Genomic DNA, 840195 nt, shown 5'->3' with positions numbered 1-840195 from the left:
CGCATTATTTCATGGAAACAGGAAACAGAAATTTATTATCAAGCACCGATTACGATATGTCGAATCTAGGCCTGTATAGTGAGCTACGTTTATAGGTACATCATTTTAAGAATGCATAATTTCGTGGCATACATGTATCTAATTTACAGCAATGTTTCCAGAAACTGGTTTTCACTCGTATTGTGTTACCGATCGCTAATTGCATGTATTCAGCACCTAAGTTAATATTTGCCGGCCGTTATTATACACTCATGTTTATTGCTATCCCGGAGATTTACTGACCTCGGAATGACGTGTCAGTGATCCCAATGTCCTTATGCTTTGAGTGAACATGTCTCTATATTTTTAATTATTCCAATGCGCCATTAATTGCGACTTAAAATTGACTATATTATCATTGCTTCCCCATAAGGAGAGCTCTAGGTTGGGTACGCCAACATGGCGAACCGCGCGCTCAACTTGGCGTACTTTCTCCTGCAGCGGAGACCTGCCATCAGCCATCCATGTATAGAGATCAGTGAGTAGTACTCGAGCGGGAGTATGGCCCGCCGTCCATGAGTAATATCCTTGTACTAAATCAGATAAGTTGCAATCTTTTTCCTCATTGATGTCAAATACCGCATGTTCATGGTAATGCAATAAGTTTGTATCGAAATATGTTGAATTATTAATGACTAATCCACTAGAATTACAAGAAAATACCAGCTCTATGTGTCCAGTGATGCAATTTCGCAACATTCAATGTCTACGGATTGTGAGAGATAATTCTAAAAATCCTGGAAGTTCAGTTATATCCCATCGGACTCAGAACTTCAGTTCTCTTCAAATTTTCCCATTATTATTACTATTCTCCCTCCTTTCCCTTTTTTCTAATTAGAATATACGGCAACAAAATAATTATAAATTGAATGGATACAAATAAAAATATCGAAGGTCCCGTCATACCAATGGTCTATTGTATATAAACACGTCTTCGTGTAGAAGAAATACACCACTACAATAAAACTGAAAAGAATGTGTTATTAAAATGATACATCCAATGATCAGAACAACAAGAAATGGAAGTAGCGACCAAGTAAGGACAGGAAAATCACAGAAATATTATCACTATACAGAGCTCATCTTCATGTCGAGCAGTCAGTTCAATTTGATAACAAAAATTATTCTGGGCATATATGGGTTTAATAAACTGATGCGTCCACTACGACTTATGGTGCGTCTGTACTTCTGTAGAATGATCGCTAATTACTCTACTACAATGTAGTGCCGGAATGTGAAGACCAGCTTGCAAGCCTACGTCACGAGAGAATTCTGTGCTGCTCGATCTTGCTCGACCAAGCTCGACACACCAGTTCGTGACGTCAGCACTCGAGCCTGTTCGAGCAAGCGACTCGACGTCAGCCCCTGACGGGACGTACTACGGCTCCACTCTGAAGCTTTACCGAAGACGTACGTAGCAAGTCGAAGCTTTCCGAATGGCGTACGCCGCCATCATGAATCGAGTAACTTACGCCTAGCCGCTGACAAGTGTGGTGCTTGCATCGTTGGAAATCGGGTACATTCGGCCACACTCGTTACCGGCCCCGCGCTTTCTTTGTGGTGACCAACGATGATAGTTTCGGCTGCGGTCGGGTAAGTTCGGCTGACAAGTGTGGTGCTTGCATCGATGCCAGTTTCGGCTGTGTAAGTGGGTGTTCCGTGTATCAGCTGCATTCGCGCCAATAATATTGCTACGTAGTTTTCTGAGTTTTGTCTCTCATGTGTAGTGGATAGTTTTCTCTTGTACCTCATGTGTGGGTTATGTTGCTGTTTTCTGCTACGTATAACTGTACAGTTGATTAGTTAGTTTTTGCCTGTGTTATGTGAGTGAAGATTTAATTAGAGTAATACTGCTGCTATTTGTGCTATTGTGTATCTGCCTTGTGTGAATATTAACGTACTATTTGTGCTTATATTATAGGGTAGATATCCTGTTTAAACAACATATTTAATGAAAATATGGATCGCTTTACATCCAGTCATTGCGCTAAGACTTTTAGTCACAATAAAACTTAGGTGAAGCATATAAAGCTGAAGCATTCAGGTTCGAGTACACAGTTTACCTGCAATTTATGCGATTTTAGAACCGACTCGAAATTTTCCTTGACGCGTCATTTGAAAGGGAAACACTCGTCACCAAGGTCAGAAAGTAATTGTAATGTCAAGTTCCACTGTGTAACGAGACTCGCGCTACAAAACATGATATTATACAGCACTACACATCAGAGCACGAGGTATATATCGTGAATACAACTATCAAGTTTTCGAGTGAAGAGGAGTTCTATAAATGGAAAAATGAAACCGAAAAAGAAGAAGTCTGTGAGTTTGTAATATGGCGATCAAAATATGTTAATAAGAAAGAAGGGTGTGCAAAAATGTCATTTAGATGTCATCGATATGGTGTCTTTAAGACTGAAAGCAAAAATATACGCCACTGTAAAATGTTAGGGAGCAACAAGGTTAATGGACATTGTCCCGCAAAAATTGATGTAAGCTTTCATTCGTCAGGCGAAGTAACAGTTTTGTACTGTAAAACTCACGTAGGTCATCAACCAGAGTTAGGTCGCCTAAGACTATCACAAGCCGAAAAAACTGACATTGCGGCCAAGATTGCAATGCAAGTCCATTCAATAAAATACTAGATGATATTAGTGCCTCAGGGCTAGAACGAATCTACCTACTCACTAGAAAGGATCTTTCTAACGTAGAGCGGCAGTACAGTTTAAAATCACCCGCAGTTCGACATAAAAATGACTGTACGTCTGTCGAATCGTGGATTAATGAGATAGAGATTGTTGGTGAAGTCGTGATGTTTTACAAACCGCAGGGCATTCTTCTAGAAACCCATCCTCAACTGCAAGCTGATGACTTCATTCTTATTATGATGAATGAAGCACAGAGGGAAATACTTCGGCAATATGGCAACGATTCTGTATGTTTTGATGGTACTCATGGCCTCAGCAATTACGGATTTGAACTTACAACTCTTCTCGTTCTAGATGATCTTTATCAGGAATTTCCATGTGCTTTTATGTTTTCAAGTAGAAGTGACACATGTGTTATGACACTGTTCTTATCTGTTATAAGAAATGCACTGTCAGAAGCCCTGCAACCAAGAGTATTTATGTCAGATATGGCAGAAATGTATTATAATGCTTGGTCTGCGGTAATGCTACCTCCTGAATTTCGCCTACTTTGTACGTGGCATGTTGATCACGCCTGGCGAAAAAATCTTTCAAAAGTGAACGGTCGCGAGAAACAGGTTGAAGTGTACAAACTGCTGCGTACTTTACTAGAAGAGAGGGACGAGGTAGCATTTTCAAAAATGATAGGACAAGTCTTAATCGTGTTGAAAAATGACCCAAACACCAGGGCTTTTGGTTTGTATTTCGAAAATGAGTACAAACCGTGTGTTTCGAATTGGGTGTACTGTCACCGCCTGCATTCCGGACTAAACACAAATATGCATCTTGAACGAATGAATGGTGTATTGAAACACATTTACATGGGTGGAAAAAACCTAAGAGGTTGGATATAGCAATTAATAATCAGTCGATTGGAGCCCTGCAAACGAAGCAGACGTGTGTGCGGAGTGCTGAGTGTTGTGGCGTAAGCATAATGGGAATAAGCATAGAACTCTACCGAGCGGTCATCGGCCGATGGAACAATCGAATAAAATATCAGGTATGTGGTTTAAAATGTGATATAAAATACTCTGAAATCGTGCTGGCAGCGTTAGTGATTGCTGCATTATTAGTAATTGGAGGAGTGGAAAGCAACCCTGGGCCACTGAATTGGGAAGATATAGCTAAGATCAAGGAGGTGATAAAAGAGGGCAGCCAAACAAACACAACGAGGGAGCTCATTATGGCACAGAATAAAGATATTCAGGATATGAAAGACAGCCTTCGGGGTGATATGGCAGGTATAAAAGAATCTCTAGATGAATACCAGGAAGAAATGAAAATTGCTAAGGAACACCGACTGGTATTGGAGCAGCGCACACGGGAGCTGGAGATGCAGGTCCGGAGATCAGTGATTGCCCAACGTAGCAGATGTCTGGTCATACATGGGATTAAGGACAATAGAAGCGAGGAAAAACTGGCGTTACTAGATGCTGTGTTGGAAGTGTTCACACAAGGAGTGAAAGTAAATTGCACGGAATCCGATGTGGACGACGTGCAGAGAATAGGAAGGATCCAAGGGAACAGACCGATTAAAGTACAATTGGTATCTGGAATGAAAACCCACCAAATTCTCCGGAATGCCAGGAATTTAAAAGGGACGGAAGTCTGGATCCAGAGAGACCTGGGAATTGAAGAAAGGAAAGAGATGAAAATCCTACGATTCCACTTGGGGAGAGCAAGAAGAGAGGGCCTTACAGCGTTTATTAGAGGCAAGAGACTATTCATCACAGGCGATGGTTGGAGAAAGAACTACACGCCATCCCAGCTGGAAGCCCTGGCGCGAGGAGGAAGTGCGGTACCGGCGCAACACGGAAGAAAGAATGATGACGTGCAGGAAACAGGAGCAGAGCTCGTGTCGCCAAGGTTGCTGACACCTACTGACAGTGAGGGCGTTGCCACTAATACGGAGAAACGACCTGTAAGTAAATGTTTAACACCTGATGAGGAACCGGGTAATAGCTCGTGTACTACTCCGGTAGCTGAAAAAAGCAGCTGCAGGACAGAGGACGATAAGAAAAAGAAGCAGGGACATAGCTTGAAGGACTTATGGGCTAAGAAGGGAGTGTTCTCAGATGGAAAAGGTAATAAACGGGAAGGAAAGAAGTTAGGGGAAATTTATAGTTCCCCTCATGGAAGTATAGTACAAATTGATAAAACAATAAACACACGTAGTAAAACAGGTAGTGTCTCAGATAATAGGAAAGTGAAATAACTAGCATTGAAAATTGGTTTTGTAAATATAGAAGGCATATTAAGTAAACTGGGGAATGATGGAGTGTCTGAGCTTGTGGAAAATTTTGAGATATTTGCTTTTTTAGAAACATGGATGCCGGAAGGAAAGATTTTAACATGGAAGGGCGATGTTACGAGAAGTGTAATAAAAAGAAAACGAGGGACTCGAGGGAGAATTCCGGGAGGAATAACACTTCTGATAAAGGAAGAGTTTAGTAGTCAGATAGAAGAATTGCCTAACGATATGCAAGATGTAATTTGGATCAAACTTAAACTGGAAGGGAGTAAACAGAGAGACATATGCTTAGCCTTTATATATAACCATCCGATGGGGTCACCATATACGAATGTAAACTTTTTTGAGGATCTCATAGAGGAGATTAACCTAATGAGAGGTAAATATGAAGAAGCAGGTATCATTATGTTGAGGGATTGGAACGCACGAATTGAAGAGTCAATTCCCGCATATAGTAAAGAAGGAATAGAGCCAATGAGAGGTAGCAGAAACAGTCGGGATAAGGAACGTAATGTATATGGGGATAAACTACTAGAACTATGTACCGCAGAGAATTTATATATTCTAAATGGATGGTGGCGGGGAGATGAAACGGGAAAGCTAACATATATTACAGCGCAGGGAGGTAGTGTAATTGATTTGGTTGTGTGTACGGGAGATATTTTAGAGATGGTAAAGGAAATAGAGATATTAGAATGGGCCGAATCACATCATTCCCCGGTATCTGTTACCCTAGAAGTGTATGAGAAAGAACAGGAGGAACGTAACACTGTAACAGAAAAAGATAATATTAGGATAATTAATAAATACAAGTGGTGCAAGAATACCCCAAAAAGAGTAGAGTCATATTTAAAGGGAGAAGAATTCCAGATAATTAAGAGTGGAATAGAGGTTGCGTTACTGAGTAGTAAGGTGGACTTAGCGGTAGAACTGGTAGAGAAACCCATTAAAACTATAGCTCATGTGAAAAGGAAACAGAATAATAATAATAAAGATAAAAGGAAAGGATGGTACAATGATGTCTGTAAAACAAAGAAAATGGAGGTGATTAGAGCCCTAAAGGCATATAGAAAAGAGGGGGAGCCTAAGGTTCGGGCACACTATTGTAAACTAAGAAAAGAATATAAAGTGTTGTTAGTAGAGCAAAAGAGAATATGGCAACAGGAGGAGGCAAAAAATTAATAAACATGGACTGTAAGAATAATCAAAGTGATAAGGTATGGAATAGAATTAATAAAATAAGTAGAGGTGAGAGAGGATAAGCCAATGTTAAAATTGAGAATGGAGTCTGGATTGATTATTTTAATAAATTGCTAGGAGGACAGGATACTTGGATAAATAATAGAACATGTATGGATATCTCGAGGGGCTTAGAGATTTGTATCCCCTGCTTAGATGAAGAAATAACAGAATGTGAGGTTTTAGAAATGATTAGAAAGGTCAAATGTAGGAAAGCGGGGGGCTTCAGTGGTATAACTAATGAATTTTGGAAAGAAGCAGTAAAAAGTCAACAAATGCTGGAAATATTAGTGAAATTGTTCAATAGGATATTTGATTCTTTGGAGTTTCCTAAGGCATGGCAGACAGGTATAATATGTCCAATTTACAAGAAGCGTGGGGAGAGAAGTAATCCAAACAACTACAGAGGTATAACACTATTGGACTCCCTAAGTAAATTATATATAGGAATTCTGGCAAATAGACTGATGAAATGGGCGGAAGAATTCTCCATCCTCTCGAAATATCAAAGTGGTTTCAGAAAACGCAGAAGAACAATAGATAACATCATGATTGTAAAAACAATAATAGATAAGTATATAAAACCGAAAGCAGGAAAATTACATATATCGGCTATAGATTTTGAAAAGGCCTTTACCGGGCGAGTTGGCCGTGCGCGTAGAGGCGCGCGGCTGTGAGCTTGCATCCGGGAGATAGTAGGTTCGAATCCCACTATCGGCAGCCCTGAAGATGGTTTTCCGTGGTTTTCCATTTTCACACCAGGCAAATGCTGGAGCTGTACCTTAATTAAGGCCACGGCCGCTTCCTTCCAACTCCTAGGCCTTTCCTATCCCATCGTCGCCATAAGACCTATCTGTGTCGGTGCGACGTAAAGCAACTAGCAAAAAAAAAAAAGGCCTTTGACACAGTCAGCAGGGGTGCATTGTTCGCAAAATTACGCCTATTAGGGGTATCTAGTAAGATGGTACAAGCATTGGAGGCAGTTTACCGAAGGGTGCAATGCAGTATAAGGGTAGGTGATGGGGTAGCATGTGGTCAAATAGATTCTTTATTGGGTTTGAAACAAGGATGTAAGCTATCTCCTATTTTATTTCTGTTATTTATAAACGATATATTAAACGGACATGGAGGTGATAACTGGATGAGTCCAGTTTTAGTAAATCAAGAAATACCAGGCCTAATTTTCGCGGACGATGTCCTGCTGATGACGTTAACGGCCGGAGGCATGCAAAAGATCATTAATGCTGTCACAGAGTTTGCTAAAACGTGGTCATTAAAAATTAACATTTCCAAGACGAAAGTTCTGATCTGTAAAAAAGGCTGTAAACGAGCGAAGAATGAACAATGGACGATTGATGGTTGTCAAATGGAGGTCACAAATAGATTAGAGTACCTGGGAATATATATAGCAAACAACGGGAAGTGGATCCATCAAATAAAACAAGCCAAATGGAAAGGTCTTGCAGCATTATCAGTAATTAGAATTCTTGAAAATAAATTCCCAAATATAGACTATAAGATTCAGAGAAATGTCCTGCAAGCCGTAGTTAAAAATCGAATGCTTTATGGAGCTGAGCTATGGGGTGTAGAGAAACAGTGTGAGATGCTGAATCAGGTTATAAGTAAGTTCTGTAAAATTGTAATGGGGTTACCAAATTGTACAGCAAATTGTGGAGTAAGATTAATATGTGAAGAAAATATCCAAGTAGATGTTCTTAAGAGAGTTCTGAAATATCTGTTGAGATTGAAAGGAAGAGAGGGTGGCGAGCTTCTGCAGATCGCATATCAACATCAGAGAGATAATATCCAGGGAGAGTATTGGTTAACGAAAATCAGAAGTATATTAGATAGGTTGGGATATGGAAGTTATTGGGAGAGGTTGGAAAGATCAACGAATAAACTAATCATTAGACGACTCAGAGATATTCAAAGACAGTGGTTGGTATCCGAGTGTAGAAGCAAGGCGACCCTCTCAGAGTTTATTAGGATAAGGCAGGATATGAACATAAATATTGTGAGTGTAAATAAAAGAGAAATCAGGGGTTTGATATGGTGGTTAATGGGAATTTACAAGAATAGGGGATGGATTAAAGTGAAAGATGCAACAAGGTGCCTTCTCTGTGGTGAAAACAGAGAAGAATTTCACATGTTGAAATCATGTAAAGAAACCATAGCGGTGAGAAGGAAATTTTTGAATAACAAGGAATAATATATGATAAATGAGGATGAGAATGGCTATAGGATTATTCAGATGATAAGCAAAGAATGGTATAAACCTGGTAATCTCAGTAAACTGTTAATTGTAATTAGAAATTCATGTAGAAGAGTGTTGAAAGAGCCTACAATGAGGGTAGGTCATATTACGGATGGATGATTGTGTTGCGAACCGATTAGTTAAGAAATTGCCAATAGGGCTATGTAGTAAAAGGAATATTAGTATATGTAGCACTGTAAAGTCGATATGTTAGTAAGCCATAACGTAATTAACTGTCAAACTGTTTGTAATGAGACAGGGCCCAATGGATATAATGTTTCATCCTCAGCTGCTGGTGATCCGTGGCTGTAGGTTGATAACATTCACTCATTCATTCACTACTCATTCCACATATTATTCATTCAATCATTTATTTAATTCATAACAAGGGCTCTCTCCCCAGTTACTGGTTATCCGTACTGGGAGGGATGAGTATTTTTTCCTAACATGCATGCATGAATATCCATATACCCATTCATAAATCCATCCATACGTGTTTTCTCAATACAGTTAGGGAATTGGTAATTAATTAATTAATTCATTTATTCATACACTCATGTAGATAATCGTAGGCGTGGCCCTTGCATGTGGAATGGCGATCCGCCTGTGCAAAGGGCACTATTTTAGATAGGGAATCATAGCCAATTAATTAATTAATTAATTAATTCATACACTTATGTAAGGCTATAACCGAAGTAGGACGGGATAGGACGGGCCTATCCCAATCGAATATGTAGAGTGATCTAAATGCAACAGAGAAAGAAGAATAGGGAGGGGGCACATGAGGTGCGGGATTTCCGCTTACGTGTGCCTCGCAGAAATTAGGGAATGGTGAGAAATTAGTGTTTGACAGCTATTAGATCAGGTGGGGTCTTCTGTTTGGGCCTCAAGGGAAAGGGCCGGAAGTGTTATCCTTGGGAAGGTGGCTCCTTTTTCTCACCAGGGGTGGATAACACGACCGGGCAGTAGTCATGCATAATCCCATCCATGCATTTATCCTGCCAACCGAATGCTCTCTCCTCAGTTGGTGGCTATCCGTGACTGGGAGGGAAGTGTTCATTCATTTATTCATGCATGCATGACAATATTATTCGGTCATGGAATCATTAAAAAACCTCATTCATGCATTTATGTACACCTATGTATAGTGTCTGTGAAAATGGAGGAGAACTCTGTACAGACTTATGATAAATAAATAAATAAATAAATAAATAAATATAGCAATTAATACGCTTATGACTTTTGTGAGAGATAAACTCTATGATAGACTGATTCACATACACATAGGTAAAATTACCAGCAAATTGTCAGCGATCAGACAACGGCACCAAAGCTCACTGCTGCTATCTGAGGAAAGTGCTGTCTGCGAGGGAGAAATATGGAGGGTTTCATCACCAAACAGGAACGAAATTTACGAAGTGAGGAAGACGGACAAACCGAGCTGCAGCTGTAGTTTACAATGTACTGAATGCAAAGCATGTGTTCATCAATACATCTGCAGCTGCCTTGATTCATCTATTAAATTCAATATATGTAAACATATTCACCTTCTCTGCAGAATGATACCAACAATTACAGAGGGAGGAGACGAGTCTTCAGAAAGTAGCCTAATTATTCAAGAACAGCCACACACTTAGGAGCAAGATATTATTCTTAGACAGTTACAAACTACAGATGTCACGAGAAAATGTGCAAACATAGAGCAAAGTAAGGCGAAACTTCTGCATGCATTCAAAGAAATTCTCGACCAAGCCGACTGCGAGGAAGACATAGATATTATTCAGAGACAAATTAAGCCCATTATTCCAACTCTTCAGGCCCGAAAATCAAAATTAACGTTTCTATCTACGCCAGAGTGTACTGCAGCAAAAATCACTAAATTTGAACCTCAAAGGAGGCTATTTTCAACCAAGAAAGTTCAAAAGAAGACATGTTTATCTCTTTCTAGACCTACAAACGATGAACAGGATAATATTGCAGCACAGTTGTTGATACTTCCGGAAACTCAGTCGAACGTTGGTATCTCTAATCACGAGACATTTTACAGTTACATGTTAGTGACATTATTGTGTATATTACTTTTTTATACGCACCGTTTTATTTCTGAAGTGGAACTGTTTTAATATTACGTTTAATTTAGTGCGTTAGGAGACTTCTCTCTTTTCTTCCCTGACAGTTGCTGTACTCTATCGTGAGAATGAAATTACTAAAATGTGTGATATTAACGTAATATTGTGTAATTTCTGAAGTGCAACTTTTTAAATAAGAGCCTACGTTTAATTTAGTGCGTTACGAGACTGTTCTCTTTTCTTGAGCGACTGACAGTACTCTGCCGTGAGAATCAAGTGATCAGACTGTGATTTTACCGTCATATTATGTGTAATTTAGTGTATTGGGAGACCGTTCTCATTTCTTGAGTGACTAATTGATGTATTATTCCATGAAAAAGAGGTGCCTAAACTGTGTTTTGAATAACGGTGTATTCTACTGTGAGAATATATCCGCAAGCCTTGAACAACTTCAGTATTTTGGTGAGTACAATAATGTTAATTTACATTTAAATATCTGAAATATTTCCCGCTCCTGCCACGTTGCTCGCGCGTTGTCAGCGGCTAGGCGCAAGTAATCGAGTAGTTCAGACAAATACTTTAATACACCAATACCGGACAGCTAGCTGCCTCTGTGGATCAGCGGTAGAGTGTCGGCCTCCGGATCCCAAGATAGCGGGTTCAAACCCGGCAGAGGTAGTCGGATTTTTGAAGGGCGGAAAAAAGTCCATTCGACACTCCATGTCGTACGATGTCGGCATGTAAAAGATCTCTGGTGACACATTTGGAGTTTACCCGACAAAATTCATTAAAAATCTCAGCCATAGACGCCTAAGAGAGTTTCGGTTTACTCGGTCTGCCATCTAGTGGTGGCCTAGAGTAAAACGGAACGTCGAAATTGACGAGTAGACAGCCAGATGGCCTCAAATTGAAATGTCTGCACACGGTAGCTGAGGCCATACGATTATTATTATTATTATTATTATTATTATTATTATTATTATTATTATTATTATTATTACCGGACAGCTGTATCTCAATAGCATTGAGTGGAGTGCGAACAGCGACAGTGGTGACATCTAGCGTGTTGGTGTGAAATGCATACTTGTCTATGCTAGATTTGAGAGGAATGCACTGCACTCATTGGAAATATTTTTGTTAAAATAATTAAATAATCATAATAATTAAGAATGAAATTTTAAAATATGAAATGCCTCCTTCATAAACTTCCAAACGAGCATTGTGTTAGCCGTCCCTTTCGTTATGTCTTAAAAATTATAAAGCAGAATCTGTTTGTAGATCCACTCAGCCTCTGGGGAAATTATTTAACTAGTCTCTCCTCTTCTTTCAAGCCTTTTCTCAATTACCTAGCGCACGATTTTGTATGGACTTAGCCTAGTATTCCGGCCGGATGCCTTTCATAACAGCAATCATGTGTGGAGGGATAAATACCGTACTCACTATCGCGTGTTTCTGTGGTTGTTTTTCGTATGACGTGTTGTATATACTTGAAGATGCGTATGAATACGAACACAAACCCGTAGCCCTCGATCTTCAGGAATTAACAGATGCGACTCTGTCGGGAATGGTACCAGGGCCCTCTGAACCGAAGGCCAGTACGCTGACCATTCCATGGTGGTGATTATTTTAAGAGGAAGTACAACTGGTCAGCCATCCTCTATTAACACTAATCAGAGGGGAAATGGAAGAGGTTCAACACTCCGAAGAATGATGGTATCATCGATGGGGGAGAGCACGAAGCGGTAACCATCCAGCCAAAGCGCCAGAGGGGGCAGATAACTGAACAACATCCATGATTTATTAAGATTTTGGAAAAGAGAAGCTGTAATTAAGGGAAAGGAGTTTTATTTTGACTTATTATTCTTCTTTGGTACAGCCGATCTTCCGGAACTCTACAGGGGAACTCACCTCACGCTGCTATCTCACTTTTGCTGTTCTTTGAATTACCTGTTTTACCTCTGAAGAGAGAGATACGTAACATATATAACACATATTCGGGTTACGTGAGTGAACTATAATGTTCCTGACAAGGAAGAAGTGTTCCTAATTTCCTAAAGTCTCTTTCACAAATTTATGCACGAAGAATTACCATACACGTATTAAATTAGTTGGAATGGTGCTCAAGCGTATGCCAATAAATAAATAATTTTCTTACGCCGGGCTGAGAGGCTCAGACGGTTGATGCGATGGCCTTCTGATCGAAATTTGGCAGGTTCGATCCTGGCTCAGTCCGGTGGTATTTGAAGGTGCTCAAATTCGTCAGCCCCGTGTAGGTAGATTTACTGGCATGTAAACAATTCCTGCGGGATTATATTCCGGCACCTTGGCGTTTCCAAAAACAGTAAAAGTACTTAGTGGGAAGTAAAAAAATTATTATTATTATTATTATTATTATTATTATTATTATTATTATTATTATTATTATTATTATTATTATTATTACTTTCTTACATTAAAAGAAAAGGTGTCTAGATTCGAAACTCACGGCCTTTCAGTTTTCAGTTTCAAGACTACCTCGATAACCATTACACTACAGGCCCACACGTTTTCGATTGTGAAATGTATGGTACCTGCCACTGTTTAACAATGTGGACCTTCAAGTTTGAGTATATTAGAGTTAGATATTTGTTAATATTATTGGTTTTACGTCCCACTAACATTTCAGTAGAGTATTTGATTGATTTTCGTAATATAAGGGGCATATAATGTAACCTCAACACAGATTGAGGTCATTACTTTTTTAATACTTCCGGTCCTTATTAGTTCCCATGCCCATTATTCTGCTGGGTAATTTGTTCAGCGCATAACACTTTTCTTGGTATATAACTGCAATGCAAGATTATTTAGTGACAAACACTGGTACATTATAAACAACACGGCAGTGCGCCAAGAATCATAGAGATAGCAATATGTTATTGAATAGTTGGTCACACCAAGCCATGTAGATAGCAGCACTATCGGCATTCTCGCTGAAAACAGCAATCTGTTCGGTATTATCACATTAAAGTATTTGGTTCAGATAACTAACTGATCTGAACTGAACTATTCTGAAGAACATTGCTGTATGTTTATTTTCACCTACTGCAGCTTCACATGGTCAGCACTATTTCTATTATTTTATGCTCAGAGTATTAGCATATGTGTAGATAAACGTCACTCATGTGTTGAGAATGTCTTGAGAGAAGATATTGGATTGTGCTTTCCGTCTCTGGAGCTCAATGATTGCCACTGTTGTTATATCTCCGAGTGGTAAATGTGATCTACAACCCGTTTAAAGCAAGCCTAGTCTTTTAAAATGTACAGGCTTTATATAAATAAATGTGTAAAAATTATTTTGTGTATTTTTAATATTATATTTGACGTTTATATTGTATATTTCAGTTCAATACTGCATGGAGTACTATAAACTCAAATTATATATTGGAATGAATGCCCTATTTTACCTACTTTACCTCAGATACCGATATACAGTTTGATTAATCAATAATAATTGCACTAATAATCAGTGATCTGCATTAGGTGCTGTTGCCTAAGTGGCAGATTATACTTTCACTTTAAGTCTCAACTAATACAGTATACACCTACGGGATTGATAAAATTAGCCAAAAGGTAATTCATTATAGTACAAGATAGTGAAACTAAGGCTGTACTTTTATTCCAGTATTGCTGATCTTGATGGGTATATCCAAGAGTGGTTGGTGAATTTGCTTGAATCTATATCAGAAAGTAAGAAGAAAGTGACAATGAGAAGGTTGAATATAATCCCATCAAACTCAGTACGCCAACTGCCGTAGCCGTGTTGAAACACCGGATCCCATGAGATCTCCGAAGTTAAGCGACATTGGACGTGGTCAGGAGTTGGATGGGTTGTCACGCGCTGTTGGTGGAGGTAAGGGAATGGAGGAGCGGAAAGCAACTGGCCACCCTACCGCGCGTAAACTCCGGCTAAGGAAAACCTTTGCGGAGGTTCGGACCTGCCTTCGGGCAGAATAACCCTTACCTACCTAAACTCAGTACCTCTAGGTTATAGAAGAGGTTATGTAATTCCATAGGCAGAGCTGACAGTGAGCTGATATTGAAGGGTATTCTTTTTTTCTGCCAAGCATGAGATAATAAGATTCAAGCAAATTCGCCAACCACTACCGTAATGGATATAGGCTATCATTCAAGATCAGCAATACCAAAATACAAGTACAGCCTCAGTTCCACTACCTTGTATTATAATTAATTAATCTTTTGGCTAATGTTATCAATACCATATACTGTATTAATTGAGACTTATAACAGTATTTCTAGTGAAAGTATAATCTGCCACCTGGGCGACAGCACTAAAGATAATCTCTCATCCTAAAGGGTCAGTGGTACACTCCTTTTTCTATTGTAAAAAAGGTCAAATCACATGAAATTTTCAAACATGATGTACTATGGTATGATTTTTTATCACACTGCATGAACTGTGTGACTGGTATATGATAATTACCTTCCTGAAAGCTGCAGGTAACAGCTAAATCTGCTCTCAAGATTGTTGATTTGCAGCTTCCCTGTTAGTACATGATAGTACTGCTGAAAGAGTCAGTCATTAGTGTGCTATGGCTCAAATTAAGAGTTCTGCAACTGTTAAGCCATGATCAGAAATTTGAAAGAAAAGTGAGGTGTCATTTGCATAAATGAAACTTGTTTCCAGAGAATTCCTGTGCAAAGTAAATTTTACAAATTTCTTACAACCATACATCATCATCTTCAAGTTCCAGTTTCCCACGTGTGGAGTACAAGCGCTTGCTACTTCATTCTGTTAAAGTTTAGTTTCTGTTTCTCTATATCTTCCCACTTGGCATTCCTCTTGCTGACCTCCGATTTCACTGTTTCAATCCATCAATTCCTTGGCCTCTCCCTTTCACTTCTCTATCAAAATAATTCCTTGCTGTTCTCGTTCTGTCCATCGTCATAACATGTCCAAACCATTGTAGCCTGCCTCTTCCTAAAAGCTCTGTAACAGGCATTTTGATGCCACCCTCCTTTCTATTTGCTTCATTTCTAATCTTGTCCTTCCTGGTCTTTTGGTTCATTGTTCTGGTGAATTTCATTTCTGTTGACTGGATTTTACTATTTGCCTTGTTATGCAGGGTACATGTTTCAAGTCCATATGTGAGAAATGGAATGAAGTAGGTATGAAACATGGTCAGTTTTGCTTTCTGGGGTATTTTATCATCCCAGAGTAGGTTTCTCACTTGAAAATGAAATTGAGAAGATTTCTGAGTCCTGTTAAGTATTTCTTTTAATGTGTTATCTTTTGAAATGATTCTTCCAAGGTAGTCAGAACCAGACTGCAATAGACTTCCCTCCAGGAAATTGTTTGAATCTGTACCTTTACTGTTGGTAGTCATTTAAAGAGCTTTTGTTTTATTGTTTTTTAGTCCATATTCTTTAAATTGTTATTCCAGGGATTTAGGTTCTCCTGTACGTCTGCTTCATTTTCTCCCCAGATCAGAACATCATCTGAAAATATTAGAGTGTTAGGCTCTTTGCAATGTTCTTTGTTGGATTTTATTATACATTCCATGTCAATGATGAACAGGAGTGGTGACAAGGCAATTCCCTGCTGGACTTTCCTTTTGGATTCAAACCAGTCTGATCTTCCATCCAATATTTGGACACAGGTTAAGCACTTTTGATAGAGCATCTTTACTTTATCAATCAGGATGTCTGGCAGACCTATACCTTCTAGGTATTCCCAGATAATCTCTCTAGGCACACTGTCGTAGGCCTTCTCGTTGTCCATAAAAACCATCACTAAGTTCTTAACATAGCCTATTCCCAGTGCTTTTCCGTTATCATTCTGATGGCAAATATCAGGTTTGTAGTGCTTCAGTTGTTCCTGAACCCGCGTTGCTCCTCCTCCAACAACGGTTCAACTATATTCCTAATTCATTTTCACCGGGCGAGTTGGCCGTGCGCGTAGAGGCGCGCGGCTGTGAGCTTGCATCCGGGAGATAGTAGGTTCGAATCCCACTATCGGCAGCCCTGAAGATGGTTTTCCGTGGTTTCCCATTTTCACACCAGGCAAATGCTGGGGCTGTACCTTAATTAAGGCCACGGCCGATTCCTTCCAACTGCTAGGCCTTTCCTATCCCGTCGTCGCCATAAGACCTATCTGTGTCGGTGCGACGTAAAGCCCCTAGCAAGAAAAAAAAATTCATTTTCAAATTATCTTCTCCAAAAGTTTGATTGAGAAAGTTGAGTTATGCCCCTATAATTTCTGCATTTCTTCCCGTCTTCCTTTTTATACAGGGCAGTAGCTGCGATTGTGGGGGGGGAGGGGGCAGTTGCCCCCTCACTTTGTGGATAAAAGATTACATTTTTATTCCATTTTAGCCAGCTGAAACTAGGAATTATAGAAATTATTTTTAAACAAAGCAATTTGTACAAGCCCTGTTGTCTTATCGGCTAATTTTTCCCTCAACTTATTTAATTATTAACAAAATTATTAGAGGAAATACGCACAGAATGTCGTTCGTCCCGGATAACCGATTTCTATACCGCCACAACAAGTAGTGTACACTGCATGTGCTATGAGGAAGGGTATATTTTTTGCCAAGGTCATGGGCACTGAGGTATGGTTCACTCGCTTGCTGCATGCATCCTTCAGTCCGGCAGTCTCTTTAGTATCTGTTACTTTCTTAGTGTGTAGTCAAATACTAAATTATTTTAATTGTATAATCACACTGTACTTTATTTAATTGTACTAAATGCGTAATATTGTTCCTTTGGTGAAAGTTGTATTGTATGGTATAGTATTGAATCGACCACCTCTGTGGTATAGTGGTTAGTCTTATTAGCTGCCACGGTTCACGCAGATAGTTCTCATCCTAATTCCTCCAACGGCTAAATCTACCCAAGTCATCTCCTCGTTTACGAGCCCAACCAAAATTATGTTGTGTGCAATAGAACTCCTGCTTAACAGTCCTTCCCATTTTAACACCTGTTAAGAACACTTTCTAATCTATCTCTTCCTCATTATCTCCACTTACCTGAATATCCTTAACTCCTAGCACATCCGGATGCACACTCTTTGCTGACTCTGCCAGTTCTACTTTCTTTATTGCATAAGCCTCATTGATATTGATGGATCCGCATTGAATTCCATTTTATTTGCCAAGTAGTTTCCAAGGTAAATGCCCAGAAAACAAAAGCAATGAATATCAACGTGAAGAGCAAACAGAAATTCATTGTCAGTGATGAAGACATTCAAGAAGTCTAAGAGTTTACATACCTTAGCAGTGTGGTTACGCAGGATGGAGGAGCAGCTGCTGATGTCAAAATGAGAATCCACAAAGCAAATGTGGCATTCATACAACTCTATCCGATATGGAGGGCCAGAGAAATCTCAATGAAAACCAAACTTCGTATTTTTCGAACAAATGTAAAAACAAAACTGTTACATGGTTGTGAAACCGGGAAAGTTATCTCAGAGATCACTCATTAACTACAGGTATTTATAAATAGATGCATTAAATGCAAAAGTAATTTCAAAGGAAGATCTCTGGAAACAAACAGAAGAAGAGCCCATTGACATACAAATAAAGCGGAGGAAATTGAAATGGTTCGGCCACACACTGCAGAAGCAGCAGGATGCAGTGGAGAGAAAGGCTCTGTTTTGGAACCCCCAAGGATAACGGAAGAGAGGTAGACCCAGAAAGTCATAGAGAGACAGTGTGATGGAGGAGGTAAAACAAGAAGAGAAGACCGTCGGAAAACTGAAGACCCTACTCAAAATAGGATACTTTGGCGCTCCGTTGTCAAAGCCCTATGCGCTCCAAAAGAGTAAAAGGACATAACTAAGTACGTAAGTTTAAAAGGTGTCCCTCCCCTGTCAAATAGAAGTGGGACTGAGTTACTCCCATAGGTTCAAGGCGTGTTTAAAATATTCTGAGCTTGGTACATACTGTGAAGCAGGATGCTGCCTTACTTACACATAGTCACAGTGAGAATCTCTCCTATAGGAGGCAGGGACCACTGGTTGATTGTATAGTTCTAGCTGCCAGAACAACAGGAGGATCCTGGCTTGGAACATGTCAAAAATGTCCACCCCAATTCCATAGCAATTGGTCTCCCAACTCTGAGGACGATTAACTTTGCCACTCAGCCGTTGCCCATGGTTCACACACTAGGATATGTCTACAGTAACACGCACCATAAACCACACATTTGGACTTAACAGTTGAGGGTTATTCAAAAATTTGTGTAATGTAATACTATTATGTAACAAAATGTGTGACATTATGTTAGCTGGCGACATTACCTTGAGAGCTGCACAAACCATGGATCTTAATGTCATGGTCCATTCTCCATCAATACTTCAGATGACATCCTGCATGGTTGCTAGGCAACATAGCATCACACATTTTATTGAAAGGCATTTATGCCCATTTGATTTTCCCAGAGGGAAATGCAAAAACTTTTTAAAATATTCATTATTTTCCATTACCGAGACACAGTTTGCAGAAAATGTGCAATTAATTACTCCGTTCTACACTCTTGTTTGATCACAGGAAATGTAGTTTCATAGAAGTTATTAGTTTGGGAGCCATTCTCAGCTAACAACCACTTTCTTTGTGTACACGCTTCTGATATCTGAGAACTTGGGAGCTGTTAATTTGTCGTGGTAATAAAATGATGGAAATATTAAAGCTTTTTGCAGTCTGTTTGGTTAAGCTCAGCTGATTATGATAAGTTTTAAAATATACACACTGTCAAAAATGAAATTTTTGAAATTGTTTGAGAGTCCTTCAACATTACATGGTTCACTCTGTTATTGTCTGCTATTATCACACAAATTTTAAACCCTCATGTTACAACAGGCTTCACTTGCGTAAGGTCTTTGCCTGTGTTATTTACAGGAGTAAGGGATAAAGTTTGCTTCTGTCTGTTAGGTTATCAGCCCAGAGGCTGGTTGGATCCTCAATTAGGACCACCAAAGGCTGTGCAGTTATATAGAAACTGCAAAAAAATAATGGCTGAGCCCAAATGAGGCACACTAGTCAAGATGAGGAGTGAGGTAGTTTGCCATTGCTTTCGTCACTGGAACAAAAGTGCTACTGTAGCACGACTGATCCTACGAGCAACACCTTTCATAACACTCCAACACTAGTTGTGCTCCAAATGTCATTACTCAGCACGACCCATACCCCAGCAGCTTCCATATTGTCACAGCCATGGATGCGATTGGGACTTCGGTAGAAGCTACACTTTGCACTGGCCTGTGCCAAGAGACAGATAAAAAAGTGAAATATATAAAGAGGCACTAAAAATGCCACAACAGTTTTTGCTGCTGCTGATAATTTAAGCAAACCCATTGAGCACACCTCCAGTGTAGACTGTACTCTCCTGTACATACACAAACTTCCCATTAATTAAGCCACATATTTTTCACTTGAATGTGGTATCATTAATGGTGGACTTTAAATAAGGTAAGTTTTCGCTGGGATTGTCAACAGCCACATTCAATGGGAAGTATAAGTGCTGAAATTTTCTGAAAATTATTTTGCTTTTGAACTTTGATAACTACTGACTCAAAAATTATAAAAAATCCATACAACATCATGCGAACTGAATTATTTCTACCATGTTCTAACAGACAGAACTAAGTCTCGCTCTTCAGAAATATTTTTTGAGTTTTACCACAAACATACCAGTACAGTTTGTAGATCCGTAACATCAACTGGAAAGCTACAAATTAATTGATACTTTCTTTTTTAAATGTAACATACAAGGGTGAATTGAGTTTTATGCCTAGTGCAGCTTTGTTTAGTTTTTTGTTTACAAGTTGCTTTACGTTGCACCGACACAGATAGGTCTTACAGCGATGATGGGACGGGAAAGGATTAGGAATGAGAAGGAAGCGGCTGTGGCCTTAATTAAGGTACAGCCCCAGTATTTGCCTGGTATGAAAATGGGAAACCACGGAAAACCATCTTCAGGGCTGCCGACTATGGGCATTCGAACACAATATCTCCTGAATACTGGCCGCACTTAAGCGACTGCAGGTATCAAACTTGGTGTTTAGATTACTCTCTGAGATTTTCCAAAAAAGAGAAAATGTTTATTCAAGTTTCTGTATGATGAACTGAAGAATCTTGGCTACTATATCATTTGTAGGTTTGCAAGACTGATGTATTATGGAGGCTGAATACAGCATGGATTAAGGAGGAGATAAATCAGTTATGCAAACTTCTTTAATGCTAACTAGTATTTGTTACTGCTTTGTGAAAGACTTGCCAGAAAAAGAAGCCCTTTTTTCTTCTGAAAAGTGTACAGGAACACTATATCTCCAGTTGCAAACATCTTGTGGGGGAGAATTCACTTCTGCATATTTTCTAATACATACCTGTTTTTTACAACCTAAGGAGAAAAATTCACATCACTGCTGTGTAGATATGGTGAAGGTTGCAAAGGTTCTTCCCATTGATATTTCAACTTATATTCTTCACAATAATAATATTTCCATTTATTTAGGAACAACGTCCTGTATTTACAGGCTGCCAATAAGGACAAGGTAAAACATATCAAATTCCTGTACAGATCTGTTAATTGAAGAAAACTCTAAATTATAAAGGAACGGTATAATTAGGGTGGCATTCCTGAGCCGTAGCTGTAGAGATGGTGTCTCAGGATTTTGATGGAGCCTCTGAGAACGAGGGTCGCAATTTCAGGGATGAGCTTCATTGGAAGTTGGAAGCGCTTCAATGTGGCGACGAAATGATGAGGTACGGTACCGCGAACTAGACCATTATTTCTATTTCCTGAAGGTGGTATTTAGATTTGTAGTAAGAGATAGTGGATTTGTATTTGTTAATCTTTTCAAGATTAGCCTCCTCTGGCTGACCGCTATGGTGCTCGAATCTGACAGTTGGATCTAATATGAATCCTTGAGAGCTGCTGTCTTTAATGGCTATGATGTCAATTCTCTGCGAACTACTGTTTATGGCCAGTCCGTGTATCTCCTCATGTACATTGAATCGCTTCTTTCTTAGTTCTTCGGCAACGAGGGATCTGATCGGGTGGTGCCGCGTGTTTCTTAGGAGCTCCCCGCGTGTGCAGAATCCCAGGACATAACCGTGGCAATGCCGACAGAGGTTGTTGTTCAGGGATCTGCTTGGTACCGAGCGCACTGCAGAAACATTATGCAGTCATCTTTATAGCCTCTCTCCACTCGTTACAAGACAGTCCGGTATGATCTCACACCCAAGAGTTTGCTGGTGTGTACTCTTTGTACAGTTGTACTCAGAGTCCTTTTTGCGGCAGTGAACACCAGGAGGTGAATTCACGTTCTCATAGCTCTTGCCGGATCTTCTTAGTATCGTACAAGCCGTTCTGGGCGCTTATTTTCTGGATATCAGCGTTTGTTAGTTTTAGGCGTTCTACGCATTCCCGACTCTCCGCATGAGAATCCCTTGAAGCGAAGCCGAGTGGGTGTTTAGTCTTAAGCAAGATGTTACAGGCGTTAATACATTGAAGGTAAACTTCCCACGAGGTTTTAAAAAGAGCGAGTCCTTTGTATTTCTTTTCGGTGTACAGCATGCCATCTGGAGTATCCGTCGGTAACTGCAATATCTCCTTTGTTGCACTTTTAATCATTTTATTGCTATCGGATAAGAATTTCTGTGCGATTTTCTTGAAACTGCATGTCAGGAAAGGGTACATCAGGGTGGGACAGTTTGAGGAATTCAGTACTATGAGTTTTTAGTCTTCCTTAAGCAGTGGCGACGATGTTAGAAGTTGGAGATTATTGTGAAGGTTTTTCATTACAGCAGTCTCGTCGAACACTAGAGTATCCCTGAAGGTAGTTCCAAGATTACGAATTTGTTCGCCGTCTCCAATTAAGTCAATCCTACAGTCTTCCTCCATGGATAGTATTATCCTTCAAGATGAATGGAAGATATTTAAGTTTGAGAAAGTTAAGGCAAATTAAAAATCTGTTAAAAGAATCAGAAACCTCATATCAATCTAAAACTTCCATGTGGGAAAGGGAAATATCCTGAAGTAGCAGATACAATTAAGATATGTTTCACTCAAATCCTGTAGGAGTGCAGATGTAGAGAGATTTCTCTCAGATGAGCCAAGATTTGACCAATGACAAAAGCATCGCCCATGTCACCAGGAATATTAAATACAAGAATAAATATTCAGGATGCTTTTAAAAATTACTGCAGTAAAACAAACCACAACTGATCTGGCCACAACGAAGCAACTGACAATGACTAGATCTGCTCACTCTTGCTACACTGCTCATCCAGAAAGGAAAGAATGAGCACCAAATGGACTTGATGGAGAGGAAGAAATGTGCATCAAAATTGGAAAAGTAAATAAGAAATGCAACTTAAATACTGAAGAATTTGAAGATTTCAAGAAACTTAAGAAATAAAAGTGAAGAAATGGCAACTAGTGACAAGCTTTTTGAAGAAGTAAAATTGAAGTTACAGAAAGCTGTGTAATAAATGGTCTTGGCAATATAAAGGTTGCTCATTTCCTTATAATTTTAAAACAAGAGAAAACTTGTATATAAAGAAGTAGAATGCATGCAGAAGAACTTAGATGGATGTCTTATAACAAACATTTTCCAGAAAAATAGCAATTTTATGGTTCATAGTAAACATTTTTAGTTACTGATTTAGTATTCATATTATAGTACTTCTTTTTTATTGTATTATGGTAGTATTCTGATAAAAATTAGAAATTAAGTGCAAATGACAGATTGCTGTAAGAGGTGATGTAAAGAATGTTTTGTGAAGAAGATATGCAATGTGTTTCTTTTTTGTTTTATTTTACAAAAAAATTAGTATATCAATACTGAGTGGCAGCCTTGAATTTTGTACAGATTATTCACCCACTTCCAGACACAGGACGGAAAGTGAGCTGCTGATAAGTTTTTCCTTCCTCTGCCAAGTATGACTGCTGTTGTTTAATAAGTGACTTAAAGTGTTCTGTCTCCTGAATTTCATCCATCATGACTTTGATACTGTTCCTTGTATGATTCTTTCAACAAATGTAAAATCACTTATATTGTTCTTAACTAGCATACCTATTCTAAATTACTTAGGTATTCATAATAGGATATATTTTGATTTCGATGAGAAAGACTTTGGTAGAGGAAGGTGGTACAGTACTGTACTACAGCACCCTGAAGATAATCTCTTGCCCTAAACAGACAGTGGTACAACCCACGAGTCTATTGTAAAAGGTCCAATCACATTTAATTTTCAAATGTAATATCTTATGTATGCCCTCTCGTAAGTAGATCTCACAAAAAAGCTTTACCTCTTCTTTAACTCGCAACATTCTGCCCTATGAAAGGTCAACTATAACGCAAGTAAGTTAAAAATAATTATACCCACCAAGTTATGCACCACCTCCATCATAATGTCTAGTGATCCTTCAGAACAGTACTTCTGAGGATTTCAATTCAGGAAGAAATAAATAGTAGTTTGTATAAGCCTAAATGTGTTTATGCATGATTAAATAAAGGACCTCAAATCTGTATGACATGTTCCTTTCTTCTTTCTTTTCTTTTTGTGTGTGTGTAGTCCGTATAGGATTAATTATCAATGTTACAAACGAGAGTTTTACAGTGATGCTCATAACTTCCTAATTTTTGCATTAAAATCCTGAAAACAGTGATTGCTTAATTCTGTGTATTATTTATCTACATACTGACTATATATTTCAAAACATTTAAACCCTTTTCTTTACAACAGGCCACAAACACACATCTCATCTAACACTGATGTCACAACACTTGGGGCTGATGACCTAGATGTTAGGGCCCTTTAAACAAGCATGATCATCATATCACAACATTCCGAACTACTCATTACTAACTGAAATAACAACTGCTTTTGATCTGAAACACTCAAAGCACAATGTTCATAGTCACTTTAAATCAATTGTTGCATGGTACTATACACTCACTGACATTGCTACTAGGTGTGCAAGACCACCCCTATTTAATTCACAAAAATCTAAATATTGTTGCATTAAATTTCTCAGAATTTTATCAACATTTCCTTGTTTTTCCTTCCCATTTATTTTGGTCTGAATATTCTTCCTCCATGCTCTGTCAACATGCCTTGAGCAAAATAATCTCATGGTTGCAGGTCTCATGACTGCATTCCAAGCATTGTAGAAGGCTTCTGCCAAATCGGACAAAAGACCTTTGGGGATACACAACCAACCTCATTCTTAATGTAGGTGAAAAATAGAGACATTATTTCCTGGTCACTTCTATTGGAAATCAGAAATGCACAAGGAAAGCCCTGTCTCAAGTCATCCAGAACTAAAAGCGTTATTAACTCAAACACGTAGCTATTAAGCCCATGTGTTCCATCAGTGCATATACAGTCACTACCATATTTCTTTAATATTTCACTCTGAGAACTGTTCATAACAATTAAAATAAAGTCATCACTTCTAAGGTTTGGATGCTTTTCACTGGTGGTCCCCTGAGGTTTATAGAATAATACACAGGAACTGTCACCTGAATTAACTTCATTGACCCAGGCCTCAACACTTGTACCATCCTCCTGATGTCTGACAGATTTAGAGCTCAAGTTAAAACTACGCTCAATATTATACAAATCCTGTTTTGTGATTAAATAAATTCTTTCAAGCTTTGAGTCTGTCACAGATTAGCGAATTTTGTCCAGAATAGCTTGAAAGGGAATCTGGTTGGCAATATCTGTTGCTAATGTTTTCCTCTCTACATCTGTGAGGGCAAGATGGCTTAGATCACTTTGATGACCTCTGTGAGTGGGAACATATTTTACTTCACACATTCCATTTTCGTGTTCAATTAGTCGAATACTTGCTGGACAGATCTCATCAACTTTGTTGCTTCCCTGAAGCTTCAGGTGCCTGATGCCTTTACTTACAGACACAAAAAAAGCCTGATCGATGACACACATAGTAATGTCTCTTCGTGTTATCTGTTGCAGTGTAAGAACCCCTATTCTTTACATACTGTGAATATGTTTTGCTTTCAATGTCCTGTTTCCACTCTAGAAAGCTGAGAAAGAAGGACATTTTTTATCCTCTGTCTCAGGTCCTCCAATTAAGTTTGTGTGGCACTGACGCTCGTGCCGTTTTAAATTATAACTGTGCGTGAACTGTTTATCACCAAATTTACACTGGTGCGGAAGAGATGTCTCGCCCTTTAAACAAGACGCAATTTCATCTAGTTTATCTGGATGGGCCTTAGAAACATGTTTCCTAAGATTATTGTTATTATACTCATAGCTTTTATCACATTCAGAACACGAGTATTGTTTAACGTTGCTCATTATAACGCTATGTAAGTAGGCCTACCTAAACTGAAGAAAAACTAAATAAACACGCGACACGTACGGTAACTAAATACGCACTATAGCTGGGCACACCAAACGAAATACACTAATCCCACACGTACATTAATGAACACTATGCACAAGTAGATATTCGAAAATATACACACGTAATTTTCTTCTCAAACCACTCGTACAATAAATATACTTTCCTGCTCTCAGTCGTCACTGCCCGGTTCTCTTCGTATGTATTCGTAGTGTACCTCATAAACACTACTATAGTTCGTTCGTTCGTTCAGCAGATCGCCTACAGTTCGTTCTTTTGCATTGTCAACTCAAAGCCAGTGCGCCGTTCGGAAATCTTCGGCGTGTTCCGTAAGGGTTCGGCCGTGGTATCCAGGTGGAGCCCGAGAACGACACGTCAGGGGCTAACCAAGGTAGTTAGAGTAAGAGGTAGGGATCACGCGCAGGTCTCCCCACCACGCTTGGCCGCCGATGACGTCAACATGAACCCTCAGCGCCTTGTCTTCTGTATGAGGTAGGCAAAGCTAATTATGTTTTAGCCACAAGTTAGAGATAAGAGAACTTCATTGATATTTTAACATCACCTCACAAAAGGCATTCCACTTCACTATTACAGTAGAGTAATTATAGGAGATCAAATACAGTGTGAATCCAGCAGCGTTTCTGAAGTATTTCGATCTGTATAAATGGTTGTAACAATGCTAAGACTGTGATTGCAGTGGAATGGCTGTTCCATATGTTCATGTTCTCAACACCTATGATAACAATAACAAGAGGCTCTAATTGTTACAGACTCGAACATTAAAGCTTGATGCTTGATGACTGCAAGAAATATGTCCGTTGTTACAAGCAATATTGGGAAACTATATACACTGTCAAAAACACAAACAGCAAATGTTAGGAAACTGTCCACAAAACAAACAGTACAGTAAATGTTCTCTTCCAAATACCAGGAATTGGCAAATTCCACGTTAACATTTGATAGGCCATATAAATTATGAGCCTGTATATTAACACTGTTAGCACTGGTTTCATATACAACATAATAAATTGCCTTCCATAAAAAATAACAGGTATGTTATAAACAAAGAATAATCCTGATATTAAAAAAAAGAATATCAAACACACTTATCCATAGCATCAGTGGAATTTCTTTGCTTTTGTTCTTTCTTTATCGGTATTGTATTAACTGAAACCCGGTCTCTTGAATGTCTTATTTTTGTGTAAAACGTCCATTCGAAAAAAGAACGGCTTCTCACAAAGCAACTTGCAAGCTCATAAATTTCGGGGAATTTCTTCTTCAGGATATCCGTAAGGTTTGTGATGATGTTAGAACCCTCTTTCAGTTCTTTCCCGTGGTAAAATTGAAACTACCAAGCTCGATAGCTGCAGTCGCTTAAGTGCGGCCAATATCCAGTATTCGGGAGATAGTGGGTTCGAATCCCTCTGTCGGCAGCCCTGAAGATGGTTTTCCGTGGTTTACCATTTTCACACCAAGCAAATGCTGGGGCTGTACCTTAATTAAGGTCACGGACGCTTCCTTCCCACTCCTAGCCTTTTCCTGTTCCATCGTCACCATAAGACCTATCTGTGTCGGTGCGACGTAAAGCAACTTGGAAAAAAAAGGAACTTTTTTTGAAATCTAATTTCCACCCCTTGTTTATTGGCCTGTTTTCTCTCTGTAATTTTATTGCTTTCTATATCGAGGTTCTTCTTCTTTACCCTAAGAGCTACAATATAACCAGTGCAGTTTTCAAGCAGCTCATCACGATCCTTGGTTTCGCGACTGTCCTCGAGCTGTTTTACTAGCTTTTCAAGGGCTTTAACGAACCCTAGCTCATCCTCCAGTAAAGAATAGGATGCTGTGGTCTAAACGCTGGCCTTGGCACACGATATCCGAATTTTGATTGAGTTCATCAGTAGCATGTAACATATTTGGGCGTAATGTTTCATAATCTTCACGAGAACAGATGGAATTTCTTATCGCCTCGGAAGCATTGAGGCTGAGAAGCAGTAATCTCACCTTTCGCGTCACAGCTGTCGGAAGAGGATGGTCATAAAGCCTTCCGAACCCTCGAAGCTGAGAAAGATAGCTTTCGATAATGACTTGATTACTTCTGTCACCATTTATTTAGGCCAGTGGCTTTCGAGAATACGTGAAAGTGTATGTTTCGTTCCTTCGCATGCCTGCTATGATTTGTGCAGCCTGCAATGGCATGACAAAGCATACTGAAAAGTACACTATTACTGCTTTTTACATTTTATCACATAAAATAACACACACGGTTTCTTATACACCACAGATATGTTACTATCGTGTATTATTAGCACCTAGCTTCTGCGTGTACAGCGATTCTTATTCGAACTACCTCTGCCTCATTCAGAGCAGATTCAACGCGAGGGTCCTGCGTGACGTCACAACTCTGCTTTGCTACTGCGCACCTCTCTCGTGATCCCTACCTTGTATTCTACGTACCTTGGGGCTAACGTCGAGTGAGCAAGCGATCGAGCGGCACATCCCTAGTTTCATAGTTTGGCAGCTAGATGTCAGGTTTCCGTTCTGTTCTTGGCGGACTTAAACATTGTGATATGCGGAGTAATTGTGATGCTGTGTTGATTTTGTGCAATTTATTGTGAATATTGTTTCTGTCGGTGAGTGTCTGTGAGGCTGAGAAGAAGGTGCACTGTTGTGTACCTCTCTGTATTTCGGATGACACTAAAAAAGCATGAAAATTGACGTTCCATAGTTTCCCTTCCGAGTGCGGTTTATGGGAAAAATGGAAGGAAACTATTTCTAGGCAAGGTGATATAGTCGGATCTCTTTAGGTACCTAGCAATTCTTCTCATAAAACAGATTTCAGTGTAAGCACATCAATCAAATTTCCTTCTGTTTTCATTGTGTATCCTGTTCACAAACAGGAAAATGTCAAACGCGTCCAGCTCCCAAAATTGATGTATTGCCATAAAAATTTAGTAAAAGTTCCAATTAGATAACGATGAGCATACTATATCTTAATACGCCAGCCACAAACGAAAAAGGAGTATAAATCTCGTTTTTATATCAAGGAAAGTTTACGAGTATCTCTGTTAAATCTAAAAAATATGCGGATGAGAAAATTAAATACCAGATCACAGAAAATAATCTGTAAATTGAGAAGTAGGATACGGGTAATGAAATGAGAAAAAAGTTTTACGGTATCTGAACTTGACCAAAAATGCATACTAAATTGAAAAGCATGCTAAAAGTGGTCATTTAGGAGCTTTATTCCTGTTAGAACGAATTTAATTTTCCTCTTCTTTCTTCATCCGTTTACAATCCAGGGTCTGTTTTTCCCTCGGACTCAACGAGAGATCCTACCTCTACCGCACAAGGGTAGTGTCCTGGAGCACCGAACTTTGGGTCGGGGGATACAGCTGGGGAGGATGACTAGTACCACGCCCAGGCAGCATCACCTGTTACGCTGAACAGGGGCCTTGTGGAGGGATGGGAAGATTGGAAAGGACAGGCAGGGAAGAGAGAAGGAAGCGGCAGTGGCCTTACATTAGGTACTATTCTGGCATTTGCCTGGAGGAGAAGTGGGAAACCACGGAAAATCACTTCGAGGATGGCTTAGGTGGGAATCGAACCCACCTCTACTCAGTTGATCTACCGAGGCTGAGTGGACCCCGTTCCAGCAGTAGTACCACTTTTCAAATTCCGTGACAGGGCCGGGAATCGAACCCGGACCTCCGGGGGTGACAGCTAATCACACTAACCACTACAGCACAGAGGTGAACACAAATTTAATTTTACGTGAAGAAAAAAAGAAACACGGTGAAACGACGCAAAATATTTGCGTAACGGGCATAACATCGCTCACCAAACACCGGCTTCAATACGAATGTCAAAATATCAGATGTGTGGAGGAAAATATTGGATCGCTGATAATTGGTGAAAGGGCGATTAAACCCGAAGTTATTTACGACCGCAATCTCGATCCGCTTATCGGATACTCTGAGGCACAATTAAAGGAATCGGTAAGAAGTAACAAACTCGCCATCAGATTTCTTTGCTTCGTTCGTGAATTACTTATTTCGTTTAAGCATATTGTAAGAAATACGTTGTAGAATATAAGTCAAACAATAGCTCTTGGTTTATCTTTGATCTCATATCTGTTTGCTGCCTTCTGAAATTACTAGTTTTAATGAATATTTATAGTTTTTCATATTCGAACGTGTTGCAACAAGCGGGCGAGACAAATCAGTAAAGGGAATTCTAGCGGCACTTGTCGGAAGTATCTCGAGGACGAGTCTAGTGTGCTCTATTCGTCGGCCTTGTGTATCTCGTAGGCAACGATATAACGTAGGTAGAAACAGGTTCCAAGTAGGGCATTCCTGAAATCATTAATGAACAAGGGGAGTGTGTATGCGAGGAAATTAAAAAGGCAGAAGTATTCAATCAGCAGTAGGTCAAGATTGTTGTTTATAAGGATAATTTCCAGATAAAGAAGATGACTAATACCAAATATAGTAGAGACAACACGTGACACTCCCGGATTTAGACTTGTTAAAATGGGAGACAATCAACACCTCCTAGATATATAAGGACTCACAACCGTTCTGGGAATACTGTGACGTCAACATCGGTAGGAAAAATTGAACCTTTTCAGTAAGAAGATAGCAATGAGTTTGGCCATGAAACGCTGAAATTAGAAGAGTTTTAATTCGCTTAATAGTGCCAATTGCTAATACCGATGTACGTAATGGTACTGATGTGTTGCGTAGTCAACTGTAAGGAGAACTGCGACAGTGATAACGAAGTGCATGCATTAAGTTTCCGAAAGACGAGGTTATGCGGCAGATATATTTACGTGTAATTCCAACAAGACTACAAATTTACTAATAACTCAATGGTGAGTAACTATGATTATTATTACAGGTTACGTCGCGCATTCCTATCTACGAAATTTCACTGTAAAATTTGTCACAAATGGAACATAATGATTTCTATTACACAGTTGAAGTTTAAATCGGCGGTAAATTTATAAATATTTTATTTTTGGAGAATATTATATATACCTACGTTACTAATTTACAAGTACTTTTGGTACTACGCTCACAGTAACACACGTATATCTTTTGTTTGTCTTACACTCTCAACAATTTCGTGTGTGATGTCTGTGTTCACTGAAGTTCTTTGCTCACACAATCATAATGAGCATAGGCCTATGATGTATTTAACTACACGCAACACCTTTGTGTATATAACCTGTTCGTTTGTTTTTTGTGATGCCTCTTTCTTCATTCTGAGTTTTTTTTGCTATTTTGTTACTGGAGCTCATTACTACCTTCTCTATGAAGCTTTTCCCTTGCATACTATACCGTTACCGCTCTATGAGTTAATCAAGTCTATCATGCGCACCTCTTTTCCAAGCCCCCTGCGCTTTCTGTCGTGTGTATAATACAGTGCTCCTATTTGTTTGTTTATTTATTTATGTTTATACAGATATAGTGTTTTATAAATCGCTTAAGTATATTGACTGAGCGAAAATCACAAGGAGCTCAGCACAACATTTAATGTAGCAGAAGAAGAAGAACTACACGCAACAACTTGTGATATGTAGGCATATTTACTCTTCAATGATATAAGGTTATGTTAGCTCACAATCATGGGATACATTATTTCAACGGTATTGTTGTTATTATTATACGCATTAAAACATACCATCTACAAGAGCTGCTGGTGTAGGCCGATTCACTCTGTAAATGAACGAATTTCGCTCACGAGATACATTATTTTACAGGTATGCCACAGACATTTCAAAGTCGGTGATATTTTATGGGAAGTAACTGGTACTGTTCCTCAGGAAACATGTTTAATTACTCCTCTTCCAAGACCATGACTGTCAGAGACTGCAGTGGCTTATATCTTCCCAACTGCCATTATATTTAATCGTCATATTCTGGCAGGTGAAGGGAAGAACCAGGCAAAAAAGTAGAATAGAAAGAGGAGCAATAAACAGAGCCACTGAAGATAGTACATATCTCATACACAGAATTTCAATCCCCAAACTTACACAGCTGAAAAGTACAATAAACATGTTGTTACCTGATGGCTGTTGTACTGTGATGAAGGAAACGTACCGGAAATTAATTTTTCTGTACCTCGATACATCCAGGCAACCATATTGCATACCATATGTAATCATCTAATAGGACATGGCCTTTACTCTAAACGGATTTTATTAATTAAAGTATGAAATATTTCTAATATATATGTGCACAAAATTACTAATATAAATGCGGTATATTCTTTAGTTACAAAACATCATAGCTGCATTACAAGAAATGAGTTAAAAATAGTCACAGTTAAAACATTTCTTAGATCATAAAGGAGTATATGTATAATTTTCTTGTTATTTGTTCAACCTTCTGTCTGGTATGTCCTTATGTTTACAAATTTATGGCCGTCCCCGTGGTGAAGGGATATAAAAACTGCCTCTTACCCGAAGGCCCCGGGTTCGATTCGTGGCCAAGTCCGAGATTTTTACCTAGATCTGAGGGCTGCTTCGAGGTCCACTCAGCCTACGAGATTACATTTGCGAGGTATCTGACGGTGAGATAGTGGCTCCAGTCTAGAAAGCCAAGATGAACGGCCGGGAGGATTCGTCCTGCCGAAAAGAAGACAGCTTGTAATCTGCAGGCCTTCGGGATGAGCAGTGCCAAGCCCTTCAGGGCTGTTAGTCCTTGGGATTTTTACAAATTTATGAGACATAGTAGCAATTTAATGTTGCCACATGTCAATACTTTTAAAAGAGTAGGCTCCAGTCTGAATGGTAGTCCAATATTAGGACAGAAACTTACATACTTTTTAGAATACATAAAACATAAAGTTCAAGATTTCGAACAGAATGACAAATTGGTAACATCGATGGTAGGTGAAATCCTCATTAAACAATACATGAACTTCAAGGGAGGAAACATTGTGGGCTCATGTGCAAATACTGCCAGTGATGCTACATCAGCTTAGATGTTAGGCCCATGCTAATATTTTACGTGCTAGTTTTCTTTTAAGATCATGTAATGCCTATTTAAAATGAAATGTATTTGTAACATCCTGTTGTGCTGTTAGCAATTCGGCCTAAGTAAGTTAACATTGCAAAATACTATCGAGTTTTACAACTGTTTGCTGTTTATCATTAATGGAAGAGTCACTAACGACAGTATAATTCAATAGACTTTAAAATATAAACGCTATTTGTTACTAAAAATTATTCCATTGGCAAAAATATTAAAATATTCAATATTAAAATCATGTCTGTGTTTAACAAAGATTCAAATATGGCAGTCGAATAGCCACTCTATAGACCTCTTTCTAGATCGTTGATTGCTGCACAGATAGGCGGCATAATTTATGCAGTTAATTTGTCTGATTTTGCGCAAAAATCCACGATAGAAACACACCACAACAAGAAAAATCCCTAAAATGGCGTCGCTATTTCGCCTTGGCACCACCACCATCTTATTGAACGCCGCGTCCGCCATACGATTAGAGATCAAAACAAGTGGGCGTGACGATCGAGCTACAACTCGTTGGTGATTGAGAACACCAATTGCATGAAAAATAATCGTCACATCTTCTTCATTACGAAAGTACTCAAAGGAGCATAATGTATACTGCAAGTGCATACATAATTACGTATTAAACAAAGAAGAGAAATCAACGAATTTCCAGTACGGTTCCATAATTACAAAAGGAATCAGATTAGGCCTAGACTGTCATTTAGTATTACAACACATGGAGAACGAAAATAATAGAACAGAAATCACTGAAAGTACGAAATACATATATTATAAATATGCATTAGCTGCAATAAACCTATTACCGGTATTAAATGAACATTAGGCCAGTCCAACGAGTTAGAAAGAGGACTCCTCATCATAACTCGTTCTGTCTGTCAATAAACGATTCGTAAATGGATATTTATTTTTTATTTTACGAAATATGAAATGTACTTTCTTCTTCGCAAGTAAAATTGCCGTTTCATATTTATTTTAAAAGTTCTCCAGAAAAATGGTTTTATATTTAAATCTCTTAAACGGACATAAGCCTATCTTATTATAAACTGCCTGGTCATGATTTAGGTGATTTATTTCAAAGGCAACCTTCTGTCGCTCATACATTCAAAGTTGTGAAATGTGCGGCACATTAGGACTCGGGCAAAGGAGAAATGTACAAAAAATTTCCAAGTTCTTTGAAAACATTGATCAAATGGCTAGGTGTACTATTGATAGAGAAGCTGCCACCTGGGCGATCTAACACCTTCACTTCAGTGCATCTCTGGAGATCCTGATGGAATAACGTGGCAGTAACATGGGCATATGACATGCCGAAAGCAACAAATACTGATTCTTCCAGTGAGTTGTTTCACTTTGTCTACAAGCAACAGTTTATTCCTCCCTGAAACTTTTTAAAATTTTGGAGAAGTCACACTCACTCACACCAACACTAGCGACACACACTTTCACATCCGTGTCACAATTTGAATATGGTCAGGAGCAGAAATGGTACTATTGCCGTGCTTATCCGAGTCCTACACATGCTGTCTATACACCACCAACCTTACAATGATTATGTTGAACTGATGGACAAGACAAATGCCTATCGGACAATTATGAAACCTAATATGGTGTTAAATTCTCAGTGTATCTCACATATTGGCCGTACTGTAAATACGTCCGAGGTACCATGACATATACCGTGTTAAATCAATGTAAAACCATTTTGAGCCATGAACAAAAATTCCTTCACCTATAGTTCATTTCGGTACATTTATTTCAAATCAATACAGATCATGATGAACCAGTCCAACTACTGGTATGCTAGTTGTGGAGACCTCATTTCAATCAATCATCATTAATTTGCATTTAGGGCAGTTTCTATGTGGATTAAGGCATATGATTCTGCTGATGGCGATTCATCTGTTGGATGGGGATATCAGGCTTGCACAGACACGTTGGTAGGAGTAAGATAAGTGCCAACACCGGGTTTCATCCTCTCCCTATCTTCGTCATACGCAGATGCACAAGTCCCCCATGAGCTTAAGCTAGAATGACCTGCCTGCTTCTGGCCTCTCCAGAGACCACATAACATCATGTAATGGGACAGAATTGTTTCCAACTTCATCCCCAGTGCCTTTATAATAATCTAATAATACATTATGACTGTTTCCTTCCTACTCTTTACCCTAGTTAATTGCAAATACTAAACCACTTAAGCAGAAGTCGTCAGACTGATGGCCATAATTGTAACATAATAATCATAATTTCATATTTTACAGCTATGTGCCGGTACTGTTTATTGTAGGGACTAGGGACATGCTGCTCATTTTGAGCAGTGCCTGTTGGCTCAGTTATGACATAACAGTTTTCACTCACCTTTACAGCTGCCATTCAAATCTTGAGCCAGTGACATGCAAGATTTTCAACGAAACTCTAGCCTGATAATCTTAAAATCATGTTATTTATAGTCTTGTGAAATTTTTACATTCCTGTGTTGACCAATATGCTTTTTAATGTAATATGTTAGGGAGAAAATGAGTCCGTCAGCTTGTGTTCTTACAACTGACACATCTGTCTGCATTTATGTATAAATATAATTAATAAAGAAATGCAGTTTTATTTGGTACATCTATCTAGTACTTCAACAAGATGCTGTTAGTTTTACATACAGAATGTCACAGAGAGTGTCATTGTCCAAGCAGAAAGTACTTTTCAGAAAGAGGAAGATATTTTCTTGCTTCTTATACAGATATTCATATTGCAAAATTGTTCCAAGACAGGTGATAGTTGGACCGTGAAATTATTTCAAAGAAAATGTGAATTACAACAGTGGTAAAATGACTGGAACGTACTGAAAGAAGGTTATCAACTTTAATCCTGATTCTGACACTGTGAAACAGCTGACAACCTACCCACAAGCAGAGGCTCATCAGTATATTAAGGGCCTAAAACAAATGGGCGTGGTGATGAAACAAGGACACAAGGTGTAGGAAAAATGAAGAGTACACAATTGTCTTCATTAGGAAATCACTAAAGTCTCGAATATATTTTAGAAAGGCAGTAGCAATACAAAATTGCTTATTACATAAAGAAAAAGTATAATACAGTATACTCATCAAAAAATGTTATGGGTGTTTGCAATTTACCCACCAATGTAACATGTATGCTGTATTTATGGTTAGACTCTAAAATGCAATGTAAAGAAGATTCAGTAACAATTGTGACTGGCAATGGATTTAAATAATTATAAAGTAAGTACATTGTCTAGCTCCACGACTAAATAGTTAGCATGGTCCAAAAGATCCTGGTTTGATTCCCAGATGGGGCGGGGTGTTAACCTTCAATAGTTAATTCCCATGATTCTGGGTATGGGCATGTGTGTGCATCAAGTTAAAAGACCTGCATCAGGCCTCTTCGGAGGCCACACAACATAATTTTTATTATTACGTACATTGTTTAAATCATAGCAGCCCTGCCTTCTTCACAGTGGCGTACAGGCAAACTTTTCAGTGTGACTCGCTTCTATGATCTGGAATACCTCATCCTACACTGTCTACGGCATATCGCATCAACACACTAGATAAGCTGACGATAACATTGTTGACATGAATCAAAGTGTTGGTTCCAAGTTGTGGAAAATGTTCCTTCCAAGACCACCATTCAGTAACAGATTGGCATTACGCAGGCCATTCACGCAAAAACACCATCACCTCAAGAACAATATATATGAATTTCAACACGGGAACACCCTATACACACAGCTGATACTCTGTGGCACGAGCATTGAGATAACAAAAGAGTTATTGTAAGTATCCAAACTGTGCACAAAAGACTCCATGGTGGGGAACTATTTAAGATAACCCACTCAAGACTCCTCCACACAGTGGATTACATTCGATGGGCTAGAGCACGTCAGACTTGGGCACGAGATCAATGATCCAGAACGTGGTTCACTGATGAAGTGAGAATTGGTTTAGACGCTGATGATACCTCCTCGCATGTGTGGAGAGGAACGTTACAATGTTTCGTATGCGATAGAATGTCACCAGTATCTTGAGGGTTCGGCGCTATCCTCGACAGGCATTGTTTCATCACTGGTTCACATTCAATGTGACAGCTGACAACGCAACACTCTCCGACCCACAACAGGCCATTTTGAAAAGACTGCGGGAGATGGATTTACTCTATTAGACGATAATGCTTGACGACATCGTGCAGCAGCTGTGAACATAGCTGGAAGGTTAAGTGATCGGCAGAATGGACTGGCCAGCAACTTCCATGAACATAAACTGCATAGAGCATGCGTGGACCCTTCTTAGAGTAGCAATTTCAAACCATCAACATCCACCACTAACGATTCAGGTCCTACAACATGCTGCCATCAAGAGGTGGAATTTTTTGCCTCAAGAAATGTTCAATAATTTGGCACTGAACATGTCCCGCTGTATTGAAGAGTGCCTCAGCGTTCGCAGAGGACAAACACGATATTGACTTGAGGATGCATTAAAAACTTTCTTTATTTGTGGGGTTTAGTTACATACCAAGTGTTTTTATTTCCACACTGGGTCCTAAGTTGTTGAGTGTTTTCATTGTACTTATTATTCTAAGTTTCACATGAACCAATACGATATCTGTTCTACTTGAAAACAACACAATCTGGTATACACTGAACATTTTATGATTGGTGTGTATTTATACAGGGGCATTAACAATATATATAGATATATAAATACATTATAATTACAAAAGCAATCGGGATACTCTGGCATTAAGTACTTTCAGCAATACAATATTTACATGCATACATACATACATACATACATACATACATACATACATACATACATACATACATACATACATACATACATACATACATACATTATCATTATAGACTGTTATGCCTTTCAGCGTTCAGTCTGCAAGCCTCTGCGAATTTACTAAATGTCGCCACAATCCTCGATTTGCAACTAGTGTTGTGGCCTCATTTAAATCTATACCTCTTATCTTTAAATCGTTAGAAACCGAGTCTAACCATCGTCGTCTTGGTCTCCCTCTACTTCTCTTACCCTCCATAGCAGAGTCCATTATTCTCCTAGGTAACCTATTCTCCTCCATTCGCCTCACATGACCCCACCACCGAAGTCCGTTTATGCGTACAGCTTCATCCATCGAGTTCATTCCTAAATTAGCCTTTATCTCCTCATTCCGAGTACCTCCTGCCATTGTTCCCACCTGTTTGTACCGGCAATCATTCTTGCTACTTTCATGTCTGTTACTTCTAACTTATGAATAAGATATCCTCTGAGTCCACCCAGCTTTCGCTCACGTAAAGCAAAGTTGGTCTGAAAACAGACCGATGTAAAGATAGTTTCGTCTGGGAGCTGACTTCCTTCTTACAGAATACTGTTGATCGCAACTGCGAGCTCACTGCATTAGCTTTACGACACCTTGGTTCAATCTCACTCACTATATTACCATCCTGGGGAACACACAACCTAAATACTTGAAATTATCTACCTGTTCTAGCTTTGTACCACCAATCTGACATTCAATTCTGTTGAATTTATTACCTACTGACGTCAATTTAGTCTGCGAGAGGTTAATTTTCATACCATACTCATTGCACCTATTTTCAAGATCCAAGATATTAGGACTGCAGGCTTTCGGCACAGTCTGCTATTAAGACCAAGTCGTCAGGATAGGCCAAACTGCTTACTACATTTCCACCTAACCGAATCCCTCCCTGCCATTTTATACCTTTCAGCAGATGATCCATGTAAACTACGAACAGCAAAGGTGAAAGGTTACAGCCTTGTCTAACCCCTGTAAGTACCCTGAACCAAGAACTCATTCTACCATCAATTCTCACTGAAGCCCAATTGTCAACATAAATGCCTTTGATTGATATTAATAATCTACATTTAATTCCATAGTCCCCCAGTATAGTGAACATCTTTTCCCTCGGTACCCTGCCATATGCTTTCTCTAGATCTACGAAACATGAACACAACTGCCTATTCCTCTCGTAGCATTTTTCAATTACCTGGCGCATACTGAAAATCTGATCCTGCCAGCCTCTCTGTGTACTGAAACCAGACTGGTTTTCATCCAACTTCCTCTCAACGACTGATCGCACCCTCCCTTTCAAGATGTCAGTGAACACTTTGCCTGGTATACTAATCAATGAGATACCTCGATAGTTGTTGCAATCCTTCCTGTTCCCTTGCTTATAGATAGGTGCAATTACTGCTTTTGTCCAATCTGAAGGTACCTTACCAACACTCCACACTAATTTTACTACTCTATGAAGCCATTTCATCCCTGCCTTCCCACTATACTTCACCATTTCAGGTCTAATTTCATCTATTCCTGCTGCCTTATGACAATGGAGTTTATTACCATCCTTTCCACTTCCTCAAGCATAATTTCACCAGCATCATTTTCCTACTCCCCATGAGCTTGGCTGTTTGCAACACCCCCAGGATGATTTCCTTTTACATTGAGAAGATGTTCAAAATATTCCCTCCACCTCTCCAGTGATTCCCTGGGATATATTATGAATTCACCTGAATTACTCAAAACACTGTTCATTTCCTTTTTCCCTCCCGTTCTAAGATTCTTTATTACTGTTCAGAAAGGTTTCCCTGCTGCTTGACCTAGCCTTTCCAGGTTATTATCAAAATCTTCCCATGACTTCTTTTTGGATTCAACAAGTATTTGTTTCGCTCTGTTTCCTTCATCTACGTACAAATCCCTGTCTGCCTCGGTCCTTGTTTGGAGCCATTTCTGATAAGGTTCTTTTTACGTTTACAGGCTGCTCTCACATTATCATTCCACCAGGATATTCGCCTTTTCCCATCTTTACACACAGTTGTTCCTAGGCATTCCCTTACTGTTATTTTTAAAAACGTATTATCAAACATGATTATCTATGGCATCAATGGAATTTCTTTTCTTTTCTTTCTTTATCGGTATTGTATTAACGGAAACACGGTCTCTTGAATGTCTTACTTTTTTAAAAGCGTTTATTCGAATAAAAGATCGGCTGCTCACGAAGCAACATGCAAATTCATAAATTTCGGGATCTTCTTCTTCTTCTTCACTGTTCCTCTTTCTTCTCATCCATTAACAGCTGTACATTATAGAACTTGCTCTGTTCAGCTCTGTCCCTGGGTTTAATTGTCAGTCCTTCTTGGAACTTGGTCCTCACTAGTATGTGATCTGAATCACTGCCTGCACCACGCATCCGTCTAACATCCATAATATTGGAGGCATGTCGCGCATCTATCAGCACATGGTCTAGCTGGTTCTTTTACCGGCATAGTCTGAGGCTTATTGTTTCATATTCAGTCATATTATGACTGATCGATTTCTTGACCATAAACCCTGTTCCTATTCTACTTTCTTCCTCCCCACTATTGAACAAAATGTAGTGCTGTAATCTTATCTCATGTAATGCTGCCACATCTATCTGATATTTAAGTAATTCTTCCTCCAATTTTCTACTAGCCCCAGCCTGAAAGATACTTCTCACATTCCATGTTCCAATATCCATATCGTTGCCATTTAGCACGCTTCGTCATCGTCAGTTTAGGACGGTCCGGTTATCTCTATTTGGTTTCTGAACAATATGTAGTTTTGTGGTGGTGAAGTTGTTAGCCTCACGCACCAACCCCCAAACTGGAGAACCAGGATATCACTCTTAGTCTGGATAATCACCTTAGACTTGTCCGACTTGTGTGGCCTTAGCAGGAGCATATGCTCCCGCTGGCGTAGCTCTAAGCGTCATATGAACCCGCAAGCCTCCAAAACACCCGGCAAAATGTATTTTTGCCTTTGTCAAGGTGGTGATACCAGCAGGAGGACGGAGATGACTTTGCATTTTAAATACTAGTACTCATGTTTATTATTATGGTTGTTTATTCATACCCCTGCTTTGTCATTCAGTGATCATGGAATGACTCTTGATGTGTAAATTACCGCATATTTATTTTTATTGCATACTTTTGTTATTATTATTATTATTATTATTATTATTATTATTATTATTATTATTATTATTATTATTATTATTATTATTATTATTATTATTATTATTATTATTATTATTATTTTGCTAGTTACTTTACGTCGCACGACACAGATAGGTCTTATGGCGACGATGGGACAGGAAAGGGCTAGGAGTGGGAAGGAAGTGGCCGTGGCCTTAATTAAGGTACTGCCCCAGCATTTGCCTGGTGTTAAAATGGGAAACCACGGAAAACCATCTGCAAGCTGCTGATAGTGGGGTTCGAATGGCCGCACTTAAGTGACTGCAGCTACCGAGGTCGGTATTATTATTATTATTATTATTATTATCATTATTATTATTATTATTATTATTATTATTATTATTATTATTATTATTATTATTATTATTATTATTATTACATGTCCCTTAAAATGTAAATAAACTACTATTTGATATAGTAAATTATGATTTTTCCAGTTAGTTCATTGCATATTGCTATGACATGAGTTCTTTATTATGTAGATACAGTACAAAAGTATTTTTTCCCAAATAGATTTGTTATTAAACCCCCATGGATGAGGGACGCAGGCGAAGAATACACCCACGGTATACCATGCCGGTTGTAAGAGGTGACTAAAAGGGTTGAGGAAGGGATGATTGTATTAGAACCATGAAATTACTTGTGATTAGTACCATCACGTGGGGAACACTATGGGTCGCCTTTACATGCGAGTAGTGCCACTATGTTAGGTACACAATAGGTTCGTGATTTGCAGCATAATAAGCTGAGTGTATGGGTTTTCCAGTACCCGTCGTTAGTACCATTGTGAGAAACACCACGTGTCTGGGCGTTGCCTGTGATTAGTACCACTATATCAGCGGCACCGTGGGAGGAACACCATGCGAATACCGGTGCCCGTGATTAGTACACCTAGGTGAGGAACACCATAGGTTTGCGTTGCCTATGAGTGGTGCCATTATGTGAGAAACCCCATAGGTCTGCGTTACCTGGACAAAGTAGAATACTTGTGAGTAGTACCATAATGTGTTGAATACCGTGAGTCTACTCTATTTCTGATTAGTACCGCAACACGACAAATACCATGGTTCTATTTTACTAGCGATAAGTGCCATTATGAGGGGCTGTTGACATGGAATTTGGACTCCTATAGACAACACGCATCCTCGATTCAGGATTGTACTTTAGAATCAGTCCCTTGGTCAGTAATACTATTGTTTATGGCAGTTTCTGTACTGGATCCACTGATTATTTTAAATTTATATCCACCCATTCATTCTTCATCATCATGTTTTTTATTCTGGTCAGTGGGTGATTTTGAACTTTTAAATTGTCATTACAATTCGACTCATTTTGTACCATTAGGGGCTGTTGACCTAGATGTTAGGCTCCTTTAAACAACAAGCATCATCATCATCATAATCATCATCAGATTCGTTATACCTACACCAATCAAACTACAGGCTAGGGAAGTATATTTTATTAAGATACATAATGTTCTTACATATATGTATAATTGAAGAACTGAAGATCCATATACAGGTAAGTGGGACGCCCTATGGTGGAAGTTGAACTGTGTAATTTGGGAGAGAGCAAGCCCATGTGGTGGACCTATAACGCGTCATAAGAAACTGAATGAACTGGCTGTGCAGTTCGATGCTACTGATGTGTCCTTGCTTTCAGGAGATGGTGGATTCAAACCCCACAGTCGGCAGGTCCGAAGTTTTTGTTGTGGTTTCCTCATTTTCAATTTCTTCTAATGCTATGGCTGTACCTTTATTAAGGCAACAACCGCTTATTTCCGTTTTAAGTCCTAGCCTTCTTTCCTATCCCATTCTTGCCTTACAATCAGTTTTCGTGTGATTAGCAAATATATTGTATAAATCTGGTAATGTTATTTGACCCTTTAGTGCCCGTGTACCTTTCCTGGGTTTCCCTAGTGTTCTAAGCTTGAGAAACGCCAAGTTGCAAGCTGAAAATATGTTTAAAATTCCCCCCAACCCCTATTGCTTATTGAAGAAAGAAGACAACATCCAAGCAAAAGGAAGGACATCGGCCTGAGTGGCGCAGACGGCTGAGGCGCTGGCCTTCTGTCCTCAACTTGGCAGGTTCGATCCTGGGTCGGTCCGGTGGTATTTGATATTACTCTTATACATCAGTCTCATGTCCATAGATTTAGTGGCACGTAAAAGAACTCCTGAAGGACAAAATTCTGCCAGATCGCCGCCTCCGAAAACCGTAAATGTACTTAGTAAGATGTAAAGCTATTAGGAAATAGTCCTAGAACTTATAGAAATTGAAATGTATTATACAATCTAGATTCTCTCTCTCTTTACCCTCCCCCCTCCCAGTCCCTTTAGTAATACAGTTGTAGTAATCCGTATATCAGGATTAGGGCAGGAAATGTTTAAAATTAATTTAAGCGAGTGAAAGAGAGCATGAATGACTAGCTCAGGTTGGTGGGTTCGAGGACGGCGGTGTTTGAAAGTGCTCACATACGCCAGTCTCATGTCTAGATCTACCGTTACATGAAATAACTCTTGCGGGACGAAATGTTGGCACCTCGGCGTATATGAAAACGATAGAAGTAGTTAGTAGAACAAATAACATTATTATTTTCAGTTCCGCAGTGAACTTGAAAGCTAACATAATTTACTTTCAAGGAGCTTGTCTCATTAATATTCCTATATGTTTCCTGGATAAACTTGAGGATAAGACCAGACTGCAGGCTAAAATGTGCCCAATAATCTCTCTCCTTACCGGTTATTGAAGAGAGAAGGAAATGTTCGCGCAAAAGAAAGGGAAGTCATAAATTAATGTCTGGAACTTTCGAAGATCACACTGCAAAGAGTTTTTAAATAAATTGCATCGTTTAACACGCCCCTCCTTTCAAGAATATGGTTATAGTACGCCTACTGTATATCGAAATAAAGACAGAAATATGTAATATTAATTTGAGTGAGAAAGTGTATTTATTTCCTTAATTCCTCATTGATCATGGAAACCGACTTAATTATGAATATTTTGATTTATTTCATCTTAACCTTTGTCATTTACTAGAGTAGGGAATCATTCATTATCGATGCTTATACACTGAGGTTAGTTTTTTATGGTTACGTATGGTGATTTTAATATGTAACCAGGCAGGTTTTGCATCAGTGATCAGCCATTACAAAAAAGAGAAGAAAAAAGAATCGGGCGGTGATATTTACTATCCAGTGTATGGCTTTACATGGCGATTACTATATGTATATATATGTGTACTATAGGCCAATATCTGAGATACGCTGAGAGTCTAACACGAGTTCAGGTGTGATATTTGTCCGATAGGCATTTGTCTTGCCCATTAGTTCAACATCATCACTTGTAAGAATGGTGGTATATAGACAGCATGTGTAGGATTCGGGTAAGCACGGCAAGAGAACCCATTTCTGCTACTGACCATATTCAAATTATGACACGGATGTGAAAGTGTGTGTCGCAATTGTTGGAGTGAGTGAGAGTAATTTCTCCAAAATTTTAAAAAGTTTCAGGGAGAAATAAACTGTTGCTTGTCGACAAAGTGAAACAACTCGCTGGAAAAATCTGTATTTGTATCCTGTATTGTATCCTGGATGTGGTGCTGATAAAACCAGATGAGCTCCATAGGGAAACTAAAGTAATAGATGGTATTAGTGATCATGAAGCTGTTTTTGTGGTAGTTAAAAATAAATGTGATAGAAAGGTAGGTCTTAAAAGTAGGACTATTAGGCAGTACCATATGGCTGATATAGCAGGCATGAGGCAGTTTCTAAAAAGTAACTATGATCGGTGGAAGACTGTAAATAAAAATGTAAACAGACTCTGGGATGGGTTTAAAGTAATTGTTGAGGAATGCGAAAACAGGTTTGTACCCTTAAGTGTGGTAAGGAATGGTAAAGACCCACCTTATTATAATAGAGAATTAAAGAGGCTAAGAAGGAGGTGCAGACTGGAAAAAAATAGAGTTAGAAATGGCTGTGAAAGTAAGGAGAAATTGAAGGAACTTACTAGAAAATTGAATCCAGCAAAGAAGGGAGCTAAGGATAACATGATGACAAGCATAATTGATACAAATTTTAGTGAAAAATGGAAGGGTATGTATAGGTGTTTTAAGGCAGAAACCGGTTCAAAGAAGGACATTCCAGAAATAATTAATGAACAAGGGGAGTGTGTATGTGAGGATGCTGAAAAGGCAGAAGTATTCAGTCAGCAGTATGTAAAAATTGTTGGTTACAAGGATAATGTCGAGATAGAGGAGGAGACTAAGGCCAAAGAAGTAATAAAATTTACATATGATAACAATGACATTTACAATAAGTTACAATAGTTGAAAACTAGAAAAGCGGCTGGAATTGATCAGATTTCTGGGGATATACTAAAAACAATGGGTTGGGATATAGTACCATATCTGAAGTACTTATTTGATTATTATTTGGTCGGAGGAGCTATACCAGATGAATGAAGAGTTGCTATAGTAGCCCCTGTGTATAAATAAAGGGTGATAGACATAAAGCTGAAAATTGCAGGCCAGTAAGTTTGACATGCATTGTATGTAAGCTTTGGGAAGGCATTCTTTCTGATTATATTAGTCATGTTTGTGAAATTAATAACTGGTTCGATAGAAGGCAATTCGGTTTTAGGAAAGGTTATTCCACTGACGCTCAACTTGTAGGATTCCAGCAAGATATAGCAGATAACTTGGATTCTGGAGGTCAAATGGACTGTCTTGCGATTGACCTGTCTAAAGCATTTGATAGGGTGGATCATGGGAGACTACTGGCAAAAATGAGTGCAATTGGACTAGACAAAAGAATGACTGAATGGGTTGCTATATTTCTAGAAAATAGATCTCAGAGAATTAGAGTAGGCGAAGCTTTATCTGACCCTGTAATAATTAAGAAGGAAATTCCTCAAGGCAGTATTATCGGACCCCTATGTTTTCTTATATATATACATGATATGAGTGAAGGAGTGGAATCGGAGGTAAGGCTTTTTGCGGATGATGTTATTCTCTATAGAGTGATAAATAATTTACAAGATTCTGAGCAACTGCAGCGTGACCTCGAAAATGTTGTGAGATGGACAGCAGGTAATGGTATGTTGATAAATGGGGTTAAAAGTCAGGTTGTGAGTTTCACAAATAGGAAAAGTCCTCTCAGTTTTAATTACTGCGTTGATGGGGTGAAAGCTCCTTTTGGGGATCATTGTAAGTATCTAGGTGTTAATATAAGGAAAGATCTTCATTGGGGTAATCACATAAATATGTTTGTGAATAAAGGGTACAGATCTCTGCACATGGTTATGAGGGTGTTTAGGGGTTGTAGTAAGGATGTAAAGGAGAGGGCATATAAGTCTCTGGTAAGACCCCAACTAGAGTATGGTTCCAGTGAATGGGACCCTCACCAGGATTACGTGATTCAAGAACTGGAAAAAATCCAAAGAAAAGCAGCTCCACTTGTTCTGGGTGATTTCCGACAAAAGAGTAGCGTTACAAAAATGTTGCAAAGTTTGGGTTGGGAAGAATTGAGAGAAAGAAGAAGAGCTGCTCGACTAAGTGGTATGTTCCGAGCTGTCAGCGGAGAGTTGGCGTGGAATGACATTAGTAGGCGAATAAGTTTGAATGGCGTTTATAAAAGTAGGAAAGATCACAATATGATGATGAAGTTGGAATTCAAGAGGACAAACTGGGGCAAATATTCATTTATAGGAGGGGGATTTAGGGATTGGAATAACTTACCAAGGGAGACGTTCAATAAATTTCCAATTTCTTTGAAATAATTTAGGAAAAGGCTAGGAAAGCAACAGATATGGAATCTGACACCTGGGCGACTGCCCTAAATGCAGATCAGTATTGATTGATAGATTGATTGATGTTACTGCCACGTTATTCCATCAGGATCTCCAGAGATGCACTGGAGTGAAGGAGTTAGATCGCCCAGATGGCAACTTCCCTATCAATAGTATACCTAGCCATTTGTTCAATGTTTTCAAACAACTTGGAAATTTATTGACCATTTCTCTTTTGCCCAAGTCTTAATGTGCCGCACATTTAACTTCGTTGAATGTACGAGCGACAGAAGGTTGCCTTTCTAATAAATCACGTAAATCCTGACCAGGCAATTTATAATGTTTTAAAAGACAGGACTATGTCCGTTTGAGAGATTTAAATATAAAAAAAACTTTTTTCTGGAGAACTTTTAAAATGAACATGAAACAGCAGTTTTACTTGTGAAGAAGATAGTACATTCTTTATTTTGTAAAATATAACATAAAAATACATTTAAGAATCGGTTGTTGACAGACACAACGAGTTATAAAGAGATGTCCTCTTTCTAACTCGTTGCACTGGCCTAATGTACATTTAATACCGGTAAAAGGTTTATTGCAGCTAATGTACATTTAGAGTGTAGGTATGTATTTCTTACTTTCAGTGGTTTCTGTTCTATTACTTTCATTCTCCATGTGTTGTAATGCTAAATGACAATGTAGGCCTAATCTGATTCCTTTTGTAATTATGGAACCGTTCTGGAAATTCTTTGATTTTTTCTTCTTTGTTTAATACGTAATGATGTATGCGCTTGCAGCTTTCATTATGCTCCTTAGTGTACTTTTGTAATGAAGAAAATATGACGATTATTTTTCGTGCACTTTGTGTTCTCAATCACCTACGAGTTGTAGTTCGATCGCCACATCCACTTGTTTTGATAGCTAATAGTATGGCGGACGCTGCGTTCAATACGATTCAAATATGGCTGTCAAATATCCACCCTACAACGCTATAGTACCATATCTGAAGTACCGGTACTTCTTCTTAGGAATTTCTTGGGCGCTGCTGAAAACCCATTACCCAGTCACAACACATGTTGTCGCGAATCTGCAAGAGAAACTGACTTTGAGTTTTACAGGTAATGGATGGAGTTGTTCAACATTTGTAGAAACACTAGGGTTACCGGACAAGAACGTGACGACGTCATAGGTTACAGTTCTTGTTCTTCCTCCTCTTGGGAATATCTTGGGCGCTGCTGAAAATCCGTAACCCTGTCATAACACGTGTTGTCGCGAATCTTCAAGAGAAACAGACTTTGAGTTTTACTGGAGATGGATGGAGTTGTTCAACAGATGTAGAAACATTAGTATTGCCGGATGAAAACGTGACGACGTTATAGGTTACATTTATGTAGAGGAGGATGGGAGCTAAGAGCATTGACCTGAAGAGGTACATAAGACTCACTAGTCAAACGAAGTTAGAGTTTAATGTTACATTTATCCAAAAATTATTGAATAGCAAGAAAAATTGAAGGTGCAGGTTGTTGAACGAGGCGAACAACTGTTGTGGGTACTCGGACTTTTTGCGAGTGTAAAGTGTGGAAAAAACGTTTTCTATGTAGGGTGAAATGGGAACATTGAAAGAAAATGTGAGTAACGTCGACCATGCTGTTATTACATGAAAACATGGGTGAATCCGTCAGTTGTCATTTGAAATTATAAGCTGGAGTCAAAGCGTGATTAAAGCGTAATCTGATCATTGTAGTAATATGTCTGCGTGAATATTTTGCTTTTGAAAACCGTGGGTGACTAGCAATGCTCGGTTGCAGCTGATAACTGTATTTCCCCTTTAGTTTCGCCGATTGAATCCAGTTGTGCTGCCATTTGTGTTGAATGTCAAGTTTATGATCTGGGTGAAATCTGTGTAGGGAGGGCAATGGAAGCGTTGATTCCTCTTCCGAATTCTGTTTGTTTTGCCATTTTATCAGCTTGATCATACCGGCGTTGTTCGAATGCCCCTTTATCCATATTAAAGTTATGTCACCTCCATTTTCATCGAGTTCAAATAATAGGCGTCGAATGTTGCAGATGTACCAATTTTACAAAGTTTGGGCTGGGAAGAATTGAGAGAAAGAAGCAGAGCTGCTCGATTAAATGCTATGTTCCGAGCTGTCAGCGTAGAGATGGCGTGGAATGACATTAGTAGACGAATAAGTTTGAGTGGCTTTTATAAAAGTAGGAAATATCACAATATGAAGATAAAGTTGGAATTCAAGAGGACAAACTGGGGCAAATGTTCATTTATAGGAAGGGGAGTTAGGGATTGGAATAACTTACTAAGGGAGACGTTCAATAAATTTCCAATTTCTTTGAAATCATTCAGGAAAAGCTAGGAAAACTACAGATAGGGAATCTGCCATATGGGCGACTGCCCTAAATGCACGTCTATATTGATTTTATTGTATTGTATATCGCTCACTTACGTGTAACTGCGGAATGCAATATGTGGCCCCCGTGCCTACATTTTGTTTGGATCCATCTGTATACAGTGTATTATGACAGTAGGGATGCAATCATTTATCGCCAATTTAAGTGTTGGGTTAGGTATATTGGAAGGTTGCAGTATACTCTTATTGAAGGAAATGTGCTTAGACGCTATAATATTAGGTTTGTAGTGCATAATATTATATAGCATTGTATTGTGTGGAAGCGAAATATTATATTGAATGCTAGTATGATATTGTCAAGAGGAAAGCATCTAACAAATCAGGAGTTCGTGATTGCTGGCGAGAACGTTGCCGATATTCCAACAGTAATTGTACTTTGGCGAGGATAGGATGTCTAGCTAGCGCCATTCATTGCAGTAAAAAAAAAGAAGCTAAATACAAGCGGCGATAGTATAGAGCCATTTCACATGTTTCAACAAGTAACGCATTAGCCGAGGTAGAGGTTAAAGCGTCTAGACATAATCGTAGTGCTCGATGTTGAATTACGTTGAGCTTGTGAATAAGAGTGGAGGAAGCAATACCAAAATAAAAGGATCCATAATCTAAAAGCAAGCGTATTGTATGCCAGTAAAGTAATAAAGCCGTTACGGGATCAGCACCCCAGTTCCGTCGAATTGTGAATTTCAATATATTGGTAAATTTTTGTGTCTTCTTCGAAAGGTATTCAAAATGGGGTTTCGAGGACAGTTTATTATCTAAATAAATACATACATATTTGTGCACCCTTATGATCAGAAGTGTAATATTTGCGATTCGGCAAGAGTCTGTATTATGGTTGTGTTTATGGGTAGACGATAATTCCATTTAACCATGCCTTAGCATTAGTTAATGCTCTAGTGATATTATTTCGAAAGACTTCCAGACTTTCATTAGAAGAATAAATGACTAAATCATCTGCATAAAGCAATATTCTTCCACCGTATGTTACGATATCTTCTAAATCCTTTAAGTATAGAGCGAATAATAGGCCACTAAAATATCGCCCTGAGGCAACCCATTTGACGCGTATCGTACATTAGGTGTATAAGTCTGAAGTACCGGTATATATTTGTTTGTTGTTTGCATGAAGGGGCTATTCCAACTGAATGGAGATGCTATAGTAGCCCCTGTGTAAAAAGGAAAGGGTGATAGAAATAAAGCTGAAAATTACAGGCCAGTGAGTTTGACATGCATTGCATGTAAGCTTTGGGGAAGCATTTTTTCTGATTGTATTAGACATGTTTGCAAAATTAATAACTGGTTTGAGAGAAGGCAGTTTGGGTTTAGGTAAGGTTCTTCCACTGAAGCTCAACTTGTAGGATTCCAGCAAGATTCAGGACTGTATTGCGATTGACCTTCCGAAGGCATTTCATAGGGTAGATTATGGGAGACTATTGACAAAAATTAGTGCTATTGGACTAGAAAAAAAGAGTGACTGAATGGGTGGCTACATTTCTAAAAATAGAACTCAGAGAATTAGAGTAGGCGAAACTTTATCTGACCCTGTAATAATTAAGAGGGGAATTCCTCAAGGCAATATTATTGTTTTCTTATATAGACCTATATATCAATGATATGTGTAAAGAAGTGGAATTAGAGATAAGGCTGTTTGCGGATGATGTTATTCTCTACAGAGTAATAAATATGTCACAAGATTGTGAGCAACTGCAAAATGACCTCGATAAAGTTGTGAAATGGACAGTAATCAATGGTATGATGATAAACGGAGTCAAAAGTCAGGTTGTATTGTTAACAAATAGGAAAATTCCTCTCAGTTTTAAATGTTACGGTACTTAAAACAATGAGCGAGTAGGAATGTTTAATATGGCGAAAGATATGGTATAGGTTTTGCTCGATGGTTAACCGTGCTGTTAATGATTTGTATGTCTATCATGGGCTACAGTTTAATTCTTATACTGTAATCACAGTCTAATATACACAGTCGGAGCTCCTTAGTGATAAAATGGTATCCTATAGACAGGCGGAACGAAACCACCGCTCGTAGCGGCCAGCAAGCTCTAACATTCCGGAACAATTCTCTACCCAACAGCTGATTGCACTTTACACGTAAATTATAAACTGTAATACCTTGACAACTATATTAATCATGCATTTTAATAAAATACGTTGATACAGTAGACTACTTATTGCTACAGCGCGGTAATAATACCGAATGAAAACAACAATAGTTTATTATTTTGAAGGAACAACTGATCACACCACTGTAGATAAGGTCTTAGGAATATTCGAAATCCTATTCTTGAACTGAAGTTAGTTATTTCACATAAATCACAAAAATAGTAATGAACTACTAAACAATGCAAATAATATTCAAATAATAATAAGATCTCAAGAACATGAATGGCTGAATTTTGAGCATTTGTTTTATGGCACTGAAAAATATCATTGCAAAATATCACAATGTAATCTAATCTTAGTTTCAAAAATAATTTTTAACAATAATGACTTAGTACCTTCACAGCATTAATGTGTAAAATCAAATATAACATTAGGGAATTAATTGTATACCAAATCCAAGTTAGTGAGCATACAGAAAATTCCTAATAACATCCCATTTTCCCTCTGCTCCTCTGACAACCGAGCAAGTGGCCGCGCGGTTTAGGTCACGTAGCTATCAGCTTACATTTCGGAGGAAAGGATTCGAACTCCACTGTCGCCAGCCCTGAAGATGGTTTTTCGTGGTTTCCCATTGTCAAAACAGCCTGTACCTTAATTAAGACCATGGTGGCTTCCTTCTCGCTCCAAGCCCTTTCCTATTCCACCGTTGCCCAAAGACCTATCTATGTCGGTGCAACGTCTAGCTGCGTGTTGTGCTCAATAACTTTCGGTTCGAATAAATCTACGGAGATGCCATAATAATGTCTTCTTCTATGCTGACATAAACTGGCTGTCTCCAAAATGATTCGAACATAACGTTATGTTATTGTAAAAATAGTTCACATTTTCTCCAACAAATCAGACCTCATTCTATTTACAAGACATTTTCTTGCCTTTCTTCCTTTCGTAATCCGTTTACTCTCCATGTTTGGTTTTTCCTTCGGACTGAGTGAGGGCTCCCACCTCTACCGCCTCAAGGGCAGTGTCCTGGAGTGTGAGACTTGGGGATGGGTATACAACTGGGAGTAGGGCCACTAGCTCGCCCAGGCGGCCTCAGCTGCTATGCTGAAGAGGGGCCTTGTGGGGGATGGAAAGTTTGGAAGGGATAGACAAGGGGGAGGAAAGGAAGTGACCGTGGCGTCAAGTTAGGTACATCCCAGCATTTGCCTGGTAATGTGGGAAACCATGGAAACCGACTTCGAAGATGGCTGAGGTGGGAATCGAACTCCCTTCTACTCAGTTAGCCTCCCGAAGCTAAGTGGACCCGTTCCAGCCCCCGTGCCACTTTTTCAAATTTCGTGGTAGAGCCGGGGTGGCAGCTAATCGCACCAATCACTACACAGAGGCGACAAGCAATTTTATACACACTGGAAATTAAAACACCGCTACGTGTTAAAGGTTACGGTTGCGTTAAAACGTTATTTAAGTTAATATAATTATAATTATAACTGGGATGGATTTCACTATTAGTTACATTCGCCTACTTATCTGAAGTTACATTTCTGAATCTTCACAAAATTGTTCTATTATCCGAAAATGTAAACAGCAATTCAGGCTTTACTGTACAGGATCTTTAGAAAACCTAAAGAATGATAGCTCTGGTGCCTTCTTGTAATTGAGCAATTTATTGCGCCACACACACCTCCTTTCGTAAATACTATATCAATTTAATAGAAAACTGATCATCTATAAGGTAATTACCTAACGCTCACTTCGCAAAACGTATACAACTTACACATCCCAGAAGATCGGCAGTTTGCTGGCCACGTGGAGCGCTGCAGTCGAATGGATGAAAAAATTAGCTGAGCTTCGCGACTGTGTATATTAGACTGTGCTGTAATTCCAAATTACATTTCTTGTAAAAATTATCTGATTACTGAAGCTCCTTTTCTTGCTGTTTCACTTGGTTGTTTTTGCAGAAGCAGCTTTTGATATTCAGCGCTGGCGCAACCCTACCCGGGAGATACAATCTTTTCCATATCACTTGATTGCAGGCCCACCCTTTAAATTCCAGGGTACGCAGAAGAGAGCATTCTGTCCGCGTGTTTCGTACGGAGCGGGTCGTTACTCTCCGGAGTCTGGTGTTCGTTGGTTCTGATTTACGTCACAAGTGGTGTGTGTGCTTCGTGTGAGTGCAGTGTACGCATAGTATTCTACTATGAATGCCGATAGTGGAGGAGATCAATCAAACAATCAATCAATCAATCAATCAATCAATCAATCAATCAATCAATCAATCAATCAATCAATCAATCAATCAATCAATCAATCAATCTGTACCGGGCGGTACACCTCCACGCCGCTAATTTAAAAATTGCGCCAGGTGAAACTCCTCTGCTGGAGGAAGTCTGAACTTTATCTACGCTGTTAATTCTTTACCTTCTCAGAAGATGTCACCACGTGGAAAATTTTGAGTTTTTGAACTGTGTCATTTTTGATGTGTTTTTGTTTCGCTTGAAGTAAGAAGTGTAAACTTTCTCTCCTAGAGGACACTACTGAAGATCAACAATAGTGCACCCTAGTGCGGAGTCAAAGAACTATTTTGTTGGAGAAATTTTTATTTCAAATGTTTGTTTCTTGTTAAATTTCCTTCTGTTATTGTTTAAGTTGGCTGTATACCCCTCTTTTTCCCCTTGTTTTAGGTTTATCCAATCCCGAATTTCTTTTAGTAATTTCCGACCAATCCGATGTATTTTCCCCCAACTTGGATATGTTTCTGTACCCTAGCCAATAAAATTATTGTGGGCGGGTGTTTTCATTCCCCTAACGCCTAGAACCTTCCGCGAGAGGATATAAACTGCTGATTTTTGGGTCTCTGCGCCACTTCTGTTCCATCTTTCAGTGTATTAAGTACATAGCAGGGGGCGGGAAGCGCCTCTTTCTTCGGCAGCGGTCAACAACAAGGTAATGGCCGATTTATAACTTCTTTCTTTGCTAGCTCAGCAGTTAAACTTTCGGGGCGGGTTCTAAGCGTTTAACCATGTAACCTTTTCCTAAAATGTAACTACTCTTTTCATATATTCTCTTTTAAAGCTTCATACTGGGATAGAGAGTGCTAACCCTCTCGAGCTCCCACTCATATTGTTGTGAGGTGAACTTAGTTTTCTCAACCTATTCTTCGTTAACGTAAAACAAATTGTTCTCTTCTTAAGTCACCTCTTTAGTATGGGATTAGCCCTTGTATTAACGGCCTAGGGCCAAGTAGGTCTTAAGCAAAGTGTATTGGGAGTGCAAGTTCGCCTCCTCTCAAATTGTATTTTAGAGGTCATGCATTAACCTTCTTGTCATTTAACAGACCTCAGTAGGTTGGGTATTTTACCCCTGTGTATATGTCCTTGGAGGACAGCTTAAAGGTGGAGTTCGGAGTGGCCTATGATAGGCTTGTATTTTAGGGGGAAGTTGCCCTTTCTTGAAAATTGTGTTTCTGCCTCAAGGAGGCTTTTGGGTGTAATTGGAAGCAAATGTTTCTGGCATGTTTGGGGGTTTTCGGCCCCTTTGTTGTATGGTGTTCATTGTAAGGTTGGGCTTATTGCTCAAGAATTATGTTTCTGACTTTTGAAGCCCCAAATGGGGTACCTATGTAAATGTATTTTTCAATCGTGTTTCGGCTACTAAGTACCTGTTCTATTTGTTGTTACCTAATTTTGAAAAGAAAATATAACCTTGTTAAATTTTAAAATTAATTTCACTTTAGTAGCTTGAGACCTATTCACCACCCAGCACCTTCTTTCATGCATAACTACCACAAAAACACGGTAACACAATCAATCAATCAATCAATCAATCAATCAATCAATCAATCAATCAATCAATCAATCAATCAATCAATCAATCCATCAATCAATCAATCAATCAATCAATCAATCAATCAATCAATCGATCAATCAATCAATCTCTACTGATCTGCATTTATGGCAGTCGCCTAGGTGGCAGATTACCTATCTTTTGTTTTCTAGCCTTTTCTTAAATGATCGAAAAGAAATTGGAAAATTATTGAACATTTCTCTTGGTAAATTATTCCAATCCCTAAGTCCCCTTCCTATAAACGAATATTTGCCCCAATTTGTCCTCTTGAATTCCAACTTTATCTTCATACTGTGATCTTTCCTACTTGTATAAACGCCATTCAAACTTATTCGTCTACTAATGTCATTCCACGCCATCTCTCCACTGCCAGCTCAGAACATACCACTTAGTCGAGCAGCTCTTCTTCTTTCTCTCAATTCTTCCCAACCCAAACTTTGCAATATTTTTGTAACGCTACTCTTTCGTCGGAAACCGCCCAGAGCAAATCGAGCTGCTTTTCACCGGTTTTTTTCAATTCTTGAATCAGGTAATCCTGGTGAGGGTCCCATACACTGGAACCATACTCTAGTTGGGGTCTTACCAGAGACTTATATGCCCTCTCCTTTACATCCTTACTACAACCCCTAAACACCCTCATACCCATGTGCAGAGATCTGTACCCTTTATATACAATCCCATTTATGTGATTACCCCAATGAAGGTCTTTCCTTATATTAACACCTAGATAATTACAATGATCCCCAAAAGGAACTTTCACCCCATCAACGCAGTAATTAAAACTGAGAGGACTTTTTCTATTTGTGAAACTCACAACCTGACTTTTAACCCCGTTTTTCAACATACCATTGCCTGCTGTCCATCTCACAACATTATCGAGGTCACGCTGCAGTTGCTCAGAATCTTGTAAATTATTTATTGCTCTATACAGAATAACATCATCCGCAAAAAGCCTTACCTCCGATTCCACTCCTTCACTCATATCATTTATATATATAAGAAAACATAGGGGTCCGATAATACTGCCTTGAGGAATTTCCTTCTTAATTATTACAGGGTCAGATAAAGCTTCACCTACTCTAATTCTCTGAGATCTATTTTCTAGAAATAAAGCAACCCATTCAGTCACTCTTTTGTCTAGTCCGATTGCACTCATTTTTGCCAGTAGTCTCCCATGATCCACCCTATCAAATGCTTTAGACAGGTCAATCGCGATACAGTCCATTTAACCTCCAGAATCCATGATATCTGCTCTATCTTGCTGGAATCCTACAAGTTGAGCGTCGGTGGAATAACCTTTCCTAAAACCGAATTGCCTTCTATCGAACCAGTTATTAATTTCACAAACATGACTAATATAATCAGAAAGAATGCCTTCCCAAAGCTTACATACAACGCATGTCAAACTTACTGGCCTTTAATTTTCAGCTTTATGTCTATCACCCTTTATTTATACACAGGGGCTACAATAGCAACTCTCCATTTATCTGGTATAGCTCGTCCGACCAAAGAATAATCGAATAAGTACCTCAGATGTGGTACTATATCCCAACCCATTGTCTTCAGTATATCCCCAGAAATCTGATCAATTCCAGCCGCTTTTCTAGTTTTCAACTTTTGTATCTTATTGTAAATGTCATTGTTATCATAGGTAAATTTTAATACTTCTTTAGTATTACTCACCTCCCCTATCTGGACATTATATTTGTAACCAACTATCTTTACATACTGCTGAATGAATTATTCTGCCTTTTCAGCATCCTCGCATACACACTCCCCTTGTTCATTAATGATTCCTGGAATGTCCTTTTTGAACCGGTTTCTGCCTTAAAGTACCTATACATACACTTCCATGTTTTACTAAAATTTGTATGACCACCAATTATGCTTGCCATCATGTTATCCTTAACTGATTTCTTTGCTAGATTCAATTTCCTAGTAAGTTCCTTCAATTTGTCCTTACTTCCATAACCATTTCTAACTCTATTTCGTTCCATCCTGCACCTCCTTCTTATTCTCTTTACTTCTCTGTTATAATATAGTGGATATTTACCATTATTTACCACCTTTAAAAATACAAACCTATTTTGACATTCCTCAACAATTGCTTTAAACCCATCCCAGTGTCTGTTTACATATTTATTTACCATTTTCCAGCGATCATAGTTACTTTTTAAAAAATCCTTCATGCCTGTTTTATCAGCCATATGGTACTGCCTAATAGTCCTAGTTTTAATACCTTACTTTCTTTCACGTTTATTTTTAACTACGACAAAAACCCGTTCGTGATCACTAATACCATCTGTTTCTTTGGTTTCTCTATAGAGCTCATCTGGTTTTATCAGCACCACATCCAAAATATTCATCCCTCTAGTTGTTCCATCACTTTCTGAATCAAGTGCCCTTCCCATATTACCTTATTTGCCATTTGTTGTTCATGCTTCGTGTCGTTCGCATTACGTTCCCAATTGACATTTGGTGAATTGAGATCACCCGCTACAATCACGTTCCTTTCCTTATCGTTTCCCACATAACTGATTATCTTATCAAATAATTCTGAATCAGCGTCAGCGCTACCCTTGCCCGGTCTGTACACTCCAAAGACATCAAGTTGCTTATTATCTTTAGGGATGAGCCTTACACCCAGAATTTCATGTTTGTCATCCTTAACATTTTCGTAGCTTACAAATTCTTCCTTCACCAGAATGAATACTCCCCCTCCTATCATTCCTATTCTTTCTCTACCGAGCTCGATAGCTGCAGTCGCTTAAGTGCGGCCAGTATCCAGTATTCGGGAGATAGTAGGTTCGAACCCCACTGTCGGCAGCCCTGAAAATGGTTTTCCGTGGTTTCCCATTTTCACACCAGGCAAATGCTGGGGCTGTACCTTAATTAAGGCCACGGCCGCTTCCTTCCCACTCCTAGCCCTTTCCTGTCCCATCGTCGCCGTAAGACCTATCTGTGTCGGTGCGACGTAAAACAACTAGCAAAAAAATATTCTTTCTCTACGATACACACTCCAGTTCCGTGAGAATATTTCTGCATCCATTATATCATTTCTCAGCCATGATTCAACTCCTTTTACAATATCCGGTAAGTATATATATCTATTGAATTACTTAATTCGATTCCTTTGTTTACAATGCTTCTACAGTTGAGCACTAACATTTTTATGTCTTCCCTACTTGATTTCCTGTTCCCCGTTCGCTTAACACCGCTCCCAAGGCCACCCCGTTTCCCTGAATATACCTGCCTATAACCCTTCTAAACACGTTTCCTAACTTATTGTACCCGTCCAAATGGTATTTTATCGGATTTAAAGAAGTTGTTTTAATTTTCGTAATGCAATACGGGTCTACGCGTGAGTAAGCACCAGTTGATTACCGTGCCGTTCCGCTGTGGACGAGAGAGAACTGGGTCAGGCGATCAAGGCACCGCACGTCGCAGGGTTTACGTCACCTAGCGAGGCGGAAGCCAAGGGGAGTGACATTCCAGAAAGATCTGCTCCAAATTTGAAGAACGAATCACGTCCCAGAATAGCTGACGACCAATGAAAATTAGTGAAGAATTTGGATGGTCGGAGAATCATTCTAGAGAGACGTCGAACCATGTGGTTTCAGAAGAGAGACAGCGAACAGTAGAGTTTAAGAAGAGACGTCGAACAGTACAGTTCCAGTGGAGAAAGCGAACAGTGTGGTTTTAACTGACTACAATTTAGTACTGCACGACGACTATGATATTTAAGAGTGCTAATTTAATTTTCCGTGTAGACGATTCAGTCTAATGCGACATATTATTGCCGCACATTTTCCTGGGTGGAACTTTCCAAACCACGGACAGTCACTACACACATTACGCGAAGCGTTGCCGCAGAAATTTGTGGAATGTTCTAGTATGAATTACGAGGGAAGATTATCACCGAAATAGACTCTTCGAGAACAAACCTGGCCAAGGAACATCGTTTCATCAGTAATGCAGTAGATTATTCGAGATGTCCAACTAGTTGGCTGAACGGTCAGCGTACTGGCCTTCGGTTCATAGGGTCCTGGGTTCGATTCCCGGCTGGGTCGGGGATTTTAACCTTAATTGGTTAATTCCTACTGCACGGTGGCTGGGTGTATGTGTTGTCTTCGTCATCATTTCATCCTCATAGCGACGCGCAGGTCACCTACGGGTGTCAAATAGAAAGACCTGCACCTGGCGAGCCGAACCCGTCCTGGGATATCCCGGCACTAAAAGCCATACGACATTTAATTTCATTCGAGATTCCAACAACTCAACGATGTGCTGTAAACTGAGAAATGAGCTCAAGATTTGAAGCTTTCTGTAGGGTTGAACCAAAGTGTACATCATTGCGCCAGTTAAACACTGTAAGACAAACTGTTAATCTACAACGAGTGTGGATCAAATTTTAATAATAAATTTAATTTCAGCAACACCTACGAAGACCAGCCGTCATCATGGACCGACCAAGAAGGAAATCGTGGGGAACTCTATAACACCGATGGAGTGATTCTACGCTATTTGACTTCACAAGAATCCTGATGTGTTAAGCCGACGTGTGGGAGCCAGCACGGTGAATTTGTTAATCTACAATCCACCATAATACAGCGGAGGAACCGACATCTACAGCTACATTCAAGACGCCGGACATTTACATCGGAATAATAAGTGCTCTTGTTACAGTTTCTTCTCTTTCAGTAGATTGCTAGTTGGATTTTATTCTTATATAATGAAATGTATTATCCGCACACTTCATCTTGGTGCACTTGTGTACGGTGGTGAGGAGTTAGGAGGGAGCTCTCCCTGTATCGATAGTGCTGCCTGGTGCTGCAACTGAATGAAAATGAAATCTGAATTGAATCGAGAATATGAACTATCGATATGAAATTTCTAAACCGTTATCATCTTAAGCCAACAACTATGTCACACACACATTGTATAACATTATAAAACATTTCTCGATGCGAATCTTGTTCCTAGCATGAATTCTATGCTTTGGATTTGTTGTGTAAACAACAACAGTACTGGTACGAAAAGTGTACACGAGATGTCACACAACTATGCTTATGGGATTCATAGTTTGTGTTTCAAAGGTTGCCAGTACGAATCTCGAAGATCGCCGAGGTCGACCGATTCAAAACTAGGGTGTAAATGCACCAAGATTAAGTGTGCGGATAATAGATTAGTTAGAGATGTAGTATTTAAGAGGTGGTGATGGTAGAGTAGACATGGATTCATTGATTCATTAGTTTCATTTTGTGTATTTTCTTAGAATTTTGCTGTGTTGATTCAGTGATTGATAACCCCAGTTGTTAGTGAATTTCACGAGGTTACTAGTAATTAAGGTCTTCGAAATGAATTACGGGGGAATGAAGCCTAATAGTAAGCATAATAATAATAAGAAGAAGAAGAATGTGTGACTTCATAAAAATCATGACGATAAGTATGTAAATAAATTGGATTATGTAAAAATATAATTAAATCGAAGCTTTGCTAAAGAAATGATTTGTGAAGTAAGACTGATCTTAGAATGGAAGGTGATAGCTGTGGACAGTAGGCAGCTCATCAAGAAGATGCTTTTAGGAGTAATAATCAGGGATATAATAATAATGAGTCGGAACTAATTTAAAATGGTTGTTGAGAATTAAATGTGAGCGACGATTGTGATGATGAATTTTTATTATGATATTAGACGAGATGGGACCGCTAGGGTACATGTTAGTCGTGAGGATATTATGATTTACGGTGATATAATTAATTATTCAGGGAAGAATAATAAACAGTTTTCAATCTTTTTAGGTCCGTTTTGAATCAAGATCCCTCTAAATTTCATTTGACCACCTGATGACATAGTGTCTTGTGAACTCATACTCGTCAAACTACGGCCTCAGCCACTCACATGTTCTTTTTACTTCTGAGATTTAGAAACTTAAAACCATCTTGCAACCTGACAACTAAGCTACCGCTATATTTCAAGCAAGATTTATTTGATTCTTGAAGCCGACCAATTTAACTTGGCTTACCGCCTATATTCCTATGAGGAACTATTTTTAACAAACATTAAATAACGAATAGCTGATCTCTTTTATAATATAACAATACTGGACACTGTTAGTAATTTTATTTACATGAGTATTCTCACATGATAGAACGTCTAAAAATTTTAATACTATAGGAATGTCAATATCCCAAATGATATTAGGTATATAAGCTGTTCAGACAGAAGTATTTTAAAAGACGTCTTTTATAATTTTACACACAATTGTAACAAAAATCATCACCAGGTATAGACATCACAGAACTGTAAATAGATCAATTTTACCTTTATCGTATTTTATAAGAGGTATATACGAGAGTTTTTATACATTCAAAATTTTGTACTTATCAACGCTATTATGAATTGCCAATATGGTAGAAAGTTTATTTGTGTATTGACATGTATGTAATTTATTTGTGTCCTTGTTTATCTAACTTTAGGCTGATGACGGCATAAATATGCCGAAATCGGTCCCTAATATTTATGAATAAAATGTGACATTTCAATGTATATCACATTTGAATTTGTATTGAACAGGTTGAAAATCATATACTTTCATCTCTTAATTGTAAATGTTTTTTCAATACGGACCAGTTATGAAGTTTTTAGCATTAAATAACTTATATTATGTAAAGTATGACTCGATAATTATTTTTCTCTTTCCCTGAGGTTATGAGTGCATTCTTCGATGTATCCCTAATTGATGGTGGTGAGGATCATTTCTTCGGTTTTTTTATTCATCCTATTTTTGTCATTCATCTCAGGTCATGGTGAATCATTGCTATTATTTGCAATAATGCGAGGGTCTTCAACCTAATTCTGAAGGGAGACATAATAATAAAATAATAATAATAATAATAATAATAATAATAATAATAATAATAATAATAATAATAATAATAATAATAATAATAATAATAATGATAACCTCAACAATATGATAAAATCTGCTGATAAAAAATTGGGTGAGATTGTGTTATGGTGTGACAGCTTATCCACGTGTTTCCATAAGTGTTATTTCTTATAGTGATTTTTCTTATGTGGTTTATTGTCCAATGAATTTTAGTTTACGTTGATTGCGCGTTTCGCTATGTGACTCTATCTATCCACAGAGTATTAGTCAGTGAATAATTGTTTAATGTGGTCTATAAAAGGAATACAGTCGAATGTAAACTATGAAGGAGGGGAAATTTGCCAAAGAATTTCCAAAGAAATTTGTCAAAGAATTTCCAATGGTATTGTAAAGAAATTTTCCATGTAAGATTGAGAGGTTTTTCTTACAATAATGTTCAGAGATTTTCCGAGTATTTTGTAAGTGGATTTTCTGAGTATTGAAAAATATTTTTAGAAGTAAAATATTACTGAATTCTCTAAAATAAAATCAAGGAAATTTCTATAACAATAAATAATTAATATTTTCAGAGAAAGGACATGGTAATTTAATGAGAATTAATTCATGGGAATTTACCCAAATTTTATGAGGAGGTAGAAATAATCTGTAAAATTTTATCCCACATGGGAATATTGTAATTTAATGATCTAATGTAGCATTATTGGTCATAACGACATTGTCGCTAACATTATGGTTGTTGCATTGTTACAGTTCCATAAATGGAGGATTTGACCTAGAGTATGACTTCGGATGGTGTTTAATTGAGGACAGGTCGAATCAAATGGAATCCATGAGCATGCTGTGGACTTATGTTCATGTTGCAAACCAGAATCAATCGATTTGAGTTATATTTATGAAAATAGTTTTTTCTTTTTCTTCTGCACTGTCCAAACTGTTTTATATTTTAAAAATGTTATCGTTATTTTGTTCCGATTTTTTAAAATGTTATGTCGCCTATCCAGTCACCTATGGCCCTGCAAATAAAAATATTCTGAAGGTCTGTCCCGAAACAGTAAAGTTGGCCCTGCGAACGTTCCAACCATTTGGACTCTCGCTCCGCCGACTGAGCGACCCCGGAGAAGGGGACATTATATGTACCACTGCGGTTCAAGTGAAGGCTATCTGAGTGCATATCCCTGTCTCCTACCCACCCGTTAGGATCTAGAAATCTCACTCCCAGTTTCCCACATACCCACTCCGTAGTCTCATTTAAATCCCCATTCACCTTTCAATCATTATCCCTCCTAAACAGTATTCCACTGATAACAATCTCCGCTTCATTAAAATTCATCCTTGCTTCATTTACCAGATCCCACACATCCCCAACTATGTTGGTACTTATACCTGCTTGTCTGACGTTGTTAGTACCAACGTGAAACACTACCACCTTCTCCTTTCCCTATTCCTTCTATTTTCCTCAACATCTGCCTCAACGTGCTTCCTGGAAAACATTCTACTCTGGTTCCCTTTCTTCTATACACTTTCCCTACATGTCTAACGGTGGAATCCCCCATGACCAGAGCCTCAACTCTACCCACCTCATTTGAACCCCTGCCCTCCTGGACAGCCCTATCTTCTCTCACTGCTGCAGAAGCTACTTCCTCCTCCCTTTTCTCCCGCCCATGACCCTGTTCCACATGTCTTTTCCTTTCCACTACACTACATTTCCCTTTCCTGCCGTATCCCTTCCTCCTACTTCAACATATCTCAGCAACAGTTCCCTGATCCTCATCTCCCCTCGGTTGTTCTACCTGCAGTGACTCGTACCGATTTCTCACAGACACCTGTCCTGAATTCTGATCCCGAACAGAGCTTTTAGCCTGAAATCTCCTTCCCCTTAAAACATTAGACCACCTGTCTTCTACAATTCCTCCATTCCCTTCCCATCCCACCTTTACACCTACTGTATCCTGTACAATATTTGAGGGAGGCCTACTTTCCTTCCTGTCTTCTGAGAGAATCCTAATTATCTCCCTCAAACTCTCCAACTACTCCCTCATACTCCTTAATGCCTGGCCACACCCACAGTTCCTCCACTTGCACTGCGTAGCCATTATTTACGGAATAATGGGAAGAAAAGGAAAAATAAAATAACTTATTCTGTGCAAATAAAAATGAAAGGAAAGAAATATTGCCTATAAAAGTGAAAGGAAAGAAATATTGCCTATAAACATGAAAGGAAAGAAATATTGTCTAAGATCGTTCACAAAGATCACACAGCAACAAGGTAATTAATACAAGCTACTACTACACTACAATACTACTTAGTTGTACGATTTTTTTCTACAACACCCTAACAGAATGAAAATTGCTTTTATTTACTGGAAACCGAAAGTAATACCCAAGAATTAGGTCTACACAATTCTAAACTGCAGTTAAGTCTACCCTAATTACTGCAACAGAATTATAGTCAGAGAGTTTATACTGATACAACAGATACTATAGATACTATAATACTCAAATATTTCACAATAATAGAATAAACACACTAATTTATAATAAGATACCTACTATAATACACCAGAATGAGGCACCGAATCCTACTACTTATGTCAACGTTGATCATGAAGGAACTGTGCCAATTAATATGGCCTTGATGAATCTCAATTCCACTCGAGAATCCTCTACAACCACCATTACCACCTAAGCAGTCTACGGGCATTCAGCCACCTCCTCCACCTCCCGTGGAACCGGAGGTTTATCAACAAGCCCATTTCGGTCCTTTCATTGTTTTTGTAGAATCAAATGGGTCTAAGAATATTGGTCGATTACATCCAACTTTGTTAAGTCGAATGTTCTATGATAATAACATCTTTGATAAATGTATAACACTTAAAGGTCGTAACAGATTGCAGGTGGAATTTAGTTCCGCTGCCGAAGCTAATGCTTTTTTGAGCAATTCGATGCCAGAAACTCATTCTCTCAAAGCGCATATTCCCAGCTCAAATATTTTCCGGGTTGGAATAATTCGAGGTGTAGAAAAGGATATTACTGACGATGAAATCCTTCATTACCTCAAATATTCTAATAGGGCCAAATTGGTACAGAGACTTAACCGCAAGGTCGTGAAAGCGAGTGGAGTGTCATATGCTCCTACTGGATCAATTAAAGTTGTGTTCCGCTCGCAGCATCTACCACAGCATGTATCGTTGTATTAAGTTCATTTGGAAGTTCAACCTTTCATCTTCTCTCCGAAAATTTGCTCCAAATGCCAACGATACGGTCATACCAAAAAAAAAATTCAAGCCTGGTAGCCACACTGTGGTCATTGTTTATTGCATCATCTAACTTCTGAATGTCTAGAAAACGTGCGCCGATGTGTTCATTGTCACCAAGAACACTCTACTGGTTCATTCAACAGTCCAGCACATCAACAACAAACTGCCATCAAAACACTTATGCGCACGGAAAACATTTAATTTGCTGAAGCATCTGCCAGAAAGCCGTCATCGAAATTTGATCTGTTCACTAATTCTCATCTCTTCCCAGCCCTTCCCTCTCATCGCCCTACTTTCCCCGTTGAAACCCCAAGGAAGCATAAATTTACGCAGGTGGTGATGAAAGACCCCCGTCCGATTCCTCCGCCTGGCTTTGATAAGTCTGGGTATTTCAATCTCATTCGGCCTATACACATGGCTGTGCATCCTCTGTCCTTCCAACACCACCATCTACATCCTCGGAGTCCCCTATTCCGTATACGTCCCGAATTTCTCAGTGTCTCCCCGCTGTTCCTTCTCAATCGACTAATTCAAATGTGCAACATCAAAAGGCCCATTTACAGCATGGTATACAACGACTATTACTTCAAATTATTCAACGTTTAGAGGACCAACCCCCAAGTTATCATGCACTATATCTACTCCGCGATTGTTTTCATACTATGTTCTCCCTAGATGTTACACATCCTACAGTGGAATGCTAGGAGTATTCTTAATAAGCGGTACGTATTACAGTTCTTGTTAGCTGAAACGACCCGTCACATAATTGCCTTACAGGAGACTTGGTTTTTTCCCTTCTTCCGAGTTTCATTTTAAAGGATTTCATGTGGAGCGCTGCGATGGCATTGGCTGTGGTGGTGTCGCTATGTTTATTTACCATCAATTATCATATGAACTCCTTCACATATCATATCGCATACCAAATACCTTTGTCATCGGTATCTCCTATAAAAGCCTTCATATTATTAATCTTTATTGCCCGTCAGATCTTTAAATTAATCAAATTCATTGGCATCAATTTTACAGCAATTTTCTTCTATTGAGGACATTTTAATATTAGGTGACCTGAATATACATCATTCTGCATGGGGATGTAGCGTTCATACCTCCCAGGATTCTCATCTCCTTGCTGCCTGTCAATGTCATGACTTCGTCATTTTAAATGACAGTTGTCACACTCGCTTAACCCCTCCCTGCTCCCCTCCAAGCGCGGTAGATCTATCATTATGTCGAACCGCCATGGCTTCTGTTGTCACATGGCGTAGCGTATCTGACTTGCATATCAGCGATCATTTCCCTATTCTCCTTACGTATGGTGTCGGTCGGTACCCTCGCTCCCCTTTTCCCCCAGCTTGTGACAGTAATGCTCGCTCTCTCCATAATTTTGATCGTGTATCCTTCATCTCTTATGTTACTCATCGTCCCGACATTATTTCCGATAGTATTCTATCCTTTCCCACTTTACTTCGCATTATACAAGATTATCTTGATCTATATCATACCTATAAACAGGTCTCGTCTCAACCTGTAGGCCCCTATAACTGTTTGAGTTAGTGGGGTGTTGAGCGTCATCAACTTGTGCTCAAAAGATGGCGATTATTTCGTATATATCGGAAAACGTTAGCCCCTCAACATTATTTCCGACTCAAACAACATACCGCATATTCTAGGCGTGTTTTTCATTCTAAACTTCGTGCCGCATATTAAGCTTCATTTCTTCATTAAACACCCTTATCTCCTCTTCCCAGTTATGGCATGCTATTCGTTCTCTTACCAGGTCTTCCCAACACGTACCGCCCTACGTTACCTCCAGTGGCGTATCGCGGATTCCTCACGGAGGCATGCAACTAGTAACTATGCAGTAGTACAATGTATTTACTAAATTCCAATTCCACTCACCTAGGTGAATTCGACGCTGCGATTCTTTTTTCAGAATTCCTTGGTGACGCCACTGTGGAAGTCCTCACATGCTTTCAACTCAACAAGATGATCCTTCTCTATTATTATTATTATTATTATTATTATTATTATTATTATTATTATTATTATTATTATTATTATTATTATTATTATTATTATTTTAGGAAGGCTCGGCTTGTGCCGGTAACATAATGGGCTGACTCGGCCTAAGCAAGGAGTCACCCTCTTGATTATGAAACTACAGGTACATATATGTACAAATATTTACAACAGAAATAATTACAACATATACATTTATACAATAAATACAAACAACTTCAGAATTCTTATGTCCCCGTTTTGGGAATCTGTTCTTCAGTATTACTGGAACTGCGGCCTGGATCTTCATGCTGTTTGGCGTGAGTCAGAGGAAAAGTCGTTCCTAGGAACTTCCTCACAATGTGGCAAGTGCTCAGGAGGGTGGCTTTCTGTAGTTCTACGTATGTGTGATGATGCAGATTTAATGCGGCCAGAGAGCTGTGCAAGCATTTTGGAATAACACCGGTACATGATATTACTATTGGAACTGTGGTGACTGATTCTAGTTTCCACAGACGTTGTATTTCTATTGCCAGTTCTGTGTATTTTGATATCTTTGTGGCTATTGTTGTTTGCAGATTGGAGGTATTTGGACAAGCAATTTCTATAAGGGATGCGGATCTTTTGGATTTATCGATTAGAATAATATCTGGGCTATTGTTGCTGAGCGTGACATCGATTATGACTTCTCGGTCCCATAGTAGTTTATATGAAGAGTTTTCGAGAATGGGTGGAGGTGTATATTTCCAATATGCAGTTGATGACTGAAGAAATCCACATTTTACAGAAAGTTTCAGGTGAATGATTTTTGCTACCTGATCATGTCGGTGCTTATAATCGGTGTTGGCCAAGTGTGGGCTACCAGAGATGATGTGCTGTATGCTCTCTGTAGTTCTGGAACAGCGGCGGCAGTTGTCTGAGACAACTGTTGGATCCTTCATGATAAATCTACGGTAGTTCCGTGTAGCAATTACTTGATCTTGGATGGCCAGAACAAATCCTTCTGTTTCTGGGAAAAGACCGGAGTAGGTCAGCCAAGCGTGCGACGCAGGTTTGTCGATATGAGGCTGATCCAGTTCATGGGGGTATTTCCCGTGAAGAGGTTTTTGCTTCCACATGGCCATATTCATCTCTTTTGTAGGTGGGGTAGAAACAGGCATTTCTGGCGACGACAGATTGAGAGCTGTATAGTTTATATCAGCTCTGCAAACAGCATTATGAAGACACGATGTATCAGCTCTCGAGTGGAAATATTCTCTTAGACTTGATATCAGATTGCTATGTAAATTGACAATGGATAAGAATCGCCTACCACCTTCTGATCTCGGGAGTGTAAGACTTTCGGTTGCAGATTTAGGATGGTGCATATGGTACCGGGTGAGTGAAACTGCTGTTTTCGTTTGTAACTGCTGAAGTTCTGTTTGGGTCCATTTTATGATACCAAAGGAGTATGTGAGCAGTGGTACGGCATACGTATTGACTGCTTTGGTAAGATGTTTGGCTGTCAGTTTTGATGATAGTACCTTGTTGAGACGTGTTATATATTGTTGCGTGACATTTCTCTCGATGTCGGCATGTTTCATACGAGTGCTCTGATGAAAACCGAGGTATTTGTACATTTCTTCTTCCTCCAGCTGTTGTATGGATTCGTCGCTTAAACTCGAAGGTGCCCCTTGTGCTGAGTAGGATCCTCTGATGACAGTTTGGGTTCTGCATTTGTCCAATCCAAACCGCATGCCTATATCTGAAGAAAACGTCTTGGTAATTGAGAAGAGATGTTGGAGATGGGGTTTGGTAGAGGCATACAGCTTAATGTCATCCATATAGAGTAGGTGGCTGATTTTAATAGCTCTTCTCGCTTATTCTTAATGCTAAATCCATACCCACTTGTGTTCAGTAGGTAGGATAGTGGATTTAATGCCATGCAGAACCATAATGGGCTCAGTGAGTCCCCTTGGAAGATCCCTCGTCGTATTGGTATGGGTCTCGTTGCAACACTACAGTTTCTTAGAGAAACGTGAAGTGAGGTGTTCCAGTCTGCCCTTACCGTCTTCAGGAAGTGAATGATTGAGGGGTCAACTTGATATAGTTCCAGAACATGTATGAGCCAAGTGTGTGGTACTGAATCAAAGGCCTTTTGGTAGTCAATGAAGCACGTGTATAGGTTCCTGGATTTATGGTGTGCTTGTTCCAGGACCACAGTGTCGATAATCAGTTGCTCCTTGCACCCCTTGGTATTCTTCTTGCAACCCTTTTGCTCCTCGGCAATGATGTGGTTTTCCTCGCAGTGTTTCAAAATTCTGTTGGCTATTATAGATGTAAATATCTTATATAGAGTAGATAGACATGTTATAGGCCGATACTTCGCTGGATTTTGCAGATTTTCATCCTTTGGTTTCAGATATGTGATACCAGTGCACAGGAAAGCTGGGAATGTTGCCGGGTTGTCTAAAAATTTCTGGAAATGTTGAGTCAGAAGGAAATGAGTACATGTAAATTTCTTGTAGTAATAATTGTGTATGCGATCAATGCCTGGGGCCTTCCAGTTCTGCAGTTTCTTGATGCTCTGTTGTATTTCTCCGATCTCAACAGCCTTGGTTGCCATATGCTTCACTTCATTAGTTCTATCTTTCAGTTCACTGATCCAATGGGCTTCCGCATTGTGCTCTATTGGGTTCGACCATACTCCCGACCAATAGCTGTGAATTTTTCCTTCGCTGGGCGTATTTCCATCTTGTGCTGCATCTTGTGTTCTCTCGTTCAGATTGTTGTAGAACTGTTTCTCATTTCTTTCGAACATTGCGTTCTGTGATTTTCTCTCTGTGGTGTTTTGGTATCTTTTGAGGCGCTTGGATAATGCGGCCAACTTTTGCTTCATGATTTCGAGGGTTTCTTGTAGTACTGTGCTTCCAGGTTCCTCCAGACTCTGCCTTGAACTGATTTTCAGAATTCGAATAATTTTGTTATTTAGGCGTTTCCCTCTTACTCCATTCTTGTATTGCTGCAGGCGATTGACGTCCTGGCGGATTTGGATGATGCGTTCTTTCAGGCGTTTTGCCCAAGGTGGTTCTCTCAATTTTTTCTTGACAGACTTATTGTTAGGCAAAAATGGCTTTCCATTGTTCAGTCGTACTGCGGCTAGTGCTGCACAGTATGTAGCAGTATGTACTTCAGGGAACGTCTGATGCTCTTTCAGATATTCTGGCAAGACTTTCGAATTAAGATCTTCAATTTTTTTTCCAAACTTTTTGGATGATTGCTGCCTTGGCAGTATGGGTCGTTGTGTAGGATCGGTACCAGAATATTCTAGAAGGGCCTTGTAGAATTCAACATGTGTCTTGTCATGCAGGTCAGAGTTATCTGAAAGTATCACTTCGGGAGTACTTGTATGTACTGTTATATCAGTATCAGGTGGACTGTTAACCGTTGAGTCAGACTCGGTACTTTCAAGATGTGGAAAGAGTTCTTGTGTTACTTCTTGTCTGATTCTACTAAGAACAGGACCCGGGATCAAATTGTTCTTGATGATTGATCTTCGTTGATCTGCAATGCGCTGTTCAGTAACTTTCATTGTTGGGTACTGATTTGTAAAGGCTGTGTGTAGTTGTTGTCTCTATCCTGCAATTATTATTATTATTATTATTATTATTATTATTATTATTATTATTATTATTATTATTATTATTATTATCATTATTATTATTATTATTATTATTATTATTATTATTATTATTATTATTTTCCACAAATTGTAGAGACAATTCAGGAATGGTGGATGGAGAAAGGGCATGGCCCCACATGCACGAATGTGTCTCCATCCCCATTCCCACTATACAAATCATTCCTAAAGCAGAGAGATGACTTTGACTCTAGGAACTGCGCGCGGAAGGGCCAATGTACACAAATTATAAAGCTCATGAAGACCACTATGGAGACCACTAAGTCGTATCAAAATATTTTCCATTGACTTCGATCAATTTGCGGAATTGCTTTTTAGGAAAATCAGCCAAAAGGAATGAACATTTCTTGAAATCATTGTGTGGTGCCCAGAAAAATCGTGTGAAATATTTCAGCTTAGAACTCTGGCCTGTAAGGTTTTATTATCTAAGCTTCAATATTGTGCGAATTTCTATCAAAGAATTATCGCTCATAATTATACATGTGCAGCGTGTCAGTACTTCGACAGCATTGTCACAGCAATATTTTCAGGCGCAAAGGCTATACAGCCTGGTACTTGCATATATTTTCAAATTTATTTTATTTTTATTTGGCGTGATTTAAGGAATATGAAAAATGCCCTTTTCATCTGACGAAATGACAACCAGCGCTATATGTTTTATATTTTTATTATTTTACAACTTGCTTTACGTCGCATTGACAGAGATAGGTTTATGGCGACGATGGGATAGGAAAGGGCTGGGAGTTGGAAGGAATTGGCTGTGGCCTTAATTAAGGTACAGCCCCAGCATTTGCTTGGTGTGTACATGGGAAACCACAGAAATCTATCTTCAGGGCTGCCGACAGTGGGGCTCGAACCCACTATCTCCCTGATGCAAGCTCACAGCTGCGCGCCTCTAACCGCACGGCCAACTCGCCCGGTTTAAAAGTTTTTATTCCACCTTATATGGCCTTTCCTATTTGATTGGCCTATAAATTGTGTTCAGTTGAATGGAATGATCTTTTCTCCACATTAACACTCTTAAAAATAGGGTAATATTAATATTTGTGTTATTTTATTTGTTTTGCAAGAAAGCCAATACTACTGTAAATTGAATAGATCTGTTTGCTCACTTTAAGTGTATGTTGGGTAGTCTGTACTCAACTTGGGGAGCTGCTAGATTCAGTGTTGCAGATTATCATGAAGTCAATAATTGGGTTAAAGTGTCACTACATGAAATTTTGTGAACTAGGTCTGCCTGAGGGGAATATTGAAACAGTAAATGGATGAATAACAGCACCATACCGAACAAATGAGAAGACTCAGGTCCCTCTTCTGGGGCCTGTTCCACGAAAGTATGGTCTTGTACACTACAAGTAAATTCTCTTGTAACTTGTACAAATACCAGAGTTTCTGTTCCACAAAAGAATTTTCTACAGTTGTACTTTACTACTCCATACTTACAAATTACTAGTGAATTTTTATAGGCGTGTTCCACAAAAGTACTATTACTTGTAACTTACTAGCGAATTGAGAAGAATTCTCTACCAGTGAAAGGACAATAATATATAAATGTACTAGTGCTATTTAAATACGCTTATTTTGGATACATTTTGATAAATATCTGGTCTAGCAGTAGTGATAGTGATGGTGATGAAAATGAAAACTATCGTCTGTACAGGGAAAGAATAAACTTCCAGTTTAACACTGTACTTGAATACAATGAACGTTTTAGGTTAAGCACAATACAAGTGGAGAACTTTTGATAGATATTGGCCATAGCTTAAAATATCCTACGAACAGAAATAAATCTCTCTCTGCTAAACAACATTTACTAACAACATTACATTGGCTAGGAAATGGTGGTCAGTACCATGGTACTGCAGATATGCTTGGGATGGCAAAATCTTCGGTCTGTGGTAGCTACAATAAATTATATAAAATTTCCTCAAATTGTTTGTTGGCCTGAAAATACTGAAAAAAACATATTCCAAGAAGGACATTCCTGGAATCAATAATGAGCAGAATATCTCTTACATACGTCCAACATTTCCCCTCAAAAGCTCCATGAGCTTTTCCCAAGTCAAATATGTCCATCCAACCATTTATTTTGTCTTGTTTTTCAGACTCTCGCTAAATCCACCGAAACGAATATCTTTCCTACCTTCTATTTCCTTCAAAATGAATAACTTTGTTTCTCTTGACATCATTTTAACAATTCATGCAGAGTTTGCAATTTCGTAACAATTAAGTTTGGCGGCCGAATATCGTTATTAGCGGCATCTGATTCCCAATGACAGACCAAGGTAGGTATGTTAGACTCTCGTAGAACATACGCGAGGATCGCGGAAGAACAGAACGGGTGAGAATAACGGAGTAATTTCCTATCATCAAAGAAATAAACTGAAAAATAACATCGTAGCATTAAAAAATTCACAGGAATATTAATTCTTTCAATCTTTGATGCATAAGTTACAGTAAAATACGATATTACAATAAATGAGGCAAGCATAACCTAATTCAACGAATGGAATACGAAGATAAACAGCTGATTCATGCTATGACGTAGTATGTTTATTGATATGTTGTCACTTGTAAAACTTGGAACATTTCACTGGTAATATACAAGAGACTATCAATCTTTTGTGGAACAGAAATGTACAACTCCATACATTACAAGAACCCACACTAGTAACTTGTAATGTACAAGACCATACTTTTGTGGAATAGGCCCCTGGTGTGGTTGCAATATTGGAATATGTATATGCATCTGAGGCTCCTGTCTTACGCAAGACATTTGCAGAGAATTCATAATTATGTGTAACAGGTCTTTGGCGTGAAGCGTGTAGCAGTTCTGGCGTGGAGTCTGGTACGCAATTTTATTTTCACCAAGTTTAGCTGACTGAAAGGACCCTCTTCCTCTGCATTAGAACAAGGTAGAGAAATACTGGCAAATATTTGAATAGATTAACAGCAACAGAGTATAAATGTTAAAAAAAACCTCCACAAACTTTCGGCTGGCTATCGTCCTAAGGCCAGTCTTGGAAAATGGAACAGCCACATGGGATCCGTACCGAAAAGAGCTCATCTCGCCAGGGGATAATCCATGCTTGCCGCTCGACCGTTACCTTCCTACCCGGGACACTCCGACTTTCTACGAAGCTGCTGACAGACGGCAGCTGGTAGCAATGGTGACAAAGAGACAAGCGCAGTGACATCTTGCGGAGGGTTTCAGAACTATGTCTACAACTGAATGCAACTTTAAGATTGAATGCGTTACGTCCTTAACTCCATTTGCTGTCTCTTTCTCTCTACAGTGGATTAGATGGCGAGACTACACCAGCGCTACACGTAGTCAAGCAACAGAACTAGTGCAGTTGTGCGGAACTTTTGAACTTCTGAATGATGAAATTAATATTACTTGCCATGAAACAACCTAAAATCATACTTCAGACAGTTCTTTGTGCTATCATAACGCATGCAATGAATGCCTTGCTTGCAAGAAAAATACGCCCCTGATTACCTCTCCACAGATATTATCTACGTTTCTTAATTCGCTCATTCCAGATTATGTCGTGCCGGACTTGAACATTCCCCCGTCTCCTCCGCTTTCTCGATTTTCTAGATTATTACAACCCACTCAACTTACTGAACTTGAGGCAACACGGTGTCAGGCCAATAGCTCGTCTCCAGGCCCTGATTACATCTCATATAATATGCTTAGCCTACTTCCTCTACCTGCTAAACATGCTCTACTTCCCTTTACAACAATATTCTTCAAACTACTTCTGTTCCCCTATTGGAATGATTTTAGTACCTATTATTAAACCCCGTCAGCTTCCCACGGATTCAAATAATTTGCGAGGGATTTCCTTGGTTCATGCCTTCGGAAGACTTTTTAAAAATACTACTTCAGCGTCTCCTATGGTTCCTTGCGTATTATATTTTAGTCCCCTAATATCAATATGCCTACTTCAAAGGTCGTAGTGCTCAGGATGCTGTTAATATTTTAATTATCGGCGTCATATTAGTTAAAATTCGTAAGGATAGTACCATTGTGATTTTCTTGGACATACGCGGTGCCTTTGATTCAATACCCCTTCATCTTCTCTGGGTTATTCTTGCTCAGAAAGGATTTCTAAACCACTTCATGCATATTCTACGTAATTTGCTAGTTTATCGGAACCTTATTCTCATTCTTCACTGCCTTCTCGTGAGTTGTCTGTTGGAGTTCCACAGGGAGACATTCTCAGTGGTCTCTTGATCGCCCTGTACATGAGCCACCTTGAACACTTGGTTAACCAAAAAGCCCGTATCCTAACATACGCAGACGACATAGTCATTTATTATTCCCACAGTGACAGTGAAGTTTGTCGTCAACATCTATCTCAGCTACTGGAACAAGTAGTTATGTGGCTTACTTCCCACGGCTTACAACTCTCCACGTCCAAATGTTGCGTTATGCTATTTACTCATAAGCGAAGATTCAATTCTGATCCTCTTGTTTATGATACGCATGTCGTTTACTTTTGTTCCTTTCATAAATACCTCGACGTCCTTTTAGATCGTAACTTATCCTGGAAACATCATATCAACCGCTTATATAATACCTCTGATGCATATATTAAAATACTCAAATCAGTCACGAGACGAACATAGGATGCTGATCCTGTCACAACCAAGTCATTATACACGGCCACTATACGCTCCATACGGTATAGATACTGCGTCTGATTCTTCCATACAACATCTCAATACTATACAATTTCAAGTCCTCCGAATTTATATTGGAGCTCTCTTTCAAATACACTCATATAAGTATGGCAACTGTTCTCAGCCAGTCAATCATATAATCATCATCTTCCAAGAGATTCAAAATCAGTTTCCAATCTGTCATTTTTCAAAATTAAATTAAAGAATGTGCTATGGAATCAGTACCTAAGTAAGTAGACGACTTTCTTGAGTAGACTTTGTGTAATGGTAACGTAAACTAAATATTTAGAGTAACGTTCATTATAACACATGTATGTATTTATTTTCAGCCAATGTATATGTATAATATTAATTTTAGACGCTAAACAGATTGTATTGTACAATTCCTGTATATGAGACTTTGACTCGTTGGAATTAATAAAATAAATAAAAAACAACTACTAATGCTCTCCTTGTTAAGACTGGCGATACTCCTCTAACACTTCGTCGTAAAATGATTACATTCAAATTCTTCTTTAAACGCTGTGCTGTAGCTCAGCATCCGTTGATTCCCAAACTGCACTTACTACAAGAATACTCCCTACTGCCGAAAGCACGACGCTTCAAAATATCTGCCATGTTATATGCATACCAAGTATTACTCTCTTATGAAAATTCGAAATTACGCACCCCTGCTCCTCCATCTTATTCTGTTACCTTTGACTGTTTATTTTTTGTACCCTCAATCATCGTCTCGCATGCATCTTGTTTTTCTTCCACACTTTCGGGTTCTTCTTTTAATGACCCCCACCTGAAAAATACGTGTTTCCCTTAATGATCTCGGACTAATCTATACCGATGATGTAAAAAATTATAATGGCGTTGGGGCGGCTTTCTTTATTGCCAATACTCACGTCGTCGAGCTCTATCGTTTATCGGCTGAATTCTCTATTTACACTGCGGAACTCTCTGCTATTAGACAATCGCTCATATATATTCAGCAACATTCCTTTCCCAAGGCTGCTATTTATACGGATTCGCTCAGTGCCTTGCAATCGTTAATGTCCTTGAATTTCTCTCTCAATTGGTTATTGTATAATGTCAACAACCTACTATATACCCTCCAACAATCTGGGATCTTCCTCACAGTTGTCTGGGTCCCTAGTCACAAGAGAATCTATGGAAATTAACAAGCTGACTTTTTTGCTACACGATTCACTCGTGGCGACAATTCCCAACTTCAGATCTGTGTTCCCTTGCCTGATCTTTTAATCCTCTTCTTAAAAATACCGCCTATCGTCAGTGGCAAGAAGATTGGAATCATTCTGCCTTTTACACTGACTGACAGAGCAAATGCAACACAAAGAAGGTGTGGTCAGAACTTTATGCCAATTGCAGGTTAGACTGACGTCACTGAGGCATGCTCATGATGTGAAATGCGCCGCTGTGCTGCGCACGTAGCGAACGATAAATGGGACACGGCGTTGGCGAATGGCCCACTTCGTACCGTGATTTCTCAACCGACAGTCATTGTAGAACGTGTTGTCGTGTGCCACAGGACACGTGTATAGCTAAGAATGCCAGGCCGCCGTCAACGGAGGCATTTCCAGCAGACAGACGACTTTACGAGGGGTATGGTGATCGGGCTGAGAAGGGCAGGTTGGTCGCTTTGTCAAATCGCAGCCGATACCCATAGGGATGTGTCCACGGTGCAGCGCCTGTGGCAAAGATGGTTGGCGCAGGGACATGTGGCACGTGCGAGGGGTCCAGGCGCAGCCCGAGTGACGTCAGCACGCGAGGATCGGCGCATCCGCCGCCAAGCGGTGGCAGCCCCGCACGCCACGTCAACCGCCATTCTTCAGCATGTGCAAGACACCCTGGCTGTTCCAATATCGACCAGAACAATTTCCCGTCGATTGGTTGAAGGAGGCCTGCACTCCCGGCGTCCGCTCAGAAGACTACCATTGACTCCACAGCATAGACGTGCACGCCTGGCATGGTGCCGGGCTAGAGCGACTTGGATGAGGGAATGGCGGAACGTCGTGTTCTCCGATGAGTCACGCTTCTGTTCTGTCAGTGATAGGCACCGCAGACGAGTGTGGCTTCGGCGTGGAGAAAGGTCAAATCCGGCAGTAACTGTGGAGCGCCCTACCGCTAGACAACGCGGCATCATGGTTTGGGGCGCTATTGCGTATGATTCTACGTCACCTCTAGTGCGTATTCAAGGCACGTTAAATGCCCACCGCTACGTGCAGCATGTGCTGCGGCCGGTGGCACTCCCGTACCTTCAGGGGCTGCCCAATGCTCTGTTTCAGCAGGATAATGCCCGCCCACACACTGTTCGCATCTCCCAACAGGCTCTACGAGGTGTACAGATGCTTCCGTGGCCAGCGTACTCTCCGGATCTCTCACCAATCGAACACGTGTGGGATCTCATTGGACGCCGTTTGCAAACTCTGCCTCAGCCTCGTACGGACGACCAACTGTGGCAAATGGTTGACAGAGAATGGAGAACCATCCCTCAGGACACCATCCGCACTCTTATTGACTCTGTACCTCGACGTGTTTCTGCGTGCATCGCCGCTCGCGGTGGTCCTACATCCTACTGAGTCGATGCCGTGCGCATTGTTTAACCTGCATATCGGTTTGAAATAAACATCAATTATTCGTCCGTGCCGTCTCTGTTTTTTCCCCAACTTTCATCCCTTTCGAACCACTCCTTCTTGGTGTTGCATTTGCTCTGTCAGTCAGTGTATAAAGGACGCTTGTACTAGAATATCCAGCCTGTTATTGGAACTCACCCCTGATATACGAAGGATAATTATTCTCGCCGTCATATTACTAACACTATTCGCCTTCGTTTCAATGATGGCCTAACATCTCTGTATAAACACAGATTTCGCTTCACCACCCATTCCTCCTGCATATGTGGAACATCGAACGCTGATGCGAATCATCTACTATTTCAATGCCCGGTGTATGACTCTCCTCGACTAATGTTTCTTTCCCGTCTAGTCAGTCTCCGTCACCCCCTTCCCATCAATGTCTCCTGTTTACTTTCTAGTCCGTCACCTGCGTGAATCGAACCCGGGACCCCTGTGAACAAAAGGCCAGCACGCTAACCATTTAGCCATGGAACCGGACTATAATATACGTGATGGATGATGCCCATATTGTTTTGTAAACATCAGTAATTCTGATCTACCCAAAGTCAAATGTTCCTGCTTCCACTGCGTTTGTTTCTACGTACTTCATTTATTTTTCTACTGCTTCTTTAAGTTGAGTGCCTCTCAGTGTTGTTCCAATCTGTACTTGCGCACTTATTATTGAATAACTTTGAGTTGTTTATGTCATTATCAGTGTATTCTCACTATTTCAAAACTTGTGACTAGGTGAAATTACAAAGCCCACACACTCTCTCTCTCAACAACGTTGCCTACGCTATACGCAGTCACGCAGTGATCGTTGTACGGTACACTACCTTAGTTGTGCGAGTCAGTGGTGCGTGGTAGTGGTAATCAATTGTGTTTTGCTTAAGTGTGTTGAAGGAGTGAGAAGTTATGGAGACCGACAGTGGCGGAACGTTGAAAGTGGCTGGGCATAATCTAAGAGTGGAACGTGAGATTGTCGTACCCATGGATGAGGAATCCATAACTGATTTACCTAGTAATACGACACAACAGCAAGGTTCTCAGTCATCTGAGACTAATGTACAGAGGCGTAGTACGGAAGTGGCAGACCGTTCTAATCCAGAACAACTTAACAATCAATCCGAGGTGTCCCCCGTAGCTTCTCCCCCGGAATATTATAATCGTTTCCATCATGGACCCTTCTTTGTATTCGTTGAATCTATTAACGATCAAAACATAGGCAGTTTACACCCCATGGCACTTGGTCGCCGATTCTATGGAACTAAGCTCAACGTCAAATCTATCCAACGTAAGGGACGCAATAGACTACAAGTCACTTTCCATACGGCTTCTCAAGCCAATGCCTCTTTGAGTAACCCTATTCTTGAAACCCTAAAAATTAAAGCTTATATTCTATATTCACAAGTGTTACGAGTCGGAATTTTTCATGGAGTTGAAAAAGGCCTATCGAATGATGAAATCTTACAGTATCTGAAATCTGAGGCATACGTTAAAAGCGTGCAACGTCTTAATCGTCGTGCAATTCAAGATGGAAAAACCCAGTACCTTCCTACACGTTCTATAAAAATAGTTTTCAGGACTCAAACGCTCCCATCCCATGTAGTCTTATATAAGGTGTACATGGCAGTTGAACCTTACATCTTTTCACCTATTCGCTGTCGCAAATGCCAACGCTATGGACGTACAATTCGGCAATGTCAAGCCAAAAACGCACGTTGTGGGAAATGTTCGCAGCAGCATGAAACCCAGGCTTGTACTGAGCAATTCACGCAATGCGCCTACTGTAAGAAAAATCATGTTACGGGTTCCTCAACTTGTCCTGAACACAAGTATCAAGTTAACATTAAAAGGTTAATGAGTACTGAATACCTGTCTTTTCCCGAAGCTAAAGCTCGAATTGCCCTTCCAATTTACCATTCCGAACAACAAGAACATCCTCTACCATCGAATCCCCCATCTCCTCCGACACCAAACCCTCGTAAACGTAAGTTTACTCAAGTCATCATGCAATCTCCCCCTCCTACACCCGAGCCCGGCTTTGATAGACAAGGATACATGGCCATCCTGCGAAATGAGCCTTCGGTTCCAGTAAATTCATTCCCGTCAACGAGTGCCTTGCAACAACCTCTGCATTTATCATACCCATCATGTTCGTCACCATCTAATGGGCAGCAACCTTCCGCAGCCCCCCATGACATAAGCTATCCTCCTACCAAGGAACGACTTCAACAAGAAATCCAGCAATTGCTGGTAATTTTAATCCAAAGTATGAGCCACGAGCCTCAGATTCACCATGTATTATATAAACTACGAGATTCTATCATGAACATTCTTGCATGATTACATTTCTCTAAACGACATGAGTTACAAATATTAATAAACGAAACGCAAGCTAATATTATTTGCTTACAAGAAACGTGGTTTCAACCACATTTCATTTTCAGATTAAGAGGTTATCAAGTATTCCGATACGATGGTAACGGTTTTGATGGAGTCGCCACATGTGTACAAACTTCATTACCCTGTACACAATTACCTTTGCAACATTTCATCCCACACACTTATGCAGTAGGGATAGTACACCATAATACTTGTTTTATAAATCTCTATTCCCCCCCCCCGCAATTACATTACTCAGAATCAATGGAAACAATTTTTCCAACAATTTACTACATTCCAACACCTTTTAATTCTTGGTGATTTCAATTGCCATCACACTGAATGGGGGTGTATCATAGATACAATAAAAGGCTCCAATTTATTAGCTACCTCAAATCATCAGAATCTGTTTATTTTAAACGATGGTTCCCCGACCCGTTTAACTCCGCCTGGATCTCCACCCAGTGCCGTAGACCTTACATTATGTCGTCCAACCATGGTCCCTGTCACCACCTGGCACACATTATCTGATACCTACACCAGTGAGCACATCCCCATCATCATAACATATGGTAATCGCCCAATAATTTCCCAGTTTAAGACACCTTCATGTATAAGTAATGTCCGATCTTATAAAAATTTCAATATTTCAAACTATCAATCATATCTCAATCATATCTTGCAGCAGGAACACGAGTCACCTACTACCTTTCCAACCTTATTCCCTTATTTAACCCAATATTTAAATATGTTTCATCCGTGTCGACCGATTAAAGTGACGACCCACCCACAGGAATATGAAATAAAATGGTGGGATAAAGAATGTCACGATCTCATTCACCAGCGAAAACAATTATTTAAACAATACCGCCAATCAATGACTCAGCAGCATTATTTCCAATTGCGAAATCATATTGCAAAAACATAGCTTGTCTTTAATGCTAAAAAACGAAAAGCTTGGCAGGCCTTTATTTCTACATTAACTCTTCAATTACCAGCAGCGAAATTCTGGAACGTGATCCGCATGATAACGCGAACATCCCAATGCCAAACTTATTCTTTTTAGAAGACTTTTTATATACCTTCGCCCCAGTATCAGTAAATCCGCCATTTCTACCCACCTCACAGGACAATTCTCGTTCTTTTACTTCGTTATTAAAGACAATTACATATAACGAACTACAATCTGTATTATGTACCGTTAATAGCTCGTCCCCAGGACCTGATGCAATTACTTATCTCATGCTCAGGGCCTTACCCCCTCACGCCCAAATTTATTTACTACAATATTATAATAGTATTCTTGAGACATTACATGTACCAACAACATGGAACGATTTTTTCATAACTCCTATTTTAAAACCAACAAAACGACCTACCGAACCTGAAAATTTTCGTGGCATAGTTTTGGGATCATGTATACGGAAAGTCTTCTGTAAAATCCTCATGAAACGAATGGCGTGGTTATTGGAATATCACTCGCTATTACCTAAGTATCAGTTCGCTTTTAGAAGTGGTAATAGTACTCAGGAACCTATCATTATTTTCCTACTCGACATCTTATTGGCAAAATGGCGGAAACAATCTACCGTAGCAGTCTTTTTGGATATTAAAGGTGCCTATGATGCTGTGTTATTACATATTCTCTGGGAGAAATTATTTATTTCTGGATTTCCCATCAAATTACTTTCTATTTTAAATCAACTATTTACCAATCGCCGGTTAACCATTAAATCAACTCAACACACAATTGAAAGCCGCTATACATCACAACGATTACCACAGGGTTCGATACTAAGTGGAATTTTGTTTGCCCTTTATATGAAAGATCTCGAATCTATTGTGACTCCACACGCTCGAATTCTCGCTTACGCGGATGATTATGTTTTTTATTGTTCTCACTCCAACATTGACAATTGTAGAGCCACAATATCTCGCGTCTTAAGTTTAGTCCTTCGGTGGCTAACAACCCATGGTCTTTCACTTTCAATCGCTAAATATGCAGCGATGATCTTTACAAATAAACGAACCTTTGATAAAAGCCCTATTAATTTTGATACCTATAGCATCCCCTTTGTCCCACAACACTTATACTTAGGCATATATATCGACCAAAGACTTACATGGCAACCCCAAATACAGTATTTAATTCGGAAATCTATCTTACGAACGGTAACGAAACGTGCATGGGGTGCTGACCCCTTGTCAGCATTACAACTATATCGCGGAACCATTCGGTCCATACTTGATTATAGCGCCCATATGAATATTATCAACAGCGTCCTCCACCTCATCATCAGTACCCCGCCATATATATGGCGTATGCTGAACTCCATCATCTTTCTGAGACTATACTTCGCAAACCACGCGAAAATTTGTATTCATATGACTATGATATTCAAACATTCCGTCCTTCTATTATCATTGCCCCTTCTGATTCATTAAAACAATCAATGTATTCACCTCATCCCAAATTATACGCTGTTAAGAAATTTAAAAGTTCAATAACCTCACCAGATTATCACTTTTTTACCGATGGGTCAAAATCGACTACTGGAGTCGGAGCAGCATTTTATGATCCACAAACACAAACTAGCTTTAAATATCCCTTGCCTAATAATTTAACTATCTTTACAGCAGAATTATATGCCATATATCAAGCTCTTTTATATGTCCAACAGTTTCAATCCAAAAAAATAAATATATTCAGCGATTCTCAAAGTGTATTACAAGCTCTCCAATCCTTCGCCCATAGTCAAAATACATATGTCTACGAAGATAAACACCTTATTTTTCAACTCGAAACATCCGGTTTTGTTATAACGTTAATATGGATTAAAGGGCATAACCGGCACGTAGGCAACGACATGGCCGATATAGCAGCAAAAGAAGCCAGTGCAGATACCGCGAACTTATTACAAATCAAAATCCCGTTTTCTGACTTCTTTCCATATATCAAAAATGAAGCTAAACCAACACCTCCTAGATATATAAGGCCTCACAACTGTTCTGGGAATATACTGTGACGTCAAAATCGGGAGGCAAGCTTGAACCTTTTCAGTAATAACACAGCAATGAGTTTGGCCCTGTAACGCTGAAATTAGAAGAGTTTTAATTCGTTTAATGGTGCCAATTGTTAATACCGTTGTACGTAATGGTACTGATGTGTTGCGTACTCAACTTTAAGGAGAATTCCGGCAGTGATAACGAAGTGCATGCATTAAGTTTACGAAAGACGAGGTTATGCGGCAGATATGTTTACGTGCAATTCCAAGACAAGACTACAGATTTACTAATAACTCAATGGTGAGTAACTATTATTATTACATTCTCACACAATCATAATGAGTATAGGCTTATGACGTATTTAACTACACGCAACAGCTGGTGATATGTAGGCATATTTACTCTTCAATGATATAAGGTTATGTTAGATCACAATCATGGGATACATTATTTCAACGGTATTATTATTATTATTATTATTATTATTATTATTATTATTATTATTATTATTATTATTATTATTATTATTATTATTATACGCATTAAAACATACCACCTGCAGGAGCTGCTGGTGTAGGCCGATTCACTCTGTAAATGCACGAATTTCGCTCACGGTGATACATTATTTTACAGGTATGCCACAGACATTTCAAAGTCGGTGATATTTTATGGGAAGTAACTGGTACTGATCCTGCCAGAATGTGACTATAAATATGATGGGCAGTTGGAAAAGATATAAGCACTGCTGTCTCTGACAATCATGGTCTTGGAAGAGGAGTAGTTAAAAGAACCAGGCAAAAATGTAGAATAGAAAGGAGCAATAAAGAGAGCCATTGAAGATAGTACATTTACACAGAATTTCAACACAGCTGAAAACTACAATAAACACGTTGTTACCTGATGGTTGTTGTACTGTGATGAAGGGAACGTAAGTAATTTTTATGTACGTCGATACATCAAGGCAACCATACTGCATGGCATATGTAATCATCTTATAAGACATGGCCTTTATTCTAAACGGGTTTTATTAAAGTAAAAAATATTTCTAATGAATATGTGGACAAAATTACTAATACAAATGCGGTATATTCTTTAGTTACAAAACATCATAGCTGCATCACAAGGAATGAGTGTAACAATGTGTAGAAAGATTCAAGACATAAGTTAATTCTAGTCCTAGTTGGTGAATTGGACACCGAGGATGATGTCCCCACAGTTAATTTAATAGCCATAGTTAAAATATTTCTTAGTTCATAAAGGAGTATGTGCATGATTTTCTTGTTATTTGTTCAACCTTCTGTCTGATATCTCCTCATGTTTACAAATTTATGGCCGACCCCGTGGTGAGGGGATATAATGCCTGCCTCTTACCCGGAGGCCCCGGTTCGATTCCAGGCCAAGTCAGGGATTTTTACCTAGATCTGAGGGCTGGTTTGAGGTCCACTCAGCCTGCGTGTTTACATTTGCGAGCTATCTGACTGTGAGATAGCGGCCCAGGTCTAGAAAGCCAAGAATAACGGCTGAAAGGATTCGTCCTGCGGAACCCAAGACACCTCGTAATCTGCAGGCCTTCGGGCTGAGCAGGATCAAGGCCAAGCCCTTCAGGGCTGTTGCGCCGTGCGATTTTTACAAATTTATGACACAGTAGCAATTTAATGTTGCCACAATATGTCAATACTTTTAAAAGAGTAGGCTCCAGTCCGAATGGTAGTCCAATATTAGGTTAGAAACTTACATACTTTCTGGAATACATAAAGGTTTCGAACAGAATTACAAATTAGTAACATCGATGGTAGGTGAAATTCTCATAACCATACATGAACTTCAAGGGAGGAAACATTGTAGGCTCATGTGCATATACTGCCAGTGATACTACATCAGCTTAGATGTTAGGCCTATGCTAATATTATACGTGCTAGTTTTCTTTTAAGATCACGTAATGCCTATTTAAATTGAAATATGTTTGTAACATTCTGTTGTGATGTTAGCAATTCGGCCTAAGTGAGTTAACATTGCAAAATGCTGTCGTGTTTTACAACTGTCTGCTGTTTATCTTTAATGGCAGAGTCACTAAAATACGGTAATAACGACAGTATAATTCAATATCCTTCAAATTTGAAACGCTATTTGTTAGTAAATAAATTATTCCATTGGAAAAATATTAAAATCATGTCTGTGTTTAACTATGTTCCGCGTTTCTCTGCATTGCCATCGCCTCCGTAGCGTGACGTCACTACGCTGTTGTTAGGCCTTATTATCTAGGAGGTGTTGGCTAAACACACATGGTGCACAAAATGGCGTTTATCAGCTAGTACGAAAGGCCACTATTACTATCAAATACAACCGAGTATTCCCACACTTCCGTGGTTTGCAAATGGTACGTATTCACGACGTCACATTACTAACATCATCAGACTACGTTTTAATCATGCCTTAACCCGGTATATTTATCTCGATTTCATATTACGAACGACACAACTTGTTCCTGTGGAGAACCTCAGGGAGATAGTGACCATTTATTTTTTCAGTGCCCCCAATACGCACGCCAACAGGCCATTTTAATGCAGAAATTAATTAATGTCCACGTACCTTTCCCTACACGACTTTCAGCTTTGTTGTATCAACCTTCGCCTATGATCATTGCTATCTTAAACGAATACCTTCATAACACTCACATCAAATTGTAATTACGATCTAGATTTTCAGTTGTTTTTTCCGACATGTTTGTGAAGTGGCATTTCTATATGTTCCGGTTGAGTGGATCTCGCACCAGGAGTTTTTATTACTCTCCAATCTTGTACAGTGCAACGCGTTTCTATTGCCCAAGATTAATAGGTTATCTGTGTATTCGACCAGTGCCGATAGTTAATACTTTCATGAACCTACATATACACGATATAATAGTGCTTCTTTCAGTTCATCTACCTAAGTGTAATCATGCTAAAACCGGTCATTAATGATGTAAACGTGTGCTGTTGTTTTATAAGTGAAATATTTCATTGGACTCGTGACTGGGAAAGAATATATTGAGTCTCAAATAAATATCCGCAAGACAAGACAAGACAAGGCCTACGCTATAGTAGAAGGCCTGGACAAGCCGACACATTTCTGGGCGAACAAAGTAGTTCAGGCAATGGCCGCTTGGATCGCGTTTATGTTCTGTTGTACTCATGTTCTGCCTATATCCTTACATTGAAGATTCATACAATAACGCGAAAATTTTATCATCATTATGCCCGGTGTGAATCAGATATAAATATATAAAACAACTTAGAATACACTACCGTATTTCTTTCATTTAGCACTTGATTATCACACAAGAATAAAGAATAGGGAAATAGGCCTAAATAGAAGTACTCACACGATTTTTCCCTATTTCTATAATTTCAACACTTTTCTGCTCAGAGGCTTGCTCTTGAATTTGTTTAATAAATCACAGTCTTTAGTCATTTTCTTTGCATTAGTACGAAGAACAGGCCTGAAAATTTTTGTAAGTACACTGACTGACAGAGCAAATGCAACACCAAGAAGGAGTGGTCAGAACTTTATGCCAATTGCAGGGTAGACTGACGTCACTGACGTATGCTCATGATGTGAAATGCGCCGCTGTGCTGCGCACGTAGCGAACGATAAATGGGACACGGCGTTGGCGAATGGCCCGCTTCGTACCGTGATTTCTCAGCCGACAGTCATTGTAGAACGTGTTGTCGTGTGCCAAAGGACACGTGTATAGCTAAGAATGCCAGGCCGCCGTCAACGGAGGCATTTCCAGCAGACAGACGACTTTACGAGGGGTATGGTGATCGGGCTGAGAAGGGCAGGTTGGTCGCTTCGTCAAATCGCAGCCGATACCCATAGGGATGTGTCCACGGTGCAGCGCCTGTGGCGAAGATGGTTGGCGCAGGGCCATGTGGCACGTGCGAGGGGTCCAGGCGCAGCCCGAGTGACGTCAGCACGCGAGGATCGGCGCATCCGCCGCCAAGCGGTGGCAGCCCCGCACGCCACGTCAACCGCCATTCTTCAGCATGTGCAAGACACCCTGGCTGTTCCAATATCGACCAGAACAATTTCCCGTCGATTGGTTGAAGGAGGCCTGCACTCCCGGCGTCCGCTCAGAAGACTACCATTGACTCCACAGCATAGACGTGCACGCCTGGCATGGTGCCGGGCTAGAGCGACTTGGATGAGGGAATGGCGGAACGTCGTGTTCTCCGATGAGTCACGCTTCTGTTCTGTCAGTGATAGTCACCGCAGACGAGTGTGGCGTCGGCGTGGAGAAAGGTCAAATCCGGCAGTAACTGTGGAGCGCCCTACCGCTAGACAACGCGGCATCATGGTTTGGGGCGCTATTGCGTATGATTCCACGTCACCTCTAGTGCGTATTCAAGGCACGTTAAATGCCCACCGCTACGTGCAGCATGTGCTGCGGCCGGTGGCACTCCCGTACCTTCAGGGGCTGCCCAATGCTCTGTTTCAGCAGGATAATGCCCGCCCACACACCGCTCGCATCTCCCAACAGGCTCTACGAGTTGTACAGATGCTTCCGTGGCTAGCGTACTCTCCGGATCTCTCACCAATCGAACACGTGTGGGATCTCATTGGACGCCGTTTGCAAACTCTGCCCCAGCATCGTACGGACGACAAACTGTGGCAAATGGTTGACAGAGAATGGAGAACCATCCCTCAGGACCCCATCTGCACTCTTATTGACTCTGTACCTCGACGTGTTTCTGCGTGCATCGCCGCTCGCGGTGGTCCTACATCCTACTGAGTCGATGCCGTGCGCATTGTGTAACCTGCATATCGGTTTGAAATAAACATCAATTATTCATCCGTGCCGTCTCTGTTTTTTCCCCAACTTTCATCCCTTTCGAACCACTCCTCCTTGGTGTTGCATTGTCACTGTCAGTCAGTGTATAACGTATACGATGTGTGCTTGATCACAGTCGCGGCACTGAAATGTCTCTTTTTACTTTGGAGCGGTAAGGAATTTCAGATTTTGGACAAGGTTACATTTTCCTAGATGACCTAACGCCCGCGTTGTAAATATTAGTACATTTATAAGAAGAAGACGAATTTGCGCCGGCACTTTGTCGGGGAGCAGAATTCTCCTCACAGTACCTACTGATTCGACAAAGTGCAAGCTACATATTCTGGAGTTATTATTAAGAGCCCAAAGAGATCCTTTTCTGCTGCCCTGTCGAGAAATAGCAAGCCTCCATTTGTCCCCTAAACTCGGATCTTTAGAAAAAAGATGAAAATTTATATTTGTGTATATTTCTTCGCTGTGTCAGATGTGCAGTTAGGCACGCAACAATAAACCACCTTAACCTACAGAATAGAAAGAGAAACTTGACGGCAATCGGACCCAGGGGATCTGAAATTTGGATCGTGGGTTGGCGACCACGGTACCCTTAGCTGAGTCCTGGCATTTCTTCCACTTTCTTGTGCCAGGCTCTCACTTTCATCTATCCTATCCGACCTTCCTTGGTCAACTCTGGTTCTTTGCCGACCCCGACGCTATTAGGTTTACGAGGGCTAGGGAGTCTTTCATCTTCACGCCCTTTGTGGCCCTTGCCTTCCTCTGGCCGATACTTTCATTTTTCGAAGTGTCTGGTCCCTTCCAGTTGCTCTCTCTGATTAGTGTTATATAGAGGATGGTTGCATAGTTGTACTTCCTCTTAAAACAATAATCACCACCACCACCTTCACGGTAATTTGGAAGCACATAACTAAACAAATGTTAAGAGCATCTCAGCCAAAGACTTTAATATTACTTATCTAGATTCACAGAGCGCGCTGGTGCTATGCGGAAAATTGAATATCTTCGCGCATCGCCATGTTGCGGGAACTTCAGTTTTGAATGCATGTTTAACACGTGGTGATGTTTACAGTTTCTTGTGTGTTTTTCATGGTGATTCCTATCGGTTAGCGATCTTTGGTTGTGTTATGTGATAAAGTGATAATTTATAGTATTGGCAACTATTTTAGTGATAAGTGCGAGCTTACATTGATCGGCGATATTAAAGGAGAGTAGGCCTAAGTTAAGCCGTAAGTGCGGAGTGGAGAACTAATCACGATGCTGACCTCTTGTGTAGCTTTCAATTGCACAGTCGGTATCAGAAAGGATCTGGTATTTCTTTTCACAAGTGAGTAGAAATTGAAATGTTACAAAATTACCATAATCGAGAATGGGATACAGATTGGCGGATTCAAGGAAGTATGGACGTGGCATTCTTAATATTTAGGCTTCTCCTTATTGGCGTTTTTCATTTCGTTAGGTACGATTCTTAAGAACTAATCAGCTATTCTGAAAAAGCGCACATTTTGTTCTTACAGACTGTGTACCCGTATAAAAATTTCGATAAACACGGGCCTAGAATCCAAAAAATATGATTGATAAAGCTTGGCAAAACCATCTTTTTAGGTCAAATTATAACTTCAGATTATTAACAATTATCAGAAAAATGATTTATTGATACCATTATCCATGTTTTCAAATCTCCTTTATAATAAAATAATTGTTAAATATGCTGTTCCAGAGAAGTTTAACTAGGCTGACTCCTACTTTGCACTAGGAAACACTAATCAATCTACCTGTTTAACTGTTATATTCATATGTGCTTAATATTCAAGCTCCTTTATCTTCTTCATTATGTGAATCATAATGTTCCTGTAACAGAAAAGTTAGAACACATTTTCAATTTTTATTTGTGCTCAGAAAATCTCCTTTCAGTTCGAGTTGATAAAATCAGTAGGCCTAATATTGGTATTCAAGTTGAGAATAGTATGAGAGGGAATTTTGCATCCTAAATGATATATTTAGAGGTAGAGTAGCACTAGTGTAGTGAGTTTTTTCAGGAAGAATATTTTCAAAATGTAAAACAATTTAGTGAAATGTAAATGATTGTTGGCTCCACCACTCTGTTCTGTAATATATCACATGAGGTTCTATTTATGAGACAGAAGAATACTTTGTGATAAATCAATGGGACAATGTTCTGTCATTGTACCAGGAATGGTTGAGAAAAAAAGGAGATAGAAATATATAAAAAATGATTTGATTTCGAATACATGGCTAATATTTTTGGACATATTTCTTACAGTTTTCCATTGAATAAGCCTGAACTTCTGTCGAAGTGGCTTGTTGCTGTTAAGAGACAAGTTTGTTCCAACTTATTCCCATAGACTATGTTCAATTCAATTCACAGAAGCAAGTATTTGGCAATCTGAAGGCAACAAAATTCTGAAAGATGATGCAGTGCCAACAATGACTTTCCCAATCATCTAAAAACGGTACTTGTAAGTCAAGTTATTTGGATTAGATATTGTATTACTTTATTTTTATCAATGATAGGGCTTTGCTTATGGTAGACCCAATAGGCCTATATATTTTTATTTTTTCAGACTGACAAGGCTTCCCGTAGGATTTTAAAAAGTAAGTTAATTTTGGAGGGACAAATCAACAGAATAACACCATAGATCCCAGTCCATGTAGCAATTCATTCAGTGCTGTAAGTAAGATTTTGGAGGCACAAATCAACAGAATAACACCACAGATCCCAGTCAACGTAGCAATTCAGTCAGTGCTGTTGCACAGCGCATTTCATCTGAGCACAATTATTTTAGTGCAGAAAGCCCCACAAAACATATAAAGATCTCAGTATATCGAAATAGATTTTACATAGCTATTTTCCAAACCATATAGAAATCATAATTGAAGGTATACTCATCCTGATATACTATTTCATATCCTTGAATAATAAAAAAGAAAAATTTCATTCCGATGGGAATTAGTAAAGTAAGGAGAGTTACTTGTGGTGAACACTGGCATAGCTTTATTATTATTTTTTTACAGATTTCTGCAGTCATGTACCTTTTCAACAATCTGTTCATAGTACTGAATAATAGCTGCTGTGATTACTCATCAGAAAGAAATGATCTGCCATGTAACTTTCATAGAAAACATTCTATTTCACAAGTTTTCTTTTTGCCAATATTACAGATTCTTGCTTTTGATAAAACTGTTTGTAAATACTGTAAATATTGAAAGAATTGATGGATTATTGGTGTTCTCCAGTCTCCTAAGTCACAGGTAAAAGATTGGTTTTCTCCTCATGATCTGAAAATCATACTGAAGTTGTAAACTTCTGTGATTTGAAAATGTCTTGGTATTTTCATGATAGCTTAACTGCCGAATCTAGGATTTAATTGCATGTGTCTATTCCGAATATGCAAACAAATCAGTTAAAAAACATGATCATTATAGTAGGCTTAATGTGAGCTACAAATTATTTCTTGAAGATTATTAATTTAATATACTGGTATACAATGCTTTTCTGTTTTTGGAGAGTGTTATCTAAATTTAAGACTTGTGTTTATCTACGTTGATATATATTTAGTATCATTACTAGTGTAGTTTGAAGTCTTCTTATCCAGTTTACAATTGTTTTATTACGTCTGTTACTTATAGATCAGCTATCCAAAGGATTTGTGGAGATGTGTTCAATAACAATGCAAATGTGTTCAGTTTGTATGCATAAATATCATTTCCGCGTTATTACCGTCTTGATTCTTGTATATTTATTGCGTATATTCACGTTAGTCGGTGTAGGCTGTGCCATACTTTATTAATGAATTAGGACCTGGGAATACCTAACTTTCTCTGATGCTTGGAATTCAACATTTCCGTACGGATCTTCTGTTTTCTAAATCGGCACCTTTTTAACATTTTATTTTGGATGTATCTAATGAACATCTTTTATTACCGTGTCATCGTGTATCGCAGGAATAAAAATAACCTGTCGAGGGGTGTTTTCATTCGTGCGTAATTGAAGTTATTTCATGAATTCCATACTACGATCTCCTCGGCGAGCTGTGAGGTGCCCGCAACATGGCGATACGCGCATGGGCAGCTCTTTCCCAGTCAAACGCTACTGTGTAGGGCCTTGATCTCAGCAACCATCCATATATTGCAAATCGTGAGACCAAATAAATTAAAAAACGACAAAACTCTTCATATTTCATGTTAGATAAGGCCTTTTCTTATAAAATGATGTTTAATATGTTATTTCTTCTCATAACACATGTTTCAGTAACACACGTATTCATAGAATTCGCGCCAAACAACAGAACATAAACGCGAACCTAGAGGTGGAAAAGAGGAAAACTATTACCCCGCTTTTAATGCAAGAAAATTGGCTCTCCGTCCAGGCCTTGTAGTATCTAGTAGGCTTTGTAACAACACAACAATTTTCATGGTAAATGTGTGTTAAAATAGGTGTATCACTGCAGGTAGGCGTGACCAATCAATGACCAGCTGTTGACGGAGAGCGTTTGTTTGTTTTGAACGTGTTGTGCTGTGTATTGATATAGGGAATCGTGTGTGCTTTAGTTCTTCGTGTCGTCTGTATAATAGAAGAGTTAAACTAGCGAATTATCCTTGTTCAGAAGTATTATACATGGTTCAGACTTTAAAGATTGTTGGGATACTGACCCGAGCAATGCTTAAGGATTTAATAACTTAATAATGATACAATGACCGCTGTTGTTTACTAATCCTGTATCACAGAAAAAGTAAACAAACGAAGAGAGGTACTTTCGGCTTATTTCGGTGTTGGAGTCATTTGGTTACAGTCTTAGATATACGAATGCACACAGCCAGATTTTTTGTGTAGCTAATGTTTGTTACTGTGATTATGAAGACATTGCACACATTCTGGACAAGTTTTTGAGGTATTTAAACGGAATTTTTCTTTTGTACATTTGGCATTTCTCGTAAATATGGTGGAAAGTCAAGAATTCTGCTTAAGGTGGAGTAGTTATCAACAACAGTTAGGTGAAGCTTTGCGATCGTTGTTGGAGCGAGAATTGTTAGTGGATGTTACACTTGCTTGCGATGGACGGTCATTACGAGCACACAGAACCATACTTTCGGCTTGCTCCAACTACTTTCAGGTAAGTCATTTTGTCAGAATTCAATCAAATAACAATCATTTTGGATAGATTTTTTATATTCGAATGACATCCTTGTTTCGTTGATGACTTCTTATGCCTTTTGTGCGAAAGCGTCACACTTGAATAGAGAAAATAACAGGCGAAATAGGTAAAAAAAAAAAAAAAAAAAAAAAGGTTAATTGGTGCAAGTTAGTGGTGATCAATGTAGATGAACCGGCTGGCAGTTTGTTTTACATTTGCAAAATATTCTAATCTGTGATAAATATGTCGCTAAATGTTTAAGCAGCTATTTCAAGTCTTACCTGACCTTGTTTCATATCCTGTTATTAAAATAAAATATTTGCAAGCTGCTATCATTGTCATGGTTATTAACTGCTTAAGATAATTATATAGTAGGCCTAGTGTTCTTAATTCACTGTATATATTTATTTGCAAATTTTGACCTAACCTGTGTGCCAAATTGCAAACTTACAGTATCTGAAGTATTTTTATGAAACATAACCTAATAAAGGTTGGTAAAATTCCAGCCCTAGTGACAGGATATTTTTAATGTCATAAGTAAGTGGAAATCAACCCCTGAGTGGTCGCTATATTAGATTTTCTCTCACATTATTTTGTATTGTGAGTTTACTTCTCAGTGATAGCTAGAGTTTGTAACAGCACTTAGGCTTTTTTTTTTTTTTTCCTCTTGCTAGTTGAGTCTTACGGCGACGATGGGACAGGGAAGGGAAGGAAGCAGCCGTGGCCTTAATTAAGGTACAGCCCCAGCATTTGCCTGGTGTGAAAATGGGAAACCACAGAAAACCATCTTCAGGGCTGCCAACAATTGGGTTCGAACCTACTATCTCCCGAATACTGGATACTGGCCGCCCTTAAGCGACTGCAGCTATCAAGCTCGGTAAGCGCTTATTACCCAGCATTCTTCCCCGACTCATAATTTTTGAAGACTCATTTATGAGTTACTGCAAATGGAGAACTTTTTGCGTGGGACTTAAGTCAAATACTAACGCCTACAACGGGAGAAAGTTTTCAACACGACTTCATCATAACACCACCGCCACTGGTCGCGCAATGAGAGAACCTCTCACACAGGGCGCACTTACCCTTCATATGTGAATCGCCTTACTCACGACATTTAGGCCTATAAACTCAGCTAGCTAACTCAAATTTTAGAGAGAAGACCTATTATACTTTATTCTTGCATTTGTCTTGCGTTTGTCAAAAAGTTCTATATTAATAACAATGTTATTATTGGTTTTACGTCCCAATAACTACTTTTTACGGTTTTCGCAGATGCCGAGGTGCCGGAATTTTGTCCCACAGAAGTTCTTTTACATGCCAGTAAATCTACAGCTGATGTCCAGGAACCCACCATCCCGGCCCAAGAACTACATTTAACTTTATAATCTAATGAAATGAAATGACGTATGGCTTTTAGTGCCGGGAGTGTTCGCCAGATGCAGGTCTTTTGATTTTACTTCCGTAGGCGACCTGCGCGTCATGATAAGGATGAAATGATGATGAAGACGACAAATACACCCAGCTCCCGTGTCAGCGATATTAACCAATTATGGTTAAAATTCCCGATCCTGCCGGGAATCAAACCCGGGACCCCTGTGACCAAAGGCCAGCACGCTAACCATTTAGCTATGGAGCCGGACTTTATAACCTATTGAAGAGTATTACATGCCATTTTCATTTCTGAAGTAGCTACTTGCATTCCTATTGGCCAACGTAAAGTGGCACGTGATCTCATTCCCGTCAATAATGTTAATCATAATCTGTTACCAACCCCAGTACAATAAAAGCGCAAGGAAATGTAACATGAACTTTTATTGGAAGTGATCGAATCTTGTAATTCATCATTCCAAACACTAGACTGCATAGAATGCGCTACTTTGTGGCTCTAACCTAACTCTAACCCCTCCCTTTTGTTCGTTCCTATATCACAGGTCTTGTCCAGGTCCTATCCTAACGCCCACATGCAAGAACAACTCCTCAGCAATCGTGTAACAATAATCACCACCATCAGCTATGGAAGCACCACTCACTCATTAGTTCCTTAGTGCAGAGGTTGGCAGCACTGAGCACTGCTTGACAACATCCTTTCTGAGAAGGCCGTGAGCGTTTAAACAAACGACAGTCGTTCCGTGGGTGTGAAAATCTTGTCACTAGGGCTGGACTTCTAATTAAAGGTTTATTGGTACTTCGCACGCTCCCATTTTATTCACAAATATTTGCCGCTGTTACTCTACCACTTTTCGAGACAATGTGCTGTGTGTTTTTCTCTTGGTTAAAATCTACTCTCCACTCTCTTATGGTTGAGACTAGGCTAATACGTTGTCTTAATGAACCTTAAGATCGATTACTCCTATAATGTATTTTCTTTTATACACTCTTAAGCAGTTGAATTGGAGATACCTGGCTAGTAGCGTGTAGTACTTCTGCCGTGATGACGGCAGTGATGCAGCATGGCATGGACTCCACAAGACAGCGGAAGCATTGGGTAGCCATACCAATTCATGATTGCTGCACATCCTCCCATAATCCACAAAGATTGATCGGAGCAGAGTCCAGGGCATGCACATCTTTCTCGAGATCGGGGCTCCTTGGGGGCCAGGCGAGCATCTTCACATCCATGGAGTGCTTATCCAGCCAGTCAGCCACAATTTGGAAGGAATGGGCTGGAACATTGTCTTGCTGTAGGAATAGGTCATCTGCTGGGTGGCTGGAGGTGAACAAAAGGATGAAATGATCTCCCAGCAGTTTGCTGTAATGTTCGCCACTGAGGTGAATGGTGGTGGTGTTTTTTAATTTTTAAGAGGAAGTACAACTAGATAACCATTAACCGTGTTAGATGTACCAAGGGTCCCATTTCATCCCACGTGAACAATCCCCGTTTGAGGATACCAGCATTATTTGCCCTTCTGGCAAGAGGGATTCATTGCCTCATGTGGTTGACGATACACTCGTAACTAGCGATCAGCATACACCAACTCATCTGTCCAGGCAATCTTTTTTCGGTGCTTCGACTGTCCAGTGATGGTGTTCCTTTGCCCATATCAGTCATCATGCCTTGTGAGAGGGTGTTGAGCAGAGGTACCATTGTAGGATATTTCTTTCTGTACTCCATAGTGAGGAGATGGTTCTGGATCCTGCATTGAATTGACTAATGATCTGCTGTACTGTTGCCGGTCTGTCCGCTCTTATGATCCGAGCTAGCCAACAGCAAGCCTTGTCATCATCGCCTCGTTCACTATAGCAGTTGACCGTGGTGGTGGTTTTGTCCTAGTTCACATACTAACAATGTACTCTCGATATGGTTGCCCTTGGAAAGCCCACAACTTCATAGATGGAGTGGCCCATACATCTAACGCCGACAATCTGGCCGATGAAATGAGCTGAGGTCTATGGTCTTACCAATCCTGTAGTTAACTGTTGCTCGTACACCCTGTTCGAGGTCTTGACATCCTTGCTGTTATAAGCCACACACTCCTATTACATTCTCTGGGCCAAGCACAGTGCCATTTCCCCATTATGGCACCTATCTCTTATTCAGTTGCTCATGAGTGTACTTCTTGCATACTATTTCTATTTACTAAGCTTATTAGGGCGTCCAAATCCTTGTCGATGCCTTGTTGTTATTCGTGTTGTTCATCTGTCATCATTAATGTAGAAGCCTGCCTGGTGGGCATGATCGTTAACACTTCAAGTCTGAATAACTGCAAATGCAAGTCCCAGTGGTGAAAAAAAAAAATCACCATCAGAATGTTGGCCGGTAGGGTAGGAGATGTAGTATACAATTTCTAATCACTAGATTGCATACAAAAATCCTGGATTCATTCCAAACCTCTCTGTTGGTAACTAGCACTCCTACCAAGACGCATTGCTGGTGCATATAGTACTAGCACTCCTACCAAGATGCATAACTAGTGCATATAGTGGAGACCATTGCATAGGCTACTTGCAGCCGCAGGTAGTGCCAATGCACTTTGAGAGACTTGGTCTCTACTACAAAATTGACTAGGCAAGTTGGCTGTGCGGTTAGGGGCACGTAGTAGTGAGCTTGCATTGGGGAGATAGTGGGTTCGAACCCCACTGTTGGCAGCCCTGAAGATGGTTTTCCATGGTTTCCCATTTTCAAACCAGGTACAATAATAAAGGCCATAGCCATTTCCTTCCCATTCCTAGGCCTTTCCTGTCCTATCGTCACCGTAAGACTTATCTGTGTCGGTGTGATGTAGAGCAAATAGCTACCAAATTGATGCCTGCTAGGCCATCAAATGATAGAGGTCTTGATTCCCACTTGGAACCTGATATATTTGTCCCGAATGAGTGAATGCATAATTCCAATATAAATTAAATTATAAGTCTTCCAGTCAATTCATTCTTGGTTGTCAGTGTTTTGCCCCAGTGTGCCAATTTTTACCGCATTCACACTGCCTTTGTCTCCAGTTAGCCTATGCACTATCCCTGTGTCTTGGTAGATATGCTATATATCAACTGGCGAGCCCAAATTGGCCCACTGGGGTAAAATGCTGGCAACCAAAAATGAGTTAGGTGGAAAATTTTAAAGTTCATTTATATTGGAATTATGCATACACTAATTCGGGACAAATATTTCAGCTCCGTATGGAAATCAAGATCTATATCATAGGATATCTCATCCAAGGTAATTACGTGATTGAGTTGAGATGTAATGTCGTATGTGAGAAGACAGCAGGGTTTCTATAGTTGAGGACAAAACATGACGACCTCAGTTCCTAGAAGCGAGCTGGAAGCCAGCTGTAAATCCCACCCTGCACCCTGCTGAGTTAATGAGCTCTAAGTGATCCTTGTTTGTTTTGGAGAGGCTGCCAAACCACTTTCTTCCTCACTCTCTGTAGCATTTACCCTTTCTTCGTGTAGAGTGCAGTAGGCGATTTGGCATCTATGGCTGCAGCAGAGGTAGTAAATCCTATTAGTCACTAATAGACACCGAGCTGCCGCTGGGAAGTAGTGGTGTGAGGCGAGGTCGTTATGATTTGTCCCCAACTATACATGGAATGATTCTTAAAAAGTTATGTATATTCATTATCAGCTCCTCTGTATGTGTAGGTGGACTGTGTGTTCAGAATATTTTATTTATAAATGAGCATTAGCAGTATGGTAGTGAGAGATTTTTCTGACACAGCAAGATGCATAATTAAGAATAAGTGGACATGTTGGATGCAATTGTAAATTGACCTAACTGTTGGATTTACATCTGATGAACAGATAATGGCAGGTTTCCATAGAGGCTATGATCAGACTAAGCTGTTATATTAGCAGAAGTAGGGCCTACGCCTAAGTAACCAAATGAATAATGTAATAAAATATGAACATTTTTAAAATATTATTTGTGCCTACTGTTATGTTCTTAGGTAAGGTCTCATGGAAAGCATTTTGAGAAATCAAACATCAAGTGGTGGATTAAAGCATCTTCTTCTTCTCCTTCATGTGCCATGTCCTCGCAGAACGTTGGCGATCAGTAGCATGATCAGTTGTTTGTTCATGGCTCTTATACAATCAATGCCCAAGAGGATTTTTGCAGTTATTTATCCTTGAGGGGTCGCATCCGATTGTTTCAACCATTTCTGTTTATTTTGATCAATTATTCCGCAAACAATGTTTATTATACTTCCTACCCCTCAGTACCTTTCAATTGACTCGTCCACACTTCTGTCACACCACTGTTATCCCTCTCCACTCCTTCAGTGAGTGACAAGCTGGCTATCCGGTCGTTTCGTTTGCACGCGACTCCTCACGTTACCTGTCTCCATTCAATTCAACCTTTTTTTTTTTCTTCTTTTCTGTTCCCATAAAATTCTCGGTTCAAAATGGATTTAATATGACGTTTTTAAACTTGAATATGCGACTCATGGCGTAGACTTATTTGTAATGCGGAAAGTGCACTGTTAGTAGGATGCTAAATAGTTTATTAAGCCACCTATTCAGTACATTAGATTTATAAACATTTAGGAATTTATCTTTATTTCCATATGAGACATGTTTCGCCCTTCATTGAAGGCAACATCAGTCATAGTACTACCGCAAGGCACAAAATTTAATTGTAAATGCTAGGATATAATATTGACATTATTATTATTATTATTATTATTATTATTATTATTATTATTATTATTATTATTATTATTATTATTATTATTATTTATTTATTTATTTAATACAAATCAGGTACCTGATCTATGCCTTGAGGTAGTACTATGACTGATGATGCCTTCAATGAAGGGCGAAACATGTCTCATATGGAAATAAAGATAAATTCCTAAATGTTTAAAAATTCTAATGTATTGAATAGGTGACTTAAACTATTTAGCATCCTACGTATAGTATCTTCAATACGGATCAATAATGATATTTATCACTTGCAAGTGCACTCTTATCATTCATTGTTGAGTAGAGGGAGAAGGAGCATTGTCTAGATGTGTGTTAAATGAAATTAAACATCATTTTAAAAGTATTTTCCACAAACAGAACTTTAATTCTTATTTAAAATTTCATCAGCAAAAGGCAATCTCATGATTATAATTATGTTAAAAAGTGTTCGTCAGTGTTTAAATAGTATTATCTTATATTATTGTAACAATAAATAGCGTACTAAGTAAGCGTTGTGTTTGGTGTTTTATTGATTTCCGGTCGAAACGACTGTACGCGACTCTTGACGTTACACTTGGCACACGACCCCTCGCGGGTTAAGAACAATGGAGGTTCAACTGAATACTAGGTCATTGTTGTGATATGTTTATTGTTTACCATAGTTTATTCTAACTAAAATACATAAGTGCCTTTATATCAGTTTCCACATAGGTATAGGATATATATATATTTTTCAAGTATAAGTGATAAACATAAAATGAGAATGTATTTTGTATGCTTTGATTGTACAGGAAAAAATGCATGCATTAACTTACTAAATATGTAAATAAACTGTTTTCCCCCACACAAAACCACATGCCTTGATACTAATTTCCACCACTGTATTAGCACCAAGATCTTACTATCCAGTGTCTCTACTTACTGTAGAGGTCTTTGCCTTGTTAGATGATCTGAAGTTTGTGGTTTGGCATGGTTGAGGGCACATTTGCATGTGTACTGACCCTTAAGCTCTTTGCAATCTTTGGTGGTGTCCGGCTCCATGGCCAAATGGTTAGCCTGCTGGCCTTTGGTCAGAGGGGTCCCGGGTTCGATTCCCGGCAGGGTCAGGAATTTTAACCATAATTGGTTAATTCCCCTGGCACGCAGACTGGGTGTATGTGTTGTCATCATCATCATCATTTCATCCTCATCATGACGCGCAGGTCGCCTACGGGCGAGCCGAAGTCCTCGGACACATCCCGGCACTAAAAGCCATACGCCATTTCATGGTGGTGGTGATTATTGAAAAGAAATACAACTGGGCAACCATTCTCTATATTGATTCATATTTTTCATAACATCCGCTAGTGAAGTGGATCCATGACATAGCTACATCATGTGATGCTGGCACCTGAATCACTTTTGCATGGCTTCTTAGCCACAAGCGGATTGCAGACAATGAACTGACAGATCAAACTGCGAAAGAATCAGTACTTTTACCACCTAGACCAATGGATATTCCTGCTGGGGATATCTCTTCTAAGTTATGCCGAACCATCTTGGCATCCTGGGAACTGGAGTGGCTAGCAGAACAGTTAAGAAGACAACTGCAATGTAACCTTCAAAGAGAGATGCCATAGTTTTGTGCAGGTTGAGGATAGATCATGGAAAATTTACGCTTTCATACTTCCTGAAGATGGAAGACCCCCCCCCCCCACTGTGTTCGTGCAGTGCTGGATTCTCTGTGGCACACTTCCTCACTGAGCGCCTTGATCTCTATGGCCTAAGATGGAACTTTGCCCTGCAGGCAACAATTTATGAACTTCATTGTATGGATCTTATCGACCTTTACTCAACTTTGATTGAGAGAGTTTCCCCCTACATATACATAGGACTAACACATTATATACATATGCTAATTTAGGATATCTTTCGACTCGTTATAAGACATCTTCAGCAAAATATCTAAAATTGACACAGACAGCTAAAACATGTACAGAACACTTTGAAAGTCATTAAAAAAACATGTATGTTAATGGTATTTTGCTTATTCTTAATGTTTATGATGCCATCTTCATCTTCTGATTTGAAGTTAAAAGTTCTTATGTCCTTGACGCTGTTGAAGGTAGAATGATGAAATGTTTGTCCTATATTTGTTAAAGACCTCTTAATATATAACTGATGTTTTTTTTAAAATTTAATTCTAAAGTGATTCTCTTTATTGGTTGTTACTGTAGTTGAAGTTTGGTATTTGGTGGTGTCTTATCTGTTAATATGATCTTATTTTGTTAAGGAGTCTCAAAAGTGAAAATGTTTTAATTTACTGTGAAGAAAACCTTGCTAATGTGATGTGAAAATATTAAAAAGATATATATTAAATATTTGACCTCCCCACTGGCCCCTTTAGTTCTTGTCTCGTACGTGTAGCTGCTGACTGACTGCTCGCATTGAGCAGCTGACTGGTTGAAAGCATGAGAAGGGGAATGGAGGGAGTGGTAGGCGGAGCTTGTACTTTGTGGGAAGTTCGTATATCTTATAGTGTCTTTTTTAGTTATGTGTTTACATGGATATATTTTTAGGGTTTCATCTTAAAATATGTTTGTTTTCTGTGATTTCATCAATATTGAAATTAGAATTTTGTTTTTGGTCTATTTTTATGTAAATTACCTACTGTAACTCTAAAATATTCATTAGGTTACCTTTTTATATTGTACCGGGAACGGCGGTACAGAACTAAGTCCCCGCATTTAAAACTTAAACTTCGCGCTATGCGCCGGCTCAGCAGTAGAGGACAGCCAGGGACAGCGAGCAATCTGTGTGTGTGTGACATAGAGCGAGTTGACGTCACAGCCTGCCTCCCCGTGACACAGAGAGAGCCTACGTCAGCATGGAATGTTCAAAAGGTTCTTCAGATAATAACTTTTCTCCCAGCAATACAGTAATTGGGTAAAATCAAGATCATCATCATGTAGCTCCATATTTTATCTCCATTCCTACAAGGTTTGGTAAAAATCCAGCAAGAGACAACAAAGTTGTTGAGCGAAATGTCAAGACAGATTTTGGCTTGGTTCATGTATAAATTGAGAGCTGCTTCCCTAAGCAGAACAGTGTGTGGGTCAGAGTATGTGTGGAGTTCATGTGGCGAGCAGCGGGCGAGAACACGGATCCTCTATGCCACCGTCGAACCCGTCGGTCGGCTCATGGGGACCACGCCACTACGCGAGTGATAGTGTCATTTCACCGAGTTCAAGACTTAAACTCCACAGTACTGAGTTCAGACTTGTAAAAATTTCAATGCTACGCGAGTAATAGTCTCATTTCGCCAAGTTCAAGGCTTAAACTCCACAGTACTGAGTTCAGACTTGTAAAAATTTCAACGCTACGCAAGTGATGGTCTCATTCCGCTGAGTTCAAGACTTAAACTCCACATTCAAACTTATAAATATTTCAGCGAGTTGCAAGTGATAGTCTTATTTTGCCCCAGTCTCAGAATTAAACTTTATAAAATTGTGTGTGGACTTGTAAATTTCTCGTGATTCACCAGTGATAGAATCTAGCCTCGGTTAAGATTGATTTAAACTAGTCGGATCTATTCGGACAGATGTTTCAAATTTACATTTATTACAAGTGTTCATAACCCATGATTGATGAAACAATCCAAACAGTGATAAATTGTGAACGATATTCGCCTTGCCAACTAATTGAAATATTTTGCAAATTTTGTGTATCAGATTTAGAACTCTTCAGGCTGTGACAAGGGATGAATTAATGAATTAATTTCAATCTATGACTGTGTCATCGGACTTATAGAAATCGTGGGATCGTGGGATACCTTGTGCATTCAGAGTAGACATTGGACTGTGATTAGTTTCAATCCATGTACTACGCATTTGATCTGTGCAGACATTGAACTGTGAGTTAATGATAGACTGTGAAATGCTTATTTGAACTTGCATTAGCTATAGACAATGAGCCATGTGTTAATGACTGACTATGGATATTTATTTCGGCCGTGCATTCATGGTAGACATTGAACTGTGTTAAGAGGTGAAACACGTAATTGAACCGTGCACTCGTGGTAGACATTGAACTGTGCTAAGAAGTGAATTACATATTCGAACTTTGCATTCATGGTAGACATTAGACTGTGTTTAAGGTGTACATTTACCGCAAAATTAAACTGTTTATACATGACTAGCAATGAACTGTGTATTTAAATTGTGGGTTTTCAATAGAGAGTATTTTTTTCTTGTGATCAAACCACGGACTGTGGAAGAGTGAAACCCATTTCATTTAATTTCAAATTAATGAACCAAATCGGTTTACAAATGAAACATTTTCTTTTTCAAGTGATTGAGTTAAAATTGCACGTAACCCTAAACAAATATTTCATGTGTGATAATTTCAAACTGTTTCAAATATCACATTTTCTTTAGTCAATTTTATTGACATTTGATTACGTTACACTACGAGTGATTCTTTTGTTCAACATTCAAACCTATTATTCAAGAAACTCTTTCCTTGTCCCAGGTGCTAATGTGTACAGTCATAAGTCATTCTCCGTGCAACCAAATCTCAATGCTGCTCACATTACGACGTGAAGTCCCGGGTCAACCAGACAGCTTCCAGAATGACTATCGCCTAATAGAACCTTTGGCAATCTTGAAAAATCGGTGGAATATTTTTCCTAGCTTTCCACTAATATATGAACTGAGGTCAGACCACACTACATATTACTGTGTTGTTACCTTGTTCATGCGCTATCGTCAACCAACGGCAGAAATAATGTGACGCACATTGGTGCCAGACATTTTGTATTCTTTCTCCCCAACCTGCTCCCTTGTAAATAATATGTATTATAAGCTTGTAATTAATAGAATAATGTAAATATTACTGTGTGGTTGCCCTGTCAAACTGTGATTGTCAACCAAGGCAGTAATTATTGTTCTGAACATTGGTGCCAGACCCTTTATACTCTTTCACTCCAAACTGCTCCCATGTAAATATATATATAAACTTTATAATTTCCTAAGATTTTCTAATAGAGCAGCGTCAGTTATTCTTCGGACCACCACTGCTGGACACTTCTAAAATACCCTATGGCTTTACGCTTTGGTGCCGACTATTGTGTCTATAAATAAGTTAACATAACCCATTTGAGCTCCATTATTGATGAATGTTTTCTCAATGAACACTGTTTCTTAGTGAAATTTGGTGATAGTTACCAGCATTTCTGATAATAAAGCGTCAGTACTTCATGTGGACCACTGCTGCTGGACACTGTCAAGTGCCCTATGGTCTCGCCTATTGGTGCAAGTCACTTGCTTTCCCTTAAACTGCCCCATGTTAATGTTGTCATCCTTTGTAGGACGTACCCTAGCAACCTGACGCTGTTGTCCTTCACAACTGATAGTTTGCAGCCAACGGCGATATATTGTTATCTATATCATCACTGAACATTGTTTTTCTCTTGACTTTCCCACTGTGATATGTCAACTTTGTATCTTAGTATTTGCATTTTAATTACAAAGCAGGTACCTGATTTATGCCTTAAGGTGATACTATGACTGATGATGCCCTCAAGGAAGGGCAAAACATGTCTCATATGGAAATAATAATAAATTCCTAAATGTTTAAAATTTCTGGTGTATTGAATAGGTGACATAGTAAAAATATTTTTAGCATCCTACATATAGTATCTTCAATACGGATCAATAATGACATTTATCACTTGGAACGTATTGGCGACGATCGGAAGTTTTCAGATTTAGTTTCATCTGACCAAAGCACCATTTTTTCATTGTTCAGCGGTCGAGTTAGCATGCATTTTGGCCCTTGTAGCCTTTTCTGCTTGTGTACAGTTTTCAACAGTGGTTTCCGTGCTGCTACATGACCAAATAATCCCGCCTCAAGCAGACGATTTTTCAATGTTGTCAGAGACACAGGTTGTTCTCTTGTTTTATTTATCTCTGAGCAAATATCTACTGCTGTACACTTTCTGCCACGCTTGCTGAGGATTAAAATACGGTTATCTTCAATTTTAGAAGTCTTCCGTGGACGTCCACTGTGTGGTCGATCCTTATGACTACCCGTTTCCTCTCTGCGTTTCACTGCTCAGCAAATGCTGCACTCTAAAATTTTAAATTTTTCTGAAATTTTTTGGTTCGACCACCCAATTTTTTTATAAGCACAAGCCTTGGCTCAGTTTTCTTGGGTTATATTAAACTTCTTCCCCATATTCGATTGTTTGATGTGTGTTTGTTACCGTAGTTATGCCCATATAACAACAGTGTAGAAAATAAACAATCTGGTACAGAGATTAACATACAACTGCTCAGGATAACTTCATAGGCTAATTGTCGACTTCCAAGAGAGTGAGGAAACAAGAAGGCCAAGTAGTCATGTGAGAGAGGTATGTTTATTACCTGGGAAAGGGCTGTAAGTTATTCAGGTAGAAGTAGGCAGTAAGAGCTGGGGACCATAAATCTGTCAACTTATTTGAAAAGATAAAGTAAAATCTCGCAGTATGCACTCAAATAGCTTTATGAAAGTGCTGAAAGCATCCATACACAAGTAACAGAACTAAAGTACCACTTATCATCTCACAGAAATCAATTATTTAAGAAAATGATTAATTTTCATAGGTGAGTCTAAACTTTGTTATGCTAGTGTAATTTACATAGAAATTACCAAAAACAAAATCCTAATTTCATTATTAACAAAATCACTGGAAACATAAACATACTTTTAGATGAAACCCTAAAAGAAGATCCACATAAGAATATAACTAAAAAAAGACACACAGATATACAAACTTCCCACAAAGTACAAGCTCTGCCTACTGCAAAACTACCCCTACCACTCCCACTGTTCTTCTTCTCCTGAGTAGTCAGCCACCAGCTACACGTATGACAAGAACTAAAGGGACCAGTGGGGAGGTCATTTTTCTCTTTTTAGACTCCTTAAAAAAGACAATCTTTTTGACAGGTAAGACACCACCAAATACCAAACTTCAACTACAGTAGAGATGAGTTTTCCCTGCCAACCAAAAAGCAAGTCCATATCAGCAGTTTATACATTAAGAGGTCATGAATACCAAATATAGGACAAACACTTCATTTTACCACAACAACATCAAGAGCATAAGAACTTCAAATTAGAAGAAGAAGAAGAAGAAGTCATAAACATTAAGAATAAGTAAAATACTATTGATATAAATGCTCTTTAATGACTTTCAAAGTGTTCTTTATAAGTTCTAATTGTCTGTGTCGATTTTTGATACTTATTTTAGTTGAGGATGTCTCATAATGAGATAAAGCATATCCTAAATTAGCACATATATATATATGTATGTATCTAGTATGTTAGTCCCACGTACGAGGGTAATCCCAAAAATAAGGTCTCCTATTTTTTATAAATACAGAACTCTGTTCGTGTGGCTGTTGGTCACAATATTGTGAAGAGTGTTTCCCGCGCTTGCATATAAACATGCGCACGCCGCACTGAGGCACTCAGTCTTGGCTTGGCAGCCGTTGAGAATGGAGCTCCTGTTGGATGTTACCGCCAAGTGCAAAGTGCGCGCAGTTATTAGGTTTTTGAACACAAAAGGTACTGAATCGATTGAAATCCATCACCAATTGACGGATTGTATGGTGAGTCGTGCATTTATGTAAGAAATGTCGACCGAGTCACGGCGGTATAACCATTACATCAATTATGGAGGAAATGCTGTAATTTCAGCTAGTCCATTAACTGAGAGGTGGCAGCCCCACCAATGGTCTTACTTCCTTCAGGCTAGCAACCCGTCGGAGAGACATTAGATTGCTTTCAAGACTTGCAAAAAGAAAAATGCAAGACCGTAACGGGACACATAGCCCAATACTTGGAAGGAAGATGATGATGATGGTGATGAAGTGGTGTAGAGAGTTTGCAGCCGGGTGGACTGAAATTCACGACGAACAAAGGGGCGGGAACCTTTAATTTCTGTCGAGACAGTCGTGAAGGTTGAGCAAATCATGCGCGAAGATCGGCGGTTCACCCTGGATGATCTCTGCACTTTGTTTCCTGAGGTTTCCCAAAGCGCCGCTCACAGAATTTTAACGGAAAAGTTGAAATACCGGAAGGTGTGCGCAAGATGAGTGCCACGCATGCTGACTGAAGACCACATGTAGCAACGAGTTGATTCTTCCTGCACAAACAGTTGCTCTCCTGCAGCAGTTTCAGTGGAACATTATCACCCACCCACCCTATAGTCCCGACTTGGCACCCAGTGACTATCACTTGTTCCCTAAGTTGAAAGAACATTTGGCTGGAAAGCAATTCAGAACTGACGACGAGGTGAAGGATGGGGTTCACAACTTCCTGAACAGCATGGCAGCGAGTTGGTATGACATGGGCATACAAAAATGCATCGACCAAAATGGTGATTAAGTAGAAAAATAGCTAAATGTTCAAACTGTAAAATGATGTAAACCATTGTAGAAATAAATGGGTCTATGTATTTATAAAAAAATTGGAGACCTTATTTTTGGGATTACCTTTGTATATGTAGGACAAAATAAAAGTATCTGCAGGTAACTCTCACTCATACTAGCTGATGATCAGAATACTGCTGATCTCAACATTCAATTTATATGTGAGAGTGGACTTATCAGCCACATATACTGTAAATTTTAGGTGTTCTATTTCTTAGAAAACTTGGTTTCACTTTTGATGTGTTAATGTCCACTTCGGCTCTCTTAAATCATTTTGACAAATGGCAAAAGTACAAGAATAGAAGACAACAGAATACAGGTGATTAAAGAATAAAGTAAATAGAAAATGGAGGACAATTAAGGAAGAATGGTTCACCCACACATGCTAGAGAGGCATCCATGGTTCCCCCACATGGGTGATACGGCAGTTCAGGTGAAGTGGGGCTGGTGATTGAGGTGAAGGCTCACTGCGGGGTGCTGGAACCAACACATCACTTTGCTCTACGTAGCCTGGACGAGCCGTGGGTTGGGAAAGGGGCGATCCCAACCTAGGGGGAAAGTCATGGTTGTGAACTCAGTCATGATAATGCCAAGTGGAGACCATGTGAGTAGGCCTACTGAAGGGTGAAGAAACCTGGCTAGGTTTGGGCCAGAGGTGGAGGACTGAGGGGCGTGGTCTCTGCTACGGAGAGCCTGAGTTGCGGGAGGACAATGTCTGGCTGTATGCCTCACCACGGACGGTGAGAACGACGCTCAGGACCCTTGAAGGGCAAAAACCCTGTGATTGATTTAAATATGAATGTTTATATAGAACCAATTTCAAAAATTTTTACATCAAGGGAAGCCATGGAAACTCCAGTAGAGCAGATCCGGGAGCAAGCCCAAGATGAGAAAATGGAGACAGAAGTCCCAATTGGACACGCTGTCGCCGACTCGAAACAAGAAATGGCAACAGAAGCTCCAGTAGAGCAGACAGCGGCTGGAACTTGGACGGAGAAGAAGCCAAGGAACAGAGATCATCGAAAGGCTATCCCTCCAACAATGCCCAAAAGGCCAAGGTTGGAGTATAGTACGCCATGAAGTTTGGCTGCAAAACCGCCCACCAAGAAACAAAAGGAAGAGACGGTCATGTCCTTTTCGGAAAGACTTAACTTCAATCAAGGTAGCAATAATACATAAAACCTTTCCAGATGGGAAACTGAAGGAGGAAGACGTGAAGGAACTTTCATCTGCTCTGATAGCACAAATGAAACAGCTGTCGGACGGATGCCTTCCAGGCTTCCTTGAGTCTCCAAGGCTGGAAAGTTGAGCAATGGTACTGATCTGTGCAAATCCAGAAACTAAAAGCTGGCTGGAACAGACAGTGGCCAATTGCAACCCTTGGAAAGGAGAGGCAGAAGTCAAGAAGGTGCTGAATACTACAAAGGTCATCACCAAGTTTCCTCCTCCATTTGACAAGACGAAGGTTGATGATGTGCTTGTCAGGATACATCAGCATGACACCAAACTTCGGATGAAAGAGTGGAGAGTGCTGAATGCAACAACTACTGATGACACAAGAAGGACAATTGTTTTGGCCCTTAATGAAAGAGATTTTGAAGAGCTCAAGAAGAGAGGCTTTAAGGCCAAGCTTGGCAGATCAAATTTCAAGTAATTAAGGGAAAAACAAAACCTAGCGTTGGCAAGGATGGTGCTGAAAGTTCTACAGGCCAACCTTCAACATAAAAAATCAGCTGTGGCCAATTTCGTCTGGAAGTTCAAGTCCGAGGCTATCGATGTGGCCCTTATACGAGAGCCATGGGTAGTTAAGGGCAGAGTAGCAGGACTGGCGGAATCTGGAGGTAAGCTAATGTATGGAATGATGTGCTTGGAATGGAATTACACACTGAAACAGCAAGGCTCCAGAAGGTTCTGAAAGCAGCCCATATAAATCAGGTGGGGACTCTGGAGAAACCAGATGGGTCGTTTACTCAGGCGGGGAAGGACACGCTGGAGATGCTAATGGCGTGTCACTTTCGTGAGGCTGAGAAGATGACAGAAGAAGATGTTTACTTGTGAGCAGAAAACTAAAATGCCTTCTGTTGCAGGAACATTGTTCAAAGGTCGTAGTGGTGGCCAAGATAAAACTTGGAAATTAGGCAGGTCCCAGAGAAATAACCATAGGCTCTGCATACCTCCCATATGACTCAACTAATCTTCCCCCATCAGAAGAAGTTGAGAACCTAATTTGCAACGCAAAGAGGGAAGGCGAACACCTAGTCCTTGGAGCAGATGCAAATTCACACCACATGGCATGGGGCAGCATGAATTGCAATGCAAGAGGTTAGTCTTTACTAGAGTTTATTATTGGAACTGAGTTGACAGTAGTAAACCTAGTAAACAAGCCTATATTTATAAATACAAATTGTAGGGAGGTAATAAACATTACACTAAGCACTATACAAATTGCAAATTTTATTAAAGACTGGAAGGTGCTGGAGGAACGATCATTGGCAAACCACCAGCACATCCAATTTGCAATAGATGTGAGACTATGTGGGATTGAGATGTACAGAGACCCAAAAAGAACTAACTGGGATAGATACAGAGAAGTTCTAGTGAAGGCTGTACAAAAATTCCAACTAACCTGAGAGGACAGAAAGAATTGGATGAGGCAGTGGAACTATTAGAAGAGGCCGTTATAGAAGAAGTTCTAGTGAAGGCTGTACAAAAATTCCAACTAACCTGAAAGGACAGAAAGAATTGGATGAGGCAGTGGAAGTATTAGAAGAGGCCATTATAGACTCATTCCATGACAACTGTCCTCTCAAAGAAAAGAAAAACACCAAAAAAGTAAGGTGGTAGAACAACAAACTAGCCAAAATGAAAAAAAGAGTTTAGGATATTGTATAGAATATCATCTGGAAATGGTATGTGGGTCGTATATTATAGGAAACTCGCTGAGTATAACCTAGAGATACGGAAAACAAAAAGAAAATCTTGGAGACTGTTCTGTGAGAAAGTGGAATCACACACTCATACAACAAAATTCCAGAAGGTTCTGAAAGCAACCCATATATATCAGATGGGGACACTGGAGAAACCAGATGGGTCGTTTACTCAGGCGGGGAAGGGCACACTGGAGATGCTAATGGCGTGTCACTTTTGTGAGGCTGAGGAGATGACAGAAGAAGAAATGGTTGGAACAGAGACTGGAGCTCGAAGAGCAGACTGGAACTGTGTCAACAGAATAATAAAACACGACAATGTAAAATGGGCAATCAACACGTTTCACCTTATAAAGGCTCCGAGGCCAGATGAGATACTTCTGATACTCGTACAGGAAGGACGGGAGATACTCGTCAATGCTCTGACAGACCTCTTCAGAGCTAGTCTAGCTTTCGGGTACGTGCCGAAATCATGGTCTGAAGCTAAAGCAGTATTCATACCTAAACCTGGAAGGGCAAACTATGCCCAAGGCAAAGCATACAGACCATTATGTTCAACCTCCTTCATGTTGAAAGCAATGGAAAAAATTCTGGATAAATATATCAGAAGAACAGTGCAACTGAACTCAACGTTACATGAAAATCAGTTTGCATATAGACCTGGCAGATCCACCAGTTGGTTTGTAAACTAGAGGAAAGCCTAGAATATAAGGAAATTGCATTGGCAGCATTTCTGGATATTGAAGGAGCCTTCAGCAATACAACCTACGACTATGATCAAAACATTGGAAAAGAGCAAGGTGAGTAAAACCGTCGTCAAATGGATTAAATCCACGTTAGACGGAAGGAAGATAAAAGCAATCCTGTTTGAAGAAACGCTCACGGTTAGGGCCACCCGAGGCTGTGCTCAGGGAGGAGTTCTTTCGCCTCTGCTGTGGAACCTCGTGGTGAACAAAATCATAGCTATGCTCAATGAACAGAGTTTCTGTACACAAGGATATGCAGATGACCTAGTGATTGTGGTGCGAGGTGAGGTGATGTGTGTTATCCAGGACCTGATGCAAAGATCACTCAACCTTGTGGAGAACTGGTGTCGGGAAGAGCAACTATCAGTCAACCCAAACAAGATAACTCTAGTCCCTTTTACAAGAAGGAGAAAATTAGAGGGAAAGAGATCACTGAAGCTCTTTGGGCAAGATATGAAGGTTGGAACTTAAATAGTGGCAACTATTTATTTACAACAGATACAAAAGGGTTACATGTTAGCAACCTTTACTCTCCTTCAATGAAGTCACCAGCATTGTGTATAACCCATTGCCAGCGATGTGGAAGTTGTAGTATACATTTAGCAGAGCCTGTTCTGTTGATGGTGCGAATGAAGCAGTCTACTGTCTGTCGAGTCTCTGCAACAGTTCTGAAGCAAATGCTCACGAACCGCCTGGTTTCGATCACTGTCCAGTAACGCGGACACGTAGGACGACCTGCCCGATGAATGTCCTCCATAGATTGCCGACCATCGTTGAAGGCTTTTACCCAATGTGCCACTGTTCTGTAAGGCAATGCAGATTGCCCGCAAGCCTCTTGAAGACCTTGATGACACTGTTGTGCTGTACAACCTCTGGCACATTCAATCTTGATCCAACTCCATTTTTCCTGTTTGGAAAACATAGTGACAACGTTATTTTAGACCGCTACCTCACACGTGACTGTGTTTCTCTTGCTTGTGCACACGCAGGTGATGTGTGAAGGGCGAGTCAATTTGCTCTGAGGTAAGGTAGGTATGTAACCAATGTGTGCTATCAGTGACAACATTAGATTCCGTTGCATAGCGTCTCCACAGCAGTGTTGCCACTATTTAAGTTCCAATCCTCGTGCGTGTGTGTGTGTATGGAAGAACAGGCACTGCACCAAGGTGTAGTGTTAGATAAAAATCTAACCTGGAATCCACATATAGAAAGGAACATAACCTGGGCCAAGAACTTGCTGTATGCATGTAAAAGAGCCATTGGGAAGACATGGGGCCTAAGATCATCAATGGTAAAGTGGATATACATTGATCATTAGACCGTTGATGGCCAATGCTGCAATCATCTGGTGGCAGAAAGTAAGTCAGGGCAAGTCGGCAGTAGATTGGATAGCCTACAGAGAATGGCATGCATAGCCATAACTGGGGCTATGAGAACTGCACCGACAGAAGCCTTGAATACTTTACTAGACCTCCCATCACTATGCAATTTCATAAAAGGACAGGCTAGAATGAGTACATACAGACTGGCACTAATCAGAGTGCTGGAATGCACAAAGACCCAATCTAGGGCACTGTAAAATTAACAGAGTAATAACAGAGGAAGTTCTACACAAGCCTTCTGATCATATGATACCGAAGTACAACTTTGAAAAACTGTTTGAGACCCAGATAATAAAAGAAGACTGGGATATCAACAAATAGAATACTGAAAAATAAGATATGTTGTGGTGGACTGATGGCTCAAAGACTGTGGATGGCACAGGAGGAGGGATCAACGGGGGAAGACCTGAGAGATCAATGCAGATGAGCCTGGGCAGACACACTACAGTCTTTCAAGCTGAAATGATAGCTATCACAACATGTCTTGAAGAAAATCTGAAAATGAACTATAGGAATAAGAACATTTTCATTTTTACAGACAGCCACGCGGCCATTAAGGCACTAGAGGCAGCCCGGATAATATCCAGAATTGTCTGGTATTGCCACTCGCTTCTCCTGAAGCTCTCAAAGTACAACATTGTCAAAATAATATGGGTACCAGGTCATGCAGGTATAGAAGGAAATGAACAGGCAGATAAACTGGCCAGGAAAGGGGCAGAAACATATTTTGTAGGCCCAGAACCTCTATATGGGATTTCCTATGGACAAGCCCGATACTACATAGGAAAATTGGTACAAAAGAAACAAATGAAAAACTGGGAAAATACTCCAGAATGCAGGCTTGCAAAGGAACTGAAAAAAGGACCAAACAAAAAGCATACTAAAGAACTGTTGAAACTCAGGAGAGAAAATATAAGATGGGTAGTAGGACTGTTGACAGGACTCTGCCATTTGAAAAAACACCTACATAGAATTGGAGTAATAAGAGAGAACACATGTAGGAAATGGAATGAAGCAGAGGAATCAGCTGAACACATACTTTTCGAATGTGAGGTGCTGGATAGAATCAGACACTCCACTCTAAGACTACTAGGTGAAGTGAGAGAAAAAATCCAAGAAGACCCAATAAGAACAACCTGCAGCTTTTTGAAGGGAGCAGGTATATCTAGGTGGGAATGAAGGAAAAACATGGTAGCAAAAGATTTTAGAGGTCAATGCTAATTAGGAACTAATATTTAGAGGCCCCATTAAGAAAGAAAGAAGAATGATTGAAGGTTAAGTGCAAGTATGTTGAAGGTTGTGTGGTTGTAAGAAAGGTAGATGCTGCATAGAGGAAAAACAAGGAAACATTTGGATAAAGGAAAACTAGGTGTATGAATATTAAGAGCTGAAATGGTAAACCACTTTTAGGGAAAGAAGACAAGACAAAGATGGCAGGAACATATCCAACAGTTGAATCAAAGGAAATGAGTAGATGATAAGGTTCTGGCTGTTGGTGCTGATTAATTGGAAGACCCAATTTTGAGGTCAGAATTCAACAGAAAGAGAGACCTAAATAGGAACAAGGCGCCTAGAATCGATGACATATCCTCAGAATTAGACTGCCTTAGGAGAAACCAGCATGGGGAATTTGTTCCATTAATTGTGTAAGAGAATTATGATATAGAAGTGCCATCCGATTTTAGGCAGAATGTTGTTATACTTATTTCCAAGAAAGTAGGTGTTGATGAGTGGCAAAACTACTGCACCATTAGTTTAATATCTCACTCTTGCAAAATTTTAACTCGTATTATTTACAGAAGGATGGAAAGACAATTTGAAGTTGAGTTTGGAGAATTAGACTGCCTTAGGAGAAACCAGTTTGGCTTCAGAAAAAATAAAGGAACATGTGAAATAATCCTGATTTTACATCTAATCTAAGAGCATCGAATTAAGGAGGACAAGCCTACATACATGGCAATCATAGATCTAGAAAAGGTATTCATGGGGCCAAGCTATCTGCAATTCTGAAGGTGATCGTGATCATATACTTAGAAAGGAGAATTATCTAAAATCTGTACAAAAATCAGTTTGCAGTGATAGGAATCATGGGCTTCAAAAAAGAAGCAGAAACAACTATGCACGAGCAGGTTTACATGGTATAGAGATGAAAATGTTACGTTGGTCACTGGGTATTAGAAGATTGGACCATGTCAGAAATGAAGAGGTCCGAAGGCAATTGTGAGTGCCACCTATCCCAGAGAAAATTTAAGAAGCACAATTTCGATGGTACGGTCATGTTGTCCGAAACCCTGCAGGCTAAGTGATACATACATCCCTCCAATTTGATCCTGGAGGTTCTCGATCCTGAGGTCATCCCAGGAAGTGAGATATGCGTCTTGTAGGCATCACTGAAGATGGTGCCCTTGACCGCAGGAAGTGGAGGATGAAGGAGTGGACCCTGCACCATTGTGGGACCAAATGCTAGGAAAGAAGAAGCAACAATCCAGAAAGGAGTAAGCAAGGCTGTAGTTTATTCTCTCTCCTTGTCAATGTTTATATAGAACAGGCGGTAAAGGAAATCAAAGAGAAACTTGGAAAGGAGAAGAAATCAAAACTGAGATTTGCTGATGATATTGTTATTTTATCTGAGAATGCAGAAGATGTGGAGAAATTGCTGAATGGAATGGACAGTTTTGAGGAAGGAGTACAAGATAAATCCAAATAAATCCAAAACAAAAGTAATTTAATGCTGTCAAACGAAGTCAGGTGATGCTGGAATATTTAGATAGGAAATTAAGTCTTAAAGGAAATAGATGAATATTGTTACTTGGGAAGTAAAATAACTACTGATTGCAGAAGTAAGGAGGACATAAAATGCTGACTAGCACAAGCAGGGAAGGCCTTTCTTAAGAAAAGTAATGTGCTCACTTTGAACATTGATATAGGAATTAGAAAGATATTTTTGAAGACTTTCGTATGAAGCGTGGCATTGTACGAAACCGAAACCTGGACGATAACTAGCTCAGAAATGAAAAGAATAGAAGCTTTTGAAATGTGGTTTTACAGAAGAATCCTGAAGGTGAGGTGGGTAGATCAAATCACGAATGAAGTGATACCGAATGAAATTGGTGAGAGGAGATTGATTTGTCTAAATTTGACAAGAAAAAGAGATGGAATGATAGGACACATGTTAAAGCACCCAGGACTTTAGTTGGTTTTTGAGGGAAGTGTAGGTGGTAAGAACAGTAGGGGGTAGACCAAGGTATGAATATGACAAGCAGATTAGGGCAGATGTAGGATGTAATAGTTACGTAGAAATGAAAAGATTAGCATATGATAGGGTGGCATGGAGAGGTGCATCAAACCAGTCTATGGACTGAATGCTCAAACAACATCAGAAATAATTCCAAACAAGGATTGATGCAGACAGGGAATTGTATGTAGATGAAAGAAACAGCAAAACAAATAATTGTTGAAGTCGTGGGAAGATTTCGGTAATAACCTGGAAAGGCTAGGTGAGGTGGCAGTGAAACCTCTCTGGTCACTAATAAAGAACCCTAGAAAGGGAGGGAAAAAGGAAATGAATGGCATTTTGAATAAATCAGGTGAACTCTTAATAGATCCCTGGGAATCGCCGGCCAAGTGGAAGGAATATTTTGAAAATCTTCTCAACGTAAAAGGAAATCTTTCTGGTGATGTTGCAAACAACCTAGCTCTTGGGGAGGAAGACAATGATGTTGGTGAAATAATGCTTGAGGAAGTTCAAAGGATGGTAAGTAAATTCAATTTTCATTAAGCAGCAGGAATAGATGAAACTAGACATGAAATGGTAAAACATAGTGGGAAGGCAGGGAGAAAATTGCTTCATAGACTAATAAGAGAGCCTCCGTGGCTCAGACGGCAGCGCATCGGCCTCTCACCGCTGGATACCGTGGTTCAAATCCCGGTCACTCCATGTGAGATTTGTGCTGGGCAAAGCGGAGGCGGGACAGGTTTTTATCCGGGTACTCCGGTTTTCCCTGTCATATTTCATTCCAGCAACACTCTCCATTCTCATTTCATAGCATCTATCAGCCTTTAATGAATCACTTTGGGAGTGGCGACCCCATCGTACTAATAGCCTATATCTGCTTCATTCATTCCATCCCTGACCCAGTCAATGACTGGAAAACAGGTTGTAGGTTTTCATTCAGAGTAATAAGAATAACATGGAATGTTAGTGAGGTACTTTCTGATTGGATGAAAGCAGTATTGCACCTATCTATTAGTAGGGGAACAGGAAAGATTGCAACTACTATCGAGGCATTTCTTCGATCAGTATTCCAGGCAAGATTTTCGCTGGCATTTTGGAAGGGAGGGTGTGTTTAGTGGTGGAGAGTTTGTTGGATGGAAACCAGTAACTGAAAAAGTGCTACAAAAGGAATAGACAGTTATCTTTATGTTTTGTAGATGTAGAGAATCTGTAAAAGCAATGAAATGCATTTACAGGGACACTTAGGGTGTGGCGAGAATTTATGATAGAATGAGTTCTTGGTTCAAGGTACTTACAGGGGTTAGACAAGGCAAGTGTTTCAGCCACTCTACAGCACTTTCTGAAAAATGAAACAGGTCACTGGGGCTTCTGGAGTAGGCATGAAGAGGGCAGCGCAGGATGACATGGTCCATGGTCTGCTCCTCTTCATTGCATTCACCATTGGAGAAACTATCCAACCCCACTTATGGCATAAGAAATTGCAGCGTCCATGCCCAGTTCTCAGTCTGTTGAGGCGACACCATAGTTTTCTTGGGAGGTCGAATTCCTTCATTTTCAGGGTTGGAGTTAGGTCGTGAGCATTTGTTCCAGATGTTGAAATTGACCATTCATCCCGCCAGCTCTCGTTTAGATTAAAATTATCCCTCAAGAGTCGGCCAGCGAGTATACTTGCTGGTCTCCTAGATCAAAGTCGTCGTGGCGATGGGTAACAAAATTATAATCATTATAAAATATCAAAGCCATTTTCTTGACAGTGCTGATGTAGTTATTTTATTACTATTATTATTGATTATATACAGTCACATGGAGGGACTGAGATTTGAACCCCGCAACCCAGCGGTGAGAGGCCGGCGCACTGCAGCCTGAGGTACGGAGGTTTACAAAACAATTTGGCAAATGAAACAGAATTTGGTAGAGTGTTATCAATATTAATGAGCTTATGGAAGAACAAAAGTAGAAGTAGTTGCATCAGCAAATAGGATACATCTAGATGTGTTGCAAGTTAAGGATGTTCGGGTAAGGGGAAATAATGAGGAAGAGATAAGAGATTCTATTAAGACGTTCAAGCATAGTGACTTCATTTGAAGCCTTTCTTGATCATTTCATTGATCACTAAAGCAGTAACTTCATTACAAGTGCACCTTCCCTTTAATGAGCACTATCTTGTCACCTGCTGATTACTCCTAAAACCACCTCAGTTTTCTAACTCTTGTGGAAGGAAACTTTCCTAATACCGGTGCTGACTTCCTGTATGCCAGTCTCTCCATTCAGTTTCAGGAAATAAATGCATTTGTGCGCATATGAGGTAAGTTTGTGCGATTATATGTATATAATCATAATAGATGTAATGTGGAGTATGTCACAAAGAATACATATGTGAAAGAAAATCTGAGGCCACTATGATAACGACATGTATATGAATGTAACCTAACATTATTTTTCAGGTTACAACAACAACTACAGTACTACTACTACAACTCCATTATAGAGTGTTACGCCTTCCAGCATTCAATCTGCAAGCCTCTGTGAACTGACTAAATGCCACTTCTATTTGTTACTAGTAGCTCTCTGGCCTTGTTTAGTTCTATACCACTTATATTTAAATCATCAGAAACGGTCCGACTCTATGGCTAAATGGTTAGCGTGCTGGCCTTTGGCCACAGGAGTCCTGGGTTTGATTCCCTGGAGGGTCGGGAATTTTAAACATCATTGGTTAATTTCTCTGGCACAGGGGCTAGGTGTATGTCGTCTTCATCATTTCAACCTCATCACGACGTGCAGGTCGCCTACAAGAGTCAAATCAAAAGACCTGCACCTGGTGAGCCGAACATGTCTTCGGACACTCCCGACACTAAAAGCCATACACCATTTCATTAGAAACCGAGTCTAACTATCGTCATCTTGGTCTTCTTCGATTTCTCTTACTCTCACATGACACATAACCAAAGCCGTCTTATATGTACAGCTTCATCAATTCATTTCATTTCTACCTTAGCATTCATCAAAATCAAAATCTCTTTATTTGCAAATGAGGTGTCTACCTCGGTGGCAAATGGTACACTAAAATACATTATTGTCAAGCACTAAATTTTAAATTAACAAGAGACGAAGAAAATTTTCCTAGAATACAATATTATACAATTTATGCTAATAATTTGTTCTATTAAACACACACATCATCCTTAATAAATTTATATTGTTTACAAAATTCTACTTATAATATCTTACAAACATAGTCAACTCATATACAGTACGTGAAATTACTTCTAATAATAATATACAACTGGTATAAGATTAAAATTAACATTGAATTTATTTACATATTTATATTTTACCCATTTTGGAACCTAAGTAGCATAATGACCTGCTGCGTCTTAACCAGAGCCCCTTTTGCCACCACTTTTCAGAGTTCCTGAAGGGCCTTCACAGCTACCGTAGCTCCTTATTCCGAGCCCCTCCTGCCATTGTTCCCACCTGTTTGTTCCAGTGATCATCCTCGCTACTTTCATGTCTATTACTTAACACTTATGAATAAGATATCTTGAGTCTACCTAGCTTTCACTCCCGTAAAGCAAACTTGGTCTGAAAACAAACTGGTGTAAGAATAGTTTTGCCCTGGAGCTGACTCCTTTCTTAAACAATACTGCTGACTGCAACTGCAAAATCCCTACATCAGCTTTACTGCATCTTGAATCAACCTAGCTTACTATACCACCATCCAGCAAGAATATACACATCTCAAATACTTGAAATTATCTACCTATTCCAGCTTTGTATTCCCAACTTGACGTTCAACTCTCTTAGGTTTCTTACCTATTGACATCACTTTAGTCTTGAAAAGGCTATTTTTCATACCGGGCGAGTTGGCCGTGTGCGTAGAGGCGCGTGGCTGTGAGCTTGCATCCGGGAGATAGTAGGTTTGAATCCCACTATCGGCAGCCCTGAAGATGGTTTTCCGTGGTTTCCCATTTTCACACCAGGCAAATGCTGGGGTTGTACCTTAATTAAGGCCACGGCCGCTTCCTTCCAACTCCTAGGCCTTTCCTATCCCATCGTCGCCATAAGACCTATCTGTGTTGGTGCGACGTAATGTCCCTAGCAAAAAAAAAAAAAAAAAAAAAAAAGCTAATTTTCATACCATACTCATTGGCACTTATTTTCAAGTTCCCAGACATTACACTGCAGGCTTTCAACACAATCTGCCATTAAGACCAAGATATCTGCATAGGCCAAACTGCTTACTACCCTTCCACCTAACTGAATGGTTAGCGTGCTGGCCTTTGGCCACAGGGGTCCTGGGTTTGATTCCCGGGAGGGTCGGGAATTTTAAACATCATTGGTTAATTTCTCTGGTACAGGGGCTAGGTGTATGTGTCGTCTTCATCATCATTTCATCCTCATCACGACGCGCAGGTCACCTACGGGAGTCAAATCAAAAGACCTGCATTGGCGAGCCGAATATGTCCTCGGACTTGGTCAAAATGGCAACTTTCTTCAAGTCTTGGCGTTTGATCCCAAGTGCTTCTAAGACCGAGGTTTCATGTTTTCATCTCAGCAACCGACTCGCAAACTATGAGCCATCTGTCTTATTCCTTGGTGAAAAACTAAAGTACAACCCGTTCCCGAAATATCTAGGAGTCACACTGGACAGAACTCTGAGCTACAAAGAACATCTCACCAAGCTCTCTCACAAAATCGCTACAAGGAATAACATCCTACACAAGCTTTGTGGCAGTCCCTGGGGAGCCTCGGCTGACCGTTTACGATTAACGGGTATCAGTCTTGTCTACTCTGCAGCGGAATAGTGTGCCCCAGTATGGCTGGAAAGTGCACATGTGCATAAAGTGGATACTAAGTTGAATGATACCATGCGCTGCATAACTGGTACTGTAAAGTCAACACCTCGGCACTGGTTACCCGTACTTAGTCATATCCCACCACCTCACCTGAGGAGAAAGGAAGCTCTGCTGAGAGAAGCAAAGAAGATCTGGTCGTCTCCCTCATTACCAGTTCACCAGGAATTTTGTTACCCTTTTATTATTATTATTATTATTATTATTATTATTATTATTATTATTATTATTATTATTATTATTATTATTATTATTGATCATATACAGTCGTATCAGCACACACTTTATTAAAACATAACCGGTTTTCGGACACAAAGGTCCATCATCAGTGTTAAAATTTAAATTTAATTTCACATAAATGTGTCATCAAAATGAGTTAAAATGAGTTTAAATTGTAGCCCTGTTGACATCAACATAGGTAAGGCTGGCTTTTCCTCGTGCTCAGGCTGTTGGTCGAGTACTAACAAACGTTCAGCTTTTCGTCGTGCTCAGGCTGTTACCCGAACATCCTTAACTTGCAACACATCTAGATGCATCCTATTTGCTGATGCAACTACTTCTACTTTTGTTCTTCCATAAGCTCATTAATATTGATAACACTCTACCAAATTCTGTTTCAGTTGCCAAATTGTTTTGTAAGCCTCCGTACCTCAGGCTGCAGTGCGCCGACCTCTCACTGCTGGGTTCCGGGGTTCAAATCTCTGTCCCTCCATGTGAGATTTGTGCTGGACAAAACAGAGGCAGAACAGGTTTTTCTCCGGGTACTCTCATTTCCCCAGTCATCTTTCATTCCAGCAACACTAATATTTCATTTCATTTGTCAGTCATTAATCATTGCCCAGAGGAGTGAGACAGGCTTCGGCTGTCGGCACAATTCTTATCTTTGCCGCTGGATGGGAGCTTCATTCATTCCATTCCTGACCCGGTCGAATGACTGGATTGCATGATATTATCCTCATTTTTCCGTATTGAAATTCAGTTAAAGTAGAACAATAAAAGTTTGATTTCAACCTATTCAGTACTTTACAAGCATCAGAATTCAACTGGCCTAACCCAAACATCATAGACGACTTAATAACTACAATAGCAGAAGCAGAAGCGAATGTAAGACAAGTACCTGTAGATTCACAAAATGATACTAGATATGATATCAAAAAGAAATTTCCTACCTTAGTTGAAGAATTAATTAACAACTCGGATTCTACTCAATCTAAACAAATAAATAGGTTAAGAACCAAAATAATAATAATAATAATGTTATAGTAACTAAAGCAGACAAAGGTGAAACTACAGTTCTTTTAAACAAACATGATTACATTAGCAAAACAGAAGAGGTTTTTTTTTTTCAGAAAATAATTATGTAATAACTAACAAAGACCCAATCAATAAAATACAGAAGAATCTAAAGAACGTACTTAAAAATTCTACTTTTTAAATAAACGAACAAGAGTATCAAAAATGATTAATATGAATCCCAAATTACCAACAGCTAAAGCTCTACCCAAAATCCACAAAGCAAATATGCCTGTTAGACCTATAATCAATAGTAGAGGGAGTCCTACTTATGAAATCTCAAAATTTCTACACCAATTTTTGAAGAAACATTACAAATTTAACAGCGATTCAATGATAAACAATTCAATTGAATTTTGCGAAAAATTAAATAGTTTTAGCTTGCAACCGCATCACAGAATATGTTCCTATGATATAACCAATATGTACCCAAGCATACCTATTAAAGAAACCGTTGAAATCATCAAATCTAATTAAACAGGGCAAATTAAGCATGTACAAAATAGAAGAGTTTATAAATCTATTAAATTTTGTTTTAAACAACAATTATTTCACATTCAATGATAAAATTTACAAACAAATGTGTTTGGGGATGGGTGACCCCACCTCAGGAATTTTAGCAATTATTTACATGGATCATCTAGAGCACAGCAAAATAAAATCAAACATAAAAGGACTATGTTTGTGGTTGAGATACGTAGACGATACTTTTGTTATAATAGATAGAAAACTTAATGACAGTGATAATATATTAAACTTTTTAAATAATCTTGACCAAAGAGTAAAATTCACTAAGGAGGAAGAAAATAATCATTCGTTAAACTTTTTAGATATTACAGTAACACGAATAGAAAACAAATTTAACTTTCAGATTTATAGAAAGCCATCTTATGTCCCAATAACTATTACAAAAATTCCCTACACCAAAAATCACAGAAACAAGCCGTTTTTAGTCTGGTATACAGAGCCTTCAAAATGCCACTTACTGATAATAGTCTAAAGAAAGAAATTCAATTTATAAAAGACTTAGCTTCAGTCAATGGTTATAAAATAGATGTCGTCAACAAAATCATTAACAGAGTGAAATCTAAACTAGCTACTAACCTTATTCCGATCAAAAATGAAAAACCAAAATTCGCAACATTTACATTCACCAACCCAGCAGTATACCAAATCACGAATCCGATCAAAAAACGGCAAATCAATATTGCGCCGTCCCCGGCTCCCTGAGAGGACGCATAAGATCCAGGCTAGCTTAATTGCGATCCTTCCGACTAACATAATTCTATTATTTGGGCTACGAGTTCCGAATATGAGAAAGACATACCATATGGAGCCAAAGAAATCTTAACTTACACATAGAAACAACTCTCATACGTTGCTTATTGGATTTCTTACGCTACCAAGATGTTGTAGCATTCATCCACTTAAATCTAAGTCTCTACGCTACGAAACACATTGAAAGAACTGTTTAAATTTTACATATCTTGTTTATTATATACTTGTTTCAATCCAAAGGTCGAACGTTTTGCTATCCTCCCGAAAGAATTTCTAATAGAGGAAACTGCACGATCATCTGATTATTTCGTCCATTTCTAGCGAACATGGCCTTAATTTCTTAAATATATCTATTTCTTCTACCCGAACGCATAGTCAATCATTTTACTTCCTCTCTTAGCCTCTCTCCATATCAACTTTTCAATCAATACATTCACATTTCTGCATAAGGAGAAATCGAAGAAATGTCAGTATCGGATAAAAATACATGCAAGCGACGCTCATCTTGAATCTGCCGGTAATTGACACGTCCGGCACCCACTATGCATTATAAAAGAAATGCTACTTGAGTTAGTCATCTTTAAAATGAATCTGTTGAAATCTATTACACTAAGTGCTTATATCTTGACTGACCCAAAGATCAAAGACAGAATGTAATATACGGCAAATTATTGAAGTCCATATAACCAATTATTCAGCTGAACATTACTATAATTCAGCTCGCAATTAACAATTAAAAATTATTAGTTCAAAGATGTCAAACTCACCATCTTAGACTTTAAAGAACTGATTAAATCGAAATAAAGTGAAAAACTAATAGACTGAAACAATTAAGTTAAATATGTTTGGGTAATTAAAACTTGTATGGGTAATTAAAACATATTGGGGTAACTAAAACCTATTTGGGTGCACCCTAGCAAAGAAAAATATTTACAACATGATACCTTACAAGCTAAAGAGTAGATTGAGGGCGGTTTCAAGTTATTCAGGACGCATTTTAGGCCTAAAACCATATCTCATGAATTGGAATTCTTCTCTGTTGCCTATGAAGTCTTTGAGTGAACTGTTGGCTCTCACTCGGAGCTCATATTAATCTGTTAACATATAATTATTCCTATCTTTTACACAACATATCAATAAATACCTATAAATGTCAACTTGGGAGGAAGTTCCCTAATATTTCTACAAATAACTGGTTTACAATTCTGAATATTCATGCTTCTTAATTCTCTTCTTCTTCTGCGTGAATATTGATAAGCCCTCTTTTAAATTAATGTAATTTTATAAATGGTTCAATAAGTACCAGTAAGTTCCACATACCATTCTAAGATCTGCATCTTCTCATCATTTTAAGTTGAACATACGTGCGACATTATATATATTCTAACGACAACTCTACTAGTTTCATCTGAAATATACTAGCTAATGTGGTCTGCATTGTTCGATGACTCGACCATCAAATACAATTCCTACATTTTCAGTCAGTCATCAGTGATAGGATGTTGCCTAAGAAGTTACATTTCCTTTCGCCTGAGAATAGATCAGATTTAGAAAACATCTGTGACACAGTTCATGTGTTTAGTTCATCCTCCTAACTGAGACTTCATTGGTACTACCAAGTATATACGCTAACCAACGGGTGTCACTCCAATCCTACTTGAACTTTCTCATGCTTGCTCGTAAGAGAAATAGTACATATAAATGCTACATATTCATTTCTACTTAATAAAAACTCAACTTGAAACCATTAAGTCCACTACTACATCACCGTGCTCATATTCGCGAAGAATCAATAACTACCACCATTCTAAATTATCAATCTCATATCAACTTCTCTTAAAATAATCGTTATTATACTTCCAAACCTATATTCTGTCTTCTTTACTAAATACGTGTCCACTTCATTCTATCGTGGCCTTTATTATTTTACTCACGGTTCGTGGACATATTTCACGACATTATGACCTTAATTCCGTCATAACCTTAAATTATTGTAAACACATCTGTCTATTTAGCAAGCATATCCTACTGCTGGTTCCTAACTTGACACTCTTTGGTCATAACCAACGTACACGCACACCTAAGTCTCTCTTTGACATAGCATATAATTCACTGTCACCTTAACAAACTCAGTAATTCACACTACATGGATCATATCTCGAACGTAGGCTTTCATCACTGATTGACTACCTATCTATGGATTTGTCATTCATATACGAAGATTACCTATCCACCTTTGCTCTAATTTAATACACCACTTTCGTCGCTTCATTATTTCGCACGGAACAAATTAACAAATCATATTGCACTTACATATGAATATAAAACATTACTACACTAATTTAAAAGTAAGACTTATCTGAATTCAACAGCTCCAGTCATCGGCATATGTCCAGCTGACAGGACACACGGATACGCCTCCTTTTACTTCCCTAGGTGAATGGGAAATACTGGCATAATTCTCCTCTGGGCTTAGTCATCTCTCGGCAGGCAACGTCATCCGACGGCACCCATTTGGGCAGTCTGGCATACGATCTTCTTAGAACATCTTGCTCATGTCTGGACTAGTTGGAACAGCATAGCAATCAATTAGCATTGCCATCATGAACAGCTGTAATAATCTGTCTAATGCGAAAGATTGTTTCTTTTGAAGGAGTTGATCTACTTGACAAATAATCTTCTTGGGGTAGTATAATTCTATTATTTGAAATGAACAGATTTTCCTCCTTTATCTTTCCAGGAATTATTATGGGATTCCCACTTCTGTAATTCTTTAACTTGGGTGATATCGAGTAATACGTCAGCAGAGACTGCCGTGACGTAAGCTTATCGTAGTTTATTCTCGACTTTCCACGTATCTTAAAGTTCGCAGAACGAAATTAATAATCTTCTGCTTGACTTGCGACGCAGCTTCCAATAAGTCTGTTCTTTGTTTCCACTGAAATGCTCTCTTGTCAATACCTTCTTTAAATTCTGACGTAGTTGCTTTCCGTCTTCGACTCTGATTTAGAAGTAGCAATTCAATCTCGTTTTCTTAATATTTTTTTTTCTCGATAATTGTTAGTAACAATCTTCACATTCGTTCTTTTTCACTGCCTTCTGGATCCAAATCCCTTTCTCTAGCGCCTGAGGTGAATACTTTTGCTTTCGCTCGCGGTGTCATAAGATATTTTGACGTTAATTATTCTCGGAGACCTGGACTCCATCTTTGTCCTTCTTACGGACGGAACATCTCATAACAGTGAAATGGCACAATATTGCATTTAGAACACAAAATACAAATAGAAATATATTTTTCAACCACAATAGTGTAAATTCACGCAACAGCAAATACCAACGTTCAGGAATATATAAACTAATTTGCTCAGAATGTGATTTCTCTTATGTTGGCCAAACTGGCAGAAGTTTTATAACTAGATATTTGGAACATGTAAACGCAGCTAAACATAACAAATTTTCCGCGATGAGTAATCACATGCAAGAAAAAGCACACCATTTTACCACAATAGAAAAGGATTTAAAAATAATCAGAAAGGTCGATAAAGGAAAATTAATGAATGAGCTGGAGAACATACATATTTACCTAGACAAATACTTCAATAAAGATAAAAACCTGAACAACGAAATAGAAATAAAAACCCATTAATAGAACAAATTCCGAAGTTAATACAAACATTCAAACTCAATAATACAAAACTGACAAACAATTTTATCCTGAATAACAATAACAGTCAATCTACGAATATACAAACATCCCTCCACACAAATTCTGAACATTCCCCTCCAAGAATCATGTCATTCGCTAGAACGCCGCCCTCTGTTCACTCCCCTCCCATTACCCCACAGATACGGAGACACACATACAACATGAGGAGCACAAGTAGTCGTCAAACAGTTGAGTGCACAAATGTAAATACAGGCAGAAGTAGAAAGGGTAAGTGCTGATCCTTCAACATTAGCTTCTTCAACTTTTAATACCATCTAACATTATTTAACAAATTATTTTCCTGTTACAGAGATGTCAACAAACTTACTTTCGTAAAATTCGAGTAAGTTACTAATTGCTTACCATCATAACTGGACTGTCACCATTTCACAGAGTTCATGATAAAGTTTTGAAGAATTGCTCCACACCGGTAAAGTTTAAAAGCAAGTCGTGAATTTGAACAATTGGACGTTAAAGATTTGAATTAAGACAAATTAATAAATAATAATCAACAGTGTGCTTCACTTTGTTGATTTATGGATGAAAAGATTATTAGTCGCAACCAAACTCAACTGTTTTGAGAGAGCACCAAGATTTTGTATTCATAAAGTACAAGATGTAGTAATGCTCGTGCCAGTTAGCAAAGAGATTTTAATGTGTATCCAACTGATAGTTTTAAGAAAATCAACAAAATCAAACAGATTGTAAAGTTATTTATATCTGACTAACTTATGACATTGTATTCAAATTTAGAACGAGATTTTTAGAATATCAAACACTACAAATATTAATATTGTTTTAACAATGACGACGTAATATATAATGTTTTATATTCAAACGTATTTTAATAGTTATTTTGATTAAATCTGTTAGCAATAAACAATAGTTGCAGGTTATTAGAATAGTATTACCGATTTTGACCTTGTTAAAAATGTATGTAGCTGAAGATGTTCAACAATAGGGAACATGCATGATCCGGGGTTTTAATTAAAAATATGCTAATCTGATTCAAAATTTCATGCAGAATTCAAAAATGTGATCAGAATGTACAAATAATAACTCCAAACGTGATAAAAATCTACGAAAATGTCACGTCACGCAAGCACGCGATCTCATTGGTCTGACGTCATCGTACAGGTTGACTGAATTAGCAGACGAAGTAACACATAGTGTGCTGTGAGAAGCAGGATACACTTCGCGTATTTCTACTTTACGTTAGTGTCTAGTATGGTTAAATTCGAGGTCTATACATTGGATAATAATCTGAGTGGTATATTTTAGACTTAAAATGAATCCTGCGCAGACAGTGAGGCAGAAAACTTATAAATGGTGTAGAGTTCCGATGTGCAATAGCACATCGCATACCATACCAAACAAATTGTTTATAAATGTTCCAAAGACGCTAAAACTAGGGAGAAATGGATTTTGGCGAGCCGGAGAAATGCTGGTGATATATAGGAAAAGTCTACAGTTTATTTTTTTTTTGAAGATTTTAACGTATGATGAATTTGTTTGAATTTTCAAATCACTGAATTTTCAAATCACTTTTCCATGTCAGCTGTTCTAGCGGTAAAACTTTAAATTTTAATGTATGATGCTTTATTTAAATGCTTCAATTACATCTTGGAATATGAAAGTAAAAAACAGTGCATTAAATAATGCTGATTATTAAAGTATTCTCCAAACCTAACCTATGTTTTGGGTGATCCATGTCAAGATAATAAATCAAAGGGGTTATGAACCATTTTGACAGCTCTAATTCTACCAATATATCTTGGCATGGGACAGTTATGTATGTCTTTATTGAAGAGCTTAATTGGTAAAGAAATTTAGGCTATATCTAAATACTCTATAATGTAACAAAGAATAGGCGTGTACATCATGAAAGGAAACAACGTGAATTTAACAAATGTATAACTCTACACAAAACCAATGCTTGTCTGTTGGGGTCTTATAAGTTAACAATGCTCAATTATAATAATTATCATAATATTAATGAAATAAATAACATAATTGCACACAGGTGAAAACAGTGATGTAGGTGTTTAAAATATTATCCAACTTAGCCTAAGTTTTAGGTTATACAAGCAAAGTCAATAAACCGAAGGGTAAAAATACCGCGCGAGTTGGCCGTGCGGTTAGGAGAGCGCAGCTGCGAGCTCGCATCCAGGAGATAGTGGGTTTTGAACCCCACTGCCGGCAGCCCTGAAGATGGTTTTCCGTGGTTTCCCATTTTCACACCAGGCAAGTGCTGAGGCTGTACCTAAGGCCACGGCCGCTTTGTTCCCATTCCTAGGCCTTTCCTGTCCCATCGTCGCCATAAGACCTATATGTGACGGTGTGACGTAAAGCAAAAAAAAAGTCACAGCACCCAAAGACATTCCCGTATTGAGCGACTAAAATGTCACCGGGACACTTTTCTTTCCTGATATGCTCAGCTTGTTAAAAGCCAAATGTAATTAATGTTATTGGCTTCACGCCCCGCTAACTACTTCTACGATTTTCGGAGACGCCGATGTGCAGGAATTTAGTCCTGCAGGAGTTCTTTTACGTGCCAGTAAATCTACCGACACGAGGCTGACGTATTTGAGCACCTTCAACTACCACCGGACTGAACCAGGATCGAACCTGCCAAGTTGGGGTCAGAAGGCCAGCACCTCAACAGTCTGAACCACTCAGCCCGACTTGTGAAAACTAGATGAAGTCATATTTATCTTTATCATGTTTAACTTTTTCCCTCCACAAAGATATTTAATTCTCTTTCATGGGCCCTGGAAGTGGGTAGGCCAGTTGTCCCAACCATAAATATATATATTTTTGGGAATGATAGATTATAGCCCTATAGTACTATGATCTTTCTTTCCTTCTTTCTTTCTGTCTTTCTTTCTTTCTTAATCAGCGTATCCTTCAGGGTTGGTTTTCTCTCGGACTCAGCGAGGGATTTCACCTCTACCACTTCAAGGGCAGTGTCCTGGAACGTGAGACTTTGAGTATGGGATGAAACTGGTGAGGAGGGCCATTACCTCGCCCAGGCGGCCTCACCTGTTATGCTCAACAGGGGCCTTGTTGGAGGATGGGAGGATCGGAAGGGATAGACAAGGAAGAGGGAAGGAAACGGCCGTGGCCTTAGGTGCCTGGAGGAGAAGTAGGAAAATACGAAAAACCACTTCGAGGATGGCTGAGGTGGGATTCGAAACCCTTCTACTCAGTTGACCTCCCGAGGCTGAGTAGACCCCGTTCCAGTCCTCGTACTATTTGTTTTCAACTTTCATGGCAGAGCCGGGAATCGAAACCGGGCCTCCGGGAGTGGCACACATTAACCACTACACCACAGAAGCGGACTAGTACTATAATGCTACCTATATGTTTATGTTAGTGCTGAAATCCGATTTCTTACTTTACTAATGCTGAAAGCCCGAAAATGTAATGTTGTTCTTTAATAGGGGAATCAGTCTAGAATGAAATGTTGAAAGTGATGTGATATCTATCCACGTTCGTTGTTATCCTAATACTATGGGTTACAGTACATTGCACGTATATAAAAGACGCCACTTACAAACTTGCTTGTTATCCGAGAATTTCTGCGGGCACAAAAGTCACATTTTTCAAGAATGATGACATCTACACATGGTAGATTGTCTGACTGTGCTGTTTCGAACCTTTCTTCTGTCATTTCGAAGTTATTCGCGATCGTGAATAATAAACAATCGGCTTTTAGCAACGGCTATGCACAACGGCTGATAGAGCTCCATGCGGTACTGGATCGTGACGTCACAGCGCGCCGCTTACGTCAGAGGCCGTTTCACTCGCCTTGCGGAAAGGCACTATTAAATATTTTTTTAATGGCAGAAAACAAGGCAACATACCACAATGTAATACGTTTACGTACTATTTCATTGGTGTACTTTTCAAAAAAAATATTTTTGAAAATGATGCATGTTCCCAATTGAACGAAACATGTCCTATGTTTTTAATAATTTAGCAATAAAATAAGGATGAGATCCTAATTTTGTAATTGCTTGTAAAGTATTGAATAGGTGGAAATCAAACTTATTGTTCTACTTTTTCGAATGACTGGAAACGGGCTGTGAAAAAAAATTGCTGAATTGTTTCTAAGGAGTCTCTGGCCTGTCAAAATGAAAGTGGGTCTCGGTCATTCCCATCAGTCTGAGGCTTTCTTAAAACATTGTGAGCGTGCTCTGTAAATTCCTGTTGAGGAGGATCTACCCTACTTACACATAGTCGTGTTAGTGTTTGCCCTCTGTAACAATTCAGGGACCACTGGTGGATCAGATAGTCCTAGCCGCCTTATCTCAAGGAGGGCTACGATTCAGGATACCTCTGAGATGCTCTCATCATGAGGGTACTTAGGCCCAGTTTCTTCAACAAATGTTAAGTGATAACACTGTGTTAATTAGATTTAACACACATTGTAACAAAATGATCATCTCATCAGAATTGTTAACACTAACAAATTGTTATTACTTGTGTTAAATTAATATGACATGAGCCATATGTTAAACCTCTTAACAGCTGTTAAAATTTCAAAATGGCAGCATCTAGAAAATGTAAGTTTGAAGCTATACTGCTATACGAAAAATATCTATAACTGAAGAAGACAAAGTATGACCCATACTAAGAAAAAAATGTCTCTTTAGAGTTGTTAGAGGAAAGTTTTCTACAATGATAGGTACGCAATTACCAGAGCCATAATGATCAAGGTACAAGAAGAAATTGAAAATAGATTAGAGTTTCCCACAGATTGCAACTTATTAGTGTCTCCAGTGCAGGAGTAGCTTATAGTTCTTAGATCTTATGCTTCAGATTCTTTTCATGTAATTGTAGGTAACCACGCTCATGATCAGAGTGTTTAGAATTGTGCAAAGAGTTCCTGCTGCATTGGCAAGGCATTACATTACTTTCCCCGCAGTAAAAGAATGTCCGAAAATCATTCAAGATATATATCAATGATCACATTTTCCCAATGTTGTAGGAGCCTTAGATTGCACTTATATAAGAATATTTTTGATATTGTGATATAGGCTATAACTGTCTATTCTTTTGTTTTTCAAGCACACCCGTATACTTTCAAATTAAATCTATAATAACGTTTGTCTCGTATTCATTATACACTGAGTGGCCAACAGTCACGGAAAGGGGTGTCCTATTAGAAAATGTTCTGTGTTGGAGGAGCATTGGTGAATTTACGACTATGGATTGGCCCTTCAGATCCCCCGATCTTAATCTGTTTGAGCATTTATGGGATGCTGTCGATGGTGGTGTACGCTCCATGAACCCCTCACCAAATACACAAGACCAATTATGGGTAGCAGTGCAAGATGCATGGGTCCAGACCCCCCTAGAATGATTCAAACACCTTATAGAGTCGATGTCTCGCCGTATTGCTGCCGTTTTGAGGGCTCGTGGAGGATCAACATGTGGCGGTATAATTTAAAGGGGATTAGTATAATAACTGCCAACTATGACTTTTAGTACGTGTGGAATTGAAACTATCATTTAACTATGCATCATGAACAGCTAGACAGCTATTGGCTGTATTTGGTTGATTGATATATATTTAAAATCTTGATTGGATGACAAGGTGTAATTTCTACGGCTTTTATTCCGTGACTCCGCTATGCGATCGTCAACTAGCGCTGTTAACGGAGCGGTTGTTTACGGAGCGGAGGCTCCGGGCGCTTTCAATCGTTTGCCTCCGGAGAACCTCCGATTGAATTGCAAGCGCGTAGTTTGAACTTGGCACGGGAGAAATGAACGAGCATTTGTACAGGAATTTATAACTTGTCGCTATTAATGTGAAAAACTACGCCCCTCCGTTAATACTTCAGTTATTTGGCGATATTACAAATAGGCCTAGCATTCTTACGTACAGACATAATAATTATGTAACAGAACCTCCGATTGAATGACAAGCGCGTAGTGTGAACTTGGTACGGGAGAAATGGAAGAGCATTTTCTCAGGAATTTAAAACTTGTCGCTACTATTGTGCGAAACTAGGCCCCTCAGTTAATGCCTTAACTATTTATCGATATTACACATAGAATTCTTATGTACAAACATAATTATGTATTTTCTTAAATATAAACATGTTATAATTTAGGCCTTGTCCGTGACTGTAAATTACTTCGTTATGAAATAATTAATACTATTATCATTGCATGCCGGGCTGAATGGCTCGGACGTTTGAGGCATTGGCTTTCTGACCCCAACTTCGCAGGTTCGATTCTGGCTCAGTCCGGTGATATTTGAAGATGCTCAAATTCGTCTGCCTCGTGTTGGTAGATTTAATTACACGTAAAATAACTCCTGCGTAACCAAATTCTGGCATCACGGCGTCCCCGAAAACCTTATAAGTAGTTAGTGGGACGTAAAGCTTATATTATTATTATTATTATTATTATTATTATTATTATTATTATTATTATTATTATTATTATTATTATTACTAGCTGATGTACCCGTGCTTCGCTACGGGATTCTCAGAAAGACTGACTTGGTGGTTTTCCTAACTGAATTCAACATAGGTCATTACAAAAACGTCAGTAGGAATGTAGCGATTGAAAGCAATGTTATCATATAAAATACTCGATCAAATGAAAAACCGCACACTTTCTCACTTTCAACGAACAGTACTACGGTGCCGATCTAAGAGTCCAAAGTTCCAGAACTGGAATAACCAGGTCGCAGACTGCCGTGACCACTCCTCTGTCATTATTTCGTTAAATATGCACACTACTCATTCCAATCAGTGGCTCAGAGTAGGGATTTTATAGCTCGAATACAATGATGAACCAGTGTGTTACGTACCAGATATATCAGAAAATGTATGAACCAGAGGAATGGCATGCTAAAGAAGAAAGTTATCTTACACCCCAGCTACTTCCCACCAATATACAGGCAGGCTGTTACAGTCGGTACGACCAGGCGAGTTGGCCGTGTGGTTAGGGGCGCGCAGCTGTGAGATTGCATCCGGGAGATAGTGGATTCGAACCCCATTGCCGGCAACCCTGAAGATGGTATTCGGGAGATGATGGGTTCGAGCCCCACTGTCGGCAGCCCTGACGATGGTTCTCCGTGGTTTCCCATTTTCACTCCAGGCAAATGCCGGGACTATACCTTAATTAAAGCCACGGCCGCTTCCTTCCACTTCCTAGACCTTTCCTATCCCATCGTCGCATAAGACCTATCTGTGTCAGTGCGACGTCAAACAACTAGCAAAGAAAAAAAAAAACATTGAATGACAAGCGCGTAGTGTGAACTTCATACGGGAGGAATGAACGAGCATTTTCACAGGAATTTATGACGTCGCTGTTTTTGCGCGAAACTACACTCCTTCTTTAACTTTTTTTAATGCTATTTGTTCGGGGCGTCGACCTATGAAGATCCTTTGCCCCTATTTGCACCATATATGAGGAAACCTGCGTGTATTATGTAAATGGGGGTAGGGTAAAGTGTTGGATGCGAGGAAAGGAACGTTAAGGATGACACAAACACCCAGTCCCCAGGCCAGGGATATTAATAATTTACAATTAAAAAACTGACCTGGTCGGGAATCGAACCCGGGGCCGCCAGGTGACAGGCGGACGCGTTGCCACCTACACCGCAAGACCAGTGGTTAGGAGTCATTTGTGCCATGTTTTACAGAGCAGCATTTGCAGATTTGAACCGCTTGAACTCCTCCCTCCGTTCGTAAATAATCATTCCTTACTTCTGCCACGTCTTTCACGTGTTTTACATATGTCCAGAAATTAAAAACGAATTCAAATTTAACTTGAAATTACTGTATTCTAGCGCCAATATAATGGGAATATTTCCATAATAATGATAATAATAATGAACGAACCACTGTGTACGTTCTGCACAGGTAGGGTCTGTACTTTTCTGAGGAAAAACTGAACCTATTAAGATATATTGTTTGTTGTATCTACAGGGTTTATACCTAAAGGTATATGGGGTATGTATTATATGTCGATATAATTGCATTTTCTTGATAACAAATGAGAGGATGCATTAATTATTCTGAATGACTATACGTTCTTTGTTAAGGGGTATTGAATGGAATATCGGTGATATAGATCAATTTTTGTTTATGTAGGTAACGATTTTTATAGGGCGCCTACATTCATGGACGTAAGTTTGAAATTACAGCCCACTAAGCCCTTACACTCGGAGCTACTGTTGCGAATAGAGCTGGGAACGGAGCAGTTGCTCCTATGATTGCAATCGGTAGTGCGAGTGAGCGCTCCCTCCGATATTCTCCGGTAGTAAACTGTTGCTGGGAAACCAATCGGTGCTTCGGCACGCGAGCGGAGGGCTAGCGGAGGACGGAGCAACAGTACTGAATGTGAGCCTCGCTTGCCGTTCCATCCGTGGTGCGCAACGGATGTGCTAGCGACATAGTAAATACTGCTTTATTATAAGTATGACGAAGGAGAATATAGGAAATATATACATTCTCATTTATCGTTCGTGGTCCATTTGTCGATTACTTTTGTAAAAATTTGCTTTACGTCATGCCGTCTTATGACGACGATGTGATAGGAACGGCTAAGGAGAGTAATTTCTAGGCGTGAAAATGGAAAACGACGTAAAACCATCTTCAGAGCTGCCGACAGTGGGGTTCGAACCCACTTTCATCCGGAAGATAGTGGGATAGTTTTCCGTGGTTTCCCACTTCTCCTCCAGGAACATGCCGGAATGGTACCTAACCGAAGGCCACGGCCGCTTCGTTCCCACTCCCAAACCTTCCCTATCCCATCGTCGCCATAAGACTTATCTGTGTCGGTGCGACATAAAACAAAACCCAAAGTCTCACGCTCCAGGACACTGTCCTTGAGGCGGTATAGGTGGGATCCCTCTCTGCGTCCGAGGGAACACCCAACCCTGGAGGGTAAATTGATGGAAGGATTATTATTATTATTATTATTATTATTATTATTATTATTATTATTATTATTATTATTATTATTATTGTACTCCCATAACCACTTCTGTGGTTTTTGTGACGTTAAGGTGCCGACATTTTGTCCCACAGGAGTTCTTTCATGTGCCGGTACAGTAGCGGCGATTAGGGGGGGGGGCGAGAGGGGACAGTCGCCCCCCTACTTTGTGGAGAAAACTTTGCATTTGTATTCCATTTTAGCTGGATGAAACAAGGTATTATAGGAATTATTAAAACAAGCAATTTTACAAGCCCTGTTGTCTTATCAGCTAATTATTTGCTTTAATTAATAACGAAATTATTAGCGGAAATACGCAACAAAGTCGTTCACGCGGTTAACCGATTTGTATAGCGCCACAGCGAGTACTGTAGTGGAGACTTTGTATGTGCTGTGAGGAAGGGTACGCGTGCATTCGTTAGTCTGGCAGTCTATTTAGTGTCAGTTAGTTTTTTTTTTAGTTTGTAGTCAAATACTAAATGATTTTAATTATATAATCACGCCGTACGTCTATTTAATTGTAATACATGTGTAATATTGTTCCTCTCGTGAAAGTTTTATTGTATAGTATTGAATCAAAATCTCAAATAAATATTATCAACACAGGTAAGTTGGTAGGCTGAGAATCTTTACCTCTCTGTCGAAATTCCATTTAGTAGCTTTTTTTTTCAGTTTTAATGTATAACGTATATACCCCCCCCCCGCTATATCCCACAAACTGGGGTACTTTGTTGTCTTTACATTTTCCCCCCCTACTTCTAATTCCCAATCGCCGCTACTGCCGGTACACCTGACCACCTTCAGGTACCGCCGAGCAAAGTCGGAATTGAAACCGCAAGCTTGAGCTCAGAAGGCCAGCGCTCTACCGTCTGAACTACTCAGCCCGGTACAGCATATAACCAGTTTCAATCAGTTCGTACTCTTCAGTAAAAATTGAAATGGCGTATGACTTTTAGTGCCGAGAGTGTCTGAGGACAAGTTCGGCTCACTAGATGCAGGTCCTTTGATTTGACGTCTTTAGGCGATCTGCGCGTTGTGATGTGGATGAAATGATGATGAAGACGACACATACACCCAGTTCCAGCGCCAGGGAAATTAGCCAATTAAGGTCAAAATTCCCGAACCTGCCGGGAATCGAACCCGGGACCCCTGTGACCAAAGGCCAACACGCTAACCATTTAGCCATGGAGCCGGATGTACTGTTCCGTAATAAATGGGCTACGAGTATAATTAATGTAAGAACATCGTATATAATACATGTTTACATGCAATGGAATATAATTACCACTTAAACTATTTTACTACCAGTATTAATAATATTGTTAACGCATTTGCAACAGTATAATATATGCCAATATTCAGTCTACAGTATTCTATCCACCTGCACCTATTGCAAACTGAACGTCAGCAGATCAAAATCTGTTATTCATAACGTAACAAATAATGCGGCGATCTTGAAACGACTACATCATTTGAATGACAAACGTAGGGGAACACATGCATCTGTGGAATTAGTACTGAAATCTAAATTGTAATTCCTCCTAAGATCACCGTTGCAACATTGCCCACATCAAAGCATTTGAATTTTCCGCCAGTGAATTCAATCGGAGGACTACCGGAGGTTTCCGGAGGAGCGCTGTAATCGTATTATCCGATTCAATCAACAGGAGGTCCGCCTCCTCTTCACAGCGCTATCGTCAACAGTCGATGTGCATTGATTTGTGGACCTACTCTGTGAACTGAGAGTTGGGAGCTGGTCATCTCCAAGATGGCTGTGCTTGGAGCGATGCTTTGCCTAGCCACTATAGCTAAACGAAATGATGGCTTACCACCCTAGTTAAGTGATTGAAGTGGCTGTGAAGCCTCTTACTATTGTATCTACTGTGTGATAAGTTATTTTTTTAAATTTACTCTTCAAGTAGGTGATTAGTACAGTGTAATTTAATTATTTTTTAACTAACCATGTGTTGTACTACTATTTAATAAAAGGGTGCCTGTGAGGATTATTAATGGACCTCTTCATTGGTAAGTGTTGAAAACTTCATATTTTAGTGATGGTATCTCATCTACCATTCCCTTTGGCACAAGACGTTTCCACAAATTCAAACATGTGATATTAAGTGAAAATGTCTCAAAGTTTAGGTTCATTGATTGAAATAATATTTGAAGTAGTTTAAATGTGTTCCCCCTCTAAATTCCAAGGTGATGTTCAGTATGTACTTTGAAGCCTATAAAACAAGAACAAACCTGTGATCTCCATAATTGTTTTTCTCTGGTATTATAATTTAAAGCCTGTTGTGAGTACAGCTAAAGCCTTATAGCATATTATGATCATTGTTAATATTTAAATTTTAGGTTCTCAACTGTGTGCTAATTAACCTTAATTTTTGTGATTTTTTATTATTATTATTATTATTATTATTATTATTATTATTATTATTATTATTATTATGTTTTTGATAGCTAACTCATTTATTTTTTACAGAGTATTGAAGGTGCTATTATCTTTTTGGGGCTTCATTTTCTTTAACGTAATATTTTTATTCTGTTTCTCGTAACTTTTATTCTTGCTTTTGTTGCATCATCTTATAACGGTCATGCTATTGTTGTGACAAGATGATGTGTTTTGATATGCGTTGCGTCACCGTTACAAGTTGTCATTATCTTTCGGATAACATTGTGGATTAGGCGCTTGAGTGGTGCAGACGTCAAGTCTTTGATTGATGGTGACTGAGGTTTATTGTATCTCATTTTAAGTAACTTTCTGGGTGATTTAAGGAAAGTGATCTCTACGATATTTCGTTTTGTGATGTGATGTTTGCAAAATTTATTATTTTTTATGTGTATATGCCGTGTTTTAGGCATGTCGCAGACTTGTAAATTTTCTAGTTTCCTCTTTCGCCTTCTGCCATTCATGGTGTTTTGAAGTTGTTTGTTGGGATGTTTCATCTTCCCTTCTTTTTATTTTTTTAATTTTATTTTTGTGTGACCTTTAAATGGAGTTGTTATTACTATGTACTTAATCTTCTAGTAGAAAATTTTGTCTTCTCTGTTTTAAAATCGTAGTTATTGAGAGCTCTCAAACTGGTATAGTCACATGACCATCGATTAAAAGGTTCAAAAAAAAGGGAACTACAGTTCGTGTGTAAATTTTTTTAAAACTTTGGTAATTGGTACCCAAGATGTATGTATTAGCTATTATTTCAGAAGATTCCTTCTTTTAAAATTGTTTCAATGAAATAATTGATTTCTTCTTATTCTTTATTTAATTTATGGTTCATGTTTGTGGGTTACTGTAGTCACGTCCTAGTTCGTGAACCATGGGCAACGGCTGAGTGGCCTAGTAAGTGGTCCTGAGAGTCGGGATACCAGTTGCTATGGAATGGGAGTGGGCATCTCGGACATATTCTGAGTCGTGGCCCTCCTTGTGCTCAGGCGGCTAGGACTATACAATTCACCGGTGGTCCATAACCCGTTAGAGGAGAGATCCTCACTTGGACTATGTGCAAGTAGGGTAGCATACTGCTTCATGAATTTACCGAGCTCAGAACATTTTAAGCAAGCCTCGGACCTATGGGAGTAATGGAGTCCCACTCCCATTTGACAGGCGAGGGACTCCTTGGAAACAACTTGGCGAACGAAATGGAATTCGATGGGGAGCTATCAATATTAATGGGGCTTATGGAAGAAATAAGGTAGAACTGGTTGAGTCAGCAAAGAGGATGCATCCGGATGTGCTAGGAGTAAGTGATATTCGGGTAAGGGGAGATAAGGAGGAAGATATAGGAGATTATAAAGTGTACTTGACGGGTGTTAGAAAGGGAAGGGCAGAGTCTGGGGTAGGGCTCTTTATCAGGAATACCATTGCACGCAACATAGTTTCTGTTAGGCACGTAAATGAGCGAATGATGTGGGTAGATATGTCAGTGGGAGGAAATAAGATAAGAATTATGTCCGTGTATTCACCATGTGAGCGTGCAGATGAGGATGAAGTTGACAAGTTTTATGAAGCATTGAGTGACATCGTGGTCAGGGTCAACAGCGAGGATAGAATAGTGCTAATGGGCGATTTCAATGCGAGAGTTGGGAATAGAACTGAAGGATACGAAAGGGTGATTGGTAAATGTGGGGAAGATATGGAAGCTAATGGGAATGGGAAGCGTTTGCTGGACTTCTGTGCTAGTATGGGTTTAGCTGTTACGAATACATTCTTCAAGCATAAGGCTATTCACCGCTACACATGGGAGGCTAGGGGTACCAGATCCATAATAGACTATTGCACCATCCTGAGGGGATTTCTTTCTTGCACCATATTTGGCGTCCCAACAATTGCTCCGGCTAGTTTCCCCCATCCAACCATCACTTCTACGGATCATTAAATGGATCAATGCATTTAAGAAGAACGATGCTAAGTGTCGGTAGCTATGCTCGCTTCTAACATTCATTGAATAAACAGTATCCGCATCATAAAATTCAAGCGATATCGCAATCTTCATTTCTCATATCACATATATCGATAGGATAATCCTTAAATTGCCACACGACACCTCTCAGGGATAATTAAAATGCATCTGTGAATAGTATTATTTTTACGTGAGGTCAACTGGGAAACCGCATTTCCTTTTTAATAGATTACCATCGATACCATCCATCCATCGGAGTCAATGTTAAGTTGTCCAAGTCCAATTATTCGAAGAAAAGAAAAGAAAAAGAAAAATATTTTTTTAAAATTAATTAATTCAAAATCATCTGTACCATAATGATATTAGCCTATCTTCAATAACAACCTCTAAATTGGAAAATCTAAAATTTATTTCATGATTCTAGAATCATAAAAGAAAATCTGATAACGTTTATTTACATCAATTATCTTCCTCCTCTCTATATGGAAAAAAATTAAATTTAATCTACCTACAATCTGATTCAACTGATCCTCTTGCACTTATTATCCGCATCATAAAAATAAAGAATAAATTCTCTTAATCACATAAATCGTAGGTACATATTCTATCTGTTGAAGATGTAGTTAAATATTCTCTGAAATTAATTATCTGATGATAATAATGACAATTAATTGAAAAGCAGTAAAAATAATATGGGTTAAAAAACTAAGTCCCTAAGCCTTAGTAAACTTCATAACAAATATGCTTAATCTAAGTCCACCAGCTCTTGTTTCTTTCTAAAAATGCTTATTTTCGTCGATATTAAATTAATATTCTGTCACTAACACATTTGTATCTTCCAATATTATAACGTCAGCAGTTGCAAGTAAGTTCCAAGTATATAACAGCTCAAAATGGCTATTTCAAATATATATATCGATCTTTAATGAAAAATATTGGACACTTTGACCATGTCATTTGGTTAAAATATTCAGATAACATCCTAAAATTAAATGTAGGTATCGTATAAAAAGCAATTATTATCGTAGTTCAAATAGAAAATATACCTATCATGATTTATGGTTTCACCAATGTCAAATCAAGTATCATAAAATTCGTAGGAATGTATTTGGTAACCTATTTTATTTAATTGTGGGAGAGATTAAAATTATGAAATTGCTCTATCAATTAAAGACATTCTCGATACCAAACTTCAAATAACATTCAGTACAACGTTGACATATTCTCTATGAAGACAACAAGTTTCCCCTTATTTATTTCTTATTTGGAAATTTAATCTGAAGACAGTTTACGGTAACCCTCATACGAAATCTACGATGTATTTCATTGTTTTCATGTACCACTAACCCAATATAACTCGCATTACCATTTTAATATCTTGCCGCATATGTCAAACATCACAATTGGCCAGTAATACATCGTATTTACCACCAAAATTATCCATAAGCATATCTATCTCTCCATTTACCAATATTAATTACCATAATATCTCTTTATTCATTCCCATAAATATATCTCAGCTAATAATTATTCGTAAAACCACATCAACATGTCACTCAAATCCTAACTTCCCTACGTAAACATTTATCATTTCCAACTAGGCGGCAAATCGTCTTAACATATCATTAATATACTGCAACGGTACATTTCTGGGTTAAGTTTCATTTGTGATACACATGAACACGTTATCCTGTAAATGAAACACATGTATAAACTAAACAATTTAATATTTACTCACGTGTCATCGCGTCGTAATAGTAACCAGATCTAAGTTACTCAGAAATCAACTATCTTCTTTTAAACATTACGTCTGGGATATGTCTCTTTGTATGCGTTGTTTCAATCCCGTAATGGTTGAAAACATCACTTTAAATCTCTCCTTGTTCAGTTATAAACATTCCTATACTATGACATTGATTATAAACTCTGGAACAAACACCTACTCCCATAATGATAAATCAACTAGGATAATCTCATTGCAAAGATAGTATCGACTGAGATTTCATCACGAAGAACTCCGTAACAAGCAACATACCAATGTTCACTACAAATACTTAAATACTACGTCTACGACACATTAGTCTCAAGATAATAAATTACTTCTTTGGAACTTAGCTTGCGGCTGCTGATGTTAGATGACTGGGTTATGGCTCCGATGTTGTCATCTTAGGGCTGCGTAGAAAGTTCCCAACATCCGTTACTTCACAATCAGGTTGTAGTCTCAAAACCCGGGTTAGCAGGAGCAGCTGGGCGGTCTACGTCGGAAAGTCGGCTCCATCTCCGATTTAGCCTCTCATGTTGTAGCCGTTAGTCATATGTGAAAGAAACATTTCCAATATGGCAATTAATATCATGTCCATATCCTTCAGAATGTTCTACAAAGAATCTAGATTATATTTTTGTTTCAGGTTATTATGTCAGAAATTCAATGTCAATTCCTTGTGACAGATTTTAACAGGTAAATTATTAAATTAGCTCTAATTTTTTTCTATCCAGCCAATCAACCTATAATACGTTAAATTTGACTTGGTATTTCGTAACGGCCTTCGGTCTATATTCCGACTACTGTCCGGATACTATTCAACTTCTTCTGACTTTCCGCCGAGATATTTGATCAGATATAGGCGTAATTCTAAAATCTCTTCACTGTGCAGGTTCTTCAGCTCTTATTAATTGAAATATCTCCCTTCTTTCCGCGAGGATTATTTTTTTCGTAGATAAACTTACTTCGAAGTTTTGCGTACCAAATTTTTTTATTGTTCACACTCTTCCTCTTTTTTAACAATTTTAAAAACTTTCTATTATTTTTTATCACGGCCGCATGGATCTTTTATAACTCTACATCTAACTCCATGACCTAGGCATACTTAATTCGCCAAATGAACATCTTTGCCGTCACATGCATGGCCTCCTTGATTTTATGCGTCCGTATTATATATATATACTCTGAAATCACGGCCTATTTCACTTAATATATTCGGTTTTTTTAGATGTATGGCTCAATTACATAATCTTTGCGATCTCATTACCGTGCATGGCAAACTTTAAACATCGTATGACATCCTTTATCCGTTATCAGGACGATGAAAACGGTACACTATATCTTAACAGACTTTGAATTCAGGAAATCTGTTAGGAATGTAAGAGTTTTTCGGGGATTTTTTGATGATACAGACCACTATCTGATCTGTAGTGAACTAAGTATCTCTAGGCCTAGGGTAGAGAAAGTGAAATCTGTCTGCAAACGAATAAGGGTAGAAAATCTCCAGGACGGGGAAATTAGAGAGAAGTACATGGATATGATTAGTGAGAAGTTTCGAACAGTAGACAGTAAGCAGGTTCAGGATATAGAAAGTGAATGGGTGGCATACAGGGATGCTGTAGTAGAAACAGCAAGGGAATGCCTAGGAACAACTGTGTGTAAAGATGGGAAAAGGCGAACATCTTGGTGGAATGATGAAGTGAGAGCAGCCTGTAAACGTAAAAAGAAGGCTTATCAGAAATGGCTCCAAACAAGGGCTGAGGCAGACAGGGATTTGTACGTAGATGAAAGAAACAGAGCGAAACAAATAGTTGTTGAATCCAAAAAGAAGTCATGGGAAGATTTTGGTAATAACCTGGAAAGGCTTTTTGAGTAATTCAGGTGAACTCATAATAGACCCCAGGGAATCACTGGAGAGGTGGAGGGAATATTTTGAACATCTTCTCAATGTAAAAGGAAAATCATCCTGGTGGTGTTGCAAACAGCCAAGCGCATGGGGAGGAGGAAAATGATGTTGGTGAAATTATGCTTGAGGAAGTGGAAAGGATAGTAAATAAACTCCATTGTTATAAGGCAGAAGGAATAGATGAAATTAGACCTGAAATGGTGGAGTATAGTGGGAAGGCAGGGATGAAATGGCTTCATAGAATAGTAAAATTAGCGTGGTGTGTTGGTAAGGTACCTTCAGATTGGACAAAAGCAGTAATTGCACCTATCTACAAGCAAGGAAACAGGAAGGATTGCAACAGCTATCGAGGTATCTCATTGATTAGTATACCAGGCAAAGTATTCACTGGCATCTTGGAAGGAAGGGTGCGATCAGTCGTTGAGAGGAAGTTGGATGAAAACCAGTGTGGTTTCAGACCACAGAGAGGCTGTCGGGATCAGATTTTCAGTATGCGCCAGGTAATTGAAAAATGCTACGAGAGGAATAGGCAGTTGTGTTTATGTTTCGTAGATCTAGAGAAAGCATATGACAGGGTACCGAGGGAAAAGATGTTCGCCATACTGGGGGACTATACAATTAAAGGTAGATTATTAAAATCAATCAAAGCCATTTATGTTGACAATTGGGCTTCAGTGAGAATTGATGGTAGAATGAGTTCTTGGTTCAGGGTACTTACAGGAGTTAGACAAGGCTGTAATCTTTCACCTTTGCTGTTCATAGTTTACATGGACCATCTGCTGAAAGGTATAAAATGGCAGGGAGGGATTCAGTTAGGTGGGAATGTAGTAAGCAGTTTGGCCTATGCTGACGACTTGGTCTTAATGGCAGACTGTGCCGAAAGCCTGCAGTCTAATATCTTGGAACTTGAAAATAGGTGCAATGAGTATGGTATGAAAATTAGCCTCTCGAAGACTAAATTGATGTTAGTAGGTAAGAAATTCAACAGAATTGAATGTCAGATTGGTGATACAAAGCTAGAACAGGTCGATAATTTCAAGTATTTAGGTTGTGTGTTCTCCCAGGATGGTAATATAGTAAGTGAGATTGAATCAAGGTGTAGTCAAGCTAATGCAGTGAGCTCGCAGTTGCGATCAGCATTATTCTGTAAGAAGGATGTCAGCTCCCAGACGAAACTATCTTTACATCGGTCTGTTTTCAGACCAACTTTGCTTTACGGGAGCGAAAGCTGGGTGGACTCAGGATATCTTATTCATAAGTTAGAAGTAACAGACATGAAAGTAGCAAGAATGATTGCTGGTACAAACAGATGGGAACAATGGCAGGAGGGTACTCGGAATGAGGAGATAAAGGCTAATTTAGGAATGAACTCGATGGATGAAACTGTACGCATAAACCGGCTTCGATGGTGGGGTCATGTGAGACGAATGGAGGAGGATAGGTTACCTAGGAGAATAATGGACTCTGTTTTTTTTTTTTTTTGCTATGGGCTTTACGTTGCACCGGCACAGATAGGTCTTATGGCGACGATGGGATAGGAAAGGCCTAGGAGTTGGAAGGAAGCGGCCGTGGCCTTAATTAAGGTACAGCCCCAGCATTTGCCTGGTGTGAAAATGGGAAACCACGGAAAACCATTTTCAGGGCTGCCGATAGTGGGATTCGAACCTACTATCTCCCGGATGCAAGCTTCACGGCCGCGCGCCTCTACGCGCACGGCCAACTCGCCCGGTAATGGACTCTGTTATGGAGGGTAAGAGAAGTAGAGGGAGACCAAGACGACGATGGTTAGACTGTTTCTAACGATTTAAAGATAAGAGGTATAGAACTAAATGAGGCCACAACACTAGTTGCAAATCGAGGATTGTGGCGACGTTTAGTAAATTCTCAGAGGCTTGTAGACTGAACGCTGAAAGGCATAACAGTCTATAATGATAATGTATGTATATATTTAATTTATCTAGTTTAATTTTGTTGTTTTTTTATTTATTAAATTTTTTACGAGTGTTGTTCTCCTTTTTTTAATATTCATTTATTAATTTTGATATGGTTTAGATATGGTGTTTCTCATGAATTGTTCTATCCCTTGTTTTCCTTGATCCACCCTCTGTTAAGGTTCTTTTAACCTTTGGTTTTGCCCAGATTCCATCGCTTTCCTGTCCTATGTCTTGTGTTTTGATCGAGGCCTACCCTAAGTAGTTGGCATGATTTTGTGCTGGAATGGTCTCTAGTCTCTCGTGTGGTAGTACTGGCAATCAGAACTGTGTGTTTGCGGTGTTGAGCCGTCAGTTGTTTCGTCGTCTTTGTGTTTTTTTTTGTTGGTATGTCACAAACGCGTCATTAAGAGCACATTCAGTGTCTTCTCATGACTTTTGGCCAGACATTGTAATAACGCTTCTGTTGCCTCTTGCTACACATGTTTGTGTCTTTGAAGTCTCCGCTAACCATAACCTATAATAATGTCAACCATGTGTGACAAAATACAATTCCAATATGCCGCTCTGGTCACTTTATGTAAAGAAGCAAAAGACGCCCACTGCCAAACGCGTTCAAAAATTTCAAGTCGTGGGAAAGTTTTAAAGTCTTAGAATGAATGACTATTATTACAAAAATCTGCTTGGTGGCCATGATCGTTAAGACATCAGCTCTATACAGTCTGACACCATAGTTAGCCGGTTCATGTCCCATTGGAAAAATATTTAACATCACTAAAAGCCATACAAAAAAATAAGTTATAAAATTGCAAAAATTCAAAGAGTAGAAAACATATTTTGGTGTAAGTCTATATTCAAACAAGTGAATTACAAAATACTATTGTGTGCAATGTCCCTTACTCAGAATAAGTAATAATTGCTGTAAATACCAAGATGCGCAGAAACAAACAGCATTCTCTAAATAATGCAGATATTCAATTTTCATTTAAATCTAAGGGTGGGAAACTCTGTTGGAGGGATGCATACAACAGTGAATTCCAGTGGGATGAAATGGCGTACAAGATGAGGTAGTGTGGTGGTTTTTCCCTTCTATTTCTTTTAAGTGTTCATACACTGCCTTGGCCTTCAATTGACTATCTTATATATTTTTTCTGCATTGTATAATTTTGTATATCGCTAAAGTTTATTCTGCCAACTTGTCATTTTAAAACTTACTATAATAGATGTTAATTTATTCAATTGATTTTGTTTTTATGTATCCAGTCCAATTGCCCTGGTGTCACATATTTGCTGGATACTAGTATATACTTCCAAAATATTAAAAAAGATTCACTATTTCTCACAATCTAAAGAAAAATGAGTCTTATGGAGTAATGGAGTTAAATAAATATCAAGTTTTGCTTTACAATTTGCTTTACATCACAGCGACACAGATAGGTCTTATGGTGATGATGGGGCAGGAAAGGGCTGGGAGTGGGAAGGAAGCAGCCATGGCCTTAATTAAGGTACGTCCCCACCATTTGCCTGGTGTGAAAATGGGGAAACCCTGGAAAACTGTCTTCAGGACTGCTATCTCCTGAACGCAAGCCAATAGCTATGTGACCCAAACCGTGCAGCCACTCACTAGGCATATATGAAGGTGTTAAATAATATGGCCATATGCTCTGCAAGTTAATTTCCTCTAATTGTTACTTTCTTATGAGAGACAAGGTCATTGGAATTTTGCCCCGAGTTATTCAGACTAGGAACAAATTAACCCTGGAGAGGGCGTGTCACAGTCTTTTTGACCGGGGTCAGAGATGTTTATAGTTAACGTAGCGGGCCGCTAGCTTCCATCCCTTCAGTACCTTACTGTACATTGCACTCGTCCACTATCATTGTGTGTAAATAATTCACTTCTCACCCTCCTCAGTTTCAGCTTGAGTGCATTATTTTTATGATCCGATCTAAATCTCATGGCGCGCCGCATGACATATGCATGTTTATGAGTTAACTTTTATTTAATTTTTTCATTTAATATAGTGAGAATATGTCAGGTTTGTTTTATTTTCATGTAAAATAGTGCCTTCATATATACTGAAGTCCAACTCCTCATGGACAGGAATAGGGAAAGAGAAATCAAAAGACTTATAGAAAGTGTTGAGAAGAAATTGGCAGGAGAAGAGGAGAGAAGTGAAAATCTAGGAACGGTTAGTTAATCAATGAACCTACTGTTGAAGCGATTGGCGAACTTGCATCGGATGATGACATGGAAGATGAGCTACAAACACAAGAAGAAAGTTCCAGTTCAGAGGAGTCTGCTGTTGAAGAGGAGCAAGTTGAGTGCCAAGGATGTTAGTACATTGGAAAAGACAACAACATGGGCTTGTCCACTGTCCTCCACGGAATAGAAATATGAGAACATCTGCCCAAAATATAGTGAGACGCTTACCTGGAGTGATGCTTCATAAACCAAACTCTCCAATAGAAGCATGGAAAATATTAGTTACGGGTGAAAAAGGAACAGTTGCCTAAAGAAGAGCAGCCCTCTGCAGCTCCACAAGAACAAGAAGGACATGGAAGATGCGCTTACTGCAACTGGAAAAAAACAACAGAAAAACCAAGCCCAGATGCCGTGAATGCCAGCGATATATCTATAAAGAACACACAGCTGTGACATGTGTTCAGTGCAGTACGGAAAGTCAAGAATCTAATGATGATGCAGAACGAACGTCAATCGCTTAACATCCAATTTTGGTATTGTTAAAATACCTTTGAACATTATTTACAAGTTGGTTCAAAATTATTTACTAGTTTTGTAACATTAAATATAGTTTTTGCTTATTTGTGCTATTTTTTTCTTGACCCGATCTAAAACACCGCCTCCTCAGAGGGTTATTTTTACACATCCTCTCCAGGGTTAAAAACAAACCAAGAAAAAAATCTCTTATAATGTTCTTTCATCTTAACACTGGCCATGGCGACCTTGCTGCTCACACAGTTCAAAAGACTATAAAATATGTCATGAATCTAACTGAAGAATTAATAAGGAACATCTCCTTCACTGTCATAAACTTGTTGCAAACATCAAAGCCCTAAATAACCTCAGCTAGGTAGTGACTTCACGTGCTAAAAAGAATTTTAAGTCTTCGAACAACTGAAGACCAGGAAGAGTTAACATTCTTGAAATTGACTGTAAGAACAATTTGGCTTTGTAATCATGATGCTTTGAAGTTGGTTCAGAACAGCCCCAGCTGGTTGACCAAGAAAAGAAAGGTACCTGTGAATCTACAGTGGAATACTTTAAGTGGTGGTGGTGGTGATTACTGTTTTAAGAGGAAGTACAACTAGGCAGTTATCCTATAACACTAATCAGAGAGAAAAAATGGAAGGGATCCAATACTTCAAAAAATCAAGGAATCGGTCATAGAAAGGCAAGGGTCACGAAGGATGTGAAAATGAAAGAGTCCCTAGGTCTCGAGTGCTCTTAACACCATCAGGGTCAGAAAAGAACAAGAGTTGACTGAAGGAGGTCGGATAAGATAGATGAAAGTGAGGAGTCTGGCACAAGTAAGTGGAAGCAATGCCAGGACTCAGCTAAGGACCTAGTGGTCGCCAACCCACGCTCCTAAGTTAAGAGCCCCGACGCCTCCTTTAGTCGCCTTTTACGACAGGCAGGGGATACCGGATACCGTGGGTGTTATTCTACCGCCCCAACCCACATGGAGGTGGGGGGGAGGGATACTTCAAGAGGAAGTACTTCCTGTAGACAGTTACTGTTAGCAGATTGAAAATTGGCAGCTGTGGAACAGTCCCAGAATCATTTCTCAATATTTGTAGCTTCTTTTCCATTAGCAAGCAGGTTAGGCAGTGCTTTTGAAGGGATCCATACAGATCTTGCAAAGCCATCTGCAGAGTCTGTGAGTCAAGGAAATATCCATAATCTGCATACAATTATAAATTTAGAGATAGAACCAGATTATGTTTATTGTTCCTCTTTACGTTCATCATTACTAACGTTCAATATAGCACCCGTGTATTTTATATAGGTGTAGTTATTATTCTTTTGTCTCTGATATTCTTCTTGTGGCATTCTGTAGTAACAGAAAGAATTTGAAAAAATGGGTTGCAAAAGTCCTGATAGACTGAAGCCCAAGCCAGACATATCCGGCAACAAAAATAGTATTCTTTTAAGTGCAAGGATATTGACACATGTTTCGTACATTTTAGCACCTAACACATACTGCCACAAACATGATATATTGTCACTCAACATGAGGGCTACACTATCCCTTTGATTGTTGGTTGGGCAGCAGTATCCAATCTGGTGTGGACAGGAGAAGGAAACAAAGAATTATATTACATGTAACCAACATGAACAAGATCAGACAGAACACTTACCTTTGAAGAACACCAAAAATTCCTTCTCCAAATGGAAAATAAAATAAAGAAATTAAAAAGGAGGAGGAATAAATAAGGGTTTGCTACTACTGAGGTTCGATTCATAACTAATTTCACCCAAATGACACAGATAAAATTTTAATACTAATTTAATTATCAAAGAGATTTCAATTAAAAGACCAAAATAAATAAATTAAATAAATAAATAATTTGAATAAAATTAACAAGAGAAGAAAATTTTCCTATAATACAATATTATACAATTTACGCTAACAATTTTTTCTATTAAACACGCAGCTCATCCTTAATAAATTTATATTGTTTACAAAATTCTACTTATAATATCTCCTGTACTACTTACAAATATAGTCAACTGATATACAGTATGTGGAATTACTTCAAATGATACTATACAACTGCTATAAGATTAAACTTTACATTGCATTTATTTACTTTTTTTTTTTTTTAAACCCATTCTGGAACTTAAGTAGCATAACGACCTGCTGCGTCTTAACCAGAGCCCCCTTTGCCACCACTTTTCAGAGTTCCTGAAGGGCCTTCACAGCTACCGTAGTGGTCCCAGGGCCCTCGAAGTCCCCATTGCACTTCACCCCTACAGGCAGTCCCTTACTTTGGCTGTCCAATCTCCTTCGACCAGGGGATGGAATTAATTTATTCACACACATTTTTTTATTTACAATAACCTGCACTGGTTGAATGCCCTCTAACACCTCATTTATTTTCTCTCTTGCTGTTTATTCTCTTCTTGAATATCTGTACAGATTTTGGAAAAGGATCAAACACTACACCTGGTAAACTGTTCCACTCCTTCACACCCTTCCCAATGAATGAAAATTTACCCCAATTGCTTCTGCTAAAATTCCTTCTAATTTTATATTTGTGGTCTGTCCTGCCGATATAATTATTTTCCAACTGAAGCCTCTCACGGATATCACCCCATGCTTCTTCTCTTGTATAGGCTCTATATATTCCTATAAGCCTAGTTTTCTCCCTTCTCTTACTTAAAGTTTCCCAACCAAGCTCCTTTAACATTTCTGATACACTACTCTTTCTACTGAAATCCCCTGTTACAAATCTTGCTGCTTTCTTCTGCACACTATCTATTTCTTTTATTAGGTATTGTTGGTGAGGATCCCAAACACTGTTTGCATATTCCAATAATGGACGAACCATACTTAACTTTTTTCTTTTAATTCTTTATTGCATCCTTTGAGTAGCCTCATTATGACATGTAACGATCTGTATGCTTTCCCAACAATGTCATCAACATGACCCTTCCAGTGTAAATTACTTTCAAATCTCACACCTAAGTATTTGCACTTGCCATCTTTTGGGATAACTACCTCATCCAAAGTATATTCAAATTCAGTTTTAAAGCTCCTGTTTGTAAAAGTTGTAACAGTTGGTTTGTCTCCATTAACCTTCATATTATTTTCTTCAACCCATTGTTGGATACTTTCAAAGTCCCTTTGTAATTCTGAACAATCCTCAATGTTATTTATTTCCCTATAAACAATTATGTCATCTGCATACAATCTTATTTTTGATGTTACATTGTTCCCTAAATCATTTACGTATATTAAGAAAAGTAACGGACCGAGTATACTACCCTGTGCAGTTCCCTTCCAAACTTTCTCTTCCTGCGATACATTATTCCCTACTTTGACATTCTGAACCCTTGAATTTAGAAATGTTTTTATCCAACGTGTAACACTTACGTCCAATCCTATTCCCTCCAATTTCTTTAATAATATTCCATGTTCCACTCTATCAAAGGGTTTGGAAAGATCTATGGCTATGCAATCTAACTGACCTCCTGAATCTAATTGATCTGATATGCCCTGCTGAAATCCCACCAGTTGTGCCTCACAAGAAAATTTCTTTCTAAATCCATACTGGCTCCTCATGAACCAATTTTTATCATCACATATCCCTCTGATGTATTTTGATATTAAACTCTCCAGTATTTTACAAACTATACTGGTCAGGCTGATTGGTCTGTAGTTCTCTGGTTTCCTTTTATCACCCTTTCCTTTATAAATTGGTATTATTATAGATTCCTTCCATTCCTTTGGTATTACACTATTATTTATGACATAGTCAAAGGGAAATTTTACATAAGGCACTATGTATCACCCCATTGTCTTTAATACCTCCCCAGTAATTTGATCACTTCCTGCTGCTTTTCCTTGCTGAAGTAGTTGGATTTCTCTGAAAATATCTTCATTTGTGAATGAGAAGCTTCTTGTTTCCCTCTCTATCTTCTGTTTTGGTTTCCAACTCCTGACAATCATCTGCTAAATCTCTGAATTCCCTACTAAATAGGTTTGCTTTCTTAGTATGTTAAATAGTGTTCACCCCCTTCTCCCACCATTGTAGGAATTTGGATTCCTTTTCCTTTTTGATTCCTGATATATGAATACAGCTTTTTCCATTTCCCTTTGTGGTCATTACCCTCTTGAAGTATGCCATTCATATAATTCTATAATTCTCTTTTGGTTTCTTTTTCACTCTATTCAGTTTCCTCATTAGCTGTTTTTCTAGTTTTTCTACTCTCTCTACCCTCTTTGATTTTCCTGTTTACTACTTACATTTTCTTTTTAATTTTCTTATTTCCCTTGTATAATAAACAGGGTCTGAGGTCATTTTACACTTCTTAACAGGTACAAATCTCTTCTCTCCTTCCCAAATGATTCCTTTAAATTTAGCCCAGAGAGTATCCACATTACTCCCTTCACTTATCCAACAACTGAATTGTGATTTAAGGTAAGTCCCAAATTCATCAACTTCAGTTTTTCTGTACAATTTCTTGTCTTGTGTAACCCTCTTATGAAGCCTTTGTGTTACGAGTCCTACATCCATTATTACAGCCTTATGGTCTCCTATTCCTTCAGTTACCTCAGTTTTATCAACAGTTTCCCATGGTTTAACCAAGAATACATCTACATAGTAAGTTATTGAGACGAGTCGGTTCTTGTACTACTTGTGTAAATCCTCCCTCCCAGATTAACTTATTTGCCAGTTTCTGTTCATGGGCTTCTCTTGCAGCTCCATTCCATTCAACTTCAGGCAAATTTAAATCTCCCCCAATTATTAGCATGTCATTAGTATTGTTTTTATGAGTATAATCTATTATTTTCTCAAATATTTCCATGTCTCTTTCCTCTCTTCCAGGCCTGTATGTTCCTATAATTCCCACCTCCTTCATATTATCACAAACTAATTTTATCCCTAACATTTCATCCCTTTCATCAGTAAACCATTCATGTGAACAATAATTTTCCTTCACCAGAATAAACACCCCCCCTCCCTCTTTATATCCTCGGTCTCTACGATAGACTGTGTACCCTCCTGGAAATATTTCTCTATTACCCACCCCTTCTCTCAACCACGATTACACTCTTATCACCACATCAGTCTCATAAGATTCCATCAATGTACCGAATTTTAATTGTTTATTTACTACACTTTGACAGTTTACCAAGAGCAGTCTCAGACCCCCTTCCTCCCTAAAACTTGGCTGTTGCAATTGGGTAACTTGAAATTCCTTACTTTCCTGAGTTTCATTTTCTAGTTGACTGAGCCAGCTGGAAGTACAGCTGGCTCTTTCTACTAGTTTTCCTGGTCAGTATTATAACTCAAGGGAGTTGCCTGTTTTACAGTACATATCTTAAGATTAATAAAATCTAGAACAATATTTGCTATCTTTCGTTTACCTGAATTGTTTAGATGGAGGCCATGTTTTGTATAACACTATCTCTCAAAACTGCTGCATTCAATAACCTGAGTATTCCGAAAATGTTTACAAATTTTAACAATATCTGTATTGACCTTGTCCACTTCAATGTTCACACACAAGTCTCTACTCTGATCATGCCTGTGGGGCACATTCACTACAAAGACGTTAGTGTGGGTCAGCTTCCCTAGTGTATGTTTAAGTTGTGATCTTACATTCTTGGCGTCGTAGTGAGCTACGTCGTTCGTCCCACCGATGATAAGCACTGCATCGCCGCTCCCGAAGTTCCTAGTTGCTGCTTCTACGTTTTCCAGGACACTGCTGGTAGAAGCTCCTGGATTTATTTCTCTGGTTGCTGCTATATTCTCGTCGTTTATCACTCCCGCAATTCCCCTTCCTTGGCTCTCACCAGACACAGCTACCTTTGCTGATTTAGGCCTAACTGCGTCTTGAATCTGAAATCTAGGCCTAAATTTTAACCTCGGCACGGCAACGGCAGCGGATCGCGATGATTTAGTTTCACGCGCGCGATCACTTTCTTCCAGAATTAAATTATTTAGGGAAGAAAACCTATTTCTGATGTTTATTTCCGGAAATTCAGTTGTAGATTTCTTCTTAGCCGGCCATCCATCAACTACTTGACACCACGTGCTCGAGTTTGTTACTGGTACCGGTATATCACTCGAAGAATGGTCAGTCCCAAATTCTAGCGATCGCAGTCTTTCTTTTAATTCTTGATTTTCAACTTTAAGAGCCTCATTGTCCTTTTGTAGAATGTTTATAATTTCTAATGCACTTTTGTATTCCTCATCGATTGTTTTCGGTGCTTCATCGTCAACGCCGTCGCCAACTACAACATTCCGAACACACTGCTCACAAATCCAGTCAACATTTTCATTAGTTTTTACGTCTCTAGAGCAATTTCCGCACTTATAATGCCACCATCGATCACATGAATCACACAACATTCCATTTTTCACTAATCTTCGACATTTTCCGCACTTTTCGTCACATTTTACGGTTAATTTACTCGGAGGATAAAACACTACGTCGTCATTACCGGGTGCAATTTTGAAGAAAAAAGAAAGCGTTTTAATACAGTATAACTTTACTGAGATTAGTAGTACAGTTTACGTTACAGAGGCCTCCTTTAAATAAATGTCGTTACTCTTCAATTTAAATTTAAAAATATTTCACAAATTTTAACAAATAATTTACATTGTGTTTAATAGTTTTCACCTACAGCATATTTAGCCTTCACTGGGTCTTGATTAGGCTGAACATGGTCTAATACATGAACACAAAATTACGAAGCTTTATTGTCTATAATTTACCACTTAATCACCCGAAAAATATGAAATTAGTGAGGTGATACTCAAAATAAAAAAGATTCACTAAACACCGAAGCACACTTCACATAACCAGAAAATCCTAATTCAAATAGTAAAACTGAATTAAATTTACATTACAATGGATGACACAATGCCGGAGTCTTGGACATGACCATACACAACAGAACCAAATGTCAAACTGACACAACTTGACAACAATCCACAATGGGAAGAAAGGGACCTTTAATAAAGACTAGAAGAGCTCCGCAGTGTTCGTTGTAAATAAGTCAGATCACTCGTCTTGATGTGCCCATTGTAGTCATATTATTTTGCCTGCCCTTTTTAATGGTTTTATGAACATTTAATAAGAAGCATGTTATGGTACGCCGCAGTTCGTAGTCAGAACTCACCCATTCTGACGTCATCATGATGTTTGTTTGGTAAAAATATATCCATATATTCGCTTTTTTGTATCCTGTAGTTCTTGATGTAAATCTTGACATTGTGTCGTAGGAGGCAATGGTATTTTTAGTCGCGCAGTTCTTCTGTATAGAATTGTTGTCTTGTGAGCTCATAGGTTAGTCTCCAAGGAGCACTTTCTCTCAGGCAAGAACTTTTTTAAAGATACTGACGCAAGTGCGATAACAGGTATAACTTGAAAACAGTTTTCTCTCACCCATGGGTAACTAATGCAGATATCGAGCTTGAATAATAATAATAATAATAATAATAATAATAATAATAATAATAATAATAATAATAATAATAATTATTATTATTATTATTATTATTTTACAATTATTATTATTGTATGTATAACTGTTAAGTGTACATCCATTTAGTATTAGTATTTTATTATTTACGTAGTCTAATGATCTTATTGTGTATGAGGTTATGTCATGAAACATGTGTTGTACATAGATATTTATATTAGTTCAGTTAATGTAAATACCTGTAAATTAATATTATAATTTATTCTTACTTGTATACAAAAATTGTAATCCATAATTGTGAAACACACTGTAACTTTCTGAATGGTAATAGGCACAAGAACGATTGAGAATATTCTATACATTATAATCTGTGTATTATGCACTCTCGAGGATTTGAGAAGATATATTTTTGTAACGTAACTTTCTAGATGCCTGGGCAGGCACATATAAAAGGAGACGATCTTGACGGTGAAGTTCGTCATTGACAGAGAGTTGTTGGAAGTTAGTTGTTGTTTAGTAGAGTGATGGTGTAGCAAGTATATATCCCGGGCTGACATGCAATATTTGCAGTCTCCATATTGAAATATGCTGGCATCTGTTTTCAAATGTGTTTCAAAGTTGTAACCTCTATGTGCTGTGTTATTCAGTTGTTTTTAATAATGGCGGCTTTGTTGATATTCTCGAAGTGAAGTGTTTTGATACTGTGATTATGTGTATGTTAATTTGTGAATATATGTGAATAAAATTAATTGTACCAACTGACAGCATCTCATGTGCGTCTGTGTGGATACGTTAATACGCGACCTTCGCTCTTTCTCATGCAGCCAGGTTATCCTTCGATAGGTGATGCCAGATAATATCTAAGGAGGATGTCATGATGGGGTCTGTTTGTACGTAGACATTTTTCTCTTAGCAGCATGTAAGTTATTAGGAACACACTGCCATCTGTTGAATATATTTGGAAACTGGGAAAGGTTACAGGATCAAAGAGTATCTAGTAGGAAATGGTATTCTTCCGTGATCAGAGGAAATGTATACTCTCTGGCTTGATAGGTAATATTCAAACGTGGCTGCATGCAATGACATTACTCTCTCTTTCTTAGCATTGATCCCGACTTGCAGGGTCTGCTGCTTTGCTACATCTCCTCCATTTCTGTCTGTCATTGACATCTGGTGTTAAGCCAACACTGTGCATGTCTGCCCTGATGTTGTCAGTCCATCTCTTTGCCGGTCTTCCTCGTGGTCTTGTTCCCTCTGGGTTGATGTGGAGCGCTGTTTTGGCAACTGAGTCGTCCTGTTTTCTCATGACGTGGCCGTACCAGCGGAGACGGGCTTCCCTCACTTTGTCTATGATGGGCGCGACACCAAACGACGTCCATGTTCCTTATGTGGTCACATCGGGTCAGCCCCATGGACCATTGAAGCATCTTCATCTCCATGGTTGTCAACATTTGCTCCTGTTGTTTCGTCATGGGGCGACATTCAGTCCCATAGATCGCTGCTGGCCGTACCACACTCTTATAAACTTTTGCCTTTAGATATTGAGGCATCTTTTTATCACAGAGGACTCCAGTGACCTGTCTCCACTTGAGCCAAGCTGCATTTACCCTCATCCGAGTATCAGGAGTGGTGTCACAGTTTGAGGTGATGACGGATCCCAAGTACTTAAATTGCATGGTCTTCTGCAGGTCTTCTTCACTGATACTTATGGTACCTCTGGTTTGGGGGCCACATTCCAGGTATTCTGTCTTCTGGATATTGAGGTGCAGTCCATTTTCAGCCAGTCTGTCCTTCCACGTTTGAACCTGATGCTGGAGTTCAGGGCGGGTTTCTTGTGCAAGTACCACATCATCGGCATAAAGAAGGGTCCAGGGATGTGAAGTCTGTATGTCAGCTGTTGCCGTATCCATGCAGAGGATGAATAGCAATGGTGAAAGGGCAGAACCTTGATGAACACCCACAGTGATATCGAAAGGCGGAGAGATTCCAGCAGGACTCCGGACGACACTAGTGGAATTGCGATACAGAAGTTGCACACAGCTTACATACTCTTCAGGGACGCCATGACAGCGAAGAGCTCGCCAAATAAGTTCGTGTGGGATACGGTCAAAAGCCTTTTCTAGGTCTAGAAATGACACGTGTACACTCTTCTGTCTCTCTCTGTGCTTTTCCATCAAGAGGCGTGTGGCATGGATAGCATCGATGGTACTGCATCTCTTAACAAATCCACACTGGTTTGGTGTTACAGAGACAATACATCTGAGTCTGCTGTCAAGTACACGTTCAAAGATCTTGAAAGTATGACAGAGGAGTCGTATAGGGCGATAGGTCGAGCAATCACTCACATCTCCTTTTCCCTTCCAGATTGGAACTGTTGTGCTAGTTGTCCATGAGTGTGGAAGTTGTTTCTCGGCGATGATTTGGTTGAAGAGTGAGACAAGGAACTCTGAAGCAGGCTTTCCGAGCATTTTCCAGATTTCCGCTGGTAAGTCATCTGGACCAGTTGCTTTTCCATTTTTCATTTTGCTAATGGCAAGCATTACTTCCTTGGATGTAATTGAGGGAACAGGGCCTACGATAGGATCAGGACTAGAAATTGGTGGATGCATAAATTCTTTGTTGCTGATGTTATTAAAGTAATCTGCCCAACGCTGGAGAATGGATTGTTGATCTCGTAGCAGTTTGGCGTCGGCTCCCTTGATGTGCAGGACGTGTCCAATGTCCTGAGTTGAACGGTGACGGGACTTAGCAAGACGATATATATTGTTTTCTCCTGATGGTGTGTCGAGCTGGTCATATAGTGAATGGTAATAATGGTCCTTTGCTGCAGCTACAGCTCTTTTTGCTGCAGATTTCTGGTCGCGATATTGCTGAAGATCAGTATCAAGACGTGAGTTCCACCAAGTCTTGTAGGCTATCTTTTTCTCCTTGATTGCTTGCTTGCTTCGTCTGCCCACCACCAGGTTTGTTTATCAATATATTTTCGTCCGGGTATGGTTTTTCCCAACGTTTTTGTCACCGCCTGATGTATCTGTTCCACAGCATCTTTCCACATGTCTTGAACCGATTGATCGGACTTCACGGAGAAGTTTGCCAAGGCTGTCATCAACTCGTTTCGTTGGGCATTCGTCCACCACCACTTAATTCGGTCAGGCCCAGTCTTAGGTTTAGGTTTGGGTTGTGTAACATTGCTACGAATATCGAGGACAAGCAGTCGGTGTTGAGGGGCAATGCTGTCATACGGAATTACTTTAGTGTCCGTTACCAGCTTAAAATCTTGTTGATTGATTAGCCAATAATCAATCTGAGTAGCATGCCCACCGCTTGTATAAGTAGCCAGATGTTTTGGCCTCTTTTTAAAATATGTGTTGGTAACAATCAGATCATGAGCCTCTGCGCAATCGAGTATCCGACATCCGCCATCATTTCGCACACCAAACCCATGTCCTCCATGGCATCGCATATATCCTTCTTTGTGCGACCCGACATGTCCATTTAAATCTTCTCCAAGAATAATGGACTCATCCTGGGGAATTGCTCGAAGGAGGGCATCCAGACTGTTCCAAAATTCATCCTTCTCATCCTCAGTGCATCCAGTTTGAGGTGCATAGCAAGATACAATGTGGGCAGTGATGGAAGTAGAGTCAATCTTGACAGACATAAGCCTATCTGACACCCTGTTGACACTGGTGACATTGTTGTGGTAGTTCTGGTCGACGACTATTGCTACACCATTTCGTGTACTGGTACCATGATAGATGAGTTTGTAGCCATCTCCGATTTCTTTTGCCTTTGAACCTTTCCACTTGGTTTCCTGGATGCAGGCAATGTTGACTCGTCTGTTTTTAAGCATTTCTGCTAGTTCACGATGTCGGCCTGTCAACGTACCAATATTGAGAGTAGCAAATCTCAGTAGTTGTTTGGGTTGAACTAGCTTCTTTAGCCTACCCCGTCCATGAGTAGGTAACCCTTGCTCATTTATCACGTCACTCGGGCGTAAGTGACGTGCGTCACTTTGAGGGGACGCCCTAGTATGTTCCGAATTTAGAAGAGATGTAGCCATAGATGCGACAAATGATTCCTCAACCGACGGGTCGCTTCGTCTGTCGTTGAGGGCATTTTATAGCTGCTGCCAGCATATAATTAGGCCGCCCCTAACCTGGAGAACAGACGCCTTTTGCAGCCGCCCCTCTGGGGTACAGACGCTGCAGTTCAATGATATTTCAGCAGCATTTCCTCTGCTGAAGGCCCATTTACCCTCCCACAAGAGCTCATCCGCCCGAAGCCGTTGGCTCTTGTGGGGAGTCAGGTTATTTTCCGCCGCCCAACACTCGGCGTCGAGTCCCTGGCTGTACGGTCTACTCGGTTACCGTAGCATGGCAAGCATGGCCAGACAGGAATGCAATGACATTACTAAGGATGAAAATTCCGTATATCAAAATATTAATGAAAGTGTTGGTCCATTAGCAACCTGCTAGGTACAGAATGTATTGCGGGTTAGGATAAGCCTTTGCCTGCAATTATTGGAGCGATCATTTAATGACTTGGTTTTATGATTACTCAAAATTGGCTGGACTTCAGAGACCTATCAATGTCCCATGATTCACCGGCAGGTAATTCCGGAGAGAATAAAACAAAAATGAAGCAAATCGGTCCAGTAGAACGGACGGATGGATTTGCCAAAGCTGTTTTCAGTAAACTTTTTTAATATATAGACAGTTATTGATAGATGGACCTTCCTTCCCCTTTTTATTAAATAAGAGATAGATCCGGTAAGGACGCCAAGCTAGCATTAAATAGTAATAACAATGAAAGCAACAACAATTCGAACTTAGTAATATTTCACCCTGAACTAAAAATAGCAATTACCCCAAATATTTAATAAAATCTTACATCAAATCATAACTATGAAACGAAGAATTAATTCATTATAAATGAGAGCACACCACTCGTAAATTAAAATAACACAAAGAAAACAGGAAGTAGCTTACAAATAATAATAATAATAATAATAATAATAATAATAATAATAACAACATTTTAAACACCATGTAATCAAAGCGTTCACTAGGTTTTAAAAATCTTAAGTTGTATGTGACATTCACAGAGCATGATGACGGTAGATTTCCAATACGATCATTTTCCATTGATGAATAATTTCACCCAACACTTATCAAGGAAAGCACACATAATTTATATAATTCAAATTTCAAGTATGGTAAAATCTAGATCACACAATATTTGTTTGAAGAGTTGAAACACTCAAAGTAGTTTTGAACATCATCCAGAATTTTCTTCCCAGTAGAATGAATAAAATTAGTATAGACATGATACTTGTATAGACTGTTGGGCTTATGCCGTGTCAAGAAAATAAGGTGAAATTCTTTATGCTTCGCAGAGAACTGTGCTATGCGTCATCAGAAGAAAATCTCGACTGTCCATGAGAAAGGTTTCTTAAACAATGACTTTTTGAAATCCAGACGTTATGGTAGAAGTGGAAATGGTATGTTCATTCATCACCAGATGGCTCCTCGGACGTGGCGCAGTGCTAGCGTTCGAAACGGAAGCTGACCGAACCAACAGAATCAGTCTAAGGAGTCACAGAACATGTGTACGTAACATATGACATTGACAGGTGTATGACATTGACACAAGCCTGGATTGAAACATCTGGCGATGAAGAACACACGAATTTGGAAAACACTGAGACGAAATTACAATAGTGAAGGTACAGGGAAGGGAACTACCTACGTAAATCCTGGCTGGCAACCAGGTATTACTTAATTGATAGCCAGTGTCTCTGTTGAAATTGTTAGGATTTCTATATATTTCCACAGCTTCCTGTATTATCCTCGACCTGTAGTGTCTAGTGTGGGTAAGAGCTCGAGCATCTTGGAATATGACATCGTGACCTGACGATAGTGTGTGCTCAGCTATTGCCGATTTGTCTGGCTGGTTGAAATGAATATTACGTTCATGTTCCTTGATACGGGTACCAATGGACTGGCATGTTTAGCCGATATATACCTTACCACAAGTACAGGGAATTTCGTATACCCCAGGATGTAAAAGTGGTGACAATTTGTCCTTGGTTTTACTCAGACTGTGAGCAATTTTAGTGACGGCACCAAACACTGCTTTTATATTGTGTTTGCAGAGGACCTTGGCAATTCAGTCTGTGGTGTTGTGAATGTAAGGCAAGTAGGCAATTCCCTTCACTTCTTCCTTCTGTGAGCTTTGCTTGGTTGTTTCTCTGGGATGCAGGGCTCTATGAATCTGCAAATCGCTGTAACCATTACCCTTGAACGTGACTTTGAGCGTGTCCATCTTTACCTGGATATTTGATGGCTCACAAATTCGCCTCGCCCTCGAGTGTCGTGAGAATGCCTTGTTTTTGTGCTGGATGGCGGTGAGAATCTGCATGAAGATAGCGATTTGTGTGGGTAGGCTTACGATAGATGGCATGTCCTAAGGAGCCATCCGGATTCTTTCTTACTAGAACATCTAAGAAAGGAAGGCATCCGTCTGACTCCCATCTCCATAGTGAATTTAATTGAAGGATGTTGCCATTAATGCTTTCACGGCCCGTACTTATAGACATGATATTGTATCGGCTTTTGGACTTGTGCCATGTCACAAGCCCGAAAGCCTATACAATATCATGTCTATAATTGAAGGATGTTGCTGATTTGGATGGTTTAGATATAGATGAAGTTTCTCAGGACCTTCTGTCCATACCACAAATGCATCATCAACATACCTCCACCATATCATAGGTTTGACGGGCTGCAGTCGCTTAAGTGCAGCCAGTATCCAGTATTCGGCAGATAGTAGGTTCGAACCCCACTGTTGGCAGCCCTGAAGATGGTTTTCCGTAGTTTCCCATTTTCACACCAGGCAAATGCTGGGGCTGTACCTTAATTAAGGCCATGGTCGCTTCCTTCCCACTCCTAGCCGTTCCCTGTCCCATTGTCGCCATAAGACCTATCTGTGTTGGTGCGACGTAAAGCAGCTAGCAAAAAAGAAGATTCTGTTGGTTCGGTCAGCTTCTGCTTCGAAAGCTAGCGCTGTGCCACGTCTGAGAAGCCATTTAGTGATGAATGAACGTACCATTTCCACTTCTACTATAACATCTAGATTTCAAAAAGTCATTGTTTAAGAAGCCTTTCTCGTGGACCGTTGAGATTTTCTTCTGATGACGCAGAGCACAGTTCTTTGCAAAACGTAAAGAATTTCACCCTATTTTCTTGACACGGCATAAGCCAAAAGCCTATACAGTATCATGTCTATAAGTATGGGCCGTGAAAGCATTAGTGGCGACAAAATTAGTATACTCGCATAGTATGAAGCATATTAGAAAGCAATGATGAAGTCCTTACAGTATACTGTAGATTCCTTGGCGTATATACAAATAAAACCTTTACATACTTTGAGCCCTTAGCGACGCAGAAGGAATTTACAAATAGGCACTTAGCCTGTGTCCAATAAGGTGGCTATAACTTGGCCATTATACAATCTGGTAGCCATTATGATGGCTGCGAACGACCCATCTTCACAGTTACGTGCCGGACGAACTACTGCATACAGGCGAAGACTCACTCTCGGAAAACACAGATATGGGCTTGCCGACTAGGCACAGTTTGAGTTTCTGCCACTAGATGGCAGACAAGATCAGTACACGCCTGATTCATAATAACATACAGTAGAGGGGAAATTTGATTGATCTACCTTTTTTCAATACATAATATGTTGCTAATGTGATCACATTTTTATTCTATTTAGTACCGGTTTCGGTGTCTATGGACACCGTCATCAGCTGAAACAGGTCATATGAACAAAGATATACAAGTATGTAGTACATATAATAGACCCTTAGTAATAAGCGTTTTCCGTGGTTTCCCATTTTCACACCAGGCAAATGCTGGGGCTGTACCTTAATTAAGGCCACGGCCACTTCCTTCCAACTCCTAGGCCTTTCCTATCCCATCGTTGCCATGAGACCTATCTGTGTCGGTGCGACGTAAAGCCCCTAGAAAAAAAAAAAAAAGGTAATAAGCGACATTAATAGGATGTAAAAATACAATGCTTAAAAGAATATAAACAAGTTATATGCTTGTTGGTCAAAGTATAAAATGAAAGTAAAGATACTGACAAATGTTTAAAGACTTGATCACTTTGGAATAGTTAAAACGTCTCAAGCATAGCACTGCTAAACACTAGGTGAAAATAAAACATGGGCATCCAAAAACTGACATAGTACACAGTCCTTCCAGTGAGTATTGGTAATAATGTAACATAAATAAGTTTGATGGTGGCTTGTAATATCAACTCACAATAAGAATTCATCAATTATGAGGTACTCAAAAGAAGTGGATCATGTTGCAGGCAAAGAGAAAGTAGATATATGGCCAGAAAATTCTCGATCCAATTCGGAACGTGAAGTATGAAAAGAAAGTTAGGAGTTAAAATGAAATATTGGAAATAGGGCAAGTAGGAGACTCACCTCGAGCGGCCTGATGTATGCGTGGAGAGTGGCAAGGAAACAGTGTTAGAGTTTGCTGGAAGCGTAAACATCGTTAAGGGAGGGATTGAAGAAAAGCTGGATCAATCAAATTTCCCTCTATTGTATGTTATCTCCTTTTAATACGGACCAGATATGAAGTTTTTAATGTTGAATGATTCATAATAACAAGTCAATATAAGGAATAAACATTCTCTATGAGCCAACTGTAAACTACTATAAAGATAAATATCACCTAGACAATATTTCCGTCCATGGACTCATGATCGGAGCTCGAGGCACAATCCCTAAATTTCTTGTACAGCTATGGGATTCTCTCGGTCTCAGCCGGACACGACTTCACGACATCGCTATCGCCGCAATACGAGGTTCAGTGACCATACTCTGCAATCATCTATATAACATCTGATGAACCGTATTGCAAATCTATTCCTGAGCCTTTTGGTGAATCTTCTACCTGGCACACTAGCAAAGTCAACAGTAACTTAGAAGACAAAATACTGTATAGCCGACATACTTTGTCCTTGTGGCAGCCTCCGCATGGGGGAAGTTGTAATAATAAATAATAACAGTTAAGTTGTTTCAAATGTATCACTTCCACAACAATGAGACGCGGTTGGTATGCCGTAATTAATGGTGGCTGTGTGTAAATCACGCCACACACCCTTAATTTTAACTGTTGGCATTTGATCACATAATCTTATTTTCATGAGATGAGTGCTTAATCAGCTGTATCAAGAAGCTACTTAAAATAAAAGTCAACGTTATGTCGAACAGTGCTGGATTGACTTATTTCGGTGACAGTGGTTATAATTCTTAATTACTACTTTGCAGGCACCAGTTGCATTTGCTCTTTATGTATCCTTTCAAGTGGTAATATAATCATGATATGTTGTTTCAGGATCTTTTCCAAGAAAGTTCACATCCACATCCAATCGTTATCCTCAAAGATGTCAGATTTGAGGAACTGGAAGCTCTCATCCGTTTTATGTATCATGGTGAAGTTACAATGGACAACGAATCCCTACCTGGCTTCTTACGAACTGCAGAAACATTGCAGATTCGAGGTTTAACTGGAGGAGCAGTACCCTGTCAAGATACAGTTGGTCCAAGTTCAAAAGTAGGTTGTGGGCATGTGCTATATATTTTTTTTTACTGTAATTCTATAAAATTGATGCTGCTTACTGTATATTATCCATCAATTGATCTATTTTTCCATGTTTTTAGATTATAAAGGTATGTTGTAACATTCCTCTTATGTTACTTTTATACATTGAGTTAGTCATTTCTGTGATGAAATCTATACTTTTGTTTTCACCATCATATTCTTGTCTCACTGTTTTCAAAATATCTCTTTTAGGTATGGTAAGGAGTGTTTTGCAATAAAATTTGTAATGTTTAGTATCTTGAGTAAATTATATCAGATTCTACATTACCTTTTGATATAGTTTCTAGTGTAATTTTCAAATTTATCGTAGTGAATGATAAGTTTATGTATACTCTGGTCCAAGTGAGGAAAACCTTTCCTGAACTATCATTTTGATTTTGTTGCAATTATGGAAATGCTTGCTAGTGAGGAACCTCTTCAGATGAAGACGTGGTGGTCCCAAGGAATGGAATGGGGGTGATCCAATTGCTGCCAGCCAAATAGTTCAATGAGAAGTTGCATTTGATTAGCAGTGTGAGGTCTTGCTTTGTCATAAAGCAACAGAAATTTGGCAGACAGCAGGTGGTGCCACTTAATCTAGATGGCACAGCAAAGTTTTCTTAATGTCTGACAGTATGTGTGTTTATTGTTGTCCCTTGTAGCATTAAGTCTACCCTCAAAACTCCATGCCTATCACAAAACACAATTGCCATAATATTGAGAGTTGAGAATGTGTGTTTGTATTTCACTTTTGTCAGCAATAATAGAGTCGCCAAGTCTACACACCCCAAAATCTTTCATTCGTCAAATAGGTTAACCCATAACTGGAAACTCTGGTGAAAATATGTTACTAATGTAACTACCTGGTAGATCTTATTTTGTTTAAACAACAGTTAATTCTTCTTTTTCCTTGGTTATTCCTTGACTGGTCTTTGATAATCAGTTTAATAATGTTTCTGATCCTAGTGAATGCAGTAGCTCAGAAATAATAAGTGACAATATGCTTCTTGGATCAAAATTGCTTTTCCAGTTCCAGTCTTGTGAGTAAATTATCATCATCATCATCATCATCATCATTTGTTGAAAAGGCACGATGTTTTGGAAAATTAATAAGGTTAGCACGGTTTATGTTAGAATGACACTATTTATTAGATACGTAAATCACAGGTGGATACAGTGAAAACAATAGACATGGAGATTACAATCGTGACGTGCCCGATTGGAAAAAGAAACCATAGTGTGTAGGTGGCGCTACTTGATGGTGGCTCAGCCAGAGTCATATGAATATATATAAATATTCTCAACACCCCTCTTGAAGGCTGAACCATCTTCAATGTTTCAGTCTTCTGACACCCAGACATACTAAGTACTTCCATTGCTTATCCTTCGGTAGTCCCTTGGTTAATATGCCTCCAGGCATCTTCCCAGTTGACAAGTGTTAGAGATGAATGTCCGAGATAAAAGAACCTTTCGTATAAAATGATGTCGCACATCAATGTACTTAGTCCGAGAGTGGAAAACAAGATTTCCAGCAAGCTTCTGAGGTCCAATGTTGTCATTATATAGCTGTACAGTCAACACATGGTTAATACCTATCTCCCTTGCTAGTTGTAGTTAGTGCACTCCCTCTTTTGAAGCCTCACTCAAGGCCATATATTCGGCCTCCATGGAGGACAATGCTACTGCCCGTTGTTTCCTGGATTCCCAAGATGTGACTCCGTCATATATTATAAAGGCGAAGCCAGTGTATGATCTACGATCGTTGATGCATGCAGCCCAGTCAGCATCTGCATAGCCAATTAAATTACTGGTATCACTTCCAAAAGTGATTCCCACATCAGAAGAACCCTTCAGGTACCTCAGTACCCTCTTTGCCGCTTGCCATTGTTCTTCGCCAAAAGAATCATTGTATTTGCTAAGGACACTCACTGCATAGGATATGTCTGGATGCGCTGCAGTTGATAGGTACATAGGAGCACCTATGAGCACCTAGGAGGCCTCTCACCATCATCCTTGGACCAAGTACACGATCTTGACAGTTTAATTCCAGCTTCAGTTGGTGTGGCCACGGGCTTGCAATCAGACATTTGAAAGCGATCTAAGATGTTCTGCTTCAGGGTGATACCTGATGCATCTCGAGAAAACTCTATCCCGAGACAGTAATTAATGTCAGTGTTTCTCCCAGAAATTTTCGTCAGTCGGTGGCAGGAGTGAATATCCGGGCGGGGTAAACTACGTAAAAAATAAAATTTCAATTTATTCCCCTCTGAGCATTAACAATATTATCAGGTAGTAAACATTAACTGTATAATTGAACTATTTTAGTGTTATTATCACGAACAAGACATAACAGAGTATTTTAAACTTCTAGTGTTCTACAGCTCATTCATAATCATGTAACACCGGGGCTTACTACTCGGTTGCTGTGGAATGCCATACGGGTTTGAAACGTCATGCGGAATCGAGTGCTTGCATGTGATTCCATGCTACTCCAGACACCGCTCCCACACGAGTCAACCTAAAGGATCTCCGATCTAATTAATGCAGTTATACTGACAATAATGAAAATTTGTCATTCAAATAAACTGTTTCACAGTATTCACATTTTAATTTGGAACACCCAATAACTCAAACATGCATTAATATTATGTAACTAACACTTATCTAGGTTATATTAGCCAGGTGGCCTCTAAAAATGGCAGGGCGGTGCACCCATTAAAAAGGTCCTAAGGAGGACACTGCAGTCTCCTAGGTCTTTGATCTCAAACGACTTCTGTAGAATTTGTAGACCTTGTCAATTTCTCTCGAATTCCGTGACAAAACTAAAATGTCATCAACATAAACTATGGTTAGGAGAGCATCAGCATCTGAACCCTTCATATAGACGCTCGAATTGCCAAGCTTTAGTAGTTGCTCGTTCAAGCGTTGGTGCTAACAGCGGCCAGCCTGCTTCAAGCCATACAGAGCCTATCTAATACGGCGCACACAATCCTTGTTCAGCATCTTCAGCATTCTCTTAGCTTCGGCTATGATCTCGGATGTTGCATTGCTTTCCTGTATGATGAATTCGAGTATTTTTCCTGGTGTAGTTTAGTACCTCCATAAAGAGTTCCTCTTCAACAATTCCATTTAAGTATGCAGTTGCTACGTCAAATTGTCGGACATACATTCCACAATGAGCAGCGAATGCAATAGGCATTCGTATATTCCATACCTGGCCTCTGGGAAAAACCCCTGGTCACGACTCTAACCTTCTTTCTTGTGATCTCGCCCTTTGCTCCATACTCATTCCTAAGGACTACATGACTTCCTATTGTCATGCTATTTTCTGGGCGGTCTACGAGATCCCAGGTCTTGTTTCTTAGAATAGAGATAAATTTATCTGCTATCACCAGCATCCACTCATTTTTCTCTGGACCTGAAAATGTCATCTGAATTGGAACCTCAGCCAGATATACTGAATCAGTTTGTCCTCCATCATGTTCCTGGTAAAGCTTTCAAGGTCTGCCTTGTGTTCCTGAACAAATCATTCTTCGTCTCCCTGCAGCATGTCAAGATTGTTTACTTTACTGTTTACTTGTAGGGCACCTGTTCCTAATGTAATTCGCTGTTGCAGCAGCCTCTGCCCAGAAGGAGGAAGGCTGGACTGCATTAATAAACATCTGGCCATCTCGACGAGTGTACGGTTTTTCCTTTCCACTGCTCCATTTTGTTCCGGCTTACGCAGAATCATCAGGCGTCGTAGGATGCTGGAGCTCTTCAACAGTGCGTCGAATTGGGAATTCATGTACTCTGTACCATTATCAGATTGTAAAATCTTTATCTTCGCATTTTTCTGTGTTTCCAGATGTTTTCTTAAGTCCTGAAACTCATTAACGACTTCATCTTTCTGACAAAGAAACTTCTTTTCGCACCATCCAGTCGCATCATCGATGAATGTGACGAAGTAAAGCGCGTCTCCATTAGAGGAAACCCTCGTAGGGCCACAAATATCAGAGTGAACCAATTGCCCGGGTTCCATTCTCCTATCAAACTTCTTTGAAAAAGGGGTACGTGTTATCTTTCCTTGGAGACAGATCTCACATTCAAAATCCTCTTCTTTGTCGATGACTTCAATTCCCTCTATCCTTTTATTCTTCACTGCCTCACGTAGATCCATTATGTTTAGAAGTCCCAATCGAATGTGCCCATAATAGAACCTTTTCACGTATCTTCAGCTCGGGCAATTTTTCACTTTCTAACTACCAGTGTGATTTCCGCTCTCTTTTAGTCCGCCACTGATCATCTGGTCAGACAGGAGAGCGCCATTCAGGAGGCCTTTCTCCGGAAGGAACACCTAGTTCGCTGTGTTTTTTGACCTGGAGAAAGCTTACGATACTACCTGGCAATATGGAATTCTCTCCACTCTACACCAGTGGGGATTTCAGGGGAATTTGCCAACGTTTATTGAGAACTTCATGTTCCTCCGGCTCTTTCAGGTCCGAGTAATGTATCCACAAAGACGCACACAAGATGTTGTCAGTTGGGACACTTAATTATTTCATCTTAACTTCATATAAACACACACATAACCTTAATCACTGCTGTCACAAACAAAATATACACATCAACAAGCCGCCATCTTTAACATATGCCCACCACAAAGCAAACGCCACATGGAGGTTGCAACCTTAAAACACAGTTGCTTACCAGCATGTCACCTACAACACATGGTCAAAAGTATACTCCTATTAAACCATAACTCCAACTAAGTAATAACTCGTCGCTACCATCAAGACCACCTCCTTATAAATGTGCCTGGCCAGGCTTCTATAAAGATTCATTTTCTCATAAATTCTAGAGTGCCCAACAACATGATTATAATGTACAGAATATTCTACTATCATCTAGTGTTACAGTGTGTTTCACAATTCTGTAGCAGGTTACACATGATATACAGGTAATAATAAATTATATATTATTTAGATTAACTGAACTCATATAAATATGTGTGTACAGCACATGTTTCATGACATAACCTCACAAACAACGCAATCATATTGTATGTACATAGGATGTAATAATAATAATAATAATAATACGGTAATAATAATAATAATAATAATAATAATAATAATAATAATAATAATAAGAAGAAGAAGAAGAAGAAGAAGAAGAAGAAGAAGAAGAAGAAGAACTGGATATAAACACTTCATAGCCATACATTACAAGTCATAATCATAATTGTAAAATAATAATAATAATAATAATAATAATAATAATAATCTTCCTTCCAAGTATTGGGCCATGTGACCCGTTACGGTCTTGCATTTTACTTTTTGCAAGACTTGAAAGCAATCAAATGTCCTTCCGACGGGTTGCTAGTCTGAAGGAAATAATAATATTAATAATAATAATAATAATAATAATTCAAGCTCGATAATTGCATTATTTACCCATGGGTGAGAGAATATTGTTTTCAAGTTATATCAGTTTATCACACTTGCATCATTATCCTACCTATAACTTGAAACAATTTCTACAGTCTATCACACTCGTCGACTTTGCCTTGGACGTAGATTGCATCTTCTTTCTTCCTCGATGTCGCTGGATGTACTCTCCTCCTCTTGAAAAGCTAGTGCCGTGTCAGGGGTCGGGGTTGCCTCGCCACCAGCCTCTACCTCGATGATAGTAAATGCATTTTCCTCATGACCAGACTGTGCTGTGTCTTTAGTAGCCTCTCCTCCAAGCTTACCCTATATGCGCAGCGGTTGGGTGACTTGCCGCAACTCCGATGCGTGGACCTTGACAGGAGTTGGTCTTTTTTAAGTAGACCTCATGGCCTAGCTGTTTATCCACTTCGATGGGACCAACCCACTTAGGTGCGAGACCTGCATGAAACCCTCCAATCTTATTACTGACTGGGTGGTTACGACACAGTTCTTGTTGACCTGATAGGAAGATCTGGGTCTCTTCAAAATCTTGAGCCTTGGCCTGGGTAAGAGATCTCTTCTCGGCCAAAGGTTGCTTCCCTTTGATGTTCTGCTGCTGCTGCTGCTGCTGCTGCAACTCTGCCAGGGAAACAGCTCCATCATCTTGACCAGGAGTGGGTGGGGGACGAATCTCCCAATCCCTGGTGCCGTATAGCTGTCGACCAAGGAACAGCTCTGTTGGGGAAATAACCGGTGACACGGTTGATGCATTGTCGCAGGGCAGAGATTGACTGCAGTATCTGACAATCCTTTTTTAGTATAAAAACCTTCATTTTTTTCTGTATTGACTTAAGATTTTACAATGCTTGGTAAAGCTAAAGGTTCCACCTATTCAATACATTATCATAATGGTCTGTTTAGAACATCACATATTTATTTAACTTATTGTAAAATACATCTTTGGGACCGGTTTCGGCAATCCACTATGCCATCATCAGCCATTGGAAGTTTAATAGCAAGGAACATTCAAAAAGGTAAAAATATGCTATAAAATCAGTATAGAATGTATGTTTGGCATACTTTTAACAGCAAGTCCTATTCTACATGAAAAACATTAAAAATAGCTAGATAACATTGACCCATTGTACTATACAAATAACATGTCTTTTTTGAAAAAATACAGTATTATTTGATGCATCTAAAATTGTTTTGTATATAATTGAAAGAGTCTATGATTTGGTATAGCTTATGTACAAGAAATGTATATGAAATTGGTACGTGATTCTACAAAGCATTTGCCATTACAAACTACAGTTTTTAAAACAGCACGTCTTATTCTACATAAAAGACATTAAAAATGCCCATTGTATTATACAAGTCTTTTTTAAAAATACAGTATTAATTGGTGCGTCTAAAATTGTTTTTTAGGTGATTGAAAAAGTCTATAAATTTGGTGTAGTTGATGTGCAGGAAGTTCATATTTGATAAAAAATCTACAAAACATCTGCCATTATTAAAGCACAGTATTTTGGTTCCTCATGATATGCGACTTATACTGTTTGATAATATATACAGGTTCTTCTTTCTTAAAAGTTATTGACAAAACAGTCTATGTTTGACTAATGTAAGGAGTAACAGATTTCTGATATGTTTAGTCTTATTTTAGTATTTGAACCTTGGTTCATAATATTTTCAAGATAAATAACTGTATGGCTGAGGCCGAAACTATGGTTGAGATCTTGAATATTATTTTATATGCCAGGTGGAAGTGGGCAGTAATTAGTATTAATCTCGAACCAGCACGGACCTAAAAAGGAAATTGTAAATTGAGTATGAGTTATTGAGAATGAGACACAGTACTATAGGAAAGAATTGAAGATATGAAACTCACCTCAGGTTGAATGTAACGGCATGTAGAGAGAGTGAGGAACAAATGCTGAATGTCAAACGCCACCAGGCTGGCTCAGCTGTGCGGCGGGGTGTATTATGTAGGGGAAAGGGAAGTAGGAGAGGTTGCGGTCGCGTGTATCTGTGTGTCAGGGGGGCGTGGGCTTTGTCGGGGATAGTAAGCTAGCGCGCTACGTAATATTTTACGTACTGATTGATTTTTAGGAATTTTTAAACTGTTAATCAATGAAATAAGCATGTCAAATAAAATTGTAGGTTTTTCCGAAATGTCATTTAGATTGTAATTGGGATTGCAATATTGATCTAGGGTAATGTAACATTGCTCCGTTAGGTCTAGGAGTGGGCCTTTATTTATTGTTTCGATGATGTCCAAGTCCTTGTTGATACCGTAAAAATTATGTTTATATTCCTGTATGTGCTGGCCTATTGCCGAAAATTTTCTATATTTTATGGCATTGACATCTTCATTGTATCTGATATTAAATGATCTCCCAGTCTGTCCAAGGTAAACACTAGTACAATCATTGCAATGAAACCTATATACACCTGATTTATCAAATGGGTTTTGTACATTAACCGATTTGGACTTGTAGAAAATATCTAAATTTCTGTTGTTAGTTTTGAAGGCAATATTGACATTTCTTTTTTTAAAGAATTGGTTAATCGGAAGATGTCAGAGTTAAAGGTGAAAATAGCATATGTTTTTGTTTTGGGTGTTTTGTTTTGTAATTTAGTCTTGGGTTGGTGTTTAAATTTATAAATTATGCGTTCTATAAAACATTTGTTGTAGCCATTGTTAGATGCAATCTTGCGTATAGTGTTAAGTTCTTTTTTACGTTATATATTGGACATGGGTACATTAAATGCTCTCTGTATTAAATTATTGTATGTAGCTCTTTTATGACTAGGGAGATGTTCAGAGTCGTGTTTGATGGTCGTGGCTGTGTGTGTCGGTTTTCTGTAGATTTTGTATTCAAAAGAGGATGGGTGCCTGGTAATGGTTAGATCTAAAAATTTAGGGTTTTATTACTTTCGGATTCTATTGTAAATTTGATATCATTGTCGATGTTATTGAGATGTATTAAGGTGGAAGGGGCATCGGTAGTGCGTCGATCCATTATTATAAAGGTATCATCTACAAACCTGGCCCATAAGGCTATATTATTGAATGTCTTATTATTTATAATTTTAGTGTGTTACAGAAAATCTATATAAATGTCAGCTAAAATACCTGATGCCGGTGAACCCATGGCCAGGCCGTCCTGTTTATAGATAACTTTGTTGAAAATGAAATAATTATTATTAGTTAGGAACTTAAAGATTAGTATGAAATCGTCTATTTCAAGTTGACTAAGTTGGCTGTGAGCGTGCAAATTTTTTAGAACGATTGGTATAACTTGTCCGTCTGCAAGCACATCTTCTGTTGAGGGTCGGGATGGGCTGGACCGGGAGCGTTGCATGTCACAGCCTTAATGTCTCGGAATGCTGCCACTTCTTTGCTGGTCCGTCGGAACGGGCGGGTGTTATGGAGTAGATCGGTGAGTGGTATTGCCTTCTCTTCAAAGTGTGACACAAAGCTGTTATACCATCCACACAAGCCAAGGAACTGACGTACTTGTCGCTTGGTCTGCAGGCGTTCAGCTTCTTCAATAGCTCGATTCTTCTCTGGTTGCCTTTCTAAGCCTTCATATGTTAGGACGTGGCCAAGATATTCTGCGCGGACTGGGCAAAGGGGGCACTTCTCCAGTTGGCATGTCAGTCCATGAATCTTCAGTTGTTCCAGTCATTTTTTCAGATGTACAAGGTGTTCTTGGAAATTCTTGCTGTGAATTAAAATGTCGTCGAAATACACTCGGCAAAAATCTCTGACATATCCTGATGCTACCTTATCCATCAGTTGCATGACGGTGGCAGGAGCATTCTTCAATCCAAAGGGCATTACTGCAAACTGGTACAATCCTCTCGGTGTGATGAAGGCGGCTAGTGGTCTAGAACTTTCCTCGACCTCCACTTGTCAGTATCTGGAGTTGAGATACAGCGTGCTGAAAATCCTGGACCCACTTACTTGTTTCAGCAAGTCTTTCAGGTCAGGGATAGGGTAGGCATGACTTACGGTTTTCTCATTTAACCTGCAGAAGCCCACACACAGTCTATACTCCCCATTCTTCTTCTTCTTCTTCTTCTTCTTCGGTAGGACGACAGGTGAAGCCCATCAGAATGTAGAGTGTTCAATGAGACCTTGCCATTCCATTTCTTAAATCTTCTGGATGACGAAGTTGCGCTTATCCGGATTGATTGGATATGGACGTTGCTTGATGGGTGAGGAAGCACTGCATTCAATGGTATGCGTTACCATTATTGGTGATGACTTTCAGAAAGTCCTTTAAGGTGTGTCTCAGTTCCTCTTCTTCACTTGGTCGAAGATGTGTTAACTGGATACCTCCCAGGTCTATGTCGTCTTCCATATCCTTGCAAGTCCGTAGATTTCCTTGTGCCAGGCGACTCTCAGACGTCTTGTCTTTTCCAGAAAGACTTCATGAGTTACATAGTCTAGGATCACCTTGTATTTCACCAGAAAGTCATGACCTAATATGATGTCAGGTGTCAGGTTCTGAATCACTGCAACATCAAATACAATAGGCGTACTCATACATTTAGCGGTTAGATTAGTCTGTCCTTGGATGCAATAGGTTACCCCGTCCGTTGCTCCCACTACCCTTCCGAGATCGAGATGGTGAGACTTCATAAGAGGTAATAATCTGGCAACAGTCCCGTTGATGAATGAATGGCTTGCTTGGCTGTCGAGTATGGCTGAAAAATTCTCGTTGCCAATCCTTAAGACGATAGCTGGGCAGGGTTGGCCTGTTCTTCTCACAGTCTCACCAATCCCTCTCCTGTTTGACCAGTGTTGCTTGCCTGTCAGGTCTTGAGGCACATTCCTGATCGCGGTCCCATCCGCCCGCAATCCAGAATGGGCCGCACCTAGTTTTCCGACGTCAAGGCTTACGCACTTGTTCTTCAGTTGTCCTTCTCTTCCACACTGCGCTGGGTTCTTCCTTAGCTTTACTCTTGTGTTCCTCCTCCAACTGAGCGATGATTCTACGTAGATCATCAAGAATCTCGGTTGCGATACTTTCACCAGGGGTTGAATCTTATCATGGAGTAGCTCTATGATGTCTGATAGACTTCGTTTTTGCTTCCTTCTGGGTGCAGACGCTTGAAGAATTGGTACTTCTGTAAGACGAAGGGACTAGCTCTCATGCCAGTGGGTTGTGCCTCAGTCAGTGGCTTCCTTTTCATGCACCCCTTCTGATTTAAACCTAAATTCCCTCTTGAAGTCCATCCAGTTTAAATTTAGACCCTTCAATTTATTCCACCAAGTAGCGGCATGCCCCTTGAATCGTGGCGTGATGAGTTGCACGAAGTTGTCCTCTGGTAGGGTAGCCCTTCCTAACAGACTGACCGATCCCTCGATGAAGCTAGTCGGGTTCTCTTCCAGTCGCCTGTGGAATTCCGGAAGGCTCTCTATAATCACCTTTGGGGTCTAGGTGTCCTGTATTGCCGATTAAGTTTTAAGGGGTTAGAGGTGTGGCGGTACGTCCAGTTTGAGTTAATCTATTTTCTACTGCATGAAGGATACTTTCCCTTATATTCTGCACATCTCCCTCGAAATCCGGTTTTCTAACCTTCCTTCAACAGCAGAAAAAATTGTTCCCGAAATTTACCTCGATGGCAGAGATATGGCTTTGAAAATTTCCCTCAACTTTAGAAATTCTTCCCTCAACCTGCTGCTTTATGCCGGAAACCTGGATTTCCTTCTGCTCCTTGAGGTTCAAGATTCCCCTTCCAGCTGGCTTACTCTTCTATCGATCAGGTCAACCTGTCCCAATTTGACATGTTCTCCGATATCTGCTGCATTAATCGGTTGGTGACGTTGCTAATTTACAATGAAATTTTGTCATTTATGGTTGAAATGTTTGATTCTAGTCCCTGTTTAACTTTGTAAACTTGTGTGTATACTTGCGATATTTGTCCAGTTAAAACTGAGTTAGCTTGAGAAATTTTGTCTGAAATTTTGTCATTTTCTTTTGAAATTTGATCAGCAAGTTGTCGTTCTGTTCCGTTAAGGTGGAATCAATTCGTGAATCAATGTCTGAGATTTTATCATTGAGTGCCTGCATCATGGGCATTAAGTTAGAAGACATTTTGGGAATATTTACCTCATCTTCCGATGTTTTGTCGGAGTCCTCATCGACTTCGATGAAAAACTTGTCGTGATCTTCTCCTTTTTCCACGAGATCTTCCCATAGCCGCACCCGTAGGGATTTCTTCTTCCCGTTCGACAGGAGATTCCTCTTGGTAAGTTCGTTTTTTAGGTGTTTCAACGACATATTCTTTAGTATCACTTGCATTTTGATTACTACGCTTGAATTCACACGGAAATTCTTACGTCCTGTCAAGGTCATCAGTTAATGTATCCACAAAGACACACAGATGGTGCTGTCAGTTGGTACAATTATTTATTTCATCTTAACTTCACATAAATATACACACAACGTTAATCACTGCTGTCACAAACAAGTACACATCAACATGCCGCCATTTTTAACAAATGCCCACCACTAAGCAAACACCACATGGAGGTTTGTGCCTGGCCAGGTTTCTAAAAAGATACATTTTCTCGTAAATTCTAGAGTGCCTAACAACATGATTATAATGTACAGAATATTCTACCATCATCTAGTGTCAGAGATATGTCATTCTGGATGTTACAGTGTGTTCACGCTTCTGAAGCGGGTTATACATCATTTACAGGTAATAATTATATAATGTTGATTTAAAGGTATTTACATTAACTGAACTCGTATAAATATTTATGTACAGCACATGTTTCATGACATAACCTCACAAACAACAAGATCATATCGTATGTAGATATGATGTAACAATAATAATAATAATAATACTAACTGGGTATAAACACGTCATGGCCATACATTACAAGTCATAATAATAAAAAAATACAGCATTAATAATTGTAAAATAATAATAAAAATAATAATAATTCGAGCTCGATACTTGCATTATTTACCCATGGGTTAGAGAATATTGTTTTCAAGTTACATCAGTTTATCACACTTGCGTCACAAGTAGCGAATGCATTTTCTTAGTATTACAATCAGGAAAATGGAGTAACTCAGGGATCTGTACTAAGTGTCATGCTATTCGCAATCGCCATCAACAGCATAGTTGCCACTGCTGGGCCGCAGTCGTTCCATCGCTGTATGTCAACGACGTAGCTCTACATTACAGCTCCAGAAGGGTGGCGTTTACTGAGAGACAGCTACAGCAAGCTATTAACCGAGTCGACATATGGGCCCTGCAACATTTTTTCGATTTCAGTGGCGAAAACCTCAGGGACACTTCTCTCGATGTCGGCTTGTGCATCCCGAACCAGAGCTCCATTTGAGAAACCGTGTCTTACCAGTGGTAGACACCTGCAGATTCCTGGGTCTCCATTTTGATAAGAGACGAACGTGGCAGCCCCACATCCATCAGTTGAAGGTTTTCTGCATGAAGAGACTTAACATGCTTACGTTCCTCAGCGGCACTGTGTGGAGGGGGCTGACCGTACACTGTTGCTACGATTTTACAAGGCATCAATCTGCTCTTAAATTGACTACGGAAGTGCGGCTTATGGCTTAGCATCAAAGGCTACGCTGAGCCTTTTAGACAATGTTCACAATAGTGGAGTTAGGCTGGCAAAGGGAGCTCTCCATACTAGCCCCATTCCCAGCCTACTCGTTGAAGCGGGAGTTCCACCTTTACGGATAAGGAGGCAGTAGTTACTCCTCACATATGCTGCAAAACCTTTTGATGGTCTTGCCAACCTCACATAACATCGGACCCGGACTTATGTGTCTCCATTGAATAACAACAGAAGAGTGGACAATTTTACTACATCATTTTATTATCACATTCAGACTTTTATGTTCAATCATCAGACCAATAGACTATAACGCTTTTATATGTCATATTATATCATCATATTTTATCCATTTTTCCTTTAGCCTTTAAGGAGAAAAGCAGTCTATCATTTGTAGTTTGCCATGCAAGAATTATTTATATAACTATTGTGGTATGTACTTTGCCCACTTGTGATTTTTTAGCTGATGATGACGCAGTAAGCATCGAAACCGGTACTAATAATATAATAAATAATATGTTGTGAACATCTTGTACAACACATTTTGTATTGAAAAGGTTGAACCTTCCTTAATTCTAATTGTGAGCTTCAAGAGAATGCGCATCACAGCTGCTACAGGAACAAGAAAGCAGAAAGCGAGGGAACAAGTACTGTTCAATAGACTATAAGGACCCAAAATGGTCCTGTCGCTCAAATTAGGGAATACGTTAACTTTGAGCTGGGTTTCCAAGACCCTTTTATAATAAGCTTTTAGAAAATTCCATGGGGTAGTAGTAAGCACAAGCACTTATAATGACAGGAGAACACTTCTCCAAATTTAACTTAAGAGTTGAGCACACAAGTGACAACGTTAACATGACTTTAGTTAATTCACCATTGCTGGTATTGACATTTGAAATATCACAAAATAATGATAATACTATTTGACATTTCCTTCCTTCCTCTATGCTATTAAATACTTGGAGTACAAGGTTATGTCCAATAATACTAATAACTGGACAAAATTTGTCCTAGAGTAACAGTTATGTACTAAGAAAAATGGATATGACTTAACTGAAACGTTCCCAAGAAATAACATAATAATATGGAGAATAAAAATAAGTGAGCAGAGAGTAATAATTTTCAATATTCAAGATGGGTCATGGAATCCAGTGGCAAGCAACAGTAAATTTTGACCACAGCAAAATGAAATAAAATTTAATTAACCTAACCAGGACATGAAACATTCAATTATTATTTTGAAGACCATTAAAGAATAGTTTCCATCGTCATGTACACAAAATACTTACCATTCTTCCACACCTTACGTAATTTCAAAGGTTAGTACATGCACCAGTAGGATGCCAAAATAAATACACTGAAGAAAATGGAAATTGCAACACCCAGAAGGAGTGGTGCTATGTTGCTGCAATTGAACATGCAGGACGAGTGTTCAGTTGTGATTCGATGATTATACTTTCAGGTCCCTCTGACTGTAAGTTTGTACAAGAATCAATACAGGATGTGCCCACCACGAGCTGCAATACATTGATGAATTCGTTGAGGCATGGAGTCAATAAGGCCCTGGATCGCTTCCTGAGGAATTGTGGCCCGTGCTTGCTGCACTGTATGGGTCAGTTGTTCCAGAGTTGTGGGTGGCTGAGGACGGTTGGCCAGTTGTCGACCCATCATGTCCCACACATGCTCAATAGGACTGAGGTCCGGGGATCTGGCAGGTCATTCTAAGGTTGTGATGCGTGGACAGCTTCTCTGGAGATGCGTGCAGTGTGAACCGGCATTGTCCTGCTGAAACATCCCATTAGCAATGTTCGCTATGATAGGGACAACAACTGGATTGAGTACCCTATCAGCGCACTGTCGAGCAGTCATAGTGCCCTCAACAAGCACTAATTGTGATTTCACATTAAAGCCAATAGCTCCCCAGACCATAATGCTTGGTGTTGGCCCTATGTGCCTCTCAACAATAAGATCTGGGCGGCCCCTCTCCCCGGTATGTTGGCGCACATGATTCTGGCGATCACTGCGGGCAAAACAGAAGCGCGATTCATCACTAAAGACGACCCTATGCCATTTGTCGACCCACATCGATCTTTCTCGACACCAGGCCAGCCTTACACGTCGCTGTTGTGGGGTCAATGGAACACCTTCTGCAGGGACACGGGCTCGTAAGCCAGCTGCACGCAGGCGATTATCAACTGTTGGTTGTATAACATGGGGTGCCACAGCTGTTTGAATTTGCGCTACTGTTGCATGGGGTTCCATCCGGGCCATCCGAATGATGCGGCGATCCTCTCTCACAGTTGTCTGTCGCGCTGGGCCTGTGCCAGGTCTACGAGTTTGGGTACCTTCATTTCACCACTGCTGTCATACACGTACCGTAGATGCCTGTCGGCCAACACGTGCAGCGACAGACCTTAGCGATAATCCAGCCTCACACAGCCCAATTATCCGAGCCCTCTCAAACGGCGACAGTTGTTGATAGCGTGCTCTTCTCTGTCGTCGAGGCATGTTTGACGGGTAACACTTCACTGCACAGACTGCAAGTCAACTACGCTACACTGGAGTCCGTATACTGGAGTTGATTCCTCCGCGTCCAATCACGTGGGGAGACCTGTAGCAACAATCCAATGGGCCTGAAACTTGGATCGTTTACATACCTACATAGCATCGTTCCATATCTTGATAATCAACACAAACGACCAATGCCTTCATGGTGTTGCAATTTCCATTTAAACAGAATTTAATAAATTAAAGGAGGAAACAGGGAGAGAACAAGTAATTACTATAATAGAAGATGGAATAGATTTCAGTTATCAAGATCTCATAATTCACAATCCTAATCACACTCTCCATTAAGAAAATATATATAAGAAGAGGCAGATAAATGCTGATGTAAATAGATAAGAATTGCAAAACTCGACTCCACCGATACAAGATTCAGCAGTAAGATAACAAGTTCTAGGGGAATGATGCAGAAGCTAAAACAGAGGACTCTGTATGCATACAGAATAATAGATGGAGGGGAGATCTCAAGAAGTGTGTCCACAAGAAATAACCAAACCACCATTACCCAGATCAATAATAAGGTGATAGAAGACTATCACCACAAGAAAAGCACTGTATCGAGGATTACCGGTTATAGAGACATGCACGGAAGACAGAAATAGCTCAACGTTGCATAAATAAATGCTAAAATTCAAGGAAAATCCAACTCTATATAAATAATTTTTGAAAATAACGAGCACAGGTCCAACATAAAGACCATGTCCAACTCGTTGGCTGAATGGTCAGCGTACTGGCCTTCGGTTCAGAGGGTCCCGGATTCGATTCCCGGCCAGGTCGGGGATTTTAACCTTAATTTGTTCATTCCTACGGCATGGGGGCTGGGTGTATGTGTTGTCTTCATCGTCATTTCATCATAATTTCATCCTCATCATGACGTGCAGGTCGCCTATGGGCGTCAAATAGAAAGACCTGCACCTTGGCGAGTCGAACCCATCCTGGGTTATCCCCGCACTAAAAGCCATACGACATTTCATTTCTTTTCATCAAGAACATCAAGTGTTCAAGAGAAGGACTAATAATATGGTGGCGTAAAGACAGTGCACCTTATGTGATTTTGCCAATTTACACAGACACCCTTCCAGCCAGTAGGAATTCATGGGATATAATAAGACATAAACGATGCATAAATGATAGCATGATAACAAAGCTCACGAGTAGATGAAAAAGAGTTTTCAATCAATCTATTAGGTCCTATACCCCAAAGACTGATAAGGAATTTCAGCATATGACTAGGAACTACCCCAAATGATCTCATACTCGTTAGAATAGAACCTAGAACAGTTAGATGATTACCAAGAGACAATATTAAATTGTGAGTACATACAGGTTAGAGCTAGAAGAAACAGAATTATAAGAGGTTAGACAATTAAACCAGATAAGGAACAGACAGAGGCATGAAATGAGGATTAGGTCATGTAAATAAGATCTGTCAGATGAGACTACATATTAACAATACTAGGGTGCAAAGGAAAACTTCTCAATACACAAGTTTTTCATAATAAACCCAGATCACATGAAACATCTGATTCACAGATATCATCTAAAAGAGACATAAGCTCTCATATCACAAGATATCAAATGAAGACATGATCGAAACCAGTGTACAGCCATGAAATGACACCAAATGCCCAGATGGGCCTCGGGATAATCCTGGGCTAATAATAATGTGAACTACATCACCTGCAAGACATCCCATACTGACTCGCAATGACCTTGCCTACCACTAGAATTCCAAGGTTAAATGAAATATACCAGCCAGGACCTGGGCATACAATAGCAGAATGGCACAAGGTTATACTAGAGTAGACTACATATCAATCGCGAAGACCCCATAATCAACTATAAGGATAATATTACACAACATGCTGACAACTCTTACAAGATACACTCGCATAATCCAAGGGAAAAAAAAAAAACATGAATAAAAGAATCAAAGTAAATATCAATATTAGATCAGTTTCCACAATTTTTTACGTAGTGAAGTGTATTGATGAATGACAATTACGAGACCCACAACAAAATCCCAGGATGAAAAAACGGTAAAAACTAAGGATTGTTTCGGCATAAAGCCAGCCGTGCTCCATACCAGAATCCAGAAATGAGCCCACACAACAACCAGGAAATTAAGTACTCTAAACCCTCTTCTTTTCCTCCAGACAATCACCCACCATTCCACATCCCTCAAACCCACCTTAGGCATTTTTTATTTGATGTCATTTTTAATTTTTTAATTATTGTTTTTTTCCCTCCATGTTGGAAACAAATGAACATCTCAACTCTTTCCCATCAACATCATTATGTTCATACTTGTTTCAGCTGAGCTGAGGTCTAGAAGATTCTTCAAGTGCTGGTATTTTAAGTGCTTCTTCAATGATCCACATTGGAAACAAATGAACATCTCAACACTTTCCCATCGACGTCATTGTGTTCACACTTGTTTCAGCTCAGCTGAGTCCTAGAAGTTCCTCTAGTGCTGATAATTTAGTGTTTCACCTGGTCTTCGCCAACGACCGTAGCCGTGTTGAAACACCGGATCCCGTGAGATCGAAATAATAACATTAAGTTATTTATTAGACCACCTAATCAATACAAAATCGTCTTGGATGATTTACATAAATTTGTTAGCTAATGGTGGGACATGTTTCGCCTTCCCTGAAGGCATCATCAGCCATAGTCTTAACCTTAAATTAAAAATAAGCGTTTAAATAACATGTAGTGATGAAATGAATTTTAAAATCTTGAAGAGATTTGAAGTAAAATAACATTAAAAATAACAATGATGGTTTGAAAATACAATGTGATGAGATACAATAGTGGAAGTATTAGCAAAATTAACATTAGAAGGCTGCTAAAATAAGTACAATGGATAAAACAACAGATTGTTATACAACCAGTAGTAAGATTGCATAAAAGTAAGGTTGATAGTCATGGCGGTTATAATTAGACGATGGCGAAAAATCTTATATAATCAAAGTAAAGAGGAGAGAATAAAAGTCAAAGTTAGTCGTGAGATCAGAAGTTCATCATGATCTTGAAGATAAAAGACGAAAGTCAGATGCATATGGTGAAGTTGTAGAACACGTTGAGGATATGAAGTTGGTGAATAGAAGTTGAAGAACAGTTTCAAATAGGATCACTATGGACCATCTCAAAATTTGAAGTGATGTTCAAATGTTGTAAATTGTGAGTTTGTAGATATTCTAGTTGAAAAAGCATATACAAGTGGAATCTGTAAATGGAAGCAAGAAACGTAGAGTTAATTGTGTGAAAAGATATTTGAAAAATATTGAAGTAGAATCGTATGCACTTACCATTTGACGGTGACAAAGATAGCTTGTAATATTATGAGTTAGAAGTATTTGCAACAGTAGACTTCTTGCTACGTGTGTTATAACTGAAGTTTTGTGCTGGAGGGGGATCTGTTTGCGTTGACGTAACTATTGGAGGGGGGCTGCTATTGGTGGGAGGGAAGGAAGAGAGTGTATTACTGCGCGTGTTGTAACGGTGTGAGGCTATTGGAGGGAGCGATGTTCCGGTGGGTGTGGCTATGGGTTTATTGGTTGTATTTGAATTAGAGGTACTAGCGGCGGGGGGAAGGGAGGGGGGTATATTAGCTGTAGGGGAGGTGGGAACTCTAATTGATGTGAGGTTGAAGATTTTTAAGAATTTGTTGGTGAGGGAAGTTGATTCTCGTAATAAAATAAGAATCTGTTCATACAAGGGGCTTTTTTTATCAATAGTGTCATTTAGATTTTTATCTTTATTAAAATGTTGGTCGAGGAAAATAAATAAGTTTTCATATTCTGTCATGAGTTTGCTTTTATCGACTCTTTTTAGGATATGGAGGTCTTGTTCTATTGTGGTGAATTTATGCCCGGTGTCCCTCATATGGTTGGCCATTGCGGAGAATTTGTTGTGTCTTTGGGCATTGTAATGCTCGGCGTATCTGGTAGAGAAGCTGCGGCCAGTTTGGCCAACATAAGAAAAATTACATGTAGAGCATTTCAATCTGTATATTCCTGATCCAGAGTAACTATTGTCTGTGATGTTGATAGAGTTGTGATTGAAGAATAAATTACGATTAGTGTTTTTTGTTGTGTAGGCTATTTTTATTTCGTGCTTCATTAATGAATTGGTTATCGGGTAAATGCTATGGTTAGTGAACGTGAATTTAGCGTATTTAGGTTTGACGGGTTTTAATGGAGTTAAATTGGTAGCTAGTTTCAGTTTGGTTTTATTGATGATTTTATCAATCATATTCGTGTTAAATCCATTGAATTTAGCTATTTCCTTGATGAATAGTAATTCCTTCTTTAAATTAGTAGAGGACATAGGGATCTTTAATGCTCTATATATTAAACTGTGATAAGTGGCTTTTTTATGTGAGTTGGGATGTAAAGAATCATTTTTTATGGTTGTTGGAGAAAAGGTGGGTTTTCTGTATATTTGGAAGTCGAATTTGTTTAATGCTCGTGTGATTTTGATATCTAAGAAGTTCAAAGAGTTATTAAACTCATCTTCTTTAGTGAATTTAATATTATTATCTAAGTTGTTGAGGAATGATAGTATGTTATTGCTGTTGTTGATTTGTTTATCAATGATAGCTATGGTGTCATCAACATAGCGATGCCAAAGACAGAGTCCGTTGATGTTATTAATAATCTTACTATGTTCGAGATTATCTAAGTATATATCGGCTAGTATTCCAGATAACGGGTCTCCCATCGCTAGACCTTCTTGTTTGTAAATTTTCTTATTGAAGGTAAAATAGTTGTTGTCTAAAACGAAATTAAGTAATTTTAACCATTCATCAATTTCGATTTTACTCAAAGTGCTATGTTTCAACAGATTGTTTTTTATGATGTTAATAGTATTGTTGATAGGGATATTAGTATACATGTTGGTGATGTCAAAAGAACATAAAACGTGGTTTGGTTGTAGACTGAACTTATTTAGGGAATTACAAAGTTCGATCGAGTTCTTTATGGGGTTGGAGTTGTGAAATTTGAAGTGTTTTTTTAGGAATTTGTGTAGGAATTGAGAGGTTTTATAGGTAGGACTATTGATACTATTAATTATAGGCCGAATGGGGACATCATTTTTATGAATTTTGGGCAGTGATCTCACTGTAGGTAATTTTGGGTTCATTACAGTTAATTTCTGATAATCTTGATCATTTAAAATGAAGTTAGAATTTTTAAGAAGGTTCTTTAAGTTACGCTGTATTTTGTTTGTTGGATCTTTGTTAATTAAGGTATAGGTATTGTCTGAAAAAAAGGTTTCAGTTTTATTGATGTAATCTTGTTTGTTCATTATTACTATGGTGTTGCCCTTATCTGCTTTTGTAATTACTACGTTGTTGTTATTAATTTTGGATTTTAGGTTTGGAATTTGTTTCGAGACATTGAAGTTATTATTAGATGTTATCTCATTAATCAAAGTTGGGAGTTTCTTCTTTACTTCATATCGTACGTCATTCTGTTTATCAATTGGGATTTGTTTATCGATATTAGTTTCGGTTTCAGCGATGGTAGTGATGATGTCTTCTGCCTTTTTGTGATTAGGCCAATTATGTTTGATGCCTTTATCTAATAGATTTAATTCTTGGTTAGAGAAGGTTGCATTAGATAGGTTGATTGTAGTGGGAATGTTAGTCAAATGGGAAGGGGATACTTTGTTGTTTGTATTTTGGTCAGGAGTTTTACATTTGTTTTCTTGAAGACAAAGTAATTTATGGTTTAGGGTTTTTTGTTTCTTGTCTAATACGTAAGATAGTTTGAGGTCAGTGTACCTTAAAAATGAGCTCCATTCAAGTGGGGGTAATTTCTGAGAGATGGTCAAATGAGTCCTATATAATTGTAAATTTAGTAAAGATTTCTTCTTGTATAATAGTTTAATTTCATTTTTCAACCATATGTTGTTTACTTTCTTTTGAGTGGCATTAGATTTTGAATAGGGATGACTTTTTCTTTGTAAAGATTTGAGAAATTTAGGTACCTTAATTAACAAAGATCCAACAAACAAAATACAGCGTAACTTAAAGAACCTTCTTAAAAATTCTAACTTCATTTTAAATGATCAAGATTATCAGAAATTAACTGTAATGAACCCAAAATTACCTACAGTGAGATCACTGCCCAAAATTCATAAAAATGATGTCCCCATTCGGCCTATAATTAATAGTATCAATAGTCCTACCTATAAAACCTCTCAATTCCTACACAAATTCCTAAAAAAACACTTCAAATTTCACAACTCCAACCCCATAAAGAACTCGATCGAACTTTGTAATTCCCTAAATAAGTTCAGTCTACAACCAAACCACGTTTTATGTTCTTTTGACATCACCAACATGTATACTAATATCCCTATCAACAATACTATTAACATCATAAAAAACAATCTGTTGAAACATAGCACTTTGAGTAAAATCGAAATTGATGAATGGTTAAAATTACTTAATTTCGTTTTAGACAACAACTATTTTACCTTCAATAAGAAAATTTACAAACAAGAAGGTCTAGCGATGGGAGACCCGTTATCTGGAATACTAGCCGATATATACTTAGATAATCTCGAACATAGTAAGATTATTAATAACATCAACGGACTCTGTCTTTGGCATCGCTATGTTGATGACACCATAGCTATCATTGATAAACAAATCAACAACAGCAATAACATACTATCATTCCTCAACAACTTAGATAATAATATTAAATTCACTAAAGAAGATGAGTTTAATAACTCTTTGAACTTCTTAGATATCAAAATCACACGAGCATTAAACAAATTCGACTTCCAAATATACAGAAAACCCACCTTTTCTCCAACAACCATAAAAAATGATTCTTTACATCCCAACTCACATAAAAAAGCCACTTATCACAGTTTAATATATAGAGCATTAAAGATCCCTATGTCCTCTACTAATTTAAAGAAGGAATTACTATTCATCAAGGAAATAGCTAAATTCAATGGATTTAACACGAATATGATTGATAAAATCATCAATAAAACCAAACTGAAACTAGCTACCAATTTAACTCCATTAAAACCCGTCAAACCTAAATACGCTAAATTCACGTTCACTAACCATAGCATTTACCCGATAACCAATTCATTAATGAAGCACGAAATAAAAATAGCCTACACAACAAAAAACACTAATCGTAATTTATTCTTCAATCACAACTCTATCAACATCACAGACAATAGTTACTCTGGATCAGGAATATACAGATTGAAATGCTCTACATGTAATTTTTCTTATGTTGGCCAAACTGGCCGCAGCTTCTCTACCAGATACGCCGAGCATTACAATGCCCAAAGACACAACAAATTCTCCGCAATGGCCAACCATATGAGGGACACCGGGCATAAATTCACCACAATAGAACAAGACCTCCATATCCTAAAAAGAGTCGATAAAAGCAAACTCATGACAGAATATGAAAACTTATTTATTTTCCTCGACCAACATTTTAATAAAGATAAAAATCTAAATGACACTATTGATAAAAAAAGCCCCTTGTATGAACAGATTCTTATTTTATTACGAGAATCAACTTCCCTCACCAACAAATTCTTAAAAATCTTCAACCTCACATCAATTAGAGTTCCCACCTCCCCTACAGCTAATATACCCCCCTCCCTTCCCCCCGCCGCTAGTACCTCTAATTCAAATACAACCAATAAACCCATAGCCACACCCACCGGAACATCGCTCCCTCCAATAGCCTCACACCGTTACAACACGCGCAGTAATACACTCTCTTCCTTCCCTCCCACCAATAGCAGCCCCCCTCCAATAGTTACGTCAACGCAAACAGATCCCCCTCCAGCACAAAACTTCAGTTATAACACACGTAGCAAGAAGTCTACTGTTGCAAATACTTCTAACTCATAATATTACAAGCTATCTTTGTCACCGTCAAATGGTAAGTGCATACGATTCTACTTCAATATTTTTCAAATATCTTTTCACACAATTAACTCTACGTTTCTTGCTTCCATTTACAGATTCCACTTGTATATGCTTTTTCAACTAGAATATCTACAAACTCACAATTTACAACATTTGAACATCACTTCAAATTTTGAGATGGTCCATAGTGATCCTATTTGAAACTGTTCTTCAACTTCTATTCACCAACTTCATATCCTCAACGTGTTCTACAACTTCACCATATGCATCTGACTTTCGTCTTTTATCTTCAAGATCATGATGAACTTCTGATCTCACGACTAACTTTGACTTTTATTCTCTCCTCTTTACTTTGATTATATAAGATTTTTCGCCATCGTCTAATTATAACCGCCATGACTATCAACCTTACTTTTATGCAATCTTACTACTGGTTGTATAACAATCTGTTGTTTTATCCATTGTACTTATTTTAGCAGCCTTCTAATGTTAATTTTGCTAATACTTCCACTATTGTATCTCATCACATTGTATTTTCAAACCATCATTGTTATTTTTAATGTTATTTTACTTCAAATCTCTTCAAGATTTTAAAATTCATTTCATCACTACATGTTATTTAAACGCTTATTTTTAATTTAAGGTTAAGACTATGGCTGATGATGCCTTCAGGGAAGGCGAAACATGTCCCACCATTAGCTAACAAATTTATGTAAATCATCCAAGACGATTTTGTATTGATTAGGTGGTCTAATAAATAACTTAATGTTATTATTTCAATCTAATATCATCAATACGGACCAAAAATGATATTTATTACATGTAATCCCGTGAGATCTCCGAAGTTAAGCAACATTGGGCGTGGTCAGAAGTTGGATGGGTTGCCACGCGATGTTGGTGGGAGGTAAGGGAATGGAGGAGCGGAAAGGAACTGGCCACCCTACCGCACGTAAACTCCGGCTCAGGAACACCTCTGCGGAGGTTCGGACCTGCCTTCGGGCAGAACACCCTTACCTACCTACCTACCTGGTCTTCTGTGAGGTGCAGTCTTCCAATTGGAGGAAAGCTGAGAGCTTGCACAGGACATGTGATTGTGACGAGTGTTTTTAAAATCTTTACTTATATTGAATTTCATGCTTGCTTCTTATTTATTTATTTATTTATTTATTTATTTATTTATTTATTTATTTATTTATTTATTTATTTATTTATTTATTTATTCTTTTCGTTAGGGCCATCTATGGACCACGGTGCTTATGTTTTAGCTGTTTCTTGATGTCATCGTCATTGTTTGCCACAATTGGTGTTCTTAGCGGTTGGTTTGGCAGCTGTTTTCTTGTTGGTACCTCAAGCTACCTCAAGTAGTCCTTCATTTTCCGGCTAAATTCAATCTTTCGTTCTTCAGACCATTTCCTGGTCTCATCTTTTGGTCTGTGGGTAACTTCTGTGAGGGATGTTGCAAAGGATTTAGTTAACAGTTTTATGATAGTTACTCCGATCAGCTATGTCGTTTTGATTTATATGGAGTTCCGACAGGTCCTTCTCCACTTGCTTCATCCACACGAATCCAGTAGCTTTGCCCTTGTTAGCAGCCTTGAAGATCCTATGGGATAACCTATTTGAGTCCATTCTGGATAGGTGTCTGTGAAAAGCCAGTCAGTCGCCTTCTTCTGATGGTATCTATAAGATTTTCTTGGTGTTTATATAGCTCACGATTTGGTTGATGCCATCAGTTTCCATCTGGTAAAATTCTTGGTCCCACTATCCGTCTCAGGAATTTTCTTTCTTGTACCTTGAGGGCTCTTAGTGGGGTCTTCTTAGTTAAATATAGACACTCTGCTGCATAGAGGACTGAAGGTCTGATTACTGCATTGTAGTGTCTTAGTTTGACATTCATTGAAAGATTTTTTGAAGCATATAGCTTTCTACTGGCATGGTAAGCCTTGTCTAGTTTGAGTCTCCTGTGTTCAAGAGCCATTGTTTTGCTGAGGTCCTCTGAGAACCATTCCCCAAGGTACTTTACACTTTTGACTCTCTTGACTCACCTGACTCTCATCATTCCAGGGGCATCTTTGATGTTAGTAACAAACTCGGTCTTTCCTATGTTGATCAAAAGAGCCGTTTTAGCCGCTATTGAGTGCAGTGTTTGGATCTGAGTAGTAGCCTCCTGTATGTCATTTGCCAATAAAGTCAGATCGTCTGCTAAGGCTAGGCATGGTATCCTTAGGTTGTCGGCTTTAATCCCCATCCATAATCCAGTGTTCTCTGGAAGGAATCTCATCCACTCTCTAATTATCTTTAAATAATATACATGAGATGCCATTTCCTTGTCTCAGCCCTGTTTTAATGGCAGAACTCTCCGAGAGTTGTCCTCTAAACTTGACTCTGGCTGTGGTATTGTGCAAGGTGGCTTGCACCAGCCTATTGATCTTGTCATTAAGTCCTAGTTCTCTTAATGTCTTATAAAGAGTAATTCTGTCTACTGAGTCGTATGCTTTCTGCAAGTCGACAGATATAGCTACCCATTGTCGGGCTCTTGACTTGCTGTATTGAAGGATGGTCTTCAGATTTTGTATCTGCTCGGTACAGGACCTTGATGCTCTGAACCCTGCTTGATATTCTCCTAACTCTTTATCCAACTGTCTTGTTACATGGCGTTCCAGAATCTTGGAAAATATCTTATAGGGTTATAGGTAACAGCAAGGAGTGATATTCCTCTGTAGTTACTGGGATCTGTTTTGCTTCCCTTCTTGTGGTTTGGATGGATAATGGCTGACATCCAATCGTCTGGGAATTTATTGATAAATTAATTATGGTCTCTGGTAAGATCAAAACTAGTTTCAACAAATATATGAAACTTTTTTAAAGGTTACTACAGACAGTATTGAATAGGTGGAAAGCGTTAGCTTTTGTTTTACACTATACTTTGGTGATAATAGGTGGGTGATCATGTCTACTAATCTAGGAGTAAAGTCCCATTAGCCCCTTTTGAGATTCAGTAAGATTCACACATTTTGAACCCCACTGTCGGCAGCCCTGAAAATGGTTTTCCGTGGTTTCCCATTTTCACACCAGGCAAATGCTGGGGCTGTACCTTAATTAAGGCCACGGCCACTTCCTTCCCACTCCTAGCCCTTCCCTATCCCATCGTCGCCATAAGACCTATCTGTGTCGGTGCGACGTAAAGCAACTAGCAAAAAAAAAAAAAAAAAAAAAAAAAAAAAAAAAAAAAAAAAAAAAGATTCACACATTAGAATCTTATGGGCATAGATGTGGTGGGGAGAGAGAGTTTAAAACCTAAAAATTCTGGCCCTATTAATCACATATTGTGCATGAGATTTGGGGAACACTATGCCTTGTACACTAGCATATGAGCAGTGCAAAGCTCTTTGTATTGTTTTTGTCTTTATTTTGATGTCTCATTTTGTTTCCCATTTCACCATAAACCAAGAGCAGCCACCTCATATAATCAAATTGCATGTTTTGTTATTTATTAGTCAGTTAACTGCTACAAGAGTGCATGTGATCGTTTTGGCCTCACCATTAATGTTCAAAAGATGAAGGTCCTGGCACAACCTTCACCAGCCACAACCCTTCCACATTTCAACGTCTCTATCTCAGATACTCCACTGGAGCAAGTACATCACTTTTCTTACTTGGGTAATATCCTATCTGTGAGCTGTAACTGTGAGCAAGATGTGGAGAAGAGAATTGGTGCTGCCCATGCAGCATTTGAATGAGTATCACACCGGTTGTTCATAAATAAAGACCTGACTGTGAAGATGGAACTCATGGTATACCACTCTGTTGTCATCACAACGTTGCTGTATAATTGTGAAACTTGGACCTTTTACCGACGTGATTTGAAAAAGCTTGAGCACTTCCACCAACAAAAACTTCAATCCATCCTTAGGATCAAAAGGGAAGACCATGTCACCAACATTGCTGTTCTAGAGAAAGCGCATGCCAAGAGTATAGAATCATCCATCATTCGTCATCAGCTTAGATGGATAGGCCATGTCCGTCAGATGAGTGATACCAGATTTCCATGCCAAGTCCTGTATGATGAACTTTGTTCCTGCACCAGACCTGGTGGAGCCCCTGTGAGGCGCTACAAGGACCAGTTTAATCACACTATGAAGATGACAGGTCTCAATCCACAAACCTGGGATACGCTTGCTGAAGATCGTTCAGTATGGCACCTGACCATTCCTGCTGCTGTTTGAAGGGGAATGACTAAGATGTGGAGAGAAACACGGAAACTCCGTGCAGCACAACCCCACTCCTCCAACAATTCTGTGCAATCTGTGTGGATGCTTATTCCATGCTAGGATTGATCTGTTCAGTCATCAAAAGTACATCCACAGACAGAAGTGAATTTATTGGAAGAAGTTAATTACTCAGAAACGAGTTAAGCAGCTGCCGATGTTTTATTCCCTCACCTAATGTGTTTCACCATTCATTTACCTAAATATATTTTTGTTTTGTTAGCAGTGTATTACATATAAAGTCTGGAGAAAAACACAATACAATAATTTTAACAAAAACTAAAAAAAATTCATACTCTTTTAAACCTGGAATTTATCTAATTTTTTTTTTTTTTTTTTCCATCCATTGGCAAAAAAAAAACCAGACCAAACTTTGTGATAGGGTTATGTGATGTGCACAGATAAAAGTTATAGAGGTTAATGTCACCTGGAGGATAATCCTTATTCTCTGTACGGAATAATTGCAGGTTAAGAGGGATAGAAACAATTCCAGGTTAAGAGAGATAGAAACCGAGGGTTCTTCAGTTTTTAGGCATAACCAGATCTATGTATTTATGATATTTTTTTTTTGGGGGGGGGGGGGGAAGTAATGATTAGAATGAACTAAGCAGAGATTACAACATTTTTCATTGATATTGTGTTCATATTTTAAGTTATTTTAACACATTCGTTCCCGTATCCAACTGAAGGCGGATAACAATTCGTCAGTACCTTAAGGCGTTTGATGAGAGAAAAAAAAATATAAAGTTTCAAAGTTCATTATGCGTTTAGCATCTTGGGTTTACCAATAATTCCTATTTGGATCTAATACCTTAACACTTGTATGCTGTGTAGTTTGGCCATAATACAATATGTATATAAATTTTTGGGGTTTCTGTGCTAATCTTCTAACATTCAAAGACTGATCATTACTGTCTACTGGCTCTGGGTACATATTGCAAGGTGTAAGTATATTTGCCCGACCGTAGGTCGGTAATATCTTTGAGGTTGAGCCAGAGGTACTCCTGAAGCCTGTGGTAATGTGATGGGGAGGGCCTACGGAAAATGATCAGTGGTTGGTACGCATGGATGTTTATGGGGTGGAAGGAGTACCTTTGATTGTAGGGCTGTTTTGCCCGGTATATGTGTCTGATTGATTGTGTGCAGAATCTTCACTGAAAACGTTACGTATGGAGGTTGCTAGGAAACGGCCGAGAGTGAACGTGTAAAAGGACCAGTAAACTGTTAAATACATTGTTTTATTGTTTTACTCTTCACAGAATAAGAATGAAACTTCCCGTCCTGTCATCAGCCTTCGTGAAGATAGCAATTCTGGTGATAATCGCCATGAAGTCCTTGGACCAGCAAATGATCCAGAGAGAGAGGGATCCCCAGAAATCAAACGCATTAAAGTGGAACATAGATCTCCTCAGAAGTCTTCTCATGTTGCTCTCAGCGTAGATCAGTATTCTGGGGAAAGTAACATTAGTGTAAGTTGCAGTCTGTATTTGTTTCTTTCCAGAGTGAAATAGTTTTAATATTAGAATATATTGTCTTTCCATGTTGTCGTTATTTTGTTAGCATAGTGCAGTTGGATTCTAAAATTGATGCCTGCTATCAGTGCAGAATATTATGCTACTAAGTTTGAGGCTGAACATCTGGAAAATGGCTCTGTTTATTTCCATAAATTGACCTATGTGTATTTTAATTTTTAATTGGTTAGAACTGTTATGTTAGACTCAATTACAGAATAATGTTCAGGGTTGAGAACATTTGAAGAAAAAATCTTTCACAAGCAAATTTGGACTCTGAAGGACATTTATAACAAAATGGCTATAGTTTTATGTCGTGGCAAGATCTCATCAAGTGCCGGCGCACATTTTTTAAAAATTGCTGAGTGGAGACGTAGTATCTCTGAATGTACTGTAATGGTCCTAGAGACATTGGTTTCATGATGCTGTGTTTAAATATATTCTTAAATGCTAAGTCAAGGGCAAACATATCTTAACCAGCTAGAAATCATTCAGAATTTGGGGATATTGATATTGTCGGTGTAATTTATCATCAGTTGACTTTTTCCAACCATTGAGGAAGAGTTGAAGTCCCAAGAGAACTTTCCCACTATATTATACATAAAGCTTGCCAAATAGTAAACAATAATGGTATATGTTTAAAAATCTAGTGCTCATGGAATCTGTTAAGATTGCTGCTATTTGACTTGAAAATCCAAGAAAGGTGTGTACGTCTGATTTCATGGACTACAAAATACATTATAGGCCTACTGATGAAGTATCATGGTCAAATCAGATCAAAATACTTTCTTTGCAAATGAGGTCTCTATCTCGGTGGCAAATGATACACAAAAATACATTGTTCTCAACAACTAAATTTTAAATTAAAAAGAAGAAAGATATTTTTCCTAAAATACACTATTATACAATTTACATTAAAAATTTTTCTTTTAAACACACAGCTCATCCTTAGTAAATTTATATTATTTTACAAAATTCTACTCATAATATCTTCTGTACTTACACACATAATCAACTCATATACAGTATGTGGAATCACTTCAAAAAATACTATACAATTCCTATAAAATTTAAATGTACATTGCCTTATTTTTCAACCCATTTAGGTACCTAAGGTGCATAACGACCTGCTGCATCTTAACCAGAGCCCCTTTTGCCACTGCTTTTCAGAGTTCCTGAAGGGCCTTCACAGCTACTGGAGCGGTTCCAGGGCCCTCAGAGTCCCCACTGTACTTTACCCCTACAGGCAGTACCCTGCTTCAGCTGTCCAGTCTTCATAGACAAGGCACTACAGCCCTGCTCAGCCGAAAGGCCTGCAGATTGCGAGGTGTCATGTGGTCAGTACGACAAATCTTCTCGGCCGTTATTCTTGGCTTTCTAGACGGGCCGCTATCTCGCCATCAGATAGCTCCTCAGTTCTAATCACGAAGGCTGAGTGGACCTCGAACCAGCCCTCAAGTCCAGGTAAAAATCCCTGACGTGGCCGGGAATCGAACCCGGGGCCTCCGGGTCAGAGGCAGGCACGCTACCTCTACACCACGGGGCCAGCACCATAGACAAGGGGATGGAATTAATTTATTTACAAAAATTCTTTATTACAATAGCCTACACAGGTTGAATGCCCTCTAACATTTCTTTTCTCTGTTGCTGTTTATTCTTTTCTTGAATATCTGTACAGATTTTGGAAAAGGATCAAACACTTCCCCAGGTAAACTGTTCCACTCCTTCACACTCTTCCCAATGAATGAAAATTTACCTTAATCATTTCTGCTAAAATCCTGTCATGCCTGATGGGTAAACATTACAAATTATGACAAGTTATGTGGACATCTACTGGAAGTTTTTAATTGACAGGGTGTTTTTCAGAATTAATCTGGTACTGGAAAGTGCATCATTTGAAGTGAGAATGAATTTCTGGAAGGAACAGAACTTTCTTTGTGTATCTATATGCACGACCATCATTTTGAAGAATAGTTCAGAAAGATTTTACATCTTATTTTGCTCAGACTGCTGTAATTATAGCCCAAGCAGCCTACCATAAAGCTAACCCGGGTGGCACAGTCACTTAGCAGTTGATCTTCTGTTCTCAGGATAGTAGATTAAATCCCAGCTTAGGTTATTGATATTTAAGGGTGTTTAAATGAATGGAGCAACTCTCTGGCATGTTAGAACTTCTGCAGGACAAAATTCCATCACAGAGGTGACTGTTAACACTGGCAGCAGTTGGACTGTATATTAAATTTCATGTTCTTCATCATCACTCTGTGCCAGCCTTTGGGAAAACATCAGTGTATAAATCACCACGTCTCAATTTCTATATACTGCTTGCTCTGTGTTGTGAGAATTGAGTTTACAGCGACATCACAGATGGCAACACTTACAGCACCCAGAACATGTGCTAGTTGAATGAGAGTTTGTCTGTAAGACCAGTATAAAATGAGAACTAATCCTTAACATGTTACTAAACGAGAAGATAATGAACATACAGAATCTAAACTTCCATGTTTGAGCCTGATTTAAGATATAGAAACGTAAAATATATAAAATCTTACCAGTTACAGTACGCATATCAGCTTTTACATTTTATTTTTTCCTTCTTATTCTTCTTCATAGCACTTGGTGAGACCCCACCGACCAAAATAGAGGACATATCAAGAAATGCTTCCAGTCAAAATTTATGTTACCTAATGTAGAAGTAGGGTGTAAAGTTCCTTTTCAGTCCTGTAAATAATTTTGAGGTGTTTATTGTTAAGGATCCACCAATTCAATACACTATTTAATCAGATAAAAGGCATCACCTGACAGAAATGATCAGTACATGTTTTATCCATCTAGTGGACATCTTCAGCTACATAAGTACTAAACCATTATTACATTTAGATTACTAAAAAGAGAACAATGGGAATTAAAATATCCACAGTGTAACTAATGCACGACCTATTAAAATTGTGGAATGAACCACCAAATTAAAATAGATGAAATAGAAAGTACATCTATCGAGTAGTAGAAAAATCAGATATTTTTTACGTGACAAACCAATTATATGAAAGTCTTAAATTATTCATTGATATGTTAATACACAGTGTCTTGATGTAATGGGAAACCAAATTAAACGTGTCTCATGTAACAAAGCCCCTTGTCACACAGAGCATCAAACGATCGAGAGCAACCAATTGCCATCAGTTACCAATGACTAAATTCATTTACTTTGTTACACTCGTCATCGATCGATAGGGATCGACTGCATGGAAACAGCTGATGTCCCGTCCAGTATCTTACAGGCTACAGACGCTTTCATATTAACAAGTGGAAAATAATGTGTTGTGAACGATAGTTCAGGTGAAAATATTATTCTAATGTATGAATATATTAAGAGAAGGAACCAGACAATCACAGTGGAGTAGGCAAATTTTCCTTAAATGTGAGAGCCTTGGAGAATTCCACCAACTTGTGCCCTCATTGTGGAATGATGAAGAAAAATTCAGGAACCACTACCGAATGTCCGTCAACACTTATAAGGAATTAGTGGAAAAAGTGAAGTCAGTAATAGACATCAGGCAAACAAATTACAGGAAAAGTATAAGTTTTGAGGAAAAGCTGACTGTATCATTTTGGTAAGCATTTCTCCACAACAATGTTTTAAGGTTTAAAGTTAGAAGTGACATTCACTACTGAAACAACTAATATGTCCGTGGCAAAATATATAAAATAAAAGATTAGTGGCAAGTACATTTAGTTGCCTTCTCTGCAAATCTCTTACCTCTCCTCTTCTTTGTTATTGTGCCATGTTCAGAACAGTAGCAAAATTGCTTTCATGACAAGCATGTTGCTGAATTTCTGCACTGTTTTCTGTACAAAGAATCCAGGTCCAAATCCATACTTTGCAAGAATGTCAATCCTGTCTTTATTTACAACATTGGAGTCTACATCAGCTTCAAAAGTAGCATATTTTACCATATGGCTGCAAAGAAAGGTTTTCTATGGACATCTCTTCCCAAGTTCAAAATTGAAATTCTTATTAGGGTTCTGTGTATTCACATAAGTGTACATTTCTTGAGGAGTTCAGATGAGGCTAGTATCTTGTACACTGGCTTAGTAACTAAAGGAAAAGTTAATGGAATATTGTTCTTATGAGTAAATTGTCAGTGCAGTAGACTGATACTGGTCACAGCTACATGTAAATTACATACAAGGTCTTGTTTATTACCCTTATCACTGAGCATAAACTACTACTGTCTCCACAAACGTTGCACTGGCAAGCTGATCTAACTGCTCACTTGGCAGTAATAAACCTATTAATCTAAATCCTCTATTTCTATCCAAGGTATCTTCTTTACTGATGTGAACACTACCAAGCCTATCCATCATGAAATACTTACCTTATGAATCAGTTGAAAGAAAAAACTTTGCCTTCAGTTTCACCAAAAATTAATACCAGACACTGCAAAACAATAATAGTTGCTAATAACAAGCACCTTCCCTTCTATTTCAGAAGTGAAGGTATGCCTCTCAACAACTAATTACTATGGCCATCTACAGTAGAATGTTATTTAGGTCTGTTGCTCAGGTAGTAAATTTCCTATCACCTAGTCTTTTCTTAAATGATTTCAATTTCAATTTTTTTTTTTTTTTTTTTTTTTTTTTTAGCTGTTCTTGGCAGGTCATGAATGTACAGATTGAATAGAATGGTAGGTAATACTGATCCTTGAGATAAACCATTATAAACCATTTGATAAATGAAGTGTATCTATATAATGTGAAAGGTACCATTTATATTGCTAACTAGCAAATTACCCTTGCTATTCTATGGTATTCTACCTTGTATACGGATTTCTACATAAATTACTGTACACACAGTGAGTAATATTAAATTAAATTGCACGCTTCTTAGCGCTATCCGAGAAACAAAACGGGGAGGACCCCATATGTAAGGTGCATTTGGAAAGTTTTGATGATAATGGCTGGCCACATTTCCTACTGCCATTCAAAATCAAGCTTTTGGGAGTTTCTACTATAACAACAGGCTCACTTGCCAACTGCCATTTGCAATAGAGATCAAGAGTTGTCATTACTAAGACAGGCCCCTTTTCTTAATGCCAGTCACAATCAAGTTGGAGAGATTTGATTGTAATCGAGAAATGCAGCCCTATCTAACGTATAAGTAGGGGCCATATTTTTTGGTAATAGTGGTACGCACACATTTTGTTCATAACTTCTTTCTTGCCTATATAATACCTTGTAGGTACTTAAAGTACCGTATTTTAGCAAAATGAACTTGCAAATCTGATTTATTGCATGAATTACTCAAATAATCATGAAATATTCCCCACTTGGTACGAAAAATGCAAAATAGTACCAGAAAAGCTCTCCAATAAATGTTGAAATGCTTCTGAGAACTATTGTAGTTTCCTTCTCAGTTGCTTGATAGGCTGTATATTCTCTACACAAATGCACACAAAGCGATGAGCACTGTGTTTCGGAAGTATGTGTATTCAGTTCCGCGATCTCTAAGGCAATCAATAACAATCGGTATATATTATCAATTACAGCAAATAGCATTGCGGTCGTAGCAGGATCGGTCGTAGATACAGCAGTGCGCATTATATTCTTTGGCAGTGAGAGTGCGCTACTGGCAGATGTCCACCATTTAAGTATAAAAATGCTGAAAACTAAAGTCACAGCAGTTTTTTGCAAGGGCTGAGGAATACAACAGGGAGGCATTCTATGTATTTGATGCTGCAAGAAAGATTCCAATGTGCACGTACTGTAATGTTTCTATTAACGTAGAAACGAAAAGACACGTTCGATAAACACTGCAGAGAATCAGTAACACACAAAAAGAAGAATGAAGCAAGTGAGTGACAAATAATAATCGGCAATACTTTACACATCCCAAAGAAGTTGAAAAGTGATAGAGAGCGGTTTGTAATAGACACAACAAAAGCATTCATGCAAGCCAGCATTCCTATAGAATAACTGGATAATCCTGGCATGAGGACATGGATGATTATAAAAGGAAAGATGAATAATACTGTCATTCTTGCTAAAACGACAGTAGTAGTAGGCCTATTGTAAATAAATAGCTTGGTTAGTAGTAATAATGTTGTTTTTCTCCCACTATCTACTTTTATGGTTTTTGGGGACGCCGAGATGCCAAAATGTTGTCCTGCAGGAGGTCTTTTACGTGCCAGTAAAACAAGTGACATGGGGCTGACGTATTTGAGCACCTTCAAATACCACCGGACTGAACCTGCCACTTGGGCTCAAAAAACCAGCGCCTTAACTGTCTGAGCTACTCATACCTGGTCAAGCAACACCAACATATCCATGAACATCTTCCAGAGCTAAATATGGCTTTGCAAAATGCAGTGAAAGCGCATCTGGTACAGAAGAAGAAGAAGAAGGAAGACGTTAGTGAAGTTTTAGGAGGTTTGATAGAAGACCACAGTGAATTTGCATCCAAGTGTTAGCAAGCATTATGGTTTCTGACGTCTAATGTGGTCAACGAAAGGGGCTTCTCTGCTTACACAAAGATACTTTCTGATTGTCACACATCTCTGCATCCTGATAATGTTGAAACCATGTTTAGTTTGTACTTTGTAGACAAGTAATTCAAAATGAAAAAAAAAAAGTAGGCTATGTATAAATTCATATTACAGGGCAGACCACCTAACTTAATTTTGAGGTATCAGTGATTTATATACCGGTATTTATTTCTATAACATTTTGTATTTTTAGTTGTTCTAAGATTTAATAACAATTTAAACATTACAAGAGTTCACTTTAAAAACCCCAGACACAAAATGAGTTAGATTTACCCCATAATATAAGGAAGATATCACAAGAAACATTGATCAGTATGGCAATTTATTTCATGAAATACCTACCGAAATAGTGTCAGTTTTAACACCGAAATCAACAGTTTTATTTCACCAAAAAATACGGCAAAAAATCATAGGACTAAAGTTATAGATCTCACCCAATCGAGCGGCAATTGTATTATCTGTTTTTGATATAAGTTACCATTTATCCACCAATAACCCCAAAACAAAGGTATGCACCGTCATTAAAATTGCCTCCACATTTCAATATTTTTCTGGGACAAAAAACTGCACCTTTGAACAGCTTGGAATTTTTCTTCAAAGGAAAGATTGTCCAGGTTTTGGGATTAACACTCACTTACATACAGAGAAATTAAGGAAGAAAATAATACAGTTAAGGAAAGTCGACATTGAAAATAGCATAATATCTGAGGACAGCTGGATAGGACAAGCAATATGTAAATACCAAGTGGATGTATTGGAAAATGAAATATCCTTCACTAATTTGTGATGATATGAGCTACGGATTTAAGAAAGCGGTAACAGAAGAAAAATTCAGGCACAGGGATTCTGAAGTAAAGAGATAAGAAGATGATTTATAATGTTATTACTTAAGCCTAAAGAGGCAAGGCAGAGGAAGGAAATTAAAGCAGAAAACAAAAGTAGAAGAGAAATGCAGTAAAAATTATAACAAATGTCAGGAAACACCTTACAGTGTGAAATAATGGGTTACACACCACGGTACTGTTCAAATATTAACAACCCCCTTTGTCCTATTGGAAGATGATTGTAACCTCCAACAATGTTCGGCAAATATCCCCCAGAATGGCAGCTTGATGTCTCTGTCACCTTCTACCCAAGGAACAACCACGAATTTACGGGAATGATGACGAAAATGGCATTACGGTACGTTACTTCCTTGCTGGCAAGTAGCCAAAGACGTTGCCATGGTAACCGGTAGGTTCATTGTCGGCCACCCAATGCAGAGCATGAAACCTGCAGAAAATAGTAATTTCCTCAGTCATTTGAAGAGTAAGCGAAATTATGTACATAACAAAAGTTGTTTAAAATGAAGAGAAGTTTCACATACAGTCTTTGGATTTTACAGAAAATCAATAGTATAAGAGAAAATTGAAAAAAAAAAAAAACCTGTTCTAGTTTTCGTATGAACCCCCAGTCTATTCAGTGATTTTCAAATCGTATGCATATCTAAACCTGTCCCTGGATGAGTATACTCTAAATATGAAGTTTGGTTGAGATCTGTCTGGCTGTTTTGCCATGATGGTGGAACAGCCAGACAGACAAACAGACACACAGACACAAAAGCTAAATACGACTGATACCGTCTTGAGTTGCCTAAAACGGATAAATATCTGAAAAATTGAGAAAATAAACAAAGTTACAGTCAGCGAATCGTCTTCAGCTTAATTTATATAGATAAGCATGGGCATGTTTGCAAGTGCAGTCCTTCATGTCGAGATGTACTGCTTTTCAACGGTACATCATATCAACAAATGGATTGCGCCATCAGACACCACGTTTAGTATTCTACGTGATTGGTCCTATGACATTTTCCTGTATGCTATATTTATGGGTTAGATTGAGTTAGAAACTTTGAATAGGGTGAAATTTGGGTACAGTTTTCACACATTGCTTTATTTTTTGGATACTTACGTGGTAGATTGAATTGTAAAAAATGGCTAGCAGATGGCTACTGGTGGCGTCAGTGTGCGTGCTGAATTTGATGGTTCTATCTTTCTTATAAGTGTGTCAAACTATAAAATATACATGTAAAACACACAAAATGAACCTAAAATCAAGAAATGCAGCTCTACCTAACGTATAAGAGATAGAGTGCCATTCCACTATTCCAGAAATAAAAATCAATCGAGTCGCAATGAACACGATTATTGACAACTAAATTAAACATAATGAATGACATTATAAAATGTCATGGAAGTTCAGAGTAACGCAATGTTGAAATATATGGGATCGTAATGGCAGTGAAAGACAAAGTAAGAATTAGAATTGTTAAAGAACCAACACTGTACAAATGACACAAATGAAGAAGCAAGCTTAGGAAACAGACGTATTGTGATTGAGAAGCAAACTGAATCTTTTAAAATATCAAGAAAGAAGATAATTTAAGAAAAAAAGTTATCATCGCCGATAGAATAACAAAATAACGCAAAACAGAGAAGAGTTTTATATATTTAAGATATGTGACGAGACTTGGTTATCAGCCATACTATAGACAGAAAGAAAAAGGCTTTGACCAGAGAAACAAGCAGTTCATATAATGCAATAATCATCATTGTGCCATTCATAAAGCAATTCTAAGAGAGACATAAATTGAGATAATTGCAGATATCTTGGAGGTCTGATAGAAGTTAGAATTATGCAAAGCAATCTGAAATGAAATCTTAATTGTTATAGTATGTCAGAAAGCTTTGATATCATTTATATGCTACAGCTGATTTCATCAATGTTTTTTTATCTTTGTAATTGAGCAATTCAAGATCCATATGGCTCTCTCAGAAGACATGAGATGGGCTATCTGGATAAACCTGAGCTGGACCAACACCGCAGATGATACCTAATGACCAGCCACGTCACTCACGATTGTGGAAGATGAACGAGCAATGATTTCACTCCGGAACCGAAGGAAAAAGAGACAAGTTTCTTAAATAAAATGTACATAGATTGGTAGATACAGTAGAAGTCCGTTATAGCGAGTACGACGTATAACGAGAAGTCCGTTATAACGATAACTTTTGTGCGTCCCTTCAGCATTCCTATATTAAACTGTGCATTATCCTTCAGTTACAGCGAGAGCCCTTTCACTGACGCATCCGTTATTACGAGCGATTATGCGCGCTCGATTTTTCCGTTGCCGATATTTATGCCCCCAGTCATTATACTGCATTCGATCTATCATCTTCGGCACCGTATCGTTTCTCGCTATGCCCATCAGCGAGCTCTCTCGTTGTCATTCGAAGGCAATGTCGGAGTCGATTAGTAATACCCGTCGACTGCTCTTCCGCAAGGAAAATGAAAGAGAACATGTTTTCGTAATAAATGCGTAAATAACGTCCGATAACCGTTGTTAACTCGTTAAAGATAATCGCTTAATTTTAATGCTAAATACCGAAATTAAGTAAGAATGAGATAGGCCTACATCGCAAGATATGGTAGAGTGCGTCATTGATTACGAGGTTAGTTTATATTTTCTCGCGTCCGTTAAATTACGGAAAGGCTATTATCATGTAAATTTATGACGAGTAGGTTTTCTACTGGCGTTTGAAGTATGTAATCACAATACTATAGTACAGTTAAGTTAGGATAGGTGACGCTATTTGAATAACAAAATTGAAACGTTTGCCACAAAGTGCGATCGATCATCTCCGGTACGGTATAGTTTTTGCGCTAATTGCATTTGCGAGCTCTCTCTTCAACATTCGAAGGCGATATCAGAGTCGATTAGTAATACACGTCGACTGCTGTTCTCTAAAGAAAATTCGAAATGAAAGAGGATAACATGTTTTCGTAATAAATGTGTAAAATAACGTGGCCAATAGCAGCTGTTAACTGGTTAAAAATAAAGGCTGAAGTAAACGATCTCTTAATTTTAATGGTATACCGTATACTAAAATTAAGTAAGAATGTGATAACCTCAAGATATGGCAAGGTGCATCACTGATTTCAGAGGATAGTTTATATTTTCTCGCGTCTATTTAAATTTCGGAAAGCTATTCCCATGTCATTTTTTTTGCTATTTTCTTTACGTCGCACCGGCACAGATAGGTCTTATGGCGGCGATGGGATAGGAAAGGCCTAGGAATGGGAAGGAAGCGGCCGTGGCCTTAATTAAGGTACAGCTCCAGCATTTGCCTGGTGTGAAAATGTGAAACCACGGAAAACCATCTTCAGGGCTGCCGACAGTGGGATTCGAACCCACTATTCTCGGATGCAAGCTCACAGCTGCGCGCTCCTAACCGCACGGCCAAGTCGCCCGGTATGTCAATTTTCAACGAGGAGGTTATCATTTCTCTACATGCGTTTCAAATAGGTTTTCATGATAGGTTCATATACGGTTAGGTTAGGTTAGGTTAGGTTAGGTGAAGCCGTTTGAAGAAGAAAACTGAAATGTTTGCCACAGAAGCCGCTGGAGTGATACAGTATTTCTTCGAATCCAAGACGACGTTTTTTACCTCAGAATCTCATGTGAAAAATCAAGGGTCGTTTTGCATTCGCGGCCTGATAGTAATGAACACCACTGGCAATTACCGCAGTAATCACGCTTTTCTTTTCATCCCGCCACACGCGCAGACAAAACTCGATGACAATAAACGACCGCCTCTCTATCATACATCGCTAGTCGCGGCGACCGGTTGTACAGTGCCTGTGTGTAACGTCACTGGATCTCGGGAAATAGTGAAGAGAGAATGACATTCTATTATCCTCTACAAAAACGTTTCTTAAATTTGCAGAATGGCATCAAAACATGCGAGCCTTCGAATTCTCAGTACCAGAGTTATATCGCGTCTGCTGTACCTGGCGCTTAGTAAAATTAAGTTTTATAGACAGCAGGAATATTTTCGTGATGGATCGTCGTATTGTAAAGATACGTGGAACAGGTATTGCCGGCAAATTTTCAACGGGTTCTCGTCGATGTTATGATGCCAATTTTAAGTTAATGGCTATTAAACACTTGGAAATGTATAATAATTGTGCAACCACAAGAAAATACAGCATATGCCTAACTAAAGCCAATATTCGGCGTTACCGTGAAGACCAAGATAGCTTAAAATGCGTAGTGTACAAAAAATGCATTCAGTGGCCCGCAACAAGGGCGCTTTAAAGAAGACGAATATGAAATTGTGTGGTATGTGCACAAAAATGCAAGGGTGGAATTGCCATACCGCGGCGCAATAAACTCGTTCGTTGACTTTCAAAGTCCACGATTAAGACCTATACATCGCTAGCCGCTGAAGTTGGCCGAATCCGGCAAGCAAGACGTGCGTGTAGCGGCAGCCAGTTATATCTGACGCTGAAAGTAACATTTATAGTAAGCAAGAATATTTTCCTGATGGATCGTCGTAGTTAGAGACACGTGTAATGTGTATTTGCCGGCAAATTTTCAGCGAGATCCCTTCGATCTTATGATGCCAATTTTAAGTTAATGGTTATTAAACCCGCTGAAATAAAGTATAATTGTACAGACGCAAAAAATACGGCATAACTAAAGCCAGTGTTCAACGTCTGCAAATAGTCTAAAAATGCGTACTTATAAGAAAGACATTCATATGATTTTACAAAGCACTTTTTAAGCCTCATTAAAAAATTTTGAAGGAAAAAGTGGGGGTCGTTTTGGATTCGGAGAAATACGGTAATATATTTTTTTCCGAATGAAATTAAACACACGCTTTCACGTAGTATCGGATTTCGAAAAACAACAAACAAGAAAGCCTGTAACCGTACGTATGTACGATCCCCGAGTTTTTAGGTTAGAAAATTTTCGTATATAGTTTGTAATGTTAAAATCATGTAACTTTGTTTATTTACAATGTAAAAACGTAATATTATAAGAAGAATGTGTAGTTAGGGAATATTGCATATGTGCATCATTATATTTTGTATAAATTTCTGTTTGGGTAGGAGTCTGTAAATATGGCCTAGCCGTAAGGATTGTGCAACTGGAAAAACAGCGACTATATCGGGAAGGACGGTTGAGGTCAGTTGTGTGTGTTGCAACTAAGTGGCTTGGAAACATGGGGTACGGCAGGTTGTATCGGTTGAAGAATTGGAGTGGATCAATGTGGACATACATGAGTGGACGTTCCATGTCACATCAAATACTCGATAGCCAATGCGAGGGCTTTGTTTTGAGCGAGGTTTGGGTTGACTGAGTGACGCGGGAAGAAGTGCCTGTGAGAGCGTTGCTACCAGTAAACTTTTCAGGATGCTATAACCACGTGTAGCAAGCCTATATAAGTGTGTACGCGTGTGCGGCGAGTCATAAGGACGAGGTGACTGCTGAAGTGAAAGGACGTACATGCCTCTCGCTGCGCGCTCTCTCTCTCCTTGCCAGGCGCTCAGTACTTCTAGTGCTAACCAGGCAGCTGTACTTATTAGTACGACATCGGAAGAGCATTTGTCTGAGCTGAGCACTTCTCAGTGCTCGCTCTTTCTCTTTCAGAGTTTGTTACAGGAGGACCAGGATGGACAACCAGGCGGATACGATGACAACCCAAGAACGGGCGGTGACGATCGGGCACTTGCTCCGAGATCTCTTCACCGGCATGACACCAACACCGGAGAGCAACACGGAGCTGCAGACGCTGGAACCTGTGCCGGAGACCCCGGCACCCGAGCCGGAGCTGCCGCAGGAGGAGCCGGAGATCGAGGTGGAGACGGAGCCTTACAGGGACGGGTGTGACCCCCCTAACAGCTTCTTCTTCTCCGAAGGCTACACTGACCCGGCGCACGAAGCGCTGCTCGTGTACTACAGGCCGGGGCGCCCTGTAACTTCTGAACGGGGCCTCGTCCTGGACAGAATGCGGCGCCCTCGCCGAGGAGGCAGGATCATCTCGACAACCATGGCCGTCGAGAGCTTCCTATCAGGAGGCCTCATCATCAGGCATCACGACCAGGAGCGGATGCGCGACGCAGAGAGGGAGCTTTCTTCTCTGTTCCAGGTCATCCGTCTACCAGGGAGGGACGGAGTGCCAGGGATGAACACCGGCGCAGTCAGGGCCGCGACGGAGACCAGGGAGACACCGAGGAGGCTAAGGAATAGGGCGGTTAATACCGACCTAGTCCTGGCCACCCAGCCGGCGACCAGCGACGCCACCACGGAGGTGGGGCATGACGCCCTCTGGCGCTGCGACTGTGCGACTTCAGGGGAGGAGGACGCCCCCTGGCGTTCTGAGGCTGCTGTCCAGGTCCAGCCTGCCAGCATGTCTATCGAGCTGCAGACCTCAATGTGCGCCCCACAGGACAGGGAACGCGGTCAAGCGTTAGCACCGACCAACGCCGCCGCCGCCAGCCAGGAGAAGGAAGAAGACAGCGGCGCAGCGGAGCCATCAGCTACCCTGGGGTCACCAGGCCGGGAGGAGCGTCACCAGGACGAGGCTTCTTCCCCTGCCGAGAAGACACGCCCGGGAAGAAGAAGAAGACGACGCCGGACCACGAAGCAGAAGGCGACGCCAGCCCACCAGGAGAGGGCCGCCCAGCCGCAACCCAAGACTGCTCCCAGGACAGCAGTCAACCGAGGAGCCAATCAGGAGAGGACCTCAGCGGGTAGCGGCAGTCAGGTGAGAGTAAAACGTCCCCCTCAGCAGCTCTTGCAGTGTTTCCGCTGTCTGAGATGGGGCCACCGTCAAGTTAGCTGTGGACTCCAAGTGAAGTGCAACCGCTGTGGTGGTGATCACCACTACACGGCCTGCGCAACACTTAAGGAGGCGCCGGTGTGCGCCAATTGCGCAGGGGGCCACCCGGCCTCCCACCGCAGTTGCCCAGTCTACAGGGCCATGGCGTGGGCAGAGAGGAGGGAGGCCCGGCGCCATGACCCACCCCATTCCAGGAGGCCCCCGCCTTGGCGGGCTTGGCCTCATTCTCCGGGATCGGAGACTGGGTACGAGGTACCCCAAGGAGGTGGAGCCGTGCGACAGGCCCTAGTGGTACTCGGCGCATGGCTCCGCAGCCGGCAAGGACCGCGCTAGTCCCAGCAGTGCCCAGACGGACTGATCCCCAGGCGATGGAATGGCGAGGAATTGGTTTATGTTTTGTGCATGTTACCTGTTCCTAACTAACACAACCTCTGGTCTTTTTCCAGCCCACATCCTTGCATGTGCTATCAAAAGATGTCAGGTTTTACATGTAGGCTCTTTCTTCTTTCTGCCTATGTGGTTTTTCCCTGACCCTTCAATACCATACTTCAACACCATATACCTAACACAAACTCTTGCTGTGGTAGCGAGTCTGACTCGGAAACCGGCAGATACTCCTTGTATCACTTCCCACTCCTCCCTGCTATCTCTTTCTTCTTCTTAGAAATAATAGCATGCGGAGGCCATGTAGATTGAGTCGTTGGTCACGTGGGGGGAGCGGGCTTCGGGGGCCCCCCCCCGAAAAAAGCGGCGAGTCATTCTCATTCTGATTCTGATACTTATTCTGATTCTGACTCTGATGCTGATTCTGTGTGTTTCTCATTTGTACCGGTCTGCGGGAGCTACGTATTTGCGCAGTTTGCTATGCGATCTGCTATTGTTCGTGAGTATCTGTTACGGAGTGAACATGGTATAATTACGACGACTTACCGGCTTTGCAGTGGACTTTCTGTAAAAGAAAGTGGTAACTTGTCAGCCGAGTATGCAGCTTCAGTTGATGGAGAATTTTCCTGTTTGCTTGTCTCCGGACATGTAACGCTTTCTGTCCAGCCGGCAATTGGAAAGGATTCAAGACGTCGACGAAGAAGTGTACATAAGGTTAGGAATGCTCTTCGTAAAGAAGGTTTCATCCATATGTAGAGAAATAGTCGTACTTTTCTCTACCAGATTAGGATTCATGGTAACAGTGGAGTCCAGTGAAGCTCTTACCTGGAGGTATGTTAAAAGTATAATGATGTTTTATTTTTTATTGGTGATTTTAGTGGTTTGTAATTTGCCTTTGTAGACGGCAAACACGAGTTGGTCTCGTTAAATGATATTTTATTTTATTGGTGATTTTAGTGGTTTGTAATTTGCCTTTGTAGATGGCAAACACGAGTTGGTCTCGTTAAAGGATATTTTATTTTATTGGTGATTTTAGTGGTTTGTAATTGGCCTTTGTAAACGACAAACGAGTAAATCTCATGAAGATATGATTTTGTTGGGTAGTATTGTGTATATTTGCTCTATGTAAACGGCAAGCACTAAGTGGCTTGCATAAGTGTTGATTTTGTTGGTGTTTGCCACATATTAGTTCTTATTCTGGGAGTAAAGTCATAGAATCAAACTTAAAGTGAGTCTTTTGTCAGTGGAGTAAGGCTGAACCTGGTATGTTACCCAAATTTAATTTTAGGGGTTACATAGCAACAGGTAAGGTTATAAAGTAAGTCTGGAGCCTCGTCAGCCTGATGATCGTCGCCTTGGGAGAGGGAGTGGCTCGTTGCTCTACATAATTAAATATTCCTGCAATTGTTTTGCAGGTGGCACCCATTATCCTTGTTATTTACACTTATTTGAGTCAACGTTTATCTGTTCAGTATTTCAATAGCTTGCAGTAGTTACAAGCCGTATTGTGGATATTATCCGCGAACATGCAAGTTTTTAACAAACTGATTGCCATTTCATACTGATTTTAATGTGATTGGGGGTTTTCCCGATTTAAAAAAAAAATCTGATATAACGACAATCCGCTATAGCGAGTATTTTCGCCGTTGTGAATTCTCGCTATAACGGACTTCTACTGTATTAACAAGAATTGATGAGTTGTAGTTAAAACTTGATATGTTTTACCGTTATTGTCTTCAAAACAACCTAAATTGTGTTAGATTCTCACAAGTGATTTATTTATTATGTCGATATAAAAGGAATAGAAGGGAATAGGTAGTCTTCTTAAGAAACATAATTAACACACGTTAGGAAGTGCAATATAGTAATATGATAATAGTATTTAGGTGAAAGCAAAGAATCCAGACATATTGTGCCATATCATATTTGAAATTCTTATGAGGAGAATGTGTTACTATTTTAATAGTATACCAAGTGATATGTTAATGTGTATATAGGTTTATTTATTCGTATCAAAAGCATACATTTTACATAGCATAGTGGTACTTAATGACATACATATCAAATAGTGTCTGCCCAGAATTTTGCCAAATCACAGGCATCAAGTCCTCTATTGTGCAACTTAAAGGACACTTACTACAGTTCATGAAATGGGCTGTGGTTTGGTCTTCAACACATTTACATTGTCTCGATGTGCCAGGAAAGCCCCACTTTACCATATTGATTCTTGATCTACCAACGATTTCCACGTAGACCAATGTTCCTCGTGTCCTGGAGGGAGATGTTCAATTGGTAGCATCCAACCAGCAAGTTGAGGATTTCTAGTTCTCCATAATTTCAACCTTGTGGATTGAGCAGATTCGTTTAAATCTTCGGTTGTATTCAGGAAACTCCTCCTAGACCTCAATCTTCGGTGGGCAGGTTCATATCCATACAATGGGTGTGCATATAGGTGATATGTTATAATGAGTTACAATCACACTAGATATGAAAATGACAGCAGACAGAAGAAATGTTGACATTATTTAAGAAGTCAGTGATCCAGTGATATGAATATATGAAGATACAGGTTATTTGTGCGTCAAGAAAGCTAAATACGTTAGATATGTGGAATAATAATAAGATATATGATTTGAAATGAGTAATGAAGAAGATGTAATGTTGTTATATGAAAGAAATTAAAGATGGAAATGGAATATTTGAAGAGACAGATGAGATGATTGACACAAATTGGGATCATATTTATGTTCATGATTTAATCACATTATACTTCATCAAAAATCCGTATATTATGATAACGATGTTGTGTTTTGACTTTCATTGGATATTATGATAGGATAAAATCATCAAAAACATTCCTATAAGGTTGCGTATTCGTTCACTTGGACATTTTTACTTAGAATTTCCACTGAAAATCGCATTCTCTTGAATTAATTATGGCATACTTACAAGGGGGCATTTACCTACTCGTCACCATCGATTTCGCTCAAATTTATAGAACATGCAGGGCTTGGCTGGAAATGAAAGTACCCAAAGTGGGAACTCCAGATGGCCAAGCGTACAAAAAATAAAAATGTTGATGCGGCTCTCGCACCGTATAAGCCACGTAAGTTAGTGAGCACGCCGAGCAGTAGTTGGCGTAGCGGTAAGAGCTTGGACTAGTAATTCGATGGTCGTGGGTTCGACTCCCCGTGTGGAGAATATTTTTCTCAATGTTTACATTATTCATTTATTTTAATTTATTTTATTTATTATATGCAAAAGGCATATAGGACGTCATTTTTTTTGAGCGCATAATTCTAGAAAATTTGGAGTTGCAAACTTTCCCGACGTGTTCAAACAGAAATTCTTCTTTTTTCTCGTTTATTGGCTATCTCCCCATTTTAAGGAATGTGCCATAAACGTGAATAGTTGTTTCGCTGTAAGATTCGTTTTCACCTAAGTGAAGGTTGTTCCTAGTGGCTGTACACAAACAATAGATTCTTGGCGCAGGTAGAAGAAAGTCTAACAATGAAATCCCAATTTTTACCTTTCTTATGCCTTTTGCATATAAATAAATAAATTAATTAATTAATTAATGGCGACTCCATCTCCCAGTGGGAAACCACTGCAATCAGCCACCCGAGTATTGGCGGAAAAACCATAACCTTTTGGGTTAGGAGGAAATGCCTGCCCACAGCCACGAACATCTCGAGGCACCTCTCGATCTCAACAATCGAGTTGTATTTTCATGATCTTTCCCAAAAGATCACCACTAGTTGTATTTTCAACTTGTAACCCTAGCATGATGGAACACACGCTACCAATGCAACTACCCCAGGCCCCGGACGCTGGTCCGGTTTGTCCCGATCGTCGGATTCTGGGGGATCGGGAACATCATGCTTCAGAGAAGGATTGGAGCTTCTCAAAATCTCTTCGCCCCAAAAAGAGGAACTTCCTTGGTACTATAAACATCAACACCCTGCTGAAAACGGGAAAGCTTAAAGAACTGACTGACGCCGTGGACAAATTTGATATTCAAATCCTAGCGATCCAAGAAACCCGATTTCAAGATGAGAACCACTTTGACTCTGAAAACTTCAGGATATTTAAGGGTAAACCAGCCATAAATATCAAAGGGAATTTTTCAATACTTGGGACGGCCTTTGCAGTAAGGAAAACCATCTTAGATTCAGTCATCGACTTTACATCACCAAGTGAAAGAATCTTAGTGCTTACAGTGAAATCAAGCAACAAAGCATATGCCTTGATAAATGCCCATGCCCCCACTAACATAGACAATAAAAAAAATCCTCAGAAAGTAGAAGACTTTTGGGAACTGCTTGAAGAAACTACTAGCAAGATCCCTAAACATCACATTAAAATCTTATTAGGGGACTTCAATGCACAGGTTGGCAGAGAGAAGAAATACAGATCAATCGTAGGACTTCATCCTGCACATCGGCGGATTAATAAGAATGGAGAACGTCTAATAAGCTTTTGTACATCATTCATGCTGAGACTCATGTCCACGCACTTTATGAGACATTTACATAGAAAGAAAACTTGGAGATCACCTAACCCATTGCTAGGGGAATTCCAGATTGATCATGTTGCTATTTCCGTAAAGAATATGCTTGAGATTCAGAATGTTAAAGTACGGAAGGGAGTTGTCGATTTAGATCACTACCTTACGCAAATCAAGGTTAGGTTCCAACCAAACAGATCCAGACCTAAAGGCAGCCGATTTCCAAGAGTGGATCCGGACTGCCTGAGGAAGAACGCTGACGTTTTCGTATGTGACATACACGATCAAGATCCTAAGGTATGGCCAGATATTCGCAACACATTACAGTCATCAGCAGTGAAATTCGGACAGCTACCCAGAAATCGTAAACACAGATGGTGGAACACAACCTGTGATGAAGCTATCAATGACAGAATCAAAGCATGGAATCAATGGAATGGACATAGAACAGTTGACAGATGGCAGAATTTCCTTAAGACTCAAAACTGACCTAAAAAACAGTCCTACTGGGCGAGTTGGCCGTGCTCGTAGAGGCGCGTGGCTGTGAGCTTGCATCCGGGAGATAGTAGGTTCGAATCCCACTATCGGCAGCCCTGAAGATGGTTTTCCGTGGTTTCCCATTTTCACACCAGGCAAATGCTGGGGCTGTACCTTAATTAAGGCCACGGCCGCTTCCTTCCAACTCCTAGGCCTTTCCTATCCCATCGTCGCCATAAGACCTATCTGTCTCGGTGCGACGTAAAGCCCCTAGCAAAAAAAAAAAAACAATCCGCCTCGAAAAATGTGCATACGAGAAAAACAGACTCGCAGAGATAGAACAGGATTTCCAGAAAAACAACACTTGGAGTTTCTACAAGACATTTTATGAGGACTTATTGGGGTACAAACCACCAACACTAAGTTTTCATCGACCTAACGGATCACTAGAGACAAACAGTAAAGAGAACAGCAAGATACTGGCTGACTATTTCCAAAATCTACTGAACTGCGATCCACCAATTGAAAGACTACAGTTTGAAAAACCTCCACCAAACCCAGACTCACAGCCCCTAACAACTCAAGAAATAAGAGATAATCAAATCGCTCAAAAATAATAAAGCCCCCGGGAACGATGGCATAACTGCAGAAATGTTGAAAATAGGAGAAGATGACCTCATCAGAAGAATTCATACGCTCTTAACAGAAATATGGGAGACCAAGACGATTCCGAAGGACTGGAAGAATGCCATTATCCATCCGTTACATAAGAAAGGCGATTGAGCGGACCCCAACAACTACAGAGGCATATCCCTTTTACCAGTTATATACAAGTTTCTATCTAAAGCGCTATTAAACAGAGTAGAACAACAAACAGATCATTTGATTGGTGAATACCAAGCAGGCTTCAGAAAAGGTAGATCATGTTCTGAGCAAATTTGGAGTCTAAAGACGATATTAAGGATACGCCGCAGTACCACCACATTTGTCACCTTTGTAGACTTTAAGAAGGCATATGACTCTATCAACAGACAAACTGTTGTAGACATCCTAGGAGAGCTCAGTGTGGACAAGAAGACCACAGAATTAATCTGCCAGACTCTCACAGACACAACATATGAAGTGAAGTTTCTAGGTGAACTATCAGAGCCTTTTGAAGTGCATACAGGAGTTCGACAAGGAGATGGCCTCTCCCCAATCCTTTTTAACTTAGTGTTAGACAAAGTCATCAGGGAATGGGGAAAAGAAATCGAAGGTATAAACATTGGTACTCGGGAACAAAGAATCAACGTGAAGTGCCTAGCTTTTGCTGATGATCTAGCTATCTTTACCAAGACTAGTGAAGAAACCAGGTATGCCACAGAGAAGGTGCATGAGATAGCATCAAAGACAGGCCTCCAAATATCGTATGAGAAGACTCATATCATGGCTAATGGACACCAGAATATCCAAAGATCCACACTACAGACAAATTATGGAATAATCACACAGGTCCTTTCCTTCAAATATCTAGGAGAAATCGTTGTACCATCCGGATTGGACAGGAAAGCTAATTTAGAAAGAGCCACCAAACTCCTGAAAGCATACCGAATAACATGGAACCACTACAATAAAAGAGTGATGTCACGAAATGCAAAACTTTGGCATTACAAGACTGTTGTTCTTCCAGAAGCCTTGTATGCCTCAGAAACCATATTTCTAGGAGGCCACTCTAAAATTGATGAAATTGAAAAACAAGAACGAAAAATTCTGAGGAAAATATATGGCCCTGTTCATGTAAATGGTATATGGATCAGAAGGAAAACCGTAGATTTGTACAAAGCAATCGACAAGTTCACCGATACCGTACGCAGGAGACGATTGAAATTCTATGGCCACATCTGTAGAATGGACAACACTAGGTATGCAAAAAGATTGCTTGGTATAATTAATTCAAAGAAGGTCAAAATAAGCTGGTTTGAGGAAATAAAGCAGGACTTAAAAGAAATGAACATCACAGAAGATGTCATCAGGGATCGCAAGGCTTTTGGGAATCTGGTTGCAAAGCACACGTTCACGGAAAAGGCTAAAAGATCCACAGGGAAACAATGGACGGAAGAACGCAAGAAACAGCATAGCGAGTCCATGAAGAGATTTTGGGAGGAGAAGAAGAAAGGAAAACCATCATCAAGCTAACAAGTTCCAACGCGCTCTGTAAACGGGCATAATGAAGAAATAAATAAATAAATAAAATGAATTATTCACCTCTTTGCGCAATTGGATAAACCAATCTCCACACAGGGAGTCGCACCCACGACCATCGAATTACCAGTCCGAGCTCTTACCACAACGCCAACTACTGCTCGGCATGCGCACTAACGTAAGTGGCTTATACGGTGCGAGAGCCGCATCTACATTTTTATTTTCGTTTTCTATACACTTGGCCATCTGGAGTTCCCACTTCGGGTACTTTCATTTCTAGCCAAGCCTTGCATGTTCTATAAATTTGAGCGAAATCGGTGGAGTAGGGAATGACCCCTTGTTAGATTAATATGGATGGTTATTGCTACTTTATATTGTCCCCTTCAAATTTGGCCTACAATAAGTATTTATTGTGTCTGCGAGTGTAAGATTATTATTTCCTTAGCACGGGCGATATTCTCCAGCCCTGTGTTACAGAGACGGTCTCACCTGTACAGAACCGGGGAGGGGAGCGAAGTATTGATATTTTTATTGAGCTGTCAGCTGTCCCCACATGACCTACTGAGAGGAACCAAGGTCGCCTCAACACGAATCGCGCATGTCAAGTCTCAGATGGAAGTACTTTTGAGAATTGAAACGCTAGACATCGGCCAGTTACGGTCAATTATAATGACACACCCCTTGTGCTGAATATGCTTAAATATCCCAGTTTTCAGAAGAAACATTCTCTTCTGATGTGAACTTCGACGTGCTCTTGTGCTGTGTACTTCGACGTGCTCTTCTGCTGTGTATTTCGACGTGCTCTTTTGCTGTGTGCTTCGAGGCTGCCTTTTGGTGCATACTCCGATGTTCTTACATTCACGACGCAGCCGCTTCTTGGATTAATTGTTCGGCAGTACAATCAGTCACCCTTCATTAATATTTGGATAAAGAAGGCTGGCAGATTTTCATTAACCAAGTTACCGTACGTATTTTTCATCTTTAAATTCATCGCGTGTGTGTACAGAACACCTCCTAAAATTGTTTCAGTTTCAGCTTGTACTGTACGAGAAGAAGGAAGAGAATCGCCACGTGTTGGATCGAGTATTTCAAGATGTTGCTACACTATGAAGAGAAAGCCTACCACAACTCTACTTTGGACATCAAGGCTACAATGGTGTGCTAAAATGTAGGCGATCTCTGACATGGGGAGATAGCGACCAAGGGCAGATAACTCACCACATGTTCCAGATCATCGGCAGAGATCCAGTTCCATCATTCATTTAAGTACTCTTTTCTAATGTTAAACTGTTCATCTTTGTAGAAATAATGCTTACTTATTCATTAGTGGTAATATTTCTTCTAGTCTTGCAGTAGTTTTGAATATTTTCATCCTTCTTTCATATGGGATATGGTAGTATTGTCATTTGTGTGTGAGTGATTATTGACCTCTATTAGAATAGCTAGAACATGTGTGTCTTCTACGATTATTCTAGCTGTCCCATTTAATAGTCTAGTGTGAGTTAAAAATCATTGTCCTCACCGATAATTAATAATTCAGTTTTGAAAATTTTTTTTTTGAAGTCGCATGGGACAGATTTACGGCATGTTGTGTTACGCCGAATTTCTATATAAGATTTTCTTCCTGTATGATTTAAGGCGTGTTAGTGTCATCTGGCATATTGTCGAACCCTAGTTTGCGCGAATTTGAGATCTAGCACATCTAATAATAATAATAATAATAATAATAATAATAATAATAATAAATTTTCATCTCGGGTTAAATAAATGAATAAGGGCCATGAGTTTAAATATTGCTAGATATTGTGTGTAAGATGTTGATGTGTGCTCAATTAGGATGAATATGAGCCTGGAATATGGCAGAATCTCGACGGATCATTTATTGTATTTTATTGACTTGAGAATGGATTATTTACTGTGTGTTATTGACTTGTAAATCCATTTGTTGAGTCATTTGGAGAATACGTGTTGTTGGACGTAATTTCTTCAAGTGGAGCACGTGTTAATTGATAGACGTGGAGTTGAGTAATAATGTCATGACTCATGTTAGCGAATGCTAATATTTGACCTATACAATGTGCGTTTCTGTAGACAACAATTTTTTCAGATATCAACCGCCGATGTTATCATGACCAACGTTGTAAACTTCATCTTCTGTAACTAAGTGATCATCCAGACTTCATCAGATTTCTGAGGGACGTAAAGGATTTTTCTTTGCCTGATACCGTCATCGAGAAATTTCAAATATCTAGGCTAAAAATCAAACATAATATTCAAAGGCTAGAATTTGTTGTAAATAATGTAAATAATTCTCGTGTGCCTTAGTGTGAATGCTGTGTGTGTGTTTGATAGTTATTTCAGTGAATTGTGATATTTTTTCTTGACTATGGTTTTGACCCGGCCACGTGTTCGTTACGTTGAGTCCTGGTTATCAGCATCGTTGTTTGAGTTGATCTAACTTTTTGAGAGTTAAACCTTTAGTGAATTTTATTTTGAATTTAAGTAAAGAAAGGTTCAGAGTATCATACAGTAATGAATAAGAAAGAATTATTTCAGTGGACGAGGTTCACCATTTCTTTTTGTAAAGCCTACAATGTTAAAAATTTCCTTAGAAATGTTAGATACTAAAGATTGACATCACGTTTGTCTGATAGAATATTAGAGAAAGTTTCAGAGTAATAATTATTGTACAAACAGGATTTTATGAAGTCCAATGGAGACATTTTTGAGTAATACTTGATAAAATTTTGGTTTCATTATTTTTTCAGTTTGAGGTAACGTTTAATTCAGTACATTAAAGAAGGAAAGTTTTATTTTGAGATAGTAAATGTAAACCTAAATAGGTCTGATATTTCGACATCCAAGATGAATCAGACAGTTTTTCATTTTCTTTCAACTTGTAAATAATAATGACATTATTAAGAGGAGGTCCTCCCATGAAAATTTTTATTTTTTGTTGTTGTTTCGTTGAGCCAGAAGTAGGCTAATATCCATATGTATATTTACAGAATTAATGTCGCCAAGGATATTGGAGAGATTATGCTCAGTGTAAATGAACTGGGTGGAGAAGAGAAAATAATTAACCAATCAAGATTTGTTTATTTAATTTGTTATTGTTGAGTGCTAGTTTGTAATAAATGTCAAAACCTGTTGTTTTATATTTTTGTATTATTGTCACTAGTCCTTGTCTCTTTCCCTGCCTTCAAAAATAAGCAAAGCCAGACAACGAACGGTCCACCCTTGGGAATGTCGTTCTCCGGCTGAGCAAGGCCGGTAAGAAGGGGCCAGTATAGAGGTGTAAGTGAATTGATATCGCACAGTCTCTTCAAAAATGATGTTCCCTAAATATTTTATTTGATTCGTGCGAGATCCCATGTTGATATTTAAGCACACTTAATGACCTGAATATTTTGTTATACTCAATGATTGATTAATATTGTAAAGGGAAGTTAATATAAGACATGAATTTGGATTATATAGTAGCTTTAATTGATCAGAAGCAAACTTATGCTAGTAAATAAGAAACTTATCACTTTTCCGGATGCTTATAGAGGAATAATCCAATGATACCTTCAGATAATCCAACCAGAGATCAATAAATCTTATTTTAATAGATTGTCCTAAGAACAGCTAAGAATGTTAACAGTAACAGAAGCTGATGTGTATATATAAATATTACATTAACGTAACCATTGATTTCCCATGCAGATTTTGCATATTTTATCAGTTTTCTGTATGATTATTGAAACAATAGCACATTTCAATAATTGTGATGAAAAGATGATAAGTAATAATAATGATCATTAAAAAATACTTTAAACCATCAGATCAAATGTTAAATAATAATTTTTAATATATTTTTTTGTTTGAGATTTCATTTTCCTTTACCAGCATTTCTGTTTTTGAATAAATAATAGTAATTAAGATTTACATGAGGTGTTATTTAAAATTTTCTGCTATGGTGTAAGCTAACGTAGAGTTAAGACATCAAATTATCGAATATTCTTGCAATCCAATGATACGTCGGATGGAGACGTCCATCAACTCAGCTGATATATGAAATATTACTTGGCATATTGGTGTAACTTTGATCCCAAGTAAAAAATATATATATTTATGAACCCTGAGAGACTGGTCGGGATTTCTTTTACGTGACCCATCCTGGTCGCAGGAAGGGCATAATAGAGTTACGATAAAAAGTCGTTGGACAAAAGTTGTAGATCTCTCCAAATTGAAAAACGATCGTGCTATCTGTTTTGTGATACGACTTACCATTTATCCACCAATTATCCTGAAACGAAGGTCTGCGCTGTCATTAAAATTGCCTCCATATGTTGATATTTTCCCAGGCCAAAAAGTTATACATTTGAACATCTTGGAATTTTTCCTCAAAGGAAAGAGTCCAGTTTTTGGGATTAGCACTCACATACATACAGAGAAATTAAGGAAGAATGTAATATAGTTAAGAAAGTTGACATTAATTGCAGATAGGATAATAATTGAGGATGGCTGGATAGGTCAAATATGTAAATACCAAGTGGATGTATTGGAAATATAAAATGTCCCTCACTAAATTGTAATGATATGAGTTATGGATTTAAGAAAGCAGTAACGGAGGAAAAATTTAGGTGCAAGGATTCTTAGATAAGAAGACGACTTACTGTGTTACTACTTAAGCCTAAAGATGCAAGAAATAAAAGGAGAGGATGAAAGTAGAAGAGAAATACAGTAAATAGCAAATGCCATAATACACCTTATGGTGCGAAATAATGACCCACAGTCTGCAGTGCTATTGAAATGCGAACAGCCTTCCTTAGTGCTATTTGTAGATGATTGTAACTCCCCAACGGTATTCGCAAATATCCCACAGAATGGCAGCTTGACATCTCTCTCACCTTCTACCCGATGAACAACCACGAGTTTACAGGAATAATGATGAGAAATGGCATTATGTTACTTCCCTGCCAGAAAGCAGCCAGAGACGTTGCCATGGTAATCAATAGGTTCATTGTCGGTCACTCGATGCAGAGCATGAAACCTGCAGAAAATAGTAATTTTCTCTGTCATTTGAAGAGTAGGCAAAATAAGTTGTTGAAAATGAGGAGGCATTTCACATATGGTTTTGAATATTACAAAAAATCAATAGCATAAGGGAAAATTGAAAAAACCTGTTCTGGTTTTTTTGTATAAACCCCCAGCAGTCTATTCAGCAATTATTATCACATGGGCTAAAAATAATGGAGAAAGTCATAGACAAAAGACTGAGGGATATAATAGAAACACAGTTAGAGGAAGAACAATATGGCTTTAGACCGAATAGATCAACAGTAGACTTGATATTTACAGTGTGAACGATAAAGGTAAAACATCTGGAAAGGAAGAAGGAAATCATCTTATTTTTGGATTTGGAAAAATAATAATAATCGTATGGCCTCACCTACCGTGTGCAGACATTTCAATTTGACGCCATCTGGCTGTCTGCTCGTCAATTTCGACGTTCCGTTTTACTCTAGACCCACTAGATGGTAGACAGAGTAAACCGGATCTCTCTTGGGCGTCTATGGCTGAGATTTAATGAATTTTGTCGGGTAAATACCAAATGTATCATCAGAGATCTTTTACATGCCGACATCGTATGAAATGGAGTGTCGAATGGACTTTTTTTCCGCCCTTCAAAAATCCGACTGCCACTGCCGGGTTTGAACCCGCTATCTTGGGATCTGGAGGCCGACACTCTACCATGGATCCACAGAGGCAGAGGAAAAAGATTATGATACAATTACAAGAAAACATGTATGGAAATGCCTACTGAAAAGGAATATACCAAAATTATTAATTAACAAGATAAAAATGTTGTATCATGAGAGTAAAAGCAGTGTACAAGTGGGGAGTGGTGACTCGGAAACATTTTATACAAAAAAAAAAAAAATACCATTATTGTTTATTATATTGAGGATGAAATCATAAAACGTATAAAACAGAGCATCAGTAGTGATGAAGTGAATGCTTTGGTATTTGCAGATGATGTGGTGATTGATTTGGGGAAAGGGAGAAAAGGATGTACACAGGAGACTGGACATTTGGAATGAAAATCTGAAGGAGTTTGAAATGGTAATTAGTAAAAAGAAAACTGCAGTCATGCACTGTGGAAAAGAGAAAAAGAGAAGCCAAGTGAACATAGACAGAGAACAGTTAGAGAATGTAGAACAGTTTACATATCTGGGTAGCATTATTAATGGAAGTATGAAATCAACCCTGAAATTAATAACAGACTAAGTGAAGGTACAACATCTTATCATCATATCAGAGAGCTTTTATGGGATGACAAAGTACCAAAGAGAACAAAATTAAACTTACATAAACAGTATTTTATACCAATTGTAACATACGGACTAAAAACGCTGGTAAATAATAAGAGACAAGATAGTAAGATCCAAGCAGTAGAAATGAAATTTTTAAGAACATCGTTTAAAAAGACAAAAAGAGATAGAATTCAAAATATTAAAATCAGAGAAGAGCTAAATGTAGAACAGTTGGTACAGAACATACAGAAAGCAAGACTGAATTAGTTCGGACATGTAAAAAGATTGGGAAAGGAACGGGTAGCAAGAATGGAATTGGAAAGAGAAGTTAAGGGAAAGAGACCAGTTGGAAGACCGAGAAGAAGATAGATGGATCAGATTTGGATGGACATTAGAGAAGCTGGATTGGATGTGGTGGAAGTAATGGAGCAGGTAAAGTGGAAGGACAGAAAGGAGTGGAGGAGACTTGTTGACCACACCTGGGCGACTGGAGTGGGACATTGATGATGATAATTATGATTAACCTGCCCCTTGGTGAGTACACTCTAAATATGAAGTTTGGTCAAGATCTATCCAGCCGTTTTGCCATGATGGTGTAACAGCCGGACAGACAAACAAACAGACACAAGATCTAAAAACCACTGATACAATATTGAGTTGACCTAAAACTGATAAATATCTGGAAAATTGACTAAATAAATGAAACTACAGACAGCGGACCCTCTACAACTTTATTTGTATAGATGTACGCCTACACTTCACAAATCATAGTCTGCGTATGAAATTATTTAAATTAATGGTTTTAAGGTTATTATTTGTAAATGCCCTGTTAATGTTTAGTGCTTGTATAATATCATGTCATTTTAATTTGACTGCAAGCTTGGTCAATGTAGGCATCCTTCAGTTATGGAGAAAGCAGAATTGAGTTTATTCAAAATTGTAATCTTTACTACAGTGGTTACACAAAAACAAAGCACTAAACACAATAAGGGGGGGGGGTAAGTAAGAGCAACTACACAATGTCAGAAAACACTACACACTCAGCGAAACATCAGCTGGACTACGCGGATCTCCGCCAACAACATAATACGTAAATATCAGTAGGGTCAAATAGTGGACAATAAACCAGGAAGGTGGAAGGAACTACGACCTACTGAGGGCATGGATATGGCTTAGGTTGCGGTTTCCAAAATAATTTACCGTGATCCTTAAATTTGAAATATATTATTTACAAGTGAAATTTTACAAATACATTCTGAAACAAAATCCACCAACTTACAACTTACGACTATAAGCTCCGTGATACACATATCTTAGAGGTTCTTTGATAATGGCTTCACTACAAGTTTCAAACTTCAAACCAACTATACATCTAGTTACAAATCCAGTTGTACAATGCAATTTAGTAGGTTAAAAGCAACGTAAAAAGCAATGACAATTTACAGGGAAGTGAACGTACTCTCATAAACTCTAGCGTACATCAAGTGACACTGAACTACCAGAGGCAAACCCCAAGGTAAATATATTAAATTACAATCTACATATTTAGTGAAATAAGAAATGGGAATGCCTCGAAAACAAACAGGCAAGCCCAGCTGAAAAGCTAAGGCGTCATAAATAATTAATTTGGCGAATCTAGGTTAGGCTAGGGCAGACTCCTATACGAAATAGCAACCGAACATTACGGAAATTTTAGCGGGAACGGAATTCAAGAGTGCTTACCCGAAGGTGGCCCATCCCGGTAGCGAAGCGTTGCACACGACGTAAAACTTCAGACAGACGAAGACAGACTAAGGCAGACCAGGCCAAGACAAGACCAAGACAAGTCCGAATTATCACGAACGCAGCTTCACTCTCTATATATAGGTAAACCCTGGCCTTGGAGTAGCCAATCAGAATGCATGAGTCCGCCCATCCCCACCTAGTTTCACTAATCACAATTCCTACTTTCAGTCGCGAACTTTAACTAAACTTCTCGAATACGCATGTTCACGAATCTTCCATTTCCAGAATAGTTAGAAAATGTCTTCTAGAACAGATAACCAACAAAAGGCAACACACCCTGTTCAAAAATTCATGTAACTTTCTGGATACTTCCATTAAGTACAGAACTGAAATCTACTTTTTACAAATACAAATGTTACAAATATTACACTGTACAGGTTAGGTCGTTTCAAATAAAACATTACCACACTTTACAAATAAAGGCTTCAATAAACATTTTCCACTTCCACTACATTGTTCACCTGTGACAAAAATAATGAATGCAATCAATGTATTTTTTTAATAGTGATTATAGAAATTAACATAGGAAATGAAGCTAAATTACTCAAGAATTCTATTTCTATTTAACTAGAAATGTATTGTTTTCCACAAAGTTGTTGCAGTTAAAAGAATTCCAATAATTTCATATGGTCCGTTACTTTGTAGAATTTTATTTGCTATATTATACACATTAAAATATTTTTGTTACAGGGTATTGAGGTTAGAGACAGTGATGCTGTTGCAGATCATGACAATAATAGATGCCACTTGAAAACTGATGAATTACCTGTATCTACAGAAGGATTTGCAACATCTGATAGAGAAATAGCTCATAAAACGGTAAAGATCACTTGTTGCTTGAAAATTCACTATTATTATTCTCATATTCTTCATAAGTTACACCTGGACATTTGACGAATTCTGTGGCAAAGGTTCTTTTGTTTCATGGTAGGTGGAACAAACACATAAACATATTTTATTGAATTCATTTACTATTTCAGATTGCATCATTGGATGGTTTAAGTCAACTTGTTCTTCCAGTTCTTCAAGAAGAATCTGGATCTTCTAGTCAGTATATTATGAACCAAGGTAAATACAGTACCTAAGTTCTGGTTTTGTTTGGAAATATTGTAGAAACATGCTTTTGGTGTTATTATTTTATGGATAATTTGAGGAAGTTGTTCAACAATCCTTGCATTTATTTACACTGTTTATGCCCACATTGGAGCACCAAAATCAACCTCATACAATAAAATCTTCAAAAAATATGTTCATTTCTTAACACGTGATAATTTCTTCTCTTCCCAAAACTTCTTCATTCTAGACAATCTTGCAGCCTGTTGTTCTGCTGATATAACATACTGCTTATGTTTTGATGTTTTAAGTGATAGTTTTAGTTTTGTATATTTGTTGTTTAGAATCTTCTTCTCTACTTTCAATTTGCTCTGTAGTAATTTTCAACTAATCCATATCCATTTATAGTTCTTTAAACCAAGTTTTTTATTTTTTTTAATTTTTTTTTTACTATTCCAAAAGAAATTAAAAAGCTGTTTTAGGAGTCTAAAATTTGGCAAAGTGTGTCCAAAAAATGCAATTCCTCAGTCTTCTCATCGTGTCAATAACTGATTCACTTTCCTTGTAAATTACTGAATTGGGTAAAAGTCTCCACTGGCCATCAACCTGATGTTTTCTATTAATAATTGTCCAACCCCCTGTGAGTGGGGGGTGCAGACAAATACACCCACGGTATCCCCTGCCTGTCGTAAGAGGCGACTAAAAGGGTTCCCAGGGGCTCTCAACTTGGGAGTGTCGGTTGGCAACCACAGGGCCCTTAGCTGAGTCCTGGCATTGCTTCAACTTACTTGTGCCAGGCTCCTCACTTTCATCTATCCTGTCCGACCTCCCTTGGTCAACTCTTGTCCTTTTCCAACCCGGACGGTATTAGAGCATTCGAGGCCTAGAGAGTCTTTCATTTTCCCACCCTTCGTGGCTCTTGACTTTCTTCGTTTTTCAAAGTGACTGATCCCTTCTTTTTTCTTTTTTTTTTTTTTTCCCTCTCTACCCCCTGTGGGTGAAGAACGCAGATGAAGAATACACTCACACTATCCTCTGCCTGTCGTAAGGGGCAACTAAAAGGGGCGATCAAGGGATGATCGAATTAGAACCATGAGACTACTTGTAATTAGTTCCACCATGCGGGGAACACCATGAGTTGCTTTTACTTGCATGTAGTACCACTATGTTAGGTACAAAATAGGTTTGTGATTAGTAGCAACAGATTGCGATGTCGGCTTTTACAGTAGGGCCTACCTGTGATTAGTACCAGTATATGAGCAACACCATGGTTCTGGCTTGCCTATGATTAGTATCCACTATATGAGGAACACCACGGGATAGTACGAGTCCCTGTGGTTAGTACACTTATGTGATGAACACCATAGGTTTGTGTTGCCTGTAAATGGTGCCCCAATGCGCGAAACACCATAGGTCTGTGTTACATGTGCGAATTTCATTACCTGTGAGTAGTACCATAATGTGTGGAATACCGCGAGTCTACGCTACTTTTGATTAGTACCGCAACATGACAAATACCATGGTTCTACTTTCTAGTGATAAGTACCATTATGAGGGGCCGATGACTCGGATTTTGGACCCCTTTATACAACAAGCATCATCAATTCAGTATTGTGCTATAGAAGCAGTACCTTGGTCAGTAATACGTCAGTTTCTGTGAATGTGAGGCATTGTGGGGTGGATCCACTGATTGTTTAAAATTCTTATCCATCCATTCATTCTTTGTCCTGACGTTTTGAATTCTGGTCAGTGGAGGATTTTGGACTTTTACTTTGTCATTACATTTCGTCTCATTTCATACCATTAGGGGCCGATGACCTAGGTGTAGGTCCCTTTAAACAACAAGCATCATCATCAATAATTGTCCGGAGAATTCTTCCATCCACTTTCTGCAATTGGTCTGTTGTTGCTTAGGTATTTAGTTTGAATAATGTTTCACTTGCTTCTGGTTTGATTACGGAGTTATAATGGCGAAATTTAGCATTAATTGAAAAAGACTGTTTTTTGTAACATGGCCATGTAATTTGTCGTGCTCGTCTCAATTTTAGAGTTCTGTTATCTATGGATGCTTTTTCATTAGCATTCCAAGTGACATTTTCACCAAGATATTTAAATTTATTTACAACTTTAAAATGGATCATGTTTGTGGTTACTGTAGTCACGTCCTAGTTCGTGAACCATGGGCAACGGCTGAGTGGCCTAGTAAGTGGTCCTGAGAGTCGGGATAACATTTGCTATAGAATGGGAGTGGGCATCTCAGACATATTCTGAGTCATGGCCCTCCTTGTGCACAGGCAGCTAGGACTATACAATTCACCGGTGGTCCATAACCCGTTAGAGGAGAGATCCTCACTTGGACTATATGCAAGTAGGGTAGCATCCTGCTTCATGAATTTACCGAGCTCAGAACATTTTAAGCAAGCCTCGGACCTGTGGGAGTAATGGAGTCCCACTCCCATTTGACAGGCGACGGACTCCTTGGAAACAACTTGGCGAACGAAATGGAATTCGATGGGGAGCTATCAATATTAATGGGGCTTATGGAAGAAAGAAGGTAGAACTGGCTGAGTCAGCAAATGGATGCATCTGGATGTGCTAGGAGTAAGTGATATTCGGGTAAGGGGAGATAACGAGGAAGAGATAGGAGATTATAAAGTGTACTTGACGGGTGTTAGAAAGGGAAGGGCAGAGTCTGGGGTAGGGCTCTTTGTCAGGAATACCATTCCACGCATCATAGTTTCTGTTAGGCTCGTAAATGAGTGAATGATGTGGGTAGATTTGTCAGTTGGAGGAATTAGGACAAGAATTGTGTCCATGTATTCACCATGTGAGGGTGCAGATGAGGATGAAGTTGACAAGTTTTATGAAGCATTGAGTGACATCGTGGTCAGGGTCAACAGCAAGGATAGAATAGTGCTAATGGGCGATTTCAATGCGAGAGTTGGGAATAGAACTGAAGGATACGAAAGGGTGATTGGTAAATGTGGTGAAGATATGGAAGCTAATGGGAATGGGAAGCGTTTGCTGGATTTCTGTGCTAGTATGGGTTTAGCTGTTACAAATACATTCTTCAAGCATAAGGCTATTCACCGCTACACGTGGGAGGCTAGGGGTACCGGATCCATAATAGACTATATCTTAACAGACTTTGAATTCAGGAAATCTGTCACGAATGTACGAGTTTTTTGCGGATTTTTCTATGATACAGACCACCATCTGATTTGTAGTGAACTAAGTATCTCTAGGCCAAGGGTAGAGAAAGTGACATCTGTCTGCAAACGAATAAGGGTAGAAAATCTCCAGGACGAGGAAATTAGACAGAAGTACATGGATATGATTAGTGAGAAGTTTCAAACAGTAGACAGTAAGCAGGTTCAGGATATAGAAAGTGAATGGGTGGCATACAGGGATGCTGTAGTAGGAACTGCAAGGGAATGCCTAGGAACAACTGTGTGTAAAGATAGGAAAAGGCGAACATCTTGGTGGAATGAGAGCAGCCTGTAAACGTAAAAAGAAGGCTTATCAGAAATGGCTCCAAACAAGGGCCGAGGCAGACAGGGATTTATGCGTAGATGAAAGAAACAGAGCGAAGCAAATAGTTGTTGAATCCAAAAAGAAGTCATGGGAAGATTTTGGTAATAACCTGGAAAGACTAGGTCAAGCAGCAGGGAAACCTTTCTGGACAGTAATAAAGAATCTTAGGAAGGGAGGGAAAAAGGAAATGAATAGTGTTTTGAGTAATTCAGGTGAACTCATAATAGATCCCAGGGAATCACTGGAGAGGTGGAGGGAATATTTTGAACATCTTCTCAATGTAAAAGGAAATCATTCTGGTGGTGTTGCAAACAGCCAAGCTCATGGGGAGGAGGAAAATGATGTTGGTGAAATTATGCTCAAGGAAGTGGAAAGGATGGCAAATAAACTCTCTTGTCATAAGGCAGCAGGAATAGATGAAATTAGACCTGAAATGGTGAAGTATAGTGGGAAGGCAGGGATGAAATGGCTTCATAGAGTAGTAAAATTAGCGTGGAGTATTGGCAAGGTACCTTCAGATTGGACAAAAGCAGTAATTGCACCTATCTATAAGCAAGGGAACAGGAAGGATTGCAACAACTATCGAGGTATCTCATTGATTAGTATACCAGGCAAAGTATTCACTGGCATCTTGGAAGGGAGGGTGCGATCAGTCGTTGAGAGGAAGTTGGATGAAAACCAGTGTGGTTTCAGACCACAGAGAGGCTGTCAGGATCAGATTTTCAGTATGCGCCAGGTAATTGAAAAATGCTATGAGAGGAATAGGCAGTTGTGTTTATGTTTCGTCGATCTAGAGAAAGCATATGACAGGGTACCGAGGGAAATGATGTTCGCTATACTGGGGGACTATGGAATTAAAGGTAGATTAATAAAATCAATCAAAGGCATTTATGTTGACAATTGGGCTTCAGTGAGAATTGATGGTAGAAGGAGTTCTTGGTTCAAGATACTTACAAGGGTTAGACAAGGCTGTAATCTTTCACCTTTGCTGTTCGTAGTTTACATGGATCATCTGCTGAAAGGTATAAAATGGCAGGGAGGGATTCAGTTAGGTGGAAATGTAGTAAGCAGTTTGGCCTATGCTGACGACTTGGTCTTAATGGCAGACTGTGCCGAAAGCCTGCAGTCTAATATCTTGGAACTTGAAAATAGGTGCAATGAGTATGGTACTGGTATGAAAATTAGCCTCTCGAAGACTAAATTGATGTCAGTAGGTAAGAAATTCAACAGAATTTAATGTCAGATTGGTAATACAAAGCTAGAACAGGTCGATAATTTCAAGTATTTAGGTTGTGTGTTCTCCCAGGATGGTAATATAGTAAGCGAGATTGAATCAAGGTGTAGTAAAGCTAATGCAGTGAGCTCGCAGTTGCGATCAACAGTATTCTGTAAGAAGGAAGTCAGCTCCGAGACGAAACTACCTTTACATTGGTCTGTTTTCTGACCAACTTTGCTTTACGGGAGCGATAGCTGGGTGGACTCAGGATACAGTAGAACCTCGATTATACGTTCCCGGAAACTACGTTTTCCCGCATTATACGTTCAAATTACATGGTCCCGCGAGCATCCTAATTAAATCATGTTGAAAAAATCCCGCATTATCCGTTCCTCGAAGAAACGATTTCCCGTATCAACCGTCCAGAAATTTCAGGCCCATCAACGCTAAATCCTTGATCACGCTTTTTTCAAGTAACTGAATCTCATGAAAGAATGGCTACGGCATACTTACGGATCTTGGTGTTAACGTCCTGTCATTGCGGTAATTTGAGAAAGTACTGTACCGAAAAAGCGATCGGTGCATTCATGTGGTATTGTTTTAGAGAATCGAAAAGATAATATAAAACTCTGATATTGTAACTGAAGGAAATACTAGGCATTAAATTTGAAATCTTCTTGACTGGACATTTAAAAGTAGTACAAGAAATTTATCCCTCAGTGGTTCACTTAATTGTTCCTTCAACACTTTTAGTGTTATTACGAAGTATTCCTGTGAGTTGGTATCAGCTGAAGGTAAGGCTGATTTGGTGATGTATCCTTTTAGTTTCACATGCGAGATATACAGTGGAACCTCGATTCTCCATTTTTCGAGGGACCATGAAAATAAAACGTACAACACGGGAAAATGGAAAATCTGGGAATGAATGAAAACCATTAACAATTTGGCTAAACAACACAAAAATGAAATATATATAATTACAAAAATTCATAAACCAATCCAAACTACAGCCCCAATGGGACTTTGCCTGCCAAGAGACCGCTGCGCAGATTACGAGGTGACGCATGATCAGTGTGACGAATCCTCTCGGCCGACATTCCTGGCTCTTTAGATCAGGGTCGCCATCTCACCATTAGATAGCTTCTCAATTAAAGGTAATCACGTAGGCTGAGTGGATTTGGAACCAGCCCTTATCATCATCATCATCCTAAACCATCTCCAGTTTCCTGGGTGTGTAATACGAGCCTCATCCATCTCATCCTTCCGTTGTACCATTCTTCCTCCACCAACTTGTCCCAATCATGACCTCTCAGCAGTACATCGTTCTTAACTAAATCTATCCATTTCCTTCGTGGCCTTCCCACGGGTCGTCTTCCTTCTACTTTTCTGTCAAATTCCTTCCTTATATCCAGGTCAAATTGCCTGACCTGGTCGGAATCGAACCCGGGCCCTCTGGGTGAGACACAGGCATATTAGACCGCAAAACCGCATTAAATACCGGTACGGCAGTTCAAAATCTTGATACTTTATATTCAATTTTACAGGGGAATCTTCGTCATTTTCCCGTGAAAACTTCCTTCAATTCAGCAACTTTGATTAGCCAAACTCTTCGAAAAATCTAATAACACCAAGCCAAATGACAGTCGACCACAAGTAGTTTTTAATTGTCTCATCTAATAAAATAAAGCACATTAGATACAAAAGTGACCAACATGATGGCGAAATCCCTTCTTTTCTTAATCTTTCATTGTAATTTGGTCTCCGGTATACTGTTCGTAGTCAGTTTCTGGGAATCTTGTACAAAGTAAATTAGGCCTACATCGACTTTTAAAGGTTACGTTGAATTCGAAAACACGGTTTCGAATGTAAGTATCGATTCTCATTATATTCAAGTCTGCCCATCACTAATTCAATCATATTGGAAAGGGAAAAATATTTCATCGAAACTTCAGAAATTATCTTGAGGTCATCTGGAAAGCGCACTCACTGCACGTCAGTACGAGTTGGAAATGATACAAACCAAATAAATTGTTGTGGCCACTCTCTGCTTTATGATTTCCGAGATTCTCTAAACAGTACCACCCGAATGCGATGCTAAGATGGTCCCTTATGCAAGTTCACCGCCGATCGCTTTTCCAGTACAGTAGGCCTACTTGCTCTAATTATCACAATGATGGGGCTTAACGCCAAAATCCATAAGTATGCCTTAGCTGTCCTTGTGTGAGATACAGTTTATTAAAAACGATTGAGGATTTTGCGTTTATGGGACTGAAATTTCTGGACGGTTGATCCAGGAAATCGTTTCTTCGAGGAAAGGATAATGCAGGATTTTTACAACGTGATGCTCGCGGGACCACGTAATTTGAACGCATATTCTGGGAAAACGTAGTTTCCAGGAACGGATAATCAAGTTCCACTGTAGTATGGCTTGAAATTATATCTACACTTCACAATCAAATTTACAAGTAATTCACTGATAACTGTTAGTCTGCATTACGATGACTCAGTATTCGGCTGTCATTGAACTGACACAATAACTTGACGGAACAAATACACAAAACACACTCCGAACATATAATCCATTTGGTAACTGACGATTATGTATCGATATCACTGTTCTCCATTTGTCTCCTTCAATTGACTTCATGGCAAGTGTCTTCCATTCATCTCCTTCCAATGAACTGAACTATCCAACCGACTTCTCCAACTGACTTCACTGACCTTCTGTGGCCTCACTCTCCTTCCAACTCACCTGACCGACTGAGGCCTCACCATCCAAATGACTGCTGCTTTAGGATACAGTCCATATATATAGCCATTAGTTGAAACATGGTGTAACACCAACGTCAGAGCTCAAAATAGATATGATGTCACTCCCATCCAGCTACAAATGTTACCTATTATGTTGAAATAGCCTCAGGCAAATAAGAGACTCCCTAAATGTGATCTCATTGCTAAAAGCATACAATGACAGAGCGATGACTCGACAGCTACTGTAACAGTATTGCACGATGTGTTACAATATTTTAAAAGGTAGTATCACAAATAATATATCCATATCTGATATTAGGCATCAAGTTTCACTCTACATTACTTTGATGCTAAAAAACACACACACTGAAGCAGATTCACAACTCAGTAATTTTTTATTTTTCACCTTGTCGATAAATTAGTTGCTTAAGGCAACTTATAGCTTAAAAGTGGTAACATTAAAAACAAAATTTTGTGTAATTTTTAATTTTTTAAAATAATAGTTACAAACAATTTGACAATGCAAGAAGCTGTATATTTTAAAGATTGCATAAGTTTTATGACTTATCTAGAACCTGGTAATAATTGATTTAGTTTCTGTATTTCAATTACATAAGCTTTAAGGTATACTCACAATTGTAAATAACACAAAACTTAGTTTAGAAGGTCCTGTTTATGTACATACAGTTAGTATAAGAATTTTAATGTAGCTATCAAAAATGTCCTGCAACAATCTCCTAGGCTGATGATGGTAAATTAAGTTGCTGAAACCGGTACCAGAAATTACATTAAATAAAAATGTGTTTTAATAATTTCACTATTTTGTAGTATTGAACAGGTGGAAAACCTACCCTTATCTTTGATAGTAAAAGATCATTTATATTGGGAAAAAGGCAAGTTCGGGAACATCACAGGATCGAACCAAGGATATGCAAAGAGAATGGCTTTAAATGCCAGAGGGATGATTTTGGGGCCAAATGTTTGTGATTAGACAAGAAATGCCATATTATTGATGGGAGCTATGTTTGTATAGGCGTTACTTATCTAGCTGATAAGTTGCTTAAGAAAGTAGCAGCTGAGCAAAGATTTGTGAAAATTTGTTTCTTCGTTCACAAGAAGTATTGCAGGTGGAAGGCCTAACCCATTGTATAAGCTCCCCTCGTGTCAATTTATGAGATTCCGTTATGTGTTCCCAGAGCTCTGCACCTCCTTGCCTGTTAAGTAATGTTTTGCGTTCCAAACAGCTGATCGACCTAACCACATGGAGCAAGAGAGATGGACAACTGTGTCTGTTTTAGATGTAAGCCTACGAAGCCTGCCAAAGTCGGGTTTGATCCCCGATATCTCTATTATTTTATATGCATGTCTGTATGTGTTTTTATCAATAGGTTTGTTCTATTTGTATGAGTGTACCTGTTTGTTCTTATGTGTCTTGTGTTGTTTAATTTGGGATATTTAGCTCGATAGCCAATTTGCTGGGAAGCCAGTTTTGTCTGGTCCAATTTTCATATGAGTGCGGACTCAGACTGTAGAATCAGTGCTTTATTTTGGAGGTAATGTTTAGGAACCACTCTGCATCAGCGTGTTTTATTATTTGTACTCGAATATGTCAGAGTGTAAATATAGATAGTCAGTTATTTTTGTACTATTGTATTAGTATTTCCGGAACATAATATAGACGATTATGATCAATGCGCGAGGGCAAATGGACTTAGGAGCTTAGATTGTGCAGCTACATATATGATTCGTAACACGGATCAAATCTCTATGTAAATAGATTTTGTAACATTATTTTATGGGTCGTTGCCCACTTTTCTTTTCTTGGAATTTATTTTGTTGTAATGTATTAGTTGATCATGTGCGAGTCACATTTATACGACTGATTTTGGGGTCGAGATTGCTCATTTTATCTTGAATTTCATTTTAGTATGAACCGTACTTATGTTTTGGACCAATAAATCCATTCTGCCCGTTTGCATATATTTCTCATTTCAAAATATGCTTCCATATTTCCTGTCCATATTTTAATTAGTATAAGTTTATTTAGAGATTTCCTTACGCCCATTTTTGGACATCACCACGTGCTCTACCCACCCTGAGTTAGATTTAAGGACAGGATATGGTGCAACCCATTCATGCCCGCACCTTCTTTCACCTCTGTGATCCACAATATCTCCGTAACAATAATAATTCAAAATATATCTTTGCAGCTCAGCAGTAGTTACATCTAAAACGAATCCCACTTCATGTTTGCTGACCACCTCTTTCATTTTCTCGAAGATGTTCTAATAAATTGGCTGTATGCAACTTTTTTTCAGAGTGCTCTCATCTGGTGACCTTTGTACTTCTTAACCTTCCGATGGGCGCAATATTAAGTATAGCGGCAGTGGGCGCAATGAACCTGACAGGCATACTTTAGAAATCAGAAACAAAAGTAATTGATGACATTTGCTGAAGAAAACTTCTATATTATTTTAATAATTGCTCTTTAACCCTTTTGCTTTCAAGCTCTCAGCTGATGGATGTGTGAAAACTGTCAGCCATATTTACCTCACTATGCACACATTTCTTTTAAAATTTCATGGAAGGCACACCAATAAAGACATCAGCATTAAAGTTTGTAAGCTTATAGAGTATATATCACTTATTATCACTGCATGTAAGTCATGTCCCTAAACCAAAAGGGTTCAATTTAAAAAAATAACAAATGCAGAAACAAAGTTACAAGTTTCAGATTTTTAAATTTTTGAAATAATCATGAGAAATGTTGTTCAGTACAAAAATTTGTAATTGATATTAGTAGAAAGGTCATATTATTGTTTACTAGCATGGTAAATATAAAGATCCAAGGTTAGATTAAATTGTGTAAAGTGATGTATCACTGAAAAAAGTTGGCCACTTTGTATAAAATACACATTTCTTACCAAAGGTGCTGGATTATTATCATTGTCATGTACACTTCTGATTCGGACAAAGAAACATCATCACTTGAAAAACTGTCACGATATTCGGTGATATCGTCAGCTGAATGAACTCTGTTCGCCATGTCGCATGTGATAAGTAACTAGGCCTAAAACTTTAAGAATATTGATAAATACTGATATTGGCAGTTCCTGCAGAGTATAACGCGAGTTAAAACTGTGCTCTTCTTATTTCTTGCAAAATGCTGCTATCTGGCATGTAAATAACGGAATAATAACAACAAAGGCCAGTAACAATGGATCGTTCATTACTATGTCAGTTTTTTCAGGAACTGCGGGTACTGATAGATTGTTACATTGAAAGCATAAGGTATCACTTATGTTTACATAAATATTATCCTGAGAAAGTCGATTTTTATGTGTAATAATATCTTCTTGATAAATACAATTTTTCCACTATTCCTTCTCAATTTCATTGGTAAACACACCAACTTAATTGTTTTTACATATAATCCACAGTGAAAAATCAAACAATAGCCATTACAATAATCAATAATCAGAGTGTTGGGCGGCGGTAAATACCTGATCCAGTATAAGGACCAACGGCTAAGGGCAGAGGTGTCCTTATAGAAGGGAAATGGGCCCTCAGTTGAGGAAATGACACTGAAACCCCATATCAACTGTAGTGTCTGTACTCCAGAGGAGCGGCTACAAAAGGCGTCTGTTCTCCATGTTAGGAGCAGCCTACAAGTTTCGGCTGACTAGCTCTAATATGCCTTTGGGAGTGGCAAACCCATCGTAATAAAAGCCTATATGATGACAAGTATACTGATTCCTTGGAAAATGCTGGGGCGTTCCCCCACAAGCGACGTGCAATTCTTGTGATACTGGGAGAAATGTGGGAAATGGGTGACCAGCAACCAAATATATCAAGATAGCGACCATCAATATAGTGGTACTAACAGGGAAAGTGGAAGAAATTGTAGATTTTATGGTTGACAAAGATATAGCATTGCTGGGAATCAGTGAGATCAAATGGAAAGGAAAAGGTGAGAGGAAACTAAAGAAAGGATAAAAAGGAGATGAAGAGATCATAGGTCCATTTGGATATGGGGAGAGAAACAAGGCTGGAGATATTTTGGTAGACTTTTGTAGAAGAAATGAATTGATCATTGGTAACACATGGTTTTGAAAGAAAAACAGTCTGAAGATAACAAGATATAGTTGGGATAACAAAATCAAAACTGTGATAGATTATATTTTGGTCTACAAAGGTAACAGGAAAATGTTGGTGTAAAAGCCCTCCCAACTGAATCTTTCGAAGGAGATCACAGAGCTGTGTTAGGTAAGTTAAAGATGGGAAAGATACAAAAGATATTAGATTTGGCAGAGAAAGCTAAGATGTGGAAATTGCAGAAGGAAATAAATTAAGAGTTCCAGACACACATTAAAACAAATATACCTAAGGAAGACATTGGAAGGGTCGAAGAAGAATGGGCATACTCTAAAACAGTCATAGTGGAGTCTGCAGAAAAGACCTGCGGAAGAGTGTCAGGAAGGAAGAAAGAGCAAAAAATGCCCTGGTGGAATGACAGGGTAAAAGATATACCCAGTAGTTAAAAGGAAGAAAGAAGCTTGGAAAAGATGGCTGAGAAAAGAACAACAGAATGCAAAACAGAATACAGGCACTGCAAGGAGTGCTCCAAGGTGGTTTAAGGAGAGCAAAAGAAATGCTGGCAAAAATTCACTGAATCTCTGCAAGAAGATCCAACCAGAAGCAAAAAGATGTTATTCCAGTAGGTTGTATGTATGTTGGATATTCAGCCCGAAGGCTGGTTTGATCCTCTACAGCTCCACCAACAGCTGTCATAGATAGCCTAGGTGTCACTGAAGAGGCATACTAGGGAAGTGAGGAGTGAGGTAGTTTCCCGTTGCTTTCCTCACCGAGCCAGAAGTTGCTATTGCATATCAGTCTGCCAAGCCCACTGAAATGCATGCACCAACCGACCCTATGAGCGATATTTTCACACCATTCAGAACAGGGACTGGCTGCATAAGGAATGGCATTACTGGCATCGCTCATACCTCAGTCACTTTCATATTGTCAAAGCCAAGGATGAGACTGAGACAGGTCAATGAAAGTAACAAATTTATTCTAGCCCATACCAGAAGACATAGTGCACTGTAAACACTACATCCTGCCAGCAAAGGCAGTCCAGTAGGTTAAAAAGAAGAAAAACCCAGGTGAAGGTGCTAACTTCATTAAAAATGAACAGGAGGAAGTGAGTACACAGATGCAGGATATATTGCAGAGGTGGGGAAAATACTTTGAACAGCTTTACAACGTGCTACCTTGGTACAAGGAGAAATCGAAGACCCAGATTTAGTGCAGATGGAAGATAAGGAAAATGAGGTGTCCATGGCAGAGATTGAGTGGGCCACTAAAAGAATGAAACAAAGCAGTGCAGCTGGAATTGATGAGGTCACCATAGAAATGATAATAGCAGGAGCAGTTGGTCTACAGTGGTTGTATAGACTCTTCAGAGTGATATGGAGAGAAAAGAAGAAAGAGTGGACGAAAGGGGTCATTATACCAATTTTCAAGAAAGGAGACAGGAAGCAATGTGAAAATTACAGAGGAGTAATACTGATACATCATACAGCTGAGATCCTTGAAAGAATCTTGGATAAACAAATAAGAGACAGAGTAGAGGGAACATTGGCAGAACACCAGTATGGATTCAGAAGAGGCACGTCCACATTTGACCCAATATTTAAAATTGCATCAAATGATGAAAATGTATTGGAAATATGGAAGGGACATGGTAGTAACTTTTCTAGATATTGAAAAGGCATATGACAGTGTCCCAAGGAGTATGGTATGGAAAATATTGACAGAGGCACATATTGGGAATGAAGCAATGGAGATGGTAACAGCATTGTATCAAAGTTGCAAAAGCTGTGTTCGAACCAAATTGGGTCAAACGGAATGGTTCAGAGTTGAGACAGGCTTAAGACAGGGAAGTGTATTGTCTCCCTTACTCTTCATTATCATCATGGATAGAATTCTATATAATATCAAGTAGAAGATATAATAATAATAATTTCGTGTGGCTATTTCTAGCCGAGTGCAGCCCTTGTAAGACAGACCCTCCAACGAGGGTGGGCGGCATCTGCCATGTGTAGGCAACTGCGTGTTAATGTGGTGGAGGATAGTGTTATGTGTGGTGTGTGAGTTGCAGGGATGTTGGGGACAGCACAAACACCCAGCCCCCGGGCCATTGGAATTAACCAATGAAGGTTAAAATCGCCGACCCGGCCGGGAATCGAACCCGGGACCCTCTGAACCGAAGGCCAGTACGCTGACCATTCAGTCAGCGAGTCCGACAAGGAGAAGATGATGGGCAAGAAAGTAAAGTCCACGCTCTTTGCTGATGATATTGTAGTTTGGGGATATAATGAAGAGGAAGTACAGACACAAGTTGATTTATGAAATGAGGAGATAAGAAATTTTGAAATGAAGATCAGTACTGCGAAAAGCAAGACTTTGATCATGACAAGAGGTAACAGAAAATCCAGGGGAGTGATAAAAATAGGAAATGAACCTCTTAAAGTAGTGAAAAATTTTAAATATTGGGCAGCGTGATGTCACAAGATGGAAATTTGGATGGAGAAATTGATTTAAGAATACGGCAGTCTGCAAGTTTCTATCAATGTGTGAGACACATTGTATGGAACAAAGATGTGTCAATGAAGTGCAAGAAGGTTTTTATACTCGTCCTATTATAAACCTATACTGACCTATGCTTCAGCAGCAGACTGAAGAGTCTATGCAACCACTGTAGACCAACTGCTCCTGCTATTATCATTTCTATGGTGACCTCATCAATTCCAGCTGCATTGCCTCGTTTCATTCTTTTAGTGGCCCACTCAATCTCTGCCATGGACACCTCGTTTTCCTTATCTTCCATCTGCACTAAATCTGGTTCTTCGATTTCTCCTTATCATCATCATCATCATCATCAGTTTTCCACTCCAGTTGCCCGGGTGTGGTTTATGAGCACTCTCCACTTCTGTCTGTCCATGTACCACTCTTCTCTCAAGACGACATCCCAGCTGATTCCTCTTGTTCCTATGTCCTCTTTCACTTGGTCCAGCCACCTCTTCCTAGGTCTTCCTACCGGTCGTTTTCCGGGCACCGAGGTATTTTGCATGTTGTAAAGATACAAGCAGCTGAAATGAGGTTCATGAGGTGCATACAGGAAAAGACAAGACAAGATAGAATACAAAATGAGGAAATAAGGAGAAGCGTGGGAGTGTGTAAACTTCAAGAAGAGATTGATATAGCAAAGCTAAAATGGTTTGGACACATGATGAGTATGCCAGGAGAGAGAATACCAAAGAGAACATTCATGGATACAGAGAGTGGAGAGAGGCCCAGGGGACAGCCTAGATGAGATGGAGGAGTTCTGTTGTGGACTGTATTGCAAACAGAGGAGTCGATAGCAATAAAGTACTAGAAGACGAATGGTGGAAAGATCGAGTAAGGTGAAGGGCTTTGGTACACTAGCCTATCCAGAGAGAATCTGGAAAAGGGAATGGATGAAGAAGACTATAACTACCATAACAAGTCAAACAAGATTGGTTATGTGACATACAAAGCACACATCTACATCTTTTGCACTCCTATCTAGTCAGTCTTCTGAGGCCGATTTCTGTCGTACATGTTGCACATCATCGTCTTTTTAAGGCTCTGAATTTGGCTCATCTTGATTTTCCTTCTTGATCATCAAAACGTAGGCTACACATTAGAGTCTTGAATGTTTTAATATTCATGACCAGGCTAAACTTTTCTACTCCATCTCCTTTTGTTTCTCATAGTTCCTCTAGACTATGCCTATTTCCTCTATAAGCTCCTGCTAAGTACAAAAGTCCTATAAAAGCCCTTATTTCTATCACATCTATATTCTTTAGTCTCTTTCCAGAATAAACTTATCTTTGATGTTGCTGATGTATTGATTTGTGTATTAGACTACAATATCCAAAATTTCTTTTGTAAATAGATTATTCCAGCACTCTACTGCAGTTTTTGCCAACCTAACATTTCCTATTACTCCGGGAAGGTGAGTAAGAAGATTGTGGGGTCTCTTAACACTTTTCAGAGGTGGATTATGACTCCATTTAGTTATTTTATCCTTTCCCACAAAGTAACTGCTACCTGAAGTTGATTCTCCTCTTCATCTGTTCCATTGTCCTCTTGCTCAGTTTCAAAATCACCATTGTGGTTCTCTAAATGGTCTTCAGAACTTGTAGCACTGTCACCAATATCCTCATTCAGGTCTTCATCATTGTCTTCCAGATATCTTATTACCTCTGCAAGGTCATCAAATTTTTCAGGTCGTACACTTTCATTGAACTTGACATCTTGTATAAATCCTGAAACAAAATAATACAATCTTATATATATAAAATAAGAGTTTTGTCTGTACATTGTTCAGAATTTGAAAATAATGGTATTTCTGTATCGGTCGTGTCTACAGTAATGAGGAAATGCACTTTTTACTTTTCCATAATTTCTGTCTGTCTGTATGTATGTACACGCATCACGAGAAAACGGCTGAAGAGAATTTAATGAAAGTCGGTATGTAAAGTCGGGGGATGAGCCTCTACAATCTAGGCTGTAAATCATTTTATTAACGCTGAGTGAAATGGTAGTTTAGGGGAAGGCCTAAAATTTAATTCTCAAATATTTATATTATTAGTGGTCTTAACGATAAATACTACATAACTAAAGTTATATAGAATTAAATTTCCGATCATTTATGTCTTATACATTTTTACCGTACCGACTATGATAACTAGGGAGCATTTTTTTATGTAATTACATAATTTTTTTGCGTAAGTTTTAACGCAAGTTACGAAGTTCACTATTCCTATTTTGCATCCCCAAGTGTAAAAACTTAATCTTATTTCACATAAAAACACATATTTTTTACATTTTTTAAATGCAAATACATATTTTAAGAAAATCTATAATAAGCACATAAATCGGCAATATTTGTTGATCAATAAAATTGAAAATGCTTCTTTGTTATAAAATAATGCTCATATTTTCATTTTAAGATTACGGTATTGTTTTTAACAGTGTATTTAACATAATGTATCTGAATGTTTCGGCTATTTATGGACTTACCTCCATATGTTCTAAAACTTGCTGGTCACTGGCTACGTCATTACATTTAGACAGCGATTTGATTTGCTGCACAAGATGTTTCCTTGCATGATGTCATTCCAATTCTTTATGAGTCAGCCCTCTCGGGTTTTGTTTATAGAATATCAGCGAAATGCAGTCGCGGAGAGATAAGGTGACATAATTCCGTTACGACATGGGAGACTCGGAAGAATATTGCCCCACCATTAGGTAGAGGAATTTCATCACTCCTAAGAGTAAGGTTAGCTGTTCGGGTCCATATATCATTCCCGTGGTAGTGTGATTTTGTATGGATTTATAAGAAATATTTCCTTCAGTGTCCGCTGCTATTCTTTTTATTGAAACAGTGATTCACCGTAAATGCGTCTGTCGTAACCTGCAAAATAATGCCAAAAGAGAAGTCGAGTACAAGATAGCGTCTTCAATAATATGTAGTGGAATTTAAAAGCATTTTCACTACCGATGGAAAAGTATTATTTTGCCAACCGTGTGGTAAAACAGTACGTGCAGATCAACGTTCTCAAGTAACCCAGCATTTGTCTGGAAATAAGCATACTGCGGCTGCTTCGCGTGTGCGTTTGCGACAATTACTAATAGCTGAACCAGCTACTTCAAATGCAGGCCCATCTAAATATTCCCAGTATTATTTAGATGTGTGAAGAGCATTTGTTTGCGCCGACATTCCTCTTGGTAAAATAAATAATCTGGGACTGAGAAATTTCCTAACAAAGTTCATTAATTTTGAGCCTCCAGACGAATCCACATTAAGGAAAAACTATCTCCCAAAATGTTACGAGAAACTTTACAGAGAATTCGGGCAGTATGTGATAGCGAAAAACTGTGGGTGAGCATTGACGAAACCACTGATTCAAGTGGCAGAAAAGTAGGAAATGATGTAGTTGGTGTGTTGAAGAATGACAAAACTGCTTGCGAACATTCTCATTTGCTACGCATAAAGAAATGCTTGCTGCAAACCATGTCATTGTAGCTAGGTTATTCAATGAAGCCATGCACTTACTTTGGCCAAAAGGTATAAAATACGACCATGTATTGCTTTTCCTTACTGACAGTGCAGCTTACATGAAAAAGGCAGCCGAAAGCCTTTCTGTGAGCTTTCCGAAAATGATACACGTAACTTGCGTTGTTCATGTTCTACACAGGTTATGTGAAACTCTGCGGGCTCAGTATCCTCAAGTGGATAAATTAGTGTCTAATGGCAAAAAAGTCTTTGTAAAAGCACCCTCAAGAATCGATCTCTTTAAAGAGAAAAACCCGGATCTTGCGCTTCCTCCTCTGCCTATTGTTACGCGGTGGGGTACTTGGCTTAGCGCTGTGGTATACTACGCAGACAATTTCGAAAGTTTTGCATCCGTTGTGAACGTGCTAGATAAAAACGACGCGTCGTCAATTGAGATTCTTCAAGAGATACTAAAAGACAGCTCTTTGAAAAATGATTTGGCGTTTATATCTGCCAATCTAAGCTTCTTGTGTAAAACTATAAACATACGGTACTTGAAAAATCCACTAACCTGTTGTTCGAAACAGTGAAGGAAGTGCGCACTGTTGAAAATAAATTAGATTTACTCCTGGCTTCGCAGGTACAGGGACTGTTAAAGGTCAAGTATAAAAATTTGTTCAGCAAAACAGAGGATTTCAAACAATGTGCCAAATTTCTAATGTATTAGAGGGTGCTCATGTTGGCGAAATTGATGGCGTTATTGTTGGTGACATTCCTCTCTTTAACTATGCTCGTCTGACTTCCTGTGATGTGGAGCGATCGTTTTCGCAGTATAAGGCGTTCTTTAGAGATAATCGGCATGCATTTGTGGACAATTTGGAGATGACCTTTGTTGTTCACTGCAATTCTGAGACTACTTCTAGCAACTAATATTCCAGCGTGTGATGGGTGAGTACGAACTGGTACTATTTTTTCAAAGATGATAGGTTGCTTTTGCCATATTTGAACAAAACATTACCTTAAAAAAATAACCATTCATAATATCTACTCTGGCATATCAAAAATTAATATACCATACAACACGTTTCCATACACAGACATCATTTTGCCTTAAGGAGCACGTTTGGTAGCACCATATTCTAATACAAAACATTATACTTATTTACTTCTTGAGCGCGAGTAGTTATGTGATATTTAAAGGAAAATAATGTCAATTTTTTATCACATATTTTAAAGTTTTTCAGCACATAAAAAATAAATATTTTTCACATTTTAAGCACATAAAAATTCGCTCCCTAATGATGATACATATATTCATGAATTGTAGTTTTGTTGCTAAGTCCATATCACCGTCGAGCCACGAGAAAATGGGTTAACAGTATTTAAAGAAAATCGGTATGTAGAGTCGGGGAATAAGAAACTACAGTCTAAGCTATAAACAATTTTATTCACCCTGGATGAAATTGTAGTTATGGGGAAGGCACCTAAAATTTATTTTTTAAATCCCTATTTTATTTGGTCCTATCGAAAAAGACTACAGAACAAAAATTATAGAGAATGAAATTTCCGATCATTTATGTTTTATTCAGTTTTACCGTACCGACTATGATAAGAGTGGTATTTCAGAGTCGGAAGAAAACTAACTGTGAAGGCCTACAATATCGAGTGCGCATAACATTCATCAACAATAACATTACATTGACCATTGTTTGTTGTGATGTTCTTTATCTATTATGCTGCCACTCAACTCCGATGGATGGGATTACTGCTGCGTACCAAGTAAAACAGCCTGACTGAATACTGGAGGGAAATAGCTGGAGAGTTAGAAAACTTTCTTTTTTAGGATGCCATTCCTCTGGTTCATACATTTTCTGATACTGCTGGTACGTAATACACTGGTTCATCATAGTATTCCAGATATTCGATCCCTTCTCTGACGCGCTGTTTTGAATGAGCAGTGTGCAAACTTAAGGCAGAAGCTCTTAGCAGAATCGCGTGCTGCGCTACCTGACAGGTGCTTAATGGTTCGAAAGAAACGTTGACCTGCACGAAAGGTACCAACTCACAACCATCCAGAGAAGGATCGACCGAGCAGCCACTAAATTCTACAGCAAACTCCACCTAAGCACCAACCCCCTCATCTCCAGCCTGGGGAACTACGCCATCGAAGGTCTACGCTACCGTAGACCCAAGGATGTCCTCAACATAACAGCTTAAAACCACTCCTCACCCTTAATGGGTGCAGGCCACATTCTGGCCAATCCGATCCCCCCCAACAATAGTCCACATACTTACCATAGCAATGCAGTTACAGAAACTAATTATTATGAAATAGCACTCAAGGCCTTAATAGGTCGACGGGCTATAATCCCTCATCAGTCACCCGTGACCAATGAGAATTGTGGTCTGAAAAGAAGTAGTAGTAGTAGTACCTGGTCTAGAATTACAATTTAATCCTATTCCGAATTATAGCACCACAATTCACTAAATAACATAACATTTAACCCTGAAAAGAGCCGTTTCTTAAGAAAAGCTTCTTCCACTTCACTTTTATTAAATTCTACATTAATTTAATTCCAAATTAGCAGCGAAGAGGGGATTTGTCCTCTGGCTTGGAGGAAAAATTTGCCTTGAAGTCAGATTTTTCCGCTGGAGTTTAGTGAATTGAGATTTTCCGACTCATCGGGTACTCCTAGGAAACAGATAGTAAAAGGGCATAGAGTTTGCCCTGGGACTCTCCACTATTCGACGCCCCCTCTTCCCCCCCCCCCCCCCGGCCTTTGGAAAAAGACGAAGAGTGTTCACGGATCACGACTGTCTGCGGCTTGGTCATTTCAGCTCTGGAACTTTGGACTACTACATCGGCACGCAGTACTGTTCGTTAAAAGTGAGAAAATAGGTGGTTTTTCATTTGATCGAGTATTTCATATGAAAGCATTGCTTTTTTTTTTTTCTAGTTGTTTTACGTCGCACCGACACAGATAGGTCTTATTATTTATAAATTTCATTTTCCGTATTGACAGATTCAAAGTATAGATAAGAAATGTGTTTTTCCACCATTCAATACACAATTTATTTTAATAGATTAAGCTAGTACCGGTTTCGGCTCTTTAACGGCCATCATCAGCTAGTACATGTTTTGTTTTAGCCATTAGACAATTCACAAGTTGTTATTGTATTAGGCATCCGGATGTCTAATGGGGGATGGAAATGTATACAATAGCATATAATTAAAATATCAGTAGTCAGGGTAAAAAGTTACAAATAGAACATGAGTATGTAAAACATATTAAAAACACACAGGCCACAATATATAACATTTAAAAAGTTTCAACACATTAAAATGGTACGTATAGGTAGACACTTGTTAAAATTTTCAATTCATGCTATATAGATTCCATTCTTCTGTCCTTTGTGCAGTTCCTTTGCTTCTAAGTTATGTTGATTTTAGTTGCGTAAGGTAATCTTCGAGAACATTCTGAAACTGGTGTACGTCTTATTGATATGGGCCTTTGTCATGAAGAAATTTTGTTATGTTATATATCCCAACTTGTGATATACTATGGCAAGTTTCAATATAGCAAACAGCAGGTCTCGAGCTTGTATTTAGAAGTAGTCGGTGGCAACACCTCTCTCGTCTATGTTTGTTCTTGTAGTCTGTAAAGATAAGGTGATATAAGTATGCCGGTAGTGTGTGTATGAAGGAATGCCTAGTGTGTGTATGGAAAGAGTACTTACTATAGTTGTTGTGGAAGTCTTGTGCCGATGTGTTTGAAGGCTTGTTGTGTTTTACTGCGAGTGCGTAACAAAATTTCTTCATGACAAAGGCCCATATCAATAAGACGTACACCAGTTTCAGAATGTTCTCGAAGATTACCTTACGCAACTAAAATCAACATAAATTAGAAGCAAAGGAACTGCACAGAGGACAGAAGAATGGAATCTATATAGCATGAATTGAAAATTTTAACAAGTGTCTACCTATACGTACCATTTTAATGTGTTGAAACTTTTTAAATGTTATATATTGTGGCCTGTGTGTTTTTAATATGTTTTACATACTCATGTTCTATTTGTAACTTTTTACCCTGACTACTGATATTTTAATTATAAGCTATTGTATACATTTCCATCCCCCATTAGACATCCGGATGCCTAATACAATAACAACTTGTGAATTGTCTAATGGCTAAAACAAAACATGTACTAGCTGATGATGGCCGTTAAAGAGCCGAAACCGGTACTAGCTTAATCTATTAAAATAAATTGTGTATTGAATGGTGGAAAAACACATTTCTTATCTATACTTTGAATCTGTCAATACGGAAAATGAAATTTATAAATAATAATACGGAAGCCAACCAGGCAAAACGTAAGGCATTTAAATATCAGAACTTGAAAATTAAACTAATGAACACAACCAAAAGCATTGCCTTTTTGAAGGAATGCCTTTCAAACAACTTAACACCGAAATTTCTCCAGAAATACAATAATAAACACAGACGAACTGCTCAGACACGCAAAACACAAAACAGGACTAATGAAATTTGGTTAAAAGAAGAAATAAAATTCCTATATCGTAAGAAACAACACCTTAATAATGAACTTTACTCAACACACCTGAAAGCATCCCATGAACTCCCACACAGCTATTGGAATTACTTTCAACGAATTTCCAGAGATAAAATAGAAGACTTAGCCATAAAGAAACAAAACACACTAAACAAAAAACTGGAAACACTGAAACAACAACAAAGTAAACCAAAGCCACTAACCATAATCCAAAACAAAGATCCCTCTCTTCCTAACAAGGATTCCCAACATAAATTCCATCCGCCTATAAAAAATCTTACGCAAACCATATTTGACGACGTAGGAACGGATATATTGAACAGGGGACCCAAACACAACTGGGGTAATGCATCATCCTACCAGAATATTATAACTACCATTACCGAAACAGAACTTGCTTTACAAAAGATCCCATATGACATACGAGACGAAGTAAGACACGAAATCAGTAGAAAGATCCTGCAATACATCAATAGCATCCACAATAATAACCCAAACATGAATACCACCAATAGATCGAACTTAAACAAACTTAAAAATAAAATAAAAACAGAACAATCTACTAGTAACGAAGGCCGACAAAGGCAACACTACGGTCATTATGGATAAAAATGAATACATAACAAAGACTAAAAAATGTTTCCAAGACAATACTTTTTCTATTAAACGCCGAGATCCAACCAACAACATACAAAGGAATTTAAAAATTTTACTTAAAAACACACACTTTCTTCTCACCGAAACTGAATCTGCTAAACTCATAACAATGAACCCCCAATTACCGACTGCGAAAGCCTACCCAAAAATACATAAAGAAGACGTACCTATGAGACCAATTATAAACTATAGAGCCAGTCCAACCTACAAATTATCGTAATTCATCCAAAAATTAAAAAAAAAAAAAACACTATACATTTTTAGCAAACAAAACAATACTAAACTCAATAGATTTCTGCAACAGAACCAAAGAGCTAAAGATCGAACAACACCATACCCTTGCTTCATTTGACATAATAAATATGTACCCTAACATTCCTGTTAAACAAACAATCAAAATAATAGAATCTAACCTAAAAAACAATAGCAACTTGAGCACCTTAGAAATAAACGAATTCATAAACTTACTTGAATTCGCCATAAACAATAACAATTTCAGATTTCACGATACCATTTATCAGCAACAAGGCCTACCTATGGGGTCTCCTGCCTCCGGAATATTAGCAGAAATATATATAGATAACTTAGAACACACGTCAATCAAAGAAATAGATAATATACATTTTTGGTGCAGATTTGTTGACGATGTCTTCGTAGTTTTAGATAATAGATCCACTGACGCACAAACTATACTAGACAAGCTTAACACTCTAGATCCCCAAATTAAATTCACCAAAGAAACCGAAAATAACCGTACACTAAATTACCTAGACTTAACAATAACCAGACACGACAACCACTTATCTTACAAGATCTACAGGAAACCCACACACACCTCAAATATCATAAAAAATGACTCCATTCATCCCAATACACAAAAAAGAGCAGCCTATTATAGTATGATTTATAGAGCCTTTAACATCCCAATGACAACAGAAGACCAAAATAATGAATTGAAGTTAATCCACGACATAGCTAAACACAACGGATACAGCAAAGAAATGGTCAACAAAAACATTCACAAAATAAAATCACAACCTAAAACTAAATTAGCAAAAACAGCCAAACCCAAAAAAGACTATGCCCTATTTACCTTTAACAACACCCACATATATACTATAACTAATATTTTCAAGAAGCACAACATAAAAACAGTATTCAAAACCACACACAATAGTACCAACATAATACATAACACTAAAACAGTCAATAATAACAATAAATACAACCAATCAGGTACAATGAACATATAAATGCAGTAAAACATAACCATTTCTCATCAATAGGCCAACATGTAGAAGAATCCAAGCATAGTTTCACAAACATCAATAACGACATGACGATACTTAATATAAACTCCAAGGGCCCCCTGCTCAACATAACCGAAGATTTCTACATTTCTTTAGACCAATACACCAACCCCAATCATAACATTAATGATATTAATGAAAAAACCAGCATCATTTTTGACAAAGCCATTCCGACATTAAAAAATGATTACCTCAAAATAGTAAACACACGCTCTAACAAACCAACGAATCACAAGCCTGCCCCCGCCCCTACTTCTCCAACGGCCACTCCCTCTTCCCCTCCACCTACATTCCCCTCCACAGCTAATATGAGCCCCAGACACACTCGCAGTAGAACACAACAAGCCTTCAAACACATCGGCACAAGATTTCCACAACAACTATAGTAAGTACTCTTTCCATACACACACTAGGCATTCCTTCATACACACACTACCGGCATACTTATATCACCTTATCTTTACAGACTACAAGAACAAACATAGACGAGAGAGGTGTTGCCACCGACTACTTCTAAATACAAGCTCGAGACCTGCTGTTTGCTATATTGAAACTTGCCATAGTATATCACAAGTTGGGATATATAACATAACAAAATTTCTTCATGACAAAGGCCCATATCAATAAGACGTACACCAGTTTCAGAATGTTCTCGAAGATTACCTTACGCAACTAAAATCAACATAACTTAGAAGCAAAGGAACTGCACAGAGGACAGAAGAATGGAATCTATATAGCATGAATTGAAAATTTTAACAAGTGTCTACCTATACGTACCATTTTAATGTGTTGAAACTTTTTAAATGTTATATATTGTGTGTGGCCTGTCTGTTTTTAATATGTTTTACATACTCATGTTCTATTTGTAACTTTTTACCCTGACTACTGATATTTTAATTATATGTTATTGTATACATTTCCATCCCCCATTAGACATCCGGATGCCTAATACAATAACAACTTGTGAATTGTCTAATGGCTAAAACAAAACATGTACTAGCTGATGATGGCCGTTAAAGAGCCGAAACCGGTACTAGCTTAATCTATTAAAATAAATTGTGTATTGAATGGTGGAAAAACACATTTCTTATCTATACAGATAGGTCTTACGGCGACGATGGGACAGGAAAGGGCTAGGAGTGGGAAGGAAGCGGCCATAGCCTTAATTAAGGTACAGCCCCAGCATTTGCCTGGTGTGAAAATGGGAAACCACGGAAAACCATTTTCAGGGCTGCCGATAGTGGGATTCGAACCTACTATCTCCCAGATACAAGCTCACAGCCGCGCGCCTCTACGCGCACGGCCAACTCGCCCGGTGGCATTGCTTTTAATTGCGCCATTCCTACTTACGTCATTGTAATGACCTATGTTCATTTCAGTTGGGAAAACTACTATGACAGTATATCTGAGGATGTAAAAGGGCAGGTGGAGAGTGAGCGTCTGCCATTATAATGAAAAATGCTCAACTCAATTCTGAATGGCAGTAGACAAGTGGGCCTAACCCCATAATGAAAACTCCCCAACTTGATTGGGACTGATAGTAGGCAACAGTCTTCACATGAGAAAAGACTTACAGAGAATCCCCGTCGCGTTTCTGGGGTAACGTTAAGAGCTATGCAATTTAATGCAATCTCACACACAACATGTATATTACTTACGATAATTCTGTATACAGTATACAATTCCATAGCAAAGCACGGGTACATCAGCTAGTAGAAATATATATTGTGTTCGGGCGCAGTGTGCCTAAGAGATCATTTTCACAACAACAGCACGTGTGGGTGGTCAGTGAAGAACTGGCCGACCTGGGCTTGAAAGTAACACAGAAACAGGAAGCTACTGAAAGGTACAAGTAGCTCCGTCCCTGCGAATGACAAATACGAGATAAGAATGATCACGTGTGCCTGTCAGATTGGTTGTGCCCGATGGAAGGTTAAGGAATGATTTGAATGCGGGATTGCTTTCCTTCTGGAGTTCCCAACAGCATTGATGATGATGCTTGTTGTTTAAAGGAGCCTAACACCTACAGTAAGGTCATCGGCCCCTAATGGTGAGATGGACAAAATGAGATGATAAATAAAATTTTAAAATGTGTCCACTGACTAGAGTTTAAAGTAAATGGTGGTGAAAAATGATTATGAAATTAAAACAATCAGTGGATCTATTTTGCAATGCCGTATTTTCTAATGAAATTCTAGAAAAATACAGGTGACAATGGATTAAGGCATTGCCTGGAAGTACAGAGATATTTTCACTCCTAACTTGAATTATATATATATATATATAACACATTAAAATATGCAAACACAAACTAAAATTTAGTCAATGGGATAAAAGCGCAGTTAACAGAAATACACTAAGACAAAGGACAATATTATACACAATAAAAAAAAGACCACTATCTCTTATAAAATGGATGACGAGGTCTGCTGACTGCTTGTCATCTCACAGGATGAGCGAGATGGTACTCAGAAGTTTTGGACTACGGCACAGATCGACCAGGTCCACGCACCCCATAAGGATGTGTACCACGGCAAGATGATTGCCGCAAGTACACACCGGAGGGGGTTCTCCTTTCAGTAAATAGGAGTGTGTTATCATACCATGGCTAATCCGAAGACGACATAATTCCACTGCTTCCATCCGAGAAGCCCGAAGGGAAGTCCTCCCGGACTGGATTAATGTCATGGCAAGATCCGCACTGAACTCACGCAATGACCGCTGCTTTTCAGATCCTGAAGTGAAGGAATGTATCAGAGTAGTTTGCTTAGGTTTTGATTTGCGAAGCGCTATGGTTTTTTTTCACGTTTGTTGTATTAGATGTGTTGGTTTATTCTGTTTCCTTGATGCTTTTCATCGATTGCAATATTTACTTTGCAGACGGCACATCAGAGAATGCCGCCTCTGTTTTGATAAATTGCATCGTGAATTCTTCTGAAAGGGCATACAACTTCTTCTTAACCTTCGGCATGATTTGATGCTGTGAAAAATACATTCTGGTCCGGACTGGTAAAACACTAACACGGCCAACAAAGAAGTACACAGTCGTTTGGTAGAACAATTAAATTTATGTCAGTATTAACTGAATTTAGTTTAAACTGGTGCAGCATAATTGTTTAAATTTTCATTTGATTTCACAGCTGCAGGTTGGCCATTGTTGTTGGGTTATCTATTATTGGTGGTTTCCATAAATTTCATTTTAATATTTTAATATTTATTGACTGTTGTCGACTTCTGAAACAAAATCTGTTCAAGAAGAGAACAAATCTGTCTTATCTTCTAAAAATACAGTTAAATATGGGGCAAAAAGGTGCTAAAGCATGAAATAAAAGGAAAAATATGGCAAAATGTAGTACTCACAAGAAGGTGCAAAAGGTCAAATAAATTATGGTTCTTTTGCTTCATTTCATGTCCCCAAATAGCAATACTTTTGGAAAGGTGCTGGACCTTAAAATCCTTTCACTAGTGATAACCAGCCAGTTACTCATCATTTTAGTCTTTTCAGAGGCGTCAGGATTAGGGTTACCAGACGTCCGTATTTACCAGGACATGCCTTTATTTTTAGCGTCTGTCCTGGCATCCGTATTTTTTAATTATTTGCTGATTGTCTGTATTTTCGTCTAATTATGTTAAAATTAACTTTTTCCAACTGTAAACCCATTTTTGTAAACTTAGACTCGCTTATTCCATAACCTTTGACTTCAGCTGCAGCTTGAACTTTTTAAATTCCTGTAGTCTTTGACTAGTATATTATCGCTGGTCGAAGTTGGCGATAGCATACGGAAATGGAAGCTAAAGACAAATAATTTTCGTCCGTATTGCTGCTTAGTTGTGCCACAATTCTTGTGATCTACTCTACAATATCTGTTGTGATCTGTTGGTACGTTAAATGTATTATGGGGAAAAGAAAGTGCAAGTTCACAGCTGAATTGGATAAAAGATATAAATGCTTCAAAAAGGGCCGCACCGACGAAGAAGCCATGTGTCTAGTATGTAAACCAGGAACATACGTTTCTGTGGCTAATCATGGAGCTATGGATTTAGAAAGTTACTTTACAACGGCAAACATAAAGCTAATGTTCAAAGTGCATCAACTTCAACTTCAAATAATGTATTGACATTTTTCAAAAAGAACGCACCACTAAACAAAAATGCGATTGCTGCAGAGGGAGTTCTTGTGTACCACAATGCTGTTCATCATGGGAGCTACAAAACTATGGATTGTATGTCTAAGCTTCCATCTAAATTATTTCCTGATTCTGAAATAGGGAAAAATATTTACTGTGCTCGTACAAAGTCTGATTCCATTGTCAATAATGCACTTGACCTCATTGTGTAGAAAGTGCCATTAAACAAGTCAAAGACGTATCATACATTGGTGTTTGTATGGATGGCAGAAATCATGGGAATATAAAACTGTTTCCTGTGCTCATGCAGTATTTCAACTACAGGAATGGAAAGCTGGAAGCAAAGTTAATTGACCTGCACAGTGTTAGTAATGAAAAAGCTGCAACAATCTCTTCAGTGGTGTTGGATGTCCTGCAACAAATTGGAATGTTGGAGAAGTGCATTGCTTTTGGAGGAGATAACTGCAATATGAATTTAGGTGGCCTGAAAAGAAGAGGAGATAAAGTGTTTTTTCTGACCTCAAATCTCAGCTTAATGAAACCTTGATTGGAGTAGGCTGCCCAGCACATGTGTTTCATAATTGTGTTGAACATGGAGTTGATTTATTGTCGATTGACGTTGAAAGCATTGTGTTAAAAGGGTTCAACTACTTTTCTACATTCACCATAAGAAATGAAGAGCTAAAAACTTTTTGTGAATTTGTAGATGTGAATTACAAATCCCTATTGAAGCATACAAAGACGCGTTGGTTGTCACTTTTTCCAGCTGTTGAAAGGATGCTTGAACTGTATCCAGCACTTCAGTCTTATTTTCTATCTGTGGATAACCAGCCAACAATTTTGAACAAGTTTTTCACCAATAAGTATTTAATATTTTGCCGGTCTTTAATGTCAGTCTTTCAAGAGAACATTCTTCATGTTGAAAAGGAGAATAATTCCATTATTGAAGTGAAACAGGCACTTGAAGAAACTGTTGGCATTTTACAAGCTTGTTTTTCAAATAATTTTTGTTCCTGTGAAAGAAATGATGAAAACTTTGAAGGGTTGCAGGAAGACAGTGATTCCTTCATGAAAGAAGTCCATGATGTATATAATGCATGCCTGGAGTACCTTGGAAAATTGTTACAACCACTTGAAGAATTCAGTACTTTTACATGGATGACCTTGAAGATACTGTTAAATATCTTAGTGCTAAAGGTGTACACATTGATGATGTTAGATTATTTGATCAATTTGTAAATCTTCAAAAGTATGTTGAAGTGCAAAAACAATGAAAATTTCTTGAAGGAACCAGTCCATAAAAAATGGGCTGGTTTTCTAAATAGTGTCAATATTACATGTTCTTCTGAGCTACTGAAATTGGCAGAAGTGTATTTTGCAACTCCTGCACATAATGCCAATGTAGAAAGAATTTTTTCTTTAATAAATGCAGTGGACCAAAGAAAGAAATAGGTTAAGTGTTGACTCTGTGAAATGGTTGGTGTCAGTGAAATTTAACATGAAAAACTTTACTTGTAACCAGTTTTATGACTATTTAAAAGACAATAAGGAGTTGCTCAATAAAATAGGTAGCTCTGATAAGTACAATCAACATGAATAAGGTGTCAGTGACATTCCTGCTTTCGAGACTTCACTTGTGGCCAAGCAAAATGACGCTAATAAATTGTTTTAACAAAAAAATTAAGCAATTTTAATGCTGTCCTGCTTTTGGAACTCAAAAGTCCTGCTTTCGAGCCATTGTCATCTGGTAACCCTAGTCAGGAGAACTGAAAGACAAATATTTAGATAATTCTGTATCGGAGTTGTATGTTTTTAGAGTTTATGGACCTGTTATTTTCCCCACATTGCGCCGGAAACAAATATTTACACTACAGAAAAATTATCAGAATCAGATAGGAAATAAAGAATAGATAAGTGGTTTTGACACTAATGAGGATGCAATTAAGGTCTACTTTGGTGTCCGCATTCTGATACCCCAGGTTTGTAAGCCTCACATCAAATCATATTGGAGAAAAGATAAATGTATTGAGACCCCATAGAGTGTGAAGTGCATCTACATATACCCAAATGTTTCAAGATTTCCCACACAAAATCTTCGTTCTGATGACATGTTTGGCGAGTACAATTATTTTGAATACTTCACCAAAAACTGTGCATGAAAATTATTGTAGAGCGTTAGTGTTGCAGAATAGTTCTGACCGGGTGGCTTACTCGTGTTGAGGGCGATTTAATTCTGATTTCTAAGTGAGCGCACAGGACCATTAAACCTAAAGCAATTGGGTTAAGGATGCTGGCTACTGTTATTGCAATATTCACTTTCAGAGACTGAAAATATCCCCATGAATAATAATTTATTATTATCAAGTAATGTTGTTAAGTCTGGAATGATTAACCTGGGAAAAAGTGTTTCCAGTGACGAATTTAGTGTTATGTTTCATTGTAAGTGGAATTTGAGCACACTTATAAAATGAGCTCCTAATCATTGCTCTGGTCATATGAAGTTTAAGTAAGGGAGAAGTGAACAGTAAATATGCTAACAAACTAATTAATTCAACATAAAAAATAACTGAAATCATACAAATAGATTACTGTATTATTTCTTCTGTTAGAAGCCTAAGGTGGGGCATAGCAGGGATCACTGGCTTCTTACTAAGGTGGTCACAGATTATGTAAAACTGGAGGACTGGTGGATAATAACCATTAGATTGGTTTATTAAAAAATAACTAAATAGGAGGATTTTAACTTCCTATTGTTACTCCTAGCTCTTCCTGAATGGTTATTCTTTGAGTGTCTAATTTAGTTCCTTTTCCACTTCAGTTCTATCGTATTGTTCCTGTATTCGGGAGATAGTAGGTTCGAACCCCACTGTCGGCAGCCCTGAAAATGGTTTTCCGTGGTTTCCCATTTTCACACCAGGCAAATGCTGGGGCTGTACCTTAATTAAGGCCACGGCCGCTTCCTTCCCAGTCCTAGCCCTTCCTTATCCCATCGTCGCCATAAGACCTATCTGTGTCGGTGTGACGTAAAACAATAGCGTATTGTTCCTGTGTATGTATTTTTCTTTATTAATTGCTAAATCATACATCCAGCTCCTTGTGGTTATTTTTGTGGCAGTCTTATAAAGCATATCTCTTTTTCCACAATGCTTTACGCTACCAACCATCATAGTAACATGTAATAATGAACACCTCCCTACACATGAGATTGACACCAGAAGGGCGGCATAATATGAATAAAGCCAGAAGAAATAAGAAATAGATTGAGGTAGTAGTGGACGACCAGGAAAGGCAATTAGTTGATGAAGAAATGGATAAAGAAATTGAAATGGCAGTAAAAAGGGTGAAGAATGAAAAAACTGCTGGAATAGACAAAATTTCAGTGGAGATGATAAAGGCAGCTGGAACTGTAAGCCTGCAGTGGACATACAAGTTCTCAGGATTGTCTGGGAGAATAAGGAGGTCCCTGAGGATTGGCAAAAATGAATACTCATCCCAATTTTCAAGAAAGGCGATAAGAAAGTATTGAAGAACTACAGGGGAATTACTCTGATATCCCATTTTGCTAAGATAATGGAGAGGATACTGGGAAGTAGGATAAGGTTGAGGGTTGAAAATCAGATACAGGAAGAACAGCTTGGTTTCAGAAGTGGAGGATCAACAATAGAGCCCATTTTCATTATGAGACAACTAATGGAAAAGCAATGGGAGTACGGGAATGATATGGTGATGACATTCATTGACATTGGAAAAGCATATGACAGTGTCCCCAGGACTAAAAAGTTTGGGACAGTCTGGTGCAAAAAGGAATTGGGCAGGAATTAATAAAAATAATCATGGCAATGTACAAAGAATGTTGTAGTTGCGTGTAATTCAAGTTGGCAGGGCAAGTTGGTTCAAAATAACTAATGGGCTGAGACAGAGAAGTGTTCTATCACCAATCCTGTTTACAATAGTAATGGATGACATCATGAGAACAGCATATGCAGGAAGAGAGATGAACATGTTGTTATTTGCATATGTTACTGTGATTTGGGGAGAAGAGGACATGAAGGTTCAAGAACAGTTGGATATGGTGAATGGGAAAATCGAAGAACGTGGATTGAAAATAAATGTAGAAAAGAGTAAAACTCTTGTTATGACTTGTGGGGAGAAAGAAGAGGTCAGATTAGACTTGCAGACAAACCCATGGAAGTAGTGGAAATGTTCAAATATCTGGGGAGTGAATTAATGGAGAATGCTCGACTGGATGCTGAGATTAGTAAGAGGATTCAAGCTGGAAGTTGTTTCTATCATAGTGTAAGAAACATGTTATGGGACAAAGATGTCCCAATGGAAGCAAAAGGAAACTATGTACAAGATGTATTACGTACCCATAACAACTTACGGAGCAGAAACTTGGACAGTGACAAAGAAGGATGAGAGTCGAATACAGGCAGCCGAAATGAAGTTTTTGAGGAGTATGATACAGAAGAGTAGAAGAGACAAAATAAGGAATGAGAAAATCCAGGAAGAAATTGGAGTGGAAAAAATGAATGATAGAATAGAGAAGAGCCGACTAAGATGGTTTGGGAACATAAAGCGAATGAGTGTTGAAAGAATGCCAAAAAAAGGTGATGGAAATGCAAATGCAAGGAAGGAGAGGCCGTGGATGACCACGATTGAGTAGTAGTATTATAGTATTATAGAAAGAAATCTGGACTGGGACACCGTGTTAGAGGAGGAGTGGTGGAAAGACCGAAGAAAGTGGAGAGGAACCATATTTGCCCCTACCCGGCTACAGCTGGATAAAGGGAAATGATGATGATGATGATGATAAAAAAAATTAAGCCATCATTTGATATTGTACTTACTAAGTTTTCTTTTCTTTCCAGGTTCGAATTTATGTCCATCAGTATTAACCAGCCCTCAGCAGAATTCTAGTAATCATTCCATGATGACGAGACCATTTCGGCATCGTGTTTTATGGAATCATGACCAATTATTGCAGCTTGAATCTTGGTATCGAGCTGACAGATATCCCACAGGACAAGCAATGCGTCAGTATGCAGATACACTTGCTGCCATGTGTCCATCTGGTGCCAGTCCAACGAGACAAAATGTGGATTACTGGTTTCAAAACAGACGCCGAAAAGATAGTCATCCTGAAGTAATGCAGCAGAGAGAAAAAAAGAAAATGGCAAAGACACTTTGGGGACAAATTTTAGATCAGAGAGGACAGAGTGGATCATGAGGTAGTATTGTATATACACGTGTACCTGACATTTTTTTATATTATTAACCAATAAATTTTTTTTATTAACATCTCTTCACCAGTTACATTACTGACAACAGAAATAACATTACAATAAATATACATGAATCTTAACACCAATTGTACATAGTTTCCCTAATGAAACCTCAAATTTTGTTTAAATACCTGTAAAAGCATGCCTTCTTTAGCTCCCTTATTGAAAGCAGATGGAATTAAGAATATTTGGGATTACTGGAAGCCATCAGAATGGTGAGAAATCTACATACCCTGGACAACAGGCACGAATGAGTGGTGGATGAAGTTGGTGGTGAACAGTGTAGGTCCTTTTTATCTCAGAACAAATTTTTCACACTAAACAAATTAATATTTGACTTCCTGTGTATTAACTATTCCAAAAGTACACAATTCATCCAGCATGCCAAGTTCCCAGATTACTGTTTCAACAGATGTGCTAAACAGAAGGAATATTGGTGCAGTATTGTGTTTGAGTTATATGTTGCAAACTCACAGCTTGCAGTAATATATAATTAATAAATTAGAATTCAAAATATACACATACACTTTACAAGATGTGCCATTTCTCGGTTCAATATTCAAAAGTTAGCAAATAAACCATACTTTTGTGAATACTTTACTAGAGAACAGGTACAGTCAAATCAGTGTATATTAGACAAACAAGTAAACAAACCCAATAGCACCACACTCCTCATGGGCCTTGGCCTACGGAACGACTGCTACTCAGCCCGAAGGCCTGCAGATTAAAAGGTGATGCGTGGTCAGCAAGTCACATCCTCTCGGCAGATTATTGCCTTTCTAGACCATGGCCATTATCTCGTCAGACGGTTTAACTATTTTCACGTAGATTGACCAAACTTCGTACCAACACTCAAATCTAGGTAAAAAATTCCTCAGTAAGAGGCAGGCTCATACACCTAGACCCCAGTGCGGGCAGTGCATAATACAAAATGTTACCTTAGGATATTTAGTTGATCAAGAGTTAGAACAGTGTAATTTTTTGAGACGGGTATGTTGGATTACCTAAAACTTATCAACAATACATAAGATGGTATTGTAAGTTAGTATAATCTACAAAAGATGTAAGTTTCTGATTGCATTATAGGTTTTTTTTGCTAGGGGCTTTACGTCGCACCGACACAGATAGGTCTTATGGCGACGATGGGATAGGAAAGGCCTAGGAGTTGGAAGGAAGCGGCCGTGGCCTTAATTAAGGTACAGCCCCAGCATTTGCCTGGTGTGAAAATGGGAAACCACGGAAAACCATCTTCAGGGCTGCCGATAGTGGGATTCGAACCTACTATCTCCCGGATGCAAGCTCACAGCCGCGCGCCTCTACGCGCACGGCCAACTCGCCCGGTATTATAGGTTTTATGATGCAATTTTTGGTTATTTAAATTACCCATGCACTACCGGAAATTTGTTCGGTCACGTGGAGTATAATGTTATTCTCAATTTAAAAAAGAAAAAAAAAAAGAAGAGAGGGTCTTGAGAGAAATTGTTCTTTACACATCACCTCTTCCCAGAAGGCTAGCAATTATAGAGATCTGCACTTCAGATGTTACAGCTCTGAATACCTCAGCAGTGGTACAGTAAAACAGTTTTCAAGCTGTCCTGCCATGATGTGCGTGTTCTATGTCATCTTCTCTTCCTTTGAATTATCGGCTGTCTTCTTTCTTTTTTTTTTTATATAATTCTGACACCAGTACGTGTTTGCCAAAGGACACAGAGTAGCTCACAAGTTCTTAGCAAAAAATAATGGAATTGGTTTCTACGTTTTCCATACAAATGTCTCCTCATTATTGCCACAGAGAATTTTACGTTTCTAGTAACAATTTCATCTTGAATGTTTCTGTCAAGTCTGTATGATTGCAACCATTCAACAACATTTCTGGGGATAATCCCTCTAGCATCCAGAAGTAGTCCTCTTACTCGTATGTTCCTGATGCTGTAGGCTCTCTGGAAGTAGGGTATTGTTGGTGTGTGTATGTATGTATGTATATATCCTGATTTTCTTTATCTAAATCATCTGGCTGGGAAAGAGTCTTCAAACCTTATCGTAGGGTGAATGATTTCTGCTTTGTTATTGACGGCAATTAAATACGACGGTTACTTCCATTTTCTTCTACACAGTGGACTCCATGAACGTCACGGCTTTTTTCTTTGAGACTGCTCGCTAATAAAGATCTCATGACGTTATGATGCTCAATGCAAAGTAACTCTCCCTGAGGGCAGCTCCTGAGCATATGGGGTTGGGTTTCATATTAATAATGTTATTTGCTTTACGTCCCACTAACTACTCTTTTACGGTTTTTGGAGATGCCGAGGTGCCGGAATTTAGTCCCACATGAGTTCTTTTACGTGCCAGTAAATCTACCGACACGAGGCTGACGTATTTGAGCACCTTCAAATACCACCGGACTGAGCCAGGATCGAACCTGCCAAGTTGGGGTCAGAAGGCCAGTGCCTCAACTGTCTGAGCCACTCAGCCTGGTGGTTTCATATTCACTGCAGTGCCTGTGCTCATAGAACGTCCAGGTAGAGTGCACACTGGGGTGACCATTGCGGTCATTTTTAGAATGTCTGTCCATTCTGAGGATGACAGCCCATTGCATTTCATCACCCATGAGTTGGCAGATGGTACTTCTGTGAATAATGGAACTTATCTCCCTTTGTGCGGGTAGTTATCCAAGCATGAAATTCCTTTAGTCATAGAGTTTCTTGGATCTTCTTAACACTCTTGTATCTGTCGTCAGTACTTATCTTCATTTTCTTGATTTTAACTGTTCAGTTTATCATCAGGAAGGTAACATAGTTTCTTTTATCCCTCCCCCCCTGCTTTTTTTTCTTTCTTTTTTTTTCCAATTTGCTTTACATCACACTGACACAGCTAGGTCTTATGACGATGGGATAGGAAAGGGCTAGGGAGCAGCTGTGGTCTTAAGAAGGGCCCCAGCATTTGCCTTTTGTGAAAATGGGAAACAATGGAAAACTATCTTCAGGGCTGACAACTATGTGATCCAAACTCCACAGCCTCTTGCTTGGTATTAACTTTGTTCCTTCCCACTACCGTATATGCAGTACTGGTTAACTGCAGTGAATAGTAAGCATAATGAAGTGTACACTACTGTTATTCTTTCACTGATATGGATCATATTATTGATAATATGAAGTACTGATTTTATGATCCTCTAAGTCCAGTCCGTATATTTTAAATTGACGTAATGCATCCCACAAGTCATATTAAATTATGTACCCAAAATCAGCTCATATTGCTTGTTCATATCTGTGACAAGCTATTAGAAACAGTGACTGTTTATTCAGTGTAACCCGACAGCGTGGAGAGATGTGTAGCACACGTCATGCAATAGCCGTCTGCTGCTGTGGAGTGACATGTCTGACACACATTGTGCTTCATCTGCATTATCGTTCCATCTCGCGAGTTTCCTTTGAACTCTGTCCGAGGCCTGTTTACAGCCATCTAGATAAAGCTTCATTCTTTCGTTTCATGTATCTATCGATCCACTGTAACGATCTTTTGCCAAGTTACCGATGTATAAAATTTGACTATTCCCTCGTGTACATTTCTCGCAATGGCGTCGGTAAACAAGTGATGCTATACAAGGCATGTTAAACGAGTGTCTTAGTGATTATGAGGATAGTAGTTATAATTTTAGTGATGATTCTGATGACAGTGATGTTGATATTGCCAAATTATACCATGATGAGGATGAAACGATACAGAAGAGACTGTTGTTTCCGACATTATTCGTGCTAGATGTGGTATTGCTGCATGTAATTTTTATTGGGATGTCATGGATAATTATGTAAGAAATGAATATTCTGTAAGATTTTTTCACTCCAAGATTTAGCTCTAAATGTCGTGCAACCAGTAAAGTCTTCCAACTGTTCTTTTTTACTTGAACTCATCCAGCTGAGTGTAACACAAACAAATCATTAAACTTAGCGGTATGTAAAGTCCCGAGAAATGTTATTTCCATTTCGATCTAGGGTAAGGGAGTTGATTCCAGTGAATGAAAATGAGAAGTATATTATCTTAGCCCACTTCATGTTTTTTCTTTTTTTTTTTTTTTTTGCTAGTTGCTTTACGTCGCATTGACACAGATAGGTCCTTATGGCAATGATGGGATAGGAAAGGGCTAGGATTGGGAAGGAAGTGGCTGTGGCCTTAATTAAGGTACAGCCCCAGCATTTGCCTGGTGTGAAAATGGGAAACCACAGAAAACCATCTTCAGGGCTGCCGACAGTGGGGTTTGAACGCAGTATCTCCCGGATGCAAGCTCACAGCTGTGCGCCTCTAACCGCATGGTCAACTCGCCCGGTACCACTTTAAGTTGATGGGAATAGTACAGAAACTAAATTTTAGGTCTTCTCGAAAAATTGTACCATTATCACGCCCCTATGTGATTCATATATTTAGACAAACTTGAATCCATATGCGAATTACCTCACTTCAACGACGAGACTAAAGATACTATATATGATGGACCAAAAAGCTATTTCCAATATAATCAAAATTGTTTGGAAATTAACAGAGATATGGTATCAGAACCAGTTTGGTGCACAGGTATGCTAGCCTTTAAATGCCCAGAGAAGCTCCTCCCGCGTCCAGTGAAGGCTAGATTTTTAAATGCTCCTGCTCAGAAGGGTTAAGGGGAATTAGTATAGATAGTAGGCCAACAAGCTTAAATGATTCAGTAAAAATAAAAAAGTTGATTTGTCACCATGTAGGCTACCTGAGTGTCAATTTTGACATTACATTTTACTTGAAATGACATTAGTAGACAAATACACTTGACTTCAGTTTTTAAAAATATGAAGGATCATAAAATGATAAGGTTTGAATTAAAGATGACAAATTGAGGCAAATACTCTTCTATAGTAAGAGGAATAAATTATGAAGGGAGATGTTTGATAAATTTCTAACTTCCTTGAAATCATTTAAGAAAAGACTAGATAAACAACTGCTAGGGAATTTGCCACCTGGGCAATAGTCTCAAATGCAGATCAATGATGATTTGGATGATTTGTATTGATTATAAATCTGACTCCAACCAGGTGATGATATATGTATATAGCTGGCTAGTAGGACCTTGCTCACCACTGAAGTAAACTTTCTGTAATATGAAACTTAAGGAAAAAAACAGTATGGTATCTCTGAATTTCATGAAAAATGTGTTGTATCATCCTTATGATCTCATTTAAATATATAAAATAAAAATAATTAGTTCATAAACACAACTTCATTAAACAAGTTCAAAATATGAATAATGGAGAATTGGGAATCTTTTACGAGTAACAAATTTATCAAAGGAAGATTTTAAAAATTAAGGTAATATTTTGTGATAAATAACAGCATACAATATTGAAAAAGTAATATCCTCTACAACAGAACTCAATTTACATGTGTAACTATTTGATGACTACCCTTAAATAATTTCTTGAATATCATAAAGTATATCATAAATAAAAATATATAAAGAAATAAAAATTGATCAAAATGTCTGTAGTATGGGCGCCAGAGTTCACCAGAATGGATCCCTCGAATTTTGATAGAGCATGATAAACTTTATATCCCAGGGTGTGTACATAATGCTGTGTACTGGTACATCTGCTGCTGGCCTTACCTAACTTCCTGAAAACGACTAAATAGGTAGGAACTGCACCTAGGTTCATCAATAACTCCACTGATTCTAAAATAGCCAACTATATTCTTAACAGAATCCGTGCATGAGCACCTCATCAAAACACAAAATTATACATATAATACACACACAAAAGATTGCTGGAAGACTCCATATTTACAACAACAAGAATGAAAACAGTGGGAAAACGAAAGTGAGAACTTAACTACCATTTGTAGATAGTCCGATGAACAATGTACATATATGTAGATAAATACCCTTCACTGTCTCTGTATCAATAGGCTGCTGCTTGCTGATTCTCATAGGTTTCACCAACATATAATGCCAGGTCGCCACAAGTGCTACAATACTTAATGCACAAGCACTCCACAATCTGTTGATCAGCCACTTTCCACGAACATAGCAAGACTACGCGCCACGAACGTTTGAAGTCCAGTCCATCGCAGCCGTGTCACTCCAGTACCGTGTATCAGCACCACTTCCTTCCCATACAGTGTGTCAGTTGTGGTTCTCTTCTGTAGTGATTCTCTGGTTCCCGCCGTTTGATCAACCTTTATAGACATCAGCATTCCCCTTCCTCTCAGATAATACGTCTGGATTCGTCCTTGCCAGCCAATCATGAGTGATGCTTATGTCAAGACCGTGCCCTGAACTTCTTGCTCCCAAGACAATAACAAACTCTGGGGTATATTACATGAGTCATCAAACTTTCCTAGAACAACAACATCAACAAACACATCTCATCAGACACTGGGATATCCGCATGAGTCATACAAATTACCAGGGTCCAAGATAGCAATGTTTTCCCACTCGTGCAAAACAAATTACTCATACTACATATATGGTTACCTTCCAGCTTACAATTAATGACAAAATATACAAATGAATTACTGATAATAATAAATCGAATACTGACAATGATATCTCTAACTTCTACATATATTTCGGGGGGTGTGATATATGTACTATCACACATGGAACAGGAAGCAAACAGGCATATACCACTTATCCATACCAATTAAACAAAATTGGGCACAAAACCAGAATATGGAATATCCATGGGAGAAATAAAACAAAACTGTTATTTAAGGTATATTCTTAATCAGGATTTTGAAAGATCACTGCAAGGTGATGCTTTATTTAAAAAACTTGAAACGTCTTTGTCAGATAACCTGGGTAATGCACTGTCTGCTCGAGTCCCAGCAAATGAAACCACTGATCAGAATGTTAACTCTGAGGATAATGGCTATAACCCCAATGATCTTCAGTAGATATGTAGACAATGAATATTAGCTTACTTGGAAGGAAACCTGATTATTTTACAATAAACCTACCTCTGTTCTTGAGAATCATAAATCATAATTATTGTAAAGGCCTAAATAAAAAAATAAAAAAGAGGTAAATAATACAGCACCTCTCCTTATCCAAATACACAGTCTTATCTGGTATTATGACCACCTGCTAGTATCCTCAGTAACTAGCTAGACGTGCTGGCAGTGACTCAGTTGGGTGCTGATAGGTTCTCCATTTGGTATCTGGAGACACATTCTTGAAGAGTGTGTGGCAAGAGGAGACAGATTGGAGCTGTCTGAAGTCTTGATTGTGCTAGAACATCCCATCCTTCTTATGTTACAGTTGAGATGATCATTAACATGGAGATGTAGCGAATAAAATGGCGCAGAGCAGCTTCAGACAGCGCAAATATATGTGAAGTGTATCCAAGAGGCATGTTGATCGTAATTAGAAGGCGGAGACTTATAAAGACCGGCGAGAAAGAAAAGAGTTTCTTAGATAGAACAACTATGGTCCTTAAAAAATAATTGAATTCATTCTATTCTTAACTACTTTGTAAGAGAAGATTGCATTCAAAAAAGATAGTAATTTTACTGCGAGCCAAGAAGATTATTATCAACGTACGAGAAGAAAGCCAAGAGATAATATACATTTGAGCGGAGAATTTAGTTATTTACGCCTGCAAAATAAGCCGAGACGAGAGGAGAACGCATACACTTTCGTTTTAAAATATTGAAGTTAAGGAAAGCTACGGACCAGTAAAAGAATGAGGAGAAAAGGGCCAGTTGCATTATAATAAGTGGCCGGATACCGTCAAAACAGCAGAGATGTTAATTAGAAGCATTAGTTAACGTACAGCAGTCGATATTTTTAATGAGAATAAGCTTCATTGGAAATATATATATTTAGAGCACAATTTTGAAGTATTAAGAAAAACCAATAACCATTCATACTTCCTAGAAGGCTTATAATGGAATTTTTAATGAGAATAAGCTTCATTGGAAATATATATATTTAGAGCACAATTTCGAAGTATTAAGAAATACCAATAACCATTCATACTTCCTAGAAGGCTTATAATGGAAGATCTAGCTATGTATTCTGCCCAAATAATGTAGTCTTCTTGCATGGACACTGGCGTGTCAAGGGTGCCTTTCACGGATGGGAAACCTAGAAAACACCATGAAAACATTCCCCAGTCCATAACACTACCCCCACTGCCTTGTGTTTGTCCAGCAATGGTTGCAGGGTGTTCTTCAAAGTTTCTCGCCAGACACGCTGATGTCAGTCAGCAGCGATCCAATTGCCATACTGTCAAGCAAATTTCAGTTGTTTTTGTCTATACATCTGTGTTAGCATGGGTGCAGTCACCCTTCACGTCTTCTGGGGGTCCATTTAGAGAAAGGTTCACTGAACTTATCGTAGAAATATCTCTGAAAGCCCTCAGTTCATTTGGATGGCGAGCTGTTCCACTGTAGTCTGTTGTTGGCCTTAACGCATCATCACGATCAATGTCTACCTCGGACATTGATGGCATGTGGAGCTTTGCAGTTTCCACAATGGATATTACCAATGGTGCCATTTATCCAGTCCCAATACACCTTTGTGAACAGCTCACAAATGTTGCTGTTTCTGAAATGCTGCCCCCGTTGTCTCGGTCTGATTATCATCCTTTATTGCAACTCAGTTGAATTGTTTCTCTTACCCATGACAGCAGGATGTTCAATGTGAACAGCCAGCCTGTTGATCACATTATATAATTCGCTTCACAAGCCCACATCATGGGCTATAAACAGACGGTACTTCTAGCAGATGATTCGACTGTGTATAGCCAAAGATTAAATATAGTGAATTGAGAAGATATACAATATTATAGGGAAGGATCCACCTTTCAATACTCCGTAGTAAAAAGTAGTTACAACCTGTTTATTGGGACTGGTTTAAACACATTTCAAGTGTCATCATCAGCCAATTAGCGAAGATCTTAAAACAACTAATATATTGAACACAGGCAAAATATTAACATTGTATCATATTGTAGCAATTCAGTTAATGTTCAAAAAACAATAATCACAGTCAAGAGAGTAAACAGAACATCACTATCTTGCACCGAAAACAAATATAATAGAAAATATATTTGTTTTCGGCGCAAGATAGTGATGTTCTGTTTACTCTCTTGACTGTGATTATTGTGTTTTGAACATTAACTGAATTGCTACAATATGATACAATGTTAATATTTTGCCTGTGTTCAATATATTAGTTGTTTTAAGATCTTCGCTAATTGGCTGATGATGACACTTGAAATGTGTTGAAACCGGTCCCAATAAACAGGTTGTAACTACTTTTTACTACGGAGTATTGAAAGGTGGATCCTTCCCTATAATATTGTACATCTTCTTATTTCTCTATTCAATACGGAACAATCATGAAGTTTTTAACTTTAAATTATAGTGAATTGAGTAAGAAAAGAAAAAAGGGTATAACACATGTTTTAATCAGCTAACATATAACAGTAATTGACTAGTGTACCAACTCTGAAGTATTTCCAGGTAAACGATAACACACTTAACATGCAGAAAGCTATCATCCACATAGAAAACTTTCAGATTTAACATGTAAGAATTTTTAATACCACTAGCACTATTCTTTAAACATTTTCTAAATAATCAATAAGATATCCAAGAACTCCTGAAGGAAAGTGGTTACAAGAACAAAAATTAGTAGTATTTAGACTGAAGCCTTCACGACTCATTAATAAACATAGCCTTTGGGCTTTTGCCGCTTCAAGGAAATAAGGAGAAATTATTTACGTCTTGCGGAAACTTTGCTCTACGTCTTCAGAAGAAAAACTCACCTCTCCACGAGGAAGACTTCTCTAATAATCTTAATTGGAGCTAAGATGGCGCTATTACTTCCCAGTTGGAAGGCAATCACAGAGACAGCCATGTGCTGATGAATGAGAGTACCATTTACAATAGAGTAATGGTAAATTCAAACCATCATTATTAGAGAAGTTTTCCTCATAGAGAGAAGAGTTTTTCTTCTGAAGATGTGCAGCAAAGTTTCTGTGTGACTTAAAAGGATTTCTTCTTGTTTATTGTCATGGCAAAAGCCCGAAAGCTACATTGTCTAAAAATTACTAGTATTAATAACTTACACAAGTTTTCCTTGCAGATCAACAGTCTCAGCATTGATAGCAAAGTTTATAATAACTAATGAACAATACAAGTATAAAGCATACAGTAAATTTGAGGTTTCATTTCAATTGTAATTTATTACAATACCCAATGAAGGGACAATAAACTTTTCTTTTTCACATTATGAGCAATAAACAACAATTGTGACAGCTATTTTGTCTGTTCCAATAAAACTTTATTGTATGACCAGAAACTTAAGTGAACATAGAATTGTGCAATGTGGCCAGATCCTCTTCTCTTTCTTTAGCCCTTAATTTTTCCTTTCTAAGGAGTTCATATTCTTCATCATCAGTGGGTAGCTCATGGCGACAAAGTGGACATGTATTTGTCTGGAATACAAGGAAGACAGTGAGAGAGCAAATAAATAATAGCATTTTTTGATCGGGAGGCTATATTATAGAAATCAATTTCACATTATATTTTAAAAAATATATTAACTACCACTGTTTATTAGATAATAATAATTTAACACATATACCATACTAGTCTGTACAGCCAGTAACTAAAAATATCCCCAAAGTATTACATACATACATACATACATACATTATCATTATAGACTGTTATGCCTTTCAGCGTTCAGTCTGCAAGCCTCTGTGAATTTACTAAATGTCGCCACAATCCTCGATTTGCAACTAGTGTTGTGGCCTCGTTTAGTTCAATACATCTTATCTTTAAATCATTAGAAACTGAGTCTAACCATTGTCGTCTTGGTCTACCTCTACTTATCTTACCCTCCATAACAGAGTCCATTATTCTCTTAGGTAACCAATCCTCCTCAATTCGCCTCACATGACCCCACCACCGAAGCCGGTTTATGCGTACAGCTTCATCCATCTATTCATTCGTAAATTAGCCTTTATCTCCTCATTCTGGGTACCCTCCTGCCATTGTTCCCACCTGTTTGTACCAGCAATCATTCTTGCTACTTTCATGTCTATTACTTCTAATGAATAAGATATCCCGAGTCCACCCGGCTTTCGCTCCCGTAAAGCAAAGTTGGTCTGAAAACAGACCGATGTAAAGAGTTTTATCCAGGAGCTGACTTCCTTCTTACAGAATCCTGTTGATCGCAACTGTGAGCTCACTGCATTAGCTTTACGACACTTACTATATTACCATCCTGGGAGAAAACACAACCTAAATACTTGAAATTATCGACCTGTTCTAGCTTTGTATCACCAATCTGACATTCAATTCTGTTGAATTTCTTACCTACTGACATCAATTTAGTCTTCAAGAGGCTAATTTTCATACCATACTCATTGCACCTATTTTCAAGTTCAAGTTCGGCACAATCTGCCATTAAGATCAAGTCGTCAGCATATGCCAGACTGCTTACTACATTTCCACCTAACTGAATCCTTCCCTGCCATTTTATACCTTTCAGCAGATGATCCATGTAAACTACAAACAGCAAAGGTGAAAGATTACTGCCTTGTCTAACCCCTGTAAGTACCCTGAACCAAGAACTCATTCTACCATCAATTCTCACTGAAGCCCAATTGTCAACATAAATGCCTTTGATCGATTTTAATAATCTAGCTTTAATTCCATAGTCCCCCAGTACAGCGAACATCTTTTCCCTCGATACCCTGTCATATGCTTTCTCTAGATCGACGAAACATAAACACATCTGCCTATTCCTTTCGTAGCATTTTTCAAATACCTGGCGCATACTAAAATCTGACCCTGACAGCCTCTCTGTGGTCTGAAACCACACTGGTTTTCATCCAACTTCCTCTCAACGACTTATCGCACCCTCCCTTCCAAGATGCCAGTGAATACTTCGCCTGGTATACTAATCAATGAGATACATCGATAGTTGTTGCAATCCTTCCTGTTCCCTTGCTTATAGATGGGTGCAATTACTGCTTTTGTCCAATCCGAAGGTACCTTACCAACACTCCACGCTAATTTTACTACTCTATGAAGCCATTTCATCCCTGCCTTCCCACTATACTTCACCATTTCAGGTCTAATTTAATCTATTCCTGCTGCTTTATGACAATGGAGTTTATTTACCATCCTTTCCACTTCCTCAAGCATAATTTCACCAACATCATTTTCCTCCTCCCCATGTGCTTGGCTGTTCGCAACACCACCAGGATGATTTCCTTTTGCATTGAGAAGATGTTCAAAATATTCCCTCCACCTCTCCAGTGATTCCCTGGGATCTATTATGAGTTCACCTGAATTACTCAAAACACTGTTCATTTCCTTTCTCCCTCCCTTCCTAAGGTTCTTTATTACTGTCCAGAAAGGTTTCCCCTGCTGCTTGACCTAGCCTTTTCAGGTTATTACCAAAATCTTCCCACGACTTCTTTTTGGATTCAACAACTATTTGTTTCGCTCTGTTTCTTTCATCTACGAACAAACCCCTGTCTGCCTCGGCCCTTGTTTGGAGCCATTTCTGATAGGCCTTCTTTTTACGTTTACAAGCTGCTCTCACTTCATCATTCCACCAAGATGTTCTCCTTTTCCCATCTTTACACACAGTTGTTCCTAGGCATTCCCTACATTCTACTACAGCATCCCTGTATGCCACCCATTCACTTTCTATATCCTGAACCTGCTTACTGTCTACTGTTCGAAACTTCTTCCTAATCATATCCATGTACTTCTGTCTAATTTGCTCGTCCTGGAGATTTTCTACCCTTATTAGTTTGCAGACAGATTTCACTTTGTCTTAGTAAAATGTGAGTTGAACAAATATATTATGGCAGAGGAAAGGAAATTCTGTATAGTTGTGTTTAAAGAAAACAATGTAAAACATGTTAAGCTATCCATGGAGATTAATGGCTTTTCACTTTCATATATGCTCAGTTCTACATCTCATCAAGATTATGAATGATTTTAAAGTGTATCTACGCTTTGCAGTGATAAGAAGAATATCATAAGACTTCTTCTCTACCACAACAACACTGTGCACAAATGCCCATTTCCACATCTCATCAAGACTGTGAATTTTGAATTGTATCTACGTTCTTGAATACTACGAAAAATATTTTAGGACTTCTTCTTCTTGTATATTCCAACAGCTAAGTGAAATTTCTTACAACAGATGTGTTTTCAGGAAATTCTATAATGAAATTTTCATAGTGTCAAACTTATGTTTTAAGACCATCTTTAAAACAAAAGTGTTTCAAACACTTTATTCTACACGCGATGTGGTTGAAGATGACTTTTAAATAGGTTGAAACTAGTCCCATTAAATGTTTATTAAATAACACTACTTAATTTGAATTGAAAAGGTGGAATACATTATTTTATATGGTTTAATCAAAGTTCAATACGGACCCATAAAATTAAATTAATTTCTCTAGATAACAATGATATGTCAAATTCTAAATTTTACAGAAAAGCAGAGGCCTCAAGTAAGATTCAAATTGAATGCAAATACAGGTTACAATACATACATACATACATACATACATACATACATTACATACATTGTCATTATAGACTGTTATGCCTTTCAGCATTCAGTCTGCAAGCCTCTGTGAATTTACTATATGTTGCCACAATCCTGTATTAGCAACTAATGCTGTGGCCTCATTTAGTTCTATACCTTTTATCTTTAAATCGTTAGAAACTGAGTCTAAGCATCGCCGTCTTGGTCTCCCTCTACTTCTCTTACCCTCCATAACAGAGTCCATTATTCTCGAGGGTAAACTACCCTCCTCCATTCGCCCCATATGACCCCACCACCGAAGCTGGTTTCTGCATACAGCTTCACCCATCACATTAATTCCTAATTGAGCTTTAATCTCTTCACTGCGAGTGCCCTCCTGCCATTATTCCTACCTGTTTGTACCAGCAATCATTCTCGCTACTTTAATGTCAGTTATGTCTAACTTATGAATAAGATATTCTGAGTCTAACCAGCTTTCGCTCCCATAAAGCAAAGTTGGTATGAAAACAGACTGATGTAACTATAATTTCATACGTGAGCTGACTTCCTTCTTACAGAATACTGTAGATTGCAACTGAAGCTCACTGCATTTGCTTCATTGCATCTTGATTCAATCTCACTATATTACCTTCCTTGAAGTTATCTACCTGTTCCAGCTTTGTACCACGACCTGACATTGAATTCTCTTGGATTTCTTACCTACTGACATCAATTTAGCCTTCGAAATGCTAATTTTCATACCATGAGTTCCAGGATATTAGACTACAGGCTTTCGGCACAATCTGCCATTAACACCAAGTCATCAGCATAGCCCAGACTGCTTACTACATTCCCACCTAACTGAATCCCTCCCTGCCACTTTACATCTTTCAGCAGATGATCCATGTAAACTACGAACAAAGGTGAAAGATTACAGTGTTGTCTAACCCCTGTAAGTACCCTGAACCAAGAACTCATTCTACCATCAATTCTCGCTGCAGCCCAATTGTCAAAATAAATGCCTCTGATTGATCTTAATAATCTACCCGTAATCCCATAGTCCTCCAGTATGGCGAACATCCTTTCCCACGGTACCCTGTCAGATGCTTTCTCTAGATCTACGAAACATATATATATTCTTTTAAATGCTATTTGTTCGGGGTGTTGACCCATGTGGATCTTTTGCCCCTACTGGCACCATACAGTATGAACCTGTGTGTAATTGGAATGGCGGTAGTGTGGAATGTTGTGTGTGAGGAAACATCCAGTCCCCAGGCCAGGGATATTAATCATTACAATGAAAAACCCCTGACCCGGCCGGGAATCTAAGCCGGGGCCGCCAGGTGACAGGCGGACGTGTTGCCCCCTACACCGCGGGGCCGGACAAAACATAAACATAACTGTCTATTCCTCTCGTAGCATTTTTCAATTACCTGGCGCATACTAGAAATCTGATCATGACAGCCCTCTGTGGTCTGAAACCACAGTGGTTTTCATCCAACTTTCTCTCAACCACTGATTGCACATACCCCCCTTCTAAGATGCCAGTGAATACTTTGCCTGGTATACTAATCAATGAGATACCATGATAGTTGTTGCAATTCTTTCTGTTCCCTTGCTTATAGATAGGTGCAGTTACTGCTTTTGTCTGATCTGAAGGTACCTTACCATCACTCCATGCTAATCTTATTACTCTATGAAGCCATTTCATTCCTGCCTTCCCACTATACTTCACCATTTCAGGTCTAATTGAATCTATTCCTTCTGCTTTATGACAAGGGAGTTTGTTTACCACCTTTTCCATTTCCTCAATCGTAATTTCAACATTTTCCTCCTCCCCATGAGCTGGGTTGTTCGTGACACCACCAGGAAAATTTCCTTTTACGTTGAGAAGATTTTCGAAATATTCTGTCCACCTGTCCCGTGATTCTATTAAGAGTTCACATGAATTACCCAAACAACTATTCATTTCCTCTTTCCCACCCTTCCTTTCTTTCTCACTGTCCAGAAAGGTTTCCCTGCTGCTTGACCTAGCCTTTCCTGGTTATTATCAAAATCTTCCCACGACTTTTCTGGATTCAACAACTATTTGTTTCACTCTGTTTCATCTACATACAATTCCCTATCTGCATCAGCCCTTGTTTGGAACCATTTCTGATAAGCCTTCTTTTTACATTTACAAGCTGCTCTCACTGCATCATTCCACCAAGATGTTTTTCCCATTCCTGGCTGCCAGCGTTTCGCCCTTGTGTGCTAGGCTGGGCTCATCAGTTGGTACCTAGCACACCTACCAAGATGCTGGCTAGTGCATACCGGAGTTAGCTGGAAAATTTATAATGTCCAATAACGGACCATTTATATTGGTATTATAAATTTACTCATTCGGAACAAATATTTCAGATTCCCTATGGGAATCAACATCTAATCAAACCTGGGTTAGGAATGGGTGAACTCTATATGATCCTAGATTCAAAAAGCCCTGGAATATTGTACATAGGTTGATTCTTTTAGTAGGGAAACTGTTTATTTTCTAGATACATGGCATACATACAAGGTTCTACAGGCTATCTGTATAGCCACCAGCATTGCAATTAACATGTTCCTACCATTGTGGAAACCTTTGGATACCGTCAGCACTGCCTAATCTCTGGATGGTGTGAAGAGAGCTATCAATTGCTTGCAGAATGCCTTCAACGGTTCAGAAGCGAATCACACGCAGTGCTTCCTTCATCTTGGGGATTAGGTTGACGTCACAGGAACTCTTTATGCATAACCCACCCATCATTCTGCATGACAATGCGAGGGAACATGTAGCAGGAACAGTGTCTGATTTGTTCAATTGCTGGGCTAGGAAGTGCTCTAGCAATCCCTAGTCCCTGCAACTATGTATGGGACCCACACTAGGACTACTTGATACGAGAACTAGGAAAGATCCAAAGGAAAGCAGCACAATTTGTTCTGGGTGTTTCCTGACAAAGGAGCAATGTTACAAAAATGTTGGAAACTTTGGGCTGGGAAGACTTGGGAGTAAGGTGACAAGATGTTCAACTAAATGGTATGTTAAGAAAAGGAATGTTACAAGTGTTTATCAATTTCCACCTATTCAATACAAAACGAATTCTTGTGATTAAGAATTTTATTTTGTCATATTAAATACAATATAACAATCCCGTCTATAACTTAAATGAAATCAACGAAAAGAAAAATATTTTATTGGAAAACTTTGTCCCGCTTATCTGCGAACAGTTCATTAATAAAAAAGAGTTTCACTACCGACATTCTAGAACAAGACCCGCCCTTCCATCAACACCCTCCTTCCGCGAATCACAACGTCCCTCCCTCCCTGCCCCTCCCCCTCCATTACCCCTCCCAACCACATCGACACAGATACACAGTAAGCCACACACAGGCTTAGTTGTCAGTGTGACTTGAGACCGACAAGGTCATCTCCATTCGAGACGACAACTTTTTGTTACAAGTAAGTCATATGAGTTTTCTTTTGGTACATCATTTTTAACTTGTTCTTCATCCACTCATATATTCCTTTCTTCTCATTACAGATGTTACACGTTTTATTCGTAGTATTGACGGTCTCACTACACTCCTCAGCATAGTGTTTTATTTAACAGTCAGCAAGATCTGTTAGACGAGAGGACTTTGCACCTCAATGTGTTTTTAACTCACTAATCATGATCACTGTCACTTCACATCATTACGTTTTTTAATTTGTTTGTATATTATGTAATCATTGTTTTACTACTGAAGATGGCCTTGAGATTAGGCTGAAACATGTATAGACTTTGCTTCATCTAACAGATGACTTGAATTGTATTGATAGGAGGATTTTATAAATATTTTCTTTTGTAAAGTGATAACCGTCAATACGGAATGAGATTCATAACTTGCAATTAAATACAGGGACGTGTTTTGCGCATTATCTGGGCACCATCAGCCTTGAACTCATACCTATAGGATAAAAAGCAGGATCCTGATTGTTCTTAATCTAAGTTTTGAAGAAAAAAGTACATATCATAAAGTTGAGGATACTTGTTGTTGGTTTAACATTTACGTACTAGAATACGTCTAAAAGATGAAAGAGTAGTATGACTGTGGTTACAATACTCTTACAATAAAAACTTTTTTAAACCTTGCAATCAGTCCTTATTTAAAATTTTTAAGAATGTCCATGGCTAAAACCGTGATATCAAGTTGCATGTTATATGATCTATATGAACACTTTTTTGGTGCGTTAAATGGAACCTGGTTAAAGGTGCCCCATAATGGTTGATGGCGTAAAATGTTAAAGAACATGAAAAGAATCTTAAGTGTAACTGGTATGTTCTAAGATGTCAGTGGAGAGATGGCATGGAATGATATTAGTAGACAAAAAAGTTTGAATGGAGCTTTCTAAGTTAGGAAAGATCATAATGTGAAGATAACATTGGAATTCAAGAGGACAAATTGAGGCAAATATTAATTCATAGGGCAAAGAATAAGGGATTGGAACAATTAATCAAGGGAAATAAATACATTTCAAAGTTCTTTGCAAACATTAAAAAAAAGGCTAGGTAAACAAACGATAGGGAATCTGCAACCTGGGCAACAGCCCTAAATGCAAATAATTGATGACTGACAAACTGTTGCTACACCAAATTCAGCTGATTAAACAGTACCACGCTTGACTTCTGGATTACTCTGGACACCAGTACTGTTGAGACAGAATATATTTTCAAAATATACATTTCTTAGGAAAGAAAACATATTCTGAAGCAGAATATCTGTTCTGTTTGAAAAGTTCTGAACGAGACACATTCCATAATTTCCATTTTCTAGTGTATTCCTTTGTCAAAGGCTTTCAGTGAAAATTAGGGGTGATGGGAAATGTTGAATATACCTTCTTGACGAGAAAGTCAATAAATTTGGTATTTAAGTGGTGAAAGTACAGAACAGTGTTTGGTTAAATAAAAGAACGGCTGCCAGTGGGATGATAAGTTGCTGAAGTATACACTGGCATCTTGTCCTGTTTAACTCGAAGACTGATGACACTAGTTCTTCTACTCGTTCTGATGGATAACTACAGACCCGTCAACTTGATAAGTGTAGCTTGTAAGCTCTGGGAAAGCATTCTTCCTCATAACATTAGACACCTTGGCAAAATTTCTAACTGGTTTGATAGAAGACAATAGTTCAGGTTTAGGTAAGCTTATTCCAGTGAGGCTCAACTTGCAGAATTGCAGCACGATACAGCAGATATTTTAGATTCAGGAAGTCACATGGACTGTATCCCTATCGACCTATCCAAGAGTTTTGATAGCATAGATCATGGGAGAATTTTTCACGAAAATGAGGGCTATGGGACTACACAATTGAGTGACTGAATGGGTGACTAAAGCATTATCTGATCCTGTAGAGATTAAGAAGAGGGTTCAACAAGGCAAGTATAATTTATTGGACTTGAATACTAAAGCAATTTATTGGACTTGAATACTAAAGCATCGTTAAGACATTTCTGGAGGGGACAAGGAAACGTTAAGCAAGAAAACGTACTGTTGTTTACACAAGAACTATCCACAGATAATGGAAACACTCGATTTCTTTTCTTTTTGCAATGAGTGCGTTTTATGTCTTGCATGTGCAGGTACAGTGAAAGCTATTACAGTTTTTAAGAGGAGAGTATTAAAAGGCATGAAAATCACTCGACAACAAATATGACATGAAAACATTTGCATTGGGGCCCATAAAAGGTATCAACGTATTATTGCAGATCACACTCTTTGTAAAACAAATGTTGGTTGAAGCCTTATATTTCAGACTAGTGGATTGTTTAGAGGTTACACTCGGCCATGTGTGAGGGAATGACTTTGGCCACCATCTTGAATGTGAAAACACTTCGACCGACTCAAAAACTCTAGAGTGCGAGTTTCAACATTCACACCATATCCACAACTAAGCTATCATGAGACAAAAATGCAGCAACTTGCTAGTCAACATCATACCATTATGTTTCCAATCCAAAGGTAGGCTATCATGCAAAACATCTTCATTACCCTTCACTGTACCACTCAACACAAAAGAAATTTCTAATTTCTGAATGGAATGTGAAATATAAGCACGAACAGGCCCACTGCATTATTCAGCAATTAACATTCCTGAGGCTAAAGGCTCTCTCCTAGAAGGTGCAACTTACCTTGTGAAGTTCAGGAATTCGAGGCCTTTTCCTATTATTGTGCAACTTTCCCTGATCTGCCTACTGTGGCGAGGTCTCTTATCTGTGTAGGAAATCACGCTCCTTTCACAAGGGACGACAAAGAACATTTTCAAGGCTAGGAAAATTGCGATTATACTAAGCAGCAATAATAAAATCAATTATTCCTTTAAATGGAATAGTTTATTTCTTCCACAATTTCTTCATCAATTGTACAAAGTGTGGTAATAGCAAAAATTTGTGATGTGGTAAGCGAGGTAATTTTATATAAATTTAATACAATGGGAATCGGGACTTCACATTTACAACATGCAAAGCGAGGAACGCACTAACGAGATTTCACTAAAGGACATAGTAGGAATAAATGATTAAACAGTTTAGATCTAAGAATCATAGAAATATTCAGCCACCTAATCGATACCTTTATTTGCCTTTGACAATTTTATAAAATCATTAATAGTACATGTTTCGACTGGTTAGGTGTAAATAAAGTAAATGTATGCACAATATATGTTCTTGTATTAGCAAGAACGTGCCATGTCGGAGTATCACCTTTACATAAAATTTCTTGTTAAGTATATCTTATTCAGCTGTTAAGGACGTACAAGTTCGGTGTCATAGTAAATTTTTATAATAGTTACAAACAATTTGACAACGCAACAAGCTGTATATTTAAAAGATTGCGTAAGTTTTATGACTTATCTAGAACCTGGTAATAATTGATTTAGTCTGTATTTCAATTACATAAGCTTTAAGGTATACATGCAATTGTAAATAACACAAAACTCACAAGGTCTTGTTTATGTACATACAATTAGTGTAAGTATTTTATTGTAGCTATCAAAAATGTCCTGCAACAACCTCCTAGGCTGATGATGGCAAATTAAGTTGCTAAAACCGGTACCAGAAATGACATTAAATAAAAATGTGATGTTTTAATAATTTCATTATTTTGTAGCACTGAACAGGTGGAAAACCCTACCCTTATCTTTGATTGTAAATTTTGGTTCAATACGGACCATAAATGAAATTCTTGACATAATAAATTCCCCCTAACAATATTTATTGTTTCAGAGATGGGAAAGTTGTGTGATTTTCTTTCACCTGAATATTCCTAGTTCTGTTACAGAAATCGCTTGTATTACTAACTATGGTCTCCATTGTGAATTAGAAATGCTTTCTGAAGAACACCTGTATAAATTTGGCCAAACCATACGATGGGCTATTTCTGTATTTTACTATCAATCTTATGGATTTTGGGCAGTGGGCATTCCTGGGTTCATATTTATTAGGGCTATTCGTGTCCTTGGAGTTAAAAACAAATCCTATTTCTTTTAACATCTTTTTAAAATTCTTTTGAACTACTTTTGTTGGATTTTTCTTAATTAAAGTAGACTTGCCATTTTTTACGTCTTGCATGGTTTTATGTGTTTAAAAGGAGAAATTCCAGTTTTATATGAAAGATCTTACAACCTTAGCAGAAAGTCAATTGACAATTTTGGAATAAAGTATACAGATAAGACAGTTGAATTGCAGATTACAAAATTGAAATATAATGTTTTTCTTTTTAGGTGTAAAATAAGGATCAGGATTTAAGGAAAGGATTTTTTTAGGACTAAGAGCATTCAGCCTTACAACATTTTAGCATATAGTGACTGATTCAATAGGATTTTATTATTTTTTTGGGGGAATTTTAATTTGGCAAGGTTTTTTATTAAAGGACATAGTAAGGATAAATGACTGAACAGTTTAGACACAGAAAAGGGATGTTTTAACATTTATATAATTTATCTTACTGATGACGGTGTTGTACAATGTGTCAAGTGACCTCAAGATAGAACAAATTTGCAAAATGAGAGTAAAATAAGACTTTAATAATACTAGGGATGTTTAAACTGTATAATGAAAAGTATAGGGTAGAATTAAGACAGATTATAACAGCAAGTCTAAGTATTTTTGTTGATTGTTTTGTACCACTGAGGAAGGAAGCAGTTAAGCTCTCAAAACATGTATGGAAGAAGAGATAATTAACCTGGGAATCTTAAGATCGGCCTCCTAATCAGTTGATATGAACAAAATTTATTTTATATGATGCTTGGATTAAGCAAAGCTTGAGTCATAACTCAACATTAAAATTGGCAACCATCAGGCAGATTGTCTCTTCCAGATTTTATTTGAAAAATAAAATCCAACACTGTACATGGTATTTCAAGTCAGGGAGTAAAAATGGTGCCTACAATCGCCAATTAATTTTTCAATGCAGAGTCCGCTATAAAATGTGAAGTATTGACAAGGCAGAAAATGTTTTCACAGATTGAATGTAAGTCACTATGGACAAAATTGAACCATCATGGTTAAAATAATCAATACAGATGGAACTTACGATGGTGGAGAACTCATAGTACACTTGCACGATACATGGCACTTCCTCGTGCAGTTACATGGGAACTAATGTGTGAATCTACAGGAACAGCAGTTAGAACATTAATTTCACCCTCTTCTCCAGTCACTTGTTTGTTTCTGTTACATTGTTTAGGTGTCACACTTCCAGTTTCACATAACTTGTTGAAGAGATTCATAAGCAATTGTTGAGATAGATGAAGTCTATTAGGATATCATTCTGCATACAGAGCACAAGAATGAACAGCATTCTTCCTACATTCTCCATATAAAATTAACATGTTGACTATTTCAGCATTGGTGAATACTATCTTCCATTACGTCCTACTTTTTGAAGTATCACAAAGTAACTGACAACGATGTCCGCCTCCGTAGCGTAACGGTTAGTGTTATTAGCTGCCGTCCTCGGGGGCCCGGGTTCGATTCCCGGTACTGCCAGAAATTTAAGAATGGCAGGAGGGCTGGTATGTGGTTGAAATGGTACATGCATCTCACCTCCATTGGGGGTGTGCCTGAAAAGAGTTGCACCACCTCGGGATGAGGACACGAGTTTACTTTTTACTGACAACGATAACAATATTGCAATGCAATCAATGTACTGTAAAGGAAACAAACTTGAGAACATCATAGCAACTAAGCAATTGAATGGAGACAACTGTCGGTATGTAGAAATGTCAGACTATGATAGCTCATTAATTACTTGTACTAGAATATTGGATTTTAAAAAAAAGCACCAACTTTTTTGTTGATGTCAAAAGGCATTGTTCCATTTCAAAAAATTAACTTTCTAAAATAATACATGCTCAATTATTAAAATATCTGCTATAATTATGAGCCCTTGGTTACACTTTATTTCTCTCAATAATAATAATAATAATAATAATAATGACGTATGGCCTCCGGAGAGGTTTGGTACGGACCTTTTTCTCGTAGACGGCCTATTATGCAACCTGCATGTCTGTGAAGATGAGGGTCCTACCTAGGATGATTTCTAATGCTGAAAACACACACACACACACACCCCCCCCCGAGCCATTGGAATTAACCAATTAAGGTTAAAATCCCTGACCCGGCTGGGAATTGAACCTGGAGCCCTCTGGACCAAAGACCAGCACGCTAACCATTTAGCCACGGAGCTGGAATATTTCTGTGAGAAAAGCACATCAATAACACCTTTCATTTCAGAAATATTTGGGGTGGAAGTTTTAGGTGATTCACCCTGTATATATAAACAGGTATTGAAACCAAGTCGGAGTTTACATGATGGTAAAAACTTATTTTATAATACCAATAAAAATGGTCCATTGTTGGACATTATTGGTAAGCATACTGGCCTTCAGTTCAGAGGGTCACGGGTTCGATTTCCGGCCAGGTCGGGGATTTTAATCGCCCAACACACTCAGACAACATACCACACTACCAACCACCACCGGAACACGCAATAGTGATTATATCCCTCCATATATGGTTGCGTCAGGAAGGGCATTCAGCCATAAAACACGGCCAAATCCACATGTGCGATGCAGTTTGCGCATGTGACGCCACAGGTGTGGTAAAGAGCTGTAGGAAAATGATAATAAGAAGAAGATTCACACATTCAGAGAATCTCACGCGTTACAAGTTTTGTGTTACAATGTATAAACATACGGGATTGAAGCGTGCAAGCTACGATTTATAATTTTTACTAAGAAAAGTACAATTTCCTCGTATTCATTCAGTAAAATGTGATATATTTACGTAGCCTGCTTCAAGTTTAATGCTTGACCAAAAGTAAGGCTTCTGATTGTTAAATATCTAAATAAAACTCAGAAAATTCGATTGTAAAATTACCATTGTTTCACCACATTGCGGCATGGACTCATGAGTTGGGTACCGTACCTTTTTTAAGAGACTGGCCAGCTAACGAAATAAAACGCAGGAAACTCAATCGTAAAATTAACTAAAAGAAATTAAGGAAACTCAGTCGTAAAATGACCAGTATTTCGCCCCAGTGTGGTGTGGACTCATCAAGACACTGGCCGGCTAGGACAATGCACTGCCGACAAACTAGAGGAGAAATGCATCTCCACTTCAGGTTAGCATGGCACGGGCACGAAAATACTGTATCTTCTACCAGGGTTCAGTGCAACGGCGGTTTGATGCATGTTCCTGTGTGTTTCCCATGATTAATGTTGAATTCTAGAAAATGAGCTCTGACGTTTCTGGACCCATCTCTATTCAACATATTTTCTTCTACGTGTAGCTGCCTCTGTGGATCAGTGGTAGAGTGTTGGCCTCCAGATCCCAAGATAGCGGGTTCAAACCCGGCAGAGGTAGTCGGATTTTGTAAGGGCGGAAAAAAAGTCCATTCGACACTCCATGTCGTACGATGTCAGCATGTAAAAGATCTCTGGTGACAATTGGTGTGTACCCGACAAAATCCATTAAATCTCAGCCATAGATGCCCAAGAGAGTTTCGGTTTACTTGGTCTGCCATCTAGTGGACATAGAGTAAAATGGAACGTCGAAATTGACGAGCAGACAGCCAGATGGCGTCAAATTGAAATGTTTGCACACAGTAGCTGAGGCCATACGATTATTATTATTGAACATTATAAATTTTCCAGCTAACTCGTTCCTGGTTGCCAGCGTTTCGCCCCCGTGTGCTAGGTTGGGCTCATCAGGTGGTATCTAGCACACCTACCAAGACACATGGTTAGTGCATACCGTGGAGGCCACTTGTCGCAGCTTCTGGTGTTTTCCTACTGTGTTGATAAAAGATGTCGTCTACTTCATCGACTGTGGTAATAATACTGATTCTAAGCCAAGGAACATTTTTTTAAACCATTAAAAAAGTAAAAAAAAAAAAGGTCAACTTAAAATCAAGTAAATAAGTACTTGTTTGACTAGTACTACAGACAACTGATATGTTGCCAGGAGCTTGACATTTTGGGAACTTCCAACTTTATATTTTATTTCTAGCTTCTGTGTTCACAGTGATCTTGCCTGTATCATTGATACTGATTATGTAGAAAATTCAATAATAAGTACACATGACAAACTGAAAACAAAGCAGCAATAGAGCAGTACTAAGCCAAGCGAGGCAATCACACATCCCTTTCAGAGAATCAAACAACGACGGAGGTACACCAATTCCTATCTGTGGGTAGCTATCATACCTACTTCGAACAGCCATGACAAAAAGTGCTTTTAGAGGAACACATTATATTAATGGTCATAACACTTTTCTTTTCTATTAAGGCACGTGGCCCATTTAGAATTTCCACTCTACAGTTTAGCGTTAAGCCTAATCAACTACATATTGTAGACGTTGCCTTAATGGAAACTTAACTCTAAGATGAAATGCTACCAATTTCTTTTTTTCCACTAAAAGGGAACTACTAAAATAATTTGATTTCTTTCCCATCTTCTCTTGACAAATAACAATACGCTGAAAATGCTTTTATAATAGACCCTCATGTTATATAGGGATTGTAAGAAGTGTAAGCAATAATTATCATATTATAGAATTAATTCTAACTCACTTTTTCAAGCCACATCAAAATGCACTCAGCATGGAATTCATGTTCACAGGGTAGAACTTTCAATTTTTCTCCAACTTCATGATCTTTTAAACATACTGGACACTGAGTTCCTATACAAACACACAAACAACAAATAATAATGCATTAATTCTTATTTTGCACAAAAAATACACAATATAAATGCAATATCAGATAACATATACAATATTACAATACGATAAACAATTAAGCATAGAAATAAATAGCTTTGCTAATATTCTGTGCACCATGTCATGTTAACTCACTAATTAACTGTCTGCCTCCGTAGCGTAATGGTTAGCATTACTAGCTGCCATTCTTGGGGGCCAGGGTTTGATTCCTGGTACTGCCAGAAATTTAAGAATGGCAGGAGGACTGGTATGTGATTAAAATGTTACGTGCAGCTAACCTCCATTGGGGGTGTGCCAGAAAGAACTGCACCACCTCAGGATGAGGACACGAGTTTACTTTACTGATTAACTACATAATTTAGAGAGATAAGAACATGAAATGGAACATACAATAGGATAAATACAATGAAAGGTCAGTGAGGAAAGAGGGAGTAAGAGGAGATAGAGACAAACATGAAAACACAAAGGACAAATAACTGCTAACTGTATTGGCAAGCATGGATGGCAAACAGAATGTAACCAACCGGTTCGGTAACTATAAATATCTAGCTTCAATAGTAATGAGTGAGAAATGGTTAGGTTTCACCGGCTATCAGTAAGACTTACATTCAGTGACAGATTTCTACAAAGCATTTGTTAGGTTACGCTAGGCTGCATTAGGTTGGGTTACGTTATGTTAGGATTTGTTAAGTTATGTATTTCTAGGCTAAGTTATGTTAGGCTACATTAGGTTACTCTGAAATTAATTCTACAGTTTTCCAAACAGGTTCAATATCATTCTGAAATGCGCTTGGATGCTCTTGTGAACGGTCGGCTGTTGAGAGAGCTCTTGCATTATTGTAGTGATAAAGTAGTTAAAACCTATTGAAATTGTTTAAATTTTGTGTGTGTGTGTGATCCATTTAGTGCTATTTATATATTGGTGTTTAGTGTTTGTTGGTAGAAATTTGGAGTAGTGATATTTATTTGAATTTTATAAGAAGTAATTCAGTTGGTGTTCAGTAGATTACATTTTCTAGGTTAACCCAGGAGAACTCGCACTGATATTTTTTCGCCAGAACTCGCGCACGGTCTTTTCGACCGCACAGAATCCATGGGCCATTATTTAATGCACAAATTATTTTTTCGAACACAATACACCGAAACGTCATATCATAGCTTTATTACACAAATGTATGTCTAATCAGCTGAGAAAATATTCTCAAAGACACAAAATAAAGACATATTCATTTCAATTGACTACTTTGAACATCTGTCCGTCAGAACTTATGGCTACCGATGTTTAAAAATTGAACTCTTGAAATGTAAAATGCAAACCATAATAAACATTAAAGAATGAAAACCCACTCAAGTCCCAATGCATCAGTCATTAGTAATTTTCATCACCTATGGCTGCTTCAAAACAAATCTCGGAACTAAACACTGAGTGCAATACAGGAAAACCGTCCAGAACTTGTCAGATCTCACAAATGCTGAAGAATTTAGTCATCATCCCCCTCCTCCTGTACGATTTCAACACTTTTCTCCGCGCACTGGAGACATGATGGCCATGTGTGCTCTTTACATATGAAACGTGAACATGAAACGCATTTAGTTTTGGTTTTCCGATTCTTCTTTCTGTCACAATAAGCACAGCGACCATTGTCTGTCTGATTTACAGTCTGGTGACGTTGGTCCTCTTTTTCAATACCCAAAATCCTATGCAAACGTATCTTTACGGAACACAAACAAAAGAACAATGCCAAACGAAAGGCCTCACGCGCGGTGGAAAAGACCGCAACTTCCGTTGGGGTCAGAGTTTCGTCCTCCCGGTAACAATGGACAACGAATTTAGATTAATTGTTACTGCACTAGCGTTGTCAACTCTCCAGCGAAGGATAAGAGAAGCAAAAGCAAGACGAGATGTAAGTTCATTGCAGATTACAAGTGAATAAATGAATGTGCGGTCGAAAAGACCGCGCGGCGAGTCCTTGCGGGTTAAGTAGGCTAGCTAGGTGTACCTTGTTTCGAATTTAGGTTTAGGAACTACTTTAGGTAAGATAATATTAACTTTACATTTTTAAAAAAAATATCTGTAGGTTCGTTGGTATAATACTTACAAGGGCAGATTATCATAAGGAGTTATAACTCATTGTAACTTCCGCCACAACTTTTCTGGTATTTCGTACAGATATCCATTCAAACTATCACGAAGGTAATAATTTATTTAATTAAATAACACGATATGCCTGTAAAATTCAATTTAAAAAGAAGTTAAAGAGAATACACGGTAATTTCACGGGATAATTACGGTACCTACTTAACAGCTTTTGGACTGTTGACGATTGTTGCGAAACTAGGCACGGAATATCATTTGACAAGACCAAGATCCTAACAGCTATCCCTTGGAATCTGGAAAGGAAAATCCGCGAGGCTATCGAAATCAAGAAACATCCGAACAACATAAATTTAGAAGAAGGATACAAGATCAGTAATTCTTGGATGCCTATCATTCATAGTTTAAGACATACAGACCACAACATAAACACACGGGCCGCAACCCCATTACATAACAGCGCGGGCAAGCCCCCACTACCTGGCTGTGACATATACTTTCCAGAAGTCTCGCGAGACAGCCAGGGCTTACGTCAGCCAGAAAGGCTAGGATATAAAAGGCCAAGATCAAGGCCACTCTAGTAGTGTAATTTCTGCCTGGGAGACTGATTACATCGGATCGAGTAGGGGTATTTCAGTCGCCTTGACAAAGAATACTGCAATGTATTCGAAATGTCGGCAAACTGTACGTGATATGCGTACAAGTACAACACGGTTCAGCCGGAAATTAAATTAAATAAAAATCTGTTGTTGTAATTGTAGTGTAATTGTAATTAGGATAGGCTTAACTGCAGTTTAGAATTGTGCAATTCTTGTGTATTTCTTTCATATTCAGTAATTAACAGCAGTTTTTATAATAATTGAAATTAATAGGGGTCCTCCTATTCAATACAAAGACATTTATTAATGTGGGGCAAACAGGACACAGCTTCACAACCAGATATTCAGAACACGTCAACGCAGTAAGATACAAGTTTTCTGCTATAGGCCAACACATTCACGACTCTAATCATAAGTTCACTGACATAGAACATGATTTTGAGGTACTTCAAATAGCAAACAAAGGGCCAATCATGAACAATGTTGAAAATTGTTTAATTCATTGCGATCAATATTTCAACCCTAACTATAATTTAAATGAAATTTCCGAGAAATCTAATAATCTTTTTGATCTCTTAATTTGCCCCATATTGAAGTGAGAATTAATTCTTTGGGTCTAACCAAGTTCATCACATGCACGTTTATTTTACGGCACCAAACCACAGATCAAACAAAGTGTTAATTTCACATGACATTAAACTCTGCAAGATCAACAATTTCAACAAGATCAAAGAACTAAAGATATATACGAGGCGTGTTTTTTAAGTAAGGTCCGTTTGAAAATAAGTACACAATGAAAGGTTATTTCAAAAACGTAAAGTTATATTCAGAAAGTACATACTTCACTCTATTTTTGACATAGTTGCCAAGTTTGTTCAAACACTTATCATACCTCGTAACCAATAGGGATGTATAGAACTAGCACCGATAGAGCGCACTGCTGTTTTACTGGGTAAGCGCAATGCACTTTTCATTTGTCTGCTGTGTACTCATGCTGCTAAATATCCACGAATTTAAGTTCCTTAAATTGTTATTTTCGTGACTATGTCGAGCTGTTGCAGTGTTCCTCTTTGAAAATATCAGAGAAGCCCATTTTCGTTTCACCAGTTTCCACAAAATAATGAAATAAGGAAGAAATGGTTACATCCTATTAGAAGGAAAAATTTCGGTGAGAAGAATCTGACCGAAAGTATTAAAGGGTGTTCCCATTATTTTTAACCCGGTGACTTCACGAAAATTTTGTTGGGCAAGAGCGATTTACGAAGGAGAATAATTCCTATTTTCTACCGATAAACTGATTAGGCATTTTGATAACAACCACCAAATTTATGCATTTGAATTTAAAGGTGAGAAAGCAAGATTAAAACCAGGCGCTGTTCCATCGCTTTTTCCGTCTACCACGAACACAACGAAAACATTGAAGAGGCCATACACCAAAAATTTGCCCGATTACCACGATAAGCCTACAATATCGGAATATGCAGAAATAACCTCCCTTGAAGTACGGGAAGAAATCGTGAATATACCCGAAGAAGTGAATGTTACACTTGTAACTTCCATTTTCAAAGACACCAGCACTCAAAAAATTTTACGGGTAATTTGGTTGTTCAGCAAGCAATGCGTAATCGTGATGCTATATTGCTTTATACAGGGTTTGTAGACGTCCAAGATCGTAATTTGGTGTTTGCTGTTCTGGGAGAAAACAGATATAATTTACAGATATTCCCTCCTGAACCCAGACTGTGTTTCTTCTTGACTGTTATGAAGCTTAAGGACAACAAATCTGACAAAGAACTAGGCCTGAAATTCGGAATCCATAAAACTACTGTTAGGAGAAATTTAATGTTTGGATTAATTTCATGTACTGTCAATTTAAAGAGTTGAACATTTGGCCTGATAGAGAAAATATCCTTTAAAACTGCCCCCTTGCTCTTAGACTAGAGTTATAACTGGTGCAATTGAGATTATACATAGCAAAACTTGTTCCAAGTAGTAGTAATAATAATAATAATAATAATAATGTTACTTGCTTTATGTCCCACTAACTACTTTTACGGTCTTCGGAGACGCCGAGGTGCCGGAATTTAGTCCTGCAGGAGTTCTTTTGCGTGCCAGTAAATCTACCGACACGAGGCTGTCGTATTTGAGCACCTTCAAATACCACCGGACTGAGCCAGGATCGAACCTGCCAAGTTGAGGTTAGAAGGCCAGCGCCTTAACCGTCTGAGCCACTCAGCCCGGCACTTGTTCCAAGGGCAAACATTCCACTCTCATAGGGCAAACTGGCCTAAACCGTTTGGTAGGGGGATGCTGAAAAGTTTATACATTTCGGCTGCATGTTTCTGAACACTGAATAATGCCAGTCTTGGGCAAGTGCTCTAATGCGTAACTTACAGCAGCAATATGCTTACAACATGCCTTTGGGCCTGCTCCAGCAAAATGTTCACATTCCCCTCCTATAATATCACGAGGTAATCCTAAAATAAACTTCACATCATAGGTCTTATGTTTTGTGTACTCGGATTTCACAGCACTGCATTTTAGAATTTCAACCTTTTATAAACAAAACAAACTTTCCACTGAAAAGTCTGTATCCAATGTAACACAATGATTTGTAGTTGGAAACAGGTGTTCCATCTATTTCCGATTTTCTAAATGCGAAATAATCCATCAGATGTAAATTTGTGATAGTGATCTTCACCTTATGGCTGATGGTCAAATATTCAAAGGAACCGGCACTGGGAAACTCAAGAATATTTACATGCCTTTGGAGGTGTACAGAGGCTGTATCTGCAGTTTCATGTAAGCCATCAACCTTAAAAAATATGCGAATCGAAGTCTATAAGCAAGGGGAGCAAGTGGATGTTTAAATATCTATTTATGATTTAAGTCTTGTGGAGGTATATTTATATATTTATCAATGTACAATACTCAAGTAATTGTTATATTAAGGAAAAGGCATGCTGACTTCTATCTAATTACCGCTGTACTGGTACTAATTCTTCTTTCCTCCCGCTAGTTTTAGCGTTTCTGGTCCGTAGCTCATTTTGCAGCTGTTCAAGGCTTAAACGCTGAAAATCGTCCGTAATATACCAGGTGATATACCTATACAATGAATTAATATAGTCTTGCAGTAAAACTAGAGAAGATACAATCGGCTTTAGCTCAGAAAAGTCGGTCACATTCTATACATTACTCGCAGCTGACTAGGATAAACATAAGACGATCGCCTTGCGCTTACCCAGTAGTACATGAGCGCTATCTGGTGCGAACTTTCTCTGCCTACATCCCTATTTTAAAATACCCTCTTCATAGAAACTTGCCGCCTGCTCCAATAACCAAGAGTTCACTGCCGTTTTCACATCGTCGTCATCATTGTAATGGTTGCCACTGAGGTGATGTTTGAAGTGGAGGAACGGATGGTAATCGCTCGGCGCAAGATCAGTACTGTAGGGTGGGTGGTCTAAAACTTCCCAGCCAAAACTGTCCAATAAATCACGGGTATGACCTGCAGTGTGAGGTCTTGCATTGTCATGGAGAAGGACAACTCCCTTTGTCAGCATGCCGTGTCTTTTGTTTTGAATCGCTCTGCGTAGCTTTATCAGGGTTTGGCAGTATGCTTCTGGATTGATAGTGGTTCCTCGTTGCATGAAGTTGACCAACAAAACACCATGCCTATCCCAAAATACCGACGCTATAATTTTGCGCTGGGACAGAGTCTGTTTGGCCTTCACCTTTACAGGCGAGTGTGTGTGTCTCCATTCCATGCTTCGTTGCTTCGATTCGGGCGTGATATGAGAAACCCATGTTTCGTCTCCAGTTACGATCTGACTCAAGAAGCCGTTACCTTCTTCATCATAACAAGTCAAGAACTTCATCACAGACTCAAATCTTCGGTTTTTGTGGTCCTCTGTTAGGAGTTTCGGGACCCAACAGGAACAAAGTTTCCTAAACTTTAGGTGTTCAGAAACAATGCTGTAAAGCACTGATCTCGACACGCCAGGAAATTCGTTTGAGATACCTGTTATTGTGAAGCGCCTGTTCTCACGAATCTTCGCTTTAACTGAAGCCACCAAATAGTCCGAAATCAAAGAAGGGCGACCGGAGCGGTCCTCATCATGGACGTTGTCACGGCCATCTTTGAATTGTCATACCCACTTACGCACTTTGCTTTCACTCATAACAGTATCACCGTACACTTCGCAAATCTGTCGATGAATTTCTGCAGCAGACAGGTTCCTTGCTGACAAAAACCATATCGCTGACCGAACCTCACATGCGGTGGGCGAGTTGATAGTCTTAAACATTTTGAAAGCACAGAACAGAACCGTACAGTTTAGCTACAGAGCTGAAACTGAGGACAGTTGTTCCCGAGGCATGCCAGTACACGACGCACGTGCTCGTTGCGATATGTGCGCGGAATACTAGTGTCTACAAAAAAAAACTGACCTTACTTAAAAAACACACTTCGTACAAGCTGGACACACCACCATGTGTATACAACAACGGAGTCATTGTCATTTTAAAAGGATTTTATACTGAAGTGCAATATCATCATGTACCATATTTTATGTAATATTTATCTATTCAGGTGTTACAGTGTGTTTTAAAGTTGTATTGTGTTTGCCTGATTTGACTCGTTGACTAATGATGGCACAAGTTTAGTGTTGAAACTAGTACCTCATGTGAATGACGTGATTATTTCACATTAATAAATGTCTTTGTATTGAATAGGAGGACCCCTATTAATTTCAGTTATTGTAATTCCACTTCAATATGGATCATGAAATTTCTAAATATCAGCAGTTTTTATCCTGTTAGGGTGTTGTAGGATAAAAATAGAGTACTATCAAGTAGTATTGTAGTACAGTCTCGTATTAATTACTTTACTGTTGTGTGATCTTTGAGTGCTATCCCGACAATATATCGCTCCATTCATTTTCAAGTAGTATTGTAGTATAGTCTCGTATTAATTACTTTACTGTTGTGTGATCTTTGAGTGCTATCCCGACAATATATCGCTCCATTCATTTTTTTTTTTTTTGCACACAAGTTATTTTATTTTTCCTTGTATTTTCATTTTTTCCGTAAAGAATGGCTAAGGAGTGCAAGTGTAGGAATGGTGGGTGTGGCAAGGCATTGAGGGGAAAGGAGGAGTTGGAGAGTTTGAGGGAGATAAATAGGATTCTCACAGAAGACAGGAAGGAAGATAGGCCTCCCTCAAACAACGTACAGAAGGTGTAAAAGAGGGAGGGGAAGGAAAGGGGGGAATTGTAGAAGACAGGTGGTTTAATGTTCTAAGGGGAAGAAGACTGCAGGCTAAGGGCTTTATCAGGATCAGAATTCAGGGCAGGTGTCTGTGAGAAATCGGTACAAGTCACTCCAGGTTGAACAACAGAGGGAAGATGAGGAACAGGGAAATGTTGCTGAGATGTGTGGAAGTAGGAGGAGGGGAGAAGGTAGGAAAGGGAAATGTAGAGTAGAGGATAGGAAAATACAGGTGGAACAGGGTCATGGGAAGGAGATAAGGGAGGAGGAAATAGCTTCTGCAGCTATCAGGAAAGATAGGGCTGACCAGGAGGGGATGGTATCAAATGAGGTAGATAGGGTTGAGACTCTGGTCATGGGGGATTCCATCGTTAGACATGTGGGGAAAGTGAGTGGAGGAAAGGGAACTAGGGTGGAGTGTTATCCAGGAATTAGGTTGAGGCAGATGTTGAGGAAAGTAGAAGAGAAGGAGGGAAAGGAGAAGGTGGTAGTGTTTCACGTTGGTACCAACAACGTAAGGTAGGCTGGTATAAGTACCAACATAGTTGGAGATGTGTGGGAAAGTATGTGGAGGAAAGGGAACTAGGGTGGAGTGTTATCCAGGAATTAGATTGAGGCAGATGTTGAGGAAAGTAGAAGAGAAGGAGGGAAAGGAGAAGGTGGTAGTGTTTCACGTTGGTACCAACAACGTAAGGTAGGCTGGTATAAGTACCAACATAGTTGGAGATGTGTGGGATCTGGTAAATGCAGCACGGGGGAAGTTTTTTTTTTTTTTTTTTTTTTTTTGCTAGGGGCTTTACGTCGCACCGACACAGATAGGTCTTATGGCGACGATGGGATAGGAAAGGCCTAGGAGTTGGAAGGAAGCGGCCGTGGCCTTAATTAAGGTACAGCCCCAGCATTTGCCTGGTGTGAAAATGGGAAACCACGGAAAACCATCTTCAGGGCTGCCGATAGTGGGATTCGAACCTACTATCTCCCGGATGCAAGCTCACAGCCGCGCGCCTCTACGCGCACGGCCAACTCGCCGGGGGAAGTTTAAGGAAGTGGAGATTGTTATCAGTGGAATACTGTGTAGGAGGGATAGTGACTGGAGGGTGATTGGGGATTTAAATGTGACTATGGAGTGGGTATGTGGGAAACTGGGAGTGAAATTTCTCGATCCTCATAGGTGGGAAGGAGATAGGGATCTGGGCTCAGATGGCCTTCACTTAAACTGCAGTGGTACGTACAAGTTAGGAAATTTGTTTGGAAGGATAACAGGGAGGTACATTCAGGGAAACAAGGTGGTCTAGGAAGCGGTGAAAAGGATACAGAGCTCTATAAGTCAAGTAGGGATAACATAAAAATGTTAATGTTGAACTGTACAAAGAAAGGAATAGAATTAAGTAACTGAACAGATATATATTTACCAGATATTGTAATAGGAGTTGAATCATGGCTGCGAAATGATATAATGGATGCAAAAAATTTTCTCACGGAACTGGAGTGTTTATCGTAGAAATAGGATAGGAATGGCGGGAGGGAGAGTATTCATTCTGGTGAAAGAAGAATTTGTAAGCTATGAAAAAGTTTAAGATGACAAACATGAAATTCTAGGTGCAAGGCTAATTTCTAAAGATAATAGGCAACTTGATATCTTTGGAGTGTACAGACCGGGAAAGGGTAGCACTGACACGGATTCAGAATTATTTCATAAGATAATCAGCTATATGGGAAACGACATAGAAAGGAATGCGATTGTAGCGGGAGATCTGAATTTACCATATGTCAATTGGGAAGGAAATGCGAACGACAGGAAGCATGACAAACAAAAGGCAAATAAACTAATATGGAAAGGACAGCTGATTCAGAAAGTGATGGAACCAACTAGAGGGAAAAGTATCCTAGATGTGGTGCTGGTAAAACCTGATGAGCTCTATAGAGAAACCGAAGTAATAGATGGTAATAGTGATCATGAAGCTGTTTTTGTCGTTAAAAATAAATGTGATAGGAATGAACGTCTTAAAAGTAGGACTATTAGACAGTACCACATGGCTGATAAAGCAAGCATGAGGCAGTTTTTAAAAAGTAACTATGATCGGCGGAAAACTGTAAATAAAAATGTAAACAGACTCTCGGATAGGTTTAAAGCAATATTGTTGAGGAATGTGAAAGCAGGTTTGTACCTTTAAAGGTGGTAAGGAATGGTAAAGACCCACCTTATCATAATAGAGAAATAAAGAGACTAAGAAGGAGGTGCAGACTGGAAAGAAATAGAGTTAGAAATGGCTTTGGAAGTAAGGGGAAAATGAAGGAACTTAATAGGAAATTGAATCTAGCAAAGAAGGCAGCTTAAGATAACATGATGGCAAGCATAATTGGCAGTCATACAAATTTTAGTGAAAAATGGAAGGGTATGTATAGGTACTTTAAGGCAGAAACAGGTTCCAAGGAGGACATTCCAGGAATAATTAATGAACAAGGGGAGTGTCTATGTGAAGATCTTCAGAACGCAGAAGTATTTAGTCAGCAGTATGTAAAGATTGTTGGTTACAAGGATAATGTCCAGATAGAGGAGGAGACTAATGCTAAAGAGGTATTAAAATTTACATATGATAACAAAGACATTTACAATAAGATACAAAAGTTGATAACCAGAAAAGCAGCTGGAATTGATAAGATTTCTGGGGATATACTAAAGGCAATGGATTGGAATATAGAACCATATCTAAAGTACTTATTTGATTATTGTTTGGTTGAAAGAGCTATACCAAATGGATGGAGAGTTGTGTATAAAGGAAAGGGTGATAGACATAAAGCTGAAAATTGCAGGTCAGTAAGTTTGACATGCCATGCGTTGCATGTAAGCTTTGGGAAGGATTCTTTCTGATTACCGGTATATTAGACATGTTTGCACAATAAATAACTGGTTCGATAGAAGGCAGTTCAGTTTTAGGAAAGGTTATTCCAATGAAGCTCAACTTGGAGGATTCCAGCAAGATACAGCAGATATCTTGGATTCAGGAGGTCAAATGGACTGTATCGCAATTGACCTGTGTAAAGCATTTGATAGGGTGGATCATGGGAAACTACTGGCAAAAATTAGTGCAACTGGACAAGACAAAAGAGTGACTGAATGATCTCAGAGAATTAGAGCAGGCGAAGTTTTATCTGACCCTGTTGTAATTAAGAGGGGAATTCCTGAAGGCAGTATCATTGGACCTTTATGTTTCCTTATATACAAGGACTGGGGCAAAAGTCATGGCAACTATTTTTTTCTTGTGTATATGTAATCGGACCACAAACGTATATGTGTCGTATGGAAGTTCTGCATGCATAGTGTGTATGCAGAACAACAGATGGCTCTGTGATAGCTGGTAGTAGCGCAGCGAGGGCTGTGAAATCAGTCAGTTGGTGAGTGTCGTGTAATATGGAAGTAACCCGTGTTGAGCGGCGCGCTTACATCAAAATAGCCGTTCTCCGAGGGAGAAATGGAAGCCCTTGGGAATAATGCCCTACCATACCGTACAGTAGCACGGTGGGTAGGAAAGTTTCAGCAAGGGCAACTACTGCGACGTTGGGGATGGGAAGAATTGGAGCACCCACCGTACTCTTCCGACATTTCGCCCTGTGATTTTGATCTCATTCGAAAGATTAAGGAACCACTATGCGGTAGGCGGTTCGCAACACGATAGGACATCGCTAATGCTGTGCGCCAACAGGTGACCCGATTCACACATGGTGTGGCAAATGCTGAGGCAGATGGTATTCAGCGCTTCCCACATCATTGGCAGCGTGTGTTGTCAGTAGCAGGGGACTACTTTGAGGGTCTTTAGGCCCAGGTTTGTCATGTCAACTTTATGTGTACTGTGTTGTCATTCTTTTGCACTGGGATACCATACTGCCCTGTATACTACCATAATAAATTAGTGTGTTACGATATTTCAGTACTATTAATTGTCCACACATGTAGTTAACATCTTGTCCTTTCGTCTGTATATGTCACATTTTCCAACCGGACTGGTATCTTCAAGAAAAAAAATAGTTGCCATGACTTTTGCCCCAACCCTCGTATATGAGTAAAAAAGTGGAATCAGAGGTAAGGCTTTTTGCAGACGATGTTATTAGAGTAATTATTAGAGTAATATAGAGTAATAAATAAGTTACAAGATTGTGAGCAACTGCAAAATTACCTTGATAATGTTGTGAGGACAGCAGACAATGGTATGTTGATAAACGGGGTTAAAAGTTGGGTTGTGAGTTTCACAAATAGGGAAAGTCCTCTCAGTTTTAATTACCGCATTGATGGGGTGAAAGTTCCTTTTGGGGATCATTGTAAGTATCTAGGTGTTAATATAAGAAAAGATCTTCTTTGGGGTAATCACATATATAGGATTGTAAATCAAGGGTACAATCTTTGCACGTGGTTATGAGGGAATTTGGGGGTTGTAGTAAGGATGTAAAGGAAAGGGCGTAGAAGTCTCTGGTAAGACCCCCAACTAGAGTATGGTTCCAGTGTATGGGACCTTTACCAGGATTACTTGATTCAAGAACTGGAAAAAATCCAAAGAAAAGCAGCTCGATTTGTTCTGGGTGATTTCCGACAAAAGAGCAGCATTACAAAAATGTTGCAAAGTTTGGGCTGGGAATAACTGGGAGAAAGAAGACGAGCTGCTCGACTAAGTGGTATGTAAATACGAAGTATGTTACAAGTGTTATTTTTAATATCCTTCTATTCAATACAAAGAGATCTAGTAAATTAAGAATTAAATCTTATCATAAAAAGTTACAAGGGACATGTTTCGCCCATTTTAAGGGCAGAGGTGCCAACTCTTACGGATTGTCCGTAATGATTACGGATTTCACTTTGTGATAACGGCATTACGGTCGAAGGGGAAATTATTACGGAAAAGCAACATTGTCACAATAAAAATTAGTTCCTATGGAAAAAAAAAAGGGAAAGAAGTAAATAATGTTCAATCCTTTAAAGCATTACTGGTCAACCCTCCTCATTTCAATGTTTGTAAATTGGCAACTAAACATATTTGGCAGTTATTTGGTCGTCACTTCCTTTTGTTTCCCGCAAGCATTGTGAAATCACGGCCAGCTACATAGATATACGATGCTCTCTTACCTAGAATGATGCGGGAATGATGCATCAAGTCACCCGTGAGGTAGGCTATACTCCTTGCTACTCGCTATTCCTTGCTCTGCTGTTCTCCAGTGCATGCGTTCGGCTCTCTGTCAGTTGTGTGAGTAGAATGAGTGGTATGTTATGTGTATGTTCATTTATTTCCTTGACTATTAAGGAAATAAATGAACATACACATAACGTTCTTCTTCAACTAACCTTTCCATCACTGATTTACAACTTTACAGATGAACGGACTTTACACCAAAAAACTCTAATCAATGTCAATATACCTTCAACTTTCGCTCCTTCAAGCAAGATAAATATGACTATAGACAGCCGAATACCTTTCCTTGCTCCCACAACTACTTAAAGAAGACTGTTATCTTAACACATTCGACTTTCACTCCTTCAAGCCAGTTAAATACTACTATAGACAGCTGAACAGTTACTTAAAGAAGACTGTCGTCTTACCTTAACATACAAAATTAACATCTCTAACAGTCTATCAGCTTTACTTTTTCTTATCCTCCAATAGGAGTACCTATTCAAGGAAACACATTTCTACTTCATTATAAAGATTGAGCTCTTTATTGCTCTACCTCAACAGGTTTTCTGCGCATTGACTCAGCGCTCCAGAGAGTGTAATCATGGAAACACATATCTACTTCATTATAAAGATTGAGCTGTTTATTGCTCTACCCTCAACAGGTTTTCGGCGTATTGACTCAGCGCTCCGGAGTGTGTAATCTTGTCAACTTGTGACATGTAGCTTGATACTACGATTTTAACCAAGGACATTCTAATAATTTTATGTTAGACAACACTTACATTGATATCTTTTTACGATTTGTAAGAATCAGGATCCTGATTATTCACCTTTCAGGTTTGAGTTTGAGGCTGATGATGCCCTTAAAATGGGCAAAACATATCCCTTGTAACTTTTTATGATAAGATTTAATTCTTGATTTACTAGATCTCCTTGTATTAAATAAGTGGATATTAAAAATAACACTTGTAACATACTTTGTATTTACGTACATTTCAATATGGACCTAATATGAAAATTATAATGTGTAAGTGGTATGTTCCGAGCTGTCAACGGAGAGATGGCGTGGAATGACATTAGTAGACGAATAAGTTTGAGTGGCGTCTTTAAGAGTAGGAAAGATCCCAATATGAAGATAAAGTTGGAATTCAAGAGGAAAAATTGGGGCAAATATTAATTTATAGGAAGGGAAGTTAAACTTACCAAGGGAGATGATTAATAAATTTCCAATTTCTCTGAAATAATTTAAGAAAAGGCCAGGAAGACAACAGATAGGGAATCTGCCACCTGGGTGACTGCCCTAAATGTAGATCAGTATTGATTGATTGATTGATTGATTGATTGATTGATTGATTGATTGAGAGGGATGGCTGTTTTATAGTATGTAAACTTTACAGGTTGACAGTTGTGAAGTACTGACAGTTTTAGAAGAAGAGGACAATCTTCCAGATGCAGATGTTTTTCTGGCACCTCCTAGTAATGCAGTTTTGAATGATACAGATTCAGGCCCAGAGGATCAAGGGTGTGATATCAGTCACCTAACAGGAAATCAGCTCCAGGTGATGGTGTAGTAAATGTAACCAGAGGAGGGGAGGATGAACCAGGGGACACCACAGTCAATTCCTCCCATTCCTCCAAGTACTAATTTCCTCTCTCCTAAAAACCTACTCCTGATTCTACCACAGAACCTGTATGCGGGATTTCCTATGGACAAGCCCGATACTACATAGGAAAATGGGTACACAAGGAACAAATGGAAAACTGCAAAAATACTCCAGGATGCAGGCTTGCAAAGGAACTGATAAAAGGACCAAACAATAAAGTATACTAAAGAATTGTTGAAAATATAAGATGGGTAGTAGGACTATTGATAGGACAATGCCATCTGGAAAAAAAAAAAAAAAAAAACACCTACATAGAATTGGAGTAATAAGAGATAACATATGTAGGAAATGCAATGAAGCAGAGGAATCAGCTGAACACATACTTTTCGAATGTGAGGCGCTGGGTAGAATCAGACTCTCCACTACAGGACTACCAGGTGAAGAGAGAGAAAAAAATCCAAGAAGACTCAATAAGAACAACCTGCAGCTTTGTGAAGGGAGCAGGTATATCTAAGTCGGAATGAAGGAAAAACATGGCAGCAAAAGTTTTGCAAGTTGCTTTACGTCGCACTGACACATATAGGTCTTATGGCGACGATGGGACAGGAGAGGGCTAGAAGTGGGAAGAAAGTGGCCGTGGCCTTAATTAAGGTACAGCCTGGTGAAAATGGGAAACCACGGAAAACCATCTTCAGGGCTGCCGACAGTGGGACTCGAACCCACTATCTCCCAAATACTGGATACTGGCCGCACTTAAGCGAATGCAGCTATCAAACTCGGAGGTAGCTAAAGATCTTTGAGGTCGATGCTAATTAGGATTTAATATTTAGAGGCCCCGTGAAGAAAAGAAGATACTTCACCATTTCAGGTCCAATTTCATCTATTTCTGCTGTGTTATGACAATGGAGTTTATTTACCACCCTTTCCAAGTCAAGCATAATTTCACCAACGTTATTTTCCTCCTCCCCATGAGGTTGGTTATTCGCGACACCAATGGAAGATTTCCTTTTACGTTCAGAAGATTTTCAAATTATTCCCTTCAAACCGGCACCACCCTCTAGGTCCCCAGTACAACCTAGGGATGATGGGTTTATAACCTTACCCACCAAAGTGAGAGGAAAAGAGAGAGGGAAAAAGAGCGAGAGAGAGAGAGAGACCCTGGTGAGAAGGTTGCTAGCGTGTCCGCCCCAAAATAGAAGTTTAAGCGAACACGAGGAAGAACAATGGGCACAAGTAAAACAACAAAACAAAGGTCCAAGCACAATAAAATAACATGAAACCTTAGAAATTCCCCAAAGGATGAAGTTAGCACACTTACCGAAAGCAGCGGAGGAAGACGACATAAGGCCGTGGAAGCAAATACTCAAGAAAATTGGTGACAGTGCTCCACCGAACGTGGCGAATGAAAAACAACACTTTAATGGAATCAAAAGAACTTTAATTGAAAAGTAAATTGGAGGTAACAAATTAAATCTTTAAGCTGAGAAAACCTAGGTTTATTTTAAGAGGAAAAACCATAATCAGTAAATAAATCCAACGTAAAGTTGAAAAGGGTGAAATGTAAATAACAGTTAAAGATAATAAAATTAATCAGAAAATACCTGGCATAGTTTGGAAATAATTAACACATTAGTAATCAACAATTAAGAAGAGTAGATATTCTTTAACAAATAATAAATTATTATTATGAAAACAACGAAATAAGAAAAGAAAGGGTTGACCTCCATACCTTAATGTTTGGTTAAAATAAAATGTGATTTGAAAACAACAGCAAACAAGTCGACCTCCTTAGATTGATACTAGCTTGAATAAGGTTAAAATAATATGTGATCGATCACGGATAATTAATTAATTAAAAATACCATACTCAGTCAACAAGGTTTTCAGTTAAATTAATTAATTAATTAAATTAATTAATTCGTTCAATTTCCACCGAGGACAGTTTCCAAGATATGTAGAGATTTTACATAGAAATTACACAACCACCCGAACCAAGAAAAGGTAAAACAACATTAAAGGGTGGCCAAAATTAATTAATGAACTTTTAGAAATAGCAAACGATACACACAACACAAAAATATATAATTCAAGATCCACACAGGATCCATGAGAGCCTGACTACAACATCCAAATCCCGACAACAATCACCCACATGAAACCGTTGCCAGGTTAACAACCAAACAAAAGCAACGCCTCCAAAAAACCGAGGAGGAAAACAGGCTAGAGAAAATAATTCACAGAAAACCCCAAGGGGGAAAGAAAACATACCCAACAAAGGGGAAAACACATCACAGGAATGCAAACAGAAATCCCAAGGAAAGCTAAACCCGCTATCTTGGAGACTGTACCTTGGTTCACAAGGTAAGTTACAATTTAAGATGCAAAAAAAAAAGTTTTATTTTAATTCTAAATTAAATATCCCAATTCAGTTCACTGTGGACCTTCCACGTTAGTGTGATTAGTTGCCGAAACTGATTTTCAGACTTTCATAACCACACACGCCAATAAGTACCAATTTAACGACGAAGTTCAAATCGTTATTATTATTATTATTATTATTATTATTATTATTATTATTATTATCATATTTCCTGAGATCGTCGAAAATACCAAAATCCTCTTCTGGACGGCGCTTAAGAAGTTTCAAACACTGGTACATACCTTTGGTGGTGAAGAAATTTTGACAAATCCAAACCTGGCCATTAGTGATGAAGGAAGCCGCCACGAGGCCAGCAAACAAGACCTTGTTAGCAAGAATCCAGGAGAAATATAGTTGCAAAAATATAATCCAAGCAAATGGTAGGAGGTCTCCAACTAGTCCAACAGGGGTATATCCCCGTTAAACAGGTATTTACGGTGGTTTTAAGATAATCCACCACTGCATGGCGTAACACACACACACACTCCCGTGCATGATGGCTGCCAGAAGCGAACTAACTCTCGCGTCAGGAAGCGAGGTGGAGGCAAGTCTCCTTGGTAGCAGGCGGACGCATGCGCAGTTATGCGCAGCCATACACGAAGCCAGAACGATGGCGCGCTGCATACAGTAACTTAAAAAGGTATCTTGGCGAAAAGCCAATTGACACAAATTTCCCATGGTAGAAGACCAGTCCAAAAAGGTTATAAAGGGAGGCTCACACTACTTAATACTGTCTCACCCTCCACCTGTCCATTGATTCCCTGGGATCTTATGAGTTCACTTGAATTAACCAGAACACTGTTCATTTCCTTTTTCCCTCCCTAAGATTCTGTATTACTGTCCAGAAAGGATTCCCTGCTGCTTGACCTAGCCTTTCCAGGTTATTACCAAAATCTTCCCAGGACTTCTTTTTGGATTTAACAACTATTTGTTTTGCTCTGTTTCTTTCATCTACGTACAATTCCCTGTCTGCATCAGCCCTTGTTTGGAGTCATTTATCATACGCCTTCTTTTTACAATTACAAGCTGCTCTCACTTCTTCATTCCACCAACATGTTCACTTTTTAGCATCTTGTAAGAAATACATTTCACCTTTTCAATACAATATGTCACGTAAATAATATTATGTAAGTCTTGGGACTAGTTTCAGCCACTTAGTGGCCATCTTCAGCCAAAATAATTAAACTGATTATGTGATAAAGAAAACATATGTATACAAGATAAAGACAATGTTACAGGAACAATTATAACACTAAAACACATATAATAACAAAAATTATGGTTGTGGTCATCTTGTCATAATAATGTTGTCTTTAAGTTGGGACCTCAGGCAATGAAGTAAATCTGGAAATGATAGCCAAAATTACGAATGAATAAACAAACAGAAAGGAAATTAAAAAGGAGAAGGAGAGTCTAAAGTGGGGCTGAAGGATGCAGAAAGAGACTGCTGCTGAGAGGGGAATTTAGAGAGATTATAGAAGAAAGAATTCTTTTTATTGAGACATAATTACTAAAGGTGGGAAGATAGGAACTAAAATGTCTGATTTCTCTGAAATATCATTTAGATTGAAGTTAGGGTTGAAAAACTGTTCCAGCCGCAACTTAGACACCCCTTCTCTCTTCCTTCCCTTCCTTCTTTCTTTACCCCACTTCACCTCCTCCCATCTACTCCTTTGTCTTCCACTGCCTGCTTCCTACAGCATCTCAGTGCATGTTTGGTTCCCTATCCATTCTTTTCTTTCCATGGCCTGCCAACTTCCTCTAGCATGTCACTGTTTTGTTCTACACCAGACATTGCATGTACTGTAGATTTCACTCTAGAGGCAAATCTCAAAACAATTTTTCTCCTTTTTTATTTCCTTTCTGTTTGTTGGCTTTCATTTCCAGATTTACTTCATTGCCCAAAGTCGTAACCCAACTTAAAGACAGCATTATTATGACAAGATCACAACCATAATTTTTGTTGTTATATGTGTTTTAGTATTGTACCTGCTCCTGCAATACTGTCTTTATCTCGTACATATTTTAGTTATCACACGATCAGTTTAATTTTTATTTTGGCTGTAGATGGCCATTAAGTGGCTGAAACTAGTCCCAAGACTTATGTAATATTATTTGCTTGATATATTGTATTGAAAATGTGGACCCTCTTGTCAATTTATTTCTTATAATTGCACTTCAATACGGGACAAAAATGAAATTTATAGCTTATAATTTGACCATCTTTACATACAGTTGTTCCTAGGCATTCCCTTGCTGTTCCTCTACTACAGTAACCCTGAATGTCACCCATTCTCTTTCTATATCCTGAACCTGCTTACTGTCCACTGTTCAGCATTTCTCATTAATCATATCCATGTACTTCTGTCCAATTTCCTCGTCTTGGAGATTTTCTACCCTCATTCGTTTGCAGACAGATTTCACTCTCTCTATTCTAGGCCTAGACATACTTAGTTCCCTACAGATCAGATAGGGGAGTGTATCATTAAAAAATCCCTGAAAAAACTGTAGATTGTTACAATTTACGAACTTCATCATACCGATACATACTGCTACAGTTTAAATTAAGAACTAGTGTTGGGTTTAATGGTCCACCCAATCAATACACTTCACTCCACAAATGAAATCTTTTTAATATAAAAATATATTAAACACACTTTGGAACATGTTTCATCTCATTTGAGACTACTTCAGCCTTGTAGCAGATTACAATGCTCATTGCTGCTGTCTAATGATTTAAAAATGGAAGAATCCATGTCTTTTAAGAACTGTTTGAGAATACACTAAATATAAAATATACACATAATTTACATAAGATTTGTCCATCACTTCTTGCAAAAAAAAATTTTATCTTCAATGTTAAAATGTGAATGACATTTCTTGAAAATATGACATGCAGTGCTAGTAGCTTCAGTGTACTGAACAATTTTCCTGAATTCGAAGTCGGTTAAGATGGATTATGGATCTGATAACCTCTACTCTCCCATGTGTAGCGGTGAATAGTCTTATGCTTGAATAATGTATTCATAACCGCTAAACCCATAGTAGCACAGAAGTCCAGCAAACACTTCCAATTCCTATTAGTTACCATACCTTCCCCACATTTACCAATCACCTTTTTGTATCCTTCAGTTCTATTTCCCACTCTTGCATTGAAATCGCCCATTAGCACTATTCTATCCTTACTGTTGACTCAGACTATGATGTCACTCAATGCTTCGTAAAACTTCTCAACTTCATCCTCATCTGCAACCTCACGTGGTGAATACAATGAGACAATTATTGTCCAAATTCCTCCAACTGCCAAATCTACCCATATCATTTGCTCATTTACATGCCTAACAGAAACGATGTTGCGTGCAATAGTATTCCTGATGAACAGCCCTATCCGATACCCTGCCCTTCCCTTTTTAACACCTGTCAAGTACACTTTATAATCTCTTTCTCATTATCTCTCCTTACCTGAATGTCACTTACTCCTAGTACATCCAGATGCATCCTCTTTCCCAACTCAGCCAGTTCTACTTTCTTTTTTCCATAAGCTCCATTAATATTGATAGCTCCCCACTGAATTCAATTTTGTTTGCTAAGTTGTTTCCAAGGAGTCCCTTGCCTGTCAAATGGGAGAGGAGTCAGTTACTCCCATAGGTCCGAGGCTTGCCTAAAATGTTCTGAGCTCGGTAAATTCTGTGAGGCAGGATGCTACACTAATTATACATGGTCCAAGTGTGAATCTCTCCTCTAATGGGTCAGAGACCACTAATGGATTGTATAGTCCTAGCTGCCTGAGCACAAGGAGGGCCATGACTCAGAATATGTCCGAGATACCCACTCCCATTCCGTAGCAACTGGTATCCTGACTCTCAGGACCACTTACTACGCCACTCATGGTTCACAAACTAGGATGTGAATACAGTAACCCATACCATGAACCATACCAAAAAAAAAAAAAGAGTAAAATTGGTCTTCGATTAGTGATATATACCAGAATGGTATTCCAAAATTCTGGGTCTAAGTTACTCATGTCAGTCCATTTGTCGCTGTTTTGTTCTCTCCAGAACTTGAGCCGCTCTTGCACTGAGAAGACTCACTACTTGAATTTCCACCTTTTAACTCTTCAAATGAAAAATCACTTTCAGCTAGCCATGGAGTCCAAAATTGAAGCAATCTCTTGCTCACTGACTCTCTTCTTACTAAACATGCTGCAAAATGGCTGTATAAATCGTAAAAACCAGTTTCAAAACTCGTGATGCACGCTTAACTGAACATGATAGCCTCTCACAGCTTGTAAATAGCCAGCAGGGAGATAGCGCAACTCTATTAGAGATTCCTCTTTCAGCCAGACCTATCAGTGAGTTTACTTCCATCTGTTGAGTTTCTTTAGTACTAGAAAAGGTTAGCACAGGATAGGGTGGCATGGAGAGCTGCATCAAACCAGTCTTATGGACTGATGACTCAAACAACATCATGTGCACCGATAACGCTGGAACTCTGACCATTTAATATATTAAATTCTGCTTGCAGGAAACCTGCTGTGGGATTTAGTACATTAAATTATGTCCTCGAAGAGTTAAAAGTGGTAGCATTGTGATTTGCATTTTACAATGCAGCGCATAGGATTTGTTACTTAGAGAAGAGGATGGGGAAAGGTCATCTTATTCTAGCCAGATTTTACCTAATTAATCCTCACATCTCAACTTAAATCCTGCAACCACCAAATATACCTTGATAGTTTTTCAATTTATGTGTCTAACATAAACTATGTGACCTTTATTTACAATCCCATTTATATAATTACTCCAATGAAGATCTTTCCTTATATTAACACCTACGTACTTACAACGATCCCCAAAAGCAACTTTCACCCCATCAATGCAATGCAAGGACTTACAGTTTTCCTACTGAACAATCCCATCCCACACTTTGCCCTTCACCATTTAACACCTATAAAGAACATCTTATGATCCTTTCCCTTCCTTGTTATTTATATATCGTCCCCACTCTGGCAAACTAGCGAAACTGACAAACTAAGGAATCTGTAGTTCTGAAGTTCTGGTCTAGATTTTGTTATTTATATATTGTCTACCCTCTGACAAAGTCTCACATCTGCAGCTGGTTCTGTATGCCTAACACACAAAACCAATAATTAAATATAAAAATTGATTTGACATGAGTAATCACAACTTCTTTCAGCTCTCCTAACCTTTTGACAATTTTCAGATTCATTAGTTTGCCAGAGGACGATATATATATTTTTTTTAATTTGCTATTTGCTTTACGTTGCACCTACACAGATATGTCTTATGGCGACGATGGGATAGGAAAGGCCTAGGAATTGGAAGAAAGCTGCCGTGGCCTTAATTAAGGTACAGCCCCGTCATTTGCCTGGAGTGAAAATGGGAAACCACGGAAAACCATCTTCAGGGTTTGCTGACAGTGGGGCTCGAACCCACTATCTCCCGATTACTAGATACTGGCTGCACTTAAGCGACTGCAGCTATTGAGCTCTGTCCTTGTTATTTATCATCACCAGATAATCATTAACTCAAAACACATTCAAATGCATCATCATCATCTCCAGTTGCCCAGGTATGGTGAACGAGCCCCTGAATCTTTGCCTGCCCATGAACCGCTGTTCTCTGATAACTTTCTCCCAATCTTCTCCTCTCTCCTCGATATCTTTCTTTAATAGATCAGTACATTTTTCTCTGGGTATGCCCATTGATTGGTCTTCTTCCTTTTACTTCTCTTTCATATTCCCATCTTGTAGTCTTGCTTGCACTCATCATTCTTACATGGCCAAAAATCTTCAGTCTTGCCTTCTAGATCCTTTGTAGTAGGGAGTCTCTTATTCCCACCTCCTTTCTGACTTTTTTGTTCCTGATCTTGTCCTTCCTGGTTTTCTGTATCATGGTGCACAGGAACTTCATTTCTGTAGCTTGAAGTTTTGTGTGGTAGTTTCCAGGCTATAAAACGAAGATGAGGGTATAATAGGTTTTTATAATGAAATCTTAGCTTTCAATAGTACTTGTTTATCCCAAAGCAGTTATTTTTCTTGGTGGTAAAATTGAGTTGCCTGCAAAGTCAATTGTCAATCTCATATTTTGCATGGTTGTCTGAAAACAGAAAACTAATTAATAGCATAGATATTGAGGAGGTCAGCAGACACTTTTTTTTTTTTGCTAGGGGCTTTACGTCGCACCGACACAGATAGGTCTTATGGCGACGATAGGATAGGAAAGGCCTAGGAGTTGGAAGGAAGCGGCCGTGGCCTTAATTAAGGTACAGCCCCAGCATTTGCCTGGTGTGAAAATGGGAAACCACGGAAAACCATCTTCAGGGCTGCCGATAGTAGGATTTGAACCTACTATCTCCCGGATGCAAGCTCACAGCCGCGCACCTCTATGCGCACGGCCAACTCGCCCGGTAGCAGACACTTTGTGATTAGACCAAGTCCAATAGAAGACCAAAGTAAAAAAAAAAACCACAATATATACAAATCAATCAATCAATCAATCACTACTGATCTGTATTCAGGCAATCGGCTAGGTGGCAGATTCCCTATCTGTTGTTTTCCTAACCTTTTCTTAAATGATTGTAAAAAAATTGGAAATGTATTGAACAACTCCCTTGGTAAGTTATTCCAATCCCTTATAAAAAAATATTTGCCCCAATTTGTCATCCTGAATTCCAACTTTTCCTACTTTTAAACACACCACTCAAACTTATGCGTATACTAATGTCATTCCATGCCATCTCTCCACTGACAGCTCGGAACATACCACTTAGTTGAGCAGCTTCTCTCCTTTCTCCCAAGTCTTCCCAGCCCAAACTATGTAGCGTTACAAAAATGTTGCTTTTTTGCCGGAAATCACCCAGAACAAATCAAACTGCTTTTCTTTGGATTATTTCCAGTTCTTGAATCAAGTAATCCTGGTGAGGGTCCCATATACTGTTACCATACTCTAGTTGGGGTCTGATGAGATACTTATATGCCCTCTCCTTTAAATCATTACTACAACCCCTAAATACCCTTATAACCGTGTGCAGAGATTTGTGCCCTTTATTTACAATCCCATTTATATAATTACCCCAATGAAAATCTTTCCTCATATTAACACCTAGGTACTTACAATGATCCCCAGAAGAAACTTTCACCCCATCAATGCAATAATTAAAACTGAGAGGACTTTTCCTATTTGTGAAACTCACAACCTTTTACCCCACTCATCATCATACCATTGCCTGCTGTCCATCTCAGAATGTTGCTGAGGTCTTTTTGCAGTTGCTCACAATCTTGCAAGTTACTGTATTTATTACTCTATACAGTATAACATCATCTGCAAAAATGTCCAATAATACTGCCTTGAGGAATTCCCCTCTGAATGGTTACAGGATCAGATAATTCTTTGCCTTCTCTAATTTTCTGAGTTTTATTATCCAGAAATATAGCCACCCATTCAGTCACTCTTATCTAGTACAACTGCACTCATTTTTGCTAGTAGTCTCCCATGATCTACCCTGACAAATGCCTTGGATAGGTCACTCGCGACACAGTCCATTTGACTTCTTGAATCTCGGATATCTGCTATATCTTGCTGGAATCCTACAAGAAAGAATGCTTTCCCTAAGCTTACATGCAATGTGTGTCAAAATAACTTGCCTGTAATTTTCAGCTTTATGTCTATTATACTTTCCTTTATAGACAGGGTCTACTATAGCAGCTCTCCATTCATTTGGTATAGTTACTTCATGCAAACAATAATCCAATAAGTACTTCAGATATGGCACTATATCCCAATTTCGAGACATCGTGTATATCAATAATACGAAAAATCGCGGTGTGGTCTTGGATTCTCGAGGTCCGAAAGTCATAATAACAGTAAAGTAAGAGGTGTGTTTTATAGTGGTTGTCTTTAGAATATCCCTAAAAATCTTATCAATTCCAGCTGCTTTTCTAGTTTTCAGCTTTTGTATCTTATGAAGATTGATCAATTATAAACGGGATTTTTGTTCCTGAACATCATCAGTTGGATGGGACTGGCCCCGCGCTTCTGCTATGCTTAGGCGGAACTGTTAGGAGTCGGGAGAGTGTGCTGTTAGATATTTCCCGCTGTTTCATCAATAACGCTCATAATATCGGAGCAACAAGTGCACCCCTCCACTGCTCAACGCATAATTGTAAAATTACTTGCTCGTGAAGGAGTTACAGTGGCAGAAATTTGCCAGAGATTGACTGCACAGTTCAATGATCAAACATTATCAAGGATGCGTGTATTTGCCTGGCATAAAAAGTTCAAGGATGGACGAGAACGTGTGGAAAATCAGCAACATGATCGCTGTCCTCGGACCAGCACTACAGACAAAAACAATCACAAACAACCTACCATTCCGTAAAGTGTGTTCCAGATGGGTCTCTCACCTTTTGACCGAAAATCTGAAGTTGAAGCCTTTGGAGGTCTGTCAGAGGCTTACAGCAAGGTTTGCAGAAGAGGGTGATGCCTTTTTGACTCAGATCGTCACCTGCAACAAAACATGGGTCCACCACTACACTCCCGAATCCAAACAAGCCAGTAACGACTGGCGGAGGAAAGGAGAGGCAGCACCAGTGAAAGCCAAGACTTGACTGACAGCTGGCAAGGTTCTTGCAACTGTTTTTTTAGATAGGCGAGGCATTTTGCTGATTGATTTTTTGCATGAAGCGATGCACAATCAATGCTGCTTACTACTGCGAGCTGTTGGACAAGGCGAGGGTTGCATATCTCTGCAAAAGAAGAGACGAACCGATTCAACAAATCATCCTCCTCCACGACAATGCGCGGCCCAATACTGCAGCTCTGTCTCCAAACTACAGAAAATGCAATGGACTACACTTGGTCATCATCCTTACTGTCCGGACTTATCGCCCTGCGATTTCTGTTTGTTCGGACCGCTTAAAGAAGTTCTAGGGGGGCAACGATTTGAAGATTACGAGAGTGTGGAAGACTTCGTGCACAACTGACTGGTGACATGACTCTGTTCTTTTTATGATGAGGGCATCAAGGAGTTGCCCATACACTGGGACAAATGCATTTCCAAAGCAGGAAACTATGTAGAAAAATAAATTGTAATTTCCTTGTTTTTTCAATAAATGAATTTAAATAAAAATAAAATCCTTGTAACCAACAATCTTTACATACTGCTGACTGAATACTTCTGCCTTTTGAAGATCATTGCATATACACTCCCCTTGTTCATTAATGATTCCTGGAATGTCCTTCTTGAAACCGGTTTCTGCCTTAAAGTACCTATAAATATCCTTCCATTTTTCACTAAATATTGTATGACAGCCATTATGCTTGCCATCATTTTATCATTAGCCAACTTCTTTGCTAGATTCAATTTTCTAGCAAGTTCCTTCAATTTCTCCTTACTTCCACAGCCACTTCTAACTCTTTTTTCTTTCCTAACTTCACCTTCTCCTTAATCTCTTTACTTCTCTCTTATAATATTGAACCCATAATTCTATGGTGAGAAAATTATGTTTTTTTTCTCAATATTTATTTGGTATCAACAAGCTACTTTTATTTTTGAGGGCAGCCATGTTGCGCTCCTAAGAGCCCCGATGTCGCGTGGGAAGGATCTCACTCACGGCAAGCTCGTCAAATACCGTGACACCTCGGCGGACCTCGAGTGCCCGATAATTCTTTAAATTCTGGGAATTCTATATAACGAGGGATTTTGGCAATACAGCAAATAAAGAAATAAATAAGTTAAATTATTTGTAAACCCTACGTGAAGACAGAGCCCCCAGGGAAAAACATAAATGCAGTTAAGCCTAAGTACATGTCAGCATCAGATCAGTGAACTAGCTCCACGTGCCAAGGTCAAGGGATGAAGAAAACGCGCGAAACGCACGGGCAGAAATAATTTATTTCCCCTGTTGTGAGTGTGGTAAAATTATAAGATTAACATCTAAAATAATTGCAAGCCTGTCCGGAAGTCTGGGACAAGTCTGATCAAAATCGGTCTATTGGACGCAAAATTGGCAGATTACGCAATCAAGCTTAATAGTGTGGGTAGCGTCCCTCCTGAGATTATAAAAGGAACCCCCCCACCGTATATTTTTCGGTGTCGATCTGGGTCTTGAAGCCGCGGGAGCTCACGCCCGTCGTCAGTGGAAAATTGCGCCAGATTGATTTACAAATAACTAAATACATGTCCGTGGCTGAGGTCCACACACTCGGTTAGGAAGAGAAGGTGATTGAAAAAGTGCTGAACGTTTGCCGACGAACTACGAAAGTGTAGGCGTTTGTTAAAATATACACAGCAGATTTTATTATATCATCTCATGTACGTTTGAAAGTGGTAAGAGAGTTGGGGAAGCTATTCAGAGTAGTTCTGCTCCCTTTATCTGTTGAACACCTGTTTTATTGGAGTAACAGAGAGAGACAACTCTGGGAACGAGCCAGACAGTCGCAGTTGACTGCAGAACGAGGGAAGTTCGTGGTGTAAATTATAGAGAAAGTGCGTGATTTGTGTGGTAATTTTTGTATCGTGTGAAAAAGGCAGTGTTTGTAAGAGTGAGATGTTGGAAATGATAATGTTATTTGTGAAAATGTACGGCTAAGAGCAAGAGGTCAGCTGGCGACGATGTAGCCAGAATACTGGGAATGACTCCATTGTGCAGGTCTGTCTATATTTGTATTATGTCGTAGTTAGATTTCATTGTTCTGTCCCAACAAATTTTTCAAGATGATTGTCGGGTTGATATTTGTAATTATCAGGCGAAAGGAGTTGTAATTTTTGGTCAGCATGTGAAAATTTTAGTGTGTAAATCTCACGTCAAGAAACTGTAAAATGCGACGTTTAAAATTTGGTGGTAATGTTCGATGAGATATTGTCCAAAGCGTGCAATTTTTGGGAAGTTATAAGTGTAAATTAGTCGTGGCGAATACCTAAATTTCAAAGATCAGTTGAATTCAGAAATGTTTAATATAATAATAATAATAATAATAATAATAATAATAATAATAATAATGTCTACCGCGGGATAAAGAAATTTTTCTATGTAAAAAGTGCATTTAACCAGTATATTTTTACAAGGATCGCAGGCATTTAGAAAATTTCTGTGAAATTCGATAGAGTTACATTTATTCATGGGAAGTAAAATTTCGAGACATCGTGTATGTCAATAATACGAAAAATCGCGGTGTGGTCTTGGATTCTCGAGGTCCGAAAGTCATAATAACAGTAAAGTAAGAGGTGTGTTTTATAGTGGTTGTTTTCACCGGAGGATTGAATGATGAAAAAGGGTCTTGGAAATATAAGAAAAAGGGATTGAGAGCGAAGAATTTATGTGTGTGTGGAGATGAGAGGGATAGGAATATTGAAGATGAAATGAAGCCTGGATTTTAAGTGATACCGCTGGAATAAGGCGAGGAGAATGAGTATTGAGACAGGCTATATTTTACCGAGGAAGTATTTAGGAAACAGGCTGTATTGAGACAGGCTATAGTGTTTTCCGCTACCGGTATCAATCCGAAATTTGAGACGACTACTGTGTGAAGCACCATAGATTTCTAGTAAGATCCCAAGTGAAAACGACTCTCGTAAAAGGTTAAAAATCATGGTAGTAAACGTCCAGTGGCTTGTTACGTAAAGCCCGCATGGATATTAAGATAATGTGACCTCAAGGATAAAAGAGCATTTAGGACACATGGTTGGTGTTGTATTGAATTTCGTTCACTGGATATGTCATTGATATAAATAGTTGGAATTGACGATAGGCGATTTGAGAGTTTCTAATGCGGTAGTGATGATTATTATTTTGAAGGCATCCACTATGATAGACGTGTGTTGGGAATTATCATTGCTTCCCTAAAACTTCAGTGCACAGGCTGAGATTGTGTTTGAGGTGGAGAATTGTTCGTCACGTATATTTATTTTCGAGTTCACGTATTGTAACGATATAGAGACTTACTGTATTTTTCGACTTGCATTCGTTTAATAGTCAGAGACGTAGTTCCGTTGTGTGTTATTAGTCTGACCAGGTTCAGTATTGAAATGTCAGAGTTTGTTTGAAATTGCTAGTTAGCCTGATATGTTAAGGGATGCGTAGTACGACCCATTTTTGACGCCCGACGATAGATTTAGGACGTCACCTGTTATCCTTGGAGTTACTGATGATGAGACGTCCTAGTTCACGCCCGACGATAGAATTTCGAAGGTATCATGTACATAGAGATTAGTGTCAGGATGTACAGATTTTAAGTGAGCCCGACGATAGGTCTGGGATGTCAGCTGTACACACTCAAGTCTCAGATTAGATGTTTCTTTTGTTTTTGCGAAGTGGCCTGGACGAAGGTAGCACCTACAGTAAAATATAAATTATGAAGAGGGTCAGATCGGTTATGATGAGGCCAACTAGTATGTAGCTCCAACAGCTATTGGTGTTCCTTAAGATAACGGGGCCGCTATCGGCGATTGAGGGTTGCCCAAATGTTGGAAATCGACCTGATGGAGATTAAATATTTTTACTGTAATTCTCCGTGCGTGTTGAGCTTTAATGACTTCAATATGTTAATTTATTTTACGGACTTAATTGTTTTATCGTTCTGACGCCCGTTTCGTTTTGATAGTGTGCATATTGACACTCAGTGTATTAGTGTGAGACCTGAGTTGCCAATGCGGTTTCGATTCGTCAGCCAGTAACACTATTTTATTTTCAATCTTTGTCGTACTTTCATTTTTTTTTTCGTGGTTGAATTTAATTAAGTAATCACTTTATAAGTAGTGTGTTGGGACAGACAATAAATAGATAGATCTGTAATGGTAATCATTGTTTTTCAAGGGAAAGAATTCCTTAAAGTTGTAATGTTTTTCAATGTGGACTGATAATTTTATTAAGCGTAACAAAACCATTTCTAACCTGAAAATCGGTTCGATAATAATACTTTTCAAGTGACTTTCCACTTTTTAATTAACTTCAGTGTTTGGCATTTCTTCTAAATGCATGATGAATAAGTGTTTCCTGCATTTCGCAGTTTTGTTTCTTTAGGGCTCTCGTCCACTGGAAGCGGAAACCTGCGAAAAGCTGCGATGACGAATTCGTACGAACACGCACGAAAACGGCCGAAGGATCCAAACCGTCGAATTCAAGCGAGACTGCGTCCACTGGAACCGACTTTGTTCGTCAGTGAACGCACGAACACGTGCGAACTGCGAACTATCCAAATTGGTTTGGATTTTTCGGCCGAAGAGCTGCGTTTTATCATCACTGCTGAAAAGCTGATACTTCCGGTACAAGATGGGAGGTATCTGTGGGACCAGCGGAGTCTAATTACCACATGCGGGATGTGTAGAAGTTGTTATGCAGTGAGGTGGCGAGAGAAATGTATGAGCCAGGTAGATTTAATTTTGTATTGTTTATTTATTTTACATCACTTTATTTTATTCTTATATCTGATGATTCTTTACAGCACCAGTTCAAAGTGTAGATTTTCATTAAAAAAACTCTAGCAATGTTTATATATTCCCTTCCGACCACTTTATACCTACGTCCGATTATTTTTTGTAAAATATGTTCCAAAAGTGTCGTATATAATAAATAATTGCCTCCAGTGTTCGAATTATAGTAAATAATGATAAAGTTTCACATTTAAGATAAATGTTATTATGTGACGTGACAACGAAACTGCACACACAGGCCTAGTCCCGAGTTCTGTGGCCGCTCGAGCCAAGCTTTATCACACTGATGAGAGAGAGTCTCTTTTCCGCTATTTCTATTACCTCTCACTGTTACAAAACATACTCTGGCATAAGAGAAGATTTCCTCTGCCTGGTTGGGAATTAGGAAAGAATGTTAAAATTGGAAAAAAATAAGCAGAAGGCGAAAAATTCTCCGGCTTCCCATTTCAAAATGAACATTGCTTGAAACAGTTTCTCGAACTTTGCTGTACTTTTTAAAACTAATATTGTAAATGTTGTAAAATGTATAACCGGGCGAGTTGCCTGTGCGGTTAGGGGCGCGCGGCTGTGGGCTTGCATCCGGGAGATAGTGGGTTCAAATTCCACTGTCGCAGCCCTGAAGATGGTTTGCCGTGGTTTCCCATTTTGCACCAGGCAAATGCTGGGGCAGCACCTTAATTAAGGCTACGGCCGCTTCCTTCCAACTCCTAGGCCTTTCTTATCCCATCGTCACCATATGATCTATCTGTGTCGGTGCGACGTAAAGCCACTAACAAAAAAAATGCAATATGTATCGAAATACTTCACATGTCATGGGAACATAACCAAAGTACTGTCTTTCGTCCTTTTCCAGATCAGTCCATATGTATGAAAACACACCAAACATTTGTCTTTTCGATAACATCATTTACCCACTCCCGTCTCCTTTTCTGAGATCTTCTCGCAAGCAGAGGTGTAGGCTATCTAATGCATAGTGATCAAACAAATCTTCAGGAGACGCCATCATCTCACACATACACCTACTAAATAACTCGGCCGAATGCGCAGCCAAAGGACGATAGGGTACGCACGATTTCGGACGAACAGACTTCGCACAGATTCGTCCGAACTCGCAGTTCGCAGGTTTCCGCTTCCAGTGGACGAGAAGCCTTAGAACGACATGACGTAAGATCCTCACGGATCATGTTGTTGTTGGTTCCTTCCGAACAGCTGTTTTGGGTGATGCACATTTAGCATCGGGATTACCTTATCACTTAAGGGTGTCATGAATGACAAATACATGGTGGAATTTCATTTCAATTGTGAATGATGCTGTTAACTCGTAGTGAACACCATGCTTTCCCATAACATTTCGCAACCTATCTAAAGCAACTGGTAGTCAATTTGGTTCGATTAAGGGTCCATTCGGCGGGTGTTCCGTATCCGTAAAGGGTATTCGACTGGTGGATAACCTTAATTGAGAGAAAATCAGGCGTTCTACTTGTTGAAAGTCAGATTTTCCACGGATCGTGTGGATTAACTCTCAGTTCTCGTTTGGAATAATAGGTGCCCGGTTTTCAGGTCTTCCCTTTTTCAGTTTTTCAGTTTCGCTGTCCACTAATGTACTAACTCCTCCGAAGCAACTCTTCGATATTGTAAGAAATAAATCAACGCTATGCAATGTGACTGTGTTTGAAACATTTAATAATAAATAATTCAATTTTTATTTATTTCAAGAATGTATGTTAAATTAATAATGTTATCGTGCTATTTCGATTTAATAAAAGTTAGTAAGCACATTTTATTCCTCATTTCAAGTAGTTAGGCTCTCTTCTGAACCCCATCGTTTGGTTAAGATCGTGACCGAATTTATTCCCGCAACGACCCATGATTTAAGAGTTCTAAATTGTTCTACTGTAGCAGCCGTGGCCGACCAACGATGGAATGGTAAGTTCAAGGGTTCAATATAGTGGGTCTCTACGACTCCTTACCGCCTTTAAAGGTACAAACCTGTTTTTACACTCATCAACAATTGCTTTAAACCAATCCCACAGTCTTTTTACATTTTTATTTACCGTTTTCCACAGGTCATAATTACTCTGAAAAACTCTCTCATGCCTGTCTAATCAGCCAAATGAAAATGCCTAATAGTCTTACTTTTATGACCTTCCTTTCTATCACATTTATTTTGAAATATGGCAAAAGTTTCGTGATCACCAGGGAACGGATTTATATGTACTAATAATTATTGAAATATGTACATATATATTTAGTTATTTTTATTAAAATATGGAATTATATATGGACTTAAAATTACACATATAACAGGCCTTTCCAACTCGAGCACTTAGTGCCGGTGCGCACCAGCGCTGCACTCAGCAGCACCGTTCCCCTCCTTCCCCACTTACCCGCGCAGTGGTCGGTGCATGTGTACGTAAGAGACAGTGCATTCATTCTCATTCTCTCTCTGTGTGTGCCATTCTCAGTAGAATCTATTCGACAGAACAGACAGTGGAGCAGTTGGTTTCACCTTCGTTAAAAATGTTGTTTAATCCTTCATGGGTGGATTCATATTTTGTTCTCAATACCGAAGGGAAAGCTCAGTGTTTAATTTGTTATGTCTTCAACCGTGCGACGACACTACCACAATAAACATGTTTCCACTTATGATGACATCGTTGGCACAGCAAGTACCGAACAAATCGCTAAGTTAAAATCGGAATCACCAAGTTCTTCAGAGTAACGTAATAACTTACTCATTAGGAATTGTTTTACATGCAATTTAGGAGATTTGTTTTGGTTTTTTGGCTTTGTATTATTAAGAACTAGATGTGCTGCTAAGAAAAAACACTGGTAGAGTTGGAGGGGCGGTTAGGGGCACTCAGCTGTGAGCTTGCATCCGGGAGATAGTGGGTTCGAACCACACTGTCGACAGCGCTGAAGATGGTTTTCCGTGATTTCCCATTTTCAAACCAAGAAAATGCTGGGGCTGTTCCTTAATTAAGCCCACGGCCGCTTCCTTCCCATTCATAGCCTTTTCCTAACCCATCATCGCCATAAGACCTATTGCAAAAAAGAACCCACAAAGATAATTATTTTAATGATTTTATCGCCCTGTCCCACAGATACTTGAACCCAATACTTTAAAAGGCGCAATTCAAGCACGTTATGGGCTATTGTTGCTCTGAAAAAAAAAAAAAAAAAAACAGATGTTTTCAATGCTGGATTTAAAAAAATGGAGAACTAGGACTTCTCTGTCTGATGCGGACTTAGAGGCTGTACTTAGAATTTCTACTGCCAAATCGATTATACCCATTATTGGTAAATTAGTTGCCGCAAAACGATGTCAGCAATCGACTTAAACGGTAAATGTACATTAAGGCAAACACAAAGTATGTACAGAATAAATTGTGTGTTTATGTCTTCACAGAACTGTCATAAATAATATTGTTTTCATAAGCTGCGTGCTGACTTGACTACCTGTGGTTCTGCCTCTGTCACTTCCCCCTCTTCCCCCCACCACCACAACGGTGCTATAGCACAGCACCGGGGCTGCTGCCGGGGCCGTGGAAGCACCTCAGTTGGAATCGCTTGACATATAACATTAATTTCTATTTAATATCAAAGTTCAAAGAAGCTAAACAAAGTAGATCTACATGCAACATAATGTTGCACTTCTCATTTTAATATATTTGAAGAACACACAATCTTTTATTCTCTGTTCCAAAACAGTGGATTACAAAATGTTCTTTTAAGTGCTGGAAAGTGAATCTTCTCCTATTATCTCTAAGGACTGATTTATATTGACAAACTGCGTTCAACATCGGAAGAGGTAATGGGGGCATAATTCAACTTCACAATATCTGCTGGGGTTAAATCCAGTGTTAATTTTACACTTAAATCTCCACACAGCATTGCAGCAATCTTCGTCATTTCTTCATATCCAGGGTTCTTTGAAAGCACAGTGGCCATCTTCATGTTTGCTACATCTACAACTTTACCTGTACCACGATTTAGTTTTTCCACAGTTTTATTCACAGTTTCACAACTTTCAGAAAGTGAGAGATGAGAGTTTTGGAGCCTTTTCAGTGTTTTTGTGATGCATGAAAAATTATGCCGAATGTAACATAAGTCATTTCTCACACTTGCATTGAAGACAACTGTTTTCGTGGCTTCAATTGAGGCTGCATCCTCAGAGTCCATGGCATGCAGAATATTCTTAATTGTAACGTGTTCAAATCGCTTACCTTATTTTTCTTCTATGCTCAAACCCAACGCATCGTTTCGCGACACGAACTGTCTGCCTTCACGCCTGCCACTTGACTGCCTGGACTGTTTCATCGCTCCACGCGAGGCCCTGTGACGTCATCGCTTCTCGCATGTTCTACGGCGACCTTGGTTCCGTATATATACGGGCTGCGTGTGCTTGTTTGATGTTCAGGTGTGGATCAAATGTTGTGATAGGCAGTGGAAGCTCTGGAAGGTGCGCGGCTGGCCCGTGTACATACTGGTTTTAAAATTTCTCCGTTCAACGTACTGGGTGAGCAGACTTCATATTTCTTCTCATATTAACATTCGTTCTATTTTGCCCTTTTCTTCAGCTTGTTAATTGGAATCCGAACTTTAGTCCTTTTTTTAAGAGCATTACGAAATTGTCACTCTGGTAAAATTCTAACTCCGAACTTGAGATAGAAAAGTGAATCGAGAATGTGGACTGGACTCGCGATGTGTGATGTGTGAACTTTGCCTTCCATTCATGTGATGTGGGAGCTTCGCGGCCTGATCAGTACTCTGTCTCCTTATCCCTCCTGATTTTTCTTCTTTCTTCGCCTCATTGCCCTCCTTTTGCCTTTCCCTCCTTTATTATTTTGCCCTTTTGTTTACCTTTGTTATTTAAGATGGTGTATCACAGTCTGCTAACCCTTTTATGATCTATCTACAATAGGTAGCTTCGATGTTCATATGTTTTCCTATATGGTCTAAGCTGAAACACGAATCTGGGGGATTGTGGTAGTATCTTGCAAATTACTCCTGTTTTTTGTATTGTAAACCTCTCTTCAATTAAAATTACTGCCAATTGTTTTTTAACTATCTTATTCCGGTTCATCAAATGGCCCTCCTATGGGAGCTTGTATGCAAACAAGAACATTGATTTGCTCAGGTTTAACCTTTTCATTCGAATTTGTACGAGTCAAGATATGTGTAATTCACGGGGCATTTACCCCTTGGTTGTAGCTCAAAGACAGTTGTAATTCTCGGGGTTTTAATCCCTTGTTGTAACCAAAGATAATGTTGATTTTTACGGGTCATTTTACCCTTCGTTGTAATTGTGTGTGCCTATCTAAACTAGATTATTGACCATTGAAATAGTCCCTCGTGATCTGTTTTATATCTTTTTGGTGGATCTATATCTTGTATTTTTGAAAACTTTATTCAATATACAGTATATGTTATCTTAAAAAAAAAAAAAAAGAATTCTGTGCTTTGGGAGTTCTCTTTTCTGGTATTCCTTTCCTATGATTTAACATGCACTTACCACGATAACTCCTCTTGGGTATGGCCCACCCTTAATGCGTCTTTTTTTTTTATGTTCCGAAGTACGGCTTTGTGTATTATGCCTTCGTCTGCGCTCCGCTCTGCTGAGTTTATTGCCTTGTGAGTTAGAACTTGTATACTGGAGCATCCTGCCTCTTATGCATTGATCTTGAGTTTGATACTTGCGAAAGCCGTTTCTATTAACGCTCGGCGATATAGTGGAATCGACCTTTCATTTTTGATCTCTTCTAAAAGGGTATCGGTAAGCTCTGGCCACAAGTGTGAAACTTCATGACATTTTACAACAAAAAGTGTGCCTAACATAATACAGTCTATATACTCAACTGCTTGCAGCCACGTACCCCACCTAGTTAGAATCGGCTTAAGCGGCAATGGAATCTCTGGGTACATTTCTTTCAAAAGATATACTCTCCTGTGTGCATTGAGAAAAAAACCTTTTTTCACTGAGGAAATCAATAAATCTACTTTGGGGTAACTGCCTCTTACCACTTCTGCCACACGATGAAAGGCATGTGCTACACATGTTAAAAGTTATCTTAGGATATGTGTAAAGAAGTGGAATCAGAGATAAGGCTTTTTGCAGGTGATGTTATTCTGTATAGAGTAATAAATAAGTTACAAGATTGTGAGCAACTGAGAAATGACCTTGATAATGTTGCGAGATGGACAGTAGGCAATGGTATGATGATAAACGGGGATAAAAGTCAGGTTGTGAGTTTCACAAATAGGAAAAGTCCTCTCAGTTTTAATTACTGCATTGATGGTGTGAAAGTTCCCTTTGGGGATCATTGTAAATACCTAGCTATTAATATAAGGAAAGATCTTCATTGGGGTAATCACATAAATATGATTGTAAATAAAGGGTACGAATCTCTGCACATGGTTATGAGGGTATTTAGGGGTTGTAGTAAGGATGTAAAGGAGAGAGCACATTTGTCTCTGGTGAGACCCCAACTGGAGTATGGTTCCAGTGTATGGGACCCTCACCAGGATTACTTGATTCAGGAACTGGAAAAAAAAAATCCAAAGAAAAGCAGCTCGATTTACTCTGGGCGATTTCCGACAAAAGAGTAGCATTACAAAAATGTTGCAAAGTTTGGGCTGGGAAAACTCAGAGATGAGAGCACGGCAGAGATCGGTGTTGAACTCTGACGTTACACTGGAAGTTGCTGATTGTGTCAGAAACAACTGTTGCACAAGGAACCTTTGAGTAGATGTCACTGTACAATGACACAAATTACAAAATAATATCTCACTGTCAGTTGATAAACCATCTTCTTTAAATTCTGATACGTAACTTTACAATATTAAACTGGTTGACTGAGCTACTTTAGGCATATTGTAACAACGTTAATGTCTTTAATGAATATCAATATACAACTGCACACACTGAACGTACAAGAATACTATGATCCGTCTCACTGCTAATTCAAACTGTGAATGACTGGTAGTGAACTACAATGGAGTTATGAAGCAATCAAAGGGAATGCCCGAATTACGAACTAATCCGGAAATCACTAGCACATCGTCGATGAATGAGATTTCCCTAGTTACGAAATTATGGCACAGACACAGTCTATGTTATGTAATGCAGCTTATCAGTGCTGTAAGTGTGATTCAGATAGTCACGGTACTGACCGGCTGATCTCCTCCACTTCCGGGCTCAACCTCTCTCTATCTCCGCACCACTTATCAGCTTATTTTATCACCCCAGACGTGGACAGGCATGATAATGACCTGCACACCAGTTAAAATATTAATTTTTTGAATATAGATTTTTAATTTATTTTTCCATTATTGAGAGGACTGCTGATTTAATATAATTTAATACTTTTTAGCCAAAATATGGACTATACTGATTTTAATGATGAAGAATATGGAACATATGTGCTAAACTCCAAAATATGGAAAAATATGGAAAATGAATACTCCATTTTTCAACTCCACATGTCATGATTTGTAAAAATAATACAAAATATAATTAATTTTAGCTTCTTAAAGAGATATGTATTTATATATAAATCCGTTCTCTGGTTATCACTAATACCATCTATTACTTCAGTTTCTCTGGAGAGCTAATCTGGATTTACCAATACCACGTCCAAAATATTCTTCCCTCTCGCTGGTTCCATCACTTTCTGAATCAGCTGTCTTTCCCATATATTACCATATTTGCCATCTGTTGGCCATTCTTCCTGTCTTTTGTATTACCTTCCCAATTGACATTTGGTAAATTGAGATCACCCACTACAATCATGTTACTTTCCATATCGTTTCCCACATAGCTGATTATTTTATCAAATAATTCCAAATCAGCATCAGTGCTTCGCTTTCCCGGTCTGTACACTCCAAAGACATCAAGTTGCCTATTATCTTTCAAGATGAGCCTTAGACCTAAAAGTTCATGATTGTCATCTTTAACTCTTTCGTAGCTTACAAATTCTTATTTCACCAGAATGAATACTCCCCCTCCTACCATTCCTATGTATTTGTATGATACACACTCCAGTTCCGTGAGAACATTTCTGCGTCCATTATATAATTTCTCAGCCATGATTCAACTCTTATTACAATACCTGGTAAGTATATATCTATTAAATTATTTACTTCTATTCCTTTCTCTACAATACATCTACAGTTCAAAACTAACATTTTTATGTCATCCCTACTTGACTTCACCCCTAGACCTCCCCGTTTCCCTGAATGTACACCTCTATAACCCTTCTAAACAAACTTCCTAACTTATACATACCACTGTGGTTTAAGTGAAGGCCAAATGAGTGCAGATCCCTGTCCCTTACCCACCTGTTAGGATCTAGAAATCTCACTCCCAGTTTCTCACATACCCACTCCATAGTTCAGTCAGTATCCCTCATACACAGTATTCCACAGATAACAATCTCCACTTCTTTAAACTTCACCCGTGCTGTATTTACCAGAACCCACATATCTCCAACTATGTTGGTACTTATACCTGCTTGCTTTACGTTGTTGGTACCAACGTGAAACACTACCACCTTCTCCTTTCCCTCCTCCTTCTCTTCTACTTTCCTCAACATTTGCCTTAACCTGCATTGAGGTATGCCCCAAGGGTCAGTGTTAGGACCCCTTCCTTTTTCTATTTACATTAATGATGTCTCCCAAAACCTAACGCATTGCAAATACCATATTTATGCTGATGATGTACAAATGTACCTCCATACATCTCCAAATTTAATACTTTTGGCCATAGACAAAATCAATCAGGATCTAACATTTTCTTCTTGCTCTTTGAGATATGGGCTTAGGTTAAATCCAGCAAAAACGCAAGCCATCATCCTTGGATACCCAAAACTACCCACGAAGGTCAATCGACCAGAGATTCCATCTATAAGGTTGTGTAATACTAACATACCATTCACGTCATCAGTAAAAGTCCTAGGCATTACTTTCGATGATGACATGCCATAGAAAACGCATATCACGAACATCACCCAGAAAATATTCTCTGCATTGCACATGCTGCGCGGGTATAAATACGTATTTCCTGAAAAACTCAAAAAAATGTTGGTAGAAAGTCTGGTTTTCCCTCATTTCGACTATTGTGACGTGATTTATAGAGACGCTCGAGGCAAGTTATTGAGCAGATTACAACGTGGTCAAAATGCTTGTGTGAGATACGTCTGTAACCTACGGTACTATGACCACGTAACTTCTTCATATAACCATCTATCTTGGCCCCGACTAGAGATCCGTCGCACTGTGCATTCCCTATGCCATCTCCATAAAATCCTTCATTCTTCACAACCATGTTACCTTACTTCATATTTCAAATACTTATCCTCTTATCACAGTCATAACACCAGATCCACTAATAATTCCATCCTTGCTTTACCTACCCATAGAACTGCCATCTATGATAATTCATTCACAGTAATTACCTGCCGTGAGTGGAACCTCCTTCCCGAAAATATCAGGGGGTTAAGCGCTATTCACACTTTCAAGCAAGCACTTTGGAGACATTTTATGCACCAGTAAGGATCATCTGTAAACTTGATGCTGCTACTTACAACCATTCTATTGTTATGGATGTCCTGGTAGAGAGTCTAAAATTTTTATCCGATTTGTCTTTAAAATCAAATTTTATGTATTGCCTTTTTTTTTTTTTACATGTAGGATATTAGTTTTAAGAATTTATCCCTTTTTATATCTGATTTATTTAATCTTAATTCATTTCATCTTAATGTAATCTCACCATTCTTGTATTATTATTAATTTAATTTGTATTAGATCTAGTTATTGTAAGTAATACAATGCAATATATGTATATTTCAGTTTCTGGTTAGATGGAAGAGAAGGCCTGAAGGCCTTAATCTTGTCAGGTAAAATAAAACATTACAAAACCTAATTCCTGGATAACACTCTACCCTGGTTTCCTTTCTTTACACACTTTCCCCACATATCTAACAATGGAATCCCCCATGACCAGAGCCTCAACTGTACCCAACTAATTTGATCCCCACCCTTCCTGGTCAGCCGTATCTTTCCTGACGGCAGCAGAAACTACTTCCTCTTCTCTTTTCTCCCACCCATGACCCTGTTTCATCTGTCTTTTCCTATCCTCTACTCTACATTTCCCTTCCCTACCTTTTCTTTTCTTTTCTTTTCTTTCTACTTGCATACTTCTCAGAAATAGTTACCTGTTCCTTATCTTCCCTCTGTTGTTCTACCTGCAGTGACTCGTACCAATTTCACACAGACACCTGTCCTGAATAGAGTCCTTAGCCTGTAATGTCCTTCCCCTTTAAACATTAGACCACCTGTCTTCTACTATTCCCCCCTTTCTTTCCCATCCCTCTTTTACACCTACTGTATCGTGTACTGTACATTGTTTGAGGGAGACCTACCTTCCTTCCTGTCCTCTGAGAGAATCCTAATTACCAATCTCCCTCAAACTCTCCAACTCCTCTCGGATACTTCTTAATGCTCGGTCACACCCACAGTTCCTACACTTTCACTCCTTAGCCATTCTTTAGAAAACAATGAAAGAAAAGGGAAAACAACCTATTCAATGCAAAAAGAAAAAAATGAAAGGAAAGGAATATCATCTAGGATAGTACACAAAGATAACACGACAATAAGTTAATTAATATACTACTACACTAAACTACTACTTAGTTGTACTATATTTATATCCAACAAGAAGCCAACAGGATAAAATCTGCTGTTAATTACTGAATACCGAAAAGAATATGCAAGAAGTACTTACACAATTTTAAAATGCAGTGAAACCTATCATAATTACAACAATAGAATTTTAGGAAGAGAGTTTCTAGAGATACTTCTACTACACAAGCATTTCACAATAATAGAATAAGCACGCTAATTTCTAATAAGATACTACAGTACACTACAATAATTTTTAAACTATGTTCAGATGTATCCTAATTGCAGTAGGTTATTACTTATTACTAAATGGAAGCAGAAATTAAAATTGCAAATAAAGTTTGAAATTTACAAGTACTACTCAAGGATTATCAATAAAGTTAAATGCGTAGACAGAATCATTCAACATCATCATTCTCCAACTCCATTTTCCTGAGTGTGGGGTACAAGCGCTCGCCACTTCATCCTGTCTAAGTATAGTTTCTATTTCCTCCCACTTGGCATTCCTCTTGCTGACCTCCGATTTCACTGTGTCTATAAATCGATTCCTTGGTCTCCTAACTGGCCTCTCCCCTTTCACTTCTCTGTCAAACTAATTCCTTGCTATTCTTGTTCTGCCCACCATCCTAACATGTCCAAACCATTGTAGCTTGCATCTTCCTAGGAACTCTGTAACAGGTATTTTGATGCCAGCCTCCTTCCTGTTTGCTTCATTTCTAATCTTGTCCTTTGTGTCTTTAGGTTCACTGTTCTGATGAATTTCATTTCTGTTGACTGGATTTTACTAATTGCCTTGTTATGGAGGGTACATGTTTCTAGTCCGTATGTGAGAACTGGAATGAAGTAGGTATAAAACATGGTCAATTTTGCTTTCTGAGGTATTTTTTCTTCCCACAGTAGATTTCTCACTTGAAAATAAAATTGAGAAGCTTTCCGAGTCCTGTTAAGTATTTCTTGGTTTACTGTGTTACTTTCAAGGTACTTTAAGTTAGAAACAGACTCCAAAATAGTTCCCTCCAGGAAAATGTTTGAATCTGTGCCTTTCATGTCGATAGTCATTTCAATAGTCACTTCACAAACAGTTTCTTGTTTCGGTACTCCTGTGCCATGTACTGAAGTTCATCTTCTTGGTGGACCGATTTCTGTTCGTTATTATTAATAAATCTGAAATCTTTCTTTGGTCTTCTTCTTTCTTCCCATTTTCTCCTAGCAGCTGGACATTTATATGGCATTTTCTTGATGATGCTTGTTATTTAAAGGGGCCTAACATCTAGGTCATTGGTCCCTAATGGTACGAAATGAGACATAATGAAATGAAAATGAAAAACCCAAAATCCTCCACTGACCACAGTTCAAAACGTGAGGACGAAGAATGAATAAATGGATGGATATGAATTTACAACGATCAATGGAACTGATTCACAATGCCTCAAATGCACAGAAGCTGGTGTAAAACAATAGTATTACTGACCAAGTGACTGCTTCTATAGAACGATACTGAATCGATGATGCTTGTAGTCAAAAGGAGTCCAAAGTCCAAGTCATCGGCCCCTCATAATGGTACATATCGCTAGAAAAGTAGAACCATAGTATTTGTCATGTTACGGTACTAATCAAGAGTAGTGTAGACTCGCGGTATTCCACACATTATGGTACTCAGGTAATGAAATTCGCACATGTATTACAGACCTACTGTGTTTCGCACATTGAGGCGCTATTGACAGGCAACATCAAACCTATGGTGTTCATCACCTAAGTGTACTAACCACAGGGACTCGTACTATCCCGTGGTGTTCCTAATATAGTGGGTACAAATCATTGGCAAGCCAGAACCATGGATTCCATCATCCCATGGTGTCGCTCATATAGTGCTACTAATCACAGATACTGTAAAAGCCGTCGCGCTCTCATTTGCTACTCATCACAAACCTATTTGGTACCTAACATAGTGATACTACGCGCAAGTAAATACAACCCATGATGTTCCCTGCGTGGTGGTACTAATCACAAGGAGTTTCATGGTTCTAATATAATCATCCCTTGGTTGCCCCTTTTAGTCACCTCTTATGACAGGCACGGGATACCATGGGTGTATTCTTTGACTGCGCCCCCCACCCACATGGGGTTGTGTGTTTGGTCCGTGAGAAGTATTTTATTTCCCAAGTCCGCCGGCAAGCCGGTTAGGACCCCCCCTATGTCTCAAGTATTATTACAATATTATAAGTCCACCTGTTCAATACAATACTTGTAATTAGGACGCCCCTATCCGCCACCTGGGATGCGCCACGTGGGAATATCACCTCTCCCCCTGCTACGCCAGCATAGTAGGTTCGTGGTGGCATTTTCTTGCGCTTGACGTTCTGCAGATGGATGTTCCCAATGTGTGCACCCAAAAGCTGGTGGTCACCATTGAGACTTTCGCTCGGAATAACCTTAACATCAGTGTTGAACTGGCTAGCACATCTATCAGTTATTATATATTCTATCACTGTCCTCTGCTTCCCATCCCAACTGTAGCGTATGATTTTATGGCTGTCTCTCTTCTGAAACCAAGAGTATTATATGCTCAGGTTATTCCATGCACAGAAGTATATCAGGTTTTCTCCTCCTGGTTTCTGCCACCATAGCCGTGGGGGCCTACGATGTCTTGAAGCTAGTTGCTTTACGTCGCACCGACACAGATATGTCTTATGGCGACGATGGGAGAGGAAAAGGCTAGGAGTGGGGTGGAAGCGGCCGTGGCCTTAATTAAGGTACAGCCCCACGGAAAACCATCTTCAGGGCTGCCGACAGTGGGGTTCGAACCTACTATCTCCCGAATACTGGATACTGGCCACACTTAAGCGACTGCAGCTATCGAGCTCGGTCCTATGATGTCTTAGCAGCCTTGGCTATCTGTCCCAGCTTGGGCATTCAGGTCCCCAAAAATTGTGATGTCTACCTTTACTTGGTCCTGTAGATCTACAAGGAACCAATTGTTTTCATCTACAGGGCAGCCTGACTGTGGGGCATATACTTGGAGAAAGGTATGGAATACCCGGCCAATGTGCAATTTCATTTTAATGATTCTGTCACTCATAAAACTGATGACCGCATGCACATCAACATCTTTGTGGAGAACGAAAGCAACTCCATTTCTAGCTTCATTAGGGTTCCGACTCCAGTATTGTAACCATTTGGTTTGAACCTTTACATTTCACCTCACTCAACCCTAAAATCCCGACTGTGCATCTGTCCATGCGGTTTACAATTTCTTCTCATTTACCAGTAAGGATGAGGATATTGAGGGTTGCAATTCTGAGCTGTTTCTTCCTGTGTAATGTCACTCTCTTCCTGCATCTCCGGTGAGCTTTGGGTTGTTGGCCGTCGTAAGTTTGTGAGTTGCATGAGGAGTTGTTATCGTGTCTGGTAATCTTTAATATTTTTACAGCCGAGACTTGTTTTGGTTTTGAAAGCAACAAACTCATCAACTCTGTTCAGCTGACTTACTAGGCCTAGCACTGTAGAAGACTTTCTGTTGGGGTAATCTCCCTTAGCATTTGGCAGTCCACTGCCACATCTGAAAGGCAGCAGCGTTTTGCTGAATTTGAGGCATTTCCTACACAAAGGCTTCAGCAAGCCTCCTAAGGGAGAACTCTCCGTCTTAAGCCGTTGATTCTCCTTTAATATGCCCGGTTTGGTACTGGTTGCTCAACCCTCGGCCTGACAGTCACAGGTAATACCGTCTACTGTCACAAATGGTAGCAGGGTGTTTCTGATTTGACTTATTATTATTATTATTATTATTATTATTATTATTATTATTATTATTATTATTATTATTATTATTATTATTATTATTAGTACTATGTCCCTATAATAGTACTCTCCATTTGCTCTAATAGAAATGAAAAACGCCGTTTGGTTAAATGCTGAAGTATCGAAAGCGTTACCGTACAAAAGATACACACGAATATAGCAGGCAAGATACTATCTAATATACTGTTGACTTTGCTAGTGGGCCAGGTAGAAAAATCACCACAAGGCTCAGGAATAACATACATACATACATACATAACTTAGAAGACAAAATACTGTGTAGTCGACATACTTTGTCCTTGTGGCAGCCTCCGCATGGGGGAAGTTGTAATAATAATAATAATAATAATAATAATAATAATAATAATAATAATAATAATAATAATAATAATAATAATAATACCGAGCTCGATAGCTGCAGTTGCTTAAGTGCGGCCAGTATCCAGTATTCGGGAGATAGTAGGTTCGAACCCCACTGTCGGCAGCCCTGAAGATGGTTTTCCGTGGTTTCCCATTTTCACACCAGGTAAATGCTGGGGCTGTACCTTAATTAAGGCCACGGCCGCTTCCTTCCCACTCCTAACCCTTCCCTGTCCCATCGTCGCCATAAGACCTATCTGTGTCAGTGCGACGTAAAACAAATAGCAAAAAAAAAAAAAAAAAAAAAAAAATAATAATAATAATAATAATAATACAATTCTCAACTAAAATGTGGTTATGTGATTATTACAGCTGGTGGATTACTATCATTTTCCCTACTTTGCAAGACAGAGAATAAAAGTGTCTTTAAATGCTGAAAAATAAGAGGTTTGTCTACAATAATTTCTCAAAAAACTTCTGTCAAAACTACGCCGGAGACTTGAATTGCAATTATTGGAATATAGCAATTTGATTATTATTAGCTAACCCCTCTTAAATACTGAAAGATCGAGGATGTGAAATAAAAAAAAATAGGGGAACATGTTTTGTAATGTCTGGTATGTGGTACATGGGGTTTCAAGGGTCGTACAGCATACCTTGAGACCTTAGCTACTCAGGGTATGTCAAATTGAAGTTACATTCCATCTGTAGGCGTAGGCATGCATTAAACTGTCAGGTGACCCTTCAAAACAACGAATAGCGGTGCGTCCGTGAGTCGTTGTGAAGTACACAGACTACTGTGGTCATTTGATCACATTGTACGTAAACCAGTACATCCCATGAGGCATCTTAACAAGGTTCAAGTCGCACGGGCCTTCACTTTGGTCGAGGAAGGATGCACTTTTCGTAGTGTTGCTGTGGATCGCAATGTCTCTCTGTCAGTTATTCAATGCTTATGGATTTGCTACAATGAGACAGGCCAGTTCACAAGGAGAGTTGGACAAGGTCGTGGACGCATGACAACCCCACAGGATGACCGATATCTGATCATCTGTATGTTGCGGCATCGTTCAGCAACTGCTAGAGAACTGCAACAAGACCTTGGGAGGGTCACTGGAGTCACGGTGTCTGATCAGACAGTAAGGAACAGGTTAAGAGAAGTGTCCTTATGACCCAGACGTCCTGTTCGAGTGCCCCGTTTATGGCAGCAACAATGCACAGCTTGCCTTCTGTTTGCCCATACCCACATCAACTGGAAACTTTGCCAATGGAGACCTGTGTTGTTCAGAGGAGTCCAGATTTCCCCTAAGACAGCGTGATGGATGTCAACATGTATGGAGACACCGTAGTGAGCAGTTCATGCCAAAAGTTGTCCAGGAAGGCGACCAATACAGACAAGGTTCTGTGATGGTGTGGGGTGGCATCAATATTGACGGCCATATGGATTTTGTCGTCGTCCGTGGTAATCTTACTGTTGCGGGATACATCGAGCACATACTGCTACAGCATGTGTTGGTTGCTGCATATGGTGTTGGTCCTAAATTTGTACTTGGGCACAACAATGCCAGGACTCATGTAGCGTGCATCACCAGAGCTGTCTTGTGAGAACTGGACATTCAAGAGATGGAGTGGCCAGCAGTGAATCCCGACCTTAATTCCATCGAGCATGTGTGGGATAGGCTTGACAGAAGTGTTCGTTGGACGTCCTGTTCCACCACAGAATCTCCAAGACCTTGGACAGGCTCTCATTGAAGAATGGGACTCGATACCGCAACGTGACTTCCGTCGACTTATACAGAGCATGCTACATAGGTGCCAAGCTGTGATAAATGTTTCTGGAGGACATACACCATACTGAAGCTCTCCAACTGTGATAAAAATCCACCCTGGAGGATTGTTATCACTTTGTTTTCATCCCTATTTGGACATTTCCTTTTTAATATATATTCTGTTGAAATCCTTTCTTGAAACAAAATTTACAACAGTATCATGTTATTTCAAGAAATTACTGTATTACCTTCGTGATAGGTGGATCAGGTGAACTGCTATTTGAAATACCCTGTCTATTGCCTGCACTAATGTATCTGCTGTGGAAGTTACAACTCTAGTTAATTTGAATGACATTATTATTTGAATACTTAAATGAAATTAAATGTGATCAGAAACTGAACACTGAACAGCTATATTTCTCTCATGTCTCACCCACTCAAGTGAAGCAAGCCTTCCTGTCTATCAGCTCACATGCTACTGGCTGTAATAGTATTAGGTTTAATAATAATGTTATTGCTTTTATGTCCCACTAACTACTTTAACGGTTTTTGGAGACATCGCAGGATTTCTTTTATGTGCCAGTAAATCTACCGACATGAGGCTGACGTATCTGAGCACCTTGAAACACCACCAGACTGAGGCAGGATTGAACCTGCCAAGTTGGGGTCAGAAGGCCAGCGCCTCAACAGTCTGAGCCACTCAGCCCGGCAGTATTAGTTTTAAGATGTTGAACAATATACTAGATATCATCCTTCCTACCTTAACTCACATAATAAATACATCCCTTATGTGACTGGCATTTTTCCTTCACAGTGGAGGCAAGCTATTATTTGCCTGATCCCAAAAAACAATAATCCTACTTTACCTGAAGATTTATGGCCTGTAAGCATATTACCTTTTCTGGCAAAATTCTTAAGAAGAAGAAAAAAAAAATCAGTTCAGTTCATAAGCAGAGCAGAAGTATGTAGATGAGAACAATTTACTCGATAAATATCAGTCAGGATTTCGTCCTAACCACCGTACTAAAACAGTTCTGGTGAAAGTAATTAATGATACCAAGTGCGCTATGAATAAAAGTCAGTACTATTAGATTTGACAGTAACCTTCGTGGCTGAGGTGGCAGCATGCCGGCCTCTCACCAATGGGTTCTTTGGTTCATATCCCTATCACTCCATGTGAGATTTGTGCTGGTCAAAGCGGAGGCAGGACAGGTTTTTCTCCGGGTACGTTGGTTTTTCCTGTCGTGTTTCATTCCAACAATACTCTCCAATATCATTTAATTTCATCTGTCAATCATTTAATCATTGCCCCAGAGGAGTGAGACAGGCTTTAGCAGCTGGCACAATTCCTATCCTCACCGCTAGATGGGGGCTTCATTCATTCCATTCCTGTCGCAGTCAAATGACTGGGAACAGGTTGTGGATTTTTATTTCCATAGATCTGACTAAAGCTTTTGACTGTGTGGATAAAGATATATTTGTGGCAAAATTACAATCGTTGAATTTCTCATCCAATGTAATAACGTGGATAAACTCTTTTCTGTCAAATCGTAGTCAGTGTGTTTACAACGCGGAAAGAACATTCTCAAGGAAGCAGGTTGTGATAGGTACGTCTCAGGGTTCTATAATTTCTCTTTTTCTTTTTTCCTTGTATATTAATATTTCATAAAATATTGAAAACTGTAAATATAATTTATATGCAGATGATTTGCAGGTCGAAGCTCACGAAAGTAACTGGTATTCACGAAGCTATGTGTAAAATGAATCAAGACCTAGTGGATGTCAAAATGTGGACTAGACTAAACAGACTCAGAATAGACTCCATCAAAACTCAAGCTATAATGATAGTTACATCCAAGACCCATTATCACTTAACACGTTCAATACGGATCACGCACTGGGCACGTGACGCTACTTCATAAGCAGGTGCGGAGCACGCGCCTAGCGCGTCATGGGCCAGTTGCTAGAAAATGTACATCACAGGTTTTCCGCATGGTAAAAAAGGCTCTAATTGTCATCTCGCACATCGTGTAAGTCCAGTCTACTAGCAGATTCATCCGTAGCCATATTTGCGCATGTGTATTCTGTTTCCCGCGTCTCTCCAGAGTTGTCTTCATACATCATCCATTTATGAGATCTTTGAGCAGCACGACCACTTCAATGCGAGCTAAGACACTGCATTTTCTGCTTATTAATTGTTCAGGAGAATTACGAGTGGTTCCGCCTTTGAAATAAATAAATTCCACTACTGCAATATGTTCAGTAAAAGAACTGAACTTGTAATTGTCGTTTATTCTTGCCTCATATATGTGTATAACTCAAATGAACTTCTAATTGTCATCTATTCCTCATCACATTTATAACTTGAAAGAACGTGCAGTAATCATTTCTGACTGCGTCGTGATGCTTATGTTATTTTATTTATATTTTTTTCTGATGGCCGACAATGTGGTTCCTCCAACATCACGTGACCCACCCAATTAGCCAAAGTATTTCATTTTTGTTTGTCAATTTCTGTAATAGAGAAGTGTAAATATGAATATATTTATGTCTGCAACATACTTTATGCATTTGTTTGCTATCCGCGGTAAATAATGCACAGTAATCTACCAACGCGCGTGATCCATCTGGTGACCAGTATTACTTCTCGATTTCAACCACTGTGCGGGTCACGCACCAGGCGCGTGAGTGGGATAAGTCCACGAGTTCGATAGAACTCGTCCTACCAACGTACAAAACTTCGATAATTACATCTTTTAAATAGTCCCACACAAATATTTTACTCAGGTTGGCGGGTATGTCATACTCTGCTAATACACAGTGAACATGTTAATGAATGAAGATGTTCCCCCCCTCCCCCAATAAAATTAAATGGAATCATTATCCCTTTTGAAAACAAAGTTAATTTACAGTAGGGTTAATACATACATATATACATTATCATTATAGACTGTTATGCCTTTCAGCGTTCAGTCTGCAAGCCTCTGAGAATTTACTAAACGTCGCCACAATCCTCGATTTGCAACTAGTGTTGTGGCCTCATTTAGTTCTATACCTCTTATCTTTAAATCGTTAGAAACAGAGTCTAACCATCGTCGTCTTGGTCTCCCTCTACTTCTCTTACCCTCCATAACAGAGTCCATTATTCTCCTAGGTAACCTATCCTCCTCCATTCGCCTCACATGACCCCACCACCGAAGCCGGTTTATGCGTACAGCTTCATCCATCGAGTTCATTCCTAAATTAGCCTTTATCTCCTCATTCCGAGTACCCTCCTGCCATTGTTCCCACCTGTTTGTACCAGCAATCATTCTTGCTACTTTCATGTCTGTTACTTCTAACTTATGAATAAGATATCCTGAGTCCACCCAGCTTTCGCTCCTATAAAGCAAAGTTGGTCTGAAAACAGACCGATGTAAAGATAGTTTCGTCTGGGAGCTGACTTCCTTCTTACAGAATACTGCTGATCGCAACTGCGAGCTCACTGCATTAGCTTTACTACACCTTGATTCAATCTCACTTACTATATTACCATCCTGGGAAAACACACAACCTAAATACTTGAAATTATCGACCTGTTCTAGCTTTGTATCACCAATCTGACATTCAATTCTGTTGGATTTCTTACCTACTGACATCAATTTAGTCTTCGAGAGGCTAATTTTCATACCATACACACTGCACCTATTTTCAAGTTCCACGATATTAGACTGTAGGCTTTCGGCACAATCTGCCATTAAGACCAAGTCGTCAGCATAGGCCAGACTGCTTACTATATTTCCACCTAACTGAATCCCTCCCTGCCATTTTATACCTTTCAGCAGATGATCCATGTAAACTACAAACAGGAAAGGTGAAAGATTACAGCCTTGTCTAACCCCTGTAAGTACCCTGAACCAAGAACTCATTCTACCATCAATTCTCACCGAAGCCCAATTGTCAACATAAATGCCTTTGATTGCTTTTAATAATCTGCCTTTAATTCCATAGTCCCCCAGTATGGCGAACATCTTTTCCCTCGGTACCCTGTCATATGCTTTCTCTAGATCTACGAAACATAAACACAACTGCCTATTCCTCTCATAGCAGTTTTCAATTACCTGGCGCATACTAAAAATCTGATCCTGACAGCCTCTCTGTGGTCTGAAACCACACTGGTTTTCATACAGCTTACTCTCAACGACTGATCGCACCCTCCCTTCCAGGATGCCGGTGAATACTTTGCCTGGTATACTAATCAGTGAGATACCTCGATAGTTGTTGCAATCCTTCCTGTTCCATTGCTTATAGATAGGTGCGATTACTGCTTTTGCCCAATCTGAAGGTACCTTACCAACACTCCATGCTAATTTTACTACTCTATGAAGCCATTTCATCCCTGCCTTCCCACTATACTTCACCATTTCAGGTCTAATTTCATCTATTCCTGCTGCCTTATGACAATGGAGTTTATTTACCATCCTTTCCACTTCCTCAAGCATAATTTCACCAACATCATTTTCCTCCTCCCCATGAGCTTGGCTGTTTGCAACACCATCAGGATGATTTCATTTTACATTGAGAAGATGTTCAAAGTATTCCCTCCACCTCTCCAGTGATTCCCTGGGATCTATTATGAGTTCACCTGAATTACTCAAAACACTGTTCATTTCCTTTTTTCCCTCCCTTCCTAAGATTCTTTATTACTGTCCAGAAAGTTTTCCCTGCTGCTTGACCTAGCCTTTCCCGGTTGTTGCCAAAATCTTCCCATGACTCCTTTTTGGATTCAACAACTATTTGTTTCGCTCTCTTTCTTTCATCTACATACAACTCCCTGTCTGCCTCGGCCCTTGTTTGGAGCCATTTCTGATAAGCCTTCTTTTTACGTTTACAAGCTGCTCTCACTTCATCATTCCACCAAGATATTCGCATTTTCCCATCTTTACACACAGTTGTTCCTAGGCATTCCCTTGCTGTTTCTACTACAGCATCCCTGTATGTCACTCATTCACTTTCTATATCCTGAACCTGCTTACTGTCTACTGTTCGAAACTTCTCACTAATCATATCCATGTACTTCTGTCTAATTTCCTCGTCCTGGAGATTATCTACCCTTATTCGTTTGCAGACAGATTTCACTTTCTCTACCTTAGGCCTAGAGATACTTAGTTCACTACAGATCAGATAGTGGTCTGTATCATCGAAAAATCCCCGGAAAACTCGTACATTCCTAACAGATTTCCTGAATTCGAAGTCTGTTAAGATATAGTCTATTATGGATCTGGTACTCCTAGCCTCCCATGTGTAGTAGTGAATAGCCTTATGCTTGAAGAATGTATTCGTAACAGCTAAACCCATACTAGCACAGAAGTCCAGCAAATGCTTCCCATTCCCATTAGCTTCCATATCTTCCCCACATTTACCAATCACCCTTTCGTATCCTTCAGTTCTATTCCCAACTCTCGCATTGAAATCGCCCATTAGCACTATTCTATCCTTGCTGTTGACCCTGACCACGATGTCACTCAATGCTTCATAAAACTTGTCAACTTCATCCTCATCTGCACCCTCACATGGTGAATACACGGCCACAATTCTAGTCCTACTTCCTCCAACTGACAAATCTACCCACATCATTCGCTCATTTACGTGCCTAACAGAAACTATGTTCCGTGCAATGGTATTCTGATAAAGAGCCCTACCCCAGACTCTGCCCTTCCCTTTCTAACACCCGTCAAATACACTTTATAATCTCCTATCTCTTCCTCGTTATCTCCCCTTACCCGAATATCACTTACTCCTAGCACATCCAGATGCATCCTCTTTGCTGACTCAGCCAGTTCTACTTTCTTTCTTCCATAAGCCCCATTAATATTGATAGCTCCCCATCGAATTCCATTTCATTCGCCAAGTTGTTTCCAAGGAGTCCCTCGCCTGTCGAATGGGAGTGGGACTCCGTTACTCCCATAGGTCCGAGGCTTGCTTAAAATGTTCTGAGCTCGGTCGATTCATGAAGCAGGATGCTACCCTACTTGCACATAGTCCAAGTGAGGATCTCTCCTCTGACGGGTTATGGACCACCGGTGGATTGTATAGTCCTAGCCGCCTGAGCACAAGGAGGGCCAGGACTCAGAATATGTCTGAGATGCCCACTCCCATTCCATAGCAACTGGTATCCCGACTCTCAGGACCACTTACTAGGCCACTCAGCCGTTGCTCATGGTTCACGAACTAGGACGTGACTACAGTAATCCACAAACATGAACGATTTAATTGAAGATTTTTCTTCAAACTCTTCGAGGATGGCACTTCTAACAGTTAAAGTAGGGAATAAAACTTATACTTTAATAAATGTCCATGCACCAACAAATGACAAAAACAAAGATAGAGAAGGAGTTGAAAACTTTGGGAAGAACTTTATTACATATTATCGAAGATCCCTGATGAGCATATAAAAATCTTACTTGGAGATTTCAATGCTAAAATAGGCAGAGAAAAGAAATATCGCACAGTTGTAGGAAAATGGGCCAGCTCATAAATTAATGAACAAAAATGGCCAAAGATTAATTGAACTTTGTGCAGATCATGGACTCATTTTGGAAACCACAAGATTCATGAGGCGACCATATAAACTTATGACATGGAAATGCCCTAACGTAAAATTGGGAGAGTTTCAGATTGATCATGTTGCTATGAATAAAAATTATCATAAAGAAATTTATAATGTCAGAGTCCTCCGTGGGGTAGACATTGACTCGGATCATTATATCTCAAAAATAAAAATCAAGTTAACACCAAAAAGGAAACACAAACGTAATCATCTCAAAGCAAGGAGAAATTATGATCCCAGTTACTTAATAAATAATAAAATATATTTAGAGAGATCCAAAACACCTTTAAATGACAAATTAGAGACGATGATCAACAAACTTAAAAACATAGCTGAAGAAATCGCTCCAATTAAAAGGAGAAAGAAACATGCGTGGTGGAACGGGGAATGTGACAAAGCAATTCAAACAAGGCACAAGGCATGGTTAAATGATCAACAGAGAAAAACAGAAAAATCTCGAGAAGAACTAATTAATGCCAGAAGACAAACAGCTAAAGAAATTAGGACAATTAAAAGAAATTATCAAAAGGAAATGCTTAGCACTATGGAGGTTACATTCAATCAGCATAAAACAAGACACTATTATAAAACATTCAAGCAATATCAATCTAAGTTTACCTCTCCCACACTTATGTTAAGAAATAAAAATGGAAAAATGGCACACAATAATCAAGATAATACTAACATCCTTGTGGAATACTTTAAAGAGTTACTTAATTGTGAGGATCCTGTGGAACATTTAGAATTTGACCCTAACCCAAAAGAATTAAACTCCATTACAAAAGATTATACCACCAGTTTACAATGAAGTGAAAACAGCAATGAATGCACTTAAAAACTATAAAGCAGCAGGAGAGAATCGAATCGTAGCAGAAATATGGAAGAATGCTAATGATCAGACTATTCAAAACCTATTGATATTTGGAACACGGAGAAGCTTCCCAAGGAATGGAATACAGCGATAATCCACCCGCTGCATAAGAAAGGCGATCGCTCTGATCCAAATAATTTTCGGGGGATATCCTTGCTTGATATTACATATAAGATTTTATCCAAGATTATATACACAAGAATCCAAGAACAACTTGACCAAGAACTTGGAGAATATCAGGGAGAATTTTGACCAGGTAGAATCTGTCTAGATCAAATCATTAGTTTAAAATGGATAATGAAGCACCAAAGAGTTCGAAGTAAAGGTCTAGTCATCACGTTTGTAGATTTTAAAAAAGCACATGACAGTATTAATCATAAATCATTATTAAAAAGCCTTAAAGAATTTGGCTTACACCAAAAACTTGTTAACCTCATTAGTATGACTTTTAAAAATACAAAGGCAAAAGTTAAATTTAGAGGTGAATTATCAGAATCATTTACTGTAAGAACTGGACTTCGACAAGGAGACGGACTTTCACCATTGTTATTTAATTGTGCATTGGAGAAGGTTATGCGTGAATGGAACAAGAAATGCCAACCAACTATCAAGATCGGTAGAAGTATTAAACTCAACTGCCTTGCTTTTGCGGACAATTTAGCATTACTTGCAAATACAATACAAGAGGCTAAATTTCAAATTGAACAACTAGAAATTATAGCAAAAAAAAAAAAGAAATGGAATTACAAATTTCATCTAAAAGAACAGAAATGATGCCAACTTTTAAAGTTGATTTACCTGTTATTCAGCTGAACAGTAATAAAGAGATTAAAATTGTTCAGAAATTCAAATATCGTGGGGAAATAATAACATGGAACACAAATGAAAAAGAAGCAATAGAACACAGAACAACTAAATTTAAACAAGCACTAAGACTTACCTGGCCAACCTATTAAAAAAATCTCTGTCAATAAATGCTAAGCTAAAACACTATAATTCCATAGTTAAACCAGAGGCAACATATGCTAGTGAAACTTTATTCAAATTAAATGTAAAATCTACAACAGACAAATTACAGAAAACTGACAGAAGAATTCTTAGAACAATTATTAATGGTCAGTGGAGACTGTTGCCTAACAACACTGTCTATCGTGAATGTGAATCAATAATATCTACAATGCGTAAAAGAAGAATTTCCTTTTTCTGTCACATATCAAGATTACCAGACACCCGGATATTGAAACAACTATTTGATTACTTTAAAAAAAAAAATCAATAATAATTGGTTCAAAGAAGTTCAGGATGATTTGGAAGAATTGGGTATAACTCGACAACAAATCAAAGATAGAAAAGAGAAGAGGATTTTGAAGAACAAAAGCATAAGTCTCAAACTAAAAACAGTTGAATGGAAACAATATACTATATCAGACACACAAGGCTTCCAGGTCGGAGAGGATGAGAAAGTTCTGGGAGAAGAAAAAGAAGAAAACTCAAATGTACTGATTTGAGTGCTCCAATGTGGGCGTAAAATATGTAAATAAATAATATAGGGTCACCAACATTTTTAAAAGACATAACGTCAACACCTCTTTTCGAACGAATAACAGAAGTATGGAGATTTTACTTAACTCCACTTCAATAAACAGGTCCAATTCTTTTTCTAAATCAGATGTCTACAGGTTTTGTTTTAAGGACTATAAATGTTCATATTTAGGACAAACTGGACGCAGCTTCAAGATTAGATATGCTGAGCATGTCAACGCTATGAAGCACAATAGATTTTCCACTGTGGGCCAACATATTCATGATCTAAAACACTCCTTTAATGGTATAGAACAGGACATTGAAATACCGGAATCTTTAAGTAAAGGTCCTTTGCTTGATGCTACCGAACAATGTTATATACATTTAGACCAGTATTTTAATTAAAATAATAATATGAATGATATTTCTGAAAAACTTAAATACTTTTCGATTTCCTTATAGCATTTCTTAAAAATATTAAAATTCCAAGCAGTAGTTCGGTCTTTCGCATCATACGCAACACATTTTCTCTCTATGCATTTCCACCACAACGCCCCCCCAGATTCTCCTTACTCAATCGCTTCTCAGTCCCTCCCTCTCCCCACCTTCCCTGGCCTAAGGCACTCCCTTGATCAGAGCCTGTCATAACGCACAGTCTCTCTCCACACTTCGTGCCATTCAACAGCCGTCCGAGGTGAGTCTCATATAAATATATAATTACAAGATTTGATTTTCCACGTTGCCCCTTCCCTCGCCCCTCTTTTATGCATGTTCTTATAATTAGCATTTTTCTCTTTATTTTTAGGTCCCACATTGAACTGGGAAATACCGTTCTTTTAGCATCTTATGGATTTCACTCATAACAGGTTTCCACCTCATTTGACATGCTGCAGTAATAAGCTAAAGGAACCAGACACAAGCAACTGTTCACAACTGTGTCCTTCAAGATTGATTTCAGTACTCACAGAACTACTATCCTTACTCTGTACCAAGTGCAATGTGTCTTAAAATCAGATAAGTGTGACAAAACTCGAACTCAGGACTCTCAAGATCCCAGTTTGGCAGAAATTCACTCCTTATATGTCTTCTTAACTTATTGTATTTGACCCGCAAGTTTTTAACTTGCTAAAAAGAAGATAAATATTCTAGTCATTTTATTCAGGAAATATCTTAAATGTAATGTTGTAATATGATCCATGTTCGACTGAAAATGATATTAAATAACACTTGAATGTTTTGTTATTCATCCACCTATTCAATACAATACAATTTTTAAAATTAGGTCATTGTCCTTATCAAAGTTGTTAACATGAAATTAATATATTATATGGTACATGTTTCGCCTATCAATAGTAGGCATCATCAGCCACATTTTTCACCTTAGGACAGATCAGGTACCTGATTGGAAATAATTTATGAATGCTGTTAAAAACTATTAGGTTTAAAATGTATTGGAGATTGTTCAACACTATTACAATATAAAATGTAGTATGCTGTTATCTGACAATATTTGTGATAATATTGGAGTCTAAAAACATGATAATTATTTGACGATTATGACATATTAAAAGATATTACAATAGAGATAAAAATCAGAAAACACATTCCATTTACTTGTCAGATGGCGTATTATTAAAAACTTATGGAAAGTTGAGCAATGGTAATGGTCGTTGGTTCTTGAAGTTATAAAATATTGATTTTCATTTATTTGCTTATAAATAGTGGAGAATTTTCATATGGTCTGGTTCCTTTTGAGATAATAGTAGTTGGAAATGTTAGTGCTGTAGGCTATATTGAAGTCTTTGTAGGTGTCATTACACCATCTTCTTTGATGTGGTAAGAGTTTGTAATGGGTATGGCTCTTTGCTGTTGGGCATGTTGAGGTGAGCGTATTAGTTGGAAGGGAACGTTGTTACTTGTAAGAGCTTGGCGACTGCCAGTTACTCTAAAACTCAACGTAAGCTAACATCTCAGCAGTCAAAGGGAACTCATCATATCTTTGGCTAACCACCAAATGACAACAACAGCATTTAGAAATTATTTCCAATCAGATACCTGATCTATCCTAAGGTGAAAAATGTGGCTGATGATGCCTACTATTGATAGGTGAAACATGTACCATATAATATATTAATTTCATGTTAACAACTTTGATAAAGACAATGTCCTAATTTTTAAAATTGTATTGTTTTGAATAGGTGGATGAATAATAAAACATTCAAGTGTTATTTAATACAAATATTTTCAATACGGACCCAAAAATGAATTTTATCACATGTAATGAAGATGATATGCCGTCTTAACTTATTGTATTCAACCCGCAAGTCTTAAACTTGCTGAAAAGAAGATAAATAATCTAGTCACATTATTCAGGAATTATATTTGATGCAATGTCGTAATGTATTTTATATTAAGTAAATGTAATTTTTATATGATTGCCCATTTCTATGATCTATGTTCAACTGAAGATGAAGCCAAACAGCATCAAAACTAGTATCGAATAAATAATTGTTGTAATTTAATCTCAACAACAAATTGTTTTGTATTTAAAAAGGTGGACCAGTAAGTTCCTTCAAAACTTTTTTATCGCATAGCGTCGAGAATTACAACGAAAATTGGTAAGTAATTATTAGCTTTATTATGTTTATGTTATGAGTAGTGTTATCTTCGATTAATTATTGGTAACATATATTATACAGAATAGATTGGTAAAGAAAGTAGTAATTATCGTTCTCATGACTTAATTGAAGAAATGTTTGGAAAACATAAGCAGTGGTTACAAAACATCCATCACGTACCTAATGAAATGAACACCATTGTTCGCTTTAATGGCAAATAAGCGTATGCCAGTAAGTACATGTATATTTTCTTTCTCACAATATTGTAATTCATTGCTTCAGGAAAAAGTTGTGCCAAAAAATAGCAAATTCTGAGGTCAGAATTATCTCTTGAGAGATAACATACACCCCCTCTCCAAAGGTTCTGCTGTAAAGAAAACAAAAAATGGGTCTACCTCGCTGCCCTCAACTTTCTGGAACCCATCATTGCTGGAAGAAGGTACAATTCTGTAATATTTAATTTTAATAGTAGGCCTACAGTACACCCCAGTGTTCTAGTTGTGAAAGAGTGAGGGGAAAATTCAGTCTGTAGGCCGTAAGTTCTACCCATGTGTTCATTAATGTATCAGATATAACTGAAACTAATATAAGCTAACCTAACAATCATCTTACTAAAATAATTAATGAAACTAATAATTGCTTAAACAGAAAGCTTGTGGGCAGACAAATTTAGCTTCAATTTATAAGAATTGCATTAATATGTTCATTTTTTTTCAGTTCTATAACAATCACACCTATGGAAGTGGCACGTGGTGTAGGAGAGCCTTCTCACCAAGCCAAAATGGAGAGGAGGAGGAGGAGGAAATAGAGTTTGTGCCGGAGGGGTCTCACTCCTGCAGTTCAGATATTATTGAAGGGACTTCAACTTCCAGTCAAGTGATGTCTGTTTCTACAAAAAGCTCTGCCAAGAGTTTTAAAAAAAATGTGAAAGTGACAGTGATGTGTTAACAAAATACTTAGAAAAGAAACTGAAAACTGAAAAGAAAACATACTTAATCAATGTTATTTTTGGAGTGTCTTCATGAATGACATGGAAAGACTGAATGAACTAGGTCGAAGAGTTTTCAGTGTTAGATCAAGAAAGAATCTAATAAAATTTATGTCCTTAAGAAATGTAGAAATGTTCTACTTTTTTAATTAAATCTGTTTTCCTTCTACTTATCTACCAACATTTATTGGAATCCTCAGTGAGTTATATATATTAGCACCAGATGGAAAAGTAATCCTACCTCCAATTTTTATTATTAGGTAATAGTATTATTACATCACCTTAATGTGTATATTTTATGTGGTAGAAAATGTATGATTAACAAAAAAAGGAGTATTTTGAAATACTGCTAGTAGGTCCTTTCTGCGTGTATGTCGTAAGCAGTTGTACAGCACAGGTGGTCTGAAACCAGACCGGTGTATTGGTAGTTCTTTCCAAGAGCTGACTTCCTTCTTACAGAATACTGTTGATCGCAACTGTAAGCTCATTGCACTAGGTTTGCTGCATCTACATTCAATGTTGCTTACTATACTGCCATCCTGGGAGGATACACATCCTAAATACCTACTTGAAATTAACTAACTACCTGTTCCAGTTTTGTATTCCCAACCTGACATTCATTCTCTTTTAGGTGTCTTCCCTACTGCCATTACTTTAGTCTTGAAAAGACTCATTTTTATACCATCTCTTATCAAGTTGCAAGATATTAGATTGCACAGTTTCAGTAGACCAAATCTGCTTACTACAGTTCTACCTAACTGAATCCCTCCCTACCACCTTATACCTTTGTAACAGCCTTTGACTCCTCATTCCAAGTTCTCTCCTGCCATTGAGCATATCTGTTTGCACCAGCAATCATTTTCACTACTTTCATGTCTGTTACTTATAACTTATTAATAACTGAAACAGCTGGATAAAGGGAAATGATGATGATGATAACATATAGACCTAGGCCTAGTGAAGGCATTAAGGTAAACCTATTCTTTTATTTCTTGTGCTATAGACCCATGTAAACAATGAAGAAAAGGTAAAAAAAATCATTTGTAACTATTTTGTCAGGTGTTTATACCAATGATTTGTAGATTTTAATCTACAAAATTAAAAAAACCCTGTATTTTGTGTGTTATTAAAGGGATATGATGGCAGAAAATGTATTTATTAAAAATATATTTATATGACAGTAACATGCTTGTAATAAAAGGTTGAAGAGATTAATTACCCTATAAGGTAATCTGAGATCTTAAAAGAGCCATGCATCCTACTCTGTCAAACATCATATATATATATCGTATATATAAAATAGCTTGTCCTGACTGACTGACTGACTGACTGATTCATCATCGCCGAGCCGAAACTACTGGACATAAAGAAATTAAATTTTGGGAATATATTCATATTAAAATGTAGGTGCTCGCTAAGAGAGGATTTTTGGATATTCCGTCGCTAAGGGGGTGAAATTTTAAAATGAGTGTATCTATATCTCAAAACTTTAAAAGTTTACAGATGTAAAAATTGGTATTTAGAATCTTTTTTAAAAATAAGGAAACACGATTTTTTTTGTTTTCAGAAAATCCTATCTGTAATAAATGTTGTAAGTCTACGTTAGGAGTAAATATTCACATAGGAAAAGCTCATCCTGAGAAAAGGAGAAATAAACTCTCAACACAATATGCTAATACCGGTAACATGAATGTTGAGGAAAGCTTACAGTTGACAGAAGACACCCCAGTGGTCGCTGATCATGAAAATGAAAATATTAATCCTATGAAAAATTGGGAGGATAGGACTTCAAACATTATGCAAAACGGTGATGCTAATCAGCTGGAATCTTTTACTTCTGAGGTTATGCAGTTCTTTGCTGATCAGGTAAATTAATTACCTGGCCCTCAACATCCTGCTGTTAGATTTTACAAAAGTAGAAAATTACAAAATAATCGTAAATATGACCATAAAACCTCTAGTAACCCACAGCGGAGGTCTAAAAGGCAACGAGAGAAAAACAGAGAGCGTTATGCCTACGAGGTAGCCCAATATCATTTCTATAATCAGAGGTGGAAAATTGCTCGCAAAATTTTGAACAAAATTAATAAGGCCCATTCTTGTAAAATCCCAATAACTATGATTTCGGATCATTTTGAAAAGACTTTTGGTACCGAAAATAACAATTCTCCTCTTTTTATTATGGAAAAAAGCAGTGACTTACCTGCTGATTTTAATATTTCAGTAGATGATGTCCATAAAGCATTATACAATATTAAAGTTGACACCTCACCAGGCCCAGATCATATTGCAGTTCGTGTATTAAGGCACCTCAAGGCTACAAAATTTCTGACGTTACTCATCAACATGATGCTTCATTTTTCCTACGTACCTACAAAACTCAAAATGGCCAGAACAATTTTAATACATATGGGTGGAGACATAAATGATATTAAAGAATGGAGACCTATAACCATATATTTGGTGATTAGGAGAATAACTGAACGAGTACTAGATATGAGACTGCATTCATATGTCACACTAAGTCCTCACCAGCGTGGCTTCGTGCCATTACCTGGAACTCATGTTAACGCTTCCCTCGTGAATGGTTGCCTCCAAGATGCGAAACGCAACAAAAAGGATTGTTGCATCATTTTTTTAAATGTCACAAAAGCATTTGACTATCGGACATGAACATATAAAACGATCTCTTCGACAATCTGAAATTCCTCCTAACTTATGTAGATTAATTGAAGCATTTCTTACAAAGAACACAATTCAAGTGGAAGCTGATAATAAGAAATCAAAACCCATCGAAATTAAGTGTGGCGTAGCTCAAGGGTCCCCTATCTCACCACTGCTGTTCAATTTAGCAATCAATACTGTAATACAAAATCTCACCGACCATGACATATGCCAACGTTATGGCTATACTTTATCTGATGATCTACCGCCGTTATCCTCATTTGCTTTCGCAGATGACCTAGTCATACTCAGCAAAACTGAAAATGATGCTACTACCGTGTTAAATTTAGCTGAAAGCAGCTTTGCAGAAATTGGTTTACATATCCATCCTCATAAAAGCAAATCTATAATCCTGAAGAAAGGAAAATTAACTGAAGGAAACGTCACTACACTTGAGGGATCAACAATCCCATCGATAAAAACACACAATGAACGAATCAAGTATTTAGGAATTGACTTCAACAGTGAAATTTCTCTTGACAGACATAAACTTATAAGCACAATAACTTCTGACTTAAATAATCTGGTAAAAACAAAGCTTCTAAAACCAGAGCAAAAGATCAAGATTATTAACGAGTTTGTTTGGCCGGGTTTGATCTATCCTCTACAATGTGCCCCTCTGACACAACTATCAAACACTTTTCTTAAAGATCTGGACAAAATTATAAGAAGTTCTGTAAAAGAAATAATGATGCTGCCAGATGATACTCCAAATTCGATGCTGTATAATGCAAGGAAGGTCAGAGGGATGGGATTAATTTGCGCAGAATGGGAAGCCAATATACAGCATTACAATATATGTAATCGCTTACTCCATGTTCAGGACGTACATCTACCATACGTAAGGAAGTTACCTGAAGAACAAGATATGGCACTCCACAGACTTGACATGAAAAAAGAAAGTCTTCCTTCAAAGACTGACGGAAGAAAACTACGTGAAATTATGAGAAATCGATCCTTTCAGTCGTGGTGCCAGCTACCACATAAAGGAAAAGGCGTAACTGTAATCTTTATTTTTCTACCAGATCTACAGCAATGAAGCCTTATTGATCCTTTACGGAAGAAAAATAATAATGCCTAGCCTAGTCTGCTTAAGTTGCTGTACACATATCATAAAGCTCGTATAGTAAAAATAACTAACACCAAACAAAGAAAGAAAAGAGAAAAAAAAAACAAAGTTACTGGAAATGATGATAATCAATTGTCAATAAGTCACTGTTGTCTTTTCATATATAAACCAAACCTCAAAAAATCTCGATATTGCTGTTAAGAACAAGGATAAAACGAAAACTGATAGTATTGAAAATAATAATAATCAAATGTCAATGCATCACTGATGTCTTTTCAGATATCAACGATCTCAATATTGCTATTAAGAAAAAGGGATAAAAACGGAAACTAATATAACTACTGCCATAAGGTAATTCCATCTATATGACAATATGGCAATACTAGTAATGGGAAACTAAAACTGGCACCATATAACTGGGCAAAGTACAATGCTGTGTCGGGCTGAATCAGCACTTAGGCCACAGAGTATATCGCTTCCGGCCGTGATCTCATTCAGCGCATTCTCTCTTGAACACTGACCTTTCTTATATTCTACTTATGTTGCACACCTGACTACGTGTTACCTCCACTGTACAGCCTGAGTGCCATTTACTACACCTTAAGATTCTCTACTGGTAATCACACTTCAGCATCTAGTATTTCACTATATTTGTTACCTTTAAAGCCCAAGCAATTCGTCAACTAAGATGAAACCATATTGACTCACATATCACTAGGCTAACTAGAGCCCCAGCTCATGTTTCAACCATCTCCATATATTCACTATTCTCCTTAGCACCTGTCCTAGTTACACACACTCTTCCTCATTCACTACACACTTCACCATCTGGTATCATGCCTCTTCAGACCCACTTGTCATTTAACCACTCTTGTCATGGCTATGTATAACATGCACACACTCCACTATTCTCCAGTACGCAGCAATTTACTTCCAACTACAGATTACCTTTTTTGCTTCTTGTCACTATGCCTTCGTCTTCTCTGTTCTTTTTGCCCCATATCTCCCTTAGGCTCAAACTTCTCCCTTTCACTAGGGCACCTCTTGCTTCTTCTTCCTGACTCCCAGTCATATTTTCACTTCGTTTGCGTGCTCTTGTTACATCCTGCGTTTCTACTCCCACAATCGCTCCCTGTTTTCTTCTTTCTTCTTTCCCACTGGCCTCCGTTCTGGACTCCTTCAATATTGCCCTGGTCTCCCTTATTTCCCTCCTCATCTCTGCTAATACCTCCCTGTTCGCTACTTCGAATGCTTCAGCTATCGCATCCATCCCTTTCTTTCTTTCTTGCTTCGAGCTTGGATCCGGTGCTTTATTGTCCTTGGTTCTTTCTTTACCTCCATGTCCGTCTTCGCCCACTTTACTGTCTCTGGCCTGTCTTACTTCCACACTTTTCCCCACTACCATTTCGTCTTTGCTGTCATTTTCCATCTCTCGTAATTTCTTCGCAGTCCACACTCTGGTCCATATACCGTTAGTCAAAACTAATTTTTGACCCTTAATATAGGCTCTCAACCCTTGTAATTTAGCCCTGGCCAAATGTTTCTTCAGTGTGTTAATGTTCTTTACCCCTTCTTTACCAATGTCTTCTTTAATCCAAATTTTTCTGCTACGTATGTTGTCTGCACCTTTTAACACTGCTTCCGCCATCAAGGTGGAAAACAGCTTCAGTTTTATCGGTCTGTCACCCCTTTTTTTGCCTATCCTTTCCACATCATCAATGTCAACTTCGCTAAAGTTAATTCTCATCATTTTCTGGATAATCTCCACTACTTTGTAGGTTGTCAGTACTTTATCTTCTGCTTTATCTTCCGGTACTCCATATATAAATAGGTGTTTCTTCCTCCGTTCTCGGTTACAGTCTTCAATTTCCGATCGCAGCTTCACCACCTCTCCTTCCATCTCCCTTATTCTTGTCTTGAGTGTTATAATCTCTCTCTCGTTGGATTACACTTTGCTCATTATCTCGTCTGTTTTTCCCTGTATCCACCGTCGTATATGCTCAAATTCCTTCATTTGCTCCTTCATCATATTCTTAATCTGCTCAAACGAGCATACTTCTTTCACCACTTCTTTCACCACTTTTTTTATGACCTCCACGTCTTCCCAGTTCATGTTGCCACTAGAAGTCGGGCCGGGGTTTACCTCTACACCTCCTATAGCTAGTAGTACCATAATCACCGCTGCCGCTAATATCATCTCATCCATCATTCTTGCTCCATTCTACCTCCTTTAATTCTAGTTATCTCCTTTCCCCCTTTCCTCTGCCATCTCCCAATAGCTGCACAATATTGATCCACACCAATCATCTTCCTCTTCCCACTCGAATTACTTTACCACACACCGTTCACATTCCACGCTGACTCTCCTGGCACCTCCACACAATACGTCCGTCACCGAACGCTGACTAGGTTAGACTGGAAAAGGAGTAGTGTTATATTCAGACTGCCCGAAAGCAAACTCCTGGGTGACTCGTAAATCACCTCTGTCCTCTTCTGAATACATAAACGCAGTGAAGATGACATGCAACCTCACCGCAGTCAGGTTGGTTCAAGGTAGGTCATTCAACACAACCCGTTGCCGCCAAAATGGCTGCAACGAGACAGAAATCCTTGGACATGTGCTGGGATTCTGCCGGAGCACTGAGCTAATGCGCAACCATCGCCACCATCGTGTAAGAACGTCGATTGCTCGAGGCTTGAGACAGCGTGGATGGGAGGTGCACGAGGAGGTTCACTGCATCTCTACTGATGACTCTAATTGGAGGGCGGACATCGTAGCCATCAACAGAGAGGACATGAAAGCGATGGTCTTAGATCCCACCATTCGCTTTGAAAGAGACCTTAATCAGGCTCGGGATGTGGACCTAGAAAAGCAAGCTATTTATGTTCCGTGCTTGCCTTACCTTTCATCTAAGTATAAAATACCTATTGATCGGTGAATTGTCACAGGCCTGCTTTTCGGAGCAAGAGGCACCCTCCCTAGTCAGACATCGAACTTCCTACAAAATTTGAAAGTTCCATTCTGCGAGTTAGAAAAAATAGTAATACAGATACTGAGGGACTCGCTGCAAATCATTCATTTCCACCTATTCCTGAGAACGTGAGTTACATTCCTCCCCCACTAACCCTGGAAAAAAAAAGAAGATAACAGCATTAATGATTAAATGTTCATCTTTTGATATTTTTAAACCATTGAAATTGAAACTGTATTCCGGATCCAAATGGTCACCCTCATTGGAGGACGGATGATTTATTTCTTTAATAAATCTCTCTCTCTGGGTTAAAATGGGTTGAATGCCTTTAATCAGGATACCGGTACTTATATCTCAGAAACTGAAGATATTACAGACCTGAAAATTGGTACTCTTGATCTCTTTTAAAAATTAACACGTATTTTTTTGTTTTTGGAAAATCCAATTAATGGGAGGGTGAAAAGGGGGTGAATTTTTAAAATGAGTGAATCTATATCTCCAAACTTTTAAAGTTTGCAGAAGTAAAAATTGGTATTTAGAATTTTCATTAAAAATAAAGAAAAACATATTTTTTGTTTTCGGAAAATTGCAATAGGAGGAGTGAAAAGGGGTGAAAAAAGGGTTGAATGCCTTTAATGAGGTTACTTATATCTCAGAAACTGAAGATATTACAGATCTGAAAATTGGTGTTTGGGATCTCCTTTAAAAATAAAGAAACACATTTTTTGTTTTTTTTGTTTTTGGAAAATCTAATTAATGGGGGGGGTAGTGAAAGGGGGGGGGTGATTTTTTAAAATGAGTGTATCTATATCTCAAAACTTTTAAAGTTTATAGGTGTAAAAATTGGTATTTAGAATCTCCTTTAAAAATAATTAACACATATTCTTTTGTTTTCGGAAAATCCCAATAGGAAGGGTGTAAAAGGGTGAATAATGGGTTGAATGCCTTTATTGAGGCTACTTATATGGCAGAAACTGAAGATATTACAGACCTGAAAATTGGTGTTTGGGATCTCCTTTAAAAATAAAGATACACGTATTTTTTCCTTTTTGGAAAATCCAAATATTGCGGGGTGAAAAGGGAGGTGAATTTTTTAAAATGAGCGTGTCTACATCTTAAAACTTTAAAATTTACAGATGTAAGAATTGGTAGTTAGAATCTCCTCTAAAAATAAAGGAACACGTATTTTTTTGTTTCCTGTAAATCCCAAAAGGAAAATCCAATTAATGGCGGTTAAACAGGAGTGACAAATTGGGGTGAATTTTTTGAAAGACTATATCTACAGAATATCTTGGAAACGTAAAATGTTACAGACGTAAAAAGTGGGTGTTTGGAATCTCCTGTAAATGTAAAGAAACATAGGTGATTTGTTTTTGGAAACTCCACTTAAGGGGAACTCAAAAGGGGTGAAATTTTAAAATGAGGATTATTACAGTATATCTAAAAAACTTAACATGTTACAGAAGTGAAAACAGGTATTTTTTATCTCTATTAAACATAAAGAAACGTGTATTTTTAGTTTTCAAAAATACCACTTGAGTGGAGGGGGGGGGGTAAAAGTGACTGAAAATGGTGTTGAATTCTTTTAATTAGGCTACTGATATCTCAAAAATGAAGATGATACAGACGTGAAATTTGATATTTGCAATCTGCTTTAAAAGTAAAGAAACACATATTCTCAGAAAATCCAATGAAGGGGGGGGGGGGGGAAGAACTGAAAAATTAATTGACTTAATTGTATGAGAATACATACATCTAATAAAAACTTTAGTTGTTACAGACGTGAAAATTCGTATTTGGATCTCCTTTAAAAACAAAGAAAAACGCGTTTTGGGGGGGAAACCATCTTGGAGGGCGGGAGTGTAAAGGAGTTGAATTCCTTTCATGAGGACACATAAATCAAAGACTCAAGAAGTTAGAGTCGTGATAATTGGTATTTAGAAGATCCTTTACTATTAAAGAAACAAGTATTTTTTGTGGGAAAATTCACTTGGGGGGGGGGGGGGTAGTGTGAAATGAAGTGAAAAAAGTAAATTATTTTTATGGGGATACTTATATCTCAAAACTGAAGGTAATAGACGTGAACACTGGTGTTTGGAATCTCCCTTAAACATAAAGAAACAAGCCTTCTTTTAATTTTTTTTGGTGGGGCGGTTGGCGGTAAATAAACTTAACAGCGGTGGGGTGTAGAAGGAGGTGAGACCAATTGATTTTACTGTTATTAATGTACTTATAAGGATCCTCCATTGCTCAGGCGGCAGCGCGCCGGCCTCTCACAGCTGGCCGTAGTTCACATCCCGGTCACTCCATGTGACATTCGTGCTGGACAAAACAGAGGCAGGACAGGTTTTTCTCTGGATACTCTGGTTTTCCCTGTCATCAGCCATTCCAGCAACACATAATAATAATAATAATAATAATAATGTTCCGGACCGTCGTCAAATGTGCGGACCGCGCTGGAAACTGCTCCTGGACGGGTAATGACTAACAATGCAGTCCGGCCGTGGATTCAGTGCTGCCAAGGCACCCAATATGACACCACGCCGGATCTCCTGAAGGATTTTATCCATATTAAAAATTATTATAGGAAAAAAGGGTAAAGATTTACGGACCCAACCTACCGGGAGGAATACCTGAGCCTTGGTCGGGAAGTATGAAATCGATTGCTGGAAAGGAAGATTGAAAAATGGGAGGAAACGTGCCGGAAAATAATAGAAAACGAGTCAGATCGGGAATTTTGGTGGATTCTCGCAGAAAACGAGTCAGATCGCGAATTTCGGCGGATTATATAATAAAACAATAAGCATTCAATTATAAATTTCAGTATAATACCGTAGCGAAGCACGGGTATCTTGCTAGTTATTTTATATAATCAGTATATAACCAGTATTTACAAACAATTTTGACGGGCAATGTAAGATATAGCAAAATGAAATCATTTACCACCTGAGCAACAGCTCTATATAACATTCTACTACAGACAGCCATAGTATTTAGTTGTTGGAAAGGCATACTCTTAACTTCTGAAAGAGAAGTCAAGGTGCTTGTTATTAGCACCTATTATTGTTTTGCAGTGTTTGGTACTCATTTTTGGTGAAATTGAAGGCAAAGTTTTCATTTTCCTTCAACTGATTCCTAAGGGTGTTCACATCACTAAAGAAGATACATATGAACAATATACAGAAAGGCAAAATCAACAATGAGGTAAGAAAGAGAGTCCTACCAGTGCTTTGTAGAAATATTTGTCACTCTGTACCAAGGAGTTTACCAGTAACTTGGATGGAAGTGCAGGATTTAGATAAATAGGTTTTATTACTGCCAAGTGAGCAATTAGATCACCTTGCCAGTGCAAATTTTGGGGAGATGGTAGTTTACGCATAGTGATGACTCATGAGGGTAATAAGCAAGACCTTGTGTATAATTTACATGTAGTTCTGACAAGAATCAGTCTATTACACTGCCAATTTTCTCATAAGAACAATATTCCAAAAGCTTTTCCTTTAATTATTAAGCCAGTGTACAGGGCACTAGCCTCACCTGAACTTCTCAAGAAATGTACACATATGTGAATACACAGAATCCTAATGAGAATTTAAATTTTGTACTTTGGAAGAGATGTCCATAGTAACGTATCCTCAAAGACGCACACGAGATGCTGTCAGTTGGTAAATTATTTTATTTACATGTATCAACACATTAAACACACACATAACCTTGATCACTGATGTCACAACAAAACACTCACATCAACAAGCCGCCATTTTGGCAAAAGCCAATCGATGGAACACAAATAAAACAGTTGACTGCTTAAAAGCATGTCCACACGTGGTCATGAGCATAACCTTGGTATACAGTAACTCTCTTCTAAAAACTCATTTAACAGTAACTAACCCCACCGTCAAGATAGTCTCTTTATATAGGTATCCTGGCCAGGCTTCAATCAATCAATCAATCAATCAATCAATCAATCAATCAATCAATCAATCAATCAATCAAGATCTCCATTTAGGGCAGTCGCCCACGTGGCAGATTCCCTATCTGTTGTTTTCCTAGCCTTTTCCTAAATGATTTTAAAGAAATTGGAAATTTATTGAACATCTCCCTTGGTAAGTTATTCCAATCCCTAACTCCCTATAAATGAATATTTGCCCCAGTTTGTTCTCTTGAATTCCAACTTTATCTTCATATTGTGATCTTTCCTACTTTTATAAACGCCACTTAAACTTATTTGTCTACTAATGTCATTCCACGCAATCTCTCGCTGACAGCTTGGAACATACCACTTAGTAGAGCAGCTCTTCTTCTTTCTCTTAATTCCTCCCAGCCCAAACTTTGCAACATTTTTGTAACGCTACTCTTTTGTCGGAAATCATCCAGAACAAATCGAGGTGCTTTTCTTTGGATTTTTTCCAGTTCCTGAATCAGGTAATCCTGGTGAGGGTCCCATACACTGGAACCATACTCTAGTTGGAGTCTTACCAGAGACTTATATGCCCTCTCCTTTACATCCTTACTACAACCCCTAAACACCCTCATAACCATGTGCAGAGATCTGTACCCTTTACTTACAATCCCATTTATGTGATTACCCCAATGAAGATCTTTCCTTCTATTAACACCTAGATACTTACAATGATCCCCAAAAGGAACTTTCACCCCATCAACGCAGTAATTAAAACTCAGAGGACTTTTCCTATTTGTGAAACTCACAACCTGACTTTTAACCCCGTTTATCAACATACCATTGCCTGCTGTGCATCTCACAACATTTTCGAGGTCACGTTGCAGTTGCTCACGGTTTTGCAACTTATTTATTACTCTATAGAGAATAACATCATCTGCAAAAAGCCTTACCTCTGATTCCACTCCTTTACTCATATCATTTATATATATACATATATAAGAAAACATAAAGGGCCGATAATACTGCCTTGAGGAATTCCCCTCTTAATTATTACAGGGTCAGATAAAGCTTCACCTACTCTAATTCTCTGAGATCTATTTTCTAGAAATATAGCAACATATTCAGTCACTCTTTTGTCTAGTCCAACTGCACTCATTTTTGCCAGTAGTCTCCTATGATCCACCCTATCAAATGCTTTAGACAGGTCATTTGCGATACAGTCCATTTTATCTCCTGAATCCAAGATATCTGCTATATCTTGCTGGAATCCTACAAGTTGAGCTTCAGTGGAATAACCTTTCCTAAAACCGAACTGCCTTCTATCGAACCAGTTATTAATTTCACAAACATGTCTAATATAATTGGAAAGAATGCCTTTGCAAAGCTTACATACAATGCATGTCAAACTTACTGGCCTGTAATTTTCAGCTTTATGTCTATCACCCTTTCCTTTATACACAGGGGCTACTATAGCAACTCTCCATTCATACGGTATAGCTCCTCTGACCAAACAATAATCAAATAAGTTCTTCAGATATGGTACTATATCCCAACCCATTGTCTTTAGTATATCCCCAGAAATCTTATCAAATCCAGCTGCTTTTCTAGTTTTCAACTTCTGTATCTTATTGTAAATGTCATTGTTAACATATGTAAATTTTAATACTTCTTTAGCTTTAGTCTTCTCCTCTATCTGGACATTATCCTTGTAACCAACAATCTTTACATACTGCTGACTGAATACTTCTGCGTTTTGAAAATCTTCACATACACACTCCCCTTGTTCATTAATGATTCCTGGAATGCCTTTCTTGGAACCTGTTTCTGCCTTAAAATACCTATACATACCCTTCCATTTTTCACTAAAATTTGTATGACTGCCAATTATGCTTGCCATCATGTTATCCTTAGCTGCCTTCTTTGCTAGATTCAATTTTCTAGTAAGTTCCTTCAACTGCTCCTTAATTCCACAGCCATTTCTATTTCTTTCCAGTCTGCACTTCCTTCTTAGTCTCTTTATTTCTCTGTTATAATAAGGTGGGTCTTTACGATTCCTTACCTCCCTTAAAGGTACAAACCTGTTTTCGCATTCCTCAACAATTTGTTTAAACCCATCCCAGAGTCTGTTTACATTTTTATTTACCATTTCCACCGATCATAGTTACTTTTTAGAAACTGCCTCATGCCTACTTTATCAGCCATATGGTACTGCTTAATAGTCCTACTTTTAAGACCTTCCTTTTTATCACATTTATTTTTTATCTACGACAAAAACAGCTTCATGATCACTAATACCATCTATTACTTCAGTTTCCCTATAGAGCTCATCTGGTTTTATCAGCACCACATCCAGGATATTTTTCCCTCTGGTTGGTTCCTTCACTTTCTGAATCAACTGTCCTTCCCATATGAACTTATTTGCCGTTTGTTGGTTATGCTTCCTGTCGTTCGCATTTCCTTCCCAATTGACATCTGGTAAATTCAGATTTCCCGCTACAATCACATTTCTTTCCATGTTGTTTCCTACATAGCTGATTATCGTATCAAATAATTCTGAATCCGTGTCAGTGCTACCTTTTTCTGGTCTGTACACTCCAAATATATCAAGTTGCCTATTATCTTTAGATTTTATTTTCTTTTTATTTATTTTTTTAAATTTTTTTAGAAATTAGCCTTACACCTTGAATTTCATGTGTTTCAACTTTTTCGTAGCTTAGAAATTCTTCTTTCACCGGAATGAATCCCCCTCCCACCATTCCTATCCTATCTCTATGATACACACTCCAGTTCCGTGAGAAAATTTCTGCATCCATTATATAATTTCTCAGCCATGATTCAACTCCTATTACAATATCTGGTAAATATATATCTATTAAATTACTCAATTCTATTCCTTTCTTTACAATACTTATACAGTTCAACACAAACAATTTTATGTCATCCCTTCCAGAAAGATACATTATAAGCAATACCTTCTCGAAAACTTGAGAATGCATAATACATAGATTACAATGTATGGAATATTCTCAATCGTTCTCGTGCCTATTATCATTCTGGAAGTTACAGTGTGGTTCACAATTATGAATTACAAATTATATACTACAGGTAAGAATGAATTATATACACTACCATGTGATCAAAAGTATCCGGACACCTGGCTGAACATGGCGTACAAGTTCGTGGCGCCCTCCATCGGTATTGCTGGAATTCAATATGGTGTTGGCCCACCCTTAGCTTTGATGACAGCTTCCACTCTCACAGGCAAACGTTCAATCAGGTGCTAGAAGGTTGCTTGGGGAATGGAGAGCCCATTCTTCACAGGACGCTGCACTGAGGAGAGATAGCGATGTCGGTCGATGAGGCCTTGCACAAAGTCGGCATTCCAAAACATCCTAAAGGTGTTCTATAGGATTCAGGTCGGGACTCTGTGCAGGTCAGTCCATGACAGGGATGTTATTATTTTGTAACCACTCCGCCACAGGCTGTGCATTATGAACAGGTGCTCGATCATGTTGAAAGATGCAATCGCCATCCCCGAAGTGCTCTTCAACAGTGGGAAGCAAGAAGGTGCTTGAAACATCAATGTAGGCTTGTGCTGTGATAGTGCTACGCAAAACAACAGGGGTTGCAAGCCCCCTCCATGAAAAGCACGACCACACCATAACACCACCGCCTCCGAATTTTACTGTTAGCACTACACACGCTGGCAGATGACGTTCACCGGGCATTGGCCATACCCACACCCTGCCATCGGATCGCCACACTGTGTACTGTGATTCGTCACTCCACACAACGTTTTTCCACTGTTCAATCGTCCAATATTTACGCTCCTTACACTACGCGAGGCGTCGTTTGGCATTGGCCTGTGTGATGTGTGACTTATGGGCAGCCGCTCGACCATGAAATCCAAGTTTTCACACCTCCCGCTGAACTGTCATAGCACTTGGAGTGGATCCTGATGCAGTTTGGAATTCCTGTGTGATGGTCTGGATAGATGCCTGCCTATTACACTTTACGACCCTCTTCAACTGTCGGCGACCTCTATCAGTCAACAGACGAGGTTGACCTGTACGCTTTTATGCTGTACGTGTCCCTTCACGTTTCCACTTCACTATCACATCAGAAACAGTGGACCTAGGGATGTTTAGGAATGTAGAAATCTCGCGTACAACCTTCTTACACAAGTGACACCCAAACACTTGACCACGTTCGAAGTCCATGAGTTCCGCGTAGCGCCCCATTCTGCTCTCTCACTATGTCTAATGACTACTGAGATCGCTGCTATGGAGTACCTGGCAGTAGGTGGCAGCACAATGCACCTAAGATGAAAAACATATGTTTTTGGGGTTGTCCAGATACTTTTGATCACATAGTGTACAGGTTCTTACATTAATAAAACTGATATAAATGTTCATGTACAGCACATGTTTCATGACAAAACCTCACACACAATACGATTATTCGATTATGGAAATAATAATAATAATAATAATAATAATAATAATAATAATAATAATAATAATAATAATAATAATAATAATAATAATAATAATAATTTGAGCTCAATATTTGCATTAGTTACCCATGGGTGAGAAAATATTGTTTTCAAGTTATACCTGTTTATCGCACTTGCTTCAATATCCCCCCTATAACTTGAAACAATTTCCACACTTTGTCACACTCTCTTGGTCCACACCATTTAACTACATACAGAATCTCTAAGTCACACAGCCCTTCTGTTGGCGCTGCCGAAGTTCACAGTTCACTGCCCGCCGGTTCCATCGGGGACCACCACCTTCCCATGGTGGGTCCGCTGGGTCCGGTCGATGGGAAAAGGTTGTTAACATGATGCACAATAAATTAACAAGCGGAATGTGATTACCCGTATCTTGTCTCCAGGATTTTAATTATTTACAGTACTTAATTAAGGTTTAAAAATAAAAATACTAAAAATAATACATTTATGAACTTAATACAAAGATTCCACCCAAATACAGGGCTATTCAGCAAAGTTGTCCACCTCAAATAACTTGTGAACAGTTAAAGATATTGACATTTTGTTTTCACTTTTAGTAATGGTACCAAAGGGCTAATAATCGGACTTGAAATAAGTACTGTGTCAGGACGTTAATACGTAGGTTGAGTCGTAAGTCATGGCAACTATTTTTTTCTCGCCAACAGGAGACAACACGTAAAATCTAAGATATGCATTTGGAAATGTACGGTATGTACTTGCATAGGATGCCACTAGATGGTGTATGTAAACAACAGTGTGGGTCTAAGCATGCCCACAAGTTCAGTGTGTGAGTGAGACCGTCACAAAATGGAAGTCAACAAGCAGGAGCAACGATCGTATATTAAAATAGCAGTTCTCCGCGGCAGAAATGCATGCCAATGCCATACAGAGCTGCGGGAAGCATTAGGTGTGAATGCCACGCCCTACAGAACAGTGGCGAGTTGGGTGGAGACATTCAAACGGGGTAGAGTATCAACTGCCGATTTGCCTCGCCCAGGCCGTCCAGTGTCCATGGACAGAGATGTACTGCTGGCAATGCACAGTGAAAACCTTGGGTGATTATTTCGAAGGTCTATAATCAGTGGAGACCTGTCCTTTGTATGTAGTCTTGTGTATTTGCTGTCTATACCATAATAAAACAATGTTTACCAATGGCCTGTGTTCTGTCACTTTCCTACGAGAATCTCCTGAAGTCAGAATTTGTCTTCAGGCACTGTGCATAAGTACATGCCCTATATTTCCAAATGCATATCTTAGATTTTCCGTGTTGTCTCCTGTTCGCGAGAAAAAATGACTTATGACTCGACCCTCATATTTTCTGAGATCATGGTACTAACTTTGCTTTCCTTAAACAGTACCACACTATTTTGTACACATAGCCTTACATCTACAACATTACAAATTCAGCACCGTGATTATTTTGAAAATCGGACAAGTACTTCTCAAAAACATATTATGTATTCAAACATGCCTCATTTGCCAGCTGAGAACTAATCTGTTCGATTTGTGCTACGTATGAAACATGAGGTCCTTTAATATTGCCGTAAATAACTAGTAAATGAAAAACCGGATATAGACCTTGAGCTATGGAGGATAACATAGCCCGGTGAGCGTGATCCAAGTACACAACTTACGATATTTTGTCACAGATACTTCCGTGACAGCGTATCTGATCTATCAGTGACAAAGTGACAGGTTGTGATTTATAGACCATCTCTACGACGATAATTAAAATAAAAGCGGTGATCAGGTTTACTGTGTGGTAGGCCTACTGCTTAACTGATGCACACACATACACAAATGACAGTCATTATGTTCTTTTGTATTAATATTGCATAATGCGATACTCTTTTCTCTACGGTGTCGAGTATGAAGTGAGACGAATCTTCGTAGTGAGTTTTTATGACCAGATGCCCTTCCTAACGTCAACCTCATCAGAGGAGTTAATGAGATGAAACAAATGACGTGATATAAGAGTACCATAACTAAAACTGACTAATTTACTTTATATGTAGGCCTAAGAGTCATGTGTTCACCATGTATTCTTTTTAAATTTAGAAAACTGCCTTCAAAAAAAAAAAAAAAAAGTTGTAAAACTCAGAATAAATTCATAAGTTTGTTAAAGAATAGTATCGAATGTTTACATGTACAATTTATAGCTTTTTACAGCCTAGAAGTCATTAGTTCACTGCACAAAATTCGAGGTAATTGCATATTTGAGCCCCCCTCCACCTACTTGTTTTGGCTGTACGTGTGGAAAAAAGTAGGGGTCTAATACGCAAGTAAATATGGTATTCTGATGTTTTTGTTGGAAATGTGAGTTTCCTAATTTCCATGTCATTACTTTTCGTTTCTTCTTTGTTGAGCTAGGTAATTCTACCTTCTTTCTTTAAAGACCCCCATTATTACTGATGCATCCCCGTCAAAAAATAATAATCGTATGGTCTCAGCTACCGTGTGCAGACATTTCGATTTGACGCCATCTGGCTGTCTGCTCATCAATTTCGACGTTCCGTTTTACTCTAGACCCACTAGATAGTAAACCGGATCTCTCTTGGGCGTCTATGGCTGAGATTTAATTAATTCTATCGGGTAAATACCAAATGTATCACCAGAGATCTTTTACATGCCGAAATCGTACGACATGGAGTGTCGAGTGGACTTTTTTCCGCCCTTCAAAAATCCGACTACCTCTGTTGGGTTTGAACCCGCTATCTTGGGATCCGGAGGCCGACACTCTACCACGCATCCCCGTCAATTCCATATGTTTGCCGACCTGTTTCTAAGGAGTTCCTGGTCTGTCAAATGGAAGCGAAACACTGTCACTCCCATAGGTCGAAGCTTGATAAAGACATTCTGAGTATGCTCAGTAAATCTCTATGAGGCAGGGTGGTGATCTTACTTATACACAAGTAGTCCCAGTGAGAATTCTCACTTTTAATGGTTTAATGACAATCAGTCGATTGGGTAGTCTTAGCTACCTAAGCACGTGGAAAACCACAACTAAGAATTTGTCCAAGATGTCCACTTCTATTCCATAGCAACTGTTATTCTAACTTCAGGATAATTTACTGGGTTACTCTGCTGTTGGCCATGATTCATCAACTAGGACATGACTACAGGAAACCACACCATATCTTACTGCATAACATTTTTGCTAGATCAAAAATGTGAATTGAAACCTAAAATTGATTAGTAATATACAAGTTGAACAGTAAAAATATAATTTGTACTACCTACCGATCAAAGTACACAGCCAAGTGAGAACTGAGGGGAATCTTAATTGTTTCAACTACAGAACAGATATATGTAACACACATTTATATACCTGGACCAGTAATTTCTCTCTCTTTTAAGTCCCTGACAACAGCTTTTGATGCTGGGGGTGGGAGATTGTGTTCATGATTTAGCAGCTCCCATGCACCCATATCTCGAAGTAGACGCATCAAATGGAGGAGTTGGTTAGGAGCCTCCCCTGGCCCCAATGGCTGCCATCCCATTTCATGGAAGTAATCTGCCATGATACAAACCTGCAATTATCAACAATTTGACCTTGAGAATTAATTTTCAAATGTTTCTTTGCTATTAAAAGTTATCATAAATATAGCAAATCTACACTGACCAGCAAAAAAATGAACTGCTTCAAATTAAAACAAAAAAGATGTCATTTATTTGCCTGAAACTGTTTTCTTTTATTACACAACACACTGCATTGACTGTGCCATATGCACATTATTCTCATTATCAAAGGTCAATGTTATGTTCTTTTTAACAGCATTTTATGTAGGGTGACCAGATGCAAATAGATAAAAAAAATAGGACAAAACTATTTAAAAAGGAGGACGATGCCAGAAAAAAGGACATAAAAATCCTCCATTGAGAGTATGAATTTAGAAGTATATTCCAATTTTCACATACATAAACAAAATGTTATCCATTTTCATAGTATAACTTACAGTAAATTCTTACAAAATTTAACCCTCCAATACTCACATGGTGTAATAAATTACCTCAACCCTTGGAAAACGACTGCCAATTTTTTTCTATCATTAACTGTAACCTAGGCTGCTATAGATCTTTCAAGGACACTGTGTAGCACCTCCCAAGTTGTTTGTCATAAATCTTTGGACGTCAGTATGTTTCCAACAGTGAGACAAAGCTGAGGTAACATCTTGCCCCATGCGAACACCGGTGAATCTAAATTGGCAAACCTGTGGTTTGTCAATTTCTATTCTTGCGTGTGCTTTTATTGTGAGAAAAATACCAGGATCAACTGGAAGATATGCTGTATGTCCTAGAAATCTGGAGAGAGAAAGCAGAAACTTTTGTGTGTTATGTGAAAAGTATGTCTGCCACAAGACCATTTCAGTACTGTTTGTGACGAATATAAGTCGAGATATAGTTAGGAACCTTAGCAGGGACCACGAACAAATTCATCAACTCTTTTCTGTATTACTGACTGAAGAATTAGTGAATCCAGAAGACAATGATGCAGAGGACAATATACACATGAGAGCATGCTTCACTTTCAGAACAGGACATTAGTGACTTACTTGCAGAGGACAGTGCCGATACATCAGGGTGTGAAAATGACCACACATCGAACAGGCCCTGCCAAACGTACATTTATGGACGTGAAGGTGTGGCTAAATGAAGCACCGTAGGGCCTCCTAAAAAAACTCTTACTCATGCTCACAATGAAATCTCATCCTACTTGCTAGGTCCCAGGCTGAATACTCGTAGCGTTATGGATCCAATGACATTGTTTAACTTTTTATTGATGAAAGCGTTATACAAATAATGAAGATTTTCATACAACAAATAGTAATACATTTTATGAAAGACAAGAGATACCAAACCAAGCTCAGAAAAAGTCAGGGTTCTCTGAGGCCACCCTTAAAGAGAAAAAACCAGGATCATGTGGAAGAACGGGGTAATATTTTACCCCTGTCCTAGAAATTGGGATAGAAAAAGCAGAAACTCTCGTGTGTTATGTGAAAAGTATGCCTGGCAAGAATGTTTCAGTACTGTGTGTGAAGAATGCCTCAATCAAAAAATCAAAAGTGAATAGAACAGGCAATACTACAGGGTTCAAACTCTAATGAAGTGTAATCGATTTTCATAATTCTAGTTTTTACGACTGCATGAACTGAAGTGTTATAATGGATGATATTTATCTGCCTTGAACTTATGGTGTATTTTGTAAGGGAAATATTAGGATTTATTTCAATTGTGTATTCTTCATTTATAGGGTCCTAATTCAGAAACATCATACAAGCAGCATCATTTTAGTTATATGTTATGATAAATTTTTACAAAAGAACAGGGTAATATTTTACTCAGCATGGGAACTGGAGGGTCAAACAAAAAAACTAATTTGTATGCCTTGCTGGTACTTTTCTGAAGATTCAGGTGCCTTCAGGAGTTTTGGCATGTCTAACATGTATAAAGATACACATGTAAATTCCTTTAGATTATACTGAACCATTCAGAGGATTTCACAGATTCCTGTTATCAGTCCATTGTGCTGAGATCAATGAAAATAGTCTTTCTACATTCTAAGAGGTAAGAATTTTGTAGTGTTCCATATTGAAATGAGTTAAATATTAAGTTGAAAGATACATATGATGGTTCATCCTTTCAATACTATTAAAATAAGAAATGCAAGTTTTACATTCCTACTTAATTATAATTGGTACCGGTTTCGACCAGTATTTTTGGTCATCATCAGCCAATCACAAGTAAGTATAAAAGACAATGCACAGGTAAATAAAATATGAAGTTTAAATAATTCTGTCAGTTGTTGTTTGTGAAGCACTAAAACACTTTAGGGAGCACTGTGTGTTGAAATTTCAATGTTATGAAAAAGTCTAGAATCAAATACGTATTTTTCCGTTGCAGTTCATGAGGCACTGTATAATTTTAGGGGTCAGCACTGCGTGTCAATAGTTCCAAAAATATTGAAGAAGTCATAGATCAAAAATGTAAATGATGTACGGAGCAAGTTCTTGAAGAGTAGCAAGACATATGTGCCAATCGACACTGTGCTTCCAAAAGTTTGTGGAAATCCAATGAAAAAATTTTAAAAGTTCAAGTATGAAGCCTTTAAATGCTGATATGAGTGAAATAGTACAATATATTTGTATATTATTTGTCGAAAGAAATATATCCAAATTAAAGAAATTCGTATGTTAGATTCTTGAAGTTATTGAAACAAATGACATAGAAAAAACAATTGTGAAAAGAAAAAAACTAAAAAACTGCAAAATTGGAACAGTTGAAGAGCATAATGATATAACGTGTTATATCTTGAAGGTAAGATCTTAGAATAGCTCAATATATAAATTTGAAAGTTAGAGTGGTCTAAATCATTAGAGATGTTAGAAAATATAATTCAATTAGGATAGGGAAAAAAAGAAGAAAGTTAAAATGGAAAGAAAAAGTTGAAGTAGATAAATAATGATTAAAATAAAGGAAAAATAGGGAAATATTTGAGGAGGTGTATTAGTTTAAGGTGGATCAGGTAGATGGGTTATAGGAAGTGGAAAATGTCGGTGGGAACTATGTAAGGCCTGGAATATTGAATTTGGGTTTGTAAATTTAGCATTTTCGAAAGAGCGGATAAGGAAGTCAAATAAAATATTACGTTTTTCAGAAATGTCATTTAAATTGAAATTGGGGTTGAAGGATTGGTCAAGATGAATAAAACAATTTTCAGTAGTGTTTAGAAGGGGGCCTTTGTTAATAACTTTTAAGTATTTTAATGTTTTTATCAATATTGGTGAAATTATGATTAGAGTCTTGTATGTGTTGTCCTATTGCAGAGAATCTGTTGTATTTTATGGCATTGATATGTTCAGAGTATCTGATGTTAAAGTTACGTTCTGTCTGTCCGATGTACGAAGAGCTACAGTTATTGCATTGGAATCTGTATACTTCAGATTTAGAAAAAACATTGGATTTATTAATTGAGTTAGAGTTGTGTAATAAATCAAGATTTCTGTTATTGGTTCTATAAGATATTTTCATGTTGTGTTTTTTAAGAATGTTGGTGATTTTATAAGTGCTTTGAGAGAAAGTACAAGTGGAAAATGCAGTGGGTTTGGTTTTATCTTTTGATGCGGTTTTGGGGCGATGTTTGAATTTATTAATAATACAGTTTATGAAAGAGTTATTAAAGCCATTTAATATTCAAATAGTATGGATTGTGTTTAATTCATTATTTAAATATTTTTAGGCCCCCTTCTAAACACTACTGAAAACTGTTTTATTCATCTTGACCAATACTTCAACCCCAATTTCAATTTAAATGACATTTCTGAAAAACCTAACATTTTATTAGACTTCCTTATCTGCTTTTTTAAAAACGCTAAATTTACAAACCCAAATTCAATATTCCAGGCCTTATATAGTTCCTACCAACATTTCCCACTTCCTATAACCCATCCACCTGATCCACCTTAAACTACTACACCTCCTCATTTATTTCTCTATTTTTTCCTTTACTTTAATCATTATTTTTCTACTTCAACTTTTTCTTTTCATTTTACCTTCCTTCTTTTTTCCCCTCTAATAACTGAATTATATTTTCTAACGTCTCTAATGATTTAAACCACTTTAACTTTCACATTTATACATTACGCTATTCTAAGATCGACCTCAACTCTTACCTTTGAGATATAACACGCTATGTCATTATGTTCCTCAACTGTTCCAATTTTGCTCATTTTAGTGTTTTTTTCTTTTCACAATTTTATTTTCTATGTCATATGTTTCAATAATGCCTTTGCTGGTGGGACCTAGTGTTTACAGTGTACTGTGTCTTCTGGTATAGGCTAGAGCAATTTTGTTACTTTCATTGATCAGTCTTTGTTTTATACTTAGCTTTGACAATATGAAAGTGACTGAGGTATGAGCAATGCTAGTAATGTCATTCCTTATTCAGCCAGTCCCTGCTATGTATGGTGTGAAACTATTGCTCATAAGGTCGGTTGGTGCATGCATTTCAGTGGGCTTGGCAGACTGATATGTAATAGCAACTTCTGGCTCAGAGAGGAAAGCAACGGGAAACTACCTCACTCCTCATTTCCCTAGTACGCCTCTTCAGTGATGCCTAGGCGATCTATGACAGCTGATGGCGGAGCTGTTGAGGATCCAACCAGCCTCTGGGCAGATGAAAAAAATGTTTCAATAACTTCAAGAACTTAATGTACAAATTTCTTTAACTTGGATATATTTATTTCGACAAATAATATACAACTATACTGTACTACTAGCTGATGTACCCGTGCTTCGCTACGGAATTCTACATTGTATACGGAATTCTAGGTTAGGTAGTGTACACGTTGTGAGCAAGATTGTATGAAATTGCATAGCTCTTAGCGTTACCCTAGAAACGCGACGGGGATGTCACCAAACATCTTTTCTCATATGAAAACTGAGGGAATTTTCACTGTAATGGTATACCCGCTTGCATACCATCAGTCACAATCAGGTTGGGGAGCTTTCATTATAATGGTAGACACTCACTCTCCACCTGCCTTTTTACATCCTCAGAAAGACTGTCTTAGTGGTTTTCCCAACTGGAATGAACATACATTACAATGACGTCAGTAGGAATGGCGCGATAAAAAGCAATGCTTTCATATGAAATACTCGATCAAATGGAAAACCACACATTTTCCCACTTTTAACGAACAGGACTGCGCTGCCGATCTAACAGTCCAAAGTTCCAGACCTGGAATGACCAAGGCGCAGACTGCTGTGGGCCGTGAACACTCTTCGTCTCTTTTCGGTGGGGTGAGGGTCGAATAGTGGCGATTCCCAGGGCAAAAATTATGCCCTTTTACTAATCTCTTTCCTAGGAGTACGGTACCGATGAGTCAGAAAGTATCAATTCAGTACACTGGCGGCGGAAAAATCTATCTGACTTGGAGGCAAATTTTTCCTCCAAGCCAGGGGAGAAACCGCCTCTTCACTGCTAATTTGGAATAAAATGAATGTAGAATTTAATAAAAATGAAGAGGAAGAAGGTTTTCTTAAGAAGAGGCTCTTTTCACGGTTGAATTTTGAGTTATTTAGTGAATTGTCCTGCTATAATTTGGAATAGCCCTAATTGTTATTCTAGACCATGCCATTTCACCATTTCACTATTACTACCACTACCACTACTACCACCACCACCACCACCACCACCATTACTACTACTACTACTACTACTAAGTGAGCCTCTGCCTTAAGTATGCCCACTGCTCATTCAAAACAACGCGTCACAGTAGGGATAGAATAGCTAGAATACTATGATGTACTACTGTGTGTTACGTACCAGCTGTATCAGAAAATGTATGAACCACAGGAATGGCAAGCTAAAGCTTAAAGTTTTCTAGCTCCCTGGCTATTTTCCGCCAATATTCAGTCAGGCTGTTATATTCGGTATGCAGCAGTAATCCCATCTATCGGAGTTGAGAGGCAGCATAAGAGACAAAGAACATCACAACAAAAAATGGTCAATGTAATGTTACTGTTGATCAATGTTATGCACTTTCGATATTTAGTTTCCTCCCGACTCTGAAATACCACTTATCATAGTCGGTACGTTAAAACTGAATAAAACTTAAATGACCGGAAATTGTGTTCTCTATAACTTTTGTTATGTAGTACTTTTCGATAGGACCAATGACATAGGTATTTAAAAATTACATTTTAGGCGTCTTCCCCTAAACTACAATTTCATCCAGGGCCAATACAATTGTTTATAGTTTAGTCTGTAGTTTCTTATTCTCCGACTCTATATACCGATTTTCATTAAATTCTGTTTACCTATTTTCTTGTGGCTCGGCGTTAATATGGTCTTAGCAACAAAAATACAAATTCGTGAATATCTGTGTTATTATAGCCAGTGCGGTAAAAATGTATATAAGACATAAATAGTCGGAAATTTAATTTTATATAACTTTGGTTATGTAGTATTTATCGATACGACCGCTAATACAATAAATATTTGAGAATTAAATTTTAGGCCTTCCCCTAAACTACCATTTCACTCAGTGTGAATAAAATTATTTATGGCCTAGATTGTAGCGACTTATTCCCCGACTTAGCATACTGATTTTCATTAAATTCTCTTTAGCCGTGTTCAAGTGATGCGTGTACAGACAGACAGACAGAAATTACGGAAACGTAAAAAGTGCATTTTCTTGTTACTGTGGACATGACCGATACAGAAATACCATTATTTTCAAATCTGAGCAATTTACAGACACAACTCTTATTTTATATATATAGATTTCACTCATATCAGCATTTAAAGGCTTGATACTTGAACTTTTTAAATTTTTCATCGAATTTCCACAAACTTTTGGAAGCACAGTGCCGATCGGCACATATGTCTTGCAACTCTACAGGAACTTGCTCCGTACTATATACATTTACGTATCTGATCTACGACTTCTTCAATATTTTCGTAACTATCGACACCCCTAAAATTATACAGTGCCTCATGAACTGCAACAGAAAAAAATACATACCGGTATTTGATTCTAGACTTCTTCATAACATTGAAATTTCAACGCACAGAGCTCCCGAAAGTTTTATAGTGCTTTATAAACAGCATCTGACAGAATTATGTAATCTTCACGATTTGTTTACCTTTGCATCATCTTTTAACTTATTTGTGATTGGCTGAAATTTCAGCACACAGTGCTCCCTAAAGTGTTTTAGTGCTTCACAAACAGCAACTGACAGAATTATTTAAACTTCACATTTTACTTACCTGTGCTATACCACTTGTGATCAGCTGATGATGACCAAAAATACTGGTCGAAACCAGTACCAATTATAATTAAGTAGGAATGTAAAACTTACATTTCTTATTTTAATATTATTGAATGGTTCAACCATCATGTATCTTCTTTCATATTAATAATGTACACTGCCTGACAAAAATGTTAAGCACCCAGAAGGAGTGGTTAAAAGTGAATTTAAATACATATGCTGAAAGACCATGTGCCTTTACTGAACCGATTACAATATGGGATGAAAAAGACAAGACCGTTGATAGTTATGGATGGAATGTTGCCGCCAGGTCAGTAGAGTATCGCACCACCCGTGGCCGAAATGCATGTCCTTGTGCGGTTTGGAATGGTGTCAAACAGCCTTTGGATCCTCTCCTAAGGCAAGTCCATCCGTAGTTGTTCCAGCTGTCCCTCCAGATCCTGCAGGTTGGTACTGGGATTGAGTTCTTTTCCAACGTCATCCCATACGTGTTGAATGAGAGAGGGGTCCGGGGATCTTGCTGGCCATGGGAGGAACTCAAAATACCAATATAAATGGTCTGTTATTGAACATTATAAATTTTCCAGCTAACCGATTCCCGGTTGCCAGTGTTTTGCCCTAGTGTGCTAAGTTGGGCTCATCAGTTGGTAAATATCACACCCACCAAGACGCATGGCTAGTGCTCTAGGCAGTTCATAGACACACGTGCTCCGTATGCACGTGCATTATCTTACTGGAACACTGTCCCTGGGTGCTGTGTCATACAGGGTAGGACGTACGGACGCAGAATGTCTATGACGTATCGCTTTGCCGTCATAGTCTGCCGAAGCACTATTAGGGGTGACCAGAACGCATATCCTATGGCTCCCCACACCATGATGCCAGGGATTATGCCTGTGTGTTTTTCCACAATATGGGCAGGATTTGCCCTTTGGCCTCGACGCCGCCAAACCACCACACAATGGTCATCGGAGGTTATGGAGACGTAAGACTCATCACTGAACATGATGCGACACTAGTCGTTCTCTGTCCATGCCTCTTGGGCAAGGCACGACTCCAAACGCAGGCATTGGTGTTCTGGTGTCAATGGCAACCGACGCATGAGGCGGTAGGACCCCAATCTGGTGGAAGCGAGTCACTGAAACACTGTGCGGGAACTCTCAGAATGTTGTAGAGTCTCTAGTACATGTTTGCGGATGACGGGTGCCAAAGTTATGGTATATCTCAATGCTTGGCGCACCATATGACGGTCCTCCCTCGGGATGGTGTTTCTTGGTTGACCTGAATCTGCATAACATGACTGGGTGCCCTCACGTACCGACTGAGTCCAACAGGAGGCCACTGTGACATCTGAATGGCTCACATTCCTGGCAATTGCACGATACGACCAATCAGCCACATGCAGTTCCACAATGCGGCCTCTGTCAAATGCCATCAGTTGATGGATAGGCTGTCTAACGCGTCTGCGAGGCATCGCGGGTGCTTCGTACTGCACACACTCGGCACGTTTTGCTTAACTGTGTGACTCACAGCAGTTGACTGGTAACAACTTAACACAGGACAGTGCCATCATGAATGCACTCCAGTGGGCGTTCTACACATTACAGATCTTTGTAAATCTAATCATTTACTCGCACATCAATGGTATACATGTATACCGAAATGGGATAATATTGGACCACTCCTTCTGGGTGCTTTTTTTTGTCCGGCAGTGTACATTGCGTCCTGGTACAGACAAGAAAGCATTCTGCAAATTTTAATAACTAGGAACTACAATCAACTGACTTATATGAATTGAAATACTTCGTCCAATTCTAACTAATAGGTAATCAGTTAAATTCAAGGTCATTACTACTCTCATTCAGGAATTGCAGAATTGATCAAAAGATTTCACATAATCAGTTTGAAAGGACTAGACTTGCAAAAACAATACATTTTTCAACATCATAATAATCAATATTAACTTCAATTCCATATGATCTCTTTCTATACAGCTCAGTACGGTGGTATTTGAAGGTGCTCAAATACTCCAGCCTCGTGTCGGTAGATTTACTGGCACGTAAACGAACTCCTGCGGGACTAAATTCCGGCACCTCGGCGTCTCCGAAAACCGTAAAAGAGTAGTTAGTGGGACGTAAAGCAAATAGCATTATTATTATTATATTTCTATACATTGATACGATATCGATGATGCTGCCGCGTAATGAAAATTACTTGTAAAAATGAAGTAGTAAAACATATCACCTCAAAATAAGCAGATTTACTAAAAAAAGAGAACATTTTGGGGTTTTATAAATAATCAACCTGGATCCCGGGCAGTGCTCTAAATAGGACATATCCGATACTTTTTTGCTAGTGGTTTTATGTTGCACCGACACAGATAGGTCTTATTGCGACGATGGGATAGGAAAGGCCTAGGAGTTGGAAGGAAGCGGACGTGGCCTTAGTTAAGGTACAGCCCCAGCATTTTCCTGCTGTGAAAAATGGGAAACAACGGATAACCATATTCGGGGCTACCGACAGTGGAATTCGAACACACCATCTCCCGGATGCAAGCTCACAGCCGCGCGCCTCTAACCGCAAGGCCAACTTGCCCGGTCTTATATATCCGGATATAAGAGGACGTCTGGTCACACTAATTTTGACATTTTTCAAAAAAGTTGCTAATTTTTGCAGTTTTACAAAATTTTAGCAAATAGAATTAAGGGACCCTGAAATCTTAATTCACGATCTGCAACTGAACATTCCCTTATCAATGACCACTTTCCTCACACTAGTATGGTACGTTTCCACTTCGGCGAAAATGACACACTCCATACACCGTGGCATGTTACACACAAGGTCATGGATTGTTTCCAAGGGGATGCATATCAACTTCATTCAGAGCCTCAAAATTTTGACACTGGGCATTTTGCCCAAGTATATTCCATAGGATTTAAGTCTGGACTACAGGCTAGATGGTTCAGGGTTTGTATCCTGGTGCCATGAAGGAATTCTGACTCAAAACAAGCGACATGGAGGGCAGGTGTTGCCGTCCGTTAGTCTGAAGTTTTTGCTGACAAATGGAACAAAGGAGAATACAGACTCTTAACTAGTGATGGGAAGTCTGAGACGGGGTCTCAAAATTTATCGATATTTCTCGAGACTAGAGTAAGCGCTGTTTCTCGCGAGAAATTTCAAGAAATCTCGAGAGCGTTTTCCCCCGCATTGTGTAGCGAGCAGCGTGTCGTAGGTCTACAGATAGTCGGAGCTGAAAGTTAAGTTGTTTGTGCCGCGAGTATGCGAATAGCCAGCCACGGGTCTTCACCATTTCGTAAATACATGTCAACAAGCGACTAGGGCGTTCATTTCTTTCATTTCCACCGAGGTATGTTTTGACGCAGTGTAACATAATTATAAAGGATACGCATTCTGGCATTTTATGATACGGTAAGTACACGAGTGAATAGGCTAAGTACAGAAACTGACAGTTACTGTAGGTACACCTACCTGGAAACTAGAGGTGTGCATTATTCGAACTCGAGACGGGACAAGATGCGCCTTGCTGCATATGCAACCACCATTACGCGTCAGTGGAACGTGTAATCTAAAATACCTCAGCTTGCTCCTATTCTTTCGACAGATAGGTGTATATCGTTATCAGACCCCACATTCAATATCATATGACCACTGCTTGTGTTTACCGATATTTTGCTGACGAAGGTAATAATTCCTTACAATCTTATATAGAGTGATACCGTATAGACTTTCGGGCTTATGCCGTGTCAAGAAAATAAGGTAAAACTCTCTACGTTCCACGAGAAAGGCTTCTTATTTCTGCTGACGCATTTTACTAATTTTGAATAAACAACACAGCGCGCTGTGCTATGTGACATCCCTTCAAAATAACCTACATCCATGACTTTGGCACGATGGGCAGTCGGAGACGGGGTCTAAGGATTTCTCCAGATTAGCGCAGGCACTACGAGAAATGTCAAGAAATCTCGAGACTGTTGTCCCCGCATTCTACAGCGAGCAGAGCGTCGTAGGATCACAGGTAGGCGGAGCAGATTGTTATTTGTGCGGAGTATGCGAGGAGAAAACCACGAGCGTTCTCCATTTCGTAAATGCGTGTCAGCAAGCGACTCGAAGCGACTAGTAGGCCGTTCAATACTACGGAGGTCTATTATAAAGGATACACATACTGGCATTGTATGCAGCGGTGTGCCGTTCCATTGCTCTGTTTGCGAATACACGGAGTTAAAATACACACGATTACCGCGAACGATATTAATCAGTACGCACTAGAAGTCAATAACGTTAGAAAAAGATCAAGTTTTGCGATTACAGGTACAATTTGAATCACAGTGGCCGTGAGCGAGACAAATGTAACATTCAAATTGTTAAAAGACAACACTTAGAACAAGAGAATCGAACTGCAAACTCGCAAGCAATTCAGCACGCACTACTTCAAGAAAAGAAGAGGCATTGAGAAGAGGAAAGTCCAAATATTAAGTTTAAATAATTCACAAGGCGATATTATACGTTAATACGTATAAACACGTATTACTTTCTTATAAGATCCAGCGAATTTCGTAAAATACGAAGTACGGCAGTGAACTTCGCAGAGAAGAAAGAGGAAGGCACTGAATAAACCTAGTCTGCAAGAGAAAAGAGATTTCATTAGCAGACAGATCTTAAAGAAAGCATTCATATACCAGAGTATATGGACAAAAGCTATATAAAAACCAAAACCGACATGTTTGTAGTCTGTTCAACAGCCAAATAGAAACATTTACCTAAGCCGATATACCGTATATATGCACTTCTAATATAAGAAGGCTTTGCATTTGGAAATATGTTTGCACTAATTTCTTCTTTGAATTTATATTCTGATAATGCTCAAGAAAACGTCATAATGGACATGTAAACTGCGAGATGGGGATGACTACGGGAGGAACCCAGCCGACATACACCGGCAGACGAGAGCTTGACTGCCGAGAATCAGATTCCAGATGACCGATCCGTGTAGGCCTACACCCATGGGCGCCCGCAGGATCTTTTCCAGGAGGGGGCACATTAACAATTTTCTTGAATATAAAGACCAATATAACGTCAGCAACATTAAATTGTTTTACAGAAACTTCCAGTTATAACATATGCTAGATGACTGTCAGTAATTTCAGTTTATGAAATAATCTGGTATGACATTAAACAATTGAACATCAACATCTTTAGAATTCCAGGGGCGTGGGGCAAGTGACCCCCCTTGCCCCCCCTTGCGGGCGCCCATGCCTACACCATAGAGGACTGATGAAGGTGGCGAATGAGAACATTCAACCCGAATCCCGACAGGCAAAATGCAGAATGAGATAAGTTTGACAGTATAAGTTAATCTTTGTAGCTTTTCCAGGCAATTTAGATTGTGCATTCTTGGATTAGAATGAGATGTGTCGTAATATCTTCGAGATATGTTCAATATATGATACTTTCTCGTGAGTAATCTTACAGAGTGACGTATTTATAAATGTTGTTAGGTAGTCTTCATAAAAGTTAAAGCTATATCAAAGTAGGGAAGTGACTGTATGAAATTACGGTGAATTTTCGATAACAACAGTCCGTTATTACAAATCACGCCATAACTAAGACGAGATATTTTGAGAATAGGATGCTGTAGGTAATGTTACATATGCCAGAGTATTGTTTTTACGGGGGTAGATTATTTAAATACGGATATATACGCACTACAGTCATTAAGTTCTAAGACTTGACGCCTGGAGTATAGGCACCCGCACGACTGTGTATGTTGCACACGATGCCGCATTACACGGCGTACACCTACATAGAACTACATGCATCCTCAAAATAGTCGCCGTTGGCCGTTATGCACGTTTGCCAACGTTGGTATAGCTGCTGGAAGTACCGCTGAAAGGAAACACCATGTTTCGTCTCCAGTTATCCGGTTGAGAAACGTCGGATCATCGTCAGCACTACTGATGAGGTCACCACAAATCGTCATGCGATAATCACGTTGGTCTTGCGACAGGATTCGTGGCACACTGTCTGGGTAATAGTGTTGGCTACTGAATGCATGATTCGAAGCAGTGTATCGATTCATTCAAGTGTCCGAGTGAATCGATTTACAGGAACGGCGAGCTCACGGCACACGATTCAGCTTACTCCCAGCGAACAGTGCTGAGCAGCGCACTCACTGGACGTTGACGGGGAGCCGAGCTTCCGCTGCAGCGAGACAGTGGATCATGGCACATCGAAAGAATCGTGAACGAGCGCGGCTCAGTGAGACACAGAAGATACACACGGCTCCTTATTGGCTCAACACCGAAAGAATCGTGAACGAGCACGGCTCAGTGAGACACAAGATACACACGGCTCCTTTTCGGCAAACTGGACAATGGCGGAGAGCCGAGCTTCCGCTAAAGCGAGACATACAGTGAGCCATCGTACACTGAAATAATCGTATGCTATAATGGACTCTCGAGCTCAGCTCATTTGAAAATAATACCCACTTGCATTCACTGTCCTCTTCTTACAGGGAGGTTTTTAAAATAATAAATGGATTTATTTGCAGTGTTAAAAAGGCAGTCAAAACATAATTCTGAAGAAGCTAGTAAGTAGGTAGGCTATTAGGTTAGACTATTTATTAGTTTAATGAATATTAGTATTATAACTTAGTTGACATTTTACAATTAAACTCTACTCTAGCCTGCCCTATGACTGTGAGTCATGCTCATGACCACTCAAAAGTACCCGTTTTATATTGGGAAAAAGAGCTCAGTATTCTCTCAGTTCATATGTCACATCGTTGCACAAGACTTCAATCATATGTGGACAGACGCAATAATTTAACCAACAGTATGCTGAATCAGAAAACCAGCTGGCTACTGTACATCTCGGGTAGCCTATACAATATATGATGATTTTAAAAAAATCCTCAGCTGATAGAAAAATACATATTTTCAAAAATGACTGAGCGAGTTGTCGTGCAGTTAGCATCGCGTAGCTACGCGCTTGCATTCGGGGGATGGTGGGTTCGAATCTCACCGTCGGCAGCCGTTAAGATGGTTTTCCGTAGTTTTTCCATTTTCACTCCAAGAAATGCTGGGACTGTACCTTAATTCAGGCCATGGCTGCTACCTTCCTAATCCTAACCTTTCCCACCCTGCGTCGCCGGAAACTTTCGATGTATTAAAGTGACTAGCATTTTTTTTTTCTAAGAAAGGAGTTCATAATATGAAGACCAGATGGCAGCTGCGAGCACTGAATGCTGTTGCTGCTGTCTTACCAGCACATACTACACAGATGCAGTAGGAGCGGTGACTAATGTGCTGGGAATCGGATCACTGTATCGATTCAGTAACGTGAACGGAATCAAATGAATCGAATGTCGCATCACTACTGGGTAACACGAGACATATTGAGGGCATCCTTCAGAACTTTGTGGCAAGTACCAAGGCTGACCCCTATTGCTTCTGCGAGATCGTCTACCGATTGGGAGCGGTTAGCACGCACCAACGTTGCAACTTCTTGGATCTTGCGTTCCGTTCGAACTGTTTGTGGCCGACCAGTACGCACATCATCTTCCAAACTGTCCCGTCCTTGCACAAAATGTCGGTGCCACCTAAACACAACAATGCGACTCAATGCGTCCTCACCGTAAACCTGCTGCATCATTTCAAACGTTTCGACAGCGGTTTTGCCTTAATTCCTGGCAGAACTTGATGTTTGCCCGTTGCTCAAACTGTGACATGTCAAGGTCCAACGGGCGCATTCAAATCACCGTCACAACAACGACCGTACGTCTGCTTCCAGTGCATGCACTCAACTGTCTCTTGCAGGGACGAGAGACTAACTGGCATGGTACCATGGTACGACGCCACCTATGCGCTATAGTGCATCACAGCGCCATCATGCGGTCAGTCTCAGAACTTAATGACTGTACTACGTATATGCACTGCATATAGACATCATATATTGTACCAGTAAAGCCTAGGTCCTGGTCCATAGTTATCAAAAGAAATGTTGTTCCAGCATATAAGATCCGTCCGACGTACGAACATCTAAGTAGAAGAATGTTCCAGTATGTACCAGACTCCACGAGTGCGCTAGGCGGAGTCAAGTGACGTCACCTGTCGTTCAAAGCTCACCTCCCCTAGAGATATTTCTCGAAAATATCTTTCTTTCGCAAGTTTTCAACGCCTGTACTAATTTTAATGGAACAAACGCTAAATTGTAGAGGACGTCATGAAAATTAACCTCTATTAATTCCAAATTAATCCATCCTATGGTTGCTGAGTTACAATGATTTAAAATCTAACAGAAATTACGCACTCACGGTCACATGACCGAGAGGAACTACCCCCTACCAGCGCCAGCTATATATGCCACTGGGTCAAGGCTAACAGGTAGTTGTGTGTTGAGTTGAGTTCATTGCAAGCAGTCCAGTCTAGCAGTGCAGTATGTGTATGAGTAAGAGAGAGGGGAGACTGGCCCTCACATAGTATGTTCGTGCAGTCTCGAAGACAGTACTTTTCGTCGTGTTTCGCGGAGACGAAATTACGGGCTAGTAAATCGCCATCGTACTTGAAAAAAAAAGACGTCGCACCGTAAGTAGTCTATTGTGCCGCGACTACGATATAACTTACAGACATTTCGAAATATAACACGTACGAAATCAGTGAAGTTCGAAGTTATATATTGGACATTCACAACATGACGTGTGGACTTAATTAATTGCACACAATATTAAATTACCAACAGAAACTGTCGTGTACAGTAACTTTAACTACTCTAGAACTTATTTTCTAACATAGCACATCCTTGGACTGTGTCTTTTTATTTATGTGCTATATTAGGACATGACGTGTTACAGTGATAAACTTAGTGAAAGTTAAGAACTTTTTCTAAAATAATATAGTTCTCTCAACACTAGAGAATTAGTGTTATCTGTCAGGATAACGATTCAAAGAGTATGGTTAGAGACGGTAATGAGAAATATTACGTGTTTGCACTGTGTTGGACGTTCTCAGTGAGAGTTTAAAATAGTTTTTTTTTTCCAACAAGGACTGTGATCACTCATTGGACGTCCTAAAATTAACATAGTATCTGTAACTACTACTTGCATGTTCCGTGTGTTAAGATCATTTCCACGAGCAGCAGAAATCTTCAGAAAATTCTACAAGATCCAACTACCTTCAACATCATTTCACCTATGACGTCAACGTGGTTTCTTCGTGGAACTTCAAGTTCGAGTCTTCATCCGCACCCGCGGAATGTTCCAGATTCTCATCAGTATTCGTAAGCCAAGTTTTTTAATAAGTGAGTAGTCACAAACTGACTTTTTTTTTTCTTACCGATCGTGAACAGTGGTTTACCCAGTGCTGCGTGTGACGATACTTCGTAGTTTTCCACCATTACTCAAAATTCATCTTTTAATGATAAATCTATTTTCAAAATCTATTTCACATAAGAAAGACTCTAGGAATTTCAGTGTTCTATGTTTCAAGGCACACAAACTGAGAAACTCTCAACAGAAGTTCAAATTCTTATTTTCAATTATAAGTGTGTTCATGTCATGTCATAATACTTAGAAAGACTTTAGGTGAAAAACTGACACTTTATGTTTTCGCAAAAGACTATTGGATCTGTGAGATTTATTTGTTTTCACAAATTGCATTCAAGAAGATTTGCGTTAACCCTTTTGATTTCAACAAATTATTTGCACTCTATATCGACATTGCAGGGTGGTGAATTGATTAACATTAATAATAAATTGTTTGAAAAAGGGTATAACCATCTATTATTCGCCCTGCGAGTCTATCCTGCTCTGTACCAGCTCCAAAAACCAACTTCCACTACCTGAGATCCTTCTCATGCCTTACGCCCCGAACTTTTACTGGTACAATATGGAAGACGTGAAATGAAATGGCGTATGGCTTTTAGTGCCGGGAGTGTCCGTATCTGATATTGAAAGAATAGATCTTGATCCGCAGGTTGAATTTATTGAAAAATGGGATGAATTGTGTGTCGATAGGAGTTTCTTTCTGCTAGTGGCTTTACGTCGCACCGTCACAGATAGGTCTTATGGCGTCGATGGGATAGGAAAGGCCTAGGAGTTGGAAGGAAGCGGCAGTGGCTTTAAGGTACAGCCCCAGCATTTTCCTGGGGTGAAAATGGGAAAACACGAGAAACCATCTTTAGGGCTGCTGAGAATGGGATTCGAACCCACTGTCTCCCGGATGCAAGCGCACAGCCGCACGCCTCTAACCGCACGGCCAATTCTCCCGGTCGGCAATTTAAATAAGATGGATATTTAAATGTGTTTCGTCGGATATATCAAGTGAAATAAGTGAATAGGAATGTGCGATGATATTATATGGTGATATGAAGGAAATAGTGATAAATAAAATAATCTATTGACGCAGACACAGATCTATAATATGTTACTGCTTGATGATGATGCTTATATGGTGAATTATCCATAGTATGATAAAGGGCAGCATAAATACGATACTTGAGAAACATTGATAGGGTTTAATCTTTAAAAAATCAGCCCTGATACCTACAATTATTCAATTTAAGGTACATTTTAATGACAGATTCTTACTCTTACTTGTAGTAGTTGGTTATAACAAGTGATGGCAGATAGTTATTGACATATACCTATATATAGTCACTAATATGCCTTCAGAAACATTTTATGGCTGAATAACTTAAGACTTTCATCTACAGTATTCCCTGTACTTGATATTAACTGTGTTCCACGAAGTTACATGTTGGAATAGTCATTCATTTGAGAATCTACCCCAACCATTTACGACACGATTATTCATTTTCTACGTATCACTGATATTAATGCAATACTGTTAGATAATAATTAGTTAATTTTAAATGAACTGTAGCCATTGAAAGCTACATAGGGAGAAACTATTCTTATTCTACATATGTCTAACTTAAGAAAACTTAAAAAATGCAAAGATTTTCGTTATCATGATAAAGAAAATAGATTATAATTACAATGAAAGACATTATCATCTACAAGACCGTATAATTAATTTAAGTGATTCCTACCCATGCAAATGTGTAAATATTCATTATTTCTTTTCATGCCAAGGAAAAGTTAAATTAAATAACCTGCTCACTGATGATTATTTAAAGTTATACGATTTAGAAAGGATTACATAGGAATAATGTAAGACTAATGTTTAGATTTAATTAATTAATTTGGGATTTTTCAATTGAGACTTTATAACGATCTTCTTTATCCAACATATTAATTTATTCTTTCCTTGAATAAATATTAGTTTGTACGGTAAACCTTGACATTATTTATAGATCATTGGTACAGTATGTAAGTTTAAATTAAGGCAATTACATTTTGAATACTCGTCGTTACATTTGGATATTGGCGGAGACTTCCATCAAATGCGTTTGAACTAAGGCGTGAGTAATCTTATTTCTCTTATATTTGGATCCACGTTAAAAATATATATAACTTTTTATATATTTAACATTTACCTTGAGATGCCTACCGAACCTAGTCGTGGATTTCTTCGACGCCAAGCAACCTGGACGCGGGAGACGGCGCAAGAAAAATTGGCGCCCAAGGTAAGTACACGAATGAGCAGGCTAAGTACAGAAACTGGCGGTTACTGTACGTCCTACATCGTTATCACTGAAACTATCAGACCCAACATTCAACATCCATTTAACCAGTGCTAGTATTTACCGATATAACGGTGACGAAGGAAAGAATTCCTTGTAATATTACAAAGTATTCGCGTTATAATCGAGTACTTCCACATACGACTGTGCAGTAACTGGTCTAATTATACGCGATACCTTTTATACTATGTCCAAAACGCAGCGTAAGCCGTGGACTTGGAAGTATTTTGAAGAGACGCCACATAGCACAGTCCACTGTGTTGTTTGTTCCAAAGAACTGAAATACGTCAGCAGAAATACTTCTGATATGATCCGACACTTAAATACACATAACATCTGAGCAGAGGAATCGTCACGGCTAACACCTCCGGCCCGACCTTTATCACAAAAAGCTACCCTGTCGACAGCTACGTAGTATTCGCGTACGTGCACACCCTATCCACAGTCAGTAACAAATTACACAGGGTTATTAAGCTAAGAAGTCCACTTCAAATAACTCGTGAACCGTTTAAGATATTGACATTCTATTTTCACTTTCGTTGATGGTATTAAGGGGGTCATATCTGAACATGCATGACTTTTCCACGCTTTTGACAAAATTCATCGGCACACGCATTTCCATATGAGAATATTACCTAACTCAGTAACTGCTAGTGATGTGCACGAATGATGCCTGAAATCGCGAGAATCGGTTCCTACGACTCCGAGACCGCACTCCAAGTCGCATGCGAGGAATCGGTTCCGCGATGACTTCACCAGACTGTGCTGGGCGCAGTCACTAGAGTGAGTCGTCCGTATAGAAATGGGACAAATTCGAACGTTCAATATTTACTGTTTCTTTGGTATACAGTATAGTATAACACCCATCTAAATTAAATGTCTTATTGGTTGTTATGAAGGAATTATGCCACATAACAATGATAGTCGAACCTGTCCTAACGGACACCCTTATTCAGCGGACACCTGCCTATACGGACAATTTCCCTCGGAACCTATTTTATTTTATTTTACATAAGACAAGTATTAAATTGGCCTCATTTAAGTGGACACCTCGAACTCCGGACAGCGGACATCGCCATTTGTCCCGTCCACTTGACTTAAGCGGACACTTTACATGTTACAGGACAATTTATTACGCCGGACCACACGTCATCCTTCCTTTTAAAATCATTTTTCAGACATAAGGAAATCTATTTTGAATGTTTGTACTATTTTGAGTGCGAGGGGAGAGAGTGTACATCGGAATGCAGTTCTACCTAGAGGTGTATAGGCCTATTCCGAGAATTCTAATAGCCCAGAAATGCTGCCAGAGACTGTTGACTCACAAGTTACCTGGGGATTTTCGTTCCTTCTTGAATAATTCTATTCATAATTCGGATTGTCGCTGATAAGGTCGAGATCAGGTAGTCAACTTGAGAAGGAAAATACAGTACAGTACAGGCGCTAATTAGTGACAGAAATACCGTAGCAGTTCAGTTGTCTGTTAAACACGAGTAACAAGGCACAATCGTGTTTAGATCTCGAGGCAAGGATAAATGTAATTATAGTGACAAGGGACTTTCAGTGAGAAAGCTTGCCGAAAAATTCAACTGCGGGAAAACTCAAATAAACACTATTGTGAAGAATAGAACTGAATATCGCAGTTAAGAAAACGTGCTAAATTTACACAGATGAAGCTTCACAATTACTTCACGAAGCTGTAATGCTTGTAAATTATGTAAAATCACTTATAATAACTCTCTATGAAATATTAACACAGAAATGACTTAGAATAATAAAAATAAAGATATGTATGCTTATATTTAAGGTGGATGTTCTTTGGCGTTAAAATGTTCGATTATTTTTACAAACTTATTTTAGCGGACACCTCTCTTAACGGACATTTTTCCTCGGAATCGACGGTGTCCGCAGAAGGGAAGTTCGACTGTATAACAATGTAACTAGTTAGCCTGGAAATAACATTACACATTTCGACACTGGGTGTAGCAATCGACGTTGTTATTTATACCTATACTGTATTTTGGGTTTAATATGGTTTTCAAATATCGCTGGTATAAGTGTATAAAGTCTGTGCAATGAACGTTTCATACTAATATTAAATATTATTATGTGAAACTGTTATAATTACTATTTTTGTTTTCATCACTGCTGAATACTATGCCGCTTTTCACGAGAGTTTAATCCTTCGCGCAGTTTCCGATGTGTCTGGAAAGATGACCAAACTTGATTATTTAGAGGAAGTAAAAGTCGTAACAAGGTTTCCGTAGGTGAACCTGCGGAAGGATCATTACCGAAATTGTTTTATCAAAAAGCATTTCGAGAAGGAGTCGGACGGCCCCGCGCGGTCCTCGCCTCCGGCGAGGCTCCCTCGAGGAGCGAGACTCCTGCCGAGCCCGCTGTTGCGAGCTCAGGCGAGTCCTGTTCATACGCTTTTGCACGTGAACAGAGGACGTAGTTGATTGGAGATGAAACTGTCGCACTCCCACGACTGTATGCGAACTCGAAAAGTAGTACGTTGCATTATTTTAGTTTATTACATTTAGAGAGTTTGGAGGAGTACGTAATCAAATTAAAATATGGTTGTCATATATACCGGTACAAATACATATGCTTTTTATTTTATTTTATAAAATAGCGATTAAATAACGAGAAATGAAGGCACAAGGCCTGGTGTAATGCAGGAAGTCTTCTCGTAGTTGGGGAAAGTCCCAAGCTGTACAGCCTGGAGGTAAGGGGTTGCATATTGCAGCAGTAGTTAGTGAGTCAGTATTCATAGTGAGAGAAATGGAGCAAGAGGTAGGACCATAAGTGTAGTGAAGCACAAAAGAGGAAAACCGCTCAGAAGTGACCATAGGCAGTGCATTGTGAATGTGTTCAATAAACTAAGCGAACAGAATCCAGGTTTATTCGTTTATTCAGAAGTTCAGATCTTCGCACTGTTGTCGTATGCGATGCGCAGCCCTATACGTCCGAACACGAGACGTTGACGGGGTGGAGGTCGGTACTACACGCTCAGCGATTCACAACTCTTTCTTTGGCGGAGGCGTGGACATACCATATTTACATCAGGATTAAACTCTCGTGAAAAGACATAACTAAGATTGTCCCTTTAGTACAATTGTCTTCTGTTGAAATAGTAGCATTATATTGTCATAATCCCCATACGTTTTGATTTATTGACAATACAATTGAATGAATTTCAAACAGAGAATTATATATTTTGATCAAATTATAGTCGTATTATATTATATAACTTCAGAACACTAAAATGAGTGCTTGTAAAGTGACCTGGTTTTAAATCAAAACGAACTCATATTACAGAACACATTCATGCTGCACGTATGTATCTGCATCATAGATGGTGCTACTAGTTCCTTGGAATCGGGTACCCGATTTCCCAAGGCATATGGAATCGACCGTAACCCATCACTAATAACTGCTTATGATATACTATCAGTGTCCGACTCGTTGGCTGAATGGCCAGCGTACTGGCCTTCGGTTCAGAGGGTTCCGGGTTCGATTCCCGGCCGGGTTAATTCCAATGGCCCGTGGGCTGGGTGTTTGTGCTGTCCCCAACATCCCTGCAACTCACACGCCACACAACACTATCCTCCACCACAATAACACGCAGTTAACTACACATAGCAGATGCTGCCCACCCTTACACAGGGTCTGCCTTACAAGGGCTGCACTCGGCTAGAAATAGCCACACGAAATAATAATAATATTCTATCAGTGTTGGACTCCTACTTACTGGTAAGTTGCACAGATCGCAGCACAGGAGAATGGGCCCATTCCTTTTTTTCCCTAGGGGTTTTACGTCGCACCGACACAGATAGGTCGTATGGCGACGATAGGATAGGAATGGCCTAGGAGTTGGAAGGAAGCGGCCGTGGCCTTAAGGTACAGCCCCAGCATTTGCCTGGTGTGAAAATGGGAAACCACGGAAAACCATCTTCAGGGCTGCCGATAGTGGGATTCGAACCTACTATCTCCCGGATGCAAGCTCACAGCCGCGAGCCTCTACGCGCACGGCCAACTTGTCCATTCCTACCCTGTCAAAAGAATTGGAGCAAACTCAGGCATTTTTGATTACACGTTCGACTCATGCTTAATGGTGGTTGCATATCCAGCAAGGCACATCTAGCTGTCTAAAGTTCGAATAATGCACGTCTCTAGTACGCTAGACCTACTGTACAGTAATTTCCTAATTATGCACGGTTATTCAGCTAAAACGAGTCGTGAACAGTTTAAGGTACTGGAATTCTGTTTTCACTTTCGTTAATGGTATTAAGGGGTTCATAGTTGAATATACAGTACTGACTTTATGTAATGACTTTACTCATATTACATTGAACAGATATAAATTATCAATCAACTTGCTCGTCTATACAGATAGGGATGCCAACTCCCAGATCAACTCAGGAACATTTGACTGCTGTAGGAGCGACGTCATAGTTCGGCATCAACCATAGCAGTTTTGATGCGTCATTTAGATTCAAGTTTGGATGTGTTGTTCGGACTTCATCAATGTTCAAAATTAAGACTGTGAATTACTGGTTGTATGTGTGCATATGTCTCAATTGTAGCCTGGCTGAAGATTACCCAATATATATGGGGTCGAAACTAGTCCCAGTTTTATAAGACAATATTCAAGCTTATGGTATTGATTAGGGGGACCCTTTTCTACCCTTTGACAGTGATCAGTTGCCAATACGGACCATAATGAAACTCATAACTTATGAAAAAATATTGTCTTACAAGATCTTAATTTCACACTTTCATTTCATCACAAGGATTGCCATGCATTTACTCTTTAATACACAAAAAAACATTATGAATTTACCAAACATTACTTCCCCTCTTTACAACTCAGGATACGTTCACATAGGATATTGCAGTGTAGTATTAATTCTAGCAGATGGTTTCCAGATTACACTATTGTCGTGAAACCCTTCTGAAGTGTAGAATACATTATTTCTTCCCGCAAATATATAATTTATAAACTTCTATTCATAGAATACGCTATTTATTTCTGTTGACATTTCCATACTATTTCTCGTATCCTTGAAAAGATAAAAGAATGACAGAGAGACAGTGTAAGGACTTTTCTTTTTTTTTTTGCTTTACGTCGCACCGACACAGATAGGTCTTATGGCGACGATGGGATAGGAAAGGCCTAGGAATTAGAAGGAAGCAGCCGTAGTGTAAGGACTGTGGGTGTGAGTGGGAACCACTGATCTCTATACCTGGATGGCTGGTAGCTTGGGTAGCAGTAAGCCGAATAGAAGATGACTGGCGTCGTAAGATGGCAGAGAGCGCATGGTGCAATAGACCACGAGGAGCGCGCTTGCTTTGTTTATGCTTAGTTCAGTGACGCCAGGCCTCTTGATTGTAGTTTCACGAGTGTTCTGTGCTGTGTTATTGCAAAGTAAATAGTAGTGTATTTTACGAATTTAGGTTCGTTGCCTTGTAGTATGCTTGTGAATTACAAGATTAAATTTAAATATGTATGTGTTTATCTGAAATATGAATGAAGAAACATTCTACGGGGTATTAACATACCGCAGTATTCAGCTTATGGATGTACAAACAGAACCGATCAGCAGAAGGAGAAATCATTTCATCGGGGAGTTTTAATAATAATGTTATTTGCTTTACGTCCCACTAACTACTTTTTTAAGGTCTTCGGAGACGCCGAGGTGCCGGAATTTAGTCCCGCAGGAGTTCTTTTACGTGCCAGTAAATCTACCGACACGGGGCTGTCGTATTTGAGCACCTTCAAATACCACCGGACTGAGCCAGGATCGAACCTGCCAAGTTGGGGTTAGAAGGCCAGCGCCTTAACCGTCTGAGCCACTCAGCCCGGCTCGGGGAGTTTTATACTGTACATAAGAATCTTCCTAGGGTAGTGTTTTGAGTTTTAGGTTTATTGTATCTTATTTCGCATATTCCGGGAGCAAAATGGCAATTAATTTTTGTAGGTTTCCTTTCTCGAGACCTGAACATCTAAGATCATCGATTAGGAGTATCAGGCGGGAGAATTGGGAGCCTTCTAAAACAGCTGTTCTCTGCTCGGATCACTTAGAGGAAGACTGTTTTGATAGAAATGGACAAACTGTACACTTTAGAAGTGATGTACAGCCAACTGTTTTCAATTTTACTGAACATTAACTGCAAGTAAAGATTTACTTATATATTTTTTTTATTTCTCATAATTAAAATGACGGTTTCGATGAAATAATTGACGTGACCTTATAACAATCTTAGAAAATGAAGTCTGGAGGAATTCTAGACCTTATTTACATCAGTAAATATTATGGGTTTCAGACACTGGAGTGGTGGGAGAAGGAAAAGTGTGGTGGGTGTTTGGGGCTATTCCATTATACTATTCGTGGTATTTGGGACTCTTTTAACTGGTGTTACATATATCTGATGATGACTATCGATATCGCTTTGCTAGCTGAATTTAATTAAAGAGGTCTGTAATAGTACATTAAGCTGCAGGTAATGTGATATATTGACTAGTTTTGAATATTTGCTGGTTTTATAAATGTGTACATTTGCTTCAATGATATTTTAATTCGATAATATGCGCGTTATTTCTTGGAAACAGGAATTCATTATCAAGCACCGATTACGATATGTCGAATCTAGGCCTGTATATTGAGCTACGTTTATAGGTACATCATTTTAAGAATGCATAATTTCGTGGCATACATGTATATAATTTACAGCAATGTTTCCAGAAACTGGTTTTCACTCGTATTGTGTTACCGATCGCTAATTGCATGTATTCAGCACCTAAGTTAATATTTGCCGGCCGTTATTATACACTCATGTTTATTGCTATCCCGGAGATTTACTGACCTCGGAATGACGTGTCAGTGATCCCAATGTCCTTATGCTTTGAGTGAACATGTCTCTATATTTTTAATTATTCCAATGCGCCATTAATTGCGACTTAAAATTGACTATATTATCATTGCTTCCCCATAAGGAGAGCTCGAGGTTGGGTACGCCAACATGGCGAACCGCGCGTTCAACTTGGCGTACTTTCTCCTGCAGCGGAGACCTGCCATCAGCGATCCATGTATAGAGATCAGTGGTGGGAACTGAGGATTATAAGGAAGAGAGAGCAAGTTTGAGGGAGATATGGAGGACAGGAATGGTTAGATCTGTCTCAATCAACGTACTGGGTACGGTAGGTAGGCATGGGGAAGGAAGGGGAGAAGTTGTGGAAGACAAGCGGGCTAATTTAAGGTCAAGGAAAACGAGGGCTAAGGGTTTTCCTCAGGCAATGCGCCCAGGAGAGGTGTCAGTGTTACAGAGTGGGCGGGGAAGGGGTGCAGGGCAAGAGGAAGGGGAAAACTAAAAAAATGGAAATGTAGAGTAGAGGATAGGAAGAGAAAGGTGGAACAGGGTAGTGAGAGGGAGAAAATGGAAGAGGGAGTGGGTTCTTCATGCACTGGGGAAGTTAAGGGAGGCCAGGAGAAGAGGGGATCAAATGAGGAGGGTGCAAGTGTCGTAGAAACATGTATTAAACGGTACATGGCTGGTTGCAATACTAGTTTTGATACAAACCAAAGTATGACTGGAGCTGCAAGTGTTAAACTTGTTGAGGGACAAATAGTTAAATGGTTAAATAAATCTTTTATGGTGTGTGCAATAGAAGTAGGTATTACTTCACAAGGTCCAATGTTAATAGCCGATGCTCTACCTACTAATTCTTAATGAATTAATTCATGCCTTGTATGGACAGGGGGAAGAATTTGGGCTAAAATTATACTGCTATAGTTTCTCCGAGAAATAAGCCAGTAAGATTTGTAAACAAACAAACAAAAACAAAAAAAAAGCAGAAAGTCAGTTTCATTTAGATGATCATTGTATTCAATTTGATTATGAATGAGCCTGTGGACAATTAGTTCATGATGAGATTTGGAAACCTTATTTTGGAGTAATTTATCATTCTCAATCTTCTGCTGAAATGGGCTGCAAACCTGTTGTTTTTTATGGGTTTAGATTGTTGGATTGGTAATACTTACTCTGCTCAACTAAAGTCAAGCACAGATGGAGAACGATGTGTTACTGATCCAGGAAAGACATGTAAGAGAATTAGGAGAGGATTATATTACTCAGAATCTTACTGGAAATACTACTTTTCGATGTAATCAAAGAACTGAAAAGGGTAATTTTGTATTTTAGTTGAAAGGAAAACCCACTGCTATGCAACTTCCTCCAGCTTTGCATTTTGGTATTATGCCAATAAAGGCAGCTTTGCCAAAAACAGGACTACCTTTGTTCAGGCACATGCTGATTTTTATATGGAATGTACATAAGTAGAACAACTTAAACATGAATCACATGGTAACATGGCTCCTAGTGTTAATATTCACAATGGCCTATGGGGAAAGCATTTTGCAACAAATACTGGCAACGCATATATGCTTCCAGATATGTACAGATATAGGGTAAATAGTATAGGAGCTTCACAAACGAAAAAAACACAACTAAATGTAAAAAATGACAAAAGTAAAAAAAACACAAAAAATATTCTCAAAGTATGTTTATTACCTTCTTTTCCTTTTACAGTTTCCTCAAAATCCTTACTTATAATTTCTATATCTAGGTTTTCATTCCAATCAACAAACATTTTATAAGTATACAAAAGATGCCACTTCTTTAATACACATGGTATGCCCAAATGTTCAATACTTCGAACTTGTTTTCTATATATTCTAGGTTTCCAAGCACTTTCTTGAAAATTTCAAAGTTACTAACAATTAACAACCAAGGTATCTGAGTTAATACGGCATCTTGTTTAAACTAACTTTACTTGAACATTTGTTGACTCACTGCTAAATGCTGTGTTCAGTTGTTTGATAGCTAACCTGTTGAATGCTGGATCATCAATAATTACTATACACCTGTTAACAAAATCTTATAAACCACAAGCTGCATATTTATGATTCTTATTACAATATCCTACATTTACATAAAAGCCAGACACCTTTGTTAGGAATGTGCTCTTTAATGAATTAGGTGGTCCAAACAAATATATAGCATTACATTTTCCATTTGATCTATTAAGAATTGTATACAAATTTAATAAAAATTATCTAATGCATTCATTATAATCAAACTGAAACAACAAATATCTCTGTAGACATTTAGCTCTTGCTAGAACTCTATTCTTCTAACTAGGATAGGCTTAACTGCAGTTTAGAATTGTAGCATAAATATTCTTACTAGAAAATATCTTGCTTGCTTTTCTCAGTCTGCAAGTAGTTGTAATAATAATATGTCTGTAATTTTATTTAGTGTAGCTATACATTTGTATAGTTAGCCTCTTATTCCAAGTATTTTATAACTCCAGATACGTTTAAATAGGATAATTGTAGTGTAGTGATTCTATCGGTTGGTTTCATGATTACACTGCTGTTGTGAAATCCTTATGAAGGGTTTTCCTCAGGCAGGGAGCCCGGGTGAGGTATCGGTAAGGAATCAGTATGCGTCACACCAGGTAGATCAGCAGAGGGGGGATGGAGTTCAGGGAAGTAGGGAAGTGTTACAAAGAAGAAGGGGGAAGAGTGTGTGCAAGAGGAAGGGTATCACTAAGAAAAGGAAATGTAGAGTAGAGGATAGGAAGATGGAGGTAGAACAGGATAGTGAGAGGGAGAAAATGGAGGAGGGAGTGGGTTCTGCATGCACTGGGGAAGTTAAGGAGACTAGGAGAAGAGGGGAACAAATGAGGAGAGTGGGGTTAAGGCTCTGGTCATGGACGACTCAATTGTTACGCATGTGTGAAAAATGTGTGGAAGAAAGGGGACCAGAGTATATTGACTTAGCAAATGTCATGGGATAGTCACCTAATAGCGTGTGGGGCCTCCTCGGGCCCTGCGAACTGTAGTGAGACGCCGTCGAAGTGAGTCGACAAGTCCCTGGTAGTCCTCAGGACACAGCTGACACCAAATCGTTTGCAGAGCGGCCGCCAATGCCGGTCTGTTCGTGGGTGCAGGATCCATGGCATGGAGCCTGCGTTCCAGGACATCACAGATATGCTCGATAGGGTTCATATCGAGGCTACTGAGTGGCCATGGCAGTCGTTGGACCTCTGCTGCATGTTCCTGGAACCATTCCCGGGCGACGTGGGAGCGATATGGCGGCGCGTTATCATAATGAAACACCGCAGATCCGTCTGCGCGCTGGAAGGCCAAAAATGGGTGGAGATGGTCTCCAAGCAGCTCAACATACCACGTACCATTCAAAGTCTCTTCCAGAACAACTAGGGGGGCCATTCCATACCAGGAAAATGCACCCCAGACCATAACAGACACACCAGCGCCCTGGACCACACCTTCGAGGTAAGCGGGATCCATCGCTTCATGTTGTGTGCACCATTAACAGTGCCTCCCATCGGCATGGTGCAGTTGAAATCGTGATTTGTCCGACCATATCACGTTATGCCATTGTTCCAGTGTCCATCCCTGGTGACTGGCGACAAATGCGCATCGTTGTGCCCGAAGACGTTGGGTTAACAGTGGCACTCGTGTGCGGCGCCAACTCCCATACCCCATAGAACCCATGTTCCTACGGATTGTTCACTGGGAGACGTGTCTAGCACGGTCTGTGTTGAACTGAGCCATGATTTGTTGCACGGTTGCTCGTCTGTCACTACTGACAATCCGTCTCAGATGTCGCCGGTCACGGTCATCGAGGGTGGCTGGACGGCCGGTCGTCCGTCTGCTGTGGACGGTGACACCCGCATTCAACCATTCACGATACACCCTGGACACGGTTGATCGCTTGAAGCCAAATTGCTGCACCACTTCCGAAAACACACTTCCCATCCGTCAGGCACCGACCACCATACCCAGTTCGAATGGTGTCAGCTCACGAGGACGTTCCATGTTACACCTGTCACATGCACAGCCACTGCTCACAAGGTCTCCTATACAACTGCCGCTGGCACAGTGGGCGTGTGGTGCGCAGAGAACACACCTGCGCATCAGTGCTCTGCTATCCCATGACATTTCCTCAGTCAGTGTAGAGTGTTATGCAGGAATCAGATTAAGGCAGAAGTTGAGAAAATAGAAGGGAGAGACGAGGGTAAGGAAAAGGTGGTAATCTTCCACGTTGGTACCAATAACATACGGCAAGCAGGAATATGTACTAACATAGTTGGGTTAGGGATGTATGGGATCTGGTTACAGCAGCACAGAAGAAGTTAAGGAAGCACACATTGTTATCAGTGGGATAGTGTGTAGGAGGGATAATGACTGGAGGGTAACTGAGATTTAAATGAAACTATGGAATGGGTATGTGGAGTGGTAAATTGGGAGTGAGATTTGTATATACTAATGGGTGGGTACGGGATAGGTATCTATGCTCAGATGGCCTTCACTTGAACACAGTGGTATGTATAAGTTAGGAAGTTTGTTCAGAAGGGTTATATGAATGTACATCCAAGGAAACACTGAACTAGGCAGTGGGGATAAGGGTACAGGGATCTGGATGTCAAATAGGGATGACATAAAAATGTTAGTGTTGAACTGTAGAAGTATCACAAAGAAAGAAATAGAATTAAGTAAACTAATAGATACATACTGTAAAACCTTCAATTAGTATGTTTAATATATTTTAATTATAGTCTATTTAATGCTAAATTATCTTTTATTAAGTGTTAAACATGACTAGTATATGGTTTCTCTGTAAAAATGTAGTATAAAATTGTATAACCTCAAATACGTATTGTTTAACCTCAAAATCTAGATAGTCGAAAGCGGTAGAAAATTCCACAATGTTCGTATGTTAGACTTATTGTACTATAATTTGGTGTATATGAAGGGCAAATACAATAGAGACAATACGCGACACTGAGCGAGATATCGAGGGACAGTTATTGGAGCTCTCTCTAGCGAGTAGACCTGAAAACTACTGATTCTGTCATAACAGCACGTGTATTTTTGTGTGAAGTTTTTGGTGTTATTTATGCGTTTTAAGTGTGTTGACATAATTAAATAGAGCGTGTGTCAATCCTTGATATCTTCTCTCAACATGAGAGGATAATAATGTTATTTGTTTAACGTCCCACTAACTGCTCTTTTACGGTTTTCGGAAACGCCGAGGCGCCGGAATTTAGTCCCGCAGGAGTTCTTTTACGTGCCAGTAAATCTACCGGCACGAGGCTGACGTATTTGAGCACCTACAAATACCACCGGACTGAGCCAGGATCGAACCTGCCAAGTTGGGGTCAGAAGGCCAGCGCCTTAACCGTCTGAGCCACTCAGCCCGGCAACATGAGAGGAAAGGTATGTGCTGTGTTTGGCTGCAGGAACTATGAAGTAGAGAAGAATGCGCGGTCGTTCTTCAGGTTCCCTCGTGACAAGAAAATGTAAGTAATATTGTGTTTGCATATATATTCTTCCAGTGACAGAGATCTTTATAGTACTTCATAATCTTCTGACCTGCTCGACCCATATTTTAACTGGCATAAAATGTAATACGCATATTTTATTGTATAGTGCAGCAGTTAACCTTCAATACCGATGTGTTGTTGTAGGTGTGATATGTGGGTTTTGAAATTCACAGAAGTGATTTGGATATGGTATACAAGAAAGAAGGGACGTTACGCTTATATAAGAATTATAAGATCTGTTCAGATCATTTCCAGGCCAGCGACTTTAAAAATCCTCGACTATACAGCCAAGGGTATGTTACAATCTTACTCTAATTGTACGTAAATATTCCTCAAAGCATCACTATCGACAACATTTTCATACTTTTCTTTCTTTTATCCCTCTTCTCAGATTAAAGCCGGGATTTTATAGATTTTCTTTCTGTTAGTAGGCTTCATGTTAAGAGGTAAATTGTCCAGCTATTAAATGTTAATTCATTGCATCATATCGATGGTACACAAGAAAAGTGACAAGTCAAAAAAATGCAATTTTGAGTTAAGTGGAACACGTTGCTCTCACTGCATATTTTTACATAGAAAAACGTCTTAAATCTATCTATAAAATTGGCCGCTAGATTGGAGTAATGTCGTTTTTTCGCCGGAAGAATCATGACTGCCTGTTATCTGGAATAACGTCACGTCTCATTTGAGGTCTGGGAGCGGAAGCGGGAACATCGCAGCTGTGTCGAGAAGAAAGTCATATCTCAATTTGTGACAATATTATTATAGTTTATTTTCAAGAAAAGCGTCATATTTCGGGTTAAGCCACTTTTAATGATAAGGTAAGCCTAACACAACATATCTTTTTTTCATCGTCGTAAATTATTTTTATTTAAGACATTTTTCTACAATATAATGATATCTTACTGCGATATATTTTGAATTGTGTCACTTTTCAATATGAACAGAGCATTGCTGTGGGAAAATTCCGCAGTAAACTTTGAACTTGTGACACATTTCCCCATAGTTCTTAATATGAAATCCCGCGATGTTGGTATGTATATTTCAAGTTACTCGTGCTTTCTTTCATTTTGTTTCCTAGTAAGCCATCAGATATTATGAGCAATGGCGTCCCAGAGCACAAGATTTACCTTGAAGCTGGTAAAAATGAAATACGGTCATTTGGAAGGCAATGGTGAGTCAACTGATATGAACTGTGAGTGGACAACTCTGACACCAGTAGATCCAAGAAGAGACGTTACATCAGCATTTCATCAAGCAGGTTAGTGAAAGGAATTACCTACGTATGTAGTTTAAAATATTAATAATCTGTATTTTTATTTTATCTGATGTTTCCTTATAAATATATAATGTGAATTAGATTCATTGCAAAGTATGGTTCCCGGCTAACATTTTAGATCAGATTTTAAACCTTGTTTCAGATGCCACTGGAATTACTTCAGCCGCTGAGTCAACGGTAGGTACTAGTGTCGCATTGTGGACCACAGCTTCAACATACTTCAGACTCTACTGACCCATCCGAAGACAAAGTGGTTTTGCCATCACCGCAACAAGGTTAGAACATTTACCTTGTTTAGATATTATTCCTTATGAATCAATCATTTGATTTATTGCTAGGAGAATATGTATGCTGCGTATCTATAGAAAACAAATCTTAATGTACGTAAATAATCTTCAATGGTTGAAAACGTCCTTTTATTTCATTTCAGATGTGAACAAACAAAGTAGTAGCAGCAGCTCATTTCCTAATTCTCACACATCAGAATCAGACATCTCATCTGATGATGACATTCAAGATCCTACCTACAAGGGACAAACTAGTTCATCCCCTTTGTCCGCAGGAGCGGAATCTGAAGAAGACCCTGCTGTGGAGGATAATGCTGACGTAGAGAAAAAAAGGGAAGGAAAAGACGGGTGAAACCACTGGAATGGAAGAAAACATTAGTAAAGCACTGCAGGAACTCTGGAAAAGAGTATGTATCCAGTTCCAGGAGTGGAAAAGTCGTTAAGACAATGGAAGGAAGTTGTAGTGACAAAATGCAGGTTGAAATGCAGTACGGTACCTAAATTAAAGAAGACCGTCAGAAGATATTTGATGAATATTGGAATTTGGAAGACTTACAAAGGCAACGTGAGTTCCTTCTGTTCAATATAGAGAGTATTTCTCGTAAGTACAGATACATCAGAGAAAGCAGTCATCGCTCAAAATAATAACGCGTTTTATTTTACTGTTACGAAAAAAAAGGATCAGAGTTTGTAAAACTTATTTTAAAAGCACAGTGGACATAACAGACAGGCCAATAAGAACAGTATTCCACAAGAAGAGTTGTGCAGCAGGTGGAATACTTGTTCAGACCTCAGAGGCAAACACGGTAAGCATCACCACATTGCTGATGATGTAAAAGAAGGAGTACGTCACCACATTAATTCAATTCCAAGGATAGAATACATTGATGGTAGTAGAACAATAGCGGACCTGCACAGAGATTATGTTGATCAATGCAAGAAAAATCTGTCATTTGCAAATTACTTAATGTACTCGAGGATTTTTAATAATGATTTAAATATTTCGTTTTTTAAACCGAAAACGGATATGTGTGAAGACTGCATGATGTTCATAAATGCTTCGGAGGAAGAAAAACAGAAACAGAAGGAAAAAATACAACAGACACTTACTAGAAAAGGACCTATCACGCATGGAGAAAGATAATAAGGAAAGTGTGAGCATCAATTTAATTGTCGCTGTATATGATTTACAGGCAGTACTTTAGTATCCCAGGGATGATACCTCCAGTTTTTACTACACTTCAAAAGTACAACGTTTTCAATTTTACGACATTTGAGCTTCAGTGTAATACAGTCCAATGTTTCGTATGGGATGACACCGAAGGGAAGCGGGGGTGCTAATGAAATCGGAACTTGTGTCTTGAGATATCTTGAAGGTTTAGAAGAGAGAGCTAAGAACACAGAGAGCAAAAAAACTGGATGTAATATTCTATTCAGGTAACTGTTGCGACCAGCAAAAAAATCGCTTCATCTTTTCAATGCATTTGTTTGCTGTGAATAATTATTCATTTATAAACTCCATTACACACAATTCTTTTGTTAAAGGACATAGCCAGAAAGAAGGCGATAGTGCACTTGCAACCATTGAACGTGAGGTAACAAAATCTCTAAAATCTGGACCCATTTATTTTCCACAGCAATATGTCACACTAATTCGTACAGCCACGAATCTGGGGGAACCTTACCAAGTCAATGAAATGAACTACGAAAATGTTCTATGACTTAAAGGACTTGACATGTAAAATAGGTCTAAATGTCTTAAAAACTGTAGCCATTAGTCGCATCTCAGCAATTCGATTTGAAGGAAAAAATCCTGAAAGAATTCTTTTCAAAACTTCTTGCGCAGATATGGAGTTTCGTGCTATTGCAGTAAGGAAGACACGATCAAATTCTACTGCAAACATCCAGCTGAAGGCAGTGTATAATAACAAACTAATCACCAAAAAACTAAAAAAGAGGGCTTGTTAAAATTGATGTCGAAAAATGTAATTCCCAAATCTTATTCGTATTACTATAATAGTTTGTAGTTAAAGATTTGGTGATTACTGCAATGTCGAAGAAGGGTACATTTTATTGATATTTACAAGGGTTGAATAACACTGACGTTCAACTATCCATGGATTCCTAAACCTTATATTATGTCTTTCTCGATCATAGGAATAACCAATTTTACGAAAGAGGAAAAGAAACTCGCTCTCAAAGGAATGACAAATCTTTAAATGGCTCTCCAGAAAAATTATGTATTTTGACTTGTGTCACTTTTCTTGTGGGCCATCGATATGTGTAAGGAATGTGCCGATATTTCTATTGACAAGTGTCTTAATGTGATGATTCAATGTTTTTAAATGATAAAAAAGACAAATCCAGCCGTAAGAGTTCAGACAGGAATGCTAAAGCTAAAAAAGTAATGCATAAATGAAAGATCAAGCCATTTCACAGCAGTCCATTTCACATCTTGTTTATATGTCTAATTTCAGTCTTTGAATAATAACCTTTTAAATGAATACTGAATTTTCACGACCGCATTGTAATCGAAACAGACTTTCAAGGTATTAGGTCGTTACGTACATGTAGTACGTGTTGAAGAGATGTTAAGTACAGAACAAAAATGGCCAGCCGGACACCAGTGGGATCCGAACCCACAACCTCCCGAGTTCGCGTCGGTTGCTCTACCAATTGAGCTATGGTGGCCTAGGCCATCTTTGTTCTGTATGAATGGATCTGAGCTACAGGTGTGGCACTGCTGCTAGCACACTGCAGAGTGCGTTTTAGTCGCCCGTTGTGGGGCATGTCAATAAATACAGTAGACATAATACGCGACACTTACGGATTTCGCCTTGCTAAAATGGGAGACAATTCGACGGTGGCGCTCCTAGTGATTGACCTGAAGAAATCGCGCTAAATTCAAATATCAATGGAAATGTATATACGGAAATGGATAAATTACGTCTAGAAAGAAAGTGTTATTGAGATATTAACTTCGAAGTTGCCAAAGCAATTCTGGATAAATGAATGAAGAATTATTTAAAAGGTTATTAGTCAAAGACTGAAATTAGACATATAAACAAGAAGTGAAATGGACTGGTGTGAAATGGCTTGATCTTCCATTTATGCATTACTTTTTTAGCTTTAGCATTCCTGCCTGAACTCTTACGGTTGGATTTGTCTTTTTTCTCATTTAAAAACACTGTATCATCACATTAAGACACTTGTCAATAAAAATGTCGCCACATTCCTTACACATATGATGCAATGAATTATCTAATAATAATAATAATAATAATAATAATAATAATAATAATAATAATAATAATTTTTTGTTTTACGTCCCACTAACTACTCTTTTACGGTTTTCGGAGACACCGAGGTGCCGGAATTTTGTCCCCCAGGAGTTCTTTTACGTGCCAATAAATCTACCGACACGAGGCTGACGTATTTGAGCACCTTCAAATACCACCGGACTGAGCCAGGATCGAACCTGCCAAGCTGGGGTCAGAAGGCCAGCGCCTTAACCGTGTGAGCCACTCAGCCCGGCGAATTAACATTTAATAGCTGGACAATTTTCCTCCTAACATGAAGCCTACTAACAGAAAGATAATCTATAAAATCCCGGCTTTAATCTGAGAAGAGGGATAAAGAAAGAAAAGTATGAAAATGTTGTCGATAGTGATGCTCTAAGGAATATTTACGTACAATTAGAGCAAAAATGTAACATACCCTTGGCTGTATTGTCGAGGATTTCTAAAGTCGCTGGCCTGGAAATGATCTGAACAGATCTTATAATTCTTATATAAGCGTAACGAACCTTCTTTCTTGTACACCTTATCCAAATCGCTTCTGTGACAGTTCAAAACCCACAGATCACACCTACAACAACACATCGGTATTGAAGGTTAACTGCTGCACTATAGAATAAAATATGCGTATTACATTTTATGGCAGTTAAAATATGGGTCGAGCAGGTCAGAAGATTATGAAGTACTATAAAAATCTCTGTCACTGGAAGAATATATATGCGAAACACAATATTACTTACATGTGCTTGTCACGAGGGAACCTGAAGAACGACCGCGCATTTTTCTCTACTTCGTAATTACTGCAGCCAAACACAGCACACACCTTTCCCCTCATGTTGAGGAGATATCAAGGAATGACACACACTACTATTTATTTATGTCAACTCACTGAAAACGCATAAATAACACCAAAAACTTCACACAAAAATACACGTGCTGTTATGAGAGAATCAGTACTGTTCAGGTCTATCCGCTAGAGTGGGCTCCAGCAGCTGTCCCTCGATATCTCGCTCAGTGTCGCGTATTATCTCTACCGTATTTGATGTCAATGAATATTGAATTTTCACGACCGCATTGTAATCGAAACAGACTTTCAACCTATTAGGTCGTGTTACGTACATATAGTAGATGTAGCTCAGATCCTTTCAAACAGAACAAAGATGGCCTAGGCCACCATAGCTCAATTGGTAGAGCAACCGACGCGAAATCGGGAGGTTGTGGGTTCGGATCCCACTGGTGTCCGGCTGGCCATTTTTGTTCTGTACTTAACATCTCTTCAACACGTACTACATGTACGTAACACGACCTAATACGTTGGAAGTCTGTTTCGAACCTTTTAAATAATTCTTCATTCATTTATCCAGAATGCTTTAGCAACTTCGAAGTTAATATCTCAATAACACTTTCTTTCTAGACGTAATTTATCCATTTCCGTATATACATTTCCATTGATATTTGAATTTAGCGCGATTTCTTCAGGTCAAGTCACTAGGAGCGCCACTGTCGAATTGTCTCCCATTTTAGCAAGGCTAAATCCGTAAGTGTTGCGTATTATCTCTACTGTATTTGTGAAGGGTTCTGGAAACTGACTGTAAGGTTTTGTTATCCAGAAACACGAGGAGACATTACGAATGTTGTAGATATTTCCATGTACATTTTTAAATATTGAAGGAAAGTTCGAGTACCCATTCGACTAGCTGGTCGATCGATGTTTCGAGTGTGTTTCATTAGAGTGTTGTAAGAACTCTTCCAGAAGTCGATCATTCTAGATCGTTAATCGAATGGTATAAATATGGAGTTGTCAGTCAGTGAATGCAGTTCTTAGTTCTAAGTTCGCAGATCTTGGTTCTTGGGACTCAGGCAAGTGATGGACTGGGAGTGACTGTTGGGCTTCGGGTACTCCGCTATTGAGTGTTCTATATAGTGTCATTTGCGACTGTGTATAATTGTGTGTTGTGACGTACAGTGTAAATAAAGTAATTTATATAAGGAAGTGAACGTGTTCTCGTGTGATATTTACGTCAAATAAAATCGCAACGTAGAACGATAAATTGTGGACCGTGGACAGGACACTTCAAAACTTCAGCAATGAAGATCGACCAAATGAGCTTGATGATGTTACGGAAAGCGCTGATATCCCGAGGTTTACCGACGGCTGGAAGAAAATCGAGCTTACTAGAGATGCTGCGCCAGGATTTGACAGACAACGGAGAGAACCTAGACAGTTTCGACTTCGTCGTCACCTCGGAGGAAGAAACCAACGACCGGGTATGCAGTATGTTCGCACAACTAACTGCGTTGATTCAGGCCCAGTCCGAAAAACTCGAGGGTAAAATTCAGGCCCATTCTGAAAAAAATCCAGGGAAAAATCGAGGACCAGTCAAAAAAACTCGGGTGGAAAATCGAGGCCCAGTCTCAAGGAATAAATGACCAAATCAAGTCGTTGGACAACGAAGTACGAGCCGCGGTGGAGTCCGTAGTTCAAGGCCCAGTGGAAACAGCGAGTGCGCTGTGTGAAGGTACGACAGCTCTGGAGACGGGTGAAGCCCGCAAGCAGTGATGGCGGCTCCAGCGTCGTGAAGATGGCAACTCTACGGGACGACGGGATCATTGTAGCGATGGTGGAGTCCGTAGTTGATGCTTGTTTTAAGGGGCCTAACATCGAAGGTCATCGGCCCAGTCCGTAGTTCAAGGCCCAGCGGAAACACCAAGTGCCCTGTGTGAAAGCACGACAGCCCTGGAGACACGGGTGAAGCCTGCTAGCAGTGATGGCGGCTCCGGCGCCGTGAAGATGGCAACTCCACGGGACAACGGGATCATTGCGGCGACGACAACCAACAAACGAGGTGCCACCTGACGGGCGACTCCGGCGTCGTGAAGATGGCAACTGCACGGGACGACGGGATCATTGCAGCGATGGTAGAGTCCGTAGTTCAAGGCCCAGCGGAAACAGCGAGTGCGCTGTGTGAAAGCACGACAGCTCTGGAGACACGGGTGAAGCCTGCAAGCAGTGATGGCGGCTCCGGCGTCGTGCAGATGGCAACTCCACGGGACGACGGGATCATTGCAGCGATGGTGGAGTCAGTAGTTCAAGGCACAGCGAGTGCGCTATGTGAAAATACGACAGTTGTGGAGACACGGGTGAAGACAAAGCAGTGATGGTGGCTCCGGCGTCATGAAGATGGCAACTCCACGGGACGATGGGATCATTGTGGCGGCAGCAGCCGACAAACAAGGGTGCCACCTGAACAGGACACTAGTCCCGGCACGGAACCATATGCCGGTAGGAACATTGAATCCAGCACCCCGGAAAAAGAGGAGACTCAACAGGGCCAAGTCCACGACGAGCATGACACCGGCTGACTACGAAGACGCGTTGGCCCTGGCAGAACACAAAGGCATGACCAAGGGGAAAGTCAGTGGAGTGTCGACTGCCTCGCGAGGACCTGCGGATCATTGCTACGGAGAACAGGGACACCGTCAGCCAGACCCAGCGGATCCCTCATGGGAAGGTGGTGGCCATCGATTGAACTATCTAGCTGTGATATGTGGACTTCAACAACGCCAACGAGAAGACAGTGTAATTGAGGTAGCGTAAGTGTAACTGAATAGTGAGGACTATGAAAGTCGAAGAAATAGATATAAGGACACCTAGATATAATTTAAGACCTAGATTAAGGAATGCACAGGGTAGATGTTGAAGGTCTTAGGGGGATAATTGTCGTAGGTACGACATCGTAATTGGTGTAAAACCTTCCATTAATATGTTTAATATATTTTAATTATAGTCTATTTAACGCTAAATTATCTCTTATTAAGTGTTAAACATGACTAGTATATGGTTTCTCTGTAAATACGTAGTATAACATTGTATAACCTCAAATACGTATTGTTTAACTTCAAAATCTAGATAGTCGAAAGCGGTAGAAAATTCCATAATGTTCGTATGTTAGACTTATTGTACTATAATTTGGTGTATATGAAGGGTTCTGGAAACTTACTGTAAGGTTTTATTATCCAGATACACGTACACATTACGAATGTTGTAGATATTTCCATGTACATTTTTAAATATTGAAGGAAAGTTCGAGTACCCATTTGACTAGCTGGTCGATCGATGTTTCGAGTGTGTTTCATTAGAGTGTTGTAAGAACTCTTCCAGAAGTCGATCATTCTAGATGGTTGATCGAATGGGATAAATACCTATCGAGCTGTCAGTCAGTGAAGGCAGTTCTTAGTTCTAAAGTTCGCAAATCTTGGTTCTTGGGACTCATGCAAGTGATGGACTGGGAGTGACTGTTGGGCTTCGAGGTGGAGTCTGAGTACTGGGCTCAAATGAGTGAGGCGGTGAATTCAAGAGAGTATGTTATAGTGCGCGCGTCAGTATTGTTGATGTCTGTACTGGTCAGAATTGACTTCAGGGTACTCCGCTATTGAGTGTTCTATATAGTGTCATTTGCGACTGTGTATAATTGTGTGTTGTGGCGTACAGTGTAATAAAGTAATTTATATAAGGAAGTGATCGTGTTCTCGTGCGATATTTATTTACGTCAAATAAAATCGCAACGTAGAACAATACGATGACATGGGACGACATCAGTACACGATTAAGTTTGAGTGGTGTCTTTAAAAGTAGGAAAGATCACAATATGAAGATAAATTTGAATTCAAGAGGACAAATTGGGGCAAATATTAGTTTATAGGAAGGAGATTTAGGGATTGGAATAACTTACCAAGGGAGATATTCAATAAATTTCCACTTTCTTTGCAATCATTTAAGAAAAGGCTAGGAATCTGCCACCTGGGCGACTGCCCTAAATGCAGAACAGTAGTGATTGACTGATACTTGTAAGGTAATGTGAATGACAGGAATCATGACCAACAAATGACAAATAGATTAATCTGTGAAAGACATCTGTATCAGAAAGTGATGGAACCAGTTAGAGGGAAGAATATTCTGGAGGTGGTGCTGATAAAACCCAACAAGTTCTACAGAGAAAATGAAGTAATAGATGGTACTAGCCTTTGTACCCATTCTTTGCACAGCAATTTGCAGTGGATTACATGTTTCCTTCAGGAAGTTATGTGAAGTAACATGGCTCTATTAACACATTTAATACGACATGTTAATATTATATTTTCCTACGACAGCCTGGGGAAGTAAAGAATATATGATGAAGCTGAACAAATTTGAAATTCCGAATTTATTGTACGGTACACTTTCTGGTCCCAAGAGCGAAATTCTCCGTGGTTCTCAGGTTGCATATTGTATCTCTGACCACTTGCATGGTGCACTGACGCTGATGATACCTCTCTTAATATCTGCCCTACCAAAAAGAGTAAAATTGGTCTTTAGTTTTTCCTGTTACCCACCTTAAAGTGACAAGGTTGATAAACATACAGCTGAAAATTACAGGCCAGTCAGTATGATATGTGTTACATGTAAGCTTTGGGAAAGCATTATTTCTGATTATAATAGACATGTTTACGAAATTAATAACTGGTTCGATAGAAGGAAGTTCGGGTTTAGGAAAGCTTATTCCACTGAAGCACAACTTGTAGGATTCCAGCAAGATATACAGTAGCAGATATCCTACCAATCGTCCACACTTTCAGTACTACTCTATATTATGCAATGTTTACATTTTTAATCTAGGAACTAGTTTCGGCCTTGGCTGGCCATTCTCAGCCTTAATACAAAACTGTACAAAGCATCTAATGACTAAAACAAGTGTATAAACATACACAAATGACATTAAAAGGGATAATGAAATTAAAATCAGACTCTAAAATTCTTAGATGCATTATTTAAGAGACTTGTCTTCAACTTCTACACAATTTTGGGACTTTAAATTTATTAAATCATGTTGTGACTTCGCACCTGGCAGTGTTTGCAGGCTTGTTCAATGAACTGTTCACCTCTTCTTGTACACATTTTAAGATACAGTGCCGGACACTGCGTGTGTTGTGCTACTCTTCATGGACTTGCGCCTTGCTATATGTAAGTGACTGATCTTCGACTTCTTCTGTATTTTATGATTTAAAATTGCGCAGTGCTAATCCCTATTATTTATATTGCTTCTTGAACTGCTTTTGTGAAAGACTTATCCTTTAATTTTTTGTTTTCCTATGCATTGTTTTTGTATTTTTAATCGGCTGATGATGACCCAAATTGGTGGTCGAAACCAGTACCACTTTTAACCAAATAAGAATGTAACACTACATTTCTTATTTACTTGTACTGAATAGGTTGAACCACTTTATTTCTTGTTTCAATTTAATTGTGATAGTTCAATAAGGAACATTATGAAATTTTTATCTATAAATGCACAAGAATCCATTAACGACCAGCCTCGCGAGATTTTTGTTTCAACAAAGTAAGAATAAGAGGGAAATGGTCACTGTCACAGAGATCAACGTGTACATTCCATCGAAGCAACAGAACTAGCGCTCGGCTGTATACACTAAGGTCTGTGTGAGAGTATGTGTCGTAATGTACACTGAAATGAGTTGGTTCACCTGTATTCCAAATACATAAATCCAGCTCTTAGTAATATTTCCAACTCCCTTCTCTTGGGGCAAGGCATACCAGAGCCCCATATAGGGTGATGGGTGTTAAAATCTCCTAATAAGAGGAATGGAGGTGGAAGCTGATCTATAAGATCAGTTACATCATTTATTTTAAGAGGCTGGCCTAGTGGAAAATAAACATTACACACTGTTGCTATGATAGGCAACAGTACCTGCACCACAACTGCTTCCAGTGGGGTTCTTAGAGGAACCTCTTCGCTATAGGTACCAGAATGAACAAAAATACCAACACCACTCTACTCCTGGTAAGCATAATATTGTTCTGTCAAGTATAGCCTGAAATTTCTCAAGACTGTATGATGACCTGGTCTGAGAATTGTTTCCTGAATACAGACTATATTCGCCGCAAACTCACTAATGAGCTGGCGCAGCTCAGCAAGATGCCTGTCATAACCATTACAATTCCACTGTCACAGTGCCATAGTGTAGACTAAAAGAGAGAGTGTTCGGTTATGAGTGACAAGATGCTCTTAAACCTAAACACTATCAATATCGACATCTACGGATGTAGATCCAACCCATCATCAACAGACAGTGGGACTGACATCCAGAACTTCGACTTATTTTGGGGGAGGGATATCATCCTATGAGGGGAGCGCACAGGTTTAGGAGCAGGCGTACCTGCTGGTGCTGATGGAGGGCATGATTTCCCATTCCCAGAAGAAGTGCGGGAGTGCCTGGTAAGGGCGCTCCGCTTCTCCGCCTTCGTTTCTTGTTTAGACGACTGGAAGATACTTGGGCGCAGTGATCGCAACAGGTTTAGAAGATATAAACGATGAACCTGGAAGACTCTGTTCTATCTTCATGTAGTCTTAACGTCTTACCAATATAGTTGGTCCATTATTGGACATTATAAATTTTCCAGCTAACTCATTCCTGGTTGACAGCATATCGCCCCAGTGTGCTAAGTTGGGTACATCAGTTGGTAAATAGCACACCCACCAAGACGCATGGCTAGTGCATACCGTAGAGGCCACTGCGTAGGCTACTTGGAGCCTTTTAAATTAATTTGTGTATGTTTATACATTTGTTTTAGTCATTAGATGTGTTTGTACAGTTTTGTAATAAGGCTGATGATGGCCAGCCAGGACCGAAACTAGTTCCTAGATTAAACATATAATGTAAACATTGCATAATATAGTATTGAAAGGTGGACCATTACGACATAAATTTACTTATTAAGTTTGGGCTAAAAAGACAAGCTGCTCGAATAAGTGGTATATTCCGAGCTGTTAGTGGAGAGATTGCGTGGAATGACATTAGTAGACAAGTAAGTTTGAGTGGTGTTTTCAAAAGTTGGAATTCAAGAAGTCAAATTGGGGCAAATATTTGTTTATAAGAAGAGAAGTTAGGGATTGGAATAATATACCAAGGGAGATGTTCAATAAATTTCCAAATTCTTTGCAATTATTTAAGAAAAGACTAGGTAAAAAGCAGAAGGAAATCTGCCACGTGGCGACTGCCATAAATTTAGATCAGTGGTGACTGATAGTCGTTGAAGGTAACGGACGAACAGCAGCCGAATTTAAGTACAAAAATCTTTCTCGAAGTTACTACGGTGACAGCAAAAGACTACTTATAATCACAATTTATGTCACTTGCTCATAACTAGACCTGGGATTTTAAGGCAAATGCCTATTTGGTCCCTTATGAAATAACATGATTTTAAAAAAAAAAAAATGTTGACATTTCATGATAAATCCCTTATATTAATAGAATTTTACAGTGCCCTAAAATGCCTATTTGGACCAAAAAGAGCCTATTTTACTATTATAGTGCCTATTAATGCCTATTTTCTACATTTAAAATAAAATTCAACTTCTGTAATTTTTACAATCACACAATGGACATCCCTGGAACGAGCAGAACAGCAGAGGGAGGGTTTTTCACAGAAATGTGCTCTTCCCAGACAACTGTCACCAAAGGAATGCTGAGTGAAGGGTGGAGGTGAAGGATTAGCTCAAAAGAACGAGCAGGTAGTAAAGGATGTTCTGTGTCGAGTGACGGGGTGAGGGGGAGGTTTATCTACGAAGAACAAGGAGTAGGTAGTAAGAAAGGACATACTGTGTCAAGTCGCCAGTGAAAGAACATCTGTTTAAGTGAATATAGTTCATCATGCCTAAAACGAAATCATCTAAGGGTGCGCTTATACAACAATGGCTTGTACAATTTCCAGGGATGACTTTTGATGGCAATATTATTTTCTCTCAGTACTGCAATAAACAGGTATGTGCATATATCTTAAATTTCATATTAATCTAAAACTAAGGTTTTGATACTGGCTCCTCTAATTAATTGTAGAGACCTAGTCCAGGCGATGTGGGTTCGATTTCCAGTACCCGCAGTAATTTAGAAATCTAGGAGGTCTCAAATGGTGTTGACGCAGCATCGTGAGGACAGTTGAGAAGCTACAGTGGGCAGGGGTCACGAAGGGAAGGCAATATGGCTGAGGGATGTATCGTGATGACCACATGCCACCCAATATCTGCAGGCCATGAGCTGGGCAGCAACTGTTATTGAAAGTCAAGACCCTTTGGGGACTGTAGTGTTCTTGTTCTTAACTTTAGAATAATAATGGCTTAATTTAAATAGTTCAAAATTACAAATTTTATTCAATAGCTCACCCTTTCTATTCCTCAGCTTAGTCTGTAATTGACATCACTTTATTGTGTTTTAGATTTCACATGAGGAAAAATGCCACCTTCAGCAGCATGCAGATACTGCCAGTCACAAAGCGAAAGCAGCCATGAAAAGTAACATTAGACAGACTCTGCTCACACAAACTATATCTCCTACAACCCATAATGGTTTCTATGCTGATATGTGTAGAGCCCTAGTTGCAGCAAATATCCCCTGGAATGCTGTGCATAATTCAGTTTTCAGAGATTTTTTTACAGAAATACACCAAGCAGCACATCCCATCAGCATCTACATTAAAGAAAAACTACATAGATATTTGTTACAAGAGGTCATTTTGTCAATCAGGGAGGATATTGGGGAGTCTTGCATATGGTTGTGTGTGGACGAAACCACCGACTCTGTGGGCAGGTACATTGCTAACCTTATAGTAGGAAAACTGGAACCCAATCAGGCATCTACTGCTCACCTTCTTTGCTCTAAACAGCTTGAGAAAGTCAATAGTCAAAGCATTGCATACTTCATCAATAAGGGGTTGCAATTGTTGTATCCTGGGAGTGTTGATGATTCTAAAGTCCTTCTCCTTGTCTCCGATGCTGCTCTTACATGATTGCCACTGCACCTCTCCTCAAAACTTTCTATCCTTCTTTAATTCATGTTACTCGCATGGCCCATGCCTTGCATAGACTTGCAGAAACAGCTAGAGCCGAGTTTCCTGCAGTAAATACTCACATTTCAACAATGAAGAAAGTGTTCTGTAAGGCTCCATCAAGAATAGCCATCTTTTGAGAGAAACCCCTCTATTCCCCTTCCACCACAGCCAATCATCACCCGTTGGGGTTCCTGGGTGGAAGCTGTCCTGTATTATGCAGAACATCTTGAGGAAATCATGACTGTGATAGACAATTTGCCTTTAACGGACAACTCTGCATGTGTGTCGTCTGTCAAAGAGCTGTTAAATGATTGTTCCAGTGTTCAGAGAGACATTGCGTACATTCAGGCAAATTTTTCATTTCTTCCAGTCACCATTACAAAAATGGAGGAAAAAGGAAACAGTCTCAAACAGCAATTTTCTGTAATTGAGGAAGCTAAGAATAACATACAAAGTGCTAGGGGCAAGGTAGGGGATAAAATAAGAGACAAGTGGTCTAGTGTACTGCAGAAAAACCCAGGTTATTCAGTGCTGAAAAGGGTACATCAGGTAATGGATGGGGAAAAGGTAGACTTACCAAGTGAAATTGAATTGAAAAATGTAGGTAAATTTTCCTATGCCCCTCTAACATCTGTGAGTGTGGAGCGCTCTTTTTCTGCTTTCAAAATGATTTTAACAGACAAAAGACACAGCCCAACTGTGGAAAATTTGGAGAAGAGTATGTACTGTAAAGCAAACTACGAATGAAAGTACTGTAGAAATGTTCCTCACAAATAATAAACACATACTCCATTCGCGTTTACACCGTTATTGGATGCCTACAGTGCTGTAATTGTGTACAGTGATTTTAGTATTAAGGTTTTAGATCAGTACTGATAATGATATATAATCCATAACTTTTTTGACACATGACTTTTTTATATTGTTTTTGATAAATGTCTTTTTTATTCTGTCTTAATTTTGCAGTAATTTCGGTTAAGAATAGGGATACCACGTTTGTTAAAGTAAAAAAAGTACCACGTTACAGTTTAAGTGTATATTGCAATATTTTAAAGTCTATATCCTGCCTATCCACACATTTAAAAAAAAATATTTTAAGTGCCTCTTCTCTCTTTTAAAAGCCTATTTACTTGTTTTAAAAGCCTATTTTAGGCACCTAATTTTTTAGAGCCTAAAATCCCAGGTCTACTCATAGCATCACCAGTTCACAATCGTCGACAAGTTTATGCAATGTAAATAATATCTCACACACACACCCATGTGTGATTCGAATAGATTTTGCTGGAATCTGAGGAGGTTCTTATGCAACAAAACATGTCATTCTTTGTTTATTAGTGTTTTTTCCTTTTTTCACAGGTATGTAGGTACGTTACAGTGAGCTACGGTGTTGAGTCAAGTAAACACAGTGCATGCTCTGATGGCACGTTTGGCTAAACTGTTTTATTCAATATGGATAAACAATGGAGTTTATTAATTTAAATGGCAAAAACTGTGACCAGCAAGACAAGTTCAGTAGAGGCCGCATCATTGCCTACGAAAGGCACATTGGATATCGTGCTGGTCAGGACGTCTCCAGACTCAAATTCAGAAGTTGTCTCTATCCAGACAGAATTGTGATTCACCACTGGACACCACTTGTAACAAATACACAAAATGCCATGTTGCCCACTCCTGACAGAAGTTCAAATGTGCTCGGCAATGTTCAGTTCAAAAGGGACACCACAATGAAAGATCCTGCTCTGCTATCTCCCTGGATATGGTACTGGTGGACACAGGTGTATCCCCAGCTGCTGTGAAATATCTGTGGATGGAGTGCAGTGACACCCATGGAATGCTTTCAGGCTCTTCACAATAATATGATCCTAGCTGCTGATGGTCCACCAGGGTCAACCCAAACTTTCTGGACATGTGTGTGAACCCCCACGTTTCCACTGTGCTTAACACCGATGGGTTCAATGGTGATCAATATGCCGACACTCCCTGTTTAATTGCAGAGTGGTACACTGCCTCATTGAGAGTTGTCATGGTGCGGGCGGCTATTTCCTACAATACCTGCTCCACACGGGTGGTGACTGGGGGAGTCTTGAAGGCATGGCGATACATCCCAGAAATTCTGCAACTGAGTGAGTTTCCCTTTCAGGTGCAGCTCAATAATCTGATTTAACAGGAGGACGATGCCTGGCCTCACACGGCACAAGTACCTCTGGCCTGGCTTTGTGACAAACATTCTTCCTTGGCCAGCAAGTTCTGCAAACCCTTCCCCATCAAGAATGTTTGGGGCCAGATTGGATGGCGAATTCCGTCGTCGGCAACTACAGTAGATTTGAAGGGTCAGTGTGGCAGATGTGACAGGATCATCCTCGGGAGAATATTTGATGTAGGTATGCGATCATGGCTGACTGTATCATTGCCTGTCTCTATGCTACAAGTGGTCCAACACCATACTAGGTGCATTCTGCACCTGTTTGTTACCCTGCAATAAATACAGCACAATATTCTGTGCCTGAACCCACTTTCATGCCCAGCAATGGCTACTAAGTTATATGAAACACACTTTTTTTCTCCTTCTTTGTAAATGAGTGTATATGGATAAAACATAATATAGAACTTCAGACAAAATTGGCGGAAAGAATATTACTGGTTTTACATACCACTAACAACTTTCATGGTTTTCAGAGGTGCTGAAGATGCCAGAATTTTGTCCTGCAGGTGTTCTTTAACAAGCCTGTAAATCTAGCAACACAAGGTATGCCGAACCAAAACTGCCTTGGTGATGCACTTCCTTCATTCCTACTTCTCCTTGACTGTCGTCGCCATTAGCGATAACATTACCCGAATGTGACGTGAAAATTATAGTTTCTCATTGTAGATGGCGCTTTAGCCATCTGTGTTGACACACAGTTTGCTCTCGCTCTCTGAGTGAGAAGTTGGTCTGCTCGTGATACCAACAATGGAGGGATCAAATATGAACAAACTGGGATTTAAAATGTGCTTCTTGATCTATGAATTGCTATTATCGTGGATTTACTTGTTTCAACGCTCGGCTCTCTGCTGGGAGTCATTTTGATTGACGTAAATATTTTGAGGATCCAGATGTGCTGCTCCCAGGTATTTCATTATATTTCATTTCATGTGCCATAGTTACAAGAACGGTTCTATGTGATTGGATTCCCGGAGTCTTATCACCTGTCTTTGCAGGTTCTTAGTTAATTTTATGTGGGTTTTAAATTTTTCTTTCTTTGTGTGTGTGCACACGCGTGAGAGCGGAGAGTGGTATTTACCTATCTGTTTGTTTGGGCCTGTGTGTTTGTGGGTTTTGAGAACATGCACTTCTGTTTCCTCACCTTTTTTGAATCATGGCTGAGCATTGGTATACTGTATGATTTGATGCTGCGGGGTTTAATCCATGTTTGTGCACGTGAGGCAATTTGGATGTCCCGGGGAGCGGGTCGACGAAAGTTGTGATTGCTACGATTATATTTGGATCAGCCTTGCCTATTTTTGCGGCGGTCCAGTATTGTATCAGTGGTGTTCGAACCAAGCTCGTGAGTCCATGATATCTGTCGCTATCCTGCGCATAAGTACTGTATACGTCGCTGCGTTGACACACCAGCCTGGTCTAGGTCAAATTTATATTAGGTCTCTCTTCGTGTTAATACAGGTGTGTGGGTGCCTGTGCTGCCTGCCTGTGTATGGTTTATAGTACTCTCCGTATCTTGTAATTTTAATTTTTCTTTCTTTTCTGTTTTCGTTTTAGTTGGCCGGTTTGGGCAATGTGGGGTGTGCTATTTTATATTTTTAGTTAACTGCTCCATTACATAAAATTAGCTTCATGTTCTGTATCGCACTTCAATAGATTCACAATTAAGTATTTATTTATTTTCCACCTAGTCGATACAATGATTGCCTAAGGCAATTTAATGGTTAAAAGTGGTACATGTTTCGTATATTATTTCAATTGTAGAAATAATTTATATATTTTCTCTTGAGATTTTTGTTTGTTTTAATGTTGTCAATCTTATGTTAATTTTAAGGATACTTCCTCTAAAGCATTACTTTGTCAACTTATGTATTTTTCATCTAAACAGTGTTATGTGGCTGAAGATGTTGATAATATACGAAACCTGTACCACTTTTAACCATTAAATTGCCTTACGCAATCATTGTATCGACTAGGTGGAAAATAAATACTTAGTTGTGAACCTGCTCCATTGTCGACGATTACTTTTTGTAACTGTGGCATCATCTTGTTCATTTGTTTCTGCTCCTTTGGGAGGCTATGCTTTGCATTGTTGTTGTGACACACTAACATCGAGTGGATGCTCGCTTGGAGCATAGACATGCTAACTTTTGATATGTGTGCGATCTGCATTTGTACGACTGCATTATCCCTTTCATGGTTCCATTTTCTGATTCCTTCGATAACATGTTCCAAGTCACATTATTTTTCTGAAATGAGTTTGTATTTGTATGTGGTAGTACGGAAGTGAATACTGCGATCGTATGCACTGTTGCCGTACAACACAAAACTTACTATGTCGTCGAACGGGATCCTACTTGATGTTCTATTTTTCTGTAGTTATGTAAGTAATTTTTAATGCAGCTTCGCATTTTTAATATTGTGTGTGTTGGTTATAAACCCCATTTTCTTTTCATTCATTATTTTATTCATGGGGTTACGGGTTCTTGCCTTTCTGTCCTTTTGCTCCCCTTTTGTCCACGCACGGGTCTAGCTCCGAACCGATTTAGTTTGTTCCAGTCCATCCACGGCAATTTATGAAGAGAGGTACATGAGGTAGATATCCGCGAATGCATGTCGTGCATTGTGTTGTGTTATGGTAGCAGGGTGGGGGTAGTAGAAGTGGTAGGCAGAGCGCGGTTTGAGACTGGAAGGTTTCATCGAGAGGTTGAATTTTGGTGAAACAGAGCTGCATTCATTTGTAACTCGACCCCTTTTCTTTATGACTGTATGACACTACTGTGAATGGATCTTAAGTTATGTTATTTTGTGACATACTTCCCCTTGCATATTGTGTATTATTTCAGTCTTTAAGTTCACCATTGTTGTGTATTATCCTCCACATTAACTATTCTGTCTGATGATATGGAGAATATACAAGAACATGTGTGTACAAACCCTCCTTGTGTTGATCAAAACTTTTCGAGCGCATCAAATGATGGCTCTTTCATTCATTCAAATAACGAGAACAACAATGCCAGTGCTACGGTAAGCAATCGATCTAATGATTTATCTCCGACACCAACAGTATGTCATACTTCACACCCGGTTACTAACTGTACACCCCTACCTAACATTGCTCTTGCTATTATCCGGAAGTGGAATTTTAGGTTCTCCGATGAGGAGAGAGGTTTTTCAGTTATTGAATTTTTGGAGAGGGTCGAAGATGTCGCTGCATGTGCCTTGATGCCCCTAGATTCCTTTAAATCAAATCAAATCAAAATCTCTTTATTTGCAAATGAGGTGTCTACCTCGGTGGCAAATGGTACACTAAAATACATTATTGTCAAGCACTAAATATTAAATTAACAAGAGAAGAAAATTTTTCCTATAATACAATATTATACAATTTACGCTAACAATGTTTTCTATTAAACACACAGCTCATCCTTAATAAATTTATATTGTTTACAAAATTCTAATTATAATATCTCCTGTACTACTTACAAATATAGTCAACTGATATACAGTATGTGGAATTGCTTCAAATGATACTATAAAACTGGTATAACATTAATATTTACATTGCATTTATTTATTTACTATTTTTTTTACCCGTTCTGGATCCTAAGTAGCATAACGACCTGCTGCGTCTTAACCAGAGCCCCTTTTGCCACCACTTTTCAGAGTTCCTGAAGGGCCTTCACAGCTACCGTAGCGGTCCCAGGGCCCTCGAAGTCCCCACTGTACTTCACCCCTACAGGCAGTCCCCTACTTTGGCTGTCCAAACTCCTTAGACCAGGGGATGGAATTAATTTATTCACACACATTTTTTTATTTACAATAACCTGCACCGGTCGAATGCCCTCTAACACTTCATTTATTTTCTCTGTTGCTGTTTATTCTCTTCTTGAATATCTGTACAGATTTTGGAAAAGGATCAAACACTACCCCTGGTAAACTGTTCCACTCCTTCACACCCTTCCCAATGAATGAATATTTACCCCAATCGCTTCTGCTAAAATTCCTTCTAATTTTATATTTGTGGTCAGTCCTGCCGATATAATTATTTTCCAACTGAAGCCTCTCACGGATATCTCCCCATGCTGCTTCTCCTGTATAGGCTCTATATAATCCTGTAAGTCTAGTTTTCTCCCTTCTCTTACTTAAAGTTTCCCACCCAAGTTCCTTTAACATTTCTGATACACTACTCTTTCTCCTGAAATCCCCTGTTACAAATCTTGCTGCTTTCCTCTGCACACTATCTATTTCTTTTATTAGGTATTCTTGGTGAGGATCCCAAACACTGTTTGCATATTCCAATAATGGACGCACCATACTCAAGTAACTTTTTTCTTTTAATTCCTTTAAGTAGCCTCATTACGACATGTAATGATCTGTATGCTTTCCCAACAATGTCATCAATATGACCCTTCCAGTGCAAATTACTTTCAAATCTCACACCTAAGTATTTGCACTTGCCATCTTTTGGGATAACTACCTCATCCAAAGTATATTCAAATTCAGTTTTAAAGCTCCTGTTTGTAAGTTGTAACAGTTGATTTGCCTCCATTAACCTTCATATTATTTTCTTCAACCCATTGTTGGATACTTTCAAGGTCCCTTTGTAATTCTGAACAATCCTCAATGTTGTTTATTTCTCTATAAACAATTATGTCACCTGCATACAATCTTATTTTTGATGTTATATTGTTCCCTAAATCATTTGCGTATATTAAGAAAAGTAACGGACCGATTATACTACCCTGTGCAATTCCCTTCCAAACTTTCTCTTCCTGAGATACATTATTTCCTACTTTGACTTTCTGAACCCTTGAATTTAGAAATGCTTTTATCCGACGTGTAACCCTTACGTTCAATCCTATTCCCTCCAATTTCTTTAATAATATTCCATGTTCCACTCTATCAAAGGCTTTGGAAAGATCTATGGCTATGCAATCTAACTGACCTCCTGAATCCAACTGATCTGATATGTCCTGCTGAAATCCCACCAGTTGTGCCTCACAAGAAAATTTCTTTCTAAATCCATACTGGCTCCTCATGAACCAATTTTTATCATCACATATCCCTCTGATGTACTTCGATATTAAACTCTCCAGAATTTTACAAACTATACTGGTCAGGCTGATTGGTCTGTAGTTCTCTGGTTTCCTTTTATCACCCTTTCCTTTATAAATTGGTATTATTATAGATTCCTTCCATTCCTTTGGTATTACACTATTATTTATGACATAGTCAAAGAGAAATTTTAAATAAGGCACTATGTACCACCCCATTGTCTTTAATACCTCCCCAGTAATTTGATCACTTCCTGCTGCTTTTCCTTGCTGAAGCAGTTGAATTTCTCTGAAAATATCTTCCTTTGTGAATGAGAAGCTTCTTGTTTCCCTCTGTCTCTCTCCCTCTCTATCTTCTGTTTCGGTTTCCAACTCTTGACAATCATCTACTGAATCTCTAAATTCCCTACTAAATAGGTTTGCTTTCTCAGTATCTGTTAAATAGTGTTCACCCCCTTCTCCCGCCATTGTAGGAATTTGGACTCCTTTTCCTTTTTGATTCCTGATATATGAATACAGCTTTTTCCATTTCCCTTTGTGGTCATTACCCTCTTGAAGTATGCCATTCATATAATTCTCTTTTGCTTCCTTTTTCACTCTATTCAGTTCCCTCATTAGCTGTTTTCTAGTTTCTCTATTCTCCCTACCCTCTTTGATTTTCCTGTTTACTATTCTACATTTTCTTTTTAATTTTCTTATTTCCCTTGTATAATAAACAGGGTCTGAGGTCATTTTACCCTTCTTAACAGGTACAAATCTCTTCTCTCCTTCCCAAATAATTCCTTTAAATTTAGCCCAAAGTGTATCCACGTTACTCCCTTCACTTATCCAACAACTGAATTGTGATTTAAGGTAAGTCCCAAATTCATCAACTTTAGTTTTTCTGTACAATTTCTTGTCTTGTGTAACCCTCTTATTAAGCCTTTTTGGTATGAGTCCTACATCCATTATTACAGCCTTATGGTCTCCTATTCCTTCAATTACCTCAGTTTTATCAACAATTTCCCATGGTTTAACCAAGAATACATCTAGTAAGTTATTGAGAAGAGTCGGTTCTTGTACTACTTGTGTAAATCCTCCCTCCCAAATTAACTTATTTGCCAGTTTCTGTTCATGGGCTTCACTTGCAGCTCCTTTCCATTCAACTTCAGGCAAATTTAGATCTCCCCCAATTATTACCATATCATTATTATTGTTTTTATGAGTATAATCTATTATTTTTTCAAAGATTTCCATGTCTCTTTCCTCTCTTCCAGGCCTGTATGTTCCTATAATTCCCACCTCCTTCATATTATCACAAACTAATTTTATCCCTAATATTTCATCCCTTTCATCGGTAAACCATTCACGTGAACAGTAAGTTTCCTTCACCAGAATAAACACCCCCCCCCCCCCTCCCTTTTTATCTCCTCGGTCTCTACGATAGACTGTGTACCCTTCTGGAAATACTTCTCTATTACCCACCCCTTCTTTCAACCACGATTCCACTCCTATCACCACATCAGTCTCATAAGATTCCATCAATGTACCGAATTTTAATTGTTTATTTACTACACTTTGACAGTTTACCAAGAGCAATCTCAGACCCCCTTCCTCCCTAAAACTTGACTGTTGCAATTGGGTAACTTGAAATTCCTCACTATCCTGAGTTTCTTTTTCTAGTTGACTGAGCCAGCTTGAAGTACAGCTGGCTCTTTCTACTAGTTTTCCTGGTCAGTATTATAACTCAAGGGAGTTGCCTGTTTTACAGTACATATCTTAAGATTAATAAAATCTAGAACAATATTTGCTATCTTTCATTTACCTGAATTGTTTAGATGGAGGCCATGTTTTGTATAACAGTATCTCTCAAAACTGCTGCATTCAATAACCTGAGTATTCCGAAAATGTTTACAAATTTTAACAATATCTGTATTGACCTTGTCCACTTCAATGTTCACACACGAGTCTCTATTCAAATCATGCCTGTGGGGCACGTTCACTACAAAAACGTTAGTGTGGGTCAGCTTCCCTAGTGTATGTTTAAGTTGTGATCTTACATTCTTATCCCTGTTATTCCTGGTATGTTAGAGGGATGTGCGAGCAAATGGTTCCATTTACTAAGGAGCTTAAAACTAGGTTTGGATTGTCAGATATGAATTTTATTTTAAAACAGGAGATTCTTCGTAGGACACAAGGTCCTGGGGAACCTATTGACAAGTACGCAACCGGCATCTTCACCTTGTTCAATCGCTTGAATGTCGAAATTCATGAGACGGAAATTTTTGATACATTCTATTGAAATCTTGCCTTAAGTTACGAATTGTTTATCAAAAGGTCAGAAGTAAACTGCGTCGACGACATTGTGAATCTAGGCCGTGAATACGAGTCTAATTTTCAACTGAATCACCTATACCAACCTCCGCCCTCGCCCTCCAGTTGCTCATTTCCTGATGTCGCTTGTCGTTCTGCATCAAAATCTGTCTCTTTTGCTAAGTCACCCGCCCGTGCGTCATCTACTGAACGCCCTACCGACCGTTTCGAGCCCACCGTTGGTGCTTCAAACCTTTTCTCATCGCAAAATTTGTGGACTCCCCTTTCGTCACCCTGGGACAAAATTCATTCTGGTTTGCGTTCTGTATATGCTTTGCTTGATACTGGATCCTCTAGTTCATTCGTAAATCAATCTGTGTTGGGGGAATGAATATAAAAGGTCTTAGAGATCGCGAATGTTCTATAACCTACATGTCAGCCGACAGCTGTTACATGTGTCCTAAAGAACGTACCAAAATCCATTTCAAAATTCATAACTTTTCTTGGTATTGGAATTTCAACATTGTCCCCGAACTGTCTGTTCGCCTGATCCTTGGTGCTGATTTTAAGTTAGCTACTGGGTTGTCCATTGACTTCATCAGCCGTTCATTCGCGTTTTGTTTCCGATCTAATGAGAACTTTCCATTTGAGTACCCTATCATCTATATCATCTACCAATAATAGACCGTTATGTTTTGAACCACAGTCCTCTTTTTCTGATCTGTCCAACAATCAAGCCTCCGTGCTTAATCTCCTAATTGATTTCCCCGATGTGCTTACCGCAAAATTAGGTTGTGTTAAAGAATTTTTGTACTGTATCAGATTGAAAGACCATACTCCCGTTAGGCATTCCCCTTTTAGTTGCTCTCCTCCCAAGTTTGCTGCCAAGAAGGACGGCCAGCTGCGCCTCGTTATCAGTCTCTGAACCGCAATGTGGTATTCGACAGCTTCCCTCTCCCGACCATCGAATTCGCGTTTCAATCCTTTGGAAAAGCCCAATATTATCCTGTTTTTAATTTGAATTCCGCCTATTTTCAAATACCCCTCGAACCCAGTTGCCGAGAATTTACAGCTTTTGCCACTCCCTTTGGCTTGTACCAATTCAATAAGGTACCGATGGGCATTTCGGTAGGTGGCCAACGCTGAGTCAGATCCTTGATTCTGTCTTTGGTGATTTGAAATTTTCCTGCTGTTTTCATACTTAGACGACGTCGTGATTTTTTCTAACATCTTTGAAGAGCATATTAATCATCTTTGGGAATTCTTCACCAGATTGAAAAGACACGGATTCACCATCAATCCTGAGAAAGTATCTTTATTTTCTAAAATAATTAAATTTTTGGGTCATGTTTCCGTGTCCGTCATTTCTGTTAATCCCAACAGAGTTAAATGTATTATTATTTATAAGTTTCATATTCCGTATTGATTGGATTCAATGTAATAGATAAGAAAAATGTTCCACCGATCAATACATTTATTGTGGATGAATTACTACACTAGTACCGGTTTCGACCTATCTTGGCCATCATCAGCTAGTACACAAATTTACAGTCATTAGATGAATTACAAAGAAGTTACTTAAGAGCATCCGGATGTCTGATAAAAAATGGAAGTAAAATATATTGCAGTATGTTGCGTTAAAATGGCTCTGATTAAAAGTAGTGATGGTTAGAATAAACTAAAACCTATTGATTGAGCATGGACATGAGTACATAAACACATTAAAATATATATGCCACATCATAAGACACTAAAAATATATAGCACATTAAACACATTAAAACATGGTGTATTTTAAAAACGTCTATTAAAATTTGAGTTCATGTTGCGTTGCATTCATTTTTCAATCCTCTTGTAGTTCTTGTGTTGATGATGATGGCCAAGATAGGTCGAAACCGGTACTAGTGTAGTAATTCATCCACAATAAATGTATTGATCGGTGGAACATTTTTCTTATCTATTACAGAGTTAAATGTATTCGTGACTTCCCCAGGCCAAGAAATCTTTGTGATGTCCGTAGATTTCTAGGCGTGATTGGTTTTTATAGTAGGTTCATCACTAACATCTCTGAAATTTTGGCCCCTTTAAATTTTCTAAAAAGGAAAAATGTTCAGTTCTTCTGGAGCGATGCTCAGGAACAAGCCTTTTGTCAACCTAAAGATGCCCTCTGAGGAGCCCCAGTGTTACACAGTCCCCACTTCAATGGCGAATTTGTCCTTCAGTGCGACGCTAGTAACATAGCCGTCTCCGCTGTACTGTATCAAAAGCTTGAGGGTGATAGTCTAGCTCCTATTGCCTACTTTAGCAAGAGATTACTCGATTCTGAAACTAGGTATTCCACATACCAGAAGGAATGTTTAGCCATAGTCCTTGGCGTCGAAAAATTCCATTTCTACCTGGTGCATCGGCATTTTTGGGTCCATACTGACAATCAGGCATTGTCTTGGATGAGTGTAAATGTCAAAAAGTTAGGAAGAAAGACTTGCTAGATTCTCAGATTGTCTTCATATAATTTTACTGTTGTACACGTCAGGGTAAATGACAACATTGTTGCTGATTGTTTGTCGCACATGTTTGATGGTGTTGAAACAGCTGATGGCAAGATTAGATGCAGTCCCGATAATTATCTTCCTGCCAGTCTACTTCAGAATTACCCTTTTAGTTTCACTGATCTGTCCAAGTTTCAAAAGAAAGACAATGAATGTGTTCGTCTGATTGACAAACATTCTAGGAAGGAACCGGGTTGGAGTCTTTGAAATGAAACAGGGACTTCTGTACCACAATAATCCTCGCAGCCACTCCTCAAATTTTCGTTCCTCTGAATTTAAGGCCCATGATTTTAAATTACTACCATGATTCCTATTTAGGCGCTCATCTTGGCCAACTAAAGACTTTTCCCAAAACTGCCCATTTCTACTACTGGCCAAACTTGAAAAACGATGTCTTCGAATACGTCAGGTCATGTGACGTCTGTCAAATATGCAAACTAGCCCAGAATAGTCAAGTCGGTCTTCACTCTGCTGACATTACCAATTTTCCAGGGGAGAAATTACTCATTGACTTCTTCAGACCATTTACAAAATCTAGAAATGGCAACATTGGAATTCTATCTGTTATTGATGCTTTCTCCAAATTCATCTGGCAGTTCCCCATTCACAATATCAATTCCAGCGTTACTGTAAACTTGCTGTCCAAACATATTTTCTGCATTTTTGGCTCACCTAGGGTACTGGTTTCTGACAACTCCTCTGTTTCCACCAGCGCAAATTTTCTCTATCTTTGCTTTTCATGGGGGATGCACCATGTTTGCCTCAGTCCCTATCACCCTCAGCTGAACCTTGTTGAGAGGTTCCATTGTAATTTGAAAACACGCCTGTCTGCTTTTCACTATAACACATAATCCCTCTGGGATTGTTACCTTTCTTTTTACAGCCTGGGATTCAACACTGCAGCCCATGAATCCAGCCGGTTCACAACTGCCAAGTTATTCCTAGGCAGAGTACTTAACGATCCGCTATCCCTGAGGTGGAATATCATATCTTTCAGAGCCCTCCCGCCACCTGAGTGTACTGGAAAAATGGAAGATAGCCTCCGAGCACCTTGTGAAAGCCAGAGATAAGGTGGCTAAGAGGTACAATAAGGCGAGGATACCTGTACCTTTCCATGTCGGAGACTTGGTGTTAAGATTCCCCGTCAGCTCGGCCGTGGATCACGTTACTGGGAAAGTGTGTAAGAAGTGGTCCAAACCCAGGAGGATCATTGAATATTTGGGACCTGTCACAGTCAAACTTCAGGATCTTTCCAGTTGTGTGCAGTCTAAAGCACACGTTTCCATGCTGAAACGGTTTCACGCCAGGAATTCGTAATCCTTACTATTTAACTTATTTGATAATTTCATGGTACTTTGGCTTTGATTTGAGTAAAATACCTACCCAGATTTGAAGGGCATGTACTGAAACTGTTTTTCGTTCCAAGAAACAATGATCTGTTGTAAGAAATAGATGTACGAATGTAAAGAACGACTGCTTATCCTATTTCTATCGGTTTCTATAAGTACGGGTCAGAATGGGACTCGCGTGAAATGGAGTGATACCAATATAAATGGTCTGTTATTGGACATCATAAATTTTCCAGCTAACTCATTCCTGGTTGCCAGCGTTTCGCCCTCGTAAACTACGTTGGGCTCATCAGTTCGTACCTCGCACACCTACCAAGATGCTGGCTAGTGCATACCGTGGAGGCCACTGCGTAGGATACTTAGAGCCACCAGCAGTGTCAATGCACTACGAGAGAATTTGTCTCTTTACCAAAAATTGATGCCTGCTTGGCTATCAGATGATATAGATAGGGAATCTGAAATATTTGTCCCGAATGAGTAAATTTATAATACCAATATAAATGGTCCGTTATTACTTATTAGACATTATAAATATAGAAAATATTTTAAAAAATATAAGAAATATTTTAAAAATATAAAAAATTATAATCTCCAATAATGGACCATTTATATTGGTATTATAAATTTACTCATTTGGGACAAATATTTCAGATTCCCTATGGGAATCAATATCATGAAATGGAGCGACTCATGCCTATACATTTTGTTACCAGTACCGGTACCCAACACGAACTATACATGATTACCTAACGTTTACTGTTCTCCACGAGTCTGTGTTGGTGTGTGAAAGGACACATAGAGCCACATCTTTCTCCACGAGTTCTTATTAACTGCAGAAGGAAAGGAAAAACATTTATGTCTGCATACATTTTCAAGGTGTTACTTTCCTGTACATATGTTTTGTTGTTTTAAATTTTTCATACCATTGTACTTAGGTTAAGTCTAGTTATTAGGTTGGGGGATAAAAGTGCGTGCACTTAGATATAAGTGACATCCTTTGGTAAAATGAGCCCTCCTGGATGATCACCAGAAAAGGTCTCATTTTCTGGGGTGTGTAGGGAAGGTGTGCCAAACCAAGCCTGCCTTGGTGATGCACTTCCTTCATTCCTACTTCTCCTTGACTGCCGTTGCCATTAGCGATAACATTACCCGAATGTGACGTGAAACTTATAGTTTCTCATTGAAGATGGCGCTTTAGCCATCAGTGTTGACACACAGTCTGTCTCTCGCTCTCCGAGTGCTAAGTTGGTCTGCTAGTGATACCAACCGGAGGGATCGAAAATGAACAAACTGGGATTTAAAATGTGCTTCTTGATCTATGAATTGCTATTATCGTGGATTTACTTGTTTCAATGCTCGGCTCTCTGCTGGGAGTCATTTTTATGATTAACGTAAATATTTTGAGGATCCAGATGTGCTGCTCCCAGGTATTTCATTATATTTCGTTTCATGTACCATAGTTACAAGAACAGTACTATGCAATTGCATTCCCGTAGTCTTTTATCTTAGTTAATTTTGTGTGGGTTTTAAATTTTTCTTTCTTTGTTTGTGTGCACACGCGTGAGAGCGGAGAGTGGTATTTACCTATCTGTTTGTTTGGGCCCACGTGTTTGAGGTTTTGAGACCATGCACTTCTGTTTCCTCATCTTTTTGAATCATGGCTGAGCATTGGTATATTGTATGATTTAACGCTGCGGATTTTAATCCACGTTTGTCCACGTGAGGCAATTTGGATGTCCTGGGGAGCGGGTCGACGAAAGTTTTGATTGCTACAATTATATTTGGATTAGCCTTGCCTATTTTTGCGGCGGTCCAGTATTGTATCTGTGGTGTTCAAACCAAGCTCGTGAGTCTATGATATCCGTTGCTATCCTGAGCGTAAGTATACATCGCATGCCTTGACACACCAGCCTGGTCTGCGTCGAATTTATATTGGGTCTCTCTTCGTGCCTGTGCTGTCTGCCTGTGTACAGTTCATAGTACTCTTGTATCTCGTAATTTTAATTTTTCTTTCTTTTCTGTTTTCATCTTAGTTGGCTGGTTTGGGCCATGTGTGGTGTGCTATTTTACATTTCTAGGCCGTTATCTGCTCCATTGTCGGCGATTAGTTTTTGTTTTTGTAACTGTGGCAACATCATCTTGTTCATTTGCTTCTGCTCCTTTGGGAGGCTGTGCTTTGCATTGTTGTTGTGACGCGCTAGCATTGAGTGGACACTCGCTCGGAGCACGGATATGCTAACTGTTGATATGTGCGAGGTCCGCATTTGTACAACTACATTATCCCTTTCATGGTTCCACTTCCTGTTTCCTTCGATAACGTGTTCCACGTCACAGTATTTTTCTGAAACAAAATTGTATTTGTATGTGGTATCTGGAAGTGAATACTGCGATCATATGCACTGTCAACATGTAACACAAAACTTACTATGTCGTTGTACGGGATCCTACATGATGTTCTATTTTTCTGCAGTTACGTAAGTAAATTTTAATGCAGCTTCCCATTTTTGGTTTCATTTTAAATATTCTGTGTGTTTGTAATAAATCCCATTTTCTTTTGATCCATTCTTTTATTCATGGGGGTTACGGGTTCTTGCCTTTCTGTCCTTTCGCTCCCCTTTTGTGTACGCACGGGTCCAGCTCTGAACTATTTTAGTTCGTTCCAGTCCATCCATGACAATTTATGAAGAGAGGTAAGTGAGGTAGGTATCTGCGAATACACATCGTGTATCGTGTTGTGTTATGGTAGCAGGGTGGGTGTAGTAGAAAAGTCAATGTATTTGAACACCTTCAAATACTAACGGACTGAGCCGGGATTGAACTCGCTAACTTGAGCTCAGATAGCTGAGGCCATACGATTAATAATGGAGGAATTAGGATGAGAATTGTCTCAAAATGTATTGACCATGTGAGGGTGCAGATGAGGATGAAGTTGACAAATTTTATGAAGCATTGAGTGACATCGTAATCAGGTTCAACTGCAAGGATAGGATAGTGCTAATGGAAGATTTCAATATGAGAGTTGGAAATAGAACTGAAGGATACAAAAGGATGATTGGTAAATGTGGGGAAGATATGGAAGCTAATGGGAATGGGAAGCATTTGCTGGACTTCTGTGCTAGTATGGATTTAGCAGTTACAAAGCAAGCATAAGGCTATTCACCGCTACACATGGGAGGGTAGGGGTACCAGATCCATAATAGACTATATCTTAACGACTTCAAATTCAGGAAGTCTGTTAGGAATGTACGGGTTTTTTGTTTTTTTCCCCGATAATACAGACCACTATCTATCTGTAGTGAACTAAGTACCTCTAGGCCTAGGATAGAGAAAGTTAAATCTGTCTGCAAACGGATAAGAGTAGAAAATCTCCAGGACAAGGAAATTAGACAGAAGTACATAGATATGATTAGCGAGAAGTGGACAGTAAGCAGGTTCAGGATATAAAAAGAAAATGGGTGGCATGCAGCGATGCTGTAGTAGAAACAGCAAGGGAATGCCTAGGAACAACTGTGTGTAAAGGTGGGAAAAAGCTGACATCTTGGTGGAATGATGAAGTGAGAGCAGCTTTTAAACATAAAAAGAAGGCTCATCAGAAATGGCTCGAAACAAGTGCCGATGCAGACGGGGAAATGTATGTAGATGAAAGAAACAGAGCAAAACAAATAGTTGTTGAAAAAGGAAGTCGTGGGAAGAGTATGGTAACAACCTGGACAGGCTAGATCAAGCAGCAAGGAAACCTTTCTGGACAGTAATAAAGAATCTTAGGAAGGGAGGGGAAAAAGGAAATGAACAGTGTTTTGGGTAATTCATGCAAATTCATAACAGAACCCAGGGAATCAATGGACAGGTGGTGGGAATATTTTGACAAATCTCAACGTAAAAGGAAATCTTTCTGGTGGTGTCGCGAACAACCAAGCTCATGGGGAGGAGGAAAATGATGTTGGTGAAATTAACGCTTGAGGAAGTGGAAAGGATGGTAAATAAATTCCACTGCCATAACGTGGTAGGAATAGATTAAATTGGACCTGAAGTGGTGAAGTGTAATGGGAGGGCAGGGATGAAATGGCTTCATAGAATAGTAAGATTAGCGTGGAGTATTGGTACCTTGAGATTGGACAAAAGCAGTAATTGTACCTGTCTATAAGCAAGGCAACAGGAAGGATTGCAACAACTATCGAGGTATCTCATTAATTAGTATACCAGGCAAAGTATTCACTGGCATATTTTTTTTGCAAGTTGCTTTACGTCGCACCGACACAGATAGGTCTTATGGCGACGATGGGACAGAAAAGGGCTAGGAATGGAAAGGAGGTGGCCGTGTTCTTAATTAAGGTACAGCCCCCAGCATTTGCCTGGTATGAAAATGGGAACCATGGAAAACCATCTTCAGGGCTGCCGACAGTGGGGTTCGAACCCACTATCTCCCGAATACTGGATACTGGCCGCAATTAAGTGACTGCAGCTATCCAGCTCGGTCACTAGCATCTTGGAAGGGATCAGTGGTTGAGGGGAAGTTGGATGGAAACCAGTGTGGTTTCAGACCACAGAGGGGCTGTCAGGATCAGATTTTCAGTTTGCATCATGTTACTGAAAAATGTTACAACAGATAGATTTATTGACAGTAAAATGAAAATGTTAAAGGTCCATCTTTTCAATACAATGAATGTTTATTGATGTGAGTATATATCACATAACGTTTAAAGAAGATTGGTACTAGTTTTGACGCTCATTGCACGTCATCATCAGCCAAGAAATACAACTTATCAAATAGCAATTCATAACACTTGATAGCACCTACGAGACAAATGTTAAACTATGACTAGTTAAAATATAAAACACACAACAGCAAGTACAAGGACTAATGTTAAAAGTTAAATTGTAACAAGTTAAAACAATGAAAGCAAATCAGAGAAGGTAACAATTGTTAAGGTATGATACACGAGAAAATAGTCCAGCTTGAGGTTTATGGAACATAAGGTGTATCTATGTACAAAACTTGAATGCACCTACTAAGGCAAATTTTAAATGTAACATTAAAATTATGAGGGTATGGTGCGTACGACCATCTAAAACACATGACAGCACCTATAAAGTCACTGTTAGATTATAACCAGTTGAAATTATGAGGTGCGTCTGACCGTAAAATATAACATTTTTGAGAAGGTATCCCAACTGTTGAGTCTTGATAAACAAGAGAATAGTCCAGCTTGAGGTACATAGATCATAAGGTGACATATGTTATCAGTGGGAAGAATAAACCTTGTTCTCTTAAGTTGCGGTAATTAGCAGGCTTAATTCAGGTGGTTTTGAATCCAACAATGTGGTCGTGTGAAGATTATAATTTGAATCAATGTTACGATTCCCAGTTCAGTATGGAAACGTGGAGACCTTGAGCAACGTGATGGCACAGTTGTTGAAAGGAGAGGAGCTAGGCTAATGAAGAGAACAAGGTTTATTCTTCCCACTGATAACATATGTTACCTTATGATCTATGCACCTCAAGCTGGACTATTCTCTTGTTTATTAAGACTCAACAACTGGGATACTTTCTCAAAAATGTTATGTTTTACGGTCAGATGCACCTCATCATTTCAACTGGTTATAATCTAACAGTGACTTTATAGATGCTGTCATGTGTTTTAGATGGTCATACGCACCATACCCTCATAATTTTAACGTTACATTTAAAATTTGCCTTAGTAGATGCATTCAAGTGTTGTACATAGATGCACCTTATGTTCCACAAACCTCAAGCTGGATTGTTTTCTTGTGTATCATACCTTAACAACATTGTTACCTTCTCTGATTTGCTTTCATTGTTTTAACTTGTTACAATTTAACTTTTAACATTAGTCCCTGTATTTGCTGTCATGTGTTTTATATTTTAACTAGTCATAGTTTAACATTTGTTTTGTAGGTACTATCATGTGTTATATAATGCTAATTGACAAGTTGTATTTTGCTCAATTGATTCGTTGGCTGATGATGATGCGCAATGAGCGTCGAAACTAGTACCAATCTTCTTTAAAGGTTATGCGATATATATTCACATCAATAAACATTCACTGTATTAAAAAGGTGGACCTTTAGCATTTTCATTTTACTGTAATCCCAGTTCAATACAGAACAAAATGAAGTTTCTAACTTTCAAAAAGATAGATTTATTTATCATCAACAGGTTATTTTCCCAATAAAAGATCATTCAATGAAACATAACATACAACAAAATATACTCCTTAACACTAATATCCTAAAATAATAACCAAATTCAAACTAAGTCTAGAGACTTTTATATACGGAATGCATATTCACAACACCTTAAATAAATAAATAAATAAAACTAAATCTCCTTAAATAATTGACATTATTAAATTATATCTAGTAACATTTACATATTTACAAGTACATATTTACAGACAGGACCTTACATTCATGAGGTCATTAGGGCACGTCTGATTTTAGATGGGGTGAGCGAAAAAGGTTCACTGTTTCACCCACCTCATTCAGTGATGTTAGTGCCCTCACAAGCCATGAGTTAGCCCGAGCCACAGTTCTCGCTTCAGGCAGATGAAAAATATACCTTTGCCTAGTATTGCAACGAGGAACATGTAACGGGATCAGCTCCAATAATGTTGAGTAATCCAATCTATTCATCAGACACTTATAAAGAAAGAGGGCACTGGCACATGTGCAAGGTCCTCATACTCATAGTCTCACAAAAAGACTTGTAATTGGACGAAGAGAGATAAATACCCAAACCCTTGTAGCTGATCCAGTTCATGAACCTTATTTGGACTCATTCCAAGTTTTATATTAAATACTGGTGAGAGGGTAGCCACACCTCGCAACAGTATTCTAATGATGGCATGATTAGAGAGCAAAACAAAGTTATTAGAGTTCTAGGAGAAACAAATTCGGCACAGTTTCTTTTCAGAAAGCCAAGTAATTTGAACACTTTCCTAGAAATCTTGTCTAAATGTTTCTCGAAGGAAAGACCGTAACAGTTTGAAAGTGTCACACCAAGATCATTTATATCCTTCACACGAGCTATTTGGAAATTGCATACATGGTAAGGGAAATTTACTGGTTCCAACTTACATGAAAACGTAACTGCATTGCATTTTGAAGTCTCCAAACCAAGCAGCCACTTTTTACACCAGTTACTTAGGAGGTTTAAGTCAGACTCTAGCAATGTACATTCCAACTCGCTATTGATCACCTTAAAGATCTTTAGATCGTCAGCATAGAGAAGGCAATGATGTTATATCATTTATGAGTATGACAAAAAATAGAGGGCCCAGTAATGAGCCTTGGGGGAAACCTGAAGTAGGATGGTACAGCTTTGACATAACACCATCAGCTTATATTACGCAAACTCTATTAGTGAGATAGCTTCTAATCCACTCCAAAGTACTTCCTCCTATCCCATATGGTGACAATTTGATGAGTAGAGCCTCATGTTGAACTGAAACAAAGACTTTGGAGAAGTCCATGTAAACAACATCCACTTGTTGCCTCCTATCCAGAGATTCTGAAATGAAATTGATAGATACTGCCATATTGGACACAGAGCATTTCTGTACAAAACCGTGCTCCGCTATATTAATATACTGTGAAACTGAACTGTACAATCTCTTATACACGATCTTCTCTGCTATCTCTAAAATCAGGGACAATAGCACAATAGGCCTATAGTTATCAAACACCATTTTGTGAGAGGAATAGACAGTTGTGTTTATGTTTTGTAAATCTAGAGAAAACATATGATAGGGTACCAAAGGGAAAGCTGTTCACCATACTGGGGGACTATGGAATTAATGGTAGATTATTAAAATCAAAGGTATTTATGTTGACAATTGGGCTGGAGTGAGAATTGACAGTGGAATGAGTTCTTGGTTCAGGGTACTTACAGAGGTTAGACAAGGCTGCAATCTTTCACCTTTGCTGTTCATAGTTTACATGGATCATCTGCTGAAAGGTATAAAGTGGCAGGGAGGAATTCAGTTGGATGGAAATGTAGTAAGCAGTCTGGCCTATGCTGACGACTTGGTCTTAATGGCAGATTGTGCTGAAAGCCTGCAGTCTAATATCTTGGAATGTGAAAGTAGGTGCAATGAGTACGGTATGAAAATTATTTTAAGTAGGGGCCTATTTATGTTGTGTGTAATTGAGCTTGAATCAAGGTGTAGTAAAGCTAATGGCGTGAGCTAGCAGTGTTCTGTAAGAAGGAAGTCAGCTCCTGGTCAAAACTATCTTTACATGGTCTGTTTTCAGATCAACTTTGCTTTACGGGAGCAAAAACTGGGTGGACTCAGGATATCTTATTCATAAGCTAGAAGTAACAGACATGAAAGTAGCGAGAATGATTGCTGGTACAAACAGGTGGGAACAACTGCAGGAGGGTAGCCTACTCGGAATGATGAGATAGATAGAAGCCTTTATGAATGAACTTGATGGATGAAGCTGTACATATAAACTGGCTTCGGTCATGGGATTACGTGAGGCGAATGGAGGAGGATAGGTTGAATAATGGATGGAGGAGAGGGGGACCAAGATGACGATGCTTAGACTCAGTTTCTAATGATTTAAGATAAAAGCTATAGAACTAAATTGAGGCCACAGCACTAGTTGCAAATAGAGGATTGTGGCGACATTTAGTAAATTCACAGAGGCTTACAATTCTAACGCTGAAAAGCATAACGGTCTATAATGATAATATATGTATGTGTGTATGTACGTATAATAAACCAAACAGATGTGACAACAGAGCTTATAGAAAATACTATATTGATAGCAGGACAGAATATGAGTGCGCAGGAGATAAGGCTGCCAAGAAACAGTTGGTGGTACAATGAAAAATGCTGAAAGAAAAGGATGGACGTAACAAAAGCATTGAAATCGTAGGAAGGTAGGGGATCTTCAAACACTAGAATTCCATTCTGTAGTAAACAAAAGGAGCATAGAGAACTATTGATAAATACAAAATACAATGGCAGAAGAAACAAGCTGACAAACTAAACAGAGACTCTAAAAGGAAGGGCAGTGAAAAGTGTGGAATAAAATAAATAAAATCTGTGGAGACATAAGAAGTACAACACAGGAGAAGATAAGTCATGGTGAATGGACTGAACATTTCAGACATATATTTCATGGCGAGGATATTTGGAAATCTAATACAGAAAGGACTGGGTCTTTTAGACAAAATATCAGTTGTGTTACTTCTTCTGATTAAATTGTACTAAATTGTTCTCCTCTCACTGACAAGATTCAGTATCCTTTTATCTGCAATGCAATCTATCCACGTCACATTCAACATTCTGTGTTTACCCCACTTTTAGACTCATTCTCATCCTTTCCCCACCAGTTACTGTCTATGTTTAACTTCCATTGCCATGCTGCACAAAAAAGTCTTCATACATATATATATAATGCAATGAATACAAATTGCACAACAAGAATTTGTTATTACCTAGAATCTATTCACCACTAGCTCAATAGGTAGTCTACTTTCGTTACAAGGTCCAAATACCCACTGTCTTCATCACGTCTTTGCCTTAATTCAAGTGTCATACGTCTCGAAGTCCATGGCATTTTGTTTAGTGCTCTAACTCAGCGCCTAAAAATTACCTATCTACAGCAATCAGTCCTGGATTTTGTATATCAAACACGAATGATTAATATTAAGGACATCAGTGATTAGAAGGATTTTGCATGTTAAACAACATATCATTAAGTCTTGAAGGGGTACAGAACTCACCTCAGACTGAGCCTTCAAGTCGATATAATGTATTTCACTCTGAAAATTTACTGACAAGTCTCGCGTCAACTACTTACTAATAAAGACCAAAGAGAATGAGTAAGAGATGACTCTCAACGTTATTTTTCACTTCTGTACGCAACGGCTGCGCAAAGATCGCCAGGAATCGCACGCTAGCGCCCCTGACGAGAGCAGGGCTGAACTAAAATTACCGGGCGGGCGATTTAAATCGTTTAGCGCGCGGAGGGTACCCAGGTTCTCGCCCCCCTCCCCCCCTCTTAAATATTATATTAAATCTATGTTTTCGTTTTTTATTTCTTTTATGTTTTTCTTTCATTTCCTTTTCTTTCTTTCCTGCGTTCTGTTACCTTTTTCTGAAATTCTGCATTCTGAACAGTGATACACCTGGAGGTTGGCCTGTGCTTTATTGTTATTAATAATAATTTTTTTGCTGGAGAAAAGAAGCTTACCAGATTGTGCTGCTTATTATAATTATTTGATTTATGGAGCTATATTTTATTTTTACTAATTCACAAAGCCACGAAGGATGGGAGTGACTGGCCTTGCCTATGCTGCTTTTTTTTTTGTTTCTGCTGAGGGAAAAGGAAGCTAACTCACAAAGGGAGGAAGGAAGTGTCCAGAAGGTGAGTGGGATTGGCAATCCTTATCTCAGATTAAGACCTACAACAGAAATAGACACTAACATCCCCTCGTACATCAGTCCTCTTTAATACTACTTAAGCCAACCGTAACAATCAATAGTATCAAGATATGCTACTTATGCAGAAAATAAAATATAAATACAATGTAAGAAAGAAAACCATACACAGGAACCAAAATGATTAAAGCAAACTCATATGATAAGGAGGGAGTTTGTAGGATTCAAAGGTAAATTGAAATGAAACATGATCTTTTGATTTATGGAGCTATATTCTACCTACTATCCACAGTGTTACAGGTATAAAATGGTGTAGAAATTTGCACAAAAGTTTTAGTGATCATAGTATATCATAATCTCTTGACATTACATGCAGCAGTGTTAATCATCAATTAATATTCATCAGCCAGAAAACTATTCAATACAACACAAATACAAAATCATTCATTTATGAAAGAACGACTGGAACTGACAAGTTACAACATAATACTTTTCTCTCTTATTGCAGTCTAACGTTGCATTGACATGTCAAAAGTTTTCAGCAACACCATTTGTAGCCTATTTTCCCAAGGAACTTACTATATGATATATCTTTCAGTCTGTCAAATGAGGCACCTAGGGCCACACACTGAGAAATATTGAGATTTTTACTTCTTTTGCATCTACTAGAGGATGGCAAATCTCTGGCAGAGTAGTGTTTGAAGAAACCAAGACATGATAGCACATACCCTGTTCCTACATATTGCATCAAAACACAACATATCATTCAATCAGTCATCTGCATTTAGATGACAACCAATGTCAAGCTACAAAATTGTGTGCATCCCTTGTATTCATTGATCTGCACTATTTACAATAGTTAGAAATGTTCTATTTTGTGTGACAGTAGGATATATCTAAATTTTTCTGGTACATGGAAAAGGATGGAATCATGAATACATTTGTGAGTTTAAAAGACAAGAGAGCGCTTACAGATTCTGTGATTGTTCCCTCATACAACATGCAGGAGGTACAAATAATGCTTCCTTTCAGTCCATCCGCAGGAGAGGAGTTCCAATAAATTGACAGAAATATGTAGCATCAGGATCTATGTACAATAATATGGCAGCTGATCCAGCACAAAACATACCCATGCCAAGTCACAACATAGCTCCACCTATTAAGAGCTACATCCAAGGAATTGTTTGATAATTTAGTACAGTATTATGAACAATATGCTGCTACCTTCCACAACATTACGGTGTGCAAGGGACTGTGCTGTGACCTACACAAAATGCCAGTTGAAGACAGTGGAAACTCACTTCAGACAGTGCCATTTGTATCTACTGTACAATGAAGGCAGAAATCTATGTCGGTGGTTGCAGATAGGCTGATCTGTGGTATGATAACATGCACTCCAACCGGCCAACCAAGCAGAGGAGGGGTGGCCACGGTTCCACCATGTTTCTACACCTCTGCATTTGGGACACAGAAACGGGCTGTTCCCCTACCACTGGCTGTCCTGAGAATGGTTTTCCTTTCGCCTGCAGTAAGGCGAATGATGGGACAGTTCCTAGTATATGCCATGGCCACCAAACATCTTGCCCTCACCACAAATCTCCTTGCTTAAGATGATGATGCTTGTTGATTAAAAGGGCCTAACATCTAGGCCATTGTTTTAAGAGAAAGTACAACTAGGCAACCACCCCCAATATATATTAGTAATCGGAGAGAAGAAATAGAAGGGGGCCGACACTAGGAATAATGATGGTATCGGCTAAGGAAGACCAGGGCCATGGAGGGTTTGAAAATAAATCTCCCTAAGCCTCCATACATAATACAATCAGGAGCAGAAAAGAACAGGTGGTGATCAAGGTAGATCAGATAGGATAGATGAAAGTGCGGTGCCTGGCACAAGTAAGCGGAAGCAATGTCAAAATTCAATTAAGGGCTCCGTGGTCGCCTACCCCAGATCCCAAGTGCAGAGCGCACATGGGATCCCTTTTAGTCATCTCTTACAGCAGGCAGAGGATGTCGTGGCTGTTAGTCTACTGCCCCTACCCACAGGGGGACAACTATTATAAGGCTAGTTGCTTTAGGTTGCACCAACTCAGATAGGTCTTATGGCGACAATGGGACAGGAAAGGCCTAGGAACGGGAAGGAAGCAGCCATGGCCTTAATTAAGGTACAGCCCCAGCATTTGCCTGGTGTGAAAATGGGAAACCACAGAAAACTATTTTCAGGGCTGCCGACAGTGGGGTTCGAACCCACCACTGCACAAGCGCAATTTCATAGATGCATGACCCCACTGCACAGCCTCCTTGCTGGGTGTTTTGTAAAACAAAATTAAATATATTGATAAACAATCATTAGCATTCACAAATTGAAATTGTTTAATCTGAATGTAAAATGAACATTAATAACATTAGCACCAGTGTTCTCCCCAGTAATGTTTGTCAGCCGGGTGGCAAGAATGAGTAGGCAGGTGGGGAATACTATGTAAAACTTCAATATGAAAATAAATTTCAATTCGTTCCCCTCAGGGTGTTAACAAAAATATCAGACAGGTAAACATTAACTGCACAATTGAACTATTTGAATGTTATCATCACAAACAAGATATAACAGAGTAGGCCTACTTTGATCTTCTAGTGTTCTATAGCTCCTTCCAAATCATGTAACAGTGGAGTTAGGCCTCCCACTCAGTTGCTGTGGGCACGTGGACTGCCATACAGGTTTGTGATGTTATGCGGAACAGAGGGCTCGCATGTGATTCCACGCTAATCCAGACCCCAGCTCGTGACTACGTAGTGGTCAAGCTAAACATTTGATCTCCGATGTAATTGATGAAATTTTGCTAATGATTTATCATTTAAATTCACAGTTTTATAGTATTTATATGTGAAAGCAGGAGCAGCAGGAGTGGAGGTCATGGTAGTAATAGCAGCAGCACCATTACCCATAGCAGTAGCAGTAGTAGCAGCGGCAGGCATGGAGATGGTGGTGTCAGCAACAGCACCGGTGGTAGTAGGTAGTAGTAGCAGAAGCAGTAGGAGTGCCGGTGGTGCAGGTGGTGTGAGCAGCAGCAGTCATAGCAGCGGAAGGACTTGGCCGTGGACCAGCCTTGTGTCGAGGCACACCTATATGAAAAAAAAAACACACACACACTAAGAATGGTATAACGGTATATGCTGATGACCTACATAAAGGTTCTCAGAACAAAGATGATCTTTAAGCAACTGTGGTCAGGCTTGAAAAATATTCTGAAGACAACAAAGTTAGCGGAACCTGGGACACATTCTTTTGAATGGATGAAATTGTTGAAATTTGAATTCTGGCATAAATAAATTATATTAACCATCCTCTAAATAACAAATGTGGTTTTGTGCCGCTGTGACTGTTTTTGACGTAGTTACGGTCGTTTTTAAATGGTTCTGCACGGTCATTTAATTATCAACCACGCCTCCTCTCCTCTGTATGCTCGGCTATCCGTGTTCCTTCTGTTACCATTAATTCCCTCTTTACAGTAGCATTGAGATTATACTATTTTTTAATATTGCAATATATACTGCCAACTGTTAGCTATGTTATGAACTACTTCATCCTACAATTTAGTCAACCATGAAGGAACTACACTTGGGGGAAGGGGACCTGGAAGTTTGAAGGAAGCAACTACTGCGAAGCTCACAAATGATTATAGGCAGGCAATATGTGCAAATATTCCCTCTGTAGATAATATGAAATCTGCAATATGTGCCACACTATACTATTACTCCTCCACAGCAGAAGATCCTAAGCATAAGAAATGCCCCCAAAGACCTGAATCATGGTGCTTCTACAATAAGAGTATCGCAACTGGACAAACCCCTCAAAGTCACAAAAATTGTCAGTTCAGTTCACAATTGCAATGCTGCTGAAAATTTTCTCTGTATACCAAAGGCTGGCATCAACTGAACTTCTGTCTAGATGTTGTAAAGGGGATACTCAAATTGCCAATGAAAGTCTTCATGCATGTATGTGGAAAAAGTGCCCATTGGCGCCCGCAAGGGAGGGGGGCAAGGGGGGGTATTTGCCTCCCCTGGAATTCTAAAAATGTTGATGTTCAATTGTTTAATATCATACCAGATTATGTCATAAACTGAAATTACTGACAGTCATCTAGCATCTGTTATAACCGGAAATTTCTGTAAACAATTTAATGTTGCTGACGTTATATTGGTTTTTATATTCAAGAAAATTGTTGATGTGCCCCCCCTTGGAAAAGATCCTCCGGGCGCCCATGAGAAGAGACCTTTGTGTCCTCAAAACGACTTGGAATAGCTGTTTCTAATGCAGTTGCAGAATACAACATGAGATGTAGTGCAACACAAGAAATGAAAATGGCTGTAAGGAATTATAAACTTTCACCAGCATCCACCAAACTTGCCACACAAAGAGATGAAAGAAGAAAATTTCACAGTCAGCAGTCAGTCACCCAACAAAAGAAAACAGCCAGGAAAAACTGAAACTCCTAAAGGTACACAGGGATGAAGCCAAGAAGAAGCAGGAGGGTAGGAGTTATAGTGCTGGTGAATTTTAAGAGATTTGGAAAGGCCATTATGAAAACTTTTAATGGGTTTAGAACTAAAATTCATTTAACTCAAAATACCATTTTTTGTAACCTGCACTGTTCCATGCAGATCAAATCTAAACCTATATTTGCCAAAGTTGGTATGTAGCTTCTATGTGACCTACCAAGAAAATTGTAGGATAGATTTTTCATTCTTCTACGATATACTCATTTTATGAGGCAAAATGAACAGAAAATTAGTGGAAAATTACATATAAAATACAATTACAAACTTGAAACAGGAGTTAATTAAGCGACATAGGGTGAAATGAAAATTCCATCCTTGAGTTTTTTTATGTTATAAGGAAGAAGTTTTCAAACTCTCAGGTAAAAATCCATCCCACAAGGAACTTTTTGAAAGTTGCCTGTTTTGCGAGCATCATAAACACAAAGTACATCATATCTCATAAACTAATAAGGATATTTAGCTGAAAATAAGATATGTTATTTCTATAATAGTCCTACATATTCCACAACAGTTTCATTGTGATTGCTCAAAAATTGTGGAAAATAAAAAAATGTGTACCAGGTTCCCTTAAAATGAACCTGGACAAAACGGTGCAAATGGTTTTCAGATAAAGAGGGAGTTAATATAGCGAGCTCAATTAAATACCTCACCATCACAATTCAGCTAACGTAAAGCCACTGATGGATTATAAAAATTATAAAATTTGCACATTTCTGCACTATTCTGTTAATAATAAATGTTAGGCCTGTAAGAGATGTACCAATTTCAACTTACAGGTACGGCAAGACCAGGTGTGACAGGCATTATAGTAAATTTCATTATGAGAAGCGAGGTTCCCCCTCATCTGGCACTGATGAATTTATCATCATTACCTCTGGAGAGCAATTTGAAATGAAACCCAGGAAAATTTGATAGGTCACAGTACTGTGAAATTAATAACAACGACTACTACTACTACTTACCTCTTTCCGGGACAGTATCTTTATACAGCAACCTTGATAGCGGTCCTGGATAGCTCGAGTGGCGAAAGTGCCTAGAACACACAGTACGGTTCTTCAGCTGCTTCGGAGGAAGCTGCCGCAAGCATTCGACCCCCCACAACGTCCAACCACTCTCTGCAAATATCCGGTCTACCAACAGGGAAATGATGAAATAAGATTCCCTGTTGCTGGCCTTCTTTGCTATCTGTGTAAATGCCACAGATCTGACACGTTTCGTGCATGGTCTGAGACATGAAAGGAAATAGAAGAAAGTAATAAAGGACACTGTATCAGTTTATATTTTTACTGCTAATTTCAATACCCTCAAAATGATAGTGGATTATCATACATAATATAACATTACATCAACAGAATTTTAAGGTGTCTGTTTCAAGTAGACTTATGTAACCACCATGCAAAAAGGTAATAAAACAGCGACAGCCAAAAAGAAATTTTTGGGAACATGAGCAGCTATCAATCATCAACTTAATAACTACTTAACCTCCTGCGGCCTACTATCCTTTTAATAGGATTTTGTTTTAAAAATAGAATGGAATATCCCGCAAACAATATTCAAACGTTAAATAAAATAAATAGCAAATTTAGGACTAGGCGAATATGATTCAATTTATCCGAAAGTCATTTGCCTTGGTGTGGTATATTTTCATGTTCTGGCCTCAGGAGATTAGTAAAACAAGAACCATAAGGATGCTTACCTCAAATATCTTGTACTTTTTCTTCAAACACGAAAACGAAGATAACAGATAAATGCATACAAAGCAAAGTGAAGCAAAGTGTCACAAACGTGGTCGTCCCACGTGGTCCAAGTTGTCAAACTCAAATTGACCAATAGCAATCGGGAGATGTTTTTACCAATAGGAGCTGCCGTATTCGTCACGTGGGCTATGGGTGAGTGACGTGATGTACAACAGCGCGCTCTCAAGAGTGGAGCGCGAAAGTATTCAGTCTGAGCCGAGCCCTCGGAAGTGTAGGACCTATGCCGCTGTCAAACCCTTGATAAAGACCAAATAAAGACAGATCATTATGACATTTCAAAAACACTTGTTTTTTCTTCGACAATGTCAGATCATTCCCACAGGGTTTACAGATAAACGGAAAATGAGTGGGAATACCTAAGAAGTTGCAATCAAAGTTGCAAGGTAAATACAAAATATTTGTGCTTCATAGGATCGAATAGAAATAAAATCCCTAGTGACTGCTGTACATTCCTGTACAAATTTTAGAGATCTATCTTTTCAATGAAAGAAGTTTCTATTAATTGAATAATAACGTCAGTTTTTGATTCAAACGTTTTTACTCAACTTGCACACAGAATACATATATATATTTTACTTTTTTATTCAAATGTTGGCCATGCTGCATTGTTTCTTTGCCGTACATGTTGTATTTACAATCCCAGTCCTGAATCTAAAAATATGAGCTGGGTTTTTAGGTTATCGGTAACAGTATAAAGCATTTTTTAAAGCTTCGTTAGATAGAAATATGATTGAACGACGTGGTTTTTTTACGCGGTTTCAACTTTTTACAGTTTAATTTGTTGTTTAGTGAATTAATTAAGGTTGGATTCGTTTTTTGGAGCAATAATCTGAAAAAATGGTGAGTGAATAGGGCATGGGTTTTAATTACACATTTTCATTCCTTCTTCCTGTGTGCTTAATCGTGCGAAAATTCGATCTGCTGGACTTGGTCTTCATAGTTGTTATGATGGACAAGGGACCTTTTAAAGGATATAATTTATAACATTTTGTGGCTTTTAATTTTTTTTAAAATTTCTGGCAAGACAGTTAATAGTATTCTTCCGAAATATGTGAATAGAATTGTGATCTATTCAAATAGTGTACATCGTTATTGTGAACAGTTTAAACCATTAAGTATAATTTCAGAGTGTATATCCTAGGATAAGTGAATGAAGTTTAAATTGAACCTAGGCTCTATATTCACTACTAAAATGCCTTATTGTTTGAAAAGGTCTACGATATAACTTATTAACAAAAATGATCACAAATGCAAAAATATTTCACATTATACATGTTCCGAGATGTCAGTTGAGAGATGGCTGGAATAACCTTAGTATACAAACTTGAGTAGAGTTTTTAAAAGTAGGAAAGTATGAAGATAAAAGTTGGAATTCAAGAGGACAAATTGGGGCAAATACCCGTTTATAGGAAGAAGAATTAGGAATTGGCTACATTTCTTGAAAATATAACTCGGAGAATTAGATTATATGAAGTATTATCTGATCCTGAATGATAAAGGTGGATGGGTCTGCAATTCAGTAAACTATTATTGGACCTTTATGTTTTCTTATATAAATATAGATGACTAGCAGATGTATCCATCCTTCGCTGCAGAATTCTACATTGTATACAGAATTCTAGGTTAGGTAGTGTACACGTTGTGCGCAAGACTGTATTAAATTGCATAGCTCTTAACGTTACCCTATAAACGCGACGGGGAAATCGCCAAATGTCTTTTCTCATATGAAGACTGGGTTAGGGATTTTTCATTGTAATGGTAGGCCCGCTTGCCTACCATCAGTCACTATCAGGTTGGGGAATTTCATTATAATGGCACTCATGCTCCACCTGCCTGTTTACATCCTCAGAAAGACTGTCTTAGTGGTTTTCCCAACTGAAATGAACATAGGTCATTACAATGACGTCAGTAGGAATGGCGCGATTAAAAACAATGCTTTCATATGAAATACTCGATAAAATGAAAAACCACACATTTCCTCACTTTTAACGAACAGTACTATGCTGCTGATCTAACAGTCCAAAGTTCCAGTGCTGGAATGTCCAGGCCGCAGACAGCCGTGATCCGTGAACACACTTAGTCTTTTTTTGGTGTGGGGGGTAGGGGTTGAACAGTGGAGAATCCGAGGGCAAAAACTATGCCCTTTTACTAATCTGTTTCGTAGGAGTACCCGATGAGTCGGAAAATCTCAATTCACTATACTGGTGGCCGAAAATCTATCTGACTTAGAGGCAAATTTTTTCTCCAAGCCAGAGGAGAAATCCCCTTTTCACAGCTAATGTGGAATAAAATGAATATAGAATTTAATAAGAGTGAAGAGGAAGAAGCGCTTCTTAAGAAACGGTTCTTTTCAGGGTTGAATTTTGAGTTATTTAGTGAATAGTGGTACTGCTACTACCACTAAGTAGCCTCTGCCTTAAGTGTACTCACTGCTCATTCAAAACAGCGCATCAGAGTAGGGATCTAATAGCTGGAATACTATGATGAACCAGTGTGTTATGTACTAGCATGTATGAACCAGGGGAATGGCATGATCAAGAAGAACGTTTTCTAACTCCCCAGGTATTTCCTGTCAGTATTCTATTGGGTTGTTATACTTGGTACGCAGTAATAATCCCATATATCGGAGTTGAGTGGCAGCATAAGACACAAAGGACATCACAACAAACAATAGTCAATGTAATGTTATTGTTATTTATTTATTTATTCGTATCAGAAGCATTAACACTATAAATACATATATACTCTTACTGAATTATATAAATTATATACAAAGTCACACTTATCGAAAAAAAGGTCTATACTAACATAAAGAAATAAATGAACTGGATTAAAGCCACTATATATATTTATTTAATAATATATATAATATAATGTATATTTATTTAATAATATATATAGTGGCTTTAATCCAGTTCATTTATTTCTTTATGTTAATATAATGAGCCACGAAAACCTACGTTCATTAATAAGGTCTATACTACTTTTGCCGAGAAATTGGCGACATCCAGTGCATTTTCTGTTGCCTGAAGTAGATCTTGTACTGTGCATGTTTTAGAGCACCTACTACACTGCAACATATGAGACGTCTGGATTGCACCACACTCACACAATGATGACTCGATGTTGAAACGCCACTTCTGCAGGTTGCTTTTACATCTTGTCACGCCTGTCTGTAATCTGTTCAGTGATCTCCAAGTACTCCATTTCTCCATATGACCAGGTGGTAATTCTTCACTTGGTGTCAATCATTCTTCGGAGCGAGTGCAGATTGCACGCCACATATCAATTCGGGATTGCTGAGGTGTCCCGTTAAGAGCCTGTGTTGTTCTGAGGAAACTTTTCCTTGATTTTAGCCTTGGAGTAACTGGTCTGTATCCATACAGAGGGTGAGCTTCAGATGTTTCTGCCTTCTTCCTCTCGTGTTTGCTGCAACCTCTCGATGGATATCAGGAGGGGCAATACCAGCAAGACTATACAATTTGTTCAACGGAGTAGGTTTTAGACAGCCGGTAATGATGCAACAGGTATTGTTCAGAGCAACATCTACCGTCCTGGCGTGACTTGACTTGTACCGTACTGGGGATGCATATTCTGCTGCAGAGTAACATAGAACAATGGAAGAGGTTCTCACAGTATTGGGCTGTGCCCCCCTGGTAGTACTCGTTATCTTCCTTATAATATTATTTCTGGCTGCCACTTTTTGCTTGGTGTTCGAGCAGTGTTTCTGGTAAGTGAGACCACGATCAAGGGTAACTCCAAGATATTGCTATGTTCTAATGTGGTTCCTTCCCAAGTGATTTTGAGAGTTCTGTTTGCCATTTTATTTTTGAGGTGGAAGGCACAAGTGTGAGTTTTACTGGGGTTTGGTCTCAGCTGATTCTCGTTGTAGTAAGCAGACAGCACTGAAAGTGCATTAGATAATTTCTGCTCAATAGCGTCAAAGCAGGTGTCTTGAGTGTTTATGGCACAGTCATCTGCATAGATAAAGCTCTGTGTTTCTTCGGGTAGTGGCTGGTCATTGGTGTAGATGTTGAACAATGACGGAGAGAGCACACTTCCCTGAGGTAATCCATTCCTCTGTGATTTCCACCTGCTTCTTTTCCCCTGAAATTCAACAAAAAAAAAAATCTATTTTCAAGGAGGTTCCTTATGAAGCAGGTAAGCTGGTAGTCATTACTAGCTTTGTATAGTTTCATAAGGAGTCTTCTATGGTTGACGGTATCGTATGAAGCTGTTAGGTCGACAAATACAGCTCTAGTGATCTGTTTCCTTTCGAAACCATCTTCGATATGCTGCGTAAGCTTCAGCACTTGAGATATACAGCTCTTCCCAGTCCTGAATCCAGCTTGCTGTGGTATGAAGATTGCCTCTTAACTTCTCCATTAGCCTATGGAGTACGAGTCTTTCAAGGATCTTGTACAGATGACAAAGGAGCGAGATAGGCTGCTAACTCTTTGGATCATTTGGATCCTTACCTGGCTTGCGAATAGCTATAACTCTGGCTTTCCTCCATAATTTTGGGATCTTCCATGATTGGATGCAGTTGTTCATCAGCTCTATTAGCCAGTGCTTTGTGGCTGGACCGAAGTTCTTAATTTGCTCAACTCTTATGTCGTCAAGGCCAGCAGCTATACCATTCTTGGTTTTGCTCAATGCATAATCAAGCTCAGCCTGAGTGAAAGGTCAATATAGAATGCTGGTTTCTTGATCAGGTTTTCTCTCAAATGTCTTCTTACTAGTCTTGATGGTTCTAGTAGTTTTTCCATTTTCAATGAGCTGGTGTGCAATTTCATCAGCTTTGACATTTGCATGTGTACTTGTTTGAGAACGGTCTTTATTTAGGCGCTGTAGCAATCTCCAAGCCCCTTGGCTGCTCCTACTCATATCACAGTCTGCCATCAGTTTCTCCCATTGGTCTCTCTTTGCCTCTGAGATTGAAGAGACTACGCATTGCAACGTTGGAGGTTTCCTCACTAAATGGGTTTTCGTTGTGTGATTTGTAATATTCATCTAGTAATACTGCTGTCTCTGCAGTTATCCCTTGGAGATAGTTTGTCCTACAGCCTCTTGGAATACATGTCTGAGAGCATAGATTCACAACATGAACAAAACGTTCATATTCTTCAGGTACAGCTGGGATAGTCCGAACTTTCTCATCCAACTTTTCGGAAAACTTAGACCAATTAGCCTTTTTAAAGTTGTATCGTCGCCTGAGGCGAGTTTCTTGAGGTCTTATTACAGGAAGTAACTGACACATTATTGGTCTGTGTTGTGTTTTGGAGATCGGTGAGCACACAGATTTATGACAATGTTGTGCTATACTCTCGTTTACGAAGAGGAGGTCTGGATTAAATCCTCGTTGCCATCTTCCCCAAGTGAAGGATGGTGGTAGTTTGCTGTCATGGATGAGAGAAAGGGGGTTACTTTCAGCCCAGGAAAGAACAGCTTCTCCGTTTTCATCTTCACGCGTGTATTCCCACATGTGGCTGTGACTATTGAAATCTCCTATTATCACAGATGTCTTCTCTGAACAGAAATTTTTAGGTGGGGCAAAGGAGAATCTTTCTGAAGGAGACTTACAGACGGAGGTGATTACACAATTACTGAGTTCTAGGGAGATTATCTCGATGTTGTGGTTGATTGTACAGTGGACATACTGAACTTTGATCTCTGGTTTAACAAAAACGGCACTACCACGTTTAGGGTGTGGTATTTCTGCAACTAACTTCATACCTGGTATATATGGTCGATTCTGATGGTTATCCTTGTGAGTTTCCTGAATGCATAAAACATTGCATTTTTGTTCTTGGCATAGTTTGTATAGCAATTGTTGTTTCGGTGATGACAAGCCTTTCGATGTTCACTGAGATTACAGTCAGAGTAGGTTCTGAAAAGAACCGTTCATTAGGTCCCATTATTGGAATTGTATATCTTTAGTATAGTGCTTTTGGAATGCTGACGTTCAGTTCAGTAATGGAATGGAATCAGCTTCACCCCCAATGTTATTGTTGATCAATGTTATGCGCTTTCGATATTGTAGGCCTTCGCGTTTAGTTTTCTTCCGACTCTGAAATACCACTCTTATCATAGTTGGTACGGTAAAAGTGAATAAAACACAAATGATCGGAAATAGTATTCTCTATAACTTTTGTTATGTAGTACTTTTTAATAGGACCGATAACATAGGTATTTAAAAATTAAATTTTATGCACCTTCCCCTAAACTACAATTTAATCCAGGGAGAATAAAATTGTTTATAACTTAGACTCTATACACTGATTTTAATTAAATTCTGTTAACCCATTTTCATGTTCATGTTTGTGGGTTACTGTAGTCACATCCTAGTTCGTGAACCATGGGCAATGGCTGAGTGGCCTAGTAAGTGGTCCTGAGAGTCGGGATACCAGTTGCTATGGAATGGGAGTGGGCATCTCGGACATATTCTGAGTCGTGGCCCTCCTTGTGCTCAGGTGGCTAGGACTATACAATTCACCGGTGGTCCATAACCCGTTAGAGGAGAGATCCTCACTTGGACTATGTGCAAGTAGGGTAGCATCCTGCTTCATGAATTTACCGAGCTCAGAACATTTTAAGCAAGTCTCGGACGTATGGGAGTAACGGTAACGGAGTCCCACTCCCATTTCACAGGCGAGGGACTCCTTGGAAACAACTTGGCGAACAGAATGGAATTCGATGGGGAGCTATCAATATTAATGGGGCTTATGGAAGAAAGAAGGTAGAACTGGCTGAGTCAGCAAAGAGGATGCATCTGGATGTGCTAGGAGTAAGTGATATTCGGGTAAGGGGAGATAATGAGGAAGAGATAGGAGATTATAAAGTGTACTTGACGGGTGTTTGAAAGGGAAGGGCAGAGTCTGGGGTAGGGCTCTTTATCAGGAATACCATTGCACGCAACATAGTTTCTGTTAGGCACGTAAATGAGCGAATGATGTGGGTAGATTTGTCAGTTGGAGGAATTAGGACAAGAATTATGTCCGTGTATTCACCCTGTGAGGGTGCAGATGAGGATGAAGTTGACAAGTTTTATGAAGCATTGAGTGACAACGTGGTCAGGGTCAACAGCAAGGATAGAATAGTGCTAATGGGCGATTTCAATGCGAGAGTTGGGAATAGAACTGAAGGATACGAAAGGGTGATTGGTAAATGTGGGGAAGATATGGAAGCTAATGGGAATGGGAAGCGTTTGCTGGACTTCTCTGCTAGTATGGATTTAGCTGTTACGAATACATTCTTCAAGCATAAGGCTATTCACTGCTACACATGGGAGGCTAGGGGTACCAGATCCATAATAGACTATATCTTAACAGACTTTGAATTCAGGAAATCTTTTAGGAATGTACGAGTTTTTCGGGGATTTTTCGATGATACAGACCATTATCTGATCTGTAGTGAACTAAGTATCTCTAGGCCTAGGGTAGAGAAAGTGAAATCTGTCTGCAAACGAATAAGGGTAGAAAATCTCCAGGACGAGGAAATTAGACAGAAGTACATGGATATGATTAGTGAGAAATTTCGAACAGTAGACAGTAAGCAGGTTCAGGATATAGAAAGTGAATGGGTGGCATACAGGGATGCTGTAGTAGAAACAGCAAGGGAATGCCTAGGAACAACTGTGTGTAAAGATGGGAGAAGGCGAACATCTTGGTGGAATGATGAAGTGAGAGCAGCCTGTAAACGTAAAAAGAAGGCTTATCAGAAATGGCTCCAAACAAGGGCCGAGGCAGACAGGGATTTGTACGTAGATGAAAGAAACAGAGTGAAACAAATAGTTGTTGAATCCAAAAAGAAGTCATAGGAAGATTTTGGTAATAACCTGGAAAGACTAGGTCAAGCAGCAAGGAAACCTTTCTGGACAGTAATAAAGAATCTTAGGAAGGGAGGGAAAAAGGAAATGAACAGTGTTTTGAGTAATTCAGGTGAACTCATAATAGATCCCAGGGAATCACTGGAGAGGTGGGGGTGAATATTTTGAACATCATCTCAATGTAAAAGGAAATTATCCTGGTGGTGTTGTGGACAGCCAATCTCATGGGGAGGAGGAAAATGATGTTGGTGAAATTATGCTTGAGGAAGTGGAGAGGATGGTAAATAAACTCCATTGTCATAAGGCAGCAGGAATAGATGAAATTAGACCTGAAATGGTGAAGTACAGTGGGAAGGCAGGGATGAAATGTCTTCATAGAGTAGTAAAATTAGCGTGGAGTGTTGGTAAGGTACCTTCAGATTGAACAAAAGCAGTAATTGCACCTATCTATAAGCAAGGGAACAGGAAGGATTGCAACAACTATCGAGGTATCCCATTGATTAGTATACCAGGCAAAGTATTCACTGGCATCTTGGAAGGGAGGGTGCGATCAGTTGTTGAGGGGAAGTTGGATGGAAACCAGTGTGGTTTTAGACCACAGAGAGGCTGTCAGGATCAGATTTTCAGTATGCGGCAGGTAATTGAAAAATGCTACGAGAGGAATAGGCAGTTGTGTTTATGTTTCGTAGATCTACAGAAAGCATATGACAGGGTACCGAGGGAAAAGATGTTCGCCATACTGGGGGACTATGGAATTAAAGGTAGATTATTAAAATCAATCAAAGGCATTTATGTTGACAATTGGGCTTCAGTGAGAATTGATGGTAGAATGAGTTCTTGGTTCAGGGTACTTACAGGAGTTAGACAAGGCTGTAATCTTTCACCTTTGCTGTTCGTAGTTTACATGGATCATCTGCTGAAAGGTATAAAATGGCAGGGAGGGATTCAGTTAGGTGGAAATGTAGTAAGCAGTTTGGCCTATGCTGATGACTTGGTCTTAATGGCAGACTGTGCCGAAAGCCTGCAGTCTAATATCTTGGAACTTGAAAATAGGTGCAATGAGTATGGTATGAAAATTAGCCTCTTGAAGACTAAATTGATATCAGTAGGTAAGAAATTCAACAGAATTGAATGTCAGATTGGTGATACAAAGCTAGAACAGATGATATAGATGTTGATTCCCATAGGGAATCTGAAATATTTGTCCTGAATGAGTAAATTTATAATACCAATATAAATGGTCCATTATTGGACATTATAAATTTTCCTGCTAACTCATTCTTGGTTGCCAGCGTTTCGCCCTCGTGTGCTAGGGTGGGCTCATCAGTTGGTACCTAGCACACCTACCAATACGCTGGCTAGTGCATACCGTGGAGGCCAATGCGTAGGCTAACTGGAGCCACCGGCAGTGCCAATGCACTAAGAGACTTTGTCTCATCAGCAAAAATTGATGCCTGCTTGGCCATCAGATGATATAGATGTTGATTCCCATAGGGAATCTGAAATATTTGTCCTGAGTGAGTAAATTTATAATAACAATATAAATGGTCCGTTATTGGACATTATAAATTTTCCTGCTAACTCATTCTTGGTTGCCAGCGTTTCGCCCTCGTGTGCTAGGGTGGGCTCATCAGTTGGTACCTAGCACACCTACCAATACGCTGGCTAGTGCATACCGTGGAGGCCAATGCGTAGGCTAACTGGAGCCACCGGCAGTGCCAATGCACTAAGAGACTTTGTCTCAGCAGCAAAAATTGATGCCTGCTTGGCCATCAGATGATACAGAAACGCTGGCAACCAAGAATGAGTTAGCAGGAAAATTTATAATGTCCAATAACGGACCATTTATATTGGTATTATAAATTTACTCATTCAGGACAAATATTTCAGATTCCCTATGGGAATCAACATCTATATCATCTGATGGCCAAGCAGGCATCAATTTTTGCTGATGAGACAAAGACTCTTAGTGCATTGGTACTGCCGGTGGCTCCAGTTAGCCTACGCATTGGCCTCCACGGTATGCACTAGCCAGCGTATTGGTAGGTGTGTTAGGTACCAACTGATGAGCCCACCCTAGCACACGAGGGCGAAACGCTGGCAACCAAGAATGAGTTAGCAGGAAAATTTATAATGTCCAATAACGGACCATTTATATTGGTATTATAAATTTACTCATTCAGGACAAATATTTCAGATTCCCTATGGGAATCAACATCTATATCATCTGATGGCCAAGCAGGCATCAATTTTTGCTGATGAGACAAAGTCTCTTAGTGCATTGGCACTGCCGGTGGCTCCAGTTAGCCTACGCATTGGCCCCCACGATATGCACTAGCCAGCGTATTGGTATGTGTGCTAGGTACCAACTGATGAGCCCACCCTAGCACACGAGGGCGAAACGCTGGCAACCAAGAATGAGTTAGCAGGAAAATTTATAATGTCCAATAACGGACCATTTATATTGGTGTTATAAATTTACTCATTCAGGACAAATATTTCAGATTCCCTATGGGAATCAACATCTATATCATCTGATGGCCAAGCAGGCATCAATTTTTGCTGATGAGACTAATTCTCTTAGTGCATTGGCACTGCCGGTGGCTCCAGTTAGCCTACGCATTGGCCTCCACGGTATGCACTAGCCAGCGTATTGGTAGGTGTGCTAGGTACCAACTGATGAGCCCACCCTAGCACACGAGGGCGAAACGCTGGCAACCAAGAATGAGTTAGCAGGAAAATTTATAATGTCCAATAACGGACCATTTATATTGGTATTATAAGCTAGAACAGGTCGATAATTTCAAGTATTTAGGTTGTGTGTTCTCCCAGGATGGTAATATAGTAAGTGAGATTGAATCAAGGTGTAGTAGAGCTAATGCAGTGGTACAAACAGGTGGGAACAATGGCAGGAGGGTACTCGGAATTAGGATATAAAGGCTAATTTAGGAATGAACTCGATGGCTGAAGCTGTACGCATAAACCGACTTCTGTGGTGGGGTCATGTGAGGCGAATGGAGGATGATAGGTTACCTAGGAGAATAATGGACTCTGCTATGGAGGGTAAGAGAAGTAGAGGGAGACCAAGGCGACGATGATTAGACTCGGTTTCTAACGATTTAAAGATAAGAGGTATAGAACTAAATGAGGCCACAAAACTAGTTGCAGATCGAGGATTGTGGTGACGTTTAGTAAATTCTCAGAGGCTTGCAGACTGAACGCTGAAAGGCATAACAGTCTATAATGATAATGTATGTAATGTATGTAACCCATTTCCTCGTGGCCCAGTGTTGATATGGACTTAGCAACAAAAATCGAAATTTATGAATATGTTTGTTATCATAGCCGGTATGGTAACAGTGTATGACATAAATGATCGGAAATGTAATTCTATATAAATTTAGTTATGTAGTATTTATCGATAGGACCACTAATAATACAAATATTTGAGAATTAAATTTTAGGCCTTCCCTTAAACTACCATTTCACTCAGCGTGAGTAAAATGATTTATAAACTAGATTATAGAGGCTCATCTCTCGACTTTACATACCGATTTTCATTGAATTCTGTTCTGCCGTTTTCTCATGATGCGTCTACATACATACAGATGGACATACAGATAGAAATTACGGAAAAGTAAAAAGTGCATTGCCGGGCTGAGTGGCTCAGACGGTTGAGGCGCTAGCCTTCTGACCCCAACCTGGCAGGTTCGATCCTGGCTCGGCCCGGTGGTATTTGAAGGTGCTCAAATACGTCAGCCTTGTGTCGGTAGATTTACTGGCACGTAAAAGAACTCCTGCGAGACTGAATTCCGGCACCTCGGCGTCTTCGAAAACCATAAAAAGTAGTTAGTGGGATGTAAAGCAAATAACATTATTATTATTAAGTGCATTTCCTAGTTACTCTGGACATGGCCTATACAGAAATGCCATTCTTTTCGAATTCTGAACAATGTACAGTAACTCTTATTATATATACCGTATATAGATATGCGTTAAGAACTGGAATTGCAGATACCGTAAGGCATTTTGTGAATGGATAGGCCTATTATACTTTTTTGAGAAGTAAATACTGGTAAGTTACATGTTTGTGAGTCCAACCCCGCGGCGTAGGGGGCAACGTGTCTGCCTGTCATCCGGCGGCCCCGGGTTCGATTCCCGGCCGGTTCAAGGGTTTATAGTTGTACATGATTAATATCCCTGGCCTGGGTGTTTGTGTTGTCCTTTGCGTTCCTCTCCTCACATTCAACACTTTACATTTCTGCCATTTGCATAATACATGTATGACTTTTCAGGCCATTTTTGATCTGATTTTTCATATGCTCTATTGGTGGAAAAATATCTAATTCCCTCCATGGGAATTTAGAATTTCCATTTGGAACTGCTAGGCGGGCATTAATTCCATTGTGGAGTTTTATCTCCCGTGTGCAGTTATCAGACTGTGCCTCATAAATAGGCTTCTGATAATTGACCACCTAAAACTGAAGAAATCAGTAGGACCCGATGATATTCCCCCATATATTTTGAAAGGTTGTAGAGAAGTGTTAGGATATCCTTTAACCATTCTCTTCAACCTGATTGTAAAAACAGAGACATTCCCTGACTTGTGGAAACATACCAAGGTTACTCCTGTATATAAAACTGGAGATATCAAATTGTTCAGTAATTATAGACCTGTTACTATTGTTTGTGTCTCAGCCAAAAGTTTTGAAATTATATTGTACAAACAAATTTCTGATCATGTTAGAAATAGTATCTCACCGAGACAACATGGATTCATGGCGAGAAGATCCACTGAAACAAATCTTTGCAACTTTACTGAATATATATCCGCTAGTTTAGATGATCATGCTCAGGCTGATGTAATTTACACGGATTTTCAAAAAGCTTTCGATAAGGTTAATCACGATTGCTTAATAAATAAATTTTGTTCCTTTGGATTTTCTGCTACATTACAAAACTTACTGATATCGTATTTAAAGGGTAGAACTCAGGTTGTAAGTTACAAAGGTAATATATCTTCCAAATTTGATGTGAATTCGGGAGTTCCACAAGGTTCTAACTTGGGGCCTTTGCTATTTCTAATCTTTGTTAATGACATACCGGAAACTATAACATCTTCTGAAATTCTTATTTTTGCTGATGATATTAAAATATACAAATCTATTAAAACAGTATCTGATTGTCAACTACTTCAAAACGATTTAGATTCTCTTGTAGACTGGAGCAAACAGAATAAGTTAAATTTTAATATAGATAAATGTGTAGCCATGACATTTACTCGGAAGAAACAGAAGATTAAATATAACTATGCAATGGATACTGACATATTAACTCGTGTCAAGACAAAAATGGATTTAGGAATAACATTCAATGAAGATTTAAGATTCAACGACCATATTCAAAAAATTACCAATAATGCTCTTAAAATGTTAGGCTTCATTATACGGAATTCATTATCATTTCGTCCAAAGACACTATTAACCTTGTTTAACTCATTTGTAAGGTCCAGACTTGAGTATGGCTCAGTTGTTTGGAACCCAATGACCACAAAAAATATCAATCTTATCGAGAGTACTCAAAACAAGTTTTTAAAATTCATGACTTATAAAATCACAGGAAATTACCCAACCTTCATAAATTACTCAGGTATGCTGAAGGAACATGGTGTGAATAGCTTGCGCCACAGACGAAGTTGCAAAGATTTGACTTTCCTGTATAAAATAATTAATTCTGTAATTGATGACTCAAACATATTGAAATCAATAACATTTTATGTGCCACATAAACTAAGTCGTCCTAGAAATATATTCTTTCTATCAAAGGCTAAGACCGAAATACATAAGAACTCCCCAATTAATAGAGCAATGAGGCTCTACAATGTTCATCCTTATGTTGATATTTTTAGTATGGCTGAAGCTACATTCATTTCGACATGTAACACTGTACTCCTGAACATAATTTAATAGATTATGAAGATTTTTAAAAAAAAAGGAAAAATAGTATAAACTAGTATAAATGTTGTAAACTTTGTTTTTTAAATGTATTACATTCCAAGTGGAAATCCTGTTAAAATAATTGTTTTAAATATTATACTGATTTTAATTAGAATGTATTAGTAATGTAATGTATTATTAGTTATATTAACCATAATTATTTTTTTTATTTTTTATTTTATTTTAGTAATGTGACTTGTGTGTCAGAGTAATTAAGTTTTAGGATTACTCTAACTAGGTAGTGGTTTTTGTTCTTAATATGTATTTTTAACATGTAAGTAACAATTGTCGTGAACATTGTAATTGGGACTAATGACCTGTTATGTTCACAATAAATAAATAAATAAATAAATAAATAAATAAAGTTCACCTGCATACACCCCAGCATCAGTGGGTAGGGTCTGACACATCCCACTCTGACGAGTCTAGTGTCAGACCTAAGACGAAATGCTGGTTAATAGAGCAAACGCCTGAAAAGCCATACATCTAATTTTTTATCTGATTTACATAATACTCGCAGGTTCCTCACATATGGTGCAAGTAGGGGCAAAAGATCTTCATAGGTTGACGACCCGAACAAATAGCATTAAAAAAAAAAAAAAAAGGCATGTTTGTGAGCAACTGCAAAAAGAACTTGACGAAGTTTTGAAATGGACAGCAGACAATAGTAGGTTGATAAACACATTGAAAACTTCTTTGTTGATATGGTGAACGTACACAATTTGCTTTATGTCGTTCCGACACACATAGGTTTTAAAAATGCACAGATATCAATGGCATTGTGTTTCTTATGATGGCATCGTCAGCTCTTGTTTCTTATGTAAGAGGTAGCTGTATTCCTACTATAGTTCTCGGTGATCATATTTACTGTGAAGCCATGCTATTATAATTATTAATTATAACTGTTAATTAAGGGGCACTGAAATGACTATCAATTTTGTTGTGTTAATTTACATTTTGCTTTATTCTGTTAGAGTTTTTTTGTCTATTTTTGCACTTTAGCAGATTGTATACATTGTACAAATTTTTTTAAAGCTATCCACATTCTTTAATCTCAGTTCTTGCAGTACATTATTGTAGGCTCCATATTGTGGTCTTCTGAGCATCCAGTCCCTAATCCAAACCTTCCTATAACTCTCCTCTTTTCCGTTATTCATAAGAATTAAGGGAGCTGCAGCACATCCAATCTGCATATATGTCGCCATTTTCATTGAATGGCGCTGTAAGCATTTGTAAACAGTGTCTGCAAGTTATTGCTCCAAGTTAGTTGTGAAAAAGTTGTGCAAGTAACCTGCTTAGTTTTATTGCATGTAGTGTAAACCCAGCAGCTAGTGCCTTACAACAATTTGCAACAATAACTTGCGCAATTTACTTGCTAGTGTAAACCTAGCCTAACAAAACAATTAAACCTGAGTCTGATCATATTTGCCAGTTACTGGATCTACCTTTTCTTAGGACCAGCAATCGCTAAAGAGAGTTGGAGGAAGGTTCTCTCATTATGCTAAATGGGTGCAAAGATTTTCTGATAAAATACGACCCTTAGTATAGTGTAGAACATTTCCTATACCTACTGCACCACCTTCCAGGAGATAAAATCAGATATTGTAATGTCAGTTGTGACTTCTGTTGAGGAAGGAGTTCCATTCTTGTTTGAGACCGACTGTTCAGATTTTGCCATAGCTGCAACCTTATCTCAGTCTGGAAGACCAATGGCATTCTTCTCTAGAACTCTCTCTAGAAGTGCACGCCAGTATTCTGCTGTTGAAAAAGAGGCATATGCTATAGTTGAATAGCTATGCTAATGGAGGCGTTATCTTGTAGGATGTCCATTCTTGCTGTTAACTGATCAAAAATCGTTATCGTTCATGTTTAACTGCAAGAATGGAAAAATAAAATATGAGAAGATCGAACGCTACAGGTTGGAATTACCATGTTTCAAATTTGATGTTATCTATCATCCCAGGAAAGATAATACTGTAGCCGATACATTGTCCATAATCTGTTCATCTGCTACAATTCCTGTCCTTTATCAGCTCATCAGTCGCTCTGCCATCCAGGTGTAATGCAAATGGCATGCTTTATTTGTTGTAGCATTTTCCCATACTCTTTTAGAGGATCTCAAGATGAGAGCATCGTGCCTGGTGTGTGCAGAAATTAAACCTTGTTTCTACAAAATAGAAGACCAACTTATTAAAGAAACATCACTTTTCGAGGAATGTCTAAGTATAGATTTCAAGGGCTCACTACCATCAAAAACTACTAATCAATACTTTCTTACAATTATCGATGAGTATTCAAGATTCCCATTTGCATTCTTTTGCAGTGATATTTCATCTTTGACCGTCATAAGCAAATTATGCAAACTGTGTTCTGTGTATTTGAGACAGCATCATTTATCCATTCGGATTGAAGTTTTGCTTTCATATCGCAGCAACTTAAGCAGTATCTTTGTTCACAAGGAGTAGCTAGCCTGTGATCTTGCATCCGGGAGATAGTGGGTTCGAACCCCACTGTCGGCAGCCCTGAAAATAGTTTTCCATGGTTTCCCATTTTCACACCAGGCAAATGTTGGGGCTGTACCTTAGTGAAGGCCATGGTCGCTTCCTTCCCATTCCTGGGCCTTTCCTATCCCATCATCGCCATAAGACCTATCTGTGTGGGTGCAAAAAAAAAGGGGGGGAGGGGGGGAGTAGCTACCAGTTGTACTACGGCATACAACCATCAAGGGAATGGACAAGTTGAGAATATAATGAGACAATCTGAAAAGCTATAGAACTTGCCTTAAAATCTTGAGGACTTTCAGTTATTGTGCAATGGGAGACAGTTCTTCAGGAATCTTTGAACACTATAAGGTCTCTTTTATGCACAGCTACTAACACGATGCCTCATGGACGTATGTTCACTCACACTAGACACAATACGAATACAAATGGATCAATCATACTGACATGGCTAACAATGTCTGGTCCTGTATGTTAGCAATTTGTCTTTCCTATTTTTAAAAACTCCACTCAAGCGTATTTCTCTAGTAATGTCATCTCTCCACTGACAACCCAGAACATACTGCTTACTCAAGCAACTCATCTCCTTATTCCCAGGTCTTTCCAGACTGAAGTTTCCAACATTTTTGTAATGCTACTTTTTGTCAGAAATCATCCAGAACAAACAAGGCTTTGGATCTTTTCCAGTTCCTGAATCGAGTAATCTTGGTCAGGGTCCTATGCACTGGAACCATACTCTAATTGGAGTGTTAGGAGCGACTTGTATGCTCTCTCCATTATATCCTTACTACTACACCTAAATACCCTCATAAACATATGAATAGATCTGTATCCTTTAAAATCTTGTTTTAATGTGATTACCACAATGATCTTTCCTTATATTAATAGCGAGATACTTACAGTAGTCACCATGAGGTATGTTTACTACCGAGCGAGTTGGCCATGTGGTTCCAGGCGTAGCACCCACATAGATAGGTTTTATGGCGATGATGGGATAGGAAAGGGTTCAGAGTGGGAAGGAAGTGGGCGTAGCCTCAATTACGGTACAGCCCCAGCATTTGCCAGGTGCGAAAATGGAAAACCACAAAAACCCACCTTCAGGGCTGCCAACAGTGGAGGTCAAACCCACTATCTCCCGAATGCAAGCTTAACAGCTGTACGCCTGTAACCACATGGTTTGGTAGTGAACATACCTCATGGTGACTCCTGTAAGAACCTCACTATTAATATATTATAATGAAAGATCTTCATCCTTATCATATATGTTTGCATCGAGACCTCACATGAATAGATTTGTGGATGTGTGGGATCTGGTTACAGCAGGATGGAAGAAATTTAAGGATGCAGAGATAGCTATCAGGGTGATACTGTGAAGGAGGGATACTGACTGGAGGGTAATTGGGGATTTAAAGAAGATTATGGAATGGGTTTGTGGGAAATTGGGAGTAGATCCTAATAGTGAGTAGGAGAGAGGGATTTATGCTAGGATGGCCTTCACTTGAACTGCAGTAGTACATATGTTAGGAAGTTTGTTTAGAAGGGTTATAGGGAGGTACATTCGGGGAAATGGGTTGGACTAGGTACTGGTGATCACCGAGCTCGATAGCTGCGGTCGCTTAAGTGTGGCCAGTATCCAGTATTCGGGAGATAGTGGGTTCGAACCCCACTGTCGGCAGCTCTGAAGATCGTTTTCCGTGGTTTCCCATTTTCACACCAGGCAAATGCAGGGGCTGTACCTTAATTAAGGCCATGGCCACTTTCTTCATATCCCTAAGTCTTTCCTATCCCATTGTCGCCATAAGACAATTCTGTGTCGGTGCGACATAAAACAAATAGCAAAAAAAAATGTTACTGGTGATCAGGGTACAGGGATCTGGAAGTCAAGTACGGATGACATAAAAATGTTAGTGTTGAACTGTAGAAATATTGTAGAGAAAGGAATAAATGAAGTAATTTATTAGATATATCCTTACTATACATTGTAGTAGGAGTTCAATCATGGTTTAGAAATTATATCATGGATGCAGAAATTTTATCACTGAACTAGAGTGTTTATCATAGAGACAGGATAGATGATGATGCACACAGAATGGTTAGGTCAAAATTTATATTTTTCTCTATCTCATCCACTGAGATGTTTCGAAATGCAAGTGCTGTGCAAACTACCAGCAAGCCTGTTCGTGCATTATTCATCTATGTTGATAGTACAGGACTATTCACCAAACTTTATCACAGGTTGTACATTACTATCTGAAGCTTCCTATTTGGCAACAAATTTTTTAACAACTGTAGCTTGAAGATGGAAAATTCAATTTTCCTGAAAATTCTCTACTTAATAGTCTGATGACTGACACGTTTTACAGCATGTTGCAAAGAGATAAAATGCATCAGTGGCCATCGTAAGATGGTATCTTCAGCATTTTTGCAGTGCTATCTCTGACCTTAGGGAGGATTCACTCATATATATTTCGGAAGTCTTCCTAACAATTGAAAAGAGGAACAGAAAGAAAAGTAGTTTGTCATCAAATGTTGTTTTGTTATTTGCTTTACGTCGCACCAGCACAGATAGGTCTTATGGCGACGATGAGGCAGGAATGGGCTAGGAGTGGGAAGGAAGTGGCCATGGCCTTAATTAAGGTACAGCCCCAGCATTTGCTTGGTATGAAAATGGGAAACTACGGAAAACCATCTTCAGGGCTGGCGACAGTGGGGTTCAAACCCACGATCTTCCGAATATGGATACTGGCCGCACGTAAGCGACTGCAGCTGTCGAGCTCGGTATCAAATGTTGTGAAATTATCACCAACCAAACTGGAGACTGGTACTACTGAACATTCAGATTCCTCCAGCTTGGTTGACTTTGAAAGTGTTTTAGTTCTCTAAGAAAAGTGCTTATAACACAGCATGTGGAAGATGATAGGTTAAATGTGGTTGCAGTGCTTTGCAAAGAAAGGAGACATTTCTACTATTGAAGATTTCAACAATAAGAATTGTACAGTTAATTATTCTAAGTTCTGTCTTTCCATAGGAGAACAAAAACTGAAAGGCAGTCATTGTGTTGTTTGGAGTGAAGAATCTACAGGGTGTCCGAGAAGTCCCCCTACCCCTAGTTTCATACGTTTCATATTATTATTTAGTTATATTATGACATGGACAATTGAGTTTGTATAATTGGGGAATTCAATAGTTGTTTTATTGGTATTGGTATCCATGCTGCTAGCGTTGTCAGTCTCATTTCAATTGTTGAGTTATGGCGGACGTGAGCGGACACAGCTACACTGTTGAGGAGCGATTAGTGGCGTGTGTGTGTGGGTGCACGAACGAGCACATACGGGGCAAACAATGACAGTGATAATGAGTGCATTTAGAGATCGCTTTGGCAAACCCCCACCTCGTAAAGCTACTCTGCTTGATTTGGAGAAACGTGCATTTGCTTCAGGCAGTGTCAAGGACAGGCCGCGTAGTGGATGTAAGAAAACGCGGGAAGAAACGTGTGCCGCCGTCGCTCAATCAATTGAGCGGTCTCCATTGAAATCCATTCGCAAAATAGCAGCTGAACTTCAAGTACTGCGGTCAACAATGCATGACCACATTAAAAGAGATTTGAAAATAAAAGGATTTCGGCTGATGCATGTGAATGAATTATCAGACAGTAACATGGAGCAACGAGTTGCAGCCTGCCGTGCTTTGTTGGAACAATTCCCAACTGCCGTGTCTCGCTCAAGATTGTTATTTTCTGATGAACGTGCGATATATCGCAGTTCACATAGGAGGAATGTGGTTTTCTGGTAAGGAAAATCCTCATTATGTGCAAGAGTTGGAAAGGAACCCCCCCCTCATGCTATGGTATGGGCCGGGGTATCATCATGTCACTTGTGCGGACCGTATTTTTTTGATGGGTATGTGAATGGAAAATCTTATTTGCATATGTTACAATCTTGGTTAATACCTCAGCTTCAAGACAAGGGAATCATGGGTCATGTGTGGTTACAGCAGGATGGTTCTCCAGCACATTTTGCTATTCAGGTGCGCGAGTTCGTTGATGAACAATTTCAAGGCCGCTGGATTAGCCGTGGCTCACCAGCATCTCCAGCCCCATTGAAATGGCCACCACGAAGCCTGGACCTTACCACGCCAGATAACTCATTGTGGGGAATAATCAAGTCCCATGCGGCTCAACGTCGGTACATGACTAATGAAGAATTGCGCCAAAGTGTGGAAGAAGCCTTTTGTTCCATAACTCCTGAGATGCTCCGCAAGATGTTAATGAGGACTTGGAGACGGATAGAACTCTGTGTAAGGCATGATGGTGCACATACAGATTCCCTGGATTCATAGTTTTTATATGTAAGTACTCCACTATAACATGAAACGTATGAAACTAGGGGTACGGCGACTTCTCGGAATCCTGTATGTATATAAAAGCAAGTCGGTCTGGAGCGATGTATATATAAATATTTAAAAATGAAAATAGACGTGAGTTAATGAGGCACTTCCAGAAATCTCAGAAATTTGAAACTTGGTACGGGAGAAGCTGATGACCCCAGGATTCCTAGAAAAATCGAAAATTCTCAATTCCCTGCAAGGGGCTCGCTGAGGGGCCTGAAATTTTGGGCTCAGCATAAGAACGCAGTCGAATAATTTATCCAAAGTGACAACCTATAGGTTTCTTGGGCTTAAAATATTTTCAGGAATTTCCTAATTTTTAGCCCCTGTCCCCCCAAATCAAGAAGGCGGCACAACCTGCCAGACAAGGTGGAAAATTGAAATTTGGAGAAATTATAGCTTTTAGTCTCTAACTTACAGAAAAATTCCAAGATGTTAAAATTTTTCACATTTTACCCCCAAAGATATCGAAATATGGAGGCAATTTTAATGGCTGTGCAGACATTCCTTTTGAGGTATTTGTTGGCTAAATGGTAAGTCGTATCACAGGATCTCTGTTCAATTTGGAGTGATCTACAACTTTGGTCCTATGACCTTTTGTCGTATCTCTCGACCTTTTGTCGTATCTCTCTCCCTTATACGTTAGATTTGGCCGTATTTCTGGATTGTTCGTAAGTTTGGTGATTTTTACAAGTTTATTTCATTGTATCAATTATACACGAATACTGGACCACCCAGTAGCCATATGTGTGCCAAATTCTTTGCTTTTAAGCTGTCACATAAATATCTGAAAAGTAATTCAATATGTGAAAAGCTTACACCAATTTCACCCTATTCAACTTTTCTAAAACAATCTTACTTTTAAATAGATGAGATACTTGAACATATCATAGGACCACCCATTTAAATCTGAATGTGGCCAGAGGCGTCTTATCGTTCAATCCGTTTTTCATATACTTCCGTATGACGATCTATATTTAAAGTCGATTTGTAGCCATCTAGGAAGGGTTTGTCTGGCATTGTTATTAAATACTTAGCAAATCAATAGTGACTGTCAGAAGGAGGCCATCTACTATTGTAATCAGTCCTCCCCACATCGACTTTAACTGGCAGGAAGAATAGTGTCATCCTCCAACTCCTGTACACCATTGTAATGAATAATTCCCTTCTAGATTTGACTAGCAGAAGACAAGGGAACGTGTAATTTTTTCAAAATTCTTTTACCCTATTCTGTTTGTCAGTAGACAAGGGTGTCTCCCATTGTAAACAAATTTACCCATCTAAAATATGACGTTAGGCATAGTGGCCTGCTATTATAATGGAAACTCGCCAACTTGGTGTGACTGGCATTAGAAAATGCGTTTGCCATTATAATGATAAAAACTCAACTGAATTTTGACTGGCAGTAGGGAAGGTCCTTGCAAATATAATAAAATTTCCTCAACTGTAATCTATCTGAAAGTAGGAAATGGGGTCTGCCATTGTAATGAAACCTCCCCAAATCGATTGTGACCGCGCACTAGGCAATGGGGCCTGCCGTTAAATGAAAATTACCAACTTCTTTGTGAATTTCAGTAGACAAGTGGACCTGCTGTTATCATTGCAATTCCACAAGTTGCATTTTACATTGGAAACAACATCTGTGGACTTCACAATGCTGTTTCTCGGATAACGCTAAGAGACATGCAATTAAAAATTTTTTATTCACTTCATGTACAGTAATTTACTTCGATATCCGTATACAATGTAGAGTACCGTAGGGAAGCACGGGTACATTTGCTAGTTTAAGGATATAAATCTCACCATTGCCTTATAATTCCTTGTTTTTAGAGACCATAACTTAGGGAGCACGTTTTCCAAAACAGTAAATGTGTCCACTATTGAAGTTTTCAATGAAATTATTTGGAAGTTCACTGACGGAAGGAAGACTAGCCCCAGACAAATTTAAGGTCACGAGACACTGCTCTAATTCAGAGTTTTTTTTTCCTAATGTAGGCTTTATCTTAAAATTACCAGCAATCAATCTTAATACATTCATTTGTTACCTCTGTCTTATAAATAAGATATCCCGAGTTGTTAAGGAACTTTCCCCTTTCATACAGGAAAGTCATTGTGAAAACAGTGATGTGGAGAGAGTTCATATGTGAACATCAAATGTAAATCATTGTGTGAATATTGATAGTTTGTAGAATTTTTCATGATGATAACACAGTACTTCATTGGTTCTAGGCCCTTCTTGGTGCTCAACTTGTCATTACTCTTGTAATGGTTAGCATTATTCAGAAATTGGGGCCACATTATTCTCTGGCACGATGGATACTCTGTTCGACTGGGTATGTATAACATACATGGTACAAGATACTTACTGTTTATTTTTTATCAGTGGTGCTGTATTATTAAAGTATGTGTTTTACTTCCAGGTTAATTCGCTATCTGTATCCAACAGATGATGAACTTAGAGCATTGGCTGGTGTTCCCAAAGACAAAGCTAAAGGAAAGAAAGGAGGAAGGTACATTGAAAATGGAAAAACTGGAGACACTTTCCACATACCTCGCAGTTTGGATGTTCAGGTATTCTTTTAATAATGATGTCTGCATCATCAATCCGCACACACTGGTTCGATGCAGCTCTCTGTATCACTGAATACTATGTTAACCTTTTCATTTCTATATAACTATTACATCCTACATCTATTCTAATTTATTTGTCATATTCATACATTGGTCTACCCCTATTGTTCTTACTGCCAACACTTCCCTCAAAACCTAACTGAACAATTTATTATGTGTCCTATCATTCTATCTCTTCTTCTGGTCAAATTTTGCCATATTGTTCTCCTCTCACCAATTCAATTCATTATCTCTCTGTTCGTGATTCATTTTATCCATCTCACCTTCAACATTCTTCTGTACCACCACATTCCAAAAGCTTCTACTATCTGAGCTAGTTTTTGTTGATGTTTCACTTCCATATAATGCCACACTCCAGATAAAATCTTCTATTGAATTCCTATATCGATGCCTAAAGTGAGCAAATTTCTTTTCTTAAGAAAGTTCTTCCATGCTAGTGCTAGTCTGCATTTTATGTCCTCCTTTCTTCTGCCATCATTAGTTATTATACTGTCCAAGTAGCAGTATTCATATACATACCACGAACCTACTGTGCTGGCATAGCAGGGCAAGAGGTAATACTCCCACGTGGTGCGTCCCAGATGGCGGATAGAGGGTTCTAACCGGCTTGCTGGCGGACTTGAGGGACATAAAATACCTCTCGCGGACCAAACACACAACCCCCTGTGGGTGGGGGAGGCAGACGAAGGATATACCCACTGTACCCCCTGCCTATCGTAAGAGGCGAGTAAAATTGGCGACCAAGTGATGATAGTATTAGAACCATGAAACTACTCGCGATTAGTACCATCACGCGGGGAACACCGTGGGTTGTTTTCACTTGCGCATAGTACCATTATGTTAGGTACCAAATAGGTTTGTGATTAGTAGCAACAGAGTGCATTGCCAGCTTCTACAGTACCTGTGATTAGTACCACTTTAGGAACGACACATGGTTCTGGCTTGCCTATGATTAGTACCCACTATATGAGGAACATCACGAGATAGTGCAGGTCCCTGTTGTTAGTACATGTATGTGATGAACACCATAGGTTTGCATTGCCTGTAAATGGCTCCGCAATGTGCGAAACACCATAAGTCTGTATTCCATGTGCGAATTTCTTTACCTGTGAGTAGTACCATACTGTGTGGAATGCCACGAGTCTATACTACTTTTGATTAGTACTGCAATATGACAAATACAATGGTTCTACTTTCCTAGCGATAAGTGCCATTACGAGGGGCCAATGACTTGGATTTTGGAGCCCTTTAGACTAAAAGCATCATCAATTCAGTAATACTATTGTTTCACGTCGGTTTCTGTGAATGCGAGACATTGCGGGTCGGATCCACTGATTGTTTTAAATTCATGTTCATCCATTCATTCTTCGTCCTCACGTTTTGAATTCTGGTCAGTGGAGGATTTTGGACTTTTAATTTGTCATTCCATTTTATCTCATTTCGTACCATTAGGGGCTGATGACCTAGATGTTAGGCTCCTTTAAACAACAAGCATCATCATCATCATCATATACATACTTCCTTTTAAGACAATTCCTAATATATTTTCCTGCATCACCTGACTTTGTTCAACTGCACTCCATTACTTTTGTTTTGGATTTGATTATTTTTCATCTTGTATTACTCCTCCAAGGCTCTGTGTCTATACCATTCAACAATTTCTTCAGATCTTCTGCAGACTCAGATAAAATAACAACATTGGAAAATCTCAGAGTATTAATTTCCTCACCTTGGATTGTGATTCCTTTTTCCAAATTCCCTTTGATTTCCTTTAGTGCCTGTTCTATACAAACATTGAAATGGAGAGGGGACAAACTGCAGCCTTGCCTTGCTCCTTTCTGGATTGCTGCTTCTTTTTCATAGTCCTCTATTCTTATCACTGATTTTTGTACAGATTATAGATAATTTTTCTTTTGTAGCATCTTGTTCCCCGGTCTAGAAAGCCAAGAATAACGGACGAGGGTATTCATCGTGCTGACCACATGACACCTCGTAATCTGGAGGCTTTCGAGCTGAGCAGCGGTCACTTGGTAGGCCAAGGCCCTTCTGGGCTGTAGTGTCATGGGGTTAGTTTGTTTTTTTTTTTTTTTTTTTTTTTAAAAAGTATCTTGATCCTAATCACTTTCAGAATCTCAAATAGTTCGGTCTGATCAACATTATCAAATGCCTTTTCTAAATTTATGATTGCCATGAATGTGAGCTTGTCCTTAATTTGATTCTTTAAGATCAGTAGTTTTAACTTTATTTTGGACACTTCCACCTAATCAACACTTGTAAATTGTATTGTAGAATGTAAATGATAGAATAAAATAAAATAGAATAAAATTCCAAAATAAAGTTAAGGCTTTGGGAAATCAACACGGAAATGATGAAAATCATACATTATGACCTTTAAGACTAGACTTGAAGTTCGAATGTTTCACGTGTTCGTTTATTTCTTCTGAAGCTAAACTGATCTTCTCCCAGCTCGGCTTCAAATTGTCTTTCCATTCTTCTGTGAATGATACATGTTAAAACTTTGCAAGCGTGAGATACTAAACTAATGGTGCGGTAGATTTCACACTTACTTGTTGCATATTAATGTTTTCACACTTATCAGCACCTGCTTTCTTTGGAATAGGTTGGTATAACAATATTCTGTCTAAAATCGGATGGCACTTCTCCTGTAGTATATATCTTACACACTAAATGGCATAACTTCACCATGTTGGTTTCTCTTAAGGCAGCCAGTAATTCCGAGGGTATGTCATAAATTTGAGGAGCCTTTTTCTATTTCTCCCATAGCTCTGTTGAATTCTGACCTCAAAATTTGGTCTCTCATTTCATTGGCGTCAACAGCCTCTTCTTGTTCGAGGACCTTATTATCTATTTCTTTCCCTTGAAACAGTTGTTGGCTATGTTTTTGCCATCTTTCCACCTTGTTTTTCTCTCTAGATTTGGTTTTCCATCTGAGCTCTTACTATTCATTCCCTAGTTTTCCTCCAAATGTTTTCTTGATTTTCCTGCATGCAGCATCTACCTTTCCTACAACCTTCAACATCCTTGCACTTCTCTTTCAGCCATTCTTCCTTGGCTGTCTTGCACTCTTTTATGTATTTCATTATTTTCTGCCTTCCTCATTTAATTTTTTAATTTTTAAAATTTTTTTTGTGCAATCTTGTACTTTGTCAGTCAGGTTAGTGTCTCCTGAGTTATCCACAGATTCTTACTTGATCTTACTTTTTCCTGACCTTTTTTCAGCAGCCCTATTGATCTTATTCTTCATGACTGTTCACTCTTTATTTATTGTGTTTCCTTCAGCCTTTTCATTTAGTTCTTTTGCAACTTGTTCCTTGAAACAATCCCTGACCCAATGAAAATACAATTCTTAAAACTGTATGTATGGGAAAATGACATTGAAAAACTGTTATGTTCCCCGATTTATTTTTGAAATAATTCCAATCAATTAGTACCGGACTTCTTAATTTAAAATTACTTGTGTTATTATCTTCTCATTCTGTTATCCTGGTTTCCCTTTCTAATACTGACCAAGCATCGTTACATTCCTATTTAAGGCACTCCAGAGATTTGAGATGGAAGCTCTTTTTTTTTTTTTCCTAACGTTGCACTAACATATCAAAGGGTTTTGGCGAGAAGGATTGGAAAGGTCTAGGATTGGAAGGTAGCGCCCATGGCTTTATTTATGGTACAGGCCCAGTATTTGTCCAATGTGAAAATGGGAAATTATGGAAAACCATCTTCGGGGCTGGCGACATTGGGGTTCGAACTTACTATCTCCCGAATGGATGCTCACAACTGCGTGACCCTAACCGCACAGCCAACTTGCTTGGTATTTAATAGGAAAGGAAGGTTTAGTTCAATAGTGGCTATGGCTGTGTGTGGAGGCTGCAAGTTGAAATTGAGTAATTTTACTCATTTTGAGAATAATTTGGAGGCCCTCTTAAACCTCTATCAGCGTTATGGTTTGATAAGGGGAAAGGAGAATATTATGAGAAGTGTGCAGTGTTACAAAGTTAAGTGTTGTTCAAAATAAAATCATTTATGGGTGCAGTTGGTATTAATGAAGTGTGAAGTGTACATGGAATGTTAGTGGGAGGAAAAACACCTTTTTTTGAGGGGTCGAGACCATCATTGTATCAGATAGGTTTCTTATTTTCTGTGCTATGGTGCCTCCTAAATAAGACACAAACCCCTCTTTTGCAGTTGAAGCTAGATGTGGTGCAGCAAACTATAGTTGATTGGCGTAGCTTCTGTCGTGAAGTGTGTGCAGCATAAGTGGATGGAAACAAACAAAAAATAAAATAAAAAATAGGAGGGGCAGGTGTTGTGGTAGAAATCAACGAAAGTACATTTGGCAGATAGAAATATCACTGGAAACCTCTTGTTCATGGGAGCCATGGTCTCCCCTGCCTGTTGTAGAAGGTGACTAAAAGGGTCATGTGGCCACATGTCCTTTTTTTTCCTTCTAATTTTACTTGAGGGTTCATTGTAGACCGAATCAAAATTTGATGTGCGTGCTGCTTAGGGAATGGTTTCTTACATGTGAGATTACGCTTGAAAGCCCAGATGTTATCCCCAGCCTGTTGGGTGGGAGCATCATGTACTAGACAGTAGTATCCACCTTTTGTCTTCAGATTGGCCATAGTATAGCAACGTACTCCTACTCACTGACGGGAGAAACCCCCTCCCTCATTGTGTATTTGCTGCTTTCACCTGACCGGGGTAGCACACTTCCCTATGCAGTGTGTGTGGACCTGGCCGATCTGCACCATAGTCTAAAACTTCCGAGTACAATCTCCTTCATTCCACGAGTTGATGATCAGTCAGCAGACCTCGTCATCCATTTTATGAGGTTAATGACTTATTTAATCGTGTTTAAACATGAAGTTTCTATTTATTTTTAATTTTGTGTGAAACCAAGAAGAGGGGTATGGGAGAGATTCCTCTGAAAGAAGGACACAGGCTGTATTACAGCGGAGGACCTGAGGCAAAAAATGGAGTGGCCATCATACTTAGAAAAGAAATCCAAGAATATGTGGAATGTACAAAATAAATCAGTGATAGGATGATGTTGATGAGAGCCCAGTTTGAAAATGGCATGAAAGATCTATTTCAGTTGTATGCCCCACAAATGGGTTGCATAGATGAACATCTACAGGACTTTCTAAAGGAAGTGGAGAGACAGATAGAAGATAAGGAAGTGCTATTGATGGGAGATCTAAATGTACAAGTTAGAATGGAAAGACAAGGAAAGGAAGATGTTGTAGGGCCCTTTGGATATGGAAATGTAAATCCAGAAGGCAAATTGTTGGTGGATCTCTGCATGAGGAACCAAATGATTGTTGGAAACACCTGGTTTTAGGAAGAACAGTCAGAAGTTTACAAGGTATGGTTGGGGAGACAGATGAACCAAGACCATGATTGATTATATAATCATAGAGAAAGAACACCGGAAGAACCTTTTAGATGTTACAGCCATGCCTGAAGAAGGCTTTGGTGGAGATCATAGAGTTGTGATAGGAAAATTGAAATTGGGAAAGATTGGAAAACCCCCATTAAGAAGAGAAAAAAGAATTGAAGTGTGGAAGTTGAAGGAGAAAAGCATACAAGAAAAATTTCAAAGGGAAATAATACCCTTGGTACTCAGGTCGGAGATGGGGAATGTTGAAGATGAATGGAAATGATTTTAGGAAGCACTGGTTGGATGTGCAGAAAAGGTATGTGGTAGAACATCAGCAAATGTGAAAGACAAAGAGAGACACTGGTGGAATGGTAGGGTAAAGATTAAAGTGAAGGAAAAGAAAATGACATGGAAAGCATCCAAGACTGAAGAAAGTAGTAGAAAATATGTAGAGGCAATGAATTTGACCAAGAAAGTAGTGGAGGAAGAAAAGAGGAAAAGCTGGGCCTTATTCACACAGAAATTGAGAGGTGATATGCAGGGCAGCAAGAAATTACTTTATGGTATCTTAAGAAACAAATAATAATAATAATAATAATAGTAACAAAACCAGAAATAAGAAATAGATGGAGAGAGTATTTCCAGAATTTGCTGAACATGAGAACTAATGACAGTCATTCAGTGGACAACTAGGAAGGCAATTAGTTGATGAAGAAATGGATAAAGAAGTTACAATGAATTAAATTGAAATGGCACTAAGATGAAGAATGGAAAAACTGCCAGAATAGATGAAATTTCAGTAGAGATGATAAAGGTAAGTGGAGCTGTAGGCCTGCAGTAGACATATCAACTTCTCTGGATTGTCTGGGAGAATAAGGAGGTACCTGAGGATTGGCAAAAAGGAATAATCATCCCAATTTTCAAGAAAGGCGATAAGAAAGTATTGAAGAACTACTGAGGAATTACTCTGATATCCCATGTTGCTAAGATAATGGAGAGGATACTGGAAAGTGGGATAAGGTTGAGGGTTGAAAATCAGTTTGGTTTCAGAAGTGGAGGGTCAACAATAGAGCCCATTTTCATTATGAGACAACTAATGGGAAAGCAATGGGAGTATGGGAATGTTATGGTGATTATAATGGATTTTGAATTACTCGTCTAATGGCATGATTTATTTTGCGGCTCATTTATGCCTTTATGTAATCGTCACCTGTTCAGTGAACTTGAACATCGTGGTAGGCATTGCCTTTGGGTCCACTTGGTATTTGTACGCCTTCTAGCGGCTGGCATGGTACTAGGCTCCATTCTCGCTAGTATGTGCTGCTCTCTAGGTACGAGAAGTTGAACTGACTCTACGGCCGAATGACGTAAGACGACAGTGAACGAGGAATGCAGTTGTTTTTCTGATTATTAGGTTGAAGAAGGCAAATTGCTAGCAACGATCCGGTTATACATTAAGGAATAAAATTACACGCTCGAGGACGGTGAAAATGGTCGTGGGACTGGATCCTGGGTGATGGATCGTGCATCTGCGCGATTACGCCCAAAGATTTGGTTTGTTGTTTAATGAGTTATTATTCTCCGACCTTGTGAGTACCTATGCTTCAATGTTCTTGCCTGCTGGAGTAGCCTAGTCAATGGAATCTACCTTTTCGTGGTATTTAAGGAAAATGGAAACTATTTCGGCGTTATAAGTATGTGAAAAATTATGAATCCAATCTTTAGGAAATTCTGTATTGAGAAACATTTGAGAAACAGGTCGTGATCATATGCCGGTGATGTTCAATAATAGCCTTGGGTTTTCAATGTAATTGTAATGATGTAATTAATTTTAGCTTCATGATGCAGTAGTTTAAAAGGTTCATGGACGTAAGATAACAAATCTATGCAGTGGAGCTCCTAACAGAGTGGTTATGTACGTAGTAGAGATCGGGCCAGTTAGGAAGACATCCGGTGAGGGGAAGTGTGCGAGTGAGAAAACAGAGCCGTGGGAGCGAGAACGCTGACTTCCCCTTGTCGCTCAGTGTTGTGGCGACGTACAGTTGACCTGAAATATTTGACATGCAACACTCTGCAGATTTCCAGTTCGTGGAATTCCCTTCCGGCTGTAAATTACAGACATACCTAGCCGAAATGAATGCATTTAGAAGATTGCTGCACGAGTCTGACTCTTTAGCACCTTACGATGCACGCTACTTTTAACGCCTTCCATACTGTCACAGATAGGCCTAACGTACACCACCACTAACCACAGTCACTACTCAACGGGAAATTAGAAAGCAGAGCGCGGCAGCTGAGTGTAAACTTAGGCACTGAACTGTCCTTGTAGCAGGAGCTCTGTTAGGAGGGGATACGCTATGCGAGATAGTCCAAAGTGCGCACGCGTTCCCAGATGTCTTCCTAGCTGGCCCAGTCTCTATGAGTATAATCTAAAAGGTGGTTTAATTTCATTTGATTTAATTTATTCTAAAAAGTCATGTTTATTATTTGAAGATTTTTCTACCACCATTTGAGCAAGTAAGATAATTAGGAGAAAGCTTTTCTAATGAACTCCTCGGTACATTTGTGTAGCCATCTTGATTATGGTGGTGTTCACGTGTTGCGCTGTCATGTAACAGAATGCAAACTGTTAGTGGGTGTTACTCTGTTGTGTTTGACATGTGAGAATCGGTAAATTATTGATGACACTTGACATTCGCCTGGTGTGCATATGATTTTTCCTGTGTGTGGGACACCTTCTGCGGTCTTGTGACATTTATTAATGTGTCTTTTGGAGTAGTGATATTTATTTATTTGTGCCTCATTTGTGGGTATTTATTGCATGATTATTGATTTTCTTCTCCCGGATAATTGGAGTTGCATCACGTTTGTGGTTAAATACCATTTTCATATATCAAGTACAACCGAGATAGTGCATTAGAAAAGGTTTTCAGTTGGTATCCTATTTCTAGCATTCAATCATTGTAAAAATTGGTGCTAATAATTTTTTTTCTCTTAATTAATCTTCAATTGATGAATGATTTTTCAAATTTTTTAACTTGTAGATTGTTAGACAAGGTCGGAAGTTTGTTTTAATTAATTTTGCCTCTATTAAAGTCTCCTTTCAAAAAAAAAATCAATTCTGAGGATTTGTTATTTCAGCCAACTATTAATTAAAACTTAGTTTTAATTCTTCCACTCGGCCTCTCGTGCCCTTGTTTCCACCACTCGCGATGACCCTTTTCCTTGGGATTTCTGGGTAAGTGTTCTATTTATTATTACTCTTGTATTGTTTGCATACCTGCCAACCCTTCCGATTTACCCGGAAACTTTAAGGTTTTTAACTCGTCTTCCGATTTTCCGATTTATTTTTACTTCTTCCGATTTTTGACTAATATAACCTCTAGTACCGCCAATACTCTTCCCCTTCGATAAAGGATAAATTCTTACGTACTTGTGTAATTTCGAAACCTTATTTTCAAGCGTATTTATTTGTTGCTTTATTTCGTGAGTGTTTCGTCCGTCGCCTCCGTGTATCGTGTTTCCCGCACACCACAACAGCGTGCGCGCTTTATGCAGCTGGGGATTCGGGGCGACAATCGTCCTGCAAGCAAGAGGCTAGCGCGCGCTAGCGACTCAGTTAATCGGGACGAAAGAACGAGTTTATTGTGCTGTTCGCGCGCTGTTGACATCTTTTCTGTGCACAGTTTCGTCGGAGTGGTAGGCCATGTGTTTTCCCCCTCTCTGTCAAAGTCGTTTGTTAATAATGTATGGGACATATTGAATTGTTTTGCATGTGGTAGTTTCGCGTATTTAAGTGCATAATTTTAATGAATTTAATGTTTTTAAGGGGGTTCTTGTCGGTGACAGTTTCTGGCATTTTCTTTTCCCGTTATGGCCAAAAAATATAACAAACGTTATCTCCAAGTGTTCAGAGATACGGTACCTATATTTTTCCGTTCATTTTACCGTCTAAGGGAAACTACCGTATTTTTCGCGTAATTAACGCCCTTGCATAATTTACGCATCCCAATGATTTAGGGTCCAAAGTGGAGAAAAAGAAATGTTCACGTATTTGACGCACCCACAACTTCGAACATCCATCACTCAGCTCCGGATGCGTTTCGAAATAAAGATGTCAACTACTCAAGTAGCAGGCTTCCTATCGCGAAGCAGGCATTCCACACACAGGGCAACGTGCTGTTATTAGCCGTCAGGAAATCCCACTGCACTAGTTTTACGAGTGTTTCGGGTACGGGACCTTCTGTGATCTCAAAATTGTTTGTCAGTACACAGTATTCCAGTAATACTGCATCATACAAACTCGCGGTGATCATTTACGTCGAAACATACGGGAATAGAGCAGCGGGCAGCAAGTATTCAGTGTCCAAATGAAACGTACGCTACCACGGTAACAGAAGTGCACTTCAAGCAGCCAACAAGTCTGCCAAAGCATTTCGCGGACCAAAAAGTGGCAAGTTTCTGCAAGTAGAGGATTATCTGCTTAAATATATGATTTTGTTGGGCAATGTTGGATAAGCCGTTTCTCACGAAATGCTGTATTTTAAAGAATGAGAAATAGCTGCGGCACATGGAATCAGTGTCTCGGATTTGAAGGTTAGCCGAGGCTTGATTAATTTTCTGAAGAGAAATGAACTTTCTCTTCGACGAAGAACAACATTATGCTAAAAAATTATGAATGATTTCAACCATTGTCATCGCTTTGTGATTGAGAAGCGTGAAATGAAGGAATATTTGATCTTCCTTTATAGGAACCGCACGTTAGACGCCAATCAGTTTCCGTACGCCACAAAGTCGAAGAATCGATGAGAAAGGAACATATAGTGTTATCGTACGCGCTATCGAAAGCCAAAAACAACGATGTACTGCAATGCTTGCTGATGGCAGAAAGGTTACACTTTACATTGTTCTAAAACGAAAAACAATGCCTAAAGCAAAATTTCCGCGAGTGATCCACGTTCGTATTCAACAGAAAGGATGGATGGACACGTCACTCGTACAAGATTAGATACGAACGGTTTGGGGTAATGTAGCAGGGTCCCTTCTTCGATGCCCGGCCCTTCTCGTGTTGGATAGTTTTTTTTTTTTTTTCGGTATGCCATTTAGGTCGTATTTTCAGCTCGTAATGAGAAGAATATTTTCTAGTGTCGGTACTTGAAACCCACGTGTCTAACTTACCTGATGTACCCTATTTGACTTTTCAGAAAAAATCTCACGCCGGAATTTTACGCTGTATGACGATAATCGCAAATGAGTTGAACCAATTGTCTTTATATTATATTTGATGTATCTTTTAAACGTAAATGAATTATAAATAATTTGTAAAGATCTGAATTCCGTGGATAATTTACGCATCCGCAGTTTTCGCCTGTACTTTTCGTCAAAAAAGTGCGTTAATTACGCGAGAAAATATGGTATTATGGATTTTGTTGTGTGTGTCGGTGTGACATAAATATTATTATTCGTATGTGTCATAAATGAGAGTGATTAGGTACATTTTCTTGTAACCATTTTTATGTTTTCTTAGTTTAAGATTTTAAATTTAATGATCAATTCGCATTGTAACTGTAGGTATGTATGCCTTTTATCCTGAGCTATTTTCACGTAGACTGTGGTGAAATATGCGTGATGAAATCCAAGAATTAAAAAATCTTCCTATTTTTGGGTTCTAAAAGTTGGCAGGTATGTGTTTGCAATAATCCCGGGTCGTGCTAAACACTTACTTATTGGTATTATTGTGTTGTGAGAGTGATTACATTCATTGACATTGAAAAGGCATATGACAGTTTCCCCAGGACTAAAGTTTGGGACAGTCTGGTGCAAAAAGGAATTGGACAGGGATTAAGGACAGGGATTAATAAAAATGATCATGGCAGTGTACAAGAAATGTTGTAGTTGTGTGCAAACACAAGTTGGCAGGACAAGTTGGTTCAAAATCACTAGTGGGCTGAGACAGGGAAGTGTTCTATCGCAAATCCTGTTTACAATAGTAATGGATAACATCATGAGAACAGCAAAAGCAACATATGGAGGAAGAGAAATGAACATCATGTTATTTGCAGATGATTTGTGACTTGGGGAGAAGAGGACATGAAGATTCAAGAACAGCTGAATGTGGTGAATGGGAAGATTGAAGAATGTGGATTGGAAATAAGTGTAGAAAAGAGTAGAACTCTTGTTATGACTAGAGGAGAGAAAGAAGGGGAAGGTCAGATTAGACTTGCAGATAAACCTTTGGAAGTAATGGAGACGTTCAAATACTTGGGGAGTAAATTAATGGAGAATGCTCAACGGGATGCTGAGATTAGTAAGAGGATTCAAGCTGGAAGCTGTTTCTATCATAGTGTAAGAAACATGTTATGGTACAAAGATGTGTCAATGGAAGCAAAGGAAACTATCTGCAAGATGTATTACGTACCCATGACTACTTCCAGAGCAGAAACTTGGACAATGACGAAGAAGGATGAGAATCGAAAAAAGGCAGCTGAAATTAAGTTCTTGAGGAGTATGATACAGAAAAGTAGAAGAGACAAAATAATGAAAGAGAAAATCTGGAAAGAAATTGGAGTGGAAAAAATGAATGATAGAATAGAGAAGACCTGACTAAGATGGTTTGGGCACATAAAGCAAATGAGTGATTGAAGACTGCCAAAAAAGTTTATGGAAATGCGAATGCAAGGAAAGAGAGGCCGTGGACGACCACGATTGAGATGCAAGGACACAATTCAACCCAGTATTATAGAAAAAAACGTGGACTGGGACACAGTGTTGGAGGAGGAGTGGTGGAAAGACCGAAGAAAGTGGAGAGGAACCATATTTGACACTACCCAGCTACAGCTGGATAAAGGAAAATAATGATGATGATGATTTGTTAATCATGTTTTTCTTATATATCTGTTTTTATTTACATGTATTTTTAGTTTGTTTTTTATATGAATAAATTACTGTATATGGGTCTTAAACTAATACATGACTCAAAGTTACCCCATTCCTTTAACAGTGGTCGATGGAGGTGAGGTTACAACCCAGACAACATTTTTGTCACAGAACACATTGCTCACCAAACCAAGAAACAAATTGCAGACCCATTTCCATGAACACAGCATCAAGCTCTTATATGTACCGTACAGGCAGTTGTTAAACCAGAGAAAGTTATGTTTAAAAGACAGTTCAACTTCAAAAAATCTCAGTGGAATACTTTCTCTCAAAATCTGGATGATGAAGTAGCAAAAATCAAGCCTGATCCGAGTAAATTACAGAGATTTTGTGGAATTAGTAAAAACCATTTCCCGTAAACATATCCCTAGGGGTTGTAGAACAATGTACATACCTGGACTTGATAAGAATTAAAAATCCCTCCTTAATAAATATGAACAGCTATTTGAAATTGACCCCTTCGCAGAGGATACAATACAAACAGGAGAGCACCTCCTCGAATCTATATCAACATCAAGAAAAGGAAACTGGTGTAACCTTCTCGAAAGTTTGGATATGAAACGCTCAAGTCGACAAGCCTGGAAATTACTTAAGAATCTTAACGCTGATCCTACAGTCTCGCCCTGTGAGTTGAGTAAAGTTACTCCTGATCAAATAGCCCATCAACTATTGCTGAATGGCAAAACCACGAGAAGATCCAGAGAAATAAAAATCCAACGGTATGAAGAGGAGAATGACCACCTTGGCACACCATTTACGGAAGAAGAACTGAGAACTGCCATCAAATGTATGAAAAAGAACAAAGCTGCCAGCTTGACATAAGATCAGAGCAAATAAAACATTTCGGCCCCATAACTATCAACTGGGTTTTGCAACTGATGAATGCGTGTGTGACTAGAATGCTGATTCCAAAGATCTGGCGCAAAGCAAAAGTTGTGGCCTTGCTGAAACCAGGAAAAGAGCCAAATGACCCCAAAAACTTCAGACCCGTATCTCTTCTGTCATCTTTTCAAAATTCTGGAAAGGATGATATTGAATCGTATTTCTGATTCTATTGACAGAAAGATTATAAAGGAACAATCAGGTTTCAGACCGGGGAAGTCATGTTCTGGTCAGATACTTAATCTAACCCAGCATATCGAGGATGGATATGAGAGGAAACAAATAACAGGAGTTGCTTTTATTGATCTCACGGCTGCTTATGATACAGTGAATCATAAGAGAATGACAAGGAAGCTGTATTCAACAACCAGAGACTATCGACTGACACAGTTTATTCAATGCCTGCTCCAGAACAGACGGTTTTTTTTGTCACTCTGAAGGACAAGAAAAGCCGATGGAGATGTCAAAAGAATGGCCTTCCCCAGGGAAGTGTATTGGCTTCAATATTATATAACATCTATACCAACGATCAGCCACTTAACACCGGAACAAGGGCTTTCGTCTGTGCAGATGACACAGCTCTTGCTGCTCAGGGAGTGACATTTGAAGAAGTAGAATTAAAACTGACATCTGCTCTTGAAGAACTAGCTGTCTACTATGATGAGAACCACCTGAAACCCAATCCAGAGAAAACTCAGGTATGTGCATTCCATCTGCGCAACAAGGATGCAAGAAAGGAGTTGAATGTGACCTGGAAAGGACACAAATCAAACCATTGTGATCAACCCAAATATCTAGGGGTAAAGTTGGACCGTGCCCTAACTTATAAACAGCACTGTATAGATACCAAACAGAAGATATGCAGCAGGAATAATCTCATTCGCAAACTCACACACACAACATGGGGAGCACAGCCTAATGTCCTCCGTACATCTGCCCTTGCTCTGTATTTCTCTGCTGCAGAGTATGCTGCTCCAGTCTTTAGGAATTCCGCTCATACAAATCAAGTGGATGTTGCCCTCCATGAGACAGGTCGCATTGTTACAGGCTGCTTACGACCAACTCCTGTTAATAAGATCTTTCCACTTATGGGAGTAGCACCTCCAGATATTAGGAGACAAGTTGCAGCAGAGATTGAGAAGAAGCAGCAAGAAACAGATCCAAGACATTCAATGTTTGGACTTCACGCCCACCCATCAAGATTGAAATCGAGGAAGAGCTTCCTACAAACAACAACGTCAATCCCATCATCAGCCGAATCTCGGCGAAAGGAGCTCTGGAGAAGGAAGTTGCCTGTAGGATTATGGGACGTGAAAGAGAAGCCAGCTGCAGGACATCATCTTCAGTACGGATATTGGAAGACACTTAACAGATTAAGATCTGGAGTGACACGTTGTAAAACCAACCTGAAAAGGTGGGGGTATGGTGATCAAGATTTGTGTGAGTGTGGTGAGAAGCAAGATCATGGACACCTTCTCACCTGTAGAAATCTGCCTAAACCATGTAGTATGAAGGATTTGGTGGAAGTCAATGAATGTGCAATCTCGACAGTTGAATACTGGAGAGACAAAGTGTAAATAGAGTATTTGTAAATATATTGTAGTGATTTCGGACACGGATAAATAAATAAATTTCAAAGGCAATGTCTTAATCCATTTTAATATGTTTTAATTAATTTTTAAATCATTTTAAAAGAAAATAAGGCATTGCAAATTATGTCTGCTGATTATTTTCAATTCATAATCATTTCCTTTATCATCTTATAAATATTAGTCAGTGGGTAAATTTTAAAGTTCATTACACGTTGTTTCATCTCGTACCATTAGGGGACAATGACCTAGATGTTAGGCCCCTTTAAACAACAATCATCATCACCGAAGGAAATTTACAGGACAAGAGTGGAATGAGGGTACTGTAAGAATTTATTTTTTGTGTCTGTTGAGAAGAGAGAGAAAGGGACACTTGAATCTAATTGAAGACTGTGTTTTGCCTGTTTCAGTTATAATTTTGGATTGTTGGAAAATATGTGTCTGTCTAGAGGATGAGGGATTTGTTCACCTGCGTGTAAATCATTCCCTTCATTTAGTTGAATTCTGGAGTAATAGACATACACTGACTGACAGAGCAAATGCAACACCAAGAAGGAGTGGTCAGAACTTTATGCCAATTGCAGGGTAGACTGACGTCACTGAGGTATGCTCATGATGTGAAATGCGCCGCTGTGCTGCGCACGTAGCGAACGATAAATGGGACACGGCGTTGGCGAATGGCCCACTTCGTACCGTGATTTCTCAGCCGACAGTCATTGTAGAACGTGTTGTCGTGTGCCACAGGACACGTGTATAGCTAAGAATGCCAGGCCGCCGTCAACGGAGGCATTTCCAGCAGACAGACGACTTTACGAGGGGTATGGTGATCGGGCTAAGAAGGGCAGGTTGGTCGCTTCGTCAAATCGCAGCCGATACCCATAGGGATGTGTCCACGGTGCAGCGCCTGTGGCGAAGATGGTTGGCGCAGGGACATGTGGCACGTGCGAGGGGTCCAGGCGCAGCCCGAGTGACGTCAGCACGCGAGGATCGGCGCATCCGCCGCCAAGCGGTGGCAGCCCCGCACGCCACGTCAACCGCCATTCTTCAGCATGTGCAAGACACCCTGGCTGTTCCAATATCGACCAGAACAATTTCCCGTCGATTGGTTGAAGGAGGCCTGCACTCCCGGCGTTCGCTCAGAAGACTACCATTGACTCCACAGCATAGACGTGCACGCCTGGCATGGTGCCGGGCTAGAGCGACTTGGATGAGGGAATGGCGGAACGTCGTGTTCTCCGATGAGTCACGCTTGTGTTCTGTCAGTGATAGTCACCGCAGACGAGTGTGGCGTCGGCGTGGACAAAGGTCAAATCCGGCAGTAACTGTGGAGCGCCCTACCGCTAGACAACGCGGCATCATGGTTTGGGGCGCTATTGCGTATGATTCCACGTCACCTCTAGTGCGTATTCAAGGCACGTTAAATGCCCACCGCTACGTTCAGCATGTGCTGCGGCCGGTGGCACTCCCGTACCTTCAGGGGCTGCCCAATGCTCTGTTTCAGCAGGATAATGCCCGCCCACACACTGCTCGCATCTCCCAACAGGCTCTACGAGGTGTACAGATGCTTCCGTGGCCAGCGTACTCTCCGGATCTCTCACCAATCGAACACGTGTGGGATCTCATTGGACGCCGTTTGCAAACTCTGCCCCAGCCTCGTACGGACGACCAACTGTGGCAAATGGTTGACAGAGAATGGAGAACCATCCCTCAGGACACCATCCGCACTCTTATTGACTCTGTACCTCGACGTGTTTCTGCGTGCATCGCCGCTCGCGGTGGTCCTACATCCTACTGAGTCGATGCCGTGCGCGTTGTGTAACCTGCATATCGGTTTGAAATAAACATCAATTATTCGTCCGTGCTGTCTCTGTTTTTTTCCCCAACTTTCATCCCTTTCGAACCACTCCTTCTTGGTGTTGCATTTGCTCTGTCAGTCAGTGTATGTACAGGGCTAACAGGCAGCAGATGCTGGGCGGTGGGGTATCTGTACACACCCAGAATATTGAAAATAGTTGACGTTATATGAAGCTCCGGAGCTATTCCATTCTGGCATTTTGAAGGAAAAAAGGGGACATTTTGTAGGCTATTTTGCGGAATTTTTCTTCAAGAGTTCATTTAACTTACATGATAGTGTCCAATATTTCTTCTGAAGAGCCGCAGAACTGTACGCTTCCCTGCCTTAACGTAAGTTTTAAATATCCCTTCATTATGCTTCTTTTACGTGTGTATGTGCACTCTTGTCAGTGTGTATTTTTTTCATTGATGTGTGCACATTGTGGATAGTGATAAAAACATTTGGTCTACCACTCGATGGTTAACAACTGTGGGTGGATCATGTTCAGGAAAATGAAATCCCACAGGAATTGGTTCTCAGTGTCACTCTGTTCGTGATTGCCATAAAAGGTCATACTACCCATTTTCTGGGAAAACAGCAAAATAAAAATGCAGAAATTTTCCAGGGAAAACACAGGGAAATAAATGACTTTTCACATCAAAATTAAGTTTTGAATCTAAGACTTGACCCGAACTGAATGATCGAATGAGACTGATATGTAGACGCTACGCGAGTCATATACAGCAAGTAGTACTTTGAGAGAAAAGTAGAGACAGAGTGAGTGGGTGTGGTAGTGAAGGAGAGTGAATGAAAAAGTAGACATACTTGCGCTAACCGCTCAAAAGTGGCAGTACACGAAGCGTGCAACATATCTAGTATTGCATTAGTTTGAGTGTGGTGTAGTGTACAATTCACTGTTAATGATAACATAATTCCTGGTCTTCACTTTGATAGTAAAATTGCTTAGTTCTGCCTCCCTGATGGGCGTGTTGGATGGTATATAGGACTTGTCTAGCATTACCTTGTTCTCTTCAAACTGTCCTCCAACAATTATCCAGCGTCAGACACATTTGGTACTCATCTGTGAAGAGGACCCACCACCATTCTTTCAGAGTCCAGTCCAAGTGCTCCTTTGCCTATCGGTACCTGGCGCTATGGTGTTGGGGTGTACGTGTAGGTGCTCGCCAAGGAACTCTTGAGTGTAGGTGGTCCCTATGGAGACTATTTCTCATTATCTGCATAGACATAAACATAGACCTACCAGTTGCGTGCCATAGATAAGGCATTACACAGTGTTCTGTTGCGGTGTCTGCCAGGTTCCTGCGAGCCAGGATTCACACATGGTTATCCACTGCTGGTGTTGACTGCAGACGACCACTGTGAGGATGATCTTCAACATTTTGTGTCACTTGATAGCAGCTGTATGTCCTGACAACATTGCTATGGTGTACATCAGTCAGGCCAGCAAGTGTCCTCACAGAGAAGCCTTGCTGACGCAGTGTCACTATGCACGTATGGTCAAAAGTGGTAATGACTCACTGAGGCATGTCTGTATACTGCACAAGCCACAAATCACAAATGTGCTCTTGTCATGTTGTGTCCACAGGTGACAGTAACAGCATACACTTCTGGATTGTTCTGAGACTGCGTGTATTACCTCCACATCCACTAACAGGTAGCATTACACATCATTTGGATGTCTGTCTGTCATGTAACACCTGTTAGAGCAAATATACTTCACGAACCCAAAAGAATACGGGTGGTGCATAATCTTTTTTGAGGTGTGTATTATAAATTAAAAGGACAATAACGCTGAACTTTGTAATGTTCTTTTTAAAACACCCATTGTTTTAAACGCTACCCATGTAATTTAATAACATAGAGGTGCTAACCATTATGGGCTACCCATAATTATTCTGGATTTCTCCTCAGTATTAAGGAGAAATTATTATGGAAAAGTGAAATTATCACAGAAAAGAATTCTACAAAGAATTGAATGTGTCAATAATGCTTGTTTCTATGCACACTGGTTGTCCAGCTTACGTATTTGTATAACACTTCCACTTGCTAAAGAAACTGGGAACTTAATCCTGGGTTTCTGAATACTAACCCATACGTTTCTATTATAATTGTGTTTAGAAACTGGTAAGCTCACTCACGTCAATTTCAAGAATAAGGTCCCTGATGAACGCAAGTGTTAGTTTGAAGAGTGATTGATGGTTTGCTGTGAGCAGTGTAATTCATTTTTGTTGGTTGTAGTGTTTTTTATAGTGGCTGTGTACGATGGGATTACTGATAACCCACTTCACAGATTGGCACTTCGTGATACGTTCTAGCTTGTTTGACTTATGATACATTTATTTCAAGTTCTTATGCAATTGTAAGTGTCTGTGCAAAATATGTGCAAGTTGATGATTCCAGAGTATGATTAACGTACACGAACATCACTTTTATGTACCATGTCCCATTAAATTGAATGCAGGGAAAACTGGAATACCCCATGGAAAATACTTAGGTTACTGGTGGGCACCCTGACTGTATTGTTGCTGCTGTTGGTTCGGCACTAGTATAGTTGTTATATGTAAACAATTTTGCTCTGCAATGTAGCTCACAAAGTATGTGGCAGTCACAGAGCGACAATTACAGCAAGCTATTTGGAGAGTGGACAGTGGACCTTAGAACATGGCTTTTGATTTTCAGCTGCAAAGACCTCTGTTGTTCATTTCTGCCGGAAGCGTGCTCTTCACCCCTATCCTGAGCTTTATTTAGAGGATGTCACTCCTCCTGTAGTTGACACCAGTTCCTCGGGCTCCCTTTTGATAGTAAATTAACGTGGGAGCCACGCATGCATCAGTTAAATGCTGAATGCACTAAGAAGCTCTATGTTTTGAAGTTTCTTAGCAGCACTACTTGGTGGGAGGGAGGACGACTGTACGGAGTGCTTGTACAATTTTATAGGTCACATATTTTATCCAGGTTAGACTATGGCAGTGCAGCATATGGATCAGCAGGGCAAAGCATCCTTGTGTAACTGAAAAGCATCCACCACGGCAGAGTTAGTTTGGCATTTCGTACAAGCTCCATTGCCTGTCTGCTTGGTGAATCTGGGGTGCTGCCTTTACACCTGAGGTGCTAACATATATTATTGTCCTATGCTGCAAATTTGCGACAGATGCCACTTCACCCAAGCTATCCATGCATATTCGACAATGCGAACTGTTGGCTATGCGCTGTTTATCCACAAGCAATGCAGCCAGTTGATACACACTTGGATAGCATTTACAAATCATTTGATGTACCTTCAGTTCCTTGTCTTGTTAGACGACCAAGTAAGATACCTCCGTGGTTAATTCGGCGACCTGAAATAATCCTGGATCTGCACACTGGCCCAAAAGCGAATGTGGATCCCTTCGTTGTTTGGAGGCTCTTCCTGTCCGTTTTTGGCGGGTATTCAGATTTAGTAGTTATTTACACGGATGATTCGAGGGCAGAAGTGAAAGTAAGCTGTGCGTTCATTGTTGATAATAATACAGCAGACATCTGTGCTTTCTTTGAAGGTCTGTGATATGTGCAGTCCAATAAAAGCCGGCACTTTCTGTTCTGTACTGACTCCTTGAGCTTCATACAATCCATTGATACATGTTTCCCTTGGCACCCTCTGGTGTAGCGGATCCAGGACCTGCTGGTCCGGTGTTGGAGTTCTAGCACCAGAATCACATTTTTGTGGCTCCCAAGCCACATGGATGTAGTGGGAAATGAGTTAGCAGATAGGGCTGCCAAGGAGGTGGCCACATTGCCGCTGTTGTCTTATAAGGTTGTAGCTAGTGATAGTCTTTCTCAGCTGAGACATTTGGTTACGTCCCATTGGGAGATAGAGTGGCAGGCCAACCCTGTTCCAAATAAGCTGATAACGATAAAAGGAACTACGAAGGTATGGAAGACTTTACTTCATGTTTCTTGGAGAGAAACAGTGGTATTATATCGTTTTTGGATCGGCCATGGTATAGCAACACACTCCTACTCTCTGCACCTGACAAGATATTGCAGCAGCTTGTGGGTATGGCACGGGTGACAAATTCTACACTCTTAGCTACAAACATCAGTCATGACAAATATGCGAGCTCTCTGAATCATTGCATATTCATTATCAAACTGTTGATTATGCATCACTTACAGTAAATATGTAACTAAGGCACAATTGTACTACTAATGTGAATCTTCACGACAGCACCTCAGTTACCAATATATATGGTCCGTTATTGGACATTATACATTCTCCAGCTAACTCATTCCTGGTTGCCAGCGTTTCGCCCCCGTGCGCTAAGTTGGGCTCATCAGTTGGTACATAGCGCACCCACCAAGACGCATGGCTAGTGCATATCCTGAAGGCCACTGCGTAGGCTACTTGGAGCCACCGGCAGTGCCAATGCACTATGAGAGACTGTCTCATTACCAAAAATTGATGCCTGCTTGGCCATCAGATGATATAGATGTTGATTCCTAAAGGGAACCTGAAATATTTGTCCCGAATGAATAAATTTATAATACCAATATATAGGGTGAACAAAAAATGCCGCACGTGGAGGTCGGCATGCGGTTCTTCGTTGAAATTCACGACAAAAGTTTATTTTGCAAAACATAGTCCCACCAATAGGTTAAATAGAAATGCGAGTTAAGAAACAAGGCTGGCAACGCTTGTAACGGCGTGCAGCGTGGCCAAGCACAGGTCACATGAACTCGGCACTCTGCTGGAGCTGTCTCATTAGCTCAATGAGATCAGGCAATGCCATAAATGCTGGTTGTACAGACGCGCCTATGTTCGAGTAGTGTTCACGCCAATTTTTTTCAGTTAATGAATCAAATATTATCCAATGTACACCTCCACTATGCACTACTTACCATTACAGTTACCTTTATTTAAACATTCAAACATAACATGAACTTCTTACAGACGTAAAAGACCACTTTGTTTAGCCCATGGCACAAATAAAGCCAATACATAGAACATAATAATCGATACAGTAACATCATCTCTATCCAATGCGGTACAAGGAAACACAATACAGTACCGGTACTGTAGGTAGGCTACACTGGATTGCCCATTATGCTACACACAATAATTCCATAGTGTACGTGTGATGTCCAGCCTTATCTTCACAGAGCTGGTACGTACACTTACGAGCAACATTCACTTCACAGTAGATGTTCAAAGCGAAACATGTTCCTTTAAGTGTCCCCACAAATAAAAATCTAGTGGATTAAGGTCCGGGGAACTTACGACCTCCACGACCAATCCATATCCCTGGAAACGCTTCATTTAACCAGTTATGCACAGTCATTTCAAAGTGTGGTGGTGCACCATCATGCTGAAACCATAGCTATCGCCGAACACCAAGTGGAACGTTTTCTAAAGCATCAGAGAAAATATTGCCCAGAAACGTACGATAGCGGGGCGCATTCAACTTGTCCGGCAATAGGTAAGTTCTTAAAAGCACTCCTCCCACGATTCCAGCCCATAGGTTTATGCCAAAGCGTGCTTGAAAGCCACGTTCACGGGTGACATGTGGGTTGTGGTCAAACCAATAATGGCTATTGTGATGGTTGAAAATACCTTCCCAAGTAAAGCTACGTTTGTCACTCCATATCAGATTCTTTATAAAATGTTCGTTATCTTCAACTTGTTGCAAAAGCCATTCACAGAACTGTGCTCGTTGAATGCGGTCTTCTGGCCGCTGGTGTTGAGTTAACGTGTAATGATAGGGAAGCAGTTTTTCGTCGTGCAGCACGTCAACAACCAGTGTTTGAGATACCTGTAACTGCCTTGCAATTCACGGGTACTTCGCCGAGGTGATTGGTGAACGGCTTCAAGAATGTTGTCCTCTGTTTGTTGAGTACCTCTAGTCCTTGGACGACCTCTGTCCACTACCTGTGGACGAAGAACACCGGTTTCCCGCAGGTGTTGCTCAAGGCGACAAAAAGCATTCTTACCGGGATGGCGCCTTTGAGGGTACCGTGCTGCATACTCATGAGCTGCAGCAGAAGCTTGCTTATGGGATGCACCCAACACTGAAAGCATATTGACGTATTTGCCATTTGTGTACACCATCAGGAAGCCACCCTACATGCACTTGACAGGACCAGTTATGGTTGTGCACTGCATGGTTAGTCGACTCATGCATTCAGTTGAATGGATCACACTGTCATGTGCCAACAGGATGTCATGCTTACAAACGCAGTTACACGACCTGACGTCACACACACAAGAGAAAAAAACAACAACCTGACGTAGATTCGAGCCGTAGCTCCATGGTGCATGTGGGTTTGATAACCCAGCCGTCTACTCAGTGAGCTGCGACGGCGGGTACGGTAGAGCAGGATTATGCATGTTTCTGTATTACAATCCGAGGAATAATTCCATTGTAATAACTTACTAACCTCGAACAAGATGGAATTATAAGTAGGTTGCTATTTATCACGCCTGTTTGTGGGTTACTGTAGTCACGTCCTAGTTCGTGAACCATGGGCAACGGCTGAGTGGCCTAGTAAGTGGTCCTGAGAGTCGGGATACCAGTTGCTATGGAATGGGAGTGGGCATCTCGGACATATTCTGAGTCGTGGTCCTCCTTGTGCTCAGGCGGCTAGGACTATACAATTCACCGGTGGTCCATAACCCATTAGAGGAGAGATCCTCACTTGGACTATGTGCAAGTAGGGCAGCATCCTGCTTCATGAATTTACCGAGCTCAGAACATTTTAAGCAAGCCTCGGACCTATGGGATTAATGGAGTCTCACTCCCATTTGACAGGCGAGGGACTCCTTGGAAACAACTTTGCGAACGAAATGGAATTCGATGGGGAGCTAACAATATTAATGGGGCTTATGGAAGAAAGAAGGTAGAACTGGCTGAGTCAGCAAAGAGGATGCATCTGGATGTGCTAGGAGTAAGTGATATTCGGGTAAGGGGAGTTAATGAGGAAGAGATAGGAGATTATAAAGTGTACTTGACGGGTGTTAGGAAGGGAAGGGCAGAGTCTGGGGTAGGGCTCTTTATCAGGAATACCATTGCACGCAACATAGTTTCAGTTAGGCACGTAAATGAGCGAATGATGTGGGTAGATTTGTCAGTGGGAGGAATTAGGACAAGAATTGTGTCCGTGTATTCACCATGTGAGGGTGCAGATGAGGATGAAGTTGACAAGTTTTATGAAGCATTGAGTGACATCGTGGTCAGGGTCAACAGCAAGGATAGAATAGTGCTAATGGGCGATTTCAATGCGAGAATTGGGAATAGAACTGAAGGATACGAAAGGGTGATTGGTAAATGCGGGGAAGATATGGAAGCTAATGGAAATTGGAAGCGTTTGCTGGACTTCTCTGCTAGTATGGATTTAGCTGTTACGAATACATTCTTCAAGCATAAGGCTATTCACCGCTACACATGGGAGGCTAGGGGTACCAGGTCCATAATAGACTATATCTTAACAGACTTTGAATTCAGGAAATCTGTTAGGAAGGTACGAGTTTTTCGCGGATTTTTTGATGATACAGACCACTATCTGATCTGTAGTGAACTAAGTATCTCTAGGCCTAGGGTAGAGAAAGTGAAATCTGTCTGTAAACGAATAAGGGTAGAAAATCTCCAGGACGAGGAAATTAGACAGAAGTACATGGATATGATTAGGAAGAAGTTTCGAACAGTAGACAGTAAGCAGGTTCAGGATATAGAAAGTGAATGGGTGGCATACAGGGATGCTGTAGTAGAAACAGCAAGGGAATGCCTAGGAACAACTGTGTGTAAAGATGGGAGAAGGCGAACATCTTGCTGGAATGATGAAGTGAGAGCAGCCTGTAAACGTAAAAAGATGGCTTATCAGAAATGGCTCCAAACAAGGGCCGAGGCAGACAGGGATTTGTACGTAGATGAAAGAAAGAGAGCGAAACAAATAGTTGTTGAATCCAAAAAGAAGTCATGAAGTCATGGGAAGATTTTGGTAATAACCTGGAAAGGCTAGGTCAAGCAGCAGGGAAACCTTTCTGGACAGTAATAAAGAATCTTAGGAAGGGAGGGAAAAAGGAAATGAACAGTGTTTTGAGTAATTCAGGTGAACTCATAATAGATCCCAGGGAATCACTGGAGAGGTGGGGGGGTGAATATTTTGAACATCTTCTCAATGTAAAAGGAAATTATCCTGGTGGTGTTGTGGACAGCCAATCTCATGGGGAGGAGGAAAATGATGTTGGTGAAATTATGCTTGAGGAAGTGGAGAGGATGGTAAATAAACTCCATTGTCATAAGGCAGCAGGAATAGATGAAATTAGACCTGAAATGGTGAAGTACAGTGGGAAGGCAGGGATGAAATGGCTTCATAGAGTAGTAAAATTCGCGTGGAGTGTTGGTAAGGTGCCTTCAGATTGGACAAAAGCAGTAATTGCACCTATCTATAAGCAAGGGAACAGGAAGGATTGCAACAACTATCGAGGTATCTCATTGATTAGTATACCAGGCAAAGTATTCACTGGCATCTTGGAAGGGAGGGTGCGATCAGTTGTTGAGGGGAAGTTGGAGGAAAACCAGTGTGGTTTTAGACCACAGAGAGGCTGTCAGGATCAGATTTTCAGTATGCGGCAGTAATTGAAAAATGCTACGAGAGGACTAGGCAGTTGTGTTTATGTTTCGTAGATCTAGAGAAAGCATATGACAGGGTACCAAGGGAAAAAATGTTCACTATTCTGGGGGACTATGGAATTAAAGGTAGATTATTAAAATCAATCAAAGGCATTTATGTTGACAATTGGGCTTCAGTGAGAATTAATGGTAGAATGAGTTCTTGGTTCAGGGTACTTACAGGAGTTAGACAAGGCTGTAATCTTTCACCTTTGTTGTTCGTAGTTTACATGGATCATCTGCTGAAAGGTATAAAATGGCAGGGAGGGATTCAGTTAGGTGGAAATGTAGTAAGCAGTTTGGCCTATGCTGATGACTTGGTCTTAATGGCAGACTGTGCCGAAAGCCTGCGGTCTAATATCTTGGAACTTGAAAACAGGTGCAATGAGTATGGTATGAAAATTAGCCTCTCGAAGACTAAGTTGATATCAGTAGGTAAGAAATTCAACAAATTGAATGTCAGATTGGTGATACAAAGCTAGAACAGGTCGATAATTTCAAGTATTTAGGTTGTGTGTTCTCCCAGGATGGTAATAAAGTAAGTGAGATTGAATCAAGGTGTAGTAGAGCTAATGCAGTGAGCTCGCAGCTGCGATCAGCAGTATTCTGTAAGAAGGAAGTCAGCTCCCAGACGAAAATATCTTTACATCGGACTGTTTTCAGACCAACTTTGCTTTACGGGAGCGAAAGCTGGGTGGACTCAGGATATCTTATTCATAAGTTAGAAGTAACAGACATGAAAGTAGCAAGAATGATTGCTGGTACAAACACAGAGATGCCAACTCTTACGATTCAATCTTAATCATTACGAATTACCCATCACAATTACGCCTTTACGAATCACACACCTCAAATTACGATTTTTTGTTGATTTTCAAATCTAAGTGTATGAAGTGTTCAAAAGTATATACAATGAATGCCAATACATCTTTAATTCTCAGAATATTATTTTCGGATTTCTCGGTAATCATTTATACCACTTTCCTGTCCCTTATTTGATAATATTTCGCGTTTTCTCGCGCCGAACTCAGTGTATGCTTCCATTACTGGAGAAATCGGCACCTGTGAAGTGGTAGACCTATATCTTGCAGAGTTGTCTTTGTTCCTCACATGACCAGACTTCCATTCAAATATGCCAGTAGTTTTGCTATTGTTTTGGCGGCGAAGTGGTGAGAAGCTCCGTTTCATTGTTGAAGTATTTATTGCGATTTTGGTTGTGTTACAAAATGCGAAAGATTTGAAATAATGAAGCGATTTATTGTGCAGGAAAATAGTGTGGTGACGTTACCGTGATTAGTGACGCTAGTAATAAACCAAAAGTAGTTCAAAAATTTAGGGATGAATACTCGTAAGATAGGCCCTGTTTATTGCGTTCTTGAAAATCTCATTCACTCGTGCTTTTGTAGTGTGTGTAGCCGCAAATTTTCAGTTGCGTATGGTGACGAAGAACAAGACTGAGTTCTGTGCTAATATGAACACCGGGTTACGTAGCGCATACCTATCTACGAAATGTCACTGTAATATTTGTCCCAAATGAAACATAATAATTGTTTTTACACAAATAAACTCGAAAATATGCGGTAAATTAAGAAATAGTACGAAATGTTTTACTTGAAGAGGATGATATGGATACATACTTTACTACCTTACAAGTATTTTTTATCTGCTACGTCGCAGCGCTTCCGTATGTGTTTTGTTTGTCTAACACTTTCGTGTGTGATGTCTTTGCTCACTGAAGTTGTTTGCATTAATTAGGCGTCTTTTTCTTCATGTAGCTCATTCGTTTTGTGCCCTAACTGTTTGGCCCAGGTATCATGCTATTTTGCTTTCAACAAAAAAGTAATATATTTATTTTGCTGTTTGAACTGCCCGCGCTAGTCATATGGACAAAGATATTGAGAATTCACATGCATCGCACTGCCATTCGTCAGTGCTAGCCCTGGACCTCAAAAAAGAAAAAAAAGACGGCACGAGAAGCAGAATGCAACGTAAGGGAGTCCTGTCTAAAGCCCGTAAGAACGTATACATATTTCTCTAGTAACGACGGTATTGCTTAATTTACCGCAGATTGTTCATTTTGTGTAAAAGGAATGATTATGTTCCATTTGGGACAAATATTACAGTGGCATTTCGTAGATAGGTATGCGCTACATAACCTGAACACCGAAGAGTTAAGTGCTCTGTTAGTGCAGAGGAAGCACACGATATCAAACGGAATACCACGTCACCAGTGTACGTTTACCAAACTGCAACTACAAGATGCTAGGGCACTAACTACAGTACTCAGCAAAAGAACAACCTACCTCAGATATGTACTGCAGATCACCTGTTCCTTTAGCGGGTAAGAATCATACACTCTTTATATGCCACTGGTTGAATTGTATGTTCATTAATTTTTCAATGACATGTACGTTTGTAAAATCTCGAAAAAAGAAAAATTCTACGGCTGCCACACCCCTCCCCCGGTGCCCGAACGGCTACATTACGAAGTGCCTTTCTTGAAAGTTGGCATCTCTGCAAACAGGTGGGAACAATGGCAGGAGGGTACTCGGAATGAGGAGATAAAGGCTAATTTAGGAATGAACTCGATGGATGAAGCTGCACGCGTAAACCGGCTTCGGTGGTGGGGTCATGTGAGGCGAATGGAGGAGGATAGGTTACCTAGGAGAATAATGGACTCTGTTATGGAGGGTAAGAGAAGTAGAGGGAGACCAAGACGACGGTGGTTAGACTCGGTTTCTAACGATTTAAAAATAAGAGGTATAGAACTAAATGAGGCCACAACACTAGTTGTAAATCGAGGATTGTGGCGACGTTTAGTAAATTCACAGAGGCCTGCAGACTGAACGCAGAAAGGCATAACAGTCTATAATGATGATGTATGTATGTAATAACAGAAAAATGAAACTAATCACACATGGTGTGGCCTGCTCGTATTCCTGACCTAAACCCAATAGATAGAGTTCTTAGGACTAGTTTCAGCCACATAGTGGTCATCTTCAGCCAAATGAAATTAAACAGATTGTGTGATAACTAAAACATATGTATAACAGAAAAAGTTGCAGGAATAATTATAACATTAAATTCCATATAATAACAAAATTTATGGTTATGATCTGGCAAAGAAGTAAATCTCTAGACATTTGAGATTTACTTCTTTGCCTGAGGTCCTAAGTGAAGTTTAAGACATCATATCATGACAAGAAGATCATAACCATAATTTGATTCTTATAATTGCACTTCAATACGGAACAATAATAAAATTTATAGCTTATAAGCATCTGTACTTCTCAAATTTAGCGTTTTGTAGCAAATTGGTTAAAATTAGGGCATAATTTGCTAAATTGCACACACATCAGTTGGGAGTAAAATCATAGTGTTTAATCATCATGCAGTTTTGAATACACTGTAAAATACGACAAACATCAACATAAGACTGCAAGAAGTACCGTATTTCCCGGCATAATCGTCACACTTTTTATACCAAAATTTCCGAAAAAATAATAGGGTGCGACCATTATACGAAGAATTTTTAATACCAGTAGTTGTATGTTGGGTATTCAGCCCGAAGGCTGGTCTGATCCTCCACAGTTCCACCAAAGGCTATCATAGACAGCCTAGGCGTAATTGAAGAGGCATACTAGAGAAATGAGGAGTGAGGTAGTTTCCCGTTGCTTTCCTTACCGAGCCAGAAGTTGCTATTGCACATCAGTCTGCCAAGCCCACTGAAATGCATGCACCAACTGACCCTATTTGCGATAATTTCACACCAATCATAGCAGGAACTGGTTGCATAAGGAATGGTATTACTAGTATCGCTCATACCTCGGTCACTTTCATATTGTCAAAGCCAAGGATGAGACTGAGACAGGTCAATGAAAATAACAAATTGCTCTAGTCCATACCAGAAGACATAGCACACTGTAAACACTACATCTCACCAGCAAGAGCTCACCAGTATTTGTATTACTCAAAAAATGTATTTATAACTACATTGTATTTGATACAAATTTAAGATGCACGTAATACTCGTGTTTATACATCAAAATAATTAAAATAGCCTAAAACAAAATTCATAATTATTTGCAACAATTCGGCAAATGTTCTTCCAACCTGAAAATAAAAATGAACGTATTAAGTTAATTGTCATTAATTTGAGTATTAAAGTTGAAATATTACACTTGGAAAAAATTATCGCTTTGTTGTGAAATACGAACTTACCAGTACACAATTTATTCCAAATCTTCTGTGTCGCTATCGCAGGTTTCGGTATCTGATGCGCCGTCCTCGCCGTTGTTAATACCAATATCAGATTCTTCGTCTCTCTGCCACACTGCGTCATGTTCGGATCCGTCTAGTGCATTCGAAATCCCAGTCCTGTTGAAGCTCTTGGAGACTAGTTCAGGTGGTATAAGATCCCAACTCTTCATCACCCACGAGCATAACAAGTCCAAGGGTGGACGCCTGATATTTCCAGCGAGCGTCAATTGCGATTGCCGCTCATCATCCACTCGTTGTAAAATCGACGTAAGTGGTCTTTAAAGGGTTTATTAATACATACGGCTAGTGGTTGCAAAGCAGATGTTAGGCCACCAGAAATGACTATCTGTCGTGTCTTATTTTTACTGAGAAGTTGCTTCACTTCGTTCACAAGGTGACCTCGGAAACTATCTAAAACAAGCAGAGCTGGTTGTTTTAGTAGTGCACCGGGTCTTCTATCCCACACAGTTTTAACCCAGTCCAGCATGAGTTCTACGTCTATCCAACCCTTTGGTTGCACTCGTACATGAATTCCACGGGGAAACTGTATATTCTTAGGCATCGTTTTCCTCTTGAAAATGATGTAAGGCGGCAGCTTTCTTCTGTCAGCTGTAATGGCTAGCATTGCCATGCATCGCAACTTCTCACTACCGCTGGTTTTCATTAATACACTCCGTGATCCTTTTAGCGCAATAGTGCTGTTGCGAGGCATATAAAAAAAAAAAATTGGAGTCTGATCGACATTACCGATTTGAGAAAGCAAGTACGAAGTTTCCTTGCGCAAACGTTTGGCAGATCGGTGAAAATTGACAATCGTGTCCGTGTAATCAGCAGGCAACTTTTGGCTTAGTGTTGTTCTCCTTCGCACTGACAGATTGTGTCGTCGCATGAACCCCTTAATCCACCCATGACTCTCCTTAAACTGAGTTATGTTGTGTTTGCGCATTACCTCCCGTCCCTTAATTTGTAACATTTCATACGATACACTGCAGCCATTGCTACGTATTTCATTCATGTACAGAAACACTTCATTGTCAATTATAGGAAATTTCCCTGTTTTAGGACCTCTAAATGCGCGTCTAGAAGGGTTTGTGCTTTTTAGCTTGTTTTTTAATTTCCGCCAGTCACGCACCAACTTTTTACTCACTGAAAATTTTCTTTCTGCAGCTCTGTTTCCGTGCTGTTCAGCAAAGGCAATTACGCTTAGCTTGAAGCCTGCAGAATAGTTTCTATATTTGCCCATAATCACTTATAAATGCTTCACACGTTAATGTTTCGCAATAATAAATGACTTTCCGTAATTGTTCACTATTAAAACAAATTATTTCTACAAACACCCCAAACACAAATTAAAAACTTCAATTCTCACGCACACATGTCTACAGTAATCACGTCAGTCATAAACAAATAAATGCATCTGTGATCTGTCCATTTCAGAACAGCCAATACTGTTAGGCAGCAAGTAAGCATGCAGCAATTTGTTATCAGTTGAGCTCATTGGTTGCGACACACTAGTGCACTTGCGCAAAGCTCACAAACCGGAGAACGGACGTCTTCATACATCGTTCTAGCTAGCGCGGTGTAGATCTACTGTAGTTGACCTGTTCCGAGACGTCAGTAACAAACATTCATTTTTCAATTTCTTTTAAACATACGGTAATTGTGAATTATACTGCATAATTTTTTTAACCTCAAGATCTAAAGCAAGCGTACTGAAGAACCTCTACATGAACTTCTATTTTTAATTCAAGAAAAGTGTCGTAAGTGTTACAGTTGTGTTGACTTCTTGCCATTTTTGTGTCGGCTGATGATGACATGGACATATGTCGAAACCGGTCCCATAACTTATTAAATATGTTGCTACATTAATTCATGCAACAATATTATTGTATTGAATAGATGGAACATCTTTCTCTGTTTAGCATTTTAATACGGTAATTAGGTTAATATTTCTTCTCAGTTATTGATGATTTTACATTACATTACTGACGAGTTTATAAAGTAAAACTTTAATACCATTGGATAATAATTATCTTGACTGCTTGGGTAAAAGTTTTCATCCCATGCCCGGACACTTATGATGTAGTAGTAAGATAAGAATCTAGCGATGACAACTGAGAACATCGTAAATAATTCGGCTGACCGTGAGCTGAATAATTCCGTGGAAATCTGCGTTATCATCTTGGATTTCACTTCGTGCGCAATAACGCAGGAGCCGGCCCCATAGTGTAGGGGTAGTGTGCCTGCTTCTTACACGGAAGACCCGGGTTCAATTCACGGCCGGGTCAGGGAATTTTACCTGTATCTGAGGGCTGGTTTTGAGGTCCACTCAACCTACGTGATTACAATTGAGGAGCTATCTGATGGTGAGATGGTGGCCCCGGTCTAGAGATCCAAGAATAACGGCCATGAGGATTTGTCATGCTGACCACACGACACCTCGTAATCTGCAGGCCTTCGGGCTGAGCAGCGGTCGCTTCCTAGGCCAAGGTCCTTCGCAACTGTTGCACCGGGGGGCAGGTGGTTGTAATAACGCAGAATTCTATCAGACCTCTTGTCTACTAGAAGACAAGTGTGTGTTGGTACCGGTATTTCCTGGCGACATTGCCGATAAGCGATAACTTACAGCCTTACGTATTTCAAATGAGAACTCATAATATGAAGGTGGTGAATAAACTGTACACTGTCTCGCGACTTCGTTGTCAAACTGCCGATAGCCTACCGTTAAGCCATGCCGGTATTTTTATTTATACGTTGTGCAACATCTAGCAAATGTGACTGTGTTGCCGAATTGCCCATAAACCATACACGTATGTAAATTGTGCGTTCATGTGCAACTTACATTGCAGTTCCTTTTACCTTTTAACCAGATTGGTGAACAAAATTTGGACGTACGACGATTATGCGATTAAATGTTTAAAGTCCGATTTTTGTATTGAAAATAAAAGATGTAACGATTACGCGGTGGCGACGATTATGCCGGGAAATACGTTCGCCGAATTGTTGCAAATAATTATGGATTTTGTTTTAGACTATTTTAATTATTTTGAATTATATCGACACTATTTGTGGAGGCCCAAATGCACTGCAGTGCTCTGAGGCAAAGGAAGGACTCCAAAACATCTTTCTTTTTCTATTCAAGTCTTTGATTGCAAAGTCGGCACATCAGTATGTCTGTATCGCTTACATAAAAATGTTCCGAATTGTAACTCTTGGCACGCTGTTTGATCGTCACTTCTCTTCTACCCATGTAGTAAATGTGATCGTTGGCACGCTGAAGGAAGACCGGCCTGGAGATACGTTCCTCCTGAAATGTGAAGTACTTGAGAAGACAAACCATTCCACCATTGCAGTTCTCTTCGACAATTCACTGAATCTGTTTTGGCCAAACGGGGCAAAGAGAGAGCTCGTTTTTCTTTTTGTAACTGACACTGCTCCGTATATGGTGAAGTCAGCCAAGGGACTTAAAATGCTATACCCGAAAATGATACATGTGACATGTCTTGCACATGCCTTGCATAGGGCAGCTGAAGAAGTTAGAAGTAGCTACCCTTAAGTTCATAAATTAATATTGAACTGTAAGAAAGTGTTTGTCAAAGCTCCACTTCACGTTCAGAAATTTCAAGGAGAAACACCTTCACTACCCCTACCTCCCCAGCCAGTTATAACGTGATGGGGGACTTGGCTTGATGCCGCAGTGTACTATTGCAACAACTTAGATGTCGTGGAAAAGATCGTGAAGTCTTTTGATTCTGCAGAATCGTCCTCCATAAAAACCACTCGAGATTTATTTTCAAGCACTACATTAAAAGCGAACCTGGCTTACATAAAGTCCAATTTTAATTCTTTATCTGGAGCAATCACGCAACTGGAAGTTTCGGGTGCAGAACTAAGCGATGCACTGGATGTTGTAAAGTGCATTGAATAGGAATTAAAGCAAGTAGTTAGTGGGACGTAAAGCAAATAACATTATTATTATTATTATTATTATTATTATTATTATTATTATTATTATTATTATTATTATTATTAAAGCATGTGAAAGGAACAATAGCATGGTGTTTGGCCCGTTTGGCCACAACAGATTAATTGTCAAAGAGAACTGCAATGGTGGAATAGTTTGTCTTCTCTAGCACTTCACATGTCAGGAGGAACGTATCTCCATAGGGTGTGTAGAAAATTATAAAATGTACTGGAAAAAAATAGCGGACTTGTATACCTGCGTGGAATAAGTGACATTCTTTGTGGAAACCCTTCATCTGCTGATTTCCAGGAATTTTCTTCAAGTGATTTAACTCTATTCAAGTACACTCCCGTTACATCATTTGATTATTACAAGTGATGAAAATCATTTTTCGTCCGTATTGAAAGTTTCATAAACTGTATATAGGATAATATTTTTTGTTTATTTCCACCTATTCAATACATTACAAGATGTTGGCATTTACTTTAAAACATTATTCAGATGAGACATGTTTTGCCTCCTACTGTGAGGCATCCTCAGTCATTATCAAAAACCTTATTATTTTACCAGGCATCTGGTTAAAGATATTCAAAAATGTGTTTGATGATTATAAGAGAGATAAGATTTACGTTTGTTATAAACATGTTCATGAAGTAACTAAATATCTAATATATTGATAAAAACATATGTAGTTCTTTGTTGAATAGGACTTGTTTGATTGTACTATAGTAAAAGAAGGTGGCTTGAAGCCGTAGTCATTAATAGATGTCTAATACATAGTGGAAGGCATAAAATATCAGTTCTATGAGAATATACATTACATTCAACTGATACTAAAAACTAGTGGATTCATAGGTAGTACATATAAAATGTTCAATGAAATAACTAAAGATCTAATAAAATGATAAACACATATGTAGTTCTTTGTTGATTAGGACGTCATATGATTGTACGGCTTAAAGCCGTAGTCATTAATAGATGTCTAATACATAGTGGAAGGCATATGAAATCAGTTCAATGAGAATATATAATACAATCAATTGATACATAAAAACTGGTAGATTCATAAGCAGTACATTTAAAAATGAAGGCGTCATGTGACTATAAATGACAGTTGATGGCTTAAAGCCGTAGTCAAAGTTTGAAGTATAGGTCAAATAACTGCTAATATATGGTAAAAAGATATGTCAAAATTATAAAGCTTAGTATAAAAAATATGAAGGCAAAACATTCCAATTGCTTGACAAAAGTTACTTGACGTTGGCATGCATTTGTCCGTGATATTTATTGGTCAACAGTTCGTAGGTTATTTTAGATTTATTCGGCAAGATTGCGTTGACAAGAAGTTCACCAGATGTTTATAGTTGGCCTAATTTTGTATTAAGTCATCAAGAAAGTTGCAGAGATGATGATGGGTGGAAATTCTCAACGTTGGTATGGTTTTTTTTTTTTTTTTTTTTTTTTGAGGTGAAGGTTGTAGAGCTGTTGTGTTCTTCTTCGATGACAATATATTTTATAAAACGTTGATTTTAATAATTTATACTATTGAAGAGTATACACCCCTACGTCAACAAATACATCATACCCCCCTCCCCCTCCCATCTTACGTAATTCCCCTCCACACGCCATTCATAAACCAATAAATGATACACGCCCCTCTGCTTCCCCTACTATTCACAACTCCCTCCCGTTCACGAATCACAAGCCTACAACTCCGCCCCCTCCTACCCATCCCCCTCTGGCCAGACGACATACGTACAACACAAGGAGTAAAAACCGTTAGTGACCATGAGTATCCTAATAGCGCCTCACACAGCTTGTCAAACGGGCCTACAACGCCATAGGTAAGCACCAACATTTTCTCACTAACAACACTTAAACAAAACCTTCCCATGTTTTCTTTCATTCTCGTCAAAATTAACTACAGTTTTTTCTTCATTTCAGAACCAATCTATAACAACAATAATTCAACAGCCTCATCAAACTTCCATAATACTCTTCAATAGTATAAATTATTAAAATCAATGTTTTATAAAATATATTGTCATCGAAGAAGAACACAACAGCTCTACAACCTTCACCTCAAAAAAAAAAAAAAAAAAAAACCATACCAACGTTGAGAATTTCCACCCATCATCATCTCTGCAACTTTCTTGATGACTTAATACAAAATTAGGCCAACTATAAACATCTGGTGAACTTCTTGTCAACGCAATCTTGCCGAATAAATCTAAAATAACCTACGAACTGTTGACCAATAAATATCACGGACAAATGCATGCCAACGTCAAGTAACTTTTGTCAAGCAATTGGAATGTTTTCCTTCATATTTTTTATACTAAGCTTTATAATTTTGACTTATATCTTTTTACCATATATTAGCAGTTATTTGACCTATACTTCAAACTTTGACTACGGCTTTAAGCCATCAACTGTCATTTATAGTCACATGACGCCTTAATTTTTAAATGTACTGCTTATGAATCTACCAGTTTTTATGTATCAATTGATTGTATTATATATTCTCATTGAACTGATTTCATATGCCTTCCACTATGTATTAGACATCTATTAATGACTACGGCTTTAAGCCGTACAATCATACGACGTCCTAATCAACAAAGAACTACATATGTGTTTATCATTTTATTAGATCTTTAGTTATTTCATTGAACATTTTATATGTACTACCTATGAATCCACTAATTTTTAGTATCAGTTGAATGTAATGTATATTCTCATAGAACTGATATTTTATGCCTTCCACTATGTATTAGACATCTATTAATGACTACGGCTTCAAGCCACCTTCTTTTACTATAGTACAATCAAACAAGTCCTATTCAACAAAGAACTACATATGTTTTTATCAATATATTAGATATTTAGTTACTTCATGAACATGTTTATAACAAACGTAAATCTTATCTCTCTTATAATCATCAAACACATTTTTGAATATCTTTAACCAGATGCCTGGTAAAATAATAAGGTTTTTGATAATGACTGAGGATGCCTCACAGTAGGAGGCGAAACATGTCTCATCTGAATAATGTTTTAAAGTAAATGCCAACATCTTGTAATGTATTGAATAGGTGGAAATAAACAAAAAATATTATCCTATATACAGTTTACATCATTTGATGTCAAAAGAAGTTTTTCTCGCTACAAGACGATACTCAGCGACAACAGGAGGGGATTCTTATTCAACAATCTTAAGATGCATGTGGTCATAAATTGCAACAATTCTGATAATGGAGACTAGATCAGGCATGAAAGTTTCATTCAAATAACATATGTTTTGTGTATAAATTAAAACTGATTGAATATTGAACAGTGAAAGTAACTGTAGTGTTTGTCTTCCACAGAGTCCGTCCTTGTCTAGGAGTATGCAGTGTAATCTTAACGAGTTCATGAAATATTCATCATTTTGGGTTAAAGATTTTGAAGAATTAAAACTTTTTAACTCTAAATTAATTGCAGCTTGTAGCAATTGTAATAAAAGTGTTTCTACGTAACATAGATGCTATTCTTGAAGTCATATTTTGAATTTTATAGTCATATTTTTATGTTTTTAGGTCATAAATGCATACATATTTCATACATTTTGGGTCATAGAAATTTGCCCCCTATTAATAAGAGTCCAATATTGGACTCTAGGAATACAATTTCAATAGGAATAGCACTATACAAACTAAAACCCCTGGGAACAGGTATATCACCACGCTAAATTTCGCTACATTTTCATAACCTTATTGCCAATGCAATAAAAATGTTACTCTATATTTGGATGTTTATTTGAGAGTCTTAGTACAAGCCCTAAGTGTGATAGCCCTATATCTGGCTACCTGTGCCCCCTAAGTATCACCCTGATACTCGCTTCTTTTGTACGTTAAGTGAACTAAATTGTGGAACCATGTAATCACCATCTTTTGGAAGATTTCATGTATACTGACTACTCGCTGTCTGTTGTGCAGGCATCATGATAGTCTTTTTTCACAATGTCGGTATTATCCAGCTAGAATTGCTCTCTTGCTATCCAGATGTGAACCGTATTGAACAGCCAGGGATTGATTAAACAAACTGTTTTTAGTTGTCCGAACATACTACAGAATCTGCTAGACTTACACATTATTGTTATGAAGAATGGTAAATTTTGTACATTGGACCAACACTGGCTTGATGGGCTGTTTAATGGTATGTCAAGAAGAATGCAAGTATGCATCACTAAATGGGGATAGGTTGCTATAAGATGCTTAGATTGATAATATGTGTAATGCAAATTGAAAGAACTCCTTTTTTGAAAAGAAATTCTATTTGTGAGGAATAGGTATTGGGGTATGTTCTATTCATATGGCTCACTTTTACTTCCTTGCTAAATGTCAAGAACTGTTTGTATACAGATGGTATAAAACATTTTTTTGTATGTGTATCAAATATCAATGTTTAATTTTTTCTTTGTAAATTTTTTCTGGTTGTTTTTAGTTGGAAACTACAAAAGTTACACCTCTAGATGTGGTTCATCTGAGATATTACACAGAATACCAATGGCTAGTGGACTTTGCACTGTATTCAACCATAGTTTACATTGCAACAGAGGTATGATTCCCAATTAATAAGTTACTAAAAACAATTTTATCTTCATTAAAATTGCATACTAACCTGCAATCATTACATTACGTCATCATAGTGTATTCATATGAGCTTTCTGGCTATTCAGTTGTAACTTATATCTGGAAAAATATAACTAGTAGGTAAATTCCAATTGTAAGTTCTATTACAAATGCATATACAAGGTGTACACAAAAGGATATCGGAGTTCTCTTACCTTTGGTATACAGTAACATACAGCATCATACATTAACTGATAGAGTAACTGTATGCATTTTCACAATACACACAGAGTGTGCTCATTGTGAGAGCTTTCAGTTGCACAACACACATCCAACTGGTAGTTGAGCTCTTCCCATACTCTTGTCAGTGTATCTAGATAGGCTGACAGGTAGCGGTGACACATAACACATGATCCTTAACATTCCCGTGCAAAAACGAAATCATATGATGGCTGAATCAGCCATTCCTGGAAAATAAGGGGGTGCATTGTTTTTCTGCCAAACGAAGGCTAGAATCCATCCCACGGTTGCCAACCCATTTTCTGCTATGTCTCTACAGATCACTCAAAAGTCCCTACTCCAGAGAGAGTTGCAAAGTATATAAGAATACTGAATAAAATGTTACAGGAATACTACCTGTATTTCTTAAATTTTTATTTTCGGCTTTGTTTCTCAGTTCTTTCAAGTTCTCCTTGTAATTCCCTCTACCTTTACGGTGTTGACAACAAAAGAAACAATTACTGCTACCGTATCACTATTTTAATTATTGAAATATTCAATACCATCTGAATGCTAAACTGGATGATCTGCTTATCACACTCTATAATAACACAGCTAACTGAATTGACAGCTTGAATACATGACTTAAAAATACTCTGGGCAAAAGAAAAACTAGGGAATTCATCTAGCACACATCTATGCTTATGATTAGATCGTGCCACCAACTTACCCAAACTAACACAGTACCAGTAGAGATTTTGCCTCCTACAGTAAAGTATTTATTTTTTATTTTGTTATATTTTTGCCACAATATTTGACAGAAAAAACAATATATTTTCAAGTGAAGTTTTGAAATCTGTCCCTACATATCTACTGTACTTTATAACAAAATGAATGAAACATTCCTACACATAGGAACATGTTCCTTTGGTTTGACAATGCTGGTCCATCCTGTATCTGAGAGAAGGGCCAGTCCTGAAGCATATCCAGGTATACAGTTCTTGTAACTGTTGTGTCCTGAAAACAAAAAAGAGAATTACTTATAAACTCCCTTTTGTATTTTGCAAACTGTAGTACACAGAAGGCTTTGTGCTTAGGAGCAACTATCTGTAATAGGAATTCAGTGTATGCTGCTATCAGGTGAAAGATGAAGAAATAACAATTTGCCACGTACAGTACAAACTTTCAGAGTTGATCTTTCATTTGATTGAGAAAACAGATGGCTAAAGTTGATTCCATAAATCGATCTTCGATAGTTCTTTTATGTACGCCTGGTATTTTATTTGTTTACTTTATTACACATTTCAATATTTTATATAAGCAACTTTGTTTTAGTAATCAAGTTTTAGATGATTGAATTACTTATGTGCTACAATGGTTTCTAGCTCGTAAGCAATGTTATACTTTTAGAATTCCGAATTCCCACTGTCGGCAGCCCTGAAGATGTTTTTCCGTGGTTTCCCCATTTTCACACCAAGCAAATGCTGGGGTAGTACCTTAATTAAGGCCACGGCCGCTTCCTTCCCAGTCCTAGCCCTTGCCTGTCCCATTGTCGCCATAAGACTTATCTGTGTCAGTGCGACGTAAAGCCAATAGCAAAAAAAATTTCCAAATTAACATCTCTATTCACGTTGAGTTGTACTGCCATCCTAAGCCCAAAGGGTGTAACTTAGAACTTAAGACATTTCATAAATTACGTACTGCATCACTTTTTAAATGAAAGCGTAATGTTTTTCTGTTATGTATTGTTACTAATTGCATTTCTGTAATGATAGCTCAGAGTTATGGCTAAATTGAATTTGGGAGATTTTCTGTAGCAGTCTTTCAGACCAGGTTTGTCTTATTCACATCACACTTTTTGATTACAGCACTCCGTCCCCCACCATACTTCATCTAATTGTAGTGTATAATTTCAGAAGTATATTTCACCAGCTTGCCACTGTATTGCTGTGTGGGAAGTTGAGATACAAACGTTTTACTTCTGATCTGGTCTTTTTTACACCTCATGTGACCTGTCAGTTTCTCCTTTTCTTTTTTATGGATGATGATAAAAAGGAGAGAATTAGGAAGCTTTTGGATAGTGTAGAGAAACTTTACAGAAGAACAATATATATATAAATCTCCACCTTATCAATACAAATTTATTTTACATTAAGCAGGTAAATATAGTCAAATAGTCAAGACTAGTTTCGACCCCTAGGGGGTCATCCTCAGTTGACATGCATTAAAAATTGTATTGTTCACAAAAACATCACATATAGAGGTAAAGCTTAAACTAATTTAGACTGATCATTAATGTTGGTATGTCTAGTGCATGATTGACTAGTGTGCATCATCCATGAAGACACATATTACCTTACTGCTACTACCATCCAATTTTTAGGTTATATAATATGGAACACACATATGTTTGTGTAACTCAACAGTGGCAAGTTCAACTATATACATTTAAAATTGGTTGATAAATTACACAACTGGCTATTGATTAGTCACATGAAAGTACAGAACACTGGCTTGAACATTTCTGATTGAGATATCAATGCAACACCTTACTTGCATACATCCTAGAAGCTAAATTCAGTTTGTAAAGCCCATTACTTCTGATTGAAACTTAGTATGAAGTTAAAATTTGAATAAAAATATTTGCTTAATATAGGCATTAAAATGTTGTTAAAATGGGCATATAGTCAAAAACAGTGGTATGTATGCCACACATGTCTAGTTAAAAACACATTACTGTTGTTTATATGTGGTACAACATGTACATTGATTTAGAATAAATGGGGTTTATATATATAGTGTTCCAACAAAATGGGTCCGTAAAAAATATTATATGTAAAGACAATTGGTATTATAATGATCCGCTGCAGATCAGGTAATACTAGTTATGTATCTGGAGATATTTTTTGGCAGCTACTAATGTTGGAGTTATTAGAAATGTTAATGGAGCATGTTTTCTTCTGTAGTCGCGATGTTTATAGTTGGTGGCATTAGTCAAATATGTTGAAAATTATGCGTCTTGGTGCACGTTGATTTTGTCCTGGAAGCGTATATGTTGTAAAAAGCAAGGTGGAGTGTGTAAGGTGTTGGAACCGTGTGTTCTTTGTAGCTGCCTGTTGGGATTATAAATAACAGTAGTGTAGAGAAAGACGAACAAAACAGAAATTAGGTGCTCAGAGTAAAAACAAGACAACATACAAACACAAAAACAATTCCATGGAAGAAAATATTACAAGAAATACGAGGCATGTTTTTTAAGTAAGTACCGTTTTGAAATAAATGAAAAGCAAACAAAGATTTTTTAACAATTTTATTTTTATATGAAAGCCTGTACATTACTCTACTTTTCAACATAATTCCCACCAATATTGAGGCACTTGTCATATCGTACAACGAGCTTTTGCATACCATCCTCATAGAAGTCGGCCGCCTGATTTGTCAGCCACTGCAGCACGGCCATCTTGACACCATCATCGTTGTCATGGTGTTTGCCGGCCGTATGTTTCTTCAAATACAGGAACAAGTGGTAATCACTGGGCGCAAGATCGGGACTGTATGGAGGGTGATTGAGTTGTTCCCAGCGAAATGATGTGATGAGGTCTTGGGTTCGATGAGCCGCATGTGGCGGGCATTGTCATGAAGCAAAAGGACGCCCTTACTGAGCATATCACGCTTTTTGTTCTGAATTGAGTGGTGCAATTTGTTTTAAGGTCTTACAATACATTGCTGAATTGATTGTCTCACCACAGGGCAAAAAGTCCACCAGTCTGAAAACTCGGTACACATGATTTTCCGGGCTGACATTCTTTGCTTAAACTTCACTTTCTAGGGTGAAGTTGAATGTCGCCATACCATAGACTGCTGTTTTGATTCAGGTGTAATGTAGGCCACCCAGGTTTCATCCTCCGTTACAATTTGACTCAAAAATTCATCACCTTCCAGGAAAGTTACGGCACTGCCCAAACGTTTGCTTTTTTGCTCCTCCGTCAACATTTTCGGTACCCAGTGTGAACACACCTTTCATAAAGAACACTTCGAGCAACTTGAGGAAATACGTCAGATAACGACGTAATCGTAAAGCGTCTGTTTTCTCTTACTGCTCAGTCAACTGCCTGCACCAAATCTTCACTAATGACTGAAGGTCGCCCACTCCATTCTTCATCATGCACATCTTTGTGGCCACCCTTAAATGCTCGAACCCATTTCCTAACCATTCCATCGCTCATAATGTTTGGTCCGTAAACTGCACAGATCTCACAATGAATATCGATAGCTTTCAAACCTTTTGCACTCAGAAGAAAACTAATAACAGACCGGACTTCACAGTCAGCGGAACTCTCGATCGGCGAGGCCATTTCAAATGCTTGCCAACAAACTTACACAAGGGCGACTATTGCCTTAATGGCGTTTCAGCCTTGCCAATAGATGCAGGTACACAGCGCGCATGCACGGAATGCCGTCTGCAGCGCTGCATCGGTGGAATATCAAAACGGTACTTACTTAAAAAGCATGCCTCGTACTACTAGTTGAACATTCTAAATCCAGCATCATCATATACAAATTCACGCACAACTGAAGTATTTCTAGTGCTTAACACTACGGCTTACAGTACTATAGGTTAAGCTGACTACTAGCTTAACATTATAAGTGATAATCAAGTGAAGTTAAACCATAATTATCCTACAGCAACAGCAACAACAACAACAACAACAACAACAAGGGTATAACAAGCAATTCAATGAAAGAAAATATGACAAGAAGTACTACTGGTTTAACTTTCTAAATTCAGTGTCATATACAGATTCACACACAATTTCATTATTTCCAGTACTTAACACTACAGCTTCCAATACTATAGGTTGAACTTACTACTAGCTTAACACTACAAGTGATAATGTTAAAAACATTGGTAATTACCCAACAACTACAATGACATGAGTACAACAAGCAATTCCCTGGAGAGAGAATACCACAAGTAAAACTACTAGTTTCACAATCTAAACCAAGCAGAAAATCACAAATTCAGTGTCCGTAATTTACAACTTTTACTTTTCACTTTACACTAGCACTAATGGTCTTAAATGAGTTGATACCAGAAGGGAATCTATCAAAGACTGTTGCAGATAATTTATTCCAATCCCTTATGGTCCTGTTTACGAAGGAAAACTTGCCCACGTCCGTATGCTGGTTTCTGGCCCTTATTTTATGCTTATGATCATTTCTTGATAAGTATGAGGGAAGCTCGAACCTATTCCTAATACTACTCCAGGCAGCCCTTCCCATATTGCTCTTATAAAGACCACACAGGCGAGATCTAGTTCTTCTAGATTCAAGACTTTCCCAATTAATGGTATTCCTCCTATTCCCAGTTACGAAATGCATCGCTCTTCTTTGAACTTTTACTAGAGAATTTATGAAACCCAGCCTGTACGGATCCCAGCATGCAGATCCATATTCTTGAATCAGTCTTACCAAGCATTTATAAGCTTTACTTTTGGCACCTGCATTAGCTTTCTTGAAATTCCGCACAATAAAATGTAACGATCTCCAGGATTTCTTAACTACATTTTTCAGTTGCTCTGACCAGTTTGTCTTTTCTAATAGTAAAGCCAAGTATTTACAACTATCAACTCCAACAACACTTTCCCCTCCAATTTTGTAATCCCTCTTTCCCGTCATTTTCTTTTTACTGAAACATCATTTCTTGCTTTTTCCGCTGTGGATGTTCATTCGATTATCACGCGCCCATTTTTCAATCTTATATAAATCCTGCTGAAGCAGTAGTTCGTCCTCCTCTGTCTTTATCTCCCGGTATATGACACAATCATCGGCAAAGAGGCGTACTTCCGATTTTATCGAATCAGGCATATCATTGATGAAAAGTATGAAAAGAATTGGCCCAATAACACTACCCTGAGCCACACCAGACATAACACTTATTGGAGAAAATAGCTTTTCTCCCATGCGCTCCCTCTGAGTTCTTCCATTGAGGAGTTCTCGTATCCATTTCACAACTCTGATTTCCATGCCCGTACATGGAATCTTGTTATGGAGGATGTCATATGGCACAAGATCGAATGCCTTAGCAAAATCAATTACTATTGCATCAATCCTTGACCCACTGTCGAGCATATCTGATATATCTTGACTTACAAAACAGAGCTGACTTTGGCAGGGGAAGCCTCCTCTAAAACCATGGTGCCCCTTAAATATCATTCCAGAAGAGTCCCATTTAACCTCAAATAATCTACTATTAATTGCTGCATTTGTTTGCATACACTTGACGTCAAACTTACCGGTCTGTGGTTATTCAAGTCGCTCTTGTCACCCTCTTTGTTAATAGGAACTACCATGGTCGATTTCCAATCTTCTGGAACCTTCGTACTGTTCAGTGATACAACCTGTGACAATAAAGTTTGGTGAATAGTCCTGTACTATCAACATAGATGAGCAATGCGCGAAGTGACCTCACTGTCCTTTGAAATAGACTCCTCTCATAACTATGCACTGTTGAGATCGCCGATACACGACCTGGAAACTTTGCAAAAAGGCTTCCTTTGGGATGGTGTTCAAACGCCTCGTCACATTTCATTGGATGTTAGGAATATTGTCAAATCTCTTTCCTTTCAAAGCGAGTTTGAGTCGTGGGAATAGGAAGAAGTCTGGAGGATTGAGATCTGGTGAGTATGGGGGATGTTCAAGTCGCACCACCCCCTTTATTTCTATGAACTGTTTGACGATGTTGTCTGCGTGTGGGCGAGCGTTGTCATGAACAAAAAACATTGTTGTGTGTACTGGGGTCATACCGTGCGTAGGCGTTTCATGAAACAGGTCAAAATTTCTGTCTACCGTGCAGCATTCAACGTCGTTCCCTTAGGTAAAATTCCTTGTGGATAATGCCTTGACTATCAAAAAAGGTGATGAGCATCCTTTTGATGCATGACTTTTCATCTCTGACCTTTTTCAGACAAGGGGATCCCGGAGAACGCCATTCCATGCTTTGCCGTCTCGTTTTAGGGTCGTATCCGAGACACCAAGTTTCATCCTCAGTGATGATACAATTCCAGAAATTAGGTGTTGCATCTGCTGTTTCGACAAAATCCTGTGAAGTCTCTAAACGTGCCTGCTTCTGATCATCAGTTGAGTGATGTGGCACAAGACGAAAACACATTTTACTCTTCCCTAACTCATACCTGCCAACTTTCCCAATTTAGGCGGGAGACTCCCGATTTTCGACAGTTTTTCCCGCCTCCCAATTATTCTATTATTTCTCCCGATTTTAGCTTATTTTTTGGTGGACTTAAAACATTTGTTTTCAAATCCCGCCATTTCACCTTTTTTACGCGAGTGGCCGGAAGTCCTTCGCTCATTGGCCCTTTCAAACGAAATATCTACGTTTATTAATGCGAGAAATGTGCGTGAATATGCGATGTTTATTTTGAACCTCTTTATCGCGACGCGGATATCGATTGTCAATCTCTCGTTCTCGCGTACTATGTTCGTGTTCGTTCACATCAGTCTAGTCGATTCTAGAGACTAGTTGCTAGATATGGAGTCTCTTTTAGTAATTTAGTAATAGAATTTTAATGATAACAACTAGTGACTTTTCTAGAGATTTTAGGAGCCATTCGGAGTCAGTTCTGACAAATTTTAATTTATCTCAATTTAACTAAAAGATGTGTGTCTGTACATTGCACAGAATTTAAAAAGAATGATATTTCTGTACCGGTCGTGACCACAGTAACAAGGAGAAATGCACGTTTTAATTTTCCGCAATGTCTGTCTGTATGTACATACGTACGCGCATCACGAGAAAACGGCTGTAGATAATTGAATGAAAATCGGTATATAACGTCGGGGAGTAAGTCACTACAATCTAGGCCATAAATAATTGTGTTCACGCTGAGTGAAATGGTAGTTTTGGGGAAGGTCTAAAATTTAATTCTCACTTATTGGCCCTATCAATAAATATTAAATAATTAAAGTTATGTATTATTAAATTTCCTATCATTTATGTCTTATACATTTTTACCATACCGGGTATGATAAGTCAGAGATATTAATGAATTTAGATTTTTGTCGCTAAGTCCATATCAGTGCTGACATACGGGAAAATGGGTGAACGGAATTTAATGAAAATTTGTATGTAAAGTCGGGGAATAAGGAACTACAGTCCACACTACAAATAATTTTATTCACCCTGTTCGAAATGGTTGTTTAGGGGAAGGTGCCAAAATTTATTTTTTAATTACCTATCTAATTGGTCATATCGAAAAGTACTACATAACAAGAGTTATAGAGAGTACAATTTCTGATTATTTATGTCGTATTCAGTTTTACTGTACTGACTATAATAATATTGTGAAGATGATTATGAGAATGAGAAAAAAGTCATGAAGGAATGATCACTTGAAGAATAACACAAAAGGGAGTCATAAAAGAAAGGAGGACTCACTTTACATCAGATGATCGAATATCACAGAGTCGGAAGAAAACTAAATGTGAAAGCCTGCAATATAGACGGCTCATAAAATTGATAAACAATAACATTAAATTGACCATTGTTTGTTGTGACGTGCTTTGTGTATTGTGTATTGTGTATTCTGCTGCCATTTATCTCCAGTAGATGGGATTACTGCTGCGTACGTAGTATAACAGCTTGCATGAATATTGGCAGGAAGTAGCTGGGGAGTTAAATCGCTCTCTTCTTTAGCATGCCATTCCTCTGGTTCATAAATTTTATGATACTGCTGAATCATCATAGTATTCCAGCTATTCAATCCCTACTCTGAGGCAGTGATTGGAATGAGCAGTGTGCACACTTAAATGGAATAACCACAAACTTACTACATTGGCGTAGCAGGGGGAGAAGTAATACTACCACGTGGCATGTTCCAGGTGGCGGATAATGGGGGGGGGGGGTCCTAACCATCTTGCCGGCGGACTTGAGCGAAATAAAATAGTTCTCGTGGACCAAACCCCCCCCCCTCCCTGTGTGTGGGGTATGCACGTGAAGAAAATACCCACGGTATCCCCTGCCTGTCGTAAGAGGCAACTGAAAGGGGTGACCTAGGGATGTTTGAATTGGAACCATGAGACTACTTATAATTAGTACCACCATGCTGGGTCACTTTTACTTGCGTGTAGTAGCACTGTGTTAGGTACACAATAGATTTGTGATTAGTAGCAACAGCATGTGAATCAGGGTGATTTTTACAGTAACTGTGATTAGTACCACTATGAGCGACACCATGGGTCTGCCTTGCCTATGGTTAGTAGCTACTATGTGAGGAACAGCATGTTTTGAATTCTGGTCAGTGGATGATTTTGGACTTTTAAATTGTCATTACATTTCGTCGCATTTTGTACCATTAGGGGCCGATGACCTAGATGTTAGGTCCCTTTAAACAACAAGTATCATCTTAAATGGAATAATGACACAGGAGTGTTAGTGGCTGTCTGCGGCCTGGTCATTCTAGCTCTGGAACTTTGAACTGTTAGATCGACACTGTGGTACTTTTCTTGAAAGTGAGAAAATGTGCTGTTTTTCATTTTATCGAATATTTCATATTACAGCATTACTTTTAATCGTGACATTCGTACTGACATCATTGTAACCACCTATGTTGACTTCAGTTGGGAAAACTATAAGGACAGTCTTTCTCAGAATTCCGTAGCAAAGCACGGTACAACAGCTAGTTATTTCATACAAATAGCATTGCGCTTCGCATAATTGCATGGGCGCTTGGTGCAATATATTAATCTATGCATTTGCTAAATAATGACATTTAAGAGCATGACCGATACATACGTGTGGAGCATAAGTTCATACTATTTTCGAAAGGCTTATCAGAGACCGATCATCTCAGAATTCATTATTTTCACCATGTTGGTCCGTATTGACTTATATTCAAATTTCTGTAAAATATTTTCACCGACTTGTCAATACTTATACATTTTATTTTATTTAATCACCGTACATGCACATGTTTCGAGAGCCACCGCTCTCTTCTTCAGCGGTGCCAAACATTAATTGATCCTTGGACTATGGTACAATGGTATAATATAACAAGTATATATGAAATTTGAAAATTGTTACAACAATTTCTCTTAGTTTCACCTTTCCTATTTACTATGTCATTTGTTGCAGATTTTACTGGAAATTTCCTAACTAATGTAATCTATTAAATTAATCTCCATATGTTAATTTATGTCCTTATTTACATCTGAAAGAATAATTATTTCTTCTTGTCTAAATTTAACATTTACTTGTCATTTAGTGGAAATCCTTAAATAAATCAATTTGTAAAATAATAGATGACATCTATAAATAGTCTTTATCCTAAAATCGTAAAATCATAAATAATAAATATCAATTCGTAAAATAATAAATAAATAACATCTATAAAATTTTATCCTTTAAAATGTTTCTGCTCTCTTCTTTCTTCTTAAAGTCTGCTATAATTTTCTAGACCTCTCATATCAGAATATCTTCTCTTAATCTCATCCAATTCCTTAAATAAATAAATAAACCAAACAAACTAACTTTAGAGACCTTTTGCGAAAAAAAGACGGTTACTCAGATGTCTGGAGAAATTATTTAGGCCTACTTACTTCATTCCATCTAATTTATCCAAAAATTAAAATGGTGTGATATTGGTCTGAACCCAAACAATATGTTCTCCTTCCTTCCTTGTTGTCAATCTGCTACTCTGCTACTGGTCACGTGATGACCATGCTGGTCGCTTTCTAACCGTCGAACTCCTTCAAATAATAATAAACCAAAAACTAATCTTAAGCGATGTGTTTATAAAAGAACGATATCTCAGATATTTAGAGAAATTTGTATTTACTTACTTCAGCTCGACTGGTTGCCAAAATTTAACCTTGACCGAAGTATTCTTGTACTAGTTTGAATAAACAAACGTGTTCTGCTCTCTGCTGTCAATGACCTTGTTAGGCTCGCTGCTACCTGTCGTTGTGCTGCCTGTTATGTAATGTAGGGGATGGAGGGGGCGCGTACTTGTGACCGGAACTATTTCTTTCGCTCCTTCTTTCTCTCTCTTCTTATATGATTGTATCCCAATCGGTAGATTGCATTTTCTTCATTCAGTGGTTCGTTTAAGCTATTTTCATTATTGTTTCTCTGATCAATATATATATATTTATTTTCTCTAAAGCGTCCATTAATTTTCCTTTCGTTGTCGTGTGCAATATTTCCATATCTTTGTCTATTTCCGTAAAATTATGTTTGTGTTCTTCCATGTGTTCTCCCATTGCTGAGAATCTCCTGTGTCTGTCTAAACTCCTCCCTGCTTGTCCATTGTATTTTTTCCCACAATTTTGGCATTTGATGCAATATACTCCTGATTTATTAAACCTGTCGGATCTATTAACTTTATGTGAATTAAATAAAATTCTCTCATTATTATTGTTCGTCTTAAACGCCACGTCAATGCCCTTTTTATTCAATATCTTTTTTATTCCATATGAGTGTCTATTATGAAATGTTATTGCCACTACATTCTTCCTTTCTTTCTTTTCTTTTTCCAAGGTTGATTTCTGTTTATTTATTTTATCTTCATGCACCTTCGTTACGTAGGTGACGGAGAAACAAGATGTCCATAGCAGATGCGCCTTGCTCCACCATGTAATGGAGCATTCCTTCTGCATCCTGTAGTCCTTCACTTCTTCCATCTTCTTCCTTCTTCCATCTCTTAGTCTTCTGATTCATCTTCAGTTTAATCTTTGTTCTATTTCACTGGTGCAGTTTTTACTAAAAGATATGAGATGAGAAGAAACGGCAGAGCATAAGGTCTTGGACAAATAATGACTACAAGAGAAAATGTTTTCTTTCTCTTCTTGCTTCTCTTTTTTTCCTAAAATAATTTGTGACAAATAACAAAAGAAGTGGTTTTAACAAGTAACAGGTGTGCCCATCCTGCGTCTAGGTATGACACAAATAAAAATTCTCCAAAAGCTCAATAATCTCTCAGGGTAAATCTTCATGAAAATAATTTGGCTTAACGTGAATTCAGAAGAAAAATATGACCTCATGCAAAATAATTCAATACCAGATGAACGTCCCCATCCTACCGCATGTTTTTTTCCCAACGAATGTACCATCTGAAATCGCAAATATCAACTGAAGACTAAGTTATCCTACGACAATTACCTATAAATGAATTACACATATAAAAATCTATAATAAGAAGTTTATTATTCTTATTTAATTCAGAATAAAAAAGAAAGTAACTTGTTAAAATATTCATCCAATAAATCATAAAATAAATTAACATAATCCATGGATTTCATCTATATAAGCGCTGACTTAATGAAATTCAGTTTCAATCCTGACATGAGCTAACATCTTGTTTTCATATTTTCATTTGTTATGTAAATGTTAAGTTAATCAATCACATTATTTAAATAATAATAATAAAAAATGAAATCGATCATGATATTGTATAGGCTTTTGAGCTTGTGCCGTGTCAAGAAAATAAGGTGAAATTCTTAATGTTTCGCAGAAAACTGTGCTTTGCGTCCTCAGAAGAATTCTCTACTGTCCACGAGAAAGGCTTCTTAAACAATGACACTTTTGAATTTGGAACGTTATAATAGAAGTAGAAGTGGAAATGGTATGTTCATTCACCACCAGATGGCCCCTAGGACGTGGCACAACGCTAGCGTTCGAAGCGGAAGCTGACCGAACCATCACAATCAGACTAAGCGGTTCACATAACGTGTTTGCGTAACATATGACAGGTGTAAGACACAGACATAAGCCTGGAATGAAACATCTGACGACGAGGAACGTACGAATATGGAAAACACTGAGACAAAATATCAATAGTGAAGGGACAGGGAAGGGAATTGCCTACGTAAATTCTTAATGGCTGGCAACCAGGTACTACTTAATTGATAGCCGGTGTCCCTGTTGAAATTGTTAGTATTACAACGTATTTCCACAGCTTCCCGTAAAATCCTGGACCTGTAGTGTCTAGTGTGGGTAAGAGCTCGAGCATCTTGGTACATGACATCAAGACCCGAAGATAGAGCGTGCTCAACTATTGCCGATTTGTCAGATTGGTTGAGGCGAATATTTATAGTATTGTTCTTTGATACGGGTATCAATGGACCGGCATGTTTGGCCGATGTGTACTTTACCACACGTACAGGGAATTTCGTATACCCCAGGATGTAAAAGTGGGGACAATTCGTCCTTGGTTTTACTCAGACTGTAAGCAGTTTTATTGGCGGTGCCTAACACGGTTTTTATATTGTGTTTGCGAAGGACCTTGGCAGTTTGATCTGTGGTGTTGTGAATGTAAGGCAAGTAGGCATTTCCCTTCACTTCTTCCTTCTGTGAGATTTGCTTGGTCGTTTCTCTGGGATGTAGGGCTCTATGAATCTGCAAATCGCTGTAACCATTACCTTTAAACGCGACTTTGAGCGTGTCCATCTCCATCTGGATATGTGATGGCTCACAAATTCATCTCGCCCTCTAGGCGAGTGTCGTGAGGATGCCTTGTTTTTGTGCTGGATGGTGGTAAGAATCTGCATGAAGATAGCAAATTGTGTGGGTAAGCTTACGATAGATGGTATGTCCTAAGGAGCCGCTCGGTTTCTTTCTTACTAGAATATCTAAGAAAGGAAAGCATCCGTCCGACTCCATCCCCATAGTGAATTTTATTGACTGATGTTGCTGATTTAGGTGGTCTAAAAATAGATGAAGTTTCTCAGGACCTTCTGTCCAGATCACAAATACATCATCAACATACCTCCTCTATATCATAGGCTTGACGGGGGCCGAAGCAATAGCCTCCTCCTCAAAATGCTCCGTAAAGAAATTAGCCACTACGGACAAAAGTGGACTTCCCATAGCCACTCCGTCCGTCTGTTCGTAATAATTCCCACCCCACACGAAATAGCTGGACGTCATGCAGTGGTAAAATAGGTTAGTAATGTCTTCAGGGAGCAGGTGTTCAATGAGAGACATGACTGAGTCAATCAGCACTTTAGTGAACAAGGACTCCACATCGAAACTCACCAAAAGTGCATTAGGTTGAACGGTTATGGTTGACAGTTTGTTGACGAAATACCGAGAGTCCCTGATGTATGGTTCAGTACATCCTATGTGTGGCTGAAGCAATTAGTTTAGGTATTTAGCCAGAGCATACGTAGGAGAACCTATCGCACTAACAATCGGTCTGAGGGGAACATCTTTTTTATGGATCTTAGGCAGTCCATATAATCTAGGTGGCACTGCATCCCCTGAGGACAGATGTTTAGTCTCCTCTTTTGGAATTTAAGAATGCCTTAAGAGCTTCGCGGTGGCGTTGGACACACGAGTGGTGGGGTCACGTGAGCTCAGTCTGTAGACAGGCTCTGACATTTTAGCCGATATCTTATTCTTATACTCGTCAGTGTCCACAACCACTGTCGCATTACCCTTATCAGCTGAGAGAATGGTCAGTTCAGAATCATCTCTAAGTTCCTTCAGAGCTCTCCTTTTGCCTCTTGTTAAATTGGGTGCAGGTACAACAGCAGACCTTATGAGTCTCGCTCATTTCTGTCTTAACTCCTCAGCCTCATCTGTAGGTAGTTTGTGGATGGCTGTCTCAACGGAAGTAATTAACTCCTCAGTGGGAATTTTAGAGGGAGCGACAGTGAAATTAAGACCCCTAGCTAGAACTGCTGTTTGGTTCTCGTCCAAGGGTTTCTTGGAAAGATTGACGACAGTTTTACTTATATCCGGGTTCGTGCAAGAGACCGCCTGTTTCTGAGCTAGACGGAGGAACTTGATTTCTGTCTGAATGACATCTGGTTGAATTTTCGTTCAGCCTGTATAGCAGTAACGCGATCGAAAGTCAACCACAATTCCCATGAGGGAGTGTTGCTTAACAGCAGTTGTAAACAAAACAAATCTCGGGAGACTGAATCCAGTTCCCTATGAGTGTTATGCACTCTCTCGATCACAAGAGCCTTGCTAGCGCGTTGATATATTCTCCTGGCTTTCGGTGTATTTAACGTGTGCTTCAGCTTCACACAGTTGGGAATGATGTTATGGTCCCTGCATCTCAGTAGAAAGCACAAAGAAGAATAGACTTCTTTCTCCTTAATTTGCTGAATTTTGAAGCCTTCTTGAAAGTATCCTCCCCATAGAGGTTTTTAATGTTGCGATTAATGCTTTCATGGCCCGTACTTATAGACATGATATTGTATAGGCTTTTGGGCTTGTGCCGTGTCAAAAAAATAAGGTGAAATTCTTAATGTTTCGCAGAAAACTGTGCTTTGCGTCCTCAGAAGAATTCTCGACTGTCCACGAGAGAGGCTTCTTAAACAATGACACTTTTGAATTAGGAATGTTATAATAGAAGTAAAAGTGGATGGTATGTTCATTCACCACCAGATGGCCCCTAGGACGTGGCACAACGCTAGCGTTCGAAGCGGAAGCTGACCGAACCATCACAATCAGACTAAGCGGTTCACATAACGTGTTTGCGTAACATATGACAGGTGTAAGACATAGACATAAGCCTGGAATGAAACATCTGGCGACGAGGAACGTACGAATTTCGATAACACCAAGACGAAATAACAATAGTGAAGGGGCAGGGAAGGGAACTACTTACGTAAATTCTTAATGGTTGGCAACCAGGTATTACTTAATTGATAGCCGGTGTCCCTGTTGAAATTGTTAGTATTACAACGTATTTCCACAGCTCTCCGTGTAATCCTGGACCTGTAGTGTCTAGTGTGGGTAAGAGCTCGAGCATCTTGGAACATGACATCATGACCCGACGATAGCTATTGCCGATTTGTCAGGTTGGTTGAGACGAATATTACGTTCATGTTCTTTGATACGGGTATCAATGGACCGGCATGTTTGGCCGATGTATACTTTACCGCACGTACAGGGAATTTCATATACCGCAGGATGTAAAAGTGGGGACAATTTGTCCTTGGTTTTACTCTGTGACGTTGGTGACGTGTATTAGCTCTCCCCAACCATATTTCGAGACCTGCATTTGTGTTTCTTTAAAATTGTGTCAATCAGAATTATTTCAGTCTTGTATTCTACAAGTACCTTCTACGTGGCCTTGCCCACTTTATTTAATTGATACCATCTTCGTCATTGTCACCATGAGATTATGTTGCTGTAATGTTTTCTCTTGCAATCCTTAATCTTGGTCTGGTAAAATTACGTGCCCTAAGTTGATGGGCGAGTCTATGACTTTCGCTTTCCGTTCTGTGGGGCCATGCTCATTATCGGTGTGGCCCGCCATGAGTCTTGCCTTGAGTATGATGGAGGAAGGACGTGTGTTTACTCCGCTCCGGCATTTGGTTTCTGAAAACGACATGAAGCCTGGATAGATGGCTTGGTATTGAGGGCTTGCCCTCAAAAATCTTCTCAACCACTTTTCTACTGAACGTCCTCTGAGCTATTTAGTTTTCTAATAATGTGTAATGTACTTGAACCTCTATGTAAGTAACGTGTTTCTGCAGCTTCAACCAACATGTAAGTCTCTTCATAAATTCTTTTCCTTTGGCCTCTGGATTCTATCGAAGGTGGTGTACAAACTGTGTGTCTCAAGATTCCTGGTGTGTGAAACTTCTAAAACCGTCCATCCTCATCTTCTTTGATTTTAGTTAGGGCATTCTTTAATTCGGGTTCCCTATTGTATTTTGGTAATATCGCCTATCTGTTTTTGAAAAGCGTGGGTAGTGAAATTTAAGGTTACTTCCAAAAGAATTATGTTTTCATATTTCTTCTAATTTGTAAAGGCAAATTGGTTTATATTTATCTAACGTTTTCGGAAAGTTATGTGTAATTGGAAAGGTAACTACGCTGTTTATAAACTATAGAGCACGAGAGGTCTCACCTGAATTTCAGTGAAATGTTTTTCTGCCACATTCTAATTCTGGTTAATTTTATTTATTCTCCTGGGTTCTTTTTAATTATGTTTTTGGGGGTTCTTTCCCTCCTGTATTTGTACCATTGTTGCTCTTGTTTGTTTTTGTGGTTGCTATGGACGCATGGGATGTTGACGTTTCCATAGTAACCGGTTGGGTTGTTCTCCGCTGCTGTTTTATTATTATTTTCATGGGTGGGTTTCTGTCCTTACGTCGTTTTCTAATTATATGTCTTGGGTTGACTCTACATCCTGGTGGGGTATTATCTTGTTTTACTTGCCTTTTCCTTCTTTATTTCCCTTTTTATTTTTCTCTGGGAATTGTTTTATTCTACGCTCTCCCTGGGTGGTTTGATTTATTACCTTTTCTGGCAGTGAGATATGTACTGAATTCTGGTGGAATCTCTGGATTGTAGTTGGTACTGTTCAAATTGATAATAATTATAATAATGAAAGAAAATTAAATTATTGGAAACTATTAAGAGTATAATTTAAGCAAAGAATTGGTCTCTGTTGAAGTGTAAGCAGGTTACTAAGTCCTCAATTTCTGGGAGGTTTTTATGGAATATTGAAAGTATATTATTTTCTTTTCGTTCGGCCGAACATTTTATATTTTAACTTCACCCTTGCGTTTTATGTAGATTATAGTTTCTTTTCGAGGGCGTTCATCTATTCATTTTATACTAATTATGACTACTTTTACCCTTATTTATTAAATAAAATATTTGGTATCTTGTTCTCAAAGAACATCTTGTTTTCTTTAGTAGTGTTGAAACAACTTATTGCCATACCAAGGGTAATTTTCGGTTCTTGGTCTCTGGGTAACTGTTCGGTAAACCTATGTAACGGTAAGTGTTTAACATTAATGATTTTGGTGTCTATTGACTTAATTTTCTTGTCTATGTTTAACTTCTACTGCTGATAGTCGGTAAGGCGGTAGAACTCAGACTGTGAGCAATTTTATTGGCGGTGCTAAACACGGTTTTCATATTGTTTTTGCTGGAGGCTGCCTCTCAAATCAGATATCTCCTCTGTTGGTCTCACAAGACTAAGTGAATCCTATTTCTGCCCTCTTTGTAGAATTAAAATCCTTGGACTGGCTGGGGAATCAAACCCAGAACCTCCAATTACGAGATGTGCACATTACCTCTACACCATGGGGCTGGCTATTAGATGCCAAATTCCTTGTTGTACTGATCCTAATTATGTATTTCAGTTCAAAGTAATTTCCATGTTTTAAATGGTAGAATTCTCTTTGTGGCACCAATTAGTGTGGTGAAGGACATACTACATTTTGGAGTTATGGTCTTCTTTTTTTCTTCATGGGGCCTCGAAATATTAGTTCCTAATTAGCGTCGACCTCTAAGATCTTTTGCTACCCTGTTTTTCCTTTATTCCCACCTAGATGTACCTGCTCCGATCACAAAGCTGCAGGTTGTTCTTATTGGGTCGCCTTGGATTTTTTTCTCTGTCTTCACCTGGTAGTCCTAGAGTGGAGAGTCTGATTCTACCCAGCGCCTCACATTTGAAAAGTATGTGTTCAACTGATTCCTCTGCTTCATTTTATTTCCTACATATGTTGTCTCTTATTACACCAATTCTATGTAGGTGTTTTTTAGGATGGCAGTGTCTTGTGAACAGTCCTACCACCCATCTTGTATTTATATTTTCTCTGCTCAGCTTAAACATTTTATTAGTATGCTTCTTGTTTGGTCCTTTTATCAGTTCCTTTGCAAGCCTGCATCCTGCAGTGTTTTTCCAGTTTTCCATTTGTTTCTTTTGTACCCATTTTCCTATGTAGTATCGGGCTTGTCCATAGGAAATCCCGCATAGAGGTTCTGGGCCTACAAAATGTGTTTCTGCCCCTTTCCTGGCCAGTTTATCTGCCTTTTCATTTCCTTGTATACCTGTATGCCCTGGTACCCATATTATTTTGACAATGTTGTACATTGAGAGCTTCAGGGGAAGCGAGTGTCAATACCAGACAATTGTGGCTATTATCCGGACTGCCTCTAGTGCCTTAATGGCCGCTTGGCTGTCAGTAAAAATGAAAATGTTCTTATTCCTATAGTTCATTTTCATATTTTCTTCAAGAGATGTTGTGATAGCTATCATTTCAGCTTGAAAGACTGTAGTGTGTCTGCCCAGGCTCATCTGCATTGATCTCTCAGGTCTTCCCACGTTGATCCCTCCTCCTGTGCCATCCGCAGTCTTTGAGCCATCAGTCCACCACACTATATCTTCTTTATCAGTATTCCATGTGTTGATATCCCAGTCTTCTTTTATTATCTGGGTCTCAGACTGTTTTTCAGAGTTGTACTTTGGTATCGTATGATCAGAAGGCATGTGTAGAACTTCCTCTGTTATTACTCTGTTAATTTTACAGTGTCCTAGATTGGGTCTTTGTGCATTCCAGCACTCTGATTGTGCCAATCTATATGAACTCATTCTAGCCTGTCCTTTTATGAAATTGCATAGTGATGGGAGGTCTAGTAAAGTATTCAAGGCTTCTGTCTGTGTAGTTCTCATAGCCCCAGTTATGGCTATGCATGCCATTCTCTGTAGGCTATCCAATCTACTGCCGACTTTTCCTTGACTTACTTTCTGCCACCAGATGATTGCAGCATAGGCCATCAACGATTTAATGATCATTGTGTATGTCCACATTGCCAATGATGGTCTTAGGCCCCATGTCTTCCCAGCGGCTCTTTTACATGCATACAGCAAGTTCTTGGCCCAGATTATGTTCCTTTCTATATGTGGATTCCAGGTTGGATTTTTATCTAACACTACACCTAGGTGCAGTGCCTGTTCTCCCATATATATATCTTGCCCAAAGAGCTTCAGTGATCTCTAACCTTCTAATTTTCTCCTTCCTGTAAAAGGAACCAGAGTTATCTTGTTCGGGTTGACTGATAGTTGTTCTTCCCGACACCAGTTCTACAAAAGGTCGAGTGAACTTTGCATGAGGTCGTGGATAACACTCATCACCTTGCCTCGTACCACAATCCTTGTGTATAGAAATCCTGTTCGTTGAGCATAGCTATGATTTTGTTCACCACAAGGTTCCACAGCAGAAGCGAAAGAACTCCTCCCTGAGCACAGCCTCGGGTGGCCCTAACCATCAGCGTTTCTTCAAACCGGGTTGCTTTTATCTTCCTTCCATCTAACATGGATTTAATCCTTTTGACGACGGTTTTACTCACCTTGTTCTTTTCCAATGCTTTGATCATAGTCATAGGCTGTATTGTTGAAGGATCCTTCTATGTCTAGAAATGCTGCCAGTGCAATTTCTTTATATTCTAGGCTTTCCTCTAGTTCACAAATCAACTGGTGGAGTGCTACTGCAATGGATCTGCCAGGTCTATATGCAAACTGATTTTCATGTAACGTTGAGTTCAGTTGCACTGTTCTTCTGATATATTTATCCAGAATTTTCTCCATTGCTTTCAGCGTGAAGGAGATTAAACATAATGGTCTGTATGCTTTGGCTTGGGCATATTTTGCCCTTCTAGGCTTAGGTATGAATACTGCTCTACCTTCAGACCATGATTTCGGCACTTACCCTAAAGCTAGACTAGCTCTGAAGAAGTCTGTCAGGGCAACGACGAGTATCTTCCGTCCTTCCTGTAGGAGTATTGGAAGTATCTTATCTGGCCCCGGAGCCTATAAGGTGAAACATGTCGATTGCCCATTTTACATGGTTGTGTTTTATTATTCTGTTGGCACAGTTCCAGTCTGCTCTTCGAGCTCCAGTCTCTGTTCCAGCCGTTTCTTCTTCTGTCATCTCCTCAGCTCAGGAAAGTGACATGCCATTAACATCTCCAGCGTGTCCTTTCTCGCCTGAGTAAATGACCCATCTGGCTTCTCCTGTGTCCCCACCTGCTTTATATGGGTTGCTTTCAGAACCTTCTGGAGCCTTGCTGTTTCAGTGTGTGATTCCACTTTCTCACAGAACAGTCTCCAAGATTTTCTTTTTACTTTCTGTATCTCGAGGTTATACTCGGTGAGTTTCCTATGAAATACTTCCCACATACCATTTCTAGATGATATTCTGTATAACATCCTAACCTCTTTTTTCATTTTGGCTAGTTTGTTGTTCCACCACCTTACTGTTTTGGTGTTTTTCTTTTCTTTGAGAGGACAGTTGTCTTGGAATGAGTCTATAATGGCTTCTTCTAATAGTTCCACTGTCTCATCCTATTCTTTCTGTCCTGTCACGTTAGTTGGAATTTTTTGCACAGCCTTCTCTAGAACTTCTCTGTATCTATCCCAGTTCTTTTTGGGTCTCTGTACATCTCAATCCCACATAGTCTTGCATTTATTGCAAATTGGATGTGCTGGTAGTCTGCCAATGATGGTTCCTCCAGTACACCTTCCAGTCTTTAATAAAGTTTGCAATATGCGTAGTGTTTAGTGTAATGTCTATTACCTCCCTACGATTTTTATTTATAAATGTAGGCTTGTTTCCTAGGTTTACTATCGTCAACTCAGTTCCAATAATAAACTCTAGTAAAGACTCACCTCTTGCATTGCAGTTTGTGCTGCTCCATGCCGTGTGGTGCAAATTTGCATTTGCTTCAAGGACTAGGTGTTCGCCTTTCCTCTTTGCGTTGTAAATTAGGTTCTCAACTTCTTCTGATGGGGGCAGATTAGTTGAGTCACACGGAAGGTATGTAGAGCCTGTGGTTATTTCTCTGGGACCTTCCCAATTTCCAAGTTTTATCTTTGCCACCACTAAGTCCTTTGAACAATGTTCCTGCAACAGAAGGCATTTTAGTTTTCTGCTCACAAATAAACATGTTCTACGCATATTCAATGTAGTATAGTGTATTAGCTTAACTCCTGATTCCGCCAGTCCTGCTACTCTGCCCTGAACTACCCATGGCTCTTGTATAAGAGCCACATCTATGGCCTTGGACTTGAATTTCCTGACGAAATTGGCAACAGCTGTTTTTTATGTTGTAGGTTGGCCTGTAGAACTTTCAGTACCATCCCTGCCAATGCTAGGTTTTATTTTTCAATTAATTACTTGAAATTCGATTTTCCCAAGTCCAAGCTGTGCCTTAAGGCCTCTCTTCTTGAGCTCTTCAAAATCTATTTCATTAAGGGCCAAAACAATTGTCCTTCCTGTGTCATCAGTAGTTGTTGCATTCAGCACTCTCCACTATTCATCACCTTCTTGACTTCTGCCACCTCCAAATTCTTCCCTTTCCGAAGGTTGCAATTTTCCACTGTCTGTTCCAGCCAGCTTTTAGTTTCTAGATTTGCACAGATCAGTACCATTGCTCCACTTTCCAGCCTTGGAGACTCGAGGAAGCCTGGAAGGTATCCGTCCGACACTGTTTTCATTTGTGCTATCAGAGCAGTTGAAAGTTCCTTCACGTCATCCTCCTTCAGTTTCCCGTCTGGAAAGGTTTTATGTATTATTGCTACCTTGATTGAAGTTAGTCTTTCCGAAAAGGACATGACCGTCTCTTCTTTCTGTTTCTTGGCGGGCGGTTTTGTAGCCAAACTTCATGGCGTACTATCCCCCGACCTTGGCCTTTTGGGCATTGTCGGACAGATAGCCTCTCGCCGATCCCTGTTCCTTGGCTTCTTCTCCATCCAAGTTCCAGCCGCTATTTTGACTTCCTTCCTCGCTCTCTTCCTTTCCTTGTAATATGCACTGTTGCGAGGTGGTCTGTCAGTATAAAACCTGTTGATTTTCGATAAAGAAATCTTCAGTTCTGTCCCTACAGATGTTCCTACCAAGCAAGTGGCCGTGCGGTTAGGGTCGCGCAGCTGTGAGCTTGCATTTGGGATATAGTGGGTTTGAACCCCACTGTCGGCAGCGCTGAAGATGGTTTTCCGTGGTTTCCCATTTTCACACCAGGCAAATGCTGGGGCTCTACCTTATTGAAGTCCATGGCCGCTACCTTCCTAATCTCCCACCCCTCAGTTGCCGAAAACCTGTGATGTGTTAGTGCGACGTTAAACAAATAGCATACATACATACATATACATACATTATCATTATAGACTGTTATGCCTTTCAGCGTTCAGTCTGCAAGCCTCTGTGAATTTACTAAGCGTCGCCACAATCCTCGATTTATAACTAGTGTTGTGGCCTCATTTAGTTCTATACCTCTTATATTTAAATCGTTAGAAACTGAGTCTAACCATCGTCGCCTTGGTCTACCCCTACTTCTCTTACCCTCCATAGCAGAGTCCATTATTCTTCTAGGTAACCTATCCTCCTCCATTTGCCTCACATGACCCCACCACCGAAGCTAATTTATGCGTACAGCCTCATCCATCACGTTCATTCCTAAATTAGCCTTTATCTCCTCATTCCGAGTACTCTCCTGCCATTGTTCCCACCTGTTTGTACCAGCAATCATTCTTGCTACTTTCATGTCTGTTACTTCTAATTTATGAGTAAGATATCCTGAGTCCACCCAGCTTTCCCTATCGTAAAGCAAAGTTGGTCTTAAAACAGACCGATATAAAGATAGTTTCGTCTGGGAGCTCACTTCCTTCTTACAGAATACTGTTGATCGCAACTGCGAACTCACTGCATTAGCTTTACGACACCTTGATTCAATCTCACTTACTATATTACCATCCTGGGAGAACACACAACCTAAATACTTGAAATTATCGACCTGTTCTAGCTTTGTATCACCAATCTGACATTCAATTCTGTTGAATTTCTTACCTACTGATAATAATAATAATAATAATAATAATAATAATAATAATCGTATGGCCTCAGCTACCATATGCAGACATTTCAATTTGACGCCATCTGGCTGTCTGCTCGTCAATTTCAACGTTGCGTGCAATGGTATTCCAGATAAAGAGCCCTACCCCAGACTCTGCCCTTCCCTTTCTAACACCCGTCAAGTACACTTTATAATCTCCTATCTCTTCCTCGTTATCTCAACTTACCCGAATATCACTTATTCCTAGCACATCCAGATAATCCTCTTTGCAGACTCAGCCAGTTCTTTCTTTCTTCCATAAGCCCCATTGATATTGATAGCTCCCCATCGGATTCCATTTTGTTCGCCAAGTTGTTTCCAAGGAGTCTCACGCCTGTCAAATGGGTGTGGGACTCCCTTACTCCCATCGGTCCGAAGCTTGCTTAAAATGTTCTGAGCTCGGTAAATTCATGAAGCAGGATGCTACCCTACTTGCACATAGTTCAAGTAAGGATCTCTCCTCTAACGGGTTATGGACCACTGGTGAATTGTATAGTCCTAGCCGCCTGAGCACAAGGAGGGCCAGGACTCAGAATATGTCCGAGATGCCCACTCCCATTCCATAGCAACTGGTATCCTGACTCTCAGGACCACTTACTAGGCCACTCAGCCGTTGCCCATGGTTCACGATCTAGGATGTGACTACAGTAACCCACACCATGAACCATACAAATAGCAAAAAAAAAAAAAAAAAAAAAAAACCAAAAAAAAAAAAACAGATGTTCCTGGTTTGCTTGTGGTAGCAGTCTGCTCTACCGGAGCTTCTCTTGCCATTTCTTTTTTTGAGTCGGCAACAGCCTGTCCAATTGGGACTTCTGTCTCCATTTTTTCATCTTGGGCTTGGTCCCGGATCTGCTCTACTGGAGCTTCCATCGCTTCCCTTGATGTCGAAGTTTTTGAAATTGATTCTTTGTAAGCATCCATATTTCAATCAGTCATAGGATTTTTGTCCCTTCTAGGGTCCTGAGCGTTGTTGTCACCATCGGTGGTGAGGCATACAGCCTGACATTGTCCTCCCGCAACTCGGGCTCTCTGTAGCAGAGACCATGCCCCTCAGTCGTCCATCCAGCGGTTCGCCCCTGGCCCGAACCTTGCCGGGATTATTTCCCCCATTAGTAGGTCTGATCACGTGGTCTCAACTTGGCATTATCATGACTGAGTTCACAGTCATGACTTTCTCCCTAGGTTGGGATCGTCCCTTTTCAAACCCGCGGCTCATCCAGGCTACGTAGAACAAAGTGATGTGTTGGTTCCAGCACCCCGCACTGAGCGTTCACTTCAATCACCAGCCCCACTTCACCTGAACTACTGTATCACCCATGTGTAGGAACCATGGATGTCTCTCTAGCATGTGTGGGCGAAGCCTCCACTTCCAAGCCTTGACTTGGGCTAGTAACGATCACAATGCCTCCAGACGTTTTCTGGCAATACCTCTTTTTGGTCCGCGAGAGGGTATTTTATTTTGCTCAGCCTCTCCAGACAAGTCCAGAGGGCCCCCCTTTCCGCCACCTGGGACGCGCCCGATAGAGCAACAGGTAAGAAAACCCCCACAGGTGGAGTTATTGTAAAATACAACATAACTCATGTAGTTCTAAGGTATCTGTAATAAAACACTTACTTTTTATAATTCCAGTGACATAAACAGAACCTTACACTTCCTACTTTCATTTAAATTATAAAGTTAATTAACACCGGGCTAACACCAAATGAGCTGGGCTGAGTGGCTCAGACGGTTGAGGCGCTGGCCTTCTGAACCCAGCTTGGCAGGTTCGATCCTGGCTCAGTCCGGTGGTATTTGAAGGTGCTCAAATACATCGGCATCATGTCGGTAGAGTTACAGGCACATTAAAGAACTCTGGCGGGACTGAATTCCGGCACCTCGGCATCTCCAAAACCATAAAAATTAATTTAATGAGACGTAAAGCCAATAACATTAATATTATTAACACCAAATCATAACTTTCCTGAAACTCTGATAATACCATTGTTGAAATCTCTGTCTAATCATTCTTATTGTGATTTTTTTGTTTCAGGATATGTTTTTCTCTTATGTGAGTTATTTTACTTCTTCATAATTTGATTATTATTACATTTTTCAGGTGTATCAATACTTCTTCCCTTTGAAAGATGAAATCAACCTAAGTATGCTGTGGTGTTTCTTGGTTGTGGGATTTGCACTGTATCCTTTACTAAACAAAGAACTTCTTGACCATTGATGTCCATTACTCCAGGTCATTCCAACTCAGCTTTTAAGGGCTACGTAGCATTAGCACAGCTCCATATCTGCCCTGAGCTGACCTTCACTACTCTCTGTTACCGTGACTCTAACGATGTAAGAACGCGTACACTGGGTTGCTGTCCTTGCCTTTTTAGCTGATATTTCAAACAATTTGAGTGATTTTGTTTCTTTGCAAGGCAAAAAGTGTTGTGTTGATCAGTGCTATCATTCGTGGGGGGGAATGTCAAGACTTTCCATCTTTAAAATCATATGACTTGTCCAATTGTAACAATGATTAGCCTTTAAACAATTTGACATTGGTTTAGAAATATCTAACAAATGTCTCCCGAATTTAACATTTTTATGAAGCCCTTTTCTGAAAAGTTTGATCAGGTTCCAATCAAAATCCAGGGAGAACTGATAAGGCTTAATTGTAACATAATTTTGTAAGATAGGTGTTATAGAATTTCAGGTGGCCACCTTGTATTTCATAAGAATTTGGAAAAAAAAGTTTTAGCTATTTTAAGCCTCACGACGCGAAGAACGAAACTCGGTAACGCCCTATGGGCCCCGAAAACCCTGTTTTAAGGGCCTAATACCAACCGTTTTGGAGATATTTCCATCACATACTCCATTCTAGGAACTGGATGAACAAATGATGAACAGTAACCCTGGCAACATCAGCTCAAGGATTCTGCAGTAGAATACAGGCCTGGTGTTTGAAGTAGGCACGTGTGTAAATGTAGGCTGGACCAAGCAGAGATTCTGCTACACATTTGACTGTCTCGAAAAAATAAATAAAAATAAAATTTAAAAAATTACACTATGGGGGTAAGCCACCCCTAGCAATTGTGGTTGGAAGTGTTTGGCCTATAAAAATAATCGAAAATGGTTTTGAATCCATAGGTTTCGGGATCGCTGAGATGAACAGTGACACTCCACATGTTGTTTAAGTCCAAGTTAAGCCCCCATTGGCATGAGGATGAGAAGATCTGAAAAAAGTCCCCCAGTTTATGGATATATGAGGAGTGGAAAGGGGATGAAATATAACAGTAATAGAAAACAACCAATATTACAGTAGAATCAGGGTCGCTGAGATGAATATTGACATTGCAATGATGTTTGGAAGGATCCGTTTTGGAGATTCACGAAGATGGACGAATGCCGAGGGGTGGAAAGTTTAGAGTTGCAGGCTCATAATGATGTAAACCGAAGCGGAAACCTTGATCCTCATGCTGCACCATATCAGACTGGAGGCGTGGGCCATCTAAAGAAAAATTAGGAGTGCAGAGCTGGGAGATAGCCGGATTTTTGAGGACTACTACTGAAGGAATGGAAGGATAGACTATTGTGACTATAGCAATCTGGATTGTTCAATCTGATGATCTTGTAGAGGTTCCAGTCCAAGCGTGTCCAAAAACAGCAAAAGCACTTCTAGTTATTTATATTCAGATCAATCAGCTGCTGGTTCATTGCCTTGTAGACACAGGCGCAAGTGCCAGCATGGTGTCGAAGGTATTGATCAGTGAACTTGAGTCAAAAACATGTATTCCTATTATCCCAATCTCAGATATTAAAGTTCAAGTTATAATCCCAGATCGCAGTACCACATGTAACAGCCACGCTTATCTGGACTTGGAAATAGGGAACAATATGGTGTCACACCCTTTTATAATCTTAACTAAAAGGAGTACAACATAATCATTGGGGCGGATTTTCTTCATGAATTTAAGGCAGTCATCGACATGGGCAAAAACAAGATCCAATTTTGAAATAGCTCACTCCAGAGAGATGTAAAATTAAACTATTTAGAAGAACAGTACAGGGAAGAGAAAATTTGGATGATTAGGACTGACCAAGAGTATGAAGAACAAGAAGACTGTTTTTCAAATTGGGATGAAAATCCAGATGAGATAGTAAAGAAGTTTGAAGAGATGTTCAAGGTGGAAACGGATAGCAAATGGACCATCGTTCACTGAGATGGTCCAAGAAAAGGTCGGTGAAGCGAAAATAGGAGAGGAAGTTAATGAAAAACTGCAGGAGATCATAGAACAACATAAGAATGTTTTTGGTTCATATCCAGGGAAAATCCCTAATTTCAAATATTCTTTGGTAGTTAATAATTGGGAACCATTTCGGCAACGTTCTTATCCGATACCAGAGAAATTTCATTCTGGAGTCCAGAAGATCATCCAGGAAATGGTAGATCACGGCATCATTTCAAAATCTCCCACCCCATTTTTAAATCCACTGGTGGTGGTTGAGAAAGCAAACAGTTCTTTGCGAGTTTGCCTCGACGCCCAAGCCATCAACGAATGGATCTATATGTATCAACTGTCTCATTGTTGAAATGCATAAAATTACTAATTGATTCAAATCTATGCATTGAAATAACAGGCCCAAAAATTGGCGTAGAGGGAATAGAATTTTTATAAAAATAGCTTAGTAGCATAGGCTTTTGTATTATACCCATTAGCATATAATAAGCAATCGCAACGTATATCTTGTGCTTCATGACTGGTTTCGAATCCCTAGACCTAGATAAGAAAATTTGTTTCACAAACTATTAGTTCCACTAACTCGTCCGTAAAAAATATTTAGTAAACATTCACACCACCACATTCCCCAACTCCTTAATTCTTAGGTCCTGGCTTCCCTATAAACTGTTCTATTTGGCCCATGTAATTAGACACGTTTTCCCATAGAAATGTATTAGTCGTGACATGCACATTACCATTCTGCACACTATGACTCACATCTGATTACGAACCGAGGACTTCGCATACAGCGATGTCATCCGGATCACTCAAATCACCATCTGAATCGAACATACTTTTGTCAGAACCACTCAACTGTTCTAAAACATCCTCTAGTTCCACACTCAATAACCCACACTGGCTTTTAGAAGCCATCTACACTCACGACCGATGTAATCCAAGACATCGTGTGATAAGGAAAAAGGACAGGAAAAAAACCAGAGAGCCTTGAATAGATAAAATTTGATTATGTTGACAGTGAGGTTCTTTCCCATGAGGAAATGAAGGTATAATGCAAGAAGTGTGCATAGTAGTCACGTAGTCACCAGATAGCCGACAAAAGCAGTGCTTGCCCCTGGTGGCAGAGATGAACATTCCTTGAAATATCACGGGAAGTTCAGTCTATTGTCAAGAGACAATATTTATGTTGTTTAATACATAATAATAATAATAATAATAATAATAATAATAATAATAATAATAATAATAAAACTCTAATTATGTCCTATGAAACTTAGCCATTCGATTTCAAATGGTATGAATCAGCTTTATTTCTTATGGGCATATTATATCTTGAAACAAACAAAACCTGCAAATTTGAATGTTGATCAAATATAAACAGAAATTTGAATGTACTGGTGCTGTTAGTAATAGTTCTGAGGTGGGGCTTTGCTAGGATGTTGGTGGGGGTGTCTGGAGAAGGGGTTTGCATGCGCAAACGACGCTGGAGAGCTAGGCTGCTTCAGTACACCATGAGTGAGCAAGACACATCTGTTGCATAATGCGTCATTATCAAATTTCTCACACCTCCCGAGATTTTGAGACAGCTCCGCGCACAGTTTGGAGAAGAAACACTTTCGCAGACTCGAGTGTATGAGTGAGCTAAAAAGTTTGTGGCAGGAAGAAAAGCTGTGAAAAATGACCCTCATGAAAGCAGACTGCAGACAAGCAACCCTGCAGACAACATTGTTGCCATTCCTGACATTATTGGTGAAGATCGGCGAATAAAATATTTTGCAAATTATTTTAGCCATAGGAACAAGTTACAGAAATGTTCAAACCATCATCCGAGATGAACTCCATTTCAGGAAATTGTCTGTCAGGTGGGTTCCTCATCCTCATCCTCATCCAGGAACAAGAAACTTTATGCCAGAAAGTTTTGTTAGAGACTCCTGCGTCCCTGCGAGGAGGAAGGAGATGATTTCTTGCGTCTTATTGTGACATGTGATGAAACTTGGGTACATCATTACACCCCAGAGTCAAAGCAGGCATGGAGTGGTGGGGAAGAGACGAAGCAGGTTTGGTCAAGGCCAAAACACGCCTATCTGCTGGAAAGGTGCTTGTAAGTTTTTTGGAACTCTGCAGGCGTTTTGCTGGTGGATTTTCTTCATGATCAAAGGACAATTAATGCAGCCTATTTTATCTACTTGGGTTACCCCATACATTTCTGCAAGATGGTGTTTCTGCTAGTCTGTTCTTTTTCATTGCCCAACATTCAGAGCTATATAATATGGCTGGGGACACTATCCTTTTATATATTTTGCCTTTAAGTTGGAGGGGCAGTTTCCTGTCACACAGAACTCGTGTTGCTGCTTGCCACTTTGACCAACCACATTTCATCCAGTTCGTGACATGCCTATCAATGTCTCCATCAGCCTGCACCACAGATCCAAGATAATTTGAAGGGACTGGTTTGAATGACCTTCTTATTGTCAAGAAGCAGTCCTACACTTATTTGACCATCCATTGAAAAATTGCAATGCGTATACTCTGTATTAACTCTGCTGATTATTACACCAGTTTCCTCCAAAACATTCTTCCAGTTTTTAAATTTGTTGTGAAGTGGACCCACACTATCTGCAACCAGCACAGTGTCATGTGCAAACAACATACTCTACGGGGCTTCCTCGTGGATGTGCTCGGACAGTTCATCAGTGATCATTATGAAGAAATGGGCTGTGATACAGACCTACTGTAACTGCAAAATTTTCCATGGAACCGCTTTAACTGCACTCAGATGTTTGGCATTCATCCTTTTTTTTTTTTTTTGTAAGTTGCTTTACGTCGCACCGACACAGATAGGTCTTATGGCGGCGATGGAACAGGGAAGGGCTAGGAGTGGGAAGGAAGCGGCCGTGGCCGTAATTAAGGTACAGCCCCAGCATTTGCCTGGTGTGAAAATGGGAAACCACGAAAAACCATTTTCAGGGCTGCCGACAGTGGAGTTCGAACCCACTATCTCCTGAATACTGGATACTGGCCGCACTTAAGCGACTGCAGCTATCGAGCTCGGTTGGCATTCATCATACATATTGTCGTTGTGCCTCGAAATACCGCTATGTGACAATGTGACAATGTTGTCTGGAGAAATACTGACCCACAGCACATGTATCACTTAGAACAAAAATTTGTTAATATAGTTTATGCAATACTGAACGTTAGATGACAGAACCTTCCTGGTCAGAGTTCTAAGCTGAAATATAATCACATAGCAGTTCTTCTAGATGCACCATCAATATCTTGAATGGTGGTGATGTATGAGTGTGGAACATTTTTTATGAACTAATTAAAATAAATTAACATCCTCTGTATGATTCACAAATTTTCAGCAAAAATGACACATCAATCAATCAATCAATCAATCAATCAATCAATCAATCAATCAATCAGTCACTACTGATCTGCATTTAGGGCAGTCGCCCAGGTGGCAGATTCCTTATCTGTTGTTTTCCTAGCTTTTTCTTAAATGATTGCAAAGAAATTGAAAATTTATTTAACATTTCCCTTGGTAAGTTATTCCAATCCCTAACTCCCGTTTCTATAAACGAATATTTGCCCCAATTTGTCCTCTTGAATTCCATCCTTATCTTCTATAAGGGCTATAGAAATTTCAGAAGAATCGAGAAAATTATGATTGGACAGATCACAGGAACTAAACAGTACAAGCTTCAAAGAGAGAGTGAACGTGAAATGACTCAAGTGGTCCAATGTGCTTAATAAAGTTATTCATAATAATAGTAATAAAATTACGGGAATCTTGATTATCAATAATAAAATATGACTGACTTAAACTGAGCCACAAATTCCATTCATCTTCAAGAAAGATTACACCCACATAAGAACATGTTTTTTAATTCCAACAAAACACAATCAACACCCAAACAATGGTGGACATCGGCAGTAAGCAAAGAAAAAAGTGACGTGTTGATCGCAAAGGAAAGAAACAAAAGGTAGAAATAAGTTAAGGCAGAAGGTGAGTGTAAAACAAGGTAGCAAACCACTTTGGGTTCTGCAGAAAAACCTTCACCAGGCTAGATTTTATAAGATACATGATGAAAATCCCAACAAATAATAACGTTTTAACAGGTATAATAATCTCATAGAAATTACTCACATACCATAAAGTATCATAATCATATAGCTATTTTCACGCAGTCAACCACATAATAACCCCATGAGTTGCTTTGAATCGGAAAGGAATGAACCCGAACCAAACAAGATGAAATTGAAAGTATTGCCAAAAATTTAACAAGAAAGGATCAAACAGGGTAAGAAATCGAGATACCGAGAGAGAAAGACTACCTCAACACAGATTGACACCAGTTAAGAAGGAACACCACAACCCCGAAACAAGCATGAGATAGTTACCCAGTATTAAAATCAGCTTAAGGATAGTCATCAACATTACATGCCATTCATCAGAAAATAAGAAAAATAGGATAATATTAGGCTTCGCTCATCAGAACTGACATACGGTACTGCAATTACAGTAGATAACAAGATAAATTTTTCTTTCTGTTTTTTGAAATTATTATTATTACACACATCATGGAAATAATTATTAAAATAATATTATTTTCTTGAAGTCACAATTAGTTTTAAGCTAACAAAACACATGATGAAGAATTTAGAATTTATTGCAGTCATATTCTCACATTTGGAAGCCAGTGGTGTGTGGCGGGGAGTAGTTCACCATTATGCAGGTGAATATTACAAACAAAGATAAGGGTAGGGTTTTCCACCTGTTCAATACTTTACAAAATGTGAAATAATTAAAACACCACATTTTTATTGTCATTTGGTACCGGTTTCGCCAATTTTATTTGCCATCATCAGCCTAGGATGAAGTAACAAGTATATTTAACTAGTTACAATATAGGTATTGTACCTGTCCAAGGCATCAGTACATGAACCAGTTACCATTGTTCACAAATATGACGTTAGAATGAAGCACCATCGGTGGGCCTCGAACTCAGCCCGGTTGTCGAAGCCTCACCCTCCCCTACTAGAATAATTCGCTAGCTGAGTCGGTATCGCATTTTCGGGTCTGTAGACCGTCCGATGGGGAGGTAAGTTCTTTAGTAATAGTCTCTATAGTAGGGGGAAAAGTTAATTGTGAGAGGAATACTATTCCTACTAATGAGGAGAGAGACAGTATCTTGTACAACAAATTTTTACTTATACTAGTGAAACACATATTATTTACATGGATATGCCATACAAACACCTTACATACAGTAATTTGGGTGATCTTGCCGTTTAAATGTTCGGTAGTATTTTTTCTACACTTCATTATACTTCCCGCTGTAAATCTGTTTACCTGCCGAGTATTAATATATTCAAATTGTATCAAATTATGATATAAGTCTGCTAGAATCGGATGAACTGAAATAGGCAATTTACACTCCCAATCCTTTGAAAGTCGCGTTACAACACTTCCTTAAGTTAAACGTTGCCAAATAGGCAATATAATAAACACGCTCATTTCATTAGGATTTTTATCAATACAATTAAAAATAGGAAAGAATTTCCACCAATCAATACTTGTTTTTTTTAATTGCTTATATTAAGCTACAGGACCGGTTTCGACCCCATATACAAGGTCATCTTCAGCTGAACCATGAATACATATTTATATGATGAAGCTTTGATTAAATTGCATTGTCAAAGGAATGTTATATGATGTGCATTTAGTCACATACAAATGGGGCATGTTTTATCGTGAATTGGCATATATGTCAGTATGTACAATATTGCAACTGTATGTCTAAAATATTATGTTGAGGTCTTAAAATTAGTGTATAAAACATATCTTCACTTAAGCTAACTTATATATATATATATATATATATATATATATATATATATATATATATATATATGTGTGTACAGGATAAAATACAATATATAAAAAACATTTCGTGCACATGAACATTCGTATCTTGCTTGTTGGTCAATTCATCAACTCTCGTATTTAAGTCCCATTTACATTTGTACACTCAGCTGCTGTTCTTGGAGTTTAAAAGATATGGTTGTAAAATTGCATGAGTAAAAGATTAGTCTTCATGTGGGATAAAACACTTTCCAATTTTAAAACAAGGGTGCCAGATGTATGGATAAAATTTGGCTAAAATATGTGCAGCACTGCTATGTATGTATCCTTATGTTAGAATCAAATCTTGTTGTCCTGTGGCGTCCGTAAAATTGGGTTCAAAGTAATGGCTTCTTTCCCATTTGTAGCTGTGCAATGATGTTATGTTTATCTGTGGAAGATAAGATTGAGCTATGAGAGATATTATGTTGGAGGAATGTCTAAAGGTTATGTGTGTAAATTTGAATATGTACTTACTATTGTTGGTGTAGCCGAGTTGCGTTTGACGTGCGAGCTTGTAGTGTACTACTTCGTGTTCTTCTTGAGCTCATACTAGCTGCTGTGGGGGGAAGGGAAGGAGGGGTAGGGAGAGTTGTTGTTGTGGGGGTAGGGGTGGAGCTGGGTGTGTTGTTTGATGTTTTTCTGTTACGTGTCGCGTTCTGTTTGTCAATTAACTTAAGGTAAGAGTTTTTTAGAGCGGGGATAACTGTATTGAAGATGATGTTAGTTTTTTCTGTAATTTCATTTATGTTGTAATTTGGATTGGTGTACTGATCTAGAGTAATGTAAAATTCTTCTGTTATGTTGAGCAGGGGGCCTTTGGGGTTTATGTTTAGGATTTGCATATCGTTATCGATGTTTGTAAAACTGTGTTTATAGTCTGCGACATGTTGTCCTATTGAGGAAAAATGATTGTGTTTTATCGCATTTATGTGTTCGTTATATCGGGTTAGGAAGTTTCTACCGGTGCGTCCGACATAGCTTGTCTTGCAATTATTACATTTGATACGGTATACCCCTGAGTGGGTGTATTTGTTGTTGCTATTGATTGTTCTGACGTTGTGTATGATGTTGGTACTATTGTGTGTAGTTCTGAAAGCTATTCTTAGGTTATGTTTTTTAAAAATGTTGGTTATGGGGTATAAGTGTGCATTATTGAAGGTGAATAGTGCGTAATCTTTCTTGGATTCGTCTACTTTTGTTAGTTTGGTTTTGGGTTGGGATTTTATTTTGTGAATGATTTTGTTAACCATTTCTTTCTTGTATCCATTGTTCTTAGCTATGTCATGAATTAGTTGTAATTCTTTGTTTAGATCTTCTTTTGTTAACGGTATATTGAATGCTCTGTGTATCATGCTATAGTAGGCTGCTCTTTTGTGTGTATTGGGGTGAACGGAATCCATTTTAATTGTATTTGAGGTTTGCGTGGGTTTTCTGTATATTCTGTAAGAAAGGTGGTCATCATGTCTAGTTGTCGTTATGTCCAGGTAGTTCAGATTGCGATTGTTTTCGGTTCCCATGGTAAATTTTATATGGGAATCTATTGTGTTGAGTTTATCTAATATATCAGATCAGTTTCATTTGTGGACCTATTATCGATGATGACAAAAATGTCATCAACAAATCTGCACCAAAAAAATATATTGTCTATTTTGTTGATGTATGTGTGCTCTAAATAGTCTATGTAAATTTCGGCGAATATACCAGAAGCGGGAGATCCCATCGGTAAACCCTGTTGCTGATAGATAGTATCATGAAATTTAAAGTAGTTGTTACTAATGGCAAAATTAAGTAATTTAATGAACTCTTCTATTTCTAAAGTGCTTAGATTGCTGTGGCTTTTTAGGTTAGATTCAATGATTTCTATTGTTTGTTTTGTGGGAATGTTCGAGTACATGTTTACTATGTCAAATGATGCGAGATTATGATATGGTTCAATCTTTAATCCTTTTGTTTTATTACAAAAATCTATTGAGTTCCGTATTGTTTTTTTAGCTAAGAATACGTTGTGCTTTTTGAGAAATCTTTGAATAAATTGCGAGAGTTTATAGGTTGGGCTTGCTCTGTAGTTAATAATAGGTCTCATTGGAATATGTTCTTTATGTATCTTAGGATAAGCTTTAGCAGTGGGTATTTGAGGATTCATTACTATAAGTTTAGAGGATTCTACTTCTGTTAAAAGAAAGTGTGTATTTTTTAATAAGATTTTGAGGTTCCTTTGTATGTTATTAGTAGGATCTTTGCGTTTGATAAGGAAAATGTTATCTTGAAAACATTCTTTGGTTTTTAATATGTATTGGTCTTTGTCGATAATAACTGTGGTATTGCCTTTGTCGGCTTTCGTTATCAGTAGATTATTCTGTTTTATTTTATCTTTGAGTTTATTTATGTGTTCTTTATTAGTAGAGTTATTGTTTTGGGAGTTACTGTGAATTTTGTCGATATATTGTGCGAGCCTTTTTTTAATATCATATCTGACTTAATCTCGTAGCTCGTGTGGGATTTTCTGTACGGCGTTTTCTATTTCGGTGATAGTGGTTGTAATGTTCTGGAAGGTTGATGTGTTACCCCAATTGTGCTTGGGTCCCTTGCTCAAGATAACAGTTTCCATTTCGTTGAAAAAAAAACAAGTATTGATTGGTGGAAATTCTTTCCTATTTTTAATTGTGTAATTCGTCAATACGGAAATGAAGATTATAGATTATGATTTTTATTAATACATATATCAGGACATTATTTACTCAACGATGTTACCTATGGACAAGCATTTAGCGACTTCAAATACCCAAACACCACAAACAGAGTATCATAACACTTCCTGCAAAAAAGGAGCAAGAACAAATACATTTCACATACACACAATGAATCACAGGTGGCCTTAGTCACCTGCCGCCTGTGACAGTAAGCTTTACTGTCTCCTGCAATGAACTCAGGACCTTCTGAGACAGGGTATATCTGACCTGGAATTCCCTACACGCCGTGAATAATTAAAGAAATAAATTGGAGGGGTCCTTCATTTAATGCTCATCTGGAATCAATGCGACGTTGACAATACTTAAATTAATGCACGTAATCGTTGCACCGAGAGGCACGAAATAGCTACTTTTATCTGTTTCCTTTCAGTGTAGAAAACACTCTTCTTCGTCCCTACAGCCAGGCTCGTAAATCTACTCAACTGATGGCCTTCCAAGACCCATTTCTAAAGAGCGGGCGCTGGGCCGCCCTCATACAATGACTTCGCGGTAAACGACCTTGCTTTCTTTTTCTCAAGCCACAGTGGTCTCACATTCAATATCGGCTATGTCCGGCTGTAATTAACATATTCACAACACGATATCCACTTCGTGTACATTACTAAAGAATTCTAAGGGAACTTCACATTTATATCTCACAGTATATATCACGGTTATGGCCTGCTCAATCATTTCGTTTCTCCTCTCGATACCTCGAATACCGTGCTATTTATTGATGAACTCCTGCCACACGGGTCCAAATTAACTTGCGCATTCGCGAACTAATTAATTAACGATGTAATATACCCACTGTCTCGATGCCTTGTTCCAGGTGCCTTAGTTACTAATTAGGAGGGATCTCTACCAGGTGAAGCGCACCAAAAAAGAAGTGAATTACTGAAAAATCTTGATGACTCGTATATGCTATGGAAAGATGATAACTGGAGTCACTTTTACAGAATATTTAAGCCCTCTCTACTTGACAGCGCTTCACACTTAATTAATCTAAGGTCCTTATAATTACGTCATGCATTACTAACCCTTATATACAAAAAAAAAAAAAAAAAAATGGAATTAAAATATGGTTATTCCCAAACCATGACGACTGTATTTAATAAAAACCAAAAAGAAATGAGATTATTATTATCCATCTGAAATAGGATATTGGCGATCTGCATTATATCTGCATGCAACTTTGCTTTTAAATTTACAATAGAAAAACGACTTTCAAAGCTACTTAATATTTTGGAAGTGTACTTGGCCTTTCTGGATACCGCGAACACAGCTTTACAGGGAGGCAACCATGGTTTACTCGGCTTCCATCACGTCATCAGCGATGCGAAGACCTGTGATGACTTCCTGGCAGGTCACGCACATGACAGCGATGTTCCAGACGTTCTCTGCTACCAGGCGAAATTTCGGCAAACAGCTAGATGTCTCGTTCTCTCCGGTACACAGGCAAAACTCTGGCATTCAGCTGGATGTCGACGTTCTCATAGACATATAAATGAGGGGAAGTTATCTCATGTGAATGCGTTAGTTTATTACACATCACAATTTAAATATATGGTTGGATCTGTTCAATAACACGAACATTTCAACCCAGTGCCGGTATTGTCTCTGAAGCCTGACACTGCCCCCTCACCTACCTATTCTTTATAAACAGCAGACAGTTATTCTAGGCCCTAGTCATGCGTAGGTCAGGCTCTCTACTGCGCTATGGGTTTATATGACGCGATACTGCTCCTAATTATGCAAGCAATGAGCCGTTCACTCACTTTCTTGATATTTCTCATTTGTATCGGGCACACACACTCCACGCACTTACATAAATACATGCCTATTTATGTTAATTTAGCTGTCTCAGTTTAGGCATAGGTTCTATATGGGAATCGATGCACGACCTCTTCTATACGCGGACAGCGGTCATTACGGCTTCGTACCGTTCCTACCATATCAATTAGTGGCACACTGTACGCGCAAACATCTTAATTATGTTGTGGTTATTTCCACATGCATTCACAGGCTTTAATAAATCACTGCGTTTCACTGCTCACTTTATAAAAATTATTTCTCCACAGACGACTCTCACGCACTAATCACGACGAACCACTACCGAACTGGCATTGTACTGAAAATGAACTGATGGTGTCTGCCTCTCAACGTCTTCCTATATGGGCGAGATGCTCGGATGCTGAGAGTGGGGGAAAAATGCAATCCTTTCTCACACGTTGGTCCGTTAATACGCAACGTATAGTGACGAACAGGATATTAAATTGTAGCTCTTGCATTCCCATTTCCACTGAGTGAATGTTTTTGAAATAGCTTCGTAGATTCTCAAGCAATCTTAACAGCGTCCTTTTGTTTCTGTCAGTAAATGATGACGAGCACAGGGGATTCCTTGTGTTCGCTGGCACGGTTAGGGTCCAAAATCTGTTAGTCATTAAGACGCGCCCTTGTTTACAGCGTAGTTACCGCTCTGTCAGTTAAGTAGAACACTTCTCGGTCTCATAATTATGCGTGAAATTCCCTGATTCAAATTAATGTTTGCGCTTAAAATTATCCATTGAGTATTTTGCGATTTATAAAAATTAACAGGAAAAAACAGTTGAATTCAATGAGTTAGCACTGGTGACGGAATGAGGGAAATAGGGTATAATGTTTGTTCTCATGGTGGACATCCTACATGGACTCAGCTAGTGACCTAAATTCTCTGTCACGTGATAACGCGTCTCTTTTCATCTCGCTCGCGGTTGGAGTGAGAGAACTTCACGTACAAGCGCTCTTGCACTGCCTCGCTGCTAATTACCAGCAACTAGAGCTCGGTCGCACGACTCTGGATACTGCAAATCGAGTATCCGGAGCGGGCAGAAAAATTCTAGCTTGGGCGGTTTTTATCCCAGAATGACGCGGAAAACGGCATATTTCATCTCCTGGGTATCATGACATACCGTAGGTGACGTTGTGAACGGTCACAGTATGTACAAACACTTCTAAAATAAACTTGTTATATACAATTGGATCATATCATAAGACATTTGAATAGTTGAAAAACAGAGACTAAATACCTCATTATAGGGTTCTAGAAATGACATAAATTGTTCTATATACAGTTCTGTACATGTATCTCTCCTGGTGTTAAATGTTTGTGGCTATGCAAAAATTAATTGTAGCACCAAGTTTCAAAATAAAATTTCCTATTTAATTACCAGTATATCTTATTAGCTGTTAAAAAATATACAAGTGGCCTTGAGGCGATATATAAAACCTTTTAGATTCCGTCATGAGAGATCTTTGCAAGTATACACACCAGCTAATTTTGATCTAGAGTATTGTTGTACAGTGTAAATAGTTAGAAGACCATTTTATTGACCAATTTGTGTAAAAAAAAACAAAACAAAAAAAAAAAAAACAAAAAAAAAAAAAAAAAAAAAACAAACAGTTCCTCATGGATTGTGATCAACGAACCATCTATATTGCTTGGATTGTTTAGTTGTTAAATTGAAAGATTTGATAGTATATATCTTGCATGGATTAACTGAAACAGCCTGACTTAGTAGTGTGTCAATAGCTTTAGTCCTATACTTCAGCATTAATTCAATATTGTGAGGTAATCTTGAGGCTGCAAGTTGACAGGCGAGATTTTGCAAAAATACACCGTTTTCAGGTGGATAATCATGAATCTGGAAAGATCTTGAATCAAACAGACCTAAAAGAAAAATTTGAACTTCGTGTTAGCGTGACAAAAATAGGGACCAAGATAAGTGCTAGGCAAATAGAAGATGGAAACTCACCTCAAGCACCATGTTTACAGGTGAGGAGTTAAAGAGGAACTACTGAGCAGATTGTCAGGCAGCAGGCCGCGAGCTTCAGCAGGGAATCGGGGCGTATCAGTTAGGGGGTGGGAAGTCACGGTAACAGGAGAACACAAGTCGAGGGGGGCGTGGATTCCGGTAGGGGTAGTAAGCCAGTGTGTTGCATACTGTTTTATATATTGAGTGATCTTTTGGGGTTTTAAGATTGTTAATAACTGAAATAAGTATATCAAATAAAATTGTAGGCTTTTCGGATAGTTCATTAAGATTAAAATTAGGGTTGTAGTATTGATCCAAAAGAACGAAAAAATGCTCCGTTAGGTCTAATTCATTATTTCGACGATGTCTATATCATTGTTGATGCCGTAGAAGCTGTGTTTGTAGTTGTGTGTATGCTGTCCTATTGCTGAGAATCTTTTGTATTTGATAGGATTAACGTGTTAGTTATATCTGGTTTTGAAGGATCTCCCTGTTTGCCCAATATATACGCTGGAATAGTCATTGCAATGAAATCTGTAAACGCCTGACGTATCGAAATGGTTAGAAACATTAACAAGGCTAGAGTTATGGAAAAAAGCAAGATTTCTGCTATTGGTCTTGAAGGAAATTTTAGTATTTTTCTTTTTAAATATGTTTGTTACTCGGCTAATGTCAGGCTTAAATGTAAAGGTTGCATATGTTTCTGATTTAGTTTTTTCTTTCTCTAAATTGGTTCTAGGTCGTCATTTAAACTTGTGTATGATACGTTCTATAAAACTATGATTATAACCATTATGAAGTGCAATACTATGTATAGAATTGAGTTCTTTGTTTAGATCTGCTTTTGACATGGGTACATTGTAGGCACGGTGTACTAGGCTGTTATAAGTGGCACACTTATGCCTAGGGGGATGTACAGAATCTTGTTGGATGGTTATAGCTGTATGCGTTGGTTTCCTATAGATTTTATATTTAAACGCAAATGGGAGTCTGGTAATAGTTAAGTCTAAAAAATTGAGGGTCTTATTATCTTCAGATTCTGTTGTGAACTTAATGTCTGTATCAATGTTATTGAGGTGTGCTAAGGTGGCAGGCGCGTCGGTGATACGCTGGTCCATGATAATAAATGTATCATCTACGAACCTGGTCCGTAAGATTATGTTGTTAAATTTCTTGTCTATCTTGTTTCAGTACGGACCAATAATGAAATTTTTGACGTTAATTAGGTGAATATTAAATCGTTGAATTTCTACATATCTACAAATTCAGCAGGTCATGTATACCATTTTTCTGAAGATTTTTTTATACTTACCGAAGCTTGGCAGATATCCAAAATTTGCCTACTTGCATGGAAATCCATGATGTGAAGTGTAAATATGATCATTTCGTGCTACACTTAACATTACCTTCAAGCTTATCCAAAAATAGATGAATATGCACATTAAAGTTAGCTAGAAATACATCCTGAGTAAGATTTCCTCTTATCACGCTGGTTTTACCCACCCTGTTGGAATTAGGAAACTTATTTCAGTGCAGTCACAACTGGTAGCATTAATCTCGCACGAAGGCTAAACACAGACTCACTTGCTCGCCAGAGGCAAGTCCCCTCAGAGTTCCGAACAGAAACAAAAGAATAACAGTGCTACGCGAATTGAAATGGCACGCAATATGAACAATCCAAATTAGTTGTTAAATAATGCTAGGACAGTTCAACGGTTCAAAAGGCATTATTGCATCACAAAGTCTTGAATTACAAAAATATAATTGGCACTCATTTCCACATTACTGCAGAAAGTCTCAAAATAAAATAGTTAATGCCACACTGCTAATAAATAAATTTTGTTAGTTGTATATGTTACTCTGAAATGAGGTGACAAATATCAAGGAACTTTCACTGTCCATTGTGCAATGTGTTGAGGAAGACACTGGGCTGCAGTCTATGAACACTTAACGAAAACAGAATGCAGTGCAATACAACACAATTCAACAGTGCATGGTAGCCCTGATTTTGTGCACTGGATCAAAACAAGTATGGACATAGTACTGTGGCACCCCAATATATCGTATGGGCATTTGTCAGTGACATCGTTTTCAACATATTAATAAAATGCTTGATTAATTGTTCGTAATACAGGGTCAACATCTCAAATGCAATGAATATACAACAATAATGTAAACATATTTAAAAATTCTTAACAAGAATTTACGTATATTGTCCAATAATGTACAATAAAACGTTACCCCTTAAATTAAATGGCCTGTCTAAATATATCCAAGGGCATGTTTCGACTTGTGTTGAGGTAATCTTCAGCATGATGTACAAGAAATTAGACACACATGTAAATGGTAGTACATGAAAATAAAACTAGTAAGAAAGAAAGAAAGAATTTAACAGTATATAATAAAAACCTGATTTTGTTTAAAATATTTTCTGTTCTCTAGTCTTGCTGTGATTAAAATTAGTGTTGGTTTGTCTAGAAATAAGTCCAGAGTTGAACAAAGGTAATTCAAAATTGTTTGCATTATGACGCTGCATATGCGCTATCTGATAGAACATTCAAGTTACAGAAGATAATGAATATATTGTACAAAGTTAAATTGAGATACATCATAAAGAACACTGCGCATACCTTAGGAACAAGTGTAGATGGTACATGATTATTGTACCTGGTATGTTATAAATGCTATATTTTAAAGTTTCAGTTGCAAGTCCTGCAATATTGTACACGAATAATTCCTTAACTAAGTTTCAGTAAACTACTGGTGTTGTTGACTGTACAGTATTTTCGTGCTGAAGAGTCTGTTGGTGAACGTTCAACTGTAATTGTGACCGGATTTGCTTATTTACTTGTTGCAATGATGATACTGATAGTTGATGAAAATACTTTGGAATTGGGTTTGGATAAAGCTTATAAGAGCTTCAATGAAAGTGCTGCAGCATTTCTTGATACCCAAGGACTGGATTCGAAGTAAGTTTTAACCTTTTGTATTTCCAGTTCTTGTTAGTAAATATGATGGTGGTAATTATTTTTCTTTCTGTCCACCAGAGGTCCTGCTTCTAAACTAGTACTGAAATTTTTCTTGGCTCTTTGGTGTGGCTTGGTTGGAGCTGTGTTTACCTTTCCTGGATTGCGTATGTCTCGAATGCATTGGGATTCTCTCAGGTGAGCTTATGATAGAACATTGGTTCAGAATTTTGTGTAACTATTAAATTTCTTTTGTCACTGGTTATATGAGAGCAAGTGAATAACATACCAGGAAAGGATGTTTATCTTAGAGGCGCTTGACACTAAATTGATGAGCATGGACTATATCTTAGGGTGTGGCTTAAAACATTGGAGTTGGTACAGAGAGGGATATAGTTCATCGAACTTAGAGATTTTTTGGGTAATCTGAGTTTATTGACCATTGAAAACAAGTTAATATCACCTTTATACAGTAGAATTGAAGCATCGTGGCTGGTTGGTAACTCCGGGTCCTGGGATGGCGCTGGATACGCCCTGGGTAGGAACCACGCCCGTCTGGATGTGAAGTTCTGGAATATCTTGAAGTTCTGGAATTTCGAAGTTTAAGACGTGATTCACGTGCAAGTCCCTGTACGGCACTCCGTTTATTTGTGGCACTGTTAAATAGATATGACCTTTCAATGTTTGCATCTACCCGTACAATGAAATGTGACAAGTGTTACTAAATCCTTGATTCATTGAATCGAAAATGTTCCTAAACAGTCACTTGAAAAACAGGATGATTGCATTAAATATTTGACCTTGTACTGGTGGAATTCATGTGTAAAATGTTAAGTTCGTGACGTGAGCTTACTAACACAGGCACGGTAAACTAGAATGTTCTATAGGATTGTCGTTTATAGTCACCACAGTTCTTAATGCACAGTTCATGAAGGTTTGGAACACATTGGCACATTTGCAATAAGCTTAATAAATGAAATAGCACTCGGAAAATGTCTTATTCCGTCGATAAGCAAAGTAAATAATCATTAAAGAAAAATGGTACTTGGAAAAAGTCTAACTCCATAAATTGTGAGTTCACTTATAACGCTGGAAAGTTCTATGTTCCCTCGGAACATGGCATGTGTATTCTAAGTTTTCACAGTCTATTATGTTGACATGAGCCTAAGCACAAGTCCTGATGCAGTACTCGGAAAGTATTTCATATTTTCACAATCAAACGCAATATTAAAAAATACCTTAATTTCCACAGTTTGTCATAAGACAAGTTCAATGTGGTACTTGGAAGAAAAATCATACCATTCACACGAAAGTTTACGTTGACACAGCTTGTCATAGAACACAAGTCCAACTTACACACTCGGAGAATTTCTATGTTCCTGAAATTGATCCACGAAAGCACAAGTTCGAAATATAAGTTCAGATGTGGTACTTGCAGAAGTCACGGCACTCACGAGAATTCTAAGTTCCTTCAATAGTCACCGGATAACAAAGTCCCAACGCGACACTTGAAGAAAATAACAAAGTCCCAACGCGGCACTTTAAGGAAATAACAAAGTTCCAACACTCGGATTTCAAAGACTTTCCCAGCTATAAGTTCGGTCGGCACTCACAGTGCTCCTCCCGTCACCCGTGCTGCCGAGACGGTGGAGTGACAGATACTGAATTTGTAGTCCGGGTTGTCCTCCTTTTATACCCGATTGTGTGGAAGTATCTAGAACATGGGTATTATCTACCCTTATAACTCTTAAAGTATAGGGTGGATTTCCTCGAAATGTTGATAGGTTGCGTCCATTGTAATGGTCTTTACGAAGGCAGTGTCAAAATAGCAATATTTTAATGCAAAATAGACTTTTGCAGTAGACTGGAACACGACCATATATGGTCTTGTAGAAGACACTCGAGGCGGCTACATCACTTGCCGCGTATGTCGTTGAGTTCGGTGGGCTGCATATCTTCCGCCTCGCGCGAAGTTCAATAAACATACTTCGAACTTCGCTTCCGTAGCGGTGTTCCCGGTACAATAAGTATCAGCAATTTTTCTCTAATTATCTTTAGGTTGCCTCTATGGAGTTGTGTACTCACCAGTCGCTAGATGGCACTGTTGTCTACGTCTGTGGTAGATTTCAGCATTGTCAGATCAGTACAGCTTGTGCTACTGTGACGTAAAGATAGCTGCGCCACTCTGTGTTTGCACCAAGGAAGAACAGCGTTCCGTAATCCGTTTTTTGTGGTCTGAGGGTCCGGCTCCATGGCTAAATGGTTAGCGTGCTGGCCTTTGGTAACAGGGGTCCCGGGTTCGATTCCCGGCAGGGTCGGGAATTTTAACCTTAATTGGTTAATTTCGCTGGCACGGGGGCTGGGTGTATGTGTCATCTTCATCATAATTTCATCCTCATCGCGACGTGCAGGTCACCTACGGGTGTCAAATCGAAAGACCTGCATCTGGCGAGCCGAACTTGTCTTCGGACACTCCCGGCACTAACAGCCATACGCCATTTCATTTTTGTGGTCTGAGGGTGTACCAGAAGGGGAAGTTAATAGAACAGCCACTTGCTTGTTATTCAAAATCATATTATGCACTTGTCCAATATTGGTATCAGTTACGGCTCCAGATAGACACCTGGATCTTTCCTCATTCTTCACGCTTGTGTGACCCCTCTTGAATAATTTTGAATTTATTTTTCGAAGTATTGGATCCCTTCCATTTTTTGGCACTGCCGGTGGCTCCAGTTAGCCTACGCAGTGGCCTCCACGGTATGCACTAGCCAGCGTATTGGTAGGTGTGCTAGGTACCAACTGATGAGCCCACCCTAGCACACGAGGGCGAAACGCTGGCAACCAAGAATGAGCTAGCTGGAAAATTTATAATGTCCAATAACGGACCATTTATATTGGTATTATATAGAGGATGGTTGCCTAGTCGTACTTCCTCTTAAAACAATAATCACCACCATCACTTAAGGGGAGAATTGCAGATGAGATTAAGAGAGGAAGAAAAGCTATTGGCCCCCTCAGGAGAGGCTTCAAAGACGTCATTTCATAGCTCGCAGAGAGAAAAAGGTATCTGTAGCCTGTGTTTTCTTTAAGGCCCAAAAAGTAAGGAAAGAGACTATTTATTATTGTAAAACTTGCTCAGCAAAGCCATTCTTACACCCTGGTACATGCTTTGAAATGTATCACACAAGTAAAAGTTTCTAAACTCTCAGGGAAGACCCAACACCATGTGTGTACATTTATCATAAATACTAGTTAGACTGTTACTGTATATTATTATTATTATTATTATTATTATTATTATTATTATTATTATTATTATTATTATTACTATCATCATCATCATCATCATCATCATCATCTTTACATTACACCGACACAGATAGGTCTTATGGCGACGATGGGATAGGAAAGAGCTAGGAGTGGAAAAGAAGCGGTCGTGACCTTAATGAAGGTAGATTATGATTCAAATCTGCTATCTCCAGAATGCTTGTTGTTGTTGCTAGTTGCTTTACGTCGCACCGACACAGATAGGTCTTATGGCGACGATGGGACAGGGAAGGGCTGGGAAAGGGAAGGAAGCGGCCGTGGCCTTAATTAAGTTACAGCCCCAGCATTTGCCTGGTGTGAAAATGGGAAACCACGGAAAACCATTTTCAGGGCTGCCGACAGTGGGGTTCGAACCTACTATCTCCCGAATACTGGATACTGGCCGCACTTAAGCGACTGCAGCTATCGAGCTCGGTCTCCAGAATGCAAGCTTACAGCTGTGCTACCCTAACTGCACAGCTGTCAGTTCTTTTTTCAGCAAGCACAATGTTTCCTGTTTTCTAGTGAGTTACATATCACTTTTGCACAATATTACAACTGCAGTGTACCATACTGTACAATATTCTCAAAGTCCAGCACAAGTTCTTCAAGTGCTGGTAAAACTAACCATAAGCATGTGACTCTCACTATGCAGTAAATAAGCTGAGAACGATAAAAAAGGAACTACGAAGGTATGGAAGACTTTGCTTCAGGTTTCTTGGAGAGAAACAGTGGTATTATGTCTACTTCGGATTGGCCACAGTATAGCAACACACTCCCTACTCTCTGCATTTGACAAGAAATTGCAGCAGCCTGTGGGTACTGCACGAGTGATAGATACTACACTCTTAGCTACAAACTTCAGTCATGACAGATAATGCGAGCTCTCTGAATCATTGCATATTCATTGTCGAACTGTTGATTATGCATCATTTACAGTAAATATGTAACTAAGGCACAGTTGCACTATTACACTGACTGACAGAGCAAATGCAACACCAAGAAGGAGTGGTCAGAACTTTATGCCAATTGCAGGGTAGACTGACGTCACTGAGGTATGCTCATGATGTGAAAAGCGCCGCTGTGCTGCGCACGTAGCGAACGATACATGGGACACGGCGTTGGCGAATGGCCCACTTCGTACCGTGATTTCTCAGCCGACAGTCATTGTAGAACGTGTTGTCGTGTGCCACAGGACACGTGTATAGCTAAGAATGCCAGGCCGCCGTCAACGGAGGCATTTCCAGCAGACAGACGACTTTACGAGGGGTATGGTGATCGGGCTGAGAAGGGCAGGTTGGTCGCTTCGTCAAATCGCAGCCGATACCCATAGGGATGTGTCCACGGTGAAGCGCCTATGGCGAAGATGGTTGGAGCAGGGACATGTGGCACGTGCGAGGGGTCCAGGCGCAGCCCGAGTGACGTCAGCACGCGAGGATCGGCGCATCCGCCGCCAAGCGGTGGCAGCCCCGCACGCCACGTCAACCGCCATTCTTCAGCATGTACAAGACACCCTGGCTGTTCCACTATCGACCAGAACAATTTCCCGTCGATTGGTTGAAGGAGGCCTGCACTCCCGGCGTCCGCTCAGACGACTACCATTGACTCCACAGCATAGATGTGTACGCCTGGCATGGTGCCGGGCTAGAGCGACTTGGATGAGGGAATGGCGGAACGTCGTGTTCTCCGATGAGTCACGCTTGTGTTCTGTCAGTGATAGTCACCGCAGACGAGTGTGGCGTCGGCGTGGAGAAAGGTCAAATCCGGCAGTAACTGTGGAGCGCCCTACCGCTAGACAACGCGGCATCATGGTTTGGGGCGCTATTGCGTATGATTCCACGTCACCTCTAGTGCGTATTCAAGGCACGTTAAATGCCCACCGCTACGTGCAGCATGTGCTGCGGCCGGTGGCACTCCCGTACCTTCAGGGGCTGCCCAATGCTCTGTTTCAGCAGGATAATGCTCGCCCACACACTGCTCGCATCTCCCAACAGGCTCTACGAGGTGGACAGATGCTTCCGTGGCCAGCGTACTCTCCTGATCTCTCACCAATCGAACACGTGTGGGATCTCATTGGACGCCGTTTGCAAACTCTGCCCCAGCCTCGTACGGACGACCAACTGTGGCAAATGGTTGACAGAGAATGGAGAACCATCCCTCAGGACACCATCCGCACTCTTATTGACTCTGTACCTCGACGTGTTTCTGCGTGCATCGCCGCTCGCGGTGGTCCTACATCCTACTGAGTCGATGCCGTGCGTATTGTGTAACCTGCATATCGGTTTGAAATAAACATCAATTATTCGTGCGTGCCGTCTCTGTTTTTTCCCCAACTTTCATCCCTTTTGAACCACTCCTTCTTGGTGTTGCATTTGCTCTGTCAGTCAGTGTACTTTGAATCTTCACGACAGCACCTCACTTCACAAGAATCACCGCGGACAGAACAGATGTTTATTGTCAGGCCTTGAGGCGTGAAATAGGCGCATGCACTGCAGCCATGCTTGCCCCTCGCACCTTTTATCCTGCATCCATGCGACTTCTCGTTAGACGACCATATACTTACTGAAGGGAGAAGCCCCTGTGTACTTGTGGCGGTCATCTTACTATGGTACACATCGTTACGGAGTGCGTGGACCTGGCTGATCTGCGCTGTAGTCTAAATCTTCCAAGTACCCTCTCCCTTATTCTACGAGATGACAGGCAGTCAGCAGAACTCGCGTCATCTGTTTAATGAGGGATAGTGGCTTGTTTTAAGTATTGTTGTTGTTGTTTGAGTCATCAGTCCATAGACTGGTTTGATGCAGCCCTCCATGCCACCCTGTCCTGTGCTAACCTTTTCATTTCTATGTAACTATTGCATCCTACATCTGCTCTAATCTGCTTGTCATATTCATACCTTGGTCTACCCCTACCGTTCTTACCACCTACACTTCCTTCAAAAACCAACTGAACAAGTCCTGGGTGTCTTAAGATGTGTGCTATCATTCCATCTCTTCTTCTCATCAAATTTAGCCAAATCGATCTCCTCTCACCAATTCGATTCAGTATCTCTTAATTCGTGATTCGATCTATCCATCTCACCTTCAGCATTCTTCTGTAACACCACATTTCAAAAGCTTCTATTCTCTTTCTTTCTGAGCTACTTGATCGTCGATGTTTCACTTCCATACAATGCCACGCTCCACACAAAAGTTTCAAAAACATCTTTCTAATTCCGATATCAATGTTTCAAGTAAGCAAATTTCTTTTCTTAAGAAAGCTCTTCCTTGCTTGTGCTAGTCTGCATTTTATATCCTCCTTACTTCTGCCATCGTTAGTTATTTTACTACCCAAGTAACAATATTCATCTACTTCCTTTAAGACTTCATTTCTTAATCTAATATTTCCTACCTCGACTGCACTCCATTACTTTTGTTTTGGACTTACTTATTTTCATCTTGTACTCCTTACCCAAGACTTCATCCATACCATTCAGCAACTTCTCGAGATCTTCTGCAGTCTCAGATAAAATAACAATATCATTGGCAAATCTCAAGGTTTTGATTTCCTCTCCTTGGACAACAACAACAATTCAAATACGTCGAACAACACAAAGTGAAGAAAGGAGCTTTCACGCTAATCATATAACATAAGATGTGTTAAAATCAAGCAACACGTTATGACATTTGACAAAATCAAATAACGCAAGACCAAGGGAAGCACGTTGTAAGAATAATGATCTATCGATAATTGTACACACCCATTAAATTTTATGGCAAAAACTATTTTTAACATGCACTGCAAGCACTGCAGATAGATCAACGAAGGTCCACATCTAATACTGGACAACAACCTTGACCTCAACATAAGTGTTCATATTACTTCGAGAAACTTATACCATTATACCATCAGTGAACGAAAATGGCTGATCACATGTCATAACATAGTCACATAAGTACCATAAGCTGCATGAATTTAATTGAGCTTCAAAATATTTTATTCATCTAGCTATAAGTTTTAATGTGGAACAGTGGACGTTTATAATATTTAAGAACATTGTATATTTAACATACATCATCCATGCACATAATAGTAAGTTAAGTTTTAATTTGTATATCATTCAACGCAGATGATTGCTTAAGCTAGTACAAAGAATATTCATAAATTGGCAATGTTTTACCCATACTATGTGAAATTTTTACAGTGATGTTTTAATTACATGTTATGTTGGTCAGATGAAGATGACCTTCACAAGGTCGAAACCAGTACTGTAAAATAATAATATATAAATAAAGTATTGATTAGATGAAAGCTTCAAAAATTCATATTTATGACCACATCTGTGTTGTAAGCTTGACACTGCAGACTCATTCTGCTTTTAAAAAATGTTTCCCACTATTTTGTGGTCAATGAACAATTTTTTGCACTTTCCCGATTTGATATTCCTTCATTTTTGAGGGCTAAAACCATTCCCTGCTTTCTCGGTGAAATATCCTTCTTTCTTCCCATAACCTAAAATAGAAAGTTTTAGGTTATGTCTTGTGCAGAAACCATTTACAAGTAGGGATGTGCCATTTGATCGCCTGCTCAAGCAGATTCGAGTTCTGATGTCACGAACTGGTGTGTCGAGCCTGGTCGAGCAAGATTGAGCAGCACGGAATTCCCTCATGATGTAGGGTTGCATGCGCTCTAAGCAGGAATGTGTGTTATGACTCGAGCCACACTTCAGTCTTGACATTCTGGCACTACATTGTAGTAGAGTAATTAGCGACCATTCTACAGAAGTATAGTAAGTTGTAGTGGACGTATCAGTTAATTAAATCCACATATGCCCAGAATTACTTTTTGTTATCAAATTGAACTGACTGCTCGACATGAAGATGAGCTCTGCATAGTGATAATATTTGTTTGGGTTTCCTGTCATTACTTCATCGCTACTTCCATTTCTGGTTCTTCTGATCATTGGACATATAATTTTAATAACATAGTCTTTTCAGTTTTATTATAGTACTATAATATTTACTATTTCTTCTACACGAAAACGTGTTTATATACAGTACACCATTGGTATGATGTGATTTCCGATATTTAAATTCTATCCATTCAGTTTATAATTATTTTGCTGCCATAGATGCTAATTAGGGAAAGGGAAGGAGGAAAAATAGTAATAATAATAATAAGAAGAAAATTTGAACAGAACTGAAGTTCTGAGTCTGAGAGGATATAACTGAACTTCCAGGATTTTTTAAATTACATCTCACAGTCCGTAGATATTGCATGTTGTTGGTCACACAGAGCTGGTATTATGTTCTTGTAATGACACAAGTGTGATAAACTGATATAACTTGAAAATAGTGGTCTTTAACCCTTGGGTAACTAATGCAAGTATCCAGCTTAAATTATTATTATTATTATTACTATTATTATTATTATTATTATTATTATTATTATTATTATTATTATTATTATTATTATTATTATTAACGATTAATCGGATGATCACATTGTTTGTGAAGTTATGTCATGAAACGTGCTGTATATAGACATTTATATGAGTTCATTTAATGTAAGAACTTTAATTAGTAGTATATAATTTATTATTACCTGTATATATGATGTGTAATCCACTACAGTATTGTGAAAAACACTGCAACATCCAGAATGGCACTAGAGAAGAAGAGAACTATGTAGAATATTCTTTACATTATATCTGGGCTTTAAGCACTCCAGAATTTACGAGAAGGTCTGTTGTGGCACATCTTTCTAGAAGCCTGGAAGGGCACGTATATAAGGAGGTGAACTTGATGGTGGAGACGAGTTACTGTTTAGTTGGAGTTATGGTTTATCAGGAGTTATTCTTGTTACCTTGTGTTGTGTTTGGCAGACATGCCTGTACACAGTCAGCAGTCAGCTGTTTTAAGGTTGCAGTCTCCATGTGGCATGTGCTTAGTGATAGACAGTTGTTAAAAATGGTGGTGCCGGGCTGAGTGGCTCAGACGATTAAGGCGCTGGCCTTCTAACCCCAACTTGACAGGTTCGATCCTGGCTCAGTCCGGTGGTATTTGAAGGTGCTCAAATATGACAGCCCCGTGTCGGTAGATTTACTGGCACGTGAAAGAACTCGTGCAGGACTAAATTCCGGCACCTCGGCGTCTCCAAAGACCATAAAAGTAGTTAGTGGGATGTAAAGCAAATAACATTATTATTATTATTATTATTGTTATTATTATTATTATTATTATTATTATTATTATAAATAAGTGTTCCAACTGGCAGCATTTTATGTGCATCTTTGTGGATACATCAGTAATTCTAGTGAATTATTCATTAATAATTCAACATATTTTTATTTTATTACCATGAACCTGTGGTATTTGTGGGAGAAGCGGACGAGGTAACCTAATGCCATCCAAGGACAGACTAACTTAACCGCTAAATGCATGGACCTGCCTATTGTAATTGATGTTGCAGTGATTCAGAACCTAGCACCGGATATCATATTAGGTCATGAATTTCTAGTGGAATAAAAGGTGATCTTAGATTATGCAGCTCATGAAGTTTTTTAGGAAAGGACAGACGTCTAAGGGTCATCTGGCATGATGGAAATCTCCAGACTCGGAAGGATGTGGAAGTCGATGTAGACTTGGGGGATATCCAGTTTAAGCATACTCAACCACGTGAAGAAGAGGAGCTGAGACACACCTTAAAAGACTTCCTGGAAGTCATCACCAATAAAATAGGATGGACTATCACTGTAACACACACCATTGAGTGCAGCACTTCCTCGCCCATCAAGCAACGGCCATACCCAGTCAGCCCGAATGAGCGCAACTTCGTCATTCAGAAGATTTAAGAGATGGAAGGACAAGGTCTCATCGAACTCTCTACATCGTGCAGGGCTTCACCTATTGTCCTACTGAAAAAGAAGAATGGAGAGTTTCGACTGTGTGTGGACTTCTGCAAGTTGAACGAGAAGACCCTCCTACCCCATGCCTGACCTGAATGACTCGCTGAAACAAGGAAACGAGGTAGGTCTAGGATTTTCAGCATGCTGGATCACAACTCCGGAAACTGGGAAGTGGAGGTCGAGGAAAGTTCTAGACCACTGACCGCTTTCATGACACCGAGAGGATCGTACCAGTTTACAGTAATGCCTTTTGGATTGAAGAATGCTCCTGCCACCTTCATGCGACTGATGGATAGGGTATTCTAAGTATATTTTGGAGATTTCTGCCAAGTCTGTCTCAACGACATTTTGATTCACCACAAGAATTTTCAAGAACACCTTGCACATCTGAGGAAAGTACTGGAACAACTGAAGATTCATGGACTGACTTGCCAACTCTAGAAGTGGCACTTCGCCCAGTTCCGCGTAGAATATCTTGGTCATGTCCCAACATCTGAAGGCTTAGTAGGACAACCAGAGAAGAATCGAGCTATCGAAGAAGCGGAACGCCTACGGACCATGCGACAAGTATGTCAGTCAGTTCCTTGGCTTGTCTGGATGGTATAGCAGCTTCATGCCACACTTTGAATAGAAGGTGATACCACTCACCGATCTCCTCCATAACAACCACCCGTTCCAATGGACCAGCAAGGAAGAGGCAGCATTCCAAGACATTAAAGCTGCGATATGCAACGTTCCTGGTCTAGCCCATCCCGACCCTCAACGGAAGATGTGCCTGCAGACAGACGCCAGCGACTGCGGCTTAAGAGCAGTGTTATTCCAGGAGAGGAATGACTGCGGAAGGGACATCATCAAGTATGCCAGCAGAACGCTATCTCCCACCGAACAATACTACTGCACTGCCGAGAATAAAGCCTTAACCGTGGTGTGGGTCATGGACAATTTCAGAGGGTACTTGGTGGGAAGAATGTTTCAGCTCTACACCGATAACGCCACTCTCAAATGGTTGAACTCGGTCTATAGCTCAAAATCTAAATTGATGCGATGGGCTCTGTTAATCGCAGAATTTGATTTCCATGTGTGTCACGTCCCAGGATGACAAACATAGGAGCAGACAGTTTAACTAGGCACCCGGCGATGGAACCTGAAGCTAGGAGCACTATTGTTGAGAGGGAGTTCCCACGAAAACACCAGAGTGAGCCTAAGGAACCTGTCCTTATGACCATCAAGAAGGAACCGTCAGATACCACAGTCATGCTTTGCCCTGCGACGGCACACAACCGTGTCATTGGCTATTCCCCAGCGGAGCTGTTTCTTGGTCGACAGCTATAGGGCACCAGGGATTGGGAGATTCGTCTACCACCCACTTCTGGTCAAGATGATGCAGCTGTTTCCCTAGCAAAGTGGCAGCATAAGCAGCAGCAGGACATCAGGGAGAAGCAAGCTTTGGCCACGAAGAGATCCCTTACCCAGGCCAAAGCTCAAGATGTCGAAGAGGCCCAGACCTTCCTACCAGGCCAACAAGTTCTGGGATGTGACCACCTTGTCTGTAATAAGATTGGAGGGTTTCAGACAGGTCTCGCACATAAGTGGGTTGGTCCTGTCGAGGTGGATAAGCAGCTGGAGCATGGGGTCTGCTTACTAAAGACCAACCCTCCTGTCAAGGTCCACATATCGTTGAGGCTAGTCACCCTACCGCTGCGCATACTGAGCAAGCCTGGTACTACCACGGGTCCACCTGGAGGTGAGGCTACTGATGACACAGCCCAATCTGGTCATCATATGGAGAACGCATAGACTATCATCGAGGAAGAGGCTGGGAGCGCAGCAACCCCGACTCTGACACGGCACAACCCCGTCAAGAGGAGGAGAGTACATCCGGCGACATCGAGGAAGAGAGAAGATGCAGTCTACGTCCAAGGCAAAGTCGATGAGTGTGACAGACTGTGGAAATTCTTTCAAGTCATAGGGGGGATATTGATGCAAGTGTAATAGACTGATATACCTTGAAAACAATATTTTTAACACATGGGTAAATAATGTTAGTATCGAGCTCGAATTATTATTATTATTATTATTATTATTATTATTATTATTATTATTATTATTATTATTATTATTATTATTATTATCATCATCATCATCATCATCATCATCATCATCATCATCATCATCATCATTCTGACTTGTGAGGTATGGCTATGAAGTGTTTACATCTACTTATTAGTATTAGTATAATCTGCGTAGTCAGACGATATATTATTTGTGAGGTTATGTCATTAAATTTTTTTTTTTTTTTTGCTAGGGGCTTTACGTCGCACCGACACAGATAGGTCTTATGGCGACGATGGTATAGGAAAGGCTCAGGAGTTGGAAGGAAGCGGCCGTGGCCTTAATTAAGGTACAGCCCCAGCATTTGCCTGGTGTGAAAATGGGAAACCACGGAAAACCATTTTCAGGGCTGCCGATAGTGGGATTCGAACCTACTATCTCCCGGATGCAAGCTCACAGCCACGCGCCTCTACGCGCACGGCCAACTCGCCCGGTATGTCATTAAATGTGTGCTGTATATATATATATATATATATTTTTATGAGTTTAGAACCTGTAATTCATAGTATATAATTTACTAATACTTCTATATATGATGGCCGGCCCTGCGGTGTAGGGGTAGCATCCTTGCCTCTTACCTGTAGGCCCCGGGTTCGATTCCCGGCCAGGTCAGAGATTTTTACCTAGACCTGTGGGCTGGTATAAGATCCACTCAGCCTATGTGATTACAATTGAGGAGCTATCTGACGGTGATGTGGTGGCCTCAGTCTAGGAAGCCAAGAATAACGGCTGTGAGGATTTGTCGTGCTGACCACACGACATCTCGTAATCTGCAGACCTTCGGGCTGAGCAGCGGACGCTTGGTAGTCCAAGGCCCTTTGGGGCTATTGCGCCATGGGGGTTTGTATATATGATGTATAATCCACAGTAATATTGTGCAACACACTGTAGTATCCAGAATAACGTATCTTTGACACTAGATGGTTGTAGAATGTTCTTTACCTTATAACTATGTGTTAGGCACTCTAGAATTTACAAGAAAATGTGTTGTGTAACATCCTTCTAGAAGCTTGGCTAGGCAACCTATATAAAGACACGGTCTCGATGGTGGAGGTGAGTTATTGTTTAACAGGAGTTTTTTTTTATGAGACGTGTATAGAAGTTGTGTTTGAAATATGTGAATTGGTTTTGTAGAGTTGGTAGCTGACATGCAGTGGTTGCAGTCTCCTTGTGCTTCTTTATAGGCAGTTGTTAAAAATGGCAGTTTGTTGATGTATATGTCTAATGTGAAGTTGGAAATAAATTAGTGTACGCAACTGACAGCATTTAGTGTGTGTCCTTGTGATTACATCATTCTGTAGTTGCCTCACCAAGAATCCTACTCTTCCTGCCAACATACTTCACTTATACCAACTACATTAGAACCCCTATTGAACGTTTTTACAGGGACGTAGTTTTTTTAACCCTAAATGTTGGTTTACCTTAAATTGAGGTTTCAAGAAAGCACACCTTTCCCAGAGATCTTTGCTTGTATTGACATAAATCATAACATCACACATTATTTACACAGTGACGGCAATAAAACAAGGAGATATCTACCCTACATACTGTACTGTAGTTATTGTTTATGCTTCATTTTGACAAGTTGTTGTCGGTGAGTGCAAAACTGCTTCAGTTTAAGGTTGTTCTTATAACGTTATGCAAGATTTTCAGTCAGGAAAGATACCAAACTTACACAAAAATACATTAAAATCGGTATGGAACAGCATTCGGTTTGTTTAAACATTTTTGCGGATGTTTTCCAAGCAGCTGCCTACTCATTAGCACGTATTTTCTAATTCCAATAGTCTGAACATTCATTCTTAAAAATTGTAATTGCATCACTCCAGAGGCTTGTGGCAAACATTTCCATTTTTCTCACTACAAACGGCGTGGCCTAACCTAGGTTTATTGCGCACGTATTATGAAAACATATTTCAAGCTCCCTGTAGAATAACAACACTTTCACTATAAATTTTCATGTGAAACAGCCTTTCTGAAATTTAACAGGGAGCGAAAGTACATAACCTAACCTCTGAAATTAGTTATGCACACTGGAGAAGTATCACATTCTTATTTTATTTCAGTACACAGTATTAAATTTAAGGAATACTTTAGTTCAGCCTTTATTTCTAAGGAGTTAACAACTGCTGTCATTGCACTTATTGCGAAAACATGTTCTCCCGATGTTTGTTTACACCAGTCGGGAGTTGAGAGACCTGAGGCTCGCTCAAGATGGACTCGTCGCTGTAGCGAGGAATCGATACGGAAGAGGATCAGTCGCATACACTATAAACACTAGAGTAGAGCATATGAACATTGCTAACGGATAAAAGCTTTTATTGTGGAACAGTGGACACTTTATAATTCAAGAATATTGTACATTCAACATAGATCACCTGTGCACATAATAGTATTGCAAAGTTTTAATTCTCATACCGATTAACGTAGACGAAGATAAGACGAAAAACATTTGCAAATTGATAACGTTTTCTATCCATACTATGACACCTTTATAATTTGAGAAAAACGTATTTTAACATACATCATTCATGTACATATAGTAATGTTAAGTTTTAATTTTTTAAATTATAATATCAGTTATTGTAGACGATTATTTAAACCAGAACAATTGTAATGACCATGTTTTTGCCCATATCATGTGACATTCTTATTGTGATGTTTCAATTGCATGTTGTGATTGTCAGCTGAAGATGACCTTCACAAGGTCGAAACCGGTACTGTAGAACAATAGTGTGTAAATATATTTATTGCTTAGGTGGAAGCTTCCAAACTTCATATTTGTAAAAACTAACATGCCCGAATTTTCCCATAATAATGTATGAATCAGTAAAAGGGTTCTCATTGTAACCAAAGGATATTACACAGATTAATATAGGAATTTTCAATGGTTATAAAAGCATTTTGTCATTAAAACAGGGGTTCTCTTCTACTATACTACAGCAGCCGTGGTCAGATATGTATTAGATTCGGACACCTCACTTTAGCCCTAAATGCCCGCACTTGAAATTCCTCTTCTGCCTGGAATTATCCATAGCAAGCTTATGACAGCCTTTTCATGGGTTTTTAATATCTCATAACCAAATCTAATAGAAATAAATATTTGAGAATTTTGACATTTCCTTAATTCTAAATGCGGGATTTGCCCTACTGTGAATTACGTTAATGGAATATAAAAGGGCATTACTCTTATGGAATCATTTTCGGGACTGGAAATTTCTTCCATTAAATGCGGGTTTACACTAAATAGAGGGCATGCAAAATCAGGGCTATACTGTATATCTAATTTTAGTCTGTCCATTTCCGTCTTCAGATACTCTAACCTACTACAGTGATTCAAGCTTCTAACATTCCACGCTCTGACTCGCAGGATGTTGGTATTCATCTTGTTTTGTGATTGAATAGCATTTGAAACTAGGTGTTATAGATTTCATTGCTTCAATGACTGCGGTGGTATTAAATGCCATTTAATTCCTTTGTTAGCTTTATCATCAGTGATGGTGTAATGTTTATTGCGTCCGCCATGCCAACTCGCTCCAGGCTGGGGGCATCACTGTATCGGCCCACCTGCTTACGCTTTGACCGTGCCAATCACGAACAAGACTTAAGTGCTAGACCAGCCCCTTCTCGCTTCCGTCCGTGGTAGCGCGACATGGGACTATGGAAATAACCAGACAATTAATCTGGAGTCTTTCATCTTGCGAGGTTTCTGGACACATCCAGCATCCGGACTGTTCTGGAAGGATGGTCACAGATGTATAAGGGAGGAGTGACTTGCTTGGGTTGGAGTTGGTGTAGTTCAGCCATGAGCTCAGTCAGTGAGTGATTGCCAGTACTGTGAAGTGTGTAAATTGCCATGACTGTCGGACTAGCATGCTACAGTGCGGACTGACGGCGAAGGAGAGAATGTGTAGCCGTGTGATGTGTGATTTTTGACTTCACTGTTTAGCTTGTAAGAATAATCTGTAGTGTGAGAACAGGTGAGAAACTAAGAGAGAGAGAGAGCGTGAGCGCTAACTGTGTAAGTGTGTGTTGTGAGCGAAAGTTATGTGTAGTCCTGTGTAGTGTAGTGGTTAGTTAATAGATCTTCGTATAGAAGCTACCAGTCTAGTGTTAATTTATCTTAACGCCCCCCCCAACTCGTCACAACTGGTGTTAGAATCGGGATTGTCTGACAGCAGTAATGATATAGATGTTGATTCCCATAGGGAACCTGAAATATTTATCCCGAATGAGTAAATTTATAATACCAATATAAATGGTCCGTTATTGGACATTATAAATTTTCCAGCTAACTCATTCCTGGTTGCCAGCATTTCGCCCCAGTGTGCTAAGTTGGGCTCGTCAGTTGGTAAATAGCACACCCACCAAGAAGCATGGCTAATGTGTACTGTGGAGGCCACTGCGTAGGCTACTTGGAGCCACCGGCAGTCCTAATGCACTTTGAGAGACTATGTCTCATTACCAAAAGTTGATGCCTGCCTGGCCATCAGATAATATAGATGTTGATTCCAATAGGGAACCTGAAATTGGTATTATAAATTTACTCATTCGGGACAAATATTTCATGGGAAATATGGGAATCAGCATCTGTATCATTACTGCTACCAGTCGATTGTAGCATAGAAGCTACCAGTCTAGTGCTAATTTATCTTACTACACCGGCAACTCATCACAACATTGTCTTGAACATTGGGAAATGTCATGAATTTGTGAAGAATCTGAAGCTCCTTATTGGTTCTCACAAACGTTCCATTATCACTGTAGATATCCATTGGTTTTCCTCTTCTTGAAATAAAGTGACGAAGTGCAGCTAAAAATGATTCAGTTTTGAGATCGCTCACTAGTTGAATGTGGATTGCCTTTATCGCAAAAGAAATAAATAGTGTGATGTATGATTTAATTCTCACGTTGCTTCTCTTGTTCATAGGACACGAAAGAATTGGGCCAACATAATAAAATCAGTGCTACAAATTTTGAAAGTGGGTGCTGGTTGAACCCTAGCTTTAGGATAGTCAGCCATAGTGATTCCCTTTAATCTGTAACATCTTACACACTTATGAATCTGGTGTCTTATTATACTTCTGCCATTTGAAATCCAGTACTTACCACTAAATTGGATAGTAATCATTCAGGTCCTGCACGAGCTTGTTCCAGGTGTGCATGTCGAATGATAAGCCCTGTGATATGATGCTTGGGTGGTAATACGATCTGATGTTTGGTTAAGAATGGAAGTGATGTGTTAGCTAATCTATTATCAACTCTTAAGTACACCATTAGATAAGAAAGAGAGTAGTGCTTTGATTAGGGATCAATAATTCTTGAATTTTTTCCCTTAATGAATACCATGTTGTTTCTACTTCTTCCTTATCCTCTGTATGATCTGAATTATTGGCTTCGGTTTGAACTGTGTCTTACTTTGATTCAAGCTCCACTACTTCATTGTATACCTAACCTTCAATTCAAGCAAAGTACCGTTGGTTTCCTTACTGAATGTGTCAACATAGTTTTTAATTCTTGTGATTCTACCCTTTATGCTTCCACGCTCCATAGTGAGCTTACTTATCTGGCTTTGATCCATGACACAACTGGGATTGGAAGCTTATCAAAAAGTAAAGGAGTTGATCTGACCTGTTTCATTTGCATTATCCATATGCTGCCTGCTGCTTCAATTTGTTGTACAAACGTTGCTTCTTCAATCCTCGTTGAGAGTTGAGAAGATACATAATTTCACAAGCACTGTCCCTTGAAGAGTAATAATGTCACGAACAAGAATGCATTACTCTGCAAGCAAGAGGCGTTGTACCTGCTGAATTACTACCATCCACGCCTGTGATGGACCAAAATGTTTTGTGTTTGAATAGCGTTTGAAACTAGGTGTTTTAAATGTAATTGTCAGTGGCTCTGGTTAATGGTCTTCATAGGCCTGAATAAAAATCACACGGATGTAGCATTAAATGGTCCAACATGTTTAATGAAACAGATTGCAATTAAATATTTACAAACACCAAAATACACACTTATTCTTCAACTAATGCTGCAGAGATTGTCCTAGTTCCTGCCTTAAAACAGCTCAAATTAAAAAGTTTACCATCCATTCTGTAAGTTATATGTATTCCTGGAGGGAGATCATCTCTGACAAGTTCCATGGCAGTGGCAACATGCAAGGAAAACAAAGTGGGGGCTATCATACAGCCTTGCCTAATACCGGTATTGATATGCCAATGACAGCTGCCATCATATCATTGTAGAGCAATTTCAAGATGGCAATAAATTTCTGTAGAAAACCATATAGAGCTAAAATTTTCCACAAAGCTTCTCTGTTCAGAGTCAAATGCCTTAGTAAGATCAATAAAGGCAATATAAAGAGGTTTATTTTGTTCTCTACATTTTTCCTGAAGTTGAATAGCTATGAATATCATATCTGTGGTTCCTCTAGAAGGCCTGAAGCCACACTGACTCTCTGAAGTATTTTCTCCACCACGGGTACAATACGATTTGCCAAGATTCGAGCAATAAACTTCCCCAGGCATGACAGTAAGGATATTCCCCGGTAGTTATTGCAGTTTTTTCGATCCCCTTCCTTAAATATGGGAACTACCAAACTGTCTCTGAAATCAGGGAGGCATTCATTTCATGTAATGAGTTCCTCACCACCTTCTTTGAGAGCTTCCACTGGTATACCATCAAGATCAGAGGCTTTGTGACGCTTTGCTTGATTGACAGCATGCTTAACTTCATCTAGTATTGGCGGGGAGTCAAGTTCTTCATTGATAGGAGCTTGTTTTAATATATCATACACCTGTTCATCAATAATCAATTCTTGGTTCAAGAGGTCTTCAGAATCCTCTTTCCACCTATTCTTGATGGCGTATTTATCTTTTAAAAGTGTACTCTTAGTACTGGACCAAAGGCGATTACTCCCAAAGGTGGTGGGACTATAAACTGCTTTTGTCGCTTGGAAGAACTGTTGTGAATTTTTATCTGCTAGATATTGCAACTCTTTTGCCTTTGCTGTCCACCATTCATTCTTGAGCTCACGGGTTTTTCTTTGTACATTTGCTTTGGCGATACGTATGGCTTGTAAAGGCTCTTCTCTGAGATCAATGCTTCAGTTTCTTCATCTTTTCATCAAACCAGTCCTGATGTTTTCTGGTCTTATATCCTACTGTTTCTTCACAAGCATCTTGAATAGTGGTCTTCAGACTCTCCCAGTGTTGCATTACATCAGGTTGATATTCCTTCAGCAAAGTCCAGTGAAGGAGCTCTCTGTATTTTGAAATAATTTCTGTATTGCCAAACTTCTCGATGTCGAAAGTATGTCTGCAGCTCTTCTGTTGTTTCCTCCTCCTCGGGGTGGACAGTGACGAAAGCATCACTGATCTAATAAGTCGGTTATTTGTCCAACAGTCATCAGCTCCCGTCATTGCTTTGGTGGTGAGAACATCGTGTAGATCTTGCTTGCAGATGATTCCTGTATTGTTCCATACTGATGGGTTGACAAACTTTGAATAATGAAATGATTATATAGTCAGTGAGATCCCAGTGTTTAGATCTAGGATGCTGCCATGATTTTTTGAAGCGATCCCTTTGGTGAAAGATGGTGTTGGTGATTATCAGTCCATGTTCAGCACATTTTGAGAGGAGTCTAATACCATTGGAGTTTCCACTGCCAACTCCCTCCTTGCCATTGACACCATTCCATACTTTGCAGTCCTTTCCCACCCTGGCATTAAAATCACCAAGCAAGATTATTTTGTCTAGGTGATTGATGTTTGATAGGATGTCATCCAGATCTGAATAGAATGTTTCTTTGATGTCATCGTCAGAGTCTAATGTGGGGGCATATGCGCAAATTACTCTGGCATGCTGGTCACCCTTTAATTGAAGTTTTCATGTTATGATGCGTTTACTATTTCGAGTTGGAAGCTCCAGCAGGTCTCTGAGAAGCTTATTCTTAATGGCAAAGCCTACTCCATGTATTCGGTGTTCGTTGGTAGGTTTACCCTTCCAAAAGAAAGTGTATCCAGCACAGTTTTCATTCAACTGACCTTCAGCAAGACAGGTCTCCTGCAGGCCTGCTATGTCTATATTATATCTTCATAACTCTCTATCCACAAGGGCTGTTCTCCTTTCGGGTCTCTCATTTGAAGGGTCATCATTAAGTGTTCTTACATTCAATATCTTTGACAATTGTTTCATCCACCTGGATAAATTTTTTAATCTCAATATCAATCTTAATGAGATATCAGAAAAACCAAACCCTTTATTTGATCTATTAATTCCTATTTTCAGTAAAAAGAAATTAAGTAGGCCTACTCTAAACCTCCTTTATTTTTCTCCAAATTCCCTCCAGCAATCACCCACCATTCCACATCCCTCAACCCCACCTTAGCTATTCTATTTCTTTGCTTTTGCTCTTTCAACTTTTTCGATGATCCACATTGGAAACAAATGAAAATCTCAACACTTTCCAATCAACATTATTATGTTCACACTTATTTCAGCTGAACTGAATTCTAGAAGATTCTTCAAGTACTAGTATTTTAAGTGTTTCACCTAGTCTTCTGTGAAGTGCATTCTTCAAATTGAAAAAACAGAACCTACACAGGCGTGTGATCGTGATGAGTGTTTTAACATCCAAATGTTTACTTGACCTGCCACTGAATGATGGTCTGTAGCAAGACCGAAAATAGTTTCATAAAAAATATGTAACTTTTTAAGGTTACAATAAATAGTAATGAATAGGTGGAAAACTTAAGCTTTTGTTTTACATTATATTGCTCTTCAATAAGGAATAATATGAAATTTATTTCCTATAACACAGAAGCTCAAAGCAGCAAGTATCGGCCGCACACTCATCATTTAAAAACACTACTCTTCTGCCACCTGGTGGTGAATTAGAGAGTTACAACAAACTGTCACATTGTCAAACAAGAATGTACTATTCTAAATATTGCATAACTCACATAATAAAGATACGAGCACTGAACGTATCTTCCTGATGATTTCCCCCTCCTGTGTAGACCTCACCCGGAGATCCAAACAGGGGATTGTTTTACCTCCAGAGTATTTTACCTGGGATGAACCCATCATCAGAACATCATTCATTCAGCTGGGTTGAGTGGCTCAGACGGTTGAGGCGCTGGCCTTCTGACCCCAACTAGGCAGGTTTGATCCTGGCTCAGTCCGGTGGTATTTGAAGGTGCTCAAATACGTCAGCCTTGTGTCGGTAGATTTACTGGCATGTAAATGAACTCGTGCGGGACTAAATTTCCGCACCTTGATGTCTCCGAAAACCGTAGAAGTAGTTAGTGGGACGTAAAGCAAATATGTAACATAATTATTTATCATTCATTCATATAGAGAGAGCTGCATGTTCTCGGAAGTTAGTTACGGCTGTAGTTTCCTGTTGCTTTGATCCGTGTAGCAGTATCAACACAGCTAAGCCATGTCAAATTTTATTACAAGGCCATATTAATCAATCACCCAGACTGCCGCCCTTGCAGTTTCTGAAAGGCTGCTACCCCCCCTTTCGATGAACCATTCTTTGAGTGGTCTCTTGACGGATACTCCTCCGATATGGTTGCACCTATGGTTTGACTACCTGCTACATTGGGACACGTAAGCCTCCCCACCATGGCAAGGTCGCATGGTTCACTGGGGAGGTAAGAGATAATACAAATCGTAAAAGTAGATCAGTATTGAATTTTCATGACCACATTGTAATCAAAATCAACTTTCAACCTATTAGGTCATGTTACATACGTTTAGTATGTGTGGTAGAGATGTTAAGTACAGAACAAAAATGGCCAACTGGACATTACTGGGATCCGAACCCTCAACCTCCCGATTTCGCGTTGGTTGCTCTACCAATTGAGCTATGGTGGCGTAGGTCATCTTTGCTCTGTTGGAAAGGATCTAAGCTACAGGTCTGGCACTACTGCCATCACACTGTAGAGTGCGTGCAAGTCGCCCATTGAGTCAGAGGTTGTGGGTTCGGATCCCACTGGTGTCCGGTTGGCCATTTTTGTTCTGTACTTAACATCTCTTCAACACGTACTAAATGTATGTAACATGACCTAATAGGTTGAAAGTCGATTTAGAGTAAAAGTAGACATTCAAAAAGTACTCGGGCAGCGCATGGAGCAATTTCATATTAAGACATGTTATCTGACCTATTTATAACGAATACTGTGGAGCAGCACATATTCGCTAGTTTTAAATAAAATTGCTTTTTAGACTCGCTTGATATCAGGTATGCCGGCCCTGTGGTGTAGGGGTAGCGTGCCTGCCTCTTATCCGGAGGCCCCGGGTTCGATTCCCAGCTAGGTCTGGGATTTTTAACTTGACCTGAGGGCTGGTACGAGGTCCATTCAGCCCACATAATTAGAATTGAGGAGCTATCTGACAGTTAGAATGTGGCCCCGGTCTCGAACACCAAGAATAACGGCCGAGAGGATTCGTCGTGCTGACCACACGGCACCTCGTGATCTGCAGGCCTTCGGGCTGAGCAGCGGTCGCTTGGTAGGCCAAGGCCCTTCAAGGGCTGTAGTGCCATTAGTGGGGAGGGGGGGGGGTTGATATCAGGTATATTGGTGGAGTTTCTTTTAAGTGTATGTCTTTTCTGTTTTCTTGAGCAATTATTTTACAAAAGACTGCTGGATAAGTTTTTTTCATATAGTTTATGTAATTTATCTTTTTTCTTTTCTTTTTCTTTTCAGGTATTGTGGTGAGAATAGGCTGCTAAAAATTGCCCTGAATTTGAGCTTTGCATTTCCACTTCTTTTGATCATTCTTTGGGTAAAGCCTATTTGCCGAGACTACTTGACTGCTAGAGTCTTCACTGGCATGACTGGGCCATTGTAAGTAACACTCTTTTTTGTTTTTAATATGGAAAAGCAATACCACTTTTTTGTAAAGATGTGTGATGAGTAAAGAAAATAGTCCATCAATGAAAACTACTGTCAGAATCTAGAGGTTAGTTGTGTAGCTACCTGCCCAGTTCACTTAGGTGTGGTTTTTGGGCCTGCTATAAATTTAGCAATTGTTTAGATGTGGTGGTTGTGGGGATTATTGTTTTAAGAGGAAGTACATCTGTGCAACCTTCCTCTGTAATTGGTTAAAGGGACTCAAATTAGATACACAAGGCTGTGGACCAAAATGTCCCAGACACCTTTATTGAAACAGCTACAATTAATGACAGCCATTAATGGAAGGAATGGACACAGACATTGCTGAAAATATGATGATGATTGTTGTGAAGTTAAGAGTCACTACATTATATAGTTAGAAAATGTTGGATGGTATTAGGAAGCAGGGTGTGATGGTTTAAATCAGTTGATTTTTATAATAAAAGTATGATTTACATCAGTTGATTTTATAATAAATATCTATGATTAAAATCAGTTGGCTTACTTATTTTCATCCTATTTCATGCTGTCCATTGTTCAAGATCATATAAAAATCAACTACTTAAGATAATTTTGCTTTCTTATTGCCTCTAGTCAGTGGTGGTGGCACTTTGGTACCCATTCCACATATTTGGAATTGTAAAAAAAATATGTTTTACAATACCTGAAGTAGCAGAAAGGAGAGATCCTTAGTTTAGGCTTGCCAGGGACCCAGCAGCCCATACCAAGAAGTTTTCTTTCTTATATACAGTTAAACCTTGTTAGTGCGTTCCCCATTAATACGTTTTCCCGCTTAGCACATCGTAAATTTGAATTCCCAATTCTCATTGTATTAACTCTATATAAAAATACCTCACTTATTGCGTTGTCTTGATTTTTTGCTATTACTGCTTAGTACGATCACATTTTTCGTAGTCCTGAAAATGGTATTTTTCATCCCTTGTGAAAGAAATGTGATTTCCAACTCGGGTAAGAGCCGTCACCACAGTTGCGTGATTACGGGAAAAGGCCTTATACTCCTAAACTTCACAGGATAAGTTGCACCTTTGGGGAGCAGCTATCAAAGGGTAGGAAGGGTCCACCTATTCAATACGACAAAATAGTTTGCCATCAACCACAACAATCTTGATGCGTTATTTAAAGTGTAGATATGTTATTCAGACTTCATCAATGGTTTAAATTAAGGCTATAAATTGTTTAAATTAAGACTACAAATTGTGTCATATCAGTGTTTATATCATTATTGGTTATGTGTGTGCTTATGTCTTCCAATTGGAGCATGGCTGAAGATGACCCAATATATATGGGGTCAAAACTAGTCCCATTGTTATAAGACAATATACAAACTAATAGTATTGAATAGGTGGACCCTTCCTACCCTTTGATAGTGATAAGTTATCAATACGGACCATAATGAAATTCATAACTTGTGATTCGGGGAGCAAGCCGTTAACCTCAGGAATGTTCAGTTTTTCTTGCCAGTCAGCTGCGAGATGGATAAACAACACAGTGAGCCTGTTTATGCTTGTATTTTGCATTCCAGTCAGAACTTAGAAATTTATTTTGTGTTGAGTGACACAGTGAAAGGTAGCAAATATTTGTCGTGTGATTGCCTATATCTGGATGAGGAACATAATCGTGTGAAGTTGACTAGCATGGTGCATATTTGTCTTGTGATAGCCTAGTTATGGATACGGGAAAAGGTCATGAAATTCCTTTCCAGTGAAGACAATATCAAAATCTGTCAGAAAATGACTTGGCATCCTCATTTTAAAAAACACAGAGGTGGCGCGAGTGTTGAAACCCGCACTTTTGAGTTTTGGCTTGATCACTCGAGTTGGTCAAAGTTTTGTCAGATTCAAAATGGCGGCCAAAGTCATTCCTCTCAGTCGCACAGGGTCAAGTGTAACCTCAAATTCATTGTCTAAGAGTGTAATCAGAAAATAATGTTTAAGAACCCACTGGTCCAAAATAAAAGGCTTCTACTAACATTTATTTTAGGAGTGTGATCTGCAGTAATACTTTGATATTTTTATGGGCCCCCATGCAAAAGTTTTCATATTTGCTGTCTGGTGTTTTATCACACCTTTCGGTGCACTGTTGTTATTTTACAAGCCCCAGCGGAAAAAGTTTTCGTATTTGTTCTCTTGTGTTTTTCATACCTTTTAATACTTTCCTCTCAACTTTAGAAATGGTAGATATAGTTTTCACTGTACCCGTGAATACACAACGTAAAATACTGTCATATCTACTGTGGTTGTACAGTAGTTTCTGATAACAGCGATTGACTGCTTCAAAACGAACCCAAGTTTCCTGTTGTACGTTTATTCTGGCTGAGAACAAATCATATCTACTGTCGAATTTTTTATTATGAACACTTGAGTTTAGGTGTCAGTTACAAATGAATGTATGTGTAGCAAAGGCTTTTCAGTCTGTCAAACACATAGCAAATATAATGTAAATTAAAACACTAAGAGCATATCATAAAACACACACTAACATACAAAGAATGACATGTTTCGTTCTACAAGAACATCCTCAGATTCTATCAAATCACTTAAAATAAGCTTATATATGTACAGTATTGTTTACGTAGCGTAAACTTGTCAAAGATAGAGAGAAAAGTGATAACATGAAACAGTAATGACAAAAAATAAATTATATACAATTATAATATAGTGAAAAACTTACGTATTTATCTAGACTGCCGATGTTAAGTCTGTTGTCACCAAACACTATTTCAGGACTGTGGTGGAAAGTTTGTGGTGAGCCAGGCTGTGCGTGGAGAGGGGAGGGCAGGACAGGGAGGGGCCTAGTAGAACGATGTGGATCTCTCCTATTGGATGATAAAATCGGGTAGACTATAGAGTGGAGAGGGGGGGGGGGGCGGTGGGAGAGAAGTAGGGCGCAGTGGCTGGAGCGCTGTGGAACTTTCCATCAACATTGGAGGGGGGGGGGAGAGATGTTATTGACCTATTTCATGTTAATTGTACCTGTATGTAATATGGATGAATGTAATTATTATAATTTTTTATTATTTATAATAGGTGAATGAAGTACGGAACGGTATTATTATTATTATTATTATTATTATTATTATTATTATTATTATTATGAAAAAAGCAATTCACCTTCCGTCAACATTGGAGAGGGGAGAGAAGTTATTGACCTTTTCATGCGAATGTACCTTTATGTAATATGGATGAATGCAAATTAATAATTTTTAGTTGAATAAAGTAAGGGACGTTATTATTATTATTATTATTATTATTATTATTTACGATAGAAGCGATTTAATGAGTAGGTGTTGTCAGATATTATGCGAGTAGAGCAAATAGGGGGGAATTATTTGAATGTGTATTATTATTATTACTATTATTATTATTATTTACCATAGAAGCAATTTAAGGAGTAGGTGTTGTTAGATATTATGTAAGTAGAGCGAATAGGGGGGAATTATTTAAATGTGTATGCTCATTCAGGTTATTGGCATTAGTATTTTTTGCGACGTAAATTTCTATTGCTTCTTTTATATTCAAAGATTTACTTTTATTTTCGAAGTGTAAAATTTTTAGATCAGTGTTGATGTCTGTGAAATGGTGTGAACAGTCGTAGATGTGCTCCCCGAAGGCTGAATGCCGATTATATCTGATCGCGTTTTTGTGTTCTTTGTATCTTGTATGGAAATTACGTTTTGTTTGACCTATGTATGTGGCGTTGCAGTTAGGTTCTTGGCACTTGAGTTCATACACTCCTGACTTTGAGAAAGGGTCCTTTTTGTTTAAGTTGCACCTGCTGAAGTGTCTCTGTAGTGTGTTATTCGTTCGAAAAGCTACTTTTAAACCTTGTTTCTTGAAAATGTTAGCTACTTTGTATGTGTTATTGTTAACATAGTTGAGAACCACGTAGTTTTCTTTGTCGTGTGTGGTGCTTTCCCGGCGACTTTTCTTATGTTTATTTAAAAGTTTATCCACTGTGCCTGGAGGATGGTTGTTTTCTTTCGCGATTTGTTTAATTATTTGCATTTCTTCATTGAAATCTGTTGTGCTCATTGGTATGGAAATAGCTCTATGTATCATTGTATTCAGTCCTGCTATTTTGTGTGTGTATGGGTGGTTCGAGTTGTTGTCAATAGTGTGTGACGTCTGAGTGGGCTTTCTGTATACCTTGTAAGATAGGTTGTCATTATTCCTGTTGATTGTGATGTCTAAATAGTTTATTTTCTTGTTATTTTCTGGTTCCATTGTGAAGCTGATGGATTTGTGTAAAGAATTTAGAGTGTTTAATAACTGGTCTGCATTAGTGACGTCATTATCATATATGCATATGACGTCATCCATAAATCTGCTCCAATGTAAGATTCCTTTTGAAAGCTGGCCCATTAAGAACATGTTTTCGAAGTTATTGAGAAAAATGTTTGCTATTATACCTGATAACGGTGAGCCCATGGCTAGCCCTTCTGTTTGGCAATAGATTTTGTCGTTAAATGCAAAGCAATTTTGGTGTAGTGTTGTTCTAAGAAGGTTAATAATTTCTTTAGTTTCTTGTAGAGAGGTGTTTTCCTTAAGAAGTTTTTCGATAATTTTAATGGATTCATCTATTGGTATGTTGGTGTACATGTTAGTGATGTCAAAGGATATCATACGTGTGCTCTCTGTTATTTTAAGTTTATTTAATTCTTTAATTAGTTCTAGGCTGTTTTTAATTGATCTGTCTCCTTTAAGTGAAATTTTCTCTTTTAGAATGATGTTCAGTTGTTTGCTTACATTGTAACTTGGCGCATCTTTAAAATTTACTATTGGTCTAATGGGACAGAGCTCTTTGTGTATTTTGGGCAGGGCTCTTAGTGTGGGGAGTTTAGGATTTTTGATTATGAGGCTTTCTTTTTCTTGTTTTGTGAAAATTAAGTCTGTTTCCTTGATAGCTTGCTTTATTTGGTTTTGAAATTTATTTGTAGGGTCGCGTTGCAATTCTTGAATACCGTTGTTGTTGATGAATTCTATTGTTTTTTCTATGTATTCGTCTTTCTTCATTATGACTGTTGTGTTACCTTTATCCGCTTTTGTGATGATAAGGTTGTCGTTTTTAATTTTGTTCTTAATTGTTTTCATTGCCGAGTATTGAGTGGCGTAATTCGGTTGCTTAGTGGAATTTTCATGTGCGATTATTTTTAGGGCTTCGTTGGTGGCTACGTTTTTTATTATTTCTCTTTGTGGAGAGGGTATTTTGTCGCAGGCAATTTCTACGTCAGTGATGAGCTGTTTTATGTTGTTTTCGTTATGACGTTCCTGGCAGTTGAATTTGAGACCTTTCTCTAGCAGATCTATTTCATTCTTTGAAAAGGTAGTGTCTGATCTGTTAATTAATCTAGGGTGAAAATTCGCGAGTGTGTTGTGCTTAGCGTTTTCTGGACTTTTCTGTTTAATCATTAGGTTACGTATTTTATTGTCAATAACCTTCTGTTTCCGGATTGCTTCCTTTTTAATGTAATCGTGTAAAAAGTTGGAATAGGATGTCCATTGTGTGCGGTGCCAGAAGTTGCTTAGGTTTAAGTGGATGCGTAGAATTTGTTTATTGATTTGCTGTTTCTTTATGTACGCGAATTTGATTTCGTTTCTGATCCATAGTAACTGTGATTGAGATGTTGATATTTTAGCCGAAGTTGTTGTGGGTTTAGCTTTTATGGGTATGTACTTAGGAACGAGCTCTAATTCTAGACATTTCTTATTAAATGTGATTGACTTGTCAATGTTCATGATTTTAATTTTAAGTGATTTGAGCTTTTTGGCTTTTTGGATATCATACGTGTGCTCTCTGTTATTTTAAGTTTATTTAATTCTTTAATTAGTTCTAGGCTGTTTTTAATTGATCTGTCTCCTTTAAGTGAAATTTTCTCTTTTAGAATGATGTTCAGTTGTTTGCTTACATTGTAACTTGGCGCATCTTTAAAATTTACTATTGGTCTAATGGGACAGAGCTCTTTGTGTATTTTGGGCAGGGCTCTTAGTGTGGGGAGTTTAGGATTTTTGATTATGAGGCTTTCTTTTTCTTGTTTTGTGAAAATTAAGTCTGTTTCCTTGATAGCTTGCTTTATTTGGTTTTGAAATTTATTTGTAGGGTCGCGTTGCAATTCTTGAATACCGTTGTTGTTGATGAATTCTATTGTTTTTTCTATGTATTCGTCTTTCTTCATTATGACTGTTGTGTTACCTTTATCCGCTTTTGTGATGATAAGGTTGTCGTTTTTAATTTTGTTCTTAATTGTTTTCATTGCCGAGTATTGAGTGGCGTAATTCGGTTGCTTAGTGGAATTTTCATGTGCGATTATTTTTAGGGCTTCGTTGGTGGCTACGTTTTTTATTATTTCTCTTTGTGGAGAGGGTATTTTGTCGCAGGCAATTTCTACGTCAGTGATGAGCTGTTTTATGTTGTTTTCGTTATGACGTTCCTGGCAGTTGAATTTGAGACCTTTCTCTAGCAGATCTATTTCATTCTTTGAAAAGGTAGTGTCTGATCTGTTAATTAATCTAGGGTGAAAATTCGCGAGTGTGTTGTGCTTAGCGTTTTCTGGACTTTTCTGTTTAATCATTAGGTTACGTATTTTATTGTCAATAACCTTCTGTTTCCGGATTGCTTCCTTTTTAATGTAATCGTGTAAAAAGTTGGAATAGGATGTCCATTGTGTGCGGTGCCAGAAGTTGCTTAGGTTTAAGTGGATGCGTAGAATTTGTTTATTGATTTGCTGTTTCTTTATGTACGCGAATTTGATTTCGTTTCTGATCCATAGTAACTGTGATTGAGATGTTGATATTTTAGCCGAAGTTGTTGTGGGTTTAGCTTTTATGGGTATGTACTTAGGAACGAGCTCTAATTCTAGACATTTCTTATTAAATGTGATTGACTTGTCAATGTTCATGATTTTAATTTTTAACAAAGTTACAAATGAACCGACATGCCTATTTCAAAATGGATTATACCAATATTGTTGTTTAATTCTGCATTACAGCATAAAAGACAAATTGTTTTGAAGTTTATTATTTTTTATTTGCAGTTGTAGTAATCTCTCCTTCGCTAAAAACTGCTCACTTAAAAATATATACTGTACATGGAAAACTACTTGTCTCATGGTAATGAAATTGTTATACGTTATTGCCGGATGTCTAATGGGAATGAAAATAAAATATATTGTAGTAGTGTTTGTCTGTGTGAGGTTAAAATATCTGTGATCAAAGTGGTGATGAAGGCTACAGTAAACGAACATACATTGGACATGAGTACATTAAACATTCCGCCTTTGCTGGCAGGACCTAGTGTTTACAGTGCACTATGTCTTCTGTTATAGGCTATAGCAATTTTGTTACTTTCATAGATCTGGCTCTGTCTTATCCTTGGCTTTGACAATATGAAAGTGACTGAGGTATGAGCGATGCTAGTATTGCCAATCCTTATGCAGCCAGTCCCTGCTATGAATAGTGTGAAAATGTTGCTCATAGGATCGGTCGGTGTATGCATTTCAGTGGGCTTGGCAGACTGATATGTAATAGCAACTCTGGCTCGGTGAGGAAAGCAACGGGAAACTACCTCACTCCTCATTTCCCTAGTATGCCTCTTCAGTGATGCCTAGGCCATCTATGACAGCTGATGGCAGAGCTGTTGAGGATCCCACCAGCGGCATCGCTGACGGACTGAACATACATACATTAAACATATTAAAATACATAAGCCACAGTATAAAACACTTAAAAAGTTAAACACACTAAAATATGGTGTACATATGTTAAAACACTTGTTAAAATTTGAGTTCGTGTTGTGTGGATTTCCTTCTTCAATCTTCTTTATGGTTCTTGTGCTTCTGTATCATGTTAATTTAGTTGTATGACGTGATCTTTGAGATTATTCTATGGCTGATATATGTCATATTGATTCGTGGTGAAAACCCTTGTTGTGAAATTTTTTTGAGTACTATGTAATCCAACCGTTGATGTGCTTCAGTAAGTTTTATGACAGACTGCAAGACTTGAGTTTAAATTTGATTAGGAGCTGCTGGTGGCAACACCTCTCTCGTCTGTATTCGTGCTGTAGTTATTATCTGTAAAGATAAGCTAATATAAGTATAGTGTGCATATGAAGGAATGCCCGGTGTGTGTATGGAAATGAAAAGAGTACTTACCATTGTTGTGGAGTTCGTGTAGCGGTATGTTTGGAAGCTTGCTGTGTTCTACTACGAGTGCGTCTGGGCCTTATGTTAGCTGTGGAGAGGGATGTAGGTGGAGGGGTAGGAGGAGTGGCTATTGTGGAGGTAGGGGTGGGGATAGGCTTGTGATTTGTCAGTTTATTAGGGCGTGTGTTTACTATTTTGACATAGTCATTTTTTAATGCAGGAATGGCTTTATCAAAGATGATGCTGATTTTCTCTGTAATGCCGTTATATATATACCATATTTTAGTGTGTTCAACTTATTAAGTGTTTTATACTGTGGCTTATGTATTTTAATATGTTTAATGTACTCATGTCCAATGTATACTCAATATCTTTTAGTTTACTGTAGCCTTCATTACCACTTTGATCACAGATATTTTAAACTCACATAGACAAACACTACTACAATATATTTTATTTTCATCCCCATTAGACATCCGGATGATCTAACATAATAACATCTTTGTGATATTGTCTAATGGCTGTAATATAATTATGTACTAGCTGATGATGGCCATGGAAGGCCGAAACCGGTACTAATGTAAATCCATTTACAATAAATAAGTATTGATAGGTGGAACACATTTCTTGTCTGTATAGTCCGGGAATTATCATCGTGATTTCCTCGCTCTGAAGCTGGAGGCAGAACATCATCATCTCAGTTTTGCCACTCAAACCTTAGAGGACTATAACGTGCACTTTACGGAGTGGGAACTCCGCAGCGCCTTAGAAATTAGCAAGCACATGTCTTCTGGATCAGACAATATCCATAACCAGATGTTGAAACTAGTGAGGACAGTCTACTATATCTCCTTCGTGTGTTCAACCAAATCTGGATAGAGGGTGAGTTTCCATCTCAGTGGCGAGAGGGCATAGTCATTCCTGTCCTCAAGCCTGACTAAGATCCTAAGTATGCAGGAAGTTACAGACCTATTTTTCATACAAACTGCCTGTGTAAGCTATTTGAGAGGATGGTAAATCGCTGATTTGTGTGATGTCTGTAGAAACAAGGACTCTTGTCCAAGTACCAGTGTGGTTTTCGAGCCATTCACTCGACCACTGACCACTTGGTACGCCTGGGGAGCTCTATCCAGGATGCGTTTCTCCGCAAACAGCATTTGGTAACTGTTTTCTTTGACTTAGAATAGGCTTATGACACCACATGACAATATGGTATCCTTTCAGGCCTGCATCAGTGGAAATTCCGAGGTCACTTGCCGGTATTTATTGCAAATTTTTTGTCCTTCCGTCTATTCGGTGTCCGAGTAGGAAGGATATATTCGCAATACCATGTTCAAGAAAATGGAGTCCCACAGGGAACGGTTCTTAGTGTCACTTTGTTCGCGATTGCCAACGGTATTGTCGTTGCTGCTGGTTCAGCAGTAATACCACCGCAATATATGGACGATTTTGCTCTGCATTATAGCTCGCGTGATATGGCTGTCGCAGAGCGACAATTACAGCAAGTTATTAGGAGATTAGAGCAGTGGACCATAGAACATGGCTTTTGGTTTTCCATCGCAAAGACATCTGTTGTCCACTTCTGTTGTCAACATACTCTTCACCCTCATCGTGAACTTTATTTAGGAAATTTTGCTCTTCCAGTAGTTGACACTTACCGATTTCTTGGGCTCCTTTTCAATAGTAAATTATTGTGGGAGCCACACGTGCGGCAGCTAAAAGTGCAGTGCACCAAGTTTTAAGTTTCTTAGCAGCACTAATTTGGGAGTGGATCGCACGGTGCTCCTACGATTCAATTGGGCACATATTTTATCTAGGTTAGAGTATAGCAGTGCAGCAAATGGCTCAGCAAGACCAAGTGTCCTTGCAAATCTGAACGGCATCCACCACGGCGGGGTTAGGTTGGCGGCGGGAGCTTTCCGAACAAGCCCGTAGCTAGCCTGCTTGCTGAATCTAGTGTGCCACCTTTACACCTGAGGCGCCAGCAGCTCCTTCTGGTGTATGCTGCTAATTTACGACAGATGCCACTTCACCAAAGCTATCCTTTCGTATTCAACAATGGAAACCGTTGGTTGTACGCTGCTTGTCCTCGAGCAATGCAGCTGGTTTGAATACGCTTGGATAGCAGTCACAGATTGTTTCACGTACCTTCGGTTCCTTGTCATGTCAGACAACCAAGTGGGGTACCTCCGTGGGTAGTATGACGACCTGAAATAATCCTGGATGTGCACACTGGCCCGAAGGAAAACACGGACCCTTCGATTTATCGGAGGCTCTTCCTGTCCGTTGTTGGCCAATATCCAGGTTTAGTCATCGTTTACATGGATGGTTCAAAGACAGAAACAAAGGTGGGCTGTGCGTTCGTTGGCGACAATGAGAGGTTTTTTTTTTGCTCTCCCGGAAACATGTAGTGTGTACACAGCAAAGCTCTATGCTATCTGCGGAGCTCTGCGGTACGCACTGTCCGATGAGCACCGACACTTTCTTCTGTGTACCTACTCCTTGAGCTCGGTACAGTCTATTGATACCTGTTTCCCTTGGCACCCTCTGGTGCAGCTGGTCCAGGACCTGCTGGCCGGGCGTTCGGATGCCGGCACCAGAATCGTGTTTATGTGGCTCCCGAGCCACATGGGTGTAGAGGGAAATGAATTAGCAGATAAGGCTACCAAGGAGGCAGTTACACTGCCCCCATTGCCTTACAAGGTTCCAGCTAGTGATATTCGCATTCAGCTGAGACATCTGGTTATGTCCCATTGGGAGATGGAGTGGCAGGCCATTCCACTTCCAAATAAGCTGAGAGTGATAAAAGGAAGGTATGGAAGACTTCCCTTTGGGCTTCTCGGAGGGATGCAGTGGTATTATGTCATCTTCGGATTGGCCACGGTATCCTGACACACTCTCATCTATTGAAAGGAGAACCCCCTCCGGTGTGTACTTGCGGCAATCATCTTACCGTGGTACACATCCTTACGGAGTGTATGGACCTGGTCAATCTGCGCCGTAGGCTTAACCTCCCGAGTACAATGTCCCTCATCCTGCGAGATGACGAGCAGTCAGGAGACTTCGTCATCTGTTTTATGAGGGATAGTGGTCTTTTTTTATCGTGTGTAATGATGTCCTTTGTCCTAGTGTATTTGTGTTAATTGCGCTTTTATCCCATTGACTTTATTTTAGTTCGTGTTGCGTATTTTAATGTGTTAGTTTAACGTCTAACGTAAATTTTATGTATATATCTATCTGTACTTCTAGGCAATGCCTTATTCCTTTGTTACCTGTATTTTCTACTATTTTATTAGAAAATAAGGCATTGCGAATTAGATCCACTGATTGTTTTAATCTCATAATTTTTTTCATCACCATTTTTTTAACTTTGGTCAGTGGATACATTTTAAAATTTTAATTATCATATATCATGTCGTCCATCTCGTTCCATTAGGGACCGATGACCTTCGATGTTAGGCCCCTTTAAACGAGAAGCTCATCATCATCATTGATAACAATCTCTGCTTTCTTAAACTTCTTCTGTGCTGCCATAACCAGATCCCAAACACCCCCAACTATGTTAGTACTTACTCCTGCTTGCCTTACATTATTGGTACCAACATGGAAAGTTATCCCCTTCTCCTTATCCTTGTCCCTCCTAAACATCTGCCTTAACCTAATTCTTGGATAACACTCTACCTTGGTTCCCTTTCGTTCAGATACTTTTCCCACATGCCTGACAATTGAGTCATCCATGACCAGAGCATCAACCCCACCCTCATTAGATCGCCTCCACTCCTGTTCTCCCGTAACTTCCCTCATGCCTGCCGAACTCTCTTCCTCCTCCCTTTCCTCCCTCTCCCTATCCTCTGCTCTATATTTCCCTTTCCTCCCAGTCCCTTTCCCCTTGCCCCGCCCTACCTCTGTAACACTTCCCTGATCTCCATCTTCTCTCGGCTGATCTACCTGCGGTGACTTATACCGATTTGTCACCAATACCTCTCTTGGGCTTACTCCTTGAGGAATACCCTTAACCATCATTGTCCTTGACCTGTCTTCCGCATCATCTCTCCTTCCTTCCCCTATCTCTTGCCTATCTACTGTATCCTGTATATTGATTGAGGGAGACCTATCTTCGAAGTGTCAGACGTCTTCCATTTTTCCTCTGATTAGTGTTAATTGAGGATGGTTGCCAGTTGTGCTTCCTCTTAAAACAGTAATCACCACCACCACCACAAAGTAGTTACTCATCTGTTTTCAATGAAGATGTGTCAAACTTTTTGGTGGGATGTGTTATGTTCAGTATATTGAGGTTAGGTCATATCTACGATTGTTTTAGAATGCTAGATATTGTAGAGATACGTCATGTTGAAGCTGTTATCTTAATGTTAAAGAAATAAGACTCTGTAAATGTCTTCATGGTAAGATTTCTTTAAAATCTCCTAATTGTGCTTTAGCTTGTTGAAATTATTTCTTCCGGGCAATTTGGCCATGCAGTCAGGGGCACGCAGCTGTGAGCGCGCATCTGGGAGATAGTGTTTTCGAATCCCACTGCCGGAAGCCTTGAAGATGGTTATTCGTGGTTTCCCACTTTCATACCAGGCAAATGCTGGGGCTGTACCTTAATTAAGGCCACAGCCACTTCCTTCCCATTCCTAGGCCTTTCCTGTTCCATCGTCGCCATAAGACCTATCTGTGTCGGTGTGATGTAAAGCAAATAGCAAAAAAAAACTTCTCTAGTGTTAGTTGTTTTGTTTTCTGACTTTTTCTTTTCTTTTAGACCTTCTGCTAAAAGAATGACTTGTTGTCACTGACTTGTTTAATCACCAATGGTAAGCAGGTATTAGCTGTGTGGAGAAGTTTCATGGATGACCAATGAGTCTTCTTTCAGTATTGTAAACAAGGACAAACATACAGTACTACCATACTGGTCCTTGTTGTTGTTGTTGTTGTTGTTGTTATTATTATTATTATTATTATTATTATTATTATTATTATTATTATTATTATTACTATTATTATTACTATTATTATTATTATTATTATTATTATTATTATTATTATTATTATTATTATTATTATTATTATTATTATTATTTGTCTTGACTGTTGTAGTGTGTAGTTGACTGTGCATGTCATATCTTAGAAATGTGGATCTGCAGTGAAACGAAACATTCTATCTGTGGAATTTATCATTCCTTTCTTCCCTTTGCAGAATGACTCCTCATGCATTTGAGAGTCTTCGTTTGATTGCAGTGGTGGTTGCTGTATTACTGAGGCTGCTTTTAATGCCTGTGTACCTTCAAGCTTACCTTAATATGGCCTATCACCGAATTGAAGAACAGAAGAAGGAAGCTGGTCGTATAACCAATCTAGAACTACAAAAGAAGGTGACACATTAACTTTAATACCAAAAGGCTTTAATGATTTTACATTGCTTGCAGTATCATGTTTATATTTAAGCCAGGGAAGATTCATATCAGTGTGTGCAGTAATTTTTGAAACTGAGCAAATGTCATGTCTTGTTGTTCAGTCTTTTATCAACTCCAGTTAATCTCACATTGTTCAAAGAGAAATGAGTAACTTACAAATTATTGTGTTCAAAAGAATTCAGAGCCATAATTGCTTGCCAAATGCACATCCTGTAAAAATATACAGGGTCTTTCATAAAGAATGAACCAATTTCATCAAGCTATATTTCCCCAACAGTCAGTAGTACAAGATTAAACCTAAGACACATGTGTTTGACTGATGTTCAAGTTTAGTCCTACAAGTGTTCTCCAGTGGCTCCAAGTAGCCTGCGCAGTGGCCTCCACGGTATGCACTAGCTCGCATCCGGGAGATAGGGGGTTCGAATTTCGCTGTCGGAAGCCCTGAAGATGGTTTATCGTGGTTTCCCACTTTCACACCAGGCAAATGCTGGGGCTGTACCTTAATTAAGGCCACGGCCACTTCCTTCACTATAAGTGGAATAAAGTATTGAATAGCTGGATTAATGAACACCTTTATTATTTTTGAAATGCACTAGCCATGCGTCTTGGTGGGTGTGCTGTTTACCAACTGAAGAGCCCAACTTAACACACTGGGATGAAACGCTGGCAATCAGGAATGAGTTAGCTAGAAAATTTATAATGTCCACTAATGGACCATTTATATTGGTATTATAAATTTACTCATTTGAGATGAATATTTCAGGTTCCCTGTGGGAATCAACATCTGTATCATCTTCTGACCAGGCAGGCATCAATTTTCGGTAATGAGGCATAGTCTCTCAAAGTGGCTCCAAGTAACCTACGCAGTGGCCTGTACGGTATGCACTTGCCATGCGCCTTGGTGGGTGTGCTATTTACCAACTGAAGATCCCAACTTAGCACTCTGGGGCAAAACGCTGGCTACCAGGAATGAGTTAGCTGGAAAATGTATAATGTCCAATAATGGACCATTTATATTGGTATTACAATATGACGACCACCAGCAGCATGGACCACATCAAGGCGATAGGACGATTGCTCCCAAACGTGTTGCAATATATCACGATCCACTGAGTTGATCACACGTGTTATGCACTCTTGAAGGTCATCCAGTGTAGTGGGTAGTGGCGGAACATAAACTTTATTCTTGACGTATCCCCACAGCAAGAAGTCGCAAGGAGTAAGGTTTGGGGATCTGGGAGGCTATGCAAGTAAAGCACGATCCGTAGCAGTATGTCGACCAATCCACCGTTGAGGCACTGTTTCAATCAGAAGTGCTCACACGGGTAAGCTCCAATGGGGCGGGGCTCCATCTTGTTGGAAAATGAAGCTGCATGAGTGTGTTTGCAGCAAAGGGAAGAGCCAGGTCCATAACATTGCAAGATAGCTTTGTCCTGTGACAGTGTTGAAGAAGAAAGGGCCATAAACCCTGACATTAATTACCGCACAGAAAAACATTTACCTTGAGAGAATTCCGTTCGTGCTCGATTGTAGCATGTGGGTGTTCGGTTCCCCAAATCCGAACATTGTGACAATTGATATGGGAGGTTGCTTCGTCACAGAAAATGGGCTGCGAGAAGGTGCTTTCAACATGTCTCAGTGCCTGAACAAGCTGAAGTCTGCATGGTTTCATGTGTAGGCATCTTTTCAGGACACGCCAGATACTGGTACTGCTCACCTGAAGCTGACGGCGACCTTGAGATATGGATTTCCAGGAGCTCTGAGTAAATGCCTCTTGGATTCTCACATTTTCTTCTGACCATGCAGTTTGCGGTCGAGCAGGGCATTTCCCTTTACACAAACGTCCTGTTTCCTGGATCTGTTGGAACCACCATCGCATGTTCTTGGGAGAAAGCCTGTACGCGTCGTTAAATCTCCTACGGAACTAATAGAACGATATGTGACATGTTCCGCTGCTTGGCTTGAGTACGATGCAATAAGCCTTCGAAATCGGTTCATTCTTTATGGAGGACCCTGTACTTTATTTTTATACAATTAGCTTTACGTCACAGTGACACAGATAGGTCTTATGGCGACAATGGGTTAGGAAAGGGCTAGGAGTAGGAAGGAAGTGAGCATGGCCTTAATTAAGGTACAGCCCCAGCATTTGCCTCGTGCGAAAATGAGAAACCATGGAAAACCATCTTTAGGGCTGCCGACAGTAGGGTTCGAACCCACTATCTCCCTAATCCAAGCTCACAGCTGCATGCCCCCAAATGGCCAACTTGTTTGGTAATATACTTACGGTAACTGCTGGAGAGCTGGTAAGGAAGAGAGAAATTGCAAATTGGTATGGTTATATTTTGTTAAGGTTGGTTTCTGTGGTTTCCCATTTTCACACCAGGCCATGCTCACTTCCTTCCTACTCCTAGGTAAATTTCTCAGAACTGTGGCAGTGAGACAGTCATTCAACATAGGTTAGAGGACCTGAATTATATTAGGGTTTGGAAGATTGGTGCTACAAAACGAGCAAGTGCTATGGTGGCCTCATAGCTGTTTAAGGGCTGTTTTCTCCAAATGAGTTTGTACCAAGTTTAAACTTAGTTCAAAGTTAAACCGTCTATATTATAGGTTTAAACTGCTGTTTATGTTCAGCCTTCTTAATATTTTATTAACGTATCTATGATTTTCCTAGTAGAATGGATAATTTTGACTACCAGTACTGCAGTACCTAAATATGAAATAATTCTGATATGCAACTGAGGTTAAGAAGCCGCATTCCAACAAAACTTTTCAAACATGGAAAATCGGATGTAAGGGAGTTTCTTAATGGATTTATAATTCATAAGCGAACAGCAAGGATTGTCTTATATCAACGAAGGACTCACTTAAAACGTCAACTGCACGAAATAATGCTATTTTGCTAGAAGCAATGATTCTTGTTCCTTTAAGATATTATGCAGCAGGCATTTTTCTCATTAACAACGGGGACCACAGACCTTAAATTGCAGTCTCCTTATAATATTAGCCCATATAAAATACTGTTGGTGGCATGAATACTGTAATGCGAAGCATAAAAATATTCGTACATAAGTGGTGTAATACGTCCGATCTCCTTGTGTGTCTGATGGCTGTGATCGTTAAAACGTTAGGTCAACATCGTCTGTAACGGTAATTAGACGGTTCAAATCCAGGTGGTCGAAAATATTTTTACGGTCAGAATGTTGGCCGGCACAGTAGGAGAGGTGATGGTATACAATTTCTAATGGCTAGATTGCGTGCCAAAAGCCTGGATTTAATGGAGTGGGGGCATTGACGCAGTTGATGGCGATTCGTTCATCGGATGGGGACGCTAAGCCCTGAGTAGAGCCCTTGGTGCTATTCGGATAGCAGTAGGCTATGTTGACACCGAGGTTTACCCTCCCCATTCCTAATAATAATACTGTTTCTACGTCCCACTAACTACTTTAGACCATTTTCGATGACGCCGAAGTGCCAGGATTTTGTCCTGCATGTGTTCTTTTACGTGCCAGTAAGTCTACCGACACGAGGCTGGCCTTTTGAGCACCTTCAAATACCCCCGGACTCAGCCAGGATTGAACCTACCAAGTTGGGTTCAGAAGGCCAGCACCTCAGCCGTCATTCAGTACGCCCCCTTCATATATATTGTAGGCCTACTGCAATAAATATGGGATCAGAAAAATAATATTGTTTCATACTTGCTAGTAAACTAGTAATAAAATTGTCGTAGGTACGACATCATAACCAGTATAAAACCTTCAATTATTATGTTTAATATATTTTAATTATAGTTTATGTTATGCTAAATTATCTTTTATTAAATGTTAAACATGACTAGTACATGGTTTCCCTGTAAATATGTAGTATAAATTTGTATAACCTCAAATACGTATTGTGTATAAGTTTAACCTCAAAAACTAGATAGTCGAAAGCAGTAGAAAATTCCATAATATGCGTGTGTTAGACTTATTGTACTATAATTTGGTATATATGAAGGGTTCTAGAAACTTACTGTAAGGTTCTATTATCCAGATACATGGAGACACATTAGGAATGTTGGAGAAATTTCTATGTGTATTAGTAAACAGAAAACGAAAGTTTGAGTTTGATCCATTACTGGAGTACTCCATTTGACTAGCTGGTCGATCGATATTTCGAGTGTGTTCCATTAGAGTGTTGTAAGAACCCTTCCAGAAGTCGATAATTCTAGATGGTTGATCGAATAGTATACATATCGAGCTGTCAGTCAGTGAGTTCAGTTCTTAGTACTCAGGCAAGCAATGGACTGCGAGTAACTGTTCGGCTCCGAGGCGGATTCGGTGAATCAAGAGAGTGCATGTTATAGTGCGCGAGTCAATGTTGTTGTTGATATCTGTACTTTCAGAATCGACTTCAGTGTACTCCGCTATTGAGTGTTGTAGTGTAATTTGCTACTGTGTATAATTTTTGTGATGTATAGTGTAAATAAAGTAATTTATACAAGGAAGTGAAAGTGTTCTTGTGAGATATTTATTTACGTAAAATAAAATCGCAGTGCAGAACGCTAAAAAATATAACTGTTGCCAGCATACCAGCAATAGAAATATTAATGGTATAGGAAAAAGAGTATTATGCATACAGTACTACAAACCACGAACTAGGTTATGTTATAAACGAGTATAGAATCGAGCAATACATCTCCAAATAATACATCCTCACTGGTTTGTCTGCTGGATCTGAGGTTTGTGAGATTGATCCCAGCCGAGGGCAATGGATTTTAATAGGAGATAAATCTTGAGCATGCTTGGAATTTGTTTACTTGAAATTCACATAAATGTTGTTCAGCATTTTAATATTTCAACGTTCCCGTGTTTTCCGTAAGACAATAGACATCAAAAAACACGTATTAGGCCCACGGCACTTGTTTATGGTAAAGCATGTTAGAGAATAATAAGAAATAAAAGTGCTCTCCAAGAAGTTGTAAACAACAATGGGTAAAATTTTACGACACTACACTCCGCACAAATGTAAATTCTTCATTTATCAGCAGAGCTAATATCCCGCTGAATTTCTACTTTATTCACTCTGTATGATAGCATTAATTCGCCACAAACAGCTGATGTACAAAAATGTCTGTTATTGAATTACTTGGCTCTGATTGGCCAATTCCAATCGACCATGGCTTCGACTATTCTTTCAGTGCAGCCATCACTAGCGCAGACTTGACATAGTAAGTTTAAACGGGAGGGCTGTTGTTTAAACTAAACGAGTGTCAGAAATTAGTGGAGAAATTGGACGCAGGTTTAAACTAGGTACTAAAGTTAAACGGATTTAATTTATACCAGGTTTAACTCGAGTTGGAGAAAATGGCCCTAAGTGGAGTGCTGTAGTCTGTGTCAATTGAAACGCCTTGGCCTCAAGAGGCTGCTCAGAATTGTCCAACCAAGTGGCTGCTTTCTTGTTGCATTGAGCGTGTAACCATGTATATCAACACAATTGAACTCCCTCATATGTCGGCAGATATTTTGCAAACCTCTGAATACTACACGCCTCAGTTGAAAGCTAGGGAGGGGAGGACCTGTCACCTGGCCTGCTAGATTGCATGATTTGACTCCACTGGACTTCTTACTATGGGGCTATTTGAAGGATATAGTTTACACTCGGTAGACAGAAGATCCTGAAAGACTTTGAAACATTATTGCGGAAACCTGTGAGTCCGTAACGGCTACAATGCTTCAGTGGCGTGCGGAAACTTGCATTACTGCAGAAGGCCATCCATTCAAACACTTACTACACTAACTGGCTGTTGCTCAGTCAAGCAGATTTAAAATCTCAACCAATCTGTCCATGTTGAGCCCTGCTTATAAAACACCCACATAAATATCCCTGATGGCCTAGTACAGTGCCTACTGGGCGAGTTGGCCGTGCGGTTAGGGGCGCACAGCTGTGAGCTTGCATCCGGGAGATAGTGGGTTTGAATCCCACTGTCGGCAACCCTGAAGATGGTTTCCCGTGGTTTCCCGTTTTCACACCAGGCAAATGCTGGGGTTGTACTTTAATTAAGGCCATGGCTGCTTCCTTCCAACTCCTAGGTCTTTCCTGTCCCGTCGCATACCTGCCAAGTATTCCAGTTTTACCGTAATATGTACAGATTTTGAGTGTATTGTATGGTTGTACGGATGAACAAGGTTATTGCATGGATTTTGAATATCCACGCTTGGTTTCGCTTTCTGCGGTCAATTCAGATTTATTTGACTTGATAGTAGCTGGTAATACGAAATGAAGTGTTTGAAATTCGACCGGTAAATGTATAGGTAATCACATCGATGATCACTGTGCTTTTTTCACCTGTTCAACCTCAACTGGTACTTCATACCCTGAGATATTCCCAAACAAGTAGCAGGCTGTGATTTTGAAGAAAAGAAATCCGTAAAAAGTAGCAGGCTATGAATTTATATATATCGGTAGGGGTAGACCAAGGTATGAATATGACAAGCAGATTAGAGCAGATGTAGGATGCAATAGTTACGTAGAAATGAAAAGGTTAGCACAGGATAGGGTGGCATGCAGAGCTGCATCAAACCAGTCTATGGACTGATGACTCAAACAACAACAACTACTACTACTACTACTACTACTACTTTTGTAACTGCATCGTGCTTCGTAGTAGCTGAAAGGCTTTGTTTGTATGTGAGTGTGAGTAACATTGGCAGTAGTTCTGAAAGTCATGGAATTGTGTGACAAATTTGTAAGCGATTTAGTATTTTTGGGTGTTCGTAATGATTTCAACTAAGAAACGATATTATCAGTCTTTCAGGGAGCCATATTCTACTTAATTTCCTTATTTTATACGATCACAGAAAGTGTTCCAAAGTGTTCCCAGAGTTAAGTGTAAACAGATGAGCATTCGTCAATCTGTAACTTTGTGTAAGTGTTTAATTTCAGGGGTGATCATAACATGTATTTGACTTGTATTAGTATTGTTTATCATCTCCCTTCTTGCCGTCCTTTTTCATTATGTGCATGTTGCTGAAAAAGCTCCGCTTCAGAATCTTCCAGATTTCTCTTTTTGAAAGTTGGCAGGTATGCCATCGTCGCCATAAGACTATGTCAGTGCGACGTAAAGCCTCTAGCAAAAAAAGTACAGTGCCTAAATAAATAAATAAATAAATAACCCATCATGTGAGGGTATTCAGATACATTGGCTTTGTGGATGATTCTCAAAGTACAAATTGCTAATAAAATTATTTGCCTCAAGTGGGATTCAAATCCACTTACGAACTACAGTTGTATTAGCAGCACCCCACTTAACTTATGACACCATGGCGACTTCAGCTAGCAGGTTATCAGAAAGCGTACTAGATGGACAACTACATCCACTTCAAAAATGCACACACGTTTCCTATCAGTATGCCATCACTTTTAGTACACATTTCAGACCCTGCAAGAAGCTTGTAATTGGCACGTACTTGTTACATAATCGTATGACAGTTCGGTGCATTGTGTAAATACCAGTCTCATACATGTTTTTCCAAAGGTCTTGCTGTGATGGTGCAGTAGTAAGTGGTTACTGGCGACTGTGGCTTGCTGTATGGCAAAGATAAATAGACCATCACACCACCACTGACGTTCGTCGGCTATCCAACTCAATTATATTAACTTAAAGGAAAAAAAAAATCATCTTATTCAGTACATTGTATGTACTGTAGAATGGGAGTAGGCATCTTGGACATATTCTGAGCCACGCGTTGTGTGTAAGTAGGATAGCATCCTGGTTCACAGAATTTTCACCAAACGTGCTTGGAACATTTTAAGCAAGCGTTACACCTATGGGAGTAACGGAGTCCCACTTCCATTTGACAGGCGACAGGTGAGGGACTCCTCTTAAACAACTTGGCGATCGAATGAAAGAGTAGAACTGAGTAACATAATCTGCAAAAAGCCTTATCTCTGATTCCACTTCTTTACTCATATCATTTATAAATATAAGAAAACATAAAGGCCCAATAATACTGCCTTGAGGAATTCCCCTCTTAATTATTACAGGGTCGGATAAAACTTCACCTACTCTAATTCTCTGAGTTCTATTTTCTAGAGATATAGGCACTTATTCAGTCACTTTTTGTCTAGAACAATTGCACTCATTTTTGTCAGTAGCCTCCAATGATCTACCCTATCAAATGCATCAGATAGGTCAATTGCGATACAGTCCATTTGACCTCCTGATATCTGCTATATCTTGCTGGAATCCTACAAGTTGAGCTTCAGTGGAATAACCTTTCCTAAACCCGAACTGCCTTCTAGGGAACCGGATATTAATTTTGCAAAAATGTCTAAAATAATCAGAAAGAATGGTTTCCCGAAGCTTTCATTCAATGTATGTCAAACTGACTGGCCTGTAATTTTCAGCTTTATGTTTATCACTGTTTCCTTTATACACAGGGGTTACTATAGCAACTCTCCATTCATTTGGTATACAGTAGCCCCTTCATGGAAACAATAATCAAATAAGTACTCGAGATATGGTACTATATCCCAACCTATTGTCTTTATAATATCCCCCGAAATCTTATCAATTTCAGCTGCTTTTCTAGTTTTCAACTATCTTATTGTAAATGTCGTTATCATAGGTAAATTTTAATACTTTGTTAGTATTAGTCACCTCCTCTATCTGGGCATTATCCTTGTAAACAACAATCTTTACGTACTGCTGACTGTATACTTCTGCCTTTTGAAGATCCTCACATACACTCTCCCCTTGTTCATTAATTATTCCTGAAATGTCCTTCTTGGAACCTGTTTCTGCCTTAAAATACCTATACATACCCTTACATTTTTCACTAAAATATGTATGACTGCCAGTTATGCTTGCCATCGTGTTATTCTTAGCTAGCTTCTTTTCTAGATTCATTTTCCTAGTAAGTTCCTTCAATTTCTCCTTACTTCCACAGCCATTTCTAACTCTGTCTTTCCAATCTGCACTTCCTTCTTAGTCTCTTTATTTCTCTGTTATAATAAGGTGGGTCTTTACCATTCCTTACCACATTTAAAGGTACAAACCTGTCTTAACATTCCTCAACAATTGTTTTAAAGCCATCCCAGAGTCTGTTTACATTTTTATTTACCATTTTCCACCGAACTTAATTACTTTTTAAAAACTGCCTCATGCAGCTTTATCAGCATTATGGTACTGCCTAATAGTCCCACTTTTAAGACCTTCCTTTAATCACATTTATTTTTAACTACGACTAAAACAGGTTCATGATGACTAAAAATACCATCTATTACTTCGATTTCTCTATAGAGCTCATCTGGTTTTACCAGCACCACACCCAGGATATTTTTCCCTCTAGTTGGTTAGATGTTAGTCTTACTTTTAAAATTATAATTTGGCCATTATCTGCGGAACTATTGAACTTTTAATAAATGTAAGAAATTTATTTAAACTTCGACCTATTCAATACAGTGCAACATGTTAACGTGTTAGCTAAACATCATTAAAGTCGTTGAGACATGTTTCGCCCCTTTTGTGGGGCATCATCAGTTATATCAACACCTCAAGTTCTACCAGACGTCTGGTTGGAAAATTGTAAAACATATTGCATGAGTGAATACATTAAAAAACTTTACAATATCTTATTATTAACAAAATATCCCTGATGAGCATATAAAAATCTTACTTGGAGATTTCAATGCTAAAATAGGCAGAGAAAAGAAGTATCGCACAGTTGTAGGAAAATGGCCAGCTCATAAATTAACGAACAAAAATGGCCAAAGATTAACTGAACTTTGTGCAGATCATAGACTCGTTTTGGAAACCACCAGATTCATGAGGCGACCACATAAACTTATGACATGGAAATGCCCTAACGTAAAATTGGGAGAGTTTCAGATTGATCATGTTGCCATGGATAAAGATCATCATAAAGAAATTTATAATGTCAGAGTCCTCCGTGGGGTAGACATTGACTCGGATCATTATATCTCAAAAATAAAAATCAAGTTAACACCAAAAAGGAAACACAAACATAATCATCTCAAAGCAAGGAGAAATTATGATCCCAGTTACTTAATAAATAATAAAATATATTTAGAGAGATCCAAAACACCTTTAAATGACAAATTAGAGACAATGATCAACAAACTTAAAACCATAGCTGAAGAAATTGCCCCAATCAAAAGGAGAAAGAAACATGCGTGGTGGAACGAGGAATGTGACAAAGCAATTCAAGCAAGACACAAGGCATGGATAAATGATCAACAGAGGAAAACGGAAAAATCTCGAGAAGAACTAATTAATGCCAGAAGACAAACAGCTAAAGAAATTAGGACAATTAAAAGGAATTATCAAAAGGAAATGCTTAGCACTATAGAAGAAACATTCAATCAGCATAAAACAAGAGACTATTACAAAACATTCAAGCAATATCAATCTAAATTTACCCCTCCCACACTTATGTTAAGAAATAAAAATGGTAAAATGGCACACAATAATCAGGATAATGCTAACATTCTTGCAGAATACTTTAAAGAGTTACTTAATTGTGAGGATCCTGTGGAACATTTAGAATTTGATCCTAACCCAAAAAATAAAACTCCATTACAAAAGATTATACCACCAGTTTACAATGAAGTGAAAACGGCAATTAATGCACTTAAAAACTACAAAGCAGCAGGAGAGAATCAAATAGTAGCAGAAATATGGAAGAATGCTAATGATCAGACTATTCAAAACCTACATAAATACATCATTGATATTTGGAACACGGAGAAGCTTCCTGAGGAATGGAATACAGCGATAATCCACCCGCTGCACAAGAAAGGTGATCGCTCCGATCCAAATAATTATCGGGGGATATCCTTACTTGATATTACATACAAGATTTTATCCAAGATTATATACACAAGAATCCAAGAACAACTCGACCAAGAACTTGGAGAATATCAGGGAGGATTTCGACCAGGTAGAAGCTGTCCAGATCAAATCATTAGTTTAAAATGGATAATGAAGCACCAAAGAGTTCGAAGTAAGGGTCTGGTCATCACGTTTGTAGATTTAAAAAAAGCATATGACAGTATTCATCGTGACTCATTATTAAAAAGCCTTAAAGAATTTGGCTTACATCAAAAACTTGTTAACCTCATTAATATGACTTTTAAAAATACGAAGGCAAAAGTTAAATTTAGAGGTGAATTATCAGAATCATTCACTATAAGAACTGGACTTCGACAAGGAGACGGACTTTCACCATTGTTATTTAATTGTGCATTGGAGAAGGTTATGCGTGAATGGAACAAGAAATGCCAACCAACTATCAAGATCGGTAGAAATATTAAACTCAACTGCCTTGCTTTTGCGGACGATTTAGCATTACTTGCAAATACAATAGAAGAGGCTAAATTTCAAATTGAACAACTAGAAATTATAGCTAAAAAAATGGGATTACAAATTTCATTTGAAAAAACAGAAATGATGCCAACTTTTAAAGTTGATTTACCAGTTATTCAGCTGAACAGTAATAAAGAGATTAAAATTGTTCAGAAATTCAAATATCTTGGGGAAATAATAACATGGAACACAAATGAAAAAGAAGCAATAGAACACAGAACAACTAAATTTAAACAAGCACAAAGACTTACCTGGCCAACCTATAAAAAAAAATCTCTTTCGATAAACGCTAAGCTGAAACACTATAATTCCATAGTTAAACCAGAGGCAACCTATGCTAGTGAAACTTTATTCAAATTAAATGTAAAATCTACAACAGACAAATTACAGAAAACTGAGAGAAGAATTCTTAGAACAATTATTAATAAAAAACACCAAGTTGATGGACAGTGGAGATTGTTGCCTAACAACATTGTCTATCGTGAATGTGAATCAATAATATCTACAATGCGTAAAAGAAGAATTTCCTTTTTCTGTCACATATCAAGATTAGCAGACACCAGGATATTGAAACAACTATTCGATTACTTTTTGAAGAATAAAATCAATAATAATTGGTTCAAAGAAGTTCAGGACGATTTGGAAGAATTGGGTATAACTCGGCAACAAATCAAAGACAGAAAAGAGAAGAGGATTTTGAAGAACGAAAGCATAAGTCTCAAACTAAAAGCAGTTGAACGGAAACAATATACTATATCGGACACACAAAGGGCTTCCAGGTCGGAGAGGATGAAAAAGTTCTGGGAGAAGAAGAAGAAGAAATTAACTCAAATGTATTGATTTCAGTGCTCCAATGTGGGCGTAAAATATGTAAATAAATAAATAATAACAAAATATCAAATTGATTAAAAATATGTTGCACTGGTGAACATGCTTGTGAATTTTCACTTAAACAATGGCTGTCGTATGTGTGATAAATGACAATAGTGATAGTCTGAAATCTTATGCGATGCCGAAGTTAGAAGACGGTTTAAAATTTCTATACAAATATTGAGAAAGAATGCAGAATACAAAACAATTACAAAATGCTGTACATGTATTTTACATGTGAAATGATGTGGAAAAGCATTCCAAATTTGTGCTAATTTCACTTAAATTTGATCTTAATATTACATTCATGATGTGATCTAATGGAATTAGCATCAAGATGTGGAAAGTTTGTATATGGTTTTTGACCAGATCATGTGAAACACATTGCTTACGTTGTAATTCAACCTAGATGTCCAAGTTGCGTAATTATATTTTAGACCCAAACAAATTAGTTCGCTGAAGTATCCATGGGCTGTTCAACTCCGTTGGACACTCTCTATGTGACGGAGTGCCTAGTGCATGTAAACAACAGTTGATATTTGATTCAAATTGAGCCTATGTTGAAACAGTTGAAATAATGGCTTAAATGAGGGCAGTTAAAGTGTCTTCCCATTTGACTATTATTTTGAAGTTTTAACGGTGTGTTTCAGTTGCGAGAGTATGGGATGTCAGTATTATTAGTTGAATGGGTGACAGTCAAAACGTTGTGCGATGTAATTAATATTGAGCTATCTTACATATGTAAAAATCTGAAAAGAAGGATAAGTCCTTAATTAATTCAGTGAAATAACGATGGGAAAACACGAAGATTGAAATGCGTTAGAGAATATGGAGTTAAAGCTTACCTTTAGTGTTGTTGGGCTGTTAACTTATTGCTAAGAGGTTTTTGAGCACTGGCTGTCACTAACGTCTTACTCCTTGTGTTGTACTTGTGACATCTTGGTGGAGGGAAGTGGACTTGAGAAGGCGGGGCTGTGGGCTTGTGATTGGCGCTTGGGAATGAGTTGTGTGTGGAGGGAGAACAGGGGCGTGATAAGTTGGACGGCTTAGTGGGGTTGCTTGAAGAGGGTGTTTTGAGGACATCAGTAAGTCTTTTGTCTTTCAGATTTACCTTATTAAACAAAATTATTAATTGTTCATATAAAGGGCTTCGGTTATCTATTGGATCATTTAAGTTTTTATTACTGTTGTATTTTTGGTCCAAGAAAATGTACAAATTTTCAAGCTCCGTCATAAGTCTGCCCCCACTAAGCCGTCCAACTTATCACGTCCCTGTTCTCCCTCCAATACACACAACTCCTTCCCAAGCGCCAATCACAAGCCCACCGCCCCGCCTTCTCAAGTCCACTCCCCTCCACCAAGACGTCACAAGTACAACACAAGGAGTAAGACGTTAGTGACAGCCAGTGCTCAAAAACCTCTTAGCAATAAGTTAACAGCCCAACAACACTAAAGGTAAGCTTTAACTCCATATTCTCTAACGCATTTCAATCTTCGTTTTTTCCCATCGTTATTTCACTGAATTAATTAAGGACTTATCCTTCTTTTCAGATTTTTACATATGTAAGACTAGCAAGATACCCGTACTTCGCTACGGTATTATACTGAAATTTATAATTGAATGCTTAACATTTTATATATAATCCTCCGAAATTCGCGATCTGACTCGTTTTCTGAGAGAATTCGCCAAAATTTGCGAACTGACTCGTTTTCTGAGAGATTTGGAAAGTTCCTCACATTTATCAATCTTTCTTTCCAGCAATCGATTTCGTACTTCCCGGGCTAGGTCCAGGTATTCCACTCGGTCAGTTGGGTCCCTAATTCTTTGCCATCTTTTCCTATAAGCATTTTTAGTATGGATCAAATTTTGAAGGAGATCCGGCGTGGTGTGGTCTTGGGTGCCTTGGCAGTACTGAACCCGCGGCCGGACTGTATTCGTAGTCATAACCAGGCCAGGACCCGTTTCCAGCGCGGTCCTCACAATTTGACGACGGTCCAGAAAATTATTATTATTATTATTATTATTATTATTATTATTATTATTATTATTAATAGTAGTAGTAGTAGTATTATTAGATGTTCTGGACCCCACAGCAAGATGCCAGACCGCTACTTGGCGGTAAATTACATCTGCTGCCAATGTCATTGTTGACAATGTGACCAGCACCATTGTCGCGCGAAGGCAAGTGTGCGGGATTACTGGCGATACGAATGACATACTTCCATGCATTATTGACCTTATTGTAGAGGTGAACAATTTGACGGTCAATCTCATTCCTATCGTTTATTTCAAATGTGTTTACATTTTTATTTATATGCAAGGAGAGTCTACTGTAATCTAAGAACGTTCTCCGAAGGAAAAATGGCTATTGAATTCGAACCCAGGAAATATTAAAAATGATCGGTTTATGATCAGAATAAGTACATCGAAAATCTACAGCCAGTTTCCAGTCATTCGTCAGGGTCAGGAATGGAATGAATAAAGCCCCATCTAGCGGCGACAATAGGAATTGTGCCGGCTGCCGAAGCACTCCTCTGGGGCAATGATCGATGAATGGCAAATGAAATGGAATATTGGACAGTGTTGCTGGAATGAATGATGACAGGGAAAACCGGAGTATCCGGAGAAAAACCTGTCCCGCCTCCGTTTTGTCCAGCACGAATGTCACATGGAGTGACCGGAATTTGAACCACGGAACCCAGCTGTGAGAGGCCGGCGTGCTGCCGCCTGAGCCCCGGAGGCTCCTTATAAGTACATTACGAGTAGTAAAATCAATTGGTCTCACCTCCTTTTACACCCCACCTCCGTTTATTTACACACCCCCCCCCCCCCAAAAATTAAAAGAAGGCGTGTTTCTTTATGTTTAAAGGAGATTCCAAACACCAATGTTCACGTCTATTACCTTCAGTTTTGAGATATAAGTATCCCCATAAAAATAATTCACTTTTTTCATTCCTTTCACACTCCCCCCCCCCCCCCCCAAGTGAATATTCCGGCAAAAAATACTTGTTTATTTAATTGTAAAGGATCTTCTAAATACCAATTATCACGACTCTAACTTCTTCAGTTTTTTATTTATGTGTCCTCGTGAAAGCAATCCAACTCCTTTTCACTCCCATAACGCGTTTTTCTTTGTTTTTAAAGGAAATCCAAATTTCAGTTTTCACGTCTGTATCAACTTTAGTTTTTATTAGATGTACGTATTCTCATACAATTAAGTCAATTTTTCAATTCTTTCACCCCCCCCCCCCCCCCCAGTCATTCGATTTTCCGAGAATACGTTTTTCTTTACTTTTAAAGCAGATTCCAAATATCAAATTTCACGTCAGTAACATCTTCATTTTTGAGATATCAGTAGCTTAATTAAAGGAAATCAACACCATTTTCAGTCACTTTTACTCCCCCCTCCACCCAAGTGGTATATCTGAAAACAAAAAATGCACGTTTCTTTATTTTTAATAGAGATAAAAATACCACTTTCACTTCTGTAACATGTTAAGGTTTTTGAGATATACTGTAGAAATTCTCAATTTTAAAATTTCACCCCTTTTTATTTCCCCTTAAGTGGAGTTTCCAAAAACAAATCACCTATGTTTCTTTACATTTTCAGGAGATTCCAAATACCCACTTTTTACGTCTGTAACATTTTACGTTTCTCAGATATTCTGTAGATATAGTCTTTCGAAAAATTCACCTCAGTTTGTCACTCCTGTTTAAACGCCATTAATTGGATTTTCAAAAAAACAAAAATTACGTGTTTCCTTATTTTTAACGGAGATCCTATATAAAAATTTTCAGTTCTGTAATATCTTCAGTTTCTGAGATATATGTATCCTCATTAAAAGCATTCAACCCATTATTCACCCTTTTACACCCCTCCAATTGGGATTTACAGAAAACAAAAAATACGTGTTACTTTATTTTTAAAGGAGATTCTAAATACCAATTTTTACATATGTAAACTTTTAAGATTTTAAGATGTAGACACACTCAGTTTTAAAATTCCCCCCCCCCCCCCTTTTCACCCCCCCCCCCAATTATTTGGATTTTCCCAAAACGAAAAAATACCTGCTTCTTTATTTTTAAAGTAGATCCTAAACACCAATTTTCAGGTCTGTAATATCTTCAGTTTCTGAGATATAGGTATCCTCATTAAAGGCATTCAACCCATTTTTCACCTTTTTTCATCCCTCCTATTGCGATTTTCCGAAAACAAAAGAATACGTGTTTCTTTATTTTTAATGGAGATTCTAAATACCAATTTTTACATCTATAAACTTTAAAAGTTTTGAGATACAGACACACTGATTTTAAAAATTCACCCCCTTTCACCCTCCCGTTAATTGGATTTTCCAAAAACAAAAAAATACGTGTTTCTTTATTTTTAAAAGAGTTCAAAAGTACCAATTTTCAGGTCTGTAATATCTTCAGTTTCTGAGATATAAGTACTAGTATCCTGATTAAGGCATTCAACCCCCTTTTCACCGTTTTTCACCCCTTCTATTGGGATTTTCTGAAAACAAAAAAATACATGTTTCCTTATTTTTAAAGAATATTCTAAATAACAATTTTGACATCGGAAAAACTTTTAAAGTTTTGAGATATAGATACATTCATTTTAAAATTTCAACCCCCTGTTCACCCCCTTAGTGAAGGAATATCCAAAAATCCTTTCTTAGCGAGCACCTAGATCTTAATATGAATCTATGCCCAAAATCTCATTTCTGTATGTCCAGTAGTTTTGGCTCGGCGATGATGAATCAGTCAGTCAGTCAGTCAGGACAAGTTATTATATATATATATATATATATAGATAGCTCAATATTAATTACATCGCACAACGTTTTGACTGTCACCCATTCAACTAATAATACTGACATCCCATACTTTGTCAACTGAAACACACCGTTAAAACTTCAAAATAATAGTCAAATGGGAAGACACTTCAACTGCCCTCATTCAAGCCATTATTTCAACTGTTTCAACATAGGCTCAATTTGAATCAAATATCAACTGTTGTTTACATGCACTAGGCACTCCGTCACATAGAGAGTGTCCAACGGAGTTGAACAGCCCATGGATACTTCAGCGAACTAATTTGGTTGGATCTAAAATATAATTACGCAACTTAGACATCTAGGATGAATTACGACGTAAGCAATGTGTTTCACATGAGCTGGTCAAAAACCATATACAAACTTTCCACATCTTGATGCTAATTCCATTAGATCACATCATGAACGTAATATTAAGATCAAATTTAAGTGAAATTAGCACAAATTTGGAATGCTTTTCCACATCATTTCACATGTAAAATACATGTACAGCATTTTGTAATTATTTTGTATTCTTCATGCATTCTCAATATTTGTATACAAATTTTAAACTGTCTTTTAACTTCGGCATCGCATAAGATTTTAGACTATCACTATTGTCATTTATCACACATATGACAGCCATTGTTTAAGTAAAAGTTCACAAGCATGTTCACCAGTGCAACATATTTTTAATCATTTTGATATTTTGTTAATAGTAAGATATTGTAAAGTTTTTTAATGTATTCACTCATGCAACATGTTTTACAATTTTCCAACCAGACGTTTGGTAGAACTTTGAGGTATTGATATGACTGATGATGCCCCACAAAAGGGGCGAAACATGTCTCAACTATTTTAATGATGTTTAGCTAACATGTTGACATCTTGCACTGTATTGAATAGGTTGAAGTTTAAATAAATTTCTTACATTTATTAAAAGTACAGTAGTTCTGTAGATAATGGCCAAAGTACAATTTTAAAAGTAAGACTAACATCTAGAAGCATTTTGTTTTACTCAACTATTTTAATGATGTTTAAGTAACACGTTCACATCTTGCACTGTATTGAATAGGTTGAAGTTTAAATACATTTCTTAAGATTCTTTCAATACGGAAAAATTTATTTTCATTACTTGTAATAAATTCAGATCTCCCACTACAATCACATTCCTTTCCATGTCGTTTCCCACATAGCTGACTATCCTATCAAATAATTCCGAATCCGCGTCAGTGCTTCCATTTCCCGGTCTGTACACTCCAAATATATCAAGTTGCCTATTATCTTTAGAAATGAGCCTTACACCTAGAATTTCATGTGTCTCATCTTTAACTTTTTTGTAGCTTACAAATTCTTCTTTCACCAGAATGAATACTCCCCCTCCCACCATTCCTATCCTATCCCTACAATACACACTCCAGTTCCGTGAGAAAATTTATGCATCCATTATATTATTTCCCATACATGCGTGATTCAACTCCTATTACAATATCTGATAAATATATATGTATTAAATTACTTAATTCTATTTCTTTCTTTACAATACTTCTACAGTTCAACACTAACATTTTTGTGTTATCCATACTTGATATTCAGTTCCCTGTTCCCTTATCATTGCTCCCTAGGCCACCCCATTTCCCTGAATGTACCTCCCTATTACCCTTCCAAGCAAATTTCCTAACTTATATGTATCATTGCAGTTTAAATGAAGGCCATCTGAGCGCAGATCCCTGTTTCCTACCCACCCATTAGGATCTAGAAATTTCACTCCCAATTTCCCACATACCCACTCTATAGTCTCATATAAATCCCCAATCACCCTCCCGTCAGTATCCCTCCTACACAGTATTCCACTGATAACAATCTCTACTTCCTTAAACTTCACCCGTGCTGCATTTACCAGATCCCACACATGTCCAACTATGTTGGTACTTATACCAGCTTGCCTTACGTTATTGGTACCAATGTGAAACACTACCACCTTCCCCTTCCCCTCCTCCTTCTCTTCTACTTTCCTTAACATCTGCCTCAACCTAATTCCCGGATAACACTCTACCCTAGTTCTCTTTCCTCCACACACTCTCGCCACATATCTAACGATGGAATCCCCCATGACCAGAGCCTCAACCCTACCCACCTAATTTGATCCCCTCCTGGTCAGCCCTATCTTTCCCGAGCTAATTATTGTCCACGTTTCATTTCCATACAATGCCACCACCCAGACATTATTCTTCAAAAATATCTTTCTAATTCCTATATCATTGTTTGAAGTGAGCAAATTTCTTAGAAGGCCTTTCTTGTGCTGGTCTGCATTTTATGTCCTCCTTACTTCTCCCATCTTTATTGTTCTGCTAACCAAGTAACAGTATTTATCTACTTCCTTTAAGACTTCATTTCTTAATTAAATATTTCCTGCATTGCCTGACTTTGTCTGCATTCCGTTACTTTCTTTTATTTATTTATTTAATTTTTTTTTTCAGATTTATTTTCTTCTTGTACTCCTTCTCCAAGGCTGTCCATAACATTTAGCAATTTCTCCAGATCTTCTGCAGACTCAGATAAAATAAGTTCTTTTATAAACACAAAAAGGGTTTTATAAATGAAAAAAAAAGCTGTAATTGAAGAACTTAATTATTTGTGCATAGTTTGTGGACAGTACAGATTGGCAGTCAAAGGAAATGAAATGAAAATGGCCATGGAAAGACTGACAGATCAGTTAGGAATACACTTCTCAGCGAGTTCAGGGCAGACATTTCAGATTTTGGAGACTCGTAGTGAATATAATTTTTTTAGGCTTTACAACACTAGTTGCAAATCGAGGATTGTGGTGACGTTTAGTAAATTCACAGAGGCTTGCAGACTGAACGCTGAAAGGCATAACAGTCTATAATGTTAATGTATGTATGTATGTTGACCTGGAAATGTATCATAGTATACATGTATTTTTGCTGGACTTCCATTAATTCATTCAGCTTATCCTCCCAAATAGTCCAGATTAATGAGTTTCTGCTGTAATTTGAACTCCTATTAGTATTATGCTCTCTATTCTTGCATAAAGTTTTTTTTTTTTTTTTTTCACAGGTTGCTGCAGTGTTCTATTACCTTTGTGTTGTGACACTGCAATATGTTGCTCCCATCATAATGTGCCTTTTCTTCACCTTCATGTACAAAACTTTAGGTGAGTGGTTATAATATTGTTCTTACTATATCTGATGGTACTCCTAACTCATAATTTTAATCACACCAATACCGACATCAAATTGATACAAATTACAAGAGAGAGAGACAGACAGAGACACACACAGTCAATCAGTCTCTCTCCTTATATATAGCTACAATTTGTGTCTAAAAAGTGTGATGAATGATCGCCTAGGTTGTACACCGTGCTAGTTCGGACGATGCACTCGCGCATACGCATTGCGAGACATGAAACCAAGTGCCCGCTGTCGGTCAACTTAGCTCAGTTAAACGGAGTTGAACGCTGCTACACATCGCACGGAGTCAGTGTGAGGACTCCTGTCATTGCACAGTGGAGTGCAAAACGGAGCAATGCGCTAACATGAAGTTTTGCTTCCACCTAGGCAAAATGGCAATGGAAACACACGCAATGTTAGTGCAAGTATAGCACGCTCAAGCAGTGCATAAAAAGTGCATTTTTGACTGGTTTAAACGCTTTAGAGATCGAAAGGTAGGTGTTGAGTACGAGTCGCATTTAGGTCGACCAACCACAAGTACATCTCCAGGCAACATCGAAGGAGTGCGACAGATGCTTGCTAATAATCAGCGACTGTCCTTACGAATGATAGCAGATGAAGTGGGTGTAGGCAAGGACAGTGTAAGGACCATTCTTCACGAACATTTGAAAAAGCAGAAGATTTGTGGCCGGTTTGTACCGCACAACCTGACAGACGAGCAGAAGCAAACTCGGATGGAAACGTCGGGAGATTTCTTTGACGTTTGTGACCAAAATCCGGAGGTGCTGAAAATCATCATTACAGGAGACGAGCTGTGGTGCTACTACTATGATCCGGAGTCCAAGAGACAGTCAATGGGGTGGTGTTCAGCGTCTTCTCCACCTCCCAAAAAAGTCGGCGCACGAAGTCCAAGATTAAGACAATGCTGATCGCCTTTTTCGACAGCAATGTTGTCATTTATCATGAATTTGTACCCCTGGGTACACCTGTCAACGCCGAATTCTACGAGGGAGTTTTGAAATGGCTACTGCAATGCATCAGACGCGTTCGGCCTGAACTGTACTGGAGTGGACAGTTGAAGCTCCTCCATGACAATGCCCATCCGCACACTGCGATCCGCATGATCCAGTTTCTCGCTGAACGCCAGGTGACTGTTCTTCCACACCTTCCATATTCTCTGGATTTGGTGCCTGCAGATTTCTTTGTTCCCCCGTCTTAAATTAACCCTGAGAGGCCACCGGTTCGACAGTATAGCAGGTATCCAGCAACGCATGACAAGGGTTCTCCGGGAGATTCCAAGAGAAGCATTTGTTGCCAGCTTCCAGCAGATTTACAGTCTATGTCAAAAGTGTGTTGTAGCTAACCGATATTATTTTGAAGGCCAGTAAAGGATTTTTGTGTGTAACTTATGTTGTCTATTTCATGAGACCATTCACCAAACTTTTCAGACACAGGTTGTACAATAACAAAACAACTACAGTATAGTAATTCCAAATTCTCATTCTTCTGTGTAGGAGGTTATGCATGGGATGGACTGTTCACTGCTGCTCCTTCACCAGAGGAATGCCCTGCAGATGCACCTCATCCCAGTCATTTTACACCTTTTCCTGGCCAGGAGGAATCTATCACTCATTCAGCAAAACAGTTTACTTTGGCTTTAGATAGTATGAAACAGGTGAGTTACTGAAATCTCTTCCACTGTATTTTTTTGTCTCAGAATAGACTTATATTGCCGATGAATGCAAATTATCTCTCTTTTCCAATTCGTGAATTATATTTGCCCTTGTTGATTCCTCTTTAACTCTTTTGAATCTGTGATTTCTGTTTTGCACAGCTTTAGCCATTACTTAGGAAGAAATTTTTTAATATTGGTGAATTGTCCACTGAGCTGAGTAGAGAACTTCTGCGAGGCTGAGTGGCTCAGACATTGATCACTTGGTTTCTGAGCTCATGTTGGCAGATTGGATCCCAGTTCGGTTTGGTGGTATTTGAAGCTGGTCAAATTCAACACCTCTTTTCAGCCTTTGTGGTTGAGGTTAACTTCCAAAAATAACCAGGCGAACCTGACCCCTACAGAGTGCATCGTCAGGTGGCGGATAGGGGCCCCTATAGTATGTGGGGATTGTTGAAATACCCAGTACAACCCATGGACCAACTGGTAGCCCTATTCCTGGGGGCTTTAAAATACTGGGACACCCTCTCTCCATTGGTCATAAATATGGGAGGTCGCCGCCCTGGGTTATGGGTGAAGTCCTCAACGGCATCTACGGTGGAGAAGATGAACTTCGGTGCGGTGGAGATGGCAGAAGAGGCAAACCCATAGCGTCTGTACTCGAGAGGAGCGGCTACAAAAGGTGCCTGTCTCCATGTTAGGGGTGGCTTATGTTTGAACCTGGCAGTAGGTATAAAATGCCTTCGGGTGTGGCGAGTCCAACGTAACAATAGCCTATATGGATAAAGAAGATATGGTGCCTCGGAAAAGGTTAGGGTGTCCCCTGCTAAAAGCGACGCGCAGCTCTTTGGGTGCTGGGAGAACTGTGAGAAGTGGGCAACCAGCACCAAACTACATCAAGATTGCGACAGTAAATGTCCTGGCACTGACGGGAAAGATAGAAGAACTGGTTGGTTTCCTGAAAGAAAAAGATATAGCCATACTTGGACTGTGTGAGACCAAGAAGAGGGGTACGGGAGAGATTCCTCTGAAAGAAGGATACAGACTGTATTACAGCGGAGGACCTGAAGCAACAAATGGAGTGGCCATCATACTTAAAAGAGAAATCCAAGAATATGTGGAGTCGACAAAATGCGTCAGCAATGGGATGATGGTGATGAGACTCCAGTTTGAAAATGGCATGAAAGATCTATTCCAGTTGTATGCCCCACAAACGGGTTGCATAGATGAATATCTAGAGGGCTTTTTAGAGGAATTGGAGAGACAGATAGATGATAAGGAAGTGCTATTGATGTGGGATCTAAATGCACAAGTTGGAATGGAAAGACAAGGAAAGGAAGATGTTGTAGGGCCCTTTGGATATGGAAATGTAAATCCAGAAGGAGACTTGTTGGTGGATTTTTGCATGGGGAACCAAATGATTGTTTGAAACACCTGGTTTAGGAAGAAGAACAGTCAAGAAGATTACAAGGTATGGCTGTGGATACAGACGAACAGAGACCATGATTGATTATATAATCATTGAGATAGAACACCGGAAGAACCTTTTAGATGTTACAGCCATGCCTGAAGAAGCCTTTGGTGAAGATCATACAGTTGTGATAGGAAAACTGAAAGTGGGATTGAAAAACCCCCCACTAAGAAGAGAGGAATGAGTTAAAGTATGAAAGTTGAAGGAGAAAAGTATAGAAGAAGAATTTCAGACTGAAGTAATATCCTTGGTACCCAGGACGGAGATGGGGAATGTTGAAGATGAATGGAAAAGATTTAAGGAAGCACTGGTTGTATGTGCAGAAAATGTATGTGGTAGAACATCAGGAAATGTGAAAGACAAAGAGACACACTAGTGGAATGATAGGGTAAAGATTAAAGGGAAGGAAAGGAAAATGGTATGGAAAACATTTAAGACTGAAGAAAGTGGAAGAAAATATGAGGAGGCAAAGAATTTGACCAAGAAAGTAGTGGAGGAAGAAAAGTGGAAAAGCGGGGCCTTATTCACACAGAAATTGAGAGATGATATGCAGGGCAGCAAGAAATTACTGTATGGTATTTTAAGAAACAAAAAGAGAGATCAAGTAAACACCAGATTTGTGAAAGATGAAGGAGCTTGAAATATGTTTTCATAATACGTGAGCGGTAAACCTAGGTTAGGTGACGCTGTTTGAAGTAAGGAAATGGAAATGTGTGCCACAAGTCTCTGGAGTGATGCTATTACAATTTTTAAGAACGATAACCTTTTCACTATAAATTTACATGAGAGTAGCCTTTCTGAAATTTAACAAGATGCAAAAGTAGGCTACATAACTTAACCTCTGGAATTAGTTACAGTGCTGTATCTTGAGAAGTTGTAGTATCACATTCTTATTTTATCTCAGTACATAGTATTAAAGGTAGCCTCCTTGGCTCAGGCGGCAGCGCATTGACCTCTCACCGCTGGATATCGTGGTTCAAATCCCGGTTACTCCACGAGAGATTTGTGCTAGACAGGCGGGACAGGTTTTTCTCCGGGTACTCCGGTTTTCCTTGTCATCTTTCATTCCAGCAACACTCTCCATTCTCATTTCATAGCATTTATCACTCATTAATAAATCACTTTGCGAGTGGCGACCCCATCGTACTAATAGCCTATATCTGCTTCATTCATTACATCCCTGACCCGGTTATTGACTGGAAAACAGGTTGTTGGTTTTCATTCCATATAGTATTAAAATTAACCAATCGTTTACTTCAGCCTTCTTTTCTAAGGAGTTAACAACTGCTGACATTGTACTTTATGCAAAAACATATTCTCCCAATTTTCGTTTACACCAGTCGGAGTTGTGAGGAGAGCTCTGGCTTGTTCAAGATCAACTCGCTCGTGCGCAGCGAGGAATCAATACGGAAGATGATCGATTGCATTCATTATAAATGCTTGGAACAGAGTGTGAATATTGATAACAGATAAAAACTAACCCATCCGAATTTGTCCGTAATAATGGATGAATCGGTAAAAAAATTCTCATTGTAACCGAAGAAATATTGCACAAATTAATATAGGAATTTTCGAAGGGCATAATAACATTGTCCTTTAAACGGGGGTTCTCTTCTGCTGTAGTACAGTGGCTGCGGTCGGAGGTGTATCCGAGTCCAACATCCCATTTTAGCCCTAAGTGCCTGCGCTCTAAATTCCTCTTCTGCCTTGAGTAAATCATCCTTAGCAAGCTTATGACGTCTTTTTCATAGGTTCTTAATGTCCCATAACCAAAACAAATAGAAATAAATACAGTAGAAGTCCATTAGATTGAGAATTCATAATGGCAAAAAATATACTCGCTATAACAGATTGTCGTTATATCTGATTTTTTGTAAAAGTTGGAAAAAACACCATACACATGAAAATCGGTATGAAACAGCAATCAGTTTGTTCAAAACTTGTGTTTCCATGGATGATATCCACACTACGGTTTACGCGTTTGTTATTTTTCGAAATGCATTACGTGAAAGAGTACGTTTAATTTCATTCTGAAAAAAATTATAGTATCACTCCAGAGGCCTCTGTTTTCTTCTTCAAACAGTGCCACGTAACCCAACCGTAAGTGTAATATCAATATAATTGGTCCGTTATTGGACATTATAAATTTTCCAGCTAAACTCATTCTTGGTTGCCAGCATTTCGCCCCAGTATGCTAAGTAGGGCTCATCAATTGGTAAATAGCATACCTACCAAGACGTATGGCTAGTGCATACCGTGGAGGCTACTGCGTAGGCTACTTGGAGCCACTGGCAGTGCCAATGCACTATGAGAGACTTTGTCTCATTTTCAAAAATTGATGCCTGCCTGGCCATCAGATGATAAAGATGTTGATTCCCATAGAGAACCTGAAATATTTGTTCCAAATGAGTAAATTTATAATCCCAATATAGTTGGTCTGTTATTGGACATTATAAATTTTCCAGCTAATTCATTCCTGGTTCCAGCATTGAATCCTGCATTTGCATAATCTGAACCATTTGCTGGCAGAACCTTCTAACATTCCAGGAATGACGGCAACAAACAGGTCTAATGACATAGAGGTACACCCCGCTATATCTTCTACTCTTAGTAAGAACTCAATGACTGAAGGCCCTTTTCCTTCACCAGGGAATTTTAAATTTCATTTGGGAATAACATCCAGAGCAGGACTAACGTGGGGCGACCCACCCTTAACTGAATGAGAAATGTGATCCATTATGTTCATATTCGTGTCAGAGAGAAGTTCATTACGACCATTTCTAAATCCTATTTCAACATTACTGCGACTAGCGCTAGACAGAAGGGAAGCATTATCATTAGCCACTTTACTACTCTTACTTAATTACTATCGCCACCAGCATTCCTCTCTGTTTCATCAGCCATGGTTCACAGATAGTTCAAACTGAATAATACAGGGGTGAATATATCAAGACAAACACAAAAGTAATCGAGAATGAAAGGACAAAGTTCATCCTTGACCAATTCAAAACCTTTCACAAAATTGCCCGAAATTATTATTGGCCAAATTTAAAGGATGTTTTTTTAATATTGTCAGAAGTTGTGACATTTGTCAAAAATGTAATCCTGTTCGAAATAGTCAAGTCACTTTCCGCTCCACTGACATTGAAAATTCTTCTGGGGAGAAATTATTTATCGATTTCTTTGGGCCAATACAGTAGAACCTCGATAATTCAAAATCGGTTCATTCAAAATCTTGCCTAATTCGAAGCAGCTCTCGTTCCCGGAATCATGAGGTACGGTTTTGCATGTTATTTAAATCATTTTATTTGAAATGCGGATAATTTGTAATTCGAAGAACAATGTCTGTCCCGTTACCAGAATTCTGACTTTTAATTCGAAACTGCCTTTATATTTTGAAAAAAAATAGTACTTTACAGAGTAAATTTTTCTGTGTCATGAAGGAACGCGACTTCCGGAATGTGCAGAGATAACTTTGCTCACTTTCACCTACTTCGGCGTGTCTACAGTATGCTTCATATCTGCTATGTTCGAGCGGAATCGTAATTATTTTGCATGTGGTGTTTTAAGGAACGCCACAGTATCACGTACCATAGGCCTAGCAAGAAGTGTGCGGAGAGGTAGAAACCGCGAACACTGGCGATGCCAACAGTTGGCGAAAAAGCGTGGCTTATAGCCTATAATCAATTAGTACGCACCAAACAGTATTGTCAATGCCGATGAAACTGCATTGTTTGTTTGTTTTGTTTTTTAAAATGCTGAGGCCAAACGCCCCAAACGGACTTTTGGTTTTAAAGGAGAGAATTAACAGCCGGGAAATGTACTGTGTTGCTATGCAGTGCACACGGAAGCAAGACACTTCCTTCCCCCGTCATAGGAAAGTTCGAAAAGCCATGATGTTTTAAGGGCGTTGGGCACTTTCCATACCACTCCAGTAATAATAATAATAATCGTATGGCCTCAGCTACCGTTTGCAGACATTTCGATTTGACGCCATCTGGCTGTCTGCTCGTCAATTTCGACGTTCCGGTTTACTCTGTCTGCCATCTAGCGGACCTAGAGTAAACCGGATCTCTCTTGGGCGTCTATGGCTGAGATTTAATTAATTTTGTCGGGTAAATACCAAATGTATCACCAGAGATCTTTTACATGCCGACATCGTACGACATGGAGTGTCGAATGGACTTTTTTCCGCCCTTCAAAAATCCGACTACCTCTGCCGGGTTTGAACCCGCTATCTTGGGATCCGGAGGCCGACACTCTACCACGGATCCACAGAGGCAGCTACCACTCCAGTACAAGGCATCTAAAAATGCAGACAGTACAGTAATCCAAAAGATAAAGCATTTGCACAGGGGAGCCAGCATAATTTTTCCTCGTCTTTGAATCGTGTTTTTCTTCCTTTCGTTGCGTGAGATTATGTTTGCCATTGTTTTATACAAGTGCATTGGGCCTATTTGAGTAATGTAGATGCACCTTGTTGGATAAATTTCTGAAATAGTGTTTTCCATGGCATTTGAAAATTTAAACTGAGAATCAAGGTGATTGCATGCATTAATGGGTCTTAGAAGTGCCATGGCAGGAAATCGTACAAGTATAGTCACTCACTGTACTGTTGTTGTAATGTGGACAGAAGCGAAATACTTTCTCCCCTCATCATAGGAAAGTTCAGTACGCCACAATGTTTTAAGGGCATTGGGTACTTTCCGTGCAAGCACAAGGCATCTAAAATTCATACAGTACAGTAATCCAATCAATAAAGCACTTTCATAGGGGAGCCAGTATACATTTCTCCTTGTTTTTGAATCATGTTTTCTTTCTTGTGATTTCATTGCGTGAGGTTGTTTGCCGATGAGTTATCCAAGTGCATTATTTGAATACTGTAAATGCACCTTGTTGGATACATTTTGGAAATACTTATTTTTCATGGCATTTGAGAGCTTTAAATTGTGAATTAAGGTTAATTGCACAAAGGTTGGCATTTCCGAAGTACATGTTGGCGGTTAATTCTAAATCACTTAAATTGAAGTCCGATTTTTGCTTCCCAACGACTTCAAATTAACGAGGTTTCACTATAAATAGATTCCGGGACAGGAATATTGGTGAACTATATGTCATCGATGCTTTCTCAAAATTCATTTGGCTATTTCCGGTCCAGAAAATTAACTCCATTGTCACTACCCGTATGTTATCTAAGCAAATTTTTGGGATTTTTGGCCCTCCCAATTCTTTAGTGTCAGACAACGCCTCTGTTTTTACTTGTTCTAGTTTTTAGAATGTGTGTTTCATATGGGGGATAAAGCACATTCGTCTTAGCCCTCACCATCCTCAACCGTCCGTGGTTGAATGATTCCACCATAATGTCAGCAGTGTTCTCCGTAGGACCCTTTTATGGGCACACTACCCTGCCGTTTTTACAGACCACGTGGCTAACACTACCTAGATATATGCTAGCTAAATAATATTAATCCATCCAGTATAACCCCGATTTTGCGTGACATCGATTTAGCGTAAACCCGCATTTAATGGAAGAAATTTCAAGTCCCGAAAATTATTCCATAAGAGCAATTCAATTTTATATTCCATTTAACGTAATTCGCAATAGGGCAAAACCCACATTTAGCATTAAGGATTCTCAAATACAGTAGAAGTCCACAGTAGCGAGTACGGCATATAACGAGAACCCCGTTATAATGACATTTTTGTCTGTTCCTTCAAAATTCCTATATTAAACTGTGTATTATCCTTCAGTTACAGTGAGTGCCCTATCACTGATGCATCCATTAATACAAGTGATTAAGCGTGCACAATTTTTTCCGTTACCGATATTTATGCCCGTTGCTGCGTGTTATTCTTATTTTCATGTTCATGTAAGCAGTTAGGTATAAACATCATGGTAGAAACTAGAGAGGCAAGAGGGGGCAGCAACGGACATACGTTTAACAGACCGCCTCGAACGGCTAATGTCTCCGGTCAACGCTCATCCAACATAAGAGATTTCAGTTCACGTACTTGGCATCTTATTTTTTCCGTTTTGATCTTGAACTCTTGGCAAAAATGAAGTGGCTTCAGGCGTGATCAATCCTGTTTGAAGTGTTACTACTCTATGTCTGCTACAATATGTGATTTCTCTTGCCCGTCTCACATATCTATACAAGAGTGGGATTTAATTATTTCTTCATTCAAAAGAATATAATCATTTTTTTGTTATGTATGAACATTCTTATTAACTGACTGGCAGCCATGAGTTTGATTATTACACTGTCACCCCTGTGTTGTACCTTATGTTTTTAACCTCCGGCAACACGATTACGTGTTTTTTCTCACTTAGCCATGATGAACACACTTATATATTTTTACTCTTGTTTTATGTTTGAACATTCTGATTGACTGACTGGTAGCAATGATATCCTAATGATTTTAATTATTTCACTACCAGCTCTGTTTTGTACTTTCTGTTCTTATCCTCTGCCTCAACACGATTGTGTTTTTTTCTCTTAGCCATGTTGTAACATTCTATTTTTTTTTCACACTAGTTTTAAGCCTATTTTGATTTTCTAAATGTAAATGTTTATTCTTAGGGTACCATATATGTTAAGGGCACTAGGTTCGGGGCCCTGACCTAACTTAAGGCTAAGATTTATTTCGCCTGATGATGCTTACGACAGTTAAGCGAAGCATGTCCCATCTTATAACGCCTGTTATAATGTTTATTTCCTAAATATAAGGAAAGATAAGTATTGGAAAGGTGGTGTTAACTATTATTCTTATTTTAATGTTCATATTCTGATGTCCAATACGGTCTACAATGAGATCTATTACTGGTAACTGCTTATATCCGGGATCTGCTACAGTTAAATTGTACTAATTTTGTCAGAGTGCAAAATACGCACTAAATTGCCTGGATATGTATTTTTTTATTTTTTACAAAATATTCACTGAAATTAAACCATTATAAGGACCAAAATAAGGGGGAAATAATCACCATTAAATCCCACCCCTTTCAATTAGCTTTAAATTTACAATATGATGATACAGTAAAACCTCGTTAATTCAAAGTCGTTGGGACTCAAAATCAGACTTCGAATTACGTGATTTCGAATTAACCGTCAATTCGCAATTCAGAATTCAGAAGTACCAACTTTTGCCGCGTTACAAAATGTTCTAAGGTCCGTTACTGCATGCAGTTAACCTTGATTCACAGTTTATACCTTTCAAATGCCATGAAAAAAGAACTATTTCCAAAATGTATCCAAGAAGGTGCATTTACAGTATTCAAATAATGCACTTGGATATCTCACTGACAAACATAACCTCACGCAACAAAAGAAAGAAAGAAAGAAAGAAAGAAAGAAAAAAAAGCACAATTCAAAGACGCGGAGAAATCTATGTTGGCTCCCATGTGCAAGTGCTTTATTCATTGGATTACTATACTGTATGCATTTTAGATGCCTTGTATTTACACAAAGTACCCGATTCCCTTAAAATCGAACTTTCTTATGACTCTACCCTTGTACGATTTCCCGCCATGGCACTTCTCTCCTCGAACTTCAGAAATGTAAACACTTAATATATGCAATCACCTCGATTCATAGTTTAAACTTTTCAAATGCCATGGAAAGAACTATTTCCAAAATGTGTCCAACAAGGTGCATTGACAATGTTCAAATAATGCACTTGGATAAATTACTGAAAAAGCATAACCTCATGCAACGAAAAAAAAAAAAACATCGCACAATTCGAAGACGAGGATAAATTATGCTGGTTCCCCTGTGCAGATGCATTATTTTTTGGATTTCTGTACTGTTTGCATTCTTAGATGCTTTGTATTGGCATGGAAAGTGCCCAACGTCCTTAAAACATTGTGGCTTATCGAACTTTCCTATGACGAGGGGATAAAGTTTCTTGCTTCCATGTGCATTGTAAAGCACTACAATGACCCCCATCCCCGACCTTTGTACGATTCCCTGGCTGGCAATTTCTCCTTTAAAACCATAAGACCGTTTGGGCTCGCATTAAAATAAAGCAATGCAGTTTCGTCGGCAATGACAATATTGTTAGGTGCCTACGAATTTATTATACCCTCTAGCGACCCCTTGTATCATATATGATACACTGGGAATTTATTTTCTCTGGCGCTTTGTATGCATGTTGGGAAGGTTGCACCCATTGTATCACATTCGTTACACTATACGCTATTCAACTGTCGCTTGTTTTTCGTTGCTCGCTGTCCCGGTAGATGGCAGGGGAGGTTGTAATCAGGTGGAGATTGAACCATAACAACAATGCTGCATAATAAACACGGTATGTTACGTTATTGCGTACTTTATAACATAAGATTGTTTGCTAATTGTGCTCCAAGTCTGGAGATCATATTTTTATCATAGTAACAAATTTTTCAATAAAATTTCAATGTGTAACACCAAGATATATCTTATGTATCATATATGATTGGGTTTCTATAACTACTTTTCAAGCAGTTTTCTCGTGGGTTGTCTGTGATTTAGCATTTAGATTTTTATTCTCGGAATCGTCATGTTTTTGGCTTTAATGCAATAGAACGGTGAGGTAAATACATATCAAATATGTAAGCCCATACAGACGTATTAAAAATAAAAATATATCGATATTTTAAGGTTATGTTTCACATGATCTTCCGATTTCTTTTGTTAGGGCTGGATAATGATGAGATTTTTGAGATGTTGGATGGTGTAGATCCAAACAATTCAGATATTGAAATTGAAGATAAGGATGTTGAGGCTGATATTCAAGCTCCAGCAGTTAGTACTGGCGTTCTGGAAGAAGGAGATGATGATGATGATGATGATGATGATGATGATGATGATGATGATGATGATGATGATGGAACAGTTTCCAATGGTGATGTTTCTGCCAGAAGGGATCCTACTCAGCGATGGCGCCACAAAACAGAGTGAGTAATTTTGTCAACTGGTCCATTTAATAAATAATCAACCCAGATAAAAGCCAATTTCCACAGATTATCTCATTGTGTGTTGTAGTTCAAACAGTAAAAAGTATCTTGTTACTAATTTTATGTGCGCGTAGAGGCGTGCGGCTGTGAGCTTGCATCCGGGAGATAGTAGGTTCGAATCCCACTATCGGCAGCCCTGAAGATGGTTTTCCGTGGTTTCCCATTTTCACACCAGGCAAATGCTGGGGCTGTACCGTAATTAAGGCCACGGCCGCTTCCTTCCAACTCCTAGTCATTTCCTATCCCATCGTCGCCATAAGACCTATCTGTGTCGGTGCGACGTAAAGCCCCTAGCAAAAACTAATTTTATGGTTTGTTTTTCTTTTCAGGTTTCTGGGGCCATCTCATCATGCCCCTTTCATGGCCAAATGAAGATGAAACAGTATGTGAAAGGAAAACCCCAACCTGTTGGGTTAAAAAACTTTGTTATGACAAGTACCAGTGGCCTTCCCTTAGATTTTACCTTGTACGAAGGAGGTGGAAGGGAAATTGTGTCGGAAAAGGTTCCTCTCCTAGAGAAAATGGACATTGGATGAAGGGTTGTACTTAAACTCTTGGACTCTCTTCCTTCTGGTTCAACCATTTTTATGGACAGATATTTATTATCTGTGACTCTCTTTGATGCATTGTTTACCCACAGGTCCATTTTAGCTTGTGGTACAATCATGGTAAACAGGATTCCAAAATCTGTGACACTGAAACGAGATGGTGATATGAGGCGTGAAGGGAGAGGTGGAAGTGACCAAGTTGTAAGAGCAGATGAAAAGATGGTTATAGTAAATTAATTTCAACAGACTACGGTGTTACTCCCATTGAAGACTGTAGGAGTTGGTCAAAGAAAGATGATCAGTACATACGTATTCCTCGACCATTCCTAGTCAAAATGTACAACAACATCGTGGGAGGTGTTGATCTCTTGGATAGAATCCTCAGCAGGTATGCTATGAGAAACAGGACTAATAAGTGGACAATTAGAACAATCCACCATTTTTCCGATTTTGTGTTGGCAGCTGCTTGGATCGAGTATCGAAAGGCTGCTATGCAAAATAAGTGGCTAAGGAAAGACATTCTAACCTATTTCTCATTCAAGCTATGTAATGCAGAGCATCTCATCTACTCTTATGTCACTAGGAAAAGTGTAGAAAGTGAAAGTGAAGACGAAGATGACGAATTAGCAGAAGAACAAAGAAAACGAACCCCAACCCAGCCACTTCTACCATTGGCAAAAAGATCAAGAAATGCCATGCATTTACCAGAAATGATGACTCAACAGAAGTCAAGATCAAGTTATAGAGCTCCCGGATGATCTACACTAACATATGTCAGATGCATAGATTGTAACGTGTTTCTATGTTTCACTTCCCAAAGGAACTGCTTCCGTGATTTCCATACCACAAGAGGGAGTTGCCTGTTGGATGGGTATGGAAAAGCAACCCTAAAATTCATTCTTTCAATGTCTAATAGTTCTAACAAGTAGAAGGCTATGAAAGAGCTTATTTTAACCTGTATTATCATGTAAATAAATTTTCTTACAATAAATGTTTGTTCTTGATACAGACCCACTGTATCATATATGATACATCCCCTCCTGCCACTGTGTAAACCCTAAAAAAAATTTTATTAGTGAAAGTACAATTTTCAAGCCTGAAAGAGTAAAATTAATTCAGAGAATCATATTTCACGAAACAAATTTGACCTTGGGTCTCTAGAGGATACCAGCCACGTTTTTTCGCCAACTGTCGGCATCACCAGTGTTCGCGGATTCTTTTTTTTCGCACACTGCCTGTTGCGTTCATTAAAAGGTTGAATACAAAAGAATTCCGATTTCATTCAATTTAGCAATCATGAAGCGCACTGTATACCCACCAAAGTGAGTGTAAGTGCAGAAAGCTACTCCTCCTCGTTCCGGAACACACGTTCTATTATGACACGAATAAATTTCGAGTTGAAATTACTCTGTATAAACTGTAAAGGCAGTTTCGAATTAAAAGTCTGAATTTCGGTAATGGGGCCGGCATTGTACTTCGAATTACGAATTATCCGTATTTCGAATTAAACAATTGAAATAACATGCAAAACTCTATGTCATGTTTCCGGGAACGAGAGCTTCTTCGGGATTTTGAATTACCGATTTCGAATTATCGAGGTTCTACTGTATACAGATAAGAAATTTTTTTATAATATTAATATACAGGTTGTTACAGGAGTTTTTGCTCTCAAACACAACGCCGCACGACCTCGACAACAGCAGCAATAACAGCAATATCCACAACACAAATACAGACAGGAGAAAGGTTGCTACCAACAACTCCTTTTAATCAAATTAAAACTCAAGACTTTACAATCTGCCTTAAAATTCACCAAAATATATCAACAGTTGAACCACAACAGTACCTCAAAATTTTACGACAAGGGTTTTCGCCACAAACAGACACGACATATAATTATTAATCAAATAGAACATTTTCAAAAATCATTTTATGCAACTAAATCAATGTAGACACAGAGGTGCAAGAATTACAAGGAAGTTTGAAGAAGGAACTCCACAGAACAAGAACTCTCAAATTTTAACAAGTGTTTTAACATATATGTACCTTACATTTTAGTGTGTTTAAAGTTATCATGACTATGTTTCATGCATTTTAATATGTTTAATGTGTTCATTATGTTTAATGTATACACAATAAGTTTTAGCTTACTGTAGCATTTCACTGCCACATTGGTCATAGATACTATTTCAACCCCATGTAGACAAAACAGTATCACAACACATTTGATCTTTAACCCCATTAGACATCCGGATGCTCTAATCATAATAACATCTTTGTGACATACACCAATGTCTAATGGTTACAATATTGTAATATACCAGCTGGTGATGGCCATAGGAGGCCAAAACCGGTACTGATGTGAATCTGTTTATTCCTATATATAAAATAAGAGTTTTGTCTGTACATTGCTCAGAATTAGAAAAGAATGGTATTTCTGTATCGGACATGTTCACAGTAACAAGGAAATGCACTTTTTACTTTTCCATAATTTCTGTCTGTCTGCCTGCCTGTCTGTCTGTCTGTCTGTCTGTCTGTCTGTCTGTCTGTCTGTCTGTACACGCATCACTAGAAAACGGCTAAAGAGAATTTAATGAAAATCGGTATGCAAAGTCGGGGAATAAGTCGCAATAATCTAGGCCATAAATAATTTTATTCAGCCTGATGGAAATGGTAGTTTAGGGGGAAGGCCTAAAATTTAATTTTCAAATATTTATGTTATTAGTGGTCCTATCTTAATAAAACTTGGTATGCAAAGTCGGGAAATAAGTCGCTACAATTTAGGATACAAATAATTTTATTCACGCTGAGTGAAATGCTAGTTTAGGAGAAGGCCTAAAATTTAATTCTCAAATATTTGTTATTAGTGGCCTATGTTAATGAAAAACGCTAGCCAAGGTCAGGGAATAAGTCGCCACAATCGAGGCTATAAATAATTATATTCACGCTAAATATACTTTAGGGAAGGCTTAAAATTTAATTCTCAAATTAGTATATTATTGGTGGCCCTTTCTTAATGGAAATCGGTATGAGAAGTCACGAAATAAGTCGCTATAATCTAGGCCATAAATAATTTTATTGACGCTGAGTGAAATGGTAGTTTAGGGGAAGGACTAAAATTTAATTCTCAAATATTTATTAGTGGTCGTATCGATGAAAGTTATACAGTATTAAATTTCCGATCATTTATGTCTTATAAATTTTTACCATACCGGCTATGATCACAGAGATATTAATGAATTTGGATGCTTGTTACTAAGTCCATATCAGCGCCGAGTCACGGGAAAATGAGTAAACAGATTTGAATGAAAATCGGTATGTAAAGTCAGAGAGTAAGGAACTACAGTCTACGCTATAAATAATTTTATAAGACGCATCTAAGAGTCGAAAGAAAACTAAATGTGAAGGCCTACAATATAGAAAACTCATAAAATTGATCAACAGTAACATTACATTGACCATTGTTTGTTGTGATATGCTTTATGTCTTCTGTTACCACTCATCTCTGATAAATAGGACTACTGCTGAATACAGAGTATTTTTTTAAAATTTGCTTTACGTCGCACCAACACAAATAGGTCTTATGGCGACGATGGGATAGGAAAGGCTCAGGAGTGTGAAGGTACAGCCCCAAAATTTTCCTGGTGTGAAAATGGGAAACCATGGAATACCATCTTCAGGGCTGCCGACAGTGGGGTTCGAATCGTCTATCTCCCGAATGCAAGCTTACAGCTGTGCGCCCCTAACCACATGGCCAACTCGCCTGGTTGTACCGAGTGTAACAGCCTGCCTGAATATTGGCGGAAGTAGCTGAGGAGTTAGATAACTTTCTTCTTTAGCATGCCATTCCTTAGGTTCATAAATTTTCTGATACTGCTGGTACGTAACACATTGGTTCATCATAGCATTCGAGCTATTCATTTTCTACTCTGAGGTACTGATTGGAATGAGCAGTGCACATATTTAACGGAATAAGGGCAGAGGAGTGTTCACAGCTGTCTATGGCCTGGTGATTCCGGCTCTGGAACTTTGGGCTGTTAGATCGGCATCGTAGTACTGTTCGTTAAAAGTGAGAAAATGTGTCGATTTTCATTTGATCGAGTATTTTATATGATAACATTGCTTTTAATTGCTACATTCCTACTGACGTTTTTGTAATGACCTATGTTGACTTCAGTTAGGAAAACCACAAAGTCAGCCTGTATGAGAATCCCGTAGCGAAGCACGGGTACATCAGCTAGTAATAAATAAAGTATTGATAGGTGGAACATCTTTCTTGTCTATATATGTGCATCCAATCAATATGAAATGAAACTTATAAATAATGATAATTAAAGATAGTCATCATCAGTGTCCCACTCCAGTCGCCCGGGTGTGGTTAACAAGCCTCCTCCACTCCTTTCTTTCCTTCCACTTTTCTTGCTCCATTACTTCCGCCACATCCAATCCAGCTTCTGTAATTCCTTCCAAATCTGATCCATCCACCTTCTTCTTAGTCTTCCAACTGATTTTTTTCCCTTAACCTCTCGTTCCAATTCCCTTCTTGCTACCCATTCCTTTCCCATTCTTTTTACATGTCCAATCCATCTCAGTCTTGCTTTCTGAATGTTCTGTACTAACGGTTGTATATTTAGCTCTTCTCTGATTTTAATACAGTTGAATTCCATTAGTCCGGCATCCAACAGTCCGGAACGCCCGATGGTCCGGCACCATTCCAGGATTTTTTAAATGTTGTTCTCTCTTAAAAATGATCTCTCGTGAACAATTTGATGCATTATTTGTTGAAACCAATCGAAGTGTATTTTTTATTATTTCAAAGTTAATAATGCAAATGTATCTGATACAATCCATTTGTTATGCATTGACTTACTTAAATATCTCTACAGTATCTCTGGAAATATTCAGCCTAGAAGGCTGTGTGCTATACTGAGTACTGGAAAGCCAACCATACGGTTAAAACAAAAACAGATTTCAAAAATTGAATATACAGGCCACATTCAAAAACGGATGGGAACATGCCTTCAAAAATTGAAGCGGACAGAAGGAAAAGAGAAGTTGTAGATGGAAAGACACTAAATGTTAAAGGAAGACTTACAGATAAAAACATCGATGAACTCCGGCATTATTATGGAATGGTAGTAAGAAACAAGTTTGAAAAGAGGAGTGTGTTATTAAGCTAATGATTCTGCTGATCAATATTTTACTGCAAAACGCCATGTTACAGCTGTTTTCGCTGTACGCCTTAACCTATATCGTAGTAAGAGGTACTGCCCGATAGTCTGGCATTTTCGGTAATCCGGCACCGGACCGGTTCCGAACATGCCGGGCTATCAGACTTTTACTGTATTTTGAATTCTATCTCTTCTTGTCTTTTTAACCGATGTTCTTAAAAATTAATTATAGTATCTAAACATAATCTCTTGGTCTCCGTCTGCTTTTCTTACCTTGTCATAAAATCCTGTCTCTTGGGTAACCTTCAAAACTTAACGTATCCACAATGACGCACACAAGATGCTGTCAGTTGGTACAAATATTTTATTCACATCTATTTACAAATTAAACACACATATAACCTTAATCACTGCTGTCACAACAAAACACTCGCATCACAAACTGCCATTTAAAAAAATCCCAATTTCAGCACATGGAGATTACAACCTTGAAACACAGTTGAAACAATTGACTACCGACTGCCTTTTTCGGCATGTCAGTTAACCACAACATGTGTTCACCAGTGAAACTCCTGCTAAACAATAACTCGTCGTTACCATCAAGACCACCTCCTTATATATGTGCCTGGCCAGGCTTCTAGAAAGCTACATTACAAAATATACCTTCTTGAAAATTCAAGATTGCCTAATACATAGATTATAATGTACAGAATATTCTCCATCGTTCTCGTCTACCTATACCATTCTGGAAGTTACAGAGTGTTTCACAACTATGGATTACAAATTATATACAGTAAAACCTCGTTAATTCGAAGTCGTTGGGACTAAAAAATCGGACTTCGAATTACGTGATTTCGAATTAACCACCAATTCGCAATTCAGAAGTACCAACCCTTGCCGCGTTACTAAATATTCTAAGACCCGTTACTGCATGCAGTTAACCTTGATTCAAAGTTTATACCTTTCAAATGCCATGAAAAAAGAACTATTTCCAAAATGTATCCAAGAAGGTGCATTTACAGTATTCAAATAATGCACTCGGATATCTCACTGGTAAACATAACCTCACGCAACGAAAGAAAAGAAAAAAAAGCACGATTCAAAGACGAGGAGAAATCTATGCTGGCTCCCATGTGCAAGTGCTTTATTAATTGGGTATGCATTTTAGATGCTTTGTATTTACACAGAAAGTACCCGATGCCCTTAAAATCAAACTTTCCTATGACTCTATCCTTGTACGATTTCCCGCCATGGCACTTCTCTCGTACTTCAGAAATGTAAACACTTGCCGCGTCACGAAGTATTCTAAGACCCACTAATACATGCAGTCACCACGATTCAGTTTAAACCTTTCAAATGCCATAGAAAAAACTATTTCCAAAATGTATCCAACAAGATGCATTTACAATGTTCAAATAATGCACTTGGATAAATCACTGACAAACATAACCTCACGCAACGAAAGAAAAAATCGCACAATTCAAAGACGAGAATAAATTATGACGGTTCCGCTGTGCAAATGCATTATCTTTTTGTATTTCTGTACTGTTTGCATTTTTAGATGCTTTGTACTGGCATGGAAAGTGCCCGACGCCTTTAAAACATTGTAGCTTATCGAACATTCCTATGACAAGGGGATAAAGTATCTCACGCCCATGTGCATTGCAACGCACTACTATGACCACTACTACTACCATGACCCCCATCCCTCACCCTTGTACGATTTCCCGGCTCACATTAAAATAAAGCAGTACAGTTTTACCGGCAATGACAATATTGTTCGGTGCCTACGAATTTATTATATGAGCCACGTTTTTTTCGTCAACTGTCGGCATCGCCAGTGTTTGCGGATTCTGTTTTCCCGCACACTGCCTGTTGTGTGATATTACGGCGTTCCTTAAAAGGTCGAATACAAAAGAATTCTGATTTCATTCAACTTAGCAATCATGAAGTGCACTGTAGACCCACCGAAGTGAGTGTAAGTGCGGAAAGCTACCCCTCCACATTCCGGAATGCGCGTTCTATTATGAAGCGGAGCGGATAAATTTTGAGTTGAAATTACTCTGTAACATACTATTGTTTTAAAATGTAAAGGCAGTTTCGAATTAAAAGTCTGAATTTCGGTAATGGGGTCGACATAGTACTTCGAATTACGAATTATCCGTATTTCGAATTAAACAATTGAAATAACATGCAAAACTCTATCTCATGTTTCCGGGAACGAGAGCTTCTTCGAATTAGGCGCGATTTTGAATTATCGAGGTTCTACTGTATACAGATAAGAATAAATTTTATAATATTAATTTACAGGTATTTACATTAACTGAACTCATATAAATATTTATGTACAGCACATGTTTCATGGCCGGCCCCGTGGTGTAGGGGTAGCGTGCCTGCCTCTCACCCGGAGGCCCCGGGTTCGATTCCCGGCCAGGTCGGGGATTTTTACCTGGACCTGAGGGCTGGTTCGAGGTCCACTCAGCCTACATGATTAGAATTGAGGAGTTATCTGACGGTGAGATAGCGGCCCCGATCTAGGACGCCAAGAATAACGGCCGAGAAGATTCGTTGTGCTGACCACACGACACCTCGAAATCTGCAGGCCTTTGGGCTGAGCAGCGGTCGCTTGGTAGGCCAAGGCCCTTCAAGGGCTGTAGTGCCATGGGATTTGGTTTGGTTTGGTTTGGTTTGGTTTGGTTTACATGTTTCATGACATAACCTCACAAACACCACAATCATATCGTATGTACATATGATGTAATAATGATAATACTAAATGGATGTAACACTTCATAGCTATACCCGCACATACAAGTAACAATAGTAGTAGTAATAAGAATAATAATAATTCAAGATTGATATTTGCATTAGTAACCCATGGGTGAGAGAATATTGTTTCCAAGTTATATCTGTTTATCATACTTGGATCAAACTTGCCTTCCGTTATTACCTTGCATAAAAGCATAGTCATCCACTCATTCTCAACTTTGCCTTTGTCTCTTCATGCTTTCGTGCCATTGTTTGTTGGGATCAGCAGTCAGTGGCTACTGTTGTGTTTGTTACCTCAAGCTTATCCATAAGATATCCCCTCCAAGCTTTCATGCTTTTTCATAAGAGTCAGTTTGCAATTGATTCTTTCCTCCATCTCTTGCTGTTGATTGCTAAGAACTGTGAACAGTATGAACCTGAGCCGAGATAGCAGTGTACCGATGCTTGGCTTTTAAAGGTTTAAAATCTTACCTTACACGTGTCTAAATTTTTTCCTCCAAAGTTTTGCTCTCCTAAGTTACATATTTCTGTATGATTTTCGGGTTCATGTATAGGGCATGCACATGTTTATTCTGTATTAATAATGGTGGGTATTATACAGTGCATTAATTCCTTGTTTACATTTTTCTTATCTAGGTATTTACCACCGATGTGTTCCGTGGACTCTTAGGATTTGCAACATGGTGGAGCTGTTTTGCATGGTTTGCAACAACTTCCATGGGCATGGTCTATCAAACATATTTTGGCCACACCTAAGTTGATGACTGGTTGTTAAATACATCTTATTTTTGTAGGAATGTTTTTATATTATAATGTTGTCTCATTGTTTTATTCATGAAGACAGGTTTAGTAATTTATTAGATGAATCTACTCTATAACTACCACATTTTTATATTTGTATAGACTATACATTTTAGATATTGTGCATATTTTTCCAACTAGTTTCCAGTTTATTTATACATTTTGTTTTTATGAAGAATTGTTGAAATCTTTCTTTGAAGTCAGATTTTCTATTATGGAAATCTGAACCTTCCAGGTATAATTCTAGTCATTGATGAAAAGAAAAATATGTTATTGAGACATGCTCAATTATTGTGCTGCTAATACTCTTCATTTCCTGCATCTTAAAATTATGATAACACAAGTATGTTTACATGTAGTGACATTTACAAGGAAATAGCACAGATGTGATTTCAAGTAGAATTAAGCTGAAAATGTTCCATATTCTTGGGAGCTGAATTGAAGCTTCGTAACATTTCTGGAGGCTGCATAAATTTACTATGAGGAAGATAATATAGAAACACATGTAGGGAAGAAAAACATAAGAAATAGATCCATACCTGATGATGCATTTATTGAGACTAGGATTCTAGTCCTAGGAGTGTCAAACATTTTCAGCAAAATTCTGTTCTGAAGATGTAAAATCTTTTGAGGAGTTATTTTCCAAATCCAAGACAGATCCTGCAGTAAAAATGAAATGGCGTATGGCTTTTAGTGCCAGGAGATCCCAGGATGGGTTCGGCTCGCCAGGTGCAGGTCTTTTTTTATTTGACTCCCGTAGACGACCTGTGCATCATGATGAGGATGAAATGATGATGAAGACAACACATACACCCAGCCCCCATGCCAGGGAAATTAACCAATGATGGTTAAAATTCCCGACCCCTGTGACCAAAGGCCAGCACGCTAACTATTTAGCCATGGAGCCGGACAGATCCTGCAGTATTTCTACTTCTGACTGGTAAAGATGTAACAATAAAATACAGTATTTGTTTTTCTGTAATGTTTTATTCCCTGCACATACTCCTGTCGGATCATTGCACCGATAAGTTGGTCCCCTACCCCGACTTCTTGCATTGTATGATCTTTTTATTTATTTTATGTGATGGATGTTCAGTGCCAATTAGACTGCACTGGTATCAAAATACTATGAGTCCTAGTAGATGGAGAATATGTTGCCTTACCTTCATCTTCTACTCCTCATCTCCTCCCCTTCCGAACTGATGATATTCTTATAAAATTTATAATCATCACTTTTGTCATTTTTTGTTTCTTTTGGTGTGCAGTGGTTATAGGTTATAAGAACATTAGGTATCTAAGTTTCTTTTTACCATCATCTGCAGCTGAACAGAGCTATCGTGGTTAACTTAACAATGGACAGTTCTCATACTTACGGCTACAGGAGGGCAGAATTCCTAAGCAAAAACATTTTGTGTTCTGATTCAAGAAAATCTCTATCAAAATTGGAGGAATGTTAGAATGTCCTCCAAAGAAATCTCTGCATCATCTGGCACAAGAAACAGGTGTCTAAAAATTTTCAACCTAGCAAGCAATTAAACTTTTAAAAATTTATACTTAGTAGAGTTTCTGTAGCCCAAGAATCACAACTGTGTGACGATTTAGAGTGAGTTTCTGTTATTGGATGTTACAGAAGTTTGCTAATAGTGTATTGAACCACAATAAGCCCTACTTCACTTTCTTAGAAAAAGCATGATTCAATTGGCATGGTTATGTTAATTCAGAGAATAGATAATTTAACACTGGAGCACAGAAATTATCTAATTACAGGAATAATTATAATTCTTATTGTGAATAATGATGACAGTTGTGAACAGTTACCTCAACATTTTGAGTCCCTAGTCAACTGCCCTCCTCCAGCATCAAGAATTATAATTTTTGGTTCATCCTTCATTTCACCTGATTCTCTTCCTCCTGATCAAGAAGAAATTGTCAGAATCATTGCATCTCTCCCCAGCAATAAGACATTAGGCACGGATTCTATAGTTGCCGAAGTTCTGTAAATGGCTGACCAAAAGGAATAACTCTTTCGTGATATACGGGAATCTGAAACTATTCCTAAAGAGTAATGATCAGCTGTTATACATCCTCCTCATAAAAAGAAAAAAGTACGCAGGCAAACGTGAATAAATACAGAGACATATCTTTTCATTCAGCTGCCTATAAAATCCTGTCAAAAGCACTTCAATATCACATTGAATCTATTGTTGATCCTCAGATTGGTGAATATCAAGATGATTTCCGTAAGATCCGTTCCTGCAGTGAAAAAATCTTTTCGCTAAAGAGTATTATCACTTACATTGACTTTTGTTTATTTGAAGAAGGCCTATGACTCATTTGACCAATTCAGTTGTCTTGATACATTCAAGGAGATGGGATGGATATGAAGACTTTTCCCATCATCATACCAATTATGACCAACACATATTCACTAGTGAAATTCATGAGGGGAAAATTCTAGATCCTTTGAGATTAAGACTGGTATTCATCAGGGTGATGGGTTCTCGCCTATTTATTTCAACTGTGTTCTTGAGAAAGTCATCCGTGAATGATATATTAGGCTGGGCACTGGATTCAAAGTAGTGAACATCAGCTGCTTTGCTTTTGCAGAAGATGTAGTCCTAATGGCGTATGACCTCAGCATACCCTGCCTCCAGGTTGCAACATTGCAAGAAGTAGGTAAAGCTGTAGGTCTCCAGATGTCTTTTGAAAAAACTGAAATAATGATGTCTGACCATCATAATACCACTCTTGTTCTTGATACCAAATATGGAAAAACCAAATGTTGTTTGGAGAGATCATTCTCTTTTATGCATTGGAGTAAGAAGCTCTGAAATTTCGGGCTAAATACATGGAAACATCTTTTCACCTCTGCAAATCACTTATTAGTTCAGATCGATCTCATGGTAGGCTAAATACCACCACTACACCACAGTGGTATATACTGAAGCCTTATTTGCTGGTGAATGCTTGGCCCTTACTCAGAATTGTGAGATAGAAAGGATCCTAATGAAAGAGAGGAAATTCCTATAAAAGATCCTCGGCCTGTAGCAATATTCTGAGAGTGAGTATCACCTGAGGTAAATTGCCCTGAAGAGGGTTTTCCATGTTTTGCCTTTTTCTCACCCTGCAAATTCTGGAGCTGTACCTTAATTAAGGCCATGGCCGCTTCCTTCCCATTCCTAGGCCTTTCCTGTCCCATCGTCGCCATAAGACCTATCTGTGTCGGTGCGATGTAAAGCAACTAGCAAAAAAAAAATTGCAGATCTGGGGCCTGTTCCACGAACGAACTTCACAATTTTTCACTTTTCACTTTGCATTTTTCAGTTCAGATTTTGTTCCACCATCACTTTTCAGATTTAGCTTGCAAAGTGAAAAGTGAAAAGTTAGGAATCTTTCACTTTTCAAGCCTGTTATGTTCCTTCATTGGTACAGAAATGCAAAGTGCAAAGAAATGAAATGAAAAGTTTTCATAAATCTTGCAAAGAGGTGATTCCCTTTCCATATGTTAATTAACAAGTATGTACACTAGTTTCTCGGCGTACAATTTGGTTTAGTGATATAAACACGTTACAACGTGAGCTTTTGTTAGCATCAAGTGAAGACAGTGATGAAGAATCCAATAAGGAAACGTGCAAAGAAAGGATTAATTTTCATAACCTCACTTCGACGGAATTTTGCGAGTGATTTCGTATTATCCCAATAGAGGCTTACTATATTCTTGAAATGATCGGTCATTTATTGAAACATAAAGAAGTAAATTCCTTTCCGAAAAAGAACAAATTCTTATATGCTTACATTGGTTAGTAAATGGTGCCCAGCTGTACTGTGTAGCAGCAATGCATGGGACATCAAAATCAATTATTTGCAGAACTGTTACCAAAGTCGTAGATGTTATAGTAAATGTAATATTTCCTAACAGTACGTTGGCCTGATAATCCACTTAATATAGCGACAGGATTTCTAATGAAGGGTGAATTTCCTTCTGTGTGTGGATGTGTAGACGGTAGCCTACTCGCGTTAACATTGATGTGTGTCATCATTTGAGAGGTTATCTTTAAAGTTGTCAAAAAAGGATGTCACTTTTCTCCTTGACAACTTCCAGCACAGCCAGCTTCTTGTAATAACCTTTTTTTCCCATGATAGAAACTTTAACGGTACAACAATATTATACCGCCAAGTTTGCCGTGTAAAAGTAAAGCATTAAAATCATAGAGTATTAGGCCTATGCAGTTTGCTCATGGAATAAACTCGATCGGATCACTCATTCGCAAAGACTTTTCACTTTGCGAAGAAATTGAAAAGTACAACCTAGTTCATGGTGGAACAAAAAGACTTTGCACTTTGCAAGAATTGAAAAGTGCAAAGTTGAAAAATTGCAAAGTTCGTTTGTGGAACAGGTCCCAGTACTGTAAAATTGGAAAAGTTCTCACTTGTTCTGTGGAATCATCCACCATCTTATGTTTTACAATCATCTGAAACACTGGTGCAAGAAAGAAGTTCAGGACCTGGGTATATGGGTTAAAGGATCTTCTGGAGAGAGAGAGAGAAGACAACTGGTGGGGAGTTAACATTCTCTATCAAGAGGAGGAGTACTGGAAATCCTGAAGGGATGACAAGTATTAACAAAATGTTTAAAGATAATAATAATAATAATGATCAGTTTATAGATACTTTTCATTAGTCTCTGTCACTCTGCTCTATTTCATGTATATTTTTCATAATGTCATCTTCTGTACTTTTCATAGCCACAGTGTTTATCTTGACCCTATCCATCCAGTAATCCAGTACGTTCTAGATCTTCTAACCAGTCATTTTCTCCCACCTCTTTTTCACATTAATTCATGCTGTTCTTGCAGGCTACATCCTCACCACCATAGTCTGGATGTCTTCTTGGTCGATCTTAATTCCAGCCTCTTTGCTCATCTCATATCTTAACTTGTCCATCTTTGCTCTTCTGGATAGAACATTCTGAAAGCTGCAGTCATGAGGCATTTCTCTTCATAAGGGTGCATATTTCAGTACCATACAGCAGATCAAGATCATCATTATGCAGCTATTAAAGATTTTGATTTCTTTGGGAACTCATCCCTCTAAAGGTGAGTTACCACAACCTGTTGGTGGAAGAGGGAACTCTCTTGCTACTGTAGTTTTGCTAGTTTCTCTGGAGTCTGCACGGCCAAGGTAGGTGAATCTTATTTTTCTTTTTAAACCATTCTCTCTCTCTCACATCAGTGAGTCATACTATCTGTTGCTGGCATGATTGCCAGGCTAAGGAATGTGCCCACCAGGCCCATGTCATCTGTCTGTTTAGTAGCAGCCTAGCGATATCTCTCTTTCTGAAAACATAGTCTCAAAATATCTGAGTATATAACAGCTAACGCTACCCCTGAAATTAAGTAAATTGACATGATCATTGTAGTAAAATATCTTACTTTGTTAGCTGACAGCAGTGTTTCTGTTGACAAAATTTACTGAACACAGACTTTATTTACTTTACTTTCAGTAATAAAGAACTCAAATCTATGGCAGTGTCACATCGTTTGTGATGAAAATAGATTTTATTAGGGAACTAATCGGTGCATCTATTTATACATTGCAATAAATAATGTGTTTGTACACCCCCTCACCCCCGTGGGGGGGTGGGAGCAGACAAAGAATACACCCACGGTATCCCATGCCTGTCATAAGAGACGACTAAAAGGGACGACCAAGGTATGATTGTATTAGAACCTCGAAACTACTTGTGATTAGTACCACCACGCAGGCAACACCATGGGTCGCCTTTACTTGCAAGTAGTACCACAATGTTGGGTACACTGCAGGTTTGTGATTAGTAGCAACAGAAGGTAAGTCTGTATGGGTTTTCCAGTACCCGTGATTAGTACCATTGTGAAAAACACCACGGGTGTGGGCGTTGCCTGTGATTAGCACCACTATATCGGCGACACCGTGGGTATGCGTTGCCTGTGATTAGTACCCCTAGGTGAGAAACACCATGGGTTTGCATTGCCTATGGGTAGTGCCATTATGGGAGAAACACCATAGGTCTGCGTTACCTGTGCGAAGTACAATACTTGTGAGTAGTACCATAACGTGTGGAACACCGTGAGTCTACGCTACTTTTAATTAGTACCGCAACATGACAAATACCATGATTCTACTTTACTAGCAATAAGTAGCATTATGAGGGGCTGTTGACCTGGATTTTGGACCCTTTTAGACAAGAAGCATCCTCGATTCAGAATTGTGCTTTAGAAGCAGTCCCTTGGTCAGTAACACATTTATGCTAGTTTCTATGTCGGATCCATTGATTGTTTTAAATTCATCTCGATCCATTCATTCATTATTCATCATCACGTTCTTTATTCTGGTCAGTGGTTGATTTTAGACTTTTTAATTGTCATTTCATTTTGTCTCATTTCGTACCATTAGGGGCTGATGACCTAGATGTTAGGCTGCTTTAAACAACAAGTATCATCATCATCAGATGTGTTTGTTACAAATTAATTACGATCATGGATCATGAATTATAAGAACGAAACAATAAATGAAAAATAAGCAAGGAAAAACACAAGTACCATCAAGATCAAGCTAACAATATATTTCATGAAATAATTCCACTCAAGTCACATATAAATACAAGTAACACACAATAATTTTAGAGAACGCAATATCTGTATTCAATATTATCCCTTTGTGGTAACTATGTACAGTATAACACTAACAAATACGACAAACTAGAAGTACAATAATACCATGCGGTTAGGGTCGTACAGCTGTGAGCTTGCATTCGAGAGATTGTGTGTTTGAATCCCACTGTCGGTAGCCTTGAGGATGGTTTTCCACTACCGGTACTTTCCATTTGCATGCTAGGCAAATGTTGGGGGTATACCTTAATTAAGGCTATGACAGGCACCTTCCCAATCCCAGGCCTTTCCCATCCTTCCATCGCTGAAAAGCTTTGATGTGTTAGTGTGATATTAAAGAAGTGTAGAAAAAAGTACAGGAAAACTTTAAAAGCTATATTTGTTGTATGCAAAATGACCTTTCATTGGATTTGACACAAGTCAATAATTTTTTTTTTTTTGATCTACGTAGATAAATCTCATCAAAGGGTGCCGGTAAAAAGAGCATCCGGGCATAAAATCAGCCCATATAAATTTCATCTCATCCCCCATGCCCATTATGAATGACTGAAAGGGGGCAAGGAAGAAAAATATACATCTCATCCAAACAAACAACTATTTTCAAGAATCTTTTACCCATTCATGATACAGAGTAATGTCCCCTTTTTCTACCATCAAGGTAATCTGGCCCAGACTAGTCACTCTCTCCTCGGTGTGGTCAATTCAAACAATTCAAACTATGGAAATCTTAAAATTACACCCTGGATTTAATGGAAAACACATATCTACTATGGACAGGGCGAGGCCAACTAATAGCTATAAATGATACAACTCGAGGCATGACGTCACTTGTGAGAAAAACAGGTTTGTTAAATTAAACAAGGAGAAAAATGGAAATAGACCATTCAAATCAAAGTGTGACAAAAATTTCTACATGATTCAAAGGTTGTCTCAATCTTTCATAGAGTTCATCTTGAGGAAATGTACATTTACAAATAAGCAATCGTATGCCAACACACGTACTTTACCTTTACAAAAGAAACAGGTTATAAACACTTCTTAAGATACAATTTAGGTAGCATGCCCACACCACACACTTGGCTGATTTGTTGATTCTTTTCAACTTTGGATGAGTATTTCCCTTTCTTGCACACTTTACATTGCAGTGGGGATCCCTAACCTTAGAAGAAAAACATATTTTAATGCACTTCATGGTTAAAATAACTAATAAAACTGCACATATTGCACCTGTCTCGGACTCCACAGGGCATCAATAAAATAACTAAGTTTCACAAATAAATATTTGAATGGAAATTTGTTGAATGAGAACTTCGGCAATCAATCCTGGGCATCGAAGTCCCATCCTCCGTACTTTCGTTCTCTCCACAGCTAAACTCAAGAGCATATAAGTCAGTGGTCTGTTCGACTAAAATGGGCACTAATTTAACTATATTGAAAGTAGGGTATCCTACAACAAGAGAGAAATACGCTGTAACCTTCCAGGCTTTTCCAGCCATGTTAATCTGTAGTCCAATTATGTGATATCACTCGATATCAAATTATCTGTTATCAGCAATTATTCATTGAGACCTGTTAATTAAACTACAGTCAATTGCAAATTAGAATGATATTGGAATCATATTAGATATATTAGTACATCATGTATTATTTAAATTATGCAAGGATAAGAATTTATTATGTGTTGTAATTTGGTCAATATGTTGAGACTGTTTGTGTCATTTCATCTCACGTTTGTGTATACGGAAAAGTTATTCTTGAAGCTGGGAACTGGGAAGAGTCATTGGGTTTAACTCATGAGAACATATAAAGCAAGGCTAGAACATTTACAACATCATCGACACGCCCACTGGTTACTCCTGACGAAAGAAGAGAGGGAAAGATATGATTTGGGATCAACGAATCGGATGCTACGATGGTAATGAGACTTGGTATGGAGCAGTTACCGAGGAAGGGGAAGTCTCGTGTATATAATCCTGAATGGAGCAATCCAGATAACCACAATTATATTATTTTTTGGTACATTGAGTTTTTGTTTCGATGTGCAGTACTTGGGTGCTGTGATGTTGTGGGATCAGGGTTAAACGGAATAGTATACAGCTTGTGATATATTCCAAATTATTCTGAAGAACTATGTTAGTTCAAGTCTACAGTACTTGGTACAAGTCTATGTTGTATCAGGAGAACAGCTTAGTTGGTTCGAGATTTCTGATAAAATGGAAAAATTCATAACACTGAATTTTTCTCCACCCAAGATCAGCTGTGATCAATTTTTCGTAAGCGTAGGGCCGGTGTCTATCTTAAAGACGAGGCAGTTAGGGAGTGTTAGTCCTGATAGCCCAAACCGAATCGCAGAAGGAAGGAAGGAAGGAAGGAAGGAAGGAAGTAGACCCATGGAGCCAATCTACAACGAAAAAAGGGGAACGAGTAACCATGGAATACAGATGACCTCAACGGAAGCTGCAATGTGTGAGCCACAATTAGATAATGCAAGCAACAGTAAATTACAGTAACGTTAAATTCTAAATTCTCTTCAAGCTTAAAGGAACTTTTCCGCTTCATCTCAATTTTTTTAAATAAATTAATTTGACTTTATAGTGCGTTAATTTTTCTTCTCAAAGCGATGCTTAATGGTTAATTATTTTAATCCCACCCCGGTGATTTAAGTATTAGTCTCAATGATATTCAATATAAATTTTGCTTTACAGTCTTTTTCAAGAAAGCTGTCAAGCTGGTGCCCAATAAAAACATAGAGAAATGGGAAACCTTGGAATATGATAATTGGTATTCTGTTTGCATGGCAACTTGCGGGCAAGCCACATATATTTTATGTCTATATTCAAGTGTCCCCAGCAAATAACATTTGCCTCCCAAGCATGGAGTTGAGGGGTAGAGAAGTTACAACGCTAACTACTAAATAAGAAGATTTTTGTTCCCAATCAAAAACATAAAATTTTAATGAACTGATAGAGTCACAACGGGCAAAAATCAATACATGAGACAATGCCATATAAATATACATGATAAATCAATTATCTGGAGAGTGTCTCCATGTTCATGTCAGTCTATTATATGTATGACTCTCATTTGACACTCCCAAATTATCTTGCACACACGCATTTAAGAACTTACATTTTCTCTGAATAAGGACGTCCTCTTTCTATACTACTGATACTCGCTGGTATCTCTTACACTACTGTACAACACACAAAAGATTAAATATATGGCACTTCCCGCAAAACGACAAAATCATTGGTGTCTCTCATGGTATGTGAGGCATCTAATGAAGTATTATTACACACATTCCTATACTCATGAAAATCATATCACCATATTTGCATGTTAGAGTTTACCAAACTGTGTTAATGAATTACTAAGCATGTTTTTCCAGGATGTCTTACACTAATATATCACAAGGTGGACCCAAACAATATTGGATTCCTGTAAGACACCATAACACCATCAAATATTACAAACCCATAAAAATAACATAGAAATAAAACAATCACCTGAAATTATGACAACAATATATACACTTCCCACACAAGAACACACATCAAAGCTGCGATCCTTCCAGGTCTCCTGATATTGATCCATGGTTGTGACTCTACGTGGAAATCAACCCATGTCCTTCAGACTATGGGGTACATGTCCAGAACCCTACCTTCGATCTCATTTAATAAAGGAAAATGGGTGGAATCACTTCGTCTAATAAAACATTGAAGGCTACAACGCTGGCGGTGATCTATAATTTGCCTGTGGCTATTAATACAGTTGATATAGATGTTGATTCCCATAGGGAACCTGAAATATTTGTCCCGAATGAGTAAATTTATAATACCAATATAGTTGGTCTGTTATTGGACATTATAAATTTTCCAGCTAACTCATTCCTGGTTGCCAGTGTTTCGCCCCTGTGTGCTTAAGTTGGGCTCATCAGTTGGTGCTAAGTACCAACAAAAGGAAAACTAATGGACGCTCTAGAGAAAATAAGTAGATATATATTGACCAGCAATAATGAAAATAATTTAAATGAACCACCGAATGAAGAAAATGTGATGTACAGATTAGCATACAATCATATAAGGAAGAAGGAGAGAAAGAGAGAGCAAAAGAAATAGTTTCGGTCGTTGGCACGCTCCCCATCTCACCCCTACATTACGTAACCGGAAGCATAGCAACAAGTAGCAGCGTGCTTCGTAAGGTCATTGACAGCAAGCAAAGAGCAAGGACGTGTTTGTTTGATTCAGACTAGTATAATAATATTCTGTTCGTGGATAAATTTGGTAACCAGTTGAAACTGAAGTAAGTAAATAAATTTCTCTAGTCATCTGAGATGTCATTCTTTTTGTAAAATATGTCATGAAAAGTGGGTTTATAGTTTGTTTATTTAAAGGAATTTGACGGTTAAAAGGGCTAGCAAGGTCATTACGTAACCGGCATCATAGTAGCAGCTGGCCCCATAAAGCGAGGACGTATTGTTTGCTTCAGACCAGTGTTATGTCATTTGAATTTGTGGATAAATTTAGTTGAAACTGAAGTAAAATAAATACCCAGTCATCTGAGTTGTCGTCTTTTTCGCAAAAATGTCTCTAAACTTTGGTTTAGTGGTTGTTTATTTTAAAGGAATCGGACGGTTAAAATCGCTAGCATGGTCAGCCGGGATTAGGAGGAGGAAATTCCGATTTATATGAGAGGTCTCAGAAATATAGCAGTAAGTTAAAGGACAATTATTGGAATAAATAAGGTAATGGAATTACAGATTAGAAATTTAAATATAATGTTTTTCTTTTTTAGGACTTAAAGAAAGGAGAAATTTTCAAAAAGAGAGCAGAAAATATTTTAAGTTCAAAACAGTGACTAACTTAATAGGTCTTATTTATTTATTTATTTATTTATTTATTTACAAATCAAAAATTATTGTATTTCAAGTGTTTTACTAAATGACAAAGTATATGTAAATTTAGGCACAAGGAAACATTTTATTTCTTTTTTTTTTAGATGCAAATAAGGACGTAAGTTCCAAGAGCAGAGCAGATTTAAAATTTTAACATATAGTGACTAATTTAATAGATTTTATTCATTTATGATTTGAAAATTTCTATTTTAAAGTCTGTAATAAATGACATAGTAAGTAAGTAAAGTTAAGAGACAAAGAAATATTATAACATTTTCAAGATTTATATATAATTGTTCTGTTGATAAGTATATTTGTACCAATGTACCAAGTCCAAAGATTATTGATGTTTTGGCACCGCTGAGGAAGCGGGTAGTTAGTTCTCTAAACGTACGGTAATTAGGTATAATAAAATATAAAGTACTGTATTGACAAGGCAGGAAAGTGTTCTATTAAAATTTGAATATAAGTTAATACGAACAGGATTGAGCAACATGCCGAGCTGAGTGGCTTAGACAGTTGAGGCGGTGGCCTTCTGACCCCAACTTGGCAGGTTCGATCCTGGCTCAGTCCACTGGTATTTGAAGGTGTTCAAATACATCAGCCTCATGTTGGTAGATATACTGGCACGTGAAAGAACTCTTGCGGGACTAAATTCCGGCATCTCCGAAAACCGTAAAAGAGTAGTTAGTGGGATGTAAAGCAAATATTATTATTATTATTATTATTATTATTATTATTATTATTATTATAATTGATTAAGCAACGTGCTGAAAATAATCAATCCAGCACCTCTGTCGTCCTCAGCCCAGCCACCAAACCCCAACACACCGAGTCTCACACTGACTCCACTTTGGAGCCCAACTGTCACTCCGAGTCCAGCACTGACTGACTGTCCATGGCTAGCCTCCCTCTTTATAGCATGATTTGAGCTGGAAATTTTGCGATGTCACTAGAGGCAGAATAGAACTTACAAGGGTGCAGACATGAACTTGTCAACTCTTAACACAGACAAGCAAACAGTGTAGAGATTGTGGCCATGAGATCTTTGGCACCCCACATTTTCAAGTATAATTGTAGGATGGTTTCTGTATCAATGAGGGTGTGACTGTGAAAGGGACAGTGTTTCCCTGCTCTCTGCCTCGTCCTGTACTGGCAAACATACATACCAGCTCCGGACAATACATTCCCATTTGATACCAGGAATTGTTGAAACATCAAACAACATAAATATGTCCGTAAAAGATCAGTCATTCAAAGAATAGAAGAAACTAATCTTTATTAAGCACTTTAGGCATATGATGCAATTGCATAAAATTGATTTTCACATTGGCATCTAATGTAGGCCTACACTGTTGAACATGGGAGTGTGTTTACCAATGTGAGCCTCTTCTTAGTTGTGTAAGAATTTTACGAAAGACCCAGAGCACTTTTGGATGAGGCTGAAGATCAGTCGGGTGTATAATGCGGAATGATAAGTACAGAATCCTGCAGCTTGTTATACAAGGAAGAATAGGAGGACATAGGAGTCCTGGTAGACGACAAACTCTATGAATGAAGAACCTCGTAGACTGGTATGGGTTGGACACGATGTCTCTGTTCCGTGTTGCTGCATCCAAATTCAAGATCGCCATTAAGAAATCTAAAACTATGGCCATTACAATGTAACATATAAAAAGATTGAAGGATGGCGCGTGCTCACAGTATGCCAAGAGTGCCAGACAGATTTAGAGAATTTTGCAGTTTCTCACTCTCTGGACTAAATAGTTCACACCACTATCGGCAGCCCTGAAGATGGTTTTCCGTGGTTTCCCATTTTCACACGAGGCAAATGCTGGGGCTGTACCTTAATTAAGGCCACGGCCGCTTCCTTCCAACTCCTAGGTCTTTCCTATCCCATCGTCGCCATAAGACCTATCTGTGTCGGTGCGACGTAAAGCCCCTAGCAAAAAAAAAAAAAAAAAAAAAAAAAGTTCACAAATGTTATAAGTTAACTATTACTTGAAATTGTTATTGAATGTTAACAAGAATACACTCTTACTGCTGAACTAAATTAAAACACTAAAATGTCCTTGGGTATTTTGAAAAAAAATATTTTCCGAGCAATTTTCAAACACCAACATTTGAAAATCAGAAACAAAACAGAAAAACACAAAAAATTTAACTCAACGATATATATTTATGACTTCTTTGCAATGTCCTATTTCAGATGAATAAACATGTAAAGTTTCACACTTTTATCTTGAGTATTTTAAGAGTTATGCACAGTGCTATCGTAATATACAATTGGCATGGCCAACAATGGGATCGAACCTGGCACATGGGTTGTAGTCAGGGTGACAAGGTGGTGATAGATTATCATTGTTCACAAGATGAAAGAATCTCAAGATCTATTGGAATCTGTTTCTTGAGAACATATTTCCAAACCATGGAATATAAACGGGAGCTTTTTTACCTAATAAGAAAATATGCTCGGTCTTCTAGCTATACCCATTTCCAACAAAACAGCAATGAAAGCCTTCATATCAGTTATTATAACCGGGCGCCGCTGTTGTGCTCTGGCATGTGGTGACAAGACATGATTTCTCATATCTGTTTGTCTCTGTAGTTACGAGGTTCCATAACTGAGCTGTGAAAAATAAAATAAAATTACGCTATAGGTTTGCGTCTGACGAAGGGCCGTGTCTCGGGCCAGGAGTATCATAATAAAAATACGCTATAGGTTTGCGTCTGACGAAGGGCCGTGTCTCGGGCCAGGAGTATCATAATAGTCACTTGATGGTTGGTATTTTGCATCTTGACCTAATTGAATTTCATGGAAAACATGACATTTTTGCTGTTGGGTATTTTAAAAGCCATCATTATCAGTACTGTCACTCAGACGGTCATTACCACTTTCAGTGTTTACACTCAGACAATGAGCACGTGGTTCAGTGTTTACAGAAAACTCGCCGTTATCACACCAAATAACACTTTCACTTTCCCCTTCCTCACATGTTGGAGGAGTGAATTCCTTATCTGAGTCTTCATCATCTCCTTCTTTACTAAAAATTATTAAGATATACAGCCAGTTCGTCATCGTTAACAAAAATAACTTCTCCCGCTAGTCGCCATTTTACTCACGCGGCATGAAGATCGTACGTCGTAGATGAACACGGACTTCAGAAATTCAGTGCATGATAACGAATGAATTTACGCACTATCTAACGACGTAGTTAAAATCTAATGACAATTCTCTATGGACTGGGCACATAAAATGTTGCAATCTCGTGGCCCAAGTTGTACAAACTCGTATAGAATTGCGCGCTATCCAAACAACGATATATCGTGGTTGGCACTTTACGCATATATACGAAACAACGATATATCGTCTGGCTCTCTACGGGTTAAGAATAAAATGGGATGGTACTAAAACTTGTAGTCATGCCGTTACCCTCCGTTAATCGGTGTGTTATGCAGCCAGGTTGAAATAAACATAAAATGGTCTGTAAGAGGGAAAGGAAATAGAAATGAACTGAAAGACTATGACTTGAACAAAATGAGAATACAGCACGTAAAAATATTAAGACTTACCAATATAATGATATAAGTAGTACGTGTGGCTGTCAAAGAGGTATAAAAACAATTGAAGTTGTTCGGTGACTGGTTACGGAGTTGCAGTGGGATGCGCGGCGAATGGAAAGGGGGTAGATGGTCCCGCCCCTGATGCTATCATCATACTTCCCCCCTTACGCGCTTTTCCTCATTCTCTTTTGCCCTCTTTCTAGGATATTGGGTCACCAGTTTAAACAACTGATTGTCCTCTGCCATATGCTCATTAAGGCTATTTTCACTATCAAAATTTTGTAACCTGTAAATTTCTAGCTTCTCAAGGGCATTCATTTGTTTACCTTTATTTAACGGGTGTAATAAAACCATGTCCCGTTCAATATTAGTGAAATGATTGTTTTCGTGCATGTGTTTGCACATTGCAGAGTATCTAGAATGTCTTTGTGCATTCACATGCTCTTTATACCGCACCAACACACTTCTTCCTGATTGTCCCACATACTTTTTTTCGCAGTCTTGGCAAGACAATTTATATACTCCTGACTTGCTGAACATACTATTGGTGTTGGTACGCTATTTGAATTGAACAAAATTGTATTATTATTATTATTATTATTATTATTATTATTATTATTATTATTATTATTATTATTATTGTTATTGTTATTGTTATTATTATTATTATTATTATTATTATCTGTCCTGAAGGATACATGGCTATTGTGTTTCCTAAAGAGTTTAACCAAGCCGTATGATTGTTTATTAATATAAGTGAAAGTAGCAAATTTCTTCTTTTCTTTCTTATTTACCAGTAGAGTGTTAGGTCTATTCACGACCTTACTCTTTATCCTATTGACATAGCTCATAGGGTACCCATTTCTTCTGGCAATATCGTGGATGATGTTTATCTCTTTATTAAAATTCTCTTTATCTAGTGGTGTTCTTACTGCTCTATCGATCAAGCTATAAAATGCCGCTTTCTTGTGTTCTCCCGGGTGGTTCGAGTCTTTCCTGATAACAACATCAGTATGTGTAGGTTTTCTGAATACTTGGTTTTACATATGGAACACCTTGAGGTAGATAATCAGTAGAAGTACATGTTATTTTTAAAGTACCACATCAGCTAAGGAGTCGGAATGAATCAGGTGCAGGCCACATGACGACTGACTTGAGGTCAGGGGAAAGCTTAGGCTGTGGATAGGCGAGATAGGAGTAGCCAATGAAAAAGCTTTATTTGAATGGCCACATGACCCAATGACGTACACATCGTCCAATTCTGATGTAGTGACAATCTAATACAGCTGATTATAATCACATGGTTTACAATTGTAAGTTCTAGAAATAAACCTGAAAATTGTAACAGAATATATTACATTCCTTCCTCCTTAAGATCTTGACTACAACAGATCAGGCCAAAGTAGTATACGCATTCATTAGAAAACACAAAACACACCAATATATACCAAATACAAAAAGTGATTATGTAACTAAATGTCTGTGTATGATTCATAAACAACCATACAATTTGAAAAATCAAATCAAATTAGCATACTATCTTACGATATTATACAATACAAAAGAGTGGCCTACCCTGAATTGAACCTTACGATAGGTTTCCTGTCTCGAATTGGATAGCGTCTAGTTGCGACAGGTGACGTAACAGTTAGCTGTGAGGGTTGCAGAGATCATCTGCTAGCTGCAACTGGACTATGACGTGGTGGTGATACAGGTTGTGATGGAGGAATCGGGGAGTGGGAAGTAGGAGAACTCTGTTGGCACTCAGAGGCTGGTGTCAGCAGAGGAGTGGTCAGTGAGGGAGAGTCAACTAACTGAGACGTCCCTCGCTGTAAAGGATTAGCCCTACAGCGGTCAGTGCTAAAAGCAACTGGCCCTATTAGCTGGTCTATATGTCTTTTCCAAGTCAACCCAGACTCAAGTTGAATTAAATACGTAACTGGGCCAAGTCTATGTATAATCCTACCTTCTACCCACTTATCTCTTCCTCTGTAGTCTTTAGCTAATACCAGTTGTCCTATAGTTAAGTGTCTAGTGTAACTACCTCCTGCATTAATTATTTGTTCGTCCTGTTTATTTGCTACAGCTTTCTGCAAATTAGGTCTGATCAAATCTAACTTAGTTCTCGAAGAATGATTGAACATTAGCTGAGCAGGAGTTTCATTAGTAGTGCTATGTACAGCGTTACGATAAACTATTAAAAATCTACTCAAAGCTAAATTTACATCTTCATTTTCAAAAATTGTACGTTTTAAATGTTTTTTCACAGTTTTAACTGTATTCTCAGCCTGCCCGTTAGAAGCAGGATGGTATGGTGCTATCAACGTTTGCCTTATCCCGTTTTGTTTCAAAAATCGAGAAAATTCTTCAGAGGAAAAGGGAGGGCCATTATCACTAACAATGAGTTTGGGAAGACCAAATTTACAAAATACAGGATGCAATTTCTCAATGACTTGCTTAGCTGAAGTTGAGTTAACCTTTTCAATTTCCAACCATTTGCTATGAGCGTCCATTACAATTAAATACAGTTTTCCTTTAAAGGGTCCTAAAAAAATCTACGTGAATTCTTTGCCATTGGGTGGAAATTCCCATTCATGAAGTGTACTTCTGTTAGGACTTTCTCGCTGGGCAAGACACGCTGAACAACTGCTGGCTACTGCTTCGATGTCCTTATCAATTGAAGGCCACTATAAGTACGATCTAGCTAATGATTTCATTTTAACTACTCCAAGGTGTCCACTGTGTAATTCATTTAACAAGGACTTTCTCAGGGACCTTGGAATTACGACTCTGTAGCCCCACATCAAAATTCCTTGTTCTACAGTTAGCTCAGCTTGCCTTTTTACAACACATAACCTAGGATTTTGTTAAACTCCTGGTCTTTTTGGGTCTCAATATGTATATCGTTAAAGTTTATGGGAACATCAGATTCCATTATGCATTGTAAATAACTACCTACATACTCTAAACTAACATCAACGTCCTCAGAATGATTGGCTGATAAAGGTAGCCTAGATAAGCCATCTGCATTGCCATGGCATTGAGATTTAACATATTGAATGTCATAGTCATAACCTGACAGAAACAATGCGTAGTGTTGCAATCTACCTGCTGCAAAGGCTGGTAAACCCTTTTTTGGACCAAAAATGGTTAGAAGCGGCTTGTGATCTGTACGCAGAGTAAAATGTCTTCCTCATAGATACTGATTGAACTTCTTTACACCATACACAATGCTCAAGGCTTCTTTATCAATTTGAGAGTAGTTTTTTTCAGCTGAGTTTAAGACTCTACTTGCGAAAGAAATTGGTCTCTCAGTACCATCTTTTTCTATTATACTTAAAACACTTGCAATGCCGTAAGGTGACACGTCACATGACAACTTGATTGGTGAATCAGGGTTGTAATGTGCTTGTACCTTAGCCGAAACTAATTTTTCTTTGACTAATTCAAAAGATTTTTGACAAGCTAAATTCCAGTGGAAGTCTGCATCTTTTCTAAGGAGCTGGTACAAGGTCGTAAGAACAGTGGCTACATCAGAAGTAGGTGTTAATTACTATAAAATGGTTTAAGAGACCAGTACTTACTTTCGGTCATCTGATGGGGATAAATTTAGCATAGTAGTTCACAAGACCAAGAAATCCTTTAAGCTGTGTAACATCTTTAGGAACTGGAGCCTCCACAACTGCTTTGACCTTATCACTGGCTGTAGCTAAACCATCTTTACTTAAGACATAGCCTAAATATTCTAGACTGTCACAGAAAAACTTGCACTTATCTTTACCAACAGTCAACCCATGCCTACTTAGGCGTTTACAAACTTCTCGTAATCTTGACAAATGTTCTGCTGTATTTGCTCCAATCACAATAATATCATCAACAAATGAGGCCACACCTGGTATCCCTTGCAGTATTTGTTCAATAACTCTTTGAAAAATACCTGGTGCTGACGAGATTCCATAACAAAGACGGTTGTAAGCAGATAACCCTTTATGTGTACTTATAGTACATAGTTTTTTACTTTCTTCCTCTAACCACAACTGCATGTAAGCTGATGACAAATCTATTTTAGAAAACTGAATTCCCTTTTGTAAGACAACAAAGATGTCTTCAATTCTAGGTATTGGGTGTCTATCCACTTCTAGAAAGGGGTTTAAAGTGACCTTAAAATCTCCACAAATACGGATTTTACCATTCTTTTTTAATACTGGAACAATCGGAGTGCCCCATTCACTTGAAGATACTGGGGAAATAATTTCCTCATCCACTAAACTTTTCAACTCTTGTTCAACCTTTTCTCTTAAAGAATATGGAATTGACCTAGGTTTATGGTACTTGGGTACTGCATTTGGCTTAAGGTTTAGTTTTACTGGGTCTCCTTTAAAGCACCCTAATTTACTAGTGAATACCTATGGAAATTCATTAAATAAGTCTTGCACTAATTAAGACTCTTGATTGGTTTTTACATTCGTTAAGTTTACGTTGTTTACACTGCTGGGAATGCTTGTAACAACTTGGAGCTCTTTTATCCAATCATGCCCCATGAGAGGATTAGATCCATTACTAATAACATACAAATCTAAACTCTTTTCCAGGGACTGATATTTAACATTTACTTCTAACTTACCCACAGGCTTGATTTTCTCGTTGGTGTAAGAATTTAAAACTAAGTTTGTGGGAATCAATGTTACATGACTTAAGTTAGCCTTATAAAAATTTTCAGAAACAACAGGCACACAAGCACCAGAGTCTACTTCAAAATTAATTGGCTCTCCTTCAACAATTAAATTTACTCTAATGGGCTCAATTTTTGTTATTTTACCTTAGGCTGAATGATTTGCTTATCTTCATCACACTGAAAAATGTTAGAAATATCATAAACTTCATCACACAATTTTTCTTGACTAACATTGGGTTCATGTAAGTCTACATAGTGCTGGTTGGGTCTAAGTCTGTTTCCCTGTTGATTCTTAGTTCCTTTAGAAAATGAAGGAATGTTTTTTTTTTTTTTTTGCTATTGGCTTTACGTCGCACCGACACAGATAGGTCTTATGGCGACGATGAAGGAATGTTTGTAAGCATCTTTGGTTTTACATGAAATTGAGACTTGCCCTTATTTTTTGACTTCCAAATGACCCTTCTTCCAACAAAAATTGCAAATATATTCACGACAACGGCACTGAGCAGTAGAATGCCTACCTTTATGACTACAACAAAAACACTGAGGCACTTTCACAACACGTGATAACACATTAGGTACATTGCTGCGTGGAGAATGCCATACTGTAAACTTCTGGAGTCTTGGTGTGGTGTGGTAAGCCAAGAACACTGCATCCTTGTCAGTTGCTTCCAACGATAACGCCAGCTGTTCCGCCTTCTGGAATGTGAGGTTTTCCTCCGACAGCAGTCGTTTCTTGATGGATTCATCACGGATGCCACTGACTAATCTGTCCCGTAAATAATCAGGAAGTTTAAGTTTCTTCCGAACTGTCAAATGGTCCAATATTACCAATTAAAGACATGGCGTGATATAAGCGAGCTAAAGTTGCAAAGGCGGCGAAAAAACTGTTGTCTAAGGGCATGGAGCGAAAGGCACACCCGATATTACGTTGATTCAGGAGGCCCGATACAACGGACTGTACTCTGTTGCGTCATTCACTGTGAAAACACACAAGAAACGTTTTGTTGCCATGAGGAAGTACTGGCACTCACTGCAATGTGATGACTTTTACCTCATCGCCAATTTTTACGTATGGAACACCTTGAGATAGATAATCAGTAGAAGTACACGTTATTTTTAAAGTACCACATCAGCTAAGGAGTTGGAATGAATCAGGTGCAGGCTACATGACGACTGACTCGAGGTCAGGGGAAAGCTTAGGCTGTGGATAGGCGAGATAGGAATAGCCAATGAGAAAGCTTTATTTGTTTAATTTGTTTAATTGGTCTAACAGCTTGTTTGGTTTGAGATCCTGTTCATTAATGATAACGAACGTGTCATCAACAAACCTCAACCATAAGTCTAATCCCCTTATTTTACCGACTATTTTATTAGATTCCATATGGTCCATGTATATATCCGCAAGGATACCACACGCTGGTGATCGCATGGCCAACCTATTAACTTGTTTATACATGTTGTTGTTAAAAGTAGAAAAGTTGTTTTCTAATGTGAACGTTAATAAGTTAATGAATTCATCTAATTCTACTCTACTCAACGGACTGTGTGTGTTCAGGTTATCCTTAACAATATTGATAGTCTCCTTAATCGGGATGTTTGAGTACAATATCTTTAACATCAAAGCTATGGATAGTATTATGTTGCGATAAAATTACGTTTTTTGTTCTATCACAAAAATCTGTGGTATTGTGGAGGCTTGTATCTACATTAAATCTGTAATATTTCTTTAAAACCGTGTGTATAAATTTGGCCATTTTATATGTGGGACTGTTTCTGAAGTTTACAACCGGTCTAATAGGTATGCCTTCTTTGTGTACCTTAGGCATTGCCCTCAATTTAGGTAATCCTGGGTTCATATTTACCAAGCATTTTGCTTCTTTCGAATCATCAAAAAGTTAGTATTCGTTAAAATTTGCTTAAATGTCTTTTGCATTATGTTAGTGGGGTCCTTCTTTATCTGACGAAACTTATCTCCTTTCAAAAAAATCCTTCATTTTACTAAAGTAGTCTTCTATATTCATCAGCCAATGGCTGTAGCCATGTTGAAACACCGGACTGTGACTGCTGCTACAGAATCTTGTGGACCTTATTGCGTTACTGTGACTATTGTTTGTTGTGGTTGTCCAAGAGGATGCCTACGGAATATGGATACATAATTTGAAGTATTTGAGAATGTGGCCACAACAGACAATAGTCACAGTAACGCAATAAGGTCCACAAGATTCTGTAGCAGCAGACAAAGGGATGCTTCTTCCATTCTATAAATTGAAAGAAACATAATCAGATACTCAAAATTTGGATTGAAGCCCCTTTTAACCATAACTTACATCAAAACAATCAACTTCCAACGGAGATTCTGGCCGCTACAAACAAGAATTAAATATGTCAATATTTCATCTGATCAAATTGCCAAACTGCAGCAGCAAGCTTCATCAAATCTAGAAGCCATTTTCCAACGAACCCAAGACTTCAATTCTAGATTATCACCAAAACTAATCACGCATAATGCAAAATTACAATCTTTTTAAATAACATTATTTAGAGAGCACAATTCTTAACTAAAATTCTCAATACTGAAATGTTACTGTATTCTAGAAACCAACGCACTTCAGAAACTATAGCTCCTATATATTAACATCCAATATTTATATTTATGACTCAAATTTTAATACCAAAATTATAGTTGAATCAATTTTATTTTAACATTGCAAACAATTTTTTAGCCAAATTTTCAAATTGTAAAAACTATGTTTTGGACGTCAATGTGTTTTAGAATTAAGAGTTACTCCATTTTAACATTGCAAATCATATTGTCATAATTTTTAATGTGTATATTATTCTTGTGTTTTAAATATTGTTATCACTGAAATTAGATTTATATTCAATGTAATGAAATTTGTAACAACAATCCAAATATGACAAACCTTGAGACAATTGTATAGGCTGATGATGCTTATGAATAAAAGCGAAACATGTCCCGGTAAATTAGTGTTGTAACATTACAACTTAACAACACAAACTGTAATTTGTATTGAAAAGGTGGATCAAAATAAGCAACAAATTGTTAATATATCATAGCATAGTTCAATACGGGCCTAAAAATGAGATTAGTTACATGTAATCCCGTGAGATCTCCGAAGTTAAGTAACAATGGGCATGGTCAGGAGTTGGATGGGTTGCCACGCGCTGTTGGTGGGGGGTAAGGGAATGGAGGAGCGGAAAGGAACTGGCCATCCTACCGCACGTTAACTCTGGCTCAAGAACACCTCTGCGGAGGTTCGGACCTGCCTTCGGGCAGAATAACCCTTACCCTATATTCATCAAAACTATGGTATTACCCTTATCAACCTTCGAAACAATTATGTTGTACAACGGCGTACCTTACTTCTTCAGCTGATACAGCCATAGCCTCTAACTCTGAAAAGGTTTGAGGATGAGACGCGAAACAGATAAGACCTATAGGGCGGAGAGATGCCTCCGACAATTGTTTGCACTCTTTGATCTTCGGAAAAATTAAGAGCGAAAACCCTGGTGTAGAATTTAATATCTTGGATGAAGTCTGTAAGATTTTCATCCAGTCGTTGTACCCTAAAATAGAACTTTTGGATCAATGATGACATGGCTCTGGCTGGGATGAAATTTGCCAGGAGGTGGGCATGGAAGTCTTCTATGGATGATCTACTGTATCAGTTTCTATCAGCTATAGTTTTAACTATTTTGTCCAAGAGGATGCCTACGGAATATGGATACATAATTTGAAGTATTTGAGAATGCGATAGAGAGAACACTAATGCATGGTCTTGAAATTCCACCAAGAACCTTAGGAAGAAATTACTTCATTAGTTGAGTTGACTGAAAATTTTGAAATGCCCTTCAGTAACATAGCCAATGGGTGAGGCAGGCTACTGAAACTGGGTGGCATAATTGGTGACGGCATAGAATGTTGAGAGGTCTCTAACCCAGCATTATTCAAAAAGAAAGGTGGAATTTATCTAGGATGACCAGACTCAGTTTCCAATGGGGCAGAAGTTTGTTGAGTTGCCACACATTTCCTAGTTTCTACAGCTTTACAAGAATCCTCCTCCATAGCCAAATTTATTAAAGGGAGCAGCTGCCCCAGTCAACAATTAACTAACCCTATTAGACATATCTGAGAGATGTTTCAACCAGATTACTAGCCTCCTGACACATTGGTTTTCCTTCACTGTGAAGACTTTGTTAAGTTTTGAGATTTGAAAAGAAATATAACCTTTATTTTAAAGTTTTAAATGAATCTTTGATATCATATATAGACCCATTCCCACCAGCAGCTCCTTTCAACTCTGCGTTCCACAAAAACACGGTAACAGAATTAGAAGGAGATCCAAATACCAATTTTCACATCTGTAGCAACTTTAGTTTTTATTAGATGTAAGTATCCTCATAAAATTCAATTGATTTTTCAATTCTTCCCTCATTGGATTTTCCTAAATCAAAGGAAAGATTCCAAATAGGCCCTGCCAATTTTCACCTACATTTCTTTACTTTTACAGGAGTTTCCAAATACCAATTTTTATGTCTGTAACATTTTATGTTTCTGAGATATACTGTGGATACAGTCTTTCTAAATATTCGCCCCATTTGTCACTCCTGTTTAACCACCATTAATTGGATTTTCCAAAAACAAAAAAGTACGTGTTTCTTTTTTTTAAAGGAGATTCCAAGTATCAATTTTCAGGTCTGTAATATCTTCAGTTTCTGAGATATAAGTATCCTCATGTAAGGCATTCAACCCCCTTTTCACCCCTCCTAGTGGGATTTTCTGAAAACAAAAAAATATGTTTCTTTATTTTTAAAGGAGATTATAAATACCATTTTTTACATCTGTAAACTTTATTGTTTTGAGATATAGATAGTCATTTTAAAAATTCACCTCCCTTTTCACCCCCTTAGCGACAGAATATCCAAACATCCACCCTTAGTGAGCACGTACATTGTAATATAAAGGTATCCTAAACTTTCATTTCTGTATGTCCAGTAGTTTTGGCTCGGCAATGATGAATGAGTCAGTCAGTCAGGACATGTTCTTTTACATAATATATAGATTACCCTTCAAACATCGTCCCCACAGATCCCAAACGAACTTCTGTATTAGACTGCTCAGTAGCTCATCAAATCAGACTAGCAAAAGGGCAAGTTTTTGCGTCCGGGAGGACACACTTCATATTTTAAATATTTTTCAACAGAAGAATCCCTACATTCAATTATACACAGAGTTTCTCTCATCGGTTGGCTGGCAGGCGTGCCTAGCTTATCCGCTTCTCGTTGACTCATCACTTCCCGTTACACCGCGCAGCGACAGCATGGGAATGCCCATACTTTGTTGTTCAGGTCAATGCTTAGAATATCTATTAAGTGTTGATCTGTCATTCCAACTGTTCTCAAGTTGTTGAGTGATACTTCGGGGTATAATTTTCATAATGCTTCCACATGTGTACATGGCAGAGTATTTACGTACTATAATAATCTGAAAACAAAGTCCTGCAGGGAAGTCGTTAAGCAATTTGTAACACAGTTTCCAGATGTACGTCCTCCACATAGAGAGACTGAGGTGCAGATTAGAAAGAAATAGAGTTAGAAATGGCTGTGGAAATAAGGAGAAATTGATGGAACTTACTAGGAAATTAAATCTAGCAAAGAAGGCAGCTAAGGATAACATGATGGCAAGCATAATTGGCAGTCATACACATTTTAGTGAAAAATGGGAGGGTATGTATGGGTACTTTAAGGCAGAAACAGGTTCCAAGAAGGACATTCCAGAAATAATTTATGAACAAGGAGAGTGTGTATGTGAGGATCTTCAAAAGGCAGAAGTATTCAGTTAGCAGTATGTAAAGATTGTTGGTTACGAGGATAATGTCCAGATAGAGGAGGTGACTAATGCTAAAGAAGTATTAAAATTTACATATGATAACAATGATATTTACAATAAGATACAAAAATTGAAAACTAGAAAAGCAGCTGGATTTGATAAGATTTCTGGGGATATTATAAAGATAATGGGTTGGGATATAGTACCATATCTGAAGTACTTATCTGATTATTGTTTGGTTGAAGGAGCTATACCAAATGAATGGAGAGTTGCTATAGTAGCCCCTGTGTATAATGGAAAGGGTGATAGACATAAAGCTGAAAATTACAGGCCAGTAAGTTTGGCATTCATTGCATGTAAGCTTTGGGAAGGCATTCTTTCTGATTACACTAGCCTGCAAAATAAAACTTTTTTTTGTGCGGTAAAAACGAAACTAGGTGGGTTTTATGAATTTCTTAACGCAGAATTTGAGAAAAAAGTTAGTTTTGGTGAATCACGTCTGGTTTGGTGGCAATTTTACAAAATATTATTTTTTTCTTACGTAAAATTGTTGATACTTAGTAATGATTAAATTTGATGTATTAATGTAAATTTCAGCTTGCAAAACGTAATCATATTTTTCATGCATTGAATACACATAAATGCTGCTTTGTAAGCAATTAGATAGTATGTATTATATTCTTAATGTATATTGAAATTCGTGAAACTGAAGCATAAAGCGCCTATTTAGTTTCGACTGTACAGTTGCTTTTAAATTAATATAACCGTACCTTGAATAGAAATTACATGGTCAAACATACATAGTTTTGTTACATTATGTGCAGGTTAGATTTACACCTCCGTCTTTTCCCATTTTCCTTGGAATTTCCGGGTTTTTGAAGTTCTTGAATGATCTCTAGAAGGGTTGTCCCATGCAATTGACTAACAGTAATCGGCCATAATATTCACATCCCATCGTCCTTGACAGCATCGTTCTGCATCTTTGAGATCCTGGTGAAACCTTTCACCTTGTTCTTCACTGACAGCTCCTAAATTTAGAGGGAAATAATCCAGATGTGAAGCTAAGAAATGAAGCTTAAGGCTCATATTACAACCGAGTTCCTCAAAATTTACCAACATTTTCCTTACAATTTCTTTGTAATGAGGGTCCTTAATGTTGCCAAGGAATTTAGTCACTACATCTTTGAATGCGTTCCATGCCTCTTTCTCAATTTTGGTCATCGTGTGTGTGAAAATTTTATCCTTCATCTGTTGACGAATCTGTGATCCATCACATACGCCTTCTTTGATTTTTGCATCTAATAATGAGGGAAATTTAGTGGATAAATATTGGAAGCATAGGCTACTTTTATCTAATGCCTCGACATACAGTTTCATCAATCCAAATTTGATGTGCAAGGGTGGAAGTAGAATTTTTTCACGGTCAATAAGACTTACATTCAAGACATTTTTGGATTCTGGTTGTAGTTGTTTCCTCTCTGTCCAATTCACTGTATCCCAATGTTTATCCTGTGCCCTGCTATCCCATTCGCATAGGAAACAGGGAAATTTTGTATAGTCTTTTTGTTGTCCCAGCAACAATCCAATGATCTTCAAATCACCGCAAATTTGCCACCCAGGCTCATGATATTTTTTTTTTTCAAGCACCAACTTTAAGGTCTCGTATGTTTCAGATATTTTTGTGGAGTGTGCAAGTGGACGGATGCCAGAACATTTGTATTATGAAGCAAAACAACCTTTAAACTTATTTTGGAAGAGTCAATAAAAACACGCCAGTTACTAGGATCATACTCTTTCTCTCCCAATCTACGTAGAAGATTTGAAACATCCGTACAAAATACAAGTTCATCTTCTTGACTATAAAACTTTTGGACTGATCTTTGAAAGGAAACTGCTTTATCAGTCCATCATAAACATTGCATAAGGGCTGGGACTTTTAACACGTCTGATTATTCAAGTGGTCTAAGATGAAAAACAAACTCTCAACTGTCTTATCTTCAATCCGACATACCTCGCGGTCTATTGCGTATCTGGGGGAGTTCGTTATGAATTTACCAGGAAATCCCCAACTACAAAATGAAAATTTAGACAGCAATAAACCTATAACAAAACAATAACAAACAATAACAAATCAAATCACATAATTGTATTCTAAAAACGTTGCGCGAGAACATCTCTCAACATTACATCTTACGAATTCATGCAGATACTAAAACACCGAATTGCATCAAAATTAGACGTGATAGGAAAAAAATAGCATCATTTTCGGAATCAGGACAGCGATTTCCATAAGAATTACATATTTTCTATTTTACCGCAAAATCATGTTGGCTAGTGTTATATTAGACATATATGTGAAATCAGTAACTGGTTCGATAGGAGGCAGTTCGATTTTAGGAAAGGTTATTCCACTGAAGCTCAACTTGTAGGATTCCAGCAAGATATAGCAGATATCTTGGATTCAAGAGGTCAAATGGTCTGTATCATGATTGACTTGTCTAAAGCATTTGATAGGGTGGCTCATGGGAGACTACTGGCAAAAGTGAGTGCAATTGGACTAGACAAAAGAGTGACTGAATGAGTTGCTATATTTCTAGAAAATAGATCTCAGGGAATTAGAGTAGGCAAAGCTTTATGTGACCCTGTAATAATTAAGAGGGGAATTCCTCAAGGCAGTATTATTGGACCTTTATGTTTTCTTGTATATATATATATATTTTTTTTTTTTTTTTTTGCTATTTGCTTTACGTCGCACCGACACAGATATGTCTTATGGCGACGATGGGATAGGAAAAGCCTAGGAAGTGGAAGGAAGCGGCCGTGGCCTTAATTAAGGTACAGCCCTGGCATTTGCCTGGTGTGAAAATGGGAAACCACGGAAAACCATCTTCAGGGCTGTCGACAGTGGGGCTCGAACCCACTATCTCCCGATTACTGGACACTGGCCGCACTTAAGCGACTGCAGCTATCGAGCTCGGTCTTGTATATATAAATGATATGAGTAAAGGAGTGGAGTCAGAGCTAAGGCTTTTTGCGGATGATGTTAAGCTCTATGGAGTAATAAATAAGTTACAAGATTGTGAGCAACTGTAAAATGATCTCGATAATGTTGTGAGATGGACAGTAGGCAATGGTATGATGATAAACAGGGTTGAAAGTCAGGTTGCTCAATAGCTGCAGTCGCTTAAGTGCGGGCAGTATCCAGTATTCGGGAGATAGTAGGTTCGAGCCCCACTGTCGGCAGCCCTGAAAATGGTTTTCCGTGGTTTCCCATTTTCACACCAGGCAAATGCTGGGGCTGTACCTTAATTAAGGCCACGGCCGCTACCTTCCCACTCCTAGGCCTCTCCTGTCCCATCGTCGCCATAAGACCTATCTGTGTCGGTGCGACGTAAAGCAAAAAAAAAAAAAAAAAGAAAGAAAGTCAGGTTGTGAGCTTCACTAATAGGAAAAGTCCTCTCAGTTTTAATTACTGCTTTGATGGGGTGAAAGTTCCTTTTGGGGATCATTGTAAGTATCTGGGTGTTAATTTAACGAAAGATCTTTATTGGGGTAATTGGGGTAATATGATTGTAAATAAAGGATACAAATCTCTGCACATGGTTATGAGAGTGTTCAGGGGTTGTAGTAAGGATGTAAAGGAGAGGACATACAAGTCTCTGGTAATACCCCAACTAGAGTATGGTTCCAGTCTATGGGACCCTCATCAAGATTACTTGATTCAAGAACTGGAAAAAATCCAAAGAAAAGCAGCTCGATTTGTTCTGGGTGATTTTCAACAAAGGAGTAGTGTTACAAAAAGGTTGCAAAGTTTGTACTGGGAAGAACTGAAAGAAAACGAGCTGCTCAACTAAGTGGTATGTTCCGAGCTGTCAGTGGAGAAATGGCGTGGCATGACATTAGTAGATGAACAAGTTTGAGTGGCGTCTTTAAAAGTAGGAAAGATCACAATATGAAGGTAATGTTGGAATTCAAGAGGACAAATTGGGGCAAATATTCATTTATAGGAAGGGGAGTTAGGGATTGGAATAACTTACCAAGGGAGATGTTCAATAAATTTCCAATGTCTTTGAAAGCATTTATAAAAAGGCTAGGAAAGCAACAGATAGGGAATCTGCCACCTGGGCTACTGCTTTAAATGCAGATCAGAATTGATTGATTGATTGATTGATTGATTGATTGATTGATTGATTGATTGATTGATTGATTGATTGATTGATTGACTCTGATCATGCAGAGACTCATAAACAAATTGAGAGGAACTGGTTCTTTACTTGATATGAAGCAAAGTGTTAAAAAATGTGTGCTTAACGAGGGAAAAGTAAATGAAATCACGGTAGATTAGAACATACGCCTACAAAAACCCTAAGACGACTTGGACAAGAAGCCGTGGTTTCGAAGAGCTTAGCATGCCGGGCTACAAAAATGGTAAAATTGAAATCATGCCAGAAATGTATGGATGCGGGGGGGGAGAACATTCCCAACATCTCCTGTCATAAGGTACGAGCTTATTTTCTTAATTTTAATTGTTATCTCATGTCATGCCCGGATAAAGTGAGCGAAGTGCTGTCCTCGTTGCTATGCCGCAGACCTGGGTGTGATGAGCCAACAGGAGGCAGATAAGCTGGGCGCACCTGTCGTTCAACTGATGAGAGAAACTCACTTTATAATATAATGCTTACAAAAATATGTGAAGAAAATTAATTAGCTTTAAGGGGAAAATGTCAGCCATTGGATTTGGTCATGTGTCTCTACCATGAACCTCAAGCAGAACTTGGACGTTACAATAACCCAACCTCCTCAGAGATTGCTGCTTCTTGAAACAACTGACAGTGCTCTGACTTCACACAATTACATAACAGTATTTGCTAATTAGGGAATTTGAATAGAAATTGAGGTTGACAGTATGCATTGTGATCCCAAAACTTATGTTTTAATCTGGCTTTTCAGAGAAAGAGGGTGGCATATTTTACTGCGACAGGAGGGAATGAAAATATGAATATTAGGCAAAATATGACGATGCACAAATGTATTTTGAATAGGCTGTCTATTCGACGTTGTTCTGTAGGAAACCTCATCCCTTTACTTAAGGCTGGTAAACTTACTCGACAATTAATAGTTGTCAAATACAAGGAGATCGACTAACGTTAATTTGCAATCAACAAATAAAATTACATGTCTTTCTTGCTGATGAAAAAAATGAAATGAAATGTCGTATGGCTTTTAGTGCCGGGATATCCCAGGACGAGTTTGGCTAACCAGGTGCAGGTCTTTCTATTTGACGCCCGTAGGCGACCTACGCGTCGTGATGAGGATGAAAAGATGATGAAAACATATACACCCAGCCCCCGTGCTGTAGGAATTAACCAATTAAGGTTAAAATCCTCAATGCGGCCGGGAATCAAACCCGGAACCCTCTGAACCAAAGGCCAGTACGCTGACTGTTTAGCCAACGAAAGATGAAAGATTAAGAGCTCATCATATTGTTATTTTGCCTTCCACTTTCAGTCTCAGTCCCTGAAATATGTTGCAAAATTATCAGGATGCAAAGGCAGTTGTGAGAAAATTTGGTAAGCCAAACCTCTTCATAACGTTCACTTGCAACCCATCATGGCCTTAAATTACTACTAACCTTCGCCCTTATAAAACTGCAAATAATAGACCTGATGTCGTCGTTCATGTTTTTCATACAAAAGTAAAGGAACTTCTATGTTTAATTAATCAGAAGCAAATTTTGATGAGGTACAAAGTTTCTTGTACACAATTGAGTTGCAGAAGCAAGATTTTCCTCATATAAACCTATTGGTATGGTTTTGAGGTAACGGTAAATTACGAGAATTCTCTGATATTGATTAGACAGTTTCTGCAGAATACTAGATCCTTTCAATGCTCCAATGCCACATTGTCCAACTTAGTCAAGGCATACATGGTACATGGACCTTGTGGCTTTCTCGATCCTATTTCAATTTGCATGAAACAAGGAAGGTGTAATAAGTAGGTTTTTCCAAAAGAGTTTCTTCCAGAAATTAAAGAGAATGTGAATGGCTATTGTCATTACAATAAACGACACAGTGGAAGAATGTGTACTAAATGTGTACGAGGCGCTGATGTGGGAATCAACACTCACTTTACTGTTCCTTACAATCAATTTTGTATTTTCAGGCCCATATTAGCGTGGAAATTTGTGCATGAAATATATACATTAATCTATATATATAAAATAACTTGTCCTGACTGACTGACTGACTGACTGACTGACTGACTGACTGACTGACTGACTGACTGACTGATTCATCATCGCCGAGCCAAAACTACTGGACATAAAGAAATGAAATTTTGGGCATTGATTCATATTAAGATGTAGGTGCTTGCTAAGAGAGGATTTTTGGATATTCCTTCGCTAAGGGGGTGAAAAGGGGAGTTGAAATTTTAATTAAAATGTGTGTATCTATATCTCAAAATTTTAAAAGTTTACAAATGTAAAAATTGGTATTTAGAATCTTCTTTAAAAATAAGGAAACACGTATTTTTTTGTTTTCAGAAAATCCCAATAGTAGGGGTGAAAAACGGTGAAAAAAGGGTTGAATGCCTTTAATCAAGATACCGGTACCTATATCTCAGAAACTGAAGATATTACAGACCTGAAAATTGGTACATTTGATCTCTTCTAAAAATAAAGAAACACGTATTTTTTGTTTTTGAAAAATCCAATTAATGGGAGGGTGAAAAGGGGGGTGAATTTTTAAAATGAGTGCATCTATATCTCAAAACTTTTAAAGTTTACAGATGTAAAAATTGGTACTTAGAATCTTCATTAAAAATACAGAAACATGTATTTTTTGTTTTCGGAAAATCCCAATTGGAGGGGCGAAAAATGGGTTGAATGCCTTTAAGGAGGATACTTATATCTCAGAAACTGAAGATATTACAGACCTGAAAATTGGTTCTTTTGAGCTTTTAAAAATAAAGAAACACGTAAATTTTTGTTTTTGGAAAATCCAATTAATGGGAGGGTGAAAAGGAGGGATGATTTTAAAATGAGTGCATCTGTATCTCAAAAACTTTTAAAGTTTATAGATGTAAAAATTGGTATTTAGAATCTCCTTTAATTATAAAGAAACACGTATTTTTTTGTTTTCGGAAAATTCCAATAGGAAGGGTGGAATAGGGTGAAAAATGGGTTGAATGCCTTTCATGAGGCTACTTACGTTTCAGAACCTGAAGATATTACAGACCTGAAGATTGGTGTTTGGGATCTCCTTTAAAAATAAAGAAACATATATTTTTGTTTTTGGAAAATCCAATTAACGGGGGGGGGGGTTGAAAAGGGGGTGAATTTTTAAAATGAGTGTATATCTCAAAACTTTTAAAGTTTATAGATGTAAAAACTGGTATTTAGAATCTCCTTTAAAAATAAAGTAACACGTATCTTTTTGTTTTCGGAAAATCCCAATGGGAAGGGTGAAAAAGGCGTTGAATGCTTTTAATGAGGCTACTTATATTTCTGAACCTGAATATATTACAGACCTGAAAATTGGTATTTGGGATCTACTTTAAAAATAAAGAAGCAGGTATTTTTTCGTTTTTGGAAAATCCAAATAATGGGGGGTGAAAAGGGGGGTGAAATTTTTAAAATGAGTGTGTCTACATCTTAAAACTTTACAGATGTAAAAATTGGTATTTAGAATCTCCCTTAAAAATAAAGGAACACGTATTTTTTTATTTTCTCTAAATCCCAATGGGGGGGGTGTAAAAGGGTTGAATGCCTTTAATGAGGATACACACATCTCAGAAACTGAAAATATTACAGAACCAAAAATTTGTATATGGGATCTCCTTTAAAAATAAAGAAACACGCATTTTTTTGTTTTTGGAAAATCCAATTAATGGCGGTTAAACAGGAGTGACATATTGGGGTGAATTTTCCGAAAGACAATATCTACAGAATATGTGAGAAACGTAAAATGTTACAGACGTAAAAAGTGGGTATTTGGAATTTCCTCTGAATGTAAAGAAACATAGGTGATTTGTTTTTGGAAACTCCCCTTAAGGGGAAATAAAAAGGGGTGAAATTTTAAAATGAGAATTTCTACAGCATATATCAGAAAACTTAACATGTTACAGAAGTGAAAAATGGTATTTTTATCTCTATTAAAAATAAACGTGCATTTTTAGTTTTCGGAAATAATACTTGGGTGGAGGGGGGTAAAAGTGACTGAAAATGGTCTTGATTTCTTTTAATTAGGCTACTGATATCTCAAAAATGAAGAGGTTACAGACGTGAAATTTGATATTTGGAATCTGCTTTAAAAGTAAAGAAACACGTATTTTCAGAAAATCCAATGAAGTGTGGGAGGGGGGCTTGAAAGAATTGAAAAATTAATTGACTTAATTGTATAAGAATACATATATCTAATAAAAATAAAGTTGTTACAGACGAGAAAATTGGTATTTGGTTTTCCTTTAAAAACAAAGAAAAACGCATTTTGGGGGGGGGACCATCTTGCGAGGCGGGAGTGAAAAGGAGATGAATTCCTTTCACGAGGACACATAAATCAAAAACTGAAGAAGTTAGAGTCGTGATAATTGGTATTTAGATGATCCTTTACTACTAAAGAAATAAGTATTTTTTGCCGGATAATTCACTTAGGGTGAGTGGAGGGGGGGTGCGGAGTGTGAAATAAAGTGAAAAAAGTGAATTATTTTTATGGGGATACTTATATCTCAAAACTGAAGGTAATAGACGTGAACATTGGTGTTTGGAATCTCCTTTAAACACAAAGAAACACGCCTTATTTTTTTGGGGGGGGGGGTAAATAAGCTTAACGGCAGTGGGGTGTAAAAGGAGGTGAGATAAATTGATTTTACTGTTCATAATGTACTTATCAGGAGCCTCCGTTGCTCAGGCGGCAGGGCGCCGGCCTCTCACAGCTGGGTTCCGTGGTTCAAATCCCTTTCACTCCATGTGACATTCGTGCTGGTCAAAACGGATGCGGGACAGGTTTCTCTCCGGACACTCCGGTTTTCCCTGTCATCATTCATTCCAGCAATACTGTCCAATATTTCATTTCATTTGTCATTCATCGATCATTGCCCCCAAAGTAGTGCTTCGGCAGGCGTCACAATTCCTATTGTCGTCGCTAGATGGGGCTTTATTAATTCCTTTTCTGACCATATCGAATGACTGGAAACAGGCTGTAGATTTGCGATGTACTTATTCTGATCATAAACCGATCATTTTTAATCTTTCCTGGGTTCGATTTCAACAGCCATTTTTCCTTCGGAGAACGTTCTTAGATTACAGTAGACTCTCCTGGCATAAAAATAAAAATTTAAACACATTTGAAATAAACGATAGGAATGAGATTGACCGTCAAATTGTTCACCTCTATAATAAGGTCCATAATGCACGGTAGTATGTCATTCGTATCGCCAGAAATCCCGCACTCTTGCCTACGCGCGACAATGGTGCTGGTCACATTGTCAACAATGACAACGGCAGCAGATGTAATTTACCGCCAAGTAGCGGTCTTGCATCTTGCTGTGGGGTCCAGAATATCTAATAATAATAACTTAATAATAATAATAATAATAATAATGTTCTGGACCGTCGTCAAATTGTGCGGACCGCGCTGGAAACGGGTCCTGACCTGGTAATGACTACGAATACTGTCCGGCCGCGGGTTCAGTACCGCCAAGGCACCCAAGACGACACCACGCCGTATCTCCTTCAGGATTTGATCCACACTAAAAATGCTTATAGGAAAGGATGGCAAAGATTTAGGGACCCAACTGACCGCGTGGAATACCTGGACCTAGCCCGGGAAGTACGAAATCGATTGCTGGAAAGAAAGATTGGAAAATTTGAGGAACTTTGCCGTAATCTCTCAGAAAACGAGTCAGATCGCGAATTTTGGCGGATTTTCTCAGAAAAAGAGTCAGATCGCGAATTTCGGAGGATTATATATAAAACGTTAAGCATTCAATTACATATTTCAGTACAATACCGTAGCGAAGCACGGGTATTTTGCTAGTATGTTTAAAAGGGGCATGATTGCTCTAACTTGTAAATCACAGCAAATGATGGCACACTACATTCTACATACTTCTGCTAGATATGTTGGTTCAAGTGAGGCTGCCTGCAGGATTTTTGGTTACAACATGCACGAACAGTCCCACGTTGTTGCCCGGTTTCCTGTCCATTTACATGATATCAATAAAAGTAAATGGCTGTCCATTTACATTAAATCTTTTTTTTTTTTTTGCTAGGGGCTTTACGTCGCACCGACACAGATAGGTCTTATGGCGACGATGGGATAGGAAAGGCCTAGGAGTTGGAAGGAAGCGGCCGTGGCCTTAATTAAGGTACAGCCCCAGCATTTGCCTGGTGTGAAAATGGGAAACCACGGAAAACCATTTTCAGGGCTGCCGATAGTGGGATTCGAACCTACTATCTCCCGGATGCAAGCTCACAGCCGCGCGCCTCTACACGCACGGCCAACTCGCCCGGTTACATTAAATCAATAAAAGAAAATACCTGTCCATTTACCAGACCAACAATATGTGTTTTTCATTTTGAAAATGCTTCACAAGCATTATTAAGGGCAGGGTTAAAAAGTATAAAAGTATACAACTCGTTACATGATTTCAGCTGAACAAAAATCCAACAACTGGGAGCACATATATTTATCTTAAAAACATAATTTTACTATATATGGTATGTCAATCAATCAATCAATCAATCAATCAATCAATCAATCAATCAATCAATCAATCACTACTGATCTGCATTTAGGACATTTGCCCAGGTGGCAGACTTCCTATATGTTGTTTTCCTAGTCTTTTCTTAAATGATTGCAAAGAAATTGGAAATTTATTGAACATCTCGCTTGGTAAGTTATTCCAATCCCTAACTCCCCTTCCTATAAACAAATATTTGCCCCAATTTGTCCTCTTAAATTTCAGCTTTATCTTCATATTGTGATCTTTCCTACTTTTAAAGACACCACTCAAACTCTTTCGTCTACTGATGTCAATCCATGCCATCTCTACACTGACAGCTCGGAACATACCACTTATAATACCAATAAAATTGGTCCGTTATTGGACATTATAAATTTTCCAGCTAACTCATTCCTGGTTGCAAGCATTTCACCCCAGTGTGCTAAGTTGGGCTCATCAGTTGGTAAATAGCACACGTACCAAGACTCATGACTTGTGCATACCATGGATGCTTTTTATTCTTTTTTTCTTTTCCTAAGTTTTCATTCCCCTCCTTGAAGGAGGGGAGGGGGGCACCTTGAAGGTTACACCTTCACTCTGGCCAGGAGTTTCAGCTGGTTGGGTAGGAGCAAGGGCAGTAGATCGATGGGAATTTGAAGTGAGGTGGGTGTGGAAGTTTTTAATATATGACTTAAGAGAAACATGATGGAACTGAAGGAAGATTTAAGCAAGGGAGTTGAAGAGCAAGGAGATGAAACACCAATGAGAAGGTTACAAGAGAAGTGAGTAAGACTTGGAAAAGGTCAGGGGCGGACTGTGGTGGCGAAAAGAAGAAATTGGTTGGAGGAGGGGTTGGACTAACGGGTTGAGGGGGTGGAACAGGAGGAGGGGTCGGCCGGGGGCGACGAGAGGTGGTATGAGTTGGAGAGCGTGCTGGTGGAGGTGGTGAACGAGAAGGCTCCACTTTATATCGATGATAGATGGGGGCTCCGGTGGCAGTGAGGTGCTGGACGTCGGCGGCAGTCGGGAGGAGGAGACGTACCACATGTTGGGCCTGAACTGGTCTGAATGCGAAACGCACAACAGGCGGGGATTCCGGTGGCTTGAAGTTCCTGTAGGAACTTAGTTTTTTTCTATAAATAGGCCAATCTCACCTATTAAATTTAAAGAGAGGGTGTGCAGCCATATTAGAAGAACTAAGAAGAAATCACCGTATAGAAGAATGTTGGGGGTTGTTATGTTGATTATGTCCTGGCTGGAGATGGAAGGGTCGATTCCACGGATCACACAGCTGGGGGAGACCATGATGAGATATGGATTGCTGTGTGTTCGACGATGACGGTGGTGCTGCTGCGATGTTGTCTTGAAGCGATGATTGAGGCAACGGCGGCGTTGAGGCGGCAGATCCCAAGGGGTTGTTAGGAAGGCGAAAGGGGTTAACCATTGTAGAAAATGTGGAAAGTGGGAGGGAGGAGGTCACAATGGGCGATGGGTGGCAAGTCTTGACAAAAGTAACCGGTATATGAGAGGAGGACAAAGGCATCGTGGTGGTGATAGTTGTTGTAGGAGAAAGGGAAGAGGAGGTCGACGTGAGTTTTTGCGAGGTTATGGTCGGTAGCATGTGGATGACGGGGAGGGTGGTGGGGTCAGCAGAGAGTTGGGCAAGTATGGATGGAGGAGTAGATTCCACAAGGTAGATACGGTTATGAACGGATACGCTCCTGTTGTATGGATGTAAGCTTATGATTACTTCCTCAGAAAAGAGTGTACACTTCCACTGTTCCTGATGTCATGGCAGATGAGTTGTTGCCCAACTGACTCATGGAACTGCCCTATTGTATAATTTAAGAAGAGTTTTTGGAACAGGCCTCCTTGATATTAACCCTCTGTTGTACAGCCGATTTTGCTGTCATCTGAGATACTCACTCTGGTGGCCCTCGAAGATCTTGGCAAAATCGGATGGGCCTACGATGTTTTAAAAGCAACAAATATTGATCCTCCCTGACAGTAGTACATGGGAAAAGAACAAATGTGTTTTTGAAAGGGAAAAAAAAAAAACCTTAGATTTGAAAAACGAATAGATTGAATATAAACTATTTCTCTGTCTGTATCAGAATGATTGTGCATGCTTTTACTTCATCTAGTAGGTGCCACAAGCTTTGAGGATCTCTGAACATACCGAGGTATTACCTATTCAGCATGTGGTAGTGAAGCTTGGACTGCATTTTGATGATACCGAAGGGCAATGCTGTTTGATGGGAGCATCAGTTTTTCACATGCCCTTTCAATTCAGATTTTCATTCTCTTATCATAAGCATATTTCACGAGCCTTGTAATGCTAGTCACTTGCAGAAAATGTATAAAAACTTTATCAGTGAGGATTATTTAAAGTCTACGGAAACAAACACAGCTTTGTCAATTGTCCTTTAGAAATATTAATGAAACCCTAAAACTGCATCGTTTTTCTCTTCCAAAATTCAACGTGCCGTCTATTACTGACTTTTACTTAAACAAACTACTAATGTGCCAATTTTGCATTTTGATAATGCTGACATAGTGCTCATAGCAAACCAGGAACAACATTCAATATTTTATTAATGAAATCATTGACATGCTCCAACAAAACAACACAGATGTCAAGAATGCATTTATTGTTGATGATCCCGGGGGCATTGGTAAAACATTTATATACCAACGATCGATACAAAAGTGCTTCAAGTTTGGACTTCATGTTATATGTAGCATGGACAGGAATAGCCACTGTTTTGCTGCCCAATGGTCGAACAGTCACAATACATTCAAAATGCCTCTAAATTTAAATGACCGAGCTCGATAGCTGCAGTCGCTTAAGTGCGGCCAGTATCCAGTAATCGGGAGATAGTGTGTTCAAGCCCCACTGTTGGCAGCCCTGAAGATGGTTTTCTGTGGTTTCCTATATTCACCAGGCAAGTGCCGGGGCTGTACCGTAATTAAGGCCACGGCCGCTTCCTTCCACTTCCTAGGCCTTTCCTATCCCATCGTCGCCATAAGACATATCTGTGTCAGTGCGACGTAAAGCAAATAGCAAAAAAAAAAAATTTTAATGAGAGTTCGGTGCCTGGATTAAAATTAAATTCCAAAGCAACTGATGATAAACGATTAGCATGGTCCATAACATGAGATAAAGTCCCAATAGCAAATATTGTTCATTAATGTGTGTGAATCATTTAAAAAAATATTATTGGTAACAACATTCCTTTTGGTGGGAAAATACAGTAGTTGTTCTTGGGGAAGATTTCAGACAGGTTTTACCTGTTGTGCCTCATGCTTCTCGTCAAACAATTATTCATAATTGTATTAAATACCGGTACCCTCCTCTTTGGCCTTGCTTATATATAAAAATATTGTGGTTTGATTTTATATTGGTCTGTATTAACTACAATCTCTATTCCAATAAATTCACTGTGATATTTGAAATCAGCCTTGTCAATACTTACAGTTACTTATTTGATTATTTATTATCATGTAATACACCATACATTTTTTAGGACCTTATTGTCCTCTTCCTCAGTGGTTTACTCAAACTACCAAGACTTGTTGGGAATGTGATTGGTGTTTAATAATAATTAAATAGATCCAACAGATATTTTTGACAAAACATTCACTTCTGAAGATGATGTCATCAGTTTCTTCACAGTTGCCATTCTTACACCAAAAAATGAGCACTGTAATGAAATTAATTTGAAAGTCATTGATTGTTTATCTGGTAGTTCAAAAAACAAACACTACCATCAACAGATTAATTAAAGATGAAAGCCAGCTACTTCAATTTTCTGCAAAATTCTTCAATTCCTTGGAATTTTTTTAAAATTTTTTAAATTTGTTTACAATTTGCTTTAAATCTCATCGACACAGGTAGGTCTTATGGCAATGATGGGATAGGAAAGGCCCAAGAGTGGGAAGGATGCAACCGTGGCCTTAATTAAGGTACAGCCCCAGCATTTGTCTGGTGTGAAAGTGGGAAACCACAGAAAACCATATTCAGGGCTGCTGACAGTGGGGTTCAAACCCACAATAAGTTCACAGCAGCACGATCCTAACTGCACGGCCAACTCGCTTGGTATTTGCCCCATTGACTCTCAGTTTTGATGGGTTTGAGCTAGTATATTACTGAAGATTGCTTCTCATAATTGCATTTGAATATCTGCCTGGGCAATTTGAGGGTTGCAAGTGTTGATGATGAGGAGGAGAAATACCATCAAGATATCACTATAGTGGAACAGCAGTATCAAGCATACATATTATGGGCAAGGTCATAATTAAAGGTATCTCTTGGGAATGAACCAAGAATACTTATATAGAAAACTTGAATGTTGAGATGTGGAAATGTTGAAACATGCAACTTCAGAACTTTTTTTAAAAAGAAAGGGTCCCAGGGGCGAAATCTGGAATAAAGGGAGAAATTACAATGCAGATGTAAACCTAGAACAAGACTTATGTTAGAGATGATTCCACACTAAATTTGGTCACAATCAGATAATATGATATACTGTAACATAGTTGTTATAGTATATTTATTTTCTTTGACAAGAAAGCTTCTTTCCTCCACTTAATGGAGACACAAGAACCATACCGGGCCAGTGACATTGATGTTAGCATCATCATCAGACCAATGCTCCCACTTCAACTAATAGACAATGTGTGCTTTAGCCAAGTTTTATCCTGCTTAGTTACTTTATGACAAAAAAATGAAAAGATACTTTTACATTGTGTGCATTGTTTAAAGTTGTGATTTCTAAAGGAAAACTGACCGCAAACTTAACAAAAACTATTTGGAGAATTTTTACCTGAACAACATTACATTTCAGGCTCATCTTCTGAAATGACTAATTATATTATTGTTATACTCGAGTTGAAAACATACTATACATATTTACAGTTAATGTACAAGTAGGTATACAAAACACAACATGTGAGATCATATTACATATGTTCAGTATTTTGCAATGACCAATACACTCAGAATGACTTGTACGATATCATCCTCTGTATTAGATGTTGGTCACAGAGGGCACTGAAGCATGTGGCTAGTGGTTTGTTCTTGTCTGCATTCACACCTTCTATCACTTGTGCTGAACCCCATTTCTTCAAGTTATTCCTGCATCTTCCCACTCCTGATCATAGCCTCTTCAGGGACTTCCACACCAGCCATCTTTCATTATGTCCAGGTGGTAACTGCTCAGCTGCTAGCATCCATGTACGGGGTATGAGTGAGCCGGTCTAGCTAAAATATATGTGGGGTTTCTAGAGAGAGAGGGAGAGAGACCATGTGTGTGTGTGTGTGTGTGTGTGTGTGTGTGTGTGTGTGTGTGTGTGTGTGTGTGTGTGTCGAATTACTTGAATGTTGAACAGGTCTTGTGAGTATTATGTAAATATGCCTATGTAAATACGATAACTGTATATAAGAACACCATGTAGAATGTAATTGTATATTTGTATATAATTTTTAGTGGTGATGGAGGCACTTTTGTGTATGTGGGGCTATGCCCTTTCTCCATTCACCATCCCTAAATTGTAACTACAATTAGTGGAAAATAAATAATAATAATAATAATAATAATAATAATAATAATAATAATAATTTATTTCATGCAGTCACTGAATAATACTTATGTAGTAGAGTTAAGAGGATAGTACTGGGGTATGTTGTCATATTTTCTCTAAATCAGAACAGAAATGATGCAAATGTGAGGTATTTATTCTTTCTCTTTTGGAAGTATCTACATTTATAAGGGTAACAAGCTTTCTTAATATCTGTCAGTGCTCGCTGCTTCCTAGTGCCTGGGCAAGTCTAGCTGCACTACGCAGAATTGCTGCATGACATTGTTGCACTTTAGTAGCTACCTTGTCATTTGTGTCATGTCTTCCCAAAGTGCCCCACATGGCAAGGTCATGTATGGCAGAACACACTAATACACATGGTGAGGCTACCCCCATACAGCCACTTAGCACTCCATGTAGTGTCTCACGTCCTGCTTGACTTAAGGCAGCTCCAGAACCAGTTAACTGAGAATCTTGGGTTGCAAACACAGCAAGAGCATTACAGGTAGTAGTCAGGGATTCACCAAATACCTGAAAGAATAAGTAGGTAGTTTTAGTTGTGAATATTGCATGAGAGATTAATGGAAAAAAAAAAGTACCAAGTTTTCAGTCTAATTTTGTCAGCACAATAAAAGGGTGTCATTGAAATTTTAATAAATATAACACTTCCCATGGATAACAAATAAACTTATTTTTGAATTGATGGAATCTGACTAATGTATTGATAGAATGTCTTCATAGATCAGAAGAGAGCAAAGTTTGATCAGTGGCAGTTTAGAAGTTAAGTTTAACTGTATGCATCCAGTACAAGATGTGGGGTCCCCCATATTCAGCAATTTGTTTACCCTTGAAGTTTTTTGATTTGTTACCACGTTTTTATGTCAATATGATAGGAAATACCTGGCAAGCCCTGTAGTTGAGTTCTGTTGGACGGTCCTTGAGAAACTTGACACTTCCACAGAAGGTATTTACTGCTGCAGCAATACTTTTGAGACAAAGCCGAAATTGTTCTCTGATGTTGTCATCATGAGCTTCATCGGCTGCTTTCAGGCAACCATCTGTTAGAATGTTAGCACTCTCTGTTACATTGATGCAGATGTCTGTCAGTTGCTGTGGGAAAAACAGAATGTGGAGAATGAAAATTTGTTCTTATACCCCACAAAATACACATTTTGAAGGTATTTTAGTGAAGTTCCTAAGTTGCTTAGGTAGAATGTTTCAGTTAGTGCTATACCAACGTATTGCTGCCTTAGTTGAATATATATGTATGTACAACCCTTGTCCTGTTTCTCTATGGGATTGAGTATGAAGTGAGGTGAATCTTTGTAGCAAGTTTTTACGACTAGATGCCCTTCCTGACATCAGCATCATCAGACGAGTTAGTGAGATGAAATGAATGGTAGTAGGAAGGGAGAGAGAGTGAAACCCGGTGCCTGCACATAGCTTACTCCTGTCGAATAGCACCAAGGGGTCTGTTCAAGGCTTAACATATCCATCTGATGGATGAATTACCATCAACAGCATCATACGCCCTCACTCCATATGAACAGTGGGGAGAGGTTTGGAATTGAATCCAGCCTTTTGACATGCAATCGAGTGATTAGAAATTGTGTACCACCACCTCTCCTACCTTGTCGGATAACATTCTGATGGTGAAAGTTTTTACAGCCGACGGGACTCGAACTAGTTAAGCACGGTGTCAGACCATATAGACTTGACACCTTAACAAAAATGGCTACCAGGTGGACTAGTTCAATATTAAGACATTTCAAAAATAAGATTTTGAGATGGAGACAAGATCGTGTACTCTGTCTGGTTCTGTACTGAGAAATCTTGAATGCTGGTTTGTTCACTCACCAAAATCAATGTCTTATAGTGTTTTATTAATATATTTCCTGAATTACAACATAGAAATTAAATGTTTAAATGCTCTTAACACATCGAACCAGCCATTGGTATTGAGCTAGGGTACCAATAAGTCAATGTAATATGCCTTCGATTTGCATTGAAGATAATGTATGTGATAGTTCAAAATATCTTTGAGGTTTAGGTTCAAAGATATATGTAACATTTTTCTGGTATGGTCCAAAAAGCTCCAACCATGAGGAAAATAATATTGTTCATATTTAATTGCTTGGTTTGGTAAAGCCTCTTTTAAACCTACTGGCACTGTTAATTGACAAAACTGTGTGTACTGGATCAGTAGCATAGCCAGGATTTCAGTTTGGGAGGTGGCATTAGGGTAGTTCTTCATCCAGAATTTTATTTTGATAGGTGTCCAAACGTCCAGAGTTTAGGTAGTATAAAATACCTAAAAAGGAAATGAGTGTCCTTGGATCCAAGTAAGAGTGGTGGATTCATGCAGATTTCGGAAGCTAATAATACTTATATACCGTACTTATATATTATGTATAAAATGCTTAATAAAAGTACATTTGTAAAAACTCCTGGCATGTCCGGACTCCTTGGATGACAACCCCGCCCTCCCAGCCAACCTCCATTATTCCCATCCCAACATAACTGCAACATTTCATATATTCTGAGTACAAGTAAAATGAACGCAAGAATATATAGTTTGAGTAAAGATGCAATATTCTGGTTTAGAATAAATACGGTAATTTTATTGTAATAATGGTCATGTGATTAGCTATAAAGAAGTGACATTTTATACGAATAATGTAGCAAAGAAATACACACACACACACATGCAACATATATATATAGAACCCCACGAACCTACTACGGTGTCATAGCAGGCGAAGAGGTGATATTCTGACGTGGCGCATCCCAGTGGGTGGATAGGGGAGTCCTCACGGCTTGCCAGCGGACTTGAGCAAAATAAAATAGCTCTCGCGGACCAAACACACAACAACAAGAAATCCACTAGTGTCTGTTCACCTAGTTGGTGCGACAGTGAAATATGGCTTGATCTCAACAATCAAGTCTGTAATAACCGTGATCTTTATTAAAGATCACCACAACCAACTTCAACTTGAAGTAATCATGATGGAACAAAAGGAAAGAAATCCGCTACCCCAGGCCCCAGTCAACACACTGGACTTTCCTGGTCATCGGATTCTGGGGGACCAGGAACGTCATGAGGAGAAGAGTCAGAGCTTCTCAAAATCTCTTTGCAAACACTACATTGGCACTCTCAATGCAAACATTCTCTTCAAACTTGGAAAACTAAAACAACTCACAGACATGCTTGAAAAATTTCACATCAAAATTCTTGCCATTCAAGAGACACGCTTCATAGATGAAAACCATTTTGACACAGAAAATTACAGGATTTGCAAAGGTAAACCTGCTGTCAGAAGAGGCACACCATCATTGTTTGGTACAGGATTTGCAGTACACAAATCAGTCATGGAAAACATCATAGACTTCAATTCCATATCAGAACATATCTCCACACTCTCCTTCAAATCAGGTAATAAAGCATACACAATTATCAATGCACATGCACCTGCAAATGACTATAACAGAAACAAGCTACAAGAAATTGAAGACCTCTCGGAAGACGTGGAAGAAGTAACCAACAACGAACCAGAAAGACATGTGAAAATTTTAATGGGAGACTTCAATGCGCAGTTAGGTAAGGAGAGAAAATACAGACAAATAACAGGCCCGTACCCGGCACACATTTGCACAAATAAAAATGGGGAACACCTCATTAAATATTGTCAAAATTTTAACGTCAAATGTCTACGCATTTTCAAAAGCCAAGACATGGAAAGCACCCAACACAGTGTGGGAAGAATTCCAGATTGACCATGTGGCCATTTCCAAGAAAAATATGCGGGAAATTTTAAATGTCAGAACGCATAAAGGATTCTTCAAGTCTGATCATTATTTACTACAAGTTAAGATTAGGCCAATCCCAGGACAGAAATAGACAGCGCAAAACAAAATAATCAAACCTGATCCAAATACTTGAAGATAAACAGGGATAAAATCGTTGAAGAAATTCATAGGCATTCAACAGACACTTGGACAGATCTTGCAAAGGCAATTCAGAAGGCAATGCGCTGGGGACAACCTCCTAGAAAACGAAAACATAGACGGTGGAACATAATTTGTGATCAAGCCATTGAGAGAAGAAAACAAGCATGGGATAAGTTCAGCAGTAACAGAACATTAAAAACATGGAGGAATTTTACTTAGTTCAGAAACAATCATCAAAGGAAATCAGAAGAGAAAAACGAGCATACGACAATAACAGGCTAAAAGAAATTGAGGAAAATTTCAAGAGAAATAATACAAGAAATTTTTACAAGACTTTGAAAGAAAATATTAAGGGCTATTAACCTCCTAGCCTCTGCTTCCAAAGAACCGATGGATCCCTGGAAACAAACATGAAAGAAAACTGTAAAATTCTCAATCATTACTTTGCTAAACTTGTTAATTGCAAGAAATCCACAGAAAAACTAACATTCCAAAGAACTACATCCAACCCCGATTCTAATCCACCCACAATAGAAGAGATAGAGGAAATCATAAAACAAATGAAAAATAACAGAGCAGCAGAAGAGGTTTGTATTATCGCTGAGATCTGGAAGCTCCAAGATGAAAACATCACCAAAAAGATCCATAAGATTATCACAGAAATTTGGATCACAGAGGAATGGAAATGTGCATTAATCCATCCATTACATAAAAAGGGTGATAAGGCAGATCCAAATAATTAGAGAGGTATTTCACTGGTACCAGTTGCGTACAAAATTTTCTCTAAGGTGCTATTAAACAGGCTAGAACCACAAGCAGATCCACAAATAAGGAAATACCAGGCAGGCTTCAGAAAAGGGAGATCACGCATCGAACAGATCTGGAACTTGAGAACACTTTTTTTTTTTTTGCTATGGGCTTTACGTTGCACCGACACAGATAGGTCTTATGGCGACGATGGGATAGGAAAGGCCTAGGAGCTGGAAGGAAGCGGCCATGGCCTTAATTAAGGTACAGCCCCAGCATTTGCCTGGTGTGAAAATGGGAAACCACGGAAAACCATTTTCAGGACTGCCGATAGTGGGATTCGAACCTACTATCTCCCGGATGCAAACACACAGCCGCGCGCCTCTACACGCACGGCCAACTCGCCCGGTAAGAGAACACTTTTGAAAGTCAGACAAGCAAGAAACACTGTAGTTACCTTCAATCAATCAATCAATCAATCAATCAATCAATCAATCAATCAATCAATCAATCAATCAATCAATCAATCAATCAATCACTACTGATCTGAAGTTAGGGCAGTCACCCAGGTGGCAAATTCCCTATCTGTTGTTTTTCTAGCCTTTTCTTAAATGTTTGCAAAGAAATTGGAAATTTATTGAATATTTCCCACACCTCCAAGATCAAGTTCATGTGAGAAATTTCGGAACCCTTCTAGATATACACAGGTGTCCGACAAGGAGACGGGCTCTCACCAATCTTGTTCAACATGATGTTAAACAAAATTATCAAGGAGTGGGAGGAATAAATTAAAGGAATACAGCTGGGAAGAACAGGTGAAACAAAAACCATCATAAAATGTCTGGCATTTGCAGATGACATAGCCATACGCAGCAATAATACACAGGAGGCAAAGGAAGCACTGGAATGCTTGCATGAAATAGCTGCCAAAACAGGTCTACAGATATCTTACGAGAAGACCCAATACATGGAACGACAGAACAACAATGTGAACACCATGCATACTGTATATGGATTCGTAAAAAGAGTTGAAAAATTTAAATATTTAGGGGAATGCATACAAATAGGAGGATCAAACAAGGCGTCTAATCTAGAATGAACGGGAAAACTCCAGAAAGCATACAAACTCACATGGTCACATTATAATAAGAAAAGCATATCAAGACAGGCCAAACTTAGACACTACAGCACAGTCGTATTACCGGAAGCATTGTATGCATCAGAAATGACCGCAATTGGAACATCAGGCATCATAGAGACAGAAAAAATAGAACGTAAAATTCTCAGAAAAATATTTGGACCAATACACAGAGATGGCATATGGATGAAACGACCTACCGAAGAGCTGTACCAGCACACTGACAGACTCACAGACATGATCAGGAAATGCAGACTAACTTTCTATGGGCACATACAGAGAATGGACAACAACAGACTTACAAAGAAAATCTTTGATGTAGTAAACAATTCAAGCAAGTAAACAAATTGGTATCATGAAATAGAGGAAGACTTAAGGCAGGCCTGAATCAACTGGCAAACGATAGGAGATAGAAAAGAATTCAGAAACAAAATTAGGAATACAAAATTTATAGTAAATGAGAAGAAGACAGAAATATTGTGGACAGAACAAAGGAAACAGGAACACAACCAATGGATGAAGAGATTTTGGGAAGAGAAGAGGAAGAAGGGAAAGAAGTGAAAATTGTGTCATCATGAGATATTCAAGTTCAAACACTGTCCATAAGGGCAAAAATGATATGAACGAATGAATATATAGAACTAGCAAGATACCCATGCTTTGCTACAGTATTATAATGAAATTTATAATTGAATGCTTAACATTTTATATATAATCTGCCAAAATTCGCAATCTAACTCGTTTTCTGAGAGAATCCGCCAAAATTGGTGTGATCTGACTCCTTTTCTGAGAGATTACAGCAAAGTTCCTCCCATTTCTCAATCTTTCTTTCCAACAATCGATTTCATACTTCCCAGGCTAGGTCCAGGTATTCCACTCAGTCAGTTGAGTCCGTAAATCTTTGCCATCTTTTCCTACAAGCATTTTTAATGTGGATCAAATCCTTGAGGAGATCCGGCATGGTGTCGTCTTGGGTGCCTTGGCGGTACTGAATCCATGGCCGGACTGCAGTCGTAGTCATTACCCGGCCAGTACCCATTTCCAGTGCAGTCCGCACATTTTGACGGTGGTCCAGAACATTATTATTGTTAGGGTGGGTGATATTAGTTGAATTTAGGTTGTTGTTATTATTATTATTATTATTATTATTATTATTATTATTATTATTATTATTATTATTATTATTATTATTATTGATGGTCTGGAACCCACAGCAGGATGCAAGACCGCTACTTGGTGGTAAATTACATCTGCAGCCATTGTCATTGCTGATAATGTGACCAGCACCATCGTCGTAGGCAAATTTATGAAATTTCTGGCGACATGAACGATATACTTCCGTGCATTATTGACCTTATTATAGAGCTGAACAATTGCATGGTCAATATCATTCCTATCATTTATTTCAAATTTGTTTAAATTTTTATTTATATGCCAGGAGAATCTACTGTAATCTAACTTTATGTTCTCCAAAGGAAAAGATGGTTCTTAAAAACGAACCCAGGAAAGATTAAAAATGATCAGTTTATGATCAGAATAAGTACATTATGAACAGTAAAATCAATTGGTCTCAACTCCTTTTTCACCCCACCGCCATTAAGTTGATTTACCCCTGCCCCCCCAAAAAAGAAGGTGTGTTTCTTTATGTTTAAAGGAGATTCCAAATACCAATGTTCATGTCTGTTACCTTCAGTTCTGAGATATAAGTATCCCCATAAAAAGAATTCACTTTTTTTCCACTTCCTTTCACATTTCCCATTTACAAAATACTTGTTTCTTTAATAGTAAAGGATCTTCTAAATACCAATTATCATGACTCTAACATCTTCAGTTTATGAGATATGTGTTCTCATAAAAGGAATTCAACTCCTTTTCACCCCCACCTCCAAGATGATTTCCCCCAAAAATGCTTTTTTCTTTGTTTTTAAAGGAGATCCAAATACCAATGTTCACGTCTGCAAAATCTTTCGTTTTTGAGATAATAGTATCCTCATACAAATAATTCAACTAATTTTTCAATTTCCCTGCCCCCTTTAGGTGGATTTCCAAAAACAAAAAATATATATTCATTTATTTTTAAAGAAGATTCGAAATACCAAATTTCACATCTGTAACATCTTCAGCTTTTAAATATCAGTATTCTAATTAAAACAATTCAACCCCATTTTCAGTCACTTTTACCCTTCGACCCAAGTGTTTTTTCAGAAAACAAAAAATACATCTTTCCTTGTTTTTAATAGAGTTAAAAAAATACTATTTTTCACTTCGGTAACATGTTAAGGTTTCGAGATATACTGTAGAAATGCTCACTTTAAAATTTCACCCCCTTTTTAGTTCCCCTTAAGTGGAGTTTCCAAAAAACAAATCACCTATGTTTCTACTTTTACAGGAGATTCCAAATACCAATTTTTACGTCTGCAACATTTTACGTTTCTGACATATACTGTAGATATAGTCTTTCTAAAAATTCACCTCAATTTTTCACTCCTGTTTAACCCCCATTAATTGGATTTTCCAAACACATAAAAATATGCGTTTCTTTATTTTCAAAGGAGATCCCAAACACCAATTTTTTGGTCTGTAATATCTTCTGTTTCTGAGATATAAGTATCCTCAGTTAAGGCATTCAACCCCTTTTTCACCCTTTTTCACCCTTTTTCACCCCTCCTATAGGGATTTTCCAAAACCAAAAATTATGTGTTTCTTTATTTTTAAAGGGGATTCTAAATACCAATTTTTACATCTGTACACTTTAAAAGTTTTGGGATATATATATATATATGCACTCATTTTAAAATTCACCCCCTTTCCACCCGCACCCCCCATTAATTCGATTTTCCAAAAACAAAAAAATATGTGTTTCTTTATTTTTAAAGGAGATCCCAAATACCAATTTTCAGGTCTGTAATATCTTCAGTTTCTGAGATATAAGTATCCTCATTAAAGGCATTCAATGCCTTTTTCACCCTTCCTATTGGGATTTTCTGAAAACAAAAAAATATGTGTTTGAGATGGTATGAGAAAAGTTACTTTGTAGCACGAATTTCACTAACACGATCACTTCTGTCTGTTAGCTCACTGGAATTGTTTTCTTTTTGTGCAACTTTAACAAGGAACCTGTCCAATGACTGTTGCTTTTGCCTCTTTTTGAGGATTTCATGAAAATGGGACATTGCATTGTCATTGAACTGATTCATCATTCGCACTGATACACCCTTATTCGGGTGGTGTTTTTCTACCAAATTGTGCACCATTTCCCACATTTTGCACTTCTCTCCAATCTCAGTTTGAAGTGGGAAATTCCATTGACTTTTCCTCCTCCTCTTCCCCGGACAATATCTCCTCCATAACCTCCTCCTGTTTATCACGATACAGGTCCATCAGTTCGTTGGTGGTCAGTTCCTGGCTATGTTCTTTCACCAGCTCTTGAATGCCCACGTCATTTACCTCCAGCCCCATGGTCTTCCCTAAGGACACAATTTCATCGACAATCGGCGGCTCATTGTCACCAACAATCCCCTCAAAGTCACATCCGAGAACACAGTCAGACCACAGCTTTCCCCAAGCGGAAGTGACAGTTCTCTTGGTGACTCCATCCCAGGCTTTATCGATGATCTTCAGGCAATGGGGAAATGGTTTCTCCCAAACTCTCGGAGAGTAAGGTTAGTTCCTTCGGTCACTTCGAAGCATCGCTGAAATAGTGCTTTGGTGTATAGCTTCTTGAAATTCAAAATGACTTGCTGATCCATAGGCTGGGTTAGTGGAGTAGTGTTGGGAGGAAGGAACTTAACATTAACGAACTTGAATTCCTCCAGTAAGTCGTCCTTACGGTCTCAAGGCCTCGAGGATGAGCTGGAGCATTGTCCATAACCAACAAGACTTTGAGAGGCAGATTATTTTCTGAAAGGTATTTCTTCACTACAGGACCAAAGACCTTATTCATCCATTCAGCAAAGGCACAGAAGAGGCGAAAACGTAGGCACACGTGACGCTCGTATTGCAGAACCTCACTCGCTTATCAAGTTACAATTTATTTAAAATATTTGCTCTGTTGCAAAACACTCATAGATCAAGTTAATCACATTCCGAGGTTTCACTGTATATAGATGTAATGGGTATGGGGATAGATATTTTGTTAATTGGTAAAGAAAAATACACGTTACAACATACGCTAGGTAGGGTTTACCTTGTCCTATTAGTTCCCTTGCAAGCCTGGGATACAGAATATAGTAGTATCAAGTTACAGTTTTGTGACACTAATATTCGTATGTATAATTTTTATTAACGTGCCAGAAACCAACGACATGGATCTGTTGCCATTTCAACACCGCTTTAAGGGCTATCGACCCTAACCGGGATTTGAACCTGCGAACTTGGACGCAGAAGGACAGCGACTCAACCAACTGAGCACCAGAAAAGGAGATGTTTGTGATTATCGTTATAAATAGATGGAGTTAGTATTTTTACAAAGGTTTTATGAGAAGCATTTATTAAGGCATACATTTTCCAACTGTCCTAAATGCACGAGACTGGGCGAAAGAACTACCTGGAAGCTAAAGAGCCTTGCAGAGATGTCCCTTCCTTCTCTGTTTATTTTTCCAAACCAAACTCCATCGCGTAACAGCCACGAAGGGCCATCACCTATCAAGCGACCGCTATTCAACCCGAATGCCTGCAGATTTCGAGGTGTCGTGTGGTCAGCACAACGAATCCTCTCCGCCATTATTCTTGGCTTTCTAGACCAGGGCCGCCATCTCACTATCAGATAGCTCCTAAATTATAAGCACGTGGGCTGAGTGTACCTCGAACCAGCCCTCAGATCCAGGTAAAAATCCCTGACCTAGCTGGAAATTGAAGCCGGGACCTCCGGTAAGAGGCAGACACACTACCCCTACACCACAGAGCCGGCTATTTACTTTTAGGTCTCCTTATTTTAGAATTTGACTTAAGGCATCCTGCATTAAATTCCTGGCACTGAAGGAGTTAAGAAAGTCATGGGGTGGGGGAGATACAGCCTTGTTTGTGGGTGCAATAAAGTAGTCATCTTCACGGTGCATAGTACCAAAGTGGTTCCCTTTTTTAAGGAGACGAATAAATTGAAGATTCTACCTCCTCACAAACGAAGAACGATATTATCAATTTTATGAAAAGTTTCAATAATGCAGCCAGTTTATGTTAAGAGTACAGAAGCTATGATTTCGATTGTTGGATATAATTACATGGTAACAATCAGAACCATCAATATCTACGGAAGATCCATCATCGCACTCGGTAGGACCGGCTTTCTTTTCATACCCACTGGGTGAGTTGGCCATGCGGTTAGGGGTGCACAGCTGTGAGCTTGCATCCGGGAGATAGTGGGTTCAAACCCCACTGTCGGCAGCCCTAAAGATGGTTTTCCATGGTTTCCCATTTTCACACCTGGCAAATGCTCGGGCTGTACCGTAATTAAGGCCATGGCTGCTTCCGTCCCACTCCTAGCCTTTTCCTTTCCCATCGTTGCCATAAGACCTACAGTGCAACGTAAATAAAATTCTAAATAAAAAATAAAAAATCTTTCCACAACCTCTTCCAAGGAAAAGTTGTATCCACGCTACTGGCCTGGACTTATACCCCATCCACTGAAATTATTTTGTGGGTACGCCAGTGCATCTACTCACCATTTAAGGTACAAGGTAAGCCCAAAGAATGGTTGGATACTCAAAATACACCACCATAAATGATGCGGTTATGGCTCAAAAGTACTAAAGGATGATAAGGGACGGGATCTAGTGTTTTAAGTAGAATCGGAATCAATAGAACGTGACTTTCCATTTTTAAAAATGTTTCATGCATCTACTGCGATTCTAGCCTCAGCCATCTTGATGAGGAGATAGAACCATTGGAACTGAGTTATCATGCCTGCTAATTACAAAATAGTTATCTGCACATTTGATGGTGCCATTTGAGGTTCCAATCAGTCCCCGGGCATTTAACAAAATATATAGGCCTACCTATTGAATATAGGCACGCATCTGTAATCTGTCTTGCTACAGTTAGAATAAAGAGAACTTTTCATAACTTACAGAGGATGCACATAGTTTTGACTTCTTTATGACAGAACAGTCTATCTTCAAAAAAATTTACTTATATGGTACAAAATGAGGAACTAATGTGCAGCTCACAATCCTGTCACAGTCTTTCCAATGCTCCAACTTAAACACACCACATCTCTCAACCACGGAACAACCCCAGGATCCCTAGGACATTGTTGTTTCCTATAAGTGATGCAAAAGCTGACACGAAGTTGTAAGCTTGCAACTGTTTCTGGCCGTGGTCCCCGTTACCTCGGTGGTCACATTCTGGCCCCCTACTGAATAATCCCTTGCTAATTGCCCTTTTCCTCATCTCTTGACATTTGTCAACACACGGTTATATTCTTAATACTGAGGCCTCTACAGGGAAATATCCCTGCGCATCACAATCCTAAGTGTTTTCCTTTCATTCAAGCTGTACAAATTTGGAGAATTACGTATAGCACTACTGAGCCTTGCTAATAGATTCTTTGTCGCTATATTAATTTAAGATTTTGGCGTAAGTTTTTAAGTTGTTCGTACTGTACATAAAACAATAGCTGATCCTCACTCTAGTTTCAGGAAACATTTTTTGGGGGGAGGCGGTCCCCCTCCTCTGGCTACGCTAGTGTTCTGGATGAAGGAAAGTCCTTACATAATGGAACAAGAAGTTACTTCACTGTGGAATCTCTCTTGTGTAGTCTCTCTTCCTAGAGAAAATTTTATCAAGTCCATTTTTAATAGATGCAACTACCATAACTACCACTTAATGAAGCAGTGAGACAATGTTGTATCTTGCCTTTATGATCTGTGCTGAGATGAAGACTACTCTCAGCAGAATAGTGTCAGAGATTTTATCTATATCCGTATCACTCTCTCCCAGAAGATATATTGGGATGTTCTCCTTAATCACCTGATTTATCCCAAGTGGATTTTTACATACAAAATTCTATCTAGAGAAAGGAATTTCACTTTATGGGTCCTTATTGAACTTTGATTAAACCAAATTAAAATAATAAGTGAGTTAAATCCACCTTTTCAATACAAATTAAATGGTATTTGTTAAATAAACATTTAGTGGAACTAGTTTCAACCTATTTAAAGGCCATCTTCAGCCATATCGCGTGTAGAACAACGTACTTGAAACACAGTGGTTTTAAAGATGGTCTTAAAACATAGCCTCAGTTGGCATTGCGGTATATCACAATAGTCATCTCCAGATTTCTAGATGTAAAAGATCATCGGTTTTCAGAAAGTACATTGTGAAACATTGAGAAACTTCTTTCCACATCAACGGAAACATAATTGAAGCAAGTGAGGACGTAGGGAAAATTCCCCTTCAGAAACACTTGTATCAAAATTTTCTCTTTTCAATATTCCACTTATTTTGCACATAATTTGATATCCTTGTGTATTTTTTATGTACTAATTTCTTTTTTTTGCTCACAGTTTTCCAATTTTACATTCACATTTTTCCAATTATTGCTGTACATCACTCACCTTAGAGAATATTGAATGAATGGTTTCATTACGTTTTTCACGATGGTTTAACCAAACCAAACCAAACCCCACAGCATTTAACACCCTCGAAAGGGCTTTGGCCTGCCCAGTGACCGCTGCTCATCCCGAAGGCTTGCAGATTACGAGGGGCCGTGTGGTCAGCACGAAGCATCCTCTCGACTGTTATTCTGGGCTTTTGAGACCAGGGCCACCATCTCACCGTCAGATAGCTCCTCAATTCTAATCACGTAGGCTGAGTGGACCTCGAACCAGCCCTCAGGTCGAGAGAAAAATCCCTGACTTGGCCGGGAATCGAACCCAGGGCCTCTAGGCGAGAGGCAGGCATGCTACCCCTACATCACGGGGCCGGCTAAGATGGTTTAAGGATATCACTAAATGAGAGAAATTACTGTTAATGTATGCCAAACTGCCCTCCAATGAGATTTAGCCTTTAGATCTTGCAACATGGCAATGGAAGCACAAATTTCCCTATCCTAGCTATTAATTACAGATTTAATCACGTCAAAATGATTGCAGTAATACATGCAATCACTTAACCAAGTACTCCACCGTGTCAGAACTGGTTCTGGACGTAGAGATATATCAGGAGCATTCTCACAAAAATGACGCACTCTAGATGGGGATTCTAAGAAAACTTTCTTAACGTTGGACATTAGTTTGTCAATATCTGGAAAACATTTTCACACTTCTTCACCCACTCAGTAATAATAATTTCGTGTGGCTATTTCTAGCCGAGTGCAGCCCTTGTAAGGCAGACCCTCCGATGAGGGTGGGCAGCATCGGCCATGTGTAGGTAACTGCGTGTTACTGTGGTGGAGGATAGTGTTATGTGTGGTGTGTGAGTTGCAGGAATGTTGGGAACAGCAAAAACACCCAGCCCCTGGGCCTTTGGAATTAACCAATGAAGGTTAAAATCCCCAACCTGGCCGGAAATCGAACCCGGGACCCTCTGAACCGAAGGCCAGTACGCTGACCATTCAGCCAACGAGTTGGACTACTCACTCAGTGCATAGCATGCATGATGCAGAATACATGAACCAACTTTGAATAAAACGCTTTAATTGCCTTTCCTGCCTTTACCGTGTATGGTGCCGCGTTAGTAAGAAAAAGCAGAACATTGTCATGCTTTATTCCCTGTGGCCACAATAGAAAGGGCTTTTGTAAAACAGCTGGCAAATAATTTGGTGATTTACTTTCTCCAGGATGTCCATTGCGAGGAGAAATATTTTCCCAGGCTTGTCCTCCTCTAACTTACCAACAATCACATTTGCAATGGAGCAACCCCCTTCATCACTTATTTCATCAACAGACACAAGAATTGACTTATCCGCAATTTTGAAGTGAATTTTCTCAATCATGTCTTCATAGCAGTGTAGACTCATCAGGAATGTACCGATTTGTAGACTGTTCCAAAAACGTTTTAAAAGATTCATTGCTTTTCTTGCTAACGGGATATTCGCTCTAAGGCACTGCAAAGATCATTGTAAAACTATGACGCCTTAAAATGTTCACTACCACTTTGTCCGAACAGAAGGTGCAATTTCTTTTTCTCCACGGCCCAGGAAAGTGCTCTCGCATGTTTCTCATGCCCAACAGCGCATGCCCAACATGCTGTTGGGCATGGAGATGTTTTTCTGCACTAGTAGTGATAAAAGAACGGTGTTGGCAAAAGTGCTAATGTGCAAGATGGCTACGTGCGCAACTACCTAGTGCAAGGGTCTCCCAAGGCAAGATTGGTTATTTGAGACTAACTGTAAGGAGCTGGGCCACAAGCTTATGGTGATACATTGTTCTTATAGGCCTAACTTTGGAGAAGTGCCTCAAAGGCTCACAACTTGTAACTTATAACCTATTAACGTTATCAGCCTAATTTCCAAGAACTGAGGCAAGGGCTGCTATGCAAGGTGGCTGCTACTCTGTTCGTATAGACCTAACTAGAGAGCTACCCCAAGGGCTCACAACTTGTAACTTAAGACCCATTAGTCTTATCAGCCTAACTATTAAGATATGAGGCAAGGGCTGCTATCTGAGATGGCTGGTATACTCCCTTCATATAGACCTAACTAGAGAACTACTTCAGGGGCTCAAAATTTGTAACTTATGACCTATTAGTTTTATCAGCCTAACTTTCGGGAACTGAGGCAAGGGCTACTGGGCAAGATAGTTGCCATATTTCATTCTTATGTACCAAACTCTAGATAGTTATCTCACAGACTCACAACTTGTAACTTATAACCTATTAGTTTTATCAGCCAAATGTTCGGGGACTGAGGCAAGGGCTACTGGGCAAGATGGTTGGTATACATTATCCTTATAAACCTAACTCGAGAGAGCTACCTCAGAGGTTTACAACTTGAAACTTATGACCCATTAGTTTTATCAACCTAACTTTTGCAAACTGAGGCAAGGGCTACTAGCCAAGATGGTCACTGTACATTGGTTATATGAGATTAACTTTAAGTAGCTGGGCTAGTGCTCATCCTTCTAACCAGCTGCCCTTCCTAACTTTAGTCTAACACAGGGGCTAATGGTGATACATGGGCTTTTATGGCACTAACTTGGGGAGAGCTATGCTAGGGCTTTTTGCATATTGCACTAATTTGATGGTTTCATTCTCCTAACCAGACACCCTTCCTAACTTCAGTATAGTGTAGGGGCTCTTGCGTATACATGGGCTGTTATTGTACTGACCCGGAAAGAGCTCCACTACGGATTTTGAGGAAGGATGGCCGCTATACATTGATTTTATGAGACTAACTTCAAGGAGCCGGGCTATGGGCTAATGTGTATTAGGCTTCATCCTTGTAACCAGCTTCTCCTCCCAAGCTTAGTCCAGTCTAGGGGCTAGGGGCAATATATTGGCTCTTATGACACAAACTCAGGGAGAGTTGTGCTAGGGCTCTTGAAGTAAGTTACATAGCATACACACAAGTGAATCTGTAACTCCTAACAGATATTGACATGGTACACTTTATAAAATCATTTTCAGATGATAAGGCTGAGTGGAGCAAGGTAGGTGTGAGGTTGTCTTCTCAGCAAAGCAATTGATCTATGAGCCGGCTTATTAACCTTGAAAGAATTTGCTGAGGCAGGATATACAAAGTTCATTGTTTTGTATTTAGCTCTGGGCCTACAGATACGATATTATCTAATTCTGAATAGGGTATAAACATCTATCTTCCGGATTTGAAAACTGTCTAGCTGAGAGCCATGTCTCTTGAAAACTGCATAGTCATCAGCATAAAGGGTTGATCTAAGAATGACAGACAGAGGTGTCATTAAAATATATCAGCACATTAAGTTTATATATAGACCTAGGCCGAGTAGCTTAGGAAGCAAAGCACTACCTTTTTAATCTTGAAAACTGCATGGTTATCACCCTAAAAGTTGATCTAAGAATGGGAGACAAAGGTGATGTAAAAACATAGTATTACAGTATATCAAGTCTGTGTAAACTAACTTAGGTTGAAGAGCTGAGGTGGCAAAGTCTTTTGGGTCTTGAAAACTGCATGGTCATCAGCCTAAAAGCTGATCTAAGAATGGCAGACAAAGGTGATGTTGAGATACAGCAGCATATCTAGTCTGTTTAGACTGACTTAGGCTCAATAGTTCAGGCAGCAAAGCGCTAAAGTCTAGAAAAACCTTCCTCTTAGACATAGTATCTTATGACTTTCTCCTGTTTTTCATAAATGGTAAATGGGCTAGAGAGCTAAAGGGCACTAAAAAGCTAAAGGGTACTATAGGGCACTGAAGCACCTACAGTAAATTTTTTACTCACTTAGAGATTAAACTTTGTGTTCAGTACCGTAAATGGTTCGCGCTAAATGCCTAATGAAAGAGAGAGACTTACAACATTTCTGAGTCATATAAAAGAACATATTGCAGCAAAATGCAAACAGAGAAAAGGAGAAAGTATTCCTCTTAGACATAGTACCTTATGACTTTCTCCTGTTTTTCATAAAGGTCAAATGGGCTATAGGGCTAGAGAGCTAAAGGGCACTAAAAAGCTATAGGGCAAAAGAGGTCAAAAGTTGTAGCTGTTATATTGCTCTTATGGGACTAGGGACATAGTGTAAGGGCTAAAGCATATGCATAGCTACCTCAGGGCTCTGTACTGTACTGTAACTTAAGACCTATTTGTCTTATTGGACTAAAGATGGTAGCTGACTCTGACACATTGCATTTACATTTCTCTAGTATTTAGGCTGTCTCTCCTCCTTTATTTGGGCTTGAGACTGGCTCTACAGCTAGAGGTGGAGTTAACTCCCTAAGTAGGGGGAGGCTAGGAAAGAGTCTGTAACAGTATAGCTACTCGATTCACCATATGATATGCTACCAAAGGTGGACTTGGGTGAGAGTGAGAGTGGGGGCTGGGAATGTAGGTAGGTGATTAGGCTGCTGTGCTGTAGACGAAAGCTTACAGATAAGGTTTTCACTTCGAGGAGCTATTACTCAATAATACCTGCACAATGTAATTCTTGCTCTATTTCTAAAATATCTGTTTTATACTCTGTATAACCAGCATCTTAATAGGTTCTTAGCTGTTGCAAACATTTTACAAGTCTGTAGGGGTCTTTACAGTATCTTACTTCTACAGAGGGTAACAGAGGTTTTTTGGTATACTACGTCCTTCTGCAGTAGCGTTTCTAGGTACAAATGCAACTTGTTTTGACAGGGAAGAAGCGTTGAAATCTTCTTCTACTTAATCTTGCTTCTCTCTTTGTTGAGATGTTTGCATTGTGACGGAACATATAGTAGGCTTAGAAAATGAAGTAAAATCATGAAGCTGTGATGGCAAAGAATATGATTTTCTTCTTCTTTTTCTTTATTATCACTATCATCGTCATCTTGCTTTTCTTTATTTTGGGATGTGTGCTTAGTATCAGAACTTGTAACAGGGCTAGATGATGAGAGAGAATTACAAATGTCTCGCGGATGTGTACTTTTTAAAAATTAATCAGTTTTTCTTGAATACATTTGAGCTCTTTAAATTTTCTTCTTGATTGAACTACACAATTAATAATCTTGACCATAATGCTCAGTATTGGGTCCATATTGACTTAATCACTGTAAATAGAGAGATGGATAATCTGCCTAGTCAGTACTATATATAATAAAATTATTTACATTTCACATTTACATTATGTCTAGTACATGTTTTGAGAATGTGTTCATTCTCTTCTTTGGCTAAATAGGTTAAAATTGGTATATTAAAAAAGACCTAATGAAACAGGGCCCCACTAAGAAAGCTAAAATTGTGACATGTACAATATGACATATTAACAATTGATGAGTAGTGGCATGGAATTAAATTCCATCTTGTCATCTCAGTATAAACTCAGTAGGAGGATGTCTACGTGGATAAAATGTTGAGCGCTCAAGCACCGTTGCGATGTGATGTCAATGTGTCCTTGTTGATCCAATGCTCCCTTATCAAATTCAAATTGAATGATATTTAAAATACTATAAAATGGTGTAAAAGCAAGTGTCAAGCCTATCCCCTCAGGTAATAGATGTTTATCCTGCCAGGTTCACATGAAATTTATATGTTCTGTAGAAAGAAATTACATAGAGAATGCAAGTGCATGAGTATAATGTTAACAAAATGAGAGTACAACACATAAAAAATTATTAAAACTTACCGATACTATAATGCAAGCAGATGCGCAAGGCTGACATGCGACTGTCAGAGGAATATGAAGGTAACTGAAGTTGTTTGATGACAGATTGCGGAGTTGGAGTTGGAGGTGTGGCGGAGGGATGGAGGGCTGGAGAAAACTGTCTACGTGTTGTTACTGTTGTGTTCTCCCCCTTACGTGCTTTCCCTTATTCTCATTCTCTTTTACCCTCTTGCTAGAATATTGAGTCATCATTTTAACCCTTTCACTCTGGCGTAGCCACTATGCTGGCGTGACCCTCTGAATGAGAGCAGCGAGTGGCTCACCTAGCCCGCTGTATGGCATACTTGTCTTGCTCTGTTCTCCTGTCCGCATATGGCTCACGACGTGAGGAAAGAAAAGGAAGAGGTTAAATTTATTTTATTTTTATTGTGGAACTCCACCTGCAGCCACCTTTTGAGAAAAGTATCTATTAGTCTCCTCACATAGAAGAGTTACGATACTCATGTTAAAAAGCAGTTGAAAGAACTTAACATGCTAGCATTGTCCACTAAACTTTTAAGTCTGGAATTAGCTGTGTCAAAATTATGTTTCTTTGGATTCAGTTTCTTCTTTTTGCAATTCAGATCTCTGCTCGGTGGTTCAGGCACCTGGTCTTCATCCTCACTATCTTCATCTTCAGTCGAATCACTGAAGTAGGCCGACCTTTCAGACAATGAAGCGGTAACTGAAGTAGAAAACGTGCCTGAAGTATAAATTGTTTCATCATCGGAATCAGATGACAGATTACTATCGTCGTCATCATCTTCAAAGTCACTACCCAATATGAGGGCAGGAGCTTCCTCCACAGCATATCTTTCCTCCGTCATCAGGCCTTTCACAATTTAAAAGCAATTGAATGCTAAATCGAGAAGCACAAGCACATCAGTATAGGGGAGCAACTAGGCACAAAGTGAGTAGCATATGGGACACATTGCTTTCGCCTTCGAACTCATTACTTCTGTCACCTGGTGATCATAGCCGTAAACTATAGACTCCCAAGTCAGCCACGAGAGACCTCCAAGGCTGAACTTCACCAGCATTCTATCGTAGCGAAACGGAAAACAGCCAAACGACATGCGACTTCTACAGCAGTTGACTGGCTATGAGGCACAGCTACAGCAGTCCACTAGGTGCACGTCACAGCTCTTTCCTGAATGCTAGAGCTGTCAACCGGAGTAAAAGGGTTAAATAATTGATTATCCTCTGCCATGTGTTCATTAAGGCTATTTTCACTATCAAACTTGTGTAACTTGTAAATTTCTCAGGGCATTCATTTGTTTAGCTTTATTTAACGGGTGCAATACCATGTCCTGTTCAATATTAGTGAAATGATGATTTTTTTTTCATACCTATGTTTGCATATGGCAGAGTAATAGTTACAATTCTTGTTTTATTTTCCACCTAATTCAATACATAAAAAAATATTTATTGTCTTTAGAAGGACATTTTAGTACAATACAAACAGTAACAGGGACATGTTTCGCACATTATATCGAGCATCTTCAGCCTTTTTAGACGATTATCTCAAGGTTGAGTCTTTACATTGAACCTTCTTATAATCAATTTGTTCATTAAAATTGTTTTACATCCATGGCAGAGTATCCGGAATATCTTCTTGTGTTCACATGCTCTTTATAGTATACCATCACACTTCTTCCCGACTGTCCTAGATACTTTTTTCGCAGTCTTGACATGACAGTTTGTATACTCCCGACTTTCTGAAAATACTATTGTTCACATTATTCGAATTGAGCACATTATTATTATTATTATTATTATTATTATTATTATTATTATTATTATTATTATTATTATTATTATTATCTGTTCTAAAGGATATGTAGATATTATGTTTCCTAAACAGTTTAGCCAAGCTGTGTGATTGTTAATATAAGAGAATTTAGCAAAGTTCTTTCTTTCCTATCTATGAGTAAAATTTTAGGTTTATTCATGACCTTACTCTTTATCCTATTGACATAACTCTTAGGGTAACCATTTCTTCTGGAAATATCGTGGATGATGTTAATCTCTTTATTAAATTCATTTTTATCTAGTGGTATATTTACTGCTCTATTGATCATGCTGTAAAATGCCGCTTTCTTGTGTTGTCCCGGGTGGTTCGAGTCTTTCCTGATTATAACATCTGTATGTGTAGGCTTTCTGAATACTTGGTAAACCAGGTTTTTATTATTTCTAGTTACTGTTATGTCTAGATAGTTGGGACGTTTATTGTCCTCCGATTCAATTGTAAACATTATATGTTTATCTAAGTTATTTAACTGGTCTAACAGCTCATTTGGTTTGAGCTCCTGTTCGTTAATGATAATGAACGTATCATTAATGAACCTCAACCATACATCCAATCCTCTTATTTTGCATACTATTTTATTAGATTCCATATGGTCCATATATATGTCCACAAGGACACCAGATGCTGGTGATCCCATGGCCAACCCTTTAACTTGTTTGTACACGTTATTATTAAAAGTAAGAAAGTTGTTTTCTAATGCAAACGCTAATAAGTTGATGAATTCATCTACTTTACTCAATGGGCTGTATATGTTTAAGTTATCCTTATCAATGTTGATAGTCTCAGTGGTCGGAATGTTCGAGTACATATTCTTAACATTGAAGCTATGGATAGTATTCTGTTCTGATAAACTTACATTTTTTTGTCCTATTACAAAAATCTATAGTATTGTAGAGACTAGTAACTACATTAAATCTAATATTTCTTTAAAAACGTGTGTATAAATTTGGCCGTTTTATGTGTAGGACTACTTGTAACATTTACAACCAATCTAATGGGTATGCCTTGTTTATGTACCTTAGGTGTTGCCCTCAATTTGGTTAACACTGGGTTCATGTTTATCAAGCGATTTGCCTCTTTCGACTCCATCAAAAAGTTAGTATTGTTTAAAATTTAATTAAATTTCTTTTGCATGGTGTTGGTAGGACCCCTCTATATCTGACAAAACTTATCCCCCTTTAAAATATCATTCGTTTTACTAACATAATCTTCTTCATTCATCAAAACTATGGTATTACCCTTGTCAGCCTTCGTGATAATTATGTTGTTGTCTTTGATCTTCTTGTTGATCGTTCGGATATATTGTCATCTGTGATAGTCTTGTGCTCCATTATTTTACAAATTTTCTTTTTGGTTTCGAACTTCATTATCTCCTGTTCATCTGTGGGGGAACTCTGCAATTGCTACTTCAGATTCTGCTATCAATTTCACTAATTCCCTATTCTGAATGGCCTTATCCATGTGTGGCCAGTTATTTTTAGGACCTTTACTTAAGGTCTCAACTTCATCATTGTTGAAATCAACATTGGTCAGATTTTTAAATGGCAGATAAAATGTGTGTTGTTATGTGTGTTATATTGTTACGCATTTCCTCTCTTGTAATGTATTTATCCTCAATAAGCTTCTGGTATTTTCTATCCAAAACCTCTTGTTTTTCCTTTAGTATTGTAAATAACAAGAGGTCAATGTTAAATTGCTAGATGGTACTCTCCACCTCTTCTTCCTTCTGCCGCATCTCCAACTCCACAATCTGTCGTTGAACAACTTCAGTCGCCTTTATATCCCTCTGACAGTCACATGTCAGCCCTGTACATCCGCTTATCATTCAGTTTGAATTTGTTAAGGGAGTATTGGATCAACAAGTACACATTGATGTCACATCGCAATTGTGCTCAGTGCTCAACATTTTATTCACAAAGACATCCTTCTACTGTGTTTATATTGAGATGACAAGATGGAATTTAATTCCATGCCACTATTCATCAATTTTTAATATGTCATATTCTACATGTCACAGTTTTAGCTTTCTTAGTGGGTGGGTCTCTGTTTCATTAGGTCTTATTGTAATATACAAATTTTAACTTATTTAGCTGAAGAAGAGATTGAACATATTCTCCAAACATATACTAGATATAATCTAAATATTTCTAGCTGAGTGCAGCCCTTGTAAGGCAGACCCTCCGATGAGGTTGGGCGGCATCTGCCATTTGTAGGACACTGCGTGTTATTGTGGTGGAGGATAGTGTTATGTGTGGTGTGTGATTTGCAGGGATGTTAGGGACAGCACGAACACCCAGCCCCCAGGCCACTGGAATTAACCAATGAAGGTTAAAATCACCGACCCGACCGGGAATCGAACCTGGGACCCTCTGAACCGAAGGCCAGTACGCTGACCATTCAGCCAATGAGTTGGACATAATCTAAATGTGAAATGTAAATAAATTTTTAATACATAGCATTGACTAGACAGATTATCTCTCTATTTACAGTGAAGCTACACTATTTTGTTAAGAATGAAACCATACTTTTCAGTGTCGACCTAGTTAAATGTAACAAAAACTTTTCAGTCTGTCAAACACACTGCAATTACAATATAAATTTATAACGCTATAAACATACCATCCACAACGCTCCACATGGCCCCTCCCATGCTTCCCCACCCCTCTCTGAAAGCAGTGTGCTTTACCAAAACTTTCCATGACCACAGTCCTGAAATCGTGTTTGGTGACAACGGACTTAGCATCGGCAGTCTAGATAAGTATGTAAGTTTTTCATTATACTAATACTTCTAAATTTATTTTTGTCATTACTGGTTTATGTTATCACTTAACTCTCTATTATTGACAAGTTTATGCAATGTAAACAGTATTGTACATATATAAGCATGTTTTAAGTGATTTGATAGAATCTGAGTATGTTTTTGTAAAACAAAACATGTCATTCTTTGTATAATAGTGTGTATTTTTACAGGTATGTTTAATCATCATCATCATCATCATCATCATCATCATCATCATCATCATCATCATCATCATCATCATTTCCCATTATTCAGCTGTAGCTGTGTAGGGGCAAATATGGTTCCTCTCCACTTTCTTCAGTTTTTCCACCACTCCTCCTCCAACACTGTGTCCCAGTCCAGGTTTCTTTCTGTAATACTGCATTGGATTGTGTCCTTCCATCTCAATTGTGGTCATCCATGGCCTTTTCTTCCTTGCATTTGCATTTCCATCATCTTTTCTGGCATTCTTTCATCACTTATTCGCTTTATGTGCCCAAACCATCTTAGTCGGCTCTTCTCTATTCTATCATTCATTCTTTCCACTCCAATTTCTTCCTGGATTTTCTTATTCTTATTCCCTACTCTTCTGTATGATACTCCTCAAGAACTTCATTTCGGCTGCCTGTATTTGACTCATCCTTCTTTGTCATTGTCCACGTTTCTGCTGCGTAAGTTGTTATGGGTATGTAAATCATCTTGTACATAGTTTCCTTTGCTTCCATTGGCACATCTTTGTCCCATAACATATTTCTTACACTTTGATAGAAACAGCTTCCAGCTTGAATCCTCTTACTAATCTCAGCATCCAGTCGAGCATTCTCCATTAATTCACTCCCCAGTTATTTGAACGTCTCCACTACTTCCAGGGGCTTGTCTGCAAGTCTAATCTGACCTTTCCCTTCCTTCTCCCCTCTAGTCATAACAAGAGTTTTACTCTTTTCTACACTTATTTTCAATCCACATTCTTCGATCTTCCCGTTCACCACATCCAACTGTTCTTGAACCTTCATGTCCTCTTCTCCTCAAATCACAGTATCATCTGCAAGTAACATGATGTTCATTTCTCTTCCTCCATATGTTGCTTTTGCTGTTCTCACGATGTCATCCATTACTATTGTAAACAGGATTGGCAATACAACACTTCCCTGTCTCAGCCCACTAGTGATTTTGAAACCAGCTTGTCCTGACAACTTGTGTTTGCACCAGGCGCGGCTTCATAATACGATCTGCAGAGCTGCAGAACCACCAGAATGAAAGATATAATACACAGTGATTAGCGGCCCCATCCTTCATATTGAATGTTGTTATTGAGCCAAAAATATATACCAATTCAGATACTGGTGATCTGGCAACCCTGTTAGGATCTCTAAACAACAGAACATCAGGTTAAAAACATGAGAGAGCACGCTTAACTACAGCTTTTTTCCGATAGGTGGCTAAGAGTCGCTCACAAGGTTCTGTATGAACTGCACGCCTTGCAGCATGGCTGGCCTATTCCAAGACCAACTATAATATTGTAGTTGGTCTTGCCTATTCACATGTATAGGAGTTGTGTCCTTGAGACCATAGAGTTAGTAAATAATACACTAGCGGTAGCAGAGCATCGCTGTCTGCAAGAGAATCACTGCAGTAAGCAGAGCATGTTGAAATCTCAGCTGTTTGGCATAAAACTTACATGTCAACATTCTCAGATACCACAGTATAGTTGTGATGCTTCTGTTCAGTAGAAAGACAGTTAAAATAGCTTAAATACAGGAGAAATGCATGATAAAAGAGGATGGTAAAGGAGTTGTGATTAACTAACACAAAATCAATTTACTCTTCATGTTAGCTCTTCAAATGACGTACTTTAAGATTGAAGGTACATATAGTTATCTATCTTTTGTGTAAATGGCCATGATTTAAGCATAAGCCTATCCAATGTCCGAAAACATTCTCTCTCATATGAAGTGAATGAGCGAGTTCGTAGGTCTACAAGTAATCATGAATATGTTTCTCCGTAATGGTACCGAATTCTATTTGATCTGATTTGTGAAATGTATAACATGGGACATATCCCATCAGACTTTAGGAATTGTGCCATAGTCACCATTCCAAACAAATCATCTGCTAATAGATGTGACCAATTGCACACTGAGCCTTGTAACCATTGCCTCTAAAATACTCACCAGCATTATCTGGAAATGCATTGAAGGAAAAGTGGAGTTGGCTTTGACAGAAGATCAATTTGGGTTTAGGAAGGGTAGAGGAACTCGAGAAGCAATCCTAGCTCTAAGAATGATTATAGAGAAACGACTACAAAAAGATCTTAATACATTTGTTGCTTTCGTAGACCTGCAGAAGGCATTTGATAAGGTTGAGTGGGATAAACTATTCACTGTGTTGAAAGAACTGGGTGTCAAGTACAAAGACAGGAGGACAATTTGGAAATTGTATGAAGATGAGATAGCTGTTGTATGATGTGGAGATTCCAAAACAGAGGCCAACATTAAACAAGGAGTTCAGCAAGGTTGTTTGTTCTTACCAATTCTTTTTAATGCATACATGCAAAAAGCAATAGATGAAGTAAATGATAATTTGCCAATGACTGGAGGTCTCAAGATTCAAGGAGAAAGAATTACCATGCTTTTCTTTGCAGATGATATCACAGTCCTGGCAGAAAATGAAGATGATCTGAATTATACATTAGCAGAAATGGAATCCTCCTTCAACAAATATAATATGTGGATCCACAAAATGAAAAACCAAAGTCCTTCTCCGTAGCCGGCAGTATGAACCGTTGTACTTTAAATGGAGAACAGGTGACAAATGTACAGGAATTCACTTATCTTGGTAGCAAAATAACAGCAGATGGAAGAAGTAGAAGAGAAATAGTCAGCGCCATTAACCAAGCCAAAATAGTGTTCAACAAAAAAGGAAAGCTCTTTACATGCAAAAATGTTAGTATGAGCCTCAGGAAACGTCTTGTGAAGATATGTGTGTTGAACGTATTGTTGTATGGTAGTGAAACCTGGACTCTTAGCTTGGCTGACAACAAAAGTATAGTAGCCTTTGAAATATGGTGTTACAGAAAAATACTGAAAATTCCATGGGTGGACAAAATCACTAATGAAGAAATGCTGAAAAAAATTGGAGAGAAGCCAGGTTTATGGAAAATGCTTAGTCACCGAAGAGACAATTGTATTGGACATTTCTTGAGGCATGAAAGTATTCTGCACACAGTACTGGAGGGCATTGTGGAAGGAAAGAACTGTAGAGGTAGACCACAGTTAGGATTCATTCCCGACAAGGGTTGTGATAATTACTTGGACTTGAGAAGACTAGCCACTGACCGGAGTTCATGGAAAGCCACTACAAACCAATCTTTGGATTGAACACCACAGAAGAAGAAGAAGAAGAAGAAGAAGAAGAAGAAGAAGAAGAAGAAGAAGGTAGTCATGAAAATGAAAACAGGAATATTAGTACCATCAGATGATGTTCCCTTCTCCATTAAGAACGCCAGCTTCCAAAGATGCGTGCAGGTCTCGGAACCTCTGTAAATAGGAATGTATCGTTACTAGATCAACGTTGATTCCATAAGCGGAAGAAAGGCTTTTTCTGAAACATTTCAATTGTTGTCTTTTGTACAAGTCAGTATTCATATTGTCGATGTTCCTTGAAATCGGGGTCTTACAAATTGAGATGTATGTTTACCTTATTTTTTCTGTACATTTACAGGAAATTCAAAGCCAATAGGACATGGAGTAAATCGTTTCTGCAGAGCTGGAGGATATATGCACACAAGCTTAGTTGGCACTTCACGTATGTAGTATGAAAATCTCTATTACACTTATTGCAATGGACTGGGCATCATACAGTAGAACCTCCAATATAATTAGCACTAGCCAAGACTGGTTTGCACGCAACTACAACATTCCTTGTACATTGCCGTGATCGTTTTTATTAATCCCGGTCCAATTCCTTTTTGCACCAGACTGTCCCAAACTTTAGTCCTGGGGACACTGTCATATGCCTTTTCAATGTCAATGAATGTCATCACCATATCATTCCCTTACTTCCATTGCTTTTCCATTAGTTGTCTCATAATGAAAATGGGCTTTATTATTGACATTCCACTTCTGAAACCAAACTGATCTTCCTGTATCTGATTTTCAACCCTCAACCTTATCCTACTTTTCAGTATCCTCTCCATTATCTTAGCGACATGGGATATCAGAGCAATTCCCCTGTAATTCTTCAATACTTTCTTATCGCCTTTCTTGAAAATTGGGATGATTATTCCTTTTTGCCAATCCTCAGGGACCCCCCTATTCTCCCAGACAATCCTGAGAACTCGATATGTCCACTGCAGGCCTACAGCTCCAGCAGCCTTTATCATCTCCACTGAAATTTCATCTATTCCAGCATTTTTTCCATTCTTCATCTTTCTTACTGTCATTTCAGTTTCATTCATTGTAATTTCTTTATCCATTTCTTCATCAACTAGTTGCCTTTCCTGGTGGTCTATTGAATGACTGTCATTAGTTCTCCTGTTCAGCAAATTCTGAAAATACTCTCTCCATTTATTTCTTATTTCTTCTGGATTTGTTAATATTATGCTGCCTTCATCTTTCACAAATCTGATGTTTACTTTTTTCTCTCTTTTTGTTTCTTAAGATACCATACAGTAATTTCTTGCTGCTCTGCATATCATCTCTCAATTTCTTTTCTTCCTCCACTACTTTCTTGGTCAAATTCTTTGCCTCCACATATTTTCATCTACTTTCTTCAGTCGTGGATGATTTCCATGCTTTCCATGCCATTTTCTTTTCCGTCACTTTAATCTTTACCCTATCATTCCACCAGTGTGTCTCTTTGTCTTTTACATTTCCTTATGTTTTACCACATACCTTTTCTGCGCATCAGACCAATGCTTCCTTAAATCTTTTCCACTCATCTTCAACATTACCCATCTCTGTCCTGGGTACCAAGGGTATTATTTCCCTTTGAAATTCTTCTTGTATGCTTTTCTCCTTCAACTTTCATACTTTAATTATTTTCTCTCTTCTTAATGGGGGTTTATCAATCTTTCCTACTTTCAGTTTTCCTATCACTACTCTATGATCTCCACCAAAGGTTTCTTCAGGCATGGCTGTAACATCTAAAAGGTTCTTCCAGTGTTTTTTTGTCTATGATTATATAATCAATTATGGTCTTTGTTTTTCTGTCTCCCCAACCATACCTTGTAATCTTCTGACTGCTCTTCTTCCTAAATCAGGTGTTTCCAACAATCATTTGGTTCCTCATTCAAAAATCCACCAACAACTCACCTTCTGGATTTACATTTCCATATCCAGGTATTTACAATAACACACAAAAGTTGAAAACTAGAAAAGCGGCTGGAATTGATAAGATTTCTGGGGATATACTAAAGACAATGGATTGGGATATAGTACCATATCTGAAATACTTATCTGATTATTGTTTGGTAGAAGGAGCTATACCAAATGAATGGAGGGTTGCTATAGTAGCCCCTGTGTATAAAGGAAAGGGTGATAGACAGAAAGCTGAAAATTATAGGCCAGTAAGTTTGACATACATTGCATGTAAGCTGTGGGAAGGCATTCTTTCTGATTATATTAGACATGATTGTGAAATTAATACTGGTTCGATAGAAGGCAGTTCAGTTTTAGGAAAGGTTATTCCACTGAAGCTCAACTTGTAGGATTCCTGCAAGATATAGCAGATATGTTGGATTCAGGAGGTCAAATGGACTGTATCGCGATTGACCTGTCTAAAGCATTTGATAGGGTGGATCATAGGAGACTACTGGCAAAAATGAGTGCCATTGGACTAGAAAAAAGAGTGACTGAATGGGTTGCTATATTTCTAGAAAATAGATCTCAGAGAATTAAAGTAGGCGAAGCTTTATCTGACCCTGTAATAATTAAGAGGGGAATTCCTCAAGGCAGTATTATTGGTCCTTTGTGTTTTCTTATATATATATAAATGATATGAGTAAAGAACTGGAATCAGAGGTAAGGCTTTTCGCGGATGATGTTATTCTGTATAGAGTAATAAATAAGTTACAAGATTGTGAGCAACTGCAATGTGACCTCAATAATGTTGTGAGATGGACAGCAGGCAATGGTATGTTGATAAACAGGGTTAAAAGTCAGGTTGTGAGTTAAACTAATAGGAGTAGTCCTCTCAGTTTTAATTACTGCATTGATGGGGTGAAAGTTCCTTTTGGGGATCACTGTAAGTATCTAGGTGTTTATGTAAGGAAAGATCTTCATTGGGGTAATCACATAAATGGGATTGTAAATGAAGGGGTACAGATCTCTACACATGGTTATGAGGGTGTTTAGGCATTGTAGTAAGGATGTAAAGGAGAGAGCGTGTAAATCTCTGGTAAACCCCAACTAGAGTATGGTTCCAGTGTAGGGACACTCACCAGGATTACTTGATTCAAGAACGTGGAAAAAATCCAAAGAAAAGCAGTTCGATTTCTTCTGCGTTATTTCTGACAAAAGAGTAGTGTTACGAAAATGTTGCAAAGTTTAGGCTGGGAAGAATTGGGAGATAGAAGACGAGCTGCTTGACTAAGCGGTACGTAAGACCAATATAAATGGTCCGTTATTGGACATTATATATTTTCCAGCTAACTCATTCCTGGTTGCCAGTGTTTCACCCCCGTGTGTTAGGTTGGGCTCATCAGTTTGTACCTAGCACACCTACCAAGATGCATGGCTAGTGCATACCGTGGAGGCCACTGCGTAGGCTACTTTAAGCCACCAGCAGTGCCAATGCACTATGAGAGACTTTGTCTATTTACTAAAAATTGATGCCTGCTTGGCCATCAGATGATATAGATGTTGATTCCCATAGGGAATCTGAAATATTTGTCCCAAATGAGTAAATTTATAATACCAATATAAATGGTCTGTTATTGGACATTATCAATTTTCCAGCTAACTCATTCCTGGTTGCCAGTGTTTCACCCCCGTGTGCTAGTTGGGCTCATCAGTTGGTACCTAGCACACCTACCAATACGCATGGCTAGTGCATACCGTGGAGGCCACTGCGTAAGCTACTTGAAGCAACTGGCAGTGCCAATGCACTATGAGAGACTTTGTCTCTTTACCAAAAATCTCCAATAATGGACCATTTATTTTGGTTTTATAAATTTACTCATTCAGGACAAATATTTCAGATTCCCTATGAGAATCAACATCTATATCATCTAATGGCCAAGCAGACATCAATTTTTGGTAAAGAGACAAAGTCTCTCATAGTGCATTGGGACTGCCGGTGGCTTCAAGTAGCCTATGCAGTGGCCTCCACGGTATGTACTAGCTATGCGTCTTGGTAGGTGTGCTAGGTACCAACTGATGAGCCCAACCTAGCACACGGGGGCAAAACGCTGGCAACCAGGAATGAGTTAGCTGGAAAATTTATAATGTCCAATAACAGACCATTTATATTGGTATTATAAATTTACTCATTCGGGACAAATACACTGACTGACAGAGCAAATGCAACACCAAGAAGGAGTGGTCAGAACTTTATGCCAATTGCAGGGTAGACTGACGTCACTGATGTATGCTCATGATGTGAAATGCGCCGCTGTGCTGCGCACGTAGCGAACGATAAATGGGACTCGGCGTTGGCGAATGGCCCACTTCGTACCGTGATTTCTCAGCCGACAGTCATTGTAGAACGTGTTGTCGTGTCCACAGGACACGTGTATAGCTAAGAATGCCAGGCCGCCGTCAACGGAGGTATTTCCAGCAGACAGACGACTTTACGAGGGGTATGGTGATCGGGCTGAGAAGGGCAGGTCGGTCGCTTCGTCAAATCGCAGCCGATACCCATAGGGATGTGTCCACGGTGCAGCGCCTGTGGCGAAGATGGTTGGCGCAGGGACATGTGGCACGTGCGAGGGGTTCAGGCGCAGCCCGAGTGACGTCAGCACGCGAGGATCGGGGCATCCGCCGCCAAGCGGTGGCAGCCCCGCACGCCACGTCAACCGCCATTCTTCAGCATGTGCAAGACACCCTGGCTCTTCCAATATCGACCAGAACAATTTCCCGTCGATTGGTTGAAGGAGGCCTGCACTCCCGGCGTCCGCTCAGAAGACTACCATTGACTCCACAGCATAGACGTGCACGCCTGGCGTGGTGCCGGGCTAGAGCGACTTGGATGAGGGAATGGCAGAACGTCGTGTTCTCCGATGAGTCACGCTTCTGTTCTGTCAGTGATAGTCACCGCAGACGAGTGTGGCATCGGCGTGGAGAAAGGTCAAATCCGGCAGTAACTGTGGAGCGCCCTACCGCTAGACAACGCGGCATCATGGTTTGGGGCGCTATTGCGTATGATTCCACGTCACCTCTAGTGCGTATTCAAGGCACGTTAAATGCCCACCACTACGTGCAGCATGTGCTGTGGCCTGTGGCACTCCCGTACCTTCAGGGGCTGCCCAATGCTCTGTTTCAGCAGGATAATGCCCGCCCACACACTGCTCGCATCTCCCAACAGGCTCTACGAGGTGTACAGATGCTTCCGTGGCCAGCGTACTCTCCGGATCTCTCACCAATCGAACACGTGTGGGATCTCATTGGACGCCGTTTGCAAACTCTGCCCCAGCCTCGTACGGACGACCAACTGTGGCAAATGGTTGACAGAGAATGGAGAACCATCCCTCAGGACACCATCCGCACTCTTATTGACTCTGTACCTCGACGTGTTTCTGCGTGCATCGCCGCTCGCGGTGGTCCTACATCCTACTGAGTTGATGCCGTGCGCATTGTGTAACCTGCATATCGGTTTGAAATAAACATCAATTATTCGTCCGTGCCATCTCTGTTTTTTCCCCAACTTTCATCCCTTTCGAACCACTCCTCCTTGGTGTTGCATTTGCTCTGTCAGTCAGTGTATTTCAGATTCCCTATGGGAATCAACATCTATATCATAAGTGGTACAATCCGAGCTGTCAACAGATAGATGGCGAGGAATGACATTAGTAGACAAATAAGTCTGAGTGGCGTCTTTAAAAGTAGGAAATATCACAATATGAAGATAAAGTTAGAATTCAGGAGGACAAACTGGGGCAAATATTCATTTATAGGAAGAGGATTTAGGGATTGGAATAACTTACAAAGGGAGATGTTCAATAAATTTCCAAATTCTTTGAAATCATTTAAGAAAAGGCTAGGAAAACGACAGATAGGGAATCTGCCACCTGGGCGACTGCCCTAAATGCAGATCGGTATTGATTGATACTGTCCTAATGTTCAATCAGTACTGATCTGCATTTAGGGCAGTCGCCCAGGTGGCAGATTCCCTATCTGTTGCTTTCCTACCCTTTTCCGAAATGATTTCAAAGAAATTGGAAATTTATTGAACATCTCCCTTGGTAAGTTATTCCAACCCTAACTCCCCTTCCTATAAATGAATATTTGCCCCAGTTTGTCCTCTTGAATTCCAACTTTATCTTCATATCGTGATCTTTCCTACTTTTATAAACGCCATTCAAACCTATTCGTCTACTAATGTCATTCCACGCCATCTCTCCGCTGACAGCTTGGAACATACCACTTAGTCGAGCAGCTCTTCTTCTTTCTCTCAATTCTTCCCAACCCAAACATTGCAACATTTTTGTAACGCTACTCTTTTGTCGGAAATCACCCAGAACAAATCGAGCTGCTTTTCTTTGGATTTTTTCCAGTTCTTGAATCAGGTAATCCTGGTGAGGGTCCCATACACTGGAACCATACTCTAGTTGGGGTCTTACCAGAGACTTATATGCACTCTCCTTTACATCCTTACTATAACCCCTAAACACCCTCATAACCATGTGTAGAGATCGGTACCCTTTATTTACAATCCCATTTATGTGATTACCCCAGTGAAGATCTTTCCTTATATTAACACCTAGATACTTACAATGATCCCCAAAAGGAACTTTCACCCCATCAACGCAGTAATTAAAACTGAGAGGACTTTTCCTATTTGTGAAACTCACAACCTGACTTTTAGCCCCGTTTATCAACATACCATTGCCTGCTGTCCATCTCACAACATTTTCGAGGTCACGTTGCAGTTGCTCACAATCTTGTAACTTATTTATCACTCTATAGAGAATAACATCATCCGCAAAAAGCCTTACCTCCGATTCCACTCCTTTACTCATATCATTTATATATATAAGAAAACATAAAGGTCCGATAACACTGCCCTGAGGAACTCCCCTCTCAACTATTGCAGGGTCAGACAAAGCTTCACCTACTCTAACTCTCTGAGATCTATTTTCTAGAAATATAGCAACCCATTCAGTCACTCTTTTGTCTAGTCCAATTGCACTCATTTTTGCCAGTAGTCTCCCATGATCCACCCTATCAAATGCTTTAGACATGTCAATCGCGATACAGTCCATTTGACCTCCAGAATCCAAGATATCTGCTATATCTTGCTGGAATCCTACAAGTTGAGCTTCAGTGGAATAACCTTTCCTAAAACCGAATTGCCTTCTATCGAACCAGTTATTAATTTCACAAACATGTCTAATATAATCAGAAAGAATGCCTTCCCAAAGCTTACATACAATGCATGTCAAACTTACTGGCCTGTAATTTTCAGCTTTATGTCTATCACCCTTTCCTTTATACACAGGGGCTACTATAGCAACTCTCCATTCATCTGGTATAGCTCCTTTGACCAAACAATAATCAAATAAGTACTTCAGATATGGTACTATATCCCAACCCATTGTCTTTAGTATATCCCCAGAAATCTGATCAATTCCAGCCGCTTTTCTAGTTTTCAACTTTTGTATCTTATTGTAAATGTCATTGTTATCATATGTAAATTTTATTACTTCTTTGGCTTTAGTCTCTTCCTCTATCTCAACATTATCCTTGTAACCAACAATCTTTACATACTGCTGACTGAATACTTCTGAGTTATAATTTATATTGTAATTGCAGTGTGTTTGACAGACTGAAATGTTTTTGTTCCATTTAAGCTACACTACACGTGTCTTTGTGACATTGAGTGTTGTAAGCATTCTTGAACTCTCTTCTACAGTGTTTGCATTAAAAAATTGCCCTACACAATATATCATGATGTCTCTTGTGATAGCTGCAGAGAAATATTTATCCATACTCTTTACAAATATAGCTAGGAATGGGTTGTTCTATGATAGATATAATCTTCTGCTAACAGTTCCTTCTTTAGGAAGAAAGAAACAATCTAAATCTACTAGACATCTACTACTCTCTACTTATACACTCTAATACAAAGCTGTGTAGAGTGGAAAGGTAGCCTATACTAGCTTTAGGATAAGAGGTCTTACCAAGATGTAAACAGCTTGACGGTTAACAATGAACTAACAAAAACAGCGTATAACCTATCATATACCAGCGTGTCCAGCCTCTAGGCTGATAACCGTATAATCTAACGACTTGAGACTAGTAATGGCGTATGACCACCGAAGAGTCCCTTGTGCAGATTACTTTGCTTCCTGCCTATGAGCAATTTGCACGTCTGTAAGAGTGGAGCTTTACTAGGATTAAATCTAATGCTGAAGATGGTAGAAAAACCCAGTCCCCGAGCCTGAGGATGTAAGCAATGAAGGTTGAAATATTTGACCTGGACTCTCATATGCAAACAGCATTTGGCTTGGGATGTTGACTCCATGCTAAGTTCCCTGTCATATCATTCTACCTCTACCTCAACTGCAGGCTCTGTTGAGGTGAAGATAGTAGAAGTTGAGGCTATTACAAGAGACATCATGAGATATTGTGTAGGAATGTTTTTCAATGCAAAAACTGTACAAGAGAGTTCAAGAATGCTCAACATCATAAAGACGTGTGTAGTGTAGCTTCATCGAGAATAATTTTTTTTTTTTTTTTTTTTTTTTTTTTGCTAGGGGCTTTACGTCGCACCGACACAGATAGGTCTTATGGCGACGATGGGATAGGAAAGGCCTAGGAGTTGGAAGGAAGCGGCCGTGGCCTTAATTAAGGTACAGCCCCAGCATTTTCCTGGTGTGAAAATGGGAAATCACGGAAAACCATCTTCAGGGCTGCCGATAGTGGGATTCGAACCTACTATCTCCCGGATGCAAGCTCACAGCCGCGCGCCTCTACACGCACGGCCAACTCGCCCGGTAGAATAAAATTTAAAGAGCTTAAGCGTATTCAAGGCAATACTGATTTATTTTTTAAAAGTACACTCTCCTCTGTGAGAGATTTTTAATTCTTCCTCATCGTCTAGCCCTGCTACAAGTTCTGATACTAAGCATACATCTCAAGATAAAGGGAAGCAAGATGATGAATAAAGAAAAAGGAGAAGAAGAAAATCTCAGTGGGCCGATTGCAAAAATGATGACTAGTTTTAAGCCTCAGACGTCTACCTAAACAACATCTAAGTTGCGTATGATGTTCCATTGCTTAAACAATGTTCAGCCGGTGTTTAGCTAGACGTCATTTAAAGTTTCAGTATTGGTTTGAAAATGGAAATAGTAGTATCTTTCATGCAACTCTTTGCTTGTCCCAACCAATGAAATTTGTCAGTGCGTGTGCCAAATGTTAGTCAGCTGTCGTCTTCCTACATATTACAGTAGAAGTTTGATAGTCCAGCACGTTTGGGACCGGCCCGGTGCTGGATTACCGAAAATGCCGGACTATCGGGCGGTACCTCTTACTACGATATAGGTTAAGGCATACAGCGAAAAAACACGGCATTTTATTGGTCAGCAAAATTATTAATTTAATACCTATAGCTCAAAATTACGGCAGCACCAAATTTTCATTCAACACATTCCGTTTACATACATGTACCAGTAACGTACAATATTTTAGTGTGACTTAAAATATCTCGAATATCTTTTGTTTTCGAGATCGTTGTTACTTGGCATAAAAGTTATTTCTGATATTATGTAAATCAATAAGTTCAGTGGCATTATAATTAGTATTACGCTCAGCAAAAGTGATGAATTTATTTTGGGACTCCGCGGCTTCTGTCCAGCTGATTCCTTTTTTTCGGTTTCCTCATCTGAGTCACTCTCTTCAAGATTATATATAGGTTGAGGGTTTAATACACTTTGGATAATGTCCTCATTGGTTAGCTCCTGCTCGGTAGGTTCATTGTTATCCATTTGAATCCACTCCACGAGTTCCTCTTCATATACGTTATCCAAAGGATTGTTGTTGGTTACACTTCTTACAACATCCAAAACTTCAGACACTGATTCAGGATGTTGTTCCTCATCAACAGTCTGTGGTGTTGAATCAAATGTAGGATCCACAGTTCTCCAAAGTTTTCCCCAGCACTGTTGTAAAGTAACTGTTTTTATTTGAGCTCAAGACAGTGTGACAGCATAGACGGCATCTTGTACATTAAACTTTTTTTGAAATTCAGTTACATCACACTTTGCGTTTAACAGGCTGTGAACGAAAGAACTCCTATAAAGACATTTAAAGTTCTGGATTACCCCTTGATCCATTGGCTGGATCAGTGACGTAACATTAGGCGGCAGAAGTGTAGCAAATATATTTCCAGAAACTAACTCAGCTACTGGTGGATGTGCTTTACAGTTGTCCAAAAGAAGGATGGCTTTGCTGTCTTCTGGTAGACCTAGGTTTTTGAAGCTTTCTTTGACTTGTGGCACAAAATGATGAAAGCACCAGTCTTTGAATAGGGGTGGCAGTCATCCACGTATTTGATTGAGCATCATAATGAACAGGCAAGTTCATAACATTTTTAAATGCCCAAGGTTTTCTAGATTTACCAATTACAAAAGGAGTTATTCGGTGGCTTCCAGACGCATTAGCACATAGCAAAACTGTCAATCTGTCTTTGTTTTTTTTAACCCTTTAGCCACCTTTTCACCTCCCGCAGCTAGAGTAGATGTTGGTAAGCACCGCCAGAGTAGGCCAGTTTCATCAGCATTATAAATCTGATCAGCTGTCAGATTATTAACTGCGATTATTTCCTCAAACTCGTCTTTGTATTTTTCTGCTGAATCATTCTTTTTTTTTGTTATTTGCTTTACGTCGCACCGACACAGATATGCCTTATGGCGACAGTGTGATAGGAAAGGCCTAGGAATTGGAAGGAAGCGGCCGTGGCCTGGTGTGAAAATGGGTAACCATGGAAATCCATCTTCAGGGCTGCCGACAGTGGGGCTCGAACCCACTATCTCCTGAATACTGGATACTGGCCACACTTAAGAGACTGCAGCTATCGAACTCGGTTCTGCTGAATCTTGGTTTGCTGAAAGTGTCTCTCCGGTTACCTCAAGTCTTCGAATTCCATGCAGAAACTTAAAGTTTCTGAGCCAACCATCAGAAAAATTGCATTCACTTTCTGCAACACCTAAGTCTTGTCCAAATTTCTTTGCCTTTTCAATAACCATTGGCCCTGTTACCGACTTTCCTTCGGACCGTACTGCACTGAACCATTTGTACAATAAGTTATCTAATTGTTCCAGTTTTTTTTTTTTTTTTTTTTTTTTAATATTTGCCTGGATGCCAATTTTTCAGTTGTTACCGACTGAGAAGCAAATTTCATTAGTTCATCTTTTTGTTTCTTTACGTCGTAAATGGTTGACAGCCAATATTAAATTCATTCAACAAAATATTTATATTCTCACCTTTCTCCAGGCGTTTGATGATTTCAAGTTTCTGGTTGATGGTCAGAGTTACGTGCTTACGTTTTTCTACTGCTTTGGAACTTGAAGAAGGTTTTGGTTTCGAGAACATTGTCATTGCTTAAGTACCGAGAAAACTTCCACAGGGCACATAGATATATATATATATATATATATATATATGTTCACTACACTACTGCACTACTGTAATACGGATCCTAGATCGCAAGAAAAAAATACTATAGCGGAAAGGGCTTACAATCAAACCATTGAACTGAACCTGTGTGTGCCGATTGTGTCTAACAGTAGCAGACGCGTAGTGGACATTTCCGGATGGTTTCGAACTGTGCCGTGCGCTTTAACTGTCACAAACATAAAATTAAATTTTAAACAAAATCCTGGAATGGTGCCGGACCATCGGGCATTCCGGACTGTTGGATGCCGGACTAATGGAATTCTACTGTACTCAAATATGGCTAAGCATGAGCATGACTTGTTCACAGATAAGAATATTCCTTTCAGGGGAAATTAAATCTCATATAATATTATTGACACTAAAGCGACACAGTACCGCACGAGGAAGTATAGCTTTGATTATAGTGTTGTTACGGTGAGTTTAATCTAAATAGCTTTTGCAAAGGGAAGATGAAACTATGTTACTGTGTAACCAAATGAGTTGTACGGGCCATATAGATGTAGCTTGCATTCTGGAGATCATTGGATCGAAATGCACCATCCGCAGCCCTGAAGATTGTTTTCTGTAGTTTCTCCATTTGTACAGCAGGCAAATACTGGGGCTGTTATTATGGCCACGGCTTTTCCTTACCTTTTCCTATCTCATAGTTGCCAATAACATATCTGAATTAGCACGACGATTAACTGAGAGAAAAAATTCACAGAGAACCTACTTTGTAGTGTCAGTATTGTGTGTATTTACTTGGCAGTAAATATAACTGAATCCCTCTCGATTGATGTATGTGACAGCCATCTGACGATCGCGACAAGTTATTCTGATATTTATGTAGGACAACTGACCTATAATTCCACGGTAATTATCTCAGATATTATAAAATATATTGGTTACCAAGAACTGTAGTCAAGTTGACAGTTACCAGACCATCCCTTGTGTCATATTATGTTTCATGGTACATAACCTCTGATTGTGATTTACTCCTAAAATTTGAGGTTAAACATGGCTGGTTGAACATCAGGTTTAGACAATGTCTAAGTGATAAATAACATCTATCCAATGTAACAACCATACTTCGACATTGTTTAACGGTAAACATTGTCTAAATACCATTCCTACAATTAGCCGAATGTTTCTTTGCCATCAGAGCTTTATGATTTTACTTCATTTTCTAAGCCTACTAGATGTTCTGTTGCCATGCAAACATCTCAAAGAGAAGAAGAGATGCAAGATGAAGTAGAAGAAGATTTCAATGCTTCTTCACTGTCAAAACAAGTTATGTTTATATCTAGAAAAGCTACTGCAGAAGCATGTAGTAGGCCTACATCAAAACAAGTTCCTACCCATCAACTGTTTTCATGTAGGCTCAAAGTTAACAACAAGCCTCTATAACCCCATGTAGACATAAGATACTGTAAAGACCACAACCTACTTGTAGAATATTTGCAACTCCTAAGAGCCTATCAAGATACTGGTTATACAGAGTATAAAGCAGACATTTTAGAAATAGAGCAAGAACAACATAGTGCAGGTATTATTGAGTAATAACTCTTCAAAGTGAAAACCTCACCCGTGAGCTATTTCTCAACAGTACAGAAGCCTAAACACCTCCCTACATTCCCAGCCCCCACCCTCACCCTCACCCAAGTCCTCCTTCTGTAGCATATGATGGATAGAGTAGCTATATTGTTATAGACTCTTTCCTAGCCTGCCCCTCTTTAGAGAGTTAACTTTGTATCTAGCTAAATACTAGAGAAATATAAATGCAATACATCAGTGTCAGCTCACCAGCTTTAGCCCAATAAGACAAATAGGTCTTAAGTTACAAGTTGTGAGCCCTGAGGTAGCTATGCGTACGTATTAGCCCTTACATTATGTCCCTAGTCCCATAAGAGCAATACAACAGCTTTTCTCTTTTTGCATTGTGCTGCAATATGTTCTAGTTATATGCCTCAGAAATGCTGTAAGTATATTTCTCTTTCATTAGGCAATTAGCGCAAACCATTTATGGTACTGAATACAAAGTTTAATCTCTAAGTGAGTAAAAAATTTACTGTAGGTGCTTCAGGACCTTTAGTACCCTTTAGCCCTTTTGTCCTTTCATGCCCTTTAGCTTTTCAGTGCCCTTTAGCTCTAGCCCTATAGCCCATTTGCACTTTGTGAAAAAAAGGAGGAGGAAGTTATACGCTACTATGTCTAAGAGGAAGGATTTTCTAGACTTAGAAGGCTAGCACTTTGCTGCCTCAAATACTCAGCCTAAGTCAGTCTAAATAGATTAGATATGCTGCTGTGTTTCAACATCACCTTTGTCTGCTATTCTTAGATCACCTTTTAGGCTGATGACCATTCGGTTTTCAAGACTCACCTCAGCTATTCAGCCTAAATTAGTTAACATATACTGTACTACTATGTTTTTACACCACCTTTGCCTCCCATTCTTAGATCAGCTTTTAGGCTGATAACCATACAGTTTTCAAGATTAAAAAGCTAGTGTTTTGCTGCCTAAGCTACTCAGCCTAGGTCTATATATAAACTTAATATGCTGATATATTTTAATGACACCCCTGTCTGTAGATTCTATTAGAGTAAAATTTATTATTTTTTTATTATTATTTATTTATGTAACCTCTGTCTGTCCTTCTTAGATCAACCATTTATGCTGATGACCATGCAGTTTTCGAGAGGCATAGCCCTCAGCTAGACAGTTTTCAAATCCGGAAGATAGATGTTTATACCGTATTCAGAATTAGATAATATCGTAACTATGAGCCCAGAGCTAAGTATGAAACAATCATCTTTGTATATCCTGCCTCAGTGAATTCTCTCAAGGTTAATAAGCCTGCTCGTAGATCAATTGTTTTGTTGAGAAGACAATCTCACACGTACCGTGCTTCACTCAGTCTTATCACCTGTAAATGATTTTATAAAGTGTAGCCTACCATGTCAATATCTGCTAGGAGTTACAGATTCACTTGTGTGTATGTTATGTGACTTGCCTCAAGAGCCCTAGCATAGCTCTCGCCGTGTTAGTGTCATAAGAGCCAATGTATCACCCCTAACCACTGTGCTGGACTAAGGTTGGGAAGAGAAGCTGGTTACAAAGATGAAGCCTAATACACATTGGCTCATAGCCCGGCTCCTTAAAGTTAGTCTCATATAACCAATGTGTAGCGACCAGCTTTTCTCAAAATCCATAGTGGAGCTCTCCCTGGGTTAGTACAATAAGAGCCCATGTATACGCAAGAGCCCCTACACTATACTGAAGTTAAGATGGGTGTCCGGTTAGGAGGATGAAATCACCAAATTAGTGCAATACGCAAAAAGCCCTAGCATAGCTCTCTCCAAGTTAGTGCCATAAAAGCCCATGTATCACCACTAGCCGCTGTGTTAGACTTAAGTTAGAAAGGGCAGCTGGTTAGAAGGATGAACACTAGCCCAGCTACTTAAAGTTAATCTCATATAACCAATGTACAGTGACCATCTTGGCTAGTAGCCCTTGCCTCAGTTTGCAAAAGTTAGGTTGATAAAACTAATGGGACATAAGTTACAAGTTGTAAGTCCTTGAGGTAGCTCTCTCAAGTTAGGTCTATAAGACTAATGTATAGCAACCATCTTGCCCAGTAGCCCTTGCATGAGTCCCTGAAAGTTAGGCTGATAAAACTAATAGGTCATAGGTTACAAGTTGTGAGCCTCTGAGGTAGCTCTTTAGAGTTCAGTCCATAAGAATAGAGAATAGCAGCTATGTTGCCCAGTAGCCCTTGTCAGGTCCCAAAGTTAGGCTGATAAAACTAATAGATCATAAGTTACAAGTTTTGAGCCCCCTGAGGTAGTTCTCTAATTAGGTCTATATGAAGAGAGTATACCAGCCATCTTACCTAGTAGCCCTTGCCTCAGTTCTCGAAAGTTAGGATGATAAATCTAATGGGCCATAAGTTTCAAGTCGTGAGTCCCTGAGATAGCTCTCCAGAGTTAGGTCCATAAGAATAGAGTATAGCTGTCATCTTGTTTATCAGCCTTTGCCGCAGTGACCAAAAGTTAGGCTGATAAAACTAATAGGTCATAAGTTACAAGTTGTGAGCCCCTGAGCTAGCCCTCTAGTTAGGTCTATACAAATAGAGTACAGCAGCCATCTTTCCTAGCAGTGCATGCATCAGTCCCTGAAAGTTATATTGATGAAACTAATAAGTTACAAGTTGTGAGCCCTTGAGGTAGAACTCTAGTTATGTCTATACGAATAGAGTATAGGAATCATCTTGTATAGCAGCCCTGGCCTCAGATCTTAATAATTAGGCTGATAAGACTAATGGTCTTAAGTTGTTAGCCCTTGGAGTAGCTCTCTAGTTAGGTCTATACGAACAGAGTGTAGCAGCCATCTTGCATAGCAGCCCTTGCCTTAATTCTCAAAAGTTAGGCTGATGAAAGTAATAAGTTACAAGGAGTGAGCCCCTGAGGTAACTCTCTGGTTAGGTCTATATGAATAGAGTATAGCCATCATGCATAGCAGCTCTTGCCTCATTTCTCGAAAGTTAGGCTGATAAAACTTAATATGTCATAAGTTACAAGTTTTGAGTCCTTGAGGTAGCTCTCTAGTTAGGTCTGTATGGATAAATTATAGCAGCCATCTTGCATAGCAGCCCTTGCCTCATTCTTGAAAGTAAGACTGATAAAGCTATGAGGTCATAAGTTACAAATTGTGAGCCCCTGAGGCAGTTCTCCAAAGTTAGGCCTATAAGAACAATGTATCACCATTAGTTCGTGGCCCAGCTCCTTAAAGTTAGTCTCATATATCCAATGTATAGTGGCTATCTTGCCTCGGGAGCCCTGGCAGTAGGTAGTTGCACACGGCCACCATCTTGCGCATTAGCTCCTGTGCCAGCTCCGCTCTTTGATCACCACTTTTTTTTTTTTTTTTGCTAGTGGCTTTACTTTGCACTAACGCAGATAGGTCTTACGGCGACGATGGGATAGGAAAGGCCTAGGATTTGGAAGGAAGCGACTGTGGCCTTTATTAAGGTACAGTCCCAGCATTTGCCTGGTGTGAAAATGGGAAACCACGGAAAACCATCTTCAGGGCTGCCAACAGTGGGATTCGAACCCACTATCTCCTGGATGCAAGCTCACAGCCATGTGCTCCTAACCGCACGGCCAACTCGCCCGGTTTGATCACTACTTTCATTAATTTTAACCTCATAATATGTACATAAAAGTATACTTCCATAAGTAGAAAACACCTCTGCTCCTAATAGAGACACATGTTCTCGCAAAAAAGTAGTTTTACTGGGCTCCACTTTAGACATGTTAATGTTCTGGCTTTCTTCTACAAACTGAAGTCAAACATTAAGTCTAAAGACAACTTCTCCGTACCACATCCTCTCTGCCTTGTCATAAAGCGCCACTCCTTATCTGATTTGTGATCTTTCCAGATGTCTGCTTCTGTCATCCAGGAATGGTTTTTTTTTCTCTTTTCAGATATGTTTCAAATATATGTATTTACTCCAGAAAAGATGTTTAAAAGGTGATAAATTGATAAAAATTTGATTTGAGAATGGACAATGAAAAATGTAGTTGAAAGAAGATCAAGTTTGCAAAAAAAGGCAGTTAGGGCCTAAAAAGGCTAAAAAATGACCAACAAGCCAAAAGATGCCAAAAGAGGCAAAAAGGACAAACAAAACCCATCTCTTTCTGGCCTACAATAACTCAAAATTAACATATATTATGCTGGGCCTCGTCTTCGAACACTCAAAGAAAAAAAGGACTTTTCCTCAACCTCTGAGCCCTAGTAATAACATTCTATGCCCTAAGCCCCTAATACAGGCTTTTCCAGCCAGTGCTGCGAATGAGCCGCTAGTGTGCTGCAAGAGAATGAAAACTTAAGCACTGCATTAATGATGTATGTCCTCATTATGAATATGTAATAGAACAGTTTAATTGACAAAATTAGCTCTTTTCAGAAGGCCAAAATTAAAAACATAATAAAACTGATATGTTTCAGCTCCCAACACACTGCAAAGTTGACGTGAATTTTCCAACATTAATTTCAGATAATTTGACTTTATTGCATAGAAGGTTGAGAATTATTTCCCAATGCTTCAGTGTACTTTATTTGACTGTGTGAGGGGCCCATTTCCTCCAGTTGTTCTTGAGTCAATAGAATTAAATATTCAGAAAGAAAATGAATTAATCAATGTGGCAAGTGACAGAGATTCGAAGCTTCCAGCACTTTGGATTTCTCTTTGGAAAGTATATCCAGCTGTTTCTACAAAGGCTGTGAAAGCTCTCCTTCCTTTCTTTTCATCCTATTTATCCTCATTTATCCAGCCCTCATTAATTCGGATCTCTGGTTTATCCAGATTGAAAATTATAAAAAATGTATTTTTACTTGTACAGCATTTCATTTACGGCGTCAACTCTTCTTGAATGACTGTCAAGGATAGTTAAGGACAGGAATTGGAAGTAATTCGGCCCAGGTCTGTCAAAGGTACCGTCCTGGCTTTTCCCTGGAATTGAGAATGGGAAACCGTGCAAAACCATTCCTAGGGCGGCCGAGGTGGGATTTGAACCCACGCTCTTCTGAATGCAATGCACTATTAATTCACTGATGGTGAATTTGGAAATGAAATCAGCGCTCCATCAGAAGAAACATTTACTCCTGGAGAGGCAGCAATGCAGCTGGACAAACTGATGGCCTATTTAGAATCCTTGACTGAAACCACACTGGCAGATTTGTTGTTAGTAAAACTTCTTCGTGATCGTGCTGCACGCAAATGCTATACAAATGAAAAACAGAAAAAACCTACACATTATTTTAGTGCATAAAACAGAGTCTTAAATGTACGAAAAGTGTTCTTATATTTGTTTGTGCGATTGAAAGAAGGTATTACTGTACAACTTATGTTAATAGATTATATAACATGTACTGTATTTATTTTTTAGTTTTTTCGTATTATCTGGATTTTCGATAATCCGGATCAGTTCCAGTCCCACTTAATCTGGATAAACGAGGTTGTTGTGTATTTTTATGTGAAACATTATTCAAATTGGAGTTGGGGATCTCTGGCGAAAAATCAGAGTGATACATTTCATGTAACAAAAAATATGAAGTGGTTAGTGGTCAAAAATTATTACTTATACAGGGATGGTTTGTGTATTATTTTAAAGTCTTATACAGAAATTATTTAAAGTCTTATACTGGGATGGTTTGTGTATAATTTTAAAGTAGAAGGCATTGGGGCTCTCAGCTCATCACTATTACAGATGCTATTAGTGAATATTTCCAGAAGCCTTGGACTGTATAGTATGCTGATGATGGTGGTAGTTACTTTTTAAAAACTCTCTCATGCCTGATTTATCAACCATATGGTGGTGTCTAATAGTCCTACTTTTATGACCTTCCTTTCTATCATATTTATTTTTAACTATGACAAAAACAGCTTCATGATCACTAATACCATCTATTACTTACAGCACCACATCCAAGATATTCTTCTCTCTTGTTGGTTCCATCATTTTCTGAATCAGCTGTCCTTCCCATATTAAGTTATTTGACATTTGTTGGTCATGCTTCCTGTCATTTGCATTTCCTTCCCAATTGACGTTTGTTTAATTCAGATCTCCCGCTACAATCACATTTCTTTCCATGTCGTTTCCCACATAGCTGTTTATCTTATCAAATAATTCTGAATCAGCATCAGCGCTACCCTTTCCCGGTTTGTACACTCCAAAGACATCAAGTTGCCTATTATCTTTAGAAATGAACCTTCCACCTAGAATTTCATGTTTGTCATCTTTAACTTTTTCATAGCTTACAAATTCTTGTTTCACCAGAATGAATACTCTCGTTCCCACCATTCCTACCCTATCTCTACAATACACACTCCAGTTCCGTTATAAAATTTCTGCATCCATTATATCATTTCTCAGCCATGATTCAACTCCTATTACAATATCTGGTAAGTATATATCTATTAAATTACTCAATTATATTCCTTTCTTTGGAATTCTTCTACAGTTCAACACTGACATTTTTATGTCATCCCTACTTGACTTCCAGATCCCTGTACCCTTATCACCCTTCCAAACAAATTTCCTAACTTAATATGTACCACTGTGGTTTAAGTAAAGGCGATCTGAGCGCAGATCCCTATATCCTACCCACCCATTAGGATCTAGAAATCTCACTTCCATTTTCCCACATACCCACTCCACAGTCTCATTTAAATCCCCAATCACCCTCCAGTCAGTATTGTCAGTATCCTTCCTATCAGTATTCCACTGATAACTTTCTCTGCTTCCTTAATCTTCACCTGTGCTGCATTTACCAAATCCCACACATCCCCAACTATGTTGGTACTTACTTGCCTTACATTGTTGGTACCAATGTGAAACACTACCACCTTCTCCTTTCCCTCTTCCTTCTCTTCTACTTTCCTCAACATCTGCCTCAACCTAATTCCTGGATAACACTCTACCCTGATACCCTTTCCTCCACACACTTTCCCCACATGTCTTAACAATAAAATCCCCCATGACCAGAGCCTCATCCCAAGTGCTATCGTCTCAGTACGAGATGATTCGGATCCCAGCTCAAGTGCTATCATCTCGCAGTGAGACGATTCATAAAATCGGTATAACAATCGATTTTACGTATATTCTGGAGCAAAATGAAATTCTCTATCTGGTGGGCAGTGCAAGTTGGTCTTTGGTTGGGGAAGGAAAGCAGTAAGCGGCTATCTTGTCAGCTGTGAACTGGTCTTTGTTTACGTCTGCTCAAACTGTCCAGTTGCTTTGAGCATTTGAAGATTATTGTTTGTTAGCCAATTTGTGATAATTGTGTGCCTGATTCACTCTATTTTAATTGGTTTATTCTAGTTTAGTGATTATTATAATATAAACATGAGTGAACTAAATGGTTGAAGTGCAATTAGAGAAGCACCGGAGGAGCTTGGGAGTGATGAACTCGTACCAGTTTCTGACAGACACCTGTCCTGAATTCTGATCCTAAATCGAGCCCGTAGCCTGCAATCGCCTTCCCCTTAAAACATTAGACCATCTGTCTTCTACAGTTTCCCCCTTTCCTTTCCTTCCCATCCCTCTTTTATATCTACTGTATCCTGTACATTGTTTGAGGGAGGCCTACCTTCCTTCCTGTCTTCTGAGAGAATCCTACTTATCTCCCTCAAACTCTCCAACTCCTCCCTCATACTCCTTAATGCCTGGCCACACCTACAGTTCCTACACTTGCACTTCTTAGCCATTCTTTACAGTATATGAAAATAAAAGGAAAAATAAAATAACTTATTATGTCCAAGAAAAATTAAAGGTAAGAAATATTGTCTAGGAGTATACAAAGATCACACGGCAATAAGTTAATTAAAATACTACTTCACTAAAATACTATTTAGTCGTACTCTACTTTTATCCTACAACAACCTAACGGGATAAAAACTGCCATTAATTAGTGAATACCAAAAGGAATACACAAGAATTACACAATTGTAAACTATAGTTAACATGAGTAATGAATAATGTGCCATGAAAAATGGTGCAGCACTTAGAGGGTTAAGCCTATCCTAATTACAACAACAGAATTCTATTAAGAGATTTTCTATGGATACCTCTACTACACTACAAAAATATTTTACAATAATAGAATAAGCATGCTAATTTCTAACAAGATATTACTCGTATACTACAGTACACTACAATAATTTTAAACTACGTTCAGGCATATCCTAATTAAATATGTTACTACTAAGCACAAACAGAAATGAAAATTGCAAGTTTGAAATTTGCAAGAACTAACATTTAACCTCATTTAATCCCCTTCCCTCCTGTTTAGACCTATCTTTCTCACTGCAGCAAAATCTGCTTCCTTCTCCTTTTTTGCATACTTTCAGCAACCTTTGTTCATCAGCATGTTCAATAATCTTAAGAAATGTTATGAACAAGGTGTGGCACTTGGCAGAACACATTTTGAACACATACTCTACCTGTGCAATTAAATAATATGTCAGTGTCATTTGTTTTGCTGCATCTGTAACTGTGAGGTTCTTTAGTCTGTCAAAACTAATTTAGGATAAAATAAATTTATCATGTTACTTGTCCAGATTCCAATGATTATTTGTAATTTGATGATTTTTCCTAAGCTGAATATTGCACTTGGGCATGACCAGAATGTGATCAATATCAATTCAATTCTGCTTTTATTTAATGGTATCTTTTTCAGGTATAATCTGGTATTAAATGTTTTCTTTTTAAGGTATTTCCTAAATTTATTTTATTATGGATTATTTTCAATGGACTGAAGAACCTCACATTTATAGATTAAGTCTAAACTAGAAAGGAATGGCTTCCACAATTACCAAAAATCGAAGAAGTTTTGCTGCATATGGTACTTTTATGCCATTTTTCAATGTCAATCAATATTTTCCTTTGAGGCTGTTCTTACCAAGGCAGTGACTGTGTGGAGACCGTAGGTTCGCAGGAGACCTGTCTTATGTTCTATTTCAGCTGCTGCTCGACACAACTGGTAACGATCTACAGGCCCAGGTACCTCTGGACTACTGCCATCTTGCAGCACAGCCAACAGATATCCAGCATGTGCACAGCATTCTATCAGTGACACAACAAGATCGCAGATCTCCTCAATGCATGCACGGAGCTGTAAGAAGAAATATTCCTTCAGGACATCACCCCAGTATCAGCACAAAAACTTAATAGCATACTATAACATGGCATATGATTATAGGACCATAACTATGTTAGACTCGCAAATCATCGATGTGGATCAAGCATGAATAAATAAATTTTAGAATGAAGTCAAACCTATAGAGAAGTAGTTTATAAGAATTGTATTCAGTGTATATATAAAATTACTCCTCCCCTGCTATAAGAAGTTAAATGCTGTACTATATACGAGGGTAATTCCAAATACCTATTTTTTAATAAATACAGAACTCTGTTCATGTGGCTGTTGGTCACAATACTTAAAGTAAATACAAAACGTTATTTCCACCTTCTCAATACATATCAATCCTGCAATGTTTACAATAACATTACAATATTATTAGGTACTAGTTTCGGTTCTGTTAAGAACCATCATCGGCCAAGCCAAGACAAGTGTAAATTATATTGCTAAAACAGATTAATGCAGTGTAATGAATAATGAAGTGATGGCCTAAAAATGGGATGAAAATGATATACATATAAATGAGAACAGTAGTTTGCTACAAAATTATTTAAAAAGTGACAATAAAATCTTTAAAAAACAGTAGTATCAGCTATTATCTCAAATAGAATAAATAGCTCTAGTTGATGGAGTTGCACATTTAAATTGGTTGAATCAGATATAAACAAAGTCCAGAGTTTCCATTAGGTTCTAGAAGATGTGGATCAACATTGCGCAGAGGGAATTTTTGTTCAAAAGTCCAGAGTGGAGGTTAAAAGATGTCAGAGCTGTAGAATGTATCTTGAGATAAATTGAATCTTCTTGTGATGCAAAGGAGTAATCCCAATTCAAAAGGGAACCAAAATGAACCTGAAGAAAAGAGAGTTTGAATTAACGCGAGAAAAAGTAAAGTGAAGGAACGAGGCTAGCAGAAAAGGAACAAACATTGAGAACTCACCTTGCGCAATGTAAAGCGAGCTTGCTGGTTGAATGCAACTACCAGAGTGAGAACGGCATGAAGCAGAAGGTTGGTGACAGAGGCCTCTTCAGGTTCATTTTGGTTCCCTTTTGAATTGGGATTACTCCTTTACACCACAACAAGATTCAATTTACCTCAAGATACATTCTAGAGCTCTGACATCTTTTAACCTCCGCTCTGGACTTTTGAACAAAAATTCCCTCTGCGCAACATTGATCCACATCTTCTAGAACCTACTGGAAACTCTGGACTTTGTTTATATCTGATTCAACCAATGTAAATGTGCAACTCCGTCAACTAGAGCTGTTTATTCTATTTGAGATAATAGTTAATACTACTGTTTTTTAAAGATTTTATTGTCACTTTTTAAATAATTTTGTCACATACTACTGTTCTCATTTATATGTATATCATTTTCACCTCATTTTTAGGCCATCAATTCATATTTCATTTCACTGCATTAATCTGTTTTAGCAATATAATTTACACTTGTCTTGGCTTGGCTGATATGGTTCTTAACAGAACCGAAACTAGTACCTAATAATATTGTAATGTTATTGTAAACATTGCAGGATTGATATGTATTGAGAAGGTGGAAATAATAAGTTTTTGTATTTACTTAAAGTGTAATCTCAACTCAATATGGAACCAATTATGAAGTTTATAACCTTAAATGTTGGTCACAATATTTTGAGGAGTGTTTCTCGCGCTCGCATATAAACATGCACATGCCATACTGAGGCACTCAGTCTTGGCTTGGCAACTATTGAGAATGGAGCCCCTGTTGGATGTTACCGCCAAGTGTGAAGTGCGTGCAGTTATTCGGTTTTTGAATGCAAAAGGTACTGAATCGATTGAAATCCATCGCCAATTGACAGAAGTGTATGGTGAGTTGTGCATGGATGTCAAAAATGTTTGTAAGAGGTGTAGAGAGTTCACAGCCGGTCAGACTGAAATTCACGATGAACAAAGGAGTGGGAAACCATCAGTTTCTGTCGAGACAGTCGTAAGGTTGAGAAAATCATGCGTGAAGATCGGCAGATCACCCTGGATGATCTTTGCACTTTGGTTCCTGAGGTTTCCCAAAGCGCCGCTCACAGAATTTTAACAGAAAAGTTGAAAGACCGGAAGGTGTGTGCAAGATGGGTGCCAGATGAAAGATGAGGTTCACAACTTCCTGAACAGCATGGCGGCAAGCTAGTATGACATGGGTATACAAAAACTGTCACAGTGTCTTCAAAAATGCATTGACCGAAATAGTGATTATATAGAAAAATAGCTAAATGTTCAAGCTGTAAAATGATGTAAACCATTGTAGAAATAAACAGGTCTATGTATTTATAAAAAAATAGAAGATCTTATTTTTGGGATTACCTTCGTATAACGGAGGATTCTCTTTTTTAATTTAATAAATACTCTCATACGAAAATATATCAAGATATATTTCAAATAGATATCAATAACAAATAAACCTACATAGAATTTCATTATCATCTCTCCTGCAATTCAGTCCTGATGAGGAAATTTACAAGAGATGAAGTTGCTGATGATATTTGGAAACTGGTGAAAGAATCAGATAATGGTATTTTTATGGGAGATTATGATGCTATAGTTGGATCACAGCCAATGAACCAATGAACAAACAATGAACCGGCATACAAAATCAAAGAGAATCAGGATAGACTGGTATCAGAGAACGGCTGTCAGAGATTACTGAAGAAACACAAGGACTAAGAAGGTTAGAAAAACAAAAAACATGAATCACTGAAGAAATATTATACATAGTAGTCCAGCAAAACACATTCAAGAAAGTTAACACACCAGGTCAAGAAAATTATAGAAGGATAAAGAATCAGATCATCACTCTGTGGAGGAATGCAAAAGGAATGAAAAAGAGGTCTGATGAAATTGCTTCTATATGCTTTGTTAGCTTTCCCTTCAGAACCATCAGAAAGTGATATTTTACTGCTGCCATTTGCTGTTCCTAGCATGGGGCTAAAATGGAGTCTCTATTACATCTTAGGGCACCATTTTAATTTATTTGTTGCTTTCTCTTAGCAACCATTGATACGTCATGTTTCCGTTTTCTGTTTTTTCCTGATGAAAGGCAAGGTACCACTTTAAACGCACATTGAGTGTGTTTATATACTTTATTACACAGCATAATCCCTAAGACATTAATTACATCATGAATAGGTCTTATAACGTCGATGGGATAGAAAAATGGTAAGAGTGAAAGGAAGTAACCATGACCTTAATTAAGGTACAGCCCCTCCATTTGCCTGGTATGAAAATAGGAAACCACAGAAAACCATCTTCAGGGTGCCGAGAGTGGAGTTCAAATCCATTATCTCCCAAATTCAAGCTGATAGCTATGTGACCCAAACTGCATGGCTACTTGCTTGGTCTTAGTGAGACTGAATCTACTAATGCACATTGGAAGGACTATATAATGGAAAATATAACTTACAAAATAAATTAAACTGAACCAACCAGAAGGAAGTGTAGAAGAGAGACATAAAGGTCCAATAATTTTGGAAAGACAATTTGAGGTGGCACTTAGAAACCTAAGAGGGAAGAAAGCTACTGCACCAGATAGCATACAAGCAGAGCTTTTGAAGAACATGTGAAATGATATGAAGGAACATTTGTCCAAAGGGATACAAAGGTGCTATGACAACTGGGACATACCAGATGATTTCATGAAAAGCAGAACCATCATGGAACCAAAGAAAGGAAATACTTTAGAATATATAGGCCTATAACACCTCTCTCACACATACACACACACTCCTAAAATATTGATACAGATAATAAAGAATAAAATAACCCTACAAATAGATTGGGATCAGTTTTGATTTAGAAAAGAAAGGGGGCAAGAGAAGCAATCTTCAGTATTTGTACAATTTTTGACAGGATGCTGGACATGACAAAAAATACTGATGTTAACTTCATAGACATGAAGGTATTAGACAATGTAAACTGAGAAGCTATTCAAAATTTTGAGAACAACTGTTTGGACTTGAACCTGTATGAAGCACAATCTACAACTTGATTGATTGATGTTGTGAGGCTTCTGAAGAGTCCTGGTGCAGGTCTTTCCAGTTGACAACCATGGGCGGCCTGCAGTCTGAGAGTGTAGTGGTGGTGATTTAGAGCACATAACTTACTTCTGTCAAATAACATCAAGGGGTCTATTCAAGATTTAATATCTCCGTCCAATGGATAAATCACCAATAACAATATCATATGCCCTCACTCCATATGAACACGAGTGGTATGGAATTGAATCCAGACTTTTGGCATACAACCTAGTGATTAGAAATTGTGTACCACAACACCCTACCGACTAACATCGTGATGGTAACTTTTTTTTTTTTTTTTCCACCAGCAGGATTCGAACCAGATAACTACAGTGTCAGACCATATACGGGGTATAACAATAACGTATGGCCAAATTTTCAAGACACTTACCAGACATGGGTTAGAACTCATTTGCTTCAACTCTACATAGTACAATAATCATGGAAAAAAACACAAGAACAGAACATACCAGCATACCACATGAAACACTTTCTTACATGAAATTATTAATTTGGAATATTTTAATTTCAAAGATTATTTCATTATTATTTATTTATTTACATATTTTACGCCCACATTGGAGCACTGAAATCAATACATTTGAGTTAATTTCTTCTTCTTCTTCTCCCAGAACTTTTTCATCCTCTCCGACCTGGAAGCCCTTTGTGTGTCCGATATAGTATATTGTTTCCGTTCAACTGCTTTTAGTTTGAGACTTATGCTTTTGTTCTTCAAAATCCTCTTCTCTTTTCTGTCTTTGATTTGTTGCCGAGTTATACCCAATTCTTCCAAATCGTCCTGAACTTCTTTGAACCAATTATTATTGATTTTATTCTTCAAAAAGTAATCGAATAGTTGTTTCAATATCCTGGTGTCTGCTAATCTTGATATGTGACAGAAAAAGGAAATTCTTCTTTTACGCATTGTAGATATTATTGATTCACATTCACGATAGACAATGTTGTTAGGCAACAATCTCCACTGTCCATCAACTTGGTGTTTTTTATTAATAATTGTTCTAAGAATTCTTCTCTCAGTTTTCTGTAATTTGTCTGTTGTAGATTTTACATTTAATTTGAATAAAGTTTCACTAGCATAGGTTGCCTCTGGTTTAACTATGGAATTATAGTGTTTCAGCTTAGCGTTTATCGAAAGAGATTTTTTTTTATAGGTTGGCCAGGTAAGTCTTTGTGCTTGTTTAAATTTAGTTGTTCTGTGTTCTATTGCTTCTTTTTCATTTGTGTTCCATGTTATTATTTCCCCAAGATATTTGAATTTCTGAACAATTTTAATCTCTTTATTACTGTTCAGCTGAATAACTGGTAAATCAACTTTAAAAGTTGGCATCATTTCTGTTTTTTCAAATGAAATTTGTAATCCCATTTTTTTAGCTATAATTTCTAGTTGTTCAATTTGAAATTTAGCCTCTTCTATTGTATTTGCAAGTAATGCTAAATCGTCCGCAAAAGCAAGGCAGTTGAGTTTAATATTTCTACCGATCTTGATAGTTGGTTGGCATTTCTTGTTCCATTCACGCATAACCTTCTCCAATGCACAATTAAATAACAATGGTGAAAGTCCGTCTCCTTGTCGAAGTCCATTAATTAATTAATAAACAATAAATAATGGTTGTAAGAAAACACTACTTAATACACACAAATCAATACTGAATGAGATGCTGAATGAATTTTATGATTATTATTGTTCTGCAAAATAAACCAAATGGCATTTTCCCCTCTCTTTGCCATAAAATGGTCGCACACTTCACAGTTTATTGTATCCTATAGGCCATTTGTGCCTTATGAGTGCTGTTGTTTGAGCGTGTTTTTGAAGTTTTGTAACACAGTCCTACTCTTCATTTTCCTTTTCTGTTTCAAGACTATTGTTAGTTTCAGACAAGGTGTCATATCAGTTGCTAATACTGGATGATGCAGACGGGGAGTGTCAAAGTTCTGGTTTTTCCCTTGGTTGTTTGTTCATATCTTGTATGCATCAGCCAGATATCCCTTGGAAACTTTGTTTTTGTTTTTCTTGGAGGCATGGGCACCCATATGACAGTTTGTAGGAGGGGGGGACTAGACCTGGGGGTATGTAGTATTTTTAACATTTTGGAAGATGAATGGTGACTTGTATTCCACTGTAGAATAACACCCACGGTATCTCCCGCCTATTGATGGTTGGTGGGGGGGGGGGGGGGGGGGGGGTGGCAGTACTACCACTTCTATCTAATACAGACTTTTAAATCATTTTAATACAGACTTTTAAATCATTTTCTTGAAAGAAAAACACCTGAGAGCTAGTGGTGGTGGTGGTTGGGGGGGGGGCATGCCCCCCCTGCCCCCAGGCATGGGCGCCCTTGCTTGGAGGTGATGACAGATAAGATGAACTGCTGCTTCTCTGAACATCCACCACTGGTGACATTGATTCAACACTCACAGTCACTTTCTTCATCCAATGCCTCATCAATCATCTCTGCTGTTACAGCTTCTTTTAACAATTGTTTCTGTATATTACACAAATAACATGCTCTTTACCTGTAGATTTTCACAATTACTATCTGTCTCATTGTAAAAGGTGACCATACTGCTCAAATTTACTCATTCTGTAAACACACTTCCACAACAAACAGATAATGTGATCTACTCTAGTGGACAACCTACAACCTACAACCTACATTGTCACACTTATTCCTCCCTCTCCTGTCTACACCATTGTATCATAGCAAGTAGGCATTAGTGTTTTCAATCATTAACGAAATTAAAAGAGTTTTGTTCTATTCTCTGAAGCAATTGCGTTCCTAGTGAGTTTGTGCAATGTAAAACCAATAGAAAAATATCTAAGGAATTTGTTGTAATAAGATAAAACTTGTAAGATAAACTATATTATTTTGTGATATTTAAACATACTAGAGGTTATTGCAGTGCTCAGCACTGGTACTTGCCATTATGCTTTTTAGAAGCAGCAGATTAATAAATTCAAAGCATCTTCAACTTTCATTCCGAATGCCAAGAAAGATCATTGCATCATTCACATTCATATTGCAAGATCATTGCATATCTGAAGTGATACACAGTATAAGTGATCATGAAGCTGTTTTTGTCGTAGTTATAAATGAATGTGATAGATAGGAAGGTTGTAAAAGTAGGAGTATTAGGTAATATCGCATGGTTGATAAAAGAGGCATGGAGGAATTTTAAAAAACCAGTTTTGATCAGTGAATATGGTAAATAAAAATGTAAACAGCCTATTGGATGAGTTTAAAACAATATTGTTGAGGAGTGTGAAAACAGGTACATGTCTTTGAAGAGGGTGAGGAATGGCAAGGACCCATTGTATTCTAACAGAGAAATAATGATTAAGAAGGGGTCTAGGTTAAAAACAAATAAGAGTTAAGAATATTTGCAGGAGTAAGGTGAGATTGAAAGAAATTGAATTTAGCAAAACAAGTCGGCTAAGGATAACATGATGGCAAATACAAGTATAATGGGCAGCTATATGAATTTTAGGGAAAAGTGTCTGGCTGGTCTAGTCTACTATGGTAATAGACTAAATCGTAGAGCCAGTGGCTCTGTGGCGAGAAATAACTTGACCCTATAATAGGAGCCAGGATGGGGGCAGGTGCAGAAGGCACTCATACTTCATGTTAGGAGTGGCCTTATTACCAGCTGGAAGCAGCTCTAAAATGCCTTTGGGAGTGGCAAACCCATCGTAATAAAGGCCTAAAATGAGTGCAGATATGGTGGGGCCTCGGAAAATGCTAAGGCATCCCCTACAGGCAACACACAGTTCTTAAGGAACTGGGGGAATTGTGAGAAGTGGTGACCAGTATCACAGTACATCTGAATCAGAACAATCAACAGTGTAACCTTGACAGACAAGACCGAAGAGCTGATAGAGTTCATGAAAGAGAAGGACATAGCCATCCTTGCTCTTAGTGAAACAAAATGGAAAGGAAGATGGGGAAGAAAACTGAAGGAAGGGTACAGGCTGCTTTACATTCGGACAGGGTACAATAAACAGAATAGGAATGATCATTAGAAAGAATGTCCGGGAATATGTCAGTCCGTTAGGTCATCAGCCCAGAGGCTGGTTGGAGCCTCAAATAGCAGCATCAAGAGTTATGCGGTTATAAGGAAATCCCAAAAACCAATGGTAGCACCAAAATGGGGCGTACTAGGCAAGATGAGGAGTGAGGTAGTTTGCCATTGCTTTCCCTACTGGGTCAGAAAGTATTATTGCAGCACTCGTCATGCTCTGAATGTCAGAACTCAGCACTACCCATACCCCAGCAGCTTCCAGGAATATATGGAAGATCAACAACAGAAGATCATAGCAAGGATACAGTTTGAGACAGGGTATGAGATCTCTTCCAAGTATGTGCTCCACAGACTGGAAATAAAGAGGAGAATACAGAAAAACTTCTTCAGGAAATGGAGAAATACATTGAAAGCAAGGAAGTAAATATAATGGGAGTTCTGAATGCCAGTAGAGTGCACTGAATCACAGCTACCCCAGCGCTGCTGGGGCAGAGAATTTTGTATTTACATTTTCTTATTATTCCTTAGAATGTTTCTTTATCAAGTTTAAAAAAACTTCAGACAGCTGAGTCAAGGCAAGTACAGCTGTCTCGTTAACCCGTTCACTCTACCACAGTTTCTTTGCTGGTGCGAAACCAGTCCAGGTCTCTCCACTGAGCTGGGTTCCTTTGAAGGCACAAAAGAGAGCTACCCAGCAAAATTCAAGTCACTTGGTTGACATGCACTTTAAGCCTCCTTTTCTTGGGGTGGCAGGGTGATAGCTGTTTGCCTTGCACAAGATTCACAGCATCTTACGGCAGGGAAGCAGCTAGCTTGGGTACATGTTAATTGTAATAGCTAACATGCACAGTTTTCAGCACCACACACCACAGGCTACAAGAACAAATAGTATAGCCACTTGCACATAGTCTTGCTAATAAAAATAGCCATTTTATGAACTCAGTTTTAATAAAAGTATTCGGTTCTCGGCCAGGTCAGGGATTTTCCTCTCAACCTGAGGGCTGGTTTGAGATCCACTCAGCCTACGAGATTAGAATTGAGGAGCTATCTGACGGTAAGATGGTGGCCCTGGTCTCGAAAGCCCAGGATAACGGCTGAGAGGATGCGTCGTGCTGACCACACGGTCCCTTGTAATCTGCAGGCCTTCGGGCTGAGCAGCGGTCGCTGGGCAGGCCAAAGCCCTTTCAAGGGTGTTAAGTGCTGTGGGGTAAGTTTAGGTTAGGCTTATTTTAAAAATAAAAGGTTAGTCCCAGTATATTTCTGTGAAAACCATGGCTGCACTATTACAAAGGATCAGTCAGTGAAACTGTATGTAAAATGTTTAAAATTTTCTGTAGCTTAAGTTATGATGGTGTCATCACTGCCGTGAATACCAATTTGGAAATATATGTGAGTATGTGGTTGAAAATATTCTTATTCAAGTGAATTATAATTTCATAAGTTCTTCAATATCTAAATTGTCTTATTCATTGGCTGATCTGTTCGCTTGTTATATTTCTGCGTAGTTATCAAGTGAGTTTATAAAATAGTAATGTTGGCTTTTTTTCTTTTTTTCTTTTTTCTTTCTTTTTGCAGCTGGGGTAGCAAATGTGTTCACTGCACACCACTGCTGAATGCACAAGTGGGAAGAGAGAGACTGAAATGAGAAGAGATTCTGGAGCCATATGCATATGGCAATAAGAATTAAGAAGGGGTATGTTAATTGACTTTTGCCAGAGAAACCAACTTATAATAGGAAACACATGGTTCAGGAAAAGAAATATCCAGAAGGTTACTAGGTATGGATGGGGAAACAGAAGAACAAAAATGTTTGATTGATTACACATTAGTGGAAAAAGGACATTGGAAAGATCTTATGTTTTCTATGACTGTGCAAGAGGAAGCCTTTGTAAGTGACTATGGAACAGTGATAGCAAAGTTGAAAGTACGCAAGGTCACAAAGCTACAAGAAAAAAAAGAGAAAGAAAGATTAAGGTCTGGAGATAGAGGGAAAAGGAGGTTCAGGAAGAGTTTAGGAAAGCATTACAAAAACTGGTACGGTACCAAGGACAGATATCAGTCATGTTGAACAGGAATGGAATAAATTTAAGAGTGTAATTGTAAGGTGTGCAGAGGAAAAAATGTGACAGAACATCAGGAAAGGTAAGAGATAAAGAGAAACATGGTGGAATGATAGAGTGAAAGATAAAGTAAAGGAAAAGGAGAAAACTTGGAAGGAATGGATAACACAAAAAACTGAAGAGACTAAAGCAAGATGCATATAAGTGAAAAGAGATTGCAAAAAAAGTAGTAGTCAAAGAAAATGTTGGGAAATTTTCACCCAGGAAGTAAAGGAAGATTTTAATTGTATGAAAAAAATATTATTTGGAAGTATAAGAAACTGTAACACAGGGTTTGTGAGGAATGAAGAAGGAGTAATACTGTACTGACAAAACCAGAAGAGATAATGAAGAGATGAAAAGAATATTTCAATGAACTGCTGAACATGAGAAACCAGACCTGTGGAGGTTTTCAGGTGGTAGGAATAGAAGAAGTAACTGAGAAGGGATCAGACATTAGAATGACAGAAGTGGAATGGGCAGTTAAAAAGATGAAGATGGGAAAAGCTGTGGAAATAGATGAAGTAGCTATAGAAATAATCAAGGCCGCAGGACCAGTGGGACTCCACTGGACTAAAAGAATACTCAAGTGTGTATGGAGAGAGAAAAAGTTGCCTGAGAATTGGGAAAAGGGGGTTACAATACCAATTATCAAGAAAGAGGATAGATAAGAAGATGTATGGTAACTACCGAGGAATCACCATCACCTCCCATGTTGCCAAGATAATGGAAAGGCTATTGGAAAGAAATATTAGTGAAAAGGTGGAAGGTCAGTTACAAGAGAAACAATTTGGGTTCCGAAGGGGAAGGTCAACAGTGGAACCCATTTTCATTCTGAGACAGATTATGGAAAAGAGCTAGGAACAAGGGAAGGATATAATAATGACTTTTATAGACTTAGAAAAGGCATACGGCAGTATCCCCAGAACAAGTTTGAGAAAGTCTGACACATAGGGGGCATTGGCAAGGAACAATGGTGATGGATGACATCATAAAGGCAGCAAGGGAAGATCATAGAGGGGAAAGATGAATGTAATGATACTTGCAGATGGTGATGTGATCTGTAGAAAAGACTAGCTGATGTACCCGTGCTTCGCTGTGGGATTCTCAGAAAGACTGAATTTGTGGTTTTCCTAACTGAATTCAACATAGGTCATTACAAAAACATCAGTAGGAATGTAGCGATCGAAATCAATGTTATCAATTAAAATAATCAAATGAAAAACCGCACACTTTCTCACTTTTAACGAACAGTACTACGGTGCCGATCTACCAGTCCAAAGTTCCGGAGCTGGAAAGACCAGGTCGCAGACTGCCGTGAACACTCCTCTGCCATTATTCCGTTAAATTTGCACACACTGCTCATTCCAATCAGCACTTCAGAGTAGAGATTGAATAACCCGAATGCTATGATGAACCAGTTTGTTACGTACCAGTAGTATCAGAAAATGTATGAACCAGAGGAATGGCATGCTAAAGAAGATAGTTATCTAACTCCCCAGCTACTTCTTGCCAATATTCAGGCAGGATGTTATACTCCGTACGACCGGGCGAGTTGGCCATGCAGTTAGGGGCGTGCAGCTGTGAGCTTGCATCCGGGAGGTAGTGGGTTCGAACCCCACTGTTGACAGCCCTGAAGATGGTTTACCGTGGTCTCCCATTTTCATACCCGGCAAATGCTGGGGTTGCACTGTAATTAAGACCAGGGCCGCTTCCTTCCCACTCCTGGCCCTTTACTATCCCATTATTGCCATAAGACCTATCTGTGTCGGTGCAACGTAAAGCAAATTTTAAAAAAATACTCGGTATACAGCAGTAATCCCATCTATTGGAGATGAGTGGCAACAGAGGCACAAAGCACATCACAACAAACAATGGTCAATGTAATGTTATTGTTGATCAATCTTATGAGCTTTCTCTATTGTAGTCCTTCACATTTAGTTTTCTTTCGACTCTGTGATATTAGGGCATTTTATAATATTATTTATAGCGTAGACTGCAGTTCCTTATTCCGCGACTTTACGTACCGATTTTCATTAAATTCTGTATAGGGACTACCCATTTTCTTGTGACTTGGCACTGATATGGACTTAGCAACAAAAAGTCAAATTCATGAATATCTCAGTTATCACAGCCGGTACGGAAAAAATGTATAAGTCATAAATGATTGGAAATTTAATACTACAGTTTATAACTGCAGTTATGTAGTATTTGTCGATAGGACCACTAATAACAGAAATATTTGAGAATTAAATTTTAGGCTTTCTCCTAAACTACCATTTCACTCATTGTTAATAAAAGTATTTATGGCCTAGATTGTAGTGACTTATTCTCTGAATTCACATACTGATTTTCATTAAGCTAGAACCACTAATGACAAATACTTGAGAATTTAATTTTAGTCTTTCCCCTAAACTAACATTTCTCTCAGCGTGAATAAGATTATTTATGGCCTAGATTGTAGCGGCTTATTCCCTGACTTTGGCATACTGATTTTCATTAAGATAGGACCACTAATAACATAAATATTTGAAAATTAAATTTTAGGCCTTCCCCTAAACTACCATTTCTCTCAGCATGAATAAGATTATTTATAGCCTAGATTGTAGCGACTTATTCCCGGACTTTACATACCAATTTTCATTAAATTCTCTTCAGCCATTTTTTCGTGATGCATGGACAGACAGACAGACAGACAGACAGACAGACAGACAGACAGACAGACAGACAGACAGACAGACATTACGGAAAATTAAAAACTGCATTTCTTTGTTACCATGAACATGACCAATACAGAAATACCATTCTTTTTAAATTCTGAGCAATGTACAGACAAAACTCTTATAGATATATGAGGAGGAAGTACAACAACAGTTGAATGTACTGAATAGAAGGATTGAACAATGGGGATTGAGGATTAACATGGAGAAGAGCAAGGTAATGGTGATGAGTAGAGGATGTGAAACAGGAAAAAGAGCTATCAAAATTGGCGACAAGGGACTGGAAATAGTAGAACAGGTCAAATATTTCAGAAGTGAACTGACATAAAATGGAAGACTGGATATGGAAATACTAAAAGGATACAACTGGGGATTGCCTTTTACCACCAGGTGTGGACATTAATATGGAATAAAGATGTCCCAACGAAGGTTAAAGAAGTGATGTACAAGGGATATTACTTACCTATAATGACATATGCAGCGGAAACCTGAACAGTGACTCAGAGAGATGCGAGTAGAGTACAGGAAGCTGAAATGAAATTCCAGAAGAGTGTTTTACAGAAGACAAGGAGGGATAGAATAAGAAATGAAGACATATGAAAGGAGCTAAATATGCAAAATCTAAATGACAAACTGGAACAGAACAGATTGAGGTGGTTTGGACATTTCTAGCAGATGAAAGAAGAAAGACTGCCAAGACAAGCATTGGAAAGACAGATGAACGAGAAGAGAGGACAAGGAAGACCAAGATTATGATGGATGTACACAGTGAATAGCAGTATAGGACAACAAAACCTGGACTGGAACATAGTGGTGGATGAGGAATGGTGGAGAAACAGGACAAAGAGGAGAGGAACCATATTTGCCCTAACCTGGTGTCAACTGGAAAAAGGGAAATGATGATGATGATGTATGGAAGGAATCCAGGAATCAATAATGAACAAGGTGAGTGTGTATGCGAGAAACTTCAGAAGGCGGTAGTATTCCGTCAGCGGTATGTAAAGATAGTTGGGTATAAGAATAATGTGCAGATAGAGGAGGTGACTAACACTAATGAAGTATTGAAAATTACCTTTGATAATACATTTACAATTAAATAGAGAAGTTGAAAACTAGAAAAGCAACTGAGATTGGTAAGATTTCTGGGGATATACTAAAGACAATGGGTTGTTATATAGTACCACATCTGAAGTACTTATTTTATTACTGTTTGCATGAAGGAGCTATACCAAATGAATGGAGAATTGCTATAGCAGCCCCTGAGTATAAAGGAAAGTGTGATAGACATAAAGCCAAAAATTACAGAACAGTCAGTTTGACATGTGTTGCATGTAAGCTTTGGAAAGGCATTCTTTCTGATTATATTAGAGATGTTTATGTTTGTGATTTTGATAGAAGGCAGCTTGGGTTTAGGAAAGGTTATCTTACTGAAGCTCAGCTTGTAGGGTTCAAGCAAGATAGAGCAGATATCTTGGATTCAGGAGGTATAGGAGGTAAAGGCACCTGAGGAGAACAGTTTTGTAATAAAAACAGAATATCAACAAGAAAAAATATTCTTCAAATTTTTTTTAATAATAAACAATTAAGAAGCATACCTATTACGAAATTTTTAAAACATCTGTTCAAGTGAATAGAAATTGTTTTCAATATAGGTTAGAACATGAGTAGATCCATTTCCATTCCCATTTCACTGCTCCACTCAAGCCTCCTCACAGATTTTAGTTTTTTGTCTTTTTTAAATTCGTATAGTTTTTAAGCATATCAAGGTACTTTTTATGATGCTTTTTGAGAAAATGAAAAATTCTTTGTAATCTCACCTTTGCATTGTAACATAGCTGAGGATGTTCCCAAAGAACGAAACATGTAAGTCCTATTATAAATAATTAATTTGCTTAAAGCAAATATAAGTATAAAAAACGGTGGAAATTTACTTTTATTGATTCATTGTAAGTGGTATGTTCTTAACTGTCAGTGGAGAGATGGCGTGGAATTAGTAGATGAATAAGTTTGAGTGGTGTCTTCAAAAGTAGGAAATATCACAATATGAAGATAAAGTTGGAATTCAAGAGGACAAATTGGGGCAAATATTTGTTTATAGGAAGGGGAGTTAGGGACTGGAATAATTTACCACGGGAGATGTTCAATGAATTTCCAATTCTTTGTAATTATTTAAGAAAAGATGTGGTAAGCAACAGATAAGACATCTGGGTGACTGCCCTAAATGCAGATCAGTGATGATTGACTAGACTGATTGAACCATACAGTATTGCATAATAATCCCACTTTTACAATATTCCTATCTATCACATTTACTTTTTAACCATGACTAAAACAGTTCGTGATCACTCATACCATCTATCACTTCAGTTTCTTTACAGAGTTCATCTGATTTTTATCAGGATCATGTCAAGAATATTTTTCCATCTGGTAGGTTCTATCACTTTCTGATTCAACTGTCCTTCCCAGATTAACTTATTTAACATTTGTTGGTCATGCTTTCTGCTATTTGCAGTACCTTCCCAGAATACATTTGCTAAGTTGAGATCATCTGCTACAATAATGTTCCTTTCTGTTTTGTTCTTCACATAGCTTACTACCTTATGAAACAATTCCACCATACTTTCCAGATCTGTACTCTCCAAAAATATCAACTTGTCTATTATCTTTAGAAACGAGCCTTATGCCTAGAATTTCATGTTTCTTATCCTTAACTTTTTCGTAGCTTAAGAATTCTTGTGTCACCAGTATGAATACTCCCCTTCCCACCATTGCCATCCTGTCTCTACGAAAAACACTCCAGTTCTGTGAGATAATTATTTGCATCCATAATATTACTTCCTAGTGATGATTCAACTCCTGTTTCAATATCTGGTAAATATACATCTTTTAAATGACTTAATTTGAATTCCTTCCTTTACAATACTTTTACAGTTTAACACTAATTACTTTATATCATTCTTACTTGGCTTCCATCACCCTATAGTCTCATCACTGCTTCCAAGTCCACCCCCTTTACTCTGAATGTAACTTCCAATAACTGTCCTAAACAAACCCCCTAACTTACACATGTGATTGTGGTTCAGTTGAAGGCTATCTGAGCATAGATCCCTATCTCCCACCCACCTATTAATATCTACATATCTCACTCCCAGTTTCTCACATGGTACCCACTCCATAGTCTCATTTAAATCCCTTATCTCCCTCCAGTCAGTATCCTTCCTACACAGTGTTCTACTTAAAACAATCTCTGCTCCCTTAAACTTGAGCATGATATCATAACCAGTTCCTATACATCCCCAAAAATGTTAGTACCTGTTCCTGTTGGTACCAACTTGGTTAATTACCACCTTTCCCTTACCCTGTTCCTTGCCTTCTACTTTTCTTAACATGTGCCTTAATCTAATTCCTGGATAACACTGGATAGAGTTGTTATACTGTATAGAGTAAAAAAATTAGTTGCAGGATTGTGAGCATCTGCACACCAAGTCCTCAACATCATTGTGAGATGAAGAACAGATAGTGTTATGATGGTAAACAGAATGAAAAGTCAGGTTGTACATTTACCAATAGGAAAAGTTCACTCAGTTTTAATTACTATGTTGATGGAGTAAAATGGGAACTTCATGTGAATACTTAGATGTTAATATAAGTATAAATCTTTGTTGGGGTAATCACATTAATGAGGTGTTAAATAAAGGTTACAGATCTCTTCATATGGATACCGTACCGGTATGAGGGTATTTAGAGGTTGTAGTAAGGGCATAAAGGCGAGGGTGTATAATTCACTGGTAAGGCCCCAATTTGAGTATAGTTTCAGTGTATGAGACCCTCAGCAGGATTACCTGAGAACTGAAAGAGATCTAAAGGAAAGCAAGAAGATTTGTTGTGCATGATTTCTGACAAAAGAATAGAGTTATGTAAATGTTGAAAACCTTATGTTGCAAAGACTTGGGAGTAAGGAGACAAGATGCTGGACACTAAGTGAAATGTTTCAAGGTGTCAGTGGAGAAATGGCATGGAATGACATTGGTAGGCAAATAAGCTTGAATGAAGATCCTAATATGAAGATAAAGTTGGAATTCATGGGGACAAATTGGGGCAAATATTCATTTATACGTCAATCTCCGATCATGCATGTAAGTAAACAAGAGATGATTGGGAGCCAGGTCTGTGCGTTGTGCAATTGTGCAACATCCCCTCCACAACCTCTGACACTGTCAGCTCCAGTATGCCAGTAATAGACAAGCTACTGGCATTTGAACATGGCCGTTAAGATTGATACTCCTGCCAATTGCGAGTTGTGAAGTGCGATACTTTTTGCAAGCAAAAGGATGTAGCTCTGCTGAAATCCATCACAGAATGAGTGTAGTCTATGGTGAAAACTGTATGAGTGGTGATAGTGTACAGGAATGGTGTCAAAAATTTAAGGAAGGGTGAACAGACATCCATGACTGAAGTGGGCAAGGGCACTAGTCTGTTGCTGCCATACCCATGGTTGAGCGTGTTGATGAGTTTGTCTGCAAAAAATGGAGATTTATGATCAGTGAACTTCCTACAGCAATCCCAGATGCTTCAAGGTCTTCTGTGTACACAGTTGTGACTCAACACTTGGTATACCTGAAACATTGTTCACATTGGGTCCCAACAATGTAGACTGAAGATCACAAAACTCAGCGAATGACATCAGCCGTAATGTTTCTCATGTGTTACCATAGTCAAGGGGAAGAGCTTTTAAAGTCTATCGTTACTTGCAATGAAACTTGGGTCCTGTGTGACACTCCAGAAACCAAAGAACAGTCTAAAGCTGTGGATACATCCTTCTTCTCCAAACAAGCCGAAAAATTTAAAACTGACACTAAACAACAGGAAAGCAACGGCTACCACTTTTTGGGACCATAAATGTCTCTTGTTTGTGGACTTTATGGAGCATGGGACAACAGTAACAAAGGAAGTTTATTGTGAAACTTTATGTTGCCTCTGCAGAGCAATGGAAAACAAACAAAAGGGCATGCTCTCAACTGGCGTGGTTTTGATCCATAATAATGCTCAACGCACTGTGCCGAAATGACGAAAGACCTCCTCAAACAATTCGGTGGGAAGTTTTCGACCATCCATTGTATAGTCCAGACCTCGCACCTAGTGATTTTCACCTCTTTTGAGAATTGAAGGCATGGTTGGGTGGACAACGCTTCACCACCAATGAAGAACTTCAGGAGGCTGTCCAGATGCACCTTACCTCACTGGTGGTAGACTTCTTTGCAGAGGGCATAGGAAAGCTGGTGTCATGATATGACAAATGCTTTTGGTGATTATGCAGAAAAATAAGTACGAAATTACTAATCTTTTAGTAATAAAATCATTTTGTTATGTCACTCTGTCCTTTTTTATAGCCTATCGGATGTTGAAAAAAAAAAAAAAAAAAAAAAAAAAACAGCCCTCATAGGAAAAGGAATCAGTTACTGGAATAATTTACCAAGGGAGATGTTTGATAAATTTCCAACTTCTTTGAAATTATTTAAGGAAAGACTAGACAAGCAATATTGATGAGGGAATCTGCCATCTGCGTGACAGCCCTTAACATGTTCACTGCTACTGACGCTTTAAAGTGTCAAGGTGATATATGCTGCAATGTCGCTGCTGCTTTAAAGTGTCCAGAGCCCTATGTTTCTAAAGCTACATAGAAACATGCCAGCTTTGCAATTGATGCTTGTGGTTTTGCCGGCACTGCAGGAAGGTCACCTTTAGAACAATTTGCCGTGCGTGGTTCCATTGTTGAGCAATTAGGTGATAATCAGTATTGCTTCAAAATGGAGAAGAACAGGTCAGAGCCCAGCCCATTTCCTCCTAAGAAGAAGAAGAAGAAGAAGAAGAAGAAGAAGAAGAAGAAGAAGAAGAAGTATGAGATACAATTTTATGCTAATGAAGATTTAATTAAAATGTTAGAAGTTTCTGACAGCAAATCTGATATATTGTCAGGCAGTGAGGATGATGAATGGAGGAATTCTGATAGTGAAAGTGACAACAGTGCGCTGAATGAAGATGACAGCATTTGTGAAAATGTGCAGTCAACATCCACAAATGAAGAGGAAATTAATTGGGTAGGTGATCCAATAGGAATGACTTGTTTCCCGTTTACTAAGAAGGAAAGCATTCTTATTTGCCCGGAAGGTAACCAGCCTATTGACTACTTCCGCCTTTTATTAGGAGCTGTATTTCTCCAAGAAGTCGTAGATAAAACTAATTACAAAGCCATACAGATATTTCTGGGTACAGAAACTAAAGACAAATTGCGAATCTGTCAGTGGGAAGACGCAACTTTAGAAGAGCTACTGGTATTTTTGGGTGTGTTTCTCCACATGGGTAACATGAAAATGAATAGGTTACAGGATTATTGGAAGAAATATGTTTTATTTCATAATAAAGGCATTTCAGTGAATCTGAGTTGCAATAGTTTCTTCTGATATTGTGTGCTCTTCATTTTTCAAGAAATCCTGGTGAAGGTGAACCAAAACCAAGTGACTGCTTGTACAAAATACAGTTAAACCTGCTTTATACGTAACTCTGTTCTAAGTAATTCGTAATTGTACGTAATTTCCTTTAGGTCCCGGCAAAATATAATTTAAAAGCGTGTTAATTAAATCTTATTTATACGTAATCCGTTTATACGTAATTCGCTGTTATACGTATTAAGTGCCAGTGAAATGTAACTGAGTTTTGTGTAATTGTAATGAGCACGTGCTTTATTAAAAGAAACTACTGTATTTACAAAGTTCCCTCTTTGTTGGCGTAGGCGGAAATAGAGCGATCAGGTTTCGGTGCTCAAACAGAACAGAGAGTTTCGCCGAGTGACATTGTTGACCCTTACTTACTGGCAGCTTAACAAAGATGAGCCCCCTTTCCTCTTCCTCTACCTTCGTCGTTTTTAACACGCCACCAAAGATTAAGGTACATTGTAAGCAAAATGGGCAGTTTCGGTGCGTAAACAAAAGAAAATACAGTAAATTTATTTGAATATGAGAATTTCTTTCTTGGGAACAACGGAGAATAAAATGTCCACGATGCCAGTATCTGATGTTTACTGTTGAACAGTAGTTGCTTTTGATTAGCCATGGAGAACAGAAAAGGGAAAAGTTATACGAAAAGTGGACGCTAATCCACACAAAACGAAAACTGAAATCGCTTCAGACTTAGGCATTGCTTATACCACGTTATGTACAGTCATCAGTAAAAGAAACGCTATTTTGGATGAGTTCTTAAAACTGGGTTCAAAATCAGCAAAGCGCAGCTGTCAGCAAGAAGGATGGTACGTAGATTTGGAGAAAGCACTTTTCACATGGTTCCAGCAAAAGCGGGCTGCAGCTCTACCAATTAGTGCAGAGGCGATAGATTTAGCTAAAATTATGAGTATCACTGCTGCTTTCAAAGCTTCATCGGGATGGTTGCGAGGATTTAAATATCGTCATGGAATTACAGGGAGAACAATTTGCAGTGACTCAAAATCTGCAGACGACGTCACGGTGCAACACTGGAAAGAGGAGGTTCTGCCGGGTATCGTAAGCGATTATCAGCCTCCAAACATCTACAGCTGTGATGAGACCGGCCTATTCTACAATCTCCTTCCTAATAAGACATTAGCTGAAAAAGGTGACTCATGCCACTGAGGGAAGAAAAATAAAATTCGTGTAACAGTACTTCTCGCCACCAATGCAGGTGGATCTGACAAACTTCCTCCACTTGTGATAAGAAAATCGAAGAATCCGAGGTGTTTTAAGGGTGCGAAAACAAAACCTAAGGAAGTTGAATCCAATGGAACAGTGGTTGAAAAAACTGGACATTAAAATGAAAAAGAAACAGAAGAAGATCCTTCATTTTATGGATCGATGTGCAGTACATCCACCTCAAATCGTTCTGGAGAATATCCAAATGGAATTTTTCCCTCCTAACTGTACCAGTGTTATACAACCGCTTGATTTGGGCATTATTGCAAATTTCAAAGTGCATTATAGAAAAATGCTGGTTCAACATTTAATAACACTGAGTGATGCAGGAAATGAACCTCTCTCCATTAATTTGCTACAAGCCATGAACTTTATTTCGGCTGCCTGGAAGCAGGTGTCATCCTCCACAATCAGCAACCGTTCCTGCAAAACTGGTGTTCTACGAGAAGAGGCTGCCTCTAATTATGATGTGATTATGGGGATGAAGTTTTGTCTGGTAATGAGCTAACGGTGGGTGTATAAAAAATAGAATTCGATACTTTTGTGCATTTCGATGACAATCTGGCTGTATGTGGAGAACTACCGAGTGAAGAGATTATTGCTGATGTATGCCAACAACGCGGCGGTGATGGACCAGCTACAAGCGATAGTGACATTGGAGATGGAGATAATGTCTTGAATCTTGACCCCTGAACTGAGTGAAGTGTTAAAGTGCAATCGAAGTGTGTCGGCGTACCATCAGTGCGAAAAGTTGAAGTGAAAATGCTTTGAATGCATTACCAAGTTTGCTAAAGGAGGTTTATATTCTTAATGCAAGAAAAGTGAAACAAGCCAAACTATCTGATTTCTTTAAGGCTGGGCCAAGTTCAAAATAATATTTTCTGTCTTAATGTATTTATTATTTGCAAGGATTTACACATGTAGGTCTATTCCATTGGTTTTTCAGTAAATATGTGATGTATTGCATAAGTCTGATTTCTAAGTAATTCTGAGTTACAAGTAGTTCTTTCTCTTCCCCTTGATATACGTATAAGTCAGGTTCAACTGTAAGACCAGTGATCACATATTTCAACAACAGGAGTGTACTATCCAGATGAACGCATGGTTCTTTGGAGAGGTCGTTCGTCATTTTGTCAATACATCCAGAACAAGTGGCATAAATATAGAGTGAAATTAAACATGCTGACAACACCGAGAGTATTCACCCAGAAAGTTGCGATCTATACTGGTTTGTTAGATGATTGTGGTGATAAAGGTCATGCACAGAAGGTAGTTACCCATTTATTAACAGATAAATAAATGTTGGTCACCTCATTTTATGTACAACTATTACAACAGTTTTGATTTGGCTAAGAAACTCTTGGATGAAGGAACACATTGTACTGGAATGCTAAAGTTGGATGGAAGAAATTCACCTAAGGAAGTGAAAGTTGAAAAACTGATAAAAGGGCAGACAATTGCTAGATATGCTAATTGAGTTATGATAGGCAAGTGGAAAGACAAATGAGATGTTTCATCTCAACGGAGTATGAGAATAGACTTGTGGAAGCGGAAAACAGACAGAAAGAAACAGTAAAAAAGCCCTTGCTGGATGTTAGTTACAACAAATTCATGCCAGGAGTAGACAAACAAGATCTGATGATATCCTATTATCCATCCCAAAGGAAAACAGTTTGTTGGCCTAAGAAACATTTCGTACACTTTGTTGAAATGATTTTACTGAATTCACATTACTTGTTCATTAAATACTCTGGTGGCACTATGCCACTTTATGATTTCAGACTGAATGCCATCAAGCAGCTGTTACCTTCAATGAGTGAAAAGAACTGCCCGTCATGTGATGTGCCACAGCAGCATGTTCTTGTAAAGCAAACCAACACCAGGGAAGAAACAGATTATGAGGAAGAGATGTACACTCTGTGCTCAAGAAGGAAGACGAACAGACACAATTTACGAATGCCTGACATGTCCACATCAACCAGAATACTGTCTACGGTGCAGTGTCATCTGTCACAAATAGATGTACAATCAAAGCTCTCAGCACTTGTGCCATTCGTAAACATTATGTGGACATAATTAGCATGTTTGTGTTTCTATAATTTATATTATTTGTTTAAAAATTTGGTTAACAATAAAACTGGATTTCATCACAATGTGGGACAAACAGATGTTTATTTACAATAATGTGCTCTCTGATCCATCATGTTATGCATCATTATACAAATAATTAGTACAAAAGGAAAGTATTGCTTGGCAAAACATGGCCTGAAGTGCCACTGATGCTTTAAAGCGTCAAAAATAAATATGTTTTTATGTGTAATATTTACTTTTTTAACTCGATGGAAACATTCTTGATAAAATTTAATGCCATTTATTAGGATTAACTGATACTGCTAAAACAGCTCCTGAGAAAGATATTTTAGAAAATGGTGGCCGTGAATGTGTTGATGCAGATCAATGTTGACTGACTGACTGACTGACTGACTAACTAAATTTCTTTAAATGTAAAGAGAGGTTATCAGGAAGCAGGCTAATGTGTGCACATTTGGAACAGTATTCAATTCATTTCGGAACATTTACAGGTGGGATGCAGTGCCTCATAAAGTCTAAAAGACTTACTCTTGTCCTGGCATCTAGATTCTTTGGGAGAACTTTGTGTCATACTTAACCAACACCTCGTCAAAAGATATCTCAAGCTAATGGGGAGAAGAGGTATATTCAACATGAAGAGGTCTACAAGTTTGCTTGGAATGGAGGGGCAAGACGATTTAGTAGGACTCCTGTTCAACATTTCAATGCCTTTCAACATTGATCTGTCTGTGTGGTTTGATACATATCTTAATTAACCTTATGAGATTAATATTGAAGATAAACCTATATATAAGCCTGTAATCCTTTACACAATGAAGAAATATATCTTCAAGACTTTCAGTATAGGTTACAGTATTACTTTAAGTGTTGCTTTTTTGTGTACTATAAGATTTAACCAGCACCTTACTCAACCATTTAATTAATGCCTTTCAGTTTTTATCTAGAAAATCAATATCTGTTCTGAAATGTGACTTCATCTTACAGGAGGCCAATAATCTAGATGTTATAAACTCACTCACTCACTCACTCACTCTGTAGGCTTCTGAGGGACGTGAAGTTCCCGTGCTGATCTTACAATCTTCTTCCAACCCTTTCGATCTCGAGCCCACTCTTCCCAGTTATCAGTTTGGAGGTTCCGGCATACCTTGTTGATCTCCTTCTTCCAGGTGCTTTGGGGTCTTCCTGAAGGTCTTTTTCTATTAAGAGATCCCTTATATAGATCTACTGGTGCTCTGTTCTCCTGCATCCTCAGTACATGTCCCGCCCAGCACAGTCTGTTGGATTCTATCACACCCATTATAGTGTGTTGTTGAGAGAGGGTGTAAATCTCATAATTAGATCTTTTCTGCCAGCTTTGAGAGATAGGATTGAACCAAGGGCCAAATCATTTTCTATAAACTTTATTCTCGTAGACTTGCAACTGCTGCTGCTCTTTCTTGGTTATACTCCATGTCTCGGAACCATGCAGAAGTACTGGTCGAAAGATTGTATTGTAGATAATCAATTTTGCATTCCTTGTTAAAAAGGAGCCTAATATGGGGCTCATAGAGTAAAATGTTTTTTTTGCATTCTTAATTCTAGCTTGGTGTTCCTGTTGATTTCGTTTTTGCTCATTGATTAATACACCAAGGAATTTAAACTCCTCTACTCTGTTAAAAATATATTTCCCAATCTTCAAAGGCAATCTGTCAACCACCTCCTGATTCGTTCTCTGTACAACCATGTAATGTGTCTTTTTATCATTTGGCCATAAGCCAATTTTTGCTGCCATTTCCTCTAGTTCCACAAATAACTTCCTAATTTTTAATTCATTGCAGCCAATAAGAACAAAATCATCCGCTTATGCAAGGACTTTATGTTGTCTCCCCAATATGATGCCAGCTGGTACAAGAGCTAATTTCCTGGTAATCTTTTCCAAGAAGATAGTGCATCCCCTTGACTCAGAGCAGTTTTATTCTGGAAGGAACTTGATTTTCTGCCCGTTAAGCAAAACACAGCTAACATTACCATCCATGCACAGTTTGCTGTGCATGTTAATTAATTTTATGGGAAAGTCAAACTCCATCTTGATGTTCCACAGCCCTTCTCTATTGATTGAATTATATGCCTTGAAGAAATCTATAAAGAGATAATGAACCGACTCCTTATATTCCCACACCTTATTATTAATAGTCTTAATTGCAAATGTTTTCTGTAGTGGATGTGTTACTACGAAAACCATTCTGATAGTCCTCAATAACATTTTCAGCAAATGATTTTAAACGCTATAAAAGAATAAAAGACAGAATTTTTTAGGCCATGTTTACAAGAGATACAATGATAATTTTGAAGTTCTTCCTTATCCCCTCCTTTATGAACTGGGACAATAAGTGATTCCTGCCATTCTTTTGGAATAACTTCATCGTGCCATATCCTTAAAATGATCTTATATTTATTTATGTAACCTTTCTCCACCATATTTAATAAGCTCAGCAGGAATGTTGTCACTAGAAGCTTTATTGTTTTTTAAATGTATAAATTTATAACTATTAGTATAATATACCTTTTCATAATATGATGGCTCTGGTATTTGTTCTTCTGTTGGAGAACTAAATGGTTTATCAATACAGGTTTCTGGATAAGCACAATTCACCAAGGAATCTAAATATTGCTTACAGTAATTTAATAATTTGTCCTGATCAGCAATTAACTTTCCAGACTTATCTCTCATAATACTCGATCTTGGTTGAAATCCTTTTTTAATTGTGTTGACAGTTCCATACATCTTGCGGATGTTTCTGTTTCTGTAGTCACCTTGGATTGATTCTATTTGTTGTCTCAGGTAGACAACGAATTAATTTACAGCATTCTTTCTGTTCTTCTCTGCATAGTTCCTCATCATCTACATTCTTATTACTCTGCAGCCACTTATTACACCATATTACCACTTCATTAAATGGATCTTGACTTGACTCATCAAACCATTTCTTTTTCTTACTAACACATTTTGTTCTGCTACTGTTGTCGTGATTTGTTTCACGTTATTCCATATTCATTCACAAACTTTGTCATTTGTTTCATCAATGTCTTGTATAGAATATTTTCCCAGAATATCAGCATCTGTTTGTAATTTCCACATTATACTTTAATCTTTCATCCTCCTGCTTCAGTTTCTCAGTGTCAACTTTGCATCTTTCCTCAGTCTGTGACTTACAAGAGGTTTTTAATTTAATTTTAACAGAAGCAATTATCATATTGTGATCAGATCCTATCTCAGCTCCTCTGTAAGGTCTGATATGTTATGGAGCTTCTATGCCTGTTATCAATTAGTACATGATCTATCTGATTGGCAGTCTTACCATCACACGAATACCATGTTTCCTTATGCATTTGTTTATGTGGGTAGGTGGTACTCCGCACATTCATATTTGTGGATGTAATGAAATTGATTAGTCTAATGGCATTATCATTGCTTTTGTCATGCAGACTTTCCCTTCCTATTGTTGACACAAAAATTTCTCCCTTTCCAACTTTTGCATTGAAATTACCCAGAGTAATTTTGACATCATGTTTGGGTAATTTATTCCACAGTTCTAACAAATCCTCATAAAAGGAATCTTTAACATGATCATCCTTGTAATTTGTGGGGGCATGGCGGTTCACCAGTGATATCTTCAACCATTTAGAATGTACCCTCAAATAGCATAGTCTTTCATTCACATGTTCAAAGGACAGCACTGACGATACTAGTGAATTTTAGACATAAAATGCAGTACCAAATTTCTGGGGTACAGTTTCTTAACCATTCTAAAAAAGTGTATACTTCTCCATATCCTCTATACCATTACCTAATAATCTAGTCTCTTGAATTGCAGCAATTCCCACTCTGTACTTCTCCAACTGTTGACTGAGGATTTTGAAGGATCCAGGTTTATACAGGGTTCTTACATTCCAAGTTCCTATTCGTAAAGCTGATTTCCATTGCAGGGTCATCATATTTTGATATCCATTCTTATTCATGCAAGGCAAATGTGAGATATTTGTAACAATCTTTTTTTATGCAATAGAGCCATTAATCCTATGTGCAACCCCTAACCTGGAGGGCCAGAGACTTTTCTGTCAGGGTTACCATACTTTAGCCAAGTAGTCCCAGTTTTAAGGCGCCAGGCCCCCCTTCTATTAGAATAGGATTTGCTGGTTATAATGGATAGCAGGTGGTCCGTCAACCAAATATATCTTGAGTTTTAGCAGGTACACTTAATCGACATGGATGCACCCCCGAAGGTTCGCAACCAGCCGATGCTTGGGATACCCATGCAGGTATTTAATGGAGTGGTTTCCCGTCCCCTTCCACATCCTATGCTGTTGGCCTTCTAGTGGCTCTTCTGTCTTTAGGATCAGTTTCTTACTCCAAGGGCAAGAGAGTGCCCTTCCTTCTACCCGCTCATCCGCCCTCTTAGGAGGCCGTTGGCATTTGGTAGAAGGTGGTCTCCTTATACCGTGAGATACTCAGGCCCTGCATTCATTAGCCGCCTGTTTATTGTATATATACAACTGTTGCCGCCTCTCTACCATGAAGAGGTGAATGTCAGTAACTCACTGTTATTCAAACTGGGACCAAAAGACATTTTCCAGTTTCTCTAGTTCTTTAGAGAGAAATCTACATGTTATGTTCCTTTAAAGAACAATAATCACCATCATAATCATTATCACCCTTCAGGATGACCACCCAAATTGAAGAAATTCGGGATCCTTGTGGTCATTCATGCTTTGTGAACTGATGTCTTTTGAAAAATATAATATATTGCCTTGAAAACTATGGTTTAGCCTTTGGTGACTAGCTGTTACCTGAAATACATTCTCTCTTTCCTTGCAGCAGGCTTAATCAATCCTGGCATACAAATATCTGGGTATGGGAATAATTCTTCTTCAAAAGTCTCAAGGCAGCAGCCAAAATATATAAAATATCTTAACACCTCTTCAGTCTGAGCATTCATATGTGAATCTTGTGTTGTAAGCTTTTCACTCTCGAAGACTGAGACTTGACTTATTTTAAAGGATCATGTTTGATTAACTGGTTGTAACATGCACAACATCGTTTTATAATTTCTTGCCTTGAGAAAACCATATCTTGGATCTTCATTGTTTATACTAACAAACTGCTAATTTCAGTAGCAGCTGCTGAGGGGGACTGGCAGAGGGGCACTACTTTTCCACAAATTTACGTTCTTACTAAACACACACAATAAACAAATGCATACATGGATACACATCATACAATGTTCAATACTTGATCATTACTCACCTACTTCACTGTTCACCTACTTCACTGTCATCTTCATTTAAAGAGAAAATGTGCAATGAAATGTTGGTGTCCATTCAAAGAAGGTGGCAATCCAGACTCTTACCTCACCCAAGTATATTGAACTGTTTAAATGTACAGTAACTACTGACACTTAAGTATCTTGAACTATTTAATTGTACCTACTGTCACTGAAGTCTATCTGAAATATGTTCACAGCGCTATATACATTATTGAACTACCATTGGATGGCTGGGTAATTACTGAACTGACTGTAAGGCCTACTTCTGAATCTACAGGACGAATGAAGTACAGTCTACTCACCCTGGCCATTCAAATGAAGAATACGGTAGGGCCTGTGAATTGTTCGACGATGGCAGTGTTATTCCTTTATTTAAACACGAATTCCATTCTTCTATGTCATAAATCCACAAACTTAGAAATGGCTTTATCGTCATCATTGTAAATGAGGTCTTTCGCAATAGAAATCATTGCCAGAGCAGACAGTCATTCTTTGGTCATTGTGTTGCGTAGAAATGTCTTAATACGAGCCAGTGTCGAAAAACAGTGCTCTGCTTCGGCTGTGGACATGGGAAGCTTTAGCGTTTCTTTGAATGATTATTTTCTAAAATAAAAACGAGGAGTGGTAGAGCTCCTTTGACTTGCTTGAAATCTGTCCGTTTATGAATTACTTCTGTCTTTAGCTTTTCTTTCTGCAACATTGGATAATGTAACACAGTAGAATTTAATACATTTTTATGGGAAGTTTATAGAGAATTTTTCAAATGAATCAGAGTACAGTAGTGTTGCAGCTTCAATATGCCCAGTAAATGCAAACCTATCATGCACCTGGTTCATTACAACTTCACAGACTTCTTTCGCTGCAGTGGTCCTTGTGTCACTTACTCTGCATCTTTTATCAGAATTATTGTAGTCCGTGAGACCACATGCAATTGTGTCTATTTCTGCACGTTCATTTTGTGAAGTCAGAAATAGCTTTTTTCTTTGGACTGAATCTGTTTTGCGTTTTTGTAGCTGATTGTACAGTATGTCAGCATGCGGCATTAATTTGTGAAAAACAGACAACCAGAACATGAATATGGTATCCTCAAGAGCATGGCGCAGTCTGCTGGCTTCATTTACGCTAACAGACTTTTTACCTTCTTCTATTCTATGAAAGCATTCAATAAGTTTCTCTCCATTCTCGTAAACTACATTCCCCGTACAAATATTGTAGTTGTCCGAGGGAGTCTAGTCTTCATTATTTCATTCAAGAGGTCACTTCTGTGAGACAAGTTGGAAAAAAAGTGTTGGGATTGCAGACAGATTACAGCAAAATAATTTGACTTGGGGATTGTACAAACAAGCCTTCTGCATTGTCAAATTTAGTTGGTATCCATAGCAATGAATGAAATGTACATTAAGGTAGTGTACTTTCAATTTCATCTCTAAAATTCTCTAAATCCTGGAATTTTCAAAGGTCTCATTAATTTTAGAGCTGAAATAGATGTTGGTATGAAAGAACACCTGGTCAAAGCTTCTGTATTTAAAGGTACGACAAAGAATTTTCTGTCTTATTATGGCCACAGAGTGCCACTTCAAATATGCCACAGAATTTTATGCCCTGCATAATTCTGCGTAATAAGTGCCTATGTTTCCTAACCTGATCATTGTGTTTGTAAATGGATTGGCGATAAGCAGAATCCAGTTGAGTCACTATATTAACTTTCCCAAGCACATCTAATTCCATGCATGAATTGATATGTTGGGAGCAACTATCGTGCTTTTTAATTTTTTCTTTCAAGTGTTTGAGATCTGTTATTCCGGTTTTTGTCCACATCAGGTTATGTCCAAATAACATGCACGGAAAACAGAAAAAAACATTCCTTGAATCACAGCCACACAAACACTCATATTCTATATACACTCCTGGCTGGAATCTACGTTGATGTTCGTGCCCTTTATATTGTCCAACTTGTTCTAGTTGTAAATGAGGTGTTGGTCGACCGAGAGTCTTTATTTCTGTCATTTCCGTTAGAGACAGTTGAGAAAAAGGTCTACTTAAAATTCATTGTACGTAGCCAACAGGTTAATCATACCTTTGTGATATACCTTATGCAACTCTTCATAGGGATTCTGTATATCCTCACACAACACATGACAGATTTACTTTTAATGACACCACACTAAATATTACGAGATAGGAGCACGTTTATCAGACCGCAGATGACAGACCTGAAACACGAATATGAAACGGATGTTTTACTCGGCACATTAAGCCTTCGCGTATTTTTAAAAATGTAAATTATAAGTACAGTACTCATTAAAAAAATATGTAGTAAAAGGAATAAAGAAGAGCAGAATGTAATTCATGCTAAAAATGCAGCCTTCATAGTATAAGAGCTGAGGCCAATGCTTGACTGCCTCATAGCTCTTCAAATAGGGAAATGTGCCTGATGAACTTCTGCTTAGTATTCGGGAGATAGTGGGTTTGAACCCCACTGTCGGCAGCCCTAAAGATGGTTTTCCGTGGTTTCCCGTTTTCAAACCAGGCAAATGCTGGGGCTGTAACTTAATTAAGGCCACGGCCACTTCCTTGCTTCCTTCCCAGTCCTAGCTCCTTCCCGTCCCATCGTCGCCATAAGACCTATCTGTGTCGGTGCGACGTAAAGCCAATAGTAAAGAAAAAAAAAAACTTCTGCTTTAGAAATGAATACACCAGCAACAAATATTATATCACACTTTTCTTCCAGGACTCATGTGAAATACTACCAGGTGCACGACTTTCACCTGGTAATACCAATATAAATGGTCCGTTATTGGACATTATAAATTTTCCAGCTAACTCATTCTTGGTTGCCAGCGTTTCGCCCTCGTGTGCTAGGGCGGGCTCATCAGTTGGTACCTAGCACACCTACCAATACGCTGGCTAGTGCATACCATGGAGGCCACTGCGTAGGCCAACTGGAGCCACCGGCAGTGCCAATGCACTAAGAGACTTTGTCTCATCAGCAAAAATTGATGCCTGCTTGGCCATCAGATGATATAGATGTTGATTCCCATGGGAATCAACATCTATATCATTTCACTTGGTAGCCACAAATAACCACTAAAAATATTACATTCAATAAATTACGAGAAGAAGGATGCAGATCTTTCCTATCCCTAATAAACTGAAGACATAGGCTTAAATGAAATAGCAGTTTATGCTGTCTGCCTTGTGGGTTGACTATGGTAAATTAGACTTCTTACCACCTTTCTCTTACTTGCACATATATCTATGCTATTTGCTATAGATAAAAGACCAAATCACCTCCTAAATCATCTGGTTAGTCAAGATTTCACAGCATTTTTGCTCATACAAGGAACATACTCAAGTGCAAGATCGTAAGTGCATTGTTTAGTAAGGACCATTCAAAAGTGTCGGTAGTAAATAAAATATTAACTACGGTACTAATTATTCACCATGTGCGTAGGAGAATGACAGAAAATGGATGAGCTGGAGGTACATTATATACCTTCTATTGAATGTATTTGGTACACCTCCCCCAAATGGGCATCATATACATTCAAAAAATGTCCAAATTACTGAAAAATTACATGCTACGGTGATCACAAAAGTTTGTGTGAGCAAGATTGAAGATAAACTCCTTGGAAGTTGTAAAATGTTCAGGATGATTAGCTAGGTATCCACTCTTAAGGAACAGTATAACCTGGTGATGAGGCTCATAGCTGGAGACAATAATGTGCTGTTGCCTGACTCCTAGTCTGCATAAAAAAACTGTACCATTTTAGAACAAACCATCCCTCCTGGAAAGTGTTTACATTGAAATTCCATACCAGCTACAACCATTGGACAAATTTAGCTTGTGCATGTTTATTTCTTCCATGCCTATGAAACATGTTATTGTAGCATCCACAGCTATGCCCATAAAGGATAGCCAGTTTCACAATGAACTGCATAACAGACTAATTCATATTCCTTGCATTTCATCAGTTCACATTACCACTGTGATTTGATTGTGTATTCTACTAGAGAAGATACCTTGCTAATCATCCTGAATATTTTACAACTCCCAAGATCACCTTTGATATTGCTGGCACTAACTTTTGTGATCACAATGGTATGTTAGTTTTCATTTGCTGCTCCTTCTGCAAGTTAAAGGTTTCTTTTGAACATTTTGTGAACATCCATGATGTCTATTTAGTGAAGTGTATCAAAAACCTCTGTACCTCCCATACATTCATTTACTGCAGTTATCCTATGCACATGATGAGTCATTAGCAGCTAGCCTAATATTTTGCTATCACCATTGTTAGTATGACACTTTCGAATGATCCTAGCTAGATATTGAATCTGCAATATCACATTTAAATAGGTTCCTTGTCAGCAGGGGTGGCTCGTGAGGTAGTGGGGGTATGTCATAGTACCACCAGTAAAATACAGAATATGAGATTATTTTCCTTTCAAGAACAGTTTATATTAGATTTAAATTTCAAGAAAATGTGTGCAGATCTTATTTCAACTTCATTTGAATGAGGCACAAACTAACATCTACTCTGCTGGTCTAGTGGTGCTTGTCTGTGAGCCAGACCTCAAGGGCACCGCTTCTGAACAGAAGACACTGTACAAAAGACTGTTTGGCTCAGTTTGGCTCGGGTTTAATATGTGTTGTTATGAGCTGAGAGTGGCTGCATGATGCAACACTTCAATTTCATCTGCTAGAGGGCAGCATGTACAAGTGCTAGTCAAAACTGCTTTACATTTCAATCACTAGGGATGCCACAATACAGCATATGGCAAGCACAACACCCAGCGTTACCAATATAGTGATTTTGTCTCTGTGTCTGATGACTACTACATCTTTTAACAAGATATTCTTTGTTCTTTTGTGTTAAAATAGACACAAAGCAACCCTTTTTTTTTAAACATTCATATTAATGACAGAAATAAATCTTTCTCAATTTGTAATGTAACAATCTGGGATTTTTTCAATGAATGTTGCTCTTTTTCATTAATGTAAGTTGGTGACACAGTTACATTTATCTACCAAAAAGCAAGAACAAAATATCAAAATTGCTAACCATTCTGGTGTTCATTCTGTGTGTTTATGAATAGCATCGTTAAAATATTTTTGTGTGTAATCATACAGGGTGCAGCAGATATCCCTTTCAAAAGTGTGTAAAGTAGCCTTGAAGCTAACGGTAAGGCATTTTGTACATTCCAGTTTAGCAGCTACTGACATTATGATCAAGTGCTTGTACATACACATATTTTGGCAGTAGCTATGGTTATATATTCCTATGTGAGGCAAGCATGTGTTGCTTTCAGTACTGTTCTTTTTATTAGTTCATTTGAATGTGTTTTGGAACAAACACTTTTGGTGAGTAGGCCATACATACAAAGGGGGGTATGTCTTCTTCAGTTTTTTCCTATAGAGGTTGTTAATTTGTTCAAGAAATTTCTTAAAAATGGAATTTATAGAAAAGTGCATGTGGATGAAAGTAAATATTTATATTACTTTCTCAATTTATAAATTTGTTTCAGTTGATACTTAATTAAAAGTATGGTCTTGTACAATAACACAGTTAAATAATGTGATTTCATGTAACTTATTGCAAAGGTAAATATGAACTGTATGTAGTTGCAGCTTTGAATAATTTACTTACACATTTTGAATTTTCTGGCACTATCTATAGAATAATCACCAGGTACCACTGCTTGTCAGTATACTGCATGACATCCAAAGTGAGCTTACTTTTCTTGAGAGTCTTGTGAGACATATCTTCAGCGAGACTTCAAGAAGTTCTTGAGACATGTGCTTCGTTTCCCATTCCTACATATATCTAACTATTGTACCAAACAATTTATTCATCTATTGGAGAATTACTTATTGCAGAAAAAACTGGTTGCTACCTGTTGATCAATTGATGTTAGATTGTCTGTAAAAATCTAAGCTAACTCTGATCTCTGTCTTTCTGACATACCTACGTAATTAGGCTATAGCTCTAACATTGTTTGAAGTAGTGAGATTCAAATTATTGTGCAGTATACCTCTCGTATGCCCGTATTATCTTCACCCACTAGAGCTGCCAGATCACGTAGAAGTACAGTGAGTCCACGGGTCCTCGATGCCACAGTTTCTCTGCAACGTCCTACACTCTCTCCAAATACTGACAGACTGGCCGTACGAACTGGTCTCGTATCACTGTAACATGAAAAGGAAGTTTTAAATTATGTAGAACATGTAATATATTTTTGGAATCAGGTGGGGGTGGTGGTGGTATTGTACTGGATCAGTACTCCAACTGCTAACAACAGACAATCAAGCTTTTTCAGCAATCCTTCCTTTCCCTCAGAAAGGTGAATTGTACTTCTTCCATATTTGGATTAGTGTTAGTTAATGGCCTTGTGTCCAAGCTCCATTGCATGCTGGCCTTTAGTCCAATGGATCCTAGGTTGGATTCCTGAGTCGATGGATGAATGCATGGATGGATTTATGAATGAATGGATGAATTAAATGCACTCGGCCTATAGCTACGAACCACTATCATCTACAGAGAGATTATCCCATTCAGAGTGAATGAATGGCACACACGCGTGCATGAAAAGCAAAGGAAACTCTTAGCTCCCAGTAACAAATAACCAGTAACTGCGGAGAGAGCCCTCATGATGGAATAAATAATTGTCTGAATGAATGAATTAATGAATGGGAGGGGGTTATGAATGATTGAATGAGTGAATGAATGTTCTCATCCTATAGCATAAGTTATGAATTTCATAATGGTCCATATTGACAATTAATCACTATCAAAGGGTAGGAAGGGTCAACCTATTCAATACTATTAGTTTGTATATTGTCTTATAACACTGGGACTAGTTTCGACCCCATATATATTGGGTCACCTTCAGCCATGCTCCAATTGGAAGACATAAGCACACACATAACCAATAATGATATAAACGCTGATATGACACAATTTATAGTCTTAATTAAGACCTTTTATATTCATCCTATAGCAACGGAACACCAGCTGCTGAGGAAGGAACATTCAATCTATTGGACCCCGACTCATTACATGCAATTTAACAATTAATTACATATGGAGTACTAACTACAATGACAATACAGTGATACTAATACTATATTAATTACTACTACTGACAGATTCTTAACTAACCTGTTCATAACTCAAACATCCATCAGTAATCTGCTCTACTTGCATTACAGGATCTTGCAACTTTCTTCTATATAAATTTCTAATTACAATTAATAACTTCTGAGATTTCTAGGGTTATCCCATTCTTTACTTATCATCCTAATAATTCTACAGCCATTTTCATCCTCGCTTAACATGTGTTGTTCTTTGCTATTCGTACTCCACTGTCGGCAGTCCTGAAGATGGTTTTCCGTGGTTAAGTTTTTGAGATACACTGGAGATATGTTCATTTTAAATTCACTCCCCTTTTCAGTTCCCCTTAAGTGGATTTTCCAAAAAAAAAATTATCTTTATTTCTTTACATTTACAGGAGATTCAAAATACCCATTTTCATGTCTGTAACATGTTATGTTTCTGAGATATACTCTAGACAAAGAATTTTTAAAAATTCACCCCCTTTGTCACTCCTGTTCATATCCCATTAATTGGAGTTTCCATAAACAAAAACATACGTGTTTCTTTATTTTTAAGGGAGATTCTAAATACCAATTTTCATATCTGTAACATCTTCAATTTTTGAGATATAGGTATCCTCATAAAAGGTATATAACCCCATTTTCACCTTTTTCATCCCTCTTAGAGGTTTTTATGCAAACAAAATTACAGGTTTCTTTATTTTTAAAGTAGATTCCGAATACCAAATTTTACGTCTGTAAACTTTTAAGTTGTTGAGATATAGGTATACTGATTTAAACAGTCCATCTCCCTTTTCACCCCCTTAGCGACGGAATATCCAGAAATCCTCTCTTAGTGAAGACCTAAACTCTGATGTAAATTGTAAATGTATCCCCAAAATTTCATTTCTTTATGTCTAGTAAGTAACTAGCAAGACACCCGCGCTTCGCTATGGTTTTTGAGATATAAGTATCGTCATAAAAATAATTTAACCCATTTCAGTCCTTTTTACACCCCTTTTAAGTGGCTTTTACGAAAACAATAAATACGCGTTTCTTTATTTTTAAAGGAGATTTCAAATACCAATTTTCACGTCTGTAATATCTTCATATTTTGAGATACCAGTATCCTAATAAAAATAATTCAACCCCTCTTTCAGTCCCTTCCCCCCCCCCCAAGTGATTTTACCAAAAACATGTGTTACTTTCTATTTAAAAGAGATTAAAAATACCAATTTTCACCTCTGTAACACATTGCATTATTGAGATATACTCATTTTAAAAATCACCCCCTTTCAGTAATGTTCACCCCCCCCCTCTTAAGTAGGTTTTCAAAAAACAAAAAATAAGCGTTTCTTTATTTTTAAAGGAGATTCCAAATAAACCTTTTCATGGTTGTAACATCTACAGTTTTTTAGATATAAGTCTCCTCAAAAAGGTATTCAACCCCCTTCTCACCTTTTTTTCACCCCCTTGAGAGGATTTTTACGAAAACAAAAAAATACGTGTTTCCTTCTTTTTAAAGGAGATTCCAAATACCAATTTTCACATCTGTAACATCTTCAGTATTTGATGTATAAGTATCCCCATAAAAAGAATTCAACTTAGTTCACTTCTCTTCACTCACCCCACCCCCTTAAGTGGAGTTCCCTAAAACGAAACAAAAATACATGTTAATTTTATTTTTAAAAACGGTTAAAATACCAATTTTCACGTTTGTAACGTGTCAAGGTTTTGAAATACTGTATATATGCTCATTTTAAAAATTTACCCCCCTTTAACACTTCCCCTTAAGTGGATTTTCAAAAACAAATGATGCGTGTTCCTTTACTTTTACAGGAGATTCCAAATACCAATTTTCACGTCTTTAACATGGTACTTTTTTGAGATATATTCACTTTAAGAATTCACCCTCTTAGTCACTTCTGTTCACCACACCTTAAGTAGATTTTCCAAAAACAAAAAATACTTATTTATTAATTTTTAAAGAAGATTCCAAAAAAAAAAAATCATTACTGTAACATCTTCATTGTTTGAGATATAAGCATCCATATAAAAGGTATTCAACCCCTTTTCATGTTTTTTCACCCCCCCCCCCCCGCCCCTTAACGGGATTTTCCGAAAAAGACGCGTTTCTTCATTTTTAAAGCAGATTCTAAATGCCAATTTTCATGTCTTTAAACTGTTCAGTTTACGAGGTATAGATACACTCATTTTAAAATGTTACCCCCTTTTAACCCCCTAAGCTATGGAATATCCGAAAATCCTCCCGTAGTGAGCATCTACATTGTAATTTCAATGTGTCTCCAAAATTTTATTTTTTATGTCCAGTAGTTTTGGTTCAGTGATGATGAATCAGTCAGTCAGGACAAGTTATTGTATATACATATATATATATATAAATGCCATTTGCTTTACGTTCCACTGACTACTTTTATGGTTTTCGGAGAAGCCAAGGTGCCGAAATTTTGTCTCGCAGTAGTTCATTTACGTGCCAGTAAATCTACCGACACAAGACTGACGTATTTGAGCACCTTCAAATACCACCGGACTGATTGTGAGTGAGGATCGAACCTGTCAAGTTGGGGGTAAGAAGGCCAGCGCCTCAGTCGTCTGAACCACTCAGACTGGCAACAAAAAAGAAAGAAGAATATTTATTGTAGACGTCAGTCGCATTAATATTTAAAATTAGGTTACACTTCATAATGGGCAATTTTCAAGGTGCCGGGCTGAGTGGCTCAGACGGTTAAGGCGCTGGCCTTCTGACCCCAACTTGGCAGGTTGATCCTGGCTCAGTCCGGTGGTATTTGAAGGTGCTCAAATACGTCAGCCTCGTGTCGGTAGATTTACTGGCACGTAAAAGAACTCCTGCGGGACTAAATTCCGGCAAATCGACGTCTCCAAAACCGTAAAAGAGTAGTTAGTGGGACGTAAAACAAATAACATTATTATTATTATTATTATTATTATTATTATTATTATTATTATTATTATTATTATTATTATTATTATTATTATTATTAATTTTTAAGGTTACCTTTCAGCTTAGTAATCTCTCTCTATAAAAGGTTAACTCCGACTGACAGTAATCATCGCCCAGCCAAAACTACCCGACATAAAGAAATGCAATTTTGGGAATACATTTATATTACAGTGTAGGTGTTCACTAAGGGAGAATTTTTGGACTTTCCTTCGCTAAGTGGGTGAAAAAGGGGGTGAACTGTTTAAATGAATACATCTATATCTGAAAACTTAACAGTTTACAGACGTAAAAATTGGTATTTGGAATCTACTTTAAAAATAAAGAAAAACCTATTTTTTTTGTTTTCGGAGAATTCCCTTGAGGGGAGGGGGAGCTGAAAAATGGTGTAAAAGGTGTTGAATACTTTTTATGAGGATACTTATATCTCAAAAACTGAAGATATTACAGACATGAAAATTGGTATTTGGAATCTCCTTTAAAAAGAAACACGTAGACTATTTGTTTGTTATCGGAAAATCCACTTAACGGGAGGTGAAGAGGTGTGAAATGGGAGGATTTTTTATAACGAGTATATAAAGAGTATATCTAAAAAATGTAACATTCTACAGACGTGATAATTGGTATTTGGAATCTCCTATAAAAGTAAAGAAACACATAATATAATTTGTTTTCGGTAAATCCATCTAAGGGAAAGTGAAAAAGTGGATGAATTTTTAAAATGAGCATATCTACAGTGTATCTCAAAAACTTAACGTGTTACTGACGTGAAAATTGGTATTAGTAATCTCTTTTTAAAATAAATAAAAATACTTTTTTGTTTCCGGAAAAAAGCACACTAGGGGCTTGAAAAGAAGTAAAATAGTGATTGAAGTATTTTTGTTATGATGCTTATCTATATAAATAAAATCGCAACGACCGTGTGCCAGAACATTGACTATTTTGGCGAAATTTTTATTCAGTTAACCGTTTCAGGTGTAATAATGACACCTGCATATTTTTTAGCTTTGGTGCCCGTTTGTTTGTTAGTCTGCCTGAGTTCTACTGGATATATTTCTACCAATTTCATATTTCGAATCTGCCTGTCCTTGGGTAGGTTTTAGGGGCAATATTGTTTCTAAATCCCTGAATTGACTGGGGGTTTATACGAAACCGAAACAGTAATTTCGCACTCCCACAAAATATACACAACCAAACTTAATGACAGTTTATTCGGTACAAGTCCCACCGGACTTAACTTAAGAGCGGGTGTGTCGAAACTTGAAAACTATTGGAGATATTTCAACCAAACTTCATATTTAGCATCCACCTGTCCAAAAGTAGGTTTTTGGTCTATATCATGTTAAATTACGGTACCGGAATGGACTGGGTGTTCATAGGGAACCGAAACCGTGATTTTACTCTCCCACAATATGTACAAGATCAACTTGATTGGAAATCGACCAACGTTGATGGAAATCCATTTCTAAAACATTTTTCTCGTGTGCATTTTTCGATAGGAGGATTAATAAGGGAGATATCATGAACGGTCGGTTTTGCAGGCTAAGTCCAGCGGACAAAGCCTAAAAGGTGTACGTGGAGCAGATTCCTTATCTAAATAAATAAATAAAACAGTAACGACCGTGTGTCTGTACATGGACTATTTTGGCGAAATTTTCGTACAGTTATCCGTTTCAGGTGTAATAATGACCATATGCATATTTGTTAGCTTTAATAATAATAATAATAATAATAATAATAATAATAATAATAATAATAATAATAATAATGTTATTTGCTTTACGTCCCACTAACTACTTTTACGGTTTTCGGAGACGCCGAGGTGCCGGAACTTAGTCCCGCAGGAGTTCTTTTACATGTCAGTAAATCTACCGACACGGGGCTGACGTATTTGAGCACCTTCAAATACCACCGGACTGAGCCAGGATCGAACCTGCCAAGTTCGCCTCAACCGTCTGAGCCACTCAGCCAGGCATTTGTTAGCTTTAGTTTCCTGAAAGTCCTCATTTTAGCCCCCCCCCAAAGCAAGATTGTGGCACAATTTTCCAGACGAGCTAGAATATTTAAATTTGGCAAAATTCTATGTCTTAGCCTGTAACCGACGGGAAGATTCCAAGATCTTTAAATATTCCAATTTTTACCCCGGAAAATATCGAAATATTGAGGCAGTTTTAATGTCGGTGCACACCTTCGTTTCGACATATTTCGTGGCTGAACGGCAAGTCGTATCACAAAACGGATGGCCCAATCTCCGTTCAATTTTGCACAGATATTCGCCCACCCAATATCATACGTGATCTGCAACATTGGTCCTGTGACGTTTTGTCGCATCTCTCATCCTTATTAGTTAGATTTGTCTCTATTTCTCGATTGTACGTACATTTTTAACTTTGTACACGTATAATTCATTGAATCACTTATACGAAATATAGAATCATCTAATTCTACACGAGCATTGGCCCACCCAGTATCCATATATGAGCCAATTCTATGTTTGTAGCTGTCACGTAAGTACCCAAAACTCAATCTTACCCATAAATAGATGAGATAGGAGAAAATATCATAAGATCAGCCATTTAGACCGCTAAATGAGGCGTCTTATGGTACAATCCGTTTGTCGATATGACGTATCGTTTAGCAGCAGTTAATCTGTAAATGAAGGTTTGCAATATTGTAAAGATGCATATACTTCGTACGTCGATCTATATATATTCATTGAAGTAGATTTGTAGCGACGTAGAAAGGGTGTGTCTGCTATTATAATTAATATTTTACAAATCGATAGTGACTCTCAGCAGGAGGGCGTCTGCTATTGTAAACATTACTCTGCACATCGACTTTGACTGGCAGCAGGAATGGGCTCCTTCTCCAACTCCTGTGTAACTGGCATGCAATTTTTTTTCAAACTCCCCTAACGATTGTGTTTGGGAGTGGGCAGGTGTGCCCGCCATTATAAACAAATTTTCCTATCTGAAATATGACTGGGATTAGGCATAGTGGCCTGCTATTATAATGGAAACTCGCTAACTCGGTGTGATTGACATTAAGAAAGGGAACCTGTGATTATAGTGATAAGAGCACAACTCAGTTTTGACTGGCAGTAGGAAAGGTGCCTGCCATTTTATTAAAAACTCCTCAACTGTAATCTGTATGGAAGTAGGAATTGGGGCCTGCCATTGTAATGGAAACTCTCCAAGTCGATTGTGACCGCGCAGTAGGGGCCTGCCGTTATAATGAAAACCTTCCTACTCGATTGTGAATTGCAGAAGGCAAGTGAGTCTGCGGTTATCTTCACAACTCCGCAACTCGCGCTGTACATTGGAAGCAACGAATGAGGACCTCCCCCTGCTGTTTCTGGTTATCGCTAAGAGACATGCAATAAAATAAAAAAAAATTCACTGCATGTACAGTAATTTCCTTCGATTTCCGTATACAATGTAGAATACCGTAGCGAAGTACGGGTACATTTGCTGGTCCCAGTATAATACGGTAGAATATATAACCGAGCTCGATAGCTGCAGTCGCTTAAGTGCGGCCAGTATCCAGTATTCGGGAGATAGTAGGTTCGAACCCCACTATCGTCAACCCTGAAGATGGTTTTCCGTGGTTCCCCATTTTCACACCAGGCAAATGCTGGGGCTGTACCTTAATTAAGGCCACGGACGCTTCCTTCCCACTCCTAGCCCTTTCCTGTCCCATCGTCGCCATAAGATCTATCGGTGCGACGTAAAGCAACTAGCAAAAAAAAAAAAAAAAAAAAAAAATAATAATGCTATTTGCTTTACGTCCCACTAACTACTTTTTAAGGTCTTCGGAGACGCTGAGGTGCCGGAATTTAGTCCCGCAGGAGTTCTTTTACGTGCCAGTAAATCTACCGACACGGGGCTGTCGTATTTGGGCACCTTCAAATACTACCGGACTGAGCCAGGATCGAACCTGCCAAGTTGGGGTTAGAAGGCCAGCGCCCTAACCGTCTGAGCCACTCAGCCCGGCAATATATATATCTCCTCTACAGTATAATAAATATTTTTACCGGACGAGTTGGCCGTACGATTATGGTCGCGTAGCTGTGGCCTTGCATTCTGGAGATAGTGAGTTTGTATCCCACTGTTGGCAGCCTTGAAGATGGTTTTCCGTGGTTTCCCCATTTTCACACCAGGCAAATGCTGGGGCTGTACCTTAAGTACGGCCACGGCCGTTACCTTCGCATCCTTCCGTCGCCGAAAACTTTCCGTGTGTTCGTGCGACTTTTAACAAGTAGAAAAAATAAATAATCACATTAAACAATTATAGTGGTACTCATGCGGATGCTATATGTTTAAAAATATGATCAGAATGAGGTTGTTATCTATCGTAGACCCCTTTCTTTTTAAGGACTTCCTCCATACTCATTTATGTCCACGGTTTTTATTTAATTTATGCTTAACCACAGCAGCCAAGCAGGGTAACGCTCGTGTTCCAATTTCGTGGCCTGTTCGAACGTCACTGTATGACGATTCTCCTTATACCCTTTTCGAACTATAGTACAATCTGCTGATTGTGGTGTTGGCCTCGCCCCGCAACATGGATGAAGTGGTGCTAAATAAATACATTAAATAAATAAATAAATAAATAAATAAATAAATAAATAAATAAATAAATAAATAAATATCCTCAACTTTTTAAATACACTATACTTTAACTACTTCTTTAAAAGAAGGTAACTTCACAGATATATTATGGTCCACAAAAGCTGCAGCTGCAAAAACTGAATATGATTCAGGTGAAATATTTACAGTTGAGGAGCTTTCTTTCAAATACCACTTTTGTTTTTATGTTAAAAATTCTTGTTGGAATGACGTGTTTGTGTTCCAGTATAAAACCGTGCAAAAAATATTTTAGTCACGCCCAATTTACATTTGAAAACACGTTAGCACGTCATTCTAACAATAATTTTTAGCACACAAGCAAGAAAGTTTTAAAAATGACAAGTGGTGTTTACAACAAAGCTCCTCAGTTCATGTAACTAAATCTAATATTAAGCTCTTTTTGCGAAATCACCTTCTCAAGAGTCCTGAGAAGAAAAGAACTGACCTGGTGAGAAGCAGAAGATCAGCGACCGTCTGCATACGATGCTGACAGAGATCACATGTGAGAGCTAGGGCTCGAGCCTCTAATGTTCTCTCAGTAAAGTTGTATGAAACATCTTCACGTTCTAGGGCCCCAGACTTGGAGGAATCTGTGGAATTGGAATCCTGACGTCCTTTCTCTGGTGCCATTTCTTCTGTGTAAGATATTTGCTTCAATGAAATTGCTGGTTGAGTCTAACTTTTCATTTTTAATAATTAAAGAATAAAGTTACCAGATTTCCTAGTAGGCTAATTCGATCACTGAAAAAGTTGAAATATGTTTCTAATGACTGTTGCTGTTGTGTTGGTGTTGCACTTAAACCTTCGCAGGATGTGGGCGAGCGTGCATAAAACACTTTAAATTTCCTAGTGACAATAATAACAAGGAGAGAAAAATCCTAGGAGAACATGCACTGTTATCGGGTGCCGGCCTACAAGCTGACTGAACTAAAAGCCTCGATCGCTCCGAATTCTTCCGGTCCTTGCAAATGCCATTGACCAGACAAACTCGTACTAGACCTCTGAATGACAATGACACTACGGATGCTGGAACTGTTTTTGCTGTTCGCTTTGCTTCCTCTCGATAAAGTGGGTGAGCACGATGAGACACGCTACGGCACGCGAGCTGCAGAACGTTATAAACAGAGCAACTAAGTACAGATGTTGAAGTAAATAAATAAAACAAACAACGTGACCTCTGGTTCTACCTGAATAACGTCCTCCTTAATTTAATGCTTTCCACTTTCATTCAAGGCTACTAAGAGGTCCCCAGTCAGAAGTACAGTTGAGTGGACAGTGAGATTTATAGAGTGGGCAATGAGGAGACTAAAGTGCAGACATGAGGCTGCAGAAATATAGTCTTTTAGACAAATGATGAGAAAAACAAGATAATGCAGGATATGAGCGGAATGGCTGAACCAAAAAGCAATGACAAACATCATCGAGAGAAAGGATTTAGGATAGTTGAACCCTCACATAAACAAGGACCAATATAGAAAGCTAGACCAGAAGTTTGAAGCTCGGCCAGAGAGACGTCAGGAAGGGGACAGCCAGGTTAAACTGGATCGACGACGTTTTTGGATTGCCTAGTAAAGAGAGAGAATACCGGATGATATGAAGAGATAAGTACTGACTAGACGTTACTCAAAGGACGTTACTCAAAGGACTCGATTCTTGAAAGGCCACGAAGACAAAGAAACACAATAATAATAATAATAATAATAATAATAATAATAATAATAATAATAATAATAATAATAATAATAAAAGTTATTTGTTTTACGTCGCACTAACTACATTAACGATTTTTGAAGACGTCGAAGAGTCGGAATTTTGTCCTGGAAATGGAAATGCTGGTAAATCTGCCGACACGGAGTTCGAGTATTTTAACAATTTCAAATACCACTGTCCTGTGTTGTAATCGAACCCACTATTTCGGGTTCAAAACGTTAGCGCTTTACCACGTGAGCCACCTAACCCGACAAGAGAAGAAGAGTTGACAATACAACAGTCTTACTTCAGCACTTATATAGTTCACGTTAATGTTGATGTTTTATCGTGGGAGACTACGGAAGACGATTTTAGCCGTTAGCCCCCTCGCCACTTACCCACCTCGCCGCCACCGCAAGTTATTAGGGAATGGCTTTGATAACATATATTGTTGATTGATTGATTAATGATTTATTTATCCTGGTAAGATTAAGGCCAGGTGGCCTTCTCTTACATCTAACCAGATTAATGCATATTTAGATCAAGTTGTTCACGACTAGTATATATAATAAAATAAGTGTTAAAATTACATGTTAACTGAAAATATTAAAATGACATTTAGACTATATATAGACATGAATATTGTGTATTACCTACTAAACAATTTAAAATGATTATGAGTAACAAAATAGTAATTAATAATATGCCGGGCTGAGTGGCTTCTGGCCCCAACTTGGTAGATTCGATTCTGGCTCAGTCCGGTGGTAGGTTATTTGAAGGTGCTCAAATACGTCAGCCTCGTGTCGGTAGATTTAATGGCACGTTAAAGAACTCCTGCCGGACTTCATTCCGGTACCTCGGTGACTCCGAAAACCGTCAAAAATAGTTAGTGGGACGTAAAAGCAATAACTATTATTATTAATAATATAAAGTAAGTAATTTTTGAGTAATTAATAACTAGATGATTTATACCTAACTAAAAAGGTTACAAAAATAAATAAAGCTATTTGAGTATGAATTTAACAGTTATACAAATAGGCCTATATAAGTGTAAAATAGAAATAATAATAATTAATAAGCAATAAAAATGAACAATGAAGTAATTAATAACAATTGTTTATAACTAAAGAAACGAAAAGTATAACAAAAATTAACACACGCCTATTTGAATCATTTAATTTAATTTAACAAACGTCAGCGAGTTACATTAGAAGGATATAAAAGATAAATACTTAGATTAGTACGGTTTAATTAGGCATTTAGTTACACAAGAACCCCCAAACAGCTGCTTCGAATGCATTTCCACTTTTTATAGATCTGATATTTTCACACTGTCAGGAATGTTGTTCCATACAGAGATGCGAAAACTGTGAAGGAATTGATGAACGTGATAGTTCTGTGGGTCGGAAGTGCAAGGAGGGTGGTTATACGTGCTCGGGTATTTCTGTCATGGTATGAGGAGAGGTAATTGAAGGAATTTCTCAGATAGGTGAGTTGTGAGGTATTTAGTACTTTATGAAAGACGCTTAGGGAAAGGTAAGTGAATCGCACGCGTAGACGTGGCCAAGATAAGCGTGTATACAACATCGTAGTAATTGAAATGAGGCAAACCAAAGTTAGTGCTTCGACCATTGTTCGTTATAGATTCTCTGGAGAAATGAATTTTAACCTATTTAGAGAGTGAAAAGAGAAAATACTCGTTTCATTATATTAGAAATATGAGCAGTCCAGGACAAGTTTCCACCCAGGGATGTAAGTGGTCTTCTACTGCCACAAATAATAATGGGGAAAGATCCACTTGGTTAATTTTGGATAGGAGCTTCGGAAAGCCTAAAAGTATTGCTTGAGATTTAGAAGGGTTAATTTTTAGACTGCACATGATGCTATAGAAAGTGATCTTCGTTTAGATGAAAATGAAATGTCGTATGGCTTTTAGTGCCGGGATATCCCAGGACGGGTTCGGCTCGCCAGGTGCAGGTCTTTCTATTTGACTCCCGTAGGCGACCTACGCGTCGTGATGAGGATGAAATGATGATGAAGACAACACATACACCCAGCCCCCGTGCCGTTGGAATTAACCAATTAAGGTTAAAATCCCCGACCCGGCCGGGAATCGAACCCGGGGCCCTCTGAACCGAAGGCCAGTACGCTGACCGTTCAGCCAACGAGTCGGACTTCGTTTAGATGATCTACAGCTAGGTGAAGGTTATCCGGAGATGCATGTACCTATATAAATCTGTACGTCATCAGCGTAGAGAGATGATCTTTGCAGTACTTCCAACTATGAGTGGTTTAGATGATCTACAGCTAGGTGAAGGTTATCCGGAGATACATGTACCTATATAAATCTGTACGTCATCAGCGTAGAGATGATCTTTGTAGTACTTCCAAATATGAGAGGTATCGTTGACATATAAGGAAAATAGAAGGGAATCCAGCACAGAGCGCTCTGATACAGTGAATAACGATGTATTCTGACCATCTGAAATGCATCGTCGTCTTTCGTAGGTAAATATATCCACGTAAAGGCACTGTCTGAAAAGTGAAGAGAATATAATATTTAGACAGTAAAATGTCGAAATCTTACAGTATCGAATGCTTTACTTAACTCCAGCAGTATAAGAATGGTTGTCTGTCTTTTGTCCATTGCCATACGTATGGTCTGAAGTCTGACTGTAGAAGTTTCAGTAGATTTATTTTGTTTGGTAGTGGGTTACTGTAGTCATGTCCTAGTTCGTGAACCATGGGCAACGGCTGAGTGGCCTAGTAAGTGGTCCTGAGAGTCGGGATACCAGTTGTTATGGAATGGGAGTGGGCATCTCGGACATATTCTGAGTCGTGGCCCTCCTTGTGCTCAGGCGGCTAGGACTATACAATTCACCGGTGGTCCATAACCCGTTAGAGGAGAGATCCTCACTTGGACTATGTGCAAGTAGGGCAGCATCCTGCTTCATGAATTTACCGAGCTCAGAACACTTTAAGCAAGCCTCGGACCTATGGGAGTAACGGAGTCCCACTCCCATTTGACAGGCGAGGGACTCCTTGGAAACAACTTGGCGAACGAAATGGAATATGATGGGGAGCTATCGATATTAATGGGGCTTATGGAAGAAAGAAGGTAGAACTGGCTGAGTCAGCAAAGAGGAAGCATCTGGAGGTGCTAGGAGTAAATGATATTCGGGTAAGGGGAGATAATGAGGAAGAGATAGGGGATTATAAAGTGTACTTGACGGGTGTTAGAAAGGGAAGGGCAGAGTCTGGGGTAGGGCTCTTTATCAGGAATACCATTGCACGCAATATAGTTTCTGTTAGGCACGTAAATGAGCGAATGATGTGGGTAGATTTGTCAGTGGGAGGAATTAGGACAAGAATTGTGTCCGTGTATTCACCATGTGAGGGTGCAGATGAAGATGAAGTTGACAAGTTTTACGAAGCATTGAGTGACATCGTGGTCAGGGTCAACAGCAAGGATAGAATAGTGCTAATGGGCGATTTCAATGCGAGAGTTGGGAATAGAACTGAAGGATACGAAAGGGTGATTGGTAAATGTGGGGAAGATATGGAAGCTAATGGGAATGGGAAGCGTTTGCTGTACTTCTGTGCTAGTATGGGTTTAGCTGTTACGAATACATTCTTCAAACATAAGGCTATTCACCGCTACACATGGGAGGCTAGGGGTACCAGATCCATAATAGACTATATCTTAACAGACTTCGAATTCAGGAAATCTGTTAGGAATGTAAGAGTTTTTCGGGGATTTTTCGATGATATCTGATCTGTAGTGAACTAAGTATCTCTAGGCCTAGGGTAGAGAAAGTGAAATCAGTCTGCAAACGAATAAGGGTAGAAAGTCTCCAGGACGAGGATATTAGACAGAAGTATATGGATATGATTAGGAAGAAGTTTCGAACAGTAGACAGTAAGCAGGTTCAGGATATAGAAAGTGAATGGGTGGCATACAGGGATGCTGTAGTAGAAACAGCAAGGGAATGCCTAGGAACAACTGTGTGTAAAGATGGGAAAAGGAGAACATCTTGGTGGAATGATGAAGTGAGAGCAGCCTGTAAACGTAAAAAGAAGGCTTATCAGAAATGGCTCCAAACAAGGGCCAAGGCAGACAGGGATTGGTACGTAGATGAAAGAAACAGAGCGAAACAAATAGTTGTTGAATCCAAAAAGAAGTCATGGGAAGATTTTGGTAATAACCTGGAAAGGCTAGGTCAAGCAGCAGGGAAACCTTTCTGGACAGTAATAAATAATCTTAGGAAGGGAGGGAAAAAGGAAATGAACAGTGTTTTGAGTAATTCAGGTGAACTCATAATAGATCACAGGGAATCACTGGAGAGGTGGAGGGAATATTTTGAACATCTTCTCAATGTAAAAGGAAATCATCATGGTGGTGTGGCGAACAGCCAAGCTCATGGGGAGGAGGAAAAGGATGTTGGTGAAATTATGCTTGAGAAAGTGGACAGGATAGTAAATAAACTCCATTGTCATAAGGCAGCAGGAATAGATGAAATTAGACCTGAAATGGTGAAGTACAGTGGGAAGGCAGGGATGAAATGGCTTCATAGAGTAGTAAAATTAGCGTGGAGTGTTGGTAAGGTACCTTCAGATTGGACAAAAGCAGTAATTGCACCTATCTATAAGCAAGGGAACAGGAAGGATTGCAACAACTATCGAGGTATCTCATTGATTAGTATACCAGGCAAAGTATTCACTGGCATCCTGGAAGGGAGGGTGCGATCAGTCGTTGAGGGAAAGTTGGATGAAAACCAGTGTGGTTTCAGACCACAGAGAGGCTGTCAGGATCAGATTTTCAGTATGCGCCAGGTAATTGAAAAATGCTACGAGAAGAATAGGCAGTTGTGTTTATGTTTCGTAGATCTAGAGAAAGCATATTACAGGGTACCGAGGGAAAAGATGTTCGCCATACTGGGGGACTATGGAATTAAAGGTAGATTATTACAATCAATCAAAGGCATTTATGTTCACAATTGGGCTTGAGTGAGAATTGATGGTAGAATGAGTTCTTGGTTCAGGGTACTTACAGGAGTTAGACAAGGCTGTAATCTTTCACCTTTGCTGTTCGTAGTTTACATGGATCATCTGCTGAAAGGTATAAAATGGCAGGGAGGGATTCAGTTAGGTGGAAATGTAGTAAGCAGTTTGGCTTATGCTGACGACTTGGTCCTAATGGCAGACTGTGCCGAAAGTCTGCAGTCTAACATCTTGGAACTTGAAAATAGGTGCAATGAGTATGGTATGAAAATTAGCCTCTCGAAGACTAAATTGATGTCAGTAGGTAAGAAATTCAACATTATTGAATGTCAGATTGGTAATACAAAGCTAGAACAGGTCGATAATTCCAAGTATTTAGGTTGTGTGTTCTCCCAGGATGGTAATATAGTAAGTGAGATTGAATCAAGGTGTAGTAAAGCTAATGCAGTGAGCTCGCAGTTGCGATCAGTAGTATTCTGTAAGAAGGAAGTCAGCTCCCAGACGAAACTATCTTTACATCGGTCTGTTTTCAGACCAACTTTGCTTTACGGGAGCGAAAGCTGAGTGGACTCAGGATATCTTATTCATAAGTTAGAAGTAACAGACGTGAAAGTAGCGAGAATGATTGCTGGTACAAACAGGTGGGAACAATGGCAGGAGGGTACTCGGAATGAGGATATAAAGGCTAATTTAGGAATGAACTCGATGGATGAAGCTGTACGCATAAACCGGCTTCGGTGGTGGGGTCATGTGAGGCGAATGGAGGAGGATAGGTTACTTAGGAGAATAATGGACTCTGTTATGGACGGTAAGAGAAGTAGAGGGAGGCCAAGACGACGATGGTTAGACTCGGTTTTTAACGATTTCAAGATAAGAGGTATAGAACTAAATGAGGCCACAACACTAGTTGCAAATCGAGGATTGTGGCGACGTGTAGTAAATTCTCAGAGGCTTGCAGACTGAACGCTGAAAGGCATAACAGTCTATAATGATAATGTATGTATGTATGTATGTATGGTAAACACCAAATGTACCATCAGAGATCTTTTACAGTCAGACATCACATGACATGGATTGTCAAATGGGCATTTTTCCGTCCCTTCAATATTTCGACTGCCTCTGCCGGGTTTGAACACGCGATATTGGGACCTGGAGGCAACACTCAACCACTAGTCTACAAAGGGAGCTAAAACAAAGGATGAAATTTAGTAAAACGACGCTCTGAAAACGAATTAAGACAGACTAAGGAAGGAAAAGAGTTGCTTCACCGAGCAAAGAAAGAACATGGACTTCAGTGCTTGAAATACTGCTACTACTACTTGCTAATAGCTTTACGTCGCACCGACGCAGATAGGTCTTATGGCGACGATGGGACAGGAAGGAGCTAGGAGTGGGAAGGAAGCGGCCGTGGCCTTAATTAAGGTACAGCCCCAGCATTTGCCTGGTGTGAAAATGGGAAACCACGGAAAACCATTTTCAGGGCTGCCGACAGTGGGGTTCGAACCCACTGTCTCCCGAATACTGGACACTGGCCGCAATTAAGCGATTGCAGCTATCGAGCTCGGTGTGCTTGAAATAGGGAAAAATATTTCATTGGTATGGACTATAACCTAGGAATATAACACAGTAGGTTAAATAATATTTTTTGCTTGTTATATACATAACGAATAATAGTGGTGGTGGTGATTGTTGTTGTAAGAGGAAGTACAACTAGGCAACCATCCTCTATTAACACTAATCGGAGGAAAAAAGAGAGCGGAAGGGGTCAGACACTTCGATAAATGAAGGCATCGGCCAAAGAAAGACAAAGGCTACGAAGGGCGTGAAAATAAAGCACTCCCTAGGCCTCGCTACTTAATATCGTCGGGGTCGGAAAAGAACAAGAGTTGACCAAGGGAGGTCGGATAGTATAGATGAAAGTGAAGAGCCTGGCACAAGTAAGTGGAAGTAATGCCGGGATTCAGCTAGGGCCCGTGGTCGTCATCCCCCGCTCCCAAGTTAGGAGCTCCTGGGGCCCCCTTTAGTCACCTCTTACGACAGGCAGTGGATATCGTGGGTGTTTTTCTGCCGCCTCCACCCACAGGGGACGTAATGAATGGAGAAGGGATGTTATATCAGTGCATATTTCGTTCCAGATATGCTATTTTTAAAATTTTCAACTGACCAGCCGGCCATACATACCATTATAAATGTTTGTCTTAGACTGGACTATTACTATATATCAAAAAAGGAATAAATATTTAGTTGGGAACTCACCAAGGACGATCATACTGAAGTTATATCTGTCCTGAGGCCATCAGGCAGTTCTAATTACCATTCCGTCCTTGTTCCCATTTCAGTGGTTTACAGTAATGGGATGAAGAGGTCACGATAATCTGGAACACTTTCACCGTAAAATACTGTATCTAGTTAGAGAACCATCGTTATCATCACATTAATGGTTATGGGATTTGATTTTTCAAAAGAGCGTAAAATAATGTGTGTGTGATTCGATGGATTACTTTTACAATTTTATAAGTAAACTTGTTATGATGGACGTCAACACTGAATAACTATAAATGTCTGGAGAACTTTTATTTTGGACAGAAGAAATAGTAGTAATATGTTTACAAAAGGAATTAATTGCCAGAGTATATTTTTTGTGGGGAGTATCTTCTCACCTGGAGCTTGTCATGCATGTTTTCTACTGGTCGGTAGGCCTCAGCAGGGAAAAACAAGATGATATGAGGAATCTTCAAAATGACGAGCAGAGTGGATTTAGTTATATTGGCTACAGGTAGAAGATGAATTATGGCTAGATCTATTTGTACGCTAATTAAATTATTGTATTGGTTGACAGACCGGTGCTTAGCTTGAGAAGTGTTTCATGAAATTTTGACTGATGCTGAATGTACTGTAATTAAATAACAGGTGATTCAAGTCTGCCACATCATTACGGTCAGCTGTGTACTTTGGTGATTCTTAAACTTCCGTCTTGTGCAAGTGACTTGGGTAACAACAATGCCTGTCACTCTGATTATTGATGTTACATATCGTCTGGCGAGAAATATATTAGGTATTATTATTATTATTATTATTATTATTATTATTATTATTATTATTACTAGTGGTTTAACGTCACTCTAATACATCGACGGCTTTCGGTGACGCAAGGATGGGAAAGGGCTAGGATAGAGAAGTTAAAGTCCGTGACTTTAATTTAAGTAAGCTACAGCCACAGCATTTGCCTGGTGTGAAAATGGGAAACCACGGAAAACCATATTCAGGGCTGCTGACGGTGGGATTCGAACCCGCCATCTCCCGAATACAAGCTCACAGGTACGCGACCCTAATCACACTGCCATCTCGCTCGGTCGTCTTATTATACCATGGTTTCTGGAAGATGGTAAGGTGAGTGGTGACATAATGTTTGCCTCTCATACGTTGTGACGTTTTCCATTTGTCTAATTATTCTTAGTGGTAGTGCTTTTTGATAGTACGGATGACGTCTGTGCACGGATGTTGGAGTGCTTGAAACTGACCCTATGTTTGCACTTTGTTTCGCCAACTATCTACTGATCCGTTATTGACAAAATAGTGTGTTTTTACAATTTGTATGTAGCGGAATTGCTATTTGGTTACGTCTAGTGGTGTTGGTGGTGGTGGTTATGATGATTGCTTACAGGAAAAGTACAACTAGGCAAATATTCCCTCTCAACATCAATCAAGAATGATAAAGGAAGAGATTCGACTCTTCGAAGGACGAAAGTATCGAAAAAAGGAAGAGGAACGGCATGAAAATGAGACTCCATGGCCTCGTAAACCAAACAATGTCGAGGTCGCAAGAGTAGTTGATCAAGAGAGTCGCACTTCGTTGAAACCGAGGAGACTGTTATAGGTAAGTAGAAGCATTTGGGGGACCTGTGGTTGCCAACCAACCCACCCTCCCTTGTGCATGAGAGTCTCTCTTTTAATCGCCTCTTACGACAGGCAGGAGATACTGTAATGTGGTATATGCCTCCATCCATTGAGCGGATGACCGAAAGGAAGGAGCACATTATCTCTAGTAATATAATAAGAGCTCCAGAATTTATTTGGAGATAATCTAGAGCCCGAGTTGTATTTCTTTTGACTATTTAAAGAATGCCGGTCCTGCGATCTAGGGATAGCGTGTCTGTCTCATAACCGCAGGCCTCGGGTTCGATTCCCGGCCAGGTCAGGGATTTTTACCTGGATCTGAGGGTTGGTTCGAGGTCCACTCAGCCTATGTGATTACAATTGAGGAACTAGCTGACGGTGAGTTGGCGATCCCGGTCTAGAAAACGAAGAATATCGATCGAGAAGATTCGTCGCACTGACCATCTGTAAAACTAAGATGTAGGATCAACCAGACTCGGATTGTGTTTGTGAACGTTAGGGCAAGACTTGTGAATGATATTATGCTATGACTTGTGCACTTCGTCACGAATCTTTAAGAGATATTTGCAACGACTATTAATGTTATTTACCGCGTTAAATGGCCAAGACGGTTGAGACGCTGGCCTTCTGACCCCAACTTGGCATAGCATTGCTTCCACTTACTTGCGTCAGGCTTCTCAATTTCACCTATCCTATCCGACCTCCATTGGTCAACTCTTGTTTTTTTCCGACCCCGATGGTATTAAGTATGGAGGCCTAGGGAGTCTTTCATTTTCACGCCCTTCATGGCACTTTTCTTTCTTTGGCCGAATACCTTCATTTTTCGAAGTGTCGGATCCCCTCAACCTTTTTCCCTCTGATTAGTGTTAATAGAGGATGGTTGCCCGGTTGTACTTCCTCTCAAAACAATGACCAACACCATCATTATCACCGCTATACTTCAATAACCAATGCGACAAAATTCAATCTTGTCAACACCCTTGTGTTCCCTGTTATGTCCTACCTATCAGACATGGACTTCACGCGTCGATGACCGCCACGGCGCCGAAGCACTTGAGATGTGGTGCTGGTGACGTATGCTTCGCATTCCATAGACAGCACACAGACCTAACACAACCGTTCTCGAAGAAATTCGACCGCAACAAAGATTGTCAACCTTGATATACAAGGTCATTCTTACAATCCTTAAGCATATCGCTCGTGGTCCAGGGGAAGTACTACGTGAAGCGACGACGTGGCAAGCTGGACTGACCTCTTAGAAGCCCTGCTCAACACCAACCTGCAGCAAGCAACCCTGCTGGCTGAACACCGTAGTCGGTGGCGAGCAGCAATACGACATGCAATACATGCCAACGTACCATAATTAAAATATTATAACCATCATGAGTCTGTAAAGACGTTAGGAATATGATGAACTACCTATACAGTTTTCGGAGACACCGAGATGCCGGGATTTTGTACGTAAGTCTACCGATAAGAGGCTGGCGTATTTGAGTACCTTGAGATACCACCGGACTGAGCCAGCTTGGGCTACTCAGTCCGACATACAACTGATACAACCACCACCTGTTCATCTCTACGCAACTACTGCATCCTGCATCTACTTGATCTGTTTTGGGATAGTAAACAATTTATCTTAGTCTTTCTCTTCTATTCTTATTTCTTAGACGTCCTTTCAATCTGATACATCCCGAGTTATCTGACTTCATTTGAATGAAGTCCATTACACTTATTTTTAGATTTATTTAGTTATTTATTTTCACCTCTTACTCCTTTCGCAAGACTGTATTCCATCGTACAGCACCTTCTTCAGATTCTCTCTATGGTAGATGCAGACAAAATTATCGTTGTTTCGTTTGTTTTTCCTTCAAGTGTCATGGCTGCCAACGGTTCAAATAGATTCAAAGACCGACGTCAGGATAAACAGTCTACACATATTTCTAAAAGTACCTAGATTGCTAACTCGTATGCTTAAGCACTGGAGGAAAGAGAGGCCTTCCAGTTCGCCGACCACCATTTGTCGTGATGGCAAAATATTCAAAGGCTTATATGGGTGGATCGCATGAATTAGTGAATATTAAACGTAAAAATATACGATTATAGTTGAAAGCATGATGGGAATATAAATACCACTACTGTATTTTCAAGATATTAAAGTAGCTTAGTCAACACCTAATTTATCGTAATTCCCACGGTAAAAGGATTGAAAGAATGTTCAAAGTGAAATTTAAAACTTTATGTGGTATACCGAAGTTTTGGAATTTTGCAGCACCATCATGAAGATAATTCATTACTGATAAAGCAATGCAGGACTATTTCCAAATCTATTAACCGTGAAATATTGCCCTAACCTTACTTTCGAATGCGTTGTCGACATCCCTGATTGACGACGTTGTCGGGAGCTAATAACTTATCATGATTCTAAGAAGATTGCGATGATGCTATGCTGTAATACAACCATATTTTTCTCTGGAAGTAAGTTAAATTACACTCACAAATCGAGTTAAATTACACTCACAAATCGAAGAGAGTTCAGAGTAATACAGCACGATGAGTACCCAACAGTCACACGTTAGATTCAAATATAGGGGTCCTTCTGCGGTACTGCAGTTGAATTCACGAGGGAGATCTATTAATGCCTACAGTAGGCTTTATTATTATTATTATTATTATTATTATTATTATTATTATTATTATTATTATTATTATTATTATTATTATTATTATTATTATTGCTGTTCCCGTGGTGTAGGGGTAGCGTGCCTGCCTCCCGCCCGGAAGCCCCGGGTTCGATTCCCGGCCAGGTCAGGGATTTTCCTCTCGACCTGAGGGCTGGTTCAAGGTCCACTCAGCCTACGTGATTAGAATTGAGGAGCTATCTGACGGTGAGGTGGCGGCCCTGGTCTCGAAAGCCCAGAATAACGGTCGAGAGGATGCGTCGTGCTGACCACACGGCCCCTCGTAATCTGCAGTCCTTCTGACTGAGCAGCGGTCCCTGGGCGGGCCGAAGCCCTTTCAAGGGCGTTAAGTGCCGTGGGGATTATTATTATTATTATTATTATTATTATTATTATTATTATTATTATTAACAATAATGATGATACTTGTTGTTTAAGGGGGCATAACATCTAAGGTCATCGGCTCCTTTATTATTATTATTATTATTATTATTATTATTATTATTATTATTATTATTATTATTATTATTATTATTATTATCGTATGGCATTTACAAGCATAATGTGCAAAAATATACAATGAACACACAAGTTAAGTAGAGAAATAATTATACTAGAACGTCCAGCTTCGACAACCAGTCCACTGCACTTGATGTCAATTCATGCAGAGCCCGTAAACCATATTTCAATGCTGACAGCGGTCAGCTGTCAACAATATGAAACAATGTCTGCTTTTCAGCACCACACTCATACGCAGCATTTTCACAATAAACCCACTTTTTCATCATATATCGGCACCTGCCGTGGCCTGTTCTGAAACGGTTGAGTTTTGACCACTCATGTCGAGGAAGATCGAAACCTGGCACTTTCTTCGCTGGGTCTTTAATCAGAAAGTGTTAGTGGGGTGGGGGGAGGCATTGTTCCCATCGCTGTCTCCATTTTGCTGTTATACTCAATTTTTAATGGTAGTGTAGATCAGTCCAGGGTGGATTCCGAGATTTTAACCACATCACAGGTGGATCTCGCAAGGCAATGGACAAGAGTGAGTTCCTGTGTGCTAAGGTCTTCTTGAGCAACTGTACTTTCCGTGCTTTTCTCCTCATATATGGCGGAGCAATGTTTGCTAAAACAGGCAGTCATTGAGTAAGAGTGGACCCCACTGTACCAGTAACAACTCTCATGGTTTCACTGAGCCGTACGTCAATCTTGCTCGAATGTACGCTGTTTTCCCACAAAGGAGCGCAGTACTCACCAGCCGAATATGCTAGAGAAAGTGAAGTAGTGCGAAGAGTGTTTGCATCTGCACCCCAGTTGCTGTCCGCTAGTTTATGTAGCAGCAGGTTTACTCTTGCGCTCAGCTTCTTTTACAGATTCAGGCAATGCTGTTTGAACGGCAAGGACCGATCCAGTGTGACACCCAGATATTTTGGGAAGAAGTTGTGGGAGACTTTTGTTCCGATTAACTTCCATGTTACCGGGCGAGTTGGCCGTGCGCGTAGAGGCGCGCGGCTGTGAGCTTGCATCCGGGAGATAGTAGGTTCGAATCCCACAATCGGGAGCCCTGAAGATGGTTTTCCGTGGTTTCCCATTTTCACACCAGGCAAATGCTGGGGTTGTACCTTAATTAAGGTCACGGCCGCTTCCTTCCAACTCCTAGGCCTTTCCTATCCCATCGTCGCCATAAGACCTATCTGTGTCGGTGCGACGTAAAGCCCCTAGCAAAAAAAAAAAAAAAAACTTCCATGTTATGCAAGTGGAATGTTGTTACTTCCGTTTTACTAGGATTTGGCTGGAGTCTCCATTTGTGGAAATAGTTACACGTGGTAGCTAGGTCTTCTGGAAGTACATCCTCACAGTGTGCCAAATCTGTATTCTGAGTAATTCAAGCTAGATCGTCTGCGAACTGTATAATCTTTGAATTTGTACGGCAGGTCATGGATGTAAAGATTGAATTGAATGAGAGATAATACTGACCCTTTAGGTAAACCATTATTTAGATATCTCCACCTGCTTCTTTCACCGTTCAGAAATACAGAAAGCGGGTGGTTGGATTACATGTTTTTTAGTAAGCATGCTAGTCTCTGACAAGGAATGATTTGAACAAACTTGAGCAAAAGTCCCCTCTCTCCAGACCATACCATAGGCTGATGTAAGGTCGAAAAAAAGCTGCAGCAGTCTTCAGTCTTTTCTGGAATCCTGCTTCAGTTGTCAGTGTTAATACCTGATCACAACAACTGCGATTCTATCTGAAACCCCCTTGTTCAAATGGGATGACTATTTCTATTGCTTCATGGATACGGTTTCGTATCATTCTTTCTAGCATCTTGTAGATTACGCTAAGGAGTGAAATTGGTCGATAATGTGACGCATCAGTTCCTTCCTTTTCTGGTTTCAAGACTGCTTGTTTTAACAACTTAAGTAATTTACCAGTTTGTAAAATTTCATTGAAGAAGTTGACTCGCCAATGGTTTGTTCGAGGGCCCATGGCCTTCAAAAACTCAGGATAGATTTCATCCAAACCAGAAGCTTTATTTATCTTTATCTTGGATAGAGCCTTGTCCAGTTCTTCAGTACTGAAGTCGCAGGAATACTCCGGAAGGGATATCGCTGTGATCTTCTCGTCCTTAGTTGCTTCGTAACACTCCTTGCGTGTACCTTTCCATCTTCGCTCTAGAGATTTGTGTCAGTCTGGAGGCAATGGTGTTTGGGTTCACTGGAAAACTTCTGCGTTTCATGGTAGGGTCACTACTAAGTTTTCTTATGAGGTTCGTGGTTTTACGACTAGAGTTTGTGAAGTCCATTTCTGTTGTAGTTCTGTGCCACTTCTCTCTCCTAGATTTATTTAGAGCCCTTAGCAACTCATCAGCTGTATTTTTTATTAGGAGAGTTCCGATATTCGGTGTAGAGCTGATTACATTCTTCCGACCATCCTGGTATATACGATATCCCCGGGGAATGAACTTCTTTTTTATGGTGTTGATAAATCTACTGTAATTTTTAGGAACTGGTGGTAACGACTGTGTAGTATTATCAAGCACTTTTGCAAATTGATCCCACTTTGCTAGTCGAAAATTCCAACGAGGTTGTGGTACTGAAGACACAAGAGAGATCTCAGTACCATAGTGAATAATAACTGGTCTGTGTTGACTGTGAGGAAATGAACTGATGACCTTTCGTTGTACCATGTGTTGATTCTCAGGAGTTGACTGAGACACTATGCACAGGTCAGGGGAATAATCCTTTTGCCGTTTGCCAGAACGGAATGTGCCAGGATGTTTAGCATTGTGGACGAGTTGTAGTGAGTTTGTTTAAATCCAGCTATTTAGGTTGGACCCACTGTCATCTTCGAATTCGTATCCCCATGCTGGGCTTTGACTATTGAAATATACGACGTACAAAACAGGGTGATCAAAAACCTTGTAATAAAGGGCTGGACCAACTGACTCCTGGTGGTTTACAGACATTCACAACAGTAATGCCTGAGATTTCCACTGTCAGTACAAAGATATCTGTTGATCTGTCTTCATAAACAACTTCAAAATCAGTTAACTGGGATCTGACTTAAGTTGCGATCCCATAACGTTCATCATTGATTGCCCCAGCAAGATTGTAACCACCTATTATTCCTCTTCTGAAGAGATCTTCACTATAATTGGTGTATGTTTCCTGTAGTGCTATCAAATGCACGCTGTTCTTCAGCATAAGACGATATTGATATTGATTCGAAATTTAGGTGACAAATGCGGAGATTATTACCAAGTCTGATCGACATGTGCTCTGGTTGGTCCGGAAAAGGACTGTTAGTGGACATAGTAATTGCTATCATCTGCTTGTTGCTGTGTAGCAGCACCTTCGTGGAAGAATCAGCCGGTGTACCGCCGTTGCCCAGGGAACGCCCGAATGCCTTATCTAGCACTCTTCGGGCAGGCTCCTTCCGTGTTCCCCAATAGGTTTTATGAAACATCGAAAACAAAGGGAGGTTCACATATCATAGCCCGGAAGGGACACGAAAATACCAATCAAGGGAATAATAATAATAATAATAATAATAATAATAATAATAATAGTAATAATAATAATAATAATAATAATAATGGAGGCTATAATGAGCTGTTGCATTTTTAATATCTCATATATACTCATATGTCATAATCACCTGGGTGTTATTTTTTTGTTTAACTCGGTTGTCTCTTTACTGCGGTCTGTTACTCATCCATATCTCCCCCACTCTATTCATTCAAAAGGTTGCTAACCTTCATATCATTAAACTGAGAACAAAAATAGCCGCTCTGCTGGTTACGGTGACAGAAGTTAGCTCAGGAGAGATAGTTATCTGGCCGTGTGCGGTCATTTCCATCAAGAATATCCTAGACCACAGTTTCCGGCCTTCAAGCCGTTATTGTATGCTGAATAATTCCTCACTTTCACGTCAGATGGCAGAGTGGTAGAAATGGTATTGTGCTGCCATTTGACGAGCGTTAGTTGGCGGCGTATTTCAGTATTAACCGAGGCAAACTTTTGCCATAAATTCGGCGATCGAATAAGCAGCATTGTCGATTACGTTAACTTGTGATCAAATCTTGCAATACTAGAGCATATGCAGCGAAATCTTGGGATATTAATTTTATCATCTAACGAGAACCTTGGGGATATTTTTGAGTTTCAGTTATTTGGCGGTGGCAGCAGTGGTGATTGTTGTGATTTTACGTATAATATGATAGGATTATCATTAATAATGGGGTAAAAAGAAAAGAGTTCCGAATGAAGACTTGAGCAAATAAATAAATTGAAGGGTCATAAAAGGCATGAAAATAAAATCTCCCTACGCCTCGTAAACCTAATAGGGTACACTTAACTATGAAAACACAGCACAGCTGGCGGTTTTCAGTGAGAAATTCGATAGTGCTGCTACCTACACGGCAGGATGTGGCGAACGCAGGAACAGCATGCAGTCACTTGTATGATTCATCGTGCACTGGCGTGTTGCTTATAAGTACGGGGCGAATGTTGTTCATCTAAAAATCACTGAAAATGATCAATAAAATGTCTGGCTCCATGGCTAAATGGTTAGCGTGCTGGCGTTTGGTCACAGGAGTCCGGGGTTCGATTATCGGCAGGGTCAGGAATTTTAACCATGATTGGTTAATTTCGCTGGCACAGGGACTCGGTGTACGTGTCTCATCCTCATCACGACATGCAGGTCGCCTACGGGTGTCAAATCGAAAGACCTGCATCTGGCGAGACGAACTTGTCGCCATACGCCATTTCATTTTTTTCATCAATAAAATGCCCTTAAATATGTGTTCAAATGATATTTAAAATAAGTAAAAAATGACTTTAAGTCCACCTCTGTGGTGTAGTGGTTAGTGTGATTAGCTGCCACCCCCGGAGGGCCGGGTTCGATTCCCGGCTCTGCCACGAAATCTGAAAAGTAGTACGAGGGCTAGAATGGGATCTACTTAGCCTCGGGGGGTCAAATGAGTAGAGGTGGTTTCGATTCCCACCAGAAATTTACAGAAATAATTACTTGGAAGTGTATTTAAATATGGACATTATGATTTGCTGGATGTGGTTCTAGGCCCCCTGAAGAGCTTGGGAACACTTGTTCTTCGCCTTCGTTACGGCTTTCAGATGTTTTTTTTTTCGCTTAATGTGCTGTTGTACAACACACTGCCTTTCCGCACTTTCTTTAACACTGCACAGTTTACAAAATAAAGCACGTCTATCTGTTGTACACACGTATTTTCGAAATTCATTCACTAGCTGAATTAAAAATACACTTTGTGATACCGAGCAAGTAGCTGCGCGGTTTGAGTCACGGTAGCTATCAGCTTACATTCGGGGGATAGTGGGTTTTTCCGTGATTTCCCATTTCACAGCAGGCAAATGCTGAGGCTGGGTCTTACTTAAGGTCGCGGTCGCTTCCTTTCCAATCCTAGCCCTTTCCTATTCCAGCATCGCCATAAGACCTCTAAAAAGGAGTGAGTAAAGTCAGTAATAATAGTTATTCACCGGGCGAGTTGGCCGTGCGCGCAGAGGCGCGCGGCTGTGAGCTTGCATCCGGGAGATAGTAGGTTCGAATCCCACTATCGGCAGCCCTGAAAATGGTTTTCCGTGGTTTCCCATTTTCACACCAGGCAAATGCTAGGGCTGTACCTTAATTAAGGCCACGGCCGCTTCCTTCCAACTCCTTGTCCTTTCCTATCCCATCGTCGCCATAAGACCTATCTGTGTCAGTGCGACGTAAAGCCCCTAGCAAAAAAAAAAAAAAAAAAAAAAAGTTATTCATGCTACTAGTGCAAAGAGTGGAACTTTTGACGAGAAAACGTCTGATGTCAGTTTGAAAAGTCACGTGAGACGAAAATAGCGAACGTTATACAATATATACAGCACACAGTACAATCAAGTTACGTAGGGCAGGTGATCACGCATCCGCCAATAAGAGTGGTGGTGGTGGTGATTATTGTTTTAAAAGGAAGTACAACTGAACAACCATTCTCTATATAACACAAATCAGAGAGAAAAATGGAAGTGATTTGACACTTCGTGAAATGAAGATATCGGCGGAAGAAAGACAAGGGCCACGAAGGGCGTGAAAATGAAAGACTCTCTAGGCCTCCATACACAATACCGTCGGGGTCGGAAAAGAACAAGAGTGACCAAGGGAGGTCGGACAGAATCGATGAATGTGAGGAGACTGACACAAGTAAGTGGAAGTAACGCCAGGACTGAGCTAAGGGCCCGGTGATCGCCAACCCACTCTCCCAAGTTAAGAGCCCCAGAGGCTCCTTTTAGTCGCCTCTTACGGTGGGCAGGGGATACCGTGGGTGTTATTCTACTGCCTCCTCCCGCAGGAGGATCCGCCATTAAGGACGATTCTTGAAAATAGTCAAGGTCACGATGAGGTATCGACGCACTTCTTGAGTGTTCAGGCAATGCTGTTTGAGAATGCGTAGCGAACATACACGAAAACCAATTTTTGTAAAATAAAATTAATTTTGTGCAGAATATACAACAGAGAACTATGTCTGACTCATTGCCTGAATGGTCAGCGTTTAGGTCTTCGGTTCAGAGGGTCCCGGGTTCGATTCCTGGTCGGCTCAGAATTTTAATCGCATCTGATTAATTCTTCTGGCTGAGAGACTGAGTGTTTTTGTTTGTCACAAGACTTTGTTCTTCATATTCAGACAACAAACTACACTACCAACTACCACAAAAACACGCAATATTGATCGCATCCCTCCATATAGGATTAACTACTATTCAACTGTCTCGAGAATCGAACGTGGGACGTTCAGAATAGACTTCAAGCTGCTAACCAACTACGCTACGCAACCGGTCTACTATCCGAAGTGGCAATATACCGATGCTCTCTTGGAACTGAGGAAACACATTTGCCTAAAAGGTTTGTAAGATTATAGAAATATTGTTTTAAGTATAATTTCAGGTTTAGTTGCCTATTTCCGGTGGAATCGTGGATGAGAACTGTATCGCACATGTTAACTTGACCCATTTTAACGGCCGGACGCCCTTCCTGACACCTACCCTATGAAGAAGTATTTGTTCATTATTGTGTTTATCTGAGGTTGTTAGTGGTGTGAAGTGTTCTGTGTATGTGTAGAGATTAGTATTGGAACAAACAAACACAAACACCCAGTTCCCGATTCCGAAGTATTAACCACATGTGGCTAAAATCCGGTCGGGGATCAAACACAGGACACTCTGCATCGAAGCCAAGGAGCCGCACAGTTGTTTATTTCAAAATATCTAAGTACACTATAATAATAATAATAATAATAATAATAATAATAATAATAATAATAATAATAATAATAATAATAATAATAATAATAATAATAATAATAATAATAATAATTGTACGGGGCGGTACACCTCCACGCCGCGAATTCAAACATTGCGCCAGTTGAAACCTCTCTACAGGAGAAACTCTGAACTTTAAAATCTGTATTAAATCAAAGGTTTCTCGGAAGATGTCTCTACTGTAAATTTTGAAGTGTTCTGAACTATGTCTATTTCGATTTGTATTTGTTTGCTCTGTAGCAAGAAGTGTGTACATTCTCTTCTAGATGTCACTACTTAAGAACTATAATTGTGCACCCTAGAGCGAAGTGAAGGAACTGTTTTTTTGAAGAAATTTGGTATTCATAAGTTTGTTCTTTGTTAAATTTCTTTCAGTCATTTTTTGGTTTGGCAGTATAACCCTTCTCTTTCCGCCAGTTTTGAATTTAACCAATCAGTATTTTCTGTAAGTAATTTTCCTCCAATCATTGCTTTCTTCCTCAGGTTTCCATGTGTAATTCCTAGTCTACCAATAAAGTTGAAGGGGTGTGTCTTTTTCATTCTTGAAAGGTCTCGAATTTTCCACGAGGGTATAAAAACTGCTGATTTTCTTGTCTCCGGGCCACTTCAGTAACATCTTTCGCAGTGTGTGAATATATATAGCAGGGGGCGGGAAGCGCCTCTTTCTCCAAGCAGCAGTTCATCTACAAGGTAATGGCCTGTTAACATCTTTATTTCTTGCTAGTTCAGCAGTTTTAACTCGCGGGGGAAGGTTCGAATCCTTTTTATGTAAACCTTACTATATTCATGTAAATTAACCGCAATTTGGGATAGAGAGTGCTTAACCCTCTCGAGCTTCCACTCATGTTGTTTTGAGGTGACTACGTTTTCATACCCGATTTTCTTCTCTTCTTAGTGTAATAAATTATTCTTCTACTAGTCACCTCCCTAGTATGGGATTATCCCCTGTATAACTGGCCGAGTGCCACCTAGGTTTTAAGAAGTTTCATATAGGAGTGCAAGCTACGCCTCCAGTCAATTTGGTTTTCTGGGCCATTTAATTAACCCAGAGTTTGTTTTCTTCATGTGAAGGCCCTGTAGGTTGGGTACAAGATACCCCTGTTTCACTGTATGTGTGCCTTAAGGGCAGTTAGGAATGAAGGTTGTTGTAGCCTTTGATAGGCTTGTAAAATTGAGAGCGGGTCTGCTCTTTTCCTCTTAACATTGTAATTAGTAGCAAGTGCTCCTCGTACTTAGAGGTTTTCTGCCCTTTAGCTATTGTGGTGGTGAGTTGAGAGCTCAGAAATTAATCTTGGGGCTCGAAGCCCAAATCTTGTAACAATTGTAATTTCTTAAATTGTTTTCCAGCTACTTGGTACCTGTTACTATGTTGTTGTTATTTGTTGATTTTGAAAAGAAAATATAACCTTTGTTAAAGTTTTAAATTATAATTTTGTAAGTTGAGACCTATTCCCGCCCGAACTTTCTTTCACCTCTAACTACCACGGATAACTCCGTAACAATAATAATAATAATAATAATAATAATAATAATAATAATAATAATAATAATAATAATAATAATAATAATAATAATAATAACAACAATTGTTGTTACCGTGTTTTCGTGGATCACAGAGGTAAAAGAAGGTGCGAGCTGGAATGGGTCTGTCTACGAGAGTCAACGATTAATTTAAAACTTTGAAATGAAGGTGTTCGCCTCTGTGGTGTAGTGATTAGCGTGATTAGCTGCCACCCTCGGAGGCCCGGGTTCGATTCCCGGCTCTGCCACGAAATTTGAAAAGTGGTACGAGGGCTGGAACGGGGTCCACTCAGCCTCGGGAGGTCAACTGAGTAAAGGTGGGTTCGATTCCCACCTCAGCCATCCTGGAAGTGGTTTTCCGTGGTTTCCCACTTCTTCTCCAGGTGAATGCCGGGATGGTACCTAACTTAAGGCCACGGCCGCTTCCTTCCCTCTTCCTTGCCTATACCTTCCAATCTTCCCATCCCTCCACAAGGCCCCTGTTCAGCATAGCAGGTGAGGCCGCCTGGGCGAGGTGCTGGTCATACTCCCCAGTTGTATCCCCCGACCAAGAGTCTGAAGCTCCAGGACACTGCCCTTGAGGCGGTAGAGGTGGGATCCCTCGCTAAGTCCGAGGGAAAAACCGAACCTGGAGGGTAACCAGGTGATGATGATGATGATGATGATGATGATGATGATGAAATGAAGGTTATATTTCATTTCAGATCTTAAATTTCAACAAAACTCTTCACTTGGTGAAAGAACAAGATTTCAGGTACAGAGCAATTTTTGTACAAAACAGAAAAACCAAGAATTGGTAATTTACAATTTTTAGCTTCAAGCTCATAATTTACAAAGGACCGGGCGAGTTCGCCGAGCGCATAGAGGCGCGCGGCTGTGAGCTTGCATCCGGGAGATAGTAGGTTCGAATCCCACTATCCCACTATCGGCAGCCCTGAAGATGGTTTTCCGTGGTTTCCCCATTTTCACACCAGGCAAATGCTGGGGCTGTACCTTAATTAAGGCCACGGCCGCTTCCTTCCAACTCCATGGCCTCTCCCATCCCATCGTCGCCATAAGACCTATCTGTGTCGGTGCGACGCAAAGCCCTTAGCAAAAAAAAAAAAAAAAAAAAAAAAAAAATTAATAATAATTACAAAGTTCCCAATATCGCAACTGTTGCGTTATACAGATAGACAAGGAGACGAATCTCCCAATTGTTTTACAGAGAATTTTAGATTACAATTATCAAGAGCACTATTGCTCCAGAGGTTACAAGATATGGTCTTCCAAAGGCACCATTCAATATCACACAAATATATTTACATTTGAAGGAAAGAGCCTCAATGCTCTACAATTTCTGCCAAGGAGACCGCGCTCCCAAACCCTTACAGTCTACTCAAGGCAACCATGCTTTTACTAGAGCGTCTTCTCTCAATATACTTACACTTTCAGGCCTCTCTAGGCACAACCTACAATTTACAATACCATATCGATTAGTTTACACAGGAGTGTCTCGTACCCATTCTACCGGGCCCTTATGGAAATTAACAGGTTTAATTACTGGTCTCAAAAATAACATGTGTGGAGGCGGACACTTGCTCTCCTTGAAATTAAGAGGTTAAAACCCTACTTGGACTTGTGGCCCGACGATGCAGAGGCTAATCCCACACTACTGAGGTGACTAGATGGACAAGTTAAATTTACAAGTTACAAGCGGAAACGGTTACAAAATCATAGTCACCTCAAAATTAACTGAAAGGGGAAATCGAGAGGGTGACGCACTCTCTATCCCCGGATTACAGTTTAATTACTCGACTTACTTGAACTTTTACATTAGAAGGAAGAATGTTTACATTTTAGGAAATTGACAGTTACATTGGCTGAATGGTCAGCGTTTAGGCCTTCGGTTCAGAGGGTCTCTGATTCGATTTCCTGGTCGGCTCGAGGATTTTAATCGCATCTAATTAATTCTTCTGGCTCAGGGACTAGATGTTTTTGTTTGTGTCAAGACTTTGTTCTTCATATTCAGACAACAAACGACACTACCAACTACCACAGAAACACGCAATATTGATCGCATCCCTCCATATAGGGTTAACTACTATTCAACTGTCCCGAGAATCGAACGTGGGACGATCAGAAAGACAAGTTAACTTTTCTTTTTACGGGGGGTGGGGGGGGGGGTAGCCCACTCCCCCGGCGTGGCAATCGACTCAATCTACATTGCTCCGTCATGCTATTAGTTTCTAAGTAGAAAAGAGATAGCAGGGAGGAGTGGGAAGTGATACAAGGAGTATCTGCCGGTTTCCGAGTTAGACTCGCTACCACGGCAAGAGTTTATGTTGGTAAGGTGGCATTAAGGGTCAGGGAAAACCACATAGGCAGAAAAGAGAAAGAGCCTACATGTAAAACCTGACAAAGTTTGATAGCACATGCAAGGATGTGGGCTGGAAAAGTCCAGAGGTTGTGTTAGTTAGGAATGTGTCATGCAATAATAACGATTTCCTTGCCATTGTCTATTATTATGGGGATCAGTCCTTCTTGTCACCGCCGGATCGGCTCGGGTCCACTAGCGTCTGGGCTTTGGGCCACAGGTTCGTCCCATTGTCCAGCAGCCAGTAGTCCCTGGTGCCAAGTCTCCGTTTGGAGAAGGGGATTAAGAACCAAGCCTGTGGTTTAGGTGGATTCTGTCGAGTCTGCCTCTTCTGTGTGGTGTACTGCGCTTTGGTGGGTGGTGTCTGGGTTGAGGCTCGGTGCTACTATCGGCTCGGGTACTTGGTTTGCGTACCCAGCCTTTCTGACACTTACGGCTCAGGTGGTGGGGTTCTTTGCCTTTCCCCTTCTCCCTCTTCCTCCTTTAGCCTTGACTATTTTCGAGAATCGTCCTTAATGGCGGATCCTCCTGCGGGAGGAGGCAGTAGAATAACACCCACGGTATTACCTGCCCGCCGTAAGAGGCGACTAAAAGGAGCCTCAGGGGCTTTCAACTTGGGAGAGTGGGTTGGCGATCACGGGGCCCTTAGCTGAGACCTGGCGTTACTTCCGCTTACTTGTCACGATGAGGTATCGACGCACTTCTCGAGTGTTCAGTTTGGGCAGCCTGTCTACTTTGAGAATGCGTAGCGAACATACACGAAAACCCCTCGGGTCAGCTTGCGGAGAAAAGTACTTAGTTGGAAAAACATTTGGCCATTACCTTAGCTGATGTTCTGCCTGCCGAAGAATGAGGCTCCCGCCTCCTGTCTTAACACACACACTCAGTAAGACATAGTTCTCTGTTGTATATTCTACACAAAATTAATTTTATTTCACATAAATTGGTTAACAGACACAGTATAAGTAGTACACCACAGGGAAAACGAACTCCCGACCTTCCAGATCTTAAGAGTCTGACACTAAATTTAAGACGCCTTCTTAAGTTATTCCCAAAGGGAAAAACAAATATTCAAAGCATACAAGCTTTCAAACTTAGATCAGAAGGGTCCAAAATATGCAAGAGCAGAATCTCATACTACAAGGCCTAGAGTAAATTAGATAAATGTTCAATGAGAAAATAGGCCAAACCCAAGAAGAAGGGGATGTTGAACCTACTAAAGCAATCCAAGACATGATCACAATAAAACCTAACGGAGCAGAAGGTCCGATGACGCAGTGGATAATCCATTTGACCATGTGGCTAAGCAAAGGGAAATTACCAACCGAAAATGTTATAAGGAAAATTTATAATTTATAAAGTTCGAAATATTATTAAATAACAATTACTAACAGTTGCCCCATACTGAGCTCGAAATGTAATATGTCTTAATAACAATTAATAACCATTGCCCCACTGTTGGCTGCCAATGAAATATCATTAAAAATAATGAAATATGAACAAAATAAAATACTTAGTCACCTCACGCTTGGGTGTATTTGAGCACCTTCAAACACCACCGAACTGAGCCAGGATCAAATCAGACAACTTGATTTCAGAAGGCCTGCACTGTGCCGTCTCTGTTACTTAGCCCGGATCTCCCATTTTCACACGTGGTGAATTCTGCGGCTGTATCTTAATTAAGACCAGGGTCGTTTCCTTCCAAGTCGCCCTTTACCGTCCCGTTGTTGTCAAATATTTTAGTTGGTGCGACGTTTAACCACTTAAAAAATGAGGCAGAAGAAAATGTATAAGGAGTTAACGCGCTGAAATAAGATAAGTAAACAACAGTTGTTATAATTAGAAAGTACTCATAATTCAACATTCTTCCTATGACATTTTGTAGGAGAACGGCTGCATGGGACGTCGTTGGCAGATGAGTCGCTCCAAGCCTTCGATCCGCCCTTACTCTCCTTTCTTTGGCCGTTTCCAAATGAAGTGCTACAGCTTCAGTAATAATATGCTTAATGAAGTTTGAAGCCAGATAAGGAAAGTATCTCGGTCTCGCTCCTCAGTAAACTTGAGAAGAGTTGAAAATATTACAAAAGGAGACCTGATATTCCTTTTATGTTCTGCACAGATAAATGACAGCCTGGAAATAATGGGTGGCCTTCGTGTCTCGGGTTCATTGCTAACACTTACGGAATTGTGCTTAAAAAATCTACTAGTCTTCTATGTTTTTGTTCTTAGTGTGTCTGTTAATGACTTTCCTATTACATTCAACTAGAGCATTTTTAAATTCACCCTTCACCCTTTCATTATTTTTGAACTCAGTTAGGATTCAGTCTATTATTTCTTAAGTTCATTTAAACGTCAAGAAGAGAATGATGGCTTACACATATCGACATAGCTCTACGATAGGGACCTCATTCTTTTTCTTGCTGCAGTATGTAAGTTATGAGCTAATCACTATTTGAACGAAAAAGTTGGTTAATTAGATATTATTAATAATAAAGAGGAAAAGCGCACAATGTGCAGGAAAAAAAAAACAATTCTTTATGTAAGATCCACATCTTATCCATGGACAGATTTTTGGGTTATATTCTTATTTTCCTATATTTCCACTATTTGTAACTTTGTGATGTATTAGTGCTATTACAGAGCGAGGTGGCCGCTCAGTTCTGGTCGCATAGCTGTGAACTTGCATTCGGGAGATTGTGAGTTTGAATCTCAACGTGGTCAGCTCTGAAGATGGTTGTCCGTGGTTTACCATTTTCACACAAAGCTGTAACTTAATTAAGGATACGGTCACTACTTTCTCAACACAAGCCCTTTCCAATCCTTACTTCGCCGAAAACCTTCTATATGTTAGTGGAAGGTTAAAGCTACTAATACCGAGCTCGATAGCTGCAGTCGCTTAAGTGCGGCCAGTATCCAGTATTTGGGAGATAGTAGGTTCGAACCCCACTGTCGGCAGCCCTGAAAATGGTTTTCCGTGGTTTACCATTTTCACACCAGGCAAATGCTGGGGCTGTACCTTAATTAAGGCCACGGCCGCTTCCTTCCCACTCCCAGCCCTTTCTTGTCCCATCGTCGCCGTAAGACCTATCTGTGTCGGTGCGACGTAAAACAAGTAGCAAAAAAAAAAAAAAAAAACTACTAAAAAGGAAAGTGTCGTTTGGGGAATATAAGTACAGCTTAACTCATACGATGGTGATTCCTAGGTAGAGCCATGCTTGTTAACGCTAACATGGATCTTCATATACATCATATACAATGAAACTTTGAAGATGTAGGTACGGCTCATAATGATCTTCTTCTTCTGCTACTTCTGCTTCAAGTGTCATGTACTCCAAGAACATCGACGATCAACAGCATGACTTGCACTTCATCCATAGCCACCCGGAACAGTGTACCTCTACTGAGCTGGAACCACATCTGGAGATTTACAAAAGCAGCATATTTTGTAAATATATTTCATTTAGGTGACCACCTAGCCTTTAACACGACAGGAAGGAAATATCAGTCTAGTTTCTTTATTCATTTTTAATTATTATTTTATTTTACCTATGTATATCAAGTATGCTTCTGACACGGTTAAATCAATCAGGAGATTCTCTAGCCAAGATGTCCTTCTGTGTACCTGCATACCTGGACTCCGTTTGCCTTTAGTTTTTCCCTGGGTGACCAAGTATAGAAAGCTGTACTTAGTATTATGTATGACATGTCTCAAGTATTCAAGTTTCCTCTTCTTCATGGTCGTGAGGATTTTCATCTCCTTTTTCATGCGACTCACCACTTCCATATTAGTGACATAGCAGTCCAGGAGATTTTCAAAATTGTGCGTTACGCTCACATTTCAAAAGTTTATAGCTTCTTGTACTTAGTGCCTATAAAAAACCAGGACGCAGTTTCTTACAGTAAAACATTGCACTCATAACAGCAGTTAAGATACACATGAAGAGTTATCGTCAGATGGCAACTCGCCGGTGTTTTGGACATCTCTTTGAAACAGCTCCTGGCGTGCTCGACCCCACGTTCTATCAGGAAGCGTCCCAATCATAATTAACAAGGCTTCCGAGATATATGAAATCTACTCAACCATTGAGCTGCAGATCTGAAGGACGACTGCAACGGCATCGCTGTTCTTGGTGACAGCCAACCATTATCTTCTTCGCATTTCGTCTTAGTTCCATGGCTGTACTTGCATCTACGACTTTTTTGTAAGAAAATAGCCGTAAAGCTAATAATATTTGAAGTTAATAATCAGTTGCCCAACAATAAAATAAATAAACAAATTCAGTTATTGCTTGTGACTTTTGATATTTGCGTACTACGACCGTGTGCTTGTAATGTCGTATGCGTCATCTTAGCCCTACAATGCCCGGCGTGACAAATTTATCACACGACTTTCAGATGCTGTCAGAAGTTATAATACATCTATTTTATTCTTAAAGCCCAGTGTAGCACATTTGTCACAGAGTCGTGAACACACTCTGGTGGATATTTTCTTCAACTGTGGTCCGGGAAGAATAAAAGATGTATTATAGCTTCTGATAGCATCTGAAAGTCGTGTGAAAAATTTGTCACGCCGGGCATTATAGGGTTAAAGTCAAGTTCTTCCATGTGCTATTAGGGTCTAACTGAGCGGACTGTTCATCAGAAATCAATATTTTTCATAGAATTGCGTGAATAAGAAAGAGCAGATAATTTTAACTCTAAACAAATGGAATTTAATAACGCTGTCAAATAGTTCGCAATTAAGAATCAGTTTTCATTATGAATATATTTTAAGTTTTGATTTTGATGGTGCTATGACAGGCGTTATTGTGATGTGTTCATTCATTTGGTGTTTTTCAGTATAGAATATGACAGGTGTCGTCGAAGTACTTAATATAATTAAATGGCTACGAGCACATTATTGCTTTAAATTAAATTTGATAATTTAGCATCTAATTAATTGATGGCTGTTCCACGGCACGCTGATCCTCGTGGTGATAGCTTGAAATGTGAGATTTCACCTGGCCGTAGTAAGTTCAGTTTTGTTGTTTGAATATTTGAACAGGTTCTTATTTATGGATTTTTCACCAACTGTTTCTTCGTTATATTTATGATACTACGACTTTCTTAAAACTTTCGTGACCGTGCAGTCCTTACAGTTTATTTCAGACTGGAACAGCTGATGGGTATCTTGACCATCATTCAGTCTTTTATGATTGGCCAACACTGATTATTATTATTACGACTTTATGATGGGGAATCTTCTATCGTACTTTCACGATTGTGACGATTTTCTTGGACTCATGAAAATGAAAACCTACAACCTGTTTTCCAGTCAGTGACCGGGTCAGGGATGTAATGAATGAATCATATATAGGCTGTTATTGCGATGGGGTCACCACTCCCAAAGTGATATATTAATGAATGATAGATACTACGAAGTGAGAATGGAGAGTGTTGCTGGAATGAAAGATGACAGGGAAAACCGGAGTACCCGGAGAAAAACCTGTCCCGCCTCCGCTTTGTCCAGCACAAATCTCACATTGAATGACCGGGATTTGAACCACGGTATCCAGCGGTGAGAGGCCGATGCGCTGCCGTCTGAGCCGCGGAGGCTCATATGCGATGATAATAATAATTACCATGGACCAAGAGTCGTGTGTAATTAATTGCGTGTGTCGTAGTGGTTTTTGGATATTTATTAATATAGAAGATGTAGATTGTATAGTAGCTAGCATGTGTTTGTGATTATTCACTAACAGTACAAAGACTAAACAAGGCCGAAGTACTCCTTTCTATTAAGAAGAGGAACCTTGAATATTTCGGAAATGTGATGCGGAATGAAAAGTACAGTATCCTACAGTTGGTTGTGCAGGAAAGATCTCAGGACAACGGAGACCTGGCTGTAGAAGAATCACCCGGCTGAAAAACCTGAAGGACTGGTTTGAGAAGAGCACGATGTTGCTTTTACATAAGAGCACGATGTCGCTTTTCCATGTAGAATATCCATGATGATCGCGAACCTTCGATAGAAGACGGCACGGCAAGAACAAGAAGAAAAGAAGAAGAAGAGTCGGGCATCTACGGGCCACGCTAAGTTTCATTACACATTCTGGTGTTTATTTCATTTTCATTTGATCCAGTAGGCTTTCACTAGGTCGTTGAGCCAAGCACAGCGTTATTCGATCACTTTGCACAAGCTATTACTCATCTCGGAAAGTCCCAGAAGTCACAATATTGTTCTGAAAAGGTCTCGTTTGTGTGCGTCTTCTGGTATTGTTTCATTTTAGCATCTCAACCAGTATTGATATTCATTTTTTCTACAGCGTCGATTTGGGTCGTTCTCACCATCGTTGTTCTACGTGCATCGTTGCCCGACTTTGTTGGATTATGCTGACCCATTTATTTTTGAATAAGTCAAGTTTGGAGTCAAATAATCTTTATCACTTGACGAGATGTACGGACGCAAATAAAATACATTTACTGATCGCGTCTCTTCCTTTTTAAATTCGTCGAGGTGTTCACTGCTCTGATTGTTTAGATGCTTTGATGCCGAAAGTATAACTGTATTCGTTTAATTCTTTTGAAGGTTGTGTTTCACTCAGGAGGCTTAAACGTGCCCTCCTAATTCAATCATAACAGTATCCTACAGTTGGTTGTGCCGGGAAGATCTCAAGACAACGGACATGGTCTGGACTCTCATATCAATTAGTACATTTTCTATTGAGAAAAACATGACACTATCAGGAGTGACAGTCCGTCGCTGTTTATTACGGTCTGGGTTACCGGCGCGTCGTCCACTTCTCCGTCTACCTTTGACTAATGTGCATAAACATGCTAGATTGCAATGGTGTATGGAATGACGTCACTGGGGACAGGAATGGCAGCAGATAGTGTTTTCGGGTGAATTCAGGTTCTGTTTGTTTGAACACGATGGCGGCACTTTTGGTTTGCCACAGACAGGGGGAGAGACATCACATTGATTGCATTCGCACAAGACATACAGCGTCAAATCAAGGCTTTATGGTGTGGGGTGCTATTGAGTACGACCACAAATTACAGCGTGTCCAGGGCACTGTGGCCAGTTTGACCTACGTGAATAACATCCTTCTACCCGTAGCCATACCCTTTTCTGCACGACACCCCAGGCGCCATATTTCAGCAGCACAATGCGCAACCACATGTTGCTGCACGAACACTGTCTTCTTGTTGGCACAGGATATCAGACTGTAGCCCTGGCCCACCCGATCACCGGACTTGTCACCAATCTAAAATGTGTGGGGTATGGTGAAACGACGGGTGCGGCACTGTGACCTAGTGCCAACCACCAAAGGTGAACTGTGGAACCAGGTGAATGCAGCATGGATAGCTATATCCTAGGACGCCATTCAGGCCTTATATGCGTCGATGCAATCACTAATGGTACAAGTTATCAGTGCCCATGGAGTATCGAGTATCTACTAGGCAACAGGACACATGCTGAACCTAGGTGACTGAAATGTTAATCGTTTCTGCAGAATATACTAATGAACATGTCTTGTGAATGCGAACTTCCAATCCCTAGTCTTTCAAGGTGTTCTGTTTTTTTATGAACATGAATGTATTTAAATAAAATAAACCCAAGGCATACAAGCCCATCAGGGATCTCAGCTAGAGGATTGTTTCCCAGTTACTGTATACTTCCTCTTAAAACAAAACCACATATCGACCAAGTGGCTGCGCGGTCGGGGTTACGTAGGTATTAGCTTGCATTCGGGAGATAGTGGATTCGAACCCCACTGATGGCAGCTCTTGTTTCTCGTTGTTTTCCATTTTTTCACCAGGCAAATGCGGTATCTGTACCGTAATTAAGGCCATGGTCTCTTCCTTCCCACTCCTATCCTAGCGCAGACCTAAGATCTACCTACGTCGGTGTGATGTAAATAGAACCAGCATATTTATTAGGGCCTCAGCCATCGGATCAATTTTCTAAGTGCTGCCATTCATGTAGTCTGCCTACCAGTTACGACATTGTAATTGTAGTACTATCTAGTAGCGGAAGCAGAATTCTTTAGGTAGGTATCTGAGGTTAAGGAATTATTTCTCCGGATGATGCTGAAAGCAGTCAATCATTGATCTGCTGTTAGGAGTGTCCAGACCAATTGTTCACCTAGTCTTTTGATACATGATTTCAAGGAACTTGGAAATTTATCGAACATATCCTTTGATACATCATTCCATTCCCTTATTCTTGTTCCTGAAAATAATTATTTGTTTCAATTTGTCCTCTTGAATTTCAACCTTATTTTCATATTATGGCCTTTCTTATCTTTGAAAGCTTCATTAAGACTTGTTCGTCAAACAGTGCCATTCCACGGTCTCTCTCCACTGACAGCTGAAGACATACCTCTTAGTGAGGCAGTCGTCTCCTTACTCCTTAACCTTGCCATCCCATAATGTGGAACATTTTCGTAACTGTAATGTTTTGCCGGAAAGCACCCCGAAAAAAGTCGTGCTTCAGCTGTTCCCTCTTGAGGCCGGCTCGATCCCAACCTTCACGGTCCGGACATGCATAGTGCCTGCCTGCCTCTCCACTTACTGACAGTGCACACACTTCTCTTTCTGAAGTAGGCGATCACCTTGTACTGACCGTCCTGCACTTCCGACAGCACCCCACCAATTTCCACATCGCTGGCGTCGGTGTCCACTGGATTGGGGATTTGTGCCTTACACTGAGATTCTTTCAGTGTACGGAAGGCAGCCTCCACCTTTTCAACCATTGGAAGGGCTTCCTGTCCTTGGTGAGCAGTGTAAGTGGCTTTGAGATGTCTGCAAAGTCGCGTGTAAACCTGCTATAGTACGGGTAAAGGCCGAGGAAACTTCGAAGCTCTCGCTTGGCATTTGGCACCACCCAGTCCCTGACGACTTCTAACTTCTCGGGATCCGTGGCTGTTCCCTCCGACGGCACAATGTGGCCCAAGTACCTCACTTCCTTCTGGAACAGGTAGCATTTTCCAGGGTTTAGCTTCAGGTGAGCCCTCGGAAACTCTGGAACACTCTGAAACGCAGGTTTTCGATGTGCTGCTTGAACGTGCGCCCTACGATAATGATGTCGTCCAGATACACGAGGCAGGCGTCTTGAGTCCGCCCTCTCAGCACAGGCTCCATCAGTCGCTCAAAAGTCGCCGGTGCATTTCAGAGACCAAAGGGCATGGCGGTAAACTATTACAGCCCTTCACCGATAGAGAACACCGTTTTCTCTTTGTCGTTCAGTTGCCAACCCGGATTTCAGGTCCAAAGTCGGAAACCACTGGGCTCTAAATAACGTGTCTAGGATGTCATCTATCCGAGGTAATGGGAAACAGTTCATCTTTGTGACATCGTTCAGCTTGTGGTAATTGACGCAGAAGCGGAGTTCACCGTTCTTCTTCTTCACCAGGTGAAGTGTCAATGACCATAGCCTGTTCGACTCTTCGATTACTCCCCTCTGCTTGATGTCATTCAGCATCTGATTGATTCCCGCCTTCTTCACCAGGGTAACCTGCAGTGTGGTTGCCGGATTGGCGTGGCGTCGCCGCTGTTGATGTGATGGTACACCCTGTTTGTCCTTCAGTAGTCGCCTCTGGTAGCAGTGAAGATGTCCGGGAACTCATGAATTTATTTCCAAGAAAATTCTTTCCCATTCTCCTTCTTAAAACCGTTTTGCTACCAGTTACTACTATTGCTCCTTCCACCATTTTTAGTGCTTTACCTGTGTTATTATTTTTTAACATATTTTCAGTATTTCTCTTCAAGATTTTGTACGTTTCTCCACTGAAATAATCCTTAAATTCGTCTCTACATTCATCTCTTCATCTATACCTTACCAACTGTTTCTGTGCATTTGTAACCTGTCTCTCCTTCAGATGCTTTCGGGCATCGTATATAATCTTTCGGAGTTTGTCTGATCCTTCGTCTGCTTCTAGGGTCTATGCTCTTTGACGTCCACTGGAACGACGTACGTAACTGGTTCAGACGTCCCAAACTCGGTTCCGCTGGTTAACATCTGATCTCGCGACGTCGTATTTGTTATTCGTACCGGCACGATCCGTGGTCGTCGATCCGTGTTCCCCGAGCACGCCTTCACCTTGTTCAGGCCCCTCTATCCGTGCCGTTACCATCATCTCGCTGTTGACCGGTATAACTTCATCGCTGGCAGGCGTTATTCGTGCTACTTGGGGTCACTTCGCTGGGCACCAAAGCATTATCTCCTGTTTGCCGAGCCACGATATACCTCTTCTCATATCAACAGTCACCTTGTGTGCCCGTAGAGCTTCTGGGAGCAGGATAACGTCGTCCGTGATGTCGGCGACATCGGCCCAGATGCGTAGGCGTCGTTGTCCCAGCGTCAGATTTAGGAGCGCCTCTTTCAGGACAGTGATGATATATCCTGAAGCTGTTCGCAGAACGTAGGGGCGGTTGGGCTCCCTCTCTGTCCATCCCTCGGTACTGTCTGGCCTGGCAATGGTTAATGCCGCCCCCGTGTTTGTCGAGACATAGCGATCAATCTGCCATCGCTCCGCTCGGTGATCACATTTAGGATGAAGCGAGGAGATGGTAGTGACGGCGCCGACGAACGCCTCTCTTTGTTGGCCCTTACTCGTTTTCCTGATAGGGCCGATGACCTTAGATGTTAGGCCCCTTTAAACAAGAAGCAAGCTTTCCTGATCATGGGCCGCTCTCACACGGCAGTTCCTCTTCAGGTGGCCACGCTCGTCCCAGTTCCAACAAGTGATCTCGCGGGAGCGTTGCGTCGCTCTTCTGCTACGGGATGAGTCTCCAGCGCGTCCTCGCTTCTCATGACTCTTAGGCTAGGTGATTCTGCCCCTGTTACTTTTACTGTTTCCCTCCTCTGGGCTATCGTCAGGGCCTCTCTGAAGTTATGCTGCCCGATGAGCATTAGCCGTTAATGAATGTCCGCGTCGCGGAGCCCATCGATGAAAGTATAGGCCACCTCCCGCCGAATGTGGTGCTCATGCAACCCCTCCAGAGTTTTGTGGGTTAGCCTGCTCCACCACTGAAGCGAATTCCTGTATCGTCTCTTTGGCACACTGAGTCCTTTTCCTCTGCCGGACTTGGTAGGTGTCTCTCAGCTGGTGATCAGCGTATCACCCGTCGAGCGCTCCCACAAATTCTTCGTCAGGGCCTGGGCAATGCCTCCGCTGATCATTCATGTAGCCCGACGATCAGCTGTACGGCCTTCTAGTCCAGATTCCAACCGTTGTTCCCGCAGACGGTTTCGAAGTGGTCCCGTCATAGCGTGGAGGTTTACCTTCGCAGCGCTACGCCGCCTTCGCTACTGGTGGGCTTACCACGTGTCTCCACGGCCCCCACTGTCGTACACAGGGCACTCACATCCTCTCCTTGTTTTCGAACCCCTGATACCACAACCTACGGTATTTTTTAAAATGATATCCTACATAACGCCACTCTTCAATTTTTTCCTGCTTTAACGCTAACTGTCGATCTTTCACTTCACTTAACTCTGATCTAAGTTGGCACTTAAGTTCGTTTTTGATTTGGTCTTGGCGGTATGTAAATTCAGTTTCAAGTTCGCCTTGAGTAGATTTAAGTTCACTCTTGAATTCACCCATGATTTTACTGAGAAAAGCCTAGAACTGTTCGGCATCCATTTTACTATTTACTAGAAATTACTAACTACGAAGCTACTGCTACCAATCGATCCCGATTCTGATATCAGTTGTAACGTGACGGCGAGGTAGAAAATAAATAAGTACTCGACTGATAGCTCCTACTCTAGGTACACAATTACACTAGTTATGCTCTCTCCCTCTGTGTTCTCACTGGTCAGTCACACTAGTCCTTCAGTCTAATACTTATGCGCTAAAACTCAAGAGTAGTGGTGTTTGGGGGGTTCAGCCGCCGCCACCACCACCACCACATGCCCCATGTAGGAGGCCTCCATTTCATGGTATACGCTGACTAATACTGCATGCTTAACCTCACATGACCTTTCACTAGAGCAGCTGGCTAAGAGTGCGCTTGTAACCTTACATGACCTTACGCTGGCTACATGCCCAGGCTTAACTTTACAGACCTGGGGTTCGACCCTAGGCTCAATGGCCTAAGACCAAAGTTGGGTGCCAAAAAGTGCAAGCTTACCCCAACAGCCTGCGTGGTTATGATTAAGAGGGGAAGCTAACAGACTTAACCTCGTAGATCCCGCGTTCGACTCCAGCCTAAGAGTACGAGCTTTAATCTAAGAGACTCAACGTTCAACACACGGGCTAACCGCATAAGAGTAGAAGCTTGACCTAACAGCAAGTTCGATACCCGGGCTAACTACAGGCCTAACATTACGCTGACCACGCGTTAACCTAACCTAACCTACCAGAACTTGGAGGTGAACGTGGAACAAGATGGCAGCTATAAGGCTTAATACGTATGCTTTATTCATAGCGGTGTAATATTGGAAAACGCGCTCTTAACGTCACATAACCTTACGCTGGCTGATTGACCAGACTTAACCTTACAGACCTCGGTTTCGACCCCAGGCCTAATAGAGCACATGGCATAACCTTACGCTGGCTACGTGTCCAAGCTTAACCTTACAGACCTCGGGTTTGACCACAGGCCTAAGGGTGTTAACCGTACAGGCCCTAGTTTGAAGCCTAAATGTCCTATTGGACGTGAACTTGTACACAGGAGACAGTACGTGTGAGCCCCCACTCTGAAGATTGTATTACGCGATTTTTAATTTTCAGATCGAGTCGATATATCTATGTCGCTCTGGCGTGAAAACTACATTCTGTTCAAAAAAATTCTCGCAGCTCAGCAAAAGCCTACATTTATTATTATCTCTCTTATTATAACCTGTACGGAAAGACATGTTCAGACAAAATTATTAGAAATGTAATTTTCTACAGCACTTGTTATGTCGTATTCTTCGATAGAACAGATAAACGCAATTATACGAAATGTGTTATAGAATGGTGTCCTGACAGTGTGCACATCTCAGCAGAAAACTGACTTTACGAGCTCGAAGGCCGGGTGTTTAAAATAAATGCAAGCTTTTAATGCACAATCATTTAGTTAGGAGGATAGGCTGCAGTCCAAGAGAAGGAGCCCTCAGGTGGAGATTTATCTTTTGAGTAATGTGAGAATTGTGTTATTAGAAATTCGTCTATCCTGGAACAACCGGTTCCTATCCTTAGTTGCGAAGAGTGTGGAAAGACGTTTCTCCGGAGCTGTCACAAGAGACGCCATGAGATGTTGTGTAAGACTGTTTTTCAAACACTGTAGAAGACAATTCAAGAACGCTTACAACGGGCAACGTCATGAAAACGCGTGTAGTGTAGTTTCATCAAGAAACACATTTAAAGAGCTCAAACGTATTCGTGCAGATACTGATTTAATTTGAAAAAGTACACCTCTGCGAGATACTTTTAATTCAACCTTTATGCCTGCCACAAGTTCTGTTACACTGCACAGATCTCAAGATAAAGAAAAGCAGGATGATAATGATGATGATCTTGATGCTGATGATGGTAAAGAAGATTTTAAACATTTCTGTACCATTAATGCTTTTTACTTCATTCGCTAAGCCTACTACACGTTCTGTCGCCGTGCAAACGTATCAAGAGGAACACAAGGATGTTGGTATAGAAGAAGAATAATAAGAAAAGCAAGATAATAATAACACTGAAGAAGAAGATTTCATGCATCTTTGCCTTCAAACCATGTTCAGTTTTTACCTGCAAACGCCATCCCAGAAGCACGTACTACTTCAAAACAAGTCCTACCGTTTCCTACACATCAACTCTTTGCATGTAAACGCAATGTTAACAAGTCTATGTTTTTTTGCTAGTTGTTTTACGTCGCACCGACACAGATAGGTCTTACGGCGACGCTGGAAAAGGAAAGGGCTAGGAGTGGGAAGGAAGCGGCCGTGGCCTTAATTAAGGTACAGCTCCAGCATTTGCCTGGTGTAAAAATGGGAAACCACGGAAAACCATTTTCAGGGCTGCCGACAGTGGGGTTCGAACCCACTATCTCCCGAATACTGGATACTGGCCGCACTTAAACGACTGCAGCTATCGAGCTCGGTGAAGTCTATGTTACCCTATATAGATGTAAGGTACTGTTAAGACGTCAACCTACTCCTAAAACGATTGCAACTGCTAAGAGTCTATCACGATGCTGGTTACACAAAGTATGAAGCAGTCATTTCAGAAATAGAGCAAGAATTACGCCATGGGGGTATTATTGATAGCGATGACGTCACTTTTAAGCTATCTCTCTTTACAGTGCATCACCTAAACATCTCCCTATATATTCTTCGTATTTCCTCTAATACTAAGTCTTCTTTTTGTAACATATAGTAAACAACAATCTTACAAATTACTTAGTAAACCTTCAGGGTGTTAATACCGCCTCTAGCTTTAGAGCCAGTCTTAAGCCTGGATAAAGGAGGAGAGTCATCCTAATTTGAACACACGTTCACATCACTTAAACGCACGCTTCCAATGTGCAGTCATTTACTTAGTACGATACCCAACAGTCCAAAGTGAAGAGCGATGGGTTCCATTCCCTGTCATATGTAGCGCGAACGTTTTTTCGGTTCTGACCACAGAGTTTTAATCTCTAAGTGATGTAAACCATATTGTAAGCTACTATAAGTCTCTAGAGTTCAAGGGGAAAGCATACAGATCGTTACATGTCATAATGAGGCTACTTAAAGGATGCAACAAAGAATTAAAAGAAAAAAGTTACTTAAGTATGGTTCGTCCATTATTGGAATATGCAAACAGTGTTTGGGATCCTCACCAAGAATACCTAATAAAAGAAATAGATAGTAGCAGAGGAAAGCAGCAAGATTTGTAACAGGGGATTTCAGGAGAAAGAGTAGTGTATCAGAAATGTTAAAGGAACTTGGGTGGGAAACTTTAAGTAAGAGAAGGGAGAAAAGTAGACTTATAGGATTATATAGAACCTATACAGGAGAAGAAGCATAGGGAGAAATCCGTGAGAGGCTTCAGTTGGAAAATAATTATATCGGCAGAACTGACCACAAGTATAGAATTAGAAGGAATTTTAGCAGAAGCGATTGGGGTAAATTTTCATTCATTGGGAAGGGCGTGAAGGAGTGGAACAGATTACCAGGGGTAATGTTTGATCCTTTTCCAAAATCTGTACAGATATTCAAGAAGAGAATAAACAGCAACAAAGAAAATAAATTAAATGTTAGAAGGCATTCGACGAGTGCAGGTTATTGTAAATAAAAATATGTGTGAGTAAATTAATTCCATCCCGTGGTCTACGGAGTTTAGACAGCCGAAGTAGGGTACTGCCTGTAGGGGTGAAGTACAGTGGGGACTTCGAGGGCACTGGGACCGCTACGGTAGCTGTGAAGGCCCTTCAGGAACTCTGAAAAGTGGTGGCAAAAGGGGCTCTGGTTAAGACGCAGCAGGTCGTTATGCTACTTAGGTTCCAAAATGGGTAAAAATAAATAAGTACATAAATGCAATGTAAATTTTTATGGTTTACCAGCTGTATAGTATTATTTGAAGTAATTCCACATACTGTATATGAGTTGACTATGTTTGTAAGTACAGGAGATATTATAAGTAGAATTTTGTAAACAATATAAATTTATTAAGGATGAGCTGTGAGTTTAATAGAAAAAATTGTTAGCGTAAATTGTATACTGTAATATTGTATTCTAGGAAAATTTTCTTTTTCTCTTTGTTAATTTAAAATTTAGTGCTTGACAATAATGTATTTTAGTGTACCATTTGCCACCGAGGTAGAGACCTCATTTGCAAATAAAGAGAATTTGATTTGATTTGATCTGATTTGAAGTATCAAGACCTTGAAGTAGCTTTGCTTTCTAAAGTTATGTCCCTACGAATAAAGCACATGTATTAAACCTTACACTATCATCATAGTCCCATCTCACCATCTTGCTCCAAGTTCAGCTCTAAGCCCTAGACCATAGTTCATTCCCTTTTGCCCTTCTGACCTTTTTACCTTTGCCCTTTTATCTGTTGCCCTTTTTCATTCCCTTCGGCCCTTTTGCCCTTTCGTTCATTCCCTTTCGCCCTCCTGCACTTCTGCCCTTCTGCCATTTTGCCCTTTTGTTAATTCTCTTTTGCTCTTCTGTCCGTTTGCCCTTCTGCCCTTTTGCTCTTTTGCCCTTTTGCCGTTTTGCCATTTAGTCCTTTACCCATTTAACCCTTTTGTCCTTTAGCCATTTAGCCGTCTTCCTAAGTTTCATTTCTAAAGTGTAGGTCGTCTATATAACATCAAGTCAAAAACCTGCAGCCTCCTAGTACAGTTGCAGCGCGAAATGTTTTTCGGTTCTTCACATTACGTTTTAATGCCTAAGTGATGTAAACATTACGGCACGCAATTATAAGTCTCTAAATTTCAAGTCTATTAGCTCAAAAATTTAAAATAAAAAATTCAGTGTTCCAGACACTAAAAACAACAGAGCGTTCCACATCAGCACAAAAACTAGCGCAGTTGACTCTGCAGTCGCTCAGTTCCGAGACCCTCTAACGTTACATCCATATAAGCAATGCACATCTATTAGGCTTTATACCACCTACCTAGTCCCATACAATGTATCGAGACCATCTTTTTTCGGAATTCGAACTTCAGTTCCAAGCCCCTGAGGTTGCATTCCGAGTTTACGCACCTATGAAGAAAGCAGATGTATTAAGCATTACGCCATCTCCCCAGACCCGTGCCGCCATCTTGTTCCATCGATTGACACCTTGATATAAGGTGTAGCTGCAATTGTTTAAAAGCTAACATTTTGGCACTTTGAAGGCTGATAGCCTTACCGTTATGGTTCACATGAGCAATGTGCTGATATACTTCTGATGAAAAAGAGCCTCTTGCGTCGATTGACATTTTAATATAGGGTGTACCTGCAATTGTTTAGAAGTTAACGTTTTGGCACTTTGAAGGCTGATAGCCTTACCGTTATGGTTCATATAGGCAATACGTTGACATATTTCTGATGAAATAGAGCCTCCTACGTCGGTTGACGCCTTGATATAGGGTGTACCTGCAATTGTTTAGAAGGTAATATTTTGATAATTTGAAGGCTGATAGCCTTGCCGTTATGGTTCATGTAGGCAATATATTGATATATTACTGATGAAATAAAGCCTTCTACGTCGATTGACCTCTTGATATGGGGCGTAGTTGCAATTGTTTAGAAGTTAACATATTGGCACTTTGAAGGCTGATAGTCTTGGAGTTTATGAAAAAATAGTCGATCTGTTTCGATAGAAATATCGAAGTAAGGGTTGATCCTTCGAATGACACCTTTATATTGATGATCTGTGATGGGAAAAGAGTAAAATATATTTTTGATGGTAAACTTTCATGGCTGATATTCTTGTCGTTATGGTTCATATAGGTAATATATTGATATATTCCTGATGAAATCATGTCTCCTGCGTTGACTAACACCTTAATATGGGTTATAGCTGTAACTGCTCGAAGTGAGTCCCATAAGAGCCCTTGTATAGCGGCCATCTTGCGCATTAACCCCTGCGTCAACCTTCTGTTATTATGTTACGCCCCTATGAATAAAGCATCCTTATTGAGTCCTGTAGCCGCCATCTTGTTCCAAGTTCAGCTCCAAGGTACCTTAAGTCGCTTTCCAATGTTTCGCCCCTATATAAAGCATATTAAGCCTTATAGCCGCCATCTTGTCCCAAGTTCAGTTCGAAGTCCTGGGAGGTTAAGTTAGGTTAACCCCTGGTCAGCGTGAGGCTAAGCCTGCACAATTAGCTAGGGATACCCAAGCTGGTGTAAGGAAGGGCAACCGGTTAGGTTACCCCTGGTCAGCGTGAGCTTAAGACTACACTGTTATGCTGTAAAGCCTCAGCATCGAACTTGGGTCTGTAAGGTTAACGCCTTTATGTCTAGGGTCGAACCGGGGATCTGTGAGGTTAAGCTTGGGCACGTGGTTCGAATTAGGGCCTCTACGATTAACGCCCTTTAACAGCATGTAAGGTTAAGCCTACAATGTTATGCGGTTTGCCCCGGCATCGAGCTTAGGTCTGTAAGTTTAATGCCCTTAGGTCTGGGGTCGAATGCGGGGTCTGCGAGGTTAAGTCTAGACACGTCATGCCTGTTAGGTTAAGCTTATCCTCTTAGCCATAATCACGTTGGCTGTTAGGGTAAGCTTGCACTTTTTGGCATCGAACTTGGTTCTTAGGCCTTTAAGTCTAGGGTCGAATCCGAGGTCTGTAAAGTGGACATGTAGGCAGCGTAAGGTCAAATAAGGTTACGAGCGCCCTCTTAGCCAACCACTCTAGTGAGATCATGTGAGGTTAAGCATGCAGTTTTAGCACATTCCTTGAGGTGGAGGCCTCGTCCAGGGGGCCTGTGGTGGCGGTGGCGGCCGAACCCCCCAAAAATCCACTACTGAAGCAGAAGGCTCTGCACAGGCGGTACTCGAACGAGTTGTATCAAGTGAATGGCTGAAACATTCAGAGGTGTTCCCGGAGATAGAAGGCTTTATGTTTGCTTTTCAGAACCAAGTTATTGCAACAAAAAACTACGAAAAGTACATACTTCAGGACCAGTTGTTAGAATCCGATCTACTCTGGCGGAAAATGAAATCCCAACATCAAGAAAACCTTAGTATAAAGGAATGCAATTTATGCTAAATAATTCTCTAAGTAACATTTATTTGATAAAAGTTTCCATGTCACACGTTCAGGATGCGTGAGGAGACACATGACATGGTGGTATACTAATAACCGCTGTAGTCGCCACGATTTAGAATGCAAGCATGAAAATTGGCATGCATTGTGTCGTCCAGGCGCTATGCCATTTTTTTTGGAAGGTGGGATGAAGTTCCACGCTTGTTACACTTGGTCAGTCAAGTCAGCAACGCTTGATGTTTGTATGGGATGACGCTGGATTGATCGTCCCATCATATCCCATACGTGCTCCGAAGGCGAATGGTCTGTTGACCGCGTAGTCGTAGTCCAAGGCAGCAATTGTCATGGGAAGACACTGTCTCAAGAAGACCGGACTCTGGTCACACACAGGCCACTACGAAGAGGGAAGATCGCCGAATTCGCCGCATGACTATGGTGGATCGTAATGCTTTTGCAGCAACCTTTAGAGCTTCGGTTGGCACCAGAGTCACACAGCGAACTGTAAAAATCGATTACTAGCCCGCACATTTGAACAGGTACCATCTATCAGATGTGTAATCACGCCTGCCGAATTTTGTTTATCTAGCGCAACTCCTTCTAGGTGTACTGATTTCATTTTCCACCAGTGTATGTCACGAATGCTCCGCATCGAGCGAGTCAATACCATACACTACTTTCGGAAGCCGATTGTTGGCAAACTGTGACTACAAATCCAGACATGATCAAGTAGAGAAGATAATCCACCAGTAACCGGCTCATTTGTGCCAATTAATTAAGCATTCTACACCGTTATTTAAGTACGAACCACCGTCAGTTCGTGAAAAAGGGTACTGCAGACTTTATTGGGATAGTATTTTCATCACTGACAGGACAGTTACCTGTAACAGACCATAATATTGTGCTACTAGATAAGACCAAGGAAGTCTGCTAAATCATAGATAGTTTCCGTAACCTTTAAGTACCACTCACAGAAAAATATACACCCAAACACGCCGATTTGTTGGTGGAAATTAAAAATCTAGGCCTATGTATAGAGCGAAGAAACTTATCACAGTGCCGATCGTCATAGCGTGCAATGGTCTTAATTCCAAACATATTGAATAACAGCATTGCAATTCTCAATCAGTACCCCTTCAGCTACATAGAGCCACAAAAAGCAGTTATACTACCTACCTCGGAAGTACATGGAGATGGAATATCCACTCATGACTCCACCACATGAACTATAAGTAGAAATTCTTTGTAAATAATTTATACATAAATATGCATATGAAGTGGTTCTTCCTTGTATCTGATTCCGAAGACGTGCTCAATATCACTGTAAAATAGTGAATTAATAATAATTTTTCACTGTAAGATTGGGGGACAGATTGCTCCATCCGTTGTCAGAACTACGATTATGAGCCGCGGAGCCAGATCTTCAGCCTTCTCAGCTGTTGGGAAACATGCTTTTCGCCCGACGAGCGCATGGACTGCATTGTGGTTTAAATGGGGAAGACATCCTAAACCGAACAAAGGATAGATCAGTGATCGACAGCTTCAGAGGCTTCCATGTCGAACAGAAACTGAATAGGAGATGGACAAAGGTAAGAGGACAGGCTGCCAGGGAAGGAATGCAAAGATTCTGGGCTTCAAAGAAGGCTCGCAGTAAAGTGTGATTGTTGCTTAACGTGGTCTCAAATGGCCTAAAGGAATATGATAATAACTAGAGGACCCGTGTGCCCGTTGCCATATATAAATAGGTAATATAACGTGTCTTGATATAAAATTGCTCCATGCGCTGCCCGGTACTTTTCTGGACGTTTACTTTTAGCATATGTCTTACTTCTTTATTATGCGTGAAATGAATTCTTGTAGATTTCTTTATTGTGACGTTGATTTATATTTTATGAACTTTTTTGCGATTGGTTTTACGTCGCGCCGACACAGATAAGCCTTTTGGCGACGATGGGATAGGTACGGGCTAGGAGTGGGAAAGAAGGGACGTGGCCTTAATTAAGGCATAGTTCCAACATTTGTCTGCTGTGAAAGTAGGAAACCTTGGAAAAGCACCTTCAAAGCTGCCGACAATTCGAACTTGGACCCAAACCGCGCAGCCTCTCCCTCGGTTTTTACGAACTATTTAGTAGCTTTAGAGTTATTGTGTACGTAATTTAAAGTTTTAGTTTTAGAATATTTTGTTCCGTGTGGAACTTTTTTCTTTGTGGCAGCCCATATTGGGAAAATGAAAATCCACAGCCGGTTTCCAGTCATTCGACCGGGTCAGGGACGGAATGAATGAAGCCCCTTCTAGCGGTGAGGATGGGAATTGTGCCGGTTGCCGAAGCCTGTCGCACTCCTCTAGAGCAATGATAAATGAATGATTAACGAAATGAAATGATATTGGAGAGTGATGCTGGAATGGAAGATGACAGGGAAAACCGGAGTACCCGGAGAAAAACCTGTCCCGCCTCCGCTTTGTGCAGCACAAATCTCACATGGAGTGACTGGGATTTGAACGTCGGAACCCAGCGGTGGGAAGCCGGCGTGCTGCCGCCTGGGCCACGGAGGCTTAGCCCATATTGTCTGGTAAGTAACTGATATTTTCAAATAATAAAAATGTGATAACTGTATGTATTTACACGTCGCGCTATCGATATGATGTGCACGGTTCCGTCTGTGTTTAGGACTGTCAACAATCAGCCTAGAGAACCCCAAAACTATGAATTCAGTGCCAATCTCAGTCATTTTGGACATTTTCTTTTTCAATCCTTCTAAACCCTCATGTCGATAGTGGCTGAAGTTGAACTTAAATGTCATCGGGAGTGTCACTATTCATCTCAGCGACCTCAAAATCAACACTAATATAAGTCGTTTTCGATTAATTTTATATGTCATTCCCTCCCCACTCCACCCCTAGGAGTGCTAGTTGTGTCTTACTTCCACGGTATTTCTCTCCAGATAGAATATGTATACCAAGTTTCGTTGAAATGACAAGTTTGCCTATAGACGTCGTCATTTTAATCATTTAGCTTCGTCGATATTCTTACGTAAAGATATTACTCCTAAACCGTATGCAACCCGCTATATACAGGACAGAATGAATTGCGGGCTACGTACGGTAAGGCTTCGCTCTCAAATGTTGGAGTAATCATTTATTGATTTTATTTTATGATTACTTAAAGTTGAGTGAACGTAGAGACCTATCAATGCCCGACGATTCACCGGCAAGTAATTCTGGAGAGAATAAAACAAAAATGAAGCAAATCGGTCCAGTAGAACGGACGGACGGACGTACTAGACAAAGCTGTTTTTAGTAAACATTTAAAATACCTTCTTCTAATATACAAAAATGAATATTGATTTGTTTGTTTCGAATGGACTCCCGATTTCGCTGAAAGTGTAACAATTTGTTCTTATTACCTCTGAGAGGGTTTAGGAAGTGGTTTGAACGAAATCAGATAGCTAGTATTTTATGGTGTGTAATTTTGTATATTTAATTCAATTACAAAGCCGCACCAAGATTTGAACCGACCTTGATGGACAGATTGTTGCTAGGCGACAGCGACTTACTCTGTATTATTATTTACATATTTTACGTCCACAATGGAGCACTTGAATCAATACATTTGAATTAATTTCTTCTTTTTCTTCTCCCAGAACTTTCTCATCCTCTCCGACCTGGAAGCCCTTTGTGTGTCCGATATAGTATATTGTTTCCGTTCAACTGTTTTTAGTTTGAGACTTATGCTTTTGTTCTTCAAAATCCTCTTCTCTTTTCTGTCTTTGATTTGTTGTCGTGTTATACCCAATTCTTCCAAATCATCCTGAACTTCTTTGAACCAATTATTATTGATTTTATTTTTCAAAAAATAATCAAATAGTTGTTTCAATATCCTAGTGTGTGGTAATCTTGATATGTGACAGAAGAAGGAAATTCTTCTTTTACGCATTGTAGATATTATTGATTCACATTCACGATAGACAATGTTGTTAGGCAACAATCTCCACTGTCCATCAACTTGGTGTTTTTTATTAATAATTGTTCTAAGAATTCTTCTATCAGTTTTCTGTAATTTATCTGTTGTAGATTTTACATTTAATTTGAATAAAGTTTCACTAGCGTACGTTGCCTCTGGTTTAACTGTGGAATTATAGTGTTTCAGCTTAGCGTTTATCGAAAGAGATTTTTTTTATAGGTTGGCCAGGTAAGTCTTTGTGTTTGTTTAAATTTAGTTGTTCTGTGTTCTATTGCTTCTTTTTCATTTGCGTTCCATGTTATTATTTCCCCTTACTCTGTATCATGATGATAAAAATAATATTATTGGCTTTAACGTCCCATTAACTACTTTTTACGGTTTTCATAGACGCCGAGGTGCCAGAATTTAATCCGCAGGCGTTATTTTACGTGCAAGTAAGTCTACCGACATGAGGCTGACGTACTTGAGCACCTCCAAATACTACCGGACTGAGCCAGGATCGAACCTGCCAAGTTGGGGTCAGAAGGCCAGCGCCTCAACCATATGTGTTACTCATTCCGGCAATATCATCACAGTCCAGTAAGAAATGGTGTGTATAGGAGGATGGGAATACGCCGCCATTTTTTATGAAGTACCTCTCTTGCTAGGAGGTTCATGACTATGGCTGTATATAGGAGGATGGGAACACGTCGCCATGTTTTATAAATTACCTTTCCACATCTCTTCCTAAACCACTGGAGCAATTTCAACCAAACTTTGTACACGTATGATTTACTATCTGGAGACAAACAATGTGAGGGTAAGAACCCCCCATCCCAGCAGCCCTGGTGGTGAAAGTGGGAAGGGGGTGCCATATACACTGACTGACAGAGCAAATGCAACACCAAGAAGGAGTGGTTCGAAAGGGATGAAAGTTGGGGAAAAAACAGAGACGGCACGGACGAATAACTGATGTTTATTTCAAACCGATATGCAGGTTACACAATGCGCACGGCATCGACTCAGTAGGATGTAGGACCACCGCGAGCGGCGATGCACGCAGAAACACGTCGAGGTACAGAGTCAATAAGAGTGCGGATGGTGTCCTGAGGGATGGTTCTCCATTCTCTGTCAACCATTTGCCACAGTTGGTCGTCCGGATGAGGCTGGGGCAGAGTTTGCAAACGGCGTCCAATGAGATCCCACACGTGTTCGATTGGTGAGAGATCCGGAGAGTACGCTGGCCACGGAAGCATCTGTACACCTCGTAGAGCCTGTTGGGAGATGCGAGCAGTGTGTGGGCGGGCATTATCCTGCTGAAACAGAGCATTGGGCAGCCCCTGAAGGTACGGGAGTGCCACCGGCCGCAGCACATGCTGCACGTAGCGGTGGGCATTTAACGTGCCTTGAATACGCACCAGAGGTGACGTGGAATCATACGCAATAGCGCCCCAAACCATGATGCCGCGTTGTCTAGCGGTAGGGCGCTCCACAGTTACTGCCGGATTTGACCTTTCTCCACGCCGACGCCACACTCGTCTGCGGTGACTATCACTGACAGAACAGAAGCGTGACTCATCGGAGAACACGACGTTCCGCCATTCCCTCATCCAAGTCGCTCTAGCCCGGCACCATGCCAGGCGTGCACGTCTATGCTGTGGAGTCAATGGTAGTCTTCTGAGCGGACGCCGGGAGTGCAGGCCTCCTTCAACCAATCGACGGGAAATTGTTCTGGTCGATATTGGAACAGCCAGGGTGTCTTGCACATGCTGAAGAATGGCGGTTGACGTGGCGTGTGGGGCTGCCACCGCTTGGCGGCGGATGCGCCGATCCTCGCGTGCTGACGTCACTCGGGCTGCGCCTGGACCCCTCGCACGTGCCACATGTCCCTGCGCCAACCATCTTCGCCACAGGCGCTGCACCGTGGACACATCCCTATGGGTATCGGCTGCGATCTGACGAAGCGACCAACCTGCCCTTCTCAGCCCGATCACCATACCCCTCGTAAAGTCGTCTGTCTGCTGGAAATGCCTCCGTTGACGGCGTCCTGGCATTCTTAGCTATACACGTGTCCTGTGGCACACGACAACACGTTCTACAATGACTGTCGGCTGAGAAATCACGGTACCAAGTGGGCCATTCGCCAACGCCGTGTCCCATTTATCGTTCGCTGCGTGCGCAGCACAGCGGCGCATTTCACATCATGAGCATACCTCAGTGACGTCAGTCTACCCTGCAATTGGCATAAAGTTCTGACCACTCCTTCTTGGTGTTGCATTTGCTCTGTCAGTCAGTGTACAATAATCGAAAATAGTATCGAATCCATACTTTTCGGGGTCCTTGAGATGAACAGTGATTCTCTGAATGCCGTTTAAGTCGCCGTAGGGGGTGGGGAGAAAATGTCCAAAAGTGACCGAGATTACGGATGTATGTGTGTGTGTGAGTGTGTGTGTTACAGCATAGATCTCAACCAAATTTTCTACACACATGACTTACTATCTGTAAAAAATACTGCGAGGGTAAGGCACCACTAGCACCCCTAGGGGAGAGGTTGATATGTAAAAGTATGCGAATAAGCGGAAACGACCGATATTAGTGGCGAATCCATGGCTTTTGTGGTCGCTAAGATGAATTGTGACACTCTGGATGCTGTTTAAGTTCAAGTTCAGCCTCCATAGGCATAGGGGTTAAGAAGGGGTGAACAAGAATAAGCCGAAAATGACCGATATTTGTGTTGAGCCCACAGTTTTCAGGGTCCCTAACTCTGACTGCTGACAGTCCCAGTAACACTTGGAATCGTGTACATCGTATGTGTTGTGCGAGGTGCACATACACTTTTATTACTTGTTCGAAAGGATCGACTACTTCCTCGATAATATGGGCTGCTACAAGTAATACTTTAACACGAAATTACAATCAAAAACTAAAAAAAACAGTAATTCTAAATTTACAAAAGAGTTCGTAAACTCTCAGTCAACGTTACAATAAAATATCTACAAAAATAAATCAATTTAAACAGTTAGTACAAATCCTAAAATTAAAGATTTATGGAAAGTACCCGAGCAGAGCCGGCTACTACAGCTAGTAATAATGATGATAATAATAATAATAATAATAATAATAATAATAATAATAATAATAGTTTATCCAATTACTTCTCCAAATAGTCAGTGCAGTGGCCTTCGAATAATAGGGGCCTGGTTTCTCTTCCAGCACGGGCCAGAGATTTTAACTGCATCTAGTTTAATTCTTACTGCTCGGGGACTGGGTGTTTGTGTTCGCAGTAATATACATTTTTGTTTATACATAGAACATTTCACTCTACTAACCACTAACTAATAGTGAATACATCCCCCCACATGCCTGACGTCAGGGAAGGTATCTGGCCGTAAAAGTGGGCTAAATCCTCACGAAGTGCCAACCCCAGTTAACTTGTAAAAGGCTGAGATTAAGAATGCGTTGTATTATCATGAATGGTCTTATTTTACTAGAAGTCCATATCAGTAAAGTACCTTGTTTGAAGGTCTATTACAATAATATAATATTCCTCTAGAGTAATCTATATATAGAATTTAGTTGTGTAAGTCCTTATTTTATGACGCCCCGCGGTTTAGGGGTAGCGTGCCTGCCTCTTACCCGGAGGACCCGGGTTCGATTTCCGGCCAGGTCAGGGATTTTTACCTGGATCTGAGGGCTGGTTCGAGGTCCACTCAGCCTACGTGATTACAATTAAGAAGCTATCTGACGGTGAGTTGGCGGTCCTGGTCTAGAAAGCCAACATTAACGGCCGAGAGGATTCGTCGTGCTGACCACACGGTACCTCATAATCGGCAGTCTTCAGGCTGAGCAGCAGTCGCTTGGTAGGCCATTGCCTTTCGGGGCTGTTGCGCCATGGGGTGTGGTGTGTAAGTCCTTATTATAGTTTTCACTCCTTTCTTCACTGAAATAAATTGTTTACGTACGTTGATGATTTCAAAGAAGTAAATCATCATCAAGACAGAAAATCGATTGCTAGAAAACCAGCTGTGCAGGATATCTCACTGCGTTCGATGGAGGTTACGATGGCCGCTGTTCATTATGGAGGTAGAAGGGATAGATACCAAATCTCTGAAACTGATTAGTTTCCAGTAGTTCCATGCTTCTGAAAAATTCTTTCCACATTCTTCCAAGTCTTGGTCTTTTTAATCTTGTACCCTTCCAGATTACACGTATCCTCTTCCATCACAGACACTGCAAGAACAAACGTATACGCAGTTGAACAGTCGTTTTCCCCACTAAGTTTGTCTCCTATCATGGAACTAGGGGATATATGACAACCTCTGGGTATCCAACCATTTAACCCATTACAAATTCCTTTACTCAATACTACCAGTCCTATTGCATCAGGTGTAACTGTTTATTGTTTATACCTTCTTAAGGTTATCCATCGTATTTATTTTCAAGCTTTTCCAAATTTACCACATTAACCAAAACTTTCTTACAATAAACGACATGTTATACTATTTTATAGTTTGTTCTACTTGATAGAAGTTCCTTGTAATAAGTTTCTCCACGATCGGATTGTTTCCTTACTCAAATATCCTAAACGGTTTGTTCATATTATCACAAAACATTACAATTATGACTCAGATGTAGCATCAGTTACTAGGTAGACGTCGAATCTCATTCGTGGACTCCTTCACCTATTGAGTGGTAAAGTTCCGATGCTTGCTCGAACACTGTAATAAGTATTGCAAGAGAGGCCTGTATAGAACTCAACGAATTTTCTGTCTACCTTTCGGTAAAATGAGTATTCATGCTGGTTTAAACACGCGGAATTTCAACGACTCAGAATCAATTCGAAATATGTACACATTTTCAATAGCTTTTCCTCTCCTCTCAGAATCACTTACTGTACCACGTCACGGAGCTAGTTTGCACGGTTCATTAAATAGGTCGCAACTGGTGAAATAAATCTGTGCAACAAAGTGAGACCTAGATTAAGACGGGTGTATTGGCTATTACATATACTTGCAGCGTGTTTCCACAAACGAGTACAAATACTCGAGAAATAATTAATCCTGTTTTGCTCAAGGCCACTTCAAACGTTATAGACTTCAAAAGACACCACGGTATGGAAAGTTTGTCCCGAAAGAGTTCCTTGACTTGACAGAAGTCAACAGCACGCAGCGGTCGTAATTAAACACCATCAAATGCAATCGGCCTCAGCCGGGATCAAACTCACTAACGAAAGAACAGACAAGGCAAATACCAACCGTCTCAGCCACTGAAGACATATTATACTCATTCAGTAGGTATTCAAAAGGAGTCACGTGTTCTGCATGGTGACATATACAGTCGAATTGCTTGACGTTCTTGACCGGATCTACTGTCTCTCCAGTCAGACAGCTCCTCGTTTGGTCTCCTGAGGCTGAGTGAAGTACGTTTCTACCCTCACTCCTTGATTAAAATCATTCAATGAGCGGGAAATCGAAACCAGGACTTTTGCATAATGGGCTGGGACGTTTTTCCTACATATATTTCCCAGTCATAGCTCAGTTCAATTACAAGTGCACACACATACACAGACACAAAAGCAGCGTAGGTTATCAGACAATTTTTACACACCATAATAACACGGAGCTGTTGAGCACGACGTCACATTTCTATGTCGTTACATGAAACAACAACAGCAGTCATAGGAAGTCACCCCGGTCTAGAATGGAAGCAAAGAAAATAGACTTCCTAGTCCTATCTTTGCACGATCACCTATGTAAATAAATCTTAATCGAAGAAATTCCTAGGAACACTAGACCCAATTAAAATTTTCCCAGCTCTATCTTCTTTGTTATTGAATAATTTTTATTCTCAATTTTGATATAGCGGTAGATATAACCACTGAATTCATTATGTAGGAGCAAATGGTATCCAAGTCGGGTTCGTTGTTCTTCTATCAATCGATTATCATTGGCCTTGGTTTGTATAACTAGAAAGACCAATCTGCAGTGAATTATGTTAATCCTTGTAACAAGTCGCCTCTTAGAAGGAAGTTTATGGGGAGTCATTAGTCAAAATGTTGGCTAACCTTCATTCTCTCCTCTTCGTTTCCACGATTGATGTTAATATCTCGTGCAACATTCCATAAATATACCATTGTGTTGCTTCATAATTTCTGTCTCCCTTTTATTTTCCGTGCGTTAATTAGAACCTGATTACCTACGCTGTTATGTGGATAAAGAGAATTATACAGCGATAGTTTATGTTGTAGATCGAACACTTTGTATTTGAATTGATTCTTGAGTTCAGTGTGAAATGCAATTGAAACTCAGGAAGACTTCACATAAATCTTTGTTGTACGAATGTCTATTTAACATTTCTTTAGCAAAATTCTTCTTCTGCCAATCCATTATCATTGGAGTAACTAACTAGAAAGACACACCTGGAATGAAATTCATTGTGAGAAGATACCTATAAGAATGATATTAATAGAGAACCATTAGTTAAATATGTTCTCTTAGATGCATGAATCACTTTTCACTCAAGTGAAGTTAATTAAGTGCTTGTCTTTGAGTCAAAAAGCTTTACAGACGAGCGCTTTCATAAGCAACTAAATGAATGTGTAGCTTCACGTGATTAGTTCACAGTCACGGTATCTTTAGTTTTACGCGACGTCCGAACCACGGAGATAAGATTTTTCATTTACAGTAAATTATATCGCAAGTGTTATCTGGGATCTGTGCATAAATCTCTATTTTCCCATCAAGATCTTATATCTACACCTAAGCTTGCACTACATAAACATAACGAAAGCGAAAATTCCAATACTCAGCGGCACAGGTGCAGGTGATTCGAGAGATTGTTGGCCTCGTTAAAGCATGAGGTTTATCTCCCATAATCACAGAAACCACAGATCAGGGAGAGGGTATTGTTTATTGTAATCATTTCTTATTTTTGATACATGCAGTATGCAAAAGTTGATGTCCTTTAGCATAATTATAAAACACACAAAATATCAGAAATAAAACTGTGTCCCGAAAACATTAAAAACCAACTTTAACACATAACTGATTTAGGAACTGGACAGAGAAATAATAGTCTGGAATGCATGTTAGAAACATTATGTTAATAAATGAAACTTTAAAAAGCAAAACACTAACAAAGAAAGAAAACACGAGACTTCTTGGACATGCCATAGAGGTCCATCGGATACTCCGGAGACGTGATCCCCCAAAGTGAGGTTGACTACAGTAGTCATTCTCAGTCCTTGCATACTACGTCCAACATCTCCAATGGATATTAATACTGTCTTTCCAGAACATGCAATTTAAATAGAATATGATGGTTCATTATTTATATGCTATAAATATAATCTACTTATCAAATACCTCTAGACTTCAATAAAGTTATACTGTCTAGAATACCTTAGGCACAATTCCGTCACTAACTAGCATGCATCAGTTCTTACGTCTATCAATTTATTTCTCCACATTCCCTTAACAATCTTATATATAAAAATGAATGTTTGTTCGTATTCTATAGACTCAAAAACCACTGCACCGATTTCGATGAAGATTTCATAGTTTGTTCTTATTGCTCCTGAGAGGGTTATGGAAGTGGTTTGACATGTTAAGTCCTCACCATTCCCTAGATTTAGTCCCTTTGGCTCATCACGATAGGCTAATATAGGCGAAATATAGAATCTGTCGTACAAAGAGGAGACAAAGATCATTTGAAGTCTCGCGATGCGAGGAACAAACCTCGGTATGTCCCTACCGGGGCACGCAAACCACATTTTAAGGCCATAAACCAAGCGTTTTCAAGATATTGGCACCTCAGTACCCCGGCTCTAGGAATCGGCTGAAGAGGTGACTCGCCGTAGCCATGGCAACGTTAGATGAAGGATTCTAGATTATCGAAAAAGGCCAATATTAGTGTCGCTGAGATGAACTGTGACAAAATTATAGATGTAATAATAATAATAATAATAATAATAATAATAATAATAATAATAATAATAATAATAATAATAATAATTTATATATCGTCTTCAAGGCTAACCCACAAGATTTTGACAAATACTGAAAAACTGAAGAACGTACCATAGATACAAGATATTAAAAATGATCTTGAAAAGGCCCAGATAGAAACATCAAAAATACTGGACAGAAGAAATTACCGTCAGAAGTTAAATAGAAGTGTAGTAAAGCCAGAGAATGAAGTCCCTAAAAGATCGGGGACTAAGTGGTCAGAGGAAAGAAAACAGGCACACAGTGAAAGAATGAAAGCCATATGGTATGTTAGAAAGGGGAATCATGAATGTAATGCGTGATCCAACATGGTCCATACACAAATAATAATTATATATATATATTTCGAACCTCCTTAAAAAAAAAACACGTTATTTTTTGTTTTCGGAAAATCGACTTAAGGGGGTGAGGGTGAAAATAAGTAAAGGAGTTAAATTCTGTTTATGGGGATACTTATATGTCAGAAACTGAAGATGTTACATACAGTACGTGAAAGTTGGTACTTTTTTTGGATCTACTTTAAAAATAAAGAAACACGTATTTATTATTTTCGGAAAGTCCACTTAATTGGGGGAGGGGGGCGTGAAAATAAGAAAATGAGTTGAATTCCTTTTATGAGGATACTTATATTTCAAAAACTGAAGATGTTACAGACGTGAAAACGGTTTCCCTTGGAATCTCCTTTAAAAATAAAGAAAAATCCACCTAAGTGGTGAAAAGAATTGAAAAAGCGGGTGAATTTTTAAAATGAGTACCGGTATATGTACAGTATATGTAAAAAAAACGTAACATGTTACAGACGTGAGAATTGGTATTTAGAATCTTCTTTAAAAAGTAAACATGTTTTTTGTTTGTTTTCGAATTGAGAGAAGACTGTTTCTTAAATGTACAGTTCTATGTCACATGGTCATCTTAGCCCCAAGAGGCAATATCACAAACGTGATTTACGAAAGTTTCTGAGGTAAATGTAACTCAATTTTTCGGTGAGCTTAGGCTATATTCTTTATGGATTTTCAGATAATGTCTTAGTACAATACCGAGGAACGATTACTTTTAACAAATTACGAAATCCACGCGAGCGAAGCCGCGGGTAACTGCTAGTGTTGAATAAATTAGCAATTCTTCCCGGGTGCATCCACTCCTTGTTCAATTACTTTACAACGGCATACAACTGAGTTTCTTTATCAATTTTCCTCCTATCTTCCTCATCCATACATTTCTCCCTTATTTCTCTTGTCTCTAAGCAATCATTTATAAGATGTGGCCATCCCATTTCTTTAAAACACAATAAACATGTGTTATCATCCTTATTATGTCTGTATGCTTTATTTGTGTGTATTCTCATTAATCAGCATTAATCATTATTCCCCTCATTTCAATTTTTTATATTATCTATATTTATCCTCATTTTCCCAATTACATTGCACAATTCCGCTAGTGACCTTTTATTTTTACACTGTAAAGCAATTTGTTGCTTTTCATTGACCTTAGCTCTTAGGACTAATTTTTTTTTTACATATTCTTTGCTACTCTAAGCAATTCCTTTCTCATTAATACCTCATTCCTACCGTTTCCAAAATATTCCTTACCCCGTCCACCCAGTATGCTTTGTTCTGGTATTTCATTTGGTGTTGGTAGGCTATCTGTAACACTTCGCCTCCTGCTTTCAACTTCAGACTTAACCAATACTTAATTACCTTTTTAACAATATCTCCCTGTAGACTTACATCAGTGCACATCCGGCACGCTGTACTCAACTCCAGTGCAATGGTTACCTGTCCTTTGCAACATCTCTCCCCCTCATATAAGGAGACAATAAGCACTTAATAGCTTATGGTGCAGAATAGTGAAGAATGAGGCCCTTCCTATACACCAGGATATAAAGCAGCACACTACAACTAGACTGAAATCAAGAAAACCAGCGTGGAAGACAGCTTTGGACCTCTCATGTCTTCGGTTCAATCCCAGGAATGCCTGGAGAGAAGAGTGGAGGATGTCATCACCCAGTGGCTTATGTGATATCTCCGACCCCAGCATGAAACTGGCTGGCTTTAGTCTGCCCCGTGCTGTTTGGTCAACCCTGAACAGGATCCGATGTTGTGTCGGTAGGACTGGCGCAGCCTTACATCTGTAGGGATGGGTAGATTCTCCCTGCTGTGACTGTGGTGCTCAAGTGCAGTCTATCAAGCACATAGTTCAAGAGTGCCCCCTACGTGCATTTCCTGGCTCTGTGGAGGAATTTTTTGAAGTAACACCAGAAGTGATTACATGGCTAAAAAATTTGGACATTAAAATATAAAAGTGAAGTCCTGATGCTGTCACCAACTTGTATATTTGTATATTTTGTATTATGTTTGTATATTTTGATTGTCATGTACACATCATACGCTAATAATAATAATTCTTACACCACAATTGGCTGTACAATTGGGTAGTCCCATTATTCATTTGGCAAATTTAAAAAGGCAAATTTCTTTACGTCGCACCGACACAGATAGGTCTTATGGCGACGATGGGACAGGAAAAGGCTAGGAATGGGAATGAAGCGGCCGTGGCCTCAATGAAGGCACAGCCCCAGCATTTGTCGGGTGTGAAAATGGGAAACCACGGAAAACCATCTTCAGTGCTGCCGTCAGTGGGGTTCGAACCCAGTACCTACCGAATACTGGATATTAGTTGCACTTAAGCGACCGCAGCTGACGAGCTCGGTGGCAAATTTACTTGTGTTTACCTCAAGTGTAGAAACTTTTTCTTCAACTCTGCAGATCTCCGCTCAGTACAATACCTTTGATTTAACTACTGCATTAAATACATTTTTATGCACCATGTAATCAGTGTTTGGCATCTTTTTGTCTAACATGTTAATAGCTGACAGTGAACCCAAACCCTTCAGTTTTGCTCTTTTTATTTGTTCTGATCATTTCCCATTTCCACTTATTATCATACCCAGGTACTCTATTTTCTTAACAACTTCTAATTTTGCCTCACCCATACACCATTTTTCATTCTTTGATAATTTATAGCCTGTTTTACACACCAATACCTTTTTTTCTGTGTATTAATTCCAATCTTTTCGGTAATTTATCACTTCAATTTATACTACTCTGCATATTCGTAAGAGTCAGTGTGAGCAGCAGGACGTCATCTGCAAAAATGAAACCCGGAATATCCTGATTCTCAAGACTTGGGTAAACCCCCGACGTAAAGCCTTTCGATTGAAATATGTCATTTATGAAGAGTAAAAACAGTATAGAGGACAACGTGCATCCCTGTTTCAGGCCTACGTTGGAGAGTATCCCCCCAATTACTTTGCCCTACTTACATTTAAGTGAGCACTTAACTTCTGAATATATGCTTTCCACCGCTCTGATCATCTTATGTGACATCCCTATTCTTCCCATCTTTGCCACAACAGCCCCTTTACTCACAGAATCAAATGCTTTTTTCAAATCAATAGTAGCGATGTACAATTTTCCTCCTTTCTTTTTATTTTACATATTTATCCGTTATTGTTCTCACCACAAATATGTTGTCAATTGTTCTCATCCCTTCTCTGAAGCCCTATTGGAGTCTCTCAAATATCGAGGCCCCCTCCGCCCGTTTCATAATCCTTTTTGTCAGCATCCCTGTTCATATTTTACTTAAAGTAGCAATGTTATGCCTTTATAACTATTTGGGTTTGGTTTCTCTCCTTTCTTCTCATGAATTATGTAAATCACTCCCTCTTGCCAAGAGTTCGGAAATTCTCCTCCTTCAAATCTTTTACGAAATCATTTAACAATGCTTTCTAGCTTATGTCTGTTATTTTCCCACTTGTTTCCGAAATTCGTTTGATACCCCCTCTTCAGTGACGCCTAGGCTATCTATGACAGTTGTTGGTGGAGCTGTAGAGGATCAAACCAGCCTTCGGACTGAGTACCCAACATACACCTTCGAAATAGCTCCTGATTTCCCTTTTTTATCTTTCTCTAAGACCTTTCTTACTTCTTCTACCGATATTTCCTTATCTAACGAAGGCGAAGTACATCCCAATCATCCTGATAGTCCACTCCCTTCTATTTTCGGTGTCCACCTGTTTTCACCTTCTAATAATTTCTTATAGTACTCCACCCAGTCAACATGAGTTATTTCAGTTTGCCGAGCAGCTTCCTGCTTGCCACATATTCACCTAATTATACTCCACACTTTCCCACTTTCATTGTGTTTAGAATTTCTATTCAGCTCAGCTTCTCTTTCCCGCTGCCATTCAATTTTTTTCTATATACAACAATTCCTTATATTCTTTCTTCTTAGTGCAGAATTCCATTCTCTGATTGTCTCCCCCCTATTTCTTGTACGCCTTTAGTGTTTTCATTACTTCGAACTTTTTATGTCTACAGTCATGATTGTACCACCCCTTCTCCATTTTACTCTTCACCTCCTTTACCCGCATCTTCTCTCCTGCCACCTAAATGATGTGTTCTAGTAATTTTATTGTCCTACCCGTCTGATTATTCTCAATCATTCTGTATGTTCCAATTTTCACTATTTTACACGTTTCTCCATCATAATAATTCATGAAATCTTTCCCCAGCCCATCCTTTCAACTGTATTTTGCAATTGGTCTTTCTTTACAATTTCTCGTGCAATTCGTTAAAGCATTACTCTCTATATATTCTATTGTGCTAATAAATGGCGTGACTATCCCCAGTCCTGGGCCTTTATACTCTTAATCATAGGTAACGCATTCGGTGAACATATTACCATACCAATCACACTGCCCCCTGTCCCTGTTATATATGTCAGCTCCTTCATTTCATCACCACACCACCACCTATTTAAAAAGTATATGTCTTCAATGCCACACAACTCTAATAACTTTTCACCATGTTTATTAAATCCGTTATCTTGACTTACTCTCTTATGAATATATATTTCCTCTGCATATTTGTCATACACCGGCCTCTGATCCGCAACCCCGGCATTGAATTCTCCCATCAATACAATACCTACGTCCTCAAAATATTTTGTACCCTATTAATTTCCAGTGCTAACTCATCAAAAAGTTTTTTTTTCGCAAATGGAGAGGCTTCAGGCGGGTTGTAAACGAAGCCAATAGACAAATCTCCCTCACTCTCTTCAGAAACTGTTGTTTTTAACCAAATCATTTCCTCTATTCCTTATTCAATGTGTTCTATTTTTTTCGTTTACCTTCTGCCACATCAAAGCCATTATACCACCAGGATATCTACCTCCTCGAACCCTCTTTTTTTTCCTTGGAATAGAATGTAAATATTTCTACTTCTAGTTTACTTCCATGACCATCCAGATTTCTACTCACGCATGTACCTGTAAGCCTCCCATCAATTCTCTAAAAGCGCGCGGCTGTGAGCTTGCATCCGGGAGATAGTAGGTTCGAATCCCACTATCGGCAGCCCTGAAAATGGTTTTCCGTGGTTTCCCCATTTTCACACCAGGCAAATGCTGGGGCTGTACCTTAATTAAGGCCACGGCCGCTTCCTTCCAACTCCTAGGTCTTTCCTATCCCATCGTCGTCGTAAGACCTATCTGTGTCGGCGCGACGTAAAGCCCCTAGCAAAAAAAAATCTCTAAAAGATTCATTGCCTCATTTAGTCATAAAACCTTCGATATGCACACACTCTATTTTCAGTTCTAGTTATTGTTTTCTCCCCTGCATTTCACTCTGAGTGCCAGTCTTACTCCTCGTAACCCTGGTTACTCCTAGTTCACTAGAACTCTCCTCTAGTGCACGCACCCTTTCCATGTCACAAACTTCCTCATTTGAATTACCTTTCTTTGGCCAGAAGTCCTTCAGGCGCACCCGTCTACGTTTGGGCGTCTCTATCCTATCTTCCCGCTGAAGGTGGACACGGCTGTTGTCCCTGCTGGTGTACTCCGAGTCAGCAGTTTGATTCACTTCTTCGTTCGACGTGCGTCCCGCTGCTATACTCGCTGAGCTCAGTCGTTCGCTATGTTCGCATTCTTCAACGGCCATCGTCCTCTCGATGTTGCCGCCCATCTCCTTTAGCTGATCCACTGACCATGTACGACTCCACTTTCCATCACCCACCACTAATTGATTTCCCCTTGTGCAGGCAGTGAGACAAGAACGCCTAGCTTGACCCATATGGAACCGGAGCAGTTTTTGGTTTTTACATACTTCTCTCTCAATTTCCTCTTTTATCCATATTCTACCACCTTTCAAGTGACAAGTGCTGTGCAAAGTCTCCTTCACTATTATGGTTGAAACAAGCCCCACTCTTACTGGACGCTTACCAATTCTCTTTCTTAGTCGCTGAACATCGGATTTCTTGCTGGAGCTTTATCTCTTGGCATCTCAATTCTTTTATCCCTTCTTCCATTCTCTTGCTATTCCCTAAATGTTCTGGACCACCAGTTCTGTTACCTTTTTTTAGCTCCTCTTTCATACAGTCCTTTATTACTCTCAGTTCATTGGCCTGTTTCCGCAGGAGCACTCTTATTTGTTCTGCTTGGACCTTGACAATTTCTATTATCTTCATCTCTTCCCATCCCACTGCACCATCAGGACCAGGTCCAGGGTTCATATCCACCCTTCCAATGACCAGCAGCACTGCCATCAATAAAGCTATAATCAGAATCGAAACAAGTCCCATTAGCTGTCTGGCACTATATTACATATTAGGCCTCGCTGGCCTGTCTCTACCGTGCCAACGGCCTATCGTCACCCGGTACTATTCAGTCGAAATCCCCATGTCATCACTCACTCAATGCACAACCTTCCTTTTCGCTTGCACGGTTACAACTGCTATCTATTATCTACAGTCTCTTCTTTAGCATGCTCGGCAGCACTACTCAGAGCACGGTACGGCTGGCGCATGACACTCGGTCGCTAGCCGGTATAAGTTAATGCGCGCTTTTCCTCCCCACTTCTCACGACAATTCACACTTATAGAAATCAATTTCTAGTGAAACTATTAGTCTGAAACCTACCTGGCATTACATTTGATGTTAAATATGTTGTCCCTTAGCTGTCAAACACGCTTGACACCTCGTAAATAGGTTTGCAGACACTCGACGAATCTCAGCTCGTGTGATGTTCGAAATAACTTGTGTAATGTTTTCTTGTAGTTCTTCTCTTGTGTGAGGATTGTTCCCTTCAGCATCCCCCACAGGTAATAATCACAGGGATTTAAATCAGGAGATCTAGGGGGATAATTAACCACACGATCTTCGAAAACTTCCCGTATTACCTCCATAGACCGATTAGCAGTGTGTGCCGTCGCATTATCTTGCATAAAGTAACCATTACTCCTTTCTTCTTCCGCCAGCTCTTGAAAGAATGGTCTGAGAATGAGGTATACATATCGATCAGCATTTATTGTTTCGCGGAAAAATATAGGCCCTATAATTCTGCGAGCACTTATTGCCCACCAAACTCCTATTGTTACATCATGAAGTGGACGGACATGCAGCTGGTGGGGATTTTCTGCACACCGGTAGCGATTGTTCTACTGTATACATCAGTCGTTAAACACACGATTGGTATTCCTGCAGAAACGACGCTATTTTAAAGCGAACACATTGAACACGCTACCAATGCCGCAGATGAACTGAACTGTTGTTGTGTGTGAAGCAATGGTTATCGCTACCGTACTGCATTAGATCATCTTAGCCGGTCATGAAGCAATATCTCTCTCGGCAAATGAGTCACCCGGCAGCGCTATTGCCTTCTGTGCGTGTTCTCCTGACACAGGGAGCAGTCCATAAAAAAGACCCTGTATATGAGCAGCTGCTCCTTACTTTCTCATTTTCTAATTTAATTTAATATCCTGATCTACCCCTCATTTCATACTGTTGTTCACAAAGGGGACATGTTGACAATACTAATTTCTCTTCGGGTGCCCAATGTTAAGTTGATAGATTTAAGACGAACGTCAACATTTATAAGAAATATAAACGGGTGGGGTCTATGTCGAAGCCACGGGCGTAGAGTATGTCACGTGGGTGTTGGCTGTGTGTTAGAAATAAGTGAATACGCGGAATTTAGGTTTATTATTCTTTTTGTCTGGGATTTCGTTCTGCAGATGTTGTCAAATCACACTATTTATCAATCTTCATCGGTTCTATTACAACTTCTTGAGTGTTTTCGGGCTTATCCAGCTCCATAGGCTAGAGCAGAGGTGCTCACGCTGGGCATTTTGTCCCGCGGCTGCCCAGCACTGTGTGTGGGCGGGCAGGCAGGTGATGAGCGTATACTATTCAGCCACAGTGACGTTGTGGTTACGCCACAGGCCGTAAAGGTTGGGCGAAGTTTTTCCAGTCACTCTCCATCACTGCGACGATATGGAGGCAGAAAATAATGAAAGAAAGAGGACAGAAATCTACATCATTTTCAATTTACGTTGTAAGAAATTAGTTATATATTTCACTGCAGTTTACGTATTTTGACCAGTTACAATTACGAGGCCTGCAACCTCGAATATTTTTGTAATGTACGCAATGAATTGCAGTTTTCACAACTAAATTTTAAGAGGTGCTTTAGAAGCATTTCTAATATACAGTACTGTGTAGAGATGAGAAGAATGCAAGAATGTGGAATGTGGCCTGCAAGCACGAACTTCCTGTTCTGCCCAGACAGGTCGGCTCTTATCTGCTCTTATCTGCTACACGAAAACATTGACTCACACTTTGCAGTTTGCTGGATTACAACTGATAAGAGCGAAGAGCTGCCAGTAGAAGATGATATAAAGTTTCCTGGGTAGTAGCGGAATCACTATGGTAACCATTGCGTCACTGGTTCTGCTGGTGAAAACCCCTTCGCTCCGTGCCTCACCGGGCATGTGCATTCTTCTGATCTCCCAACAATAATATAGAGTTAAGGTGGATAAGCTGCGGCTTGTGGTTGCTTGGGGTTCAAATTATCTGATAAACTCACCAGCAATCCAATTATGCTTAACGGGAATAACGTCAGTTAAGTTATTTATTTGAAGACATACTGTACATCTATTAGGTAGATACATTTACATTGTTCTTGTACTTTAATCTTGGATAGTAAATATCTATGCCCCCACTCGATATGAGACTCCCTCGCCATTTAGAGGCTGCCTGTTATCAATGGACTCCTGCTAAGTTTTAAATAGTATTTTCAAATTCAGTGAACAGGGAAATTCAAACAGCACTACATCAATGTGCAAAATCTAACAGTAAACTTGTTGCACTATATAAATATACTAGCTGTAGTACCCGGCGTTGCTCGGATAGTTTCTGAATATTTGCCTTTTAAGATTTGCATTACCAGTTAGTTATGTGTGAAGTGAATTTTTGTGGAATTCCTTTCTGACTTGCAGATTGATATGTTACGATCTATTATGTACGTAGTTTTAGAATTATTTAGAAGTGTTTGATTTCAAGTTTTAGATTATTTAATTTTCGAGTAAAACTTTGTCCTTATGGAAGCTCGAATCGACTGGGAAGTACTTGATCCTGTCAAAAATTAATAAGTTATAACTATATGTATTTAGCCGTCGCACTATAGATACGATGCACAGGATTTCAACTGTCAATGAGAATGCCCCCGTCTCGCCCCCACCCCTAAGAGATAAAAAAATCTGGATTGTCACCATCATCTCAGTGACCCCGAAAATTGTAGATTCGACACTGTTTTCGATTAATTTTATATCTCACTCCCCCCTCACCCTCACCCCATCACCCCAAAGGGGGCTCAACGTGAACTTTAAAATATTCGGAGTGTCGCTATTCATTTCAGCGACCACGAAAACTATGAATTCGATACTATTCTAGATTATTTTTATACCACTCCCCTCGCCCCTGCCCATAAGGGTGCTAAGGGTGTCTTACCCCCACGCGGTTTGTCTCCTGATACTAATTGATAAGTGTACCAAATTTGGTGAAATTGCTCCAGTGGTTTAGGAGGAGATGTGTCATTTACACACACACACACCCACACACACACACACACACACACACACACACACACACACACACACACATCTATTTTTATATAGTAAGAAGATGGAAATAGGATTTTGATATATAGTTTTTCGATTATTTTTATATCTCACCCCCTTCGTCCCCCACTTGGACTTGTAAAAAATCCGGAGTATTACTATTCATCTCAGAGACCCTGAAATCTATGGATTCGAAGCTGTTTTTAATTATTTCTATATCTCAACCCCTTCGCTCCCCACGTAAAAAGGGGCTGAACTTGGACTTTAAAAAATTCTGGAGTATTACTTTTCAACTCAGCGACCCCGAAAACTATGAATTCGACACTATTCTCGATTATTTTTATAACTAACCCCCCTGACCTCCACCCGTAAGGGCGCTAGGGATGGCTTACCCCCACAGTGCTCGTCTCCCGATAGTAAGTAATATGTATACAAAGTTTGGCTGAAATTGCTCCAGTGGTTTAGGGTTAGATGTGTCATTTACACACACAAACATACATTCATTTTTTATATAGTAAGATAGTAAGATTTTTATACTTCACCCTCTTCCCATCCCCGCCTAAAGGAGCCCTATGAGTGCCTTACACAACAGTATATTTTTTTCCAGCTAGTAAGTCTTATGTGTACCAATTTTGGTTGGCAGCTATGCCCAAATGTACATGCATAATCTCGCTGCTCTAGAATCCTGGAGCTGACGTTGCCATGGTTACGGCAGTTCATTTCTTTTATCCGATTCCTGGAGCAGGGGTAGTGTCGTGCCAATATCTCCGTAACGTTTGGTTTTAGAGCCTTAAAACACGGTTTTCGGGCCCGTAGGGCTTACCGAGTTATGTTCTTTGCGTCAAGAGGATTAAATTGAGCTTTGTCTCGTCCTAATACGACAAATTCGATATTTTGCCTATATTAGCCTATTATTTTATATCTCCCTCCCGTGCCCCCACCTCGAATTGTTTTGAAAATAAAATACAGCCCATGTTACTTACTGGCAATGTAGCTTTCTATAGGTGAAGGAATTTTTAAAATCGGATCAGTAGTTTTTGAGTCTATTCGTTGCAAACAAACAAATTTTTCCTCTTTATTAGTATAGATTACGTTTTGCTGAATGAATGACAGGAATTTTACTTTTTAAGAAAAGGGAATACTGTCGTTTCCATCCAAGGAATTGCAAATCGTAGCTTGTATGCTTAAACCATGTACCTTTGTAAATAAAAAAATAAAAAATATAAAGTGTTAGTTTTCTTTGAATGTATAATATAAGAAAATGAAGTTGACTGTTTACATTGAGCGCAGTATAAATCAAACAGAAATATCTTGAAAAGTTCGGTTTTCTTGCGATTAAAGCGTTTTTTTGTTGAATACTGCATCCCATTCAGTATTTCGCTGAGTAGTGGAGGAGAGCTTCGTAATAACAATCGAATGTCACCCTTCGCTTCCTGAAAAGTGTGTTCGCTCTCTCGCTTCACTGTGACGTATGCTTGCTACGTAAGCTGCCCGCATTTACTTCATGCCACCCCGGCCGCAGTGAGACGGGAGCAAAAAATGTACTCGGTTGTGACTTGCGGTGCTCGGCCGCCTCGGCCTTCTTACCTTGTATGTAGGCTCTCTTACGCTCAGCTTCGGATATTTAGGTGTTTTTCAAAATCTTTTGACTTATTCTTTCTTCCTGTTTCCATTTGCGGAGGGCGCGAAACTTCTTTAAAATAAAGATATTGAGACATTTCATGAACTTCAGAAATATTTCACTATTCTTCACCCATCGAATGAAGTTTTCTCAAAAAAAAAAAAAAAAAAAAAATACAGTTATGAACAGACCTCGCGTAGACTATACGAATGCCACCTGACGGTAGATGCGAACAGGTCACAGTCCCGAATATACCAATTTTATCTTACGCTCCAGCTCGCCTGGTGGCCATGATTGTTAAGGCATCAAGTATTTATGGACTAACACCGTGCTTAGTTGGTTCAATTCTCGTTGGTGGAAAAAATCACCATCGGAATGTTGGCCGGCAGGGTAGGAGAAGGGGTAGTATGCAATTAACTAATCACTATATCGCCAAAAAACCTGGGTTCATTTCCAAAACTCTCTGCAGTATTCATATGAACTGAGTCACCATACGCTCCCCGTCGGATGGGGACGTTAAACCTTGAGCAGAATCTTGATAATATTCAAGAGCAGTAGGCTATATGCGGACACCGTGTTTCACCCTCTCCATACTTCATTATCATTATTCTCACCTTTATGCTTTCTAATATGTATCCGACTCGTTGGCTGAATGGTTAGCGTACTGGCCTTCGGTTCAGAGGGTCCCGGTTTCGATTCCTGGTCGGATCGGGGATGTTAATAGCTTGTGATTAATTCTTCTGACTCGGGGGCTGAGTGTATGTGTACGTCTTAACACTCCCCTCATCATATTCAGACAACATACCACACTACCAAGCATCACAGAAACACGCAATAGTGATTACATCCCTCCATATAGGGTTGGCGTGAAACAGGGCTAAATTCACATGTCCGATGCAGTTCGCACTCGCGACCCCACAGGTGTCAGAAAAAGCGGTAGCAAAAGAAGAAGATGATGCTTTGCAATGAAAAAAAAAAAAGAAAAAGAAATGGCGTATTTCTTTTTAGTGCCGGGAGTGTCCGAGGACAAATTCGGCTCGCCAGATGCAGGTCTTTTGATTTGACTCCCTTAGGCAACCTGCGCGTCGTGATGAGGTTGAAATGATGATGAAGACGACACACACACACCCAGCCCCGTGCCAGCGAAATTAACCAATTAAGGTTAAAATCCCCGACCCTGCCGGGAATCGAACCCGGGACCCCTGTGACCAAAGTCCAGCACGCTAACCATTTAGCTATGGAGCTGGACTGCTTTCCAATATGTATATTGGTAAAGATTTGGAATTCGAGATAAGGCTTTTTGAGGATGATGTTATACTGTATACGGTAATAAATAAGTTAGAGGACTATGACCGACTTCAGAAAGACCTTGAACTTGTTATGGGATGAATAGTAGACAATGGTATGATGGTAAACGGGGTGAAAAGTCAGGTTGTGAGTTTCACCAAGAGGAAGAGACCACTCGGTTTTAATGATTGTGTTGAAGGTGTGAAAATCCCTCAAAGAAATCACTGTAAATTCGTAGGTGTTAATATAAGGACAGATCTTCATTGCAGTAATCTCATAACAGGGATTTTAAATTAAGGTTACAGATCTCTTCGTATGGTTATGAGGTTGTTTAAGGGTTGTAGTAAGGTTGTAAAGGAGAGGGCATGTAAGTCACGAGAATGACCCTAATTTTTTTTTTTTTTGCTAGGGGCTTTACGTCGCACCGACACAGATAGGTCTTATGGCGACGATGGGATAGGAAAGGCCTAGGAGTTGGAAGGAAGCGGCCGTGGCCTTAATTAAGGTACAGCCCCAGCATTTGCCTGGTGTGAAAATGGGAAACCACGGAAAACCATCTTCAGGGCTGCCGATAGTAGGATTCGAACCTACTATCTCCCGGATGCAAGCTCACAGCCGAGCGCCTCTACGCGCACGGCCAACTCGCCCGGTATGATAACCATAATTAGAGTATGGTTCAAGTGTAGAGCACCCTCGCCAGAACTGCTTAATTCTAGAACTGGAAATAATCCAAAGAAAAGAAGCACAGTTTGTTCTGGGTTATTTCCGGCGAAAGAGTACTGTTATGAATATATTGCAAATTTTGGGCTGGGAAGACTTGGGAGTAAGGAGGCAAGCTGCTCGACCATGGGCGCCCGCAGGATCTTTTCTAGTGGGGGGGGGGGCACATTAACAATTTTCTTGAATATAAAACCAATATAACATCAGCAACATTAAATTGTTTACAGAAATTTCCAGTTATAACAGATGCTAGATGACTGTCAGTAAGTTCAGTTTATTAAATAATCTGGTATGATATTAAACAATTGAACATCAACATTTTTAGAATTCCAGGTGGGGGGCAAGTGCCCCCCCCTTGCCCCCCCTTGCGGGCGCCCATGTGCTCGACTAAGTGATATCTTCCAAGCTGTCAGTGGAGAGATGGCGTGCAGTGACATTAGTAGACGAATAAGATTGAGTGGTGTTTTCAAAAGTCGGAAAGATCACAATATGAAGATAAAGTTGAAATTCAAGAAGACAAATTGAGGCAAATATTCGTTTATAGGAAGAGGAGTTAGGGATTGAAATAATTTACCAAGGGAGATGTTCGATATGTTTCCAATTTCTTTGAAGTTATTTAATAAAAGGACTAGATAAACAACAGATAAGGAATCTGTCACCTTGGCGATTGCCCTAAATGCAGACCAGTGGTGACTGATTAATTGATGATTATCATAATCATCATCAACATTCCTACACACTCATATGCGCAGATCACCCATGGGAGTCAACTAGACAGACCTGCACCCGACTGTCCCCGAGGCCACACGGCATCACATCACTGTATGCTCCGATATCACCACAAAATGGCGCATGCGAACGCCATTCACTATTGCACTATCTGACGTTCAAAGCTGTTTGGATGAACTCTACGAACTTTCCTCTTTTCACCTGAGTTGTTGAGTTTCTTCGAGTATTTATAGTTTTGAAATTATTGAAGGAAGTCTGCTATCCATATTTCTGAGATACACAGAGTTTTAACCCAGTACTGGAAATAAAAAAATAGACTATTGTACATAAAACAGAAGGAAAAAAGCATAGAAAGTGTGTTAGCACAAATGGGTTCAATATTGTCTAAAAGCCATATTTTCGTTTGTACATTTTTGACTGCATACCTTCTGAACATTCCACAGACAGTTTTTGACGCACGAACTTGAAAAGAGTCTGATTTCAATGGCACATCGATCGATCGATATGAAATTGTCCTCTCAGACGTGCGCTTTTGTTTGTTGCAGTATTTACTCTACTGAGCGGGTTGGCGTAAAGTATCTTGAGGTGGATAGGTATTTGAATGAGACATACTGCACTAGCACTTTGAATATATTAGGGTGTTATGTGTTTGTCTTTTGCAAGGGCTAACGGCTCTGCGGAAGTGAGTTGACCGTGGGCCATTTGTTCATTTGTATTATTATTTAATTTGTATTTAATTTTAATTTGCCAATGTAATTTTGCGTTTTTTCATTGTTCATCGCATATGACGTTTGCCGCACTGCCATGGCCACTGGACCTGCGAGAAGGGGCTGTTCAAGGGCCACATATCAGTAACAGTGTTCATTCCATAGTAACTTGTCCTGGCGTATAAGCTGGTTATTATTATTTTTCTCATTTAACAGGTCAAATGAGTATTTGTTACTGTAGATCTGGAGAAAAATAATAAATAAGAATATATTAGGGCGTTACCAGTAGTACTGCGGCAGTGTGGAATGAAATACAGTATATACTACATGCTTACAGCTGTCGTAGTTTATAGTTGGACTGCACTATTTCCTTAATGCTAAATTTGCGCTAGTAGCTGTTGTAACTGCCGCTGACGGGTTAGATCTTTTACAGTTTCTGCAGTGCTACCTTCTAGCAGAGATGTGTGGCAGCAGATGCATAGAGAATACTTCAGATAACAACAATCAATCAGTGTAATGTTATTGTTACGTAATTTCTTCATAAAGCCCACACTCGTAATCCTAACTTCGAAATACAAGTGAAAATGATCCATCTTCGACAACTTTCATCGAGTGAGCCTCATCAGGATAAGTGGTTCTATGGTGATGGCATCTGGATACGTGGTTCCACGGTGATGGCGTCTGGATACGTGGTTCCATGATAATGGAAACAGGATATGTGTTTCAATTGTGATGGCATCTGGATACGTTGTTCCCTGGTGATGGCATCAGGATACGTGGTTCTGTAGTGATGGTAACTGGATACGAGGTTCTGTGGTAATGGCATGAGGATACGTGGTTCTATGGTGATGACAACAGGATATGTGGTTCCATGGTACGAAGGCATCACTGACGTATATAGGAGCACGCATCATCCCAGAAAGCTTCCAGTTTGTTATGAAGGTGATATAAGTCAAAATTGAAATAAAGGCAGAATGTAACCCCAAAATTAATGGTGGTTTTTGAAATCAAATCTCTCTCTGTATCCACTCCAGTGGTGTATCCCACACGCTTTGCGTATATCTGCTCATGCTCTTCAAGCTAGCCTCAACTCTAAGGGTGGGTTTCCATTTGAGATTAACTGGGAGAGTAACTTTCGATATCCGCTCTCAGATTGTTGTCCATTCGAGAATTAATTTCGGTCCGAATAACTATCGAGAGTACCCGGCGAGTCCCTCGCCAAGGTAGCATTCACGAGTTCTCGTCAAACCCTGTCCACTTGTGCACCTGTAGAGTGTGGAGAGTGGTCGAAATGTCATCACACTACTACTGACAAGTCGCAGCAGCTGTGATTATTCTCTGTAAAAATTGGTAATTGTCATCTGTCCCGCTACCGCTTTTTCTGTTTTTCATTTTTTTCAATTGTTGAGATACGTTAAACAATAGAGAGTATCACATTATTGATTAATTTAAATATTGTATTGTTCGCTTATGGGTGCAATATATATGTATTATATTATATACTTGTTATTATAATAATAATAACCCGGCTACAATCATTACAATAAATTTATTTCCATGCGAATTGATGTGATTATAATAAAATATAAACCAACAATTTACTCTTAATTCACTTTTATTAAACAGACTCAACTTACCTGATTCCTTAAGTTGTGAATTTTCCTTTGAACTTCAGCTCCAGAACACGAAAACTTCACTCCTATTTCCTCTAAAGTTTTATGTTACTCAACTCTGTCACGGTAATAGGTAGTCTACATTTCACATTCCACAAAATTTCTCGACTTACAAACATTTCAATTAACAGTTTTGTTTCCTCCAGTGACCAATTTTTAGTCATCTTGAAATTGAAAATACAACAAAGCTCACGATAGCCTCGCCACAATTTGAACACAGTTCGTATCTGGAGAACTAATCTCCGAGAGGGCCGGGGAGCATGTGTCGACTAGCGAGCAAGTTGTGACGAGTTAGCTCTCGGAGAGTTGCGAGGGAATTTCCGATAGTTGCTCTCGGCACTGTGTCCATTGGCGAGTAACTGCTATCGAGAGGTTCTCGCCAGTATTTACTCTCAAGTGTACGGGCACCTTAAGCATTTTCCTGGTACAACATATACAATCATAGCGACAGGAGTCAAGAAGTAGGTCTTTAAATTTCACATGTTTTGTGGATATTTCCTTTCTTTTGCCGATACCTTCACTATTGGAAGGATTAGACCTCCTTTTCCTACAATTAGTGCTGACTGCAGTTATGCAAGAAAGGATAATAACCACGACCACTAATCACCATATGTAGCATACAAGTAAAATTTCAGTGGAGGTTACACCCAGGTGAGATTGGAATGCGTGATATTCGAGTTGCACGGCTGAGTTAGTTGATTACAATTATCAATGGCCCACGCCAATGGACTATAGCATCTGCCGTAATGTTAGCTTAAATTCAGTGCCCAATATATTCTGATAAAGTAAATATGAACGGCTGCCTTGAAGACTCTACTGAAGTTCTCGAAAGTTAAGTACATATATTTCCCGACCTAGCCGTCGGAAATGGTTGTGTGAATGGTGATAAAAGAGTGTTTCTGTTCCAAACTTGCCCAAGAAGTTGCAGTTTCCTGGACTCTGTTAGTGTGGTTATTGCTTTATGCTTCGTATAATCTGGCAGACTACATTAAGAAACATAGTCTGTGGGGGGTTCAGTTCTGTGTGCATGATTACGTAGCTAATTCGGCGTGGTGCCGCAAGTTAGCGCCACAGTCGCCCTTCCCCTTACACTTGCTCGTGAGTTATAGAGAGATTTCAGCCAAAATGTTTTGCTTTTCGGTTATATTAGTAATGCTAATAACATTCGTTTTGAGCAAGGCATATAAACTTGAAGCGGATGTAGAATTTGGAAATGAAGTGGCTATACATGAGGAAGAAGGATGAAAAATGTTACCGAGTTCGTTAAGAATAGTGATGTACAGTAATTCTTGGCTTCCTAGATGTTACGTGTTGTTATACTGAAGTTGCCTGCTGCTTTATTGACGTACCTATGGTCAACTCGCACCCAAGCACCGTCTACGCTGTGGGTAAACTTAGTATGATGACCATGTTATGCCTGTTTTATAATCTATAACTAAGATTAATTGCCAATGGTGAGGGGAAAGCGGTATCTTGAAACATAGCATTTACAGATGTTCGCAAGTAGAGAAATTCCGATATAAGGATCACCAGTCACGTCAAATTTTGCTTATACTTATAAAGGTACCAGACACCTTCTGTCTGGACATTTCCAGATCGACGATCACTGAAGAGTAAATTTTTAATCATTTTTAGTGTTGTCTAGGAGACGTTCTAATACAGGGTGATGTTTTATTAAGGAACACATTTCACACGTTATCTGTCGTCTAGGGTGGATAATAATAATAATAATAATAATAATAATAATAATAATAATAATAATCTCCGCCTGCAGAAATTACTGGGTGGACTGAATAGCTCAGTAGTTGTTGTTGCCGGTCCTAAGCCCGGATAAAGGAGGAGGGTAAAAAAGAATTCAGTCTAGAACACTAAATGGCATCTGTCAACCTTAGCAAAAACATCAGCTGCGGTATGGACTAACTACCCTTACGATAAGAGAGATTTGAATATATAGTCTGTGACTCACTCGCCCTGGGTTCTGGACCACCAACTGAAATCAACCACGAACTTAGCATGATGGAAACACAAGTGACAATGCAACTACCTCAGGCCCAAGCTGGGAAGAGCGAAGGCAAATCTGGTTATTTGGATTCTGGGGGACCAGGAAATCATGCTGGGAAGAGTCCGAGAAGGATAAGAATAAAAAAAATAATTGCTAAGTAATAGTTCTACGTGCTCTTTAGAAGGCGAAACGCAATATAATAATAATAATAATAATAATAATAATAATAATAATAATAATAATAATCCTCGAGTACCTCTGCTTTTCGTAAGAGACATCTGAAAGGGAAGGTCATGTTACTATGGCGTAGGAGGGTAACTTGTAGCAGGGTACACTCACCACAACCCACTCATTCTCGATGACGGCACTGTGAGATGCCAAGTAAGCATCGCTATCATACAAGTGCTGCGTGGTTAGCGTGCTGGCCTTTGGTCACAGGGGTCTTGGGTTCTATTCCCGGCAGGGTCGGAATTTTAACCATCATTGGTTAATTTCCCTGGCACGGGGGCTGGGTGTATGTGTTGTCTTCATCCTCATCCTCCTCCTCATCATCATCATCACCACCACCACCACCACCACCACCACCACGACGCGCAGGTCACCTACGGGTGTCAAATCAAAAGACCTGCACCTGGCGAACCGAACCCATCCTGGGATCTCCCGCCACTAAAAGCCACACGCCATTTACTTTTTTTCCCTTCATCATACAAGTGCTGCTCCCGATACCCTTATGAGGAGGGACGGAAATCCCAAAGAATACGGAGAAGGACATTCATGGCAAAAAATCAAAGTAGCGTCCGTAACCTATAGGGGGTGACAGGGGGGGGGTAAGGCTGATAATAATATCCAGAGAAACCAATGCGACGAGAATGGTACCGAATCCAACCATACCATCTGTTCTCGTATTGGGCGCTGATCAGGGTCTGTTTCCAGGTCAGCGTCAGTTGTTCGAACCTGCTAGATATCTCACTATTCTTGGTGAATACCCAAACAATAACGTAAAAAACAAATTTTCTGGCTCCTGTAGGTACCTCGAGCCATGAAATCGTTCTATCAGTGAATCTTACTGCAGCTTGGTTATCATCCTAGAATAACAGTTCTATGAGACTGTAATGCTTCAGAATGTCATCTTTCCTCTTGGCTCTGTGTCATTCACCTTTGTTAAATCCCCAAAATATAAATGCAATTCACAATTTCTTTCTCAGTTACTAAAATATAATCAAGGCAAGCACTTCATGCTCGAAGTCATGATCGGAGTTCATTAATAATGTCGATTCTCTACCTGCGATCTATTCTTTCTACAATACGTGCAAACGCATTGCTTAGAACTTTTCTCGAATACTGATCCTTTTGATTCATTGTGCTGTTTGTAAGTGCATTGTTCCTTTCGTCCAAAACCCCCTTTTCAAATATTCTTCCTTGAGCACCACTAATCAACTGTGCTGAGGACAGAACGACGGAAAACATACTTTACACCAAAATAAAAAGAAACCAAACCAAACCAAACCTCACGGCACTTAACGCCCTTGAAAGGGCCTTCGCCTGCCCAGCGACCGCTGCTCAGCCCGAAGGCCTGCAGATTACGAGGGGTCGTGTGGTCAGCACGACGCATCCTCTTGGCCGTTATTCTGGGCTTTCGAGACCGGGGCCGCCATCTCACCGTCAGATAGCTCCTTAATTATAATCACGTAGGCTGAGTGGACCTCGAACCAGTCCTCAGGCCGAGAGAAAAATCCCTGACCTGGACGGGAATCGAACCCGGGGTCTCCGGGCGAGAGGCAAGCACGCTACCCCTACAGCACGGGGCAGGAAAAATAAAAAGAAGTAAAATAATTTAATTGAATAATTTTATCGTTATTCAAAGTCACAGAATGACTTGCACTGCAACAAAAAACAAAACAAAACAAAAAACAAAAAACAAAAATTACTTTTAAAATGAACCTTACAATGGAACAGACGGCAACATATGATTCGCAGCGTTTATACTGTATAATGAAACATCTTTGTTGGTTTAATCACATAAATGATATAGGCTAAATGAAGGTTACATAGCTCTTATTATGGTTATGGGGTTAATTAGTGGTTATAGTAAGGGGGTAAAGAGTCGTAAGACACCAATTAGAGTATGGTTTTAGTGTATGAGACCCTCATTATGACTACTTGATACGGGAACTGGAAAATATTCAAAGGAAAGCAGCACGATTTGTTCTGGGCAATTTATGACAAAAGAGGAAATGGTGCACACTTTGGACTGGGAAGGAGATGAGCTGACCGGGCGAGTTAGCCGTGCGGTTAGGGGCGCGCAGCTGTGGGCTCGTATCGGGAGATAGTGGGTTCGAATCCCACTGTTGGCAGCCCTGAAGATGGTTTTCCGTGCTTTCCCATTTACACACCAGGCAAATGCTGGGGCTGTACCTTAATTCAGGCCACGGCCGCTTCCTTCCCATTCCTAGGCCTTTCGTAACCCATCGTCGCCGTAAGACCTATCTATGTCGGTGCGACGTAAAACAAATAGCAAAAAAAAAGGAGATGAGCTGCTCGACTACGCAGATTGTTTCGAGCTGTCAGTGGGGAGACTGCTTGGTTAGTAGACGAATAAGGTTGAGTGGAGTTTCTAAAAGTAGGAAAGATCATAAGATGAAAATAAAGTTGAAATTCAAGAGGGCAACATGGGGCAGATACTTGTTTTAGGAAGAGGAATTAGTGACTGGAATTTCCAACTTCTTTGAAATCATTTAAGCAAAGCAAAGGAAAGCAAGTGTCAGAGAATCTGCCACCTGGGTGATAGCCCTAAATTCAGATGATTGATTGATCGATTGATTGATTGATTGATTTATTGATTGATTGATTGGATTATTGATTGAAATGATTCCAACAACCTCTGAACATGTACACTTTTTGATGAAGAAAACAGCTATAGTTTCTGAACCGTGCGTGGGCCGGTGAGAGCACGTACAACGACAGTGTTCGATATGCATTTTAAAGAGGAAGGCCCAATGTATCTAGCAACAAGAGCCCGACGTCATCATCTGGTGAAGCAACAGCGCTGTCATTCTGAGGTGCTAAAATCTTCACGCCGCGCGGCCTACAGTTAGTGTAGCTCTGAACTAGGGAGAAGAGTAGCCCTTAGCAAGGTCAAACTTCTGCTTGAAACCGGCAGGCATATTGTTCCACACCACGGCTCGCAGGGGTGCGGTTCGTACTAGTTGCTAGTCGTAAGATTTTTTTATCAGCGGTCTTTGTTGTGTGTGTGGGTGCAACAATAGGAGTGACACGAACAGTAAAACCGGCATTGATTTTCATCGGCTTTTCTTCTTGTAGGCCAGTGCATATCAAAACGTAGACACGCGTTTACATTTTCATGGGGAGGACGTCATTGTTTTAAAATATTGATTGGTGTAGGTTCCGTAAGCATACAGGCCGTCGGGCCCTGTGGACGAAGGCAGGTGAGAGGAAGGAATGGACACTCGGTGTTAATGTTATTTGTACGGAGCACTTTAGCCCTGACCAAGTGAGTGATACGTACTTATCCAGGCCGAGTCTGAGAATGAATACCGTCCCGAACGTATTCCCTGCCTATCTCAGCTACTAACAGCCATCAGCTCCTAAAATAATTATCACTCGAGGACTTACGTTATTATAATAGCTTCTTCTTCTTAATCTGTTTACCCTCCAGGGTCAGTTTTTCCCTCGGACTCAGCGAGGGATCCCACCACTACTGCCTCAAGAGCAGTGTCCTGGAGCTTCAGACTCTGGGTCGGGGGATACAACTGGGGAGAATGACCAGTAACTCGCCCAGGCGGCCTCACCTTCTAATCTGAACAGGGGCCTTGGTGGAGGATGGGAAGTTGGGAAGGGATAGACAAGGAAGAGGGAAGGAAGCGGCCGTGGCCTTAAGTTAGGTACCATCCCGGCATTTGCCTGGAGGAGAAGTGGGAAACCACGGAAAACCACTTCCAGGATGGCTGAGGTGGAATCCGAACCCACCTCTACTCAGTTGACCTCCCGAGGCTGAAAGGACCCCGTTCCAGCCTTCATACCACTTTTCAAATTTCGTGGCAGAGCCGGGAATCGAGCCCGCGCCTCCGGGGGTGGCAGCTAATCACACTAACCACTACACCACAGAGGCGGACCTTTTATAATAGCTGATATGCTTTATTGCTCCGTTTGGAGGACAATATATATCCATCGAAATACCTAGATTTAGCAGAAGAAGAGAAATGAAAGCAATTTTCAAGGCAGTAGCAACATACAACCAAGGGAATATTACCGAGTGTCAGTTTCTTGAATAGTTAGGGTTGCATGCTGGTTTCAGATAAGTTCAGACTCAAAAATGCAGACAGTGAAATCAAGATTTTAGCCATAAAAGCAAGACAAATTAGAAGAAGTGCCAAGAGAAGCCTCGAGGATGCTTTTGGATATGACGAAGGAAGAGGAGATTATGCAACAGGGATATTTTAACTCTGAGCTCAGTTTTCCGTAAGTTTAAAATTTTCACATTCAAGGAACATTTTCTCAGATTCTACCGAATCTATTTTTTCTGAAATTTTTAGGACATGTTCATTACAGTACTCTAACTGTACTGAAATAGTTTTATTTCAAAATCTACTATAATGAGAGTTTTAGAGGATTTTATTTTCTAAAAAGTGTTGAAAAACCCACAAAAATTAATATCTCACTCAGGAATAGCACTTATAAAAATCTGTTGTTTCTGTACAGACAACATGTATGTTTGCATGCAATGTCTAAAATTTAGATCTGTGGCTGCAGTGGTTTATGAGAAAATGTTCCCTATATTAGGGATGATTTAACATTGTGTAGCCAACGGCCGTAGCCGTGTTGAAACACTGGATCCCGTGAGATCTCCGAAGTTAAGCAACATTGGGCGTGGTCAGGAGTTGGATGGGTTGCCACGCGCTGTTGGTGGGGGTAAGGGAATGGAGGAGCGGAAAGGACCTGGCCACCCCACCGTACGTAAACTCCGGCTCAGGAGCACCTCTGCGGAGGTTCGGACCTGCCTTCGGGCAGAATAACCCTTACCTTACCTAACATTGTGTACATAGGCGATTACATTTCCCCTGGTAAATTGTTCCAGTCTCTAATTCCTCTTCCTATAAACGGACATTTCCTCAATTCGTCCTCTCAAATTCCAACTTTTTCCTTCATATTATTTCCTTCCTAGTTTTAAAAATGTCCATTCAATCTTATTATTCTACAAGTATACGGCGAAAAAATCAAAGAGTGAACACCAGCCGATGACCTTAGATGCTACGGCCCTTTAAACAACAAGCGTCAGCAACAAGCAGTATTTGGCTATTAGAAGTTCACTACCGGGCGAGTTAGCCGTGCGGTTAGGGACGCGCAGCTGTGAGCTTGCATCCCCACTGTCGGCAGCCCTGAAGATGGTTTTCCGTTTTTGCCCATTTTCACACCAGGCTGTATCTCAGTGAAGGCCACGGCCGCTTCCTTACCATTCCTAGGCCTTTCCTATCCCATCGTCGCCGTAAAACCTATCTGTGTAGGTGCGACGCAAAAAAAAAAAAAAAAAAAAAAAAAGAGAGAGAGAAGTTCGCTCGGAGGAATGTTTAGAATACTAGCGTTTGCTCGCTTGGAAATTAATTGCGTGGCCATTTATAGAACTGATGAACTCTAGAAATTGTACTAAAATTGTTCAATATATTAACAGTAATGCTACCGAGCTCGATAGCTGCAGTCGCTTAACTGCGGCCAGTATCCAGTCTTCGGGAGATAGTGGGTTCAAACCCCACTGTCGGCACCCCTGAAGATGGTTTTTCGTGGTTTCCCATTTTCACACCAGGCAAATGCTGGGGCTGTACCTTAATTAAGGCCACGGCCACTTCCTTCCTACTCCTAGCCCCTTCCTGTCCCATCGTCGCTATAAGACCGTCGGTGCGACGTAAAGCAACTTACAAAAAATAAATTAAAAAATAAAATAAATAAAATAGTAATGTTGGAACATGTTGATTTAAGCTGAATACTTTAAGGAAGAAAACAGTACGAGAAACAGTAGAGTTTACAGAAACCACTAACCCGTAGAAAACCTCTGAGAGTGGTCATGTAACTCGCTTATTGGCGCCTCCAAGTGGCACACCACCAAAACCGAGGACTCAAAATAACATAGGCCTATGTGGTGCTAAAATAAGGCTCAGTACGTCGGATGACTTTGGAATCTACCTAGCGAGCAGAATACAAGAGTACCGGTAGCAACCAAAACCGCAAGGAACAAACAGTGGGTCTGGGCGTGGTATCGGTGGCTCATGAATGAAGTTGCTGACTCGCTGTTACCATATCTTCTCTCTACCTGAGAGGCAGTTTTCGATGATAAACATCCTGTTTATCAGTTCGTACTTAACGTATTGAGATGAAGCCAAGTGCTGGGATATTCTGGGTGTCTGTACTTTAATATCGACAAGTTTAATGAAAAATTGATTCGCAGTTTTTGCGTTAATTAATCCAAACCGGAGGATAGACAGACAGACAGACAGACAGACAGACAGACAGACAGACAGACAGACAGACAGACAGTGTTGGACATCACCTCCGCATCTTATATAAGTATACTATCAACCCCCTCAGACTTGCGAGAGAAAGAAATATACGGACGGACACAACATTCTTGTTGTATTATTTAGGTAAAATATGAACAGTTTCAATCAATCAATCAATCAATCAATCAATCAATCAATCAATCAATCAATCAATCAATCAATCAATCAATCAATCAATCAATCAATCAATCAATCAATCAATCAATCAATCAATCAATCAATCAATCAATCAATCAATCAATCAATCAATCAATCAATCAATCAATCAATCAATCAATCAATCAATCAATCAATCAATCAATCAATCAATCAATCAATCAATCAATCAATCAATCAATCAATCAATCAATCAATCAATCAATCAATCAATCAATCAATCAATCAATCAATCAACATTACTATCATTTAGGGTTGTCACCCAGGTGGCAGATTACCTGTCAGTTGTTTTACCTGGTCTGTTCTTAAATGAATTTGAAGAATTTAGTTCATCAAACAACTCCCTTGATACACTATTCCAGTCCCTAATTCCTCTTCCTAGAAACGAGTATTTGCCTCAGTTTTCTTCTTGAATTCCACATTTGGGTATTGATACATTTCGTTGAAACTCTCACACAATCTCTCTGTGTTGTTAAGCTACATAATATGACTGATGGAAGCTTGTACTTATGTGTATATAGCATTTAAAAAAATAGATACAGATCACCTGTCAGCAAGAGAACAAGTTAATGTTTTTGGAATGAGGAATACAGTAAATGTGTGGATTGAATAAAGAAAGAATAAAACAAGACTTCCATGATAGCTTTACTTGAGCTTTGAAATCATAACACGTAGCCAAATGGAGGTTTGCCAACGCAAGGAGAATGGAATAAGCTAGTACATAGCGCATCTCTATCGGCGAGTGAATTAACAGACAAATGAATATTCATTAATAAAAGAGCATTGGTTGATCGATCATAGGAATGAGAGTCCCGGTACTTAACAGTCGTATATATTTCTGTAGCAGAGCTACTCACGTGGCTACATCCTCACTTTCTCCCAGCAGCAAACCACATGCTTTCTTACAATGCGATTTATCTTCGTTAACTAAACTATACGTTTGTTCAAACACCTGTATAATTAAAATTTTCATTTTGTGTACCCTTCACATCATTGCCTCATCCTTCATGTTTATCTCGGATAAGGTACACTGACTGACAGAGCAAATGCAACACCAAGAAGGAGTGGTTCGAAAGGGATGAAAGTTGGGGAAAAAACAGAGACGGCACGGACGAATAATTGATGTTTATTTCAAACCGATATGCAGGTTACACAATGCGCACGGCATCGACTCAGTAGGATGTA

General features: G+C 39.1%; 4 protein-coding genes and 1 non-coding gene across 7 annotated transcripts; 3 read left to right on the top strand and 2 right to left on the bottom strand.

Annotated features, from left to right (window-relative positions):
- The first annotated feature begins 92989 nt into the window (after positions 1-92989).
- On the top strand, positions 92990-344330 carry LOC136866139 (protein abrupt). Of its 3 annotated transcripts, none has more exons than XR_011017910.1 (7): positions 92990-93652; positions 166230-166448; positions 195521-195730; positions 226311-226439; positions 226601-226688; positions 259802-261301; positions 261565-261879. XR_011017910.1 is itself a non-coding variant. In XM_068226626.1 (7 exons), the coding sequence occupies exons 1-6, from the start codon at positions 93479-93481 to the stop codon at positions 260158-260160; spliced, it is 1179 nt and encodes a 392-aa protein (XP_068082727.1). In that variant the 5' UTR covers positions 92990-93478; the 3' UTR covers position 260161; positions 343020-344330. The 3 variants fall into 3 exon arrangements, 2 of the variants coding, with proteins under 2 accessions (XP_068082727.1, XP_066998941.2); XM_068226626.1 differs by lacking the exon at positions 261565-261879 and adding an exon at positions 343020-344330 and having other exon boundaries at positions 259802-260161; XM_067142840.2 differs by having other exon boundaries at positions 259802-261879.
- Positions 269608-441073, bottom strand: LOC136866138 (E3 ubiquitin-protein ligase RNF181). The gene is made up of 5 exons (XM_068226627.1): positions 441028-441073; positions 433804-433894; positions 364334-364535; positions 285879-285988; positions 269608-270684 (listed from the first exon to the last, which is right to left on the bottom strand). The coding sequence occupies exons 3-5, from the start codon at positions 364524-364526 to the stop codon at positions 270550-270552; spliced, it is 438 nt and encodes a 145-aa protein (XP_068082728.1). The 5' UTR covers positions 364527-364535; positions 433804-433894; positions 441028-441073; the 3' UTR covers positions 269608-270549.
- Positions 401889-401965, top strand: TRNAS-CGA (transfer RNA serine (anticodon CGA)). The gene has a single exon. It is a non-coding gene; the product is annotated as a tRNA-Ser (tRNA).
- Positions 441074-441408: 335 nt separating the features above from the next.
- Positions 441409-625002, top strand: emei (transmembrane protein 161-like emei). Its single transcript, XM_067144268.2, has 12 exons — positions 441409-441615; positions 463716-463819; positions 463907-464057; positions 502135-502248; positions 528243-528322; positions 545549-545764; positions 545843-545959; positions 568790-568930; positions 582337-582511; positions 602688-602784; positions 604315-604475; positions 624060-625002. The coding sequence occupies exons 1-12, from the start codon at positions 441613-441615 to the stop codon at positions 624177-624179; spliced, it is 1479 nt and encodes a 492-aa protein (XP_067000369.1). The 5' UTR covers positions 441409-441612; the 3' UTR covers positions 624180-625002.
- A 41374-nt stretch (positions 625003-666376) lies between these two features.
- On the bottom strand, positions 666377-791743 carry LOC136866729 (talin rod domain-containing protein 1-like). Its single transcript, XM_067143839.2, has 6 exons — positions 791563-791743; positions 758488-758677; positions 749375-749528; positions 715092-715304; positions 667061-667270; positions 666377-666691 (listed from the first exon to the last, which is right to left on the bottom strand). The coding sequence occupies exons 1-6, from the start codon at positions 791741-791743 to the stop codon at positions 666377-666379; spliced, it is 1263 nt and encodes a 420-aa protein (XP_066999940.2).
- Between the last annotated feature and the right edge of the window lie 48452 nt (positions 791744-840195).

This window comes from Anabrus simplex, chromosome 3, assembly GCF_040414725.1.
Source record: "Anabrus simplex isolate iqAnaSimp1 chromosome 3, ASM4041472v1, whole genome shotgun sequence".
Lineage (NCBI taxonomy): Eukaryota > Metazoa > Arthropoda > Insecta > Orthoptera > Tettigoniidae > Anabrus > Anabrus simplex.
This window is presented reverse-complemented; position numbering and strand designations above follow the sequence as displayed.

Excerpts from the sequence above, each read along its gene's own strand:
- LOC136866139 (XM_068226626.1), top strand. The coding sequence starts at position 93,479 with ATGGTGGAAAGTCAAGAATTCTGCTTAAGGTGGAGTAGTTATCAACAA. Across the intron at positions 166,449-195,520 it reads CAGTTGGTCCAAGTTCAAAA|AATAAGAATGAAACTTCCCG; the intron begins GTAGGTTGTGGG and ends TACTCTTCACAG. Across the intron at positions 226,689-259,801 it reads TCAGTATATTATGAACCAAG|GTTCGAATTTATGTCCATCA; the intron begins GTAAATACAGTA and ends TTTTCTTTCCAG.
- emei (XM_067144268.2), top strand. Across the intron at positions 502,249-528,242 it reads TAGTTTACATTGCAACAGAG|GTGTATCAATACTTCTTCCC; the intron begins GTATGATTCCCA and ends TACATTTTTCAG. Across the intron at positions 604,476-624,059 it reads CTTTAGATAGTATGAAACAG|GTATTTACCACCGATGTGTT; the intron begins GTGAGTTACTGA and ends TTTCTTATCTAG.
- LOC136866729 (XM_067143839.2), bottom strand. The coding sequence starts at position 791,743 with ATGGTTGAAAAGGTGGAGGCTGCCTTCCGTACACTGAAAGAATCTCAG. Across the intron at positions 715,305-749,374 it reads ATAATACGGGCATACGAGAG|CTCCGTGCATGCATTGAGGA; the intron begins GTATACTGCACA and ends TTCTTCTTACAG. Across the intron at positions 666,692-667,060 it reads TCAACTACAGGGCTTGCCAG|GTATTTGGTGAATCCCTGAC; the intron begins GTATTTCCTATC and ends TTATTCTTTCAG.
- LOC136866138 (XM_068226627.1), bottom strand. The coding sequence starts at position 364,526 with ATGGCAGATTACTTCCATGAAATGGGATGGCAGCCATTGGGGCCAGGG. Across the intron at positions 285,989-364,333 it reads GAGAGAAATTACTGGTCCAG|GAACTCAGTGTCCAGTATGT; the intron begins GTATATAAATGT and ends GTGTTTGTATAG. Across the intron at positions 270,685-285,878 it reads TTTTGATGTGGCTTGAAAAA|ACAAATACATGTCCACTTTG; the intron begins GTGAGTTAGAAT and ends CTTGTATTCCAG.